The 1,153,433-nt window shown below is 36.1% G+C and overlaps 1 protein-coding gene and 1 pseudogene across 1 annotated transcript; both read right to left on the bottom strand.

Moving 5' to 3' along the window:
* Window positions 1-253,172: 253,172 nt before the first annotated feature.
* On the bottom strand, window positions 253,173-1,060,454 carry CNTN5 (contactin 5). Its single transcript, XM_063671374.1, has 23 exons — window positions 1,060,330-1,060,454; window positions 806,254-806,475; window positions 780,063-780,186; window positions 779,777-779,952; window positions 710,151-710,246; window positions 658,736-658,939; window positions 616,449-616,551; window positions 558,537-558,718; window positions 549,266-549,402; window positions 547,994-548,123; window positions 545,539-545,689; window positions 423,082-423,209; window positions 420,679-420,854; window positions 389,465-389,585; window positions 354,546-354,704; window positions 338,918-339,067; window positions 312,481-312,551; window positions 310,778-311,012; window positions 301,700-301,809; window positions 269,234-269,420; window positions 268,656-268,768; window positions 258,995-259,163; window positions 253,173-253,601 (listed from the first exon to the last, which is right to left on the bottom strand). The coding sequence occupies exons 1-23, from the start codon at window positions 1,060,382-1,060,384 to the stop codon at window positions 253,498-253,500; spliced, it is 3,303 nt and encodes a 1,100-aa protein (XP_063527444.1). The 5' UTR covers window positions 1,060,385-1,060,454; the 3' UTR covers window positions 253,173-253,497.
* LOC129007691 (replication protein A 32 kDa subunit-like) lies at window positions 272,284-273,121 on the bottom strand (annotated as a pseudogene).
* Window positions 1,060,455-1,153,433: the final 92,979 nt, after the last annotated feature.

The following is a 1,153,433-nucleotide window of genomic DNA, read 5'->3' as shown; positions in this document are numbered from 1 at the left end:
TTCCAGCTATTGCCCATTCAGTATAATACTGACCGTGTGTTTGCTATACATGGCTCTTTTTATTTTGAGATATGTTACTTCAATAGCTAGTTTATTGAGAGCTTTTAGCTTGAAGGGATGTTGAATTTTATCAAAGGCCTTTTCTGTATCTATTGAGATAATCATGTGGGTTTTGCCTTCAGTTCTGTTTATGTGATGAATCCCATTTATTGATTTGCAGATGATGAACCAACCTTGCATCCCAGGAATGAAGCCAGCTTGATTGTGGTGGATAAGCTTTTTGATGCGCTGCCGGATTCAGTTTGCCAGTATTTTGTTGAGAATTTTTACATCAATGGTCATCAAGGATATTGGCCTGAAGTTTTTATTTTTGGTTGTATCTCTGCCAGTTTTGGGTATCAGGATAATTCTGGCCTTATAGAATGAGTTAGAGAGGAGTCCCCTTTTTTAATTTTTTTGGAATAGTTTCAGTATTAATGGTAACAGCTCTTCTTTGTATGTCTGGCAGAATTCAGCCGTGAATCCATCTGGTCCTGGGCTTTTTTTGGTTGGCAGGCTATTATTGCCTCAATTTCAGAACTCATTATTGGTCTATTCAGGGATTCTATTTCTTCCTGGTTCCATCTTAGAAGAGTGTATGTGTCCAGTAATTTATCTATTTCTTTTAGATTTTCTAGTTTATGTGTATAGAGGTGTTGATAATATTCTCTGATGCTTGTTTGCACTTCTGTGTGGTCAATGGTAATATCCCCTTTAACATTTCTGCTTGTGGTTTGTTGTTGTTGTTGTTGCTGTTGCTGTTGTTTTTTGAGACAGAGTCTTGCTCTGTCACCCAGGCTGGAGTTCAGTGTCCCAATCTCTGCTCATTTCAACCTCTGCCTCCTGAGTTCAAACAATGCTTCCACCTCAGCCTCCCAAGTAGCTGGGATTATAGGCGCATATCACCACACCAAGCTAATTTTTGTAGTTTTGGTAGAGATGGGGTTTCACCATGTTGGCCAGGCTGGTCTGAAACTCCTGACCTCAGGTGACCCGCCCACCTCAGCCTCCTAAATTGCTGGGATTACAGGCGTGAGCCACCATGCCCAGCCTTAATTTCATTATTTACCCCAAAGTCACTCAGGAGCAGGTCATTGAATTTCCATGTAATTGCATGGTTTTCAGTGAATTTCTTAATCTTGAGTTCTAATTTGATTGCACTGTGGTCTGAGAAACTGTTATGATTTCAGTTCTTTTGCATTTGTTGAAGAGTGTTTACTTCTGATTATGCGATCAATTTTAGAGTAAGTGCCATGTGGTGATGAGACAAATGTATATTCTGTTGTTTTGGAGTGGGGACTTCTGTAGATATCTATCAGGTTCATTTGATCCAGAGCTGAGTTCAGGTCCTGAATATCTTTGTTAATTCTCTGTTGATGATCTGTCTAATATCGTCAAATTTAAAAAGTCTCCCACTATTATTGTTTGGGAGTCTAAGCCTCTTTGATGGTCTCTAAGAGCTTGCTGTATGAATCTGGGTGCTCTTGTATTGGCTGCATATATATTTAGGATAGTTAGCTGTTCTTGTTGAATTGAACCTTTACCATTATGTAATGCCCTTCTTTGTCTATTTTGATCTTTGTTGGTTTAAAGTCTTTTTTTTTTTTGTCAGAAACTAGGATCAAAACGCCTGCTATTTTCTGTTTTCCATTTTCTTGGTATATTTTCCTCCAACCCTTTATTTAGAGTATGGGTGTCTTTGCATGTGAGATGGGTCTCTTGAAGACAACATAGCAATGGGTTTTGGGTTTTTATCCAACTTGCCATTCTGTGTTTTTTTAATTGGGGCATTTAGCCCATTTATGTTTAGGGTTAGCACTGTTATGTGTGGATATGATACTGTCATCATGATGCTAGCTGGTTATTTTGCAGACTTGTTCATGTGGTTGCTTCATAGTTTCACTGGTCTGTGTACTTCATTGTGTTTTTGTAGTGGATGGTAATGGTTTTTCCTTTCTTTTTTTTTTTTTCGAGACTGAGTCTCACTCTGTTGCCGAGGCTGGAGTGCAGTGGCGTGATCTCGGCTCACTGCAAGCTCTGCCTCTTGGGATCAAGCCATTGTCCTGCCTCAACCTCTCGAGTAGCTGGGACTATAGGCGCCCGCCACCATGCCCGGCTAATTTTTTGTATTTTTAGTAGAGATGGGGTTTCACCTTGTTAGCCAGGATGGTTTCGATCTGCTGACCTTGTGATCTGCCCACCTCGGCCTCCCAAAGTGTTGGGATTACAGGCATGAGCCACTGCACCCAGCTGGTTTTTCCTTTCTGTATTTAGTGGTTCTTTCAGGAGCTCTTGTAAGGTAGGTCTGGTGGTAACAAATTCCCTCAGCATTTGCTTGTCTGAAATGGATCTTATTTCTCCTGCACTTATGAAGCTTAGTTTGGCTGGATACAAAATTCTGACTTGGAATTTTTTTTTCTTAAGAACGTTGAATATTGGCCCTCAATCTCTTCTGGCTTGTAGGGTTTCCACGAGAAGTCCACTGTTAGCCTGATGGTCTTCGCTTTGCAGGTGAACTGGCCTTTCTGTCTGACTGCCCTTATTTTTTCTTTCATTTTGACCTTGAAGAATCTGATGATTATGTGTCTTGGATATGAACTTCTTGTGGAGTATCTTACTGGGTTCTCTGAATTTCCTGAATTTGAATGTTGGCCTGTCTAGCTAGGTTGGGGAAGTTTTCCTGGATAATATCCTGAAATATATTTTCTAAATTAGTTCCATTCTCCCTGTCTCTTTCTGGTACCCCAATCAGTCGTAGCTTCGGTATCTTTACATAATCCCATATTTCTTGTAGGTTTTCTTTTTCATTTTTTTTCTGTATTCTTGTCTGCCTGTCTTATTTCACAAAGACAGTCTTTAAGCTCTGATATTCTTTCCTCTGCTTGGTCTATTCTGCTATTAATAGTAGTGATTGAATTGCGAAGATCTTGTAGTGTGTTTTTTAGCTCTATCAGGTTGGTTATGTTCCTCTCTATACTGGCTATTTTGGCTGTCAGCTCCTGTATTGTTTTATCATGATTCTTAGCTTCCTTGCCTGGGGTTACAATGTGCTCTTTTAGCTCAGCAAAGTTCATTGTTTTCCACGTTCTGAAAACTACTTCTGTCATTTCAGCCATCTCAGCTTCAGCCCAGTTCTATGTTCTTGCTGGAGAGGTGTTGCGGTCATTTGGAGGAAAGGGGGCATGCTGGCTTTTTTAGTTTTCAGTGTTTTTGTGCTGATTATTTCTCATATTTCTGGGCTAATCTACCTTCAGTCTTTGAGGTTGCTTACCTTTGGATGGGGTTCGTGGGTTTTTGTTGTTGTTTGTTTGTTTTTTCTTTTAATACTCTGGCCACTCTTTGGTATGGCTGCTGCAGTTTGCTGGCTGTCCACTCCAGACCCTAGCCACCTCAGTTTCTCTAATACCTATAGGAATCACCAGTGTAGCTTGCAAAACAGCAAAGATGGCAGCCTGCCTCTTCCTCTGAAAGTTCTGTCTCAGGGGGTGCTGACATGTTGTTGGCCCTAATGCACCTGTAGGAGGTGGCTGGAGACCCCACTTGGGAGATCTCACCTATGCAGAAAGAACTGGATCACAGACCTCTTTAAAGAAGCATTTTGGCTGCATGTTGGTAGAGCAGCTGTCTGGTTTTGGGGATCCCTTCAGTCCCTGATCGGTTTGGGCTCTCCAAGTCCTGCAGGCTAGACTGGCTGAGATGCCCAAACAGCGAAGGTGGCGGCACTCTGTCCCGGGGAGAAATTAGAACTCTGATGGCCCTAAAACACAGGCAGGGGTGGCCAGGTGCCCCAACTGGGAGGACCCACCCAGTGAGAAGAAATGGATCAGGGTTGCACTTAAAGAAGCAGACTTGCCACAACTTGACAAAAGAGCTGTGCCATATTGGGGAACCACCTCTGCCTGGGTTGCTTGGACTCCCCAAATCCTGTAGTCTGGAACAGCTAAGTGAGTCTTCTAAACAACAAAGGTGGCAGCCTGACCCTCCCACCAGGCACTTCATCCCAGGGAGAAATCAGAACTCTGTTCGTAGAATACAGTTAGGGGTGGCCAGAGGCCCCAGCCAGGAGGACCTGCTCTAGGAGGAGGACTGGATCAGGGTCCCATTTAAAGAGGCAGTCTGGCCACACCTCGATAAAAAAAAATCACACTGTGCTGGGAAACTGGCTCTGTCCCTGTTGGCTTGGACTGTCCAAAGCCTACAGGCTGCAACAGCTAAGTTGTCCAAACAACAAAGCTGGTGGCCCATCACTGGCCCCCAGCACTTTGTCCCAGGGCAAGATCAGAGCTCTGGTGCATGGGGGTGCCTGGATGCCCCGGCTGGGAGGTCCTGCCCAGTGAAGAGGAATGGATAGGGATCCTGCTTAAAGAAGCAGTCTGGCCACTTTCTGGCAAAGTAGCTGGGGAGACCCATCTTTGTCTGGACCATTTGGACTCTCCAAAGTCTGCAGACTGGAATGCCTGATTTGACCAAACAGCAAAGATGGTGGCCCGCCCTTTCCCCCAGGGGCTTTGTCTCTTCTCAGGCAGGCTCCACCCTGTTGCTGGTGACTGGTTGGAATTCCAAGCCAGTGGGTCTTGTCTTGTGAGCTGCTGTGGAGGTGGGACCTGCAGACAGATGCTGCTTGGCCCCCTGGATTCAACCGCCTTCCTAGGGGTATGTGCAGACCTCCTGCCTTGCCTGAGTTGCACTTACTTTTGTTAGGAATCCTGGGACTGGAGTATGTAAAGCTCTTGGGTCTCTATTGTGCCTCAGTAGCTGCTCTTTGGGAGAGCTGTGTGACTCCACCCAGCTCTGTGTGTTAGACCCAAGGCCCAGGTGGAGTGGGCTCATGAGGGGATCTCCTGACCCAAGGGTTGCAAAGATCCATGGGAGAAGTTCAGTTTTCCCAGGGTTGCACATTCACTCACTGCTTCCCTTGGCTGGGGGTGGGGTTTCTCTTGGTTCTGTGTGGCTCCTGGGGAGTCATTGCCCACCCTGCTTTTCTTGGTTCTCTGTGAGTCAGGTTGTTTCCCTGATCAGTTCCAATGCAAGTACCTGGATATTTCAGTGAAAGGTGCTGTGTTCACTCCTCCTTTTTATTCCTTTCTAAGAGTGTCACACACTGCAGCTGCTTCTAATTAACCATCTTGGCCCCATCTCTGGATCTTATTTTAAATCTTGTGTTACAGCAAGTTTTTCTGACACTCCTCTGGTAGGAGGGTGTTATCTTGTTATTGCCAGGTGGGGGTAGAAGTCTAGGTCTTTATTGACACAGGCGAGGAGGAACTTTTTGTTATTGCTGAATGGGTATGGTAGTTCAAGCTCCTCATTAGGTCATTGCTGATTTCACCCTGGCTTAGAGGAAGAGAGACATCTCATCACTACTCACTACAAATCATCCATTGCACACCAAGGGGTGTGAGGAGGGATGCAGTTTTGTTACCACGAATTGCTGATGAAAGTCCTAACTCTTCACTCTGCCTCCTCTGACACCACCCCAGTAAGGAGGGATGGGGGTGCCCTGTTTCCATTAGGTGGGTGTAGAAGTCCAGGCTTTCTGATAGCCTCCACCTTGACTGATGTGCCTTCTTCTCTCCCTTTCCAGAGTGGTTTTAAAATGTCCAGGGTTTTCACTTATACTTAATAGGAGGAATTGGGAAAAGCACATTTACTCTATTTTTGTAGAAGCTGGATTCTGAGAATTTTCAAATTCATTTTTGAATAGATAGTACATTTACATGATATAAAACCCAGCAAAATATACAAGCTATATAGCAACATGTCACTCATTTTTTCTTGTTCATCTTCTGCCCTGTTTCTACCATGTCCCTCACCCCTAGTTTCTTTCTTTTTTTTTGAGACAGAGTCTCACTCTGTCGCCCAGGCTGGAGTGCAGTGGTGTGATCTTGGCTCACTGCAACCTCTGCCTCCCAGGTTCACGCCATTCTCCTGCCTCAGCCTCCCGAGTAGCTGGGACTACAGGTGCCCACCACCATGCCTGGCTAATTTTGTTGTGTATTTTTAGTAGAGACAGGGTTTCACCATGTTAGCCAGGATGGTCTCCATCTCCTGACCTCGTGATCCGCCCGCCTCAGCCTCCCAACTGCTGGGATTACAGGCGTGAGCCACCACGCCCGGCCCCTCTTTTTTTTTTTTTAATCCCTTCTGAGTTATTTTATACATATATAAGAAAATGATGAACACAGATAATGTTTTACAAATGGTGTCATAATATACACACTGTACTGATCTCCCTTTCTCTCTCTGTTTGCTATATATTTGGAGACCTTACTATATCAAGGACATGAAGAGCTTTCTTAGTTTTTGTTTTTTCGGAATAGCTCTATAGGTTTTCACTGTATGAATAGAAGACAGCATTTTAATGGTATTTTATAAGTTGTGTTGCTGAATTGTAAATTTCCTCAGAAGTACTAGTATCTTTTTACAATATATAGTCTATCAGTGGTTACCCTCACTTAAATTGTAAGATGTTTGGGGAAACTTGGATCCAGCTTGCGTGTTTTTCCTTCTCAGATGGTTTACATGTAATATGTTTATTTTGAAGATAAAGAACATTTGTCATAGTCTTTTTGTGTATTGTTTTCCAGATGATCTCAGGAATTCCACGATTCTGACATTTTATGAGAAAAAGAAACATGCCAAGTCTAATTATAGGAGTTAGAGATGTGTTGTGTGTTTTTAATTGCAAGAAATAGCTATGCAATACACTTTTGGATGGTCTCTTTCCACTTGCAAAAGAATGCTTGTAAACATAGGCTTTTTCTAGACTCCTGCCTTAATGATTCTATTCTTTCTTCCCTGTTCCAAGGGCATGTCTCATGAAACCTGCAGTCAAATGCTGTGATTTGTCTAAGGTTTCTGGCAAAAAATATTTTATAAGATTTGCCAGCCTGCATAAATTAATCCAACCTAACCAACTGATGATAACAGATTGGAAACTTTTGGTTCAAACACAGAAAAAGTAGTTCACTTGCCACAGATGGAAAGCCTGCAAAGAAAGAAAGTCAAAGATGTTTCGAGTTTTTTTAGAAGACAAGAAAAAGCTGTTTGTATCTTCTTTGACATCATTATTGAATAGAGACTTTCTTGAGATTTCTGCATGTGAAACTAGCTACCTGGTACAAGAAAGAAAGGAATCAAGATTGAAATCTTTCCTTCTATTTCTATATGTGATCATAAGGAATTTGTGGTATAATTGGAAGTAGTTGAATTAGAGAATAAGGACTTGGTTTATTTTAATGCTATGATATTGTTAGGTAAAGTGGTTAGTAGAGAGTATGACACAAAGTAGGCTTTTAGTAAACAGTAGTAAATAACTAATATCAAGGAAATCAACCAAGCTGCTCTGAGAGTCTCAACTTCCTAAATCTTGATTGGCTCAATTGATCTGTCAAGACACTGGTAGCAGACACATATCCTTTTTTCACTTTTGCTGTTGTTGTTAATGAAATCAATAATTTGCTCAGAGAAGGTGATCATATCCCCAACTCAGGAATAAATCCTGATTAGCCTAAGCCAGTTTGCTACTCTCATTCCCCTTGCCAGTGTTTGTTTTAGGAATTGGTAGGTGATACAATTTTGTCCAGTGAGATAGATAAAAAAGGAGTATTGTTGGCTTTTTATTTTCAAAAGATGTTTTCACATAAAAAGAAACCCTGAGGAAGAAACAGGCTTTTCCTCTCCTGAAAATGTGGTAGCTAGCTTGACTGGGCTTGACTGAGGACAGGGCCAATTTTCTGACGATGGCAAAATGGAAAATGGGAAGAACTTAAGTTACTGACGATAATATCAAGCTCAGAAATTACTAACTCTAGAGCCTTGGTATGTATCGTTTATGTGACATAATAAGTTCTCTGTATTGTTTAAGTTGTTGTGATTTGGGTTTTCTTTCATTTGCGGACAAAAGTTTCTGATACAATACGTTAGCATGCTAGATTTGAAAAAAATTGAAAGCACCAATAATTTATTGACAAACATCCATATATTCAAACATACTTGGGATATGTATATTTGGAAAAAATGGCAGTTAGAGACTATATTTAATTTTCATTTGATAAGTCCCCCAGGCTGAGTAGAAATATAAATTTGTAACTAGTGTAGAATAATTCAATGAATATGTTTTAATTTTAGAAATCATTCACAGATTTTAGGCTGGGTGCGGTGGCTCATGTCTGTAATCCCAGCACTTTGGGAGGCTGAGGCGGGTGATCACTTGAGGTCAGGAGTTTGAGACCAGCCTGAGCAACATAGTGAAATCCTGTCTCTAACAAAAAATACAAAAATTAGCCAGGCATGATGGCGTGTGCCTGTAATAATCCCTGCTACTCGGGAGGCTGAGACATGAGAATCGCTTGAACCTGGGAGGCAGAGGTTGCAGTGAGCTGAGATCATGCCACTACACCCCAGCCTGGAAAGAAAGAGTGAGACTCTGTCTCAAAAAAAAAAAAAAAAAAAAAAAAGAAAGAAATTATTCACAGATTTTGAAGAATGCAAGGTATACCACTAGATTATTTTGCATCCTTAAGACATTTATGAATTACCACGCATCTTTACAAACAAGAAAAGCTTTCAAGGAGAGCTGGAATTGTTGAAGGAAAGAACTCTGTTCATTAAACAGAGGCAGCTTCCATAAAATTTTAGGGCCAAGTTTATGAATTCATGGACAAAACTGGAATTTATGACTGTGTGATAAAATTCTGAGATATGTTTGGGCTAATTTGCTCTGGAAAAGTATATAGGTACTCTTTGACATGATGGGGTTATAAACCCATCATAAGTTGAAAATATCATTAAATTGAAAATACATTTAATATGTCTAACCTATCAAACATCACAGCTTAGTTTGGTCTACTTTAAACATACTTAGAACACCTTCAATACAGCATTCAATAAATTACATGAGATAGTCAACACTTTGTTATAAAATGGGCTTCATGTTAGATGATTTAGTGCAGCCTAATGAAATCATATTGCATATCACTAGCCCAGGAAAAGATAAAAAATTCAAAATTTGAAGTTTGATTTCTACTGAATGATTATGGCTTTCGCACCATTGTAATGTTGAAAAATGGTAAGCCAAACTCATTGTAAGTTGAAGACCATCTTTATTCTTTGAATTTACAGAACTTAAAGCTGAGAGTTTATTTCTACTGATGTAGAATCTATAGTCAGAATTTAATTCTGACCCATGAACACTTGCATAGTTCTTCAGAAGAATTTAGTTCAGTCTGTTAAATATCACCATTCTTATTGATTAATCACAAGTGACCAGTAGTTAACACTAGGCCTATAAGTGTGGCAACAATTCTTTCCTGAATGGACAAGTTGTCCCGGTTGGAATTTTAACATATTACTTCTATATTAATATGCCTTTTCATCAGCCTTGAAAAATTTACTTCTATTGTAATTGAATTATGATTTTCTCCTAAAGGTGATTATTTTGAAAAGCTAAAATTGAGGAAGCATCAGCCGAATCCAAGATATAGAATTGGGCAGGCAATAGACATTTGCATGGAGGGCCAGAGACAGGAAATAATGCCTCTTAGTCGTGATATTATTTGTTGTAAAACGCAATGAACTTCCAAGCATGTTGTTGATATTGGAAAGAGAACTTTGTAAAATTTCTTGCTAACAATAAGATGATAAACATTAATTTTGCTATTTTTATTGTTAGTAATTATGTCTAAAACATCAATATTTTATTTAATATATTGTCTGTATTAATTTATTTGAATAAATAATGTCATATTTGCATGTTTATAAGTCACAAAATGAGTTTTGATTTCAGTTTCTTTAATTCTGTTTTTTCATCAGTTTTTGTCTTCTTCAAAATTGAGGTTTTCAGAAATCTGAGTTTTCTAATTTGGAAGTTTCTGCTCTATCTGAACATTTTTGGGGGTAAATTTTTGTAATAGTGCCAAAAATTTATGTTTTTGAGTAGTTTTAAACAAGAAAAATATCCATGGAGTATGTACATATACATACGTTCCACACTGAAAAACCTGGATTCCTCCTCTGTCTTTTTGCCTTCAGAGATCTCACCACATCCGAGACTTCGCATATTATCTCTTAGCAAATGCCATCTAAATACCTATCTCTGACATTTTTACCTGAATGGTTTTTTTTTCTATTGCCAAAGCCACCCCTGTATAGCCAAAACCACCCTTTCTAGAGCCGAAAACCACCCCTCTCTCACATTTCTCTTTGTGTCAATATCCTTCTCATGGTGATTCAGGTTTGAAACTTCAAAATCGTTTTTTAATTTATTTTCTCCTTTCCCTCCAGTGTATATAATCTGCTGCCAAAACACATTTTCTGCTTCAGGTGGTACTAGAAGACAATCAGATGCTAAGCATTTGTTAGCCCCCTCCATATGCTCATTACCATGCTAGCTACAGGGGGTGACACACAAGAAACTTTACATTTGATGCGAGAAAAGCACAGAAGATCACGCCTAGGTGGTCTCTCCAATTTCCTTGTCTGTCAAAATAAAAAGTACCAACACTAGCTTGTTCAGGAAGTAGTTAGCATATACATACATATGACATTATTTCTATTCAGTAGGGCCTATGAAGTAGATGCCTAATTTGTAGAAGAAAACTAGTGCCAGAATCTCAGCAGTTTGAAATGGGCATAAAGGATAATAACAAGACATCACAGATCCAGGTAACTCATACAGGATGATCCATTACTACTTGAAATATGTACTAATTTTATGGTAGAGTCTAAATCTTAGATCAGGTCTTCTTTGCTCTACTGAAAAGATAATCATAGATATGGGTATGAGTCCTTCCTTGCCCAAAAGAGCTTGGATTGGGTAGATGGAACAGCTAAATTTTTACACCTCGTACCAATTACAGGCCATGATTTCAAAATGATCACTCACCAAATCTCCTTTCTAAAATTTTTTTAGAAACAGGGTCTCACTCTATTACTTAGGCTAGAGTGCAGTGGTCTGATCATAGCTCACTACTGTCTCAAACTCCTGGCTTAAGTAATCCTCCTGCCTTAGCCTCTTGAGTAGTTAGGAATACTGGCAAAAGCCACCATGCCTAGCTAATAATTTAAATTTTTTTGTGTGTGAGAAGATGGAATCTCACTGTGTTGCCCAGGCTAGTTTTGAACTCCTAGCTTCAAATGATCTTCCTGCCAATGCTTTGCAAAGTGCTGGGATTGCAAAATCTCTTTTAAAATTAAGTTTTGGGGCCAGGCAAGGTGGCTCACATTTGTAATCCCAGCACTTTGGGAGGCTGAGATGAGGTCAGGAGTTCGAGTCCAGCTAGGTCAAAATGGTAAACCCCATCTCTACTAAAATTACAAAAGAAACATAAAAAAGCTGGGCATGGTGGTGCATGCCTGTAATCCCAGCTACTTGGGAGGTTGAGGCAGGAGAATTGCTTGAACCCAGAAGGTGGAAGTTGCAGTGAGCCCAGATCACACCACTGCATTCCAGCCTGGGCAACAGAGTGAGACTCCATCTCAAAAAAATATTAATTTTTCTCATTCTTAAAAATTACTGATGCCACTGACTGCCAGAACTTGGTGGGTGTAGGATGTGATGATTCCTAGAATTACAATATCCTGTGAGATCCATGAGAGTACACAGTACTGCCATCTCCCCTTAGAGGCTCTGGGATTATGGGGTGGTGGTTTGACAGAACAACTTGAACTGACTCTTACAGACAAGTATGAATCACCCAGTGGAAAGAAATTGTAGAGAGAAATTCAGGTAGAGAAAATAGAATGTGTAAAGTCTTGGAGATATGAGAGAGTATGGTCCTTTCAGATAACTATAAATTCAGACATGGAGCATAGTATATGAAGTGTGGGAAGGAGAATATAAATTAGACTGAACTGAACTAGGTGTCATGGACCAGAACACAAAGTTCCTGTTTTGCCATCCTTAAGAGTTCCTGAGGTCTATGGGAAATATAGAATTTCTAAAGGATTTAATGGAGGGATATGACATGATCCTATATATATTTTCCAAAGAATATTGCAGCAGTCTTTAAGATAATGGATTATCAGAGGTGAAGACAAGAAGCTGAAGTGCAATTAGGGGGCTGTTACAATAACGTAAGCCAAAAAATGAGTATTAAATAACTGTAGTGTTATCAAGAATGGAGGTTTTCAAAAAACAGAAAGCTCATTCATAGGATCAACAGATTTTGATGGTTCAAGGACTACAAGGAGTGAGAGATAGCAGGTTTCTGGCTTAGGCAACTGAGACAATAGTGTCACAGCTCAGACTACAAATAACTGATCATGAGCCCTGCTCAATTCGCCTGGTCAGATTTTCGGAGGGCCAACCAAGGAAAATGATGATGTAAAGCCCCTGGATTTGGTGGCCACTAGAGAATTTCGAGAGTGATCTCAGTGAGAAATGTAGGCCAAATTAGAAGGACTTTAAGAAGCAAGAGTGAGGAATTGAAAAAATTAGGTTTAGACAAGTTTTATTTTTAGACTTTTGACAGAGGAAGGTGGAACATGATGGCTAATGGAAAAAATAACAAGGTAAAGGGAATTTGTAAATGTACTTTATATAATAAAATTAATAAATATATTTTTATTTTAATAACATGAACACGATCATAAATTTTAAAAAATATAAATGAGACTTAGGATATTTGTAGACTAAGAGGAAGTAGAAAGGGAGAGATTGGGGACCAAAGAGGAATTAGTATAATTAAAGATACAGGTCCAGCAGAGCTAGGAAGGGATGAAGATAATCATTAAAGTGGTAGGTTTAGACTTGGGAAAAATGACTATGAATGAACCCATTGCTCTGACACAAGAGGGAAGGAAAAGATCGTGTGAGAAGAATGAGAAGGATTTTATATGGAAAGGAGCGTATGGCTACAGAAGGGTTCTGAGGTAGAGAGACAAGATGTCAAAGCAGTTCATGTGAGCAGTGTCCATCTCCCAGAAATAATGATTTTATGCTCATAGAAGTGGTTTGGATTAGCAGTTGAGGGTATATGATAAGGAATCAGTAATTGATGACTGACAGTATTGTTGCCCGCGATTGGGTGGATTGCTTGAGGTCAGGAGTTTGAGACCAGCCTGGCCAACATAGTGAAACCCTGTCTCTACTAAAAATACAAAAAATTAGCCAAGTGTGGTGGTGGGCAGCTGTAATCCTAGCTACTTGGGATGCTGAGGTGGGAGAATCGCCTGAACCTGGGAGGTGGAAGTTGCAATGAGCTGAGATCATGCTACTGCACTCCAGCCCAGGTGACAGAGCAAGACCCTGTCTTGTGGGGGAGTAGGGGAAGGAAAAAAAAGGTTCATTGGGGACCATTTATTATGAATTCTTGGATGATCTCTTAGCATAATTAAGAAAACTTTTTCAGATTTCACCTACCTGTTAGAAACTCTCAAGAAAGACAAAGGGAAGACCAAGAGAGTGGTGTGACTATAGTCTCCTTTACCTCCCATTTATTAGGGTTTGCATCTACCCTACATAATGTCTGTGTCTCAACTCATTTACGTTTTCCAAGTTTATCAGCAGCTATGTCTCAGTGCTTACCAGTTGAGTGCATTTGTGAAACACACACACACACACACACACACACACACGGCAGCAGCAGAGTGGTAGTAGGTGAGCCCAGATAGTGCCAGATAAGAAATCTTCTTCCACATTTCAGCCACACCAGTGCCTTGCTGCTTCCTGAATGGAAAACGTTTGCTTTTTCCTGCCTCTGCACTTTTGCCTATGGCTGTACAAGAATTTTCTTCTTTTCACTATCTGAACATACAAGACTCAGCGCAAATCCTACCTCTTGGGAGGCTTCTCTTGTCACTTCCCCAAGAATAGATCTCTCTCACTTCTGAATGTCTCTAGTACTATCTATGCACAGCTTTTTATGGGTTTCATCATATTTTAACTTATTTTATTGTTTGTTTGTATGTCTAACATCCTTGTTTAAATTGTGTAATCCTTGGTGATAGGAACCATGTTTTAAATTTCTTTGTATCTTAAACTAGAGACCATCACGTAGCAAATACTCAATAATACTTGACAAACAATATACAAAATAAACAATGGAGAACTTTATTTTGATAAAGAATGATAAATTTGGTTTGTTTTGATAAACCAAATGGTAAGTATCTTTACGAGGCAATGGTAGGGTGAAAAAACCCATGGGCTTTGAAGTTAGCAGCAACACTGAATTCAAATCCTAGCTTGTAATCAGATTACTAGATGTTTGATCTTCGACTAGCTACTTAACTTCTCTGAGCTCCCATTTCCTTAATTATATAATGGGAATAATTATAATTACTTTGCAGGCTGGTTAGGAAGATTAGAAATAATATGAATTATTTAGAAAAAAGCTTGGCATGTAATAAATACTCAATAAATAATAGCAATTATTATTATTTGCTTTATCTTCTTTTATACTTAAAATGTAGCAGAGTTACAAAAACCCAAATATGCGTCATATAGCTTAAATAGTAATGAGAAGAGGCCAAAACCAAACTACTGACATGCTTTAAACTGTACTGGAAGAAACCCAAGACATTCTGTTTATACTTTGGCCTTGGATCCAGTAAGCAACTGACCACAAGCTGCTGGATGAATGTACCGTGAGGATGTCAGGTGCTACTACACTGCTCAATGCAAATGCTCATCCAGGGGTCTATGCAGTACTAACCACTTAGAAATGGCTCCATGCACAGATGGTCTGGGTTTCACTTCATTCAGTTTGTATAGTTTAGCATGGCCAATCTGTCACAGGGAATAATCCTACCCTAACCAGATGGAGGGATCAGTTCACCAAGTATTGTCTCATTCCCATTTTTAATGACTATAATTACATGAAGCAATTTTTTTTTTTTATCAAGCAAACATCTTTTACACTAAAAATAAAGCTCATGGTTAATTTGAAGGAATTCTTTGCCCAGGAGTTCTGGAATTAGTGAATGTCTTGTTGAGTGAGCAGCAGGGAACTGAGGGCCTGCCACCCAAAGTGAAAACAGGCCACAGTGCAATAGCAACCACTTGGGTAATTGGATGTGTGTATTCAGGGAAACCACAAGGTTGCCAAGGAGAAGTGCACTGTGATGGGCTGTTTAGAATAGAGCAAGTATTTTAGGGAGAGTGAAAAATATCCAATTCTATGTTGTCAGACATCATTTGTAAATATCTTTCTATCCTGGGAAGAAAGATTATATGCAAGCAAGTATGCCAATAACTCTTTTCAAAAAACACTTGTCAAAACTTGGCTAAGAAACCTAACATTGTCAGGGAAGCTGCTGCAAATGATGTGCTTCACTTTGTTAATTTCCAACAGTTCTAGGGTTGCTAAACCGTGCTCTCCTCAGAGCCACTTTCTTGGAAGGCGTGTGAGTATTGATGTGGGTGCAACAAGTCCTGTGACTAGATTACCAGAGCTGGTTGTAATAACCTGGAAGACACAGGTGTAGCAGGTGCTGAAGGTGCTTTAGGCATGGGCAGCAGGTCATCCCCTAGGCTCCCTCCTTCCTATGTTCATCTCTTGACCCTTCCCTTTGCACACTCTCTGCTTCAGTTATTCTCTGCTGCTTGCAGTATCGACAATAGGTCATGTTCCCTGTTTTTCGTTTCTGGCTCCCTTCTGCATGTTCTTTCCTCTGCCTGAACACACCTGCTGAACTTTCCTCCTAGGTAATTCCTAGTTTCCCTTCAGGTCTCATTTTTCCTGAACACATCGTAAGATGCCTCCCCTCTGTTCTTCCATACCACCTGGTATTCCTGCAGATAATCACTTGTCATATTGTCTATTACCTGCTTATTTTTCTGTCTCCCTATTAGCCTGAAACTCCTTGGAGGCAGGTGCTGGATTTTTTTTTTTTTTCAGTTAGATCCTTAATGCAGCAAGTTACTTAGGACCTAATGAGTGATCAATAAGTGTTTGTTTAATAGATGAATGAATAGATAAATAAGGGTGTTCGCTTGCAGCCTAAGAATACAAAAAAATTGACATGTTGTGTCAGCATGGTACTAAAGAAATCAGACATGCTGGAAATCAGACAAAAAGACTGGGTGGAAAAGATTCACTCTAAGAAATCATTTGTTTTAAAAGAATCTTAATGTATAAAGTATTTCAAGAGTAATATAAAGAACGTTTAGTTCTTGAGCCATGTGGGACTAAGTTTCTGACAGGATGTTTCATCACCTCCAAATACTTTATTGTGTATTTCCAAAAAACAAGAGTCTTTTCCAGTATGACACAATCCAGAGAATCAGAAAGTTAATTGGATCACTATCTAATCCACAGGCCCAATTCCAGTTTTGCCAGTTTTACCAATAAAGGTCATTTATAGGAAATAGTCCAGCCCAGAATCAGGAATTGCATTTAGTTACCATCTTTCCTTAGTTGCCTTCAATCTGGAACAGCTCTGTAATCTTTGCTTGACTTCTATGACCTTGACACTTTTGACAGGCTCTTGTTTTTGTAGAATATTCCTTATTCTAGATTTGTCAGATTTTGTCATGATTAGGTTAAGATTAGACTAAATTGGAACATCACAGAAATGATGTTGAATTTTATCTTTGCATCACATTAGATGGCACATCATTTTGATTTGCTTTATTATTGTTTCCGGTAGCATTCGTTACTTGAGCAAGGTGAGATCTGCCAACCTTCTCTGCTGCAAAGTTATTCTTTTGTTCCTCTGTCTTAGAATGTTCTTGCTACTTAAAAAATACCTTGAACTTGGCAATTTATAAACAACAGAAATTCATTGCTTACAATTCAAGATTAAGGCGCCAGTATGTCACATGCAAAGATACGCATAGGCTCAAAGACAAGGGATGGAGGAAAATGTACCAAGAAAATGGAAAACAAGAAAAGCAGGGGTTGCAATCCTAGTTTTTGACAAAACAGACTTTAGACCAACAAAGATCCAAAAAGACAAAAAAGGGCATTGTATAATGGTAAAGGGTTCAATTCAACAAGAAGATCTAACTATCATAAATATATATATGCAGCCAATACAGGGACACCCAGATTCGTAAAGCAAGTTCTTAGAGACCTTCAAAGAGACTTAGACCCCCACAAAATAATGGTCGGAGACTTTAATACCCCACTGACAATATTAGACAGATCACTGAGACAAAATATTAACAAAGATATTCAGGACCTGAACTCAGCTCTGATCAGGCAGACCTAATAGATATTTACTGAGCTCTCCACCCCCAAGCAAGAGAGTATACATTCTTCTGACTGCCACATGGTACTTACTCTAAAATTGATCACACAATTGGAAGTTAGACACTCCTCAGCAAATGCAAGAGAACTGAAATTATAAGTCTCTCAGACCACAGTGCAATCAAATTATAATTCAAGATTAAAAAGTTCACTCAAAACCATACACCTACATGAAATTGAACAACATGCTCCTGAGTGTCTTTTGGGTAAATGATGAAATTAAGGCAGAAATCAAGAAGTTCTTTGAAACTAATGAGAACAAAGATACAATGTACCAGAATCTCTGGGATGCAGCTAAAGCAGTGTTAAGAGGGAGAATTTATAGCACTAAATGCCCACATTAAAGAGCTAGAAAGATCCCAAGTTAACAAGCTAACATCACAACTAAAAGAACTAGAGAACCAAGAGCACACCAATCCCAAAACTAGCAGAAGACAAGACATAACCAAGATCAGAGATGAGCTAAAGGAAATGGAGACATGAGAAACCCTTCAAAAGATCAACAAATTCAGGAGCTGTTTTTTTTTTTTTGAAAAAGCTAATAAAATAGATCGCTAGCTAATTAATAAAGAAGAAAAGAGAGAAGATTCAAATAAACACAATCAGAAATATTAAGGGGGATATTACAACTGATCCCACAGTAATGCAAAAAAGCATCAGAGAATACTATCAACACCTATATGCACATAAACTACAAAATCTAGAGGAAATGAATAAATTCCTTGACACATACACCCTTCCAAGACTGAATAAGAAAGATTGAATCCTTGAATAGACCAATAATGTGTTCTGAAATTGAGGCAGTAATAAATAGCCTACCAACCAAAAAAAGCCCAGGACCAGGTGGATTTACAGCAGAATTCTGCCAGATATACAAAGAAGAGCTGGTACCATTAATACTGAAACTATTCCAAAAAATTAAAAAGGAGGAAATCTTCGTGCTAAAAACTCTCAATCAGCTAGGTATTGATGGAGCATATCTCAAAATAATAAGAGCTATTTATGAGAAACCCACAGCCAATATCATACTGAATGGGCAAAAACTGAAAGCATTCCCTTTGAAAACAGGCACAAGACAGGGATGCCCTCTCTCACAACTCCTATTCAACATAGTGTTGGAAGTTCTGGCCAGGGCAATCAGGTAAGAGAAAGAAATAAAGGTGTTCAATTAGGAAAAGAGGAAGTCAAATTGTCCCTGTTTGCAGATGACATGATTGTGTATTTAGAAAACCCCATTGTCTCAGCCCCAAATCTCCTTAAGCTGATAAGCAACTTCAGCAAAATCTCAGGATACAAAATCAATGTGCAAAAATCACAAGCATTCTTATACAGCAATAACAGACAAACAGAAAGCCAAATCATGAGTGAACTCCCATTCACAATTGCCACTAAGAAAATAAAATACCTAGGAATCCAACTTACAAGGGATGTGAAGGACCTCTTGAAGGAGAACCACAAACCACTGCTTAACGAAATAAAAGAGGACACAAACAAATGGAAAAACATTCCATGCTCATGGATAGGAAGAATCAATGTCGTGAAAATGGCCATACTGCCCAAGGTAATTTATAGATTCAGTGCCAACCCCATCAAGCTATCAATGACTTTCTTCAACGAATTGGAAAAAACTACTTTAAATTTCATATGGAACCAAAAAAGAGCCCGCATTGCCAAGACAATCCTAAGCCAAAAGAACAAAGCTGGAGTCATCACGCTACCTGACTTCCTGACCTCAGGTGATTTGCCTGCCTTGGCCTCCCAAAGTGCTGGGATTACAGGCATGAGCCACCGTGCCCGACCAGGTCTAAGGAATTTATAAACATTTTATTTATATTTACATATATTGAACACCATGGCATCACAGTGATATCTCCAATTTCAATCTAACACCCTAGGGTTCAATGTCATCTTTTTCATTTCCATTTTTGTAACTTTCTATACAATACTGGCTCCCTTTATCCTGAATATGTTTAACAATTTTCTCATTTTTTTCCTGTTTATAACCAATCTCCCATTCCTGACACCACATCCTTCCTGTACAAACACCTTCCTTACTGTAAAAATGATTCTAGAAACTGGCTACAGAACTAGGCTAAGGCTCTGCCAGTAAATTCCAACACAAGTATTGCTGCATCCCTGCACTAAGGGGGAAATCTTGCATCAATTCATGGACCCCAAAAGAATCTGAAAACATGGGGTTTTTAATGTAACTCCTGCTTGGCTGAAAAAGATTTAGATCCTAATCTTAGTGCTTGATCTTTTTCTCTCTCTCTCTCTAGTCTATGTGGAATTTTCTAAAAGTACAAGTGAACAATCCCAACCGCCTGTCATTTAAACGAAAGGAGATTTATTACTTTTATCCAAAAAAGCAAAATGTTACCTAGCTTAGCAGAAGTTTTGTTCTGAAATTGCTGAAATTGCCTTGGTTTTTATTAGTCCTGAGGTGTGTTGCTTTTTTGTGTGTTACTCCCTACACACTTTAGTTATAAATATGTAGGGGGCTTATGACTGTGTTGTGATTATGATGGGACAGAATGTTTTGTGACTTAAGACTGTCACTGTCCAGACCTCTAGTAGAAAAAGGTTTCTTCCTTTCCCTTCTCTTCCTTTCTTTTCTTCCTTTTCTTTTCACTTCTTTTCTTTTTTCTTTTGTTTTCTTTCTCTCTCTTTCCTTTTTTAAATTCTTTCTTTCTTTAGTTCTTTCTCTCTCTCTCCCTTACTTTCCCCCCTCCTTCCTGTCTCTCCTTCCTGTCTCTCTCATCTTTTTTTCTGTTTCTCTCTTTCTCTCTATTTCTATTTTTTGAGAAAGTAAGTAAGTCCATATATATGTATATGGACAAAAAGAGGAAGATCTTGCAAAAAGGGAGTGGAATGAGATCTTTTCTTTTCAGAGAGTGCAAAGGAATCTTATTAGCCCCTAGAAATCGGAGGAATTGCAAAGATAGACAGTAGCTGAGGGTTCCATGAGGAACATCAGGTCCTTGTGGAATCTGAGTACAGAACACAGGGATCCTCAGAGGAGAAAAGCCATATGAGGGACTAAGAGGAAGAGGAATCTCATGAAAGGCCCATCAGGTAGTAATTATGGGGAGTGGTATTTTGACAAAGTCAATTTCTCTGAAGTTGGCTACATGGAGACCTCAGGCAATGCATCAGTGCTGTGTATGCTTCAGCAGTTCTAGTCTAATAGTCAGCAGTGGTTCTGAAAAGCCTGGCAGAGGGGAGACAGCCATAGCAGTACCTGGTGAGACTCCAGAGTTTTTACCAGTTTGGGACTAGACCTTTACTGGACTTTCTGTATGTGTTGCATTAAGTCCTTCTGAGGTTCTGTGTAGTCCAGGGTACTCAGGAGGCTGAGGCAGAATTGCTTGAACCTGGGAGGTGGAGGTTGTAGTGGGCCAAGGTCATGCAACTGCACTCCAGCCTGGGCAACAGAATGAGACGTCATCTCAAAAAAAAAAAAAAAAGTCAGTAAATTCTCCAACAGTATTCAAAAAGTGGAGACTATCTCCTCTCACCTTGGGTGTGGGCTGAACATAGTGACTTGCTTCTCATGAATAGAATATGGTGGAAATGGTGATGTGTGATTTCTGAGACTACAAAATAACAGGCATTGTGGCCTTCTCCTAGCCCTTGTGTTTAGATCACTAGTTCTTGAGTCATGAGGACACTCAAGCAGCCTTATGGAGAGGTCCACATGGCAAGGAACAGAGCCCACATGCCAACAGCCAGCAAGCATCTGAGGCCTCCTGTCAACGTGTGACTGAGCTGCCTTGGAAGCAGATCTTCCGGTTGCAGTCAAGCCTTCAGATAACTGCAGCTCTGACCAACATCTTGGCTGCAACCTCATGAGAGGTTCTGATACAGAACCCCACAGTTAAGTTGCTCTCAAATTCCTGACCCTGAAAAACTATGAAATAATGTTTTTTTTAAGTCACTAAATTTTGGGGTAATTTGTTCTACAGCAATAGATAACAAGTGTGCCTGCCAATCCAGAGATGGAATCTCAGTCTTGCTTTAAAAAACTTGGTGAAATAAAGGAATATGACTGTACTTACCTTCTGAATACTGTGTTGCATATCATGTGGATCTAGAATGGCAGGGACATTCTAGATGATCGGAGATAATAACACATATCCCAGCTGATGGGCTTCATAGGCTAGGACCTTCCCAAGCATTTCCTCTTCTTTCCTGCTCAATGGACATTGGTAGTCTGGTCGCTGAGGACTTAAATTCCAAGGAAATAAATTTTTCAACCACAAATGATCCCAAAACAATGTAAGACATTTCTGATTGATCAAAACATCACTGGAGTTTCTCATTTAAATTTCAACAAATGGTAAATATTTGAGATGTGATAATATTAATATGAATTGCCTCAAAACACTTCAGGTACCTAATCTGCAATTAAAAATAAAATTCAGGAAGACAAAAAAAAGAATTAACTGCTTTAGATCTAGAATAAAATTCTATATAGTTTCCCTGGGAATGGATAGCTCCGTATGCCTTTGAGATGTGCCTCATTGGTTCCTGACCTTTAGGTGGGAGAATGCAAATGCAAAGTGGCTTAGACAGACATTCACTGGTAATCTTCCAGATAAAAGCACCTCTTATGTGGAAATTGAACTTAACTGAAGTTACTGTTCAAAAATTGTTATTTGCAGGGTAAAAAATCTTGCCTGTACCACCCTCATTCCAATACATGCTGTGATTTCTGAAAGATTTTGTTTACTGATTCAATCTTGACCTTATTCAGGCCCCTGGGAATTCCCCATTGGCAGCTTTATTCACAAATTCAATTTTACTTCAGAGATGATTTGAATAAAAACTGATTGTTCAGGTAGTGAGCACTATGAAAACATAGAGGAGAAACACACACACACACACACACACACACACACACACACAGTGGTCAAGACTTTACTAGAAAAACATTGCTGCATTTTGGGTAAGTTTATTTAAAAGTATTTTTTCTGCTCAAAATGCCCAAGACTAAGAGTAATTTCACAGAATACCCACTGGACGATATTTTTTTTTAAATTCCAAGATGTAGATTTTATAGATCAGAGCAGAGATGGGAAGCAAAAGACCATTCATCAATTGATCTCTTTCTCAAAATGTTAAGGAATCTCTTTGGAAGTTCTGAATGAAGTGGTTTGATTTCCCCCAAGGACTCCCAGGGTCATTTGGAATGCTGAGTAGATTTATGAGTTTTGCACTTTTGGAGATCTGGGTGGGATAGAAGAACACAGAGGCATGTGGGGTTTGGCAAAACCTCTCAAATTATTTTTCCAAACACTTTAGGTTTGGCAAAGGCAGATTGAATTTTGCCAAATGCTGTTTTCCTTACTTTAGAACCCTAGCATACTTCAAGGAAAATTTGATACATATGCTTTTGATTTACTTATTCTTAAGTCATCAAATTATTGTCTTGAAACAATTGATTAATGCCAAAGGAAGTCTTTTGAACCATTTAATGAAATTGTTGTAAAGTCCTCCCTGCATCTCATTCTACTTCCTTTGCCCCTAATGTCAAAGTCATATGATGCCAATATTAAATCGAACCAAGATTTTGGAAATGTTGCATTTTGTTTCCTGTTTAGAACTTTGTGAGAAGGAGGTGGTTCAAAGATTAGCTAAAAATATAGCCTATTGTTATTGGATAGTATGATCGTAAGATCATAAAATTTTTTAGTTCTATCTTTTCTTCAGCATAGGATTCCTCTTTTCATCCTTCTGGGCTTTCACCTACTCTCACCTATAAGCAGATAGCAGGAAATGGTTCCCTTCATTACTAAATAACTCTAATAGGTTTTCCCCTAAGTTGTGATTAAGTTCACAGTAGGCAATGTGGTTATTATCCAGGGACATTATGCAATGGTGTCCTGGAAAAGGTCAGCCCTCTTTGGAGTCACCTCTCAAGGCTAATTGCTAGGCTTTTTGCTTGTTTTGGACATCCCAGGGTCATTGCAAATCCCAAATGCTGTAAACTGATTTCATCATTTCCATATCCAAACCTACTTTTTATTCCTGTCCTTTCTAACTCGGAGAATGGTACCAGACCCCCTCACCCTCTCATCTGAAACTTCTTCCTGAAAAACCTACCCTCCATATTGTATATCCGGGGATCTACTTATTCAACAAACATCTACTGAGTGCCTAATCTCATTAGCAAATAAAAAGTGCTGAAGCCCCACCCCCCATGCAAAAAAAAAGGCAGAAGTCAAATGGATATTGAATGGTTATACCAAGTTATGATTTTATTCTGGGCTTAAATGATAAAGTGAGATAGTATAGAGCTGTGTGGTAGGGTTGCTTCCTGGTGCTTGCCTTTGGCCAAGCAGAGGCAGAGAGAGGATGGCCACAGATAGAAACCCTTGGATAAGAACAGTGTCAGGATGGTGATGATTTCATGCCCTCCACTGACCCAGAGGCTCCCAGGGAGCAGAAACTTCTTGGAATGTACGAAAATGACTCCACCTTCAGGAAAGTGCCATTTGTAAATTGACTACACTTGTAGAGGCATAGCAAAGAGTTGTAGGGGGACTGACTTGGGATGGTGCCACTGGCCTAATTTGGGGACTGGCACAAGGTAGGGGTGAATGGGCAACCAGGGTGAAGAGAGCCAGGACGTGAGGCTGGTTCATCTGCTGGCTGTTCAGAAGAGACACGTCTAGTCATGAAATCAAGACTCTTGCATAAGCATACAACACACAGTTTAAAAATAAACCTGTCCTCATGCTTGCATTTAAGAGCTTTCTATTATTTTCTACAATACCCGGATGTCTAGGTCAACCACTATGTTATGGGACCTTGGTGGTAAGAACTATGTGACAGGCGTGTGTATCTTTATAATTTTCTCTAAACCATTAAAGAAAGCAGATGATATAAAAATCCTTGCAGTATAAGCATGGACAGAATAGAATAGATCCTCCCAGCAGAGGTGATGGAGATTAGAATAACTGGGCAAGTCTTCCCAGAGGAAGTGGCAGCTGATTTGAGTTTGAAAAGACAGCTGGCCGTCATCCCAGTGAGGAAATGGAGTGGGGTAGAAAGGAAGGGCATTTCCGGCAGAAGTATCACCTGGGTCATGGAGACAAGAAAGCAGGGCTCATTCAAAAAACTACTGAGTTCATTGTAGAATATGAGGAAGGAATGGTGAGTGATGATTTAAGCAGGTTTTGTATTTCATGTTAAGGAATTTGGGCTTTATCATGTAGATAATGGGGTATTATTAAAGAGTTCAAGCTGGGGAGTTACATGATTAGATTTACTCTTTAGAAAAATTATGAGGCTGGCTGTTTGGCTGTTTAGAGGGGCAGTCTGGAGATAATAAGATCAGCTTGGAGGCGGTTTTAGTGATTCAGTAAAGGCATTTTGTGAGGCTTAAGAGAAGGAGCTATGTGTCTGAGAGCAAAGTAGACACAACTTGATGACTAATGATATATAGTTGGTGAAGGACAGGGAAGGGCTGAGAGTGACTCTTAAGTTTCTGTAACTGAAACATGATGTAGCCATTTACTGAGAAGGGGAATTCAGTATAAGGGAAGAAAGTATGTTAAATTTTGGACATTCTAGGCCGTGGAACATCCAAATGGAAACATCCTGATACAGGTCTCCAGCTCAGAACACAGACATTTAGGTCTAGGAATTATCAACACACAAAAGGCTGTTGCAGTCATAAAAACAGATGTTGTCTTTCTAGAAGACTTTATATAATGGGAAGAGGGCTGAGGACATAGCTCAATGGCAGAGCTTTCTGCCTGGTATAACATGGTACCAATTTTCTGTGAGATAGTAATTCCTTCAAATTTAGGGAAGTTGGATAGGAGAAGCAGTGTCCAGGGTTCCTAGGCAGATTGCCTGCAGATGTGGCAGCCATTTCCAGGGGTCCTCAGTGGGATGTTGGAACATAGTGCTTCTAACAGCTTATGTGGTTGTCTTTGAAACTGGCTAGCATGATGAAGGTCTTCTAGCTTCTAGCTTTGCTGCAAAACTCAGAAATAATCTACCATTTCAATATCTGTTGCAGACATTTTCTTCAGCATGGAAATTGCCAACTGTAGTGTTGCTTGGGGATTGATGGTATAGGTACCCAAATACCCCGATATATGGCCAGTTGAGAGAGATGGAAGGTGAGAGGGTGGTAGGGAGGCCACACAGGGAGGTAGGTGTCACTCTTGGTGGCTACCCCAAATCTCTGACTTCACACACACTGGATAATTCTGTCAGTTTATGGCCAGTATGAAATCCAAATTGTCTGGAGTACTGCAAGTACTTCAGATGAGAATGTCACCATTTTGGAATTCTTGATAAGAAACAGATCAATCAGATTAGAAATTCACATTTGCATAAGAAATTTTAATGTTACATTTGTCAATGAAAGAAAAGGAAGAGCTATTCAATTCTTGAAATATAATAACTGTTGCAAAGATTTGAATGGTTGTCAAATGTTAAAAATATTTTTATCACCTACTGGGAAAATGAAGTTTCCTGTCGATGTTTACTATCCAGTGAAAAAATTATGATGATAAAGTCTTGACAAGAAATTGTGAATAGCCGTTTCAAGAATAAAAAGATTAAAAAATATTTGAGAATTTCAAACAAATTTAACATTTAAAAACTTTTCTAGTTCTTTCTATTTTATTTTTCCTGCCAGAAATAATACAATATAAAATGAAGGTAATTCCCTTTTTTTTTTTTTAACCTGGCACCCTTTAGATACCACCAAGGAGTATCCAGTTTATCCCTGAATGTTATACAAATAGTTTCATTATCTATGTACACTACGAAGTAAAAAAGATTGGGAGCCACTGACCTGGGGAACACCAACATTTAAGGGGTGAGTAGAAAGAGAGTAGTCCTTGAAGGAAATTAGGAAAGATCAGCCAGAGGGAAGGTATGAAGTAAGGATAGAGCAACATCAAGGAAGCCAAGAGAGGTAAAGTGAGGGAATGGTTAACAGAGTCATAAGGCATGGAGAGGCTAAGGAAGATGACTGAGAAAAGCCTTCTGTGCTTAGCACCTGGGAGATGATTGATGATCTCAGTGAGGGCAGTGTCAGTGGGGTTCTGGGGATAGGATATGGTTTGCTGTAGGCTAAGGAGTGAAAAGGAATTAGGATGTGGAAGCAATAAAGTATAAATCTACTCTTTGAAGAAGCTCTATTTCAAGGGATAAAATGGGTGACATCTAGAGGGAGAAGCATATACAATTAATAAGAATTGTGTGGTTCTTCCACAGAATTGGAGAATAGAATATATTCGTGGGTTGGCATAAAAGAGCCAGTTGAGAGAGAATGGTTATAGCTATAGGAGAAAGGGGAGAATATACATAATGAAGCAACCTCTTAGGAGATAGAAGGGAAGATCAGAGTACCGGGAAACAGGTTAGTCTAGAGCAAAAGGGACACCCTTTTGGAGGTGAATGTGTGGTTCTGATACCAACATACTGCAATGCAGCTACAAGTAATTGAGGGCATATAAATCTTATAGTCTGGATTTTTCTTAGTGTACTAGAAGGTCAAATCAACCTAAAAGGAAGCTTGAAAGAGGGAGAAGAAAAAAGGGGAAAAAGGGAGCTTGAGAAAATGGTCAAGTTTGACACTTGGAGAGACTTGATATTGTAATGGTGCTCGCCTGAACAGGTGGATGACTTTTCTGCAACCATATTCAGTAAATGTAAGAGTAGAGAAGACAAATAGGTGGGTTGATCCAAGACTGGGACTTTACAGAGTCACCACCATGGAGAAGCTAGGTGGCTGGAACGAGGAAAGTGCTGGAAGAATGGCTGATGAAACGCCATAGGGTTTGGGCAACATGGTGAGGGAAGTGAAGTTGCTTAATGTCTCCCAGGATATAGTGGGTCTAGGAGCAAATCAGATGTTGGGGGAGAAGACCACATTTTGTGCAGTGTTTGAGAGGGTGTTGGGAATTTTGTTTACAAAGAAAGATGGTTTTGCAGACCCACAGGGGGAAAACTTAGGAAAGATAAAAGGCAATGAAGAGAAAATTCAGGAGAGAGGGAGCACATAGCAGTAAGGAAAGAGAAGAGAGAATCACAAAGGCTGGCATTCTTATTAGAGTTTTAGGTATGTTAAGATTACAGGAATAGGAGGCATTAGTGGGGTCATGGAACTTGATGTCCTGGGGGGAATGCAGGCACAATGCCACATGGTAAAAGGACCCTCATGAGGTTGGTGGGGGCCTTCCTCAAGGTCATAAACAGGATGTGGTGAGAAAACATTCACTGTCCTCTGAAAGCTGGAACTGCTTCAAGCCTCAGTTCCAACTGTGACTTTTCCAGGATGCTCTGTCTCACATGTCCCGGCAGTAAGCAAACATTTGGTCCATAAGGAGGCTGCGCAAAGCAATGAGATGTGGTAATATGCTTGATTGGGAAGTAGTTCCACTTTTGTGTCTCAGTTTCACATTTAAGGAAGTGTTCTGGGCAGGAGTCCCCTGAACCAGTCAGCAGGTCCGGCTGGAGTTCCACACAATACCAGGAATGGTGCCCTGTGCAAACCCAGTGCCTCTGTAAGAGTTTAACCCTTTGTCTCTGGGTCAGTCCAACTAAAACAACAATTTTGGCTCAAAACAAAAAAGCATGCTACCACCTAACTTTGCTAGTTAAAATGAAACTAGAAAAACAGCCTCAAAACACAGGTAATTCTTTTTTTTTTCTTTTTATTATTATTATTATTTTTTATTATTATTATACTTTAAGTTTTAGGGTACATGTGCACAATGTGCAGGTTAGTTACATATGTATACATGTGCCATGCTGGTGTGCTGCACCCATTAACTCATCATTTAGCATTAGGTATATCTCCTAATGCTATCCCTCCCCCCTCCCCCTACCCCACAACAGTCCCCAGAATGTGATGTTCCCCTTCCTGTGTCCATGTGTTCTCATTGTTCAATTCCCATCTATGAGTGAGAACATGCGGTGTTTTGTTTTTTGTCCTTGTGATAGTTTACTGAGAATGATGATTTCCAATTTCATCCATATCCTTACAAAGGACATGAACTCATCATTTTTTATGGCTGCATAGTATTCCATGGTGTATATATGCCACATTTTCTTAATCCAGTCTATCATTGTTGGACATTTGGGTTGGTTCCAAGTCTTTGCTATTGTGAATAGTGCCGCAATAAACATACGTGTGCATGCGTCTTTATAGCAGCATGATTTATAGTCCTTTGGGTATATACCCAGTAATGGGATGGCTGGGTCAAATGGTATTTCTAGTTCTAGATCCCTGAGGAATCACCACACTGACTTCCACAATGGTTGAACTAGTTTACAGTCCCACCAACAGTGTAAAAGTGTTCCTATTTCTCCACATCCTCTCCAGCACCTGTCGTTTCCTGACTTTTTAATGATTGCCATTCTAACTGGTGTGAGATGGTATCTCATTGTGGTTTTGATTTGCATTTCTCTGATGGCCAGTGATGGTGAGCATTTTTTCATGTGTGTTTTGGCTGCATAAATGTCTTCTTTTGAGAAGTGTCTGTTCATATCCTTTGCCCACTTTTTGATGGGGTTGTTTGTTTTTTTCTTGTAAATTTGTTTGAGTTCATTGTAGATTCTGGATATTAGCCCTTTGTCAGATGAGTAGGTTGTGAAAACTTTCTCCCTTTTTGTAGGTTGCCTGTTCACTCTGATGGTAGTTTCTTTTGCTGTGCAGAAGCTCTTTAGTTTAACTAGATCCCATTTGTCAATTTTGGCTTTTGTTGCCATTGCTTTTGGTGTTTTAGACATGAAGTCGTTGCCCATACCTATGTCCTGAATGGTAATGCCTAGGTTTTCTTCTAGGGTTTTTTATGGTTTTAGGTCAAATGTTTAAGTCTTTAATCCATCTTGAATTAATTTTTGTATAAGGTGTAAGGAAGGGATCCAGTTTCAGCTTTCTCCATACGGCTAGCCAGTTTTCCCAGCACCATTTATTAAGTAGGGAATCCTTTCCCCATTGCTTGTTTTTCTCAGGTTTGTCAAAGATCAGATAGTTGTAGATATGCAACACAGGTAATTCTTGATTCATCTTTTTTTTTTTTTCCTGAGGGAATTAGGGTTTCAATAACTATATTATTTCTGTCGTCCTAAATGGGATATAATAAAGTTATATGATTTTTTTATTATTTAAGGTTCTGATGCTGTATGTATCCTTCATTTTGCCACAGTTATCTGAGGTGCTTTGATGAGGTACTATCTGTCGGGGAGTGCTATTTGAAGCATCTTTGTTCAGGAGTAGGTAAAACTGTAATGACATTATAAAACTTCTTTTTAAAAAGCCACCAGGCATAAGAAAAGGTTAATGCTTTTAATTATGTGCTCTTAAAAATATTTTGTATGTAAAAATAAAATTTTGTTTATGTTAGATGTTTTTCTTAAAATTTTTTTAACAGCTGACAACAGTAAAAAATAATGGAGAAGAAGGGGTATATTTAGTATTAATTGTGATACTAAGTATCTAAATGATAGCTCCACCATAAACCTCCTTCCATCTCTTTGACTCTGCCCCATCTGCTCATCACTATCTAAGGCTCTCTGCCTTATATTCCATAGGACAAGGAACGTATCTGGTGTTTTGTGGTATGCGTTTCCTATACACCACGAAAGACATTGCCCACCCCTAAAAATGTTCATCACATACACACACACACACACACACACACACATTCAGGAGATTCATGCCTTGTGTCACCATCCTGTCCGCTCAAATCCCATCCTTAGGCTTCCACATTAAGCGCCTCTATTCTATAAGCAGGCATTCACCGTAGAACACCAATCAATGCGAGGGACTGCTTTCATTATCTTTGCATCCCTGCAATGCTTAATGCCCAGCCTGGGATGGAGAAGGCATTCAGTCATATTTGATGAGCTACACTGCCTGAAAGATGTGTGGCTTTAATTAAGGGTGTGTAGGGAAGAAGGTAGGAGTCTTAGGCAGTGGATTGGTGGGAGAATGGTGGATGAGGTGAGAACTGTTTAAGTAAAGGCGGGATGATTATACATAGAAGTTTAGAAGTTGTCTTCTCTAAGATCTCAGTCAACTGGAAAGACTAAGAAAGAAGATTTTTCTTTTTTTTTTTTTTGTTTAAGAAGAAATTCTAAATTTCTGAAGCTCAACCCTGCTTGTGACGGCTAATTTTATGTGAAAATTTGACTGGGCTAAGGGATGTCCAGATAGCTGGTAAAATATTATTTCTCAGTGTGTCTGTGAGGGTGTTTCTGGAAGAGATTAGCATTTGAGTCAGTAGACTGAGTAAAGAAGATCCACTCTCACCAATGTGGTTGTGTACCTTCCAATCCCTTGAAGGTCAAAATTGAGCAAAAATGTGGAGGAAGCATGAATTTTCACTTTCTCCTCTGGAGCTGAGACATCAATCTCCCTGCTCTCAAACATCAGACTCCAGACTTAAGCCAGTGACCCCTTCCTTCCTGCTTCATAGGCCTTTGAACTTGGACTGAATTATGCCAGTAGCTTTCCTGATTCTGCAGCTTGAAGGTGGCATATCATAGGACTTCTTGGGTCTCAAATTGTGTAAGACAATTTTTATAATAAATTTCCTCGTCTCTCTCTCTATGTATATATATACTTATATATATATATCAAGTACATATATCAAGTATATATATATAAGTATATATATATACTTGATATCTATCTATCTATCTATCTATCTATCTGTCTATCTCCTATGGTTTTGTTTCTTTGGAGAGCCTTAACTAATACACTGCTGATCACAGGAAAATGTTGTATAAGCTCAGAAACCAAAGGCATGTCTAAAGAGTGATGTGAGTGAAAGAAATACTTCAAGGAGTGTTGAGACATAGAGTAAAGCACAGAAGTGTCAGGACAATGACTACTGCCTTAAACAGTTTGCATGTGAAGCTGGGTCCCCTCATTGTTTTATAGAGCAAGGCAAGGCTTTCAAGGTAGTGGGTCCAGAATGCAGGTAATGCAGGGATCATTTCTTTCTAGGCAATGGCACCAGGTGACTCACTCCATGGCCCTCTCCGGTATTCCCTGGAGGAACAAAAACATGCTGCATCTGTATAGAATTTCCATCCAGAGTATTTCAGTTGAACCACTGTCAAGGTTAGGGGGAGCACTGGCCTGCTTTCTCTGTAGCCCGTCTCAACAGGAGCTAGTGTGCTCAACTCAGGCCAAAAAATGAATTCGTGATGTAGATGACTAAAATAAAGCTGCTTGTGAAAAGCTAGTTTATACACTGAGACAGAAACATAGTCTTAGCTGCAATTGTATTTACAGGGAAAAAATAAACAACAGAATAAATAATCAAATAACACTTGCTCCTTCTTTCTTCTCTACCCAGCTTTCCTTCTCTTTCATGCTCAACCCATGAACTCTTTGTGTGTAGTTTATTTTACCAAAGAAGTTGTTTGATCAACTTGGAGTAGATCAGCTGAAAATAAATGGATTTGACCGGGAGATGAGTGTCAAGAACTCTTTAATTTGAAAAAAGGAGGTTGGGGTGGTATTCACCATGGGGAGGGAGGAAAGACATCATAATTTTGAGATATTCACTTGGCTTCCATTTAAAATAAAGTTAGTCCATCATTCTCACACCAGTTGAAGGGTAAAAATCACTCCAGATTTTTTGCTGCTTACCTAATTTAGCCTTGATGTGTCAGCCAAAGGCAAAATAGGGTCAGATCTTCTTATAGGTTCTTTCCCTCCAGGAGATTATGAAGGAGAAATCTATTTTGTAACTCTCTACGTAAGGCAAAGGACACATGATACCGATCTACTAAAGCAGGCAATTTTAAATCTGAAAGAAAAATAGCTATAAGTTCTCCACCCTAATTTGTGGGATTATTTCATCCTTTGTCATGATACAAATATCTATGATATTAGAGAGGGAAGCTTGGTCTGAGATGTTGTTCTCTTATCAAAATATGGCTCATCATCATTGAATCATAAGTTGATAAAATGCGATCTAAATAGTTGTTAGTAATCAGAATTTAGTTTTCCTTTGGCTTAGTTTTTCCCATCTGGTTTTGGTTTTATGATCACCTTTCCAGCTCTGAGCAAATGCTTAAAAAAAAAAAAAGATAAAGAAAATAAAAACACTATTGTGAAATATTGTTCAATCTTCTAAATATACAGATTGTTCAGGAAATTGAGACTGAAGTTTGATGTTATGCTAGAGACATAGGCATTAAATACCAAAGCAGCACACAGACATAAAATGAACACATTTCATTGCTGAATGCCTGTTAAAGAAAAAAAAAATGATGATTCCCTCCCACACTGATACTGTGCAACAGTAAGTATGAGAGAGAAAGAGAGAGAGAAACAGAGAGAAGCGAGAAAGAGAAACAGAGAGAGAGAGACAGAATGAGAAAGAATACACAAATTTACTGGTTAGAATGGCTAAGAGATTGGAGCCAAGTTCTTGTGGGTAACCATCAATCCCTTTATTTCCAAAGGATCTTCATATTCTCCTTCGTCAGATCTCATCTACCATGAAACAATAAAAGTAACTGATCTCTATGTCCACCTTGGTTGCCTCCAACTTGGGACCATGGAGTGTATTCCAGGTCTGCTGGTCATTACATGAAAGTGATAATAGTAATAATGACAGTGAACATCTATTAAGTGCCAGCTGTTGCATTAAGTGCATTGTAGGCATTATCTTTGGTCTGCACAGCAATCCTCTGTGGTAGTCTGTATTATCATTGCTGCTTCATTTAGAGGAAATCAAAGTTGGGGAGCTAAAAGATCTGCTTTAGGTCACAGAGTTAGTAAAAGGGTGGAACAGGATTTGAAACCATGTTTGTATGTCAGCATTTATTCTTTAGCCTCTATCTTTATAGTCTGAGGCAGCCCTACCTGGAAGGGCTGCAGCATTCCCTCTATGTTCTGATTCCCCACTCATGCTGTGCACACTCCATCACTGCACTGTTTATTATGGCCCATTTCCTCATCTGTCTGTCTACTTGTCTCTCCCTTCTCCTCGGCTGAGCTCCTTGATGGTGAATCCAGAACACTGATGTATCCTGACACACAGTACGTACTTAATACATCATTGTTGGGTGACATATGCTAAAAAAATGACAGACTGGGTATTTATAATAATTAAGATCATAGCCTTGCCCCGCTAATTCTGTATTCATTCTCAGATGTTCAATAGTTTGCAACTGCATACTTTTAAAATATAGACAGGTGCAGCTGAAAATACAGTTTGATGCATAATTGCCACTACTATACTTGGCACTTGTAAATTTAATTATAATTACAGAATTAGCTATTGCATTGTATTGAAAAGGAGTGTTTTAATTTAACATTTTAATAGGAAGCGTATGAATATTTACTAATTTCATTATAAAACTATCATCAGGTAATTTTTGAATATCTGTGCCACAAACACAATTAGCTCTTTTGATGGAAGATGTTGTAATGTTAATAGAGGCTTGTTTTACTCACAGTAACACATTGTACTTAGCCCAGTCCTCAGATGCCCTCTAGTGTTGGTGCATGGTAAGTAAGTAATAAAGTAAGTGAAAATAAAATAAATGTATCCGGCAGCAGCCCTTTTGTAATCGATGATCACATCTCTTCTGACTTAGCAGACACATAAAATATAAGGAAAATAGTTTGAATGTTTGCTTTGTCATCATGAGTTAATATAACCTTTTAGAATGTTTCATAGTATTAAAAATAACAGTAAAATAACACATATGTGAATGCATATAGAATCATTATATTATAGATAACAATGCAACAAACATCTATGTACTGAAGTTCTGGCTTAAGAAATACAAAAGAAAATAGAACAATAGAAGTAGAAAAGAAAAGCACTCAGTTTTTGTTTCACTTACAAGGTCATTAAAAAAATGATGTCATATTACCTACAAAGAAATAGAATAAGAAAACTCATCCCCACATGAATAAAATCAATCCTCAGCCTTGTTAACAAACAGGTTCTAGCCAGTTTATCAAACCAGTAAATCTTACTAAGAAAAAAGATTAAAGACTTTCATAATTCTTTGTACATAGTGAGCACTCAATAGATAGTTATTTATTTTGTACTCGCTAAACAATCTTATGCTAATAAGTCTTGATTGTTTGAGACTTTTAAAGGATATCCTGGGGGGAATAAGAGTTTCCATAATGTTGAAAAACTAACATCATCTGTCTGTTTTGAAATTAAATTATTCCAAGGTCATCTGTGGAGGAAATTATTTCATTCACATTCTAAAAACAGAAACAACTATTTTAAAAATTTACTGATTTAAGTCTTTCACTGTTGCTATCATGATTGTTTCTCATAACTTCATCAATTTAGACTACTTATATTTCAGAAACATTTTATTATTTTATTGAAAATTGATATTAAAAACCCATTACCTTGAATTTGTATGACTATATTTTAACGGCCAACATCTCAAATTCACAGTCAGATGACAGTTTCCTCTTTGTCAATAGAAAATGTAGTTCTGAAATACTCAAAAACACACAGAAACAACTCAACATGCTTTTCCCACAAGATGTCACTGTGGTACCTATGAAATACAGTCATAGATGTATTTATCTTTCTGTGATCTTATTTTTTAAGAAATGATCAATTAAAAAAGATTCACATACGGATAGATGATCCTGAAATTAAATACACACAAAATAAGTGAATTTATAGATGTTCAATATCTACATTTATGCATGACAGCAAACATATTTATTTGGATATATATTGAAATCTTAATTATATGCATCGAAAGGGAATATAAAACTGGCAATCTAAGAATATATGCAAGGTTGTAGTCAAGATTATTCATTCTTACACAAATACCATAAAATATGATATGTCACTCACAGTGAGACTCACCTCACCAAGTATGTGATACACTTATGGGTGGTTACAGATTGTCTAGATATTTAAGATGCATGATTTTTGATTGACTAACAACTGGCAAATTTGCCTGTGCTTGCTTTCTGTTTTAAGTGAGCCTGAAGTTAAGAGCCAAGAAGTCAGATAGACTAGAGTTCAAAATCCAGCTCAGCCACCTGTATAACCTCTGGCAAGTTAATTAAACTCCAAGTCTGCTTTCTAATTTGTAAAATGGGGATGGTAATATCTATCTCATTGCAGTTGCTGGGAGAGTAAATCGAGACAATGCATGTAAGGCACCCAGCACAGAAGAGATACTCAATAAATAATTGTTGTCATTATTAATTCCAAGAGGGAAGTGTTAATTAGAATCACATTTTAATGTTTGATCACAGGCCTTAGTATATGAAATGCCTGAGTTTGGTTTACAGATATGGAATTCCTGTGTAATATAATTCAAGCATGTACAAACATTTAAACACTTGCAATAACTGATATTATATAATTACCTCTAATCAAGGTTTTTTTCTTTCCTTTTTTCTTTTTTTTGAGACAGAGTCTTGCTCTGTCACCCAGGCTGGAGTGCAATGGCACGATCTCAGCTCACTGCAACCTCCATCTCCCAGGCTCAAGCCATTCTCCTGCGTCAGCCTCTCGAGTAGCTGGGATTACAGACGTGTGCCACCACACCCAGCTAATTTTTGTATTTTTAGTAGAGACGGGGGTTTCACCCTGGTGGCCAGGCTGGTCTCAAACTCCTGACCTCAGGTGATTTGCCTGTCTCGGCCTTCCAAAGTGTTGAGATTACAGGCATGAGCCACCATGCCCAGCTTTCTTTTCTTTTCTTTTTTGTAAAATCAATTATTTGTTTGAAGAGTAAACACAAGTCTGGCCTTGCTTTTTGGAATGATTCTCTTCTGCTGGTTACTGTAAGTGAAATTTGACTTAAGTTTGGCAGCTGCACATAGTTAAATATCGTTTGGCCAATTGTTGGGCAAACTGGGGGATTTCCTCTCATCCTCTTGTGTTAATCCCTTCATGTTGTATTGTATTGTTCTCCTATTTTTAAGCCTTCAGTAGCTCCCCAAGACTCTGAGGATAAAGTACAAATATGGCAGACATCTGCATCTTGCCCAGTCAGTGTAATCAGCCTCAGATGTTACAGTCGGAATGTTCTTGCTACCAGCTCATGAGCTACTCTTAAAAAATGAGGAGTCTGAGTGCCAGGAGCCTATAATAACTTGCCCAAAGTCGTGCTGCTCCTAAATGACAGTGCTAAGACTAGAATCCAAGTGTTCTCACTCACTGGCTCTAGTCCTAAATGAGGAGGACACCTTAATCCCAGAAGAAAGGGTTATTTTCTTCAACTCAACTGCTGTTAAAGACCTAAACCAGATCGGGCCAATGAGGAACTGCAGAGTAGTACTTGCTCATCCTAAGCAGTTGACTTATGCCAAGCAGTAAGATGTTTCACAAAAGTCATAAGAAATCCTTTTTGTTTGATATGTCCCATCTATTAAAATTAAAATTTTATTTTTTTCTCGCAAGTTTTGAATGGGACAACTAAGTAAAATAAAATACTATAACATTGCTAATCATTTCTACAGTGTGAGTTGGTTTGTGGGCCACTCTGAGGTCTAAAGTCCTTTCATGCTGATGGGGACTCTGTGCTACACTAGAAGCATCAGGGATGTGTCGCAGTAGACCTTTGCTTCTCAAAATTGTGATCTGCAGGCCAACAGCATTCATTTCACCTGACAGCTCATTTGAAATGCAGAATCCCAGGCTTCACCCAGACTTCTTTTTTTTTTTTTTTTTTGTTCTTTTTGAGATGGAGTCTCTCTCTGTCACCCAGGCTGGGGTGCAGTGGCGTGATCTCAGCTCACTGCAATCTCCGCCTCCCAGGTTCGAGTGATTCTCCTGCCCCAGCCTCCCGAGCAGCTGAGATTACAGCCATGTGTCACCACGCCCGGCTGATTTTTGTATTTTTAGTAGAGACAGGGTTTCACTATGTTAGCCAGGCTGGTCTCGAACTTCTGACCTCAGGTAATCAACCTGCATCGGATTCCCAAAGTGCTGGGATTAGAGGCGTGAGCCACCGTGCCTGGCCCTCACCAAGACTTCTTAAATTAGAAGCTGCATTTTAACAAGATTCCCAAGGGATTTGTGTGAACACTAAAGTTTAAGGAGCACCATCTTAAGCAGTACATGAAAGAGCCCCATGAAAACAGAATGCTGTTTGGATCCTGTCTTGATGCTCTGGCTGATTTTGCCCCAGGAAACATGCAAACTCCTTGGCACAGCTATTTACATTAATTTGGAACTCTAGAAATGATAGTTTTCTGTTCCTTTCTTGGAAAATTATTGATTATAGCTTGTTTAACAAGGAAATAGTTAAAAAATAGCTGGACAAAAATATTTCATTGCATTTTTAAAAATGATAAAAGAAACTTACATCCATTGAGGACAATTTAGCTGGTACATGTAGAAAGAAGAAAAACCATTTGTCAATACAGACTGACAGCCACTATTCTTACATCTTTGTGTATTACCTTTCTGTTACAAATGCACACACACATACATTTACTTAATATTTTCTTTTTCCTTTTTTTTTTTTTTTAAGACATGGTCTCACTCTGTCGCCCATGTTGGAGTGCAGTGGTGCGATCACGGCTCACTGTAGCAGCTTCGACCTCCTGGGCTCAGGGGATCCTCCCACCTTAGCTTCCCTAGTAGCTGGGACTACAGGTGTGCACCACCACACCCAGCTAATTATTTTGTATTTTTTGTAGAGACAAGGTTTCACCATGTTGCTCAGGCCGGTCTTGAACACCTGGGCTCAAGTTCTCGGCTTGCTTTAGCCTCTCAAAGTGCTAGGATTATAGGTGTCAGCCACTGTGCCCGGCCTTATTTAATATTAATATCAATAAGTAATACATTCACATGGTTCAAAAACGATAACAAGGTGTAAAGTTTTTTTGTCCATTTCTGTACCCCACTGCTCAGTTTTACTTTCAACTCCAATAGACAACTACTTATTATTTTTTGTGTATCATTCTGAAGATATTTTTATGCATAATGAAGTATGAATATTTATACTTTCCCCATTTTAACACAAGTGCTAGCTTTATTCTACACAGTTTCTCACCACACATATATCTTTTTACAACTATTAAAAGGTCTACAACTATATGTTATGTAAATTGCTTTTTCACTTTTTATTTTACCATAAGCATTTCTCATGTTTTTACAGAGTTTTTATAAATGTCATTTGAAATGACCAGATAGCATTATATTGTGCATATTTACAATAATGTACTTAAACAGTAGAAGTTGCTTTTGTACACTGTAACTCTTTCACTCATCTCCTTACACTGCTGGACTGGAGGTATGACCTTTTAATAGTTGTAAAAAGATACATGTGTGGTGAGAAACTGTGTAGAAACTGTAGTGTAAGGAGATGAGAAAGGATTAGGTTCAGTTAGATTTGCAGAACTACGTAGAGAAGAACATTATTCTGGAAGAGCTGGAGAATGCCCATTCTTGAGGAGCGGTGGCTGAGGATAGCAAGAGCCAATGATTTTCCTCTCACTGTCTTCCAATCCAGTCCAATACTAAATTCAGTGTTGGAAAGCCAGTTAAGAGGGGGTTAAAGGGAAATTGAAGCTCAGATTATAATGTGATAGATTCTAACTGGAAGAGAGCCTCAGAAAGGACCTCAGAAAGGGGATGGGAGGGGTATATATGTATATCTATCAAATATCGAGCTAAAATAAAAAAACTTGGAGGATGCAGTTACAAAGAAATATAATTGTACTCTCTCACTCTCTCGCATGGTCCATAGCAAATCTGCAACTCTGACCCATTGTAAGTGGGAGTTGACTTACTCTGAGAATATTTCCAGAGGCCCTACTGCTGTAGGTAATCCAATCAGTAGCTCACTCTTTAGATTTCTCTGTTATTAGTAAGATACCAACATGCAATGTCCACCAAACTCAAGAAGACAACGTAGTTAGCCAGAAGCCGTTCTTTACAGGGCTTCAGGGAAAAAAGGAGCATCTTATCCCTACCGTGGGTAGATGAAAGTTTTCTCAAAATCTTTTCTCACACCTTACTCCAACTCTTGGCCACTCCCAACTCCTTTATAGACTGGAGGTATATGGTTAGCTACGGGATATAAAACTAATTCTTGGCCACTTGTTTTACAATTCACAGTTTGATGGTCTTGCACCAATACTTTCATATGCAGACATGATCAAAATAAAGTTAAATTCAGTCACTTTTGATAATTGCCAGGTATATGCATGTATAACTAGTACACATTCAAATTTGTATCAGTTTTAATATAGTTGCTTTTTAGAACCTCAAATACTGAGAAACTTGTATGATATGTTATTCTAGGAACAGTACTAGCCTGGAAGGGTCTTGAATTTACTTGAACTTTATTTTTATGGCAAAGGATTTGCAGGTTCTTGGAGATTTAAAATTTCAGCTTGGAGGTGTATTTTTTTTTCCCCCAGAGAAAACCATCCATATTGTTTTCTAGAGAAATAAAGAAATGAAATGCCACCAGTGAGAAAACAATTTAGGTTGGAAATTTTGTATGTATGTGTACATTGTCGTCTATGAGATAATTCTATGTGAAAAATGTCATTTTGGAATTACCTTTTTACGTTATGAAAGAGTGAGAAGGAGAAATAATTGACCATTGCCATTTTCAGTTTCTACTGCTTTTTCTTGCAAGCAGATACAATGCATAAATACTAAATGTTTATACTAAAGCTGCTTCTTGGCAGATGTGGATTATATTCTAATGGGGCACATTCAAAGAACATCACCCAAATCACTCATTTATTCTGCATGTCCTAAGCATGTCTCAGTGCAGCTCCACTGCACTGTCATGTGCAGGTTTACACAGCTCTCTCTAATTGCTAGTTTGCTATTTTAGCCCGGGATGAACCACACATTGAGCAAATCTCCTATACAATTCAGCTTGAATGAATTTATAAATGAAGCTTGGAGTATTTGTTGTCTTATATAAAATAACCCTTTGCTTTACAAACAGTTATCATGAATGTCCTTTAATATTAAATCGTCCTTTATGTAGTTTTAAAAATTAAATACACACAAAATTGGTCCAAACACACATTTTCAGTAGTGGGTTTTCCTCAGAGCATGCCAGTGGTGGATACAGACTTAAGTTACCTCAAGTAACTTACAGGGAGTGGAGGAGTCCAGAAGTGGGGAACATTAGCAGTCCTATTCCTGAACAAATGTGAGTCTAGCCTTGTCTTTGAGGATTTGCAGAAGTAGCCAGGAGGAGCTTTTGGGGTCCCACAGGAGCAGACAGGAGACATGAATAGACAATGTTTGAATTAGTTCAGCCCTTGTGAAAAGCAGTTTGGAGATTTCTCAAAGAACTAAAAGTAGAACTAGCATTTGACCCAGTAATCCTATTACTGGGTATATATCCAGTGGAAAATAAATTGTTCTACCAAAAAGACACTTGAACTCACATGTTTATTGCAGTTGTAGTCACAATAGCAAAGACAGGGAATCAACCCAGGTGTCCATCAATCCCAGGTGGATTGGATAAAGAAAATATGATATGTATACACCACGGAATGCTACCTAGCCATAAAACAGGATGAAATCATGTCCTTTGCAGCAACATGCATGCAGCCGAAGGCCATTACCCTAAGTGAATTAATGCAGAAAGAGAAAACCAAACACTGCATATTCTTACTAATAAGTGGGAGTTGAACACTGGGTCACACAGATACAAAAATGGGAACAATAAACTCTGGGGATTCCAAAAAGGGGAGGGAGGCAAGGGGGCAGGGGTTGAAAAACTACCTTTTGGGTACTATGTTTAATATTTGGGTAACAGGGTTATCACATGCTTAAACTTCAGCATCAGATAATATACCCATGTAACAAACCTGCACGTGTACTTCCTGAATCTGAAATAAAATGAAAATAAAATCAAAAATAAAAAAAAATAAAATATCTGAACAAGTGAAAAAAAGAACAAAAATATTTGCTACTTAATGTTATTATTCTCTCACTTTTCCACATATGTGAGTGAGGAGGAGGAGGAACTGGGGATATTTAGGACACATGTCTTAAAGATTTTTTCCCTTTCATTCTTATTTCTCCACAAGAATAAGTTGCTTTTTAAAACATGTCCAGGTCTTGCAGCTTGGTTAGAAAAGAGTTATAGAGAAAAAATGCCATCACATAAAGCACACGGAGAAGAACAAGCCATGTCTTGATCTTGTACGAAAAGTGAGGGAAAGAGTTAATGCTCCTTTAGGCTTCTTAAAGGCAGTGACAATATCCTATCTGAATTTTTATCCTCACAGGTGGCCCTTCAGTAAATGTTGCTTAATAAAGAATGACTAGAATGAAAGGGCACACAGCAGACAGTCTGATACTATTCTAGGTCTCTGATGTATAGCATCGGTTTCTCAGACTATGATCTCCTGTAGGGCCGAGAGCACCTTCATTCCTTTCTAGCCCATATTTCTCCTCCCTGCCTCTGGTGCCTCCCTCCTAGGAAGGATTGTATGCCCACTCAGCGGTTGATAAATGATTGTCTAGGATGGTCGGTTTAGAGTTACTTATTTATAACTATTATAAATGTTGTTGGTACCATTTTACTTTTGAATTTCAAAAATTGCATAAGACATGTATGTTCAATTTAGCAGTGTAGAAAATAGATAAAAAGAAAATCATTCACTGTGGCACTAATTAGAGATAGCAAGCTAGATATCTCTACAAAAATGGGATCACACTATACATACATATTGTTTGTGTCCTGTTTTCTCTTTGTGACAAACTACAAACATCTTTCTTTGTGGTGTGATTTTAGTAGTGATCTATTAATGTAATGTCTTTCTCATACGCTCTACTCTAACCAAGATTAATCAGCTACACATTTAATTAAAAAAAATAAAATGGATGCTTCTAATGAATCACTACCATTTATTATGCCTCCAGGATTCATCAAACAGTGTCAGTTCTGCACGTGATATAGGAAAGGAATGGGTTCACCTCAAGAGGGAAATTAAGTTTTAAAATCCAGCTAAAAGTATGTGAAAAAGTAGCAAAACCTCAAGGGAAAGCTGAGCATTAGCAGTAAGAAAGTGACACATGGAGAAAGAGGAAAGGTACAGCTATTATTCTCCCCTGCCCCTGAGCACCTGGGGAAGGTGCAGAGAGGCCCTAGTTGTGCTCCCTTCCTGTGTAGAGAAGGATCAGGAGCAGGAAAGAAGCAGCTCCTCCCAAAACTCATTCAGGGAGATTATCTGGGTTTCAAGAAATTAGTGGCTATTTCCCTCGCAACACTCAAAATCAGAACCAGTCTGATACAAGTTTATTCACCCAGAGAAGGTGGTGCCCTGCAGAGAGCTGGATTTTCAGGGCATCGTAGAGCTGAAGCAGAGATGCTCCTCAGGGACAGCCTGCTGTGGACTTTGTTTTTTCCCTCTAACCCCCATGATGATGTGGCTTCACTGGTGGGATTTTGGTTTAATAAACAGAGAGCCTCTGTCGCCCAGGCTGGAGTGCAGTGGCGCGATCTCGGCTCACTGGCAAGCTCCACTTCCCGGGTTCACACCATTCTCCTGCCTCAGCCTCCCGGGTTCACACCATTCTCCTGCCTCAGCCTCCCGAGTAGCTGGGACTACAGGCACCCGCCACTACACCCGGCTAATTTTTTGTATTTTTAATAGAGATGGGGTTTAACCGCGTTAGCCAGGATGGTCTCGATCTCCTGACCTCGTGATCCACCCACCTTGGCCTCCCAAAGTGCTGGGATTACAGGCGAGAGGCATTTTTAAGTGTATATTTTGGTGTATTTGCAACCATCACCACGATCTAATTTCAGAACATTTTGATCAGCCCCAAAAGAAGCCCTGCACCTAGTAGCAGTCACTCCTTATTCTTCTCTCTCTGCAACGCTGGCAACAACTAATCTATAGATTTGTCTATTCTGGGTATTTCATGTAAGTGGCATCATATAACATGTGGCCTTCTGTGAGAGGCATCTTTCACTCGGCATAATGTTTTTAAGGGTCTTCCATGTTATAGCATGTAGCAGTACTTCATTCCTTTTTATGGCTGAACAATGTGTGGATATATCCCATTTTGTTTGTTCATCAGTTGATGGGCATTTGAATTGATTCTACCTGCTGGCTATTATGGATGATGCTACTTTGCACATTCGTGTACACATTTCCATGTGAATATACAGTTTCAATTCTCTTGGAGAATCTGATGTGTTTGAATATTTCTTTAAACAAAAATGCATGAATTTGGGAGCTTCATATTTTCTGCTCAGTTTTTCTGTGAACCTAAGACTACTCTAAAAGTCAAACCTGTTAATTAATTAAAGTGCACAGATTATTAGCTTTTAGCGAGATGGTGATTTAAGCATGCTTGTGAAAGGACAATGGCATACCAGGAATTTGGCTTTCTCAGTGCCAATCAGAGTGACCAGCAGCCCCATAGTGAAGGCAGGCATGAAAAAAAAAAAAAGCCAGGACAGGAAATAGTGCATTTCCTTCTGGTCTGTGTGGCACCTGGCCTCCATTAAGTTCTTATCCTTGGCTAAATAAAATGGAGCATTCAGTGAGCATAGGAAGGGATATGATCTCTTGCCCCATATGGTAACCTGGAATGCTGCAGGTAAAATTCTTTCCTTTAAAATAATATAAATGATAAAATAATACAGGTTGATTTGATGAAATTAGGAAACATAGATGAGCATAAAGGAGAAATTAAATTATTTTCACGTAAATTACAGATAACATTGTTAACTTTTATCAAAACATAAAATCAGACAGTATAGTTTGTGTTCTGTTTTTTCTCTCATCAATGAACTGTGAATATATTTCAGAGGCATCTATTTAGAAATATCTATTAATGAGATATTGTTCCTTTTTTATGTTCTGCTATAACCAAGTTTAATCATGTTAAGATTTTTTTTTTCTTGAAAAAGTATGAAGAGCAATTTGCTTTCTGGTCCAAAGTAGGCACTTCCATTTATTTTATCCTAGGCTCAAACAGTGCTAAGCTTATGTGAAGCAGAGAGAATTGGACTTAACCGAGAGGGACACGCTGACACTTAAAAATAACGGTAGGCCTGCCTGGAAATGGTAGGGAAAACTCATGAAGAAATGGAAAACCTGGAAGGGAGAGTTTGGTTTTGTTACAGAATGAAAAGAGATAGAAAAAGGGTGTCTAGGGTTTTACTGTGGTGAGAGGTTACTGGTAGCCTGGACATTTTGAAAGCTGAAAAAAGGAAAGTCCAGAGGAGGGGCTTATGGCAAGGGATTCCCAGGTCCCACTGCTGAGAACACCGGGCACCCAGGCTGTGCCAGTGACCAGAGGTTCATGAACACCTGCTGGCATCAGCAGAGAATTTATTTGTGATCACAGTTATTACCAGATTTGATGTGCTGTTTCAGAGGTAATATTTTACCACCAAAATTTGAAAATTATCCATAATATATGTTCATTTGAGAGTAATTAATAAAGATAGATAATCAAAATGATAATAAATACCATTTATTTTGTATCTTAAGGAAGTGTGAAGATATCTCTTTTTATAAAAATGAGATGATAAATTCTTACATTGGCGTACTGGCTTTTTCCTACAAATAATCTATAAACGTCTTTTTGGTAGCATGGATTTTGGGATGTGGACTATCAGTTTGGTAATATCTCTGTTTACTTTCAATTCCAACCATATGTAATCAAATCAGGATGTTGTCTGGATAGGCTAAGGAGACACACTTCCTCTTCATGCCTCTGGTAACTCACTACAACTCAATGTGCCCTCAGGATCCAGTAAAGCATTGGTTCTCTGTAGTCAGAGAAAGAATGGAACCACCTAAAGGAGCATGCAGAAACTAGGAAAAAACAGCTGTAAATGCAGGGAACTGTAGAAGAATATTCTAGAATTGGAATGCTGAAAGGGAGGTGGGAATTAGAACTTGCTGTGCTGGGAAGGAGAAATAACAAGGAAAGAGGGGCTTTCTGTTTAATAGTAACAGTTACCGAAGCCCAGGAATTTAAAAAAATAAGGCAAAGCACAATATTTCAGATGAGTACATGAGAAAAGATCATTGTATCATTTTTTTCTTCCTGTCCCTGCAGCACCCAGTGTAGGAAGCACTGCTCATTTCCTGAGGTAGGGGTACATTCCAAGCACCATGAAGATAGCCTTATATTTAATGAGTTTATTTATAAATAACGAGTGTCAGTTAATAGCAGAGTTTATATCAAGTTCACTTTCAAAGGTATGATTTTGTCTTAGGCTACTCTTACTTTCCTTTACCTTTCTTCCCCGAGCAGGTCACAATACCGGGGATGATCAGCCTCTTGCTGATACCTTGCTGGTCTCCCTTCTTGCTGTGGTTTGGATATGGTTTGTTTGTCCTCACTAAATCTCATGTTGAAATCTGATCTCCAGTGAAGTGGGGCCTAGTGGAGCATGTTTGGGTCATGAGAGTGGATATCTCATGAGTGACTTGGTGCCCTTCTTGGTAGTGAGTTCTCAATCCTGCAAGAGTGGATTGGTACTCAGGAACATGGGTTTGTTCCTGAGAGACTGGTTTGTTATAAAGCCTGGACACCTCTTGGGTTTGTGCTCTCTTCATGTGTGCTGCTTCCCCTTTGACCTTCTCTGTTGTTAGATACAGCACAAATGACCTCACCAGAAGCTGCACAGATGCTGGTGCCATGCTTCTTGTACAACCTGAAGAACTTTGAGCCAAATAAACCTCTTTTCTTTAGAAATTACCCAGCCTCATGTATTCCTGTACAGCAACATGAAACAGACTAAAATGCTTCCTTCCTCCTCCCCTGAAGACCCCCATGTGACAGGTGTCCTACCTTATACCCTGAAGGAAGGAATGCCTCAGGGATGCCAAGAGGAATCTGAATAAACAGGCCTTGCTAAATTTATTTTATCCCAGTTTATTGCCATTAGATTATATAATTTACCCCAGTTTATCGCCGTTAGATTATACCATAGTTTACTGCCATATAGATTATTTATTTTAGCCCAATTTATTGCCATTAGATATAAAACTTATCCCACTTTATTGCCATTAGATTATAACCCTTTTGTCCTTTAATCACACTCCTGCGTGACTGTCCATAAAAACACACAGATTTCCCCATTTCTTTGGGCCGTCATTTCTGACATCTCCTGTCACATAAAAATTAGATTAAACAAATTCGCATGCTTTTCTCTTGTTAATCTATCTTTTGTTGTAGGAGTCTTAGACATGAAGCTTGTAATGAATAAGAAAAAGACATTACTTTTTCTCCTCTACAATCATAAAAGCATAGGTATTTGTTTTTACATATAAGGTGAAGCTGTAAGCACACTGTTGGTGACATCACTCTGGAGGAGCATTGTTCCTGTGGTAGTGTTTCTTTAACCACTAGTAATTAGCTCAAGGCATTTTTCATGAATTGGACAGGAAGCCATACTTTTGCTTCTGAACTGCAGACAATCAGTACCATCCCACCTATCCTCAGGCGAAAGCAGAGCACTGTCAGCTCTGTATGTGGTGAGGAAAGGACTGTTCTGTCTTCAAGGGGCATGCTGAATTTTAAAACCCAGCTGGAGTATCCTAAAAAAGTGGAAGAACACTAAAGGTGATGGAACACTAGAAAGAAGAGTCAGGTCAGGAAATACGATAGATAAAGAAAATCCTGGGCTTCCACTGTGGATAGTGAAGGTTACCCACAGTCTAAAGCCCTCCAAAAGCTAAGGCAAGAGACAGTTTTATGGAGGGGCACATGCCACAGTCATTATGCCCCATCCTTGTCTAGTACAGTATTACTTGTCTAGTATAGTAGAGTAGTGCCTACTCTGAGATTAATGGAACACATAGATTGAGTAGGATAACGGTAAGTTTAAAAATATTATATGTATTTATAAATGACCACAATGAACTCTAGTGGGCGGCTGGATCTCAGTTTCAGTGCTACTATGGGAAAAGGATTTCTGAACCATATTCTACAAGCAACGTAATGATCAGAGTCAAACCAAGTATGGCAGTGGTGCAGCAAACATTTACCTTTTAAATTTTTTTTCCCAGCTCTGTCAGGATTCTCTCTGGCCAGTGAGTGTTGCAGACAGCTGCATACCCTGTAGGGGAGTCAGGGGTGAGGAAAAAGCCAGGCCGAGGTGGGCTGCATTTGCTCCAGCTCTGTGCAGCTACCTCACTTCCACTGTTTCTGAAATCTTGGCTGGCAAATTGGGAAGATACAGCAGGGTGTTCATGTGTATGTAGTCTCTTCCTGCCAATATGTAACCCACCTGCAGTTATCATTTTACCTTTTTAATGTTTAAAATAAGTCACACACGTTTATTTAAGGGGAAAAAACAACAACTAGGAAACACTGATTAGCAAAAAGAAAAATTTATTTGTGGTGATCCAAATTAAAGATAGTAATATAGGCATATTTTTACAAATGGAATCTTCTTATATATATGTTTATATTCTGCTTTTTCTGGTAGTATGGATTGAGAATCTCTTATGTCTCACATTATATTTGAATTACACTGAAAACATGGTGTTGTTTCTTCTTTATGCTGTTCTGTAATCAATATTACCCACTGCAAAATTTTATTTTCCTGTGGAGGCAGTCATAATTCCCTTTCCTGTCCCATGAAAGGTGATAACACCCACAGTCTTCAAGATCCAACAAAATGATGTTAGACAAAGAATGAGATCTTCTAGAACTGAGTTCCAGAGGGAACTGCATGAAAAGGGTAGCAGAAAAACAGAAGGAAATAGAGAGTTGGAAGAGCCAGCTCTTCCTGCAACAGTTTAGAGAGGCAGAGAGAAAAGATTGGACCTTCTCTGGGGTATTGAAGTTTATTCAAATCCCACACAATGCAAAAACTGCGGAGGGGCAACACATTGCAGAGGAATGTGTTGGGCCACCAGCCAGAAGTTAATAAACACTAATGGATGGTTCTGATAAATGATGTGTTCACAGAGGTCATTTATTTATAACTCCACAATAGAGATATGTTTTACTTTCAAACTTCGAAAATCACACGAGTAATACATGTTAATTTGAGAATAGACAAATACAATGAAGAAAATCATTATTCTAATATGTGATCCATTATGATAATACTATACCTTATTTCTTTTTCAAAACTGGGATTATATTGTATATTGTATCTATAGCCTGTTTCCTCTATCTTTGTATCTGTTTATTTTTCAGTTGCATTATAACTCATTTTTCTATTTGATCTGAAAAGATGATCATTGAAAGTCCATAAACTCCAGGTGCTTCAATATCCCCAGCTGCCTTCATTCCTTAACTTACAGAGTCTTGACTGCTTAAGCATTCCCTCAATTCTATGAGATACCCCAAACTTTTAAATATAATCTTCCTTCTATTTAAAGTCTGCGGAGTCACTTTGTGGCATTTGATACCAAATTTTAAGCAACATATACAAGAATTATGGGAAAGATAAAGAAAAACAAGAAGGCACTCAGGGCTAGTGAAAACTGTTGCTCTTCGTAGGGCAAGTTGAAGTTAAAAAGCAAACAAACCTTCATCTGAAACTGCATAAAAAGGAAAGATAAACTTACAGAAAAACAGAACACCATTAAAAGGAGAAGCAGATCTGCCTGCAGTTGGAAAAGAAATTAGAAAATGGGGAGTCTGCAATTTCATTAACTTAGTGAATTAACTTAGAGCTTAAAAACTTCAGAGCTTAAAAGGTTTTTTTTAAAAAGGCAAGATTTTGAGAGGAGTATAAAGTCTAGGACTCACTAAGGATATTAGTGTGGGAAGAACCAAACAACAGTAACCTTAGATCAGAAAATCTCTGAATATTTTCCAGCTGGAAAAACTTCCCTTGCAAGAGAACATTTACTGGATAAAATACCAGGGAAGGGGCAGAGCATTGCTCAATGTAGCAACAGAGATAAGTTGAGAATAAGAATCATTTCCCCAAGAAGATTTCAAAAAAAATATACTGTATTTTGCAGATATTCTAAATTAAGCATAAACAGAGCAGGAGGCTCTATTTCCTTTAAAATAAAGTATCAATTTTTATTAAAGTATAAAGCTCACTAAAAAATTAATTTAAAATTGCCACTTCAGAAGGAAGATCTTGTAAACTTATTAGCCCTTTTTACATGACTTGTCATATTTCTCATTTAATTTTATTAAAGGGACGGGGAGACCACTTTGAATTAAACTAATATCTATACACAGATAAAATTGGATGCAGTCTCTAGGGTGAGTTCATCTTCTCCTAAGAAAAAAAAAATTTCTAGGGGAAAAGACCATATTTGGATCTTTTACATTGTGTGTGCCAGGCTGGGAACCTAAATTTGTCCCTTGTCTCTTATACTGCCCTCAAATTAGGTTTTGTATGACTGCCTGTGGTTGGCCTGTGTCCCATTCTATCAAGTTTCATGCTTGCTACTGTATTTACTGCCAATCAATGTTCAGGGTGTACTAGGGCGCTAATGGATCTTGATCAGTGATCTCAATTTCTCAACCTTCTCAGCCATTATATGCTATACTTTTAGAAACAGGTATTTATATTTCCAAGCTGGCATACAGGAAGTCACATTCATTGATAATAAGGAATCAAGCAGAAGTTAAAATAGACTTCTGACTGTCTTTTGCTTTTCAGAAGCAATTACTGTCATTGGATTCAATTCTGCCAGTAGACAGAGTTAAGTTAGTTTTAGAATAGAAGTTGAGTAGGCAGTTAAATGCCTGGACTTTGCCTTTACTTTTTTTTCCCCCTCTAAGACACAGCAGGGACAAAAATGAGAGTAATTAATCTACTGGCTTCATTTGAACACATTAACTTTCAAATGGGAGGAAGAGAGGTGAACGGTCACTGGAGCCTCTTTGAAGCTTCATACTAGAGCAAAGATAGGAGGTGGAAAAAGAAGTGGGAAAAGGGGAAGGATAAGGTTGAATAAAAGGTGATTGGTTTTATTTTTTCCAGACATGGTTCCCCAGTTATATATGAGGAAAAGAAAAAAAAATACTTTAATTCCCTTGAGCAGAATCCCCCAATAATATGGAAGGATTCTTAATGAGCTTAAGTTATTTAAAGCCACACCAGAAATTGACTATGCTTTCTAAATATTCTTTGATATGATGTTGTGGATTTTCTTTTACTTTACAGTATATGTTTCACTGAAAAGTTCCAACCTTGTTTCAGCCAAGGTAAAAGGAAAAGATGATTTTCTATTCATTCAAGTGTCATGATTTTAAGCTGTTCGTGACAAACCTGGCAACAGATCCAAGGTGCTCAGTTAGGAATTCCAGGTTAGGTAAAAAACTTGGAGACAGTGAAATACAAGAACAGATTTTGAGGCAAGAAGCAAGACAGAAATTGAATGAAAAGACCATTTTTTCCTGAGAATAGGACTGGGATGTCCAGAACTCCTTTATATCAGGTGCTAGTGTCCAACTGTCTGTGTTCCATTGCACACGAAGTTACTTTTGGAGTAAATTTATAGCCTTGCCTGAGGTTACTTCTGTGGGTCATCTCTGAGATAAGGTGGCATGATATTCTGTTTATGCTCACATTTTTTCTTTGCTTCTTAGCTTTTATAAAAGAAGGCCAACTCCGCCCCCCAGCATGGTCAATTATTAGTATACTTTGCTCCATACCCAATTGGCACCAAAAACTAAGGACTTCAAGAACTGGTCAAGGAATATAACTTTAAATACATAGTTGCAAGATAGCTACTAGGCAACTACCCCAAGAGAATAGATTTCTCTAGAGAAATGAAACTTTGATATACTATTTACTATTGATTAGGGCTTGAATTCTGCATAGTAAGAAGACTGATAAATTATAAATTATTTTTATCAATAGAGATGTAAATGTATTCTCTCAGTAGAAAAACCTAAACCCCAAGATTGTGATTTTATTGCCTATAGGTCATTAACCAGTTTTTATAATAAAAGCCAAATTTATCAAACCTATTTCATCACTACCTTCTTTTTTTTTTTTGCACTCCAGGCTGGAGTGCAGTGGTGCAACCTCGGCTCACTGCAGCCTCTGCCTCTTGGGCTCAATCAATTCTCCTGCCTCAGCCTCCCAAGTAGCTGAGACTACAGGTATGCACCATGTCCAGCTAATTTTTTTTTTTTTTTTGGTATTTTTAGTAGAGGAGGGGTTTGCCATATTGGCCAGGCTGTTCTCAAACTCCTGACCTCAAGTGATCTGCCCGCCTCAGCCTACCAAAGTGCTGGTATTACAGGTGTGAGCCACGCACCCAGCCCGTCATCGCCTTCCTGAATGCCTGTATAAACCTCGGTTCTGCAAATGCTCTTTGAACCAACTTTACCATCCTGCTGGTCCCGTCTCTGATGCATTAAACAAATCTTTGACACATTCACCAAATATGTGAATGAGAGTTAACATTTTGAAAGCGGTACTTTGACAACGCCTTTCCCTACCTGCTCTGTGAAGGCTCATCTTACACTGTTTCAGGGTTTTCTTTGTCTCTCTTCTAAAGCTGTCTGTTCCTGGATCTCTATAAACCATATTCTTGCTTCTGAGGGATTTTATGAAAGGCAGGATGGTGTCATGGGAGATAATCAAATTTTAGAGTCAGACAGATTCGAACTGATGTCATGGTTTCCTGACACATTAGCTTTTCAATCCTGAACAGATCACTTCTCTGGACATATTTTTCTCTAAGATAGAATTAATCACATCTACTTGGCAAAGGAATTGCTCAGTTGACTCATTTGTGAAGTGAGGAAGTCAAATTGGTTAACCTCCAAGGTCCTCTTCAGTTCTAAGATTCTGATTCCAACATTTAAGAACTTCTTATTCCCAATTAACTTTTAAGAGTCAAAAATTGAAATGTGCAAAGTTCATTTATCTTGGTTCGATACTTGGTTATGGAGCAGCCACGGCAGATAGGGCAGGGAAAACTCAAATACCCTCCACAGATCAGGCTCGTAAATTCCCAGGATGCCTGGTCACCATAGGAGCTCCAGATCACTTTCAGTTCCACTCATAAAAGCACCAGTTGCTTTGTTATAGTTTAAATCTAAGTATCTAACAAGTCAGCAGTTTGTCACCCAACATTAGAATAAAGATAACTTATAAGTAAAATTAATTTTTACAACTTGTGACAAAGCCCACGTGGCAGAGGCGGTGGTTGGGAACAAACAAACCAACCAACCCAGATGAGGCTAGTTTATTCCTGGGGCCATGATGTCATATATACCTTGGCAGATGGTAATGTTTTAGAAAATCACACAAAAATGAGATTCTAATAAGAAATTTTCTCTATTCCTTTGGATTCATAAAAATAATTTTAAGATTCTCATATATAAAATCCTAAAAATAAGAAATATTTCATCATGTTTGTGGGCTTAAAGTCTGTCCCTATTTTATTTTTATATTAACACCAAAATATATTTTAATAATGCTATTTGATATTGGCATGGTGTTATTCCAATAATATTTCTCACTTTGGTTAACCTGTTTCCATTTCTTAAGTAATTTTAAACATATACAGTAAAGTAGAATAATAATTGTAATAACCTAAATATTTTCAAAGACTTAGTTATGTTTTTACAATAGCTGGCCGGATGCAATGGCTCATGGATGTAATCCCAGCACTTTGGGAGGCTGAGGTGGGCAGATCTCTTCAGGCCAGGAGATCTAGATCAGCCTGGCCAACATGTTGAAACCCCGTTCCTACTAAATATACAAAAATTAGCTAGGCATGTTGGTGTACGCTTGTAATCCCAGCTACTTGAGAGGCTGAGACATGAGAATCGCTTGAACCTGGGAGGTGACAGTTACAGTGAGCTAAGATTGTGCCACTGCACTCTAGCCTGGGTGACAGAGTGAGGCTCTGTCTCGAAAAAAACCCAATAGCTAATAATTTCCTGCATGTAAGTCATATGTGAACGATGCATCTATTTTCATGTTTTAATAGTTTGCTTGAACTAAACAGATGTGAGAATCATCTTACGTAATGAAATTATGAAATGATCTTCCATTATTTTTGCCGCATCCTATTGGTTAGAAAGAAGTCATAGGTCCCACTTACATTCAAGGGGAGGAAATTGTCCAGGCACATGAGGCAGGATCACTGGGGGCCATTTCAGAGTCTCTTCAACACAATTCATAAATAAAAAGTGTCACAGTGTCACAAAGCTGAGGCTGTGATTAAATTGCAGAGGTACAGATAACATGCATAATAGTTGTTCAGAAGCCAGAGAAAGCACTGTACCCAAACAGATGAAAAACTATTTGCATGACAGCCCAAATTGCTTTACCTCCCTGTATTTGTTTCTGTATATGTAGAAACAGATAACTGGACTAGAGGACATCTAAGTTCCTAAATGTCTGTGGTTGCAAAACTATTTAACTGCTGAGCCTCAGTCTTCATAGCTATAAAGTTTTATTTAGTATTGTTATCTTTCAGGGTGAATTCAAAGTCAGATAACCTGCAAATTCTGTTTTCCATCCAGGAGCTCATCAGCTTTAAGATAGTCTCATTCCCAGCAGGCATTAAAAATATTCACATTGTGACTAACAAATAATCTTTTGTTTGTGACATGTAAGATATTGACTTAAAGTTGTCTTTTATGAAGTGTCTCCTACTCTTTCTAAAATACAAACGCAGATCTCTGAGCAATGGAAAGCCACTTCAATGCAGGCTATTGACCTGAGTTTATGAATACCGAATTCCGTGCCAGAGAATGGAGGAAAAATAATAGGTAAATTATTTTTCTATCTGTTTCACCCAGAAAACAAAACAAAGAAAACCCCACTCCTTGAGTATAGGTACCTGGATATTTGCAAACTAAGGGTATAGAAAATGGTTCCCAGTGAGATTTAAGGGGCCATACATAGGCAGAATCATAATCAGGAGATTCATTAGCAACCAGTGTAAAGCAACAACATTTGAATTAGAAAGGCAGCAAAGACAAAAAGCATGCTTTGCCTTGGCACATCCTGAAGAGTGAGGAACATTGGATTCTATCAAAACAACAGAAGAAATTGCTCACACAATGCCTGAATAAGCAAGTGGAACAAAATCTGCCTAAAAAGGGAGCAAAAACAAGTTGAAATCATCCTAGTAGGGTATTTTAACACATACTTTTTGGATGAATTCTTAAACTTGGGGCTGTTGGGAAAGAATGCATAAAAATAATTCTAAGAAACAAATTCCACTTTCAGATCATTGCTCTTTTACAAATTGCCTGTTTTCCTGCATGTCATTTTCTGGGAAGTCATGTTGACCTTCCCATTATGTCAGTCAAAGTAATTATATTCTGAATTTTAGGTTTGCTTGCATTCTCCCTGTTAATGTTTCCTTATTTGAACTCTAGAGGGGGAAAGACTTTTCTTATGTCCTCATAGTTCAACAGCTGGGTCTATAAAATAAATGAACAACAGGCAGATTAATAGGGGATAAGGTATACAATTTTATTAATTTTTAATATTACATACATGGGGCATCATGAAAAAAAGCGAGTATCAAAAAATATGGGGAGACATGAGAGCTGCAGGAGAGAAAAAGTAATACCTTCTCTCACTTATTGCAAGGTTCATGGCAGAGACACCTATAACAAAAGAAAGATTAATAAGAGAAAAGCATACACATTTATTTAGTGTAAGTTTTACAGAACAAGTGAGCCTTCAGAAATGAAGATCCAAAGAAACAGGGAAACCTGTGTATTTTCATGCTAAATTTGATGAAGATGTGGATGGTTGTGGAGAAGTACTGTTGGACAAAGGGGACACAACCTAATGGTGATAAATGAGAGGGAGCTTAGTAAGACCTGTTTGTTCAGGATCTTCTGTATGTACCCCTGTCTTCAGAGATGAAGCTATTTCTTTCCTCTGGGTATACAGAGGGCATCTCTGGAATGAGGGTCTTATGATCTGCTTCAGGGGGAAGGGGTGAGGGGAAGGTGAGAGTGACCTTCCTTCTGCTGTTTTCTCAAATGCAAAGGTATCATAAGTTGTGACTAGTATGTTCTGAACCCCATTGGCTTATATTTTGTCTTAACAGAAGAAGGGGAAGGAGTGTAGGCCACTTGGGGGAGAGTAAATAATTTTTTTTTTTTTTTTTTGAGACTGAGTCCTGCTCTGTCACCCAGGCTGGAGTGCAGTGGCGTGATCTTGGCTCACTGCAAGCTCTGCCACCTGGGTTCACGTCATTCTTCTGCCTCAGCCTTCCAAGTAGCCTGGACTACAGGTGCTCGCCATCACGCCCAGCTAATTTTTTGTATTTTTAGTGGAGATGGGCTTTCACCGTGTTAGCTAGGATGGTCTCGATCCCCTGACCTTATGATCCGCCTGCCTCAGCCTCCCAAAGTGCTGGGATTACAGGCGTGAGCTACCGCGCCTGGCCAGTAAATGATTTTTAGGAAAGATGAATGAGCCCTGAGAAGAATACATGGGAGATACGATAGTTTATGACAAGGTTTGTCTGGCTGTGGTGCCAAATTTAGTCTCCTCTACTATGATAAGGGTCAATTTTTTTTTTTTTTTTTGAGATGGAGTCTTGCTCTGTTGCCCAGGCTGGAGTGCAGTGGTGCGGTCTCAGCTCACTACAAGCTCGACCTCCTAGGTTCACCCCATTCTCCTGCCGCAGCCTCTCGAGTAGCTGGGACCACAGGCACCCACCACCACGCCCGGCTAATTTTTTTGTATTTTTAGTAGAGATGGGGTTTCACCTTGTTAGCCAGGAAGGTCTCGATCTCCTGACCTCGTGATCCACCCGCCTCGGCCTCCCAAAGTGCTGGGATTACAGGTGTGAGCCACCGCGCCCTGCCATAAAGGTCAATTTTACCTGGTTGATGAAACTCCTGGGGAGGAGATTGAGTACAATTGTGTTCTTTTTGAAGCATCTGACCTTAGGCAGATAAGGGGAATTCAGAGAAAGCCTCTCTCTGCATTTGCTGTTTTGCAAATGCCTTCAGCTCAAAATAATATACCCGTTATTCAAGAGACCACCTGGATGGTGAAATAGTAGGAAGCTGAACTTTATTGGAAATTTCAATTCGCAAGCTGACAAGAGACAGTCTCAGGTGTGTGCTAAAGGTGCTCTGTCTCCAAAGAGGCGAAGAGCAGGTTGGATTTTATGCCTCACAGGGTCTGCATTACACAGCAGAGTCATACATATTCAGGAGGTTTTGGGGAAAAGCTATACGTATTTATAAGGGGAGCTGAGTGCATGCACGAGGATAAACATACATGTAACATACATCCCATGTTCATTTTTTTGCAGGGTTTTAGCATTAAAGTGGGGTGAAATTTGGCTCTTTATGTTAAAAGGTGAACTATGGGAAACAAAGACAGTTTGTGCACAGCCTCTACAAGCTGGCTGAAACTGGCTTAAGGTCTGCAGTAAGAGAATATTTGGGCAGGGCACAGTGGATCACGCCTGTAATCCAACACTTTGGGAGGCTGAGGCAGGTGGATCACGAGGTCAGGAGTTCAAGACCAGCCTGGCCAACATGGTGAAACCCCATCTCTACTAAAAATGCCAGAATTAGGTGTGGTGGCAGGCACCTGTAATCCCAGCTACTTGGGAGGCTGCGGCAGAGAATTGCTTGAACCTGGGAAGCAGAGGTTGCAGTGAGCTGAGATCGCACCATTGCACTCCAGCCTGGGCGACCTGGTGATACTCAGTCTCAAAAAAAAAGAGAAAGTTTAGAAGGCCAGTCCTCTGTCCAATCAGAGCTGTAGTGGTCTGGGTTGTATTAACAGCGTGATTTTTCTTGTAGCCCTAGGAATTTAAAAATTTGCCAGGCCACCTGGGCCCTATGCCTTTGATCTGTTAAGTAACTTTGTTTGTTTAACCTTAGGGACCATCTTAGTTGATAAAGGCGCATCTATTTTGGTCTCTCAGATCACCTATGTGCCAAAACAACATATCCTGGGGTGGTATGTCCTGAAGTCCTTCAATACCTCTGGGTAATAAATCTGCAATCTCTTTCTGTGTGTGAGGTTTTAAACTCCCCTTCTCTTTCCGTTGAGTTTTGCCATCTTATTTATTGAAAGGTATTTGACATGACATCTTGAAATTTTGTACTTTACAAATGATTCCGTGTGAACTTCTCCGTGTGTCAGGGGAAGCCCATTCTCCCCGGGGGCTGAACAGGTGGCAAGAGAGCAGAAGGGAACTTCCTGTACTGGGTGCCCAGAGCTCTGCCTGGACTGAGCCTGCAAAGGGGAATCGCTGTCTTCAAGTCAGAGACTGTGCAGACAACAACTTTGATGCCATCTTCATGTCTCCAAATTGAAGGCAGCACGATTGGATTGAGAAACTATTATGAAGCAGTATTTCCTTGAGAAGTTTCCTGAATCTGAACAGCCCCAGACAAGCCACTCCCACACAGCAGGTGGCTTTCAATCTAAGTCCACACAGGCTCATTAGAATCAGATTTCGTCATTTCTCGAATCACCTGTGGATCTTGTTACCACACAAAGTCTGATACAGTGGGTCGGGTTGAGGTCACATTTCTGCATTTCTAACAGGATCCAGGCTGACCACACTTGAAGCAGCAGGGTCCTAGCTTAACCCCTTACTTTACAGGTAGGTGGTAGCTGTACAATAACCTGGCTTAGCAAATTACCTGGAGTCAGGCAGACAGTTAGCAGCAGGGCCAGGACTAGAAGCCAGATTTCCTGATTTTCGGTGAAACACTCTTAGCCAAATATTTTATAACACTTCCTCTTCTCCCATAACATCCCCAATATTTAGCATTGTTGGGTCTTAATATATGCAGATTTTAATGATATCCAATTTACTACTTACTGTTGAGGGTATAAATTTTACTTTTTGGATAATTTTACTTCAATATTGTGTGTGTGTGTATATATATATTTTTTTTTTCTTAAAAGGTTGAATTGAGTTTTAATTTTTTTTCTTAACCAAAAGGTGCTTGATTGTCTTGGAATCAATTAATTAGTTGATTAATATGAAGCTTGGGAAAAAAGTTTGAGAAAAGATACATCACATTTCCATAACTGAGATCTTTAGCAAAACCATGAAGCTGGGAAAAACCCCATATTTTATTTACATCAAGGTCTCCTTCTTCTACACTAACCTTGATACATAAGCAAAAGAAACAATAGTGAAGTGAGACTAATCAGAAAGAGAGGACTGGAAAGAAACAGGTAAGGTTGTGAGCTAGAACTGTTCTATCTCAACAAATGAACACACAGAAGTGAAAGGCTTTGTAAAACATACATTCAAATGCCAGATACAAAGCATAAAATAAGATAAAAGAGTAGTCATATCTGGGTGTAGAATCACATATCAATTTTTAAAAACAACAGACTTGATCTGAATTATTTGGCTTAAGTGCACTGGCTATTGAAAAATTCAGCGATTTAACTATTTGCATATCAACATTGCCCAGAAGCAAGACTGAAAGTTCTTTTCAGAAAGGGATGGCTCGCTTTCTCCCACGTGGTGACCAGTACAATTCCTCTAAAGGAGCTCACATTGATAAAGTATTGGAAATAATTTTCTGGGTCAAGCTCTGCATTACAACAAATAGGGAATCAACCAGCAAAGTAAGCCTTGCTTACTCTTTTTTGAAACTGCAGTTCCTTTTGCTGCAGCCTAGATTGTTACACAAGCAAATAAATCCTTTTAATTGGCCCACCCCCGGGGGCAAACAGCTCACCCTAGTAAGTAATCATATGGAAGAGTGGAGGTTGGTAAAGTGGGGTGTATCCTGCTGAACAATTTTTGCTTTTATTTTACCAACCGATTTTAAAAGGCAGCATTGTAACTTGGCATTAAATATTTAAGAATGATATTAAGGTAAGATTGATTCATTTAACAGGCATAATGGAGTGGGGAAGCCGCATGGAGTGACTAAAGGGCTTCACAGTGGGAAATCTATGCTAGCAGGCATCAATCTGCACCTGGTAATGGCCATGAATAAACTCGCCTTCTTGCTGTTTAAATAAATTGATGTGCAATTCATCTGCTGTTTAGAGCCATTGGAAATGCACTGCACTAACTCTATTCCTTGGCAAGCATCCCAATTAAGTGCCTGGGCCATTTATCAGAGTGCCAAGTGTAGTTCAAGTTGTTACCAAGCTTCTACCATTTACCAAAATGGCAATTTGTTCTAAAAGGAGTTATAGGATATGGGAAAAGCGGCAGAGTGTGGTAGAAAAGATACTGGACTCAAGACAACTGCAGTTCAAGGTCTGACTTCCTACTAGAGCACGTGTCATTGAAACTTCCCAAAATTGTTTCTTTACCTCTATAATGGAAAGAATAATGTACCTGCTTTACTTACTTGTGAGGCAAAAACAGAGTAATAAAAGTGAAAGCACATTTCACTTTAAAAAGTACTATTCAAATTATGAGTTATCACTAACAGCATAATTTGTGCAGAGGCACCATAATGCCCACCATTTATTTCCGCTGGTGTTTTACACTGTTCCCTCTCTTCCCCTTTTTTGTCTTGATCAGAAAATCACAGGGCAGGGTGGAGAATAAAAGTGTCAAACTTTTAAAAGGCTCACACCTTATGAGATACATAGGTTTGTATTTCTTGGCGCTAAAATGTTCAGACTAGTCTTTTAGTTTTATTAGCCACTTCTTGGTGATATATAAATCAATAAGAGAGCACTTTAAAAGCACTTAAAATAGGTATGATCATAAAGAGCAGCTAGCTAATTTGAGAATTTTATTTATTTCATGATAAGAATTTTCATAGATTCCTGTTGATTCCAGTCATTCTAAAACATGCCATTTACCCTTCAGTCTTTCCTAGTTGGATGTGTTTGGCAGATTGGTTGTGGAATGTAGAAATATGATTTATGCCTTTTAATTTTAGAGAAATGTAACTCAGAACAAATTACATCCATGCTTTGCATTGAAATGGGAGTTCAGGAAAACAAAGTGCTTACCTTTCAATAATGAATTATCTCCCACTGAAAAGTTAGAAACAAGCAATAAGATGGGTTATAATAATCTGTGGTCCATGTGTCTCTACTGATTCAATTAAATGAAGCACACAGTAGCCCACTGCTATCTGCATTGATAGAGTGTGTGTATTAGGAATTGTGTTGACTTAAGTTGTTTACCATTCTGATCCCTTTGTTGTTTGCTTTTCTCATTATCTTCTACACATTATTAAATACAATCGTTAATAAGATGGCTGACTATAGTTCGCTGATCTTATTTAATCATTAATATCTAATATACTTCAATATCCTGTATGATTAAACCTGATGGCTGACTTAGTCAAATGAAGATATTTCCATTAAGGGCAAACAGTGCAACCATAATTCGACTACATCCCATAAGATCCTATGCAGGGTCTCTTTTTATATAGCAAGGTGATATTTTCCAACCCCTCTCACTATACTCTGGCAATTGCCATTATATAGGCTATAACTCATTCATCTACTCAGCTTTCTTCTATTGATTTTTATCTTTCCTGGCTAACTGTTATGAGAATAATGGTTCCAACAAGAATCTAGTTGGTATCAAGTTGTTTTTCATGGGAACCAGCATTTGCAAAGAAGAAGTTTACTATAACCAGTGTGTGCAAAAAAAAACCCCACTATATTGGTAAAGTTTAGAGAAAAAACTTCTGGCCACTCTCTTCCCAGATTTGCTTGAAATAGAATTTCCAGTAGTTTTTCTTTCTTTCTTTTTCTTTTTCTTTTTTTTGAGACAAGGTCTCACTCTGTCACCCAGATTGGAGTGCAGTGGCGTGATCTCAGTTCATTGCAACCCCGCTTCCTGGGCTCAAGTGATTCTCTCACCTCAGCATCCCATGTAGCTGGGATCACTGGAGGGCCACCACTACACCTGGCTAATTCTTGTATTTTTCTGTAGAGATGGGGTTTGCTATGTTGCCCAGTCTTGTCTTGAACTCCTAAGCTTGTTAAAATAGGTATTTTCAGCTCTTAATATGATGAATGTTGGTAAAAGTATAATATGAAAAAATTATAAATGAGTTCTATTATTTCCATTACCTGTTTTCTACAAATAATAGATAGAGTAGATGTGGCTAACTAGTTCTTTCTATATTTCTAATTGTGTGTACACAATACAAAACTTTTGGAGCCAGTGATACTTTCTATATAGTCCTACTTATTTGAGCTCTCTGTGTGCCTTAGTTTCCTCATTCCTAAATTAAAAAAAATCATTGACACTTTTCCCATTGGGCTGCTATGAGGATCAAATAAATGAATACACACAAAGTTTAGATCCTGGAACACAGTAAGCGCTCAATGAATAACTATGTTATTATCACTATTAATATTACTGGCTGCTCTACTGAAATCCATTTGTGCACCAGCCTCACCTAGATCATGCTTATTCCTCCCAATTTTCCTTCTTTCCCTCTGTCTATGCAAAAGTTAGCCTCATACTGCTATAAAGTAATACCTGAGACTGGGTAATTTATAAAGAAAAGAGGCTTAATTGGCTCATGGTTCTGCAGGCTATATAGGAAGCATGGCAGCATCTGCTTCTGGGGAGGCCTCAGGGAGTTTTACTCATGGTGGAAGGCAAGGCAGGAGCAGGCATTTTCACATGGCCAGAGACATCTTCACAGAAGGTGAGAGAGCAGAGAGGTGCTACACACTTTTAAACAACCAGATCTTATGATATCTTACTCTCACAGGAACAGCACCCAGGGGATGGTGCTAACCCATTCACAAGAACTCTGCCCACATGATCCAATCACCTCTCACCAGGCCCCACCTATAACACTGGGATTAGAATTCTACAGGAGACTTGGTGGGGACATAGATCCAAACCATGTTAGCCTCCTTTCAAGATTCTTTCCTCAGAGTTGTGAAACCTTTCCTGAGCCAAGGCTTTCCTTTTATGGTTCTGCAGGATGTATTTGGCAAAACGCCAGGGAGCATGCTTTACATTGTAGTCATCATATTTGAAGGGTTATTAGGATTGTATTCTGGTAGATATCCTCAAAGTGTCTCTATCAATGGTGTTAATACCAATTTGTACCAGGTCAACTTTGGGGCTAGGGAGGGGCAATTATTATTCACCATTGAGCTTTCATTAATTTCCAAGTATAGTATAGTAGACAGAAAGAGAGACTTGGTATATGTGCTCCTTGAGAAAAGGAAAAGTAGGTAGCCGAGAAATATTTGTTAAATAATTAAAATCAAGTGGACTTTAATCCAATAAACAAATTGTATCAAATTTTGGTATGAATTTTTGGGTGGAAGATCTTAAATCCCATTGGTTGTGCTTGCTCAAAGCTGTGCCTGAGATCTTGGTCTGTAGCCACAGGAATTAAATGGTCTCCACAAAACAATGAGACCTTATCATACCTCTTAGTTATCAGCTTTCTTATTTTAAAATTAGGCTAAGAGGACTCACCTAATTCTGAAAATTAAAAAATAAAAAAAAAATCATGTCTGGGAAAGTGATCCATAAATGTAAGATTAATATATTTTGTTCCACATAACTTGGCAGGCATTTCTTTTTCTTAAGATAATCAGTTTTTCATCTGCCTTTTTTCTACTTCCTTCTTGAAGGTTGATATGGGCCATGAGTTGAGCAGGTGGTGGTTCTTGGTTGCAGTTCAAGGTACCAAAGCAGCTGTAAACAGAAGCTGCATCTCAGGAAAGGGCTTGATCAGATTTCATTTCATTTGAGCCCACTGAAAGGGGATTTGGGCTCAATGAGACATGCATACAAATGAAACACAGAAGACTGATTAGTGGCGTTGCAGAATACTGGAAGTGGGTTTGCAGAGGACAGTGGGAAGTGGCCCCTAGAGTAATCTCTGAGCCAAGGAGTCACTCTTTAGAGGGAGTCACTTTTCTTGTTATGTGGTTATTCCTATGATTGTAGACTTGAATGGCTAAGAGCTCTTAGAGGCACACTGTAAGGGGTCACAGTCCGTGAGTTTTAAGATCATGTACACTAAAATTAAAACTGACACTTGAGGAATCTTTACATTTGGCTCTTAGATTAAAAGAAACAGCTTGCTCCTTTTCATGAACACATGGTATCTTAGATGAAAAACTGAGCAACCCTGAATTTAGTAAGCAAGACCTAAGTGGAACATAAGCTGAGGCTTTAATAGAATGAGAACGGATACTCCTGGTTCCCATAAACATTCATTTTTTCCAGCTCATGCGTACCTTTTCTCAGGGATGAAATCAATCTTTTTGAAATGAGGAAATGAACTGTGTCACTAGCCCTCAGAGTTATGAGTAAAAAATATGGTGGATGTTCAGCCTCACATAGGTGCAGCAAATAATTCAGCATATTGAAAATGTCATGTTGATTCCTCAGATGATTTTAGCCAACATTTCCTAAAAATCTTACTAAATTTGAATTCTTTAAATTTTCAACTTATCCCATCCATATTTAAAATTCTCTTTTTTTAAAATGTAGGAATAATTAACGGTATGCGTGCCTTTTTTTTAAAAAAAAAACAAAAACAGATCTTTATAGCCAGAAGGGACTTCAAACACCACGTAGTCAAATCCTTTCAATTTAAAGGTAAGATGCAGAGGCTTAAAGAGGAGAAATGCTTGCCCAAGAGTGGAAAGTTATAGAGATGGGGCTCAAATCAAGGTCTCCTCCTTCTCTTCCTTCTACGCTAAGCTATATTTCAAAAAAAGAATAAATAAGGCAGTTTCTATTCATCAGGGCAATATAAACCTTTGGTTACAAGCTTTCTGTGGCTCTCAGCTACATACAGCATAATAGTTAAGAGCATGGGCTTGATATCTGAGTTAGTCTCCTTTCCAGCTCTTTAATTCTGTGGCTTTGGGCAAATGACTTAAACTTTCTGTTTCATTTTCCTCATTCATAAAAAATTTGAAAATGTATATAAAATTTATTCTATATTTGGCTTGGTGCTATATACTTGACACGAATTATTTTATAAGTGAAATATTACATAAAATAATTCATGTCAAGTATATAGCACCAAGCCAAATATAGAATAAATGCTTAATAAATATTAGATACTATTTTGTACGTCTACATCTGAAAAACAATTTTTTTAAGGAAACTTTTTGTGGCTAGACCCTTCTGCAGTTAAAAAATGTTACAAACAATGGTCTTTGGGCTCTAAGTGATTCTGAAATCTTGATGAGCAAATTGAGGTGTTTAAAAGTCAAACACTATTGACATATCTTTCAATTTCCTTTAGAAAGGTCTGCCCTCTCAGGAGTTTCCACATCAATCAATTTCAGTTATTTTCCATTTGGATAGCGACTATAAGGGCTTTACCAACAAGGAGAAAATTGTCAAACCAGCTTCTTTGCCTTGCCTAGGGTGCCCCTCAGCTTGCAATGTCATTCTCTCTTTATGTAAGTCCAGATTCTACTCATCCTTTTGTCATGTTGGCTCAAATGCAGCAGGGATCCCGCATGAGCCCCCCATACATACCTTTCAAAAAGTATTTTTCTCTGTGTCATTAACAAGTGTCAACGTGGATGTTATTCTTTCAGGTAAAAGGATAATCATGATACTGTGAGATAATAATAATAGCTAACCAACATTTATGTGCTTAAATTAATTTGGCACCCCTTCCATTTCTAGATTAGTTCTCATGTCTGAGCACCAGAGACCCCATCACAGAACTTGGATTGGTGATATCATTTTGGCTAGAGCACAGGTCCTGGCACCAGATTTCCTGGGTTCAAATTTTAGCTTTTCATTTTCTTGGATATTTAATTTTGGATCGGGTACATACTCTTTCTGTAACTGTTTTCCGCTTTCTAAAATGGAGCTTTAAATAGTGCCTTTCTCAGCTGGTCATTATGAGAATTAAATGGGTTAATTTATTTAAACATACAAATGTTGGTTAGCTATTATGATTATCTCACAGTATCATGACTGTCCTTTTACCTGTCAATGGAGCCTTCCAGATTATAAACTCCATGAAGTCTCTACTTCTGATTGGTCATTATATTCTCTAAGGCCAAGCAAAATATTCACTGAGAGAATGCAAGGAAAGACTGTGAGATCTTGAAGGGCAAGAGCTATATTTTATACATCTCTGTATACAGTCAGTGCCTAATATAGGCCTGGCTCATTATTTATGCTCAAGAAATGTTTAATGAGTGAGCAAATGAATGCACATTCTTCCAAAAGACTTCTTTCTGCCAGCCTTGGAAATTTAATTGCTAATTCCTTTGTGCTCCTGGATTCCCACAGCACTTAGCTGGTTCTTTCCCTATAGCACTCATGCATGACTTCTTTGCATTATACTTGCTTGCACTTCTACTTCCCTGACCAGTTTTTGAACTTCCTGAAGATGAGGTCTGGTGTTCATTCTGTATCCCTTTAGCACCTAGCACAGTATAAGTGCCCAACTCATGTTTGCTGGAGTTGCCTTTAGTCAAGTGTGACATGGAGCATGTTGAAAATCTTATTGATCACTGAATCCCTGGTTCCATTATGAGTTTACTTCAAAACTTTAAAAAAAATGAGCTTCCTGAGCAGAAATAAACTTATTTTTAAAAAGTGTCAAGTAGCCAGTCTCATAAAAAATTCCAGAAGTTGTGTTTTATTTACTCCAAACTCCATATTCTATTATTTAAAACTAAATGTTTTATTTGTTTTTCTTTTTTTTCCCCTTCATGCTATGTTAAGCTTTAGATCTTGTTTAAAAGAAAAAAAGTACTTTATCTTAATTTAAGGCACTGAACTTTCACACTACACTCTGGAGGCACCAGACTAGCTTCTTATAATATGGACATTGAGATCAAGTTGAATCAGCAACATCTAGGAAATGCACGTTGTAGCTGAACACAGCATCCAGTGTTGTCTGTGTTTTTGTTTCCATAACACTAACGTCGGGGTAGAGCACACATTCTTTTCCTGGTTTGTTAATTCTGCCAAAATGTCATTCTTGTAAAAATGTCTTCAGAGGTTCCACAGTAGATGTTAAAATTGTAGCCTTGTGGAAAATTGCTGTTAATATGATTTAGCTTTTGCAGTCAAGATCCCTTCCTTATAAGCATTTTGGTTTTTGTCATACCTCAGCATGAATACTTCTATGTGTGTTTGCATTTCATACAGAAACTAATTTGTTGAAATATCATCACAAAACCGGTAATTAGGCATTAAAATTATCCCCAAATTCTGCCAGAGCACTAAGGGTCACATAGGTTTATATACGCCTAGCTAATGAGTCAGGCTCATTTAAAAAACTCATTTGTCATGCTTATTAGAATGAACCTGTATTCCTTTATTACCCAGTACAAATCCTTTGCACATCAAGCCTAGAGCATAAAATTAAAATTGCATGAAGCTTTGATCTCCTTCTTCATTAATCATGCTAGATAATTATACACAGGTGTCATCCTCTGTCTAATGGCAGATGCTTTCTGACCCCCAATGCTGAATATTTGCTGTGTACACTTAAAGGGGGACTGTGATGTGTACAATACAAGCCATATCCTTTTTATTATACCATGAGTTGAAAAATTCTACCTGTACTATACTTAGAGATTAATTAGGAGTATCTGACAGCTAATCCAATGATAATGAATTTAAGGGCCTAAATGAACAAAAGAATAAGAAAGTATAAAAATAGGTCAAATTAATTTTTACAAAATTAAACACTGTATTCATTTAGATAATTTCAAAATCTTAATTTGAATTTCTTTGTTTAAGCTTACTTAATATGCTACCTGAAATAAGTAGCCAAATATTGGTTATTCTGTAATTGCGTAAACACAGAGTATTGCGAGTAAAATACACAGTATACAATGGCCTGTTGAAAAGTGTTTTATAGTGACCACTAATAAAATACTGTGCAATCAACAATAGATTGATACAAGAGTAAGTCTGCAATCCATTGACATCCCTTTGGTGTAATTTAAATGTCTATTCCCATTTAACTTTCAATCAGCTTACCCAAGGGTGTAAGATTGTAGTAAGGTATAGTGTAACATATGAGTTATGCCAATATGTGCTTCATTTACTGTTTTGTTTTTCTATGAATGCCAAAATACAGAACCTTGTTACTGACATCAAAGATAAATCACAGCTTCCAGATATTTAGGCTGATATGAGAATAGTGTTCTCAGGGGAAGAAAAAATAAAAATGTTAACCTAGTCAGTGAGTTTAGAATTGATCATCAAAACTTATTATCTTGATTTCAATTTGCTTGACACAAATATCCCATGTGCTAGGTATGTAATATAGAAATTGACTTCATCTTAGATACCATAAATTATATGATTATGCATTAACTCAAGAATTGTTTGCTGAACATTAACGATTTGTAGATTACTGTACTAGGTCCTGAGGATGCAGAGATGAAAGAGAATTCCTGATTTCAAGGTGCTGACAGACTTTTGGGGAAGATAGATTAGCAAACCAATAATTTTAACAGTGAGGGTTGTGTAGAGTGCTATAGATACTCAGAAAAGAGATTCCCAATCACAGATGTGGGGAAGTAAAGAAGAATTTCCTGGAAGAGTGATCCCAGAGGAAAGTCTAAAAGAGCAAGTTAGTTCAATATAAGAAGATTGGAGGGAAAGGAGTTCCAGATAGAGGGAATGGCATGAATTAAGGCAGGAAGACTTGGAATACTGCATCATATTCTTGTCTGGTTATGGCTTTGGGGTAGAGTATATGCTGAGGAATAGTAAGAGATGAGGCTGGAGAAGGCAAGGTCCGAATCCCAGAGTCTCATGTGCCATGCTAGGGAGTTTGAATTAATTCCTGAAAGCAGCCAAGATGTTCCAAACCATTTCAGCCAGTCCAGTGACATGGTATCATTTGACTTTTTGTTGTTGTTAGGAAACCCACTCTGATGGTAGTGGGGAAGGAGGCTGGGCTCAGTGGTTTTTGTAGTAAGAAATGATAGTCCTGAACTAATACAGTGGCAGTGGAATGAAGAGGAGTGAAGAGAATGGAGACAATAAGAATCAACAGAACTCAGGTATATGTACCTATATTAAGTCAGATTGGGTCAATATGTGATATGTTTTTATCCCTGTATGGATTTTCCTTTCCCTTGTTTCCTGTCAAGCAGGTTTCTTTGTGTCTTAGTTGCCTCAGGGAGGCATGGGGTAAAGAGTGAGTAGAAGGACCCAATATATTTTTTGGTCATTTTTTTTTTTTCCAAAGGACTAAGATTTAGGAGAATTTGGGAAAGTCTGCAGAGCTGGTAAAAAGGAGTAAAATGCATGGTAAAAATGGCTGGATATTAAAAAAAATGAAGATTTTTTCCCCTGGATTAAAAAGAGATTCCCCTTTAACTGAAAGGAAGATCTAAGAGAGCACTTAGCTGAGTGTTCTGGCTCTAGGTCCTTCACGAAATTGTAGTCAAGATGTCATCCAGGGCTGCAGTCATATGTTAGCTTGACTGAGAAGGAGCATCCACTTTTGGGTTCTCTGCATGACCAGAGAGAGAAATGATTACAGAATGCCTTCTGGCAGATGGGACTAAGAGCAGTTTTGAGACAGGATGTCTACATCCAAGTGTGGTCCAGAAGCAACAGAGATCTACAGGATCTGAGGAGATCACATGGACAGGAATGCAAATATTCTAGGGGAAACTCAGATAGATTGATATCCCAATCACCAGAGAGTGTCCATCACTCCATTTTGACAATACGTAAGACTTTGGGAACCTTGAGATGACACTGAAAGGGAAACCCTGAAAATGAATAAGGTTAAGTTGACCACTAGCTCTGTGAAAGGGGAATGGGAGACAGAAATATGAGTTGGATCACTTTATAGAAAAGGAAAAAGTTATATTTCCTCCCCATCTGTATTTGTAAACTAGGCTTTTAATTTACTATGTGTGTTTTTGAGGTTTAAAAAAATTGTATTCCCCATATGCTTCCTTTTGGGTTTTGGGGAAAAGAGAGTTGCAAGAAGTGTAAGAATAAATGGAGAAAAGACAAAAGCCAAAATTAGGTAGAAATTAAGAAAAATGAGAAGAAAATAAGGACATTAGGAAGATTTTTCAGCAAAGACCAAGAGTATTACAAGAAAGTTATTCTCATCTGACAAATGTTTTTATGTTTCTCTAAATAATCCACCAGACCTATGTAAAATGTTTTGTATTTTAGCTTTTTCAGAGACTTTGGAATAATAGCACTTTTTTTTTGTTTTTGTATCAGTCTCTGACTCGAACCTTTTCTTTATAAGTGAATAATTCATGGTAAAAATATATTTGCGTTTTCTGTAGGTCTTTCTTCTGAGCGATGCTCTCCTCTGGTGTGGTCATGTTCCATCAGGAAGACACAGGGAAGCAGGCAGCATTTTCTCTATTCAGCAGTGATGAGGGCTTCCTAGGATTGCTGAAGTTGTAGGGTCACAGTTATATACACCACAAGAAGGGCTTTGGGGATCCTATTACACCTTCTTTAGTGTCATTGTTGCCCTCTCCTAGTGTGACTTTGCTGTAAATGATAATACCAATTTTGCACAAACTCTTCAAAATATGGGGGTAAATTCTCTTGTTTTGCTTCTGTCATCTCATTCTCTAGTTTTCCTTTAAATGTAAGTTCTTTATCAACAAAATAATTTCTGAAAGCTTTATTTTGTCTGTGATACTCCTAAAGACACTGGTGAAGGCATCTTCCTACTTCCAGAATGTCTATAAGCCTGTGGCTTTGGTGGAACTCATTATAGTGGAGGCCTAGAAGTCAGCCAGGCTGATTGGCTCCCACAGGTATTGAGCATCTTATCTGAAAGGACTGGAAGCATGTGGGCTGCTTCTTCAACCAACAGCAGGAAAGTTTGCATGCCAAAGTGCAGTTCTGCTGTCTATTCTTGTCGGGTGACCCTGGTTTCTCATTGGATTCTTCATTACCTTTGTGTGAAAACCCTCCCTATACCCATAAATGAGCATATGATAAACAACAATGAAACATTTTCCAATTAGTTTTAAGTGTAAATTTACTATTGATTTGTATCTTATAGCTGATGGAATACTCTTAACATTTTTACAGACTTTTAAAAAATTTAATTTATACCCCATTAGTGTTTTCAGCTCAGTTGGTGGTTTTTTATTTATTTTTATTTTTGTAGAGATGAGGCCTCGCTATGTTGTGCAGGTTGGTCTCAAACTCCTGGCCTCAAATGATCCTCTCACTTCGGCCGAAGTGCTGGGATTATAGGTGTGAGCCACTGCATCTGGCTAGTTTAAAAAATTTCTCTGCAGAATTCTGGAGTTTCATCTGAAGGCCTTGTGTACCAAGCTCAAGGAGGAGGTGATCATTGATTGATTAGTTCATTCATCCACAAATATTTATTGAGCACCTCCTAAATCCAGGTGCTTTTGTAGGAACCTAGGATACAGTGCTGAATGAGGTAGGCTAGGTCTTTTCCCTCTTGGAACTTACACTGCCATATGAGAGATAGACAATATACAATGGGACTAAACGATATGCCTGTAAAGCACTTATCACAGGGCCTGGCACATAAGTGGTCAATAAACATTATTATTATTATTTATCATGGATGCTGTTGTTATCAGATGGATGCAGTTAGCCTGTCCCTTTGGACATTCACTATGTTGCCTTGGGATCTGGGCTTCCTGTAATTGTACTTTTAGATGAGGTCCCTATGTTCATCACCTCAGAAATTGTCTGGGTATCTGGCAACAGGTGAACTTGTTTTGGAGAAGTCCTGTCCTGCTTGTGTGCCCTCAATCTGAAGTAAAGGAGGCATTGCCAATAATCACTTCCCACTGTCCTGCAGCCACATTGTCATCTTCTAGAATGAATGCATCATTAAAACTTTTTCTTCACTCTTTCTCTCCATCATTAGTGTGATATGTCAACACAGGATGCAGCGTATCAATCATTTCTTGAAGGATTTCAATAGCAGTTTTTGTGGGTAATGAAAGTGATTACCGGGTTGGTAGTGAATTTGCTATTGACAATCTGATATGACAGTTCTCTCACACACAATAGCAAGTGTTAAATGAACCTAAAAGAAAAACTGAGATGCCAGAATAAGTAGCAATGAAGGGCTAGAATTTACTCATAAATCTGGATGCCTGATAAAACATTTTTCACTCTAGGAAGTATCTAAGGAACGAGATAGGAAAATGGCAACCCACACTTTCTGGAATAGACTGGAACCCAGAGCCTTATCTCTTAGTCATGAATGTTAATTTCAAGGAAAAGAGACCCTGTAGAGTTTACTTGATTTCTCAACTTTTATGTCAGTTTTACTTTAATTTTATTAATTTATTTGTTTATTCAATGAATAAGACATATGTATGACCTTTATTATGTTCCATAATGAACAACTGTTTCTGGAATTTAGATTTCACAGAACTGTAAGTTAGAAAAAGTATGGGAATCATTGTAAGATTGTCATTTTTTATATAGTCAAGAAAGGAGAGTTAAAAAGTGTTTTTATCTATTATTATTATTATTTAATAGAAGAAAGGGCATGTTAAATACCAAAGGGCAGAAAGTCCATCATCTCAGAATAAAGGACAGCTCTACAAATAAAGTTAATTTTAGACAAAACTTTCTATTAATTTTTCTCATTTTCTAGGCACCCTGGGGCAAGCTGTCACAGGTTGGAACTAGTCAGCTATTATTCTTTAGTGATTTCATAACGAACGTATTATACCTTTCGAGCATGCTATGCAAGGGCCTTTACCATAGCAAATCCTTCTAAATCTCCCTGGCAGTCCCCACCTGCACTGAACTCAGAGGAAAGGCTTGATCAGCTCTTTTTACCACTAAGATAAAGTTGTAGAGGCATTCAGGGAACTATGGACACTGGAGTTAGAAGAATCGTCTGGTTCCCTATTTCTAAACTTCATTCATTCTACAGCAATTTTTGTCATATCTGCATACCATCTGTACTCTGATTTATTTAATATTTTCTCAAAATGTGCTCTAATTTTTTAATTTAAAAATTATGTTAAAAGGAAAACTTACTAAGATTGTGGTAGGTTATAGTCCACTCTAAGAATATTCTATTAATGTTAAGTGTGTCAACCTGGAGAGGATTATGTTTCTGTCATTAAGTTGTATGTCACTAGAGTTCTTCAAGCAGAGGCTGAGTGACTTGTTAGGGAGGGTTGTAAGGGGCGTTTTTCTTAATCTGAATTTTTCTAGAGAATAGTCCCCAAGGCAACGGTTAATTTGCTAATGCTTTTTGTGGGAGATGCCAAACCTAGGGCAGAAAGAGTAAGGAAACAGGCAAGTGAAGCAAGGAAGACTGTCAGACAATGTTAAATTATGTAATACTTCATAACAGACTACAAAGAGACACAGTAGGGCATTTAGCACATGAGTTCTTTTTGCATAAGAAACTTTGCAGAATGGGCTGTAAGGAGAAACTGTGCCAGGATTAGTTTGTGGGAGCAAAAAGTAGAGAAATTATAGATCAGCATTTGCTCTGTGGATTGTTCACTTCCTGCAATTCTGAGTTTTATCATCTAGCATCTTCAAAGGCTGCCCTATATAAGATCCTGTGCTCTGCATGTGGTGTTTTATCTAAGTCTGAAAGTGGTGGGAGGGACTAGGAAGTCCCTGTGTAAGATAAGTCAGCCATGTTTTTTTGAGGTGGCCAGAATGGAAAGGAGCTAGGAAATCCAGGGAAAGTGGCTTGTTGGCCCCAGGTGGCGGAACCCTGTGGGCACAAGGAGTGATGGCCGAGGTAGACAGAACAGCTGAGTGCCTACGGACAGGTGGCTCCAAGGGAATTCAGGGATGCAGATAAAATTTGTGTTCAAATAATATTCATTTATAGAGAGTTTAACTAGACCAATGTTTTCCAAAGTCTATTACAAGTACCACTTGTGGTATACAAGATAATTTTAGGTGACTATGAATGAATACATTTTAAATGTTTGGTGTTTGTTTTAAGGTGTCTTAGGACAAAATAACTAGCGTATAACAATGTTATATGTCATATTCGACACAATGTAAGTTTTCTCTTGATGTAATTTTTTAAATAAAAGAATTAGAGTCAATTTTAAGAAAATATTAAATAAATCAGAGTACAGATTTTATGCAGCTATGATAAAAATTGCTGTGGGATTATTGAAGTTTACAAATAGGGAACCAGATGATTCGTCTAACTCCAGTAGCCATGATTTGCTGAATCCCTCTACAACTTTATCCTAGTGGCGAAAAGAGCTACAAAGATGTAGAAACACAGGACCCCTGTTCTCTAGTGTGTGAATTTCTTTGTCTCAGATTTGATTTTAGAATCCTATACTTTTTCTCAATAAAGCTCTGCTAGCCTCCCAGTTTGATTTTATAGTGCCCTATTTTTTCTTTCATTAAATATTTATTTTCTCCAGTCCCTTAAAGTGAGAAAAAAAGGAAAACCTAACAGTCATTTGTAGGGGTACTTATTCTCTCTCTCCATGCTGAAGCATTTCCATTAACCAAGATGATCCATCTTCATCCTTCATTAGAGTGTGTTATTCACTGAAGTGGTTTATGGCCAAATAGAGTTGCTGGCTTTGCAGATTCTGTTTGGGGTGGTACTGAATCAAATGTGTTCTTCATGTCTAGATAAACCATTCCTTAGATTTTCTTGGTTGAATCTATGTTAATTTTCAAAACTAACTGTCAAAGAGATGACAACCTTACTAGCAAAGCCTGTTAGAGTGTGGCCACTTCAATTCCGATGGTCCTATTAAATACACTGTACCTTATACAAATACATTAAATTAATAATTAAAATATTTTATTATTTTCAACAAAACTAAAAACCAAAATATATAAAAAGATGAAGGCATAGTTTTGATAACAGTACTTTACAAACTCTTTACAGGAAAGTAAGATGATACAGAACAATACTACCAGGATGGGCAGTTAAGCAACCAACAAGAATTGGATCTGGAACATTTTTGCCAAGCTGTATTCCTCCAAACAGACTATAGCAGGTGCTTCTTTCTTTTTCCAGCTTTTTTGAGAAATAATTGACAAATACAATTTATATATATTTAAGGTATGCAGCATGATGTTTTGATATGCATATACATGTGAAATAATTAACACAATCAAACTAAGATTATATTCATCACCTCACGTAGCTACCGTACCCTCCCACCCTTTTTGGTGGTGAGAATGCTTAAGATCTACTCTCTTAGCAAGTTTTGAGTACGTTGATATGCTATATAACAAAGTTTCGGTCAATGGCGGGCTGTATACACAATGATGGTCCTATAATACTGTATTTTTATTGTATCTTTTCTGTGTTTAGATATGCAAATACCATTGTGCTGCAATTACCTACAGTATTCAGTACAGTAGTATGCTGTAATAGATTTGTAGCCTAGGAGAGATAGGATATATGTATATAGCCCAGGTGTGTGTATATTATGCCATCTAGGTTTATATAAGTATCCTCTATGATGTTTGCACAATGATGAAATTGTCTAATGACACATTTCTCAGAACATATTTCCATCATTAAGAGATGCATGACTGTATACATTATTAACTGTAGTCACCATGTTGTAGATTAGATATCTAGAACTTATCAAGCATAACTGAAACATTGTACCCTGTCTTAGTGCATGGGGCTGCTATGAAATTCTCCAATTTATATTTCCATCAACAGCGTAAAAGGATTCACTTTTTTCAACATCATTGCCAATTCTTGTTATCTTTTATCTTTTTTATGATAGCAGTTCTAACAGGTGTGAGGTAATACTTGATTGTGATTTTGATTTGCATTTTCCTGGTGGTTAGTGATGTTGAACTCCTTTTCATATACCTGCTGGCCATTTTTAGTCAGTGTGTATATAAACCGTAGTCATTTTCAAATGTTTTCTTTGAAAAAATGTTTATTTGGGTTCTTCATCTGTTTTAAATTAGGTTATTTTTAAATTTCTTTCTTTCTTTCTTTTTTTTAAGAGACAAGATCTTGCTCTGTCACATGGGCTGGAGTGCAGTGGTGTGATCCTAGCTCACTACAGCCTTGAACTTCTGGACTCAAGCGATCTTCCCGCCTCAGCCTCCTAAGTAGTTAGGACTACAGGCATGTACTACCATACCCGGATAATTTTTATTTTTTTGTAGAGATGGGGTCTTGTTATGTTGCCTAGGCTGGTCTTGAACGCCTGGCCTCAAGTAATCCTCCTGCCTTGGCCTCCCAAAGTGCTGGGATTACAGGTGTGAGCCACCATGCCTGGCCTTATTTTTAAATTTCTGTCTTTTTTTTTTTTTTTTTTTTTGCTATTGCATAGTTTGAGTTTCTTATATATTTTGGTTAACAATCACTTATTAGATAAATAGTTTGCAAATATTTTATTCAGTTCTTAGGCTGTCTCTGCACTTTGTTGATTGTTTCCCTTGCTGGGCAGAAGCTTTTAAGTTTAATGAAATCCTACTGTATATTTTTGCTTTTGTTGCCTGTGCTTTTGTTGTAATATCCGAGTAGTAATTGCTAAGACCAATGGCAAGAGGGTTTTCCCCTGTGTTTTCTTCTAGTAATATATTTTCAAGTCTTATGTTCAAGTCTTTCTTCCACTTTGAGTATATGATGTGAGACAGAGTCCAATGTCATTTTTTTTTAACATTTAAGTTCAGGGGTACATGTGCAGGTTGGTTATATAAGTAAACTTACGTCATGGGGGTTTGTTGTACAGATTATTTCCTCACCCAGATATTAGGCCTAGTACCCAATAGTCATTTTTTCCTGATGCTTTCCTTTCTCCCACCCTCCACCCTCCAATAGGCCCCAGTGTGTGTTGTTCCCCTCTATGTGTCTATGTGTTCTTATCATTTAGCCCCCACTTATCAGTGAGAAGATACAGTATTTGGTTTTCTGTTCCTGTGTTAATTTGCTAAAGATAACGGCCTTCGGCTCCAAACATGTTCCTGCAAAGAACATGATGTCATTCTTTTTTATGGCTGCATAGTATTTCTTGGTGTATATGTACCACATTTTCTTTATCCAGTCTACCATTGATGGGCATTTAGATTGATTATGTGAATTTGCTATTGTGAATAGTGTTGCAGTGAACATACATGTGCATGTGTGTTTATACTAGAATGACTTATATTTCTTAAGGTATATATCCAGAAATGAGATTGCTGGGTTGACTGGCATTTCTGTCTTTAGGTCTTGAATAATTGACATACTATCTTCCACAATGCTTGAACTAATTTACACTCTCATCAGCAGTGTATAATAATTTCTTTTTCTCCACAACCTCACCAGCATCTGTTATTTTTTGACTTTTTAATAACAGCAAATCTGACTAATGTGAGATGATATCTCATTGTGGTTTTGATTTTCATTTTTCTAATGATCAGTGATGCCTAGCTTTTTTCATATGATTGTTTGCTGCATGTATGACTTCTTTAGAGAAGTGTCTGTTCATGTCCTTTGGCCACTTTTTAATGTTTTCTTTTTTAAATAAACTTGTTTATGTTCCTTATAGATGTTGGATATTACACCTCTGTCAAATGCATAGTTAGCCAATATTTTCTCCCATCTGTAGGTTGTCTGTTCACTCTATAGATGGTTTCCTTTGCTGTGCAGAGGTTAAGTTTAATTAAATCCTATTTGTCAATTTTTGCTTTTGTTGCAATTGCTTATGGCATCTTTGTCATGAAATCTTTGCCCGTTCCTATGTCCAGGACGGTATTGCCTAGGTTGTCTTCCATGGTTTTTACAGTTTTGAGTTTTACATTTAAGTTTTTAATCCATCTTGAGTTAATTTTTGTATACAGTGCAAGGAAGGGGTCCAGTTTCAATCTTCTGCATATGGCTAGTCAGTTATCTCAGCACCATTTATTGAATAGGGAATTCTTGCTTCATTTCTTGTTTTTGTCAGGTTTGTTGAAGATCAGATAGTTGCAGGTGTGCAGGCTTATTTCTAGGCTCTCTATTCTATTCCACTGGTCCATGTGCCTGTTTTTGTACTTAGTACTATGCTAGTTTGGTTACTGTAGCCCAGTAGTATAGTTTGAAGTGGGGTAACCTGATTCCTCCAGCTTTGTTCTTTTTGCTTAGGATTACCTTGGCAACTGGGGCTCTGTTTTGGTTCCATATGAATTTTAAAATAGTTTTTCTTTTCTAATTCTGTGAAGGATGTCAATGGTAGTTTAATAGGAATACCACTGAATCTATAAATTTCTTTTGCACAGTATGGCCATCTTAATGATATGGATTCTTCCTATTCAGCATCATGGAATGTTTTTCCATTTGTGTCATCTCTGATTTCTTTGAGCAGTGTTTTGCAGTTCTTGTAGAGATCTTCACCTCTCTGGTTTGCTGTAATCCTAGATATTGTATTCTTTTTTTGTGGCAAGTGAATGGGATGGCATTCCTGATTTGGCTCTTGACCAAATTGTTGGTGTATAGGATTGTTAGTGATTTTTGCACTTTGATTTTGTATCCTGAGACTTTGCTGATTTTTAAAAATTGGCTTAAGGAGCTTTGGAGCTGAGACTATGGGGTTTTCTAGATATAGAATCATGTCATCTGCAAACAGGGATAGTTTGACTTCCTCTCTTCCTATTTGGATACTCTTTATTTCTTTATCTTGCCTGATTGTCCTGGCTAGGACTTCTAATACTATGTTGAATAGGAGCAGTGAGAGAGAGAGGGTATCCTTGTCTTATGCCTGGTTTCAAGGCGAATGCTTCTAGCTTTTGCCCATTCATTATAATGTTGGCTGTGGGTTTGTCATGCATGTTTCTTATTATTTTGAAGTATGTTCCTTCAATAGCTAGTTTATTGAGAGTTTTTACCATGAAGGGGTGTTGAATTTTATTGAAAGCTTTTTCTGCATCTATTGAGATGATCATGTGTTTTTTGTCTTTAGTTCTGTTTAAGTGATAAATCACATTTATTGATTTGCATATGTTGAACCATCCTTCCATTCGAGGGGTAAAGCCTACTTGATCATGGTGGATAAGCTTTTTGATGTGGTGCTGGATTTGGCTTGCTGTATTTTGTTTAGGATTTTTGCATTGATGTTCATTAAGGGTATTGGCCTGAAATTTTCTTTTGTGTGTGTGTCTCTGTCAGGTTTTGATATCAGGGTGATGCTGGCCTCATAGAATGACTTGGGGAGGAGTTACTCTGCCTTAATTTTACGTAATAGTTTCAGATCTTCTTTGCATAGCTGGTAGAATTCAGCTATGAATCTGTCTGGTCCTGAGCTTTTTTTTTGTTGTTAGTCTGTTACTGACTCAATTTCAGAGTTTGTTATTGGTCTGTTCAGGGACAGACCTGGTCTGTGTACTTCAGTGTTTTTCTGTACTCGCTGGTAATGGGCTTTCTTTTCCATATTTAGTGCTCCCTTCAAGAGCTCCTGTAAGGCAGGTCTGGTGATAACAAATTCCCTCAGCATTTGCCTGTCTGAAAAGGATCTTATTTCTCCTTTGCTTATGAAGCTTAGTATGGCCAGATATGAAATTTTGGGTTGGAATTTGTTTTCTTTAAGAATGTTGAATATTGCCTGCCAATTTCTTCTGGCTTATAGGGTTTCTACTGAGAGGTCCATTGGGCTGATGGGGTGTCCTTTGTAGGTGACCTGACCTTTGTCTCTAGCTGCCTTTAACATTTTTCTTTCATTTCAACCTTGGAAAATCTGATGATTATGTGTTGTGGGGATGATCTTCTTGTGAAGTATCTTGCTGGAGTTCTCTGCATTTCTGAAATTGAATGTTGGCCTCCCTAGCTAAGGTTGGTGAAGTTCTCATATTCTGAAATATGTTTTCCAGTTTGGGTTTATTCTCCCCATCTCTTTCAGGGACATCAAGGAATCATAGATTTGGTCTCTTTAAATAATCCCATGTTTCTCAGGGTTTTTAATTTATTTTAATTCATTTTTCTGTATTCTTGTCTTCCTGTCTTATGTCAGAAAGAGTCTTCAAGCTCTGAAATTCTTTCCTCTGCTTGTTCTATTCTACTATTAATAATTGTGATTGCATTGTGAAGTTCTTGTAGCATGTTTTTCAGTTCTATTAGTTTGGTTACAGTCTTCTTGATACTGGCTATTTTGTCTGTCAGCTCCTGCATTGTTTTATCATGATTTTTAGCTTCCTTGGATTGGGTTTCAACATATTCCTGTAGCTCAATAATCTTTATATCTATTCATATTCTGAATTCTATTTCTGTCATTTCAGCTATCAGCCCAGTTCAGAACCCTTGCTGGAGAGGCATTGTGGTCATTTGGAGGAAAGAAGGCACTCTGGCATTTTGAGTTTTCAGGGTTCTTGCACCAATCCTTTCTCATTTTTGTGCGCTTATCTCCCTTCAGTCTTTGAAGTTGCTGACCTTTGGATGGGTTTCTTTTTTCTTTTATCCTATTTTATGACCTTGAGGGTTTTTTTGAGGTATAAGGTGGATTCAGCCAACTAGCTTTGTTTCTGGGAGATTTTATGGGGCCAACGCTCAGCTTTTAACCCCTGGACCGTGTTCTCTAACTCTGGGGGACATTTATTGGGCCCCAACTTTGTCCTCTGGCTCCTTGATGTCAGGAACCTACTGTACTGGTGGAGCCGAGTTGTGTCAGCTGCCATAGTGGTGAAGGCACTGCAGCTGGGTGAGGTGGGGGGCCCCTGATGGCAACTCTGTGCAGTCAGGCTGGAGGTTGTTGGCTTGGGGGTGGGGTACTGGTGGGCACAGGCCTGGGTCCCTTCTCTGTGTCCTGCAAGCTGGAGTGTTTGCTCAGGGCAGGGGAGGATCCACTGTTCTCTGCACAGTTGTAGCGCAAGGGCAGGGCACTGGCAGGGGCAGGGCTGGCTGGCTCTGTGCCCACCAAGGCTCTGTCTGCAATGACAATTGCCAGTGGTGGGGAGTTGGGGGAGCGCACTGCACTCCCACATGTTGGCAGGGCAAGAAAAACAAAAACCTGCTCTGCAGACAGTGCCAGCAAATGAGGAGTTTCCGTGGGCCTGAAAAAAAGCTGCAATATGGGGAGGGAACAGGTGGGCTGGTGGCTGTAGGGACTGCCCCACTGGAGCTCTCTGCCAGTCAGAGGAGGCCAGCAGATCAAGGGGTGTTCGGGTCTGACCAAACCTGCCTGATGAGCAAGACACCCTGCAGATATCAGGTATGACAGTTCTCCTAGGCTAAAGTATCCTGTGGAAGCAAGTCGAGTCTAGGGGTATGGCCACTGCTGGCTTTGCTCTACTACGGACGCTCCCATACCCAACCCTCTGGGCTCCACATCAGCTGGCTTCGTGCCCCTACCACTTCTTTAAGCAGCTCTGTCTGCCAACTCGAATGTTCATGGTGGTCAAGGAGTCTCCTCCTGCCAGCGTTCCAGAGGCATGTGGCAAGAACAGGGTGCTCCTTGCCAGTTCAACTCACCTAATCCCTGAGAGCTGTTGTGGGCCAGGAACACTTCCTGGTGTGTGGTAGCCCTGTGCTGGTTCCCAGCTTTTTTCCATTTCAGCTTCTGTATCTTCTTTCCAGCTTCTATATCTTCCCTCCATCCACTCTGAGGACTTTCCCTTTGAAGATCTGTTAGGGACATGCCGGTCATCTTGGTCCCTCGGTGGGTGCTGTTCCACCTGGCTGCATCTAGTTGGCCATCTTGCCCTCCACTCCAATGTCACTCTTTTTACCATGTAAATGTTCAGTTTTCTCAGAATCATTTATTGAGGATTATCCTTTCCCTATTATGTATTCTTGGCAGCATTATTGATGATTAGTTGACGCTATATGTGTGTATATTTATGGCATATCTATTCTGTTTTACTGGTCTATGTGTCTTTTCTTATGCCAGTATCACACTGTTTTGATTACTGTAGCTTTGTACCTAAAGACTTTTGTTGTTCTTTACAAGGTCTTGTAGTTCCACATTGTAATGTTTGAGGGCTAAATTTTCTCATTATTGTCCTGTACCCTTCAAAGCTGGTCATTTATGCTCAGTATGTCTTCTATTTGAATCAAGGCACTATGGTAGACACTGTGGAGGATATATGTGGTACAGAGGTCCCTTCAAATATTTTATTCTTTTTGATACTATTATAAATTGGATTGTTTTCTTAATTTCTTTTTGAATTATTGTTGTTTGTGTAGAGAAATACAACTGATTGTTGTATGTTGATTTTGTATCCTGCAATTTTACTACACTTGTTTATTTGAACAGCTTTTATTTAGGTAAAATCTTCAGGGTTTTCTTTTTTTCTTTTCTTTTTTTTTTTTTGAGATGGAGTTTTGCTTTTGTTACCCAGTCTGGAGTGCAATGGCATGATCTTGGCCCACTGTAACCTCCACCTCTGTGTTCAAGCAGTTATCCTGAGTCGGCCTCCTGAGTAGCTGGGATTATAGGCATTCGCCACCACACCTGGTTAATTTTTGTATTTTTAGTAGAGATGGGGCTTCACCATGTTGGCCAGACTTGTCTCGAACTCCTGACCTCAGGTGATCTACCTGTCTCATCCTCTCAATATTCTGGGATTACAGGCGTGAACCACCATGCCCAGTAAATCTTCAGGGTTTTCTATACATAAGATAATGTCATCAGAAAACAGACAACTTTTTTCTTCCTTTTTGTTTATTTTTTATAAGTTATTGGGGTACAGGTGGTATTTGGTTACATGAGTAAGTTCTTTAGTGGTGATTGGTGAGATATTGGTGCACCCATCGCCTGAACAGTATACACTGCACCATATTTGTAGTCTTTTATCCCTTGCTTCCCTCCCACTCTTCCCCCCAAGTCCCCAAAGTCCACTGTATCATTCTTATGCCTTTGTGTCCTCACAGCTTAGCTCCCACATATCAGTGAGAACGTATGATGTTTGGTTTTCCATTCCTGAGTTATTTCACTTAGAATAATAGTCTCCAATCTCATACAGGCCACTGCAAATGCTGTTAAGTCATTCCTTTTTTTGGCTGAGTAGTATTGCATCATATATATATATATCTCACAGTTTCTTTGTCCACTCATCGATTGATGGGCATTTGGATTGATTCCATGATTTTGCAATTGTGAATTTTGCTGCTATATACATGCATGTGCAAGTATCTTTTTTGTATAATGACTTTCTTCCTCTGGGTAGATATCCAGTAGAGGGATTGCTGGATCAAATGGTAGTTCTACTTTTAGTTCTTTAAGGAATCTCCACACTATTTTCCATAGTGGCTGTACTAGTTTACATTTCCACCAGCAGTGTAGAAGTGTTCCCTGATCACCACATCCATGTCAACATCTACTGTTTTTGATTTTTTGATTATGGCCATTCTTGCAGAAGTAAGGTGGTATCACATTGTGGTTTCGATTTGCATTTCTCTGATCATTAGTGATGTTGAGCATTTTTTGATATGTTTTTTGGCCATTTGTATATTTTTTTTTTGAGAATTGTCTATTCATGTCTTTAGCCCAGTTTTTGATGGGATTGTTTGTTTTTTTGCTTACTGATTTGTTTGAGTTCCGTTCACTTCTTGTATCGTTTTTTGAATTTCCTTGCACTGGGCTTTGCCTTTCTCTGGTGCCTCCCTGATTAGCTTAATAACTAACCTCCTGAATTCTTTTTCAGGGATTTCTTCTTGATTTGGATCCATTGCTGGTGAACTAGTGTGATTTTTTGTGGATGTTAAAGAGCCTTATTTTATCATATTACCAGTGTTGGTTTTCTGGTTCCTTCTCATTTGGATAGGCTCTGTCAAAGGAAAGCTCCAGGGTTGAGGGCTGTTGTTCAGATTCTTTTGTCCCATGGGGTGTTCCCTTGATGTATTATTCTCTCTCTTTTCCTATGGATGTGGCTTCCTGCACAAGCTACACTGCACAAGCTGCAGTGATTGTTGTCTCTTTTCTGGGTCTAGCCACCCAGCAAGTGTACCTGGCTCTAGGCTGGTACTGGGAGTTGTCTGCACAGAGTCTTGTGATATGAACCATCTATGGGTCTCTCAGCCATGAATACCAGCACCTGTTTTGGTGGAGGTAGCAGGGATGTACAATGGACTCTGTGACGGTTCATAGCTTTTGTGGTTTAATGTTCTATTTTTGTGCTGGTTGGCCTCTTACCAGGAGGTGGTGCTTTTCAGAGAGCATCAACTGTGTAGTGTGGAGAGGAACCAGCGGTGGGTAGGGTCTTAGAACTCCCAAGATTATATGCCCTTTATCTTCAGCTACCAAGGGGGTAGGGAAGGACCACCAGGTGGGAGCAAGACTAGGAGTGTCTGAGCTCTGGTTTTCCTTGGGCAGATCTTGGTACAGCTGCTGTGGGGGGTAGGGGTGGGGTTTCCAGTTCAATGGAGTTGTGTACCTAGGAGGATTATTGCTGCCTCTTCGGAGTCATGCAGGTTGTCAGGGAAGTGGGGGAAAGCCGGCAGTCAAAGGCCTCACCCAGTTCCCACACAAACCGAAGGGCTGGTCCCTTTCCGACCATGCCCCACTATCAGCCTCGAGTCTTTTTCCAGATGGTGTGCAATCCCGGCTTGAGAACTTGCCCAAGGCTACCTGCCTCCCAGCTGTGAAAGAAAAGGGCTTGGTGCCTCTCCCGCCTGTGGAGTCTGCACACCGGATTAGCGCCCTCCTCTGAGTTCTGGCCAGGAGGCTTCTTGCCCCATTCAAATAGTTAAAAAGTTCAGATGGAAATTACCTTCTCCCTGTGGTGTTTTCCCCCTACTCCTCTGGCTGCCCTCCTGATGGATCCTTGTGGTGCCAGGCAGGAATGGCCTGCTTGGGGACACAGTGAGCTCCCAGGGCCTTTGTGATGCTTCCTCTACCCCTGTATTTCTCTTGGCTCTCTGAATTGACTCAGTTCCAGGTAAGGTTGGAAATTTCTCCCACAAACAGGCTTTCAGTTTCCCCAGTGGGATTGTGTGTTCAGGAGGGGAGGCTCTCCCTTTCCCACTTCACAGGTGGGGCACTTACAGTATTTGGAGTGTCTCCCAGGTCCTAAAGGAGCAGTCTGCTTGCTTCAGAGGGACTGTGGATCTTCTCTTCTCGAGATTGTCGGTTTGTTCTTGCAGTTGATTTGGAGCTACAATTCACAATGTGAGCCTCCGCACGCTGCTCTGTTCATCTGAGTCGAAGCTGCAATCTAATCCTGCCTCCTGTGAGCCATGATGATTCTTTCTTTTTAATTGGATGCCTTTTATTTGTTTTTTCTTGTCCTCATATTTTGTTACTGATGTTACAATTTTAATGTTTTTATATTGTATATCCACTAATATATGATTGCAGCTATGGTTATTTTAATGCTTTTGTCTTTGAACTTTTCTACTAGAGGTGAAAGTGCATCACCATAGAGTATTCAGAATTTGACTATATACTTACTTTTATCAGCAAGTTTTAATCAGCATCCTTTCATTTCAACTTGAACAATGTCCTTTAGCATGTCTTGCAAGGCAGGTCTAGTGATGATGAGCTTCCTCACCTATAGTTTGCCTGAGAAAATTTTCTTCATTTTTGTGGTATAGCTTTGCCAGATATAGTATTCTTGGTTGGCAGGTTTTTTAGTTTTTCTTTTGGCAGTTTAAGTGTATCATCCCTCTCTCTCCTGGCCAGTAAGGTTTCTGCTGAGAAATCAGCTGATACTCTCATAGAAACTACCTTGTATGTGATTAGTCAGTTTTCTCTTGCTGATTTCAAATTTCTCTTATTTTCTTTGACTTTTGATAATTTGCTTGTAATATTTCTCAATATGATCTTCTTTGGATTGATTCTATTTGGGGACTTTTGAACTTCATGAATTTGGATGTTCATGTCCTTCCCAAGATTTGGGATGTTTTCTGCCATTATTTCTTTTAATAATCATTTTGAGCCTTTGTCTCTCTCTTCTCCTTCTGGACTTCCATAACACATAATTTGGTTCACTTTATGGTGTATCATAATTCCTGTAGGCTTCTTTATTCTTTGTCATTCCTTTTTTTCTTGTCTGACTGGCTAATTTCAAATGATCTCTCTCAAATTCACAGTTTAAATTTTAAAATTTCATTCATTGTATTTTATAATTTCTGTTTCTCTGTTGAACTTCTCATTTTGTTCATTTCTGATTTTTTGGATTTTGTTTTATTGTCTATCTGTGTTCTCTTGTAACTCACTGAATTTACTTCCTTAGATTGATTATTTGGAATTCTTTGCAAGGCAATTCATAGATCTTTATTCATTTGAGCCCAGTTACTGGAAAACTATTTTGTTCCTGTAGTGGTGTCATGTTTTCTTGATTTTTCATGTTTCTTGAGGTTTGGGAATGCTGCTTTGCATTTGAAAAAGATCACCTCCTCCAGTCTGTATTGCATGGCTGAAGGAGAAAAATACATTCACCATTCAACCTGGCTAGTTACCCTGGGTATTCCATAGACCTTTTTATGGATGTTCCCATTCTATTCCTTTTGTTCCCTCTTGGGAGAGAAAAATCTTAGGATTGTATTACTTCTCTCAATCCTGTACAGCCAGGCTGAATGTTGAGAGCCTCCCATTTATTTGCCAAAGGGTACCCTAACATGTTAAAAGTTAAGAACCTTTTTTCTTTTTTTTTTTTTTTTTTTTTTTTCTTTCAGTATTCTTTTTTTTTTTTTCTTTTATTATTATTATTATTATACTTTAGGTTTTATGGTACATGTGCACAATGTGCAGGTAAGTTACATATGTATACATGTGCCATGCTGGTGCGCTGCACCCACCAACTCGTCATCTAGCATTAGGTATATCTCCCAGTGCTATCCCTCCCCCCTCCCCCCACCCCACAACAGTCCCCAGAGTGTGATGTTCCCCTTCCTGTGTCCATGTGTTCTCATTGTTTAATTCCCACCTATGAGTGAGAATATGCGGTGTTTGGTTTTTTGTTCTTGCGATAGTTTACTGAGAATGATGATTTCCAATTTCATCCATGTCCCTACAAAGGACGTGAACTCATCATTTTTTATGGCTGCATAGTATTCCATGGTGTATATGTGCCACATTTTCTTAATCCAGTCTATCATTGTTGGACATTTGGGTTGGTTCCAAGTCTTTGCTATTGTGAATAATGCCGCAATAAACATACGTGTGCATGTGTCTTTATAGCAGCATGATTTATAGTCCTTTGGGTATATACCCAGTAATGGGATGGCTGGGTCGAATGGAATTTCTAGTTCTAGATCCCTGAGGAATCGCCACACTGACTTCCACAAGGGTTGAACTAGTTTACAGTCCCACCAACAGTGTAAAAGTGAAGAACCTTTTTTCAATCTAACAGAGTTGAACCAGCTTTCTGAGATGTACTGCCTTGGGGGTAGGAGTGATGTGGGCCAAGTGAAACTGTTTTTCTTACTCTCTTAAATTCACTGATTCTCAGTTTGTTTGTTTTTTTCTCCAAGGGGGTGCTGGCACCTGACTGCTGGACTCCTGGGCTCCCACAAAGATACTCGTGTTCATGGATGTTTTTGGGGAGGGTTGGTATGAGGGCTAAAATATCTCTCTACCATCTTTCTGACATCACTCCAGCCAGAACTTCTTGATACGATCTTTAAAATGGTTTCAGAGCTCTCATCCAATTACTTTAAAGGTGATTAATATTTATTCCCTAAAGCAGTTTTGACAGAAAGTTCTCCTAATGACAATATTGTCAGCATAATAATAATAGCAGGAAAAAGTACTTAAGGAATAATTAATAAATTATTTCTTAAATACTTACTCACTTTCTGTTTTAAATAGTCAAGTGTGTCATAATGGAAATGGAAGATATGTCCTTGAAGAAGCTCTGTGCTGTGGTTTGAATGCCTGACTCTCCTCCAAAATTTACACTGGAATTTAATCCCCAATGTAGTAGTATAAAGAGGTGGAGCCTTTAGGAAGGAACTAAATTTTGAGGGCAGAGCCCTCATGAGTAAGAGTAGCAACTGATATGGTTTGGCTGTGTCCCCATCCAAATCTCATCTTGAATTGAAGCTCCCGTAATCTCTACATGTTGTGGGAGGGACCCAATGGGAGGTAATTGAATCATGGGGATGGGTTTCTCCCATGCCATTCTCATGATGGTTTTGTAAATGGCAGTTCCCCTGAACATACTCTCTTGCCTGCCATCATGTAAGACATGCCTTTGCTCCTCCTTCACCTTCTGCCATGATTGTGAGGCCTCCCCAGCCATGTGAAACTGTAAGTCCATTAAACCTCTTTTTCTTTATAAATTACCCATTCTCAGGTATTTTTTCATAGCAGTATGAGAACAGATTAATACAGCAACCTTATAAAAGGGATGGAGGAAACTATTTAGCTCTCTTTTTATGTCCTTCTGCCTTTTGCCACATGAGGATATGGCCTAGATTCCCCCTTTCTGCCATGTGTGGATAGAATAAGAAAGCCCTCACCAGCTACTGAATGTCAGCACCTTGATCTTGAACTTTCTAGCCTCCAAAATCTGTGAGGAAAAAAAAATTTTAATACCCTGACTTGAAATTCATGTGAAAAATAAATTACCCAGTCTAAAGTATTTGGTTATAGCAGCACTAGCAGATTAAGACATTTTGGATCCAGAAGTTAAAGATGGATCCAATTTTTCTTCACTGATTTTCTTATGACTTTATAAAAAACTTGATCTACTCAGCTTTTATGAGAGGTAGATATCATATCAATATTGAGAAAAAGGTAGAATCAGAAGAGTCCTAGGAAGGATGGGTGGAAAGAATAGATTTTTCTGGGAACAAATCCTAAGGAAAGATACTAATATTAATAGGTCCAAATTCAGATTAGTAGACCCAGATATTTAAATACCTTTGTTGTAATAGTGGGAAAGGTAAATGACGGTAATTACTGCAGTAATTCCTGCTCAGGCAGGAGTTGGAGAAACTTAACTGTTTTTGGAAAAGTGAATTGGAAAGATAAAAGATTAGAATGTATAATCATCATTCTGTTTATATGCCTTGGGCTTAGTTGATTTACCTGAAGCTCTAATCACACTAGCTTGAGTGTAAATATAGGGAATATCAATAACAAATAATGTGATAACTTTCACACTGTGAAATTCCTTCATTATAGAAGGTGGCTCTATTATTGGGGCAGCAGAAATAGGGTAACAGAAAGCATAGAAGGTATGAGATTAGTTTGATTCCCAGGTAGGCCAGGGTCTTTTCAGGGAAGTGATGGGGTTATTTTCAGCACCATAGTTAGGACTTCTTTTTTCGTTGTTGTTGAGACGAAGTCTCACTCTGTCACTCAGGCTGGAGTGAAATGGCATGATCTCGGCTCACTGCAACCTTCGCCTCCTGGGTTCAAGCGATTCTTCTGCCTCAGCCTCTTGAGTAGCTGGGATTACTGGCACCCACCACCATGCCCAGCTAATTTTTGTATTTTTAGTAAAGATGGAGTTTTACCATGTTGGCTGGGCTGGTCTTGAACTCCTGACCTCAGGTGATCCACCTCCTTAAGTCTCCCAAAGTTCTGGGATTACAGGCTTGAGCCACTGTGCCTGGGGATAGTTAGGACTTCTAATTGACCTTTAAATTTTATCCTGCAAGTTGAGTGTAAGGGTGTGGAGGAAGCCCTGTGGATTCTGGCAACAAGATGCCAGATACTTTTCCTTCATGATACCAAGTTATAGCTCATCCATAGATTCAGGCTTGTTGAATGCACTGTTTCTCAAAGTATGGTCCTTGGTCCAACTGCACCAGAATCTCCTACGAGTATTCATTACAATTACAGATTTCTTGATCTCACCTCCTGAGGCTCTTTACAGTTGTCTTGAACTGAGGCAAAAGGAACAGGTCTTTGTATTCTTGTATTGAGCAATTTTTGAATATGATTGAGGTGAGAGTGTGACCTTGGATTAGGCAGTTTCCTTTAGCTAAATACAATTGTAATCATCCACATCAGTAGTTAACATACCCCATAGCTAGAGGAATGAGTGCTTCTGTCCGAAGCAACCACTGTAGTCCATCCCTTGCACTAGTTGGGTATACTTGTTTCAATCAGCAAGTTCATCTCCTTGGTAAAATCTGCCCAGGATTCTGAGTGGTCTGTGTTCTGGAGAAACTTTTGAGAGGAAGGTAGTAAGATAAATTATAGTCCCAGTTACTGAAACTACTCTTGAGAATACAATGAGTACTCATTTTTTCCCTCCTCTATTATCTACTCTAGATTCCTCTTATTTTGGCTAGTATCTTTGCTGGTCTAGGAGGATTGCTTGTTTGAATAAACCAAACCCTCATCCCAAAGGGGTGCGAGTCTCTGGTAAGTATGTTTTTCTTGTTTTTCTTAGACTGTGGTTGTGGCACTTATTCATTTACCAACAAAATTGGGAAGGCAAATACCAACAGAGACCCTGATAGATCACCTGGGTGCCAGATGTATTCCTTCCTGTGGCCATTGTGTAATAGCATCCTTGCCTCTTCCTGAGGATCAGGGTTGATTGCAACTGCAGATATGGTCATTCTTTTCCTTGTAACCTGTTATCTGTGGTGAGGAAACTGAAATAACGACTTAGCATCAGCCATTCCTTGAAGTTCAATAGGACTTTTACTGTGTCCTCTATTGGAAGCTTTTCTATTCTGGGAAACCATGTCCTTTAGAATTACAGACCTTAAAGTTGTAGGTCAAGAAGTGATGCTACTTCGACTTCTATCCTTTGGTTCCTAGATCTGTGTATTCTACTTAGTGAGGATGCAGTACCATACAATAGGGATTAATTTAGGATATATTTTGCCCTATAAAGAATGGTGCCTCTCAGCATTGAATCTTCAAGCTGATATCTCAGTTTCATCTTAAAAAAGCTCCTTTACCACTCTCTCAGGCTGATAGCCATTGAGTAACATGGAAGTGCCAGTAGATCTCATCATTATGTGCCCACTGCTATATCTCCTCTGCTTCAAAGTGAGTTCACTAGTCTGAGGCAGTATTTTGCAGAAAACCATGTTGCTGGTTCTTAAACTCTGTAAGCCAACATATAATGGGGTTGGCTGAGGTTTTGCTGGCATGATAGGCAAATTCATACCTAAGTATGGTCATTTCCATTTAAGATTGCCGTAGTTTGAATGTTTATTCCCCCAAAAATCTTGTGTTGAAATTTGGTCCCCACTGTTGGAGGTGGTGCCCAGTGGGAGGTGTTTTGGTTATAGGAGTGGACCCTTCATGAATAGACTAAATGCCCTCTCTGTAAAGGGTGAGTTCTCACTCTATTAGTTCCCACAAGAGCTGGTTATTAAAAAGAACCTGGCATTTCCCCTTTCACTCTCTCTTGCTTCCTTTTTGCCATGTGATCTCTGTATACTTTGGCTCCCCTCGCTTTCTGCCATGACAGGAGGCAGCCTGGTGCTGGCATTATGCGTCTGGCATTATGCTTCTTGTATAGCCTAAATAGCCATTAACAAAAATCCCCCACCACTTTAAACAAAAAATAAATTACCCTGCCTCAGGTATTCCTTTATAGCAATACTGAATGGACTAAGACAGAAAAATTCGCACTGAGAAGTGGGGTGTTGCTATAAAGATACCTGAAAATATGAAAGATACGTGGGAACTGGGTAATGGGCAGATGTTTTGAGAATCTAGAGGACTCAGAAGAAGATGGGAATATGAAGGAAAGTTTGGAACTTCTTACAAACTGGTTATGACCAGTGTGGTCACTGGTTATAATCAAAATGTTGATAGAATATAGGCAGTAAACTCCATGCCGAGGAAGTCTCAGATGAAAATGAGAAAATAATTGAGAACTAGAGCAAAGGTCACTCATGTTACCCCTTAATAAAGACCTTGATTGCCTTGTGTCTGTGACCTAGGGCTTTGTGGAAAGCTGAAATTAAGACTGATGAAATTAAGACTGGTGGAAAAAATTTTTAAGACGTAAAGCATTCAAGAGGTGGCATGGCTGCTTTTAAGAGCTTAGAATCAGATACAGATGCTGCAGCAGAGGAATAATCTAAAGGTGGAATTTATAATTTAAAAGGAAGCAGAGTGTAAGTATTTGGAAAATTCACAACCTGGATGTGTTAGAGAAGGAAAGAGCATTTTCAGGAGAGAGGAATCTAAGAGTGTTATGGAGCAACCACTTGTGGAATAGATTAACATGACTAAAAGGAAGCAAGGTGCAAATAGTCAGAATAATGGGAAAAAAGGCCTTGAAAACATTTCAGAGATCTTTGAGGCAGCATCTCCCATCATAGGCCCAGAGGCACAGGAGAACAGAATCATTTCAGGGGAACAGCCCACAGTACCACTTCCCTGAGCCACCTTGGGATGCTGCTTCCTGCATCCCAGCTGCTCCACCACCAGCCAAGGCTCAAATGGCCAAAAGTACTGCTCAGGTCACTGCTCTGAAGGGCCTAAGCCATAAGCCTTTGCAGCATCTGCGTGATATTAAGACTGCAGGGGCCAAGGACGCAAAAGCTATGGAGGCTTGGCAGCTTCCACCTAGATTTCAGGAATATACTGAGTACCCAGGCAGAAGTCTGATGCAGGGGTGAAGACACTGCAGAGAGCCTCTATGATGCCAGTGCCTAGTGGAGTCATGGGAGTACAGGTGCCACCCTCCAGACCCTAGAATTATAGAGCCACTGGCTGTCTGCAGCCTCAGCCTGGAAAAGCTGCAGGCATTGGACTCCAACCCATTACAACAGTCACATGGGCTATACCCAGAAAAGCCATGGGGATGGGGCTGCCCAAGGTCTTGGGAGCCCACTCTGGCGCCAGTGTGCCTAGAATGTGGAACATGAAGTCAAGGGAGATTATTTTGAAGATTTAAGATTTAATGTCTATTCTGCTGTGTTTTGGGTTGTGTGAGGCAAGTCCCCCTTTCTTTTTTTTTTTTTTTTAGGTCTATTTCTTCCTTTTGGAATCAGAAAGTTTATCCAATGCCTGAACCACAATTGTGACTTGGAAGTAAATAAATTGACTTTGATTTTACAAACTCACAGCTTTAAGAAAGTTGCCTTGAGTCTCAGATGAGACTTTGGAATTTAAGTTTGTGCCAAAACAAATTAATACTCTTGGGACTATTGGGAGAGAACAATGGTATTTTGCAATGTGAGAAGGATATGAAATTTTGGGGGCTGGGGCAGAATGCTGTAAGTTTGAATGCTTGTATCCCCCATACCTTGTGTTAAAATTTGATCCCCAATGTTTGAAGTGGTGCCTAGTGGGAAGTGTTTGCATCATGGAGGCAAATCCCTCATAAATAGACTAATGTCCTCCCTGGTGGAGGGGAGGTGAGTGATTTCTCACTGTATTGGTTCCTGTGAAATCTGGTTGTTAAAAAGAGCCTGGAACCTTCCCTCTCACTCTCTATTGCTTCCTCTTTTGCTATGTGATCTCTGCATACCTCGGCTCCTCTTCACCTTCTGCCCAGAGTGGAAGCAGCCTGAGGCCCTCACCAGAAGCAGCTGCTTGTGTCATTTTTCTTGCAGACCCTGAAGAACTGTAAGCCAAATAACCCTTTTTTCTTTATAAATTACCCAGCCTCAGATATTCCTTTATAGCAACATTAAACAGACTAAGACAAACATAAATTGCTGCTTCTTAGAGTATAAAGAATCCAGTTTAATCGACTTGCAATCAAGAGGTTGGTCAGTCTCTGTAAGAGATGGTGCCATATCAAGGCCTCAATGTTGGGTTCTGTTTCTCACAGGAGAGACATTTAGCAATGCCTGTAGCTAGATCAAGCCTTGATGAAAGAGAAATAATGATACTGAGCTTGTGGTCTCCATTATCTCCATTCCTTTAACAAGGGCAGTAGGGTAGCTGATGATAGAGTCTGGCTGATGTCCAGCTGGTTGACTTATTTGGTCTACTTAATTGTTGTCTGTTTTCCATTGTTGTGTACTTGATTGGAGGCTCTCTGGTGGGCATTTCTATGAACTACAATGATTATCACACTTTTGTGCCCACTTTTATAGGTTCTTCTAGACTTCTCTCTGATACTTAAATATTTTTCTTTCCAAGTCCCTGATCAACCAGTCAAGCCATTCACCACCACTCATGAGTTCATTTATATTATTTCCTTGACCACATTTCTTTCAACAAAATGAGTGACTAAGCGCATTCCCAAAGTCTACTTATTGAGAGATGATCCATCACTGCTATCTTTAAGGCCATCCCTGAGTGGGGTTATAATGTGGCAGCTTAGCTGTACATTTGTGGTGTGCACACACATACTGAGAAGACCCATTTGTGAACCAAACTCAGTATTTTTCCTTCTCCATAAAGAAAAAGCTGATCATATAGGCTCCTTCTCCAACTTCACCCCAGCAACAGGTGTGAGCTGATGGAGAGGCACAAATAAAAGTGCGGATGACATGAAAGTCTGAATCACTTGCTTGCACAGCTTACTTGCACCCTCTAATCTCATTCATGCCAGTTCTAATGACATGTTCTCTCTAAAGATATATTGTTATTGCATTTACCTATAACTTGGTAAATCTAACTGTGTACATCTTACGACGGGCAGTTCTAGGACCATGATCTCTTGATTTCTTAAGGTCATATAGTACATATCCACTAGGTCCAGTAACATGCCAGATGTTGTTGAAAGGTGTATACTTCTTTGCTGCAGGTGTCATGGTCTTGTACCAGATCCCTAGAGGGTCTATATTGTGATTCTTCTGCTGGATCTTGCCATAAGCTTCATGTAGCATTTTTTTCTCATTATAGACACCTCTAGTGCCATAGGCTCTGAGATGAATTGTATTCCATGTAGCAGGACTGTTTTTACCAGAGCCTAGGCCTGATACTTAACTATTTCTTGCTCTGAGTCCAATTCAAAGTTGTTCGCTTCTGTGTCAGAAGCACAAATCAGTCAGATAGGTCAGAACGGTATTCCCAAGTGTCAAATATGCTGTCTTCAGAACATGCAGAGCCCTGACAGATGATTAAACATTTGTGTATCACTTGCCTGATGATGAAAATTCTGAGGTGTAATAATTTTTCCTTTATTCTTGAAGTATGTCTCAGATCACTGGACCCCTGGAAACTTTATGGGTGTGGTGGGCCCCTAAATCTTTGCAGTTTATCTTCTTCATTCTGGAGTGAATATTTCTTATCAAGGGATCAATCATACATGCCACTTCTTGCTCATCTGATCCAATTACTATGATCTCATGAATATAATGCACCAATTAGTTGTTCTGTGGAATGTTCATATGGTCCAGGTCTATTTGAATTACATTGCGATGGAAGATGGGAGAGTTAACATAGCCCTTGGGCAGTAACTTAATGTAAATTGTTATTCATCTCATGAGAATGCAGAGTGCCTCTGATACTCTTTTTTGACAGGAATGGAAAAGATTGCATTTGCCAAATCAAAGGTGGCTATGCTAATATTCTGTAGCAGAAATACCACATTTGGCAAAGCAACTGCAATTGGGACTACTACTTGTTGAGTTTGCATTAGGTTGCTGTCATTTGCTAGCATCCAGGGTTGTAACCTTGGTTCAGGCAACTCCCTTTGGTGGAAGGAATGCCTGGAGTTTTCAGCTGTGTGTTTTCAGCAGTGAATACTACCAGCAGCTGGAAGAAAGAACGCATTGGTCTAGTAGGCGGGATCTGGGCAATATACCACAGCATATGCTACAAATGGGTTCTTTTAATAATTCTTATGCATAATTAAGTTTGAGTACTCTCTTTAGGGAGGATACCCTATATTCCTCAGCTGGGAATTTAAATATTTTTACTTTGGATCCCAAGAAAATGTCTAGTTTTGGTTTACATTCCTCTTTCGGTTTATTTTAGCCATTACTTTGTGTCTCAGTGTTTTTGAAATGTATTAAATTGTCTTTTTAGAACTATTTTGTTTCAAACATCAGTCATAGTTTTATTCACTAGAATTGTGCAGGGGTTAAAAGTGAGTACAATTGAAATAGACAAATTGTTTTTTTCTATTTTCAGAAGACATATTGTGATTCTTACACTTCATATACACACACACACACCCTCCCATAAATAGAAATGCTTCATATACGTTCCCACTACATGTACATGTCATTGCTTTTCCAAACCACATCTAGTCTAGATAAAACAAAGTGAAAGGATTTAAAAGAGCTGCAAGACCTTTTCCAGGTTGTAGACAGCTATGATTACATGTAATAGTACAGATTTAGTTACTGTCAGCCAGCTCTTGTGAAAGGGGCCACTCAGCATAGCACAGCAGTTACAAGCATGTCCATCAAATCCAGATTTCCTGGAGTATGACCACCAACTACAACTCTACCTTTTTCTCTCTATTATAGCCAAAAGAGCTTTTCTGAAGGCAAGTAAGCAAACAAGAAGAAGAGATTATTTTGAATTAACTTTGAATCATCTTTAAGTATAACAATAATCAATTATTTAAAAATATTAACTATTTCAAATTTCTTAAAGTATTAGTAGTAATCCATTAATTGTGACACCTGGTCTGAACATACCAAAGTGAGGAAATACTTAATTTGAAAAAGCAAACTAACACAGGAACAGATAACTAAACACTATGTGTTCTCACTCATAAGTGGGAGTTGAGCAACGAGAACACATGGACACAGGGAGGGGATCAACACAGACCAGGGCCTTTCATGGGGTGGAGGGCAACGGGAGGGAGAGCATTAGGACAAATAACTAATGCACACAGGGCTGAATACCTAGATGATGGGTTGATGGGTGCAGCAAACCACCATGGCACAGGTATACCTATGGAACAAACCTGCATATTCTGCATATGTATCCCAGAACTTAAAATAAAAAAAAAAAAAAAAGAAAACGACTGCTTTAGTTCACTAAACTCTTCAAATTTGGCTTTGTATCAGACTCATCTGGTGTACCAAAATAATCCTGAATCTATGCCCCTTTCTTTTTCATGAAATCAAGATGTAGAATAGGTCCATCACCTCCAAAATTTCCTCATGTCCCTCTGTGGTCTACTGCTCTCCACATGTCTAGATCCTGGCAAACACTGACTTCTTGTCTGTCCCTCTTTTTTGCCTGTTTTGCCTCTCCCTAGAATGTCATATAAAAGATATCACGAATACCCAGACTTTCAAGCCTGGTTTCTCTCACTTAACAAAATATGTTTGAGATTCATCCATGTTATTGCACATACCAATAGTTCATTTTTTTTATTGCTGAGTAGAATTCCACTCCATGAATGGACCCCAGTTTATTCACCAGTTGAAAGATAATTGAGTTGTTTCTAGTTTTTGGTGATTAGGAATAAAGGTAATATAAATATTTGTGTATGGAATTTTCATGAAAATATGTTTTAATTTACTTGGATAAGTGCCTAGGGATGGAATTGCTGGGTTATATGGTAAAGGTTTACTTAATTTTATAAGAAACTGCCCAACTGCTTTCCAAAGTGGCTATACCATTTTGCGCACTGTCCCTGGCTCCAGCAATGAGTGAGAGTTCTAGTTGTCATGTACTTTGCCATCACTTGGTAGTGTATTTTAATTGTACCAATTCTAATAGTTGTGTAGTGGTATCTCAGTATGGCTTTCACTTGCATTCTTCTTACAGATAAGGATGTCTTACTGAACAATTTGGTTTGAGAACCTGACTCTAAATCCTTGTTCTGCCACTTTCTACTTGAATCACATTAAATAGGTTACTTAATGTCTCTGAGCTTTAGTTTTTTCAAATAGACAAAAATTCTGTCTAATGCTTCAATAGATATTTCCTGGGCCTTGGTGTCTGTACTGCCCCTGTACCTCCCCATTTCTGCCAGATTCAAAGGACTGATATGCAGTTAAATGCAAGAAGGTATGTATAAGGCTAAGTGTTCTGGCATAGAACATAAATGTGGGTACTCATGAGTCTTCTGAACCAATTTGTTTGTTCTCAAAATTCCATGTTTAAAAAAATACCTTCAGATACTGTAAAATACAAGCGGATCCATGTAGATCCAATCAGCCATTTGGTCATGTCCTGACAAGTTTTCCAGGCCACCAGTTACACAGGCATATATTGCCCAATAGACTTCCAGTTTCAAGTGTAAGAGAAAGCACTGGCAGACAATATAAGTCAGTTTATGTCATACCTGGAGCATTACACATTCTGTTTTTGTCTTGCTGGATAATGAAAGATACATTAATGGTACCAATTACCAAGTGTGAATTTGATTTGTAGCTCTTTGTTACTTTCTCTGGCAGTCACCATGCAATAGGAAAATCCACACACAGGAAACTAAAGACAATTTAGACCGAAATGATTCTTTGCAATTTAGGCATTTAATTAGGGGTTTTAAAGCTTAATTAAAAAGTTAAATCATTTGTCTTTATTTCTGAAACAATGCTATTGTAGATGGTTCAATTATGTAAAATAAAACATAATAAGATATATATTTCTTTTTCTGATGTTATACCATCATTCACACATAACAGCACAGCCTCATAAAATGTATTTGAGAGGACAGAACAAAATTGAAATGTAGAGCCATTAAATATGGTATTGAAGAACTTCTGGTCTGTGAAGTTGTTTTTCTCTCCTTTGTTTCATGATCCTTGCAACACATGGATTTTTCCTCCAAAAAATGTAAATGATGAGAAAAAGATTTTAAGTATAGTACCTGCAATTCTATCCAAACTGGGCATAGATGCACAAACAAAAACTGGAATGAAACTTCTCATCAATCTTGTTATATAGAACTAGGAAAGAAACTGCATTGCTTATTTCTGAATAATCAGAAACTTCCTTCAGGTGCACAAATGTACTTTCTAATTCTTAAGTAATGATATAAAAGATTTTCCATTTCTCTAAAAAGAGATTTATTATAAGGTATTGGCTCATGCAATGGTGGAGACTGAGAAGTTCCACAATTTGCCATCTGCAGGCTGGAGACCCAGGAAGTTCAGGGATGTAATTTCAAGACCTGAGAGCTGAAGCGAGTGTGGTGTAGATTCCGGTCTGAGTTCAAAGACTTGACAACCAGGAGTGACCAGGGCAGAAAAACATTGACAACTCAGCTGAGATAGTCAGACTGAGGGTGAATTCAATACTTCTCTGCCTTTTAGTTCCATTTAGGCGCTCAGAGGATTAGATAATGTTCATCCATATCAGGTGGTTTTATTCAGTTCATCAATTCAAATATAATCATTTCTGTAAACATCCATACACACATACTCAGAAATGGTGTTTAATCAGACTTTTGTGCATCCCGTGACCTAGTGAAGTTGACACATAAAATTAACCATCACAGCCTCTCGCTAGCATAGCCCCTGTACCCCCCTGTCAGATTCAAAGTTCATCTCCTTTTCCACATGTTCTAGGGAGTTTGAGCTGCCACCCTTTCTTCTCAAAGTTGCTTCGATTTTGTAAAGTGTCTTTTGCAAAAATAGACTGTCAAATATGTAAAAAAAAATCATAAGAATAAATAGCTAGGTTGTAAAAATCTTGCTATTTTATTAAACTGAGACATATTGGAAGGTCTGTGGTATCTGAATGTTCTTGAATTTGGTGGGTTATATGATAAGCAATGATCACATTACATTAGACGTGTACAAGACTGAAGTAGCAGATACCAGATGACAGCTTACACTGGAAAAAAGCTGGACCCATTCAGGCATGAGGGCTGTGTACTGAGATCATTTTGATTGTATCAGTGTGGCCACACCTGAGCTCCTAGGCTATCCACCCTCAACCCTGCTGATCTAGGTATATCATGGGCTAATGGAGCATTAATATAAAGAAAATGCTTTGTAAACATTTCTTATTGGATGATGTTGCTATTAGAATTTAGGAATAGTAAAGAAAACATCTGTGAATTGTGGAAGTTAGATTCGATGGGAATAATAAACAGGAATACCAGAACTTGATGAGACTAATGCCATCTTAATGCTGTAGAAGAGGCCAGTTCCTACAAAGGAACCTTTCATTATCCTCAGATAATGAAACGGATCACAGCCTAAGGTTGTGTTGATTTATCTTCAGTAGATATTGCCTGAGCCTTGGTATCTGTACTGCATGAAGTGCCTAGGGGAGAGCTGAAAGTAAAACATAGTTTCTTTACCTTCTCACTTCTAAGGAACCCTGCAAATGGGCCCTTTGTGTGATAGTGGATCCTGTGGTGAGTCACTTGGAGTTCTTTTTCAGAACTGAACCCCTAACTCTCCCAGCTTCTGGGATTATTGGTGGCAGGTATTTCTCATCTGGTTCCTCTCTGAGAATTGGCCTCAGTGTAATAGAGTATCTTCATCCAAGATCACAGCCTCTCTGTGGGAACTACCTGTGCGCAAAGACGGATCAAAGAAAAAGTGCAAAGTCCCATTGTCTTTTCTCCATTCAGGACAACTGTGAGGGATCATTCCAATGACAGAGTGCCCCATAGGATTGGTAGAGGTTATAAAATCTGAGGGTTAGTACATTTTGTTAAAGAATGGAGGTTTAAATAAGAATACCAACCCTACTAGATAGAATAAGGCCTTAAACTAGCGTCCATCTTTTGGACATAGAAAACTATTTCAGAATAACAATATGTAACTACTTTTCAGTACTTATAATTGCTTTATATGTATTAGCTCAATCTCATGAGATTCCTATAAGATGTGTACTTACAGTTGAGGATTAAGCGATTCCAGATTCATTGTGTTTATGTTCTTATCTTTGGTTGTATTTTTCCTTTGTTATCAAAAGCTTTTTAATTAGAAACTTAGAATGTGAGTTACTTTTTCTATTAATAAGATAAGTAAGTGTCAATTTACACTGATGGTTTTGCAATCATTCATAGATATAAAGCTAGAAAGTAATAGATTCACAATAAAATGATATCTGGGCTATTGAGGGAAAATTCCCATGACTTGGTTACTCTTTTGCTGGGATCTGAAATGGATGTGTCCCTGCTGTTTCTCCAGGGCTGGCCTAGCTAAGTGCTCTAGGTTTAATCTTACTCACTCCAGTGAATTATACCAGACACTTCTGTATGTATTCTTTGTTAAGAAAGACACTTGAAGTTTTTCTTGAGATATTCCTTCAAATGAAAATTTATTGAATACAGAATTTTTTGGTTGTGGGTGTTTGGTGAACAACCACCTTCTCTCATTTTTATTATTTTGTTTGTCTTCCTTCCTTTCCTCCCTTATCCTCATGTTCCGTGTCCACCTCCTTCTCTCCCTGTTTTTAGTGGTATTTTCCTCATCTTGGACTCCTGTTTATCTTTTCTGATTTTTTCTACCTTTTTTTAAAATCTGCTTTGATCCTCCATTCATTTATTCATTCACTTCATTAACAACATCACTGTCCTCTAAGTCAATCAGAAAAGAAGCTCCAGAATCATTGCTGACTCCTTTCTCTCCTTCATACTAATAGAAAAGACTCTGGGATCAGATCTGGATTCATATTCCAGTTCCAATCCTTCTACTGATCCTGATTGCAAGTGCTTTATTAGAGACAGAGTTGGAGAGGTAGATCCAATGTGGCCTCATATTGTCTTAAATATCCAAGCAAAGACTCTACATTTTAGTTTGTAAATAGAACTAATTTTATGGTTATAAAAGCACAAATTTTTATTTTAAAATTTATCTTATTTTTATCAGACTCTGTGCTCTTTGAGGATATAGTCTGTGTCTTGTTTATTTTGTGTGATTGTATCTCTAGTGCATAAGATAGACCTTTAATAAATATTTACTGAATGAAAGTAGTAGGCTGGGCGCAGTGGCTCACGCCTGTAATCTCAGCACTCTGGGAGGCCGAGATGAGTGGATCTCTTGAGTCCGGGAGTTTGAAACCAGCCTGGCCACCATGGCATAACCCCATCATTACTAAAAATATAAAAATCAACCAGGTGTGGTGGCGCATGCCTTTAATCCCAGCTACTCGGGAGGCTGAGGCATGTGAATCACTTGAACCTAGGAGGCGGAGGTTACAGTGAGCCGAGATTGTGCCACCGCATTCCAGCCTGGGTGACAGTGTGAGATTCTGTTAAAAAAAAAAAAAAGGCAGGGGGAGAGGAAGACAGTGGGCATAAATTATTTTATTAGAGAAGTTTGATTCTGAATGGAAGAATAAAATGTAATGCTGCTGTCATTGTGTTGATGGTGGTGGCAGAACTTTTATGAAACAGAGAGGTTTACATAGGTTTGAAACCTGTAGGGAAATTGCTTAAATACACATAAAAATGAGATTGATGATAGAAAAGAGAGTGAGAAAAAATTACCAAGTGAGTTCCTAGAAAAGGTGAGCTGGAATGGAGTCAGGGACACAGGTGGGGTTAGTCTTGAAAATGAATAGGTGTATGTCTTCTGTGAAAAGAAGAAAGTTTTTTTTTTGTTTTTTTTTTCCATGTTTTATCTATTTTGTTCTTTCTTTTTTATCTATTTATCTATTTTATTCTTTTTAAATTATACTTCAGGTTCTAGGCTACATGTGCACAACGTGCAGGTTTGTTACATATGTATACACGTGCCATGTTGGTGTGCTGCACCCATTAACTCCTCATTTACTTAGGTATATCTCCTAATGCTATCCCTCCACCCTCCCCCCACCCCACAACAGGCCCTGGGGTGTGATGTTCCCCTTCCTGTGTCCACGTGTTCTCATTGTTCAATTCCCATCTATGAATGAGAACATGCGGTGTTTGGTTTTTTGTCCTTGCGATAGTTTACTGAGAATGATGATTTCCAATTTCATCCATGTCCCTACAAAGGACATGAACTCATCATTTTTTATGGCTGCATAGTATTCCATGGTGTATATGTGCCACATTTTCTTAATCCAGTCTATCATTGTTGGACATTTGGGTTGGTTCCAAGTCTTTGCTATTGTGAATAGTGCCGCAATAAACATATGTGTGCATGTGTCTTTATAGCAGCATGATTTATAGTCCTTTGGATATATACCCAGTAATGGGATGGCTGGGTCAAATGGTATTTCTAGTTCTAGATCCCTGAGGAATCGCCACACTGACTTCCACAAGGGTTGAACTAGTTTACAGTCCCACCAACAGTGTAAGAGTGTTCCTATTTCTCCACATCCTCTCCAGCACCTGTTGTTTCCTGACTTTTTAATGATCGCCATTCTAACTGGTGTGAGATGGTATCTCATTGGGGTTTTGATTTGCATTTCTCTGATGGCCAGTGATGATGAGCATTTTTTCATATGTGTTTTGGCTGCATAAATGTCTTCTTTTGAGAAGTGTCTGTTCATATCCTTCGCCCACTTTTTGATGGGTTTGTTTTTTTTTTCTTGTGAATTTGTTTGAGTTCATTGTAGATTCTGGATATTAGCCCTTTGTCAGATGAGTAAGTTGTGAAAATTCTCTCCCATCTGTTCACTCTGATGGTAGTTTCTTTTGCTGTGCAGAAGCTCTTTAGTTTAATTAGATCCCATTTGTCAATTTTGTCTTTTGTTGCCGTTGCTTTTGGTGTTTTAGACATGAAGTCCTTGCCCATGCCTATGTCCTGAATGGTAATGCCTAGGTTTTCTTCTAGGGTTTTTATGGTTTTAGGTCTAACGTTTAAGTCTTTAATCCATCTTGAATTAATTTTTGTATAAGGTGTAAGGAAGGGATCCAGTTTCAGCTTTCTCCATATGGCTAGCCAGTTTTCCCAGCACCATTTATTAAATAGGGAATCCTTTCCCCATTGCTTGTTTTACTCAGGGTTGTCAAAGTTCAGATAGTTGTAGATATGTGGCATTATTTCTGAGGGCTCTGTTCTGTTCCATTTGTGTATGTCTCTGTTTTGGTACCAGTACCATGCTGTTTTGGTTACTGTAGCCTTGTAGTATAGTTTGAAGTCAGGTAGCGTGATGCCTCCAGCTTTGTTGTTTTGGCTTAGGATTGACTTGGCGATCCAGGCTCTTTTTTGGTTCCATATGAACTTTAAAGTAGTTTTTTCCAATTCTGTAAAGAAAGTCATTGGTGGCTTGATGGGGATGGCATTGAATCTATAAATTACCTTGGGCAGTATGGCCATTTTCATGATATTGATTCTTCCTACCCATGAGCATGGAATGTTCTTCCATTTGTTTATATCCTCTTTTATTTCATTGAGCAGTGGTTTATAGTTGTCCTTGAAGAGGTCCTTCACATCCCTTGTAAGTTGGATTCCTAAGTATTTTATTCTCTTTGAAGCAATTGTGAATGGGAGTTCACTCATGATTTGGCTCTCTGTTTGTCTGTTATTGGTGTATAAGAATGCTTGTGATTTTTGTACATTGATCTTGTATCTTGAGACTTTGCTGAAGTTGCTTATCAGCTTAAGGAGATTTTGGGCTGAGACAATGGGGTTTTCTAGATATACAATCATGTCGTCTGCAAACAGGGACAATTTGATTTCCTCTTTTCCTAATTGAATACCCTTTATTTCCTTCTCCTGCCTAATTGCCCTGGCCAGAACTTCCAACACTATGTTGAATAGGAGTGGTGAGAGAGGGCATCCCTGTCTTGTGCCAGTTTTCAAAGGGAATGCTTCCAGTTTTTGCCCATTCAGTATGATATTGGCTGTGACTTTGTCATAGATGGCTCTTATTATTTTGAGATACGTCCCATTAATACCTAATTTATTGAGAGTTTTTAGCATGAAGGTTGTTGAATTTTGTCAAAGGCCTTTTCTGCATCTATTGAGATAATCATGTGGTTTTTGTCATCGGTTCTGTTTATATGCTGGATTACATTTATTGATTTGTGTATATTGAACCAGCCTTGCATCCCAGGGATGAAGCCCACTTGATCACGGTGGATAAGCTTTTTGATGTGCTGCTGGATTCTGTTTGCCAGTATTTTATTGAGGATTTTTGCATCAATGTTCATCAAGGATATTGGTCTAAAATTCTCTTTTTTTGTTGTGTCTATGCCAGGCTTTGGTATCAGGATGATGCTGGCCTCATCAAATGAGTTAGGGAGGATTCCCTCTTTTTCTATTGATTGGAATAGTTTCAGAAGGAATGGTACCAGTTCCTCCTTGCACCTCTGGTAGAATTCGGCTGTGAATCCCTCTGGTCCTGGACTGTTTTTGGTTGGTAAGCTATTGATTATTGCCACAATTTCAGATCCTGTTATTGATCTATTCAGAGATTCAACTTCTTCCTGGTTTAGTCTTGGGAGGGTGTATGTGTTGAGGAATTTATCCATTTCTTCTAGATTTTCTAGTTTATTTGCATAGAGGTGTTTGTAGTATTCTCTGATGGTAGTTTGCATTTCTGTGGGAATGGTGGTGATATCTCCTTCATCATTTTTTATCGTGTCTATTTGATTCTTCTCTCTTTTTTTCTTTATTAGTCTTGCTAGCGTTCTATCAATTTTGTTGATCCTTTCAAAAAACCAGCTCCTGGATTCATTAATTTTTTGAAGGGTTTTTTTGTGTCTCTATTTCCTTCAGTTCTGCTCTGATTTTAGTTATTTCTTGCCTTCTGCTAGCTTTTGAATGTGTTTGCTCTTGCTTTTCTAGTTCTTTTAATTGTGATGTTAGGGTGTCAATTTTGGATCTTTCCTGCTTTCTCTTTTGGGCGTTTAGTGCTATAAATTTCCCTCTACACACTGCTTTGAATGTGTCCCAGAGATTCTGGTACGTTGTGTCTCTGTTCTCGTTGGTTTCAAAGAACATCTTTATTTCTGCCTTCATTTCATTATGTACCCAGTAGTCATTCAGGAGCAGGTTGTTCACTTCCATGTAGTTGAGCGGTTTTGAGTGAGTTTCTTAATCTTGAGTTCTAGTTTGATTGCACTGTGGTCTGAGAGACAGTTTGTTATAATTTCTGTTCTTTTACATTTGCTGAGGAGAGCTTTACTTCCAACTATGTGGTCAATTTTGGAATAGATGTGGTGTGGTGCTGAAAAAAATGTATATTCTGTTTCCTGACTTTTTAATGATTGCCATTCTAACTGTTGTGAGATGGTATCTCATTGTGGTTTTGATTTGCATTTCTCTGATGGCCAGTGATGATGAGCATTTTTTCACGTGTCTTTTGGCTGCATAAATGTCTTCTTTTGAGAAGTGTCTGTTCATATCCTTTGCCCACTTTTTGATGGGGTTGTTTGTTTTTTTCATGTAAATTTGTTTGAGTGAAAAGAAGAAAGTTTAAGTTAAAATAGAAAGAAATCATTAAAGTGTATGTGTGTGTATGTGGAGAAGGGGGTTAAAAGTTAGATAATTTGGTATCAAATGGCCTCGGCAAGTGGTTCTTACGATCACTTGGGGATATTAAAAAAAATACCGCTATATAGATTCCAGGTCAGGCCAAATTAAACCAGAGTCTCTAGGAGCACAGCCCACATCCCAGTATTTTTAAATGCTCCCATGGTGGGTCTACTGTGCTGCCACAGTTGAAAGTGACTGGCCCTTATCTTTTTAGTAACATGGCAGCAATGTTTCTTGCTTTGAGCAAAGGAAGTAGCGTGAGAATAAAACAAAGTTCAGAAGAGGGGTAAGTTAAGTGGCTGGGAAAACTCTATGGAAAGTCAATAAACTACACGAAAAATGTTCTGAGGAGTCCAGGGGGCCCAGATGATATTAAGTAGTTTGACACAAAGAGGATGTGGCAATCGGGTGTTCTCTAGCCATGCTTGGCAGTAAAGGAGTGGGGAAAATGAACATTAGGGTCATTCAAGGTAGAGAACTGGTATTGTTAATTGTTCCTAAATCAGGCTGGGCATCAGAATCACCTGAAAAGCTTATGAAAAGTACAAATTCCAGGACCCCACCTCTAGTGAGCCTCTTTAATAGATGTGGGTTGACAATCTGTATTTTTCACAAGCACCCCTGATTAGTGCGACAGCCAGTCCAAACTAGAGTTTGGGAACTGCCGACATAGAGGGCAGTCAGAATGTCCAGGAAGCAGGAGCAGATTCTGTGATTCTAGTAAAACCATGGCTGAAATAGCAGATGTTGAGATTTAACTAGATATGCAGACAAATAAAGTTAGAAGGATATAGAAGAATAAGAGGCTGAAGAAGAGGTGAAGGGGTAAGTTACTTTGGGTCACAGATAAAGACTCTTGGCAGAAGGGAGAGGAGGGGTTAGAGATAATGAAATGTTATGGCAAAACAGTTTGTCAAGGCTGTGATCAGAAAGGGAAAATGCAAAATGTCTGATCTTGGATTTTCTCTCTCTTCCATTTCCTTGTTTCAGAACTGCTCCTGGCCTTCCTCTCCCTCTCCTTCCTCCAACCCCCACCACAGCCTGAGATAGAATTAAAAAAAAAAAAAAAAACTCAAGAAAACACAGAAGAGCACTTTATTAGTTTGCTAGGGCTGCTATAATAAATACCACAGACATGGTAGTTTAAACAACAGAAATTTACTTCCTCACAGTTCTGAAAGCTGGAAGTCCAAGATCAAGATGTCAGCAGGGCTGGTTTCCTCTAAGACCTCTCTCCTTGTGTTGTCAATGGCTGTGTTCTCCTTGTGTCTTCCTATGGTCTTCTCTCTGTGTGTGTTGTCCTGTTCTAATCTCCTCTTCTTATAAGGATACCTGTCATATTAGATTTGGGCCCATCCATATGACCTCATTTTGCTTTAATTACTTCTTTAATGGCCCTCTCTCCAAATATAGTCACATTTTGAGGTACTGGAGGTTAGAACTTCAACATACTAATTTTGGGGGACACTGTCAGACTATAATAGGTACCAAAGCTAGGCATATGGCACTGAAATTCTGTAACAAAAGAAAAGAAAACCTTAAAAATGATTTTTCATCAGCTGTTTAGAAATCAAGACAAATTCCCCAAACTCCGTATAATTTAAACCTAGCTTAGAGAGGTGGGAGCAGGTGCCAAATAAGCTTCTTTAAGCAGTTCTGCTATAATTACTAGTTCTTTTTTTTTTTTTTTTTTTTTTTGAGACGGAGTCTCATTCTGCCGCCCAGGCTGGAGTGCAGTGGTGCAGTCTTGGCTCACTGCAACCTCTGCCTCCAGGTTCGTGCGATTCTCCTGCCTCAGTCTCCCAAGTAGCTGGGATTAGAGGCCAATGCCACCTAATTTGACAGGGTTTCACCATGTTGGCCAGGGTGGTTTTGACCTCCTGACCTCAGGTGATCTGACTGCCTCGGCCTCCCAAAATGCTGGGATTACAGGCTTGAGCTACCACACCTGGCCACTAGTTCTTGATATGAGGAACTAAGTGCTTCTCTAGCAGGCACTGCTCTCTGTGTGCCATGTCTGCTGACTTTATTAGGAATGAGGGGCCTGGCTTGATAACACAAAACAATTTCCTTTTTGAACCTGTGTGGGGAAATAAATTTGAGTCAGCAGACTTAGAAGGCTTAAAGCACGATATTTATTTATTCCATGTGATATTTATTCTATATTATATTTAGAATACAAATGAGAATTAGAGAAATTATAACATGCCATTTATTGATCAGATATACTTATCAAAACTGCCTAATTAATATAAGAAAGGAAAAGAGATTTTTAGGGATCCTAGCTGTTAAGTGCTATTTTAATGACTTAGATTTGATACTAGTTTTTCTCCTGCTTGTTTCCTGGATACTGAAGGGAGAAGAACATTTTCATTATCACCTTCCAGAGTTTATCTAAGAAGCCTCCTGGAACCACAGCTGCGTAGAGATTTGATGTAGGCTCAGAGGTGCCAAGGTTTTACCTTAAATATTCTTTTTTTCTAAACTCAACTCTATTGAAGTATAATTTGCAAGCCATAAAATTCACTCATTTTAGGTGTGCAATTCAATAATTTTTGTAAATTTACCAAGTTGTGTGCCATTATCCCAGTGCAGTTTAAGAATATTTCCACCACCCTGTAACAACCTTCATGCCCTTGCACAGTTAATCCCTGTTCCTATTCCCAGCCCTAGTCAACAAACAATGAACCTGCTTTCTGTCTCTACAGATTATCTAAAGGCATTTTTTACTTGTAAAAATTGTTTTCAGCTTTATTGAGGTATAATTGACAAATAACAATTGCATATATTTAAGGGGTACAATGTGATATTTTTATATACACATACATTGTGAAATGATTACTATAATCAAGTGAATTACTGTATCCATCACCTCACATAGATATCTTTTTTTGTGTGCTGAGGCTACTTAAGTCTACTTTCTTAGCAAATTTCAAGTGTCTAACATTTGGTAAAGATAGTCACAGTGCTCCACATTAGACCACCAGAACTCATTCAACTTACAACCAAAAGTTCATAGCCTTTGACCAACATTTCCCTACATTCCCTCCAACCCTACACCCAGCCCCTGGTAACCACGATTCTACTCTGAATTTCTGTGAATTAGATTTTTTAGATTCCAAGTATAAGTGATATCATGTTGTATCTATCTTTCTGTATCTGGCTTATTTCACTTAGCGTAATGTCATCTAGGTTCCTCTATGTTGTTGCAAATGGCAATATTTTCTTCTTTTTTAAGGTTTAATAATATTCCATTGTGTGTGTGTGCGCGTGTGTGTATGCGTATATGAAAAGTTTTCTTTATCCATTTATCCATTGATAGATACTTAGGTTGATTCTATATCTTGGCTATTGTGAATGATGCTGCAATGAACATGGGAGTGTTGATATCTCCTCTTCAACATATAGATTTCATTTCCTTTGGATATATACTCAGCAGTGGAATTGCTGGATTGTATGGTAGTTTTATTTTTAATTTTTTGAGGAATTTTTATGCTGTTTTCCATGACTGCTATACTAATTTACATTCCAATCAAAAGTGTACAAGGGTTTACTTTTCTCTACAACCTTGGAAAAACTTGTTATCTCTTGCTTCTTTGGTTATAGGCATCCTAACAGGTGTGAGGTGATATCTCATTATGGTTTTGATTTGAATTTCCCTGATGATTTGTGATGTTGAACATTTTTTCTTATACCTGTTGGCCATTTAAATGTCTTCTTTTGAGAAATGTCTTTACTTTTGCCTATTTCCTTTGCCCATTTTTAATCAGGTTATTTGTTTACTTGCCTTTGAGTTATTTGAGTTCCTAGTGTATTTTGAATATTAGCTCTTCAGATGTATGGTTTGCCAATATTTTCTCTGATTCTTTAGCTTGCCTTTTCAGTCTGTTGACTGTTTCCTTTGCTATGAGGGACCTTTTCTGTGTGAAGTAAATTCCACTTGTTTATTTTTGCTTTAGTTGCCTGTGCTTTTGGGGTAATATCCAAAAAATTATTATCAAGGTCTGTGTCATGGAATTTTCTCCTATGTTCTCTTCTAGGAGTTTTAGAGTTTCAGATCTTATGTTTAAGTCTTTATTCCATTTTGTGTTAATTTTTGTACATGGCGTAATATACGCATTCAACTTCATGAATATCCTATGAATATTCATTTCAACTAACACCATTTTTTGAAGAGAATATCCTTTCTCTGTTTTGTATTCTTGGTGCTTTTATCCGACTAGTTGACTGTATATGCATGGGTTTATTTCTGGCCTCTCTATTCCATTATATTGGTCTGTGTTTTTTTTTTAATGTAAGCACCATAGTATTTTGATCTATACCTTTGTGCCTAATGGCTTTTGTTTTTCTGAGATCTTGTAGACGCATTCTGTAATGACTGAGGGCTAAATTATTCTAGAATTGTTGAGGCACGGTAGAAAATACACATGGTGCAAAGATGTCTCCTATTCTAAATGTAAAATGTGCTTTCTACTAGGTTTCAGACGATTCTGGTGGGGCAGGACTGCTAGGCATCTTCTGGCAAGAAATGAAAACTTATTGTAGGAAAAAAAGTGATTCTGGCTCATGATTCTGTGACCATCACAATTTCTGCTTCTCACATTTTCCTACTGCCTCAGTTCCCCCCTGCACTCATGTAAAACTGAATTACCTCGATTATTTGATTAACATAAGAGGGGTATCAAAATATAAAATTATGAATAGTCTACATTCTACCCAACTTCCCTTGTCCCCTTCAAGTTATGTGCTGTGCAATTCAAAATTTTTATTTCCTGCACAAGTATGAGAAAAACAAAATGTGAATATGATGGCCTTTTCCTCAAATCTCCTGAGCTATGTTCCTAGGTTAATTGTAGTTGTAATGGGTTTTAATGTGAATTTGATCATCAGTTCAATTTAATAATATTTGAAAAAAATGTTTAATAGTCTACTTTATTCTGATCTATTCCTCCTACTGCTAAAGGTTAAGTCAGGAATTTACTTAACTGACTAGCTTGTCCATTGTTTTATAGATAATTATTACTTTGGCTACCCTTGATGTAGTCAAGGCTGTCAGATGACATAAAGAAAGTCTGGCAAAGTCTGCTTCTTAGAAGTGAATTATCATTTCTTATTTTTAAGAACTGACAACCTTTTATTATTGCTAACATTTATAAGGGGACAAATGAGTAATCTAAGAAAATTCATTGTATTACTTTGGAAATGGAAGCTCATTATTTTTATTTCAGTAAGTTTACCAAATGGTCATCACATTTAAATATTTTTTTTCTAAGAGGGTGCTTTCTGCCTATTCATTTGTATTCTCCACTGAAGGAAAAAGATGTAGCTTATTACAAGAATGATATGTGAAAAAGCTGAGGTAATGCTGTGGTTCGAAAGGACATGAGCTTTTCTTTACTGTATAATTGAAACATAAAATAGTAAACATGAATCATACATTTAATTGTATGCTGTCAAAATCAGACTGAAAATGTTATTTAGAATATACTTGTATCTATTCTTTAAGTACTTCTAAGGGATTGTGGCCACACGCAGTTTATAGTCTTTTTGTTTGTTTTTTGTTTTTTACTTTCCATACAGGTTAATTATATTCATGTAGTATTTCCATGTTGTTTATCAGAATGTTTCTGATTATATCATCCACATCAGCATTTATAGCTCACGAAGCCATGATAAGTACAATACTTATGGGTAAAAAATTATTGAAAACCTTAGCACTGTATATGCACACATGAATCACTGTAGATAGATTTTTCTTTGTATATGCTAAGTTAAGCAATGCAGGGTGCAAACTGCTTCTCTTTGGACAGCTGATTAAAATTCAGATTCATGACTGAAATTTCATAATAAATAAGATACCCTATGTTTATCAGTACCAGGACTTCATTAGGTTATTTGTATTATACTACAAATCAGTGTCAGACGTTATGTACATTCCATGAAATTCACTTGTTTAATTTCTTAATCTAGTTAAGCAGGGATCAGAAACTATCCAGTGATTTATGATCAATGATTTTACCAAATGGGGTTAAAAAAAGTCTGTACTCAGTTATAGATCAATTATGGCACTATAAGAAGAGTCAAGATTTGACTAGGTCTACCCTATCTTATGGCAGATAAGGATTTTTATTCCCTTTTTGTAGATAAAATAACTGAGGCCAGAAAAAGTTAGCAATTTGTTGACTTAATGCAACATCCTTGATTTAAACCAGTACTGGAAGTATCTTACTTACTATGTGTATACCCTATGGGTCTGAGCTAACTAAGATGAGAAGGTTGGTGATTCGGAAGGAGCTGGTGAAAGTAAGGAGGGAGAAGTGATTTTCGGAGAACTATGCAGAAAAATTCAAATTTCAGCAAGGCAAATTCAGCAGGATCTACACGTGGATAAGGTCAAGTCCCACTTGTCCAACAGAAACTATTTGCTCTATGCTCTCTGTTATGTTGTAGTCCTAGTGCTGGTGAGAAGACTAAAGAAAACTTGGCTCTGATTAAGGCACAGATAAGATATCTGGGCTTCAATTTCAACCTGGCTCAAATATAAAGAATTAAAGCATTTTTTTTCCATCTTTTTTCTTTTTCCTGCCCTTTAGTTCTGATCCCTGACTTTTGGGATGCAACTTCTATTAGTGCTGAATCAAGTTTAATTTAATCATGTGAAAGAAGTTTCCTAAATGCAGGGCAACAATTTAACTCTTAAGATAAAGTTAAGTTTAGGAAGTTAGTTTCTGTCTAGAAGATTGGTGAATAGTGCTTGTGAAGGTAGAATGTTTCCTTAATATTTTAGTAAACTCTATTAATAGCCCATGCCAGAAAATTGGGAGTCATTTGGCCACTGAATTCTGTTGATGCTTTTCCATCTCCACCATACTATCTGAAGTCCAGGCCATCTCTATATAGTTCCTACATTGTTTAGCTTCCTAACTAGTCTGCTTGCCTCCAAATCATTCTTCAAAATGAGAATGATCCTTCTAAAACGAAAATCCAGTTATGTTACTTTTCTATTTAAAGTCCTTCAGTGATGCCACAGTGTTCTCAGGGTAAAAATCCCTACTATTTGCTGTGTCATATCAGGTTTTTTTGTGATCTAACTCAGGAACCTTACAAATTGCATTTATCTCCACTGTCTCATACACAGCCTATTCTCCTGCCGCTCAGAGCTACTCTGTGATTTTGCTCGGCAATATGCTTTCGTGTATACAGTTGCTTCTCTGTAATTGCTTTTATTTACCTTATTTTTTCTCATAAGCATTCGCCTGTGTTTAAAATTCCACTAATTTCTTCTTAGGAAGGCAGGTTGTCCACTTCACTTGAGATATTTAACGATTTGTTTTTGCTTTATCACTTGTTTTACTCTTCTATTTATCTTCCTACAGATTGTGAACCCCTCAAGAGCAGGTAGCAGTGTTTGGTACACAATGAATGCTTACTAGATATTTGTTTATTGAATAAATGGAAATACCTATCTATAAGTAGTTATAAGTCTAGCTACCTTTTAAGGAGTACTAAGCACTGGGCTTTGATGTCAGCATTTGTATTTTAGCACTTTAAAAATGGTTTCTGCCTTGCATTGCTTCTGATAAGAAGTCAGCATTGCTTCTTATATGTGTTCCTCTTAATCTAAACCTTCTTTTCTCTCTGGCTGCTTTTAGAAATTTCTCTTTGTGATTAGCATTCATTGATTTTGTTATAATATTCTTATGTGTAGTTAATTTTATCTTGCTTGGGTTCATTCAGATTCTTTCATTTGTGGATTCAGAATTTTCATCAAATTTGCAAAATTTTCAGTCATTAGTTCTTTAAATGTTTTTTGTCTCCTCTTTCTCTTTGCTTTTCTCATGAGCTTCCAAACAAGTATATGTTAAACCACTGAATGCCTCACTGGTCATTTAGATTTTTTTTTTTGTTTTACTCTCTGTGCTTCAGCATATTTATTTATATATATTTCAATAGCTTTGGGGCTACAAGGGGTTTTTAGTTATATGGATGAATTGCGTAGTGGTGAAGTCTGGGCTTTTAGTGTATCCATCATACAAATAGTGTAAATTGTACCCAATAGGTAATTTTCCATCCATCACTCTTCTTTATACCTTCCCCCATCTGAGTTGATAATGTACATTATACCACTCTGCATGCATCTGTGTACCCACAGCTCACCTCTCACCTATAAGCAATAACATGCGGTATTTGGTTTTCCATTCCTTAGTTACTTCACTTGGGATAATGGCCTCAAGTTCCATCTCAGTTGCTGCAAAATACAATATATTGTTCCTTTTTATGTCTGAGTAGTATTCCATGAAATATATATGTATTATATACATATATATATACACACACACCATATGACATATATATCACATATATATGATATCTATGTAAGTATATAATATATATATGATCTATAAATAAATGTGATATATATATGATATCATATCACTTTTTTAGTTCAATCATTGGTTGATGGGTACTTAGGTTGATTCTACATCTTTGCAATTGTGAATTGTGCTGCAATAAACATATGGGTGCAAATGTCTTTTTGATATAGTGACTTCTTTACTTTGGATAGATACCTAATAGTGGGATTGCTGGATCAAATGATAGATCTACTTTCAGTTCTTTGAGAAATTTCCATACTGTTTTCCATAGAGGATGTGCTAATTTACATTTCTACCAACAGTGTATAAGTGTTCTCTTTTAACCATATTTGCATCAACATCTATTGATTTTAAAAAAAATACTTTTTATAGTGGCCATCCTGACTGGAGTAAGGTGATATCTCATTGTGGTTTTAATTTTCATTTCCCTGATGATTAGTGATGTGGAGCATTTTTTTTGGCATATATTTGTTGGTCATTTGTATATCTTCTTTTTTATTTATTTATTTTATTATACTTTAAGTTTTAGGGTACATGTGCACAACGTGCAGGTTAGTTACATATGTATACATGTGCCGTGTTGGTGTGCTGCACCCATTAATTCGTCATTTAACATTAGGTATATCTCCTAATGCTAGGTCATTTGTATATCTTCTTTTGAAAAATGTCTGTTCATATCATTTGCCTGTTTCTTATTTGAGATTATTTGTTTTTTTTCTTGCTGATTTAAGTTCATTGTAGATTCTGGATATTAGTCCTTTGTCAGGTGCATAGTTTGTGAAGATTTTTTTCCCACTCTGTGGGTCGTCTGTTTACTCTGCTGATTATTTATTTTGCTGTGCAGAAGCTTTTGAGCTTAACCAAGTCCTATTTATTTGTTTTTGTTTGCTTTTGGAGTCTTTGTAATAAATTCTTTGCCCAGGTCAATGTCCGGAAGAATTTTTCCTAGGTTTCCTTCTAGAATTTTTATGGTTTCACATTTTACATCCAAGTCTTTAATCCATCTTGAACTAATTTTTGTATATGGTGAGAGAGATAAGGATTCAGTTTCATTCTTCTGCATGTGGCTGTCCAGTTCTCTCAGGACCATTTATTGAATAGGGCTTTTTTTTTTTTTCCCCAGTGTATGTTTTTGTCTACTTTGTCAGAGATCAGTTGGTTGTAGGCATTTTGCTTTATTTCTGGATTCTCTATTCTGTTCCATTGGTCTATGTGTCTAGTTTTGTGCCAGTATCATGCTGTTTTGGTTACTATAGGCTTGTAGTATAATTTGAAGTCAGGTAATGTGGTGCCTCTAGCTGTGTTCTTTTTGCTTAGGATTGCCTTGGCCATTTGGGCTCTTTTTTGGTTCCATATGAATTTTAGAATTTTTTTCTAATTCTTTGATAAATGATGTTGATATTTTGTCAGGATTTGCACTGAATCTGAAGATTGCTTAGTCTGTTTACTATGTTAATTATTTCTTTGGCTGTGCAGAAGCTCTTTAGCTTAATTAAGTTCCATATATTTACCTTTATTTTTGTTGCATTTACTTTTGAGTTCTTGGAAATGAAGTCTTTGCCTAAGTCAATATCTAGAAGGGTTTTTCTGATGTTATCTTCTAGGATTTTTATGGTTTCAGGTCTTAGATGTAAGTCTTTGATTCATCATGAGTTGATTTTTGTGTAAGGTGAGAGATGAGGATCCAGTTTCATTCTTCTACATGTGACTTGACAATTATCCCAGCACCACTTGTTGAATAGGGTGTCCTTTTCCTATTCTGTGTTTTTGTTTGTTTTGTTAAAGGTCAGTTGACTGTAAGTATTTGGCTTTATTTGGGTTCTCTATGCTGTTCCATTAGTCCATATACCTATTTGTATACCAGTACCGTGTTGTTTTGACATGGCCTTAGAATATAGTTTTTGACTATGGCCTTATAATATAGTTTGAATTTAGATAATGCCTCCAGATTTGTTCTTTTTGTTTAGCCTTTCTTTGGTTATGTGGGCTATTTTTTGGTTCCATATGGATTTTAGGATTTTTTTTTCTAGTTCTGTGAAGAATGTTGGTGGTATTTTCATGGAAATTGCATTGATTTTGTAGATTGCTTTTGGCAGTATGGTCGTTTTCACAATATTGCTTCTATCCATCCATGAACATAGGATGTTTTTCCATTTGTTTGTGTCCTCTATGATTTCTTTCAGCAGCATTTTGTAGTTTTCCTTGGTTAGGTATATTCCTAAGTATTTTATTTTCTTTTTTGCAGCTATTGTAAAAGGGGTTGAGTTCTTGATTTGATTTTCAGATTGGTCACTGTTGGTGTATAGCAGAGCTACTGATTTGTGTACATTAATTTTATATCCTGAAACTTTGCTGAATTGATCAGTTCTATGAGCTTTCTGGAGGAGTCTTTAGGATTTTTTTAGGTAAACAGTTATATCATCAGCAAGCAGTGATGATTTGACTTCCTCTTTACCAATTTGGATGCCCTTTATTTCTTTCTCTTGTCTGATTTTTCCAGATAGGACTTCCATTTCTATGTTAAATAGAAGCAGTGAGAGCGAGGATCCTTGTCTTGTTACAGTTCTCAGACGGAATTCTTTCATCTTTTCCCCATTCAGTATTATGTTGGCTGCGGGTTTCTCATAGATGGCTTTTATCACCTCAAGGTATGTCCTTTCTATGCTAATTTTGTTGTGGGTTTAAATCATAAAGGGATGCTGGATTTTGTCAAATGATTTTTCTGCATCTATTGAGATGATCATGTGATTTTTAAAAAATTATGCATATGTGGTATATCACATTTATTGACTTGCATATGTTAAATCATCCCTGCATGCCTGGTATGAAACCCACCTGATCTTGGTGGATTATCTTTTTGATATGCTGTTGGATTCGTTTAGCTAGTATTTTGTTAAGGACTTTTGCCTCTATGTTCATCAGGGATATTGGTCTGTAGTTTTTTGTTGTTGTTGTTATGTCATTTTCTGGTTTTGGCATTAGGGCAATATTGGCTTCATAGAGTAATTTAGGGAGGATTCCCTCTTTCTCTATCTTGTGGAATAATGGCAGTAGGGTTGGTATCAATTTTTTTAATGTCTGGGAGAATTCATCTGTGAATCCACCTGGTCTTGGACTTTTTTTTGTTGTTAATTTTTTTTCTTTCTTTTTATTATTATTATTATTATTATTATTATTATTATTATACTTTAGGCTCTATGGTACATGTGCGCAACGTGCAGGTAAGTTACATATGTATACATGTGCCATGCTGGTGCGCTGCACCCACCAACTCATCATCTAGCATTAGGTATATCTCCCAATGCTATCCCTCCCCCCTTCCCCCACCCCACAACAGTCCCCAGAGTGTGATGTTCCCCTTCCTGTGTCCATGTGTTCTCATTGTTCAATTCCCACCTATGAGTGAGAATATGCGGTGTTTGGTTTTTTGTTCTTGCGATAGTTTACTGAGAATGATGATTTCCAATTTCATCCATGTCCCTACAAAGGACATGAACTCATCATTTTTTATGGCTGCATAGTATTCCATGGTGTATATGTGCCACATTTTCTTAATCCAGTCTATCATTGTTGGACATTTGGGTTGGTTCCAAGTCTTTGCTATTGTGAATAATGCGGCAATAAACATACGTGTGCATGTGTCTTTATAGCAGCATGATTTATAGTCCTTTGGGTATATACCCAGTAATGGGATGGCTGGGTTGAATGGAATTTCTAGTTCTAGATCCCTGAGGAATCGCCACACTGACTTCCACAAGGGTTGAACTAGTTTACAGTCCCACCAACAGTGTAAAAGTGTTCCTATTTCTCCACATCCTCTCCAGCACCTGTTGTTTCCTGACTTTTTTACCATTTCAATCTTACTGCTTGTTATTGGTTTGTTCAGGGTTTCTAATTATTCCTGATTTAAACTGGGAAGGTTGTATATTTCCAGGAATTTATCCATCTTTTTTAGGTTTACTAATTTATGCATTTAAAGGTGTTCATAGTAGCCTTGAATGATCTTTTGTATTTCCGTGGTGTCAGTTGTAGTATCTCCTGTTTCATTTCTAATTGAGCTTATTTGTATCTTCTCTCTTCTTTTCTTGATTAATCTTGCTAATAGTCTATTAATTTTATTTATCTTTTGTATTTTTTTGTTTTTGTTTCAGTTTCATTTAGTCCTGCTCTGATCTTGGTTATTTCTTTTCTTCTCTTGGGCTTGGGTTTGGTTTGTTCTTATTTCTCTAGTTCCTTAAGATGTGACCTTAGAATGTCAGTTTGTGCTCTTTCTGTCTTTTTGATGTAGGCATTTAAGGCTTTGAACTTTCCTCTTAGCACTGCCTTTGGTGTGTTCCAGGGGTTTTGATAGATTGTGTCACTGTTACTCAGTTTGAAGAATTTTTCAATTTCCTTCTTGATTTCATTGTTGACCCAGTGATAATTCAGAAGCAGGTTATTTAATTTCTATACAGTTGCATAATTTCAAAGGTTCTTTTTCGAGTTGATTTCCAATTTTATTCCACTGTGGTCTGAGAGAGAACTTGATATAATTTCAACATTATTAAATTTATTAAGACTTGTTTTGTGTCCTATTATATGGTCTATCTTAGAGAAAGTTCCATGTGCTGATGAATAGAATGTATATTCTGTGCTTGTTGGGTAGAATGTTTTGTAAATATCTGTTAAGTTCATTTGGTCTAGGGTATAGTTTAAATCCATTGTTTCTTTGTTGACTTTCTGTCTTGATGACCTGACTAGTGCTGTCAGTGGAGTATTGAAGTCCCCCATTTTTACTGTGTTGCTCTCTATCTCATTTCTTAGGTCTAGTAGTAATTGTGTTATAAATTTGGTAGCTCCCCTGTTAAGTGCATATATATTTAGGATTGTGATATTTTTCTGTTGAACTAGTACTTTTATTATTATTATTATTTTAATATACTTTAAGTTTTAGGGTACATGTACACAATGTACAGGTTTGTTACATGTGTATACATGTGCCATGTTGGTGTGCTGCACCCATTAACTCGTCATTTACATTATGTATATCTCCTAATGCTATCCCTCCCCCCTCCCCCCACCCCACAACAGGCCCCAGTATGTGATGTTCCCCTTCTTATGTCCATGTGTTCTCATTGTTCAATTACCACCTATGAGTGAGAACATGTGGTGTTTGGTTTTTTGTCCTTGAGATAGTTTGCTGAGAATGACGGTTTCCATCTTCAACCATGTCTCTACAAAGGACATGAACTCATCCTTTTTTATGGCTGCATAGTATTCCATGGTGTATATGTGCCACATTTTCTTAATCTAGTCTATCATTGTTGGACATTTGGATTGGTTCCAAGTCTTTGCTATTGTGAATAGTGCTGCAACAAACATACGTGTGCATGTGCCTTTATAGCAGCATGATTTATAATCCTTTGGGTATATACTCAGTAATGGGATGGCTGGGACAAATGGTATTTCTAGTTCTAGATCCCTGAGGAATCGCCACACTGACTTCCACAATAGTTGAACAAGTTTACATTCCCACCAACTGTGTAAAAGTGTTCCTGTTTCTCCACATCCTCTCCAGCACCTGTTGTTTCCTGACTTTTTAATGATTGCCATTCTAACTGGTGTGAGATGGTATTTCATTGTGGTTTTGATTTGCATTTCTCTGATGGCCAGTGATGATGAGCATTTTTTCATGTGTGTTTGGCTGCATAAATGTCTTCTTTTGAGAAGTGTCTGTTCATATCCTTCGCCCACTTATTGATGGGGTTGTTTGTTTTTTTCTTGTAAATTTGTTTGCATTCATTGTAGATTCTGGATATTAGCCCTTTGTCAGATGAGTAGGTTGCAAAAATTTTCTCCCATTGTGTAGGTTGCCTGTTCACTCTGATGGTAGTTTCTTTTGCTGTGCAGAAGCTCTTTAGTTTAATTAGATCCCATTTGTCAATTTTGGCTTTTGTTGCCATTGCTTTTGGTGTTTTAGACATGAAGTCCTTGCCCATGCCTATGTCCTGAATGGTATTGCCTAGGGTTTCTTCTGGGGTTTTTATGGTTTTAGGTCTAAGATTTAAGTCTTTAATCCATCTTGAATTAATTTTTGTATAAGGTGTAAGGAAGGGATCCAGTTTCAGCTTTCTCCATATGGCTAGCCAGTTTTCCCAGCACCATTTATTAAATAGGGAATCCTTTCCCCATTTCTTGTTTTTGTCAGATTTGTCAAACATCAGATAGTTGTAGATATGTGGCATTATTTCTGAGGGCTCTGTTCTGTTCCATTTGTGTATGTCTCTGTTTTGGTACCAGTACCATGCTGTTTTGATTACTGTAGCCTTGTAGTATAGTTTGAAATCAGGTAGCATGATGCCTCCAGGTTTGTTCTTTTGGCTTAGGATTGACTTGGCAATGCAAACTCTTTTTTGGTTCCATATGAACTTTAAAGTAGTTTTTTCCAATTCTGTGAAGAAAGTCATTGGTAGCTTGATGGGGATGGCATTGAATCTATAAATTACCTTGGGCAGTGTGGCCATTTTCACGATATTGATTCTTCCTACTCATGAGCATGGAATGTTCTTCCATTTGTTTGTATCCTCTTTTATTTCATTGAGCAGTGGTTTGTAGTCCTCCTTGAAGAGGTCCTTCACATCCCTTGTAAGTTGGATTCCTAGGTATTTTATTCTCTTTGAAGCAATTGCAAATGGGAATTCACTCATGATTTGGCTTTCTGTCTGTTATTGGTGTATAAGAATGCTTGTGATTTTTGTATATTGATTTTGTATCCTGAGACTTTGCTGAAGTTGCTTATCAGCTTAAGGAGATTTTGGGCTGAGACAATGGGGTTTTCTAGATATACAATCATGTCATCTGCAAACAGGGACATTTTGACTACCTCTTTTCCTAATTGAATACCCTTTATTTCCTTCTCCTGCCTGATTGCCCTGGCCAGAACTTCCAACACTATGTTGAATAGGAGTGGTGAGAGAGGGCATCCCTGTCTTGTGCCAGTTTTCAAAGGGAATGCTTCCAGTTTTTGTCCATTCAGTGTGATATTGGCTGTGGGTTTGTCATAGATAGCTCTTATTGTTTTGAGATATGTCCCATTAATACCTAATTTATTGAGAGTTTTTATCATGAAGTGTTGTTGAATTTTGTCAGAGGCCTTTTCTGCATCTATTGAGATAATCATGTGGTTTTTGTCATCGGTTCTGTTTATATGCTGGATTACGTTTATTGATTTGCGTATATTGAACCAGCCTTGCATCCCAGGGATGAAGCCCACTTGATCATGGTGGATAAGCTTTCTGATGTGCTGCTGGATTCGGTTTGCCAGTATTTTATTGAGGATTTTTGCATTGATGTTCATCAAGGATATTGGTCTAAAATTCTCTTTTTTTGTTGTGTCTCTGCCAGGCTTTGGTATCAGGATGATGCTGGTCTCGTAAAATGAGTTAGAGAGGATTCCCTCTTTTTCTATTGATTGGAATAGTTTCAGAAGGAATGGTACCAACTCCTCCTTGTACCTGTGGTAGAATTTGGCTGTGAATCCATCTGGTCCTGGACTTTTTTTGGTTGGTAAGCTATTAATTATTGCCTCAATTTCAGAGCCTGTTATTGGTCTATACAGAGATTCAACTTCTTCCTGGTTTAGTATTGGGAGGGTGTATGTGTCGAGGAATTTATCCATTTCTTCTAGATTTTCTAGTTTATTTGCGTAGAGGTGTTTATAGTATTCTCTGATGGTAGTTTGTATTTCTGTGGGATCTGTGGTGATATCCTGTTTATCATTCTTTATTGCGTCTATTTGATTCTTCTCTCTTTTCTTCTTTATTAGTCTTGCTAGCAGTCTATAAATTTTGTTGATCTTTTCAAAAAACCAGCTCCTGGATTCATTGATTTTTGAAGGGTTTTTTATGTCTCTATTTCCTTCAGTTCTGCTCTGATCTTAGTTATTTCTTGCCTTCTGCTAGCTTTTGAGTGTGTTTGCTCTTGCTTCTCTAGTTCTTTCAGTTGTGATGTTAGGGTGTCAATTTTAGATCTTTTCTGCTTTCTCTTGTGGGCATTTAGTGCTATAAATTTCCCTCTACACACTGCTTTGAATGTGTCCCAGAGATTCTGGTATGTTGTGTCTTGGTTCTTGTTGGTTTCAAAGAACATCTTTATTTCTGCCTTCATTTCGTTATGTACCCAGTAGTCATTCAGGAGCAGGTTGTTCAGTTTCCATGTAGTTGAGCGGTTTTGAGTGAGTTTCTTAATCCTGAGTTCTAGTTTGATTGCACTGTGGTCTGAGAGACAGTTTGTTATAATTTCTGTTCTTTTACATTTGCTGAGGAGTGCTTTACTTCCAACTATGTGGTCAATTTTGGAATAGGTGTGGTGTGGTGCTGAAAAGAATGTATATTCTGTTGATTTGGGGTGGAGAGTTCTGTAGAAGTCTGTTATGTCTGCTTGGTGCAGAGCTGAGTTCAATTCCTGGATATCCTTGTTAACTTTCTGTCTCATTGATCTGTCTAATGTTGACAGTGGGGTGTTAAAGTCTCCCAATATTATTGTGTGAGAGTCTAATTCTCTTTGTAGGTCTCTAAGGACTTGCTTTATGAATCTGGGTGCTCCTGTATTGGCTGCATATATATTTAGGATAGTTAGCTCTTCTTTTTTTTTTTTTTTTTTCTTTTTTTCTTTTATTATTATTATTATTATTATCATTATTATACTTTAGGTTTTATGGTACATGTGCGCAATGTGCAAGTAAGTTACATATGTATACATGTGCCATGCTGGTGCGCTGCACCCACCAACTTGCTCTTCTTATTGAATTGATCCCTTTACCATTATGTAATGGCCTTCTTTGTCTCTTTTGATCTTTGTTGGTTTAAAGTCTGTTTTATCAGAGACTAGGATTGCAACCCCTGCCTTTTTTTGTTTTCCATTTGCTTGGTAGATCTTCCTCCATCACTTTATTTTGAGCCTATGTGTGTCACTGCACGTGAGATGGGTTTCCTGAATATAGCACACTGATGGGTCTTGAGTCTTTATCCGATTTGCCAGTCTGTGTCTTTTAATTGGAGCATTTAGCCCATTTACATTTAAAGTTAATATTGTTATGTGTGAATTTGATCCTGTCATTATGATGTTAGCTGGTTATTTTGCTCGTTAGTTGATGCAGTTTCTTCCTAGCCTTGAAGGTCTTTACAATTTGGCATGTTTTTGCAGTGGCTAATACCGGTTGTTCCTTTCCATGTTCAGTGCTTCCTGAACTCTTTTAGGGCAGGCCTGGTGGTGACAAAATCTCTCAGCATTTACTTGTCTGTTAAGTATTTTATTTCTCCTTCACTTATGAAGCTTAGTTTGGCTGGATATGAAATTCTGGGTTGAAAATTCTTTTCTTTAAGAATGTTGAGTATTGGCCCCCACTCTCTTCTGGCTTGTAGAGTTTCTGCCGAGAGATCAGCTGTTAGTCTGATGGACTTCCCTTTGTGGGTAACCCGATCTTTCTCTCTGACTGCCCTTAACATTTTTTCCTTCATTTCAACTTTGGTGAATCTAACAATTATGTGTTTTGGAGTTGCTCTTCTCGAGGAGTATCTTTGTGGAGTTCTTTGTATTTCCTGAATCCGAATGTTGGCCTGCCCTGCTAGATTGGGGAAGTTCTCCTGGATAATATCCTGCAGAGTGTTTTCCAACTTGGTTCCATTCTCCCCATCACTTTCAGGTACACCAATGAGACGTAGATTTGGCCTTTTCACATAGTCCTATATTTCTTGGAGGCTTTGTTCATTTCTTTTTATTCTTTTTTCTCTAAACTTCCCTTCTCACTTCATTTCATCTTCCATCACTGATACCCTTTCTTCCAGTTGATCGAATCAGCTACTGAGGCTTGCGCATTTGTCTTGTAGTTCTCATGCCGTGGTTTTCAGCTCCATCAGGTCCTTTAAGGACTTCTCTGTATTGGTTATTCTAGTTAGCCATTCATCTAATCTTTTTTCAAGGTTTTTGACTTCTTTGCCATGGGTTTGAACTTCCTCCTTTAGCTCGGAGAAGTTTGATCGTCTGAAGCCTTCTTCTTTCAACTTGTCAAAGTCATTCTCCATCCAGCTTTGTTCCATTGCTGGTAAGGAGCTGTGTTCCTTTGGAGGAGGAGAGACACTCTACTCTGATTTTTAGAATTTTCAGTTTTTCTGCTCTGTTTTTTCCCTATCTTTGTGCTTTTATCTACCTTTGGTCTTTGATGATGGTGACGTACAGATGGGGTTGTGTTGTGGATGTCCTTTCTCTTTTTTGGTTTTCCTTCTAACAGTCAGGACCCTCAGCTGCAGATCTATTGGAGTTTGTCAGAGGTCCACTCCAGACCCTGTTTGCCTGGGTATCAGAAGCAGAGGCTGCAGAACAGCGGATATTGGTGAACAGCAAATGTTGCTGCCTGATCGTTATCTGGAAGTTTTGTCTCAGAGGAGTACCCTGCCGTTTGAGGTGTCAGTCTGCCCCTACTGGGGGGTGCCTCCCAGTTAGGCTACTCGGGGGTCAGGGACCCACTTGAGGAGGCAGTCTGTCCATTCTCAGATCTCCAGCTGCGTGCTGGGAGAACCACTACTCTCTTCAAAGCTGTCAGACAGGGACGTTTAAGTCTGCAGAGGTTTCTGCTACCTTTACTTTGGCTATGCGCTGCCCCCAGAGGTGAAGTCTAGAGAAGCAGGTAGGCCTCCTTGAGCTGTAGTGGGCTCCACCCAGTTCGAGCTTCCCTGCAGCTTTGTTTACCTACTCAAGCCTTGGCAGTAGCGGGCGCCCCTTCCCCAGCCTCGCTGCCGCCTTGCAGTGTGATCTCAGATTGCTGTGCTAGCAATGAGTGAGGCTCTGTGGGCATAGGACCCTCCAAGCCAGGCGCAGGATACAATCTCCTGGTGTGCCGTTTGCTAAGACCATTGCAAAAGCTCAGTATTAGGGTGGGTGTGACCCGATTTTCCAGGTGCCATCTGTCACCCCTTTCCTTGGCTAGGAAAGGGAATTCCTTGACCCCTTGGGCTTCCTGGGTGAGGTGATGCCTCACCCTCTTTTGGCTCATGCTTGGTGCACTCCACCCACTGTCCTGTACCCACTTTCTGACAATCCCCAGTCAGATGAACCCGGGACCTCAGTTGGAAATGCAGAAATCATTCATCTTCTGCGTCGTTCACACTGGGAGCTGTAGACTGGAGCTGTTCCTATTTGGCCATCCTGGCTCCACCCCCATCCTTTTATTATTACATAGTGTTCCTTTTTGTCTTTTTAAACTGCTGTTGCTTCAAAGTTTGTTTTGTCTTATATAAGAATAGCTTTTACTACTCGCTTTTGGTGTCCGTTTGCATGGAATGTCTTTTTGCACTCCTTTACCTTAAGTTATGTGAATCCTTATGTGCTAGGTGAGTCTCTTGAAGGCAGCAGATATTTGGTTGTTCAGTTCTTATCCATTCTGAAATTCTGTTTCTCTTAAGTGGCACGTTTAAGTTATTTACATTCAATGTTAGTATTGAGATGTGAAGTACTATTCCATTCATTGTGCTGTTTGTTGCCTGTATACCTTGTTTGTTTTTTTAATTGCATTTTTGTTTTATACGTCCTGTGAGATTTATGCATTAAAGAGGTTTTCTTTTGATGTGTTTCCGGGATTTGTTTCAAGATTTAGAGCTCCTTTTTAGCAGTTGTTGTAGCGCTGTTTTTGTAGCGACAAATTCTTTCAGCGTTTGTTAGTGTGAAAAGAAAACTGTAGGGGGGGAGGAGCCAAGATGGCCGAATAGGAACAGCTCCGGTCTACAGCTCCCAGCGCGAGCGACGCAGAAGACGGGTGATTTCTGCATTTCCATCTGAGGTACCGTGTTCATCTCACTAGGGAGTGCCAGACAGTGGGCGCAGGTCAGTGGGTGAGCGCACCGTGCGCCAGCCGAAGCAGGGGCGAGGCATTGCCTCACTCGGGAAGCGCAAGGGGTCAGGGAGTTCCCCTTCCAGGGGTGACAGACGGCACCTGGAAAATCGGGCCACTCCCACCCGAATACTGTGCTTTTCCGACGGGCTTAGGAAACGGTGCCCCAGGAGAGTATAGCCCGCACCTGGCTCAGAGGGTCCTACGCCCACGGAGTCTCGCTGATTGCTAGCACAGCAGTCTGAGATCAAACAGCAAGTCGGCAGCGAGGCTGGGGGAGGGGCGCCCGCCATTGCCCAGGCTCGCTTAGGTAAACAAAGCAGCCTGGAAGCTTGAACTGGGTGGAGCCCACCACAGCTCAAGGAGGCCTGCCTGCCTCTGTAGGCTCCACCTCTGGGGGCAGGACACAGACAAACAAAAAGACAGCAGTAACCTCTGCAGACTTAAATGTCCCTGTCTGACAGCTGTGAGGAGAGCAGTGGTTCTCCCAGCACGCAGCTGGAGATCTGAGAACGGGCTGACTGCCTCCTCAAGTGGGTCCCTGACCCCTGACCCCCGAGCAGCCTAACTGGGAGGCACCCCCCAGCAGGGGCAGACTGACACCTCACACGGCCGGCCAGGTACTCCAACAGACCTGCAGCTGAGGGTTCTGTCTGTTAGAAGGAAAACTAACAGAAAGGACATCCACACCAAAAACCCATCTGTACATCACCATCATCAAAGACCAAAAGTAGATAAAACCACAAAGATGGGGAAAAAACAGAGCAGAAAAACTGGAAACTCTAAAAACCAGAGTACCTCTCCTCCTCCAAAGGAACGCAGTTCCTCACCAGCAACGGAACAAAGCTGGACGGAGAATGACTTTGACGAGCTGAGAGAAGAAGGCTTCAGACGATCAAATTACTCCGAGCTACGGGAGGATATTCAAACCAAAGGCAAAGAAGTTGAAAACTTTGAAAAAAATTTAGAAGAATGTATAACTAGAATAACCAATACAGAGAAGTGCTTAAAGGAGCTGATGGAGCTGAAAACCAAGGCTCGAGAACTACGTGAAGAATGCAGAAGCCTCAGGAGCCGATGCGATCAAATGGAAGAAAGGGTATCAGCCCTGGAAGATGAAATGAATGAAATGAAGTGAGAAGGGAAGTTTAGAGAAAAAAGAATAAAAAGAAACGAGCAAAGCCTCCAAGAAATGTGGGACTATGTGAAAAGACCAAATCTACGTCTGATTGGTGTACCTGAAAGTGACGGGGAGAATGGAACCAAGTTGGAAAACACTCTGCAGGATATTATCCAGGAGAACTTCCCCAATCTAGCAAGGCAGGACAACATTCAGATTCAGGAAATACAGAGAACGCCACAAAGATACTCCTCGAGAAGAGCAACTCCAAGACACATAATTGTCAGATTCACCAAAGTTGAAATGAAGGAAAAAATGTTAAGGGCAGCCAGAGAGAAAGGTCGGGTTACCATCAAAGGGAAGCCCATCAGACTCACAGCGGATCTCTCGGCAGAAACCCTACAAGCCAGAAGAGAGTGGGGGCCAATATTCAACATTCTTAAAGAAAAGAATTTTCAACCCAGAATTTCATATCCTGCCAAACTAAGCTTCATAAGTGAAGGAGAAATAAAATACTTTACAGACAAGCAAATGCTGAGAGATTTTGTCACCACCAGGCCTGCCCTAAAAGAGCTCCTGAAGGAAGCGCTAAACATGGAAAGGCACAACCGGTACCAGCCACTGCAAAATCATACCGAAATGTAAAGAACATCGAGACTAGGAAGAGACTGCATCAACTAACGAGCAAAATATCCAGCTAACATCATAATGACAGGATCAAATTCACACATAACAATATTAACTTTAAATGTAAATGGACTAAATGCTCCAATTAAAAGACACAGACTGGCAAACTGGATTAAGACTCAAGACCCATCAGTGTGCTGTATTCAGGAAACCCATCTCACGTGCAGAGACACACATAGGCTCAAAATAAAAGGATGGAGGAAGATCTACCAAGCAAATGGAAAACACAAAAAGGCAGGGGTTGCAATCCTAGTCTCTGATAAAACAGACTTTAAACCAACAAAGATCAAAAGAGACAAAGAAGGCCATTACATAATGGTAAAGGGATTAATTCAACAAGAAGAGCTAACTATCCTAAATATATATGCACCCAATACAGGAGCACCCAGATTCATAAAGCAAGTCCTGAGTGACCTACAAAGAGACTTAGACTCCCACACATTAATAATGGGAGACTTTAACACCCCACTATCAACATTAGACAGATCAACGAGACAGAAAGTCAACAAGGATACCCAGGAATTGAACTTAGCTCTGCACCAAGCGGACCTAGTAGACATCTACAGAACTCTCCACCCCAAATCAACAGAATATACATTTTTTTCAGCACCACACCACACCTATTCCAAAATTGACCATATACTTGGAAGTAAAGCTCTCCTCAATAAATGTAAAAGAACAGAAATTGTAACAAACTGTCTCTCAGATCACAGTGCAATCAAGCTAGAACTCAGGATTAAGAATCTCACTCAAAACCGCTCAACTACGAGGAAACTGAACAACCTGCTCCTGAACGACTACTGGGTACATAACGAAATGAAGGCAGAAATAAAGATGTTCTTTGAAACCAATGAGAACCAAGACACAACATACCAGAATCTCTGGGATGCATTCAAAGCAGTGTGTAGAGGGAAATTTATAGCACTAAATGCCCACAAGAGAAAGCAGGAAAGATCCAAAATTGACACCCTAACATCACAATTAAAAGAACTAGAAAAGCAAGAGCAAACACATTCAAAAGCTAGCAGAAGGCAAGAAATAACTAAAATCAGAGCAGAACTGAAGGAAATAGAGACACAAAAAACCCTTCAAAAAATAAATGAATCCAGGAGCTGGTTTTTTGAAAGGATCAACAAAATTGATAGACCGCTAGCAAGATTAATAAAGAAAAAAAGAGAGAAGAATCAAATAGATGCAATAAAAAATGATAAAGGGGAAATCACCACCGATCCCACAGAAATACAAACTACCATCAGAGAATATTACAAACACCTCTATGCAAATAAACTAGAAAATCTAGAAGAAATGGATAAATTCCTCAACACATACACCCTCCCAAGACTAAACCAGGAAGAAGTTGAATCTCTGAATAGACCAATAACAGGAGCTGAAATTGTGGCAATAATCAATAGCTTACCAACCAAAATGTCCAGGTCCAGATGGATTCACAGCCGAATTCTACCAGAGGTACAAGGAGGAGCTGGTACCATTCCTTCTGAAACTATTCCAATCAATAGAAAAAGAGGGAATCCTCCCTAACTCATTTTATGAGGCCAGCATCATCCTGATACCAAAGCCTGGCAGAGACACAACAAAAAAAGAGAATTTTAGACCAATATCCTTGATGAACATTGATGCAAAAATCCTCAATAAAATACTGGCAAACAGAATCCAGCAACACATCAAAAAGCTTATCCACCATGATCAAGTGGGCTTCATCCCTGGGATGCAAGGCTGGTTCAATATACGCAAATCAATAAATGTAATCCAGCATATAAACAGAACGAAAGACAAAAACCACATGATTATCTCAATAGATGCAGAAAAGGCCTTTGACAAAATTCAACAACCCTTCATGCTAAAAACTCTCAATAAATTAGGAATTGATGGGACGTATCTCAAAATAATAAGAGCTATTTATGACAAACCCACAGCCAATATCATACTGAATGGGCAAAAACTGGAAGCATTCCCTTTGAAAACTGGCACAAGACAGGGATGCCCTCTCTCACCACTTCTATTCAACATAGTGTTGGAAGTTCTGGCCAGGGCAATTAGGCAGGAGAAGGAAATAAAGGGTATTCAATTAGGAAAAGAGGAAGTCAAATTGTCCCTGTTTGCAGATGACATGATAGTATATCTAGAAAACCCCATTGTCTCAGCCCAAAATCTCCTTAAGCTGATAAGCAACTTCAGCAAAGTCTCAGGATACAAAATCAATGTGCAAAAATCACAAGCATTCTTATACATCAATAACAGACAAACAGAGAGCCAAATCATGAGTGAACTCCCATTCACAATTGCTTCAAAGAGAATAAAATACCTAGGAATCCAACTTACAAGGGATGTGAAAGACCTCTTCAAGGAGAACTACAAACCACTGCTCAAGGAAATAAAAGAGGATACAAACAAATGGAAGAACATTCCATGCTCATGGGTAGGAAGAATCAACATCATGAAAATGGCCATCCTTCCCAAGGTAATTTACAGATTCAATGCCATCCCCATCAAGTTACCAATGACTTTCTTCACAGAATTGGAAAAAACTACTTTAAAGTTCATATGGAACCAAAAAAAAGCCCGCATCGCCAAGTCAATCCTCAGCCAAAAGAACAAAGCTGGAGGCATCACACTACCTGACTTCAAACTATACTACAAGGCTACAGTAACCAAAACAGCATGGTACTGGTACCAAAACAGAGATATAGATCAATGGAACAGAACAGAGCCGTCAGAAATAATGCCACATATCTACAAGTATCTGATCTTTGACAAACCTGACAAAAACAAGAAATGGGGAAAGGATTCCCTATTTAATAAATGGTGCTGGGAAAACTGGCTAGCCATATGTAGAAAGCTGAAACTGGATCCCTTCCTTACACCTTATACAAAAATCAATTCAAGATGGATTAAAGACTTAAATGTTAGACCTAAAACCATAAAAACCCTAGAAGAAACCCTAGGCATTACCATTCAGGACATAGGCATGGGCAAGGACTTCATGTCTAAAACACCAAAAGCAATGGCAACAAAAGCCAAAATTGACAAATGGGATCTAATTAAACTCAAGAGCTTCTGCACAGCAAAAGAAACTACCATCAGAGTGAACAGGCAACCTACAAAATGGGAGAAAATTTTCGCAACCTACTCATCTGACAAAGGGCTAATATCCAGAATCTACAATGAACTCCAACAAATTTACAAGAAAAAAACAAACAACCCCATCAAAAAGTGGGCGAAGGACATGAACAGACACTTCTCAAAAGAAGACATTTATGCAGCCAAAAAACACATGAAAAAATGCTCACCATCACTGGCCATCAGAGAAATGCAAATCAAAACCACAATGAGATACCATCTCACACCAGTTAGAATGGCAATCATTAAAAAGTCAGGAAACAACAGGTGCTGGAGAGGATGTGGAGAAATAGGAACACTTTTACACTGTTGGTGGGACTGTAAACTAGTTCAGCCCTTGTGGAAGTCAGTGTGGCGATTCCTCAGGGATCTAGAACTAGAAATTCCATTCGACCCAGCCATCCCATTACTGGGTATATACCCAAAGGACTATAAATCATGCTTCTATAAAGACACATGCACACGTATGTTTATTGCGGCATTATTCACAATAGCAAAGACTTGGAACCAACCCAAATGTCCAACAATGATAGACTGGATTAAGAAAATGTGGCACATATACACCATGGAATACTATGCAGCCATAAAAAATGATGAGTTCACGTCCTATGTAGGGACATGGATGAAATTGGAAATCATCATTCTCAGTAAACTATCGCAAGAACAAAAAACCAAACACCGCATATTCTCACTCATAGGTGGGAATTGAACAATGAGAACACATGGACACAGGAAGGGGAACATCACACTCTGGGGACTGTTGTGGGGTGGGGGGAGGGGGGAGGGATAGCATTGGAAGATATACCTAATGCTAGATGACGAGTTGGTGGGTGCAGCGCACCAGCATGGCACATGTATACATATGTAACTTACCTGCACATTGCGCACATGTACCATAAAACCTAAAGTATAATAATAATAATAATAATAATAATAATAAAAAAAAAAAAAAAAAAAGAAAACTGTATCCTTTCTTCATTTATAAAGCTTACTTTCACTGGATACAAAATTCTTGGCTGATAATTGTTTTGTTTAAGGAGGCTGAAGATAAGGCCTAAATCCCCTCTAACTCCTAGGATGTCTGGTAGGAAACCTGATGTTACTCTAATAGGTTTTCCTTTATAGGTTACCTCATCCTTTTGCCTCTCACCTCTTAAGATTCTTTCCTTTGTCTAGACTTTAGATAACCTGGTAACTATATGCCTATGTGATGATCTTTTTGCAAGGAATTTCCTAGGTGTTCCTTTAGCTTCTTGCATTTGGATGTCTAGGTCACTAGCAAGGTTGGGGAAGTTTTTCTTGATTATTCCCCCAAATATATTTTCCAAACTTTTAGATTTCTCTTCTTCCTCAGGAATGCCAATTATTCTTAGGTTTGGTAATTTAACATAATCCCAAACTTCTTGGAGGCTTTATTCATATTTTAAAGTTCTTTTCTTCTTTGTCTTTATTGGATTGGGTTAATTGTAAAACCATGTCTTTGAGCTCTGAAGTTTTTTCTTCTGCTTGTTTGATTCTATTGTTGAGACTTTCCAGCACATTTTGCATTTCTCTAGGTGTGTTCTTTATTTCCTGAAGTTGTGATTGTTTTGTGTTTATGCTATCTATTTTACTGAAGAGTTCTCTCCTCATGTGTTATATCTTTTTTTTTTCCTTAAGTTAGACTTCACCTCTTTCTGGTGCCTCCTTGATTAGCTTAATAATCAGTTTTCTGAATTCTTTTTCAGGCAATTCAGGGATTTCTTCTTGGTTTGAATCCATTGCTGGTGAGCTGAGCTACTGTGATTTTTTAGGGATGTTAAAGAACCTTGTTTTGTCATATTACCAGAATTGTTTTTTCTGATTCTTTCTCATTTGGGTAGGCCATGTCAGGTGGAAGATTTGGGGCTCAAGGCTGCTGTTCAGAATTCTTTTGTCTCACAGGGTGTTCCCTTGATGTAGTATTCTCTGCCTTTTTCTAGGGATGTGTCTTCTTGATAGCTGAACTGCAGTGATTGTTATTTCTCTTTTGGGTCTAGCCACCCACCAGGGCTACCAGGCTCCAGGCTAGTACTGAGGGGTGTCTGCCCAGAGTCTGTGATGTGCAGTCTTTGGGTCTTGCAGGTGTGGATGCCAGCACCTGCTCCAGTGAAGGTGGCAGGGGGGTGAAATGGACTCTGTAGGGATCCGTAGTTGTAGTTGTTTGATTCACTAGTTTTGTGCTGGTTGGCCTCCTGCTAGGAGGTGGCATTTTCAAGAGGGCATTGGTTGTGGTAGTATAGGTAGAATCAGGTGATGGATGGGAACCTGGAACTCCCAAAAGAATATGACCTTTCTATTCAGCTATCAGAGTGGGTAGGGAAGAACCATCAGGTTGGAGCAGGGTTAGGCATATCTGGTCTCAGACACTCCTTGGGTGGGGCTTGCTGTGGCTGCTGTGGGGGGTGGGGGTGTGGTTCCTAGGTCAATGGAGTTATGTTCCCAGGAGAATGATGGCTGCTTGTGCTGTGTCATACAGGTTTTCAGGGAAGTGGGGGAAAGCTGGCAGTTACATGCTTCACCCAGCTCCCATGCAACCTGAAATGCTGGTCTCACTTCCACCACACCCCCAACAGCACCGAGTTTGTTTCCAGGCAGTGGGTGAGCAGGACTGACAACTTGCCCCAGCTACCAGCCACCTGGCTGAGAAAGCGAGCTGGGCTTTTGTGCCTCCCTGTCTGTCAAGTCTGTACACCCTGCCCTGAGTTCTGGCCAGGGGATTTCATGTTCAGTTGGAATTGTTACAAAGTTCAGATGGAGGTTCCCTTCTCCCTGTGATCTTTTCCCACTTTCTCTGGCAGCCCTCCCCAAGGACCCCTGTGAGACAAGTCAGAAATGGCTTCCCTAGGGACCCAGAGAACTCACAGGGCTTTTTCCACTCCTTCCTCTTCCCCTGTATTTTGCTTGGCTCTCTAAATTGACTCAGCTCCAGGTAAGGTCAAATTCTTTTCCCACGATCTAGACCTTCAGGTTCCTCAGTGAAGGTGTGTGTTCAGGGGTAAATGATCCCCCTTTCTTATTTTGGGCAGCTTGGGCACTCACTGTATTTGAGCTGTCTTTTGGATACTGCAGGAGCAATCCATTTCCTTCAGAGGGTCTGTGGATTCTCTCAGCTTTTCTGGTACATTCCTGCAGTAGTTCTTGGAGCAAAAAGTTCATGATGCGAGTCTCCACATGCTGCTCTGTCTGAATAGGGGCTGCAATTTAGTCCTGCCTGCTATCTGCCATTTTCCCTACAAAATCCTTACCTGGCTAATTTTAAAGAAATATTTGTAGAGATGAACTGTCCCTGTTTAAAGTTCTTATGTGATAATTTCTTTCATTTCTTAATCTTTTCCTGTTGATTGGGTATTATTTTAGTTGTGACTCACAATTTTCTGCTTCTTTTTATGTCTGGTAATTTTTTATCAAATGTTGGACATTGTGAGTTATGAGCATATGAGTGTTTGAATTTGGGGACTTTGTTTAAATAGTTTCAAAGTTTGTTTTTATAGACAGTTAAATTTCTTATAACCAGCTTGACGATTTTGAGGTTTGTTTTGAAGTTTTGTAAGGGTACATATAGAGTGGCCTTTATTATAGGATTGCTTTTTTTATTACTATTAAAGTGTTATCCTTGTGTCTCTACTGAATAACCCAGGATACCAGTGAAGTCTCTCTACCCTGTCAGATTGGAACTTGTGAACCCTGGGAATTGAGTTTTCATCTCCTTGGTAATACAATGCCAGGCCTTGTGGAGTATCACTCTATGCATGCAACTCTTATTCAGAAAAAGAGTTAAGGAGAACCAATAACGATTTCTTTGCACTCCTTTTCTGTGTAGTACCCTTTTCTCTGATTCTCTGCTTTGCAAATTCTGACTATTTTAGCTCCCTCATATTTATGTCTCTCTTTTGTCAACATAAGAAAACTGTTGTTCTTTGGGCTTTCCTGCCTGCACTGTAGTTGAGAAATTGCCTCCAGGTAGAAAGGTGAAGTAACTATGGCTCAAATTTTTTATTTCCAGTCTCCTAGGAATCTCAGTCCTATGCATTGTCTGGAAACAGGTTCTCCCCACTACTCTGGTGCTTTTTTTTCATCTTTCTAGTTATTTATGGTAGGAGGACATATCTAGGATTTGTTACTTCATCATAATTGGAGGAAAAAATTCTCTAAGTGTTTTAAATGCATTAACTTAATTTTTTTGTTTAAATGTTTTAATTCTGTAAATAGGTGCAAATAAGTTTCTGATCACCAGTTTATTAATAAACTCATGAAAATATTACCCATACAAGTAGAATAGGCATAGTTGACTGAAGATAAACCCGATTTTAAAAAATAACTTGAAATAATATTAAACTTACAGAAAAGCTTTAAGAAGAGAAGAAAACCATTTACTTTTCCTGAGCTGTTGAAAATAAGTTGCTGACATAGTGCTTCAACATCCCTCAGTGCTTTAGTGCATATTTTCTACAAATAAGAATATTCTTCTATATAACTAAATTACAACCATCAAATTAATATTGGTGTGTTACTACCATCTTAACCTCAGACCCCATTTAAGTTTTACTAATTGTCCCAATAATGCTCTTTATGACTAAAGGATCCAGTTCATTGCAGTATGTCTCTTTATTCTTTGTGTGCCTGGCAAGTTTCTCAGTCTTTCCTTGGCTTTCTTGATGGATAATTTTGAAGATTACTATCCAGTCAGTTATTTTAGAAAATGTCCTGTAATTTCAGCTTATTTTCTATTTCTTCATGATTAGATTTGATTATGCATTTTGGCAGAAATACGACAAAAGTGATACTGTGCTTTTTTAATAATCTGTTGAGTTGTACATCATTTCAATTCATCTAATTACTGGTAATGTTAATTTTGATAATTTGATCAAGGTGGCATCTGATAGGTTTTTCTGCTATAAAGTTGTACTTTCTTGATTTGTAATTAAGTAATTTGTTGAGGAGTACTTTGAAACAATGTAAGTGTCCTGTTTCTCATGAAACTTTCGCCTGCATGCTAATTTAGCTAAATTAATTATTAATATGATGCCAAATGGTGATTTTCAAATTTCACAATTTCTTCCATACTTATTAGCACCTTTGTACCTTGGGAAAAGTCTTCCTCTTTTCCACAATTATTTATTCATTTAGGTTAGTATGGACTCATAGGATGCTTTTATTATTTGGTAAATAATATATGTTTTGACCACTGTTTATTTGATGCTCAGGTTGTCCCTAGTGAAAGCCCCTTTAGGTTGTTAATTTCTTTTAAGCAATTCCATTTGGAGGATGTAGAAACTGAGGTATAGAGAAATTAAGTAAATTTCTTAAGTTCATACAGCCATCATCTTAGTAGGATTTCATCAGAAGCAGATTCCAAGAAGAGGATTCAAGAGTAAATAATTTAATAGGAGATTTAAAAAACAATACTGTACCCTGCTGGTGGAAAAGTGAGATAAAGAAGGGAAGGCAACCAGTAGAGAGTGAATTATTAAGCTAGTTCCATGTAGGCAATTAGATTTTAATCTTGCTGAAGAAATTCAGGGAGCCCATGTGGAAACACACCTTAGTTTTCCCACTCAAGGAGCAGTGGAGCTGGGATATTTTTTATAGCGACTCATGCCAGTCATATATTGAAGAATAATATCTGGGGGAGAGTACTTCCAGTATGCTGGATGGGTGGGCAAAGTAGGGTTTGCCAGGAAGAGAAAGCCCTCAGACAAAGAGTAAAAAAAGGAAGGGGCAGGGCAGATAACAACTAGCTGGTGATTGTATAGATCTTTCTTACCCAAAGTCTGTGCTTAGAGCCATCCTGCTGCTGTGCACAAATGCTCACAGCCATGTAAATCCTGCCACTGTAAGATTTTTAAGCCATCACCACCAACACAGAGTCCACATAATGTTTGTATAAAAATAAAGTAGAGATTCCATTCTCACCTAACGCTGTGAGCATGCACTCTGTGTTTAGCCAAACAAATCAAAAGGTTTTCTATCTTCCCATATTTTAAGTTTGCTATGAGAAAAACTAAACCCAAGCACATCCCTTGAATTTCTCATAAGTAAACACCCATCTTTCAAAACATAGAACAACTTAGCTCAACCAAACTTTGTTATACAATAACCATTTTAAATATCTTAATCCTGAGAGAAGATCTTAAAAGCAGCTGTTTTGTTGGTTATGAAAGTCCTGAGTAGGAGGAGAATAAATTACGTCAATGGAAAGACTTGAGAGAGAGGGAAACCATAGCTAGTGTCACTTTGAAAATGAAGAGAAGGAAAGTGTAGTTGTTAAAGAAGTTCTGGAGGCAGTTGTCTGTGTGCCAGTTCCTGGATGCCCCACCAACCAAGGTGTTATGGGTGGAATTGGGTCCCTCCAGAAGATGTTAAAGTCCTAACCCTCAGTACCTGTGATATGATCTTAATGGAAATAGTGTCTTTGCAGATTATTAAGTTAAGATGATGCCATTAGGGTGGCCCTAATCCAATATGACTGGTGTCCTTATAAAAAGGGGAAATTTTTAACACAAAGACACACCGGCACAGGAGAATGCAATGTGAAGATGAAGGCAGAGACTGGGGCCATGCATTAATCAAAGGAATGCCAAATATTGCTAGAAAACCACCAGAAACTAGGAGAGATGCATGGAACAGAGTCTCTCCCACATCCCTAAGAAGTACCCCTTCTGACACCTTTATCTTGAAATTTTCACCTCCAAATAGTGAGATAATAAATCTTGGTTTAAACCACCCAGTTGCAGTACTTGTTTATGATAGCCCTAGCAAATTCATATGAAAGCTTTTAATTAACCTCTCTGTCACAGTTTCTTCATTCATAAAGTGACAGTGATAATATTTCCCTTGTAGGTTTTTGTGAAGATTAAATGAATTAGTATAATGTGTTTAGAATTGTGCCTGCCACATAGAGGCATAGGGCAGAGGTTGCTGGTTGGTTGACTCAACAACCATTCCCTAGTTCTTCTCTTTTGCTGAATACCAAATAGCACTATGTTTGTAAGTTGGGCTTTCTGCTTACTTGCTGATCATTAGTTCTCTATGGATACAAGGGAGAAGAAAACAAATATTTTGGCTTAATCTGGTGGAAGTCACAGGTTGTAAGAAAAAAGATAATGTAAAACAAAGTGACTAGTTTCAGAAGGCTAGAGTTTTTGTTTTTTTCCCAGGAGGTCAGTGCTGTAAAAGAGAGAATAATAATTCAAAGGGCCTAAGAGGCCATATACCAATATTTTTATAAAAAGAGCAGAGTTGTTAGTCATCTGTGTGGTGTAAGCCAAAGGATGAAATGCTTTATAGTTGCCACCCATCCTTCATCTCCTATGATCTTGGGGGCTTTGGGTTAAGATATTGGTTTTTATGAAGTCATTTTTAAATGAAAATGTTACATAACTGTGTGCTAGCGATTTCTAAATTAGAACGCCAGTTTATCTTATTAATAGAACATTGAACAGGCTGTGGAGAATGAAGTGCTACTTAGAGTCCTTTTGACAGGAAATAGATCAGTGGTCAAGGCTGCAGTTAGACTGAGTACCCATGAACACAAAGAAGGGAGCAGCAGACACTGGGGCCTGCTTGAGGGTGGAGCGTGGGAGGAGGGTGAGGATTAAAAAACTACCTTTTGGGAACCATGCTTATCACCTGGGTGAAGAAGTAATCTGTACACCAACCTCCCTGACATACAATTTACCTGTATAACACACCTGCATATGCACCCCTGAACCTAAAGTAAAAGTTAAAAAAAGATATCAGTTTGTCAGAGTCAGAGGAGAATTAGGCAATCTAGGGAAGACTGCTGGGTAGCTAAGGATTGAAGGTATAGTGGGGCATGAGGGTTGGAGGAAAAGGAAAAGAGAGGAAACATGTAATGCAGTCTATGCCACTTACAAGTTCTGTTATCTAGGATAAGTCATTTAATATTAATGTGAGCATTAGTGTATTAATTTGCTAGGGTTGCTGTAACAAATTAACACAAACTATATGGCTTAAAACAGCAGAAATATATTCTCTCCCAATCGTGGAGGCCAGAAGTCAAAAATCAAAGTATTAGCATGGCCATGCTCTCTCTGAGGCTGTAAGGGAGCTCTGTCCTTGCGTCTTCCTAGCTTCTGGCGCTTATTTAGTAGACGCATCATTCCAATCTCTGCCTCAGTTTTCAAATGGCATTCTCCCTCTTCCTGTATCTGTGTCCAAAATTTCCTCTTGTATGGACCCTAATTATGAGACTAGGGCTTTCACTAATTCAGTGTGACCTCAACTTGATTACACTGACAAAAGTCCTGTTTCTAAGTAAGGTCTCATTCACAGATTCTGGCTGGATGTGAGTTTTTGGGAGGCACTATCCAACCCAATACTCTCAGCTTTGTCACCATTAAAGTAGAGAATTATAACATAGACTTTTCCTTCACTTTCCTCATGTGTAAAACGGAGAAGTTAATGGTTTCAACCTGGAGGTTATTGTGAGAAGATGTTTGTCATTCTTTGACCTCCCATTTTATTTATCTTATAATATCCTGAATTCCTTTGGAGGAATCATTGCTTCCTCAGTGGATTGGTAATCAACCCTTCCTGAGATAATAGGAATATGTGTCACCCTGTGAATACCAACTGGGTAGGCCCTTTGGAGTCTGAACTTGACCAGAGAAATAAAATGACTAAAAGTGGATGAAATTATAGTATGGTGGTTAAGGGCACAGATTCTAGGGATACACCATACACTGCAACTGCATGACTTTGGGAATTATTTAGCCTTCCTGTGCATGCTTCGTCATGTGTAAAATGGGAGTGTTAAGGGTACCTATCTTATCCTGTATGCCGACTACATCCTTGGCATTAGATATGCATCAGTAAATACAGTACACATGATTTCTGTCCACATGGAGCTCTCAAACTTTAAGATAGATAGACACCAAACAGAGAAAAATGGATATCTACTATACATTGTGATATGTGCATATGTATTATGTGAAATGCTTGGAACATTATCTAGCACATAATTAGCAACATGTAAGTGTTAGCATTTACTTGTTGATTGTACCATAGTTCTGATCACACATTATCCCTATAATTTTGGATTCCTAGTTCTTTGGAGATGCCTCAGCTTCTGCTCATTTCTAAGCTTGGCTTTCTACCCTTCCCATTGGTAATGAGAACTCCAGTATTTTTCCAGTAAGTTTCCTTTTGCTTAATTTAGCTAAAGTTGATTTCCATTGCTTGCAATCTGAGAACTCTGATATGGCACTTTATAGGGTTCTTCTAAGGATTAAATAAGATTATGTATATTAAGCATGTACATGCTCCGTTAATATTAATTATGAAAGGGGTGACCTGGGCATACTGAGTGGACAGGATAGCATTAGGTGACTGTGAGCTGATAAACAGAAGTGAACAGAAAATTGTTAGCAAATGTATTTAGTGTAAGGGAGACTCAGAGGACTTGGCATAGTGATAAAGGAGGGCCAGCCTTCATTTACAGGGTTAAAAGTTTGAAAGTGGCTGACAGGTTAATTGGAAAAACTGACAGAATTGAGACCTTGAATGAAATAAAGGTATTGTTTACTGTTGACAGTAGTGCTCAGGGGATTTAATCCAGTGTATGCAGTCCTATTCAGAGGCAAGCTCTTCTTTTTTTGTATCACCTGAGAAAGCATTCTATAAAAACAACCTTCAAAGAATATGGTGTTTGTTCTTGGCATAAAGTACTATGAAAGGAAAACTAATAAAGAATGGTAGAACCATTTGTTTGACACCAATCCATGTAGACTCATTATTCTAAAGTGCAAAAGGTATACACTTTAAACCCAGGAGGAAAGGTAATATTGTGCTGATGGATGCAATATCATAAATATGCACATGCATATTCATATGTTGGCAATTATTCTTTTGAAGCTGTATAAATTACACATTTGAAAACTAAGAACTGAAAACGTGATACACATGGAAAACCCTTCAGCATTCTGAGATAAAAAGGACATAAAAGAGGATTACTGCAAAAGCTCTTTTCCTGTCAATTTCCTTCTATTTCATTTCCAATCACCAAATTCTACTCAGTCCTTTTAACTATCCCTATAACCCAATTATTCTTTAAGCATCAGGGAACAAGAAGTAATGCAACCCTTATCTGGTCTTAGTGCCAAGCTCAGACTTGATTTTTGAAGATAAATTCCTGTTCTGAATTAAAGGGCCAAAACTATAGTTGGCTCCAACACTGTTCACCATGTCATCAACATTCATTCAATCATTCTACCAGTATTGGTGAAGTCTGTACTACTTTTGTCAAATACTGTTCTTTATTTTTGTCATGATGGTGAATACATACAGTTACTTTCGTATGGAGCTCTGAAGCTAGTGAGGGAGACTGACAATAAAAAGGGAAACAAAGGAATACATACATATTTTCAAGTTGTGGTGTGTGTTATGAAGAAAATGAACTGGGGTTAAGTAGAGTGGTAGAACAGGGGGAGGTGTGGTGCTGGGGAGGGTGGGCTCATTTAGATGGGGACTACTCAGTGCTAAGGCCGTCTGTGTAAGGTGAGGGATGCAAATATGAGTGATAACTGGTTCCAGATATCAGGAGGATCATTCTTAGGAGGTGGAGAGGCAATTACGGTGCTTGTGGCTGTGGCGCTGAGGTCACAGTCACATTATGGGTGTGAATTTGAGCTGTTTTTGTGGTTGGTGGCTCCCGTGCATTTTGTTTTTAACAATTCTTCAGTCTTCCTGTTTTTATGAGGAGGTGTCTTGAAGTTTGTGAAGTCAGGATAAGGCTGGGATTTAGTGTCTGGTCTTGAATGACTGGGTTTCTTGTCGGGCGGTGGCGGTGGAGGGCATTGCCCTAACTGGAGACCCTCTGGCCAACCATCTGGATTCTCTGAGGGCCATGTTCTTTGTCTCCTGACTCCTCCTTGCTCTGTCCCGGGCTCCAGGCAGAATGAACTGTAAACCTTTCTGAGGGAAGATCTTTCTCCTTTCCTTGTCGCTCCTACGCATTCCAGGCATAACCTTACTGTCCCCTGAATAGTCCCATCCATGTCTCTTCCCTATGCCCATGCTCTGTTTGTCCTGTTCCTCTTCATTTAAACCAAAGTAAAAAATATTTAAAAAGTAAAAAGAAATTGGATAGACAATCCTATCAGTTATTAGTGAAAACTTACAGGCGGAGGACACAGAAAGCACCTACAGAAACTGTCAGGGCTGTAAAATAACAATTCCAGTATCTGGGGGTGAGCATCAGGGTGCCTTTTCTCAGATATACCCCTGTCCTCTATATTCTGTGCAGAGGGATCCCAGCTAATAGGCTTCTCCTGCCTGATCTTAGTTCTCTGACTCTGTATCTATAGAACCAGAATAGACCTTATCTAGGGTGAGGAATAAGCCCACCAGGGATGCTAGAGAAGTAGCAGGAAGATGGGGAAAGGATATTTGTTATGAGCTTTCTTAGGTTGGGCACCCTAGAAGCAGAGCTTGAGACAGAGATTGAGATGTGGGACTTATTGCTGGAGTGCTCTTCTGAAAGACCAGTTAGGGAGAAAGCAGAGGAGGAAAGGCAAGGACAATGAGCTGAGTAAGGATGTGCTCTCAGATCAAGTCTAGCCTCAGTTTGAACTAGGGATTGGGGCTGGGGACTGTGGTCCATAAACTTCACCAAGCCAGCAAGGAACTAGCTTTTCTACCCCAATGTAGGCCAGTCATTGGTTATGGGATAACCCCACACACCGTGGGGTAGGGATATGTGTAAATCCTCAGAGTGGCAGCTCCATCAGCTGGAGGCAGCCCTCCAATACTTACAGCAGCTAGGGATGGGAGTACAGGTCTAATAAAAGGAACCTGAGGGGCATGCATCACCCAACATTGACCTCAGGGAGGCTTAAAAGTTGGCACAATCTTTAAAAATAATTGTAATTTCTTAAATTGTGGTACATTGAAAAAGAGCCTTCAGTAACTCTCCTGTACCTCTCCTGCCCTTCATAGCTCTGAAACAAATGAAACTTTGGGTGGAGACAAATTAGATAGAGGCAAAAGGAACTTCAACACATCAAGTCTCTTTTTCCACCAGATTCAAGTTCAAGGTCTAATAGCAAAAGCTGCAGTGAAGAGGAAGGACCCACAAAAATATAGATGGACGGGCAGCAATGGAACATAAACAAAAGTGAAGTACTCTCTGAGGAAGGTTGTCCTACACCAAGAACTTGATTTGTCCCTTTTTATGGTGGATAAATCTGTAACGCAAGAAAGATCCATAAGCTTGGCCTCCACTCATAAATACTAGCCTCACTTCACCAACTCCCTTAACTCGGATTCTGTGCTCACTAAGCAATCGTGTGACTGTAATCTGGTTTCCCAAACAGATCTTCCTGTGGTGAGAGAATGTTTTGTCATACTGACAGATACATTTCAGATGAACATAAGAGTTATATTTCTCACGGTAAATGAACAAATTGGGTCCCTGTTTGTACTTCAGTCAGTTGTGAGTTTGGTTTACTGGAGTCATTTTCCCCACGCCCAATCAATCCTGTGACAAGGATATAATAAATCACTTTCAAAACTGAGAATTAGACCTGGAGCCATGGTAACCTCCCTCAGTTTCTGTGCCCTCCTTGTGGTACATATCTTTTTAGTTTCAACACATAGATGTTCAGAGGATGATGGAAAAGCCTTTGAAACTTTGGTTATTTGCAGAGAAGATAGAAATTTACTTTGGTCTTTCTGAGTGCCTGTGTCAGGGAAGCATGCTGACCTCATAGAGGATGGTAAGGACTAAATCTGCCACCATGCCATAGGCACTGAAAGCAGGTGATGAGACAATGGATGAAGGTAAGAACTTAAATTTCACAGCACAGGAAAGGAATGTAAATTATCTGTTCTTCTGCCTGTAAGTCCCACAGGGAGAGGCAATGAGCCCAGATAGAAGCAGTTCCTATGGTAGGTCGAGTTGTTCTTAAAGTTTGGCACACTCAACAATAATGTGCATGGATTCTCAGGGCCCCTGGAAGACGGCCTTTCCCAACAGTGCAGATTTCAGAGAGTTAGGATAGAGGAAGGTATTTCAAGAAGGAGAACAGCTGTGTAACTCATGTGAAGTAGAATTAGTTAGGCTGCAGAGGAAGTTCACTCAGAGGAGTCCGAAAGACACAGCCAGACAGGAAGCTTAGGACCAGATTTCAAGGGACCACAATCATCTAAAGAGTGCTGCTGTCCAAAGAGTACTAGAGATTCATATTACGGAGTCTTAAAAGCAGATTTTAGAGGTCTTTTACTCCAATTCCCTTATTTTACAGAAAGGTAATGGGCACAGGGAGATCTATGACATTGCTGTGATCACATAAGCAATTAATTAGTGGCAGGACTGGAAGCAATTATAATTCCTGAAACAAAATAATTGGTTAATTCATAGCGGCTATTACTATTTTTTTCTTTTTTTCCAACTTTCATTTTAAGTTTAGAGGTACATGTGTAGGTTTGATACATAGGTAAATGTGTGCCATGGTGGTTTGCTGCACAGATCATCTGATCACCTAGGTATTAGGCCCAGCATCCATTAGCTATTCTTCCCGAAGCAGCTATTATTTTCAATAACATGGCTTTTTCAAAATAAATGCCGTAAGTCCACATAGTTAAAGATTTAGAACTTGAGAATCTGTAGAGGTTCTAGGAAATGGACATTTTAATTTCCCTTCTCCTCAACTCTAAGTCCTGGGGCTGGTTACATGTCTCTCCTAAGGCAAGCCACACTCAGACTTGCAATGATTTTGTGTGGATAAAACTGTGGGCTATGTTGAGGTTTTTGCAAAAAGAATTGAATTGGCTTCCCCAACCTCAGTCTTCCACAAATGGGTGGACCCCATGACAGTGATGGAGCCTAGGGATGAGGACTGAGTAGGCAGAGGATGAGTATGCTAGGTCTGCTGACCCCAGGAGGTGGTCAAAGCCTGTTATTATACCATTGGATCATTAGACAAGATACTTTTCCAAGTCTTACTACCTTAAGATTCCAACACCAGATGTGACTTTTTTTTTTTTTTTTTTGAGGCGGAGTCTCGCTCTGTCGCCCAGGCTGGAGTGCAGTGGCGTGATCTCAGCTCACTGCAAGCTCCGCCTCCCGGGTTCACTCCATTCTCCTGCCTCAGCCTCCCGAGTAGCTGAGACTACATGTGCCTGCCACCACACCTGGCTAATTTTTTGTATTTTTAGAAGAGACAGGGTTTCACCGTGTTAGCCAGGATGGTCTCGATCTCCTGACCTTGTGATCCACTTGCCTCAGCCTCCCAAAGTGCTGGGATTATAGGCATGAACCACCACGCCCAGCTCAGACCTGACTTCTAATGAGAAAAAATGGCCTGCCTATCTGAGTGGCCCCCAACCAGAAAGCTCAGAATTAGAGTAAACAATAAGAACATGTGCCAGTGAAATAGGATTACTAGAGAATTAAAAGAACAGAGGATATATAAGGAGCAATAATAAGATGTAAACATCTTCTAGTATTCTCTTTATGTCTACTGAAATGTGAGCAATCTGATTATAAGAAATATCCCGTGAACAGTGGGACTAATTTCTTGCCTGTGTGTCCCAGTAGGGTGAAACCTCCATTAGGACAGGGATGTGTCTCTGTCATTCACCAACATATCCGCCAAACATCAAGCATATTGCCTGGCACGTAGTAGGCAGTAACTGGAAGGTGTTGAGTACATAAACAAATGAATGGACTATCACTTTCTCTTGGCTACTTTCTCTCTGCTACTTTCTCTTTCTCTCTGCTGCCTCATGTCTTCTTGTATTTATTTAGAACTTCCACATCCTATTAGATACCTTGCTCTCCATCTACAATGAGTTTTCCTAGAAAAACAATTCCAGCACTTTACATTTCACTGCTATATCTCGTGGCACCTTAAACAAGTTCTAAGAAACACTGACAAAATTTCTGGAAACTACATATGTCAAGCTGAATGCCCCAAGCTTATCTTTCTTATGGAGGGGATTAGCAAAGCTTGTGAAATCTGTGCAAAATCTCCATTACAAATGAACCTGGTCTGGCCAGAGGGACCTGAGAAGCACAGGAAAAACCTATGAGAATTTTTTAAAAGTTTAGCTGTCATGTCTGTCTTCTAAGCAGACAAGACATAGACATTGAGCCATTGCCTTAAGATGTCTTAGAGATTGCAGAAAATTGACTGGTTTGATTGGATCAATAATCCCATTTAAAATTATATAGAAAGTATACATTTGGCTTCAAGGCAAAACTTTAAGTAGAAACTAAAAGCTTTTGAGAAATAAATGAGAAACAGAGATACGGGCCTTGGCAATCAGAGCCTTGGACGTTAAAGTAACAGGATGTATCTGAGTCACCTTTTATACTCTTAAGATATTCCTCTTTTTTCAGCAGGAGTTTAGCCTTCTGGGGGATTCAGTTCTCCACTATTTTTCTTTTGATTTGGTCCCAGTCTCTATTAAAGGTCTTTTATGACATGTAATTTAGAATAGTAATTTCAGAATGATACTTTGATCCACCATGCCTGGCTAAGTTTTGCATTTTTTGTACAGATGTGGTCTTGCTGTGTTGCCCAGGCTGGTCTCAAACCCTCGGCCTCAAGTGATCCCCCTACCTTAGCCTCCTAAAGTGCTGGGATTACAGGCATGAGCCACTGCACCTGGCCTAGACTTAAATTCTTCTAACATTTATTGAAGCATCTTTTAGGTGGCAGGCATCTGCTTAGGATTAGGGATTAAAAGGTGAATAAGACAGACATGATTCTTGTCCCCAAGAATTTATAATTTAGTAAGAATATGACAAACTCACAATCATATACTGTGATATGGTCTGAGATAATGAAAGTGCAGGGTTCTGTGAAAGCACAATAGAGGGATACACATGACTGCCACTTATGAATTGAAAGTGAAGAAGATTTAGATGAAGGAGGAGGGCTAGGAGTGAGGCCGGGGGTGGGGGTACCATAAATAGGGAAATCACACACACAAATTCAGATGCAAAAGTGGCAAGTTTGGGTAATGGATCCAGGAGATTGGGTGCATAGGCATAGCCACTGCGCATCTTTATGGCAGCTGTGTTCTCTGGCATAAGGTTGAATCTGCTCAGAGAAAGAGGTATCTTTTCTCATTTGCATGGAAGTGTTATTTGGGCTAGCTGTGGCTCTGTGAAGAGGTGAATTGGCACCAAATTGTGAAGTACTTGTAAATTTTGAGTCCTGAGAGATTAGATTTCACTGGGGAGCCCACCAGTACTTTGAGCAGGAGAATTACAGATCATATCTGCATTTTAGACAGATCACTAATGAGACTGTGGAAGGTAAATTACATCAAGGGTAGGGAGATGGATGGGGAGAGTGTAATAGTAACCCAGAGAATAGATAAGTGAGGCCATATGGAGAAAAGTAATTGGTGAATCATTGGGATTATGGAGGTATGAGTACAGGTTGATAGAGAAAACATTCACAATTGCTACAAAGAAAATAAAAGACATAGGAATAAAACTTACGAGGGATGTGAAGGACTTCTTCAAGGAGAGCTACAAATTACTCCTCGAGGAAATAAGAGAGGACACAAACAGATGGAAAAATATTCTTTGCTCATGGATAAGAAGAATCAATATCACGAAAATGGCCATACTGCCCAAAGTAATTTATAGATTCAATGTTATTCCCATCAAGCTACCATTGGCTTTCTTCACAGAACTAGAAAAAACTACTTTAAATTTCATATGGAACCAAAAAAGAGCCTGTATAGCCAAGACAATCCTAAGCAAAAGGAACAAACTGGGGGCATCATGCTACCTGACTTCAAACTATACTACAAGATTCCAGTAACCAAAACAGCATGGTACTGGTATCAAAACAGATGTATAGTCCAATAGAACAGAATGGAGGCCTCAGAAATAACACCACACATCTACAACCATCAGATTTTTGACAAACCTGACAAAAACAAGCAATGGGGAAAGGATTCCCTACTTAATAAATGGTGTTGGGGAAACTGGCTAGCCATATGCAGAAAACAGAAACTGGACCCCTTCCTACACTTTATACAAAAATTAATTCAAGATGGATTAAAGACTTAAAACCTAAAACCTTAAAAACTCTAGAAGAAAACCTAGGTAATACTATTCAGAACATAAGCATGGGCAAAGACTTCATAACTAAAACACCAAAAGCAATTGCAACAAAAGCCAGCATTGACAAACGGGATAGAATTAAACTAAATTAAGCTTCTGCACAGCAAAAGAAACTATCATCAAAATGAACATGCAGCCTACAGAATGGGAGAAAATTTTTGCAATCTATCCATCTGACAAAGCTTCTGCACAGCAAAAGAAACTATGATCAGAGTGAACATGCAGCCTACAGAATGGGAGAAAATTTTTGCACTCTATCCATCTGACAAAGGGCTAATATCCAGAATCTACAAGGAACTTAAACAAATTTACAAGAAAACAAGCAACCCCATCAAAAAGTGGGCAAAGAATATGAACAGACACTTCTGAAAAGTGGCCAGTAAACTTGTGAAAAAAAGCTCATCATCACTGGTCCTTAGAGAAATGCAAATCAGAACCACAATGAGATACTATCTCATGCCAGTTAGGATGGCAATCATTAAAAAGTCAGGAAACAACAGATGCTACAGAAGATTTGGAGAAATAGGAACACTTTTACACTGTTGGTGGGAGTATAAATCAGTTCAACCATTGTGGAAGGCAGTGTTGCAATTCCTCAAGGATCTAGAACCAGAAATACCATTTGACCCAACACTGACTTCAGCTTTGGATGTGCTTGAATTTTTGTAGTGATGGTGAATCCAAGTAGAGAGAGCTACAGGTAGTTGGATATGTGAGTCCACAGCTCAGGAAAAGATTGGGCTGAAGACACATATTAGAGTGTTATCAAAATATAGATGAAAGTTCATAGGAATAGATGAGATTACCCAGAAGAAGTCTCAAAAGTTAAAAGATAAGTGGACACATAATGGAATCTTGAGAGATTCTAGGATTTAAAAGATGGATAGAGAAAGAATTGCCATCAAAGGATACTGAAAAATAGTAGCTAGAGATGCCAGTAGGCTCATTGGTCTAAAAGGGGAAATCCCACTTTTTTGCTAGTGAATGGTTCCGGAGTGAGGATGTGACCCTATTCAGGCTAATGACTTGCAGAGAGATTTCCTCTCCAAGACCCAGGGAGAAATAGAAAAATAAACATATCATAAAGAAAATAGGGATTAAAGCAAAACTTGTCAAAAATTGTAGATGTTTATGTATACAAAAGTCTCTTTAATGCTGTTTTTTTTTTTTTTTTTAAGAGATGGAGGTCTCACTTTGTTGCCCCCATCAGTGAGGAGATCATAGCTCACTGCAGTCTCAAACTCCCGGGATCAAGTGATCCTCCTGCCCTAGCCCCCTGAGTAGTTGGGGCTACAGGCATATGTATTTTTTTGGTGTGTGTATTTGTATTTAATTATATAAAATAATAAAAATAAATTTATTTTTCTGTATATTTTTATCTAACCTCTTTTAATATAGTAAGTCATTGGTATCATTTGTAAATTACAATACAATTGACATATAGAATATGAATCTATTACAAAAAAAATTTCAAACTTTGCCATCAGCTTGGAATTTATTCTTTACTTTTCTCCTTTGAAAGGAAACTTGTCAAAAGGTTATGTTAAGTCCTTGTTTTCTCATCTTGTCTGGACTGTGCTCCCAGCTTTTAGATAAAGCAGGGCCATTGCTTGGGCTCATAGTCAGAGATGACTACACTTCTGTCAGATGTAAAGTATCTTCTGGTCCAGGGTATAGTAACTGAGAACGCTCTGTTAATAAAAGTCTTTAGTTTAGCCTGTTATTGCTGAATGATTTTTTCATGGAGTACTTATTCTCCACATTCAAGAAATCAGTAACATTGTCATTTTAATAGCTTCTTTTTATGGCAGATGCCATAAGCATATTTCCTTTCCCTTCCAGCACACTGCCTATTATGCAGATACAACTTTAACCAAGCAAAGTTGTAAGAGGTATAAATAAATAATTTTGCATTTTCCTCGTAGGACAAATGACTAAATGCTAATTTGGAACCTGGCAAACTTGGCTTTCTTGTTAGAAAATTTTAGAATAATGTGCCCCCTTATTGCAATTCATGCCATATATCCTATTTTATATGGCGAATCCCCGTATGAATACAATGAATTGTGCTTCTCCTAATGCTATTTTCTGGAAGACAGGAAACTTATGTGTGGCAGAGACAGAAATTTAGTGTTGCTTCCACTGACTGAATCCTATTTTTCATTTATATATTCCTACCATCTTAGGTTGAAAGGATGTTATTTCTGTAAGTTTGTCTGTATGATGACCCGGGATATCACCTCTGATGTTTCATGACCCACTTTATTTCCTGAGGTTTAAAGTGTCTATATTTTTAGCAGGTGCAGAGAGACGTGGTTTTCTGTTGATGCTGAGAATTCTGTGCATACTAGGATGCCTACATTAAATTCAGTCTCTTTTTAAAGTTAGTAGAATTCTGTTTTTCTCTGATTCATTTAAAATTCTTGAAGAACTACTTAGTATTGAAAACCTAAGTAGCAAAAAGTGATAATGTTGCAGTTCGACCTCTAAAAACTTCTACTTTTGATCCAAAGGTACTTTTCAACAAATATTTACTGAGTACCGGTTATTTTTTGGGCACTGATGTAGGGTCTGAGATAACACCAGTGAAAAGACCAAAGTTAGTGCTTTCATGTAGCTTATATTCTAGTTAAAAGAGAAAGGCAATACACAAGTAAACTCATAAATGTATTATATATCATATGTGCTTTAGAGAAGGTAAAAATTAGAGAGTGGCAATTGTTGGGGGGTATTGTTAATATATATGGACTGGCCAGAAATGGCCTCTCTGATAAGGGGACATGTAAAATGAGGAACAAGAAGTAGATTTAGCAATTAAGAGGCCAGGTGACTGTAGATTTGGCAACTAAGAAGCCAGGTGACTGGAAAAACCATCTACATGAAAGACTGATAGTCAGCTAGTATATAGTCACTAACTACTGGTTGGTATCTGTCTCATACTAGTTATTAAATATTTTGAATATCTTCCCTATCCATGATGGCAACAAATTTTGACAAGAATATTTCCGTAGAAGGACACAGTAAAACAGGTGCTAAGTTCTTCGAGGAACAAGTGGGAATGAGCTGGAGGTGTGGATATGAATATGACAGGGAAGGACAGGTGATGGCATGGCTTAATGGCTTGAGCTTCCAAATTGCTGAAGGGTTTCAGGGAGGAGACAGAGATAACAGTCCTTGAGCACCAATGAGGAATAAGGTGGGCAGCCTCATCCCCTCCACACCCAGTGAAACAAGTGTTGTGGGAGAGAAAGACACCACTTGAGTTGGCTACATGCAAAGCAGCATCCTCAGAGGACAGCCAGATTTCAGTTAGACAGAAGTAGAAGAAATATTCAGAGAATAAATTAAGGATAAAGGGTGTTTTGTCAATGACAGGTGGCAATTCTCAGAGGGTATAGTAGAAGGTCAGAGAGGTCAAGTATCAGTGGAAGCTCAAGTCAGATTAGGGGATGTACAGACCTATAGGGGGATAAGAGCCTGGGGGGTGGGGGATCATCAAAGGAGCACTCAGGTAGGGCAGGGCGTGATATGTTCTGAAGGCTTGTCACAGTGAGTGTGAGGAAGATGGATGTGGTATCTTTCTGGTGTGGGCATAGCTCCCTGGGTAGTTCAGTCATAGTGATGGTGGAGTGGAGGCAGCTGAGGCACCGTGACATCTGTAGGGATGTGTGACTCCATGGGCCCTCTCTGTGAGTTCTGCCTAATGCCACATGGAGGACACCCCATATCCAATTAACCAGGTAAGTGCCACAGCACTGCTTCAACTATACACATGACATCAAAACATCTGAGTCCAAATGGAAAACTTCATGTGATTATCCAGATGGTTTTTAAATATTCAGATGGTTTCATTACATCGAAAAAAACCTCTGTATGACTATTGGAAAATTTAACTTTTGATCTCTTGCACTTCATATTTTAAATGTGCTTCTTTGTCTGTTTTGGCCAAAATTACCTACATCTGATATTCTGTAGATGTAAAGCCACTTCTTTACAAAGGAGGGGAGGCAGATCCTATATGAAGTTAATTCCTGAGTTTGATTAGAACTCACCAATGTATATAATTTCTTTTTCAAACAGAACAACACGGAACTTCTGAAAGAACTGATCTCTGGATTCACCTTTTTTGGACAGTGAAGTTTCTCATCCAGCACTTTTCTTTATATATCAGGTTCAAGAGCATTTTGCAAAAAGAAGAAAGCATTGTAAGAATTCTAGAGTCACTGGATTGGATTTTAACTCCTGCTGTGGCTTCTCAGGCTAACCAGTCCCTGCACAGATGAGGAAATAGACTTGGTCAAGGCCCCAAATTACATTAGTGGCACACGCAGGAGCAGATCCCAGAGACCTAGACTGTTGAATTTTGTTTTTCTTTGACATCTGGAGCAACAATCTCTCTGTAACTTTGTCAAATAACTCCCATTTCTCTTCAAGCTATTTCTGTTATCACACAAGGGTAAAACTGCAGAGGCTGAGAAGGCCGAGTCTCACAGTACTCAAATGAACCTTTCAACAGATTTGGGCCTCTCTCCTCTCAATGAACTCTGCTGTGAGTGCTGGAATGAGGGCCAGGAAATTGAGGAATAAGTTGGCATTTGCTTAGTAGATACTATATTTCTTTCATCAGTTTCCTCAAGCATAAAATGAACACATAGGAGCCGATAATCTCCAAGGGCTTTTTAAACCCAAACTGTAGATAACCCAATGAAAGTCTTAGCAATCTCAGTTTTGCAGATGTGTACCAATAAGGATTTCTGAAATATTTTACTGAAAATAAGTCTTTAGCTGCTGCAGCCTGTGAAGAAAATAATTGTTGAACTGTTACACACATTTGTTGAAATTTTATTAATACATAGGCATCAACACAACTAGTTTGTATGCACCTTAGGAATAAGAAACACATCCCTTATGGGTTTAACTTTTTTAGTTTTATTTCCACAAAGGAGACAAAGGCAGTTTACTTATTCTGCAATTGCCGTACGTGGAAAGCTATCAATAAAATCCCATGGTTTCCCCAGTGGTTATGCAATCCTAATAATTAAATCTACACATCTGCTAAATAACAGCAGAATCAAAGTCTAGCAATTTACATGGAAGAAAACAGATGTCATTCCAGTATAATCTCTTCACTTTCACCATGAGTGCTGTGAACACTGCATACCCCACAGTGATTAATCTATCAAAATACTCTACTTCATTTACTCCATTTTATTACATCCTGTGTCACAGGAGATGGAGCAGCTGTTTCTGGATAGAAAGCAAAGAACTGGTACAAAATAAAGCATTCGCTGAATAGGTGCAGTAAACCGATTTCCTGAATTATTAAAAAAGAGAGATCAAGTGTCTACAATAGGGTGATTTTCAGAAACGCTGGTGGAACTACTGTCTCAATCAACAGCAAAAATTGAGAATGATCTGAAGCATACAATGAATAGGTACATTTTCGCTTCACAGAGAAATACTCTGCAATGCAATTCCATCCTTCTGAGTTAAAAACCCAAGTCATATCCTCTGTTAAGCACAGCAATTCTATTTGAAGAGCAGGTTCTTTCTTAATTTAGTTGCCATTAAATAAAACCCCATCATAAGGGAAAAATAACAACATGTGAGATAATCCGAAATTCTGAAAACTTATGCTGAGAAGTTTAGAAAGAAAAAAGTAGGGTTTGTTATTCTAGGCAAATTTATTTGGTTATGAAAAGTGTTATCAAAAAGGACATTGAATATTTGCTGGGAAGTTACCAAATAAATTTTCTTTGATGCAAATGAGATTAAAAGAAAAGAAGGTGGAGAAATTTAAAAATACATATATTTAATGTATTCTTAGAAACATCATATTTTATTAGATGAACAACTAAAACTTTGGTTCACATATGAATTTCTTGGAGTGCTAAAACCCCCAGAGATTTTGATTCAATGAATCCTGGATGAGGTTCAGGAATCTGAATTTTTAAGATGCCAGCTAGTTAATTCTGATGCAAGTCTTCCTTGGATGATTCTGAGAAATGTGGTCTAAATCATAGTTCAGATAAACACGTATTGGTACTCTCAGGTAGTATGTGTACATTGTAGGGATCAACACATGTTTGCCAAAAGCATGGGACAATTAAGAACTTTATCTTTGGAGTCAGACTTCTGTGCCTAGGTCGTAGTTCTTCCTTTTGATGGCATTTTCATTTTGGGCTAAATCTTTATTCTTTCTCAACCTTAGTCTTATCATCTGTAAAAGGAGTGCACACAAACTTACCTTCTAGAGTTATTTTGAAAATTTGTAATTAATAATTAACTCCTTGCAGGATCAGTCTACAATCATCACCTTTCATTCCTTTCCTTCCATTCTCTTTTCAACTCTCTCATATCAGGCTTCTGCCCACACAGAAACAAAAACCATCAATACTGCTCTTGTGATCACAAATGACCTCCACCTTGTTGAATCCAATGGCCAGGGCTTAGTCTTCATCTTATTTGACCCGTTAGCAGGATTCATATAATTGTTTGTGCCTTTTTCTTCAATAGAATTTCTTTGCATATCTTCTGAGAATCAAATTTTCATGGCTTTCCTCGCACCTTGCTTGTTGTTCCTTCTTGGTCTCCTTTGCTGGCTCCTCCTCTTCTCACTGACCTATCAGTGTTGGAGTACTCCAGGGCTCTGTCCTTGGTCGTCTTCTCTATCTACATTCACTCTCTGATTTTAGATATCACATCTGACGGCTACTGAATTTATATCTCCAGTATAGACTTTTCCCCCTGAACATACCGGAATCATATATCAAACTGTCTCTTTACTATATCTACTTGGATGTCTACTAGACATTTTGAATTGAACACAGCCAAAACTGAACAGCTGATTTTTTCCTCCACTCCCCCAAACCTGCTGTAAGTATGACTTTCTCCATCTCAGCCAATGACAAATTCATCCTTCCAGTTGCTCAGGACAAAACCTTGGAGTCATGCTTGATGCCTCTCTTCATCTCATACCCCATATATCCAATCCCTCAGGAGATCCTTATGACTCTCCCATATTTTCCCACCTCCATGGCTATCATTCTGATGAGAGCCACCCTGATCTTTTTCCTGAAATAGTGCAAAACCCTAACTAATTGCCTAATGACTTTCCCTGATTTCACCTTTGCCTCTCTGCAGTCTATTCTTTACAAAGCAAAGAAACATCCTTTTAAAGTGTGAGTCAGATCATACTACTCTGCTACTAAAAACCATTCAATGACTTTCTATGTCACTCAGTAGAAAAAGCCAAGTTCTCATTATGACCTACCAGTTCCTATGATATAGTCCTCATTTTGTCTTTAACCTTATTTCCTCATCTCCATTATCCTCCATCCAAACTGACTTCTGCTATTCCTGAGCCTAGCATGACTGCACTGACATTTTAACCTACCTGGAATACTCTACTCCAGGCATTCTCGTGGCTTTCTCCCTCACCTTCTTCAAGTCTTTGCTCAAAAGTTACCTTCTTAGTGAGTCCTCCCCTGACCACCCTACTTAAAACTATACCCTCTACCCTTTCCTTGATTCTTCTTGTCTCCTTCCCCATTTATTTTTATACATAATATATATCATTTTCTATATTATATAATTTACTTATTTTTATTACTGGTTGACCGATTGTAAGCTCTATGATGACAGGATTTCTTTTCTTCTTTTATTCACTGTTGTGTCCCTAGCACCCAAAACATTGCCTGACACATGGTAGATGCTCAATGAATATTTATTGATTAAAGTAATGAATGCCCCTGATTTTTATTAATATAATCCATTAGTGCATTAAATACTTTTATAGATATTGAGATAGTCTTCCTGAAATAAAGCCAGTTTGAAAATGATTTCATTTGATATATAACTCATATGCTTCTTTTAAAAAATTGATCATAATAGATGACAGGTAGAAGGGCTTAGAGTGTGCAAAATGTTCTACATGCCTTACATACATCCCCTCATTTAACACTTATAAATGACCATGAAGATGACATTATAATTATTATCTCTATTTTGCAGATGAGGAAAGTGATGAATAGAGAGGTCAAGTGCTTTGTTCAAGGTTACACAGCTATTAAACTTCAGAGCTGGGATTCAAGAGTAGGGAGCCTTCTCCAGACTCTGCTTTGACAACATCCTGGGAAAATAGCCACATGGGGTCACAGAATAACTCAGTGACTAGTCGTGTTCAAAACACTGTCTGTTTGATGGTTTAAAATTACTTTTCAACAGTTGTGTGTCAGATGTAGTCGGCCTTTGATTCACCTTTTGGATAGTCCCTATTGCTTTGTTCCTAAGACTTAGATCTGTAAATTGCTAAGTATTTATCCCTATTTCTTGCATTTTTGACTGCTAGAGGCTAATCAAGTACATGCCCTATCTGAGAAAAAATTTTATAAGTGTGTGTTATAGGCCTATTGGGTACTCCTAGCTTGGTCCATTTTCTTTTCTTCAATAGAAATAACAGCTTGGCCTCAAACAAGCTTTCAGGGAGACCCAGATGGTGAATAATAATTTTAATAGATCCATTGTTCAGTTTTAAAAAGATATCAGTCTAGTCATTAATGAAAGTCAGGAAATTGCTTTACTGTAGTAAAGTACTGTCAAAAGACCATTTATAAATTGTAAGGATATTACTTTTTCAATTAAATTTAAATATGATAATGAATGAAGAGAGAGGTGTACCAGTTCATAATTAGAGGAACTTATATAAACAGAAAGGTGAGAAAAAACATGAAGATTATCAAAGTACGCATAATTTCTATGAGCAGAAGTCTCAAGAGCTCTATCTAAGGGGTCAGTGCTAAATGACTGCTATTATATTTTAACCTAGTTTGCTTGGGTTATTTTTAAGCTTTTGTCTTTTATTGTAGAGGTGTGTTATCTACTAGAGACCAAATCTTTTACTGAACTCAAATTCTGATTGAGGTCATCAGTGATTATAGGAGAACTCATAAATAATATTCCTTACCTTCTGGGTAGAGATTGGGATTTCAAGAGCCCATTAATAATGGTTATTCTTTACTATTCTCTGTAGCTGGATAGAAGCAAGGTTAGACTGCCCTGAGGAAACAGGAAAAAAAAGTTTATGCATGAACTTTCTGATAACCTGGAGAAAGTTAACTGAAAAACTATGGTCAAAGTGCTAAAAGTAGTAAAGAATTTACCATAAAACTTTAGACTTCTTTTGGTTTTCAGTTGAAAATGACAATGCTTTTGTCTTTAGAAGTTTATTTATAACTTGAAGTCATTTTTGCAAGAATATAGTTATATTCTGAGGCATGGTATATGAAATCTGATGGCTTTTCATTGATACATTAATATATGTAAACATTTTTAGGCAGTTATTGTTCTTTTGAAAGTTATTCAGTATCTTCCACAAACTAGGGGCCTTAATGAATCCCAGAACATGAATTCATACATAAAACTGGACCTTGATAAGAGTTAGATATACCACTGTGCAGTGGATAATGTTGTTACCCACCTGGTATTTATTCCCCTTTTCCTCTTTTCTGACAGAACCTAAGTTCAGATATCCACCTCAGCCTTATAGTCTTGGGAAAGCTGACTCCACTGCAGATGAAGTAGAACCTGATTAGTTTAAGCTATTTAACCAATTTAACATAAGACCTTCCTTTGAAGACTACTATTGGATCAGGCTTGATTCATGACTTATTTTGACAATTCAGATTGTAGAAAAGGACATATATTCCATGAGTGTGGGAGAGGTCTTTCTTTCTCTTCTCTGTTCAGTACAAACAAGAAAGCGTGGAGTTCTAATGTTCAAAGAAGGTTAACTTGAAGTAATTAGAGATCACTTTTAGGAGGAAATTGATACTGAGGATTGCTGAGTAGAGGGAAAGAAAGAACTTCAAGCCTTGATAACATAATTGAACTCTCTGATTGAACTGAACATAGAGTTCTCACACTTTTGGGCTTCCCTTAATGGTAGATATTCAATATCCTATTATTGTAACTACTTTGAAGCTATACTTCATAACAAAATACAGTAGGCTGGGTGGCTTCAACTACAGACATTTATTTCTCATAGGTCTAAAGGTTGGAAAGCCCAAGATCAAGGTTCCAGCAGATTTGGTTCTTGGGGAAAGGAATTCTTTATGGGCTGTAGATGGCCACTTTCTTGCTGTATCCTCACATGGCAGGAAGAGGAAGCTCTGATGTGTCTTTCTTTTACAAGGGCGTTAGTCCCATCATGTGGATTCCACCCTCATAATCTCATACAAACCGAATTATCTCCCAAATGCACCACCTCCTAATAACTCACATTGGGAGTTAAGGCTTCAGCATATGAGTTTGGGGGGAACACAAACATTTAGTCTATAACATTCTACCCGGACTCTCCAAAATTCATGCCTTTCTCCATGCAAAATACATTGATTGCATCCCAACAGTCCTAAATGTCTTAATTGTTTCAGCATCAACTCTAAAGTCTAAAGTCTCATCTAACATTATCTACATCAGACAAGAATGAGACTTGAGTTATCATTCATCCTGAGGGAAAATTCCTCTCTAATTGCAAACCTTCAAATTCAGATAAATTATGCGCTTGCAAAATGTGATGGTGGGACAAGTATAAAATAGACATTTCTATTCCAAAAGAGAGAAATTGGAAGGAAAAAAGGAACAAGTTCCAAGCAAGTCCCAAACCTATCTTGACAAATTCCACTAGATCTCAAGGCTCCAGGATAATCCTCTCTGGTTTGATGCTTTGCCTTTTGGACCCACCGGGGATGCAGTCCCACTTCTACAGTAATGCTTTGTGGAGGGTTGTGCCCTCAGGACTCTGCTAGATGGAGGTTGGGTAACCAAGGCTCAGGGAGCCTGCCTCCACAGTTCTAGGTGGCTGCCCTCTAGCCTGTTGAAATTGAGGCAATGGCCCTACCATATTGAAACTGAAACATCAGAGATGTCTGATGATTTCTGAATCATCTTCAGGGTTGTTTTTCCCTTGTCTCAAAGATCAGTGCTCATTCACATCCATATAGCCTTACGATACAGTTCTGTAGGTCCTAAGAAGTCCAATAGCTTTCTTACATTTTATGCCATCTGCATTCTCTTCAGTTATAACTGGCAGTGTTTACCCTCAGGTGGTTGATTATGTCTGTGCCTCACACTCATACTAATCTTCTTATCAAACAGTTGCTCTGCCCTACTCTTGGTATTCTCTATATGGATAGACTGAGAATTTTACAAATCTTTAAGTTCTGGTACTTTTTTTCTTAACAATTCCTTCTTCAATTTATATCTTTTCCTGTGTTTTATGATAAGCAGTCAGGAGTAACTAAGCTGCATGTTCAACACTTTGCTTAAAAATCTCTTTGGCTAAATATCCAGTTTCATTGCTCATAAGTTCTACCTTTCAGAAAACATTAGAACACAAACACAATTCAGCCAAGTTCTCTGCCACTTTATAACTAGGATCATCCTTTGTCCATTGTCCAATAATAGGTTCTTCATTTCCATCTGAGGCCTCACCAGAATGGCCTTTATCATCCATAGTTCTACCAACATTATGTTCATGATTATTTATGTGCTCTCTTAGAAGATGGACACTTTTTCTATAGCTCTCCTTTTCTTTCTGAGTCCTCACCAGAATCAACTGTAACACTCTCTTCACAGCCATCTTGGCCTTTTCTAGCAGACACCCAAAAACTCTTCCAACCTCTGCCCATTACTCAGTTCCAAAGCTGCTTCCACACTTTTAGCTGTTTGTTACAGTGCACCTCACTTCTTGGTATTAATTTCTATCTCAGTCAGCTTGGGCTGCTATAATAAAATACCAAAGATTGGGTGGCTTAAATAACACTTATTTTTTCACAGTTCTGGAGGCTGGAACTCCAAGATCAATGTGCTAGCATGGTTAGGTTCTAGTGAGGCCCTCTTGATGGCTTGCAGACAGCCACTTTCTCACTATATGTTCACATGGCCTTTCCTTGGTGTGTGCATGTGGGGGAGAGAGATAGAGAGAAAGACAGAGAGAGAGACACAGAGAGAGAGAGACAGAGAGAGAGAGAGAGAGCTCTTCCTCTTCTTATAAGGGCAGTAATCTCATCCCGGGGGGCTCTACTGTCAAGAGCTCATCTACGCCCAATTACTTCCCAAAGGCTCCATCTCCTAATACCATGGGGATTAGGGCTTCTCCTCTTTGGAGAAGAATAAACTTTTAGTCCATGGCAGAGGGCTTATAATTTTATTTGAGACTTGGAGTTTCAGAGCCACCTACCATTGTCTGCATGGTCTGAGATGTAATGGCCGTAATCAGTCATCCTGCTGGAATGCCCTTCACACTTGGGCAAAGTTCTCCTTGGGCAGCAGGAGGGAACTAGGAAACAAATCCTGAAGCAAGACCAACCCTTATTTGTTTTCCAGCTTTCCTGGGAGGTAGAAAAGAACCTGCATAGGGGAGGTTAGATGAAGAAAACCCTTAAGAAAGAGACAAAAAGCTGGGAGCAGAAAGTAGTTTGTGTCTTTATAGGCACACCTAGTAGTATTGTAGAGAATAAAAGGGTGGGATACTGCACACTGACCTATTTGCTAGCACTATATAGAGAGAGTGATTTCCACATAAGAGTCAGAGTCTAAGACTTTTGGATCAAGAGCAGGAGCAGATGCGCAGGGCTTCATGGCAGAGCTAAAAGAAATTTCTCTTCAGGAGAAGCTTGTGAGCAGACAACTTGGGAAATGTAAGAAAAGCTTCAATTTTCAAAGCATTTTAGAGGAAACTGACCTATGAAATGGGGATTGAGGTGGCACTGGATATTGATGATTATGTTACATTTATATGTAACACAACTGAAGTGGCAAGACTCTCTTCCATTTTTGTTCCTGAAAGAGAGAATCTTTGCTAGCCTTTCCTGTGACCAGCACTCAAAATCTACTTTGCAACCTTCAAAGAAAGGAGGGAGTACGTCAAACCATTGCAGTTGTAACACACATCCTTCCATTGGAAATTTCAGACTTTTTACTGGAGGTATTGCAAACTTGAGTGCCACCTGAGCACACCGGGAATCTCTCCATTAGACCAGGGTTTGGCAAATCTTTTTTGAAAAATGTCAAGGAGAAAAAAATTTAGGCTTGAGGGGCCATATGCTTTCTGTTGCATCTACTCAGCTCCACCATTGAGGCAGAAAGCAGCCACAGACAATACATAAATAAATGAGTATGCCTGTGCTCCAATAAAACCTTATTTATGGTCACTGAAATCTAAATTTCATATAATTTTCAAGTGTCACATTATATGTCACATATTTTTTAATTGTGTTTTTCTACTATATAAAAATGTAAAAACTATTTTTAGCTTGTGAGCCACATAAAAACAGGTGGTAGGTTTGACTTGGCCTGTGGGCCATAATTTGCTGCCTCCTGCACTAGACAGTAGCCAGCCATAGAGGGCAATGGACCTCTTTCCCATGAAGAAGGGTGAATGCCAGTCTGTTAATACCAGTTCAGCCTCTTCACCTTTGAGAGCAGTTTCCCTTCAATAAATCACCTGTAAAATACATCCTTCTCACAAAGACAAGCATTAATTTTCCTCTGAGAAAATGCAGGCTTGCCTGTAATGAGGAAAGGACATTTTTCCTATCAGCTTGGGTTTTGTGTTTTGTCCTTTGTGAACAACAGACTGCTCTATTGCTATGCTGAGAAGCATTTGGCTCTTTTTTGCCAGACCTGAAACTTGGCTGAATCACAAGAACAACCACGCTGGTTGTCAATGACTGTTCTTTTTGGTGCCAGAAGGCATGGTGCCAACTATGATTAAATTCTTTTGATTTCTGGCCTCCTGCTGATGGGGACAATAAGAGGAGGTACTTGTCAGTTCTCCCAACCCATATATACATTTTTAAAAGCAAAAATACCACTATATTGTACATGTTGTTTCTCTTTAAGAAAAGACAATACAGCCAACATTTTTCCATATTATCTATCATATTATTGTAAATGGCTATTCATTATTTCATCATACATTATAAAATGACTTGACTAAGTTCTCCGTTTTTGCTATTAAGTGTTGCTAATTTTAAAATCGTAAAAAATAGTGTGATGAAATTTCTTTAAGATATATCTTTGTGCTGATTCATGATTGTGTTTTCAGGCTGAGTTCCTAGAAATGAAATTGCTGGAGTAAGCATGTATTAAAGGCTTTTGATAAGTGTCACAAAAATCCACTCTAGATTTAGCTCAATCAATTTATATTCCTATCAGCAATACATGAAAGTTTCAATTTCTCTGTACTCTTGCCATTAAAAATTTAATTTGTTAGGAAGGCACAAAGAAAATGTACTTTTAAGTAAAATGTATTTCTATATATCTTTCTCGATATTGTGATTATTTAATGGGGCAAGGACACTGTCTTCTTGAATGTTAATTCTAGGTTCCTAGCACAATGCCTGGCATACAGTAGCTATTCAATAAATTTGGTTTGAATTAAACATGAAAGAAAAAGGAGATAATATTGCTTATATCTAGATATGCACTTTACATATTTTCCTCAATTTTTCAGACCAGTTAATTTGTTATAAATATGATCTGATTAAATTTATTGAGGTCTGCTTTTTATAAGCTATGCTTACTAATATACTTTTAAAAAATATGACTTAAAATGTATAATAGAGGCCGGGCACGATGGCTCACTCCTGTAATCCCAGCACTTTGAGAGGCTGAGGCGGGCACATCACGAGGTCAGGAGATCAAAACCATCCTGGCTAACACGGTGAAACCCCGTCTCTATTAAAAATACAAAAAAATGATCCAGGCATGGTGGCAGGCACCTGTAGTTTCAGCTACTCAGAAGGCTAAGGCAGGAGAATGGCCTGAACCTGGGAGGCGAAGCTTGCAGTGAGCGGAGATGGCGCCACTGCACTCCAGCCTAGGAGACGAAGCGAGACTCCGTCTCAAAAAAAAAAAAAAAAAAAAAAAAAAAAAATGTAGAATAGAAGACAAAATGATTGTAGTAGATAGTTATGTAAATCTCCGATTTTGATCTTTATAGGAAACCTACTGTTTCTATAACTTCATACTGTTGGTAAGCTTTGTATCTATCTGTCTCTGTTTCAAATTCAATTATGTAATTCACTGCATCGGGGTAAATATCTTTTATTTGGGATGTGTATATATCCAAAGACTTAGAAACTTTTTTGGATACTTACACAGATTTGATAAAGCAAAAATAAATAGCCTTGGACAAGACATAAATGGAAATCTTGTCACTTGAGTGCAACTAGAATTTTGCTATAACAGTAGTTGCAGCTGTACATTCAAATGAAGAAATGCCTGCAAGGGCAAGATTCTCTCTTCAGATTAATATCCTACTGTTACTTGATTGTCTCAGTTGACTTATAGACCCTGTAGTGTTGAGTAAAATAGTTGCCTATTTACAGAGACAAAGTAATTTCTAACTCCAAGGTCATTTGCCATTTATAGAAAAGAGAACTTTTGAAGTTTTATGGAAACAGCACTCAGGTGAGAAGCATGGGAAAAGTAACAGATTCTCTGAGCACAACACTTTCGGAGCTCTTCCCTCTTCATCATGAGTTTTGTAGACTTAAAATGTTAACTCATGAAGGGACACGTTGTTGTCTCTTGTTCACTAATATACTGCAAGAATCAAGATCAATGCCTAGTACATATTAAAAGCTCAATAAGTATTTGTTAATTGGATAAATCTTGTATATTCCTTTTTTTTTTTTTTTTTTTGAGACGGAGCCTCACTCTGTCGCCCAGGCTGGAGTGCAGTGGCACGATCTCGGCTCACTGCAAGCTCGCCTCCCGAGTTCATGCCATTCTCCTGCCTCAGCCTCCCGAGTAGCTGGGACTACAGGCTCTCGCCACCATGCCCGGCTAATTTTTTTGTATTTTTAGTAGAGACGGGGTTTCACCGTGTTAGCCAGGATGGTCTCCATCTCCTGTCCTTGTGATGCACCCTCTTCGGCCTCCCAAAGTGCTGGGATTACAGGTGTGAGCCACCGTGCTCGGCCGTATTTTCCTTTTTTAATTATTTTTTCCTTTTTTCTGAGCATTTACAAAATTCCTTTTCTCTGAGCATTTACAAAATGCTTGGTGCTTTGGAGTTACACAGTTTGTCTTCAGGGAGCTTATAGTCCAGTTGGAGGGACAAAACCCCAACACACATGGAAGTTTACTAGTTGAGATTGATGCAATATCTTAGCCACAAATAACCATCTTTATAACCAAGACACTGAAATTGGCTTCAACCCCCTCTGGAAGAAGCCACTTAAAACATAAAAAGTAAAAATTCTGTGAAAATGAGTGACTGGGCTTCCTTCCTGCAATTTTCTTCCTTCTCATATCCTGTTTCAGACTGCTATAGCTCATACTAGTATGTCTCTCTCTAGATAAAAATCTTTCAGTAGCTCCCATTTACTGCAAGGTAGGATTCAAATTCTATCTGTTGGTTGTGATAGATCAATGATGATCGCCAAGGCTCTGATATTTCTCTCATTGAGAGGTGGTGTCTATGTCTTCTTCCCTCGAATCTGGGCAGAATCCATGACTGCTTTTTTCAATAAATATGGTAGAAGTCATACTTGCCAGTTTAAAGGCCCAGGTTTTAAGAAACTGACAGCATCTACTTCCTGTCTTTTGGAGCACCCACTCTTGGAACCTGAGCTGCCAGATAAGAAGTTCAACTATCTTGCTGGAGAATCTGTGTGGAGAAACCCTGAAACAACCAGAAGAAGGAGAGTGGCCCAGCTAAGCCCTGCTTTGTAGCCTTCCCAACCAAGGTGCCAGATACATAAAAGAAGCAGCATTTGATCCTCTATTGCAGCCTAGCTACCAACTGAATATCACCACGTGACTTTGAGCCAGTTGAGTCTTGCCCATTTTATAACTCAGAGATTGTGAAATAACTTTGCTTCCAAGACATCAAGTTTGGAGTGGTTGGTTACATAGAAACAAGTGACCATAAAAATAGTTTATGAAGCTTCTTATATATCAACACCAATCTCTTTCTTCATCATTTTCCTCCACTTAAAAAGATTAATAGACTTTATTAATTTTTTGTGCAGTTTTTGTTTTATAGAAAAATTGAGTAAAAACTACAGAGAACACTTCATATACCCCTCTTCCGCCACCAATATTGCCTATTTTTTAATATCTTGCATTAGTGCGGTACGTATGTTACAATTGATGAGCCAGTATCGACGTATTATTAATTGAATTTCATCATTCACATTAGGGTTTATTCTTTCTGTTTGCATTCTATGGAATTCAACAAATATATAATGACATGTATCCACCATTATAGTGTTATACAGTATTATAGTTTCACTGCCCTTAAATATCATTATCCTCCCTCTCCACAAACCCCGACAACCCCCGATCTAACTATCTCCATAGTTTTGCCTTTTCCAGAAGGTCATATAGTTGGAATCATATGGTAGAAAGCTTTTCAGATTGTTTTTTTTTCACTTAGCAATATGTATTTAAGGTTCTTCCATGTCCTTTGGTGGCATGTTAGTGCATCTCTTCTTAATCATTGAATTAATAGTCCATTGTGTGAATATACAAATTTTTAAATTTATTTTCCTATTGAAGGACATCTTGGTTGCTTCCAAGTTTTGGCAATCATGAATAAAGTTGGTATAAAAATTCATGTGCAGATTTTGGAGTTTATGTACATTTTCAGCTCATGTGGATACATACCAAGGAGTATGATTGGATCATATGGTAAGATTATGCTTCATTTTGTAAGAAACTGCTATAGTATCTTCCAAAGTGGCTGTATTTCTCATATTTCCATGAGCAATGAGTAAAAGTTCCTTTTGCTCCACATCCTTGCCAGCATTTGGTGTTGTCAGTGTTTGGATTTCAGCCATTCTAATAGGTGTAGTGGTATCTTGTTGTTTTAATTTGCATTTTTAGTGACATATGATGTTGAGTATCTTTCCATATGCTTATGTGCCATCTGTGTGTCTTCTCTGATGAGGCATCTATTTAGATCCTTTGCTCATTTTTAAATTGAGTTGCTTGTTTTCTTTAGTTGAATTTTAACTATTCTTTATATACTTTAGATACCATTTCTTTATCTGATTTGTGTTTTGTAAAGATTTTATCCCACTTTCCTCCACTTTTAGCCTTCATTCTCCCTCAAACACACTCTCATTAGACTCAAATCACACAAAAAATGACTTGCTTTCTCTTCATGTCATGCTGTCTCTAATTTCCATACCTTTGCACAAGCTATTTCCCTCCCATCTGACTCAAGATAGAGGAAACTTATACTTCAAGTACAGGAAGATTAGTAATATGATTACATCCTATTCTCTATGAAACCTTGCTGCATTCCAGACAAATTTAGAACCTCCATTCTCTGAGCTCAGAGGTATATAATTGTATATACCTCAATTGAAACCTTTAGTACCCTGTATTTTAACTCTTAGTTTATAAGTCTGTCAACTCAAATGGATTGTGGACATCACAAGGACAGGGCCCATGCCTTTTACATTTTTATATAAGTGTCCAGTGTTCCACATAAGAAAAAGGAGGCACACTAGACACTAACTATACGAGGGAGTACACTCACTAAATCTATGTGGTGAGGTGTGGGAGGAAAGATCATAGTTATGCTGCCATATATTTCATGGTAGACACCACAGTCTTCAATATTAAGAAATAAAGAATAACATTTGCCTAGAAATGGATGTGGGAAAACATCTATTTTTGGCAAAATTTTTATTCTAGAGTTTTCTCTTCCTCTTGTTTCATTACGATAATCAATATGTAGCATGAAAGTATACTTTTATGTTGTAAAAATTTTAGAAAATATAAAAAAGACTTAGAAGAAAATAAACTTACGTGTAACATCACAATTTAGACAGAATTATAGTTAATGTTGTCAATTCATCCAGACTTTTTCTAGTTGTTTATTTACAGTGTTCTTTTTGTAGCAAAGTAAATTTACTCTAAAAAATTATATTAAATCATCAGTCTTAAGAAAAAGAGAGAAAGAAGGACTCATTATATGCTCAAAAACAATATTTACTTCTTACTGCTCTAGTTCAAATTTTACTTTCCCACAAGATCTATGCTCAGGAATTTAGCTGCATACTATTACAAACTTTAGTCATAAATCTGTTGCTTTCTATTACTGTGTTCCTTCCCAGGATGACTTCCTCAGTGGTATAGAATATAATATTGACTGGTTTCACATCAGAAAAAAAACAAGTGGGAGAAAGTTGCAAATTTTCTGGAGAATAGTCCCATCACGATATGATTGTCCTTATTCTACATGAAGAAATACAAAGAAGTTACTTTAACCATTAGGAAGTGGTATATACTAGGTATTTTTTTAAAACCAGAGTGAGGTCTCTTAAACAAAGACTGTGTCTAAATATTTACTGAGTTCCAGAATTCTCTGTGAACCTCTAAGATGACTTCCAAATGATCCCCAGCTCCTAATATTCCCACCCTTGTATAATCTCTGTGTGGCAGGATATACTGATGTACACTTAAAAAACAAAATGGCAAAGGTAATGAGATGTTGCCTCAAAGTGTTTAAGTTTCAAAAGGAAAAAAAAAAAAAACCCAATGGCTTCCATTTGAGGCCTGCTCTCTCTTACTCTTGGGTCACTAGCTCTGAGGGAAGCCAGCTGCTGTGTTGTGAGGCAACTGTGAAATGTTTCAAGTGGTGAGGGACCAAGGCCTTCCACTACCCATGTGATTGAACTTGGAAGTATACACCTCACCCCCTCAGCCAGCCTTCCTCAGATCTTCAGAAGAGGCTGCAACCCCAGCTGGCAGCTTGACAGTAAACTGGTGAGAGAACTCAAGAGGTACCCAGGTGAGCAACACGCACACACATATTCCTGACCCATAGAAATTGTAACATATTAAGTGTTTTTCATTTTTAGCTGCTAAATTTCAAAGTACATTGTTATATAGCAATAAATAACTAATACAGCTAATTTAGTTCACACCTCTGTGAAAGAGTTTTTGATGCATTCCACGATCAAATGATGCTACATATCAATGTGATCATGCTTTCCATGCTGTTTACTAACAGTTAGTTGTGCAGAGTGGGTTATTGGTGCCATGGTTATAATTAAATGTTCTGACTAAAGAGAAGGAAAGGGAGAAACTGACTAGAAGTTCTGGGTGGTACAGGTCACTTCCTGAGAGAGCGGACACAATCAACTCACCAGAGGCCACTCTTTCTAGTAATTAGCCCTATTCAGGAAGTCTTATATTCTAGTATGGGTCTCCTGGAGGTCATAACTTTCCACTAGATCACTTTCTTTGGTTTAGGCATAAGGAATACTGGAACGTGTTCACAATTCAAATACAAAAGCTTAAAGGATTTTCTTAAGTGCGTGGCAAGCCTGTTTTACATCAAAGCTATTCCATTCCGATATGAGGCTATTTATAGTCTTTAGTCACTCCCATACTCCAAATGTGAACATTCTGAATTCCCTAAGCTAGTAATAAGACTTTTAAAGCCCATGGTACACATGCTATTGGTATTGGCTCCTTCTAAAGCAAAGCTGTGTTTGACATCAGGTGGATACCTGGGGAGTGAGGTTAGGTTTAGGGTACCATCCAGAACAATTCTCAGTTGTTGGAACACAACACCACATCCCCGGAGTCTGAGACTATTTTTATGTAGGCTTTTCCTCCTCTTTCTTTCTAGAAGAAAGGAGTGTTTCATTGTCCCCAAGGTTAATTCAGGGAAAATTTATTGATTTCATTTACTCCCATGGCCCAGACAATAGAATTGTACTGTCTCTTCTGATTGGCTTAAATGTTAATCCAGCTTTCAAAACATTAAATTTGAGATTAACATCTCCAATTCAATGAATCAAAATCATACAGGCATAGGAAATATTAGCAGCATAACAGCTGGTATTTCAAGGAAATAATGACAACAGTTTTTACAAAGTTATATTAGTTTTCACACCTTAATTTTTCCATCTGTAAAATGGTGTGATCATTCTCCTTCAAGTTGTTAAAAGTTTAAATGAATTAATACATGTAAGGCGCTTGGAATAATGCCTGACATATATGAATGATGCTGGCTTTTTTTTCTTACATCTTCCAAACTTGTCAGATTTGTCCTCAGCCTAAATTTACTTCTACCTTGTCCTTATACTATGAGATGGCCTTTCATCATTGCTATAACTTAATATATTATTTTATTTTTATCATAAATAACTTCTTCCTGTTGTCCAATTGAACTTTTTCTTGGTCCAAGCTAATTTTTTTCTTGAATTATTTCACTTATTATTAGTTCATTCCTTCTTGTATTTCAATTAAATACATTTATCTTGTTTATTCCAGGGTGTTCTGGATTCAGCTTTATTATCAAAAATATTTTCACATTTTCATTTTATTTCTAATTACAGAATGAGAGGTTTCTCCTTCCTTCCTTCCCTTTCCCTTCACCTTCCCTTTCCTTCCCCCTTTCCTTTCTCTTTTAACGTCCTTTCTCTTTTCCTTTCTCCTTGCCTTCAAGTGAAGGACTTTATGTCATTAGTAAGCAGCAATTTTTTCATAGTATTTTGGGGATAAAAGTACTTTTTTGAGGTTCCTTAAGTCATATCTTATTGTGCCAGTGGGTAAAGTTTGCTCCAACTAGGGAACTAGGGAATTGCACTGTTTTTTTTTTTTTTTCACCATTTAACTCAGGTGACAGCTGTTGCTATTGCCTCTTATGTTTGTGTATTGATACTTGATTTACACAGTTTTATATATGTAATCCCATGTGATATTTACTGCACTGTAAGTGGAAGATCCAACTTTGAGTTGGGACAGATAGGTTGAGCAATTTGCCTAAATGAAACCACTCAGACATAGAATCTGGAGTGCCCCAGCCTTTTGACTCCCAAGTCCCAGGGTATGCATCTTATTCTCAATTCTCTCTTTGCAAAAAAGGATGAATGTTGATAGATGCCAATCACCTAAAGCATGAAGAGGTTGTGGTGTACTAATGTACCTTGAAAAAAAGTTCTGTACACCTTCCCAATAACCATCCTAAGTAAATTCCTATATTAGAAAATTATAGTTCTTCTATTAAAGCTATCATGGAAGGGAAGAGTGTTTTTTGTTATGCAAAAAATGAAATTACCAAAGACAGTGTAAAGCAGGTTGGTGAGCACTGATCTGATAGCTCCATTCATCAATTCCAGTCTTTTGGTAAACTTTTTTTCAATCTGAGGGGAAGAAGAGTTTTATTTTTCTTGCAGAACCATTTTTTTTGAAATTTATATTATTGATTTTTCTTTCAGTCACAAAACAAGTCTAAGAAACATCTCATAAAACAGAATTTATGTATGTAGGTAAACTATGGAGTTTCGCCACCTATGCCTGTGCTCAGAGGCAAAGGTATTTTAAAATTGTTAACAAGAATTTACAAACTACTTGCCCTTAGCAACTCCAGCAAATCAGGTCAGCCTAACAGTGCCTGGTGAAATAAGCTACCTGGCAATGGAGCGTTTTGCATTACACTCAGCTAGCCTTTACCCAAGGATGGTTCAAATAGACTGCTGTTTCTGTTACTGTGTTATAAAATCTTTACTGAAGGAAACTCGAAATTCCACTTAGGTATGTAGCTTTGAAAATGGAGAATGAAAGTATTACCAGTGTAGAAAGATTTAAAGTTGTGGCTATGACATCAAGATGAGTTAACTCAAATGTGTAAAACTCACATTATTTGGGGCCACTCTGGTGTAATTTTTGCTTATTAAGCTAATTCCACAACTCAATTATTAATTCTTTGAGGAAAGACATTGAGTTTTATTAATCTCTGTATTCACAGATCCTAGCACAGAGCCTGGAACAGACCAAATAACTCAGGAAACACGTGCCGAATAGATTAGTCCAAAAAACCTTCAGAATTCGATAAATCTTTTTATTTTATTATTTTTCTCCAGGGAAAAAAGATTATAATATGACTTTGTTGTTCAGCAAAGAATGCAAAGTAAGTGTCTGCAGAAGGCACGGCAAGACACTGAAATATTGATTAGAGGTACATGCAGGGCTCAGCTGGGTCACAGAGAAGTATTTAACCTAGCTTGGGTAGACAGGGGTGGATGAGATGAGTTTTGAATGATATAGAGACATTAGCCAGGTACAGAAAATAGGAAGGTATTTGTCATGGTAGAAACAGCAAAAACACAGAGGCATGAGACAGCACAATGAATGGGGAGGGGCCCTGTCTGTGCATGCTTCATTGTGGTTTCTGTATCTCTTCTTTCTAGTATTTTCTATCTATTCATCTAATTATAAAGCATTTTGTATGCATTTTATCACAAACATTTCTCCGATCTCTTTTATTTGAGTGTTGTTTTTACCGCAAATTCGTATTTTGTAATCCTTAATTCCATCTTTAACTTTTACTTTTCATCTTAAGGTTTTAGCTTTTAACAATAACCTTTTCTGTCTTTTTATGGCCCCTGACCCACTAATCCTGTTTACCTTTATCTTTAATTTCACCTGTTTTATATTATTTAGAAACTCTTTTATCTTTATTTGCATTTATGTGTTCATTCTTACTTTCCACTTGATGTTTTTCTCCTGTTCCACTCTCAATTTCAAAATTTTAATCTTTCTCTTTTAACTCACTCTCTATTTTTAGAAAGTATTGTTTCTCCTTCTCTCTTCCTCACTGTGAGGCCAAAGGTCAGGTTCCAGCCCATGCAGAGGTCCAAGGGGAGTGGGTGGATGGGTGTCGAATAGCTGAAAGAACACTCAGGTGGCTGTAGACAGGTAAAATACGGTTTTATTCAGTACCTTTCTCATCAACACCTCTCTTACACCGTTCGCCTTTATCTTGGCTGCCTGCTCCGGCTGCAGCCCTTCTCAGCTGCCTGCTCTGCGGCTCCTGCCGCTCCTATGCTTACAGCTGCACTCCCTGGCCTGTAAGGCAGCCGGCTTTCCTTTACAGGGTCAGTAGCTTCACTCTCTCCCTCTGGGCACAAGCCATATGCACAGCATCAGCAGGGCAGTTATACCTTTTATAGACAATAGTGGCGCCAAGCCAAGTATGAGCTTACAGAAACAGGTTATATAACAAGTGAAGTTGTGCACCAATGGGAAGCCAATGTTCGGTGGGAGAAGTGGAGTGTGTTCCAGGATGGTGTTCCTTATGTCTCAGAGCTTAAATGGAGAAGGATGCCCAGGGTGGAATTCAGCTGTGTCATCCTGAGAGTTATAGAATGAAGCAATTGACCCCACAGCTCAGGTGTCTCGCATCAGCTCATGGCCTGTGTGCTGCTCCACGATGTGTTGAGGGTGGTGCAGGGAGAGGACGCATGAATTCTACCATATGGGTCTAACTTCTTATGCCTAGATTTATCATTTTTGCTTTTATAAAAGGCATTTTCCTTATAAAGACAACTTTCTTAGAATTCCTTGTTTTGTGAGGTTCTGGATTGAAACTAAACAAAGTCTAAACTGTTACCTGTGCTGTGCGTCAGCTTTTCTGTAAGTATGTTCTAAAAAGGTCTGTGGCCTGGATAGGTGTAAAAATTCATATTAGATTATAATGTAGTTTATATTTATATACAGATTCACATGAATAAAAAACAAATCCAGTCAATAGTGGCTTATTTAAAATACTGTCTGGATTAGTTTCCTAGGGTTTTGGTAATGAATTACCACAAATGAAGTGGCTTAATTTATTCATGCTCTCACAGTTCAGGTGTCTACAAATCTGAAATCAAGGTCTTGGCTGGGTTGGTTCTCTCTGGAGGCACTGGGGGAGAATTCACTTCATTACTCTGTAAAAGTTGCGAATACCAGGATAAAATAACTTTTTTCAAACCCAAACAAATTGGAGCTGGGAAAGCAGGAAGGAGGAGAACTCATGCTTGCCTGTGTAAGGTAAGAACTGTCCCAAGGACTTTCTAAAATAACCCTGCAAGAAATTATTTTTTAAGGACTGCAGCAATTCAGCTAAGATGCTCTGGAAAGAACACTTGCCCCCTAATGGCATCTCCACCAATGAACTAATGCCAGGTATATCTTTGACCCTCTAGGACCAATGAACTCTGTTTCTAAGCACCTTTCATGAACGTCTCCTTTTTGCCAATGAAAGCTTCTTTTTACCCTCCCCTTTTCAGATGTGCCTATGGCTTGCCCCTGCAGTACCTCCCGTACCTCCTGAATTATAATCCTTTTTGCTTACTTCTGAATAAACTCATCATATTAGAAGAAATTGTTCTCTCTCTCTTTTTTTTTTTTTTTTTTTTTTTAGGTTGACAACTCTATTCTAGCTTCTGGTGGCCTCAGGCATTTCTTGGTTTGTGCAGCATTACTCCAGTCTCTGCCTCCCTCTTCATGTGGCCTTCTGTGTATTTCTTTGTGTCTCTAACCTCTCTCTCTCTTCTTATATAGACACCAGTCATTGGATTTAGGACCCATGCTAAATCCAGGATATTCTCATCTTAAGATCCTTAACTTAATTACAACTGCAAAGACCCCTTTTTCAAATAAGGTCACCTTTGCAGGTTTGATGTATTGGAACTGATCACATCTTTTTGGAGGCTAGTGCTCTACACACTGCACTGTTAGTGTCATAGCTTTCTTAATTTTTTTCTTTGCTGATGTTTCTAAGCAGATGTTATGCCAGACTCCTATTAACTTCAATAGGGATGGCACCAGGTTTAAGAGATCAAAGAAGAGACCCAGAGCCAGCAAATGAAACATGGGGTTTATTTGGGGGAACTTACTGGGCAGTCCCACGGAAGTGTGCTGGACAGGAGAACTGAACCACTTGTAAAAAGTATACAATTTACATAGCATTTTCACATAGCACCCTCCCCCTGGCAACCTCCACCTGGCAACCTTCATTTAATCCAAAACAATGACCTTGATTCCCTGTATGGCCTGCATTCCACAAGATGGGCCACAAGTTCAGATGTTCCTTATAAATAAGGAATGAATTTCTGGATTGGTCACTCCCGGATTCCTTATCTCAAAATCTGAACACATATTATTCTTAGATCACAGGCTCATTCTCAGGGGTATGCTTAAGTTATTGCTGTCAAGAGTGTCTCTGCCGTATAGCAGGGGTGAATAAAGCAGGGGTGCACTGGGTATTTTTGTGTTATTTGAGAATCCATGCCTACTCCAAAATGAGAGATTATTTATATTTTCTTCCAAAAGGTGTAAATTTGTAAAGTGACAGAACTTCAGAGAAAGCTCTTATGTGAAAACCAGCATCCTAATAAGGAAGAAGTGGGACCTGCTGACACTTAAGATGTCTGAATAGAGGCACTTGGAAACTGGGAATCTCTAAGTTTCCTGAATCCTTTGGACCTGCAGAAATAGCCCACACATCCCTGTGGAAAATACAGGCCGTCTCCTTGATTGAAGACTATGCAGATTCCTTAAATGAGGCCAATACTTTGTAAGACAATTCCTCTCCTCCCTTTTTCAGAAACTGACTTCACTTCCCCTCTGGCCACCAGACTATAGATCATATCAAGTCTTAGCATAAGCTAACTAGGGGAGTGCTGGGACTGCGAAGGGAGAGAGATTATACACCCCCAAAATCCTATAGTACCTGGTTAATATAAGCTGGCAAGAAGGAGGAGTTAACCCTGAGAATGTTGGATGGCAGCAGAATATAAAGTTGGCTAAGAGAGAATGATAATACAAGAGCTTTCTTCTGTGATAGGATTCAACACTCTGGTCTGGGTCCAGGTTTATTGCTTTAATATGTTGCTGAGATGGTTCTTGAGTATTTTGAAGAAGAGCCAATTCTCATAAATGAAATGGAGATGACAAAACTGTCATGAATAATTGTGGAGAAAGCAATCAAAAAAGGCTCAAGGCAATGGGCCTGCTCTCAGTCGGGCCCATTAGCTGACAGTGTTCACTGGGAGTCTCCAATGGTTACTCTATTTTCCAAGGTGATAAGGGGGTCAACAGATTGCTGAAAGGCTTGGGAGTGCTTCATATGGCAGGAGATGCTATTCTAGTAGTGGGCTCTTTAGGAACAAATGGAGGTGCTAGGACCCTGGAATAGCAGAGGGCAGGTGGCAGCATTTTATTTTCATAACCAAGGTGTGTAGAATTCCTATAATGGGCAGCAAGTTCTTCCTTGCCTTTTTCCCGATTGTTCTTCCTCCCTCATCCCATTTTTGCTTCTGTACCACTTTGGGAACTATAAACTCTATATTGTTTCAGCAGTTAGCTTAGAAATTTTAGTACGTACATGTTAAAATGTCTAAATATTTTTGCCTTTTTCTCGAAAGAATTTAGAACATTTCAACTCATCTCTCTCTTCCAAATTATATTTTCTTTTACCCCTAGGATTTTAATTATATATATTTCAAAGTCCAGTATAAATATCCATTTAGATTTTTCCATGTTTTTCACTTTCTTATCATTCCTTGTTCATCTTTGACCTCCTTTCTGTAACAATTATTTTCTTTCTTTTATTTATTTATTTTTATTTTATTTATTTTCATTTTTTTTATTATGCTTTAAGTTTTAGGGTACATGTGCACAACATGCAGGTTTGTTACATATGTATACATGTGCCATGTTGGTGTGCTGCACCCATTAACTCCTCATTTAACATTAGGTATATCTCCTAATGATATCCCTCCCTCCTCCCCCCACCCCATAACAGGCTCTGGTGTGTGATGTTCCCCTTCCTGTGTCCATGTGTTCTCATTGTTCAATTCCCACCTATGAGTGAGAACATGCAGTGTTTGGTTTTTTGTCCTTGCAATAGTTTGCTGAGAATGATGGTTTCCAGCTTCATCCATGTCCCTACAAAGGACATGAACTCATCCTTTTTTATGGCTGCATAGTATTCCGTGGTGTATATGTGCCACATTTTCTTAATCCAGTCTATCATTGTTGGACATTTGGCTTGGTTCCAAGTCTTTGCTATTGTGAATAGTGCCACAATAAACATACGTGTGCTATCTGATCTTTGACAAACCTGACAAAAACAAGAAACGGGGAAAGGATTCCCTATTTAATAAATGGTGCTGGGAAAACTGGCTAGCCATATGGAGAAAGCTGAAACTGGATCCCTTCCTTACACCTTATACAAAAATTAATTCAAGATGGGTTAAAGACTTACATGTTAGACCTAAAACCATAAAAACCCTAGAAGAAAACCTAGGCAATATCATTCAGGACATAGGCATGGGCAAGGACTTCATGTCTAAAACACCAAAAGCAATGGCAACAAAAGCCAAAATTGACAAATGGGATCTAATTAAACTAAAGAGCTTCTGCACAGCAAAAGAAACTACCATCAGAGTGAACAGGCAACCTACACAATGGGAGAAAATTTTCGCAACCTACTCATCTGACAAAGGGCTAATATCCAGAATCTACAAAGAACTTAAACAAATTTACAAGAAAAAAACAAACAACCCCATCAAAAAGTAGGCAAAGGATATAAACAGACACTTCTCAAAAGAAGACATTTATGCAGCCAACAGACAGATGAAAAAATGCTCATCATCACTGGCCATCAGAGAAATGCATATCAAAACCCCAATGAGATACCATCTCACACCAGTTAGAATGGCAATCATTAAAAAGTCAGGCAACAATAGGTGCTGGAGAGGATGTGGAGAAATAGGAACACTTTTACACTGTTGGTTACAGTTGACAACTAGTTACAGTTGACTGTAAACTAGTTCAACCATTGTGGAAGTCAGTGTGGCAAGTCCTCAGGGATCTAGAACTAGAAATACCATTTGACCCAGCCATCCCATTACTGGGTATATACCCAAAGGATTATAAAACATGCTGCTATTTTCTTTCTTTTAGAAGTACAATTTAAAAAGTTTCTTTAGGGAGCATTTGTTCATAGTAAACATTCAGTTTTGTCTACAAATGTTCTTGTTCTCGGACCATGTATTTGCTGGGTATCTAATTTTGTGTGTGTACGCAACGCAACTCACGCAGTTTTTTAATCCTTTATTTTTATTTAGAACAAAAATGTGATATGAACATTATAAGAGATCTCAAATAATCTCAAAAATGATTTAGTGGCTGGTTAGTGTTCTATTTATGGATAAATTATGATTTATTTAAATCATTTTCACATATTTATAACAGGTAGTTTCCAACTTTTTACTGTTATAATTAATACTGTAGCAAACATCCTTGTACATAAATCTTTGTCCTCATTTCTGAATCTTTTTCTTTAGGGAATATTACTAGAAGAGGAATTTCTGGGTCAGACTATCCAGCCTTGTAAATTTAATTTAAGTTTACTCTTCTCCCCACTGTACACCTCTGACCAAGGCTCTGGAATCACTGTTTAAATTACAATTTTTACTTACATCAAAGTAAAGACTCTACATGATTTTTTTTTTTATCAAACAGTATGGAAGGATTTAAAATGAGAAGGAACAGCCCCTTGTTTTATTTCTCCCCTTTCTATGTCCCACTCCCCACTGGAAGGGCTTTGAATTTTTCTTGATCAGATTCTTCTCATTACATCCATACTTCAAATAGTTTGCTTTTTCTAACTCAGTGCTGTTTCATTTCTTCCCACTTTATAAATGCAGCTTTTAGCATATTCAGTCTTTTTTCCCTTTCTCTCCTGTCCATCTTCCACTGTCTACCTGCTATAAATTGGCATTTATACTTTCAAGATTAATAAGCTATATATTGTCTTGTAACCATAGTCAAACATTCTAGAAGCTGATTTTGAATGCTGGAAAAAGTAAGCCTTCCAGGATCATGACTATGTAAGTGTTGCTCCCTGTAGAGCTAAGCAGGGTGCTGTGATTATACTGCTTCCTTCTGCTTTTCCACCCCTTCCACTGGCCCTTCCTTCTCCATGATTTTCACTGACTCTTCCTCCTTTATCTTGTGTGTAAATATTGGAGGTATCTCAGAATTTGTTTAATCAAATGGGATTAGGAAGACAAGAGAAAAAGTAAGTTTGGTGGAAAAAATAATTTTTGGCATATAGAGTTTGAGATGTCTGAGGGTGAGACATAATATTTGGAGATGTGCAAAAGAGAGATGGAAATTTGGTTCTAGGGGTCAAAAGAGTGTTCTCAGTTGGAGACACATTTGTGAAGGTTCAAGATATTTTAATGCTTTGCTGTTATTCAGAATTGGAATGTAATCATTCTACATGGGATAATTGTTTTAAAGTATAAATATTGTGAAAATTATTTTTGCAGCTTTTCTACTTCATTAACTTTTTATTTATGGAGATATAGAAATGAGATAGAGAGGGGGATAGAAGGGGGAGAGAGAGAGACACACACACAGAGATCTGTTGAGGTAAATCATAGATTTCTTTTGTTAGGCATTCATGGCCTTTGGCTAAGGAGGATTCTGAAATAATTAGAAAATACCTTCCAATTTCTACTCGGAAGTTATCCTTCTCCTCAGTTTTATTCCAATCATCATTGTGCAGGGAAAACCTTTTTGTCTAACTAAATGCTATGGCTAAAGATAAGTGCTAAATCACTATAAAAGTGATAAGAAAATGTAGCAGAGGACTTGAACTTCCTTTAGACCTGGACTCCCTAAAAACATCACAGACATTATAGCAATACAGAACACTAGAACATCCAGGTATTTTACAAACAAATCCTTCTGAAGACTTTCAAATACATTTAGAATCAAACTAATTTTTTTTTTTTTACCATTTTCTACATGTCCCTGCATAATCTGAATCCTACTGAATTTTTAAATCTTATCTCTAACCATGATTATTTTGGCTCATAACGGTACTTTAAAAACACACTTTTTTTTAGAGTAGTTATAAGTTTACAGCAAAATTGAGTGGAAGATGTAGAGATTTCCCATATACCTTCTGCCCCCATGCATGCATAATCTCCCCCGTTATCAACATCCCCAATCACAGGTACATTTATTACAATTGATGAATCCACATCAACCTATCATTATCACCCAATCACCGCAGTTTATACTAGGATTCACTCCTGGTGTGGTACATTCTATGGCTTTGGACACATGCATAATGACAAATATCTACGATGGTATTATCATACAAAGTAGTTTCACCATCCTAAAAATGTTTTGTGCTCTCTTTATCCTTCCCCTTCCCTAATTCCTGACAACCACTGATCTTTTACTGTCTCCATAGTTTTTCCTTTTTCAGAATGTCATATAGTTGAAATCATACAGTATATAGACTTTTCAGATGGCCTTATTTCATTTAGTAACCTTATTTCAATTAGTAACCATTTCAGATGGCCTTATTTCATTTTCCTTCTTGTCTTTTTATGGCTTGACAGCTCATTTCTTTTAGCACTGCATAATATTCTATTGTCTGGATGTACACAGTTTATTTGTCCATTTACCTGCTGAAGAACATCTTGTTTGATTCTAAAAGTTGGTAATTATGAATAAAGCTTCTGTAAACATTTATGTGCATATTAAGTGTGGACATAAGCTTTCAACTCCATTGAGTAAATAACAAAGTGTGCAACTGCTGAATTATACTCCCTGTAATAAACTATAATTATGCCCCAATGGAGTTGAAAACAGTATGTTTAGTTTTGTAAGAAACTGCCAAACTGTTTTCCAAAGCGGCTATACCGTTTCTCAGTCCCACCATCAATGAAGTAGAGTTTCTGTTGCTCCACATCCTCACTAGCATATGGTGGTGTCAGTGCTTCGGATTTTGGCCATTCTAATGGATATGTAGTGATATCTCATTATTTTAATTTGCATTTTCTTGATGACATATGATGTCGAGCATCTCTTCATATGCGTATCCATCTGTATACCTTCTTTGGTGAGGTGTCTGTTAAGGTCTTTGATTCATTTTAATGCTTTTTTGTTAGGGGTAGATACATGTTAAGGATTGTATGTCTTCTTGGAGAATTGACTCCTTTATCCTTATATAATAATCCTCTTTGTTCCTTGTAACTTGCATTGCTGTGCAATTTGCTCTTTCTGAAATTAGCACAGTTGACCCTTGAATGACATGGAGGTTAGGGGCACAAATGAAAATCTGTATATAACTTTTTATTTGTCTATAACTTAACTACTAATAGCCTACTTTTAAAAAAATAAGTTCCAGGATACAAGTGCAGAAAGTGCAGGTTTGTTACATAGGTATACGTGTGCTATGGTGATTTGCTGCACTTATCAACCCATCATCTAGGTTTTCAACCCCACGTGCATTAGCTATTTGTCCTATGCTCTGCCTCCCCTTGCTTCCCACCCCCTAGACTGGCCCCACTGTGTGTTGTTTTCCTCCCTGTGTCCATGTGTTCTCATCGTTCAACTCCCACTTATGAGTGAGAACATGTGATATTTGGTTTTCTGTTCCTGTGTTAGTTTGCTGAGGATGATGGCTTCCAGCTTCATCTATGTCCCTGCAAAGGACAAGATAAAAGCCTTTTTATGGCTGCATAGTATTCCATGGGGTATATGTACCACATTTTCTTTATCTGTTTATCATTGATGGGCATTTGAGTTGGTTCCATGTCTTTGCTATTGTAAACAGTGCTGCAATAAACATTTGTGTGCATGTGTCTTTACAGTAGAATGATTTATATTCCTTTGGGTATATATCCAGTAATGGAATTGCTGGGTCAAATGGTATTTCTGGTTCTAGATCCTTGAGGAATTGCCACATTGTCTTCCACAATGATTGAACTAATTTACATTCCCACCAAAAGTATAAAAGCATTTCTACTTTCTCCAGCATCTATCAATTCCTGACTTTTTAATAATCGCCATTGTGACTGGCATGAGATGGTATCTCATTGTGGTTTTGATTTGCATTTATCCAATGATCAGTGACATTGAGCTTCTTTTCATATGTTTCTTGGCCACATAAATATCTTCTTAGGAGAAGTGTCTGTTCATATCCTTTGCCCCTTTTTGATGGTTTTTTTTTTCTCATGAATTTGTTTAAGTTCCTTATAGCTTCTGGATATTAGACCTTTGTCAGATGGGTAGATTGCAAAATTGTTTCCCATTCTGTAGGTTGCCTGTTCACTCTGATGATAGTTTCTTTTGCTGTGCAGAAGTTCTCTAGTTTAATTAGATCCCATTTTTCAATTTTGGTTTTCGTTGCAATGACTTTTGGCGTTTTTATCATGAAGTCTTTGCCCATGCCTATGTCTTGAATGGTATTGCTTATGTTTTCTTCTAGGGTTTTTATGGTTTTGGGTTTTACATTTAAGTCTTTAATACATGTAGAGTTAATTTTGTTTCTGGTCTTACGTCTCTACAACTTTAATTCATTTTGGGTTGCTTTTTGTATGTGGTGAGAGTTAGGAGTCCAGTTTCATTCTTCTACATATAGATAACCAGTTTTCCCAAGACCATTTATTGAAGAGGGTGTCCTTTCCCCAATGTATGTTCTTCATGCTTTTGTCAAAAATTAGTTGGCTATAAAAGTATGGATTTATTTCTGAGTTCTCTCTTCTGGTCCACTGATATATGTATCTGTTTTTATATCAATACTTTGCTTTTTTAATTATAATAGCCTTGTAGTATATTTTGAAGTCAGGTAGTGTGATGCCTTGAGTGTTCTTCATTTTGTTCAGAATTATTTGGCTGTTCAGGCCTTTTTATGTGGTTGCATATGAAATTTTTGGATTGTTTTATTTCTATGAAGAATATTATTGATATTTTGATAGGAACTGCATTGAATCTATAGATTGCTTTGGGTAGTATGGTCATTTTAACAATATTAATTCTTCTGATTCATGAACATGTAATGTCTATGCATTTGTGTCCTCTTCAACATATTTCATCAGTGTTCTGTAGTTTTTCTTGTAGAGATATTTCACCTCCTTGGCTAAATTTATTCCCAGTTTTTTTTCTTCGTAATTATTATAAATTGGATTGCCTTCTTGAAATATTTTTTGGTTATTTCCTTATTGGTATATAGAAATGCTACTGATTTATATGTTGATTTTGTATCCTGGAACTTTATGGAATTTATTTATCAGTTCTAAGAGTCTTTTGGTGGAGTCATTAGGTTTCACTAGATATAAGATCATGTAATTGCAGAAGGAAAATTTGACTTCCTCTTTTCCAATTTGAATGCCATTAATTTCTTTCTCTTGCTGGATCTGGATAGTACTTCCAGTATTATGTTGAATAAGATTGGTGAAAGTGGACATCCTTGTCTTATTTCAGTTTTAGAGGAAGGGTTTTCAGCTTTTCTCCATTCAGTATGTAAGCTGTGGGTTTATCATATGAGGCCTTTATATTTGTTGAAGTGTGCTTCTTCTATGCCTAATTTATTGAGAGTTTTTATTATGAAGGGATGTTGAATTTTATCAAATTTTTTTTTGCATCTTTTTTTGAGGTTATCATATGGTTTTTGTCTTTCATTCTGTAGATATGATATATGACATTTATTGATTTCTATATGTTAAATCATCCTTGCATCCCTGGAATAAATCCCACTTGATTGAGATCTATTATCTTTTGATGTGTTGTTAGATGTGGTTTGCTAGTATTTTGTTAAGGATTTTTACATCTATGTTTATTAGGGATATTGGCCTGTAGTTTTCTTTTTTGTTGTTGTGTTTTTTATCTGGTTTTAGTATCAGGGTAATTCTGACTCTATATTCTAGATGGAATTAGAAAGAGTTCCCTCATCTTCAATGTTTTTGAATAGTTTGAGAAAAAAATGGTGTTAGTTCTTCTTTATGAGTTTGGTAGAACTCAGCAGTAAAGCCATTCTATCCTGGGCTTTTCTTTTTTGGGAGACTTCGTCTTTCTTTTTTTTTTTTCTAAAAACATTTTATTTATTTATTTATTTATTATTATTATTATTATTATACTTTAAGTTTTAGGGTACATGTGCACAATGTGCAGGTTAGTTACATATGTATACACGTGCCATGCTGGTGTGCTGCACCCATTAACTCGCCATTTAGCATTAGGTATATCTCCTAATGCTATCCCTCCCCCCTCCCCCCACCCCACAACAGTCCCCAGAGTGTGATGTTCCCCTTCCTGTGTCCATGTGTTCTCATTGTTCAATTCCCATCTATGAGTGAGAACATGTGGTGTTTGGTTTTTTGTCCTTGCCATAGTTTATTGAGAATGATGATTTCCAATTTCATCCATGTCCCTACAAAGGACATGAACTCATCATTTTTTATGGCTGCATAGTATTCCATGGTGTATATGTGCCTCATTTTCTTAATCCAGTCTATCATTGTTGGACATTTGGATTTTTTCCAAGTCTTTGCTATTGTGAATAGTGCCACAATAAACATACATGTGCATGTGTCTTTATAGCAGCATGATTTATAGTCCTTTGGGTATATACCTAGTAATGAGATGGCTGGGTCAAATGGTATTTCTAGTTCTAGATCCCTGAGGAATCGCCACACTGACTTCCACAATGGTTGAACTAGTTTACAGTCCCACCAACAGTGTAAAAAGTGTTCCTATTTCTCCACATCCTCTCCAGCACCTGTTGTTACCTGACTTTTTAATGATTGCCATTCTAACTAGTGTGAGATGGTATCTCATTGTGGTTTTGATTTGCATTTCTCTGATGGCCAGTGATGATGAGCATTTTTTCATGTGTTTTTTGGCTGCATAAATGTCTTATTTTGAGAAGTGTCTGTTCATATCCTTCGCCCACTTTTTGATGGGGTTGTTTGTTTTTTTCTTGTAAATTTGTTGGAGTTCATTGTAGATTCTGGATATTAGCCCTTTGTCAGATGAGTAGGTTGTGAAAATTTTCTCCCATTTTGTAGGTTGCCTGTTCACTCTGATGGTAGTTTCTTTTGCTGTGCAGAAGCTCTTTAGTTTAATTAGATCCCATTTGTCAATTTTGGCTTTTGTTGCCATTGCTTTTGGTGTTTTAGACATGAAGTCCTTGCCCATGCCTATGTCCTGAATGGTAATGCTTAGGTTTTCTTCTAGGGTTTTTATGGTTTTAGGTCTAATGTTTAAGTCTTTTAATCCATCTTGAATTAATTTTTGTATAAGGTGTAAGGAAGGCATCCAGTTTCAGCTTTCTCCATATGGCTAGCCAGTTTACCCAGCACCATTTATTAAATAAAAAAAGATAAAGGGGATATCACCACAGATCCTGCAGAAATACAAACTACCATCAGAGAATACTACAAACACCTCTAAGCAAATAAACTGGAAAATCTAGAAGAAATGGATAAATTCCTCGACACATACACTCTCCCAAGACTAAACCAGGAAGAAGTTGAATCTCTGAATAGACCAATAACAGGATCTGAAATTGTGGTAATAATTAATAGCTTACCAAACAAAAAGAGTCCAGGACCAGAGGGATTCACAGCCGAATTCTACCAGAGGTACGAGCAGGAACAGGTACCATTCCTTCTGAAACTATTCCAATCAATAGAAAAAGAGGGAATCCTCCCTAACTCATTTTATGAGGCCAGCATCATCCTGATACCAAAGCCAGGCAAAGACACAACCAAAAAAGAGAATTTTAGACTAATATCCTTGATGAACATTGATGCAAAAATCCTCAATAAAATACTGGCAAACAGAATCCAGCAGCACATCAAGAAGCTTATCCACCATGATCAAGTGGGCTTCATCCCTGGGATGCAATGCTGGGTCAATATATGCAAATCAATAAATGTAATTCAGCATATAAACAAAACTAAAGACAAAAACCACATGATTATCTCAATAGATGCAGAAAAGGCCTTTGACAAAATTCAACAACCCTTCATGCTAAAAACTCTCAATAAATTAGGTATTGATGGGACGTATCTCAAAATAATAACAGCTATCTATGACAAACCCACAGCCAATATCATACTGAATGGACAAAAACTGGAAGCATTCCCTTTGAAAACTGGCACAAGACAGGGATGCCCTCTCTCACCACTCCTATTCAGCATAGTGTTGGAAGTTCTGACCAGGGCAATTAGGCAGGAGAAGGAAATAAAGGGTATTCAATTAGGAAAAGAGGAAGTCAAATTGTCCCTGTTTGCAGATGACATGATTGTGTATCTAAAAAACCCCATTGTCTCAGCCCAAAATCTCCTTAAGCTGATAAGCAACTTCAGCAAAGTCTCAAGATACAAAATCAATGTACAAAAATCACAAGCATTCTTATACACCAATAACAGACAGAGAGCCAAATCATGAGCGAACTCCCATTCACAATTGCTTCAAAGAGAATAAAATACCTAGGAATCCAACGTACAAGGGACGAGAAGGACCTCTTCAAGGAGAACTATAAACCACTGCTCAATGAAATAAAAGAGGATACAAACAAATGGAAGAACATTCCATGCTCATGGGTAGGAGGAATCAATATCGTGAAAATGGCCACACTGCCCAAGGTAATTTATAGATTCAATGCCATCCCCATCAAGCTGCCAATGACTTTCTTCACAGAATTGGAAAAAACTACTTTAAAGTTCATATGGAACAAAAAAAGAGCCCACATCGCCAAGTCAATCCTAAGCCAAAAGAACAAAGCTGGAGGCATCATGCTAACTGACTTCAAACTATGCTACAAGGCTACAGTAACCAAAGCAGCATGGTACTGGTACCAAAACAGAGATACAGATCAATGGAACAGAACAGAGCCCTCAGAAATAATGCTGTGTATCTATAACTATCTGATCTTTGACAAACCTGAGAAAAACAAGCAATGGGGAAAGGATTCCCTATTTAATAAAGGGAGACTTTTTATTATTGATTTAATTTTGTTACTCCTAATTGGTATGCTCAGGTTTTCTGTTTCTCCCTGGTTCACTCTTGGTAGGTTGTATGCGTTCTGAGATTTATTCATTTCCTCATTTCCTCTTATTCTATTCATTTATTCATTATTTGTTTTCCAGTTTATTAATATATAGTTGTTCATAATTATCTCTGTTTTTTTGTGTTTCTGTGAAATCAGTTATAATGTCTCCTTTTTCATTGCTGATTTAATTTTTTCCCTTTTTTTCTTGGCTAGTCTACCTAGTAGTTTATGGATTTTATCTTTTTAAAAAACAAACTTTTTATTTCATTGATCCATTGTATTGTTTTTTAAGTCTCTTCATTTAGTTATGCTCTTATCTTTATTATTTCTTTCCTTCTAACACTTTTGGATTTGGTGTGTCCTTGCTTTTTCATTTCTTTGAGGTACATTTTTAGGTTGTTTATTTAAAATCTTTCTACTTTTCAAATATAGGCATTTATTACTATAAATTTCCCTTTTAGCTGCTGCTTTTGCTATCTCATAGGTTTTGGTATGTTGTATTTCAGTTTTCATTTGTTTCAAGAAAATGTATTTTTTTATTTCATCCTTAATTTCTTTATCCAATGATCATTGAGGAACATATTTAATTTATATGTATTTGTACAATTTCCAGAGTTCCTATTGCTATTAATTTCCAGTGGTAGTCCATTGTGGTCTTGGAAGATAATTGATAAAATTTTGATTTTTTAAAATTTGAAGTGATTTCCTTTGTGGCCTAACATAGAGCCTTTCCTGGAGAATGTTCCATGTGCTGATGAGAAAAAAGTATATTTTGCAGTTGTTGGCTGAAATGTTCTGCCAGTGTCTGTTAGGTCCATTTCTTCTGTAATGCAGATTAAGTCTGACATTTCTTTATTGATTTTCTTTTTAGGTAATCTGTCCAGTGCTGAAAGTAGGATGAAGTCCCCCCATATTATTGTATTGGGGTGTAGCTCTCTTTTTAACTTTAGTAAGATGTGCATTATATATTTGGGTGCTCGAGTGTTGCATGCATATGCTTAGAATTGTTCTGTGCTCTTCATGAATTGATCCCTTTGTCATTATATAATGACCTTCTTTCTCTCTTTGCATTTTTTTTTATCTTAAAGTCTGTTTTATATGATATAAGTTTAACTACTCCTACATGCTCTTGGTTTTTGTTTGTGTTGAATATTTTTTTCCATTCCTTCACATGCAATCTGTGTGTCTTTACAGGCGAAGTGAGTTTATTGTAGGCAGCATATAGTTGGGTCTTGTTTTTTAATTCATTTAGTTGGTAGATAGCTTTTAATTGGGTGAATTTAAACCGTTTACTTTTAAAGTTATTATTGATGGGTGAGGACTTACTCCTGTGATTTTGTTAATTGTTTTCTGATCCTTTCATTTCTCCTTTGTTCTTTTCTTTCTGTTACTGTTTACCTTTATGATTTGGTGTTTTTTTTTTTTGGAAGTGATAACATTTGACTCTTTTCTCATTCTCATTTGTGTGTCTTCTCTACTACTAAGTTTTATAATTTCATGTATTTTTTTATTATTATACTGTAAGTTTTAGGGTACATGTGCACAACGTGCAGGTTTGTTACATATGTATACATGTGCCATGTTGGTGTGCTGCACCCATTAACTCATCATTTAGCATTATGTATATCTCCTAATGCTATCCCTCCTCCCTCCCCCAACCCCACAACAGGCCGCAGTGTGTGATGTTCCCCTTCCTGTGTCCATGTGTTCTCATTGTTCAATTCCCACCTCTGAGTGAGAACATGTGGTGTTTGTTTTTTTGTCCTTGAGATAGTTTGCTGAGAATGATGGTTTCCAGCTTCATCCATGTCCCTACAAAGGACATGAACTCGTCCTTTTTTATGGCTGCATAGTATTCCATGGTGTATATGTGCCACATTTTCTTAATCCAGTCTATCATTGTTGGACATTTGGATTTGTTCCAAGTCTTTGCTATTGTGAATAGTGCCGCAATAAACATATGTGTGCATGTGTCTTTATAGCAGCATGATTTATAATCCTTTGGGTATATACCCAGTAATGGGATGGCTGGGTCAAATGGTATTTCTAGTTCTAGATCCCTGAGCAATTGCCACACCGACTTCCACAATGGTTGAACTAGTTTACAGTCCCACCAACAGTGTAAAAGTGTTCCTATTTCTCCACATCCTCTCCAGCACCTGTTGTTTCCTGACTTTTTAATGATCGCCATTCTAAATGGTGTGAGATGGTATCTCATTGTGGTTTTGATTTGCATTTCTCTGATGGCCAGTGATGATGAGCATTTTTTCATGTGTCTGTTGGCTGCATAAATGTCTTCTTTTGAGAAGTGTGTGTTCATATCCTTCGCCCACTTGTTGATGGAGTTGTTTGTTTTTTTCTTGTAAATTTGTTGGAGTTCATTATAGATTCTAGATATTAGCCCTTTGTCAGATGAGTAGATTGCAAAAATTTTCTCCCATTGTGTAGGTTGCCTGTTCACTCTGATGGTAGTTTCTTTTGCTGTGCAGAAGCTCTTTAGTTTAATTAGATCCCATTTGTCAATTTTGGCTTTTGTTGCCATTGCTTTTGGTGTTTTAGACATGAAGTCCTTGCCCATGCCTACGTCCTGAATGGTAATGCCTAGGTTTTATTCTAGGGTTTTTATGGTTTTAAGTCTAACATGTAAGTCTTTAATCCATCTTGAATTAGTTTTTGTATAAGGTGTAAGGAAGGCATCCAGTTTCAGCTTTCTCCATATGGCTAGTGAGTTTTCCCAGCACCTTTTATTAAATAGAGAATCCTTTCCCCATTTCTTGTTTTTCTCAGGTTTGTCAAAGATCAGCTAGTTGTAGATATGAGGCGTTATTTCTGAGGGCTCTGTTCTGTTCCATTGATCTATATCTCTGTTTTAGTACCAGTACCATGCTGTTTTGGTTACTCTAGCCTTGTAGTATAGTTTGAAGTTAGGTAGCATGATGCCTCCAGCTTTGTTCTTTTGGCTTAGGATTGACTTGGCGATGCGGGCTCTTTTTTTGTTCCATATGAACTTCAAAGTAGTTTTTTCCAATTCTGTGAAGAAAGTCATTGGTAGCTTGATGGGGATGGCATTGAATCTATAAATTACCTTGGGCAGTGTGGCCATTTTCATGATATTGATTCTTCCTACTCATGAGCATGGAATGTTCTTCCATTTGTTTGTATCCTCTTTTATTTCATTGAGCAGTGGTTTATAGTTCTCCTTGAAGAGGTCCTTCTTGTCCCTTGTAAGTTGGATTCCTAGGTATTTTATTCTCTTTGAAGCAATTGTGAATGGGAGTTCACTCATGATTTGGCTGTGTTTGTCTGTTATTGGTGTATAAGAATGCTTGTGATTTTTGTACATTGATTTTGTATCCTGAGACTTTGCTGAAGTTGCCTATCAGCTTAAGAAGATTTTGGGCTGAGATGATGGGTTTTTCTAGATATACAATCATTTCATGTACAAACAGGGACAATTTGACTTCCTCTTTTCCTAATGGAATGCCCTTTGTTCCCTTCTTCTGCCTGATTGCCCTGGCCAGAACTTCCAACACTATGTTGAATAGGAGTGGTGAGAGAGTGCATCCCTGTCTTGTGCCAGTTTTCAAAGGGAATGCTTCCAGTTTTTGTCCATTCAGTATGATATTGGCTGTGGGTTTGTCATAGATAGCTCTTATTATTTTGAGATATGTCCCATCAATACCTAATTTATAGAGAGTTTTTGGCATGAAGGTTTTTGAATTTTGTCAAAGGCCTTTTCTGCATCTATTGAGATAATCATGTGATTTTTGTCTTTGGTTCTCTTTATATGCTGGATCACGTTTATTGATTTTCGTATGTTGAACCAGCCTTGCATCCCAGGGATGAAGCCCACTTGATCATGGTGGATAAGCTTTTAGATGTGTTGAATTTCATGTATTTTTATGATAGTAGATATTGTCCTTTTGCTTCCAAATATAGGACATTATATAATGTCCCTCTTTGTCTTTTTTAACTGCTTTAAAGTTGCTTTAAAGTTTGTTTTGTCTGATATAAGAATAGCTACTTCTGCTCACTTTTGGTGTCCGTTTGCATGGAATATCTTTTTCACTCTTTTAACTTAAGTTGATGGGGGTCTTTATGTGTTAGGTGAGTTTCTTGAAGACAGCAGACACTTGGTTGGTGAATTCTCATCCATTCTGCCATTTTGTTTCTTATAAGTGGAGCATTTAGGTCATTTACATTCAATGTTAGTATTGAGATGTGAGGTACTATTCTATTTGTTGTGCTGTTTGTTGCCTAACTTGTGTGCATGTTCTTTTTTTTTACTGTGTTGTTTCGTAGGTCCTGTGAGATTTATGCTTTAAAGAGATTCTATTTTGATGTATTTTGAGATTTTGTTTTAAGATTTAGAGCTCCTTTTAGTAGCTCTTACAGTGCTGACTTGGTTGTGGCAAGGTCTCTTGACATTTGTTTTTCTGGAAAAGACTGTATCTTTATTTATGAAGCTTAGTTTTACTGAATACAAAAATACTGGCTGACAATTGTTTTGTTTAAGGAGGCTGAAAATAAGACCCAAATCCCTTCTAGTTTGTAGGGTTTCCACTGAGAGATCTGCTGTTAATCTGATAGATGTTCCTTTTTAGGTCACCTGATGCTTTTGACTCACAGCTTTTAAGATTTTTTCCTTTGTCTTGACTTTAGATAACCTGATAACTATGTGTGTAGGCAATAATATGTTTACAATGAATTTCCTAGGTGTTCTTTGAGCTTCTTGTATTTGGATGTCTAGATCTCTAGGAAGGCTGGGCAAGTTTTCCTTGATTATTTCCTCAAATATGTTTTCCAAACTTTAGATTTCTCTTTTTCCTCAGGAACGCCAGTTATTCTTGGATTTGGTTGTTTAACATAATCCCAAATTTTTTGGAGGCTGTGTTCATTAAAAAAAAATTGTTTTTCTTTGTCTTTGTCAGATTGGGTTAATTCAAAAGCCTTGTTTTTGAGCCCTGAAGTACTTTCTTCTACTTGTTTGATTCTATTGCTGAGACTTTCCAGTGTATTTTGCATTTCTCTAAATGTATCTTTCATCTACAGAAGTTGTGATTGTTTTTTATCTATGTTTTCTATTTCTCTGGAGATATTTTCCTTTCATATCCTGTATCATTTTTTTGATTCTTTAAATTGAACTTCACCTTTCTCTGGTGTCTCCTTTATTAGCTTAATAATTGACCTTCTGAATTCTTTTTCTGGCAGTTCAGAGAATTCATCTTGGTTTGGATCCATTACTGGTAAGTTAGTGTGATCTTTTGGGGGTGTTAAAGAACCTTGTTTTGTCATATGACCAGAAGACTTTTGTGTTTCCTTCTCATTTGGGTAGGCTTTTCCATTGGAAAGATCTGGAGCTCAAGCGCTGCTGTTTAGATTCTTTTGTCCCACGGGGTGATCCATTGATGTGGTGCTCTCCCCACTCCCTAGGGATGAGGCTTCCTGAGAGCTGAACTGCAGTGACTGTCATTTCTCTTCTAGGTCTAGCCACCCAGCAAAGCTACCAGGCTCTGGGCTGGTACTGGAGAGAATCTACAAAGAGGCACGTGGTGTGATCCATTTTCAGGTCTCTCAGCCATGGATACCAGCACCTGCTCTGGTGGAGATAGCAGGGGAATGAAGTGGATTCTGTGAGCATCCTTGGTTGTATTTTTGTTAAGTGTGCTTGTTTTGTATTTGTTGGCCTCCAGCCAGGAGGTGGCACTTTCAAGAGCGCATCAGCTGTGGTAGCACAGGGAGGATACAGTCTTTCCCTAGGGTTGCCATTGTATAAGTATTCAGGTTTCTCAGGCAGTGGGCAGGGCCATAGAGCTCCCAAGAGATTATCTCCTTTGTCTTTGGCAACCAGGGTGGGTAGAGAAAGACCATCAGGTGGGGGCAGGTTTAGGTGTGTCTGAGCTCAGACTCTCCTTGGGTGCAGCTTGCTGTAGGGGATGGGGTTGTGGTTCCTAGGCCAATGAATTTATGTTCCCAGGGTGATTATGGCTGCCTCTGTAGTATTACATAGGTTGCCAGGGAACTGGGGGAAAACCAACAGCCACAGTCTCACCCAGCTTTCACAGAGCCTATAGCCTGGAAGGTGGGCCTCACTCCCACTGTGACTCCACAACAGCACGGAGTTTATTTCAAGGCAGTTGGTGAGCAGGGGTGAGAACTTGCCCCACAGGCTGCAACCCTGCCAGCTTAGAAGGCAAGCAGACTCACTGTTCCTTGGGTGTCCCATGGAGCCTGCAGTGGCCATCCACCTCCTTCAGAGGGCCTGTGGATTTTCTCAGCTTTCTTGATATGTTCCTGTAGTAGTTCTTGGAGCAAGAGTTCACAATGTGAGTTTCCACACTTCTCTGTCTGAGTGGGAGCCACCAGTCAGTCCTACATGCTATCCCCACCTCATTTTTTAAAAATCATACTGTTATTATTTTGAATAAACTGTTGTCTGTTAGGTCAGTGAAGAATAAGAAAAAAGTTTATATTTTGCCTTTACTTATTCTTTCTTGGATGCTCTTCCCTCCTTTATGTGTATCCAAGTTTCTGACCTGTATCATTTTTCCTTCTCTCTACACAGTTTCTTTTAACATTTCTTGCAAAACAGGTTTACCGGCAACAAATTTTTTCAATTTTTATTTGTTCAAGAAAGTCTGTATTTCTCCTTTATTTTTTAAGGATATAATTTTTCAGAGTACAAAATTTTAGGGTTTTTTTTTGCCTCAACACTTTGAATATTTCACTCCACTTTATTTATTTGTACAGTTTCTGAGGAGAAGTCAAATGTAATTTTTATTTTTGCTTTTCTATAGATAAGGTGTTTTTTCCTCCGGCTGCATTCAAGATTTTCTTTTCAGTGTTCTTCAATTTGAAGATAATATGCTTAGTTGTATTTTTTTCTGGCATGTATCCTGCTTAGTGTTCTCTGAGCTTTCTGAATCTGTGGTATGGTGTCTGACATTAATTTGGAGAGATTTTCAGTGATTATTACCTCAAATATTTCTTCTGTCCTTTCTCTTTTTATTCCCCTAGTATCCTTGTTACATTTATTTACAACTTGTACAGTTGTCCCACAGTTCTTGGATAGGTTTTCTGTTTTCAATCTTTTTTCTCTTTGCTTTTTAGTGTCTGAGGTTTCTGTTGAAATAGTCTCAAGCTCAGAGATTCTTTTGTTAGCCATGTTGAGTCTACTAATGAGCCCATCAAAGACATTCTTCACTTGAGCTTTAGCATTTCTTTTTTTTTGGTTCTTTCTTTGATTTCCATCTCTCTGCTTACACTGCCCACCTGTTGGTGCACGCTGTCAACTTTATCCATCAGAACCCTTAGTTCTAGTACTTGCTCTCTTTTCAACCCATGCTTTTGCTTTTTGCTGTTTTTTTGTTGTTGTTGTTTGTTTTTTTTTTTAGTATGCTTTGTGAATTTTTCCTTGGTAGACTGGCACAATATACCGGGTAAAAAGAACTGCCATAAATGAGCCTTTTTATCATAGTGGTAAGGTGTGAGGTGAGCCAGGGGAGCATTCTATAGTTCTGGGATTAGGTCTCAGTCTTTTAGTTAGCTGGTGACCCTCTGAACTGTGAATTTTACAAATGGGACAGGATGGCTGGAGGTGGGGGACTGGAGTTGGGTATGTCTCTTCTCCCATGGAGAAGTCTAGAGGGAACTGGAGCCGGATATTTGCTTTTCCCCAGATCAGTTAGACCTTGATAAAATCCAGCAGGTGCGGCTCTGGTTAAATAGTTTCATCTGAGGGAAGACCTTGTTAAGGAGAACAGAATGATCTGGTTTATTTGAAAATTGGTCCTTCTCCCCTCTCCCAGGAAGTGCAAGGGGATTTTCTGTGATACTTCCAATGAGAATGTGGTAGAGCTCCAGGTGGGAGAATTTGCAAAAGCGAGACTTCCCTTCTCGTTTCTTGACTGTATTCCTCTGGAGTTTGTACTCACTCAGAGTCGTCCATACTGAGCCTCCAGCAATACATAAATTATAGTTTAGATTTTCCTACCCCAGCACTTGTTCTCATGGAGGTTTCTGCTCTGGTAAGTTGTGATTCTTTATATTCACCTCTCTGTCTTCCCAGTTTTGGAGGTAATGGGTTGCACCGTGACCTCATTTCTCTGACAGCTAAGAGTTGTTGAGTTTTTAGTCTGTTGAGCATTTTATTTGTTAGGATAGAGTGATGACTTCCAAGCTCCTTACATGCCCGGCCAGAAACTGGAAGACCTCAAAATGCTATTTTTTTCCTTTCAAATGTATCAACCTTGTTCCTGCCTCAGAGCCTTTGTGCTTGCTGTTCCTTTGTGGAATGCTTTCTTTTGATTTTTTAAAAATGGACTAGACTGCCCTGATCAGTCTCATTTCAAATGTCACCTCCGCATACCAGCTTTTCTTCATTTCTAAAGCGTATCTCCCTCATTTTGCTCTTACAGAGCACTCTATTCATTACCCTTGTCAGTATCCAAAAAATTATCTTCTTTAATTATATACTTGTTTACTTTTATGTTGTCTGTTTTATTTATTGATGTATTTCATGCACCAAGATCTCTTTCTGGTTAATGCTCAATAATTATTTATGGATTTGTTGAATGCATAAATGTATGAATGCATCCAGATGCTAGCTTACCTGATCTAGATAGATTGTTAGACTGTCTTGTGATCAGGAGCATGAGGTTAGCTAGACAGTGCTCAAAGGGACTTGTATAATGATTGAGAACCTAGAAATTCAACCTCCCTTTTCATTCATGCATAGTGGGATAATAGAATTGCTCAAGAAAATGAATGAAAACTAGAAAAAACATAAGAAAAACTTGTACAAGTTACAAGCACCTCTGTTGAGTGCTTACATAGCATCTGGCAGTGTGTTGAGTACTTCACCTGCGGCGTATCTAATTTCATGCTCTTAGCAACAGGTGAGGCAGGGACTGTTAACCTTGCTTTACTTATGAAATACCAGGCTTGAGGATGTTGAGTAATTTGCCAAATGGTAACTATTTCTAATAAAGGTAGAACTGGGAATTAAATTCTGGTTGGTTTTATTCCAGAGTTTCAGATCTTAACACTAGAATACTGCATATAATTTATGGAGAACATAAAACAGAAATTGTACTTTTGGGTTTGTAGAGAGCAAATGTCCCTGAATTCTGCCTTTTAATAAATCAGTTTTGCACCAGTTTATAGTAAGCATTTGGCTCCTGAGCTCTAAAATGTAAATTATATTTTTGAAGAACAATAAAAACTACTTTCCAGATAGTTGGCTAGTCAAGAATTATACCCATCCTTAGATTAGGGTGAAAGCAAACATATCCTGCTTACATCTCTTCTGATTATTCCCACACACTGGGTTTCAAGTCTTGTAGTGGAGAAGATCTGGGTTTTAATCTCTACACGGTAACTCCTTATCTGACTTCCTCCTCTGGGCACTGATTATACCTGGCCCATTGCTGCAAGCTTAGAAGACTTTTCAAATAGTGTTGTACTGGATTGCTCTAGCTTTCTTTCCTCCACTGCACTGTCAGCTCCATGACAGCAGGAACTTCAGGACTAAGTGACTCTCTGACACATCGTATATGGAAAAGACCACAAAAGGTGATAGACAAAGCTTTTAACCATGATGCTTGGCCTGAGTTTTCTCTATTGTAAAGTGGAAAAAATGGATTAGATATTTAGATTCAACCCCAAATCTTTTAAAGTTACATTTTTATATAATTCTGTTGGGTAAGAAAATACAGATTTAAAAAACTGTAGGACTTGAATTTTCATGTCTTTAACTGGATGTCAACAATTTCCCTCATTTTACATTTGACCTGTGAGTCCACTCTGACACCTGCCAAGTACAGGAACTGCCACTATATGTTGTAGGTTAAGGAAGAGCATCAATTTTGACAATCTGGGATTTGAAACCAGACTTTGCTATTTAATGACACTGTGTCTTTGGGAAAGATATTTAATTTCTTTGACTTAGCTTTCCTACATATAAAATGAGATCAATAACAATTTTTGTATGGCTAGGTATAAAACATTTAGCAAATAAATATATTCTTAATATACTTCCTGTTTTCTTTTCCTCATGAATTCTAAATTTACATTTTCCTCCTCCAATTGGTCTTTAGTTAGTACCAGGTCATGATAGAAGCTATTAATTTTCCTCTGATATCTGTTTTCCCATCTTCTTTTTACTAATAGAACTCCCCAAGGGTTTTTTTTTTTTTTTTCTGGCACATTTGATTCAGATAAAACTTACCTTTTCCAGTGTTGCTTATTCCTAGGTGTTACATGTGACTAAGTTTGGGTCAGTGATATGAGAGTAGAACTGGTACTGTAGACCAAAATGTATATAAAGTAGATAACACTCCTGAAGGTTGCAAATGCTATAAATACCAAGAATTTAGGTAAAGGTCAAAATTCTAAGAAGAAATTTAACAACTAATATAAAAAGAATCCTTCACATAAATTGATAGAAGTCTATGGAAATTAGCATAAAGTCTCCGTCCAGCATGGGAAACAGGTATATTATATTTGTGTAGACTATCACAGCATCCTGGGTCCCTGTCTTATGCCCATCTATATAAATATTATCAGTGTAAAATTATTTTAATTATGATTAAATATATTAAACATTGGATTATGGACATTAGGCCTAGGATTTTTATTAGACCATTGGAAAAGAAACCCTTCTCTTGATGTAGGAATTATAAATCAATAGTTTTACTACAAGTTGAATGGTTTTCAGAGGCCACTATGTAGAGATAACAGACAGGTTTGCCCCCTGTGGGATGTTTGGCAGTGTTGAAGGCATTTTGGGTTGTTACAGTTTGGGAGAGGGTGCCACTGGTATCTGGTGGGTAGAGGTCAGAGGTGCTGCTGGGCATCCTATACCAAACAGCTCATCACAATAAGAAATCAGCTATCCCAAAGTGTTGGCAGTGCTGAGATTGAAAAACTCTCAGTATACCCATCACAGAGAATTGCCGGGAAAAGAAATGGGAGAGAGGTGTAATGAGAGCTACTCAGCTGCTAGATCCAGCTATTCTCAAGTCTTGAATCTTTTACTTACCTAAGCCAATAAATATCATCACTGCCGCCACTTCCCCTCTCCATATAAGCCAATGTAAATTGGGTTTCTGTCATTTGATATCAAAGGAGTTCAGATTAATTTTCTTGAACTAATACTTTGCAGTTGTTTTCCTCATTTCCAATTTTGGTCACTCTAAGGGCTTTCTTCTTAAGGTAATTTTGCTGGGTGAATGATCAGTTTTGATCCTCTGGAGAATTGCTAATAAGTATATTTTTACTCTGAGTTGAGATGAGTTTCCCTTGATTATCTAAAGCATCTATTCACCAACTATTAATCATTACCAATATGTCTATCAAATAAGAATCCTATTAGTGACCACACTCTGGGGGTGCTGAGGCTCAAAAATGTGATAGAAACCTCTGACATGAGGGAAACTGAAATCTCTGGGAATTGCTAGTCTTAAAATGTAAGGAAAGTTTCTGGGTTGAATTGTGTTCCTTCTAAAAGATGTTGAAGTCCTAGCCCCAAGTACCTTGAATGTGACGTTATTTGAAAACAGAATATTTGCAGATAAGCAAGCTAGATGGGGTCATTAAAGTAGGCTCTAATCCAGTATGAGTGTGTCCTTATAGTAAGGGACAATTTGGACACAGAGATAGATAAACAGACAGAGAAAATGCCACGTGAAGATGGAAGCAGGGAGTGAGGTAATGCATGCACAAGCCAAGGCATATTAAAGTTTGCCGGCAAACCACCAGAAGTTAGGAAAAATGCATGGAGCAGATTTCTCCTCACAGCCCTTAGAAGGAAGTAATCCTAACTACATCTTGATCTCAGACTTCTAGAACCCATAGATGAGGCAATACATTTCTATTGTTTAAGACATTCAGTTTCTGGTGTTTTGTTATGAGATCCATAGCAAATGCAGAGATTTTAGGGAGAAATCCTATTATCTTATACTAAGAAGACACTAGCACTTAGCTCCTCTGAGAATGAAGAATTCAATCAGGCTGAAAACTAAGTGAACTTGAAGCAGTCCTGGAGAAAATTACATTTATAGTTCTAAGGAAGATTTGCTATGGTCATACATTAGAAGTAGACATTTGTACTTAGTTTTTTGAATATTTAAATAAATTCTTCAGCTTTTAATACACACAAAAGGCCATTACAGGCATAACTCTCTCATTTTATCGTGCCTTGTTTTATTTCACTTTGCAGATACTGCATTCTTTACAAATTGAAGGTTTGTGGCAACCCTATAGTGAACAAGTCAATTGGCACCATTTTTCCAGCTTGTGCTCACATTGTATCTTTCTGTCACATTTTAGTAATTCTCACAGTATTTCAAACTTTTTCATTATTATTATATCTGTTATGGTGATTGTGATCAGTGATCTTTGATGTTACTATTGTAATTGTTTTGGGTTGCCACAAACAAAGCCCATGTAAGACAACAAAACTAATGGATAAATGATGTTTGTATTCTGACTGTTCCACTGAGCAGGCTGTTTCCCTGCCTCTCTCTTTCTCCTTGGCCTTCTATCACCTGTAATGCAACAATTAAAATTAGACCAATATTAAATTTCAATTAGGCCAATATTAAAATTAATAACACTACAATGATCTCTAAATGTTCAAGTGAAAGAGTTACATGTTTCTCATTTTAAATAAAAAATTAGAAATTATTAAAATTAGCAAGGAAAGCATGAAGAAAGCATTAAAAGTATTACTCCATGAATGACAAGAAAGAAAAACAGCCCTACTTCCAAAACAGAGAAACTTTTTATGGTCTGCACTGAAGATCAATCCAGCCACAACCTTCCCTTAAACCAAAGCCTAATCCATAAGACCCTAATTCTCTTCAATTTTATGAAGGCTGAGATAGGTGAGAAAGCTGCAGAAAAAAAGTTTGAAGGTAGCAGAGTTTGGCTTGTGAGGTTTAAGGAAAGAAGCCATTACCGTAACATGGAAGTGCATGGTGAAGCAGCATGCACACGTATGTTTATTGCAGCATTATTCACAATGGCAAAGACTTGGAACCAACCCAAATGTCCAACAATGATAGACTGGATTAAGAAAATGTGGCACATATACACTATGGAATACTATGCAGCCATAAAAAATGATGAGTTCATGTCCTTTGTAGGGACATGGATGAAATTGGAAATCATCATTCTCAGTAAACTATCACAAGAACAAAAAACCAAACACCACATATTCTCACTCATAGGTGGGAATTGAACAATGAGAACACATGGACACAGGAAGGGGAACATCACACTTTGGGGACTGTTGTGGGGTGGGGGGAGGGGGGAGGGAAGCATTGGGAGATATACCTAATGCTAGGTGACGAGTTAGTGGGTGCAGCGCACCAGCATGGCACATGTATACATATGTAACTAACCTGCACATTGTGCACATGTACCATAAAACCTAAACTATAATAATAATAAAAAAAAGAAGCTGAAGCAAGTTATCCAGAACATTTAGCTGAGATTATTGATGAAAATGGCTGCACTAAAACACAGATTTTTCAATGCAGACAAAACAGCCTTATATTGGAAGAAGATGCCATCTGGGATATGTAGAGAGAGATGTCAATGACTGGCTATTGGCTTCAAAGACAACCTGACACTCTTGTTGAGGGCCAATGTAGCCGGTGACTTTAAGTTAAATCTAATGCTCGTTTGTCATTTTGAAAATCTTAGAGCTCTAAAAGATAATGTTAAATCTACTCTACCTTTGCTATAGAAATGGAGCAACAAAGCCTGGATGACAGTACATCTGTTTATTGAAAATTTGTCATGGCTTCCTGAATATTTTAAGCCCATTGTTGAGACCTACTGCTCATAAAAATGATTCCTTTCAAAATAATACTGCTCATTGAGAAAGTTTCTAGTTATCCAAGAGCTCTGATGGAGAAGTACAAGGATATTAATGTTTTCATGTCTATTAACACAATATTCATTCTGCAGCTCACTGATCTAGGAGTGATTTTAACTTTCAAGTCTCACAATTTAAGAAATACAGTTAGTAAGGCTGTAACTGTCATAGACAGTAATTCCTCTGATGGATCTGACCAAAGTAAATTGAAAACCTTGTGAAAAGGATTCACCATTGTAGTTGCCATGAAGAACATTTGTGATTCATGGGAATAGGTCAAAAGATCAACATTAATCAGAGTTTGGAAGAAGTTGATTCCAGACCTCATGGATGACTTGGAGGTTCAAGACTTCAGTGGAGGAAGTAACTGCAGATGTGGTGGATATAGTAAGATAACTAGAATTAGAAGTAGAGCCTTAAGATGTAACCGGGTTGCTGCAATTTCATGATAAAGCTTGCATAAATGAGGAATTGATTCTTATGAATGAGCAAATGAAGTGGTTTCTTCATGTGGAATTGACTCCTAGTGAAGATGCTGTGAATATTGTTGAAATGATAACAAAGGATTTAGATGATTGCATAAACTTAGTTGATAAAGCAGTGGCAGGGTTTGAGAGAAATGACCCCAAATTTGAAAAAAGTTCCACTGTGGATAGAATGCTATCAAACAGCATTGTATGCTACTGAAGAATCTTTCATGAAGGGAAGCGTCAACCTATGCAGCAAACTCTTCTGTTGTTTTATTTTAAGAAATTCCCACAGCCACCCCAGTCTTCAGCAACTACCATCCTGTTCAAGCAGCAGTCTACAATATCAAGGCAAGACCTTCTACCCCAAAAAGATTACATGTTGCTGAAGGCTCAGATGATTATTAGCATTTTTAGCAATAAAGTATTTTTACTTTAAGATATGTGCATTTTTTTCTAGACAAATGCTATTGCACAATTAATAGACTGCAGAATAGTGTAAATATAACATTCATATGCACTGGGAAACAAATTTGTGTGACTTGCTTTATTGCAATATTTACTTTATTGCAGTGGTCTGGAACCAAGTCTGCAATATCTCTGTGTTATACTTGTATATATTTTTCTTTTATTGATTTCATCTGTGTTATATACTATGCTTTGATGGAAAGTTTTGTTAAGTTAGAACCATTCAATAAGTTGCTAATTTAATTTAGATGATGTGTGTAACATTTGGGAAGGCCATAAGATGTACACAAACAAAACCATTTATCTTCAGTTTGTTAGATTGGTAAATTTGATTTTCTAGGTTAACAAATCTTAGCCGGATAAAATCTACGGTTATTGTTGAAATAATTTCTTTGCTTGAAGTGTTCAATCCTCATGCTTAGTAGGTATTTATGCTTTAGTTGGGCTGCCAGTTATCAATGTAATGCCTGTCAGCTCCACATTTTATTTTTTTATTATACTTTAAGTTTTAGGGTACATGTGCATAACGTGCAGGTTTGTTACATATGTATACATGTGCCATGTTGGTGTGCTGCACCCATTAACTCGTCATTTAGCATTAGGTATATCTCCTAATGCTATCCCTCCCCCCTCCCCCCACCCTCCAAGCTCCACACTTTTCAAAACTTTCTCTGCAATAATGAATGGAGTTCCTTTAAACATTTCTCCTTTACAGTGAGCACTCTGTGAAGTCTCCTCAGTAGAGGGGGCTACAGGGATATTGCCAGAAGATGGGGCATCTCTTACTGTTTCTTGAGGCCAAAAGCTTTGTCAGTCATGGGAACACAAAGACAGGCAGTGGTGCCCCAGGGAACAGAAGGGCCTTCTGACATTGTAGCGCTGGTCTGGCCTGGCAATCACTTTTCTGTGGCTCTCCCAACATGGATATCCTCTGTTCCAGGGCTTCTGTCATGGTGGCACATTGACTCCCTCTGCTCCTATGGATGCTAGCCCACTGGCAGGAGCTCCTCCGTGCCACAGAGGTTTGCTCCTTGCTTGCCCAGTTACTGTGGAGCAGCTCTGACTTGGAACACACAGATAACTTCTCCCATCCAGTGAATTGCAACACACCTCCAACAAAGTCTGAATCCTATCCTTGGGGAGGAGGATAACTTCTATTCTGGTTTATCCTTCCTTAGATACATTCTATCAGTCCTAGGGTAACCTATAGAGTTTTCTATGCTTCTGATAGTATCTCTTTTATCATTGCTTAATGAGTCTTTATAACAAACTTTCCTTTACATTATGTTGTGGCATTTGTCTCCTGTTCAGACCCAGATTGAAAGAGTAGAAAAGAAAACTATGAGGATGCTGTACAGAATTTTCAAGCATTAGATTATTTGGGAAAAGACGTGGTTCGAATGATTTCTTCCCAAACAAACGTATATGCTTTTCGGAGTCTTTTAAAATAATGAAGACCAAAGTTTGCTTTGAGAGAAACTCTACTGGCTGTTGGTAATAGTTTTATTTACTGTGGCCAGAGCAAACATTTGCACTAATGATAATTAATTTAGGAGAATTAGAGGATTGATTCCTTTTATGGACCTGTGGGTAATTGTGAATTTCTTTACTAACAATATCAGGGAAATAAGATGTGTTAACATTTAAAGTAATTTGTAATGGACATGTACATCCTTTAGAAGAATAAAATCTTATCATCAATTCCCTTGCATTTGAAATGAATGTTTTAGTTTATCACTCTCCTCTAATTACTAGAAGCATGTCTACACTTGTGATGAGTGCAAATTGGCATGAGATTTATTTGTTCACTTTGGCCTCCTTCAAAACATAGAATTATGGAAGCTGAGTTTAAATTAATGAAGTTGCAACTATGTGTCAGGTGACTGTGTATTTTATTTGATACTTGCATTGGTTATCCATTGGCATGATAATGCTCATAACATGCTCTCCCCCAAATCAGTGGTTTACAGCAAAAAGTATATATTTAGGTCACAGGGCCATTGTTGGCGCTTTTGCCTGAACTCAGCTAAGTGTGGTCTTGCCTGATCTTGGTCATTTATCTGGTGGTTGACTAGCTGTTGGATGACCTAGGATAGATTTAGCTGTGGTTACTTGGCTCTGTTCTATTTGTTTTTCATTCTTCTAAAGGGTAACTGGGCATGTTATCACAGTGATGGTGAGAACAAGCATGAGGGCAAGTGGAAAGATGTAAGTGCTTTTCCAGTTTCTGTTTGTGTTACATATACTAACATCACATTGTCAGAGCAAGTTACATAATGTATTGGTCTGCCAGGGCTACTATAACAAAATACCTCAGACTGCGTGGTTTAAACAACATAAATTTATTTACTCATAATTCTGGAGACTAGAAGTCCAAAGTAAGGGTTTTGCGATTTTAGTTTCATCTGAGGGCTCTCTGGTTGGCTTGTAGATGGCTGCCTTCTTGTGTCTGCACATGGTCTTTCTTCTCTATGCCTACATCCCTGGTATCTCTCTGTGTCCACATTTCTTCTTATAAGGACACCAGTCAGATTAGATTAGGGCCCACCCTAACAATCTCATTTTAACTTACTCATCCCATCAAAGGCCTTATTTCAAAACACAGACACCTATTAAGGTACTGGGGATTAGGACTTCAATATAGGAATTTGCAGGGAGGGGCAGACACAGTTCAGCTCATAACGTATGGCCATGCCAAGTGAGAAGTCATGGACATAGGGAGATGCAAAGAATTGGGGCCATTACTTCCATCTATTTTCTATGATTCTGGCAAAAACATCTCAGTGACGTTTTTATTTTCATAACTTTACAGATGAGGAAAAATAAGGCTCAGCTAGATTTTCTTCCTTGTGTATTTTTTTCTTATATGAAACAGTGATGAACTAAAATAAGAGGTCAAGAAAAATCTTACTTTTAGTTTTCACATATTTCAGTTAGAGGCAACCTCACATAGTGATTAAGACTGTGAGGTCTGGCAATAGCCTGCCTTAATCCAAATCTCAGCTTTAGCGTTAACTTGGCTGTGTTACCTTGGGTGAGTGATTTAACCCTTAAGTATCTTAACTTCCTGTCATGTGGGAATAAGGGAATTACCTACCTCATAGAGTTATTAAAGAAATAAATCTCAATATGTGCAAAGCTTAGGACACTATGTCTAGTAAACATTATAAACTGTCTGCTGTAACAACAACACAAAATATAGCCCTTTCTCATTTGATGAGTGATATCTATTAAGCACAATGTAATTGCTCTTTGATCAGGGTCACATTATCCAGTGATCAGAGTGATGAGCAAGCTAAACAGTTTTGTTGAAAGCCTAACACTTAACTGGTACTCTATAGGAGATTAAATACTCCATTAAGAAATTCTCCAGTATTGATTCATTTATATGTTTTGTAAATTGTAGTATTTCAAGTCTTGATTTTCTATACATACATGTTTGCGAGGGTGTGGGGCTATAGTGTCAATTTGATAGGGACAGGAGGCAGAGAAATTCTACGTAGAGAAGGGCAGGGTCCCCAGCAAAGGTCCCACTCTGAATCCTGGAACTGTGGCCCAAAGTGAGAACTTTACATCCCTGGTTTCCCACTTGAATGTTGCCTTTTCTAAAATGACCGATGGCTTGCCCTTCCCCCATCCATCCTGTAGCCATAAAAATCCCTGACCCAGCTGGCAGGGAAGAAGAAGCGTCCACATGTGAAAAGGAGAAGCAGCAGCTGAATGTTGGAGAGAAGCAGCTTGACTTCAGAGGGACAGCTTGAGGGTGGGACTTTGGAGAAGAGTCTGGCCAGAGACGGCCAGAATTCAGGGGACGAATACCTTCCTGCTCCATCTCTTTTCCAGCTCCCCTTCCCACTGAGAGCCACTTCCATTGGCAATAAAATCCTTGCATTTACTATCCTTCAATTCATTCATGCAACCCGATTTTTCCTGACGCCGGACAAAAGCTCGAGATACAGAAGGCTGTCACGTTGACCCTCTCTGCCCTCGCTGGCAGAAAGCAACTGCCTCACCCAAAACGGCAGAGGGCGCATTGAGCTGTTTAGCACTTAAGCTTTCCCGGGACAGCAAAAGCTAACAGAGCACTCACTTTAACACTTCTTCTGGGGCTTTGAGGGTCGTGGGTACTCCCTACTAGACGCTGCTCTGGGGCCTGCATGGAGTGTTGCTCCTCCCAGTGCCCAAAAACATTTGCCTGGCTCCAGCGCTTGCGCACCTGTGTGCTCTCTCCTGCGAGGGGTTGAGCACAACGGGTTTGAGTGAGTGGAGTTCACCCCTACAGCGCTGAAGCGCTAGCAAGTTCCAGCACCCGTGCACCCCAATTCCTGCCTACAAAGGGGCAGGGAAAATTTCCTGCTTCAAATTAAAACACGCAACTTCAAAGTAATTTTTCAGTTTCTACTTTCTCCCTTCTCCAAATCATTTAACATACTGAGGTCAGATTCTGATTCTGAACATTGGTTTCATCATGTTACTCTTCTATTCAAGCCTTCAGTGGCTCCCTAGGACCTAGGGGATAATGTTAAAACTTTTTATTTTAGCATGCAAGACAGTCCACAGAATGATGGCCTCGCCTTCTACAATTCCCTGTGTGAGCACTTGATGTTCAGTAACAGATGACACTAGTCACTTTCCCATCATAATTTTTGTGTCACCATCGGCACCTTGATTTTACTCACATTGTTTCCTAACTTTCTCTTGTCTTCCTATTTTCTCCATTTAAGGAATCTTTCCCTAATGTTAGCCTTGGGATTTTGCGTCTGTACTTGTCTTTTTTTTGGTTCATTAGTTTTCCACGCCACCTATTGATTTGCTGTGAGGAAAATACAAACTTGGTTTCTAATATAGTTTTATTATAATTATTGGTTAAATTAATAATTAGTTATTAAGTCTTTATGCTATGCTTATACAAATGCTACTCACAGCTGAGTAGGTTATGCTTCCTTTCCCTGAAGGTAATAATGATTTTCTTTTTCATTTGCATAGCTTACTTTGTACCTATTTCTAATTCTTCCCGTACCTTTCAAGAGCTTCTTAGTATAATTTTCCACAAGGCAAATCACTTATGAGCCTCGATCAGTTCCAATGTATTTTTTCCTTCAAAACAAGCCCTTGACTTTGTAGTCTGGGAGGATTTTTCCCTGGGCCTGCTACACTGCTTTCATCTTAGGACTTCTCTTTGTTGTCATTCTTGAAATTCCTTTTGCCTTTCTTTTAGGTAAGGTCCTGGTCATCAAGATCCTGAATAGTTTGTTTGTTTTTCTAGGCTTCTTTAGCATAAACATTGAGAGTGAACAAAATTTTCAGGAATGTTGAGAATCCTCAGTTGTTAAATTCTGGTAAAGGTTTTACTGCAGTAAAATTTAATGTATTTCATGAGAAATAAGCAAAAAGGGATAAGAAAATAGGGAGATAAGGAAAAATGTCTGATCTTCAGTGTGCAAGTCTGTTGGGACAATAATATTTTTTATTTTGCCAAGCATTTGTTGAGGTTCAAGTAAGTAGCAGGATAAAAATATTTTTCTTGCAAAGAATTGGCATTCAGATCTTATGAAAATTAAAATATTGAGGTCCCATTATAGACTTTCATTCACTGTGCATTTTTCCTTTATAGTGTTTAGTACAACTTATTAAACATTTACTTGTGTGTGTACCTTTGCTCAGCTCTAAGTTTCCTGAGGGAAAAGGTTGAATCTCTGGTCCCTTACTTAGTTTCTAAGATTCAGCACAGTGGCTGGCACGTAGTAGAGCACAGCGAAGAATCATTCATTGCATGAATGAATGATGCAAATAAAATGAAAACCTGAACCCACAGGGAAAATTAAGAGGATGTTTGATTATTTTAGTCACTGTAAAAAGAACAATCAAAGATTTTGTGGAAATAAATGAAGAGTATTCATATGAGAACCAAAAGAGGCTCTTTATTCAAAGCTTAGAAGGGCATCACAGAGTAAGAGGCATACAGGAGAAGGGGAAATCTTTATAGTAAAAGAAAAGGAAAGGCTGCAGTTATCCCCTGATTGGAGGTCCTAACATGAGGAAGCTGCAGGGGTCTGCATAGAAGCAGATTATCTTATCTAATTGGTTTGGGAGTATATTTGGCTTTCTCTGATTGGTCTTGAATTGGGAGAGGAGGCAAAAATAATGAAAGCTGAAGGACACTGATGAAGTCCTGATCGCTCTAGGCCAATCGCTGCAGAGGTTATGTTCTGGCTTCTCTCACTGGTTGCTTGCTGCCAGAGGTTGTGGGTGAGAGTGTTATATGATCATATATGGTCTTGCCATTGCCTATTTGTATATTCAATATCTCCATATAGTATTCTTCAAATGAGAGAATTTGAGGTCCCTCATTTGATTTTTCCCCCAAATTTTATCTTTAGTATCAGATACAGGGTGGGTGCTTAATAGATATTTGTGTGATAGTGAGGAATGAGAAGAGAAGAAGGCGAAGTCCTCCTTCCCTCTGTTGTAGAGAATATACCATCTAGTGAAATAGCCACCAGTTACCTGTAGCTGGTGGGCCCCTGTGTAGTCAGTCTGAACTGAGACATGGTGTAAGTGTAAAATACACACCAAATGGCTAAGACTTCAAATTAATGAAATAATGTAAAATATCTCATTAGCAATTAAAAATACACATTTAGTACATATTGAAATGATAATAGTTTAGAAATTGGAAGAAATATTGAAATTAAACACTAAAAATTAATATATTTCAAAAATTGTGAATATAACCTCCATTTAAAAAAGGACATTAGTTGAAACTGAGTTTTAAACATTTCACTAAATGCAGGAAATTGGGCCTCATACTTCTTCAGAATTTTTAAATGAAAAAAGGAACTTGTTTTCTATAAACTTTTGTCCTCATAGAACTTTCCTTATGGTAGAAGATAAGTTCTGTATTTACTTATGACTAGTTGCTCAAAGAAGCAACTATAATATCAAATAAACAAAGGCAAGATTATTTTATGAAAATTTCAACTCCAGATCATTTAAACAGATTAACAAAAGAATATTTACTATCTACAGTTGTATCACCTTAGCCATGGATGGGCTGACTTTAACTTTTTATGACAGTACAACATTCATTTTTTACCTTTAAGTCTCCTTCAGTGGTCCCCTTGTATAATGAAATAGCTGAGGGATAAAATGCATTTGGAATCTTTATTTGTACATATAAGTGTTGTATGAGAAAAGATGAAATAACTGAAGTACTTTTAAATGGTTTGGTGCCTGACCATTATTTCCCATATTTTATCAGTTTTCAACAGTAGACTTCTAAGGGTAATGTGTGTTTGAGGAGAAAGTATAGCAAACAAACGATTTTCCTTTCTAAATCAGAATCAGTGTTATTTCATCTTTTGTGTAGTGTCCTGAGATATTTTAATCCTATAAAGAGAACTTCAAAGCAAAACTTTGAAGAAGTAATTCTTATGTTGTCTATTTCCTGGTCTGCGATAAACCAGCACCATTTTATGTTTTTCCTCTTCCCCCTCCTCTCTCTCCCTCTCTCCCTCCTTTCCTCCGCCATTTTTTTTTTTTCACTTAACAAATTGTTGAAGATCTACTACCTGCCAGGTGATATTCCATATTAGGTATGTATTAATAATAGCAAAAGGAAGCCACTGACTCCACAATATTTATGTTCCATTAGAGGGAAGATGGAGGATTTAGGTGGTCAAGGTTGACAGAGACTGGCCAATTTCCTTTAAAACAAAAATACTAATGGTCATCATCTGGACACATTAAAATTTATATGAAACCACCAAATAGCCACAGAGACCCTAAAGAAATAAAGTTGTGTTATTCTACTTCCTAATCTCAAATTATATTACAAAGGAATAGTAATCAAAACAGGATGGCATAAAAACAGACACATAAAGCAATGGAACAGAATTGAGAAGCCAGAAATAAACCTAAACATATACAGCCAACTAATTTTGACAAGTACGGAAGGAGGACACAATGGGGAAAGGATAGTGTCTCCCATAAATGGTGTTGGGAAGATGAGATGTCCACATACAAAAGTAAAACACCATACCCTTATTCTATATCATACACAAAAATCAATTCATAATTAAGTAAAGACCTAAATATAAAACCTGAAACCATAAAACTTCTAGGAGAAAACAGTGGAAAAGCTCCTGGACACTGGTCTTGGCAATGAGTGTTTTGACTAGGACACTAAAAGCACAGGCAAAAAAAGCAAAAGTAAACAAATGGGACTTTATTGAACTAAACACGTCTATGGAACAAAGGAAACAGTCAACAAAGTGTAGAGGCTGCCTACAGACTTAGGGAAGGTATACATGAAACATGTATCTGATAAGGGGTTAATATCTAATATATATAAGGAACTCACATAACTCAATAGCAAAAAAAAATGAATGACCTGATTAAAAAATGGACGAATAGACATTTCTCCAAAGAAGACATACAAATGGCCAACAGATATATGAAACAGTGCACATCACTAGCCATCAGGGAAATGCAAATAGAAACCACAATGAGATGTGACCTCACATGTGTTAGGATGGCGATTATCAAAGTAACACGAAATAAGCATTGGCAAAGGTGTAAAGAAAAGGGAACGCATGTACACTGTTGGTGGGAATGTAAATTGGTACAGCCATTATAAAAAATAGTATGGAAATTCCTAAAAAAATTAAACTTAGACCTTATGACCTAGCAATTTTCTAGGTATACACCTCCCAAAAAATGAAAACAGCACCTCATAGAGATAACTGCCCTCCCATGATCATTGCAGCATTATTCACAATTGCCAAGATTTGGAAGCAAACTAATTGACCATTGGTGGATAAACGGGTAAAGAAAATGTGGTATGTACATATATATATTATGAAGAGTATCTTTAATAATACTATATTCTGGAAATTCTGTAAGATTTTAGATGTTCTTAATGCAAATAAAAAAGGGCTGTGAGATGATGGTTATGTTAAATTGCTTATCTCTAGTAATTATTTCACTGTATATATGTATATCAAAATATCTTTTTGAACACCAACTTAACTTTATACAGTAAAAAAGTATTTTCTGAAAGTAGTCATCTGATAATTGAGAGATTCTTTGAAGTTTCCTCTTCCTTCACATAGATGATATTAAAATACCCCATTCTCCCATGATCCAGTTGACTCCAACGGATAAGTCTGAGCCTTTTGATCTCCTGCTCTGTGTGCTTTCAGATGAATCATCACACACTTAACATAATTACACAGAGGCTTATCATTTTTCCCTTAAACTAGCATTTCTTCCAGCGTTCCCCATTTTTGCTGTTCCTCTCGATCACTGAGTCTTGAAATTCTTAGCAGTTTCGCTAGAATTATCCTTGATTCTCCATTTGCCTTTTACCATTCATTTCCATTCATTCACCAAATCCTGATTGTTTTTCTTCATTTGCATCTTCTTCATCTATCACATCACATTGACAGTCCCTCCATAATGGCCTTTAATTGGTATGTGTCTGCATCCAATTGGCCTCCTCCTACTACTGAGTGCGTACTGAGTGCGGACAAAAACGCCTCCTGCCTAAAGAACTTCTCCAAGTCTACTCATATTTAACCTCAAGATCTTATCACTGGGCTGTGTTCTTCCAGTTTTGATTTCAGTCGGTCCCAGGGATTTTCGTCTTTTAATATTTGTTAACTCAAATATTGACATTTATTAACCTATTCCCCCAGTAAGCAAATTCTGGCCACACATCTAAGATTAGCCTACCCTCTCAACTTTCTGAATCTCTGAGATGTCTATGAATTTCAACTTGCCATCCTCTTTATTGACTTAGCATTAACTATTAATTCTATTCTTGGTCAGTGAAAATAGAAGCTGCATGTCTTATGGGCAGTTACGGCTTTTGATCCCGTAGAGTACACACTCAAAGGGCTTGCCATGCTGGTAAGTTAGGGAGTAATTCTAAATGGCTCTGTCGTTTAGTAAATTGCAGATTTGCAGAAATAAGTATGAGTGTTACAGTTATAATATGTAAGAGTAGTTACAATTCAAACAATAGTATTCTCCTAGGTATAGTGTAGAAGACACTTATGACTGTAACCTGATCAATGTGCCTTTCCCACAGAGAAAAATCATTTACTCATGAATTTATTTACTTACCCGATATATACTATGTGCCAAGCACTGTGGAAGAGGCTTGAATTATAGATGAACAAGGCTTATTCTCTTATTGTAAGCATCCTAATATCAAGCAGAAGAAGAGAGAGACATGCATATTTAATTATATATATAATTTTAAAATATACTCAGAAGATTTTTTGAAGAATAAATATCTAAATGTATTTAAAGGGTTTAAAGTAGTGCCTGGCAAATAGAACATACCATATAAATGTTTGCTATTAATTTTACAATGAGCTTTAATTGTGTTCACATGCTAGGGCACTATAGAGTTTGCTTTGCATGTAAATGTTGTCTGTCCAATCATGGGCTCTCAGGAGGCCCCAAGTATGACTTTATACCACTGGCTCTTGTTCATTCATTCATTCAAAAAATACTTATTTAGCATCTTTTATATACTCTGACTTTGTGGGGTACAAAGGAACAGATAAAAATAAGACAAAGTTCTCAGCCTCAAGGTGCTCTCACATTTTATTTGCCCAGCATTTGAGTAATGGAATAATTCTAATAACTCAACTCCTTACACTCCCTGTTTTTGTGGTCGATGATAAATAAATATGGGCAATTTGGATTTTTTTTGAAATAAAGAAAAATGCAATCAAATTACTAGGGACTGTTCTGGGCCTGTACAGATTTAGATTAAGCATTCTGCACTGTCTATATCAACAGGACTGCAGCAGTATAAACCATGTTCCAAATTTAACACTCACCTCCAAAAGAGCCAGTTCATCAGAGAAGATATATTTGCAATTATCACAGAATTTTATTGTTAAATATATTTTTCTAAATCCTTGGAAAATTGGTGACCCATAAATGGCTAATTTTAATTAAGTAAAATATTCTAATTTAATTGGTAACATACAGGAGAAAGAGCACTAGATCTGAAATTAGAAGACAAAGGGTTGATCCTGGTTTTATTTTCTGGCCATATCACTTTGAGTAAATGATTTAAATTCTTCATTTGTGACATAATATGAATAAATACCATACAGGGTTGATAAAAAGATTGTAAGAGGTATTATATTCAAGAACTCTAACCAAAATATCTCGGACATAGTAAGTGCTAGCCATGTTTTAAATGGAGGCAGTCGTATATGTGCATATATATATGCATATATACATATATTATGCATATATACTGCATTATATATATGCATATATATGTATGTATATATGCATAATATATGTATATATATAGCCAGGCTGTGGGTATATATGAATATATGACCCTTGTTTATTTGTATTATTTCACCTGACTCCACAGAGGATTCGAATGTACTATTTCCTTTAATATGTCACAAACTTTTTATAAAATTTTTTATGTTACTTACTAGGAGGGGCTAAGTCCACTTTTTCTTTTACGATGTGAATTACAGAGAAAGCCATGTTCATGTGTACTCAGTGGATACTCATAAGCACACAATAAACTCATACAGGGCCTGAATTCATGATTACAGTGGCATGTCCAGCATATTGTAAAATTCCAGTGGTTTCTGAATAACTCATCTGGGCTAAATATTAATACACTTCAGCTTCTTGGAGGTCAGTCATCTATTACAATGGCCATGAAGTATTCCACAATCTCTATTTTATGCAAGCTTACTTAATACCCTTGCAACAGCAGATTGTCATGTGACATGCTCTAGGAGAGATTGGATATCAATTTGCAAAGCATGATTTATGAATAATGAAAGTCATTTCCCCAAGATATGGTGGTGAGGACGGCAAGCAATAGATGAGGTGTTTCGCTAGAGGTTCCTTCTAACTCCACTTATTCCTTGACTTACTAAACAAGGACATTTCCTCTATGAATTATATTGAAGGCTGGCTCTTCCCTTAGAGGCTGTAGGACTTTTGTCAAAATAATTTAATGATGAAAATGAAGCTGGTCTAATTGAATTCAGTATGAACTAAGAGTCATCACCTTAGGGTGAGTTTAGCCCTTAGCACTTAATATTCTGCTCAGCAGCTCTGCTTTATTGTCATTGCGGGCTTCAAGCTTAGGAAAATATCTTTCTCTTTAATATAGAAAATGGGAAGCTGAGAATGTGTCTGGAATTGTGATAAATGAAGGCACTCACCTTGACCACTTAGGAGCTTTTAAAACCTGATACCTCATCAGCAAGTAAAAATCAACTCAGCAGGTCTAAATAAAGCTGATTTAGAAAACTAAGTTTTTTTGCTTCCCTTCAAAGGTTCATGTGCTTTATTTAAAGAACTCAACCAAACTCTTACCCTATCCTCCTTAGGAAGCAGTTTTAATGAATATCAGTAGGATTCCCACGCCTCTGACATCAAATTTACTTGTAAATTGATTTTTAAAAATTGGGTTGGAAGCTCTGAGGACAGAATTCCCTAACTCACCCCACTGTGAAACACTATGCTTACCTCCCTATTGTCTGATCTTGCTTCATTTAACCAACGATGTTTTAAGGTCTAAGATTCAGCCTTCCATTTCATTTCACTGAGACTCTGAAAGACAATCTAATGTTAAAATTGGCCCATTATTTAGACCAGTTTAATTTGTGCCTTAAAATGACTTTGGAAATAAGTTTTGATTAAAAAGTTACACCAGTGATGCATTTTCAGTATCACAAAGCAAAACCTATTTGAAGAAGTTATTCCTGCATGCCAGATTGAACAGAAGCCTTAATTCCCCTCAGTAACTGTGTAGGCGAAAAGAAATTAGGAGGCCGGTGAATAAACAGGAAGCCATAAAAATCATAGACATCTTAGCTATCTGTTTTGTTTTTCCATTGAATGGATTGTGCAGTCAAAAATTACAACCAAAATTGAATGTAAAGTATTTTAAGAATGAATACACACATATTTTCTTTTTTGAAACAACTATTAACAACCAAGAAACATATGCTTCAGTGAATACTTTTAGTTGAATCATAAATTACATTTCCAACAACTGTCTTTTTGAAGCCAGTTGAGACAGCTACACAAGAGGATGTTAAAGCAAATCAAGCTCTCACAGAGCTCATCTGTGTCTTTCCTGTGAGTTTCCAGCTACTTCTTTTCTCCAAAGTTACTGTAAGCTATACAGTTCCTGCCTGGTTAAGAGATTCTCTCTTCTCTTCTTCTAAATGTGCAACTTAGCCCTCTAAAAATTAAGGAGAAAATTAAGACCTTTTTTTTGCTCTTGGGAAACTAAGTGAAAGGAGTGTAGTTCATCACGGAGAATTTGCCAAAGATACTGCATTTTGCAAAAACATAGTTATTCCTATTATTGGTTGTTTGCTATGTCAGGACTCCTAGGGAACTGAGGTACCTAGGGAGGTGAGGCATCAATAGCAATGATAGGGAAATAATAAAACTGAAACAAGATTGTGGTGTTGGTATTGAATGCTGGGTATAAATGAAAAGGACATAAGAGCCCGTGTAGCACTCCAAAGCTTCGTATTCAAAGTTAAAGCAGAATTCAGAGGCAGCTACAGCAAGGTATCAATTCACTGTAGCAGTGCCAAAGCCAAGGATTTGAGTCCTAAAACAATGCCAAAATTAAATCTCTCAAGCAGGTCGGAAAATGTTCATTTCATTCAAATTCATTCACTCATGCCGTTATGATAAGGCATCTTCTGAAAGCCCATGGGTGAGTAGACTTCCTACTGTATTGGAGGTCTAGGGTTCTTACAAAATTTTAAAGATTGAAGACCGCTTTCTTGAAGGTGCAGGAGAGGCAATTAATACAATTCAGCATGAGAGCTAGTAAGAAATAATAAGACTTTAATTTTAGTACGAATATCTATGATAACATATACAAGAATCTGGTATTTCTTATAGTTAAGAAAATTGTGTGAAATGGTTAAAAGTTGAGAACTCCCTACAAACTCACCCCTGACATTTGCATGGGTAAAGGTACAAATAGAAGCTGCTACCTGTAACCTGTGGTTCTCCCTTACCCTGTTTCTGCTTCTCTTTGCACCCAGCTCTGCTCCCACTCAGATATCCAGGCTTTATCTATAACCCCCACCTCTGGCCAACAGCAGCCCCTGGCCTTCTCCCCATCCTTAGAGGACACACACCAGCAGTGAGGCCTGTGCTTGGGAGAATGGAGTTGAGGAAGAAACTGTCTCAAACTCTGGAAGTGGATTTGAGGGCATCTGGGTAATTCTGGGGTTAGGAGTAATTACTTGGAGTATAGTTTAGAACAGTGGGCTGGAAGGGGTTTATGGGAGTTAGGAAGGCAAGAGGAAGGGGGAAAGGTTGAGGGGAAGGCTCCAGGTGGGCATGTTCAGTTGGCCCCACAGACTTCTTGTGCTGTGGTGAGAGGAACAACTGGACAAGAACCAGAGGGGACTTTCTGAAGCCTGGGGTTTGGAGCAGGGGGTGCATTTGCTTTGGTTTCTGGATAGGATTGCCTCATTAATTTCTCACTGTTAACTGATAACTTGGCAAAGGAAATCTTTCACCACCCAGACTTCTCTCCAGTGTCATCTTTCTAGTGTCCACCTCATCTCAATTTCTAATGACCTCAAAATTCTTGCCATTCCACCAAATCACGATGGTCTTTCATACTTTGTATCACTTCCTATGCTGCCTACCTGAGAAGATCCTGGCAACTCTTGAAAACTAAGCTCACATATTCAAATTCTGTGAAAACTCCCCTGGCTTACTCAGAAGTTCATAGCATTGTTTATTTGGTGTCATAGTCCTTTGTCTGCGTCCTTATTATTTTAATTCTTGATTTCCACTTTTTCTTGTTTTCTGTCTGCTTGAGTCCTCAGTATCCAGCAAAGTATCCAGCACATAACAAGTAGCCAATAATATTTATGGAGTTGGTTAGATCTTTGGACTGACCTGTCTCCTACCCTGATGGGAAATATACTTAGATTTCCTTACAGCATGTCTCACCCTAGTTTTCATCGCTCTCTTTCCACTTCATTGGCATCTTGTTTCCTAACTTTTATACCTCTTCCAGCCTCCCCTTGATATCCATCTTCTGCTATGTTCCTGCATTTGGTTTAGGGTTCCAACTAAGTCTTTGACTTGCTGATTTATATGACCCTGCTATTTGTCTTTTTATGAGAAATAAGAGATAGGATTGAATTTGTAACATCAGGTGTGCTGATGGAAGACATTTGAATGGTCTAGCTAATGGGTATATTATACTAGGGAGATAACATGGTGAAGTGGTATTTTGACTGGTTAGTCTTGACACTAGTTGAAGTAGCCAAAGGATCCACAGGTACCCTTCTGGTTCCTTCTGGTGGCTGAGAACAGCAGTCACCTCCCAGAACAAAAGAAATTCAGAGCTGATGGGGCTTTAAAATAATCTGTTCCTATGTTCTTATTTAATAGCTGAGAAAACTAAAGCACCAACATGACAATAGTAGGTAGTGATTGGGTCACAATTAAGACCCAGGCCAATTGTTCCCATTTAGTTATCTTTCCCCTCTTCAGTGATGTCTAGCTCCAACTGTATTTTCACTCTATCTGATTTAATACATTGATTTGAGTCTTCTTTGTCCAAGCCTGAATCTACATGCACAGTTCACTCATTTACTTATTATCTTTGTTAAATTAGTGGTGAGGCCAATGACAGGTGTTACACTAGGCTCTGAGGACACAAAGCCTAATAAGAACTTGTCCTTGTCCTGAAAGAACTCAGTATGTCGGGTGTGTGGGGGGGTAGTCCTACAATGGTAGGAATGACAGTACCTACGTCAGCCTGGAAGATTGTTAATGAGGTGGGTTTCTATGAGGATATGACAGCAGCCCTTGGGTTTTCTCTCTCTCTCTCTCTTTCTTTCTTTCTTTTTGAGACAGGGTCTCACTCTGTCATCGAGGCTGAAGTACATAGGTGTGATCATGGCTCACTGCAGCCTTGACCTCCTGAGCTCAAGCAATCCTCCCTAGTAGCTGGCACTACATACATGCCTCACCATGCCCAGCTAATTAAATAATTTTTTTTTTTGTAGAGATAGAGTCCCACTATGTTGTTTAGGTTTGTCTTGAACTCCTCGATTCAAGTGATCCTCCTGCCTTGGCTTCCCAAAGTGCTGGCATTATAGGTGTGAGCCACCACACCTGGCCCGATCTTGGTTTTGAAGGATGCCTACACTTTAAGTGCTGAAGAGAATGGATATTGATTAATGAAAATGAGAACTCTGTACTAAACAGTGTGATCTTTTCATGGCTAGCCCCTGTATTGAATACAAGTGACATATTAGTGGAGGATAGAGGAAAGGCACTGCCAGCTAGCTGACAGGCATGGGTTTAAATCCTTGCTCTGATCAATTGACTTAGGTTATCTGAGTCTTAGTTTCATCATCTGTTAAATGACAATAATAATTCTTACTGTACAGGGTTCTTATAGGGATTAAACGGGATAAAGCAAGTTAAATCCTCTGCTTACAGATTTCTGCTTTCCTTTCCAGAGAAAGTTATTCTCTGATCAGTAGAATTATGAGGTAAACTCTCAGGCAGGTGTTGGGGCTGGAGGCTGACTTCAGTCCCTCTGCTCTGTCCCACAGTTTCTGACCCATGTAAGAAACAGGAGGTACACACAGAAGTTAGGAACAAATTAAGATATCAGCTTTACTACTGGTAAAACTGGATTGGAAAGCTCTGTGGCAGAGCATTTGGAAAGCTGCAATTTATCTTAGGAGCCTAAAAACAGCATATTTAAATTTTAGTGGAGATAGTTAAAGATAATATTTTGAAATGGAAATAATAAGGCAGGACAGCAAAGGATGTATATGCATATTTTGGAATAAATTGGCCACTTGGTAATTATGGGAGCTTGTCGTACCATAAGATAAATATTTCATTTTCTTTCCTTGCAGTGCCCTGCCTTGAAGGAGTTTTATATATTTCTGTCTTATTAAACTCAGGAGTGAGCATATGTTAGATCACGAAGTGTAATGGAAGAGGCACAGATTTGTTGCAGGGAAAACTTTAAGAGCCAGGGTGTGTTTGTCATGCCTCTCTTCTCTCTGCCACCCTGATAAGCAATATTCCGGATAGAGGCTGCTCCATAAGCTTGAGTCCCGGGATGAATTTAACATAAAGCAGAGTAGTCGCTGGCCTATGACAGACATACAGCCTGACCAGAAACTTGTATGTTATAAGCCTCTAAGATCCCTGGGTTGTTTGTTACTGTAGCAAAACCTAGCCTGGCTTGACTGATAACTAGTTGTTAAATTATACCATGTAAACGATTATTATTTAACTCAAAAGATCAAGTCTGTCCGTTAAGTCTATATTTGTCTAGATTTTGTGGTTTGGGAAGAAGTTCCATATGAGGTTGTTCAATTCATTTTTAACTTGTGCCCAAGATTCTGGAATCATCAGGGAGTTTGCATGGCTACTGCCATCAATCAAAACAATAAGTCATAATGAGAAGGTACATCTAATATTTTTCTACCACATCTATTGTTTTGCAATATGCTTTTCATACTTTTTGTGTTTGAATCTTCTACCCTAATATGAAACATATGATTTTGTGTTATTTATGTTATAGATTAATCTTTACCTATGACCTATCACTGATCAAAGACAAGGATCACATCTATGTGCTGTATTCTTGTCTACATCAAAATAACTGCTAGGAAATGAAAGATGTAGCCAAATGACAAAATCCGCACCTATAGGGTGCTTCTGGAAAAAAGTTCTGATTTTAGAATTTTGAATGTAGTTGCCGTATTAATATTATAGTCAAGTTATTTAATGTAAATATATACAAGTAATAAGGATAATACAGATTAGCTCTTATAACCAGATTGTGTTAGAAAGAAGAACAGAGATAGGATCCTATCATCTTCAAACACTACAGAAGACATTTTTATACAACTTTTATGGTTTATAATATTTTCAGCCAACAGAGACTGTGTTTGGTAAATGAGTCCATCCTCCAACCAATAACAGTAATTGATACCAGGTTTTCTCTTTTTTAATTTTCAACTTTTAAGTTCAGGGGTATATGTGCAGGATGTGCAGGCTTGTTAAACAGGTAAACATGTGCCATGGTGATTGCTGCACAGATCATCCCATCACACAGGTATTAAGCCCAGAATCCACTAGCTCTTCTTCCTGATCCTCTCCCTCCTCCCACCCCCAACCCTCTGACAGCCCCAGTGTGTGTTGTTCCCCTCAATGTTTCCATGTGTTCTCATCATTTGGCTCCCACTCATAACTGAGAACATGCAGTATTTGGTTTTCTGTTCCTGCATTAGTTTGCTAAGGATAATGGCCTCCAGCTCCCTCTATGTCCCTGCAAAAAACATGATCTTGTTCCTTTTTATGGCTGCATAGTATTCCATGGGGTATATGTACATGTTTTCTTTATCCAGTCTATTATTGTTGGGCCTTTAGGGTGATTCCATGTCTTTGCTATTGTGAATAGTGCTTCAGTAAACATACACATGCACATGTCTTTATAATAGAACAATTTATATTCCTTTGGGTATATACCCAGTAATGGAATTGCTGGATCAAAGGGTATTTCTGCATCTAGGTCTTTGAGGCACACTGTCTTTGCCACATTAGGTCTTTGCCACACTGTCTTCTGCTTTGAACTATTTTATACTCCCACCAATAGTGTAAAAGTGTTCCCTTTTCTCCAAAACCTTGCTAGCATTTGTTTTTTTAGACTTTTTTTTTTCCTGAGACAGAGCCTTGCTCTGTTGCTCAGGCTAAAGTGCGGTGGCACAATCTTGGTTCACTGCAACCTCCGCTTCCTGGGTTCAAGCGATTTTCAAGACTCAGCCTCCCAAGTAGCTGGGATTACAGGTGTGCACCACTATGCCCAGCTACTTTTTGTATTCTTAGTAGAGACGGGATTTTGCCATGCTGGCTAGGCTGGTCTTGAACTCCTGATCTCAAGTGATCTGCCCACCTCGGGCTTCCAAAATGCTGGGATTACAGGTGTGAAGTTTTTTGACTTTTTAATAATAACCATTCGGACTGGTGTGAGATGGTATCTCATTGTGGTTTTGATTTGCATTTCTCTAATGATCAGTACTATTGAGCTTTTTTTCATATGATTGTTTGCTGACCACATGTATGTCTTTTTTTGAGAAGTATATGTTCGTGTCCTTAGCCCACTTTTTAATAGGGTTTTTTTTTCTTGTAAGTTCCTTATAGATGCTGGATATTAGACCTTTGTCAGATGCACAGATTACAAAAATTTTCTCCCATTCTGTAGATTGTCTATTTACTCTGTTAATAGGTTCTTTTGCTGTGCAGAAGCTTTTTAGTTTAATTAGACCCCATTTGTCAATTTTTGCTTTTGTTGCAATTGCTTTTGGCATCTTCATCATGAAATCTTTGTCTGTGCCTATGTCCTGAATAGTATTGCCTGGGTTTTCTTCTAGGGCTTTTATGGTTTTGGGCTTTCACTTAAGTCTTTAATCCATCTTGAGTTGATTTTTGTATGTAGTATAAGAAAAGGGTCCAGTTTCAATTTTCTGCATATGGCTAGCCAGTTCTCCCAGCACAATTTATTAAATAGGGAATCCTTTCCTCCTGCTTGTTTTTGTCAGATTTGTTGAAGATCAGATGGTTGTAGGTGTGTGGTCTTATTTCTAGGTTCTCTATTCTGTTCCATTGGTCTATATGCCTGTTTTTGTACCAGTATTATGACGTTTTGGTCACTGTAACCCAGTAGTATAGTTTGAAGTCAGGTAGTGTGATGCCTCTAGGTTTGTTGTTTTTGCTTAGGATTGCCTTGGTTATTTGGGCTTTTTAAAAAATATATAAATTTAAAAATAGCTTTTTTCTAATTCTGGAAGAATGTCAATGGTAGTTTAATGGAAACAGCATTGAATCTATACATTGCTTTGGGCAGTATGGCCATTTTCATGATATTGATTCTTTCTACCCATGAGCATGGAATGTTTTTCCATTTGTTTGTGTCATCTCTGATTTCTTTGAGTAGTGGTTTGTAGTTCTCCTTGAAGAGGTCCTTCACTTCCCTTGTTAGCTGTATTCCTAAGTATTTATTCTTTTTGTGGCAATTGTGAATGGAAGTTCATTCGTGATTTGGTTCTTGGCTTGGCTGTTACTGGTGTACAGAAATGCTAGCAAATTTGGAAATTGATTTTGTATCCTGAGGCTTTGCTCCAGTTGCTTATCAGCTTAAGAAACTTCTGGGCTGAGACTATAGAGTTTTCCAGATTTAGAATCATGTCATCTGCAAACAAAGATATTTTGCTTCCTCTCTTCCCATTTGAATATGCTTTATGTCATTCTCTCGCCTGATTGCCCTGGCCAGAAGTTCCAATGCTATGTTGTATAAGAGTGGAGAGAGAGCAACCTTGTTTTGTGCCAGTTTTGAAGGGAAATGCTTCCAGCTTTTGCCTATTCATTATGATATTGGCTGTTGGTTTGTCATAGATGACTCTTATTATTTTGAGGTATGTTCCTTCAATACCTAGCTTATTGAGAGTTTTTTTTAACATGAAAGGATTTTGACTTATATTGAAGGTCTTTTCTGCACCTATTGAGATAATCATGTGGTTTCTGTCTTTAGTTCTGTTTATGTGACAAATCACATTTATTGATTTGCATGTATTAAACCAACCTTGCATCCTGGGAATGAAGCCTACTTGATTGTGATAGATACACTTTTTGATGTGCTGCAGGATCCAGCTTGCTAGTGTTTTATTAACGATTTTTGCATTGATGTTAATCAAGGATATTGGCCTCAAGCTTTTTTGTTGTTGTTGTTATATCTCTGCCACGTTTTGGTATCAGGATGATGCCGGCCTCATAGAATAAGTTAGGGAGGAGTCTCTTCTTTTCAATTTTTTGGAATAGTTTCAATAGAAATGATACCAGCTCTTCTTTGTACCTCTGGTAGAATTCAGCTGTGAATCTGTCTGTTCCTGGGCTTTTTTTGGTTGGTAGGCTATTTATCACTGTTTCAATTTCGGAGCTCATTATTAGTCTATGCAGGAATTCAATTTCTTTTTTTTTTTTTTCAGTTCTTTGGAGGATTTATGTGTCCAGGAATTTATCCATTTCTTCTGGATTTTCTAGTTTATGTGCATAGATAATATTATCTTATGGTTATTTGCATTTCTGTGGGGTCATTGTTAATATCCCCCTTATCACTTCTGATTATATGTATTTGAATCTTCTCTCTTCTTTATTAGTCTAGCTAGTGGTCTGTTTTATTAATTTTTGTATAAAGCCAGCTCCTGGACTCATTGATTTTTTAAAAAGTTTTTTTGTATCTCTATCTCCTTCAGTTCATCTCTAATCTCAGTTATTTCTTCTTTCTTTATTTTTTTGAGACAGAATTTCAGTCTTGTCACCCAGGCTGGAGTGCAATGACACAATCTCATCTCACTGAAACATCTGCCTCCTGGGATCAAGTGATTCTCCTGCCTCAGCCTCCTGAGTAGCTGGGATTACAGGCACCCACCACCACCCCCAGCTAATTTTTGTATTTTTAATAGAGACAGGGTTTCATTGTATTGGCCAGGCTGGTCTTGAACTCCTGACCTCATGATCTGCTTGCCTTAGCCTCCCAAAGCACTGGGATTACAAGCATGAGTCACCCCACCCGGCTGGTTATTTCTTATCTTCTGCTAGCTTTGGGGTTTGTTTGCTCTTAGTTCTCTAGTTCTTTTAGTTGTGATCTAAGGTTAACTTAAGATTTTTCTAGCTTTTTTATGTGGGCACTTAGTGCTATAAATTTCCCTCTGAACACCGCTGATATGGTTTGGCTCTGTGTTCCCTCCTAAATCTCATCTCAAATTGTAATCCTCATAATCCCCACATGTTGAGGGAGGAACTCAGTGGGAGGTCATTGGATCATGGGGGCTATTTCACCCATGCTATTCTTGTCATAGTGAGTATGTTAGTCCATTTTCACACTGCTAATAAAGACATACCCAAGACTGGGTAATTTATAGGGAATAACAGGATTAATGGAGTCACAGTTCCATGTGGCAGGGGAGGCCTCACAATCATGGTGGACGGTGAAAGGCACATCTCGCATGGCGGCAGACAAAAGAAGAGAACTTGTGCAGGGAAACTCCCCTTTATAAAATCATCAGATGTGGTGAGACTTATTCACTATCACAAGAACAGCAATGGAAAGACCTGCCCCCCATGATTCAATTGTCTTCCACTGGGATCCTCTCACAACATGGGGAATTGTGGGAGTTACGATGCAACGTGATATTTGGGTGGGGTCACAGCCCAACCATATCAGTGAGTGAGTTCTCACAAAATCTGATGGTTTAACAAGTGTTTCATTGTTCTTTCTACACACTTCTCTTCTCTCCTGCCACCTGTGAAGAAGATGCCTGCTTCACCTTTCACCATAATTGTAAGTTTCCTGAGGACTCCCCATCCAGGTGGAACTGTGAGTCAATTAAACCTCCTTTGTTTGTAAACTACCCAGTCTCAGGTAGTATATTTATGGCAGTGTGAAAACAGCCCAATACAACTGCTTTAGATGCATCCAAGAGATTCTGGCACATTGCATCTTTGTTCTCATTAATTTCAAAGAATTTCTTGATTTCTGTTTGAATTTCATTATTTACCCAAAAGTCATTGAAGAGCAGGTCATTCAGTTTCCATTAATTTTGGTTTTTAATTTGATTGCACTATAGTCTGAGAATTTGTTATGATTTCAGTTCTTTTGCATTTGCTGAGGAGTGTTTTACTTCCAATTATGTGATCAATTTTAGAGTTAGTGCTGTGTTGTGGTGAGAAGAATGTATATTCTGTTGTTTTTGGGTGGAGAGTTCTGTAGATGTCTGTCAGGTCCACTTGATCCAGAGGTGAGTTTGGGTCCTGAATATCTTCATTAATTTTCTGTCTCAATGATCTAATATTGTCAGTGGAGTGTTAAAGGCTTCCACTATTGTGTGGGAGTCTAAGTGTCTCTGAAGGTATCTGAGAACTTGCTTTATGAATGTAAGTATTCTGTATTTGGTGTACATATATTTAGAATAGTTAGCTCTTCTTGTTGAATTGAACTCTTTACGTTTATGTAAGGCCCTTCTTTGTCTTTCTTGATCTTTGTTGGTTTAAAGTTTTTTCAGAAACTGGAATTACAACCCCTGCTGTTTTCTGTTTTCCATTTTCTTGGTAAATTTTACTTCATTCCTTTATTTTGAGCCTGTGTGTGTCTTTGCATGTGAGATGGGTCTCATGAAGACAGCATACCGATGAGTCTTGACTCTATCCAGCTTGCCATTCTGTGTCTTAATTGGGGCATTTACCCCATTTACATTTAAGTTTAGTATTGTTTATGAAGTTTAGCTTGGCTGGATATAAAATTCTGGGTTGGAATTTCTTTTCTAGAAGAATGTTGAATATTGGCCTCCAATCTCTGCTGGCTTGTAGGGTTTCAGCTGAAAGGTCCACTGTTGGTTGGATGGGCTTCCCTTTGTAGATGACCTGGATTTTCTTTCTGGCTGCCCTTAACATATTTTCTTACATTTTGACCTTGGAGAATCGGATTATTATGTGTCTTGGGGATGATATTCTCATGGAGTATCTTTCTGGGGGTTCTCTGCATTTTATGAATTTGAATTTTGGTTTCTCTGGCTAGGTTGAGGAAGTTCTCCTGGATGATATTCTGAAATATGTTTTCCAAATTGGTTCCATTCTCCCCTTCTCTTTCCGGTACCCCCAGTTAGTTGTAGATTTTGTAACTTTTCATAATCTCTTATTTCTCAGAGGTCTCATTCATTCATTTTCATTCTTTTTCCTCTTTTTTTGTCTGCCTGTATTATTTCACAAAGGCAGTCTTTGAACTCTGAGATTCTCTCCTCTGCTTGGTCTATTCTGCTATTGATACTTGTGATTGCATTGTGAATTTATTTTAGTTTTTTTTAGCTCTATCAGGTTGGTTATATTCCTCTCTATACTGGCTATTTTGGCTGTCAGCTCCTGTGTTGTTTTATCATGACTCTTAGCTTCCTTGCATTGGGTTGCAATGTGCTCCTTTAGCTCAGCAAAGTTTGTTTTTTATTCACATTCTGAAGACTACCTCTGTCATTTCAGCAATCTCAGCCTCAGCCAGTTGTGAGCCCTTGCTGGAGAAGTGTTGCAGTCATTTGGATGAAAGGGGGCATTCTGGGTTTTTGAGTTTTCATTATTTTTGAGCTGATTCTTTCTCATCTTTGTGGGCTTATCTACCTTTGATCTTTGAGGTTGCTGTCCTTCAGCTGGGGGGGTGTGTGTGTGTGTTTTGTTTGTTTGTTTTTCTTTCATAAGTCAGGCCACTCTTCCATAGGCCTGATGCAGTTTTCTGGCGGTCTGCTCCAGACCCTAGTCACCTCAGTTTTTCTAGTACCTGGAAGTATCACTAGTGAAGGCTGTGAAACAGCAAAGATAACAGCCTCCCCCTTTCTCTAGAAGTTCCATCCCAGGGGGGATACAGACTTATTGCTGACTTGAACACAGCTGTAGGAGGTGGCGGGGGACCCCAGTTGTGAAGTCTCACCCAGTCAGGAGGAATGGGATCAGAGATTTGCTTAAAGAAGCAGTCTGGCTACATTTCATTAGAGCAGCTGTGCTGTGTTGGGTGTCCCTTCGGCCCCTGGTCAGCTTTGGCTCTCCAAGGCCCATAGTCTGAACCAGCCGAAATGCCCAAACTGCAAAGGTGGCAGCCCACCCCGCCCCCCCAGGCACTTCATTCCAGGGAGAAGTAGAACTCTTCTGGGGTAGAACATGGGCAGGGGTGGCCAGAGGCCCTGGCTGGGAGGACCCACCTATTGAGGGGGAATGAATTGGGGTCCCACTTAAAGAAGCAGTCTGGCCACACCTTGACAAAACAGTCGTGCCTTGCTGGGGAACTGCCTCTGCCCTGGTCTGCTTGGACTCTCCAAAGCCTGCAGGCTGGAATGGCCAAGTCATCCAAATAGCAAAGGTGGAGGCCCATCTCTTTCCCTGGACACTCCCTCCCAGGGAGAGATCAGAGTGCTGTCTGTAGAATACAGGCAAGGCTTGGTGTAGGTCCTGGCTGGGATGTCCTGCCCAGTGAGGAGAAATGCATTGGGGTGCTGCTTAAAGAAGAAGTCTGGCCACATTTTGGTAAAACAGCTATGCTGCACTGGGCAGTCCCTTCCTCATCTGGATCATTTGGACTCTCTAAAGGCTGCAGGTTGGAATGACTGAGTCATCTAAACAGCAAAGATGGTGGCCCACTCCTCCCCCGGAGGGTTCCGTCCTGTCCCAGACAGGTTCTGCCCAGTTGCTGGTGGCTGGCTGGAATTCCAAGTCAGTGGGTCTTGTGAGCTGCCGTGTAAGTGGGGCCTGCAGACCAATACAGCTCAGATGCCTGTATTCAGCCTCTTTCCGAGGGTTATGTACAGACCTCTGGCCTTGCCTGAGTTAGTCACCTTTGTCAGGGAACACTGGGGTTGGAGTATGTAAAGCTCCTGGGTCTCTGTGTGTGTCAGCAGCTGCTCTACTGAGATTCCACACCGCTCTGTGTGCCAGTCCCAAAACCCTAGTGGAGTAGGCTCACAAAGGGATCTCCTGTTCCAAGGATTGCAAAGATTCCAGGGAGATGTGTAGTTTCCCAGGGCCACACATTAACTTACCACTTCCCTTGGCTGGGGGTGGGGCTTCCCTTGGCCATGTGTCACTCTTGGGTGAGCTGTCGCCCTGTCCTGCTTTTCTTCATTCTCCATGTGTCAAGTTGTTTCTCTGATCAGTCCTAATGTGAGTACCTGGACATTTCCGAGTATCAGATTTTCAATATAGTGCGAGTAAATTAAAAAGAAACATGAAAGGGAGATTTTGTTCTTCAAGCTATCAGAGATAACATCATTCATATGAAAGGAATGTGATCATCTGCAAATGGCATAAGTACCACAAACTGTATATAGGGAGTTGCTGGCAGGATTCAGAATTAATGGCAGAAAGTATTAAATGGTAAAAGGATTAATAGTATATTAGAAAAGTAATGAAAAATGATCTAAGCTGGCCTGTGCTTTGTCACTGTATTTAAATTATAGCTGAAGGACTGCCTTACTATAATTAGGAAAAATCCTAATGGAAATTAGCGGACCCAGTATTATGTAAATGCTTTTAACGACGATAGGGATCTTGTAAGTGATATTCTCATTAATGATGCTAACTATGTAGACTAACACTTCTTGTCATATTCAGCATGATCAGAGTTCTGCAAGGATTGCTTCATTTAAATATCAGCCTGTGAGGAATGAGAAGGCAATAAAATTAAGGACCACACATCCTGTTGTAGATAAATGCCTTTAGCTACTCTACTTATAAATCACTCTCAAAGAAGAACATTCTTTTACCTTGCAAAGTTTACATGCTTTATAGCAGTGCTGTCTTATTGAACTTTCTAGGATGAGGGAAATGTCTTCTACCTGCAAGGTTTTTTATGGTAGCCACCAAATGAGCAAGCGAAATACGACTAGTCCACTTGAATTTTTAATTTTATATCAGGTTAATTTATTTAAAATTAACTTTAAATTGCCACATCTGGTTAAAGTCTACCATATTGAACAGTGTAGGTCTAGGGAGGTCCCATGTTGTAAGAGATTGAGATAAGAGGGCTAGGCCGGGTGCAGTGGCTCACGCCTGTAATCCCAGCACTTGAGGAGGCCGAAGCGGGCAGATTACGAGGTCAGGAGTTTGAGACCAGCCTGACCAACATGGTGAAACCCCATCTCTACTAAAAATACAAAAATTAGCTGGGTATGTTGGCATGCGCCTGTAATCCCAGCAACTCAGGAGGCTGCGACAGGAGAATCGCTTGAACCCGGGAGGCAGAGGTTGCAGTGAGCCAAGATCTCACCACTGCACTCCAGCCTGGGCAACAGAGGGAGACTCCATCTCAAAAAAAAAAAAAAAAAAAAAAAAGAGGGCTAGCCTGTGTGTCCCCTTGTTTCTCCTTTGCCCTTGATAGGAAATCAGGTCTGCATTGAGCAGGGAGGTGTTATGTCCCTGGAGAAAGAACTAGCTATGAATTGTTCTCAGCCAACATTCACAGCAGATGGGATAGGGGTGGGGGTGGGGGGTGTACACCAAATTGTAAAAGTGCTGGAAGTCCACCACAGTCAGCATGGCAGAAGCTCATATACTTCTTCAGTGGGACCATCAGCAAGATAAGCTGCAGACTGAACTAGGGGCTGAGGACTAAATGTTACCTGTTTAGCATGATTCCTTCCAGCTCATCACATGGCCGGAGACCATTAGGGAGACTGATTCCAGAGACAATTAGGGAGACCCATTATGTTGTAGAACTAATCCATGTTCTGGTAATAATGATTAAGTTTACAGATTTGTGAGCAATAGATTTGTAAGCAGATGAATACAGGAAAATGAGAGTAGGTGCTATCAAAATAATATGAATCTGTGCAAGCTGAGAAGGGAGAGAGCAGGAGTGGGGAAACTAAATAAATGTTCACAGAGAAGTCAAAATTTGAACTAGGGATTGAGATAATTAGGGGTTTATCTGGTAAATTTCCCTAGTCATACAGCAGTCCAGTGCCTCGGTACTCATATATAAATAATTGGGTTTTTATTCTAGTAGGATTTAGGGGAATGCTTGTATTAAGATTCTACAAAGGCATTAGGTTATGATTTCATTTCTACCCCAGAGAACTGTGTTTGACCCTCTGATTATATAATGAATTCATAATTCAGTATGTTCCTTTATTGACTTAAACATATAGAAGATTATTCAGCTGCTATTTGTCCAACATTCATATTCAAAAAACACTTCAAGTGAATCAAAGGCACTTCACACAAGAAATGTGTGCTTATGACATATGCAGGTGTTTCCCACCTCAGTTTCCCAGCAAATGGAGGTACTTTGAATGATAGATACTTAATTTCTCATGAATGTAATTCCATGGATTAAGCTGAGAGGTAACAGGATTCCAGTGTGATGGATTTTCTCCTTAGAGTTTGAGCTGGAAGCTTGTCATTAAGACAAAAAAAAAAAAAATCTGTTCATCTATCTATTGAACAAATCTGGTTGTGAGGTTGAATATAAAAGAGCTTCTATAGTGGTAAGCTTTGCAGATTCTCTCTACAATCAGTTATTTATCATCTCAAAAATGTCTCTTTTCCATTTTCACTAACAGGGTGGCTTGATTGGATGTATTCATTAAATAGGCAAAGTCAAAGGGAAAGTACTTCTTTTGAAAGCACTGTTAGAGTTACGTGGGGAAGCACATCAAGGCTTGAATCTGGTAACTTATCCTTGAAAATAAACAACTTTGTTCATTAGATGTTGTTTTTGTAGAGCAAAGAGATGAATGAAGATAGTGAAGCAAAATTATATATTGTCTTCTTTCTGTTTCTAGATACCTGAAACCACCTCCTTTTAAAATTTTTATTTTTTAAAGAGATAGCATCTCTCTATGTTGCCCAAGGCTGAATGTAAACTCCTGGGCTCCAATGATCCTCCCACCTAAGCATCCGAGAAACTGGGATTACAAGTGTGTGTCACTATACGGGGCCCCAGGTGTCCATTCCTTCCATCTTAATTTGCTGGTTCCTCCTCATCTTTCTAACATCTAGATTTTGAAGGGTACGAAGGCCATCAAAACTTTTGCTCTGTTCTCTCCTCTAGCTATGCTACTACAATTCCATGGCAATGTCATCTAGTCTAGTAGTTTTTAATATCTCCTATGTTAATGATCTACAAATATATTTGGCAATGATGTATAGAACTCTCTTGAGCCTTAGTCTTTAATATCCAACTGCACCTTTGACATTCCTACTTGGATATTTAATAGTGATTTCAAATTTAACATGTCTAAAATTGAAGTCTTGATTCTTTCCCTTTCTAAACTCTTGACCTCCTCAGTCTTTATCTAGTGAAGGGCATACCTTTCACCTATTTAATAGAATAAAAATCTGGAAACTGTTCCTGGTTCATCTCTTTTCCTCACACTTTTAATATACTTTATGAGCATATTTTGTTCTATCTTGAGGCTATATCTAGCATGTAATATCTTTTTAAAATATTTATTTTAAAATATTTATTTTAATTAAAAAATAAAATTGTATATATTAATGGTGTACACCATAATGTTTATATATACGCATTGTGAAATGGCTCAACCAAGTCAATTAACATATATAACCCTTCATACTTATCATTTTCTGTGTTGAAAACAAATATACTTAGTAATTTTTAAGTATATAACATATTGTTATTAACTGTAGTCCAAATGGTATACAATACATCTCTTGAACTTATTCCTCCTAACTGGAATTTCGTATTATTTGACCAACATGTCCTCAATCCCTCTATCAATCCTGACTCCAGCATTTGATAACCACCATTCTATTTTCTGCTTCTATGAGTTCAGCATTTTGAAATTCTACATATAAGTGAAACTCTGCGGTATATGTTCTTATGTATCTGGTTTATTTAACAACATAATGTCCTTTAGGTTCATACATGTTGTCACAAACAAAAGGATTTTCTTCTTTTTAAAGACCGAGTAGTGTTCCATTGTGTTTATACACATTTTCTTTATCCATTCGTCGATGAACGCTTAGGTTGATTCAATTTCTTGGCTATTGTGAACAATGCTGCATGTGAAGAAACATGAAAGTGCAGATACCTCTTTGGCATATTAATTTTGTTTCCTTTGAATATATATCTAGAAGTGAGATTGCTGGATCATATAGTGATTCTATTTTTATATTTTGGAGGAACCTCTGTACTGTTTCTATAATAGTTGTACCAATCTACATTTTCACCAACAGTGTACAAGGATTCTCATTTCTCCTCATCTCACTGACATGTGTTATCTTTTGACTTTTTGATAATAGTCATTCCAGCAGGTGTGAGGTGGTATCTCGTAGTGTTTTTGATTTTTATTTCCCTGATGATTAGTGAGGTTGAGCATTTTTTCATATACCTATTGGGCATTTGTATCTCTGCTTTTAAGATATGTTCATTCAGGTCCTTTGCTCATTTTTTGATCAGGTAATATGTTTTCTCGCTATTGAGTTGTTGGGGTTCCTTATATATTTTGAATGTTAATCCCTTATCAGATGTATAGTTTGCAAATATTTTCTCCCATTTTGTAGGATGTCTGTTCATTCTTCTGATTGTTTCGTTTGCTGTGCAAAAGATTTTTAGTTTGATGTAATCCTACTTTTTTTCTTTCATTCCTTGTGTTTTTGGGATCATATCCATAAACTCATTGCCCAGACCAAGATCATGGAACTTTTCTCTTATGTTTTCTTCTAGTAGTTTTACAGTTTTAGGTCTTATGTTTACATCTTTAATCCAGTTTGGATTGATTTCTTTTATATGGTGGGAGATAAGGTATAATTTCATTCTTCTGCATGTGGATATTCAGTTTATCCAGCACCATTTATTGAAGAGACTATGTTTTCCCCTTGTGTGTTCTTGGCTCCTTTGTCAAAAATCAATTGATTGTAAATATATGGATTTACTTCTGGGCTCTTTATTCTGTTTCATTGATTTATGTGTCTGTTTTTAGATCAATAGCATGCTTTCTTGACTTGCAGTAAATTTTGAAGTCAGATAGTGTGATGCCTCCAGTTTATTCTTTTTGCTTGAGATTGCTTTGGCTATTTGGGGTCTTTTGTAGTTCCATATGAATTTTAGGATTGATTTTTCTATGCCTGTGAAAAATGTCACTGGAATTTTGATAGAGATTACACTGAATCTATAGGTCACTTTGGGTAGTATGAACATTTTAACAATACTAATTTAATCTATGAGCATGGTTTATCTTTCCATCTATCTGACATGTAATTTATTTTCACAGCTGTAGTCTACATTCCCATTATTTCTCATTTGGGCTACTCTAATAGCCTTTTTCATGCTTCCACATTTGCATCCATCCTCTACAATCTACTTTTCAGAGTCTCTGAAGTAATTCACTAAAAGCATAACTCTGACCATTTCACTCCTAACAGGGTGTTTAAAATATTCTTTGGCTGATACTTTTAGACAAAAACCATCATAAAGAAAAGGGAATTGGAAAACAGAGCACCTTTATGGAATTTCAAATGCAGATAACCAAAACTAGCTACATGATTCTAGAATACTTTACCTACATCAAGAATGTAAAAAGTTAATCAAGACAGAGGAATACTCACAAAGAGGATTTCTGAAGAGGAATTCTCAGGAGACAACCTGGCTATGAGTTCCCTACCCCCAATTATTTGGTAAAAGTCCGTCATTGAGATTATTAAGAGATCTTAACATGTGATGTCTGCAGAATGTGTGACAGGGTAGATTATTTTTACTTCTACCTGGGAAGTTTAAACGTCTGGAGTTGGGCATCCTAGTTGCTGATGCTGGAGTTAAGCTCACTGTGTTGGATTTGGACTATGCATGCAGAATTCAGTAGGTAAAGGATCTGTATATGTTTTACGTGGTCCAGATGTGGGCCATGTAGGACACAGAGCTGTCCTTGAGCTGTTTTAAATCCTGCCCAGTAGCATTGTCTTGAGTAATAGTGGGACTGAAGGGAAAATGACTAACCATAGAAAAATATATCTCATGATGTAGAAATTGGAATCAAATATAACCAGTGAGCTCTTGGAAGAAGCCATGAAAGTATTAACGAGACAAAGAACTAGCTTTAAATATCTGCTAAGCTCAGAGAGCAAAAAGTCATCTTACATTAGTGCTAGTTAAGTAACAAGTTTTCTTGTACTCCTCATTTTTTCTTCCTGATCTTACCTCTTTGAACCTGGTAGATTCACAAGCTTAGGTTATAAGAAATGGGAAAGGGACTTCTTGGATCACAGACTTTTCATTTACAGAAGGCCCTAAATGTAGATGAAGTATTTTTAACTTTAAATCAAGTTAGAAGTTTTATTACTCTATGTTTTGACCGTTTGAATTATTGAAATGAGACAATGGTTTTGTGACATAAAGGTGACCGTAAGACTTATTTTTGCCATGATTAATCAGAAAATTATGGGAATACTTTGTCTTCATCAAGTTGATGAAAAAGTAGATGAACAAGTTTCTCTACTGAATAATGCTAAAAACAGTAGAAGGTAAATATAAAGTGACTTAATGATTAAATCCAAAAGGTTGTATTTATTCAAGATACCAGTCTCTCTCTCTTCTCTCCTCTCCCCCTCTCCCTCTCTCCCTCTGTCTCCCTCTCTCCCCCTCTCCCCCCTCTCCCTTTCCCCCCTCCCCCTCTCCCTCTTCCTTCTCTCCCTCTCTCCCTTTCCCCCCTCCCCCTCTCCCCCTCTCTCCCTCTCGCCCTCTCTCCCTCTCTCCCTCTCTCCCTCTTCCCCCGCCCTCTCTGAGGCTTATTATCACAGTTAGAATCAAATCTAAAGTTCCTGGTGCACTGATCTTGCTGCTCTCTTGATGCTTGCCCACTCTCTCCACCTCAGCCACATAGGCATCCTTTCTGAACTGGCCCCTTCCTTTCTCAAGTATAGGATTCACACGGTAGTCTGAAAGCTCTTCCTACCTACTCCTGTTTCCTACCTTCATCCATCACAAGCATTCTCCCAATACATTTTTCATGCAATTAATACTATATTGATGTCTGGTTATTGGAGGACCCATACTGACACATGGTCATTGATGATCCTTTTCAAAGCAACTTCAATGGGAGTAAAAGCCCGGTTTAAGAGCTTGAAACATGAATGGAAGGTGATGAAGCATAGAGTGTGAATGTGGATTATTCTTTAGGAAGTTTTGCTATAGATAGATAGATGAGAAGATATGGTAATAGCTAGAAGTAGAAGAGATGAGTTTTGTTGTTGTATTTTGAAATAAATGTTAGGAAATTGAGGGAAAAGACAGGTAACTAATATATATCAGGGCTTTTACTTGTGTAAAAATATCTAGCCCTCATAGTAATTCTCTGAAGGTGGGGTATTATGCTTCCCACATCAAATGAGGAAACCAAGACTTATGACTGTAGTCAATTTGCTTGCTATGTTAAGAGGTAGAATCAAGTCAAGCCCAGAGATAAATGATTTCAAAGCCTTTCTTTTCCTCCATCTAACATGATGCCTTTGAAAGGAGCCAGTGAGAAGGAGATGTTTGAAATTATAGAAGAGAGAGGGGATAACTGATACATCTAGGTCCCAGAAAAGGCAGGGATGACGTAACATCATCAGACCAGCAGAGACATCTTCTTCTGAGATAAGCATGGCTGCAAATCAGCAGCTCATGCCATTTAACTTCTTAAAATATTCTAGTGATGAACTTCCTGTTTTACTGGCAGTAAAATTCAAACTTCTTACCATGGCTTTTGAGACCCATTTTGCTTAACCTCTGTTTAACTCTCTGGCTTCTTCTACCTCTCTCACAAATCCCTTATTCCATTCCAGATATACTCTCTCCTCCTTGAGTAAGTCAGGCTCTTTTTTGCCTAGACCTTTGCAATAGTTTCTTCTTCTGCCTAAAAAAACACTTCCCTGCAATCATTGCATATTTGTCTTCTCAGCATTCAGGCCTCAAAGCAAATGTCTTCTTAGAAATCTCTTAAAAATTGTTTCTAAGTAATCCTTTCCCTAAATTATTTTCTTCTACATTGCTATTTAATTGTCCTCATAGGGTGTACCACTGTCTAAGATCATTGTGCTTATTTTATTGTCTTTTGTTTCCTATCAAAAATAAATGCCATAAATGTAGGTACTTTATCTACCATGTTCTTGCGTTATCCCCAAGATCTAGAACAGTGCCTGACATGTAGTAGGCATTTTCATTTCGATTTGGAGATAAAAGGAAGGGAGTTAAGGGTATTCATACCAGGAGGCCTTGATTTTCGGCTTTCTTGAGTTTGCCAGCTGCCGAGAATACAGGGACAGGAGGATTTAGGAAAGCTTGAAATAGTGGCTATGAATGGTGGAAGGTGGTAAGTGATAAGTAACAATTATCTGCTGTGTGCTGCATGAGCTGACATTTATCCTCTAATAGTAAATAAAATTATAGATATCTGTGAATCTAAGAGGCATGCATCTTCCCTGTGTTCTTATTTGAGCCTTGCTTTTCTATAAGGTCAATAAATACACAAGTGGTTTAAAGAATTTTTCGATTGCATTGATGCATTTTGATTGTCTTCCTATTGTTTGAAAGACTTTGAAACTAAGACTCCTTTGACCTGTTTTTGCCTTTTTTCCCTTCTAGTTTAAGTAAAGATTAAATGAATATTTTTTTCCTTGGCATTTTTCTTTATATTAATCTGGCTTTTGTTTTTTTCTCCCATTCTTTCTCCTTGAACCAATTTATGTGCTTCATACTCAATCACTCTTCATTCTAAAGTAGATAGTTTTATTTCCCTCCTTGGTTAAGGAAAAAGAAAGTACAAAATCACTATGTGAGTTAACAGAATTCTCAATTTTCTGTTTTCACTATTGTTTGTTTCTGTGAAATTTCTGTCATTTGTTCTTGCCTCCTACAGTATTTCAGAAATTTTATAATCCAATAATCAAAGGGCAATGTGTTCTGATTTCTAAACTTGCTGTGAGTTTAGAAAATATATCACATAAAAATCAGTGCCTTCCAAACAACTTTACAAATGGCAATGAGGGTAGTTAAAATTGATTGAGAAATAGCTTTAAATTTATATGATGCATTAATCTATTTATTTATTTATTTGATAAATACTTATTGAGTGCCTTTTACATATTAGGTAGTGTATTAGGTGCTAGGATATAGAGATTGTGGTTATTGCCCTTTAAAAGTTTACTGTGAATGAGACAGATGTGTATAAATAACTTTAATAAAATTCAATAAAGGGAATAACATGGTTTATTAAGATAGCACATACAGCAGAACTCTTATCTTTATTTGGGGATGCAGCAGATGAAAGAGGATGAATAGGGTCACAGTACTTTAAAGAATTGAGTCTTGGAGCTAGCCAGCTCTGTAAAATGGCAGAAAGGCAGTCCAGGAACAAGGGAGAACATGGAAGTTTAGGATGGCTGAAATTGTGAACAGTGTGGTTGGAAAAATAGAGTGTCAGATCATGAAAGACTTTGTACAAAATACTAAGGCATGTGGACTTCATACTGAAAGTGAGAAGGAGTATCCAAATAATTTTAGTCAGGAAAGTGTGATGTCTAGGTCTGCCTTAGCAAAAATACAAATTTGATGGCAGGTTTCACTAAGAAGCTAGAGTGGGTTGAAGGTGGAGAAAAGTCCAGTCAAAAGATGGTTGAGAAATAACAAGAACTCAACTAGGGATGGTGACAAATTTAAAACTTGTTAAAGAGGAAAAATTAAAACAGTATGATGATGCTATTGTATGTGGACTATGATGACTCCCAAGTTACTATTTTAAATAGCCACTTATAAAATTCAGGAATTATAAAAGATGAGGAGGCTAGAGAAGATGATAAGTTCAATTTTGGGTATTTTTTCACCTGCTGGACCATTGAGACATCCAACCCTGGATGGCCTAGAAGCATTTAATATATACTGCCCTGGAGCTCAAGAGAGAGAGGTCAAGGTTGGAAATGTAGATTTGGGGATCAATTGCATTCAAGGTGATTGAAGCCTTGCCAGGAAATGACATCCCTCAAGGAAAGTAGTTAAGTGATACAGGAGGGTGTATAAAAAAGAAACTCTGGGGAACATTGCATCCAGGGATAGAGAAAGTAGAGCCCATAAACATGAATGGGAAGGACATGACCCATGAGAGCGGGTAGAGAACAATATGGAGAAAAGAGTTGTAGAAACTGAGAAAAGAGAGTGTATAAAGAGAAAGGCGTTTTTAGTAGTTTTGAAATTAAAATTTTCAAATAGCTATTGGGTAAATAAATTATCTGTGACAGATAGCAGAAGAGTATAATTATTTGTAAAAATTTTATTTAAATTAGAATTTTGATTTTAGAATTTCACATTAAATAATATTTAGTGAGGTGCAGAAAGAAAAATATCACATATTCTCACTCACAAGTGAGAGCTAAAAAAATGGATCTCATGGAGGTGGAGGATAGAATGGTGTTTACCAGAGGCTGAGAAGGAGACGCCGTGGGAGGATGAAGAAAAGTTGGTTAATGAGTACAAAATACAGTACAATAGAAGGAATGGATCTAGTGTTTGATAGTACAGCAGATAAATTATAGTTAAGAATAATTTATATATATATATTTCAAAATGGCTAAAAGAATAGGCTTGTAATGTTCCCGACACAAAGAAAAAATTGATGTTTAAGATGATGGATATCCCAATTAACCCAAATTATACAATGTATAATTTGATCATTGGGATACATGTATCAAAGTAGCACATGTACTCCAAAAATATGTACAACTATGATATATCAAAAAATAATATGAAACAAAACTCTGACCTTAAATTTTTTAAATTTTTAAGTTGGTATTTTACATATTTAAGCAAATTTGCAAAGACTGTTTCTGATAATAGATCACCAATAAAAATCATATGGAAGTCAGTATAAATGTTCACATACATTAGATTTTTATTTTAAATTCAAAACTTTGCCTCAAGTAACATTGATTTTCTTCTTTCAAAGTGTGTATGCAGGGACCATTTTGCTTCTTCCCTTTTCTTGTATTCTGAAAATTATTTTACAGGCTTTCATTGTGAACATTTTCAAACAAGTAAAATTGGAGAAAATAGTATGAGAAACCTCCATGGACCTACCTCCTGGATTGAACAATTATCAACATTTTGCCATGCTTGCTTTGTCTATCCCTTTAATAATTTTTCTCTTTTCTTTCCTTCCTTCCCCCTGCTCGCACTCCTTCCCTCCATCCCTCTTTTCTTTCCTTCCTTGCTTTTTCTCTGCAATGTTTTAAAGTAAATTCCTGTTACGTTATTTCATATCTTTCTCTAAAAATTATCTATCTAAAACAAGTACAGTATCTTATCACACCTAACAAAATGAGTATATCATTTTCTCTCTACTTTATATATCATTTTCCCTGGTCATTAAAAAGTATTGTTGATTATGAATGATTTATTTAAAGCAGAATTCAAACAGGCCTTTGCATTTTATATTTTTTATTTCCTTTGAATGGGCACCTCCACTAATCTTCTAGTCTATTTCCCCTCATATTATTGACATACAAAATAAATTATATCCTGAAGAACGTCTCCTATCATGTATTTGACCAGTTCATGATCTCATATAACACATTTTCAAATTTATGTTTTCTGCAACTGATAGACATAGAAGTTGATGAAATTCAGGATTCAGGGGTTTTGTTGGATCAGGAATTCTTTGTGGTGGTATTATATGCTTCATATTTTATTACATCAGGTGATTGACAATGTGTGATTGTCCCACTTTTAGTGATGCTAAAATTAATTAGGATCAGGTGATGAAAATCCAATGTCAGATTCCTCATCAACTATTCTTGTAATTGTTTTAGCATCCACTGATAAATACTGCCTCAATGAATATTTCATTAGGCATTGCAAAATGAGGGGTTTCCAATATTTTATGTATCTTTCATATTCCACTGGGAACATTTTCAAGATTGATCTTGTGTCATGACCCCATTTGTCTTTTCAACTTCCTTGCTTGCTGGCACTACGAGGGGATGTTGCCTTATGTCCTACTTCTCCAAGGAGGCTTACTGACCTTTAATGGTCAGTAAGGTCAGGGACTGTTTGAGGCCAGTTTCTCTAGCAAACCGATTTTGGTTCAATCGCTTGGCATCATGAGTAAGAGAAAAAGGAAGTGAGAGAGGAAAGAATAGGGGACAAGGTAAGATGATATGTACTCAGCTTTCATTGCTTTATGCTAAGCTTTGATGGAACCATATTCTCGCCAAATACATCTGCATCTGCATAGCCATGTGGGACATTTTCAGATTGGCTGTATGAAGAAACCATGCTTTGGCTAAAAGAGGGGAGCAAATTTATCTGTGTGGCTCCATTTGTCTCTTATTTCTTACTGGTTGAAGTTCACACCTGAGCAAGTGCATCCCCTTGTGCACAACTGTTCTGCATCATCTAATACTGTCAGGAGCTAGTCAGGCAGATAGATTCCATGCTCTGCATTTTAACTGGGTACAAACATTTTAACTGAGTACAGAAGTTGTGAGACAGCCCAGAACCCTACACATATGCCTGGTTGACTTAGCTTTGAGAATGTCAGCCAAAAAGAATCACCTAGTGAATTAGGTATTGGTTGGTCCCAGGCAGTGGAATTGAGTGTACCTGAAGGGTGTTAGTTTGGTGGCAGCTAGAGGTGGAACAAGCATCTCTGTGTCTGGGAGGCAGGAAGACCAAGTGAGTCTGGAGATATACATAAGATGTGTTTGATAACTCATGATAATTGAAAAATATAATATTAAATACCCAGAGTTATTTCTTCAAATTTTTTCCTTTTGTTTTTAGAATAATCTGAAAAAAAAAAAAACAACCTATCTTCCAGAAAGCAGATTTTACTCAATAGGTAAATCCTAGGTTATATTAGTTAGGATACTGCTAAAGTGTGCACATAACTTCCATCATATTTCATTAGCTAGAACTCAGTTATTTGTTCTCAGCTAAGTTTCAAGAAAGGCTGTGAAATATGGTTTAGCTGTATTCCCAGGGAGAGGAGGACACAGGTTAAGTGGGCTGGTTTCTGCCACAGATGTAATACTTAGTGTTTAAATGTTTCTAAAGCATTTTGGCGATGTTCTCTTAAAGAGTTACTAGTTACTAGGCTGGGTGAGGTGGCTTACGCCTGTAATCCCAGCACTTTGGGAGGCCAAGGCTGGTGGATCACCTGAGGTCAGGAGTTCAAGACCAGCCTGGCCAACATGGTGAAACCTCGTCTGTACTAAAAATACAAAATTAGGTGGGTGTGGTGGCTCTTGCCTGTACTCCCAGCTACTTGGGAGGCTGAGGTGGGAGAATTGCTTGAACCCAGGAGGCTGAGGGTGCAGTCAGCTGAGATCAAGCCATTGCACTACAGCCTGGGCAACAGAGTAAGACTCTATCTCAAAAAAAAAAAAAAAGTTATTGGTTCCTGTTGGAGGTTAATAGTAACATGCCACAGAGATCACTGATGACAGAATCCAGATGTTTGTCAAGATGCAGGAGTTTTCTGATAACTGACATGGGTTTAATTCAAATTTAGAAAATAGATTAAAAAGATAAGAAATTGGCCAGCTCAGAATATTTGCAAATGTTATGCTATAGCTAAGTCACATGTTAACAAAAGTTAAGTTGCTAACTTCTTTTACTGTACTCTGACATTCAGGTCAAGAGGCAATGGTAATGTAAACAATAATTTATTTATTTATTGAAATTGCAACTTGATTTTACATGGTGGGAGCAACCAGCTGTTTAGTAAATTTTATTTTGATTCATCTAATGTAGTGCCATGTAAAACATTTATTCTTGCATAGTTATGAATCATTAACAATATATATTTTATAAAGATACAACTCGGTATTACTGTTACAAAACATTGGAAAACAAAGTAGAAAATATCAAGGTGGCATATTATAATATTTTTCTGAGAACAAAAGTTTCTTTTATTAAAAGCATGGAAAATATAGTTTTCATTTGGTCTAAGTTTCTCCTTTTCATAAAAAGTAATCTTAAGAGACAATGTTCTAGTATTTCATTATAGATGCTAAAAACCAAGACATGGAGATATATCTGTGTTCCCTGTTAAAAGGTTTTTAGTGATATTTCGTAGATATCTTTTTCTGCCAAGGAATCGAAATCTCAGGTCTTTTAGAGTTTTTTTGTTGTTGTTGTTTGTTTGTTTTTTCCTCGGACACGGTCTCACTCGATTTCCCAGGCTGGAATGCAGTAGTGTGATCATAGCTCACTGCAGGCTCAACCTCCTAGGCTCAAAGCCATCCTCCTGTTTCAGTCTCCTGAGTAGCTGGGACTACAGGGATGGACCACGATACCTAGCTAATTAAAAAAAAAATTGTGTAGAGAACAGTCTCCCTATGTTGCTCAGGCTGGTCTTGCACCCTTGGGCTCAAGCAATCCTCCCACCTCTGCCTACCAAAGTGTTGGGATTATAGATGTGAGCCACCATGCCCAGCTTCAAGCTTTTATTATGGGAAATATTCTGCTTATACCAATGTAGATAATATAATAAATGTCCATTAACCCATCACTGAGCTTCAACATTTATGAACATTCTGCTTTTCTTGTTCCATATATTCTACTCCCTAAATTCTGTTTGTTTCTTTTGGATATTTTAAGACAAATTCCAGACATATCATTTGACCTGTACATACTTCAATAGGTACCTCTATTGATAAAGACTTTTAAAAACCTATTATTACTACTATAATTCCTTCTTCCTCATCTAATATTCAGTTCATATTTACATTTTCCTCATAGTCTTAGAGTCATCTTTTTATAGATGATTTGTTTGAATCAAGATCCTGAGATGGTTTACATGTTGTGTTTTGCTGTTATTGTTCTTTAGTCTATTTCAATGCTTTAACAGTTCCATTCCCCACTTTATATCTGTGTGTCCTTTATTTGTGGGAGAAACTGGGCCTTTTGCTCTACAGAATACCCTACATTCAGAATTTATTTGATTCCTTCCTTGTGGTATTATTTAAAAAGTTCTTTTTCCTCCAGCATTTTGTGGAAAATATCAGTCATAATTTTAATTAGGTTTATAATAAAAATTTTTAAAGCAATAATTAAAGAGGTAGTGCTGGGTTCATCCTGATTCTCCTGTATCAGGATGCACTTAATGTTTGTGTGTGTCTCTTTCAGTGATGTTAAAATCAGTAGGATCAGATGATGGCTGCCTGATATTTTTACTAAATATTCTTCATCAGCATTTTACCTAGTGGTTTTAACATCTACTAGTAATGATTGCCTGACTAAATTATTTACTATTTTTAAATTCGATCATTCCTTTTTCATTTATTAGCTGTGATTCTTTCATATAGTAGAGATATCCTTCATCAACTACAGTCAAGTGCCACAATGACAGACCACATTTGGGACATTGGTCTCATAAGGTTATACCGTAGTTTTACTGTATCTTTTCTATGTATAAATATGTTTAGATACACATATACTTACTATTGTGTTACAATTGCCTACAGTATTCAGTTCAGTAACATGTTTTACAGGTTTTTTTTTTTTTTTTTTTGCATAAGAGCAATAGGCTATATCATATAGCCTAAGTGTAGAGTAGGCTGTGCCATCCAGGTGTATGTAAGTATACTCTGTGATGCTTGCACATGATAAAATCACCTAACAATGCATTTCTTTGAATCTGTTGTTAAGTGACTCATGACAGTATCTGGTTATTTGGCATTTGTAACTGTAAGAAAACATAGTACTAACAGAGAAGCCAGGATAAAATCTGAAATCCCTTTTTATAACAATTCTCGGAAGGGTGATTTCTGCATCCAACAAAGATAATCAGTGATTTGTGTGTGTGTGTGTATTAGTATGAAAGCATGGAGTTTTAGATAGTCAATGTGCTTCAACTTATTGGATTCATTATTCTTTTCGAGCTCAAATTGTCAAGGGAGGCTTTTGAATTTTCCTTTAATCATGACCCAAGGTGCTCTGTAGGTACAATAAGAAGTCCTAGGCTGATCTGGTATATTTCCTACCTGAAGCCTTAAATCAGCCACTTCTCTAAGAAAGTCCTAATTTCTTTTAGGGATAAATGGAATTTGGAGAACATAATTTGTGTATTATTTGTGCATTTAGGGTATTCATTGTTCTTCCAGGCCTTTTTAGTGGGCACAGCTAGAAAACCGGTCATTTTTAAGAAAAAATTAATTATGAATTCATACTGACATTTCTAAATCAAAGCTTATGGGTTTTTATTTAACTTAAAAAATTTTACATACGTATCTCTTTTACTTTGAAAATTTACTCTTTTAATACTTTAAAGTTTTATATTTATATATTTTATTAGTCCAATAATAATAGTAATTGTCATGCTACTCACAAGAAGACCAAAGAATGTAATTTAGAATTGTGTATGTGTGTGCATGTGTGTGTGCTGTTCTTGGGGTATATGTCCCACAATGGATGTACCGCCAAAAATTGATGTTAAATACTTATCTATGTGCTTGTAATTCTTCTGTAAAGAAAAATTGTGAGGTTTTTTTTTTTTTTTTTGCCAACTTGGCAGATTAGCGGTTTTAGTAGGCCTCACCCTCTTGGAAATAGCAAGGTGGTCCATGAAGATAAACTCTGTGAGCTACAATTCAGGAAGGAAAATGGGAATCCCAGATCCCAGGGATGAGAATGCCCAGATCTTGGGGATGAGAATGCTGGCAAACAGCCCCCAAGAGGATGTTCAGCTGATAAAAGTGAGTGAAGCCCCAGTATGGGAGAGAGAGCACATCTCTCTGTGATTCCCTCTCCCCAAGTTAGCTCCAGGGCTTGGGAGAGAGGGACAGCACCTTGTTTCTCCCAAGCCCTGGAGCCAACTTGGAGAGAGGCTTGGAGATGCTGTGAGGGAAAAGCTCTTGGAAAAACTGCAGACATTTTTCCAGACCCAAGACCAAGAATGGGATGCCATTTTTAATCCAGGTGCATATTAAGCCATTCTTTGGCAGTCCAACAGCATTGCTGCAGAGGTATTTTTATCTCAGGCCTGAGATTGGGGCACCCACTCTGGAGCAGGGTAGGGGCCTTCACAGTCAGAACTGTGGAAAACACTTTATCAGTAGATGCTGGAATAGTGCCCTACCACATAAGAAGCCTGGAGTAGGAGAAGAGCTCCTTTAGCTGCAGTTTCTCCTTGGTGCAAGACTTGCAACCAGAGCCAGCTTGGTAAACTAGCACTGGACTGAGTTTGCCATTGCTGGGTGCCCAGCCTGCTCCACTGAGATTGTGGTGTAGTAAGGCCCTCTTTGCTCTAACCCTAGGCAGAAATCCAGGCATTTGGAGCACTCACTTTCCTGGACCAGTAGCCTGAGTTACCTTACCCTTCCTGGGCATAGATTGTGGTGCAGCGGGCCCCCCCGGCCTTGTGTGCAGGCAGATCTCCAGGCATTTGTGGCACCTATTCACCTGGTTCAGCAGCCTGAGCCACCCTAACCTTCCTGGGTATAGCTCATGGTACAGGGAAGGCCTCTCAGCTTCATACCTAGGAAGAAGTCCAGGCATCCAGAGCATCCACTCTCCTGGATTAGGAGTTTAGGCCACCACTACCATCCCTGTGCAGAGAACTTGGGGCTGAGAAGTTTTCCCAGATCCATGCCTAGGCTCTGGGTACTTGGTGGCCACCCACTGGATTCTCCCTCAGTGTAAGTGTTGTGTCTGACACTGGGAGACCTGTATGCATAAGTGCCATGCATACAGGTCATGTGCAGTGAGGACCCCACACCCCCAGGGCTGATCAGGGTGCTCAGCCGATTGCATTTCATGAATCAGCTAATTACCTGAGACAACAGAGCTTTTGCCAGTAAACAAAGATCAAATATATACAATCCATATTGACCACAGCTGGGTTTTACCTATAACCACCATCTATGGGTTTGTAGGTAAAACCGCACAGCTCAATATAAAACCTGCTGAAACAAGTGCATAGGGCTACAGAAGCAAAGCCAGAAGACCTTATCCAACATTCTCTACAGTTGTAACCCCCTAGGGAGGGGGAAAAAGGAAAGTGAAAACAAAAATCATAGGGAAAGAGATATAAAAAATTGCTAGCCATATGAAAATAATTTTAAAAATTAGAAGTGACAGTATCTTCAGATGGAAGAAACCAGTGCAAAAATTCTGGCACTATGAAAAATCTCAATGATCTGACACCACTAACTGATTGCACTAGCTCTCCAGTAATGGTTCCTAACCAAAATGGAAACTCAAAAATGACAGATAAATAGTTTAAAGCATAGATTGCAAGGAAGCTTAATGAGATCTAAAACAAGGTTGAAAAATCAACACAAATAAGCTTCTAAAGCAATCTAAGAAACAAAAGATAAACATCTAAACAATAAATTAGAGTTTCTGGAATTGAAAAACTCAGTTAAGGAATTTGAAAATACAGTTGAAAGCTTTATCAATAGACTGGACAAAGCAGAAAAAAGAATTTTAATTTGAAGACTGGACTTTTGAACTAACCCAGTCACACAAAAATTAAAAAAAAAAAGAATTAAAAAGTCTTTGATAAATAAGGGATTATGTAAAGTGACCAAACCTGTTAGTTATTGGCATTACTCAGAGAGAAGGAGAAAAAGCAAATAATTTGTTAAACACATTTGAGGGGATAACTCAAGAAAATTTTCTTAATCTTGCTAGAGAGACAGACATCCAGATACAAGAAATCAAGAGAACACCTGCAAGAAACTATAAAGCATGAACATCACCAAGGGATATAGTCCCTAGACTATCCAGGTTCAATGCTAAAGAAAAGGGCACCTGAAGAAAAAGTCTGAATCTTAAAGACAGCTGGAGAAAAAGGTCAGATCATTTACAAAGGGAACTGTATCAGGTTAACAGACTTTTCAGCAGAAAGGTTACAAGCCAGCAGAAATTAGAAACCTATTTTTAGCATTCTTAAAGAAGTTCCAATTAAGAATTTAATATGCAACCAAACTATGCTTCATAAGTAAAGAGAAATAAAATCTTTTCCAATTAAGCACTAAGATAATTTGTTATTATTAGACCAGCCTTACAAGAAATCCTTAAGAAGTTTAAACATAAGCACTACTCATAAGAAATGAAAGAATGATACCTGCTACCACAGAAACACACCTAAGTACATAACCCAAACACCCTATAAAGCAACCACACAATAGAAACTACAAAGGATCCAGTTATCAACTTCACAACAGAATCAAAACCTCACATATCAATATTAACCTCAAATGGAAACAGTCTAAGTACCCCACTTAAAAGCCACAGAGTGGCAAGATGGATAGTAAAATAAGACCTTTCTATCTACTGTTTTCAAGAGGCCCATCTAACATATAACAACACTTATAAACTCAAAGGGTTTGAGAAAGATCTAACATGAAAATGAAATATAAAAAAGAGGAAGAGTCACTATTCTTTATCTGATAAAAGAAAATTAAAACCAACAAGAGTAAAAAAACAAAGGTAGGCATTACATAAAGGGTTCAATTCAAGAAGACTTAACTATCCTAAGCATATATATACCCAAAATTGGAGCACCCAGATTCATAAAGCAAGTAATTTTAGACCTACAAAAAGACTTAGCCGCGCCCTAATAGTGGCGGACTTCAACATCCCATTGTCAGTATTAGATAGATCCCTGAGGCAGAAAACTAATAAGGAAATTCTGGACTTAAACTTTGACAGCTGACCAGTTGGACTGAATAGACATATACAGAATAGTCCACCCATCAACTGCAGAATATGCATTCTTCTTATCTGCACATGGAACATACTTCAGGATCAACCACGTGCTCAGCCATGAAGCAAGTATCAACACTTTTTTTTTTTTTTTTTTTTGAGACAAAGTCTCACTCTGTCGCCCAGGCTGGAGTGCAGTGGCGTGATCTTGGCTCATGGCAACCTCCGCCTCCCGGGTTCAAGCGATTCTCCTTCCTCAGCCTCCTGAGTAGCTGGGATTACAGGTGCGCACCACCATGCCTGGCTAATTTTTGTATTTTTAGTAGAGACGGGGTTTCACCATGTTAGTCAGGCTGGTCTCGAACTCCTGACCTCGTTATCCATCTGCCTTGGCCTCCCAAAGTGCTGGGATTACAGGCGTGAGCCACTGTGCCCAGCCATCAATGCATTTTTTAAAAACTGAAATAACACCAACTGTACTTTTTGACCACAGGGAATAAAAATATAAATCAATACCAGGAAGATCTCTCAAAACCACACAATTACATGGAAAAGAAAAAACTTTCACATGTGTGATTTTGGGTAAACAACAACATTAAGGTATAAATAAAAAAAAATCTTAGAAGTGAAAACAGGCAAACATACCAAAATCTCTGGAATACAGCAAAAGCAGTGTTAAGAGGAAACTATATAGCTCTAAATGCCTACCTCAAAAAGTGAGAAAGATCTTGAATGAATACCTAATATCACATCTGGAGAAAAAAAAGAAGAGAAAAGAAAAGAAAAACTAACCCCAAAGCTAGCAAAAGTAAAGAAATAACTAAAATCAGAGCAGAACTAAACAAATTTAAGACCCAAAAATCTACACAAAGAATCCACGAAACCAAAAGTTACCTTTTTGAAATAATAAAATGATTGACAGATAGTTATCTGGAGTCACAGAAAAAAGGGAGATCTCAATACGCTTAATCAACAATGACAAAGGTGACATTACAACCAATTCTGCCAATACAAAAGATCCTCAGAGATTATTATGAACAATTCTATATATACAAACTAAAAAATCTGGAAGAAATGGATAAATTCCTGGAAACACACAATCTTCTAAGACTGAATTGAGAAATAATTGAAATCCTGAACAGACGAATATTGAGTTCCCAAAGTGAATCAGTAATGGAAAAAAAAAAAAACAACCATACCAACACCACCAACAACAAAAGCCCTGGACCAGATGAATTCACAGCTGAATTCTATCAGACATACAAAGAAGAACTGTTACCAATTTTAATGAAACTATCCCACCCAAAAGAGGATGAGGCAGCTCTTTCCTAACTCATTCTATGAAGCCAGTGATACTAGGCATTTAGGTAGCCATTTAGGTTCTGATACCAAAACCTGGCAAAGACACAATGAAAAAAGAAAGCAATAGGCCAGTATCTCTGATAAACACAGATGCAAATATCCTCAACAAAGTGCTAGTATATCATATAAGCAGCACATCAAATAGTTAATTCACACAATCAAGTTGGCTTTATTCCTGGGATGCAAGATTGATTCAACATATGCAAATCAATACATGCAATTCACGACATAAACCAAACTGAAAACAAAAACCATATGATTATCTGAATAAATGTGGAAAAACCTTTTGATAGAATCCAACATCCCTTAATGATAAAAACCTTCAACCAGCTAGGCACTGAAGGAACATCTCAAAATAATAGCCATCTGTGACAAACCCACAGCTAACATCATACTAAATGGGCAAAAACTGAAAGCCCGTTTCCCTTAAGAACTGGAACAAGACAAGGATGTCCACTCTCACCACTCCTAGTCAACATATTAGGTTGGTGCAAAAGTAATTGCGGTGAAAAGTATTAATGGCAAAAACTGCAATTACTTTTGCACCAAGCTAATAGTACTGGAAGTACTGGCCAGAGCAATCGGGCAAGAGAAAGAAGTAAAAGGCATCCAAATAGGAAAATAAGAAGTCAAGCTATCTCTCTTGCAGATGATTCTATACCTAGAAAACCCTAAAGACTCTGACAAAAGGCTCCTAGAACTGATAAATGACTTCAGTAAAGTTTCAGTATACAAAATGATTGTACAAAAACTAGTACCACTTCTATACAACAATAACATTCAACAGGAGAGGCAAACCATGAATGTATTCCTATTTACAATAGACACACACACACACACACACACACACACACACATACACACACAACAAGGAATACATCTAACCAAGCTGATGAAAGATCTCTAAAGGAGAACTACAAAACATTGCTAAAAGAAATAATCGATGACACAAACAAATGGACAAACAGTACATTCTCATGGACTGGAAGAAACAATATCATTAAAATGGGCATACCACCCAAAGCAGTCTATGGATTCAATGCTATTCCTATTAACCAATGTCATTTTTCACAGAACTAGAAAAAACTATTCTAAAATTCACTGGGAACCAAAAATGAGCCAAGAAAGCCAAAGCAATCCTAAGCAAAAAGAACAAAGACAAAGACATAAGATTATCTGACTTCAAACAATACTATAAGGCTATGGTAACCAAAATGGCATGGTACAGGTACAGAAACAGACACATAGATCAATGGAATAGAATAGAGAACCCAGAAATAAAGCCAAACACCTACAGCCATCTGGCCTTTGACAAAGTTGGCAAAAATAAGCAATAGAGAATGGACTCCCTAATCTATAAATGTTGCTGGGATAGCTAGCTAGCTAGCCATATGCAGAGGAATGAAACTGGATCCCTGCTTTTTACCGTAAAAAGTTAAAATGGATTAAAGATTTAAATGTAAGACCTCAAACCATATGAATCCTAGTAGAAAATCTAGGAAACACCTTTCTGGATGTTGGCCTTGGGAAAGAATTCATGACTGAGTCTTCAAAAGCAACTGCAACAAAAACAAAAATTGACAAGAGGGACCTAATTAAACAAAAGAACTTCTGGACGGTAAAAGAAACTATCAACAGAGTAAACAACCTACTGAACAGGAGACAGTATTCACAAACTTTGCATCCAACAAAGGTTTAATATCCAGAATCTATATGGAATGTAAATAATTGAACAAGCAAAAAATAACCTCATCAAAAAAAGAGCAAAAGACATGAATAGACACTTCTCAAAAGAAGACATACAAGTGGTCAATAAACATGAAAAATTCTCCGTATCACTAATTATCAGAGCAATGCAAATCAAAACCACAATGAGATACCATGTCACACCAGTTAGAATGGCTATTACTAAAAAGTCAAAAAACAGATGCTGGTGAGGCTGTGGAGAAAAGGGAATACTTATGCACTGTTGAGGGGAATGTAAATTATTTTGGCAACTGTAGAAAGCTGTTTGGAGACTTCTCAAAGAACTTAGAACTACCATTTGACCCAGCAATCCCATTACTGGGTATATATCCAAAAGAAATCATTCTGCCAAAAAGACACAGACACTCGCATGTGCATCACAGCACTGCTCCCAATAGCACAGAAATGGAATCAATCAGTCTAGGTGCCCGTCAACAATGCATGGATAAAGAAAATGTGGTACATATAAGCCATGGAGTACTATACAGCCATAAAATGAACAAAATCATGTCCTTTACGGCAACGTGAATGTTGCTACAGGCCATGATCCTAAGTGAATTAATGCAGGATCGGAAACCAAATACCACATGTTCTTACTTATAAGTGGGAGCTAAACATTAAGTACTCATTGACACAATCATAGCAATAACAGAAATTTGGTACTGCTAGAGCTGGGAGAGAGGGAGGTTATAAAGGTTGAAAAGCTAACTATTGTGTACTGTGCTCAGTACCTGGGTGACAGGATCATTAACACCCCAAACCAGCATCATGCAGTATACCCAGGTATCAAACCTGTATGTGTACCCCCTGAATCTAAAATAAAAGTTTAAAAAAGAGAAAAATTACAATTTACCCACCGTTTGGTTGGTAGATATTTAGGTTCATTTACTTCTATTTATTCTCAATGTTAGGAGATTGCTTTGTTTTTTTTTTTTTTTCTTTTTGGTTTAAAGTTTAATTTAATCTAAAACATTTGTGTAGTTCCAAAGTCAAAACTATGAAAAAGTACTGTACATTGAAAAAGAGTTTGCTTGCATATTTGTTCCCGCGTCCCATTCTCTCCTTCCTCAATCGGTAACACTTTTTTAGTAGTCGTTAGTTTATGCTTGCATTATTTCTTCTTCAGAATATTAGTAAATGTGTTTGTATTTTACACAAAAGGGTCATACATTCACTCTTCTTTATCTTGTTTTATCCACTTAACGTTGCATATTTTTGTATCTATTTTAGGAATAGATAGATCCCTAGGTGTGGATATCCTAGGTAAAAGGGCAAATCCATATAAAATTTTACTAGATATTGCCAAATTTCCTTTAATAGAGTTGTATTATTTTGTGTTTGAGAAGATTTTAAAAACAAGGGTTTCCTAGTCTCGGACCTACTGAATCAGAACTTGCAGATTTGGGTTCCCAGCTATGTTGGATGATTACCCAGGCTTAGGGAGCTTGTTCCAGAGGAAATTTTAAGGCTGACAATTTATTGCTCATTTGATATGTGTTAGATACTGTGCTAGACACTGGTGAGAGAAATTCCAAGAAGAATGTATTTTTCCCTGGGCAATCCCAGTGACTAGATATTGGAGAGAAGTGTTTAAAACAAATCATTGTAATGTGATTATTGGTATAGTTGAGATGTATAATGGGGCTAAGGGACAAAAAAAGAGTCAATGCCTATGAGAATTGTACTTCGAATAGATTGGGATTAACTGTTTATAATAAAAGCAGAAGTATGCATTTAACAAATTCTTTATGAAACTGATTTAATGTAGTCTCTTCTCCTGAAAAGAAAATCATGAGTTTAACCCCGAACTTATCCCATCTGTATTTGCTTCATTTCTTGTTTTATTTTTTGATGTAGCTTCAAATTTTCAAGTTGGGACTACGATGGACATTTCTGGAGATTTTTGAACCTAAAATCACAACAGGATAACATGATGATATTTCAGTGTTAAAATCAGACCGGAATCGTTGGCATTCTGTGGTCTGCATAAAATAAATAATGTCATTCATATAGTTGACAGGAGAGAAGATAAAAGTCAATAAAAAGAGAATTATTTATTAAAAAGATCTAATGTTACAAGAACAGTACACAGAACTATTATTTGACTGTGCCTTCCACACGGTATATACCTTATATATAGTATATATACAGATCATACACAATATATTTAACAGTTTGACATGGGGTCCACAGTACCTTCATTTGGGTATGCAAAACTTTTGCTTTCATGAAATTTCTAATTATGACTTTGCTTTCTTCATATTCAATGGACATTATAAAAAAATACAGTCTCTTTAGTGATTTAAGACTGTGGTTACTATCCCATAGCAGAAAAAACTCAGTACTGTAGCTGAAAAATAATGTACCTTAATAAGAATGCTCTTCTGTTTTCTACAAAGTAACAGATATGTAGCACATAAGTACATAAACATTGAAAACCTGTGTTTTAAATAGGTTTGTGATGCAAAATACATATTCTGTGTATGTTAAGTAAAAACATTCCATATCTCTGATTCCTGTAAGAATACAACATCAGACATTCTATGTGTGTAAATACTCTGTCAGATATGTACCATCCATCAGCTAATTAAAAATATTGGTTAATTTAAATTTGCCATTTTATTTGTTTAATATTTTACTGGGCTTTGCTTTCTGAGAGTGTAAGTAAGAAGTTGATTCTTAAAGTCCTTCACTAAATCTGGTGTACACCACCATGGAAAATAAAGAAAATGGCTTGATTCATGAAATATGTAAAATTATTTTGCATTAAAAATATTCTTTCTGTCTTTTATTCAGATGCACAATTCGTAAAGTTACACTATACTTGGGAGAGCTCATGTTTTGCCAGCTAAACAATTAGCATCCCTGTTTTTGCAAAGTCCAGCCTCTCCCACTTTAAAGGAGGCATTCAAGAAAGGCCACTTGGTCATAATTACTTACTTACAGGCTTAAATATTTACCATCTGTAGTATTTACTATAATATCATTGACTGAGTCTTTTAACTAATTTCTTGTTTGTTTAGGGTGTCTTACATAATTTTCCCCAAAGAGAATATGTAACCTACATACAGACTTACTGTGACTCTGAAACTATTCTTTTAGGATGTTCAGAACAAAAACTTCAATCACTCCTCTGATTCTACAAGGATTAACCTTGAGAGCTAGCAATTTGAGCTCCATATTGTTTCATTTTCCTTGTTAGTAATGAAGCAAATACAGTTAACAAGTTTAAATCATATAAAATTATAAAACCGTTTTTTGTTCTCTTGTTAACCTCGCCTATAAAACCATAGTTTCTCCAGGTTCTTCTCTGGCATATGACTTTGCAATAACTATCCTTCTGAAATGCCTAACCTTGTTTTTACTTCAACTCGTTACATTGAATTTTGTCCTGCTTCTCTCTTTAAATCACCTAGCCTTGCTTCTCATGTAAATAAGACTCTCTCTAGCTAGGAAAGCCGGACAAACTCCAATTGACCCCTTAATTTACAAGATACTAGGGCTCCTCACCCAACCCCCTTTCGTAAGGAGTTGGCCTGGGTAAACAGATCCTCAGCATTTCAAAGGAGCCCAATTAACTGATAAGGTACCAACACCAACGATGTATGAAGTTCCCAGGAATTTCCTCCAAGAGATAACAACATAAAACCTTGAGTTCCTGTCCGGCATAGACCCTATATCTAATTATAATGAAAGATTTAGAACCTTGCACCTGGTACCGTTGCTCTTCTTGTAACCATTTGTCTTTTAAGTTGTTTATCACTCTGTAACCATTTTGATTCTTTTGATTCTTGCATGTTTTTACTTCTGTAGAATTATTACATTTGAGTCCCCCTCCCCATCCTAAACCTAGGTATAAAAGTTAATCTAGCCCCTTCCTCGTGGCCCAGAGAATTTTGAGCATTAGCTGTCTCTTTGGCCGCCGGCTTAATAAAGGACTCTTAATTTGTCTCAAAGTGTGGCGTTTACTTAACTCGCCTGGGTGCAACACTTTCATGAATCTTCATGGGTATGATGCCAACTCTGGCACATTCTTGTGCTTGTTAGAACTTCTTTAAGATATCATCAAGTAGAAAATTTTCATCTCATTTTTTCAACAACTCTCTAGGATCTCTCAGGCTCAAGTTGACTCTTTGAAATAGCAAATAAGGATTACTTCCCAAGCCACAGAATCAAACAGTGCATAGCTGGCTAGACTAGCTGAATCCCTGTACTGATGCCATGTTTCCACAGCTGAATTAAAAATTCAATTTATCCAAGAGAGACTGTCTTTATTTTACTAGTTGATTTTATCCGTGGTATGTGATGCATAGAACTGTTTTTAAAAATCAAAATTTATTTGTTATACTTGAACCATTTTAATCTACAGACTATGCATAATTATTTGCACAACAAATTTTCATTGCCCTTAAAATTTTTGCAAAATTTTGCAATTAGAAGAAAACCTTGGACCTAATTCAACATCTGTTTTGGCAGTAGGTAAAGAAATGGAAACGCTCTGTCCCATATTCATCTCATTTTTAAGTTAGCACCCATGCCAGCATGTCTGCAGTTTTTAATGATCATATTTTTTGGTGATGTTAAACCATCTTTTGTTATTAAAAATAAATATTTCTTATATTTGCTGCTAGATAACATAGTACTTTATGAAAAACAATAGCACTGAAATTCATTTGGACTCGCTTTCTATCTATCTTGCACTAATGTAAATGGCTTATTCCCTACCCTAATGACTTGCTCTAGGGGTGCATATAGAATAGCATATTGACAAATCTTGCTATTTCACTATGCAATCATACAATATTTTTCAAGAAAATTTTTGTGTACTTATCTTATAATGGACCACATCACTGAAGCATTTTTCATATCTCCTGCTGGTTTGGCAATTGAAATATTCAGCCGAAGGAAAAATGAAAAACACTGGACTCAGTCTTAAGCAAACTTTTCTTTCTCACTTTTGTATTTGTTTTTGAAACAGATCTGCTAAAGGCCAGTTACTTAACAAATGGATGGCACACACTCGGAGTCATCAGATATAAAATAAAATCCCAACATATTAAAAAAGTAAAGAATACATTTGACAGAAATTACTTTTGCTTACAAAAATTCATTACATACAATCTGCATATTTTTACTGGACTAAGAACTGTCCTCTCCATTTACAAAAACCAAAGAGAAACCTGATGGATAAGTAATATTTCCCCCCTAACCTCCTGTAAATTCACCATGTATAGTCCCAAGTTTTTAAAGCTCAAGCTCATCTCAGGATCCTGGTTCTCCACTCACACTACAGTCTATTCGCCGCTGTTACCAAGCTAAAGCAAACAAAAGCAAATTAAGTCAGCAGTTTTCACCAGGAGGTTGAAGGAATCATCAATGCCAAGAGCAACGTGACTGATGACGAAGATGTGGAGAGAGTGTGAAGGGTCGACTGAGCACTTGTGATTTTTCCACCTGCGAAAAAAGAAGCATCAAATGGAGCAAATTATTTTGGTTTTGCTTGAGCTAGGAGAGAATTGTTTTTAGTATGTAAGACTAATGAGTGCAAGATTGCTCCTGTTTCTGATGAGAGTGTTCTTTATATTTATAAAATCAGACATTATCTGAGGTTCCCAAAGTTATATAGAAGGGACAAGTATATATGAGATATTGTATTGAAAAGGTTAGACGTCATGTCTAACAAACACATCCAATCATGAGATGTAATTTTCCCCAATGATGAAAATATTCCAAATTCAGATATAAAAAATAAAATAATTTTGATAGTGCATAGTTCAGAAAATGGAGCAAAAATGACAAAATTTGTGGCAATGTGAATTCATAATTTACAGTCATGAGCTACATAATGACATTTCAGTCCACCGGGGACTGCATATTTGATGGTGGCCCCCTGAGATTATTACGGAACTGAAAAATTCCTATTGCCTAGTAATGTTGTAGCCATTACACTGTTGTAATGCAATACGTTACTCACATATTTGTGGTGATGCTGGTGTAAAACCTGTTCTGCTAGTTATATAAATGTATAATGTACAGTACTTAATTGATAATGGTAACAAATGACTGTTATTTGGCTTATGTATTTACTATTCTTTTAGTAATTATTTTAGTGTACTCCTACTTACAGAATAACAGTTAACTGTAAAACAACTTCAGGCATGTCCTTCAGAAGGGCTTCCAGAAGGCGGCATTATTATCACAAGAGATGATAGCTCCATGTGTATTATTGCCCCTGTAGACCCTCTAGTGAGACAGGATGTGGAGACGGAAGACTGATATTGATGATCCTGACCTAGGCCTAAGCCTACAGTAATGTGGATGTTTGTGTCTTAGTTTCTAACAAAACAGTTTAAAAAGCAAATAAAATAAAATACGGGAGGGATAGCATTAGGAGATATACCTAATGCTAAATGACGAGTTAATGGGTGCAGCACACCAGCATGGCACATGTATACATATGTAACTAACCTGCACATTGTGCACATGTACCCTAAAACTTTAATAATAATAAAATAAAAAAATAAAAAGTTTATAGAATACAGATATAAAGAAAATGTTTTTTTATCTGTATTATGTATGTGTTTTAAGTGTTATTACAAAAGAGATAAAATTTAAAGTTTATAAAGTAAAACAGTTAAAGAAAGCTAAGTTTAATTTATTAGAGAAAAATTATTTTTATAAATGTAATATAGCCTAAGTATACAGTTATAAAGTCTACGACAGTGTACAGTAAAGTCATAGGGCTTCACATTCACTTGGCAATCACTCAGTGACTCACCCAGAACTTCCAGCCCTGCAAGCTCTGTTCCTGTTAAGTGCCCTATAGAGGTATACCATTTTTTATCTTTTATACTGACTGTGTCTTTACTGTAATTTTTCTATGTTTAGATACACAAATAGCATTGTGTTACGATTACCTACAGTATTGAGTACAGTATCATGTTATATATGTCTATAGCCTAGGAGCAATAGGCTATACCATATGCCTTAGGTGTGTAGTAAGCTATACCATCTAAGTTTGTGTAAGTATGCCCTATGATGTTCACACAATGAAACTGCCGAAGGATGCATTTATCAGAAGTTATCCTCATCATTAAGAAATACATGACTATGATTACTCTAGTAAATTTTAAAATCTAATAACATTATTTTATTTACTGAATTTATTTATGTGTTCTTGATTATTTCAGTTGAGTGAGCTTAAATTCTAGGTTCTCGTGCCAAAGTTGGCAAAAAATGGTGATCTTTCATCACTCTTTCTTATATCCAGGAGAGGTTCTTTTATGAGACAAAAACATTGTATGCAGCTAATATATTAGAATCGCTGTTGGATTAAATTGACTGATCCAAGGTTGATCGGTCTGAAGTAGTTTTAATAGCCCTACATAACCACAAACTAAGTGACTTTTAGATACTAACTTCAGGAGTGGTTCTTCAAGCCAGAAGTCTTCTGAAGCATCATGATCATAATTGATTGTTTAATAAATGATTATTGTATGCCACATACTCTACAAAGCTTTTTATATATGTCATCTTATTTGATCCTCATAACATTCCTATATGGTAAATACAATTATTTATTCTCCCCTTGCAGGTGGAACTGGGGCTTAGAAAGGCTGTAAACTTGCTTAAAGTAATTGAGGTAGGAATTAGTGGATTTAGATATTTGTGTATTATCTCTCTTAAAACAATGATTGGCCTTAGTTAAAACCCTAATAATAATAATATAATCTACTACCCAATTGCTGGAATCTTCTGTCAAGGTAATCCTCTCTGGCTAGACTGAGTGTAATGGGATTTTGGGGGTAATTTTAGTTGCAAAGGGAGGCTGAATTTATTTTCCTGATGCTTACTTAAGAGCTAGAGAATAATTTGTTTGGTAAACACACACATGCGCGTGCACACACACACACACACAATGCAAAAAGCAGTAAATCTTTCCTTTGAAAATTTTTACAGCTAATACACTACTAGAACTTATCAATCATCATATTGGAGAATGTTGCATATATTTCAACTTGTACAAAATGGAGTTATTGTGAAGCACATAGCCACTTGTGAGTTATAAGAAAGGCAAGATGACAAAGACTCACTGGAGTCGTATGTGCATGCTTAATAAATAAAAAACATGAAAACATCCTTTCTAGCTATTGGGAGTGGCTGCATCTTTGTTAAATCAACTTACATGACACTTTTGTAAAAATATCTCACTTTCAGAATGCTAAGTAGGGTCTGTGTCTCAAATTCCAAATACAATCTACAAAGCTAAAACATATTACTTTCATATAGCAAACAACCCCACAAAACAACAGAAAGAGCAATATTAGACTAAGTTCTTGCCCCAGCTATAAAACTAACTAGCTGTTTCACTTGGGCAAGTCATTCGATATCTTAGGCATTTGGTTTTTGCAATATGATAAAACTGAAACCGATCATGACTCAGGTTCTGAGTCTAAGGTAGACAATAGTGTAAGAGTTTCCCATGTTGAAACTCAGGAAGTGGGTTGCACTGGCCAAAATGTTATTAACTGAAATATAAAAGTTGACATTTTTTTTCTTGGAATAGAAGTTACAATTTAAAATATAAATGGGAGAATTAAGGTTATCATAAGTACTTCCAAGGTTGAGGCTGATCTTATTCAGATAATACTATAGAATCTGATAGTGTTAGAGTTGAAAGTAACCTTAGGGAGTCAGAGAAGAATAAAATACCTACCCCAAAGGATTGCTAGAAAGATAAAATAATACATAGAAAACACCTAGTTTAATCCCAGGAACGTGATGAGGCCTCAGTAAATGCTCACTGTATTGCTGTCTAGGAATCTGACGTGCTGAAGCAAGAGGAAGGTTGTCGTATATTTTGCTTTTCAGGAAATAGTGTTTTAAGATGCTCTTGAAAATTCAGCACCCTCATTTGAACCGTTCAATTGTGAAATAATTAATGCAGAGACATTATAACTTTTCTTGTTGTTAAAACTATACTTTTATAAATGAATCATAAAGCATATTAAATTTTTGTGTGACCACAATAAAATTTAAATTCTTAGATCTTTTCACCAGAATTTCTGAAAAAGTCAGATTTCTCCCATCTTATGTTTTGTATTTTTAACTATACATTTAAAAATACTTTTAGGTGTACTGAAAAGTTGTGAGACTGAGGAATTCACCCAGATTCCTTAAATGTTAACAGTTTATCATTCTCGCTTTATTGTTATTTCTATACATATATACATTTTTCTGAAACATTTGAAATGAAATTGCAGATAGCAGATATGATGCACCTTTTCCTCTAAATTTTTTAATGTATAGTTCCTAAAAATAAGGCTTTTAAAAATATAACCACAGTACAGTTTTTAAAAAAATGAAATTAATGTTGATGTAATATCTAATTTACAGGTATGCAAATCTTATCAATTATCAGTAATGTTCCTTATCCTGTATTTTTACGGGAGAACTTATCAAGTATCGTAAGTGGCAGCTAAATTATGAGAACACATGGACATATAGAGGGGACCAGCATATGCTAGGGCCTATCAGAGGGTGGAGGTTGGCAGGAGGGAGACGATCAGGAAAAATAACTAATGGGTACTAGGCTTAGTACTTGGCTGATGAAATAATCTGAACAACAAAACCCCATGACATAAGTTTACCTGTGTAACAAACCTGCACAAGTACCCCTGAACTTAAAAAGTTAAAAAAAATTATCAAGTATTATGTCAGTAGCTTTTCCTTAAAGTTTCAGTCTGTCTCATTCTTTTCTACACTGTATTTATCTCCCATTTTACTTGGTGGCATTAAAAAAATCACGAGCAATGCCTCTGGTCTGATTTCAAGTTGATAAATATGTTAAATAACATAGGGCCACATACAGAGCATGACGGGACACTTCCCTGTAGGTTGATAATTCTGCTTGGGAATGATTGCTCAACAAATGATGTTCCTAATTACCCACTAATTATACATGAGAAAATGTTTCATAATGTTCTCATAAAATTGTCTAATACCTTTAAAATTAGAAATTTGCCTATCTAATTCTTTTGCTTTTTTTTTTTTTTCTTTTACTATCTCTACAAAATGGTTGCTTTCTTCTAAATTTCTAAAATCTTGCTTCCTTTAATCAGTTTTCCCTTGCTTATGTAATAATGATGGTGGTGGTGAAGATATGTGGTTTTGGAGACAATCATACCCAGGTTTTGATCCTGGTTCTGAAACTTAGTAATAGTGTGGTCTTAGGCAAGTTACTTAAATGTTTTCTGCAAAACAGTAAAAATGTCACCTATCTCATATGATTGTTACTAAACTTAGATGATGTATGTAAAGCACTTTTGACCATGCCAGACATATAATAAGGGTCAGTGAAAGCTAGCAATTATTAATATTGTTAATAATAATGTTCAATAAAATTTATAATTTGTTTAGAAATCAATAAATATGGTCACATTTCAATTTTAAAAGCTTCTCTTTAAACTCCTTATTTTCTAACAATAAAGGCAATCAAAACAACAGAAATGTAGGTATGTCAAAACCAGTGTAATATCAGTTTAAAAGCTATACTCCAAAAACCAAATGGCTAGCAAGGTACTACTTGAGACCAGGACAGGCAAGGACATTTCACAAATCAGTACATTCTAATGAAAATGTCAACTCCTTTCTAGATTTGCAGAAATTCTGCAATTGTGAGTAGATTACTATGGTTCATATTAATCAGAAGATAATATAAAAATCAGAGAGGAGAAATCCCTCAAAATCTCTGAACCATGAAATCTATCACATCAATTTTGATGACTTTCATACCACCTTGTAATTGTTGGTTGTCAGCAAATTAAATCTACTATGTCAAAACTTACCTGAATATGATGGTACCCTGATTTGAGAACTAGCTGTTCCATCTCCTCCTTCACTATATGCTCGAACTTCAATAATATAGACTCCAGCATCTGGGAGTGGTACTACTGCTTGAAGTTTCTGTGTCTCAATAACTTGGCTGTTGCTGTGACCCTCTTGCCTATAAAAAACCTGTGAGTAATGACAAGGTTTAGACATTTGATATGAAAGATTCCAAATGCACATTGACTACCTACTATGCGTCACATTCTGAGATAAGCACAAGGAGCTTACAGTTTAGACAGTTACATAAGCAAATGTAATACATGTGCAGTACACTGCAGTAGAAGTGTACAAAAGGGCCATGGAGGTACAGGAGAGAGTTTAATTTTGTCTAGGGGTTTAGTGAAGGCCTTCCAGAGGAAGTGATGTCTGAACTACATATTTAAATATGATAGAGTGGACCAGTGTGAGAAAGGGAGGAGAATTCCAGAAAGAGATAAGATAAAATTAATAACTACATCTAAGCAATAAGAAACAATGGCATGACAGCAGGGAATGGAGAGGGGATATATGGGAATAGTGAGGAATGAGGCTAGAGAAGTAGGTAGAGAGGAGGCAGATCATGGAGAGTCTGTTATGCTTGGTTATTGAAATATCCTAAGGAAGTTTGGAAAGCTTATCTTCAAATAGTTTGAAAGGAGTAAAGAAAATTTGTTAAACATACCAATAATAAATCCCTAACAATGTAGGAAACAGTTGAAAGTGAAAATTTTATTTTTTTAATTTTTATTTTGTAGTGGTTTGCTTTTTGGTAAAATCAGCATTTGGATACATGGTGTAGCAAAGCTAAAGCATTTTAGACGTCTGTTGTGGTATTATAATTAAACATGCACGCACGGAAAACAATTTTGGAACTGCAAATCAGGACACAGGATAATCCTGTGTTTACATATTAGAAAATGAAGGCCATAAAGGTTAGGTGACTTGTACAAGACCATGTGGCTAGTTAGGGTAGGAATCTCATCAGAAGATTTATATTTGATCATCACTTCAGAGCTATTTTACTATATCGTATTATTATTTGCCTCCAAAAATAGTCGAGTAAAATTTTTGGTACAATAGTCAAGTAGTGGCAGTTAAGATGTGTTTAAATGTGTTTTTATTCAGATTCATTGTTTTTTGTGCTTTTTCATAATTGGTATTATAAGTGTATAATGGAAAGAAAAATGGCTTTGTATTCATACAGATCTGGATATGAAACAATTTCCTACAAAACATAGCAAAAGAAAACAAAATCTCCTATACCTTCCTGGCTGGGAAAATTTGGGCAAATTACTAACTTTTGTAAACTTCAATTTATTCTACTGTATGGTAGAGATAATAATAACAATTTTAGTGTTTTAGGGGAATAAAATGAGAAAGCGCCTGTAGAACACCTAGCACAGGACCTGGTGTATGATAAGCTTAATAAGAGAAAGCTACTCCTTCTGTTGCCATCATTGTTTATTCACTGTTAAAGGGTTGGTATTTCAAGTGCATCATAAAATATGAACTGACTTGGGAAATTAGATAATTATTGACATATATTTTCCTACAGAAAATGTGTTTTGAGCTTGAATTAACTTACATACAAAAAAAATCCAAAAATACTTTAGAGAAGCAATATTTCCACATATTGAAGCCTGCGTGTACTTGAACCCTCTGAATTCTAGTAATAAATGCTCCCTCCATTTCACTTCCTTTTTTTCATTTAATTTTAAATCTACTTCATGTTCTTGGGAAGGAAGTGAATTCTCCATTTAATTATGACGTGCAACGATTGTATCTATTGAAATCCTTATTGTGAAGGATCCTATAGCCTCAGTGTAAATGGAAGGTGATAACAGCATTATCAAACATTTATTGGACATCTCATGCAGGCCAGGCATAGTGCTAGATACTGGAGATTCATCAGAGAATAAGACCTCATGGTTATGGTCTTCCTGGCATTTATAGTCTAATATTGAAGACAGACAAACAATGCAAGGAAGTATGGTATGTACTGCAGTGGGAAGTATATTTGATGCTATAGTAATGCACAAAGTGGGTACTTAGTCAAGACTGGGGAAATCAGGAACACTTCCTGGAGGATGCCATAAGCAGCTTCTTTTGTCTTAAAATGTGACAAATATATCTGTATGCTTTTGATTTCATCTGGAGCATCGTGATGAATTAGAATTCTGATCATCCATGTGAGGTAATTAGAAAGCAAATTTATGGGAATGGGAAAGTATGTAAATTGGTGAGGATTGGCAGGGGAGTGACTATTTTAGAGGACAGTGTTATTATGGTTCAATAAATTACAGTTCTTATGACAAAGGAAAATACATCCAGCAATGCATATCTAATGTTCTAGAGTTGAAGAAAAATTTGTGGATCAGTTGAGATTTAGGATTCAAAGGTAAAGACAGGGGAAAAAAATTAGTTAGTGGTGTCAAAAGGAGTTTGAGATTAAGTGTGGCCTTTTACCAATATATCCAGGGAGATGGAGTGCTATACATATATGTAGATCTACTAAGTAAAAAGATACATTAAATTAATAGTTAATCTTCAGTGCTTTAGAGAATCTTGGCTCATTTTAAAATCCTGATTTAGAAAAGATGAATAAGAATGAGAACTATGAGAAGGTTAAGAAGTTATCAAGACATATAAAAAATAGTTATTGACAGTAAGGAGTCCAGAGAGTTCTTAGAGAATATGGACATTTATAGATTGACAATTGCAATGACAGCTATGATTATGCATAAAGAAAATTGTCTAATGTATTGTCAAGACTATTCTCAAATTTTGGTATTAAAAAAAAAAAACTGAGAGCAGTGGGTTACCCAAAGAGATGATCCTAAATAGAAAGTTAATGTGGCATTGCTATTCTCAAAGGCATGATCTGGAAATGGCTATTCTATATGTTTGATGGTCGTAGAATATTGAGGTGAGTGTGCTAAAAATATAACAGAATAAATTTTTGCTGGTTGTACCCAAAGTACTCCTGGGAAGGACGGCTCATATTAAACGAAAGGCCTGTTCCTCTGATGAGCATCTTGGGAAGAGTTGATGGGTACAACTGCTCTTCATAATAAGGGTGAGGAATCTAAAGCCTCAGTGACAATGGGATGGGAAGGAAGGAGTCAGTAAGACAATGGAAGTTAGATGAATAGAAGTTGGGAGACTTAGTATCAGTGAGAAGTCACTGCCTGCAGGGTGGCTGAACACAATTTTAACAACAAGATTTCTTTTTGGGCACGTTGCAGATGTTTGCTTCATGTTTTTCCTTTCTAACTGTATCTCCCCAGCATTTCCAAAAAGTCTGCTTCATATATATACTGGATATGACATGAGCCATTTCCGTTTCAATTATTAAAAATTCTGAGAAATTTCAGGCATAAATGAATGTAAAGAGGATACTATAACGAACCCCATGTACCTATCTTCCAACTGAAGTCATTATATATGAGTCTTTTTAATTTGTGGAAACACAGAAAAGAAGGCTGAGTCTCATATTTAGAGTGAATATAAGATGAAAGAAGAGCTGCAAAATAAAAGAAATCAGAGACTAGGGTGGCTATAGACTATACAGTTCCCAAGAAACTGGAGAAATACAGGGATGAGCTTCAAAGTTCTAGCGGGTATGTAAAACAGTATCAACCCAAGTGTACATATATCTCAGGAATCTGGAAGCTCAACTGATATCTAAGTTGCATAAACAAATGAGAACCTCTGTATTTGATACGGTTTGGCTGTGTTCCCACCCATATCTCATCTTGAATTGTAGCTCCCACAGTGCCCATATGTTATGGGAGGGACCTGGTGGGAGGTAATTGAATCATGGGGACAAGTCTTTCCCGTGCTATTCTCATGATACTGAATAAGTCTCATGAGATCTGATGGTTTTATAAAGGAGAGTTTCCCTGCACAAGTTCTCTTCTCTTGTCTGCTGCCGTGTGAGACATTCCTTTCACCTTCCACCGTGATTGTGAGGCCTCTCCAGCCACGTGGAACTGTGAGTCCATTAAAACTCTTTCTTTTACAAATTGCTCAGTCTTAGGAATGACTTTATTAGCAATGTGAAAATGGACTACTACAGTATTGATGGATTGTATAATAACTAGTAAACTTTGGGCCTGATTTCCTTCTATTTGCCCTAGCTCTGTAAACAGGTAGAAAGTAGATGTGGGTGAGGGGAGATATTTGGTGAAGGGGTTGTATATCTAGGAAAGGCTATTTTCTAGATATAGACTTGAAAAACTAATAGTTTTCGCTTGGATTATAGCCTGAGGTCCTGAATTCTTTCTGACTGCTTGTGTCTTTTCTGAAGGGATAATAGTTTCTGTTTGTGGGGAAGGGGACATTTGCTGAAGTGAAAGCATAGCCCCTGAACATTGAGTTTTATTTTCCCTTTCACTCAAGCATAAGTCTGTGTGAAGAAAATAAGGTGGAGATAAAATGGTTGTTTTACTTTATAATCTGAGTAAGTTACTTTCATGGTGTAAAGAAAAATATTTTCCATTTTCAAGATCATTAAAAATTACGGCTGAATATACTTTAGTCCGTAAGTTTTTTTGGCATTTCTTTAGTAACACCAGTAATGGTGAGTCTTATGTGCTATAATTAGTAAGGATTCTAGATAGAGACCCCAAATTATAGGAGTTGTAAAGATAAAATTTTATTTGTTTAAAAACATTTATTTGAAAAAACAAGTCAAGGTATGAAAACTTTCATTTGAAGTTTTTGTTTCATTTTCCCAATCATTTATAAATAATGTATTAATAAAATAGGCAGTTGATTCTGAATTGGGGAATGTAAATATAACAAAATAAAGTGGCACATGTTTATTGACCTGAAGAAAAGTCATAAATATGCTAAATAAATTACCAAATTGGATTCAACTTCTCAAATGGAAAGTTATTTTGAGTGGAAAGTATTTGTATTATTATTTGGTATAACAGACAATCCTTTCCAACATCTTGCTGGTTCTCTATGCTTTTAGTCCTTACTTGTTAGTGAAAACTATGGTATCTTGAAATTATTACTATTAAATCTGGATTTCTTAAACAAAATTCCAAGAAGCCCAGCATCTCATAGACAATCTCAAAAATAAATCAGTGAAAAGTTTCACCACTAGGTACTGCTTAATGTTCACCTAAATGAATTCAATTTTAATGTGTTACCTATTGTGCAATTATATGTGGTTCAATTCCATCTATCTTTCATGATATTCTTGGTCACTTTTGAAGGCCCTGACAAGATTTTGTGATAGGGAGACCTCTTTTTTTTTTTCTCCTAATATCTGTTAGCAAAATTTCTGTTATCATCTTTCTCTGGTCATATCTGCTAGTTATATATGTTGCTGACACCTCAATGTCTGAAATCAAGTAAGAAAGTAAGATCTATGCCGCTATGGTTTTAATGTGTCCCCTGCAAAATTCAGGCGTTGCCAGTGTGATAGTATTAAGAGGTGGGGCCCTTAACAGGTGATTATATCACAAGGACTTCTCCTCTCATGAATATGATCAGTGCCCTTATAGAAGAGGCTTCTCATGGTTGTTGGCCCTTTTGCGCTTCTGCCTTCTGCCAAGTGAGGACACGGTGTTCCTCCCCTCTTGAGGAATACTGCTTTCAAGTCACCATTGTGGAAACCAAAAGTGGACCCTCATCAGATACGGACTTTGCTGGAGCCTTGATCTTGGACATCTCAGCCTTCAGAACTGAGAGAAGTAAATTTTTATTTTTTATAAATAACCCAGTCCCAGATATCTGTTATAACAGCACAAAAGGACTAAGACAATGCTTTCTTGGACAATGGGTAGCTCAAATGTCAAATTCTGCTGTTTTATCTTGTGCTATTTCTATAGTTTACTTTTCAAGATTACAATTACTTTATTAATATAAGCTTTAAAATTTTATAATGTACTGATATATTTTTATAGTGTTCTTATTATATTCCATGGGAAATGGCAAAATAAATTTTAAAATTCCTAGAGGTATTAATGTATATTTATCTGCCTGAAAGGAGTTCAACTACTAAACATTAAAGGGCACTGTATTATTCCATTATATCATTTACTTTTTAAATATTTATTGATACATAATAGATGTACATATTTTCAGGATAATATGATAATTTGATACATGTGTATGATGTGTAAAGATCAAATCAGGGTAATTGGGTTATCCATTACCTTAAATATTTATCATTGTTTATGCTAAGAACACTCAAATTATTCTCATCTAGCTATTTTGAAGTGTACAATAGATTATTAACTATAGTCACCCTTCTGATCTATCAAACACCAGATCTTATTTCTTCTATCTTATAGTATATTTGTACCCATTGATTAACCTCTCTTTGTTCCTCACTCTCCTTTCCCCTTCCTGGCCTCTGATAACCACCAGTCTCTATCTTTATGAGATCCAGTTTGTAGTGCACTTTTTCAGGATGTCTACCCTGTGTATAGCATCTTAACTGTACAAAAGAATCATTTATTACATTATTTATGCACTGAATATATGGGGAAAATATCTACTTTTTCCTCTGCATTTATTATGTTTCAATAACTTTCACAACCTAGAAGTCTCCCAGATAAATACTTTTCTGAATTCTTCAATCTTAAACTGGACTTAACGTAAAAGGTGGAGTATATATTCCCTGCATTTTAAGCCTCAGGCATTAATCCCAAGTTCTCAGCCTCAAACCTACACACAATACACATTTCCAGTGATCCTTTCTGCTTGTAAAAGTGAAGTAGTTTGCAAAGACAAAGAGTGAAAATTAAGTGACCTCCCTTTTTAATATTCCAATAAAGTATGGAAACTCTCCCTTTTCCCGATGAGCAAGAAGTCTTCTGCTTCAAATGTTCCAAGAATCCTAGGGGCAAGTTCAGTTTTAATGGGTCAAGCCTGTCTCAAACTACTGTGTGGGAAGAGAAATGATTAGTGTCCTGTGTCCCTATTTTATTAATTTTTGTAAGTGACACACATTGTGCTTAAGAGGTGGCCCACTATTATAGTGGTGCCACTCTTGGTTGGCAGCAATTTTTGAGATGTAGTAGGAATCAAAAGGATCCTCCTTCTGAGTATCATGCCCAGCCCTGGTCATTCTATATTAGTGTGCACCTTCAGATGGTACAGTTCTTTCACTGCTGTGTGGGGATCATTGCCAAGGGTGCAGTAGCTGTCTTCAACATCATACTCAGAAGAGGGGCTCCAAGCTTTTGTTCTCTGGGTTATAGCTCTTTATATTCTCAGCTATTATTTCTAAATATATATTCCTGTCCCATTGTGACTGTGTCAGGAGGAGCTTTCATCCTTGGCTGCCCTGTGAAAACCCGCCTTCTGAGGAGAATCCAAACTCTGGGTTAAGCCCAGTCCTGTCTGAAGTCCCCTTTCCTTCAGGGAGCCTTTCCTGTTAGCAGTTCTCTCAGTGGGGATCATCCCACTCATCAGGAAGTTTCCAATAAGGTTTAGTTGCAAAGGAGAAGGTTTTGAGGTCTCACTCCATTTGTTATCAGCAGACTCCTTTTATACGAATCAATTCTTCCTTCTCAGGGATATAAGGAAGTGCAACCATTTCAAGAAAATAAAAGGAAAAAATATCTTTTGCAATGTGTGCCTACTTGTCATTAATTTATACAACTAAAATGGACTATGCTAGTGATTCTTCCCTCAGCAACAAGGTATTACAACATGACTTGTGTTATCTTTATTAAGAGGGAACTGGCAGGCAACTTTTAACGATCAGTTTCTTTGTTAAAATTTTAAAAATTTTACCTAATGAGACATGCTCCAACAACAGTAAGAAATGGTATCTGTTTTTTAATGAGAACATTTTATATGCCAAGCATTTTACACAATTATTCTTTAGAAAATCCTGTATAATATGTATTATTATTGCTATTTCTGCCATTTGTGAAGTTAAGAAAATAAAACTGAGAAAGTTTAAACAACTTACTTAAATTACTCAACTAGGATTTGAACTAAAGTCTGTCTGAATCAGTGGCCAGTGATATTTTTTCCTCTAAGCAACAACAAACGGCAAGGTTATGCTAGAAAAAAATACATATTTGGTAATACACATATATAAATAACTGCATAAGACATTTCTATCTGGGCCAACATTATTCATCCATTCTAGAAACATTAGGAACAAGAAATAAGTAAGATAAAGTCCTTGCCTTTGAGGACTTCAGTCTGTTTGGGGAGACAGTCATATATAAAAAGTAAGAACAATGACTGGGAAAGAGGTGTCAAATGTGAACAAAGAGTAGTGGCACCTAGCCTGGGATCCCTACACCCAAGCTCAATAGAGTATTTTTCTAGTTATATAGTATTTCTCTATTCTCACTTGAAAGGTACCTAAACCATATGAGCCTTCCAGTTGACCATACATGTTTATCTGGTTTTCTCTTGCATTCTACTTTGCCTCTCCAGTTTGGGATATTGTTCATCATAGTTCTAATGATATTAGATGGGTTCTTGAATGGTCTATCATATTTCTCGCCTGCTATCCCTAAGCATTAAACAGTATATTTCCCTAAGAGGAGAAGTTGTGAGGATATGGTCTTTTGGGGAAGGGTATGGAAAGGAGAGGAGTAAGGGAAAGGTATAGAAAATGACCCATCTGCCCTCCCTGCAAAAGATGAAATTCAATATTCCCGAGCATTACTGATGGATGTGTGTGTGTGTGTGTGTGTGTGTATGTCTGTGATCTATCCTAATTACAGTAGCTAACAAATGCTAGTTTGTGTGATATAATATTAATGGAAATTAAAATATTCCATTGATAACTTCTTCAGTTTTTAGCTCCTTAAATTTTAGCATTTTGTATATTGAATACTGTGTTACCATCTCTGATAGTTGAAAGCCCACCTATAATGATACCTTTCAGTCTAAATATTATCACTGAAATATTTTAAAATATTATAGTTAATATATTTTATTATATTAGAAATATTGTGAATATTCAACTAATGATTCTGTGTGAAGTTTAATGCAACAAACAGAATCTGACATTATAGAACAAGAATTTGAAATTAAGCCAATTCAATACATACATCGCATATATTTAAAAATCAGATAACAAAGGTATTTTTCAAAAACAAACTGCACATGTTATCAAATTTCCAGATCTTACTGTCACAGAACAGAATGACTGTATGTGAATGTTGGGTCTGTTTTGGAGCTTGCTGTGTCTCTCCCTGGATTTTTTGTTTTCTATTTAGTGTTCTGGTCCTTGCATTTTTTTTCTTCTTCTGTTTCCTTGCTAATTGAAAGTCTTTCCACTGAAACAAAATGGTCCCATATTTGTCAGCTGCCAGCAAAGTTAATCTCCTGGAGGAATATGCCAGAATTCTCTGCCTAAATTCTGCTGGTCCTAATATCATGCTTCACAGAGTCATCTTCACACTACATTCAGATTGCCACTACTTTTCCTGCTCCTTCCCTTGCTGTGCCTTGTGCAGTTGAAACTAATTTTGACTGCCTTGGCTTCTCTATCTATAGGAAGGCTATCTTTCTAAGATACAGATAGAAAATGATTGAGAACAAATAGGTTGGTTAATGGGTCTTTTTATGCCTTATTAATTTTCCATCTTCATGATAGCAATTTCAGAGATGAGTATCTATGCAAAAGAGTGAAGAAATACTGACCTTGTAACCCACAACTTCAGATTCGTTGGCTAATGGTATGACGGGTTCCCAGCCCAGAGAAACCTGAGAGCCTTGCTGCTCCCACCTGAGGTTGCTAGGTGCTTGACTAGGCGCTGCAAAATAAAAGGTGAAAGTGAACTGACAAGGATTCTTAAATACGTTTCTTCATTTAATTCTTTGTGAGTATCTCAATCTTTTTGCCTGCTTAGTAGTTGGCTGGCAATCTAGGCTTCCTTCCAGCTGGAGTCATATAAGGAGGGTTTTGCTCCAGGAGTGTCATTTTAATAGCTACTCTACTGAGCTTTTGAACATGAATCCTTTTATCTCCCTTCTGTGTCAGAATCGCTTAGCCTTGTTTCACAGGAAGATAACCTTTGTCTACTCTGAATGCAAAATTTTCTGAGCTAGTTTGAGGATTCAGATCTAAGCACTGTGAATCAAGACTTGCACAGATGAAGCAAGACTGTGAATCAAAACTCCCCTTTGACTCTGCTTATTATGCACCTCACATGGCTTTGAGAAATGTTATAAGATGTTTCCCCTTTGTCTGAAACAAACAAAAAGCCCAGGTCACTTACGGGATTTCTTGGTGGTTGCACTCACTTCACTGCTAGGTGGCCCATATCCAGCTCCATTGTAAGCCCTCACTGTGAAGTGATATAACGTATTTCCTTCTAATCCTGTTAGGATGACGAAAGACTCATTCCCTCTAGTTTTGACTGTTTCTGCTGTATCTTCCTGTTCCATGTCTTTCCAGTAACCAACCTGTCAACAAATTATCACATGGCAGGTTAATTTTAAAGCTTCCTCTGTGCTTGTGGCTGCTTGAACTTTTTCTCTTTTTTGGATGTTGCTGGACTCCACCCATAGGAAGAAATCACTCCTATATCACCCAATTAACGGGTCTTACTAATAAGGCCAAAATACATTCCATATCACTGTCTGCTTTGCATCTGTGTAAATTGCAGCACTACAGCAGTACTCAGCAAAACAACAAAAGCTGCTACCTTGTAGCCTGGTGGCCTGAAGGAGTGAAAATGCATCCTGACATTAAAGAAGAATCATTCAAAGAAACTGGATTGCTTTTCTCTCATTAGGTCATCAGAACAATTTACCATTCAAAACCATGAAACTTCAAATGAATTATCTGAGTATGTGGCATCTGAGTATTTCCTCTTGAGCTTCACATAAAGATGAATCACACGAGCTGTATCAGTTTAATGGAGAAGAGGTGGTAGAACACTGGATACTCTGGAATGGTTTGAATGTAGAGAAACAGCATTGTCAGGATCTGGGGGTAGGAAGGGTGGAGGGAGGCAGAAAGGAACAGCTTTCTGTCAAAGCCCTTTTGATGCATTGAGATCATCTTTCCTGGTTAGGAGCTTATGGTAACTGGCTTCAGCAAACTCGATCCCTTTGTGAGACTCAATGACTGTCCCACAATTAAGCTAAAGCTTTACTCTGTTTAGGCACTAGAACTTAACTACATATCAGTGCAACAAAGAGTACCTTTCTCCCATCTACTTCCTTACTGTTGACAGAGGCAGGAGGCAGAGAAATTCTAGGCAGACAGAAATGGGTCCCCAGTGAAACTGTACCTTCAAGCTGAGAAGCCTGAAACCCGTGGCCTGAAGTGAGTACTTCTATTCCTTTTTGCCCATTCTCTCCTGATTTGTTCTTTCTGAATAATGCCTTTTTACCAATTGAATCTTGCCTTTTCCAAAACTACCTATGGCCCACCCCCACCATCCTGTGCATAAAAACATCCCACCATCAGTCAGAAGTGATGAGAGAGGGCTGCACTTCAGAGGAGAGACAGCTTGACTTCAGGGAAGAGACAATCTAACTTTAGGAAAGGCAACCTGCCCTTCCCATCCCCTTTCCAGCTCCCCTCTCCACTGAGAGCCATTTTCATTGCTCAGTAAAATTCTCCACCTTCCCTATCCTTCAGTTAGTCCGTATGACCTCATTCTTCTTGGACACCAGACAAGAGCTCAGGACCCACCGAGTGCAGGTACCCAGAAAGTCTGTCACACCAGCCCTTTGCCCTCGCCAGTGGAGGGTAGTTGCCCCATGTGATGAGGCAAGGGGTCAACTGAGCTGCTAACACACAGCTGTGCATGGATGGCAGAAGTAAGAGAGTGCTGCACCCCTCCCTCTGGGGTTCCGGGGTCACAGGCACCCTGACCTGGGCACTGCCACGGGCCCCGCACAGAGCTTGCTCCTGTCAGCTGAGCTACTAACACACAACTATCCATGGACGGTGAAGGTAAGAGAGCACTGTAACACTCCCTCTGGGGTTTCAGGGTTGCAGACACTCTCACCTGGGAACCAATGCAGGCCCCACACAGAGCTTGCTTCTGTCAGCTGAGCTGCTAACACACAGCTGTCCGGGGACAGCAGAGCTAAGAGAGCACTGTTAACACTCCCTCTGGGGCTTAGGGGTCACAGGCACCTAGCACCACCTGGGCACTGCCATGGGCCCCACATGGAGATTTTTCCTGCCAGCAGCTGAACTGGCTGGCAGGATCCTACATTTATCCACATGCGCCTGTTCTGGCTGTGGGCCTCACATGGAGCTTGTTCATGTGCTCCCTCCCACAAAGGCTTGAATGTGGCAGGCCGAGTAAATGGGGCCACTCCTGTCACAAGTCTGATGAAGGGGCCGAGAAAAATCCTGCATTACTGTGGCGAAGGTTATAAGAGAGTAATTCTTTTTTTTTTTTTTCCCCCAACTTGATTACTGTGGTGAAAATAATAGATTACTTCACCCATTTCATCCTCCTTCGTGTTTTGCGTACTGTGGAGTCTAGAAAGCCAAACATATTTTCCAGATTCTCTTTCAGCTAAGGGTGCTAAGGGTGCTGCTATACTCTGTGGCCAGTGAGAAGTTTAATTGGAATTTGGAGACATTCTGGAACATGTCTAGGATTGCCTCTTCCAGTGGTGACCATAGGAAGTCATTATAGGCTCTGATCTCAAGAATGAACATTTTAACTACCATGACATATTAAGAACCTTAACCAACCTCAGTGGTGGCTGAAAGCAAAAGGAACAAGAAATGGAAGGAGGAAGAAGGAAGTTAGAAATTACAACTACACCTTTATGAAGTGAGTACCACAGTAATTAGCCACATTTTCTTCCTCGTCTTTTGTATGTTTTTATAAATGTTATATTACTTTAGCCTGTTCATTTCTTCTGATATTTTATATGGAGCGTGTTATTGGTAGGTAACTTTCTGATGTAGTTCCCTAGAGAAGGGGCAAGCTTTCACCATGATTGGGACAAATTGACTTATGGGACTTTCTTTGGTTCTCCCTGTTGTGGAGAGCGTGAGCATATTTTCATTTATAAAAGAGTTATTTGCATTATGTTAGTATGAAACAAGTTTATTTGTAACTTCCTCAAGAAATTCCACCTGGGATTGTATCCCTGTCAATTGCCCATCTCCCTCTGAGCTTCAAACAAAACAGAAGAGCAGTAAGTTTCAAAAGGATGTTGGTGGAGACCTTTTATAGATGAAACTGACTTGTAGAAGCCACCTGGCCAAACTTATGCACAGCTGGAGAAAATAGATTGTGAAGCTAGGTCCAGCTGTAAAATATCTCAGGTACCCAATTAGTTCCAGTTATTCTGCATCTGTGGATTTAAAATGATCATCATCCACAGTAGAATAGATGTGCCCCTCATTGCTCAGAAAATCCGCAGCTTGCTTGATTGAGGATATAGACATGCATTTGAGCTGGTTCTTGAGATCCTGAAAGGTCAATCCTTCAGGTCTTGGGCAAGACTTAATCAAATTCAACACCTGGTTTTGGGCCACAGTGAGGCCATTTGCTGGCATGAAGCTCTTCTCACCAAAGTACCCTGCTTCACTCTTCCCTGGGTTGCTGATAGGTGCTCTCTCTGCTGAGGGCTGGCTGTTCACTTTGTGATAATGTGTGCATCGATCACTTCCAGAATATGTATGGTGAACTCATTCATATCCTCCAGAAGCATGATTTATAAAGGCTACCAGGCTCTTTTTGTTCTGAAAAGATCTCAGGTGGCCTGCCACTTTCACATATGTTTCTAGAGGAACTACAGTGTTTTCACTGCTGGTGTCATCTGTGACAACCCACTGGCGAACATCCACGGGTGCAGCTGTCATGTCATCTATTTTGTAAACAATGTTGGTTGAAGCCTTCTCTGCATGTCTGATGATCCCTGCAAGAGTGACTTGTGAAATCTCAGCATTGCCAATTTTGAACACGTCATCAACCAAAGTGGCAGAAAGCAGCTGAGATATAGTTGGGGTTCAATGTGCTGTGCTCTGGCTCTTGATTTCTTTTCTGCCTAAGAAGGTGCCCGCGATCCAAAGCCTCCTGGGGACTGCGTGTATTCACCAGCTCCCCTATGAGTTGTTGCTATAGCTTTCAAATCCACTGTTCCACATCTAGATTGTGATTCTCTGGGGAAGAGGCCGAGAAGGTTAGGGTATGGGGAAGTCGCAGAACACCTCAGAACCCGGAGGCTGCCATACCACTCTGCTACTTTTCTCTCCTTTAGTGATTCTTAAGCTGGAATTGAGGTTACACAATATTTACAAGTCACATGCACTTTCTAAGGTTGAAACTTCTCTTCATTTAGTTTCTTTCCTCAGACGTAGAATTCAACAACTCATGAATTTTGAACTCTCTATGTAAAATCACTTGAAACCAAATTTAAATCATTAAAAAGATATCAATAATTAAAATTAGAGCACAGACAGCTTATCGTTTTAATACCTTCATACAATTATTTTCTTTGTGTATCACTTCCTATTTTTTATATTTAAAATAATTATACTTTTTATGTCCTGCTTTCATTCTCTTATATAGAAATATTTTCTTATTTTAAAAATAACATTGTATCATATGCCTATGTACCACATATTATTTAACCATTGTCCTACTGTAAAACATTTGGATAGCTTCTAATTATTGCTCTTTTAATTAAAATGCTGCCATGGAAATATTCATATTGCTCCTTTAATTAAAATGCTGCCATGGAAATCTTCATATACCCTGTTTTCCACATATTAGATTAATTTCCCAGAATAGACCTCAGAAAGGAGATTATGGGTTCCAAAGTTGTAAAGCCAGAAGGTCTATATGTGAATTTTACTTTTGGTATTTGTAAGCCACATATAATGGGACAAGTTAGTTAACCAGTAAATCTCTGCATCTTTATATAACAGAGAAAATAGTACTTCTCCTAGGTTTGTGAATGATTTTTAGAGAGCTCCCCTGCTGTTTAACTGCTTGAGCCATTGTTTCTTGAAATTTTAATATTTCTGATTTTTATTATTTGTAAGTATATGTTTTTTAATCCTTCATATTTTGGTTTTCTGATTTTGTCTCTCAAATATTATTTTCATTTAAAATTATAATGTACATAATATTATTAGTGGCAGACAGGAAGTATGAATTCTGACTCATATAATACCTGTAGGAGAATATAGAGAAAAATCTAAACAAAGAGAATGGCTTTTTTTTTGAGTCGGAGTCTCACACTATTGCCCAGGCTGGAATATAATGGCACAATCTCAGCTCACTGCAACCTCCAGCTCCTGGGTTCAAGTGATTCTCCTGCTTCAGCCTCCCAAGTAGCTGGGATTACAGGTGCCTGCCACCACACCTGGCTAATTTTTGTATTTTTAGTAGGGACGAGGTTTCACCATGTTGGCCGGGCTGGTCTTGAGCTCCTGACCTCAAGTGATTCACCTGCCTTGGCTTCCCAAAGTGCTGGACAGGCGTGAGCCACTGTGCCTGACCAAGGATGGTTCTTCTTAGTAGACACTCTATTTTTTCCAAGGCTGATTCTCCAAGATAGTGATTATTTTAACTGTGCAGATAGTGTATTTGATTTTCTGGTGTGACGATTCTATGATATTCATGTCACACACAATGCAGTTTCCTTACATGAAGTTATAAAATCTAAAACTCATGAGTTCTGCCATATGCAGCTGTTGATTACTGGGTGAGTTGTGAACTTTCCCCTAATTTTACATTTTCATTCAGTCATATAAAACCATTGAGTAGTCTTCCTAATATTTTGTCTTTGCTTGTCCAATTTTTCACACTTCTTAAAATATTTTTTTGGAGCCATTTTAGAGTCACAGCAAAATTGAAAGGAAGGTACAGAGATCTCCCGAATCTCCCTGCCCACTACACATGCGCAGCCTCCCATGTTATCAAAATCCTTCACCAGAATAGTACATTTGCTATAATGGATGAATGTACAACAACACATCCTCTTATCAACCTTTTTTTTTACTTATCAAGTTTTAAAAAAATTTTTCTAATATTTAATTTTCCATTTTTTTTTCATTTCAGCAGGTTTTTGGGGAACCAGTGCTGTTTGATTATATGGATAGGTTCTTTAGTGGTGATTTCTGAGATTTTGGTGCACCTATCACCCAAGCAGTGTATACTGTACCCAATGCGAGAACTTTTATCCCTTGCCACCCATTACCATTCCCCCTGAATCCCCGAAGTCTAATGTATCATTCTTATAACTTTGCATACTCTTAGCTTAGTTCGTATATGGGTGAGAACATACAATGTTTGGTTTTCCATTCCTGAGTTACTTCACTTAAGAATAATAGTCTCCATTTCCACCCAGGTTGCTGTGAAGCCATTATTTCATTCTTTTTTTTAATATGGCTGAGCAGGATTCCATGGTGTATACACCATATTTTCTTTATCCACTCATTGATTGATGGGCATTTGGGCTGGTTCCGTATTTTTGCAATCTCAAATTGTGCTGCTATAAACTGTGTGCAAGTATCTTTTTCGTATAATGACTTCTTTTACTTTGGGTAGATACCTAGTAGTGGGATAGCTGGATCAAATGGTAGATCTACTTTTAGTCCTTTAAGAAATCTCCACATTGTTTTCCATAGTGGTTGTACTAGTTTACATTCCCACCAACAGTGTAAAAGTGTAACTTTTTCACCACGTTCATGCCAACATCTATTATGTTTTGATTTTTTCATTATGGTCATTGTTGCAGGAGTGGGGTGGTATCTCATTGTGGTTTTGATTTGTATTTCCCTGATCATTAGTGATGTTGTGCATTTTTCCATATGTTTGTTGGCAGTTTGCATATCTTCTTTTGAGAATTGTTATTCATGTTCTTTGCCCACTTTTTGATGGGATCATTTTTTTCTTGCTGACTTGAGTTCTTTGTAGATTCTGGTATTAGTCCTTTGTTGGATGTATAGACTGTGAAGATTCTCTCCCACTGTGTGGGTTGTCTGTTAACTCTGCTGATTATTTCTATTGCTGTGCAGAAGCTTTTTGGTTTAATTAAGTCCCATCTATTTATCTTTGTTTTTGTTGCATTTGCTTTTGCTTTCTTGGTCATGAAATATTTGCCTAAGCTAATGTCTAGAAGGGTTTTTCTGATGTGATAGTCTAGAATCTTTATGGTTTCAGGTCTTAGATTTAAGTCTTTGATCCATCTTGAGTTGATTTTTGTATAAGGTGAGAGATGAGGATCCAGTTTCATTTTCAACATGTGGCTAGCCAGTTATCCCAGCACCATTTGTTGAAATGGGTGTCCTTTCCCACTTTATGTTTTTGTTTGATTTGTCAAAGATCAGTTGGCTGTAAGTATCTGGCTTTATTTCTGGGTTCTCAATTCTGTTCCAATGGGCTATGTGCCTATTTTTATATCAGTACCATGCTGTTTTGGTGACGATGGCCTTATAGAATAGTTTGAAGTTAGGCAAATGTGATGCCTCCAGATTTGTTCTTGTTGCTTAGTCTTGCTTTGGCTACGTGGGCTCTTTTTCGGTTCCATGTGGATTTTAGGTGTTTTGTTTTGTTTTGTTTTCTAATTCAGTGAAGAATGATCATGGTATTTTGATGGAAATTGCATTGAATTGCTAGATTGCTTTTGGCAGTATGGTCATTTTGACAATATTGATTCTACCCATCCATGAGCATGACGTGTTTCAATTTGTGTTGTCTATGATTTCTTTCAGCAGTGTTTTGTAGTAGAGGTTTTCCACATCATTGGTTAGGTATATTCCTAAGTATTTTATTTTTATTTTTTCAGCCATTGTAAAAGGGTTTGAGTTCTTGATTTGATTCTCAGCTTGGCTGCTGTTGGCATATAGCAGAGCTACTGACTTTTGTATATTAATTTTGTATCCTGAAACTTTGATGAATTCATTTATCAGTTCTAGGAGCTTTTTGGATGAGTCTTTAGTGTCTTCATGTATACAATCATATCATCAGCGAACAGTGACAGTTTGACTTCCTCCTTACCAGTTTGGATGCCCTTTATTTCTTTCTGTTGTTTGATTGCTCTGGGTAGGACTTCCAGTACTATGCTGAATAGAAGTGGTGAGAGTGGGCATCCTTGCCTTGTTCCAGTTCTCAGGGGAAATGGTTTCGAGTTTTCCCCATTTATAATATTGGCTGTGGGTTTGTCATAGACGGGTTTTATTACCTTAAAGTATGTCCCTTGTATGCCAATTTTGTTGAGGATTTTAATCATAAAGAGATGCTGGATTTTGTCAAATGCTTTTTCTGTGTCTATTGAGATGATCATGTGATTTTTAATTCTGCCTATGTGGTATATCACAGTTACTGACTTACGTGTTAAACCATCCCTGCATCCCTGGTATGAAACCCACTTGATCATGGTGGATTATCTTTTTGACATAAGGATTTTTGCATCTATGATGATCAGGGATATTGATCTGTAGTTTTCTATTGTTGTTATGTCATTTCCTGGTTTTGGTATTAGGGTGATACTGGCTTCATTGAAGGATTTAGGGAGGATTCCCTCTTTCTCTATCTTTTTGAATAGTGTCAGTACAATTGGTACTAATTCTTCTTTGAATGTCTGATAGAATTCAGCTGTGAATCCATGTGATCCTGGACTTTTTTTTGTTGGCAATTTTTAAATAAACATTTTAATCTCGCTGCTCATTATTGGTCTGTTCAGAGGTTCTATATTTCTTGGTTTACTCTAGGAGGGTTGTATATTTCCAGGAATTTATCCCTCTCCTCTAGATTTTCTAGTTTATGCATGTAAAGGTGTTCATCATAGCCTTGAATGGTCTTTTGTATTTCTGTGGTATCAGTTGTAATTAATATCTCCTGTTTTGTTTCTAATTGAGCTTATTTGGATCTTCTCTCTTCTTTTCTTGTTTAATCATGCTAATGGTATACCAATTTTACTTATATTTTCAAAGAACCAGCATTTTGTTTCATTTATCTTTTGTATTTTTCTTTCTTTGTTTCAATTTTATTTAGTTCTCCTCTTTGTTATTTCTTTTCTTCTGCTGGATGTGGGTTTGGATTGTTTTTGTTTCTTCAGTTCTCTGAAGTGTGAGCTAAGATTGTCTATTTGTGCTCTTTCAGACTTTTTAATCCAGTCATTTAATACTATGAACTTTCTCCTTATCTCTTAGCTTTTTCTGTATCTCAGAGGTTTTGATAGGTTGTATCACTACTATCATTTAGTTCAAAGAATTTTTAAATTTCCATCTTGATTTCGTTGTTAAGCCAGCAATCATTCAGGAGCAGGTTTTTTGATTCCCATGTATTTGCATGGTTTTGAGGATTCCTTTTTGAACTGATCTCCAGTTTTATTCCACTGTGGTCTGAGAGACTACTTGATATAATTTTGATTTTCTTAAATTTACTGAGTCTTGTTTTGTGGCCTATCATATGGTCTATCTTGGAGGATGTTCTGTGTGCTGATGAACAGAATGTACATTCTGCAGTTGTTGGGTAGAATGCTCTGTAGATATCTGTTAGGTCCATTTGTTCTAGGTTGTAGTTTAAGTCCATTGTTTCTTTGTTGACTTTCTGTCTTGATGACCTATCTAGTGCTGTCAGTGGAGCATTAAAGTCTCCCACTATTATTGTGTTGTCATGTATCTCATTCCTTAGATCTAGTATTAATTGTTTTATAAACTTGGGAGCTCCAATGTTAGGTGCATATATATTTAGAATTGTGATATTTTCCTGTTGGACTAATCCTTTTAACATTATATAATATCCCTCTTTGTCTTTTTTAACTGCTGTTGCTTTAAAGTTTATTTTGTCTAATATGAGAATATCTACTCCTGCTCACTTTTGATATCCATTTCCATTGAATATCCTTTTTCACCTTTTTACCTTGAGTTTATGAATTCTCATGTGTTAGGCAAGTCTCCTGAAGACAGCAGAAACTTAGTTGGTGAATTTTTATCTATTCTGCCATTCTGTATATTTTAAGTGGAGCATTTAGGCCATTTACATTCAATGTTAGTATTGAGATATGAGTTACTGTTATATTCATCATGCTATTTGTTGCCTGAATACCTTGTTTTTGTTTCCATTGTGTTATTGTTTTACAGGTCCTGTAAGATTTATGCTTTGAGGAGGTTCTGTTTTGGTGTGTTTTGAAAATTTGTTTCAAGATTTAGAGCTCCTTTTAGCGGTTCTTGTAGTGCTGGCTTGGTAGTGGTGAATTCTCTCAGCATTTGTTTGTCTGGAAAAGACTGTATCCTTCCTTCGTTTATGAAGCTTAGTTTCACTGGCTATGAAATTCTTGGGGGATAATTGTTTTGTTTAAGGAGGCTAAAAAAAGGACTCCAATTCCTTCTAGCTTGTAAGGTCTCTGCTGATAAATTTGCTGTTGCTCTGATAGGTTTTCCTTCATAGGTTACCTGATGCTTTTGCCTCACAGCTCTTAAAATTCTTTCCTTCGTCTTGACTTTAGATAACATGATGACTATGTGCCTAGGTGATGATCTTTTTGTGATGAATTTCATAGGTGTTCTTTGAGTTTCTTATATTTGGATGTCTAGAGTTCTAGGAATGCTGGGAAAGTTATCTTTGATTATTCCCTCAAATACGTTTTCAAAACTTTTAGATTTCTCTTCTTCTTCAGGAACATCAAGTATTCTTAGGTTTAGCCATTTAACATAGCCCCAAACTTCTTGAAGGCTTCGTTCTTTTTGAAAATTCTTTTCTATTTGTCTTTGATGGATTGAGTTAATTCAAAAGCCTTGTCTTTGAGCTCCGAAGTTCTTTCCTCTGCTTTTTGATTCTATTGCTGAGACTTTCCAGTGCATTTTGCATTTTTCTAAGTGTGTCCTTGATTTCCAGAAGTTGTGATTTTTTTTTTATTTGTGCTGTGTATTTCACTGAAGAATTTCCCCTTCACATTCTGTATCATGTTTTTGAATACTTTAAGTTGGACTTCACCTTTCTCTTGTGCCTCCTTGATTGTCTTAGTAATTGACCTTCTGAATTCTTTTTCTGGCAATTCAGAGATTTCATTTTGGTTTAGATCCATTGCTGGTGAGCTGGTATGATCTTTTGGGGGTGTTGAAGAACCTTGTTTTGTCATATTACCAGAATTGTTTTTTCTGGGTCCTTCTCATTTGGGTGGACTCTGTTAGAGGGAAGAGCTAGGATTAAAGGGTTGCTATTCAGATTCTTTCATCCTATGGGGTGCTCCCTTGATGTGGTGTTCTCTCCCTTTTCCTAGCAATAGGGGTTCCTGAGAACTGAACTGTAGTTATTGTTTTTGCTCTTCTGGGTCCAGCCACCCAGCAGGGCTACTGGTATTCTGGCTGGTATTGGAGGCTGTCTGCAAAGAGTCCTGTGATATGATTCATCTTCAGGTCTTGCAGCCTGGATATCAGCATCTGCTCTGGTGGAGTTAGTTGGGGAGTTAAGTGGACTCTGTGAAGGTCCTTGGTTGTGTTTTTGTTCAGTGTGCAGTTTTTGGGTTAGTTGGCCTCCAGCCAAGTGGTGGCACTTTCAAGAGCACATCAGCTGCAATCCTAAAGGGAGGATGCAAACTTGCCCTAAGGGCAATTGTTTAAGTATTCAGGTTTCTCAGGCAGTGGCCAGGGCCTTAGAGTTTTCAAGAAATTAAGACCTCTGTCTTTGGCTACCTGGGTGGGTAGAAAAAGACCACAAGGTAGGGGCAGGGATAGCCATTTCTGAGCTCAGCCTCTCTTTGAGTGGGGCTTGCTGTGGCTGCTGTGGGGAATGTGGGTGTGGTTCCCAGTCCAGTGGAGTTCTATTCCCAAGGGGATTATAGCTGCCTCTGCTGAGTCACACAGGTCACCAGGGAAGTAGGGAAAAGCCAGCAGTAACAAGCCTCAACCTGCTCTTACACAGCCTGCAGTCCTAAAGGCTGGTCTCACTCCCACCATGCCCTCCTCCAACAGCACTGAGTTTATTTCCAGGCAGCCAGTGACCAAGACTGAGAACTTGTCCCAGACCACATGACTTCTCATTGAAAAACCAAGCCGATGCAGTTTTTTTAGCATCTCAGGTAGCTTTCAGTGGTGATCCAGTTCCTTCAGAGGGACTGTGGATTCTCTTGGCTTTCCTGGTATGTTCCTTTGGTAGTTCTTGGAGCAAAAGTTCACCATGTGAGTCTTCACATGCTGCTGTGTCCATCTGAGCAGGAGCTGCAAGCTAGTTCTGTCACCTATCTGCCATCTTCAGGTTTTTCTCTTTTCTTTTTCTTTTTTGCAAGGTCTGATATGGTTTGGATTTATATCCCCATCCAAATATCATGTCAAATTGTAATCCCCAATTTGGAGGTGAGGCATAGTGGGAGTTGATCAGATCATGGGGACAGATTTCCCCCTTGCTGTTCTTTTGATAGTGAATAAGTTCTCGGGAGATATGGTTGCTTACAAGTCTGTGGCACCTCCCACCTGTCTCTTCCTCCTTCTCTGGCTATGTAAGATGTGCCTGCTTCTCCTTTGCCTTCCTGCCATTATTGTAAGTTTGCTGAGGCCTCCTCAGCCAGGCTTCCTGTACAGCTTGTTGAACTATGAGTCAATTAAACCTTTTTTCTTTATAAATTACCCAGTCTCAGGTAGTTTGTCATAGGATTGCAAGAAGGGACTAATACAAGGTCTCATTTCATTTGTCCTGTATTAGTCCTAGGCTGGAGTGCAGTGGCATGATCTGAGCTTACTGCAGCCTGGATCTCCTAGGCTGAAGTGATCCTCCCACCTCAGCCTCCCTAGTAGGTAGGACTACAGGTGTGCGCCACCACACCCAGCTAATTTTTAATTTTTTTTGGTAGAGACATGATCTCGCTATGTTGCCTAGGCTGGTCTAGAACTCCTGACCTTAAACGGTCCTACTGCCTTGGCCTCCCAAAGTGTTGGGATTGCAGGTGTGAGCTATCATGCCTAGCCTGCTTGTTAGGTTTTAAAAATACAACTCTTAGCACTTGTATTCAGTTATTTCTATATCTTCAATTGTACTCAGTGATCACTGCTAACTCAATGTTGTACTCCCTGCATTTAATAGACACCACTCTATTTTCTGCTTTTATTAAATGTAGAAGAAAAATCTTTTTGATTTTTGCATCTTTGAGAGTAATTTTGTCTTTCTACTAATTGGTTTTATTAATAATCAAATTTTATCTTTCTATTAATCAGTTTAATTTTTAATCAAAATGCATATTGAAATTTGATATTTTATCAGGTCTTGAGTTCTAAAAACTTGTTAATTCAACTATCCATTGGAAGATATTTTTTGAATCTGTATTATTTATCAAACACTGTGCCTAGGGCCAACTGAGAATCAATGGTGAGTCAAAATAGATGAAGTCCCTGCCCTCTTGGAGTTACAGTCTACTTAGGGCACTATCTATTGAATAAATGATCACACACACAAATGTAAAACTTGGGTTTTGACCAGAGGTTTATGGGAAGCTATATATTGATACAGATCTAACTTGAGGGATAGGACTCAGTGGGCAGGGGCTGGTCAGGGAAGTCTTCACTAAGGCAGAGATAGTTACATTGAAGGCTGAGAGATGATTAGGAGTTCAGCAGGCAAAGGGAGAGGGAAGGCAGAGGCATCCTGTGTGCAGTCTGGAAAGAGGAGGAGGTGGGGCTGAAGAAAGTACAGTTAGGCAGATGTGGAGGGTGATCCGTGTGTGGCGCACCTGATGCTAGAGTCACAGATGGAGCCAGATCTTGTAGTTGGCCATGTTAAGGAGCTAGGATTAGTAAAAACCAAAAATGTCCTATGTGCAAGTGTAACACATGGAATGCTTTTAAGCAGGATGAGGCTGGGAGTGTGCATGTGGCACAATTAGGTTTGTGTTTTGAAAAGATACACACAGTAGTATCGAGTTAATTTTTGTTTTAAACTACATAAATTAGATCCTTCTTTTGTTAAAAACTTCCTTTTGTTAAAAAGCCTTCCTTTTGCACTTAGAATAAATACCAAACTTCTCACCATGGCTTGCAAGGCTCTACCTGATATAGTCTCTATACTTCTGCAACCTCACCTTATATTTCACCTCACTTTGTCCACTGCCTTCTAGCAAAATGGGCCTCAAACATTCAATCACATTCTCCATTTAGAGTTTTTGAGCCTTTGGTGCCCAGTGACTGAAAGCTCTTTTCACAGTTCTCCAAATGGCTATCTCCTTCTTTTCAGATAGGTTTCAGCTTAACCAAGAAGCCTCCTTGGCCACTTCTTTAAAGAAACCACCCCTCCCTTAGTCACTCTCTCTCACATCATCATTTTAATTTTTAATATAATTATTATTAAAACTATCACATGTGAAATTATCCTAATTTATTCATGATTGCTTTATAGTAGCACATGGAGGCACTCAATAATTTGTCTTACTGAATAAACAGTTGAAATATTAAGGGCAGATTGGAAACGGGTTAGTGTAGGTACATCAAGAGCTTTTAGGAGATGTTGCTGGAGTCTTGGTCAGAAATGAGCGTAGCTTAAACTAGGGGCATGGTGGTGGATATAGGGATGTGTATGGACCAAGAAATATTTAGAAGATAAAATCAACAGTCTTTGGTGATGGATTAGTTATGGGAGTGACAAAGATGGGGCTGTTAAGATTTTCATATTTCTTGGAACATTGGAATTTCTCCATCTTAAATGTCAGAATTTTTTCCTTGTTGCTTTGTTTTTGGAGTTTTGTTCACTTTTTTCTGTTATTCCTTTTATTCCATATATTCTATCTTCTTCGCAGACACCTATTATGTATCAACCAAATCTATTCTGTCTTTCATGTCTACCATTTTCTCTCACATCTTAAAAATAAAATTTTCTTAATGATTTACTTTGCATTCTACAATTATTTCTCAAGTTTGTACTCTGAAGCATTGGTTTAAATAGTTAATAGTATCAAGTTTACATCTTATTGCTTCCAATGAATATTTTAGTTACTTTGATTTTGATTTTATTGTATTCTCTTCCTATTCTGAATTGCTCTTTAAATATAAAAGAACTATTCTTGTTTATCTCATTGAGGTTAGAACTATATATTTAAAATTTTTCTTTTGATTTACAAGAAAATCTTTTCTAGGAAAAGGAATTCATACTAAAGCTAACCATTTGTTTCCTTCTCTCTAGGGTTTTTCTTCTATATGTTTTCCTCTTTCAGAGATTTTCCTTCAGTCTAATCACCTTTGTATCTTATCTGACTGATCTTCAACTCTTCTAAAAATGAGTTTAAGGATTATTTGAATGGTGAGACATCCATTTCTAGACTTTATCTCCCAGACCAGTAGTCTTTGCTGTGCAGGGAGATGCCAGATTATTGGTTGTTGGTATAAGCCTCTACTCATATTTTCAGACAACCTAAAGAAATCTATCCAGGTTTTGGCTGTAAACCAGAGCTTCACATGTATGAGTGAAGTTGTTTTGTTGAAGAAAAGATAAAGGGCCAGAGGCTGTTTCATTGCTTGCTTGAACCTAGAAAATGGGATTTTGAAGCTGGGTCACTGCACAAAGATGAAAGGAAAGAAAAACCTAGAAAACACTCTGATAACTTTGTTTTATACCACTCACTGTGATTGCAGTGAGGATTGTCTTTTCTGATGGTTTCATGGGTGCTTTAAGGGGGAATTAAGGAAAGTTGGTTTTACATGCTTTCGTTCAATTTACTGTCATTTCTAACACAAAAGTTGCAACTAATTTAAATTGAGGGTTAGAGGACAGATATTTCACTGATAGCGTAGTTTCACTACTAATTCCTTACCTTCAGATATATTTTGGAATATCATGACCTTTCTCCTGATAGTGGTTAAATTGCTTTTTACATTCTTCCTTTCTTATACAGCATCTAAGATCAGGCATGTCCTTCTACTAAGAGTTTCAAAATCCTATATATGGGGAGCACATTGTCCATGAAAGATGAATTTGTTTTGATTGGCAAAGTCCCTGCTTGCATCAATTTAGTTCATCTCCAGTTTCCCAATCTCTTGAATTTAGTACTAGGTATAGTTATTAAATTGGCTATTCACAAACAATACTTTGAGATATGCTGGCAGTCAGTATTATTAAATTGCATGCATATTGTTGCTTTGTGCCCAGAGGTAATTTTACCATAAAGGATGCAATTTAATAAATTACATAAAATAAATAAATGATCCTTAGTTAAACTTTTGAATATTTGTGAGGCAGTTCAACAGTGATTAGATGATGTGAGAAAGTTTAAAATGCAGAAGAAACATAATAATGGATATTACTTACTAAATAAATTTGTATTTATTTTTCCTAGAAGCTGTCATTGCTGCATAAAGAAAATATACTGAAGAAGATTAGCTATAAATATAATTAAATATTTTCCTAACACATGTAGTTCAGTGTATGTCTTTTACAAATATTAGTTGCCTTCTTCACATTCTTTATTCAAACACTTTGAAAGAGAGAATATTGAATAGAAAAAATTCTAAGAGCATTTAATTATAACTGATGTACTTGAATACGTTTTGTGAGATGACCTGTAAATTGAGAAAAGTTTTATTTGAGGAATGCAAGTCCTTTTGATTATTATAGCCAGAGAAACATGAAAATGAGACTGTAACCATGCCCCACTTCCCCTTTGAGCAATGTATTCATCTGTTGAAACTGCTTGCTATTGCTACAAGTAGCTACTAATTAACTAATAACGCCACATCAGACACTATAACCCTGTAGCTTCACAACGTATAGCCATTAGTGAATCTATGCTATTTCTGCAAATAAATGAGAATTCCTGAGAAAGGACTTTGTATCAGCCCACTCCCTTCCCACCACTGCCATTTTTTTTGCCTTCAAAAATCTGTTTGTTACCGCTACTAATCAAAGTGTATATTCAGGGTAACTTGAATCTATGCTCCCGGGTTGCAATCCTCAAACTTAGCCCAAATAAACACTTTATCTATATTCGTTTTCCTAAGCTTCTTCCTTTTAGGTTGACATATTACAATATTATTTAATATATCTTAATTTAATGAAAGAACAAAAGTTTTGATCTGAAATACTTTCAGGTAGAAGAATATTAATCTTTAAAATTTACTAACTAGTTAATCATATTATACGACATAGTCTGTATGAGATGCTGGGAAGAGAGAATTTTGGAGATGTATAGCCTTAATATATATACTGGAAAAAAATAAAAGCCAAAAGTCAGTGATATATCCATCTTAAGATGTTCAAAATAGAGCAATAAATTTTAAACCTAAATAAAGTAGAAAGAAGGATATAAAAATGACAGGAACAACAAAATGAATTGGAAAAAGAAACATTAAGAAAATGAATAAAGACAAAGTTAATGCTTCGAAAAGATCACATATTTTGTAAATCTCTTTAATCAAGAGTGATGAAAAGAAGAGGGAGAGAGGGGGAGGAGGACATACAAATTGCTGATAGAAAGAATATCCCACAGATCTTACAGATATTAAGAAAATGATGGAAATGTGAATGAGTGAAATGATTATACAAACCCTGACCCAAATGAGAATTTTAAAATCATGGCAAGCATCCAAAAGCAGGCAGAAGCTAGAGGAGAGTTTACTCTTGAAAATCTGAAACTGCGATAGTAAGAATTGTGAGTTTGTGGCTTATTTTATTTGTGGATGTTCTTCAATCCCTCTGGCAATGGTGACAAAAGATTGCAGCTTTATCAGTTGGAGTAGCAAAGGAAGTTAATCAGAAAGAGCAGTTGAAAACACAAAATAGAAATTCAAGAAGTGAGAGAACTGCAGAAAGGATAAGAGCCACAATCCTAGTATAAAGCCTGTTAAATCCTTGGCTGAATGATAAACTATGCTTGCTCAGAGATAAACATTGGAGAACCTAGTAATATAGGCAGAGACCAAGAGAAACAATGAAGACAGAGTTATATTAGGTGCGCTTTTTAAGTTCGCAGCTTTTCACACTGAGTACATTTTCTAACCTGCATGTTCTCAGGAAGCAGAGAGGTGACAATTTTTAAAAAGTGTATACTTTAGAGATTTTTAATGAGATATGTTCTGTGAAACAATATAATGGCTGACAGTTGCTTCAAAATAATATAGGAGATTGACTAAGTGGCATTATACACAAAACAGATTATTCATTCATTCATTCATTCATTCATAATAGATTAAGGTAAGTGTGAAGTTTATAGAAATTCACTATACTCTTCTGTATATTGTATTTCAAATATTTTTTAAAATTTTCATAACACAAAGTTAAATCTAAATTAAATACAGGATAAGTTAAAATGGCACCAAATAGTAAAACAGAGAAAAATCTAAGAAAAGACTATCAAGACCTATATACTGACAAAGCTCAAAGAAGGCTTAAAAAAAGTGGAATATACCATAATTATGAATTAGGAGACTCAATATGGTAAAATAGATAATTCTCCTGAAATTGCTTTATATAATGTTATTCATAACAGACCCAACTGGAAACAACCTTAACGTATGTCAATGGTAGAATGTTAAGTTACTTGTGGGGTACTCATACGATGTAGTTTAGAAGACAGCATTTACCGGGCTGAGCGCGGTGGCTCATGCCTGTAATCCCAGCACTTTGGGAGGCCGAGACAGGCGGATCATGAGGTCAGGAGATCGAGACCATCCTGGCTAACATGGTGGAACCCTGTCTCTACTAAAAATACAAAAAATTAGCTGGGCGTAGTGGTGGGCGCCTGTAGTCCTAGCTACTCGGGAGGCTGAGGCAGGAGAATGGCCTGAACCCAGGAGGCAGAGCTTGCAGTGAGCTGAGATCGCGCCACTGCACTCCAGTCTGGGCGACAGAGCGAGACTCCGTCTAAAAAAAAAGACAGCATTACCTACAGTTGCATATAACAATATGGGTGACTCTTACCAACATAGTGTTGAGTGAAAAATAACAAGACATAAAAAGCTCCAGATGATTTCAAAAACTGGTAAAAACCAACTAGTGTTGTTAGAAGTCAGGATAGTGAAAAAGAAGGAAATACTGTCGGACTCATTTTACAAGCACAGCATCACCCTGATACCAAAGCCAGGCAAGGACACTAAAAAAAAAAAAAAACAAAAAAAAAAAACTATATGCCAATATCCCTAATTAATATACATGCAAAAACCCTCAACAAAATACTAGTAAGGCAAATTCAACAGCACGTTTAAATAATCATTCATTATTATCAAGTGTGGGGATGTAAGGATGGTTTAATATTTGCAAATAAATAAATGTAATACATCATCTCACTGGAATGAAAGACAAAAACCATAGGATCATTTCAGTAAATGCAAAAAAGCATTTGACAAATTCAACATTTTTTCATGGTAAAAATTCTCAACAAATTAGGTATAGAAGAAAAGTACCTCAAAACAATAAAGGCCATGAATAACAAACACAACTAATATCATTCTAAACAGGGAAAAGCCGAAGGCTTTTTCTTTAAGGTCTGGAGAAAGACAAGGATGCATACTCTTGCCACTTCAACACAGTACTGGAAGTCCTAGCCAGAGCAAATACACAAGAGAAAGAAAAAGCTTTAGAATTGAAAAGGATGAAGTTAATTGTCCCTGTTTGCAGGTGACATAATCTAATATATAGAAAACCCTAATGACTTTGCCAAAAAACTCTTAGGAATGTTAAGCAAATTCATGAAAATTACAAGATAAAAAAATCAACATACAAAATTCAGTAGTGTTTTTATACACCAATAGTGAACTACCTGAAAAAGAAATCAGGAAACCAATCCTATTTAAAATAGCTACAAAAAAATATAAAATACTTAGAAATAAGTTAAGCAAGAAGGTGAAGGATTTCTAAATTAAAAACTATAAAACATTGATTAAAAAAATCAAAGGAGACATAAATAAATGGGAAAAAAAATCCCATGTTCATGGACTGGAAAAATTAATGTTAAAATGTCCATAGTATCTAAAAGGACCTATAGAGTCATTGTACTATCAAAATTACAGATAGTAATTTTGACAATGAGATTTTTTACAGAAATAGAGAACACAATCATAAAATTCATAGAGAACTACAAAAGTCCCCAAATAACCAAAGTAATCTTGAGCAAAAAGAATAAAATTGGAGGTATCAAAGTACCTGACTTCAAAATTTACTGCAAAGCTATAGTAACCAAAACAGCATGCTATTGGTATAAAAACAGATACACAGATAAATGAAACAGAATAAAGCGCTGGGAAATAAATCCACATATTTATGATCAATTGATTTTTGACAAAGGTGCCAAGAACACAAAATGGGGAAATGATAGTCTCTTTAATAAATGGTTCTGCAAAAACTGGATATCCACATGCAGAAGACTGAAATTAGACCTTCAGCTTCCACCATATAAAAAAATCAATGCAAACTGTATGAAAGATGTAAACATAAGATATAAAACTGTAAAACTACTAGAAGAAAATATAGAGAAAAGCTCTATGACCTTGGTCTGGGCAATGAGTTTTTGGATATGACCCAAAAAAACACAGGCAACAAAAGCAAAAACAAACAAACAAACAAACAAAAACCAAATGGGATTACATCAAACTAAAAAGTTTTTGCACAGCAAAAGCCACAATCAACAGAGTGAAAAAAAATCCTACAGAATGGGCAAAAATATCTGCAAACTCTACATTTGATAAGGGATTAACATTCAAAATATATATGCAACTCAACTCAATAGCAAGAAAACAAATTACCCGATTAAAAAATGGGCAAAGGACTTGAATGGACATTTCTCAAAAGTAGATACAAATGGCCAACAGGTATATGGAAAAATGCTCAATCTCACTAATCATCAGGGAAATGAAAAGAAAAACCACAATGAGATATCACCGCATACACATTAGAAAACTTTTATCAAAAAGTCAAAAGATAACAAATAGAGAAAAGGGAACCCTTGCACTCCATTGATAGGAATGTAAATTGGTATGGCCATTATTGAAAACAGTATGGAGGCTCCCCGAAAATTAAAAATGGAACTACTATATAATCTGGCAATCTCACTACTTGGTGTATATTTGAATAAAATGAAATCAGTATGTCAAAAAGACATCTGCACTCTCATGTTTATTGCAACACTATTCACAATAGCCAACATACGGAATCATATCTTGTCCATCAACAGATGAACAGATAAAGAAAATGTTATATAGACACAGTGAAATTATATTCACCATTCAACTATAAAAAAGAAAGAAATCCTTCCATTTGCAACAACATGAATGAATCTGGAGACCATTATGTTAAGTGAAATAAGTCAGGCACAGAAAGACAAATACCACATGGTCTTACCCGTATGTGGACTCTAAGAAAGCTGATCTTATAAAAGTGGACAGCAAAATGGTGTTTATCGGGGTTAGAATGATTGGGAGGGCTGGGACTAGGGAGCAGTTGGTCAAAGAATACAAAATTTCAGGTAAGATCAATAAGTTCAACATTGTGACTATAATTAATATATTGCGTTCTCTAAAAATGCTGAGAGTGGATTTTCTCACCTAAAAATGATAACTATGTGCAATAATGCATATGCTAATTAGCTAGATTTAGTCATTGTATGATGTATATATACTTCAAAGCATGTACATGATAAATCCGTATAATTTCATCTGTCACACAAAAAAAAGGGAAGTCAGCTGGGCACAGTGGCTCATGCCTGTAATCCCAGCACTTTCAGAGGCTGAGGCGGGTGGATCGCCTGAGGTCAGGAGTTCAAGACCAGCCTGGGCAACATGGTGAAACCCCATCCCTACTAAAAATACAAAAATTATCTGGGTGCAGTGGCGCTTGCCTGTAATCCCAGATACTTGGGAGGCTGAGGCAGGAGAATTGCTTGAGCCCAGGAGGCGGAGGTTGCAGTGAGCTGAGATTGCGCCATGGCACTCCAGCCTGGGCAATAGAGCGAGACTCCATCTCAGAAAAAGAAAAAAAAGAAAAAAAAAAAAGAAGTCAGGATAGTGTTTTTTTGGGGGTAAGTATTAGGATAATGACTATAGGAGACCCAAATTGGGTCTCTGGGGTTTAGTAATGTTCTGCTTCATGGACTGGATTATGGTTAGACAAGTGTATTTACTTCATAGTAATTCATTCAGCTATTACTATACGTTTATGATTTGTGCACTTGTCTGTATGCAGATTTAAAGAAAAAAGCCTTGCCCTTTGGAAAATAAAGTCTCAGCTATTTAGTAATTGGCATTTAGTCAATTAGCAATTAGAATTCTTATAATGCTAAATATAGATTTTGTAAACCTTTCTCTTTTTGTGTTTAAACACTTTATACAATTTCTTCATTTCCTAGTTTATTAAGCAAGCACATGTCTGTATCTATCTGTGCAACACTCATAGATTTAGTACTCCTCTATCACAAGTACATTGTCAGGTGCTTAAAGTATAAACCCAGCCCTCAAGCGGAAGAAGATTTTTTCACAATTTAGAAATTTTTAAATGGGCTGTTCTCAGAAAATTTCAACAAAAATGTTCAATTATTTGTAAAATAAAATAATTTGTGCACTTTTCTGTGTGTAGATTTGTTAAAAAGCTTTGCCCTTTGGAAAATAAAGTCTCAGCACTTTAGCAATTGGCATTTACTCAATTAGTAATTGACAATGTCAATTATAAATAAATTGCTCTCTGCATTTGTGATTTCATAGTTTTGCATGGATGCTCTGCTTGTACAAATGTGCATCATATAATAGAGTGAAACTGAGGATGGACATTTGATGAACTCATGGATGGCTGGGTTTAGGGATGAGAAACCCCTGTTTAGAGGTGGTGCAATAAATTCACATTCATGTTGAAGAGTGAAAAAAAGAGACTTTTTTTTTTTTTTTTTTTTTTTTTGAGATGGAGTCTCGCTCTATCGCCCAGGCTGGAGTGCTGTGGCGTGATCTTGGCTCACTGCAAGCTCCGCCTCCCGAGTTCACGCTATTCTCCTGCCTCAGCCTCCCAAGTAGCTGGGACTACAGGTGCCCACCACCGCACCCAGCTAATTTTTGTATTTTTAGTAGAGACGGGGTTTCACTGTGTTAGCCAGGATGGTCTCGATCTCCTGACCTCATGATCCGCCCATCTGGGCCTCCCAAAGTGTTGGGATTACAGGCGTCAGCCACTGCGCCCAGCCGAGAAATACTTCTAAATATGATAAAACATATCATCAATACTTTTTTGATTCCATTTGTGTTACAACAATATGTTCAGGAAAATATCCTAATAGTCTTGAAAATAAAATAGTTTATGTCGAAGTTTCAGTAGAAAAAAAAATTTTAAAGTTGTTTTAGTTAGAGAATTTCAACCACGAAGCCATGCATCTAGAATCAAATGAAACAAAAACACAGTAAAGTGAGTAACTATTTTTGATAAAAATTATAGACTTGTGTTTCAATAGGACAAGAAAAGAACAAGTTAAACAACTGAAACATTACTTCAATTTGCTTTTGATTTGATGATTTTCAGGAAACATAATTTTTAGTTGGCCTCAGAGTCTATGAAAATAAGCCAAGAAAGAAAGCTAATGATAGTGACATAAAAGCTCTTTGATTTAAATGAGAGTCCTCAGAATTTCAGAAAAGAAAGGATAAAATTGGCATTTTATTTTTTCTTATTGTTTAGTTTCTTATATTCTTACTTTTATGTAGTATTAATGAAAAGCCAAAGAGGCTCTGTAAAATGGCTGCTACCCACACAGCATATGGAAAATAAAACAACCTTTGTTAGCTTTCTGGTGACTAGCTTCATTTCAGCTTCTTTTTCCCCTTTTACTTGTATCTGAAAGTCCATCTTCACACATACATTTCCTCCCCCCACTATACAAAGTAAATACAATCTGCCTAGCGTGAGTTATTGTCAGAGAACAGGGAGGCCCATTTATTTTGTCTCCTTCTCTAATGATTAGAGTCAGATCATAAAGTAACAACAACCACCTTGTCCCTTCTCCCCTGAAGAAATCCCCTCCATGACATCTTTTATAGAGCAAAACATAATTGCTGTCTTTTCAGTGCAATCAATAAGTGGAAATGGCTTTAGTGACATGTCTAAAATGAACTTCTGAGTTGCATATCCTCTGGAAGGTTTCAAATGAACACATGTGAACCTTACATGTAGCGCAAGCAAAGAAGTTGCTAGAGGTGCCTTTTAGTGAGTATTGTAAAATGGGACAAGTTGTTTTGTCTTTTGTTTTTTCTTAATAATAAGCACTAAAATGTTCAGAATTGAAACCAGGACACAGCCCACTTAAACCCCTGCTACAAAATACATTGTTGCTTATTGTTAAAATGAGTCCAGCTATTAAAAAGATAAAAATACAGTCAATAATTATCTTACAAGAAGGGATGAATGAATACAAGCACCATAAACTTGGCAATCATGGAAGACTTTGTGCCACAGGCAGAATATGAAATATTAATGTTTTAAAAATTATGTCTAGTGAAAAAAAGTTTCATTTCTATTTTATTCAGTTAATATAACTATTTTATCGATTGACTTATTTAGAAAATAATGGACAATTTCAGGACAGAAGCATATTCTCATGAAAACAGAAGCTTACATCCATATAAGGCATTGGCACAGATTTATTCACACTATTTCTTCAGAGGATCAGGATGCTAAGAAATCCTGGGGTAATTACAGACATGAGAATTATATTGTTCCAATGTATTTCCTTTTTGTTTACTTCAACTTCCCATAAACCTTCCTCAATATTAGACTGTGAGCTTTTTGAGGGTAAGGACTACATCTTATTTATACGTACATTCCCAGTGCCCAGCATAGTGCCTGATACTGAATAAATACTTGATGAGTGAAGGAGTGAAAAAAATGAATCATCCAAAATTCCATTATCACAATTTACTTTGTCTGTTTTGCTGATCTGGGAAAATCACAGAAATGATTATGAAATTTGGCCTTATCCTTTACTCTCCCTTCTTGCCAGACTGGCTTCTGCTCTGAATTTGTATGCAAATAAAAATCCTTTTATGTTCTGAAAAGCTTGAGGGACTCTGCTCTAGGATTCAGAGATTACCATTCACAGGACACTTAATGCTGGTGGGTTCATAAATTCAAAACTGAACCTAATAATTTACTTGTATGGGCTAGTGATAGAGATGGCAATCCAGATGGGACAGTCATGGTTATTCATGAATCAAAGTTGTTCAATAAATACAGCCCACTTTCAATTTTAATCATTCTGCATATCATAAGCTAGACATTTCACATATCTCAGTGTCAGTGCTTTCTACATTTAGTCTCTGCTACCATAAAATTTCAAGCTAATTCCATGCAGGTAACCAAAATTTACAAATGGGTGGTTCTAAGCGGATGTTGACAAAATTTGTCAAATATTTGAAAGAGTGCTTTCTACATTTGGTCCCTGCTACCATAAAATTTCAAGCTAATTCCATGCAGGTAACCAAAATTTACAAATGGGTGGTTCTAAGCGGATGTTGACAAAATTTCTCAAATATTTGAAAGATACAAATAGATGGATTAATGTCTACATTTGGAATTTCATATTTTTTTTCTTATTTCTTCAGACGGTCATTTTTTGTGAGGTAGTGCTATTCTTTCAGGAGGCAGCTGGTTGAAAGGAAAAGACCACCATTTTTCTTTGTACAGTAGAGTTATCATGTAGCCTAATTGTGACCTTTTAAAATGTCTAAAGATGGATCCACTCAAACAGAAAGGGATAAACTTGCTAAATTGTCCTCAAGCCCCTTACCATTGATCACTTTGTCTGGGCTGTCATCATTCTGACCTTGTCTTTTGCAAAACTATTCTTACCATCTTAATTGCCATGACGATTCTATTAGATAAAGCAATTCATCAATTTAATAACAAAAATCAATCACTATTTGATTTGAATTGTTTCATGTACTTGAAAGTGTTGGGTTAGTTAAAAATGAAAAGTTTAAGTCAAAATGCTTGGTTTATTATTTCTTAAACAAATTACGAAATTCCTTGTGAAAGGCCAAAATGCCAAGTGTAAGTAGATTATTGACAAATGCTACCAGGGGAAGCCTCTGACTGAGATCCTTACTGCTGTTCTGCAGGACTGCATCAGGGAAAAGATGATCAAAACCAAGTTATCAGCAAAAGGAGCTACCAGAAGTTAGGATCAAGACCCTAGTTGAAGATTGAAGCAAAATACAAAAACTCAAGAAAGCAGAAATAGTCTCCCTTGCTAGACTGCAAACTTCGTAAGGTCAGGAACTCAGTTTTATTTATTGTTTCAGCCTGAATACTGCATCAAAACGTAGCAGGTATTTAATAAATACTAGTTAAATAAATAAATGAATAAATAATAAATGAGATTCGAATGAAACATACAGAAAGCCAGGTCAGGGAAATGTGAGATGAAATTTGACTGCCAACTTAGGGTCAGAATCAGAGTCAGGCTGCAACCAAATCAGGAGAACCTGCAGTCAGAAGTGGGAAGGGAGAGCCTAATGACAGCAACTTGCAGGAGGGACATCAGGTGAGGCTGTTAGAGATTTAAGGACTTTACTGCCCTTAATGATGCCATCTTCTCTCCAAATGACTCTTGCTCAAGTGTAGCTTCCCTCAATTAGTAGAGAAGAAAATACAAAGATTTCAGAGACAAGTGAATCACAAATAGGTTCCAGTTTGATTATTTATTAAGGAAAATGCATTGAGGTGTTATTAGTTAATACCACACTATGCATTCCAGGGATACTGTCATCAATTTCAAAGTGGAACATGGGTATGGACTTGACACAAAACATATTCGAGAAAGAAATAAATCTGTGTACATGACTTCAGAAATGATATCTTGTTTCTCATTTACCTTCTCTATAATGCCTGGTAAATCAAGGGAAACACCATGTTAAAGTCTCAACTTGACTTCTTTTCACTCTGTTTGAGGCTAAAAGAGTTTTCTGCAGTGGCTAATTATACTCACATTATAATATGTGGTGCAAAAATATATTCAGATGTTGAATTTTGCTCTTAACCATTTCTGATACCAACACCGGAGAGCTGTGATTCTCAACACAAGAATGAATACCAAAACCCCTTGGTGTCCTGAAAAAATACAGGAAATTCCACATCAAGTAAGGTGCTGATGGGCTGAGAGCTCTGAAATGACATTCCCTTGCCCTCAAACTATTTCCACCAACCATTCTTTAGAAGCAGTGGCATTATTACGGTTACTAAATGTCTACAACTTGAAGTTACTAACTGACAGCATAAGGGATATTGATTATTTATTTGATTGTGGAAGTTATCACCAATAACCTGTAAACCAAACAGGCACTTTTCCATCTTTATCTCACTTGATCTCTTGGCAGCATTAAGCATAGTTGACCAGTTCCCTCTTTTTGGTCAACTCCTTTAACTTTTTTGATTCATACGTGGTATTCCTGCTACAAAACTGATTTATTCTTGCCAGTCTGCTTGCTGATTTTTCCTCTTCAGCTCAACTTCTAAATGCTGAGTGTGCCAGGACACAGCAGGACCCTCCTCATTCCCCTCTGCTCCTGTTCTTTCCTCTCCTCTTGAAATTTTGTCCTCAGATGGTTTCCTATGGTAGCATGGATTTAAACACCACTTCTATAATGGCCATCTCTATGTTTTCAGCCCCGTTCTCTCAATTAGACTCCAAACTGGCATGTTCTACTGCCTATCTGACTTACCCTCTTAGATTTCTAATAGGCATCAAAAATTCAATGTGATTAAATAGAACTCTTGATTTCCTAGTTTCAAATCTGTTCTTTGTTCAGTTTCCTTCATTTTTTTTTTTTTTGTAAATGGCACAATTTACCTATGTGTCCAAGCCAGAGATGCAGGAATCATCATTTCTCTTTCCTCCACATCAGATCAATCAGCAAATCCTGCCAGCCCTGCCTCTAAAATACATCTGCTTCTCTCCCACTCCACTGCTTTGGCTGAAGTCTAGGTCACCATCATTTCTTGCTTGGATTATTGTGATAACTCTTAACTTCAATTCTCTGACCTTTCTTTCCTCTCCTTTTCATTCTTCATATAAGAGCAGCCAGTGTGATTAAAAAAAAGAAAAACATAAATCGGACATTGTGACTTCCCTCCTTAAATTGTCTCAATGGCTTTCTACTGCACTTCAAATAAAAGACAAACTTTTTTTCATAACCCATATATCTATACATATCTTGTCTCTACCCAACCCTCCAACTATTTTAATTTCCCAGTGCTTCACTTTCTTTCTGTTCTCACAGGAACCAGGTTTGCTATACTTTTGACCCTCTATGTGTATTGTTATCAGAGTTTATCTTATTACTTATTTGTTTGCTTGATTTTTTAAAAAAATGTTTTCCCCCATTAGGATGTAACATTCATAAGATCAGAACCTTATCTATCTTATTCATGTTCTGATTCAGGAAAAATAAGAGGGGCAAGCTGAAAACACTGTCTTCTCTATTTTCAAAGTGGTTCATAGTTAATGCTTTTGTAGTAGCTTGCTGTTTTAGACTTTGCAGGGAAAGTTAAAATTATGGCTAGAAAAGTGACTCATAGGACTGATATTATAAGTATATAAAATGTGAAACCGATCATTTTGGGTTTGGTGACAAATGTCCTTATTTCAATATTTGTTTTATTGTCACCATGCTCTGAATTCGACCACTAGTAAATATAGGTAGGATTGTGGTAGGGATAGAGTGAAAAAGAGGGATAAAAGTAAACAAAATTGTTAAGCTTTATGGGTTCATTATATTTTAGTAATAATTAGGGAAATCTTTTACTAAGTGACATTTTTGGTAGAGAAAAATAAGTGGGGAGAAGAGGAGAGCAGTAAGTTCCAGATGTGTTCAGTGAAGGACAGAGGCAGAACTCTCTTTCAAGGGAAAAAGAATACAGAAAAGAGAGGAAAAGAGAGATCCTGATAGCTTCACCTGTATCATATTTAGTGTTAAATCTACATGCAGCTATTCAGTTATGAAACAGTATAAATCAAAAATAGTCTTCACTGAATATACTTAAAATAACAGTTAATGTCGTGTTTAGCCAAAGTTTTCATTATGTTCTGTATATAAAAAGCAAAGAATTTCACAGTTAATGAGATGTTGATTTTTATTTTCTGGTGACAAGATGCCATATTTTGAAACTACAATTTATAATGCACTATGAAATAGAATAGTTACTATGTCCATGAATTCTGTCCCGGTTTGTTTGTATAAAGTCAATGTCAGAATTTTTGTTGATTTATTTTAATTCAAAAATGTCATTGTGATGATTGTTCCAGAATTTGATTCATTCTTGTTAACTTTCTGTTTTTAACTATATTCCATTTTTGCTTGCAATAAGTTATTTTGAATGAAGCTGATCTAGTGAAAACATTGTGCTCTGATGGTCTTGACTGCCACTCTTGAGTAATCTTGATCTTAACCTCCAGTCAAGCCTTCATTATCAGCATTCCATAAAATCTCTCTCCTCAAGGTTGCTTATGGTCTCCACATTGCTGTATCCATCTGGCAATCTCAGGTCTCGTCTTTCTGAATTCCCCAGCAGCATTTGACAGCATGGAACATTCTCTCCATTTTGAAATTCTTCTCTTGGCTTCTGAATTTCTTCAGTGTCTCCTCCTTAGTTTCTTCAGCCAGACCCTCTCCTCTCCTTTATTGAGTTCCAAATTGTGGGCCACCCCAGAGATCAATTCTCAGGAGCCTTCTTTATCAAATATTCAGTGATCTCAGCTGGTATATGCATACAAACTATTTATATCCTGATGATTTCCCATAGTTATAGTTCCATCCCCAATCTTCCTCTTAAGACCTGCTTGAGAACTCTTTTTAGAAATAAAAAAAATTTCTAAAATTTAAAACACCCGAAACAGAATCCTTGATTTTCACTCTAAAACACACTCTTCTTTGTGAGTTCCTCATCTCTGTGAATGACAATGTCATTTACCTAGTTTCTTGGGTCAAATATCTCTGCAATTATCTTCGTCTCATCTTTCTCATAGCCTACATGTAATTTATTGTCAAATTCTCTCTCACCTCAATTCAAAATATATTTTAAAAGGTCCACTTCTTATCAACTCCACTGCTACCGCTCTAGTTGAAAGCAACCTCATTGTCACTGAGGTTGGAACAGCTGCCCCTCTGCTCTTCTGTCTGAGGTCCTCCCCAGGGTCTATTCTCTACCTTCCAGATTGAGAGAGGTTTTAAATATGTCAGATCTTGACTTGTCCCTCCCAGTTAGAAATACTTTATGACTTCTTATACTTTGGATGAAATCTGAACTTCTTTCTATGGTTCCTAAGACCCCAGAAACCTGTTCCTTGTCCTGATAATCTCTTCATCATCATCCTGCTCCCACTCTCCCTGTGCTCCCTACTCTCACCAAAATCATTCACTTCCTGTTCTTTGAAGAAGTCCAGCGCGCTAGTACTTCAGAGCTCCTGGGCTTGCCGTTCTCTCTGCCATCTCTCATTACATCATGTCTCTACTCACACGTCGCAACCACAGAAAGGTTGATTTCTCAAACCTCTATAAAATATCAGACTCTCTCACTCTTGACCTTCGTGCCCTATTTTTTCTACATAGCCTGTATCATCAACTGAAATTATATCTCATATTTTTTAAAAAAATCATACGCTTATTTCTTAGCTTGTTGATTGTGTGCCTTCCCTACTGCAATACAAGCTTCACAAGAGCAGGGACTTTGTTTTGCTCATTGTTTTGTTCCTGGCATTTAGCTCAATGTCTGGTACGTAATAGGTCCACATAAATTTTACTGAATTAAAGAATGAATGATTTATATTTAGGAAGAGAAGAATTGTGCACATGTGATCTCTGCAGGACCTCACAGAGAGATGTCAACACAGTGAATCATAATGGTTACCTGAGTGTCATGCTATTAGGGCAGGTATAAAAAAAGCTTGAGGGTGACTGGCTATATAAGGGGAACATCCCTTTGAGATACAGGAGTCTGGGTTGTCACTCTTCCGTGCACCAGAATATACTTTGTGGCTTTCTGAAAGGTATGCACACCAGACGTCTGCCCCAGATGTTCTGATTCAGAGGTTTCGAGTAAATTCACACTAATGTAGTTCTTTTCAGTTGAAGTCCCCAAAAGCAAAGCTTGAGATAGGGATTTTGGTGCATATTATTTACTGTGAGGATGCTTACAGGTAAAACCTATTAAAAAGGGAGGAACTCAGAATGGGGAGCTAGAGGGAGCTGAGCAATAATGTAGTTCCAGGAAATCTGGCTTTGGCCTGATGCACGCGGCAAGGCTCTGTATCATAAACTACACCATAAAGTTGTTTCCTCCTTGAGGTAAGAGACAAGTATCAGTCAGTCATTGATCTTAGGCTGACTAAGTGTGGCGAGGTCACTTTCCAAGCAATGTAGCTCTCCTCAGTGGAGGGCAATTCTCTAGAGTGGGAGCTGAGAACCATTAGCAGTCAACACTCACAGCAGCTGGAGGAGGCACACTGTCCCTCCTCCATAGAGAAGGGAAACTGGACAAACCACCACAGTGTCTTCTACGGTTGGATAGAAAGGGGCTAATTGTGCCGTACAAACATTCATTCATTTGACGTATTTATTGTGGTCAGTTATGGGCCAAATATATATATTATCATTTGCTGAGATTTAATGATGAACAAACATGGTCCCTGAAGCATGGATTGGGAGAAACAGAAATATTCATCACATAAACATGCAATCATAATGAGATACTAAATAATCATTCCAAATAATTAATTGAAGCAAGATTATAGAAATAAGTTCATGATATTGTATAAGTAGGTAATGGTTTCCCATAAATTGTTCTTGCTGTAACTCTTAGAAAGATTGTATAAATTCTTTATCATAGAAATTATTATCTAATGCCAGCAATCATTGATAATCTGGCATTATCTAATGCCAGAAATCATTATCTAATTAATCAAATAATTATTGGGCATTATTTGAAAACTCAAATAGAGTTAAAAATATGTTTCAGCCTGGAAACCATGTTAGTGTACAAGTCCTATACTTGATCATTGTTCAAAACACAAGATGATTTTCTCTTAATGGGAAATGAAGCAGAGGAAAAGTAAGAATAATTTTTTTTAAATGCAACTAAAGTCTTGGGTCAGATGCTAATTCTTGTTGTCTTTTAGACATTGTCCCCCTAATTCCTCTCCATGACTCGCCAAGCAAGGCAAGAACAAGAACAAGAGCTGTGTGAGAAGCAGAACCTTGTTATCACAGAATATTCATGTTCACAGACTACTCACAATCTGCTAGTCTCTGTGGAGGCTAAAATTTCATTGATGTTATTCATTTGATATGAAATGTTCACCATTATAAGGCTGGAATAACTATGTTTAAAATTAGCAACATTTAAGGGACCAAAAAAAACTATCTGAATACATAGATACAATACAGATCATTAAATTCCAAGCAAAATTTGATAATTCAGCACTGAGGGTAAGAGATACCAATAAAGTACAAAATGAAAACTTGTATTTATACATTAAATTATTAGAAAGAAAGACATGAAAACTTTTAAAATGACCAACAAATTGGATACAATTAAATATCTACCTGTAGCTCCTGCTTTTGTCTAAAACTCTACTTCATCTTTTAAAAACATCTTTGCATAGTGCTATGGACGCTACTCTACTGAAAAATAAACCAGTTAATGAGCAACATAACACATGTCAGTAAAATAGTATTTCTTAGTTTCTTTAACATAGAGCAAAATTTCAAAGAAATTCTGTTGAAATTCTGAAGTTGTCACCAAGACCTCTCTTTAGGAGAATGTGATGCCAGAAGAAATAATAAGGCTTATTTTCAATCATTCTGTTCATACCTCAAATCCCTGTGGTCTTCCTAGACTCTCTTTAATGTGTTTCCATGCAACAAGAATCTCTGACACAGACACACTTGTCGCCTTGACATCTGTGGGAGCAGCACTGGGTTCTGTATGAAGGAAAATAAACCACAATTATAAAAAGTTTATGTCCATCAGAGTATTGCGCCAGAGTCTGTCAGGTGTTAAATTCCTCTTACCTTATTTTTGAAATGAAGTGCTGTGGTAGTTATAAAAAACAGAACAAAATATAAAGGTGATCCTTTTGGATTTCTATACTTGGGTCAAGTCTCATCAATACCTTACCAATGACAAATGACAAATCTAGCAAGACAGGCAAAGACATTAATCCTTGGATTGGCTAAGGCATATCTGGGGAACTTAAATTTTCTGCCAATCTAGCATAATGCCTATAAAAACGGACTATGGAGTCAGGGTTTGCTTTTTTTGTTGTTGCACTGCTGTTGCTTTTGGCCTTAAAACATTTATTTAGCTATTTATTTACCTTTGGGTAAGTTGTTTTATCTCTTTCTAAGCCCTAGTTCCCTCATCTATAACATGACTATAATGAGAGAATTTATCTCATAGATTTAAAGGTTGGCTTTAATTAGAATAGTACATATAAAATATTTAGTACTGTGCTTGGAGTTAAAAATGTTCATTCACAAAATACCATATTATTATTATTTTATTTTTTATTCTGTGCAGGTGTAAATAGTATCTAAATTTCATTAGATACTTTTTGTTGTTCCAACCACAAGTCTACATTTTCATGATTATATAAGGAATATATTATGAATCATGATATTTAAAAGGTATGCATTGACTTTTAAGACAGGTGCAGGTGGAAAAGAAAAGTCCCTGAAGGGCTCAGTGCTGTGGCTCAAAACCACCTTTTCATTTGTTTCTACATTCAGTGACCTTTCACACTATTTTTTTTTTTTTTTTAAATACACAATGTCTGACTGGCATCCATCAAAAGGTGCACTTTATTCGAGGCTGCACTTGATGGGAGGAACAAAATATTTCTAGTGTTGACATGGCTGAATCATAAATACTGTGTCACAAACACAAGTGAAATGAAATGGCAGAATAAAGGCCATACATTAGTTCAAACAGTTCTGTACAAAGTCTATTAAAATTCTAACCCCATAAAAATTGTACAGATTTTGGTACTAACCCCTCATCACTGATTAGAGCTGAGCTTCATCTGCGAATTTTTTTTTTTTCAATTTATGGAACCATATAGCAAAGATTGAGTTCTAAATAAAAATGTTAAAAGGCAAACATTGAAGACACAATCATTTTCTGAGGTCTTTCATTTTCTAAAAGAAGCTAGTCATACATGTGTCTGGAACGCTTTTATATATTATTAATTGAAATATACCAGTCAAAAATATCTACCCTGTTACTGCAAAAGGAGCCTGCAAAAGACTTGGTTGGTCCACGTTTGCACCAAGCAATGATTTTCTTTTGGCCAAACCTTTGTTAAAAACACTTGCTATAATTGTGTCATCTCAAAGTGCTTTGGCAAATTCACATTAATTTTCGCACAGAAGCTGACATTAATTCTTGCCATGGCATAAGTTGTAATTTCTCATTCTGTCACCTTTTGAATTTTTTTTTATTATTTTCCTTTGCTCCGTGGTTTCCCTCATCTCACTTTCCAACTCCCTATTATTTGTGCATCTACCCAATTTAAAACATGCATTCTGGAAAAATCTTCTATCTTATTGTAGAATTCTGATTACCAGACTTGCAGTGGACATTTTCCCCATTGCTATTTAGTAGGAGTTAAAATTCTTGATTTTGCAAGTAAATGAAAGAATGTTGATGTTTTTGAGGTGTGTACAACTTGATCTCTGGGATTTAGGATACAGTTTACTTGAAAGGAAACCACACTTTGAATATCGTTTGCTATTCAGTAGCAGTTTTACTTCTCTTCAGAATAAATGCATTGCAGAGATTTGTGTGCCAAATGCCTTCTTTCAGCTTTTGTATTGCTGAAGCAATTACATCTTTGTCAAAGAAGATTGCAGGGGGATAAATAATTTCAGAAGCACAAAACATGTGGTGGGGTAGCAACCTTTCCATATCTCTTTATCTCCAAAGAAAGGAATTATTTCTCTATCAGCTTTCAGTAGTACTGTACAAGTTTAAGTATTTCTCAAATAGAAAGTTTAAAAAATGTTAAAGTAAATAAAAATGTTCAGGAACCTGCCTCTCAAACAAGCACCTTAACTTTTATTTAAAAGCTCTAAGGATTTTAAATCAGGGTCATACCACACCTACATTTCACATTTGCATTTTGGGGAGCTGCATGTTATAATTTCATATAACTGAATGACAGTAAATCAATCAAACAAGAACTGAAGAGTCATTTTAAATTTTTTTTTCACCCTCTTAATCTAATCAAGTGTGTCCAGCCTTGGCCCAGGACAGCTTTGAATGTGGCCCACCAAAAATTTGTGAACTTCTTAAAGCATTATGAGATTTTGTTTGTAATTTTTTTTTTTTTTTAGCTAATCAGCTATCGTTAGTGTTAGTGTATTTTATGTGTGATCCAAGACAATTCTTCTTCTTCCAGTGTGGTCCAGGGAAGCCAAAGATTGAACATCCCTGAATGGTATCAGAAGTTGATCTATGTTGACCTGAATTAGAAATTTTAACATGTAAAAAGAGTGACCTCTGTCAGATTTTCCCAGAAATTTTAGTATGTACGATTTATACCCAACTGAACATTTTCAACTGGGTCAGAAATTGGTCTGCAGACAGAAGTAGCTAACTGGATCACAGAACATCTGGTTTGCATTGAAACTGGCCGTTCGCTTTGGGCATCCCATTGTAACTGAATGATGGAAGGCTGCAACTGGAAAGGACTCTAGAAGTCACTTGGCTCCAAAGTCACAAATGCAGGGGCAGTGGGTCTTTAGTCATATTTTGTTTGTTTACATCGTGTGTTAGATTAATTTAAGCCAACATTTGAAAATAAGAATTTCTGGCTTCTCTTGCGGGGTGTAAAAAGAAGACGGTATGAAGCCTGAATTCTTGAGTGTTGGCCGATGAGGGTTAGTGGTGGACTCCCTCAGTCTGGGCATGTGCTTCTACATATGCCAGAGTTCCTACCACTCCCTACTGTCTCATACGAGGAGTACTTTATTATTTTTATTTCTTACCTCACTCCTATGTGCTTTGGAGCAATGGACCTGTTTTAAATCCATGCTCTCATTTTTCAGATTAGAAAAGTAAAACATACAGATGTTGATTTATCCAAACTCTGCTTTTAGCTGTGAGAAAGCTAGAACTTGGGTCTCAAATGCTCTTTCCTCTGTTTTTAAATTGGCATAAAGAAAGAGCCTGGCTCATTCTTCATCTCCTAGAGTCCACTTTGAGTCACAGAATAAGTTTTACAGAAAACATAGATAGTTCCTTCTTTTGTTGCCCGATTGCTTCCAAATAACTGACAGAGGAATGGATAGAATAAGATTAGCAGTAAACAAAAAAGAGACAAAATAGATACAGGGATAACTCAAAATACTAATAATTGCCATTTATTGATTTATTGAGGCTCTGCTGTGTTCCAAACCCTGTTCTTAATTCTTTACATGTCTTAATCTTCCCAACAACCATATTACTACTACTAGCATTTTTCAGATGAAGAAATCAAGGGGCAGAGAGGTTAAGCTAATTACTCAAGATCCCACAGCTGCTTAAATGTGGAGGGAGGATTTGAATACAGGCAGTCAGGCCCTGAGCACCACACTGTTCTGCTTCTGTGCCTATGTCTATGTTGCAGTTTCCTGATGCTTTTTTCTTTTCTATTTCTCTCTTTCCCCTTTGCCCCTCCACATCTAACTTCTCTCAAGAATGTTTGTGTTGAGCTCCCCACTTGGGCTCTCTATTTCTAGATCTTGCCAGAAACCATCTAGACCCCCATTATCACCCACTTAACCCTGCCACAGGCTCACTATTAACTCCTTTGATTCCTGTTTCACAGACTCCTTGGTAATTTTGGACCATAGCTACACAGCTCCTCCTCAGTCATGTCACATTCAGGCATCTCTAAAACTCTCCTGATCTCTAAATCACAGGATGTTTTCTACCACTCTCACTCCCATCTATTACACTGGGGTAATTTAATAAAAGTTCAGAAACTTATTTCTGAGACGGTACTAGCATTATATCTAGCAGAATCAAAGACTTAGAAGGAAACCTCTTTTTTTTTTCTGTTACTTGTGATGATATTAATTAGGCCATGGCTAACTCCTTCACTGTAATCTTGGGATATGTAGTGGACAAGGCTGATTGATAGGTTTGTTTCTGATAGATTAAAAATGTTGAACAGCATTACCATGTTCATGAATTTCGATGATACATTTGTATTAAGTGACCTAGCAGCTGGAGTTCTTCATATAATATTGGGGTATGTGCTTGTAATATTGATTATACATCTGACTTCCCAAGAGATCCCTTCCCAAGAGACCCTTAGAGCAACAGCATTAATCAAAAGAGACTTTAATAAACTCCTTGAGAGAAAGGGTATGGTTTCATTATTTAAAAATTCAGTGAAGACAGCTGTAGTTGAACTTTTATAGGCACTAATCCAAATAGATCATCTGGAAAAGACAGGAAATTATTTCTTGTATTTTACAACTAATATGTCAATTTATTAGTTTTCAAGTTCACATAAATTCCACTGAGCTCAGTTTCAGCTAAGGATGGATCTGGAGAATAACACCTTACGAATGTTAGGTTTTAATTTGAGCTGTGGTAGCTCCACTTGCAATGAGATAATTGTTTATTATATTCTGCAAATGGGGACAGGCTTTTTAGGTTTAATAAATATAAGAGCAGGACATTTTTTACAGATAAGGCAAAAGCCAAGAAAACTAGAAAGGATAAAGGATAAAGCACATCACAAATAAATAAATCTTTCAACCTATAATTAACTACATCAATTTTTCTTCTGTTTTTCTATTAGGTTTAATTGAATGCTCCAGTTCTTTTCATTTCCGAAGTTATGGTGAGAAGAACTAAGTGGAAAATGGTATGTTTGAGTATTCATTATTTCTTGAAATGTGGAAGAAAAAGCCAATTTAATTTTTTATCTTGGAAAAAAATTAATTTTTATCACTTTTACCATGCATTTTGAGAACTTATTTTGAAACTTCACTATTCTTTTTTTTAAAAATTGAATTGTTTCCAAAATTAGGGTGTTGTATAGAATTATATCATACCCTAGAGGTCTGAAGTCAGGATTAGGAATGCACATAAACCTTGCTTGGTTTAAAGGGCAAAGATATTTGACACATGTACAGGGTACATTGATATCTTGGCAGGCAAATATCTCTTTTTCCAGGGCTTATGTCAGATGCTGCTTGGCACTGACAGAGTCATTAAGGGTTGCTTCTCTTGTGGCAACATTGAAAGGTTTCAAAGGCTTACAGGTGTTAGCAGAAAAACCATTTGAAACTTTTTCTGACAGTACTCTAGGGCAATAGTAAACCTCAGAGTTGTGAGAGTTGAGGTCATATCCCAAGTGATTTATTGATCAAGCATCAACATTTGTAAATGATGATTTCTTTGAAAAACATGTCAATTCAAGGTTTTCTCTAAAATGATGTAATTTTATTTGCATTCTGATGCGCTTTATTGAGAGGAAAAGAAAGGGATAGAATGGAGAATGCACATACACACTTATAAAAGCATGTTCAGGGTATGAATGTCATCTATTATCCATGTTCCATTGGGAAATAGGTTGAGAAGTAGTACTGTAAGGTGTGCCTTGTAAGTTTTTCTGTTCTCTGCTTCCCTCCCAATAACATAAATTCTGGTAGCTGCATTTGACATTTTTCTTCCCAGCTTGGTGTCGGCTGTGAAAAGGTGGCTTTTTCAAAGTGCTTAAGGCATGCATCTGGTAAACTTGAAAGGAAGAGGAAGAACTAAGCCCATAAACAGAAATAGAAAGGCAGTTTCACTCCTCTTGTTCTTTACTGTATCTAAGAATGTGGAGGGATTTCAAGGTGATAAACAAGTGGATTGGGTTAATGGAAGAATAAGGAAGCAGGATTTGTCTTTTGGAGAAATACAATTTTGCTCAGATTAGTTGGGCTTTGGGCAAGAGTATAATGATAAAAGACACACTGTGAAGCTGTATGAACATCCATAGACATTGAGGGGAGAAACCTGCGCTGGCAAGAGCATAATATATTATCTTACAAGTTTGTTTCAGGCCTTTACTCTTTTTTAAAATGGTTTAATTTTTGAAGTGCTCACTCCTTTTTACGTAAAGCAAATTGCGAAGTGACTAAAAAAGAATGTTGATTTTCCCTTTTTATTGTATAGCAAAAGTTGATCTATTATTACTGTCTACATTAGGACAATTGTTAAAAAGAATGTTTTATTTTATTTTAATCCACTTATTATTATTATTTGAGACAGGGTCTCACTCTTTCACTCAGGTTGCAATGTAGTGAAGCCATCATTGCCATAGCCCACTGCAGCCTCAAATTCCTGGGCTCAAGTGATCCTCCTGCCTCAACCTCCCAATGTGTTGGGATTATAGGCATAAGCCACTGCTCCCCGCTAAAATAATGTTTTAGAACATAGAATAAACTGGCAGAGTTTTAATTTTAGATTTGTATAGGATTCCTATACAAATGTTCTATTTTGAGAATTTCATTTTTAAAGTGGAGGAAGCTAAGCCTCAGAGAGGTGAATGAACTGCCCAAGATGGTCTAGTTAGTGTGATCAGATTTGAACTCAGATTAATGCTTTTCTTTTCCCTTGTCCTGCCTTTCTTGGTTGACACTCTCTAATGATGCTAACACTTTACTCATATTTACATATAAAGTTCCAAATTTGTAAACTTAATTAGTGAGCAAATGCCAAATATATGCTTGAATTTCAGTGTCAGAACAAAGGACTCTATCCAGATTTAATTTGCCTAATATATTTAATATTTCAGTTGACTAAAATAAATGAAGTGTTACATTACTATGAAATATGTTACAGGAATAACCTCAGTGTCTTTAAAAGAAAATATGCATATTTTCTATCTAGCTTGAAAGATAAATCTCCAAAGGCAAGCCATTTTAAGTTTAAGAAAACACAATGTAAAAAAACCCATGGCGGCTGCTATAAATTAATTTCAAAGCAAAGGTTGACAAAGAAATTACAAAGCTGAATTTCTTAAAGGCAGCACTGTTGTTACTACACAAAGTGTGTTCACAAACTTCTCCAATTAATCTCTCATGTGACCTTTGGTGCTATGTAATTGATAATTAGTTTCCAACATTTTAAAAGGAAAAAGAATATGCACTTCCTGAATAACACATGTACTTCAAAATAGATCTTTTGAGCAATAAATAATAGAAAATATCATTATTGTGTACATTCCTGATGAGGCAGTGTAGTGTAGTAGTTAAAAAAATGTGCTTTCCAGTCATATAGACCTGGTTGAAATCCTAGCTCTTGCTATCATTTCTTGTAACTGTCACTTACTGGTGTGAATTTGAGCATGTTACTTAACCTCTCTGAGACTCACTTTCCTGAAATATAGATTAAGGCTTGAGATTCCAATTTCATATTTGGTTTTAACCTTTACATTAGGTAACGTAAGTAACATGGTATATGGGCTTTATCTGAAAACACATCAGAAATCTGAGATGCTAAGTGCAATTGGTATCTCATCAGAATACCTATAGTTCCTTGCCATTACTTGATTCTTCACTTCCTTGTTTATTCTTATGCTAAGATAAACTTTCTGATTCTGCTTTAAAATTTGGCTCTATATTATAAAAATATGAGGCAGCTTACTATTGAAAAACTACATCTTCCATAAATCAAACATTATCTTTGTTTTTAAATATTCACATGACTATATTTATATCCCCCGTGAAGCTCATAGCTTCATGGGGGGATATAATAATTAATTATGAATAATACTCTTGAGCTGTTCAAGTCCTACATGTGGGCACAGAGGAAGTATAAGGGTTAGTTTATATTTACCACACTTATTGGGAGAGGAAAGTGAATGCTGCCTTTGGTGGAATATTTTCTCAGTCATTTGTAAATTTAGGAAACATAAGCCTGTTTTTTCCTTTTCTCATTTTTTTCCCCCACTTGTAAGGTTAATTGAAATCCTGAATTTGAATAAAAGAAGGACTAAGAGGAAAAGCTAACTTTAGGGGGCTAGATCTATTATTATACTTTCACCCAGAAAATTGCATTTTTATATTAAAACTTGAAACAACTCAGTATCTTTGATACAGGAAGCTGGGTTTCCACTGTAGCTCTACCACGTATTGAGTATAACCACTTTTCAGTTTACTCATCTGTAACATAGGTATGTTGTCTACTCGGTACTGCCTACCTACGAGTTCCATCTTGTGAATTAAACATGGTCATGCATATGAAGGCAGCATGTTATACAAAAACCAAGGAGTTAGTGGTTAGACAAACTTGGATTTAATTCTCAGTTACAAGCAGTGTAACCTTTAGCACGTTCTTTAACTTTTCTGAAAGTCAATTTCTCTTTCTACATAATGGAGGCAATAATGTCTATTTCATAAGATTGCCATAGGATTTCAAGATGTGTTTGAAAAGCTCCCAAGAAAAAGCCCTGTCTGAGACTTCTTTATTAGTACAGTGCTTTATGCATAGGGTTAGAAATAAATATTTATTTGTCACATAAATGAAGCATTTATTTAAATCTACTTTACATATATATTGAAAAATATAAAAGTATCTAAATTTCAAACCAAAGAGGATTGGCTTAGTGTCCACCCAGAGAAAGGAATACACTGCAGGGATTACTGATATTGTTGTTTTCATGGATATGTGTTTGCCATATATTGTTAGGGTGTGAAAAACATAAAGCAACATATGTGGAATAATCAACTTTTAATTTAAAAAATTAAAAAAAGTTTGGAAAATATATATCCGAAACGTTTAGTGAGATTATGAATGAGTTTATTTTGCCTTATTTGTATTTTCTAATATATGTACAACAATGTCTGACTATTTGTATAACAAAGTAAAATGTTAAATAAAAATAATAGGAATAAAAAAACTGACCTCCTTCAGCTGAACAGATGACCACAATTTGACTAAAAGGCCCATCTCCTTTATTGTTATAAACGCCAACTTTCACTTCAAAGGGAGTAAGAGGAGGGACACTTTCATCTCGATAAATGAATTTGGAAGCTTCAGAGGATGTCACCATTTTTTCCTTCCAGCCACGTGTTCCATTGGGTCTGAAAGCCACAATATAGCCGAAGCCTTCCCCATTCTGAAACTCTTCAGATACTGGCTAAAGAAGAAAAATGTAATTAACTATCAGCAAAATGAGTGATTAAAAATCCACTTTCTCCAAATTCTTAATTTAAAAAAAATTATAGATAGCTAGAGAAAGGGAGAATCTCCAATCTTTATACTACTTTGCAAGCCAAAATAGTACAATCACTTTGGCACTTCTTTGAAAGTTAAAAAGCTTTAAAGGTAAAAGAAGAAAAATTTTATCAGTTGAAATGTACAAAAACTCTCAACAGAATTGAAAACTTTTGAAGTGAAACAAATTTGCTCCAATTAGTCATGTATATGAAATGAAGATCTTTGGATTAACATGTTGGGGGAAACTGTCCTATGGTCTGGTGGTTGGGAATATCTTGTCACTGGTAATGCTCTGCAGAACGCTTTAGACCACAAAAGTAAGATATAGTAATGTTAAAACCTTTTTTGTAGTGTGCTTTGCAATTGCTTTTATGGTTACTGACATGAAAAAATTGGACTATGGTATTCAAGAAGCTTCTTGTGCTATATGGCTTAGATTTAAATTGGTTACATGGGCTTCAACTGCACACCATAGAAAGGAGTAATTGTGATTGACCAGTCGATGTGGAAAAGTTACCAGCCACTGTCTAGCACAGTGCTTCACACACAGTAGATACGCAATAAATATTTGCTAAGTAGTTTTTTTTCCTTGAATTTTGATATGAAGAAAAGCCATGTATTGAGTGGTGGAAAAGAGACAAAGCCCATTATATTAATGCTTACATGGAAAGGCAATTCCATTTAGAGAGATCTGGTCTCAGTGAAGGTCAGCTATTGGAAAGTTAATACCTCTGTAGACATCAAAAACAATATATGAAGTTTTATCGAAGAAAAGGGGGAATGGACAAAAAATAGGACAGATGATGTGCTCATGGAATAATTCTTACTGGAAAAAGACATCTCTGTACACTTCCTTATTCTTAGAGATTGTCAAGGAGTTGCTCTATTTACTCTAACAGACATTTCCATTTCTGTATATTCTAAGACAGATTTCTGTGAGCTAATTACATTTAATAATAAGGCTACTTACATCAGAAAAGGAAGGTGGCTTCATGGAAAATAAATGTACTCTTCACACCCCTTCCCCCTTCATCTCCACTCTTTTTCTTTCACAAATGATACTTTGGAGGCATATGGTGAGATAGATAAAATAACACAAATTTTGTAATCAAAGTCACAATTCTGTTTATTAGGGAAAATATGTAACAGTGCCTCAGTTTCATGATTTGTAAAATGAAGAAAATCATCTCAACTGATAAGATTGTTGTATGGGTTAAATGAGATAGCCTGGGTAAAGTGGCATTTATTCAGCAGTGGTTCATTCCTTCCTCCCACTGTTTTTAGCCTCTAAATGAATCAAGTGGACTGCTTAATCATAAAATAATTAAATATCACACTAAGCCAAACAAACAAGTGAAGTAATTTGTGAGAGGATGTGTTTTTCTTACCTCCCAGGCAATGACTAACTCGTGCCTTCTTCCACTTCTTCCACTTACATTGGTGGGTGCTGTCTTCGGAACTGTGGATAAAAATGGGTGGAGAGTGAGGAGGATAAGAACTCCCAACCTACGTTGGATAAAATCCTGAAATAAGTCAAAAGTTTGTTTGAAGTCAGAATGGTCATATTAAAGATTGAAACAAAATATTGGTGACAGAAACACCCTGCTTTCAAATCTATGTGGCAGATTTTGATATAATTTTTTTTTCATGACCACTTATTGTGCCACACCTCTTGAAAATGCTCTGTGGTAGCGATTTCTAAATAATAATTAACACTATAGCTAAGAACATCTAATAATGATTACTTAAATTTTGTCCTTAAAATTGCTCACTTTTCTCCTCTTTGCTAATGATGTGACTCTTTTTTGTTATCCCGGGGCTTGCAGAGCCACTGAAAAATCCACAGGTCAAGATTAGCATTACTGCCTTACCAGAACCCCCAGGAAGCTTCAGTATTTTTTTTTTTTTTAACCTTAGCAACAATTCCATGGAGTGAGAAACTACTTAAATGAATAAACATTTTAAAAAATGTCAAGAATGAATCTCTCTGCAAACTGCAAAATTTATAGGCAACCAGTGAAACTTTTTCAAATGAATAACTATTAAAAGAATAAATGTGTCAAAGGAATAAATTTCCCCTTCATTGCACCAAACCACGAAATCTGCAGTTGAAAGGGAACATTTTCAAATGAAGAACTTTCAAATGAAGAAAACTATTAAAAGAAATCATTTTCCAGGCTATGAGCCTGCATTAGCAATTTTGCACTTCAGCGTTGCCTTTCTATTCTGGCATATCATTTTTAAATGATATTGATATACTCATAAACAATAAATTCACTCCTATATATTACTTACTTGGAATGAAAGGCTATTAATTACTGGTAGGTATTCACACAGCTTTTTATACACCAGAAAAACTGAAGTGGAATTTATATACTCCTGGAAAGGAAGAAAAGAAATTCTCCTTGGGCCAGAAAAGAGGGTGAGCAAAACCTGTGAATATATAATTGGATCCATTGAAATAAATAACCTTTATTTGTCAGGGTCTACATTTCAGTATCCTTTGGCCCTTTTCTCCATGAACACAATTCTGTTGCTCAGGCACATGCAGCTGCTATCAATATAGGATTATGCAGCAGCAGTTACCAATCTTTGTTCTTTCACTGTTACATACATACTGAGGATTATTCATATGTGGAGTTCATCTCACGGATTCCCTCAGAATTGCATGGAATTGGATATCCTTTTTTTCTCTCATTCAAGAAATCACATGGAATTCAACTGAGAAAAATTATGCAATTAGAGCAATAACTGTAAATATGACCTAATTTATATGAACAGCAAACAAATCATTTATTGAGTTATGTATTAGTAGTCATAGTTGTTGCCACATGTAACAAACTGTGACATATCAGTATGCCTTATAACCATGTCTGAAAAACCACTGTTATGTAGTATTGGTCAAAATTTATTTTCTGGTCAATGTTATGGGTAAGACACACAAGAATGGAGCTAGTTTAACTGTATATGTAAAAGGACAGGGATCCAAATTTTCAAATATTCCCTTTTTGGTTAATCTCAGACTTCTGAATATTGTGACCATCAAAGCATAGTCAAATAAATAGTGAATACAAGATATTAATAATTTATTGATATGCCATTACTGCTTCTCTTAGTATTATTGGTTTTTTTAAATGTATACACACACGTACACACACACATACACTCTTCACATTTATCTCTGAAAACTCAAATTTAAATAACATTAAGGGTAATGTATACCAGACCCAGTACTTCGTCTATTAAATTGGACTAAATTTGTACTCTAACTATAGGGCTTTGAATCCTCTTCTTTGAGGACATCATTCCTACGATCACAGGTTTCTGTGGAAAGACTAGGAATTGAAGATCCTTTTCTACTTTGTTCAACCCTAAAACATCATCTAAAAAAAAAGCATGCTCAGAAACTCTAGTTTACAGTTTTAGAGTAGGCTCTAGGCTCTCTTATGAACATCTAGAAGCCTATTATTTAAAAGATATTAATAGAATAAAACAAAGTAACTATTTGAAGTCAAAACTGTTGAAGCTTTGGTAGTATTGTTTCATGTCCATTGATACTTTTATTTAAAAAAAAAATTTACCAATTTAGATTTTTCAAAGTTTTAACTTTGTGAGTAAAAAATTTAAAAAAAAAAAACAAGTGAACATTTTGGGGAAAGTTTCCGTTTTAAACTAAGAAAGCAAAAGAAGGCTTTCTATGATTTGATTCACTTCTATTTAATTCATGTTTTGAAAGTACTCTATGTGATTTCAAATTTCAACTAATGATCTAAGTTTTAAAAACATTTGTTTTACTACTTGAAATCAGGTCCTTGAGGTTTTCTTACTGTTGCTGATTTATTTTCAAGACAAGATAGCCCATCTTCAACTTAATGTAAAGAAATAAGATCATCCTTCTCTTACCTTACCTCCAATTTTAATGAACAGTAACTGACAAGAGAGGGATTATGGCTCATCTCGTTTTAATAGCATATGTGTATAAGTAACAGCTACTCAAATTTTAAGAAAAGTTTACTAGATATAATCGGATTCACTAATGGAAAACTTCAGGCTGTAATAGCTGCAACTCAGGCAGTGTTTTGTTGTCATGGGTACAGTGTTTGAACTGGGTACTCTAATTCCAATTGGCTTAAATTTCCTAATTGCATGCAGCTAATCAGTGAAACCCATGTACATTCATTTTCTTTTCAAGTTGGTGGCACACAGTTATTATCTCTGCACTGATGGAGTCCACTGGTTTTAATTATATCCCTTTATAAAATAACATATTCCTGATCTGAAGGGATTTGACTTAATCTTTCAGAGCCCTTATGGTGTAAAAGTTCTATCTCGCTAGAAGCACAAAATTAATATAATCAAATATCTAATAAATGTTTTCGCTAAGTCCAGAGAAACACATATTTACTTTAAAACCAAATATATTTTAAATATAATTAATACAATTTGAATCCAGGATTAAGCAGTTAGACTCTTCTTCCTCAACTACTGATAAATGTCTTGAGCACATTAGCTTAGAGAATCAAGTTTATACATATGGTTAGCAGGTTTAAGTCTAATTCTTCTGAATTTCTTTCTGAGCAAAGCTCATCCATTAGTGGATAATGTAATTGATACTTTATCCACAAGCTACAAATGCCTAGCTGTTTCAAGTCTTACCTGGCATGTTGAAATATAAATTCATGTCTCTTTTCCTCTTAATCATTGAAAACATTCTTGTAAACACAGAATGAACAAAATATAGTGTACTACCTTAGTTTAACCATGCCAGAATATCAAAGAACTTCTCAGTAGGTTGAACAGAGTCACACTAACAATACGCTTTAATTAGCATTTAACTAAAATAAAATGTAATGAAATCATTTACCAATCTTTTTTTCCCTGAAAAATTTCCAATTTATATTACAGTGACCGCTTACCCCACTCATTAAAAAAATACAGCTTTTTTCGAGACCTGGGACAGGCCATGTAATTTTGGAGCTTAATGGTTATCTGGCAATTGGTTTGGAAAGAAAAGTGCTGAAGAATGAAAAGAGGGAAGGGAGGGAGTTTATATAGCAAAGGTAGAAGTCAGGAGGAACATTTAAAAAATAATATTTTTTTTTCTACTCAAATTGAAGTATGTAACACAGGAATATTTCAATTAATTGATTCTAACTCAGGCTTAGTTTACAGAAAGAGTTAAATCGAAGGAGTTCCCCTTGCCCACCATACCCCACCCCGCCGAGAAAAACCAGTGTTATTTCCTAAAGAGTTTACATAATGCTTTTATTCTTATTAGGGTAGATAAAGTGGTATGTACAAATGGTAAAGGTTTTCTTGTGGGAGTGAGAAGTGGGAGTGAGAAAGATCTGGGCTTGAATCCTAGTTCTACCCCTCTAATTGCTTGGCTGAAAATATTTTTTAACCTGTATTTCCATTGTCTCGTGGAGATACTAATTATACCTGCTTAAGGTTATTTTCATGATTATTCATCACAGTACCCGGAATTATAATCAATAAATATTACTTAATATTATTTTCTGTTTAGATTCGAAAAAGAGAAAGTGGTGAAGTCTTCTATGAGAAGTGCTGAAAGTTCAGCATGAGTCTATACACACGCAATCTTGAAACAGAATATCCTTCTTGGATATTCCAATAATATTGTTTTGGTAGTACCAAAGGAATTACGCTTTCAGTTTTGCCATAGCTTTTTTCAATCTGGAAATCTAGGCAAAATACCTATTTGAATTTGTGAAAGAGATTGCTAGGATATTTCAGGAAATGTAAGAATTTTCTGATTTTTAAACCTCCTTATAAGTAGCAATAGTCAAGAAAATAGGAGATGAGTGTACAAAATGAATGGTATTTATCTCAACTCACATTCCCTTTGTTTATATGGATCCATAAGGAACTAAATGCAAAGAATAGGTAAAATAATCTTTGTATAAGACTTATTGCTAAAAAGGGGAGAAGGAAAAGGCAAGAAGAAATATGTACAAAGCCTATTCACATACCCCCAGATAAAACGAATCCAGCTCATCTTAAAATAATATTCCATTGTGTCTCTTCGATAATTTTTGAACTCAAGGGAATTTTCTAAGTCACCATCATGGACAAGAACTGTGAAAATACAAATGTCAACAGAGCAGGATCCTTTGTAGGTGTCAGAAGGTAATGTACAACTTAAGAAATTGTAGTGGGGGAGGAGCCAAGATGGCCAAATAGGAACAGCTCCGGTCTACAGCTCCCAGCGTGAGCGACACAGAAGACGGGTGATTTCTGCATTTCCATCTGAGGTACCAGGTTCATCTCACTAGGGAGTGCCAGACAGTGGGTGCAGGTCAGTGGGTGCCCACACCATGCATGAGAGGAAGAAGGGCGAGGCATTGCCTCACTCGGGAAGCACAAGGGGTCAGGGAGTTCCCTTTCCTAGTCAAAGAAAGGGGTGACAGACAGCACCTGGAAAATCGGGTCACTCCCACCCAAATACTGCACTTTTCCGATGGGCTTAAAAAACGGCACACCAGGAGATTATATCCCGCACCTGGCTCAGAGGGTCCTAGCCCATGGAGTCTCGCTGATTGCTAGCACAGCAGTCTGAGATCAAACTGCAAGGCGGCAGCGAGGCTGGGGGAGGGGTGCCCGCCATTGCCCAGGCTCGCTTAGGTAAACAAAGCAGCTGGGAAGCTCGAACTGGGTGGAGCCCACCACAGCTCAAGGAGGCCTGCCTGCCTCTGTAGGCTCCACCTCTGGGCGCAGGGCACAGACAAACAAAAAGACAGCAGTAACCTCTGCAGACTTAAATGTCCCTGTCTGACAGCTTTGAAGAGAGCAGTGGTTCTCCCAGCATGCAGCTGGAGATCTGAGAACAGGCAGACTGCCTTCTCAAGTGGGTCCCTGACCCCTGACCCCCGAGCAGCCTAACTGGGAGGCACCCCCCAGCAGGGGAAGACTGACACCTCACATGGCCGGCCAGGTACTCCAACAGACCTGCAGCTGAGGGTCCTGTCTGTTAGAAGGAAAACTAACAAACAGAAAGGACGTCCACACCAAAAACCCATCTGTACATCACCATCATCAAAGACCAAAAGTAGATAAAGCCACAAAGATGGGGAAAAAACAGAGCAGAAAAACTGAAAACTCTAAAAAGCAGAGCGCCTCTCCTCCTCCAAAGGAACACAGCTCCTCACCAGCAACAGAACAAAGCTGGACGAAGAATGACTGATGAGCTGAGAGAAGAAGGCTTCAGACAATCAAATTACTCCAAGCTACGGGAGGATATTCAAACCAAAGGCAAAGAAGTTGAAAACTTTGAAAAACATTTAGAAGAATGTATAACTAGAATAACCAATACAGAGAAGTGCTTAAAGGCACTGATGGAGCTGAAAACCAAGGCTCGAGAACTACTTGAAGAATGCAGAAGCCTCAGGAGCTGATGCAATCAACTGGAAGAAAGGGTATCAGCGATGGAAGATGAAATGAAAGAAATAAACCGAGAAGGGAAGTTTAGAGAAAAAAGAATAAAAACAAATGAGCAAAGCCTCCAAGAAATATGGGACTATGTGAAAAGACCAAATCTACGTCTGATTGGTGTACCTGAAAGTGATGGGGACAGTGGAACCAAGTTGGAAAACACTCTGCAGGATATTATCCAGGAGAACTTCCCCAATCTAGCAAGGCAGGCCAACATTCAGATTCAGGAAATACAGAGAATGCCACAAAGATACTCCTCGAGAAGAGCAACTCCAAGACACATAATTGTCAGATTCACCAAAGTTGAAATGAAGGAAAAAATGTTAAGGGCAGCCAGAGAGAAAGGTCGGGTTACACTCAAAGGGAAGCCCATCAGACTAACAGCTGATCTCTCAGCAGAAACTCTACAAGCCAGAAGAGAGTGGGGGCCAATATTCAACATTCTTAAAGAAAAGAATTTTCAACCCAGAATTTCATATCCAGCCAAACTAAGCTTCATAAGTGAAGGAGAAATAAAATACTTTACAGACAAGCAAATGCTGAGAGATTCTGCCACCATGAGGCCTGCCCTAAAAGAGCTCCTGAAGGAAGCGCTAAACATGGAAAGGAACAACTGGTACCAGCCACTGCAAAATCATGCCAAAATGTAAAGACCATCGAGACTAGGAAGAGACTGCATCAACTAATGAGCAAAATAACCAGCTAACATCATAATGACAGGATCAAATTCACACATAACAATATTAACTTTAAATGTAAATGGACTAAATGCTCCAATTAAAAGACACAGACTGGCAAATTGGATCAAGAGTCAAGACCCATCAGTGTGCTGTATTCAGGAAACCCCTCTCACGTGCAGAGACACACATAGGCTCAAAATAAAAGGATGGAGGAAGATCTACCAAGCAAATGGAAAGCAAAAAAAGGCAGGGGTTGCAATCCTAGTCTCTGATAAAACAGACTTTAAACCAACAAAGATCAAAAGAGACAAAGAAGGCCATTACATAATGGTAAAGGGATTAATTCAACAAGAAGAGCTAACTATCCTAAATATATATGCACCCAATACAGGAGCACCCAGATTCATAAAGCAAGTCCTGAGTGACCTACAAAGAGACTTAGACTCCCACACATTAATAACTGGATACTTTAACACCCCACTGTCAACATTAGACAGATCAACGAGACAGAAAGTCAACAAGGATACCCAGGAATTGAACTCAGCTCTGCACCAAGCGGACCTAATAGACATCTACAGAACTCTCCACCCCAAATCAACAGAATATACATTTTTTTCAGCACCACACCACACCTATTCCAAAATTGACCACATACTTGGAAATAAAGCTCTCCTCAGCAAATGTAAAAGAACAGAAATTATAACAAACTGTCTCTCAGATCACATTGCAATCAAGCTAGAACTCAGGATTAAGAATCTCACTCAAAACTGCTCAACTACATGGAAACTGAACAACCTGCTCCTGAATGACTACTGGGTACATAACGAAATGAAGGCAGAAATAAAGATGTTCTTTGAAACCAATCAGAACCAAGACACAACATACCAGAATTTCTGGGATGCATTCAAAGCAGTGTGTAGACGGAAATTTATAGCACTAAATGCCCACAAGAGAAAGCAGGAAAGATCCAAAATTGACACCCTAACATCACAATTAAAAGAACTAGAAAAGCAAGAGCAAACACATTCAAAAGCTAGCAGAAGGCAAGAAATAACTAAAATCAGAGCAGAACTGGAGGAAATAGAGACACAAAAAACCCTTCAAAAAATTAATGAATCCAGGAGCTGGTTTTTTGAAAGGATCAACAAAATTGATAGACCGTTAGCAAGACTAATAAAGAAAAAAAGAGAGAAGAATCAAATAGATGCAATAAAAAATGATAAAGGGGATATCACCACTGATCCCACAGAAATACAAACTACCATCAGAGAATGCTACAAACACCTCTACGCAAATAAACTAGAAAATCTAGAAGAAATATATAAATTCCTCGACACATACATTCTCCCAAGACTAAACCAGGAAGAAGTTGAATCTCTGAATAGACCAATAACAGGAGCTGAAATTGTGGCAATAATCAATAGCTTACCAACCAAAAAGAGTCCAGGACCAGATGGATTCACAGCCGAATTCTACCAGAGGTACAAGGAGGAACTGGTACCATTCCTTCTGAAACTATTCCAATCAATAGAAAAAGAGGGAATCCTCCCTAACTCATTTTATGAGGCCAGCATCATCCTGATACCAAAGCTGGGCAGAGACACAACCAAAAAAGAGAATTTTAGACCAATATCCTTGATGAACATTGATTCAAAAACCCTCAATAAAATACTGGCAAACCAAATCCAGCAGCACATCAAAAAGCTTATCCACCATGATCAAGTGGGCTTCATCCCTGGGATGCAAGGCTGGTTCAATATACGCAAATCAATAAATGTAATCCAGCATTTAAACAGAACCAAAGACAAAAACTACATGATTATCTCAATAGATGCAGAAAAGGCCTTTGACAAAATTCACCAACCCTTCCTGCTAAAAACTCTTAATAAATTAGGTATTGATGGGACGTATCTCAAAATAATAAGAGCTATCTATGACAAACCCACAGCCAATATCATACTGAATGGGCAAAAACTGGAAGCATTCCCTTTGAAAACTGGCACAAGACAGGGATGCCCTCTCTCACCACTCCTATTCAACATAGTGTTGGAAGTTCTGGCCAGGGCAATTAGGCAGGAGAAGGAAATAAAGGGTATTCAATTAGGAAAAGAGGAAGTCAAATTGTCCCTGTTTGCAGACGACATGACTGTATATCTAGAAAACCCCATTGTCTCAGCCCAAAATCTCCTTAAGCTGATAAGCAACTTCAGCAAAGTCTCAGGATACAAAATCAATGTACAAAAACCACAAGCATTCTTATACACCAACAACAGACAAACAGAGAGCCAAATCATGAGTGAACTCTCATTCACAATTGCTTCAAAGAGAATCAAATACCTAGGAACCCAACTTACAAGGGATGTGAAGGACCTCTTCAAGGAGAACTACAAACCACTGCTCAATGAAATAAAAGAGGATACAAACAAATGGAAGAACATTCCATGCTCATGGGTAGGAAGAATCAATATCGTGAAAATTGCCATACTGCCTAAGGTAATTTATAGATTCAATGCCATCCCCATCAAGCTACCAATGACTTTCTTCACAGAATTGGAAAAAACTACTTTCAAGTTAATATGGAACCAAAAAAGAGCCCGCATCGCCAAGTCAATCCTAAGCCAAAAGTACAAAGCTGGAGGCATCACACTTCCTGACTTCAAACTATACTACAAGGCTACAGTAACCAAAACAGCATGGTACTGGTACCAAAACAGATATCCAGATCAATGGAACAGAACAGAGCCCTCAGAAATAACGCTGCATATCTACAACTATCTGATCTTTGACAAACCTGAGAAAAACAAGCAATGGGGAAAGGATTCCCTATTTAATAAATGGTGCTGGGAAAACTGGCTAGCCATATGTAGAAAGCTGAAACTGGATCCCTTCCTTACACCTTATACAAAAATCAAGATGGACTAAAGACTTAAACATTAGACCTAAAGCCATAAAAACTCTAGAAGAAAACCTAGGCATTACCATTCAGGACATAGGCATGGGCAAGGACTTCATGTCTAAAACACCAAAAGCAATGGCAACAAAAGCCAAAATTGACAAATGGGATCTAATTAAACTAAAGAGCTTCTGCACAGCAAAAGAAACTACCATCAGAGTGAACAGGTAACCTACAAAATGGCAGAAAATTTTCGCAACCTACTCATCTGACAAAGGGCTAATATCCAGAATCTACAATGAACTCCAACAAATTTACAAGAAAAAAGCAAACAACCCCATCAAAAAGTGGGCGAAGGACATGAACAGACACTTCTCAAAAGAAGACATTTACGCAGCCACAAAACGCATGAAAAAATGCTCATCATCACTGGCCATCAGAGAAATGCAAATCAAAACCACAATGAGATACCATCTCACATCAGTTAGAATGGCAATCATTAAAAAGTCAGGAAACAACAGGTGCTGGAGAGGATGTGGAGAAATAGGAACACTTTTACACTGTTGGTGGGACTGTAAACTAGTTCAACCATTGTGGAAGTCAGTGTGGCGATTCCTCAGGGATCTAGAACTAGAAATACCATTTGACCCAGCCATCCCATTACTGGGTATATACCCAAAGGACTATAAATCATGCTGCTATAAAGATACATGCACACGTATGTTTATTGTGGCATTATTCACAATAGCAAAGACTTGGAACCAACCCAAATATCCATCAATGATAGACTGGATTAAGAAAATGTGGCACATATACACCATAGAATACTATGCAGCCATGAAAAATGATGAGTTCATGTCCTTTGTAGGGACATGGATGAAATTGGAAATCATCATTCTCAGTAAACTATCGCAAGAACAAAAAACCAAACATCGCATATTCTCACTCATAGGTGGGAACTGAACACACATGGACACAGGAAGGGGAACATCACACTCTGGGGACTGTTGTGGGGTGGGGGGAGGGGGGAGGGATAGCATTGGGAGATATACCTAATGCTAGATGACGAGTTAGTGGGTACAGCGCACCAGCATGGCACATGTATACATATGTAACTAACCTGCACATTGCACACATGTACCCTAAAACCTAAAGTATAATAATAATAAATTAAAAAAAAAAAGAAATTGTAAGAGGAAGTTAAACAACTGTTTTCTGAACTTGAAATGAGTTACGTGTAATCTCGGATGCTAAATTGAGAATGGCTGAAGAAAACCGGTCTTGCTACGAATTAGGGAAACCAATTTTATGACTCCTCTTTCTCATTGCCTGCCTCCAACTCATATATATACATGCACAAGTAATGCTGTCTTAAAACAAGGTTGTCAGTTTAGAAGATGGATTTGCTATGGCATCTCCCTCCAACCCCAGCTGTCAATAGAGAAGTGGGGATATTATTTCTTCATCAAGGTAAATAAGGACAGGAGCAAGACAACCACTATAGAGAAGTTCAGATGTTTACCTTTCATGCCTTGTATTGAGTTTCAGAGTTTTCTAGAATACCTCAATTTTATACTGAGCTACTTGAGGAAACTTCAAATGAAGAACAATAAATAATAGTTCCCGAGAATATCCTCTAATTCTAGATTTTGGCAGCCCAGGAATGTGAAATGGTTAATGTGAACCAAGTGGTCATTGAGATAGGTTTGAATAGGTTGTTAGGATCACACCCAATAAGGCTGCCTGCTAGGGGGCAAGATGTCTTCAAAGAACTCAGTGCACCCCATGAGAGAAAGCAGCAGCATGTGGATAAATGCCATCATGTTGAACATTTAACACCCATTCGAGAACCACAAATTGTACCATCTAAGTGGAAGATTTTCTCCTTCTTGTCTGACCTGGAAAGTGCCAGAGCACTGCTGAAAAGTAGGAAATAAAGTGGAAAGAAGAAAGAAAAGACAGATCATAGCTGTTGGGTCAGGTCTGTGCTGGGAAGGAATGGGAGAACATGGAATTGGATGTGAGATTAAATTTTTAAAATTAAATTAAACTGGAATTTTTAAATACTTGAAAATGTGACTGCTCTAGTACGTAAAAGTGCTTAGGATTTATTTGAGGCTGAGGTTTGGGATCACATTGAGCATAGTGGAGAGCAATGGTGGGAGAAGAAAAAAACTGTTTTCTTTATTGTTGTTTGTTTGTTTTAACCTCTATAGCTATTTATTGGCGTTTGAGTTTTCAAATGTAGAAAAAATATTTTTCCTTTTGTGGCCAGAAATATGTGTGTAATTTTCCATTTGAGTCAGAAGAGAATGAAGGGACAGAATACAGTGTAGGAAAAAAATAACTAGAAAGCAAAGCAATTGGAATGTGTGGAAAAATGTGTAAGCATAGTCTTTCATTCAACACTTCTTTTCCTCTACTCCTTTTGCCTAGTCTATGCTACAAGAACCAAAGAAAATGGCTACATATTGAGAAATATCAAATCCCCTTACAGACAGTACTAACTAGATAAGATGAAAAAGCATCATGGGAAGGCCAGCCACGGGTTTGCAAGGATGATTTAGAAGACATGCATGCTCTGTGGAGTGTGCCATATGCTAAAACGTTCTCTTGACTCTCCTGTTGTTCTAGTGGGCTGGATGATAGGGCGCGATGGAACGCTGTCTGTCTGCAGCAGAGACTTCTCACAGTGAGGGTATCTTGGGAAGTTGACTGCAGAGCTGCAAGTCAAGAGACTGTAGGGTTCTTACTGTATCAACAAACATGAGTTTAACTCTGAAAATGTTTTCTCAATATGAAAAAATATACTTTTTCATGATTACTAGTTTGTAAATTTCCATTTAATAAAAATAACTCGTTTAAATTAACGACGGAGGTGATACAATAAAATAGCTTCCAATAATATTGAGCATTTATCATGTGCCAGGCACTATGCTAAGCTCTTTATATGCATTTAAAAAATCTTATTTAATAGAATGGTCAAAAGGAGTAGGTTGTGGTATCCCCATTTTATGAGTGAGAAATTCAAGCCTTAAATGACATACTTCCTGCCTATGTCTACCCTGCTATTAAGTGGCACGGTAGAACATTAATCCAGATCGAAACTCCAACCTTTCATTATAGGTGCAATTTTTTTTCTTTAAAAGATACATACACACATAAGCATATATGTATATTTATTCATGTGTGTATATATAATTCATTACAATTTGAAATAAACTGCAAATATTGAGATTTATACCAATAGATTTGAAGATAATTGGAATTTTATACTATAGAGAAGATCAGACCTTTCTGAATGACAATTTACATAGTTAACTATATCTTTTCTCCCTTTCATTTATCTTTCAACAGTGTTAAGAACATGTAACATATAGAATATTAAAATTCAATTAAATGACAGAATTGACAATGCTGTATTTACTTTATGTATTTTTCATCCACAGTGTATATTTCAGATTCATTTCCCCAAATGTGATTTTTTTCTCTTCTGAGTGTCATCTTTTTAAATAATAGAGAAAGTATTTCCATTATGCTATCCCAAATTTATATATTGGTTTGATGATATTAACACATTTCAAAAATTAAACACGGGGCTATCTATCTTTATTTATCAATCTATCTAATCTCTAACTAAAGCTTGTAAGAAAATACAGCTTAAATATAGGAGATGGGGGCAGAGCAAGATGGCAGAATAGAAGGCTCCACTGATTGTCCCTTTGGCAAGGACACTGCTACACATAAAAAGCACTTTCGTAAGAACCAAAAATCAGGTGAGCACTCACAGTATTTGGTTTAAACTTCATATTGCTGAAAGATGCACTGAAGAGGTAGGAAAAACAGTCTTGAATCACTGAGACCACCACTCCTCCATTCCCCAGCAGTGGCCCCACAACACAGAAGAGAAAATCTGTTTGCTTGGGAGAGGGAGAGTGCAACAATTGTGAGACATTAAATTCAGTGTTGCTTGGTTATAGAAGAAAGCAAAACCAGACCAAACTCAGCTGATGTCCACCCACAGAGGGAATTTATTTATTTACTTATTTAAATTTTTTATTTTTTTGAGACAGAGTCTCAGTATGTCACCCAGGGTGGAGTTCAATGGCCCGATCTTGGCTCACTGCAATCTCTGCCTCCTGGGTTCAAGTGATTCTCGTGCCTCAGCCTCCCGAGTAGCTGGAATTACAGGCGCCCGCTACCATGCCCGGCTAATTTTTGTATTTTTAGTAGAGATGAGGTTTCACCATGTTGGTCAGGCTGGTCTCGAACTCCTGACCTCAGGTTATCCACCCACCTTGGCCTCCCAAAGTGCTGAGATTACAGGTGTGAGCCACAGTGCCCGGCCCGGAGGGAATATTCAAACCATCCCTAGCCAGAGGGAAATCTTCCATCCCAGTGGTCAGAACTTGAATTCCTGAAAGCCTCACCACCTCAGGCTCAAGTGCTCTGGGGCCCTAAATAAACTTGAAAGGTAGTCTAGGCCACAAGGACTGTAACTCCTAGGCAAGTCCTGTGTTGAACTGGGCTCAGAGCTAGTGGACTTGGAGAACATGTGACCTCTAAAATATCAGCTGGGGTGGAGTGCTAGGGGAGTGTTGATGCCACCCCTTTCCTAAGTCCAGGCTGCACAGCTTGCAGATCCATAAAAGATACCTTTCTCCCACTTTAGGAGAGGAAGAGGAAGAGTGGGGAGGACTTTTTCTTGCTTCTTGGATACCAGCTCAACCACAGGAGAATAGGGCACTGGTCATAGTTGTGAAGCCCTCTTTTCAGACCCTAGCTCCTGTATGACATTTCTAGACACATCCTGGACAAGAAAGGAACCCACTACCTTGAAGGGAAAGACCCAGTCTTGGCAGGATTAATCATCTGCTATGAAACGTAAAGGAGACTTTGTCTTGAACCTTAGGTACCAGCTCAGCCACAGAGGTGTAGAGAACTAAGAGGGCTCTTTGGGTCCCTGATCCCAGAAGTTGGCTCTATGACAGCATTTCTGGATCTGCCCAGGGACAGAAGGGAGCCCATTGCCCTGAAGGGTGAGTTCTAGGCCAGACAACATTTGCCAAAAGCTAACTTAAGAGACCTTGGGCCATAAGGGAACACTGGCAGTAGACTGGCAGTACTACCCCTGGGCTTGTGGTGGCAGTGGCCACATGGTGAGGCTCCTCTGCCTTTGGAAAGGAGAGGGAAGAATGGGAAGGACTGTGTCTTGTGGTTTGAGTATCAACTCAGCTGCAGTACAATAGAACACCAAGTAGACTTCTAAGGATTTTGACTCTAGTCCCTGGCTCCTGGATGGCACCTCTGGATCCACCTAGGCCCTAGGGGAACTCACCACCCTGAAAGGAAGGACACTGATCTGGCTTACTTTGCCACATGCTAATTGTAGAGCCCCAGGGCCTTGAGCAAACATAGGCAGTCCCCAGCGAGTGGTTGTAGCAGGCCATAAGTGAGGCCGAGTGCTGTGCTGGCTTCAGGTCTGACCCAGCACAGTTCCAGTGGCGGTGGCCACCAGGGCACTTATGTCACTTCATCCCCAGCTCCAGGCGGCTCAGAACAGAGAGACTCCATTTGTTTGGGAGAAAGTAAGGAAAGAGAACAAGAGTCTCTGCCTGGTAATCCAGAGAATTCTTTCAGATCTTGTTCAAGACTATCAAGGTGGTACCTCTACTAGTCTCCAAGAACTACATTACTGGGCTTGGGGTGTCCCCTAAAGCAGATACAGCTAGATAACAATACGCAAGTCCTTTCAAATACCTGGAAAAGCCTGCCCAAGAAAGGCAGGTTACAAACAAGCCCAGCCTGCAAAAACTACAATAAATGCCCAACTCTTCAATGGCCAGACACAGATAAATATCCACTAGTATCAAGACCATCCAGAAAAACGTAACTTCACCAAATGAACCAAATATGGCACTGGGGACCAATCCTGGAGAAACAGAGATATGTGACCTTTCAGACAGATAAATCAAAATAGCTGTTATGACGAAAGTTAAAAAAAAAAAAAAAAGGCCAAGAAAGAATTCAGAATTCTATCAGATAAATTTAACAAAGAGATTGAAATAATAAAGAGAATCCAACAGAAACTCTGGAGCTGAAAAATGCAACTGACACAGTGGAGAAAGCATGAGTCTTTTAATAGTAGAATTGATCTAGCAGAAGAAAGAATTAGTAAACTTTAAGATAGGCTATTTGAAAATACATGTCAGACTAGACAAAAGAAAAAAGAATAATGAAGCATACCTACAAGATTTAGAAAATAGCCTCAAAAGGGCAAATCTAAGAGTTTTGGCCTTAAAGATAAGGTAGAAAGAGATAGGGGTATAAAGTTTATTCAAATGGATAATATCAGAGAACATCCCAAACCTAGAGAAAAATGTTAACATTTAAGTACAAGAAGGTTATAGAACACCAAGCAGATTCAACCCAAAGAACAACGACTCAAGGCAGTTAATAATCAAACTCCCAAAGCTCAAGGATAAAGAAAGGATCCTAAAAACAGTAAGAGAAAGAAACAAACAAACAGTAAGAGAAAGAAACAAACAAAGGAGCTCCAATACGTCTGGCAGCAGACTTCTCAGTGGAAACTTTACAGGCCAGGAGAGAGTGGTGTGACATATTTAAAGTGCCAATGAAAAAAAACTTTGACCATAGAGTAATATATCTGGTGAAAATATCCTTCAAACATGAGGAGAAATAAAGGCTTCCCAGACAAAGAAAAGCTGAGGGATTTCATCAACACCAGACCTGTCCCACAAGAAATGCTAAAGAGAATAAATACTTCAATCAGAAAGAAAAGGACATTAATGAGCAATAAATAATCATCTGAATGTAAAAAACTCATTGGTAATAGTAAGTACACAGGAAAACACAGAATATTATAACACTGTAACTGTGGTGTATAAACTACTCTTATCCTAAATAGAAAGACTAAATGATGAACCAATAAAAAATAATAACTACAACAACATTCAAAGACATAGACAGTACAATAAGATATAAATAGAAACAGCAGAAAGTTAAAAAGGAGGCGATTAAAGTTAAGATGTAGATTTTTTACTAGTTTTCTTTTTACTTGTTTGTTTTGTTTGCAAACAGTGATAAGTTGTTACTGGCTTAAAATAATGGGTTATAAGCCAGTATTTGCAAACCTTGTGGTAACCTCAAAGCAAAAAACTTACAAGGGATACACAAAAAAAAGAAAAGAAAATTACACCATGTCACTAGAGAAAAACACCTTCACTAAAAGGAAGGCAGGAAGAAAGGAAAGAAGGAAGAATAGACCACAAAACAACCGGAAAACAAATAATAAAATGGCAGGAGTAAGTCCTTACTTATCAATAGTAACACTACATGTAAATGGACTAACCTCTCTAATCAAAAGACAGAGTGGCTGAATGGTTAAAAAAATAATACGCAATAACCTGTTTCCTACAAGCAACACACTTCACCTATAAAGACACTCATAGATTGAAAATACAGTGGTAGAAAAGCATATTTCATGCCAGTGGAAATCACAAAAGAGCAGTAGTAGTTATATTCTTATCAGAAAAAAATAAATTTCCAGACAAAAACTATAAGAAGATATAAAGAAGTTCACCATATAAAGATAAAGGGGTGAATTCAGCAAGAGGATATAACAATTTGAAATACATATGCACTCAATGCTTGAGTACCCAGATATATACAGGAAATATTATGAGAGGTAAGGAAAGAGAGATATGCCTCACTGCAATAATAGCTGGAGACTTTAATACCTCACTTTCAGCACTAGACAGACCTTCCAGACAGAAAATCAACAAAGAAACATTGGATTTAACGTACACTATGGACCAAATCCACCTAATATTTACAAAACATTTTATCCAACGGCTGAATACACATTCTTTTCATCAGCACATAGATTATTCTCAAGGATAGGCCATATGTTAGGTCACAAAAAAAATGCTCCTGAATGACCCATGGGTCAATGAAGAAATTAAGAAGGGAATTGAAAAATTTCTTGAAACAAATGATAATGGAATCACAGCATACCAAGACCTATGGGATACAGCAAACGCAATCCTGAGAGGAAAGTTCATAGCTATAAGTGCCTAAATCATTAAAAAAAAAAAAAAAAGAAAAACTTCAAATAAACAACCTAATGAGGCATCCTAAGGAACTAGAAAAGCAAGAGTAAACCAAACCCAAAATTAGTAGAAGAAAAATACAATAAAGATCAGAGCAGAAATAAATGAAATGAAAACAATACAAAAGATCAATAGAACAAAAAGTTTTTTTTTAAGTTAAAATGAACAAATCTTTAGCCAGACTAAGAAAAAGAGTACACAAATAAGCAAAATCAGACATAAAAAGGAGACATTGCATCTGACACTGCAGAAATTCAAAGGATCATTGGTGGCTACTATGAGCAACTATGTGCCAATAAATTGGAATATCTAGAAGAAATGGACAAATTTCTAGACACATATAACCTATCAAGATTGAACTATGAATAAATTCAAAACTTAAGCAGATCAATAATGTGTGATTGAAGCTGTAATAAATGGGCATCCAGAGGGGAAAAAAAGAAGCCTCAGACTCAATGGCTTCACTGCTGAATTCTACCAAACATTTAAAAAAGAACTAAAACCAATCCTACTCAAACTATTTCAAAAAATAGAGAAGGAGGGAACACTTCCAAATTCATTCTATGAGGCCAGTATTACCCTGGTACCAAAAATAGACAAAGACATATCAAAAAAGAAAAAAGAAAGACCTATAGGCTGTTATCACTGATAAGTATCAATGCAAAATTTCTCAACAAAATACCAGCAAACTGAATTCAATAACATATTAAAATTCATTCATCATGACCAAGTGGAATTTATCCCTGGGATGCAAGGCAAATTCAACATACACAAATAAGTCAGTGTGATACATTACACTAACGGAATGAAGGACAAAACACCTATGACCATTTCAATTGATGTTGAAAAAGCATTTGATAAAATTCAGCATCTCTTCATGATAAAAATTCTCAACAAACTGGGTATAGAAGGAATATAACTCAACATCATAAAAATCATATATGATGAACTCACAGCTAGTATTATATTAAATGGGGAAAGACTGAAAGCCTTTCTTCCTAGATCTGGAACATGACAAGGATGCCCACTTTCACCACTGTTTTTCAACATAGTACTGGAAGTCCTAGCTAGAGCAATCAGACAGGAGAAATATATAAAAGGCATCCAAACTGGAAAGGAAGACATCAACTCCTTCTTGTTTGCAGATGATATAATCTTATGTTTGGGAAAATCTAAAGACCCCATCAAAAAACAATTAGAACTGATGAACAAATTTAGTAAATTTTCAGGAAACAAAATCAACATACAAAAATCAGTAGCATTTTTATATGCAAACTGTGAACAATCTGAAAAAGAAATCAAGAAACTTATCTTATTTACAATAGCTACAAATAAAATACAATACTTAGGAATTAACCAAATAAATGAAATATCTCTATAATGAAAATTGTAAAACACTGATGCAATAAATTGAAAAGGACACAAAATAATAGAAAGATATTCCATGTTCATGAATTGTAAGAAACAATATTGTTAAAATGTCCATACTATCCAAAGCAATCTAGAGATTTAATGCAATCCCTATCAAAATAACAATGATATTCTATAACAATGATATTCTTCACAGAAATAGAAAAAAACAATTCTTAAGTTTATATCAGATCACAAAAGAGCTAGAATAGCCAAAACTATCCTAAGCAAAAATAACAAAACTGGTGGAATCACATTACCAGACTTCAAATTATACTTGAGAGCTACAGTGATCAAAACAGTATGGCCCTGGCATAAAAACAGATGCATGAACTAATGGAACAAAATGGAAGACCCCAACATAAATCCATACATCTACAATGAACTTACTTTCAATAAAAGTTCTCAGAACATACATCAAGGAAAGGACAGTCTCTTCACTAAATAGTTCTGGGAAAACTGGGTATCTATATGCAGAAAAATGAAACTAGACTCTTATCTCTTGCCACATAAAAATCAAATCAAAATGTATTAAAGATTTAAATCTAAGACCTCAAAATATGAAACTACTACAGGAAAACATTGGGGAAATTCTGCAAGACAACGGAGTGGGCAAAGACTTCTTAAGCAATATACCACAAGCACAGGAAACTAAAGCAAAAATAGACAAATGGGATAATTTAAAAAGCTGCACAGCAAAGGAAACAGTAAACAAGTGAAGAGACAACCCACAGAATGGGAGAAAATATTTGCAAACTACCTATCTGCCAAAGGATTAATAAACAGAATATATAAAGAAGTCAAACAATTATCTAGGAAAAAAAATCAAAAAATCCTATTCAAAAAATGGGCAAAAGATTTGAATAGACATTTCTCAAAAGAAGACGTATAAATGGCAAACAGGCATATGAAAAGGTGCTCAAGATCATTGATCATCAGGGGAATGCAAATCAAAACTTCAGTAAGATATAATTTCACCCCAGTTTACATGGCTTATATCAAAAAGACAGGCAATAACAAATGCTAGTGAGGATCTAGAGAAAAGGGAACCCTCATACACTGTTGGTGGGGACATAAATTAGTACAACACTATGGAGAACAGTTTGGAGGGTTCTCAGAAAACTAAAAATAGAGCTACCATATGATTTACCAATCCCACTCCTAGGTATATACCCAAAAGAAAGGAAATTAGTTTATTGAAGAGATATCTGCACTCCCATGTTTATTGCAGTAATATTCACCATAGCTAATATCTGGAAGCAACTTAAATGTCCATCAGCAGATGAATGGATAAAGAAAATGTGGTACTTGTACACAATGTAGTATTATTGAGCCATACAAAAGAATGAAATCCTGTCATTTGCAACAACATGGATGGATCTGGAGATCATCGTATTAAGTGAAATAAGCCAGGCACAGAAAGACAAACATCACATGTTCTCACTCATTGGTAAGAGCTAAAAATTAAAACAATCAAACTCATGTAAACAGAGAGTAGAAGGATGGTTACCAGAGGCTGGGAAGTGTAGTTGGTAGTGGGGGTTGGGGGGAAGGGAAGATGGTTAATGGATACAAAAAAATAGTTAGAAAGAATAAATAAGACCTAGTATTTGCTAGCATAACAGGGTGACTATAGTAAAAAAATAATTTAATTGTACATTTTAAACTGACTAAAAGTGTATTATTGGATTGTTTGAAACACAAAGGATAGATGCTTGAGGGGATGAATACCCTATTTATCCTGATATGATTACTAAGCATTGTATGCCTGTATCAAAATATCTCATGTAACCCCAAAACATATATACCTACTGTATAACCACATAAATTAAAAATGAAACATGTGCATAAAAATATATATTTGTATTATTATTTTGACATCCTAATATGAAGAAATTGGACTGAACCAATTTATCTTAGCTTTGCTGACTATCAAGAATGTTTCTTTCCTTTTTTTTTTTTTTCTTTTTTGAGAGAGTCTCACTCTCTCGCCCAGGCTGGAGTGCAGTGGTACAATGTCTGCTCAGTGCAACCTCTGCCTCCCGGGTTCTCACGCCTCAGTCATCTGAATAGCTAAAATTACAGGCATGTGCCACCATGCCTGGCTGATTTTTGTAGGTTTAGCAGAGATGGTTTTTGCCATGTTGGCCAGGCTGGTCTCGAATTCCTGGGCTTAGATGATCCCTATGCTTCAGCGTCCCGAAGTGCTGAGATTATAAGCATGAGCCACCGTGCCTGACCGAGTAGTTCTTGATGACCGGAAAATTCAAAATATACTCTTCAGAAAAATTGTAAAGAAAAATTCTGTTTTTTGGTATGCAGAAAAGGAGCGATTCTATGACAGAAACGGTTCACTGCACTGCTTTGGAATTTAGAATATTCTATTAAATAAGTGAACCTTAAAGAGGCATACCACTTTCAATTCAACATCCCTAATGTGAGACCTTTTTTCTCCCAAGAAGCTCTATTTTCAAAGTTTAGTTGGATCTTTAGAACAGCATTATCTTTTAAAATACTGGATATGTACTTAATAGAGGCAGAGTGCATCATTTGAGAGGATGTCTCCAGATATTGGTGTCTCTTTAAATCTGTGCTGCCTGACAAAACAGGCACATAACTCAACACTTGGTTCAACACCATTAGTAGCTCTAACCCTATGTAGTACCACAGTACAGGAAGCATAAAGTATGCAATACAAACCTTCCTCAACTCACTTTCAAAGGAGAGTACTTCGTGCATTTTTCATGCTACTTCTCTTCCATAAGATTTTAATGGACTAAAGTATGTCATGTATATAGAACTCATGATAAAATAGAGACAGGCAAATACATGATTGAGGTAGCTGCAGAAATAGATATTCTTTTAAAATGCATAATCTGAATACACTTTAGCTTGAAATGTAAAAGTGATCTTGCTAAAATGCTTTTTAATAGCACAAGGAGATTCATACCATAAAAAGTTGAGAAGGATTATTCATCCCAAATGGATTATTTATTTTTGAAATGAATATTTATAGAGAGCCTCTGAATTAGGCAGTAATCTTTGCCTTTGTTTAAACACAATTAACAATATGCAAAGTAAGGCAGCGCTTTTTAGAAAATATGTGAGCATAAGTACTACTATTGGCAGTCATTTCAGTATCTGCACAGTGAGTACATAAAATGAAGAACAACTAACCTGTTATGCTCTTAATTAATGAACACCTGTACACAATGAAAGCATGGCTGGTTTTCTGGATGCATGAAAATCTAACCAGGCAATTAATGTTTAATTTAAAATTCATGCTATTGAAAAGGTAGCAGAAAAAACAACTTATAATAGGCAAATCACAAAAGTGGAGAAGTTGGATTTTCTGTGGATGAATCTTTTCCAACATATTTAAGCCATTTTACCTTTTATTTTTTTGGTTGTTTAATTTTTATATAGAAAAAATTGAACATCTTTTGTATTGTTATTTACTTTTAATGTGATAATTTGATCATGTGGATTTTTTTGGCAATTAAACTTTTAAGTTCACGGGTACGTGTGCAGGTTTGTTACACAGGTAAACTTGTGACATGGGGGTTTGTTGTACAGATTATTTCATCACCCAGGTATTAAGCCTTTGAGCATATACCCAGTAATGGGAGTATCGGGTCAAAAGTTATTTCTGTTTTTAGGTCTTTGAGGAGTTGTCATACTTTCTTCCACAATGGTTGACCTAATTTATACTCCCACCAACAGTGTATAAGTGTTCCTTTTTCTCTGCAACCTTGCCAGCATCTGTTATTTTTTGACTTTTTAGTAATAGCCATTGTGACTGGCATGAGATGGTATCTCATTTGTGGTTTTAATATCATTGCATTTTGTATTTCTCTGATGATCAGTGATGTTGAGCTTTTTCTGATATGATTGTTGGCCACATGTATGTCTTCTTTTGAAAAGTGTCTACACATATCCTTTGTGCACTTTTTAATGGGGCTGTTTGTTTTTATCTTGTAAATTTGTTTAAGTTCCTTATAGATGCTGGATATTAGACCTTTATCAGATATAGAGTTTGCAAAAATTTTATCATATTCTGTGGGTTATCTGTTTACTCTGTTGACAGTTTCTTTCGCTGTGCAGAAGCTCTTAAGTTTAATTAGAACCCATTTGTCAATTTTTGTTTTTGCTGTAATTGCTTTTGTCATCTTCATCATGAAATCTTTGCCTGTTCCTATGACCAGAATGGTATCACCTAGGTTGTTTTCTAGGGTTTTGATAGTTTTGTATCTTACATTTAAGTCTTTAATCCATCTTGAGTTAATTTTTGTATACGGTGAAAGGAAGTGGTCCAGTTTCAATCTTCTGCATGTGGCTAGCCAGTTATCTCAGCACCATTTATTGAATAGGGAATCCTTTCCCCAGTGCTTGTTTTTGTCAGGTTTGTCAAAAATCAGATGGTTGTAGGAGTTAGTCCATATTTCTGCACGCTCTATTCTGTTCCACTCAACTATATGTCTGTTTTAGTACCAGTACCATGCTGTTTTGGTTACTGTAGTGCTGTAGTATAGTTTGAAGTTGGGTAACATATTGCCTCCGGCTTTCTTCTTTTTGCTTAGAATTGCCGTCGCTATTTGGACTCTTTTTTGGTTCATATGAATTTTAAAATAGTTTTGTTAGTTCAGTGAAGAATGTTAATGGTAGTTTAATAGAAATACCATAAACTCTATAAATTGCTTTGGGCAGTATGTTCATTTTAATGATATTGAATCTTTATCTTTGAGTGCTAGCGGGTTCCTGAGTGCCTGTCTCCCTGGGTACATTCACCACAGTGGCAGAGGCAATGCAGTGGAGGTTGGGCCTGGGGCGAGGGTGGTGGTGGGGGGTGCCTGATGACAACTGTGTGCCTGCTTGCACTGGAGGTGGTGTTGGCTGGGGGCGGGGCACTGACAGGCGCAGGTCTGGGTGCCTTCTCTGCTCTGCAAGCCGGTGGGGTCACTCAGGGTGGGGGAGGATCCGCTGTCATCTGTGCATTCTTAACGCAAGGGTGGGGTACTTGTTGGGGCAGAGCTTGCTGGCTCTGTACCCACCAAGACTCTGTCTGCAATGGTGGTTGGCAGGGGAAGGGGGAGCAGACTGTACTACCAGGCGCTGTCAGGGCAAGGAAAGCAAACCCAAATCCCCACTCCTACCCCTAAGCAGACACGCCCAGCACACTCATGTGGGAGTTGCCCCATGGAGGAATGTCGCGGACGCTGCGGCTGCAGTGTGGGGAAAGACTGTGCAGGCTGGTGAGTGGCCATAGGAGCCGCCCCGCTTAAGCTCTCTGCCTTTCAGTCAGGGTCTGCCAGAGCAGAAGCTATTGTGAGGCCTCTCAAGGCTCCCGAGGGCGCCCTGCAAGCAGGCGTGGCCATACTGAGGCCCTGGGAGAGGCCAGCAGACTAAGGTGTTACTCAGGTGGGACTGGCCCCATCTGATGGGCAAAACTGCCTTACAGAGTTCAGGACAGACAGAAAGTTCCCCTAGGGCTAAAAGTCTCCTATGGAGCAAATCGAACCTAGGGGGATGGCCGTCCCTGACCATGCTTCACTACAGATGTTCTTGCACCAGGCCCTCTGGGCTCCACATCAGCTGGCTTGCAGCTCCTACCACTTGTGTGTGCAACTCTCCCTGCCAAGTCCAGAGTCCGTGGTGGTCTAGGGGGTCTCCTTCTGCTGGGGTTCCAGAGGCCTGTGGCAAGAGTGGGTTGCTCCTTGCCAGTTCAACTCACCAATTCCCCCAGAGCTGTTGGGGGCCAGAAATAAGTCTGGGTGTGCTGTAGCCCCACGTAGGGGTCCCAACGTTCTCCCGCAATCAGCCCAACCTCTGTATTTTCCCTGTGTCCACTCTCAGTGCCTTCCCTGTGAAGATCTGTTAGGAGCACGCTAGTCTTCTGGCTCCCTCAGCAGGAGCTGTTCGATTTGTCTTGAGTCTAGTGGGCCATCTTGGGATTTGTTTAGTTTCTTTTCCCTCCCTCCCTTCCTCCATTCTCCTTCCTTCCTTCCTTCTGAGAGGGCCATAATATGTTTTAGAGAAAAAGTCAACTGTTTTGATAGTTTATTTTAATGATTATAAGCTTTGTTTAATTTGTTAGAGGTCAAAAGTCATATTTTTGGTTCAGTTCTATAACTATAATACACAATGGACACAGTTAATTCTTAGTCTTGCATGTACATGTGTATCTGACATATGTACTGGTGTGTGTAGGGGGATATAAAGGAAAAAATTGTTCCCTTTAAAAATATGACATGTTGAGTACCAGTACCGAACACTGTTCTAGGTTTCAATATAGGACAGTGAACGTATATGACAAACCTTCATTTTCAGTGCACTTTTATTTGAGACTCATCTATTATCATTGAGCATAAAAATATGAGCGTTTGTTATTTTTTCCTCCATGTACCTATCCCTGATCCTCCTCTTTCTATTGTTTTCATATTGTTCTTATCAACATTATTAATGTTTGTGTTCCCCTAAGTAAATGTGTAACCAGATACTTTCTTAATGTACAATATTGGAGGGACATAAAAGACCTCAATAAGACTTTGTCCAAAGTCATAAAAAATCTACTCAGAAAATTTCTGTATTCCTTATTTCTTTATTTTTCTGCTCCTTCCAGATGATAGGCAAGATATCTTAAAATTCAAATAGAGCTGTTAATTCCTCAGTCATTAGAAACATTTTATCAGATATGCTTTTTCTAAAAGCTGAGAATAATGTAATGTTTTCAAAGTCAAGGAGCAGATTGGTATTTATTTTACATAGAAACTTCAGGAAGGCAGTAGGTCAAGGAAGGACAATGTTTACTATTTGCAAAGTGTAATTTATATGGGTTTGGTGGTGAAAGGTAACATAAAAGAGTTCTAAGGAAGTACACTGTAATTTAAGTAAAGTATCACTGGAAAAAAAGAAGGTGAGCCGATTTATTCTGAATCTTAAGCGTACGCTATATTGAATGAGTATATTATTAGAAGAATAAATGAACTGCTTCAATTTCATGGTAACCTGAAGATGAGTACAAGGATTGGGAGAAAATTGAAGCATTTAGATGACTGTATTTGTGGAAACAAGGAGAAAAAGTTCTGAGAACAAATAAAATGAAATAATTATTTTAAAGAAAATAATTTTATGATGTTTAGGTAAATGAATCAGGACAAATTATGCTAAAGCAAGCAATGGAGCAATCATGGTTAATTCAACTCACTTTCAAGATGATTAGAAGCATACCAAATCCAATCTGACTCTTCCAAATTTTTACCTGCTTCATTCGTGCGGATCATTCGAGATGGGGTGCTTGGATCTCCTGTCCCAATAGGGTTGGTGGCCACCACTCGAAATTCATATTCCACCCAGGGATTTAGGTCCACAGCCATGGCTGACTCCATGTCCCCTGTTATGATTTCTGGGACTATAGAAAGGAAGGAAATTTCATGTCATTAGGAGGACTAGAAATATGCTACAAATGGCAATCAAGAATATTAATGCTACTGAGAGAATTAGAAGGCTAATGCATATTTCCTCACAACACGTGGTCATGGTGTCACTTCCAGCGTCATTAGTAAAATGAAAATCAATCTTCAGGGAGTGAGCACTTACATATGTCAAAGTTTGTTGGAGTTAATTAGAACTGTTTCATTTTATCTTTACACAAACCTTGCCATTAGGTACACTAATAATTATTTCATCAATCCCTCAGCCCCAGATAAGGGGCCAATTAGAACTATAATTTAAACAGTTTTCTTTCAATTTCCAGGAAATTTTTTGAGTAGTTTGCTCTCCCAGTTCTGGCAAACATGTTTAGTCACTTGGTAATTCCAAGCAGCAAATTAAGAATATATCTCTCTAATTTAAAAACACAGTTTGTGATATCTGAGTAGAAACACTGAATTCTTCTTAGAGTGATTTTTGTACTACATTTACATTTTTTGTACTACATTTAAATTTTCATCAGGGCATAACATTGTTTGTCAATACAATTACCATTAGTGAAGTATTTTTACATGGCATACATGCTTCGTTTGGGACTGCTTTTCTTGTTCACTCATCTCTGCTGTCTAGGAAATGTTTCTAAACATTTGTTACAGGAGTGAAAAGGCAGAATGTGGAGAATCTCCCTTACAGCATGCAAAGATCCTCTGGATTTATATCATTCTTGGATTTCTTTGTAGGCATGGCAGTAGAGCCGGGGTGGGAGTTGGGGATCTTGATTTGAGGACTCAATTCTGTTTTTACCACAGCAAGGTGGAATGAAATCACCTTGGATTTTCCATGAAAATCTCTTCTGAAAGGTACCAAAAGAATGTTACTAAATAAGTAGCTCTGTGAAAGCTGAATGCTCAGAGCATAGGCAGTGTGAGCTGCCCGACAAATCTCACAGCACTGCAGGGCTGATGTGTTTTTTTAAAGTAGTGACATGAAGACGTGGAAAAAAAAAAACAACAACTTTTCCCTCTTGCTGCACTGGCAACTGAGCAGTACGCTTGGAGTCTAAGAGGTGGGTGAGGGAAAGGCCAGTGTCAGACCACAGCTTGGTGAAATGCCAAGCTATGCTTGACAAACATACAAAAGAGAAGAAGGGATTGCCAGATAATGCTCAGCCTTCTCTAGCCCAGAACCTACACTGTATCACCAATACTTGCATTGGGAGCACCAGGACTTAACATCACTGCTTAATTTACTTATATTTATATAAGTCATCTCAAGTAACTCCAGACATCTGGACCATGCTCATCCCTTTTATTCTAACCTCCTGAGAATTCTGCCGATTTCCTCTTCTGCTCAGCTCATATCTCTCCCTCATTCTTGAAGTTCTTCCACTGTGACAGTTGGAATTTATGATCTGTCATTAGCAAAATCCCCTATATACTTAATCTCCTCTCTGGGCATTCCTACAACTTTTTACTCCATTAGAAACTAAAGAAATTTTACCTTTATTAAGGGGTGGACCTCTTTTTAAATTTTTTTATTTTTTATTTTATTATTATTATACTTTAAGTTTTAGGGTACATGTGTACAATGTGCAGGTTTGTTACATATGTATACATGTGCCATGTTGGTGTGCTGCACCCATTAACTCGTCATTTAACATTAGGTATATTTCCTAATGCTATCCCTCCCCCCTCCCCCGACCCCACAACAGTCCCCGGAGTGTGATGTTCCCCTTCCTGTGTCCATGTGTTCTCATTGTTCAATTCCCACCTATGAGTGAGAACATGTGGTGTTTGGTTTTTTGTTCTTGCGATAGTTTGCTGAGAATGATGGGGTGGACCTCTTAAGATATCATGGAGAAAAAGAACCAGCCCTTTTTTCCTCTCTCTCCCACATCTCTAGTGGATGTTTCCCATCGGCATACAAGCATGCGGGTGTTTTTCTCTGAAAAACAAAACTAAGGTCTCTTAACATTTCCTCTCCTTCCAGCCTTAACTCAGTTTCTGATTCTTTTGAGAGCTGTTTGTGCTATTACTTACTGTTTGCAATTATTTTTCTTCCATTCTCTTTTGAACCCATGCTAGTCGGACTCTTACCTCCAGTTTTCCATCATACTGGCTTCTGTCAAGATTACCAATGAATGGTCTCTGTTACTGAAACCTTAAGGCCAGATCTCTGTTACTCATCTTACTTGAACTATCATCATTCTTTGACACAGTTGATCATCCTTTGAAACACTTTTCAGAACTTAACTTCTGTTTCTCTCTTACCTGACTATGCCTTATCAGTCTCCATTGCTGATTTCTTTTTGTCTTCCTGATACAACTTGGCTCTCCTGTTTTCCATTTTCTTATTCCATGGTGATTTATCCAGCCTCATGGTTTTTAGATACTTTCTATGCTGATAACTAATATTTTTAATGAACCTCTTCCCTAGATTTCAGACTCGTATGTTCAATGGCATATTATTAATAGACATTACTATTTGAATAGATTTCTGCAGTATTCTTATCCGGGGAATGACAATTGCTTTCTTGCAGATGTTGTATCCCAAATCTTCGGGCCATCCTGGACTCCTTTCTTTCTCCCCGTCTCACTCCAATCCATTAGAAAATTATGGCATCTATGACTTCAAACTATGTTGATATCTCCACTTATCTTGGCAGAAAAAATTCTTGGAAGAGTTGTCTATATTAATTTTTCTCCTATTGTCTCTGGAACTCATGCTTGTTAGACTTTGATGCTGATGCCTACCATTACATAAAAACTGCTATTGTCAAGGTTATCAATGACCTCCATATAGCTAAAACTAATGATCAGTTCTCAGTCTTCATTTTACTTGACATCTCAGTAGCATTTGACACATCTCATTAGGCCCTTTTCTTTGATAGGCTTTATTCCTTTCTTTTCCATGGCATGACATTATTTTGGTTTTCCTTTTACCTCAATGATTGCTTTCATTCAGCCGCCTTTGGCTGGTTCTCTTCTCCATAACTTCTTACTGGTACAATGCTCCAGGGTGTTATTTTCATACATTTTATTCTTTATTTTATACTTACTTTCTTGGAGTTGACATACAGTCTCATATTTTAAATTATTTATATGCCAATAACTTTACGCTAAACCTCTCACTTAAACACCACACTTATATACGCAAATGCCTACCTGAAATCCCATTTGGATGTCTAACAGATACATCAACTTAATGTGTCTCAAATGGAACTCTTTATCTCATTCCTACCCAATCTGTTCCAGTTATGAAGGTTTCTCAGGCTTCTCTATGTCACTTAACAGTAACTCCATTCTTAAGTTGGTTAGGTCAAAAATCTTACAGTCATCCTTGAATTCTTTTTCTCTCATACTGTTTACATCCAGTTTTTCAGCCAATGCTGTTGGTTTTACCACCCAAATAGTTTCAAATTCTGACCATTTTTATGACCTCTGTCATAAAAGCATCAGTGACCTGTGTCACCAAGCTTCTGTCACATTGAAGCACCATCATCTCTCAACCATAATAACAGCTTCCTAAATAGTTTAGTCACTCTTCACTTACCCCTCTCATAAGTCTGTTTTTTCACATAGCTTGAATGACTCTGTTAAAACATGAGACTTAGAAGAGCAATCTTCTGATGTCTCATTTCTCTGAGGGTGAAAACCCAAGTACTGTATGATCTGGTCTTGCCAATATCTCTCAAAACTCATCTCCCTTTCTCCCTAAACCTCATTCTGCTCCTGCCTCACTGATCCTCTAATGCTCTTGCATATCATGCTCCTAATACTTTTGGTCTAGTTGCTCCTTATACCTGGGCTGCCTCCCCCTAGATATTGGGATAGCTAAGTTCATACCTCTTATAAAATTTATGCAAATATACCTTCTCAGTAAGGCATACCCTGGCCACTCTATTTCAAATTGCAACCTTCCTGCTATGGACTAATGTGTCCTCCTGAAATTCATCTATTAAAGTCCTAACCCCTAATGTGATTGTATTTGGTGATAGAGCTTCTAAGGAAGTAATTAAGGTTAAATGATGTCGTAAGAGTGGGGCTATGATCTTAGTGTCCTTATAGGATGAGACACCTGAGCTTGCTCGCTCTCTTTCTGTGTGTGTGTATGTGTGTGATCCATGTGAAAACACAGAAAGCAACTTGATGTTGGAACTCCCAACCTCTAGAACTGTAATAAAGTAAATTTCTGTTGTTTAATCCACTCAGTCCGTGGAATTTTGTTATAGCAGCCTGAGCTGACTAATACACTGACCCTACCATAGTACTTCTGATTCCTCTTACTCCACATAATTTATTTTCCCCCATAGTACTCATCACCTTCTAAGATACTATATAATTTACTTTCTTATTATGTTCTCTGCTTATTTTGTCTTCACCTGTAAGAATACAGTCTTCACAAGGGCAAGGATTTATTTATTTGATGTTGTTCATTGATACACTGCACGTGCCTAGAACACTTCCTAAAAGGTGCTCGGTAAATTTTTATTAAACGAATGAGAGTTCAAATTGCCTAGTTTGAATTGGCGATATTAATTAATTCTGCTTGAATCTTGATGTAATTATTATAAGCTTTATGTAAAATACATATAAAAATAGTCTTCATTCCAAAGTTATGCATATTTATATCCTCTTGGTCATAACTAGAGATTTTAAAGACTCCGTTTCCAAGTCCATATCCTTTCAACCACTCTTCATTCCTCTCTTTAAAGTGAAAAAAAAAGATTTGGAAATTCTAAATTCCCTGTTACTTATAAGAGATATAAAATAATTATGAGTATTAATTGAAGGTATTATTATTTTTAGTGAAATAAAATGCAATATGAAAGAAAGTAAAAACTTTCTTTTTTATACAATTAGGGTTTTGATTTGAAATGCAATATTGTGGAGATTAAGGATAATGGAGGATTTATACCAAAGTAAGTATTTTAAAAGTCTTGCAGCATTGTTTTATAAAGTTATTATTTCCGGAACTTTAGGGACAACTTGGTTTCAAAGAAAACATTATGCATCAGAGAGAATGTGACAGTAACTAAAGACAGTGGAAGACCTTATATTGACTCAGGGAAAGCATCTTGTTAAAATGCCTTTCCAAGCAAAAGAATCACATCCAAGACTATTTATTTTGAGAAAAGATCTCATTCTGTTGTCCAGGCTGGTCTCAATCTCCTGGCCCTAAGTGATCCTCCCACCTCAGGATGTCCCAAAGTGCTGAGATCACAAGTATGAGCCACCCAAACCCAGCCACCAATTTAATTAATAAAATACCAAAAAAATCTGTTCAGTTGAAAAATGTAACAAGTCAATCTGTGCAAAACATATCCACAGATAGAAGACATATCCACTGATAGAAGAATATTTAAGAAGCATATCTGAGTTAAGTAAACAAAGACCAATGAATTCTATGATTATAGGCAATTTGATATTCCTAAGTAGACATAATCAAAAACTATGTCAGCTAATGCTTCTCAGTAGTATAAAAAAGAAAATCAGGTTTCTAAGTCAAAAGCCATTTGCTTGAGTGGAAAAGAGGTCTGCAAGTGAAATGATCTATTTGTTATGGCTGTTTGCATACTTTTTTCAAAATAAACACGTTATTCTCATTTACATTTTAGTCTTGTTTGCAGGAGGTGGTATTCATACTTTAAATCCAAGATGTGCTCAGCTAGAGGGTTCACATGGAACCTCTCACTTCATTTGCCAAAAATGAGACTCATTATTTTTTATGCTCATTTTGGTATATTTTGAATGCTTTTCAAGTAGTAGATTATCAATTGCATTAATTGTATCAGCGAGTTTAAACTCCAGATTCATTTTTTTTCTAATGGATATTGTCAAATTAGAGTTTATTTTGACTGAAATTAATTTAGAATGAGGGAACAACTATGAAACCAAAAGGCCCATGACCCAGTGGGGCTGGTGTGGCTTCAGAGAGACTTATTTCCCCATCACAGGCATGAAAGAAACTGTGAGAATGAGCATGGTACTAAAACCAGGAAGCATCTAAAAGAGCTATTTTGGAGCATGCAAACCTTGTGGACAGCTCCTCATCAGGCTTGCCCTGAGGACAGCATGCCTCTGCCAATAGCGGCAATTAATGGTGCATTTTGGAGAAATGAGTTAGAAGAGGACACATCTAGTGAGAGCCCTAGCACCATGAAGGGTAAATACAATTGATCACTTGCAGAAATTGTTTTCTGAAGGAAAACTTTTGTATAAGTACAGCACAATTGTAGGGTTTTTAGAAGTGTTGTTCTTGCTGAATTGAATTAAAAAAGAACTCTGAAAAATATCACCATCAAAAAGTGGGCAAAGGATATGAACAGACAGTTCTCAAAAAACGACGTTTATGTGGCTACAAACATATTAAAAAAACCCACAACATCACTTATCATTAGAGAAATGCAAATCAAAACTACAATGAGATACCATCTCATGCCAGTCAGAATGGCGATTACTAAAAAGTCAAGAGAAAACAGATGTTGGTGAGGCTGTGGAGAAATAGGAACACTTTTACACTGTTGGTGGGAGTGTAAATTAGCTCGACTCTTGGGGAAGACAGTGTGGTGATTCCTCAAGGATCTAGAGCCAGAAATACCATTTGACCCAGCAATCCCATTACTGGGTATATACCCAAAGGAATACAAATCATTCTACTATAAAGATACATGCACACATATGTTTATTGCAGCACTATTTACATTAGCAGAGACATGGAACCAACCAAAATGCCCATAAATAATAGACTGGATAAAGGAAATGTGGCACATATACACCATGCGGTATTATGTAGTCATGAGAAAAGAATAAGTTCATGTCCTTTGCCAGGACATGGATGAAACTGGAAGCCATCATCCTCAACAAACTAACACAGGAACAGAAAACCAAACACCACATGTTCTCCCTCATAAGTGGGAACTGAAAAATGAGGACACATGGACACAGGGAGAGAAACAACACACACTGGGGCCTGTCAGGGGATGAGGGGAGGAGAGAACATCAGGACAACCACCTAATGCATGTGGGGCTTAAAACCTAGATGACAGGTTGATAGGCGCAGCAAACCACCATGGCACACATACACCTGTGTAACAAACCTGCACATTCTGCACATGTATCCCAGAACTTAAAGTAAAATAACAATTTAAAAATATTTCTAGCATTCAAATAATATTAGGAAGATAAAGATGCAACTTTACAGTAGGGACTTCTAAAACAAACACAAAAATAACAATTCAAATGCCTAAATCCTCCACACACATGACTATGTATGTTTATATATATATATATATAAACGTGTTTATATATAAACAAAAAGTAAAAACAGGTGAACTGAGAAAGAAAACCATAGGTGAGAATCAGAACATAAGTGTAACTAGCAAAGCATGGATGTAGCAGGTAGAAGATAGGTACTGGATTGCTATGGGCCTAGTATGAGTAGTAAAACACACATGTATTGCAATGTATCCACAAGGAAAACTTCTCCAAAAGTAAGTTGCATGGATAGTGTGGCAAGAGCAGATAGGAAGCATGGCTGTAGGCAAGAGGATGAGTTAGATGAGTGCACAACACCAGATCTGAAGGTGAGGTCATTTCCTGGCTGCAGAGCCAAAGATTTAAGCTTTCACACCAAGAATAAGATTGAAGCACAGGGTTGAAGGTTATAAGAATTTTTGAGTAAATCTGCTCATGTGGTTTAAATGTGTCCTTCCTGAATTAACTACCATACCTAGAAATTCTCCAATTTTGAGGTCTTTAAAGGTATCACAGGGTTATAATGGATCCAGGAATGAGGCTGATATGAGCAATTATCTATAATACAAAATAAATATGTATATATGCATAATAAATATGTTTATAGACACTATAATGATCAAACTGAGGTCTAACTTAATGCAGGAGCCTAAATATCAAAGAAATTCTGAATTAAATTCTGCATATAGATAAACAAATTTTCTCTTTCTGATATTACAATGTTTCATACAAAAACTCAAATTTCATTTACCTACACAATAAAATGAACCACTTTACCCTCATAATACTCTGGTTGAGTTTTAAGGTTACTGCATGCAAATATTTTGCTGATTTCTATATTTAATTTCAAAACAGGTCAGTAGAGGTCATTAGACTTTAAAACAAAAACACAGTTGTTACTCAGTATGGACAATTGCTTCTAAAGATTCTCTTCTGTAGACTTACTGTACACTTTTCAAATACCAATATGTTAAATAAGTGTCTAGTAACTATCCAGTAAGTGTGATTTTACATATCCCTGCTGGACAGCCACATTTGGAGAGATATGGGAAGTTGTAAAATGAAAAGAAAATGATTAGAGATGAAAAAAATTTTTAAATAATGCAACTGTAATGTGAACATCCTGGAAGCAGGCATTAAAATGCTGTGCAGTGTAATTTTATATTAGATTTTCTTTTTTTAAATTATACTTTAAGTTCTGGGGTACATGTGCAGAACGTGCAGGTTTGTTACATAGGTATACACATGCCATGGTGGTTTGTTGCACCCATCAACCCGTCATCTACATTAGGTATTTCTCCTAATGCTATTCCTCCCCTAGGACCCCACCCCCTGGCAGGCCCCAGTGTGTGAAGTTCCCCTCCCTGTGTCCATGTGTTCTCCTTGTTCAACTCCCACTTATGAGTGAGAACATGTGGTGTTTGGTTTTCTGTTCCTGTGTTAGTTTGCTGAGAATGATGGTTTCCAGCTTCATCCATGTCCCTGCAAAGGACATGAACTCATCCTTTTTTATGGCTGCATAGTATTCCATGGCATATATGTGCCACATTTTCTTCATCCAGGCTATCATTGATGGGTATTTGGGTTGGTTCCAAGTCTTTGCTATTGTGAATAGTGCTGCAGTAAACATACACGTTCATGTGTCTTTACAGCACAATGATCTATAATCCTCTGGATATATACCCAGTAATAGGATTGCTGGGTTAAATGATATTTCCGGTTCTATATCCTTAAGGAATCGCCACACTGTCCTCCACAAAGGTTGAACTAATTTACACTCCCACCAACAGTGTAAAAGCGTTCCTATTTCTCCACATCCTCTCCAGCATCTGTTGTTTCCTGACTTTTTAATGATTGCCATTCTAACTGGCAGGAGATGATTTTGTGGTTTTGATTTACATTTCCCTAATGACCAGTGACGAGCTTTTTTTCATACGTTTGTTGGCTGCATAAATGTCTTCTTTTGGAGAAGTGTCTGTTCATATCCTTTGCCCACTTTTTGATGGGGTTGTTTTTTTCTTGTAAATTTGTTTAAGTTCTTTGTAGATTCTGGATATTAGCCCTTTGTCAGATGGATAGATTGCAAAAATTTTCTCCCATTCTGTAGGTTGGCTATTCACTATGATGACAGTTTCTTTCACTATGAGGAAGATCTTTAGTTTAATTAGATCCCATTTGTCAATTTTGACTTTTGTTGCCATTGTTTTTGGTGTTTTAGTCATGAAGTTTTTGCCCATGCCTATGTCCTGAATGGTATTGCCTAGGTTTTCTTCCAGGGTTTTTATGGTTTTAGGTCTTACATTTACGTCTTTAATACATCTTGAGTTAATTTTTGTATAAGGTGTAAGGAAGGGGTCCAGTTGCTGTTTTCTGCATATAGCTAGTCAGTTTTCCCAATACCACTTATTAAATAGGGAATCCTTTCCCCATTTCTTGTTTTTGTCAGGTTTGTCAAAAATCAGATGGTTTTAGATGTGTGGTGTTATTTCGGAGGTCTCTGTTCTGCTCCATTGGTCGTTATCTCTGTTTTGGTATCGGTACCATGCTGTTTTGGTTACTGTAGACTTATAGTAGAGTTTGAGGTCAGGTAGCATGATTCCTCCAGGTTTGTTCTTTTTGCTTAGGATTGTCTTGGCTATGCGGGCTCTTTTTTGGTTCCATATGAAATTTAAAGTAGTTTTTTATAATTCTGAGAAGAAAGTCAATGATAGCTTGATGAGGAGAGCATTGAATCTATTAATTACTTTGGGCAGTATGGCCATTTTCATGATATTGATTCTTCCTATCCAAGAGCATGGAATGTTTTTCCATTTGTTTGTGTCCTCTCTTATTTCCTGGAGCAGTAGTTTGTAGTTCTCTTTGAAGAGGTCCTTCACATCCCTTGTAAGTTCTATTCCTAGGTATTTTATTCTATTTGTGGCAATTGTGAATGGGAGTTCACTCATGATTTGGCTCTCTGTTTGTCTATTATTGGTATATATGAATGCTTGTAATTTTTGCCCATTGATTTTTGTATCCTGAGAATTTGCTGAATTTGCTTATCAGCCTAAGGAGGTTTTGGGCTGAGACAATGGGGTTTTCTAAATATACAGTCATGTCATGTGCAAACAGAGACAATTTTACTTCCTCTCTTCCTATTTGAATACCCTTTATTTCTTTCTCTTGCCTGATTGCCCTGTCCAAAACTTCCAATACTATTTTTAATAGAAATGGTGATGGAGGGAATCCTTGTCTTGTGCCACTTTTCAAAGGGGATGCTTCCAGTTTTTGCCCATTTAGTAGGATATTAGCTGTGTGTTTATCCTAAATAACTCTTACTATTTTGAGATATGTTCCATCAGTACCTATTTTATTGAGAGTTTTTAGCATGAAGAGTTGTTGAATTTTATTAAAGTCGTTTTCTGCATCTATTGAGATAATCATGTGGTTTTTGTCATTGATTCTGTTTATGTGATGGATTATGTTTATTGATCTGCATATGTTGAACCAGCCTTGAATCCCAGGGATGAAGCTGACTTGATCATTTTGGATAAGCTTTTTGATGTGCTGCTGGATTTGATTTGCCAGTATTTTATTGAGGATTCTCCCACTGATATTCATCAGAGATATTAGCCTGAAATTTTTTTTGTTGTTGTTGTGCCTCTGCCAGGTTTTGGTATCAGGATGATGTTGGCCTCATAAAATTAGTTAGGGAGGAGTCCCTCTTTCTCTAATGTTTGGAATAGTTTCAGAAGGAATGGTACCAGCTCCTCTTTGTACCTCTGGTAGAAATAGGCTGTGAGTCTGTCTGGTCCTGGGCTTCTTTTGGTTGTTAGGCTATTAACTACTTCCTCAGTTTCAGAGCTTGTTATTGGTTTATTCAGGGATTCAAATTCTTCTTGGTTTATTCTTGGGAGGGTATAGGTGTCCTGGAGTTTATCCATTTCTTCTAGATTTTCTAGTTTATTTGCATAGAGGTGTTTACAGCATTCTCTGATGGTAGTTTGTATTTCTGTGGGATCAGTGGTGATATCCCCTTTATCATTTTTTATTCTGTCTATTTGATTCTTCTCTCTTTTCTTCTTTATTAGTCTGGCTAGTGGTCTATCTATTTTATTAATCTTTTCAAAACACCAGCTCCTGGATTCACTGATTTTTTGAAAGGTTTTTGTTTCTCTATCTCCTTCATTTCTATTGTGGTCTTAGTTATTTCTTGTTTTCTGCTAGCTTTTGAATTTGTTTGCTCTGGCTTCTCTAGTTCTTTTAATTGTGATTTTAGGGTGTTGATTTTAGATCTTTCCCACTTTCTCCAGTGGGCATTTAGTGCTATAAATTTCCTTCTAAACACTGCTTTAGCTGTGTCCCAGAGATTCTAGTATGTTGTCTCTTTGTTCTCATTGATTTCAAAGAACTTATTTATTTCTGCCTTAATTTCATTATTTACCCAGTAGTCATTCAGAAGCAGGTTTTTCAGTTTCCATGTAGTTGTGTGGTTTCAAGTGAGTTTCTCAATCCTGAGTTCTAGTTTGATTGCACTATGGTATGAGAGACTGTTTGTTATTACTTCCATTATTTTGCATTTGTTGAGGAGTGTTTTACTTCCAATTATGTGGTCAATTTTAGAATAAGTGTGATGTGATCCTGAGAAAAATGTATATTTGTTGATTTGGGGTGGAGAGTTCTGTAGATGTTTATTAGGTCTGCTTGGTCCAGAGCTGAGTTGAAGTCCTGAATATCCTTGTTAATTTTCTGTCTTGTTCCTCTGTCTAATATTGACAGTGGGGTGTTAAAGTCTCCCATTATTATTGTGTGGGAGTCTAAGTCTCTTTGTAGGTCTCTAAGGACTTGCTTTATGAATCTGGGTGCTCCTGTATTGGGTGCATATATATTTAGGATAGTTAGCTCTTCTTTTTGCATTGATACCTTTACCATTATGTAATACCCTTCTTTGTCTTTTTTGATCTTTGTTGGTTTAAAGCCAGTTTTATCAGAGACTAGGATTGCAACCCCTGCTTTTTTTTGCTTTTCATTTGCTTGGCAAATCTTTCTCCATCCCTTTATTTTGAGCCTATGTGTGTGTTTACATATGAGATGGGTCTCCTGAATACAGCACACTGATGGGTCTTGACTCTTTATCCAATTTGCCAGTCTGTGTCTTTTAATTGGAGCATTTAGCCCGTTTATATTTAAGGTTAATATTGTTATGTGTGAATTTGATCCTGTCATTATGATGCTAGCTGGTTATTTTGCCTGTTAGTTGATTCAGTTTCTTCATAGTGTCGATGGTGTTTACAATTTGGTATGTTTTTGCAGTGGCTGTATCGGTTTTTCCTTTCCATATCAAGTGCTTCCTTCAGGATCTCCTGTAAGGCAGGCCTGGTGGTGACAACATCTCTCAGCATTTGCTGATCTGTAAAGAATTTTATTTCTCCTTCTCTTATAAAGCTTAGTTCGGCTGGGTATGAAATACTGGGTTGAAAATTCTTTCTTTAATAATGTTGAATATTGGCCCCCACTCTCTTGTGGCTTGTAGGGTTTCTGCAGAGAGATCCACTGTTAGACTGATGAGATTCCCTTTGTGGGTAACCCGACCTTTCTCTCTGGCTGCCTATAACATTTTTTCCTTCATTTCAATCTTGGTGAATCTGATGATTATGTGTCTTGGGGTTTCCCTTCTTGAGGAGTATCTTTGTGGTGTTCTCTCTATTTCCTGAATTTGAATGTTGGCCTGTCTTGCTAGGTTGGGGAAGTTCTCCTGGATAATATCCTGAAGAGTGTTTTACAACTTGGTTCCCTTCTCCCTGTCACTTTCAGGTACACCAATCAAACGTATGTTTGGTCTTTTCACATAGTCCCATATTTGTTGGAGGCTTTGTTCGTTCCTTTTCATTCTTTTTTCTCTAATCTTGTCTTCACACTTTATTTCATTAAGTTGATCTTCAATTTCTGATATCCTTTCTTCCGCTTGATCGATTTGGCTATTGATACTCGTGTATGCTTCACAAAGTCCTCGTGCTGTGTTTTTCAGCTCCATCAGGTTATTTATGCTCTTCTCTACACTGGTTATTTTAGTTAGTAATTCATCTAACCTTTTTTCAAGGTTCTTAGCTTCCTTGCATTGGGTTAGAACATGCTCCTTTAGCTTGGAGGAGTTTGTTATTACCCACTTTCTGATGCCTACTTCTGTCAATTCGTCATATTCATTCTCCGTCCAGTTTTGTTCCCTTGCTGGCGAGGAGTTGTGATCCTTTGGAGGAGAAGAGGCATTCTGGTTTTTGGAATTTTCAGCCTTTTTGTGTGGTTTTTTTCTTCATCTTCATGGATTTATCTATCTTTGGTCTTTGATGTTGGTGATCTTTGGATGGGGTTTCTGTGGACGTCCTTTTTGTTAATGTTGATGCCATTCCTTGCTGTTTGTTGGTTTTCCTTCTAACAGTCAGATCCCTCTGCTACAGGTCTGCTGGAGTTTGCTGGAGGTCCACTCCAGACCCAGTTTGCCTGGGTATCACCAGCAGAGGGTGCAGGACAGCAAAGATTGCTGTCTGTTTCTTCCTCTGGAAGCTTAGTCCCAGAGGGGCACTTGCCAGATGCCAACTAGAGCTCTCCTTTATGAGGTGTCGGTCACAACTCCCTGCTGGGAGTTGTGTCCCAGTCAGGAGGCACGGGGGTCAGGGACCCACTTGAGGAGGTGATCTGTCCCTTAGCAGAGCTCGAGCACTGTGCTGAAAGATCTGCTGCTCTCTTCAGAGCTGGCAGGCAGGAACATTTAAGTCTGATGAAGCTGCGCCCACAGCTTCCCCTTCCCCCTGGTGCTCTGTCCCAGGAAGATGGGAGTTTTATCTATAAGCCCCTGACTGGGGCTGTTGCCTTTCTTTCAGAGATGCCCTGCCCAGAGAGGAGCAATCTAGAGAGGCAGTCTGCCTACAGCAGCTTTGCTGAGCTGCAGTGGGTTCTGCTCATTGCAAACTTCCAGGTGGCTTTGTTTACACTGTGAGGGTAAACCCCCTACTCAATCCTCAGTAATGGTGGACACCCCTCCCCCCGACCAAGCTCAGGCATCCCAGGTCAACTTCAGACTGTTGAGAATTTCAAGCCAGTGGATCTTATAGCTTGCTGGGCTCCATGGGGGTGGGATCTGCTGAGCTAGACCACTTGGCTCCCTGGCATCAACCCCCTTTCTAGGGGAGCAAATGGTTCTGTCTCACTGGCATTCCAGGCGCCACTGGGGTATGAAAAAACACTCTTGCAGCTAGCTCAGTGTCTGCCCAAATGGCTGCTCAGTTTTCTGCTTGAAACCCAGGGCTCTAGTACCATAGGCACCTGAGGGAATCTCCTGGTCTGTGGGTTGTGAAGACTCTGGGAAAAGTGTAGTATCTGGGCTGGTGTGCACTGTTCCTCATGGCACAGTCCCTCACAGCTTCCCTTGGCTAGGGGAGGGAGTTCTCTGACCTCTTATGCTTCCTGGGTGAGGCAACGCCCCACCCTGCTTCAGCTTGCCTCCATGGGCTGCAACCACTGTCTAACCGGTCCCAGTGAGATGAGCTTAGTACCTCAGTTGGAAATGCAGAAATCACCCACCTTCTGCATTGATCTCATTGGGAGCCGCAGACCAGAGCTGTTCCTGTTCAGCCATCTTGCCAGCCACTAGATTTTCTTTTTATAAATAAAACAGGTGTATGACTAAAAAGGAGTAGCACAAGGAACTGAGCTAATGAAACTGATCTATATCCTGATTGTCTCAGGGGTTACTTGAGTCTACATAATAAGATTTCATAGAATCTCATATAAGTATACACAAAACAATTGCATATCAAAACTAGTAAGATTCTAGTAAGATCTGAAGCTTAGTTAACATCAATTCACCAACATCATCTCCTGATTTGGTAATCGTACTATGGTTATGTAAGATTTTATCATGGCGGGAAGCTGGGGAATGGGTCCACAGGAACTCTACTATTTTTGCAACTTCTATGTGAGTTTAAGGTTATTTCAACAAACAAATAAGCCAACATGATATGGTCCCTCTTTGGGAACTGAAAAGAGGAAAGCAAGGTACCTTGCTCTTCTCAAGTTCATAAAAAGAAGCAAAGAGTTGTCAATATTGTAATAAATAACAAAGAGATTTCAGAATCCAAAAAAGATCCTAGTAAGACCTTAGCCAATATAGCTTATGAGATAGAAGGCAATTCTGGTTATATCTGATGTTGCTTTAGTGCCTCTTACCTGTCTTTACTGTTTGCCAGCCCAGGGAAAATGGGCTGCGAGCTTGAAGGTTGTAGGAGGAGATTGGGCTGTGGTTGTCAGCTGCTGGGCTCCAGGACAGTGTGGCTGTACTTTCGGTGATTTCCTCAACAATTACTATCCCAGGTGGGCCTGGGGGACCTATAGGTCAAAGGCAATGGATAAAGTTAAGCACAAATTATTGTCGGGAGCCATGAGAAATTATATTTCCAATATGTAGCACATCAAACTGTGTAATCATCTTAATGAAATATGAATTTAGTAATTAAAATTGACAAAAAAAGTCATGGATGCAAGTTGGAGTCTAGGATTTCTGAGGGAAACCTGATTGTACATTTGATTTCTTTCTGATACTGTCTGCCCAGAGGCATTTACCAATTAGCATTATATTTTATAGAAAAAGAAAAAAATAATGAGAAACAAACACAAAGATGTGAATGCCAGTATCAAATGCAGCTGCTGAAATCAATCAGTTTACAGAGGCAGCAAGAGAAAATGATAGGCAATGCTATCAGAGACAAAAAAAATCTCATCCTTACTAAAATACTACAAGTGGATAGAGCTAATGTTCATGTTCAGAGAACATACAGTGTACAAGCCCTGTGATGTGTACTATCAAGTACACATAGCTTAGACTTTAACAAGGGAGATACAAAAGGTTCTGAAATAATGATAGTATAGACAAGGTAAGGACATATGCCAGACATGATGCATACATAAAGTTCTATAGGGAGTTCAAAGGAGACTGTGGTCTATGATTAGCTTCCTTTTTTTCTTGGTAGGAGTGGGGAGGTAGTGAATAAAAGAGGATTAATTCCCTTTTGATTATGAAAGAATGGTATAGAATATTATTGACTAATCTGTCATACTTAAAGATGGACTTCATCTTTAAGAACCAATTATAGTCAGATTTAAGGAGAAATGTGCCATTGTGTTTTTATTTCTAGTGGTGATTTTGAATAGTATTTTAAAAATGCACAAGTATTTATATTTTAGTGGCTACAAAGCAATGCCAGTTCTTCCATTTCATAGTATGGGCAATTAAAGTCACAATAATGCTTTATTTTGAATTTCAAAAACTTAAGTATTTTAAATTTCAAAAACTTAAGTATTTTAAGTATTTTCTGAGTTGGTCTTTATGTAGCAAGTGCTCTCTGGATTTGTTGATTAAGAAACATGAGCTAAACGCTAAGAAATGGTTGCATGCTGAACAGATGGAGGAGTTGGTGAAGACCTTTGAAAAGAGAGTATCAACAACACAGGTTCAGTAAGATGGGGAAAAAGTTTAAAAGCCTAATTGGGGCAAATGACATTTTTAGAAAATAAGGAATGAACTTTTTTTTTTTTTTTAACGTGAGTAGAACCACCAGCAGATGCAAGAGACTAAAGATATAGAAGATAGAGACTATTCTATCAGGAAGGTGACCGAAAGTTGGAATTGTGGGCAAAGGTCTATAGGGCAACATTGAGAAGAAATGACTATTTTTTCCTTTAAGATAAATGAAGGAAGCAAAATAATTAAAGTTTTCGAGATGGTAAGGGGAAACATTGAGAGAACTCATTTTGGAAGGTACTCATTTTTCAAACTTAAGAATATAATACTGTCTACAGAAGTTAGGGTGATTGCGGGAAATTAGATGGGGCCAGAGGATCACAGGAAAGTTTTGGAATAGCACATGATAAAAGTGGAAGGATGCAATGAAGAGAAAATACAAAGATTCTAGAATAGTACTAGAGTTCAAGTTTGGTTAGACGGTATCATTTTGAAGTGAAACTGACCAATTCAGTAAAGATAGGAAAGTCAGGACTCAGACCAGGAAAGCAGTCAGTAGGGTCCATTCAGGCTTGGGAGTTTGTAATTCTGATATTGTTTATCATCAAATATGACAATGCTGTGGGTAACCGTGGAGTCAAGTCAGATGAAGCCAGAATAGGGCTGACAGACTAGAATAAAAGAAAGGAGTCAAGGAGACTGGATTGTTATGGGAGGAAAATATAAGAGTAGGAATTGTGTTGCAAGAGAAAATTGACAGATTTGTGATTTTAGAGGTAGGGTAGTTTTGAGTAAGAAGTTAGTTTTTGTTTATCTAAAGCAAAGTTGAGAATATTATTACAGGGTTTATAAGGTCTAGGATTTATGAAAAAATATGTCTATTGCATTGCCCAATATCAATGTTGAAGCCACTAAAATAGCAACTAAGGATAGAGTAAAGAAAATAAATGAGATCCAGGTGTCGAAGAAGATGTCTAACAAGTTTTTGGACTGTGGTGACAGGAATGTGGAGGAGCATCTACAATACATTATAATGATATAATAGTGAGAAGAATATTAACTATAATAATACTAATAGCTGTGATAATCTCACTGTATTGTACTGTATTAAGGTGCTTACTAAGTGTTTGCAAACATTAAATTGTTCATTTACTTCTTTGTCACTGTGAGGTGGGCATTGTTATCCCCATTTCATAGAGGAGGTAATGGAATCTCAAAGAGATTACTTAGTTAATAAATAATAATAAATTATTTAGTCAATAACCTTATTATATGTTAAGTTTTATGGTAGGCACTGGGTATCAGAGAGTTCATTCTAATGAGAAGTTATTTGCTCAAATCACTCTGCTAGGGAACAGCACAGCTGAGATTTAAATTTGGATGTGATTGTAAATCCTAATTTGTGGAAGGAAGCAAGGAGTACAGAGACCTTTACAGTTTTCACTGTTAATTTAGAAAGTATCTTCAACTGAAGAAAGAAAGAGAAAAACTATGTGTTAGGGAACACATACAGCCACACTTTATGTGGTAGAGATAGAGATGGCATTTGAAGAAAGCATTAATCACTTTGAGTCTGCCTGTGTATAAGGTGGCCACTATCGCTTCCTTTACTCCCTGAACATGCAAGCCATTCTGCCATTGAACGGTGGAGTCAATTTTTTCACCTCCTTAAATCTGAGCTGGCCTGTGACTGTTTGACCCAGTAGACAATGGTAGAAATGACTGTGTATGAATTTTGAATTGAGGTTAAGCTTTGCATCTTTACCACAGGTTTCCTGGAATGCTTTTTATAGGAAAAGACGGTTGTCAGTCCAATTACATGGAAATTGCCATTCTGTGAAGAAGTCCAAGTTAGCCATTTAGAGAGGTTTGTGGAGAGAGATCCAACTTGCGTCCAGCTATTCTAGCCATCCAAGCCCAGGCACCAGACATGTCAGTGAAGAGGCCTTCGGATCAGACCTCATTAGGGAAAGAACAGTCTCTTCAATAAATGGTTCTGGAAAAATTGGATGTTCACATGCAGATGAATGAAACTAGACTTCCCACCCCTCACCTCATACAAAAATCAATTCAAAATGTATCAAAGAGCTAACTGTAAGACCAGAAACAATAAAACTACCAGAAAAAAATATAGAGGAAGTGCTTCAGGACCTTGGTTTTGGAAAAGATTTTATGAATAAGATCTCAAAAGCACAGGCAACAAAAGCAAAAATAAACAAATAGGATTATACCAAACTAAAAAGCTCCTCACAGCAAATGAAATAATCAACAGAATGAAAGGACAACTTGCAGAATGGAAGAAAATATTTGCAGACTATTCACGTGAAAGGGGATTAATATCCAGAATACACAAGGAACTCAAACATCTCAACAGCAAATAGACAAACAATGCTATTAAAAACCAGTCATATCTGAAAAGACATTTATTAAAAGAAGACACACAAATGACCAACAAATATATGAAAGAAATGGTCACCATCACTGATAATCAGGGAAATGCACATCAAAACCACCGTGAAGTATCATCTCACCCCAGTTAGGATGGCTATCATCAAAAGAACAAAAAAATGATTGCTGGTGAGAATGTGGAGAGAAAAGAAGTCTGATACACTGTTGGTGGGAACTTAAACTAGTACAGCCACTATGGAGAACAATACAGAGGATCCTCAAAAAACTACAAAGAGAACTGCCATGTGATCCAGCAATCCCACTATTGTGCATTTATCCAAAGAAAAGGAAGTCAGTATATCAGAGACATCTTTACCCTTATGTTTATTGCAGTGTTATTCACAATAGCCAAGATATGGAATCAACCTAGGAGTCCAACAACAGATGAATGGATAAAGAAAATATGATATATATACACCACGGAATACTATTCAGCCATAAAAAGAATGTAATTCTGTCATTTGTGGCAACATGGATGGAACTGGAGGACATTATGTTAAGTGAAATAAGCCAGGAAGAGAAAGTTAAACACCATATGTTCTCAGTTATATGTGAAAGCTAAAAAAAAAGGATCTCATAGAAGTAGAAGGGACAGAGGACACTAGAAGCTGGGAAGGGAAAGGGGGAGAATAGCATAGAGAGAGATTTGTTAAAGGATGCAAAAGTACAGCCAGACAGAAGGAATAAGTTCTAGGACTATAGACCACTGTAGGATGACTATAGTTAACAATATCCATAGTTTTAAATAGTAATAATGAGGATATTGAATGTTCCCAACACAAAGAAATGATAAATGTTTTAGATGATGAATATGCTAATTACCTTGATCTGATCACTGTACAGTATATGTACCAAAGCATCACTATGTACTTCCTGAATACATACAATTATTTGTGAATTAAAAATAAACAAAAGAAGCTTTCAGATGACTCCAGCTTCAGCCAGCATCTACATGAGAAAATCAAGCAAGAATTGCCTGGCCTGTCAGCTGCTAAAATCATGATAGAAAATAACAGATTGATGTTTTAAGCTAATAAGTTTTGGGGCAGCAATGGCTAACTGGAACTTGCCTAAAGAGTGTTTTCATCAGTATGACACTCTGTCAGGAGGACCCTCAAATATTATGAAAAAGACTTGAAATTTAGCTAATGTGTCCATATAGGAATAATTGCCAACAAACTCATTTACTAAGCTCTTCTATGTTGTTACATTTATTCTGTTTCATTCCCTCCATTCTGTTTATTCATCTCTTCGAAGAGCATTTAACAACCGCCTATGCGCAAGGCTCAGTGGGAAACACTGTGGAACACAACTCTGTTAATTTAAATAAAATTATTTGCCTCTCTGAGTATTAAAGTTCTATGAAAATGTTTAAATTAGCCCTCTTAAAGAAGGGTATATTGCTTTCATAATAGGTAATAATTGAAATAATTTTTAAACTTTCAGCTGGAACAAAATATATAATTTACAACATAATAAATCCTCTTTATTCTTTTTGATATTTGTCTATTTGCCCACATATGGTTCTTAGAAAATAATTAGTGAGAGGGACAAAGATTTATATAACCAAGGTGCTGATTGTGGCTGTGTAATTATTTATAATTATAAACCATTGTAAACAACAAATTGCCCAATAATCATGTAATGTTTAAATTCTAAATTCTCATAATGAAATATTAGGCAGCCATTAAACTGCCTATTTATTCTTCTGTAACTTCCACTTGTCTGAACATCCAACATGGTGCTTGACATACATTTAGACCCTCAATAAATATTTGTAGAGGGAAAGATGAAGAAAGGGAAAAAAAGAAAGAAAAATAAATAAAGGAAGAAAGGATAGAGGAGTTGTATTTTGAGTGTGGAATGTTGTATAGCAATTAACAAGTAAAAGGATGTTTTAAAATATGATAATTATATTAGATGGAGATGCAATTTAAGTTTCATTTTTGTTAAATCAAAATATATTTGGGTTAACAGGGTTTTTTTCATCCAAGTTTAGAGCAGTAATAAAAATGACAGACTAGCTTCATGAATGAAGAAAATAATCCTTTCATATGATTTAATAATAAGGATCATCCTTATTAGAAACTGAGAGCATTATAGCCTATGGACAGCTAACTTTTCTAAATGATGGTAAATCTGAAATACTTTTATGAATATATTAACATACAGATATTCCGAATAATTGGCAGTGTGATTTACCTTCTAAGAGAGATAAAATAAAATTTTAAGCATAAAAAGGTGAAAACAAGATTTACTGTTATAATATTAGAATTGGCTTATCAATGCTTTATTTCTGAAAAAATATTTTTATACATCATATTCTGAATGCTGCCTGGCATAAGCTTCTTGTATATATTTAGGAGCCAATTACATCAACCTATTAATATAGTCAGTATCTTTGTTTTTTAAGGCCTGTTAATGATTCTCCTTTTGCTATTTTTTGACTTTTTAAAATAAATCAGGGAGGAAAGGTTCTCCTAAAAGGCTTTTTCAGCTAATTTACATAAGGCATTGTTGAAGATAGATTAATAAGCAAACGTCTCAGTGATGACAAATGTGTGACAGTCCAGATGATATACAAATGCCACTCATTTAGTAGAAATCTCATTAAATTTTATACTTGGTTATAATGATTCAGTGTCAAATGGCCAGTAATCTGACAAGTATTTTTTCCTCCTCAGGGACAATGCTATTATAAAGGAGCACTAAATTAAATACTGTATTTGGAAATAGTCAGTTTTGAAAAATGGGCAGAGTGTGTTCATTTCTTCGTGGTGAGGACTGCTGAGCAAATGACAAACCAAAAGCCCTGAGCAGAAGCCATGTTCTCATGGATTCAATCTAGCCTCAATCAAGGGTTCCCCAGCATTGCAGACTGATACCAGATCAACTCTTTCTGTTGATTTAATGTTCAGTCAGAAAATCTTCCTTCGAGAAGCAATTGTCTTTTAAAGCTGAAAAGTGAATAAAATGTATATGTGTACATATATATATATCTCCTTGGAATCTTTAAAGCTCTTACTATAATACTGGTAATATGAAATAAAGACCTACAATTTCATATACTAATTCAGCAGTGTTACAGAGTCATAGAGTTTTTAAATTAATTGGAGTCATCTAGTTCGACCATATTATTTTTCAGATGAGGAAGTAGTACTTGAAAGTGGAAAATTCCTCCCTCAGAAACAGAGGCAAAAAGTCTTCCTGCTTTGAAGGTAAAATTATTGAAGCAGGAACAGGCTTTAGTCTTGATAACTGGTCAAATTTGTCCAATTATGATAAAATCATGTGCTAATAAACAGAAAGTTGTGTATTGACTTCTTGTGAAATTATTGCTCATTCTCCTTGTAGACAGCAACTAGTGGTGCCAGGCTGTAGAGTCCTTATGGTGTGACTGTTCAGTCCTTCATGAGGAGTGCTTCTTAGAGCCTCTGCACAATGCTAAGATGAAATCTCTGTGCCAAGCAACTTTTCTGGCTTTTTCTCACATAGATAACATCACATTTTCTGTGAAATTCTGAGACTTGCTGATTCAACAAATACACCTATTATACATTACTGTTTGCTTTATACATCTATTGTTTGTTTTTATTTTTATTTGATTTTAAGGACTTTCCTGCTTTTTTATTTTTCTCTTTTTCTTTTTTTAGAGACATGGTCTCATTCTGTTGCCCAGGTTGGAGTGCAGTGGCATGATCGTAGCTCACTCTTGCCTTGACCTCCTGGACTCAAGCGATCCTCCTGCCTCAGCCACCTGAGTAGCTAGGGACACAGGTGCATGCTACCATGCCCAGCTAATTTTTTAATTTTTTTATAGAGATGGGGTCTCTCTAGGTTGACCAGTGTGGTCTCAAACTCCTGGCCTCAAGCAATCCAAACCTTGGCCTCTCAAAGTGCTGGGATTACAGGCACGAGCCACCCTACCTGACCCCTGTTGTTTCTCCTATATAGTAGTTTTTAGTGAAAAGTTAAACTTGCTGGTATTCAAAACATTAAACAAGTCTTTGTTTTAAATCATTTAAAATTAAAGTGAGAATTTTGATCCCAAATATGCTCGTTATCCAATTGTTTTATTTTTAACGCTATAAATACTGTTTGAGGACAGACACTTCCAAACACATGCAGGAATATGCTCTGGAAAAAAGGGAAGCAGGCATGGCAATCAATCATGGAAGCAATGTCCTAAACACATCCTAATACCAAGTGAAAAAGAGGTTTAGCTACTGTCTGGAAGATTAGATTAATGCAGAGAGATAAATTGAAAAACTCAGGCCATGGTGACTAATTCTTATTTTTATCATGCGGTTTACTCATCTACAATGAACCATCCAGTACAAAGGACCAGTTTGTGTTGACTCAATGGAAAAGGATATGTAGAAATAGTCATGAGAAAATATTTCAATAAAAAATAATATTTAATAATGTGAGTAGACTTTTCACAGTACATTAGCTATTAATACCTGCAAAGCTGATGTATTCACCTTTATAATAAAGTTATGAAGAATTATGGTATACCCTTATTTAGGAAGTATGGTATTATTGATAGAATATTTATTTTTATACAAGATGATGTCTCCTGATATACTCTTGACATCCCGGGCTGGCAGAGTTCAACTTCATGTGGGATTGGGTCATTCCTTCTTTACCTTCTCCTCAGATACTTTCTGACCATCATTATGTTACTCATGAAGCCTGGAGGGCTTTCTTACATTTGTTTGCTATTTACTAATCTAATCTAAGTGACCTTTTCCTACTGTTTTCAGTCTCATGAGAGTAACCAACCCTTTATACCAGGGGTAGTCAAGAATGGAAATGAGAAACAAACAGTTCTACTTTCCTTTTTTTCCAAAAGCAATTTTGCTTTCAATTAATTTGATCAAGCTCAACTTTTATTATCTGTCTATTCATCTGTTACCATCATCATTATCTATCCTTCTACCCATTCCTGTATCTAATCTATCACCCACATAACCTGATTCCTTGGCATGAAACTCCTGTCCCTCCTTACTTTGCCTATTTAACACCTATTTAGGCTTCACATTTTGAATCTTTGCTCAGGCTTCACTTGGAGCAGACGTCTCTGACTGTCTTGCCTAAGTAAAATTCCTGTATTGCATACATTCATAGTACCATGTACCTCTCATTCATACAGTAGTTGAAATCACAGTGAAAACTTTCTATTTATTTGTGTGACTATTTTACTAGTAGTGGCTTTCCTCTTCAGATTTTAGGTACAGGAAGGCTGGAATTGTGCTTGTATTTTTTTCTCACTATTGTATTCCCAGGGCCTAGGGGACAGTGCATGGCACATAGTATGTTATGAAATAGATTTGTAATAAGTCATTGAATTAATAATTTTTATTAGCTTAACAGATTAGTGTAGTCGTTGACTTAATTTTTATACATGTTTTTACTTTGGGCCAATCAAAATCTGAGAAAAAGTAATACATCTTTACAAAATTACAGCATTATTCTGAAAGAAGACTCTAAATTTATGTTAAAAATAGGATTATATTATGCTGCTTTCTCAAATTTGTTAAATGTTACTAATTAGATATCCACCTTTCTATGCTGTTTTCCTAAACAAAAATGAATAGACTCTTAGTAACTTTCAAAATGTGATGAACAACAGAATTTCTGATATGTTTTAAAAAAAGAATGTAAATTTTATGAGCTGTACCCAAGAGCTACTGAATTTCAACTTCTATGACTAGAGCCCCAGGATTTGTATTTTGTACAAGATGCCTAGAAAATGTTTATGTACTCTATATTTCAAGAAAAAATGATCTAAAGAAAAGAGATTTGGACAAAGAGTCAAAATAATTTTATTCAGTACTATTTCATGCAAAAGGTTTAACAAAATTTCTGAACCTCATTAAGTCCCAGTTTCCTTGCATTTTATAAAGAGAATGATAATGTCAACCTTATATCATTATTGTGAAAAATACGTAGGGTAATGTATGTACAAAGTACTTTCTAAATGACAAATACTATTTTAGCACTGATTGGGCCTCTCACTAGTCTGTAACTTTGACAATATCAATCTCAAACTGCTCCCTTTTTTTAAATCAATGAAAACAAGAACGCATGTATCACATTTGATTTTAGCAAAATAAATGAGAAAATATATGAAACATTCAAAAAGGAAGAAATTTACTATCATTGGAATATTCAATAATCTCTACCATCTGGGGAGCTGATAATGGAATAAGGGGAAAATACTGAAATAACAATGACTTAATGCTCATCTATCAAGTAGAAGGCATTGCGCCAAGTGTTACATATTTTCTGTCTAATTTTTATAGTTAATTTGGTACTGATACCCCTTTTCCAAAAATGAAAAGCAAAGCCTCAGAAAGTTCAGATAACTCACCTAAGGTAATGTCAAACAACATTCCTTAAGTGGCTCTGGGGTTTTATTCTGATTCTTATTTGCATATGAATATGAGCTTTAACTCCATGATATTCATTACTACATAAAACTACTTTACATAATTCAGCACAGACAGGACGTGTAGATATCAGAAGATTAAAAATTATGAGCAGGGGCAAATAATTTTTTTATTGATTGAAAATGAATTTTGAGGTAGCTTTTCTACCTCTGCATGCTACAGATAAAGTAGACTTTGTGGTTGACTCCCTAATATTCACTCTACTTGTCTCAGTGTGGTATAAGGAATTAACCCCTCTGTCTCATCCTCATTATATGAATGGCCTTGATTAGCCTATATCAGTCCTGCCAATTTCATGTGCCCCTGCTAAGGAATGGTTCAGGAAGCTAGGCCTAAGCCAATCAGATCACGGCAATCTTCTTGTGACAGAGACTTGTTCAGGAGTAAGCACATTCTCTAAAATGGTATAACCAGATGGTACGATGCATGTTTGTATGAAGTTTGGGAGAGATACACTAGCTCATTCTCCTGTTGTATGTGAACAAGAAAGATTTAGCCTCTGTTATTCCTGGAAGTCAATCTGTGATTACAGTGGAAACCAGCCTTAGTGTAGGGCCAAAATTGTAGATGATGGAGTGGAGAGACAAAACAAACCTGTGGGCCCTTGCTTAAAAAGTTGAGCCACTAGATTAATCAATCAAAACACCTGCTTAACTTCCTGTCATGAAAATCAGTGGATTTCTTTATTAAGTCAATTTGAGTTAGGCTTTATATTATCTACAAGTGGACACATTCTAAGATATAAAGGATAACTGAGAAATCCTTTAGTTTATAAAGGATTAAAAGTAGTAATTTCTTATATTTGCTAAGACTGGTTATATTAGCATAAGTAACCTGAAAAAAAGATCTCCAGTTATCTAATTATTCCAGATAAATCCATTAGAATTTAAAAGTGACAAATCAACTGGGAAAACTGACAGAAAAGCTGGCCGAAGCAAACAGCCAGATAGGTAAACACAATATGTAGTAAAATTTCTTAAATGATTGAAAATTTTCCTATAGGATAATGAAATTATCACTTTTAGATAGACATTTGGGACTTATTAAAGATGTCCTATTATAGCAATATATTCCTGTGACCACAAAGTTCAACAAAGTATTGGAAATCAGAAAAAGAATTTTAGAGCAAAAAATTTTAGAGCATCCCCATTTCACAAATCATGACTGAATATTTTGTGTGCTCCCCACTGCTACCTTCATTTTAAAAAAGGCCTAAAAGGATTGTAGGAACTATCATGTGAAGATAGAAATAAAAAGTTAAACTTGAAAGTTTTGAAAGATGAAGGCTGGACTTTTTTTGGTTGGTAAGCTATTGATTATTGCCACAATTTCAGCTCCTGTTATTGGTCTATTCAGAGATTCAACTTCTTCCTGGTTTAGTCTTGGGAGGGTGTATGTGTTGAGGAATTTATCTATTTCTTCTAGATTTTCTAGTTTATTCGCGTAGAGGTGTTTGTAATATTCTCTGATGGTAGTTTGTATTTCTGTGAGATCGGTGGTGATATCCCCTTTATCATTTTTTATTGCATCTATTTGATTCTTCTCTCTTTTTTTCTTTATTAATCTTGCTAGCGGTCTATCAATTTTGTTGATCCTTTCAAAAAACCAGCTCCTGGATTCATTGATTTTTTGAAGGGTTTTTTGTGTCTCTATTTCCTTCAGTTCTGCTCTGATTTTAGTTATTTCTTGCCTTCTGCTAGCTTTTGAATGTGTTTGCTCTTGCTTTTCTAGTTCTTTTAATTGTGATGTTAGGGTGTCAATTTTGGATCTTTCCTGCTTTCTCTTGTGGGCATTTAGTGCTATAAATTTCCCTCTACACACTGCTTTGAATGCATCCCAGAGATTCTGGTATGTTGTGTCTTGGTTCTCGTTGGTTTCAAAGAACATCTTTATTTCTGCCTTCATTTCGTTATGTACCCAGTAGTCATTCAGGAGCAGGTTGTTCAGTTTCCATGTAGTTGAGCGGTTTTGAGTGAGTTTCTTAATCCTGAGTTCTAGCTTGATTGCACTGTGATCTGAGAGATAGTTTGTTATAATTTCTGTTGTTTTACATTTATTGAGGAGAGCTTTACTTCCAAGTATATGGTCAGTTTTGGAATAGGTGTGGTGTGGTGCTGAAAAAAATGTATATTCTGTTTATTTGGGGTGGAGAGTTCTGTAGATGTCTATTAGGTCCGCTTGGTGCAGAGGTGAGTTCAATTCCTGGGTATCCTTGTTGACTTTTTGTCTCGTTGATCTGTCTAATGTTGACAGTGGGGTATTAAAGTCTCCCATTATTAATGTGTGGGAGTCTAAGTCTCTTTGTAGGTCACTCAGAACTTGCTTTATGAATCTGGGTGCTCCTGTATTGGGTGCATATATATTTAGGATAGTTAGCTCTTCTTGTTGAATTAATCCCTTTACCATTATGTAATGGCCTTCTTTGTCTCTTTTGATCTTTGTTGGTTTAAAGTCTGTTTTATCAGAGACTAGGATTGCAACCCCTGCCTTTTTTTGTTTTCCATTTGCTTGGTAGATCTTCCAGATGGGTTCACAGCCGAATTCTACCAGAGGTACAAGGAGGAGCTGGTACCATTCCTTCTGAAACTATTCCAATCAATAGAAAAAGAGGGAATCCTCCCTAACTCATTTTATGAGGCCAGCATCATCCTGATACCAAAGCTGGGCAGAGACACAACAAAAAAAGAGAATTTTAGACCAATATCCTTGATGAACATTGATGCAAAAATCCTCAATAAAATACTGGCAAACGGAATCCAGCAGCACATCAAAAAGCTTATCCACCATGATCAAGTGGGCTTCATCCCTGGGATGCAAGGCTGGTTCAATATATGCAAATCAATAAATGTAATCCAGCATATAAACAGAACCAAAGACAAAAACCACATGATTATCTCAATAGATGCAGAAAAGGCCTTTGACAAAATTCAACAACCCTTCCTGCTAAAAACTCTCAATAAATTAGGTATTGATGGGACGTATCTCAAAATAATAAGAGCTATTTATGACAAACCCACAGCCAATATCATACTGAATGGGCAAAAACTGGAAGCATTCCCTTTGAAAACTGGCACAAGACAGGGATGCCCTCTCTCACCACTTCTATTCAACATAGTGTTGGAAGTTCTGGCCAGGGCAATTAGGCAAGAGAAGGAAATAAAGGGTATTCAATTAGGAAAAGAGGAAGTCAAATTGTCCCTGTTTGCAGATGACATGATAGTATATCTAGAAAACCCCATTGTCTCAGCCCAAAATCTCCTTAAGCTGATAAGCAACTTCAGCAAAGTCTCAGGATACAAAATCAATGTACAAAAATCACAAGCATTCTTATACATCAATAACAGACAAACAGAGAGCCAAATCATGAGTGAACTCCCATTCACAATTGCTTCAAAGAGAATAAAATACCTAGGAATCCAACTTACAAGGGATGTGAAGGACCTCTTCAAGGAGAACTACAAACCACTGCTCAAGGAAATAAAAGAGGATACAAACAAATGGAAGAACATTCCATGCTCATGGGTAGGAAGAATCAATATCATGAAAATGGCCATCCTTCCCAAGGTAATTTACAGATTCAATGCCATCCCCATCAAGTTACCAATGACTTTCTTCACAGAATTGGAAAAAACTACTTTAAAGTTCATATGGAACCAAAAAAGAGCCCACATCGCCAAGTCAATCCTAAGCCAAAAGAACAAAGCTGGAGGCATCACACTACCTGACTTCAAACTATGCTACAAGGCTACAGTAACCAAAACAGCATGGTACTGGTACCAAAACAGAGATATAGATCAATGGAACAGAACAGAGCCGTCAGAAATAATGCCACATATCTACAACTATCTGATCTTTGACAAACCTGAGAAAAACAAGAAATGGGGAAAGGATTCCCTATTTAATAAATGGTGCTGGGAAAACTGGCTAGCCATATGTAGAAAGCTGAAACTGGATCCCTTCCTTACACCTTATACAAAAATCAATTCAAGATGGATTAAAGACTTAAATGTTAGACCTAAAACCATAAAAACCCTAGAAGAAAACCTAGGCATTACCATTCAGGACATAGGCATGGGCAAGGACTTCATGTCTAAAACACCAAAAGCAATGGCAACAAAAGCCAAAATTGACAAATGGGATCTAATTAAACTAAAGAGCTTCTGCACAGCAAAGGAAACTACCATCAGAGTGAATAGGCAACCTACACAATGGGAGAAAATTTTCGCAACCTACTCATCTGACAAAGGGCTAATATCCAGAATCTACAATGAACTCCAACAAATTTACAAGAAAAAAGCAAACAACCCCATCAAAAAGTGGGCGAAGGACATGAACAGACACTTCTCAAAAGAAGACATTTATGCAGCCAAAAAACACATGAAAAAATGCTCACCATCACTGGCCATCAGAGAAATGCAAATCAAAACCACAATGAGATACCATCTCACACCAGTTAGAATGGCAATCATTAAAAAGTCAGGAAATAACAGGTGCTGGAGAGGATGTGGAGAAATAGGAACACTTTTACACTGTTGGTGGGACTGTAAACTAGTTCAACCATTGTGGAAGTCAGTGTGGCGATTCCTCAGGGATCTAGAACTAGAAATTCCATTTGACCCAGCCATCCCATTTCTGGGTATATACCCAAAGGACTATAAATCATGCTGCTATAAAGACACATGCACACGTATGTTTATTGCAGCATTATTCACAATAGCAAAGACTTGGAACCAACCCAAATGTCCAACAATGATAGACTGGATTAAGAAAATGTGGCACATATACACCATGGAATACTATGCAGCCATAAAAAATGATGAGTTCATGTCCTTTGTAGGGACATGGATGAAATTGGAAATCATCATTCTCAGTAAACTATCGCAAGAACAAAAAACCAAACACCGCATATTCTCACTCATAGGTAGGAATTGAACAATGAGAACACATGGACACAGGAAGGGGAACATCACACTTCGGGGACTGTTGTGGGGTCGGGGGAGGGGGCAGGGTTAGCATTGGGAGATATACCTAATGCTAGAAGAGGAGTTAGTGGGTGCAGCGCACCAGCATGGCACATGTATACATATGTAACTTACCTTCACGTTGCACACATGTACCATAGAGCCTACAGAATAATAATAACAATAATAATAATAAAAAGAAAAAAAAAAAAGAAAGATGAAGGCTGAGTAGCTACCATGAAACATACGTTTTCATTCAGGCCTTGCCATTTTCCAGCTAAGTGACTTAGGAATTCACTCCATATCTCTTGGACTCAAAAAGTTTGTTAGATATTGAGGCTGGAGGGATGAGTTTTTCAGTGAGGTTTCCAGGAAAACAGTTGCTCTGGGCTAGTAGTTAAAGAGGAAAAAGATAACTATTTTGTTGGTAGAAAAAGGGAATAAGTAAACAAATATTCCAAAAGATTGAAAAATCTAAGGCATTTTGAAGAGAGGAGAAGCTGATGGCTTAAGTTTGATCAGAGAACCAAGAGTCCATAAAGGTGTAGGAAAATTGGTTAAGGGAAGACCTTAAATACCATGGCAATGAGCTTGTACTTAATTATGTAGATGGTGGAAACCAGTACATTTTTTTTTTTGAACTGGAGGTGGACTGAGACATTAGGCTTAATAAAGGAAAAGTAAATAATGAGAATGAAACATAATTCCAAAATTTCATACTTGGATAAATTGGAAGAATATTGGCAGAATAAAGGGAGAGTCTGGAGGAGGATCTCAGAAGTTTTCTTTTCAATTTAATAAAATTAATTTTTATCGAAATACATTCTGATCATACTGAAGTACAGGGGTGAGAAGATGCTAATTTCGAGACTGAAGAGGGTTCAAAAGGTCAGGAATCATTGTGATGACTACATGATGGGGAATCACTCATGAACTGAGATATTGATGAACAGAAATCAAAATCTGTATGAAGTGAAAAACACAATTTTATTGGTGCTGAGTCAGTGCTGTTTCATTTGATTCTTTATGCCTTATGGTTTGCTCATGTGCAGAAACAGAAGTAATTGAGTTTAAAAGTTGGCATGAGAGGTACCATGGAAGTCAGCAATTTCAGGTAGGAATTTAATTAGGTGTAGCTGGTGACCACACAAATTAAACGGAATCTGTGTGACACTCAGGGCAAGGCTCCATAAATGAGAAGCAGCACCCGATGAAGTAGATTAAAGAAGCTTTCAGAGGTTTCCTGTCCCAAGGTGGAGATGAAGGTATACATGGCAGGGCTTCTAGGCCACAACTTAGGGCCTCTGTAGCTGCAAATTGGGCAAGATTATAAGGTCCTCAGCTGGTTGATATATCAACTGATAGTATAGCAACTCCCCTCTTGCACATAAAATGTCAGTGAACACTGAAGCCTTTGGTTTAGATTTTCTAATTTCTTTGCTATACACTCCCTGTAGCCAGAATCCAGCATCTGAATCATTCTTTGCTATCTGCATTTAATTTTTAATATTTGGATCATGTTTCTTGTGAGTGTATATGTGTGTGTGTGTGTGCACACGCACGGGCACACTCTAAAGAACAGGGTGAGGTGGAAAGTAGGATGCAGCGTGAGAAAATTCTGAAGAACTTACAGAGGTGGAAGTGCCAAGCTTCAAAGGGAATTCCTAAAAACCCTCTCCTACCACACCATTCTCAGGTATCTTACCCTTTTATTTCACAGTATCTGCTGGTTTGTCTTATTGACAAGTTATCGGACATGGCAATATATTTAATATTAAATGCCTATGAGTATTGTTTATTCAATGACTGCTCCATATTCTTCTCATGTTTCCTCCTTTGTCTGATTTTTAAAAATGTAATTAGTCTCTTTGGGGAAAAGGGGTTACATATTCATTCATTTGTATAGTTAATCTGGTTTAGATCTGTGTCCTCACCCAAATCTCATGTCAAATTGTAATCCCTATTGTTGGAGGTAGGGTCTGGTGGGATGTGACTGGATCATGCAGGCAATTTCTCATGGTTTAACACCATCCACCTTGGTGCTGTCTTGATGATGAGTTCTCCTGAGATCTGGTTGTTTACAAGTGTAGCATCACTGCCATCACTCTCTTACTCCAGCTCTGGCCATGTAAGATGTGCCTGCTTCCCTTTTGCATTCCACCATGATTGAAAGTTTCCTGAGGCCTCCTCAGCCATACTCCCTGTCCAGCCTGTGGAACTGTGAGCCAATTAAACCACTTTTCTCAGGGTAATGTAGTAAACAAGATAGGGAAGGTGCCTGCTTATGACTTTTAAAGAGAAGAAAGTCAATAAACAAGTGAAAGATAATTTCAGATAGTAACAAATGCAATGAAGAAAAAAAAGGAGTGAAAATTGGATGGGGAAGAGGTGGGCAACATTTGATAGGGAGTTGAGAAATAAATAAGAAGGAGCCAGCCAGCCACATAAACAATATGGGCAAGAGTTTTCCAGGCAGAGAACAGCAATGGGAAAATTTTTAAGTGTTAATGAGTATGGCAATTGGAGCATACACTCAAGAAAGAGGAGAGTGGAGGTGATAATGTCAGGAAGATTAGCAGGTGCCAGTTTATAGACAGATTAGAAGGCAATGGCAAGGAATTTGGATTTTATTTTGAGTGTGAATCAGAAGCCACTCAACCTATGAGAGAAGTCCAAAGAAAGAAGCCATTGAAACGATAAGGCAAACATTTGATGGAAGCTCTCAAAGCCTGCAGGACTGTTTTGGGGAAAATCTAAATCATTAAAAACGTATGAGTATTTTTTCTTAGCAGTAAGGCTTTGTAACAAATGTAAATTGTGATGCTTCAGGAAGCTACTTTTTCAGTAGATTCTGTCAGCATGGTTTCAACGACAGTGATAGTTTCTGAGGATCCTTTGCATGCTGGTCTCTTGCAGTCTTATTTAGAGCATGATTATTTTTCTATTTGCATTGTAAGCAAAAGCAAAAATTAAACCATCCTTTCCCCACACAAGCCTTATACAAAGAAATTTAATGACATTGATCCTGATAAGTATAATTTGTGAATATGTGACTGTCATTTGAAGACTTGAACTCTGAGGACTTCATTTTGTATGTAGCTCTGTAATAGGTTCAGACTGGTGAGTTGTGAGCCAAAATGACTTCTGTCATTCTTGGCTGAAGCTTTTAATTGCCAACGTAAGACTCTCTAGAGCACTATGTTTAAAATGTTTATTTAATATATATTTTTTCTTTTTATAAAAACAAACACTTCCTGGTCAATTATCACAAACTTCAGGTGAAAGGTAAATTAACCAAGATTTCCAGGCAGTAAAGTAGACATAAATATTTAATGTAGTTTTACATGAGTTGAAGTTGTAGACACTTGTAGACACTTTATATAGTCCACTATAAAAGTAATGCTGTCCATCCATTGAAGGTGATCCTTCTGAAATGGAAAACAGATATTTTAGGATGTATTTTTACAAACTGGTAAGAATAACTACAAATAGGTAACTTGTTTATTTAAAACTTCAAGCAACCTAGATGCTATCCTGAAATTTATTTATTAAACTACTATTGCATAAACACTAAGAACAGATGAGCTAAAGAAATTCTGTAGGAAAATACCATATGAGGTGCTAAAATATGGGAAGTACCATGTTTGTACAAAGTTTTCTATAAATCCAATATTGGGTTTACTGTGTATGCGTCATTAGAATTCTGCAATGCAGACTAACATCAAGAAAATAAAGTGTGGCTATATGGACTTTTACATTTGTTCAGTCTCACTATTCACTTATTAATGATTAATAGATATCCTTGTAACTTATTTTCACAAACCTATCACAGAGTAAATTTGAAATTGTTATCCCCAATGATATACTAGGACAACACATTTATAAAGTCATTCTCTTTAAGACAGGTGCACCCTTGACAATATATGGGTAAACTCTAAGTAGGGCACTTTAAAAAATATTTTCTTCTGCAGTATAAATTTGTACTTGCTTTATTTATTTAGATTCTCTTGATTTTTCTGGAAACCAACATGTTCTACAAGACGTGTTTCATGATCATGGAAATAAGCCAAAGTTGACAAACATGTATCTGGGCTCATTAATTTTATATTTAACTAAATGAGCAAATCTGTATTCTCCTAAGGACTTGAAAAAGAATGAATATTACACACTAAGTGCTTAACTTAGGCAATGACTGATATATAGTGGAGAAAGAACTGTCAGTGGTTTTCTGATGGCTACTAGCTTATGCTCTGAGGATTTCTGCTATACAACTGTAGGAAGAACATTTACCATTATGCAATGTGCCATTGGAGTTCAGCACAGACTGAAAGATGACGGCTGTCATACGGTGACAGTGAACTTGGTACTATCCTGATGCCACCATCTAACTCATTTGGAGAAATGGAGACAGTGGGCTATTGCAGAAGCACTTAAATAGAGCAGTCCTAGGGGGTTGATAATTTGTAACAGCTGTTCCATATAATGGATGGATTACAGGGAGAGTGTCTGTAATGCAGACAATCTTGTTCAGTGAGGTATGATTGATGCTGCTTATTAGCTTGACTTAACATCTGTGAGCTGAAGTTTTGAGACAAATATGTGAGCTTTGATTTACTGATTCATACAGATCAGGTGATAAAACATATTTGCAACAGTGATTAAGTATTTCAAATGAAGTTTACTAATAACAGTTCTATTTCTTGAGTTAGTATGAAAGAAATAATTATCTGAATCAATAACCTTTTGAGCAAAACATAATTCAAGCAGACTTGTTTTATGCCATCCTTTTTTTGTGATTAATGAACATTTAAATTAACCAAATCAGAGTGCTGACAAATGAGAATGCTGACACTTCAGTATAATTACCCTATGTAACTTGCAAAATATTTCCTTTTCTTGAGATTTTGTATGTTTGTCCTGGAAAGTTTTACAGTTAAAGACAATTCTAGAATAACTTGAAAGTCATTCACACTATTTGGTTTTATTGTTTAAAAAATCTGAGTATTTTATTTGATTATTCTATTTTGCAATTATTTTCAAATCTTTTAGTGTAATTGGTGGTGTTTTGAAAGGCTTTCTACTCTTTATTATAATTTTTGCATTGCTTTACTGTCAACTGAAGGTATGGCAAAGTCCTATGTAGACATTCACAGAATGCATATTTACATTTTATAAATATTGAATACTGTGATTTAGCTCCATTTTATAATATTTATTTCTTATTTTATGTGATATAAAGCTGATGACTATTACATAGGCATGTAGTGATGATTATCACTGATATGAAAGCAGTACCCTTGAACTATGACCTCTAAATATGACCTGGTCTACACATCTTATCTAGAACGAAATATAATTTATATATTTAACTTTCTTTTTACTCAATTATATCTTCTTGGTGATTTTGTTTCACTACACTTGAAGCTCTTCAGTGTTTACTTCACACATGAAAAGTTCCTCTGTAAACTAAGATATCCATTACATTTTGCTCAAGGATGGATGTCAACACAATGGAATATTTAATACTATAAATAGATGTTAATATGTGCAACCAATTTCAGGAAACTATGCAAGATTTCATCAGCTCAGTTAACTGAATATACTGAGATGGCCCTAATGGTGATTCACAGCTTATCCTAATGACAGCAAACTGACAGCGAACTCAATTATGCCACGCCTATCAATGTGCCAATCTGAGACATGTTCAGTATTCAAATGCCTGAGGGGGGAGAGGTAGTCAAAATGCACTCTATTACCATTAGAATGTATTATGAAATTGTAATTAAAAAAGATGGACACAATAATCACAACATTATTGGATATTTCTGTCAATAGATAATGAGCTCAGATCACCTACTGGAGAAATATAGACTATTTCCCTCCTATGAATACCATAAAGAACAATGGTTCAGCTATTTAATCTTAAAGATAAGGGACATGGAAATTCTTCCTAGAGTTGAGAGTATCAACAATATCTACCAGTTACCAAAAAGCAATTTACTCTTTGAAATCTCATTTGATTCTTTTATGTAAACCAGAAAATTAAATATTATTTCCCCCTCTTCTTTCTTCTTCTTCCTCTCCTCTTTCTTCCTCCTCCTCTTCTTCCCCTTTCTCCTCCTCCTCCTCCTGCTGCTGCTTCTGCTTCTCCTCCTCCTCCTTTTTCCTCTTCTCTTTCGCATTCTCCTTCTTCTTTCTCCTTTTTTTTTTTTTGACAAGTGAGGAGATTAAGTCCAAGAGAGGTAGGATGACTTGCCTGATTATTTAGGTAGCCTCAGAGTGAGAATAAAATCCCATCCTGGGTTATTTTTCTAATGCTATACTGATTGATTGGGTAAACAGATTATCAGGCATTTTAAAAATTTTGAGTCATTTTTTAATTAGACTACTGAAATTCAACTAATATTTACTAAGTATCAGCAATAGACTAAACCCAGTGCTAAATGTTCTGGCAATCCAAAGACCTTGATTCTACATTTGCAGCAAAGATACAAGCACAACTTTTCTCCACTACTTTTTGCTCACCTTGAATTTATGCACCTTTACTTTTCCACTCCCATAAATAACCTGAGATTTACCCTTTATATCTCATCTTTACAATGCCTACCCATTTTGAATCTTGTAGAGGTTTCTTTCATAATGAACTGTTTTTTCTAAAGCTAGGAACTATTTTTTCCCTGTCTTCCTAATTTGTTAAGTACCCCAGCAGATTCATAAGTTTCTAAAGGTAAATTTACTGATATACTCAATACAGAGTAGAGACCTATGTACTCATGACAGCCAATCTTTACACGTAATGTTCTATGAAATCAGATTTTCCCCATACATACTAAGCAATAATATTTATACATTTCAGTTTTGCAAAATGAAAGAGGAGAAAAATTTATTTAAAAGATTTTTAACCAAGAACAAGCCTTTTTTTTTCTTGGCATTAACAAGAATAATCTGGTGTTCAGTTTTTCCCCTACACTTTCACCTCACTTGCTGTAACTCATTAGAGAGCTAATTATCTTTGTAATTCCAAATTAAGGAGTACTTAGTGAAACGGAGACATTACCTTTGCCCGGTGTTTAGGAGGACAAAATTCAATCTGCAGTAAAAGTCAGCAAAAGTTTCTTCCAATTAACGCTAGTCCTTCCTTTGTTCAATCTGCATGGATTTTGTATTGTTCAGTGAAGAAGCATTCTGGGACCAGACTACATCGTATGTAGTGTTATACCAAATCAAGAAAATAACGAAGAATTTAGTATTTTGGAACACAGACTGAAATAAAATACGATTGGGGAATAGAGACTAGAGTGAACTTACCAATTTTACTTTTGTCTTCTTAGGAGATGTGACCAGTCACTGGGTTGCCTTTCAGCATAACTTCTACTTGGAACTTGAATTCTTTCTTTTTTTTTTTTTTTTTTTTGAGACGGAGTCTTGCTCTGTCGCCCAGGCTGGAGTGCAGTGCTGCGATCTTGGCTCACTGCAAGCTCTGCCTCCTGGGTTCACGCCATTCTCCTGCCTCAGCCTCCCCAGTAGCTGGGACTACAGATGCCCACTACCACGTCTGACTAATTTTTTGTATTTTTAGTAGAGACAGGGTTTCACTGTGTTAGCCAGGATGGTCTCCATCTTCTGACCTCGTGATCCACCCGCCTTGGCCTCCCAAAGTGCTGGGATTACAGGTGTGAGCCACCGTGCCCAGCGGAATTCTTTCTTGGTGACCATATTTGGGTTGTCAAAAACAGGCCATATGAAGTGTATGTTCCCTAAAAGGCTGTACATTCCAGGCTTCACCATTGTAGGAAATCAGTGAGAGAGGTGAGAGAAACTATAGGGAAAGGATCAGGCCTTCTGAAAGGCGGGAAGGCTCTGCATATCTTCGGGGCAGAATAGCTGAAGGCAATGCAGGCAATCAGAGGAAAGGCAGCTACAGTCGGGGAACTTACAGGAGCATGTCAGCTAGTGGAGACTGAAACACACAAAGCCAGAATATTGGCTGTGGCATTAAAGCCTCCTAAAGTGAAATAGGAGAAAAACCCAAATTGTTTTCTATGCTGACAGCCAGGTCATGTGAAGCAGGAATGCCCCAATAGTAAAGACCAAAGTCACTCAGGAAAAGAACCCCCTTTTATATCCCCCAATGTAAAAAGGGGAAACACTGGGCAAATCAATGCAAGTCAAAATTTGATTAAAATGGCAACCCCATAAGCAGTCAGGTGGGAAACTTCATGAGGGGCCAGCCTCCATGTCCTGTTCCAAACTGGGGCAATGCCAGCAGCTTTCCTCGGTCAGATGGGAGGCCCACAGTCCTCTCTCTCAGAGAAGCCAGCTCTGGGAGTGCAGGACTGGACTTAACGCTGCCCCAGTGAGTGAGTGCTTAAAGAAGGAGTAGGTACAAGGGAGTGTGGGGGAATTTATTTTAAACAGGCTTGTTTATTTATGTTGACCAGGAACTGACCTTTGATCATCTGTGCATGTGATGTTCCCTGAACAGGGAACAATAAATGTTAATTACCTACAGGTTATATGGACTCCAGGTTTTTGGCATTGTGCCTACACTGAATAAAAGCAAGCAGCTCGAGCTTCTCAGGGCTCCTCTCTGGCCACTAGAGTCAGGCAATCACCTAGCTGCTCTTACACTGCATACCTGTGTCTGAGTACTCATTTCATTCGTAGGCCAGGGTCTGTGGGACAGACCCGGCAGGTGGTGCCCCATGTGAGGAATGCTGCAATGGATTGTGATGGAACCCTCAAAAACGAAAGTGAAGTGAGTGTGCAGTAAGTAATTGGTACCCACTGGGGATTTCCAAGTTCGAGGGCATTCATCATGGGACAACAGTGTATAAAAGTATTGAAACAGCTGCTTAAAGCTAGCAGAACCTTGGTCTCTGAAGCCCAATTAAGCGACCTAATGCAAACTGTTATTTTTCCATAACCCATGGTTCCCAGAAGAAGGCACACTAGACCTAGAGCTCTGGGAACAAGTGGGAAGAAATCTTAAAAGACATAATGTACAAGGGCAATGGGTCCCAGTAATATCTTTAACATTATGGGCCTTGGTTAGGGCTACTTTGGCCCTGCTCTACAAAGAAGAGCCTAAAAAGGGAGGGGAGGAAGAACCATCATCTACCTTACTGCCTCCTCCTCCTCCTCCCTCAGTATACTCCTTGCCCTCTGCCTCAGGGTCAGAGAACAGCTGCCTTCAGAGAACAGCTGCCTTCAGCTATTCTCCCTGAAGCTATGCAGAGCCTTCCAACCTTTCAGAAGGCCTGCTCCTTTCCCTATAGTTTCTCCATCACTCTGACTGATCTCCTACATCACATGACAGTAAATTACTACTCAGTATTCAAAAGGCATGCCAAAGCAGTCTAGGTGACAGTCACAGGAAACAGAATGCATTCAGAAAAAAAAGTCTGATTTTAGATGTGTCTGTACAAACATATGAATAAATGGGATGATTTTTCCAAACAATTCAAACAAATGAACAGATACAATGTACTTCCAATATTTTGCCTAATATTGATGAGTTTAAGACCACCTTTTTTAACATGAAAGGCCATTTTGTTTTGTTTTCATGACACTTGGTATAATTTACAGATAAGTAGGCAAAAACAAAAAATATCAAAGAGTTAAAGAATTTTAGCAATGGGAATGGTCAGGCACATTTTCAGGCATGTGGGAGTTTTGGTTTTGCCCCAGAGTTGGGGCAATTGCAAAAAATTTAAAAATGAGAGAATGAGAAGAGATTATGCAGCAAGAAGTCTATCAGTGCTCAATTTTCCTGGTGGCATTTTGTCCAGAAGTCCTTCTTCTTCTTTTTTTTTTTTTTTTTTAAGTTCTGGGATACATATGCAGAATGTGTAGGTTTGTTACATAGGTATACACATGCCATGGTGGTTTGCTGCACCATCAACCCGTCATCTACATTAGGTATTTTTCCTAATGCTATCCCTCCCCTAGCCCCCAACCACCCCCACCCTGCTGGCAGGCCCTGGTGTGTGAATGTTCCCCTCCCTGTGTCCATGTGTTCTCATTGTTCAATTCCCACTTATGAGTGAGAACATGTGGTGTTTGGTTTTCTGTTCCTGTATTAGTTAGCTGAGAATAAGGTTTCCGGCTTCATCCATGTCCCTGCAAAGACATGAACTCATCCTTTTTTATGGCTGTATAGTAGTCCATGGTGTATATATGCCACATTTTCTTTATCAAGTCTATCATTGATGGGCATTTGGGTTGGTTCCAAGTCTTTGCAATTGTGAATAGTGCTGCAGTAAACATACGTGTGCATGTGTCTTTATAGTAGAATGATTTATAATCCTTTGGGTATATACTCAGTGATGGGATTGCTGGGTCAAATGGTATTTCTGGTTCTAAATTCTTGCAGAATCACCACACTGTCTTCTACAATGGTTGAACTAATTTACATACCCACCAACAGTGTAAAAGTGTCCCTGTTTCTCCATATCCTCTCCAGCATCTTTTGTTTCCTGACTTTTTCATGATCACCATTCTAACTGGCATGAGATGGTATCTCATTGTGGTTTTGATTTGCATTTCTTTATTGACCAGTGATGATGAGCTTTTTTTCATGTTTGTTGGCTGCATAAATATCTTCTTTTGAGAAGTGTCCATATCCTTTGCCCACTTTTTGATGGGGTTGTTTTTTTCTTGTAAATTTGTTTAAGTTTCTTGTAGATTCTGGATATTAGCCCTTTGTCAGATGGACAGATTGCAAAAATTTTATCCCATTCTGTAGGTTGTCTGTTCACTCTGATGATAGTTTCTTTTGCTTTGCAGAAGCTCTTTAGTTTAATTAGATCCCCTTTGGGCATGGGCAAAGACTTTTTGACTAAAACACCAAAAGGAATGGCAATGAAGTTCTTCCTTTCTAGCAAAACCCACGGCACCTAGATGAGAAGTCCCACAAGATGTTCTGAGGAAGTAGTCAGTAGAATTTACTATTTTAGATGCATGGCAAGATATGGACCATCAGAGGAAGTTCAGACTTTTCAATAAGGTTTGTGGTCATTTAGGCCAAGGTGTAACATAGAAAATCATTACTAATACTATTGTCTCATGGTCATGTGGTCAAAGATTAGGTACTTTTAGAGGATTTGTGAATGTGAGACCTATCCTTAGAGATAGATGGTAACAAAAAAGTGCTGTATTTACAAGCTAATGTAGAATATCTTCATTCTTTCTTGGGCTAGCAAATGACGACAAATCCTTAAGTTTCAGTAAGTATACCATCTTGATAGAAATTCTCTGATTCCTAGGCAAAATTTGTCACTCCATTCTCTTGTTTCTTACAGTACTCCTTTCTTTCTTCCTCCCTTTTACCCTACTCTTTCCCTACCCCTCTCTTTTTCCTTTTTTTCTTTCCTTCCACAAACATGTATTAATATTTTTCAGGAACTGTAATGTATCGGAAACTAAATGGTTCTAGGGGATATCATGATCAACGAAACTGAAACAATCTGGCAATTGACAGTGGAAGGCAGTATAGTAATTTAAAATGCTGGTCTGCCTGGAGTCTACTCACTATTCTTCTACTTGTTAGTGACATTCAAACAAGTTCTTAAACCTCTCTATGACTTCCTTATCTTCAAAATGAAACTAAAAATAGTACATTTTTCATACTGTTTTTATGTGATATGCTAAATAAAGTGAAATAATTATTACAATATGGAGCCTTTAGTGCAGTGCCCGACATATAGGAAGAACCTGATAAATGTTAGCTATGTTTATTATTAGTAATGAAGCTGATGGTCAGAGAGCAAAATGTGCTGCTCATACATGGGTAACAGCACATCTCACATTATGCCGTAAAAAGATGTGTTTCTCCCTAAAATAAAGTTGTTCATGTTTAGCTAGATCAGCATGATGTCTGCCACATACTATGTGCTCTATAAATGTTTGATGAGTAAGTATTGAATGAATGAGGGGATAACAAGGTTAACGTTAAATGACTTACACAAAGTTTCACAACTAGTAAGAGCTTGTGGGGATGTGACCCAGTCTGCCTGACTTAAGAGCCAAGGATTTTCTTAAGATTCTGCACTACCTTTCATATGTAATTGCTTGCATCTCTCCACCTACCATAATTTGGTTATTACACCCATCATTCCTCTGAACTTGCCCTTGCCAAGGCCATCATTTACTTCCAAGTTTCTTAATTCACTGGTATGTGAATTGGTTCATATTTTACTTGGTTTCGACACTGTTGTCCATTTTCTCCTTCCTCTATTTCTCTTGTCTCTTTGTCCCTATATTTACTTGGGTTTTCGCATAGTAGCTCTTGGTCTCTGACAGCAACTTCATATCTCCTTTGTAAATTCCTCTTCAACGTTAATGTTTCTCAGCATTCCATTCCAGCATTTTCCCCTTCCTATTCTTCACAGACTCTTTGTTTTGTTTTTTGTTTTTTTGAGATAGTCTCACTCTGTTGCCCAGGCTGGAGTGCAGTGATGCAATCTTGGCTCACTGCAACCTCCCCCTCCCGGGTTCAAGCAATTCTACTGCCTCAGCCTACTGAGGAGCTGGGACTACAGGTGTGCACCACCATGCCCAGATAATTTTTATATTTTTAGTAAAGACAGGGTTTCCCCATGTTGGCCAGGCTGGTCTCAAACTCCTGACCTCAAGTGATCTGCCCACCTTGCCTTCCAAAATGCTGGGAATACAGGTGTGAGCCACTGTGCCTGGCCTTCACAGGCTCTTTAATTTAATTCCCACCTGACTTTAAAATGCGAACAGTGCTCAAATCTAGATGTCAAGGCCAATGTTTCTCTCCTGAGCTCCACAGCTACACAACTATTTGCTTACTGGATACGTCTTTCTGGAGAACCCTAAATGTTATTCCTTTACTACCAATCCACTTATCTCCACATCTTTCTGATTATATAAACCTGATCATGAATGACTATGATTGCATGATCATTCTCTATTAGGGGGACCACAAAATTTATCATCTAAACCGGACAATTTTGAGGATAAAGGGGCCTCATTAATAACTACTTTGAGATTCTAAGTATAACTTGGAGCTCTGTTAGTCTAACTAGAGTATACGGTGTCCCTCTGATGAGCCACTCAAGCATTGCAATTGGCAATCTTCTTTGCCTTCTCATTCTCATTTTACATAACCAGTGGGCCATCAAGTTCTATAGATCCTGTCTCTTTCCTATCTTTTGAATATATACACACCCCTTCCTATCTCTATTATTGCCTTTTATAAGACCCTTCTTATTTCTTGTCAAGATTACTCTTATTGTCCCATCTGCTTTATTAGCAAGCCACTAGTCACAGTGTCCTCTGAAACACTCTATATTTTCCTGAATGGTCTTTTTAAAGACACATCTTATCCTGTCCCTTTCCTGCTGTGATCCTTTGATGGATATGCATCACTTGTAGCATAAGCGTTAGACTCCTTCCCATAGCATCAGAAAGCATTTATTCCAATCCTGTCCCACCATGTCTCCCTCTCGCACTCTAGAACTGTCCTGGCATGTGGTAAGCACTCACTAAACAGTGAATGAAATTGGATCTTAAAATATAAGCCCACACACCAAAAATTTATCTCCACAAACTTACACAAATGTGAAGTGACTGTATTTTTATATTAGGATGGATGTGTAAGAAACATAAGTTAAGTCTGTGGGACAAAATATAGTGAAATACAATTTCATCTTACAATTTATAAATCCAAATGTGTATTATATAAAACTCAGTTGATTAGAACTTTTCTCCAATTTGAAGAGTGAAGTCAGAATATTTGTTTCAAAATGGCAAAATACTCCCATCAAGAAACCTGAGAATGTCTCAGTCAGTTGATGGAAATATCAGTGCCTAAAAGAGTCTGGCTTTTGGCAGACACTCAGTATTTGGGGGAATAAAATGCAAGAGATTTAGTTTGTATCGGTTGGTTGTCTGTGTACAATGACAATTCATCTGTTTGCTCATTTTATATTTGCAGATATATATGTACATGCATGCAAACTGCTTTAATGATTTTGGCCAGTCAGATCACTTCAGGTAACTATTATTTCAATGAGCCAAACTAAAGCTGGTGCAGAAAATCTGAACACCTGACTGACAAAAAATGTTACTTTTTTGTCAGTTGTTAAAGAGTTCTACAGGTTAGCAAGCAACCGTATGAAAAGCATAGGAGAAAAGAAACTAAACTGCTTTTCAGTGTCTAAAAGAAATTTTTTAAGTGTCAATCACACTAATTAAAAAAAGTCTAAGATAGAAAAGTGATTGGTATAAGCTACTTAAGTAATCCCATACAATAATAGCATTAATAGTGATCTAGTATTTCTACAATGGTGCAGAATATTCCAATAAGAGATAGCATGAATGAAATTAGCTTTTCTTTAAGAGGAAGGACATTTTATCGCTGTATTTTACAGTTTTCAAAAATATTGAAAATTATGTTAGCTGAATAAATTTTATTTTTCTCTAAAATATTATTTGCAAATGTATTTAGTAGTAATATTAACTAGGATGAAAAAATTATACTGAAAACATTTGTCATTGTCTTTTTGACTCCAAATACCAGCATATTAGCAAAACGAGCTTTGCTTTTCATAACTACTGGATTTTGTCTTTTTCACTGGAGACTCTTTTGAGTCCAAATCATTACTCAACCATGTGAAGGCTTATGCAATCTCCAAGCACAATAGGCTGTTACATATTAGATCAATGGTGGAAAAGGAAAACTACACAACCTCTATGCTCCAAAGATGTTTGTGTTGAGTATTTGTGCATTTTAAAGCTTGGAAACATTCAGAAGTGGCCATAAGCTAAAAATAGACATTTACATCAATTTAGAATCTACATGGATCACAAGGGTAGTGCAGTAAGAGATGTGAAGATACAGCATATTAATACTGCTTTAACTCTCAAATAAACTAACAATATATTAGAAACATGCTCAAGGTTTTCACTGAGCTTTATTTTCCCATTGCATTTGGGAAAGTGATAGTACTTGCATCTTTTCCAAGGGCATAGGCAGAAAACTCTCAAACTTTACTCTCTTGCTAGTGAGAATCACTAAAGATTAGCACTTTGACAGAATTTGAAGATATTTAATCAAAGGTTCCTAAATTAGTTTCTATCCAGGTAAAAACTGGTGTCTTCAGGTTACTTTCAACCGTTTGAAACAAACAAACCAATAATACTTTACAACTACCTAAAAGGTAAGTTAGCTTTGATGTTGACTGAAATTAAATTATATAGTTTGGTAACATTATTTATGATGATAGAAGGCTTTGGCTGGAATTAAAATAGAAACATAAATTAGTGATTACATCAACACAACGAACAAAATCTTTCAAAATATGAATCATAAGGTAAAATAAATATTGTGTGTGTGTGTGTGTGTGTAAAAAGCTAATAAATCACTGATGTAGGCTCTGATATTCTAATTTTATAGATGAAAAAACCTTACTTTGTTGTGATTTGCCCCCTCTGTTTGCTAACATGTTTTTATTTCTGTAGATGAATATATAATTAGTTAGGGATAGCTTCCTGGGTGTGTGAGCTGTGCAGTTCAAGATATGCAAACTTCCGAGTTCGGGGCCCTGTGCTTAGATTAATGCCTTTCTGTCACTGTCTTGAAATTATTAGTAATTTTGAACAAGGGGTCCTGTGTTTCCATTTGGCATTGTTCTTCACAGATTACATATCCAGCCCCACAGCTCTGCTTATGTTTTATCTTAGTCTCTCACTATTTCCTCTGTGAGACTGAGAATGTACCCAGGTGAACTTCCATGGTACATCTCACCCTAATTCCAAAGGCATCTCACACTGGAGGACTAGTGGTTGTAGAGCCGGCCGAGGGCTGAGACCTCAGCTTCCTCATCTCTCCACTCTGAGTGCCGACTTCAGTGCCCAACACAGAGCAGGTGCTGAATGAATACGTGAGTGAACAAATGAATAGCAAATTATAAGCAAATACCTGTAGACTTATTTTATTGACAAAACGGTCAAAATTTTAATGATTTTAGTTTTGCAGTGAAAAGTGGCTGAGTTGGGAGAGAGTAAAGTTAGATATTCAAGGAAATAAATAATTATTGGAAATAATAAATGGAACTGAATTGATTGGACAGATGAAGGAAGTTCAATTGAAAGACAGGTTGAAATCTGTTAGGAATAGGAAGTAATAGGGTAGGGTTCAAGGTGGATGGTTAAAAGCAGTTAGATGTATCCCAACAAGTGACATCCTGAGCTTAATTCATTCATTTCAAATTGAACTATTAATACACGTTGGATTCATCATGTAAGTTGTAATTCAGGAAGTGAAAATCGTTCAAGTTTGAGGAAAGGCTGTGTATTCAAAAGGACTCGAGAGGTTATTGATTATTCTTTGACTATTCCCAAAGTTCCTTGACCTACTGTTTTGTACTAAGAAGCAGAGTAATACAAATAGAGAAGTTGTATGAGAAAGTGAATTTTTATCACTTCTTCTGAATAGAAAGATCATGCTGTCACTCCTACTTACCCTAGCTTAGCTAAGCACATCTTATTCTTTAAACAGTTTCCTACCCTTATAATTACTTTGGAAAACATACTTCTAACATTAATTTCTATAAAATAAAATAACAAAAAACTAATATTCCTTTCTCCAGAGTTTTTACTTTGTGTTTGATCACTTCTGATATTGTCTGGGAATATCGGTTCTCAACAATTTATATATCCTCCTCAGTGAGATTATCTCTTACATATCTACCTCCCTTTCCTTAATAGCATGATCGAGTTCTACTCATCTTTAAAAAGGTTCCCTATAGCAGTATTTAGTCTTGCTTTCTCTATTGTTATAGCACACTTCAGTGACTAAAATGGTGCACAGATGTCCAGGTGTGGCTTTAATTTCCTTTTATATTTCAGCAAAATAATTTTTTCTAACATAGTCATTCTATTATGGTTCTCCAGATTATGCATGGTGCTGTGATAATGCTGGTTCACTGAATATTAAATTTGGGGAAGCAAGTGACTTTATGCTTCAGGTAATTATTTACAAAAAAAGCAGTCTTTGGAGAAAGGTGATCATGGTGGAATAGAGATGAAAAATGGCACTGACATTCACAAGCAAAATGAGGCAAAAGTGCAAACAAGCAGTTGAGGAAAAAATAGTCCTTAAAGTAGTGAATGGGGAGAGTATCAGGGAACATTACTACTCAGAAACACTCAGATTCTAAATAGGCAATGATGAGGCCATGTGGCTACACACCTGTGCTCCAATTTAGTGTTCATGAGGGGCAAGGTTGAAGAATTGCAGGATTTGGTAAAATGTATAAGATAATTTTATAGACTATCTCTCATGGGAAGGAAGACAATAAAGAAGTCGCTCCCACCCATCAAAGAGAACATAGATTTTTTCCCTTAAATTTCCACTGAAATAGAATCATAAGAACGTAATCCTTGCCATCCAAGCACGTTCCTTGTGATGAAGACATTGAGCAAAGTGAACTGCTCAGCCAATCTACTTTTAGTATTCTACTAAAAGATGAATGGGGAAATTGTTTTTACTATTCCCATCTCTCTGTGACACATATTTGAATAATTGTGCTTTAAGTATTCTGCTGCCAGAATTGTAGCCATCATCAGAAAAGCTCCATCTAGAATGGTCAACCTTGGTCCTGTGGCATATACTATTAGAATACCATGAGTTTACAGACCAACAAATGGAGGAGTGTGAGAAGGGAGACTGGCAGAGTAAAACTATTTCAAATTTTATTTCGCAAGCCAACATTAAAAACAGCAATATTCAAACATCAAAGCTTGTTGAATTACCAGCAGCTGTAAACTTAAAAAATTTTTTAAAAGAGAACCAGAACTCTTAGTTCAGTGTTTAAATCTGTCTAAGACTCACCAGGAAGAAATGACAAGATATTTTTACTAATTTTAGAAAAGTAATGCAAATATATAATAGAAAATGGTGACTTGATCAAACTCACTTCAAGTGAAAGCTTGGGCTGAATGTTACAGGAATATTCAGACAATAGCAACCTGTTTGAAATTGCTATTGGGTATAATCCCAAAATTTATGCACTTTATCATCTCCTAGGCATAAAGCCAAAGGCTAAAAGAGCAGAACATGAAAGTTGAACCTGAATTATATTCTAAACCCTGTTGAGTTTAATTTTACTTACAAAGCAGAATGTTAGTTTGACACTTAAATTTACCCCCCATAGTCCAGTAAAAATACCTGGTTTCTTATCAGTCTCTAAATTGTGATATTCATTTGGAAAGCTCCAATTTTAAAAGCTTCATTCTAAATTACTAAGCAAGTGCAGACAATAAATATACATCATCTAAAACAGATCATAGCAAGAGGAGAAAGCAATTTTCTATGAATTTGACTGAGTGTAGGGTTTGCAGTTCCATGAGTCTTGTAACTTCCGAAGGTACAAAGAGAAATTTTTAGCTAAATGGAATAGATTGTATTGAAAGGATGAATACTTTTAAAAGTTGGTGTTTTATAATAAGGTAACACAGGTATACATGCTAGATATAAATTTGAAGGAAAGATCAAGTACCCTTCTGAACAGAAACACACAAAAAATGAACAAACTACCAATCACCCAGATAACACACTTCTTTAAAAACAACATTTTACTTGAACCAATGATGGATGCACTACCAAAACCCATATACATTTGGTGATATATATAACTGAAACATAGAGATGATAAGGCTCACTCTATGCCTTATGTTTACTGCTCAAGATTTTTAATATTTAAATTGTAGGAGTCCAGATCAATAAAAGACCAGTTAATCTAAAATATAGTTTCTTGCTATAGATGATAATGTTTTTATCTGTACATACCATATGAGGGATCTAAGCATGCAATACTCATACTACTCAAAATATAATTGTATAAGATGAAAAATGAAGAGGTACTTGGTGGGATCTTGTAACGTTCTGGTTTTTACTTTGAATGGTAGTTATATGGTGTGTTTACTTTGTCATTGTTCATTAAGTTATACATCTGTAGGCTTATGATTGGTGAAAATGTAGAAATATTGTACTTCAAAGAAAGCTAAAAGGAAAGAAGGAAGGAGGAAAGGAAAGAAAGAGGGAGGGAAGAAAGAAGGAAGGAAAGAAGGAAGGAAATGCATGCTATGATCTCTGTTTCCCATACTGTGGAATACTGTGCTAAAGGAAATGGGTGCTCTAGTCATTTGCTTAAGATGTAGCTTCCTAGGATTGCAGAATTTGGTGTACTGTTTCATAATTGGAAACCATTTAACTGTCATTTCTTCACAGAGAGGTTGTATGTTGACATTTTCAGACTTTAAAAAAATCCTTGTCACTTAACAATTGCAAATGCCACCATCTTACACATGCAGTTTTTCTGTTTTTGGAAGCCCAACTTAGAAGTAGGGGAAGAAAAAAATGCCTGGGGGTTCCACTAGCTTTTCATTTGAAAAACATATATACACACAAACAAATTTCATCTCTGTAGTCCAAGTGACTTAGTAGCTCAACTGTTTAGATTATTTCCTTGGCATTAGGTTAAACACTTCGTGAGAACTTACTACTAAAGGTGTTTTGGACTCTGAAGTTAGTTCGGTGGTTTTCGTCTGTTACTAAGGAGCAGTTTTCCATGTAATTTTTTCAAAGGCAATAGGTTAAGCAAAAATAACATATATTGTCAAATTGAAAGTAAAATGCACAGTACTGATGTGCTCAAAGTCCATGCATTTACATTCCTTTGTATGATAATTTATGGTGATCATGTCTTCAGACTGCACTATTAGCATACTCACCCCTAACAAGAAGTTCTGCCTCATCTGACACACTGTCTGCTGTGGTCTGTACCCTGCAGCCATATCTCCCAGCATGCATCAGAAGGATGTTCCTGATCATTAAATCTGCAGAGGATGCTTGCTGAAAGAGGGATGAAGTGCCAGTTTAAAATGTTGCAAATCTGCCTAGTTCAAGGTGGTTTAAGGGGGAACTTTGCATATTCAGTAAAAGGGCCCATTTTTGGCCTTACAGTTTATCTAACAACAATTCAGAAATCAAACATGCCCTTTTTTAAGGAACACATAGAAGTTTTGTTTTTAACAATTGCTAATAAAGGGGTTGAACATTTAATATTGCATATAATGATTTAGCAGCTAAGATATTTAAAAATATTTAGGTATGCACAAACTCATAACTTTAAAAGTATAGGAGAAATAATCAGTGAGCAAAAATGTTGCTTTGCTATTCAGAGACAGGTGTATTTTGTGGCAAGAAAATCATATTGAAAGGAACAGCAACTTGTGGGAAATGAATTATGAAAAGATAGCAATCAAAATATTATCTCATGTGACTTTATTGAATGGCTGTTTTCCTAAGAACACTGTAGGCAACAGAATGAGACAGTGCTCTGTTGAAAGATTGCTGGTGCCAAAGCCATGTGTCTTTACTTAACAAAGATATATTCCTCCTATAACCACTACCATCATGGAGCCCGGTCAGCCTGAATCTTTGTTAATCAGTGCAGTTACAAAATGCAAAGGAAGCTCCAAATACCTGATTCTTGTTGGGGACAAGATGATTAGAACATAGTTGAAGAAAAACTGCAGTTAGGGAGATCAATGAGTACTGGGGAGGATATCTTTTAAATGTTTTAGTTCATGGGATGAGTGATGTTCCTACACTTTAAAATGACTGGTACAAACCTTCCATTACTTAATGTTGTCTTTAATTTACTGCATCAGGAAAGATAGATTTCCTTTATTGTGATCATGTAAAGATCTGGTTGATATTTACAATAACTCAGGAGGTTTTTATTTTTCAGGTAATGACATAGCAAAACTCCAATATTCCCTTCAGTTTCCATTTTGCAATCTAATGATGATTGGAATAAGATAAGATGCATGCTGCTTGAAATGACATCAAAGAACTCAAAAATTTTTACTAACAATAATTGAGCACATGAAATAATATGCAATGAAAGTCATAGAGAGGCATCCCAGATTACAGACCTTTAAAAAGTGGTGTGTTTGTTCTTAGTAGGCAGTATCCTGATACTTATTTAAGAATTTAGTTGTTTGCCTTTATTTTGAGATAGACCAACAGGTTTTATGAAAATCATAAAAACTAGACAAATTTCCAGATATCTTTTGAATTTTCTTTTTTTCTTAGCATTCATAGAAAGGGTGCAAAGTCATTGTGAACTTTTTATCACTCAAATCACAAATATTTATTTCAGTGAATTACTATACTATATACTATGTTTTAGATCATTTCTTTCTGGTATTTAATTTCTGTTTTGTTTTGCTTTTTGCCTTCCTGTTAGTCTTATAATCTGAAATTCTGAGGGTATTGAAGTTTTCTCTCATGAAATAATTGTTAAGACATGGTCTGGTTTAGTCATTTACAACGAAATGCTTCATAGCGAGAATGCATTAAAATGTCATAAGAATTCTTTCAAGGCATGTGATATTTGTCCAGTAAATGTCCTACACTGCTAATTTCTTTGGGATAAATTGCTACTTTTAAATCCTAACTGAATTCATCTTCTTTTCTTCACTAGACTAAGTGCTTACTTCTCTCAAATGAAAAAGCAACTTTAAAACCTTTGTTTTTTTTAAATGGGGAAATAAAAGCAAACTCTAAATGTTAATAAACCATAATTTAGTTTCAAATCAATATAATTTAATACTGTATGAATGAGCTTTTTTATATTTGCCACTGTGGGTAAGATGGGCCCACTTTAGCTTCTTTCTCTCTGGATTTCTTAGGTCTTTTAATGGGGTACTCAGTTAATCAGGAATCGCTGTGCACACCACGGGTGCAGAATAGGTCCTATGTCTAAAGGTAAATCTAAGGTAAGGCCTCAGAAAATCAGGGAGGATTGGATATTTTTTCCTAGAAATAGCACTGTCTGAAAGATAGTGCCTTTAGTTGTTAATGTTGTTTTGTTGCATTTTTTTTTATTTGCTTGCTTGTTTTTTAATATCACAAACCATACTGGTGGCAGTTTAACAGAAAAGTACTGATTATAAGTGATTTTTCAGGCTCACATTTTTGAAAAATGTCATAAAATCACATTCCTGTAATTAATAACTGATAGTCTCATTTTCCAGACTTTTGTCTTCCCAAATACTTTATTTATTTATATCCTGGACAAAATTTCTCAAACCTCTTTCTTTCCATGGAATTACAGTGAAAAATACGTTTAATCAGATAAAGAAGAGATGTAATTAAAATCACAAAAATGTCCAAGGAATTCAGGAGAGCGAGATATAGATTATCTTTTCTATGTTGTCCTTTACTTGGTTCTTGCAATTAATAGTGTGCATTGCTCTATAAACTGGCCAAAGCTACATCACCATCTATCAGAAGCAAAAAGTCTACAGCCTGTGGCATAGCTATCAATATCAAGACCATTTGAGGAGTTAAAATCATCTCATTTTGGGCCCAATTCTTCTCTTTTAGATTATATCTGCATCATATTTTTAACATCCTAAACAGGAAAGATTAAAAGTTAAAATGAATAGATTGTGAACACTAAACCTAAATTACCCTTTCAGTAGATTTACTGATCTTTCAAGAGAAGTAATGAGAGGAATTCATGTGGGAGCCCATTATACTAAATCTCAGCTCACAGTATGCAGTTCCTGAGAGAGAACCTCCACAATTTAGTGCACTTTTAATGAAATGGTTACTTAAAGCAGATGCTTGCTTTCTTAAACTTAAACCTCATTTTCACTTTTTATCTCTTAGGAATTACCCTCTCTTTTCTTACTTTCTTTGACACTTGCTTTATTTCCCGTCTTTTTTTTTTTTTTCTGCTTTCATTGACCTTATGAACAAATCCTGCTACTTGTTGCTTCAGATGAATTTTGCCACAACCAGTGCTTAACACAATGCGCCGAAACCTTGCATAGTACCTGCCACATAGTGGGAGCTTAATAAATATTTGTTGAATGAATAAATAAAGGAAGGCTTTTTAAGAAACAGGATGTATGTTCACTCTCTGTTAGAGCAGCAACAGGGGTATGTCATTTACATGTCTTGGTCAGATAGTTTCATTAGAGCAACTGCTAGATTACTGTGACATTTACTAATGACTGAAATAAAACAGCAAAATGCTGTCTTTCCACCCAAGTCAAATTCTTTCTTAGCTCTCATTTTGACTAAGTGTCCTGCTCATCCAACGTAAGACTGCCAATTATATTCCTAAATAATGAAAGCTCATTTAGTATTGCTGTTCAAAGTGTCTGCTGGCTCTTGTTGCCTTTGGAATACAGTCCAAACTTCTTATTTTGACATAGCTCTTTAGAGCATGATTCTACCTCCTGCAACTTAATCCTGTCATTCTACAACACCAACTTCACATTTACCTAGACATAGGCATACTTCCCATAGCCTGTTTGCATAGCTTTTTTGTTCTATTGCAGGTGCTCTTTCTTTTTTCTTTTCCTGGAAAGATTCTTTTAGACACAGCTCAGAGGTTTTTCTGGACTCTATCTCCCTAGGCTTCCTTAGCTTCGCCTCTGTTTATGCTCCAATGTCACTTTGCTCATGTCTCTGAACCAGCACTTGCCATTCATAGATGTCTCCCCCAAGGTCCACGATGGGCATTCCCAGAGCCGAGCTAGCACTAGTGCAGCAAAGGATCATTAAGCGAGCTGATGAATGCATGAAGGCTTGCTTCCTTTCCTGTGCGTAGCTGACAATACCTCTGGCCCTCCTGCCCCTTTTCCTCTCTAGTAAGTTAGGAAAGTAGAAAAAGACTATGGAAAAAGACAGTGGAAAAAACACCTCAGGAGTATATATGGGTTCCAGAATGACAGAATTGTGTGAATCCCTGCTCTACCACTTATTAGATATTCACCTTGGGAAAATTACTCTATTGCTCAGAGCTTCTCTCAGAGTTTCAATATGATAATGTGAGTAAAGCCCATAGCAATGTGTCTGGCATATAGTAAGTGTCTGATAAAATTTATCTGTTGAAGGGCACTATAATTGCACTCTTAGCCAAGAGGAAGGTTTTTAAATTGGTATTCACTCTCTTAGCAAACTGGGTATCAATATTTTCCATAGCTAGAGTAAGCTTTTTGATAAATACCTAGCTGTATTTTAGATATAAATATTCCTCACATCCTTTATCTCTTATTGTAGAAAAGCATTAAGCATTTTATGTATTAAGCATTTTTAGTTTTCTAAATCTTATCTAGCATAAAAAACTGGGTATCAGCCATGAGACAGAGATTTTTAGATAAGTTTAATGTTACTGACATAAAAACTTGGAGTTAAAATATTTTCCTAGTAACAGTATTTCTTTTTCCAAGAGGATAATTTTTTTTTTTTTAATTGAGATGGAGTCTCACTCTGTCACCCAGGCTGGAGTGCAGTGGTGCGATCTCGGCTCACTGCAAGCTACGCCTCCCGGGTTCACACCATTCTCCTGCCTTAGCCTCCTGAGTAGCTGGGACTACAGGTGCCCGCCACCACGCTCAGCTAATTTTTTGTATTTTTAGTAGAGACAGGGTTTCACTGTGTTAGCCAGGATGGTCTCGATCTCTCGACCTCATGATCCACCCATCTCAGCCTCCCAAAGTGCTGGGATTACAGGCATGAGCCACCACGCCCAGCCGGTAATTTGCTTAAAGTACCCTATTATGATAAGGAAATAATACATAGACTTTTTTTTTAGTTTTATAGTTTTTTCTTTACTACTCATAGAATAGGGTTTAAGGATGATATGGGTTTTAATATTGTTTTTAGAAAATAAATGATATTTAACCTACATGCTTCAATAATTGAACATGTTATCAGAAGTAAAACTATTAATCACTACTAGTGAAGAAAATAGTCAAAATAATATCTGACAAAACATTTATGTGTATTATGATGAAGTATTAAACATAGCCAACAACACATTGAAGACTCAAAATGAGTAAATAGGGCTGTAATATCCCAAGACTGGGATCTTGATGTTTAATTTTCAATCCATATTCTAATAATTTAAGTCCTAAGAAAAATGCAGAAACAGTTCTACTTGTTGACATAGATTAAAGAGGAGAAACAATTGTGTTTTCCCTAGCTGCAAGGTAAATGGGAAGTTCTTTATCTGACATTAACACAAGTGAGTAATGCAAAAGGGCTGGTAGCATTTCGGTATTATTCTAGTGCTTCTAAGGTAAAGAGAGGGCTGAAATAGATAAGGTCACATAATTGATCAATCTCATGTTTTCCTGGGCTGACTTGTAGCTCCATTCAATCTGTTGGCAAAGGTTTGTGTTACCTGATGATGAGACTGTTTAACTCATCTCCCTTTATTGTTTGTTCAGTATATTACTAATTACAAAAGGTATTCATTTCTGCTGTGCTAAGATTTGTGGATACAGGCATAGAACCTGCGCTCAAAGAGTTTCCTGTCTAATTCAGCTTCGACAGAAGAAACATTGTCAGGGAGTATGGGCCAGCTTTCCTCATACCTGCATCTGAGCTTTGAAGAGACATGGGGAAAGATGGATCTATTATTTGATAGCACAGTATTCAGGCTGAGTCCGGAGAAAAGTATTTTCTCTTTTTGTGTGCCTTATATAGTTTTATCAATCATTGTATGAACACTGATTCCTAAATTTATATTTTTAATAGTAGCTTTGAAACGAGGTCTTTATATCCTCTTTATGATCAACTCTCTGTCTCTCACGCTCATCCATCTGCTATGCCAATGCTAAGTTAATCCTTTAAAGCTGATTTTACTTACCACCTCAAAAATCATCACTGGTTCTCTTTTGCCTACAAGATGATCCACGTTCTTAATCTAGCATATGAGGCTAGACTCAACCTATCTTGTCTCTCACTATGGTGGAAAATGCAGTCTCTGAACCTTCAAGTAGTTCCCCAGTGATCCACCACAATCTATAAATTATATCTCACATGTTAAGACCTTGTTCATGTCTTATCTCTTTCAGAAAGGTTTCACAGACCACCAGGACTGGCTACGTAATTTGTGGGCCCCTGTGCATAAGAAAATGCAGGATTCTTTGTTTTAAAATGAAGACTTCAAAATGGTAACAGTCAAGCACTATATCAAGTATGAGACCCTTCTCAATATGGAGCCCAGTGGGTTACATGCCCATGAGGTTGGTCCTGCTCACCACTCCAGTCCACATTGATATTACCTGTGGTCTTCTGAAACCTTAGCCCATTCTATGAAACATTGCTCTTTGAGATAAATATCGAGGAGCTGGTATGCATCTCTTTGTAAATTATAAAACACTTATCCTTTCTCGCTTTAATGTTTATACTTTCTCTTTTATGCTTTATTGACTTGAAGTCTTTTTCTTAGTGTATGCTGACATGTAAATATAGAAATAGAATACATCTTCTTAAGGCTTGTGTTAGAAACTACAGTGATATATGTTACATTTTATACTAAATGTTTGGTGTAAGGCTATCCAGGCATTGGTATATTTATGTGTTATTTTCTCCAAACATTCTTTCTACTTTTTTCTTGGACCTCCAATGCAAACACAAAGCTCATTGATGCATATCATTAGATTCAACCTGTTCACTTTATACTGGTTTGTTAATGACAAAGGAAAGAGGACAGTATCTCAGTTGAAAGAAGGGAGGTGGGGACTCCTCTAAACTTTACACTCCTAGAGGTAGAAGGGACCATGTTGGGACTCTCAACCTCACTTTTAAATTGGCAGTTTTGTAAGTACAATGGCAAACCAGTTTAAGAGAATTCTAGGCAGGAGTAGTATTTAAACTCACATCATTAAAGTTATGAGAAATTCCTCTCTAGTGTTTGTATGATGGATCAACTTTCTCTTGAAATCTCCTCAGTAATAACATCTTTTAAGCTGAATAACACCTGGTCCATAGGTTGGCTCAATGAGGCAACGCTGGTAGGTAAGAAGATTTTAGCAATTGTGACAGACAATAAATATTTTTGCTTGCAGTGAATTATCCCACTGTTTAGTAATAGAATAATCTTACTTTCTTTCACTTAGTCTATGCTCCACAAAATACCTCTCATTGAAGTTACACAAAGGCGATAGAACTAGTCAGAAAAAAATTGTATATTTATGCATTATCTTGTGCTTTGTAAACAGCTAGTAATGACATGACCACCAGGAAAGGTCTAGAATTATAACATTCTACAGTAGCTATACATTTTATGGATGCTTATAGCACATGCACGATTACGTAATTATTTAACAAGAACTTGGTAGAATGTCATTTTGTCTAGACAGAAAATCACAAATATGTGACACCTTTGCAACTATGTTCTTCTTTATCATAGCAAGCATGGCTGTACTGTGACCCAACCAATAGACTCTTCTTAACACAGTGACTAGCATAAAAGTCACTGTGTTAAAAGGAGCTGGCATAAAATATACTATCTTTTTATCACACTTGATCTACACATGCTACAAGATAAAGAGAAAAGATAAATTATGGCTTTGAGAAACTCACGACACAATGTTAGAGGCAACAACCAGCTGTAATGTGATGTGTTTTGTTAAAATAGGTAATAGTACAAAAAGTCAATGCAGAAAAAAATGATTTTAGTGTGGAAAGATAAATAAATTATGTAGCCTAACCAATTCCCATAGCAGTTGAGAAAACGGGGCTGAAGAGTTTAGGTAACTTGTCCATGGGCAAGCTAAGTGTGGAGGCAGGAGTAAAGCTTTGCGCATCTGATTTTTGATCAGGTATTCCTTCTATTCTACTGTGCCATCTAGGAAACCGCTCCTTGTTTTGCTTGAACCTATAGGTAATTTCATTCACTTGCACTAGTTAATTCAAATTTGGCAAGTGTAGTAATACAAAATGGCTTTATTGAGTAGTAATGACCATAAAACTATTATTAGAAATTATTTCAATGAACCATAGGATTATTTGAAAAGCTCATGCTTTTATGACTGCTTTTCATCAACCGCATCTAGGCATAAAATGCTGCATAGCTCTATGAAATGTCAGTATCACCTTTCCGATAACACCCAAGACCCATTTAGTTCATTTGCTCATACCATCATTTACTTTTATTGTGACACTTATCTAGTATCAAGAAAATTTTCAATATGTGACCCACAACTGACATGTCCTCAGTTAGTCATGTGTAATTTATAATAACACAGCTTTAGTGGAAAAAGAATTGGCCAAATTTTACTTCCTAAGTGCATAATTTAGATGAATTGATATTTTACTGATCTATCTTTTTTAATTCTAATTTAGAGATTGTTTTGTCGTATTTCCAATTTATCTTTTAAGATTAATATTATTTTGTTACACTGGATTCCAGGATAAATTACATTTTATTCTGCTGCTATTTTTACATTGCAGAATAGTCAGTGTCTTCACACAAATCTGGTCTCTTCCTGGCTGTGTGGAAGAATACTCAGATACCTACCTGTAGGTTTTCTAACTCCTCCTTGAAATAAGCAGAGCCCAGCCATGGAGAATATGAGTAGCTCCATCTCACTCATCAGTTAAAATTAGTATTGACCTGGTATTGTGAAAAATCCAAAATCTTGGGATTGTAGTAGACCACTCTGTGCTTCATTGATTTTTGTATGGAACTCTAAGAATTAGCATGGAATGAGGCCAGTTTGTTTGTGTACCTCCTTTGTGGTTTGGTCTCACAGATAAAAGCAATTTCTTTTCCACCTTCGATCTCTGGTCTCATAGAGGAGGGAGGCTGATGCTAAGTCCCACAAAACTAGAAGAACTCTATCTATTCATTCTATTTCCATTTCTTTCCTCCTCTCATTGATTAATGACCATTTGCATATTATTTTGCCTTTTATTCCTTCCAGGGCATTGATTCTGCCCCTGCCCTGTAATCCACAACCTCTCTCTAGAGTACAATACCCACCAATACTTGGAATGGAATGTCAATGCTCCGTATGAATTACATTTAATATCCCCAGCTTCTCTTCATTTCTGCTGGCTGATACTTATTCTTTCCTATTACTTATTCTTTCCTGTTTCCAGTATAGTGACTAAGCATTGCACTATGGGGTATTTAAAATTTATCTCAAGAGCCAATGGTGAGATGCACTCTATTTTATTATGGCTGAACATGACACTATTGCATAATGAATCATTCACAATCTGTTTTACACTGCATTAGTTGCTGTGTTTTATGGTAACACTACTTGCATGCAGTGTTGTACAAAGAATCTGTTAGGCCTAGGATTTAACTACTTGTTCACTGTGGTAGATTAAGAATGTCCACATGTGTTTTGCCATTTGACTTACTGGGAGGTATACTCTAATTTCCTACTTCTTGAATCTGGACTGGCCTTGGCAACTTTTTATGCCAAAATCATGTGGAAAAAGTGAGGTACTGAAAATCCTGTGGCTGGATCATAAGAAGGCTTGTAACTTCTTTCTAAACCCATTGGGACATCTATTCTGGAGAATGTAAGAAAAATTGTACTACATTCAGACTGTTACGTGAAAAAGGCCAAGCTAGTGAGGTGGGAGATTACATAGATAAAGAGAAAAGGCCAGACATTTCCAGTTATTTTAACCATTCTAGCCCAGCTATACTTGTGAATAACAAAATCACACTGGGGATTCTAGACTTGGCAGAAGCAACATGGAGAAGATCTCTGGAATCTATCCAATATCCAGAACTGAGGCTTCTGGCATATAGCACCCCCTGAGCCATCCCAGCCATCTCCAGCCATTTGGCTACCCCAGCTGAAGGCTCAGCAACTGTGAAGCAGATTCAAGCCATCCTTGCTGTTATCTGCCTGATTGACTTGCCCACAAAATGGGAAGCAGAGTAAAATCTTTGTCATTTTATACTGCTAGGTTTTAGGGTACTTGTACAGCAGAGAATAACCATAAAATAATGTGGTACCTACAAGTGGGGTACTGCTGTTAACTAAAGCCAAAACACTTGACGTTGGCTTCGGGGTTAGGTGAGCAAAGGTTGGAAGGGTCATGATGACACTACTGGTGAAAGCTGGAAGGGCCTCAAGGAGACTGTTGAACAGGGACTGAAGGACAGTGAGGACATGGGTATTCATGGTTGAAGAAAAGGTCACCTTCCATGTAGTGTTGGAAAGTTTGGCAACATTGTCACCTGAGATCATGTGGGCAACACATTACTCATCACGGATAAACTTTGGGTTTGTGTAAGGAGATTTTCAGGAAGACGACTGATGGTGCCAACTGGTTTAACTGTGTATTTAGGGAGATGAGTTGTAAAGATAGAATTACTCATTTTTCAAGCAGAATTGTAGCAGTGGAAAGAAGGCCTAGCATGACTAGCTCCATTTTGCTCCTAATGCCCCTACCCTTCAGGGATATATTTTAGGCTGCTTTTTCTATGGAAATATACAGTTTTCTATGGAATAAGAATATTGGCAGACATTTTAAAAGAAAGAAATGAACAAAAATGGTATAAGAACTTTCATACCTAACTTTTTTTTTTTTTTTTTTTTACAAAACAATATTACTAATGAAATAATTAATTTTATATCAGCATTTCTAAAGACTATTTTCCATTAAATTAATATTTGGATCTTTCAAACTTTTTTGCAATTCAAGTTTATGAGATACATATTTGTCATCTCTTTTGGCAATACTAGTAAATATTTTAATAAGCATAGTCTTCAACAAGTGGCTGTATTATTTCAACTATGTGCTTTATGACCAAATACTGAGTATTCTTTTGCCAAGCTTGCTTTGAAAGTTTCTTATGCTTACAAACAAGTTTCTGAATGAAAAAATACCTCACTGCAAAAGAAGAAAATGGGTGATAGCATCCATTTTAACACTATCTTTCACAATCAGGAAGATTCTCATCAACTTCAAAAATACTTACAATTGAGGGAATTCAAACCCATCAATGTCAGAAAAAAGCTAACTATTCAAAGCAACGCTTATATTGTAGACTACAGCAACAGTCTTCCAATGAACATTCAAATAGAAGAATAGTTCAGTTTAAAAAAAAGGTCAATTTGAATAAATGTGTCAATCAAAACCAACTATGAAAAGTTCAAGGTCAAGGATGCTCAGTCAAATTCAACTGACATTTTGAAAGTGAGTCAAGACACAGCCACAGAAAACTCATTTTAAATAACAAGTCTTAGCCAGGCGTTGAATTTTATGAAAGAGGATTCGCCACTTATTGAATGTTCAAAAATCAAAGTCAACTCAGATTGATACTGAAAAATCATCGAGACCATATTCTACTACTTCTCATTGTTCTCTAACTGTATAATACAGCTTCCAGTATTACAAGGGACCCTGTAGATTATTGTCTTCAAGCTAGCAGAAATATGTAAATGCTGGCAACTGAAGTCATTGACAGGTGCATTTAGAATTATATTTAAAAGACTTTCAAAGTTGTACACATTTGAATTTATTGCAACACCAATTATCATATATGCTTATATATTTGATCCAAGATTTCAGATTGATAGGGCTGGATTATTTCATTGTATGTGAAATTTGGAGGGAACTAGTTATACAAAATAAAGGATGCTGATCTATTACACAGAGAGGATGGCATTTTTTCATTCTATAAGCTTATTGTTGCTTTTAGAGAAAATCTTTAACTTTACAGGAATCTCTTATTATTTAGTAAGATATTACAGATACAAATGTTGTTTTTGCCATGGGGAATAATTCTGACTTGAATTTTTTTCCAGTTTGAAGTTCCTCCTGCATTGAGAAATTCCCAATACTAAGGGTACCATGAGACTGAAACATCTTCCAAGATTAAGAAAGTTTGCAATATTTATGAGAGAAAAATATGATTTTAGAGCTAGCAGTAATCCCTCCTAAAACATGGTTGGTGTCCACTAAAAATTTTTTAGATCATTTCATGAATTCAAGTTATTGGACATTATATCTGGAGAGTTGCTTAGATTTTACTTTTTGAATATAAATGAAAAAAATCACCAAACTTTAGAACTAGATAAAGTCATTAGGAATCATCTACTCTAGCCTTTTAACTTTGAAGATGGAGACCTAGACCAGGGACATGACTTACCCAAGGCTGTACAGCTAACTAGAGACAAAGTTGGGCCTACACAAAGAACTCTTGCCCCCTGTCTAGTAACTTTTACCACATAATGCTGTAATGCAGTAATGTAATTGGATGCTGCATATTTTTATGCAATAACAAAAATTTGGCAGCACCTATTTAAATTAAAAATAGTTTTGTTCTTTGACCCTGTCATCTATTCCTGGTAATCTGTCCCACAGAAAGGAAATTGTTGATATACAAAGTTACAGATGTTTAAAGATGTTTTCTGTAGCATTGTTCAGAAATCTCTCAACAAAGGAAACAAAGTTGGTATTTAATAGGGAAATGGCTAAATACATTGAAGTATAGTCACATTATGGATTATTATTGATCTATTTAAAACAATGCATTAGAGCTATACCAGGTGACATGGAACAATTTTCAAGATTATTACTGAATGATAATTATGAGATTCAGAAAAAGAATGTAAAATATGATTTAATTTTTATGAAAAAATTATAAAAATATTCCCATTCATATGTAAATCTGCCCAGGGCTACAGTAGGACAGAGTAAAATATAGAAGGATATACATGAGGATATTAACAAACTAAACTGGGAGTGATAGATGCCATTATGGGGAGATAAAAGTAGAGGGAAACTCATCCTTTTAAAGCATTTTAAACATCCATGATATGATCTCACCTGTGTAAAGTGTGTGTCTATATGTGCTTGAAGGGACATATGAAAACATGGTTACAAACATTACTGGTGACTATATCCACATAATTTTCCAGGTAGTTTTTATTTTCTTCTTTCAAATTTTAATACATTCAAATGATCTACAATAAACTTTTAAAAATTTATCTTAGGAAAATTAAATGTACCTTCATTGTGGTTAAAAAAATAAACAAACTGACTTAGAGCTGAAAGCTAGGGTTACGAGGGAGAAGTACAAAGCTAAGTGTTTACCATCAACTAAAGATTATAAACTAATCAGCTTGTATGGCTAACATGATCCATACCTGATAAGCAGCTCTTCTTACGTTGTGTCCAAGTGAAGATTGCCTTCTATTTATAACTACAGATGGCCATTTAGAACTTAGTCTCTTTAAGATTCTGCCTCTATGATTTATGGTCTTTCCTAAGACATCAGTTAAAAAAACAGTCCTCACTTTTTGTTTTTTCTCAATATCAGACTGATCTAGCACTGTGGTTGTCTGCTACAATCTATAGCTCAATTCCGTTGGTCTTCATTTGACATCGTTCTTCATACATTATTTTAAAGTTGCTTAGCAAAAGTCTTATTTTAGTTGTTAATCTTGGGGAAGCTGCTACGATGTTGTCCTGCTATTAACTATTCATCATACCTTTTCAAGCTAGCAGAAATACGTAAATGATGGCAACTGAGTTCCAAAACCTCAAAAGCATGTTACCTTTACTACTGGTGGGCATCACCCACCAGAAGTTCTTAATGTTAAAAGTAATTGTAATAGCATAGTAAATGTAATGCTTATAATGATAGATGAAACCTCAATGGCTGATCAAGAACTTCTAGACACATGGAGGATGACATTTCACAACTGGTCTCTGGATCTTAAAGATTTGATTTGAGCTTTATGCAACTAGGATGGCTCAAGCTAACTACAGACAGTTTTTATTTTTGGCTTAATCTAGCACATTGTACAATGTGTCAACTACCTAGAAATAGTTATATTACTTCAAACTTATCTTGGCAGCACGTTGGGTTTCTGTGAAGACAAATACACAATCTATATTTGAATTATCTTTTGGAGTATCAAGCCATATAGTTAAGTTGATTTCCCAAGTCTTTCTGATTTTATGTATTGAGATTATCATCATGACTGCATATACATTCTTGAGAGGTTTCCTGAAGGACGTTGATGGGATTCACATTATTTTTTGGTGTTACTAGCTAAAAACCTACCTCATGGAAAACGAATTTTCTAGCATTGTGTTCACAGATGGAAACATTACTGTTGAATACAAGAAATTCAGCAAAACTGCCTCATGTAATCTATCATCATTATGAACTTTGTCAAGTCTCAGATGCATTAATCAATATACATTAGTCATCTTTGTTTTTATCTTCAAATGTCTTTTGAAAGCTCCTAAATCTTTTGAATTATCAAGTCTAATATTTATTTGAGTTACACATTCACGTCCTAAAATGTGTGTACCTATTTTGTACCTCAAAGCCACAGATATAATCTATATAAATAAGTTTCATAGGAAACAGAATTATTGGAGAAGTTGAAAACAATATAAATCTGGACTTTTTTTTTTTTTTTTTTTTTGAGATAGTCTTGCTCTGTCACCCAGGTTGGAGTGCAGGGGCAGGATCTCGGCTCACGGCAACCTCCGCCTCCTGGGCTCAAGCGATCCTCCCACCTGTCTCCCTTGTAGCTGGGACTACAGATGCATGCCATCATGCCTGGATAATTTTTTCTATTTTTTTTTTTTTTTTGTATAGAGGCAGGTTTTCACCATGTTGCCCAGGCTGATCTCGAACTCTTGGGCTCAGGTGATCCACTTGCCCTGGCCTCTCAGAATGCTGGGATTTCAGGCTTGAACCATGTGTGCAGGCTGGACTATTTTTTTAACCTCTACTATTTTCTTAGATTAACCTACTGTTATCACAGCTTTATATAATAAATGCTTAATGTAATTCTAGATTAGGAACAGATTCATAAATATTTTCATTCCTTCCACTAGTTAAGCTGCAGCAAAGTCAGTGATAACACAAATAACGATACCCTTATTCATTAGTGAGGAAACAACTGGAATATGCTGGTTTAAAAGAGCCTATGAATTCATTTTGTGTATGTAATATCCAGTATACTTTATTTTTGCTTCAGATATGCCCATAGTCTCTTTATAGTAGTTCATTAATAAATATACCTGCTTTTGTTTTTATCAAAATATGGCTGAGGCACTGAGATCACTAGAACTAACATTTGGTAGAAACATTTAACAAGGATTATTTTAGGACAGATGAGGTAGCAAATATTATGATTGTCTTCTAGATATGCTATTTTTGTGAAAAACCAATTAACCCATTTATGTTTTCATTAAAAATTAATGTTTCCCTGTTAATTTCTAACTGTTGCTGATTTTCTAATAACAAGTAAAGTGATTAGAATTTTCTAACATTTTGAAAAGAATATTAACCACATAAAATGGAAAAATGACTCTCTTTAACCAGATTAAGTGCTTTGTCTGGCTGAACTTAATTCAGTAAAAAAGGATCCATTCAAATAGTGGCTGGCTAATTTGGTTAGAGCAGTTTACCTAGTTCATGTTGATAGTGACAACATATGTTGACTTTTAGGGTTGTACAAATCATTATTTTTTGAAAGGCTAACTCCCACCACTCTCTCCTCCATGTCACACCACACATACAAGCTAAATTTTAGTTTAGTATGAAAATGATATCATAGCGAAAGTATCATTTAGAGGTTGTGTGGTAGATTGCTACACTAATGGTCCTGGATCCACATCCTTATATAATCTCCTCTCACACTCCCTCTGTGCTTCTCTAAGTGACTTGGGTAGGTCAATGAGACATGTGTGACCGTGGAGCAAACAGACAATTTCATTGCATGTGTGCATTGGAGACTCCTGTCTTGAAATTCTATGATAACCATGCAACATAGCTCGGACTAGCCTGCTGCAGAATGGAAGACCACTTAGAGTAGAGACAAGCCATCCTAGCTGCCCCCTTCACCAAACAGCTCCCAGCTGTCCTGATCGCTGACAGTCGATGCATTTATGAGCCCAACTGAGACCACCAGCAGTCACTCAACTGAGTCCAGATCAAGCCACTGACCCATAGATTTGAGTCATACATTTTGGGGAGTTTGTTTTGCAGCAAAAGCTAACTGGAAAGTAAATTTGGAGCCATGATTGAATGAGACGTCTGTGGATTCCAGTATGAAAGTTGCAAGTTGGAGAAATGTAAAAATTGTGGGCAGATGGTGGTAGGTTGCAAAAATGGCCACAAAATTTTGCAGTTCTTCCCGGCCAGAGGTGGAGCCTATTTCCTTACCCTTTAAATCTGATATGGCCTTATGGCTTGTTTTAACCACTAAAATGTGATGTAGGTTTCATTGAGCAAGTTCCGAGTCTAGGCCTAAGGAGTCTTAACACTACTGCTCTTGGTCTTAGAACCCTGAGATCTTTAATGTGAACAAGCCTGGGCTAGCCTGGTAGATGATGAGAAACATGTGGCTCACTTGCTCCAGTAGCCCCAGCCAATGGCCAGATGATGCCCAAAATGAATGCCTAGAGGTTGATAGGCAGCTGATTGCAGATGCGTGAGTCTTGGTGAGACCCATAGATGTACTCTGGATGAGCCCAACCCACGTTGCCAACCCACAGAATCAGGAACTAAATAAATGGTTACTTGAAGCCACTAGGTTTTTGCAAGGTTTACTTTGTAGTGAAAATTGATAGAGACCATATTTAATTCTTACCTCTATATGTTTAGGATAACAACTTCTTAGTTCCTTTCCTATAGTTATAGCAGATGAGTAAAAGGTATTCATTGATATTTAAATGTAGTTTTTTCCTCTAAAAATATTTAAATCTCAATGCCTAAAATACAAAAATGAGACAGACTAATGAGTTATTCCAGTCAGAATTCTGGTATGAGACTAAATGTGGTTGGAAACAGCAATGTGGGCAAAACCCAAAAAAAGTTGGCAATAAAAATGAACTTTAAATTCTCCTGCCTGATTATTTTACAAAGCAAATGGAAGCATTTGATATTGACATATGATATTGAAATGTTTGCAGTTTAACATGGTAGAGCTACAGTAATTTTAAACACCAGAGACTCCGTAGCAGACTGTTGGAATGATTAGTGATGTGACGAGCTCAGTGAGCAAAGCATGTCACAGGGTCCCTTATTTTGGGGAAAGCCATAGGTATTTAACTTTTCTTTACTATGCCAATAATAAATAATGGCAATTGAAATACAGGTTTCAAAAATACTTTTAGGAAATACTATCACTATATTTAATACATACTTTAAAACAAATTTTGTAAATATAATATATTTATTTATGGGGCTGTCAGTAGTTAGAAAGGATAAAATGCAGTATTTTTTAGTTTTAGTGAGGCTTCTTAAGATGTCTCTGAACTAACTTGTCTTTGAACAAGTTAGTAAATTTAGTAATGTTGTATCTTCACTGGTAAAGCAATCTAAATTATTTTATCTAATTTTGCTTGAAAATAGTAAATTCTTTTGGTTTTATAGAATGTGTAAGGTATATAAAGAAAAAGAGTTGATTTTAAGGTAATTCAAAAATTATCAGTCAGATTATTACCTTACCTTATGCTAGTTGGTTGAATAACCTTTAGTAATGAGCTTAGTTGAATTCAATTAAACATTAATTCTAAGAGCAAGCTTTTCTGCTAATGACATACCTATTTATTAACTCAAATTTCTCCTCGAGTTTATTTCTCTCATCAGTATAATGTCTGAATACTATAAAGCTTATCATGTTAAATAGTTGTTTAAAGGTCCATCTATCTGTTAATAGACAAAGAGCTCTGTTTAAAAGGGTGACACTGGCCTGGTCTTATTCAACCATACTCTGGTTAATGCTGTACACATTACAGGTAACCATTAAGTGTTTGCAAAGTGAACAAAGTTATCAAAATTTTCCTGACATTGATATATTTTCATTTTTTGGTTGGGTAGTTCAGCAGATAATAAGGATATAAAAAAGTGCTGATATATAAGGATATACAATTCTATTTATTTATATAATAATTAAACATTTTATTTAATATATATTTTGTTTAGCAAATATATCTGCCAGGCATGATGCCAGGTGCTGGCAGTGGTTGGCAAAATAGATATAATCCCTGTCCTAAAAAAATTTATTGTTTGGTATGAGAATAAATGTGAAAGGAAGGAGAAGTTCTGATCTTAGTCCCTGTTTTCCTTAGGTACATTTATTCTTAGAACTGCCTTTAGAATAACAAGCAGCCTCACGAAAAAAAATCATACAGTCCTCAGGGAATTATCTCAATGACCCTAAAAATTGAGTGTTAACAGTTGTAATAATTTCTATTTTATTTGTACCACAGAAAGCTTCAAGCAACATCTAAATTTATGTAAAACACAGATACTTATGTTAAGCAAGATATAGTTTATCGCTGGATTTAATTTGGATAAATCTGGCAACTTTACTTTTGCTATGTATACATACCTTGCTATAATTGAAACCAAGAATAATCATGGTCATTTACTTAACTCTCACAGGGAATTTGAGAAGCCCTCTTTAATATAGAATTTCTATAGTAATATATTAAATGAAGTTTAACTATAAGATCATTATTTATTAATTATTGGGATTTAGTAGACAAAACTTCAGTGTCTCCCATATTTCATCATGCTCACCCTCTACCTGTAAAGTCTTTTTCTTTTGTACTTCCTGTCTCTGCTTTGTCTGCAAAACTTACTCTGTTTTAAGAGTAGGCACAGGTAACATTTGGTTTAGGGAGTCTGCCCTGCTTCCACGGGTTGGATGATGTGTACCTTTGACTCAGCTTCCTGAACATACTTCTTTCATTACAATTGCCATATCTCTATATGTATGTTCCTCTATCAGACTGACCCTCAAAGACAGTGCTTTACTTCAGTTGTATTCATATACCTACCATATAATGTTTGTTATTGATTAATACAGAATACTCAGCTCCTGAACAGTGCCTAGTGTATGAATGCTCCACTTACTTCCACGGAACTGAGATAAAATAAGAATGTATCTATAGTTGCCTTCTGTATCCATGGAAGACTGGTTTCAGGACAGCATAGCACAATGCATGCTTGCTCAAGTCCATTATATAAAATAGTGTAGTATTTGCATATAACCTAATGCATACTCTCCAGTATACTTTAAATTATCTCTAGATTAGTTATAATATCTAATATAATATAAATGCTAGGTAAATAGTTGTTATATTGCACTGTTTTATAGTTGTATTTTTTGTTGTATGCTGTTATTGATTTTAAAATATTTTCTATCCACATTGGTTGAATCCGCGGATACAGAACCCGTGAGACAGAAGGCTGATTGTATTGTACACTGATAAATGCTCAATAGAGCCTTCAATTATTCATTAAAGATAATGGTGTCATGCTTCTCAAATTCTTTAAAGTGACCTTTTCCAGGTCCCTTATATAATGGATACCAGATGGAAAAAGGAAGTGAATAATAGTCCAATAGTCTTTTCTAAAATTTCCTCTTCCTCCTTTTCTGAGAGAGAAAACATATTTGAGATGCTACCTACTGAGTTATTAATTCTAGACTCCTAAAGCTGATTTTTATGCTGTAATATGATAAAAATAGTCCATGAAAGAAACTAGAGGATTCTGAAAAGCTGAAAGCTAAATATATCATAACACTTAGTCACCCTTTAGAATTTAATACAAAACAGATGCCGATAGAGAAATTGCAAAATGAAGGTAGAATTTTAAAGATGTCTTAGAAATAATGGCCTCTCAAAAACCCAACTCTTTGAAAATCGCTTTGAGAAATAACATAGGAGTCAATCTAAAAACACAATACTTACATATCAGTAGTATTTCAAAATGTAAAACTGAACTGTTTGCTTATAAAAATCCTAAACCTTATGTGGTATTAAATAATAGGAACAATCTTTTATCTAAGAAGGCTTTCAAAAAACTAAAAAGAAAAATCTTTTTCATATATTATTCCTACAAGGTAAAAATTCCAGTATTCAGGGTCTTATTATATTATGCATTTCATCATTCTCCAGGTTAAATTGTATCTCCTAGATATATAGATATATGTAAGGCATTCTCCTTAAAATAACGCAATGCTTATAAAACATATCAGTATTTCTTCAACATGATAACTAGAATCCATTGTATTTTTCTCTTTTATGAGCAAGCAACTCCTGTGATTATTATCTCCAGGGGAAATAATTACTTTTAGGACAACATTAAAAATACTTAAATTTTAATGTGAAGTAAAATGAATAAACATGTTGATCACTGATATATTCTATAATTACAACAGAAGTTAGAAACTTCCCTCTGTTAACTAAAACTCTTTAACCAGAGGCTGAGGTGGGAGGATGGCTTGAGTCTGGGAGGTGGTGGCTGTAGTGAGCTGAGATTGTACCACTATGCTTTAGCATGGGCGACAGAGGGAGAGCCTGTCTCTCTTTTCTCTCTCTTTTCGTACGTATCTATATTTATAGATCTATATCTATAGATATCTATATATCATCTCGCCATATAGATCAGTGAGAGATATATAGATATCTATATATACAGTGATATATCTATCTGTCTGTCTATAATGATACATATATATTAGTCAATGTTTGTTTCTTGGAGACCTACTCTAAATGGCTAGTTTTTAGTTCATATACTCTTATGTCTAATGATTCCTTTAAGAACTACAAATATTTATTTGGTCTTTAATGTGCACCAGGTACTGTGTTGAAAGTCCAGCAAATAAGTATGTATGTTCCTAACTTTCAGAAACATAAAGACTAGAAGAGAAAAAAAAAATGAGCAAATGTTTAAAGCAGCATAGATCCTGGTGGCGGGATCTATAAGGTATAATGGAAGCACTGGGAAAGGACTTCAAGTTGCCTGGAGGCAAACGCTGCAGTTTGCACAGCTTACAAGTCAGGGAAGAGTATTTCTTGGCAGTGGGTCAGCAGGTGAGAACATGATATTTTCAGAGAATTATTATGCTTTGCTGTAAAATAATAAGAGAAAAATGTTGGAAGATGATGTTTGATATGTAGGCTGGAGTTAGATCCAAGATAGGGGGAGTGTGTTGGTGTGTGTGTGTGTGTGAGTGTGTGTGTACGTGCACATTTATGTAATTGGATGGGATGGGGAGGGGTAGTATGATAAAATCGGCTTGTTAGAAACATGGTAATGATTGTGATTATAGTGTAAAAGGTGGTGAGATGACAGCACTAGAAATAAGTGCTGGGAATAGGACTTTGACTCCAGGAATGGAGAAAAGGAATCAACAGATTCAAAATGGAATTAGTAATATTTGAAAATTTGATGGATATATGGGGGTAAAGAAAAGAATCTGAGACACTTCCAGCTACCTGACTTGAAAACTGGATTTTGGTGGCCAAAACTGTACATAAAACAATGCTGTAAATACATACTTATTAAGAACAGATATGATTTTAATGTCCAAAATGTGGATACCAATTATTTTCTTCAGAAGAATGATTGAGACCCTTGTACTCTACATTCTTTGCATCCACTTCAGTTGTTAAAGCAATGTAACATACTGCGTCTCATATCCATTTTGAGAGAAGCTTCAAAGCCTAAAAAGGGATGTTGATAAAAATGGGTTCACATACCATAAAATGAAACAATTACAGCAGCCAGAAGAATGAGCTTTAATTAATGGGAAAACACACCCACAGAACATCTGAAGAGGCAAGTGTAGTAGGGTATTTTAAGATGTTTTTCAAATAATTCTCAGTAACTTTTATGGGAGAATTTTAAACAATTTGATGATTTTATCTTACTGAACATATAATTTTAATGTTTTAATAGTGATCAAGTAAGTATAGTAGTAACAGATGTAGTTACCCTGCTAAAGAGGTAAGACTTCAGAGAATAACACCATCTTTTTTATCATCTCAGTGTTAAAAGACACGATGAAGAGTTACAGCTAGTTTTAGTTCTCTCTGTGCTTTACAACAGCAAATCAGATTTGGAACATCGCTCATGGCAATGAAGTTTTAAGTTCAAGGAAGCCCAAGTGATGATGGGGATTGTTTCATAAATGGGCCTGTGTTGCTCAGGTCTTCGTTAGGGAGGACCTCTACTTGTCTTCCTTCCTGGGGCTCAGTGTCCTCATTTATATGTAACTTGGCTGACTAAGAAACAGTGTAGTTACAGGAATCCAATGAAATAATACCTATGAGGGAAGAAGGGTAAAAAGGGCTGTTAAAAATGTAAAATTCTATTTAAATGTTTTAGCTTAGGTCTTACTCAGACAATGAAACTGTTTCAAACTTATTATAAAACAATTAAGGTTTTAATAATCTGATTTATATGGCTGCTTTAAATATATAAATATAAATATGTATCTATATTTAATACAAATATGTTTTCTGGCAAAGAGGCAGGAGATTGCCCATGATGGTGAAATGTATAAATATTTGAAAATTGGATCTCATATAGTGTAAATGTAACCACATAATCATAGTATAAACTTCATAAGAATGAGTAATTTTAGAAGAATACATGAAAATGTTACCAGCAATGGAAATAATTGACTCACAAATTCTAAAATGGATGAAGGATAATTATATTTTTCACAAGATAATACTAAATTTACTAAGTAGGAAATTAAAAATGTAATCTTGCTGAGTAGTTCTAGATAGGCCCTAGATCTGATAAATGATAATGTATTGGAGTTCAGTCCTAGTTTGGATAACTCTTGTATACAACAATTGTTTAAGTTTGGGAAAGTTGTTTATCTTTCTAAATTTCATTTTCTTGTTTTGTCAAACAACAATGACAACAACAATAACACAATCTGTATACCATAGCGTATTTGAGGGAAGTAAATGAAATAATATTTGAAAAGTCTAGCACATTGCCAGGTATCTATTAGGCATTCAATAGCTTAGAGCTGAGGCAAGGGGTCTGTTCTTTATAATTACCTCTATACACTAACCATCTCTGTGCATTGAGCATGAGATTGGGGTGGAGCACAGCTTGAGCCAGATAACTCTCTTTGACTGAGGGCAATTCCCAGAGCGGAACACTGCTGAGAGCTGTCAGCCACCAATATTCTCCATAGCTTGGGGAAGGAGTGGCTCAGTCTTGAAGGGAGAACCTGGGCAACACACCACAGCATCTACTACACTGGCTTATGGTATCTTCAGTTAAAGTTGACACATTAACTATCCTTCCAATTTCAATTCATTGGAATAGGCTCACGAGTAATATGAATAGTGAAAGAGAAGTAAAGGAAAACAAGAGGGAGGTAGAGATATATTGAAAAATTATCAAGATGTGAACAGCAGTCCCTTAAGATATAAATAAAAGAAAGTATCGATTATGTGTAAAGTTGAATATTGAGAAAAGATGGTTATTAGGCACCAAAGATAATTTAGGTACTCATTTCAGTAACTTGAACATTTGATATAAGTGGAAAGTGATAATGTTATAAAGAATGGATTTGATATTATTCATTTATTTGGTTATTCACTCATTCTGAACTTTTAATAGCATATATACAATTAAGACTTTTTTTTGCCTTCTAAAGTTTCTGTCAGATTGGAAAGGGAAAATGGTTTTAAAGCCAGGAGCCATTGATTGCTCTTCAATGTACAACTACAGGATAGTCGATAGAAATTTGCATGAGAAGTTTGTTATGTATATCAGAAAGACTGTTACGTCTAAGTAAGTCATTGTCAAAAGTAACTTGGAGTTAGGTGAGAATTTGGTTTAATAAACATCACGGAAATATTGGATTGACTTTACTGTCAAAGTTAACAACAGTGAATGCAACAACCCACTGTGGCCTACCAGTGATCACATTTCCCAATAATAGGCACTTCATTCCAGATAAATTCATGTTTTTGTTGGATTAAAAACAATCAACTCAGTGAGAATATAGGATTATTAAAAACTAGTCTGAGTTTATATAGGTATGAAATGGAAAAACAACATTGGAAAAACACGAAACCTCAAAAAGAGAAAACATATACAGTCCTAGATACATGTAAGCATTTTTTAAGTTTCTGGAGTTACTGAGCTAGAAGCATATTTAACTTTTGAAATTTACAACATAGGAGAGCAAATTCTAAGGAGTAAGGAGTGTCTTCTATTTCTCATTCTTCAATTTTTTTTCTATCCAATAACCTAAAACATCCTAGCTGGCTCTGGGAATTATGGTACTCTGATCCCCTCAGAGATTACAGAATCCAAGGTATTGATCTAATATTTCCCAGCATGCCCCCAACAAAAATTGCCTTCTCTGTCAGAGAGCTTTATATTCTCTCTCTGACAATAATAACAAAGACCTGCAGTTCTACACCAAAATAAAAATTTGCAAGGATACTAGTAACTATTCATAGCACATATAATGTTATGAAACCTGTCATAAAGATAAAACAGCTATCATCAAAAATGGAACTTCCAAATTAAGAAAAATACTCTGTATACCTACCATAATATAGGAAGTTTGTTTTGGTAGATTATGTTTAGATGAACAACATGCAGCCTATGAATTGGATGGCTAAGCCTGTCTTTTTATATGTGACAACTTGAAGACATTACCTGATTTTACTAATTTTGACAATCTACAGAAAGTGAAGAGGCACACTTCACATTTTGCTATGTGTGAAAAATCTGCTAATTAGAGTAAAATGGAGATGGTTAATCAATACAGCACTACTTTCCAATCCTGACTGCCCTGTGACCCACAGGAAGTAAGGGTCTCCCAATAACAGACTGTCTTAGATGTCATTAAGGCAGTCATCTTTCATTCAATTCTAAACTGTGCTAACGTGATATTCCATTTTCTGTAAAAAGTAAAAAAGCAAGGAAACAAACTATTCTGTTATGGAAACAGATTTTAACAGAATTTTATGCAGTATTTAATTATATTAAAACCTCCGAAATAATGTAGCAGTTGGCTAAGCAGAGAAAACGCTTTATATCAGGTTTTGTTTTTATTGAACCAGCATTGGCTGGCTGAATGGCTATTTTATGGACGTTCTTAGTACAAAGTGATGAAAAATAAAATTACTTATTAGCCCTTGCTTTTAGGATCCCCGCAGTTTATCAATACATGAAATATTATAGACTCACATAATTAAATGGCATATATTGGTCATATTCATAAACTATATGAAACATATATACATACCGAAAAAAAGATGGACATTCTTATTTGCTTTCGGAGTGATTTCTACTTTGAGAAGACAGTGAGTGGAGGCACATTTTTTAGCACATACAAGTCAGGGAGAATGAATATGGTGCACTTTTCTGGGATAGTCTGAATATTCTAAAACCTTTGAAGGTAACCTTTCTTCGTGAGGCTCCCCAAGTTTTGGTTGATGGTTATTGTATGTTTCTGTCCTATTAAAATTACACATTTTTTTTAAGTTAGGTGAAAGATTGGGAGGGAACACTAATACAGCAAATATGTGGCGGCCAGGAGGTTGGAATAGAAAATGGGCCGATTACTAGGTTGCCAGCGTTCAGAGCAGGACAAAGAAACAAGAGGTAGGACCTGAACTGATGAGAAAGGATAGGCCCTTAGTGAGACAGGGAAAGGGTAGCGCTCAGAGTCCATGGGACAACATTACATGAAAATGTGAATGTTACTAGCAAACATAATGAGTCAAAGAGACTGTGAGCCTTTGTTAGATCTTCTGCCCTTTCATGCACTTCCTGTTTAGTGGTGAAATGGCTCCGGGACTTCGCATGCCAAGTTGATGAAGAGGATGAAGCATTTGTTTATGAAACCCTTACAGCTTTGTGCCTTAGTTAACTGGCAGTAAGCAGTTTACTAAGCATTCCATTGATTTTTACACAATTAATATTTATCAATCAATCAGGAAACAGAATGTTGCCAATTGAGCACTTACTACGTTCTATTCAGAGACTTTTACTCCTTAGGAAATAGCTAATAATTCTGAAGAAGATAAACTAGGAGTAGAAGTGTCTGTAATAAGAAAATTAATATAGGCTAGAGCTTTTCAGCTAATATAAAATTCTCAAGGCGCTAAGGGGTTTATATTCTGTCTTTCTATTCACCTAATACTCCACAAAAATTCTGCATATGAATCAGACATGTTTCCTTATGAGGCTCATGCTTGGCATACAGGTGATCATAATTACTCCTACTTTCCAACCTTCTGACATTCAGAAATGATTGGTAATGAAATGAACTTTAGAGGAGTGAGTCCTCATCACTGAAAGGGTTAGGACATACCCTAGTGATACTGAAAGAGACTTCCGGTACCAGCCTAGGCCAAACTCAATAATCTCTAAGATCCAGCACAACCCTGAGATACAATATCTTTTCTCACCTTAGATTGCCTTCCTTTTTCTTCTGTGACTATTCTAATGCTACTCGCTGAGGTCTAGGTCAGGTAGCATGTTTTCCCCAAATAACATTACTTCATATGGCTGTTAAGAGGAATCAGTGAGCTATTGTGTGTGTGTGTGTGTGTGTGTGTGTGTGTGTGTGTGTCTAAACAGACATACAGTATCCCTCTATCTTAGCTCAGTGCTTGGCACATAGGTGTTCAATTATTTATTTTGCTTTTCTCCACAATGACAAAATATCACATTAATATCTATCTTTCTAGTCTTCAACAAAATTTGGCTGTGATTTTAAAAGTTAGTAATTGTTTTTATGGTCACATTTTTCTTGAATTGCTTAATGTCTTGCATTATCTTTATGTTTACTCAAGACTAGAATCAAACCTTCCTTTTATTTTTATTTCCCACAGTTTATAGACAAAGGCTGAACACATAATAAGTGGTCAATGAATATGGAGAGGGTTTATAAAGGAGAGTGAACAAATGTGTAGTTTAAAACTCACATGATATTGAATCTTATTACCCCAATTTATGTGGCCTGGAAAAGTCTTATTCTTCAGTTTCCTCATTAAAAAATGGGCTCAAAATTCCCATTCTGCCTTCCTACATGTATTGCTATAACCAGAGAATTGGGTAAATGTGAAGGACCATACAGCTATATAGCACTTTGGCTCAGTTGCCTATTTGATTGCAATTTATCAAGTTCGCAATGAAAAGGGCAATTCTTCTCTAGTGGACCATTCTGACAACAAATGCATGAGATATTCTTCTGTGTTAAAAAAGCAGCAAATTGCAGGCCACCATGATATTCAGTGTAACACTTCTTTATGCATTATAAAGATAGAAACTTTCTTATATCCTATATGAATAATTAGAGGATTTCAAGTCACTGGAAAACAGTGGCTCACCACAGTCCTCCATTAAGACTGTGGCTCTGGGGCCACATGACAATGCTCAATAGCTCAGATGCTATTCAGATATCCTGAGAGGAATCAGAGGTTCTTGCAGACCTCTGATCAACATAAACTCTCATGTCAGCACACCATAGTAAATGCTTTTATTTGGTTACAGGATGGTTATTTAAGGTCAACACTTACTTACAATGATTATCTCCTTATTATAACCTCTACTTAACAGGTCTACACTGAATGTAAAACCCACAAACTAGTCAATCAATCCCTGCTCCACACAGCTGTCAGAATTATCTTCCTAAAAACAAATCTGAATCATGTGAATCCCTGCTGTACTCAAAATACAAATCAAATTTTATAGCTCAGAAATCAGTGCCTTTGAGGCCTCTGCTGCTTTCCTTTAAACTTATTCAACAAATACTGACTTATTGTCTGCTACACACCCTCACTGGTTCCTCACTGTCCCCAAAACACGCACTAAGCTCTTCTGCCCTTCTGTGTTTGCGTGACCTGCTCGCTCTGTCTGAAATGCCGTTTCTCCTAGGCACCTGGTGAAATCCTTCCCAGCCAGGTCCATTTCAAATACCAACCCCTTCTAACAGCTGTATGCACATAGTTCTCTGGTGTAGCTCTATTATAGCAGATCATAGCCCATACTGCAATTTCTACCCCTAAATGGTGCTCTCTTAGGTGTGAAGGGCTATGCCTTTTATTTTGGATCTCCATCCCCCAACAGCACTTAGCCTGTAGAACTAAAAAGATTTAAAATCTTAAGAATATCCTCACTAGCCTATCACATTCAGTTTATTCAAAAAATTTGCCAAAAAAAGGATTTGGATGAATTGGATCAAATGTTTATGTACTAATTGATTGCTTCTCCCCTTTCAGCAGTGACTTCCAATAATGGATTCACTCCAAATTAGTCAAATTGCTGAGTTTGTAAAACATGGCCTAAGAGGGCAACATAAATAGTAGAAGCATTTTCATTATGAATGTTTTAATTTAAACACAATTTTTAATTTAAAGCAATACTATTATTTTTTAGCCTGATGTGATCATATGTTTATGCACTCTGTTGAAATGCAGTTCAAAGCAATCATCTATTTTAAAACATAACAATGTGCATTGTATATAGATGTGTATGTATATAGATGTATACAATGTACATTGTATATAGATTGTATATGAAGGCTACATAAAATAATTGACTAGAGATTTATATGCAAACTAATGTCTGTGTATAAAAGATACCAGTACAGCTAGTTGAAAAATAGGGAACATTAGTAAGTCATATTTTGGCATCTACAAAATACTAAATATTGTTATCTCTTTTTCCCACCCGAGAGGTTTAGTTAGTTTAAGTTACCTCATGCAGTGGTAATGTGTTTTTCTTCTGATTCACTGTCATTCACTCACCCACTGGCAGGGTTCTGTCCCAGGACAGTTAGCCTAGACAGTGCTCCAATCATAGGCATACCCTATTCCTGCTTAAGTCCCAGAATCCCATTTTCATTTTTTTACTCTGCTGAGATAAGTTAGACACCTTAGGAGATCCTTTAAGATTCTTCAATGACTCTTCTTGGAAACTCAAAGCAGGCCTTAAGTCACCCCACTTGGCTCTCTTCTCAGCCCTATCCTGTCCCTCTGACTCCCAGAGATTATCCTTGGTCTCACAGAAAGAAGGTATCCACAAGCCCAGAAGGCCTCCCAAATCTCCCTTCTTCATAACATTTTTATATGTTTTCTCCTAAAGCATTATTTTCCAGACATACTTTACACGAGAAGGGCAGAAGGGAAATAGAATGTTGTTCTTTCCATTCTTTGCCTTTTTATTGTCATACAATGGTCTTTTCTCTGGTGTGTGTCCTTGAAGCCAGCCAAGACTCAGTGTTTGAAGTAACTGAGAGAAAGGTGATAGATAATTTCTTATACATGCCATAGTTTTGAAGCTTCCATATATTTTAAAGTACATATGCATACTAAAAGCATATTTTGGCTTTATACCTTAAAGCTAAATGTTTTTCTCCCTTCTCAGTACCATAATTTGCTTTCTTCTATCTCAGAGTTTATCATTACTGTCTCTAATCCAGAGCCTAATTTCAAAGTGGGCTGTAATTATATGGGTTTGCGTGGAATAAGGAGTCCATTTTGCACTCTCTGGGGCAAGGAAATTATATATGCAAAGAAGAATACAGCAGATGTTCTTAACTGCCAGCTTTATGGAAAAAAAAAGGTATTTATTGATTCAAATGAATGACATCAACCTAAATATATCTATGTCTAAGGGACAAAAACAATAATTCATGTAACTTCACCAGGTACATTAATTTTTATATTGGTATTATAAAATAAAGAGGAGGATTACTTATAAGAAGGGGGCTATTTATTTTTAGACGTATTTTTTCTTTTTAGATATATGATCACTCAAAAGGGATGTTTGCAGACAATCCTAAGAAGATATTTTTCTTATGGGATTTTTTTAATCAATATGTGATATTTTAAAATTAAATTTTCTTGGTCTGTTTTACATCATCAATGTTATAAAATGTGTAGGAAAAATACTGTAGGAAGGAATTATCAACCCAAGGTAAAGGAAGAGGAAAACCATAAAGCAGAGCAAAATGTGTTTAATTTAACACAATTTAAATACTTTACATATAACTTGGATATTAACAATTAAAATTAGCTCATTTAATGAGATGGTGAACAATGTAGTTGGCAATTGTTTCTTATTTATATACTCTCTCCTATTAATTGGAAAGTAAATCAGGAAGAAAGGAATAGTTTTGAAGAAAGTGGGCTAATTTTTGTTACATTGGAAAATGCAACAAAGAGAGCTCATCTTTACTCTTCTACTAATATACATTTACCAAATTCTAAGGTAAGAAGCTATCTTAGAAATTATCTGGTGTAACTTTTTCACTTTATTTCTCCAGAAATTAATGCCCAGGCAAATCATGTGACTGGCTTTATGTTACACAGCCGATTAGAGATTAAGCTGGGATTTGATCCAGAGAATTCCTGACTTTGGATTTAGGGCTTTTTTTTTTTTTTCGTTGTATCCCATAACCTTTAAAATAAAATCCAATTGACAATGAGTTTAAATACTTGGGCTCACTAAAGCTGTGGTTTTCCAATGCTTCTCAAAGTGTTTCGGGATGGATCAACTGATACTAATAAGTATGCAACAGCATTTTAAATCCAATTTGTAGGCAAAAATTGTATTTGGCTCCATCTCTTTAGCCAATATAGAAGGAAGATTCCAGCCAAAGTCGCTCTTTTTCTGCCACCCCAGTTCCATCTGTCTTTCTCCTCCCTCTCTCATTATGTTACTCTATTACATTTTAAACAAGTCCATGTGGGGAAGGGGCCTCTTTTCACTTCTCTAGAGTTAAAGCGCTGTGATGGTTCTGTAGGATTTGGTTCAAGAGATTTCCCACTCCATTTGGTTGATTGCCATGTAGGTACACAATATAAAAGAAGATATTAAGAAAAAAATGGCAGAAAAGAAATGAGTATATCTTTGAATACTGACTTAAGGCTAATGTGCATTTATGACTATGAGTTGCATGTTTAATCTCTATAGCTTGTAAGAAATTAAAGAAACTCCAAAAATTACTGTTCTTGAGGAGGACAGGCAGGCATTTTATTTATTTATTTTATCATAATTACTGTTAACGATGCTTTAAAGAATGCAATCGCCACTTTATGTAGCAACATAACTTTTGAGAAGTATTGTGTAAATATTAAACAAAAGTGGCAAAGAAACCAGATTTACATGATGAGGTATTCTCAATTTTTTACTGGGGGTTTTAAAATAATTACATATTACTTTCAGTTTGACATAACATAAAATAATGGAAGAAAGTAATTGTTTTTATCAAGTTGATGTTTGTCCTGTTTTTTTTTTCTTAGCATTTCATAGCTAAGCAAGGTCTTACATTTGATTCAAAATTTCTAAAGTTATCATTACTAAAGGAATAAAAGTGTATTCACTTACGGCCCTGATGCTTTCAAAATGTCCACCCTCTTCCTCGAAATCAATAGGCTGTCCTTTCAGAGTCCAGTAGAAAGTGACATCCAAACTAGCATCATGAATTGCTTTGCAGTTAAGGACAATGCTTTCTCCCACTGTCAATTCTGTTCTTTTAGGAGTAAGTTCTATCCTTGTAGGTTCTATAGAAACAAAAATACATTAATTAACATAATCAACCTGTTGTGTTACCATACATTATATTTTGCATGATATAATTGAGAAAAGAAGAAATCTATACAATACAATTGCTCCAGATACATATACCAGATTTTTTACACCTTTCTTTATTAGCTTTTGGATGCTAGGGCATATTACCATGCTTTTGTAGGGGACAAATGATTTAAGAGCCTCTGTTCCTATCAAGAATGTAACTTGGATTTTAAAAAGACAAGAGACTACCTAATTAGAAGCAGCATTTGATATTATGGAAGCAGGAACATTAGAAAAAAAGAAGAGGCTGTAGTCTCTCTGACCACTTTCAAGGCCCATTAAGTAAATAAATAAAAGAATTTTTACAATAAAAAGGTTATATGTTTCAGAAAGAATTCAGAGAGGGTTCACTTCCTTAAAGATGAGAGGAGGCTACAGGGCAATAGAAAGCACCTCCCTCCAAATAACTATCTTAACAGAGATAAAAATATAATACTACAACGACGCTACCTTGTATTTGCTTTACACTCGACAAAAAGCTTTTAGGAGTAGAAAAGTATTTATTTTATAATCAGAAGAACGTACCTGTTTTTGTATCTTTGCTGTATTGTAGATGGCTTAATTGACATATATGAAGAAAGGTAGAAACACTGAATGGAAATGTTTTTAGAAAACAATGTTTATGTTTAACTCCTTAATGATTCAGTTAAATTTTAAAAACACACTTTTTTACTGGGTTTAGAGCAACTTTGAACCAATAAAGGCGAATACAGGCTTTACATTTAGGAGTTAAGTTAGTGATTAGCTGATTACAAGATGATGTGTTTTAAATATAGTAGAGAGGTGATGAAGATTTTGGTTTTGTCTTCTTTCCTAATTAGATTCCTGGTCACAGATACCTCAAGACAATTAACACAGTGATTAACAGTTGGCTTAAGTTTCCTATTCTAGGTCTATTGTTTGCAACAGTGCAGTCTGATGAAACATCACTCCTAACCACTGATCAGATCCTTTAATGTTCCATGTCCTTCTAAGCAGTCACTGAGAAAAAAATGGAATCCTGGGACAGGAATGTCACTGTAAATATTAACATTCTGGAAGTCAAATGTTCCATATGGCATTCTAAGTTCTGGCCTCATCAGAGAAGACAGATAAATGCAGTACACTGTAGTTTAAATTTTGTGGGGATTGGAGTGTTCTGAGTAAATAATTGAACTCATGATCAAGAAAATAACATTTTTGTTGTTACTTTAAAAATGTCTTTGGATCTAGTGTTGCCTTATTACAAAATGGACCGACTAGCACACAGAAGGAATAAGAACTGAAAGGCTGCGTTTGAGTCCAGTAATGCATTATATAAATGAAAGTATATTTTACATTTTGTTCTTTTCTTTCTTGATGTTCTCTCTTCTAAAATATCAGAGTACTGGCTATTTTAATTACATTTTTATTTTAAAGACAGAAAATAATATTTTTATATTTTTATGGCCAGAGTATGGTTTGCCATATGATACATGCACAATGAAAACAATTAAAGATACACGTGAAAAACACCTGAAGGGACTGCCTAAGATAGATTTTCTGTCACTAAACAATGACATAGAGCCTCAACAGAATGTTCTAGGCTTGAAATCGAGCTCATTTTAGAACTATAAAATGAATGGAAACATATAAGCAGTAATATTAATATTGCTTATATAAAATAAAGGCATATAAAAATTTCATTGATACAGACATCAACAAACAGCTCTGGACCCAGTTTATCTAATGCGAAGTCCTATATCACACCTCCATCATATTCTCCTGCTGCTGCTCCTTTCTGTCCCAAATCCCTAGTTGAACTGATAACAGAGTAACTGATTGATAACTGATTGACGCTAAAATTATTCTTGGTAGAGGAAAAATATTTTTATACTGTTGGCATACTTTTAAATTTTGAGACACTGACTAAAACTTCAGAAAGCTTGCCTCATTCTCTCACAAATTTTATTCAAAGCAAAATAAAATTTCTGCCAATAAGAGGTTCCTTCCTTTTTGGTACCCCAAATGGTGGAAAGTAACAATTTGGCTGTTGTAGTTCTATGTTTGCAATGTATTTTATAAACAGAAGCATGCACACACTTAAGTCCGAACATATATGCATTTATATTATATTTATTCTCTTTCTGATAAGACCATGAGACTATGCTTGTAAAACATTTACCCGTGCTGTCTTACCTTTTACAGATAGCGAAGCTATAATTTCAGCAGAACCAAAGACGTTTTCCCCTCGGCAAACATATTTTCCCTCATCTGATTTGGAAGCATTTAGGATCCGTAGACTCCCGTCTGGAAGAATAGCTATTCTGAAAATTATTTAAAAAAAGTTTTTTTTTTTTTTCTGTTTTACTGCAATCAGCTAAATAGTAAGAACCAATGATGAAGTCTAAAACCATTTCTAGGGTGATAATAAGTAAGATAAAGGATCACTGTGAAAATATGCAGTGATAGTAGAAATATTTTATCCTTCAAGAAGTATAATAAACTTACTTAAATCTTCTTATATTCAAAAAGGTTAAGGAGTAACAAGATATTTTTCTTTTGACATTTTTTGACAGTTAATTTTAAAACTTGCAGAAGGGGTGACCCTGAGTTTGGTTATTAGAACTTGTTACTACAATATCACCCAGTGATATTTTAATATTAAGCTTGAGTATTTCACCTAAAACCAAGAGTGACCTCAAAAGTCAAATACAAAAAAAAAGCATAAAAACATAGAGGAGTATAAGTACAGAACACAAAATTAATTGTATACAGCCAAGAGATGATTTATGGCAGTTATTCTGTGTTGCCACCAGAGTAGCCAGAGTATGAAAATGCAACCTGATACCTGGGCTGCTTGCACTGCACTTTTTAAACATAAGAATATGATATCTAAGTTTGCATTTGGGCTCTTTCAAGACCTTTGTTAAAACTGGACCTTCACTTTCATATGAAGGTGAAAAATTAAAGCATTGTTAAAAATTTTTAGAAGTTCAGTGAAAATGAGGCTGACATTTGGAATTAACATATTCCCCTGTGTATTTATTCCAGGATTATACAGATTTCAGATTTAATTAGTACTTTTGTCCTTTTCTCCCTTCTATGCTCCAGAAATATAACCTATTATTTCACCAGTGCATCGACCTACTCCGGCAACCTGAAACATAATAGACACGGCTGTTGTGGTTTTAGTGAATATGCCACTAGCTTTCGGTAAGAACCAGTAGCCCCTGTGAACTTTAAAATCCTAAAATTGGATCCTCCTGATTCTAAGAAGGACAATTTATTCCATGGCAGTATGATAATATTAAACTATTTGAGATTTAGAAATAATGACTAAATGTTTAGTCAACATTCTTTATGTTATTTTAAAATGTGTATTCAATCTTGCCAATTAACCGGAGCGCATGGTTATTTAGACCATTGAACTTCATAACAGTTGATATTAGATTCTAGGCTGCTGAAAAAAAACTGCCTAGGAATTTATACTTACATATTTTCATCAATAAAGATATCGGTTTGAAAACATATGGTTTCCAATATGGATCAAACTTGATTTATGATGTGTAGGAAGGAAGACAAATTTAGAAAAAAGCCAAACTAGAAATGGTGAACTTTATTTTGTCATTTAAGTCTAAGAGAGACGCGAGCTTAAAACATTTGAAAAACACAATGCTCTTAAGAGTAATGTAATGCATTCAAGATCATCAATGAAAAGTTCTATTCATTATATAGTGTTCATTTGCTATGAAAATGAAATGTTATTTATTCCATTTCAACCCCAAAGATACCTATGCTTACAAAACAATGTATTAGAAAGCAAAAGTTATACTTTGTAAACAAACAAGCGTCCTCTTGTAGGAATTACAGATGGTTGACATTAATTTGTACTGATTGTTAATATCTTGAAAATATGTGGATTTTACCGACTGGAGTGAATTCTAATCTAGCAGGTAAGAAGTTTGGCTTAAAAGTTTACTTCCTTTAAAGAAATAAATGTGTCACAGACACTGGCAGTATTATAGTTTTTGATTTAAGAGGAGTGCTTTCTTACTGACAGGAGGCAACATTTAACATAAACTATTAAAGACAGTTTATGAATGCCCTGTACTTTAGGCCCCTGATCCACTTGGGGATGCAGAATTTTGAGTACCACAACTTTTTTTTTAAATTCAATTTATTTATTTATTTTATAATTTTAACTTTTATTTTAGATCTAGGGGATACATACGCAGGTTTGTTACCTGGGTGGACATATTGCATGATGCTGAGGTTTCGGATTGATTGATCCTGTCGCCCAGGGTACAGCACAGTACCCAATAGTTAGTTTTTCAACTCTTGCCCCACTTCCTCCCTCTCTCCTTTAGTAGTCTCCAGTTTTTATTGTTGCCATTTTAATGTCCATGAGTTCCCATTGTTTACCTCCCACTTAAGAGTGAGAACATGTGGCATTTGTTTTCTGTTGCCATGTTAATTCGCTTTGGATAATGGCCTCCAGTTGCATCCATGTTGTTGCAAAGGACATGATCTCGTTCATTTTTATGGCTGGCTAGTATTCCATAGTGTATATGTACCACATTTTCTTTATATAATCCACCATTGATGGGCACATAGGTTGACTCGATGTCTTCGTTATTGTGACTAATGCTACAATGAACATATGAGTGAATGTTTCATTTTGGTAGAACTATTTATTTTCTTTTGGATATATTACCAGTAATGGGATTGCTGAGTTGAATAGCAGTTTAAGTTCTTTGAGGAATCTCCAAACTGCTTTCCACAGTGGCTGCACTAGTTTACATTCCCACCAACAGTATGTAAACATTCCCTCTTCTCCACAGCCTCACCAGCATCTGTTGTTTTTGTCTTTTTAATGACAGCCATTTTGACTGGTGTGAGATGGTGTCTCATTATGGCTTTGATTTGCATTTCTCTGATGATTAGTAATGTGGATCACTTTTTCGTATGTTTGTTGGCCTCTTGTCTGTTTTGTTGTTGTTTTAAGACAGAGTCTCACTCTGTCACCCAGACTGGAGTACAGTGGTGCAATCACAGCTCGCTGCAGCCTCAACCTCTGGGGGATGCAAGGGATCCTCCTGCCTCAGGTCTCTCCTCGCCCCCTGTGGTCTGCTACACCCGGCTAATTTTTGCATGTTTTGTAGAGATATGGTTTTGCCATGTTGGCCCGTCTGGTCTTGAACTCCTGGCTTCAAGTGATTTGCCCACCTTGGCCTCCCAAAGTGCTGGGATTACAGGAGTGAGCCACTGCACCTGGCTGGCCTCTTGTATGTCTTCCTGTGAGAAGTGTCTGTTCATGTCTTTTGCTCTTTTAATGGGGTTGTTTTTCAGTTGTTTAATTGTTTATGTTCCTCATAGATTCTGGATATCAGACCTTTGTTGTGTGCACAGTTTGAGAATATTTTCTTCCATTCTGCAGGCTATTTACTATATTGATAGTTTCTTTTGCTCTGCGGAAGCTCTTTAGTTTAATTAGGTCACACTTGTCAATGTTTTTTGCTGTGGTTACAATTACTTTTGAGGACTTAGTCACAAACGTCCCAAGGCCAGTGTCCAGAATGATGTTTCCTAATTTTTCTTTTAGGATTCTTATACTTTGAGGTCTTACATTTACATTTTTAATCCATTTTTAGTTAATTATTGTATATGGTGAGAGGTAGGGGTCCAGTTTCATTCTTTTGCATATGACTTGTCAGCGATCCAAACACCATTTATTGACTAAGAAGTCCTTTCCTCATTACTTATTTTTGTCAACTTTGGTAAGATGACTGTAGATGTGGAGCTTTATTTCTGGTTTCTTTATTCAGTTCCATTGGTCTATGTGTCTGTTTTTGTACTAGTACCATGCTGTTTTAGTTACTGTAACCTTATACTACAGTTTGAAGTCCTGCAATATGATGCCTCCAGCTTTCTACTTTCTGCTTAGAAATACTTTGGTTATTTGGGCTGTTTTATGGTTTCACATGAATTTTAGAATAGGTTTTTCTAGTTCCATAAAAAAAAAAAAAACATTGGCAGCTTGATAGGAATAGTGTTGAATCTGTAGATTGTTTTGGGCAGTACGGCCGTCTTAATACTGATTTTTCCAGCTTTGCTGACAATCTGATTCTATACCTGGAAAACCCTAAAGACTCTGCCAAATGGCTCCTGGAACTGATAAACAACTCCATTAAAGTTACAGGATACAAAATTGATGTACAAAACTCAACAGCATTTCTATACACAACAAGCAAGAGTGAAATGAAGAACATAATCCAATTTACAATAGCTGCAAAAAAATTAAAATACCTAAGACTATATGTAACTAAGGAGGTGACAGATCTCTATAAGGAGAACTATAAAACACTGCTGAAAGAGGTAATAGAAGACACACACAAATGGAAAAAACATTCCACAATGTTTTTTGTCTGTTAAGTGGCTGTGTCATTTCTCCAAAATTCTGTCTACTGATTCAAATTGAAAATGCTTACCAGCTGAGCTTATTTTTTTTAACTTCACAAAAATACAGATTAGATCATGTGATTTACATTACAATGTGTGGTTATTGCACACATAATTACTTAGATAATTTAATATTGAATTAATACTTCCTTACAATAGAGCCCCTTTATCTTCACTCCTCTGCTATTACCATGTGGCTTTTACATTACAGAATTTTCATATATGGGGATTAATTCTGCTCAGACATCCTTTGACTTGAAGAAAGGGAGTGAAGGGAGAAGTGAGGTGAAGGTTTTTAGGGGCTGGGAGAGACTTTGGAAACTTAAATCAGCATTCTTGCATTCAGGATCAAGTCACACTTATGTCCTGGTCCCTAGACTTCTCCATAAGTTTCTGTCTAGCCCTGCAGATGTCTTGCTTCTCACTTCACACCTGGTTACTAAATCTCTGCTTTGTTAATCTGTCCAGTAGCCCAGTTCATGTAGGACATCATTGTGATTATCCCTCTCTTGTAGGAATTTATTATTGACTTATTTTGCCTATCTTCATTTTGGGGCCATTTTCTGGACCCCATATTTGTTATTTCATTATATTTTTATTTATTTTTGGGACAAGGTCTTGCTCTGTCACCCAGGCTGGAATGCAGTGGTACAATCATGGCTCGGTGCAGCCTCAACCTCCTGGGATCAAGAGATTCTCCCACCTCAGCCTCCTGAGTAGCTGGGACTACAGGCATGCACCACCATGCCCAGCTAATTTTTGTATTTAGTTATTTATTTGTAGAGATGGGCTTTGCCATGTTGCCCACGATGGTCTCAAACTCCTGGGCTCAAAGAATGTACCTGTCTTGGCCTCCCAAAGTGCTGGGATTATAGGCGTGAGCCACCATTCCCCGCCTGGACCCTCCATATCTATGTTTGGCTTACTTGTCAGATACTACACAACTTAGTTTAAACTTTTACAAATAGACTGCTTGCCTGGAAGTACCGTCTATTTACCCATTGCAATATTATCTAGTGGTCTTTGATTTCTAGATTACATTGTTTAACAACAGAAATTTATTTCCTCACAATTCTGAAGACGGGACAGTCCAAAATCAGGTGCAAGAATGGCTGGGTTTGGGTAAGGGCTGTCTTCCTGGCTTACAGATTGCTGCCTTCTCACTGTGTGCTCACATGGCCTTTCCTCAGTGCATATGTGTGGCAGAGAGAGAGAGGTTTCTCTTCCTCTTCTAAAACATCACCAGTTCTATTGGATTGGGAGCCTATCCTTATGAACACATTTAATTTTAATTATTTCTTAAAAGCCCTACCTCAAATACAGTTAAATTGAGGGTTAGGGCTTCAACATATGCATTTTGGGAGGACACAGTTCAGTCCATTGCACGTCCTTCCTCTGCTTCCACAAATTCACAAGTGAAGTTAGGAATCATTTTTCCCCTTAATGTGTTGTGTACTTGTAGGAAGCCAGGAAATAAATACCGAGACCTCACTCTTCTTTTTCACTTCCACTGCCTCATTCTCAGGGACAAGGGAGCCCACTGATGTAGTTCTTAGGGGTCAGTCTCTTGGGGCATACTGCAGAGTACTGAAGGGTGGAGAATGAATCTGGAGAGAAGAATGGAGGATACCTGATCAGGGTGTGTCACAATAGTTGCAAAAAGCTACAAATGAATTCTTAGGCTTAAGGAAGTTGAGAGAGTAGAACTTATCCAGTAAAACTTCATTTTACACATCAAAGAACAAAACCCCCCAAAAGTTAAAATGACTTGATTGAGCCCATGACTTATGTATGAGTCAATTTTCACACTGGTATAAAGATATACCTGAGACTGGGTAATTTATGAAGTAAAGAGGTTTAACTGACTCACAGTTCTTCATGAATGGGGAGGCCTCAAGAAACTTATAATCATGGAGAAAAGGGAAGCAAACATGTACTTCTTCACATGGCGGCAGGAGAGAGAGAGCCAAGGTGGGAAGAGCCCTATATAAAACCATCAGTCCTCATGAGAACTCACTACAAATCATCAGACCAGCATGGGGGAAACCACCCCCATGATAAAATCACCTCCCACCGGGTCCCTCCTTCAACATGTAGGAATTACAATGTAGATGAGATTTAGGTGGGGATACAGAGCCATACTGTATCAACTTACTAATAAGAAATATAATTTGTAAATGATTCCTATGTATCATATGTAAGCACTTTAGAAAATAGAAAAGTAATAGTTTTCCACTGCTGCATAACAAATAGCTATTAATGAACTAAACATTCATTTATTCTTTTGGTTAGAAGTCTGGGTGGGTGGACTTAATTGGATTTTCCGCTTACAGTCTCAAAAGGTGTTGGCCAGGCTGGGCTCCTCTCTGGACACTCAGGAGAGGAAGTTGCTTCCAAGTTCATGCCTGTTGGCAGAATTTGTCTTGTATGTGTCCCTGTTCCCTTGCTGTCTGTCAGATGGGTGCTGCTTTCAGCTTCTGGAAGCCACTTGCATTCCTTGGCATACATCCTCTTTCACCAGATTAGATTTCTTTTTGGTATCATATCAGGGTGGACATTATATCATAGAATCATTAATTAATCATTAATTAAGACCCTATGTTTTAAAGCAGGATAGGGCTGTTCAAATTACTGACACTGACTACTCTATGTGTGATCTTAAGGAAAGTTTCTTAATCTCCTTCCTAAATATGAAACTGTCATAATATCTAACTAGTTCTTTAAAAGTATTGACTAGATACTATATGTAAATGTACTGTAGTGGCATGTGATATACGTTAAATTTTACTCAAAATATAAGTGAAATGTGTGATAAATGTTGAAAAAGGAAATAGTAGAGAGTGCCAGGAAATAACACATAAACCTCAGCTATTTACGGAAGTAGTTAAGTCTTTTCTCAGGGAGTAATATTTGAGCTGAGAACTGAAGGGTGATTGATTTGAGCTTATCCTGCTTTCAGTGTGGGAAAGCAGGGGGAATTGTATTTGCAAAGATCCTGAGGTCAGAAGGACAAGAAAACCTTGAAGAAATGGCCAATCATGATGGCAACAGAGAGATGGTCAGGGAGGGGCAAAAGATGAGACTGGAGAGGTAGGCGAGGGGGAGACCCTGTAGAACATAGTATCCTGTGAAAATCATTTGTTCTCAATTTTAAGGGCAATGGGAAGCTATTAAAATTTTTTAACAACTTTATTGAGTTATTATAGGCATATAATCGCACATGTTTAAAGTGTATGCTTTGAAAAGTTTTCCTGTATGGATGTAGTCATGAAACCATTACCATAGTGAAGAAAATGAACGTATGCATCACCCTCAGAAGCATCCCTGTGTTCCCTTGCATTCCCCCAGCCCCTTCTAACCCCACCGTTGTCCTAAGCAACTACTGATGTTTCCCATCACTACAAGTTAGTTTGCATTTTTCTACTTTGCATTTTTCTAGAATTTTCTATAAACAGAATAATACGTTATATGCTTTTACTCTAGTTTATTTCACTTGGCATAATTAAATTGAGATTCAACCATGGGGCTCCAATTATCAATAATTCACTTCCTTTTATTGCTGAGTAGTATTCCATTGTGTGTATATACCATAATTTGTTTATCCATTTACCTGTTGATGGATGTTTGGGTTGCTCTCAGCTTAGGGCTATAAAAAATAAAGATACTATGAACATGTGTGCACAAGTCTTCTATGGATATATGCTTTCATTTCTTTTGGGTAAATATTTAAGATTGCAATGACTAGATCAACTTCTTTATGCTTACATTTACCTTTTTAAGAAGCTGACATAATCTTTCCAACTGGTTGTACCACTTTACATTCCTACCAGCAGTGTATGAGAGCTCTTGCAGCACTTCGTATGGTCAGTCTATTTTATTTTAGCTATCATAACAAGCAGGTAGTAGAATCCATTGTGGCTTTAAGTTGCATTTCCCTAATGATCTTGAGCAATTTTTCATATGTTCATTTTCCATCTGCATGTTGTCTTTGGTGAGCTAATTGTTCAAATATTTACCCTTTTTTATCAATTTATTCATTAGATTTAAAGATTTAGAGTTTTTTTTTTCTTTTATTATTATTATTATTATTATACTTTAGGTTTTATGGTACATGTGCGCAATGTGCAGGTAAGTTACATATGTATACATGTGCCATGCTGGTGCGCTGCACCCACCAACTCGTCATCTAGCATTAGGTATATCTCCCAGTGCTATCCCTCCCCCCTCCCCCCACCCCACAACAGTCCCCAGAGTGTGATGTTCCCCTTCCTGTGTCCATGTGTTCTCATTGTTCAATTCCCACCTATGAGTGAGAATATGCGGTGTTTGGTTTTTTGTTCTTGCGATAGTTTACTGAGAATGATGATTTCCAATTTCATCCATGTCCCTACAAAGGACGTGAACTCATCATTTTTTATGGCTGCATAGTATTCCATGGTGTATATGTGCCACATTTTCTTAATCCAGTCTATCATTGTTGGACATTTGGGTTGGTTCCAAGTCTTTGCTATTGTGAATAATGCCGCAATAAACATACGTGTGCATGTGTCTTTATAGCAGCATGATTTATAGTCCTTTGGGTATATACCCAGTAATGGGATGGCTGGGTCGAATGGAATTTCTAGTTCTAGATCCCTGAGGAATCGCCACACTGACTTCCACAAGGGTTGAACTAGTTTACAGTCCCACCAACAGTGTAAAAGTGTTCCTATTTCTCCACATCCTCTCCAGCACCTGTTGTTTCCTGACTTTTTAATGATTGCCATTCTAACTGCTGTGAGATGGTATCTCATTGGGGTTTTGATTTGCATTTCTCTGATGGCCAGTGATGGTGAGCATTTTTTCATGTGTTTTTTGGCTGCATAAATGTCTTCTTTTGAGAAGTGTCTGTTCATGTCCTTCGCCCACTTTTTGATGGGGTTGTTTGTTTTTTTCTTGTAAATTTGTTGGAGTTCATTGTAGATTCTGGATATTAGCCCTTTGTCAGATGAGTAGGTTGCGAAAATTTTCTCCCATTTTGTAGGTTGCCTGTTCACTCTGATGGTAGTCTCTTTTGCTGTGCAGAAGCTCTTGAGTTTAATTAGATCCCATTTGTCAATTTTGGCTTTTGTTGCCATTGCTTTTGGTGTTTTAGACATGAAGTCCTTGCCCATGCCTATGTCCTGAATGGTAATGCCTAGGTTTTCTTCTAGGGTTTTTATGGTTTTAGGTCTAACATTTAAGTCTTTAATCCATCTTGAATTAATTTTTGTATAAGGTGTAAGGAAGGGATCCAGTTTCAGCTTTCTACATATAGCTAGCCAGTTTTCCCAGCACCATTTATTAAATAGGGAATCCTTTCCCCATTTCTTGTTTTTGTCAGGTTTGTCAAAGATCAGATACTTGTAGATATGTGGCATTATTTCTGACGGCTCTGTTCTATTCCATTGATCTATATCTCTGTTTTGGTACCAGTACCATGCTGTTTTGGTTACTGTAGCCTTGTAGTATAGTTTGAAGTCAGGTAGTGTGATGCCTCCAGCTTTGTTCTTTTGGCTTAGGATTGACTTGGCAATGCGGGCTCTTTTTTGGTTCCATATGAACTTTAAAGTAGTTTTTTCCAATTCTGTGAAGAAAGTCATTGGTAGCTTGATGGGGATGGCATTGAATCTGTAAATTACCTTGGGAAGGATGGCCATTTTCATGATATTGATTCTTCCTACCCATGAGCATGGAATGTTCTTCCATTTGTTTGTATCCTCTTTTATTTCCTTGAGCAGTGGTTTGTAGTTCTCCTTGAAGAGGTCTTTCACATCCCTTGTAAGTTGGATTCCTAGGTATTTGATTCTCTTTGAAGCAATTGTGAATGGGAGTTCACTCATGATTTGGCTCTCTGTTTGTCTGTTATTGATGTATAAGAATGCTTGTGATTTTTGCACATTGATTTTGTATCCTGAGACTTTGCTGAAGTTGCTTATCAGCTTAAGGAGATTTTGGGCTGAGACAATGGGGTTTTCTAGATATACTATCATGTCATCTGCAAACAGGGACAATTTGACTTCCTCTTTCCCTAATTGAATACCCTTGATTTCCTTCTCCTGCCTAATTGCCCTGGCCAGAACTTCCAACACTATGTTGAATAGAAGTGGTGAGAGAGGGCATCCCTGTCTTGTGCCAGTTTTCAAAGGGAATGCTTCCAGTTTTTGCCCATTCAGTATGATATTGGCTGTGGGTTTGTCATAAATAGCTCTTATTATTTTGAGATACGTCCCATCAATTCCTAATTTATTGAGAGTTTTTAGCATGAAGGGTTGTTGAATTTTGTCAAAGGCCTTTTCTGCATCTATTGAGATAATCATGTGGTTTTTGTCTTTCGTTCTGTTTATATGCTGGATTACATTTATTGATTTGCGTATATTGAACCAGCCTTGCATCCCAGGGATGAAGCCCACTTGATCATGGTGGATAAGCTTTTTGATGTGCTGCTGGATTCTGTTTGCCAGTATTTTATTGAGGATTTTTGCATCAATGTTCATCAAGGATATTGGTCTAAAATTCTCTTTTTTGGTTGTGTCTCTGCCAGGCTTTGGTATCAGGATGATGCTGGCCTCATAAAATGAGTTAGGGAGGATTCCCTCTTTTTCTATTGATTGGAATAGTTTCAGAAGGAATGGTACCAGCTCCTCCTTGTACCTCTGGTAGAATTCGGCTGTGAATCCATCTGGACCTGGACTTTTTTTGGTTGATAAGCTATTGATTATTGCCACAATTTCAGCTCCTGTTATTGGTCTATTCAGAGATTCAACTTCTTCCTGGTTTAGTCTTGGGAGGGTGTATGTGTTGAGGAATTTATCCATTTCTTCTAGATTTTCTAGTTTATTTGCATAGAGGTGTTTGTAATATTCTCTGATGGTAGTTTGTATTTCTGTGGGATCGGTGGTGATATCCCCTTTATCATTTTTTATTGCATCTATTTGATTCTTCTCTCTTTTTTTCTTTATTAATCTTGCTAGCGGTCTATCAATTTTGTTGATCCTTTCAAAAAACCAGCTCCTGGATTCATTGATTTTTTGAAGGGTTTTTTGTGTCTCTATTTCCTTCAGTTCTGCTCTGATTTTAGTTATTTCTTGCCTTCTGCTAGCTTTTGAATGTGTTTGCTCTTGCTTTTCTAGTTCTTTTAATTGTGATGTTAGGGTGTCAATTTTGGATCTTTCCTGCTTTCTCTTGTGGGCATTTAGTGCTATAAATTTCCCTCTACACACTGCTTTGACTGCATCCCAGAGATTCTGGTATGTTGTGTCTTGGTTCTCGTTGGTTTCAAAGAACATCTTTATTTCTGCCTTCATTTCGTTATGTACCCAGTAGTCATTCAGGAGCAGGTTGTTCAGTTTCCACGTAGTTGAGCGGTTTTGAGTGAGATTCTTAATCCTGAGTTCTAGCTTGATTGCACTGTGATCTGAGAGACAGTTTGTTACAATTTCTGTTCTTTTACATTTATTGAGGAGAGCTTTACTTCCAAGTATATGGTCAATTTTGGAATAGGTGTGGTGTGGTGCTGAAAAAAATGTATGTTCTGTTGATTTGGGGTGGAGAGTTCTGTAGATGTCTATTAGGTCTGCTTCGTGCAGAGCTGAGTTCAATTCCTGGGTATCCTTGTTGACTTTCTGTCTCGTTGATCTGTCTAATGTTGATAGTGGGGTGTTAAAGTCTCCCATTATTAATGTGTGGGAGTCTAAGTCTCTTTGTAGGTCACTCAGGACTTGCTTTATGAATCTGGGTGCTCCTGTATTGGGTGCATATATATTTAGGATAGTTAGCTCTTCTTGTTGAATTAATCCCTTTACCATTATGTAATGGCCTTCTTTGTCTCTTTTGATCTTTGTTGGTTTAAAGTCTGTTTTATCAGAGACTAGGATTGCAACCCCTGCCTTTTTTTGTTTTCCATTTGCTTGGTAGATCTTCCTCCATCCTTTTATTTTGAGCCTATGTGTGTCTCTGCACGTGAGATGGGTTTCCTGAATACAGCACACTGATGGGTCTTGAGTCTTTATCCAGTTTGCCAGTCTGTGTCTTTTAATTGGAGCATTTAGTCCATTTACATTTAAAGTTAATATTGTTATGTGTGAATTTGATCCTGTCATTATGATGTTAGCTGGATATTTTGCTCGTTAGTTGATGCAGTCTCTTCCTAGTCTCGATGTTCTTTACATTTCGGTATGATTTTGCAGTGGCTGGTACCGGTTGTGCCTTTCCATGTTTAGCGCTTCCTTCAGGAGCTCTTTTAGGGCAGGCCTGGTGGTGACAAAATCTCTCAGCATTTGCTTGTCTGTAAAGTATTTTATTTCTCCTTCACTTATGAAGCTTAGTTTGGCAGGATATGAAATTCTGGGTTGAAAATTCTTTTCTTTAAGAATGTTGAATATTGGCCCCCACTCTCTTCTGGCTTGTAGGGTTTCTGCCGAGAGATCCGCTGTTAGTCTGATGGGCTTCCCTTGGATGGTAACCCGACCTTTCTCTCTGGCTGCCCTTAACATTTTTTCCTTCATTTCAACTTTGGTGAATCTGACAATGATGTGTCTTGGAGTTGCTCTTCTCGAGGAGTATCTTTGTGGCGTTCTCTGTATTTCCTGAATCTGAATGTTGGCCTGCCTTGCTAGATTGGGGAAGTTCTCCTGGATAATATCCTGCAGAGTGTTTTCCAACTTGTTTCCATTCTCCCCGTCACTTTCAGGTACACCAATCAGACGTAGATTTGGTCTTTTCACATAGTCCCACATTTCTTGGAGGCTTTGCTCGTTTCTTTTTATTCTTTTTTCTCTAAACTTCCCTTCTCGCTTCATTTCATTCATTTCATCTTCCAGGGCTGATACCCTTTCTTCCATTTGATCGCATCGGCTCCTGAGGCTTCTGCATTCTTCATGTAGTTCTTGAGCCTTGGTTTTCAGCTCCATCAGCTCCTTTAAGCACTTCTCTGTATTGGTTATTCTAGTTATACATTCTTCTAAATTTTTTTCAAAGTTTTCAACTTCTTTGCCTTTGGTTTGAATATCCTCCCGTAGCTCGGAGTAATTTGAGCGTCTGAAGCCTTCTTCTCTCAGCTCGTCAAAGTCATTCTCCGTCCAGCTTTGTTCCGTTGCTGGTGAGGAACTGCGTTCCTTTGGAGGAGGAGAGGTACTCTGGTTTTTAGAGTTTCCAGTTTTTCTGCTCTGTTTTTTCCCCATCTTTGTGGTTTTATCTACTTTTGGTCTTTGATGATGGTGATGTACAGATGGGTTTTTGGTGTGGATGTCCTTTCTGTTAGTTTTCCTTCTAACAGACAGAACCCTCAGCTGCAGGTCTGTTGGAGTACCTGGCCGGCCGTGTGAGGTGTCAGTCTGCCCCTGCTGGGGGGTGCCTCCCAGTTAGGCTGCTCGGGGGTCAGGGGTCAGGGACCCACTTGAGGAGGCAGTCAGCCCGTTCTCAGATCTCCAGCTGCGTGCTGGGAGAACCACTGCTCTCCTCACAGCTGTCAGACAGGGACATTTAAGTCTGCAGAGGTTACTGCTGTCTTTTTGTTTGTCTGTGTCCTGCCCCCAGAGGTGGAGCCTACAGAGGCAGGCAGGCCTCCTTGAGCTGTGGTGGGCTCCACCCAGTTCAAGCTTCCAGGCTGCTTTGTTTACCTAAGCGAGCCTGGGCAATGGCGGGCGCCCCTCCCCCAGCCTCGCTGCCGACTTGCTGTTTGATCTCAGACTGCTGTGCTGGCAATCAGCGAGACTCCGTGGGCGTAGGACCCTCTGAGCCAGGTGCGGGCTATACTCTCCTGGGGCACCGTTTCCTAAGCCCGTCGGAAAAGCACAGTATTCGGGTGGGAGTGGCCCGATTTTCCAGGTGCCGTCTGTCACCCCTGGAAGGGGAACTCCCTGACCCCTTGCGCTTCCCGAGTGAGGCAATGCCTCGCCCCTGCTTCGGCTGGCGCACGGTGTGCTCACCCACTGACCTGCGCCCACTGTCTGGCACTCCCTAGTGAGATGAACACGGTACCTCAGATGGAAATGCAGAAATCACCCGTCTTCTGCGTCGCTCGCGCTGGGAGCTGTAGACCGGAGCTGTTCCTATTCGGCCATCTTGGCTCCTCCCCCTAGATTTTTTTTTTACAGTGTATAAATAACTCATATTTTAGGTGTGGAACATGCAACTATTTTCTACCAGTCTGTGGCATTTCTCAATATTTTTCCAAAAACAGAAGTTCCTCATGTTGAAGTTTAATTTATTGATTTTATTTTATGCATTGTGCTTTTGTCTTATTCAGAAGTATTTACCTAACCTAAGGTCATAGAGATTTCTGTTTTTCTTTTCCCAGAAATGTTATAGTTTTAAATTTGATGTTTATGTCTGTGATACACTTTGAATCACTTTTTGTTTGTGGTATGAAGTAGAATCTTACTATTTATTTATTTTGCAAATGGTTATTCAGTTGCATCGTACTTTGATTTTGAAATGATGAACTTCTATGATCTGGATGTTTGTGTCTCCCTCAAATTCATATGATGAGCCTCTAATTGCCAATGTGATGATATTTAGAGATGGAGTCTTTGGATGGTAATAAGGTCATAAAGATTAGTGCCCTTATAAGAAGAGACATGAAAGAGATTGTTTTCTCTCTCTCTCTGCTCTCTGACAAGTGAGGACACAGAAGGAAAATAGCCATCTGCAAACCAAAAAGAGGGCCTTCACTAGAAACTAACCATCTTAGCATCCTGATCCTGGACTTCACAGCCTCCAGAACTGTGAGATATAAATATGTAAGCAATCAGGCTGCAGTAATTTGTTACAGCTGCCCAAACTAAAACACTGTATTTTCCCACAGACTTTACATCACTGTTAAAAATCAATTGGCATACATATGTAGGTCAAATTCTTGATTCTCTGTTCTGCTGCATTGATTTATCTGTCTTTATGACAAACCCCCACCATTCTGAATACTATAGCATAATGACCTCTCTTGAAGTTTTATAGATTAAGTCCTTTTACTTTACTCGTTCTTTTCAAATTGTTTTGGCTGTTCTGTGTCCTTTGCATTTCCAAATGAATTTAAGAATTAGCTTGTCAATTTCTAAAAAAGGCATGCTGAGATTTTGATTGGAACTTCAGTGAGTCATATAACTCATGAAGAAGATGTATCTCCATTTATTTAGGTCTTCAATTTCTCTAAGCAATGTTTTATAGTTATTGGTCTATAGGTCTTAGACATCTTGTTAAAGGTTTATATCTATATTTTTGGTGCTTTTGTAAAGTATTTATTTAATAAATGAACATTTTGGAGATAATTGTAAGGTCACATGCAGTTTTAAGAAATAAAACAGATTCCTTCTATGCTTTCCTCAGTATTCTCCAATAATATTTTACAAAATTATAGTATAATATCACAACCAGAATATTGATATTTTTATACTCGTTCTTCTTAATTTAGATTTTTCCAGTTTGACTTATTTGTGTGCATTTTAAGTTTTATACAATATTTGTCACCACTTTGGGTTTGTTTATCTACCATCACAAACAAAATATTGAACACTTCTAACTCAACGATTCTTTATTTTCCTTTTTATAACCACACTCATCTTCATCCCACATACTCACCACCATTCGCTTCCTAATTCCTGGCAACTGCTAATTTCCTCTCCATTTATAATATTATTTTTCCATTTCAAAAAAATCTTAGATTAGTGGAATCTAACAGTATGTAACTTTTGGGGAATGGTTTTTTCAGTCAGTTTAATTTCCTTCCTGGAGGCTCATCCAAATTGTTGCATGTATCAGTAGTTTATTTCCTTTTATTGCTAAGTAGTGATCCATGGTATGGATGTACCATAGTTTGCTTAACCATTCAGCTATTGAACAACATCTGGGCAGGTTGTACTTTTTTATAATTACAGACAAAATTGCTACAAGCATTGGTGTACAGATATTTATGTGAACATAAGTTTTAATTTCTCTGGGATAAATGCCCAAGAGTATAATATCTGGGTCATATGGAAATTGCATATGTAGTTTCATAAGAAACAGCCAAAATGTTTTTCAAGGTGGCTGTATCATTTAACATTCACACCAGCAATGTATGAGTGATCCACTTTGTACACATCATCACCAGTTAGCAGTGGGTGATGTTTTAGTTGTTTTGTTTTGTTTTCTGATTGTAATGATGTTGAAAATCTTTTTCTGTGCTTGCTGTCTCTTCATATCTTCTGCTCATTTTCTAATTGGATTGTTTATTTGTACTGTACTGATAAGTGTTGAGAGTACTTTATATATTCTAGATACCAGTTCTTTGTTGGATACGTGATTTGAAAGCGTTTTCTGCCAGTCCGTAGCCTGACCTTTCATCCTTTTTACTTGAGCTTTCACAGAGCAAGAGTTCTTAATTTTGATAAGTGCCAATCTATCAACTTTCCTTTTATAGACCATACTTTTGGAATCATATCTGCCAATTCTTTGTTTATCCTTAGTTCATTATACTTTCCTTGTGTGTGTATATTTTTAAAATTTTTACAATATTACATTGACATTTAAGTCTCTGATTCATTTTGAGGTAATTTTTGTGGAGATGTAAGACAGCTTGAGAGGTTTGTTGTTGTTGTTTGTCTTTGTTTTTGCCTCAGGATATTAAATCACTCTAGCACCATTTTCCAAAAGGCTATCCTTTTTCCATTGAATTACTTTTTTGCTTTTGTCAAAAATCAGTTCAGCATATTTATGTGGGTTTATTTTTGTTATCTGTTTTGTTCTGTTAACCTATGTGTCTATTCCTGTACCAGCATTACACAGTCTTAATTACTGTAGTCATATAATAATCCTTAATATCGGGAAGAATAATTCATTTCACTTTGTTCTTTGTCAAGATAGTTTTGCTAAGAATTTTGCATCTTGATTCTCATGAGATATTGCCTATAATTTTATTTTCTTTTAATGTTTTTGTCTAGTTTTGGTTTAAGCATAATGTTGTCCTTGTATAATGAGTTGGGAAGTATCTGCTCCACCTCAAATCTCTGGAAGAGTTTTTGTAGAGTTGGCATTAATTTTGCCTTAAATGTTTGGTAGAATTCTCCAGTAGAGACTTCTAGGCATAAAGTTTTCTTTGTGGGAAAGATTTAAGCTGCAAATTAAATATTTATAAGAGACATAGGACTATTCCGATTATCTACTTCTTAAATGAGTTCAAAAAGATTTTTAAGCTGAGGAACGTAATTACAAAATATAAATTTCCTTTGTTATTTATGTAAATGCAAATTTGATTCATTAGTTCTGGCTTAGCAATGGATAAATTATTTTTAGTTCAATATGGTTATAATCTAGTCACAAGTGAATTCTAGTATATCATCACCTCTCAGGTATAATCAGGTAAATGCAGGTTTCATTATTATCAGACACTATATGACTCAATAGCTAATTCAAGGGTGTCACGTTTCTTCTCACAGGTTTTTCATATTTTTCCTCCTGGTCATATTTCTATTTGGTTGAACTATAGAAAATTTTCATTATTTGGCTACTTTTATCTTATAAAATGTCAGTTTTACTTGGTTCAACCTAATGGTTTTATAATATTGTGTACCAGTACTCTTACAGTACTGTAGAATAGGAAGGTTATGCTTATGTCAGGAGTAGAGAAGTTTCACATTTATTCCATAGAAGTTTTCTCTGTTGTCTCTGATTGCTTATGTCCTAAACTGGCCCAATATCTGATGCTCATGATCCAAATGCTACAAGTTAAAAATTAAAGCAGTTGAACTCATGAAGCTAGAGAATAGAATGATAGTTACCTGAGGCTGTTGGCAGCATGGGTGTAGAGGATGATGGTGGAGATGAAAATGGTTAACGGGTACAAAAATATCATTAGATACAATGAATAATCTAGTATTTAAGAGCACAACAGGATAACTACAGTTGACAATAATTTGTTGTATATTTTAGAATAACTGACGGAGTACAATTGGAATGTTCATAACGCAAAGAAATGATGAGTGCTTGCCCTGATGTGATGATTACACATTGTATTCCTGTATCAAAACAGGTCATGTACCCCATACGTGTATATGCCTGTGATGTACCCATAAAAATGTAAAAACATGCTATGCACTAAGCAGGTGGCTCTCCCAGCACCTTCAGCAAGTGACATTGAATCTTTGGGATGCCACCCATTGGGGGTCAGCTGGAGAGTTCTTCAATATATCACCTTTGTTTAAGCATCCATGCTGACACCCCTCCAGAGACCAAGACAGAAAAAAATAGAATATCCCAAATCAAACAATGACTTTTAAATTTGCCACATAAAAGCGGCACACAACACTTCTATTCACACTTCACTGGCAAGGCAAATAGTCTCATGTGACCTCAGAACAGCAAGGAAACACAATCTTACTATGTGTGTGGAAGAAAAACCACAACTGTCTGGTGAATAGCATTAATGCTTAGTGTATATCTTGTGCTATGCCATACATGGCAGAAGAGATGAAGGAAGTTTTAAGGTACAATCTTTGTCCATAAAGTCCTAACAATTTAATTGTTCGCATGAGAATTGCAGAATGTTAAAATTATGTATCAAACTATAATTCTAGTGTAGCTCAGAAGGAAAGACCAATAAAAGCTGGAGGAGTCCAGTTACAAGTGGATAAGATTTGATACAGATTTGAAAGAACGAACAGGTAGGAGGAAGTAGATGAAGATTTTAAGAAAAAAGGGAACAAATGAGCAAAGGAGGAGAATTCAAAAGTGAGCATGGTATGTTTATGAGATAGAAAAGAAATGAAACAGACCAGAATAGTGTTTTGCTTTTAGGAAAATGAGTTAATAATGTTTGGAGAGGCATGATGGCAGCTGTACTGTCAGTAGCTACTAATGAACAGCACAAGAAAAGAGCTGCTATTTCCCTTATGGTAGAAGAGGGAGTGGAGCTGAGGGTTTTGCTACAGTGCATTGATAAAGGGTTCATGATCCAGAGAACAGATGGATCCTGAAAACCACCATAAATAATGGTACTCTGCTTTTGCCTCTACTTATTTTCTCTGTACAGGACATAGAGTTCGCTCCTTTGAAATGAGAACCCTGGCAGGTTTTTTTTTTATACCGAGTACAGGATGGGGATGTGGCTATAAACCAGGTCAGAAGAGAGAGAGAACTTGGACCAGAAAAACAGTGGCTACACAGAGGCTGAGAGTATATGATGTCATCTGGGTTGACTATGTAGGCCATCTCCTTCACACCACAGGACTTCCAACAATATCCCCAAAAGAGCACGAATATATTCAATTTAACACTGAACAGAACTTAAAACTCTACGTATACCTCTGCTCCCTGTTTTGGTAGATGAAATAGCCATCTTTTTAAATGGAAAGACAATTATACATGCAGTTTTAATTAAAGGAGATAAGTGCTAAATAGAGACACACCTTTCAGGTGAAAGTGGTATCTAAGCACAGATTTGAAAATGGGAACTAATGGGAATTAGTTCACTGAATGGCTGGAAGTGGAAAAAGAGTGAAGTATTTCAGTCGGATTCATCAACTGCTACTATAGAAACTACACATTGAGTAGTTTCTAAATTCCAGGTACTGTAGATGGCTTCTGGGATAAGATACTGAATATGACCCAGTTCCTACCCTCAGGTACCACAGTGTGAAAGGAAGAGTTAGACAAGTAAACAGGCAATTACTATGTAGTGTAATCAATTCTGGAAAGGGGGAAATACAGGGAGCTACTTGAAACACACAGCAGGGGTGCTGTGAGCACAGTTAGGGAAGGCATCTCAGAGGAGCTGACATCTCACTTGGAGGTTCAAAATTAGTTAGCCTTATCTTTATCCTGGCTTGGGAGGGGAATAGGTAAAATGACCCATGGATAAGCCTATTGAATTTTTTCTTAATTACTTTTCTGAACTCTAGTCTTTGCTCCTTTCCTTCAAATTGCACATTATCTCAGGATTTAATTTCTAAAAGTACAAATCTGATCACTCTTTGCCTAAACATTACATGGCTCCCCATGCCTACAAGATAACATACTCCTCAGTAGAACAGCTGAAGATCTTCACCAAATAGTCATAACCTCGATTATTTCCTGCTCTGTGCTGGGCAGATCTCGGAACTGTCTTGTAATGCATTCTCAACGTATGCTTTATTGAGAGATTACATATGCATTTTATACACACAAACACGCACTATATGAAATATACTCATATACCAAATATATAGTAAAACAAACAGTAATTACAAATTAGAATTAGAATTAAAAGCAAGTATGTTATACCATTTTCTCCCTTCCATCTTCCATTCCCCTCATGGATCTCTTGCTCACTCTCTAAATTGCTCAGACCTCTATTTGGAGACCATTATTCTAGTTATATAAGACCACATGCTTTTCAGTGGTCAGATTCTTAACTATTTATCACTGCTCAAATATATCTGCCTGAACTCATCCTTCATCCACTTTACATAGAATTTTTCCTGCCTTCATTTTTGCTTCCTCAGGGCTTCATCATAGCATTTGTTACATTTTTTCCTTAATAGACAAGAGACAGGTTATTTTATGCATTAAGCACTATAGTTTCAGCATTTTTAAGGGACAACATAAAAATTTGAGACCTAAAAAAATAACTATTGGCCTGAACAATAAAATAGTAACTGTAGTGTTGAAAATAATACAATGTAACATTATAACAATCAGCCAACTACAACCTAATTCTTCCATTGTCATATAAAAGTGTTACCATCATAAGAATATAATAAAAATGTTAGGCTGGCTCAGTGGCTCATACCTGTAATCCCAGCACTTTGGGAGGCAGAGGTGGGTGGATCATTTGAGGTCAGGAGTTTGTGACCAGCCTAGCCAACATGGTAAAATCCCGTCTCTACTAAAAGTACAAAAATTAGCTGGACATGGTGGCAGGTGCCTGTAATCCCAGCAACTCCGGAGGTTGAGGCAGGATAATCACTTGGAACCGGAAGGCAGAGGTTGCAGTGAGCCAAGATAGAGCCACTGCACTCCAGCCTGGGCAAGGGTGAGACTCCATCTCAAGAAAAAAAAAAGCTATGAATCCTTTCAACTATAAAGTTAATTATAAAAGTAATTTTTAAATTTTTCTAGCAAAAAGCATCTTTTTATAGGATATAAGTACATTTTATTATTTTTGATATAATGCAGGATGAGATCTTAAAAAAATAAGAGAGCCTAGGACCTATGAAAGTCTTAAAATGTTTCTGCTAATAATTAATAAACATTTACTGATCACTTTTGATGTGTCACACATCATACTACTTTTCTTCCCAACTTTGTTTCATGTAATGCTTCTAACCACTGTGTGAGTTGAGTATTATTGGTCTCATTTACTGATGATAAAAATGTGGCTCAGTATGACTTACTACCTTGTTCAAGGTTATTTAGCAAGTGGCAGAGCCCTAATTTCAACCAGGCTCTTTGATTTGTTACATATTTTCCCGTCAGTGTCTTCTTGACTAATTCGTAACCTCCTTCACTTTTTGTCTTCATAAAGGACACATTAACTGGTACGTAGTGTTTTCCAAGTACTGGATACTTAATAAATGAGGACTAAATCAAACTGAATATACTTGAATCACTGTATTTTATAGATGAAGACATCGAGATCCAGATCACTTTAAATTCCTTTTTTGTTAAAAAAGGCAATGGTAATAATTTACTTTGATAACATTTATTAAGCCCTTAATATTTGCTAGGCACTGTACAAGGCACTTTTGATACATTATCTTAATACTTACAAAGACCTAGGATATATTATTACACTCATTTAATACAGGAAGAGGAAGAAAATGAAGCACATCGGGCTGACAAATCTGAGGATTTTAAAAGTAGACCTGCTGGATTCCCAAATTTGTACTGAATTTTCAGCCACTGCACACTGACCCGAAGTAAATATCAAAAGAAAGCTTTGCATAAGATCACATGCTTAGTGGCAGCTCTGACCTACAATCCAGGCTGACAGAAGGGGAAACTCAAGGGTAACAAGATAAGACATGTGTTTCCCACAGATGATGGAAATGAAAGAAATTCATACTCTTTAATGGGATCAGTAAATTTTTTTAAAAGCTAAGGGCAATACACACTCAAGAAAGGCTGTGCTGTCACCATGGTCTTTCTTCCAGATGAAGTTTAGCTGGAAGGAATAAGTGAGGTGACCCAGAGAGACAAGGATGACAGCACTTAGAAAGTGAGGAAGAAAGCTTAAGTGCAGAATTTACTTTAATTAATGAGCCCCCACCCCTGGCGCTCAGCATCACTGCAAGAATCGTGAAGAAACTGCAGAGACTTGTGTGCTAAGCCACTGAATAATTTCAGAACCTCCAGGCTCTAATGGAAGAATAAGAAGGGGGCCGCCTTTTTGTCAGCTGGATATCAGACGGTGCTTGAGATTAAAACAAACAAACAAAAAACAAAATGGAGAAACAGACTTGTCTTATCTTCTTTCTGAAGGCTTTCTCTACAAGGTATTTGTCACAGGCGTATCAGGCTTAATACATATAGAACTACACTCAGTCTTTTTGCTCAAATTGGCTTCTCACTTCAATGTTTTCCATTTTATAGGATTTTGTGTGGAAAGTTCCATGTGTGCATGTACCTATTTTTGTGGAGACAGTATATAGTTTCCCTTAGATTCTCAAGGGACTCTATGATGAAAACAAGGTTAAGAACTATCATAAAATTGTTTATTTTATAGGTGTGGTAACTATGCCCAGAGAAGGAAAGCCTAGAGTATTTCTTTTTTCAAGCTCAGAACATAATTCAGGCTACTAACTCAAAAGTTATAATTTACTTTCCTTTTTCTCTTATAACAAATGGGTGAAGTTGGATCTATTCCACATTTTATGTATCTCTGATAGCCATATCCTTGTTTCTGACTTACTGGAGAGTCTAAATGCGGTGGGTAACAAACATGAAGTGGTTTTACTCCTTCTAACCGTTGCCTTTAACTATGCTGTCAAATCCATTTTTCTATCCCTTTTGGACATCCAGGAAGGTCCCATAGCTTTTTGATAACTTTCAGTTGTTACAAAGGTAAAGCTTAGCTCTGATTTATTGCTCTTCTCTTTCTCTTCTCTAGTTCAGCATTGACAATAGAGTGGGACCCAGGACCCTGCAGGTGTGAGGAGGAAAGTCTCTTTTCACATTTGTTCTCCTGCTTCCAGGTTCCTTTCCTTCTCTGTGTATCAAAGTAGGACAGAATGAGCAGGCAAGGGACCAGCATCTTACTTATGTAACTTCTGTTGTGGTTCCTTCTGGGATATAGCTGCCACTCTGGGTGAAACTGGTTGTCCACAGAACCATCTGTGACTGAGGCAGGCCTCCAAAGGCTGGCTCTTGTAAGCACACCTGTGATGTCTGTGGATCATTTGCCAGTTATAGGCAATGGTAGTACGTGTTTCAGTGCAGAATGAGATGGAGTCATGTAATTTGACAGTAAAGCGATGCGTCAAAAACCTCAGTCAACACAGTAAGTGTTTTCTTGTTTTCCTGCTGACCAATGTAATTCTGGTTTCATACAGGGCAGCCAGGTGCCCACCTAAAAGACTGCACTTCTCAACTTCCAGTTGTTTCTATGGATAATGGTTGGAAGCAGAAATTGGGTTTGGGCTTCCAGATAATCCCCCCTCACAGGGACTGCTTCAAGAGAAAGGGATGCCCTTTGGTTCTTTCTCCTTTCCACTGCCTGGAATGTGATGTCTGGCACTGTGGCAGCCACACTGGCAATAATGAGGCCAACTCTCTGCCATGCTAAGAGTGGCAGAGCTGGGAATTGAAAAGAGCCTGCTAGTCTTGGATTGCTTCCCCTTGATCAGCTCACTACTTGGAAGAGTTCCCCTTACAGCAGAGTTCCCTGACTTAGACTAGTCCTCTGGCACTGTCTTTTTGAAACTTCTTTCAACTACCACCTCTACCATTTTGCTCATGGAGGCTAGAAAGTTCATGCTGGCCTACCTTCTCCAAAGTCCATCCATCCAACCCATGGGAAACTTGCATACTCTTGCCTTTCTAAACGGTGGAGGTGTAGGTTTCTTTCCTGCCACTGTTCTGTCTTGTCATCTCTCTCTACTTCTTTTCTCTTCCTGTCCAAATAGGGCCAAGAGCTAATCGGCAAGTCTGTTGCCTAGGCAAACTCTCAAACAAGAAATAAAATACTGGTTTTATAATTTCTGGGGATGAGCACTAGGAGCCTTCCCTTTTCCTTGAATTTGGAGGTAGGAAGGTTAAGAAAAAGCCTAGCAGTCCCCACTACGCTAAAGTGTGCAAAAAATGTCTTCCCTTCTCTTTAATATTCTCATATGTAAGGGGTGAGAATGGAAGGTGGCATAATGGGGAAGGTGATGCTATGCTGATAAGGCATTTGGATAAGCAGAGCTGGTGCAGCTAGCAAGGCTCTGGAGGAGCTGTCTGGTTTCCAGAATTTTAGGTGTTTCTTCAGAACACTGGGTGCCTAATGTAGCTTTGTTCCCACCTCAGGCTTAATTATGTTATTACTGCTTTATCTTACCTCCCCTACCTTATTTGAGACTCTCATCAGGATTCATCTATGTTACTGCAATTCTGCTACCTTTGCCTTTGGTATCAGGCCACTCCCCATTTCAACACATTGGTCCTGATGCCTTCACAGTGTGACATAGGTTGATGTCACTAACTGACTTAATGCTCCCCACTGCATTCAGGATAAAACCCAAACTTCTTAGCATGACATAAGATATTCCTCATAATCATAACCTCTTTCTTCCTTTCTGATTTCATCTCAAAATCCCAGCTGCTTTTTTATATCTATATCCATCCTATTTTCCATTCATAATGCACTACTTATTCTCTGAAGAGTCTGTTTTGTCATGATCTTGAGTTTTTGCAAATAGTCTTCCTTCACTTCTGTAAGACTTTTCCTGCTTCCAAGTCTCATATCTAATACCTTACTTATCATTCTCTAATTTTTATTGTTTTGCTTATACTCAAATTACACCTAGGTAATGTTCCCAGATTCCTAGTTATTATCTTTTCACCCACACATCATTACTTTTCCTCTATCCTCTTTACTTCTAGTCTACTCCTCAGTATCCCAGCACTCAGCATATTCTGTTGTAAATGTTTTCCCTAGACTGAAATTTACTTGAGGAAGGAAATGAGTATCATAATAACACAATAAGTAGTCAACAAATGGTAGTTAATAAGCTCTCCAATTCCTCATCAGGGTATTTGATTTATCACTTTTTTTTAATGTAATTAATTTATCAGACCACATTTTTTTTTTTTCCCATGAAGGTTCATGATGAGATCTCTGGCTATCTAACTACAGTTGGGTGGCAGGGAGTGAAAGTTACAGATAGAGACAGTAACTACTATTAGTTTTAATAGTATTTGTTTTAATATTATTAGTTTTGATGCAAACTGCCTTTGCATTTTGAATTAACTTCATTTGACAGGATTGCAATTGCTGTCTTTATTTCCACTGCTAAAATATTTTTTATGATTTTCACTGTTTTAGGTACCTATGGTACTACAGTATGTGTATTAACATGAATAAGCTGGTTTTTCCTGACAATACAAAGCTACTGAAAACTTAACTTAATGGTTGTTTCTCCTTTGAACCATACTTTGAAAAAATACTATTTATAGCTAGATATAAACTAATGTATTTATTTTATATAATATAAAATGTATATATAATATAAAAAATATATATTTATATTATATATTATATATTTATATATAATATAAAATGTATTTTACATTATATAAACTAATGTATTTAGTTTATATAAATACTAATGTATTTATAACATTTTTTCTACTATATATTAGAGGTTTTTTTTCTTTTAGTTTTTCGAATAGTTTGGTAAAAACCTGTCTCAACTAAATACATTCCTTCATTTTCCCCTGGAAGTGTTCGGCTTTGCACTAATGAGAAATTGATCTCACAAAGAGAGAGAAATTAAAACCAAACACAATAAAGCTAGGTAAATGCTTTCAGAGTGACTTTGCACTGGGTTCTAAACGTTTCCACTGAGATGTTTCTACACTGAAATATGCTGTGGAATTGGATATAGTTCAAAACTGATAACTTTTTCAGTAAAAACACATAGTTGAGGTGGCATTGAATCATTTACCCTGTAGCTCTTCACAGTGCTTTGAACTGAATAATCTGTCATTTCACATTAACTTGGACATGAAGCCTGACAGTATTTCTTAACGCTGACTAAAAAGGAAAAGGACAAACATTCGTAAAGAATTGTAACCTTCATTATTTCTTGAATTTGTGTGAGATTTTTGCGTGTTCTTTTTCATCTGTTGTCTGTATAAATATCTAAATCTCATAGGAACTAGGGGTACATTAATTGCTCTTCTGAAACCACTAAGGTTGCAGAGATAGCATCCGGGGCAAGATTATAAATATTTGATATCCCCACCTGGGATGGTTCTTAGTCCATTTTAAATTATGCTGACCTAATTAGAAACCTTGACCATGGCTAATCTTTTGAAAATTAAAAGAATCCATTTTATTTATTTTTTCAATTCATTCCTAGAGAACACCTCTTCCACAGTTTAGCTCAAGTTATTTTTTTGAGTAGAGTCAAATCAACATCAGTTAATCAACTTTTATGTGTGGCATTGTAAAATACAGTGGTGGTCAGTACAGTAACATCACTTGTAATCTCATTTGTAATTGACCTCCCTTTAATTCCCTGCCTCGTTCCCCTCATGTATAAAAAGAAGAGTGTGGGCAAGATTTCTAGCACATTTCACCTACTTACCCATAAATAAAAAGTTTTCTTTTTTTTGTTTTTGTTTCAGGATACCTTCTATAATTTCTTTTCTATCTTAAAGTTAACGGTAAGCACCAGAGAATCAGTGTGTTTTTTTTTTTTTTTTCATTTGTCTGAAGTTGCCTTGAAGTTTAAGTTTCTTTCTCATCAAGATCAGTCTCAGAGTAAAGACAAGATGCCATTTCTGACTTCCAATTTGTACTCCACCATAGACAGCATGGAACTATCCTTGTCTATGGATGACACACAAGAATATAAAACATGCTCAGTGCCTTTGAGATAATCACTGATCCCTTTTTCACTTACGTGAAACAACCTGCTTACTGACAAGACTCAAGAGCTAATTTCTGTGGTAGGGGATAACTGTAAGTACAAAAAGAATTTTAAGTCATTGTTGACTAGAGTATATGAGGAAATCAAGAATAAGTTAAAATGTTGATTGAGTGCAGGGCTTAGGCAGTGCCATAAATAGAAAGGTTTTGGAGAAATACGATAGTATTGTTTGGATAACTCAATCTAAAACTATAATAGCCCAACTATCTTATTAAGTGTTAAGTCCAAAATAACTGCATCATTTGTGCATTTTATTTCTTTCAATGAAAATTGACATAGTGCAAACAAAATCATACACAGATTTTATATTTAGACAGACTCTCACAAGCTTTTGGGCATGCCATTTAATGTGTCTCAATAATCTATTTGTAAAATGAGAGATGATAATATTTGTATGGTGAGAATTAGAAATGTTAAAAGTGGCTATTACTGTGCAAGGACTAATAGAAGGCATTCAATTATTATTATTTAACATTAAACATATGAGCTACTATTTGTGGAGTGCCTTCCATGGGTCAGGCACTGTGGTGTGTTCTCTTACCTAGAAAAGTTGGAGGAAGTATTTTCATACGGTAACAGTAAGCTAAGACCTCAAGGATAAGAAACAGCTACTCAGAATCTGGGAGGAAAATATTCTTGTTGGAGGGAATAAATAACAGGTAAAAAGGTCATGAGACTAGAATACGTTTTAGCCTAGGGACAGAGAGACGGCCAGTGTGAATGAGCATAGTCAATGAAGACATGAGTGTAGACATTTGTATTAATGGAAAAACTTAGTCATACTAACTAGACAACTTAAATCTCATCTACTATGGAAGAAAAATTCTAGCATACCTGAGAGCTATTGTGGATTTAGTTGCAGACCACCTCAATAAAATGAGTATCTTAATAAAGCAAATCACACAAATGTCTTGTTTTCCAGTGCATACAAAAGTTATTGTTATACTATACTGTGGTTTATTAAGTGTACAATAAAACAATGCACATATCTTAATTTAAAATAATTTATTGCTATAAAACGCTAACCGTAATCTGAGCCTTCAGCCAGTTCTAATCTTTTCGCTGGTGAAGGGTCTTCACTGTAGATGGCTGCTGACTTAACAGGGTAATGGCTGTTGAAGGCTGTGTTGGCTTAACTAATTAGTGGCAAATACTCAGATTATTCAGAAATATTAAATGGCTTGCCCAAAGTCACAATTTAAGTAACTGGTGGCAATTACTTAAAATAAGACAATGATACAGTTTGCTGCATCAATGGACTCTTCCTTTCATGAAAGATTTCTCTGTAGCATGCAATGCTGTTGGTTCATACTTCACCCAGTAGAGCTTCTCTCAAAAATAGGAGTCAATTCTCTTCAAACCCTGCCACAGTTTTATCAACAAAGTTGATGTGATATCCTAAATCCTTTGTTTCTTTACCAGTGTTCATAGCATCTTCACCAGGAATAGATTCCATCTCAAGAAACCACTTTCTTTATTCATCCGTAAGACACAACTCCTCATCCCTTCAACTTTTATCATGAGATTACAGGAATTCAGTCACACCATCAGTCTCCAATTCTAATACTACTCTTGTTCTTTCCAACACATCTGCAGTAACTTCCTCTACTGAAGTCTTGAACTCCTCAGAGTCATCCCTAAGGGTTGGAATCAAATTCTTCCAACTCCTGTTAATGTTGATATTCTGACCTCCTGCCATGAACCATGAATGTTCTTAATGGCATCTAGAATGGTAAACATTTTCCAGAACGTTTTTAATTTACTTTGCCCAGATCCATCAGAGGAATTACTATCTATGTTAGCTTAAGCCTTACAAAATGTAATTCTTAAATAATAAGACTTGAAAATTAAATTACTCCTTAATCCATGGGCTGCAGAATTAATGTTGTGTTAGCAGACATGAAAAACACATTAATTTCTTTGTCCATTTCCAACAGGGCTCTGAGATGACCAGGTGCATTGTCAATGAGTGGTAACATTTTGAAAGGAATCTTATTTTGAGCAGTATTTCTCAACAGTGGGCTTAAAATATTCAGTAAAGCAAGCTGTAAATAGACGTTTTGTTATCCAGTCTTTGTTGTATCATTTATAGAGCATAGGCAGAGTAGATTTAGCATAATTCTCAAGAGCCCTACAATTTTTGGAGTATTAAATGAATATTGGCTTCAACTTAGAATCACCAGTTACATTAGCCCCTAACAAGAGAATCAGCTTTGAAGCCAGGCATTCACTTCTCTTCTCTAGCTGTGGAAGTCGTAGATGGCATCCTCTTCCAAAATAAGGCTGTTTTGTCTACATTGAAGATCTACTGTTTAGTGTAGCCACTTTCATCAATGCCCTTAGCTATATGTTCTGGGTAACTTGCTGCAGCTTCTACGTCAGCACTTGCTGGTTCACCTTGTGTTTGTATGTTATGGAGATGATTTATTTTCTTCAACCTCATGAACCAACCTCTTCAAGGTTCAAAATTTTTTTTTTTTCTACAGCTTCCTCACCTCTGTCAAACTTTATAGAATTGAAGAGAATTAAGGCTTTGCCTTAGAGTAGGATTTAGTTTAAGGGAATGCTGTGGTTGGCTTGATCTACCTAGACCACCAGAATTTTCTCCATAGCAGCAAAGACTGTTTTGCTCTCTTATCATTTGTGTATTCAATGGAGATGCACTTTTAAATTCTGTCCAAGAACTTTTCCTTTGCATTCACAGCTTGGCTAACCGTCTGCCACAAGAGGCCTAGCTTTTGGCCTGTCTTGGCATTTGACATGCCTTCTTCAACAAGTTTAATCATTTCTAGCTCCTTCACTCCACTACAGCCATCTGTCTTTCGGCTAGCTAACACCCATTCTTCAGTCAGTTCTCAGTTTAAGTGTCACCTCCTTCCAGAAGCTCTCCTCGACTACCTCAGTCCTAATCTAGGTCTGTTTCTTTTGTTATACATATGCATAGGATCACACCTCTTTCCTTCAGAAAAGCGGTTAATTTACTTAACCTAATTTATTACTCATTAATTAGTGTGATACTTATTTGAGATAAGCTTCTCCGTTATATTAAAAGCTCATTAGGGCAGTTCCAGGCCTATTTGTGTTTATCATTGTATCTCTCGTGTCTAACATGAGGATTGGCCCAGATAAAGTGCTAGGTATTTGTTGAGTGAATACATTAATACAGAAATGAATGTTTAAGAAAACATCTCAAATTTTGCCTGCTTTAAATGTATTTATCAGTCATCTCCAATTTTCTCTGTTGCTATTGAAATTAAGCTTAAATAGTTTTTAAATAGAAACTACAGTCTCTTACACACAGTATATGTCTTAATCACTCTCTGAAAGAATAAAAGATTAAATACATTGTTACTTTATTTTTTTTCTTGTTTGTTTTTGATGAATATTAAGCTCAGTGTACCGTTTTAATTGGAATTTGGAGGCGGGGTTTCGAAGTTGTGGCAGGAAATGCCACTTTAAAAGGGTTGGAAATGACATGATTTTATATTGTAGCACAATTAGGAACTCCTCCATGAATCACACATAGGATAAAAACTAGGAAATAAGACACTTGGGGTCTAAATCTTCTTCTGCTCCATTTTCTGTAATGTCATTAAGTAAGTCATTTCACTTAGAGGCAATTTCTTTCACCTATAAAATGAGAAAATTATTCTAGGTGATTTCTAATGTATCTTTTAGTCCTTGACACCGTATGACTCTACAACTAAGATAACTGATCCAAGAAATTCATAGAGAAAGGCCTTTTTAATTTAGATATCTGACCAAACAGAGAATCCATCAGGTAAGACAATTTTTCAAGATACTGTTAAGCGTACACAAATTAAAGTCATTAACACCAAGCTAGTAACTACTTTCCTTTGTGCCTATTCTGGTTTAGATATGAAGACAGACTTAATGGTAGGAGGACAAAATTGTTTTTCACTAATTCTAAAGAATTCTTATTATATTTCTTCTTAAATGAGCCCATGAGAGAGCATGGGGTTGATTTTAAAAAGTTTTCTTGGCATGATTACCAAGAGCTAAGGAGTAATAGCCTACATTAGAATTAACTCCTTATTTGGAGGCCATATACACTTAGGATGCCAACACTTACCTTGAATAATATGAAATGAATAGAAGAATTATTTTCATATTCTGAAACACAAAGGGCCTTTTAGAGGAATACATTTCTTTAATATTTAGGCTTGGTAATTAGATGTTTACGCGGAACATTTTCATATGCCTGGGGCAGTAATCATCTACTGAACTATTATTATTGTAAAATTTGTAATAATGTCTCATCAGATGAAGCCCAAATCTCTAATTGGTTCAAAATCTTGAGCACTGCTTCTGGAATATTAAATATCAATGACACCTTATCAAAAATGTATTTTTCACTCCAAAAAATCATATTATAGTTATTTGCTTCTTTCCATGCATCACATACCATTTGGTAGTTAAAGGGATTTGTGAAATCAGAAATGCTACTTCTGATTTGCTACTGACTGGTAACAGAGACTTGAATCACCAAGCAGCCAATACCAATCATTTAGAAGGTAAACTGGAACAGAGAAAACTACTCTTTTATGAGACAGAGTAACATAGTGATGCACACTTTAAACTGAAAGCTCAGGAGTTGGATAAATATGGCTTAAAATCCTTCCTTAGTTATGTCCTAGCTTATGATGCAGGCAAGCTCTTTAACTTGTCAGAGCCCCCATGTTTCTGTATGTAATAATAATATTTATCTCAAGGATTGCTTTAGGGATTAACAAAATGGAATGCAAGGTGATCAGCACTGTGCCTAACACCAAATAAGCATCAAATAAACGTTAGGTATCATTCATAATGGCACTGTAGAATCTTAAAATTGCATGAGACCTTATGGACTCACTCTCCCGCTCTCAGAAGTAATTATTTTGGTTATCTGATGGAAGATGATTCAACTTCTATGCTTAAACTTTCAGTGATAGGGAATTCACTATTTTGAAGGTAACCCATTTAATTTTTGAAGAGCTTTATTGGAACTTTCTTACTAATAAACCTAAAAATACTTTCTGTAAGTTAATAATAACGTTTTCATATATGTCGTTATTTACAATTAACAGAGCACTTTTGATACATTATCAGTCATTTTCAATACATTATCTTATTTGGCACGATAACCTTATGGCCTATTCATTAATTTATTCATTTCTTTGCTCAGTAAATACTTATTGAGCACCCGCTATGTGAGAAACACTGATAACAGAGGAGAGGACCAAGTTACACAGGATCTGATATTTCCCACTGGAATACAGTGAAAGCAGGAGGGGCACCAAGATCTCTGTACTCTTTATTATTTACAAGATTAATTATTCATTTGTGGTAGATGAGAATCTGAGTCTCCTATTCCTTCATAATGTTTCCAAAATTGGCTCTTTAATTTTTTTTCTTTTTTTTTTTTTTTTTTTTTTTTTGCTGACACCCCTCTAGTCCTGACCCTCATCTCCTCTTCCTTTACCCAACCTTCCATTCACTTTGATGCACTCTGGCTTTTAACAGACGACTCCTTAGCTGAAACCTATCATCAGCTAGAACCTGAGGTTGATTGTGGATTGCTTAAAAAATGTACATTTATACAATATTTTGTGGTTTTATGACTTACTTTTATATGTAGTATCTCCCTTGATTTTTAAAAAACGTGGTAGGTCAGAGATTATCATCGATCCCTTTTTACAAGTTAGTAAGAAAAGTTATGTAATTTGTGCAAGCAAGTAACTAAAATAGTCAAAAACCCAACCAGAATCTTCTGGCCAATTTCCATGCTCTTGCCAATATTACATGCTGGTTTTCTGATATGTCTACAAAAATCATATTAGTTGTCTGTTACTAAATTACCAAGTTATTTTATTTTTTAAGCAGTTTTATCATTTTTACTCCATGTCTTTTCTGTTATTGAAATAAAACTATAGTACTAGTGTTATAATTTAAGGCATCATAAACTATGGATAATAAGAGTAGAACAAAATTATATTTTTAGTGTGTATTTTCGGACTTCTCTTTAGTTCCCTTTTGCTATGTCCTCCATTTTTTTCTAATTCACCTAGTTATAGCTAAATTATGAATTTTTCTATTTGATTTGCTATTTATTCATGAGCCTAGTGTAATATGAGGATTGGTATATAGAATAAAAAAGATATAGCTAAGGACTAAGAAATACAGAACCACATTAAAAGTATACATTATTAATTACACACTTTGTCCTATCCTTCTGTTTATTCTTTTGTTATCAGAAGTAGATTTTTTTTGCCTTTGATTATCCGTATTGTCAATGCCAAATGATGGACATAGAGAACCATGAAAACTTATCCTCTCAAGCTTTTGCTTTAACATTTAATAAGGATCTATGAATTTTCACAGCAATGACATTAGCAATCAACAAGGGTAGGTTAACAGTAGTAGGCTAGTCCTAGTTTTAGAGAATCTTTTAAACTCACCTTTGTGGTTAGCAGTGTAGACTTAAGTCAGACAGGATTTTGACCTTGGGTGAGTTATGCAACTTCTCTAAGCCTCAATTCTTTCATTTGTAAAATAAGAATAATAATAACTCATGTGTTTATTTGGGGACTAAATGATATAAAACATACAAAGTCCTTTTTAAAGCATCTGGTACATAAGAATAAACAGCAATGATTTTGACTGTTTTCACTCAGAAATGTCCTTAGGGATAATGGAAGGTCCTAGTGAGGTAAACTATTCAAAACAGAGAAAACTAAATCAGAGGAAGTGAAATAATCAGTGGGCTGGAGAAGAGATTATTTGGTTAGAAGGTAAGCACATTAAGTTGGGCAAATAAACAAGGTCAGCAGAAACAAGAAGTGTGTGGTAGGCAGTAGGTCAGGCAACTGATTGATTGATTTCAGGACCTCTGGTATTCACAGTAAACTCCAAAGCAATAATGTAGGAAGTTGTATACTGTATTTATTGACTTCTGGAAAATAGTTTCTTGATAAGTATTAGTAGTATGACATCCAGGGGAATTATTCCTTCAAGAAATATTTTCATATTCATCTGTACATATCCAGATCATCTATATCATGTAAATATATTGCTCTGATATACAAAACATTCATTAGACCACTAACATTGCGGTGAGAATGCTCTGTACTGAGTGGCATAATGTAAAACAAAACAGAAAAAAAACCATAAACAAGTTTATATATGTACATAATATAAACAATTATAAGTGTAATAATTTTTATAATGAGACTCAGGTTGTAACCTGATTCCTTATTTTTATTAGCTATTATGTCTCAATCTTAATTTAAGATTCTCCAAATGAATATTAACAAGGGTCATGTCTAAATAAGCTAAATATCAAATTTTTTGTTTTTAATTTGTCAAAATGAAATTTAATACAGAGATTTTGAAAGATAATTTTTGCCAAGTGCTCTAAAAATAATGTTGTTTTAAAACTTAATACACTCTAACACATTTCTAAGGCTGTAGGAGGCACAAAGGCAATAACGAACTAGAGTAATATTTACACTCCCTTGGCTTCTTCTAGTGAGAACAAAAACCTCATTTGGCATTCCAGAAATGAATTGAGTTATCTGGTACTCTGACTTGCAAAGCAGGTTAAGTACCATCTATCTTTCTTTTCTGATGAAAAGTGAAATATTACTTAGCAACTGGGGAAAAAAGGCAGTTACCAAGAGATATACATTATATTCAAAGATCTCATTACTATTAATATGAAGAGAGAAAAAGCATTTGTACCATTAGCAAACAAGAGATGAAATATCAAGTTTCAACTCTTCAGTTCTCTCGTTTGTTTCTGCCACATTTTTGATGTTCCTGATTGTAATTATCCTTTTTATGGGGTAATAATAAGCCTGATCTAGTTGTGTGAATAAGTTATATCTAACAAGGTGAGAGAAGCAATAGCTTAAGCAGATGTCTAATACTAGACAATATCTTAGACTTGGAGGAATTGTATCAAAATCAATGGATGTTAATTTTCAAAAATTAAAAAATCAGTAAGCCTTCATTCATGAAGCCAGGTAGTTTCCGTTTGTAAACATCTCAAATTATGAATAATTTGTAATAAAATAATAGTTTGTTATTCTCAAATGCAATAACTAGTATTAGGTTAACGAAACATTGCTAGTTAGTTCTGTTTAGTGAATAGAATAATATAATTAGTAATATAATTAGTAATATTAGTAATATTAGTAATATATTAGTAATATAATTAGTAATATAATTAGCATAGAGGATAATGAAAGTGGCTGCATTATCGTTGATTGGGCATGGAAGAACTAGAATCATTAACATTTATGGTGTTAATAAGTGTCAGGCATTATTCTAAGCTCTTTATCACGGTTAGTTCATTTAATGCTCATAACAACCTTCTGCGGTTGGTACTTTCACTGTCTGGATGTTGCAGATGAGAACAAAGAGCAGGGAGTAGGTGGGGCAGCCAGAATGAGAGTCCAAGGAGTCTGGATCCTGAGCCCAGACTCTTCTCCCTATTCACCCACTTGGATGAATGAATGGCTGTCTCCTGCTGGCCTCACTCCTCCACAGTGAACCACTCTCAATTTTAAAGTTCCATTAGAGAAGAGGACTTATTTGACTAAATTAGGAGGTCAAGGAAATTTGAGCAGTTCCAAGACCAGTCAATGCTTAGGTGTTTTTTTTTTTTGAGGGGGGGGTATGTATGTGTGTGTGTGTGTGTGTGTGTGTGTAGGAAGCTCCAGGGCTATCCTTGAGAGAAGATATCAATTACTAGTCTAAAAAAGCACAGACCTCTGACCTCTGCTTTTACTAAAATTAATAACCACCTTCTGTCATGTGTATGTCTAGTATACAGATTTTATTTTATTTACATCATTGCTTTTTTGATATAAGTATTATTCATTTTGTAAATGAAACAATAAAGTACATAGCAAGGAGAGGACTCAAATCCACTTCATGGACTTCTTCCTACTGTCTATGTGAAGTCAGTTTAGTCTCTGATTAGACATTCTCTCTGTAAAGTTACTTACAATATGCATTTACTAGTAAGAATATTGAACATCATCCATGAAAATATCTTTCAGTATACTCTACAAATTGCAAAGATGAAAATATATTTGAATGAACTATGATATATAACCGTTTTACTGAACATTAATAGAATGTAATGTCAATCTGCAGGTATTAACTATAATGTTTACCAAGTCAGTCTGCTAAAAATGTCCTTCAATTGTCTGATTCTCTACAGCCTCATTTAGAACATTTTCATCTCTTCTGGGGCTTGGGTCTTCTTCAAGGGGAACCCACGATTCATCAGTTTAGATAATACCACTAGCTATACAGCTCTCTTGTGAAGAGTCACAGCCCAATCATGAAAAACTTCAGTAAAGAAAATTATATTGGTTTATTATCTAATCTTACTTGACAGTAAAAAAAAATTAATGGAATACCTAATGATAATTTTTAGAATTGGTGTTCTTTACACAATTGCATGAAATATTCAGCTCTACTCTTCTGTACTGTCTGTTTCTTAGGGTTGTGAGGTGTGACTGGAACATATACGTGGAAGATATTCTGAAAACTCTTAAGACTACAAGCTCTGGAGTCATACTGATCTGGATCTCTATAATGGTATATCCAGATCTAGTTATGTGACCTTGTGGTTATACAATTCAAGTTTCTTAACTACTTTGTATCTTAGTTACATATTAGGGAAATCAAACGTTGCTCGTTAGTAGTACTGCAGATAGTGTTCTCCACCACATAGGAGTGATGGAAAGATTGAATGAAGTAATGAATATTAAGTGCTCAGCATGATTCCTGGCATACAGTACATGTTAGTTGTCATTATTATCCCATAAGTGTTAATCATTTATGAGTGTATAGTTGACTTTTCCCCATAAGTAGAAGTAACTTGAGTGCGCAGAAAGTAACTCTTGTGATTTTGGAGAAGTGTATTTCCAGCGCAAAGTGGAGTTTCTGTTCAATGAATTTCCTAAATTTAGTATATCTCTCTCTTTCTTACTCTTTCATTCTCTTCTCTCTTGATGAAACTACATTTCTACTGGGAATCATAAACAATTATCTTTCTTCATCTGTTACAAATATACATGTTGTGATTTGACTAAGCAATCCCATTACTGAGTATATACCCAGTGGATTATAAATCATTCTGCTGTAAGGACACATGCATACGCATGTTTATTGCGGCACTATTCACAATAGCAAAGACTTGGAACCAACCCAAATGCCCATCAGTGAGAGACTGGATAAAGAACATGTGGCAAATCTGCTCCATGGAATACTATGCAGCCATAAAAAAGTTGAGTTCATGTTCTTTGCAGGGACATGGATGATGCTGGAAACCATCATTCTCAGCAAACAAACACAGGAACAGAAAACCAAACACCACATGTTCTCACTCATAAATGGGAGTTGAACAATGAGAACACATGAACACAGAGAGGGGAACATCACATACTAGGGCCTGTTGGTGGGTGAGGGGCTAGGGGAGGGATAGCATTAGGAGAAATACCTAATGTAGGTGATGGGTGCAGTAAACCACCATGGCATGTGTATACCTATGTAACAAACCTGCAAGTTCTGCTTATGTATCCCCAGAACTTACAGTATATATATATATAAAAAAGAAATATACATATTGTGATAAGGTGAGTGCACTTCACAGTACTTAAAAAAACACTGCCTGAAGATATAGTGGCCCATGGGAATTGCCTATCACTCTAGCTTATGTCTATTTTGGAGGTCTTTTGAACCTCAGAAGAAATTCTGCAAATATTCAGCAAGTTCACTGGCATAAGTAATATCTGGTATGTGCTCTATTGTCACCTTGTTATCTTTAGAAGGAGAACCTAACGACCTTTGTCACCCACGTTTCTTCTAAACTTCTGAAGTGTTGGTGTTCTTTAAACCAATGCACGAAATATTCACCTCTACTGTTCTATAATGTCTATTTCTTAGGGTTCTGAGGTGTGATTAGAACATACACATGAAAGAAAACGCTAAATACAAGCTCTGGAGTCAAATTGATTTACATCTCTTCAATGTAATTGCAATGATCATTTTTTTAAAGCTAAATAATAGCAGAAGTATAAACAGCCATCCATATACGTTCTGAGAAATCCACAACCTAGGTGACTTAGCAGTAATAGAGCAGTTTTGCTGTATGGTAGATATTTTAAAAATAAGTACAAATTTAACATTATATCCAAGAAGAGTGCAGAAATAATGAAGGGAACACCTATGTAATCATTATAAAGGTGAGGAGCTAGAACGTTGGCAACATTTTAAAACCTACACTTTTTTTTATGGCCCACCATGATCACAACCCTACACACCATTTTAACTTTTTTTTTCACAAGACAAATCTATGCAATACCAGTCTGACTTTGGTGATGATCATTCATTGACTTTTCCTATAGTTTTAGCATCCATATTAGTTTTGCCTGTTTTTGAGCTTCAGGTAAGTAGAATTGCACAGTATGTGCTCCTTTGTGTCTTACTCCTTTCATTCAACAGTATGTTTATGTGATTCACCTACATTGTTAGATATAGCTTTAGTTTATTAATTTTCATTGTTGCATAGCATTCCATTATCTGAATACACCATCATGAATTTATCATTTCATTGTTGATGGACAGGTGGCTGGTTTTCAGTTTTTGCTAACACTAACAAACAGTGCTGCTATGCACATTGTTGTATGCACATGTACAAGAGATTAGTGGTATATTTGCATAAAAGTTGAATAGCTAAATTCTTGGGTATGCATATCCTTGGAACATAATGCCAAACTGTCTCTGGAGTGGTCACGAAAATATATGACCCTTCCAGCAGGTATGATTGCCCCTCGTTCCATTATAACTTGGTATTTTCAGATTATTAAAATGTTTCCTAATTTGGAGCATTTGTATTAAGGCTATCACACTATGTATTTTTTAAAATTTGCATTTCTCTTATATTAATAAAGTTGAACACTTTTTTTCTATTGAAGTTTCTTGTTTGTGGAAAGCTTGGTCAGGATTTTTGCCAATTTTTCTACTTTACTTTATCGCATTTTTCCCAGCTTTATTGTGATATAGTTAACAAAAATGGTATATATTCAAAGTAAACAACATGAAGTTTTGATATATGTATACAAGATGAAATGTTATGTTATATATGCATCACCTTGAAGTTATTTTGTGTGTGTGGTGCAAATACTGTGTGTTAGTAAATGTCAAGTATGCAATACATTATTATTAGTTATAGTCACTATCCTGTGCAATAGATCTCCAGAACTTATGCATCTTACAACTGCAATTTGTATCCTTTGACCAACAACTCTCCATTTCCAGTAACCCTGATCCATTTTGTTCGTTTTGATTTTGGTTTGTTTCTGTGACTGTAAATCTAGATAGATCATTTTTAGCTTTGTAGTTCAAATATCTCATCTTTCTCTTCTGAGTTTGTCTTGGCACTTGAAGAACAAAATTTCCTAATTCTAATACAGATTTTCAAAAAGTTAGTCTTCCTCAATGGTTGCCATTTTTTTTCCTCCCTTTTCCTTCTCTCTTTTTAAATTTTTCTCCTCCAAGGTCATTAAGACATTCTCCAATATCATCTTTAAAAATTTTATGTTTACTTTTGTATTTAGAGCTTTAATTCACCTGACTGTATTTTTGAGTATAATGCAAAATAGGGGTAAATTTCTTCCTTTTTTCACATGCTTTTTGTATTTATCTATATAGATCTGGAATATCACCACTGTCTTAAGCATCTGTAACTATGCAGATCTTCGTTTGGTTGTTTCTATCCATTCTATTCCATTTGTTTGCAAGCCGATTTGTGTCAGTATTTTATTTAAATTCTGCATTCTTATAAGACTGTATCATAGTTGTCTTCATATTCTGTAAGGCACGTTTTCCACCTTCTTTCTTTACGTGAATCTTTACAATTTTTCAACTTTCGCACTTTCATATAATTCTCAGATTTTGCTTATCAAGCTTCACAAAAACCAAAGCAAATATACATGACCAATACTAAAACACTGTTGAGACTTGGAATTTTTTATTTACAAGATTGAGTTTTTCAATTCATTAACATGGTATATCTCACATTTATTTAATTTCTGTAATGCTACTGGAAAAAAATTCCTTAAATAGAATCCTGCCCATTTTAGCATATTTATTCCTGGGGTCTGGATTTTCAAAATTCTATATTAAATATCTGCTTAAAATATTTTTATTTTGCAACTATTTGCTCTTATCATGATATAAAACTACAACCATGTGAATCTTATTTGTAAAATGTAATCTATATGTTTTCCTCTTTCAGTATGTGCAATTGTATAATATATGATTTTGTCCCTCTTTCAATGTTTATTCTTCATTATGTAGTAGCAACATGCCATTATAAGGGTTTAATAAACAAAATACTGCTTCAACTAATTTGCACATTAAGAAAAGTGATAAAGAGAAAGCAGGAAAGATCTAAAATCAACACCCTAATATCCCAATTAAAAGAACAAGAGAAGCAAGAGCAAACAAATTCAAAAGCTAGCAGAAGACAAGAAATAACTAAGATCAGCACAGAACTGAAGGAGATAGACACACACACAAAAAAAGCTTCAAAAAAATCTGTGAATCCAGGAGCTGGTTTTTTGAAAAGATTAACAAACTAGATAGATAGACCACTAGCCAGAGTGATTGATAAAGAAAAAAAAAAGAGAGAAAAATCAAATAGACACAATAAAAAACGGTAAAGGGGATATCACCACGGATCCCACAGAAACACAAACTACCATCAGAGAATCGATAAATACCTCTAGGCAAATAAGCTAGAAAATCTAGAAGAAACGGATACATTTCTGGGTACACACACCCTCCCGAGACTAAACCAGGAAGAAGTCAAATCCCTGAATAGACCGATAACAAGTTCTGAAATTAATAGCCTACCAACCAAAAAAAGCCCAGGACCAGACAGATTCACAGCCGAATTCTACCAGAGGCACAAAGAGGAGCTGGTACCATTCCTTCTGAAACTATTCCAAACAACAGAAAAAGAGGGACCCCTCCCTAACTCATTTTATGAGGCCAGCATCATCCTGATACCAAAACCGGGCAGAGATACAACAAAAAAAGATAATTTCAGGCCAATATCCCTGATGAACATCGATGTGAAAAGCCTCAGTGAAATACTGGCAAACTGAATCCAGCAGCACATCAAAAAGCTTATCCACCATGATCAAGTCAGCTTCATCCCTGGGAGGCAAGGCTGGTTCAACATATGCAAATCAATAAACGTAATCCATCACATAAACAGAACCTATGATAAAAACCATATGATTATCTCAACAGATGCAGAAAAGGCCTTCAACAAAATTCAACACCGCTTCATGCTAACAACTCTCAATAAACTAGGCATTGATGGAATGTATCTCAAAATAATATGAGCTATTTATGACAAACCCATAGCAAGTATCATACTGAATGGGCACAAACTGGAAGCATTCCCTTTGAAAACCAGCATAAGACAAGGATGCCCTCTCTCACCACTCCTACTCAACATAGTATTGGAAGCTCTGGCCAGGGCAGTAAGGCAAGAGAAAGAAATAAAGGGTATTAAATAAAACAGGAAGACATGAGTCAAATTGTCTCTGTTTGCAGATGACACAATTATGTATTTAGAAAACCCCATCTTCTCAGCCCCAAATCTCCTTATGATGATAAGCAACTTCAGCAAAGTCTCAGGATACAAAATCAATGTGCAAAAATCACAAGCATTCCTATACACAAATGATAGCCAAATCATGAGTGAACTCCCATTCACAATTTCTACTAAGAAATAAAATACCTAGGAATACAACTTACAAGGGATGTGAAGGACTTCAAGGAGAACCACAAACCACTGCTCAAGGAAATCAGAGAGGACACAAACAAATGGAAAAACATTCCATGCTCATGGATAGGAAGAATTAATATTGTGAAAATGGCCATACTCCCCAAGGTAATTTATAGATTCATTGCTATCCCCATCAAGCTACCACTGACTTTCCTCCCAGAATTAGAAAAAACTACTTTAAATTTCATATGGAACCAAAAAAGAGCCCATATAGCCAAGACAATCCTAAGCAAAAAGACCAAAGCTGGAGGCATCATGCTCTCTGACTTCAAACTATACTACAAGGCTACTGTAACCAAAACATCATGGTACTGGTACCAAAACAGATACATAGACCAATGGAACAGAAGAGAGGCCCCAGAAATAACACCACACAGCTACAACCATCTGATCTTGGACAAACCTGACAAAAACAAGCAATGTGGAAAGGAATCACTATTTAATAAATGGTGTTGGGAAAACTGGATAGCCATATGCAGAAAACTAAAACTGGACCCCTTCCTTACACCTTATACAAAAATTAACTCAAGATGGATTAAAGACTTAAATGTTAGACCTAAAACCATAAAAACCCTAGAAGACAACCTAAGCAATACCATTCAGGACGTAAGCATGGGCAAAGACTTCATGACTAAGACACCAAAAGCAATGGCAACAAAAGCCAAAATTGACTAATGGGATCTAATTAAACTAAAGAGTTTCTGCACAGCCAAAGAAACTATCATCAGAGTGAAGAGGCAACCTACAGAATGAGAGAAAATTTTTGTGATCTACCCATCCGACAAAGGGCTAATATCCAGAATCTACAAAGAACTCAAACAAATTTACAAGAAAAAAAAAAACCCATCAAAAAGTAGGCAAAGGATATGAAAAGACATTTCTAAAAAGATGACATTTATGCAGCCAACAAACATATGAAATAAAGCTCATCATCACTGGTCATTAGGGAAATGCAAATCAAACCCACACTGAGATACCATCTCATGCCAATTAGAATGGCCATCATTAAAAAGTCAGGAAACAAGACACTAGAGAGGATGTGGAGAAACTGGAAGGCTTTTACACTGTTCGTGGGAGTGTAAATTCATTCAACCATTGTGGAAGACAGGGTGGTGATTCCTCAAGGATCTAGAACCAGAAATACCATTTGACCCAGCAATCCCACTACTGGTTATATACCCAAAGGATTATAATACATTCTACTATGAAGACACCTGCACATGTATGTTTATTGTGGCACTGTTCACAATAGCAAAGACTTGGAACCCACCCAAATGCCCATCAATGATAGAGTGGATAAAGAAAATGTGGCACAGATACACCATGGAATAATATGCAGCCATAAAAAAGGATGAGTTCATGTCCTTTGCGGGGACATGGATGACACTGAAAACCATCATTCTCAGCAAACAAACACTAGAACAGAAAGCCAAACACCGCGTGTTCTCATTAGTGGCAGTAAACAATGAGAACACATGGATACAAGGTGGGGAACATCACACACCGGGGCTTGTTTGGGGTTGGAGTGCTAGAGGAGGGACAGCATTAGGAGAAATACCTAATGTAACAAACCTGCATGTTCTGCACATGTACCCCAGAACTTACAGTGTAATAAAAAAAGAAAGGTGATAAAATTGCTATATTTAAAATATAATTAAATTACTAAGTATTGCTTAGTTCGGTAGCAGAGAAACATTTTAATTTTAAGTAGATTTGAAACCTAACAGATTTGAAACTTACATGCACTAGAAATAATACTTTACTGCCTGGTAATCTATTCCATGTATAAACAAAAAAGTTAGCATAAAATAATATAATTTATATACTGTCATCAAATTATTTGTTAGCTTCTTTAATATATTTAGGCATTTTGATGCCAGAAATTATAATCAGCATTAATACCAGATATAATGTTTTGGCATAGTTTTTTCTTGCCAAAGACTTTTTATACTCACCAAAACTGTGTGCCCATTTTATTTTTCAAGGAAGAAAGGCTAGTATTCACGCCATTTGATTAAATAATCAGTAAATTCATTTTGCTTTTATATTTTCTATAGAGTTTGGAAATATTTCTTTTTAACAAGAACATGAAGTACATCAAAACAAATCTGATTTATTATTTGCTGTACATTTTGACCAATTTGGGGGCAAGATCATAATAAGAATTTTTTTTAATATTTGATGAAAGGGAATTTTCAACATTTAAAATAGATACATTATTATCAGAGACATCACATAACCTTCTGATTAAGAACAAATAATTTTAAAAGTACTTGTAATCTAAGAATATAACTTTACTGAAATCGTAAAAAAATTCAACATTCTGCAATTCTCAGGAAATGAGTGATTTTTAACTGATTGCACAGATTTACTAATAATGTTAATGATGCAATCCTGTGACAACAAAAAGTAGCAACATTATAATAAGTATCATGTAAACGATTTTGCTGATTAGAGTTTGATTATTTGATACTAGCTGGATTCTAATTTTAGAATGTTTGCTCAGTTGCTCTAGCCCCTTACTGTTTCTCATAAATCAAATGGAATGGAAAATTGCATTTTTATTACTTCTTTCTCTTCTCATTTTTATGAGAATACTTTTTTTGTGGTTAAGCCACTAAAAATTAACACTTTATGGGTAAAAACAACCCATGATGTCTTCATTTTGGTGATCTCATGCTTTGAGAAGGGCATACCCTGAGGAGGCAGATCCTAGCTCTCACCCTTAAGCTCTGTCTGATTGTTGGCACATTATTTAACTTTCTGAACCTTAGTTTCCTCATTTGTAAAACAGGAATGCTATAACATACTTTGAAGCGTTTTGTATTATAGATGATGTCACCCATACAGAGTAGTCATTTTTAAAGAATCATTAATAATGAGTTAACATTAATTAAAAATAGTGAAAAATAATACAGGTTATACTTCTCAATCTTTTAAGTACTGAAAAAAATTCAAATACATTTAGAAGGAGGCACTAAACATGCAGTTTTCATTTGGGGAAAATCTCAAGGAATAAGAAGTCAATTATTTTCAATCAATGAATATATATTGTTCATCAGCTAGGGACCTTCGTCACAACTTCATCAGCCTAAATGGGCCACCTTTCTTCAGGCACATATTGACATTCAGTTCACTTCTTCTGTGTCCATGCATAAAAGCATTTTATTCAGAGGGGTTTTTTTTTGTTTGCATTTGCTTTGTTTTGGCAGTAAATGAATTAGAAAATACTTGGAACAGGGAGTCAGGGGACCAGAGTTCCAGGTTTAGTTCTGCCAGCAATTAACCTTTCAAACTTAAGCAGATCTCTAAACGCTTCTGGGTCTCTGTTTGTAATAAGGCTACCTTGTTAACACCACAGAATACAGCGAGACTTGCTGGATGATCATAGCCTAAACGAACAGCCACCAAGTGAAAGAAGCCTTTGGGGTTAAGGAGAAAAAGGAGACAAATGAGTTGCCGTAGAAGTCGCAACAATTCAGGCAGGCAGCCAAGCCACAGGGTAGTAGAAGTCTGGTTGACGATTTCACTTAGAGGCTCAAGGCTAAAGATTGCTTATTTCCTCCAGGAGTAAAATTGTGACTAAGGGAGACGTGGTTAAGGTCATATTGTGAAAGGTTAAGAGTTTCAGAAAAACTAGCAGATAGGATCAGGAGAGAATTCTGTCTGAAAGATATTATAAAACAGAACTGAGGCCAGAGGACCGGCTAACCCACCTGCCAAGAGGCTTTCATGTAGGAATAAAGACATACTATACACAGGAAGCTAAGAGACACCTAAACCTATTACAGTGTAGCTGAAGATATTTCAAAATACTTTAAGTATACAAAAAAAAAGTATAAGTAGCAGTCAGTCTTTTCTGGAAAAAAAATACTCATGTAGCTTTGAGCTGAGGAAAAGCATATCTATCTAAATTGCACAAGATAATTTAATAAAATCTGGGAAATAGGTAGAGCAGGAATAGATTTAAGGACCTGGTATGAGAGTAAAATTGAAGAAACTTAAGTTGGTAATATCTGTTCAAATTAATGTAGGGAAACCTATAAGTCGGTGTACCGGGTAGCTCGCACCGTTAGGAGTATACCTAGGTTCAGAAGCATTCTAAAAAGAATGCTCATATTATATGGCTTGCACTTTGAGCCCAAAAACCTTCACTGCCATAACCAACTGAAGTTTCTATAATCTCCTACTCTCGTTTTGGCAACTGTCTGTCTCCCCCTACCCCTTCATGCATACACTAGAACACAGACTCAATGAAGATGAAGATTTTTGTCTCTTGCTCACTGCTGTTTCCCAGCACCTAGGACAATGCCTGGAACATGGTATGTAATAAATATATATGGTATATTTTAAAGCATGTATACATATACATACCATGAACTCCACTTACATTGTGAATAAGTATAATGTGCATTTACTTACACAAGTTTAATTATATACAACCATTACAACAACTAAATTAATTATAAAATGGATGTCTTAGTCAGCTTGGGCTCATACAACAAAATACCACAGACAGAGAGACTTAAACGATTGACGTTATTTCTCATGGTTCTAAAGGGTGGGAAATCTAAGACCAAGGTGCCAGAAAATTTGGCTCCCGGTGACAACCTTCCTCCTGGCTTACAGACGGTTACTTTTTTACTGTGTCCTCACGCAGAGAGCTCTGATCTCTCTTTCTCTTCTTATGAGGTCACTAATTCCTTCATAGGGTCCCCATTCTCATGACCTCATTAAAACCTAATTGTCTCCCAAAGACCCTGCTTCCAAATACCATCACATTAGGGGGGCAAGTGTTCAACATATGAATTTTTCGGAGACACAAAGATTAAATCCATAACAATGCAATTTTGTTATTAATGTCTAGTTTTTCCTCACGAAGAACAGGCAAAAAGCCATAGCCGATTTCAGCTAGAAAACTAAGTTGTGTTTTTGTTGATTGTTCTTCTGCTTGTGTTGATGATGTTTTGCTGATTTTCCGAGTATTCCATGTGTATGAGGACTGACCATAAAAATTTGTAATCCAAATTAGAAAAGTTTTGAGAGGGCAAAAAAGGCACAAAAAATAACTAGAGTTTTTGAAGTATTTATAGATTAACTGACAAATCGGTTTTATAATATCGGTGGACCTATAAAATCATTCTCTTTAAAGGCCATTTTCAAAAGTAAAATTCTTTCAAAAACTGAACATATGGCCATACACGTTAAAGAAAAAATTTTAAAATCTTAGTATTGATCTTAAGCAAATTTTAAAATAACACAAGCACAATAATAATTCTGGATACAAAGCCATATATTTTACTCAGTTTCTTACATATATATGTGTCTAATGCCTCGTCACTTGTATCTTTCTGAAGAGTGCATTTTTAAAATTCTTGATATATTACGTGGACCTTTTTTGTAGATCATAATATATTTGAGAAAATCTTCTCTCTATAGGTGATAAATTACCTGATATGCAAAAGCGCATTCTGCTAAATGGAAGACATCCTCAATTCTGTTGGAGGGGCAGTTACTACTGAAATGCCTAAGTGTTTGAGACTAAATATTTTCATAATACTGTTTCTCTCCACACCAAGTACTTTTCTCCTGTTTATATTAGTAGAATATCACAGTTTGTTTGGATTAAAGTGTAACTTAAACGTGCACTACAGAAATTTTGAGAAGAGCTCTATCTACCCCATGAGATTTTTTTTTTTTTTTTTTCTTTTCGAGATGGAGTCTCGCCCTGTCGCCCAGGCTGGAGTGCAGTTGCGCGAGCTTGGCTCACTGCAAGCTCCGCCTTGTGGTTCATGCCATTCTCCTGCCTCAGCCTTGCGAGTAGCTGGGACTACAGGCACCCGCCACCACGCCTGGCTAATTTTTTTGTATTTTTATTAGAGACGGGGTTTCACTGTGTGTTAGCCAGGATGGTCTCGATCTCCTGACCTCGTGATCTACCCGCCTCGGCCTCCCAAAGTGCTGGGATTACAGGTGTGAGCTACCGCACCCGGCCCCCATGAGATTCTTAATATCATTTGTACCATGACATTGTGCTACACCCAAATGTATATTTTATCATTTCAAAATAATTCAATAAATATAATTTTAAAAGCAAACACTTTTCCTTTAATTTTTTTACATTTTAAACTGAATTTATCATAGCATTTATTACAGTGTCAGATATTTCATCTTCAACAGAATGGATCACAAAGAGCTATACTTTGATTCCATGATTTTGAAGAAAGATAGATACTGATTCAATTTGAATAAACTTAATTGATGTTTAATTTTACTGCATTGTTTTAAAACCAGTATCATTTAACTATTTTCAAGGTCTGATGCTGTTAATGAAGGCAACGCATTAACAGAAATTGCTTCACTTTTTGTACTTTCATATGAAAACTTGGACAAGAAAATGAATGAAATTAGAAGAACAGACATTTATCTAAATGAAAAGTGATGCTTCACAGAGTAATATGCAAATGCATAGTCAGCAGTTTCGCATGTCAAATTGTCATCTTTAGACATAATCTTCCTAAAATCTATTAACTTTTGAAAAAACGCTGATGTTTCATCAGCACATTCTGCCCCCTGGTTTTCGAGTGCTCAGCAGTCCTCTTGGTAAGTATCTACAAATATTTTGTTCGACTGATATGTTCATCAACTTCCTTAAGAATTATAAATTCAGTACTTAATTTTTTCATTAAACATTCATTTTGGTTTTTTTTTTTTTGGTTAGCTCATGCTGCCAAAATATTTATTACTAAAGAAGAACTGCACTACCAAACAATCAAATAAATAAGTATTTACACCGCAAGATAAGTGACAAGGATGCTAGAGCAAGAGCATAGACTATTCCCTATATGTTACAAGAGTGCCCAGCTTCCGTTATCCACACGTGTTAGATACATCTGACCTGTAATTTTTCAAACTTTCCAGTGGTCCTGTTATTTGCTGGCCCAGGGGCTTCATGCATCTCACAGAAGGCACATTAGTCCAGTACACCAAAGAGGCCAACGGGGCAGTGGTGGCAAAAACGACTCACACAAATACTTGAGATCAAAGGGAGTTAGCGGATCTCAGTTACACCGGTTTGGAGGGTGACAAAGTGTATTTTGAACAGTGTGTGCCCTGCATACTGTCCTTGAAAGAGATATATTGTTAAAGCTTGGAAGGGCAGGGAAAAGAGAAAGAGGATATGGCTATTTGTCTTTCATATTTAAACATGAGTTAAAATATACAAACTTTTCACAGCACAGCCATGGCACTTAGCCCTGACAGCAACTCTCGTTTTGAAGTTGTATTATCTTCTCCATGTATAGATACTGATTTGGGAGCTCAGATATTAAATGACAATATGTACAAGACCAAACAACTATGTGACAAGCTTGGATTATAAACTAGGCAGGTGTCTCAAAGCTGCAGAGAGAGTGCTCAGAGTTTTATTAAAAACAAAGGAATGAGTTACAGTTTTTAAAAATTATGAGTATATGGATAAGGTCTTATTAAAAAGAGAAATGCTAGAGCCTATGAACAAGTATAAAAGTTATTAATATTGGCTAAACCTTCCAGATGAGAGGAGAACAAATGAGATGAAGAGGTTTTTAAATGTAATTTAGAAATGTTTTATTTACAGAGAATTAATTTAAAATATTATTAAAAGCTTTAGGGTTCCAAACATATACCTTCATTTTTCCAGGTATTAAACAATTTAGAAAGACTCACTAGAGAGAAAATGAAGACCTAAATGTCATCAGTGAGTTTTATTTATAGAAAACTTGATTGTAATCTTGGCAAGGCTTCCTGTCTCCCACTATAAGGTAAAATTAGCACCCAGTCCCTGGAGAATGGCAGAACCTCAAAAGGTCAGGACAGGTTTTTGTGCCCCAAATCCTGTTACTCAGTCATTTTCTTCTCTGTGGGTCTCGTGAATAATATGAATAATACGAAGACATGTAATAGAAGGAAAGGGACAATAAAGGATACACACACACACACACACACAAATACACACATTTTTTTTGACAAAAAAACATAAGGCTCCTCTAGCAGAGTTGAATTGGAGAAAATGATGGAGATGTGTGTATAAATCGCAGCTTCTGAGCAGAACTGACCCAGCTGCAGGTGAGAGTTGCGGGTTCGAATGATTCAGGTTTAACTTATAGGGGCAAGACAAACTCTTTCCACCTAAGGATCCAGAACTGAGGCAAGATACCATGAGACATGAGAAGTCCATAAGAACAGTGACCTTTAACACAATAACTCAGTTCAGATCTAGCTCTCACTGGTCTTACAAGTCAGGTAAGCCACTCTTCTTCTGAAGAAGGGAGAGAAAAAGACCAGACGGAAGAGCTCATTCCTTTCCCCTATGAATGCGTGAAATTCAATGGAGAGAAAATAGTATAAGCCAGCTGCACAGAGATGGGACCCTACCTGGAGTCTCAGGGGACTTCAGCAGCCCAACCTTATTCCAGAGTAAATTTGAGGTGGGCTGGCAGAAGGTAACAGAAAGATGAAGCCAGGTTGCAGAGACCTTGTTTGCCATGCTAAAGAGTATGGACTTTAACCTGAAGAGAAAGAGGCATGAGGAGACTTTAAAAGACATGATCACATTTACATGTGAAACAGAGGATTATGCTAGCAAAGAGATCATTTAGGAGGTTGCTGAAATAGCCTATGAAAAATATGAGGAGGGCTTAGATTATAGGATGAAATAGGATGAAAATGGAGACTGTATCTTTTATTTTGCATTGCTTAGTGAAATATATTACAAAGAGCTGACACAATAAATTTCTACTAATATGTATACTTAAAGATGTTCATGCATTGTTCACAACATTTAAAACACCTTGCCTAATCATTTATATCCCTTTATATTGGCTTAAAGGTAAAAATTATTAGGAAAAAATGAATTTATCTTGTGTATAAAATGCCCAAACAGAAGATTCTAACTATATCATATTTTCAACAGTGAATATGAGCTACTTGCTGAGAATAGTAATTAAACATTCTGTGGAGTTCCTATTTTGAAATGAATAATTTGTTACAAACTGACATAATACTTATTTCATTTGTCACTAAAAAGCTGAGATCCAAGAGAAAACAAAACTTGAAATAATGAGAGAATGTTTCTTAAGAGAAGCTAACAGGCTGTTTCTATAATTATAGACTCAGCCCTCCTTATAATAAAAATCATAGATCTAATGTTATAAAAACACAAAGGGTATTTAAATTTTGTGTGTGTGTACTCCTGATTACAAAATATAAAAGTAATGGCAATTCATTATAATATATATGAAAATTGTAAAAATGTGCAAGGAAGAAAATAAAGATCTTACAGGATTCCAACATTCAGATATAATCACTGACTACATTTTGGGCTCTTTTCTTGTAATATTTAATGAACAGTATTTAGATGAGAAAAATTGTAATAGAGTCACCCTTAATCAAACCCTGAATTCAAAACCCTAAGTACTATTGATTGATTGTTATTTTCCTCACATAAAACACAAAATCCCCTTTGCAGGCTACAAAAAGCCCATGCTTATATTTATACAGCAATATTTACTACATTTACAGAGAAGCTAAAAGGAATGTCTTGCTTTTTACTTAAGAATTAAGTCTTGTAACACTCATCCTGAAATATATCACGTGTTAAGATAAAACTTCTCTATTCCGTGGTATCTGATTCTAATGCTGGTGAATAATTTAATGAGCAAATCATGACTGTTACAGAATGGCTATTAATGGAGTGATTTGAGGACGATCACAGAACTCTTTTACAGACCAAAAGCCCTTAAGCCCTCTCATGGTTTGTGAGCAGGCTACGTTTTGTCCTCTGTCTCCTGAGTGAGTCTATTGAGAAAGCCTAACCCTGTTTGCTTAGAACTGCAGGATTTTTGAGACCTAAATCCCAAGAGTCCCTGGAATTTCAGGCCATGTAGCCAAAAGCAAGTCAATAAGCCTTCCTGTATCTCCGTTTCATCAGTAAGATGATAGTAATGGCTCAGAGAATTGAAAGAAAAACAATGATGGCAAAGCACTTTGCAAATACAAGTTCTTAATTGACTGGACATTAAGGAAACCTGTTAGGTAGTGATGATTCCCCAGAGGCTCCTGTCAAGTCCCAGTTTCCATTTAAATACAAACCGTGTGTTCAGACACGTTGCAAATGTGTAACACAAACATCTACCTACATAAGAGTCACTCATCAGAAATTTAAACCGATCGTCATTTGCAGAGCCAAGAGATTAGTGATCAATGAGCAGCAAATGGGCTAGAGGTCTGAAAATACCAAACCAGTGCACACCAAAAACATGACTTCAATAAAGACATATATAATTGGTGGTTGGTGGAAGAAACTAGCTGTATGCTATCCAGAATGGTAACGACAGTAGCTAATACTCGTTTGGTGTTAAATGTCATTTTATGTGCTAAGTGATTTAGAGGCGTAATTTTGTCTACTCTTCACAAGAACTCTACAAAGTAGGTATGATTATCCTCAGTTTTACATATATCAAAAATGAGCCATCAAGAAGTAACTTTCTCATAATCACACAGGTAGTTAATAGAGTTTAAAGACCGATTGAATCTAGTTAAAAAAGACAGAATTTAAAGATGTGACCCCAATGGAAAGGTCTCTAATTTATTATGTGAAGTTGGTACCATAAACTCGACACCTAAACTTGAGAAAGACAGTATGAAAGAGGAAGATATGCATCAATCTCGGAGACAGGTGATAGAGAAATGAAAGAAAAAGAGGAAAAAAGGAAAGAAGGAAGGAAACTAGCACACTGAATTCTGAAGAATAACCAATTTTTTTTAACATTATAACCAAGTACAGGGCTTTATTATGAAATACAAGGATAATGTTCCCTTAAAATTCCTCACTCCAGATTCTGTCTCAAAAAAAAAAAAAAAAATTCCTCACTCCAATAGGCTGAAGAAAAGAAAGCATAATTTAATCACCTAGATTAGAATTTCCCAATTATATTTTATGGATGACATCTAGGTTGGCAACAGGTACTCCAGTAAAGGAGTTTCTGAGATTAAATAAGCATTAGAAGTGTATGCTGTATCTCCTTTCAGAGTCAGAGCAAATGCATATATTGAATGCACCAAGAAGGTCTAAGTCTGTTTAACTGTTTAATCCAGTGTTTTAAAACTTATTTAATCTAGAAAATCAAATACCACATGTTCTCGTAGGTGGGAGCAAATGAGTGGGTACACACAGACATAAAAATGGAAACAGTAGGCACTTGGGACTCCAAAAAGTGGAAGGAAAGCAGGAGAGAAAGGCTTGAAAAACTACCTATGGGGTACTATGTTTATTATTTCGGTGATGGGTTTCAATAGAAGCCGAAACCCCAGCACTATACAATAAATCTGCATAACAAATCTGCACATGTACCCACTGAATATAAAATAAAAAAAATAAAAAAACTTGTTTAACCATGAAACTCATTGGTTTCTTCAGAACACATTAACATTCTATTGAATTGGTTTATGAAACACGGATCTAAGCAGATACCAAACTACTAAATTTTAGTAAAATTTGATAGTCATGGTTGAGCTTGAATTGGTCATTTAGAAATAATGTTGTCTTTAAATGTTAATAGGAATTGTTATAGAGCATCATTACAGAGAATGATGTAAGAAAATGCCATTTTCCTTAATGTGAGAAAACCAGAAATATACAAGGTAAGCACTAAAATGAGAATCATCTGGATAATAAAAACCTTTGGACTATTTACAAGTTGAGATCATGCCTTGACGAGGAAAAAAGCTCAAATCACACCACCTGATCTCTCCCTACCAATGCCTTCTGCTAGCATCGCTCTGGCTTCATCGGGTCCCTTTCCCGTGAAAGCTCTGACTCATGCATAGATGAACCTGACTTTCCCTAAATTTTATTTGCCACACTGGCTCTACATTTTTTAAAGACAAAAGTGGAATACATAAAAAGAGTGGGTACCATATTCCTAACAATCTGGCATAGAGGAGTATAGCTTAAACTCTGTAGTTCATAAACATTGCCCTCCCCTTCCCTTGGAATCTCTTTCCTTTTTTCCCGGAACTGGTCCAGCTGCACATTGCCATTCTGTCCAGGAGTGACTGCAGACCTGCACAGGTGGAGTCTTTAAAATCTGATCCAAGAGAAAAACAGATCTGTTCTCTTTCCTAGTATAACTAGGTTTTGCCCAGCGAGTCTCATTTTTCTGAGTTTAGTTTGTGTTTGTCAATGGCTAGAGTTGACTAGTAGGAAGATCCTGCCTCCTACTCAGGGACTGGCATTTAGAGTTTTCAGGCTCCAACTGGCTTTAACAATTAGAATACTCACCAAATGTGTTTAATACTGAGATAATAAGGGAGAGGAAGGTAAATTTCCTTATAGATGTCATCAATGAAGCTTGGTTCAATGTTACAGATACATTTTCAAACATGACTAGAAAAAAACATAAAACTAGGATGAAATGATTCACACGTATTACATTGTATGTTCAAGTTGAGTAGCCCTTGGCTTATCCAAGATGCTTGAGACCAGTAGTGTTGCAGATTTTGAATGTTTTCAGATTTTGGAATATTTGTATATAAATACTGAAATATTTTGGGAGTGAGACCCAAGTCTAAACACAAAATTCATTTATGTTTCATACATGTACACATAGCCTGAAGATACTTTTATACAAGATTTTAAATAATTCGGTGCATGAAACAAGGTTTGTGTACAGTCAACCACCAGAAAGCAAAGGTGTCATTTTCTCAGCCACCCACGTGGACAATCTGTGGTTGTTTGGCATCACCATAATAATTTCTCAGTTTGAATTTATATTCTCCTAATATGTAATCACTTTCTTGAACTTATTCACATATAAGTACTTTACAGTAAAAAAAATGACATATCATTAATACAGTGAAAAAATAATGTGTTCAGGGTAACCAAGAAACACAGTAGCATCCCAGGAATATCTGTGTCAGCTGTTAACAACAGCAACAACAAACAATGCCAAGCTTTCTGTCTACACCTAGGATGCTGTGTTTTGATTAAAAGGTTACATGATACAGTAACCGCTTGGAGACACTGAATAAATTATGTTGTGTGCCTGCATTTTGATTGCAACCTGTCACATGAGGTCAAGTGCAAAATTTTCTATTTGTAGTTTCATACAGAAGCTCAAAAATTTTGGATTTTGGAACAGTTAGGATGTTTGGATTTTCAGATTAGGGATGCTCAATCTACATATGTATTAGTCAGACAGACAGACAGACGGATAACACAGATGTGTGAGAGGGAATTTATTAGGAGAATTGGCTTATGCCATTGTGGAGGCTGACAAGTCCCAAGATAGGCTATCTGCAAGCTGGTGACCCAGAGATGCTGGTAGTGAGGCTCAGTTCAAGTCTGAAAGTCCCAGAACCAGGGAAGGGAAGGTGATGATGTAATTCTCCGTCTGAGCGGAAAGCCTGAGAACTTGGGGGTCTACTAGAGTCCAAAGGCCAGAGAGCCTGGAGTTCTGATGTCCAAGGGCAAGAGATAAAGGGTGTCCCAGCTCCAGGAAAGAGAGAGTAAAGTTGCCTTTCCTCTCTGCTTTCTTGTTCTATCCAGGACCCCAGCCAATTGAATGGTACCCGTCCACATTGAGGGCAGCTCTTTCCTGTCAGTCCACCAACTCACACACAAATCTCTCCCAGAAACACCCTCACAGACACACCTAGAAATAATGCTTTACTGGCTTTCAAGGTATCCTTTAATCCAGTCGAATTGACACCTCAAATTACCCATCATAATATATAAGAATTTTCAGCTTACCATAAATTACACATATGCTACCTAACTTAATCACCAGTTAAATCACTGGAATAACCCTGTCAGGTTAGGATTTCTTATACTATTTTATTCATTTCTATAACAAATATTGACTTAGAGGATACTCTGTACCAAATACTTTGACAAGCACTGGGAAACAAAATTAATATAATATTCCTAGGTTTTCAAGATGTTTTCACTCTGAGAAGACTGCTACAAAATTATAACAAAATGCATTAGGGACTAAATAGAGGTAAGTTGTTATTCTATCTTCTGAGAATGTGCTAAATGCCTCTCCTTCTGCAAGCCACTATTAAGAGAGGTCAAAAGAACACCCCTGTGCTCAGAATTGTCCTTCTGCTAGCCATAAAGCAGAAGTTAGGAAGTCCCAATTGTCTGTGTGTTCCTCAAAGGGCACCCCACCTCTCACTGTTTCCAAAACAAGCAGTCTCGTCACCACTTTCTTCCTTGGAACCCTCAGGATTGATCTAAGTTCATTTTTCCCTGTTCCCTGCTCCTTGAAACCACAATAACTGCAAGACTCCCAAGTTGTCTTTTATTCCCTAGACTCTAATCCCCATATGGGTCTATGTATTACCTTTTTTGACTCCGAATTCTACCCGTGTCCAACTTATAACATGCCTCCCCCAACCACGTGCCCTATGGAAATGAAGCTTCAATCATCACCATACTGTCATATTTGCAAACTTTCAATTTTTCCTCGACCATTTTGTTCCAATGGAAACCTGGATTTTTCCTGCCGACATTACTTCCCTGGTAGCCCTTTGATGTGAACACTATTTCTGTACCACGCTCATGCCCATAAGGATGGCATTTGTAGGGTAGGGGACTTTCTTGCTTCTCACTGCCATTTCCAGAACATCTCATTTCCTGTTCACTAAAAATATTCAACTTTGACTCTTACATCACCAGGTCATAGCCCCAACTGACACTTTGTGTTGGAATTATATAGTAATCTTCTTTCTAATCACTTTCATTCCTTGAAAATTTTAGCTCCTAGCTTGCCATTTTTCATTCTAACACTACATCTGTCTTAATTCTTGGTGATTTTAATATCCCAGATAATTATTCTACTTCTCTGGCTTCTCAGTTTCTTACCCTCCTCTGTCCTCTAACTCATCTCGGCTCTTCACGCCTCTGGTCAGGCCCTTGACCTTTCCTTTACTAGTAATTAAAACCCCCTGAGAATCTCAATTGCAAATATCCTACTCTTGAACTTCAACTCCATCCTTCTAGTTCATCCTTCTCTGTACCCTAACTCCAACAAGTCTTTAATCTCATCAGGACCAACAATTCATTAATCTCACTGTCCTTTGGCATCTATTTATCTAGCTTAAATTCCATGATGAGTTATTATAACCACTTCTTTCCATGTTCTTGCCTCTTTTACTTCCCTCCTCTTTACGTTTATCATACTCACTTGGTAAAACCTGAAGTTCTATTTTAAGTTGAACTCTCCACCTCTATGCCTGCACCCATACAGTTAAACACAGCTGGAGAAAAATACAAAGCCATGTTGGCATATTTCTTTTAAAATTCATGAGCACTAACTCAAGTAAGCTCCTAATACTGCCTGGAGATCACTGGTTTATTTATTCTTCTGCTCTCTCAGGCAATTATTTCACACCAACTTATTTCTGCTCAAACTTTCTATCTCTTCCCCTCTTCACTGTTAAGTGATGGCCTTGTTTCTACTCTACTTCCTCTCTTTCTCTTGATAAATTATTATGACACCCTGCTGGGCTAACTTTTCTACTGTGCGCTAGGATTTGTCAGCCATTCCATACTTGAGAGCATTGCACCAGGGATTCTATTCTTGGCCATCAGTTTCTTCTCTTCCTTATGAGTCTACAACTTGCTTTCTCTAAATATTAACCTATTATTTTCTTTCTTCTTTTTCTCTTTTTTTGGACGTGGAGTCTCACTCTTGCCGCCCAGGCTGATCTCAGCTCACTGCAGCCTCCACCTCCCAGGTTCAAGTGATTCTCCTGCCTCAGCCTCCCGAGTAGCTGGGGTTACAGGCATGTGCCATCACACCCAGCTAATTTTTGTATTTTCAGTAGAGATAGGGTTTTGCCATGTTTGCCAGGCTGATCATGAACTCCTGACCTCAAGTGATCTGCCCACCTTGGCCTCCCAAAGTGATCAGATTACATGCGTGAGCCACCGCACCTGGCCATTATCCTATGATTTCTTGAAACTGCCCTAATGAGACTTTTGTCCCTGGCTTACTGTGCCTGCTCCTGTCAAGGTTACCGCTGAGTTCTATATTATTAAAATGTTATGGTCAAAACTGTGTACTCATCTTTACTTGACGTATCAGCACCATTTGGCACAAGGGATTCTTTTCTTCTCCTTGAAATACTTTCTGCTCTTGACTTCTGTTTTGTTTTCTTCTGTCTAAATGACTATGTAAATCAGTTTCTTTTTCTGATATTTTTATTTCCAAAGCCTTCAAATTTTGAAGTGTACTACTTCTACAATTTCTTTCACTAGCACAAATTCCATGGTGAGCTAAACTGGGGCTTTAATTATAATCTATATGGTGATTATGCCATATCCCTACCCTGTGACTGTATCTCCTGCTACCATTGTATATATTTAACTGTCTTCAAATATTCTTATTTATATTACGTTCTCACTTAAATTCTTCAGTCAACCAGATCTACTTTTTTCTGCAAATGGTTCCATCAATAAGGACTAATTTTATTCTTTTAGTTGTTTCAATTCCTCAGGTCAAAAATCCTAGAATCATCTTGCATTCCTTTCTTTCTCATACACTCAAACTCCAGTCAACTAGAAAATCCTGTCATTTCTACCTTCCAAATATGTCTAGAAAGATGTCACTTCTCATCGTCTCTACTACCAAGCATTGTGGTTCAAGCCGCCCTTATTTCTTGCCTAAAATTTGTACAATAGCGTTCTAACCTGTCCTTCTGCTTCTGCCATTACGCTCCTTCAGCTCATTCTCCACTCAGTAGTCATAGCAATCCAGTAGAGAACAAGTCATATCATGATCCACTCCTCAACACTTGAAAGGCTTCTATATCACTCAAAGTGAAAAATCAAAGTCCTTCAGTGACCATAAGACCTCACACATTCTGTCCTCCTACGAGCTCTGTAACCACATCACCTACCACTCTCTCCATCACTCAATCATCATCAGTCATAGTAATCTGTTTGCTGTTTCTTAAATGAATAGGCCTTTTCTGATTGTATTATATGAAGCCAAAATCCTAATTCCTATTTTTTGGCATTCTATTCCATTTACCCATTTATTTTTTTCTCCATTGCACTTAACACAATCTGACAAATCACATTCTTTACAAAAATGTCGTCTACTTTCCCTGATACAATATAAATTATTTAATGCAGAGACTTTGTTTTGTTCATTGCTGAGTTCCCGGTACCTAGAAAAGCACCTAGTACATAGTAGGTACTCCATTAGTATTTATTGAATCAGTGAATGTTAACTCAAAAATGTTTGGTATCTGTTCATTTTTTTTCCCTTAGTGCCAGGACTATATATCCACTTGCCTATAGAACATTTCAAGTTGGGTTTTTAAAAGTACCCTTAAATCAACTCTTCTTAACCTGCTCATTTTCTCATCTCCCTTATTTTATTCTCTTTCATGTTTCTATCTTAATGAATGGCACCCTAACCCAAGTTGAATCCAGATGACTCTCTGTCCTTCATTTCCCTTTCCATCATCTATTTTGTCAACTGAGTTCTGTTAATTCTATCTTTCCAATATCCCTCAAGTCAGTTTTTATTCTTCAAGTTCATTGCCAGTGCCAATATTTAGGGACTCACCTAGATATTTCCATCATTTTGGCTGGTATCCCTGGCTCTCTTCCCAGTTCTCTCAAAACCACCCTTTACATTGTGGGCAGAATGATTAAGAAATATGGGTAATGCTTTACTCTCTTTGCTCCCATATCATCTTTTGCATAATTTTGTTAAAGTACTTTTTACAATGTATTTCAATTAATCATATCCTAATTGCATTTTCCATACCAACCTGATAATGTGTGGCAATTTACCAGCAGAACTGAAGCTCATAGTGATAAAGTGACTTGTCCAAGTTCTCAGTAAGTGACTAGATTCCAGGTTTTGTGATTTTTACTCCAGGACACTTGATACACAAACACACACATACACACATAGTCACCAACTTCCCTGAGATTTTATTTTGATACTATTAAATGGATAATTTGAGATAGCTATTTAATCAGATAAAAATGAATGTCATCCTTTCATTTATCATCTAGGTATTTAAGATTAGAATTTATTTATTGTGTAATTTCTTGCTTTCTTCCCCATGAGAGTTCCTATATTTAGAATAGCACCTGGCCCATAGCTAGTGTTCACTAGATACATTTTAAATTGAATTAATAGTTGAATAAATAGTTTCTGGTATGTTTCCAATCTGAAATAAATTTATATTTGAAACTCTTTGAATTATTGGTTCACAGTAGGAATTTCACATTATAAGCCTCCTGTATGGGTAAAACAGCCTGAATATTAAAATTGATATTTACATTTTATTTTGTGCAACACTATTTGACACATGTGATGGAAGAATGATTTACATACAAAAGAGAAATGGATAATGGAAAACATCTTTCTTTAGGAAAATATAAAAACACATCCTTGTCTTTACCCTAAATCTTTTATATGCCATAGAATTCTATATTTATACCTGGAGTGTATGTTTTAGTTAAAATATCTATTATATTACGTATATGTTAACATACATATTTAAGTAAGTATATATTTTATTTTAAACTGCTAACGATAAAAATATCTGAATTCATTTTAATTTCTCTAATTTTCCTTGCAGGTAAGGGAGTTCACATTACCAAAGACTTTTCTTGATGTTCAATCTAAATAAGAAAGGTGAAATAACATGACATATTATTTTTCTTTTTTTCCCAAGTGTTTGTTTCTTCTGTGTTACTTTATTTTTTTTTAACGTATGGAAACCAGGCCCATATTTATTTTCATTCTCTTTATAACTGAATGGTGTAATAAATCCATACTGGGATTACATATAGTTTGTTTAAACAAGTGACGATCCTTTTACCTTTGTTTAGGAAGAGCTTTGAAAGTGCTGTGAACACACTTGTGATTGTCCTGGTAGTAAAAAGTTATTATTCATAAGCTATTTTTTTTGTATAATGATTTCATTTATCACTAGATTGATTAATGTCAATTATTACAAAAAACTAAAATAAATTAAAAGAACATAGCATAAAATAGGTCATTTTTTCCTCCAGAATTGAAAATATAATCTTCAAGGGAAATAGAGCAAAGTTCATTCTAATTCCTCAAACTAAATTAGAAGAAAAGCAAAAGAACTGGCATAAATCAGATTTCTGGCAGGCTCTAAGTCCAAATACAGATGAATATGTGATCTTTAGAAAAGATGTAAAAATGCCACTGCCATAAGGAGTGATATATGAAGAAATTTTATTTCCATTTATATTGAACAGAAGAATTGAAATAGCCAGCCTTGAATACCATATTCAAGGACAAAGTATTTCAAATTCCCAAGACCAGTGTTATGCTGATGGTTGTTCTTTTGTAGGCCTGCTTTGACAATCCTGGGTTTAATCTGATCTTCATTGAGCTATGGATGATTTAGTCACATCTGTTTTCCTAATTCAACAAAACATTATTCCAAAGTTAAGACAATACTGTATGATCTATAGATTGAGAGTATCATTTTTATATGCCCCTGAACATAGCACTGAAATTCCAGATGATGGTGACAAATAATATCGCGTACCAGTATTCAATAAATTACGAACAGGAGTGAAGCCAGAACTTAACTCAAAGAACAGCAGAGATATATCTAACAAAGCAGATGATGGACCATCATTTAAAATCAACCTATAAGTTATGATTGAAACCAAATAGAAACAAGAGATCATAAACCCGAATGAAAGATGAAAGAATTACAAAATAATACCAGCAACTACAAGTGTGACCATAGCCATATTTATAGTCAGAAAACAGCACAGTTAAAATTGTGACCAATATTAGAAAGCAGAAGAGAGAGTAATACTCATGGTGATTTTACTCTTTGTGTAAGAAAACTAGTCATATTAGTTTGTGCTGGGCAAGTAGTAAATATTTAATGAATATATTGCTTACTTAAGAATATTAGTGATGGAAGAAAATTAGGAAAGTGATCTAAACTAGTTCTCACAATTTTATGGTAAGAGGCATACTTGTTTTATCTGAGGGATTTAAATATAATTCTTTTAAAAAATCTTTTATGGCCAGGCACAGTGGCTCATGCCTGTAATCCCAGCACTGTGGGAGGCAGAGGCAGGAGGATCATGAGGTCAGGAGATTGAGACCACCCTGGTTAAAACAGTGAAACCCCGTCTCTACTAAAAATGTAAAAAATTAGCTGGGCATGGTGGCACATGCCTGTAGTCCCAGCTGCTTGGGAGGCTGAGGCAGGAGGATTGCTTGAACCCAGGAGGTGGAGGTTGCAGTGAGCTGAGATCATGCCACTGCACTCCAGCCTGGGTGACAGAATGAGACTCTGTCTCAAAAAAAAAAAAAAAAAAAAAAAAAACTTTTATATCCTACATACTACATAACAAGATAACACATATCTAAACAGAATGTAAATTTTTTTATCACAACTTAAATTATGTTGTCTCTTTATGTCTTTAGAATCCCAAGAGAAAATATAATAATTAACTTTCATAATAAACACCTAAATGAATCAATGAATGAATTAACAATTAATCAAACCAATATATACTGAGAGTTATCTACATACAAGCCATAGTATAAATTCTAAGTATAAAAAGATGAGTTAACTGGAGGGAAAACATGAACACATGAACAAATAATTGCAATGTCCTCATGTTTGGAGTAGTGTAGAAAACAATAAAATACAACTGAAATACAGAGACAGGGCAACTCACTGTGCTTGTATTTGGTAGGTGGACTGGAGTCCATGGAAAGCTTTTGGGAAAATGTTTATTTCTGCTGGATCTTGAAAGTCAAATTTAGGCAGATTAGTAGAAATTGATAGAGGCATTTAAGGCTGATGGATGATCAGAATGTGCAGTTTTGTTGCACAAATATTTTCTGAATAGGTACAATGTACTAGGCACTCTGTTACATGCTAAGAATACAAAAATAAATAACAGCCCCTGATTTACAGGGATTTGTAGTCCAATGAAGCCAATTGATTGATAAACAAATACCTGGAATAAAATAATAAAACTTCAGTTTATCATTAATTAGGCATTAGCCATATGCCTGGCACTGACATAAGCACTTTATATACATTATCTCATTTAAATTCCTACCACCCATGTCATAATTTGTGAAACTGAGGTTTAGAAAAGTGAATTTGCCCAAGGAAATACAGCCAATAAAATGTGGAGGCTGAATTTCATCGAGAATACCACCCTTTCAGGGGAACATAGAAGAAAATGAGATTCTGTAAGCACATCCTCAAGGGTTTATAGCCTGCCCTTCTAAGTTCATATTTCATTTATTTTTGTAAAAACTGAGTTTAAAGGAAAAAGTCATGCTCAATAAGTTTATTTTTGAATGTAATTGAATTATTAGAAGCAGCTATGAGCCCTTCTCTATCTCCTGTAGATGACGTATTTCCTTTATCTTTTTTTGTTGATATATTTAAGGAGTTTAAAGATATCATTTATTTGTATCTTTAGCAGATTTATCTCATTTTTCCATTTGGCTTTTCTGATTTCTATCCTGGCAATCCTTTGTTATTTTCTGACATTTCACCCACTGGACTAGCTTTTGCTTTTCCTGGTTCTTCCATCTATAAATCCATCTTTGGTATCATTAAAAAATAATCAAAATCAAATGACATCATAAATTGAATTTGAGGGAGAACCATCTTTGAAATTAGATACAAAATTGTAGTGTTCAATTTTTAACTCCGTTACCAGAAAGTATCTTGATTACTTACCCTTGGTAACCTCCCATTGGAACTAATATCAGTAACAAAAGGCCAAATAGTCTAGCCCCTTTCAGATTATGTGGTAAAGGGTGTCAAGCTCATTGTTGCTGAGAACAGGGAGCAGCTTAATAAATACATGTGGAGGGAATGAGTGAAGAAGAGGCATATGGCCACATTTATAACTTTACATGGTTGTTGGTGAATTGCATCAGGATTAAAATATCTATCTGGGGTCCAATAAGCCCTTATAAATACATTCCCAATGCAAAACTATATTTTCTTTGTAGCTGTGTTGCTAGAGATAAAAAGGGAGTCTGAATTTTTCAACTTTTTACTACGCCATTTTCATTGGTGTTATGCGTACAGAATCTCAGTGAGAAGCTATACTTTCAAGAGAACAAAAATTAAATATGCCAGGCTGAATCTGACAACAAACCAAAATGAATCCCATTAGCCAGCTGGACATCCTAAATGGAACAGTTAATCCTCTCATGTTGGCAATTCTTTTCATATCTGTTGGTGGCAGTACATTTTTGTGCAGAGTATCTAAAAGCAGACAGCCTGTGTGAAGGGTGACAGGGGTTGAACTCACCATTAACTGCATATGTAAGTTGCTATTCATCATTAATGTCACTGCCAATAACTGCATATAAACATCAGTGTATATAATTTCTTTTGATCTCTGTGGTCATTTTTGAGAAAATTCCCACAGAATTTCCAACTATCTCTTATTTATGCTGTCCATTTTGTAATATCATTAAAATTAATATTAAAATATACTGTTCTGCTATTTTTATAAAGGCCTGAATAATTTATAATACATAAAGTCTATAATAATCCTATAGAGAAATACTAAAAATGAAAAATATGAGTTGCCTTTTTATTTGCAAATCATAATTCAAAAACACTAGTTTTGCTATATATGAAAAGCAAAAACTGTGTAATCATAAATCTTTGCTTTCTCAAGGCAGATAGATGGTACTCAAGGAAAATACTTTTTTTGCAAAATGGTCGTCTTGATTATTAGAACCTTTGGTGCATTCATAATACATAGCGCACCATTTGGTTTCAGTTCTAAAAAATACATATGAAACACTTGGGGATTTTATTGCTTAGTTACTCAAAATTAACTATAATGTCACATGATATTCTCAAAAGATAAATATGATTCATCCTAACTGCTGTAGTGTCCTCACTAGCAAGCTTATTTCAAGAATATGCATAATGGACCAATCCATGATATCGCCATGTAAAAATAAACTAGAAATACCGACGAATATATCTCAGAAACCCTAAAATTTGAGAAAACATTATTTAAATAAGCAAAAGCGGCTGACTTTACTTCCTCAACTATTACTACAGTTGCGACTCCTACTGCCCCCACTAATATCTCTCCTACCACTACCAGCTCCTACCATATGTTGTGCTTTTAGTATGTGCCAGGCAGGCTCTATATGACATGCATTACATCCATTATCACCATTTATTTAATTTTCATAATCATTATATTGAGTGTCTACCTTTAAAAATGAGGAAACTGCCCCAGGAGATAGGTAAATAACTCATGGTCAAATAAGTATTAGAAACCCGAATAAGCGTTGACCTTGGCCCTCAAAGAGTTCTCAGTCTAATGAGAGAAGTTGTCTAATGAGGTCAACCAGAGTTCAACTAAGAATGTTGAAGGAAGCCAAATTGGCTATATATGATTTGGCTTTTCTTTTGCTCAAAGCCCTCAAATGTTCAGTATTCTTCTACTCCCAAGGCCTCCTCTTGGAAATGAATCTGTTACGACTTATTGTCATCTCTCTAAACTGCGCCTGTGTACATGCTAGTCCCTGTGTGTGGATGCCCCCGCCCTACCTTTCTCCTTGCCTCAGTGCCCTTCCAAGCTGAATTAAATACTTCTCTAAGGTCCCTAGAATACTCTGTACATGCTTCTATCATGGCCCTTATCATGGACTTGTTGAAATTATTTTTGTTCAAGTCTCCCTTCCCCCAACTTCAGCCTACCTGAACTGTAAGGCAGGGATGTAAATTCGAGATTTTTAGATCCTCATTGGTAAGCACATTATTATGATGAGCCAGTTTCTTGAAAAGTTCTTTTCCCCTTGGCTTTATTTTCAGAGATGCCTTTTATTCTCCCCTCCTATCCCTCTGGTCAGCCTTTTTGTGTTTCCATTTTTAGGCAGTGGGCTTTGTTCCCTTTTCATTTATACTCTCTGTTGGCAGTCTCTTTCACCTGCTTTGTTTCGACCATTACCACCTGCCAAAGAATCAAGTCCAGGCTTTTTGTGTCAGTTTCCCCCCAAACATAGCCATTTGGATAACTCACAAATACCTCAACCTTAACATGTTGAAAACTTAACTATTAAACCTCCTCTCTTTCCGTCCTGGAATCATTCTTCCTCCCATAACCCATCTCAGTAAAAAGCACATGTTTCTACCCAGTCGCTCAATTCCTCACACTCCATATCAAATCCATATCAAGATTTGTTGCGTTTACCTCCCCAAAATACCTGAAATCCTTCTTTCCTTCTCTCTTCATCACTAGCTCACTAGTCCATGCCACTATCCTCTGTCTCCTGAAGACTAAAATAGCCTTTTAATTAGTGATTCTGTACCCACTCTTGCTTCTCTGCAACTCATTTCATTCCACACAAAAGCCAGGGAAAACCTCTTAAACAGTAAATAAGATGAGATAACTCCCATGCTTAATTTTCTTACCATTGCCATGAGGTTGTAATAAAAGTTACTTAATATTTTAACTCTGAATTTCAGGGAGACCCCTAGGTAGCCCTGATCTCCGTTACCATCTTGATACCAATATTACATAACAACCGATGAACAGCATACAATTCTAACTGAAAAGCCATTGTTTATTGGTATTTCCTTGAAAATTTTTATGGGAGATGGAATATAGCTTACCTCCAAATCAGTCAACAATAAGTTATAAAAATCCTGCTTAAATTGCCCAATTTTCCCCCACCAAAACTGTACTTCCTGTGGATCATGCCATCTCTTTAACTCCCCTCCCTCCAAGCAATAACCTTTCCTCAGCCCTTCCAGGCTATTTATTATGCTCTCATCCTTACACTTACACTTCCAAATCTTATCTAGGAGAATAGCATGCCTCCTGATCAATGTAAAAACTAACAATAAGTAAGCCCAAACCCATAACATCCTGTGGGTACTCAAGCACAGTTCTAGAACTACTTTAGTTCACACAGCCATCCCTGTCCTGCAGAGCCCTGCTTGATAACCCTGTGATGTCTCTTCTTTTGCCACTGGATACTTTGGCCCTTGCTCACAATGCCCACCTCTTTCTCACTTCAGTACTTTTATACATATTGTTCCCTTTAACAAAATATTCTTTTCCATATTCTTTGTACTACCAATATATTAAATTCTGTTCTGTTATAGCTTTATTCTAAGGTACGTGAGAGCAGGGACTACGTCTGTTGTGTTTGCAAGTACCTCTCCAATGCCTAACATAGCATCTAGCACATGGGTGCCATTCAAAGAAATGTACTGAATGAATGAATGAATAAGACAGGGAATGAAGGAAACAAGTGAATGAAACTTAAAAGGTAAGCTTTCAAATGACTGTGTCTTTGAAGTGTTTGAATTTTAAGTTTTACCTTTGTCTTTCTTAAAGAATACGTGGATATCAATGAGAAAGTGTGGGTTTCATTTGAATATGGTGTGTGTATATGCATTACTTCTTTTTTTCTGAGAACAGAGGTTACTTGCTTATTTCACTTATGAAGTCAATAGAACATCATCAGTAAAAATTAGAATTGATTTTCCATGTATGATTTCCAGTCTATATTCCTATTTTGGAAAGTTGTACTAATCAGGTTAAAAAACCACTAGTGATGGTGATTTTTTACCACGACTAATGATTAGCACAACCATTAGTTGCACTAATCAGGTGTTTTTTTAACCTGATTAATACAACACACACACACAAATATATATGAGATTCTCTTTTTTACATACTAATTGTAGCTTTCACATGTGATTATGAGAGAAGAGTGTGAATATGAACAACTGTGGTATTTTCTTTGGCACTAAGACAATCCTCTGTGATATGCAACATCTTGGACTTTAGCTATTTATTTTTTGGGGGACATATTTCATACTGGTCAATTTAAATGTATGTAAAAGAGACCAAAAGAACTTCTGTAGCTCCCAAGAAAATTAAAAAATATTCATGCGCAGAGAGCCATATATTTATGCCACTCTTTAGAAATACTGATGAAAATGGGCTTTACTCACACTTCTAAGCAACTGCAGTTTTATCTGTGATTGCAGTCTCTTTCTTCGGTCTTCAAAGGAATTTTGATGTGATGAGTGTCTGTGTATAAGTGTAAAAATGGAAGCACAGAAAAATGGTCATAGAATGGCAAATAACTCTTATGGACTGGGGCATTTACTGGCCCATTGGTCAAGATTAAGACAAATCTACTTTGAAAACCCAGCTTGAAAGTTTCTGTCAAATTTCTAGCTGTGAATAGAAAAAAGTCTACTTGAAAGGGGTATAGCCACTTTAAAATATACCTTAAACTGGCATAACGCTATATAAATGTATTTTCTCATTTCATTCACCTAAACTTCATTGATCCATCCATCCGTTTATTTAATTATCTGCTCATTCAGTAGATATTTCCTGTGGACCTACTCTATTTCAAATAGTGTACAAGTTATTTGGATATCACAACAAATAAAGTGGATATATATTCTGGCCTCATATTCTCTAGTGCTTAAATCTATTGGAGAAAACAAACTCTGTAAACAAATTGTTACACAAATATTAATGAACTGAAACAGTAGCAAGTGATATAATGTATAACTGCAGAACACTAATGCATGATGGGAGGGGGGATACAATCTAGTATTATGCAAATTCAGATAGTTTTTCCCTGGGCAAGTAATATTTTATATCAACCCTGGTAGCCAGGTAGAAGTTGGCTTAGTGGGGTGGCATAGGAGTGGGTGGGAAGGGAAAGTATCCCAGATAGATATAGTAGCACATAAAAGGTCTCTCTGAGGCAAGAAGGAACATGGAGTCATTATAGCTTCCTTGCCCATTCAAGCCTCTAGAGGCTACACACATACCTTAGCTTTTATTTTCTGAGCCAACAATGTTGTATCTCTCTGTGCCTTTCTTCTATAGCCTCATCGTTCTCAAATTCTCCTATTCTGTCTCCCTGTTTTGCTTGTAAAGATGCTTGTGATTACATTAGGTTCATAGGAATAAAGAAAGAAATGTTTATCTAGTTTAATATCAGTTGATTAGCCACATAATATCCATCTGCAACACTTTGCCATGTAAAGTGACATACTTACAGGTTCTGGGGATTAGGATATGGACCTCTTTGGGAGCCATTATGCTGCTTAAAATAAACATGAACAACGTATGGGATAGAGAATCAACTGCAGTTACTGATTGATTAGATGTGGTAAAAGATAAAGAGGAAAGTATCAAGGATGACTCTTAAATCTCTGGCTTAAGCACATGAACACATAGTGCTTCTGTTTATTGAGACAGGAAAAAAGGAGGGAGAATAAGTTTAGGCATAAGGCTGAGATTATGAGTTCAGGTTTGGGCTTGTAAAAGGGAGAAAGCCAGCCAAGTGGAGATGTTCAGTAGGCAAATGGATATATGAGTTTGGAGCTAAGAGTAGATATTTGAGTCAAAGATATAAATTTTGAATAATTGATGCATAAAGGACAATTGATACAATAGAGATCACCTGCAGAAAGGATATTAGAAAAGAGAGTGTAGGACTCAGAGTAGCCATTATTCCTACCCTAAGAAAGTCTGTTTATGGGGGCTGGGTGTGGTGGCTCACGCCTGTAATCCCAGAACTTTGGGAGGCCCAGGCAGGCAGATCACTTGAGGTCAGGGGTTCGAGACCAGCCTGGCCAACATGGTGAAACCTTGTCTTTACTAAAAATATAAAAAAATTAGCTGGGTGCAGTGGCAGACAACTACAATCACAGCTACTCAGGAGGCTGAGGCAGGAGAATCGCTTGAACCTGGAAGGCGGAGGTTGCAGTGAGCCAAGATTGTGCCGTTGCACTCCAGCCTGGGTGACAAGAGAGAGACTCCACCTCAACAAAACAAAACAAAACAAAAAAAAAAAAAAAGGAAAGAAAGAAAGAAAGTCTGTTTATGAACCATTAACATTCATTTGGCTTTCTGCTTCCCTGACTCCAGGTAGGATTTCAGGTAAAACATAGAAAAATAATTATACATCTTGATCTTAACCACTTCCAGGGAATGAAAACTCCATCATAAGTGACACAAATTATTCCTGCTATACAATTATATTACTAACTGTCCTGTAAGGGGACAACTTCATTTTTTAAGAAAAATAACATTAAAAACTATGATGAAAACCAGGGGATCATGAAGCAGGAACTTATGACTGCTTTCAAAGGATTGTTATCATCATCTTTTCCAGGCAAGCAACTGCTAAAGGAATTTGTTATCACTAGCCTAGCCTATAAGAGATCTTCAAGGGATTCCTAAACACGGAAAGGAAAAAGCAATACCAGCTGGGTGCTGTGGCTCACGCCTATAATCCCAGCACTTTGGGAGGCCAATGTGAGTGGATAGATTGAGACCAGAGGTTTGAGACCAGCCCAGGCAACATGGCAAAACCCTATCTCTACAAAAAAAAAAAAAAAAAAAAAAAATTAGCTGGGCATGGTGGTGTGCACTTGTAATGCCAGATACTCGGGAGGCTAAGGTGGGAAGATCCATTGTGCCTGAAAGGTCAAGGCTGCAGTAACCTATGATCATGCTACTGCACTCCAGCCTGGGTGTCAGAACGAGACCCTATCTCAAAATAGAAAAAAAAGAGTGATACCTTGTACCACAAAACCACACTTAAATACATAGCCCACAGACCCTATAAAGCAACCATAGAATAGAAACTACAAAGCAACCAGCTAATGACTTCACAATAAGATTAAAAGCTTACATATCAATATTAACCTTGAAGGTAAATGATCTAAACAACCCACTTAAAAGACTCAGAATGGCAAACTGGATACAAAAACAAGACCCATTTTTCCTCTGTCTTCAAGAGACCCATCTCACATGTAAGGACACACATAGGCTGAAAGTAAAGGGTTCAAGAAAGATCTACCTTGCAAAAGGAAAACATAAAACAGCAGAAGTTACTATCCTTATATCAGATAAAACAAACTTGAAACCAATGACAATTTAAAAAAAACAGAGAAGGACAATACATAATGTTAAAGGATTCAATTCAACAAGGAGAGTTAGCTATCCTAAATATATACGCACCCGAGCACCCAGATTCATAAAACTAGCACTTCTAGACCTATAAAAAGCCTCACATGGCCACACAATAGTAGAGGGGGACCAACCTACAGTATTACAAAGATTATCAAGGTACAAAATTAACAAGTGAATTCTGGACTTAAACTCAACATTTGACAAATTGGACCTAGTAGACATCTACAGAATACTCCATCTACCAACCTCACAATATAAATTCTTTTCATCTGCACATGGAACATACTCCAAGATCTGCCCGGGAAGTAAGTCTTGATAAATTCAAAAAACTCAAAGTCATCCCAACCATACTCTTGGGTCACAGTGGAATACAAATATAAACCAATACCAAGAAGATCTTTTAAAACCACACAACTGCATGGAAAACAAACAACTTGCTCCTGAATGAATTTTGGGTAAACAACAAAATTAAGGCAGAAATCAAAAAATTATTTGAAATAAATGAAAATAGATACACACATACAAAAATTTCTGGGATGCAGCAAAATCAATGTTAAGAGGAAAGTTTATAGTGTTGCATACCTACCTCAAAAAATAGAAAGCTCTCAAATTAATGACCTAACATCACACCTAGAAAAACTAAAAAAAAAAAAGATAATTAAACCTAACTCTAGGAGAAGAAAAGAAATAACTAAAATCAGGGCAGAAAAGAAGGAAATATTGAGACCCAAAAATGCATACAAATAATCGGTAAAACAAAAAGTTGGTTATTTGAAAGGATAAGCAAAATTGATAGACCACTAGCCAAACTTCCATTTGACCCAGCATTGCTATTACTGGGTATATATCCAAAAGAAAACAAATTGTTTTACCAGAAAGACACATGCACTCACATGTTCATCACAGCACTATTTACAATAGCAAAGTCATGGAATCAACCTACGTGCCCATCAACGGTGAACTGGATAAGGAAAATGTGGTACATATACAACACGGACTACTACACAGCCATAAAAAAGAATGAAATCATGTGCTTTGTGGCAAGGTGGAGCTGGAGGTCATTATACTAAGTGAATTAACGCAGTACCAGGAAACCAAATACTGCATGTTTTCACTTACAAGTGGCAACTAAACAATGAGCACACATGGACATAAAGATGAAAATAGACACTGGGGACTACTAGAGGGAAGTAGGGAGAGGTCAAAGGTTGAAAAACTATTGGGTATTATATTCAGTACCTGGGTGACAGAATCAATCATACCACAAACCTCAGCTTCATGCAATATACCCAGTTAATAAACCTTTTCATGTACCCCTTGAATCTAAGATACAAGTTGAAAAAAACTGGAAAGAATGCCTGTATAAACTAGATGAATGGAGTACAATATCTCCCACTTTATTTTCTATAACATCTTATCTTCAATTCTTAGCAACATCATCCTTACCTATTTCAAGAGATGGTGTCCCAGACCAATAACATTGGCAATCACCTGTTAGAAATGCAAATTTCCAGGCCTCACCCCAGATCTACAGAATCAGAAACTAAGAGGATGAGACTCAGACATCTGTATTTCAACAAGCCATCCAGATTAATTTTATGCATACTAAAGTTTGAGAACCATTGGCTTAAAGCATAAGAACTATTTTATTTACACGTGAAGAACCTTGGTTTACATACCTATTCACATGAGCAATTTATTGGTACACAGTTTTATTTCTTAATCCTGATGCATCTCTTGTCTAAGTCCTTATAAACATGAGTTTCTCTACAAGACCCCACTCTCTTTTGTTCCCTTTCAGAAATTCGTTACTCTTTAAAGACTTGCAAAGAGTGAAGATAACAGTCTTTTGCTGTGGATAGTATGCTGAGCACTACTGTTGTGTTTATACTAAATCACAATACTATATATGGTATTGATGCTTCCAAATTAATTGCTTTTATTCCCAGGGCTCATTGCTAGAAATCTTTCTGAACTGGGTCTTCTCATGTATCTCTTTAAAAATTTTCCTGGTGGCTTCTCCCTGCCTCTCATCTTTATTTCTTTTATACCTTTTTCCTTGCATGCTGTTTACCTTTCTCTGTTCTCTGACTTCTCTGCCAGGATCTATAACAATTTTCTTGATACACATTTGCAAACCTTTGCCCTTATATGTAGTTTATGTAAGATGGTGCTTATGTACAGAAAATAATAGATATATTGCATAAATAATAGGAAAGGGGATATTAATCTTATATTTACCAAATTTCTAATATCCAGTTTTCAAGAGAATGGGATGTAGAGTCATAATGCCTGGCCTCATATTCTATCATCATTGCTTACTTCATGAGACTTTAAGCAAACTATTTTAACAATTCTGAGCCTCAGTTTCTGTATCTTTTACAATAACAGTACTGCCCTCAGAGGGTTTCTGGAAATACTAAAAAAGATATTGACCATAAAGTGCTTAGCACAGTACCTGGTGCATGGTAAACACAAAATAAATATTGGCTAGTTTTATAAAGAAGAACAAGAATTTTTTGTTTATAACCCATTTGATATGCCCTAAAGACATTCTTCTTTATTACCTAACAGCTTTTCACGGTAGACTCAAATTAAGTTGATGATAACATAGTAATTTCCATACTTTGTTTTATTCTCTAATATGATTTATAGCTAATAATTTTAAAAACTACCTTAACCCTACTGATTGCTCAATAAATACTGGTTAACTCAATTTTACTGTAGTAATATTTTTATAATCAATATATTTATAATCCACTGAACCCATTTAATTACATTATAGTCATTCACTGTTATTGACTATTAGTACTCAAAGCTAGATATCTTTCTCCACCCAATATCTTTTCTGTTCCTCAAAGCATTTTGGGCTGCAGAATTTGTTTTGATTCTTGGTTAGACTACAAAAACTGTCTTCATTTTCCTTAGGAATTTGACTGATTAATGGTTCAATAAAAAATTTAGGGAAGAATTTTTAAATTAGCAAAAATGACTAATTTCAATATTTAGATGAATGATTGGCATTGCAGTCAGTTAAATGACATCAAAAGGTTTAAACTAAAGTGCTTTACATTACATTTGTGATTAGCATACAACTCACCATATTTATATTTATTCCACCTAGGAGGTAAAGATGTATTATTTATGAATTTGATTCCTTTTTCTGCATGGAATATTAAGACTAGACATATATAGAGATATAAAAGAAAGTGCTGATTTTTATCTAACAATAATAGAAAAACCTTGTGGCAAAAATATTTCATATTTAAAGGGTAGAAATTGTGATGGACTGATTTATTTACACTATTTCACAAACTTTAAAGCTGAATTGTTAGTTTTGTCAGACTCCTAAAATATGAGACAAAGATGAGTACATTCTCCTGAAAAAAAATGCAGGGCAACAGGTGGGACTTTTACTTTCAGTCTTTAGCTAGAAGCTAAATTGAGGGATGGGTCTCATAAAAGTTATTCAGAAATGCCACAGCGAACCCTTTGTTACTAAGGTATGTATTAGAAGGTTTGTTGATTAAATGTGGTAACACATTTCGGCACATTACCTTCAAATAGTGACAAAGTAATAAAAAATGCACTTTTTAGAAAGTGTCTATTGATGGTATCTACATAAAATCTCATAGACACCACATTGTATGTATTGGAAGATGGACTGCCCCCTTCTTTCGATGATCATATTTTTAGCTCAATGAGATGGCATGCTGTCTCCATGCAACTATCCTTCAACACAGACCACTCAGCACTAGGAATGCCAGCAAGTGGGTGAAGAAGAGAAGAGAAACAAAGAACCATAAGCTGTACATCTCTGCCTAATTCATTTCAGGGTTAGGAGTGGTGGAGAAATACAGCTTACTTAAATAACAGTAGCTTGTTTTACACAAATACCGTATTTTCTCAGAGGGTGAAGTGTAGAATGAATAAGTAGGGATATTTCATTTCAGAAATGTTAAAATGCAAAAAAAAATGTGAGTATAGGAATAAAAATTGTAGGAATACACTTCTGGTAAACTATTTATATAATGTTTTGGTCCTTAAACTATTACCTTGGAAGCAAATTCACAGTTCTGATTAATGTACTTCACTTCTTTCCCACCCCACATCTACACCAACAGCAAATCAGTCAAATTATCTACAAAACATATTCAATAATTTTCCTTTGGATATTGCAAAAGCCTCTGAACTGATCCCTTGCTTACATCCTCATTTCCTAGAATCCATTCGTCACACAGCAGGGAGAGTTAACATGAGTATGATAATATCAAACCTCCAGACACATTCAGGAAAAAATCCAAAGTACTTTTGTAGCCTAACCTGTAAGTTTTCCTTCCATTCCATGTTTTACCACCACTACCTCTTGGCTCCGACCTCCCCTCCGACAATTCTCCTTTCACTGACTAGACCATCAGAATGGCCCATTTACTAGTCTTCAAACACCTAAACATACTCCAAATGGTTTTTCTCTGCTTAAGAGCATCCTCCCCAGACATTCACATTGCTCACATTTCATTTTACTCAGATCTATGCTCAAATCTGACCTCTCCAGATTGGACTTCTTTGATGGTTAATTTTAGGTTTCATCTTGAATGAAATAAAAAAATAGCTTGAGAACTGGCAAAATATCATTTTGGGGTATGTTTGTGAGGGTGTTTCCAGAGGAGATTAGCAAGTGAGTCTGAGTGGACTGAGCGGGGAAGATCCATCCTTAATGTGATCCAATCTGCTAGGCGCCTGACAGAACAAAAAGAGACGAAAGAGGAATTGGCCTCTCTCTCTCAATCTCTCTGCTGAAGTTGGAAGACATTCTTCTCCTCCTGTCCTTGGATATCAGATTCTTTGACCTTGGGACTCCAAGACCTGCACCACTCCACCTCCCCACCCTACCATCACCCCGTTCTCAGGTCTTCAACCTCAAACTGAGAATGACATCATTGGCTTTCTTGGTTCTGAAGTGTTTAGATTTGGACTGAGCCTTGCTACTGGCATCCCAGGGTCTCCAGCTTGCAGATAGCCTGTCCTGGGACTTCTCAGACTCCATAATTTCATGAACCAGTTCCCCTAATAAATCCTCTATCTGGAATCAATTACCCTAATAAATCCTCTCTCTCTCTCTCTCTCTCTCTACCGATATACATCTGTCTCTATGTCTGCCTATCCATTCCATTGGTTCTGTCTCTCTGGAGAACCCTAAAACCCCTTCCTTGTTCATCTTTTTTTAAAATTGTAATTCTCTATCATTTTTCACACTTTTAATCTGCTCTATTTTTCTTCATAATACTTTCTTCTATTTTGCTTACTATGTTTTTTACTTGATTTTTGACTGTTTTCTCCCACTACAATGGAATCTCCATGAAAATAAAACAAGAGACTCTCTATTTTATTCACTATTAGGTCCTGGACATCAATCAGTGCCTGGCACATGGTAAATACTGAAGGAGCACAGGAAATACTATTTCAAAATATGGCTCCCTGGTATAATGAATATTTTAAATTAAAGGCCTTTAGAGATCAACAGATGCTACAAGAGACTTTTCACTTATCCTCTACATGAAGACCAGGCAGACCCACCAAGGAGAGGAACAATTGCCCTCCCCACCCCCTGCCCCCACTGTTTTTCAATCTTCTACCTCTCCCAAAGCACAGGCTGAAGTTCCCTTATCTGTCTACAGTCTGGTCATACCAAAGAAGAAAAAAATCTCCTCTATTTCCTTCCTTGAGTTTTCATTATCGAAACCCACATCACAGGAAGGAAGACTAAAATCTGTCTAAAACCTAGGCAGACTTTTGTCACAAAACATTGTCTACTTTATGGATCCAGTAGTCTTGGTCCTAGACCATTTTATGTTCTTCAAGTCCATCAGTTCTCCCTAGAAATAATTTATTGCTCCTTTTCAAAATTCCTCTTCTCCCCTCTCCTATAAACTGTTTTGCCAGGATCCAAGCCCTCATTCCTTCTGTAACCTCAAGATGGTATGTAAGCTTCTGCACCCCATTGAATGAGTTGGGTCTTCATTCTGAAGGCTCCCATGTCACATAAACTATGATCCAATACATTTTTATGCCTTTTTTTTTCCAATTAATCTGCCTTTTGCGAATTGAATTTTCAGCAAACTTTCTGAAGGCGAAGGGGATGCTTTAATTTCACCCCTACAGTACTGGAAAAATAAAACGTTTGTTGAAAAAAAAATGCTGAATGATGATCTATAGAATTACTATGTGTTAAAAATACTAGCTGCTATTACAATAAAATAAGTTTAAAATAAATTTATTTTTATTACATTATGACTAATTCCTTTTTAAAATAGTAATAGGGCATATTTATACCTTTCCTTCTCCCTTACTATCCTGATTAATATAGAGTCAACCATATTTATCAAAAGTGGTATAAAAATAAGCTTGTCACTTTTGACCTGATTATTTTATGTAAAATCTACAAGTCTCCAATGTATATTTGAAAATAAACCTCGTCTTCACTTTGTTTCAAGTTTTCTAAAATTCTTACTTTTTCTTCCCCCAAATCTATGGTTTATAATCATAGGTATTCCAGTTGTGAAAAACCAGACTGGTTCCTGGATTAAATGGATTATGATTCTTCTGTTGAATCATAAATCCTTTTATTTTTCCCATTTTTCTTGACTATACTAATCCAGCTTGAACTTTTTTGGGTTGCTTAAAATCCTCTGAAACATGAAATTGAAAGAAAAAAAAAAGAGTCATGATTTAAGTAGACTATTGATACTTTGATCAGTTTAAATGAAATCAAATGAAGGAAATGACATTCTCTTTCTCATTTACTGGTGGTGTAAATTGGACAACTTCCCCGGAGAGCAATTTGTCAATATATATAAAAATCCTTAATCACATGCTTGTTACACAAATTCCAAGTAAGTAACTGGATGAGTAAAGCAAAGATGCATGCTTAAGTATTTCCATTTTAAAATGTCCTATAATAGTGAAAAGTGAAAAACAACACATCTGGGGACTAAATAAGTAGCAGTGCAGGCATAAAAGGAGATATTATACAATCATTAACATTTTGCTGTGGTTACATTAATTAATATGAAAATGACATTTCATATAATGTTAGGAGAAAAATATGCAAAACCGTGTATAGATTATGACCCAGTTGTAAATATATCTATTTTCATATCATTAAATAAAATTATTTTGGTTTTGTAAAGAAAGGCATTGAAGTGTTAACTGACACCAATATGCAGAACTCCTTTTTTTTTAATTTGCCTAATTCAGGCAGTTTAATAATATCTAGTCTCATGACCATTTTTAGGTATAAACACATTAAGGGCAAAGAGTGATATCATCTAACCTGACTCAGAGATAAAATTTGGAAATAAATCAAGTTTATCTTTGATCTCTTATCATCTGTCTTTAAGCATTTTCTCTAGCTTTCTGTTTTTCTTTTCTTTCTCATTCTGCCAAATCTGTCGTCATAGCAAGAAACCTACATTTCTATATTCTTCCATATTCTTCTAAAGTTGCTTATTAAATAGACACTGCCTTAGAATCATCGTGGGATTGTTCTCTTATATTTTATTCATTCTAATATTACTTTTCTAGGGAATGCAGAAATCTAAAGAATGATTCCTTTAGGAAATATTTTTAAGTAATTAATCTTGGACAGCTTAGTAAGAACTGTTTTGTTGTCTGGTTGCTGGTGAAGAGAAGTTGTACTTTGCCAAGTAGTAATTTACATGTAAATAGCAATCACCAAATAGCAACAAGAGCATAGCAATAATCATGCAGCTGTTTGCATATCATTTGCTTCTTAGGGACCCCCAAGGAGAAACATAAATGAATAACCATGGACAAGTTGATCTATTTTGTTTGGCTGCAGTAATATGTGTTTCTAGCTTAACCTGTTTCCAGCTGAGAATACAGCAATCGTGTGTTTATGCTACCGGACAACTCCAAACCAAGCCAAATAAAAGTTTAGGATAATATCTTCAGTGGCTGTTCTATGCCTCTTGTTTTTCACAAGAGGCATATGTAAGTGTTTCTTGGTGAGTGACATTCAAAGAATGTCTGGTATATTCTGGTTTTTTTTGTTTTGTTTTTGAACCAGTCTTTTAAAAAGGAGACTAAAAGTTCACACTCTCACATGGTTAATGTAGAAAATGTACATGGCTTATGACATAGAAATTTAAAATGCCAGATACAGGTTTTCAACTTTTTTCTAGGTAAACAATGTAATTTGAAAAATCCAAAGAACTTTATGTGAATAATGCTTTTTAGTTACTAAAAGCTATTTCCTTGCCCATTTTACAATTCTAAAAGAGAAATTTTTAACAATTACACATAAAAAATTTAAAAAGATGGGTATTCTTGAAAAGAGAAAACACTTTCTACACATTAAAATGGCTTATTGTACTCCCAAGCCTTTGATTATGGTCAATTTTGTCAACCTTTATTTAGTCAGGTAATTGTGTAAACCATAAAATATGGCACTAATATAAAATCAATTTCCAAAATGAAAAAGATGTATTAGTTAAAATCCAAAGTAATTACAAATCCTCATTAACTCAGTACAGCTGAAGACAATAGATAAGTCTAAAATTCTGCCTGGCTTCAAATCAATTACTTGTTATTGAATAGTTTGTGAGCAGTAATTTATTATTGATCCAAAGAGTCATTTGCATTTTATATCAATGTCATTTTCTGATTTCTATGACCAAATAATAATAGACAGGCATAGTTAAAAGAAACTATAGTGTAACGAGCAGTACTGCCTTTCACATCTTTTTCTGATATCGATCACAAGAAATTCAGAATCACAGTAGAGGTTAGCAAATTTCATTCTGCTGTCATAAGCAACAGCCTAGTCCAAAGGTAGTGAGGGAATCTCCTACACTACCCCAACAGTGTACATTCAGAAATATTATTAAAAAGTAAATTTAAAGTGGTTATTTTAAAAGCACATGACATACTCAAAAGTAATACAAATTTACTTAAAAATAAATACATATTTATCTCATACCATAGATTTGACATGTTAGATATTATCTTCAATTTTGACAAATCTGTAAATTATTTGTTATTATGCCCATTACACGGAAGGGAAAAAAAAAACAATTGCGAGGCTAAAAAAGTTAGAGAAATTTTCCCAGTTCATGTTGAATTCACAATAGGAATCTGCTACACAGGCCAAATCAGTATCACAGAGTGAGTCAGGTTCTCCTATGTAATCTAATGAGACAAATAGCCCAAGATACATTATACATTAATGCTGTAGTGGAGAAGCACGGTATTCAATTGACTTATTCATTCACTTATTCAAGTAAATGTTATCCACTTATTGAATAACTAATAGATGTTGCGTTAAGTAAAATACAGCGTGTTGAAATAGAATGCCATTCTTTACAAAAAAAAAAAATGCCCTGCAAAAGTTAGTGTACTGATTTTGCAATAACAATTTTAGACTTTCAGGTATTCTTAAGTCCTGTTATTCTTAAGTCCAGCTATTATGCCTGATACAAACAGATTTTCAGGTGGTAAGGGTGATTTTTACTAGAGTGAGATACTGGAAGTGACCCTGTGGCAAGTGGATTAACATTGTTGAGCATATGCTATGTGGTAGACATTTTATATGTAGTATTTCACGTAATCCTCCCAGAAACACTATTTCGCAACAGATACAATCAGGCCAGGCAACTTCATAGATTTTGTGTTCTGCTATTTTTCTTCTCATAGCAGAGTTCCATAACATAAATAAGACACTAGAGGCATAACAAGTGGCAGTTAGAAAGAGCATTATTTATTTCCAGTATTTTGCAAGACAGGGATTGAAAGTACAGGGATGTGGCTCACTCAGTGTCACAAAGCAAATCAGTGCTCAAGATGGAGTAAGAAATACTAGAACCCAGGTCTTGAAATTATTCAAAAAATGCTTTTGAGTGATGGTGCATAGAGTGATTTTAATAGACACACAATGTTTTTGTCTAAAATCTACTTCCTTTTCAGAAGACAGTGGGTCCTTTTGCCAGGAGAAAACAAACATATGCTTATTTCAGTATTTGCTTTTATTTTTTATTTTTTAACTGAATACAAGTTTAACCAAGCAAGCAAGTAGTGCTTACCACGTGACTTTGATAGACATATTTACTGGCTGGAAAGAAATCAGGGAAGCTGAGAATTTCTTCAACTCCTGCCTGTGATGTGCTTTCAAGGCAGGCAATTCAATTTGTACTATTATCCCAAAAGAGCTGCTTGGGAGCTATTATCCAGTATTTCATTCATTTTGCTATGTGCCAATGCTTTCTCTTTATAGTAAGTTCAAATCTTTTATTTTACTTTTTTTTAAAATCAACAATTCAAACTTGTAAGAAGAAATGTGAAAAATTTACATGTAAAATAATATAAGACTTGCCTTCCAAAGATGAGATTAGTCAAGAATAATAGATTAAGAGGAAGAAATAAAGATATTATATTATCATTATACAGGTAAAATAAAATTTTAATAGGCAATTATATTTCTATTTGTCTCTCAGAAGCTATTTTTTATAACCTAGAAAAAAACAGGTAAGGAAACAAACTGGGTTTATACTCTTCTTTCTCTTTTTAGGTAACCAAGTTCATTAAAAATTCTTTTTTTTTTCTAATTCCCTCTGGTAATCAAGCCAGTAATCAGTGATACCTGAATATACTATGTTAGTACTCTTCTAAGTCCAATTTATAATCATCAAATTTTTTTTTATTAGATAGGATATTTTCCATGCTCTACAGGTTGTTTTACAAGTGACAATTACATTACATCAATATGAAGGTGACGTCTTTTTGCTTAACTGGTTTATTAATACATTCAGTTTTGCCCTCAGCAAGGTATAATGTATTTTCTCTTTTACATAAAACTGCTGTTTGTTGAGTGAATTATGGATGAATTCTACTGACCCAGAAGTCAGAAGAACTCTTTCCTCTGCTTGCTGGTACTGATGGATCTCATATGTGACTTTTTGATATAAGAGCATTCCAGCCCTAGAAAGCCTAAACTTGGGCCAGATGCCAAGAGTTTATTGCTATTCTGGCTGAGGGACTGTCTTAGAGTACTAGAAGAATGGAAAGGCAGGAAAAGGTGGTTCTTTTTCAAAAGCAGTAATGGCTTCAGACAGATCCATTCAACAAATTCTCTTCTTCATCCCTCTTGTGGTCATTGGCCTGAATTTTTCATATGAACGGCTTGAGGTAATACATGAATGTAGAACCAGATTCTTTATTTCATGCACACCTCACTGGGCCATATATGAATAAATTTCTTAGTTTCTGAGTTTCAAAACCCAAAATACCTTGTAACATTTTTAAAACAATGTCTAATTTTCCATTTAAATAATCATTTCCAATCAGGCATATAGGAAAAAATAGAACAATCTCTCAAATTCCACTAACATTTTATGATTTAAAAATTATATTATAATTAAAAAATAGGTCTTTTACCAAAACATTCCTGCTATAAACTGAGCATATGGTCTCATCTTACAGGTTTGGGGCACTTCTGGGAAAAGAAGACAGAGGTGTCCTATTTCTCCTACCCCAGCCTCTCTGTTACATTTACATTCTGCTGGCATGTTCATGTGTTAAATCCTCCATAACACTCCAGGAAACAACATGCTTCAAATATATACTCAACTTCTTCCCCCAGGACAGTTCTCTCTCAAAGTTTTGAATTGCTTTTTGTTATTAAATCAAGTTTTGTTTTTTTGGTGTGTGTATTTGTAGATGCCCTTGCATAAGTCACTCAATAAACGTTTTCTGATATTGATCAAAATGAGCTAAATACAAATAATGTCTTACTCCTTAATTAGTCTTAATAGTTGATGGGAATAAGAAGACAACTTGTAGTCACCACATAGGAAAAGCATAGTAGGAACTAAAGCCGTTTTGCTAAAAAATTAACTTGAATCTCTAGACTGAAATTCTCAAGATGCAACCAGGTTTATGCTACATTAATCAGAGTCTCTTTCTTTCTTTTCTTTCTTTCTTTCTGTCTTTCTTTCTTTTTCTTTTTTTTTTTTTTACTCTAAACCTATAGCAGTCTAGAAAATTCATGTAGTCCTTCTCTGAGGTTTGGCCATGGGGACAGGAGGCAGTCCTAGAGAAATTGACTGGTGGTGAAGACTAATGGTGTCAGCGCAATCCAATAATGGGGACACCCATGGAGCTTCCACAGTCAGAATGGTGGGTGGAGTGGAGTGGGACAAAAGGTAGGCAGTTCTTACCTGTCTTTGTGAAATGATAACATTAATATCGACTTCACAAAAACATTTGAGAGTATTAAATGAATTAATTTATAAAGCACTAAGCATAGTGACTGGTACACAGCAAGTGCTCATTATCTATTTGTTGAATGAATGAATGAGATGACATGTAAACTGAGTCTTAAAGGATGAGCGAGATATGTTAAATGGGGAAAGGAAGAATAGCCCTCTAACTATTCAAAAGAGAGCATTTTTCAAGGACTGACAAGTTAAGTTCTGAGCAGAAGGAAAAAAAACTTCTGTAAGAAGGGGCTAAAAATTTGGTCCCAGAGTTGAAGAACTTTTAACACACTACACTAAGCATTTTAAACAATGGACAAAGGCGCGCCACTGAAGGTTTGTAATTAATGTGATAATCTATCAAATCAGAATTTTATTAAAAAACAAAAAAAATTTTAATGTGATTGAATTTTTTAAACTTCAAGTTATTTAATTGAGATTCAGGAAAATCTTTTAAAGCTCTCCCTGCCACAAACTGTTTTAACTATCACATAAAACTGACACTTTGGAATATGATCCAAATACTGATAAAAAAGAGACTATATATGTATATCAGTGCCAGATCAATTGTAGCTTCTAGGTACAGAATTAATCTTCCCTTGAGTTTACCCACAGAAACAACCTTAAGAAAAAAATGTTTGATGTGAATATTTTAAATCAAATTTTGATGTTGTCTCGCAAAGATAACACTGTCTATTTTTGATCTCATACAGTGAAAAACATCAGGTAGTTTTGTTTTAAATTGCTGAAAAATCAAATCTTGGATGCAAGCCCAAAGATCGAATACTTTGACCTGTGCTCCAACCACTCAGTGGTAGAATAAGATACTTACATGAATGGCAGTTCCAAACAAATCAAGAACATATACATTCAAGAGAGATGAAAGAATAAATCTGAGGCCTCAAATGGCTCTACTTGAAAATTCAAGTTTTATGTAAATGGTAAGTTTCAGAAATGTACTTATGTTATACTCTCTTGGCAACAACACCATGTGAGACATACGCTAAAAGGTTTAAAAAAAGTGAAATTACATACATGGAAACTTTTGAGCTTGTGTGGAAACAAAAATCTGAGAAACTGGTAGTTTACCAGGAAGGTAAAGTAATTTGAAGCATTTATAATAATGTCAGATTTCCAAGAAATTGTATTGACTATAGGAATTTGTTTGCTGACAGAAATGTGACCCATTTAGATTAAGAAGTTAGAAAGAAGTGGGGAAAATTATGCATTCAGTATTGTCATATGCTATGTAATTCTCTGGCGGCAAAACCTTTCATTGTGCTCCCTTCATCCACTTTAATAACTTTTGAACAATACTGAGGCTCTGAATGCTAAGATTTTGGTGTTGGTACTTTTCAAAGTTTTTTGTTGGTTTGTTTGCTTGTTTTTTCTTTTTCTTTCTTTTCCTTTTTTTTTTTTTCTTTTTTGGCATCCCTGGTTGGGCATTAAACCTTTCAAATGTTTATTTGTGACCTTGAAGATTCAACTTTAGTTTCAGGTTACATGGAGGTACCAGCTGTATGGTTAATATAGTAGCTACTAGCTACATTTGGCTCATTAAATGTAAATTAACTAATACTTTACATTTAAATGTAAAGTAATTTCAGTAAAACTGAAAATTTAGTTCCTCAGTGGCACTAGCTACATACCAAATGTTCAACAGTGGCTATGATGTTGGACAGCACAGATATTGAACAGTTGTCTGATCATAGCAATATCTATCAGATATCATTAAAGAGAGACTAAGATTTGACTTCCATAATGAAAGACTCAAACAGGTTAAATACAGAATACAATCATCTATGTTTTACTCTGATGACTAGCTTAGAAGTAATCAAGAATTCTGCACAAAGATATTTGATGTGTAGGATATATAAATAGACAATACTACTTTGATTTTGCTTTCTTCTTAATATAGATATATCACCTGAGCATAGCTATGCTCTTAATTTTCAGTCATAACATTATTAACTGGGAGCTAGTCAATTACTGTTGTTAAAAGGCACTCTTCCCTCTTCAATTATATCATTTTGCCCTCAGCTTTAAATTATGTCATGACCTTTAGTCTGAAACTTTCACTTCTTTATTTTTAAACTTAATTGTGCCATTTTATCAATCTCAAAATGAGCTGAACAATTTCAAGTAAAGAAAGATGTGCACTGCCTATTCTCTATCTTCTCATATTTTTATTACCCTAGTTATGAGGAGTGAAACACGGCTGCCTATGTTTCATAGTGCCATGCAAAGAAGTGAACTGTAACAAGCACCCTACCATATCTCTAAGTAGGTGTCAGAAAATTACAGTTCTAACACCAGACTACTTTATAAGGAACTAAGACAACACAGGGATATATGTTACATTTTTGGTGTCTGATAGTTAATATCATTAGTTCATGTTTTAAAATAGAATTTCTCTATTTTATCCATTTCTCTATTATCAGTGTTTATATCATCAGTGATATGCACTGTGCTTCAGTAAAAAAACAAACTCTGAATCTCAGTATCTAAAAATAACAGAGAACTTTTTGCCCCTTATTCCTCAACACGTTCATTGAAGGTCAGCTGGAGTTCTGTTCTTTACTGTCTTCATCCTTATCTCTTTGGATGTTGGAATGGCCTCAGTCCATGTTGGTGGCAGAGGACAAGAACATGGTAAAGCAGTCTCTGGCTGTTAAAGCTCCTACCCAGAAATTACATAGGCATCTTCCACTCACATTTCATTGGCTAAAGCAAGTCACATGGTCACACCTAGTTTCCAAGTCAACATGGAGGTGTAATCCCTCCATGTGCTGGAAAGGATACAGTCAGAATATTTATGAAGATTCATGACTAGTACTGGAAAAATTGCAGTATTTAAAAAATATTTTCCGATACAACATAGTGTAAACAAATAAGAAAAAGAGATATGTTAAGAAACTACTAAATTCACCAACCACAGGAAGACAAATACTTAATGATTCCACTTACATGAAATATCCAAAATAGTCAAATTCATAAAATCAAAGACTGGAATGATGCTTACCAAGGACAGGAGTAGGAGCAAATGGGGAGATATTAATCAACAGGCATAAAATTTCGGTTAAGATGAATGAGCTCTAGAGATCTTCTCTACAATATCATACCTATAGTCAACAATCATGGATTGTACACTTAAATTTTCTTAAGAGGATAGATTGCATATTAAGTGTTCTTATTACAGTAAGAATAAAAAATTAATTCATAAACAAAAGACACTGCAAGAAAGAAGATAAAATTGCAGTAGGTAAAATGAACAATATTATTGTCTCTTTTGGTAGAGAGATAAAGAACAGAATGAGATTGGGAATGTTAACTTCGCTTGAACTGTGAACCAAACTTTTCATTCTGAGAACTTCAGGGACACATTTGTATCTCTCTGCCATGCCTCTGGATCACAAAGATAACTTGGTTGGCTGACATATGTCTTTCATCATTTGTATCCTGCCTTTTTGAGATGTTGCCTCATCAGTCTGTTTCATTCAGACTCTCTGTCATTGCAATTTTGTCACTGTCTAAAGTGAATTGGTAACTGGAGAATTTAACTGAAACAAAAAATGGCACTGGTTTTAAAACAGTATCTATACAGTCCCACAAAAGTCAGTTAAGTGGAAAAAGGTTAGTCTAACCTTTCCCTCTCCACTCCCCAGTATTGATTTTGGGTGTCATTTACAAACAGTCTTGATATGAACAGGTTCTACCTTAAATCTAATGTATTTCTCCCTCTCTTTCCCTTGGTAAACCTATATAAACATGTTCTGGTACAGAAAAATTTGGGGTTACAAATTTTCTTTGTCTTTACATTTTTTTTGCATTAACACTTCAAGAAAAGCTATATTCTAGTGAAGGACAGGACTTGAAATCTCTTTAATTCAATACTCAATGGACTTGCACTATTAGGAGTATATGCATAAATGCCGAAAGATTAATAACATGGCATTATTGATGCTACCAGAGGCTTACCATTTTCAAATAAACCATCCCAGGCTGAAGTGACATCAATCCCACATTTCACTGTTGTGGCAAATGGTTCCCTTGACTCTGTGGCTTCTATCAATCTCTGATTCTAAAGATGCAATTGGTAGAATCAGATTTGTCATTGGACATTTAATTAAATACAGAGCCCTTCAAGGTACAATTGATAAGTAAATATAAGTTATTTTCCTCTAACTATAGACAATTACAGTTTCTATTATGGATTGCAAATTAGATAAAGAGTACCTTATTCTCATTATATGGTTTATAAGTAGATTGTTCTGTGTTTTTTCTCTTCTAGTGCGTTTTATAACACCTAGTGAGAAAACTCGTTATCTAAGGTCATTCATGAACTGAAATGTATCTTGTTTTTAAAAAATTCATAAAATTGCTTAACCATGTATCAGAAAAAAAATAGCAATCCTATATTATTGGAAAACATCAACTTGGATAGAATTTCTTATAATTGCCCTTAAAATATGACACTTCTACAGGTGCTGTTGTTTAAATAATGTTCCTTTATAAACTGATCACTCTAGTACAATTTACTTAAATGTTAAAAATTTGGCATTATTTATTAGATTTCTAGAACTTATAGAGAAAATTCTATTTTGCTTATTTATATCTTTTCTTTTTTTTTTTTTTTTTTTTTTTTAGATAGGGTCTCACTCTGTCACCCAAGGTGGAGTACAGTGGCACCATCTCTGCTCACTGCAACCTCCACCCACTGGGCTCAAGCCATCCTCCCACCTCAGCCTCCTGAGTAGCTGGGACTATGGGACTACAGGAACACAATGCCATGCCAGGCTAATTTTTTGTATTTCTGGTAGAGACAGGGTTTCACCATGTTGCCAGGCTGGTCTTAAAGTCCTGAACTCAAGCAATCCACTCATCTCGGCCTCTCAAAATGCTGGGATTACAGGCATGAGCCACCACACATGGCTATGTTTTGCCTTTCTAGTTAGACAGCTAGAATGTAGAAATGAGTGAGCTAACTCCAAAGCCAAGGACAAATAAGAAATGAATGCCTTATATTCCATCATGAAGGTGAATAAAGCCAATATTGATATTTTTTGTCATATCCTACATTGTTAGGTTGTGCCCTTAACAATTACCAGCATAATTGTTAACAATTAAGTGCATAATACTTTTGTGCCCTTAACAATACTTTCGCATTTTATTCTGAATGCTTATTCAAGTAGTAAATTCTATCTGAAGTATATGTTGAAATAAGAACAATTTTTTTCTCTCTTATTAACAAAGAATTATTGAGTCAAGTTTAGTTAGTATTTTTATTTTGTTAGAAGAAATTAAAAAATTAGCGGAAGAGATAGTTGCCAGGAGCGTATACCTCAGAAATGCCTGAAATACTATCATCTAATGATTGATTCCTTGTTTTGGGGATTTTGTTTTGTTTTATTTTGTTTTGTTTTAGATGGAGTCTTGCTCTGTAGCCCAGGCTAGAGGACAGCTGCGCAATCTTGGCTCACTGCAACCTCTGCCTCTCGGGTTCAAGCGATTCTCCTGCCTCAGCCTCCCGAGTAGCTGGGATTACAAGCACCTGTCAACATGCCTGGCTAATTTTTGTATTCTTAGTAGAGACAGGGTTTCACCATGTTGGCCAGGCTGGTCTCGAATGCCTGACCTCGTTCGACCTCCCAAAGTGCTGGGATTACAGGAGTGAGCACTGTGCCTGGACTATTTTGGGGATCTTTAAAAGGCAAATCATTCTAGCATTATCTGTGATTTAATTTTATGGTTTGCTTTTCTTTAGTGATGACAGGCAAACACGGTGGCATGACAGAGTTCAGATGAAGAAGATAAGAATTTGGTCAAGGATGTTGAAGTATCATTATAAAATGGGAAGAAGATTTTCTCCCCACTGATTTTGCATTTTTTCTAGAGCCAGCTCTCAAGATGATAATTTTATGCAAGAAACACAGAGCTAATATGCTGCCAATTACTTTGATCTTCCACATAGCAATGTAACATCAATTAAAAATTATTGAACTTTAATATATACTAGATACAGTGGTGAGAAAATATACATTGCACTCTTATGGAGTGTGTAGACTAGTTTCGATCTCTGTCAGTTTACATATATAATAATATAAAAGTTAATAAAATCATAATAAATGCTACAAAATAATAATACATGGTATTATAAAAATACGGACTGGCAGCATCAATGAGGGCATGTATGAGAACATATATAATGGGGACTCAAAGAGAAAGTGTTCCAAAGTTTAACTTCTGTACCCAGCCCGCTTGTTTCCCTCAGAGGATCTTGACAGAACTAAGAAAAATAGGATATGTAATGAGCTGAAATATTATATAGATTTATTAGTTCATTTAGCAAGTATTTATCGAAGCTTTGTGCTGAAAATATGTGTCTCTCCCATTTGACCCTTTCTTTTCCTTCCCTACGCCATCCACCTTTCCTACCACACATCTCACACATCTCAATGATTGCATCCGCTTCCTACCTCAATCTCTTTCCACTTCCATGTAGCCCATATATGTTGGTCCAATGATGTTTTTGTAAAGCCAATACTTATGTTGTATTTTATGCATTCTTTTGCTATACAGCACTAATCTCACTGAATTCTATCCAAGCTCAATAACATTTGTCACACAATGCTGGAAATCCTCTAATATTTTATCTCCCTACTCTCTATAAGATCAGGTGCAGTTCTCAGCTTGGCCTTCTGGGATTTGCTCAAGTATGACCTCAAACTCTTCTCTAATTTTCTCACTCCTTTATTTATACACAAGTCTTCCACCTTCATCAAGCCAATGCACTTAGAATGCCTTTACTAACTTTACTTAGGCCTTTTCTTTACAAAAAAAAAAAATTATCCCCACTATTCTCTGTTTAGGTAAATTTGACTCAGCTCTCTAGGTTTCATCTAAAATAAACTTTGCTTTCTATAAACTATATTACATTTTGTGAACAGTTTGATATTAAGCACACACACATGCATACATATATCTATATAGGCTTATATGTTAAAATGTATGTGTATACATTTGTATCACTAGAGTAATAGGTCTTTGAAAAGAATTTTACTTGTATAAACTATCGTTTGATACATAAATTTTTCATAACAATTTGATTGATAAATTTGTGGTGATATGGAGGAAGAGCAGGGTAATTATCAACTATCCAATGAGAGTGTCACACTCAACTACACTATATAATAATTTTTTTGTTTGCTTTTAGCCAGACTTTAATTAAATTCTCAAAATTGGTTTTTAGTATGGTTCCCAAACATTTATTTGATTCTGCTGTATTTTGGAACCACTGAGATGTTTAGACTTTAAAAAAAAAAAGAATACTATAGTTGCAGCATCTGGAAATAAGCCTGTGATTCTGTAATCTAAGGCATTCTGGGATTTGCCAGAATTGTCATAATTAGAATATTTTAATATTGTTTATACCATGAAATTTTTTCATTAAGTCTATTGACCTCATGCTAAGTTAGAAATTAATTTTAATAAATAAGAAACTCTTGTATTTTACACTAGGGGATTTTATTTCCCTCAAAATCTGCAGGATACCTGGCATGAAGAAAATAAAACTCTAATTTACTGACAAGTCTGTAAGCAAGGCAGGAGTGAGGAAAAAGTGGTCTTGGGGATAATTTTATTAGTCTAAATTTATTATTAGTCTACTTTGTTAATGTCTAAGCTGTGTTCAAAAATAGTAACTATCAATCCACATTCCAAATCTATTAAATCTGAGTTAATTATTTTTTGAACTTTTAGCTGTAGGCATAAATAAGTATGACTGTAGTTAATATGTCTTCCAACTGCCAAAATATTAAGTTGCTTTCAAAGTTGACAGCCGTATAGGGTTCAAGAACTCCCTTGAAAGTAAGATGTCATGCAGTGAATACCAGGTGCTTCCAAAAACAGTAGGATATTTTACTTTTGTCTGGTTGGAAACAACATTTTATATAAATATCATGTCACCTAATAACATTTTTCTCTTACAGAGAGGGAGGCTATTATTATTTCCTCTTGTCCCCAGAAACAATTTAAAGTGATATTATAGGCAAATATCTCTAGTCAAGTCTGGATAGTCTTCTCAACTTCCAAACAAATGTATTTCATTTTTTTGTTTGTTTTTAAGGCAGTAATGGTCCCTATTTTTTCATTTACATAATGGTTTTACAATCGTACAATGTATAATTTAAACTAAGTTCACTTTACAAACGGATTCTGGCATGTATGTTGTTGTTTCTTAAATTACAACAGTAGAGTTTTCTTCAACATGCATGCTTTATTCCCTCCTCCCTCATTCCCTCAAAACGCTCCCTTTCCTCCCATTACAAAATGTCCCAAATCTAAGGGAAAGGAATCTTTGGTAAGGCATTAGAAATTAGCAAAATTTTGCATCAGGCAGTCTAGCTATCTGTTTAGCTGACCTCTCTTCTTTTATTCCTGGATATCCAGCTAGATATTATATGCCAGTTAAGAATGCATTTTATAACTTGCTGTGCCATTTAGTGGCCCTTATTCTGTGATTACCTGGCAGTTAGCTGTGACTAGTCAACTGTGAGTGAAGGTGACAGCTGCCATTCCAGGTGTGGTCTATTTAAACTCCCATGTCACTTCCCTTTTAGTGGCTTGATGTAGAGATGACAGCAGCACCATCTGCAGTCCCTGAATCGCCCTTTGTGGGAAAACTGACTTCTGATCAGCAGCACTGGTTTGAACTTTACAGGAGCTGAAATCATGTTCATTTATGGTAAGCCTCATGATCTGAGGGCTAACTTTTAAAAGTAGTTAGTGTTCCATTAAATAATACACTTTGTTGGCATAATTAATCATCAGTGTTCCACTGTAAAATGGGGCCAATGTTATGAAAGAAAGGCTTGTTTGACTAAGAGTTGTTTCCCTTTGAAGAACTTGCATGTGTGAAAGACTTGCTTTTAAGTGCAAAGGACTTGCTGCTGCATGGAGCCTTGGGCACTGCCTGGAAACATGAAGACCTGGCTGGGAGGATTTTGTCTTGAATTGGAACCAGAACTCTAAATGGAGAATGGAAGGGTTGAGAGGTCTGAAAGGATGAGACCTTGGAGAGTACAAAGGAGAGGAGGAAAAGGACTAGGAGATCACAAGCTCCTGGGTACTCATCAAAGGCAGACCTAGAACAACAGGGGACTCAGTGGGAAAAGTGCTATGTTTGTGGTCATCTTACAGTATGGGTCCTTCCTTCTGGTAATGGTTTGTATCTGTAAACTTTTTAGACTTTGTAGGACTACTTGAGGAGATGCATAAGCCAGTGTGACACTTTGGACCTAGTTATTCCCATGTGGTTATACAGGTTGTTCCAGAAGACAGCCATGCAAAGGCACTCTTTAATGTACCGAAAGTCTCACAGAAGTTCTTGCTTGCAAATGAAGCAAGATCCCTCTAACCACACAGATGCAAAATCTCTCTCTGCTTGTGCATCTCTTAAAAACACCTGCTAAAATCTAGGTATTCTGCTGCATGGAGTCTTCCTCATGACAGAGATGTAATAGGAATAACAGAACTTTGAAGGCATATAAACCCTGTGTTCCAATGCTATCTCTCCCCCTCAGCAGCAGAATAACCCTGGGCAAGTTCATGAAAGTTTTGCTTCAAATAATCCCTTTGAATAAGTTAAGCCTTAAACATTAATTTCCTGAATTGCAAAATAAGCATTATAAAATCTACATTTCCAATTGTGATGCGGAGGATATATGGTGAAATCAGTGTAAAATATACTGTCCTGCCTTTATCGTAGAGTTATTGCAGTATAGATCTTTCTCTGCTTCTTATTGCCTAATGAAAAGCAGCATCTCTCATGCTAGTTGATGTGGAATACAACTGAAGATTCTAGGTGCAAAATTTGTGAAAAATACTTGCATAGTACAAAAAGGGGAAAGGAACATATGATATGCTTGTAGAAAGATTCTAGAGATTTCTTAGTTAAAAAGGGAATAGTACAGTAAGCATATTCAGGTATAAAACTAGTAGAGAGGTAAGATGTGCTAAGAATGGAGGGGTCAAATTACCCAGATACATATTATCTTCTGCCCATTTTCCTCAAAGGAAAACATTTGCTATTTTCCTCAAAGGAAAACAGTATGTTTACCTGTCTTTTTATCTATTAATCGATATAACCCATGTAAAGTTAACTGTTACCTTCACCGAAGGATTACTTTTGTTAATATTATATGTTTTTCAATTAGGTCAGGATTAAATTTGATGATATACGCAGAGTGTCTAGAAGTACACTTGGTTTCTACTAAGTACTCAACAAAAGATAGTTACTATATGTGATTTTTTTTTTTTCTAGAACTTGCTGCTCATAGTACCTAATGATACTATGATGCCTAAAAACTATTCTTTTTAAAAAGTGAACTTATCGGCCGAGTGTGGTGGCTCACACCTTTGGGAGGCCAAGGCAGGTGGATCACCTGAGGTCAGGAGTTTGAGACCAGTCTGGCCAACACGGCAAAACCCCGTCTCTACTAAAAATATAAAAATGAGCTGGGAGTGGTGGTGGGTACCTGTAATCCCAGCTTCTCAGGAGGCTGAGGCAGGAGAATTGCCTGAACCTGGGAGGCGGAGGTTGCAGTGAGCAGAGATCTCTCTACTGCACTCCAGCTTGGGTGACAGAGAAAGACTCTGCCTCAAAAAATAAATAAATAAATAAATAAAAAATAAAAGTGACATTTTCTACCTTGTATTTCAGAGCTTTCGTCTGTTTTGTTTTAAAATAATATGTGAGAAGCACATAATTTGACAAATTTCCATTCTACTTGACAAAATGAAAGATAAAGTATATTCTGTGACTTTGTAAAGGGTTTCACAAGTTCTACTTATTTTGTAATTTCAATCTTTACATTCATCTGCTATAAGTCAAAAATCTCTGTAAACTGTTGTGGGTATGTTGGAAAATACAATCATTAGCCTATGGAAGTTGCTGATAAGTCAAGAGCTGCTCATGTTACAGAAGCCTTTCTTGTAGAATTTCCCCCAAACTGAAGAGGGTGGTCTATCATAACTTCCAGTTCCCTTGTAGCATTGCAGGCACTGGTAAGTAAACTTTAAGTAATTAGAATAGATTCTTCTTTTCAACCCCGTACTGACTGGAGCAAAGTAGGATTTGCAGGATTAAGGCTACTCCTTGCAAAGGTGAATGGGTTCACAGCTGAAACATGCAGCACCAAGTGTGGAACAGTGTTATTAAAAATGAGATTTCAAAGTAAGAGGAAATAGCTACATCAAACTTCACCTCATCACAGCAAGGTTAGGGAGCTGTAAACACTTGGAATGCTCTTTCCCCCTGGTTTTAACAAGAAAAATGTAATAACTGTTCAAATTCCCATTACAAGGTTGTCAGAGCAAAATTAGTACATGATGCGCTCCAAGACATGGATTGTTCAGAAATTACCCACGCGTGAAATCAGAATTAGGAAAAATGCTAGAATCAGGAGGAAAGCTGGCAAAGACTCATTTGCAACTACTGAAATGTCAATAAAAATATTATCTTTTTTTTAACAGACTGTTCTCTTAAGTTTAAGCAAGTGCTGAAAGGCATTAAGAATGTGCTCATGCTAATTGCTCTTTGCTTACTAATTTTTAACATTTACTAACATTTAAAATATTTCGCTTTTAAAATGTGGATGAAAATATTGTACAGCCTACATACAGAATGAGTTGAAAGCAACTGACTCAGTGACTTTATGTTCTAATTCATTTAATCAGAAGTTAGAGCTAGAAGTCCAAGTGTGTTATTTTAGAGACAAGGTGACGGACATCCAGAAAGGTGAAATAAGTTCATTGTTAAGGAGGTTGTAGGAGGAATTCTCATATTGGGTGAGAGTAAGATGACCCTTAAAGATTCTCTTGTTCTATGTCTTCTCCAAAATCACACAGCCAGTTAGAGGAAGAATCCATGTCTCTTAATCACATGAAGCCTAGTGCTAATGTTCAGATTGCTGGTAATACAGAAGGGAGAAAAGTCATACACTATGACCAAGCGTTATTAACACTAATTAAAAATCTTACATTCCTGAAGTTTTTATAGCCTGGGATAAATAAAATATATAATAAAATACACATTTTAGTAATGTCTTTTGCTAAAACTGTTCTTTTAAACGTTTCATATCAATAATCAGATTCTTGACAAATTCTAAATTATTCTTTTATCAGTTTTTGACCACTTTATTACATTTGGCACCAGTTTACCTTTTTTATCCTTAAAACTTCTTTTTTTTGACCTCTGGAAAACTGTATTTTCAGGACATTCTCCCACATCTCTTATTCCAAAGGCTCTACATTCTTTCTGTCTTTTAAATATTTTATACTTCACTAAAATGTGGAGCTCAAACAAATCAGCAGGAAAAAACAAATAATCCTATCAAAAAGTGGGCAAAGAACATGAATAGACAATTCTCAAAAGATACACAAACAGTCAACAAATATTTTTTAAAATGTTCAACATCACAATTATCAGGGAAATGTAAATTAAAACCACAATGAGATACCATCCTACTCCTGCCAGAAAAGCCACAATTAAAAAAAAAAAATAGACGTTAGCGTGGGTGTGGCAAAAGGGAACACTTACATTGAGGGTGGGAATGTAAACTAGTACAACCACTATAGAAAACAGTATGGAGATTCCTTAAAGAACTAAAAGTAGAACTACCATTCAATTCAGCAATCCTACTACTGGGTACCTACCAAAGGAAAATAAGTCATTATATGTAAAAGACATGCACATTCATGTTTTCAGCAGCACAATTTGCAGTTGCAAAGCTGTGGAACCAATGTAAGTGCTCATAAACCAATCAGTGGACAAAGAAAACGTGGTAGATATACACCATTGATACTACTCAGCCTTAAAAAGAAAGGAAATAATATATTTCACAGCAACATGGATGGAGCTGGAGGCCATTATTCTAAGTGAAGTAACTCAAGAATAAAAAGCCAAGTATTGCATGTTCTCACATATACATGGAAGCTAAGCTATGAGGATGCAAAGGCATAAGAATTGTAGAATGGACTTTGGAGACTCAGAGGGAAAGTTTGGGAGTGGGGTGAGCAATAAAAGACTACATATTGGGTATAGTGTACACTGCTCAGGTGACAGGTGCACCAAAATCTCAGAAATCATCACTAAAGAAATTAGCCATATAACCAAAAACCACCTGTACCACCAAAACTATTGAAATTAAGAAATTAAAAAAAGAACACATTGGAATTTCTTAGGAGTTTAGAGTAAAGATAAAGCAGAAGCAGCTGCATGAGGAAAGATGATGGAATCTGAAGGGATGCAATAAATTCGATGCTCATGAGAAATTCTCTATCATTGGAGTGTAAAAGATATATGGCTGAGTGGCAAAAGAAAAGGCTAGAAAAGTGGATTGTTCCTCCCTTCAGAAATATAATTCACTTTAATCTTATCCTTCTTGAGCATTTACCTTCCTCCCCATTCTCACTGTCAGAATACCATGTCTGTTTAACACAAGTGTTTTCCTGTCACTGGTCTTTTCCACTGAACTTGCATAAATGCTACTTTTGCAAGCTTCTCTTCTACTCATATATACCAACATGCCAAGTTTACATCTCACAGCTTAGTTTCAATCATCAAGTTGATGCAAACCTCCATTTTTATCCTGTATTCTAATTGTGTGAAAGGCCTCACTATTACAGGAACATACTGTGTTGTTTCTATTTTATGCATTAGATGCTTTTATTTTCCTTATCTGAAATGTATTCTTTTCTTCTGCTAAACCAAGACCCATCTCTCATTATAAAGACTGGCTAAAGCCCCACATGTTTTTGACATCTTTTTGATAACTTGTAGATATCGTATCAGTTGATACAAGAAAATTGGGGAAATCCATCCTACTCATAGTTTAGACTTACCTATTTCAGAAAAATGTCTAAATTTAAGTTGCAAGTTTAGGTGGGGCAAATTGAGAAATTTAGCAAGCTGATTGCTGGGCATTTCGTCTTCTTACCTGCAAAGTCTTGTAAGTATATCTGCTAACCAAATTCTAAGAAAGATGCAAACTGTTCTGAATATGGAAAAGCTATGACACAGGTAATATGAGCCAAGAAGATGTCTGAAATACTTTTTCTAACATTTTCCTCTGAAACTGTATTTTTTGATTGATTCATCAATTTGACTAACCAATCACATAAACAAAGATTGTTTTGGTACCTACTGTGAGCCAGGTACAGCAAAAGCAAATAGCCTACAGATGCTAGCTTCAAACAGTTTACAGACAGTGGATGGAGAGACAAAGAATTGAATACTTTATGAAAATATAAAAGAATGGGTTCTATGGTAAATGTTTGTAGAACTCCAACTGGACAGGGAGGGGCTTGCTCAGGAAAGCTTTCCAAAAGTGAAGAGGCCTATGAAGGGCCCTGAAGGATAAATGGGTGTATAGAGACATATGAGCAAACGATAAAAAAATGAATCATGAAGTGCATTGAGCACCTATTATGTGTTTGGTATTTTTCTGGATATTCTGGAAACTTTAATCCAGAATGGGTATAAAAATGACATACACAAACACAAAAACACAGGGCCTCAAACAAAAGTACTTCAGATCCCCATGCAGAATTTACAGTGCATTGGGTCAGAAACAATCCTTTTGAAACTAATTATTTAGCTTTGGAAACTGCAGCCAATTAAAACCCAGCAAATTATATGAGAGCTGTGTTGCTTAGGGCAGGAATTATACCAATGGAAAAGATAAAAATGCAGAAAATGGATAATTGGAACTAAGAAGAAAAGCAGTCAAGGGTTTTTAGTGAAGAAAGTGAAACTTTCCCCATTTCACTAGGCTCTCACTAAACAGTCTGTTCACTCATTTATGCAACAGAAACAATGACTAAAGAAATGACAGAGTGCCTATTAGATATGGAAGATTATACTAAATAAAGGAGATGTAAAGTGAAAACACAATGTAATGAGATAACACATAACTTAGTAGAAACAATGTGCTAAGTACGGCGATCAAAATATGGGCCAAGTCTCCTAGGAGCTCAGAGGAGATAATGATGAATTCTTCAATTGGGGCCTACATCACAGAGAAGGTAATTGGGAACTATAAATTGAATGATATTAATAGAAAAAAAAGCAAAAAACCACTCTAGAAAGGGAAAGACTAATCACAAAGCAGAAAGAATTAGCATTCATAAACATTAAAATACGTGGAATGTTTGAAGAATGGCAAGGTAGCCTTGTGTGGTTATCCCCTTGTGATGTACAGTACCTTATAAAATGCCTTAAGCCATTTTGGAACAGAGTAGAGTCTAACCAATGGACAAGCTAATTAAATGTCAGCATGCATGATAGTAGAGGATGCAGGAATGAGAGTAGATTGATATTAAACACCAATAGCTAGTCACATAGATCAATTTTAGTGTTCAGAAAATAATATCGAACTAAGAATCGGGAAATCCTAGCCCTTTTCCTAGGGTGTCCAACCATCCCAGTTTGACTGAAATGTAGGATGTTCAGTGCTAAAACTGACATAATCCTGGGCAAACTAGGACAATTGGTTATTACAGTTCTGCCATTAACTTTCTGTGTGAACTTGGGCCAGTTGCTCGACATCTCTGGACCTCACTGTTTTTATGTTTAAGTATAATCAAGGTAATTAAAATGAATTTTCTATAGAAATTCTTCAGTAATTTGTAAATTGTTTACAAAATTGGCTGCAAATATCCCCCTCTGTATACCTAGGCTCTTTTCCAAAGTTACTCTGCAGTTTTTCCCACTTGTCTTTCCCACCCTTTAATCTGGACCTGCTCTGTGACATACTTTGACCAGTAGAATGCAGCAGAAATGATGCTGACCCTAGGCTTTAAGAAACCCTGAAGATTTCCACTCATTTTCCTGACACTCTGCTCACCACCAGGTGAACAAGTCCGGCTAATCTGCTAGAAAATGATGGAATTTGTGGACAACTGTTGTGCTGTAAAGATGTAACAGATGTGATGAGGGATATGAAAGGTACCAGCCAAGGTCAGCCAAACTGCTGACTCAACCTGCAGCTGACCACAGACAAATGATAAGTCCAGGAGAATAACCATTTTGCTGGCCCAAAATGCTACTGGGCAATAACATTAGAAACCACTCAGCTTTAGGGCGGTTTGTTACATAGCAACAAATAGATCTAAAAGATAATTTATACATTCAAGGTAAAGGGGGTACCAAGATACACTAATCTGTTCCGAAATGAATAGTATTCCTGCAAGGACAGCTGTAAGGACAATGGTTGGAACTAATATTTCCTAACAGAGTAAATCTAAAACACAGACAGACAGATTAAACACGACACAAAAACCTGTTGGGAATATGAAAATCCTAGTCAAAAGAGGGCTTTCTTATTATTGAAAATATCATATCCTGGGAATCTTAATATTATGTTATGTACTACAAGTCATGGGTAAATATAGATATTTAAACCTTTATAATGTAAGTAATCACTACTTTCTTATCTTTGAATACAACAAAAGATGAATAATATTGAATTTGCTTTACAGTCTGATGTATTTGCTTTAAAGTCACATACTTTTTTTTTTTTGCTTATACATAGCTATAATTCATGTTGAGATGTCCCTGGGTAATTGGACAGAAGCTTTAAAGTCCTGCAGTAGTCTCTCCGTACTTAAGCACTAATGAAAATGGACCGGAAAGAACGTATACATGCAAAGTGATTTGCATGTATAGATGATTACTTTTAGCTCATAAAGCTAACCTATTACCTAGCTCATCTTGGTAATTCTGACAATGAAACAAATGAAGGATTTTTTCTTAAAAAAAAAAAAACTCCCCGATTAAATTTCTTTTACCACGTTTAATTTTGTCCTTTCATATCCGCTCACAATTTCAATTGATCTGCTATTGAAAGGAAATATATGGGAATAACAGAGGATATAGTTTTGCCTCCAATATACAATATGCATTCTGTCTCATTCCATGAAAAATGAATAGCTGTTTTTAATAACATCTTGTGACAATGCATGAATCTCTCAGTCCCTAAAAATTAAAGAAACACAACATTTATTATTTCTACAGAACCTTTTATCTCAAGATTTTGAAATGATTCCCAAATGAATGTTAAATCCAGACATCATCTTTCATTCCCTGCACTCTATTCTTCCTTTTGATCTCAGTAGAGTCAAAATTTGATATATCTCATCACATTATTCATTTGCCTGTCATTCAAGTTTTTTATGATTTCTTTCCATTTCAGTCAATTGCCAGGAATAACTTCTTTTATTCTGTACAAGGTTTTTGTTTTTTTGACTTTCACTAACATTCCTTCACATAGACATAATGACACTCTGTATCCAGAAAACTTATTCTTTTTCTAACTCTAACCTCTTTTATTCTTGTGGAAAATAAACCTGATTCTTATTATACAGGGAACTGTGATATTCTGGAAAAGACACTTGGCTGAATATTAGGAGAGGCAGGTTCATGAATTTGAGCAAATCATTTTACCACTCTCATCCTCAGTTTTATTATCTGTAAAATGAGGAAGCTAGATTGAATGATATCTAATATTCCTTCCATCTTGAATAAAAGCTGCTCCCTCAATATTAGGCACTAAAGGAATTGTGATATATTAGGATTATAAAGGTATTTTCTGCCCCAGAATCACTTAGGAAAAAGTACATTTCTATAATATCTCAACGATTAATGGAAAATATTTCATCAAGTGACTTTTCAGTTAGAATTTTGTTGATCATCATTTCCTTAAAGAAGACAGTGTGGTTTTAAGAAATAAATGAAGAGAAGAGCAAAGTCTTGGGGAACACTGGGTTTCTCTGCTAAACAGGCAGCTTGAAAATTCTGTTATTCCCCAGCTACTGTGATTACATTAGTAGCTAAAAAAGCTTTTTCCATCTACTGTGTAGTTTCTGATTTGCCTTTAAATACACATGTGATGTAAATTCATGTTTTCCTTTCTTTCTCCATGTGGTCGGGAGAGTCATAGGGAATTATTGGTCCCCAGGCCAAAAAGTTTTAGAGCAGACTAATATGCTGGTAGAAAGTGACATGCCAGGTAGATTGATCTTCGTGGTAGAATGCAGCCTACATTTTAGTGTAGGTGTACTTGGGAATTGGATATAAGTCAATAGGATGAGATTGTTCGAGAATGATGAGGTAGTCATAATTTGTACGTTTTGGTGGCCAGTAAGGCCTAGGCAGTCAAGAGGGTTATCATTTCAAACCCGGATGGCTAGGAGAATGGTAGCAACAGTGATGGGGCTCCCAGGTGGGAGGGAGATCAGGTTTCAGGGGATGATGTGAAGTAGATGTTTACACACTAGCCAAGGGCAAAAGGTGCGAGTAGAAGGACTATCCCAGAATACGGGATATATCAGTGAATCTCAGAACAATAGGCCTTTAACATGAGCCACGTGCTCTACTTAACATATTGAAAGCATGATCTCTTTTAATTCTTGCAAAACCAATGAAATAGGTATCATTATCCTCCCCTTCTTATAAATGTGGAAAATGAAGCCTAGAAAGATTAAATAATGTGCCTGGGACTACACATCAAGCAAATAGTCTAGCAATAGTTCTGGCTACGCAATTTGTGGGGCCCAGTGAAAAATAAAAACATGGGTTTCTTGTTCAGAAATTACTAGGAATTTCAATTTGGTGCCAGTAAAACACTAAAGCAAGCAAAGAATCCTTCTAACTATAGTGCTTTATGTAACTGCACAGGTGGCCTGACCATGATATCAGCCCCGTCTACCAATAATTAATCCTAATTCTGCTTGTAGCTGGTATTCCTGACCTCCAGCACATATCTTGGTTTCTTTGCTGTTGAGTGGGAAGTAGAACAGTTTTGACAGATGTTTAAAACACTTAATATAACTGAAGACAAAATACTAAGAAAAAGCCCTTTGCTAAAAAAATAATGGAGACATATTATCTGTTGGAATGCTTAAATAAATCACATATGTAGATAAAAACTGACTGAGATAAGTATTTTCTGTAATTGTTTTCCCTCCCAGCTTGAGAAACCATCAGAAACAAGCCTTACGTGTAGATCTTGCCTAAGACCAAACTTGAGACTAAATTATTGATTGGGGAAATGTGTGCTAAAAGTACAATCACATTTTTCAAACTTTATTTCAAACAACATCTTGCTCTAGGATATTCAAATAGAGCCTTTTATCTAAGATCAATTTTTTACAGAGAGACAAATTGGTAACTATACAGAATGAACCCACGCACATTACCCATGTATTTGCATAGATGGCATGGACATGACCCATGATGTGTACTGTGTTGCCTGTGGTCATATACATCTAGACACCAGAATCTACATATAAATAAGCACTAGGTGGTTTCAAACACATCGTGAATTTTTAATAAATAAAGAACAATTATAAAAAGACTTCTAGTTAGTTTCTTCCACTCAAAAACATACTTTAATTTCTTCCACTCAAAAACAGTAATTTTTTATAAAAAAAGAACAATTATAACAAGACTTCTAAGTTCGTTTCTTCCACTCAGAAACATAGTCTAGGTTTTTCTTGGAAACTCAGTGTAAATGAAGATACTTTGTAATTGCAGAAAAAAAATTGATAGTATATATCCATCCTCTAAGTTGGAATCTAGTTTTATATTTCATACTCTCTTGGCTTATTAGATCTTTATGCAATATCATCGTCTAATAAGCAAAGTGGAGAAATCATACTACAATATGGATGCTATCCTAAAATACTCAGTTCACTGGAGTGAAAGTGCTTTATATTTGCTTAGCTTACATAATTTTTAAATATATTTGCCAAAAGGATTTTTAATAAATAATAGTTTCCATGTGAAGTCTTGACTTACACTAGTGTCTCTACTTATAAAGGTGAGCAACAAATTCTCATAAAAAGATGTGTTACCTTTCCTCAAACAAGCATAAATGGAATAATGATGAAGATATTTTTCTCCTTTAATTTCCTTCCTTCCTTCCTTCCTTCCTTCCTTCCTTCCTTCCTTCCTTCCTTCCTTCCTTCCTCCCTCCCTCCCTCCCTCCCTTCTTCCCTCCCTCCTTCTGTCCCTCCTTCTTCTTTCCCTGTTTCTCTCTTTCCTTTTTTCCTGCTGGTCTGCTTTCCTTCCTTCATTTCTTCTTTCTTTCCACCCTCCCCACAAACCCATCTCTCTTTAGAGAAGCTGGCAGTGAAGAATATCAATTAGAAAAGAGGTACTCAGAACCCAGAAAATTAAATCGCCCCTCCACAACACACATCAGGGCTTTACTCCAGTGATTAGGGAATATTATTTAAACATTTGATAACATTAAAGTCTTAAAAGGTTTAAAAGTCGATTGACTCTTTAAAAATCAAGGCTAGTAAGAAAACTGAGATTTTAAAATGTCACTTTAAGCTAAATGATTATGCAGCTGATGTGAGAGAGGCAGATGGAATGGATTAAAGTCATGTGCTCAGTATGATACCTAGTAGAATATGAGTTCTTACCCAGTTGGGGGCAGGGGGAGGAGCAAGATACACAATGAGATGAAGAGGTGGAGAAAGAAGAAGGTTTCAGTCAAGTGGGAGCACCTGAGAGTTAGATCCATAGACCATAAGTGATAAGATTTCCACATCTACCAGATCCAGGGCATCTGCTCAGTTCAGTCTCCTGAAGACCTGGCTCCCATTGTGCTTTTTAATTTTTTATTTTTTAACCCAAGAGATTCCTTCTTTTCTCATTGTCAGATGTAACAATGTAATTAACCGCCATTATTAAATGAAGCCTAAATATGTCTGGTTTCATGTAAACAAAAGGATCTGACACAGTTATGAACAACCTGCATAATTTGAGTTAATTGGTACAAATCTGGAGAGTGAAACTTTCTCCTGTTCACCCTGAAGGGAAACGTTAATCCTGACCAGCTGTGTTTGCTCCTCCTGCTGCTCATGAGAGTTACCTAGGCACTAATAGAACTTCTAGATCATGAGGATCCACCTAGATCTGCTGCATCAGAATTTCCAGGGGAAGGGGCCTCGGTGTCTGTATTCCTAACAAAATCCACGTATAATTCTTGTGACTGGGCCACTTTGGCAACAGCTGTTGAGCAGCCATGAGGTCATGATTGCGGCCCTGAACTCAAGTCAGGTTGTACACACTGTAGAAAAAATTAGAGGGCCCTGGCTTGCTTTATTATATATATTTTCAAAAAGGCATCAATTAAATAGGGGTGTGCACCTGAAAACTTGCAACTTCGGCCAGGCATGGTGGCTCACACCTGTAATCCCAGAACTTTAGGAGGTCAAAGTGGGAGAACCACTTGAGCCCAGGAGTTTGAGACCTATTTGAGAAACATAGCAAGATCTCATCTCTATGAAAAAAAAATAATACAAACTTAGCTGGGCATGATGGCACACACCTATAGTCCCCGCTACTCAGGAGGCTGAGGATGGAGGATTGCTTGAGCCTAGGAGTTCCAGATTACAGTGCGCTATGATCTTGCCACTGCACTCCAGCCTGGGTGACAGAACAAGACTCTGTCTCAAAAAAAGTGCATTTTTCAGAAGTGATCAACAAACACTAGCTGTGGTATAGGTTCACCCAAGAGAAAACAGGGCTGCCCACAGCTAGGTCATAACCATGAGGCCTGTACTAGCAGAAGGAAAGAGCCATTCTTGTTGTCTTTGAGTAAACCCTGCACTGTTGCAGAACGTGTATGGCTGATCAGGGACTCTACTCAAAGTTGGTCATTGAGAGAGGAGGCAGATACTGTATATTGCTGCTGAAGAGGCTCATGTACATATAAATGACCCATGAAATGAGGCAAGAGGATGGGACTTAGCTTTTTCTCCAAGAACCCAGGGTGAGTAGGGATCCAAGAAACAGAAATACTGCCATTTACAGCCTATATGTTAAAAAGCACATCTTGTTTCATGTCATTGTAAGCACCAGGGCCTCAACCAACTCAAAGAGAAAAGAAGTTGGAAATCACCGCTTTAAAACCAGGTGCACAGGTGCAAGCATACTGCACCCCACCTCCGCCTCCCAGCACACACATATACGCAAAGAGGACAATCACATAAAATTTTAAGCATTGATCTCAGTATGGGGGAAGAGCACAGTCCTATTCCACACACGATTTATACAGATATAAAAGCTTTAATGTGGTGCGCCACCTCTAAATTTTTAAAACAATCTTATAATAGTGTTTAAAACCAGATAGGGACAGTTTGGAGAGCAAAGCTATATCAAAGGGTTTAGTTAAGATGATTTACTTGTGGGTTTTAAACAGCATTAAGTGGTTTGTGAAAAGTGTTCTGATTTGTGCTTAATATGGATGGTGCTTAAAAGTCTGGGCAGTGGAAAGGTACAGCCCTGGAGACACATTCACTAGGAAAATGCAGGCCTTAAATGCAGCTGGGTGTTTGCTTCCAAGACTGCTTTTCTGAATATTAGCATTTAAACCACCCACAGAGGCTTTGCAGATGCTTCACTGGGTAAATGAAGTAAAGATGAGAAAACTTACACCCCACTGCTGTTTCTTTTTAATTTAGTGATAGTTCTAAAAATTCAGTTGACCAGATAATCAGAATTTAAACTAGTAGAAAATAAGCTTTCTTGAAAATCCAACTCAGCTTAGTTAATATTCTTAAATAAACAAAGAGAACTGACCCTACTTCTGCTTACAACCTTCTGATTCAATTTCCATGCTATTTTAACCATAAAAAAGTAATTACTCTTTATCTGAGTAATATGAAAGTAGTCATAATAATATCATTTTTGTTACTATATTTTTTCAAAGAAATTCAGAGTGGTATATAATACTGTCTCCTTCATTCCTCATAATATCCTTAATAAATTAGCTTGAGCTATTACCATCTACACATAACTTTGGGAGGTTGAGTCATGGACACATATAAGGTAAGAACTGCAGAAGACCTGGGTGCATGTGTTACTCCAAAAATTCATTTAAAACATATTTTTTAGCTTCCACAATGTACAAAGGATAATTCTAGGCTCTGGGATCACTGAATGAAAAGCAAACAAGCCCCCTGATTCGATTCTAGTTAGTGAGACAAATAAAAAATGAATAAATAGGCCGGGCACGGTGGCTTACACCTGTAATCCCAGCACTTTTGGGAGGCCGAGTTGGGTGGATCACAAGGTCAGGAGTTCAAGACCAGCCTGGCCAACATGGTGAAACCCAGTCTCTACTGAAAATACAAAAAATAGCTGGGCATGGTGGTGGGCACCTGTAATTTCAGCTACTCAGGAGGTTGAGGCAGGAGAATCATTTGAACCCAGGAGGCGGAGTTTGCAGTGAGCCGAGATTATGCCAGTACACTCCAGCCTGGGCGAAAGGTCGAGACTCCATCTCAAAAAAAAAAAAAAAAAAAAAGAATAAGTAAAAAATAAACCAACAAGAACATTGCAGAGTGTGATGAGTGATTTGAAGAACACCAGATGAGATGTGTGAGAGAAGCAACAAGGATAGGGGTAACAATTTCAGATAGAGGGTCAGGAAGGCCTCCGAGAAGGTAACATTTGACCTGAAACCTAGATATTCAGGAGACCATAAGGCAACATTCTGGGGCAAGAGTACTTCAAGCTGAGGAGATAAGCTGTGCCTTACCCTGCAGTAGGAATAATTCTACTGCACGCACCAAACAGGGAGTGGAATGATGGGGCTGGACTTTCATGAGCATGAAGAAATGGGGGAATGGGACAAAGAGAAAGACAAAGACAGAAGTTAGCTCATACAGAGTCTCATGTGTCATAGAAGGGAGTTGTAATTTTATTCCAAATAATGGGGAAGCCATTGGAAAGTTTCAAAAAGTAAACTTACATGATTCAAATTATTTTCTAAAAGTAAAACTCTGATTGCTGGATAGAGAATGCCGTACAGAGCAGGGCTGGATAAAGAGAGGCCAGTTCTTAGGCTATTGGGATAAAGTGGTGTGTATTATGTGTGTAGCTAGAGAGAGAAAACAACTTTAAGCAGTTCAAAAGATTTTACTTCTGTGGTATGAAGTGATTAAGGATTAGCAGTGCACAAAATATAAATCAATAATAGATATTAAAGACAAAAATAAATGAACTTTCCACCATGTAAGGACACAGTGAAATGGCACTGTCTGTGAACCAGAGAGTGAGCTCTCACCAGGTACTGAATCTCCTGGTACCTTGTACTGGGACTTCCTAGCTCCCAGACAGTGAGAATTAAATTTCTGATGTGAAGGAAGGAAGGAAGGAAGGAAGGAAGGAAGGAAGGAAGGAAGGAAAGAAGGAAGGAAGGAAAGAAGGAAGGAAGGAAGGGAGGAAGGGAGGAAGGGAGGGAGGGAGGGAGGGAAGGAGGAAAGGAGGGAGGGAAAGAGAGAAAGAGAAAGAGAAAGAGAGAGAAGAAGGAAGGAAGGAAGGAAGGCAGAAAAGAAAAGAAAAAGAAAGAGGGAGGGAGGGAAAAAGAAAAACTGATCAGGTTTCACTTCTGTTTTTAAAGATAACCATTCTAACTGGTTGAATAGGAGTGCTGATATTGGGCATCCTTGTCTTTCTCTAGTTCTCAAGGTGAATGCTTCCATTGTTTTCCCATTCAGTATGATGTTGGTTGTGGGTTTGTCATAGATGGCTCTTATTATTTTGAGGTATGTTCTTTCAATGCCTAGTTTCTTGAGGGATTTTATCATAAAATATTGGATTTTATTGAAAGTTTTTCTCTATCTATTGAGAAGATCATGTGGTTTTTGTTTTTAATTCCGTTTTTGTGGTGAATCACATATTTTAAAAGTGTAATTTAAAGTTCTGGGATACATGTTCAGGATGTGCAGGCTTGTTACATAGGTAAACATCTGCCATGGTGGTTTGCTGCACCTGTCAACCCATCACCTAGGTATTAAACCCAGCATGCATTAGCTATTTTTCCCAATTCTCTCCCTCCCCTCTACTCCCCAACCCACTCCAGTGTATGGTGTTCCCCTCCCTGTGTTCATGTGTTTTCATGTTCAGCTCCCACTTACAAGTGATAACATGTGGTGTTTGGTTTTCTGTTCCTGCATTAGTTTGCTGAGGATAATGGCTTCCAGCTCCATCAACATCCCTGCAAAGGACATGATCTTCTCCCTTTCTATGGCTTCATAGTATTCCATGACGTATATGTACCACGTTTTCTTTATCCAGTCTATCAATGAAGGGCATTTGGTTTGATTCCATGTATTTGCTATTGTGAATAGTGCTGCAATGAACATATCTTTATAATAGAATAATTTGTATTCCTTTGGGTATTCACCCAGTAATGGGATTGCTAGGTCAAATGGTATTTTTGGTTGTAGGTCTTTGAGGAATGGCTGCACTGTCTTACGCAATGGTTAAACTAATTTACATTCTCACCAAGAGTGTAAAAGTGTTTCTATTTCTCCACAGCCTAACAAGCATCTGTTGTTTTATAACTTTTTAACAATAACCATTCTAACTGGCACGAGATGATATCTCATTGTGGTTTTAATTTGCCTCTCTATAATGATCGGTGATGTTGAGCTTTTTTGCATATGTTTGTTGGCTGCATGTACAGAATGGGAGGAAATTTTTGCAATCTGTCTATCTGATAAAAGTCTAACATCCAGAATCTACAAGGAGCTTAAACAAATTTACAAGAAAAAAAAACAACAAAATTTGCCAAAGACAATATGGCTTGTGTTTTTACTTCTCATATTGTCTTTGGCAAATTTTGTTGCTAGGATTATTTTCCCTCTTTTCTATATTGTGAAATAACTGTGTACAATTGGGATCATTTGTTCTTATTTTTTTTGGTAGAAATTTCTGCTGAAAGCATTTACACCTTGAGTTTTTTGGTGTATGTTTGAAGATTTTTAACTACTAATAGTTATGAAACTATTTAAATTTTTCAATTCTTCTTGAGTCAATTTGAAATATCATTTTTTATTCATTTAATCAAATGATCCAATTTTTTATCCTTTAATTATTTATCATGTTCTTTTATTTTCTATCTGTGTATAGCATCTGTGCTTATTTTTCATTTTTGCTCTCAATATTTTGTATATCTTTTCTTGATTTTTGGATTACTACAGATATGTTCATTTTCTTGGTCCTCTGAAAGTATCAATATTTGACTTTACCAATCTTCTAATTGTGTTTATATTTGTTTGTAATTTAATTATTTTTGAATTTATTATTTTCTTGCATTTACTTTTAGTTTCATGTTCATTCCTAATTTCTTAAGATAGAAGCTCAGCTTACTAATTTTCAACTCCCCTCTTTTGTAACATCAATATGTAGAGAGATAAATTTTCCCTTATATTCTGAAATACAAGGAATATATTTGAGATTCCCCACTCTGATAGTGGGGAAATTTTATACTATTTTTATGCTGCTTCTTGTATAGTCTGTTTTTCTTGTATTGATATAGTTAAACAAGTTTTGGGGGGTTAGTATTATATGATTCATTTTTCCCATTATTAACTTTCAACTTTGCTATTTATTTTTGCTTAAAACAAAGCTCTTACATATAATTGCTGAATTTTTCTTTCTTGTTCAGTATTTATAGTAATTTCTGATATATTTGGTTTTTCTGAATTATTTTATGCTATCATATATATATATACACCACACATATATATATACACACATACATACATATATATGGATATATATATCCCTCTGTTTTTTTATTGTTATATGTACATATATCCCTCTGTTTTTTGATTGGTTAACTTTTCATTATATATTTTTTTTAACTGGTTTGGAAATAGCATACCTTATTTCAATGCTTTTACTGGTTGCACTAAAAATTTTTCTTTTTTTTTCTTATTGTTTTGATACCAGAAGTTTCCTTCTAGCTTCTTGCTAGCTCGTTGTTGAAACAAAGACATTTAAATAATATTTATTTATATATTTTATATTTAAGTCATAACTTTAATTCTTTTCTCTTTGGTGGACAGAGTAGTGTGCATTCTTCTATAAAATAAATATAATTTTAAAAATTAAATAAAAGATATTAATTCAAAAAGATGTGAATTGAGTCTTTCAAAGACTACCTCTTGGCTACTAAATTAAGCATGAATTCAATCTGTGCATTCAAGTTCTTCTTGATTTGCCTTCAGCTATTCAATTGTTCCAGCATATTTTTCATTTCGATACATAGTCTACACCCTGGACAAATATTAGTATTTACTTTCCCAAAAGTGTCCTGAATTCATAACTATCTTTGCAAATTCTGAAGTCTCTTCCTAAAATATACTCTGTCCCTCTGTGTTAAAATCCTATTCCAAGACCACTTCAATGGCAGTTCCCCCAGGAAGCGTATCTTTTATCTAGATTTTATTTTCTTCTTTCTTAACTCTCAAAGTTTTTTGAATGGTACAGTAGACTGAGAACAGGTTTTAAATTCAAACAGAATTAGGACACTCTCATTTTGGCTCTGTTACTTGCTACGTGTGTGTGCTCAGGCAATCTCTGTATGATTTAATTATTTATAACCAGGATTATATTATTTAAAATCATATCTTATTTTGAGTACTTCAATAAAGTAATGCATATATAAAAATATCCAATGCTCAGTCAGTCCTATTTTTATTATTACCTTAGTTTATCCTATTTTATAGGCATCTATATTAGTTTTATTTTCCACTAGAGAGGTGCCTCCTTGGGAGATGGGATTTTCTCTTACTTATCTTGGTATGAACTGGCATAGTGTCTTATATCCAGTATATGTTGAAGAAAGTTTAGTTTTTATGGAAATAAATTGAATTGAATATGACTGTTCATAGACCATGTGTCTGTGGCATGAGGGTGAAGGAGTTTTAGGAATGTTATCCAAAAATATGAAGTTTTGTTGTGTTGATTACTTTAAATTGAAGGCACCTGGGGACCAGCAGCAGCGGACAGAGGTTTTCTCTGAATTTTTCTTATTGTTTTGATACCAGATACTCCAGAAAAAATTCAATTCATCCTAGAGCTCCTCCCCAGGAAACTCATCATTGTGGGAGATTGACACATATCCCAGAAAAAAAGACTGGAAGTTAGCACCACACCCAGACAGAATTTCTCACAGGTTATCACCTGCTCTTTGGGCCCATTCATTCTCCCCCCAAAATAATTTACTCCCCCTTAAGTGGCCTATATCCTACCACCCCTCTCTCCTATGGAAAGGATATATAAGCTTCTAAATTTCACTGGGTTACTGGGTACTCGCTTTTCTTTCTGTGATGCCCCTGTGCACACAATCAATTTGTATGCCTTCTGTCTTATTAATCTGTCTACTGTCAGTTTATTTCATAGACTCAGTTACTGAACTTTCAGAGGGTAGAGAAAGAAAGGTTTTCTCTCTCCATCAAGCAAAAGTAGAAGTAGACCTACCATTCGCAACTGGAAAGAGAGAGCAACGAAATTATATTGGTATCTTGAAAACTCCAGCTATTAACTAATAACATAGTTATCATCTTAAAATGTATAGGTAGTTTATTAACCATCAATCTATCTCCCTACTTACCTACCTACCTCTTTTTTTTCAGAAACCACACTGTCATTAGAACACAGAGATGTAAGCATGCAAATGATAAAATTTGTGTATGTTATATTTCATGGAAATGATGTGCAGTTTCTTTCCATTTGTAGTCAAGGTTATCATTGTACTATGCTTTAATTTGCAACCAACCCTCTAATTCTCATTATAAATTAACCAAAGTTAAATTACATCGTGATTTATGCAAAATCTGAAAAGAAGTGACTATGTAATTCTCAGAGGATGCTAAAAATCTCGGCCGTACAATGCTTTTTTTCTAAGCATCCTCAGAATCTTCTCTCTTCACCACTTTATATTCACTGAAGAGTCACTTGGGGAGGTAGTAGGATCAGTCAGGAGCATGTACTTAGATGCTTGAATTCCCAAGTATTTTAGATGCTGTTTGTATTAAGGACAAATTAAACTGAAAGTTGTAGTCTGGAGGGCTTTTGGAAAAGAAAAGCCTGTGAGCAATTAATGGCTTGTTTAAGTTGTGCTTATGTGGAGAGCACAACCAGGCAACTTGTGAAGCAATTTATAGTAACTGGGGTAAATGAACCATGGTTAGAAGTAGAATTTATAAACTGTTTCCTAAACTGGTAATTAGCCAGAGACGTAACATGTAAAGTCAAAAACTGGAGGTGCTCATAGTACAATAAACCAGACTTGTTCTGTTGTCATTTACAGCTCAAATTAACTGAGTTTCTCAGTGTTACCTCCCGTTGGGAGTTTAGACTTATTTTATTATATTCAACAATTAAGAAAAAAGTGAGATCTAGAAACAAACTGGTGGAGTGGTCAAGAAAAAGAAAATATTTGAAGGACTTTAAAGAGGAGTGTTTAGGTTTTCCATCACCCTAAATTTGGAAAATATTAGGAACCGATATTTTGAGGGTTCCTGAAGTGTTTATCTTCTGATCTTCTGTGTTTAAGTGGATGCCATTAATTTAGATATTTGTGATCATTGTTATACTATGTAAACATACTGTCGAAAATTGAATTATTTGAAAATGTGAGAATTTTTTCCCCATTCTCATTCAACTATTTGGCAGAGTGTGAGTACACTGTTATTCAATAAATTTGCATTATTTTGGGTTATTAATTCTCTGAAAGAGACCAAGCTTAGAAATATGGATAGTATGGTTTACATGTTGGTCCCCTCCAAACCCTATGTTGAAATCGGATTCCCAGTGTTGGAGATGGGGCCTCCTAGGAAGTGATTAGATCACAGATGCAGATCCCTTGTGAATGGTATAGCATCATCCCCTGGATGATAAGTGAGTTCTTGCTCAGTTCACTAAATATGTGGTTGTTTAAAATACTCTGGGACCTCTTCCCATCTCTCTTTTTTTGAGACAGAGTTTTTCTCTCGTTGCCCAAGCTGGAGTACAATGGTACGATATCAGCTTACTGCAACCTCTGCCTCCTGGGTTCAAGCGATTCTCCTGCCTCATCCTCCCGAGTAGCTGGGATTACAGGAATGTGCCACCAAGCCCAGCTAATTTTTTTGTATTTTTAGTAGAAACAGTGTTTCACCATGTTATCCAGGCTGGACTCGAACTCCTGACCTCAGGTGATCCGCCTGCCTCGGCCTCCCAAAATGCTGGGATTACCGGCCTGAGCCACTGCACCCAGTCTTCTTATCTATTTTGCTCCCACTCCGGCCATGTGAGGTGCCTGCTTCTGCTTCACCTTCCACTTTGCTTGTAAGTTTCCTGAGGTCCTCACTTGAAGGAGATGCTGGCATCCCACTTCCTGTATGGCCTGTGTAACTGTGAGCCAATTAAACCTCTTTTTCTTTATAAATTGCCATGCCTCAGGTATTTCCTTACAGTGATGCAAAAGAGAAATGCATAAAGTGGCGTTTACAATTATCTATAATCCTCTTCTCAGAGATAACCTGTGAACAATTAGCTGCATTTATTTCCAGTAATTTTAATGTATTTGTGTCCATGCAGGCATTTTCTCTTCAAATGAAATTTGTACCGTGTTCAATGATTTCTTCCACTGATAATATACCATCGTTTTCTTATTGTCCTTAAGTACTCATCAAAAATGTAATTAAAAAAGCCCACAGTGGGCTGGGCACAGTGGCTCACATGTATAATCTTAGCAATTTGGGAGGTCAAGCTGGGAGAAGTGCTTAAGCCCATGAATTCAAGACAAGCTTGGGCAACATGGTGAGACCCCATCTCTACCAAAATGAATTAAAAAAATTTGCCAGGCATGGTGGTGACTGTGTGCTCTTGTGGTCCCAGCTACTCGGGAGGCTGAGGTGGGACAAATGCTTGACCCTGGAAGGTTGAGGTTGCAGTGAGCTGTGTATGCGCCACTGCACTCCAGCTTGGGTGACAGTGTGAGACCCTATCTCAATAAAAACAAACAAACCTACAATGCTTCTACAGTATATCTGTTTTTTGTTACTTTAATCTTTAATTTTTCCTATATGGACTATGACTATGTTTACTTGCATTGTCACCATGATTTAGAATGCTTTTAGCTTTTTGCTTTGCGACTCCTGATATTTATTATTTGTACACACACCCCCCCCACACACACACATAATTTTTTTGCATTGTACTTAAGCATGATGATGATTCTTTTTATATTTGCTTGACATCTTGTTACCAAATTTATGACTATCATTTAAATGTCATGCTTAATGTGTGTGTGTGCTTTAAACTCTCTTGTGCTCCTATGTCTACAGGCCTATTTTTGCCAATTGGCAATATTTTCAGTTTTATTTGTCTCTTTTTTCTCTCAGTGCTCCAGAATCTCTTCCCCAAATATTAATCTCGAGGTCAGTTAGGTACACAGCTGTAGTCAAATGCTCAAGGTGTACTAAGGCTATAATGAAGCTCAACTGGACTGAGGTGAGATGTTTGTCAATTTCCATTCTCTAGTCCTTAGTCGTATCTAGAGGTAAATTTACTCCTGAAAAATTAGAAACAGTATATAGTCCTTCTTTTGCTAGAAGTAGTAGACGGAATTACATAATTTCCAGAATCCATGAATTTCAATATTTTTCCTCTGTATCACTACTTGTTGACATTATGCTTTATTTACTAATCACTTGAAATCCAAGATTTATGTCCTCTCTCACCCCATTGCTGGATTCATAATGTCCAAAAAAGTGTTGGATTAGTTCAGATGGGGTGGAATATGGACATAGCATCTTACCACCTTGCAGGTGGGAGGGAGGTTCAAGCCAGCTTCTGTAGTAAGACGCAATTTCTGAATTTAGTAGATATGGACATAAAGTAGAAGTGAGTAAAATTTTTCCTCTGCTGGTTTCTTAATTGACTTCATTAAAGTTTCAGAGGTTTAGGTTTCAATGACTCATTGATAAATTCTTAATTTAGCTCATTTCTATATGAAGTGGTGATTCCTCCTAGAAGTCAACAATTCTTAATTTCCAATGCTATATATTCTTAATTTCCAATGCTGCTATGACTGTGTTTTCTTTCCTTTTATATTTTTCTAATAAAACATAATAAAATGCTAATGCTTTATATTTTAAAATGTTTTCTAATAAAAAATTAGCATTCTAAGGAAAAGATGAAGAAGGTGACTCAGGCACAGTCTTGTGCAGTTAGCTTTCACTGAAATCAGGAAGTCAGTATCTTAATCTCATCATAATGAATGTAAGGCCATTTTCTTCTCATCGCCTTAAGTTCATGGACAGGAAACAGCAAGTAACCATCCCTGAGTACTAAGGCATCTTTTATTGTAAGCAGTTTATAGTTACTAAATCTTATAAATTCAGATATAAACCTTTCTTCCTTTAGGTAAATAATGCCATTTAATCATTTTATTTCTTTTGAAAACATAGATATTAATTCACAAATAAATTCAAATTATACATTCTTGATTTATGAATGCTAATTTTCCTTCATTATACAATTTCTTACACACTAAGGAAAACCCAGATACTTAAAGTTTATATTGTTTTATGTTCTTAATATGTAAAAGACACTGTCACAGAGGAAACAACAAAACAGCTTGTTCATTAGCAAACCCAGCATGTAGATGGAAACAAAGGGACAAAAACAAGACCCTAATTATACCCATGAATTCCTCTTCCATAGATAAAGTAAGAAGACCTTGCTTTCTTCTCAGCAACAGTGTCCTTTAGGGCTTTTGTTAAGAACAGATTTTCCCATATGTCTCTGAATCAGTATGTGAGCTTCATCACTGTTGCCTAATAAACACAACATGAATTCCCACTGTAAGTCAAATAATGGGTATTTCTAGTGCAATTTTCTATGCGTGTTAAATGAGTAAGTTGAAAATTTTGCCTTTCTGAAGCTCCTTTAGTGAGCAGGGGGCCATTATGTTAGATTTTGGACAAGTCTTTGCTTAGATTACAGTCCCATAAAAGAAAAATTATTCTATAATACTGCACCTCCATAGGATAATTTTATTTTTTTTGTATGCAGGATTTCTTAAGCACCAGTTTGAATTATAGTCCATTATCTCTGGTAATGTAAGGTAATTGTTACCTTACTCTGCCTGGACATAAAAACTAGTGCTTAAAATACATTGAAATTTCAATAATTGTGAATAATTTTAAACATATATGACATTCTATGAGGTTCAACAACAGTTTATGTATGCACTTACAGAAAGGAAACAAAATAAACTATACCTTTATCAAAAACCATGTATTCTTCATTTTAGCTAAGATTGTCTTTGTCCACAAAAAGTACAGGAAATTGAACATGTAATAATGAAGACTTAATATTTGTGCACTGCTGGAGTGCTTCTGGATGATTATATTTTAACAAAAGTTAATGGCCAAGTAATGGAAATAATGAGCTGGAGTGAAAATCCAATATGAGTTTGATGAGCAAAACATTCTGAATGAAAGTCTACTAGAGGAGAAAATCCCTGTGGAATATTTTACTTCCTAGTACTTCTGGAGTTTATTAGTTTTAGTATGAAAAGGGACATGATTGATACAGGAACCTGAGTGACTATGTGCCGGTGATCTTCAAAAGTGAAAGTGATGGGGGAAAACCTGGAGAGCCCTTAAAGAAAAACAGTGGGAAAAAAAAAGTCTTTAAAATACTTCATTTCTATTTCCATTAACTCCCCATGTCTATTTGTCTATTTGTACGTGGCCTATAAAATTGTAATGGAACAAGTAAATATTTGGTCTGCTGGGACAGGAACCTATTCCAAAGACATTGAGCTAGAAATAGGTAAGGGAGATGAGATTTTCAATGCCAGGAATAAATGACGACAGGTTTGGGGCTCTGATGAACAAAGAATGGTGATTTGGGGACATAGATTGATGAATAACAAATTTATGACACAAAAGATGTAAAAGACTCCTTTAGTCCTTGGAAACAAATCTTAGGTATTCTTTTCCCTTAATGACTGGAGAAAGAAAGGAGAATGGTAAGCATTTCCAGACTACTGATAACAGAAATGGATGCCAGTATTCTAAGATTCAAAGGTACAAATTATATTAATATGGTTAGGCTTTGTGTCCCCACCCAAATCTCATCTTGAATTATAATCCCCATAATCCCTATATGTCAAGGGAGGGATCAGGTAGAGGTAATTGAATCACGGGAGTGGTATTCCGCATGCTGTTCTCCTGATAGGGAGTGAGTTCTCACAGATCTGATGGTTTTATAAGGCACTCTTCCCCCTTTGCTTGGCACTTCTCCTTCCTGCCTCCTTGTGAAGAAGGTGCCTTGTGCCCGCTTTGCCTTACACCATGATTGTACGTTTCCTGAGGCCTCCCCAGCTATGCTGAACTGTGAGTCAATCAAACCTCTTTCCTTTATAAATTACCCAGTCTTGGGCAGTACTTTATAGGAGTATGAAAATGGCTTGATACAGATACCATCATCATCACTATCACCATTACCACCGCCACCACCATCATCATCATTGTCATCAGTATCATTATCATTATACGTAACATTCACTGAGTACTGAGTAGATGTCATACACTAGGCAATGTATTTGACACGTAAAATTTCATTTAATTCTCCCAACCCCATCAGCTTACTCTTTTAATTTAGTAAGATAATAAATTAGGTAACTTATCGAAACCTCATAATCTGCAGGATAAGCAGAGCAAGTAAGTCCTCTTTTTATACACTGGTTTATACTTTTACCAACAACGTTAAAGTGCTTTGCAAATTATAAATGCTACGAACTCATAAGCAGTCATCATCATTATTAGTAATAATGTGATTTACTATCTGAAGAGAGTTCATATTGATCATTCTGTGACATTCAGTAACAAACAAATGTAAACAAATCTTAGCTCTGATGTAATCCATTTTCTTGTATATTTTAGTTGTATCATTTAGGGCCAAATGAATGAAATGTTTGGTAATATATAAGCAGGCAACTAATTTGTTAATCATATTTTTTTCTAAAAGTCATATTATGTTCTAGTTATTATCAAATTTTCAACTTTAGAATAATGATTTCTAAATTTCCTTAGCAAAATATATACACAAAAAACATACTGTGTTTTGAAGACACTCACCCTCAAGAAAACAAGAAAAACTAAACCTGGCAGATTTACTCAAAACACGGTAGAAAAAAATGAGCCAAACAGTTATTTGGCACTCTGTTGATAAATGACGAACTATAACCTTCAGTTGTTCTATCACTTTCAATCATTTTATTTACAATTTAAATTTCAGTAATGCTAAATTAAATTTACCTTTGAGATTTTCTGACATATTTTCAGATGATTAGATTATATTTTCCTGCAATTAAAACTATATATTACATTTTTATGCCATTGCTCTGGACATAATTTTATGCTATGAAAGCAATTGATGTATTCTGTTTTTTTTTTAATATTTCTTTTTGATCTTATTTTATTATTATTTTTGAGACAGGGTTTTGCTCTGTCATCCAGGCTGGAGCTCAGTGGTATGATCATGGCTTAGCTAAACCATCCAGGCTCAACCCATCCTCCCACCTCAGCCTCTTGAGTAGCTGGGACTATAGGCATACACCACCATGCCTGACTATTCATTTAAGTTGTTTTTTCTTCTTTTTTTTGTAGAGACAGGAGTCTTGCTATGTTGCCCAAGCTGGTCCCAAACTCCTGGGCTCAAGTGATCCTCCCATCTTGGCCTCCCAAAGTGCTGGGATTATAGGCATGAGAACCATACCTGGCCTGAATGTCTCTTTTATAATATACTATTACGTTAATTCCTTTTCCCCAATATAATATTATTATTTATTTCTTATCTAGAAACTGCCATTTGCTGTTTCAATAGTTCTTTGGAATGAATCCAAAACAACAAAATTTTTAATGAAGGACAACGCTAATTCATTCAACATTTTTGTCCCAATTGTTGTAGGTTGGATAAGTGGGGCACATATTTGATGTAGATCATATGAATGATATTTATATTTATATTCCAATAAAATAAGCCATGATTTGAATCTGCACACCCAATGTAAATTATAAATTAAAAAATGACACAAACTTTTTGAAGTCTTAACAGTTTTCTAACACCTCTGTTTCCATTTAAATTTATATTTAGAGCTGTAATCAAATGGTTGATGTGCATTATAACAGAGAAGCAATCTAAAATTTCCTCAAGAAAATAAGTTGTCATTGTAACTGACTTCTTTTAAAGAATGTAAAATATAGACATTTGAAATTGTTAGGTTTCTAGTCATAATTTTAGAATGTACAATTTTTCAACTATGTGTCTTCTTGTATTATGGAATTCTGTCTATTGCTGTTGAAATCTTAGCTTCTTATTTAATATTAAGTGTTATTATTTTTTGTAGTGAACTACATTTTTCTTCTTAAAACCTAGGGCTGCCAGATATGGTAACAAGTCGTTCAATAATAAAAATGGTATTTTGTAAGTGTGCCTATCAATTTTAAGAATAAAAATGCACTATATGTCTGGGCTTTGTTATTAAGTAAAGCCAGTTTATTGACCTCAAACATGTAGATCAAGGTAGGCAGAATGCTAAGGAAATGTGGCTGAGTCTTTCTTTTACTTGAATAAATTAAAAAAAAATTACATTTTATCCTTCTTCCTAAACAACACTTTGACCAGAAGTATTGACATCTAGAAAAAATTGAATGATCTGAGTTTCGGGTCAATGTATCTTTCTTACTAACCCCAAGGGTTAGCAGTAAAGAAAGAAAGAGAAACAAGAAAACTGAAAAATTCACAAACTGTATTTTTCAACATCTGAAAAATAAAAAATTTAGTAAGCTTATGTTGTTGTAATAGAATACTCATAATCCTGTTACCTCTGTCAATACTTTTGCTTTGGTAAAAGAGGTTCCACCCTAATTTTTTAAACTCACCATGTGACATTTGTGAACAGTAGATGAAGAACATTCTTATTGTGAACTGAAATAAATAGGACAAAACTCACATGACACCCAGAAACATAAAACAAAGTCATGCATTTCAGATAGAATGTTTTGCATAGATAAGGCATATGTATTTTCATGACATTGTAAGCTTTTTAATACATTCAGAAAAAATAACCTAGCAGTGTAAATTATTTGTTCTTACTTTGCAACGAAACAATTTTCTTCTACTTTAATTACGTTTGTGCAGTTTTTAAAAAATCATAGTGTTGTGAGCAAAAATCCACTAATATTCAATCACTGATCAATTCAGTCATAGGCAACAATGATCTCACAATTTGTCATTTGCTACCCACCCCCCAACTTAAGAATGAGAAATTCTTTTTAAAACAATTCGTATGTTGTTGGGGCTCAGAACATGATACCCCAGAATATGGCACAGAGTACTTTGACCTGAAGAAGACTGAGAGGACCTTGGAAGCAGGATATTTTTGAACTTCTCCCATCTGTCTGTTTCACACTCATCTTTCTCTACTGAAGAGAATGATAGAAACCAGAATTCTCTCCCCCAAGGCAGATCAGAGAAACTATAACTTCCCTTCGTCAAAGCAAGCCATAGAACCTGGAAAGATTGACCTTCTTCCTTCTCCCTTGAATTATGTCATGTGACAGGTGACTTGTCCTACACCTGGAGGAAAGGAATACCACACAAAAAGGCCAAGAAGAATCTGAACACATAGGCCTTGCCGGATTTCTCCTCTCAGTCTATAACCATTAGATCACATCCTTTTTGTCCAATCATATTTCTACACGGCTCTCTATTCTTCATTGAACCTAAGCATAAAAAGAGTTTTCTCTAAGTCTTTGAGTCTTCATTTCTGAAGGCCCCTGTGTCACATAAAACTTCGATTAAATAAATGTGTTATGTTTTTCTCTTGTTAGCCTGTCTTTTGTTTTGAGTGACAGCCTTGACCCTTATGATAGGTCTTTTGGTGTAAGAGTGCCAGTGATGGCCCATCCCAATCCCAGGTGATCACCCTTTCCAAGAAGCATAGATCTTTGGGTCTAAACTGAAGCCAGTAATTCCAAAAATTATTTAATCTGAAATAGACTATTTAAATCAGTGTTCCTCAGATTTGATGGAAAACAAAAATACTCTTTTAAAATTTTTCAAAATGTTTCACTGTTACTTAAGAAATTATTCAAGTGAACCGCTAATGCAGACTTAAATTATTTTAATTATACTTTATGTAGATTGGGACAAACATAAAACAAGTCATAAACTCCTTATATTTCTAGATCAATTAAACAAAATCTAATACAGTACAATATTATTTTGACATAATAGAGGATACTATTTTGTCAAAGCTGAATCACCGTTTGTAATACCAATATATCAATAATAGTAGGACATGGAACATTTAAATTTGGCACAAATAGATTGCCATGTGATGATTTGATTCCCTCATGATTTTTTCTCCATTTGTACTCCTGTGATATCCTTTGGCTTTAATTGCCAAAGACAAATGTTTACATATTAAATATTCCTCTGCTCATTTCTCATTTGCCTATGGCACTAAAAATAATCCTATACTATTTTGCCTAAATGTGACCTGGATAAAAAGACAAGCATTGGCATAAATATCACATGAAAGAATTCTGTCATGATTATCTAGAAGATTCACACGTTTTTATCATTTGTATTAAAATCAAATTAAAACATAATGCTTAAAAATTATCACAGATGATTTGTAGACCTCCTAAATGCAGAAGCAAGAAGAAAAACAAACAAAATAATTAGTTTAATTAACGTGTACTTTCTTCAAAACCTAGTGAAATTTCCAACTTGTGCTAAAACCCCATGGAGGCAAAGAAGACTGACCATTTTGAAGTCAAACTTTGGGTTCTTTTAAAATCGCTATATAGGCAAAACCATGTTTCAATCAGTTCATAAAATACGTTTCATGGTACTGCAAGACTCTTTCTTGCATAGTTTGTGTGTGTCACCTGTAACCTCAAAAAAGTCTAATGTTGAACTTGAATTATAAAATAGATTCTAACCTTTTGTTTTCTCTAACTGCTCTGTCTCCTTTCTTCCAAGAGATGGTTGGTTTTGGAGAGCCTTGGGGTTTGCACTCTATGACAACTTCTCGGTCTTTGGTAACAATTATTGTTTTCTTCAGTTGATTCAGTGCAAAAGTGGGAGCTGAAGCTATTAAAAAAGCAAATGTTAGTTTCTACCAGAAGCAATGACAATAATCTCTAATGGGTGATTCACGAAGATTTTGTAACTTTTTCTTCTGGGAGGCATTTCTCATAAAATCATAGTATATCTACACATGAAAAAGGCAGTAGCTCAAAATTTTACTTATTATTAATTAATATGTACCTTAGTACATTAGCAGGTGATGATTTCATACAATGTGGGATCTACAGGTAAAGGCTATTTCAAAAAGTGACATGTTTTAATTGTGATTACCAACTTCAATTATGTAAGACTCGTGAATGACCTTGGCAAAAGAGCAAGAGGCTAACTGAGAGAGTGCATTTGAGCCTCCTTTGGTAAGATGGAGGTGATGTGCGAAAAAGACAATCCTGTGTCTTCCATTTCCCATCTATGAATCTTAACTTATTCTGTATATTACTTTAATATAAAACATTAAATGTTTTATATAATACATTGTTTAAAAATTAATTTTTAAAAATTGAATTATTTGAATTTCAATTAGCAATTTTACTTGTAATTTTTCACTTAAGTTTGATCATTCACTCATAAATATTAATATTGAGTATACTATGATTTAGATCAAAACACTTTTGAATCTAAAAGAGAACCTGAAAGATGTCTACAAGTCTACAGTATCTGTGACATTTATTTTTACCAATCTGATATTATATGTATTTCATATTATATATATAAAATATATCATATAGCAACATAATGCATGTCACAACATTGAAAAAGATATGTATAGAATTGAGATAGGTTAAGAGATTTTTTAAAACCAAAGAAATTAGCCAGGCATGGTGGCTTATATCTGTAATCCTAGCACTTTGGGAGGCTGAGGTGGGCAGATCACTTGAGGTTAGGAGTTCAAGACCAGCCTGGCCAACACGGTGAAACCCCATCTCTACTGAAAATACAAAAATCAGCTGGGTGTGGCTGTGGGCACCTGTACTCTCAGCTACTTGGGACGCTGAGGCAAGAGAATCTCTTGAACCCTGGAGGTGGAGGTTGCAGTGAGCAGAGATGGCATCACTGCACTCCAGCCTGAGCGACAGTGAGATTTTGTCTCAAAGAAAAAAAGTTAAAAAGCTAAAGAAATTTATGAGGAGATAGTTGCAGGTAACTTTTTTTTTTTTTTGCCTCCTGGGAATAGAATTTACAAAAAGTAATTTTGAAAATATTTCTTGTGAATGATAAGGGTTTGAGAAATGTTTCAGGGCTACTAACTAGGTGAAGGGTGAATCAGCCTTTTAATTCAGTGCTATTATACTGTGAGTTGACAAGAAAGTTCATTAACATTTGATTGGTTAGAATGAAGGAGACTGAAAGGAAGAATCCTAGATCTATTTTGGATGGATTTGTTGTAATGTGGAGAAATTTCAACTGCAAATATTCATAATTCAACAAATTGCTTTAGGATGTATTACATTTAGCTGATACGTAAATGGAAGGCTCCAAGATTCCTGAGATCTTTGGTGTTTCTCTTAAGTTACGCTTTGAGAATTTAAATGGGGAATAGAAAACACACTTGAACTTCTGCCCGCTTTGGAAAGACAATGAGTGAGTATCTTTCTTTACATTACAAACATCCCAGAACCAGTTTAGGAAAAAATCAAAGTAAGAAAAGTAAAATTCATTCCAATGGCTCATATAGGCTTATTCTGGGTAGTCTGTTTCACTAGATTGATTCTTTCCTGCAGTATTTAAATAGTGAAGAAATGCAGTGTCTGGGTTACATTCTTATCAAGGGTGTAACCCTATGAGATTGTAGTGCCTGGCGTCAGGAAGCCTTTCCCTGTTACGTAAGGATAGTATTAGTTGATGCCCCATGAGGAGAGAGTGATTTAGCCTGGAGTCTTGTCTTGCAGGAGCCACACAGCTACTGATAGGAACTGCCTGGGAAATTATTAAGCATTGCTATGGGAGCATGGACAGGCTGCTGGAATTCTATATTCTGATCTCCTACCCTCAAGGCATTCTTCCTTGGAAGTTAACATATATTTCTTTACATGATTTTTTTAAGTGCTATAGCAAAGACGTGTTGTGTAGACCTTTTAAGATTAAAACTAAAGTTAGAAAAACTATACGAACAAAAAGTTATGGGACAAACTATACACAACATAAACCTGTCTACTAAAGTTAAAAAAAATCAGCAAGACATAGTATTTCTTTTCAACCATAAAATAGATTTTTACAACCACATCATAAACCTTCAGTATAGTAAAAATTAGAGCATGAAAAGAAGCAAGGTTTTTTTTTTTTCCATTTATTTACTTAGAAACTGCATACCTAGAATCTTCAGCTCAGCACTAGCGTAAATGGCTCCATACTTATTTTCAGCCAAACACTGATACATTCCAGCATCTGATTGATTCACATTGTGGATCATCAATACTCCATTAACCATCTCAACCCTACTCTGTAATGGAATTAAAAAAATTAGATCTAGAAAGTAAACAAATAACATGAATTTTATGGGTATTCTCTCCTAGACTAAGAAAAAACAAGTTTGCAATTAATGCAGTTAAACATTATTTGGCAACTTAGCAATGTAAATGTACTGTTCATTATTTTATTATAACATGCCTCTTGTAAATTATAGTTATTTATTGGTTGAAAAAGAAATTACAATTTTTTTGTAGTTATTCTGACAAGTTTTACTTTCAGTTTGGTTTTTAAAGTGAGGTGCCTTTTTTTTGGTACACTAGTTGAGCTTGTGAAATATAATCAGCAGGTGATGCTTTTATTTGCATTCCATTTACAAAGGGAAAGAAGGATTCATATAATAGAAAGGATTGAGGTTGTAGACACATGAGATCAAGGTTAAAAATAGCCCAGGTCATAAGAACAATCCCTTTACTATATTGATCCAATCAGGAGTTTGCCATTTTCACTCACTTCCTAAAAATCTGACACAAATAGAAAACTGCCTTGTGACTAGATTCTAGATAAAATTATTGGTCAGACAACATACTTCAGTATCAGAAGATAGTATAAAAAAATTGAGCATGTGAAAATTAAGGTAACCTTAAGTCAAGAGCATATTTCAAAAACAAATTTTAAATTTAAAACGTTGTTAAACAACCAGATGTCTTGTCTACTTAATGCCAAGAAAATCATTAAAAAAAAAATCTTAGTTGGCAGTGCTTTGTGTAACAACGAAGATACCGAGTAATTTTAGGTGATATCTAAAGGTTAACTACAAATGGAAATAAGTCTATGATAAATCATTGATAGTTTCATAAAAATTTATAGGATTGAAAACAGTTTAAAGAAACACTGTATTACCAAAAAATGTAATGAGGTAATTAAAATTTAAAAATGCTTATATATTTGTTATGTTTCTCACTCAAAATATATTAAAATATATGACTACTATATCCCAGACATTGAGCTAAATTCTCAGTTAATCCCCGTAACATTCATCCTTAACACAAACATGTCCTATTATATGAATCAGAAATAGGAAAAGGTTTTCAATAAGACTAAAGAAGCCTAGTTTGTCCTGTGTGAAATCTCGCTAAAATTGCAACAGAACAGGTTAATAACTCCCAACAGTACCTGAGGTGAGAGGGGTACTCCATTCTTCAGCCAACGATACGTGGGTCTGGGTTTTCCAGTAGCTTTACATTCCCAACGGAGAGGGCTCCCACTGTCTAACTGAGTATCATTCAGTTTTTCTACCCAGTGTGGGTAGGCTGTAAGTATGTAAGCAGTAAACAAGGATGATTTCATTTCTCAAACGCTTTACCAAGTTTAAAATTTACATGAAAAAATTCAACGTATTTTTTTAAAAGCAATTCATTCAACCATAGGTATTTTGAAGAAGAACGGCATTGCGTTACACACAAAATTCTATTTCCTGTACCCCCAAAAAATAGGAGTGAAGATATTTTGATGATATAAAATGCTATTGTAACTATGCAAAATCTTCTTCTTTTTTTTTGGACTTTAAGTGGTTTAGTTATCCCCAAGGCACCTGAACCAGTTTAATAGGAAGTCAGGTACTAAAGTCAATTGCTCTTTCAATGTAGTGGGGCAGCATTAGCGCACGTAGAAATATACAGTGTATCTACTCAGATTGTTTCTATCTCTCTCTCTCTATATATAAAACACCTGAATGACTTTGGAAAAATGATTTGTGAATCCAGATATTAGTGTAAAATTTTTCTTAATTTACATTCTTGCAATATAATTTTTTTATTTTTGCAAAATTGTTACAGAGGAAAATTTATTTTATTAAGAATGAGATACTGTTGTAATTATATGAAATCTTAAGATACAAGTTAAAGTTCATTTCCACTATTGGCCAATTTTTAAGGAAAAATGTTGAATAAAGCTGACTCTTTCTTTACAAATATTCTGTTTAAAACAGTCAAAGAAATAGGTATAAAAATATTGCACTGAACTTATTATTTCTAACAACATTTTTGGCAAAAACTAAAAAATATTTGTATGTGCTACTGAGGGCTTCGATCATTCATTCATTTATATGTTCTTTCATATATGCTACACAGTCCTTGTTCGATCTTAGAGGCTATTAAGAATACAGAAACAGAGAGGCTCTACACTTAAAGAGTTTTTGCTGCGGTAGAGGTGGTCTAATGTCATTGCTAAGGAAAAGGAGAGCATATGAAAAAAGATGTGTTAAACAACTGCACATTGGACCTGGGACGGTGGCTCATGCTTGTAATATCAGGAATTTGAGAGGCCAAGGCAGAGGGGTTACTTTAGCCTGGGAGTTCCCAGCTCGGGCAACATGGTGAGACCTTGTCTCTACTAAAAATAAAAAACAACAACAACATTATCCAGTTGTGGTGGCACATGCCTATCGGTCCAGCTACTTGGAAGGTTGAGGCAGGAGGACTGTTTGATCATGGGAGGTTGAAGCTGCACTGAGTCATGATCGTGCTACTGCATTCCCGTTTGGATGACAGAGTGAGAACCTGTCTCAAAAAGGAAAAATAAAAAATAAAGAAAACTACACATGCATGTCAGAATAGTAGGTATAAAGGAGAAGCAGATGACCCAAACCAAAGCCAGTTTAGCAGGGAGGAGAAAGAGCAAGAAAGAACTCACATTTATTAAATGCTAGTGCATTACCATGTCCTAGACACCGAGCCAAATTCTCAATTAATCCACGTAACAGTCATCCTTCAAACAAACATGTCCTATTTTATGAATCAGATTTTGACTCAAAGAGGTTAAAGAAATTTACCCAAGGTCACAAAGTTAGTTACTTGTTTCTAAGAGGGAATTTTGCTTTTATTAGCTTACTGGTATTCTGGCCAATATAGTCTAGACTTTAGAAGCCCCACTTTGGCACAGCATAGTCAGGATTTGTAGACCTTGGAATACATTCTGTGATTCAGCTTCTAAGCCTGCAAGCTATCATTCAAAAATCTTACCATAGTGAGTTTCAAATATTCATCATGATTTTTGTACCTGCCTTCGGAAATCATCTCTTTGTAGTTATGTGTCATATATGCTAAAATGCTGATAGGAGTGGTGAGATACACAAACAATATTAAACTCTACTTTTACATCTGGCTTTTCTGTAAACTGTACTAATCTGCCAGAATACTTTACACTATGCATGATTCTTGTAAGCCAAATAAACTGGTGTGTTATCTCCCAAGCACACATTGTATTTTATTTAAACAGTTCACTCTACACAGAGTGTTCTACTTCTATTCTCTGTCTCTTCTAATTCTACTCATGATTCAGTATTTATTCTAAATTAAGTAAGATTATTAATCACAGCCTCAAAGAAGAGTCATGTGCACCTCCTCTGGACACGTGTAGTTCTTATTCGTTTGGAAAATATTCATGTCGTAGCTTGTTACCTCTCTTCTGTTGCTGACTTAAATTGTTATTAAATATTTTGGTTGGTTAGAGTTTGACACTCAGCTAGACAGTGAGATCATTCAGAGCAGAGATGATTCTAAACATAATGTTAGGCGAAACAGTGTTCTACCTGAAATAACTGATTGTATTTGTTAGACTTATTGATCTATCTCTAAATGTACCATGACTGTAGCCTTTAAAATAAATTCAAAAGAGATTTTTAAAAGTTATAGAAATGAAGAGCTAGGAAAAAAAGAACAGTTAAAATATTCAAATAAAAACAGATTTGACATCTGAGAAAACAATCCATTAGAAATTGGAAGAAAAAATGTTTCTTCAAACATATTTTGGAATACTCTGTAAAGTGGCCTAATTTAGAGTCCTGATTCCAAAACAAATTTTTCATAGGAATCAAACATATGATTAATGACATTAATATAAATACGAATTAATTTTTTCTTTCCTTTCTTTAGATTTTTTTTTTTTGGATACCATTATAGATAAAATGCTTACTCTGAAGATACGAACATAAATGTGCCATCATATCTGTTTGCTATCAGCTCAAACTCTAGTGGATGAAAGGCCATTAAAATGTTATTCAAATTCATTCTACCAAGAATTCTACAAATAAAAGTGGCCTGTTACACTGCCCTCAAAATTGAAAAAATGCTATCAGTATGTCAATTATTGGCAGATAAAAGACAGATGTCATTTCATATTTTGTTGCTTTGAATGCTGTACTTCGTGTGTGAATCTTTTATACCAAACTATGTTGTTATGTGTAAGATCTATACATCTGTATCTTTGTCTCTATCTATGTTGCATAATAGCAAAAAAAAAAATCTTGAAATGGTATAACTTGGTGATGTCACTTGGCTGCTTAAGATGCTTTATGCAGTTAGTATATATAGCCTGCTTGTTAATTGACATGATATAAAAGCTTTCAAGCAAGTCCAAACAGATACACACACAAGCACACAAACGCATAAACATACACACACAAACATGCACACAGACACACACACAAGTGGAATTTGGGTTGTAGATTGTGTTACAATGAAGTTAAGCTCTATATTAGAAAAATAAATTTAATGTCATCATTGAATAAACATTAATTAACATTAAGGCTATGGGAATTTATGAATGGCTATCCTTCACAAAATACCTGGAAAATGTAGGTTATGTTCAATACTAGATCAGCTTGACTTCTACAACAGATTTCTTTTTTACATTGCAAGATATTTTATAAAATACTAGATCTATACTATACAGACCGAGGCAAAAAACATTATGTGAAAGGGCAGTGGTAAAATTTTTAAAATAAAACATGAAAAACTGAATTAAGTCCTGAAATAATTTGTTTTAGGCTGTAATCTGAAAAAGACAGTACAGTACTTGCAAGATTCTTACAAAAACAACAAAATTACTGGTAACATAAAATCGGAAACATAAAAGGTTACATTTAAACTTTTTTTTTTTTTTTTTTTTTGGCAGAGGATTGCAAGTAACTAAGGGGCATCGGCTTTGGCTTCTGAATAATAACACGGGGTGAGCAGACACCAAGACGTGGTCTGCATTATGGAAAGTCTTTTACCTATCTGGGAAAGAAAAATCGCAGGTTGGACCACATTTAAAACAAACCTAATAACTTTTTAAAATCTAGCTTTTGTCAAGCCACCTATTTTAGGATGTGGAAAACTGAAGAGACATATGGCACTTTAAACCCAGGAGCTGTTAAAGCCTCACCAGATGCACGATGCTTATGTAATACATTTCGGTTTCAGATCAGTCTCTGGGTTACATTTTATAAAACGCTAAGCAGATGTGCGTAAAGAAAATTCTTGCTTATTATCTCTTGTCATTAGAAATTCTGTAACTCTCTTCTGATAAATGCTAAGTGTTATTGGCCTCCTTTGTTGCTTCCGTACTCTTATGTACTGAGGAGTCAACATATTTTATCCGCATAGATCACTTTCAGTATTATGACTCTCAGCTGTGGGCCAATGAGAGGTAATGTGTTATATTGGAGAGATTATACAATTGGGGGTGAATATGGGTTCAAATTCTAGTGCTACCATGCCCTTGCTCTATTATGTGGCTGAAAATGAGTTATTTAACTATAATGAGTCTCAGCTGTAAGCTGTAGATAGTAATACCTATTTCAATGAGCTACTATGATGATAGAAGATAATATATATTGGTTACTTTCTCCCCAATCCATTGCCCATGTGTAATGTTCAACTTCGTTTTCTAGCAACTGTGAATATACATATGGCATCACTTTCATAATAACAGTAGAAATCAAGGCAAGAATTTTTTCTGCATAGAACAGGATTGAAACCTGTCTTTAAGTATGAAATTTTTAACCGGGAATCTACAATTTTATATGATTTTCTAGAGTAAGTATTTAATACATTTTAATAGCTAAAACATCTTTAAAGATCAGACCTAACATACATAAACAGTATTTTGAAGAAAAGAAAAAAGAATAAAAACTAATGGCGAGGATTTTAATATATCATACAGTTTTCTGTAACATTAATAAAATGTTAACTGTAGTATATAGGAAGTAGAAATTATCTGCTCTCGATGCCATTCTCATCTCATGCCTTAGTTCAGGTTCTCAGTGTCTCACTGAGAAGTAGCATGCTATCCTTGGGGGTGGAGGTAGGATTTGAATTTTGGTGTCACTGCCAGTTTCAGTTGGATTCTGGTTCTACTATTTGTTATTAATGGGTCCTGGGGTAATAAGTTCCTTAATATTTTGAGGTCTAGTTTCTTATCTGTCAAATGGGAATCCTAATACCTAAGGGTTATCGTGAGTTAATGTATGTAAAGCACCTCATAGTAGTGTCTAGAAGCTCAGCTCTTGGTAATTATTAGTTCCCTTCATTAGTACCTTAGTCTTTCCTGACTCTCATCTATTTTTCATAGTGGACATTATAAAATGATGTGCATACCTAAGCATTAATCTTTATAACAGTATAGAATCATAATAAAAATTATCCACTGTGTGCTGAACAGAATTCATAGGGCTAGATGAAAAAAAAAGTAGACTGTTTTGAAAGAGCATACAATCAAATTGCAGATGATAGAAGCCATTAACATTTGTGAGGATACTGTCCAGAGATTTTACGAAGATAAGGAAATCTATAATACCACTCTACACTGAAAATGAAACTGTATTCCTTTACTGGATACTTAGTACAGTACAACTTACTTTTCTTTTAAGCATTCTGGAAAAAGGAATATTTTAATACTGATACAATTCTACTTGAAATAGTAAATATAAACTGTCTAGAGGTCATAGTGCCTGTCTATAGAGTGACAAATTACTAGTTGGTGAGGCACATGATACGTATTTAAACTCACAGATCACATATCTCTATATAATGAGATTTTTGTGTACATAAAATATTTCCCATTTTGAGAACTCCTTATAACACTGCTTAAATGATGTTTGTCCTTCCTGCCTCCACCTTTCCCCCTTCAATTACCCCTTTTCTCCTTACTTTGTTCTTCATTTCTTTTGTCATTTCTTTCTTTTCCTTTTAATTGAGAACTTTACCAAGCAAGAGTTCAACTTGCATTAGAACTATAGAAACAAAATTTTATATGATGAGTTAAAACCAGGTCTTTTTGATCAGTCATCAGAAACTAGAGGGGACAGAAATAGCCAAAGAAATGACTTAACCCATGAAAATCCTATTACCAAGAAAGGCATACCAAGTAGAATATTTATGCAGTTTATGCTAAGGTTCAAATTATTTCCAAAACTTAGTATTTTAATTTTTCCAAGTTTTATTTCTTTTTTATGAGTATTACTTTTAAGACCTATTTATGTTATATTAGACATGTAAGTGTACCTTAATTTTAATTTATTTAACTACCATGGACTTCTTGATGTTGTATCATTTGTCGTTCTATGTTTACAATGTAGATACTGAATTAAAAACAGTAAAATCTGCAGCTTAAACTTATGCGTACCGTCTATATAGCACTTTTATAATGCTTTGACCAAGAAAAGGGACTAGAAATGCTGCCTTAGATCCCTGGTTCATTTTTTGAAACTAATAGCTAAGCATAAATATTCCTGCAATTGTACTTTCAAAAACAATGTGCTACCATTGTTTTCAGTACTACATGAATATTGACTGTTTGGATAAAAAGGGTAGTCTGTACTTCTAACAGATAGAGTCCCAATTACAGAGCTTCCTAAAGTAATTCATTCTATTGAGAGAATATTCTAAATATAAACCATGGAGACAGTGAAACATCCATTCATCACGCTATCCATATCTACTGCCAGTCAGGTGGAAATGACTGAATCCTATCTACACTGTACAGAGTTTGATGGGGAGGAGAGCCCTCATGTCTAACACGACAGTTTTAAAAGTACAAAAGTTGGATGAATACATGATAACCGACATACTTTTATTTTTTATTTGTAATATTTTTTAAGACAGGGTCTAACCCAGGCTGGAATACAGAGGCACCATAATGGCTCACTGCAGCATTGACTTTCTGGGTTCAGGTGATTCTCCCACCTCAGCCTTCTGAGTATTTGGGACCACAGGAGTGCAACGCCATGCTCAGATAATTTTTTGTATTTTTATTTATTTATTTTTTTTAGACACAGGTTCAGCTGCCACGGCCTCCCAAAGTGCTGGAATTTCAGGTCTGAGCCACTGCACCTAGTTACCAAGATACTTTTAGAAGTGAAATAGGACACTCTTCATAATTGTCACAGGGCAGCAGATGTAAAGTGGGATTTTCTAGGGCAAAGCAAGGTGTATGGCCTCCTGATGGAGCCTGGTAGAAAGCCACCCTAAACGTGGGCTAAAGAAAGAGTTCACATGCTTTCAAGATACATTCCCCACCTGTCACAAATATATGCCAAGTAGCTATCCAGCCCAGTTTCTCTTTCTAAGGAACAATCTAGATTTTTTTTTTTTTCTATTCAAAGTGATGAATGCTTTGGGTAGGTTTGTCTTTACCCAGCTGGCCTACAGTGCATGACAAGAACACCCCAGATTGTTTAAGTAGCACTTTCTCACTAGAATGTACACCAGAATAAGGAGTAAAAGCAATTTTTTTTTACATTTCTGGAAATAGTCATCATTACCCATGAATTAAGTAGCTGGTGTTAAGGGAGGAGTAAGTAGAGTCATGCTATGTAGGAGCCTCAGTCCCTAGAACATAGGATCTAATTCTATTTAGGTGTGGGCCATTCTTCAGAACACAGAGAATTGGCACTTTCCTCTGATAGCCTTCAGAGTAACAGGCATGCTTTACATTATTTGTGATTTTCACAAATCACAACTTTCACAACAAATCACAAATCAAAACTTTCAGTGGTAAAGTTCCGGTTCAACACTTGTCTTTCAGTATCAGATTTTTATCTGTACAGAGGGATGGTAATCCTTCAAACTGTTGCTGTGAGAATAAAATGACCGTGTATTTTAACATGAATCTTTGCTCCACTGGTGTACAGAAAAAAACTTTTTTTTCCCTATGGCTAGAGAGAGTTGCCTTAATGATTTGTTTTATGAATTATGAACAGTTATAAACTTCGTGGATTTCATCCAAATATTCATGGCCTAAAAACAATCAAACCACTACTAATATTTCAATCTTAGGAATATTTAAATGTCTATGTCCTTTTCTTCCAGCTGCTCTCCCCTGTTTAGCCCTTAAGGTACCAATCCTCTCTAAAGCTTTTCCTGACTCCTCTGAGTAGAATGCAGTAGACTCTGCATTCCCACAGTCCTCTTCACATGCCGTTGTCACTGCACATAGAATGCTCCACTCTAATGTGGAGTTTGCTTTTCCTCTAGTCCAATGGATCGTGAGTTACTTCAGGGCTCTATTGCTGGCATGTAGAGCAGTACGAGGCACTTAACAAACATTAACCGTATCAATGAATGAATGGATAAAATGTGCAATGCATAATCAATTTGGTTACAGTGCTAAATTCCTAAAGGAGTTGTTAAAGATGAAGAAAGACTGGTTGAATTCAGATATTAATATTTCAAAATACTCTTTAGGAATTCCTCTAAAGGACATTAAGCTTTTAGAACTGATCTTGAGATACAGAGACAGTCATGGTTTCATGGAGGAAACAGCCAAGATGAAATTTGGATAACTATATATTCAAAGCATCTATATTTGCTTATTTCAATGCTCTAGCCTATTGCTTCTCTTTTTAGTGTCTTCATCTGGAAAATGAGAATACCCTAACTTATCCATTATATATACACTGTAAATCAAATATGAAAAGTGCAAACAACTTTGAACTTTAGAAGTAAAGATGAGATTGTAAAAACTTTTGAATGAGATTTTCCTAATTCTTAGACACAACCTGGTTGGCATTTTTGGACAATATAAACACTTGCAGGCTGTAGGGGCTATTTATCATACAGATGTATTAATTTAGGCCACAGGTCAGCAAACTTATTCTGAAAAATGCTCAAAAGCAAATATTTCAGTCTTTGCAAGTCAGCTGGTCTCTGTCTCTTTTTAATTCTGCCATTGCCAGGCAAAAATTGACATAGGTGATACGTAAACAAGTGGGTGTGACTTTGTTCCAACGTCATTTACAAAAAATGGCACCTGGGCAGGATCTGGTTGATGGACACTAGATTGGAACCTCTGATTCTGGCCAAGTTCTAGAATAAGTTAATAAGTTTTCCAAGAGTTTTAACTTGTCAGAGGATAGTGCTGGTGCCAGGGAAATAGCTAATTTTTAAGGACATAAGTTCTGTATGCTGTAAAAAGACACCGATAATTCCCCATTCATTTATCATTTAAATCATTTCTATGTGTAGGGTAATTTGACGTGATGCCTTACCATACGAAAGAAGTATGATTATAAATTATTACTTGGTTTTTATGTACCTAACAAACAATATTTAGTTAAAGGTAATTTCCACTTTCAGTTTGACTTTTGGGACTAGAGCAATCATGCTTTGCTGAAAACACTTACTGTATACTTGTAATTGTCCACGAAAGGAATTTTTTCCACGTGAGTTTTCAGCTCTGCACTCATAAATGCCTGCATCATCCAGCTGTACATTCGGTATTTCCAGCACTGCCTGAGATTTCCGCAGACGTGCCTTACTAGGAATATAACCATTAACCTTCATCCATGTGATTGTTGGAACGGGGCTACGATAGGGAACAAAAATACTGTTAATACACTCTCCACTATTAGGAACATAGATTCTGTTATCTGGTAATTTAAGCACTTAATAGGCTGAGTGCAATAAAATGTAATCACAATTAAGGACCATGTGCTGGTTGATATATTTCAATTTCCATGTGGGTTGTCTAGGAAGTAGATTATAAAAAGAATTTCCTTTTCTTTCATATTTCAGGAAAGCAATTAAAAGACAATATAAATTATAACCAATTATGATTTATTTTTAAAAACATTGTTAGCCAGGTGCAGTGGCTCACACCTGTAATCCCAGCACTTTGGGAGGCCAAGGCGGGCAGATCACCTTAAGTCAGGAGTTCGAGACCAGCCTGGGCAACATGGTGAAACCCCATCTCTACTAAAAAATACAAAAATTAGCCAGGCATGGTGGTGGGCGCCTATAATCCCAGCTACTCGGGAGGCTGAGGCAGGAGAATCGCTTGAAACCAGAAAGCGGAGGTTGCAGTGAGCCAAGATCGCGCCACTGCACTCCAGCCTGGGCAACAAAAGCCAAACTCCATCTCAAAAAAAAAAAAAAAATTGTTATGTTTTTGTAAATGACAACAGTAACTTGGCAAAATTACTAACATGCGCTTATTGCAATGAGTCAAACAAAAGGGTTATGAATTAAGTAAATTAAAACTTGTCCTGCCTCCAACCCTGCAAATCTTATTTTCTGGCCAAATAGCAAATACAGTTTACACATAATCTCCCACTTCATCTCCGTGAAGCATATGTTCACACATGTAATGAGTTATTTCTGTTTTGTTATTTTTAAAATATAAATTTTGTATATTTGCTATTTTATTATTTAATGATCATATTCAATAAATATTAGCCTGACTTATTCTGCTTAATAGTTGCAAATTATTTCATTGTATAGATGCACCAGCTTAATCAACTGCCCCCTTTTAGGTAAACATTGAAGGCAGCGGAGGTTTTTCTTTTTTTTTTTTTTTTTTAATATTTTTTGAGACAGAGTCTTGCTCTGTCGCCAAGGCTGGAGTGCAGTGGCACGATCTCAGCTCACTGCAACCTGCACCTCTCAGAAGCATTTCTCCTGCCTCAGCTTCCCAAGTAGCTGGGATTACAGGTGCGCTGCCACCATGCCCGGCTAATTTTTGCATTTTTAGTAGAGATGGTGTTTCACCATGTTGGCAAGGCTGTTTTCGAACTCCTGACTTCAAGTGATCTGCCCACCTAGGCCTCCCAAGTTGCTGGGATTACAGGCATGAGTCGCCATGCCCGGCATTTTTCTTTTTTTAATCATTAAAAATCAATGCTGCTATAAATAACCTTGCACATATTTCACGTACTATTCTATTTTCTGTAGCAGTCGTTCACAAAAACCAGACTGATGGATCAAAGGACATGCACATTTTCCATTTTAATAAGTAGTGCCAAATTGTTTTTCAATAATATACAAGCAGTTTCCCTACCTACTGGTAATATGTGATACTGTTTCCCTATAGCTTTGCCAGCATTGCATTTGATCAATCTGCTTGAAGCTTTGTTAGTATTTATAGGGCAAAAAAATGGTGTTTTATTGCTTAATATTTTCCTGAACCCTAAGGAGGTTGAACATCTTTTCATGATTTTATTGGCCATTTGCATTTGCATTTCTGTGAATTGTTTGCTTATGGTTTTTTTAATTATTTTGCTTGCTTTTTTATTTGCTTATTTGTGTTAATTTCTTAGAGTTCTTTGTGTTTTAGGGCCATAGAACTATTCTTCCCCAGTGTATTGTTAGCTTATGATGGTTCCTGTAATACAATTTTATAATCATTTTTGGGGAGAAGAAAACATGTCTATAGTTTCCTTCCTGACTTCTGATTTTTTTCGTGTTTAGAAAATTATCTATAAACCTAAGTTTGTCCATATTTTCTGAAGTATTTGGTAGCATTTTGTATTACTTTAAAATGTTTGGATCTTCCATCTAACTGGACTATATTTGTTTATTGATGTGAGATAGGGAATGTAAGTGATTATTTCAGCATCATTAAATAAGTAAAACTCCTTTTCCCACAATATTTAAAATGTTGCTTTTGTCATATAATTTGTTCCCACATATTTGAATCTGCTTCAGGCTTCTAAATTCTGTTCCACTGATTTATTTAGTACTATTTATATTTAATACACTTCATGCTTTGGACCCAGTCGGCTTTCTCAGTTTGATTTCTCACTACTTCTTTCCGGATCTCCTGATCCAGAAACACATCCCTCTGTGTTTCCAATCATATCTGTTAAAATGCTACTCATCCTCTGAGACCTGTCCTAAACGCCTCCTCTTCAGCAAAGTCCTAATTTGTGTAGCCAGCTAGAATTTTTTCTTTTAAATAACAAAATGCTTTGTGTATCTTACTTATGTCTCTTGTAACAGTCTACCATAGATTGTAACTGTTAAGTGTAAGATGTTTTCCTATTATTTTTTCCTAAGGAGTGATAGCAATGTTCTCCATTATAAATGACATTATGATAAACATCCTTATGTATCTTCGAATACCTCTCTGCTTTATTCCTTAGGAATAAAACATAAAATTGAAGTTGCTGGATTAAGGAGTTGGCAATTTTTGCTTGTTGGTGTAGGTGCATGTATTCAATGTCCAGAAAGGATGAATCTTGCATTTTGGAATATCCTTTATATCAGTATGACATATTATTCTTTTAATAGATGCTAGGATTTTTGCATATATTCAGAGGTGAGATTGTCTGTAGCTTATTAAGGTTGTTTGTGAGCTTATTCGTTGGTGAGTTCATGGTCTGTTTATGGATAACTTTGACAGATGCAGTAGCATAATGATGAGTGACTGCTTGGTAAACAAGCCAGAATATTCCTATTTTCTGTATTCTGTATCAACTTACATTGTAGGGAAATTATATTTGCCTTCATATACTGATAGGTTCTCACAGAGTTACCTGGGTCTGCCACCGTCAGTGGAGTTAGTTTTTTGACTGTGTTTTCCTTGATTGTATTGTTCAAATTTCTGCTTATGCCAACTTTGGCAATTCACATTTCACTAGAAAACCAACTATTTTATCTATAATTTCAATGTTTTAGCAGCAAGTTATGTAAATTGTAATTGTTTAGTTTTAAACAGTCTTAATCACAGGTGTTACATATTCTAGTAGTTAAGTGTGGGTTCCACAGCCAGACTGACTGGGTATAGAGGTAGCTCTGCAACTACAAGTTACTTAACATTTCATTTCTTTAGGTTCCTCAATTGTAATGTATGGTGGAAATATTACGACTTATGTCAGAGGGTAGTTGTGAATCTTGAAAGATTTAAACAGCCTGGCACAAAGTAGCAGGCAAAAAACCCTAGTTTACAATAATATAATGATGGTTCTTGCATATTCTTTACAATTTATATGGTATGAATGTATGTTTTCTGTATTTTCCCCCACAGAAATAGCATTACATATTGGTTAGGAGCATGGACCTTCAGAGAAACCTGGGTTCTAATATGATTTGGGCACAAAGATGCTATGCGACCTTGGGAAATTTGCCTAAGTTCTCTAAATTTTGTTTCTCATCTGTAAAATGAAGATATTTGTTTATTCCTCTAAAATGCATATATCTTTAGGGCAGTGGAATTTTGTTAAGCAGTATGCCCCCAGTGCTTCATATGTTTGGTATACTGTTAATAAATGCTTATGAAATAAATGAATGAACGATTGTCAAAATACCATTTTGAAGATTAAGTGAGATAAATTCTTATAAATTACTTAGTAAAATACATGCCATATTGTAAGCACCCAATAAATGTTAGATATAATAAGTTTTAAATGATTGACTATGTCAGAAGTTTGTCTATTTTATTCGTCTCTAAAATAAGCATTTTAAGTTTTTATTACTTTTTTGTTTTAATTCATGAGTTTCTGTTTTTAAATTTACTAATTCCTCTTATACTTTATATATATTTATATATTTATACTTTATATATAATTTATATATTTATACTTTATATATAATTCCTGTTACACTTTAACTTTTGAGCTGAATGATCAGTATAGTTATTATTCATGATTAATAATAAAATCATATGACTATCTTTTCTGCTGACATCAAACGTATGGCTACATATGATACGTATTGATACATAGAATGATATACAGTTTCTACTTTCTGGAACCTGCTGAGAATCTTTGCATACAGAATTAATTTTTGGTACAAGTTCCATGTTATTGGGAAAAAAGTATATTTTATTTATGATAAAAGTTTAAAAATTAGTTTTTATGTAGCTTTTGTTATCATTCAGATATTGTTTTCATGTTTTTTATAATTTCAGAACAGTTTACCTCCTATGGAATCCTTGTACGCTAAAATAACCCATATCAATAGATGCAAAGTATTCTGCTTGAAGCAGGAACAAGGGTCCTGGAGTTTGCTCACTCCTCCCCTCACTTCACAGAAAACTACTACTCTATGTCCTCTTTATTTTCATCTTCACTGATCTGTCACACTGAGATAGGTGTGTTAATTTCCCACTACTGTCATTACTACCAGTATCTTCTTACATAAGTTTTATTTTGTGTTTTGATTAATTTTCTCTCTGAAAATATATGTTCATAAAAGTTATTATTATTTTTAGAGTTTTAATTATCCTTTACCAAATACAATGACCCTCTAATTTTTGCTTTAAGTTATCCTTTTAAAAAACACTCCATTAACCTCACACTCCTTGTCTATCCTATTATTTTTAGCTTTTTTTTTCATGGTATGTCACTTTGTTTTAATCTAATTTCCTCTAAATGGCAAATGGTTAGATTTAATTTTTGACTTAAAAACTATATTTGGTAATCTGTGTATTTTAATAGTGGAATTTTACTTTTTGATTTTGTTGCTCCAATTTATTAAATTGTTCTTATTCAGTTATCCCAGAATCACAAAATACAGAACAGCACATAACTTCATATTGAATGTTCACAGCAATAAAACTTGGAGTAAAAATAGTCATGGATTAAAAATGATCAAGGGAGATATGACAATAAAAGTAAATATGCAGATTAAAAATAAAATAGACATTTAAAAACAACAATATAATCATATAAATGTAAAACTCAATGGCTGGGTTATACATCAAATTAGACATAGTTGAAGAGAATATTTCCAAAAGTGATAGATAGATTAGAGCTTCATATACAGAATGAGGCACTGAGAGGAAGGAAGACAGAAAATACATAAATATGGGCATCAGTTTGTAGACATGTAGTATAAAGCTAGAGGGTATAAGTCCAATCTAAGATAATAGATAGATATAGAGATAGAGAGAGAGTTAAGAGAGAGGGAGAGTGAGAGAGAGAGAGAGAGAGAGAGAAGACTATGTAATATCTGAAAAGTATTCAGCATACAATTTTCCTCAAATGAAAGACATGAATCCACAAACACAGGAAATACAATATATACAAAGCATGACTAAAGCCACAGAACACCAATGACATATATTAAAAGTAGCCAGAGAGGGAGACAGATAATTTACCAAATAACAATGGTTAGCATGTCTACTGGCTTTTCAACAGCAGCAATGGAAGCAGGAAAAGACATTGGAACAAGTATGTTCAATATAGCGGAAAAGAGAGTAAAAGCACCTATAAACTAATAATTTTGTATCCTGTAAATTTTTCTTTAGGAGTGCAAAAGGAGATAAGGATATCAAATCTACAAATATTGAACAAGTTTTTCACCAACAAACAATTACTAAAGGATATACACTTCAAGAAGGAGAATAATGACTCCAGAAAGAAAGTTTAAGATGCAAGAAGTGGTAAGAAAAAACACAAATAGTAATAGCAACAGCAATAAAAATAATGTGTGTGTATAAAAAGGGACAGCACTAAAATACTGACCAAAAAGAGCACGTAATTAAAAAAAATAAGTCATAAGCTAATGTGTCCTGAAGTTCTTTCATTTTGGGGAGGAAGATGGTTAAGATATCGATTAGCTTTTGACTTTAGAAATAAATACTGAAATTAATGACAAAATCATAAAATAGTAGAAAAGATGAGTATAATTTTACAAACAAATGAGGTATATATATAGCAAAGCCTGGAAACCTCATCTGTTTCCAAAATCCTTTTTTTTTTTTTTTTTGGTCTCCTGTCCTGGACATACATTTGCCTTTTTTTTTTTTTTTTTTTTTTTTTTTTTTTTTTTTTTTTTTTTTTGGCTACAGCTATGATGATTTCTGGCTATCAAGTATAGAAGAATTGTTTTTAAAAATCTATGACTCTCTACTCTTCTTTTATTGGATAGTTTGATATCAACACCCAGAATACATTTGTAAGTAACAAGTTGAAAATAGGACTGAGTTTCTAAACGACTGTGTAGAGAAAAGTACAAAATTGTTACCTCACCGATGCTAACTAATAACATTCTGTCAGATGTTACATGAATGAGGTATAAATGTATACCTTGCTAAGCTCCAGACTTTCTAGGGTTTATTTTTTATATCTTCTAGCATTATCTTACTAATATAGAACTTAATACATAAAAATGAAAATGGGTAACTGACATAACAAGACAGTAAATATTTGGAATTCCCATAACAGTGAGGATGAAGATGGAAAGGAATGCATACTGGAGAATGACGAGATGAAGTTTCATGCTATGCAGTGGAAAACATTTGGTAAAACTGTCATCCTTAAGAGCTTAGAAAGGTAATCTGAAATGCTTCTAAACCTAGGAAAGGAGTTACAAGATAGAACGTTAAAAACGTGTGATTATTACTAGCTACGTTCATCGAATTATTAGAAGAAAGAGATGAGCTCAGGAAAATACTGGTTAGGTTGTTGGGAGAATAAATGAAAATAGAAAGAATGCAAAATGTGGGACCTTGGTCAGTATAGCAGATTAATTGAAAAACTGGTTTTAATTCTCCATCACTGCCTATATTCACATCCTTCGCTGGGTAACTTTGCACATCTTACCATTAGAAGATGGAGTCTTGTAACCCATGCTTTGAGTATGGCTTGCCTTATGATTTGCTTTGGCCACTATATTGTAGCTTTAATTCTTTTGTGCTGCTCTCTCTCTTGGACCCTTGCCTTTACCATGAGAACAATCAGGAAAATTAGGATATAGAACATTTTTTATAAAACCCGAGTTCTTCCTCATATCTCTTCTCAATTATTTCACCGATGTCCCAGGCAATCAATGATCTGATGTCCATAATTTAGGAACACTTTCACCAGTTTTATACTTTTATGTAAATTGAATAATACAGCATGTAGTATTTTGAGTATGTCTTCTGTCTCTCTGTGTAAGATTTATAAGATTCATTTAAGTTGTTGTGCACATCAGTAGTTAATTCCTTTTAATTGCTGAAGAGTATATCAATATATGGATATGCCACAATTTGTTTATCCAGACATCTGCTGACGGTTGGACATTTGGTTTTCAGTTTTAGGCTATTATGAATAAAACTTTATATAAGTATTTTTGAACATACATTTTTAATTCTTTGGGGTAAAAAGCATAGAAATTCTAGAATGTATGGTAAGTAAATGTTCAACTGTATAAGTATTTACCAGACTATTTTTCCATTGTACCTGTATAATTTAACATGTCTACCAACAATGTATGAAATTTCCAGTTGTTCTACATCTTTGAAAATACTTGGTATTGTCATTTAATTTTAGCCATTTTTGTAGTACTGTAGTGATACTAAAGTGTGGTTTCAATTTATATTGCCTGATGACTAACAACTTGGAGCTACTTTTGATGTTTTTATTAGCCATTGGCATACTCAAATCTTTGGTTCATTTTTTACGTTGCATTTTTTCCTTCCCAGCATTAAATGTAAGAATTATTAGTTCATATTGGATACAAGTTCTTTATCAAATATATATTGCACATATTTTCTTCCAATCTGAGCTTGCCTTTTTATTTTCTTACCATTGTCTTTTGACACAAGCAGGTTTTAATTTTGATGAAGTTCTTGTAATCTTATTGTTTTCTTAGTGGTTTTTCCTTTTCTGTCTTAAGAAGTATTTTCTGACTCCAGAAAGTAAAAAGTGAAGATATTTTTCCATGTATTTGTAGAATACATAGAAAATACATAGATTTGCATCTAGGTATGTAGAAATCTATATAGAATACATAGATTTACATTTAGGGCTATGATCCAATTTAAGTTTATTTTCTATTTATGGTACAGGATACGGTTAAAGGATCAGTTTATTTAACATAGATATCCATTTGTTTCAGCACTACTTATTCAAAATATTACCCTTTCCCTATTGAATTAATTGGCATTTTTTTGACGGACTTTAGAAGGTGGGTAAATTTCTGAGCTTTCTTCTGTTGCATTAATCTATAAGCCTATCTTTATGCCAATGTCTCATTTTCTTGATTATTATTACTTTTAGAATAAATATTGAGTAAATCTTTAAATTAAGTAGTGTAAGTCTTCTAAGTTTGTTTCTTTTTCTACCTTTGGCTATTTCATATGCTTTGAATTTCATGTAAGTTTCAGAAGTAGCTTGCTAAATTTTACAAAACTAGAAGCAGGCTAGGATTTTGACTGGATAATATTTAATACATATATCAATTGTGAGAGAATTGACTTCTGAACACTATTGAGTCTTGTATTCCATGAACACGGTATTTCTTCTTATTTTGGTATTCTTTCATTTCTCTCATAAATGTTATGCAAATTCTCAGTGTACAGGTCTTCTGCATATTTTGTTTAGTTTATCCCTAAATATTCATTTTAGGGTTTTTGTTGTAGATTCCTGAAAATACACATACACATTTATGCCACCTCCAATCACAGGCAGGTTTATTCCTTCCTTTTCCATCTCAAAGCCATAATTATTATTTTTAATGCCTGACTATACTGTCCAGGTCTCCCATTAAGTGTGGAACAGAGGTGGTGATAAAAGGAAAGGGGAAATATTTTAGTCTCTTACCATTATGATGCTGAATATTGACTTTTTGTAGGTGTCTTTTTCCTAGATGAGAAAGTTTCCCTCTAATCCTACATATTTGACAGTTTCATCATCTATATTGGATTTTATTATATGCATTTTCCGTATTTACTAAGATGATGTAAGATTATTTTCTTTTATTCCATTCATGTGACTAATTATATAAATTGATTTTTAATAGTTAAAACAACCTTACATTCCTGAGATAAATCCAAGTTGGTTGGGCATGTTATATAATTTCTTCTTTACATGTTTGATAGAATTCATCAATGAAACTAACTGGGACTCAATTTTTTATAGTATAAGGGTTTTTAATTACAAATTTAATTTCAATGATAGATAGGCAAAAATTCATATTTTCTGTTTCTACTTGTGCCAGTTATAAGAATTATTTATTTTAAGGAGCTTGTTTATTTGACCTAGTTGTAAAATTAAACTTTGTCAATTAACATTGCCTTCCTGTACTTTCAATGTTTGAGGACAGAGATGTAGTGATGTTTCTTTCCTCTTTCATGATTGATATTGGTTAAATTTTCTCTCTTGTTTTTGATGTTTATCAGTTTTATTAATATTTTCTAAAAATGAGATTTGAGTTTTACTTTTTCCTTATTATCTGTCCATTTTTAATTTTACTGATATCTACTACTTAATCTTTCTTTTCTTCTACTATCATTCATCTTGAATTGATTTCATTTTCCATTTGTTTAAGGTAGAAGTTTAGATCATTAAATTTTGAATTTTCCCTTTTAAATGATGAAAATTTACCTGTAAGCATTGCTTTAACTATGTCACATACATGTTGTGTTTTCATCATTATTCAGTTAAAAATATTTTCTACTTTCTTTTGTGATTTCCTCTTGATCATTTTGTTATTTAGATGTGTGTTTTGAATTTCTAAATATTTGGTGAGTTTTTAAGTATTCTTTTGTTATTGGTACATAATTTAATTTTGTTGCAATTAGGGAGCATATGCTCTTCGTTTTTAGTCTTTTTTAGGGGTAAGACTTGTTTTATGGCCCAACACATAATTTATCTTGGTGAATATTCTATGTGTAGATCAGTGTATTCTGTTGTTGTTTGGTAGAGTTCTTTAAATATCAATTAGGTCAAGTTGGTTAATAGCTGTGTTCATGTCTTCTGTACTTTACTGATTTTCTGTCTTCTTGTTCTTCTTATAATTGATAAATTACTGGAAAAGAAGGTTATTTACTGATTTTCTGTCCTGCTGTTCTTGTAATTGATAAATTACAAGAGAAGAGTGTTAAAATCTCCAACTATTATAGTAAAATGTCAATTTCCTGTTAAGTACTGTCAGCTTTTGCTTCATACATTTTAAAGTTCTGTTACTAGGTGCATATACATTTTGGATTTGAATGTCTTCTTGAAAAGTTAATCTTTTTATTATTATAAAACGTTCATCCTTATCTCAGGCAACACTCTGTGCTACATTATACTTTGATATTAAGATACTCTCTTCAACTTTCCTATGATGAGTATTTGCATGGTACACTTTTTTAATCTTTCTGCTTTTAACATATATATCTTCACATATTAAAAAAAATCATTTTTAAATTTGCTTTCTTGCAGATAGTATATTATAAGGTCTTGTTTTCAATCTAGTCTGACAATGTTTTTCTTTGGTTTAGTTTGTGAATTTACATTTAATATAATTACCTGTGGTTGGGTTTAAGTCTAGCATTATAATATACATTTTCTGTCTATCCCATCAGTTTTAATATCTTTTTTCCTCTTGTCTTATTTTTATTAGTTTTTAGTATTTCATTTTACTCTTATTCTAGTTTATTTAATGCAGCCTTTTGTTTTTTGTGCTATGTGTTTGATTATTTTGAAGTTTGCAATATGAATCTGACAATATTATGCTTACAGGTTCTCCTTCCTATCCTTTGTGCCATTCTTTTCATACACATTATTTCTACATACTTTATAAACCCTCTAACACATTATTATATTTTTTCTTTACAAAACAAGTGGAAATAGAAAATTTTAGAAATTAAAAATAGCAAATATACTTTATATGTACACATATATTTTAAAAAACATTTCTTGCTCTTTTTTTGTGGAGTTTTAAAACAGTATTACATTTCCTGCAACCTAAATAATTTTCCTTAACATTTCTTGTGCTGTTTTCTCCTGCAGCAAATTATTTTAGCTAAAAATGTCTTTATTTTTAAAAGAATAAATGTATTTAATTTTTTGAAGAATATTTTCACTGGATACATAACTCCAAGTGAACTATTTAAGATTCTCTTTTTATTTTTGTTTTTCATCAATTAGTTTATGTTGTATCTTCCCACGTTTTTCTTTGTTTTTACCCTGTTTATATTTCATTGAGCTTTGGAGATCTGTAGGGTTAAGTTTTACAACAATATAGATAATTTATTTTTATATTCTTCAAAATATTTTTGGTCTATCCCTCTCTTCTGAGACTAAACCTTGATATATGTTATGTAACTAATTGTTCCATAAAGCAATAGCTATAATTCCATTTTATTTCTCTTTATCTAGTATATTTTACAGTTGGTAATGCTCTATGTTCAAATTCATTGATCTTTTCTTCTGCAGTGTCTAATCCACTGTAAATCCAATCTAGTACATTTTTTCACTTTTTTTTCTAAAACTTTCATAAAGATAACTTGTATTTCTCTCTTGATTATATTGATGTTTTCCTTTAAATGACTGTATTAGAGTTCTCCAGGGAAACAGAATCAACAAGAGATAGATTTAGACATATATGTATTTATTATGGGTATTGGCTCACACAATTATAGAGGTCAAGAAGTCCCACAACATGCTGTCTTCAAACTGAAGAACCAGGAAAGCTTTTGATGTAATCCAGTCTGAGTCCAAAGAAGAACCTGGGGATCTGATGATGTAACTATTTGAAGTTGAAAGTTTGAGAAATTGGGGGCCACTGATGTAAGCCCCCAAGTCTAAAGGCCCTAATGTTCTAATGTCTGATGGTAGGAGAATACGGATGTCCCAGCTCCAGAAAAGAGTGCAAATTCAACCTTCTTTTTATTTTTTATTTTTTTTGAGAGATAGAGTCTCGCTCTGTCACCCAGGCCGGAGTACAGTGGCATGATCTCGGCTCACTGCAAGCTCCGCCCTTGGGATTCATGCCATTCTCCTGCCTCAGCCTCCCCAGTAGCTGGGACTACAGGCGCCCGCCACCACACTGGGCTAATTTTTTGTATTTTTAGTAGAGACAGGGTTTCACCATGTTAGCCAGGATGGTCTCCATCTCCTGTACTGGTGATCTACCCGCCTCGGCCTCCCAAATTGCTGGGATTACAGGCATGTGCCACTGCATCCGGCCTCTTTTTTCTTTGTAAAAATTCTATCTGTGTCCTCAATGGATTAGATAATGTCCTCTCACGCTGATGAGGATAAATCTTCCTTACTCAATCTACTGATTCAAGTGACAATCTCTTCTAGAAACACTGTCATAGAGAAACCCAAAAATTATGCTTTATAAGCTATCTGGGTATCCCTTATTTCAATCAAGTTGACATCTAAAATTAACCATCACAGTGACTAAACATATTAAGAGCTGCCATAAAATACTTTGTTTATTCCAACATTTCTGATATTTCTGGGAATGTTTTATTGACTGATTTATCTCCTGTTTATAGTCCATATATTCTTTTTGTTGTAGTTTCTTCATATTTCTACCAATTTTTATTAGAGGCTTCACATTATCAGGTCTCTGAATTTTGTTTTTGTCCTTTAATCATTGGCAAATTTTTTTCTGGCATGCAGCTAATTTACTTGTGGTTTAGTTTAATCCTTGTAAAACTTTTTTTTAATCTTTTTTAGGGTGAGTTCAGAATAGTCTTTATTTTAGAGCTAGATTAACCCTACCCCTATGACCTGGTCTTTTTTTCACTCTGTACTGAATAAACCATGGTTCAAAGAGGTTTTATTTGGTTAACTGGAGTTTGAAGATTTCCCAACCCAGTTCAATATCTGGCTCTTTGTTTGTTGGTTTTCAGGTTTTCTGTTTTTTTTTTTTTTTTTCCTTCTCTACTAGTTTTTCTTAGTTTTTCCACCCTGTGCATTCATAGCTTAGTATTTGTTCATATACTCAATGAGATCCCAACGCAGATGTCTGGAAGTTGTTCTTTGTGTAACTCCTCTATTCCTGTTACTTGCCCTGTAAATTTCAGTCACATCAGCTTCATTGATCTCCCTCTCTGTCCTTTCAGCTCTATGAAACTTGTGATCATCTTAGATTTCTCCTTTCCAGGTCAGTTTGTGATAAAAAAAATTCCTGGAAGAACACTAGGATAATGGTCAACTTCACTCTTTTTTATTCTCTGAGGGATCACATTCCTGCAATGCCTGTTATCCAATATATGACAACAACTGTTCCATATATTTTATTCAGTTTTTTCGTAGTCTAAAATTGAGGCCTAATGTGGTACAAATTACCCTGCCATGCTTATTAGTGGCAGTCCAAAATTGTTTTAATAGGGGAAAAATTAATCTGGTAACAATCCAAAGTCTGATAATAGAATAATGAATACATATGTTTTATATGTATACACATTAGATGATTATTTATTAGATAAAATAAATAAATTACAATTACGTTGAACACTATGGAGAAATCTTAAAAACAAAGATTGAGGAAAAAAGCAAATCACAAATAACTACATATGTCATGATGCAATCTTAGCAATGTTAAAAAATGAAGCAAAAATAAAGAATATATGTTAAAATATATATCTATGCATCATAATTGTCTTAAATCACAAAGATCATGAACACATATTTCAGGCTGTTGGTTCCCTCTTGAGAGAAGACAGGCAGATGGGATTGGAGAATATCATGCAGTGAGCTTCAAAATTATTGTTACTCTTGGTACTGTTTTAGTTCTCCAGTTGGTTGCTGGATTCATAATTTTTTTTATTAATCAGATATTACATCAAAATAGTATAGACCAAAAGTGTTTGATGTCTTTATTCATTGCTCAGGTGTTCTCAGAGATAACTGTCATCCTTTTTCAAGTATCAATTTTGGTGGGTGAATAAATCTTATTTTAACATTTAAATTTCTTTTAAAATTCATTTTGTCATCATCGGACTTTATAATTACCATTTGGTTGTGTGATGGCATCTCTAGTAGATTTCTAACAGAACTCTTTTTTTTTTTAATAATAAATATACATCTAAAAGAATTTAGGTAGTCACTATGAGTTCTCCCACTGACCACTGGTTTCCAGTCTCATTTTGGAGGGAAAATGACTTCTTTTTGTCAGTCCTATATTTTTGCCAGTTGTTTATGCAAAAATAGTTAAAGCAGTAGACAAGTCCCACTATAAAGAAAACTTAATTCTTTCATATGAGGATAACTACTTCTTGATATTACTTTCTTAAATCTAGATTTTTATATTTTCTCCATGGTAAAAGCCAAAATTACTGACTTGGCCCTTTTTTTCTTCTATCTCTAATCTTTGGATCATTTCTACCTTAGTTTGTGTTTTGGAGCCCACAATGCATAATTATAGTTGGCCCTTAATTATTTACCTAGGAACACACAACCTTAAACCATTGTGACTAAAGTTAAAATTACTATTGTCCATTCACCTAAATTCTTAATGTCTTAATTTTCTGTGGTATATCCATTGACTTCCTGGCTTCTGCCTAACCATTTTAAGCTACTTTATTTAGTTGGCTGGAATAAAGTCTTAATTTCTTTGCATCTTCTCATACAATCACCTAGAGAAAGGAATCCAGTATGAATAGAAAAAAAAAAAAGTAATATGGAAGACAAGGCTTTGGGTTAGGGGTAAGTAGATACACGATGTGAGATTACAGTTGGCATGTTAAAAGACTTCTGGCAGTAGGAGAGAAAACTGCATTTTGATGGCCTAAGAAAAAAGGAGACCTAATAGTAAGAAAACAAAAACAAAAACAAAAAACCCTGAGGATTTCAGTAATGAGAGAGATTATGTAGTCAATTGTCAGGGTAAGCAGTCTCACTATGTTTATTAACTCCTCAATATAACTTCTCTGAGTTCTCAGTATAGTATAATACAGGTCTCTGGACCTGTATTAAAAATGAAGATCAATGAAATGAAATAATCAACAGCGTGAACAGACAACCTGAAAAATGGGATAAAATATTTGCAAACTATGCATCTGACAGAGGGCTGATATCCAGAATATACAATGAACTTAAATAAGTCAATAACAACAAAAAATTCCAGAATAACAAAAAGTGAGTGAAGAATATGCATAGACATTTTTCAAAAAAAAGACACAAAAATAGCCAAAAGCATATGAAAGAATAGTCAGCATCACTAGCCATCAGATCAATGCAAATTAAAACCACAATGATATATTATCTTACTATAGTCAAAATGGCTATTAAAAAGCCAAAAAAAAAAAAAAAAAGATGTTACCAAAGTTTCAGAGAAAAGGGAATGCTTATACACAGCTGGTAGAAATGTAAATTAGCACATTCTCTATCGAAAACAGTATGGAGTTTTCTCAAATAACTAAAAATAGAACTACCATTCAATTCAGCAATTTCATTGCTGGGTATATACCTAAAGGAAAATAAATTACTATATTAAAAATATACCTGCATTCATATGTTTATCACAGGACTGTTGACAATAACACAGATATGGAATCAACCTGAGTACCCATTAATGACTGATTGGAAATTAAAGAATATGTTTTATATATATATATTATATAATGTATATATATAATGTATATATATAATGTGTATATATATACATGATATGTAATATATATGTGTGTACATACACATGTACATGAATGTGTATATGTGTGTGTGTGTGTGTGTGTGTATATATATATATATGCACTGTGGAATAATAGACACCAGAGACTGGGAAAAGTGGGAGGGTGGGGGGGTGAGAAATGTGAGGGATAAGAAATTACTTAATGGGCACAATGTACATTATTCAGGTGATGGTTACACTAAACACACTTCACCACTACACAATATATACATGTAACAAAACTGCACTTGTACCCCTTGAATTTATACAAAAATAAAAAAACAAAGTGAATGCTATAATAACTCAAGGAATTTATGACCTAATTAGAAATACAACAAACTGAATCAAATGATCCAAATACAGAAGGAGAGAGTATTAAGAGAACATAGTCAAGAAGACTATTTGTGTTAGACAGGAAGGTGAGGGAATGTAGCCCAGAAAAGATGACATGTGAGGTGAGCCTTGAAGGATGAAGGCAATTTTTGCAGGAGGCAAAAAATATTCCTGGCAGGAAAATCCATGTACATGAACACACAGAACAGTATGAGATAGCAAGGCAAATGAGTGGAAATTTACATAGTTTGGTATGCTAAAGAATGCACGATGGGCATAAGAAAGCAACTGCAAGTTTATGGAAAGTGCATGTTTTCCCTTCAAAAACAAAAATATCTTCAAATTATGAAAGTTTAATGCTGTTTATTTAAATTTTCCTTTCCTATGTCCTTAAGTCTCCTAAATTTTTTGCCTCCAAGTTATTTAGAGCTTTGGAATATAAAATTATTTGTAAAAATTGATAGAGTGGCTATAAACTTGTTTGGAAAGACTTCCAAACATAAGCTATTGTTAAATGAAATAGTGTTCTTGAGCCTGCTGGCAGTGCCAAGGTTTTACTGGCATTCAGAATACCCCATATTCATTTATATAATACATAACAACTTGGGGAAATGAAATAATTTTGCTGTTTTCAGATGGCTGATTTGAAATCAAGAATGATTCATTCATTTTCTTTTTGTAAGTATTTAAGATTTAAAAAATATTTGAGAGCATAGTAAGATTTTAATTTGCTTAAAATTATGGTATTATCCAAAACAAATTTCTCTATAATAATAACCTGAAAGTAGAGTTATTGCTCACAAGCACAAACAAAGGACTGATTTTAGCTATACTGGAAGAATGAATGGAGATGTCAGTTTTGATGGAAAGGAAGAGCACAGTTCTGTTTTTCTCCTATTTTAGTTCTGTTGAAATTATATCTATTCAACTACACATTTGATTTTCATCTACAATAAGCAATGCAACTTGAAGATATAGGAGGTTTTTTAAAAGCTAATATCATACCGAGGATGACACTATTCATTTGGCTCAAAAATATCTCTTAATAACAGGAGAAGACTATGTGAAGCCACATTGAAATTCTGACACAAGCTTTTTGTTATGCACCATCAAAGTGACAGGATAAAAAGTGCCTCCAAATGTAGTTCTTGAAAGTGTGGAAAGTGTTGGATGAACTTTGGCCATTGTTGAAGTCATTAAAGGTATTTTTTAAAGATCATTTTTATACATATGATGAGGTAATGTGTAGAATCTGTCAAGGCAGAAGGAATACTTGGCTGTAAAGATTTAATGATTTCAAAAGAAAGTACTCCCCAACTGCAAATCACTATTCACAGACAAATTGTAGGTCTGTCTAATGGAGCTTCCTATTTTCCTTGCATAAGTCACAAGTGAGATATGAATTTTACATCTGATGTGAAAATATATACAGTTATGGCTCCTTTGTGACTTGCACAAAAAAAAGGAAACATTGTATATCTTTGATAGAAGCTGAAAGAACCAAGTTTTATAACTTTTCTCTAAGAAAGCACATAAAAAGCTATCATAAAAAAAGCTATTGAGCCAAAGGCTTTTTTTTTTTTCCTTTTATTATTCTGTATCTCAAAAAAAAGAAAAAAAAGAACAAAACTAAACCACTAATGTGGGTGATTGCTACTATCTACATAATATGCAAAAACTTTTGAAGGCAAAATTTTTCTTTGAAAAAGTTTGGAAACCTTCAGGGGCAGCGAGTGCAAAGCTTGGGCCCTTCTTGAGAGGAGAGTATATGAATCTCTCCCTTGAGGCAGGGGACCACATTGTCACAGTCTCCAAATGATTAGAATTGGCCTTCAAGGAGAATAAATTAACTGCATCTAACTTGACTATAAGCTTTAGATCTCTCTCCTTTCTGATTCTTGACTCAGAATGTGTGATGATGTATTAACTCAGAGCCTTCCCCTGGTATTAGTTCTGCTTAGGACTTCATGTGGTTCAGAATACGTAGCATCACTTTTAATTATCTTAGGCAAAGATTCTAATTTAGGTAAAGAAGCTTGATAGTCTCTGTGACATTATGATCTGATATGGCCTTTATGTTTTTACCATTGTTTTTTAAAACTATTATAATCTTTCATTAAAAATAAGTTATTTAGCACTGAAAGCAATAAATGCTGAGGTCAGCCTATGTCCCAACTATAGGCAATTGGCTGCCTTCCTTTCTCACATGTCGTTTTTGCCTAGGTGCTTCTTATCTTCCAAACCAGAGAAAATCCTTGTATCCAGCAAAATGGGGAGGACCCAGGAGAATCACATGCCAAACCAGCTTTGCCAAAGAACAAGAGTAAGTTTGAAAGTAGCTAAGAGAAATTTCTGAAATAATGCCATATTCATTCATTTGTTCACTCAGCAATTATATATAAGGTACTTACTATGTTCTAGACTTTGTCATAGACCTAGAGTTGACAATGGGGAGAATGATAGAGGTGGAATTCATAGAATGACTTAAGTAATGACTTAAAAAATATTGGACATGATTTAGAGGAAGTATGGACATAGGCAGAGCCAATCTAGTGTGGCAAGAGTCAGGAAATGTTTTTGTTCAGAATTGCTTAATGGGTAGGAGTTATCTAGACAAGGAAGAGAGATAAAAAATATTCTAGGAAGAGTCAGTAGCCTATGCTAATTCCTGGAGCTGTGAGATAAAAAGAATATATTTAAGATACTGAAAGGGGAGGAGCCAAGATGGCCGAATAGGAACAGCTCCAGTCTACAGTTCCCAGCATGAGCGATGCAGAAGACGGGTGACTTCCGCATTTCCAACTGAGGTACCGGGTTCATCTCACTGGGGAGTGCCAGACAGTAGATGCAGGACAGTGGGTACAGTGCACTGTGCGCGAGCCGAAGCAGGGCAAGGCATCGCCTCACCTGGGATGCTCAAGGGGTCAGGGAATTCCCTTTTCTAGTCAAAGAAAGGGGGGACAGATGGCACCTGGAAAATGGGGTCACTCCCACCCTAATACTGCGCTTTTCCAAGGGGCTTAAAAAACGGCACACCAGGAGATTATATCCCGCACCTGGCTGGGAGTTCCTACACCCATGGAGTCTGCTCATTTAGCACAGCAGTCTGAGATCAAACTGCAAGGCGGCAGTGAGGCTGGGGGAGGGGCGCCCACCACTGCCAAGTTAGTTGTTTGATTAGGTAAACAAAGTGGCCAGGAAGCTCGAACTGGGTGGAGCCCACCACAGCTCAAGGAGGCCTGCCTGCCTCTGTAGGCTCCACCTCTGGGGGCAGGGCAGACAAACAAAAAGACAGCAGTAACCTCTGCAGACTTAAATGTCCCTCTCTGACAGCTCTGAAGAGAGTAGTGGTTCTCCCAGCATGCAGCTTGAGATCTGAGAACGGGCAGACTACCTCCTCAAGTGGGTCCATGACCCCCGAGTAGCCTAACTGGGAGGCACCCCCAAGTAGGGGCGGACTGACACCTCACAGGGCCGGGTACTCCTCTGAGACAAAACTTTCAGAGGAACGATCAGGCAGCAGCATTCGCGGTTCACCAGTATCCCCTGTTCTGCAGCCACCGCTGCTGATACCCAGGCAAACAGGGTCTGGAGTGGACCTCTAGCAAACTCCAACAGACCTGCAGCTGAGGGTCCTGTCTGTTAGAAGGAAAACTAACAAACAGAAAGGACATCCACATCAAAAACCCATCTGTACGTTACCATCATCAAAGACCAAAGGTAGATAAAACCACAAAGATGGGAAAAAAACAGAGCAGAAAAACTGGAAACTCTAAAAATCAGAGCGCCTCTCCTCCTCCAAAGGAATGCAGCTCCTCATCAGCAATGGAACAAAGCTGGACAGAGAATGACTTTGACGAACTGAGAGAAGAAGGCTTACAACGATCAAACTACTCCGAGCTACAGGAGGAAATTCGAACAAATGGCAAAGTTAAAAGCTTTGAAAAAAAATTAGACAAACGGATAACTAGAATAACCAATGCAGAGAAGTCCTTAAAGGACCTGATGGAGCTGAAAACCAAGGAAACCGAGGCATGAGAGCTACGTGACGAATGCAGAAGCCTCAGGAGCCGATGCGATCAACTGGAAGAAAGGGTATCGGTGATGGAAGATGAAATGAATGAAATGAAGCGAGAAGAGAAGTTTAGAGAAAAAAGAATAAAAAGAAACAAACAAAGCCTCCAAGAAATATGGGACTATGTGAAAAGACCAAATCTACGTCTGATTGGTGTACCTGAAAGTGACGGGGAGAATGGAACCAAGTTGGAAAACACTCTGCAGGATATTATCCAGGAGAACTTCCCCAATCTAGCAAGGCAGGTCAACATTCAAATTCAGGAAATACAGAGAACGCCACAAAGATACTCCTCGAGAAGAGCAACTCCAAGACACATAATTGTCAGATTCACCAAAGTTGAAATGAAGGAAAAAATTTTAAGGGCAGCCAGAGAAAAAGGGCAGGTTACCCACAAAGGGAAGCACATCAGACTAACAGCTGATCTCTCGGCAGAAACTCTACAAGCCAGAAGAGAGTGGGGACCAATATTCAACATTCTTAAAGAAAAGAATTTTTAACCCAGAATTTCATATCCAGCCAAACTAAGCTTCATAAGTGAAGGAGAAATAAAATACTTTACAGACAAGCAAATGCTAAGAGATTTTGTCACCACCTGGCCTGCCCTAAAAGAGCTCCTGAAGGAAGCACTAAACATGGAAAGGAACAACCAATACCAGCCACTGCAAAAACATGACAAATTGTAAAGACCATCAAGGCTAGGAAGAAACTGCATCAATTAATGAGCAAAATAACCAGCTAACATCATAATGACAGGATCAAATTCACACTTAACAATATTAACCTTAAATATAAATGGGCTAAATGCTCCAATTAAAAGACACAGACTGGTAAATTGGATAAAGACTCAAGATCCATCAGTGTGCTATATTCAGGAAATTCATCTCATGTGCAGAGAAACACATAGGCTCAAAATAAAAGGATGGAGGAAGATCGACCAAGCAAATGGAAAACAAAAAAAGGCAGGCATTGCAATCATAGTCTCTGATAAAACAGAATTTAAACTAACAAAGATCAAATGAGACAAAGGCCATTACATAATGGTAAAGGGATCAATTCAACAAGAAGAGCTAACTATCCTAAATATATTTGCACCCAATACAGGAGCACCCAGATTCATAAAGCAAGTCCTTAGTGACCTACAAAGAGACTTAGACTCCCACACAATAATAATGGGAGACTTTAACACCCCACTGTCAACATTAGACAGATCAACGAGACAGAAAGTTAACAAGGATACCCAGGAACTGAACTCAGCTCTGCACCAAGCAGACCTAATAGACATCTACAGAACTCTCCACCCCAAATCAACAGAATATACATTCTTTTCAGCACCACACCACACCTACTCCAAAATTGACCACATAGCTGGAAGTAAAGCACTCCTCAGCAAATGTAAAAGAACACAAATTATAACAAACTGTCTCTCAGACCACAGTGTAATCAAACTAGAACTCAAGATTAAGAAACTCACTCAAAACTGCCCAACTACATGGAAACTGAACAACCTGCTCCTGAATGACTACTGGGTAAATAATGAAATGAAGGCAGAAATAAAGATGTTCTTTGAAACCAACGAGAACAAACACACAACATACCAGAATCTCTGGGACACATTCAAAGCAGTGTGTAGAGGGAAATTTATAGCACTAAATGCCCACAAGAGAAAGCAGGAAAGATCTAAAATTAACACCCTAACATCACAATTAAAAGAACTAGAAAAGCAAGGGCAAACACATTCAAAAGCTAGCAGAAGGCAAGACATAACTAAGATCAGAGCAGAATTGAAGGAAATAGAGACACAAAAAACCCTTCAAAAAATTAATGAATCCAGGAGCTGGTTTTTTGAAAAGATCAACAAAATTGATAGACCACTAGCAAGACTAATAAAAAATAGAAGAGAGAAGAATCAAAAGATGCAATAAAAAATGATAAAGGGGATATCACCACCGATCCCACAGAAATACAAACTACCATCAGAGAATACTATAAACACCTCTACGCAAATAAACTAGAAAATCTAGAAGAAATGGATAAATTCCTCGACACATACATCCTCCCAAGACTAAACCAGGAAGAATTTGAATCTCTGAATAGACTAGTAACAGGCTCTGAAATTGAGGCAATAATCAATAGCTTACCAACCAAAAAAAGCCCAGGACCAGATGGATTCACAGCCGAATTCTACCAGAGGTACAAAGAGGAGCTGGTACCATTCCTTCTGAAACTATTCCAATCAACAGAAAAAGACGGAATCCTCCCTAACTCATTTTATGAGGCCAGCATCATCCTGATTCCAAAGCCTGGCAGAGACATAAACAAAAAAGAGAATTTTAGACCCATATCCTTGATGAACATCGATGCAAAAATCCTCAATAAAATACTGGCAAACCAAATCCAGCAGCTCATCAAAAAGCTTATCCACCATGATCAAGTGGGTTTCATCCCTGGGATGCAAGGCTGATTCAACATACACAAATGAATAAATGCAATCCAGCATATAAACAGAACCAAAGACAAAAACCACATGATTATCTCAATAGATGCAGAAAAGACCTTTGACAAAATTCAACAACCCTTCATGCTAAAAACTCTCAATAAATTAGGTATTGATGGGACATATCTCAAAATAATAAGAGCTATCTATGACAAACCCACAGCCAATATCATTCTGAATGGGCAAAAACTGGAAGCATTCCCTTTGAAAACGAGCATACCCTCTGTCACCACTTGTATTCAACACAGTGTTGGAAGTTCTGGCCAGGGCAATCAGGCAGGAGAAGGAAATAAAGGGTATTCAATCAGGAAAAGAGGAAGTCAAATTGTCCCTGTTTGCAGATGACATGATTGTATATTTAGAAAACCCCATCGTCTCAGCCCCAAACCTCCTCAAGCTGAAAAGCAACTTCAGCAAAGTCTCAGGACACAAAATCAATGTGCAAAAATCACAAGCATTCTTATACACCAATAACAGACAAACAGAGAGCCAAATCGTGAGTGAACTCCCATTCACAATTGCTTCAAAGAGAATAAAATACCTAGGAATCTAACTTACAAGGGATGTGAAGGACCTCTTTAAGGAGAACTACAAACCACTGCTCAATGAAATAAAAGAGGATACAAACAAATGGAAGAACATTCCATGCTCATGGGTAGGAAGAATCAATATCGTGAAAATGGCCATACTGCCCAAAGTAACTTATAGATTCAATGCCATCCCCATCAAGCTACCAATGACTTTCTTCACAGAATTGGAAAAAAACTACTTTAAAGTTCATATGGAACCAAAAAAGAGCCCATATCGCCAAGTCAATCCTAAGCCAAGAGAACAAAGCCGGAGGCATCATGGTACCTGACTTCAAACTATACCACAAGGCTACAGTAACCAAAACAGCATGGTACTGGTACCAAAACAGAGATATAAACCAATGGAACAGAACAGAGCCCTCAGAAATAATGCCACACATCTATAACTATCTGATCTTTGACAAACCTGAGAAAAACAAGCAATGGGGAAAGGATTCCCTATTTAATAAATGGTGCTGGGAAAACTGGCTAGCCACATGTAGAAAGCTGAAACTGGATCCCTTCCTTACACCTTATACAAAAATTAAGTCAAGATGGATTAAAGACTTAAATGTTAGGCCTAAAACCATAAAAACCCTAGAAGAAAACCTAGGCAATACCATTCAGGACATAGGCATGGGCAAGGACTTCATGTCTAAAACACCAAAAGCAATGGCAACAAAAGCCAAAATTGACAAATGGGATCTAATTAAACTAAAGAGCTTCTGCACAGCAAAAGAAACTACCATCAGAGTGAACAGGCAACCTACAGAATGGGAGAAAATTTTTGCAACCTACTCATCTGACAAAGGGCTAATATCCAGAATCTACAATGAACTCAAACAAATTTACAAGAAAAAAACAAACAACCCCACCAAAAAGTGGGCGAAGGATATGAATAGACACTTCTCAAAAGAAGACATTTATGCAGCCAAAAGACACATGAAAAAATGCTCACCATCCCTGGCCATCAGAGAAATGCAAATCAAAACCCCAATGAGATACCATCTCACACCAGTTAGAATGGCGATCATTAAAAAGTCAGGCAACAACAGGTGCTGGAGAGGATGTGGAGAAATAGGAACACTTTTACACTGTTGGTGGGACTGTAAACTAGTTCAACCATTGTGAAAGTCAGTGTGGCGATTCCTCAGAGATCCAGAACTAGACATACCATTTGACCCAGCCATCCCATTACTGGGTATATACCCAAAGGATTATAACTCATGCTGCTATAAAGACACATGCCGACGTATGTTTATAGCGGCACTATTCACAATAGCAAAGACTTGGAACCAACCTAAATGTCCAACAACGATAGACTGGATTAAGAAAATGTGGCACATATATACCATGGCATACTATGCAGCCATAAAAAATGATGAGTTCATTTCCTTTGTAGGGACATGGATGAAACTGGAAACCATCATTCTTAGCAAACTATCTCAAGGTCAAAAAACCAAACACTGCATGTTCTCACTCATAGGTGGGAATTGAACAATGAGAACACATGGACACAGGAAGGGGAACATCACACACTGGGGACTGTTGTGGGGTGGGGGGAGGGGAGAGGGATAGCATTAGGAGATATACCTAATGCTAAATGATGAGTTAATGGGTGCAGCACACCAAAATGGCACATGTATACATATGTAACAAACCTGCACATTGTGCACATGTACCCTAAAACTTAAAGTATAATAAAAAAATTAAAAAAAAAAGATACTGAAAGAAGTTTAGTACGGTTGTTGCTTCACTAGCAGTAGTTAGTGATGAGGCTGAAGAGGAAGACGAGGGTGAGTATGAAGTACTACAAAAATCATTTTAAAGAACCTGGACTTTTCCTGATAGTTACTGATAACGGTGAAGTGTTTTAAGCAGGTGAATGATGTCCATATTTGAGTTTAGGACAGGGCTCATTAAACTTTTTCTTAAAGAAAGACACGCTAAACATATAAGCTTGTGGACCAGATAGTCTCCATTGCAAGTACATAAGGCTGCCATTGTAGAGTGAAAGCAACCACCAATCATACACAAGTAAATGGACATGGCTGTGCTCCAGTTAAACCTGTTTCATGAAAACAGGCCAGCAGTCCATGGTGCACAGTTTGTAAGACTTTGGTTTAGGACACTCTATATGCAGCAAGAATAATGCACTGAAAATAAGCAAGGTTAGAGGTAGGAATACAAAGTAAAAGGCTGAGGAAGAAATCATATAAATGATTACTCTGGTCTAGTTAAAGGTAATGAGGTTGTACTAAGTAGATGTTTAAGATATTTAAGATATAGAACTAACAAGACTTGATACTGGATGGAATATCAGTGATGAAAAAGAAGGAGACAGCAATGTTAGTTTCTCGGTTTGTGGCTTATACAGCCAGATAATAACAATGGAGAATATTAATTGGACTTCTACCATGGGCCAGACCCCCTTTTAAAGTGCTTGGTATTTATAATCCATGGAATTAATTTTTATAACAACTCTATGAAGCAAGAATTACCATTTCATCCAGCTTACGCATGAGGTATACAGAAGTTAAAAACTTGAGAGCGAGCTCTGCTGAGATTTGAGAAACGTGATGTACAGATGCAAATGAGAAAGAGCCAGCAGAGAGGAGTGGCTGGAATTACTGGAATGGTTAACAATGAGAGAGTACAATCTCTAAAAAGTAGGAGGTAAGATACAGAATGAAGGTGGATTTGCATTAGAGATAGAAATGTCTTTTTTTTTCTTCTAAAAATGAGTTGAGGAAAGAAGGATGTGTATGGAGGGTGGGAAGTTTATAGATCTGAAGTTAGCAAGTGAAACAATCTTTTGTCCGATACTTTCAATTATCTCTGGAAAGTAGCATCTGACCTTGCCTGTGGGAGCAGGAGGCGAAAGTGACTGTTGCAATTAGCCACTATGAAAACAGAGAAGACTGGTGCACAGCACTGAGGGCCTAAGTAAGGCTAGCGAAAATACAGTTATAGTGAGACCATTATATAGCATTGTGTGCTTTCTTCAGTAGTGCTAAGCACCTTGAGTAGAGGCATATAGACAATGAAATATTTAGTGAGGATTTAAAGAGTGAATGTAATAAAATAGCATTGTGGCAAGAGAGTTAAAGATGTTGGAGAGAATAACTAAGCAATGGACCATGTACTGTAGTTCATGAAGGGTAAGAGGTGAAGACAGGGGTCCTAGTGAAAAGGGAGAAATTAGACATCATGGTTTGAGAATACATAGACATGGATGCAGACTGAATGGGGTCACAAATAACAGTGAGATACTTGTAAAGATGATAAGTCAAGGCCAGAAACCTTTATAATTGAGTTTATTAGTTCAGATGCAATGTAATTCTACATATGGATGTACCTCTGAACAACGAAATGTTTTTAAACAATCTCCCTTATTTTACTCTGTTTTATTTCCTGCCTCGCTCTCACCTCTTATTGTAGTTTTCCAAGTTCTGCCAGAAAAGCTGATTAGTTTCCCATGCTTCTCCCTAATTTGACGTTTATAGTTTGGAACATTGTAGTCTGCACGTCTGGGCTCATTACATTACTTTAAAAACTGTCTATATTCTGTCAAAAGTGGAGATGTTAAATTAAAACTTACATAGAAAAAGAGTCTTTCTTACAGAAATACCACAAAGCTTGTGACCATATTAACTCCCTATTTAATTTTCAACTTGTTTTCATCAGCTCAGAGTTTTATAAAAGTACATAGTCTTTTATAATGTTGCAAAGCAATAGACATTTTATTAAAACAGAAAATTAGGTAAAATTTTAAGAACTGTATTGTTCTATTAAAATAATGGAACTGAAGCTGGAAATCCACCAAAATCTTCATTCATTAAAAATTCATATTTGTAGATTAGACTGGAAAAATGACATTCTTTTATACTGATTATACCTATTTTTATACTCAAAGACTATGTAGGAATAACATTACAAAATTCCTTTTTGGCAAAGTTACTTGTGAATTTCTTTCCCCCAAATGTGGGAAGCAATAAGAAAACAGATTGAGTGTTTAAAAACGACATTATAAGGCAAATAAATATCATCATATGATTGCACAACAAAGTCATACAAGAATTATGTTTTGGTGCACTGGTATAAAATTCTGGCCAGAAAACATTGACAGTTAGTACTTTCTTAATACTCCTCAAACTTTTATTTTTTTTATATATATCATTATTTTTTGCTAATTACATTCACAAATATATGTAAGAAGATACCACCTTTTGTCTCTAGAACATTTCAAGGCTTTTTAAATTTATAACTGTCTTTTTTTTGAATCACCTCCTGTTTTGGCTAGGACTGAGGAGACAGGATTGAAATTGATAATAATAATATTTAAAATATTCCATAGTGAAATAAACTGTAATTCTTTAATGTAATGGAACAAAATCCACATTAATATAACTAAATACTACAGCAAAAAAAGCACTAGAATACTCAGATAACTTAATTTGCTGTATCTAATGATACTGTCATAGTGATATTCTCAGAATGACTGCCTTCTCAGAATCTTCATGAGCCAAATATATAAAAGTAAAGTTGTGTCTCTCACCTGCAGCCCCTGGGTTCCTGAAACATTGTTTCAAGTTGAATAGAGTATATGGTTAGGTGCATTAGAACTTTTATTGCGGGGTCTGGCCAGCAGCCCACAATGCAACAGGGCTCTCTCCTTGTTTCTATGTGGATCGTCAGGTCGAGAAATAATAGACACACACAAGACGGTGAAAGCTGGGTCCAGGGCGGTCACCACCTTCTGGTCCCATGGTGCTGCAAATGCACTGGATATACCAGCATTTGCTATTAAGTTTAGTGAGGGCAGGGGTAGGTTAGTGAGGGATTTAGGGTCATTTGATTATGAGGTGAAATGGTCATATGGGGATGAAGTAATTCTTTCACATAACACCTGTATGCAGAAGTACAGTATACAGAGATAAGAATTTACAATATAGCGTGTGCATCAGTAATTTCTAACAGAGCCTTAAAACAGAAACACAGTCTTTCCATAACCTATGATTAGCAAGATATTAATCAGCAGTAACAGTTGCAGCAAAAACTGGTTACAAAAAAACCATAGAAACAGGACGTGAAGCTAGACAACTGGTTAGACCAGAAATTCTCAGAAGGGAGTATGCCTTAACCCTAAAGAGGCCTAGAAGAGCTGTGGCAAGATGAGGGCATTTATAGCTCTATCTTATGCATATGGACAGGCACCCCTCATGCATCCGTTTATAGGCTCTCCACAAAGGTCACATTCCATTCTCAGATGTATGAACATCTGCTTTTCTGGGACAGGAATCCTGGTGATGTGAAACCTCCCTGACTGCACATCCACTCGTAGGCTCTCTGCAGGGGGAAGCACATCACACACTGTTGGCTCATTCTGGCAGTCCAACCTGGCATTGTCTTTACACAATCCCGCATGCAACTTTGTATTTACAATAATTGGGAGCATTTCATCTTTTATTCCATAGCAATAGTTTCATGTGATTTAGAAGTTCATGTGCTCATGGTTGACCCTATGAATTCTATCAAGTACCAGGAGAAAGTAAAATCTCCATTCTTCTGTTAAGAAGTTAGACACACATAATATTTGATGCTAGCAGCTGCCAGAGTTTTAAGCAAAGCTAGCACCTATAGACGGTAGAGTGGACAGTGTAGGGCAGCAATGGTACTGAGGTGGACATTCTAGACCCAGCCCTATGACATTATGGGAGACTTATGGCAGTTATTTAATATCTATTTAGACCTTAATTCATGAAAAAATTGTATTTGGGAAATGTGTTCTTCCAGGCTTTTGGTCCATCCCTGATTCTTAGACTCTAACACTATATAGGTATGATTAATTGAGCTTTAACATGGTTACAGGATTTTATCTGATATATCATTTAATTTTCACAGAAGCCTAAGAAGTAACCTTTATCTTTTGTGTTTTATAAGTAAACTGAAAAAAGACATTAAGTAAACTTCTAGCTAGAAAGAGAGAAAATATTTCTCTATGAAGTCATTATTCTTGTACATATTCAATGTACACATTCATGTACATCAGTCCTTCTGTTCTACAGGGTATACACCAAAGTCAAATAGAGACAAGTGGACAATGAGGCATACACAATAATGGCACACTTGTGACATTTGTTCACAATGGATTGTACATACCTATGGCACAGCTTAACGGGGTCAGGTGGTAAAAATACCATATTAATGATATACTATACTAATTAGGGGACTAGTATTCTCACCTATTTTTAAAACAGAGACTTCTGCTGTCTACTACAGTCACTGCATTTATTTATGTACTATAGACAAGGTCTTGCTCTGCTGCCCAGGCTGCAGTGACTGAATAATAGCTCACTGCAGCCTCAAACTGCCGGGCTCAGGCAATCCTCCATGCCTCAGCCTCCTGGGTAGCTGGAACTACAGATGCACTCCACTACAGCTAGTCTTTAATTTTTTTTTCTTTTTAGAGATGGGGTCTTGCTATATTGCCCAGGATGGTCTTGAACGCCAGGCCTCAAGTGATTCTCCTACTGCAGTCACCCAAAGTGCTGGGATTACAGGTGTAAGCCATGCCTGACCTACAGCCATGTTCTTTACTATTTGGTAAGTGGTTAAAAAGAAACCACACTACAGTTCAAAGTACAGCACAGAACAGTTTGTGAATGCTGACATTTATTCAGTTTATATTTGTGGAGCACAGTGTTTTTAATGAATTTCCATTCAAGTAAAGCACAGAACTAGCCTTAATACTCTACATTTTTAAATAGAGAACAGAAGCATAGGTTAAAAAATTTAACAGACAGTATTGGTCATTATTTTGGTGTAAAGATAGAATGAGAGGGCTGTAAAGATTCATTCACAGTCTTTAACTACTTAAAATTAACCTTAATTATTAAAAGATTTTTTAACTTAAAAAATCGTTACAAAAGCTAGGGGTATGAATAGTCCATTAATCATTTCACGTAAGGTGTAGAATACTCCACAGTCAGTCTCAATTATGGAGGAACAGGAGACTCAAATTTACCTTTCAGTATAATTTATCTTGAATTATATTAATATCTGCTTTCTATTAGCATGTTTTTTGTTTTTTGTTTTTTGTTTTTTTTTGAGACGGAGTCTCGCTGTCGCCCAGGGTGGAGTGCAGTGGTGCGATCTCAGCTCACTGCAAGCTCCACCTCCCGGGTTCACGCCATTCTCCTGCCTCAGCCTCCCAAGTAGCTGGGACTACAGGTGCCCGCCACCTTGCCCAGCTAATTTTTTGTATTTTTAGAAAAGATGGGGTTTCACCATGTTAGCCAGGATGGTCTCGATCTCCTGACATTGTGATCCGCCCGCCTCGGCCTCCCAAAGTGCTGGGATTACAGGAGTGAGCCACCATGCTCGGCCTATTAGTATGTTTTTAAATTGTCTTATTTAGTGATTTAAAGTCACTATGGCCTGTTTTAGGCAGAGAATATTTCAGTTGATATTATAACTAAAACCTGACTTTCTTAGACATGATTCAAGCTGTTTTGTTTTGTCATTTTTTTTTTTATATCTGAATCACATGTATGTTTTTGCAACAGCCGTTAAGGCAGAAAAACTAATGGTAGAGCAATATTTATTCTCTCTCTATCTATCTATCTTCTTATGTATTTGGCTCTTGGTCTTTAAGTTTTTAAATTTTGTGGCCTCTTGGCATTTTCTTAGTTAGGAATGCCAAATCTGATGCTAAAGAAATCGTATAAAATATTTTAAGTATTAACAGCAGCCAGAGTAAAATGTCACCCTAGACCTAGTAAGTAAAATCAGCTGTAGAAAATAATCTTTAAACTCACAGGAAAAATAAAAGGTTTGACCTGAAACAATGTTTGGGAAAGATAGAACTAACAAATTATTCCCAATATTTCATATCTATAGAAACATTTTTATGGGTTCAGAGTTTCTTTGGATTACTAGGGCACATGACAGTATATACTGTAAGCAGAAAGCCAAAGAGTGAATTTTCTACCATCTATTTTCAGTTGACACCATGAAAAGCTGAAGGGCAGCAGAGAGAGGTTTATAGAATGCAAGCATACTTGGATTAGGGAAAGCTTGAGAAATGGACTGTGTCTTGGATGGTGTTTCAGAAAGAAGGAGAATGTTAGAGCATAGGCAAATGTTTCATAAAGTAAACAACGCTCCCCAAATACTCTAGAAAACTAGGGTGAAATAATAAATTAACATATGACTGACAGGTCTTCATATATTGAGTCTCCTGGAGAAATCTAATAGTAACTCTATGATGTAGGAATTGTTATTCCTACTTTCCTAATTTTGAAAATGCAATTCAGAGAGGATAATTTATTTGGTGTCATAGAGGTGGCAGATAATTGAACTGATATTTGAAATTAGGTACTTTAAACCTTTATTGTTCTCCTGTCACTTGGCACTGAAAAATGTAACCTATTCAACTACAGAAGAGTTATAGTCCTTGTGAATTTTATCCAGCAGATTTTTTTTTTTTTAAGGAATGGTATGTTAAATTAGTACTTTACTGTAGCTTTTTACTCTTTCTGTTTTAAACTCTTTCTGAGAAAGGATTCTGTCAAAGAACCACTCTATTACCTTTCAGTTGCTGGGTTTTTTCCATAATTTATTCAAATAAAGACAGGTAAAATATGCAATATTCCAAATGCAGATAACTTTATTTCTATTCTCTTGGTTAGATAAAGACATTTAGAGCAGGTTTGGGTCAACTTTTACTTTTATCTTTCATTCACTTTTTACTGAGTAAATAAAAATGAGAAAAATTAGCTAAATACTAGAAAAAATACATGAAAGAATAGTCTCAAAATATTAGGCATCAGGATATAAAGGACAGTGATCCTTGAAGTATGTTAAATTAACATGCCAAATCATACAACTGCCCAAGCTTGCTTCCTGGACAAAGTTTTCACTCTACAGCATAGCAAGGGAGACTTAGGCAAAGCTCAGCTATCTTTCTGAGTTGAGACAGATCTGGGAGTCTGGAGAAACTAAAGCAACTAGTATTCACAGTAAATGAGAGAGGACAGCTGTGCGGAGAAAGAATGTTAGAGATCTACAGGACATCCGCCATGAGTATTCAATTCAGTAATGACTAGTGCATCCATATGGGAAAATTATCTTAAAATAGGAAAGGACACACTGAAAGGATTAGAAGGACCAGTGCTCAGAATTTATGCAGGCCAGGAATAGTTCCTAACCTAACATCCATGTGGAAAATATCATAATTAGGGAGCCATTTGTTCGAGTACTAAGGAAGGCCTTAACCTTAACAGTGGGGAAAAATAAAGCCAATACTAAATGCTGCTCAGTTGCTATCTGAAAAAGCATAAATATAGGAACTGAAATAAAATGTTCCTGAGTAATTTAACCATTTCTCAGAACACAGATCAAGAATACAAAAATGCTCAATTTCCAACAAGGTAAAATTCAAATTTCTGACATCTAATACAAATTTTCAGGTGTGCAAAGAATCAGGAAAATATAACTCATAATGAGGAGGAAAAGAAACAATCGACCAAAACACAAAAATGACACATATGATGGAGTTAGTAAACAAGAACATTAAAACTGTTATTATAACTACATTTCATGTGTTCAAAACCTAGAGAAAATACTTAACATGTTAAATACAACTATGGAAGAGATTTTTTAAAAATCCAAATCAGAATTTTAGAGATAAAAACTTCAATGTCTGGGAACAAAAATCAAGATGATCTTGGTTTTGATAATGACCTTTTAGATACAATATCAAAGGCATAATCCATGAAAGAACAAATTGATATGTTGGACTTCATTAAAATTAAAATTTTATGCTCTGTAAAAGACACTGTCAAGAGAATAAAAAGACAAGCCACAGACTAGGTGAAAATATTTACAAAGACATCTGATAAAAGACTGCTATCCAAAATATAAAAGGGACTTTTAAAACTAAACAATAAGAAAACAATCTGACTAAAAAAATGGGCCAAAAACCTTAGAGAGACCTCAATAAAGAATATACACAAATGGCAGATAGGCATATGAAAACATGCCCCAAATGACGGATGAGTGACATGCAAATTAAAATAACAATGAAACACTACTGCACAGTCATTATGTCAAAATTCAGAACATGGACAACACCACATGCTGGCAAGGAATAGAACAAGAAGAACTCTCATTCATTGCTGGTGAAAATGCAAAATAGTACAGCCATTTTCGAAATCAGTTTGCCAGTTTCTTACTAAAGTAAACATACTAAAACCATACAATCTAGTAATTGCTCTCTGTATTAGTCCATTCTCACAGTGCTATAAAGAACTTCCTGAGACTAGGCAATTTATAAAGGAAAGTGGCTTAATTGACTCAAAGCTGGGGAGGTCTCAGGAAACTTACTATCTTGGTGGAAAGTGAAGAAGAAGCAAGGCATCTTCTTCACCTGGCGGCAGGAAGAAGAAGTGCAGAGCAAAGTGGGAAGAGCCCCTTATAAAACCATCAGATCTCATAAGAATTCACTCACTATCATGAGAACAGCATGAAGGAAATGGTCCTCAATGATTAAATTACCTTCACCTGGTCGCTCCCTTGACACAAGGGGATTAAGGGGATTACAATTAAAGATGAGATTTGGGTGGGGACAGAAACCCTAAACATATCATTCTTCCCCTAGCCCCAAACAAATCTCATATCCCTTTCACATTTCAAAAGCAGCCATGCCTTCACAACAGTCCCCCAAATTCTTAATTAATTCTACCATTAACCCAAAAGTCCAAGTCCAAAGTCTCATCTGAGACAAGACAAGTCCCTTCTACCAATGAGCCTGTAAAATCAAAAGCAAGTTAGTTACTTCCTAAATACAATGGGGATTCAGGCATTAGGTAAACAAATCCATTTCAAATGGGAGAAATTGACCAAAACAATGGGGCTACAGGCCCCATACAAGTCCAAAATCCAGTGAGGCAGTCAAATCTTAAAGCTCTCAAATGATCTCCTTTGACTCCGTATCTCGCTTCCAGGTCATGCTGATGCAAAAGGTGGGTTCCCATGGTGTTGGGTAGCTTCATCCCTGTGGCTTGGCAGGGTACAGTCCCCCTCCCAGTTGTTTTCATGGGCTGGCATTGAGTGTCTGCAGCTTTTCCAGGCTCATGGTGGAAGCTGTCAGTGGATCTATCATTCTGGGGTCTGGAGGACAGTGAACTGCTTCTCACAGCTATAGTAGGCAGTGCCCCAGTGGGGACTCTGCAGGGGGTGGCTCCAACCCAACATTTCCCTTCTGCACTGCACCAGCATAGGTTCTCCATGAAAGCTCAAGCCCTGCAGCACACCTCTGCCTGGACATCCAGGCATTTTCATAAATCCTCTGAAATCTAGGCAGAGATTCCCAAACCTCAATTCTTCACTTCTGTGTACCTGCAGGCCCAAAACCATGTGTAAGCCACCAAGGCTTGGGGTTTGCACCCTCTGAAACAATGGTCTGAGCTGTACTTTGGCCTCTTTTAGCCACAGCTGGGATGCAGGGCACCAAGTCCTAAGACAGCACAAAGCAGCAAGGCTCTGGGCCCAGCCCACAAAACCATTTTCCTCCTCCAAGGCCTCCAGGCCTTTGATGGGAAGGTTTGCAGTGAAGACCTCTGATATGCCCTGGAGACATTTTCCCCATTGTCTTGGTGATTAACATTTGGCTTCTCATTAGTTATAAAAATTTTTGCAGCCTGCTTGAATTTCCCTCAGAAAATGGGTTTTTCTTTTCTATTGCATTGTCAGGCTGCAAATTTTCCAAACTTTTAGGTTCTGTTTCCCTTTTAAACATAAGTTCCAATTTCAAACCATCTATTTTTGAAGGCATAAAACTGAATGCTTTTCAGAGCACCCAAGTCACCTCTTGAACATTTTGCTGCTTAGAAATTTCTTCTGCCGACACTCTAAAACATCTCTCTCAGGTTCAAAGTTCCACAGATCTCTAGGGCAGGGATAAAATGCCACCGGTCTCTTTGCTAAAGCATTTGCAAGAGTCACCTTTATTCCAGTTCCCAACAAGTTCCTCATCTCCCTCTGAGACCACCTCAGCCTGGACTTCATTGTCCATATCACTATCAGCATTTTCATCAAAGCCATTCAATAAGTCTCTGGGAAGTTCAAAACTTTCCCACATCTTCCTGTCTTCTCCTGAGCCCTCCAAACTGTTCCAACCTCTGCCTGTTACCCAGTTCCAAAGTTGCTTCCACATTTTTGGGTATCATTATAGCAGTGCCCCACTCCCAGTACCAATTTGTTGTATTAGTTCTCATACAGCTATGAAGAACTGCCTTAGACTGGGTAATTTATAAAGGAAAGATGTTTAATTGACTCACAGTTCCACATGGCTGGGGAGGCCTCAGGAAACTTACAATCATGGGGGACGGTGAAAGCGAAGCAAGGCACCTTTTTCACAAGAGAAGTGACTAGCAAAGGGGAAAGCGACCCTTACAAAACCATCAGATCTCATGAGAACTCACTCACCATCATGAGAACAGCATGAAGGAAACTGCCTTCATGATTCAGTTACCTCCACCTGGTTTCTCCCTTGACATGTGGAGTTTATGGGAATTACAGGGATTACAATTCAAGATGAGATTTGGGTGGGGATACAAAGCCTAGCTGCATCAACCTCCTTGGTATATAACAAAAGGAGTTGAAAACCTATATTGACACAAAACCATGCACATGGATATTTACAGCAGCTTTATTCATAAGTACCAAAATTTGGAAGCAACTAAGGTGTCCTTCAGTAGCTGAATAGATGAATGAAATGTGGTATATCCTGACAGTGGAATAACATGAAGTGTTAAAAAGAAATTAGCTATCAGCCATGAAAAGACATGGAGAAAACTTAAGTGTGCATTACTAAATTTAAAAAGGCCAACCTGAAAAGGCAACATATTTTATGGTTTCAATCATATGATATTCTGGAAGAGGTAAAACTGGAGACAGTGTAAAGATCAGTGTTTGCCAGATCACTGGCAGACAGAGAGATGGATAGATGGAACCCAGAAGATTTTTAGGGATTCTGAAACTACTCTGTATGATACCGTAATGGTAGATATATGTTGTTATACATTTATTCAAATCCATAGAATTTAGAATACTAAAAGAAAACTCTAATGCAAATTATGGTCTGTGTGCAATAATAATGTGTCACTGTAGGTGTCTCAGTTGTAAAAAATGTACCATTCTGGTATATGCTGATAATAGAGGAGATTGACAATGTGTAGGGGCGGACAGGATATAGGAAATCTCTGCACTTTTGCTCACTTTTGCGGTCAGCCTAAAACTGCTCTAAACAATAAAGTTCTTTTTAAAAAAATCCTGAAAAAATCAAAAGTTCACTGTCTGATAAAATACACTGGAGGTGATTAACAGAAGATCAAATATTACCAAAGAAAATTAGTGAATTTGAGGATATAGCAATAGAATCTATCAAAAAGTGAAACACACAAAGACAAAACAATAGCGATTAAAAATGATCACAGCATCACTGAACAGTGGGTAAATTCAAACAGACTATTATATGAGTAATTGTAGCTTCGAAATTAAAAGGAGCAGGAGAATAGAAAAACTTCCTTGAAAAAACAATGTTCAAAAATTTTGGCTCCCAGAAGCTCAGTGTACCACAAGTACAAGAAACATGAAGAAAACTAAATTAGGTACACTATAATAAAATTCCATAAAACATATTATAAAGAGATAATCTTGAAAGCAGTCAGAGGAAAAAAACCACATTATATACTCAGGAACAGATATAAGAGTAACAGCTGAATTCTTGTCAAAAATTATACAAGTTAGAAAATAGTAGAGAAACATATTTGAAGTACTGAAGGAAGAAGATATTGGTCTGTAATTCTTTAATCAGTGATAATATGTTTTAAAAACAAAAGTGAAATAAAGACATTCCTTAGGCATACAAAAGTTGAAATAATTCATAATTATTAGGCCTACATAAAATTATGTTGGAGGAACAGGCTGAAAGAAAATGATGCCAGATTAAAACATTGATCTAAACAAAGAATTTGAAAGCACTGAAAATGGTAACTACATAGGCAAATATAAATTAATTTTCTCATTATTTATATCTCTTTGAAAGATTAATCAGCTGTTTAAAGTCAAACAAATAATATCTTTGTACTGTGGGCTTTATAATATGTGGAGAAGTAATACTATCTAACTAAAGAGATAAAATAGAATAAAATACACAACACAAAAGAAGGTAGAATAAAGAATAGAATGTACAAAGAACATAGGGGACAGATAAAAAACAAATAGCAGGATGCTAGATTTAAACACACCATGTCAATAACTACTTTAAGAGGAAGATATTGTTATATTGGTTTAAAAAGTAAGACCCAAATACATACTGCCTAAAAGAAATCTATTTTAAATATGAAAACTCAAAACAGTTTAAAAGTAATAACAGGTAAAATAATACACCTTGCAAATAATGCTGTGATGGTCAATACTAAGTGTCAACCTGATTAAATGGAAGAATGCAAAGTATTGTTTCTGGGTGTATCTGGGTGTTGCCAGAAGAGATTAACATTTGAGTCAGTGGACTGGGAGAGGAAGACCCACCCTCAGGAAAACCCACCCACAATGTGGTGGGCACCATCCAATCGGCTGCCAGTGAGGCTGGAAAAAGCAGGGAGAAGAAGGGAGAAGAAGAAGCTGTCTTGCTGAGTCTTCCAACCTTCGTCTTTTTCCTGTGCTGGTTGCTTCCTGCCCTCAAACACCAGATTCCAAGTTCTTTGGCTTTTTAACTCTTGTTCCTACACGAGTGGTTTGCCAGGGGCTCTTGGGCCTTTGGCCACACACTAAAGGCTGCATGTCAGCTTCCCTACATTTGCTGCTTTGGGACTTGGACTGGTTTCCCTGTTCCTCAACTTGCAGATGGCCTATCGTGGGACTTCACCTTGTGATCATGTGAGTAAGTTCTGCTTAATAAACTCTCTTTCATATATACATACATCCTATTAGTTCTGTCCCTCAAAGAGAAAGCTGAAGTATCTGTATTAATATCAGACAAAGTTGATTTTAGAGCAAAAAATATTATCATGTATAAACAGGAATATTTTATAGTGGTAAAGGAGTCAATTTATCAAGAAGCATAAACATCCTAAAGTTTGTACACTATATAATAGAGATTCAAAATATATGGGGCAAAAGTGATAGAAATGCAAGGAGAATCAGACAGATCTACAAATACATTAGAAAATTTCAAGACTCTTTTCTGTATAACTTACAGAAGAACTAGACAGAAAATCAATAAAGATATAGAAGATTTGAGCAACACATTCAACCAGCTTAAGCTATTTGACATTTGTAGACTAGTCCACTCACTAACAGCAGTATGTAAATTCCCATGTGCACATAAATCATTTACCAAAATACAACAAATTTTTTGTCATAAGACAAGTCTCAATACCTTTAAAGAGTTTAAATCACAAAAAGTGTGTTATTTGGCCATAATGTAATTAAAATGGAAATTAATAACTGAAAGACGGAGAAATGCTAAAATATTTCGAAGCTAAATAACATACTCATAAATAACTAAATTTGCAAAAAAATCATAAAATAAATTAGAAATCATAGAACTGGAATTTTGATAGGGACTGCATTGAATTCGTAAATTGCTTTGGGTAGTATGGACATTTTAACAATATTAATTCTTTCAATCCATGAACAGAGAGTATCTTTCTATTTATTTATGCCTTCTTCAATTTCTCTCACCAATATTTTATAGTTTTCAGCATACAAACCTTTAACCTCCATGGTTATATTTATTGCTAAGTATTTTATCTTTTCGATGCTATTGTAAATGGATTCATTTTTAATTTCTTCAGATACTTTGTTGTTAGTGTACAGAAACACCATTCATTTTTGTCTGTTGATTTTGTATTCTGCGATTTACTGAATTTGTTTATTGGTTCTAATAGCTTTTTGGTGGACTCTTTAATGTTTTCTGCATGTAAGATTATGTCATCTGCGAACAGAGATAATTCATGTGAAACCATAAAAGATCTTCAATAGCCAATGCAAGCTTGAGCAAAAAGTACAAACTGGGTGCATTATACTTCCTGATCTCAGAATCTACCACAAAGTTATAACAACCAAAACAGCATGGTACTGGCACAGAAACAGACATATAGGCGTATGGAAGAGAATTGAGAACCAAAAAAATGAGTGGACACATCTACAGTTAACTGTTCTTTGACAAAGGTGCTAATAACACACCATGAGGAAAGGACAGTCTTCAATAAATGGTATAGGAAATACTAGATATTCACTTGCAGGTGAATAAAACTGGGCCTTTGTCTCACCCCATATACAAATATCACCTTTCAATGGATTAAAGACTTAAATGTAAAACCTAAAACTGTAAAACTGCTGAAAGAAAACAGAGGAAAAAGCTTCTTGATTGTTCTTTGTAAAGATTTTTTGAATATGACTCTAAAATCACAGGGAACAAAGCAAATATAAACAAATGAGATCAAATCAAACCAAAAACCTTCTGCCTGACAAAACAATCAACAGAGTGAAAAGGACAACCTATGAGATGGGAGAAAATATCTGCAAATCATATATATGATAAAGATTTAATATCCAAAATATATAAGAAACTTAGTAGCAATAAAACAAATAACTTCATGAGAAAATGAGCCAAGGATTGAATAGACAGTTCTCAAAAAAAGACGTACAAATGGCCAACAGGTATATGAAACCACAATGTGATATCAGCTCATATGTCTTAGAATGACTTTTACAAAAAGACAAAAGATAACAAGTATTGGCGAGGATGTGGAGAAAAGGGAATACTTATAAGTGGTGGTGGGCATGTAAATTCGTATAGCCTTCATGGAAAAGACTATAAAGATTTCTCAAAAACTAAAAATAAAACCACTATATGATCCAGCAGTTCTACTTCTGGGTGTATATCCAAAATAATTGAAATCAGCATTTTAAAGATATCTGCATTCCTGTTTTGGCAGCATATATTTGCAATAGCCAAGATATGCAATCAGCTTAAGAGTCCATCAACAGATAAATGGATAAAAGTAGGTGATATATATACACAATGGAATATTATTCACCCTTGAAAAAGAAGGAAATCCTGTCATTTGTAACAATATGGATGAACCTGGAGGACATTCTGCTAAGAGAAATAAGCCAGACATAGAAACGCGAATATTGCATGATCTCATTTATATGTGGAATTTAAAAATGTCAAACTCATATAAGTAGAGAGTAGAATGGTGATGACCAGGTTTGATATTCATTGAAAATAACGAACTTTGATCCATACCTGTATCATACAAAAATTAACTCAAAATATAGCATAGACTTAAATGGAAAACATAAAACTACAAAACTTTTAGGAGAAAATGTAGGAGAAAACCTTTTGCCCTTGGTTTAGGCAAATATATCTTAGCTATGGCACTAAAATCTCATTCCCCCCCCAAAAAATTGAAAATTTGGACTTCATCAAAATTTAAAACTTGTACCTTTTGAGACACAATAGTAAGGCAATAAAAAGATAGTCCCAGAGTGGGAGAAAGTATTAGCGAATCACGTATATGATAAAGGACTTGTTTCCAGAATTTCAAACAACTCTCACGCAAAATTTAATAATAAAAATATCAACATCTCAGGTAAAAATATTGGCAAGCTATTAACTAAAGAAATATGCAGTTATCAAATAAGCACATAACACAGTCAATATCATTAGTCACTGGGGAATCCAACATAATATAAAATGTGACACCACTGCATGCATATTAAGTGGCATAATTACAGATTAACCAAGTTTTGGCAAAGATGTGGAGGTACTTGAACTCTCCAACACTGCTGCTAATAATAATGCAAAATAGTACAACTACTTTGAAAAATTGTTTAGCAATATTTTCAATAGCTACACATACTCCTACTGTATCATTTAGCCATTCCACTCATAAGTATTTATCTAAGAAAAACTTTCAGTGCTTATGTGCATATAAAGACTTCTAAACAAATGTTCATGGAAGATTTATGGTAATAGCTGAAACATGGACTCCAAATGTCTATCAACAGGTGCACAGCTGCACGCATGGTGGTAGAGCCATAAAATGGAACACTACTGTGCAATATAAAGGAATGATCTATTGACACATTCAACAACTTGTATGAATCTTAAGATAATAATTCTAAATGAAAAAAGGCAAACTCTCCCACTCTTGGTCAAAAGAGTAGACATTGTATGATTTCAGTTATGCATGACTTAGAAAAGGTAACGTAGTCTACAGTGACAAAACATATAGGATCAGTGGTTGCCTGGGGTTGAGGATGCGTGGATGGGAAGGAGGAAGAGATTATAAGTGTACATGTAGAAATGTTAATAGGTAGGTACTGGATATGCTCATTATGTGGATTGTGCGATGGTTTCATGGTAAAAATACGTACGTTAAAATGTATTAAATTCTACAGTTTAAACATTTGATTGTGTTCCAATTATATGGCAATAAAGCTTTTAAAAAGATGCCTGAAGAAATACTTTAGCAGTACAGTTAATTTACTTAATTGTACTTGTGACTTAATGGATTTTGTTTTCTCTACACATTTAAGTCACGGAAAATGTATTAGAATATTTGTTATTTCTACTATACCCATTTTACCCCCCGAAACATATGTCAATAATAACCAAATGGTCTAACCACCTGATGCACAATCTCTTTCAGTCTTTGTCTATTCTATTTTCTTTTATTTGTAACACATAGTCAATGAAACCCACAGACTGAAGATGATGGAGGCAGTGCAGGCAGAGGGATTCTCCTGGACTAGCTTCCTTTATATTTCAACCCTTCTTTCCAAAAAGTGTTTGTGTGTGAAATCCCATAGATGGCATGGTTGGAGTAACAAACACTGTTGATGTTACAATAACTCTTGATGATTTTATAAAATGAAAATATATAGTCAACAGTCATTTATTCTAAAATCTTTCCAGTACTATGAGAGATCTTTTGTTTATTAACTCAGATTTTAAATATTAAACTGCACATAGATGGAGGAAGTACATGTCATCACTCAGGTTCTAATTTAATTGATCCCTAAGTTAGTGTTTATATATGCCAATTTTAGTCTATCTTACTCTAGTTTATCACATTCAAGATACACTCTTCGACTGTAAGACACACCACTACTTTAAGGATCTCTAAGAAAGAAAACACTGCCAATTAAACTACAACACAACATTGAGTGCAATATGCATCTGGATTTCAGAGATATTAAAAAGCAAAAAAGTATCCATTGGGTCTACTAAATCTAAGCTTTCTCTCAATAGAATGTGGCTAAATGTAATGGAATGACATGAAGTGGAGGCCTGAAGATATTCTTCCTCTATGTGTCTGCACAGGAAATACTGATGTGTGTTCTTCTTTTGGAAATGTTGTGAAGGCTGCATTTCTCTGTAAGGATATATAAAACAAGTGACCTGATTTCATAATGTACCTTTCTTTGAGAAAAAGGCCATAAATAAAACATTCTCAAAGTTGTAGTGTAGATTGATTCAACCTCCCAAAGAAAAGAAAAGTGGGAATAAAAATGACCAGAAGTACTTATCATTTACCTTTGGTACCATAAAGCAGCAGCAGACATATGTTCTCATCGACTATCTTTTTAAAATCTATTGGCTATTAATGAGAATTATTTTTTTCAAACCAAAAATCATCCTTATAAAGCTTTGACATGGAACCTGTTCTGTACCATTTAACTACCAACAAAACCAGTGACCTGTCACACAAGGTAGGTGCTGCTATATTACATTGTAAATTAAAAAACAAAGAAAAAACAGGATGGCAGATGTTGAGTTTATGTCTCAGCATATTCTTTCTCAATAGTCTTTCTGTGGATTTAACCACTCACACACACACACATGTGCATACATAAACACGCTTACATGTTTCACTTATGCAAGAAATATATTAAATCTAATTGTAGCAAATGCCACCATGTACATATGGCTCTACCATCAAAAATCAAGCAAACAGCCTGGGACAATGGATGTAAAAAGCACCAAATCAAAAAATAATGAAAACCTGTATTTCACTGTCACATAAAGTAGAAAATGCCTAGATATAATGAAGAGTCATGAGTAATCTAAGGCAACAAAGAATGAGCTATAAGACAATTCAGAACCACACTGATTATACATTGTGCATGTATAATCATTTATTTAATTGTATATTTAAATAGTATATTTACAAAATAAAAGTAAAGAATATGAAGTTGCAATATTTTAACTTTACAGTAAATTGCTTTACAATAAAATTATTACAGAGATAAATAAAAGGTTATGTTACTTGTATGATATAGGCATAGAAGATGTTTTTGAGGCACAGGAGATGTTTTTGAAAAACGCAATTCAGATAACAGCCTTTCCCCGTAATTTCACCCTCCCTTCTCCCGTATCTATGGCATTTGTTTTCAAGTTGTATGATGCGCTGAGAGGGATATTCCAAAGACAAACATGGACTTTTGTCTCTGATTACTTATTTGGTGAGAACATAAATAAATTGTATATATAGTCTTCTGTGTTCTGCCTGTTAAAAGCATCAGAGACATAAGAGAAAGTTTTCTCATATTACAACTCTCTGGCAAGGGATACTAAAAACAAATAAATATGATGTATCATCTACATGTCAGAATAAATTCTGAATTGGGAAGAACAAGAATGAACTAGAATAATGGAATTAAGTATTTGTAGAAATATTTCTGACATCATATAATTATAATTCTAGATTAGAAACTATAAGTATGTGCCTAACAAGGATAGGATTCCTATTGAATAATCTAAAGGAAATCATCAACACCTTATGTAATTAATTTTAAAAAAAGCCTATGCTTTTGGAAATTTTAATATGGGGTCATGGAACTGTAATACTAAAAAATTTTATCATGTAAAATATTTGTATTGCTTTTTAAAATTAAGTGTCTTGAAAAAGTATAGAATAATAACAATCATAATAATAAAATTAGTTTTTCTGTACCGCCACCCAGAGAAGGGATGCCTGTAATTTTGTTGATGTGTGCTAAATATACAAGAATATTTTGAGAAAAGAACTGCAATCCATGAATTTGCAGTACCTTGTTAGTTACAGACCATAGGGAAGTCTGTGCACTTTGCTCTTACTCTGTGTTTATAGGCCACCAGATATTTAATTAGTCATGTTTCCACTGAGGGCATTTCTTACATGAATGGGCCACCAGTGATGGTTATTAGCAAGTTATCACAGTTTTTTTTTTTTTCATTAGAATGACTTTGGTAAGGCAACTCAACATGCTAGAACCCAAATAGAAAAACTGTTTCTGAAATTTGGGCATATCAGCACAGATATTACTGCATAACACTCTACTAGGATGATGCCATAATTTGAGATAGAGACTAAGAGGGACTCAGCTTTTATTTTTACAATCTAAATGCCTAGACATATTTTGTCTCAGGCTTATACTTTTTTAATGTATTGGTTTGTTCCTGCTTCCCCTTGAGTACATATATATACCTATTACATTGATAAATGACTTAATTCAGTTAACAAATGTTCATTATGCACCAAGTTAGTGGTCATCAATTTAAGAGACATTTATGGTAATCAAACAGATGATGATAAAAAGGAAGAAAGAGTCAAAGATATTTAAAATTTTATACATTTGGAAAATGCCTAAATGGTCACCTGTAGTGATAATAAAAACTCCTTATGTAGGCTGATGATGGGTGAGTGTGGAGAGTTGTGCTGGGTTTGGAGTTCTAGAAACCCAACCTGATCCCACATGCTGTGGACCAAGGTATTGAAGAACATCAAATAGGCTAAATTAAGAGGTGCAGTTGGAGTCAACAATCAAATAAAAAGTCCAAAATAACATCAGAGTATATGAGATAGGAGTGATTTGGAAACCAGGAATAAGGTCCGGGGAACAATAGACAACCAAACAGATAAAGTGAATGGAGCAGGGCCTATGAAAGCAGCACTTAGAGAAATTCCCAAAGCTAATGAAACATCAGTAAAAATCTATGTATTTTTAATTTTTAATTTTTTTTTTTTTTTTTGAGACGGAGTCTCACTCTCTGGACAGGCTGGAGTGCAGTGGCGCAATCTCGGCTTACTGCAACCTCTGCCTCCCGGGTTCAAGCGATTCTCCTGCCTCAGCCTCCTGAGTAGCTGGGACAACAACATCTCTAGTCTTATTTGCAGCAGAGGTAAGAGAGCCAAATTTGTCCAATAATAATAGATTTGAACTATGTTTGTGAAAAATAGAGTAAAATGGAGAGGGGGGACTTGAGAGGTTTTAAATGTCTGGCAGATTGGGATGAAAGATTTGGCAGAGGTTGATAATGATGCCAATGATTTGAGGTGAGTTAGAGATATAGCTGTTATGCAGAGGGCTGCATCGAGGTTGGTATATATTAGTAATTCACACTAGATCATCACATATTCAAATTTTCAAAGTTATTGAAATAATAAATACAAAATTTTTGAATGCATGAAATTCTAATGTCATGCACATTACTAACACTTGGTACCCAGTTTCCAACTTACCATGAAATCATTCTAAGAACTGCATATGAAAACCTTCTTAAAGTTCTAAATTGATCTTTCTCTAGTAGAGAAGTTTGTTGCTTTCTTAGCTTAATACAAATATGACAATATTAGACACATGACAAGCATGCTTAGTTCAAAGCACAATGATTCAGTGAGACACATACTACTTTTAAGAATACGTGTACTATGATAGATTTAAAAATTAAGTGTTGTCATAAAACATATGAGATAGAATGAGATCTCAAACAAAGATATTCAAGCAAGTTTACTGTTAGATAAATCAGCTTTAAAAGTAGCAATATGGTTGTTAAATCACCATTAGAAGAGAGAACTGTTAGGGAAACATTTCAATTTCTAGTAGAATACTCAGTGGGAATTTGTGGATAATGATGATATAACACTTTTAGAAATCCAAGACTGTGAGAGTTCAAAATAAGGAAACAGGTCAAATGGGATACAGAATTTTCCTAAATTCATTCCTGTTTGTAATCCAGTGAGATAACATGTCAGAGATGTTGTTGGAATCTAAGTGTGATATGGAAACCATCCAGGACAAGGTAGAAGTTTAGTTTTACATATACTCAGATTGTTGACAACATTTTGGTTAAAATTGCCCTTTTTTGCTCCACTGATGTCCTATTCAAGTGTCAAGATTATGTACCTGGTGATTCTTGTAGGGGTATGGGATACAATAAAGTTAGAAACTTCTGATGGATATACTAAGTCTTTTTTATTATTTGTATAAATTTACGGGGTACAAGTGCAGTTTGGTTACATGAATATATTGTGTAGTGGTGAAGTCTAGGCTTTTTAGCATAACCATCATCTGACTAATGTACCTTATACCCATTAAGTAATTTCTCATCTGTCACCCCTTTCCCACCCTGCCGCACTTCTGAGTCTCCATTGACTATTACTCCACACCATATGCCCATGTGTACACATTATTAGGCTTCCATTTATAAACGAAAACATGTGGTATTTCTCTTTGTTTCTGAGTTGTTTCACTCAAGATAATGGCTTTCGGTTATGTATATGTTGCTTCAAAAGGCATGACTTCATTATTTTAATACACTAATTCTTTACATCCTGTTTTTGAATCTCAGCATCCAAATAGTTGCTGATCTTACTATCATCCCAGAGGAAGAAACTTTTCCATGGAAATTCCTCAGAGATTAAACTTAAAAGACAGCTGTTGGGTAAGTCTAAACTAATCCAAGTAAAAGTCTTACAATTTGGGGATTATCTTTTTCTTCATGTTCTTGTTAACTTGCCTTGCCTATTAAGATTCCTAATTCTCACTCATTGAGATGCTTCAGTGCATTCAGAATATAATGTTTGCTGTGACAAAGTGAAAATTACTCTTAGCAACTGGAAAATTGTAAACTGAGAATACTATTAATTAGCATTAGGGGATCTAGTTCTGCCTCTACAGGCCACACGCGTTAGCTGTTTGGCCTTGCACTTGTATACAGTTTCTCTCCTGAGGCAGGTTAACTAGTTCCAGGGCAGCCGTGGAAAAGCTGGAAATATGATGCCAGTTAACTTTGACTCTAAATGTGAATAATAAATTGGTCCTGTTTCCCTGAAAACAGATAACACCTCTCAGTATAAAAGCATATAAGTAAATTAAATATTTCCTTCAAAGTTTGCCCTATGAAAGAATGTTGAACATGTCAAGAACATCACAGGAAGTTGCATCAAAACATTAGCCTGAGTGGTACATCCACATGTCTAGCCATTTCTTGAGGAGTCTCAGTTTTCCATTTACAAATTCATGTTTGTTGGGTTATGCAATCCTTAGGGTTCTTTTAGGATCCATCACCTCTGGGTACCATCTGAAATGAGGATGTGTTCTTCATCTCAACCGTACTAAAGCAAGCAATAGTTCATGATGGCAATTTTCTTGATTCTGTAATGTACCACTTTCCTGTGAGGCCTAAATGTTTATTGATTCCAACACCCAGAGATTGACTCCTATCCCCAGATCTTCTGTCAACCTAATGATTAAGTAATTTGATTTTAGTTTGATAGAAAAATACAACATAACTCCCATTCATTTTTAATTCCTACAGCCCTTAGTGACTGGCAGCTCCAAATAAACAGTATTAATAAATCATCATTCTGTAACTAAAGAGCAGGTTCTTTCAGCCACGTTTGCCAGCTGCACACTGTGGGAAGTCTCAGAGGAATATTTGTCATTCTCACAGTTACAATGGGACACAAGAGCAGCCATTTGAGACAACTTAGCTAAGGGCTGAGGAAAGGAAAACATAAACTACAGCAAAAATAATTTTATGAATTGATAACTAGTGGCTTTTTATTTACAATAAACATATAAAAAGAGAAAAAAATACTTAATATCCTGGTTCCCTAATAGGCATTTGATGGAGTGTAACAAAAGACTATTTGTAAATGGTATCTGAAAGAGAGATAAGCAGGAACTAAAAAGGGCAGGAAATTGAATGTGTTCTTCCCTCCCACCTCACCATAAGATTTCAGATGAGTTTGCAAAGGTCATTCACATAATTATTACAGTAACAGGTTCAAGGCCTTTTGAGCACAGCTGATCTGATTGTGTGTTAATGGCTGCAAAAGCAAGATAAGAAACATGTAAAATTTTTTTAAAAGAGAGAAAAAAAGAGAAAATCTGCCTGTAACACTATTAGCTGGCAGGCCTGTCATTATGGATAAACTGATGTTGCTTTATAGCGTATGGCTTTTTTATTACAGAGTAACCCTGTTTGCCCTTGTGTATTGGGTCATTTAAGCATCAGTGACCAGATTTTACTTCTTTTTTTGTTGGAGGCTACTTGACATATGTAGTGATCTTTCTAGGGTCTGTAAAAGGTCACACGGTGAAATGAAACTTGCCAGAAAACTATAGCTAATGTAAATGTGGTAAGAATTTTCAAGCCCAAAACATATGAAAGCATCTGGAGACATCTGTCTGGCCAAACCAAAGGCAGTAGCACACCTCCTGTTATGAAAGATCAATCACATTTCTCATACCTGAATTCATTCAGTGTACATATTCAGCACCTGCTGCGTCTAATAATGCTCTAGGGATCCAAAAATTCAGCACACTAAAGAAGACAGATATCTATAGCTGTTCCAGTGGGGCAGGCTAAATAGTGAAATGTAGGTGGTCACAGTGAAAGGTAAGAGACTGGAGCTCAAGAAAAGCAGGGAGGATTAATGGAGGAGGGGCATTTGACCTAAGCCTTACTGAATAGGATTGTGGGGCAGGATATTTTAGACCGAGGAAACTGTGTCACAGAGCCACAGATGTGGAAAAGCCAGGATGGCTGAGGTATAGTAAGGGGTGCAGTTGATTAAGAGATGGGTTTGAAAATGTCAAGTGGAATTGGTGTTACTGTTTAAATGACCGCCTCTCAGCTCCATCCTCTACTAGGCTTTGTGCTACTGGGGCAAGGGTTCTGAAAACCACATTTCTGCACTGCCAGGAGGGGGCACTGTGGGGAGATTGCAAGGCTGAAGAAGCCAGAAGGAACACCATCGTTGTTTATTTCCTGTGGGTTTCCCAGGGGCTTCCTGTCAGCTCCATAGCCCCTGAATGGCACCTCAGCAGGGCATCCTTCCCTTAGCAGCAATAAAATACAGTTCAAGTTTTTTCCCAACACTTTCAGGAGAGGCTTCATTGTGTCCCACTTTGACCATTCCTCAGAATTCTTGGTTCTAGGGGAACGCTCTGAGGTTCTAATTTTTATTAATTCTAATTCTTTTTTTCCCCCCTTACCTCTAGAGATGGTAGCTGCTTTCTGTAGTTGCTGACTTTCCATAAAGTTCTCATTTTTACCCTGTGTTACTTAGTTAACAACTTGTATGGGCTGGACTTAAACACTGAGCACACCCAGTTGAAAACATCACCAATGTTTAATTATATACTGCATTTAGAAAGAACCAGTGAAATGAAATATTTATTAGGGTCCTAAAGGATTCCTTGCTTGCATTGTCCCTTGACCCCTTTATCTCTCAATCCCTTTCAAGAGTATTGTACCTAGTGTTTAAAAGCTGACCTTGGAAATATCCACAATAACCCCATTTTCATTAAGGTCCCTAGGTTGAATGCTGAGCCAGAAAAGTCAACACTCATCATTTCTACTTCCTGGATATGCCACCAACCAGTTTGAAATGTTATGTAATAATGTCACTGCCAAAAGGCAGTTAATTAAGTCTGCCTGATTCTATCCTTCTACTCTTAATATTCAGCCTGAGAATGTGTGGATGGGCAGCCAGCAAAAGAAAATATTTAAATTTTCGTTTCCAGTCCTGACCCAGATCATTTCTCTCCTTTCAGGGAACATTACATCTAAATCATTAGAAGACAAATGGGCATTATTATATTCTTACAGCAGTTCAGGCAAAGAGCTTCCACTGCCTCTCCTGATAACCCAGTTTCCCTGTAACAACTCATTTTGTCATGAACTTCTACATTACACCCAATCTAATTCTTCTAGTTTAATCCCATACTGTTGGAATTTCACTCCCTCCCTTGTTGAAACTGGAGAACAGCTTGTGAGCAATCTCGGGATGATAACCTTCCATATGTCTAAACCAGTCTTTTCTTTCCAACTAATTAATCCCCCTCCATTTTTTTTACACTTTGTTGTGTTACCCAAGCCTTTATATACCTTTGTTTCCCTATGGGTTCTCTTGAAACACTTCCCATTTTTCTGGGGAAATACCTTTACAGACAGTATAGCATGATATAGCATGTCACAGTCACTTTATAAGTTCTGTACTCAACCTTGTGCAATTCTATTTTAAGAGCTATTTCTAGGAGTAAACTAGTACACTCTTGTTGTGTTCTGCTCCAGCAGCCTGTAGAGAAAACAACTGAATTTTTGCTAAATTCAGATTTAAGTAGAGGTTTCTTTAGGAGAAAGCTTGCAGCTTATGGCTTTTTAGTAGACTTTTTACTTAACTTCAAATGAGGTAGGTTGGTAAATTTGGGTGGTATTAAAATATAGTAAAATTTGATAACCTACAATTATTTGTTTTCTTTTTTCTTAAAGAATACAGGAAAGATATAAGCTTATATATTGAAAAATTATCTGTGCATTATAGCCACACTAATATGCATGCTCTAAGTAATAAAAACTGAACACCATTAAGGACAGATCATAAAAAGGGGAATGAACTTTCCAAGAGAAATCAAAATGAACCAGTACTCTAACACGGTTTGAATGTATGATTCTTTAAAAATCAAAGAAATTTCCTAATTTGGCTTATCGAAGGTTCATTAGATCATGTCAAGGGCCAAAGAGAGTTCAAAAGAAGAAAATCCGCTGTTAGGTTGTTGAGTCTTAGTTTAAACTTGGAACCAAAAAGGTGAATAGTGAATTTCTGTGGAGATAAAGGTTGGCTATTAGAGGACAGCTTGGTCAAGGTCCATAGCGTATGTTTACATAATGATTAAGAATGGACTCAAGGTGTAATATTATATTCAGCAAAATATTTGAAGATATAATGCAATTTCTTTGAGAACAGAGACTATGGAAATCCTGGAAGATGTGACAGTCCCTAGAACATAGTTGGCTTTCAGAGCTTGCAGACCTGTATTTGGTTCTAGGTTCTTTGAGGTACTTTAGTCTACTACATTTATGAAAAGAGCTACACAAAGCCCAACCCTTATACTTTGACACCTCTGAATTAATAAGTGAATTATTTTTTCTTAAGACAGAAGGTACTGGCATACATTATTTTATTGCACTTCACTTTATTGTGTATTGCAGACACTGTGTTTTTCACAAATTGAAGGTCTGTGGCAATGCTATGTCAAGCAAATCTACTGGCACAATTTTTCTAATAGCCTGCATTCACTTATTATCACTGTGTCCCATTTTGGAAATTCTTGGAGTATCTCAATTTTTTATCATGTCTGTTATAATGATCTGTGATTAGTCATCTTTCAATGTTTTTATTGTAACTGTTTTGAAGCTCCATGAACTATGCCCATAGAAGACAGCAAACTAAAATAATAAATGTATGTGTTCTGACTGTTCCATCAGCTGGCCACTCCCTCATCTCTCTCCCTCTCTTTGGGATTTCCTATTCCCTGAGGCACAATAATATTAAAATTAAGGCAATTAATAACCCTACAATGGCTTCTAAGTGTTCAAGTGAAAGGAAGAGCAGCACATCTGTCAGTTTAAATCAAAGGCTAGAAATTAAGCTTAGTGAGGAAGGCAAGTCAAAAACCAAGACAGACTGAAAGCTAGGCCTGTGCTCAGTTAGCCGACTTGTGAATGAAAAAAAAAAGTTTTTGAAGGAAATTAAAATTGCTACTCCAGTGAAAACACTAATGATAAGAAAGCAAAACAGGCTTATTGCTGATAGAAAGAAAGTTTTAATGGTCTGGGTAGAAGATCAAACCAGCCACAACATTCCCTTAAGCCCAAACCTAACTCACAGAAAGGCCCTAAATGTCTTCAATTCTATGAAGGCTGACAGAGGTGAGGAAGCTGCAGGAGAAAAGTTTGAACCTAGCAGAGGCTGGTTTATAAGGTTTGAGGAAAGAAGCTATCTTTATAACACTAAAGTGGAAGGTGAAGTAGCAAGTGCTGATGTGCAAACTTCAGCTAGTTATTCAGAAAATCTAGCTAAGATAATTGATGGAAATGGCTACACTAAACAACAGATTTTCCATGTAGACAAAACAGCCTTATTTTGAAAGAAGATGCAACCTAGGACTTTTATAGCTAAAAACAAGTCAATCTCTGGTTTCAAAACTTCAAAGGACAGGCTAACTTTCTTGTTAGGGGCTAATGCAGCTGGTGATGTTGAAGCTGAAGCCAATGCTCATTTACCAATTTGAAAATCATAGGGCCCTTAAGAATTATGTTAAATCTACTCTGTGTTCTTGAAATGGAACAACTAAGCCTGGTGACACTGCATGTTTACAGTATGGTTTACTAAATATTTTAAGACCACTGTTGAGACCTACTGCTCAGAAAAAAAGATTCCTTTCAAAATAATACTGTCCATTGACAATGCATCTCATTAGCGAAGAGAAATACTACTGTCCATTGACAATGCATCTCATTACCCAAGAGCTCTGATGTAGATGAGCAATATTAATGTTATTTTCGTGCCTGCTAACATAAAATCAATTTTGTAGCCCATGGATCAAGGAGTAATTTTCAAATTTCAAATCCAATGACTTAAGAATGACTTACAAAATACATTTTATAAGGGTAGAGATTCCACAGATAATTATTCCACTGATAGATCTGAGCAAAGTAAATTGAAAACCTTCTAGAGAGGATTCGCCATTCTATATGCCATTAAGAAGAGCTGTGATTCATGGAAGGTCAAAATAATAATAGGAATTTGGAAGAAGTGGTTCTAACCCTCATGGATAACTTGGAGGGGTTCAAAACTTTAGTGGGGGAAGTAAATGCAGATGTGATGAAAACAGCAAGATAACAAGAACTAGAAGTGGAACAGGAAGATGTGACTGAATTGCTGCAATCTCATGATAAAAGTTAAATGAATGAAGAGTTGCTTCTTATGGGTGAGCAAGGAAAGGGGTTTCTTGAGATAATGTAGTCCTGGAAAAGATGCTGTGGACATTGTTGTAATGACAACAAAGCATCTGGACCATTACATCTACTTGGTTGACAAAGTGGTGGCAGAGTTAGAGAGGATTGACTCCAATTTTGAAAGAAGTTCTACTGTGGGTAAAATGCTATCTAACAGCATCATAAGCTACAGAGTCAATCAATGTGACAAACCTTATAGTTGTCTTCTTTTAATAAATTGCCACAGCCACCCCAACCTTTAGCAGCCACCACCCTTATCAGTCAATAGCATCAGTCATCAGCAAAAAGATGATAATTTGCTGAAGACTTATATCAGCATGAGCAATTTTTAGCAATAAAATATTTTTAAATCAACGTGTGTAAATTGTTGTATGTATGTAAGGCAGGCATGTAAATGCTACTGCCTACTTAATAACATACAATATAGTGTAAACATAACTTCTGTGTTCTCTGGGAAACCAAAAAATTCATGTGACTTTCTTCATTGTGGCATCTGGAACTGAACCTCAAATATCTCCAAGGAATGACTATATACCTAGGAACATATTTGGTTCAATGAATAACATGATTAAAAAAATAGTGATTTTTGGTACGAAATGTGAATTACTCCACTAAGGCTGGGAACAGGTAAAGTTAAAAATAGCAAGATTTTGTACTTATGATCTTCTTTGTTTGTCCCTCAAACCATTATTATATAAAATATTACACTTTGTGATATATAAATATTTTTCACTCCATCCTTTGCCCTAGCTTCTATAGATATGATAAATCTCTCTTATCCTTATCCTCAAAAAAGCCAACAAACAAACCCTTCTTCAGAGGCAGTAGATCAAGAAAGTTTTTTGGGATTGTCATGTTAAACAGTAAGTACAACTTGGACATGAAAATATGCTTTGAGAATAAAATAAAAAGCAAGTTTCAGTTATACAAATTAAATAAGTTCTAGAGATTTGCTGTTGCCAACCTTGTATCTAGAGTCAGCAGTATTGTATTGTGCACTTAAAAGTTTATTAAGAAGGTAGATGTCATGACAAGTGTTCTTACCACAAAAATAAAAAAGAGAGTTGGAGAATGGTAGGTCTAAGATAACAGAGATAAATGATAGAGTGAGGCAAGAATAGGTAGGAAAAGGTAGAGGCAAGTATAGCACTTAATTTTGGATATAAATAAGAGAATACAAGAGAGCAGGAGATACAGGTGCAGAGTATACATGATGTATTTGTGGGGGGGACAGGATAAGGCATAAGTAACTTATTTATTTTTGATTAATTGTTAATAATAAAGAGTTGATTGGATTAAGTAGATGGAATATTTTTAAGTTCACTCATTCCTTTTTCCTGAATGCTATGTGCCAGGTGCTGTGGTAGGCACTAGGAATATGTAAATGAAGAATACAGTAATGACTCCTGCCTTCTTGGGGATTAAAGCCTAAGAGTGGGGAAAGTGCTGACTATTTTATTTTCCTCCCTTGCCTGTCACCTTCTTGTTCCCTGCAGACCCTCTGCCTTGCCTTGTGAACTGACAATTGCATCCCCAGGCTTGTAGAGTGGCTTCTGTTTGACTTCAGCCATGAGAGCCACCAGAGGAGATGAGAAGGCAAGAGGAAAAAGAAGTCAGGATATAAATTTCCTAATCCTTTCTTCGGCTGTGTTGTTATATAAAGGCTGTGTCTCCTCACAGCAACAGTCATTACAGCTCCCATTGGTTGATCCCTGGCCCACTTCATATCTCCAGTTTTCCCTGGTTCTGGAAACACTATCTCTTCCCCCTTGCTCCTTCAGGATTACACACGACAATGAGTTATTGCTATCAGGAGTTTACACATGTCTTGGTTTTTCTTCTTGTTCTTCTTAGCCTGCTCACAGATCTTCAGCTCATCACTTTACTAAATTCTATTCAAATGTCTGAGTTGGATCCTGATTACATCTGGGATCCTGACACAGATAAATGTTTTAAGTGGAGAAACACGTATGTGGGAAATTTAAAATTGTGTTAAGGACTGTAAAAAAGGGATAAAAAGGTATACAGATAGAGAATAATGGGTGTGAGTTAGATAAGGTGGTCATTCATAGATAGCCTATTTCAGGAGTGATATTGAAATTGAGGCCAGAGGAGGAATGAGAGCCCCCATGGAAAGAACAGGGGGAGAGAGATCCCAGCGTAAGAAACAGCAAGTGCAAAGGCCAAAAGACAAAAAAAAAGTTTGACATGCTCCATTCCAGAATTTGGTTATAACACTCTACAAGGAATGTTTGGTTAGGACACAGTGAGGGGAAAAACAGCCTGAATGGTAAGATCCTGACGATATCCAGTGACAGATACTGAAGTTTTTGCAACAGACAAAGGCCCGCAAGAGCACCATGTGCTTGTTGAAGTAAGAAGCAGCTCAAGTGAGCTGCCGGAGCCACACGGATGCTTGGGAATTAATTTGCAATTGCTGTGATTATGTTGGGATGAAATGGTGATCCACACCACAAGACAATATGCTGTAAAAGGATGAACACATGTCAAGATGTTATTTCTTTGATCTTGTTTATTTTCATGAGGGTGGCAGACTGGTCTTTAGGTAGAGGGTAGATCTCTTCATAAGATGTTGCTTTTTTCCATAATTGTGACATTTCTTAGAAAGGATACCAAGTGATAAACAGAGACCTTCTTGACTGAAGCAGTCTTCTTTACACTCCCTTTTATTTATTTACTTTTGAGAGTTGGGTAGCAAAGAAGGAGAAGAAAGATTGAAGAAAATAAAATATTAAAAGAACATAAGTGATTTAGTGATTTGACTGTTGGGTCTTACCTAGAATGAAAGAGACTGTAAGCCTCAATTTACTAAACGTATTTCAAGGCTTCCAAAGGCAACCACATCTAACTTATTAAATAAGCTTGCCTGGGGAAATATTTGTATTGGTTTTTTCCTATAAGTCTAGTTTTCTAATTTGTTTTACAATATGACCTCCCTTTGTCTGTGGCCTTACTATAAATTCTGGCACTGAAGAATTATTTAACTACAGGATACACTGAAACCCTTGTCTTCAAGCCAGAATATGTTATTTTTTGCATTTGTCAGAGTTGAGCTTCTTACTTGGGACATTTTCAGACCTACTTGACACACAACAACAAATGGTGACAAACCAGACTTTTAACTATTATTCAATGTTATGCACTTAACTAATATCTTTAGGTTTAGAAGGCTTCCTCAGATATCCGCCCAAATACCTCCTAGATACATTTTACATTTTGAAATTTATTTCTACTTATGGCTATCTTTTACTTAAAAGATGGGTCACATAACAGTTCATTTTGCTTATAGTCTATTATGACGTTGTTTCTACTTAAAGTAGAATTGCACATATGTTTTATTTTAATCATTCTTGATATTAAAACACACGGTGTTTACTATGTTTGTTCCCTACATCTCCCTTAGCTAGCTGATTTTTTTTTCATATTTACTAATATTTTCTTTACCCAAAGGTTAAACCTACTTTAATAATCACACTTGTGTAGCTGGCTTTATCTCCGACTACTTTATAGTTATATTGTGGGAGTTTGCTCTCTGCAACTGAAGTTAAATAATTAGTAACTCTCAGAGAGATACATTTATGCAAATTATAGTGTCTAGAAAGAACCCTGATGTCTTATCATCCTAAAAAAAACAACACTCTGTTTAAAATAAATCATAATACGATAATCAAATATAATCAAAATTCCACTTCTGCCTCTGTTCTCAATACCTATGCTGTAAACATCATTGACAAGTGACTATATATCCTGGGCTGTAAACCCTCAGAAACAGAATCATTAAGTATGGCAGGCATTAGGGTGTGATATAAATTCTTTCTCTCATTTGGGAAATGATTACTTGTTGTACATATTGAGAGCTGGTGCTATTAAGTTGTGATTTCAGGAGATACTAAGGTAATACACAGGATCACTATGTAACTATTATCCTTATGATTTTTATCTGCTGTCTTATTATGTCTTATAAGACTCTACATCCTATACATGATGAGCGGATAGTACTTTGCCTTTCTATCCTCTTTATTTACATAATGACTGAATGAAATTTGAAGATGACACTTAAATTTTAAGATATATAGGTAAAGATGTAAAGCTTTTTATTCATTAAAGTCTTCTTTATGTTAAAACAGCAAAATTATAGAAATCGTTGTCCATAGAAATGACTAGAAGATAATTGTAACTGATTACTTCGTCAATTCCCATTTGACCTTCTTTTAGAAAATAAACAGCCACCATGGAACATCTGGGGAAATGACACCTAGCAAAATAAGTGATCCAAAAATAAGATATGTCACATTTTAATAAACAATTGTGTTTAATTGTGGAGGAACATGTACTTACTTGCCAAGTGCAAAGCATTCCATCTTAACAGTTGTTCCTTTAGCAGCTGTAACCGTGAAAGGAAAATGGACCTCAATTTTCGGCTCATATTCTCCCATCACACCTTAGAAAGAAAAAATTGTCTTTAAGCATCAAATGAATGTTACAATTTGTTTCTGAATCCTGGAGATGTTACATTGAAAATCACTGTGGTTTGGTTGTTAATATCTGTTTGATGACTGTTAAATTTTTTGATGTATTGAAATAAGCAGTACACTTAGGCTCTATCATTTTGATGAAATCCTAGTCTTCCCCTGAGGACTAGATTACACGCATGTTCATTATCATTTAAAGTAATAATTATTGAAAGTGTTAATCAACACTAGTAGTACAGTTACTAATTGTTCTAAAAAAACTATGACTATTTCCCATTTTAAATAAGAAAAGTTATCAAAATTTCCTTATTGCCAAATAAATATTCATTTATAAAGTCAAATATTTATCGAATATCTATAATATGCATGGCATTTTGCCAAAAATTATGGGAGTAACAAAAGACTAATCAGTTGTGCTCTCAAGCACTCAGCAACTATATTCTTAAAGAGAGAAACAACATACTGTATACTCAAGTATGGGAGAAAAGCTATCTATCAAATTACTGTAATGAAAGACAAGAAGTGATCATTGCCATGAATGAGGTATTAAGTATTATGCACTGATATGGTTTGGCTCTGTGTCCCCACTAAAATCACATCTCAAATTTTAATCTGCATATGTCAAGAGAAGGACCTGGTGGGAGGTGACTGGATCATGGAGGTAGATTCCCCCATGCTGTTCTCATGATAGTAAGAGAGTTCTCACAAAATTTCATGGTTTTAAAACTGGCAGTTTCCCTGTTCTCTCTCTCTTCTCTTCTGCCACCATGTAAGACATGCCTTGCTGCTCCTTCTCCTTCCACCATAATAGTAAGTTTCCTGAGGCCTTTTCATGTGCTAGAAAAGAAAAACCCCATTTTCTGTTGAGAAATTAAACCTGGCTGCAGAAATTTGCATAAGTAACGAGGAGCTGAGTGTTAATAGCGAGGACAGTGGGAAAAATGTCTCCACAGCATTTCAGAGACCTTCATAGCAGCCCCTCTCATCACAGGCCTGGAGGCCTAGGAGGGAAAAATGGTTTCATGGCCAGCCTGGGGCCCCACTGCTCTGTGCAGCCTCGAGACATGGTGTCTTGTGTCCTAGCTGCTCCAACTCCAGCCATGGCTAAAAGGGGTCAACATACAGCTCAGGCCATTGCTTCAGAGGTGCAAGCCCCAAGCCTTGGCAAATTCCATGTGGTGTTGGGCCTACATATATGCAGAAGGCAAGAGTTCAGGTTTGGCAACCTCTTCCTAGATTTCAAGGATGTATGGAAACACCTAGATGTCCAGGCAGAAGTTTGCTGCAGGGAACGATCCCTAATGGAAAACCTCTACTAGGGCAATGCAGAGGTGAATGGTGGGGTTGGAGCCTCCACACAGTGTCCCCACTGTAGTACTGTCTACTGGAGCTGTGAAAATATGGCCACCATCCTCCAGACCCCAGAATGGTGGATCCACAGCTTGCACTGAGCACCCAGAAAAGCCATAGGCACTCAACGCCAGCCCATGAAAGAGCCAGAGGGGCTGTGCCCTGCAGAGCCACAGGGGGAGAGGTGCCCAAGTCCTTGGGAGCCTATGCCTTCTATCATCATGCCCTAAATGTGAGACATGGAGTCAAGGAGACTATTTTGGAGCTTTAAGATTTAATAACTGCCTTGCTGGGTTTTGTACTTGCATGTGGCCTGTGGCCTCTTTGTTTTGGCCAATTTCTACCATTTGGAATGGGAACATTTACTCAATGCCTGTACCTTGGAAGTAACTAACTTGTTTTTTATTTTACAGGCTCATAGGCGGAAAGGACTATTCTTGTCTCAGATGAGACTTTGGACTTGGACTTTTGGATTAATGCTAGAATGAGTCAAGATTTTGGGTACTCTTGAGAAAGTATGATTGGTTTAGAAATGTGCAAAGAATGTGAGATTTGGGAGGGGTCGGGCTAGAATGATATGGTTTGGCTCTGTGTACCCACCAAAATCTCATCTGAAATGGTAATCCCCACATGTCAAAGGAGGGACGTGGTGGAATGTGACTGAATCATGGGGGCAGTTTCCCCCAGGCTGTCCTCATGATAGTGAGAGAGTTCTCATGAAATCTGATGACTTTTAAAGTGGCAGTTTTCCATGCTCCCTCTCTCTCTCCTGCTGCCATGTAAGATGTACCTTGCCTCCCTTTCACCTTCTGCCATGATTGTAAGTTTCCTGAGGCCTTCCCAGCCATGTGAAACTGTGAGTCAATTAAGTCTGTTTTCTTTATAAATTACCCAGTCTCAAGTATTCTTTATAACAGTGTGAAAATAGACCAATACATGCACATTTGAGGAGATCATAAGAATAATGAGGGTTTGGATAAGTGGAAAAAAGATAGGAGAAAGTAAACGGAGCTACAAAAAAAATGATAAAGAGATGGGAAGTGACCAGAAATAGGAATATCAGTTTTTCTGACATCTGGATATGTGAAGGGAAGTGATATTAGATAAATCTGGAAATATATGGATGGAACGAAAAAACAGATGGAATCTGAAAAATAGAGAGGCTTGATTATCAGAGTAAAACATTTAGACTTTAATTTGTTTTGGAGCTACAGTGGTTTTGAGTAGGGAAGCTGCATTATGCTGAGATATATATAGTGAAACTGGAGCAGAGACAAATAAATCAATGACATTACTTCAGTAATACAAGATAAAGGCCTGAGCTTTATTAATAGTAATAAAAACAAACAAAAGGCACTAGATGGGAAAAACCAATTAATAACTGAATTGGTAAAACTCAGCAGACAATGAGGTACAGGAATAAGGGCATGGGCAGTGTCAATAATACTACTATAATTTGCAGCTTGGGGAATTGGGCAATGTCAACAAAAGAAAAAAGAACACAGTTAAAGTAGAAAAGCTGATGAGCTTCAATTTGGAGGTATTGAGTTTGAAGTACCTACAAGACATTCAGAAGAAAGTATCTGACCACATAGTGAAAATGAGAGAATGAAGCTCAAGATGAGTTCTAGACAGGGGAAAACACTTACATTCATTTAGAGGTGGTAGTTGAAGCAATGAGACTGGTTAGGGCTTTTACCTATTAGAAAACAATGCAAAAGCCTAGGCCTGGTGGATTCTGGTGCTAGTGCCATCAGATAGCCTTGGAGCAAATTTTCTCCTAAAATTAATTTTTTAGAAGCTCCCTATGTGTAAAATACCACATAGAAAACAGCCATGATTTGGCACAGATGCTTCTCTGAGGAGACTGTGCATGTGTTTGGGGGTGTCTATGTTTGTGGCCATATGAGCATGGATGCATCTTTGTGCATATGTAGTTCTCTGTACAATTATTTTGCATATGTATGTGGAACGAGAGGAAAGAAGAAGAAACCCAAATAGAGTAAGATAAATTATTTAAGATATGAAGGTCATATACACTGGACATGCAAAGGGAAAAAAAGGGCTACCTTTGGCGAGAAAAGCATTTTATGTGTTTAATATTTATCTATTTATTTGTTATGTAGCTTTTGAAATAAGTTCTGAAGAAAGCATATGGATAAGTTTAGATGGAAAATGTTTAATCTCACATAAGACAGAAAGGTTATCTTTGCTCTTTGTGGTATTTATTGTTTTTTTTTTAATTTTTTGGCAAAGGAGAAAAAAATGTCACTAAAGTTTTTATCACAGAGATTTGGCTTCTAGACTTGGTTCACTAAATGTCTAGTCTGTACCATCTCTGACAGATCAGAAAACTCTGGGTTTCATTTTTCTAATCTGTTTACTGAGGACATAGAAGGGAATTAACATCAATATAATGTCCTACTCTAAGAGGCTAACTGCCTCAATTAATTTCCAGTCTAAAATTTGCTGCACATCAAGAGCCTGATAAATAGCAAGTGAACTGAGTGGTTAGCACTATTATGTCACCAAAAACAAATGTTTAACGACTTCTTCTCTCTTTATCAATAATGTTTGTTTCTTCTTCTTTTTAAATATTTCCCCATGCCCCTCCATACTATACCTGCCAGGTTCCTTTCTTTTACTTCCTCTTCATGTCAACTTTTTTTCCCCATGGTGTCTCTACTAGCTACTTGAATAGCAGGATGTGGTCTGCTGATGATACCTATAAACTCAGCCGAATGTTTTTAATGATGTGAAGTTTATCTTTAATGCTCTCTTACTTGTAAGCCCCATAGGAAGACTCCAGGCATCCTGTTTAGAAGCTACCTATGACTGCTCTTGTGAAGCAGTCCTCAAACTTAATTTCTGATTTCCCTGCCTATTCTTAAAATTGATTTGGTATTGTTGTTACTTTTCTACCTGTTAATCTGATGACACAATAACACCTGATTTATCATGATGCTTATTAAACCTAAGCCTCTTATATGCATGGGTCCCTGTGAGTGATGTCATTTACTCAGTGTCATAGGGTGTTGGAGTGGAAGGCCAAATTTGGAAAATATTTCTATATAATTATTTCTAGTAAATTGTCCAAAGAGATCTTAGCAGAAAGGGACTTCAATCTCCAAAGCTCCAGTAATTCATTTTGATTTTTTTCTCTTTCTAAATAAAATACTTTTTGTAGAACCCACTTTTTTATTAATACTTTAGTATTCTTTTTATTAAGGAAGGTACCAAGGTTGTACAACATTTTAGGCTCTTCAAAATCTACATCTGCTTCTGAATAATACCAAATAGTTACTGATACTATTGACTGATATGATTCAGATCAGATCCATATAGTCTCTCTTCTCTTCCAGATTACATTTATAAATTGCAAAGAAGACATTCTTTTATTGCCATAATCGTTAAAAATGACCCAAAGGATGGGTACTTCTGATAGTATTTGGGAGGTAATTTTGCCCAGATACAGCCTTCTGGTGTTCCTAAATAATTTCCATTATGGCCAAAGGCATTCTTAAGCCTCACTTCTGGCCCCAAGAGGTTGCTAATATCTGAACTATATATTAAAAATAAAACAAAAAGAGTTGAATAAGAGGCTTCAAATTATTTTACCTAATTTGGGCTATACTGCAAGAAATTATAACTGGTTTTTAAAATTTTATCAACACACTAAGAGTGATGATATAAGGACATATTAGAAAGCTCTTTAGATATCTTGCTGTTTAACATATGATAATATTCAGCGGTTACATTTCGCTTTACATTTCATGGGATTATTGTGTTAGAGATAAAGTTGAGCCTAGCTCAGGGTTCCCCACCCCTCCAGGCCACAGACCTGTAGTGGTCTGTGGCCTGTTAGGAACCGGGCTGCACAGCAGGAAGCAAGAGGCCGGCAAGTGAGCATTACTGCCTGACTTCCACCTCTTGTCAGATCAGTGGCAGCATTAGGTTCTCACAGGAGTGGGCACCCTGTTGTGAACTGTGCATGCTAGGTTGCATACTCCTTATGAGAATCTGAAGCCTGATGGTCTGAGGTGGAAAAGTTTCACCCTGAAACCATCCCTCTGTGTCTGTGAAAAAATTGTCCTCCATGAAATTGATCCCTGGTGCCAAAATGGTTGGGAACCACCCACTGCCTTAGCTGCTATAATTTACCCTTCTTCTTTGAGAAATGACGTAACTGACAGTCAAAGAGGTCAGGTAACTAGCCCAAGGTCCTATTGAAAGTTGCTGATAAAAATGTTGCAAAATTAGGGATTTTCTGACCTTACGTGCAGAGCTATTTTCTTGAGATCACTGTGTTGAGAAACTTCAACCACAGAGTATAACAGTCCAGGCATACTATATGTACTACATTAATCATTAACTGTCTGACTTGGCTACATGGTTTATTTCAGTTGCAAGTTTTAGTATCTCGAATCTTGTGCAGTTTAGCTTGAAATTTCTTTTGTTACGCAGAGTTTGATGCTGAAAGGGAAGGGAGACAGTCCCATAAGACACATAGTTGAAGATCAAAATATCAGGCTTCTCTCTTCAGTCAAGGTAGCTCTTTGATCTTTTGATTGCCCCTAGTATGGAGCTGAATATAGCTCAAGAAACACTCAATGTGTGTCTTTGTTTCTTTCCCCAGACCTGTCTCTCCTGGCTTATGTGGCTGCCCTACTTTAGAATTACGTGACATTAGAAGATGACCTTAAGTTACCTTAATTTCTCATAAACAGAAGCCTTCCAGCTGAAAGCACATTACTCTCCTTCTTTGTCTTTATGGTTGTTGATTTTATTTATTCCAATTACTTTTGAAGAGCTAGGGTACTTTTCCCTAAGTGGCATGCAATTTAGAGCAGTGTTTCTCCAAGCACCTTACAGAACAGAGAACCAAAACACCAGAAAAACCTGGACAACTTATTAAAATTTCAGGCAACAGAATTCAACTCTAAGCCTGATGATGAATATTTTTTGAAGGTAGGGCTATGAACTTCATATTTTGATAGTTTCTCTAGGAGATTTTATGAACATTAAAAAAATTCAAGAATGTACCTTTCTTTACTCTGATTTTTCTCATGTGACTTGTCCTTCTGAGGATTAGAGTATAATTGACTAAAATGTCTGAAAAACGGCATGCAGAGAGTCATGCTGTCAAACATACAGTATTCAGTGGCAACTTGCCCTAACATTAAGGAGAATTATATTGAACCTGTATGTGCTGGTACTCCCAGCAGAGCTGAGTGTTTTTCCTGATTGGCTGAGGGTCTTGTTCTGATTGGCCAATGTCTATGAAATACCTGTTGTTGCATATTTCAAATGGCCATTCTGTCTGACACTTTTAGTAATAATCATTGCTGGAGTTAAGAACTCCTGTCCAGTAAACCTTGAGAATTTGGCTGGACTAATGAGTTGGAAAGGCTTAGCTGATCATTTTCATATGTCTAAATAATGGGTATTTACATTTTTGCCTTCAACATCTTTGCCAACCATACTTCATATCTGTTTCTTGTCTTCTAAAAATAGCAACTATTTTTTCATTGCTTCATTTGAGACATGTTTCTTCCATATTCTATGATGATGTGAGTTGAATAGCAGCCACTATATTCCTGAATAGGTTTTATCTTCCTGGCTGTGGTTATTAACTTGTTATGGGCACGTGACCCAAGCTTGGCCAGTTTGATTACCCCTTTGTCCTGTTCACAGTGATTCATGAATGGGCAGCTGAGGTTGAGGCTTTTCAGTTAGAGACCAGGAAGTCTGAGTCTCAATACTTGCTTGAGTATTTGAGTGGAAAAAAAACAAACAAACAAACCTGCATGCCTGACAGTCACTGGAGCTTCCACTACATGGAGGGAAGTAATTTGCTATTGAAAGGCAGCCAATTAAGAAAGAATTAAGTCAATACAGATAGAGGAGAGATGAAAAAACAGTGTTGGTTGCATGTCAGTTCTACCTGGGATTTAGCATCTTGCCCTTCTCTCATGAAATTAAATGAATTCCCTATTTTGGTTATTTCAAGTTGGGTTTCTCAGTTGCAACCAGAAGAGTTTTTTTTTTTTTTTTTTTTTTTTTTTGAGACAGAGTCTCGCTCTGTCACCCAGGCTGGAGTGCAGTGGCGCAATCTCGGCTCACTGCAAGCTCCGCCTCCCGGGTTCAGGCCATTCTCCTGCCTCAGCCTCCCGAGTAGCTGGACTACAGGGACCCGCCATTGCGCCTGGCTAATTTTTTGTACTTTTAGTAGAGATGGGGTTTCACCATGTTAGTCAGGATGGTCTCGATCTCCTGGCCTCGTGATCCACCTACCTCGGCCTCCCAAAGTGCTGGGATTACAGGCGTGAGCCACCGTGCCTGGCCTGTAACCAGAAGAGTTTTGACTGTTATGTCATTGTGCCAAGCATAACCAATGGTGACACAATATCAGGTTCTAGCTCATAACCTATCTGGATTCTATCACATTCATAACACTAGACAGGGCAAAAGATATTGTGCTATGTGTGAGATATGTCATTGTTCTTATCCTTTCAGGGCATATTAAATATCTACCTGTGATGCATAGTTAAGTGACACAATTCCCTTTTCCAGCCCTAGCTCTGTTGCAACACTGAAGCAATCAGAATTTCTCTGGATTCCAGTTGTCTCATACATAATGAGAGAGCTGATGTTCTTGAGGGTTTAGAAATCTAGTAGTATGTTAGATTTTATATTATATATCAACATATATCTCTGTACGTAACTGTATTCAAATAAATATGTTATAGTATTTGGAAATTCTAATCATTTAGAAACATGTCCAGATGCCTTATTTTCAATTCCTTAAAGAACCACTGAGAAGTACAAAGTTCACGAGCCTGGATAGATAGAAAATTTTTTTCTCACCTCAAAAAGTGTATATCATCCTGAATCATAGTTTCTTAAGGTGAGTGATTGCTATGTAAATAAAGGACTGAAGAATGTTCTGACATAAATGGCTTATGTTACCAACAAATAAATGCACCATTATGAGTATTATCTATGTAGGAGGATTGAAATAACCTAGAGAGTTTTATCATTAGGAGAAAATGTTTTTCATCACTAGTATGTATGTGTGCATGTATATATATATATATATTCTAAAAATAAGGGAAGCCAATAAATTTATTCTAAAAATAAATTTTTTTAGAAAATAGCCAATAAATATATTCTAAAAATAAGGGAAGCCAATAAATTTATTTTCCCTTTCCAAGCATCAAGAATAAATTGATCAAGGGGCTGGCTTACACTATAATTGCTTTCTTCCGATTACTAAATTTTAAGACTTATTTTCTTATCCTGTTTTGCCACTATGATTTAGAGAAATATATTCATGTCTTTCCACCATCATTTGAGGGCTTCTTCCATGTGCATCAATAACTTAGAAAAAGATCTTATAAATGTAAGGCCTGAAGAAAGCAACTATATATATTTTCCAAACATGAAAGTTTTCTCTGGCATTAAGAAATTTGTTAGAGACCAGGTGCAGTGGCTCATGCCTGTAACCCCAGCACTTTGGGAGGCTGAGGCAGGCATATCACGAGGTCAGGACACTGAGACCATCTTGGCTAACATGGTGAAACCCCATCTCTACTAAAAATACAAAAAAGTAGCTGTGCATGGTGGCATGCACCTGTAGTCCCAGCTACTTGGAAGGTTGAGGCAGGAGAACTGCTTGAACCCAGGAGGCGGAGGTTGCAGTGAGCCCAGATCGTGCCACTGTACTCTAGCCTTGGCAGTGGAGTGAGACTCAGTTCTCACACACACACAAAAAAGACAGAGCAAACTTTTAAAATTTGATAACAAAGGGTTAAATATTCACTTTAAGTGAGATTTTTTTTAAGAAAAGTAGATGTTTATTATTTTCATAAATTTCCATGCATAAAATGATAGAAAATTCTCTGTAATTACATGCTTATAATCAGAAACAAATATTTTACAATAAGTTCATAATTTAAAATGCTTATGGTGGTTTTTTAAAATTTAAGGTTAATTTGACTTTGTGAAGTGTGTGTGTATGTGTCTACTTGTGTAAGAATTGGAGCCTTTTGAATAATTAGAAAAAGAAAAAAAAAGTTGGTACTTTGATTTTTATGACCTGCCACCAAGACCTATGTGAATATGGTTTAGAATGACAAATCAAATATTCAACAAATTAGGATTCTCCTTCCAACAGCCAATAACGCTTCTTTGAAAGCAAAGTGGGCCCAATAATAATGGAAGAATGGCTCTACTGACTAAAAAGGAAATTAAATCAAAATAAAAATATAGCAGTTCCAAATGACACACTGATGCTCAATTCAACAATTAAATTTTCAGCAATTAAATTATTTGAAGATCTCTGAATACTTCTATGGGACTCTTGCACCCCAATCAGACTTGGTTCTTTTCAATTATGATTTAACTAGAAATTGTGATTTCTATACAGTTCACTCTAACATTTAAGTCTAGCAGATTAAGTTTTCCATTTTTAAACAAAGAAATATGTCTCACAAATATGGTGGACTTTACTCAATGTATTAGACAAATTAATCATAAATCACCTTATCCACAGTCCTTTCTGCAAAACAAACAAACAAAAAAAAATGAAAGGAGGCAGTGACGCACAAACAATATTAAGGTGACTCAAGGCAAACCTAAGTTATAAGGAAGTTGTTTACACACATACACACACACACACACACACACACACACCCCATCTGGAAGGTAGGAAGAATATATTCAAAATGGAGGATAAGGCTAAGACAATTGAAGAGTAGAAAAGCTACATGTAATAGCTCAGCCACACTGGTGGGGAACTCATAAAGAGAATAGTCATGAACTCCTGCTGCTAACATTCTTAGAACTATCTGGACTCAGTCCCTTCCTGTCTTAGTCCCCACAAAATCAAGCCATATTACAGACCTTAATCTTGGATTTCTCTATACCATTTCTCTTATCATGTCATGTATCTCCTGAAAATAAAAAGTTCCTAACTTAGGTTCACTTGAGTGAGCTCCTCTTCCTTGCAACTATCAAGAACACTCACTCACATTACTTTTTTATTTGTAAAGTTTTATCATTCTTCAGGACTGTTCCCTCCAAAAAGTTTCTTACTCATAGCTGTCTACCAATCTATACAGTAATTACCAAGAAGTAAAGGGACCTAAAATATCCTGGAGGAATTAGTTCTGCCAGCACAGTTGATCAGCTGCCTGGTTGCATAACTCTGGGAAAAAAATGTGACAAATGAGTTGTTTTAAACCATTGTTAAAAGTTTATTTTTACACTTTAATCTGCACAGATTGTTTTCTCACTGTAGTCTTGTTGTGGAGAATGCCAGCATTCCTGCTGTTACCACTCATATTTGAGATACAAGATGTAGCAGCTCCTGATTTGCTCTGTAGACAATTCACAACATATTTCATTTTACAGACTCTTGCGGATTTCAAAGCCTCCGTGTATGACATGGTTCAAAGGAGAAATGTTTCCAGAGGGGGAATGCTGATTATCATAGCTTCATCACAGGGCTTTTTGTGCATTAAAGACTCTAGATGTAAAGCGGATGGGAATAAACATTAACTGAACATCTGCTATAAGCCTGGTGCTTTGTGAACTGTATATAAGTAAACTGTCATTTAAAACTTACAAAACACAGTAAGGTAGATACGATAGTCCCTATTTTAAATAACAGAAAACTATTTTAAAAATTATGTAACTCCCTCCACATCAGTGAGCTATTAAATAAAAGGCAAGGAGTTCAAATGCTAGGACTGTATTAAGTCTGAAGCCACTTTTCCTCAATATTTTATTCTGCTCCCCAGGAAACATTCATATCATTTGCAAAGAAGAATTTATTTACCCATTCCCAATTTTGTAGTCAATTAAGTTCTACTTTAAACATTACTTTTTCAGTAAAGTCTTTCCTCTCTACCCACCCCACTTCCCTCACCAAGTTAATCTCTTTCCTCTCTCTCTGTGCATATATCTATGTGTGTGTGCATGTGTATATATATTCATATATACATAATGCAAGTATATATAATGTAAATATATACACATATGGAGAAATATATATAAAATATATATGCATATATTATGTATATATGAATACTGTGTATATATATATATATATAAAGAGAAATAGCATTATTCATTATTTTTCTTTTTTTTTTGGTAAAACAAATCAGAATCAATCTATTATTCAATCTAATGGCATTTCTACCCATTTGTTCCATATCTGTTTTCACTTTTAGCTGTAAACTAAACCAGGACAAGAACCACATCATTTTGTTCCCTTTGTATCCTCACACAGTCCCTGGTACAAAGTTAATGGTCAAGAATATTTGATGACAATTAGTGAATCTACTTGTTATCAACTATATATGTGTGTGATAGGTGATATAGGAGCTAGGGAATATTTCATTTTTTGTATTTCAGTGTTTGTGTTCTTTTTGTTTTATGGGATACTTAAAATAATTTTCTAATCTGGAATTATAAAAAAATCTATATTTTGTTTTAAATTATTGTGATGTTTTAAATTATCGTGATATTTTAAAAAATAAACACATTTTGTGAATGAATAAGCTGATGGTCTCTCCACTTCTCTGCAATCAGTCAATTATCAAGTTCTGTCAATTTGATTCCTATTACATGTCTCTTTTTCATTTCCTTATTTTTATTCTTATTGCCATTACTTTATTTTGGATTCCCTTTCATCTATCCCATTAGCTTTGGCAATGTGAAGATCCTTGGTGGCATTTGCAATAATGGTGGTTATTAAAGCTTCATAGGATTAGGTATAAGAAAACATAAAATAGAAATTTGAGATGGGTTTAAACAACTCTTGGATGAAGTCTTGCTATCAAGGAGAGCAGAGAAAAAAAGGATGGAAGTTTGAGGGAGCTATGAAATCACAAAATGGTTAATTTCAGTATCATAAATATTCTAGCATGTTTACTGATAAGAATGATTCAGGATGGAGGGAAATGTGATGTTTGCAAGAGAGGGTAAATAACTGCAGATGACAACTTCTTGATGTAGGTAAGAAGAGATGGAATCTAGGGCACAAACAAAACTGTCAAGAACAGTTTATTATTTGTAATTAGTGGTGTAGTAGTCATACAGATAAAGATATAGGGAAGACCTTATATTTGTCACTGAAAGGTAAGTAAGAATATAAAGTTAAGGCAAAATCTGTGTTCAAAATTATGTATTTTTTTCTATCTATACTCCTATATGGATATAATCACGAAATGAATGGGGCATAAGCTGAGGTTGAGGTAAGAGGTTTGCCAAGTGAGTATTATATGATCAAGAGATTGATGGGATAGAGAGTTGAGAGCTTACAGAGGAGAATGTTTGCAATAAGTGACTATGTAATCTCACCTAGAAAGGGAAGGCACTTGAGGATGTGAGGGTGTGATGGACAGTGAAGTGGTGAACTGATAAAAGGAATGAGAGGTCTGAAGGGGCCAAATAATTGTTTAAGTGGAAGTAGTAAACATAATTATTTGAATGGAAAAGAGGATGTCAGCAGAAAGTGGCTTACTTGAAATTGAGATTGTGATGAAGGTAGAATAATTGATAATTGCAAAATTTAGGCTATTACCACAGGAAAGGGTGGCTAAGATGGGATGGAGTACAAGTTCATGGGAAGCATGGAGGTAAAGAAACTGAGAAGTCATAATATTGGATGGATTATTGATGTATATATGGGTATCACCAAGACATTGACTGAATAATATCTTTAATAAATGAGGAAGACTGTGCCAGGAAGATGAGGGGTTATTAAAAGACGGATGATTACAATGGCTAAAAAAGGATGTCATGAATGCTTTACTCACTAATGTCTAAATTTATTAGTCTTCCACTTGAAGGCTTTGGTAGAGGCAGGAGGCAGACAGGGATACGTCCCTGGTGAAACACCACCTTCAAGCTGAGAAGCCTGAAACCCATGGCCCAAAGTGAAAACTTCTATTCCTGTCTGCCCGCTCTTTCCCGATGCGTTCTTTCTGAAAAATGCCTTCTTACCAATTGAATGTTGCCTATTCCAAAACTACCTATAGCCCACCCTATCCATCATTCTGTGCCTATAAAGACCCCAGACTCAGTCAGTAGAGGATAGAGAGGTGGCTTGACTGGAGAGAGGTGACTTGACTTCAGAGAGACAGCTGGACTTCAGAGCAGAGACAACTTGACTTCAGGGAAGAGCCAGCTGGACTTTGCGTGGAGACTACCTGCCTGTCCTGTCCCCTCTCCTGCTCCCCTGTCTGCTGAGAGCCATTTCCATTGCTATACAAAATTATCCACTTTTGGCATCCTTCAAGTGTCTGCATGACCTTATTCTTCTTGGATACCAGACAAGAGCTCAGGAACTACTGAGTGCAGGTACCCAAAAATGGCCATCACAGTGGCCCTTTGCCCTTGCCAGTGGAGGACAGCCATCCCATGTGATGAGGCAAGGGGCCAAGTAAGCTGATAATACACTGCACTCCATGGGTAGTGGAGCTAAGAAGTCATGGTAACACCCCTTCTTGAGCTTCACGGTCGCAGGCACCCTCACCTAGGCACTGCCGCAGGATAAGTAAATGGAGCTTGCTCCTGCCAGCACCTGGAGCATTGGCTGGAAGGATTCCACACTCACTTACTCACATGCTCCCTTCGGCAAGGGGTTGAGCACAGTGGGCCGAGTAAACGGGGCACCCCTGTGGCAAGTCTGACAAAGCGGTCATGAAATATTCTGCATCAGCTCCAATGTTCTAGTCCTAAGTTATCTTTCTATATTTTACCTCAAATTCTTCCCATTTATGCATGCAACATTCCATGTAATAGGAGTGCTTGCTATTTTCTAAATATACTTTATTCTAAACGTATTATGAGCCTGTATACATGCTATTGGTCCTTGTCTAAAAATATCTCAATAAGATCGTATGCACACTAAAATTCAGTTTATGTTTGACTTCGAATTGTATCTTATAAAAACATTTAAAAGGAACACAAAAATAGGTCCTTCATTAAAAACAAGAAGCCAACCCCCACCCCCAAAAACCCCACCAAAATGAAAACAAAACAAAAACAAAAAAATCATCCCCATCACCACAACAGAAAACAACCTTCTGTAATTCCTCCAGCAAGAAATCTTGTGCCTTACTGCAGATTCCCCATCATGGTTTCTCTTTCTTTTCTTCCTTTCCTTTCCTTTTCTTTTTCTCCTTTCCTTTTGTCCCTTCCTTTTTTCCCTTCCCTTTCTTTCTTTCCCATTCTTTTCTTTCTCTCTTTCTTTTTTTGTGATAGAGTCTAGCTGACACCCAGGTGGAAGTGCTGTGGCACAATCTTGGCTCACTGCAGCCTCCGCCTCCTTGGTTCAAGCGATTCTCCCGACTCAGACTTCCAAGTAGCTGGGACTACAGGCATGTACCACCATGCCCAGCTAAAAAATTTTTTGTGTATATTTTTAGTAGAAATGGGGTTTCACCATGTTGGCCAGGCTGGTCTCAAACTCCTGACCTCAAGTGATCTGCCTGCCTCAGCCTCCCAAATTGCTGGGGTAACAGGTGTCAGCCACCATGCCCGGCTGCCCATAATTGTTTATTTCTTATGATACCAATCATGTTCTGCCTTATGATACAGTTATTTAAATTATCTTACTGGTCAAAACGATCATCATCAAATCTGAATGCTCCTACATAGCCCACTCTACTGCAAATTTCCCTTTAGTTTTTCTTTGTTTCTGATGCCTTCCTAACTTATCCTTTGAACCCCCAGGCCAATATATGCAAACACATCTTATTGTACAACTGTATTCTTCTTAACCCTACCCCCATCATAATAAAACTGCTTTTCTGATATCATATCTATTTGGCCTTCATTACTCAACAGAATGAAATGGTAGCATATTGTCAATCAATTTCTTTCTCCAAAAGTCCTTTCAGGGCTCCAGATCAACCCTTTAATCTGTTCATCTCTTCTCCTACTACTACTACTAGAGTTATTGTGCTGAAACAAGTAAGCAAGCAAAAAGGGACAGCAAACAACAAAAATAACAAACCTTTTCAATACTAATTAAAGGACTCTGTTAACTCAATAATGTTTTAAGACAAAATTTGAATCCCCTAGTATTGCATTCAAGCCCATCAGAATTTGGATTTTACTTCTCTTGTCAGTCCTATACTTACTGATGCCTCTCCTCACAAATCTCACACCGTAGCTACACAACACTTTCCTCCACTCCATAAACTAACCATGCCACTTTATAGCCACGTATTTTTGCCTTTCCCTGTAATTTTTAAACCTTATCTCTATTTAATAAACTATAAGTCAGCTTTAAAACCATACTCAAATTTGTCTCTCCATCTTTAGAATAATTATATTCACTCTATTCTTTGTTTTCACAGTACAAATTTCAAATCATTATCTTAGTACATATCTCATTGCATTTTAATGTTGTTTACTTGTCTATCTCTTTCATTGCACTGTAGTTTCCAGCAGTGAAGAAATGAAGTTTATTCTTTGCACCTGCTGTGACTGATCGTAGATTTATTAACTTCTATCTGGCTATCTGTTACTCTTAGGGCCCTCCATGGTCCACAGGTTTCTCTCATTGACTACGTGACTTCATTTCTCTATTAAAATTTTCATGCCTGTAATCCCAGCACTTTGGGAGGCCAAGGCAGGCGGATTATGAGGTCAGGAGATCGAGACCATCCTGGCTAACACGGGGAAACCCCGTATCTACTAAAAATACAAAAAAATTAACTGGGCATGGTGGCAGGCACATGTAGTCCCAGCTACTTGGGACGAGGAGGCAGGAGAATGGTGTGAACCTGGGAGGCTGAGCTTACAGTGAGCCGAGATAGCGCCACTGTACTCCAGCCTGGGTGACAGAGCCAGACTCCATCTCAAAAAAATATATAAATACATAAAATACAAAAATATATAAATACATAAAAAATAAATAAATTTGACCTGTCTTGGATCTTTTCTGATCAGAACAGATTTTCCTTAGTTTTAAGTTTGAGTCTGTTTCAAGAGCAAACTGTGATTTCATAACACCAGTATTCTTTTCAGTATTTCTTGTGTGTGTTGCTTTTTTCTTTCCATAGACATAATTCTAATTAAAACCTTCACTACCTTTGCCTTGATCACGGTATATTCAGCCTCCAGTCGGCTGTCTTTTTACCCCAATCCATTCTATACTTTGACTTCATATTTATCTTTCTAAAATAGCATTTTTTATCATGTATTTTTCTTTCTTATAACATCAGTGGTTCCCTGTTGCCTTGTTGATGAAATTCAAGCTCTTTATTTTTGTATGCAAATCTCTGAAAACCTGCCTCAATGCTAATCCTTCAACCTTAGTTTCCACTTGACTACCATAGCCCTGGCTCTGTTCAGACTATCTTCTAAATAGCTTTAGTCATTTGTTTGAAGTTCATTAGTCATTCACTGAAGTTATCAGCTTATATATGCACTCAAGTATTCTCCATTAACAAGGCTAGATCACATTCCTTTTCCTCAAGAATATGTTCTATAACCACAGTAATTATGTTTAGTTGTATATAATTACATCGATGGATCCATCCTACAAACTCCTAGGCATTTACTATTTACCCTTTACCTATCTACTTAGTAAAGTTGAATGACTGCAATTTCATTTCTCTAATGAGATAATTTATTGTTAACTAGAGCCACATCTTACACTTAGTTTTGGCTGATATGGGCTCTGGTCATGGTAAGTTCTTTGCATATAGATAATTCTACTCTGCTACAAGCAGAGTGATAAGAGCTAGTTTTTGAGCATTGATTATACTTATGGCATAGAATGATGACCAATCCTCAAATACATTAAAGAATTTATAATTACTCAGGACCAGGAAGACATCACAAAACTTCTAGGATTTTCACCAATTCCTCATAAGAGCTTTCAGATTTCAGTATCATTTGGAGAATGTGATGGTTAATTTTAGTTGTGTCAACTTGACTGGATACATTAAGCAATACCAAGAAATGTGGTAAAGCATTATTTTGGGGTGTGTTTGTGAGGGTGTTTCCAGATGAAACTAGCATGTGAATCTGAGTGGACTAGGTGGGAAAGATCCACCCTCAGTGTAGGCAGGCACCATTCAATTGGCTTGGGACTCAGACAGAACAAAAACAGAGGAAAGGCATGTGTCTATTTCCTGGAACTGAGATACACTTCTCCTCTACTGCCTTCGGACACCAGAGCTCCAGGCCTCCTGGCCTTTGGACTCCATGGCTTATACCACTGGTCCCCCTGGGTTATCAGGCCTGTGGTCTCAGACCAGGAGTTACACCATCAGCTTCCTGGGTTCTGAGGCCTTTGGACTTGGATCGAGCCACACTATGAGCATCCCAGAGTCTTTAGCTTGCAGATGGTTTGTCACGGGACTTCTCAGTTTCCATCATCACATGAATCAATTTCCCTAATCAATTCCCTCTCATATATCTATATACATAACCCATTGGTTCTTTCTCTCTATAAAACCCTAACTAATACAGGTAGATTGAATTATCAATTTTTGATTCTATATAGTTGTATTCATGTGTATATGACAAAAAAGTTATTTTTAAAATACATTAACCCTTTAATATATTGCTTTTCTGTTTATACTTCAATCATTAAAGGTATTTTAGCTCTTTGACATTGATAAAATGAAATTCTATCTTAAGCCTGTTAATGATGATGAATAAATCACAATGTATTTGTTTTCACTTTCATAAAAGAATCAATTTTGTCTTGGCAATATATAATAAGAGGACTAAATTAATCAGTTTCCTTATTATCCTTTTAGGCTGAACATATTATCAAGTATTAAGCTGAGATAAAAAACAAAACGAATCTTGCCATCAAATAAATTATTGACTATATTCATATTAAAATGCAACAGCAACTAGGAACTGCTATTTAATGGACTGCAAAATATGTACTTTTTCTTCTTCAAAAAAGAAGTAACCAGAATATTTATAATGGAAGGGACCCTCCTTTGCAAATTCTCCTAGTTCTGTTTGTGTGCGAGTAAATGCTTTCAGAAGCATCTCAGAAGCAGGGCTGTACCCACAGTAAGTATTCATTGCTAATACACTGGTTACGCAAATATTGAATCTAACCCTGAAAAGTCTTTGGAAATCTATTTGCTTGAGGTACAAATTGTCCTATCTCAGCTCAACAAATTTGCTGGTTTCACAGGCTTAAATAAGTTTAGTAACATCAAGGTTTGAGGAAGCAAGCAATTTCATTATACATTCACATATAATCTATGAAATCTTGTTGCTTCTAGTTGTATTATGATTTTTAAAATATAGCTGGTAATTGGATTTTTAAATAGCTGGTAATTTGATTTTTGTTGGCTGGAATCCACTTCTCCCTTACATTAAAGTCACCTTTTCAAAAAATTTCTTAAGTTCCAGAGAGAAATTAATACCTAAAATGACAGTTAGAGGTCTAGCATTACGTTTCAGGTTATGCACCAATCATTGTTACAAGACTAATGATGAATAATACCCAATACTTACATGGGGTTTACTATGTGTCAGGTACCATTGTAACTCCTTTAGCTATAACAACTCTAATCCTCATAACCCTTTGAATTGGTTTGACTCATGGAATTTGAAAAGTTACCTAAAGTCTCATGGCTTTTATATGCCAGAGCCAGGACTTGAATTCAGGAAGTCCGGCTTCAGAGTCCATGCTCTTCTCCACAATGATGAATAATGAATGAATTGTATTCCATGTATTCTGCAGTACATCAGTGCTTTGGATCCAGACATTTTTCTACAGAATATTGTAAATAGTGGTTTGGTTGCTATTTAACACACAAAATACAACTTAGTTCATAACAACTAAGTTATGAACTATGAGCTTGTTCTATGAAGAACTCAGTTCATACCACAACATAGTTATTTTGGGTATTAGGACATAGGAGCAAGGGTCTTATGGTAAAGAAGAGAAGAAAAAATAAACTACCTCTCCTCCACATACATGTACCTTTCATAGAAGCCTATCTCACACAAAACATAAAAGATGAAGATGGGTTTGTTTTTTGGTTTGGGGATGTTCTACTTCTTTTTTATTTACTTTTCTTCCCCAGTACCTTTGTATGTTTTTCCCTCTGTCTGCAATGCCAGACCAGAACTGGGGCAATTCACAAACTCTTTTTCTTTTGTCAACACTGTACTCAAATGTCAACTCCTCTGTGCAAATGCTTCTAAGAGCCCTGTGGAGTTCAGTTCCTGTCCTATTTGCACCTCTGAAATATGATACCTCTTTACTCTTCACACATTGTGGCATGACTTCTTTTGACAGGATCATTAACTTGTCTATCTCCCCTACTAGATCATGAGTTCCTTGAGAGTCAAAGGGCATGCCATTCTTGAATCCCCAGCACCAAAAGAAAAAAGAAAACAAAATGAAACAAAAATCTGTGCATGCCAGATTCTTTACACTTATAATTATTCTAATTTTTACATCAATTTCAAAGGCAGACAGAAACAGTGTTACGTGAATCAATAATCTAAAGTTTAGAGAGAGTGGGTCATGCAGTTAAAACGGGGCAGAACTGGGATAGCAACCTAATTAAGCCTGCCTCAAAAGCTCTCTGCCTGACCTCATTGAAAAACACAAATAGATTTCTTTAAATGACGCCAAAGCCCTCTGATGATGATCATCAAATTCTATCCTACCTCTCTTCCCATATAAACCAACTTCCTTTCCTCTTTGGGAAGCTGTCTCAGTACAATGTTAAATGTCATAAAATAAGCAGTCATGCATCACTTAGTGATGAGGATTAATGCGACATTAGGCAATTTCGTCGTTGTTAAAACATCAGAGGGCACTTACAAAAACCTAGATGATATAGCTTCCTACACACCTCGGCTATATGGTATACCCTATTGTTCCTAGGCTACAAACCTGCACAGCACGTACTCTACTGAATACTGTAGACAAATGTAATACAATGGTAAATATCTGTGTGCCTAAACATAGAAAAGGTATGATAAAATATGATATAGATAACAATGGTACACCTGTACAGGGCAGTTACTACAAATAGCACTTGCAGGACTGGACGTTGCTCTGGGTGAGCCAGTGAGTGAGTGGTGAGTGGATGTGAAGCCTAGGACACTACTGTACATTACTATAGACTTTATAAACACTGAACACTTAAGCTATATTAAGTTAATCACAAATGTATTTTGTTCTTTAATTATAAATGACCCTTAGTTTACCGTAACATTTTTACTTTATAAACTTATTTTTAACTTTTTGACTCTTTCATAATGACACAGCTTAAAAGACAAGCATATTGTACAGCTGTAAAAATATTTTCTTTCTTTAGATCTTTATTCTATACGCTTTTTTCTATCTTTAAAATTTTTATTATCTTTTGCAACTCTTTTGTTAAAAATAAAGACACAAGCACACAAATTAGCCTAGCCTACACAGGTTACACTGAAAAGTCACTAGGCAATTAGAATTCTCAGATTCATTATGATGTCATGAGACCACTGTCATATATGTGGTCCATCACTGCTGAAACACTGCTATGCAGCACATGACTGTAATTCAACCAAAATACAGTAAAGTAAAATTATTGCACTGAAATTCTCATTGTTGAATCTTATTTTTAATAACATAATTCTTATTCACCTAAACAACAATTTAGTGGAATTTTAGCCTCACTAGTGAATTTGTTATGTCATGGGGAGCAAGAGATCTTTGACAACGTGTGATATGGTTTTGCTCTGTGCCCCCACTCAAATCTTATGTAAAATTATAATCCCCACATATTGAAGGCGGGGCCTCGTGAGAGGTAACTGGATCATTGTGGTGGTTTCTCATGGTTTAGCACCATCCCCCTAGTGCTGTCTCATGAGAGTTCTAACAAGATTTGATGGTTTAAAGGTGTGGCATTTCCACCTTCACTCTCTCTCTCCCCTGCCACCATGTAAGACATGGCTTGCTTCTCGTCTGCATTCTGCCATGATTGTAAGTTTCCTGAGACCTTCCCAGCCATGCAGAACTATCAGTCAATTAAACCTCTTTTATTTATAATTACCAAGTCTCAGGTAGCTCTTCATAGCAGTGTGAAAATGAACTAATACAAAAATTGGTACCAGGAGTAAGATATTGATATAAAGATACCTGAAAATGTGGAAGTGAGTTTGGAACTGAGTAATGGGCGGATGTTGGAACAGTTTGGAGGGCTCAAAAGAAGACTGGAAGATGTGAGAAAGTTTAAAACTTCCTGGAGACTTGATGAATGGTTTTGGCCAGAATGCTGATAGTGATATGGACAATAAAGTCAAAGCTGAGGTTTCTCAGATAGAGTTGAGAAACTTATTGAGAATTGGTGCAAAGGTCACTCATGCTATATTTTAGCAAGGAGACTGGTGGTATTTTGCCTCTGCCCTAGATATCTGTGGAACTATGAACTTCAGAGAAATTATTTAGAATACCTGGTGGAAGAAATTTCAATGCAGCAAAGCTTTCAAGATGTGACCTGGCTGTTTTAAAAAGTGGACAGTCATATGAGTTTACAAAGAAATGGTCTGAAATTCAAGCTTATGTTTAAAAGGGAAGCAGAAAATAAACGCTTGGAAAATTTGTAGCTTGACCATGAGGTAAAAAAGAAAAACCCATTTTCTGGGAAGAAATTCAAGCCAGCTGCAAAAATTTGCTTAAGTAGGAGCTATATGATAATAGCCAAGACAATGTGGAAAGTGTTTCCAGGGCATGTTAGAGGTCTTTGCAACAGCCTGTCCCATAACAGGGCTAAGAAGGAAAAATAGTTTCACAGGCCATGCCCGGTGGCCAGCTGCACTGTGCAGCCTCGGGACATGGCACTCTGCGTTCCAGCTCCAGCTATGGCTAAAACGAGTCATTTGCTTTAGAGAGTGAAAGCCATTGCTTCACTCACAGTGAAAGCCCCAAGCCTTGGTGGTTTCCACATGGCATTGGGCCTGTAGGTCTGCAGAATACAAAAGTTGAGGTTTGTGAACCTCTGCCTAGATTTCAGAGGAGGCTTAGAAATGCCTGGAAGTCCAAGCAGATGTCTGATGCAGGGGTGGAGACCTCATAGAACATCTCTACTGGGCAATGCAAAGGGGAAATGTGGGGTTGGAGCCCCCACTCAAGAGTCCCCACTGGGATGCTGCCAAGTGGAGCTGTGAGATGAGGGCCATCATCCTCCAGACCCCAGAATGCTAGATCCACCAACAGTTTGCACCATGTGCTTGGAAAAGCTGCATGTACTTAATGCCAGCCTGTGAAAGCAGCCAAGAGGGCTGTATCCTGAAGAGACAAAGGGACAGAGTTGCCAAAGGCCTTGGGTCTCTACCCCTTGCATCAGCATGCCCTGGATGTGAGACATGGAGTCAATGGAGATTATTTTGGAGCTTTAAGATTTAATGACTCTCTGTCTGGTTTTTGGACTTGCATGGGGCCTGTAGCCCCTTGGTTATGACCAATTTCTGCCTTTTGGAATGGGAGCATTTACCCAATGCCTATACCCACATTGTAACTTGTAAGTAACTAACTTGTTTTTTATTTTACGGGCTCCTAGGTGGAAAGGACGTGCCTTGTCTCAGATGAGACTTTGGATTGGACTTTTGAGTTAATGCTGGAATAAGTTAAGACTTTGGGAAAAGCATGATAGGCTAGGAAAGCAGGATTGGTTTTGAAATGTGGAAGGACATGAGATTTGGGAGGGGCCGCAGTAGAATGATATGGTTTGGTTCTGTGTCCCCACCCAAATCTCATCTCAAATTGTAATCCCCGTATGTTGAAGGTGGGGCCTAGTGGGAGGTGATTGGATCAGGGGGGTGGTAGAGTTATCATGAGATCTGATATTTTAAAGGTGTGGCTTTTCCCAACTTGCGATCTCTCTCTCCTGCTACCATGTAACATATGCCTTACTTTTCCTTCACCTTCTGCCACAATTGTAAGTTTCCCGAGGCCTCCCCAGCCATGTGGAACTGTGAGTCAATTAAACCTCTTTTCTTTATAAATTACCCAGTCTCAGGTACTTCTTTACAGCAGCATGAGAATGGGCTAATACAATGGGTCTGCCGCCTTTTGCCAAAACTACCTTAAAATCCATTTCTAAGCTTGGAGCTCACAATGTGGGTACAGGCACTGCATAAATGCGCCCTTTCCAAAAGGGAGAAATTGGTCAAAACCAAGGGGCTACAGGCCCCATGCAAGTCCGAAAACCAGCCAGGCAGTCATTAAAATGTAAAGCTCCAAAATAATCTCCAATGACTCCATGTCTCACATCCAGGGCATGCTGCTGCAAGGGGTGGACTCCCATTAAACCTTAAAGCGCCAAAATTGTTCTTATGTTTTTTTTTAAAAAAAACTTTTCCTCCTTTGCCTCTAAATTTCCAGTTCTCTAAAAGCTTCCTGAGGCTATGTCTTTTATTTAAACAAAGGCAAAATCAGAAGGGCCTGCGGCAATGGCCAGCTTGTGGAAGGGCAGCTATTTATACATATGAATCATTTGCAAGTCGCCCATCTGTAAAATTTGTACTACATGTATTTGATCATTATGATGTTAGGATGACAGTAAAATATTTCTTTATGTTGGCTTTCATTTATTTATTAAGCAAGTAGATGATGTAAATATTCTTTAAAATTCTGGATTCAGCATATTTTTTTTCCTTCATAACCAATATTTTTAACACTCTGACACTGTAAAGGAAAACCTACATTTAAAGAAAAAAGCATGCTATAATACTAAGTAGACTCTACTAATTATTAAGAAAATTAGTCTCTGTATTCTCTTGATAGATAATGTGACAGATAATTAACACACTATGTAGCAGGCAACCTTACATTCCCTATAGATGAATTCTGTCATTCCGAAAGATCACCATAACCCCAATTTTACTTATGTGGGTTGCTCCATATACTCTTCCTAGTTTCATAAATTTGATGGATTCTTTCCTTCTTGCAGAAATGAGAAGAATATCCTTCATGACATTTATTCCAATGAAACTGGGCAGGAACTAATATTGATTACTTCTGTAAGGATCATCTCTAACCACACCTTTTTAATTTGATTTCTGGTAATATTGATGAAATTAATCCAATATCCCAATGTAGCATTGATATCCTAAGGGAGGCAGGATGATACAGTAGATAAAACAATCACTGTGAGTTAGGTCTGTAGCTCGAGACCTCCCACCAACTATGACCTTGTGCCTGTCCGTTAACTGGTGTTATCTGAGCAATAAAGTATAAAGATTAGGAGTGTACTCTTTGCAGTCAGACAAGCATGAGAAAGAGGACTTGCTGCCTGTCTAAATCACAGGTTCTTTACCTAGAAAAAAAAAGATAAGCTCAAAATGCTGTTTTGCTGTGATGACTAAATGAAAGAACGTATGAAATGATTTTAGCATAGTGGCTGGTGCAAAGGAAGAATGTTAATCATTATCAAGCCTTCCACTTAGGCAGCTTGCTATCTCTCCTCTACAGCTCCAAAGATGAGCGTTATAAAATAGTAAGATGAATCACTGAGTTTTAAAATATTTTGAATAATGGCAAGATTATATTGGTATAACTGAATTACCTCTCAGTATGTCTACTTTGAAGACACAACACTCATTTGAATATATGAGGCTCAGTACATTTGTTAAGAAATAAATGTCTTGTTATTTTATGGTAAATGTGCAAAACATCTCATTGGAGTGAACTCTGGAAGAAACACTTCTAAATATTACAAATTACTTTCCAGAAGTAGTTTTAGAATCCTCAATATCCTGTAGTGATTTTTAATACTGGATAATAAAAATAATCACAAAATAATAAATCCAGAATCCTTGCAGGATAATGGAAATAAAATATCCACCATACATTACTCAACTTTAGACAAATTAACTGAGACAAAATGTGAGAATTAGTGCAGAGAGAAAGAAATGGAAGGAAATCATTTCAAATGATTCATAGGAAGCCTTAAGGTTATTTTTAAATACCTTACTGGATATTCAGAGAAAAATCAGGTAGGGCATATTAAGAATGGCAATGCAAGGCAAGATAAGGAAAACTGAAAACCATAGGAAAATAGGCTATCTTATTAACAAAAGAAAGACTGTCGAAGCAAAGTGGAAAGAACAACTATCACCTATGGCAGCTCAATTATGAGAATACCCCTCCCAAAAAAATATTTTAATCTAAATTTCAATAATTACCTTGAAGGCACTCCAAAACTAGGAATTAAATACATGACAAGTGACCAACTGCAGAAATACTGCGACCACCTGAAAATCCCCAGAAAGCCACAGTTACTAATTGAGATAAAATGTCAGACGTTTCATAATCTGACTGAATATAAAAATTCCTAGTGATGCTTGTCAGAATTACCTCTGTTTTCCACTTCAGACTGACTGAATCAGAATATCTAAGGGAGAACCAGGAATCTGTATTTCTAGTGAGATTCTTTCCAACATGATTTTGTTATCGCCTTTCATCCATCTTTTTTTGGGCAACCCTATCTAGTATAAAAGTGAGATTTCAAAATATAAAGAAATATGTATCTTTTTAAAAAAACATGTCGCAAGTAATGATTAGTTCTCAACATGGAGATGTACGGAAACACACCAGCACATTTTACTGTACACACAATTAAAACATACTGAATACATGTGAAATATCTGGGAGTACTGTGGAAAATGCAGATTCCTAAGATATATGGAGTGAGGATAATTTGTATACAGGTCATAACTGGTCTTGTTCTTCCAATCCTCTGAGGAAATACCACAAACAAGATGGCCCTCTCTAGGTATGTCCAGATGGTGCATTTGAAAACCCTGGTTCTCCTCAGGCCTCCCAGGGAAAGAGTAGGTTCAAGATTTCATTCTCTTTGGAAATGTTCTGAAGGACTCTGCTTTTCAAGGTCACTGAACACTCTAAAAGACACTGCATAGTCTGCAAGCTGCGTGTGGTTCTGGGAGGGCCTGACAACTCAGTGGAAATGGAAGTGCTTCTCAACCTTGGAAAGAGAGAGCATGTGGATTTAACTATTCCTAGTACTTTCAGTTGGGAGAGGGCTACTTTTGTCTCCTGGTAAGGGAGAGGAAAAGGGACACGCCTTGTATTTCCAAAGAAAGTGCTTCTTGCTGATTTATTCACCTTATACAATTCTGGAGTGAAAAAAGGCTGCTTTCTAGGACTGTCCCCAGAAACTCTGGGCAGATCTGAAGTATGACCCAATATTTTTATATTTTTTTATTTTTATTTATTTACTTATTTTTTGAGACGGAGTCTCACCCTGTCGCCCAGGCTGGAGTGCAGTGGCACAATCTCGGCTCACTGCAAGCTCCACCTCCCGGGTTCATGCCATTCTCCTGCCTCAGCCTCCGGAGTAGCTGGGACTACAGGCACCCGCCACCATGCCCGGCTAATTTTTTTTTTTTTTTTTTTTTTTTAATAACGCCAGGTTTTCACCATGTTAGCCAGGATGGTCTCGATCTCCTGACCTCATGATCCGCCTGCCTCGGCCTCCCAAAGTGCTGGGATTACAGGTGTGAGCCACTGCTCCCACCTGTTTTTTTTTTTTTTTTTTTTTTAAGCATTGTCGATTTTCCTGATACAAGTGTTTGGGGATCACATTATTGAGTGCTGGCCTGCTAGATACAATTCATGCAGACTTTTAAAATCTTTTGAGAAACTTTTTTAAATTAAATATTATCATTTAAAAATGTTTATTGCTAAATGATGCTAATGATTATCTTAGTCTTCAGTGAGTTACAATCTTTAGCCATAACAAAACATTATTCTTCGAACATAATTTCAATTTATATAATTTCAATCTGTGGGAGAATAATGTTTTGTCATGGGTAGCGAAATACCTTAGATACGGGAAGCTATGTGTTGGCAAAACGACATAGTCTTTAGGGATCAAGTTAGGGCTGGCATTTGTTGATTATTTTGTAGAGTTTTTTTTTTTTTTTTTTTTTAATGTGTGTGACGGAGTCTCACTCTGTCGCCAGGCTGGAATGCAGTGGCACGATCTCAGCTCACTACAACCTCCACCTCTCGGGTTCAAGCAATTTTCCTGCCTCAGCCTCCCGAGCAGCTGTGACTACAGGTGCGTGCCACCACGCCCAGCTAATTTTTGTATTTTTAGTAGAGATGGGGTTTCACCATGTTGGCCAGGATGGTCGCGATCTCCTGACCTTGTGATCCGCCCGTCTTGGCCTCCCAAAGTGCTGGGATTACAGGCGTGAACCACCGTGCCCAGTCTTCTAAGTATCTTAACATGAGAAGGGTTGAAAAAAATTCCCAACATCTCAGGCGATACTGAGCTCTACTGCAGTGAGTGAAACGTCAAGCTGGTAAATACGATTTGCGTGGAGATATCATAAGCCTGTGTGGGTGGTATTATGAAAGTGGCAGATGAATTTCAATATGGGCAAGCATAAGGAAATGCTTTTAGAATAAAATCCAAACTATGCTTATTATATGGTAGGCTTTATTCCAGTTTATTGCAAGTAACTAACTTCATGATCTTTGGCAAATCATTTGCATTCTTGCAGACAGAGCTAGGAGTTAAGAGGGTACTTCATGAAGACAGAACAGAAAGAAAAATTATGGAGTCAGAAAATTGTGGAGAAGGCTTGGAGTGAAAAATTATTGAAGGCAAGTGATGGACTGTAAAGCTCCTCCCAATGTTACTGCCCATCCATCCCCTTTATCTCTATTAAAATCTCAATTCTTGACAGGGGAGTTTACATTTATACAATAAACAACAACAGCAAAAACAAAAACTACAATAATACCAATTATCTAGAAAAGTAGTTTCTGACTGCAATACCCCCGCACCCCCCACCCTCACCCACACACGTACAAGTAAAATGCTGTGGGAATTATAGGATAACTACTGTGTTAATAGCTAACCTTTACTAAAGTTTACTAAATAACAGCCACTTTTCTAAGTGCTTTGCATGTATTCATGTATTTAATCCTCACAGGAATCCTATCAGATAAGTACCAGTATTATCCCCATGTTCATTATTGAGACATAAATACGTTAAGTCGCTTGTCTAAGATTAAGTAGGTAATAAATTAAACTCAAGTTTGTGACCAATGTATTTTAAACCAAATTAGGCAAATAGATTCTAGTTTAAATTTGTGTAATGATGCCACTCTTGTGAATTTGCATTCCATAAGTGGCGTTACAATTAGTTTTATGATATTATACTTATGGCCTCACTTCTTTGCTACAATCTAGAATATGGCAATGTTTTTGACAGTGTATTTTGGATAGGAATATTGTTCACCTTAAGTGAGCTACAAAAAGAAGGAGTTCAAAGCTGCTGATATGGGTGACAGGTAAAGGAGTGTTGGAATTAGAAGTGGGAAGAAAGGAATGGATAAGAATGACACTGCAGATGTAGAATCCACAGTGCTTGCAGAACCTATGGCATATGTGATCATGAAATTAGGAGGAGTCTAACTGACCCAGAAATGTTTATGTTTGATGTCTAGGAGAAAGGTAATGTAATTAACAGCACAAATGTCAGCTGCAGAAGTTAGTTTATGGGATATTCTAAATTCAAAACAGAAATAGAAGTATTCACTAAAGAAAAAATATTTTAAAATATAATGGGGGTGAGGAGTGGAGTTTTGAAAGAACACCTACATTTAAGAAGCTAAGCATCCTTAAATTCTTCATGGAACAAAGGCCAAGTGCAAATAAGACACACTGGGTGGACAGACATATAGATGGATAAGTAAATGGAATGACTGATTTAGGGGGTAGATTGAGAAGAGACAGTGAAAGGTACAAATGAAATGGTTTGGGAGAACAAACTGCCAGGAAAGATGAAAAGAAAATATTTGCAGCTTTGTATATGGACTGCAAAGTGGTCAGAATAATGAAGCCTGAGAGAATGCTGATACCTTTGATTAAAAGTAACCTGACTAGTATAGAGAAAATTCTATGAGTTGTATGGTGAGGCCCCATGCGCAATTAGAGATTATTAAATGGAAGAGGAGGCGTAGCAGCAGAAGAATTGAGTGTCGAGTAGTTTCTCAAGAAATCTGAATATTAAAAAAAGTTAGATAAACGTAACTGAATATACCTTTGCCACCACTGCAAAAGTCAACTCAAAGTTCACATTCCTTTCTTTCATGAAGAAAGATGTATTCATAGTTACAATGCCAGTTATCAAAAGTTTATGTCTTTCAGAAATTTATTTCTGAATTACAAAGACAGGCAATCATATAGGAAATCAAGAAAAAGACTAAGTTAGATATATATTTAGCAAATTCATCTTGTTATTTGTTACCACGTATTAAGTAATTCTCCCAAGGTTTCAAGACAAATTAAGAGAGTTAACAAAATGCTGCACGGTGTTTTATCTGATAAAAAATTCTCTTTATAGACAGAAATTCAAGTTGTTTTTTAAGTATGCTTAGGAAGAAATTGGATTGTATGGAATGACTGATTTCCAAGGACATGTGAGCAAATGAAGTATTCATCTTATTCAAAAATCATCCAAAAATTATTTGACGTTTTAATTTAAATTTTTATATCAAGATTATGAGCCTTCCAGAGAGACACATAGAAAAATAAATAAAAGATTAACAAAAGCCAAAATTTCTATATTCCTGCAGCGTTTGATAAAACTTTTTATATTATTCAGCTTCCTTAGCACAGATAAATGTATCCAAATAGGAGTGTTCTTGTCAAAACTCTCCCAGTCCCCTTAGAACTATCCATAATTGCAAATTCTGAACCAAGATTAGAGGAAAAAAAAGTCTCCTGGATTTAGGGTAGAACATTCAATACCCAAGGAGCAGCGCACTTAGAAGGGAAACACACACACACACACACACACACACACACACACACACACACACACAGAGTATCCAAAGCTGTTCCAATTACCATATTCCTTTATGATAAACAGACTAATCAGGAAATAATAGTGGCTTTGCTACATTCCATTGTTGAGTACTAAACCAAATCTCAGGGATCAGAGAGGACAACATGAGATCCATTCTCTCTGTGCTTTGTCTCATACAAAGGAGAGAGCATTCACTGAGCCTGTGTTACGGTGGTCACCCTTGAGGGCACATCCACTCTCCCTGTGGAGACTCTAGTGGAGAATCCATTCCCTTGCCTTTTCTAGCTTCTAAAGCTGCATTTTGTTGCTCACAGCCTATTTCTCAGCCTTCAAAGCACATAACTCCAATCTCTGCTTCCGTCACCAGTCATCACATCACCTTCTCATTGGTCATCAATTCTCCTTCTGCTTCCCTCTTAAGGACACTTGTGACTACATTTAGGGCTGACCCAGATAATCTAATGTCCCTAATTCAAGATCTTTAACTTAATTACATCCATTAGGCTCCTGGACCATATAAGCCAATATTCATTCTCCAGGAATTAGGATTTGGACATCTTGAGGGCCATTATTCAGCCTATTACCGTCTTCACAGGCATACCACTTTTATATTTTTCCATTGCTCTTAGGACATGCAGTATTCAGTAGTAAATTAATGGGGTTGATTCACGAATTACGTAATTAAGTAATTATGGTCACAATTTCCATGTTGACACAATTCTTTCCTTAAAATAAACATGTTATCTACATATACATTCTCAGCTGATTATTTTGCCTATAGTTCATTAATTAAAAATGAAAATCATAGACTCCCCACCACCAAATAGTAGATTATCTACATCTGTAGCCTTTCTACTTTTTTTCCCCCACTGTGACAACTGATGAATTTCCTAATAAACAGTAATCTTTCTATATGCATTCTCAATCTATTTCCACTTACTTTCTCAAGTTACTAATTGAAATCTCTCTACTGCACTATCTAACTCCAGAGATGGCTGGGAAAATGTTGCCTTAGGAAGTAGTGAGATCTTGTAGGGAAAGATCCCACATGGACTGAAAGAAAGGTGAGAAGCCTGGTTGTGTACATAATGAATTTTGCGAAGATGCGTACAGCTTTGCTAGATCTTTGCTTAATAGAGGATATTAATATAGCAACCTCAACTTCTTTTTAGTTAATATGTGTTGGCATTTATTTTCCATCCTTTTTACTTTAATACTTGTACCATTTTTAAAGCAGTGCTTCCCATGCAGAAAACTTAAGTGTAGATTAAACAAAAGTAAGTTTTTAGAAAGTAATTACAACTGTGCTGGGAACTCAAATGAGAGGAAAAATGAAGGTACAAAATTACCACATAAGACAGAGGTAGTAAGACCCTGAAGGGAGACTGGAAGCAACACTGTTACAGGGAGAGGCACAGGTGTTTGAGGAAGAAGTGGTAGCTGTTGAGGAATTACAGCTCGGAAAAATTAGATGTGGTTAATGGGGAGTGTTCAATAAATTCTGCTGTTTTGTGGAATGCAAGCGCCTCATACCTTACCCTCCAAGCCATTAATAAACATCTGTATTACTCATAAATCCTTTTGGGGTTGATCTTGTTTGTTTTTAGTGCAATAATAGTGAGCTTGGCCTCATCAGGATGCGGAACAAGGACAGGCAAATCCTAGAGTGCATGGTTACAGACAGAATCTGTGTCAGTTTTTATGGGAATATCCTGCCTCATATTGGATTGGAAGCTACACAAGGATAGTTATGTTTGCTTCACCCTCCGTTGTATCCCCTGTACCTAACAAAATATCTGACACATAATAGGCACGCAATACACATTTGTGAATGCATGAGAATAATTTTTCACCATGTCAGTAAAGGAAAATGATTGTGTTGCTATGCACTTCAAATCTTCCAAACCTTCACCATTGCTTTGGTAATATGGTCAACAAAGCATCTCATGGTATGACATTCTGTTCCTTCATATAGCCTTGCATTATTGTGGACTGAAGTGCAATTTTATTATAGTCAAATATCCTCTTTTGATAGATAGTCAAATATCCTCTCTTTATTTAGTCACCTAATGCCAAATTACTTCAAAACTAAACTCAGATATCACCTCTTCCAGGAAGCATTCTCTTATGTATCATCTGGGTTGGGTGTTTCTATTAGGAGTTACCAAAGTAACATATATCTATCAATCTATCACAGCATATTTTACAATAATAATCTTTCTCACCAGTCCACAAGCCCCTCTAAAACCCCTCCCCACCACAGATACATATTCATATATATGTCACCAAATGCAAAATGGAAGCAACGTATTTACTGAATAAATAACAGAAAGTCAACTTTTTTTGTTCAACACTAGGATATCTGAATTTATGTAAGTATTAGATGGAGTCCCTTTCTGTAAGAAATTTGTGCTAGGGCTGTGAAAATTATCTACACTCAGTACCATCTATGTTTCAGATACTTCTTTTGTGGTAGTTCAACATTTCTTGACCAGGTGTTTTACTCCCACAAGTGCTACTGCAACCAGGTTCATGTAGGTGCAACCAGTTTCACAAAGTTGCAACTTGAGGGCAATCTCAAAGAACAAGAGAGTTAAGTGCTAAGAGAATTACACTCTGGGAATGGGAGATGAAAGTCCATCAATACACCCTCCAAGGTGACCATTCTGAGTGCATTTTGTAAGGCTCTGCTCCTGTGGGCTCAAGCTCAAGTTGCCTGTAGAAGTGGTCATCTCTGTAATGCATCTCTCCTCTGGCTTCACCTATCAATGCCATCCCATCTCTTAATCCTGCTTTCTGGGGATAAATTTGAAATAAACTACCTACAAGAAATTTTTGTTCCCAGCTTTGCTTTAGGGGAACCAAAGCTAAGATAATACATTATATAAGAGAGAGTTATTAAGTAAAATTCAATTTGTATTTGAAAGGAAAAATACTGCCTATGCATATGTCCTTTCTTATTTTTAGAAAGGTCTACATTTTTTCAGAGAAGTGTAAAAACACGATGTTATTGAAATGATTTTTTTTAGCCAGGTCTATGGTCACAGCAGATTAAACATAATTTTTATATTCAAACCCCTACAGAGGCGTTTGCCACGTTTGCAGAAACATTCATTGTAATGCCTATCTCTGCATTGAGAGGTTTCTAAAACCCAGAAGGAATTTCAGCTGACCGTGGTGCAATATATATTCTATTTCTATTTTCAGAACAAGTGTTTAATATGTGCCATCTACTTAGGAAAACATTCAGGAAAGTGTCCTTCTTATGAACGTATTTTCAATTATATTTTTTGAAGAGAGATCAAATAGTGATATGAAAGTTTTTGAATAGCAAGTCCTTAGAGACCTAGAAAGAGACTTAGACTCCCACACAACAATAAAAGGAGACTTTAACACCCCACTGTCAACATTAGACAGATCAATGAGACAGAAAGTTAACAAGCATACCCAGGAATTGAACTCAGCTCTGCAGCAAGCAGACCTAATAGACATCTACAGAACTCTCCACCCCAAATCAACAGAATATACATTTTTCTCAGCACCACACCACACCTATTCCAAAATTGACCACATAGTTGGAAGTAAAGCACTCCTCAGCAAATGTAAAAGAACAGAAATTATAACAAACTGTCTCTCAGACCACAGTGCAATCAAACTAGAACTCAGGATTAAGAAACTCACTCAAAACCGCTCAACTACATGGAAACTGAACAACCTGCTCCTGAATGACTACTGGGTACATAACAAAAAGAAAGCAGAAATAAAGATGTTCCTTAAAACCAGCGAGAACAAAGACACAACATACCAGAATCTCTGGGACGCATTCAAAGCAGTGTGTAGAGGGAAATTTATAGCACTAAATGCCCACAAGAGAAAGCAGGAAAGATCTAAAATTGACACCCTAACATCGCAATTAAAAGAAGTAGAGAAGCAAGAGCAAACACATTCAAAAGCTAACAGAAGGCAAGAAATAACTAAGATCAGAGCAGAACTGAAGGAAATAGAGACACAAAAAACCCTTCAAAAAATTAATGAATCCAGGAGCTGGTTTTTTGAAAAGATCAACAAAATTGATAGACTGCTAGCAAGACTAATAAAGAAGAAAAGAGAGAAGAATCAAATAGACACAATAAAAAATGAAAAAGGGGATATCACCACCGATCCCACAGAAATACAAACTACCATCAGAGAATACTATAAACACCTCTATGCAAATAAACTAGAAAATCTAGAAGAAATGGATAAATTCCTCAACACATATACCCTCCCAAGACTAAACCAGGAAGAAGTTGAATCTCTGAATAGATCAATACAGCCTCTGAAATTGAGGCAATAATTAATAGCTTACCAATCAAAAAAATTCCAGGACCAGATGGATCCACAGCCGAATTCTACCAGAAGTACAGGGAGGAGCTGGTACCATTCCTTCTGAAACTATTCCAATCAATAGAAAAAGACGGAATCCTCCCTAACTCATTTTATGAGGCCAGCATCATCCTGATACCAAAGCCTGGCAGAGACACAACCAAAAAAGAGAATTTTAGACCAATATCCTTGATGAACATTGATGCAAAAATCCTCAATAAAATACTGGCAAACTGAATCCAGCAGCACATCAAAAAGCTTATCCACCATGATCAAGTGGGCTTCGTCCCTGGGATGCAAGGCTGGTTCAACACACGCAAATCAATAAATGTAATCCAGCATATAAACAGAACCAAAGACAGAACCCACATGATGATCTCAATAGATGCAGAAAAGGCCTTTGACAAAATTCAACAACCTTCACGCTAAAAACTCTCAATAAATTAGGTATTGATGGGCCGTATCTCAAAATAATAAGAGCTATCTTTGACAAACCCACAGCCAATATCATACTGAATGGGCAAAAACTGGAAACATTCCCTTTGAAAACTGGCACAAGACAGGGATGCCCTCTCTCACCACTCCTGTTCAACATAGTGTTGGAAGTTCTGGCCAGGGTAATCAGGCAGGAGAAGTAAATAAAGGGTATTCAATTAGGAAAAGAGGAAGTCAAATTGTCCCTGTTTGCAGATGACATGATTGTATATCTAGAAAACCCCATTGTCTCAGCCCAAAATCTCCTTAAGCTGATAAGCAAATTCAGCAAAGTCTCAGGACAAAAAATCAATGTACAAAAATCATAAGCATTCTTATACACCAATAACAGACAAACAGAGAGCCAAATCATGAGTGAACTCCCATTCACAATTGCTTCAAAGAGAATAAAATACCTAGGAATCCAACTTACAAGGGACGTGAAGGACCTCTTCCAGGAGAACCACAAACCACTGCTCAAAACCAAAAAAGAGCCCATCGCCAAGTCAATCCTAAGCCAAAAGAACAAAGCTGGAGGCATCACACTACCTGACTTCAAACTATACTACAAGGCTACAGTAACAAAAACAGCATGGTACTGGTACCAAGACAGAGATATAGATCAATGGAACAGAACAGAGCCCTCAGAAACAACGCCGCATATCTACAACTATCTGATCTTTGACAAACCTGACAAAAACAAGCAATGGGGAAAGGATTCCCTATTTAATAAATGGTGCTGGGAAAACTGGCTAGCCATATGGAGAAAGCTGAAACTGGATCCTTTCCTTACACCTTATACAAAAATCAATTCAAGATGGATTAAAGACTTAAATGTTAGACCTAAAACCATAAAAACCCTAGAAGAAAACCTAGGCATTACCATTCAGGACATAGGCATGGGCAAGGACTTCATGTCTAAAACACCAAAAGCAATGGCAACAAAAGCCAAAATTGACAATTGGGATCTAATTAAATTAAAGAGCTTCTGCACAGCAAAAGAAACTACCATCAGAGTGAACAGGCAACCTACAAAATGGGAGAAAATTCTCACAACCTACTCATCTGACAAAGGGCTAATATCCAGAATCTACAATGAACTCAAACAAATTTACAAGAAGAAAACAAACAACCCCATCAAAAAGTGGGCGAAGGACATGAACAGACACTTCTCAAAAGAAGACATGTATGCAGCCAAAAAACACATGAAAAGATGCTCACCGTCACTGGCCATCAGAGAAATGCAAATCAAAACCACAATGAGATACCATGTCACACCAGTTAGAACGGCGATCATTAAAAAGTCAGGAAACAACAGGTGCTGGAGAGGATGTGGAGAAATAGGAACACTTGTACACTGTTGGTGGGACTGTAAACTAGTTCAACCATTGTGGAAGCCAGTGTGGCGATTCCTCAGGGATCTAGAACTAGAAATACCATTTGACCCAGCCATCCCATTACTGGGTATATACCCAAAGGACTATAAATCATGCTGCTATAAAGACACATGCACACATATGTTTATTGCGGCACTATTCACAATAGCAAAGACTTGGAACCAACCCAAATTTTCAACAATGATAGACTGGATTAAGAAAATGTGGCACATATACACCATGGAATACTATGCAGCCATAAAAAATGATGAGTTCATGTCCTTTGTAGGGACATGGATGAAATTGGAAACCACCAGTCTCAGCAAAGTATCGCAAGGACAAAAAACCGAACACTGCATGTTCTCACTCATAGGTGGGAACTGAACAATGAGAACACATGGACACAGGAAGGGAAACATCACACACCCAGGCTGATTGTATGGTGGGGGGAGTGGGGAGGGATAGCATTAGGAGATATACCTAATGTTAAATGATGCATTAATGCGTGCAGCGCACCAACATGGCACATGTATACATATGTAACAAACCTGCATGTTGTGCACATGTACCCTAAAACTTAAAGTATAATAAAAGAAGAGTTTTTGAATAAAAATAATTCCTTTCTAATCTGCGCCTTCCTTAGAGTAATTTTATGTTTCAATTTTTTCCATATTATCTTAGTATGAGTTTTGTAATCACTCTATAAGTACAAGAATTTTCAACAGTAACTATTAACTTAGAATTGCATATATGTGTGTGTGTATATGTATATATAACTATATCTATCTGTATGTCTCTCTATGTATATATCAAAAATTTTGCAAGTTGGTATGAGTTCCCCTGATGGTGTGTCTGAAGAACTGGTTCTCTACTGAGGTGTTTGGGGGTCATGGCTGAATGGGGTGTGTGGATGACCAGGCTCTGCTTTGGTGTGAGGACAGCGAGCTGGCTCTCAGGCTGCTGGCATACGAATGCTAGAATAAGAGTTTTGCACTAGAGTGCCACCGTTGACATTAAAAACTTTAGCTTTCCATGGAAAGCTCATTCATATTATTAAGAGATGAGTCTTTGGACTTTTTGCATATAGCAATAGAGAAGGAAAAGCTGTCCAACATTTTATTGAAATAGTTGTTCAATGTCTATGTCTTCAATCCCCTTTATTGAGTCCCATTTCTTACATCCATTCTTAGTGCTAACTTTGATTTCAGAATGTCCTCAAGCTTCCATTGGGCATATAGTCCTCAACCTTTTCTTTTGACCCCTTATACTTTATTCTATGTTTTAGTTTTCTCCACTTCTTTAACACTTTAACTCAATCCTTCCTTATTCTTTCAGAAATATATGGAAATGTCTCACTTGGTGATGCTCTTCCTCTCCTTCAGCATTCTCACTAATAATATAGATTTATTTTTGTAGGGTCTAAGAAGGGTGACAGGTAGCAAATGCATGCATCCAGTCCACCATGTTTAACTACATGCCCACTTCTTATGGAAACCCTTATTTCCCTTGGCTTCCTTGACACTATATTCTACTTTTGTTTGTTTGTTTGTTTTTGAGACGGAGTCTCGCTCTATGGCCCAGGCTGGAGTGCAGTGGCGTGATCTTGGCTCACTGCAGCCTCCGCCTCCCACGTTGCAGTGATTATCCTGTCTCAGCCTCCCAGGTAGCTGGGACTACAGGCATGCACCACCACGCCTGGCTAATTTTTGTAGTTTTTCAGTAGAGACAGGGTTTTTCCATGTTGGCCAGGCTGGTCTCGAGCTCCTGATCTCAGGTGATCCGCTCGCCACAGCCTCCCAAAATGCTAGGATTACAGGCATGAGCCACGGTGCCTGGCCTGTTCTACTGTTTTTCCTATTATCTTATTATCTCTCTACCTTCTCCTCATTATCTTTTGTGGGATTTTCATTATTTACCATCCTAATGTAATGTGGATTAGTTAAGGCTTGACCTTAAACTCACTTCTCGTCTCATTTCATACTCTCTCCCTGTGATTTCTTAACCACACCAATGCCTTCATTACGATTTTCACTGTAGTGACTCATGTTCATATCTGAACACTGTTATCCAAACTACTAATTGTTTCTGTACAGCCAAACTTTAAGAAACAGTAAACCCAAACTATACTGCATTCTTATTAATGTTATTAGCCTCATTTTTCTTTAGGTTATATTTAATTCGAAGTTTCAGTTAGTATGAAAAACACATCCAGTATAGTATACATGTCTAGAAAGTGGCTTAAAAACCTGGAAAAATATCATATTAAGTGATAATTATATATGAATAATCTGTAGATATTTATTGATTTTATAGAGTTAGTCTAAGAAGAAGTATAGAAGATAAGATTGTATTTGCTGCACAGAATTGCCAAAATACAAGTAGAAGAAAAAAGAACAGAAAAGTAGCTTAGGAAAGATGAAGGAAAAAGTAGGAATAAAATCATCCTCATTTCATGAGATAAAAAGCTATGAATTAGATTCAAGAGTTAAAAGAGCAGTAGAAGTTTAAGTATATTATTAAAGTTTAAAGGATAAGCAACAGTAAACTTAAAATGCATATTAAAATAGAGGAAGGAAGAAACTTATGCATACTTATCAAATGAAGGAATAAACAGTTATTGTTTAAGCTTGAGTAACCAAGATGCATAGATATTTTCTAGCATTTTATGAGAACCTTATGGAACAACAACAACAAAAAAGGGAAGTTAGAAGTTTGGCTCTCCAGAGTGAGATTTAATGGCAGGTGAGTAGGATTTTCTGGGTTTTTGTTTTGTTTTTCTATGTCACTACATTCATTCAATATGGATGTGTTACTTTGATCTAAAAAAAATGGACAAATAAAAGCCAAGAAAGCAATAGCCTTAGGTAAGTTACAGAAAAAAAAATGTAAATTTTGTAGCTTCTCTGGTAAAAAATAAGACTGTTACTGAATGATGTAATAGAAACTTAGCAGATGCTTCCCACCTGCTAAATTTATTTTTTGTTAAATGTCAACCTTAAAATAACAGTTTTGTTTTATTGATTTATACTTGCTTTATTGAGCCTTTTATATAGTACTTCTCAAATAATGACTTTTTGAAAATATAGACATTTGTAAAAGAAAAAAGTGTCAACAATGTCAACTGCTGCAATCAGTTCAATTAATATAATGACCAAAACAGTATTAGTTTAGTGACCTAGAATTCTGTTATATAAGAAGCAATGACTTATAGTGCAATTTTCTGAAAGGCCGGAGGGAATGATTCTCAATAGTACAGGATGGAGGAATTGGTTGTAATAGGAGGATGGACAGTATACTATCTCTACTGAAATCAGATGGGAGATAACAATGCAGATGGAGATGCAGTTAAGATTTAAATTTTATTAGTAGGAAGATGATTTGATAAGGTACACACTTTTTGTGAAGTGGTGGTCGTGAGGCAATCCAGTCTAAGGAAAGCAGAGAAGTTTCCAAAAATTTAGGGGAGAGTAGCAAATTAAGCCATCCACAGAAACTTGGGATTGAATGGCAATATTGAGAGCCCACTTGAAATTGATGATCATGAACCCCTGGTGGGTGTGAACAGTTCAGGTAGCTTTCAGAATCTCAAGGCAGTCACAGGGTAAGAGTATAATTGAGTTCATTGGAGTTGGGGTTTTGCCAAACAAGGGCAACAGAAGACACAGAGGCAAAGGGATTTAAATATCAGCGAATGATTATTCCTGAAATGTTTGCCCATGGAAGGTAGAACGTAAAGTTAAGTGATATATCTGGGCCATGAGCCAAAAGTGCAAAACACTCTTGCACATGGACATTCACTTACACATGTGCTACTCTCCCTTGTGATGGACAATGTGTAGAAAGAGGTCTCTGGTGTGAAAAGAAGGTGGAAGAGCCTCCTCAACCTCAGGCACTATTCAAATATAAAGTATTATTATACAGCTGAATAGTGAAAATGGAATTAATTGTTAGCCAAAAAAATTAAAATTTTCAGATAAGAATGCATTAACTTCTTGAGAAATCAGGGAGAAAAGGGCTCAGAAGTTTTGGAGAAATAGCTTATAGAGAATTAATTCAAAGCTTTTAATTAGATAAACTGTAAAACTGCATTTCTTTATTTTTAATCTATAGACACTCTTACATAATCTTGAAGTTGGCATAATATATACACATTATTCTATGGTGATGTAATACACAATGATGACTTTTAAATTTCTTTCAGTAGTCCAGCTCTCTCTTATGGGTATTAGGAATACATATCTGATTACCTATTCCCAAATTTCACATGGATTTCCCATGTACCCTGTATCTCATATTCAGAACTGAATTCCTCATTTTTATCTACTTCGCTCCTTCTTCAGCTGTGTTCTTCTCTGGTGAAGAGAATCATCGCGCATTCAATGAACTATGCTAAAGCCTTGAAATTGTTGTATATGCTAGCCTCCACCTACTCCAAAGCCTGTAATTCATTAATTATCAAATGCTGGTAATCCTACCTTCTTAATATCCCAGTTATGTCTCCTGTCCTCCAGTGCTACCATCACTGCTTTTGTTCAGTCATTTATCGCCTCTTGGCTGATTAGTTTTAGTAGCCCCTGAATTGGTTTCCAAGTCACCATTCTTTTTTCTACTGGTTTCTCCATGCCATTACCTAACTGTGAGGCCTTTAGCAATTTTCATCATTTCTTTAATACTGGCTTTCTTCTCTTTAAAATGAATATTACATTTTTTACCCTTTACGTGATAGTGTTGTTACTATTACACATATTTTATATAATACTGTGTATCTCTATCTATATATGTATATATAATACATACTTCACAGTTTATGAAGTTTCATAGACTGTTCACATAAATACACATATTTAAATGTTTACATATATACATATAAACACATATATATACACACACACACACATAAACAACAAAGTCTATATAAACTAAGTAGTAAGTAAAAATCTTGTGATATAGCTCTGGTCATACGTTCCAGCAGCATATATTCTAAAACCTAACATATGAAAAAACAGCACTTAAATAGATTATTTTTTAAGTTTTACAATCAATCAGGATTCTCATGCTTCTTAATAATGCCTTCATTGATTTTTTTACTGCATGACAGAGCAAACTGCACACCATATATCAATGGTAATATAGCACTTGACTTCTTTAATGCAATGCTGAACTGTAAATGTCTATAAATACAAATGAGGTGTTTAAATTTGAAGATACTTTGGATAGATGGCAATACCTATAATTATAGAATCATCACGTCTGCCTGATTTGCACTTAAAAGTTACAGTTCCAGCTGCTCCTATTATTGGAAAAGTAATAATAACAATTATAACTATACCATGAAGTATTAAAACCTGAACATTCAATTTGAAGGCAGCTAAAATGAAAATGTAATGAAAAGTCAATCCATAAAATGCTTGCAATTCATACACATACGCTATATAGAGGCACTAAAGAGCAAAAGACATAACTGTGGAGTATTTATTATGGTTCTTTTTTCATATTCTTTCTCCCTTTCTGGCATTAGAGTAGCATTATTGTGAATATTTCTCAACCATGGATCATCAATTTCTTATGTCAAAACTTCTATTCTAAGGCATGCATAATCATGACCTAAAAATGTAGTCTCAAAATATAGCAAATTCCTTTTTGTTTGTAAGTTCCAAGTCTTAAAAAAAAAACACTAGTACATCTTTATTTTCCAAATTAGAGTTGGCTGACCATTTTAATGGGCCAAGCAACTTACCATCATTACGCAGAGTGAGTGGCGTTGGAGGACTAAGGACTCTAGCATTCGTCACTGTGTTTTTCACCAGACAAATATAGCTGCCAACATCTGATGTTTGGACTTTAGAAATATAAAGGTTGCCTGTCTCCTGGGAAATGAACCGCCGGCTGTCTTCCGCCACAAAGGAAGGGAACTCATTAAATACCCAGCTATAGATGATCTCTGAAAATACACAAAATTTGGTCAATGAAAGACTGATTTTTTCATTAACAGACAAAGCTCAAACAACAAAGCCTTTAGAAAGCATTAGATATATTGCAAGGTCATACATATTTGATCCATGTATCTATATAATTTAGTATTTTATATTCAAAGGATTATTGTTAATGACTAAGGTGAGATCTGAAATATTTCTTAGGATGTCTGACCTTGACTCATTTATTTATTATTTCAATTCCAATGTGTATTGAACATGTTTTAGGTACTCAGAACTATGATAACACTGAAAATAGAAAGGTAAAAGACAATTTTCCATTCTCAAAGATCAATTTAATGAAGAGAATTTACCCAAACCTATGAAACAATGTAGAATAAGAAAATAGAGATTCAGATCTTATTGTAAGGAAGGTGTGAGACAGGGACACTTAAGCAATTAAACTTATCAAAGAAAGGCAAACTACATGTCTTCTGTCCAAATGTTCTCTACACACATCCCATTTTGTAACTTAGTTTAACTTCTAAATTAAGTTTAAGTTCATTGGGACTTTCAGAGACAGTATCATTAAATTCCAACTCCACTACTTAGTGATGGTTTAAACTGAGCCAGTATTTAACAAACTTTTTGAGGTTCATTTTTTAAATTCATATAATTAGAATAATATTACGTACTTCATAAGCTTCCAACAAGACAATGTACGTAAGAACTTAATGAATAATATTCATTCATAAAATATGAAAAGTAACATTTCTGTTATCATCCCAGCCTAACTAAAAATTATTACGTTAGGAGCTCCTTCTACGTGCACCATTGAAATATAAGAAAAATAGTAAAGAGGATATAAAACAAGTCTGAAAGAATAATGGATACTTAAATATTTTCAGGTCTGTTTTCCACAGAAAAATTTCAGTGATGAGTTGAACATTGATTCTAAGCAAGATTTCACTAATATTTATTATTAAAAGAAATTATATAGGCTGCACGCAGTGGCTCACGCCCGTACTCCTGGCACTATGGGAGGCCGAGGCGGGCGGATCACAAGGTCAGGAGATTGAGACTATCCTGGCTAACGCGGTGAAACCCCATCTCTACTAAAAATTAAAAAAAAAAAAAAAATTAGCCAGGCGTGGTGGTGGGCACCTGGTAGTCCTAGCTACTCGGGAGGCTGAGGCAGGAGAATGGTTTGAACTGAGGCGGGGGAGCTTGCAGTGAGCCGAGGTCAGGCCGCTGCACTCCAGCCTGGGCAACAGAGCAAGACTCTGTCTCAAAAAAAAAAAAAAAAAAAAAAAGGAAATTATATACTTAGCAGAAGCCTGAGAATTTTGAAATGTTATATTGCATTAATGCATAATTACAATATACAGATACAAAATCCAAAACTTTCAAATATTTTAACAATTGTTTTATAAAGAAAACTATTTTTTACAGTTACCGTCACCCATTTGGCAGCCTTCAGTACATTTAATATTTTATTAATAATTTATTTAAAATATCCACATGACTTTACTCCAAGGAATGAAGGAACTCCATAAAGTATAATTGAAATACTTCACCTTGTTCTTATACAGCTCAAGTAGACTCTAAATTCAAGGTTTTCTCACATTTAACAATGTGAATCCCTTTAATTGCTATAATGGAAGTGTTACTTGTCATTCACACATAAGTCATATATTTTTTAATATATATTTATTTTAGATATTTTACTAAAATCAAATTTTTTTATTATTTTACTAAAATCTAATATAAAATAAGGGTTTTCTTAGTTTTTGGTTTAGATTAAAGTTTCAGAGAAAAGAAAGCAACTAACAATTACAGGACACCATTCATTAAATTTAAAAATACTGTTTCTGTTATACTGATGATACTTCTTGAGTTAATGTTTCGTATTTTTAGAATAGGAGAAAAACATTCACACAAAATTGGTGTTTTCTCATATATTACAGGCAGGTAAGTATTTGGGGACTCAAAAATGCTTATTTAGTTCTTCAAATAAGTTTTCAGTTTCATGTAGCGAAGCATTTCATAATTCCAAGAAGTATAAAAAGTAGAAATAGTACACAATAGAAGAGTTGACAACCTGAGTTTGCAGTGGATTTTCTGCCAGTGCCAAAAATGAAAATATTGGACTGAGCTAAACATCTTTTAATATTCCTGTTTACTTTCTCCTATAAGGTTTTCCATTATCTATTCACATTTATTTAATATTGCCTTCAAAGTAATCATTAAAAAAATCTATAAATCTATAATTATTTTTAGTATTACATTGTAACCTGAGAACTATAAAATATTTCAGGGAAATAGTATAGTTAGCTCTGGTGCCACAGCCTTTAGCTTCATATACCACTTTCTTCCATACAAACTGCACCTGGCCCTTAAAAATAATTGAATGCATGCCAATCTATTAAGTGGTAAAAATTTAGTAGTAGTAGCATTCATTTCAGAAGATATTGAGATTAGTTGGTCAACTATGATTTTCCCATTTTTAAAGGTTTTTTTTTTTTTTAATAGTGTGGTTATCTAAAGCAACTAAAATGTTTTAGAAGTTCTTGGTCTGATTCTTCAGTGAGTAGTCCCTGTTTCAGCAGACAATGACCACTTTGAGATATCCTGTGCATCTACATTATGAAAGTCTTTCTCAAGAACGCTTTTGCATGAACCCTACTTAGGATCAATTTTTTCCCCCATTTTTCTATGTAGTTTACTTTCTTTTTTTATCATTATCCTTTAAGTTCTGGGATACATGTGCAGAACATGCAGGTTTGTTACACAGGTATACAAAATGGTGTTGGGAAAACTGGCTAGCCAAATGCAGAAAGCTGAATCTGGACCCCTTGCTTACATCTTATACAAAAATTAACTCAAGATGGATTAAAGACTTAAATGTAAGACCCAAAGCCATAAAAACCCTAGAAGAAAATCTAGGCAATATCATCCAGGACATAGGCATGGGAAAAGACTTCGTGACTAAAACACCAAAAGCAATTGCAACGAAAGGATCAATGTTTATGTTAAATTTCAATCGCATATTTTTGATACTATGTGGTAATATACATTTGGGCCACAAATACATGTGCTGCATAGGCTTTTGGTTTCTCATTGGAAAATTTTTGTCTTCTACTCTGAACCAGCAAGTCATTCCATCTGGAGTCTGACTTGGGCAGACACTGCTATTCAACTTCCATTCTCAGGCAGACCCAAGGACTTGTCCTTGGCCCTGGCATGATCATTCATCCTTTAGCTTTTAGACTTTAGGGTCTACTTCTGTAACATATAAAAAATGTACCTAGCTTCCAAGATCTCCTCAGGGTTAACACCAGAGACTATGCTTTGGATCTTAGTTCTTATTTGTTTCTGATACTTTAGGATTTCATTTTCTTTCTTGTGAGATCAGCTACATATTGGAATTTTCTTTGCTTTATTTCAGTCATCATTTCTAAATTTTGGTAGTGAGAACATTTCCAGGTTAGCTGTCTCCTGCCCTAATTGAATGTCCAGATTTTAGGAATTCAAGTATTGCAGACTTTCTATGCAATTGCTGCAACTGATTCAGTGTCAATAAACAGAGGATCTTCTCTTTGCTCCACTAATAAGATGATTATTTAAGTGATGTATTTCCACATCTACAGAATATATAAAAACAGGAGTACACATGTGGACAATGATGCTCATTTCTCTTAACTGCGGTGCCATTAACAAAAGAAAAGTGTGAGAATGGGGAATGAAACTGCATACTGGACTCTCTGAAGTCTTTGAAAACAATTTCAATGAGTAATCACAGTGATTCAACATTCTTTAATATAACTACATATTGGGAAATAACCATTCTTCTTTCTAATAATGTGTGTACACATCAGAAGATTTGGGTCAAAGAATTTGGAAAGAACACAATGGATATAGCATCTGAGTTATTCAATGACTTAATTAATAATGCAACTCTCCCAGGGAGCCTATTTTCTTTATCCCTTTAAGTACAGAAAGAAAAACTTAAAAATCAGAAGCTTCTCTATTTTTATAAAATGCTCAACCTTATGGTAAGATTATCAGTTAACAGGCCTTATTTACCAAAATCTCTATTTTTTTTGTTATTTCTGTAATATGAGAGTTAACATTTTATTTGCCAAAAAATCATATTTATAATTTGTTATTATGAAAACATAACTTTTGTCCAGGCACAGCAGCCCAAGCCTGTAATCTCCGCACTTTGAGAGGCTGAGGTGAGAGGATAGCTTGAGGCAAGGAGTTCAAAGTTACCATAAGCTGTGACTGTGCCACCGTGCTCCAGCCTGGATGATAGAGTTAGACCCCAAATCAAAAAAATAAAAAATAAATAACTTTTGGTTTATTTTTTAAATAGTTCAAGTTTTGTATTTATTTATTTTCTGTATGCTTGTATTAATTTTTACTGATGCTGCTTAGTAGAGTATATGTCAGGAGCATTTTAATATTTACAAATTGTCTTTTAATCCTATTTATTTTCATAATTCCATCATCCATTATGACTCATCTCCTCTCTTTCATGATGACTTAACTGACCTGAAGATACTTAAATAGGATAACTTAGTAAGTTCCTGGAGAAAAATAGGGTTTTAAAAATTGTCACTACAATTACTTTCTTTTTTGAAAATTTGTACCCAATTCTACCACTTCGGATTTCTGAATTAGTTACATTATGATAGAAATTGTAGAGAATTATCCACTTAATTATTCATTACTACTGAGCATGAAGGACAACCTGAAATTGGTGGGAAATACCTTTTACAATGCTGATGTGTACCTTGATTGAAACAGAAAATGTCACTATTAGCCATGTCAATTACTCTCGGAAGAGCAGAGATTGAATTTACCTTCTTCACCATTGTATCTTTAAAACTCAGCAGGATACTTGGTGTGTAGTTGATCTATAAATATTTGGTGAATAAATGCATAGTTGAGATAGAAGTGTATCTATAATCTATTTATATAAACCTCTCTAAATTTTAAGAACAGGAGTGGATTTATTTTCACATATTAAACTTCATTATAAATTTTCTAAGATCTAAATTGGCTTGTTCTGGCTTTGAGAATATGAGTCAAAGAGGATGCTTGACGTTGGGCTAAATAGAGATACTGAGTCTCTATTTATTATAGTAATACAGACAGTTTTAACAATCTGGAATGTAACGTGAATGAGCAAAAGAGAAAAGGATCATTTTTACAAAGGCACTATGAAGTATTTTCATGATTTATTCTACTAGGTAAGTTAGATGAAATCTTAGAGGTAAGGGATATTAAATTTTAGGTAGTCCAATCCCTATCAGAGGTTAATAACCTCATGGGTGACAAATTATTTGCCTCTGCTTGATCATGCTTATTAATATTTTGTTGAGGAAGCTGATTGGCAGCTCAAATTATTTAATGGATCATATAGAAAAATCATTTTGGCTCCTAGATTTGGGGTGGGAGCTGAGATCAAGGCAACTGGGATATCAATAAGCAGTAATGAAATATGCAAAGCACAGTTTAGGATATTATGAAAATATCAGATACAGCTGGGAAAAAATTAGTGTAAGAGTTTACCGTGAGTCACACACTTTTCATGTTTTTTTACCTAGTTCTTCCCTTGGTCTGTGCCCCCCACTTTCCCTATCACACACAGACACATTAGAAGTTAGCACTGAGAGTTAGTAAAACCATGCACTTCAAAATCACAGAGACCAGGCATTCAAAGATGGCTGCATGACCTACCAACTACACGACCTTTAGGAAAGCTATTTAATTTTGCTCAAGCATTAATCTTCTCATCTGTAAACTAAAATTGATGGAAGAAAGGGAAGGTTAAATAAAATATTTCATGTAAAATTAGTACTACAGAAATATAGTTATTATTATTTTAATCATCTTCAACATCAAAGGTCTGAGGATCAAATAGGTGAAGGAACCAGTGGAAAATTATAGCTGATTAGAGTGAGAGGGAAAATTTAAACTTCTCTTCTCACTCTAAGCCTATATTTTATCTTCTTTAATTATTGTAATTTTCCTAAACTTTAGTTTCAGTATCCAAAAAAATGGGACAATAATGTCTACATGGTAGTAATGCTGAGAATTACACAGGCCACTTAAATGAGTGTTCAACATGAAGAAACTGCTCAATAAGGGGTGCTACTGGCTCAGGATAAACTATCTAGCATAAAGCACAAATTGTAGAATACAAATTCATCTTGTACCTCGTGCAATTTGATTTAATTTCCAAGTGTCAAAAGTTTCATCTATAAAAACACAACCAGAGACAAAGATCCTGAGAGTTACAATAGAATAAAGCTGTCTGACTCTTGGTTAGTACCAAGAGAAAGAATCAAGATTTTTTATTTTTATTTTTTTACTTGAGACGGAGTCTCACTCTGTCACCCAGGCTGGAGTGCAGTGGCGCAATCTTGGCTCACTGCAAGCTCTGCCTACCAGGTTCACGCCATTCTCCTGCCTCAGCCTCCTGAGTAGCTGGGACTACAGGAGCCCACCACCACACCCGGCTAATTTTTTTTTGTATTTTTAGTAGAGATGGGGTTTCACTGTGTTAGCCAGGATGGTCTCGATCTCCTGACCTCATGATCCACCCGCCTTGGCCTTCCAAAATGCTGGGTTTACAGGCGTTAGCCACTGTGCCCAGCCTCAGAATCAAGATATTTTTAAAGATGTTGTGAAGAATGCAAAAGAGAATACTTGTCATATGTTTGAAAAATGAAATTACTTTAAAACAAAGTAGGCTGTATTATTACATTAAATTTTAGTTATCTTGGTTGAACAAAACAAAGTAATAATTTTCTCTTTTTTATGCTTTGGAGAAAAGTATTTTCGTTATGTTTGTTACCTAAAGTCGAAAGAAGCAGAGTTCTTCATAATTATGTCACCAAGACAGGAAAATATTTTATGCACATGTAATTCAAAACACCTTTAGAAAAACATAAGATAAACAAAATAATACGTATAATAAGAACAGAACTAAACTGGCATCATCTCATGATCCACAACTTAAGCAGGTCTGAGCTAGTGAATTCCAAGTTCTAGAGGTCAAGTGATTACATGAACTGGGTGACAGCAGCTATTTTTATTTTCTCTGTGGAATACTTCACAGTGTGGAAGACATTTTTATCCCGGGAGCCCTGTGTCTAGATATAAAGGTCATTGCTAACCCTTTTCAAAAGGCAGCCTAAATTTCTTGCTTTGCTAAGGGGTTTTTAAATTATGTTGTATTGAACTGTAAGCTCTTAGCAGGTCTAGGGCCAGCATTTACTCAACAGTGTGCAAGAGTCAGTGGCACGAACTCAACCTAGGTTCTAAACTTAGCATTAAAAAGCATTCACTCCAGGTTTCCCATAATTCACTGATAAAGCCCACAAATCCCTTCCCTAATCAACAACAGTCTATTTGTGCCCCAGAATCTTGCCAGGGACTATGACCTTAATGTGCTTATCAAATTTGTGAAAATGTTAGCTTAAAAAATATATATATATGGAGAACTACTGAATGGCTGTGGAGTCCTTCCATGGACTTGGTTCAACTTTGGACATGACAAAAGTAATCTCAGCATTTATCCTTCATTAAATCAGGACACCAGAGGGCATAACAACAATAACAGAAGTAAATACTTACTGTCTTACATTGGGTTTACAGAAATAGAGTCAGTGAAGGGGACTCTCAAATATGATTTGACCACATTTTTCCAGGAGGAAAAACTAAGAGAAGCAAGGTAAGATGAGGGAGAAAAAAATAAAGCTAACCAAGGATGTGTTCCCTGTTGGAGATTAGCTTAAGGCTAATCCCACTTGGGGTTCTCAAACACAACTTTCACTGCAGCATTGGTAAGTGACGCAAAAGAAGGCAAAGAGTATCAGCAAAGACTATTTGCACCCTCTCCCCTGTATCAGTAAGTTATAAGCTGCTAGCTGGGGCAGGTGGAATGCAGTGAGGGCAGGACGCGCGATTTTCCAGGTGTGGCAAATTTTCTGGAGAAGAGGAAGCAGCCAATCTTCATAGCAGCTGCTGGATGTGTGCACGCATCGGGTGAAGAACGTCTGGATGGAGCACCAATACAATCTAGTAAATGTGTACCACACTTAGAATGTGCCAGGCAGTGTGCTCTATGTATATTAATTCATTTAATTCTCATAAGAATAGGTGACCTTATTTTACAAATGAGAAAACTGAGATATAGAGTTGCCAATAACTTAAGAATTATTACAAAGCATTGATCTTTATTTGAAAAGAGAAAAGGAAACATGGTGAATAGTGGTTTCAAATGTTTACTAGATTGAGTTTTGTATGCACGGGATGTAATTTTGCAAATAAAAGTTAGATGTTTGAAATAGTGACTAATTAGAGCAGTGTGTAGATTTCACTCACCAGACCAGAACAAAAGCAGGCTGGTGATTATTTCTATTAACCATTAAGTCACATTGTAATTAAACCATGGTCACAATGCCATGCAAGTCTCAACCATATAAAACAGTAAGGATGTGGCCTGCTGGGTAGAGACTTACTATAAAATACCAGCACGGTGTACCTGAAATACAGATGTTCATAAATGTAAAAGCTTCATTATTGCACAGTTACAAACAAGGACACTATTCCTCATCTCCACTTACATTAAGATTTACAGAGTTGTCCAAATATTTTACCATGAAAAGTCGCACAGATAATAATTTTTAAATTAGCCTGTATTTTTCGGAATCAATGGCAGTCCACAAGATGGCAGTGCTTGATGCGTAGAAAGGTTTAATCTTGGACAATATTCCAAATGAAGGAAAATTAAGACCTTGGTTAGCAAAATAAAGTTTTCTTATATGCCTGTGTTTTACTTAGTAAAATATTACCTTTTATCCAAAGGATAACTGTCATTTATACATAACAAGAATAATTAAATTTTAACTTAGCTCTATGAATTAAAAGAAAAAGAAAATTCATAAGGCAGGTATTTAAAAGACGCAAAATTTTTTCACTATGAATTTTTAAAAATGCTTAACTTCTTTTAATTTCATGTTATGCAAATTTTATGGTGAAAATGTGAAGATTTATTGCAGTCTAAATATTAACAGAAACAAATAAGAGTTTTATAAATTATCCCCCTTATAGGTAGGTGAGTCTCAGAGGACAAAACCCTCTAGAGTTGTGAACTGCCTAAATTTTCTGTGTTAAATATGGAACTTGAGTTGCTTTTGGGTCTCATTTATCACGTAGGTGCAGCAGAGAATCTTCAGGTAAGATAAATTACTATAACGAGATTGTCTGCCCCTCAACTTATTCTTATATTCAATGTAATTTTTCAAAAATGTTTTTTGTGCTTTTATGGCTTAACTAATGCTCATTAATCCTTCATGCAAATCTTTAATGAAGGTAGTTTATTTGTCACATTGCCATGCACCATGTAGAAATAGTGGAAACTGTCTATTTATCAACAGGCACCGAAATGGTTTATTTTCTGCATCAAGGGTTTGTCCCTATTGCTCACCTGTTTCAAAGAAAAAAAAAAAAAACCCTAACCATAAAACACATATTTATCTCTGTTGATATGTAATCACTGTAATAAATCTTAAATTACTATTAATTCATATGCACATAACATGAAAGTTTTGGCTGGGGTTTTTTTAGTTGAGTTGTTTTTCAAAAGTAGAAAAGTTGGTACAAATTATGCTAGTAATATAAATAGTACAAAAACTATTAAGAATGCATTTTCTTTCTTATTCTACAAGGGGTTTCTCTGTAAAATCACATAGTTTTTAATTTTTATAATCATGTTTATATTTTTTATAATTTTGTTTGTATCTTATAATCACATTTACAATGTTTATATCATATTTATGATTAAAAACATACTCATTTTCATAATCACGTTAAATCATGCTTATATATTAATTTTTATAATTACATTTATATCTACATTAATTTCATAATCTTGAAATTGATGTAGTTTCATCAAATTATCATCAAAATATATTTGCAAAGTAGACATCATCATATCTTACTAGACAATTTTTTTTTGCAAATGTATTTTGATATTTGCATAGCTTTAAAATAATAAGGTCTAGTACTAAATAATAGGGGGTTTAAACAATTAAAGAACACATAAAAAAGAAAGTATATCTTGGAAAAAATTGTCATATTTAAAGTAATTGAGTGGCCATTGTTTTGAACCTAACATTCATGTTCTATCAGAGATATATGTAATATACATACTATGGATACATGGATGAAAGGTTTTAATGGAATAATAAATTGTTGATTCTCCCTAAGTTATTTTTCCCCTTTCTCTTACTTTTTTGCCCAGTAGTTTTCTAGGCTTTGGTGTTCTAAACTGGCTTTCCCTTGGTCAGTTCCCATACTGTCAGTCTTTATCAGTTTTTCTAATTCCAAGATACAGCAGAGATTGACTTTTTAAAATCTAAACGTGTTCACACTTCTTTGTTGAGTATTGATCACTCAGATTTGTTTTGTGTATTCTCCCCAAGTATGGGCTCTGTAATATATTTTTCCCACTAAGCCTCTGTCTCCAGTTTGTGGGTTAATTAATAATTCTGGTGATTGACTCGGTGATATTTTCCCAAATCTCAAGACTAGAAACTATTATAGCTTAAATAAAAATACTATAATTTTCTTGGAACCCAGGAGAATTACACAATATTGTAGTTGTGGAAACAGGAAAACTATATATCTGTAGGGATTACCAAAAATTTCAATAATACAAACTAGTTGTTAGGTGAATAAATTTATTCACAAAACACTGATTTAGGAGATGACTGTTAAAGATGAGATTGAGAGATTCTGATTGGTGGGGATCATCCAAAGAAATTGTGACTGCACACAAACTGTTAAACTGGAAATCAAGAAAAATCTGGATACTTTATGTCAAACAATGATCAGGGTAAGAAAATAGATTATTTTTCATGCTTCTACTTATGCCTTCTTTGTAGTGAAAAAATAAAAAGCTTAAACACTGGTGTTAGTAACACAATTTGTATCATAGTAGAGTGACATGAAATGTGTATTAAGTGCCTAGATTTGCATTCCAGCTGAGACCTCTGGGGAAGAACTGAGACACACGAGGCTCAACTCAATGAGCGTGTAAGGTAATGTGGCACCATGGAAAATGATGCCTTTATACCAATGCAAAAACATGCTTGAATATTTGCACCATCACCTAGCAGCTGTACAGTCTTGAGCTTGTTTATATGGCTTCTTCGGTTCTGTTTCTTCGTCTATGAAATGGTAACAACAACTAGCTCATAGGATTTTGTGGGAAATTTCAGAAAAAAAAGTGTTAACATCATTATTTCAGGTATATAGTAAGTGCTCAAATGTCATTATTATTGAAAATTCTAGCCTATACACACACACACACACACACACACACACACACAGAGGTTTTATTTTTTGCTATGTTTACCTTCTATGCAGAATCATCCTAGCAGTCATTCTAAAAAAACTTCATAAAACATAGCCTCTTACCTAAAACTACATATATACATAAAAGAGGCATTTGACTTTGCAGGACAGTCATACACCCATATTCTATTCTTGTTCCAATTTACCATGCAAAAATTATCCATTATGCAGAACTAAAATATCTGTAAATTTTACAGTATATGTTGCTCTGCAGTATTCCAATCTCATATCAAATTGCAGTTTAGGAGTAGTTTTACTCTTTACATATGTCACATGCCTACTAATAGACCTTAAACGGCCCTCTGATGTGGAACTCTTTGTCATGGAATTTAAAATCTAACGTAGTCTGGTTTGCTGTCATACCTGTACCTATCTCTTTCTTAACCATCTGATACTATTACCCACTCTTCACTATCATCAATGCTTCATTTTACATGGGGTGATTCTCAAATTCATGTCTTGCATCGTGTTATTTCCCTAGACTAGAATGCACTCCCATTTCCTCTGCCCAGATGCATGCTTGGACACAATCCAAGTACAAGTACTACTGCCTCAAAGAAGGTTTTAAGAATCACATTATTTCCATTTATTTGTGTCCTCTCTTATTCCCTTGAGCAGTAGTTTGTAGCTCTTGAAGAGGTCCCTTCATGTCCCTTGTAAGTTGTATTCCTAGGTATGTATTCTCTTTGTAGCAATTATGAATGGGAGTTCACTCATAATTTGGCTCTCTGCTTGTCTATTATTGGTGTATAAGAATTCTTGTGACTTTTGCACATTGATTTTGTATCCTGAGACTTAGCTGAAGTTGCTTATCAGCTTAAGGAGTTTTTGGGCTGAGACAATGAGGTTTTCTAAATATACAATCATGTCATCTACAAATAGAGACAATTTGACTTTCTCTCTCCTATTTGAATACTCTTTATTTCTTTCTCTTGCCTGATTGCCCTGGCCAGAACTCCCAATACTACGTTGAATAGGAGTGGTGAAAGAGAGCATCCTTGTCCTGTGCTGGTTTTCAAAGAGAATGCTTCCAGCTTTTGCCCATTCAGTATGATATTGGCTATAGGTTTGTCATAAATAGCTCTTATTATTTTGAGATACATTCTGTCGATACCTAGTTTATTAAGAGTTTTTAGCATGAAAGGTTGTTGAATTTTGTCAAAGTCTTTTTTTGAATCTATTGAGATAATCATGTGGTTTTTGTCATTGGTTCTGTTTATGTGATGGATTACGTTTATTGATTTGTGTATGTTGAACCAGGCTTGCATCCCAGGAATGAAGCCGACTTGATCATGGTGGATAAGATTTTTGATGTGCTACTGGATTCAGTTTGCCAGTATTTTATTGAGGACTTTCACATCAATGTTCATCAGGGATACTGGCCAGAAATTTTCTTTTTTTGTTGCGTCTCTGCCAGGTTTTGGAATCAGAGTGAGGCTGGCCTCATAAAACGAGTTAGGGAGGAGTCCCCTTTTTCTGTTGTTTGGAATAGTTTTGGAAGGAATGGTACCAAGTCTTCTTTGTACCTCTGGTAGAATTTGGCTGTGAATCCGCCTGGTCCTGGGCTCTTGTTCGTTGGTAGGCTATTAATTACTGCCTCAATTTCAGAACTTGTTATTGGTCTATTCAGGAATTCGATTTCTTCCTGGTTTGGTCTCGAGAGTGTGTTTGTGTCCAGGAATTTATCAATTTCTTCTAGATTTTCTAATGTATTTGCATAGAAGTGTTTATAGTATTCTCTGATAGTAGTTTGTATTTTTGTGGGATCAGTGGTGATATCGCCTTAATTGTTTTTCATTGTGTCTATTTGATCCTTCTCTCTTTTCTTCTTTATTAGTCTGGCTAGCAGTCTATCTATTTTGTTAATATTTTCACAAAATCAGCTCCTGGATTCATTGATTTTTTGAAAAGTTTTTTGTGTCTCCATCTCCTTCAGTTCTGCTCTGATCTTAGTTATTTCTTGCCTCCTGCTAGCTTTTGAATTTGTTTGCTCTTGCTTCTCTAGTTCTTTTAATTGTGATGTTAGGGTGTCAATTTTAGATATTTCCTGCTTTCTCATATGGGCATTTAGTGCTATAAATTTCCCTCTTAACACTGCTTTAGCTGCATCCCAGAGACGAATATTGTAAAAATGACCATACTGCCTAAAGTAATTCATAGACTGAATACTTTTCCCATCAAGCTATCACTGACTTTCTTCACAGAGCTAGAAAAAAAAAACTACTTTAAATTTTATATGGAACCAAACAAGAGACCCTATAGCCAAGACAATCCTAAGCAAAAACAACAAAGCTGGAGGCATAATGCTACCTGACTTCAAACTATGCTACAAGGCTACAGTAACCAAAACAGTATGGTACTGGTACCAAAACAGATATATAGACCAATGGAACAGAACAGAGGCCTCAGAAAGAACACCACACATCTACAACCAGCTGATTTTTGACAACCTAACAAAAACAAGCAATGGGGAAAGGATTCCCTATTTAATAGATGATGGTGGGAAAACTGGCTAGCGATATGCAGAAAACAGAAACTGGACCCGTTCCTTACACCTTACACATAAATTAACTCAAGATGGATTAAAGACTTAGACATAAAACCTTAAGCCATAAAAACTCTAGAAGAAAACCTATGCAATACCATTCAGGACATAGGCATGGACAAAGACTTCATGTCTAAAACACCAAAAGCAATGGCAACAAAAGCCAACGCTGACAAATGGGATCTAATTAAACTAAAGAGCTGCTGCACAGCAAAAGAAAGTATCATCACAGTGAACAGGCAACATACAGAACAGGAGAAAATTTTTGCAATCTATCCATCTTGCAAAGGTCTAATATCCAGAATCTACAAGGGACTTAAACAAATTTACAAGAAAAAAAACAGCCCCATCAAAAAGTGGGCAAGGGATATGAACAAACACTTCTCAGAGGAAGACATTTATGTGGCCAACAAACATAGGAAAAAAAGCCTATCATCACTGGTTATTAGAAAATTGCAAATCAAAACCACAATAAGACACCATCTCATGCCAGTTAGAATGGTGGTCATTAAAAAGTCAGGAAACCACAGATGCTGACAAAGATGTGGAGAAATAGAAACACTTTTAACCTGTTGGAGGGAATGTAAATTAGTTCAACCACTGTGGAAGACAGTGTGATGATTCCTCAAGCCTCTAGAACCAGATATTCAATTTGACACAGCAATCCCATTACTGGATTTATAAATCATTCTACTAAAAAGACACATGCACATGTATGTTTATTGGAGCACTGTTTACAACAGCAAAGACTTGGAACCAACCCAAATACTCATTAATGATAGACTGGATAAAGAAAATGTGGTACATATACACCACATATTCCATATGTGGTACATATGGAATACTATGCAGCCATAAAAAAGAATGAGTTCATGTCCTTTGTAGGAACATGGATGAAGCTGGAATTCATCATTCTCAGCATTCTAACACAGGAACAGAAAACCAAAAACCACATGTTCTCACTCCTAAGTGGGACTTGAACAATGAGAACACATGGACATAGGGAGGGGGACATCATAGACCGGGGCCTGTCGGGGTTGTGGAGGAGAAGGGAAGGGAGAGCATTAGGACAAATATCTAATGCATGCGGGGCTTAAAACCTAGATTACGGGTTATAGGTGCAGCAAACCACCATGGCACATTACCTATGTAACAAACCTGCACATTCTGCACATGTATCCCAGAACTTAAAGATAAAAAAAGTCACATTAATTTACAATTCACCCTTCTTTTCTGAAATTTTGTAGATATATCATTAACTCGTGTACTGATTTGCTTACAAAAGTGCCAATTTACACCAGTTTTCCCAGAAAGAGTATTAATATTCCCCCTTTTCACTCTCAAAAAATGATCCAGTTTGGATATTATTTATATATATTATATGGTCTCCCTATGCCCTTTCCAACATCCACACAACACATTCCTCTTGTAGTGGTCCTATGTTCTCCCATAGTTCTCTGGATGCATCATCTTCCCTACCGGATCACATATTCATCTAGAGCAGGAGCTCTGTCATACGCCTACTGTGCAAATGTGGCATACAGGTGAAAAATAAACTTATTTAAATTAATTTAATTTTAGAAATTTTGAAAAAAGTGTTATGTTACCAGTAAAGATAGTTGGAGCTATCTTGAGTTGCCCCAAATTGTTAATGGGTATTATTACTCTAACTGTCAAAAATAGTTTCCAACTCACTAGAGTATCCAGTAAGTAGTTTATGAATCCCTTTCTGATGATGAATGCAGTATTTCATTATTTTAAGTTTAGTGAAATCGGGTGTTTTCTTTTCATCCTATTTCAACCCTTGGTAATAGACTAAATTTATAAGTTCTATTTATAAACTCTATTAGGACTGACATGATTTTGCCTGACTCTTTTTAACTACAACACTGTCTTTTATTTCTTCAATCCACCCTAGCCACACTGGCCCTGCTGTTAGTTTCCAACTTAGGACATGTGCAATAATTTTTACCTTAACCTCAAACACGCATTCCCTAGATAGCTGCATGGCTCATTGCTTAACTTCTTTTAGGTCTCTGCTCAAATGACTCCCTCTGGGAGGTCTTTACGGATTTGCTGACCTTAACGAAAACTATCAATAATCAATCTCTCTCTCTCTCTCTCTCTCTGTGTGTGTGTGTCTCATGTATTTACCTCTTATTACTTATCTCCTGCATGGCAGTAAGTGTTTTCTTAGGGAAGAAATCTTGACTATGTTTTATCTGCTTTGTCCATTACCATACCTCCTCAGTAGTGTAAAAACTGGCTGGTACACAATAAATAATTTTTGAATGAAGAAAAAAGAAAATAAATGCAGACAGTAAAATGTTTCCCTACCATATGCCATAAAACAATTATTTTAAAAACTATTATATTGGGTAAAGTTTACCTCTTTGTAAGATGAAAAATAAAATACTTAAAATGATTTATCTGAGGGCTGGAGCCAAGATGGCCGAATAGGAACAGCTCCAGTCTACAGCTCCCAGCGTCAGCAATGCAGAAGACAGGTGATTTCTGCATTTCCATCTGAGGTACCGGGTTCATCTCACTAGGGAGTCCAGACAGTGGGCGCAGCGCACTGTGCACGAGCCGAAGCAGGGCGAGGCATTGCCTCACTAGGGAAGCGCAAGGGGTCAGGGAGTTCCCTTTCCTAGTCAAAGAAAGGGGTGACAGACGGCACCTGGAAAATCAGGTCACTCCCACCCTAATACTGCGCTTTTCCGACGGGCTTAAAAAATGGCGCACCAGGAGATTATGTCCTACACCTGGCTTGGAGGGTCCTACACCCATGGAGTCTCGCTCATTGCTAGCACAGCAGTCTGAGATCAAACTGCAAGGTGGCAGCCAGGCTGGGGAATGGGCACCCACCACTGCCCAGGGTAGCTTAGGTAAACAAAGCAGCTGGGAAGCTCGAACTGGGTGGAGCCCACCACAGCTCAAGGAGGCCTGCCTGCCTCTGTAGGCTCCACCTCTGGAGGCAGGGCACAGACAAACAAAAAGACAGCAGTAACCTCTGCAGACTTAAATGTCCCTGTCCGACAGCTTTGAAGAGAGCAGTGGTTCTCCCAGCACGCAGCTGGAGATCTGAGAATGGGCAGACTGCCTCCTCAAGTGGGTCCCTGACCCCTGACCCCCGAGCAGCCTAACTGGGAGGCACCCCCCAGTAGGGGCAGACTGACACCTCACACGGCCGGGTACTCCTCTGAGACAAAACTTCCAGAAGAACGATCAGACAGTAGCATTCGCGGTTCACGAAAATCTGCTGTTCTGCAGCCACCGCTGCTGGTACCCAGGCAAACAGGGTCTGGAGTGGACCTCTAGCAAACTCCAACACACCTGCAGCTTAGGGTCCTGTCTGTTAGAAGGAGGACTAACAAACAGAAAGGATATCCACACCAAAAACCCATCTGTACATCACCATCATCAAAGACCAAAAGTGGATAAAACCACAAAGATGGGGAAAAAACAGAGCAGAAAAACTGGAAACTCTAAAAAGCAGAGCGCCTCTCCTCTTCCAAAGGAATGCAGCTCCTCACCAGCAACGGAACAAAACTGGACGGAGAATGACTTTGACGAGTTGAGAGAAGAAGGCTTCAGACGATCAAACTATTCTGAGCTACAGGAGGAAATTCAAACCAAAGGCAAAGAAGTTGAAAACTTTGAAAAAAATTTAGACAAATGTTTAACTAGAATAACCAATACAGAGAAGTGCTTAAAGGAGCTGATGGAGCTGAAAGCCAAGGCTTGAGAACTACGTGAAGAATGCAGAAGCCTCAGGAGCCGATGCGATCAACTGGAAGAAAGGGTATCAGTGACAGAAGATGAAATGAATGAAATGAAGCAAGAAGGGAAGTTTAGAGAAAAAAGAATAAAAAAAATGAACGAAGCCTCCAAGAAATATGGGACTATGTGAAAAGACCAAATCTACGTCTGATTGGTGTACCTGAAAGTGATGGGGAGAATGGAACCAAGTTGGAAAACACTCTGCAGGATATTATCCAGGAGAACTTCCCCAATTTAGCAAGGCAGGCCAACATTCAGATTCAGGAAATACAGAGAACGCCACAAAGATACTCCTTGAGAAGAGCAACTCCAAGACACATAATTGTCAGATTCACCAAAGTTGAAATGAAGGAAAAAACGTTAAGGGCAGCCAGAGAGAAAGGTCGGGTTACCCACAAAGGGAAGCCCATCAGACGAACAGCGAATCTCTCGGCAGAAACTCTACAAGCCAGAAGAGAGTGGGGGCCAATATTCAACATTCTTAAAGAAAAGAATTTTCAACCCAGAATTTCATATCCAGCCAAACTAAGCTTCATAAGTGAAGGAGAAATAAAATACTTCACAGACAAGCAAATGCTGAGAGATTTTGTCACCACCAGGCCTGCCCTAAAAGAGCTCCTGAAGGAAGCACTAAACATGGAAAGGAACAACCAGTACCAGCCACTGCAAAATCATGCCAAATTATAAAGACCATCAAGGCTAGGAAGAAACTGCATCAACTAACGAGCAAAATAAACAGCTAACATCATAATGACAGGATCAAATTCACACATAACAATATTAACTTTAAATGTAAATAGACTAAATGCTCCAATTAAAAGACACAGACTGGTAAATTGGATGAAGAGTCAAGACCCATCAGTGTGCTGTATTCAGGAAACCCATCTCAAGTGCAGAGACACACATAGGCTCAAAATAAAGGGATGGAGGAAGGTCTACCAAGCAAACGGAAAACAAAAAAAGGCAGGGGTTGCAATCCTAGTCTCTGATAAAACAGACTTTAAACCAACAAAGATCAAAAGAGACAAGGCCATTACATAATGGTAAAGGGATCAATTCAACAAGAAGAGCTAACTATCCTAAATATATATGCACCCAATACAGGAGCACCCAGATTCATAAAGCAAGTCCTGAGTGACCTACAAAGAGGCTTAGACTCCCACATAATAATAATGGGAGACTTTAACACCCCACTGTCCACATTAGACAGATCAATGAGACAGAAAGTCAACAAGGATACCCAGGAATTGAACTCAGCTCTGCACCAAGATGACCTAATAGACATCTACAGAACTCTCCACCCCAAATCAACAGATTATACATTTTTTTCATCACCACACCACACCTATTCCAAAATTGACCACATGGTTGGAAGTAAAGCTCTCCTCAGCAAATGTAAAAGATCAGAAATTACAACAAACTGTCTCTCAGACCACAGTGCAATCAAACTAGAACTCAGGATTAAGAAACTCACTCAAAACCGCTCAACTACATGGAAACTGGACAACTTGCTCCTGAATGACTACTGGGTACATAACGAAATGAAGGCAGAAATAAAGATGTTCTTTGAAACCAACGAGAACAAACACACAACATACCAGAATCTCTGGGACATATTCAAAGCAGTGTGTAGAGGGAAATTTATAGCACTAAATGCCCACAAGAGAAAGCAGGAAAGATCCAAAATTGACACCCTAACATCACAATTAAAAGAACTAGAAAAGCAAGAGCAAACACATTCAAAAGCTAGCAGAAGGCAAGAAATAACTAAAATCAGAGCAGAACTGAAGGAAATAGTGACACAAAAAACCCTTCAAAAAATTAACGAATCCAGGAGCTGGTTTTTTGAAAGGATCAACAAAATTGATAGACTGCTAGCAAGGCTAATAAAGAAGAAAAGAGAGAAGAATCAAATAGATGCAACAAAAAATGATAAACGGGATATCACCACTGATCCCACAGAAATACAACTACCATCAGAGAATATTACAAACACCTCTACACAAATAAACTAGAAAATCTAGAAGAAATGGATAAATTCCTCGACACCTACACCCTCCCAAGACTAAACCAGGAATAAGTTGACTCTCTGAATAGACTAATAACAGGCTCTGAAATTGAGGCAATAATCAATAGCTTACCAACCAAAAGAGTCCAGGACCAGAGGGATTCACAGCCAAATTCTACCAGAGGTACAAGGAGGAACTGGTACCATTCCTTCTGAAATGATTCCAATCAACAGAAAAAGAGGGAATCCTCCCTAACTCATTTTATGAGGCCAGCATCATCCTGATACCAAAGCCGGGCAGAGACACAACCAAAAAAGAGAATTTTAGACCAATATCCTTGATGAACATTGATGCAAAAATCCTCAATAAAATACTGGCAAACCGAATCCAGCAGCACATCAAAAAGCTTATCCACCATGATCAAGTAGGCTTCATCCCTGGGATGCAAGGCTGGTTCAATATACGCAAATCAATAAATGTAATCCAGCACATAAACAGAACCAAAGACAGAACCCACATGATTATCTCAACAGATGCAGAAAAGACCTTTGACAAAATTCAACAACTCTTCATGCTAAAAACTCTCAATAAATTAGGTATTGATGGGACGTATCTCAAAATAATAAGAGCTATCTTTGACAAACCCACAGCCAATATCATACCGAATGGGCAAAAACTTGAAGCATTCCCTTTGAAAACTGGCACAAGACAGGGATGCCCTCTCTCACCACTCCTATTCAACATAGTGTTGGAAGTTCTGGCCAGGGCAATCAGACAGGAGAAGGAAATAAAGGGTATTCAATTAGGAAAAGAGGAAATCAAATTATCCCTGTTTGCAGATGACATGATACTATATCTAGAAAACCCCATTGTCTCAGCCCAAAATCTCCTTAAGCTGATAAGCAACTTCAGCAAAGTCTCAGGATACAAAACCAATATACAAAAATCACGAGCACTCTTATACACCAATAACAGACAAACAGAGAGCCAAATCATGAGCGAACTCCCATTTACAATTGCTTCAAAGAGAATAAAATACCTAGGAATCCAACTTACAAGGGATGTGTAGGACCTCTTCAAGGAGAACCACAAACCACTGCTCAAGGAAATAAAAGAGGATACAAACAAATGGAAGAACATTCCATGCTCATGGGTAGGAAGAATCAATATTGTGAAAATGGCCATACTGCCCAAGGTAATTTATAGATTCAATGCCATTCCCATCAAGCTACGAATGACTTTCTTCACAGAATTGGGAAAAACTACTTTAAAGTTCATATGGAACCAAAAAAGAGCCCGCATTGCCAAGTCAATCCTAAGCCAAAAGAACAAAGCTGGAGGCATCACGCTACCTGACTTCAAACTATACTACAAGGCTACAGTAACCAAAACAGCATGGTACTGGTACCAAAACAGCGATACAGATCAATGGAACAGAACAGAGCCCTCAGAAATAACGCCGCATATCTACAACTATCTGATCTTTGACAAACCTGACAAAAACAAGAAATGGGGAAAGGATTCCCTATTTAATAAATGGTGCTGGGAAAACTGGCTAGCCATATGGAGAAAGCTGAAACTGGATCCTTTCCTTACACCTTATATAAAAATCAATTCAAGATGGATTAAAGACTTAAACGTTAGACCTAAAACCATAAAAATCCTAGAAGAAAACCTAGGCATTACCATTCAGGACATAGGCATGGGCAAGGACTTCATGTCTAAAACACCAAAAGCAATGGCAACAAAAGCTAAAATTGACAAATGGGATCTAATTAAACTAAAGAGCTTCTGCACAGCAAAAGAAACTACCATCAGAGTGAACGGGCAACCGTCAAAATGGGAGAAAATTTTTGCAACCTACTCATCTGACAAAGGGCTAATATCCAGAATCTACAATGAACTCAAACAAATTTACAAGAAAAAAACAAACAACCCCATCAAAAAGTAGGCGAAGGACATGAACAGACACTTGTCAAAAGAAGACATTTATGCAGCCAAAAAACACATGAAAAGATGCTCACCATCACTGGCCATCAGAGAAGTGCAAATCAAAACCACAATGAGATACCATCTCACACCAGTTAGAATGGCGATCATTAAAAAGTCAGGAAACGACAGGTGCTGGAGAGGATGTGGAGAAATAGGAACACTTGTACACTGTTGGTGGGACTCTAAACTAGTTCAACCCTTGTGGAAGTCAGTGTGGCGATTCCTCAGGGATCTAGAACTAGAAATTCCATTCGACCCAGCCATCCCATTACTGGGTATATACCCAAAGGACTATAAATCATGCTGCTATAAAGACACATGCACATGTATGTTTATTGTGGCACTATTCACAATAGCAAAGACTTGGAACCAATCCAAATGTCCAACAATGATAGACTGGATTAAGAAAATGTGGCACATATACACCATGGAATACTATGCAGCCATAAAAAATGATGAGTTCGTGTCCTTTGTAGGGACATGGATGAAATTGGAAATCATCATTCTCAGTAAACTATCCCAAGAACAAAAAACCAAACACCGCATATTCTCACTCATAGGTGGGAATTGAACAATGAGAACACATGGACACAGGAAGGGAAACATCACACTCTGGGGACTGTTGTGGGGTGGGGGGAGGGGGGAGAGATAGATTTAGGAGATATACCTAATGCTAAATGACGAGTTAATGGGTGCAGCACACCAGCATGGCACATGTATACATATGTAACTAACCTGCACATTGTGCACATGTACCCTAAAACTTAAAGTATAATAATAATAAAATTTAAAAAAAATGATTTATCTGGAAGTTTTCCTAGAAACCCTGGGAATGCATGTATCCTAATATATAGGTAGATATGTTGAGATTAGGACATGAGACTTGATCCAGTTCCAATACTCTAGCTAAATTGTACAGGTCCAATTAGTTTGACATAAAGTAGATAAAATTTATAGAGGCAACAATATGATTATTAATTGCTTTCACAAATGTTGGAAGTGGGAGAGAAAATTAATGAAACATAAAATTTTTAAATGAACTGAAGGCCTGTAAGCACATTTCTAAGTCCTAATGTTTTTCCCTTCCGTTTTCAAGCTGTTTCAGTTTAGGGTGAATATTTGTTAATACAAAACATGTCATCCTTGTTTTTTCATTAATTATTTTGCTATCAAGACTACCATTTTGAGATTTTGCTTCCTTGTACAGTTTTGCGTTACTTTTAACTTAGCCTGAGTCTTTCCTCTAATTACAAGGAAATTCCATCAAAATGTATGCTTTAATCTATCTGGGGAAAAATATCATATTTTCCAGTGGTAGATCTTCGTGGTAGAATGGTAAACACACAGCATTGATTTTATGAACTCTCTAATGAAGTTCTCAGCTAAGACTGCCACAATTTTAAAACACAACATAACTGTATTTTAAAGTGGACAAGAACTGTCTCATACACCAATATTTTCATCAATAATTTTATCAAGGAAAAGATGAAAATGCATATGTAGAAGGTAACTAAGGGGATACTAATAATGTTGATGTTGTTGTAATACTATACCTAAATAAACACTTTATGATTAAATGATGTAGGAGTATCTTTATGAGAACACTAGGTACTAGCCTTTATGTGGCCATTTAAATGTTAATAATAACTTTGAAATACTATACTCCTCTTGGAAAGGCTCATGGTCTATGCCTCTTTTCCAGTTTTACTTTAGTTCATTAGTTTATTGTCTCTTTATTTCAAAGAGTCAGCAATCTCTACTAATACTAACATTTGGAGGATCTAAAAGCTAAGGAGCACAAATTACATAAATTTAATGTTGATGTAAAATAACATCTTAATGCATAACCTCCATATGATCTAGATCAAGTTTTCTCAATCTCAGCGCTCTTGACATTGGGGGCTGATAATTCTTTGTCATGAGAGACTGTCCTCTGCATTGTAGATGTGTATTAGCATCACTGACCTTCACCCACTAGAGGCTGATAGCATACTGCCCCTCCTCCCCCTGCTCCAATTTAAAGCAATTAAAAATGTCTCTAGACATTTCCAAATGTATCCTGGTGGTAAAATCATCCCTTGTTGAGAACTAATCCAGAAGTGAAATATTCTGGTTACCAACCATTTGGGTTATTTGGTGATACTTCATTTTAAAAATAGATCAACAGATAAAAGCTAACTGCTTTGAGTTTTCATTTTATTTTTAAGGGCAGGACACAATACCTCCTTCATGATTTTACTTCCATAACACAAACATATAGAGGAGGTTCTCAGTACAGTTTCCTAAACTGAATTCAAATTAGGACTTAATCATATTCACAGCACAGAATGATAAGGGACATTATTTACCTGTGATCTAATGGGTCAACATATAGCTTAATATTTTGGTAATGATTCAGATCATATTTTGGTAGTGATTTGGGCCCTATTTTTTTTCTAGTAAATATCAAAATAATTAAAAATATTTGGTTGAATATTGATACAGTGGCACATGGACACTATTAGATTGTCATTTTTCCTTCTTTTTCTAAAATCTTACACATTGTAGAAAAAAGTTTGCATTACAAGAATTTTTCAGTTGTTTGATTCTGCATAAATAATTTACCTTGTAGAGATACAGACTTGCAAATAATGTGAAGAATTCTGAATCAATGCATTAAACTGATTTCTTTTTACTCAATCATTTTGAGGTTTTTTCATGTTTTTAAAATAACAAAATATGTATTTCTAGAACTTATTTGGTTGCGCTAAAAATGAAGCTGATATAAATGACTTCAAGATAACGGGAAAAATGCAGATTTATAGTAAACATAATAAAGGAGGAAGAAGCAATTTGCATGAGTATTTAAGGTTCTTGTGATCTGAGCTAAATAGAAAAGAAAGAAATCAATTTCTTAAATTGTTAGAGAAATGTTCAGATTATTAAATCACCATTTTAAGTTATTTTGTTGACTTATGAGTTCATCTTTTTAAATTTTTTTTAGAATACGGAAATTAGGAACACCGGTGGGTTGATAAATCAGCTCAATAAAAGGCAGTCAGTCTACTGAGGGCAAACCTATACAAGTTTCAGCGTTTAAAAGAGTAATAAATTTTAAGACCTCATAATTTAGGAGGAGTCAAATCATGCAAATACTAATTCAGATATAAGGCAATTAGATTCTCTAAAATAAATTTCCAGTTTAAAATTTTTCAAATCCTTCCTTTACCATCTATTATTTCTATCACCTAGACTTTTTACTAAATGTTCCTCAGTCTTTGTTGCCCTATTTGAGAAGCAGAGATCTATTTTTCTTATTATTTTGTAACTATTACATAGAAATGATTTAAGTAAAGTATGTAGATTGCGGCTTGGTGTCTAGCAAGCAAGCATTCACTAAATTGATTACGTTATTAGTTTAGAATATCTTTTAGATAAAGAAGATTTTTGAGACAGAACAATTCTATGTATCAGGACAAAAATTTCAAGGTTATTCTAATTCAACTGGTATTGGATTAATACTCTATTTTCTCCCATTTACCTTGGCTTAAAATAATTCAGAACTATTACTGGCTTCTTGTACTTCCCATTATGTGCCATGATTCCCTGGGTAGATAGATCTAAGAGCTGATTGTTCCAAGGATAAAACTGTCTCTCAAATATTACATAGTAACTGTTTTAGTACCTATGTATATATTAAGAACTTACTATGTGTCAGACATTTTGCTAAGCAGTCTCCATTATTTGCAATAATATTATTGTTTATCTTCATTTTATTCTATTGAAGCTAAGGATCAATAAAATTATGTATTTTGTTTCCTGTACAAGACATGGGTATGGTTTATAACTAGAATCCTAGAATGTAATTAAAATAGTGAAGACTTTCCAAGCATAGGGATTCACTTGTCCTATGAACCTACAGATTTGGGAGCTGTATCACAGATCACACCCTTTCCTCCATCAAATCTTTTAAAAATAAAATTCCTTTTGATTTATTTTGTTAGATCCATTCTCAGAATAGAGAATATTTATTTAAAAAGCTTTAGAGCCTATTTACATGACACAAACACTACCTCCAAAACAGAAAGCAGGATATGTATTTAATAAGAGGTTTTTGGAATGTTTTGTTTTCTTTTGTTAAACACAGTAAAAGGTATAAAATGCAAAGTTGTATCTTCTATGCACAACAGGCTAAACTTCTACAGTTTACTGGTGCCTGTTTCAGTTTCAAGATTAAGGCATTCTATCAGTTAAACCTCAGGCTGAAGCACTGTAACATTTAGGACTCTCGGTTTTCCACTGGCGAAGCAACGCTGCTACTAGAGTACTTTCCCGTCTTCCTGGCCTGTTTGTCAAGCTTCAAGCTGTAGCGGCTTACAGGCTCAGAGAGCGTTCATGTCCTAAGTGAAAAGCAAAGTTCTCAAGCACATTTAAAGAAGCCCATAGTTTTCCCTTATCTTTTCTCTTTCCATTTTTCTCTTATGTACAATATGGAGCCACTAAAATGGCACCCAGAGTGATCCTTGTTGACATAACCTGAACCGCAGCCTGAGCACACACATCTCCGAAGCACAGCCCTGTCACCGCTGGCCATTCTGCCTGCATTCAGACTGTGCTAATTGAGCGAGGTCAGCCAGTTTTCTCTCTCCAGACTTTCATTCTCCCTGAGGGAAAGAACGGTTCCAGTGAATGATCCACCATGTCTAGCGGCACTCATTTTCGATGCTTGTTAGCTTCATGCCTTTTTGCAATGTGTAAGAACAGCATAAGAGAACGCATTTATATGGCTATCCTCCAGACCAGTTTGCAGAGAGATCTCAGAACTGCAGCTCTTAGGTGCTGACTTTCGTCTCCCCATCATACATGGGCACATTCTAATTACAGTTACACTGCTTGTTATATTTTATGCTCTAAAGAACTCTGCTTAACAACATGTTTTGTAAAAGGAATCCGTTTGAAAAAGCTATCTTAACTAAATTAATTTAGAAAGATCATAGATCTAGCTCAAGAATCCTGTTTTATTTTTTTCTTTTTCCTGTAGTGTTTTTATCAGGAAAATAAAATATGGAGACCTACTTTATATGTACTGTATTACATACATTTAGCTCTGCGCCTCTCATGTAGTAAAAATTATCCCTGTCCTCTCATGTGGTAAGAACTCCATCGATATCATGGCTGTTTCCTTGCTAATGAAATGTACATTTCTATAACATATCCCTGCCTTGCCTGTCGTTAATATTTAAGGAGAATCCTACATTTAACACAACAGACTTCCATCTCAACCAGGAATGTCTTGTTTATAAATATGATGAGACAACGATGACAGTAGTGCTTCAGATATTACTTTCATCGTTTTCTTAGTCACATCTGGCTGCCTGATCTGCAGGACTATTATTCCCCATATGCCCTGATCCTTTCTGGGATGCCAACCTTGCAGCAAGCTAGAGAGAAATAAGCCTATACTATTTGATATTGTTTGGACTTTTTAATAAGGTTTACATACAACTCTTCCACTGTTACAGGATAGTCTGGATTTCTTCTCATCTTGTTCAAAAAAAAGGCTACTTGTTGCTAAGCACTTAGCAGGCAGTGTCCTTTTGAAAAAAAGGATAAGAAAAAAGATAAGGCCTTTTGTGTAACAGAATTAATTGGATAATATTCACCCAGTTCCTATTATAGTCTGAAGGAAAGAAAGAGAAAATTGTATAGTTTTAGAATTTTACTAAATGGAAACAACAGAAAGAAAACTTACTGGACATTTGCTTAGGCAACATGCTAGTTATATTTTAAGTGAATGAGCCAGTGGACAGGTGGATGCTTATGTCTGCAACCCCTGCTATTTAGTATCTTTAGGTAAAGAATTTTTTTTAATAATCCCTGCAAATGTTTTCAGCAGGAGGTAAAAATAATGACTGTGCCTTATAAACATTGAAGAGAGACCAGAGCTGTGCACTTGGAGCCCTTCTGCTTTGCAAAGTATCTTTCTTGAAATAGGTTTGATGGAAGGGATAGGATTCATTATTCCTGGTGGAAATACAACGTAAAAGTAGAGAAGAATCAAAACATATGTGAGAGAATGGCAATGAATGCCCTCCATAAAACTAAAAGTGAACTGGATTCCAGCATGGTACGATAAAAGAGAGGCTAGGAAATATACTTGTTCTCTTTGCTCTACACACAACCTCCTCTACAGAAGATTAACTAGTAGTCTGGCAATTTAAAGTTCATTGGTTTGAGCAAAGGGTAATAGTAAAGAGTACAAGCAGGCTGAGACGAGAGATTCAAAACTAGTACACAAATGACTAGGTGAGGCTAACTTAAATTGTTACACTCTTTTTGAAAGACAGTTTGACAATACTTATCAACAAACAATATTGATTCTCTCACAAGGAAATTCCACCACTAGAAATTTAGTATCAAAAATAATTACATATATGTATATAATACATACACAACACTCACACACATATATACATACATACACACACACAGTTCTCTACTAATGTTCATTGAAAGCAATTTACAATAAGAAATATTTTTGAAAATGCCCTCAAATTTCTAGTATCAGAGTAGAGATTAAATAATCTTTCTGGAATACATGCAGTCATTAAAAATTGGGGATTAAATAATTTTTAACATGGAATGATGTTTATAATACAATGCTCAGTGAAAAAAAATCTAATCTCTAAGGTCCTAAGCATGTATTATATGTAATAAATTAACTTATCTTCTATTTATTTAGAATGATTTTAGTTACGTACCATTCTTGGGGGAACTAAGAAAACAGTCAATCATATCATTTTCCATCGGGCTCAATTTTCTTGTAGAACACTGGTTGACAATGCCTAGCTTCAATACACTATTCTAGGTCATATATTTATAGAATCTGAACAATAGCAGGTGTTTTCTAATTTATTAATATTTTTATATCTTATAAAATTTAATTATATTGATATAGATATACATCTATGTGAAGATAAATATACGTTGGAGATGTATTTCCATTTTCTAGATATTAGTGCTTTTTCACTATAAACATTTGTAATTTGTATTGTTTTAGGACTAATCACCATATATATACACACACACACACACACACATACACACACACATATATGTGTGTGTGTGTGTGTGTATGAAATCATACTTTGTTTTTCTTTCTTTCTTTTTTTTTTTTTCTGAGACTGAGTCTCACTCGTTTCCCAGGCTGGAGTGCAGTGGTGCGATCTCAGCTCACTGCAATCTCTGCCTCCCAGGTCCAAGAGATTCTCCTGCCTCAGCCTCCTGATTACAGGTGCATACCACCACACCCAGCTAATTTTTGTATTTTTAGTAGACACAGAGTTTCACCATGCTGGCCAGGCTGGCCTTGAACTCCTGATTTCAGGGGATCCACCCACCGTGGCCTTGTGCTGGGATTACAAGCATGAGAAACCATGCCCAGCCCATACTTTGATTTTCAATTTTATCATAGAATCATTGTACATATTAAATTATTTTTTCTACTTCTTTGAAAGAAATGGAGGTGGTGGGGGATAAGAATGATTTAGAAAATGTTTATATGAGACAAATGTAGCAATTATATCTTGATTGCTTTTATCACGTGCATGTGGACCTCCATTATATATTGAGATTTTTAAAACAATTTTCAATTGTTATTTAAACTCAAAAATATGTGTATTAATGTATGTGGCTGGTTACAATTTCTAATGCTTCTGTCTAGAAACTGCAAAGATATAGCTGAACTCTGGGTTAAGAAAAAGATTCTTCAACTAAGAGAAAGAAAAAGCAAGTAAATATAACCACAGCTGTTTGTACTTTCATTTTAATGGCATCTGTATGACTAATATTTGATTTCTTCAGACAGAAATGGTAAGAATGTTAACTATGAAACGAGGAAAATACATGTGCTATAAAGTCCCCACATTTACACAGAAAAAAACATATATTTCATTCCAAAATGCTGCAAATAATATATACTATCATCAAAATTATGTATAAATTTTCAAACACAGAATGATAGCAACATAAAGGGTAATAACAAGATTTTCCTATAGTTCCACAGATATAAATGCTGAAAGCAAGTTACTTTCATGGAGAAAATGAAGTAAGTACCTATAATATGAAAACATAAAATCACACGAAGACATATACTTCATCACTTGAAGATTTATATTCTAATCCCATAGCAGCTTTATTCCTAATAGTCAAAAATTGAAAACAGTTGAAATGTACATCAACCGATAAATGGATAAACACCTGAAGCATTAGGTTTGGTGCAAACGTAACTGTGGTTCCGTCATTAGTTTTAATGGCAAAAACGACAACTATGGAATATATTGCAACAATGAAATATTCAGCAATTATTTAAGAAAAATCCAACTAACTGCCTCAGCAACATGGATAAATCTCAAAATCATTATGCCAAGTGAGAGGAGCATACTGTAGAATTTCTTTGAAAATGATTTCTGGACAAAACAAAATATAGGGACAGAAATTATATCAATGAATATCAGGGATGAGAACCGGGGGAAAAACTGATTGGAAAGGGAAGAGCATTGGGGAACTTCTTGCGGTGTTGGAAATGTTCTATGCCATGATTTTGGCAGTGGTTACGTGACTTCTTTTATCTTGATTCATTGAATTACACACTTAAAAGTTGCTGAAGTTCATTATATGTTAATATACCTCAATAAAGCTAATTAAAAATGATCCATATTTAATAAGTGAAATAAAAGAGAAAAGGATTGACTCAAATATTAATTTTCCAACCGAGAACATTAATTAAAATTCCTAAATGAAGATAACATTTTCTATTTGTTTCTATTTCTCCAGAGCAAGATTTATATTATATGTGATCAAATAACTATGTCACTATATTTCTTTATTGAAAAAATATAAAGAAAGGTAACATTATCTTTTGAAATATACAAAATTAATTATTTAAAGTGGGGTACTCAGGCCTCATTATTTGGTTCAGGACAGTTAATAAACAGTAGTTATCAAGTACCTGATAACATCCAGGGCTGTGTTAAGCAAATCTATAAAAGACGCAAAGATACCTGGACTGCCTCAGTAGCCTACATCAAGTAGGAAAAATAAGATGTCATAAATGACTGTTCTGCAGTGAAGGTTGTGACAAGATTTAGACAAGAGAAGAAAACTTGTTCATAGGCACTTAGGAATGCTGATGAGGAAGCAGGGGTCCAGGAGAGAAGAATAAATCCTTTGTTACTTAGTTAATCATAAACGGATAAAATGAAGAGGGCATCATCATCATCATTACTAAGTTATAGAGTATTTACCAAGAAGCAGGCACTGCGTAAAATACTTTACATATATCATCTCATTAAATCTTTCAACATATACATATACAATTTTGAAAATGAGGAATTATGGTAAGAACATGTTATATTTCTTCCCCAAGGTCACATTGCTGATACGTGACAAAATGGAATCCTTCTGACCCTAGAGCCAAAGAAATATGTATACATGTACTATAGTTATTTTAAGGTATGTACTTTAAAAAATGACACAAGTTGGCTGGGTGGGGTGGCTCATGCCTGTAATCCCAGAACTTTGGGAGGCTGAGGTGGGTGGATCACCTGAGGTCAGGAGTTCGAGACCACCTTGGCCAACATGGTGAAACCCTGTCTTTACTAAAAATACAAAAATTAGCCAGGCGTGGTGGTAGGTGCCTGTAATCTCAGCTACTCAGAAGACTGAGACATGAGAATTGCTGGAACCCGGGAGGTGAAGGTTGCAGTGAGCCGAGATCATCCCACTGAACTCCAGCCCGGGCCGACAACAGTGAGACTCCGTCTCAAAAAAATAAAATAAAATACACGTTTCAACAAAAGTGTATAAGGGAGATGGGTAAGCATTTCTGGCACTGGAAATGACATGATCAAAGGCAAGGAAGCTGAAAAAAATGAATACAGTGAGTAAGATAAACAAAAGCTTAGGTGCTCTATAGTCAAATGGCAAACTACAAAGGAGACTCAAAAAAGGATCGAGTGCCAGGTTAAGGAACTTAAAGTTAATTTACAGGTGATGGGGATATATTGAAGGTTTCTATGGTGATAAATTCATATAAAAAATATTTCCTCATATGACAGATAGGGAGGACTAGCTTAGATACTCTCTGGAATTAGAAGGATATTGTAACTTTCCAGATATTCTGACACATCCACATTTTTCATGCTCAACCCATACATCAGTTACCCCATTTCTTTCTTCCTGCTTTGAGTTTTAAAGCAAGCACTACTAGCAAAAATTGCACACTAACTTGTCTGCATTTAACATACTAATTTGACTGGTTGACCACTTTGGCCAAACCAAATGAACGTAACATGGAAACACTAGTTATTCCCGCTAATGGGAACCAGTTATCAAAGGAGTGAGTTGCTTGCTTTCTTGATCCATTATTTTTTACATTTCTCTGTGTAGACTATAAGGATGAAACAAAAATAGGCTATTTTAAAGGACTTCGGTCAAATCCTTTTAATATGTGGTCAAATCCAATTAAATAATCAAAAATAATTAGGTAAACTAGAGCTGCTTGATGTCAAAATCCCTAACCAATCTAAGTAAAAAAAACAAAGGTTATTGCAGTGTTCTAAGCCTTTTTCCTCATGCTGTGTCTAAATATTCTAAAACGAACTCCATGTTGAAGTGTTTGCTTTGTGATAGTTTAGTTTTCCATGTGTAAGTTTTGTCAGACACAGTTTAAAAAACTAAAGACTCTAAAACACATTGAGTTTTCCTTTCTAGTGATATCTGGAAAATATACTACAATTAAGTACAGGAAAAGCAATGAAAAGAACAAAACATTTTTCTATTGAAATATTTTAAAGTAAAATATTTTTTAAATGATCTCTGCAGATTTTAAAATAATGTCAAAATGTATCTGTTGATAAGCACTAAATTTAGATATTATTAAGTAACTAGTTAAAGTACTTGTTACAAATGTTTCAATGGACAGCACGGTTTAGGTTGAAGCAGTCTTTTTCTGATTAATTTGAGAGTATATAATTTATACATTTTTTACTCACAAAGGAAAACAGACATGATATAATAAAAAATAAATAATTCCTTTATTTCTCAAGCATTTCCTTCAATATCCTTGTATTGTCTATCTTGTCTGGCTTCTAAATAACTGCTAAAATAGACACTTAAGCACTGCATTATTTTACTTAGTAAAAATACTAAAATGTGTGTGTGTGTTTGTGTGTGTGTATGTGTTTATTTTTATCTATTGTTTATTTTGATTTGGGAAGCATTAAATGTTTAATTCAGACAACAATCTGGTCAAGTCAATCAAAATAATTGATGAAATCTCTTGTTTATTTGAATTGGCATAACAAACATGTTAACGAGTGGCCTATGTATACAAAAAATAAACATTTTTAGTAAAATTTCAGACCATATTGTTAGAGTAGGTAGATAGGCAGATATGAACAGGGCAGAATAGGGCCGCAAAGAATATCAGGCAACTGTCAGGTAACCGTCAGGCAATTGTCAGGTGGTCTCCTCAGAAATGAGTGGTCAAGACTGGCATGAGGGGAAGGAACATTTCCTAACACAAAGGAAGCATCTTGAGCTTTTGGGCAACAAACTTCCGATAAGATACTAGGAATTGAACAAACACATCCAGGAATACACAGTAAGGGTCAAAAAGGTGGAATTTGATCTTCCTCTTGGGACATGTTCAGGGATGCACAGTAAGGGACAAGATGCCAGATTGTGACCTTTTTCTGAGAATATATTCAGGCATATGCAGTAAGGGGCAAAATGGCAGTTTGACCGGTATATGACCTTCCTCTGGGGGAGCTAGATTGGTAAGGGAATACTGCCCTAACACAGCATGCAGATAACTTCAACCACCAAAGGATGCACGTGGCCCCTCCCAGACACTGGCAAGTCACTCTACTTACTGTGATTAGCCAACATCCTGCCCAACAGGAAGGACGAGGGGAAAAGACCAGGATAAGAAGCAGGAAATATTAAGTCTATAAGAGCACTGACCTAAGGATCAGGCGAGGCACTCAATCTTTTGAGTTTCTAACTTGGGTCCTTCCAAATGGACTTTTCTTTGTTTCAATAAACTCTCCTTTCTGCCTTAAATCTACTACCTTTTCTTGGCCAAATTCTTTCTTCCAACAAGACAAGAATCGAGGAGCAAGGATCCTGCTCAGACTTGCCACCAGTAACAATATGTGATACGGTTTGACTGTGTCCCCACCCAAATATCATCTTAAATGGTAGCTCCCATAATCCCCACATGTCTTAGGAGGGAACCAGTGGGGGATAATTTAATCATGGGGGCAGTCACCCTCATGCTGTTCTTATAAAGTCAGTAAGTTCTCACGAGATCTGATGGTTTTATAAGGGGCTTTCCCTCCTTCTGCTCAGCACTTTTCCTTGCTGCTGTAATGTGAAGAAGGACATGTTTCCTTCCCCTTCCACCATGACTAAGTTTCCTGAGGCCTCCCCAGCCCTGCAGAACTGTCAACCAATTAAACGTTTTTCCTTTATCAATTACCCAGTCTCAAGTATTTTGTCACAGCAGCATGAGAACAGACTAATACAGTAAACTGGCACCACAGAGAGTGCAGCACTGCTGAAAAGATACCCAAAAATGTGAAAGCGAATTTGCAACTGGGTAACAGGCAGAGGTTGGAACAGTTCCAAGGGCTGAAAAGAAGAGAGAAAAATGTAGGAATGTTTGGAATGTCCTAGAGACTTACAGGGCTCAGAAGACGGAAAGATGGGGGAAAGTTTGGAACCTCCTAGATACTTGTTGAATGGCTTTGACCAAAATGCTGACAGTGATATAGACAATGAAGTCCAGGCTGAGGTGGTCTCAGATGGAGATGAGGAACTTATTGGGAACTGGAATAAAGGTGACTCTTGCTATGTCTTAGCAAAGAGACTGGCAGCATTTTGCCCCCACCCTAGGGATCTGTGGAACTTTGAACTTGAGAGAGATGATTTAGGGCACCTGGCAGAAGAAATTTCTAAGCAGCAAAGCATTCAAGATATGACTTGGGTGCTCTTAAAAGCATTCTGTTTTATGCATTCATAAAGATAAGGTTTGGAATTGGAACTTACATTTAAAAGGGAAACAGTGCATAGAAGTTCAGAAAATTTGCAGCCTGATAATGTGAAACAAAAACCCATTTTCTGAGGAGGAATTCAAGCCAGCTGCAGAAATATGCATAGGTAATGAGGAGCCAAATGTTAATCACCAAGACAATCAGGAAAATGTCTCCAGAGCATCTGAGAGGTCTTCACAGCAGACCCATCCATCACAGGCCCACAGGCCTAGGATGAGAAAATGGTTTTGTGGGCCAGGCCCAGGGCCCTGCTGCTTTGTGCAGACTCAAGACTTGGTGCCCTGCCTCCCAGCTGTGGCTAAAAGGGGCCAAAGTACAGTTCAGGCCATAGCTTTGGAGGGTGCAAGCCCCACACTTTGGCATCTTCCATGTGGTGTTGAGCCTGGAGGTACACAGAGGTCAACAATTGAGGTTTAGGAAACTCTGCCTAAATTTCAGAATATGGGAGTGCCTGAATGTCCAGGCAGAAGTTTGCTGCAGGGACAGAGCCCTCATGGAGAACCTCTGCTAAGGCAGTGTGGAAGGGGAATGTGGAATTGGAGCCCCCACACAGAGTCCCCACTTGGGCATTGCCTAGTGTAGCTGTGAGAAGAAGGCCATTGTCCTCCAGACCCCAGAATAGTAGGTCCACTGACAGCTGGCAACGTAAGCCTTGAAAAGCCACAAACAATGCCAGCCCATGGAAGATGGCCGAATAGGAACAGCTCCGGTCCATAATGGGAGACTTTAACACCCCACTGTCAACATTAGACAGATCAACGAGACAGAAAATCAACAAGGATACCCAGGAATTGAACTCAGCTCTGCACCAAGCAGACCTAATAGACATCTACAGAACTCTCCACCCAAAATCAACAGAATATACATTTTTTTCATCACCACACCACACCTATTCCAAAATTGACCATATACTTGGAAGTAAAGCTCTTCTCAATAAATGTAAAAAACAGAAATTATAACAAACTATCTCTCAGATCAGAGTGCAATCAAGCTAGAACTCAGGATTAAGAATCTCACTCAAAACCGCTCAACTACGTGGAAACTGAACAACCTGCTCCTGAATGACTACTGGGTACATAACGAAATGAAGGCAGAAATAAAGATGTTCTTTGAAACCAACGAGAACAAAGACACAACATACCAGAATCTCTGGGATGCATTCAAAGCAGTGTGTAGAGGGAAATTTATAGCACTAAATGCCCACAAGAGAAAGCAGGAAAGATCCAAAATTGACACCCTAACATCACAATTAAAAGAACTAGAAAAGCAAGAGCAAACACATTCAAAAGCTAGCAGAAGGCAAAAAATAACTAAAATCAGAGCAGAACTGAAGGAGATAGAGACACAAAAAACCCTTCAAAAAATAAATGAATCCAGGAGCTGGTTTTTTGAAAGGATCAACAAAATTGATAGACCGCTAGCAAGATTAATAAAGAAAAAAAGAGAGAAGAATCAAATAGATGCAATAAAAAATGATAAAGGGGATATCACCACCGATCCCACAGAAATACAAACTACCATCAGAGAATATTACAAACACCTCTACGCAAATAAACTAGAAAATCTAGAAGAAATGGATAAATTCCACAACACATACACCCTCCCAAGACTAAACCAGGAAGAAGTTGAATCTCTGAATAGACCAATAACAGGAGCTGAAATTGTGGCAATAATCAATAGCTTACCAACCAAAAAAAGTCCAGGACCAGATGGGTTCACAGCCGAATTCTACCAGAGGTACAAGGAGGAGCTGGTACCATTCCTTCTGAAACGATTCCAATCAATAGAAAAAGAGGGAATCCTCCCTAACTCATTTTATGAGGCCAGCATCATCCTGATACCAAAGCCTGGCAGAGACACAACAAAAAAAGAGAATTTTAGACCAATATCCTTGATGAACATTGATGCAAAAATCCTCAATAAAATACTGGGAAACAGAATCCAGCAGCACATCAAAAAGCTTATCCACCATGATCAAGTGGGCTTCATCCCTGGGATGCAAGGCTGGTTCAATATATGCAAATCAATAAATGTAATCCAGCATATAAACAGAACCAAAGTCAAAAACCACATGATTATCTCAATAGATGCAGAAAAGGCCTTTGACAAAATTCAACAACCCTTCATGCTAAAAACTCTCAATAAATTAGGTATTTATGGGTCGTATCTCAAAATAATAAGAGCTATTTATGACAAACCCACAGCCAATATCATACTGAATGGGCAAAAACTGGAAGCATTCCCTTTGAAAACTGGCACAAGACAGGGATGCCCTCTCTCACCACTTCTATTCAACATAGTGTTGGAAGTTCTCGCCAGGGCAATTAGGCAAGAGAAGGAAATCAAGGGTATTCAATTAGGAAAAGAGGAAGTCAAATTGTCCCTGTTTGTAGATGACATGATAGTATATCTAGAAAACCGCATTGTCTCAGCCCAAAATCTCCTTAAGCTGATAAGCAACTTCAGCAAATCTCAGGATACAAAATCAATGTACAGAAATCACAAGCATTCTTATACATCAATAACAGACAAACAGAGAGCCAAATCATCAGTGAACTCCCATTCACAATTGCTTCAAAGAGAATAAAATACCTAGGAATCCAACTTACAAGGGATGTGAAGGACCTCTTCAAGGAGAACTACAAACCACTGCTCAAGGAAATAAAAGAGGATACAAACAAATGGAAGAACGTTCCATGCTCGTGGGTAGGAAGAATCAATATCATGAAAATGGCCATCCTTCCCAAGGTAATTTACAGATTCAATGCCATCCCCATCAAGTTACCAATGACTTTCTTCGCAGAATTGGAAAAAACTACTTTAAAGTTCATATGGAACCAAAAAAGAGCCCGCATCATCAAGTCAATCCTAAGCCAAAAGAACAAAGCTGGAGGCATCACGCTACCTGACTTCAAACTATACTACAAGGCTACAGTAACCAAAACAGCATGGTACTGGTACCAAAACAGAGATATAGATCAATGGAACAGAACAGAGCCCTCAGAAATAATGCCACATATCTACAACTATCTGATCTTTGACAAACCTGACAAAAACAAGAAATGGGGAAAGGATTCCCTATTTAATAAATGGTGCTGGGAAAACTGGCTAGCCATATGTAGAAAGCTGAAACTGGATCCCTTCCTTACACCTTATACAAAAATCAACTCAAGATGGATTAAAGACTTAAATGTTAGACCTAAAACCATAAAAATCCTAGAAGAAAACCTAGGCAATACCATTTAGGACATAGGCATGGGCAAGGACTTCATGTCTAAAACACCAAAAGCAATGGCAACAAAAGCCAAAATTGACAAATGGGATCTAATTAAACTAAAGAGCTTCTGCACAGCAAAGGAAACTACCATCAGAGTGAACGGGCAACCTACAAAATGGGAGAAAATTTTCACAACCTACTCATCTGACAAAGGGCTAATATCCAGAATCTACAATGAACTCCAACAAATTTACAAGAAAAAAACAAACAACCCCATCAAAAAGTGGGCGAAGGACATGAACAGACACTTCTCAAAAGAAGACATTTATGCAGCCAAAAAACACATGAAAAAATGCTCACCATCACTGGCCATCAGAGAAATGCAAACCAAAACCACAATGAGATACCATCTCACACCAGTTAGAATGGCAATCATTAAAAACTCAGGAAACAACAGGTGCTGGAGAGGATGTGGAGAAATAGGAATGCTTTTACACTGTTGGTGGGACTGTAAACTAGTTCAACCCTTGTGGAAGTCAGTGTGGCGATTCCTCAGGGATCTAGAACTAGAAATTCCATTTGACCCAGCCATCCCATTACTGGGTATATACCCAAAGGAGTATAAATCATGCTGCTATAAAGACACATGCACACGTATGTTTATTGTGGCACTATTCACAATAGCAAAGACTTGGAACCAACCCAAATGTCCAACAATGATAGATTGGGTTAAGAAAATGTGGCACATATACACCATGGAATACTATGCAGCCATAAAAAATGATGAGTTCACGTCCTTTGTAGGGACATGGATGAAATTGGAAATCATCATTCTCAGTAAACTATCGCAAGAACAAAAAACCAAACACCGCATATTCTCATTCATAGGTGGGAATTGAACAATGAGAACACATGGACACAGGAAGGGGAACATCACACTTCAGGGACTGTTGTGGGGTGGGGGGAGGGGGAGGGATAGCATTGGGAGATATACCTAATGCTAGATGATGAGTTGGTGGGTGCAGTGCACCAGTATGGCACATGTATACATATGTAACTTACCTGCACGTTGCCCACATGTACCATAGAGCCTAAAGTGTAATAATAATAATAATAATAATAATAATAATAATAAAACAATGCCAGCCCATGAAGGCAGCTGAGCGGGGGCTGTACCCTGCAAAGCTACAGGGGTGGAGCTGCCGAAGGCCATGGGAGCCCACCTCTTCCATCAGTGTGAACTGGATGCTGGACATGTAGTCAAAGGAAATCATTTTGAACCTTTAAGATTTGACTGTCCCACTGGATTTAGGACTTGCATGGGGCCTCTAACTCCTTCATTTTGGCCAATTTCTCCCATTTGGAATGGGTGTAATTATCCAATGCCTGTACCCCCATAGTATGTAGGAAGTAACTAACTTGCTTTTGATGCTAGAGGCTCATACCAGGAAGGAACTTGCCTTGTCTCAGATAAGACTTGACTTGGACTTTTGAGTTAATGCCAGAATTAGTTAAGCTATTTGGGGACTGTTAGAAGCACATGACTGTGTTTTGAAATGTGAGGACATGAGGTTTAAGAGGGGCCAGGGGTGGAATAATATGATTTGGCTGTGTCTCCATACAAATCTCATTTTGAATTGAAGCTCCCATAATCCTCACATGTTGTGGGAGGGACCTGGTGAGAGGTAATTTAATCATGACAGCGGTTATCTTCATGCTGTTCTCATGACAGTGAACGAGTTCTCAAGAGATTTGAAGGTTTTGTAAGGGGCTTTTCCCCCTTTTGCTTGGCAATTCTTCTTGCTGCCACCATGTGAAAAAGGATGTATTTGCTTCCCCTTTTGCCATGATTTTAAGTTTCCTGAGGTCCCCAGCCCTGCAGAACTGTGAGTCAATTAAACGTCTTTCCTTTCTAAATTACCCAGTCTCAGGTATTTCTCCATAGCAGTGTGATAATGCACTAATACAATACAATATACTCAGTGTGTAAGGACCATATGGTAGAGTCAAAAGGATATAGGGTTTGAAATCACAGACCTGGGTCTCTGTGTTTTTATTTATTAGCCATGGGATTTTAGGCAACTTGCTCTCTGAGCTTCAATATTACCATTTGCAACATGGTGGTAACAATAACTTACTTATAAAACAGGGATAAAGATAGAATAGGATACATATAAAATGTAAAATACTGATTTTGTTTGCTTCTATTTATCCAAAGAGATGGCTAATTCTAGGCAAAACTTAAAAATAGAGCTCTCTGTGTCCAAATAATATAACTCAAGTAACCCTAATTACAAGAACCTTTTAGGAAAAAAAGTCATAATCACATAATGACTAATTGATTATTTTTAAAATTACTCTCACTCAATTACACTTCCGAGAATCTATTTATTTCCATCCTGCCAATATCTTTTGCATAAGTTATTTCTAAAACGTAAGAATACAACATTAACGTATTTCAAAGTAAAACTGTAAATCTTGTAAAAGTTGTGGGTTTCATTAATTTAATAAAGACATGTTTGGAAAACAGCTTCAATCAATAAAGAGAAATTATTAAAAAATGAAAGTCTGTGTGATAACAAACTGTCACAGAATAAAGATCTTATGTAATTTAATATATAGTGATCTGAAATAAAACAACTAAGAAATCTTTAGAAATTTGTGGAAATCCTTAAATATTTTTGGAACAATTACTTTTTGTGTTTGTGGTATAAAAGTTAATTTTGAAGCAAGGAGTATCATGGTATCTTACTATTTTATATCATTAAAGATGCCAAAAAAGTTTTGTCCATTTTTCTTGTACTTGTTGTAATTACATCATTTTAAGTTATGAGATTTACATTGTATAATGTAAAATCTCATTTTAAATAAAACTATCATCAAAAATATTTTGTTTTTACCTCTGTGAAATTTTGGTTGCCATTTTATATAGCTTTAAGGGAACAATTTCTGGTATTTATTATTTTAGGATAAAGAGGTCTCCTGAAGATAGCAATGATACTTGATGCCCTTTCACTTAACTGTCAGGATTCATTTTTCCTTTTCTTGATCCCTTCCCCTTCTTAAACTCTGAGATTCCCATTTCCAAGTGCCATTCATCTTCTAGTTGCCTTGTCAGCTTGATGTCAACTAATCTCTGCCAACTGTTAATTAATGTTAGCAGATAATGATTTAAGGCAACCCCTTTCTCAAAAGCATTTGCATTTTAAAGAGGGTTTTTGAAGACAGATTATCAAGACAAAGTTAATTTAATGCTCACTGTCCTCCAACCATTGAGCTAATTATCTTACATAAACTACCTCTTAATTCTGACAACAATGCTGTGAGGTAGCTTTTATTATTCCTTCTCTACAGGCAAGGTAAAGCTTAATTTAACAGACAGACCAATGGTAAGTGTCAGAGCCAGGATGAGAATCCCTGGATGTCTGAGTCCAAATCCCAGGTGAAATATGATGGTATAGTATAGCTACTTAGAAGCAGAGAATATCTGGTATTCCTTCATCATAGTGTTCTTGGGACTACCTCTTGTATTCTCTGGATTTGTTTACTTATACCTTATCTACCTTTACAATGGTTTTCAGAATGACGAACCTGTCTGCCTGTCTTAAACTAGGTTGAAGAAAAAGTATTTAGAATCCAAAAGAAAAAAAAAAACCCACAAAACAAAAATTATCTCTTTTGTTTCTTTCTTTCTTTAATAGGAAATGCCCCAGCTGAAGTGTTACAGCTTATACACAAAAACTGAAGACCTCTTTGCTCTACTCTAACCAATACTTCTAAGGAGTCTCAAGGCCAAGGGGAATGAGGGGTTGCTTAGATTTGGCATCTAGAAAGGGGCCAGCATCTTTAGTCCTTCAGTGTCCATTGCAATTTGACTATTCTTTCCAAACTGGATATACTATATGTTAGAGTGTTTACAATGAAGGAGTGTTAAAAGGACAACCAAATGCATTATGCAGTATGTTTGCTGCATGCTCAGGCATAAGCTTCACTATATAGCTCATTACATTATAAATTCAACTATTTTCTATGATGCCTTAAAGCTTGTATGCAGAAATAAAATAAGTTTAGTCCGCAAATACTCACTTTGTGCACTTAATCCAGTTGCCTTGGCGCTTCCTACTTAACTGATTATTATGATTTTATTTTCCTTCCCTCTGAGATCCAATGTACATGCAACACTAGTACTCCCCCTGATGGATATGCATACCACCACAATTCCACCTATAACTGGAGGAGTGACGGTAGAGAAATTGATTGTTTGGAGAGCATATTTAAGTGAGATATACCTGTCTACAGTTTTGCACTTTATGGGAGTCAGGTATATCAAGAACTAGAGATTTATATCCAGTTTTCTGAGCTATCTATAGACATATAAGACTTCATGTATTCACAACTCAACTAATCTTTTCCTATGCTAAACCAAATTCTCCATTTCTTAGGTACTGTATTTCATAGAGCCAGAAATTTACACACCCTTTCTTCTTCAAATTCTGTTTGAATGAACAGATTCATTAATCATCAAAAACAACTGCATTGAAACTGTTCAAAAATAATGTTAAATAGCTATATTAAGACTTTACATATAATTTTGAAAACAGCATATAAAATATTAAATTTTGAAATGAATAGAAGGAAAATTACAATTTAAAAACATATTAATAAAAATAAGTGAAACTAAAAAGAGGGCAAATAAACCACAGAAAAAGCATGATAACCACTTCAAACTATACTACAAGGCTACAGTAACCAAAACAGTATAGTACTGGTACACATGGACCAATGGAACAGAATAGAGGCCCCTGAATTAAAGCTGCATACCCACAACCAATTGATCTTCAAAAAAAATGACAAAAATAAACAACAGGGAAAGGATACCCTATTCACTAAATGGTTCTGGGAAAACTGGCTAACCATATGCAGAATTAAGTTGGATCCCTACCTCTGATCATATACAAAAATTAACTCAAGATGGATTACACACTTAAACATAAGACCTCAAACTATAAAAATCCTAGAAGAAAACCTAAGAAACACTCTCTAGACATTGGCCTAAGCAAAAAAAATTATGATTAAGTTCTGAAAAGCAAATGCAACAAAACCAAAAAGTAGGCAAAGGATATGAACAGACACTTCTCAAAAGAAAACATACAAGCAGCCAGCAACCATGTAAAAATGTTAAGCATCACTAATTATCAGAGAGATGCAAATGAAAACCGCAATGAGATACCATCTTATACCAGCCAGAATGGCTATTAATAAAAAGTAAAATAAAAATAATAGATGCCGGGTGTGGCGGCTCACGTCTGTAATCCCAGCATTTTGGGACGCAGAAGACAGCGGACCATGAGGTCAGGAGATTGAGACCATCGTGGCCAACATGGTGAAACCCTGTCTCTACTAAAACACAAAAAATTAGCTGGGTGTGGTGGTGTGCACCTGTAGTACCTACCAGCTACTTGGAAGGCTGAGGCAGGGGAATCGCTTGAAGCCAGGAGGTGGAGGTTGCAGTGAGCTGAGATCATGCCACTGCTCTCCAGCCTGGCAATAGAGCAAGACTCCGTCAGATAGATAGATAGATAGATAGATAGATAGATAGATAGATAGATAATAGATTAGATAGATAGATATTGGTGAGGTTACATTGAAAAGGGAATACTTCGACATTTTTCATGGGAATGCAAATTAGCTCAGTCTCTGTGGAAAGCAGTTTGGACATTTCTCAAAGAACTAAAACTAGATTACCATCCAGCCTAGCAATCCCGTTACTGGGTATATACCCCAAAGTAAATAAACCACTTCAACGTAAGCTTTTGAATATTTCTGTACATAATAAGTAAAATAGTAATAAATGACTTATTTATGTAGAAAGTATCTATAAATGATAGCTTCTAAATAGTAAAATAACTTTATATAGGTTTATAGGTTTTATGAGGCTATTTCTACATTTTCACAAAGCCTTTCTTTACAATATAACCCTCAATTTCAAAATTACTAAACTGAAAAACATGTTTTTTGGCAATCAAAACTCATTTGGGCTAGGTGTGCTTAACATTTCAAATATATATATTTATTGTCTTATAGATGAATAACCACCTCAGTTTCCAAACAAGATATTTACATGTACATATGTTGCTGACAGAGATTAATATTGATCTCTTGGGAAGAAAACTGAGAAATTTAGCTATCAAGTCAATCCAAGCTTTTGCTTTTATTTGAAGAAAAATGGGCATTGCAAATCTATTTGAGGTAATAAGAAAATGGATCTGTGGGCTGTTTCTGAATAATTTTTAATCTTCTCTGATGTATAAACTGTTTTATCATTTCATACAGCTTCCACTGAATCATGGTAGCTGCTACACTTTGAAATAGCAATACATGAATGTGATATTAAGTGACCCAAATATCTGTCATGAATATAGGATACAATGAGCTAATACCAGAAGGCTGACAGGAACTGTCTAAAACCTTGCAAAACTCAACTGTTAGAATCAGCATTTCACTCAGTTATATCACATGCGTTTAATGAACACCTAGTAAGGATCAGACACTGTGCTACATATTGGGAATATGAAGTGGAAGGTGGCAAGCTTCATATACTGAAAGAACATATAACCTACTTGGAAAGATAAAAATAATAAAATTTGACTCCTGACACTTTACATTGTATTGTTCCAATAGATAAAATAACAAACTAATTATGATTTGAAAAAAGGAAGTAAAACAAGATTGGGAAACAAAATGCAATCAAGCATCAGTTGAACAAGTATGCTATGATAATCTACATGACTATTTGGATGAAACAGAAACTTGGGTCTCAGATTTCTAGCACATATCAGGTTATTTACTAATTTCATAATATCAATCTCATTCCACCCAAACAAAGGCAGTTGTTGAAGTCATTGCTAATAAATGTCAGATCGGAAACTTCACCCTGGATTATTCTTTTCTCACTTCCTCTGTAATTTGGTTTGGTGTGTCTCCACTCAAATCTCATCTTGAATTGTAGCTTTCATAATCCCCACGTGTTGTAGGATGGATCCAGTGAGAGGTAACTGAATCATGGCGGTGAATTTTTCCCATCGTGTTCTCATGATGGTGAATAAGTCTCACAAGATCTGGTGGCTTTAGAAAGGGCAGTTCCCTTGCACATGCTCTCTTGACTGCTGCCACGTAAGATGCACCTTTGCTCCTCCTTCACTTTCTGCCATAATTGTGAAGCCCTCCAGCCAGGTGAAACTGTGAGTCCGTTAAACCTCTTTTGCTTTATAAATTACCCGGTATCAGGTATTTCTTCATAGCAATATGAAAATGGACTAATATATTCTGTTTCTTCAGCAAGCTTTTTTGACTATATTTTCCCAAGATAGTTTCAAAGTTCTTATTTTAAGCAAATAAGCAAGGCACTAAAACTAATGCACCATTTCACAACATAATTATGAGAAAAAGGTAAATTTTAAGAAAGGTTTTCGTGATACATAGCTGATCTGGTTTTTTCCTATTCTTATTTATGACTTTTCCATCAAAGTTTCTGATATTTATTAAAGCCTGGGCTCATTTCATATATTTCTGAATATTATACATCGATTCATTCAATAAATATTTTTGAGCTCATACTCTGTCCTAGGCAATGGGGTAATAACAGTGAACAAAACCTACAAAATTTATGTCTTAGTAGAATTTGCATTGTAACCGAAGGAGACAAACTATGAACAACTAAGTAAATGTGTGCAGTATATGGAAGGCTATGAGCATTATGGAGAAAAATAAAGGCAGTATATGGAATGCTGTGAGTATTATGGAGAAAAATAAAGCACAGATGGAGAAACGAATTGTGGAGTGGAAATCAAAAGAGGAAGATCGTAAAAGGTTTTACTAAGGTACTATTTAAAGAAAGACATGGATGTGAGGGAGTGAGCCATTCATATACCTGGGATATACATGATCCAGGCCTAGGGAATAGTGACTGCAAAGGCCTTAAGGCAGGAGCTTGTCTGATTGTTTGAGACATCAAGGAAATGATGATAACTACAAGAAAGAGAGTAGGAGGGAAAGCAGTAGCTGAGTTCAGAGAGATCAAGTGGAGGCAAATGGCGAGGGTTCTCCAAACTATGGTAAGGATTTTGGATTTGATATTAAGCTGAATGAGATGGTGCGTTAGTCTGCTCAAGTTGCCATAACAACATACCACAGACTGGGTGACTTAAACAACAGAAATTTATTTTCCCACAGTTATGGAGGCTGGAAGTCTGGGATTAGGTGACAGCATGGTTGGTTTCTGATGAGGGCTTTCTTTCTGGTTTGCAGATACACACCTTCTTTGTTTTCTCACATTCAGTAGAGAAAGAGAACTCTCTGGTGTCTCTTCTAATAAAGTCATTAATCTTATCACAAAGGCCCAACCCTCAAGGCCTCATATAAAACTAAAAAAAAAGCCCCATCTCCAAATACCACCTTCTACGGTCTGAATGTTTATATCCCCTCAAAAGTAGTATGTTGAAATCCTAACTGCCAGTGTGCTGGTATTAGTTGGCGAGAGTTTTGGTAAGCGATCAAGTCATGAGAGTGAAGCCCTCATGAATGAGATTAGTGCACTTATAAGTGAGGCCCAATAGAGCTCTCTGGCCCCTTCCACCATGTGACTACACAGCAAGAAGTTGTCTATGGACCAGAAAGTGGGCTGACATCAGTAAAATTACCAATGGTTTGTACGTGGGGTGTAGAGAAAGTGGGAAGTGAAGAATGGCTCTGAGGCCTGATGTACAGAATGAAATTTCTATTAATAGAGGTGGAAAAGACTGTAGCTAGAGAAGGTTTGGGGAAGAAATAACCAGGAGTTCAGATTTAGACATGGTTACGATTGAAGTGCCTATTAGCCAACTAAATGAAAATACTGATAGGCAGTTGGATATACATATAAGCCAGAGTCTGGTTTAGAGATGTATGTTAGGGAGATTTTAGATATTTAGATATTTAAAGCTTTATTACCAGGTGAAAACTAACAAAGTGTGAGTTTATTAAGAAAATAAGAAGTTATAGTACTGACCCTTGGGGGACTATAAAATTAAGAGTTTGAGGAGATGAGACAAATCAGCAAAGGAGATTAAGAAGAAAGAGTGGAGGAATATCAAGAGTGAGGAATCTTTTAAGCTAAGTGAAAATAGTGTTTTACGGAGAAAGAAGTGACCGACATGAGAACTGAAAATAATCCAAATGGATAAACAAAATGGAATGTGTCCTTAAAATGAAATACTATTCAGCAATATAAAGCAGCAAACTATTGATACATGCCATGAGACAGATGAATCTCAGATTCTGCCAAGTAAAAGAAACCAAACACCCACAGATGTGCACATACACAGATTGCAGATTGTATGACTGCATTAAAAAGAAATTTCTGGCTGGACCCAGTGGCTCATGCCTATAATCCCAGCACTTTGGGATTACAGGTGAGCGGATCGCTTAAGCCTAGGAGTTCAAGACAAGCCTGAGTAACATGGCAAAAATATGTCTTAAATAAAATAAAATAAATTTTCTAGAAAAGCCAAAACTATAAAGACAGAAAGCATAGCAAAAATTACCTAGGGACATGAGTAGGAGAGGGATTGAATGACTTTTTGAAATGATGAAAGTATCTTTTGAGTTGTGGTGATGAAGGCACAGTTATATAAATGTACCAAAACTTATTGAACTGTACACTTAAAATGCGTGAATTTTATGGGATAAAAATTGCATGTCAATAAATCTGTTAAAAAAAGAGAGTAGAGACAAAAAGAGGGGGAAGAAAGAGAAACACACAGACTGATTGAGAGGAATAGAACTGCACAGAGTATATAAAGACAAAGTTTTTGAAGTTTTACTGTAAAGGGAAACCACAAATCATGTAGTAGCTGAATGAAGAGGGCATTGGCCAATGGAGTTTTACTTTGTTTTATTTTTATATGGAGGAAAGAATAGCAGGTTTCCGTGTTGATGGACTGCTCCAGAAGAGAAATCAACCTCTGATAAAAATGCAGAGGAAGGGGTACTGCTGAAACAATTTCTTAAAGTAGGCAAAAAAAGATGAACTACAGCACACACCAGTTGAGAGATTAGTCTTAGAACTGCAACAAATGCATATGCTATAGTATACTGTTGGAAGTAAAGCTTGGAGTTGCAAGAAAAAGAGCATGTAAAGAAAGGATTTCTCAGCAAGGCAAAATTTGCTTCTGCAGAAGAATGCTGCTCCCAAGTCTGGTCATGAGAGCACACCAAACAAAGGAGGGAAGGGGTTTTTATCCTTAATGCAGCTTATCCCTGCTACTGTGTCCTGCCTCCACTGGCTGGAGCTGGACTGCACAATCTAAGCTGAACCTGACTGGCTAACTTGAAAGGTGCAGGAATGTGGTTACACTGGCAGGAAGGGCGGTTTCAGCGGGAACAGCTGTTGCAATGGGAGGGGTAATTTACAGAGTGGGTAGCAAATGTGAGCTCTGTAAATAAGGACCCTTGGGAAAGTTGTTTACTGAAATTAAAATAGGGAGGAACAAAGGATAAGGAAGTTAGTGGGCCTTGGAAGTAGGGAATGAAGAACAAGGACTCTGAATAGGCCAAACCTTTGAAAAGGAAATTCTTTTGTATCTGACTTATACTATACTATACTACACTATGCTACAGTGTACTATATACTGTACTGTATACGATAATATATACTAAAAAATGGGAAGTCAGAGTGTATGGCTACAAATGCTAATTGGTGTGTGATTTGGTGATGAGGGCTTGTGGAGGTTATTTTCTAACTGCTTTCTCTTTCACAACGTGATAGGATGCATGTTTATCACCTGAGAGTGAGACTGGGGAAGACACATAAAACCTTTGACTAAAGTACAGTAAAAATAATAGGTTTTTAAAAAAATTCTAGTTAACATTAAGATGCATGTGAAGTTCATCTTTATTTTAAATTGACAGCAGTCTGCATAACTGGTTTTTTGTTCATTTGTTTTGTGTGTATGCTTTGCTTTTTGGGATTGTTTAACAGTAATATTAACCTGAATAGATTCATACGTGAAGTAGGCTAAGAGTGGGATCTGTATCGTGAGTAGGGTTTTGCAAACTGGAATGTCACTGTGAGAAAGCAAAAGACAGATGACAAAATTGAAGCTGTATAAAAGAATATAATAATAACTGAAGGAGAAAAGTAAGAATCCAGGGAGGTGGAGTAGAATGAAAATAGGGTAGGATCAATGATTTGTAGATTTCCATGATATTAAAGGACTCCTGGAATCAGGGTACTAAAGGGGTGGGTAGAAGATAGTGGATGCTGTTCAGAAAATAGGAAGCTTGTAAATGTGGCAGTTGAGAGACTGCAGCTGTTGGTAATAACATATCAAGTTGGCCTTGGTCAAGCAGATGAGTTCAGATGTAAAACACGATTATTGAACAGTCATTTAATTTACACATATTGATCTCAATCAGAGATCACATTATTATTTATTTAATCAGTTATTAGTGCCTATTCTTATCTTATGCTTATCTTACCATATATGCAATTCATTGTATTATATTCTCCCACCAGTAATCTGTATACAGTTTTCTCTGTTAATTGGATAATTTATGTGTAATCCTGCTGTTTTGACTTCTATACTATCATTTTCCATTTCACTTTGTTTAAAAATACACGTTCCAACAGCCTTAAAATAAAGATCATATCTCAGAAAATCTTGCTTATTTTCCCACAGGGGTCACTTTATATTGTTAACTCCTGTCAGTTTAGTGATGGATTCATTCATCCTCTATAAAGCCTGTTATATTCTCTTTCTCCTTCCCTTCTTTTCCCCTTTTCTGCAATCTCTAACAATTATTCAACTAATAACCCCTTCGGATGAAATCTGTTTAATAACCAATATGAGACAGGACCTATATTAATGCTATACAATTTCCCTAAATGTAATATAAATTTTTGTCTTATCCATTAAAAAAATTAAAACAGATGTTGTCTTGAAAGAACCTAAATCTGGATTTAGATGCAGGCGAGACTAGATATGTTTACTGTAAACTTCCCAAACCTTTCACAGAAAGATTAGAGTAACTGGATTGATGCACAGGAATTGGAGGGGTACAACTCAACAGTTATTCCTAATTGTAATTATTATCTGAGTTTCAAATAAAAGTGTTTTCAAAAATATGTCCCTGTTGATATGCAGCATACTCTTGATTAAAAATATAGAAGGGGGATCAGATAAAGAAGCCTTAAGAAAATCAATGTAGGCTATTTTGTTATTAAAAAAAATATGTACAGTAGAGCCAAACTGGGCTCCATTACTACACTGATAATATAACCTAGAAACAAATATGGCCATCACTCTAATTAAAAAAGAAAAAATTACTGACATACCAAGACCTTGAATTCTGTTACCAGTTGTTAATTAAGGCCTTCATTCCTTGGTTCTTCCTTGTGCTCTTTCTCTTTCTCTTTTTCTCTTTAACTGATGCTGGTCACTCTTAACTTATAGTAAAGCTATACTAAGTTCCAAAGGAGTACTCATCTCAAATTATAAAACTCAAACAAAATAGATATAATTAGCTGCGAGCTTGCAAAAGGACATATAATTAATCTGAGTAGAGTTTAGTTTTCTGCTTCCTCAAGCCACATAAAGTACTCACCATGACTTTTACAAACACGACCTCAAAGAGCCAAAAAGTACTAACTAAATTGCAGTTTTGTTTGAAACTCAAAAAAAGCATTTCTTAGAAGTTCTAATTCCAGTGTGGCAAAGAGCAACATAAACAACTAAGTATCCAGTTTATCTTTTGAAACAAAATGCATATATTGGTATTCAGTTAACTAAACTCTGATACTCCAAACTGTTTTGAAAAGTTTTCATTCTCTCAGTTTATCGCTTCCCTTGTGCTCTAGGCAATATATTCTTCACTGACGGAAGCAGAGGCATAACAGTGACAGTTAACAGTTAGAATGGCAATAAAACAATCTTATTGGAGTTCAGTATCCTGTCTAATGATATTTAGAGTACGTGATCTTGAATTACTCATCTGGCACTCTGATACATGTCAAGAAAACCACGCACATTTCACCTGAAATGTTCTCCCATCAATATACTGTCTAAAAGAATGAACACATAGCAAAAGAGAGCAGCAGCAGCAAAGAATGAGATCCTACTGTACCTGGTGAATGTGGTGGAGGAGAGCACATCAGAACGACACCCTGGCCTTCCCTCACAGAGACTGCACTTCTTGTCCGGCCACTAAAATTTCCCAGATCTGTCAACATAATAAAACATTTAGATCCAAGGCAAAAAAGAATGTAAAGAATTGCTATGATTGTAACTTGTACTTACTTTCTATCATTATCTTCACAAGGTGTCTTTTGTTTGTTAATCAGTGACAAGAAGGCTTTAACATATATCTACATCATCTAATTTTAAATACCACAATGGAAATAAATCTATACCATCCATAGAAAAACCACATTCTTTATTTTTATTTATAGTCCATTCAAGTTGCCAGTATAGAAACTAGGTAGTATAGCATTTTTAACACAAATAGTTATTTTTTATAATATTTCCTACATATTGATATTTCTACTACCAATAACGCCCATTCTCTCATACTGAGAAGAGAAACAGAACTGGTTAGAGGACTTGGTGTCCCACCTGCTGCTTCATTATATGTCCTGCTAAGAATGATGTGTAAAACCAAGCATGAGCATGCCAAATTAGAGAGGCTTGTATGCTCTAACAAAATACAATAAAAAAAAGTATTCTTTTTTATAAATGTGAATAAAAAAGTTATGTGACTTTCATTTTATGAAAGCTTAGAATGGGCTCTGTGAATTAACTACTCTCATCCATTTTGATTAGTCTGGGAATATTAGTTAACGAAATATTCACTTCTATGTATAAGGGATTATAGTATTGGAGATCAATGGCCTTCCCTTAAACTATGTTGCATTTACACAGTTTGAAAAGACTTTCCTAAAAAGAAAATGGTCCAAAAGGGAATGATGTGTAATTTTATTTGTAATTCTATTACTGCTTATTAAACTATTTATATCTCAGTACTTACGCCCCTTTCCTTTTTCTTGGGCTAGGTTGATCAATAAGACAACTTTTAGACTACTTTATTGCAAATGGTAGGAGTTCAATATTTTTAGAAATAAACTGTCCCAGAATTCTGGGTCTGTAAATCATGTTTCCATGGTAAGAAATGCTTCTTAGAAATGTTCTGCCATTTCTTCCATTAGGCACAAATTGTAAAAGAGATTTTTAAAATACATTTTAATTATTTCATGCTAAAATAATATGCTTTGTAGCAATACAAGGTAGAGCTTCAAATTTAATATTAATTTGACAAATAAACTGAACACTCGAGAAAATATACTAGTGGATATGAAGGAGATAAATTACTAGTCTATAACAACCTAAGAAAAATTCTATACATTATATTTTTGAGATGGATAAGAATTTACTTATTGTTTTGCTGAATGTATAACCAAATCTTCTTAAACACATCCAAAATCATGGGGGTCTAATAAGCAGTGAAGACATGACACCAAATAAATAAACAGAGAAGTATTCATTATTGCAGAATGTGTTTGGGATTTTACACAAAATTTGATGTTTCTTTATAAACAGTTAAGCTTTTCATAAAGTAGCAGGACAAAAGTAAAAGAGCAATTCTAGTTCCACTTTTCTGGGGGATTGTTATTTTAAAAATATACACACTAACTTCTATAGCAGTAAAAATCAAGGCAGTCATTTTCAAATATATGTACCTACAAGGTTACTGCTCTGATTTCTACTACCAAATATTATGCTTGTCTCTTTTTGAACTTCATATGAGATAATACAACATACACGATTGTCTGTAACAAACAAACAAATACATGCAAATCGTGGCTTTAAACTCAAAAGGACTGATTCTTAGAGGATTTTTTTCCAAAAAATGATCTTAATATGAAATCAAAGCATGGCAAGATTTCTAATTTGACTTCCTTTTACTTTACTCCTAAGAAATACAACACAAGATAGTTAGGCAGTGGTTGTGCCAGGGCTTTAATATATATTTTGATAGCCTCCTCCCTCTGTCGCCCAGGCTGGAGTGCATGATGTGATCATAACTCACTGCAGTCTGTAACTCCTGGGGTCAAGAAATCATCCAGTCTCAGCCTCCCAAGTAGCTGGGACTAAAGATACATGCCAATATACTCAGCTAAATTTTCAAACTCTTCATAGAGACAGAGTCTCGCTATGTTGCCAAGACTGGTCTCAAGCAATCCTCTGGCCTCTGCTTCCCGAAGTACTGGGATTATAGGGGAAAGCCATGATGCTTGACTTTAGTATCTCTAGGGATTAGGTGGTTTCACTTTCCTCTTTTCATCTTCATTGAATCTACAAATTCTGGAAGGCCATTTGGATATCAATTTATTTTAACTGAATTTTTAAAATGGTTTCTAAAACATAAATATCTATTTCTATCCATTTACTACAAGTTTATATTATGCTCATTTTTATGACATTTCAAATCAACCTATTGTGTTTACAAGATTGTTTTAATAGAAAACAGTCCTAAATTAATACCTATTTTTAAGGAATTGAAGAACAGGCATGCCCTAGAAATTAAACACACAAAGAAAAAAAAATTATAGCATAATTGTGACCTAAATTGTGTTTTGAGATCCCAGTGATCCAAAAGATAATACTTCACTATAATTGCTTTATTTTATACCAGCTTTTAATACAAGCACAATTCAACATTTCCTCATAGAATTGTCTCTCTGTCATTATTTCCTGGGAACTATAGCACCAGAAGCCCAAAGATAAATAGATTTTTTAAAATTGTGAGTAGATTTTTTTTTTATTTCTTAAAGACATATAGGGAAATACTAAAAAGAAGTCTGTACTTTCATGGGGTATGTACATTTCTCACTTAACTCTTTCCTACCATAAAGAAAAGTGAAACATTATTATCTATAATGTAAAAGTGGTCCCTGTGCCAAGCAAGATTATGGTCGATCTAAGGCAGAATGGTTTATGTGAAAAAATTCTTGGTTGACGGGAATGGTGGTTAGACTGAATAGTCTGAGTGAAAATTTAACTGTTTGTTCATCTCTAAGAAGAGAAAGGAGTTAATTTCTTTGGAGGTATTTAATCAGAGAACTTTGAAATATTTTGGTGGATGTATGTGCAGCTTCAGTGTTTATCATGTTATTTTAATAGATGATACATGTACCAAGAAGATAAATGGAAAAAAGACCAAGCGCTTTTATAGATATGGGCTTGAATTGTTTTATTGTGATTACACAAGGTCAAAAATACATGTCCGTATGTTCTATTTTTTACCTTTACAGGAAAAAAAGGGAGTAAAAATAAAAATCGCAATATGAAGACTCTAAAATTCAGGTTCAAATTACAAACTGAAGTAAATATCTTTCTGGACTTACTATAAAGCACATTTACAAATACTCAAGAAACAAGATGAGAAATTTTATGATCAAAAGTCACAGGGCCCTAGACTGTCTTTGCTCTGACCTTTCTTTTTCTGAGTTAAGAAGCTCATGCAGGTTTTAAAAGAAGAGCTGTAACTAGAACTGTAGCTTGCAGAATTACTGCACCTATTCATCCTAGAAGAACTATGCACAAAAAAAAAAAAAAAAAAAACGAAAAACATACAATAATAGATGTTATTAAGAGCTTTAGATGATGGAGTGTAGACTTGGGATATGAGATTTGAGCCATATTGATCAGATGTAAGATGAACCATTTTATGAATTTATTTAACAAATATTTATTCAATGCATAGTATACATTAAACACTGTGTTAGGTACTGGTTATGCAGAAAAACTGTAAAGGATATAGATATATAAATGAATTAATCATACCTACTTGGGCCAACTGTTCATAGCTCACAGGAGTCTGGGTCACCAAATAGGTATATAAGCCCAAGTCCTCAAAGCTCAGCTTGTCACAGCCACACTCATGAGTGACCAAATACGTACCATGAACATTTACCATGTAGCACTTCACACTGTTTCTCTAAATGGGAGCTATTAATACATGAACACACATACACACAGACTTTAGATTTTTCCTTTGTTTCCTTCCTTTTTTCTTCCCTTTCCCTCCCTTCCTTCCTCCTTCTCTTCCTTTTTGCCTTGTCTTCCTTCCTTCTTGACATTCTTCATTTACTCTTTTCATCCCTGTATTGTTCCACAAAGTATTTGAGGCAGCTTAAAATATGTATCTGCCTCAATAATAATAAGTAAACAAAACAATAGTTGAAGAATTACAGGTGAAGAAAAAATAAGCATGGTAAGAAGCCTGCAGGGCAAAACAAGTATTTAGGAATATACACTACATATTTTTGTAAATTATTGGAAGTTGGCTACAAATTTGACTCTAAACTTAAGAGGAGCCAAAACAAGGTAGAGATATCCCCAGTCCTAAGGGGATTTCTCCTGAAAGACTTCATAGACTTCATAAAGATAACACTTGGTAATAGAGTTGGCAGAGAAACTTGGCAAACTGTTCAGAAAGTTCTTTTTTTTTTAACCTCCTGAGACACCTTGAGTAGGTAGAATGTGAACTATATGTACCCACACACAAACACCTGAAAAATATTTCAAAAAGTATTCCCTAAAAAGCATTATTTTAAAGTGTTGGAGGGAAATAGAGTACCTGAAACTATCAAAAGAGTTAGTACATAGGAGATTCTGGACACTGATCTTGTATCTTATGTATGTTAAAAATAATAGGTTGGTTTAGTTATTGGGGAAGAGTGAGGAAAAGGCTCAAGACAGGAGAATAAAAGCTATACAATTAGAAGTAAAACGCTGTGGTTGATTTGTCTCCTGGACTTGTTTCCCAGTCTTAAGTCTGTTCTGAATAAGTGGCAAAGTCAAGCTTATAGGAGTTGTGTTTGGAAAAAGGAAGAGGAATGGAGTGCCAATATTGAGGTATTCGTGGCTATACATTTACCCTGTAGGTGGCCCTAATGAGTTTTAGACTATCAGTGCTCCAAGGATTCTCAATTAATTCTCTAAAAGTGCTGTGAACACCGATACGATTTATCACAAATTTTAAAATTTTTTATAAAATTGAGATTTTGATTTTTCACAAAAAGACCATTGAAAAGGCAAATTATATTAGACTAAGTGTCAGAGACAAATTTTATTAAGTTTCATTAATTACATTTGAGTGTCATATATATTATATGAAAGATTAAGGAACTGAGCTGACTTTTCAATATGAGAGGCCTTCAGCTTTAATTTCTATGATTTCTGTAAAAACAACGGACAAGTTTTGTAATACTGACTTGGTATTTGCTGCCTCACTTGCAAAGTGATTGCATATTGAAGTCTTCCATTGGCTGTATTCATTGTTCCTGTTATTATTATCAGGATTATTCAGGTCATTGTAAATTTTTTTGCATTCCATGCAAATACCCTGTAATAAAAATTAGTCAAACTTCATTCACAAACTATTTTTGACCTTCTAAATGTTTAGAAAAGAGAAAACAGAGAAAAGGAAATGAATGAAAATAGTTACACTAGCTACTAACATACCTACTCTCTGCCAGGCTTCCTGGAAGTAGATACTAATTCCTGTTTCTTAAAGATTACTAAATCCATGTGAAAAGCAAGTAAAAAATTCACTGCAGTCATATATTTAATAGAGTTGGCAAATCAAAATCAATGTGATTGATTCTAAAGTTTTAAAAACTATACCAGGACAAAAGCAATTCAATGTTTGGAAGTTAAACCACACTAATTTTATGAATTTTAAAATAATCTTCAATAAGGACAACTTATTAAAAATCAGTTTCCGAGGAAGAATAGAAAAAGCAGTTCTTACATATGTTTTGAGAAAAAAATTAAATTAGCATTTTCTAATATATAGCCATTTGTCTGCACATGATGGCTACCATAACACACTCTAGAGCAAATAAGATTCTTAATAATAGTTCCTAAAATAAAAATGTGAGTGTTGAATGGTACCTTGACAGAAAAGCCATAGAAAAATGAAGGTTTTTGGTGTTTTATTGGCAACTGTAAACTTGTGGGTCTGTGATCAATTTGTAGACAGATATGGGAGGGCTTATTATCTCCATTTATGATTAGGACACTGACATTCACTAAAATTAGGTAACAAGAATAAGAACTCATGGCAGAAAAGATTTGAGTTTTCAAAGTGACTAATTCAGCTTTGAAATTAGCATTAAAAAATCTAGAGCTATTATGATACTCTTGGTTTAGAATGTTTTTAATCAATAAAATTATTTGATTAAATACTTTCCTATTATACCACATGTATATATGTGGTGTATATACATGCTACAATTCTTTTTTTATTATTATTATACTTTAAGTTTTAGGGTACATGTGCACAATGTGCAGGTTTGTTACATATGTATACATGTGCCATGTTGGTGTGCTTCACACAGTAACTCATTTAACATTAGGTATATCTCCTAATGCTATCCCTGCCCCCTCCCCAAACCCCACAACAGGCCCTGGTGTGTGATGTTCCCCTTCCTGTGTCCATGTGTTCTCATTGTTCAATTCCCACCTATGAGTGAGAACATGTGGTGTTTGGTTTTTTTGTCCTTGTGATAGTTTGCTGAGAATGATGGCTTCCAGCTTCATCCATGTCCCTACAAAGGACATGAACTCATCATTTTTTATGGCTGCATAGTATTGCATGGTGTATATGTGCCACATTTTCTTAATCCAGTCTATCATTGTTGGACATTTGGGTTGGTTCCAAGTCTTTGCTATTGTGAATAGTGCCTCAATAAACATACGTGTGCATGTGTCTTTATAGCAGCATGATTTATAGTCCTTTGGGTATATACCCAGTAATGGGATGGCTGGGTTAAAAGGTATTTCTGGTTCTAGATCCCTGAGGAATCGTCACACTGACTTCCACAATGGCTGAAGTAGTTTACAGTCCCACCAACAATGTAAAAGTGTTCCTATTTCTCCACATCCTCTCTAGCACCTGTTGTTTCCTGATTTTTTAATGATCACCATTCTAACTGGTGTGAGATGGTATCTCATTGCGGTTTTGATTTGATAATGCTGCAATTCTTTTAAATATTTGTTATCAGTCACCTATGAATGGGACATCATATCACCTTTAGGAAATGTTAACTTTTAATAAAAATTGTCTCTCCAAAATATCAATTGAGCTAATTATAGGTATCTCAAAAAATATACTAACATCCATTATATGAAGATAAGAAGTGAATTAAGATTCAGCTGGAGAAAGAGGAAGGAAAATCTATAAAGATAATGACAAATTGTAATGAAACTTTCATTAGCCTAGTTTTTTCTCTGGTTATATATAACAGGTCAGATGAGTAATCTCTTGCTATGACTTGCCATTTTCACTTTACATATTATCAGATATTAATCAGTCCTCCAAAGGGATTATAAAAAAGAAACCAAAGCAAACCAGCATATGCTTCCCTTGAACAAGACACTTTTAATTACATCATAAGTGAAACAATAAATTGCAATTGCTTTTGTGAAATGATAAACTGTCCACAGAGTGTGATAAAAATGTTTTTGATCTTAGGTCTTTTCTTTTGTATTTCATGTGTTACAAAAAGCTACTTCAACATTGAATAATATAAATGATAAATAATCTACAATGAAAAAGTTGTATATCAGTGTGTTTAATGTGAATATAGTCTATGAACTCTGGCAGAGGTTTTAACATTTGATAAAATTTCTACCATCTACATAAACAATTAGATAAATAATCCTAATTTGTTTACTTCTAAGTTCATTTTTTTTCCAAATTCAGATCACTCTTAATTGATTAAAAGTCTTAGAAAATTTTAAAACTAAGCATTAAAAAGAAAAATGTGAAAGGATAAATACATTATATACAGATAGTTTGAGTACTACAAATCCATTGTGATGAGAAAAGGATGTCATAGTAAAACCAGCAAATCGTTTAGTATAGCGATTCTTATAACTTGCAGGTGTATTAAATTGTCTCTCAAGCTTTCACGCTTAACTACCCTCTTCAGTTGTTTCATAATATTTCCTTATATAATTACATTCTTGCCTACGACTATGACTCCTTACCCCTTTCTGCCTTCATTTGATTCCCCTGGCACAACTTCAGCCTTTGTTAAATTGGACTATCTGCCTATTCTGCTCTTATACTGCAAGTGTAAAAAAACAAAAACACTTGTATAGCCAGATTTAGCCTGAAGCAAGATAGTTTTTCACACTGGGACTACATCTCTAGATGATAAAAACTTCATGATTTTAACTCACAGCCTATGACTGTAAGTTCAGAACCTATTTTCAATGTGTAATTATATATTACCTATAATTTCAAACCTAGTTCAATGTGTATGTTCACATTTATGAAATAATTTTCCTAATACCTATTATTACAATGAATAGCAAGTAAAATACGTTATATTTTGATAATTGATTTGATACTCTAAGAGCAAAACAATGTTATCAGCATACAAATTCATCCCACTTATTTACAACGTTACAACTTTCTGTAATTTTAGAATGATTTATCTCAGAAACCTAACAGAAAAAAGTTGCTGAAATGAATATTCTTCTATTACAGTTGAGAAAATGTGTCATATATATCTATTAAATTATACATTAGAAGACTTTATATTCACATCATAATTAATTACATTTTAAAGCCTTTTATACAGTGTTTGACATATAATAAAAGATACATTTTTAAATAAAGTAAAAAATTTTTAATAATATATGTATACAGCTTCAATCTTTGTATTACAAGACAAAACAATAAAGGGGATTATTCTAAGATTCCAGGATACACTTTTTGGAAAATAATAGGCAACTGGACAACATAATTTTGTTCCTTATTTGAAGAATATAGAAAAGATCATAATGTAAAAATACCCATCCCAACTTCCTGACGGAGCTCTGCAGTTTGAAGAGCTGTAGCATAAGTAGCACTATACCTAAATGCCTACTCTTCTACGTTGTATGAATTCAAGGTTACTCTGCCTAATGTTAAAAATCAAGTGCCCACAGGAGAAAGCTGGAAAGATCTAAAGTTGACACCCTAACATCACAATTAAAAGAACTAGAGAAGCAAGAGCAAACAAATTCAAAAGCTAGCAGAAGACAAGAAATAACTAACATCAGAACAAAACTGAAGGAGATACAGACACGAAAAACCCTTCAAAAACATCAATGATTCCAGGAGCTCTTTTTTTGATAAGATTAGCAAAATAGACCACTATCCAGGTTAATAAAGAAGAAAAGAGAGAAGAATCAAATAGACACAATAAAAAATGGCAAAGTGGATATCACCACTGATCCCACAGAAATACAAACTACCATCAGAGAATACTATAAACACCTCTATGCAAATAAACTAGAAAATCTGGACATATATACCCTTCCAAGACTAAAGAAGAAAGAAGTCAAACCTCTGAATAGACCAGTAACAAATTCTGAAATTGAGGCGGTAATTAATAGCCTATCAACCACAAAAAAGCCCAGGATCAGATGGATTCACAGCTGAATTCTACCAGTGGTACAAAGAGGAGCTGGTACCATTCTTTCTGAAACTATTCCAAAAAATAGAAAAGAGGGACTCCTCTCTAACTCATTTTATGAGGGCAGCATCATCCTGATACCAAAACCTGGCAGAGACACAACAAAAAAAGAAATTTCAGCCCAATATTCCTGATGAACGTCAATGCAGAAATCCTCAATAAAATACTGGCAAACCAAATTCAGCGGCATATCAAAAAGCTTAACCACCACCAGCTTATCAGATCGGCTTCATCCCTGGGATTCAAGGCTGGTTCAACATATGCAAATCAATAAACATAATCCATCACATAAACAGAACTAGTGACAAAAACCACATGATTACCTCAATAGACGCAAAAAAGACCTTCAACAAAATTCAACGCCCCACCCCTTCATGCTAAAAACTCTCAATAAGCTAGGTATTGATGGAACTTATCTGAAAATACTAAGAGCTATTTATGAAAAACCCACAGCCAGTATCATACTGAATGGGCAAAAGGTGGAAGCATTCCCTTTGAAAACCAGCACAAGACAAGGATGCCCTCTCTCACCACTCCTATTCAACATGATATTGGAAGTTCTAGAGAGGGCAATCTGGCATGAGAAAGAAATAAAGAGCATTCGATAGGCAGAGAGGAAGTCAAATTGTCTCTGTTTGCAGGAGACATGACTGTATATATAGCAAACCCCATCGTCTCAGCCCAAAATCTCCTTAATAAGCAACTTCAGCAAACTCTCAGGATACAAAATCAATGTGCAAAAATCACAAGCATTCCCATACACCAATAACAGACAAACAGAGAGCCAAATGATGAGTGAACTTCCATTCACGATTGCTACATAGAGAATAAAATACCTAGGAACATATCTCACAAGGGATGTGAAGGACCTTTTCAAGGAAAACTACAAACTACTGCTCAAGGAAATAACAGAGGACACAAACAAACGGAAAAAGCGTCCATGCTCATGGATAGGAAGAATCAATATCCTGAAAATGGCCATAGTGCCCAAAGTAATGTATAGATTCAATGATATCCCCATCAAGATACCATTAACTTTCTTCACAGATTTAGAAAAAACTACTTTAAATCTCATATGGAACCAAAAAAGAGCCCATACAGCAAAGACAATCCTAAGAAAAAAGAACAAAGCTGGAGGCATCATGCTACCTTACTTTACACTATACTACAAGGCTACAGTAACCAAAACAGCATGGTACTGTTACCACAACAGATATATAGACCAGTGGAACAAAACAGAGGCCTCACATATAATGCCACACATCTACAACCATCTGGTCTTTGACAAATCTGACAAAAACAAGCAATGGGGAAAGAATCTCTTATTTAATAAATGCTGTTGGCAAAACTGGCTAGCCATATGCAGAAAACTGAAACTGGACCCCTTCTTTACAACTTATACAAAAATTAACTCAAGTTGGATTAAAGACTTAAACATAAGACCTAAAACCACAAAAACTCTTGAAGAAAACCTAGGCAATACCATTTAGGAGATAGGCATGGGCAAAGACTTCATGACTAAAACGCCAAAAGCTATGGCAACAAAAGCCAAAATTGAAAAATGAGATCTAATTAAACTAAAGAGTGTCTGCACAGCAAAAGAAACTATCATCAGACTGAACAGACAACTACAGAAAGGGAGATTTTTGCAATCTACCTGTCTGACAAAGGGCTAACATCAAGAATCTACAAAGAACTTAAACTAATTTACGAGAAAAAAACAGACAAACCCATCAAAAAGTGGGTGAAGGATATGCACAGACACTTCACAAAAGAAGACATTTATGCAGCCAACAAACACATGAAGAAAATCTCATCATTGCTGGTCGTTAGAGAAATGCAAATCAAAACCACAAAGAGATACCATCTCATGCCATTTAGAATGGCAATCACTAAAAAGTAAGGAAACAACAGGTGCTAGAGAGGATGTGGAGAAATTGGAATGCTTTTACACTGTTGGTGGGAGTGTAAATTAGTTCAATCATTGTGGAAGACAGTGTGGCCATTCCTGAGGGATCTAGAACCAGAAATACCATTTGACCCAGCAATCCCATTACTGGGTATATACCAAACGGATTATAAATCATTCTACTATAAAGACACATGTACATGTATGTTTATTGCAGCACTATTCACAATAGCAAACACTTGGAACTAGCCCAAATGCCCATCAATGATAGACTAGATATAGAAAATGTGGCACATATACCCCATGAAATACTATGCAGCCATAATAAAGGACGAGTTCATGCCCTTTGCAGGGACATGGATGAAGCTGGAAACCATCACTCTCAGCAAACTAACACAGGAACAGAAAACCAAACACCACAGGTTCTCACTCATAAGTGGAAGTTGAACAATGAGAACACATGGACACAGGGAGGGGAACATCACACACTGGCCTGTCGGGGCAGGGGGAGGGGGGTTGGGTGCTAGGGGAGCGATAGCATTAGGAGAAATACCTAATGTAGATGACAGGTTGATGGGTGCAGCAAACCACCATAGCAAGTGTATACCTATGTTACAAACCTGCACATTCTGTACATGTATTCAATAACTTAATGTATAATAAAAAACATATGTAAGATACAAAATTATCTATATATGATGATAGAACTATACACAGTATTTGCATACAATAAAAGAAAACAAAAATATCATTAAAAAGAGTTCCCCTTTCTCTACATCCTCACCAGCATCTGTTATATTTGCTTTTTTTATAATAGCCATTCTAACTGGGATGACGTGATGTCTCATTGTGGTGTGATTTGAATTTCCCTGATGATTATGATGTTGAATACTTTTATCTGGTGCCTGTTTGTATGTCTTCTTTTGATAGGTATCTATTCAGCTCATTTGCCCATTTGTAAATCAGATTATTTGTTTTTCTGCTATTGAGTTATTTCAGTTCCTTGGATATTCTGGATATTAATCCTTTGTCAGATGAATAGTTTGAAAATATTCTCTCCAAAAAAATAATATTTAGAGTTTCTTGGAAACTATCATAGTTTTAAAGCTAGCGGTGTTCCTTTGACCAAGGGTGATAGCAGTTATTATCTACTAGAAATTTCCCTCTGCTATGTATGTTTCTTTCAACTTCTCAGGCAATTTTTGCCTCCACTAGCCTCTACTTGGAACAGCCCCTCTAGACGACAGTTATTTCTTTTCCACATATCTAATGAGAAAAACATAATTAACTGGTGAATAGATTTTTAAGACAGTTTGACTCTGAGTATAACATTATGCTTTTCAACCTGAGAACTGCATTTTAATAAAGAAATAGGTTTTTTTCCCTTTGCAAATCCAATCCAGTCCCAAACTGCATAAGAATTCCTGTAAAGGACTGTTTCGAATTTTCACTTTGGTTATGGTATAACCATGATTATACTATGGTTATGGTTTTGGTTATGGTTATACCATAACCAAAGTAAAAATCAAAACCGCCCTTTACAGGAATTCTTATGCTGTTCGCATATGTGTGCTTGAGTGTTTTGCTCTGCCAAATTTGTTTTCCTTTGTTTGTGTATTGCAGAGACTCACAATAGTCCTGGCCTCCTGATCAAGTACCTGAAGATGTAAATTGCTTGCTTTCTTGATTCCCTTAGCTCATTTGCTGTTGTATAGTTTAATCAAGTAACATAGATTTGCAGTTTTTCTTTTATAAGCTATAACCTCAACAGTTCTATCTGAATAATTTATACCACATTTAATTAAAAAAAATTGTTGGAAGCTGTTTTATTTCATAACTCAGCTGACTAGTGATCAATTTTCAACTTTTCTTACATCTTGGCTAAAAGCTTCATGCCTTACCTTAAAGCAAATCTGCTTCCTGTCCTTGGCCCAATTCTTTCTTTCCTACCTTTTAATTATTTCAGAAAGTTTTAATTTGTGATCTTCATTTAGGCTCAACTAATATGTAAAATAATCTTTGGATAACATTCAAGTTTAAGGAAGGATTCAGTTTATTGTCTGCACATTTAAAAGGGTATTTAAAATCATTTATTTTTAACAGGTTACTTTTGTGTGAAATTTTTCATTAATTATATAAATAAATTCTTGAGAGAATGAATCTCATTTTTACATTAAGCATCAGCCCAATGTACTAGTAGTCTTTTGATTTTTGCTTCTGTTTTGTCGTTGCTCTAGCTCTTTTGCACTGAAGTGTAAGAAAATCGTTCCAGAAATTGTGTAGGGCTAATATGCCTATTTGCTAGTGATACATTTTTTTCTGTAAATCAACTATGGCATATGCATTACTCACATTAATGAAGGGCATCCCAAATAGGCTAGTTCAAGGTTAGGCAGACATTTTCTATAAAGGGTCAGATAGTAAATACTTGAAGCTTTGCAGGGCAAAAGGCAAAATTGAGGGTATAATGTAGGTACTGTTATATGATTTTAACATGTGATGAAGTATTATTCTTTCGGATTTTTCAAACATTTAAAAATGTTAAAAAAAAACAAAACAAAACTCCTTAGCTTGTGGGCTGTACAAAAATAGAGGAGTAGATTCATGCTCTGGTTCACTAAAATTAGCAGGAGTAGAAAAGCTTACTAATCTTCTACTATTAGAAAGTCAATGACTTTTCTGTATTGCCAGTTTGTGTCATTGTGATGGGAGGTCAAGTTATTTACACATCTGCAATGTATAAAAGCTTGACCTCTAGAATCAGAAAGACATGGATTTGAATTACGTCTCTTCCACTTATTATCCATGTGACCTTGGATAAACCTCAGTTTCCTTACTTGTGTAACAGGAGTAACAATACCTACCTCAAATTGATTGTCAGGGGATAACGCTTGCATTTTATCCAAAAACAGACCATGACTTACACTGAACTCTTAATAAATGACAGCCATTATTAATTTACATTAAAAGGTAGCATACATATCCTTGTATCTGGCATCTAGCACCATGTATACCAAATAACAGTTCAGTTTTCTTTTTTAATTCACAGCTTTTTCCTTTATTAAACTAATATTAATTGCATGCATATGTGCCAAGCACCATATTAGGTACTTAACAGATATTCCTGAATAAATAAGCCTCAGTGGTGAGCTGAATTTAGATTTAGAAAAAAATAAACCATTCTATGCTCATGAATAGAAAATGTATGACCAGGTCAGGCATGGTGGCTCGTGCCTGTAATCACAGCACTTTGGGAGGCCAAAGCGGGAAGGTCATTTGAGGTCAGGAGTTTGAGACTAGCCTGGTCACCATGGTGAAACCCATCTCTATTAAAAATACAAAAAAAATTAGCAGGGCATGGTGGTGCACGCCTATAATCCCAGCTACTTGAGAGGCTGAGGTGGGAGAACCATTTGAACCCAGTAGGCAGAGGTGGCAGTGAGCTGAGATCGTGCTGCTGCACTCCAGCCTGACCAACAAAGTGAGACTCCATCTCAAGAAAAAAAAAAGAAAATGTATGACCAAAAGAAGTTCTCAGAAAATCTTACCAGTTTATAGTTCAAATGTCATCTCACCCCAAACGTTTAAAAAGTATTGACGATGGAGACAAGATGATGATGGTGATAGTTACCATTTACTGAATACTCACTACCTGCCACACACTATACAATGAATATTTATATATGTCTGTTTTAATTCATTTCTTATTAAAATATCCTTTTAGTTAGACACTTCCGTGAGAAACTGAAGCTCAGAGAAGCTATGTAGCTTGCCCAATGTTACACAATTAGTAAATAATAGAGGCAAAATTCCAAGTAGGATGTCTGATTCCAGAGCCCACATTCTGAATCACTGTAGAGATCTTTTGACCATAAAGCTATAGTAACACATAAAGCTTTGGAGACATGTATGAGGCTAGCAGGGAAGCAGAGTGATGAAAAAAAGAGAGTATTAAGATGTAAATAAATTATTTGAAACTCCAAAACAGCTAGCTAACAACACTATGTCAGGAAAAAAAATCACATATCACTATTAATCTTGAATGTAAATAACCTAAGTACCCCATTTAAAACATATAGTGGCAAATTGGATAAATAAATAAGATATAATCATTTGAAGTCTTCAAGATACCCACATCCCATGTAATGACATCCATAGGCTCAAAGTAAAGGGTTGTAGAAATATCTATTACACAAATTGAAAACAAAAAAGAGCATGTTGAACAACGAAATCAAGTCAGAAATAAAAAAAATTAATGAATGAAAGTAGAAATGTGACATACAAAAACCTCTGGGATACAACAAAGTCAATGGTAAGAGGAATGTTTATAGCATTAAAGTTCACAGCATTAAATCTTCAACAAAATACTATCAAACCGAATCCAGCAATACATCAAAAAGATAATCCACCATAATCAAATGTGTTTTTTTCCAGAGATGCAAGGATGGCTCAATATACATAAATCAGTAAACATAAAAAACATAAGATTTTGAATTAGAAACCTAATGGTGCATCTCAAAGAACTAGAAAAACAAGAACAAATGAAAGGTAGCAGAAAAAAATAACAAATATTAGAGCAGAACTAAACGAGTTTGAGGCCAGAAAAAAAGATAAAAAGAATTAATGAAGTAAAAGGTTGGTTCTTTGAAAGGATAAAGAAAATTCATAGAATGCTAGTTGGGCTAAGAAAAAAAAAAGAGAGAAGACTCAAATAAGTACAATCAGAAATGATTAAGATGACATCACAACTGATGCAGAGACTAGTATGATGACCTTTATGAACACAAACTAGAAAACCTAGAGGAAATGGATAAAGTCCTGTAAACATACAACCTTCCAGGATTGAACTAGGAAGAAATAGAAACCCTGAATAGACCAACAATGAGTAACGAAATTTAATTGGTAATAAAAAAAAATCTCCTAACAAAAAGAAAGCCTAGCACCACGTGAATTCAAAGCCAAATTTTACCAGATGTACAAAGAAAAGCCGGTACCAACCTTATTAAAACTATTCCAAAAAATCAAGGAGAAGGGATCTCTTCCTAACATACTCTACAAATCCTGTATCACTATGATACCAAAATCAGGGAAGGACAAAACGACAATAAAAAAGGAACTACAGGTCAATATTCCTGATTAACATCAATGCAAAATTCCTCAACAAAATACTAGCAAAATGAATCTAACAATACATCATAAAGAAAATTTGCCATGATCAAATGTGCTTTGCTCAAGGGATGCAAGGATGGCTCAGTATACATAAATCAATATACACGATCCACCACATAAACAGATATAAGAATGAAAACTATATGATCATCTCAATTGATGTAAAAAACAGTATTTGATAAAATCCAACATCTCTTCATAATAAATACCCTCAACAAACTAGGCATAGATGGAACATACTTCAAAATAATAAGAGCCATGCATGACAAACTACAGGCAACGTCAGAATGAACAGGGAAAAGTTGAAACCATTTTCACTAAGAACTGGGAAAAGACAAGGATGGCTACTTTAACTAATTCTATTCAATATAATACTGGAAGTCCCAAATAGAGCTATCACGTAAGAGAAAGAAATAAAAGGCATCCAAATTGGGAAAGGGGATGTCAAATTATCTCTGTTCATTGAAGATATGATTGTTTACCTAGAAAACCTTAAAGACTCTTCTAGAAGATTCCTAGACCTGATTAGTGACTTCAGTAAAGTCTCAGGATACAAAAATCAACATACAAAAGTCAGTATCATTTCTATATGCTAATAATGTTCAAGCTGAGAACCAAATTAAGACCTCAACAGCTTAGTTTCATTAATACTCTCTAACTTGAAACAAATATTACACTTAACAGAGAAACATTAGAGGCATTTCCGCTAAAGAAGCAACTTTACATTGATCTTGAAATTCTAACCAATTCTGTAGAATAAGTGAAATGAGAAAAATACAGGATATAAAACTGTTTAAAAGAGATATAAATTTAACATTACTTGGGAATGTTATGTTTCTATATCTGCTAAACTCAAAGAATCATTAGAATAAAGGTAAAAAGTAGTAAGTTTTCATAAAGCAGAAATTGTAAAATAAAAAAAACATGGTAGTCATCACACAATGAAAATATATAATTTCTAGGAATATCCTTTAAATAACAAAATGAATGAAAACAATTAATGTTCTTCATTAATTCATTATTTTTCACTGCTGCACCATCAGTACCTGTGTCTAGAATATAATAAGCATTTAATTTATATTTGTTGAAAGAAGCAGTGATTGAGTGAAAGAATAAATGAACTTCTTGAAGCAGGAACTATGCTATTTGTCTTACGTCTTCAGGTTTTCTAGTTTGTGTACATCAAGGTGATCATACTAGTCTCTGATAATCTTTTTTCGTTTTTCTGGTATCAGTTGTGATGTCATTTTAATCATTTTCAATCGTACTTATTTGAATCTTCTTTTTTTTTCTTAGGCTAGCTAGCATTCTATCAATTTCCTTTATCCTTTCAAAGAACCAACCTTTTATTTCATTGATCCTTTGTATCATTTTTTGGCCTCAAACTCATTTAGTTCTGCTCTAGTATTTTTTCTTCTGCTACACTTAGGTTTGATTTGTTCTTGTTTTTCTTGTTCTTTGAGATGCAGCATTACAATTCTAATTGAAGATTTTTCTATTTTTTATGTAGGCATTTAATGCTATAAAGTTTCCTCTTAGCAGTGCCTTCACTGTATTCCAGAGGTTTTGTATGTTATGTTTCTATTTTCATTAAACTTTTTCTTTTGATTTCTGACTTGATGTTGTTGTTCAACCCACTTTTTCTTGTTTTCAATTTGTGTGACAGATATTTCTCCAACCATTTACTTTGAGCCTATGGATGTCATTACATGTGAGATAGGTCTCTTGAAGACAGCAGATCATTAGATCTTATTTATTTATCCAATTTGCTGCTACATGTTTTAAATGGGGTATGTAGGTCATTTAGACTCAAGATTAATATTGATGTGTAAGTTTTTATTCCTGACATAGTGGTGTTAGCTAGTTGTTTTGTAGTTTCAATTACGCAGTTGCTTTATAGGGTCTGTGAGTTCTGTATAAATCTGTTATATTCTGATGCCAAGTATCATCCTTTCGTTTCCATATTTAGAATTCCTTTGAGCATTTCTTGTAGGACTGGTCTAGCAGTGACAAATTGTCTTAGTGATTGTTCGTCTAGGAAAGAGTATTTCTCCTTCATTTATGAAGTTTAGTTTGTAGTAATATAAAATTCTTAGTTGACATTTTTTTTTTTAAAGGAGGCTAAAAATACAACACCAACCTCTTTTGGCTTGTAAGGCCTCTGCTGAGAAGTCCACTGTTAGTCTGATTGATTTTCCTTTGTAGATGATTTGAACCTTTTCTCTAGCCGCCTTTAAAATTTTTTGTTTAGCATCGACCTTGGATAGTCTAGTAACCAAATGCCTAGGTAATGTTCATCTTGTATATTATCTCACAGGTGTTCTCTGGTTTCCTCATATCTGAATATCTACTTTTAGCAATATTTTTTAATTATTTATTCTCTCAAATATGTTTTCCAGGTTGTTTACTTTTTCTTTTTCTCTCTTAGGAATTCCAATGATTTGTAGGTTTAGTTACATTACATAATCTCTTATTTCTCAAAGGTTTTGTTTTTTAAATTTTTTTCTTTATTTGCGAATGACTGGGCTAGTTCAAAAAAACAGTTTTTATGCACTGAAGTTCTTTCTTCTGCTTGGTATAGTCTAGTTCAGATGCTCGCTATGATGGGGAGGAATGGGCTGGTACCCAGGTCACTGGCAGAACTTTCAGGTCGGGGCAGGCAGAATGCTTAGGTGGTGGGATCCCAAGGGAATATCAGAGGCCTGTGGGGTTTATGTTTTTAACAGGGCTTGAGTCAAAGCTTAAACATTCAGGCTGGGGCAGGGCAGCTGTGATGTGGGCCTTTCACTGGGAGAGCAGGAACCTTCAGCTGGGGCAGTGGCAGCTGACAGCTATGGGGCATGTTGTATGCTTGAACTTCTCTCCCACACAAGCAGTTCTAAATTTCATTGTTGGAGGCATGCAAAGGTGAGAAGCCTTCTTGCTCCTGAACTGGCCTGGGGGTGGTAGGTGCAGAATCAATGGAAGCAAAAGCAACAATTATGAACATTTGTTGCTGGCCTCAGGAAACTGGGCTCTCAGAGGAATAAGCCATGACTGCAGGGATCAGGCAGGGGTGGAAAGGCTATTGGAGATTGGAAGTCAGTGAGTTCTGTTTGGCAGAGAAGAGCAGAGGTAGGAAGTTGTGGGGTACATCACGTGCCTGCTACTCCTCTGTATCTCAGCTGTGGAGTCCCATGCTGGAGGTACATGAAAGTGACCCATCTCTTTAGTCTCTCTCAATCTGGGAGCAGCATATGCAGAGACAGCAGCAGCTGTGATCACAAAGGGCCTATCAGCTACTTCTGGAAGGTATGTACTCAGAAGAACACAGAGCCATGACCACAGTGATCAGCCAGGGGATGGGTAAGTATGCTATGGGCTGAAAGGCAGCAAGCCCTGTTTGGCAAAGAGCAGTGAAGGCAGGGACTTGTGGGGCACACAGCCTACCACTATTCCTCCATATGTCAGCTATGACATCCACACTGGAGGTCCACAAATGTGCCCCACCTCCTTGTTCCCTCCCTGGCTTGGGGACAGGAGGAGTGAAGGCAGCAGTGATAGCGAAGGGCCTGTTAGCTACCTCTGGGAGTTATGCACTCAGAGAAACAGAGCCATGACTGCAGTGTTCAGGAAATGTAGGGAGGCTGTGGTGGGGACCCAAGTCAGTGAGTCCTACCTATTAAGGAGCTGCAGAGGCGAGGACTTATGCAGTATACAGTCTAGCTGCTCCTTAGTACTATGGATGCAGCATCTATTCTAGGGACATGGAAAAATGCTGTGTCTCCCTTCTCAGTGGGGCAGTGGCTGCTGGAACTGGGCTGCTCAAAAATCAAAAGCTTGTGGGGTTGGTTCCGTGTGGGCCTGAGCAGTGCCTCTGCACAGACTCCACATAGCTCTCTGCTGTTCTGGAGGCCCGAGGGAGTCAAGAGCTGAACTACAAAAGTCCATGGCAGAAGCGTGATCCCCAGGGGAGACTCTTACTCATTCACTCTTTCCCCACTCACTTTCCCACCTTAGGGAGCTTTCCTCAGCCCCATACCAGTTCTGGGTGGGTTACTGTCCAGCTTCACGGCTTCATTCCTCTCTGCTCTATGTGGGTCCTGTCACTTCCCTGGTGAATCACAAAGTGATCTCTTAGATGATCCACTTGAAGTGTTAGTATTCACTTGTTATTTTGTTTCCTTTCCATGAGAGAGGCATGGCACTATCTGGGTCTAGCCAGCCATCTTGAACTGAAACTTCTTAATTCTCTCTTGAAGAGATATCTCCACACTTGACATTTGCCACCAGATAGAGTATGCTAATTTTTCATTTCACTTACTGTACAGATAAAGTCTTCTTCTGAGGTAACTAACTGTAGGGAATGCCAGTACTGACTAGTCCTTTTCAAATTCCTAGGTCTAGCAGACATTTATCTAGGACAGCTCTGCTGGACTAAGGTGAGACATTCTCTCCTCTTGGATGCCTAGTACCAACACTGAACTGATGGGGAGCAGCAAAAATCACAATTCTATTATCTGATGCTATCAAGGTTCTTAATATCCTTATGCCCTACCTTTAGCACTTTATCCACTGGGGTTATATAATTCAAATAAGATGTGCATTTTCTAGGCCTACCTGTTTTCTGCCTTATATATTTATAGGAAGTGCTAACTACAAATTACTGTAAATGCTTGGGGCATGTCAAGAAAAATACCCTGGTGATTTTGGGCAGTAGCACTGATGGTGATGGTATGCCATGAGGAAGGACAATATGTCTTCCTATGTTTTTTCAGTAAGCAGAGCTAATCTGCTTCATAAGGTAAAATTTAGATGTTTCTAAATCCAAAACCATGTAACTTATATTTCATATAAATCCTCTCCAATTTGACTTTGGATTTCAAAATTATCATAGCTAGCATTTGTTTTTCTGCATAATCATTGATGTTTTATTAGTAAGGCAAAAAGACTTTCCAAGGAACAGCTAACCAAAAGTCATTTTCCTATTTTTGTCTGTTTACAAATATTTAGTTTTCAAAATTTTTTGACCTAACTGCTGTGAATTCATGTTTTTTGTTTTGCTTGTTTTTTTTTTGCTGCTGGTAACTGTCATGATATACTGGGAATTTATTTTTTCAGTTGTAGTTAGATTTTTGCAGGTGGTAAACAAAAGTAGCTTGTGAAAAAAAAAAACCTATAATATTTGAAACTCTCCAGTTGTTTCTTTAGGTTTTGATTATCCAGAACTATTCATATCACATTTAGTACTCTGGTGTCTCTATAAGCCTCTACATTTAACAGAGATTAACAGTATGGAACTTAAACCTTGCTTCTTAGAAAGTGAGGATGAAAAAGATCATTTGCATCATAAACAAGGAACAGTCTGTGGACAAATGAAGCACCAGGTTGAAATGTGAACTATGCCACCATGAGGAATATATTTGGCTCCAGAAAAACCTATATACACCTACTAGGTGGGAACTGGAAATGGTAGGTACAGCAGTCACTATAGCAACAGCAGGAAGAGATAATTTTATTTTCATCTTGCTTAATAAAAGAATGCCACCAGCTGGCATTAAGGATACCAGTAGCTCCCTTTTGGAAAAAAAAAAACCCTGGCAAGGCAGTGGAAACAGCTGCATAAACATCAGAAAACAAAGAGAAATGCTACCTCTCACTCTCTCTCTTGATCCTTAGCCCCAAATGATTAAACTATGCAAAGCCAGATAATTTTTTAAAAACTATATATTATTTGCTCTAGCCAAATATATGACAAAATATATAAATATGCATATGTTTATATATACACACATATAGATAGATAAAGACAATGTGATGTTGGTTAGCTTAATGTGAAGGAATGGATAGAATAGTGTTAATTTTATTATCAGAACATACATTACCATATTATCATTGAATTGGAGACAATCAAATTCAACCTAAATAGAAATCAAAAAGGATCTGATTTTTTTCTTTGCCCACAACTCACTACATCCTTCCTGTAGTACCCTTGCCATGAACACAGAGGCATCAGCTTGTGAGAGACTCCAGTGCTTTATGTATTATCGTGCTTTCTGTGTCTGAAATCCTGCCTGCCATTTAGTGGGCACTCAACAAACATTTGTCTAATAAATGAATACATTATTGAATTACTATCTGAAAGCAAACATATTTTTTTCTAAAGTTTCTTAAGGTTTAGCAAGAGAATAGATAACAAATTTAAAAATCTTTCATGATGTGGTAGTCCAAGTTGTCCAGCTATTATTTGCTCAAAGTAATAATCAGATTTATTTAAATGATAGTAATGACAAATAAGAACATGTGCTTTTGAAGGGTGTTATAAGAGTGTCTTGATACATAATTGGGGCAGAAAATGACACTGATATTCTTTGTTCATATTGGAGATGTCACCGTAAAATTTAAAAGCGGACCTTTTTGATGTAAAGGCATTTTGATGTTCTAGAATTTTCCTACTAATTGAACAATTCCTGTGGAGTGGTTAATTTTTATATTCCAGTGTTGAGCTCAGTCCTCAATCTTTCCTGGAAACCTCTGCTGAGACTCCCAGCTGAAAAGATTCTATTCTTCCTCCGAATAGAGGACTTAATGCTCATGCGATATATTTAGGACTTATATTGCTTCATTCCATGCTCATGGATAGGAAGAATCAATATCGTGAAAATGGCCATACTGCTCAAACTTATTTATAGATTCAATGCTGTCCCCATCAAGCTACCATTGACTTTCTTCACAGAATTAGAAAAAACTACTTTAAATTTCATATGGAACCAAAAAAGAGCCCACATAGCCAAGGCAATCCTAAGCAAAAAGAACAAAGCTGGAGGCATCAGGCTACCTGACTTTAAACTATACTACAAGGCTACAGTAACAAAAACAGCATGGTACTGGTACCAACACAGATATATAGACCAATGGAACAGAACAGAGGCCTCAGAAACAACACTACACATCTACAACCATTTGATCTTTGACAAACCTGACAAAAACAAGCAATGGGGAAAGGATTCCCTATTTAAAAAAATGTGTTGGGAAAACTGGCTAGCCATATGCAGAAAACTGAAACTGGACCCCTTCCTTACACCTTATACAAAAATTAACTCAAGATTGATTAAAGACTTAAATGTAAGACCTAAAACCGTAAAAACCCTTCAAGAAAACCTAGGTGATACCATTCAGGACATAGGTATGGGCAAAGACTTCATGACTAAAACGCCAAAAGCAATGACAACAAAAGCCAAAATTGACAAACAGGATCTAATTAAAGAGCTTCTGCACAGCAAAAGAAACTGTCATTAGAGTGAACAGGCAACCTACAGAATGGAAGAAAATTTTTGCAATCTATCCTTCTGACAAAGGGCTAATATCCAGAATTTACAAAGAACTTAACAAATTTACGAGAAAAAAAGCAAACAACCCCATCAAAGAGTGGGCGAAGGATATGAACAGACACTTATCAAGAGAAGATATTTATGTGGCCAACAAACATACGAGGAAAAGCTCATCATTACATTAGAGAAATGCAAATCAAAACCACTATTAGATACCATCTCACGCCCGTTAGAATGGCGATCATTAAAAAGTCAGGAAACGACAGATGCTGGAGAGGATGTGGAGAGATAGAAATGCTTTTACACTATTGTTGGGAGTGTAAATTAGTTCAACCATTGTGGAAGACAGTGTGGTGATTCCTCAAGGATGTAGAACGAGAAATACCACTTGACCCAGCAATCCCATTACTGGGTATATATCCAAAGGATTATAAATCATTGTACTAAAAAGACATATGTACATATATGTTTATTGCAGCACTATTCACAATAGCAAAGACTTGGAACCAACCCAAATGCCCATCAATGATAGACTGGATTAAGAAAATGTGGCACATAAACACCATGGAATACCATGCAGCCATAAAAAAGGATGAGTTCATGTCCTTTGCAGGGACATGAATGAAGCTGGAAACCATCATTCTCAGCAAACTAACACAAGAACAGAAAACCAAACACTGCATGTTCTCACTCATAAGTGGGAGTTGAGCAATGAGAACACATGGACACAGGGAAGAGAACATTACATACCTGGGCCTGTTGGAGGGTGGGGGCCTAGGGGAGGGATAGCATTAGGAGAAATACCTAATGTAGATGACGGGTTGATGGGTGCAGCAAACCACCATGGCACGTGTATACCTATGTAACAAACCCGCACGTTCTGAACTAATGCCCCAGAACTTAAAGTATAATAATAATAATAAAAAAAAGATATTGGGACATCAAAAAATAATAAAAAATAAACTTTTCATTTTAGAATGGTTTGAGACTGTAAGAGAAATTGAGAAGCTAGTAAAGAAAGTCCCCATATACCCACATCCAGATTCCCTTATCTTACATAAATATGGCAGACTTGTCACATTAACCAATTTTATATATTGTTATTAACTAAAGTATACAATTTATTCAGATTTCCTAAGTTTTGACCTAATGTATTTTTTTCTGGTCTGTTCAAATCCCATCCAGAAGACCATATTACATTGTTGTCATGTCTTTTTCAGCTTCTCTTGGTTTTGACAGTTTCTCATACTTCCCTTTTATTTTCAGTTTTGGCCAGTTATTTTGCAAAATGTCCCTCAATTGGCAATGGTCTGATTTTTTCTCACCATTATCTTACTAAGGTTATTGGTTTTAGAGAGAAAGATCACAGAGGTAAAGTGCTATTTCAAACGCAGCTTATCCAGGAGTCATATTATCACCATGACATGTTGATGTTGATTTTTATCCCTTAGTCGAGATTGTGTTTGTCAGGCTTCCCCTCTAAAAAATTAATCCTTTTCCTTTTTTCCGTGCTGATTCTTTGGAAGGAAGTCTATAAGTACATGCCACACTTAAGCAGTGGGTAGTTTGGTTTTTGTCTCTGTGAGGGCGGAGTATGTTCAAAAATTATGTGGAACTCTGAATGAGAAATTTGTCTATTCTCGCCTTTTAGTAATTCTTTCAATCATATATGTATATATACACACACACATATGTATATTTCAATCATATATGTATATTATATATGTATGTTTCAGTCATATGTGTATATAGACATACATTATTGAATGCATACGTACATATTCAGTATTGAATATATCTTATATACAATCCAATATTACACAAAATATAAGAGAAGTATCTATGAATTGATACTGATATATATATATCTAAGGAAGAGAGAGAATATATTCCTTTATATACTGAGATATATATATTTCAGTACGATTCATAGATATTTTATATTTTGTGTTCTAATTCAATATTACTTTCTTTTGTTTCTCATTGTTCTACCTTCTGCCATTGGGAGCTCTTTCAATCGGCTCCTGTTGACATATCCCACCACTGTGGAATGTTGCTGTTGTTTCTGAGAACTTGCATACATTCTTCCACTTTATTGCCTTTTTATTCAAATTTTCATGTCAAATATATTGCATATTGAGGGGAAACCCAACATATGTTTCTGATTTCCTGCCCATGAGTAATAATTTATGATGGTCCATGACAAATAAGCACTATGAGAAAGCATATGTGATTAACTGTGATCTCTAACTGTAGTCCTTTTTGTGACAATGAAAAAGGTGATCTTATCGAGGTGAAGATAAAATGAATCAGTATATAGAATATAATTTTTTAAAATAATTTTTAGATAAGTTATTTTCTGTAGCAAAAACACCTCAATAGTATTTTGGAAGTATAAGAATGTCTAGACCAGGCATGATGACTTGCCTCTAATCTCAACACTCTGGGAGACCAAGGCAGGCAGATCACCTGAGGTCAGGAGATCAAGACCAGCCTGCCCACCTGGCCAAGATGGTGAAATCCAGTATCTATTAAAAATACTTTAAAAATTAGCTGGGCGTGGCGGTGGGCACCTGTAATCCCAGCTACTGGGGAGGCTGAGGCAGGAGAATCGCTCGAACCCAGGAGGCAGAGGATGTAGTAAGCCAAGATCGCACCACTGCACTCCATCCAGCCTGGGCAACAAGAGCGAAACTCAATCTCAAAAAAAAAAAAAAAAAAAAAGAATGTCTAGTGGAATTTTTCAACATAACAAATAATGTTTTGAGCTTGTTGGATTTTTTTTAATGGTACAAAGGACCATAGAATATATTTTATGTGTCAATATTTATAGCATACTGTATTTTACTTTCTCATAATTATCAAATTTCATATATATGATGGAGATATATGTACACACACACACACACACACACACACACACATCTGCTTTGGAGAAAAGAACCAGAATGTGACATAAGCCCATGCTGACAACATCCAGACTTTCTTATTTTAGGAAATGTAATATACACAGGTTATAACAATGCCCATATATGTATGTTCATATGACATTTTAGACAATATCTATTTATTCTCTCAATTTGTTAAATAATAAGGATCGTTGCTGGATAACAAACTTCATTTTGCCTGCTCTTTATACTTGTAAAATTCTACAGATGTCAGTTAATCATGACTATGATAATGATGATAATGATGATGATGGTAAAAGTGATGGCAATAATGACAAATACATTGAATCCTCCCTTTTGCTAATGACAATGTTAAGCATTTTATATGAATTCTTCCTCTTGACAACTCAAAACTGTAAGCATTTTCCTCATTTAGTAAATGACATAATGTAAACTTAGAGAAATTAAATTTGCCCTGTGTCACGCAGTAATGTGTCAAACTCAGGTCCAGCTTACTCTAGCGTATGTAAGCTCAACTGTTCCGTAATTCTTCACCTCTGAGGATTTTGATTTTTTGAGAGCACTGAGGATAATGTCCTGTTAATATTTCCTTTCTTTATCTCTCTGTTATTGCCACAGAGGTTTTCTTTCCTGGGATGTTGCCCATTGCTGACAGCTCACTACCAAGAATGAATCGATGCCTAACAAATGTGATTCAGCTTCAGGCTTTCTGATCTTAGAAATAAAAATAAGCCTGTTTCAGCTCTCTTGATGCCCCAGATGTTTCCTCGATGGTACCCTGCCCTCCTGTCACTAGTACCATAGGCTTATTAGACACTTGCTGTTGTCAGGTGACTGTCAATCACAACTTAACATCTGAGTCTCTGTGCTCTTTTCAGTCATCTAAGTTAACATATTGTTACAGTAATATCAACATTTCAACTTTGTCAAGTAGTATTAATTGCAAAGAAAAATGAAAACATTTCAGGTCACATATGCTTATCATAAAATATATATTCTTTATATTTGAATTTTGTAAAAGTGAGGTGGGTTGCAACTTGCTTGCACTGTGGCTGTACATCCCTTCTCCTTAGCAACTCAGGAAAATAGAAGAGTAAGCATCTACCTCTTATATGACAGATAAGTGCATGGAATGATGATAATGATACATAACACATAATGAGCATAAATATGTCCCAGGGACTGTGTTCAGTGCTATATATGTATTATCTCTTTTAGTTCTAAAAGTAGCCTTATGACGTAGAAGCTATTGTGAACAGGAGATAACTGAGAATTAAGAAATAAATAACACTCCCTAGGTGTGATGGTTAATACTGAGCGTCAACTTGATTGGATTGAAGGATGCAAAGTATTGTTCCTGGGTGTGTCTGTGAGGTTGTTGCCAAATGAGATTAACATTTGAGTCAGTGGACTGGGAGAGGCAGACCCACCCTCAATCTAGGTGGACATCATCTAATCAGCTGCCAGCATGGTTAGGCTAGAATGAAGTAGGCAGAAGAAGTTGGAAGAACTACACTTGCTAAGTCTTCCAGTTTCATCTTTCTCCCGTGCTGGATGCTTCCCGACCTCAAACATCAGACTCCAAGTTCTTCAGCTTTTCGACTCCTGTACTTACACCAGTGATTTGCCAGGGGCTCTCAAGCCTTCAGCCACAGACCAGACTGAAGGCTGCACTGTCAGCTTTCCTACTTTTGAGGTTTTGAGACTTGGACTGGCTTCCTTGCTCAGTTTGCAGATGGCCTATTGTGGGACTTCACCTTGTGATTGTGTGAGTCAATATTCCTTAATAAACTCCCCTTCATATATACATCTATCCTATTATTTCTGTCCCTCTAGAGAACCCTGACTAATACACTAGGACATTCAGCTAGTAAATTACGGAACTAGAAATCCTATAAAATTTATTTGACCATGTTCTTAATGATTATGTAACACTTCCTTACTGCTGAAATAATAGTTTTAAAGGATTTATAAAACTCAGTTCACATTTAAAAAACATTACCATCTCTGCCAATCTTCATGAATTATTCTCCCTCAGGTCTCATTAACAGAGACCACATCATTGGTCAAAACCACGGTGGAAATCTTGGCAGTTATGTTATTGACTGCCTTAGGGAAAAACAGGATGAGAGAAAGTGCAGACGCATGTCCAACTCACATGAACATAAAGAAATAAAATATTTAATATTTTAACCACACAATAATTATATAATATTAGTTATTATCAAAATCATATATGTAACATAATCCTGAGTTATGGAAAACTTAATGAATACCAATGAACCAGCCACAATATTTAAGAAACAGAACCTGACTAGTATAATTGGTCTTTTGTATTCTTGTTTCTTCCTATCTTTTACATTCCTCTTGCTCCTCTCCTAATATTTTGAGATAAGTGCTTATAGATCCTTTTTAAAAAAACAAAAGTTTCCTCACATATGCTTATCACAAAATATATTGTTTACATTTGAATTTTAGGAAAATGAAGTGGGTTGCAACTTGCTTGCAATGCTACGTTTAAGGATTCTTTACGGTATTGCATGCATTTGGATTCATTAGTTTTCACTGCTGTAACATATTAACATATTTCATTTTCTGAATGTGCTGTATTTTATTTATCCATGTTTCTGTTGATACCTATTAGTGTCATTACTACTATTTTTCTTAAGACAACTGATCCTGCTAAGAACAGTCTTTTATATGTCTCATGGTATATGGTTTTCCCAAATGTTTTTACCAGCAACTGTTTATGAATTCTTAACCCACACCTAATACTTGATATTATGAAATTTCAACATTTTTGACTACTTATTAGACACCAAATGGTATAAAATATGGACTTACTTTGAATCTTTCTATTTATTAGGTTTGAGAATATTGATTTTTTACCATGTGTTTTCCCTTAGGTAAATACCTATTAATATGCATTGACTATTTCATAAAATATATGTATACATACTTACATATATATTAATTTGTAGAAGTCCTTTATATATTTTGATTACTAATCACTTGTCAGTTATATATGTCCAGATCTTTTTCCTCAGATTTTAGTATATACATTTTTATGCTGAATTTTAAATAACAAGTTATTAATATGAATGCAATTGAGTATGTGAATATATTACACTGAAACATCTTAGTTTTCCCTAGTTCAAGATCATAAGGATATTTCTACATGTTTTATCTAAATGTTTTATAGTTTTGACTTTTACATTTAATTCTCAGTTATCAGAGATCATTTTTGTAGATAAATAAGTTGATTTTTTAATGTAGATACACATTTTCCTAGTGATCTTTTCCTTGCAAGTTTGATGGAATTGATTTACAATCAAAATGGATTAGTATTTTCTCTGTAGAAATGTTTTAAGTTAATGATTAATTTTTTAATGTTCAAAGTTCTAGTTAAGCTTTAATTTCCTCTTGAATCAGTTTTGGAAAATTTTACTTTTGGAGGACTTTTAGCAACATTTTCAATTTCATTACCAAATGTATTCATGGTATCTTCTTTCAATTCTCTGTTACACTTGCAGTTGTGCTGTGTTTCTCATTTTTAATTTTTTTTGTCTTATCTCTTTTTTACTCATCAAACTTTCTAGAGATATCTTCCTTATTAACTACAAAAATGTTATTATTATTACGTGCAGTGATGTGTATTTGGCTGGACAGTCAATTTACCAATATCTTGCTAAGCATTTCTTACTGCATCTTAAACGTTCCTGTTAGGATTATTTTTGCCTGAGATAAAAATTTTAATCTTTCCTTAAGGGTATAATTCTTGGTTGTAAACTCCCAGTTTTGCTTACTTGCAATTTTGTAAATACCATTTTTGACAGATTATTTTTCTGAAGACACAATTCTAAGTTGACAGCTATTTTTTTGGTCAGCACTTTGAGGACTTTATCACCAAGTTGTGTGGTTTCTTTTGCTGCTGCTGAATCGTCTACTTGTCATTATTGTGTAGGCAGCTTTGTCTTTTCTCACTGCTTTTGTTTTCTCTCTTTTCTTTCTTCTTCTTTTTTTGAGACAGGATCTTGTCCTGTCACCCAGGCTGGAGTGCAGTGGCATGATCACAGCTTGCTGGAAATTTGACCTCCCTGGCTCAAACAGTTCTCCCACCTAAGCCCCCCCCAGTAGCCAGGACTATAGGCACATGCCACCATGCCCTGCTATCTTTGTATTTTTTGTAGAGACAGGATTGTGCCATGTTGCACAGGCTGGTCTCAAACTCCTGGGCTAAGGTGATACACTCTCCTCACCCTCCCAAAGTGCTGTCATTACAGGTGTGAGCCACCATGCCTGGATCTTTCTCCCTATTTTGTTTGTTTTGAGATGGAGTGTCGCTCTGTCGCCGAGGCTCGAGTACAGTGGTACTATCTCGGCTGACTGCAACCTCTGCCTCCCTGGTTCAAGCAATTCTTCTGCCTCAGCCAACCGAGTAGCTGGGACTACAGGCACATGCCACCACATCCAGCTAATTTCTGTAGTTTTAGTAGAGACAGGGTTTCACCATTTTGGTCAAGCTGGTCTTGAATGTCTGACCTCAGGTGATCCACCTGCCTCGACCTCCCAAAGTGCTGGGATTACAGATGTGAGCCACTGTGCCCAGCCTTCTCACCGTTTTTAACATCTCTGTAATATATGTTCTACAGTTCCACTATAATGTGTCTAACTGTGGATTTCATTATTATTCATGTTGCTCAGTATACATGTACCTACAATATCTGTGGAATCATAATTCTCATGAGTTTTGGAGAATTCTCAGCCACTGCATCTTTAAATATTTGTTCTTTCACTATTATTTCCATTCTTTTCTGCTTCAACAATGTCTATTCTACTCTGTAAATATTTCAGTTAACATATTTCATTTTAAAAGTTATATTCGATTATTTTTCAAATCTCTTTGGTCAATTTGGATAATGTCTTAGTTCTTGTTTATTTTTATTAAATAACTATTTTCTTCAAACATTTCATACATAGTTATATTCCGTATCTACAAATTATATTATTTTAATTTTCAGGGTACAAATCTAATATTTTTTCTCTTTGATCTTTTACTGTTTGTTGTAACATTTTCCTTTGTGAATGATGATGTTTGATTGTTACTTCATATATGGTTCATGTTAACTTCCAGAATTTCTGAGGTCTATATTCAGGATCTTTCCTCCAGGGAGCATTTCCATTTGCTTCTCAGGATTCAGGGGTGCTTCTGTTTGGGGGCCATTTCAGCTACCTTCCAACTTGTTTTAACGCTAAAGGTGAAAACAGAATCACTTTGTACATATTCCCCAATATGAATTTTTACCAGTGATTTAAAAGATAGAAGCAACATCATGCAGAAAATGAACACTCCTTTCTGGAAAAGTGTGAGTTGCAGAAGACGTGGCTTCTATATTATCTTATCTTCTGCAACAGGACTTGTTTTGTTTCTGATTAACACACAGTGAGTCTGAAAAGCGTGTGGAAATGCTGTTCTTAAAGAAAGCTGTTTTAGTTTTGGGGCTTTCCAGTTTTCTATTTAATTCCAAAGATAGAAGATAGTGACTTTTCTCACTCTCCAGACAGCCATACTTTATAAATACATAAACCCCAGGTTCATACATAATAGGTTATCTAGACAGGCCAGGAGTATCCTGAGTGATTAGGGGATTTTTGTTTTCACTGTTTGTTTTGTTTTGTTTAATAGGGACTCTTCGTAATCCTTCTGCCAGTAAACACCATGAGCGTGTTGACAAGGAAGCCAGGCCCATGCCAATCATTCCATTTAGAAACTGACTTTCTAACAGGCACATGAATAGGTGCTCAACATCATTGCTCATCAGAGAAATCCGAGTCAAAACTACAGTGAGATATCATCTCACCACTGTTAAAATGACTTATATCCAAAAGACAGGAGATAACAAATGCCGGCAAGGCTAGGGAGAAAAGGGGACCCTCATACACTGTTGGTGGAAATGTAAATTAGTACAGCCACTATGGAGAACAGTTTGGAGGTTCCTCAAAAAAAACTAAAAACTGAGCTACCAAAAGATCCAACAATCCCACTGCTTGGTATACACCCAAAAGAAATCAGTATATCAAAGTGACATCTGCACTCCCATGTTTGTTGCAGCACTGTTTGCAATAGCCAAGATTTGAAAGCAACCTAAGTGTCCATCAATAGATGAATGAATAAAGAAAATGTGGTACTTATACACAATGGGGTACTATTCAGCCACAAAAGAAAAAAGAATGAGATTATTTCATGTGCAACAACATGGATGGAACTAGAGGTTGTTATGTTAAGTGAAATAAGCCAGGCACAGAAAGACAAACATCATGTGCTCTCACTTATTTGTAGGATCTAAAACTCAAAACAATTGAAATCATGAAGACAGAGAGTACAAAGATGGTTACCAGATGCTGGGAATGGAGGTGGGATGAATAAAGAGGACAGGGGAACGGTTAATGGGCACAAAAAAAGTAGTCAGAAAGAATGAATAAGACTTACTATTTGATAGCACAACAGGCTAACTATAGTGAATAATAATTGAATTGTACATTTTAAAAATAACTAAAAATATATAATTGGATTGTTTTTAACACAAAAGATAAATGCTTGAGGGGACGGATACCTCATTTTATATATGATTATTAGGCATTTTATGTCTGTATCAGTATATCTCATGTACCCCATAAACACATACACCTACTATGTACACACAAAAATTAAATTAAAATAAAAAAAGTGATTTACAGATCTCTTGTTCTCAAAATTGTGTTCAGATTTACTCAGAACGTCTTACTGCTGGTTCATACTTGAGGCTACTGAATGTATAACTGACTTCAGCATCTACTTTTAAACCAAATCTCTTTTATTGGGTGTTTATTGCTCAAAGTTCATTCTTAGCAAAATTTTTCTTCCTTCTTTGGAGGGGTGGGTGCATAGGCTGGCAGTGAGTGTGCTCTTATAAATTCATCCCACTTCATGCAAGGCCAGCAATAGTTATGTTTTATGAAGAGCATAACAGTCTTGTAACAGGAGAGTTTCACAAGAGTATCTAGATCACTTATTGATGAAAACTCATACATAAAATATAAACCATGACCATTAAGTGTGTTATCTATGTATTGTTTTACAATTAAACTTATTTTCAGCAAAATACTTTATTAGCATTTTGCCTTTTAGCTTCACAGTCCCTCAGTCATCTTTGCTAAAATAGACTGAGATGGCTTTGTGTCAGGTTGTATGCCTCTCCACCATTTCAGTGCTAAACTACACTATCTGAGCTTATCTGTCAGGCTTCTGTTGTCCCCGTTCAGGCTCAGCAGAGTAGTGGTAAATTCAGTGCTATATTTGATCAACAATAATAGCTAAGACTGTGATCTACTGTGATAAACAAGATGAGATAGGAGTAACTTACTTGGAAGCTATAGAATGTTATCAGACAATACTGTGCAACTCTCAGATAGTAGTCAGCTGAATAAACTGCAAGCTCTGCAATACATGGCTGGAGGGAGAGCTAGCTTTGCTACAAATCATAGTAATGACCGAAAACCGAGCACCAGCAGCTTCTGTACCAGTAAAAAATCATTGCCTCAGGGCAGATTTAGTTTATACACAGCACTTACTAAGCCAGCTCCCCTCCTTTATTTTCTTTTAAAAATAACAACATTGATATCACTATACACTACCCGAGGACTCAACCTTTTTTAAATTTTTAAATAGCCCTTAAATCCCTTTTGACATATTGTATGCTACTGATATGAGAACAATGATGCTGTAATTCATAATAGTGGACTTCAATGAATTTTTAAAAAGCATAACTAATGTAGAATCAAAGTGACTTTTCTCAGGAAATGCACCATACATTCCCCATGTAAAATCATAAATATCACTTACATAAATCATTTCATAAGGAACTAAAAACATTCTCCGTTCTGGCTATAATTTACAAAAGTTGGGAGTAGGCATTTCATTTTGTGTAATCATTATAATTCAACTGTCAAAACTTAAAAACTCTTTCCTGTGCTGTGAAACCATATACTGTGGTTTGTATTTCACAGAGTGTATAGTATGTAGATCAAATGTGTCTTCCAGCAGCTGTTGTTCCTAGACTGCCTGCAGCACAGAAAAAAATCTCACTCATCATACCTGTACCAATCCAGAAACATACCTCTATTAATGCTACTGCACGATCTGTCTGAATTTCCAATAAATCACAGATGTGTGCTAAATAATTGCTGCCAGTTTTAATTGAAACTAGTTTGCAACTCTTAAAGTCAATTACTCTCTCCATAGTTAGCCTTAATTTTCTCAGTGGATAGCTTCTAATGAACCATGACAATTTTTAGGTACACTTTATAAGTTTTATTTCAAAGAGAGACAATTTTTTTAAATATTAAAAAAGTCATAACATTTCCCTGTGCTTCTTCACAAATAGATGGTTGAAGTGGTAGAGGTGAGTTTTTACTATCTCCAAAATAATATTTCCTACACCTAAATAGAGATGACAATTCTATTACCATACTGTTGTATAATAATATCCTTGAAATTCTCCACTGAGAAGGTGATTTAAACAAATTATTTTTTGTCAAGGCCAGAGAATAACATTTTGCAAAGGACAAAAGCAATTCATAGTATTAAGGAAAATGTTGGTGTCTACAGATTTTTTATACACCTTCCATTTCAATCGTATTTGTAAAATTGAGCAAGCACATCAAACATTAGTCTCTTGGGAGCTGCTTGTGGCATGAAATAAGGATTTCGTCAACTCTGAAAAACTTTTGACGCTTATTTTAATCGCCAGTTGGTCATTTACAGTGCCAGTCTGTTTTGTTCTATTTCATTAACCATGAGTGAAAAAAATATGGAGTAGAAAGCGTTATTCTCTTTCATATTTGTATTTACTTTTCTTATTCTATGAGTACTATTTTCTTATTCTATGAGTATTATTTCTTATTCTATGAGTATTATTGCATAAGTGACTGTTAGCCACGTACAACTCTGTGAATTATAAAACATTTATTGTGAGAGGAAAAGAGGGACACAGAGCAATGGCAACATTAATGCTATTTATTGTCCATTTATATTTTCATGATTTTCCATGATATAAAATGTTTTTAATTGCCTCATTGATCATATGTGAAATATTAATGAACACATGCTATGCATGTGTGGGAAAATGTAATATGTAACTATAAACAGTTTACTTCTTCAATCTGGTATTAGTTCAAGAATAGTGAATGGGGAGAAAAACCTGGTTGGCCAGTAGGGAAACCCATTTCACTTTGAAAGATGTTCTCACAGACTGCAATGAATTTTGTTTTTGTTGATATTTTTGTCCTTAAGGAGGAAAAGTATTTTAATAAATAAATAGTGCTTCTCCTGAAAATGAGTGTGTAGGAGGACTATGGAGTTGTTAAGGTCATAGACTTTTTGCTAGACCTACTAAAGTCAAATCCCAGTTTCCACACCCTCTCAATCTTAGGCCAGTTTCTTAATCTCTTTCTTTTATATAATTTGCAAACCTATACAATTTCAAGAAGCTTGTGTAAAAGTTGTCATAAGCATTACATGGAATAAAGTGTTAACAGTATTTGACATAGGACTGCCGATAAACAAACTCAATAAATGTTAGCTAGCAGTGTTTTAAAATTTAGGAGCCACAGTTAAAAACAAAACGAAACAAATCAGAAAAAAAACCCAAACCCAAACACAGTTCCCACTACGTATGATGCAGACAGAAGTAACATCGATAGAAGTTTCTTAAACCTGTAGCATTTCATTCTCTGCATAGTTCTGGGAGCTTCTATGTTTACCTGTTCTGTTCACTTTCAAAATGCCGAGTTTTTCCAAAAACTACCAATGTGTGCTATCTGGTCCGGTGATATATATCATCAGTAACTAAGAAAAATTTAATTTTATAATGACAGGGAAGAGAAGCTTTCATGCAGTTTTGTTTATTTATTTTTCCCTTTCTGCTTTTTAAGGCTTCCCTTACTCTTTGATTTTGTGAGGTCTTTCCTTTTCCCACTAACTTACCAGAAATTATCTTCACTGGCCAGGCACGGTAGATCACGCCCGTAATCCTGGCACTTTGGGAGGCCGAGGTGGGTGGATCACCTTATGTCAAGAGTTCGAGACCAGCCCGGCCAACATGGTGAAACCCCATCTCTACTAGAAATACAAAAATTAACCGGGTGTAGTGGTACGCGCTTGTAATCCCAGCTAATCAGGAGGCTGAGGCAGGAGAATCGCTTGGACCCGGGAGGTGGAGGTGGCAGTGAGCAGAGATCAGATCGCACCACTGTACTCCAGCGTGAGCGACAGAGCCAGACTCCGTCTCAAGAGAAAAACAAAAACAAAAAACAAAACATGTATCTTCACCAGAACCTTTTGGGAGTATCATCTTTTTAAAAAAAAAAATTATTTATTAATTATTTTTTTGAGACGGAGTCTTTCGCTCTGTCGCCAGGCTGGAGTGCATTGGCCCAATCTCGGCCTCCGGGGTTCAAGTGATTCCCCTGCCTCAGCCTCCCTAGTAGCGGGACTACAGGCACGCGCCACCACGCCCGGCTAATTTTTGTGTTTCTAGTAGAGATGGGGATTCACCATGTTGGCCAGGGTGGTCTCAATCTCTTGACCTCGTGATCCGCCTGCCTGGGACTCTGAAAGTGCTGGGATTACAGGAGTCAGCCACCGCGCCTGGCCAGAGGTATCATCTTAAATAATCAAAACCAAAGTACTGATTAATGACAGAAAGGCTTTGTTTCTTAGAGTGTGTTTTTTAATCGTATTTTACCTGTAGTTTTTTTTTACAATGTGCATGACACCTATTGCACATGCTATCACTACCTTGCACTGTTGTTCAGAATTTGAAAAAATTGTAAGTTGTACAATAACTATTTATCCCCACTTCGGTCCTTCTCTCACATGCCATTAGTAGCTTTCCCTTCATCAAAGTAAAATCAACTTATATATCTCTTATGACAAAACACACAGAAGTAGTGTAAAAGAAAAAGCCAAAAGAAGGTAAGAATGGGAGCCAAGACATTTGACTCTGATTCCAGGGCTCTCAACAGTCAATTCCGTCATGTTAGAAAAGACTTAATTTCTTAGATCTAACTTCATTTGCCTCTAAAATAAGAAGGTTAAAAGAAATAATCTCAAACTCTCTTTCTGCTCTACAATTCCAAATGCCATCATTTTTTGGTACAGTTATAATGTATGCTACATATTTAACAGAAAATAGCTGGTGTGAAACTTGTGGAGTGTCTTAATAAGTAATAATTAAGGCAGACTGTATTGAAGTAGACTGCTGAATATGAAGTTCATTACCATGCACTCTCCCAGAATCCTACCCTTCAAGGCAATAAACTGGAAGATGAGAATTTGGTGAATATTTTAAAAACTTTTGATAGTGAATGGTGAAATAAATTCGTATTATACTGACATGGAAAAGTTATGCATTATTTACAAAGTCAATAGGCAATATGAACAGATTTAATTGTTATGAGGAAAGCTTAACATATGATTGAAAACCTATAATGCAAATGCAGACATAATACTGTATAAAGCTGCACAGTATCGTATATAACTACAGCATGTAATTTTAAGCAATTAAGACTGTTATGTTAAAATTACCCTTTCTACATGTTAAAACAGTACTGTCCTTATTTTTTTTTAAATTAAAGATTATGAAGAAATAAACTTAAAAATCCACTAACTCTGAATAGTTGATTAGAAATGCAGATATAAATTTACCTTGTGTTTAGATTTTTTAATGCTGTGGGATCCATAGAAAGATACTTATCTGTCACTTAGGAGCCAAGAATGTGGTTTTGGTAAATTTCAAAGGCAGAGTAAATGAGCAGAACCAGTTCCCACTTGCATATGTCACTGTTGATATACTGGACCTGAATTCAGAAACAAAATTTCCAATGTCTTTGAACGACTAGATTTTTACTCCCAATGGGATCTGGCTGAGTAGTTCAATTAAAGATAGATCTGTCTGCTGGTGTATTTAAGCCACTATTTATCCTACTGGGTTTCATAAAACTAGAGCATGTTCTATTATAAAGAATTTTATAGTCAATGGAAATAAAGTTTCTTTTTGCCAAAGATGGAAAACACTTTTAAAGTTAATTTCCAAAGGGTATTAAAAATCCATATTAATGAAAATATGGAAAGAATTTTATTCCATGAACCTTTCAACTTCATTTAAAACCATCTATATCATGGCATCTAATTATCACTCCTACAGCTCTTTTTTTCTCCCTAGAAGTTAAAAGCAATTTACATAGATAACTCACTTCTACAGAGAAAACCATTTAAAAGAATAAAAGAAACTGAGGCACACAAAAGTTAAGAAGTTTGGTCACTATTATACAATTGGTGATGCAAGAATGAAATTTATCACTTAGTATAGCAATAAGGTGACGGAGTTCAATCATATTCTCTCACTTAAATGCAGTGTGAACTTAGAAAATCAATTAATATATCTGAGTCTCATTAAGTGTAAAACTGAATAATCTGCCTTGTTCAGGATTGCTACAAGGTTTAGGGGCATTGACATAATACATGTAAGAAAGTTTGCTAAGTTCTAAAATGATGCTAATTTATATACTATGTTATTCATGCTTCTGTTGCAGTCTCCAAAAGATCATTTATTCATTTGATAACTCGACCAAGAAACCTGAATGCTTCATGTGTTACCGTACAATAAATGTACATGTATTCAGACCATACCCCCCAATGTACTCCTTAATGCAACATCAACTCCAAGTACATATAGTGTGGCTGGATCATGAGAATGAAGCTGAATAGGGCTCATGCATTGCCTGGAACAAAGGGAGAATGCAATATAGGAAGGGGACACAGATAACCAATGAGGGGAGCCTGGGATCAAGACTAGAACATCAATTTCCAGATAACAGGGGCATATATCAGTACAAAGGTATAGTTAGTGGACAGCGCAAAAAGCCAGAAACAGAGGTTAGCAGTAACAGGTTAGGAAAAAGGGCCTAACAGTTGAAGCCATGGGGTTCCAGATGCAGGTCCTGAACAACCATCCATAAGGAAATATGAGGAGTTTCCTTATGGATGTTGGTTGCATGGCACAGAGATAGCTCAGCTCAGAGAAAGTTACCGGGTATTCTAGACAGTAGCAACCATGCATCACAAAACTGGAAAAAGATGAGAAAGCTTCTTTGATGCCTTTCAGCAGGAGATGATATGTAGTATTTCACTCATTATTCCTAATTTTGTGATAGTATTAAATTATCAATGTGCAGCCTGGAGAGTTCTTCTAACTCTCCAGGGTTAGAGTGTCAATTAAAGCATAATAAACATATGTTGCACTTTTGTGATTTCCTTTTATGGTCTGAAAAATCGCTACAAAAATGACCTTATATAACACCTTATATAACAGTGCTTATACAATTAAGTCAATATTTTCAACATTTATGTAAAATATGGGAAGGCTGATTTATTCATTGAGTCATGTATTTTGCAAATGTGTATTGTCTATTATGTATTTTATATATATATATGTATATATCTTTTAAAAAAGATATACCAGAGTGTACACACTTTAAGCAAGACAATTTGGAAAGAGTTATCACAAATGTGTCGAGTGTTTGGGTATGGAATGCTTTAGCACAGTACAAAATAATATGAGCGATTAGGGAGGTATATCTGAGGAAGCTGATGTTTTCTAGGAGCTATATAAAAGAATACAGTGCACATAGAACTGGGAATATACACATATCAGCCACATTTTATAATTTTTAATACCTTAGTGCTATGGGAAAATATATGAGCTTTCTATATTATTCAGTGGTAATAACAGGAGCATATAGAAAAAAGCAAATGAAAGAAAATTGATGTTATTTTGCTCCACTTTAAGTATGAAGAGTCTTTTAATAATCAACTTCCCATTTATGATAAACAGATTCAAACAAATCTATGAACCAAATAAAAATCAAACCAACGTATGAAAAGAAAAATTCTCAGTAATTACTTTTCACTGATCGAAGTATTTTTCTGAGATTCTTGTGTGTATGTGAGATGAAGTTAGAAAATAATTAGGAAAGATCTATTCTGTCATTCCTGGTAACTGTTAGAACAAGGATTTTCAGTGTGGAGGTAAAGGGATACAGATGTTCAGGAAAGATTAAGAAAACTATAATCCTCAATTTGCGTTATATGTATCAGTGTAATCTACTATATTTGATATATTTGATTCTTACTAAGGCTATAGCAATGAGCACCTCCAGTAATCTGACTGTGTTCTTCAAACACCATTTCCCAATCAAAGAAACTACACCTTCTAGGAGAAATGATGAATTTTAACTTTGTGGCTTGTCACAGCACACTGCGAGGAAGCTGGCACAGACTATTAGGGTCATTGTGAAAGGCTCCAGGAGCCTACTTGAAGGGACACCCATGGCCAAAAGGAAAAAAATTGAGCTTCCAAAAGAATAATGATTGCAAGTTATTGAACTGCAAATCTATCCATGTATTTAAATCCATGAATTACTTTTTTATCAAGTAAATTGTTCATCTTCAAATAATTCAAAAGAACCCGTTTGTTGACTTGGAACTGACAAAGGGGATGAATCAAGCATTTATCTTTTTATGACATCTACCATTAGGTAGTTTAATAGCAGATTACGAAGATGTATTTCCTTTTAAAAGTATCCCAACTAACAAACAAAAAGATAAATGATAGATTAGAATATCACCAACTTGCAAACCTAATGTGTTAATGGATGTAGGTATTATCCATCAATAGCTACTAACAATGCAAAAAGAAACACAACTAGGCATTCCCTCCTGAGGAAAGAATTCATCACCATCATCAAAGGGATCCAACCTGAGTCTGCTCAAGCCTCTGGAACCAGCTACCAATGTATGGGAAATACACAAGTTCTGGCAACATGTTGAACTCTAAACTATGTGTGTATAATCAGAAAAATCCTAATCCAGACTGTGGGGATTTCTTCCGTCCAATAACTTTTCAACAGAGGAGTTTAAGAAAAGGAAAGGATTGGAGGAAGACCCTGTAGATTAATAGGGATTAAACAGACATAATTTTTTTATTGTAATTTTAGATTTGGGGGCTGCGTGTGCTTGTTTGTCACATGGACATATTGTGAAATGGTAGAGATTGGGCTTCTAGTGTATCCGTTACCCAAACAGTGAACATTGTACCTGGTAGGTAATTTTTCAAATCCCCATTCCTTCCTCCCTCTTTCGGAGTTCCCAGAGCCTATTATTTCTATCTTCACGTACATGTTTACCCATTGTTTACCTCCCACTTATAAGCAAGAATGTGCAATATTTGATTTGCTACTTCAGAGTTAGTTCATTTAGGATAATGGCCTCCAACTCCATTCATGTTGCTGCAAAGGATATGATATCATTCTTTTTCATGGCTGCATTTTGTTCCATGCTGATATATATGTATCACATTTGCTTTGTCCATTCAACCTTTGATAGACATTTAGGTTAGCTACAAGATTTTGCTATTGTAAACAGTGCTATGATAAACATGAGTGCAGATATATTTTTAATATAATAATTTCTTTTAAGTAGATACCCAGTAGTGGGACTGCTAGATTGAATGGTAGTTCTATTTTTAGTTCTTTGAGGTATCTCCATACTGTTTTCCACAAAGATTGAATTAATTTACATTTCTACCAACAGTGTATGAGTGTTCCATTTTTTCTGCATCCATGCCAATATCTGTTGTTTGTTGACCTCTTAATAAAAGCCATTCTGACTGTTAAGATGATATCACAGTGTGGTTTTAATATGCGTTCCTTTGACGATTAGTGATATTGAGAATTTTATTATGTGTTGGCTGCTTTATTCTTTTTTGTGTGTGTGAAATGTGTATTCATGTCTTTTGCCCAGTTTCTAATGGGGTTGTTAGTTTTTTTCTTGTTGAGTTCTTATAGATTCTGAATACGAATCATTTATCCCGAGGCATCATGTGCAAATATTTTCTCCCATTTAAAAAGGCATATCTTTTTTTTTAATGTGCAAAATCAAACTTTAGGAATTAACTCATGGGTAATACAAACTAAGTTAACTCAAGGAAGTAACAATTTAAATTCAGGAACATGGTTATGTATGGTTAGTGAGAGAGGTCTGAGATTGGGATGTGGCACAGCTACTGAAATTATTGCCGAAATTCTAGCTCTTGCCCTGGGTGGCGGTTACAAAAGTGTTTGTAATAACGATTCATTTAACAATAAAAATTTTGTGGTCTGTTTTGCTTGTATTACATTTATAAGGGTAAAAATGAAATGAACATCAAGTGGACACAGCCTGTTACCAAAATATGTTATTAGTCTCAGCCACATTGTTCATTAGTATACGGTTGGTTATCTATATATAGTTACTCTTATTTTTTAGATGATTTATGAAAATGTAATCTCAAATACGTAACAATTTAAAATTCAGAAGTGTTAAGATTGCTATTAAGGACAGTATGTCAGACATAAAAGTAGAGATATCTTTAAATGAAATGTTTTGAGAAACTAGTACATGTTACTTATACAATGCCATCCTGTGCTTATGCTTTTTCAGTACTCAACCTGCTTATTATTGGAAGACTAGATGAAACCAAAAATCACGATTTCCACCAGAAAGTCCGGCTTCTAGGAATCACCTCTGCTCTCTTGCAAACAAAGTCTCCTGCTAGCAGATAGAGATTTTTGTCTTCAGAGTACCCCGCGGCAGGACTTTTCTTTTCTTTTCTCTTCTGCAAGGTATCTTCAATTGCAATTCTTTCACTTATACTTGTTTAGCCAACTGCTGTCCTTAGGGAACGAGGCAAGAAACTTCCTTCCACATAGGTGTTTAATATTTTAATATGAAAGGCTTTTCATACCAAGGCTTTGTTTGTTCTATGCATTTTCATTAAATGTTGTGCTTTTGGAATCAGAACCGAAATTTATAAATAAAATACATATGGTAATCATCTTTTTGGAAGTGAAAAATAACTCAGATGAATTCATCACAAAATATATTTCTAGTACAGCAAAGAAACAAAAGCCAATTTCAAATTTTTTTCATTTCATAGTGTATTCATGTGTTAATTTTGTGATGAATCCTAGAATCACTTGTTATAAAAACAGGTGGAGACTTTGGATATAACAAAATGTTTTGTTTGATATATTTCAAAAGTATTGCTATTATTGTGACCAGCAGATGACAGGCAATGGTCAATAAAAGAATACAGTGCTCATAAGTATGTCCTTTAAAAAAGTTGTTTTGTTTTACTGTGTATAACCATTGTTTCCATTTATTTTTCTCTAAGGGCTATGCTTTTCTTTAATAAATTTAACAATATTAATGTGGCATTTGTTACAATATTATATTTATATATAAATATATAAAGAATGCATATAGCCAATATGCATCACGGCTAGATCAGAACTGTATCTATTATGTTACTTTGTAAACCAACCAAACTAATAATTTCAATCACTAGATTTAATCAGAAGCAACCATTCTACCATCAGGCATTTAAACATAGACTTCTTGATGACAAAATCAACTTTACATTTCAGCAGGATTTTTTCCAGCTTTTTAAAAAGTTGTGGACAAATCAAAAGCTGTGCTAGAAAAAAGAAGACAATGGATCTACAAAACTCTTCATATTTTTCCTCCCTTCAACTTTGTCTTTTTGTTGTTTTCTAAGCCATAAATGTATATAAATCATGTTTCCCAGTGCCTGACATTAAACACATGCTGGATAGTTGTAGCTTTAAGAGAACTGCCTTTATGTTTGTTATCATCATGATCCAAATTACAGCTCTTAACACCGGCCTGATGATTAATCTTGAAAGAAGAAAATCATTTTTTCCAAGTCAATAGCAATTAAGGCAGCAATTATTTGCAATTTAAACAATCCAGATTAGGCTCACTAATGTTAAGATCATCTGAATAATGATTATATTAACCAGGGTCTGTACTTTAATCAATCTTCATTGCTCATTAAAAATTGTAGAGCTCTGATTATTTAAATGTCTACTAGTTTATAATTTTAGCTTAATATTTCTCTATACACTGAAAATTCTCTTTTGTGGTCATATTGTCTGCAAGAACTGATTTTATTACCTAGGGCTTAGTGATTATATTCCCCTTAGTTCTACTCTCAGGGGATCAATAATAGTAATAACATATAAGTGTGAAATTTTGTAGTTTCTTAAATTCAATAACTAAGATTGGTTTGATTCTATTATTAGTAAATTGCTACTTACAAATAAATTAGGCATTTTACCCAGTGTTCCCATGTTTTTAAGGCAACATATGCTAGTTCTAACTATAGTTAGGTCACGCCTCCCGAGAAATACAATTGGCCATTTGGAACCTAAATAACGGCTATAAATATATTCACTTCCAATGTACGTTATTGCTATGAAACTGAAAAGTCTGAGAAATCAGACAAAACCTCTCAAATGTAACAAAGTCATTGAACTTCTTCCAAAGGTACATGAGGTTAACATATAACTCACTTCTGTTTTCATACTTTAAGGAGAGGGGAAATATGATGAAGGTTTTGGTGAGATCACTGCCTTTTTAATTCCTAAGGCAGCTTTCAAATTGTCTGCAATTACAAAGAAAAGCTAGGGAAAGCATTGCTATTTTAAATGTAAATTTAATTTTCTGACCCAGAGGTCTATGTCTAAACAAACAGTTGATGGTAGAATGTTTACTTCTGACTAAACGTATAATTGAAATTGTTAGTTTGGTAGGCTTACACAGTAACAAAAGATATATTTGTGACCTTGTCGTTATGTATAAATACTTTATCAGTTTAATCAATCATGTCTAGTTATGACATAAAAATGACATTTATATCGATACATGGCCTACTCTAACAGAAAAGCTTCCTCGCTATTATTTAGATTATATTATTGTCAAATATATTGATGGTAAAGTGGGGTTGGAACGTGTAAGGAGTGGAAGAGTGAAGTGACAGTGCCTGTTTGGAAACCATTGTTTTTTCCTTGGACAAAATTACCTTCACACTCTCACAGGAGAATTATGAACCTGGAGGTAAAATGAGTATACCTTTTGCTTTCAGTTCAAAAAAAATCACGTCGTTCCTCTTCTTCATGCTACATTTGTGCAATCAAATTTGTTTAAAGAGCAATTAAACATTTTCCTCTTTCCAAATACAGGCACAGCATATATCCTCAATCACAACACATTTATTATGCTATTCCCAGTTCCACTGGCAAAATCATGTATTAGTGTGCCTACCACTGAGAGTGGTGCCTTTCAATTAGGTGGCATGGCAGGGGGGAAGGGTAAATCAGCATTTCCATTTCCAGATAGCATCCTTAAGCTTGCAGTGCTACTCAATATATTGCATCAGCCAGGAGGCTAAAACTGCTCAAAACTTTCTGGAAAATTTTAATTGTGACATTTTAAAATAGATCCCTAAGGGAGGAGTTACCTTTTTCTAATCATCTTTGCCACATAGATCTGAATTTAATATCTTAAATGCAGAAGCAAATTGAACAGAGATAACGTCTATGAAAAGCAACATGTCATACAGTAAGCTGCACTCTGTAACATGTACCAGATCAATTGATCATATATTAACAATTCTTCATATTTTGGCCGGTCAGAAAGTTGCAGCTGGTGACTGTGTTTTTTGGTGTGTAATCTGAAGAAATGAGTATGTTTCTGCTATATATTTACAATATACAGCGGAAGTAGAAGTGACTATCATTGCCGTCTGGGTGATAGAAAGGAGATTTAGGCAGTGGATAGTTGAAGAGGTCATTTGCATGTTTGCTAAAATTCTTAAATAATCTGAGTTTAAAATTATACCAGTTTCACAAAAATAAACAAAACTTAGGGTCTCTTTAATGTAAGATATATTCAAAATGTTAAATTTTATTTATATTTATCTACTACTCAACAATCTATAACACAAAGGTCCATATCTTTGAAATGAGTTCTGGATTGAAATTGTTACTCTTGATTTTGACAATTCACAATTTCTTGGAGTTTTAATTTCCTCTGTGTATCCCATGTGAGCCTATGTGCCTCACCAAATTCACAGGCCCAGGTATGAAAATGTATGTGAGAACACTTTATAAACATTTAAAGACCTAAACCTAACAAAAAACTATGGAGGAAATGATCCTTTTAAAGTTACCTGAAACATAATGTTTTATTAGGCAAAATGAGTTTTATTTTGTAAAAAGATTACGTTTTGAGATGTTGATAAATATAATAAGTGGGGCTCAATCCGAAGACACTGTAGGGGGAATTACCAGTCACAGGAGCTTAGGTCTGAACGTTCCAACTTAATTGGTGTTTGAAATCACTGCTATTGCCTGTCAGCATTTTAAAACTTGTTCTATTTCTTTTCTTTCCCAGTCATTCTTCCCACTGCTGTCAGACTAATGAACCTAAAACGTGGTTTCATCATTTAAAAACCTATACGTGTCCTCTTATGTGTTGATGAATGTGCAGACTCAAGAGATTAGAGACCAGCCAAAACTCCCTCATTTTTCCTAACAGTATTTATCTCCCTGACTTCCCAGCACAAACTCCAACACTCTCCAACAGTCGATCTTCCTTACTACACACCTTGCTGTTTACCACTTCCATTCACTCCCTTTTCGCCTCTTTCAGCATATTCCTGTTGACAACATGCTGGACGCACTCTTCAAAGTTGTGAACCGACTTGAAATCATTTTGTTCTAAACTCTGTTTTACTATATGAATAGCTTGCGAAATGGAGCACAGCCTTTGAAATCAGAAACCTAAGTTTAAATCTCATTTTCCTACTTATTACCCAGGAAACCTTGGCCAAGCCTTAGCCTATTAATCTTCATCAACACAAAATGAGGATGGCTTATCTTTGCAAGTTGTTTTGAAAATTAAAACAAACATTGTATACAAAGCAATAAGCACAGTAACTGGCATACAACAAATTTTCAACAAATGTTGGCTTAAGCTCTGTTTATAATTACTGTTATTGCTGTTGCATATTTTCTTATACAATGCTTTGTTCTCTGATTGTTTTATGTAGAATACAATTTTTTGTTTTTTTTTTTTTTTTCAGATGGAGTTTTGTTCTTGTTGCCCAGGCTGGAGTGCAGCGGCACGTTCTCGACTCATCACAACCTCCGCCTCCAGGGTTCAAGTGATTCTCCTGCCTCAGCTTCCTGAATAGCTGGGATTACAGGCATGTGCCACCACGCGTGGCTAATTTTTTGTATTTTTAGTAGAGAAGGGGTTTCTCCATGTTGGTCAGGCTGGTCTTGAACTCCTGACCTCAGGTAATCCACCTGCCTCGGCCTCCCAAAGAGCTGGGATTATAGGCGTGAGCCACCGCGCCTGGCCAGTTTTATGTAGAATACTTCTTTCCTTTTGTCTCTTGTATATCATGTCTGGCACATCCTGGGTAATTTCCTGTTTTTCCAGGTAGTAGGCAAAACAATTCAATGCTGTCCACATTTGAATCCAGAAATCTTTGACTATGTTAGGCTACATGAAAAAAGGAATTAAAATTGAATATGTAACTAAGGCTGTTAATCACCTGACCTTATAATAAAGAGATTCTACTGGATTATCCAAGTAAACCCAATGTAATTATAAGGGCCCTCAAAAGTAGAAGAGGGAGGCAGAAGAGTCAGAAGGAGAAATGTGATGATGGGAGCAAGGTCAGAGAGATGCCATGGTGCTAGCTTTTAAGATGGAAGAAAAAGATCAGAAGCTAAGAAATGTGGGCAGCTGCCAGAAACTGGAAAATCTAAGAACATTGATTTTCTCCTGGAGCCTCCATAATGGAACGCAGTCCCACCAACACCTCGCTTTTGCTCTGCGAGACCTGTAGTGGAATGACAAACAAAATTTTAAGATAATACATTTGCTCTTGTCTAAGCCTCTACGTTTGTGATAATTTGTCACAACAGCCAAAGAAACCTCATGCACTCCAGTTCTTATGATAGAATCCAGCATGGTACTGGTGCATAGTCGGTGCTCAATAAATACGTTTACTTAAAAACAAATCCTTATGCTGCTTCTTTCCCATGCTAAAAGAAGAAAAGAATATGAATGGTGGGAAAGATAGGTCTTAAATCTGGACAACAGTGATCTTCGACTGCAAGATGCAACATGTTTATTGCTCTTTCTTTAAAAGAGAATTAGTTGAAAGGACACAAGCTTTGAAGTCACCAGATCAAGGCTGGAATTCCAGGTTTACTTCTAAATAACTGGACAATGCTTTGGGATTAAAGCCTTCTTCAATATAGTCCATGTGAACAGCTGCATTACCTTATACAGTTTCCACACACCTAGAATTGTAAAAACCTCCAACTATCTATACAATTCCAAATAACCTACGCATGTCTGTCTCTCAGGTGACCATCTATCTATACAAAGATGTTGTGGGAAGGGGTGAAGAGGGGTTGGTAAGTACTGAGTATAATGTGCCTCTCTCGGTGAAGAGAAATGTCCACAAGGGAGGAGTGCCCAAGCTGCTGAAATGTAGTCTGACCTTAGTGCCCATGGGCTAAGCCAGCAGGTGCCAGCACCCTGCAACACTTCCTCACAATGGTCACAATAGCAAATAAGTAATCCTGATCAGATTCATACAACAGTAGAATTTTACTTGACTCATTTTAGCACTAGTTCCTAAACTTCAGCTCTAAAGATGTTATTAAGTGGCTTGGAGTCATAAGATGCATATTTTAGTATCAAGTTTAGTCCCAAAAGCTTAAATATACAAGGCACAGTAGACACCCTGAGTTTTGGGAAGACTTTAGACACACCATGGAAAAGAACCCGGACTTCTTTGAGCCTCAGTTTTCTCAGCAGCAAATTACGATAAAAATGGCTTTCTTGCAGATTGTATTGCAAATTAAAATATATAAGTATCTAATAATGTTCCAAGCACAACGTAAGTAATAAAAGAAAAGCTTTTATTTTAAATGGAAAAAATACTAAATACCCAGAAGAAGATACCACTCTTCTGTACCTTAGAAAATGTTCAAAATAACTACTGAGTCGTGTCATTCTCCAAATTCTCTGAGTGCTGGGGGAAGAAAGTATGGGTTATTGGTTTTCTGTACTCAGAAGGGCAATAGAGAGCAAAACCATTCGTGACAAGTCACTTGGAAAACACCCGAATAGTCTGTGAGATCACATTTCCTCTTATTAAAAAATTACATCCTCAGAACATTTCAGAAGCTAGAAAACTCATCCTCACATGCCCCTGGATGTTGTTAATGTGTGAAATTACTGAATTATGCAGTATAACATAAAAATCAGTCGCAAATTCTCAAGAAAAACAAGTGAATTCTTTAAAAAATATAAATAAAAACAGTAATAGTTCTACTATAGCATGGTGTAGGAAAATAAAAACTAAAAAACTTGAATCCATATGGCTAGGGTCTTAAATCATCAAAAAATAATTAAAACAGTGAAACCAAACCAGGTTACAGCTACTTATAAGCCTAAATTTAATGAGTTGTGGAAAATGCAATAAACTTAACAAATCACACATTACTATTAATTAATGGGCTGTAAAAGAGTTCCAGGTGGCTTAGGCAATAACAATTTTTAGTTTATACTTTAGAAGAAACATTTTCAGTAACTATGAGATAAATATAATTTATCTCAGCCACTTTTATCTAAAAATTCTGATATTTTCCCTTCATTGTAAGTAATTGTTTAGATTACTTAAAATATATTTCTCAAGTAGTTATATCATTAATTTGTATATCATTTGTCAGTTATTTTATATCATAACGTAGTCATTTAAATACATATATTTTGTTAATAATTTTATAAGCCATAAATTTTTTCCTGGTAAAATAAAAAAAATTGATTAAAATCTATGGTATTATAATTTTCATAGTATTTTAAAAATAGATAATATTACACATATATTTGAATTCCTCTTCTGATTCCTGGCAATTTTTTTTTAATCTGATACACATTTATTGTGTCCCAGTGACTGTTCTTTATTCTTGAGAATTCAAAGATCTTGTCCCAAACTTTCAGACATTTATATTCTTATGAAGACACATGAAAATTTTCTGCATAAAAATTGCTACAATATAGCAAGGTATGATAATGCTATTGAAGCACAGAAGGAAGGAGGTTATAGAGAGGATGCAAAAGAAAAGTTGACATTTGATGCAAACCTTGAATGAATACAAGGTATCACGACAAAGAGATGGAAGATGCTTACCCCAGTACCTGGCACAAAATAGGTGTTTTGTTAATATTTGTTACATAGATTAAAGCAGAGACAACTGATTCCTCTTCATGTAACTGATATTCACTTATTAATGTAATGCATGTTTATTATGTGCCAATGATTGTTTTTATTAACAGTTCACAAATATTATCTCAGTATTTGAAGCTTTTATACCTTTTAGTGGAAACAAACAGTAATCGTGGTATATGAGAACTGCTTCAAGAGAAGAATGTACACTTTCATGTATTTATATGTGAGTGATTATAATCACAGAAAATATTTTATTGCCTTTTCCATCGGTTTGCTAATGCATTAATGCAATATCAAATCCCCAAAAACTCCGAGGCAAATAATTTCACTATGACACCTATCAAAAGAAAAGAAGTAGATTTTTAAAATGAATTACTTAGGGAGTTCAGGGAAGGGCTCTTTGAGGAAAATGGTATCAGAGCTGAGATCCTGACTTGAAAGAGGGAAACATAGGAAGATCCAAGGAATCAGCATGCCAGGCAGCTGGGAGAACAAGACCCTAATGGGCAAGTGGGTTTGTGGGATCGAGGGAAGACTACAGTGCTATAGCAAGTCGAAGGTGGCAGCCAAGGGTAAAAACATCACCTAAAAAGAGTGCACAAATAAGGTATGGAGAGGGTTAAGGTTAGAATATTATATGTGCCAAAAACCTGCAGGACGACAGCAGAGAGTGAGTGGCAGGAAGAGAAAGCACAAAAAGGGAGTAGTAATCTGTTAGTATTACTGTTAGTATTACCACAGGATAGTATCTCTTTCATTCTAAGTGTTCAGTTAATATCTGGTAGAAGGATAAATGGATTTCTTTCACTAGTAGAAGACAAAAAACTAGTATATAAATAACTATAATATACTTAAGATTAATAATATTAACTTCAATAATATTAACATTTTCATACTATATCATACATTAACAACGTGCACCAGACACCATATAAAGCACACCATATAAAGGTACATCCGTGAGCGAAGTCCAGATCCCAGACTCAGGGATAAAGCATTAGACTCACATGTCTTTCCCCATATATTTCTTATGACATAAATATTACTTTCATTCCTCAATTACAGATAAGAAAACAACCTGCCCAAGATTCACTCTGTGTACCTTCATACCCCTTTGACTTATTACTGTAAATTCCACTATCCACCTGTTGCCTAACTTCCAAAGAAGCAAATTTTTGAAAGCTCAGATCATAAAATTTGAATTGCAATTAAAGCTTGCTTTGTAAACATTAACTGTGAAAGTAGGAAAATGCTTCTTAATATTACTAGGTATTCAACTTATTTTAGTTTAGGCTAACAACAGCAACAGTAGCTATAAATTTTAGGTGCTAGAAAATAGTTTGAACTAAAGTAGAATATTTGAATATCCCTAATTTCTAAAGGTAGGCCTTCTTTTAAGATGAGTACAACAATTAATTACAATAGGCTGAATTGTGCTTATTTTGGAAGCCAAAACCCAGGTAAATGATATTACTGAGACTTCCACAGTCTTGATGTTCCCAGTTTCTTACTATGTATTCACTTCTTCACATCCTAGATACTTCTACCTCATTCCTCTAATGGAAGTGCTACTTTCATATACAACCGTGCTCTTATTAATTGACAAATGTTTTTCTTTCATCCATTTTCCCTGAAAATTAGCTGAACTTGACGTGACTGGCATATCCTCCTACTCGAAAATCTCTACTCCATTGTTTCCTATGACTATACTAACTAGTTTGTCTACTTCCCATTCTATATTATCTCTCACTGACTTTGTCCTTCTACTGAGAGCAAAGCGTCTGCTTTTTTCCATCTCTTTCATTATATTGGGCTCCACTTTGATGGAACAAAGAGCAACTCACGTATATTCTATTTTACTCTTCACTAGGAGAGAGGCCATAAATAGGATAGATATTATTTTCTCTAACACAACAAAAGGCCAACAGCAAACTAATCCTCAGTTTTTGCTTGAGCTAATGTTAATTCCTAATGTTTATTATGATTAATATTTTATAATAAAGCAATACAAGTTGATGACCTAGATTGCTATTTATACTTTTTAGTGTAATCAAAGCCACCTCTTAACCAAACACACACATATACATACACCTCCCCAGATCAACTTTTCACAATTTATCATCATTAATGTAAATTAATGAAGGTTACATGCCTTTATTAAGCCATTGAGAAAAATCATCTCATTTATTAAATAAGGTTTTAGGAGGTGAAATTTTCTCTAATGAGCTATTATAGTTATGCAAGAATTAAATATCCAATGAGCTGCTTTTCTCTTACTAAGATCCTTTGAAAAGTAAATGTTGAATCACTGGCGTGCCTTGTGTTTTTCCTGTCATTGTTTACCAGTGATTTACCATTTGAAAAATTAGATATAATTAATAATTAATCAGTAATTACTTTATAAACTAAAGAAATATATTTTAATTGAATTTTATAAGAAATAGACAACAAAGTCAGATTTTAGTACAGGATTGTGTTACAGCATACATGGCTGTTTGTTGCTTTTTCTACCCCTTTGTACAACACTGTGCATTTTGGAAATGAGACAGGCCTACAAAGTCTGCATAATCCATGAATGAGAAAAGCAATTCTGTTTTATAGTTATACAGGAAGATGGTAATTTGTCTCCATGTCAGAATCCGGGGGAAAAAACAATATCTGTTATAAGCAAAGATGAAGGATATCACTTTGTGGCAGAAGAGTTTCAATGAACCCTGGGCAAGGACAAAATTTCAAGTCCAAAAGATCATGTAACAGTGTATGTATTATTAAATTTTATTTGTCCTTAGCTAGTTGTCATGCTGAAACGTATTTAGCAACATGAAAGAAAATATCATATTAAATATGATGCAGAGATGCCAGGGTTGTAAACATGGTTGACAGTTAATTTGTATGTTTTGTATTTAAATATTCATTTAGTCTTATCCATATTTACTATAGCATACAGATTATACTAGAAAACATATTGTATGTAATTAGATTAATACTATAAATTTTATATTTCTAGTATTCCTAAATTTTGAAAGCTCAGATAATAAAGTTTGAATTGCAGTTAAAGCTTGGCTTCTGAACATTAACTTTGAAAGTAGAAAAATACTTAATATTACTAGGTATTCAACTTATTTTAGTTTATGCTCACAACAACAGTAGGTATAAATTTTTGATGCTAGAAAATAGTTTGAAGTAAAGTAGAATATTTGAATATCCCTAATTTCTGAAGGTAGGCCTTCTTTTAAGGTGAGTACAACAATCACAATAGGCTGGACTGTGCTTATTTTAGAAGCTAAAACCAAGGTAAATGACATTACTGAGACTTCCACCATCTTGATGTTCCCCTCAATCATGTATGACCTGATAATATTTATAGTCAAATTACATTAATTCTATTTATTTTACCTCCCCTGTAATTAGGACTATTTTGAGTTTTACCTACACATAATAAAAACCAATATGAAGTCCTCAACATAATATGAAACTATACATTGCTTGAATTATTGAAAAAAAAATTCAAATAAAAGCCATGCATGAAAGTTGGCATGCATCTTCTCTTTTTATCATTGTATTGGCATAATCAGTGTGCTTAAGTATACCACCAGCCTTGTGTGAATACACTGTTGTATAGATTTTAAAAAAGGATGACCTATAAAAAATACTTTGGAATACATCTAACCAAGAAGGTGAAAGATCTCTCCAAGGAGAACTATACAACACTGCTGATAGAAATCTCTAGATGACATAAACAAATGAAGAAACATTCCATGTTAATGGAATAGAAGAATCAATATCATTAAAATGCCCATACTGCCCAAAGTAATCTACAGATTCAACACTATTCCTATCAAACTATTGGTATCATTTTTCACATACCAAAAAAAAAATCCTAAAATTCTTATGTAACAACAAGAAAAACATCCAAATAGCCGAAGCAATCCTGAGCAAAAATAACAAAGCTGGAAGTATCACAATACCTAACTTCAAACTACACTATAAGACTACGGTAACCAAAACAGCATGGTTCTGCTGCAAAATCAGACCAATGGAATGGAATAGAGAATGCAGAAATAAAGCTGCACATCCACAGCCATCAGATCTTCAACAAAGTTGACAAAATTAAGCAATGAGAAAAGGATTTTCTAATCAATAAATGATGCTGGGATAACTGTCTAGCTACAGGCAGAAGAATGAAACTGGACCTCTACATTTCACCGTATACAAAAACAACCCAAGAAAGATTAAAGACTTAAATGTAAGACCTCGAGCTGTAAGAATCCTAAAAGAAAACCTATGAAACACCATTCTGGACACTGGCCTCGGGAAAGAATTTATGATTAAGTCCTCAAAAGCAAATGCAACATAAACTAAAATTTACAATTTACACCTAACTAAACTAAAAAGCTTCTGCAAAGAAAAAGAAACTGTCAAAAGAGTAGACAACCTACAGAATCAGAGAAATTATTTGTATACCACACTTCTGAAAAAGGTCTAATATTCAGAATCTATAGGGAACTTAAATAATTTAACAAAACCAAATAACCCCATTAAAAATGAGTGAAATACATGAACCGACATTTCTCAAAAGAATACAAACAAGTAGCCAATAAACATATCAAAGAAGTACTCCACATCACTAATCATCAGAGAAATGCAAATCAAAATCACAATGAAATACCATCTCACACCAGTCAGAATGGCTATTACTAAAACGTCAAAAACAACAGATGTTGGTGAGACTGTTGAGAAAAGAAAACAACTTGTACACTGTTGATGGGAGTGTAAATTCATTCAGCCACTGAGGAAAGTAGTTTAGAGATTTCTTAAAGAACTTAAGAGAATTACCATTCCACCCAGCAATCTCATTACTGGGTATACACCCAAAATAAAACAAACAGTTCTACCAAAAAACCCATGCACTCACATGTTCATTGAAGCACTATTCACAATAGCAAAGACATGGAATCAACCTAGGTGCCCATCAACAGTGGAGTGGATAAAGAAATATGGTGCATATATACCGTGGAATACTACATAACTATAAAAAAGAATGAAAGATGTCTTTGAAGCAACATGGATGCAGCTGGAGGCCATTATCCTAAGCAAATTAATGCAGGAACAGAAAATCAAATACCACATGTTCTCACTTATAAGTGTGAGATAAATAATGGGTACATGTGGATATAAAGATGGCAAAAACAGAAACTAGAAACTTTTCAGTGGGGTTGGCGGGAAGGGTGAAAAACTAACTATTGGGTTCCATGCTAAGTAACTGGGTGATGGGACCACTCGTAACCCAAACCTCAGCATAATGCAATGTACCCAGGTAACAAACCTGCACATAAACCACCGAATCTAAAATAAGAGTTGGAAGAAAATAAAAATGAATTAAAAATAAAAAAAGGATAGCCTAAATGTGCACATGTACATCAGATATATTACATAGGTTGAGTTCAGTAATCTGAGGCGTGTGACCATAAAGAGGATATATGATCCTTTTCAATTGTCTGATCTCAAAATTAGAGATTGTGAGAATACTAAGCATAACCTCATGATGGTCCAGATGATTTAGAGAGATATTACATGCATAACATCTACAAACATTATGAGATTTTATCTTTTAGTTTCTTAAGAGATCTAGATACAGAGTCAGATAAAGAAAGATAAATATTCATTTCATCTCCACTTAACTATGCTACCTTGAGCAAGTTGGTTACCTCTTTCAGGCATAGTTTCCTAATGTTCAAAATGTTTAGAAATGTAAATAATGCCTAATTTGTAGGATTTTTTGAAGTTCAAAATGAAGGTAAATGCAAAACATTCTCCTGAGTGTCTAGAACATAATAATCACTTAATAAATCTTAGCAATTATTATTAGCATTGTCATTAATGTTTAAATATAAATAAAATCTAAATGTCTAACATTTTTAAAAATTGTTCAAGTTGGTAAGAATATTTTATTGTAGTGTCTATTTTATGAGCAAAGCCTTGTTTTTTTTCATTTCTAAAATGAGGTAAATCAATTAAAATAAAAATATTTTTATAACATCTTAAGAAACAACTTCAAAAAAACTCTAGAAAACAAAATATCACTAAATTAGATGAAGAAAACTTCTGCCACAGAATACTTTCTAAAGGCAAGCACATATATTCTATTTTTCATGAGGGTTTTAAATAAATGGAGGATAGGGAAACATTGATAGCTTTTTCAACTGTTAGTATTCTTATAATGGAATTTAGAAAATAGAGGTCAAGTTTCTAGGCCTGCTTGCATATTGGTGCACAGAGACATGGAGATTTTGTTTAATAAACATCCTAGTTCCATCCCAGACATTATACTATTTGTTATTTTGTTAATTTAATGACTGTTCATAAAATTCCATGAATTATAATTTAAATAAGTCTGTAATGGTTGTGATTTCTTAGGTGGATGATTTACTATGTTTATGAAAACAGAATTGATATAAATGACCTCATTTGATGCTCTTTGCTGACAGTTTATAGACACATTTTTGGTTATTCTGTTGTGACAGATGTGATCCTTTGAAAATGCTATTTAATTTCCTGTGAGCTAGGAAAGACAATTCTCTAAATTCATCCACCTATTAAGAGGTGTGACGTAAACACTTTCATTTTTTTCTTATAATTACCTGGAAAACAAGATCTTTAAAACACTGACTGAAAGAGTTAACTATTTTTTTCTGGATATTTTGACATGAATTATGGCAGTGGCACTGGGTAGACACTTTAAGCACTGGCAATTCAAATAGAATAACATTTGCACGTACATTTTCAAAAAACTTAACAAGTTTTGTTGCTTGGTTTGATAAATTCTGTCACTATATCCTAACACTAAGTTTACAAACCAATGACACTATGAAATGGATAGGAAACTTTTATTGCCACGGAGATCAATAGAGAGATGTTGCTAGAATTCTAGAACTATATTTAAAAAGGAAAGTCAGAGAGTTTTCTTCTTTCTGCACTTAGGATCACATCTAAAATCACTTTTTTTAAAAAGGTAACTTTCCTATATTTTTTGGGGGTATCTTAGTTTGCTTCAGACATCGAATATGATATGTAAGATATTACCAATAGTATACAAAGTTACGTGTACAAATATTACTGCATTAAAATGGTTATTAACATTTGTATTGATATTAACATTAATTCTATTCAACATAGTTATTAATATTCATTTTCAATGGAGCAATTATTTGACTATTATCTATTTGGGGGCCTTATAATTGATAAAGTATTTCTGCATAAATTGTATGATTTGATTCTCTATAGCAATTGTTAAAGATGGCTCTGTATGTTCCTCCTAAGAAATCATTCTTCTCATAGGTGTCATAAGGGAATTCTTTTTGAGGGTAGTGGCTACTGTGGTACTGGAGGATATTTTATTAATTCACTCAGTGTGCCAGCATTCACTAAGTGTTGACTATGAACTTACATGTTAGAGGTAGGTTATTAAACTAAAATAAAGGAATAAAAAAGACATGAAATCTGCCCTCAATGAGTTTACAGTCTAATAAAGTCAGTGGTATGCTTGGAATGGCTTCAGCCATTGTTATAAATAGTTGAAGTGAAATGTTACCAGAAATGAAGGAATCATATGAGACAAAGGGAGAGACAGACAGAAAGACAGAGACAGAGAGAGAGGAAGAGAGGGAGGGAGGAAGAGAGGGAGGGAGGGAGAGAGGGAGGGAGATAGAGGGAGAGGGAGAGGGGGAGAGGGGGAGAGGGAGAGAGAGAGAGAGAGAGAGAGAAAGGGAGGGAGGGAGGGAGGGACAGGGAGAGGGAGACAGTCGGAGAGACCTGGGTTATTGAATAGTAGCCCAGCAGGCAGAGAAAACATGATACAAAGACATGATATCATAAATGAGCATGAAATGCTTTGAGGACTATATATAGTTTATGACAGCCTAATAATTATAGAGAAAGCTGGAAAAATGACAGAGTCCAAATAATAAAAGTCCTTGAGGCCATTTGTAGGAGTGTGAACTTTATTGGGGTATGGTAACCATTTCATAAGTTATTAACCCTGTCCCTATGGATATGAATAGATTTAGACAGAGCTAATATTTTTCATTGTTTTAGCTTTCCCTACCCAAAGAACACTATGTGATCAGCCTGTTCTCAAACTATTTAGTCTTCCAACAGATTCACGAATAAAGTGCACAGTGCTACTCCATTCTTGCCCCTTAAGTCCCATGGAACGAACAGAACATCTCTCTGGCATACAGAAGTTACTCTGATCACATCTGAGGCTACACTTAGACTATAAGCACCACAAACATAACTTCCAGTGATACCATTTTAAACAACTTCTTGTAGAATAGATTGAAAGTCCACTGTCTGAGGGTATTCTAAGAAAGTTGGAAAGATAAGGCGTATCTAATCTGAGCCTCTCTACACAGACTCATACACTATCATTTATAATTTGAACCAAGGCTGACACTGCAGTTAGCTGAAGAGGACTGGAACTTTAAAAAAGCTCTGTCAGATGCAGAAGATGACTTGTTAGAATTTACCCTGAGAAATTCCAGCTGTATCCCTAGAAATTGCCCAAAATACTGAATTAGACTCAAAACAAAAACAAAACAAAACACAGCAGAAAGCTCACCTAGGAACTGAGGCCATGAAGTCACAGGTGCTAAAGCCCTTCTGCCCAACACGTAGGTAATTAGTGAGCCTTCTTAGAAAGAACTGCTATCCTCTTACTTCTCTCTGCATTTTTTAAAATGAGAAAATTATCAGTTTAGCCTAACCATCATGAGACTTTTTCACTGGATGTTAGAGAATTATGGAAAGAGTATATTGGTTTCTAGTTCTATTATGATAATAGTTCTATTTTATTGAAAAAAATTCTAAGGATGTGAAATGAAAATTAGTTCTAAAGAATGAAGAAAATATTTCTAGAAATTATACACCTTCCTGGCTGATATAAAAATGGTTTACTTAGTTTAAGCTTATAGGTCAAGATGTGACAGTCCAAACTCTAAATTTTTCTAGTTTGACATAATATTTATAACGCTGACTATATTCCATATGGCAGAATATTTCCCTGGAAGAGGAAAATCTAGAGGATCTAGATACCTTACTTGGAAAGGAGAAATTCATTTCACTAACTAGACTCTGTTTTCTAATTTCAGCCTCATCCTCTAGATGGACTCTCTTCTTTCTACTTCTAAATACCACCACGGTTTCACTCTCATGTCATGTCCATGAAGCTATGTTGTTCACATCTTCATTCCTGTTATGGCCAAAATCAATATTCATTATGATATCTACTACTTTAATTTGAGGACTATATATAGTTTAGGATAGCCTAATAATTATACAGAAAGCTGGAAAATGATTTGCCTTGGATTATGATTTCTGTTTCTATCATACTGAGTCTCAAAACCCAAAGTTTTTTGTGGTTGTTGTTGTTTGTTTGCTTTTGTTTTTCTGAGAGAGAGTTCACTCTATTGCCCAGGCTACAGTGCAGTAGAGTGATCATAGCTCACCTAGTACTCCTGGGCTCAACAGATCATCCCACTTTATCCTCCCGAGTAACTGGGACCATAATCACAAACCACCATGTCTGGCTGATTTTTGTATTTTTTGTAGAGATGAGGGCTTACCATATTGCCCAGGCTGGTCTTGAACTCCTAGCCTCAAGTGAAGGCTAGGAGATCAAGTGATCTTCCTGCCTCAGCCTCTCAAAGTGCTGCAACTACAGGTGTCAGCCATAGCACCTGGCCCAAAGGTCTTTTTTGAGAGTTACTTTAGCATCTGACATCAATCCCCACCTTAAACTTTGAACATCATTTGTATTATACGCTATTTTATTGGATCATACTTTCTTCTCTCTTTCACTAGCTTCTTTCTTTCTACCTTTCATTGTGTCTCTGTGAGAGAAACACATATATTCCTAAAGTTTACGTCTGTTGTCTTTTTTCCTAGCACAAATTCTTGTTGGTGAAACATTTCCATGGTTTTACTGAGTCTCTCAATATGTTTTGTGTCCAGTTCCCATCTGCCTTTCCTGAGCACCAACAAATACTTTTAAATGTTGGGTATTTCCTCCTGAAAGTCAGAATAAATCTATCTCAAACTGAACTTACTTATTCTCCCAGAAATCTACATTCCTTATCTGTGTGACTTGATTATGTAATGGCATTATAAATTGTTCAATTGAATTCATCAAGCTCAGAATCTTGATGTCATTCTAACTCCTCCATATGTTTTTATACTCCCACCACCACCTATTCATTCATTTGCAAATTTTCACTTATTTTCAAACCTCCCTCAGAGGGAGAATTCAAGCCCTTTTTACCTGGAATATTAAAATGACCTCCTACTGTGACTTTCCCTACAGAGTTCTCTGGATACATATTCCTAAGGCAACATTCTTATTCTTTTGTGTCCTCTGTACACCTGTAGAGCAAATTACAAACTTCTATGCAATTAATGTAAGCCATCAAAGATTTATGTAGGGGTAACCTGGTCAGAATTGTGTTTTGCATAGGTAATTCCAATAAGCAACACAGAGGGAGTATAGTGGGGTGGGAGTAAAGAAGAAAAATGTTAGGAAATAGACAAAGTGGTCAGGTATTCCAGGTAGGCAAGGAAATTTATACGAAATAGGATTTGTATTGATTTGGCTAGCCTCAAGCACTATTAGTATGTCCGTTGCTCACTATAGGCTAACATCCAGAACAATGTCCTACAGAGATCAGAGAATGAGTAAATTCTGCATGCATACATTAATTACAGACATGCAAAACAAAAAATGTAATGCAAAGTATGTTTTGAGTTGAACAAGGCAGTATTATAAGGATTTTAAGTACGAAGTTTGATGTTAGATTTGATTTGGAGCTACTGTTTTATTACTTACTAGCTGTGTGGCTGGAGGAATACCTTGACTTCTCTCAGCTTCATTTTTTTTTCCCCCACTTATATATTAGGTCAATAATAGAACTTCCTTCATCAAATTGATGTGAGGATTAAAGGGGGTGGTGATGCATCAAATATGTTTAGTAGTTAGCCTAAAATTTAAATGTTCAATAAATTTTACTATTATCATGTTATTTTAAAATACATATAAGTCCGGGTGCAGTGGCTCAGGCCTGTAATCCCAGCACTTTTGGAGGCTGAGGCAGGAGGATCACCTAAAGTTGGGAGTTCAAGACCAGGCTGACCAACATGGAGAAACCCCACCTCTACTAACAATACAACAAATTAGCCAGGCATGGTGGCGCATGCCTGTAATCTCAGCTACTCGGGAGGCTGAGATTAATCCTCTACTAAGGATTAAGGACAATTAATTAAGTAAATGCGCTTGAGCATTAAAGGTCTGAAGATGTATACAGTCCCTGATCCTGGTTACTTTACAACTTGAATGAAGAATGGACTTTCTGAATTTCTAAAAGCAAAACAAAAGAGCACTATGATAAAATATACCCCGTGCCAAGCCAGGAAAATGGAACCATTTTGTTGCAGGTCATCTGTCACATAAAGACAGAGTTATTCACGATTTTCATACATAATGAAAGTACCTGTTTGGTTGTACTTTAATAAAAAAAAAACTTGCAAATTTATAATTTATTTAAAAGAAAGAAGAGTGTGAGGGTAGTCTACAACAGATTTCAACTTTCATTCACTCTTCGTAAGTTGCTTTTAAAGTATAAAATTAGGCTGGGTATCTTGGCTGATGCCTCTAATTCCAGCATTTTGGAAGATTGAGGCAAGAGGATCACTTGAAACCATGAGTTCAAGACCAGCCTGGGCAACACAGCTAGACACCATCTATATAAAATTTTAAAGTAAATCATAAAATTATGTATTTTTGATTTTTAAATTGTTTCCTGTGAACTTAATCCAATAATCCATACTGTATTTTGCCAAGGGATTACACACTCACAGTTACTGTATATATTATGACCAAAGTAATTATACTTTTAAAGAAATACTTAAACATTATTTTATTGTGAGTTGTGATTTCCTTAAAAAAAGAGTCATTTGTGTATGGAAGATAACATTAATTTATTTTGTAATAACATCTAATAATTTTACAACTAATAAATTCATCCATGTCAATCTGACTATTTCATTCAGATTAATATTCAAATGATTTAATCAAGTTACTACAGGCTAAGCCTCAGAGACTAACGAAATAAAGCTTTGCATATACTGTGGAGTTTGTGATTATTCAAATCATTTTATTAGGTACTAAACACTACTAGTAAAATGTGGCTTTAAACTCTAAGGTCAATTTTACATTAGGAGAAAAAGTTATGAAAAAAGCCAGAGAAGTAATTTTTGAGTTTTATATGAAAATGAAAGGTTAAATTAAAGGGCTTAAATACAAAGCCTACAAAAGTCATATAATCTCTCAAAGAGGTAAGTAGGTTATTTTAATCAACTGCTTCAAGGAAAACTAATGGAATATTCTGGATCTAAATCACTAAATGCGCTGAAAAGCAATATGTTCAAATTTAGATAGGAACTATCAATTTACCAAGAATTGCATATAAAGGTATTTTTGAAGTAAGAGACAGCATAAGGAGATTTTATTCCTGATTTATTATATGTTTGACTTGCTGGCATGAAATATTTCTAAAAATCCCAACTGTGGAGAAACTGCTACAAGCTTTGGATTTCTGAAGGATGTTTGCGAAGTGTGAGAGTGACAAAGTTTTATATGGTGTACCCTTGCTTGTCACTGAAGAGAAATCACTACAGTAGCTGAGGAAATTATCCTCATGACAAACATAAGCTTCAGGAATAAAATATCTTTTGTCAAAAATAATCTCATTAATAATCAGTAATAATCATCCCCAGAAAATCACTCCAGCTTTGTGCTTACGTTTTTAATTTTAACCTTAAAAACCAGTTCACTAACACGACTTCTCCACCTCATTAATTTTTACTACACCCTTGTGAGGGTTAGGTTTATTAATGCTAAACTAAGTGTTAACACTAACTAAGCTGAACCATGTTTATATATAAATATTTATTTAGGGAGAATTTAAAAGGAAGTTCCTCATGGGTAGACATTTAAGCCCATGAGGCAGGTTAGGGGTGGATGAACCACTGCAGAGCAGCTGCTCAAATCTGTTCATTGTCCAAATCAAAATTAGAAAAAAAAAATTAATCAGTGAATAAAGTGAATGGCTTCATGATTAAATTCTAGTTCCGGTTAAGGAAATTTTTGGCTTTATGTCAAGCTAATTAAACTTGCTATTGAATTGGTGTAGGGATGTTGTAGGGGTTGCAATAAAAAGCCTCAAATGAAAAATTTCTGTGAAAATTTGTCAAGAGGAGATTTGCTTCTTTGAGGAAGTGTTGGGTGTGCAGGGGAAATAGATTCTGTTAGATTCCTTTACATGTTTTTCTTTCTTTCTTTTGCTTTGACCACCAGGGAAATACTTGTTTCACTTTATGGTCCGAACTACCTTGATCTGTTATAAGGTATATTTTTTCCTAGGACTATATTTACTTAATTACACATGTATCTTGAGCATATATCTTATAGAGCAAGTAAAAAAAAAATCACCTTTGGAAGGAGGTAAACATTAAATATGTTAATAAAGTAACATTATTATACAAGCATACATTTGCTATTTCATATTTGTAAATATATTCGGGGACAAATGAATAGAAATGAAACTTTAAAAACAATTTAATTTGCTTTATACTTGCTTAATTTTTCCAAATGCTAGATATAATTTTATTTTTGCCACATCACCAGGTATCAATAAAAGGTGTCAACACTCACTTCCTTGTCATCATTTTCTGCAAAAGCTAGGACCTATGATGATATCAGCTTTTGACAATAGCTGCAGTTATCTTTGTCCTGTCTCAAATTCATTTAGAAAATTTAGCTTTCTAGGTCCTCACTGCAGGTTATTCAATAAATAAAGAAATTATGAGGAAAAGGTTTTACTAAAAGAAAAAATATGTTAGTAAGAAAGAGGGATTACACATCAAAATTACCATAAACCCAAAATTCCAGTTCTGGAAAGAAACTCAATGTCTCCTAAACTCTTAAACTTCTGTAAGGAAAATTAAATAAGTGGTTTTAAACTAAATTTGAACAACGAGAAGAAATGCAGAACACTATGACTGCATGCTTATTTTCATTACTAATATTAATTTTTGTTACATAGGTGTTAATAAATTCTAAAACGATGATTAAGGAAGCAAGCATGCAAGATTTTTAAAAAGATTCCAATTTAATTAAAGTTTAGAAGAAGAACTTCTAAAATCAAATTGGCTAGGTCAGAAAAGAAATCCAATACACATTTATACTGGAATAGGAAAAGATTGAGTACTATTAGACTTAAATTAGAGTTATCATCTGAGAAATGAATTTACATTTTACAACATGAACAAATCATATGTTGGTTATGAGGATAAAATGAGTTAATGTATTTAAAACAGAGCATCATCTGCAACAAAAGCATTCAGTAAATATAAGCTGTCAATGTGAGCTTGAAACATTCAAAATCTATTTTTTAAAAGCATTTTTTTGCTATCTGGTTTAGCAATAATGTTATCCTACCTATCACCAGAACTTATTTGGTGCTATCTAATACGCACCTGCAGCATCTAGATTTTTAGTCTCTATGACATTATAGTCATTGAAAAGCAGGTGAATCTATGCCTGACAAGGGGTTGGGAGCAGGAAGACAAGCTGTTATTAGTGGAAAGGCAGAATATTTTAAAATATATTTCTGGTTAATAAGAGTACTCCTAGCATTAAAGGAGTGTCAGTATACTAATTATGCATATGTATGTATGTGTATATATATATATATATATATATATATATATGTTGAATCTGCAAAAAGCCATGTGACTTTAATGATACTAAAAATCAGTTTTCTTTGAAAATATGTAATTTTCACACAAGAGAAAGAAAACTTTAATGATATATATTTACATTTTATATTTAATATGTATCTTATCACAATATTATGTATAATAATTGTTAGTATATGGATAATTTGATATTATGTTAGTATATGGATAACTTAGTTCTTCAATTAAGTATACACCTATTATAAAATACAAATTAGTACCTTTTTTATGAATATAATTAGGAGAGCCCCATCCTACGTTTATTAAACACTGTTCAACAAGTTTTAGAATCACATAATTTCAAGCAAAGTTGTCATATTTTAAAAGGCAAAAAGTAAAAGGTGAAGACTTAGAAAGTATCATTGATATAACAATAATAATGGTTAATCACCAAAGTGAACTAGTCTGTTAAACAGATCTCGAATTTGAAAGAGGCAATCAAAACTCATTTGGTTGGTAACTCAAAAATAGACTTTGAATTGGGTGATACAGTCCTCCTTTATGTTTGACTTTAGAAGATCCTGATAGCACTAGCCCAGCATAAAAATAATCTAAAAAGGTATTTTACAACATATGATAAAATTAATGTGTAAATGGTAAAAATAAGTATTCAATAAAACCATTATAAACTGAGTAACATATGCAAATATGCCTCAAGAGTAGGTACAAGGTGGAATTATAACTATAAGTACTGTATTAGTGAAAAGTTTTGCAATCATTTTGATGATTTATAAATTTAGTCTGATTTTAAAACATTTAATAAATTTAAGTCTCATATTCACTATTTAAAAAATGATTAACAAAATTGGATTAAATATGCTTTAATAATTGTCTCAGTCGATTAAATATATTCAATTTTGAAATATTAGTTGTATAATGAATATTTATATATTCAGATAAATGAAGCCTGCTGGATATAAAATATTTCAGCTTTAAAATGTGACAAAAGTAATAAGCATTCCTCCACAAAAATCCCTTCAGACATTAAACACTCCAACAACAGTGAGTATATTCCATTAAATATATTGACTTACAAGCCTGGTCTTCAGAAAATCACAATATAAAGGAAAGTTGCCAACCAAATTTTTCGTTTGCTTTGTTTTGTTTTGTTTTGAGAAGGAGTCTCGCTTTGTCGCCCAGGCTGGAATGCAGTAGTGTGATCTGGGCTCACTGCAAGCTCCGCCTCCCGGGTTCAAGCGATTCTCCTGTCTCAGTCTCCCTAGTAGCTGGGACTACAGGCACGTGCCACCAGGCCCGGCTAATTTTTTGTATTTTTAGTAGAGATGGGTTTCACCGTGTTAGCCAGAATGGTCTCGATCTGCTGAACTCGTGATCCGCCCGCCTCGGCCGCCCACAATGCTGGGATTACAGGCATGAGCCACCGCGCCCGGCTTGCGGACCAAGTTTTTAAGTTTCACATTGCCTTTGTGTTCTTTCACTTCATTTCAGAAACCCCTTTTCTTTTCTCTCCCCAACTTCCTACCTCATTTTCTCTCCCTAACCTCTGAACGATTCTGAGTCCGCGAATCCTATAGCACCCGAACTCCCATCCAGGTATGCTAGTAGAGGTTCATCAAATCATCTTTTCTCCCTACTGCCCATATTTGCATGTATTTTCAAAGATAAACTGGAAAAATAGATGGAGCTACATCTATGGGACTTAATTGTTTCAATATCATAGGAATAAGCATAATGGCATCTAGGTGGAGAAAGAATTTTGAGGCAGAATTGGTCTTCCCTGTGTAACCGTCTGCTTTAACCAGGTACCTTGTGGGTTTTTATGCGTATGTAGCCAATGGCCTGAGTTTGATGGAAAGTGGAGAGGGGTACAGTCATAAGGTGCTACCTCTGAATACATATGTAAGCCCATAATGTTTAAGTTAAAAATAAGCAGATATTGCTCTAAATCAAGTTGAAGACAGCTTCATGCTAAATAGGTAAGATACTTAAGATAAATAGTATTTCCCATGCCTGGTCATTGAACTGTAAATGCTGCTGCCAAAGTCCTCACTTCAGGTGAGTGTATTTGACAACTGTGTTTGATCTTTCCAGAAAACCTAAGACAGTCATATGGATATGTAAAATAAATAGCTTTTTGCTCTAAACACGTGCAGGAAAAAGTTGTCATCATTTGCTTCCACAAAGGGAAAAACAATTTACATATAGGCTACAGCTAACTGGTACACCTTGTGTCAAATACTGTAGACCAAAGTGTAAGGTATAAGCCACTAATATTTGTATAGCATATTTTCTGGATATGCTGCATCTATCTGGAAAAGACTATTGAATAAAGGAGCTATTACGAGGGTTATTTACTTAGTTTATTAGGTTACTTGGTTAATCGTGCATAATGTAAAGTATTAGGTTCTGTGATACACCACGTAATATTTTCCAAAATAAAAAAGAATCTATTTAGGCTGCTATCTTGGTGTCTCTGGCCTATGTAAATGTACCTATCTGAATTCCTTAGGCAAATCTACTTTAAAATATGATATTTACATTTTTCTAGGACCTATCTCGGTACTCTTCAAACTGTATTTATTATCAATTCTTTATTCTTCCCTTTTCTATTTCACACTTCTTTAATAGGGTGTCTGAATTCTGGGTTAATTAGAAATGATACCTGGGAAAGATTATATAGAGAAAGATCAATTATTACATTCTTCCAGGTGTAATTTTAATTTAAAAATCATTTCATGATCTCTTATGTAGCCACTACAATTACACTTTAATTATTAATATAAAGATTCCTGGTCTTTCTCAGTGTTTTTTAGAGATTCTATCCTCAAGAATTTAATTTCAAGTAGGATTACTTATGAAGGAATAATAATAAAATGTTTTACCTATTAGCCTATTTTTAATTTATTGTAAGCTCTCATTGTAAGTAAAATAATTTCAAGAGTTTTTAAGAATAAATATATTTAGTTAATTATATACACACACCTTTTTTTTTTTTTTTTTTTTTTTTGAGACGGAGTCTCTCTCTGTCCCCCAGGCTGGAATGTGGTGGCGCAATCTCGGCTCACTACAAGCTCCACCTCCCAGGTTCAAGCAATTCTCCTGTCTCAGCCTCCCAAGTAGTTGGGAATACAGGCACATGCTGCCACACCCGGCTAATTTTCATTTAATCAGGTATATTACCTACTTTAGAAATGTTTATATTTGTGTGTGTGTGTGTGTGTGTGTGTGCGTTTGTGTGTCTATGTCTGTGTAGCCACATACGGTATCTTTTTTGCAATACAAAAACTGGGACATCTAGGAGATATAGTCAAAATCTAATATATTAGCATTTCAGAGGTATTTTTTGTTACCTGGCTAGAAGCAGAAGTTTTAGAATATGCTATCTTATATTCTTAGAAATCCGTAGCAAATGGTGACTATAGTAGATGGTAGAATTATAGATATTTTTAAAAGGAGATGGAGAGAATCAGATTTCAAAAGATATTTGGATTATAATTTTTTTCTCATAGAAAGCTTAATTTGAACTCAAAGACTTGAAAATAATACATAGTAAGTGGTGTGTTTTAAAACAGATTGTTATGAATTCTAAAACTTTATCTACTTTCATGAAAAGGACTTTAACCTGTCAGGCTAGTGTATCAAGTTTACTTTGAAGACAGCAAATCTTTTAGAAAATTTCAAAATATCCCAAGAAGAAATGAATTGTTTGCATAATTCTAATTCTTATCATGGTTTTACCACATTTAAAAATTTGAGATCTTAGGCTTTTCTTTCCTGGACTAAAGTTTAAAAACTCATATTGTATATACACACAATATACATACATATAGAAAAATCATGTATTTTACTCACAGGCAAACTGAAGTGTAGCTTCTCTACTAAGAATACTCCCCAAAGTGTTGGTTGCTAGACACTGATAATGACCAGAATCCTTTGCTTCACTTGGATTGCTTATAATGAAAGTGCCATCTATCAAACTGTAGCGATAATCACTTTCCAGATCTATTTCTGTTCCATTTCGAAGCCATCTTAAGAAAAATCAGAAGACAAACATGTATAATCCTCCCTGAGAGTGTCAGAATATCATTGATGGAAAGTTTTTAAGGCTTAAGAAAAATGATTAACAGTGAATTTCTACCTGTAACTGGGATCTGGATTGCCACGAACTTCACACTTCAATGCTACCTTCTTTTCATCAGAATCAGTTGGAAAAATAATATCATCTGGTTCTTGCACAAAAACTGGCCCATAGTCCACACTTTCTGTAAAGACAAAACAGACACATTTTAAACACATTTAAACAGACACAGGATATTTTGTGGTTTTTTTTTTCATCTTACTTATACTCAAAATTCTTGCTCTTTTCTTGTAATCAGCAGGTAAATTCCCAAAAGAAGGAATAGCTAGAAAATTGCGTTGTTTTATTAAATTGTAAAGAACCAAATGTGATTTTTAATCAACTAAAAATGATGTTAAAGGTGTAATACATAAAAAACAAACATCTCAGACATTTATATTTTAAATATATATGTTTTCATTTTTCAAAATCAGACTAAAGGATAATAATATTAAGCATAAACATTGTCTTAAAAAACCTGAAAGTTTCTAAAATTCTTAGAATGTTAAAAATAATACACATGCAAAAGTAATATATTAATATTGCATCACTATTTAGGAGCTACAGGTATGAAAATGTTAGTCTTTTTGCATTTTTTTATATTCTTCATTAATTCACTGAAGCACTACATTTAGTCCTAACAATTCTGGGGTGTAAAAAAGTTACATGAATAAAGGTATTTTCATGGAATAAATAAGACATGCTTTCAAAAAAAAGACAACTTAATTAAAATGGCAAAACTTTATACAACTAAATACTCAATAAGATCAGAAGACAAAAGGCATAAAAGGAAGTGGAGGCCAGTGGGAAGAGCACATAAATTTATTGCCTGGTATATACCAGATACTCGATTCCATTTTAGTTAGCTAATACTCAGAGAAGTTCTGTGTGTGATAAAAGTAATTTGAAGCTAATGAAAATTTCATGAAGAAAGTGAAACTAAAAATGGACTTCAAATGTCGACTTGGACTTGAGTTTTAGACTAAGTCAGCTGGAGAAATGATGAGCAAATGTACAGAGGATAATACAAGTTATGTTAGCCCACAGTTATGTAAGCATTCAGAGTGTCGTGTGGGTATCTAAGATCCATAGCATCGTGAATTGTGAATTTGTGAAAAAGTAAAGCTTTTTTTGCTTTTCATTGATCATGAATTTGATCACATAATAGCCCTAGATCAGGTTTCTCAGTCTCTGTACCATTGATGTTTTGGGACAGATCTTTCTGTTGAGGCGGGGCTGTCCTGTGCATTGTAGAATGGTTAGCAGCATCCCTGGCCTCTACCCACTAGATTCCAGTAGCATCTCTCTCCAATGTGTAATAATAAAAAAGGCATCCAGACATTGTTATATGTGCTCTAGTTTCAAAATGACCCTTGTTAAAAACTACTGCTACAGATAAAGAGAAATTATTTCAGTAAAGGCATATTTCCAATATATGTATTAAACAGAAGTTTATAACTTCTGCAGATAATCACAAGAAAATAGTAAGAAAAAAGTATAAAAATAAATGTTCCAGGAAATTTGAGCTAAAAAAAAATTTCTGGGAAAAGATGTACACCTCATATTTAGAAGAACAAATTCGGAGTAAAATGATTTGCTTTCTTTAAATATATTTCTTTAAATATTTTGTCTTGGCGAAGTAAAACAAAAGTTTTCACAGTATTCTAAACCAAATAAAAATTGAGCACTCACTATGAGCATGTACTGACAAGTATTTTCTTTGACTCCTAGATAACCTAGATGCAGGTTTTTTGTTTGTTTTTGAGACAGTCTCACTCCTACTCTGTCTAGAGTGCAGTGGCACCATCTTGACTCACTGCAACCTCTGCCTCCTGGGTTCAAGCAATCATCCTGCCACAGCCACCTGAGTAGCTGCAATTACAGCCACCATGCCTAGCTAATTTTTGTATTTTTAGTAGAGATGGGTTTTTGCCATGTTGGCCGGGCTGGTCTCGCACTCCTAACCTCAAGTAATCTGCCCGCCTAGGCCTCCTAAAATGCTGGGATTGCAGGAGTGAACCACCTCCAATGGCCTAGCTGCAGTTTTTTTAAGCTACAGCAAAATATTACACCAAAATAACCAGAATATGTTTCACTGTACCAAATTATATTGCTGTCAATTAAAACTTTTATTCAATAAGGAAAAGCAAAATAAATGATTTAATAAATAACTAGAGAAAATTGTCAAAATTTTGTATTTGTTGTTGCATTATGAGTTTATAAAAAATTGGAAAACTTCTATAAATTTTTATAAATCACAACTTTTATTAATCAAATTTTAAGAATTAACATGCACAATTATGTTGCAGAAAAAAACCCTTTCTGATCTTTACACATTAAAACTGTGACTTAAACATTAAAAACACCTATGTTGCATAAAATCCACATATAGTAAGTGTTATATTTTTATAACAGACAATTCTTGAGCTTTAGGGTTGGACACATGTAGGTTCAAATTCTAGTAGTAGTATTTTTTAGCCATGAACCAAACATCTTTGATTATCTGCTACTCATGTATTATTTGTGGATAATAATGCCTACTTTACAGTATTAGTATGAATATCAGTTGTCATTAACATTTGCAAATACCTTGTATATTGCAAGCACTGAATAAATTGTGATTAATAATATTTACTTGTATAATTACTATATGCCAGACATTATGCTGAGTACTTTTCATGCATAATATCACGAAACACTCACAATCACCATTGGCAATAATTAGTCCTTTTATCTTAGAGATGACAAAACTGAGACAGAAAACAATTAGCTAAATCCACAAAGGAAACACGCGGGCGTGGTGGCTTACACCTGTACTTTCACCACTTTGGGAGGCTGAGGTGGGTGCATCATCTGAGGTCAGTAGTTTGAGACCAGCCTGGCCAACATGGTGAAACCCTATCTCTACTAAACGTACAAAATTAGCTGGGCGTGGTGGTGCGTGGTGGTGCATGACTGTAATTCCAGCTACTTCAGAGGCTGAGGCAGGAGAATCACTTGAACAATGGAGGTGGAAGTTGCAGCGAGCTGAGATCGCTCCACTGCACTCCCGTCTGGGCAACAAGAGTGAAACTCCATAAAAAAAAAAAAAAAATATATATATATATATATATATATATATGTATATGTATGTGTATATATGTGCGTACATATGTGTGCGTGTTTATGCATATATATACACACACATATATATACATACACATATATATATATATAAATGTCAAACCTGGAATATAAATCTAAGGCTGTTGAATTCTTGAAACTGCTTACTACTACCATGACTATTATTTCTTCTTATTTTTCATTCTTCTCATTCTCTTCCTCCTTCTCCATTCTCCTCCTCCTCTTCTGCCGATGCTGCTTCTGCTGCTTCTTTTCCTCCTCCTCCCCCTTTTCTCACTATTATTATACTTATGTGCTAACATTTATAAAGCATGATTTTATATATATATGTATATTATTATCTAATTATCTGAGCTCAGTATCATAGTTATTTCTAATTGCAAGGTGAAAACTCTAAGGTTCTTAGAGGAGACTCCTGCAAAGTTAGCCGTATAAGAAGACAGTTGACCTTAAGCTTCTCTGGTTCCAAATTTCATGTTGTGAAAATTGTGAAAACAGGACAAGAGAAATAAAACTAGAGAAGTAAGATTTGGTAAATTATAGGCTAAATAATAAGGGACTAATCTGAACATGTATTTTATTATTACTGCCCATACTTTGTAAGACATCTCTTTGCTGTTCATTGTTAGTTCCCAAAGCACCTCAGCCCTATTCAGTGACTCCATCATTTATTTTGTCGCTGTTAAGCCAGTGCGTCAACACAAATGACAGTAAACAGAAATGTGAAAAAAAAGTAAAGAATTTCAAATGCCAAGTTAAACAGTGGCTCCCTTCCCTTCCTTTTCTCATCTTAGAAGTAAAATTCCTGTTAAAGGGGGGAAAAATAAACATGTCTATGTACAGCTTCCCAGTCCCCAGCAAAGATAATCAGTGATGTTTCTATTGTAAAGAGATTATAGATATACTGAGATAGATTTTTTATTCATTCTGCGGTAGTAGTGAATTTTATCTTCTGGTCATAATGATCCATTGTTTAAATCTGTATACTTACATTCTGCACTCTTTTGCTTGATGGACTCTATAACTTGTTAGAGATAACACTTCAAATGCTGTATAATAGCAAATGATCACAAAGATCTTGATAGCCAATTAATTAAACTCTTTAACCAAGTAGAAGCTTTCGACACATTTGTGTAATGGGCAGATGTCATCACACACAATGTTAATGTCTCATAAGAGCAACAGTTTTGTGTGTTTTTCTCTGTCAGATCTCTTATTAACAAACTGCTAGATATCTATAGTTGGCTGAACCTACTATGTCAGCGGTTATTGTCTGTGAAATGCCAGGGTCATACTCAAGAGGGTTTTTTCTTAGAAAAGAATTGTTTCAATTTGGAAATAATCTGTTTATTCTCTGCTACAAAGAATGATGAACTTCTCAAGTATACTTCTTAAATTTTCTCAATTTTGTTTGATAAGCATATTTTACAAAGTTTCTTATTCATAGTTCTTATTATGAGACTAGATACTTATGTATCTTCCCATGGTTTTTCCATTTCTAAGTTCCTTATTTTTTACCAAAAAGAAGCTCCTGTATGTTGTATTCCTTTTTGCATAGTTAAGAATGTATTTTGTCTTTATCATTAAGAGACAGCTTGGCAGGTATCAAATTACATGTTCAGTACTAATTTCACTAATGATTTTGTGTGTATTTTTCCACCCTCTGGTAACATTGGACATTACCATGGTGAAGTAGTCTGACTCCGGCCTAACTGTCATCATTTTTAAGTGACCGGATTTTATGCATGGACACCCAGAGGACTCCTTACTCACCCGTGAATATCAATAATTTGGGGGGATACGTCTTGGTGTAGTCATCTTGTACGATTTTTTTTTCTGTGACTCAGTTGGCCTTTTTAACTTTCAGTCTTAGGACTTTCTTTTTCAGGAAAATTTATTTCTCATTTGCTCTATTCCCCTCATACCAGTTAGGCGTACCTTGTTTTTCTTTAAAAAGAAAAAAAAGTTCTCTCCATTAACTGCGTAATGGTTTCATATCTTCTTTTTTATTTGACTTTGTTGAGTTTGGTTGCTATAGTACTGTCTAATTAGGTGCAAATATATTACTACTACTAAGAGTTTCAACTCTTTAATCATTTTTTCTCTCTTCCATTTGTTTCCCGAGCTCCAAAACTTACATATCATATTCTATTATCTTATATCTACTTTGGTTTCTTGTATTGCTTCTTTTAGCTGTTCTTAGTAATGTGATTATCTGTAATATCTAAATGCATAGATGTTATATGTCTGTATTAACCCTATTTCCTTTTTAGGACATCTGCGTGGTTCACAGGGAAAATCCTTAGGTTAGGAGTTTGACTATAATCTGACGGTTTCTGAATCTCTTGCCTCCTTCCCTCTGCCTCAACTTCAATGGTCCTCCCACACAAAAACTTAGATTGAAAAAAATATATATATATAAAACGCTTGTCGTAGTAGTTCTTATTCCAATGCCTCTTTCGAAATGTTCTGAAGTATCCTGAGTCATTTGTCCACTTTCACACAGACTTCTTCACCCAATTATTTTACATTTATTAATGAACAATTGAGTACACATTTCTTTTAAGGGCTGGATGACTTACCATTAGGTAAACCGATATTTGTCTTGAAGTCTGAGGAAAAGACAATTGTTGGATATTTCTTTCCTCATTATTTTCAAGTCTTTTTTCCTTGTTTCAATGAAGGTAACATTTTCATGCCTCCTTTTCAATCTTGTTTAATTGTATTTCAAAATAATGATATAAAGTAAACGTGCCTTTTATATCATCTTTAGACTGATTAACTTGTGAAGAATTTTCCCAAAGCTACTTGGGGTAGTTTAAAAGATATGTCCACAATTTCTTTGATAACCCTCCCTTCAAGGAGTTGAGCTTAATTTCTTTCCCTGTGAGTGTCAGCTTGATTTAATGACTTATTTCTAAATAAAAGCAAAAGGCATACTATATTACTTCTAATACTAAGTAATGCAGCTTCCTTCTGGGGTGCACTTTCCTCGTGGGTCACTCCCTCAAAGAAGAAGACCGTTGCATATCGAAAGGAAATTTTTTCAGGCTGTGGAGAGGCCGACATGGTAAGGAACTGAAATACCTGGCTTGGCCAAAAGGCAGCAAGAAACTGAGGCCTACCAACAATCACACAGGTGAATTTTTAAGTGGATCCTCCCTTTGTAGAGTTTTCAAATGAGAATGGAGCTATAAATGACAGCTTGACTGCAACCTCATGAAAGACCTTGAGCCAGAACCTCCCAGCTAAGGTGCTCAGATTTCAGACTTGAAGAGAAAATGCTTGATTGTTGTTTTAAGTTGCTAAGTTTTGAGGATTTTTAAATATAGGAATAGGTAACTAACAAACCATTTTTCCTTTCCCTATATTAATTGTAAGAAAATTATTTTAAAAACAAAAGATGAAAAAACAATAAGAGATAAAAGTATCATTTACAAGCAGTGATACTGGAGAACATAAAAATACTTGATAGATGTTTGATTTTTAGGCTATCACAGAGCCATAAGCTTTCAGAACTGGAAGAAGAATCATTCATTTCAGGCATCATTTCTAAAAATATCTGTGGGATCTATATCCCAGTCTTAGCTTGGTTACATCCAGTAATACATGAGGTCATAACAGATTATTGTCTGAAAATAAAGTTCATCTTAAAATTAAAACCGTAAATTTGTGTCCTAGATGAGGACAGTTTTTTTACCCAATTCTACTCCATAATAGACATACTTTACTCAAGATTTTCTGGTAATTACATTTACTTGCATGTTAATATAACTATTTAACTTATAGAAATTGCCATATTTTCTATATTTTATAAACTTCATATTTTAAGATTAAAATTTGAAGTTTCTAGTAAGAATACCTTAAGTCCTTCTAATAAAATATTATGAAAAATGAGAAATTAACAAAAATGAAGTTTACTTTTAGCTTTTACTAAAACAAAGCTGTTTCTATATGACCCACAGAACTGACCTTAAATAATTTTAATCATAATCACTCAATAAAGAAGTATTTCCTAAGAGCCCACTTTATTCTTGATGTTAAAATTATCATAGTGTACTTTTAGTGTCATCATTATCACATGTTATATTTGACAGGTTTTTTTTTACTCATGTGTGGCAAGTACTGGCTAGATGCTCCCTAATCCCATTTCCTTTTCCTAGGAACACTGGGACACTTTCTTGGCTTTTTTTTTGGGCTTGACATGGGGCCATGTGACTTAGTTCTAGACTGAAATGTATGTAAAATACAGGACTAGATACAAAAAAAAATCATGCACAATCTTTTATCCTCTCTTATTTGTCAGTTTTCTAAAGGTAAAGGAGCAGAAGATGCCAATAAGGCTTTAATAGATATCAAAGGTATTAGATCAACTGAAAGTGGTTCCAAAACTTTCTATATGGAGAGCACGTCATTGAACAACTAAGCAGAATGTGATGTAAATACAAAAGAAACATGTTATTGTGTTAAGAAGTAATTTGTTATAGTGTCCAGAGTCTCTGATGTTGGCTAATATTGTATTAAAATAAAATCATTTTAAACTATTAAAGAAGATGTAATTTCATTAGGAAACAAAGTTCATTGAACCGTATATCATCATTATGTCAGAAGCATTTGAAACAGAGCAACTCCATCATGAATAGGGGCTGGGAAAAATGAGGCTGAGACCTACTGAGCTGCATTCCCAGATGGTTAAGGCATTCTCAGTCACAAATAAGACAGGAGGTAAGCACAAGATACAAGTCATAAAGACCTTGCTGATAAAACAGGCTAAAGTAAAGCAGCCAACCAAAATCTACCAAAACAAAAACAGCCACGAGAGTGACCTCTGGTCATCCTCACTGCTACACTCCCACCAGCACCATGACAGTTTACAAATGCCATGGCAAAGTCAGGAATTTACCCTATATGGTCTAAAAAGGAGACTCATGAACCACAATGCAATACCATCTCACACCAGTTAGAATGGCGATCATTAAAAAGTTAGGAAACAACAGGTGCTGGAGAGGATGTGGAGAAATAGGAATGCTTTTACACTGTTGGTGAGATTGTAAACTAGTTCAACCATTGTGCAAGTCAGTGTGGCGATTCCTCAAGGATCTAGAACTAGAAATACCACTTGACCCAGCCATCCCATTACTGGGTATATACCCAAAGGACTATAAATCATGCTGCTATAAAGACTCATGCACACGTATGTTTATTGCGGCACTATTCACAATAGCAAAGACTTGGAACCAACCCAAATGTCCATCAATGATAGACTGGATTAAGAAAATGTGGCACATATACACCATGGAATACCATGCAGCCATAAAAAAGGATGAGTTTATGTCCTTTGTAGGGACATGGATGAAGCTGGAAACCATCATTCTCAGCAAACTATTGCAAGGACAGACAACCAAACACCGAATGTTCTCATTCATAGGTAGGAATTGAAGAATGAGAACACTTCGACCCAGGGTGGGGAACATCACACACCAGGGCCTGTCGGGGGTTGGGGGAGGGGGAAGGGATAGCATTAGGAGATATACCTAATGTAAGTGATGAGTTAATGGGTGCAGCACACCAACATGACACACGTATACATATGTAACAAACCTGCACGTTGTGCACATATACCCTAGAACTTAAAGTATAATTAAAAAAAGAAAAATTAAAAAAAAAAAACAAGGGGAGGCATAAACAAACCATCCTTTGTTTAGCATATAATCAAGGAATAACCATAAAAATGGGTAACCAGCAGCCCTTGGGGCTATCTGTCTATGGAGTAGCCATTCTTTTATTTCTTTAGTTTCTCAATAAACTTGCTTTCACTTTACAGACTTGCCCTAAATTCTTTCTTGCATAAGATCCAAGAATGCTCTCTTGGGGTCTGTATTCCGGACCTCTTTCCTGTAACAATTAGATTGCATAGTCTTGCTGATAAGCCATCTTCTCTAGTTCAGACCACTTGATTGCTTACTACTTAGCTAGCATATATTTCCAGGCCTAGGGCCTATGACAGGAGGTATTTAACCAGCCAACCATATATTTAGCTTGGCCAGTTATAGTGCTCCAGTTTCTTTTTTTTCTTTTTTTTATTATTATTATACTTTAAGTTTTAGGGTACATGTGCACAATGTGCACACTAGTTACATACGTATACATGTGCCATGCTGGTGTGCTGCACCCATTAACTCCCCATTTAGCATTAGGTATATCTCCTAATGCTATCCCTCCCCTGCCCCCACCCCACAACAGTCCCCAGAGTGTGATGTTCCCCTTCCTGTGTCCATGTATTCTCATTGTTCAATTCCCATCTATGAGTGAGAACATGCGGTGTTTGGTTTTTTGTCCTTGCGATAGTTTACTGAGAATGATGATTTCCAATTTCATCCATGTCCCTATAAAGGACATGAACTCATCATTTTTTATGTCTGCATAGTATTCCATGGTGTATATGTGCCACATTTTCTTAATCCAGTCTATCATTTTTGGACATTTGGGTTGGTTCCAAGTCTTTGCTGTTGTGAATAGTGCTGCAATAAACATACGTGTGCATGTCTTTATAGCAGCATGATTTATAGTCCTTTGGGTATATACCCAGTAATGGGATGGCTGGGTCAAATGTTATTTCTAGTTCTAGATCCCTGAGGAATCGCCACACTGACTTCCACAATGGTTGAACTAGTTTACCGTCCCACCAACAGTGTAAAAGTGTTCCTATTTCTCCACATCCTCTCTAGCACCTGTTGTTTCCTGACTTTTTAATGATTGCCATTCTAACTGGTGTGAGAGTGCTCCAGTTTTTTAAATTAGCTTTCTACTTAATTCTTGACCTCCAAGCCTTCTTCACATGGCCATATTCTGAAAATGGGTTTTCATCCTTATGTTTCCATTCCTAGATCCTATGTTAACCCTTCTAGAAGGCCCAGTGCTATTATGTACACATTTATGTTGTATGGGCGTTGCTGTGGTTCTTGTTTTGGATTTTAAAGTGACTGACATTCACTATAGACTCATGTAATTAAGAGTCTGACATTATGTCAGCTCTTTGACTGCTGACAGCTTTCAAGCCACATTATTTGCCTTTTCCCTATTGCCTCACCTCTGGGCAAGGTCAGAAGTTGGGCACCTCCTGCCTTGACTCGAGTGGAGAAGTTTACATCACACAAACCCTGGCCCACATAGGAACCCTCATCCCAACCCTACCTCACAACCACAATTAAAAACCCAAGTCATTCATTCCTTTTTTCACTCAGGCTGTTTTCATACCAATGTGTCTTCTCAGAAAGCCTCTTGTTATGAAGAATAAATCGCTTCATACCATTTTTGAACATATGAGTCATCATCAGTTTCTGCATCTGAGCCAATTTTAGGTAGTGATGGTACTGATCTTACCCGCCACAGGGCAACCACATACAGCAAAGTAGGACTCAATAATCTGGGTAAAGGACAGAGTCTCCTTGGAGGGGAACATAAACTTTTTGAAAGGAGTTTGCATCATGGAAGCAATAGGTCTTCAACCAGTTAACTGAAACATGGAAGGTAGACATATAAGAAGGGAAACTCCTGAATTACTCTGGATAGCTCTCTCTCAGCTTTACATCAGGAAAACAAGGTATCAAATAAATGGCTAGGGCAAGATGGTCTTGACTATGGAGGCAAGCCAAGAACTAGCTGTGGAGGCAATCATCTAGAGTAGCATAAATCAGAGATGTTTAAACTAAACTTGTAAATTATAAAATCATATATATGTATTCCTGTTTTTCCCTTACTCTTTTGTTATCCCCGAGTAGTATCCCCTTAGTAGTAACCCCATCTATCTTAGTCTCAGCAAGTTGAGAAAAACAATATGGAATGGAGAAAAAGTACCTTACATGCATCTAGCAGTTCTCAAAGTTTTTAAATCATAACTATTTTATGATCTGCCTTTGTGATTGTCAAATAAAATTAATGAATATTCTAACTACCTATGGGTAATTCTTTTAAAAATGATTTAAAAAGGACAAATAAAGGTTCAATCGTTTGCTGTAAAATTGTGGTTTCGTTTTTTCTTTTCTTGAAACAAGGTCTTCCTCGGTCATCCAGGGTGGCACAATCATGGCTCACGGCAGCCTCTATCTCCTGGGCTAAACCAATCTTCCTACCTTAGCCTCCTAAAGTGCTGCAATTACAGGCATGAGCCACTGTGCCCAGCCTAAAATAATATTTAATTCAGTAAGTTTTCAATATGTAAGTTTTCAGAATTATAATAGACAACATAAAGAAGTAATCAAGGGTTTTTGTTCACAAAATCCCCGTGAATGCAGCATCTACAAACGCAAACTAATCCAGGTGTCTAGAATTGGTGACTCAAGTGTCATGAGAGGCACTGGTGTTAGGTAGTAGGTTTTCTAAATGGACAACAACCTCTGGTTAAGCTCTGAATAAAACTAAGTGTAATCTTGCAATCCATACAGTGTTTGCATTTAAATATCCACTATATTTAAAAATACCACATAGGTAATGAAATATCCAGTCAGATTATTTTACCAGATAACTATAAAGAGAATTTGCACTCACAAAAATGCCTGTCAGGATACTTAAGAGTCCTGTGCTTTGCAATTATAGGACATTTAGAATTCCTGGTCTCTACTCTCTAAGTCAAAGTTACATCCTTGAATAACTGAGACTACCCCCACAAATGTCTGAAACACATTGAAGAAGGAGGCGACACAGCAACTGGGAATCACTGAGCTAGAGCAGGAAACAGGAGACAACGGCTGCCTAAAGTTAGCCTGGTGTTGGCAGTAGTCTTCTACGAGAGGGTCTTGAACAGGATGATCAAGTTCTACTATAAATTATGACTCTGGAAGCCCCATCTACCTATCTCCAAGTGGAGTTTCTAGGAGCAGTAGTACAGATGCGCTTCAGGTTACAATGAGATTGCACCTCAATAAACGTATCCTAAATTGAAAATATTATAATTCAAAAATGCATTTAATTCAACTTATATACTGAACATCAGAGTTTATCCTAGCCTACCTTCAAGTTGTTCAGAACACTCACATTAGTCTCCAGTTAAGCAAAGTCATCTAACACAAAGATTATTTTATAATATAGTTGTATCATCTCATGTAATTTATTGAACACTCTACTGAAATTAAGAAACAGATTGGTTGTATGGGTTCTCAGAGTTTGGTTTCTACTGAATGCATATCACTTTCACACCATCACAAAGTGAAAAAGTTCTAAATCAAACTACCTTAAATTAGGGATTGTCTGTATATTATCTTGTTATGGAGACAATAGTTTCCTTTATAGAGTCCTGTCCTAGGATCAAGTTAGTGTCTGGTCCTCTCTAACTCCTTCTGAAACTTCTGCCACTTACTGATAGGCTACCCAGATACTAACTTTATAATTTCCTTCCTTCCTTCCTTCAAAGACATTTTAAATATCATCCGAGACTCCTGCAGCCAGGTTCTCAGAAAGGATTGCTTTTTGGTTTTGGATCACTGTTTCGATTGTTTTATTGGATCATGACCTAACATTATCATGTCTCCCTCAATTCTAAATCTGCCTTTCAGGCTTAAATCCTCTTTTTAAACATCGACTTCTGTGCTGATTTTTCTCAGGGATTACATCTAATGCGAGGCTGCAACTGTTCTGCCTGCTGGTTAGCTTTAATTTATGTCTGTGACTAGCTTATTCATGTAATGTAACCTAAGTGTCTCAGTAATATAATATGAAGGAAATAGCAGCCTATCACACCCAATAAAATTTTAAGAAATGCCCTTTTAATGATCATTAGTATATTTTATGTGATGATTTGAAGAAATTTTGAAGTGTTAACTAGAAATTATATTTTATGACATAAATAGTTACAAGGTAAGAAAAACTTTTTGCACCATGTATCTTAGATGAATTCTTAAAAAAATTGTCCAAATCTTCTTTTAAGTTGCCTTTCAACATTGAAATGAAGTTTATGAAACTTAAACAAGTATAAACTATAAAACCTTCAAGGATTTCTAAGAATTGAAGAGCATTATTTATTAACAAGCATATTGATGAATGTCTCATGGGTAGTGTAGCATTTCATTGTACACACAATATAAATTAGGTTAAAGTCTAATAGGTTGTCACTTTTGTACAGATATAAAAGAGAGGTCAGAGGATGCAGTAATATTATCACTTATGATAACAATCAAAGCGCACCAACTCCATGTGTTAGGCTGATGCCAATGTAATTACAGTTTTTGCCTCACTGGGATTTGCCATTGGATATTGGAGTGCATTGTTAAATGTGGTTATGTTATATATCATTTTAATGGGCATTTCTTGCTTTTTTGCTAATGACTTATTACTTGATTTTTTTTTAGACTGTGGAAATGATGTTAGACAAAAAGTAAATTCAAGCAGTTTTCTTATTTGAGTTCAAAATGGGTCATAAAGCAGCGGAGACAACTCATAACATCAGCAACATATTTTGTGCAGTAACTGCTAATGAATGTACAGCACAGCGGTGGTTCAAGAAATTCTGCAAAGGAGACAAGAAACTTGAAGATAAGGAACTTAGTGGCTGGCCATTGGAAATTGACAACGACCAAATGAGAGCAATCATGAAAGCTGATCCTCTTCTGACTACACGAGAAGTTGCTGAAGAATTCAATGTCAACCATTTTAGTCATTTAGCATTTGAAGCAAATTGGAAAGGTGAAAAACCCTAGTAGGTAGGTACCTCATGAGCTGACTCAAAATAAAAAAAAATATATTTTGAAGTGTCATATTCTCTTATTCTACGCAACAACAATCAACCATTTCTTGATCAGATTGTGACATGCAATGAGAAGTGGATTTTATATGACAACTGATGATGGCCAGCTCAGTGGTTGAACAGAGAAGCCGCAAAGCACTTCCTTAAGCCAAATTTGCACCAAAAAAAAGTCATGGTCACTGGCGGTCTGCTGCCAGTTGGATCCGCTATAGCTTTCTGAACCTTGGTAACACCATTACGTCTGAAAAGTATACTCAGCAAATGGATGAGCTGCACTGAAAACTGCAACACCAACAGCCAGCACTAGTCAACAGAAAGGGCCAAATTCTTCTCCACCACAATGCCCGGACTGCATGTCACACAACCAATACTTCAAAAGTTGAACGAATTGAGCTATGAAATTTTGCCTCATTCTCTATATTCACCTGACCCTTCACCAACCAACTACCGCTTCGTTAAGCATCTCAACAACTTTTTGCAGGAAAAACACTTCCACAACCAGGAGGATGCAGAAAATGCTTTCCAAGAGTTTGTTGAATCCTGAAGCACGGATTATTATGCTAGAGGAATAAACAAATTTATTTTTCATTGGCAAAAATGTGTTGGTTGTAATGGTTCCTATTTTGATTAATAAAGATGTATTGGAGCCTAGTTATAATGATTTAAAATTCATGGTCCGAAACCTCAATTACATTTGTACCAACATAAGATTCACAGGATGCCAAACCAATAGGTCATCTTGTTGAAGGTGGACATTATTCTTTTCTCGTTTGCATTTATAATCCAAAATACACTATTGTGTTCAAAAATATTTAGTAAATATTCTATCATGGTATAGAAATTCAGCCTAAATGCAGATTTCAAGAAGAATGAAGCAGTCCTCAAATAGACTCCTGCTTATTTAATATTTGTTAAGCTCCCAGTAACCTTGCACTGCTGTAAGTGCTGAAAGAGAATAAAGAGGAGACTATGAAATGGTATTTGCTCACATCACATATACTTAAATTGGTGAAAAAGCATGTAAGTATAAAATAATAAATGGCTCTAAAATTAAGATTACAATAACAGAATAAAGTCATAAAGTTTTGATGAATGGTCATAAGATTGTAAAGTTATTATTAGAATATGGTCCCAATTTTTAAATTGGGGAAACTGACATGATGTATTTTATTTAGAAGTGTGTCATCCAAATAAAATATACTTTCCCCCTCCGAGATAGAATTCTTATTTTCATTAAAGATCACATTTTGTGTTTGCGTCTCTAAAACAATTTATCAGCAAAGAGTATTTTGAGGAAACAACAGACAATTGTCACCAAAGGGGCTGCTTTGAGTCAGGATGCCATTGCCCATGTGTCAAGTCAAATCTGTTAATAAATCATGTTCATGATAAAATTTAGCCAAACGTACTGACAACATAAGGCCACAAATTTGTAGATGCAGGAATCCTCCAATTGTCAGAAGACAGTGCTAAAAATTTTAAAAGCTTGTGTAGACACAGAGGGTTTATAAACTGCAGATTGTGTTTACCATTGAGAGAATTAAAGAGAGCAAAATTATGTGCTTAGCCTTAGTAGAAAAATAATTTGCTTCCTCTAAGGACCACCGTTTCCCCAACAAAAACAGCATTGTAGTCTCTGAATCAGGACAAACAGAAGAACATGCTCCCCACCCCTGAAAAAAGTCTGAGCTATCTAATTTGAATCACTCCTAATCCAGACTGCCTCTCTGCAAAGATAAAATATCTTAACCTAACCATCTCATCACAAATAGAAGAATGAAATGCATCCAACACTTAATTAAGTTTACTCCTACTAAAATCATAACAACAATAAAAACAGATGAAATCAAGGACCAGTTTATATTTATAGAGGGAGGAACAGGTATATTGTCAGTTCTGGTTAATAATCCTTGTCTATGTCCCCCGAAAGCATATATCCTGCATGTGTCTGAGGTGTTAACTCATAAGAGCTTTCAATTAACCTATGTTACCTTGAAAATTTTTACTTTAAACCTTGGTCAATTTTTTAAATCACTTAAATGTCACTCTTTGTACTCAAATAACTACTTTAGAATAATTATTAACAACTCAATTAAGAGGTGGGACCTTTAAGAGGTGATTAGGCCATTATTGCTGCAATTGCATTATCCATTCTTGCTCTCACTCTCTCTGCCCTTCCATCTTGCTCTCACTCTCTCTGCCCTTCCATCTACACCATATGATGACGCAGCACGAATGTCCCCACCAGATTCTAGCACTTTGTATCAGACTTCTCTGCCTCCAGAACTGTGAGCCAACACATTTCTGTTCATTTTAAATTACCCAGCCTGTGGCATACTGTAACAGAATGCTATCATTAGTTTACAAAGCAGCAGCAGCTATTATATAAAGGCTCATAAAGTTTTTTTTTTCACAAATTACTCTTATAATGAGCTATTCACATTACTGATTCAGTACTTGACCAAAATCATTGTACATATCTCTGAAGATCTATATAATTATTATTTTATTCTATTTCAAATAGAAAGTATAATACATGTGAACGTGCTATACGATCATGATACTTATCAAATGCTTTCAAAACTTTAGAGATTAAAATAATAACTCTCTTGTGATGAGTTAATGTACAGCTTGCATACAGTAGATGGCCAATATCTCCTACAGAAAAAATTTAAAAAGTACATCTCTGTTTAATAAACTTGTACAGATAATGTTTTATGTTTACTGTAGTAATCCTATTCTAAATATGTTATTGACCGATCAAAGATAAATAGTCGAGAGAGCTGCGTAAAAATTTGCGTCACAAACATTCAGAAAGCATTTTGATTATTGTTATCATTACAATATAGAGAGGTAAAGTAATTGTATAAAAGAGCCATTCAAGCTACTTTTTAGAGCCAATCTGTTTATAAGCCTCTAAAAATATTTGTTAAAATATTGGAAACAAAGCTATGTGTAAGTTATTACAGATATACACTTTGTCTCTATGAAAATATTTCTGAGCCAAAACAGACCTAACAAAAATATGTGTTATCACTATATGCTGCTCATATTTCTTCTGGAATTTACTCTAACAATTTAGTCTAGTCTTGTTTTAAATTTTACCTTTTAATTTAGTCCCACATGGTTGGAATTCTATAATGGATTCAGGCTATTGCTGTTATAATGCTGAAAACATTTCAGGACAAACAGAAGACAATTAGACATAATAAAACTTAAAAAGAACCAATGAATGAGCTGGGCACAGTGGCTCATGCCTGTAATCCCAGCATTTTGGGAGGTCAAGGTGGGTGGATCGCCTGAGCCCAGGAGTTCGAGACCAGCCTGGACAACAGGGTGAAACCCTATCTCTACCAAAAAACACAAAAGTTAGCTGAGTGTGGTAGTGTGTGCCTGTAGTTCCAGCTACCAGGGAGGCTGAGGTTAGAGAATCGCTTGAACCCTGGAGGCAGAGGTTGCAGTGAGCCAAGATCAGGCCATTGCACTCTAGCCTGGGCCACAGAGTGAAGCCCTGTCTCACATTAAAACAAACAAAAAAAACAAAACAAAAAGCAAAAAATCAATGAACACAGCTGCTCTGACCAAATACATCTATGTGGAGAGACTCTAGCAGAATACACGGTGATAAACTATTATTTTCTCTTTATCTCTGCTACTACTGCTTGCCTTGAAATAATTATCAGTTTTTTCCTTTATAAATGTGAAAGCATCTTTCTGACCCCCCCTTACTTCCTTCCTCCCATGAGAGAGAGTTTATTATTATTTTAAATCTGCATGCTCAGAGGTCTCTCAGGCAACTGCTGCTAAAAAGATTCCACTGATTAATGGAGGCTTGCCGTTAACACAGACAAAATTTTTAGACTCCTTAACAAGAAGCCTAAGTCTATTTATAATTTCATTGCAGCCATTCATACTTTGCTACAAGTATAACATATAACGTACAGTTCCTTAAACATAAGGGTGTTCTCTCTTACCCCTTTGCCGTTGAACACTTGATTTCTTTTATCTATAATGTACTTCTACACATGCAATATATTTTAGATCCAGTATCACTTCCTCAATTTTGCTTCACCCGATCACACAACACAGGTTAAATCTGATGCCTCTATTCTATGTTACCAAATAATACTGTACCTCTGTCATGATACCTATAATAACAGGTTGGATGCCTTTTGTGTGTACATATGTGTGTCTGTTTCTGTGAGCATGTGAGGCTACAGTACATTGAAAGGTGTGGACTTGCAAAGATGAAAGCAGGCAGATATAGCTTCTTGACGGTGAACTTAGTTAAGCTATTCCCAGGCAAAGTGACTGAATCTCAATATCCCCAACAGAACTAGAACGCCTCAAAGTGTCATTATGAGAACTGGTTCTTATCTACAGTTTGGAAGGACAAGATGGCAGTGACCATAAATTGGTTAAAAATAAGAGGAAAGCACAGAGTTCAGAGGGGGAAAATAATAAAAATACTTCCTTTCCACATGTACTTGCAAAGAAAACCAAAAATTATAACACAGATAAAAAATTCTATGTTGCAAAAAAAAAAGCCAAAGTCAATAATAGGGATAAGAACTTATCTCAGATAAAATACACTTATAATTCTATCAGGACTTTAAAATAAATATGCTTACGATACTCCAAAATACAAATGCAGGAATGGACTTCCTTAAACTAAGTAAGCATGTGTAACACACAAAAAGTGTAAAAATGAAGCAGAGACGAAACAGATAAAGAGCTGGATTTTGCACATTTGAAAAGAAAGATGTTGTATTTTCTTTGAAATTATAACATTTCTATATTTTCTTTTGAATTGTCTCTTAAGTGCTGGGTGAATAAGCAAAAATAAATTTACTTTTAGAAAGTACATAGTAAAGGTACAAAATGTCAAGCATTAGAAAAAAATAACTTCCACAGGGCAGTCTATTAATAAAGAAAATAACAACTAGATTGATAAACCTGCCAGCTACAAAAGAGGCCAGCAGATATATGAAGTATAAAGGGAACATAACTATCAACCTAGAAATTTTACACTTTCCAAAACCATCTATCACTCAAGAGTAATGGCAAAATAAAGATATTTTCAGACAGATGAAGACTAAGATAGTTTGTCACAGTGATATCCCTTTTACTACAAAATATGCTTCATCCAAAAAGTGAACACAGAGAAAAATTATAAGAAATTATAACTATAGATAGTGATGTTACAGAAAATATAATTAAGCATTGATTTTTAAACATATTTTTGTGAATAAGGTAAAATTAGCAAAAGAGAAAACACTAAAGCACACGTATGTTTGAAACAACAAAATTATCAAATAACGTTATACTTGAGAAATTTCTTAATTTCATTACTGATAATCACTATAGACTAAGTTAATGGTAATCACAAAAGAAATAGGCATATGATGCAAAAAAAGATACGAGAGAGGAATTACATATAGAAAACAATCTATCTAATGGAAAGCAAGGGAAAAGCGAAAACATCCTAAAGAAATTAAACAGTCTGGCAGATACTGGCTACTTTTTTTTTTTTTCTTTTTCATTTTTTTATTCTTTTATTATTATTATTATTATTATTATACTTTAGGCTCTATGGTACATGTGCGCAACGTGCAGGTAAGTTACATATGTATACATGTGCCATGCTGGTGCGCTGCACCCACCAACTCGTCATCTAGCATTAGGTATATCTCCCAATGCTATCCCTGCCCCCTCCCCCCACCCCACAACAGTCCCCGAAGTGTGATGTTCCCCTTCCTGTGACCATGTGTTCTCATTGTTCAATTCCCACCTATGAGTGAGAATATGCGGTGTTTGGTTTTTTGAAATTGGAAATCATCATTCTCAGTAAACTATCGCAAGGATACTGGCTACTTTTAACCAAACCTTTTCTGTTTTCCTCCTAAGCACACAAGCAATTTTTACAAACTATTTTTACAAGCAATTTTTTCCAAATATAGTATCTAACACATACTGTTAGACAAGGCCATATGAGCAAGAACTAACAGAAATAACAGACAACAGTAACAGATTGATAGGGCTCTATATACCAACTTAACAAACACTATGCTATTCTTACTATATTATTATTTTTGAGGAGACAAAAACTGTATGAGATCTAGGAATAAACTTAAAGATGTGAAAAATATTTTCCAAAACATTAAACCATGTTACTGAAGGATTTAAAGTATATTTGAACATATATGAGGGAGTGGTTTCACAAATCAGTGGAGATCATTGACATTGGTTAATACATAGTACTCCAAAAATGGAAAACAAATAAAATTGGGTAATTCGTATTATATGCAAAAATAATGTCGTGTAGTTTAAACACCTAAATACGAAAATCAAAATTTAAATTTGGAAGGAAATAAAAATTTAAGGTAAAAGGGTTTTTTTTAGGACATGAAAAGCACAGACTACAAAGGAAAATATTGCTATATTTCATTACACAAAATAAAAAAATTCTGTTTAACTAAAGATACTACCAACAAAGTAAAAAGATAAGTTACATTCTGAGAAAATATATCTGTAATGCATTTAACCAATTAGTGACCAATTGATTTGTAAATTTCCTACAGTTAAATGTAAGTAAAATATTCTAACAGAAATAACAGTCAACATATATGAATAAGAAATATGCATTAGAAAAAACCAGAATGTCCAATATTTACATGAAATTTCAACCTCACTAGTCAAGAAAATGCAAACTAAACCACAATAAAATGGTATACTATACTCAAGAGATTGCCAAAAAATTTTATGTTGGTGACAATGTGGAGAAATATGAACACTCATACAATAAAGTTGGGAGAAGTGTCAATCACTTTGGAAAGCAATTTGACAGTATCTGGAAGTGTTACAATGCTTTTATATAAAAATTGCACTCCCAAAATACATATAATACAATTACCAATGAGGCTTGAAAAAATGCATTTGACATGTAACAGTGTAAAATTAAAACAACCTAAATATTTACAAAAAGGGAATGAATAAAGAAACTGTAATTGAGTCCTAGTGTGGTATGCTTTACAGAAAATGAAATGAACTTAGAACTGAAGATACCAAGATACATGAATCTCTAGGATATAATGTTGATCCAGAAAAGGTGGATCATGACTGACATACACAGTATCACTGACATAAAAATTTTAAAGAACAGTGCATATACTTTATAGGCTTCATAAATATAGAAATATAAATATATGCATGTAAAGGACAAAATAAGTATAGTGGTTCCTCTAAGAGTGGAGAAAGTGTGAGACACAATCCAAGCAAAATACTCAAGAACACTCAACTCAAATTTTATGTCAAAAAATACTGAAACAAATTTGGAAAAATATTAAAGTTTAATAAAGTTAATATATAGTCACAAGACACTTTCATGAAATTATTATTTCCTTTATGTTTTCAATATTTGACAATTTCTAATGTAATGAATAAAGAATACATTTAATATAAACTATGAGCAACTAAAATAGTAGGACGATTGGAATTATATCTCTTCTAATTGCAGCATTTGCCTTTTTTTTTTTTTTTTTCAAATTTTCTCTGCAGCATCTGTTTATGTAACAAATAGGACTAGAAAGTACGCCTTGTAGAAAACATAAAGGACAACAAAGAAGAATGAATAATCAAGACCTGAATAAACAAATCTGGGCTGAATATAGGAACTGGCTTCCTAGAAAAGAATACCAACCTGCTGAGATGATCACAAGATGACACAGCAACTTAAAATAGATGAAACGTGTAAAGGAAACTTTAAAGCTATGAAACTATGAGAATGATTTTCTGCAGAAATATAGAATTATAGTAAAAATAGTAGAAAGGAAACCCAGAAAATGAACAAATATTGTTGAGGGAAGTCAGGGACCCCAAACAGACAGTCAGGCTGAAACCATGGCAGAAGAACATGGATTGTGAAGATTTTATGGACATTTATTAGTTCCCCAAATTAATACTTCTGTAATTTCTTATGCCTGTCTTTACTGCAATCTCTAAACATAAATTGTAAAGATTTCATGGTCACTTATCACTTCCCCAGTCAATACCATTGTGATTTCCTATGCCTGTCTTCACTTTACTCTCTAAATCCTGTCAGTTGAGGAGGATGTATATCATTCCAGGACCCTGTAATAATTGCGTTAACTACAAAAATTGTACAGCCGTGTGTTTGAGCAATATGAAATATGGGCACCCTGAAAAAAGAACAGGATAACAGAAATTGTTCAGGGAATAAGAGAAATAACCTTAAACTCTGACCGCTGGTGAGCCGGGCAGAACAGAGCCATATTTCTCTTCTTTCAAAAGCAAATGGGAGAAATATTGCTGAATTCTTTTTCTCAGCATGGAACATCCCTGAGAAAGAGAACGCGCACCTAGGGGTAGGTCTCTGAACTGGCCCCCCTGGGGCATACCTGTCTCTTATGGTTGAGACTGCAGGGATGAAATAAACTCCAGTCTCCCATAGTGCTCCTAGGCTTATTAGGAAGAGGAAATTCCCACCTAATAAATTTTGGTCAGACTGGTTGATCTCAAAACCCAAGATGTTATCAATGACAGTGGTGCCCAAAACTTCATTAGCAATTTTAATTTCGCCTCGGTCCTGTGGTCCTGTGATCTCGCCCTGCCTCCACTTGCCTTGTGATATTCTTTTACCCTGTTAAGTACTTGATGTCTGTCACCCACACCTATTCGTATACTCCCTCCCCTTTTGAAACTCCCTAATAAAAACTTGCTGGTTTTTGTGGCTTGTGGGGCATCACGGATCCTACCAATGTGTGATGTCTCCCCCGGACACCCAGCTTTAAAATTTCTCTCTTTTTTACTCTGTCCTTTTATTTCTCAAGCCAGCCGACGCTTAGGAAAATAGAAAAGAACCTACGTGATTATCGGTGCAGGTCCCCTGATAAAAGATTATGTGTTTATTACCTCACAGCCTTCGTGGGTCAGGGAAGCAGGTGGGGCTCAACCCTTGCTCTGTGTCTTTCAAAAGGTGGGAGGCTGTCTCATCCCAATGTTCCAATAGGTACGGATACACGTGTAAACTCACTCACATGACTACTCATAGGATTCAAATTCCTTAGGGGTGTTGGACTGAGTCCCTCACTTACTCTTGGGCTGTTGGCCAGAGGCCACTCCCAGTGGGCCTGTCAATAGGACAGCTCTCAGCATGAGCTGACTTCCATTAATATGAGCAAGCCAGAAAGCAAAAAAGACAAACAAGATGGAAGCCAGTGGCTTTTGTAACCCATTGTTGGGAGTCATATCCCATTACTTTATTTATAATCTATTCTCCAGAAGCAAGTTAATAGCCATAGCCAACAGATAAAGTGAGAGATTACATTGTAAATGCCAAGAAGTGAGAATTACTGAGAGACATTTTAGTGTCTAGTCACTACAGGAGTTATATTTATTTCAGATTTTTTCTTTCAAGAAATAAAGTATCACTAAGGTGAGATAATGTATATTTCCTCTCCTGGTACTTATTTCCTGCTCTCATTCTCCCTTTGTCCTCAGTGGTAAGCACTGCAGTCAAATTGCTATCTCAACTTCATGTTTTAAAATTATACCACTTATGTGTATCCATAAATAGGATCTATTTTTCCATTGTTTTTCATAAGTCATATCATATTATATATAATACTCCATAACTTACCTTGTTCACTCTCTATTTTGAGGTCTATCCATTTTCTTTCTATTCACTTTAACAGTTTTAGTTCTCCATTAAATAAAAATAATACAACGTAACCATTCCCCCTCTGATGGACATCTGCTTCCAACCTTTACTCTTAAACATATTGCGGCGAAGATGCGTTTTATTTCCTTGTACTTGTATGGGAAGGTTTCTCCAAGTTGTATATCCGGAAGTAGAATTGCTTCCCCAAATTGCTCTGCAAGGTGAGTCTTTATATTTTTCATAAAAATCTTTGCTCTGTCTGGGGTACTTCTTGGCTTAACTCTGAACAGGAGTGGGATGACTTTCTATTCAGGCTCTGTTAGTTTTCTCATTTTTCATAAGAGCATGTCAACCTCAGCTTTACTCTCTATTAAGGCTAAAGGGAATTACCTGACAAAAGCCATATGTCAGACTCTTGTCAGAGAAAAAGAACTCAAAGTCACATCCAGCTAAGATTTATAAAATGCTCAGAAGAGAAAACAGTAGTTATGGAAGACTATTTGGAAAATACTCAGATTATCCATTCTTCCATATACTCTAAAATATGGATTAAACTAGATTAGCAGAGGACCAAATTATATTAAATTGGTTTCCAGCTTAGAGCCTTGTCACTCAGTATCATCCACAGACCAGCACCATCACCATTACCATCACCTGGGAGCTTTTTGTAAGTGATATTATCTTGCCCTACCTCGATCTTTAAAGGGGGCTCTTACTTTAACAAGGGTTTTATCTGTAAAGATTGAGGAGCACAGTTTTAGAGAATTACTCCTTCTCATTTTGTTGTTTCTGTTTGGGTTTCATCTGCCTTTACTGAAACAGATGAAACTCATTATTATGGGTACAGTAAAAGTAATGTTCAGGTCACTTGCCATTATATCAAATAATAAACTCCTAATGAGGATCTTCCAGAAAAAAAAAATTGTCTAATCAGAGTGTCAGAGAGTTATGCTTTTACTGAATAACGATTCCATTTTAATGTCTGAAATACTGTGAAATATGTAACTGACCAGATTTTCTTTCTGTCTGCTAATTACCCAAAATGGGACCAGTTCACAGTAGGTGTACAGGCGTTAATAGTAGACACCTTGAACTGGTCTCACAGCTGGCTCCATCTTATGTCCCAATATTTATTATTTTCATCATTTTCATGGATTTGAATTCATACTTATATTTACCATTGTGTCTACCTTAACTTCCATTTGACACAAGAGAACAAACAGGCAGAACACTAGTTGGCTGAAAATTATACCGACTATAAAAGTAGACCACAGTTCTGATCACTTGATTTTCTACCTTAATGCCACTCCATAAGATAATAATGCCTACAGAAAATATGTTTCATATTAGGCTTAAGGTAATAGAAAGTTAAAAACTTATATTAAGTGTAAGTATTTTGGAAAATAAAACATTTTTCGAGTTCTAACACCATGCTTACATACAATTTAGATGCCAACACTACGAGACAATGCTCCACATGGCACCAATTGGTGTAATCACAAAGGATAAGTTTGCCTGCACCTGGCACCACAACCTAATAATTGACATTCCCAGAATCTTTCCAATATCTTAGTTCCTTCAAGATGTATCTTTGAATGTTTATTCTTTCATCAGTCATAAATGAAATGCAGCCTAAGTGTACTAGTCTTAAAATCATTGCTGATGTGAATGAAAATTGGCTATGATACCTATTAGCAGTGTGACCTTGTGAAAAATACTTATCTGTCATGGAGTTTTCATTTCTATAGAAGGTGGTAACAATATCTACTTCACATGTGTGTTGAGAAAACTGAATGGCATATCTATATAAAATAGACTGGACAGAGACTAGTAATAACAGGTGCCAGTTTGTCTTGCTATTAATGAACCAGGCATTATTTTGTCGATAGATCCAAAAACGACAAAGGTAGAGAATATCTAGAAAATGTTGTTCAAACTATAAAGCCAATAGCTGTAGAGCAGTCCTTAATTTAACTGATATCTTAGTGTTGGATATATAGATTTTTTCTTATTTTCCATTCGTAAGTAATGCTAAGTATATACTTATCTTTGTGTGCTCTATTATTTTCTTACACAGAATACACTTCCAGAAATAAAACCACTGGATTGAAGGATAGGCCTGTTTTACGTTTCTGATATTCATTGTCAAATTGGCCTTCCAAAAATGTCTACTTTTACTTTCATTCTATGAGAGTATTTATTCTTAATCCTAAATTATAATTGGTATAGAGTGCAATTAAATAATAATGCATACAAATCCTTTAAAGATGTTTAGAACAGAAGACTAACTTACAACCAACACAGGCTCTTGTCATTTTTATAACCCAGTAACGTCTGTCTCAAGGCCTGGGAGCTCTCCATTTGAAATGAAACCATCAAGAAACAGGGTCTCTATCTCCCAGTCTCTATGAGAAGGTAGTAGCCTAACTTCAATAAGCACCAGTCAATAAACACAGATGGCCTAGTCACATTAACCAGTATCTCCCCTAACATCCTCCAGTTTTCTACTAGCTCACCCCAGCTTTAAAAACTCTCCTGCTTTCGTTTTTAGCAGAGTTGAGTTCAATCACTCTCTCCTACTGGAATAGTCTTTGAGCTCTACTGCAGCAGTATTAAATAAGTCTTCTTTGCCTCCTTTATTCTGTCTGGAGCCATTTTCCTTTGACACTTACCATCTTGTTTGAAGGCATCTGAGGAATGATAAAGATTGATGGGGGAATAATAATTCTGAGCTGCCCCTCGCCAGCTGGGTGAAGAAGCACTCAGTGTTCCTAATGAAGAGCTGCTGTATCGTGGTATGGTTTTGGAACCAAAGAGAGATGAAGATGAACTCTTCTTAATTCTTAACAAAGCAGCATATGAAGTGGAGAGACCAGGAAGAGCTTTTGAATATTCTGTAAGAGAAAAAGTACAATAAAATCTGAATTTTGAGGAAACTAGTTTATTTTTTCTTATGAAAATTGTTTCTTTTGAAGACATTACTGAAAACCTTTGGAGCTGCAAGCAAATTCAGATTACAGTGAGAGTGTGAAAAAATGTTATTTATATTTTTTAATATTTTCTGAAAATTCTACTAGCTATAATATTGAGGAAAGGAGAAGAGGGGAGGGGAGAAAAGGGGAGGGGAGAAAAGGGGAGGGGAGGAGAGGAGAGGGGAGGAGAGGAGAGGGGAGGAGAGGGGAGGGGAGGAGAGGAGAGGGGAGGGGAGGAGAGGGGAGGGGAGGGGAGGGGAGGGGAGGAGAGGGGAGGGGAGGGGAGGGGAGGGGAGGAAAGGGGAGGGGAGGAGAGCGGAGGAGAGGAGAGGGGAGGGGAGGAGAGGGGAGGAGAGGGGAGGAGAGGAGAGGGGAGGAGAGGAGGGGGAGGGGAGGAGAGGAGGGGGAGGGGAGGAGAGGAGGGGGAGGGGAGGAGAGGAGGGGGAGGGGAGGAGAGGAGGGGGAGGGGAGGGGAGGGGAGGGGAGGGGAGGGGAGGGGAGGAGAGCGGAGGGGAGGGGAGGGGAGGGGAGGAGAGGGGAGGGGAGGAGAGGGGAGGGGAGGGGAGGGGAGGGGAGGGGAGGGGAGGGGAGGGGAGGAGAGGGGAGGGGAGGAGAGGGGAGGGGAGGAGGGGGAGGGGAGGAGGGGGAGGGGGAGGGGAGGGGAGGGGAGGGGAGGGGAGGGGAGGGGAGGGGAGGGGAGGGGAGGGGAGGGGAGGGGAGGGGAGGAGAGGGGAGGGGAGGGGAGGGGAGGGGAGGGGAGCGGAGGAGAGGACAGGGGAGGGGAGGAGAGGGGAGGAGAGGAGAGGACAGGGGAGGGGAGGAGAGGGGAGGGGAGGAGAGGGGAGGAGAGGAGAGGGAGGGGAGGAGAGGAGGGGAGGAGAGGGGAGGGGAGGAGAGGGGAGGGGAGGAGAGGGGAGGGGAGGAGAGGGGAGGGGAGGAGAGGGGAGGGGAGGAGAGGAGAGGGGAGGGGAGGGGAGGGGAGGGGAGGGGAGGAAAGGGGAGGGGAGGGGAGGGGAGGAGAGCGGAGGGGAGGACAGGGGAGGGGAGGAGAGGGGAGGAGAGGAGAGGGGAGGAGAGGAGAGGGGAGGAGAGGAGAGGGGAGGAGAGGAGGGGGAGGGGAGGAGAGGAGGGGGAGGGGAGGAGAGGAGGGGGAGGGGAGGAGAGGGAAGGGGAGGGGAGGGGAGGGGAGGGGAGGGGAGGGGAGGGAAAGGGGAGAGGAGGGGAGGGGAGGAGAGAGGAGGGGAGGGGAGGAGAGGGGAGGGGAGGGGAGGAGAGGGGAGGGGAGGAGAGGGGAAGGGAGGGGAGGAGAGGGGAAGGGAGGGGAGGGGAGGGGAGGAGAGGGGAGGAGAGGGGAGGAGAGGGGAGGGGAGGGGAGGGGAGGAGAGGGGAGGAGAGGGGAGGAGAGGGGAGGAGAGGGGAGGAGAGAGGAGGGGAGGGGAGGGAGGGGAGGGGAGGGGAGGGAGGGGAGGGGAGGGGAGGGAGGGGAGGGGAGGAGAGAGGAGGGGAGGGGAGGGAGGGGAGGGGAGGGAAAAGGAAAAATGATGGCGGAAGGGAAGGAAGAAAGCAAGTAGAGAGAGAGAGCTAAGTAGGAAAGAAGGGAAGACAGTCAAGAGAGAGGTAAGCAGGAAAGAAGGCAGGACAGTCAAAAGCCCAAGCTTTATACTCTGTCAGGAAAATTTGTAAATTAACTTTTAAAAGTTTACCTTAATATTACCATACCCATTCACATAGATCAGTTATTTCCTTAGTATTAAGATGCAGTGAGGAAACCAACATTTCACTTATATTCTACAAATATAGATAGGAACTTCATTTACTAAAATTTATTATGTAGTAGGAGGTGTGTTCAATGTAGCACATGTGTTTTGAATAGGCTCTAAGTAATACCTCATGTTCTTGAAAAGTAGTCAAATTCACTATGGAACATAAAAAAATTGAATGAAATTTATTTTCTAGGTTTTATTAATTAATGTATACAGATTAATACTATTAAGTGGGGAAACAATGATGAAATTTTCATTTTTATTGATAATTGATAAATTTCATATTTTAATTCCTAAGGTGTTTAGTTAGAAAGATTGAGCATCCGGCCTGAAATGGATTGAACTAACTTTCCTTTATGTCCATAAGAAACCATAAGTTTAGTATATGGATCAAATTTTAAAAAAATACAAACTAATTATGATGAACTCTAAAGAGAAATAAGAAATTGGAAATTTTTTTATATGTCCAGTATCAATTAAGCTGGACAATTTGCTGATCTTGGAAATACTTCTAAGACTCTGGCAGTTTGTGGCCAGGCACGGCGGCTCATGCCTTTAATCCCAGCACTCAGGGAAGCCGAGGTGGGAGAATGACTTCAGCTAGGAGTTTAAAACCAGCAAAAGCAATAAAGTGAGACCCCATCTACACAAAGAGCACAAAAAGTTAGCCACATGTGGTGGCACATGCCTGTAGCTCCAGCTACTGGGGAAGCTGAGCTGGGAGGATTGCTTGGGCCTGGGAAGTTTAGGCTGTAGTAAGCTGCGATCATGCCACTGTACTCCAGACCAGCAACAGGGCAAAGACCCTGAATCAAAAAAATAAAATAAAGAATCAGGTAGTTTTGTTCAGAGTATCTGGCCTTTAAACTTAATCACTGCAAACTAAATTTTTGATTAAAAAAATGTATCATTGTAAGTAAGCTTTCTCATAATTAATTAAAATTATTTAGAATAATTATGCTGTCTTATACAGGTATTTTAGAATGCAAAAAGCATTTTTCTGTGATTTGAAAATAACACTTTAGGTGTTAAGCATCAAATTAAGTTTAACATTTTCTTTTCTGTGAAGTTGTAAATATGATTTCTATGAAACTCTAAAAAGTATATTTTTAGATGTTTTCCACACTTAAAATAAGCATGATATGTGTAGCCCAAGACCATCAGGAGGTGTTAAGAGATTCATGTCCTTGACTCTTTGCTGGTCAACCACAAGTCTGATGAAGGTGGATCAATTTTAACTGAAAAGACCTAACCTCCCTTGGGCAAACTATATGTGAACAGATTATGGGTAGACATAAAATCTCCTTTAAAACATGGAATTAAATGCAAGTTTTGGCACCTAGAGGTATAAGGTAATGACAAGTGAATGAGTTTTCCTTTACAGTAGTTTGTAGTTGTAGTTTCTGAACCTATTCATTTCTCAGTGCAATCTATTGCTTTGTGTTTTAACTCTCTGCCCTGCTCATTTATAACGGAAAAAAAAAAAAACAGCTATCCCAGACTGGTGTTAACAATTACAGTGAAGTATGATAATGTGGTTTATAGTTCTTAAAGCCAGATAAGAATAATCAATGAAAAACTTGGAAAGTAGAAAGGCCATAATGAGGTTTAAAAAGCCAGGAACATCATTGTGGCTATGAATCTTATACATGTTTTAACCAAATACTAAGTGGTACAGAAATGGGCTTGTGCCACTCCATACAGAGATGAGCCAAGTGCTAATTTGGCTAAGCGCACTACGCCAGGTCTTCCTTTGTTATGTAATCAGTTTTATGTGTTGCAGTAAAGATTCCCTTTTCATCAATTAATGTGAACCCAAAGCTGTTACTAGAAATGTGGCAACTGATTCATTCATTCATTCAAGCATTCATTCAACAAACATGTGATAACAACTTAGTAGGTGCCGAACGCTAGGGAAACAAAAGTGAATAATCCTGCCCTAGCCCTCAAGGAGCTATGATCTAGTGGGAAAAAAAGGCAGTATTCATACAATGTTAGTATCGTGTGATATAAAAGTAAATTCAAGGACCTATGGGCTCCCCGCATGGGTAGAGAAAACTCTCATTAAGCTTTAAGTCATCAGAAAATGCTTTCCAGTGGATATTCTATCTAAACTGAGTCCTGAAAGTTCATTAGTGATTAGCTCAGTCAAGTCTTCAGTAGGGAAAGAAAGATACTCTAGACAGGGAAGAAAATATATAAAAACCCAGAAAGTAAAGGCACCATGGCCTGCTTGGTGGATTAAAATAGGAGTGCAGAGTATGAAGGAGAGAGGTGGGAGGACATGTAAGGCTGAATAAGTAAACAAGCTGCCGATGATGAAACGTCTATCATGTCATGTTGAACTGGTACAGCTTTGAAAGGAGAGCAACGTAAGTTTTAGAGAGATCACTCTGGCTGTAGTGCCATATTTGAACAAGACCGAATAAAGATGACTCAAGAGTCTAAAGCTGTAATATAGGCAAAGATTGGTCAGAAATAGGGAGATAATACGTATGGGAATAGTAAATAAGATTATTGGTTTATTTGATTGGAGGCACTAAAGAAAAGTGAAAAATCAGGCAAGGTTGCCTCCACTAGAAGATAGATAAAAATGCAGGAAAAGGCAAGAGCTTGAGGTAAAGGCTCATGAATTCAGTTTTAGACACGTGGAGAGTCTATGGTGCCTCCAGAACATTCATGTTGATGTTAAGACTCTGCAAACGTAAGGGAGATGCAGGTTCGTCAGAGAGATTATGAAATGGTAACCAAATAGATGGTTATTGAAACTGAGAATAGGTAAGCTTGCCAAGGAAGTATGTGAAATAAGAAATAGGGTGTTGAAAATGGAATTTTGACCAACATTAGCATTTTTTTTGAAAAAAAGCAGAGCTACTCGATCTGGAAAGGGAAAGAAAAAAGTAGGAAAGTGGAATGTCACAAAGTGAAAGGAAGTGAAAGTCTTTCAATACAGACAAGGGAGCAGTCAATAGTTTTGAAGATCAGTGTTCTCTAGCTATAGTCTATTAATAGTTGAATTTAAATTGGGGGTTAGAGAGGTTAGTCTGTGAAAATAATTGATGGTGAAGGGCAGTGTAGTTGAAGGCTCATTGAAGGAAGTGAACAATGTTATGGAGCACCGACTCTAACCTGGAGAGGGAGGGAATTGAGGAAATAGGAGGAAGGTGCAGAAACTGAAAGGATATTAAGATCAGTCGATTTTAAGTCTTAAAGGAGTTGGGATCCTAGACAAAAAGAGATGGAATAATAAGATGAAATACACAGAAATGCCAATACTTGAATTTCAACAGAGGAAGGGGATTCAGTTATGTTTTGCCCTCAACAGAGACCCACTTTTGTTAAATCAATTCAAGTGTATTAGGTGTGGAGAAGCTGGTCCTGCAGAGGGTGTGCACACAGCAGTATCACAGCTTCCTGCCTGCTCTACACAGGGCACTGCACACAGAGTTCAGTAAAAGTGAGTTCAGAGATAAGGGATGAAGAGGACTTTTCAAGATCTGGACATGGTCTGAAACCCCTGCATTATCATTTCCATTCTATTTGACATATAAGCCCAGTCCTTAGAAAGTGGCTTTCATCAGTCTTATGGTCTTAGTGCAACTGATTTACGGTATTGTGGGGTCTCTTCCTCTCTCAGGGATATTTTTAACTCTCCAACTTGGTGCCCTCTTAGCTGCCCAGCCCTTTTCCATGACATCTCCTCAGAGTCTCCCCACTCCTCAGTCATCTCTGAAAATATATTAGCATAAATAAGTGGGAAATGTTGTTTCATTGATAGGACTTTGTTTAACACTCAACTTTGTGAGACTAAATTAATTTAACAAATGCAGAAATCTGTTGAGGGTGGAATATAGCTGCATCCCCTTCCTACATTTAAGTGTGTTTTTCTGTACATCTTATATTATTTAATATGGTTAGACTTTGTGTTCCCACCCAAATCCCATCTTGAATTATAATCTCCATAATCCTCACAATCCCCAGGTGTGAAGGCAGAAACCAAAGGGAGGTAAATGAATCATGGGGGCAGTTTCCCCCTTGTTCTTGTGATAGTGAGTTCTCATGAGAGCTGATGGTTTTATAAGTGTTTGTCAAGATCCACCTTCAGTCATTCTCTCTACTGCCACCTTGTGAAGAAGGTGCCTGCCTCCCCTTTGCCTTCCATCATAAGTGTAAGTTTCCTGAGGCCACGCCAGCCACATGGAGCTGTGAGTCAATTAAATCTCTCCTTTATAATCACTCAGTTTGGGGAAGTTCTTTATAGCAGAGTGGGAACAGACTAATACATAATTTCATCTCTCTCTGTTTGGCATCTCAACTACTTCAAGACCTACAATCTACTGATCTTAACACTCTTTCACTCTTTTGCACCCTGCTCTCATTTCCTCAACTCCCTCCATTTCTAGGTTAAAGTTCATAATTCGTAACCTTACTCAATTCCTTCAATGCACCTTCAGGCACACTGCTCCTCACCCTGGACTGTTTTTTTCCCCAGGCTAACGCTTTCCCCTGCTAATTTAAGTCCAACTATCAACATACTCTGTAGCCAGAGAAGAATACAGTATCATGCTGAAAGAACTCAATGTGTGGTAACTGACTTCCAGTGGACCTTGTGAGATTCCAAGAAACACTACTTCATTTTCCTGGTCCACTTACTCTCCCATAATACAGGATGGATAATTAGCATCTTACCCTCTCTCCTCAAACCCATACCTTTCTGACCTTCTTGATGATGGTGCTTCCTATTTTATTAAGAAAATAGAGGCAATCAGAAAAGATAGTCCCTCACATGCTCCCCCCATCTGCCTGTACACACATGCACTCAGCCTTGTTTCATTAATATGAGCTGAGTCACATGAATGATGTCTGTACATCTCTTAAAGGCCAATCCCTGTATTTGTGTATATTGAATTCCATTCCATCTTGACTGTTCAAGGACATCTCTCCAGATGAGTCCTTCTGTCTCTCTTTCAGCATCAATTTTGTGTATGTTTGTTAGAATGTTCTCATAACTATAAAAAAGTTCTCTTTTAAATAAAATTATCATGACCTTATCATTCCTCTCACCTAATTTTTATTACAACAAGACTCCTTAAAAGTGCTATATATGGTAAAAGTATTCAATTATTATCCCCCCTTTTTTCCTTGAACTTTTATAAGATCTCTTGCTTATATCATTCCACAATGTCTCTCTTTAAAGATAAAAAGTACCAGGATATTGCTAAGTTTAAGGACCATTTTTCACTACATTAAACCTATTAGGAGTGTATGACACAGTTATTTCTTTTTCCTTTGAATATTGTCTTTATGTAATTCCAAGATACCACAACCTCATGTCTTTATACCTACTTCACTGGAAACTTTTTATCTCCTTTTCTAGTTCTTCTTTGTCTCTTCAATGTTGGCATACCCTAGGAAACATTTTTCTCCATCTAAAGTACCCTTTAAATGATCTTACTCATAGACTTCAGCTCCCTCCCAGAGGAATTTCATCTTTAGTCTCAGTTACTTGAACTCACTTCTGTCTTTGATATTCCAATATTTTCCTATGCTCTTTCAAACTCCTACTTTTAGTAAAACAAAACAAAACAAAAACCTCTCTACTCTCTTTTTGTGGTTTTGCTTCAGATCCTAACAATTTCCACACTTCTGTCATGGAAAGGTGTCTTCTAAGATAGACCATTTGGTAAATCACACTCAGGATTCAGAAACTGTTTTTATTCATCACCCCAAGATCTGTCACTTAAAGAAATAGCAGAGTAGGTTTGATCCAAATTCTAGGCTCAGAATTCAGAGGCTCAGTGAAATAGAAAGGCTGAGTGATGCTCTGATGGGGTCTGGACCAGACTCCTTGTACACATAATCCCTCGCATTCTTTCAGCAACCTTTAACATTCTTTTTTCCAAATTTTCTCATTCAACCTTCATTGATATTTTTTCAATAACTCTTTAATGAATGCCTACGATGGGTTAGGAACAAGTGATATGGTCATGAATAAACCACAAATGATACCTGACTTGTGGAATTTACAATCTGGGAGTATTGGTAGAGGATTTTACCAACTGGTAAAATATTAGTAGAGGAACGTTAAACAAACAAAATTATTCTAAAAATTTATAAAACCAAGAACTATAATACATGTAATAAACATAAAGGAGAGAAAAAAAAAGCAGAGTGCCTTTGAATGAAAACTTGCCAACATGTTGTATTCTTACAGTACCGCCATCATGGCTCAGTTCCTGGGAATAGAAGCTCCACTCTTGGCTACGATGCATATATCCTCCTCCTCCATCTTGGCCACTCATTTTAGTGAATGAAATTTTTGTGTGAGATTAGCTCTGTCAGTAAATCTGTTTGCAATAGAGGTTCCAAAGTCGGATGGCATGAATTCAAATCTAGATTCCACATCGTAATATCTCTGTGCCTTTGAGCAAGATAGGAATAGCTCTGTGATTTAGCTTCCTTGACTTTAGATTGAGGATAGCAATAGGAATTCCCTCACAGATTGTTGCAAAGATCAAATAAAGTAATATATAGAAAACAGTTAAAACTATGCCTGTCTTATAGTAAGAACTCAATACATTTTCTGTATTACTTTGTGTTATTATTATCTAGAGTTTAGTTATTATCCTGTACCACTCTTGTGGGTATAACTGAATATTGAGTTTACCCTTTCCAGCTTTGATTGGGTCACAAAATGAGAACATGAATACCGAATTGTCATATTCATTTTACCCTGAGGAAGTGAAAAAGTGAAGAGCAGAAAGGAAATGATTACATTTTTTATTTTCCTAACAGGTGTATTCCCAAAAACAAATTCTAAAAGAAAAGATTTGGATATGAATAGACTCTATGTATCTATAGAAAACTCCACAAGTATATACTCTTGTGATTCTATTGGCTAAAGCAACATGTACCCATCTTTTCTCCATATTCCTCTTCAGGGTTTGGAAGGAAGAACTCAATGTGTGATAATTGACTTCCAGTAGGCCTTTTGAGTTTCCAGGAAACACTACTTCACTTTCCTGGTCCATTTAGTCTCCCATCATACAGGATGGATAATTAGCATCTTACCCACTCTCCTCAAACCCATACCCTTTTCTTTTCAGAGTAAAATTTTCATCAGTTGCTCAGTCTTATTTTTTTTAATTAATTAATTAATTTATTTATTATTATTATACTTTAGAGGTTTTAGGGTACATGTGTGCAATGTGCACGTTAGTTACATACGTATACATGTGCCATGCTGGTGCGCTGCACCCACTAACTCGTCATCTAGCATTAGGTATATCTCCCAATGCTATCCCTCCCCCCTCCCCCCACCCCACAACAGTCCCCAGAGTGTGATGTTCCCTTTCCTGTGTCCATGTGTTCTCATTGTTCAATTCCCATCTATGAGTGAGAATATGCGGTTTTGGGTTTTTTGTTCTTGCAATAGTTTACTGAGAATGATGACTTCCAATTTCATCCATGTCCCTACAAAGGACATGAACTCATCATTTTTTATGGCTGCATAGTATTCCATGGTGTATATGTGCCACATTTTCTTAATCCAGTCTATCATTGTTGGACATTTGGGTTGGTTCCAAGTCTTTGCTATTGTGAACAGTGCTGCAATAAACATACGTGTGCATGTGTCTTTACAGCAGCATGATTTATAGTCCTTTGGGTATATACCCAGCAATGGGATGGCTGGGTCAAATGGTATTTCTAGTTCTGGATCCCGGAGGAATCGCCACACTGACTTCCACAATGGTTGAACTAGTTTACAGTCCCAACAACAGTGTAAAAGTGTTCTTATATCTCCACATCCTCTCCAGCACCTGTTGTTGCCTGACTTTTTAATGATTGCCTTTCTAACTGGTGTGAGATGGTATCTCATTGTGGTTTTGATTTGCATTTCTCTGATGGCCAGTGATGGTGAGCATTTTTTCCTGTGTTTTTTGGCTGCATAAATGTCTTCTTTTGAGAAGTGTCCGTTCATATCCTTGCCCACTTTTTGATGGGGTTGTTTGTTTTCTTGTAAATTTGTTGGAGTTCATTGTAGATTCTGGATATTAGTCCTTTGTCAGATGAGTAGGTTGCAAAAATTTTCTCCCATTTTGTAGGTTGCCTGTTCACTCTGATGGTAGTTTCTTTTGCTGTGCAGAAGCTCTTTAGTTTAATTAGATCCCATTTGTCAATTTTGGCTTTTGTTGCCATTGCTTTTGGTGTTTTAGACATGAAGTCCTTGCCCATGCCTATGTCCTGAATGGTAATGCCTAGGTTTTCTTCTAGGGTTTTTATGGTTTTAGGTCTAACATTTAAGTCTTTGATCAATCTTTAATTAATTTTTGTATAAGGTGTAAGGAAGGGATCCAGTTTCAGCTTTCTCCATATGGCTAGCCAGTTTTCCCAGCACCATTTATTAAATAGGGAATCCTTTCCCCATTGCTTGTTTTTGTCAGGTTTGTCAAAGATCAGATAGTTATAGATATGTGGCCTTATTTCTGAGGGCTCTGTTCTGTTCCATTGATCTAGATCTCTGTTTTGGTACCAGTACCATGCTGTTTTGGTTACTGTAGCCTTGCAGTATAGTTTGAAGTCACGTAGTGTGATGCCTCCAGCTTTGTTCTTTTGGCTTAGGATTGACTTGGCGATGCAGGCTCTTTTTTGGTTCCATATGAACTTTAAAGTAGTTTTTTCCAATTCTGTGAGGAGAGACATTGGTAGCTTGATGGGGATGGCATTGAATCTGTAAATTACCTTGGGCAGTATGGCCATTTTCACGATATTGATTCTTCCTACCCATGAGCATGGAATGTTCTTCCATTTGCTTATATCCTCTTTTATTTCCTTGAGCAGTGGTTTGTAGTTCTCCTTGAAGAGGTCCTTCACGTCCCTTGTAAGTTGGATTCCTAGGTATTTTATTCCCTTTGAAGCAATTGTGAATGGGAGTTCACTCATGATTTGGCTCTCTGTTATTGATGTATAAGAATGCTTGTGATTTTTGTACATTGATTTTGTATCCTGAGACTTTGCTGAAGTTGCTTATCAGCTTAAGGAGATTTTGGGCTGAGACAATGGGGTTTTCTAGATATACAATCATGTCATCTGCAAACAGGGACAATTTGGCTTCCTCTTGTCCTAATTGAATACCCTTTATTTCCTTCTCCTGCCTAATTGCCCTGGCCAGAACTTCCAACACTATGTTGAATAGGAGTGGTGAGAGAGGGCATCCCTGTCTTGTGCCAGTTTTCAAAGGGAATGCTTCCAGTTTTTGCCCATTCAGTATGATATTGGCTGTGGGTTTGTCATAGATAGCTCTTATTATTTTGAGATATGTCCCATCAATACCTAATTTATTGAGGGTTTTTAGCATGAAGGGTTGTTGAATTTTGTCAAAGGCCTTTTCTGCATCTATTGAGATAATCATGTGGTTTTTGTCTTTGGTTCTGTTTATATGCTGGATTACATTTATTGATTTGCGTATATTGAACCAGCCTTGCATCCCAGGGATGAAGCCCACTTGATCATGGTGGATAAGCTTTTTGATGTGTTGCTGGATTCGGTTTGCCAGTATTTTACTGAGGATTTTTGCATCAATGTTCATCAAGGATATTGGTCTAAAATTCTCTTTTTTGGTTGTGTCTCTGCCCGGCTTTGGTATCAGGATGATGCTGGCCTCATAAAATGAGTTAGGGAGGATTCCCTCTTTTTCTATTGATTGGAATAGTTTCAGAAGGAATGGTATCAGTTCCTCCTTGTACCTCTGGTAGAATTCGGCTGTGAATCCATCTGGTCCTGGACTCTTTTTGGTTGGTAAGCTATTGATTATTGCCACAATTTCAGTCTTTTAATAAATAACTATGCTGAAGATGTCAGCTGAATCTAGTTACATGTTAATCATTTCTTTTTCTATTTTCTCACTTTTTGTAGGTTAGACCTTAGGGAGCATGCATTAAAGTTATTTCTAAAGTGGCCCAGAGATTTTGTGATAAAACTCAATTAATCTGGTGCTCTCACACCATGAAATTCCAGCTGGAGGTTGGGTAGGAGTAAATATTAATACCTTCATTAAATATTTCCTAATATAATGACCCTGGGACAACTGAACTTGTATTACTTAATAAAATTGTATTCCCTTAAGTCAGAATGACATTGACACCACTTGCAGTCCGTGGAACTAATGGCATTCTTTTCCATTACCTAAAAGGTCATTTTAGAGATCATAACATTGCCCTTCAATGTAAATAATATTAACAAAATATTAATATTATAAATATAATAGTTATATTAAAATATTATTATAAATATAATAGTTATATTAAAATATTATAAATATTATAAATAAAATATTAATAAAATAGTGGATTAGAATATGTAGAACTAAAATTCTTTATGGCAATATTTATGAAGAAGATAAAATAAAATGTCAATATAATAAAATATATTTTAAAGTATTTAATCACTTGCTACATTGAAATATTCCTGAATTTTGACACCAATAAAACTTCAGAATTCTATTTCTGTCCCTAAATATGAGAGGTATGTTTACAAGAAACTTTACTGCTCCTAAAATATTGATTGATCAAACTGTGTTATCACTATTGGACTCTGTATCTGAAACTTTTCTATCGACTCCCGACACAATGCTGTTAAGTTTTACTGGTACAGAAGGGTAAGCAACACCCACAAGTCTTGAAATGACAGATATTCATATAAATCATGTATTCCCTACTTTTGAAGTTTGATTTTAAATGTCTATTTAAGCTCTTGTATAAAAATATAAATAAATTACAGTACCAAACGATGTGTGATGCTCTTGAGAGCATAATATTCTTGAGAATATTAATATTCCATCATCGACTTATATGTCAGACAGCAAAGAGTGGCACTATGTATTCATGACAGAGTATACAGAGAAAAACAGAAGACATACAATATCCAAGCCTAGAGTGTGACTCCATTTGGCATCAAAATCAGCGTAAAGAAATTTGATACCTGACCTTTTTCAAAGTAATCGCTAAGGCTGTCCTCTCTTTGATGAGAATTCATGTTAACTGTGCAATTTTGGCCTGCTACTGTTTTATGAAGCTTGCAAGGATGGATGAAACACCTCAGCAAAGCCAGTCGTGTGGAGCATATTTAGAAATGGTTAATAATTTATAAATAATGTGCATCATTTCAATTTGGTTGTCTGCATCTATGGCATATGAGAGTTTGAAATAGCCCGAATCAGATGTACTCTATGTCTCAACTCAGCACTTTCTCCACGAAATGTATTACGTGTAAAGTTTACAGTGTTGTAGCTTCAAGAGCAAAAAGCATATGCAGAGGATGAAATTCACAATTTTTAAAGCACTAGAGTCAGGCATTTAAACTTTGATAGTTCTAAGATACAAGAAAAAAATTTAACAGCACTGCATTCCTGGTGTTCCTTGCATAAGACTGAAAAAACAGACATATTTACAAGAGAAAAGAAGCATGATTTGAAATTATTTCTACAACTGTTTCTCAGGTATGCTGTAAATATTTGTAGCCATAATTATGTAAGACTTGGGTAACTTTATCTTCTTCTCTAAATAGTAAATGCTTAGTTGTATTCACAGATAGAGCATGAACATTGTTACACATTAAACTGGGTATTATAGATTTTATTGCCAAAAAGGAGATTCTAACAGTTTTCTTGTTTTGTACTTTTTTCATGGTTGTTAAAAGTTTTTAAAAACCTATAGTGTTATGATGCTATCTCTTTAAATCACCAAGAGTATAATATATGATTGCTTTAAATTAATATTTCCCTCACAATACGAATATGAATATGAATCACTGAGGAAATTAGCATGGGCAGGAGCTAGTTGAGAAATATAACCATATTAATTTAGTGATTAAATAATTCCCTCTTGTTTTGGATAATTAAAGATTTCAGTAAAGTTTTAACTGTAATGATTATATTAGCTTTTACTTTCCTATTCTCTGTGTGTTTAAGATAGATCAGAGAGTATTTGATAATAAATCAAAAAAAGCTAACATTGCTTAGCAATTAGAAAATAATTACACAAAATGTATTTCCTCCCAATTTTAGAAACAATTCTGTGGGCAAATTGTGCTTTTATATATGCAGTTATATTAAAAATAAACGTGTGTTCCATTATGTTCAGTATCGTGTTCAGTGTTTCCTATGGTGGAGTGTAGAACATAGAGTCTATAAAAGGGGGCTGTACTCATTCAATTCTTGATTTACGAATGGAATTCAAGATGGCTAATTATATAATGGAATCCTAGATGGCCAAAAATAATTATGACATTTTTGGACATAGACACAAATAATGCAATATAGGATTTAAAATTTATTTAACATGTGAAATGATTATTATGTATCCCACATTAAAAGGTAACTATGGAAATTTTTAAAAAGTGTAATAAAACATACAATCTTTGCCTTCAAAGAGTTCTTATAAACTAAGAGAAAAAAAAATAAACCTCAAGGAGATCACTTTATAATCATGGAATTTCAACAAAACTTAGCAACAGAGCAACTCAGATAAAACTACAGTCTCAATTGGTTTTAGCGAAAAGGCTTAGTTGTTTTCAAATTGGGGCTATAAGTGAATTTATTTTTACACTTAATAGAAGCATATAGCATTAAGAAGGTCTGACATCATTCTCCCCCAAAGAGGAAATAAAAATTTTTCTCAGGCCTGGGGGAGTCCTCACTCCACACGGGTACTATCTTGGGCAGATGTGTGTCTCTGTAAGCAAGATGGTAGGGACAAAGGAAGTTGCTTCTTCCTACTTGTGTGGGTACACTGGCTCCTGCTTGTGTAGCTGCTCTGAGCAAATAAACTTCTTTATTTTTTACCATTAACGAAAATCCTACGCTTATCATGTTTAGCTGTCTGTCACTGTCTTTCCAGTGATCACAGGCTCATTGTGATGCTCAAGTCACAAGGCACAATCTTAAAAGGGAGGGAGGAATAGGTGCATAATAGGATTACTGTTAAAGCTAAATCATGTTGGAGCATCTAGTAAGCAGCAGCTGATACCAAGAAAAAGTGCTTGGCAGTAGAGGTGAAATTTGAATTGAGCTTTGGTCATTTCTCACAAATGGGAATACGGATATTGGAAATATGTTTAAGGTTTTTATTTTGCTATCTAGCACATGAAAAAGTTGCATAGGAATCCCTGAAGGTGAGTTAGTTATTGAAGTCCCCAAATGATTTTTTTCGAAGGCAATTTTTCTTCAAAAGCAGACCTACAGTTTTGACCCTAGGAATTACAGGTTACTGAGGCACATACAGGAGTAAATGGGAAACTGTGCAACTAACAGCAATTTCTTCAAAGAAGAGATATCAAAAGAAAATTTCCCAATGACATTTTTAACTAAGTTAGGTGAGTTTTCACTTAACAGATTAAATACCTGTAAAAGTCCATTTAAATTCACTCGTCTGCTGTGGTTGTGATTTTTCTAGCCTCAACTGACAGCACATTTAGTCCAGTTACTTAAATTTAAAGAAAGACATCAAGTGGGCTAAAATATTGCAGCCTGATTTAACACGTCACTGTCACCATCAGTGTCCACACATTTGCCTCATCCATAATATTTGCACAATATTCAACAAAACCTTAATGTCAGAAAGCAACTTCCAGCTGTGGAACTGCTGTTTCTCGGCTAAGTTATGTATGCATCAAAAACTCTACTATTTCTCAAGTCAAAAGTTTTACAAATGAATTCAATTCAAAGCAATATAATACCCTTCCAAATCGGTATGAGAATCAGCTACCATTTATTTCTTTTGGTGTTGCCTTCAGGGTCACAGAAGGTCCCTACTCCTAATTCTTTCCCTTAGGGAATAAGTTACAGGGTTCAGATCTAAAACGGCAGTACCTGAAGAGTCCTCTGAATTCTAGTTTTAAATATTCTCATTACAAGCAAATATATGCTCACTACAGAACAAAATCATCTCTGATCTTGATATCCAGAAATAGAATACTCTGCAAAAACAAACTTGGATTTATCTTCATTTGATTTATGGAGAGATATGCCAACAGAGACACAGGCAAACTTTTTGTTTTGTTTAAAGAAAACTGGAATCAGTTTATACGCGTAATTTTCTTATGTTTATTTAATATTATATTGTGTCTCGGCATGGTAGTGCATGCCTGTAATATCAGCTATTTAGGAGGCTGAGACAGGAGAATCACTTCAACTGGGAGGTGGTGGTGGCAGTGAACCAAGATCAGGTCACTGCACTCCTGCCTGGGCAACAGAGTGAGGCTCCATCTTAAACACACACACACACACACACACACACACACACACACACACACACACACACACACATATAATTATTTAATTCTGTTACAAATGTCCTTCAGAAGCATTTAATTAATTATATATTTCAATTATGTGTTTTGTTAAAACTTCTTCAACCATATCCCTATAGATGAATTTATCTGTCAATATATAACCAAACAGGAATATCCCTGTACATAAATCTTTGTGACTATTACTGTAATTTCCTAGGAATATCACAGAAACATAATTTCTGAAGTGAAAATAGCTATTGCTAAAACTGTTTTCTAGAATTTTTGACTTAATATTTAGACTTCTGTTAGCATCATAAAAGAGCAATATTTTCTTTAACGTTTATGTTATTTTGCATACCATTTTATTAGATGATGGCTAACATCTATTATCTTTTTTTTACTTTCTACAAATATTATAGTGGAAATCATATTTCATCATTAGATTTGCACTTTATTAGACACATATTTTTCCATGTATACACATTTCATCATTAAATATCAAATATTTTCTTTTATCCTATTGAGTTCTGATTTGTTTTCCTTGATTCTTAAAAGCATTTTATACACTGATGATTAAGGATTTCATTTACTGTAGTGTTTTGCTTTCAATTTGATAACAGGATACTCTGAAGAAAAGGTTTACATTGTTATCTCGCAGAACTAATTGATCATTTTCCTTATGATTGATTCATTTATGTATTTATGTATCTAATCTATCTTTTTTTTTTTTTTTTTTTTTGCGGACTTGGGGGAAGAGGCTTGCTCTGTCGCCCAGGCTGGAATGCAGTAGCGCAATCTTGGCTCACTGCCGCCTCTGCCTCCCAGGTTCAAGGGATTCTCCTGCCTCAGCCTCCCAAGTAGCTGGGATTACAGGTGCGTGCCACCACACCTGACTAATTTTTGTATTTTTAGCCGAGACAGGGTTTCACCATGTTGGCCAAGCTGGTCTTGAACTCCTGACCTCATGATCCACCCACCTCAGCCTCCCAGGGTGCTGGGATTACAGCCGTGAGCCACTGTGCCGGACCTATTTTGTCTTTTGAATTTTCTTATTAGAAGTTAAAAAAATTGGATTCAGAAATATCAGTCAGATTAACTCTAAAGACAATACACACACACACTCACTCACATACACAGTATGTATATATTTACTTTCCTCCATGGCACTTTTATAAGTAAATTTAGTGGGGGATTCATATTAGCTGACACATTTCATTTATTTTTTTACGAGATAAGGACAAATAATTTTCAAGTAAATCCTATTTAAAATTCCAAAATTAAAGAATATCTAAGAGATGAGATACCAATTTGTTTTATTCTTAGGTCAGGTACAATACTGTATGAGGTTAAGAAGATTAGTTTGTCATTGGAGGGAGAAAGTCAGTGAATATTTAATCCAAATTAATGAGGAATGAATTTAAGTCAAATCTTCAGGCAAAGAAAAAAAAAGTTCACTTGTACTCTCTGAGAAGAGACGTTCAAGGCTAATGTGGCTCTATGTGGTTTTACAATAAAGACACAATGCTTAAAAAAACAATGCTTGAAAATTTGTATTACTAGTGACACCTCACATGCTATCCAAATATTTCTTTACTAAATTTTGAGATTGTCCCTAAGCACATTTAACAGCTTAGTGCTGAACACACTTTATTGTGGTTACAACTTTTAATTTCATGACAATGCAAAAAATTCTGGCTTTTTAGGTGACATTTTTCTTCTCCTTTTAAAAAATGACAGTTGGTCAGTGGCTAAGGCTCAATGACATTTATCAGCTACCTAATTAAAATGTAGACACTTTTATAATAATTGCAAATGTGACCTTCATTTGTGTATTTTTGCTTGCTAGCATGTTTAGCCAAATGTCACAAAGAACCCTAATTCATTCTTTCCTGTAATGTTTAATTATATCATATTGAAAGTCTTCATTCTTTGGTTACCATGGTTTATGAAAGCACTCTACTTCCCCTGGAGGCTGGAGAGCTATAGTTCCAATACCCTAATGAGTAGTGATTGCAAGGCTGTGTCTACAGCTGCCAGAACAACTAGCTGAAAATAGTTCAATTAACAAGTTAGTTTGCCTTCATGATGACAAACAGTATTTCTAATTTTTTTTTCTCTATATAAACAAAGGTTTACAGACATGGGTTGATTGTTTTGGTTTTCTGTAAAAATAGCTCAGATCTCTTCTCTGACCTTCAGGCTTTTTTATGTAATTGCCTAGGTGAAACATCCGGCTGTTCCACAGGTATTGGTAAATTTAACCCAACCTCCAGAAGTTCCAAGTTCTACCTTCTCTATACCCATAAGCACTGCTCTAGTTAACTCTGTTTTCCTAATTTTTGCCCAGATCCTTCCAGTCTATACTCCACAATTCCATGAAAGTAATGTTTCTGATCACGTTACAGGCCTGACCAAAATACTGCACTTATTCTTTCAAACCTTTAAAGCAAAACACAATTTTCTTCTGAGAGACAAGACTCTCTTTATTTGTCGAAATTTCTATACTCCATTTCCTGTTTTCTTTCTCTCAGACTTTAATTCCTCAATATAGAGTTACCTATGGTTTCTCAAATAGATGAGGCCATGTTTTGTTTTCAGCCTTTGAACTTGCTATTTTTCTAATTCTGTTATATGTTCCATTATGAAGCACTGAATATTTTATAAAAATGTAATGTTGGTGGTTTTTCTCATATATATGTATAATATATATATGTGTATATATTTTATATGTGTATATGTATAAAATAGTTATTTAAAAATAAAATTTATAAATCATTTTACCATATTCTGTAAGATGTACTTCTATTTATAAACATAGACTCAAACACATTTAGTATATACATTTATTTTTATTATATTTTTAAAATATTCTATTCCTTCCCTATTAAGAGTTTCTGCCATATTAGCTAATGATTAAGGGGCTGATGTAAAGAATTTTACTTTGCAAAGATGTAAGAATCATATTTGAAGGTAGTTATAAGATTATAAAAATAAAATTAAATGTTATAATATCATACTTTACTGAGTTTTTTTTTTTCTATCTCAAAAATCATACCTTATTGTAGACTCATGGCTTTAGGTGAACTAATAGAATTGAAAGAATTTACATGTTCAGTATAATGTTAGAGCTCAGAAAGTAATTTTGAAGAGCAAAATGGTTTAAAAATCTAATTTTTTAAAAGACAAGTTGCACTATTCCTAAATATCACATTATGTTTTTGTTAACTGACTGAGTTGACATTAAGATTTTCTCTGTAAGTAGTAATTTGGGAAACAAATTTTGTGAGCTAGGGTACACATTTGGAAAATGACTTTCCTTTAATCAACTTATCAAGTAACTTTTTCCAAATAAATGTATCTACCATATTGTAAAACACATTATTATTCATATTCAATTTTGTAAACTATTTTTATTCAATACAGTGTAACTACACTGACTGAAAACCACCAGCCTTTTGGTATAAAAAGTAGAAGATTTGGGCATTTTGTACTTGGGTATTTTCTGACATGTGCTACTATTACAATTTTATAAAAGAAAAAAAAAAGACTTTAAAGACCCCACTAAGAGTTTACTCAAAGTTTTTCATCTCATTTTTAAAAACCCAAGATGGTAGATTAGAGGATTTTAAGGTGTCTCCGCCAGTTGGAAAGAGCAAGAGTTCATAAAGATCAATTCTGTGAGCTTTAATTCAAGAAGGAAAACGGAAATCCACCAGAAAAGTGAAGGACAACTCTGATCTCGGGGAAAAGAGCACTGTAACGGGACGTAGCTCATAAAAGTAAGTGAAACCCAGCACATGAGAGAAACATACAGCCTCCCTCTGTGATTCACCTTTCCAAGGGAATCCAAGAAACCCAGGAAAAGGGAGGGCACTTTGTTTCTCCTATGCCCTGGGACTAAATTAGAGAGCTAATTTATGGAGAGGATCTAGGAGTAACATAGTGTTCTCCCTTGTCGAAAACAGTAGACAATGTCCAGAAAAGACACCAGCAAAAACTGTGGGCATTTTCCCAAACTCAGGACCAAGAGCAGGACACCATTTTTAATCTGGGCACATGCAAAGTGAGTAATTCTTTAGTGACCGAGCAGTGTGGCTGCACAGGCATTTTAGTCCTGGGCCAGAGCTTGGGTCACCTGCTCTAAAGTAGGGTAAGGACCTCCAGTCAGAATTATGAAAAGGCACTGGAATTATGCTGTCCCTCATCACAGGCCTAGGGTGGGAGAAGAGCTACTATAGCTGTGGTTTTTCTGGGGTAACAAGACCTGCAGCCAGGGCCAGCTCGGTGAACTGGAACTCATCTGGGTGTCATTGCTGGGTGTTTCAACTGACTCCCTTGAGATCGTGGTGCAGCAGGGCCCTCTCTCCTCCATGCTCAGGAAGATCTCCATGCATTTTCAGCAGCTGCTCACCCAGGTCAACAGCCTGAACCACCCCCGTCCTTTCTGGACACAGATCATGGTGCAGGGGGGCACTATTTGCTCTATGCCCAGGCACATCTCCAGACATTTGGAATATCCATTCACCTGAATCACCAGCTTGAGCCTCCACACCCTTCCTGAACACAGACTGTGGGTGCAGCAGGACCCTCTCCACTCCATGCCTAGGCAGGTCTCCAGGTGTTCAAAACACCTGCTCACCAGGATTGGCAGCCTGAGCCATGCCACCTTTCCTGTGCATAGATGGTGTTGCATCAGAACCCTCTCCACTCCACATTCAGGCATATTTCCAAGCATTTGGAGTACCTACTCACCTGGAACAGCTTCCTGAGTCACCCCATCTCTTTTGTGAAGAGATCCTGGTGCAGGGAACCCCTCTGCACGGCATGCCCAGTTAGGTCTCCAGGCATTCGCAGAACCTATTTGCCTGGATGAGCAGCCTGAGTCACCCTGTCCTCCCTGTGCAGAGACTGTGGAACAGCAAGACCTCTACAGTGAATGTACAGGCAGACCTCCAGGCTTCTGGAACAGGCACTTTCCTAGATTAGGAGTTTAGGCTTCCTTCCCACCCCCGACCCCAACCTTGTACACAGAACATGGAACCGAGAAGGTTTCACAGCTCCATGCTGAGGCACACCTCTGGGCACTTGGTGGCCACCCAGTGGTTTCTCCCTTGCAAGTGGCACTAGTCCCTGCCATTAGGGGACATGTAGGTGAGCCTTCCTGGTTTGGACAAGCACATCTTGCCCCCTACCCTCCAGAGTTAATCAGGGAGTTCAGAAAACTGTGTACTCCACAAATCAGCTCATTTCCTGAGGCAGCAGAGAGAATCTCCTAGTAAACCAGGATCAAGTAGCTACCCAGTATGTTGTCTGTAACTGGCTCTTACCCGTAAGCACAAACTACAGGCCTGTAGGTCAAACTGAACAGCCCAATTTAAAACCTGCTGACAGAAGAACATAGGTCTATAGAAGAAAAGACAAAAGATTCTACCCAACATTCTCTACAGTCATACACCCTGGGTGGGGAACAAGAAAAGGAAAATTAAAAACAAAACAATAATATTGTAGGAAAACAAAGAGAAAACCCTACTGTACAAAAATAATTACAAATATTAGAAGTCCCAGTATCTCCAGATGAGAAGGAATCAGCTCCAGAATTCTGGCACCATAAAAAATATGAATGCTTTGGGGGCATTCACATGCCAAGGACAGATAAGAATTTCAAAGCAAGGATTGCAAGAAAGTCCAAACATATCCAAAGAGAAGTTTGAAAATCAACACAAAGAAACTACTAAAGCAATAGAGGAATAGAAGGAAGAGATAAACATCTTCAAAAAAAAAAAATCACAGCTTCTTGAATTGAAACTTACTTAAGGAATTTCAAAATAGAATTGAAATAGTTATCAATAGACTGCACCAAGCACAAGAAAGAATTTCACAGCTTAAACCGGTCTTTTTAAATAAGCCAGTGAGACAAAAATATAAATAAAAAAAAAAGAGTTAAAAAAAAGTTGTCAAGAAATATGGAATCACATAAAACAACCAAACTTAGGAATTATATGCATTCCTGAGAGAAAAGAAGAAAATGTAAATTATCTGGAAAACATATTTAAGAGAATAATTCAAGAAAATATTGCTAATAGTCTTGGAAAGGTAGACATCCACATACAAGAAATCCAGAGAACAAATGCAAGATACTACAGAAAATGAACATCTCCAAGCTATACAGTAATCACACTGTCCAAAGTCAATGCTAAAGAAAAAAATTAAAGGCAGCTAGAGAAAAACGTTAGATTACATACAAAGAGGACCTCATCAGATTAACTGCAGACTTCTCAGCAGAAACATTACAAGCCAGGAGAGATTGGAGGCCTATTTTCAGCGTTCTTAAAGAATAAAAATTGTAACTAAGAATTTCATATCTCACCAAACTAAGCTTCATACATGAAAGATAATAAAATCTTTCGCAGATGAGCAAGCACTAAGAGAATTCATTAGCACTAGGCCAGCCTTGTAAAAGGCACTTATGATAGTAATAACATGGAAATGAAAAAAACAAAACAAAACATACTTGCTACTGCAGAAGCACACTTAAGTACATAACCCACAGAAACTATAAAGCAACCACACAATAAAACCTTCAAAACTATCAGCTAACAACTTCATGATAGTATCAAAACTTCACATATCAATATTAATCTTGAATATAAAAGGTCTAAATGCTGTACTTAAAAGGAACAGAGTGGCAATTTGAGTAAAATAAAAAAAGACAACCCATCTGCCAGCTGTCTTCAAAAGAACCATCCCACATGAAACACCACCCACAGGTTCAGTGTAAAAGACTGAAGAAAGATCTGTTAAACAATTAGAAAATAAAAAAGAAACATTATTTTTAGATAAAAACATACTTTAAACCAACAGCAGTATAAAAAGGGACAAAGAAATGCGTTACATAATGATAAAAAGTTCAGTTTAACAAGAAGACTCAACTATTCTAAATACATATTCATCAAACATTAGAGCACTTTTAGTCATAAAAGAAGTACTTCTAGACCTTTGATAGACTTAGGCAGCTACATGATAATAGTGGGGGAATTTAACACTCCACTGACAGTGTTAGACAGATCATCAAGGCCCAAAACTAACAAAGAAATTCTGGACCTAACAGTTGAACAAATGGACCTAACTGACATCTACAGAATATTCCACATATGAATCGCAGAGTAGAAATTCTTCACATCTACACATGAAACATACTTCAACATCAACTACATGCTGGGTCATAAGTCTCAATAAGTTAACCAAATGAAATTTTACCAACCATATTCTCGGAGCACAGATTAAAAATAGAAATCAATACCAAGAAGTCCTCTTAAAACCAAGTATTAGACAATTTTCTCCTGAATGACTTTTAGGTAAACAATGAAATTAAAGCAGAAATATAAAACTTCTATGAAATAAATGAAAACACAGACACAACATACCAGAATCTCTGGGATGCAAAAACAGCAGTGTTAAAAACAAAGTTTATTACACTAAATACCTATCTCAAAAAGTTAGAAAAAACAGAAACAATGTAACATACCAGATAGAGGAACTAGAGTAACAAGAACTAGAAAACCTAGAGGGAATGCATAAACTCCGGGAAAACACATAATGTCTCAAAATTGAATCAGAGAGAAATGGAAACCCTCAACAGCCTAATATCAATTTCTGACATGGAATTAGTAATAACAAACCCACCAACCAAAATAAGCCCACAGCAGATGGATTCACAGCCAAATTCCACAAGATGTACAAGGAAGAGCTGGTACCAATTCTACCCAAATTTTTCCAAAAAATTGAAGAGGAGGGGCTTCTCCCTAACTCATTCTACAAAGGCAGCATCACCCCAAGTTACCAAAGCCTGACAAAAACACAACAAAAAAAGAAAATTACATGCCAATATCCCTGATAAACATATATGCAAAAATCCTCAACAAAACACTAGCAAACCAAATCCTACAGCTTATCAAAAAGTTAATTCTTCATGATCAAGTAGACTTCATTCCTAGGATGCAAGGTGGGTTCAGCATACACAAATCAATAAATATTCACCACATGAACAGAATTAAAAACAAAAACAACATGATCATCTCAATAGACAAGGAAGAGCATTTGATAAAATCCAGCCTTGCTTCATGATAAAAACACTCAGAAAACAAGGCATTGAATGAACATACATCAAGATAATAAAAGCCATTTATGACAAATCTACAGCTAACACCATACTGAACAGCTAAAAACTAGAAGCATTCCCCTTGAGAACTGAGATAAAATAAGGATGCGCCATTCTCACCGCTGCTATTTAACATAATACTGGAAGTGCTAGCCAGAGTAATCAAGCAGAAGGAAGAAATAAAAGGCACTGAAATAGAAAAAGGTGAAGTGACATTACCTCTCTCTGCCAATAATATGATTCTATACGTAGAAACCGTAAAGACTTCAGGAACTGATAAATGACCCTAGTGAAGATTCAGGTACAAAATTAATGTACAAAAATCAGTAACATTTCCACATACTAATAACAGTCAAGCTAAGACCATAACAAGAACATAATCTCATCTATAGTAGCTACATGAAAAATAAAATAGCTAGGAATATCTCTAACCAAGAGGATAAAAGATCTCTACAAAGAGAACTACCAAATACTGCTAAGAGAAATCATAGATGACACAAACAAATGGAAAAACATTCCATGCTCATTAATTGGAAAAATCAGTATCATTAAAATGGCCATACTGACCAGAGCAAGCTACAGATTCAATGCTATTCCTACGAACGTACCAACATCATTCTTCGCAGAGCTAGAACAAATTATTTTAAAATTCATATGGAACCAAAGAAGAGCTCAAATAGCCAAAGCAATCATAAGCAAAAAGAACAAAGCTGGAGGCAGCACAATACCTGACTTCAAACTATAAAGGTACAGTACTCAAAACAGCTCCATGGTACTGATGTAAAAACAGACACACAAATCAATGGAACAGAATAGAGAGCCCAGAAATAACACCAAATACCCATAGCCGTCTAATCTTCAACAAAGTCAACAAAAACAAGCAGTGGCAAAAGGACCTCCTGTTCAAAAAATGATACTGAGATAGTTGTCTAACTGTACGTAGAAGAATGGACCTGGACCCTTGATCTTTCACCATGTATAAAAATTAATTCAAGATAGATAAAAATTTAAATGCAAAACAACAAATTACGAGAATCCTAGAAGAAAACATTGTTCTGGACAGTAGTCTTGAGGAACAATTTATCACTATGTCCTTAAATGCAATTCTACCATAGAAAAGAATGAGATCATTTCCTTTGCAGGAACATGGATTGGGCAGGAAGTCATTATCCTAAGCAAACCAATGCAAGAACAGAAAACCAAATGCTGCATCTTTTAACTTGTAAGTGGGAGTCAAATGATGAGAACACATGGACACATTGAGGGAAAAACATATACTAGGGCCTATCAGAGGGAGTAGGGTAGGAAGAGGGAAAGGATCAGGAAAAATAACTAATGTGTACTAAGCTTAATACATGAGTGACAAAATCATTTGTACAACAAACCTCCATGACAGAAGTTTTCCTATGTAACAAACATGCACAGGTATCCTTGAACTTAAAATAAAAATTAAGTAAATATATTTTAAAAAAAGATAAACAGGCAGAGGCTATATTTTTAAATGTTTTTGTTTTATTGTGGTACAATTTATAATTTCACAAATTAATGACAAAATAATAAATTATAATAAAAGTCATTCCTTTTAACTTTAAAAAATCCTATTCCAACACACACAAAAATTGATAAGTGGGACCTAATTAAACTAAAGAGATTCTTCACAGCAAAATAAACCAACAGAGTAAACAACCTGCAGAATGGGAGAAAATACTCACAAAAAAAAATGCACCAGATGAAGATCTAATATCTAAAATCTTTAAGTAACTAAAACAGATTAGCAACCAAAAAACAAATAAGCCCATTACAAAGTGGGCAAAGGACATGAACAGACATTTCTCAAAAGAAGACATACAAGTGGCCAAGAAACCTGAAAAAATGCTCCACATCATTCATCATCATGGAAATGCTAATCAAAACCACAGTGAAACAGCATCTCACCCAAGTCAGAATGGCAGTATTACAGATTCAAAAAAGTGATTTCTTAACGTTTCTTGACTTCTTAAAGTTTGCTGGCAAGGCTGCAGTGTAAAGGGAACACTTAATACACTATTGGTGGGAATGTAAATTTGCTCAGCCAATGTGAAAAACAGTTTGGAGATTTCTCAAATAACTTAAACCAGAACTACCATTCCACCTATCAGTCCCATTACTGGATATATATCCAAAGGAAAATAGACCATTTTACAAAAAATACGCCTGCACTCCCATGTTCACCACAGTAGTACATGGAATAGCAAAGGCGTGGAATCAACTTAACTGCACATCAATGGTGGATTGCATTCAAAAATGTGGTACAGTGTCAAGATGGCTGACTAGATGTAGCCAGGAGGAATATTTGCCACCAAGGGCCCAGGACATTGGGAAGACTGGTGTACTCTGAGCAGACCTTCAGAGAGAAGGCAATGTGAGTGGATGGAGGGAGGACACAGACGCCAGGCAGAAGAGGGAGGACGTGGGGAATCCTGCATGTAGCTAGGGTGCCCTGGGACTCATTCCTTGTACCCAAAGACTCCTAGGGAAGGAGTGAATTAAGCAGGTGAGGAGCAGCCTGCCCTCACCACTGACCCCTGGAATCCTGGCAGCAAAAGACCACATGACCTCCAGAGACACTTGAGTTGTCAGGGAGAGCTGCTTAGAGATGTAGTAGGGGAAAAAAATCCAGTCAGTGTAGAGCCCAGAGGGTTTGGCACAGGAGTGTCTGCAGTGAAGCTCAGCCGGGGATGTCCATCCTCCAAGCCTTGCTGGGTTTCCCTAGGAGACTTGAGCCCTAGGAGAGCTATTGGACCTGAAAAGAGGAGACTGATCTTGCCCCTGAAATGGGACCAGTTCTACCAGAGCAGTCCCCTGTCTGCTGACCTCTCCTGGGGTTTCAGTCTGGCTGTGCCTGCTTACAGTGCAGCCTCAGATGCCCAGCCAGAGTGCCTTCTGGGGGCCCGTATCATAGCTCATATGCTGGCAGACTGCACCTGACCATCGTAGAGCTCCAGCAGAGCAGCCATTTGTGAAGTGCACCCGGTCACTTGCACTTACCCCCCACCATATCCTTCCCTATGCAACTTTGCCAGCACACACTTGCCTATGGCTACCCCTGTATCACTTTGCCAGTGCACGTGCACACAGGTGGACATCAACCTCCCCTCCCCAGTGGATGTGCATGTGTGTATGCACTCCACCATGCTATGAGTGCCGGCTGGAGCACACCCTGCCACTCCCTGACTGTGCCACCATTGCTGGTGCAAATGTGCCCACAGATTCCAGCAGACCCGTCTCCAACCCTGCACTGCCATTGCCACTGAAGTGAACATGCACACAAATACTGCCAGCTCTGTACCTGCAAGTACCATGTCCCCATGCCAACACTGCTACCAGTGTGACTGAGTGCACAGATGCCAGTGGCCCTGTCCCCCAACCACACTGCATTGCCACCATCACTGCTACAAACACCTGTATAAAAGCCAACACCCCACACCTGCCAGTGCCCCACCCCAGCTAATGAACATGCACTCCACCCTCTAGCATTGCTGCTGGCATGTGTCAATGAGGACAGATCCCACTGAAACTGCCTGATGAAGCACTTTGGCTGGCACATTCAACAGAGTGTTGTGATCAGTGGTCCAGAAATACCTTAGATCCTCTAGAACTGAAAGTTCCTAACCTCAATGGATCGGATAACTAAGTCAGTGACCTTATAACTGCTCTCAGAGCTACAACATGCAGCCCAGGAGTCCTGAGCCGAGTCTGAGACCCCAGAAAATCTACCAGAAATGAAGCCAGTTGAGTGAATCCATCTAATACCACACTCAAAGCCCTAAAGACATCAAAGATAATTTAAAAAAAAAAAAAAGATCCAAAGGATAACAACATGTATGATTTAAAGAACACAAAGAAGATAAATACAAAAAAAAAAAAGATCTAAAGGATAACAGCTTCAGTGATTGAAAGAACATTAGCTCATATAGATAAGAAACAACCAACACAATGTATCTGGCAACTCACTAAGGCAGAGTTCTCCTTATATCCAAATGATCACACTAGTTCCCCAGAAAATGGTTCTTAACCAGGCTGAAATGGCTGAAATGACAGAAAAACAATTCAGAATATGGATAGGAATAAAGATCATTGAGATTCAGGAGAAAGTCAAAACCCAATCCAAAAATTCTAAGGAATACAATAAAATGATACAGAAGACAAAAGACAAAAATGCCATTTTAAGAAAGAATCAAACTGATCTGCTAGAGCTGAAAAACTCACTTCAAGTATATCATAATACAATCACAAGTGTTAACAGCAGAACTGATCAAACTGAGGGCAGAATCTCTCAGCTCAAAAACCAACTCTAAAAGAACGTAGTCAGACAAAAATAAAGAAAAAAGAATGAAGAAGAATGAACAACACCTCCATGAAATATGGGATTATGTATAGAAACCAAATCTGTGATTCACTGGCATCCCTTAAAAAAAGAGAGAGAAAGCAAGTAACTTGGAAAACATATTGGAGGATATCCTCCATTAAAATTTCCTTAACCTTGCCATAGAGGCTAACATTCAAATTCAGGAAATGCAGAGAACCCCTGCAAGATATTGTACAGGACAGCCATCTCAAAGACACATAGTCCTCAGATTCTCCAAAGTTCAATGAAAGAAAAAAAGGTAAGTGGAGCTAGCAAAAAAGGATAGGTCATCTACAAAGGGAATCCCATCAGGCTAACAGTGGACCTTTCCACAGAAACCATACAAGCCAGAAAACATAGGGAGCCTATATTCAGCATGGTTAAAGAAAATAATTTCCAACCAAGAAGTTCATATCCAGCCAAACTAAGCATCATAAACAAAGGAAAAATAAGATTGTTTTCAGATAAGTAAATGCTAAGGAAATTTGTTACCAAAAGATCTGCCTTACAAAACATCCTGAAGGAGTACTAAATATGGAAAGGAAAGACCATTACAGCCACAACAAAAGCACACTTAAGTACATAGACCATTGACACTATAAAGGAACCACATAAACAAGTTTGCAAAATAACCCAACTAACAAACACGATGACAGGATCAAATCCACACATATCAATACTAATCATGAATGTAAACAGGCAAAATGCCCCAATAAAAGGCACAGAATGGAAAGTTGGATAAACAAGGAAAACCACATAGTATGCTGTCTCAAAAGACCCATCTCACATGCAGAGACATCCATACGTTCACAGTAAAGGGATGGAGGAAAATCTACCAAGAAAATGGAAAACAGAAAAAAAGCAATGATTGCTATTCTAATTTCAGACAAAAAAGACTGTAAGCCTACGAAGACAAAGAAAAAAAAAAGGCAAAGAAGTACATTACCTAACAGTAAATGTTTCAATTCAAGAAGAAGACCTATCTATCCTAGATATATATGTACCCAGCACAGGAGCACCCAGATTCAAAAGCAAGCTCTTAGAGACCTATGAAGAGATGCAGATAATCATACAATAATAGTGGAAGACTTCAACACACCACTGACTGTATTAGACAGACCATCGAGGCAGCAAACTAACAAAGATATTCAGGAGCTGAGCTCAACACTTGAGTTAATGGAACTAATAGGCATCTATAGAACTCTCCAACCAAAAACAATAGATTATGTATTCTTCTCATGTGCACATGGCACATACTCCAAAATGGACCACAAATAATTCATAAACAATCCTACATTAATTTTTTATAAATTGAAATCAACCACACTCTTATACCACAGCTAAATAAAAATAGAAATCAATACTAAGAAAATCATGCAAACCATAAAATTACATGAAAATTAAACAAGCTGCTCCTGAGTGACTTCTGGGTAAATGATGAAATTAAGACAGAAATCAAGGAATTTTTTGAAAGTAATGAAAAACAAAATATAGCATACAAGAATCTCTCGGACACATATAAAGCAGTGTTAAGAGGGAAGCTTATAAAAATGAAACACATCCCTGAAAAATTTAGCAAGATCTCAAATTATCAACTAGAGGAACTAGAAATACAACAGCAAATCACCCCCAAATCTAGCGGAAGACAAGAAATAAAATCAGAGCTGAAATGAAGGACATTGAGATGTGAAAAACCATACAAAAGATTAATAAACCCAGAAGCTGATTATTTTAAAAAATTAAGAAGATAGGGCCGGGTGCAGTGGCTCATGCCTGTAATCCCAGCACTTTGGGAGGCCGAGGCAGGTGGATCACCAGGTCAGGAGATGGAGACCATCCTGGCTAACATGGTGAAACCTCTTCTCTACTAAAAATACAAAAAATTAGGTGGGCGTGGTGGCGGGTGCCTGTAGTCCCAGCTACTCAGGAGGCTGAGGCAGGAGAATAGCGTGAACCCAGGAGGAGGAGGTTGCAGTGAGCCGAGATTGCGCCACTGCACTCCAGCCTGGGCGACAGAGCAAGACTCTGTCTCAAAAAAAAAAAAAATTAATGAGATAGATAGACTGCTAATAGACTAATACGGGGAAAAAAAAAAAAGAGGGAAGATCCAAATAAACACTATCAGATATCCCAAAGGGGATGTTATCACTGACTTCACAGAAATACAAAAAACTCTCAGAGACTACTATGAACACCTGTATGCACATAAGCTATAAAACCTGAAAGAAATAGATAAGTTCCTGGAAAAATACAATCACCCAAGACTGAATCAGGAAGACAGTGAAGCCCTGAACAGACCAATAAAGAGTTCTGCATTTGAAACAGTAAGAAAAGCCTACCAACCAGAGAATGCCCAGGACCAGGCAGATTCACAGCTTAATTCTACCAGATGTATAAAGAGGAGCTGCTGAGCTGCTGCCATTACAATGAAACTACTGCAAAAGGTTGAGTAGTAGGGACTCCCTCCTACCTCATGCCATGAGGCCAACATCATCTTAACACCAAAACCTTGCAGACAGACAGACAGACAGACAGACACACACACACACACACACACACACACAACCCTTCAGGCCAATATCCTCGATAATCACAGATTCAAAAATTCTCAACAAAATACTAACAAACCATATACATATCCAGCAGCACATCAAAAACCTAGCCCACCACAGTCAAGTAAGGTGGGTTCAACATATGCAAATCAATAAATTATTCATCTCAAAAAAGGAACTAAAAACAAAAACCATTTGATCTCAATAGATACAGAAAAGGCTTCTGATAAATTTCAACATCCCTTCCCATTAAAAACTCTCAAGAAATTAGGCATTGAAGAAACATACTTCAAAATAAGTCATCTCTGACAAACCCACAGTCAACATCATACTGAATAGGCAAACACTGAAAGCATTCCCCTTGAGAACTGGAACAAGGAAAGAGTGACCATTTTCACCATTCCTATTAAACATAGTATTGGAGATCCTGGCCAAAGCAAACAGGCAAGAGAAAAAAAAAAAAAAAAAAAAAAAAAAAAACACGCATCCAGATAGGAAAAGTTGTCAAAACTAGCTATCTTCACTGATAACATGATTCTATACCTATAAAGCCCTAAAGACCCCACCAAAAGCCTTTGACAAACAATTTTAGCGAAGTTTCAGGATACAAATTAAATGTTCAAAAACCAGTAACATTCCTATACATCAACAAGATCCAATCTGAGAGCCAAAACAAGAGCAAAAATCCATTCACTATGACCACAAAAGGAATAAAATACCTAGGAATACAGCTAACCAGGGAGGTGAAAGAGCTCTAAAATGCAACTACAAAACACTGCTCTAAGAAATCAGAGAAGACAAACAGAAAAATATTCCACTCTTATAGGAAGAATCAAGATTGTTAAAAAGGCCAAACCGCCCAAAGCAATCTACAGATTCACTGCTGTCTGTATCAAACTTTCAATTACATTCTTCTCAGAATTCAAAAACACTATTTAAAAATTCTTATAAAACCAAAAAAGAGCTTGAATAGCCAAGGCAATCCTAAGCAAAGAGAACAAACCTGGAGGCATCTCATGACCCAACTTCAAAACAACATGCTACTGTTATAAATACACACACATAGATGAATGGAAGAAAATAGAGAGACCAAAAATAATGCCATGCACCTGCAACCATCTGCTCTTTGACACAGTCAACAAAAATAAGTGATGGGGAAAGTCCCCCTATTCAATAAATGATGTTGGAATAACCTGCTAGCCATATGCAGAAGGTCAAAACTGGACCCCTTTCTTATAGAATATACAAGAAGCAACGCAAGATGGGTCAAAGATTTAAATGCAAAACCTAAAATTATTAAAACCCTGGAAGATAACCTAGGAAATACCATTCTGAACAGAAGAATGGACAAAGAGTTCATGACGAAGACCCCAAAATCAATTGCAACAAAAGCAACAATTTATAAATGGGATCTACTTAAACTTAAGCTTCTACACAGGAAAAAAAAAAAAACTATCAACAGAGTAAACAACACAGAGAATGGGAGAAAATATTTGCAAACTATGCATCTGACTGAGGTCTAATAATCTATAATAAACTTAGAAAGTAATAAGCAGTAACAACCCCATTAAAAGGTGGGCAAAGATCATAAACAGACACTTTTCAAAAGAAGACACATATGTGGCCAAAAAGCATATCAAAATGTTCAATATTACTAATCATTAGAGAAATGCAAATCAAAACCAGAATAATACACCAGTCAAAATGGCTATTAATAAAATGTCAAAAAAATAACATGCTGGCGAGGTTGCGGAGAAAAGGGATGGCTTATATGTTGCTAGTGGGAATACAACTTAGTTCAGCATTGTGAAAACTTGTTTGACAATTTCTCAGAGAACTCAAAGCAGAATTACCATGTGACCTAGAAATCTCATTATTGGGTATATACTCCAGGGAATCTAAATCATTCTACCATAAAAACACATGCATGTGTATATTCATCATAGCAATATTCACAATATTAAAGACATGGAGTCAGCCTGATTTCCCATGAATGGTAGACTGAGTAAAGAAAATATGATATACACACTATAGAACACTGAGCTGCAATAAAAAAGGATGTTACTATGTCTTTTGCAGCAATGTGGATGGAGCTGGAGGCCATTATCCTAAGCGAACTAATGCTGGAACAGAAAACCAAATACAGCATGGTCTTACAAGTATTGAGTAAGATCTGGACACAAACATTGAGTACATCTGGACACAAAGAAGGGAACAAAAGACATTAAGGTCTACTTGAGGTGGAAGGAGAGAGAAGGGTGAGGATCAAAAATTACCTATTACTATGCTTGTTACTTGGGTGGCGGAATAATCTGTACACCAAACTCCTATGAAACACAATTTACTTCTATAACAAACCTGCACATGTACCCCTGAACCTAAAATAAAATTTTTAAAAAAGAAAATGTGGCACATGTACACCATAGAATACTATGCAGCCATAGAAAATAATGAAATCATGTCTTTCAAATTATTCAGTTTTGCAGAAACACAGATCCAGCTGGAGGCCATTATCCTGAGTGAATTAACACAGGAACAGAAAACCAAATACTGCATTTTCTTACTTATAAGTGGGAGCTAAACACTGGGTACTCAAGGACATAAAGATGGCAACAATAGACACTTCAGATTACTAAAGGAGAGAAGCAGGGAGACAGAACAAGAGTTGAAAAACTAGCTATTGGATACTATGCCCACTACCTGGATGATGGGATCAATTGTACCATAAACTTCAGCATCACGCAGTATAACCATGTAACAAGCCTGCACATATATCCCATGAATCTAAACAAAAATGAAATAAAAAATTTTCTTATCTCAATCAAGGAATCATGTTCTATTTTGGTTAAGGAGATAACTTGATGGGTGGAAGACAAGATTTAAGAGAGAAAAATTTAAAATTTAAAATTATGTAGTATTTCAAACAGTAAAAGAATATATTCTAAAATACAGTAACAGGAAGCAAAGTTTTAAGAATTATATCAAACCTGGAAGGAATCCTATACAGCTGATGGAAGCAAAGGAAGCTAAGTGATAATTATTCAATTGCCCATTACATCTACAGTAAGGTATGCAATATTTTGTCAGTTTATTCCATGACAGTTTATTGCAATTTATTCCATTTATAATTTCCATTGTAACATGAAAAATTATCTCCAAAGACTTAATTTCTGACTTCTTAAACTTATTTTCCTCAAGTTTAGACCCCAGTTCTGTTGTTCATTATCTGTCTTACATTAGAGAAGTTACTTAATCTCTCTAATCTTCTGTAAAATCAGGATAATAGTAACTACTTCACTGTGGCTGTTCTGAATATTGAGATAATATGTATGAATTTTCGAGTACACTGGTACAAAATGAGAAGTCTACAAATTGTTTCATAATCATAATTTGTATTGTTTTTATATCTAATATTGCTACAACGGCTTTAAAATAAAATCAGTTTGATATGCATCTACTGATTCTTCAAAGTAACATAGAACTATTTCTTATAAGTATTTTTTTGTTTGTTTCTTAGAACAGTAGAGATTCCCAGAGTTAACGAGCACTGTTTTGGGGAGATGTTAGATTTTTAAAATATAATTTTAATAAAAGGTTTAGAAATAAAATATTAAGCTACTAGATTTTGAGAGGCTTTTATTGGAAATGTTTTTTCAGAAAGTCAGCTAACACAGACTATTGAAAGAGCTGTGCTGACGAAATCTGAAATTGAGCCCCCATAATAAAAAGTATTTCCCGTATATAAAATAGCTTTTTTCAGAATTAAACAATGAAAATATACACATGATACAACTAAGATTTTACTATCTCTAGTGAGGAGAAATTTAATCTGGCCAAGAGGTGACTGAGTAAAAATTTTAATAGGTACATTTCCTAGTGATGGTTATCATATGTGTTTCCTTACAGGTGTCTTTAGCATACTCTGCATATATAATAAAGTTGTTATCTGCTGCAATAATGTAAAAAGTTGCATCAACTTCTAGAAGGCCTATCACTGTGACTTGTATGGGGTCAGTACTGAATAAGTATTGCTGAACAAAACGGAAATCTAAAACCTACTTTTCATCATTTCTCATTACAAAAGGGAATGATATGAAAATAATGTGTTTATGAGCTACACAATAAATTAATGAGGTGTTTCTATAGGTATACAAAAATTTATATACCGAAATAAGTCCTGTCTTTGAACGTATTCACCTCTAAGAGCTACTGGCTTTTATTGCCCAAGACAGTTTTTAACTTCAATTTTTTGAAATGCCCTCCACGGCCTATATGTTATTAATAAGGAAACTTATTCATGATAATAAGAGGCAATTAAACTTGAGGAGTAGACAGTATTCATTAATGGAGGAATTCAGAGAGGAAGATGTTGAGGTTAAGAAACTAAAAATAGGTAACATCAGGGAAAACTGTAAAAACTTTCTATATCAGGAAGATATAGAAAAAGTGTACAAACTGGAAGAGATCACCTGAAAATAGAACAAGGCAAAGCCATGGGAGATTTTGGATTCTTTTGATCATGAATGTGAGAGGTACCAAGAACACAGAGAAAGTTTAATCAAGTCATGTTAGGATTTTAGTAAATGGTGTATGATTTACACACCATTCTTAATTGACCTGAAATTATAATGGCATTATAATTAAAGAAACCACATTAAAATGAGATAAACAGTGATTGGAATCAGATCCATATATGGTCTGGTTAGCTACATGTTTTGGCAATGGTATAGGGAGAAATTTTTCAGGAATTTAAGCCGTATAGAATGAGGTCATGAGAGAGATTTTAAGTTGTGTATTAATGGCTTAATTATATGTATAGCACATATCTGATATATTTTTTCTGGTTCTGGTCAAAGTTAATAGAAACAAATCATGTGCTTTATGTCATCTTGACTCACATCTGGTAACATATTTTTCTTCTTTGAAATAAGTGGAAATATCCAATTGTAAACCATTCCTGTTTTTTTCTTCTTCAGCTTACTGGCAATGACAACTTATTGATTAGAAGAGTTGGCTTCGTGCCACTATAGGATGTTGAATCATTCCTTGGCCATTTTTTTTTTTTCTGGTAAAAACTACTTTTCTCTTTGGAACTAAACTTGAAGACAAAACCTCAAATACATTCTCACTGCTAAAAATATGTTTAATGTTATATCTTATAAGTAGTGTTTTTAAAAATACTTTAAATAAAAAAATTTAATATGGAAAATATATAACATTTATGTTATGAGTTGAACAGGTCCTAATTTCATGATCACTGTCTCTTAAATGAAACTTTAAAAATATTGTTTATTAAATATAACATTCTCTCCTCTTTCTAAAGTGCATTTACATAAATTCTTTACTCTACAGCTCATTTTTCTTCTGTACTTCTTCCCTGGTTAAGATGATCATCCTCTTAAAACCAAAACGTGTAGTGTTGTTTTAGAAGCAAATGAAAAACTATCATTCCATAACATTTAAAATTCATACCTGAACATACTTGCCAATAATCACCAAATCAGAAAACTCATTTTGTTACATCTAATTGTTTTCTGAGAAGTTATCTAAATAAGAATTTGTCTAGCAAATAGTGTATTGATTCTCTTAACTTTTTTGGCATTCTGAGGTAAACTGAATGAAAGTTCTTATGTTTAAATCTTTAATCCATCTTGAGTTAATTCTTGTATAAGTTGTAAGGAAGGGGTCCAGTTTCAGTTTTCTGCATATGGCTAGCCAGTTTTCCCAACATCATTTATTAAATAGGGAATCCTTTCTCCATTGCTTGTTTTTGTCAGGTTTGTCAAAGATCAGATGATTGTAGATGTGTGGTGTTATTTCTGAGGTCTCTGTTCTGTTCCATTGGTCTATATATCTGTTTTGGTACCAGTACCATGCTGTTTTGGTTACTGTAGCCTTGTAGTATAGTTTGAAGTCAGGTAGCATAATGCCTCCAGCTTTGTTCTTTTGCTTAGGATTGTCTTGGCTATATCGGCTCTTTTTTGGTTCCATATGAAATTTAAAGTAGTTTTTTCTAATTCTGTGAAGAAAGTACATGGTAGCTCGATGGGGATAGCATTGAATCTATAAATTACTTTGGGCGGTGTGGCCATTTTCGCTATATTGATTCTTCCTATCCATGAGCATGGAATGTTTTTCCATTTGTTTGTGTCCTGTTTGATTTCCTTGAGCAGTGGTTTGTAGTTCTCCTTCAAAAGGTCCTTCACATCCCTTGTAAGTTGTATTCCTAGGTATTTTATTCTCTTTGTAGCAGTTGTGAATGGGAGGTCACTCATGATTAGGCTCCCTCTTTGTCTGTTATTGGTGTATAGGAATTCTTTTGATTTTTGCACACTGATTTTGTATCCTGAGACTTTGCTGAAGTTGCTTATCAGCTTAAGGAGATTTGGGGCTGAGACGACGGGGTTTTCTAAATATACAATCATGTGATCTGCAAACAGAGACAATTTGACTTCCTCTCTTCCTATCTGAATGCCCTTTATTTCTTTCTCTTGCCTGATTGCCCTTGCCAAAACTTCTAATACAGTGCTGAATAGGAGTGGTGAGAGATGGCATCCTTGTCTTGTGCCGGCTTTCAAGTGGAATGCTTCCAGCTTTGCCCATTCTGTATAATATTGGCTGTGGGTTTGTCATAAATAGCTCTTATTATTTTGAGATACATCCCATCAATACCTAATTTAGAGTTTTTAGCATTAAGCGTGAATTTTATCAAAGGCCTTTTCTACATCTATTTAGAAAATCAGGCGGTTTTTTGTCATTGGTTCTGTTTATGTGATAGATTATGTTTATTGATTTGTGTTTGTTGAACCAGTCTTGTAACCCAGGGATGAAGTAGACTTGATAAGGTGGTGGTGGAGAAGCTTTTCAATGTGCTACTAGATTTGGTTTGCTAGTATTTTTATTGAGGATATTTGCATCAATGTTCATCAGGAATATTGGCCTGAAATTTTCTTTGTTGTGTCTCTGCCAGGTTTTGGTACAAGGATGAAAACCTAGGCAATACCATTCAGGACACATGCATGGGCAAAGACTTCATACCTAAAACACCAACAGCAATGGCAACAAAAGCCAAAACTGACAAATGGGATCTAATTAAACTAAAGAGCCTCTGCACAGCAAAATAAACTCTCATCAGAGTGAACAGACAACCTACAGAAGGGGAGAAAATTTTTGCAATCTATCCATCTGACAAAGGGCTAATATCCAGAATCTACAAAGAAGTTAAATTTACAAGAAAAAAAAACAACCCCATCAAAATGTGGTGAAGGATATGAACAGACATTCCTGAAAAGAAGACATTTATGTGGCCAACAAACATATGAAAGAAAGCTCATCATCACCGGTCATTAGAGAAATGCAAATCAAAACCACAATGAGGTCTAGGCGCGGTGGCTCACGCCTGTAATCCTAGCACTTTGGGAGGCCGAGGCAGGCAGATCATGAGGTCAGGAGATCGAGACCATGCTGGCTAACATGGTGAAACCCTGTCTCTACTAAAAATGCAAAAAATTAGCTGGGTGCGGTGGCAGGCACCTGTAGTCCCAGCTACTTGGGAGGCTGAGGCAGGATAATGGCTTGAACCCAGGAGGCAGAGGTTGCAGTGAGGCGAGATCGCATCACTGCACTCCAACCTGGGCGACAGAGCAAGACCCCATCTCAAAATAAAACAGAATGAGATACCATCTCATGCCAGTTAAAACGGCGATCATTAAAAAATCAGGAAACAACAGATGCTAGAGAGGATGTGGAGAAATTGGAATGCTTTTACACTGTTGGTGGGACTGTAAATCAGTTCAACCATTGTGGAAGACAGTGTGGCGATTCTTCAAGGATCTAGAATCAGAAACACCATTTGATCCAGTAATCCCATGACTGGGTATATACCCAAAGGATTATAAATCATTCTACTATAAAGACACATGCACATGTATGTTTATTGCAGCACTATTCACAGTAGCAAAGACTTGGAAACAACCCAAATGCCCATCGATGATAGACCAGATAGAGAAAATTTGGTCCATATGCATCAGGGAATACTATGCAGCCATATAAAAGGATGGGTCCAAGTCCTTTGCAGGGACACGGATGAAGATGGAAACCATCATTGTCAGCAAATTAACACAGGAACATAAACCAAACACCACATGTTCTCACTCATAAGTGGGAGATGAAAAAGGAGAACACATGGACACAGAGAGGGGACCATCACATATATGGGTCTATGTAGGGGTGGGGAGCTAAGGGAGGGATAGCATTAGGAGAAATACCTAATGTAGATGACAGGTTGATGGGTGGAGCAAACCACCATGGCACACATATACCTAAGTAACAAACCTGCACATTCTGCACATGTATCCCAGAACTTAAAGTATAATAATAATAAAAAAAAGTTCTTAACCTGGGTTGACTGATGAAGTTCAGGGATTTTGTGAATCTTCTAAAATCATCTGCAAAATACTATGTGTACATGCATTCGAGTAGTGACTACAGTATTGAGGCACATAGCTTTTAAAGTAGTCAGGGCCACACAAAAACAGCTAGGTATTGCATATTTTCGAACACTTGCTTACAGACATGGAGCGTTCTTGAATGCTTAAAGTATGTTGATCGAATTGAAACCCATAATTGTTCATTGAGTACCTGCTGGGTGTAGGAGCTATGGTCAGTATTCCAACTCAGTAAGATTACAAGAACTTGCAAATAGGGTCAGGAGATGGTAAGCACGTGCATATATTCACTAAAATACAAGGCAATGCAAAAATAAATGATATAGTAGCTACAAGATAAGGGGTTAAGAAGACATTCATGAAGATGCTAACTTCAATATATCACTTAGTATGAGAGGAGCTTGGCCACTTCTCATTCATAAGAAGTTATTATTAAGGTACAAATATTACAATTGCACCTTAAATAATGCATTGAGTCACATATGTCAAGAAACATGAAAATAAGTCATTTCACAAAATATAAGTGCCATCTATTACTGTAGTGTCTATGTACATCTCTTAGATCAAATATGTATTAAAAATATATACCTGTTGAGTTGAGCAATACCTGTTGAGTTGAGCAATACATATATCTAAAACCTTGTGTGGGGACTGCAACAATGAAAGGACATAGCTCATGTTTCAGACAGTTAACAATTTATTTTACTCTTGAATATTTCACGTTTTCTGAATGTGTGTGTGCTATTTGATTCTTAAATGTGGTATAAACTAAAATATCCTATCAAGCAGACACAATTCTGCCAGAACTAAGACTAAATTTGGAATTTGCAGGAGTAAATACAAAGACAACATGATCAATTAGCATCTACTAATATTTTTATGGGCATATGAAACATTGTGTGTTCAAATTTCCTAAGATGCCACGTGTGTTTCCAACGGCTTCCCTTTCCCTTCCTGATCTACAAGGTTATCTATAAATTAAGCCCACCTGATTTACCAAGGATTATCACTCATTTATTCTCAACCCGACCTTTATTCATTCATTTCTCATTTAAAGTGTCTTTATAATGTCTTTTCTTTCCTCCCACCTGAATTCAAAATTATTTTCTAAGCAAATTTCTAATCTTCTATACTGATAATTAAGTAGTAATAATCTTGTATTAGCCATCTTCTCCTCTTACCCTGATCTTCTTCAGCATTGATAATCTATATTATTCACACATTTGCTTGTAAATATACTAATATATGAAATAATAATACTCTTTTTTTCCAGAGAAAAGAGGACTGCATGCAAAAGGCATAATTAATCTGAAGGGGGAAAAAAAACTAAGAAGGAGGACTTGACAACAGAAACTACCAGTAGTTTATCTGCTAGGCAAGAGAGGAGGCAACGTTGCCAAACCATTTTTAAGGATCATGACAGTCTCTATAATATCCATGTCCAGACTCCTCCTATGCTGAACAACAACATGCTCCCTCTTCACATATACATATCAAGAAACTATGGACAATTTGAGTGTGGAAAGGATCGCTGCACCATGGAACATTCCACTCTAAGATGTAGCAGGAGTCCTGACTACAAGGGTGGCATCGGAATTCCCTGGTGCAATTGAAGGGAGGAGATAATGGGGTCTAGGTGGATTGCACAGCCACTGAGAAGTTATAGTTCTGCATATTACAATTTCTTAGTTATATGCAAGGGATTTGTTGTTGGCCACAAACTGATGTAGTAAGAATTTCCTTTGAGCAGTAAATAGAGTTTAAACATTGCTACCAGATATTTTATAAGTTACTTATTCTTTCAATGCCTCAGTTTCCTCATCAATATAGTAGGAATCACAACCCAATTCCTCATGGTGTTACTGTTAGAATTTGAAGAAATTCTTCATGTAAAGCACTTGTACCAGTACTAATACTTGGCACACAGAAAACAAGTAAGAAACCTCAGCTATCATTACAATTATTCTAAGGGAAGCTGGAAATTTACCAGTCTACTGGAAAGTTAACAAGATTTTGTATCACATATTCTAAGTAAATGTGATCAAAGAATGATTGTCAGTCTATTTGGCTCTACAAGTAGAAGACTTCGAAAGTCTTAGTGTTGTATTCACAAGACAGTGGAATTTTATAACTACTTTGCTTGAAATACATTAAAAATTCTATTTCCATATCTGAATTCAGCCTGAATTATTAGAGAAAATGAATAAATGCCTTGATGAGAGTTATACATCTAATTATTTCTTCTAAATTTTGTCTTGCCTAAAATTCTACAAACTTGTAGAGAAAAATTTCTACAAATTTAGAAATACAGAAATCATTTATGAAAACCGTTTTTCCTCCTAAATATGCAAATGTTTATAAAGTATTCATAATACGATATTAAAATGTCTATAGATTAAGGAAATGCTTTAAGAAATTGTATTAATTAGAAAATAATGGGTGTCTTTTTAAAAATTTTCTGATGAGGTATAAAATGGTAGTATTGTTGTGTTTAAAATGAAACACTCACATATATAATCTCTCTAGTTCACCTGGACATTGAGAGAAAGAACACACCTACTTATATAGAATTATTTGAGAATGATGTAATAAAATGCTATGAAATTAATTTACCATATTCTTTTATAAATTTAACACAAATAGAGAAAAATTATTGACATTAATTTCAATTAAATTCAGAAATGGTGAATATTTTATTGATATAGTTTTTGAATTCACCTTTTATTTCTTACCAAAATAATCAGAGTGATGACAATACTAATACATTGATTTTTTTTAGTTTATTTCCTGTCCTTGGAGAAGCTCTCAGGATGCATGATAAAGTATTCGGTTGCTTTCTCAATTAGGGCTTTAACCTATGATTAACTTTCATTTGGCCATCTCTTCCTGACACATAATCACAATGACTATGAGATTAATTTACTTAGACAGGATTCAGCAGGGCAGGTACTTGTTTCCACAATTTGATGGGGAATAAGAACCAATTCCCTGCAGAATAGAGGAATAAGAGCTTTTATCCATCTATTCTAATATACCTTAATTTTTAAAAAGCATATAATAGTTGAGAAAATCCTGTTAGATACTCAGAAATAAGGATTTTTAAAGCATACAGTCTAAACACAAAACAGTTTAACTGTGGTTTTAGAATAAGGTGATGTCATAGACCTACACCTAATCATTGCTTAATATTGATCAAGATGAGAACATTTCTCAGTCTTTAATAGAGTCAGCTGAACAAGTCTGAAAACCTGTGTTGTGTATCCAGTCAGGACATATCTAAAGAATGTTTTTGGGAATCCATCACAAAGTTTTTGCCTTTGACTTCAGTATCTTTATGAAAGAGATTGTTTTAACAGAGAACAAGGCTTAAACACTACAGAGGATGTGAACAGTGCATCTGGTAAGATAAGCTGAAAAAAATTTCAACTTAATCTGAACTAAAAAATGGAGTCATATACGGTTATATAACTTAAAATATTCAGAGATAAAGCTGGTGTAAGGGTACGCCTATTATGGCTGTTAAACAATATCACAGAATACCCAATTACCATTTCTTCTCCCTGTGTTTAATGGGGTTGTCAGTTAAACTGCTTTCACATGTAGCATTATATATCATCTGTATAACAACTGCGGATGGAGTGATTAGGTATACTCGTACATATGTATGTGAAAGTAATCCATAAACTATAAAATATCATGTGAATGTGGAATTGTATAATTAGCACTATTATTGTTACTCAGTTTGAAATGTTTTGGCATTAAAAATCAACTCTGTTACACCTGAGGTTTGTGCAGCACTCAAAAAATAGGAATTTGAAGCTTTCAATTTAGAAATATACCCTCGTCAACCACACATTTACTAGTCTAATAGAACAAAACTGTCAAGAACAATTTTTTTATCTTGAGAATTAACACTTTTTGATTGACTTTATATAAAATTGCTTTCAAATAATTAAAAATTAGTTTTTATAGTGGAAAAGTTCAGTGGAAGACTAAATTCCAAACATGTTATTTTTGAAATTGAGACATTGTGTTAGCATCGTTTACTCTCTTAATTTTGCATTTATACATTCATGATTTATTTTGCCAGACCAATTTGCCTAGAATTAACTTTTATAACTAAATGCAAAAAACAACCTGAACAGAGGAACAGTGCTTTTATTTCTGTGATGAGATGCAGAACATTTGTAATCATGGTCAAAAATTTAAATATCCATGGGCAGCATGTCATTGTGCTATTTTAAAAGATACACGTGAACTTCAAAATGTATTTTTGTCTTACTGTAAACACTACTTTTTTTGAATAGTAAATTGTCAAAATCATGAATATATTTCAGTGAATGTAATATTCACCATAATAAACATCTGTTCAACTTAATTTCTTTAAAGTTATAATAATAATCAAATACGGCTACTTGGGAAGTAGAATATTTGCTGTTCCACTGAAGAAGAACATTCTAAAAGTAAATCAAACGAAAAAACTCAATATAACATTTTGGTTAGAAATGAAAAAATGACAGTTTTAAAACAACATAATTCCTTAGAGAAAGCAGAAAGTTTGCTTGCATCTCATGTTCACATTGGAGCTGGGGCTGGTCCTGAACTTTACTAGTTGCTAGAAAGAGGTTTAAGTAGTCTTGTAATTATTTCAAGTTAAAATGTGGTATTATTCTTTGCAGTCACTTTTGAGTGGTTTTTTTTTTTAATGGTCATTGAGTTTCCTATAAGATATCCATCCTTCACACCCAGTAATAAAGCGTGTTCCACATGAGTTGATTAGCTTCTGTCCCGTAGAGAGCACTGCTGTATATTTATGCAAGCACCACTAGGCCACTGAAGGTTGAAAATGAAAGTTAACAAGATCAATGTTTTTGAGTCTCATCAAAACAAAGATGGGGCCACAGAGACGGGGAAAGTTATGGAAAGAACATTGAGAATAACATTCTACTTTTAAATAAAGATTTCAATATATATATATTTTAAGCTCAGTATGAGTTATGTAAGTCATTAATAGCCACTTTCTTTTCCCAAAAATGGCCTAAGAAAATTTAAAAAAAATTGATAATGATAGGAAAGCAATGCTTTTAGAGAAATGTTTTCTATAAATGGTGTGTTGAAATTGGGTATTAATTTTGAAATTGATTTCTTTAAAACGTAAATGAAACATCCCCATCTACTGAAAAGCCCTCTTGACATTTCTACCTCTCCTTAAGAGTTAGTTTCTTCCTTCTCTGTACTCCTATAGGATGCTGTATATGTGGCTTCTGCAGCATAATATAGTTAGTCACATGCTCTGGGGCTCTACTGAATTGTGACCCCATGAAGTCACAGTCCTCTTCTCATTCATTATGCTAGCAATGCCTAGCACAGAGTGTTTACTCAATAAATATGTATTGAATAAATTACCAAGTGACTAACTAATGAAAATGAAAATCATTTCAAGGGCAGAAATAAATTTTACCTAGAATACCAAATTAGCAATACAAATATAAATTCTATGAAAAGATATGACTATGAAGAACTATTGAATTTTCTCCAAATTACTCTGAGCATAGAGGAATGTAAATGATTTACTACCAACACATATTCTAATGTCTTTATTTATTAACCTATATTTAACATTATTAAAGAGTTTTTCTTTTCCTTCTTTCTTATTTTTTTTAATGGGAATGCTAACGTAAAAATACTTGATAATCAATCAGGATCGTACGTAAAGTGAAAACTTCATTTAAAATACATTAATGCTTAGCATTATTATTATAATTTGAGTACAAAATTCTACTTATAGCACACAAACATACATATATAGAGAGAGAGAGCATGTGATACAGAGATTATCTAATACATCCAATAGTTTTGCATATGCCCAAAGAAAACTTAAAATATGAGTGCCTTAAATAATTTAAAGAATAGTTTTAGATTATTTTTCCAGTAATTATCTACCTGTTTCTTTCTTTCTCTCATTTATTTGTTTTTTAAAGTTATGAGGTTTTTGTTTGACCAAAGCTCTTTGGTAGATGAGACATTAATCACAACATATTTTTATATTTCTTTAACTAGATTAGATATTAACCTTCATTTCCAAAATGACATGAAGACTCATTCTGAATAGGGTCATGAACAGATATTTAATCAGTCCAACCATTTATCCCCAGGAAATCTGCATCTCAGAGGTTTTATATCATTTTACATTATTTTTCATTGTTAAGGAACAATAAAAAAGCATAAATGAAAATGATCATATTAAAAAAGCAAGATGTTTTACTCCCCAATGTCATTGGAAATGGGAAACTACGCTAGCAGAAAATACAAAAATATTATCAATCAAAGGTAAATCTTTTTATGGCTAAGCGTCACGCCGATGGCAGAGTAAAAACCACTCAATGTGGCCACAATGATGATCAGTTTGGATTGACTTAGCTACAGAGCATCTGCAGAGATTTAAGGGATTGGCCACAATTCTCTTCTGATGGCTCTGCCAAAGCATGGTCAATTTATTCAGGTCCACAGACCTGAACCAAAGTGATGCTTTCAAGTGATTATAAAATAGATCCAAATAAAATACCCTATAAATGCAGCCAAATCACTAAGAAATAGAAACTTGGGTTACTGCTTTTTTGAAAGAAATTTTTTTTTTTATATTTTGTTATAATGGCTTTAATGTAGTAGAAAAGAACAAAACCGGAGAGCGGATTTATTATGGGTAGCCAGAAAAGAGTCATGTTTCTAACGGAACGGAAACATTGCCCATTCATACACTCTAAGAGAAGAAGCTGTTTCAAAACATTTGAAGTAATAGGACAGAACAAAGCAAAGAAATAACTGGAGGAAACAACGGGATAGAAACGATGAGCCCGAGAACTGCCGTCAAGTCTTTAGACCCCATGAAGGACCTCAGGCCCTTGGAGGACAGTTGGAGAGACAATGAAGGCCTCCTAGCTCTCATTAAGGGATATAAGGTGGTCTGTTTTTAACTTGTTTCTGTAACAGAGCACTTTTTTTTTTTTTTTTTTACTTCTCCTGTGAATTTCTTAAGAAATTTGGCCTCGATTACTTAAAGTTGTTTCTGTCTTTAAGATCTCATGAAACACACAAACTTTATAAACAAAAGGGGAGGCATTAGATTAACTCCTTTTACAGGGCAAAGTAAATTTAACAGCCCCCCCCCCCACCAAAAAAAAAAAACTGAAGTTTTCTAAAGCTAATCACTTAAAAATCACTAAATTACTTGTTTGTTTTTTTTTTTTATCACTCTGGTAAGTGTTGGGAAGATTTACCCACAAACAAGTATTTCATGAGCATCTGCAATGTACTAGACAGAGTTAATTAAGAAATAGTTCCTGCTCCCTCCTTAGAAGCTCATAATGTTATAGGGGTGGTTCAAACACTTAAACCATTCTAGAACTTGGAAAAAATGTCAAGGAAGTAAGAAGCAACAAACTTAAAAAGGAGATTAAAACTGGTGGTCACAGTCCATAAAGACTAAGAGAAGGAAGAATCAGAGCGGGGTTTTGAGAGATGAATGGAACTTTATATTATACAAAGGGTGAAAATTGTATTCAGCAGGATAAGCACTTACATAGGCAGGAAAAGCTGTAATAGTTGCTAGGAAACCACCAGTAGTTTGTTGTTTTTTGTAATATAAACAAGAGCAGTGGTGTAAGGTCCAAATGAAGACAGGGATCATGTCACAAAGGGCCTTGTGCGTCACGCTCATGAACTTGAATTCCATCCAATGGTGGACTCAGGGTCATCAGTTGAGGAGTTTTACAAGGAAAATCATACTCAGCAACTTTAAACGTTGGCATTTAATTGGCATTAATATTGATGAGAAATATTGTATTACTATTATCACTTTAAAAAGTTATTGCTAATTTTTACATTGTATGAAGACAATAAAATTATACATCAAAATGACCATTTTTTTCCTATGTGTAAGGCTAAGTGGTCATGGGTATTATTTCAATAAAAATTCTTCAAAAATTAATTTGTAGTCTCACATACCCTAGGTTAGTATTTAAATACATATACAGTACAAACGACCTTAAAAACCAAAGACTTTGATAATGTCCAGGAAGGGATTTCTAATAATTTTTATAAATCAGTAAAAAACACAAAAATATGAACAGGATCTTTAAGCTTATACATTTAAGTAATGCAACTAAACTCTAATTGAAAATGTTGTCACCAATAATTTTTAGACCTATATAAAAAGAGATAATTTCTTTGGGGATTTACACTGGTGTTTAGATATGGATACCTAGAATTTTCCTCAGGCCAACACCTTTTAACCTTGTTATCTTTGATAAATATTGCAATCTATGCCCTACTTGAATGCAAATTAAAATTCAGGTTGACTTATGTAGAGGTTTCCCTGAGGGAGTGGGGCAGTGGCTTGCAGAAGCACAAGAGGGTCTTTTTGAATACTGATAATGTTCCATTTCCTAATCTGGTTGTTGGTTCCACAGTTATGTTCACTTATGGCAATTTACCACCTGTGCACAATAAGTAAGTTATACATTATGTGTATATTATACCTCTATGTGGCTGCTTATTTACAAATACCGAAAAATCTAAAATTCTGACTTAGACAATACGAAACCAATGGGACAAAGACTGAATTATTTTCAAACTACATAATCTACAACCCCATCCAGCTTTCTGCCTCCGTGGGTGTGTGTATGTGTGCCACAGATAAAGACTGGAAGTACTGCCCTTTTCTTCCCCACTCTCTCTTATAAAACTATTATTAAACTTTTATAGGTTGCATATCAGGGAATATAACTCCCTGTTCAACTTCAGAGGTAATGTATTATTTAAAATGTATTATGACATGTTGAAATGAAAAAGAAAAATATTTATTTAGCAAAGCAAGTTCACCTTCAAAAGTATCTTGAGATTTGGTTAGAATCAAAGTTGTCCTTTATTAGACAAGGCTGTTTTCTATGACCAAGTGAGCTGCAGTAGCAGTGAAACAGGAAGGGTACACATTACATAACAGCCACATCAACTGAATCAACCCTAAAAATCAATGGGGATTTTTACAGGAATATGTCAGGAGCAAATCCAAGACACCTTGTTGTAACATGAGTAACAAATGTTCAGAGAAGTAATTCATGGCAGTTAAGCGTCATTTCCTCTAGAAAATAAAACAAGAAAAATGTAAAACAAATTACGCCACCTTACATATATTCCGGACTTAACCTGTATCACACTACACTGCAATAGCTGGTGTGGTTGTCTGACTACACTGTATTAATCTTGAGCTGATTACAGTCAACAATTTTAAATCACCTATCTTTGTATCCTCAATGACTAAAACAGTGTCTTAGCACATGGCAAAAAAAAATTGAAGTAATTGATTTAGTAGAAAAATTTTTCTCACAATGTCCAATGTGATTCTTCAGAAAGCACTCCATTGTTGAATTAAAAAAAAAAATACCTTAGAAGTTTCTAAGGTTCAGTTGTCACAAAGCATTTGTACTTTCTTTTATAGACTCCCTCAGTTCCCATATTTTTTATTAGAGACTTTTTTTTCAGGTTTTTTTTTCTCCCAGACACTCATGGGTAAAGCACACTTGTATAAAATTTGTGGATATAATATACAGTAAAGTTCACACCATTTCGCTTTCTTTAGGAATTTTCCCAACACATAAAGGAAGCTACTCAATGTACATCTATCACCTCACGCAGTTGCCATCATTTTATGGTGACAACACTTAAGATCTACCATCTTAGCAAATTTTAAGTTTACAATACGGCATTATTAACCTTACTTGACATGCTGTATATTAAATCCCCAGAATGTGGTCATCTTCTAATTGATTATATGTACATTTTGACCAACGTCTCCTCATTTCCCCCACCCCCAGCTAATGGTAACCACCATTCTATTCTCTGCTTTTCCAAGTTCACTTTTTTAGATTCTACATATAGTGAGATTATGCAGCATTTGTCTTTCCTTGTCTTGCTAATTTCACCTAACATAATATCCTCCAGTTTCATCAATCTCATCACAAATGTCAGAATTTCCTTCTTGTTATGGCCAAATAATATTTCAATGTGTGTAAATACATATACATATATGTAAATGTGTCTGATATATACATATATGTGTATATATGTATGTATGTACATATATGTATTTATTTCACATTTACTTTATTCACTCATCAGTTGATGGGCATTTAGGTTATTTTGGTGTCTTTGCTATGGTGAATGATGCTGCAGTGAACATGGTAGCATACCTATGTCTTCAGCATACTGACTTTTTCTCTTTTGGGTATATACATAGAAGATTGCGGGATTCTTCTGTATGTGAAAGTCCAGTTTGTTTCAGCTACTTGAGATGTGACCCCAAGAATTTAACAAGAAAATGGTTATATTAATTCAGATATGAAACGATATGACTTTCTGTATGTGAAAGTCCAGGTTCCTCTACACCATTTACTAAAGAGTTTATCCTTTCTCCATTCTATATTCTTCACGCCCTTCTCAAAGATTAGTTGACCATAAATGTGTAAGTTTACCTCTGGGATCTCTGTTGTCTGTTCAGTTTTTATGCCAGTACCATACTCTTTTGATTATTATAGCTTTGTAATACACCTTCAAATCATAAAGCTGTGATGCCTCCAGTTTTGCTCTTTTTTTCTCAAAATTGCTTTGGCTATTTAGAATATTTTATGTTTCCATACAAATTTTATGATTTTTTCTAATAACTGTAAAAAAAATCCATTGAAATTTTTATAGGGTTTGCATTAAACTTGTTGATCACTTTGGATAGTAAGAAAACAAAACCCATTTACAATAGCATCAAAAAATAAAATATTTAGAGAAAAATTTGACTAAGGTTATGAAAGATCTGTGCATTACAAACTAAGACATTGATGAAAGAAATTGAAAAAGACACAAATAAAGACATAATGCATAGGAAACTTGAAAAAACTATGAGCTATTGACACAATTGAGTGTTAAGAAACTGATAAAAACAGAAAAACCTGTTCACTATATACAGATACTAAGTTATTCCAGAACATATTAAAGCAAAATGAAGTATATTAATAACATACTAACTTTATTAAATGCACACGTGTACACACTTTTCTTTTTTTAAAGGATCACAGAATCATAAATTATATGCTAATGAAAATGGTCTCTTATGAGGATGTGTGAACAAGTTGGAAGGAACAGATATGAGAATGAGACTTCTTTGAATGTACCTTTCTATAGTTTTGACTTGTGAACCATGTAAATGTTTTTATATTTTTTAAAAACTAAATTTAAAAGATAAAGCAAACCTTAATATTATATGCTAATATAAGCAAATTAAACTAACTCAATGTGACTTTTTTTTAGCATTATCACACAGAAAATAAAGAACAAATTCAAGTAAATTTTAAAAAGATTTAGCTGACAGCAAACACTCCTGTTCCGGGAACAGAAAGAGAAAACAAAAAATCCTTGAACTTTACTAAATAGATTTTAGGTAGTGATATTGATATTGTGATTTCCTTTAGAAAATAAAACAAAAAAATGTAAAACAAATAACACCAACTTACATACATTCCAGACTTAACCTATATCACACTGCATTGCAACAGTTGACAAGAGTTAATAAGGCTGCTTGACCATACCGTATTAAACTTGAGCTGATTACAGTCAACAATCTTAAATCAGATTGATTTTTTTCTTGAGACGGGGTCTCACTCTATTGCCCAGTCTGGAGTGCAGTGGCGAGATCTTGAGGCTCAGCGCAACTTCTGCCTCCTGGGTTCAAGCAATTCTCCCACCTCAGCCTCCGAAGTAGCTGGGATTACAGGCAAGCACCACCACACCTGGCTGGGGGTTTTGCTATGTTTCCCAGGCTGCTCTCCAACTCTTGAGCTCAAGCTATTCACCCTCTTCAGCCTCCCAAAGTGAATATCATGATTCTTAATTTAGTTCATCTATAGGTAAGGTAAATCAAATAAGTAAATATACCAAATTTTGGGGAGTCATGATTCACATTACAGGAAATGGGAGATCAAGTTATAGAGTGAGAGAGGTGAGGAAAAACCATATGTCACTGGATTTGAATTAGAGGTAAGAATTTATGATTAAGAAAAAGGTAACTAAGATTATGTGCTCTCTAGTTTTTGTTTTAAATCACCACTAGCAATGAGCACATCTTATACTCAGATCTTGGTATCTTTCTTACTAAACTAGGAATCCTTAAAGAATAGTACATACAAGGTTTAGGGCAGAGGAATCAGAAAGTGGGCCCTGAGTATTTTGTTGCTTCAGAATTTAAGGCAGTCATGAAGGAACAGAGAAGACAACAGGTCAAAGTTGCCAGTTTGAAGTGGTTTTCAACAGCCAGTTTATATAATTTAAGTATCAAAAAGAATATTGCAAGTAATGTATAATTTCACATTGAATACATACAAATCCATGAGTCCATAATATTAAAATAATTTTTTAAGAAATGAAAAGATAGAAAAGAGAAAAGAACTTTTAAACAGAGGAATGCCAGGTCATAAACATAGAAGGAATGATGTAATTAGAAAGTTTTTATTTTGTGTTCTACAGTATAATAATTGACTCAGGCAAGGATCATCAATAGATGTTAAATCCATTATATAAAACTGTGGAGTGCCATCATATTTACATAGTTTCAAGATATCACTCGACATTATTACTTATCGATAACATGGAATTTAAATATATCACTAGAATAAATAAGTCTGGCAGATCCTATCTTATGCAAGTGACTCAAACTTAGTGTCACCAATTATAGGACAAACTGGCATTGTGAGTCCTTCTGTATGATAAAATGGGAAGTGTGTATCATTGTCTGCATAACATTTTTTATCAAAATAGTTAATAAATTCAAGAGGAAATCATCATGCAAATCCAAATTATACGACTCAAGACCATTGTCTTGGACTTTGTGAAAGTGGAAATGTCATGAAAGTTAAATCAAGGGAGAATTTTAGATTAAAGAAGGGTCAAGAGATACAGTATCAATGGCAATGTATACTCCTTGATTGGATGCTGAGTCAGGCAACTGAAGACATCTGAATATGGACTGTCTATGAGACAATACTACTGGACCATTGTTAAATACTTCAGGTATTATAATGTTGTGATCATGTAGGAGATATAGGACGATGTTCTTAGGAGATACATGCTGAAGTATTATAACATCAGCCACTTATTTTTAAATAGTTCAGAAAAAAGCATATTTGTATATATATACATCCATAAAATCTATGTATGTGTATAACTATTAATATAATCTACCTATCTATAATTACAAAGATAGACAAAACAGATGTAGCAAAATTTTAATAACTGGTGAATCTAAATCAAGGTTTGACAAACTTTTTCTACAAGGACAGATGGTGGATATTTTAGGTTTTGGTCCATATGGTCTCTGTCACAACTACTCAACTCAGTCTTGCAGTGCAAAAGCAGCCATAGACAATACATAAATAAATGGGCATAGATTTGTTCCAATAAAACTACTGATAAAAGCAGATGACAAGCTGAAATTGTCCATGAAACTCTAGTTTGAAGATCCCTGAGCTACAGGAGTATTTATATGGGTGTTCGTTTTACTTTTTTGTTTTGAAAATATTTAAAATAAAAAACATAGGAGAAATGACAATTCTCTACTGAAACAGAAATTATTCATTTGATTTTATTATAGAAGTGAAAATAACAGTATTTAATAAGAATTCATGTAGCCTTTATTTGCTGTAATGTCACTGCCCTTCTCAGCAAGATAAAGAGAAGTTTAGAGACTAAAGAGAAGTTTCTAAAGATCCAGGTCTTTAGAAACAAACAAAAAGCATGATCAGCCAGAGAATATTAAACTACACATTCCTTCATCTGATGGGTTTTTTTTTTTGGTTTATAGACTTAAAATTAATAGTAATCAATGGGAAAATAAGTTTTTCCAAAAAAATCTTATTTGCATATCAAATGTTGACATGTACTATTTTGTCTACTGTCTCTTATAAAACACATATGCTATAGGAAACTAAATACGATTACTTAGACTGTTTGTGAATTTACTAATCTTGTGATATTTAACACATTAAAATACATGCTGTGTTGACACCAGCTTTCTTTTTGAGTAGTTGTTTGAAATTAAGTTACCTTAACAGATAAGACTCAAACATAAAGAAAATGCTCGCTCTATCACAGTTCTACATAGTCTCTGTCTCTCTCTCTCTCTCTGACTTAATAATTATCACTTGGCATTAGTTTTACAGGTGATTTCTTTTTTGATTATCAATATTTTTTAACAATTTTGTTAAGTGAATGTATGTTACAGCAGCACATATCTGTTATACATGCAGAATAAATATATAAACAGAAACATGATAGATATAGAGATAGAAGTAGAGAAAGAGAGAAAGAGATGGAGACATATTTTGTCCCATGGCACAGAAAAAACCTTTGTTAAATCTCTTAGAAAACAGCTGCATTTGACAGAATAGTCAAGAGAAGGCGGGGAATGATTCAGAGGATAGCAAGCCACAGAAAGGATGTCAGGCCATATGACATGGAGTGATAAGCAAATATCTGACGATTAAGAAGGATGCCAAAACACAACCTGTCTTTCTTAAAGCTGAAATCGTTGTAATCTGAGATAATCTAGAAGAGCTCATAGTCAGTTCTTTTTTTTCCCAGTCAATTGAAACACTCTTGACTATGTCATTCATATTTGAGAATAATTAACTAATGCAAGTTTTTAAAATGCCTGTTACAATAGGCATAACTTGAGCATAAAAAATCTGTTTTAAAGCATATTAAATCCAGTTCCACAGATAAATTGGACAGGGAAATGATGAAAAAAGAAGTTAACAGCAGCGATGCGGGTATTAATAAAAGTGTTAAGAAAATATGGAATGATGTTTGGCAAACAGTGTGGTCTCACACTCTTGAAGTAACTCAACCTACATTCTCTTCTGATAAGGGGTAGTCTTTTAGAAGTTTATATTAGTTTTCAGTATAAAATAATAGTATTTCATTCTAAGAAAGAGGAACATAAAATAGAGTTATCCATAATCTTCCCAGACCTATAGCACTGTTGTTACCATCTAGTGGAATTCATTCCTCCATTTATTTTACTTAGGAAATCACACAGCACATAAAACTTTCTATCTTGCTCTTTTTAGGTATTATATTGTAAGCATTTTATTTGAAAGGGCTACTAATGGAAATGAAATTGTTCATTCAAAATATATTTCTGAATGTCTTCTCTGTGCTTGGGACAGTGAAGGCCTGTTATATTTTACAGGCCATAAATATGTTTGCATTATACTCTACATACATTACATACATTATGTATATTACGTACATTATGTATATTACATACATATGTATATTACATACATACATTATGTATATTATTATAATATACATAATGTATATTATAATATACATTTATGTATATTCTACATACATAAATATGTTTGCATTATAAATATAAATATGTTTGTTATATTCTACAGGCCATAAATATGTTTGCATTCCAATAAAGGCAACTTCCAGAAATACCTTTTGAAATTGCTTCTATTTTAAATAAATGTTTATCATACGATGTATAGCTATGAAGTTAAAATTTCCAAAAACATGTTTATCTAATAGCTAAATCATAATAAAATAATATTGTGTCAGTAGGAAGTACGATATTATTCGCAATAACATTTGATTACCAGAGAAAATATTCGTGTTCTCTAATCACAGATGATATTCAAGATGCTAGTAAAATTATTTAGAGTAATAAAAACTTAGAAGCCTAGAGGTTGCTCTTTGACAGATATAAATGTGCTTTAACAATTTTATCTTTATATTATGCGATTGTATTATTTGACTCTAGGCTACTCTTATTTAATGTCACCAGAAAGAATACAGATCCATGTTCTTCATATCTAATTAACTATAAATAAGTGGAGATCAGTCATTTTCATAACTTCCTTTTGTGTACCCTTCTAGAGGGCTTCTCTAGGACTCATATGTCACCATTAACAACAACAAAAAAGGTGTAGACTCTTCTATAGCTGTCTTTGACATTAAAAATTCCAGCATTCCTTAGCTTCTTTCTTTGTAACCGCATTCTATATCATCTGAATATAAATATAAGTATAAATATAAAAATATTTACTATTTTTCTTTAATCCCAATTATTTTTAGAAAAAATTGAATATGCTTTACATCCCACTGAAACAACTCTTTCTAATAGAGAAACTGGACTCAGGCTCAGTTTCTTGGGTAAAAAAAATCTGATATGTAATAATATTTTATGTTTTATTTATTCATACCATTATCTTCCATATCTAACAAGTAAAAAACTGCTACACTTTCCAAATTAATATAAATAAACTTAAGTAAAGAGGATGAAAAATTCAGAGAAAATGTTGATACAACAGATATAATATGTGACTATGACAGAAAGAAAATTTATTTATGATGTGATACAGAGATATGGAAAATTATAGCAGCAGTACATGAATGAATAAAATTTAGGAAACACTGGCCCAGACTTGAGCTATCAAATAAGGATGCTACAGCCATATGTGTTTCCTGGGCATGTGAAATCTGGATAGTCCCAGTTGAGATGATCTATAGGTGTAAAATACACACCAGATTCCAAATTCTATTTTTTATATTGATTATACGTTAAATAAGACGTTGAATGTATTGCATTAAATAAATGTTTTTTAAAAATTGATTTCATCACTTTGGGAGGCCGAGGCAGGCAGATCACCTGAGATCGGGAGTTCGAGACTAGCCTGACCAACATGAAGAAACCCCAACTCTACTAAAAATACAAAATTAGCTTGGCATGGTGGCGCATGCCTGTAATCCCAGCTACTTGGGAAGGCGGAGGCAGGAGAATCCCTTGAACCTGGGAGGTGGAGGTTGCGGTGAGCCAAGATGGTGCCATTGTACTCCAGCCCGGACAACAGGAGCGAAACTCCGTCTCAAAACCAAAAACCAAAAACAAACAAAAAATTGATTTCCTGTGTTTCTTCTTTATTTTTTTTAATGTGGCTGACTAGGAGAAAATGTGAAATTACATGAGTCACTCAACTTGTTTTCCTATTTGGTAGCATTAGCCTTCTAGGAGCACCTCAGTCTTTTCAAATTTGTGTTCCAAGCCTTGTCCTACTCATCAAATAATTGAACTACTAGATATATCAAAGTTTTTAAGGTTTTGTACATCTAGGCCTTTATTCTAGAACAGTGGTCTTCAAAATTTTCTGCTCATATAGTCTATAATTTTTAAAATCATATATACTATCACATATTTGTAGATTGGTATCTAAATTTTTACAACAGAAATGTAAATAATTGCTAATGATATCATTTCCAGTATACTACTTATCATTCTTTTGGAAAAAAAATAATATAAATATCATGGTTATTTGAAATCCACAATAACTCATTTTAAAAATATGTGAACAAGCTCTTTTTAGGAGTCAGAAATTTCATATTGTCCCTTTATCTTACTGAACTAACATTCTCATTCTATTTTGCCCATAGAATTTTTTTCAATTTACTATATGGTTATGCTTGAGATTTTTTATGGTTGTTTTATTTCTCTACACACACAATTCATATAAACCAATTTTTAAAATGCAGATCACAAGACTAAAAATCTTCTTTTTCTTTAGGATTAAGTTATCAATATAATCTTTTTTTGTAAGCAGCTGCTTAAATGAATATATAACAAATATGCTTAAATCAAATGTAAAATTGTATTAGAACTCTGTCTCTTGATGAAGTGGGAGTACCTATTTTCCAGTTTTTGACTATATGCATTTAAAAACTTGTTCATATACTGAGTAGATGGGAATAGAAAAGGCTTTGTTGTAACAATGTTACTTAATACTTTAAACTTCCTCTGAGTTATATTCCAGAACTACATTATCCACAATAAAATTATTAATTTATCAGCAAAAAATGATTCTCTTTTAATATTAAAAAGACAAATTGCTAAAATCAAGTGAGTTACAGCTTACATGAGTTAGAATTTTTACTTTCCACCATCCACATTAATATTTATGATTATCCTTTTGTTTGGTGTTTTGACTGTTTTCCCCTCTTGGGTGTTGCATCTCTGTATGGTTAAGGACGGACTACAGTGTGTTTTCTTTGATAAAGGGAAATGTATTTATGTATATCATTATATTCTATATCTGACCAGTGAAAAACTGATACACATTTCAAATAATTACAAATACATTTAAGTAAATATGAAAAATTCAGAGAAAACATTGTTGATACTGTAAAGTATATGAATATGACAGAAATCAGAAAATGTGTTATGTTTTGATACAGAGAGATGGAAAATTGTAGCAGAGATACATGAATCAATACAATTTAGGAAACACTGGCATAGATTTGGGCGATCAAATAAGGATGCCAAAGCCACATGTGTTTATTGGGAGACAGTGATAGGGAGACTCAATGTGGAAGGCATGAAGCTTTTACATCAGAAGTGTTCCCATGAATTCTTGAAAAAAGAATTCATAAGAATCTTAAGGACCTGGAAAATTAATCTTTAAAACTTTCTGTCTGCCTACCTCTTTGAAAGTATTTGTGTACTATAGGGATACAGGCATTAAATTTGAAGAACATATTCCTAGAATTGTTTCCTTCCTGTCTCATTGAATAAACAAATGAGAACACATTTGTTGTTATTTCCATTTAACTTATACAGAATCTTTACCTAAAGATTTACTTTGATCCATATACCTAAAGGCAACCTCCTTCAACTCTGAACAGCCTTAAAATAATAATTACTACTGTTCTTATCACTTTTTACCCAAATTATAATTACCTTCCACACATATATCATCCTTGTCATACAAGAAAGTTCACTGAGAATATGAACCATTTGTAACTTATCTTTCATCAGAGCCCCCAGTACAGTTCCCTATTAATGAATTCAAGAACTATGAGACAATGATTAAACAATTTACAATAAAATAAATAACCCACATCATTAGAAAACATTTTTTTCTTTTGAAAATTTGAAACAGAAAAAATTATACACAATGATGTTCTCAGGTGTCTGTTGCCAAGTTGTAGTCAACATGATACAAAACAAATGTTTTTGTGTGTGTGTAATAAATAGTAATATTTTAGTATTTATTCTTAACTTATAATTTGGATTTTTATATGAACCAGACATACTAAGGAATATGACAAGAAAAACAGTATAATATAAAGTAACCAAAGCTGTTATTAATTGTATTACTTTAAGAGAGTCAGTATTCATGTGTATATAATACTATATTTTGCATATAAGTTGGAATTTTATTAGGCAGCAGTTTTAAAAATCAAGTCATTTACAATGGCATTCACTCAGAACTAATCCATAGCCATTTTTTAGCAAGAAATAAAAACATTGCATTATTTTATTTTATTCTTTAGCAGCTTCATGAATGTATAACGTAAGATAAAATTCACCAAAAGTGTATAATTCCATTATTTTTAGTAAATGTACAGAGTTGTGCAATCATCAGCACAGTCCAGTTTTAGAACATATATCCTATTTTGAAATCATTCTCTGAAGTCACCACATAGAGAGGTAAAGTAACCTAGCTTGTAGCCCATGGCCCCCAAATCCTCTGAGACGCTCCCCCAAAAAGGACTACAGAATTAGCATAATTGTGACAGTTCTGTGACACAGGTCACAGAACAAAGATCTATGTTTTTCAAATACACTTTCTATTTTAACTAACCCTTAAGAAAAATAAATCAGACTCCTCTGACACTTGAAACCACCTGCTTATTTAGGACAGATTCTGTCTGTTAGGATTTCCAACTATTGAAAAAGGATTAGAGAAAAAAGGAGACACAATCTCACATGCATGCTTCTTCTCACTACTACATATTCTGGTTTGTGTGCAATATCTAGAGACTAATGGATGTGCTGTATAGATATTTCACTGTCATCTCAAACTCTGTGTGTCTGAAACTGAAGTATCATCTCACTCCACCCCCATAGGCCTCACTAAATTAGACTCCTCCAGCACAGTTTCTCTGTCAGTTACATGACTATTGCCTTGCTTACCCTAAATATTTCACGTGTTCTTCATGTTACAATAGCCAACCAATTTTGAACGTAAATACTTTTTTACATGAAGTTTTCTTTCTTTTAACTGCTTTCTTTCTTTTAAATGCTTTCTCTTGCTCTCTCTCTCTGCCTCCCCCCCACCCTCCCTCTCCTTCTCTCTTTCCCTCCCTCCCTCCCTTTTTCTTATGCTATCTTTCTTAGTCTGACTACCAGCAAACACCATCCCTAGCATTCGTCATCTGACCCTAGATCTGGGGTTATCACTTCATACCTGAATTAATATAACCATTTCCTTGCTAAATTCTTGGGGTCATATCTCAAGTAGCTGAAACAAACCTAAAATTGATGTTAATTTCACTAGCTTCCTAACAATTTTCACCCTCTTTGAAACTGTCCTGTAGGCTTCAGTTTACATGCCTTCATAATTTCATTGCTCTCTATATAATATAGATTTGTTTCAGCAGATAAATGGCAATGTCTGAATTTGTTTTAAATGATGACCTCATGAGGGGAAGGTAGGTGTCATGGCTGAAAATAAGTACTATGAGAAAAGGCTAATCTGTAAATCACCTGAATTTCACTGTACAAATTTCTAAGTGTTTCCTCACAGGACTTATGCTCGGCCATAACACACACCTTCCCCTCATGATGTTATCATTTTGAACAAATCCAGACATGGCCATTTATCTGTTGTGTAACCTAGGGCAAATTTCTTAACACCTTTGACCTACTTCTTTCTTCCGCATAATGGAGAGAACACCCACCTTACAGAGTTGCCATGTGGATTGCATGGGACAATGCATATAAAAGCAACTTGTACCTACTTAAAATTTCTTCAGTTCTTCAGCCTTCATCAAATTCTTTTGGAATACTATTGCAATTCTCTTTGTCCACACAGGTAATAGGGAACAAAATACCATATATTGAAACCATTTTAAGATCTGCTCCTGCTTTTTACTCCAGATTTATTACATGTTCTTTCTCAATAGTGCCTTTCAATCTTATACTATGAATTATGAATAACTTCAAAATGCTTGCATAATTTTTGCTCCTGTGCATTTTCTCACAAATACTATTTCCTCTTCCTCAAAATTCCTTATCCTGTCTTCTATTCTTTCCCCAATATACTTTCTACTGCTGGTCATTTAGTAATCAATTCATGTTATCTTCTCCTAGAAGCCCTGAAGCCCTTCTCTTTTAATCTAAGTATTCTTTTCTGTGTTACACAACACTCTCATAAGATTAAAATTAAATTTATCACATTCTATGAAAATTATCTTTTCATTCCTCTCTCATTCATCTGAGAACATCTTGAAGAACAAATCATTTCAATCATCTTTGCATATTCTGTGTACTGCCTGGCCCATTTTAAAGACTGGAATAATATTTGCTAAAAAGGCAGATTTCTTATTAAATTTCAATTCATTTTCCTAATAATGCTTTATATGTTATATGTTAGGCTGGTCTGACAAATAAAATATAAGTTCTTTGTAAGCAGGATCATATAATACTTCTATTTTTCATAATTCCTAATATAATACTTTCCATATAGGTTATAAATAGCTGTTGATTGGTTGAACAATTAAATAAAAAAATGATACTTACAAGGAGCAAAAAAAGGGAGGGTTTGAAGTGGTACGAACCACAATGTTGTCATTAAGGTCAACCTTGAGGACACTGTTTTTCTATGTAATGCTCAGAAAGATGGCTGGACTTGGAGAAATATACTGTTGGCAAAGCTAAAGCAAAGTTATTATACCTTAATATCAAAGCAACAGTATGACAACACTTTCACTAAATTGTCCAAACGTTTGGTAAAGATTAGTATTTTGTTTCTAAAATACTGCTTCTACAATTAAGCAAAATGTTTATAAAAGAAAGATGCTGCTGTAATTCTGTATAATAATCATAAAGTAATAACAGTTACTATTTTTAGAACCTTCTGTGTGGCAGATACTTTCTGGTTAATTCACAAATATCATTTCTAAACTTTAAAACAAAGTGGGATTTATCATACTTTTATATATAAAGGGACTAATATATAACCAGAAACATTAACTAACTTGTCTTAGATTACATAGCTACTAAGTAGCAGAGTCAGAATTCAATCTCAGATTGTTCTGTATCCAAAGTTTACATATGATATTGTGTATTGGGTTAAGAGTAATACCCTCCCCAAAATTCATGTTCTTCCTGGAACCTTAGAGTACGACCTTATTTGGAAATAGGGTCTCTGTAGACATAATCAAGTTAAAACGAGGTCATACGTAATTACGGTGGGGCACTTATAGTATGGGTCCTTATAAGGAGAGAAAATATAGAAACAGAGCTACACAGAAAGAGCTCCACGTGAAGATGAAGAGGTCTTTATAGATAGAATCAAGTTAAAATGAACTTATAATTAATTAGGGTAGGGCACTTATAGTATAGGTCCTTATAAGGAGAGAAAATGTAGAAACAGACAGAGCCACACAGAAAGAGCCCCATATGAAGATGAAGGAAGAGATTGGAGTGATGCATCTTCAAGTGAAAGCACACCACGGATTGTTGAAAATACCAGAAGCTAAGAGAAAGGAATGGATCACATTTTGCCCTAGTGCCTTCAGAGACAACACAACCCTGCTGACTCCTTGATCTGAGACTTTTTAAGTCATCTGGTTTGTGCTAATTTGTTATGGCAATCCTTGGAAACTACACATATTGTGATATATGTGACACATGTATAAAAAACGTGATTGCCAGAAAGTTTGGTATTAGCATATGTTGTTTTAGTCATATATTTCTCAGAAAAAAAAAACCCTCTATTGTTTTCTGTATTACTTCTGGCTATATTAAGTTTTAGAATTTTTAAAAAGTTATTATTTCTTTTTATATAATATATGGCTTAAATAATTCCAAATCTCTTATTTAAAATAACTCATTCTTTTATAATAGGTATCTTAAGCATCATTTCTTTCTTATATAACAAGAATATGCACGAAAGAGTTAGTGAAAGTACATCTATAAGATCTGCAAAACTGTAAAGTTTAAATACCTTGAGAATGCGTGACAAGGCTAAAATTTACCTAAGCCTCTTTGTAAATGTTCAAAGGTCTTACCACAGCAAGTCTGGCAATCATTCCATTCTTTGAGTGTGTATTTAATGAGACAACTCTGATTTCTAGTGATCGTAGCAGGGAAAAGTCACATCAGCTTACTCATTGTGTTTCGATTTGTGACAAGATGCAATCTACCTTTCCTGAAACTTCTTCTTACTTTAACAGTCTTTGGTATTTATATTGGCATGAAAATAACAGAAAATTGTCTGTGAAAAGGCAATGCTAATCTATGCAAATAATACACAATTGATGTGACTATACCTCTGGACTGCAATCATATACTTAGAAGGGACCTATAAAAAAACATAGGTAGAGATCTTACTAAAGAAACCCGTAATTGATTGTAACTTTTCTTCCAATCTTTATTTCCCAGGCTACCTTTACAAGTTCTATTCTGCTGTTCTTAGATATAAGCAATATTTCCTAACCATAAAGGAAACATTTAAGAAACTAAACAGGAGAATCTGACTTTATTAATAGTATTCATGTTTCTTATACTTTAATAGACAACCTGAAAAAATAATGAGCTGACAAATCATAGGCTTTCTTTAGTCCAGACTCCAGTTAGTCAACTTTTCTACCTTCCAGTTAAATGTATGCAAGGATATAGTAATAATTAACATATGGGGGAAGGATATTTCCTTTCATTTTGTTTTACTAACATAAGTTAAAACAAAATCTTTTTAAAAACAAAGGCTACTGAATATTTCTAAATGAGTTTGCCAGCTTTTATTCATAATCATACCTTGTTATAGACTGTAATATCAAAATGCCACTTGAAAAATATACAGCCAATATCATACTGAATGGGCAAAAACTGGAAACATTCCCTTTGAAAACTGCCACAAGACAGGGATGCCCTCTCTCACCTCTCCTATTCAACATAGTGTTGGAAGTTCTGGCCAGGGCAACCAGGCAGGAGAAGGAAATAAAGGGTATTCAATTAGGAAAAGAGGAAGTCAAATTGTCCCTGTTTGCAGACAACATGATTGTATATCTAGAAAACCCCATTGTCTCAGCCCAAAATCTCCTTGAGCTGATAAGCAACTTCAGCAAAGTCTCAGGATACAAAATCAATGTACAAAAATCACAAGCATTCTTATACACCAATAACAGACAAACAGAGAGCCAAATCATGAGTGAACTCCAATTCACAATTGCTTCAAAGAGAATAAAATACCTAGGAATCCAACTTACAAGGGACGTGAAGGACCTCTTCAAGGAGAACTACAAACCACTGCTCAATGAAATAAAAGAGGATACACACAAATGGAAGAACATTCCATGCTCATGGGTAGGAAGAATCAATATCGTGAAAATGGCCATACTACCCAAGGTAATTTATAGATTCAATGCCATCCCCATCAAGCTACCAATGACTTTCTTCACAGAATTGGAAAAAACTACTTTCAAGTTCATATGGAACCAAAAAAGAGCCCGCATCGCCAAGTCAATCCTAAGCCAAAAGAACAAAGCTGGAGGCATCACACTACCTGACTTCAAACTATACTACAAGGCTACAGTAACCAAAACAGTATGGTACTGGTACCAAAACAGAGATCTAGATCAATGGAACAGAATAGAGCCCTCAGAAATAATGCTGCATATCTACAACTATCTGATCTTTGACAAACCTGACAAAAACAAGCAATGGGGAAAGGATTCCCTATTTAATAAATGGTGCTGGGAAAACGGGCTAGCCATATGGAGAAAGCTGAAACTGGATCCCTTCCTTACACCTTATACAAAAATTAAGTCAAGATGGATTAAAGACTTAAACGTTAGACCTAAAACCATAAAAACCCTAGAGGAAAACCTAGGCATTACCATTCAGGACATAGGCATGGGCAAGGACTTCATGTCTAAAACACCAAAAGCAATGGCTACAAAAGCCAAAATTGACAAATGGGATCTAATTAAACTCAAGAGCTTCTGCACAGCAAAAGCAACTAACCATCAGAGTGAGCAGGCAACCTACAAAATGGGAGAAAATTTTTGCAACCTACTCATCTGACAAAGGGCTAATATCCAGAATCTACAATGAACTCCAACAAATTTACAAGAAAAAAACAACCCCATCAAAAAGTGGGCGAAGGATATGAACAGACACATCTCAAAAGAAGACATTTATGCAGCCAAAAAACACATGAAAAAGTGCTCACCATCACTGGCCATCAGAGAAATGCAAATCAAAACCACAATGAGATACCATCTCACACCAGTTAGAAGGGCAATCATTAAAAAGTCAGGCAACAACAGGTGCTGGAGAGGATGTGGAGAAATAGGAACACTTGTACACTGTTGGTGGGACTCTAAACTAGTTCAACCATTGTGGAAGTCAGTGTGGCGATTCCTCAGGGATCTAGAACTAGAAATACCATTTGACCCAGCCATCCCATTACTGGGTATATACCTAAAGGACTATAAATCATGCTGCTATAAAGACATATGCACACGTATGTTTATTGCAGCACTATTCACAATAGCAAAGACTTGGAACCAACCCAAATGTCCAACAATGATAGACGGGATTAAGAAAATGTGGCACATATACACCATGGAATACTATGCAGCCATAAAAAATGATGGGTTCATGTCCTTTGTAGGGACATGGATGAAATTGGAAATCACCATTCTCAGTAAACTATCGCAAGGACAGAATACCAAACACCGCATGTTCTCACTCATAGGTGGGAATTGAACAATGAGAACACATGGACACAGGAAGGGGAACATCACACTCTGGGGACTGTTGTGGGGTGGGGGGAGGGGGGAGGGATAGCATTAGGAGATATACCTAATGCTAAATGACGAGTTAATGGGTGCAGCACAGCAGCATGGCACATTGTATACATATGTAACTAATCTGCACATTGTGCACATGTACCCTAAAACTTAAAGTATAATAATAAAATAAAATTAAAAAAGAAAAATATACTTCTAAAAGAGTTAAGAGTAGGAAGGCAGCTTAGAAGTAATCTATAAGACTTCTTTCAGGGTCTCTAACTCCCATTACAGATACTATAATACAACCATAACAGAACGAAAAAGCTATGAAAGACACTTGCAGGAAAGTGAGAATATAAACCACAGACAGGAAGAAAATATTTGCAAAAACTTATCTTACGAAGGAACTGTCATCCAAAATGTACAAAGAACATTTCATGTTAATAAAAAATCTCAATTAAAAAATAGAAAAAAATCTGAAAACAATTCACTAAAAAAGATATACAGATGGCATGTAAAAATGTTCAAAATAATACTTCATTAGGGAATTACAAAGTAAAACAACAATAGGACACCACTACACACCTTTTACAATGCCCAAAATCCAGAACACTGACAACGCTAAATGCTGTTGAGAATGTGAAGCAACAGGAATTATTTCATTCATTGCTGACAGGAGTGAAAATGGTACAGTCACTTTGGAAGACAGTCTGTCAATTGTTACAAAACTAAACATACTCTTACCATACAATTCAACAATTGCACTCCTTGGTATTTACCTAAATGAGCTAAAGACTTATCCACGCGAAAATCTGTACACAGCTGTTTATAATAGCTTCATTCATAATTAACACCCTTTGGAAGCCAACAAGATGTCATTCCACAAGTGAATTGGTAAATAAACTGAGGCATATCCAGATAATGGAGTATTTTTCACTGATAACAAGAAATGAGCTATCAAGCCTTAAATGAATGTTACTAAGTCAAAGGAGTTAACCAGAAAATACTACATACTATATGATTCCAACTATAATACATTCTAGAAAAGGCAAAACTGTGGAAACAATAAGATGACCAATGATTGCCAGGGCTTGGGGGCAGAGGGGAATGAACAGTTCCAGTATAGAATATTTTTAAGGCATTAAAACTACTCTGCACGATACTATAATGGTGGATAGATGTCATTCTACATTTGTCAAAACCCATAGAATGTACATCACCAAGAGTGAACCCTAATGTAAACTACTGATCTGGGGTAATAAGTACGTGTCACATGTGACTCACAGATTGTAACAAATGTACCACTCTGGTTCAGGGATGTCAGTGATAGTTATGGAGGCTGTGTGTGTGGCAGAGAAGGCAGGAAGTAAATGAGTGTTCCTCTACCTTCCACTTAATTTTGCTGTGAACACTGAACTGCTCTAAGAAACAGTCTATTTAAATAAAAAAAAATGAACAAAATATGATCCTTATAACTTATACCACAACTTCTCTTAGGAGGTAATTGTCTCTGTTTAAGAAAATAAATGTGTAAACTTTTAGGAGTACAAGAGGAACCCCTAAGGCATGAGTTGAGAAGAATCAGCAAATAAGAGAGATGACTAAAACTTTTCAACATTATAAGTGTTCAGAATGTAAGGGTGAAGGAGAGAAGAATAAAAAATAGTTTGAGAGGGAAAAGACTGCAGTGGGTGAGCTAAATGGTGGAGGAGTAGCTAAGGAGCTTTTAAGACAGAAATGTGTATATTCCTTTTAGAAGGTGTTTGTATTCGTGAACTGTTAAGGATCTCCATCTTTACTCTCATCTTACCACAACCAGCATTAATATTTAAAATATTTAACAAGTCGTATAGCATGGACAATCATCAATGAAGATATACGCACTGAGCAATCAAATGGACAACAGCCATAAAAACAGTTTGGCCTTACCACTGCCTATGACCTAAACGATAGCCCTCAATTTACCCTCAGACTGTCACACATAAATGCTTTATATCAGAAGGTGTTTTTTTTTGTTTTTGTTTTTGTTTTTTTTGGCAGGGTGCCGTGGCTCAGGCCTGTAATCCCAGCACTTTGGGGGGCTGAGGCGGGCAGATCACTTGAGGTTAGGAGTTCAAGACCGGCCTAGCCAACAAAGCAAAACCCCATTTCTACCAAAAATACAAAAATTAGCTGGGCGTGGTGGCACACACCCATAATCACAGCTACTTGGGAGGCTGAGGCATGAGAGTTGCATGAACCCAGAGGTGGAGGTTGCAGTGAACCGAGATCGTGGCACTGCACCCAAGCCTGGGTGATGGAGTGAGACTCTGTCTTAAAAAAAAAAAAAAAAAAAGAAAAAAAAAAAAAAGTAGTGATTTCTTTTTACCTGCTTTTTTTTTTTTTTTTCAGTAAAAATTTGGACAGAGACTCACATCTGCTTAAAACCGTGAGCTGCTGGGATAGTTTAGTGGGGCCACAAGCTGATAAACTAAACTAGTGCAAGAAGCCAAAGGAGATCCTGATAATGTGAGACAGGGAGAAATATGGGACATTTAGATCTTATTTTATGCCCATATGCAGGATATTTTAGCCCTTCCTTTCTCAGTGTTTAGAGTGAAAACTATAATGACAAAAAGCAGGCCGGGCTCGGTGGCTCATGTCTGTGATCCCAGCACTTTGGGAGGCTGAGGCGGGTGAATCATGAGGTCAGGAGATGGAGACCATCCTGGCTAACACGGTGAAACCCCATCTCTACTAAAAATACAAAAAATTAGCCTGGCATGGTGGCGGGCACCTGTAGTCCCAGCTACTCGGGAGGCTGAGGCAGGAGAATGGCATGAACACAGGAGGCAGAGCTTGCAGTGAGCCGAGATCACGCCACCGTACTCCAGCCTGGGCAACAGAGCGAGACTCCGTCTCAAAAAAAAAAAAAAAAAAAAAGCATATATGGCTTTAAATGTTATGAACCTTAAAGGATCTCAGACCCACACATTCTTCAATTGTTACATATTGTTGAGTCCCTATGATAAACAAGACTTATTTTTTAAAGTTTGTGCCTTCCTATAGGTTATAGTCAAAAAGAAAATGAATGTAAAGGTGACTTTCCCCAGGACAGACAACTACAGACTCTCTTCATTTCTCAGATAATCACTTGTATATTCTATTCTTCCTGTGACCTCATGCTGCACTCTTACTGAAACCGTGTGGCTATGGTATGGCTAAGATTTGATTTTAAGAGCCTTAATTTAACTCAAATAAGGCAGTTACTTTTTTCTATTGGATGATGCTTTTCCAAAACTCTAAGTGGCAATTGTTTTATAATACCATGGGGCCTATATTTGTAGGGGTTAATTATGAAATAAGAATTTTAATGAAGCCCTTTATTTATGTAGAGGAATATAAATAATAAACTCAAACCTTAAATCATCATCTGTTTTTAGTAATAATATGAATGGGAACAGTGAATATAGTTAGCGAGTTGAGTCAAGAACCTATATACAAAACACAAATTATAACATTTACTTCATTTATGGTTTCTTATTTTATCACTTATTTTCATCTTTAAATAATTACCTAACATTCCAAGAATGTTTGATGGTATTTTTTAAATCACATTTGATTATCTGTTAATCTACTGACCAATTTATCTGTTCATTTATTCAGTTATTCATCCCAATCATCAGAGTAGCTTGCTAATGACATTTCAGCCAGCAATTTAAATCTCCTCTAGAAGATAGCAAGAGAAAAGTTCAACAATGTCCTAGGTACATCTTAAGTAACTGCATAGAGAAATGGGTAAGATATTTTAAATGAATTCGCCTCTTGCAACTTTCTGAAAAACAAAGCACTTCCTCAGTGAAGGCTGTCATTGGATCACCTTTAAATACACAAAACAGAAAATTTTGATGTATTCCTGTAGGTAGAGAGGGAGCAATTATATGTGGTTTCTAATTCTGCGCTGCTATAATGAAATAACTTAGTCTGAGTAATTTACAAAGATCGGATTTTTTTTTTCTTACATTTCTGAAGGCTGGAAGTCCAAAATCAAGGTACCAGTGGATTTGGTGTCTGGTGAGGGATAGGTCTCTCTGCTTCCAAGACGGCACTTTGAAGACTACACCCTAAGGAGAGGATGAATGTTGTGTCCTCACATGGCAGCAGGGACAGCAGGGCAAAAAGCCAAACGCTATGTGAAGCCTCTTTTAAAAAGGCTTTAATCCCATTCATAAGGGAGGAGTCTTCCTGACCTAATCAGCTTGTAAAGACCCCACATTTGAATACAGTTTCCTTGGGGATTATGTTTCAACATGAAGTTTGAAGGCAACATGAACATTCAAACTATAGCCTATGACAACTGGACCTGGCTTATAGAAAAAATTCAAAACTATTTATACCAGTAATTGAAAGGCAGCCTATATTATTACAGAGAGCATAACGTGTTCAGATGATAATAATCTGATATATTACTGTGAAAAATTAGGAGTGCGGGCAATTTAAACTGTAGAACTTTCTGAACTCCAGAATTACATGAGCTAATTCTCATTATAAATCCCCTTTTTAACACACTGTCTCTCTCACTCTCTCTCTATGGAATATTTCTCTGGAGACAGACTAATACAAAGATTGAATCAGTAGTCATAAACTTCCCAACAAAGATAAGCCCAGGATTTGATGGCTTCGAGTTGAATCCAACCCAACATTTAAATTAATGAATAATTAATCCCAGTATTTCTCAAACTCTTCCAAAAATTAAAGAGGAGGGAATGCTTACAAACTCATTGTACAAGATTAACATTACCCTCATGCCAAAGCCAGATAAGAATACAAGAGAAGTATAGGGCAATATATCCCTGAAAAATTCAGATGCAAAAATCCTCAACAAAAAAAACTAGCAAACTCAATTCAGCAGCACATTAAAAGGATAATTCACTATGATTGGATGGGATTTAGACCTGGGATGCAAGGATGACTCAACAAACACAAATCAGTAAATTGATACACCACATTAATAGAATGAAGAATAAAAATCATGTGATAGTATCAACAGATATAAAGCATTTGACAAAATTCAACATTCTTTTATGACTAAAAACTCTCAATTAGATACAGAAGAAATGCATCTTAACATAATAAAGCCATATATGACCAGCCAAATCTAATATCACACTCAATGATGAAAAACTATTTTCATCTATGACCAACCCAAATCTAATATCACACTCAATGACGAAAAACTATTTTCATCTATGATCAGGAACAAGACGAGAATGCTGGCCGGGCGCCGTGGCTTACGCCTGTAATCCTAGCACTTTGGGAGGCCCAGGCGGGCGGATCACAAGGTCAGGAGATCGAGACCACCCTGGCTAAGACGGTGAAACCCCGTCTCTAGTAAAAAATACAAAAAAAAGTTAGCCAGGTGTGGTGGCGGGCGCCTGTAATCCCAGCTACTTGGGAGGCTGAGTCAGGAGAATGGTGTAAACCCGGGAGGCGGAGCTTGCAGTGAGTGGAGATCGCGCCACTGCACTCCAGCCTGGGCTACAGAGCGAGAGTCCGTCTCAAAAAAAAAAAAAAAAAAAAAAGAATGCTGACTTCTATTCAATGTAGTATGGGAAATCTCAGCCAGGCTAGGCAAGGAAAAGAAATAAATACATTCAAATTGGAAAAGAAGTAAAATTGTATCTGTTTACAGATTACTTTATCTTACTTTTAGAAAACTGCAAAGACTCCACCAAAAACTGCTATAACTGATTAAAAACTAGTAAAGTTGCAGGATACAAAATCAACATACAAAAATCAGTAGTACTTCTGTACACTAACAAGTTATAGAAAATGAAATAAAGAAGGCAATATTTTTTATAATCACATCATCAAAAGAATCACAGGAATAAATTTAACTAAGGAGGCAAAATATCTGTATACTGAAACTACAATACATTGATGAAAGAAATTGAAACAGGCACAAATAAATGAAAGGATATCTCATATTTATGGATTGAAGAATGAATATTGTTGCAACGTCTGTACTATCCAAAACTATCTACAGATTCAATGCAATCCCTATCAAAATTCCAATGCTATTTTCCACAGCAACAGAAAAATAATCTTAAAATTTATATAGAACCACAAAAGAACCTGAATAGCCAAAGTAATCTTGAGTAAAAGAACAAAGCTAAGCCATCACACTACTTGATTTCAAGATTACTACGACACTATAGTTAACAAAACATCATGGTACCGACACAGAAACAGTCATGTAGACCAGCAGTCCCCAGCCCCACAGGCCAGTTTCGTTGAAGACAATTTTTCCACAAGCAAGAAGAGGGAGTAGGGCGGTGGAGATGGTTTCAGGGTGAAACTATTCCACCCTAGACCATCAGGCATTAGATTCTCATAAGGAGTGCACAACCTAGATCCCTCACATGCTCAGTTCACAATAGGGCTCTGCTCCTGTGAGAATCTAATGCATGCAGCCACACATCTGGCAGGAGGTGGAGCTCAGGCAGTAATGCTTGCTTGTCTGCTGCTCGCCTCCTGCCGTGCTGCCCAGTTCCTAACAGTCCATGGAGCAGTAGTGGTCTGTGACTGGGGGTGGAGGACCCTTAATGTAGACTAGTGGATCACAATAGAGAGTCCGGAAATAAATCTAAGCATTTATTTTCAGTTGAAATTTGATAAATTGCCAAGAACACACATTGAGAAACAGAGTCTCTTAGATTTTTGTTGGGAAAACTAGATATCCACAAGCAGAAAAATGAAATCAGAACTGTCTCTCACACCATATACAAAAATCAAATCAAAATTTGCTAAAGAAAAATGTATATCCTGAAACTGTAAAAGCACTAGAAGAAAATGTAGGGAAAAAAATATTCTTGCCATTGGTTTGGGCAAGGATTTTTTTTAGTATGACCTCAAATGCACAGTTGTTCTTTTAAACAGAAACTTAAATACTTACAGGCAACCTTGATGTGGTAGTGGTCACATCTGATCTTAAAAGAGCCAAGACTTCTTAACCTTTCAAAATCCTTTTAGCGTTACCTTTTTGGTAATACTTCCCTGAACATATTTGTCACCTCCACCAATGGAAGTCCGATTTCATCACTGCTCTTCTTGGCTAGTTCTACAACCTGAGTATAGCCCTATTCTTTCAATCATCACACTATATTATAATTGTTTATTTGACTGTCTTCCTTACTATTTATAAGTGCCTTAGAATCAGTGCCCATCTTTTTAAACGTTTGTGTCCTGTGTGCCTAACACAGCAATAAGAATTTTCAATGAATAATTCTTGAATTGAAAAAAAAAATGTCTTCAGGTCGTATACAAGGCTTAACTAAGGTTGGCAGGAATAAGAAAAGCAAGTATTTGAAATTTATGTTGCTGGCCCCTTTTGGGATCCACATTAGTAAAAATAAAGTATCAATCATCATTTTTTGGATCTAAGCCCAAAGAATCCTTTTAACAGAGAAAGGTGCTATCAAAAGAAGCTTACATAATATGAAAGCTGTTTCTCACAAGGCTGCCGTATAAGTTGGCAGAGCAAAAAACTCATTAGCTGAGCATGGTAGTACTACTATTTTCCATCCTTGGCCTCAGTTTTAACTTATAAAACCAATATACCCTAGTAAGAGTATCTGTAGATAAATGAACACCGAGACTTTAGAAAAGAAGACAAAATAAATTTGGGATAAAAATGTTTACTCATATTTCTGGGAGGGTTACAGAAGTGTAGAGTCAGTTTACACTGACCTTAGTGAAGCTTTATTTTTTTCTTCTAGCATTTAAACAGTTGTACCTTCTTTTCTTCAATTCTGTTTTACCATTGTTCTAATTAAGAAATTTATAAGGGTGAGCAGGGAGGGAAAAGCAGCAATCCATGCCCATCAGGGAATCATTTCCAAACCAAGAACATACATTTTAGGTCTGCCAATAAAAACACTTAATGGAGGAAATTTGCTGAAATGCCCAGCAAGACTTATGTGTGCTTTTTTTCCCCACCTTCTGTGTACGAGATCAATGATGACAATCAATCAACTACTTGGAAGGATTGATCTTTGTAATTGTGATATCGAGTAGTAAGGGAAATGAAGGAATAGAATGCTAAAAATAAGGCCTTCCTTAAAGTTTTGGAATTTAGGTCTTAATATGCAGCTTTGGCATTGGCAGATAAGCCAACTATTCTTCTCTTTCCCTACATGGTATGTGCTTTACTTCTTCTGAGCTTAAAGAGTCGCAGTCTTTCTGAGTACAGGGTTAGCATCTCCACATCACAATTATAGCTGTTATAAGTACCTCCAACTTTTTTTTTTTTTTTTGAGACAGGGTCTTACCCTGTTGCCCAGGCTGTAGTGCAGTGGCACAATCACTGCTCACTGCAGCCTGGACCTCCTGGGCTCAACCAGTCCTCCCATCACAGCCTCCTGAGTAGCTGGAACTACAGGCAGCTACCACTACACCCAGCATTTTTTTTTTTTTTAACTTTTTGTAGAGATGGGGTTTTGCTATGTTGCCCAATCGGTCTCTAACTCCTGGGCTCAAGTGATCCAGTTGCCTCACCCTCAAAAGTGCTGAGATTACAGGCATGAGCCACAGCGCCGAGTCCCAACATTGTTTAGTGGGAACACTATCTTCTAGGTGTCTTACGTCCTTAAGAGACTTGTTGCTCTGTTTTGTTTGTTTTGTTTTTTTTGGAGGGTGGCCAGAGGTTTATAATCTCTGTAAATCAGAGTAACTTTGTTTTGAAGAGCAGTTAATACTTGTCTCTCCTCTGTGAAAAAGAGGACAGTTAGATATTTGCAGTAGAAATGAAAACTGGTCGCTTTGGTTCCAAAGAGAAATTAAATGAGCTGGAATGCTCCGGTCTGTAAGCACTATTCTGGTGATATTGCCTTAATCAACTCAGAGGTCCTTCTTTGGAAGTATATGTCTTCCCCTCCCCCATTTCCAATATGGCAACATGTAAATTTTTCTTTTTAAGGGGTGACATTTTTCACATTGCATACTAGCTTTGACGGGGATACAAAAGTCAGGGTAAAAAGCATTTCTCATTTTTGTTCTTGAGTTTAAGTTCCATTCAGGATCTACTGCTTCTGAATAACTATATGTGCTTAAGTAATAACATGAGAAGAATTAAATTATAAGAAAAATCTGTGGAAGTGGACGACCTTAATACTTACCTATATTTAGTCAAGAATCTCTTAAGATTTCACTGAGCTATTGAAATTGAGCTAAAAAAATTTGCTAAATAAAAATTTCACTGAGCTAAAAAAATTGCCCTTATCATTAGGGAATTATTTATATTTAATTTATGAGTTTACAACGGACTTGTAAATGGGTTTGACTTTTTACACGTACTAAGAGGCCACCTGTATTAGAAGTCCCCCTGTAAATTATGACTGGATGACATCCCTCCTCCACAATTACAGAGAGTCTATTCATGGACACTGCTATGTATGATGGTGTAAGAAACACTCATTACTTAGCTAATACATATCAGGCCCTTAAAGACTTTGTATGTCCTTCATGTAATTGCACTTTATAGGTAAAGAAACTGAGATTCAGGAGGGTTAATAACTTGTTCAGGCTACACACAGTTTTTATGGGACAGTGAATTCAGCATAAGTAAGTTGATTCTACTATTACACGCTTCCTTCCAGGAATTCACAATTTATTTAATGCGGAAGACAAATAGCAAAATTATGCTTCCTAATATCTGAACATTAGATTCATCATTTGTAATAGTAGGATAAATCTTTCCCATGGGTTTGTATTAAAGATTAAACAAAAAAATGTGTATGAAGAGGATGATTTATATTTGTTATATGTGTATGCATAATCAGGCATAGGATTTTAAAATGCCACATCTAATGTACAAATTCCTGATATAATTGAGATTCTTCATTGTTCTTTCAAACATGATATATCTCTCTCCTCCTCCTTCCTTACCATACTGTTAAATGAGCAAAGCAATGAATTTTTCTTATCCTTTCATTTGAAGTGCTTCATGGCTAATGTTGAGAGTAGCTGTCCAATTTTAACTATTCAAAGCATGTTGCATGTTGCTGAGTTTAGCCACACAAGCTAAGATAAACATGTCAGTATGTAAAGTCCTCTGTGCGACTGTGAGCTTTCTGAAGGCAGAAGCTTTGCCTTGTGTTTCTAATTATTCTGATGCATTAGCACAGGCTCTAAAACATTGACTGGAAGTATGCCCAACATATCAATATTTTCTAGAATGATCTACATGAAGAGATTCAATTAGATTATAGTAACTAGAAGTATTACTATCAACGCAGAGAGTTTCAGTAGAACGAACGCTAGGCAGGATGACAGATTTTAGGATCCAGCGTAAATTTCTTATCTCAACACAGCTGCTGACTTGTCATGGAATCTTGCACAACTCTCTAATACTTTCTTGAATATAGTATATGAATCTATAAAATAAATATGAAACCATCTGACTTGCTTTTAAAAACAAAGCTGTAAATGACAGAATTAAAATGGTTTAGAGCTAGAAAAAGCCCAAGAGATTGTTTTTTCCTCCTTCCTACCACAACCCTATTTAAAGCTCCCGACCCCACTTAAAGCTGTCATTCAAAAATATTAATTGATTTGACAAAGAAGCACAAATGATTGGTTACTGAACCAACGTTTCCTTCCTTCCATTCCAGTCTTATTAGAAAATCTTACGTGTTAAGTAAGTACAATCTGATGTAACTCATATTTAGAATATACTCCAGAATCTACAAAACAATTGTTTAAATGGCAATCATTCTACATGATAAGCATTGCCATTCTGACATTTTGCAGGAGAGAACAGAGAATCAATGAATTTCGAATTTAAAATGATTTATCCACATTCACAAGAGACTGAGCTGGGACTTGGACTGTCCATCTGTCTTTACATTTACTCCTACTTTAGTAAAGTACTTGCTGAATTCCATTGGTTGCGTTGTAATTACATGGACTAATCTTTATGTTGTTGCTTGCACATAACATTTAGTAGTTACATTTCTCCTATTTCTCTTTTATAGATTCTAATTTTCAGTGTTGAAAAATCTGATTTTCCTCACTTGTGAATCATGAAATTAAGATACTTTTCTTCTTGTTAGTAAAATGTTGCACCCTTAATGGAGGAAATCATGGGGAAATTAGTACTTACAACCTTACTGGACATATTTATGCAAAACTGTTCACATGACTATATAATAATGTATAACACCAAACATAGCAGCAAGACATGATATGTAAATGTAATGGAAAAAAGTACTTACCTGCCTTAAGGTAGATAAAGAAGAATTCTCATTTAAATGAACTTTCTAAATTGAGTAAAACAATTAGTAGAAAGATTTTGAAGGGCTTATTTTTAAGCTGTAAATTAACTCTAGAAGGTGAAATCTCCTGTCGGGGTTAAGTTTAGGGCAAACTTGTCTCCTAGTGGCTAATTTCATTGAACAATTAAGTAAGTGACTATTCAGATACTTGACACAAGTTTAAGAACGTTTGCTTACTGATGTCAGTGAGGTGACAGTCTGCACAGTTTGAAAACTACATTTGAAGTTGTTTTTTCTCAAATAAATTCTGGTACCACAGAGATATCCCTTTCCTGTAAATTCAAAGCATCCTTAAGCAGCCTATCTTACCTTAAGGCACACTAAATAGATTATGAGACAGGAGGTTTTAGTAACATACTGAATCTCAGAATTTGGAAATACAAAAAGAATAAAAAGGTGCAATTGAATTGGACAAATATAGTTCCATAGCTACTTAGAAAAAGAAACATTACCATTCAATGTTAAATTCCAAAATATTGAAATTAATGGTTTATGTAAGTTTTGATTGGTGCAAACTGTTAGTTGTTGTTCTAATCAGAATCTCAATAATTTAAACAATGTTATATGATATTATTATTCTTTTATCTCACTGAATACCTGCCTTGCTGATTCAGCCTTAACCTATCCCCCAAAATCACATGAGAGAATTCCTTAAAATCATTATCTCCCTCTCTCTTTGTATGCATGTGTATGTGCATACATACAGAGAGAGATATATAAATATATGGAGACACCGTATATATTCTATTTCTCTGGAGAACTCTGATATACTCTAATGTGTTCATTTTCTCAAACTTATTAATTTTAACCTAATAATCAACTGCTTTAAATTATTATGGAAGAAGATCAACAATAAACGAGTAAGTAAAACAAATAGTAAGAAAACATAAATATTCCAGACAACATATTACTTTGGAATCAGAACTCCAAAGACAAAGATAATATTCTCAGCTAGAATGTTTCTAGAAAATGTGGGATTCAAGATGCAAACAATAAAATAGGTAAAGTTTGAATTGGCAAAAATAAATAGTAGTAATATAAAATAAACAGCATTTAAGCTGAGCAGAAAACATAAGCAGATAGTTGGATTTAACAGCATACTTACCATGTTCAGTAAAGCAGTGAGACGCTACTTCCTACAGGTTCGTGAATTTTTTAGAAGGGTTTCAAGCGAGATTCTCTATAATGAATGCTAAATTTTCTTCAGTTAAAAATGTTCAAATTCACTAGAGTGTTTCATGCATATCCAGCAAATATGTATCACTGAATGAGTTGCTGCAACTTCTGATGGTGCAGGTTGATAATTATACCTGATGCCTGCTGAGGGTGTTTCTAGAGTCTGAAATCCAGCCTGTGTCTACTTACCAAGTCAGGACTACAAACATCAAGAGGAAAGGAAGCTTCCTTCTAATTCATTCAAATCTCCCTAGGAGCCAGATGCAGACCTAACACACACATTCTCTCCACATTTCTTCTCTTTCACTTCAACAACGGATAATTCCATTCCTGTTTTCTTACTTGAATTGCTCAAAACATAAATCTTATTTATAGAATGCATTACCATAATGATAATGCCTCATTCTTAACAGACAAGTTCTCCTTTTATTTACCATGCACCCATGACAATTATTAAGATGAGTAAATTTATTCCATGCAACCACTCTGGGGTTTGAATTTAAACCCTAGATTGTACAAATTTTTCTTACCTTTTCAGTACTCATTGCTTTCCATTCCTACACCCCTTTAGAGAAGGAAAAGCTACAGTTCTTATTGACATTAATATGCCTAGTTAATAACAAAAAATAAAGCAAAACTATTTTCTTTTGGTTATTTGAAAAACGCTTTTGCTTTAAAATTGAAATCATTCTTCCTCAAGTTTAAATCTGAAATAATTATACTGTCAAAATTTTGAAATAATATTATAGTATTTGATAATGTTTTGAGATTGAAGATATATTTATCACCAAGTGTGGGTAAATTACTAGGGGAAATAGCACTTGCCAAAAGCTTAACATATAAAGATCAATGTATTTTACCCTACAGACAACTCAAGGTTATGGTCATATTTAACACATCCAGTACCTTGTGCCAGCTGAAGTTTTTAAAAGGTCATTGCCTAGACTTAATGCTTCAGTTCAATTTACTCATATATTTTCAGTGCGTACTGTATGTCAGATTCTATAGTAAAACTGATGCATCGCTACAAATATCTATTTAAATGGAAGCAATAACGAAGACTAAGTCATGTAATTGACTTGGTAAGAAATCCCATCTGAATTTCAGAGCCCATTCTCCCCATCAGGGGGCACTGTTGTATAATCATTCACAGGACTTTAGTTTTTTCTCCCATCTCCAAGCCCCTCCACCCTTCCATCTTCTCTAGTAATAAGATACATGTTCAGGTCAAATGGAATCCCAGAATTTTTCAGAGAGATGTGTTTTATTTACTTATTCATTCAAAACGGATGAATATTTTAATATTTATGTTTTTTAAGCCTGATCTTTGTTTCAGATAATGTAAAGGCAAATCGGAGGTGTAAAAAAATTCCAAAATAATACGATCTGTCTTGAAGTTAAATTTCACAATTTCCCTACTATGCACTTCTCTAAAGTAAAAGCTAGATTTTATATATTTAATAATTGAGTTTCATCCCAATCATTTTCACCACTTCCTCATATGAACCATCTTGACAAAGGAACTACCCATATTTTAAGAGGGGTAACTTTTGAGCTTTAGGTTATTTTAGTTTCCAAATTTATATTATTATAAATGAACTTTTAAAGTCCATAAGGGAGTAACAATTATGCTCTATGTGGTAAGCGTAGTAAGAGGAATGTTTGGAGAACAGCTATAAAGACAGCAAAGTCTAAATCAAAGTGAGCAACACAGAACAAGGTGGTCACAATAAAAGACAGAAGGGTACTAGGCCCCAGAAGACTCAGATGTCGGAACTCTTAATCTATCGTCTATTTTTATTACATCTGAGCCTTGTAAGGTATCCGGTTCCTTATCCACAAATACATACACGTACACATACAATTTATTCTCGTATGTATATCAAGTGTAAGCTAGAGGTGATTCTAATATTTTCCTTCATGACAACAGAAAAAAAACTTTTGACATACACTTTAAACAAAGCCACCTTATTATTTACATTCCTTCTGCATGCCTAAAACCCTCTCTACTGCCTATGGGATAGAGTCCGAGTTCCTTTGCCTGAATTTCAAGCCCTAGGTCCTGTGGCATTTGAATATCTCTTCAGCTTCATTTCTCACTCACCATTTCTTCCTTTAGTAAGCACACTTTCTACACTCCAGGTTCTATACACACACACACACACACACACACGTTACTGTCTTACGAATGTATCATTTTTATAGCCTGCCTTTTCTGGGTTATTTTTTCTGCTTTCAGTACTTTCCTTCTATTATTTCTTCAGCTGGTAAATTCCAACTTATCCTGAAATGAACTGGACATCAATTTGTCTAAAAGCTCTCTTGGACCACCTATTTCAATTTCCTAGAGCTGCTATAGCCAAATACCACAGACTGGGTGGCTTAAACAATAAAAGTTTATTTTCTCATAGTTCTGGAGAGTAGAAGTTTAAGATCAAGATGTTTACAGGTTTGGTTTCTTCTGAGACCTCTCTGCTTAGCTTGTGGGTGGCCACCTCCTCACTGTCTCTGGGTATCCAAACTTCCCTCTCTTATAAGATACCAGTCAGATTGGATTAGGGCCCATCCTAATGGCCTCATCTTAATCATCACTTTAAAGGCTCTATCTCCAAACTCAGTCACATTCTGAGGTAGTTGGGGTTAAGATGTCAACGTATGATTTGAAGAAGTCGGGAGGCATAATTCAGCCCTTAAGACCACCTAAACTAATTTGTGTGTTTCCTTTTCTGTGATCTCATAGTATTTCTCTAACAATACTGCATAGACGTTTTCTGTTTAGTTCTATGAACTTTGTTTCCTCAACTAAACTTGAAGTAAAGGAGTGTAAATATATTTTACTAAAGATGCATCACAATTTCAAAGATTTTATGCTGTGAAAATATAGTTCATGGTAATCACTAGACATCACTGATGGTATGATATTTTATTTTAGTGATGTTAAAAAGTGAAAAAGATGCATCTTCTGACTGGTAAAACACTATACTTGTTCTATCCTGAAGGCTTAGTTGAGTAACAAGTCTACATTAGGGACTCAGGAAATAGTTTTTGAATTCAAGGATTAATTTATCTTCATAACTCTTGTGTAAAATGGGAAATTTGGAATTACACCAATTTTAAATAGAATAAATTATGCCTCATAGAAAATATATATTCAAATTGCAGTTATTTGGAAAGAATCCAAAGATTAGAACCCATATGCTTGGATTATTTTTTCAGTGCTTTCCCTATGTTTCAGAACTAATAAATTGCAAAACGGAGACCAGAAATAAAGAAACTGAAAAAACAGACCAAGAAATAAATTCTGATTCTGAGTCTAGGTATCTATCCACTTTTTCAAGCTACCTGGAATGTAGTTCTATCTTCTTAATTCACTGGTCAGAAAGAATATGTTGTATGGCTTCATGGTTAGATATTTTTTATCAACAGTAATGTAACACTTGTATTCCACCTTGGACTATAAGAATGTTTAAACTGGAAGATAATTACAGGAGCTTCAGGAGAACAATAAATATGAATAATATGATAAGTTATTTAGAGTAAGTTCATTGAGAAGGTGGTAAAGAAATTCATGGTAAGAGCACAACTTGAGTTGGATTTTGAAAGGTTTATTGAAAGACTGTGTGTGCGTGTGTGTGTGTGTGTGTGTGTGCATGTGTGTTACAGGGTGGTTAAAGAGTTTTTTCCCTTTGACAAAAGTAAAAAAGAGGGCAAAACATGGAGACTATTCTGAAACTTGAGGACAGAAGGCATTATTAGTCAAAATATGAGACTTCCTAAGTTCACTGTGCTTGGGAACATTGCTGTTTAATTCCTTAATTTCCCAGGCTTTTATGATTTTCTTATGTATTTTGGTGTGAGTGATCACAAACTTTGTAATTCCCCACTGCTGATCCATTTGCTTATTGTGAAAGGTGATAGGAAGAACTGTATACAATACAAGGCTATATCTTATATATAAATAAGACTATCTTATTTAATACATAATTACTTTGAGTAAGTATTGTCTCTATTTTATAGATATAGATACATATAGATAGGCCTACTGCAGTGTATTTAAGAAAACCAAAATATTTGATATAAATATCACCGTCAATGTATCCTTCTACTATTAATTTCACACTTTGGTAATTACAATCTCATATACATGGTTAACTGATATTGTTTCCTGAGCTTGAAACACGTAATACATTTACCCCTGCTAGATCTTGGATGTAAGAAAACTGAATGTTACAGAGATAGATTAAACACATTAGATACAATCGTCTAACACAGTTGTTTAAAAATGCTGTTTTGACCCCATTTAGAGGCCTTGACCGGAGGCCAATCTGTTCCCCTTCTTGGGCAACTGATGAAGTTCACACTCCAACCCCTTCTTTATCAGACCCTTACATTCTGGGCTCCTCTACACCAGCCCTCATTGCCCCAGGCCTAGGTTCCACACTAAAAGAAACAGCTCCTAGGCTCCAGATCCTGTCAAAATTATTCTAATTAGCCAATTCAGAGTAAGTCTGAGAAACCTAGCTAACCCCACCCTACTTACCACAGATAAGCTTGTTGTTACACTGTTCATAGGTGCAACCCCTGTCTAGCCCTGCAACTTTGTTGAAAGCTGCAAGTAAGAGTTCTGCTTTCCATCTATTCAAGTGTCTGTGTTTTGTCCCAAGCTCAAAAGAAATCTTAAATCTACCAATCTGGTAATTTCAGCACTTAAATATGAAAAAGAAAAAGAGAGAGGGAGAGAGAAAGAGAAAGAGAAAGAGAAAGAAAAAGAAAAAGAAAAAAAAAGAGAAAGAGAGAGGAAAAGAAAAAGAAATAAAGAAGAGCTATTCAGTTCCTAGAAGCAGAGCAGAATGGTGTTTGCCAGGGGCTGGGGGAGGATGAATGAGGAGAGGTTGGTCAAGGCGTACAAAGTTTCAGTTTTGCAAGATGTGGAAATCTAAAGTACAGCAACGTGACTGTAGTTAACAATACTGTATTGTATACCTGAAATCCACTCAGCAGGTGGATTTTATGTTCTCCACACACACAAACAATGGTAACTGTATGAGGTGATGAATATGTTTGTTTGTGGTGATACACAAGGTATATATCAATACATCAAGTTGTACAACTTAAACATATATAACGTCTGTTTTCTATTATACTTCAATAAAGATGAGAGGAAGGAAGAAGCTATTTCAGTAGGCTTCCCGTTTATCCAGAAATTTGGCTTATTCTACTAAAATAGTATTTAATTGTTTTTATTGAGTATCAATTCTAACACATAGTAGGTATCAAACAATTTTTGTGAGTTAATAAATTCAATCTTCATTGTTCAATCTTAAGGTCCACAGCATTCATAGGAAATTTTAACCAAAATTGGTGAAATAGTATAGTCTATGTGTTGCTGTACAAAATAAACATATACCTTCTACTTTTTAAAATTTTGTATCTCAAGTTTTACTATTGAGAAAATATGTAAGAAAATATCAAAGTAGAGGAGTTAAACTCAAGACAGCCGGAGGAACTGGGACATAATTTACTTTATGTTTTACAGGAAGGTGAATTCTGATAAAAATCCTTCATTGGGATTGTTTTTCAGGAGATAATTTGTTTAACTAATACATCTTAGAATGTAACCTCTTCTAAAAGGTAACCTCCATAAGGACAGGATCTTAGAACAATGCCTAATACACAGTAGGTACAGGTAAAATATGTAGAGAAAATAAATGAACCTAAGATGTTGACATCTTAATTCACTTTCTATTATAACACAATGGGTTACACAACTTTTAAAGAGACTATTGTATAGCTAGCTTTTCCCCGGCCCCAGCAACTGGATGTAGGAATTAGGGATTATTCCCTTCCAGTAGGAAGCAGGCAAAAAAAAAATCAGTGTAATAATCAAAAATGTAAATAGGGACACACCCTCTTTGGCTGGGGATCATCAAAAACGACTATGTATGGAAAACAAAATCAATGCCTTTTAGAATTCTGTTTTTGAGGCAAATTAAGAATCTAGTAATGTGAGTTGTGAAATCAGTACGATATATAATAATGTTTTGTAATCCTGAATGTCTCAAAATGGAGTCACTTATGACAAATGACTCAGCTTCAGTGAAATTGCTGACCCCTCCGAGTGATAAAAACACTTATAGTGGATGGAGATGATACGATGACACCTAACATGGCCAGGTACCTCTGAGGCCTGACGAGAAAGTGAAGTGAAGTGATAGGATTGCTAATGGTTACAAAATATAGTTAGATAGAATGAATAAGATCTAGTATTTGACAGCACAACAGGGTGACTACAGTCAACAATAATTTATTGTACATTTTACAATAAGAATATAATTGGACTGTTTATAACACAAAGGAAGGATAAATGTTTAAGGTGATGGATACTCCATTGACTCTGATATGATTATTATGCACTGTATGCCCATATAAAAATTTCTCAAGTACCCCATAAATGTATACATCTACTATGTACTCATAAAATTCTTTCCTAAAAGGCAGCTGAAGATAGTGGCCATGAATACTCCTTTGGAAGACTCCAAACACCACAAAGAAACTGACCACAGTAAGAAGCCTATAGCATTCCTGCTGGTGAGAACTCTGGGGCCTCGTTCCTTCAGCTGCAGGTGCCAGAGCTCTGCTGGGAAAAAAAGCAGTGAGGCCCTTCTCCTGGGTGAACTGGCTGTCTTAGGAAAACTGGACCTGCCAGTTCGTAAGTCAGCAGGCTTGTCTCTGGAGCTACTTGCTCCTTTGTGTCACTGCTTGTATGTTAAACATACTTGCATGATTGTTGGTGTGTGAAAGCCTCGTAATAAACTAGCATTTGTAAGCACTTAATTGGCCACTGTGTTACTGTGAAACCTCTGTCCCCTCACTGCCCTCCATCAGAGTTAGCACCAGCAGGCCGGTTTGATTCTCACAGGTTCAATACAGCTGCAGCACCTTGCCTCTTTAAAAACAAGTATTTTGGAGACAATGCCCACCATTAATTATTTTGGGGACAATACCCATATTAGAAAACCAATTGTGGAGACAAACAACACTTGGTTGAAGTGGGCAAATTTACTGCCGTAGCTACCACGTTTATTCAGTTTCCATAGTCCCTCCAAGTTATCTTTTCATTTTTGCTCAACTAGCTTCCAAACCGTGTTCTAAACAGCCTTCAAGAACTTTGTGGAGAAAATATCATGAGCTATAAGGCATAGTGAAACCAGCAGGAGGCGCCCCAGAAAATGGCCACATTAAGGCCTTTTTTTTTTTTTTTTTTTTTTTTGAGACAGAGTCTCTCTCTGTCGCCCAGGCTGGAGTGCAGTGGCATGATCTCGGCTCACTGCAACCTCCGCATCCCAGGTTCAAGCAGTTCTCTGCCTCAGCCTCCCAAGTAGCTGGGATTACAGGCACCCCTCACCATGCCCGGCTTTTTTTGTATTCTTAGTAGAGATGAGGTTTCACCATCTTGACCAGGCTTGTCTCAAACTCCTGACCTTGTGATCCATGCACCTCAGCCTCCCAAAATGCAGGGATGACAGGCGTGAGCCACCGCACCCGGCCAAGGCCTTTCACTGTTCCAGGGTCACCAGCAGATCACATGCTTTTCATCATAGGCTTAAAAAATTCCTAAGAGCCCTCTGCTTTTTTAATGCCTGACACACCAATTAAAGATGTCAATAAAACGGTAAATCTTTTATTTCTATACATCTAATACATGCATGTTTTTAAAAATGCTTCATCACAATGGGTTATTCCACTAGCATCTTAACTGGTCGCTTTCAGTTCCACTAGATTAATCTTTCATACTATTCCTCATGTCATTTAATCTTCCTCTATTATTTTAATAACATCGCTTTCTTACTAAAATGTTTTCAGTGATTCCCACTTTACAAAAATCAAACCCTAAACTCCTTATTGGACAGTGTGGAAGCCCAACACGGGCTTAAACACTAAGCTGAAGCACTCTATGCAAATGGTACTGCCAAGTCCGCCAGGCCTTCTCCAGTATCGTTCTTTAGCTGATTCCTACCTGTCTCCAATATTCCACTCAATTCTCACCTCTCTCATGGAATCTTTCCATTCCATTTCAGTTTACAATGATCATTGTCTTTGTTCTAAATTTAAGGCTTATTTTTAGAACTGTGTAATGTACTCGGTTATTATACTGCCTTGTTTTTAAAATGTATTTCTGCTTCCATGTTCTCCCTTCTAAACTTATTACCAGCAATAACTACACAGTTCTATAATCTGACCTCTCATCACCCCTGATATCATTCCAGCTCACTAACTCTATTACTTCCATTCCATTAATTCTTTAAAACAACCTCAAATGCAGTTTTTCATTATTCACTATCTCCTTTCTTTTCTCGGCTCTGCGTCTGCTGTAACAACTTCTTTGCCTAAACCTTTTAAATCCTTTGCCTATCAGGACTTGTTTACCTTGCCTGATGAAACTCAAATGCTGGTTGAATTCAACTATTTGTCTTCTTTGTATCTACATCCTAGTAAATACAAAAAGTGGGAAAATTACAAAGACTATGCTGACATTAAAAGTATGATTCTAATCTCAAATGGGCATTTATATACATTATATCTAAATACAGACACCAATAATTCCTCCTATTGTTCTAGCATGTATATGTCCCTTCCCCTTGAGAGAAGGAGATTTTCTCCTTTGAATCTGGGCTGGCCTGGTGCTATACTTAACAACAGAATGTGGGAGAAGTGATGTGGTGCCAATTTGCAGTCTAGTCCTTAAGATATATTTAAGTAACTAAGGGAGTATAGAAGGTTCTAAGGCATCTACTCTAGTCTGGGGGATTAGAAAACATATTTCTTAGAAAGGAGAACTTCACCTAAGGTCAGAATTAAATTGTCATTAAATTGGAGGTGAGATACTGAGGATGGTGATGTGGATAGGATTAGAAATGCCCATTTTTAATAAAAACAACTTCAGTCAACTCTATATGTTAAAAAAATATATTTCTGATATAGCACTGCTATCCTCCTCTCCAGGGAATTTTGAGTCTCTAAATAAGGGCTTAATTTAAGGGTAAAGTATTTGCATTTTGATAACATGCCAAGACTGCAATCATCTTTAAAACAAGGAATAGGCACTTGACTTCTAACTGCATGACAAACTAATGAGCTTCTTTTCAGTATAAAAGAAGTTGTAAGAAAAGATAAACTCGTACTTCAGTATAAAAATGCTGATTTCCAGGTTATATAGCTGCTTGTCCCCTTCTAGTTTTGTAATCTTTGTAAGTTTTGAGGATGTGTTTCTACTCATATATGGGAGCTATATAAGCTGTCTCATGGAGGTAGAGTACAATGATAGTTACCAGAGGCTGGGAAATGGTGGGGAAAAGGACGATGAAGTGTGGCTGGTTAATGGGTACATGCATACACTTAGGTAGAAGGAATAGGATCTAGTGTTCTCTAGCACAGCAGAGTGACTACAGTTAAAAACAATATATTGTATATCTCAAAATAGAAAACTTAAAATGTTCCCAACACAAATAAATGATAAATGTTTGAGGTGATGGATATCCTAAATACCCTGATTTGACCATTACACATAGTATGCACGCATCATCACGTTTCCGTAAATATGTAGAAATGTTATGTATTAGTAAAATAATTTTTAAAAATACTCATTTGTTATTGAAGGACAGATTATAATTAAATGATAATATAACCATTTATCAATTCAAAAGAAGTAACATTAAAAATCTCAATGCCCCAAACGTAACCATAAACTTGCTTTTACAAGTATTATAAATACTCATTGAATGATTTTGTAAATGTCTAATGTAGATAACTGGCAGCCCTAAGATGGCATAAAATATTGATGTATTTTTATCTTTGATGGCTTTCATCCAATATAGTCTTGAACAGATCTTTATTTAGGAAGTTAATATAGTATTCTCTCCGTCTTCTCTTTGTAAAGTGAAACCTATCAGGTAAAAGTGATGTTTGCATTTTAGGTTTACTGTTACTGCTTAAATGCTTCTGCATTATCACACCCTTTCTTCTAGAGAATCTAGCCCTGCTCTGCTGGAATCAGAAGCCAGTTCCAGCAGAATTCTGCCTCCTTCTAGGGAATAGAACACAGCAGCTAGGTCATATTTAATTCTGTTTAATTAATAGTTATTGACAATATAAGTAAGTATTGGATGGCAGATATGTGCTAGGTGTGGGGAGTACATGGAAACAGGGAGGGATCTTAGTCCTCTCATTTAATTAAATTTAACTTTTACTTCTGGGGTACATGTGCAGGGTATACAGCTTTGTTACATAGGTGCAGCAAACCACTATGGCACACATTTACCTCTCAACCCATCACCTAGGTATTAAGTCCAGCATGAATTACCTATTTTTCCTAATGCTCTCCCCATCTCTGTACCACCACCACCCCCACAGGCCCCAATACGTGTTGTTCCCCTCCCCGTGTCCATGTGTTCTCAATGTTCAGCTCCCACTTATAAGTGAGAACATGCAGTGTTTGTTTTTTGTTTCTGTGTTAGTTTGCTGAGGATAATGGCTTCCAGCTCCATCCACGTCCCTGCACAGGACATGATCTCACTCCTTTTTATGGCTGCATAGTATTCCATGGTATGTATGTACCATATTTTCTTTATCCAGTCTATCATTGATAGACATTGGGTTGGTTCCATGTCTCTGTCATTTTGAATTAGTTCTACCATTGTGGAAGACGATGTGATGATTCCTTAAAGATCTAGAACCAGCCCCCTAGTTTCTAATAGCTTGAGTGATGAAGCATACAGATAGCTATACTAATTCAAAATAATGTGTTACAAAGAAGGGAACAACAGACACTGGGGTCTACTTGAGGGTGCAGGATGGGAGGAGAGGAGCAGAAAAAATAACTTTTGGGTACTAGGCTTAATACATGGGTGATGAAATAATCCGTACAACGAACCCCTGTGACATGAGTTTACCTATATAACAAACCTTATCATGTACCCACAAACCTAAAGGTAAAAAAAATGTAATGTCAGCTTAATAGTAAGCATTGAATTTTCCTTCCTGCCCAATATCTAGGCCTTCTCTGAAGCCACCCCCATCACCCACTTTTCCCCCAAGTGGAATTTATCTCATCCTTCTAAATACCCACGTGAATGTTATACCTTATTTATAACTCTTTCTTCTTCATTTTATGTAAAGACATAAAGATGCCTATCTTCCTACTGCAACAGAAATTCTTTGAGGAGCAGGAACAGGTCTTGTTCACCACTGAACCTCCCTTACTTAGCACCCCAGAGGACGTGCTCCTATTAATGTTGAAATCACTCTACCGAAGATCCAGATGGTATGTTCTCAAGAACCCATGCTCATTAAGATGAAAAGTTATGTTGTACCTTGAGGTGTGATACGTGGATGCTCCTTAACCTGTGTTCCCAAGTTACGAGGTAAGCTCTGGCTCTATTGTATGCTCAAAATGCTTCTTTCCTTTCTCACCTGCTGGAAATGACCACTGACTGCTGACTGCTTTCTAACTCCTCAGACCTCAGACTTTTTTGTTCCCCTTCAGCAAAGCTTACATCCAAGGCAAACTCCAATTTTGGTGACTCATGGTCACCACTCACCATCTTTTAGGGTGAACTGTCTCATCTACCCTTCCTGGGGTTACAATCTGAGGAGAACAAGCAACCTAAGCAGCTTTCTATCCAGACAAATTTGTTCTACATCACTATGAGGCTGCTAATAAAGGAAAACAATACCTTTGACAGCAGATCATTATCTATTTATTTCTAAAAAACAGCTTCATTCAGTTAGATAGACCCTGAAAAATTTAGAAACATTGAGTATATTTAAATATTATCATCAGTAACTGCTAAAACAACAACAACAAAGAGCTACTCTTGTCTTTGTTATTGTTTAATGAGTCTCTCAGAATATAGTATATTTGGTTAATTTAAGCTGGAATTTACCAGAGTTGCAGTATTTGCACGGTTTGGGTTCTAATATTAAAGCCTTAAGATTTATCCTTTAAAATATCCCAAGTCACTCACAAATATTGCACACATTATTTTTCTTCCCGCTCAATATCTATGCTTTCTCTGTCTTTCCCTCTCTCTCTCTCATGTATGATCAGACTCCTCTATATTTTTCTAAACATATATTGAAATCTACATTTTTTTCAATGTACTTTTAACATATTTCTTTTTAAAAATCCATCATTCTTCCCTACTGATTCTAATATACAGGTGAGTCCTTAAATGTTTTCACTTCTGATTCCATTGATCTTGAATGAATAAAATGATTGATTTAGTTGATTGTCAGAAACGAATTACCATAGTGGTTAAGTAATCAATCTGAATGCATTTGAAACCTCAGACAAATGATTTAAACTCTCTGTGACTCATTTTTTTGTATGTAAAATAGAGACAGTGATGGATAATTGTGAAGATTAAATAAGTTAATAAATATGAAGCCCTTAGAACATAGTACTAGATAAGCATGAGCTAATATTTAAAATGGGCAAAAACACAATAAATATGACAGTTTTAAAATGACTGTATGGTGTTCTATTTTATATTAACTTATGTATGTGGATGGCACTAAGATTGAGTATTTTCAGTCAATATCAGTGAACCCATATATCTCTTCGTTTTTTTCCACAACTGTTTTTGTTTTTCTGGTGGGAGGTTTGAAAAATGTGTAATTTCCTTCCCTTAATTGATTTTTTCATTAAAGGACAATAGTAATTTAAGTTCTACTTGGAAATAGGAAATTTAGAGTTCCAGGAAAATTTGGTGCTCACAATTATGAAACAATTAAAGATGGAATAATGTAATAACTATGAAAATTATATTTAGTGATAAGGTTTGGGTTTGTGACATGCTCTATCTTGTCATATGAGAAGCAAAAGAGATTTCAGGAAAAGGATCAGGCTTATCATTGTTTATTTCATGACAATATTCTAATAACACACAATAGCAGCAAAATGCCCTAGAATTTTATAGAGATTTATAAAAACAAATGTTGATTGTAGAACAAAAACTAGACTAAGATAGTTTCTATTATCTTTTGTGTAAAATTTTTTCAAGTCAGTGTCTAATACATATTTTTATGGTTCTTTTAAGGATAGAATTTACAGGATATCATCACAAATTTTTTGATGAGCTGGAAAAGCAGTATACTTAAAGTTGGAGCGGAGAGTGGTATTGTACAGTGGTTATATGACCTGCCCAAAGAATTTGACATTCTCCTAAATGTCTAAAATAATAGCCTGTGTCCAAATCTTAACTTCACTACTTGCTGCTCATATCATCTTGAAAAATTAACTTAATCTGCTGTATTGTAGAATTGTGATATGTAAAATGGAGACAATAGTTTCCTATTTTTTCAGATTTGTTGTCAGATTAAATTAGATAATATATAAAAATACTTAGAATATTGCCTGAAGTAAAGTAAGAAATAAGAGTCACTGGTTATTATTACATAGAGTTTAGCTTACAGCAAATAATCCAGAGTAATTCTCAAGCAAATTGTTCTATTTTGTTTTGCTAGTAGAAAAAGTGTAGTGATTTCGGTGAGCTATCACTAACTCTCCTTGCTTCAGACACTAAATGCACACTCTAAACAGAAAAAGATAAAGCAACAATGAGGTAAACATAACATAGACATAGATTACAGAAAAAGCTTTTATAAAATACTTTGCTGTTAATTACTTTTTACTCTGGCACACATACAAAAAGCATAGACTACACATCAGATCTCCCAGACAAGTAACTTCCTGTTCTGTTTCCACTGCTTGCTACTGTCTTAGGACTCTTTGAGGGAGGATGTAGGTTTCCTCTTCAGTTCTCCTCAGGTAGTCATAAGTGATGGTGGATGTGACCCCAGAGATAGTGGAAGAAGAAATGCCACTGACATCATATCCAAGAGGGAATTATACTTAAGGAGAACTTCTCATTTCCTTGAGGCTCATAGAGTGTGCCTTAGAGTTGGCTACTTCAGAATAGCCAAATAAGTAAGACTTGCATGACAATAGTCTAATAATAATATTCTTATTTGGCTATTCTGAAGTAGCTTGTATCTTTAAAAAGACTAATGGAGAGGATTTGGAGAGTGCCTCTGAATCCTCAGATTTAAAAGGCCACTTAACAGAAAGCCTGGTCATCAAAATCTGCAACATATTGCTTGTGTTTAATAAAGCTTGTACAAATTTACCATCGGACCATTCAAAATGGCAGAAGAGCAGGGCACAACTAATGCCCTGAAAGGAAAATGTTCAACAGCAGAGCCTGAAGGACATGCAGATACACTACTGGGATCTGTTCTAAGAATATATATGTTTATGAAATATAAAAATAATATCTTTTTTAAAGTAATGAATTTAGATTTACTAAACATATTTAGTTTTTAATACATGTATTCCTTTCTTCATTCTTCCAAGCAATTAAGAGAAGAAAACGTTATAAAGGCAAAGATTAAAATGCTGAATATTCACTTAACTCATGATGATTTCTATAAAACACTTTTGTATTGGATCAAACTCCTTGCCTACAATGCATATATATAAAAATTATTAAAATAAAAGTTTAATATAATTAACGGAAGAAAATTTCTCTTTGTGAAAAGTTAAAAATAGTATCTTCATAGAGATACTTTGAAAATCACTCTCTATCATAGTTTTCAAATGATATCTACCTTCTCCTTTCAAAAACAAAAAATCCATACCTACGCATAATTTCACTTTATCTCATTGTTGCTTTTTATTCTTGAAGTTTAAAGTGTCTTATAAAAATCCCAGTGCATCTCATGTAAGTCTGAAGCGAGGATGATAACTGTTTCCTGAGGCCATCCAGATGATGAGGGAAGACTGTGAAAGAGAAGTTTCACATCTACTTACACAGATAATTACGCAACTAGAAAATTCAGATGTATTTTCCCTTTTGCTGGGCCATTTTGAGACTTCACAATACGCTTACAGATTATTTCTAAACAATCAAGTCTTCTACTTAATCTCAAAAGCAAAATTCAGAAAATTTAGCATTGGCGCAAAAAATCTTTTATCTTGTGATGTGAAATGTAAATTCTGTTTTGATGTCATACAATTAGCCTTACTGAGTCCTTTACATTTTTTTCTTAAAAGGCAACATATATAACAGCTTGTAGTATAGTAACCTACTTTTGTCATCAAACAGCCAGATAACACAAGGGGACATTCACTCCTTTAGTCTTCCTGCTGTGTTTTTGTAATTTTTTTTTAAGATACCGTTATTCAGCTTCCTGAATTCAACCAATATTTATGGTGCATTTACCGATAACTAAAAGGTAGTGTCTCTTAGCCAAGTCCTCTGGAGCCAGGCTGTCTGGGCTCAAGTCTCAGTTCAAACAATCACTAACTGTGTGACTTTGACAAGTTTTCTGTTCTTCGCTTTCTCATTCTAAATTTGGGGATAATAATAGTACCTGTCCTCACAGGATTTTGAGGATTGAATTAATTAACATATGTAATGGCTTAGAACAATGTTTGGCAGTGAGCACTCCAAGACTGTTATAATTGTCAAGTAAAAATCGTGTAGTGGTGTTGCTATAAGGAATATATAAAAATGAACACACACTCAAAGGAGCTGGTGATCTGCCAGGGAGTCTGGAAGAACTTGAGACATGGATACAACGTCTCTCTCCACTTTGTAATTTAAATAAGTGCTCTAAGATAGATGTGTGACATTGGTAAGAGTTAAAAGCAGAGAACAGAAAATTCCACTTGAAACGTCTTAGAAAAAAACAAAAAGAGTATATAGATCCTGAAGAATAAGCAGGATTTCAATAGGCATAAGACGGAACGTGCTCCAGGCACTGAAGAGGAGCCTGTTCACATGAATGACTGTGCAGGTCCAGCTCGGGACATGCTGAACAACGGGAAGTTTCTAGTTTGATTCAAGAGTAAGTGTGTGTAATAAGGTAGAGCAAGATAAGCCAGGGAAGATATTCTGAGACACAAACCCAAGAATTCAGGCTAGTAGAATGAATAGTTTAAACTTAATTTGGTACATACTTAAGCTTTAGATTAGACTAACTTGAGCTGGAATTCTGACTCCACTATTTGATTGCTAACTGGCCCTGAGCACGTGACTAAAATTGTCTGAGCCTCAGTTTCATCATTTGTAAAAGGAAGATTATAAGATCTATCCCATAACATTATTTAAACAACACACACACACACACACACACACACACACACACAAAATTTAACGCATCCTTTACTTGCCAGGCATTACTGTAGATACTACAAAGACAAAAATAACAAAATAAGAAAATAACATTATTATTTTCAAACTTACAATGGCAGAGGAGGGGGAAGAATGCACAATAAACCGAATTCTTAAGGAAAATACGTAGCATATTAGATAGCAGTAAATGCTTTGGAGAAAAAGCAGAGTATAAATGCAAGATAGGTGCGGTGGTAGAAGTTTATAAAAATTGTCTACGTTGGCTTCTATTTTATCAGGGAAATAGGAAGCAGAGTCATCTGGAGGTTGGAGTAGAGATGCAAAGGCATTAAATGATCATATAGGAGAATGGGAGATGAAAAGTACTAGGGGAATGTAGTGTGCTTGCCTAGAAACACTAAAGGGCCGCTTGCAGTAGGGATCTTACATTTAATGAGACCAGGCAGCATGGTCTAATTTTTGCTCCAGCCATGTACGTTTGTCCGAGAGGAACCATGGAGGAAATACAAGTTTGGCTAATGTGGATTTTTTCCCCCCAAAGTGGAATCAATAATAAAGGGAGGAAGGGAGTTGAGGAATATGCATAGAATCAATTATATACCAGGTCATAGAATTCCTAAGGGATTAAGTATGAGCATAGAAATAACAATAGGTAAAGAGAAAACATGTTAGGAACAGGAGATTGCAGATCCCAATGGAGTCTAAATATAGCTGGTGTTGAAACACTATAGCGCATAAGCTGAAAAAAAATAGAGTGTTGTTAGAAAGCAGTTTAACTTATTGGTAATGACAACATCTATGAAGTGACAATGGAAATGAGTGTCTGAGGAAATGAGAGTGCAAGGATAATGGATGACATGACTGGGATCCCTGGAGACTCCAGGTATATAGTATGTATATGGGGTTGGGAATCGAGGTCTGAGAGCTGTGGGCTCAATAAAAGATAGGGTCTTACCAGGAACACCCAGAATACTCTAGCAAAATTCGGACAAATCAGCAATTTCACTCTACTTTTATTTTTTAAAAGACTAGGGTTGACTAGAACTTCCTTAAATTCTTTTGGTTTAACTTTTATTTTAGGTTTGGGTGGTACATGTGAAGGTTATATAGGTAAACTTGTGTCACACGGATTTGTTGTATGTATTATTTAATTACCCAAGTATTTAGGCACAGTACCCAATAGTTATGTTTTCTGCTCCTCTCCCTCCTTCCACCCTCCCCATGAAGTGGACCCCAGTGTCTGTTTTCTTCTTTGTGTTCCTAAATTCTCATCATTTAGCTCCCACTTACAAGTGAGAACATGTGGTATTTGGTTTTCTGTTCCTGCATTCATTTGCTAAGAATAGCCTCCAGCTCCATTCACATTCCTGCAAAGACATGATCTCGTTCTTTGTTATGGCTGCATAGCGTTCCATGGTGTATATGTAACGTTTTCTTCATGTAATCTGTCACTGATGGAAATTTAGGTTGTTTCCACATCTTTGCTACTTTCAATAATACTGCAATGAACATTCACATAGATTCACTATCTTTATGGATTAATGATTTATACTTGTCATTGTATATACCAGTAATGGAATTGCTGAACTGAATGACAGTTCCACTTCTAGCTCTTTGAGGAATTGCTATACTGCTTTCCACAATGGTTGAACTAATTTACATTCTCACCAACAGTGTACAAGTGCTCCCTTTTCGCTGCAACCCCACCAGCATCTATTATCGACTTTTTAAGAATAACCATTCTGACAGGTGTGAGATGGCATCTCATTGTGGTTTTGACTTGCATTTCTCTAACGATCAGTGACACGGAGCTTGTACCCATATGCTTGTTGGCTGCGTGTATGTCTTCCTTTGAGAAATGTTTGTTCGTGTCCTTTGCCCAATTTTAAATGGGGTTGTATGTTTTTCTCTTGTAAATGTGTTCAAGTTCCTTATCAATCCTGGATATTAGACCTGTGTCAGATGTACAGTTTGCAAATATTTTCTCCCATTCTGTAGGTTGTCTATTTACTCTGTTGATAGTTTCCTTTGTTGTGCAGAAGCTCTTAAGTTTAACTAGATCCCGCTTGTCAATTTTTACTTTTGTTATAATTGCTTTTGGTGCCTTTGTCATTAAATCTTTGTTGGTTCCTATGTCCAGGATAGTACTACCTAGGTTGTCTTGCAGGGTTTTTATAGCTTAGGGTTTTACATTTAAGTCGTTAATCCATCTCGAGTTCACTTTTGTATATGGCATAAGGAATGGGGTCCAGCTTCCATCTTCTGCATATGGCTAGCCAGTCATCCCAGCACCATTCATTCAATAGGGAGTCTTTTCCCCATTGCTTGTTTTTCTCAGTTTTGTAAAAGATCAGATGGACTTATATGTGTGCTTACTTCTGGTCTATTTATTCTATTGATCTATGCACCTGTTTTTGCACCAGTACCATGTTGTTTAGGTTACTGTAGCCTTGTAGTCTACTTTGAAGTTGAGTAGCATGATGCCTACAGCTTTGTCCTTTTTGCTTAGGATTGCCTTGGCTACTTGGGCTCTTTTTTGGTTCCATATGAATTTTAAAATACTTTTTTCTAGTTTTGTGAAGAATGCTGTTGGTAGTTTGATAGGAGTAGCATTGAATCTGTAAATTGCTTTGGGTAGTATGGCCATTGTAATGATACTGATTATTCCTTTCCATGAAAAATAGGATGTTTTTCCATTTGTTTTTGTCTTCTTTGAGGAGTCTATTTTAATTCTCATTGTAAAGATCTTTCACCCTGGTTAGATGTATTCTTAAGTATTTTATTCTTTTTGTGGCAATTGTGAATGGGATTGCTTTTCTGATACGCCTTTCGGTTTGGCTATTGTTGGTATGTAGGAATGTTTATGACTTCAGCACATTCATTTTTTATCTTGCAACTTTGCTGAAGTTTATCCACTGAACGAGCTTTTGTCCAAGACTATTGGCTTTTCCTGCTGCAGAATCACGTCACCTGCAAAATGAAATAGTTTGACTTCCTCTCTTCCCATTTCAATTCCTTTATTTGTCTTGCCTGATTGCTTTGTCTAGGGTGTCCAATACTATGTTGAATAGGCATGGTAAGAGAGGGCATCCTTGTTTTGTACAGATTTTCAAGGGGAATGCTTCCAACTTTTGCCCATTCAGTATAATGTTGGCCAGGGGTTTGTCATAGAAGGCTTTCTGAGTTAAGTTCTTTCAATACCTAGTTTATTGAGAGTTTTTAATATGAAGTGATGATGAATTTTATCAAAAGTATTTTCTACATCTATTGAAATAATCATGTGTTTTTTGTCTTTAGTTCTGTTTATGTAATGAATCATATTTACTGATTTAAATATGTTGACCCAACTTTGCATCCTAGGGGGAAGCCTACTTGATTATGGTGCTGCTGGATTTGGTTTGCAAGTACTTTGTTGAGGATTTTTGCATTGAAGTTTACCAAGGATATTGGCCTGAAGTCTTTCTTTGTTGTTGTTGTTATGTCTCTGCCAGGTTTTGGTAGCAAGATGATGCTGGCCTCATAGATAGAGTTGAGGAGTCCCTCCTCCTCAATTTTTTGAAATAGTTTCTATAGTACTAGATCTTCTTTGTACATCTGGTAGAATTCAGCTATGAATCCATCAGGTCCCACGGTTTTTTTTGTTGTTGTTGGTAGGCTATTTATTAACGATTTAACTTCGTAACTTGTTATTGGGTCTGTTCAGGGAATCAATTTCTTCCTAGCTCAGTCTTAGGAGAGTGTATGTGTCCAGGAATTTATCAATATCTTTTAGGTTTTCTAGTTTGTGTGTGTAGGGGTGTTCATAGTAGTTTCTGACGGGTGCTTTTATTTCTGTAGGGTAAGTAATAACATTTCCTTTGTCATTTCTAAATGTGTTTATTTGGATCGTCTCTCTTTTCTTTTTCATTAGTTTAGCTAGTGGCCTCTTAGTTTTTTCAAAAAACAACTCACGAATTTATTGATCTCTTGAACTTCTGTGTCTCAATTTCCTTCAGTTCAGCTCTGATTTTTGTTATTTCTTGTCTTCTGGTAGCTTTGAGGTTGATTTGTTCTTGTGTCTATAATTCTTTCAGTTGTGAAGTTAGGCCGTTAATTTGAGATCTTTTATTATTATACTTTAAGTTTTAGGGTACATGTGCGCAATGTGCAGGTTAGTTACATACGTATGCATGTGCCATGCTTGTGTTCTTCACCCATTAACTCATCATTTAGCATCAGGTATATCTCCTGATACTATCCCTCCCCCTCCCCCTACCCCACAACGGTCCCCAGCGTGTGATGTTCCCCTTCCTGTGTCCATGTGTTCTCATTGTTCAATTCCCATCTGTGAGTGAGAGCATGCAGTGTTTGGTTTTTTGTCCTTGAGATAGTTTACTGAGAATGATGATTTCCAATTTCATCCATGTCCCTACAAAGGACATGAACTCATCATTTTTTATGGCTGCATAGTATTCCATGGTGTATATGTGCCACATTTTCTTAATCCAGTCTATCATTGTTGGACATTTGGGTTGGTTCCAAGTCTTTGCTATTGTGAATAGTGCCACAATAAACATACATGTGCATGTGTCTTTATAACAGCATGATTTATAGTCCTTTGGGTATATACCCAGTAATGGGATGGCTGGGTCAAATGGTATTTCTAGTTCTAGATCCTTGAGGAATCGCCACACTGACTTTCACAATGGTTGAACTAGTTTACAGTCCCACCAACAGTGTAGAAGTGTTCCTATTTCTCCACATCCTCTCCAGCACCTGTAGTTTCCTGACTTTTTAATGATTGCCATTCTAACTGGTGTGAGATGGTATCTCATCGTGGTTTTGGTTTGCATTTCTCTGATGGCCAGTGATGGTGAGTATTTTTTCATGTGTTTTTTGGAGTGATGGTGAGGATTTTTTCATGTGTTTTGTGGCTGCATAAATGTCTTCTTTTGAGAAGTGTCTGTTCATATCCTTTGCCCACTTTTTGATGGGGTTGTTTGTTTTCTTCTTGTAAATTTGTTGGAGTTCATTGTAGATTCTGGATATTAGCCCTTTGTCAGATGAGTAGGTTGCAAAAATTTTCTCCCATTTTGTAGGTTGCCTGCTCACTCTGATGGTTAGTTTCTTTCGCTGTGCAGAAGCTCTTTAGTTTAATTAGATCTCATTTGTCAATTTTGGCTTTTGTAGCCATTGCTTTTGGTGTTTTAGACATGAAGTCCTTGCCCATGCCTATGTCCTGAATGGTAATGCCTAGGTTTTCTACTAGGGTTTTTATGGTTTTAGGTCTAACGTTTAAGTCTTTAATCCACCTTGAATGAATTTTTGTATAAGGTGTAAGGAAGGGATCCAGTTTCAGCTTTCTCCATATGGCTAGCCAGTTTTCCCAGCACCATTTATTAAATAGGGAATCCTTTCCCCATTGCTTGTTTTCCTCAGGTTTGTCAAAGATCAGATAGTTGTGGATATGTGGCATTATTTCTGAGGGCTCTGTTCTGTTTCATTGATCTTTGTCTCTGTTTTGGTACCAGAACCATGCTGTTTTGGTTACTGTAGCCTTGTAGTATAGTTTGAAGTCACGTAGCATGATGCCTCCAGCTTTGTTCTTTTGGCTTAGGATTGACTTGGCGATGTGGGCTCTTTTTTGGTTCCATATGAACTTGAAAGTAGTTTTTTCCAATTCTGTGAAGAAAGTCATTGGTAGCTTGATGGGGATGGCATTGAATCTATAAATTACCTTGGGTAGTATGGCCATTTTCATGATACTGGTTCTTCCTACCCATGAGCATAGAATGTTCTTCCATTTGTTTGTATCCTCTTTTATTTCATTGAGCAGTGGTTTGTAGTTCTCCTTGAAGAGGTCCTTCACGTCCCTTGTAAGTTGGATTCCTAGGTATTTGATTCTCTTTGAAGCAATTGTGAATGGGAGTGCACTCATGATTTGGCTGTTTGTCTGTTATTGGTGTATAAGAATGCTTGTGATTTTTGTACCTTGATTTTGTATCCTGAGACTTTGCTGAAGTTGCTTATCAGCTTAAGGAGATTTTGGGCTGAGACAATGGGGTTTTCTAGATATACAATGATGTTGTCTGCAAACAGGGACAATTTGACTTCCTCTTTTCCTAATTGAATACCCTTTATTTCCTTCTCCTGCCTGATTTCCCTGGCCAGAACTTCCAACACTATGTTGAATAGGAGTGGTGAGAGAGGGCATCCCTGTCTTGTGGCAGTTTTCAAAGGGAATGCTTCCAGTTTTTGCCCATTCAGTATGATATTGGCTGTGAGTTTGTCATTCAAAGCAGTGTGTAGAGGGAAATTTATAGCACTAAATGCCCACAAGAGAAAGCAGGAAAGATCCAAAATTGACACCCTAACATCACAATTAAAAGAACTAGAAAAGCAAGAGCAAACACATTCAAAACCTAGCAGAAGGCAAGAAATAACTAAAATCAGAGCAGAATTGAAGGAAATAGAGACAAAAAAAAAAAACCCCTTCAAAAAATTAATGAATCCAGGAGCTGGTTTTTTGAAAGGATCAACAAAATTGATAGACTGCTAGCAAGACTAATAAAGAAAAAAAGAGAAGAATCAAATAGATGCAATAAAAAATGATAAAGGGGATATCACCACCGACCCCACAGAAATACAAACTACCATCAGAGAATACTACAAACACCTCTACGCAAATAAACTGGAAAAGCTAGAAGAAATGGATAAATTCCTCGACACATACACCCTCCCAAGACTAAACCTGGAAGAAGTTGAATCTCTGAATAGACCAATAACAGGCTCTGAAATTGTGGCAATAATCAATAGCTTACCAACCAAAAAGAGTCCAGGACCAGAGGGATTCACAGCCGAATTCTACCAGAGGTACAAGGAGGAACTGGTACCATTCCTTCTGAAACTAATCCAATCAATAGAAAAAGAGGGAATGCTCCCTAACTCATTTTATGAGGCCAGCATCATCCTGATACCAAAGCCGGGCAGAGACACAACCAAAAAAGAGAATTTTAGACCAATATCCTTGATGAACATTGATGCAAAAATCCTCAATAAAATACTGGCAAACCAAATCCGGCAGCACATCAAAAAGCTTATCCACTATGATCAAGTGGGCTTCATCCCTGGGATGCAAGGCTGGTTCAATATATGCAAATCAATAAATGTAATCCAGCATATAAACAGAACCAAAGACAAAAACCACATGATTATCTCAATAGATGCAGAAAAGGCCTTTGACAAAATTCAACAACTCTTCATGCTAAAAACTCTCAATAAATTAGGTATTGATGGGATGTATCTCAAAATAATAATTTGAGATCTTTGTAACTTTTTGATGTGAGCATTTAGTGCTATAAATTTCCCCCTTAATACTACCTTAGTTGAATTTCTAATTCATTGCCTCAAAATCTTGCTTCATCTTCATCCTTTGTTTCCTCTTCAGTGTATTATTTTATAGAAAGCATATTTTAAATTTGCATGCATTTTACTCCTATGAAAACATTTTTACACATATATCCTCACCTAAGTTCCCGAGGAAAGAGTGGCCTTCTTAAATAAGATCCTCTATTATGTTACTATGTTCCATTTTCTTTTTCCCGACAAAGTCTCATTCTCTCGCCCAAGCAGGAGTACAGTGGCGTGATCTCAGCTCACTGCAACCTTTGCCTCTGGGGTTCAAGTGATTTTCATGTCTCAGCCTCCTGAGTAGCTGGGACTAGAAGTGTGTGCCACCACACCCAGCTAATTTTTGTATTCTTACTAGAGATGGGATTTCATTAATGCTGGCCAGGCGGTCTCGAACTCCTGGCCTCAAGGGATCCACCTGCTTCGGCCTCCCAAAGTGCTGGAATTACAGGTGTAAGACACCACAACTGCTCTCTATTATGGTCTTAATATTATTCCTTACTTTTTCTTGGAACATCACTCTATCATTTTTTTTATCTTGAATATAAAAGACATTTCTATTATGGGTGATAATCCTTGAGGAGAATGCTCAAATAATAAATACATTGAAAGTATAGTAGATAGAGTTGAAACCTGGCCTTACTACTACAGGACCTTAAAGTCCTAAAAGTTACTTAAAGTCTGTGAACTTTATTTTCCTATTTAGCTGTGGTATCTTAGAGTTAAATATGGTGTTTGTGACACTTAGCAAAGTGTTTGGTACATAGTAAGATGTCAGTAAATAGAGACTAAAATTATTTTTTCTCATCTTGCTAACTATAGCATTTGATGCTATAGATTATCATCCTCGTATTTTGTTCTTCTCAAGTTTCTGACCAATTTAGATGTGTGCTCCTAACATAGTTTATTTTTTCTTCATACTCTTTCAGTTTCTCCTTCCCTTTCCTATAGCCACAAGAAGCATCTCAAGCTGATGTTTCCCAAGTGTCTTTTTCAAGTTTCAAACATGTTTTACTTGTCTATATTTGGTTCCCAAATTGGCCATATATCAGAATCACTAAGGAACTTTTCCTAGACCCTCTTCCAGATGGACTGAATTAAAATCTCTGAAAACAGGATCTGTTATGCTGCTGCTAAGACAAATTTGTAGGATAACAATATATATTAGGAACAAGTTAGTCAGAAAGTGCATTTTTAATGCTTTTTTTTGCCACTGTGCAAAGAACAGTGTCTGACACAGTGAGTGATTAACAAATATTTTTGGTTTAACCAATGTATTAGTGAATACATAATAGAAGGCAATGCAAAAGGCTTAGAATAACAATCATAAAGAGTGAGGTTATTAAAAGAAATAAATAATTCCTGAAGATGTGTAAGGTTCCAATTAGAGCGTATTGGCATGACCAAGTAGAATTCTATTAAGGAGAGTTATATGATATTCTTTAGCAAAGTTTGGCATTTCAGAATGAGGCAATTTATAAATAAAATGTAGGAAGAAAGCCTGAGTTGAAATTTGCAATGAAATGGCTGCAGGACAAAGTGGTAAGGTTCTAGGGGGGTGCTAAGTATTGTCATGGCTGAGTTGGATCTATGCAACTTAAATCACTTTCTCTAACTATAATCATCTATGAATAGTAAGGGTTTTAATTGTGTATCATTCTGAATATTTTTTGATAAGCATTCTGTTCAGAATAATATTTGAAGTATTTATGTGCCATATAAATTATGGTACTTTTTCCCTCTATATGCATTTGAAGAACACCTGGATTTTGGTATTACATTTTTCTATCATCTTGCTATAATTCATTTTTGGAAACAGATTATGGAGACATCCATATGTTACCTCTGATTTACCTCCATTTAATTACACAAATGTGGCTTAAAAAAGTGTTGATTAAAAAATGTTTGATTCAGAACACCTGTTTAATTAAAAAATTTAAACAATCAAAACAAAACACACACACACGCAAACACATCTCTTCCCCATCCAAAAGACACAATGGAAATACTATACTCTTATTTTTTAATCATTTTTTTGTATTATTGATAGAATTTTATTGGCAGTGCACACTCGTAACTCCTAGCAATAACTTCCCTACACTTTTCTTTCTATAAGCAGGTACAACTCTTTTGCAAATTTATTATGACATTTTAAACAGAAAGGATGTGTCTGTGATTATTATTAATCTATACTGTATATAAGACTTTCCTTAATTTTCTTTGTTTAAAAGAATAGTAACAATCTTAGATTAACATTTTCTCTTGAAAGTTCAAATCAACAGATATAGCAAGGTTAAAAAATAACACTACAAATACTACAGGTTTGCAAGCATTATTACGAAAGGACAGAAAAATAATTGGCAAAACATCTGAAAATAGCAAATAAAATATACTGTATATGCAATATACAATTTGTGGGTTCCGATTCTATAGAGTAAAAAGCAAAAGGAAAAACAATTGGAATACTGAATGCCCAATTGTAATTTCACCAATGCTACTAAATTAAAAAGGAAGAAAGAAAATGAAACCATAGTTGATTCACTTAGTTGCTCCCCTGGTATACTCCTTGAGTACGAAACTATATCTTAAACATTTTCTTTTTCTCCAGCACACACTGCACTTAGCATAATGCTTGAACATAAAATATTTTCGTTTTAAAACATTGTTGAATGAATGACTATCCAAAACACAATTTTAGGCATTCTACTAACATATTCTTGGAATATATTATGTCCTTAGAGTTAGAAAACTTGAACTATTTAAAACAAATTACTTAAAAATATTGAGAGCTCTATCCTTACCCCCATACAAAAGTTGGTTGCAATATTAATTCTGTGGATGCTGAGGGTAAGAGATTTATTACAATTTCTAAGAGTTGCATGTAGTTTGAGATAGAGAATATACTGATGAAGAATGAGGCAGAGGTTGAAGCTGATGAGACTAGGCAGGATGTGTTAAGGTTAGTTGTCTTATGGGACTGCATGGGAGCAGCATGAAAAGAAGGTGATTAATGTCAACATCCAGACAAGGGTCTGACCGGAGGTGGAGAGAGGAAGATGAGCTCATTCAGGATACTGAGGAGCAGAGGAGGAGTAGGAGACAAAGAAGCAGCTAGAATATTACTGAAGCCAAGAGAGGTTGCTTCAATAAAGGAGGAGAGAATTGTTAGAAGTAGTCATCAATTTAAAATGCTGAAGTCTAGCAAGAAGAGAAAAGAAAATTGGAAAGTATCTCTATCAATTTTTAATATTTAAAGAGGTTTCCTTGGGCACAGTACTCCAACAGGAATTGTTAAGGGGTTCAAAGGGATACACAATATTATTCTGACCTAAGAGTTCACAACTAAAGAAAGAACAAAAGAAAATATGAGACATAATAGTGATTACAACAGACTATCAAATTATAAGATATCAAGTATGAAAGCAAACACATCCTGGAAGCATTTCTCTTAAGAAAATCTTCCATTTTTTTTTCTAAATTAGATGACTCAAGTTGAAAGCTGAAAATTAATAATGTTATAATTATTTTGAGAAATAAATTTCTTGTTCTAAGGATATACTTTCCTCTTTATTTCTAACAACATAAAAATAATATATGGAAATCAATGGTTCTGTCATTTAGATAAACCTTTGCTTAATACAATTTCCTTTCCCAACATATTAGACATTTTTTTGGTGGGGAAAGGAATAATTCATAAATATGAAGAATAAAGAGATCATGAGTCAAGTATATCTATTTATGTAAATTTGTGTATAAACGTAACATAAATATTAAAATCTATCAAATGCTTTTAGATCTTCCCAGGATAAAGAGATGATATTATACCATGTTATAACTGATAATCAAAAATTCCTGATCTTTCTTTTTATTACTCCTTGCAACATCATCTTAGACATTTTGGGGAGTACGTGAGGCTCTTGAAACTACATAGCCAAAAAAACAGACTTTTGGGTTCACTCTGTTTCCTGTTCTTCCTGTCATTCCCCTGGGAAACATTCATGGCCTGCTCGAATAATAAAGGAGCCTCACCAATGCCACCACTAAAGAAAGATGCCAACTCAACTATTCAGCTTTCTTGGTGGTCTCAAGTTGCCTATCTTCAGAGTCTTGGAAGACTCTAGATTCCATGTAGAGGTAGGAAAGATGGCCTCACCATTGCCTCTGTGAGCTAGATTTAGAGGAGTTCTGCTGCTGTTACTCAGATTTTATGTAAAATGTCTTTTAAAAATAAGTTCTCCCACTATGGACTTTCACTATATAATTGCTAAACTCCAAGAGTTATTCTATTTCACTCTCTTTTATTCAGCTTCTTCTCTAATGCTCTTTCCTTTCCTCTGCTATTACAAATAAAATTTCCTACACAAATCAGCTAGCAAATATTTATTGAACATTTATTATATGTCACAAAAAGTGTTTTACATCATCTTGTTCATTCCTAACACACTCCTAAGTTAGGTACTATTATTAGCTCTGGTTTACCAATGAGAAAACTAAGGCATAAAAAGAGTAATTAACAGGAGAGCGCATATTCAAATGCAAGCTTTCCAATACCACAACCCTTACACTTAAACACTCTCAATAGCGCTTTCCATCACCAAAAATATTCTCTAGAAGTTAGACAGCTTGAAGGTTTTTTTTTCCACATGAGCTGAAGTTCAAACAGGCTAAGTGGTTTGATATATTAATAGTATGTATAATTATATTTCCATCAAACAAATGATAATCCCTTTTCAACTAGGCAGAATATGGTGAACATAACATGGGATTTGTAAATTAAAAGGTACTTGGCTTTTGGCTTGAACCTCGTTTTTCCTTGGTGTGACCTTAGGCTATTTGCTGTAACTCTGAGCCTTCATTTCTTTGTCTTTAAAAAGGTGTAATAAAATCTATATTTAAATGAGAAATATTCTTGTTTAAGATCATGCATGTTAAACCACCAGCATGGCACAGAATACCTGGAAGGCAGCAACTAAGTATTATTTTCTTTCTTCTTTCTCTTATCCAAAACGTAAGTTAAACCATCCAGACCCTATGCTTCATTAGGTAGATTCCTTTTGTAACACACAGCATAAGATGATGAGGATGGTCCTACTCAAAATTCTAAATGCTATACAAGTTATTTTCTTCTGTAAGCAGCCAGTGAAAATTAAAGCTTAATTCAATGTTATGTAGCTTGCTATACTCATTTTTTCTGGGATGTATATGCACAGGTGATTTATAGAAGAACACAAGAAATATACAATGAAATATAAGGCTTCCACTTGGTAAAATACTACAGAGCTACTGATACCAAGGGTTCTATAAATGTTAATGAAATCATTTCTGTGTAGCCATATTAAAATATATTTCCTTGATAATATTAAAGTCATGATTGTATTTGAAGTTCAGAAATGCAAGTAGCATCTTTAAATGGATAATATAATGCACCATTCTTAACCTCTACAAATAAAAAGAAACAAGTCCCCAAAGAGCTATAGGTCAGCTGTAATACAAGTTATTTTGTGTCTGTGGAAAATTTCAATGCCATGCATGGTCCCCATTCTGCTCATGAAATCTAAGAATTCTATTAAGAATATCTGACTCTTATCAAACACAGAAAAACTATTTTTTGCTCAGCTATGCAGATAATTTAATTCTCCAGCTTTTGTTCCTTTATAATATACACAAACAGCAAGGATTCTTTCTTCACTAATGCATTCTTTAAATGAAGGGAAAAAATCAATTATTTACTTTCTACAATAAAATGCCCCGGGTTTGACCACATTCAAACTTAAAGTGCAAGTATTTCTATTGTTTTCCCAGTTCTGAAAACGTATATGCCTTGTAAAAAAGAGATGAAGTCTTAATAGTTAACGGTACACTTAGTTCCATATTTCTATTTGTAAACATACATACACATTTATGATACTGAAAGCAATTTTCACTCCAACAACTTTTTCTGCAGTTTACCCCAGCATCTTTCATAGAGGATGGGCTTAAGGAAATTCTGGTCAGGGCAATCAGATAAGACAAAGAAATAAAGGGTATTCAATTAGGAAAAGAGGAAGTCAAATTGTCTCTGTTTGCAGATGACATGATTGTGTATTTAGAAAACCCCATCATCTTAACCCAAAATCTCCTTAAGCTGATAAGCAACTTCAGCAAAGTCTCAGGATACAAAGTCAATGTGCAAAAATCACAAGCCTTCCTATACACCAATAACAACAACAAAAAAAACCAGAGAGCCAAATCATGAATGAACTCCCATTCACAATTGCTACAAAGATAATAAAATGCCTAGGAATCCGACTTGCAAGGGATGTGAAGGACCTCTTCAAGGAGAACTACAAACCACTGCTCAAGGAAATAAGAGAGGACACAAACAAATGGAAAGCCATTACATGCTCATGGATAGGAAAAAAATAATACCATGAAAATGGTGATATTGCCCAAAGTAATTTATAGATTCAATGCTATCCCCAAACTACCGCTGACTTTCTTCACAGAATTGGAAAAAAACTACTTTAACTTCATTTGGAAACAAAAAAAGAGCCCACACAGCCAAGACAATTCTAAGCAAAAAGAAAAAGCTGGAGACATCAGGCTACCTGACTTCAAACTATACTACAAGGCTACAGTAACCAAAACAGCATGGTACTGGTACCAAAACAGATATATAGAACAATGGAGCAGAACAGAGGCCCCAGAAATAATGCCACACATCAAGAACCATCTGATCTTTAACAAACCTAACAAAAACAAACAATGGGGAAAGGATTCCCTATTTAATAAATGGTATGGGGAAAACTGGCTAGCCATATGCAGAAAGCTGAAACTAGATCCCTTCCTTACACCTTATAGAAAAATTAACTCAAAATGGATTAAAGACTTAAACCTGAAACCATAAAAACCCTAGAAGAAAACCTAGGCAATACCATTCAGGATGTAGGCATGGGCAAAGACTTCATGACTAAAACACCAAAAGCATGACAACAAAAGCCAAAATAGACAAGTGGGATCTAATTAAACTAAAGAGCTACTGCACAGCAAAAGAAACTATCATCAAAGTGAACAGGCAACCTACAGAATGGGAGAAAATTTTTGCAGACTATCCATCTGACAAAGGGCTAATATCCAGAATCTACAAAGAACATAATCAAATTTACAAGAAAACAAAAACACCACCATCAAAAAGTGGGTGAAGAACGTGAACAGACACTTCTCAAAAGAATACACTTTGTGGCCAAAAACCATATGAAAGAATGCTCATCATCACTGGTCATTAGAGAAATGCAAATCAAAACCGCAATGAGATACCATCTCACACCAGTTAGAATGGCGATCATTAAAGTCAAGAGACAACAGATGCTGGAGAGGACGTGGAGAAATAGGAACACTTTACACTGTTGGTGGGAGTGTAAATTAGTTCAACCATTGTGGAAGACAGTGTGGCGATACCTCAAGAATGTGGAACTGGAAGTACCATTTGACCTAGCCATTCTATTACTGGGTATATACCCGAAGGATTATAAATCATTTTAGCATAAAGACACATGCACACGTATGTTTACTGCAGCACTATTCACAATAGCAAAGACTTGGAACCAACCCAAATGCCCATCAATGAAAGACTGGATACAGAAAATGTGGCACAGATACAACATGGGATACTATGCAGCCTTAAAAAAGGATGAGTTCATGTCCTTTGCAGGGACATGGATAAAGCTGGAAACCATGATTCTCAGCAAACTAACACAAGAACAGTAAACCAAACACCGCATGGTCTCACTCTTAAGTGGGAGTTTAACAATGAGAATACATGGACACAGGGAGGGGGACATCACACACTGGCACCTGTGGGGGGGTGGGGGGCTAGGGGAGGGAGAGCATTAGGAGAAATACCTAACGTGAATGACGGGCTGATGAGTGCAGCAAATCACCATGACACGTGTATACCTATTTAACAAACCTGCACAGTACGCATATGTACCCCAGAACTTAAAGTATAATAAAAAACTGTATCTTCAAACGATGTATAAGACAGTAAAAAATATTCAGTCTGGGAGAAAAATACTTTATAAAACTAACATTATTTTATTATACTTTTGCTAAATTCTAAGTAAAAGTAAGTTAGGTAATATAGCTGTGATTAAACCATTAATAACAATACAGTCACCAAAAACATAACCACTTGACGGTTATGTGTTACTTTTCTCTAAAAGAATATACTACAGAAATTCTAAAAGGTCAGACAGGAAATTTATAAATATCATCTATCTCTATAGAGTTGCTTTGACCAACATTACCTTTCTACACGAAAGTTTTTTAAAGGGTGACTTTTTAAAAATCAGGGTTTATTTGTAAGGTAAAAAAGCAATCAAAAATGTTTTGAAATGATTCTGTCAGGAAATTTAGAAGTTATTACACAGGTTATGTACAATTAGAATTTCCAGATCTGATGAATAAAGTACTCCTTTGAGTAAGTATGAAGTATGCAATATGTGGGACACATTAATACTAAAAAAATTTCGTTTGCATATTTGAAAATCAAATTTAATTTGGCATTCTGCATTTTGCATAGCAACTCCAAATTCCTGCTTATCTTTTAGTTATGTTCTAAATATGTTTTAGTAAGTCAGTTGACATATAAAATTTACTTCTAAAGGATTTTATAATTATTCAAAATTATTAATCTCTGCCTTTTCTCTCCTGTCCTTTGATGAACATCCCTATTCCCCTTTAAATGTGCAGAATATCTCGCCAATTTGGAGGCATTAATAGTCCTTTAATAGTGAACTGTGTAGTCATTTTTTTTTTACTCCCCAACATGTGAGATTGCATATCTAAAAAAAAAAAGTGTCAGATTTGGGATGTGGACCTTTATTACTCAAACATACACACACACACACACACACACACACACACATGCACACACACACAATCTAGAGCAGGAACTCTGCAGTAGGGGCCATGCCCCTTGCATGAACTATTCAGTCTTACCATCCTCCCTTTGTTTCCAACAGATTCAGATGCAACAACAGGAATGACAACAACAACAGACACACACCCTTAACTCACTTAATGCTACAACAGTACAGCTGTACTAGTTTTACAAGATTATCTAGAACAAAAGGGTTTGTAGAAAGTCTGAGTTCACTTGTATCCTGGAGTGTTATGACAAGATGAATGAATGGGGCAAGGTTCTATGGAGGAACGTGCATAGGATTCTCGACGCAGGGTAAAGATGCTGGGCAGTGATGATAAATACAGCAACAGTGGTGACCCTAGTATGGGACTACAGAAGGTGCCTGATAAATGGAAGCATATCGACTGGGAAGTGCTTGCGGCATCTATGAGTGAGTTCAGGGATAAAATCAGCAACTCTGCCTAGCAGGTGCGTTCTTTGCTTTTAGAACAAAAAATACTAATAGCACAATAAAAGCATAATATAGTAGGAAACATTTCTGGAAGAGGAAGGCAGGCAGAATGAATTGTGTAAAGACACAGCTCACGCAGAAATCACAAATGTACTTTGGTCACTGATATAAACTCAAACACCAACAAAAAAATCAACTTTCAGCAACGAACTTTCATTAGATCTTTTTTTAATATGAAACTCTAAACGTAAGGGCTCTCCTCTAATTCCTTTTCTCAGGGAAAACCCTGAGTGGCTTGAATTACCTCAATATCTTTGCCTTAATAAAACACCAATGAATGCAAACTCAAATAACTTATTATATACCTTAATAAATCCTTTTCAAACTTCTATTGATTTACCCAAATCATAAACTAGATGGCATTATTTGCTTATTAAAAACCTGTTAATTTGCAATTGTTCTAGTTTGATGGAAACATTACCCAATTTAGAAATGTGAAATTTACAAACTATTTTCCAGAAATATATCTATTGTTCTGGTGAGGTTTATATACACAATTATGCACATATGTATGTACGCATATGTGTCTTTATTTCTAGAAATGTAATTACATGCATGTGCACACATGGGGTGTTTACGCAATTCTTAAACAATTTCACTATCTAGAGTTCAGACACATGACTTAAACAGACTGAGACTTTCAATGTAAAGTTCCACAGAACAATTCAGTGCAAAATCTTGACATTATTTAACCTAATTTTAGTAATATTGTTCAATTCTTTTAACTTAGTGGCAATCATACAGTAGATGTTGAGTAATATTTTAGAAAAAAAATGTGTGTGATCTGAATCTTACGTTCATTTAAACAAAGACATTTTGTTAAGAACAAAGTTGTCATCATAGTTGCATGAAAGGAATTCACAGGGAACATTTTAAACAAATAAAGTAGCTCAGAATGTTGTAGTAATCTTGTGCCAGAAAGATGATGTGCTAATGAGATTAGCTACATAAGAAATTTGCATGTCATTTAGAGAATTTTAGACAACAGTAAAAATGTGAAAAGGAAGAGATGGCAAAAACAGCTTTGAGTTTGGAAAACAAAACCAATGGATTAGCAAGGAAGATGAATGTGAATGGATACATAGGTATTAGTGAGGAGATTCTTATCAAATCTGAGAGTAAATTCTAAACTGTGTAGAGGGGACAGGACTAGTATAAGGGAAAGAGAGGATGCACAAACTTAGGATATAATCCAAGTTGGACAGGATTCGTAACTCTGAATAAAGAAAATGAGAAGGAAGATCAAAAATGACTCTAGGATTTTCAGCCCCATTGAGTGTAAGAATGTTGGTGACTCTGGCAGAAGGGAGGCTGGGACTCTTCGTCCTTTAGCTGCAAGTAGTAGATGCATTCACCCCACAATGAGAAAAGAAAGTATGCATCAGTAGGCATCAAAGAAAAATGGAGGAGGATAGAACGTTTAGTTAGATTTGACTGCTTGGCAATGCTTAGGCACTAGTAGATCAGAATGGTGCTTTTTTCATTTATCTAATTTGAGTCTTGAAAGTATCTTATTATAAACAATATGTACAGAAGGGAAATTTAATGCATCTGTAAACTTTTATATTTTTATTTACTTTTGTCTTTTAATCTTCCAGTTTAATGTTGACTGATTGACTGTGACATTATAAAGTGGTATGAATGTATTTGTCTTTGTCATGCAAACGTAAAATGCATATATTTAAAGCGTTTAAATTATTAAACAGGTAAACTTATTTAAGGCATTTCTAATATATGAATGTGAAACTATAGCAACTCAACAGAAAACATTAACATCTATTTTCTTAAAAGGCCTGAAAATTTAAATTCTGCAGCAGGATTCATTTTTCACAGCTGTAATATTTTCCCTGTATTTCCCATAGGAGGAAAAATGTGAATTTTATACCAAGCCAGGGGAAGATCATCGTCAAGAATAGTGGTCTAGGTCACAATTTGTTCTCTGGCTTTTAAAGTTTGACCTCTGAAGGTTGCTTATGTCCGTATTTTGACTTTTTAAAACAAAGATACAGAGCAATTCAGTGATAAAGTAAGTATATTAATAATATCTGCAGACCTATCCAGGACACATTTCAAAAATTCTCTTAAAAGAGCTCATGGAAGTGCTTTATACCTTTTAAAGTATTTATGTGTGTTATTACTCTATTAATAATGATAAAATAGGTTTCCCATTTTGGATAAAAAGGGGGACATTTAAAAATATTCTTTTATATTAAATATTGTAATAGAGCATATTTCAGGTATGATTACTGAGAGATTATATAGGAATGCTAAACATTTTAACAAGGAGAATAAATGATTTCTGGCATCTCTCATATAAGCATATTTCATACTCAGGTTAATAAAGATTGAGTTTCATTCTTCATTTTTTTCTAGAGAATTAGCTTTCAAATTGAAGACAACAAAGCCAAATGTAAATTTGACTCAAGTCCTGTGAAAAACAATGAGACTGTGGTTATTTCTAAATTATTCAGTTAACAACAGAGCCTGGGCTAAGACCTAGATATTTTGATTTTTAGTTCGTTATTATCTTCACTCCAGTGTAATTCATTTTTTATTACGAATTAATGCACAAGTAAATGTGTAGGCTATTCAGGAGCTTTTAATTTGCAATAATGTTGGAAGGAAAATTAATTTAGATAATCAAATGGGGAATAGTTCTTTGAAGGTGTATTTGTTAATTATTAATTTTTTAGGTTTAGGACAATATGTTAAAATGAAAAGACTTATTATGATTTATAATGAAACTTGAACACTTTGGCCTTTATGACATTTCACAGAGGAATCTTAAATAGTGTTTATCTTCTCCAGTGCATTTAAAATCAGTGAGCGATGAAGATATATTTTACTTGACCAATAGAAAAAAAGACCGTAAACTGATTCTGAATGCACATCATGTTCTTTTCATCTTCTGACAGAACAGTATTTCAGAAGATAACACAGAGAAGGAATTTATGGCAGGTGCATTACTACTTAGAAACTAATCTCACCCACATGGCTGTTAATGTGAAATATGGATTTTAATAATCCTGGGTCTGTGAGCTGTGTGATCCTGCCTGGTAGGAATGTGATTAGCCATAGTCTGCAAGATTAACTGAGATATATAGCACACGATTACATTTAGTGAACTTCAAACTACTCTGATTATACTAGAGTCTGCATACTTAATGCCGTATCCTTATAGCTAAGAAAAAAAAAAAAGACCAGACACAAATAAATCAATATTTGATTATGATAAGAAAAACATCTCTGTCTTTTGGTCATTAAAAAGGTCAGTTAAGTAGAGTGTAAAAGTTTTCCACAGGCAGTAAAAAAATTAAAAGATAGATAGAATTCACTCGTAAGAATGTTGATACATCATTAGTAGGTATATTGTTTAAAACTGACTTTTACTCAAGAGAGAAAACTAGTTTCTGATGACACCACATACAAATTTAGAAAATGGGAGTTTTAAATCAAGAGATTCAATTAATGAGAGGGAATTGGTCTTATTTTGTAAAAGAGATAGTGAGAGTGATTTAGTTAATGTCTTAAATGGGCAGTTTCCTATGGTGTTTCCAAATGCTGATATATCTGCCAAGTAAAATAAGAAAGCTATTCAGCTACCATCTATTAGTTTTTAATTCTTATTAGATAATAATTAAATATTTATTTTAAATGACTTAAACCCACCTATGAAGACTGTTACACATGTAATGGAGTAGGGAACATATTTTAATAAAATCAATTGCTTGCATGTGAGATTAAGTTCTCACAGCATGCCTTTTATAAAGTTCTACGTAATATAGGCAGCCTCATTATCAACATCTCCCAATATGTAGGATGCATTTCCACCTAAGCACACTTGTGAAACCCAACCAATTGCTCTCATCAGATTTGTTCCCCCCTCTGTATCTAGTCCCTCTTTTATTGATAGCAGCACTAGCCACACAGTAATAAAATAAACTTTGCTATTATCATTACTCTTCATGTTAATCCCTATAGCCAACAGAGCTCAGTTATTAAATACTTAACAAATGATTAATATGTATTTTTAAGAGTCTTCCCTTTGGAAAAGTTTGATGACATCTCTCTCCACCCTCGTGATGGTGGAGCTTGTCTGAGCTATCACAACACTTTGCTCCAGTTGGGTAGTTTTCTGTTATTCTAGTGTATAACATTGGTCTGTATTCCCTATTAGATTGTGAGGATCCTGAGGCTTGAGGATCAGGACTATGTAATCTCATCATCTAGCACAGTACCAGCTCCACAGTCTCTGTTCAAAAATAATTAAAATCTGTTTTTCAAACCCATCGCCCCTGCTCCTCTTTCTGCATTCTGTTTTCTAGCTAAAGTACACTTCCTTCCTAGGTCCTAAACAGTTCTTCCCCTTTCTAACCTCTAAATATGCTGTCTCATGGCTTTATAAACATTGCATTTATTTTTGGCAAGCTGTTTATTAAGAAAAATGAGTTGCTCTAGAACAAGCAAACCTGACGAAAGTCAAAAAATTAGGCCTAATACTTGCTTAAGTGAACTAGGATTCTAATAACCAACGAAGTACAGAATAAATATATTCAATACTGTAAGAATTTGAGTGTACACACAATCACCTCTGTAGTTGTATCAGTGAATTTATCAGGGGCATATAGGCATGGAGTTTCTGTAGGAAGAGGGAATGAAAAATTCAGGAGTCTTCAGCTGGTAATGGAGAAAGGTAACACTGACTATGAGTAAAATTCAAGAAATTTCAGTAACTCTTCTTAGAGCATCTCTGGGTTCAGCGACCGCATTCTAGGAACACTAGGCCTTGAAGAAATCTCTGTAAATCAGGAGGACTTATAAAGGGAGTACTGTTTTATATAAATAATACAATAATAAAGCACAATCTTCTAGAAAGGAGGACAGAATAAGAATATGTATGTGTTCAAGAGAGATTCATATACACTTCTGGGTGACAGCTGTAAAGTAGGCAGTTAATGAAGCGAGAAGATGTTGGAAGATACAGCTACCTTTTTGTGGTTGACTCATTAGCTTTTTCCAAAATAGAGCACAGGTAATGCCAAAAGCAGATTCACAGGCTAAATCTAACGGAGTCCAAATGACTGTGTTATTTGGAAATAATTATTGGAATACCAGAAGCTCTATAATGAAGAATTTCTGGGCAACATAAAAACATTTTAAAGAAAATAAACATGCTATCTTCTGGGAAAGACTCAGTCACTGATGTCAAAGAGGAAATTCTTCACTCGTGGATAACTTTCAAATTTTTTTTTACTCCTCCTTTTTCCTCTTTGAAAATAGATGTATTTCATTTTCAAAAGTAGAATGAATTCTAGAGAGTAGTGTATACCTACAGGGACATATAGAATGCATATATAGATAAAAGATAGTGATAGTATTTAATATTTTAAATGTAGTAGGTATGTGGTAAACATTTCATGATTAATATGTATTTGAGATAAAATCGGGTTCTCTTTTTTGTATTATAATAAACTTACTGCACACATTTAGAATCTTTATTAACATTTGACAGTAAAAGAGGACAAAACATTTCTAGTATTTCATACATATTTTTATCTTGCAGACCAAAACATACCTCAATTTGTTTGATTTTTGTAACCTTCATCGAGGAACCACACTAATCTGAGTTGTAGAGTGCATAACTTAAGTCTATTAATAAAACTCACTTTTTAAATTAAAAGAAAAAAATTAAAAGTCAACGTGGCTTTTAATTTTTACCTCCAATTCATATCAATTTTGTAATCATTTAACATGGCATTTGATAAATTCCTATGTGATTTAACATGGCACTTAGTAAGTTCCTATGTGAATACGTAGTAGATTCTCAGTCTGGGATTGAATATTGACTCTTCTGGAAATGTTGCACAAAACAGTATAGAACTCAGAGTTATGAGTGGGGTCAGTCACTGGGGGCCAGAAAATCATACGAGTTTATTAATATACATGCATATGGGTGTATGTATACACACACACACACACACATATATACATATATATATAATATGCATATAATTATTTATTGCCTTCATTTATGATGGTGCTTAAGCAATTCACTACAATGTCCTATAAATCCATCACAACTTGTTTAGGATTATTTATTCCCATTCTTACTCTACTTACAATCCTATGCATTAATCATTTCTTATATGTCATACATTTTATATAGCTCACGCACTATGATTCCTAGCAATGAAATTTCAACGTTGCTTGGATCTAATGATAGTTAAATGAGATCCAGTAGAGTTAGTCAAATGCTATATATCTGTGCTAAATGATTAAATTAACCAATGTCCAATAACTTCATGTTGAAATCTTACCAATATAAGCATCATACAGAACTAATAGAACATGTCATTAGATATGTCTGTGGTTTTTGTAATCAAATAGAACTAAATTTTAATTGTGATTTGACCACTTGGTAGCAGTATACATTTAGGTGCATTTCTTAAACTTTTGGATTTTCAAATTTCCTCATCTTCAAAACAGAAACAATAACACTTACCTCATAAGATTATTATGAAGATTACATATACATAATTTTGTTCAGTGCTTAGGAGATACTAAGCACTGAAGAAATGACAAGTATTTTTATTATATATTACTACTATTCATAGAAACATTTATGCAATGAAAACATTATCAAGATATAAAGATCATTTGACAGGAAGATATACATCACTTCAGGCCATGTAAGAAGTGAAAGAAACTTAACAAAACTCAACCTCTAGATAATTTAATCTACATCAGTATGGTTTGTTTTAATCTTGATCAGAAAGCAAGCACACTGTCAGAAAACACAAGCAAAAAAAAAGAAACCCAAATACGTTTGATATGTATTTGGTTTTATAAGAAACACTCAAGAAATTAAAATTTAAAAATCAAAACTCAATTAAAGATTATAAATATGCAATCATTAACATTTTTAAAGGATTTTAAAATAAGAGTTATAGAGCTAGTGCTTGAAGTTGACACTTTCATTTATTATATAGAAGAAAAATTCTTCCTGTGTCCTCTTAAAGCATCCTATACATCTTCATGTGATGTTTATATATTGCCTCAGTGTATTGAAGTATCTTTATTTTAAAAGGGAAAGAAAGTTTCAACACACTTCATCCTCATATACTTCATTAATTAGATCTCCTTTCTAGAGGTTATCTCACAAACAAAAATAAATGAGAGTATTTCTTCTTTCCTGGAGAGATGATTCCTACTTTTATCCTTAGTAAACAGCTTTTCAAACCAATATTTCAACACTGAATAGGAAACAGATGGATCTTCTGGAGGATTCCTGAATTAACTCAAATGCTACCATCAAACATCTTGGATATAAAGACACAAGAATGGGCTTTCAAATATGTAAGTATCCTGAAAAACATTGATAAGTAGTGCTTAAATGCTGCTGGATTGAATATGATCCAATTTTGAAATATTTATTGTTGAAGATAGCAAATGTCAGGAGAATGAGTTAGTATGCATCCAGTTTTCAACTAGAAAAAGAATCTAAATATTATAACAAAACGATTTTGATAATAATCACATTTTAATCCTATGTCTAGTGATACTAATAAGCCTGTAATTATTAAATATATGAAATATCTTCCACTGAAGTAATTTACAACATTTTATTCATTTTTTAACACCTGATATTTTATTGCCAATAGGTTGAAAATGGGAAAGTGAGGTACAAACAAGGCTGTGTGTTTTGTTGGTGACAAGGCTAGTAATAGAAAAGAATACTTCATATGTCAAAATTTTTCATTATTATTAGCCCCTTGCTACCCATATGAAATATGTACCTTAAAAATATGGTTAGGTAGGTGCTGCAACATTTACAATAAACTGGGGCTGCAAATAACTTGTGCATAAAAATTGAAAATTAGATTTATTCCACTTGCATTTGCATAATACCTTCTTCTTGAAAAGGTAGTTTTTGTGAACTTTTGTCTAATAAGGAGAGTTATCTCTTTTAATAACTATATAACTTAAATATACTCACTGAGTAACAAAAACTCACAAAAATGCAGTAAATAAATGAGGACAGTGACTGGGTTCCTTGGCCTCTTATTAATGTCACAAATTAATTGGTATTAAGCAATTTGGTATACTTTTTAATAGTAGAATCAGACATAACTGTATGAAGAAATTAGGAGTAAAATAGCTCAATGTGAATAAAGCAGTATTAAAGGCCAAGTCAAAGAGAAATAAGAGCCAAAGGCAACAGAATCTATGAATCATCTTCATAGTTACTCTAACACACTTTGTGACATTCAGAGAACAATTCTAAATGTAGAGTTTTAAAAAATTATTTTCTTAGTTGAAAGCAGTACAGGTTTATTATAGGAAAGATCAAAATAAAAATGAAAATTAAACATTTTCTATTTATTTCTATTGGAGATAATATTTTAAAAATATATAGGAACTATGAATTCATTTTTTAAACAGAATAGGATAACACATATACAATTTGATCATCTGAATTCAAATTTAGAATGCTTCATTTTCATACATAAAATTATTTTTATTTTGTTTCATTAAATATATCTAATATTTATATCACTTTGAAAAACATCTGGATATTTGAGAATAAGTCAGAATCCCAAAACTAATGAACTCTTCTCTTCATATTCTACAAGACCAGCTTATATTCTATTACCTATTGAAAAAATAGATGGTTATATCAATAATCTCTTACTCGTAGTATTCAAAAATAACTATTTTTTTCCTTAGGACTTTTCTCCAAACTCAGCTTTCTGAGATGATTTCTCAGGTTCCATCTCTTCCACTTTACACTTTATTCTAGTCCCTATTTCCTTATGAAGCTCATTTGCATTCTTTATCTGTTGTTCAGCTGATTTCTATTTGTATCTACTGAAGAAGAAGAAGACTTTCCTTATGATTTCCATATGCCCTTCAGTGAATCAGCATGTAGGTATTGTGTTTAAAAATGCTTGTACAATAAATGAATGTATAAATTAATGGGCATATTTTAAGAAAATAAGATGATCCTTACATAGATATTTCACCTCATTCTCAGTAATGAAAATTTTTATTTTCCTGTCATCATTGCTGCTAGTAGTTACAAAAACCACCTGCCCTGTGTCTTCTTCCCTTTCTGCCACGATGGAAGGTAAAACATTTTGATACTCATTTTGGGGGAGGTAATCAAAGGGGAGAATTGTAGCAAATCTTATTGAAGGCTTATCCTCCATGCACCCCCACTCTGCCTTTTGACAAAGTTGGCTTCCATGCATCGTATGAACAATAGCATGAAATTGCTATTCCTTGTGTAGATAGGACCAGGACAGTAGCCATTTAATACAGAATAAATCCCACCTGCTCATTTCTTCTTTCTCATTGTATTTCTTTTAATGTTACTCGGCCACCATTGTTGCATTTCATGCCAAAGTTGAGGATTTTATTATTTTAGAAATGTGAAGCATAAGAACAAAAATTAAACAAGGTCACTAAGTATTTGATTTTTCAGTCAGCCTGCTAATATCTGCCTATCTACCTTTTAGAACTAGGTGAGATAAAAATGGAGACATTGAACAAAATAATGTAATGTACATCTGCATAACCTTGCGTTGTCTAAATGTAATTTCCTAAATATTCTGCATTGATTAGTTTTCAGTAAATAAAATGCTGATATATTTAATTGCTCTAAATGCATTTTATATTTCATAAATGTAGCATTTCATACTCAGGATTGGCAAAGTTATTTTCACTATCAAGTTGTGTGATCATAGAATCAAGGATGGAAAGGACCGGGTATTCTACTTTAAGGGATTACTAATTTTGCTTCCCAAAACATAATATTTAATATTCAGTCCCAAAGAAAACTTGCTCTGTTAGAGCATTATGATGTTATAACGTTTTAAAGAGAAGAAATTAAAAAGTGTTTTTCTCTGGGTAAATTCGGCAACTCTTTTGGATTAACTTTATTCTTTTTGGCAAGATATAGTGGTGCTATGCATTTTCATGATGATACCTTTGGAACCATGGAGGCCAATATCAAATTGGTAGTAAATGGAATAATCATGTATTCATGTATTTGTTGTTGTATTCATGTATTCATATATTCATTCATTTACCCAATATGTGCCAGGCCGCTATGTTAGGGTTTGCAATGTGTTCTCAGTGGAATGAAGCACAACTTTTAAATGTAATCAAGTAATTGTGAAATGCTGTGAGGTCTTAGCAACAGGGACCAGGAATAAAGTAGCTAGATTTATAAATAAGGGCCACAGGAATAAGGGAAAAGGAAGACAATAATGAGCTCTTTATGGGGTTAGAGTGTACACTAAAGGTGGTGGTGAGGTGTTTAAAGCTCTTCAAATGCATCCCATGATCTAACAATGGTTAGTTTTCTTGAACTTAAGGTGGAAACACTTATAAAGTGAGTAATTTTAACAACAGACGATTTATATACATTTAATACTTTGCTAGGCACATCAATGGCTTATCTCTAGCCTTTATAATGATTCCATTTTGTAGATAAAAAATCAGAGTATTGTTTATTCATTACTTTTTCAAGTACAAGTAGATCCCATTTTCACCCATAATAAAATCTGGATGTCTTACATGATAGCTCAATGTATAATATTTGAAGAGAAATTTGAGATATGTGTGTTATAAAGAAAGTTATTTTACTGTAGATATTAAAGAGTGATAAAAACTCAACTTAGGACATATACTTTTAGATTTTTTAAAAAGTTTTTTAGATGTTAATTTTTAAAACATTAGAAACCCAAAATAAACATTAAATATAAGTAATAAATGTTATATCTTGAATTTTACCTCAAATTTAATTCTCTTAGTTAATGTTAAAGTGTCATTGCTTAGGAAATACTAAAAGGACTTGCTTTTGTAAGAAATTGTTCAGGAAAATCATCACGACATGAACAAGAAATGGCTTTACTACATATTTTCAAATCTTGGTGAGAAGAAAATTGAACGCTTTCTTTCTTCTCTTCGTGAAAGATATACCGTGATCTACCTTTATTAACCATGTTATGTCCCTATGAACTTCTCTTTGCATTTTATTCAGAAAAAGAAGTTTCAATTTTTATGCTCACAAGAGTAGCTCCTTCTTTGGAAACTCTCTTCAGAATCATTTCAAGTTTTTTTTTTAAATTTTTTTGTGTTTTTATGCTTCCCACACTGTCTATACTACTTAAATTTAATCAGTACCTAATAGAAATCAGGATTCACAGCTTTGCTCTTTAGAATAGTTTCATCATTGTGATTATAGTATTACAAGAATTAGTAATTTCATTTTTCTATTTTCCCCCTAATTTTATGATGTGGGAAAATGTAATAAGTATTTAGTTAATTGTAAAGACACTTCTGTATAAATGAAAACAAAATGGGAGTATTGGTCTGTCAGGCAATACTACTGTGCAATTACTGAAACAACGTGCTCAAAAGCTGGAAGAGTTGGTATAGGAAATATATTTTAGAAGTGTTAACATGTAATGTGCGACTGTGCAGGTAGTGTTAAAGTACTGCCTCTGTCACCATAAGCATGCAACTACAGTCAGTAAATGCATTTGAACCAAAAAGGAGATAAATAAGCTAATAACATTGTGAATATTCATGAAAACACAGTTAGGGACTCAAAATAAATATAATTTATTACAAAGTGATTCCAGGGTTTTAAATCTCTGGGAATATTTTTAGAATACGGCTTTTAGTGAGTATTTCCCCTTTATAGCTTTCTTCTCTTCTCTAGACATTTTAAATAATCAAATTAGAAGTAATATTCTTAAGTTATCTTTATTTTTCTGTTAAACAGAAAATACTTGAATAATGTAATATTGAATCATGTAATGTAATACTTGAATAATGTATTTTCTGTTAAACAAAAATACACTGAATAATGTAAAATACTTTGGAAAACTCCGAGATTTTGGTGGCTACTGCAACAATGAATTAAGGGCATAGGAAATATGTAGTAAAAAAAAAATTATTTCAGAAGTTAAAAAAAACACTAACATATAAACTAAACTGTGCAAATAATGAAAAACGTCCAGTAAAACAGTAGTTGAAATGGTTAATGTTGAATTTTCCTTTTTGCTATCTAGGAAAAACAAATTAGTTGCATAGCTGAAGAGATTAACATGAATACTAAGCTAGTAAGGAAGGAAAATGTTAAATTGTAATCAGCGTCCCCATGATTGCTTTTAAATCATATGACTAGCTGCTTAGTTTGTTTTGTAAGCTTTTTAATAATAGGTTTAGATTTCAGAAAAATTTAAAAGATAGTACATACAATTCCCACACTTGGTTTCTAGTATTATCGATACCTTATATTAAGGTACATTTGTAAAACTTAGTGAATCTATATTGATAGATTAATATTTATTAAAGTTCATACTTTATTCAGATTTCCCTAATTTTCTCTAATGTTACTTTTTTTTCAAGATCCCATTTTACATTATTCATCGCATCTCCTTAGGATCCTCTTGTCTGTGACAGTTTCTCAGCCACTCATTGTTTTTGATGATTTTGACAGTTTCTTGGAGCACTAATCACCTTTCCTGTAGAGTATCTTGAAATTTTCTGATTTTTTTAATGATTAATTTTATGAATTTTGGGTTTTTGGGAGTTAAGGTGCCATGCTCAAAGCATCATATCAGGTGTACATAGTATCAACATGATTTATCACTATTGATGATGACCTTGATCACAGAACATAGGCTGTAAAGTTTCTCTCTCTCTCCTCCCCCCTCCTTTTTCACTCTCCCCAACCCCATCCTTTTCCATACTCTATTCTTGGTAAGAAAGTCACTATGTACAACACACAGAAGAGTTATGTTGTATTTCTTCAAGCGTCGAACAGCTACATAATTTATTTGAAATTCTGCACAGGAGATTTTCCCTTCTCCCTCATTTACTTATTCAATTATTTATTTGTATCAGTGGGGACTCAAGGACATTTATTTTAAACTTTGCATATTAATTCATACTATTTTTTTGGATTGCTCAAATTGTCCCAGCTTTGGCCTTTAAGAGTTTTCAGTTGACTCGTGTCCTTTTTGACATTCCAATCAAGAGAGGGTTTGTTTGGTTCTTTAAAGCACTTTTGTTGTTGTTGTTTGTTTTTAATCCATAGTCTTTAAACTTAAGTTCTTTGTAAACTATTATGTGCATACAAACCTTGGTATTACTTGGAACCAGCCTGGGTCTTATACAGTGGGGGTTTACTTAACTAAAAGTAGCACCAACACTTTAAAGGCAATCACAATTTTTCGGATACTGCCAAACCAAGATACAAATAACATCATCTGAAATCTCTGCAGAGACTATTTATAAAAACATGGAACTGTTTTTTTTCTGTCATAAAAAATGTAATCATGATAGAGTGGAAATATCTAACTGTATTAGTTTAGTAAAAAGTTGGAAAAAAAAAAAAAGAATGACTACTGATGGTACTTGTACTACTAGTCTTCATCCCATAACTGACATAGGCAATTCCCCCACAAATATTGCAACATCTCAACTTATCTGTAGTCTAAAATCAAACACCCAGATAGTGACTGTTCCTTAGTTGAGCCTGGGGATTGGATCAATTCCACTCTGTTTAATCTGAACCATTATTGCTTTTGGCTAATTCGTCTTGCTGAGGACTTTCCAAATAAAAATACTCTATCTCATCATACTCTGTCAAGCAAAAATGACAATGAAAGATAAAAATGGGTATAGGCAAAATAATGAAAAACTTAATTTAAATGTTCATGATTTGAGTTTAAACCCTGTGAGAGTATGCTTGGTTATAATATCCCTCATAGACATGTAAGGAAGCTCTATTGTGGCAAACACGTCTTTAAAGCCCTTCATTCATTTTAACCTCACACAATGCTCCAGGCTTATGGCTGATATACAGGTATAAAGAAAATACTGGATTTAGGTCAACCGTCTTTTATAGCCCCTTATACATCCCTTTCCAGTTTAGAATAAACATCAGTATATGAGGTAGTGAGAAAATTATGTCAAAGAATCCTAATTGAATATATGAAATGTTAAAAATATTTTTTAATAAATAAATACAGGTAAATGTCTACATGGTGCTTACCATATACAAGTATTTTTTTAAAACTTTTATATATATGAACTCATTTAATCCTCGTAACAGCCCTACAAGATAAGTGTTTTTAGTATTAGTAATAGATATTTTATAGAACAGGTTTCCAAAGCACAAGTAAATCTAGTAATTTGCATAAGGTTATAGAAAATTAGTAGAAGAAAGACAAACTCAGGTCACCAGCTTTTACAGAGTTTTATTTTTTCTCTATTTATTTATTTAATTATTTATTTATTTTTGTAGAGATGGAGTCTCACTATGTTCCTATGTTGCCCACGTTGGTCTCGAACCTCCTCTCACCTAGGCCTCCCAAAGCACTGGGATTACAGGTGTCAGCCACTGTGCCTGGCCCTTAGTGTTCTTAAGCACCACAATCCAGTGCCTCTTTCTAAATCTAATGGATTTCTATAAGATATATAAAATCTTTTATACTCATTCCTAAAATAGTATGAAAGTCAGCTTCTGCTACTTAACTCTATGCTAAAGCTGAATAATCTCCAACTTGTACCCCATGTCTCTGAGTTTTAGCCTTTTGCAGGCAGAACCCTGGTGTCTATCCTCACATGGATCTAATTCAGACATTTGAAAATATACACCCTGTACAAAACATCACTCATCAATCCTACCGTGCTTGTGGGCCTGCTTGCTGTCCTGGATTCCCTGTATCTAGAAATGAATATATCTTTCTTCTAACCACCCAAACCAGAAAGTGGGAAGTTGCTTCCCTGACTTAGTCACCCAATCTGTCAAGAATAAGTAAGTCATTCTAGATGATCTACTTATCTTCCATACTAAACTCTTGAATTTATCTCTATCATCCTTCTACCTAATTTAGATACAGATCATGGATTGGTGGGATTTCTGCAACAAATTCCTCACAATTAGACTTCATTTGATTCTAGTATTCTATTCATTTTTTTAATATGCTACCAGACTGTAAAAAAGTAATGTATTTTGTGTTCGACAGAACTGAGTTTAAATTTGATTCAAAAATGTCAAAATTATGGGGCCTTGGAAAGGCACATAACCTTCCTTAATCTCTATATTTATCAGTAAAATGGGGAATTTTGATATCTACCAGGAAGAATGGTTTTGAGATGCAGTTCATGTGAGTAAATCATCTAGTCTGGTGTTTAACATATATTAGATACTTACAAAGTGGTGCCTCAGGAACAGAAAACCAAACACCACATGTTCTCACTCTTATATAAGTGGAAGTTGAACAATGAGAACATATGGGAGCAGGGAGGGGAACATCACACATCGGGACTGCCGGGGGGTGGGGGGCTCAGGGAGGGATAGCATTAGGAGAAATACCTAATGTAGATGACAGGTTGGTGGGTGCAGCAAACCACCATGGCACGTGTATACCTATGTAACAAACCTGCACATTCTGCACATGTATCCCAGAACTTAAAGTGAAATAATAAAAAAGTGGTGACTATATATTTTAGTTTGAAAAAGTCTAAAACTGTTACTCACTTACTTCAAGATTGTGCTTGGCATATTATATATAGCAGGGTCAGCAATTTTTTTCTGTAAAGGCTACATAATACTTATTTTTGCCTTTGTGTACTACACACTCTCTGTTGTAACTACTCAACTCTGACAATGAAATGTGGAAACAGCCATAGACAACATTAAATAAATAATTTTGGCTGAGTTCCAATGCCTACTTACCAAATAATGGCAATAAGCCAGATTTGGCTCGCTGTCTAAAGTTTGCACAGCCCTGAAGTATAGCATGAACTCCAAGTCTTTTAGAATGGCTTCAGAGCCGTATTGTGATATATTTTATGTGGTTTTTTTTTTTTCTAGCTTTCTCTGCCTTTTCTTCCTTTCTCACATTTTACATTCCAGCAACACTCAAGTACTTATGGTTCTCGGCAACATTATTTGCTTATGCCTCACATGTCTGTTTATGCAATTCCTTCTATCTGGATCACCCGTCTGATCTCAGATTCAAGATATGAACGTTTATACATTATGTATCAGCTCAGACTTCCTCTCACTAAAAAGGCCTTTTAGGCATCTTAGATACATGCACATATTTATGTTTCTATCTCCTTCATCAATAGGGAATGCGTCATATTCATTTACCTACCTTGGGAACCTGATTCAATGAACACTTGTTGAGCTAAGCTGAACTTTCATGTTGTCAATTTTTAACCATTCTAAAAATCATACATGTCACATTATTATAAATCAAAGCAACAATCCAGTCTGTCAAAATCCCACTGACATATTGGTATTTCTATTTCAGAAATAAAATTTGTTTTTCTTGTCAACTACTCAGTTTGGGTATTATGTTTGCAGAGACTCCATATCTCTCACTACCCTCTATTGTCCCAGCTCTACTGTCCGTTACTCTATCCACCCTTGAAGACCCCATGTTTCACAGTTCACTGGGCCTGTGTGCCCTCTGCTTATCATGCCTCATTTCATAACCTTTACCTCATCAGCTTCTCATCCTTCAACCCCTCAACTCAAACACCTCCTCCTTTAAAACGCTTACAGTCATCACAGGTTGTAACTTCTTTTGTACCATGTATCACAATTTCACATTTATTTCTATAATTGTTTGTTTTAAAAAGAAACTAAATTCTAAGCGCCATACAGAAAGGAATTTAATTGGAATAATTTAGTTATAATTCCATTGTAGTAATATTATTTAAAGACTATTATTTCCTCTCTGATGCCAAAAATGAGCTTTAAATATATTTGCATTTTCTGTGCTGTGCACACAGGTACTGAAAACACATATGTACTCAGTTCTTAATGTTTTTGTTTGAAGACTACATTACTTTCAAAAATAGCTAGAAGTACGTATTTACGTCTTATTGCAGAAATGTTTCAGCTGCTTACTTATGTGATTTTTACAGCTTGAAATTTTTTTCTTCAAATTTTTATATGCAGTTCCTGTTTTAGATTAACCCATTGAAGCATTGTTTTCATTCTTCCATGCCCAATCACCAACTCTGTGATGCTGTCTTGATTCCACAATCAGGATTTATTGGCTGTAACCATTTCTCCCAGCTATTATAATTACAAAAATAAGTGTCCCACAAATGTGTACTATTCTAATGATGTCAATAATTTTTTTGGAATAAAAATGAGTTTACGGTATACTACAGTCAATCAAAATTGTTGTCATATAAGATTAAAGGATTCTCCTTTACTAAAAGAACATTTAAAATATGAATTTGTTTTGTGAATTATAAAAAAAATGATTTGCAAAATTATTTGACTATAAAAACATTTCATTGATGGAATAAAAGAAGAAATATTGAGGGAAGCCAGAGAGAGAGAGGTCAGGTCATGAAAAAAGGGAAGCCCAACAGACTAACAGTGGACCTCTCAGTGGAAACCTTACAAACCAGAAGAGATTGGGGGAAAATATTCAATATTCTTAAAGAAAAGAAATTTCAACCCTGAATATCATATCTTGCAAAACCAAGCTTTATAAGTGAAGGAGAAATAAAGTCCTTTTTCACAAATGCTGTGGGAAACTGTCACCACCAGACCTGTGTTACAAGTGCTCCTAAGGAAGCACTAAACATGGAAAGGAAAAACCATTACCAGCCACGACAAAAACACACTGAAATACATAGACCAGTGACACTATGAAGCAACTACATAAACAAGACTGTAAAATAACCAGCTAGCATCATGATGACAGAATCAAGTCCACACATAACAATAACCTTAATGTAAATGGGCTAAATGCGCCAATTAAAAGACACAGAGTGGCACGTTGGATAAAGAACCATGACCCATTCATATGCTGTCTTTAAGAGACCTATCTCACATGCAAAGACACACATAGGCTGAAAGTAAAGAGATGGAGGAAAATTTACCAAGCAAATGGAAAACCTAAAAAAGCAGGGGTTGCAATTCTTGTTTCTGACAATACAGACACTAAACCAAGAAAGATCAAAAAAGACAAAGAAGGGCATTACAAATGGTAAGGGGCTCAATTCAACAAGAACTAACTATTCTAAATATATATGCACCCAATACAGGAGCACCCAGATTCATAAAGCAAATTATTAGAGACCTTCAAAGAGACTTAGACTCCCACACAATAATAGTGAGAGACTAACACACCACTGCCAATGTCAGACAGATTATTGAGACAGAAAATTTGCAAAACTATTCAGGACCTGAACTCAGCTCTGGATCAAGTGGATCCAACAGATATCTACAAACTCTCCACCCAAGAACAGAATATACATTCTTCTCATCACCACATGGCACTAACTAAAACAAATTGTTCACATATTCAGAAGTAAAAGACTCCTCAGCAAATGCAAAAGAAATGAAATCATAACAAACAGTTGCTTAGACCACAGTGCAATCAAATTAGAACTCAAGATTAAAAAATTCACCCAAAACTATACAACTACATGAAAATCAAACAACCTGCTCCTGAATGACTTTTGGGTAAATAACAATATTAAGGCACAAATCAGGAAGTTATTTGAAAATGATAAAAAACAAAGATACAATGCATCAGAAACTCTGGGACACAGCTACCACAGTGTTAAGAGGGAAATTTATTGCACTAAAAGCCCACATTAAAAAGCTAGAAAGATCTCAAGTTAACAACCTAACATCACAACTAAACAAACTAGAGAACCAAGAACAAACAAACCCTGAAGCTAGCAGAAGACAAGAAATAAAGATCAGAGCTGAGTTAAAGAAGACAGAGACATAAACACTCTCCAAAAAACCCAACAAATCCAGGCGCTGGTGTTTTTTTTTTTTTTTTTTTTTTTTGAAAAAATTAAGATAGACTGCAAGATAGACTAATAAAGAAGAAGAAGAGAAGATTCATATAAACACAAACAACAATGGCCATATTACTACTGACCTCACGGAAATACCAAAAGCCATCAGAGACTATTATAAACACTTTTATGCAAATAACAAGAAAATCTAGAAGAAAAGAATAAATTGCTAGATACATACACCCTCCCAAGACTGGACAAGAAAGAAACTAAATCCCTGAGTAGACCAAAATGAGTTCTGAAATTAATGTGGTAATAAATTGCCTACCAAGCAAAAAAATCCCAAGACCAGACAGGCTGACAGCTGAATTGTACCAGATGTACAAAGAAGAGTTGGTATCAGTTCTACTGAAACTATTCCAAAAAAATTGAAAAGGAAGGAATCATCCCTAACTCATTCTATGAGGCCATCATCATCCTAATATCCAAACCTGACAGAGACATAAAAGAATAAAATACCTATGAATACAGCTAACAAGGGATGTGAAGGACCTCCTCAAGGAGAACTACAAATGACTGCTTGCTGAGAGAAATTAGAGATGACACAAACAAGTAGAAAATCATTCCATGATCACAGATAGGAAGAATCAGTTTTTTTAAATGGCCGTACTGACTAAAGCAATTTAGAGATTAAATGCTATTCTCATTAAACTACCATGGACATTCTTCACAGAATTAGAAAAAGAGAAAACTATCTTAAAAATTATATGGAACCAAGAAAGAACCTGAATAGCCAGATAGCCATGGCAATCCTAAGCAAACAAACAAAACAAGAACAACAACAACAACAAAACAAAGATGGAGGCATCATGTTACCCAACTTCAAACTATACTATAAGACTATAGTAACCAAAATAGAATGGTACTGGTGAAAGAAAAGGCACATAGACCAATGGAATAGAATAGAGAACCCAAAAATAAAGCCACATACCAATAACAATCTGATCTTTGATGAACCAGGCAAAAACAAGCAATGGGGAAAGGATTCCCTACTTAATAAGTAGTGCTGGGAGAACTGGCTAGCCATATGCAGAAAATTGAAATTGGACCCCTTCCTTACACCATATACAAAAATTAACTCAAGATGAATTAAAGACTTAGATGTAAAACCCAAAACTATAAAAACCCTAGATGAAAACTAGGCATTATCATTCAGGACACAGGCATGGGCAAAGATTTCATGACAAAGATGCCAAAAGCAATCTCAACAAAAGCAAAAATTGACAAATGGGATCTAATTAAACTAAAGATCTTCTGGACAGCAAAATAAACTATCAAACATAGTGATCAAACAACCTACAGAATGGGAGAAAAATTTTGCAATCTGTTCATCTGACAAAGGAGTAATATCCAGACTTTACAAGGAACTTAAACAAATCTACAAGAAAAAGCAAAGAACCCCATTGAAAAGTGGCCAAAGGACATGAACAGACATCTCCCAAAACAAGACATACATGTGTCCAAGAAATATATGAAAAAAAGCCCAACAACACTGATAATTACAGAAATGCAAATCAAAACCACAAAGATATACCATCTCACACCAGTTAGAATGGTGATTATTAAAATGTCAAAAATATAACAGATGCTGCTGAGGTTGTGGAGAGAAAGGAATGCTTTTACATTGTTGGCAGGAGTGTGAATTAGTTCAACCCATTGTGAAAGACAGTGTGGCGATTTCTCAGAAACCTAGAAGCAGAAATACCATTTGATCCAGCAATCCCACTACTGGGTATATTCCCAAAGTAATACAAATAGCAGTATTATAAAGACACATGCATGTGTGTATTCATTACAGCACTATACATAATAGAAAAGACATGAAATAACCTGAATGCCCATCAATGATAGACAGGATAAAGAAAATGTGGTACATATATACCATAGAATACTCTACAGGAATGAGATCATGTTGTTTGCAGGGACATGGATTGAAATGTAGGCAATTATCCTTAGCAAACTAACCCAGGAACAATAAACCAAATACTGCATGTTCTCATCTATAAGTGGATGCTAAATGATGAGAATACATTAACGTGTAGAGAGGGAAAACACACACTGGGGCCTGTCAGAGGGTGGCAGGGAGAAGGGAGAGTATCAAGAAGAATAGCTAATGAATACTGGGATTAATACCTCGGTGATGGGACGACTGTGCAGCACCATGACACATGTTTACCTATGTAACAAAACCGCACATCCTGGAAATGTACCTCTGGACTTCAAAGATGAAGACAAAATAATAATAAAAAGTTAAAAAGTACTGTGGAAAAAAAAAATTTACATCTACCTGTCACATAGAGTAGTTTACATGATTGACTCCTTACTTAACATTAAACTCCTTGAAAGGAGGATTACACCAATTTACTCATCCCGACCTCACCTGTTATAAGACTTTGTAAATAATTCATGTTCAAAATAACTTTGTGCTCTTTAGCTGACTTGAAGTAGTCCCTGAAGTATGTTTTTTTGTTTGTTTGTCTTCTAAATAAATTTCTTGGCTGGGCATGATGGCTTCGCACCTGTAATCCCAGCACTTTGGGAGACCGAGATGGGAAGATCACTTAAGCCTAAGAGTTCAAGACCAGCCTGGGCAACATAGCAAGATGCTGTCTGCATTTATTAAAACTAAATATATGTATTTCAGATTTTTTGTTTTACTGATTTACTATATGACTACTCTGTTTCCTTTAACTCATCTGTGTTATTCGTAGATTCTTCAAGTAAGAAATAACCAGGGTGAATATATCACAAAGGGAATCCACTGCTGATTTATAAAACAAATAGTTTACTAACCAATCAACATATTACTTAAATCCATATTACAGCTCCTGGAAATCTGGAAAATAACTAATCAGAGGATTATTCAAAGCTGCAGTTCAGAATGCTGCTGACAAAGCATATGCTTCTAAATATTAAAAATAGGCATGAGAATTGTTGCAAATACTGGGAATATAATTTGATTCCTATCATGTCACAGGACAGAACCAGCACCTGAATCTACCTTCACTTTTGTTGAAATACAGTATGCTACATCAAGACATATTATCAAGACTTTTGCAAGTAACTGAATATATTTTAGGAGAAATGTACAGGTACATAGAAGAAGCAGAATCTTATGTTCCCTATAATCTGTGTCTCTAGTGGTATCAATTATCACTGAGCCACCTAAATGTAGTATTCATTTTCATAAAGACTAAGGAAGAATACCATGAAGTAACTACTATGTAACTTGAGCAATTAGAATGAGCTACAGCCCATAAAGTATGGCTAAGTGAGCGTTTTGAAAATTCAATGTGTGCCTTCTGGCCTTGACCTTTGAGAGGCACTATAAGATAAGAACTGGGACAGTTAAAGTTGGGTAAGTAGCAAATTAACTATCTAGAAAATTACTTCAAAACATTTTTAAGAAGATTTTACATACAATGAGGCAAACTCAGTGGCTACTAAACTACTTTATGTTTACACAGAATATTGTATTGTCAGACATCTAATTACTTAGTAAATTACAATTCTAGTACACTGAGGGGTATTATATTGACCTTGCTAATATAATATTAAGCGTCTCTGTGGGTTGAGGGGTTCTTGGGTGCAATTTGCCATCTGGACAGGTCAGTACATTGTTTTCTTTAGTTTCTGTTATAATACTCCGCTAAATAACAGTATGCAAAAACAAACATTGAAGAATTTGAATTGTAAATACATAAGTACATTAACCTTCAAGTTCTTCTGATATAAATAACTATGGAGGATTCTAGAGCCTGAATAGAGCTCTTCACATAGACTGACAGTGTCAGTATATTTACATCTTCTGAGTTAAGTGGTTTCTGAGAACTTGGTTTCTGTGAGAGTCTGAGCAGAAATAATTGGTAAGAAAGTTGCTCACTTTTGGGCAGAGAAAAAGCAGGCCAGCATTTGAGCTGTGGAGTGAGGATCTGGGGAAGAATTTGGCTGGCAAAATAAAGGTTCACATCTCAGGATACCAAGAAGGTTCTGAACCAATGAGCTGTGTCCTCTAGTTTTTGGAACTGGGAACCTGTATGATTCTAGGAGACCAGCAGTCCACATGCTCTCCATTACTGGCCACAGTGGGAAGACGGCCCACACTTTCTCTTTGCTTCTAGGTCTGTTGACACCTAAAGTCCCCAAAAATATACACCCGAAACCCAAAAAGCCAAGAAAATAATAATAATCTCTGTAAGCTTCTATGTATTACAGTGAAAGCGTATATGAGAGATAAAAGTTCCAAAAAAAAAAACACTTTAAATAACAGCGTTGCAAAAGGATTTGTGGGTTAGAAAAATATAATTAAATTTTCTAATTAAAAAGTTAAATGGTTGTTTTAAAAATGTTTGTTTGCTACTGACTTAAAAGAGCAAATTCAAGAACTGTATTCAAAGAACTAATACAGAAAATAAAAGGAAGTAAAAGAAACCGAAATTCTCTACCTAACCACAGAAACAAACTCAAAATAAAAATAAACTATTTTAGACAAAAAAAGAAGATTCATCATCAGCAGTTCCATTAAAAATCCTAAAGAAATTTCTGTCGACAGAATAAAAATAACTTTAAATAGGCATTAGAGATGCAGGAAGGAATAGAGAGCAGTGGATAAATTGGTGGGTCAATCTATTCAAATAATGACTGTATAAAACCATGTTAACAATGCCATTTGCAGATTAAAAGATATATACATAATAAAATACATGGAAACAATGGCACATATATATACACAGGTGGAATGAATGGAAAAGTGTTCCAACATTTGTTTGAAATATGGTCACTGTACAAATTCTTTTTGTTCTTTCAAAGAGTCAAGGATGTATATTTTAAGCTCTTTACAGGGTTATCTGTAAAAGAATAGTAAAAGCATATATAACTAATAAACTATGAAGTGGGAATAGAGGTAATTATTGTTTAAAAAAACTTCAAAATAATTTACATGAAGAAGGAAAAAAGGAGTATAGAAGATACAAATAGTAAAACATAAAATGTAGATGATTTGAACCCAAGTATTTCAGTAGGAAATTAAACAGAAAATATATTAAAATGCAAAGACTGTCGGCCTTGAAAATGAAAACAGAACACAAGAGAGACATCAAAATATAATAACACAGCTTGAAACTCAAAGATGAAATGATTCACCATATGAACACTGACCAAAGAAAGCTTGCTTATCTATGCTATCAGACAAGACTTCAAGTAAGAAACATTACCAGAAATAAAGAGAGACCTTTTATTAGACAACGGTTAAACAAGAAGATATAATAATTTTAAATTAGTGTTTATCAAATTATGTAATCTCAGAATATATAAAGCTGAAATTGACAAAAATAATAGATAAATTAAAAACAACAGTGGAATATTTTTTACTTTCTCTCTTAGTGGAAGAAGCAAATAGAAACAAAATCAGAAGAGAAGATTTAAACAGCATATATAAACAATATGACCTAAGTGACATATATGAAAGACTGTACTCAGCAACTATGGTACACATTATTTTCAAATACATATTTACTAAAATTTTCCATATTCTCGATAACAATAGATTAAAATAATGTATCTCTCTAAACAGAGTAAATCAAAGCCTTAAAGCAACAGAAAAAACATATAGAAAATAATCACTTGAAATTTGACAATGTATTTCTAAGTACCCACATGTTAAAGAAAAAATTATAATGAAAACTGAAAAAAAAATTGGACTAAATTATGACAAAAATGTGAGAAAAACTTGTTAGATGCAGCTAAACCATACTTCAAAGAAAATTTATTTATTTCTTTAACATAAGGTATGTTTCTTAACCTTAACATACCTTAACATAAGGTTAACATATGGTAACATAAGGTTAACATAAGGTAAACATAACCTTAACATAAGGTATGTTTAAGGTTCTTTCTTAAACATAAGTATGTTTAAATACATACATTAGAGAAAAAGATTAAAAATCAACTATCAAAAACATGTTTAAATTACAAAAATAATAAACTAAAAAATAAAAAAGAGCAGACATTAATAATATTGAAATCAATTACACAGAAAAGAGATCAACAAAGCAAAAATTTGTTTTTTCCAACAATTACTAAAATTTTTGAAGAATCACCAATGGAAAAAAAGAGAAAGAGAAGATATAAAAATATTCATATCAAAACCAAAATAAAATCATCAATATAGATCCCTCAGATATGAAATAACAGGAAAGGATATTAATAGTTTTATGACAAGACATATGAAAATTATTTGAAATGGACAAATTTCCAGAATAAAACACAAAGCTAACAAAAACAATAGATATTTAGCACCTATCCATGATGCAAAACTTAGGAATCTGGAAATGTAAAAGTTTTATCAATCTTATAAAAGGTCTGTGAAAAGAAACCAAGAACTAACATTAACAAAGATCAGAAAGAGTACAAGCATATCTGCTATCAGCATTTTTATGCAATATTATAATGGTGGTTCTAGACAGAGCAATAAGGCATGAATGAATTAATTAATTAATGAATGCACACAAAATAAGATTGGAAGAGAAGGATTTTAACTTTGTACAATTACATAATTACAGTTGTTAAGTGGACTTAGTATAATCATAATACATGTATTCAATAACCCATATTATATCTACATTCCAGAAATAAAACAAAAATGAGTTTTAAAAATTATATATGGTATAGTGAAAAACACTGAATACCTAGAAAAAGGTTTCACAGAAGATGTGCTAGACTTTTCCATAGAAAACTGTAAAGCATTATTGACTCACAGGCATAGTAAGTGAAATACCACACGATCTCATTTATATGCAGAATCTAAAGAAGTCAAACTCATGGAAACAGGGAGTGAAAGTGTGGTTACCAGAAGGGAGTTGGGGCATGGGAATATGTTGAGTAGAGGAAACAAAATTTCACTTATGAGAAATTAAGGTCAAGATACGTATTATACCTCATGATGACTACAGTTAATATATTGTATATTTGAAATTTGCTAGAAGAGTACAATTTAAGTATTGTTTCCATCACCAAAAAAACAGTATGTGAGATACTACATACGTTACTTAGGTTGGTGTAGCCATTCCACAATGTGTGTATAACCATGTATCAAAACATCATGTACACAATATATAATTTTTAAAATTTCCAATTAGAAATAGATTTTTAAGAAAGCATTACTGACTACAGTAAGACAAATAATGTAAAAGAGAAATACACTATATACTAGGAGACTTATTATTTTAAAACAGTTATCTTCCAAATTCATATATAGACTCAATGCACTCCCAAACAAACCTCATTCTTTTTGTGTGTGAAAACGGGCAAACTTAAAATTTTTATGAAAATGCAAATTACCCAGATCAGGCAAAATGATTTTGAAGAACATTTTGGAAAGTGGCCAACCAAGTAAAAAGATTCACTATAAAGGCACAATAACTAAGGCAGTATGATATTGGCACAACGATATACAAATAAACCAATGGAACAAAAATCTATAAATTTATTTTTGCATGTGTGTGCACTTAAAATGTGACAAAGAAGGCAATGAAACTTGGTGGGGAAAAGACAATCTTTTCAAGAAATAGTACTGGATTAGTTGCATATCCATATGGAAAAAAATAAAACTTAATTCCTACCTCAAATGATACATGATATGAGGTGGAGACTAGATCAAAAAGTGCAAGGTGGAACAGGAAAGTTTCTATAAAATAACACAGGGTAATATCTTTATGAGCTGTGGTGAAGGGAGATTTCTGAAACATGATAGAGAAGCACTAACAATAAAAAAAATTGGATTTCAATAAAATATTGGAATTCAATAAAATTCAATTAAAATTTTATTATCAAAATATACTACTGTAAGAGTAAAAACACTAGTCATGTAGTCATACAGATAATATTTACAATACATGAAATCAACCATGGAATTATATGTTAATAAATCACAAATACTTCCAGATCAATAATTCAACAGAATAAAACGCAACACTATTGTTAGTGTTTTTTTCTCTTTATATTTCCATGCACCAACTGAAGTTTCTGTTCTGTATGTGTGTGGTTGTATTTTTTTAGTGCATACATACCAGTAATATTTTATGTAACTTATGAACTGTGGCTATGAGCAACATGAAACAACATTGTTTGTCTCATCTAATGCTTTTGGCCTAAATTCTACTTTCTCTGGTATTAGGTTTGTTGTCTTATTGTTTCCATTTGCCTGATGTGTTTTTTCCATTCATTTAACTTTTTGGAATGACTGTATTTTAGATGTGTCTGGCATACAGCATAGATTTGGGTTTTATGTGCCAATTTTAAAATCTTTTTATTGTAATAGGTGAGTTCAGCCTATTCACGTTTATTGACAGAACGGATGTGTTTGGGTTTGGTGCTTTCATTTTTTGGTATACTTTCTGTTTGAATTATATTTTGTTTACTGTGTTTCTCAATGTGTTGTCTCCTTTTAAAAAATTATTTTGGTATTTAGAAAAGTTTACAAGTTTGTTCTATGGATTATTTTTGTATTTATAATTTGTATAGTCCCCAGTTCCCTAAAGCTGCTTCCTCCCACCCCTGCCTCATATTTTTAGCATTGTACTAATTGGCTTTCATTTTTAGGTAGTATTCTTTGACTTACCTATGATGTATCCCACAATTAATATCTTTCTATTTTCACTTCTCTCTCTTCTCTTTTCATTTTACACTTGAATACTTTATTCTGCCAGAATGTATAAAACTTACATATTGTTCACCCACTCATATCCTCACCCCTTTTAAGTTATATTTCAAGAAATAAATACATTAATGCTAATCATCAATTCCCTTACTGAAGCTTCACCAGGACATTTTATTTAGATGAAACTCATTATATGATAGATTATTCATAAACAACTTGTGTATACAATGTTCCCTTGGTTCTTGCCTATTCTTTTTCTGTACACTTGATTCTTGAAGAAAATTTTTTGCCTAGACATAAAATGCTTGGCTTACCCTTTTTGTGTTTCCTGAAATTCCACTCCATTAACTCCTTGCTTTGTGCGTTATTCCTGAGAAGTCTACAGCCAGTCTAATTTTCTTACTGTTATAATTTAATCTTTTATCCTAGAGGATTCTAAGGATATTTTTAAATTATCTTCAAAATTTAATAGTTTTACTAAGATATGTTTTGGAGTTAATCGTTTCAGGTAAAGCACAGAAGCATAGTCTTTCAATATATAGATCTAAGGGATCATTTGTAGAAAGCTTTATTAAATTATAAATGAACATAATTATAGGTATACCTGCGAATTATTGTGGGTTTAGTTCTAGACAACTGCAATAAAGTGTATATTTCAATACAGTCACAAAAATTTTTTGGCATCCAGTGCTTATAAAAATTATGTTTACACTATACTTTAGTCCACTAAGTATACAGTAGCATTCATCTAAAAAATGTAAATACCTGAATTAAAAAATACTTTATTTTTAAAAAATGCTATCATCTAAGCCTTCCACAAGTGGTCATCTTTTGCTGCTGGAGGGCCTTGCCTCGATGCGGACAGCTACAGACTGATCAGGTTCATGGTTGCTGAACGTTGGAGTGGCTGTGGCAATTTCTCAGAATAAGACAACAGTCAAGTTTGCTACATGTTTGGCTCTCCCTTTCACAAAAAATTTCTCAGTAGTGTAGAATGCTATGCTGTTTGATAGCATTTTACTCACTGTAAAGCATCTTTCAGAATTGGAATCAATCTTTCAAACACTACCACTGCTTTATTAACTAAATTTATACAATATTATAAAGACTTTGTAGTGATTTCATCCATGTTCACAGCATCTTCACCAGGAGTAGATTCCATTTCAAGGAACTGCATTCTTTCTCACCAATAATAAGCAACTCTTCATCCGTTCAAGTTTTATCATGAGACTGTAGCAATTCAGTCACATCTTCAGACTCCACTTCTAATTCTAGTTCTCTTGATATTTTTACTACATCTTCAGTTACTTCTTCCACTGAAGTCACTCATAGTGATTGAAATCAACTTCTAAACTCTTGTTAATGTTGCTATTTTGACCTCCTTCCATGAATCTTGAATGTTCTTAATGGCATCTAGAGTGGTGAATCCTTATCAGAAGGTTTTTAATTTACTTTGCATAAGAACATCAGCAGAATCACAGGCTATCGATCAAGGAGTAATTTTGATTTTGAAGTTTTATTAAGGAATATGTTTCATAAGACTATAGCTGCCATACAGCTATAGCCTGTGATTCTTCTGATATTCCTGGGCAAAGTAAATTAAGAACCTTCTGATAAGGATTCACCACTCTAGATGCCATTAAGAACATTCAAGATTCATGGAATGGATGTTATGTAATAGGCATGAAAATAGAAATCATCATCTTGTGCATCTCCATCAGAGACTTTGGGTAACCAGGGCTGCTGTCAATGAGCTGTCATGTTTTGAAAGGAATCTTTTTTTCTGAGCATTAAATCTCAACAGCAGGCTTAAAATATTCAGTAAACCATGCTATAAACAGATGTGCTGTCATCCGGACTTTGTAATTTCCTTTATAGAGCAGAGAAAGAATAGATTTAGCCTAACTTTTAAGAGGTCCAGGATTTTGGAATGGTATATGAGCACTGGCTTCAATTTACAATCATCAGGTGCATTAGAACCTAACAGTACAGGTCGAAAGTCAACCTGGGCCTTGAAGCTTTGAAGCCAGGCATCGATTTCTCCTCTCTAGCTATTAAAGTCCCAGATGGCATCTTCTTCTAGTAAAACGCTGTTTCGTCTATATTGAAAATTTGTTTTTACGGATAGTTTTGTCCATGATCTTAGATAGATGTCCCAGATAACTTCCTACAGTTTCTACATCAGCACTTTCTGCTTCATCTTTCATTTTTATGTTTTGAAGATGGCTTTTTTTCTTTAAACCTTATGAATCAACTTTTGCTAGGTACTAAGCTTCATCTTCCTCATCTCTCTCAGGATTCAAAGAATTGAAGAGAATTAGGATTAAGCTTTAGCTTAAGGGAATGTTGTAGCTGGTTTCATCTTCTCTCCAGACCACTAAAACTGTCTCCACATCAGGAATGCAGCTGTTTCACTTTCTTATTATTTGTGTGTTCACTGGAGTAGCACTTTTAATTTTCCTCAAAAGCATTTCCTTTGCACTCACAGCCTGGCTAATGTTTGATGCAAGAGGCCTAGCTTTCAGGTTATCTTGGCTTTCGACATGCCCGCCTCAGTAAGTGTAATCATTTCTAGCTTTTGATTTAATGTAAGAGAAGTATAATTGTTTCTTTCAATTTGAACACTTAGAGGCCATGGTAGGGTTCTTAACTGACCTAATTTCAATAGTGTTGTCTCTTAGGGAATAAGGAAGGCCATGGACAGGGAGAGAGACAGGAAAAAGTGGCCTACAGTGGAGCAGTCAGAACACACGCAGTGTTGAGCAATTAAGTTTACAGTCTTATATGGGTGCAGTCTGTGACACCTCAAAAAAATTACAATAGTAACATCAAAGATCCCTGATCAAAGACCTCCTTAAGAGACATAATATTAATAATAAAGTTTGGAATATTGTGAGAATTACCAAAATGTGATATAAAGGCAGAGTGAACATATGCTGTTTGAAAATGGTACTGGTAAGCTTGTTTGTGGCAGGGTTATCACAAACTTCAATTTGTAAAGCACATGTTATCTCCACAGTATAATAAAGCAGAGTGCAATAAAATGAGGCTTGTCTCTAGTTTTAATTTCACCCTTTTTAAGGAACGTATATTCTTACTATGTATATATAATCTCTTTATATATATATATTCCCTATATATAAAATATTTATATATATTCGCTATATATAGGTTATATGTACTTCTATATATTTCCTATAAGTATATACATATATATATTTCCTATATATGTGTGTATATATATTTCCTATATATGGGAGATATATATAAGTATATATAAAATACATATATTTTATATATATTTAAAAGAAATATATAAATAAATATGTATATTTATGGAATTTTATATATATATAGAGAGAGAGAGTGAATAGCAGATACAATAAATAATGTGGTCAAAGAGACAGTGGTTGAAATGGAATACAAAAAAAAGATTATATATCTTAATTTATCTTGGTTGTTTACATGCCTTTCTTTAATTACTTTATTTGTATTCTTCTCATGTGGACACCTAGTAATTTATTTCTTTACTGTAGTTGGTGTTGTGCCACCATGCCACAGAGCTCTGTGCATTAATTTACCTCTGTCTAAAAGGACTTTAACCTTTTACAGATAACTTTCTCTATACTCTAAACCTTTCACTGTTCTCTCCCATTTTTCATGGATTCTCTTTCCCTTCCCTCCCACACTCACAGGTTTTGCAGTGGCCATTGGAGCTCTGGTCAAAGCACTGATGTGATTTTGTGTATAATTTTCTGTTTATAAGTAATTTGAAATTCATGGCATTTTCTTTCTCGTATAAGTGTTGACTTTCTTGATTACATATGTTTCCCATTCGCATTCCTTCCTGAATGTCTGGGGAAAATAATTAGTGGAGAGATTTAGATTCATGTGTCCATCATTCAGGAATAAGTATTTTTTAAACATATGTTCAATGATTGTTTTGTGTAGCCATATATTTGAATCATATATATATAATATATATAGACTATATAATCTTTCTTTGTAACATTTTTTGCCTAGTGGTTTTAGCTTATGTTTTAACTTCTCTTCTCTTTTATAAAAAACTTACTTGCTACTTAACCAGGTAGTTAAATTCTTTCGTAGAAAAGGAATAGTCAGAAATCCGCTGTTATATTGAGATAACCAGTTTAAAATACTTTTATAATGTGTGTGTAGTGATATAATTTATTCAACAATTATTTACATAATTTGTACTTATTTTGTGAGAGTTGAATATACCCGAATAATAGAAATAAAAATATGTAAGTATCAAAAATCATAAAGACAAAGGGCTGTGAGTGTATGAAGCAGAAATAAAGTGCTTCAGTGGAAGCATAATAGTTGGAAATCTGATTTTTTCGAGAGTACCAAGGAGAATCCATGTATTACTAATAAAAAGGGCAAAAGCAGTAATGAAAAGGTGTTTGGTATGTTTAGAAAACAGTAAGCTTTTGGTAATTGCGAGGTCATGAGGTTGATGATAAATGGATTTTTGAAAAAAGTCAACAGACACATAAAAATCAGTATGAAAATGTTTACACATAGGTACATAGAAACATTTATACTGTAATCACCAACCCATCCCATTTCTGGAAAAGAAGGATGTAGAATAAAATAAACAGTTTTGAACAATAAGGAAAACCTATTTTTAAGAAATGTAATCTAGATTTTTAATGTGGAATTTGAAGTCTTTTTGTTTAGTGGAATTAGTGAATAATAGCTTCAGAGTGAGAAGACAAAAACACAATTAAGTTATCCTTATTGCGAAAGTAACTAGATCAGCATGAGACTACATGTTGCCATGTGTGCCCCAAAATATCAAGGTCATGTATTAACTAAAAGATAAATGCTGTAAACTTGACCGGCTGGTTCAGAAATCAATATCCTCAAACTGCTCATGTGGTAGAAAATGTTCCATTGTTAGTCATATTCTTGTCCTTTGGATCAGAAGGACAAGGACAAACATTATCTCAGATGGCTATTATAAAAACAGCTCCCATAAACATGTAAAGGCATTCACCATTGGTAGCTTTTAGGTCTCTGAGATAAGTTAAACAGAGAAGATAATTAGACAAAACAAGATACATTATTTTCTCCTGTCTGAGCAATGGCCAATAAAACATAATTCATTTTGGAATTCAATAAGCAAATTTTTGCCTAATACTTCTGGTGGATTAGTATCAATTATTCTTGTGTAACATCAGAAAACATACTTTTATCTCACAAAAATCTTATTTTGCTGAGATTTAAAACATGTTTTTATTTTAAAAATAATTATTGAGTAGGAGATAGAAATTTAACCACATTTTTAGCTTGATAATGAGTTTGAGTTTCTAAAAGTATAGTCAAACATGTCATATACATATTTTAATAACCTAGCAACACCTTTGCATGTTAGTGGAGAGCTTTAAGCAGTGTGATTAGCATACAAGAAGATCTGAGGGCCTTAAGATTTTATATACCGCAGAATTCCTTAATTTATAACACTTTTATTTCAGTAATAAATTTTCCTTTGTAATGATTTTTGTTTAATACTTTGTTGTATAGATTTATTTTTTCACAGTGGCAAGTTCAAGAACTTACTAATTTTTTTTTAATTGTGCTTTAAGTTCTAGGGTATATGGGCACAACGTGCAGGTTTGTTACATATGTTTTTCTTAAGTTCTTTTTTCTTAACGACTACCAAGTTATGAAACGAAAATCCATTGTTTCTGCAAAGTAATACAGATTCAAAGTCTGCAGTATATAAAATTTTATAGGCAGAAGCCCTTGAAATTTTATTGCAGCAGGCTTTTCACATGTGCTAGAACACGATGCAGTGACTGCAGAGGCCTGGTGAGGGGCCTATGAGAAAGAAATGTATTTCTTGGAAAAATCCCATAATGTGACAAAAAGTATGTAGTTTATTTATTTCTGTATTAGTTTTAGCTTTTCATCACCAGGTGCCTTCTGAATTTTTACCTTCTCTATTGTTCCACTGTGATACTTAATGTTTTTGTTTTTATGTTGTAATCTATTGTATTGCTGTAATTAACAATAACTAGCCAATTAATTCAACAATCATATATTAAATCTTTAAGATATTTTGAGCACCAGTGGTGCAGGGCTGAGTAAAACAAAGTAATAAGAACTCATAGTCTAGCATAAAAATTATGTAATAAAATCAATAATTAAAAATCACAATATTAATACCAAGTAATAATTTACTATTTATTACATGTTGGACACTGTTAACAGTTTTACGTATTATCCCATTCAAAAATTACAACATCGCTGGAAGGCAGAAATGAGACAAGAGTGGCATCTACAAACACTGTCAGAGTTCTGAGATGATGGTAGTGAAAATCATAATATCTATAGAGAATTTTGTATTTTTCAAAGTATTTTCTCACATATTATCTAATATTACACAGCTCTAGACAGTAACAAGTCAGATACAATTATTTCCTTTTTGCAAGGAAATGAAATGATATACTAAGGTAACACAACTACTTGTTGACAGAGTCACAATTTTGTACCCATATAACAACTGCAGGGGCTATGTGCCTTCTCTCGTTTTCCTCCCATTAGTATACAATACTTGAATTTTAAAGAATTTCCATTTAGATTAATCTGTTTCTATTTTAATTTTTATTGGTGATTGCTTTTTTTTTTTTAACTTTTTTATTTATTTTATTTATTTTTTTTTTTGAGACAGAGTTTTGCTCTGTCGCCAGGCTGGAGTGCAGTGGGGCACAATCTCAGCTCACTGCAACCTCCACCTCCCAGGTTAAAGCAACTCTCCTACCTCAGCCTCCCGAGTGGCTGGGATTACAGGTGCCTACCACCACGGCCGGCTAATTTCTTTCATATTTTAGCAGAAATAGGGTTTCACCTTGTTGCCCAGGCTGGTCTCGAACTTCTGAGCTCAGGCAATCTGCCCTCCTCGGCCTCCCAAAGTGCTAGGATTACAGGTGTGAGCCACCGTGCCCAGCCTGCATTTTTTTACTCTTTTACCAAAATCTATCTATAACCTTATAATCTATCTATAATCTATCTTATAATCTATCTATATATCTATCTTATAATCTATCTTATAATATATCTATAACACTGGGCCCCTCCCACAGATGACTTCTTTAGTGCTGGAATTTAAAAATTCTCAGAAATCTACAAAAATCCATTCCCTCACCCAGTACTGATGGACGAGATTTCAACTTGGAGTTACGGGTTTACTCTCTATTAAAGTGAGTATCCTACTAGGTTGTACTCATTTAGCACTAGTTAGTCAACAATTATTCAGAGAAATTTAGGACATGAAGCAATGTTTACTCCAACAATTAGTAGGATGAACAATAGAGTGATTTGCTCAGAGCCAAGGACACAGAAGAGACATCCCTAGTGTCAGCCTGAAAAAAAAAAAAACAAAAAAAACAGAAAATGCCTCCTAATATAATGAATTTATTTGGGAATAATCAAGAAGGATCATAATCCAGTACGCACATCTATGGCAAGCCACAGATCTACCCAAAGATGGAAGTGTAAGAGAAAGCTCAGAGCAAGGGCAAAAAGGGGAAGTTCATATAAGCTTCTTAGAAACAGAATTCATTGGTTTCAGAGGTTCAAAGCTAAGGTTGCTGTCAGTTCACTGGAGAAGATGGTGTTATTAGGCAAGTGTTCTTTAGAAAGCATCTTATCTGAATTGCTGCAGTCCTAAAGAAGGGATTTTTCGTGGGGTTATTTTAGAAAAGCCTCGAGACAATCCTTGTCTCAGACATGTAATTGTGAGTTCCCCTACTTTGTGCTTTTTCAGCTGCAATTCGTTTGGGTCTGACAAGAGTGATTGCATCCTGGTATTTGCAGCTTTCACAAAGGCAACCAGATGTTCTGTTTGAAGAGTTAGTAGATCTTGGGAGCAGGGCAAACATGGGGAGTGACAAGTAACCAACAGAATAAAAAACAAACAGAAGAAATGCCCACATGGATCTAACTAACTAAAGAGCTTCTTCAAAGCAAAAGAAACTATCAACAGAGTGAACAGGCAACCTACATAATGGGAGAAAAATTTTGCAAACTTCCCATCTGACAAAGGTCTAAAATCCAGCATCTACAAGGAACTTAAACATGTTTACAAGAAAAAAAAAAAACATTAAAAAGTGGGCCAAGGGCTTAAACAATTGCTTCTCAAAAGAAGGCATATATGCAGCCAGCAATTATAGGAAAAAAATGCTCAATATCACTGATGATTAGAGAAATGCAAATCAAAACCACAATGAGATGCCACCTCACACCAGTTAGAATGGCTATTCTTAAAAAGTCAAAAAATAACAGATGCTGACAAAGTTATGGAGAAAAAGGAATGCTTGTACACTGTTGGTGGGAGTGTAAATTACTTCAACCATTGTGGAAAACAGTGTGGGGATTCCTCAAAGACCTAAAGACAGAAATACCATTTGACCCAGCAATCCCATTATTGGATATATACCCAAAGGAAGATAAATTGTTCTATTATAATATAAAAACACACGCTTGCGTATGTTCATTGTAGCACTATTCACAATAGCAAAGACAGGGAATCAACCTAAATGCTCATCAATGATAGACTGAATTTTTCAAAATGTGATACATATACAACATGGAATGCTATGCAGCTATGAAAAAGGATGAGATCATGTTTTTTTGCAGGGACAAGGGTGGAGCTGGAAGCCATTATCCTTAGCCAACTACCACAGGAAGAGATAACCAAATATGGCATGTTCTCACTTATAAGTGGGAGATAAATGATGAGAACACATGGACACATAGAGGGGAACAACACACACTGGGGCTTAGAGGAGAGTGGAGGGCGGGAGGAGGGAGAGGATGAGGAAAAATAACTAATGGATACAAGGCTTAATACCTGGGTGATGAAATAATCTGTACAACAAACCCCCATGTCACACTTTACCTATGTAACAAACCTGCATATCCTGCACACGTACCCCTGGACATAAAAAAGGAGAAATGCCCATGTATCAGACACTGTTCTTGGTGCTTTACAGAAGTCACTGAATCCATACCATGACTCTCTATAATCATTCTTATTATCTTTATTTTACAAAGGAGTATAAGATTGGTAGTACATCTAGCCATCTGGCTATAAGTCTGTGCTTCTATCACTACGCTATGATGCCCATAAAATCAGACTTTAATGTTTTTCAATTTTGACACAGTTGTCTGTTGAAAGCTTGTCAAATGTCCATCCTCTCTCTGAGATCTGTAACTGGAGTTGCAGCTACAAGCATAGCATGGTATTGAGTTGGGTCTTTTCTAATATTCTAAAACTGCAGCTAAACTTATAAGTTGAGGATCAAGAATTTCAAGTGTGTCACATTCTATATTCAGGGAACCACTCCCAGCTGGGGTCAACGGCCATTCTGTAAGGCTCCCTGAGTAGCCTAACCTAAGAGAATGTCTCCCACCATGAAACACCAACTCCCTGAGCCCTCTCCTACTACCATTTGTGAGGTATCTATGAAAGACTACAAGAGGAACTCTTAAATTTCCCTTCCACTTTTTTTCTTTTCCATCTTCTTTCCTTTCCACTTGCCCTTTCTGTTTTTGGAATTGTTTCTCCTCCCCATAGCTAAGAAAACGGGTCTAAAGAAAGAATGGTAAATACTGGACAAGTCTAAAAGCAGCAGCTAGAATGTAATTTTTAAAATGAAGGTTATTAAGTCAAAGGGCTTGATAACACTTCCCAGTGATACTACTGGAAAGAGAGAGAGAAAATTGGAGAGAGTTGACACAGAGGCAGGTGATCTAGTTGCCAGGGTCCAGGAATATTCTTCTGGAATTCTCAGTTCCTAATAGGAACGTGATTCTGGACACATCCTCTTGCTTGTGCAGAGTATGACATTGTAAGTAAGAATTTGCTTGGACAGCTTCTGTTTGGGGTGCATATCAGAGGAGTAAGGCTTGCAGCCACCCTCTGGGGGCCAAATCTCTAAGGGGATTGCTAAAGCTCATAGGAGAAGCCTACCAGAACTCCATCATCACACTATAGCCAGCACCCATCTACAGTGAGCCCACATGCAAGACAATCATCTAGATCAGCAAGTCAAGCCTAATAAGAAAAAAACTATGGTACGTGGTGGCAACACTGGTACTTTCCTTCTGCTTCCTTTCTTACCTAATACCAGTGGAGGTAGCACTCATTGAGAGCAAAAGGAAAAAAGTTAGAGCAAAGTGCAGACCACAGACAGGTGTCATGGGCAGTTTCGATGGGGCAGAGTAGGGTTTTCAAAGAGAGTGAAATTACAATTTTAAAATAAACTGAACTGAATCATAAGAATAAGAAAGAGGCTGTTAGAATAAGAAAAAAGTGACAAGAAATTACACAATCTGGTCATGTCATTTTGGATACTGCTGATTAGCAGGAAAGGAGATGATGACACAGCACATTTGGAGAACGATTACAAGGAAAGTAACATTTTTCACATGCACACCTGCAACGACTGAAAGTCCTCAGCAAACCAGGTGTGTGTGTTGAGTGTGTGAATTATTATGCGTGCATGCACACACAGGTATAGTATTTCTTTAACTTGGAGACGGTGTATTATACCTCTAAACTTAAAATTTATTTTCTACTCAAATATATTACTATTACCAATAGGCATCTGAATTACTCGGAAGTAATTTTTAGTTTTATTCAAAAAATGTAATAGATTAATTCTGAAGAATTTTGTGGGACGCTTCAGAGATAGAACAAAAGCTAAATAATACATATTTTCAGCAAGACACTTTCCTGACAGCATTTTTTATGTTTCCAAAAAATTCGATAATGTGCCTCAGCCCTTCACAGTTATTTTTCTTACTTGTTTAGACATTACTTTAAAAATCTTTACTAACTCCTGTCTTCATGTGTCAAGTGAACTTGGAAATTTTTGATAACATTTGCTATCTGCATGTGTTCCACTCTCATACACACACACACGCACACATGCACACAAATTCACCAGCAGTTTACCCAACGATATATTTGTACACTTAGAGTGTTTATGTATGTTCACATTGTTTTTCAATAAGTTAAACATCTGCTATTAATAAAATCACTAATTATTCATTTTGTCATAAATATTATAATCTCATACATTTTAGGCACTGTGCTTGGCAGTGGCCATATCATAACGACCAAGATAAACGCAATCTCCGTGTTCACAAGTTTAGAATTTGTTAGGAAAGGCAGCTAAGTAAAAATGTGCCTTGCCATACAGTATGAGAAGTAGAGGTAACACATAAAAAAAAAAAAGAAACTCAATCTACATGGGAAGCCGAGAGAGTGAGTAAGAGCGAGCGAGAGAGAGAGAGAACGCGCAAGAAAGGGAGAGAGAGCACGTGCAAGCATGAATGAATGATATTTAAAATGAGAGCTAAAGGAAGCATTTAAAAAGTTAGAACTAGCCTGGGGAGTGTGAAACAGTGGTCCAGAATAAGGGAAACAACAGCTATCAATAATTACATAGTGCCTACTATATGCCAGGCAGGATTCTATCCACTTTACATGCATGAACTATCAAGTACGTACTGCTTAATTACCACTTCAGAGATGGGGAAACAGTAACACAGAGAGTTCAAAATTTGTCCAAGCAGCACAGTTAGCTGGCAGCATGGATAAGATGCAAACCTGTGGTGAATATCCAGGGACCGTGCTTTTTACCACTTTGCAGGGCCATTTGGTCTCCCCACACTCCAGACCTTCAGAATAAAGTATGTGATACATTTGTGGGATCTTCTCTACTCGGTCTGGCTGTAGTAGAGAAAATGGTGAACATCACTGGGACTGTAGAGTTAGGTAAAGCCTAAATCAGGAAGGATGTTAGATACTAGTGAGGTGGTTTTTCCCATGCAGCCACTCAATCATTTTATGCAGAGTAAGTATATGTGTCTTCAATCTAATCCCCTGGCTGCAGTGTGAATGTCAGATTAGGTGAGTGATAAGCTGGTGTTGAGACACCAGTTAAGAGGACTTTGCAATAATCAAGGTGAGAAATGTTGACAGCCTGAACCAGGGATGCAGATAAATGGATGACTCCTAGTTTTTCAAGGAGACAAAAGGGTCATAATTTTTCGATGGGGATTTCTTTAAATAGCCTAATATAAATTAAAAACCTGCAGTCATCACTCTTTTGTAGCAACCTCAGTTATGTTATCTACCTTATGCTGTTGGGTTACACTTGAATTTGCAATAGGGTGACTTCATAACCTAAGAATAATTCCTATTAATACATAAATAGTGGGGAGTGGGATGGGAGAACATGTTTAACGGTATTTCCCTTAGAAGATTTTTTAAACTGACAAGTAGAATAATAAGAACTAAAGACATTGATAAAATACTATTTAAAGGGTCTAACTTTCACCAACATTGCACATAAAACAATGCATCTATCCTCACAGGGGTGAATTTAAGAGAGTAAATGTCTCCTTAAATCTTTAAACCAGTTTATAGACTTTAGTTGTGAAATTCCAAAAACCCTCATTGGATTTTGGCACCTGAATATTTCATTATTGCTTATGATAGATGCATTAAATACACAGACAGGGTGTTGAATGAGAAAATGTCATTCCCTATGGCACTAATTTCTAGGAGTAGCTTAAATATTGGCTTAGGGACAAACCTTCGTTAAAGAAGTAGATCAGAATCACAGAATTCTAGAACTGGGTAAGATAAGAGAGACCAGATATTCCAGTAGAGCTAAATAATAAAAGTGTGGTAGGATTCATTGTAGGTCTTTACTAACAATAATTTATTGTTGTCACAATTGCTTGCTCTAGAAAAATATATCAAATAGGGAAATAGTGTAATCCTAACACTTTTACTCACTTTCCTACCCCATGGAAGTCTTGCCCCATGGAAGTCTCTCATGCTCATGAATATTATCTAGCATAAAAATATATGTGTGTATATATGTATACACACACACACATATATATATACACACATACACACACACACACACACACACACACCATATTTAATAGCTGGAAAAGATAGTCAAGAACTTCTCATCTAGGCTTTCCTGTTTAGTTTGAAATGAGAAATACCCAGGTTACTCAATGTTGCATAAGTAGACTACAATAATTTAGATGGCAATGAAGGTTTAAAATTAATCTTCTGATCTCCATTCCAGGACTCAATCTTTTATACCTTTTCTCATCTTAAGATTCATTCAAGTCTTATTTTCCTTGATTATAGCATAAGTAAAAACCTCCATATGTCTCCCTTCACTGACTAAGACGACATTTTCAAGCCATGGCACACTATTACAATAAAATTATAAATGTAGAGGTTGGCAGAACTGAAGATGCTCTGCAAAACTAGACAAAGTAAGAGTATAAATCATGTTTAAAAGAAAGCACAAATATCCATGCATGTATCAATTTTCACTAGAAAATATATATTTCAAAATTGTAGTCTGTGTAGTGATAGAAAATTAGCTTTTCTCCCCAGTTGGAGCATTTTAAAGTTGATATTGAGCCATGCAACACAAAATGAGGTGAGAAAACTTTCTTCAATCTGTGTTTTCGTCCTTAACAATGCCAACTTATAAGGTAATAAATAGTTATTCCTCAACTTCCCGAGTAGCTAGGACCACAGGCACATGCCCCCATGCCTGGCTAATTTTATTTTTGCAGGTTTTGTAGAGTTCAAGTTTCACTATGTGGCCCAGGCCAGTTTTGAATTTCTCAACTCAAGCGATCTGCCCACCTCGGCCTCCCAAAGTGCTGGGATTACAGGCATGAGCCACTGCTCCCAGACAGATAACAGTTATATGAAAACCGTCTGAGAGTATAATAAATGTGGTAGCAATAGCTAGTAGTATAATGTTTTCAAATCCCACCTGCAGCATGGCAGGAAACAAAGCTTCTTCCACATTTCTTGGTTTTAGTACCACCCTTGAGTTTCTTAAGCTCTGATCCTTTCACAGCTGTTCACAAAGATTACTGTTCCCATGGGGGCTGGTCAGCACTTCTTCCTTTACGATAGACAAGAAGGATACGGGCATCACCACTCCAGGACAGACATCCACTGAGAGTCCCTCTTTGCTGCTGTCTGAGTCAGACCACACAGCAAGAGGTAAGTGATCAATTAGCCCTCTGTTCAGCATGAGACATCATAGAATAGAGTGTATTCTTCCTGCATAGCTACCATGCTACTCTAAGGTGTGGTCACTGCCTAGATATGCCCTACTAGCAGTCCCTTTACCTCCCCCTTTTCTTTATGCCAAGCTTGGCAACTTTATCTGAAATGGCAGTAACATTCAACTAGAAATGACAAGTATACTATGTGAATCCTGCGTGTGGCAGTATTCAGTTTCAGTGGGAAAGATGTTGGTTATACAGTAGGATCTGTCAATTGCTATCATACTGGATATTTATCATTATTACCATAAGCAATATCAGAGAAATAATAATTACAATTTCCAAAGCCAGGATTTTTTTTCTTTTAAGTTCCAGGGTACATGTGCAGAATGTGCAGGTTTGTTACATAGGTATACGGGTGCCATGGTGGTTTGTTACACAGATATACGTGTGCCATGGTGGTTTGCTATACCTATTGACCCATCTTCTAAGTTCCTTCCCCTCACTCGCCACCCGCTAACAAGCCCTGGTGTGTGTTGTTCCCTCCCTGTGCCCATGTGTTCTCATTGTTCAACTCCCACTTATGAGTGAGAACATGTGGTGTTTGGTTTTCTGTTCCTGTGTTAGTTTGCCGAGGATGACGGCTTCCAGCTTCATCCATGACATAGCAAAAGACATGATCTCATTCCTTTTTGTGAGTGCATAGTATTCCACATATTTTAATAGCTTTGAAATTTATCCATTTCAATTTACATTTATTGAGTACTCACTATGGGTCAAACACCATGCTTCTTTACCAGGGGTACAATAAACAGAGCCAAAATTTTATTTAACTTATATATACAACTTTACTATCAACGTTAGCCATTGATGTGTAAAAATAAATAAGCAATTTGTATTAAAAGTCAATTTCCACATAATCATGTCTTATAAATGCCATTTACTTTTATTATACATAACTCAGGAAGGTGAACGTTTTACTAAACAGCTGCAAAGCTATTTACTAAAATTTATTAATTGCTTTAGAATGAAAACCAAACAAAATGCTTGTAAGCAATTACAGAGAAAAGAGAGGTACACATGATAAAATATTTAAAATAAAGTTCACACAATTAAAAATATCATACCACTGACCTTTGATTTAAAAAAACAACTATGATTCAAGGATAAAATATGTTAAATCCATAAAATAATACAACTTATAATTTCTAGAGAATATGGCTTTTTCTACTTCTCCAAATGTTTCACATCCTAATAGCATCACAAAATTTAATTATGATACTAATAATTATTCTAATTATTATTAAAGCATTATAATACTATTATTAGAATTACTTGGCATTCATTCAAAGAGATATAAATATATCAATTAAAAACCATGTATTTTCAAAAAATAAAACTGAACTAATTATAAAAAATAAAGATTCCTGTAAAGGAGTTTAATCTTAATACCCTAGAGAAGCTTAATGTTAATCACATTCAGAATTTGTTCTTTCTGCTCTCCCTTCTGACTGGAGCTGATGCTAAGATAGGAAAAAAAAGTCCACATCCCAGTCACGCCCTGGTTTCTGCTGCTTTTGTCTTCACACTGTATCTTTAGTTTTATGCAGCAGTCCAAGGCTTATTTATAATTCCTCTGATGACACATCCATGCCATTGCGGCTCTCTCCAAACTCCACCAAAGAGCATGGAGACTCTATAAGACTGTTTTGGAGGTTGTCAACATCCTTCTCTCTGTGCTATTGTGGCAGCATGAATTTTGTGAAGCATGACGACTTTTCATCTACTCTTGGTTTCGCCAACATAAAAAGGACCTAGTATGCTTCCCTTTGCAGAAGAAATAGGAAAGCAAAGGAAGCAATGTACAGCTCAGGATCCAAACCAACCTCGGAGAAAGTCTCTTTGCTCATTTCCAACACTCTCCAGACTACTCTCCAGCTAAAAAGTCAAGAAGAGACCAAACCCATTGGTTCTTCCCCATTGCATCTCCAATTCACTTTCTGTTGTAGACTGGGAAAATAACTTTTTAAGTTAAAAGTTAAGAATTTGGCTGGTCACAGGGGCTCATGCCTATAATCCCAGCACTTTGGAAGGCAGAGGCAGGTGGATCACCTGAGGTCAGGAGTTCGAGGCTAGCCCGGCCAACATGGGGAAGACCTGTCACCACTAAAAATACAAAAATTAGCTGGGCATGGTGACACACACCTGTAATTCTAGCTAATGGGGAGGCTGAGGCAGCAGGAGAATTGCTTGAACCTGGGAGGTGGAGATTGCAGTGAGCCAAGATCACGCCACTGCCCTCCAGGCTGGGCAACAAAGCAAGACACTCCATCTCAAAAAAAAAAAAAAAAAAAAAAAAGGTTAAGAATTTGATAATTTTGCTCTTCTTCTACGGTAAGGTTTTCACTCCCAACCACCATATAGGGGAATGATTAGAAAACCAAATATTATTTAAAGAACAATAAAAACAATCCACTAGCATTTTATTTTATATTGTGTTTTGTTACAAGATACACTGTACTCTAGGCCAGGTGCTGTGGCTCACGCCTGTAATCTCAGCACTTTGGGAGGCCAAGGCAGGCTGATCACTTGAGGTCACAAATTCGACATCAGCCTGGCCGACATAGTGCAACCCTGGCTCTACTAAAAATACAAAAATTAGCCAGGCACCATAGTGGGCACCAGTAAACCCAGCTACTTGGGAGGCTGAGGCAGGGAGAATTGCTTGAACCCAGGAGGTGGAGGTTGCAGTGAGCCAAGATCACGCCATTGCACTCCAGCCTGAGCAACAGAGCAAGACTCTGTCTCAAAAAAAAAAAAAAAAAAAAAAAATACATTGTAGTTTCAATGCTCCCATAATAAAATCAGAATTTGTGTTTGAAGATTCAATTATTCCTGTAGTACCATTAATGTGTATTTTTTTCACATGTCTTGTCTTGCTCTCTGGTTACGTTTCTCCTCCTCCACGATTACTACTCTTCAAAAATGCCCAGACATTTTCCTTAAATACGTAGATGCTCTCTAACTTTCTTGACTCCAGGTCACATCAAAATTGTTCAGTTTTGAATTTCACATATTTCTTTTGCTAGAATACAGTAAGGCAAGTTATGCAAATTAGCATCTGCTGCTGTGTTAACTTCCCAATTAATACATAGTTTCTTGATTTGAAAATAAAGGTTTTCTTCCTATTATTCACATTTTTACATCTGAAAATGAAATTCTTCTCATAGAGAACTATATATTCAATGAAGTATGACTTCAATGTTTATTTTCTAAACATAAACATAATTAAATATTCTTATTAAATTATTGTGTATCTTGGAACTGACGACAGAATATGAGTCTGTCCTATAGAGCGGCTTTAGTGCTATCAGGAAAAAGATTCTGTGGTAGACACAACATTTGGCATTCCACATTATACAATATAAGCTAAATTAGAATGTGCACTTTTTTTCTATTAAAGAATAAATTAAAAATTAATAAGGTACCCTGGAAGATCCATGTGGTCATAAATTTCAGTAGTGATAAATATTTCTTCAAATTATATAAATGGAAAAAATGTGGCATCTCTGAGTTATTTTAAGTTATAACACATTTGGGCATCGACTACATATAAATTCAACTTGTAATCAGCATAATAGTTACAGTCATCCAACAAAGTATTTGTTCCTTAGGCATCCATATTTATTCTTCAAATTAACCTAATATTAGAGAAAATTATAATTCTAATGTAATAAAATGTTATAGTAAAACGATGGCTATAGCCAAAAATGCCATTGATATCCTGTATTTCTAGAACAAGAATTACTGAAAATGTTGTTACTGAGAACTGAAAACTCTGGTCCAGGTTTTCCTTGCACCTTTGCCCCTAACACACAGCCTTTTCTGGATCCTGGAAATCTCTCTACTCTACTAGTGGGGAAAGAAAATCATCAAAACCTACAACTTGTATAAATTCAAGCTGGATACGCGGCACGGGGGGATGCAGTTTTGGTGAGGGTGGTTGTTACTGGACCACTGAGTGGGAACTCGGGCAGCACAAACATATGTAAACAATACTGCAATTATTAAATGTAGCTGGAATATCATCATGTCTTCATAAAGATTTTGAAAACTCCTGGAGCCATCTGTACAAAGCATGTCTTCCCACATCCAAAGAATATAATGAACACAGTGATCAAAGTACAAACTGAAAGACATAAGGCTCAGTCTTACTAGACTTTATAACTTACAAATTAAGCCATGGTCTCTACCTGTGCTGTTCCAATACTGTAGACACTAGCCATGTATTGAGCATTTGAAATGTGGCTAGTCTGACCTTAAGATATACACAACAGAGTTTGAACAATAAGTACAATAAATGTAAAATTCCCCATTAATAATTGTTGATTGCTATTAAAAGGACAATACTTTGATTATATTGGCCTGAATATATCATTGTATTAGTCCCTTCTCACACTGCTATAAAGAAACTACCTGAGACTGGTTAAGTATAAAGAAAAGAGGTTTAATTGACTCACACATTTGCATGCCCAGGAAGGCCTCAGGAAACTTAGAATCATGGCAGAAGGGGAAGCAGGCACGTCTTACACGGTGGCAATTGAGAGAAAGAGCAAAGAGCAAAGGGTAAGAGCTCGTTATAGAACCATCAGATCTTGTGAAAACTATCAGGAGAACAGCATGGCGGAAATCACCCTAATCCAATCACCTCCCTCTCTCCCTTGACATGTGTGGATTACAATTCAAGATGAGGTTTGGATGGGGACACAAAGTCAAACCATATCAAACATATACCATTATATTCATTTAACGTGTCTTTGTTTCTTTTTTGTTTCGTTTCATTGTTTTTTGAGACGGAGTCTCACTCTGTTACCCAGGATGGAGTGCAGTGGCACCATCTCGGCCCATTGCAACATCTGTCTCCCAGGTTCAAGGGATTCTTCTACTTCAGCCTCCCAAGTAGCTGGGATTATAGGCGCCCACCACCACGCCCAGCTATTTTTTGTATTTTTAGTACAGACAAGGTTTCACCATGTTGGCCAGGCTGGTCTCGAACTCCTGACCTCAGGTGATCTGCCAGCCTCGGCCTCCCAAAGTGCTGGGATTACAGGCATGAGCCACTGCACTCTGCCTATTTATTTTCTTAATGCAAGTCTTAAAATATTTAAATTTGTCTATATAGTTAACATTGCATCTTTCTATCGGACAACTATTGTCTGTAAGACCATCTTACTTACCGTCTTTTGCACTGCTAGAAGATGACTCAAAGTACTACTCATGTGAACTAATGAGTTTCTTACATAATACAACTTAGCTGGTGTTTTGTTTTATAAAATATTTTGTTAAATGTTCTATTGTATATCCAGTGTTCATTTAATCAAAAATCAGGAAACAACATTTCTACTTAAGAGAGTTTTTGTCCTCTAGAGCAGAGCTTCTCAAATTATAATGTACATGCATCTGAGGAGCTTTTTAAAAATGCAGTTACTACATCAGTTGCTCTGGACGGAGTCTGAGATTCTTTATTTCTAACAAGTACTGCCCAGGTGATGCTGCTGCTGCTGCTGCTGCTCTGGGACTACACTGCAAGTTGTAAATTTCCAGATCACAGCAGTGTTCAAATGTACTTGAGCTCCTAAAATTAGAATATAATGATGCTAAATACACATATTGAAGTATTTTAGCTTATATGTTAAAAGTTTAGTACTGTCATTATTACATCACTTCAGATATTTAATCTATTCCTTTAAAAAATTTGAAGATAAATACGTGTTTATTATAACACTGTAAAGAGAAAATGTGAAGAAAATGAGCATAATCTATCATCACTTCGGAAATTGATAACCATTGTTACATTTTAAATGTATTTGTGTGTACTACTTTTATCTAGCTTGTTTTAATGAAATTTTGATAACATTATCAATGCTGTTTTACATTTTTTAAATCTTATGTTGGATACAATCATTTCTCAATATGGTTGTCTACACAGTGCTTAATGGATGTTGATTATTGTAGCATATGGGATATACAAATTTTCCTAATCAATCCCCCCTTATTAGTCACTTGCACTGCTAATTTTATGTCATTATTAACAATGTTGTGAAAAACAACTTTGTTTCCTATTTCTTTGAAATACTGTCAGTACTTAGTAAAATTTTAAACATTTTTAAGTATATAGTTGAGAAGAGCAAACCACGTTAGTAGAAAATTATTAAAAAATGTTTATGTAAATTCAGATTTTTCACCTAAAATTTGAACTAGATATTGAAAAACTTGGATAATTCCTACAGACTTGTAGGTATTACTTGTCATCCTGAATATAGAAAAAAAACCATGTAAACACATAATCAATTTGCTCTATTGTTCTCTTGATAGTCTGTCTATATGTATGATATTTTATTACTGAGTTTTCTCTTGCTTCTACATAAATTAAAAATACATATGCTTTTCAAGTAAGTCTTCTAACTTTTAAGTATTGGATCGTGGAGTACCTGTAACTAGTTTTTGAAGTAATTTCTAAATACCTCTGAAACCTATGTGTTCCAATCCCAACCAATCACTTAATAACCGGGGTTATTTTAATAATCTTTGATACATTTATTATATATTAGATTTTTTTAAGTTACTATATGTGTATATGTATATATGTGTGTATGATGTGAACGCAAACAAATGCATATGCATTAGTCCATTTTCACACTGCTGGATACCCGGCATAGTGGGGACACAGTTTTGGTGATAGTGGTTGTTATGCAAACAAATGCATGCATGTCATACACACATATATGCATATACATATATAGTAACTTTAAAAGAAAATCTAATATATAAAAATGGATCTAAGATTATTAAAATAACCCATTATTAAGTGATTGTTTATTCTTGACAAATATGAATTGTAAAAACTCTCTACACAGGCACTTTATACTAACTATTGATAACTTCAAGGAAGCTTGAAATTAACAAGGTCCCTCTGTAAGACACTTCGCTAAGTTCTTATTTTAATTTGATTACTGCTTTGCAGCAAAGATATGTATCAGAAAATACAGTTTAAACTTTTCTATTATTCAGTCTAGGAGAATTTTCTGTGCTGTAGGTGAGCGCGTATAAATGTTGTTATTAGACCTAATTTAAGTATCATCCCAACCATTTGTGTGCTTGACCTTTCTGATCTTGATCCTTTATCAACTGAGGTTAATACTACCCGTATTATAGGATTATGAGAATACAATCTAAGACACTTAAATGGTTTAGAACTGAGTCTGACATATAATGAACATCAATCTATCCTGACTAAAATATCAATATTTTCATATAATTATTTTCATTTTTTGCCAAGGAAGAATACAAGAATAATCAACATATTTTCCCAGATGTTAGTAAAGTGATTTTCAACCCTCCTGTTTGGCAGTTAAATTAATTATCTAAATAAAATCTTATATAGCATATTAATATAGAAAACTTTACCAAAGAACTAAGGTCTACCCATTGAAATGTAGAGAGGAAAAGAACAACTATTAACTAAGAGTTTCTATTCACTAAGCTTCTCTTACCACTGTAACTACTACTGAGGCGGCTGCATGGAATTTGGAATTCTAAAGAATAAATATGTTACATTGTAACAATTATTTACACAGCTCCTCTAGCCTAAGAACCATCTGTATCCCATTATTTTCTTTATTTCAAACAAGTCATGCTGGCTGTACCAAAAATATATAAATCCTTAATCCATTTCTTTCTTTCCATGATCCCCTGTTACTACCCTAATTCAGGCAGTCATCACCTACTATTTAGGCTATGAAAATAATTTCTGTCAGTTTTATGACAGGTTTATTGAGGTGTAAATGGCATATAATAAAACTGCACATATTTAAGTTGCTTAATTTTCTGAGTTTTGACATATAGATACACCTGTGAACTCATCACCACAATATAGAGGATGAACATATTCACCAACCCTAAAACTTTCCTCAGGCCAATTTGTAATTTTCTTTGGCCCCACCTCACAACATCATTAGGCAACCAACATTTTGCTTTCTGTCACTATAAATTAGCTTGTACTTTCTAAGGTTTACATACATATAAGCAAAAGAATGAATTAAATAATTTTTTTCACTTATGAAGATTATTTTGAGATGCAAGAATTCTTTGAGTAACACAAGGTCACATAGATTTTCTTGTATTTTTTCATCCAGAAATTTATAGATTTAGGTTTCATATATAGCTGTATAATATATTGTGGGTAAAATTTTGTATATAAAATGACGGATGGATCAATGTTCATATTTCTGCATATGGGTAACCAATTTGTTCCAGTAAAATTTGTTGAAAAGATTATCTTTCCTCTGCTCAGTTGCCTTTGCACCTTTCTAAAAGGTCAGCTGCCCACATGTGTGGCTCATAATTTTCTTGTTTCAATCAATAACAGCGAAGTTAAATAATTACTAGATTTGGTTAAGATAATTTTACACACCAACTTGGCTAATCCATGGTACCCACATATTTGGTCAAACGTGTCATTATATTTCTCTGAAGGTATCTTTTAGAAGAGATTAACATTAGGATCCATAGACTTTGACTAAAGCAGATTTTCTCCATAATGATTGGATGGGTCTCTTCCAAATCTACGAGGGCCTTAAGATAAAAAAGACTGAGGTTTCCAGAGGAAGGGAGAATTCTACTTCCAGACTGCCTTTGGGCTTGAGCTGCAACATCAACTTTTCCCTAGGTCTCTAGCCTGCCAGCCTACTCCACAGATTTTGGACTTACCAGCTCCCAGAATCCTGTGAGCTAATTCCTTATAATAAATCTGTCTACATACATATATACCCACCCAATTCGTTCTGCTTTTCTGAAGAATTAAGACTAGTACATTGATACACAGTGTATTTATATTAATTAAAACATGGTTTACAGTGACCAAAACCTAAAAAAAACTAGCTTAAACATAAAATTTGTTATGTTTACTTATATATCTTATGGCATCCAAAGATAGAAAACCTGCTCTCAGAAACAACTAGAGCCTGGAATACAAATGCCATTGGATCTCTCCACATCTTATGATTCTCTTCCTTTCATAATTTTTTTTCCCTTTTTCTTTTATTACTCATTCAGAAAGTCTGACTTTCTCTGCTTCTCAGAGGTACTCACCTAACAGGATATGGCTGCTGCCAGCCTGGTATTTACAACTTTTATTTTAAAGAGTAAATGATCATGTATCTTTCATTCCCAATCCTCAAAAGCCCATGAGTAAGTGTCTTTGACCAGCTTGGGTGAGGTGCCCATCTCTAAGTAAATCAACTGTGGCAGGGGTTGGAGGCACAATATAAAATGATGTTTGTGCTGGAGCCCTGTAAATGATGCGTAGGAGATTGATCCTAAAGGAAGAGGGTTCTGGACAGGCAAATGGCACTCATTACGTTTTTCTTTTTCTTTTTTTTTTTTTTAAGACAGAGTTTCACTCCCATTGCCCAGTCTGGAGTGCAATGGCGCCATCTTGGCTCACTGCATCCTTCACCTCCTGGGTTCAAGCAATTCTCCTGCCTCAGTCTCCCTAGTAGCTGGGATTACAGGCACGTGCCACCACGCCTGGCTAATTTTATATATATATATATATATATATATATATATATATATATATTTTTTTTTTTTTAGTAGAGATGGGATTTCACTATGTTTGTCAGGCTGTTCTCAAACCCCTGACCTCAGGTGATCCACCTGTCTCAGCCTCCCAAAATGCTAGGATTACAGGCATGAGCCTCCGCACTAGGCTCACTCATTACATTTATTTTCAGAAGCAGTAAATAAGCTAACTGTCTAAATTCCTAATTGTTAAATGTGATGCAAGAGTAAATATTTACTATATACTCTGTAGATTGGAGAGCTTGCTGAAATTATCAGACATTGCCTGAGATATTAAGAAAAAATTGGAATATAAAATTTTAGTTCTAATTTTATATTCTTCAGACAGCCTATACGAAACATTTCTCCTTTCAAATCAGACTTTTAGCTCTGACTCTATTCACTTGCTCTGAATTAGAGGGTATTTGATTTCATTTTGTATTATCAATTATTTAAAAGTTTTGCAGTAGATAATGAAGAGAATCATATACTCTAAACACCCTGCATAAATGGGCACACTAGCTGTTATCCCCTTACCTTGCTCTGCTTTTCAGATTACTTGTTGCAACCTGAGTAATTTTATTTTTGTTTTGCTTTTGTGTTTGCACACTCCTGTTTTAGAAAGTAAACTCCACAAGAGCTGTTTTGTTCACAGCTACATCCTAGCACCTAAAAAGTTGTTGATACAACTTAAAGATTCATAAATATTTAAATTAATAAAATATAAATTTTAAGAACTTATATTTAAGCTTTGTTTTAAAAGCATATAATTGCATTTACAAACATAGTATCCATTAGAATGGGCCTCAGTGGTGAAAGAAGGCCAATTTGAGGGGTTAGTGCTTTTATAATAAATTCTGAACGGGTCTAGTAATCTTAACACATCTCATCCTTCAAAATCAATGATCTAGCGCTCACATTTACAAATTTTCCTTGAATTTTTTATGTTCTCCTGCTCAATGTGTCAAATGTGACAGAACAGATGTAGTCACTGAATGATCAAACAGATGTTTCATTTGTGTTACCATTCATTATAATACGTCATAATTGACAGCACGACTATGCAACTTGTCAAGTACCTAAAAACTACTCAGGTCTCTTTAAGAGACTCAGGTTTTTAAAAAAACAAAAGCAAAACCTTCCTATGAAACACACAAAAATGTTTAAAATATATATATTTTTAAATAAATTGTCATTACTGGGTAGTAATAATCAGTTGAGTGAATCCCTTTTTCAGGTTACAATGATTTACAAGGAATTTTTGTCACTGTGTACAGCAATCATGGATACCACGGAGACTGTTTCAAGAGTATTATGCAGCCCTGCCCAATGTGTACTTCCAGTCCTTAGACCATATGGAATTGGATATGGAAACCCCCAAACCTCCAAATTCCCAAAATAGATGCAGGTATATTTATTTTATACATTTGTTGTACTATTCTATATATCCATTATGCGCTTTTTGTGATGTTGATATTTTTCAAACACTTCTGGAAAGATTCTCCCTTTAACATGTCGAGCTCTAGTAAGGTGCTAAGTAGATGGTTAGGAATGTGTTTTGTAGTTTACAACAGTTCAGTGAGGCTTTCTGTATAGATTTTGTTGGAGGTTTGCGTTTTTTTCATTAAGCTATCTGTACTTAGATTTCTTTTTTCTTTTTTTTTTTTCTTATTTTTTGTTGGGCATTGAGACAGAGGGAACTCTTCTCTTTTGAATTTTGACATTTTTTCCAGGCAACACACTTTTTGGTCCACAAACTTAACTATGCAAGAAACACATTTTTTTTTCCAAAATGTCTAGGTTAAATTAGATACTGAACTCCTGTACTTCTATAGGAGTTTTCTACAGCCAATTTTCTAAAGAAATATATTTTGGTGGGTACTTTGGAGGTCCTGAACAGAGTCAGAGAGGCTTATAAGCTGCCTGATAATGAAATGAAGGGCCTTTGCTATCCAGTCCACTGTGGTCATTGCTGATCTCCTGTTTTCCTGGTGTTTTGCAGCCGTGTTGCTCTTGGCTTCCAGTCTTCCATGTCTCTAGTAGAGTGCAGGCATCTTTGCTGAGACTGGCATCTCTGGACAAATGGGCTAGCTTCCTGGGTACCTTGCACAACTGTCACCTCTAAGATTTTATCAGCCCACTCTTAAGGTCCATTAACTAGTGCATGGGTCCAGGACAGTCTAGAAACTTACTAAACTATCTTTCTTCCATTTTCCAGAAATTTTGCCCTTCTCAAGCGTTGCCTTAAAGGGCAGGCATTTAGCTATCCTCTTACCCCTGGCGCTTCGCATCATCATTTCCATGAACTTAAGTTTTTGGACAGGAGAAGCCTTTGTTTTCCAACAGTTTCTACTTTGTGATCTGGAAAATTTCCTGAGGGAAAAAAATATGAAAGGTCTAGCTATCTGTTTGAAATTAAGAAGGTGGAGAAAGAGGGAAATAGTAGCAATAAAATGCAAATTAATATGCCAAAAGCTTATTAGGACACACTTGCTTTAATCTATCTCTTTTTCATACCTTACAATTCATTTTTAAATGAAGAGGTTAAAGAGGTAGGATGTAAAGACAGGAATTAATTTATCTATGACTGCAAATAAATTTGTGGGCTTTTAATACTCCATTTAGCTCTTCAGAGGTTCCACAATAACACACACACACTTACACATATGTACACACACTTATACCTATATACACACATACACACACACAATGTATTCAGAGGTGCTACAATACACACACATATATATACGCACATGCATATATGTACATATGTGTGTGTATATACACGTGTGTGTATATATTTGTATTTTATGTATTATTGTGGAGCCTCTGAATAGCTAAATGGAATATTAAAAGTTCACAAATTTATTTGGAGTCATGGATAAATTTATTCCTGTCTTTACATCCTACCTCTTTATTCTACTATTACCTCATTACCTATGTGTGTATGTGTGTGATATGTGTGTGCGTATATACATCTATGTGGGTATATATGTGTATATATGTATATAAAATGGATAAAGCAGCAATGGATTTTATTATATATAAACTGGATAAATAAAGACTGATGATTCTATTTTCAGTATTCTACGTTCAAGGCCAAATTAAACCCACAGTCCCCAAGATCAGTTCAAGGGAGTAATTTACTGACACTGCAACTGTTTGCTTCCAAAGAGATTCCAACCTTTAGGGAAAGACTATGGACCAAGGACCCTGAGAGGACAGACAACTAGCCTGAAGGAAGCATGCAAGAGATTTTTCTGAAGGAGTCTCCCAGTCTGACTATCTAATTTTTAAGCTATAGAACTGAAATTGTCCTCGTGCAGTTGACAAGAATCATTTGCCAGGTTCTGGACAGAAATATAATCATAATTAAGTATTAATCGGGCTGCACTTTGGGCCATTTCTTCTTGCTGAAAGTCATGTAGCACTAGATACTGTTCACATCCACATTGTTCCTATAGATAGGATTTCTTACATTAGGCTTGTAAGACTGTTTAATAATTGATTTGATACCCATTGTCTTCAGACAGGACCTCTGACATTAGAATCATAAGGATTTTACTTAAGGACAACTTAAGATTTTTTTAAGACCCCAAATTCTACCTACCAGTTTGAAGACCCCCACAGAGGAATGGGATCTGCATGAGAATACAGCTTCTTCATCTCCCTGGCCCATGACTTCACGCAGCACTCTTTGACCAATCAGAGATCTTCACACTGCAGCCCATTCCAAAACCCTTATAAACTTTAAACCCATAGAAGTCCAGATAGAGTTGACGTGTCCTCCCATTTCCTCATTCAGGGAAACTAAGATTAAACCTTTTTTTCTGCTGCAACCCAGTGTCTCAACATACTGACTTGCTGTGTACATCAGGCAACAAACCTATTATGTTTACAAAACTTTTATTGAAGGTCAACTAAAAAAGGCTTGGGATTTTTATGCAATACGTCTTCTAAGATTTGTTTAATTGATTTAATTTTGGTCTAAACAAGCATTATAGAAAATGCAATTAATGTTCAGACCTTTTAAGCACTTAAGGGACATCATTTTAGGCAGGCAATTGCTTACATAATAAGCAATTTAATTTAACAACAACTCAGGTCTTCATTCTTTCTCACCCAACTCAGTAACTTCACCAGTAGATGTAGATCAGAAAATCTGATTCAATTGAAAGCCACATCATTTTTAATGTGATTTCTGAAGTACCATTTCATATCCATTGGTCCCATACTACCCCCTGTTCCCCTGCCATCCTCTTGTCTCTTTTGCATTATCAGAACCTCCAAATGGAACTCCACCTTTGCCTAATCCCATCCACGCTAAACCTCTAAGAATGCCGATGGCCTGTTTAAGAAGCTGATACACCCCTTAGCAAGCTCCTTCCATAGGAAGAGGAGGCTACCAATCTCAAAATTCTAACACTGTTTAGATTTGGCCTACCATGTATTTTAGCTCCATAAATTAAACAATTCTAATACACACAGCTACTGTGGACATCTGCTATTTTAATTTGAAAAATTAAAAAGCTATGTTCAGGCAGTGCTGTTTGAAAACATACCCAGTAATCACTCAAAATTCAAGCAAAGACTCAGTTCTGATAAATTTCCTTTTGTGTTTTCACTGCTTGTTTGCATTCTAATAAAATATTTATCATCACTGAAGGGTAAAAATATTCATTAACAGCTTTTTTTGGTTTACTTTGTTTTGTACTTAAACAACTTGATGGATTTTTTTTTAATAGAAGTAACAGTAGTTCAACTGCCTTGACTGACTGCTTTGGCAGTATTTAGACAAAGAGGGATATATCATTTTAACTAGCAGTTTAGAAGCTGCCTAACAATCCATTGTAGAAATCATTTAAAAAAATTCTATAAAATTACTCTGTTCATTATGAAGAATCGAATATCCTCAATTAAATTCTCAAACCTGACTATAGCAAAGATCTAATGAGAAATCCATGCTCTCCTAGGAGTTCATTTAATTAACTCAAGTATTGCTTTCAAAGCTCAAGTTATAGTTCTGCTTGTAAATTCACATATATTACATGTAAATTATAAGACATTTCGAAGGAGAGGGACTTTGGTGACAGACCAATTTACATTTCTTTCTTGCCTATAAGCATTTCCCCCCCCTCACATTTTACATTTAGCATTGATAGACACGGATTGAGGACTTCTGTTTTCCTAGCTATTGTCACCAAGATACACACTTTCTTTAAATATGGTAATTCTTCAATAAATAGAACTACTTACTGATTTAAGGTTGAAATCTGAGAGGGGGGAGCTATGAACATGTAAAATTTTTATTAGTTGACCCAAATCTGGATGGATGAATTGGCTGTTAAGTGAAACAGGTTTTGCCCCAAGAGCCAGATACTGTGCTTAAGGGGAAAAAGATGAGACAAACAAGCTTATAAAAAAATGTCTTGCCCTAAACGTACCATGCATTTTGGGAAAATGAAAGAGACAATTCTTTGTTCTACAGTTTAGTAGTACAAATCCAATCTGTCTATGAGTTCATTCATTTAGTAACTTGAACAAATTAGTAAAATAAGTATTTTCACTTACCTTGTATTGAATATGGATCTCCCTGTCATTATTGCCCTGTTTTTCAAAGTTGTCACCAATAAAATTGAAACCAGTGAATTAAGATTTGATGTGTAAACAATTGTTTTTTCTTTGTCTTTCCTCATCCTTATCCTTTTGAAGGTCATTTAAATCAGCAAATGTTGAGCTTACCCCAAGGTTTACACATTCTTGAAATAAACCCTTTCTCAATGAACTCATTTTTAAAGAACTTTAATAAATTTGGCCCAAAATTTCTTATCTGAAACCCTGGGGGCAGATGTGTTTCAGGGCTGGAGATTGTTTAGACTTTAGAAAGGTAATACTTTGCTGCACATATTCAGTATATTACTGAACACCTTCAGTGAGTTGTTTAATAACACACAAAATAATAATTATATAATAGTGTATACATAATGTACTTCATACTGAAGCATGTTAATATTTTGCCTGCAAACTTAAATATTTGTACCAAATGGACTAAGTTCTATAAATTATGTGTGAGTTCTACTCAAAATTTTTCACCAAATAAGTTAGACAAGGTTTTGATTTTTAGAGCTTTCAAAATTTATAATTGGGATAGTGACTACAGCCTTGTAAGCTTCAAATAAATCACTCTGATTGACAGGATTGTGAGATGTACTTCACGATCCTGCTTTCTTGTGGACACAGCTCTTATAAAGCATTACTTTTAAACGTTGGGAGGACCTCTGAATCATATAGAATAGTCACTCTCTTGATCAGGTTACGTTATATGACAAAGATGATGGTATAGATAGTATAGATGATGGTGTCATTATTTTATGTTATATAAGATGCTATTATAACCAACTGAAGACAGATTGCCCCGCTGGCACTGAAGAAGTAAGCAGTCATGTTGTGAGAGGGGGCTATATGACTAAGGCCTGAGGGCAGCTTCTAGGAGGTGAAAGTCACTCTGGCTGACAGGTAGCAAGACAATGAAGACTTCAGTCTTAACCTTAGTAAACTGAATTCTTCCAACAACCTAAATCACCTTGGAAGAGCTTCAGATGAGAGATAAGACTGCAGCCCCAGACAACATCTTGATTTTAGTCTTGTGAGATGCTCAACAGAGGAGATCCTTAATCCACGCTGGAGATTCTGAACCACAGAAACTTTGAGATAATGCATTTGTGGTGTTTGTGCTGCCAAGTTTGTGGCAATGTGTTATGCAGCAGTAGAAAACTAATGTAGTCAGTAAATTTCATTTCTTTCTAACTCAGAACTTTTTTTCAAATCTTTATATGAAATCTTATCCATTTTCTATAATTCTTATTAAGTCATTGTCTCAGTCATATGGATAAGTAAAAAAACAAAAGGATATCTTGAGATGAGTATTTTTAACTTAATTTTATAGTTGATTTTCATGTTAAAGAAAGTTTACATATAATCCTGAGGCAGCTGATAGGGTTAAAAAATAAGTGCTGATAAAAGCATATTAGGGAAGTGACTTGATTTTAATTTATATAACACTTCATTTTATTTTAACTAGGTGGGTTTTTTAAACCAGTCTGTTCTCCTAGATGAAACACAGATTTGATAAAAATAAAACAAAATATTTTACAATTTGGAGTATGATTCATGAAAGTCTAATAGCTAAAACACTTTATATCTGTCACTTCGATTCTTACTAGGGGCATGAAGAGGGCTTGTTCTATGATATCACATTTAAATGTGCTTTGGATCAAATTGCCTACCCACAGCTTAGAATTTCTATCATTTTCTAGGATGAATTGCTTTTAGGGAAAACACTGTTTCTTTAGAATTTTTTTTAACCTTTTCTCATCTTTTTTATATTTTAACTTCTTTCCCCTTTCTGCACTCTCCAATTGCCACATGCAATAAAAATTTAATAGAATGATCTAAGATACTATGCTATCAATTTTACTAAATTTTTTTTTTATATATCCATGCTACTTTTAATTTTTGTGTAAATTTTTGATGATTGTTTATGGGATTTCTGTTTTAACGTAACTGTTTCCCTTTTTCAAATTTCAGGCTACATGAGCTGTGATATATGTCCTCAGATTATTCACCTATATCTTGGATTTTATACTAAGCAACTTTCCTTTTCTAAAAAGGACAGAGTCCCATCTTGATTGTGCATGTTAAATAACAAATAACATTCTAAGTTGGAGCATATATTGAGAATAAATTAGAAACGATGAGACAATTTCTCTTATTCTTCTCATTTAACATCTTTTCCGAAGGCAGAAACTTGGTTTCTTTAAAACCTTAAGTGGAAAGACATAGATAAGAACATCATTGAACTGTGTTTTTGGCCTAATTGCTGCCCAAATTGCTAAATATTTGAGATTGCAGATACGCTAAATACCCTAATTATTATATATTGTATGTATCAAAGCATCACCATGTACCCCATAAATGTCTACAATTTCAGATATCAATTTAAAAATAATCACAATGAAAAAGTCAGAATTGGAATGTTGAACTACTATTGAGTATTATTTGATTTGTAGTAGAAGGATCACACAAGAGATTGCCAGTGTAGTTTCCAAAATTCAGGTAAAGAGAGATGAGTATTAGAGAAGAGCAACTGAATGTTGTTCCTTTTAACTAAGAAAACTTTTATCACAGAAAGTTGCCTTGCTTTTTGTCTAAGGAAAGAACAAAAATGAAAGTAGTTTACATAACATCTATGTTTTTTAAAAAATCAATAATGTTCTTATGGTGCTAACTGGCTGAGAGTAGCCTATCCCACAAAAGCCTGGGTCTTACTCATGTAGCATAGATGGTTAGGATAATAGAGACTGATGCGTTATGTTCTCATAGCTTTATAATCATCTATTCAGGTGAATGAACTAACTCCACTTGCTTAGAGTTCATGCCTACCAAAAAACTTTCTGAATAATATTTGACTCCCCATTAGATTTGCTGACGAGGAAAGAAAGCATTGACTCTGAACATGAGTAGCCTACTTGATAGTTATATTCCTCACTATAAATTAATTCATTGAGATCACAGTTTTTACAATTCTCTTGTGGCTGTGTAATATTAAGATTCAACTTGAGTAATAATGTTCCATACCAAAAAATTTATTACAGAAGTAGCTTTCATTTTTCAGATTGGCATATAGCTCAACAGTTCAGAAAAAAATACTCTTTTTATGTCTTTTGCATGCTCCAAATGCATGGAAAACCAACACATTTCAGGTAGATTACAACTCTTATTGATATGAAAGAGGATACTGACATACACATAGGTATTCCAAGAATCATTCCTGTGGGAATGAGAAATGGTATACGTTTGCTGTAAAGAGTCATTTATAAAAAGGTTGAAAATACAAACAATTTTGTAATCAAGTAACCAACATAAAGTATTGGCAATACTTCAGATAACCGTGAGTAAACAGAGCCAAATGAATCAAGTCTCCAGACTGTTTTCTTCAAAAAACTATTTGCTCTATAGGCTAAAAAAACTTAATGTTTCACTAAAAATTTCCTTCTTGAGTGAGCCCCCTTCTTAAATGAAATTTCTCTCCAGATAGTTTTGCTTTCTTCATTTTTTTATCTTTTAAGCAATAAATATCTTATTATATTGTAGGTCTTCATATTCAACCCAAAGTAACTTTACAACACATACTGTGGTTTTGGAAGTTCTGCAGTTCACCAAAAAATATTTTCTTTCAGTATCTGCTCATTATTCAAAGACTTCTGTGCCCATTTGTATCAGTAAAATACCTGAGGTTTATTCCAGGGAAAATAAAGTTGCAACATTGATATTTTCATCTTTATGATAGCCGATATATTCTGAATTTTCTCCTAATGACAATTCTACCTTATTGATGTTTTTCTTGTTTCAGAATTTCAGTGGGATTCTGACTCATTTTGATCAGGATAAAACTAAATGATTGAATAAATAAATCCAGACTATTTTACTAAGTTTAAATTAATAGAAGTAATTTGGGAGATATTTCTATATAAACGTGAAATAATCTGTAATTAGCAAGACTATTTTTCAATATTATTTATTTTTAAATTCACAACTAATAATTGTTTCCATTTATGGGGCATACAGTGATATTTTGATACATATAATGTATAGTAATTAGCACAACTAGCATATCAAGATTCTCAAACATTTATCTTTTTTTGTGTTTTGGGAACTTTCAATATCTTCTCTTATTGAAAATATTTGGTATTTTCTTAACTATAGTTATGCCATAGTGTTACAGAATACTATAACTTATTCCTCCAATCTAGCTGTAGTTGTGTATCCTTTAACAAATTTCTCCCTATCCCCCTCCCTGCTTCTTCCTACCATTCTCAACTTCTAGAATTCTTGGTTTTACTCTTTACTTTCATGAATTCAACTTCTTCTGCATGAGTGGGACATGCAGTATTTAATTTCCTCTTCCTGACTTATTTTACTTAACATAATACCCTCTAGCTCATTCATGTTACCACAAATGATGGGGTTTTATTCTTTTTAATAGCTACGTAGTATTCCATTGTAAATATATACCACATTCTCTTTATTGATTTGCTCTTGGACATTTGGGTTGATTCCATATTTTGGCTATTGTGAATAGTGCTACAATAAACATAGGGTGAGAATATCTCTTTGATATACTTACTTCTTTTGGATAAATATCCAGTAGTAGGATTAATGAATCATATGGTAGTGCTATTTTTAGTTTTTTAAGGAACCTCCATACTGTTCTCCATAGTGGCTGCACTAGTTTACATTCCCACCAGCAGCATACAAGAGTTCCCTTTTCTCCACATCTTTGCCAGCATTTGTTATTTATTGCCTCTTTGATAACAGTCATTGTAACTTGGGTGAGATGATGGCTTATTGTGGTTTTCATTTGCATTTACCTGATCATTAGTAATGCTGAACTTTTTTTACAAATTTATCGGCCAAAACCATGATCAAGTGGGATTTATTTATCCCAAGAATGCAAGGCTAGTTCATCATATGCAAATCAATAAACATGATACATCACCATCAACAGAATAAAAGCCAAAAACCATGTAATAATTTCAATAGATGCAGAAATAGCATTTACTAAAATTCAATATTCTTTCATGATAAAATCACTCAACAAGTTAGGCAAAGAAGGAAAGTACCTCAACACAATAAAGGCTGTCTGTGGTAAACCCACAGGTAACATCGTACCGAATGAGGAAACCAGAAAGCAAGAAGGAACATCCAAACAGGGAAAGAGGAAGTTAAATTATCTGTGTAGACCACATGATCTTATATATAGAAAAACCTAAAAACCCTATGAAAAACCTTTTGGAACTGATAAATACATTTGATCAAGTTGCAAATACAAAATCAACATAGAGGAATCAACAGTGTTTCTATACACAAGTAACAAAGTAGCTGAATAAGTAATCCCACTAGTATAGCTACAAAGAAAATAAAATGCCTAGGAATAAATTTAATGATGGAGGTAAAAGGTCCCTCCAAAAAAAAAAAAGTATAAAAAACTGATGAAAGAAATCAAAGAAGACACACAAAAAAATGAAATCTCATATTCATGAACTGGAAGAATTAATACTGCTAAAATGTTCATACTATGCAAAGCAATCTACAAATTCGATGCAATTTCTATCAAAATACAAATGATATTCTATACAAAAATAGAAAAAAAAATTAAAGTTTGTATGGAACCACAAAAGATCATTAATAGTGAAAAATAATACTGAGCAAAAAGAACAAGACTGAAAGTATCAGACTACTGGACTTCAAAATACACTACAAAATTATAGTAAACAAAACAGCATACTACTGGCATAAAAACAAACACACAGACCAATGGAACAGAATAGAGAAGCCAGAAATAAATCAACGTATTTATAGCCAACTGATTTTTGACAAAGGTGCCAAGAACTTTCATGGGGGAAAGTACAGTCTCTTTAAAAAACAGTTCTGGGAAAACTGGATATCCAAATGTAGAAGAGTAAAACTACACCCTTTACAAAATGGATTGAAGCACAAAATGGATTGAAGCTCAAAATGGATTGAAGACCTCAATGTAAGACTTGAAACTATAAAACTACAAGAAGAAAACATAGGGGAAATGCTTCAGGAAACTGATCTGTGAAAAAGATGTGATGACTAAGACATCAAAAGCACAGACAATAAAAGCAGAAACAAACAAATGGGGTTAATGTAAACTAATAAGCTTGTACATGGCAAAGGAAACAAGAGTAAAAAGACAACTACAGAATGGGAAAAAATATGGGCAAACTATTCATCTGACGGGGAGTTAATACCCAGAATATGTAAGGAACTCAAACATCTCAATAGCAAAAAAGCCAATCATCTACTTGAAATATGGGCAAATGATCTGAATAGCAAGTTTAGGGTTTTTTTTTTCCTTTTATTTATTTATTTTTTTTAAGAATTGACATTGATGAAGTGCTTCAAGTTCTTTTTAAATTTTTGTTCAGTCTTTTATCACATATTGTCATTTATCACATATTGTCAATTTCAGTGAAATATACTAATGGGCAATATACTTAATAGGAATTACATTAGTAAATAAAATGCACTCTTCTTCCTTAAAGAGCTATCAAAATATTAGGGAAGACACACCTTCTAAAGACATAAGCGCATGCCAACTTTATGTCCTAAATAAAGTCATGTTGACCAGTCAGCCAAACATGTGTGTGAGTGGATTGATTGTATATTCTGACAGAGATGTGGAAAATACTGCCTTGAGTTTTTGCATCTTACCTTTTGGTATTTATACTGAATATTCTGATAGATTGTAGAAAAAAACATGGCCTTAAAAACATTTGCTTCTCTAGCTGAAGACACAAGCAAAGCATCAATGCAGATAGAATAAATTTCTCATATTTGACTAATAGCAAAAAAGAGAAAATAAGTATATTGCATATGCATATTAGGGTAGATGTAATCCTTCCAGATAGAAAGAAGGTACTTATGTAGTTTGCTATCCAGCTTCTTCACTTTTGACAGGATTTTCCATTTTTTCTTCCAGGCAGTGATTGTACATAGACATGAGCTGCCCGACAAAATAAACAAAACAGAGCCAATGTTTTCAACTGCAAGTAACGCCAGCTCCTGGCAAAGTATGCCCAGATCAAAAATCAATACTGAGAAATGGACTCCACAAAAACAATTTAACTGCACTAGTGACTTGGACTTATTCAGTAAACTTTTGCTTTGCTATTGCTTAACCCTTATTGTGACAGGAATCCAATCAAGGAATACATTATACATTAGGCAATTATTTTTTAAGTTATACTTTAAGTTCTGGGATACATGTGCAAAACGTGCAGGTTTGTTACATAGGTATACACGTATCATGGTGGTTTGCTGCACCTATCAACCCATCACTTACATTAGGTATTTCTCCTAATGCTCTCCCTCCCCTAGCCTCCTACCACGACAGGCCCAGGTGTGTGATGTCCCCCTCTCTGTGGCCATGTGTTCTCATTGTTCAACTCCCACTCATGAGTGAGATCATGTGGTGTTTGGTTTTCTGTTCCTGTATTAGTTTCCTGAGAATGATGGTTTCCAGCTTCATCCATGTCACTGCAAAGGACATGAACTCATCCTTTTTTATGGCTGCATAGTATTCCATGGTGTATACTGCCACATTTTCTTAATCCAGTCTATCATTAATGGACATTTGGGTTGGTTCCAAGTGTTTGTTATTGTGAATAGTGCTCCAATAAACATACGTGTGCATATGTCTTTATAGTAGAATGATTAGTTCAACCATTGTGGAAGACAGTGTGGCAATTCCTCAAGGATCTAGAACCAGGAATACTATCTGACCCAGCAATCCCATTACTGCGTATATACATTAGGCAATTATTTTACTGAAAAACGTATACATCCTCAGAGTAGTTTAAGTCTCAGAAATTCATAGGCTTTTTCTCAATCTTTTTTTTTTGTTTTTTTGTTTTTGTTTTTGAGATGGAGCCTCGCTCTGTTGCCCAGGCTGGAATGCAGTGGTGCGATCTTGGCTCAGTGTAACCTCTGCCTCCCTGGTTCAAGTGATTCCCCAGCCTCAGCCTCCCGAGCAGCTGAGACTACAGGCACCCAGCATCACGCCTGGCTTTTTTTTTTTTAAGTAGAGATGGAGTTTCACCATATTGGCCAGGCTGGTCTCAAACTCCTGACCTTGCGATTCACCCGCCTCAGCCTCCCAAAGTGCTGGGATTGCAGGCATAAGCCACCACACCTGGCCTCAAAAATTTTTTTTGTATCTTTTTGTTTCTTTCTTAAAGTTTGGAAACAGTTTCTGGAATGTATTTAAAGTACGAAGTGCAATATTACATACAAGAATCTAAAGCTGTATTTATTGTTAAAAGAAAATGTCTTTTAAAAGGAATCCTGTTGTATAGTTCCTTTAGTGTTTATTCTTTGAGTATCAGAATAAAAACAACATATTAGAACAAAAATCTACTAGGCTAAGTGTTCAAATATATCAATAACTTGCAGTGCTTTGCCCAGTTGCTTTATTAGTGAATATTTAATATAATTTGCCAAAATAAATTTAGTTGAATTGACCAACAAGCAAAATATGTTTTAAATGGCCAATTTTGACTGATTTCTTGTGCTTATATTTACAACATATTTTTAAGGATTTTTTTACAATATTGATGGGAATCTGTGATTGAAAAAAATTTAAATGTCAGAATTCTAATAGTGAGAACATCGTTTTGCCCATTTGAAATTCTATAGATAGGAAGAATTAATTATTTGACTTGAGATTCATTTCTAAATTATTAGTTACAAAGTGACATAGAGCTAAATATGGTTCTACTGTTTTCTTCCTCAATTCTTCCACATTTCAAGGACAGTACAATTCAAAGGCAACAATAAAAAAAGAAACTAAGACCTTGCCAATTGTGAGGTAGCAGTTTTCCTTCTTCACATATGTGTTCAAAGTGCTAAATTGGAATTCAAAGCAAAATGAGCAAAGGAAAAAGACGTAATACTCAGGAGGAGTTTCTGATTTGACTCCTCTCCAAGACATGGGTCAAATTTCCTCTTTCTATGCTAGAGACAGTCTTTTTTGGAAATGTTATTTACAAGTTCAGCAGGCATATGGGCATATGTTTAGAGGCTAACACATGAAGGTGTAAGTAGCTTTATATGTGAAGCTCTATGTTTTTGTATATAGAAATTCTTACATATTTAATTCAAAATATTTTAAGGGTAAAATTATCACGTATGCATATAGAATATGGGCTTTGCATGGGACATGGATTTCTGACATACTGAAAAAATTGTTTACATTTTTAAATTACTGAAATTTGTTAAAGCCACATATATTGTTTCAAAAAGTTAATATGGTTCTTTTAAATTTTTATTTTAATTAAAATTATTTTGAAATATAAGAATTTAAATATAGGAAACATTATTTCATTTTTTTCTAAATGTATGTTACTGGAGAAACTCAACTTCATTCCATTAGAAGGACCATAGGGGTCCCATCTATGTGGGGTTTGTGTGGCTCACAGTCAGAAAGTATACCAGCTGCGCTTAGAATATATGGGGAATAACAGTAAGAACTCAGCCAGTGGTAGCTATTATTATAATTACTGTTAATATTATTAACATTAATATGTCTTGGCAATCTCTATTCCTTGTTTTATGCATTGCAATTTATTGTTCTAAATAATATATGTACATTCATTCATACAGTACTCAACAAACCTATGAGATAAGTATAGTTATCATCCTTACTTATAGATTTAACAATTGAAACACCAATTAGTACAAGAGTTTCCAGAATAATACATTGCTGGAATTACAAATGCGCGAAACAGAATGTATAATGTCTGAGGTAATACAGCTACATATCCATTCTCTTAATCACCACAAGGTATTGCCTCATTATGTATCTATATTCAGATTACCTCTGTGCCTATGTATTATATAAAGAATCAAATATTCGTATACACCTACATTTTTACAGAGACATACCAACACCTACACACACATATTCAAGACTTTTCTAGTTCCCCATTATTGAGATTTTGCACATCCTTGTTTTGGTTGCATAAAATGCTCCCATAGGAGTATTTGTAAGTTTGGCATGAGATAATGCATTTTTAAAACCTTATACATCCAAAGGAAATAAAATCAGTGTTCCACAGAGATATCTGTATTCCTGTGTTATTGCAGTACTATTGACAACGGCCAATAGGTTGATACAGAATAGACCTAAATATATATTAATCAGGTAAACAGGTGAAAAAACATGGTATATATACACAATGGAATACTATTTAGCCATGATAAAGAATAAAACCTGTCATTTGCAACAACATGGATAAACCTAGAGGACACTATGGTAAGTGAAATAAGCCAAGCACAGGGCTAATACCTCATACTGTCATTCATAAGTGGAATCTAGAAAAGTTGATCTCATAGAAGCAGAGTAGAGCAGTGGTTACCAGAGGCTGAGAGGGTAGAGGGGAGAAGAGGACGGAGAAAGGTTGGTCAATGTGTACAAAGTTATAGTTAGATAGGAGGAATAAGTTTTGGTGTTCTGTACAGTAGCGTGACTATAGTTAAAAAAAAGTTTTAAAAAAGTATATTTAAAAATAGCTAGAAGAATTTGAAAGTTCTTACCAAAAGAAATGCCAAGTATTTGAGGTGACAGATATGCTAATTACCTGAATTGTTCATTACACGACGTATAAATGTATCAAAACATCACACTGTACCCTGTAAATATGTACAATTACTGTGTTAATAACAAAATACAAAGTAAACAATGAAAAAGATCAATAAAAAAGCTTAATTCAGCATTTCGCACATATGGAGTGTTTATAAGAAAATTTCTATTACAAATGACAGAGATCCAACTTGAAAGATATTAAGAATTAAAAATTTCAAAAACAGGTAGGTTTTTTTTTTTTAGTTCATGAAACCAAATGACAGAATACCACTGTAAAATCAGTGACAATCAAACAAGAAACCTGGATATTCTCAGGACTCTCAATTTCTCTCTGAATCTTGTTTTTCTGTCTTAATGCCATTTTCTCCTATTACATAACACATCAAATGGAATTTTTCAGCACAGCAGGGAACATGACCAGAGGCTACTCAAGACTGGCACTCTTTCATTCTCTTAAGTAAAATGAAATCTTCCCTATCAGCTACACTTAGAAAAATCCCAGAAAAGGATGCTTGAAGATCTAATGTGGGTTTCATCCCAATCTTTGGCCCAATTATCATATCCAAAGCGAGGAGGTCACATGCTTCCCTGCTTTTAGGGGAGCTAGGGTACAGTACTGGCAACCCTCAACTGAACTGAAGAGGTGGGATGAGGAAGAAGTAATGCTCTCAAATAATGGAAGTTATGGCAAACAAATAATGTTAGCTATTGTTGCTATTAGGCATTTATTAATAGCAGGATTGAGCAGAGTTGGAGAAGTTGGGAGATAGGGAAAGTGAGGGAAGCTAAGCTGACCACGAGATCAAATCTGCCCAGGTTTAAGTTGAGGTTTGGTTCCACCTCTCCTGCTTAAATATTAATGGAATACTATGGATCCTGTGATGGCTGGGACTTTGACAACAATGGCACTGACTCCCGAAATGCCCGTTAGCTGACATCTCTTTCATAGGCCAGATTCTAGATAATGATGTAGGAATTTCCAGTTCACTGTACATTTCTACTTCCTAAGATGGGGTGGCTTGCCATTTCTCCATCCATGAACTCCCAGGACATGCCCTCCTATGTCTCCTCCTTTAAATCCCTCTGTCTTCAGTCCCATACAGAGGTGAGAACTTCTGCCTGTTCCCTTTGAGAACCAGGCCAGGAGGAGGATTGGAACCAATTCACAGTTTAGTAACTAGAATTCAGGTATTATAAACTTTTCCAGGTTGCTTTTCCTGTTGTTTGATTATTATTATCAAAGTTGATCTTCACTGTTCAGGTAGCTGTTGGCCCTTTTGTTCTACTCAGTATTTCATCTGATCACTCAGTGTGCAGACTTTGTCTGCATCTCTTTTTAAGAAATCCCAATAACTGGATTATTTCAAGTGTAATGGCTACACCTGATAGTTTAAAATCTCAATTTGTTGGAAAAAGATTATCTGATCAAGCTCTTCACAGCCAGCTGTTTCTCCTAACTTTGCCCCCTCCCAATTTTTAACCTCTTGGAGTGTACTTACTTCAAATCTTAACTCATTACATTTCATGTCTCCTCCAATAATTAAGTTACAAAAGTATGTTTAAACATCAATTGATGGTCATCAGTGAGATGTTAGTCTGACTAGACAAACAATTACAGGAACATCAATGTAGGTATGAAAAGAGACCAAATCTTTGAGAACAAGAGTTGTGTTTTTACAGAAATAGCTGACGCTGCACCTCAAAAATACATTCATGCATTGCTTAACAAGGGGGATACAGTCTGAGAAATGTGCTGTCAGGCAATTTTATTGTGCAAATATCAGAGTATACTTACACAAACCTAGATAGCACAGCTTACTACATACTTAGACTATAGGTATGGTATAGCCTATTGCTTCTAGGCTAAAGACCTGGACAGCATGTACATTACTATGTAGAATACTGTAGGCAATTATAACACAATGGTAATCAAAACATAGAAAAGTACACGAAAAATATAGTATTATAACTGACATGATTTGGCTGTGTCCCCATTCAAATCTCAACTGGAATTTTATCTCCCAGAATTCCCACATGTTGAGGAAGGGACCCAGCAGGAGATAATTGAATCATGGGGCTGGTCTTTCCCTTGCTATTCTCATGATAGTGAATAAGTCACACGAGATCTGATGGGTTTATCAGGGGTTTCCGCTTTTGCTTCTTCCTCATTTTCTCTTTTGCCTCCCACCATAATTCAGAGGCCTCCCCAGGCATATGGAACTATAAGTCCAATTAAATTTTGTTTCCCAGTTTTGTATATGACTTTTTCAGCAGCGTGAAAACAAACTAATGCAGTATATTGGTACCAGTAAAGAGGAGCCTTGCTGAAAAGATACCCAAAAACGTGGAAGCAATTTTGGAAATGGGTGACAGGTAGAATTGGGAACAGTTTGGAGGGCTCAGAAGACAGGAAAATGTGGGAGAGTTTGGAACTTCCTAGAGACTTGTTGAGTGGCTTTGTCCAAAATGCTGATAGTGATACGAACAATAAAATCGAGGCTGAGGTGGTCTCAGATGGAGATGAGAAACTTCTTGGGAACCGAAGCAAAGGTGAATCTTGGTAACATTTTAGCAAAGAGACTGGCAGCATTTTGCCCCTGCCCTAGAGATTTGTGGAACTTTGAACTTGAGAGAGATGATTTAGGGTATCTGGCAGAAGAAATTTCTAAGCAACAAAGCATTCAAAAGCTGACTTGGGACTGACGTGGTGGCTCACACCTGTAATCCCAGCACTTTGGAAGGCTGAGGTGGGTGGATCACCTGAGGTCTGGTGTTTCAGACCAGCCTGACCAACATGGTGAAACCTCATCTCCACTAAATAGAAAAAATTAGCTGGGTGTAGTGGCTCATGCCTGTAATCCCAGCTACTTGGGAGGCTGAGGCAGCGGAATCACTTGAACCCAGAGGCTTCAGTGAGCCGAGATTGCACCATTGCACTCCAGCCTGAGCAACAAGATAAAACTCCATCTCAAAAAAAAAAAAAAACAAAAAACAAAGGTGACTTGGGTGCTGTTAAAAACGTTCAGTTTTATGAAGGAAGCAGAGCATAGAAGTTTGCAAAATTTGTAGCCTGACTATGCAATAGAAAATAAAAACCCATTTTCCCGGAAGAAATTTAAGCTGGCTGCAAAAATTTGCGTAAGTAGCAAGCAGCCTAATGTTAATCCTCAAGACTATGGGGAAAATATCTCCAGGCCATGTCAGAGACCTTCACGGCTGTTCCTCCCACCACAGGCTCAGAGGCCCAGGAGGAAAAAGTGGTTTTGTGGGCCAGGCCCAGGGTCTCTGTGCTGTGTGCAGCCTAGGGCCTTGGTGCTGTGTGTCCCAGCCACTCCAGGTGTGGCTGAAAAGGCCAATGTACAGCTCAGGCTGTGGCTTCAGAGGATGGAAGCCCCAAGCCTTGGCAGCGTCCATGTGGTGTTGAGCCTGAAGGTACACATAAGTCAAGAATTGAGGTTTGGGAACCTTTGCCTAGATTTCAGAAGATATATGGAAACTCTTGGATGCACAGGCAAAAGTTTGCTGCAGGAACAGGGCCCTCACGAGAATCTCTTCTAGGGCAGTACAGATGGAAATGTGGGGTTGGAGCCCCTTCACAAAGTCCTTACTGGGGCACTGGCTAGTAGAGTTGTGAGAAGAGGGCCACCATCTTCCAGACCCCAGAACAGTAGATCCACTGATGGCTTGCACCATGCACCTGGAAAAGCCAGACACTCAACTGCAGCCCGTGAAAGCAGCTGGGAGGGAGGCTGTACCCTGGAAAGCTGCAGGGCCAAGATCATGGTAACCCATCTCCTACATCAGTGTAACCTGGATATGAGACACGGAGTCAAAGGACATTATTCTGGAGCTTTAAAATTTGACTGCCTTGCTGGATTTTGGACTTGCATGGACCCTGAAAACCCCTTTGTTTTAGCCAATTTCTCCCATTGGGAATGGCTATATTTACCCAATTGCCTGTACCACCATTGTATCTAGGAAGCAACTAGCTTGCTTTTGATTTTACAGGCTCATAGGCAGAAGAGTTAAGATGAGACTTGACTCAGATGAGACTTTGGACTGTGGACTTTTGGGTTAATGCTGAAATGAGTTGAGAGTTTGGGGGACTGTTGAGAAGGCATGACTGGTTTTGAAATGCAAGGACATGAGGTTTGGAGGGGCCGGGGCAGAATGATATGGTTTGGCTGCGTCCCCATTCAAATCTCAACTTGAATTTTATCTCCCAGAATTCCCACGCATTGTGGAAGGGACCCACGTGGAGGTAAATGAATCATGGGGGCTGGTCTTTCCCATGCTAGTCTCATGATAGTGAGTAAGTCTCATGAGATCCAATGGGTTTATTAGGGGTTTCTGCTTTTGCTTCCTCATTTTCTCTTGCCACTGCCATGTACAAAGAATGTTTCACCTCCCGCCAAGATTCTGAGGCCTCACAAGGTATGTGGAAGTGTAAGTCCAATTAAACCTTTGTTTCTCAGTTTCAGGTATGTCTTTATCAGCAGCATAAAAACAAATACAATAATCTTAAGGGACCACTGTTACGTATGTGGTCTACCATAGACTAAAACATCATTATGAGAGGCATGACTATAAACCAAAAATAAAAACAACCTACAAGAGCCCTCTTAACACTTAACATGAAGGCTAGGCTAAAGAGAGGAAATGCTGAAAGGCTGGCTCAGAGACACAGGAGGATTAAAACCAGAGCTATGAATATCAAATGGAGTCCTTTGAATATATATAAAATAATATGTAGATAATATTATATGTAAATAAGTAGAGACAAATAGGAAATGTAAAGGCAAGACTGATATAATAGTTAATTTTAAAGTAAAAGAAATCGTTATCTATTTTTGAGCACCTTTTCTATTTTTGACATTATGTGAATATACTCAAAAAATGTGAGTTTAAAAACTAAAAAGAATATGAGAAATGCCCATTTCCTACTACTTAAAAAAAATACTGATTTTTAAAATTATTTTTCAGTAACCCCTATATGTAACTTTCTTTTTTAATAATTGGCACAGTCTTCTTCATCAACCACCTGAAGTTCTCCAAGATGAGCTGGATGTGAGTTCTCCCAATTCACCCTTTATGTATACATGTACATGATTGCCATGTGATGTGTTTGCTTATGTTTATTCAATGTATACAAGTATTATGCTATATACAACACTAATTTTTTTCCTTTGATATTATGACATTGTGATTCATCCATGTTGATCTGTGTACATCTACTTTATTCATTTATATGCTATAAGGGATTCTATATGGCTATATATTATTTATGAGGCTTAGCATACTTTACTCATAGCTAATGGTTTAAATTGTTTCTAAAATTTTGCTATTATAAACTGTCTCAGAATTTGGACAGGGTAAGGTAGAAAACAATTACATTTTAATGATTATTATCATTAAATAATAGGGCACTTTGCCAAAGAGATACTAGAATATACGAAACCATCAAAGTGACAGTGCCTATTTTGCGATACAGTCATTTACTTTTTTTTTTTTTTTTTTTTTTTTTTGAGACAAAGTTAACTCTGTCACCAGCCTGGAGTGCAGTGGCATGATCTCGGCTCACTGCAATCTCTGCCTCCTGGGTTCAAGTGATTCTCCTGCCTCAGCCTCCCCAATAGCTGGGATTACAGGCACGTGCTGCCATGCCCAGCTAATTTTTGTATTTTTAGTAGAGACGGGTTTCACCATGTTGGCCAGGATGGTCTTGATCTCCTGATCTCATGATCCACCCACCTCGGCCTCCCAAAGTGCTGAGATTACAGGTATGAGCCACCGCGCCCGGCCGAGTCATTTACTTTTTAACCTAACAGGTTACTATGCTGGAAAATACAGCTACATGAAGAGTTGCCTGATCAAGTTTTGGCCTTTAGTAGAACACAGGCAACTAACAGTGACTTGGACTGGAGGACACCAGAGAACTAATACTCGAATCCTTCATTTCTTTTGCCCTTCAATCTTCTACTCCTGTCACTGATAGCATCAACCCAAATAAAACCTGGAGGAAAAGGAAAAGAAAGGTCATTGGTACGGGACAAAGACCCAGCCTCCTAGAACGCTGATAGGCCAGAATAGAAAAGGGTGGAAAGTGGACCTAAGTAGCAAATTGCAAACAAACAACAACAACAACAAAAAAAGAACTCCTTCGATTAACAACTTTCCTGTATGCTCATGTCAAACTATGTCTAAATATCTTGGCATATATTAAGGAAGATGCTTTTTCAATTTCATTGGGTAATTATTTGGCTAGGCCACCCAATCTCCCCCATATAACTACAGTACTGAAAATGTAAAAATGGTTAAAGATAAAAATAGAATTCCCATTCTTTTTTGTTCTTAGATGATTTATGAAGTGTCCATTGGTATATGCATATGGGTATCTGTTTTCCTAGGTCAGGAATTTACAGAACATTAAAAAATGCTTTCCTAGTTATATAGCTTTCTACTTCAGTTCTTTTTTAAGAATGAAGCATATTCAAGAGACTAAAAATAAATTTTAATTAAATTTTATCCATGTAAAAAGGCTTCTAATTCTTTTTTCAAATTCATTTTCCATTGCAAATAGTCAAAGAGAGCAGACAAAAGCTTTTTCTTGCTTCAGAGTACTGGTTTAGTGCACCACTTGGGAAATTTTTTCCTGGATTTTATACTTTTATAAATAAAGTGACTGTAATAAAATGAAAGCTGTGAACCCCCAAGTGCCAGCTTGAAAATAGTAACAAAACTGACATGAACATACAAATACATAAACATAATTTATTTACCAACCATGAGCTTGTCATTTTCCCTAGGGATGCTGTCATTTAAAGGACATTTCTCCCTCTCCTCTTTGTTTTCACAGCTATACACATAGCTGATAAATATATTTGTAAAAATAAAAATGCCACCACATCCCTGGGATTCAAATTCCCTGCAGAGGTTACTACTCAGAACACAAAAACTTTCCTTGACTCAGGAATTGGCAAGCAGAAAGGTAGGGAGTAGAGCAGTAATATGTAGTAGGCTAAATTTTTTTTTATTACTTCTGCTAGGATTTCCAATTTTATCATCTACCATTTGCTAAGCTCCTGCTCTATGCTGTCCAGGCTGTTTAAAAATATGTAATCTCTAATTTTAAAGGAACTGTGAAATTTTGTTAACATTTTCCTCATCTTAAAGAAACTGGGCCTCGAAGAATTTAACTGACTTGCATAAGCCAAAAATAGCTAAATTGAGATTTCCATGAGGGTGTGCTGATCTCCCAAGTTTACAATTGCTGATTTTCATGCTTTTGATTCAGAACACTCTGTAATTTTCACATTATATATCAACATAAGTACCTACATGTTAAAGATTTTGTTTGAAAAATACTGAAAATTAAAAAGGAGAAAAGCAATTATAGCAAGCGAAAAGTAAAAGACTTCTCTTTCTAGTCAAACCCACACCATTTCCACTTCTGTCCAGGAATAATCATTAATGGTGTGAGGAGCATTCCTTCTTTATTCCCCACAAATGTATACAGATACTAGTATGTATTTTGTCTTCTATTCATCTATTTCCTATTTTCATTGCGATGAGCAAACCTTACATTAATTACACCGGTGAGAGTTCCATATCTGTCTCTTGCTAGACAATAGGGTGGAACAAGCAAGTGCTATGGGTGGAGGGACATTGATGACAGGGGTCACCTTTCACCAGGAGAGCTGTCATCTTGCCTACTTCTGTTCCAATCCATCTCTGTTCTTGCCCAATACTGATTGCGGAAAGTACAAAGTGGAGTGACAGAGAAGAGACTGGGCAGAGTTCCTAATCCTTAGGAATACATTCACAAATGTAAGGTGTTTGACAGAGGGAGGGTGCTTTCAGATGCTTATCTGAGGAGTAGTATATAGATTAGACTAAGAGAGACTAACAGGAACATTAGGATAGTCTAATTCAACCATATTTCAATTTAAATAGACAGAATCAAGTACTAAATATCAGGGCCAAGATTAAAATACAAGTAAACATTTTAGTGTATCTTATTCATAGAATCAACCTTCAAACACCATTCGTGCCCACTGCAGTCAGTCTTCCTTCTCTACCTTTCCCCTGAAATTTTGCCAGCAATAATCAAACACCTTCAGAATTTCTAAATCCAATAATGCCTATCCACTTTTATCTAATTTGACTTGTTAGTGGTATGTGCACTGGTGAACACTGTATCTCCTTAAATCTCCCTCATCCCTTCACTTTCATCACTGTTCCCTCTTCTTCTCTGGTTATTTTATCCCACTTAAAGTTGTACACATTTATCTTCAAATACCCATTAAGTGTAGACATTAATCAGGTTTTGAGCTTAGCCCTTACAACTTTTTCTTGAACCACTGCAAACTACTTTCTAACACTATTTTCTTGCTTTTCATCTCCCAAGTCCACTTCCAATATATCCTGAATATTACTGCCTAACTTTTCTAAATACAAACCCGAGGATCTCTTCCTTACTTAACACTCTTTATTGCTTTGGAATGAGACAAAGTATATGCTAACCTCTCAAGCAGTATTAAACTTTTGCTGTAACTGGACCTCACCTTCCTCTTCGACCTGATCTGCAGCCCGCTGGCACACATGTCCTGTACTGTCTCCTGAAATCCTTGTCTCCCCCTTGTGGGTCGTGCTCCTTCCAGTCCTATGTGCATTTTAGATATTTCTTGCCTAGCTCACTTTGCCCATGTTTTCTCACAGTATTTCAAAAGCTCTACACATCTTAAGTGAAACCTTAAACAAACAAACAAAAAAACCCCTAATATTGCTGCACTTTTCCCGATCAGGGGAAAGCAATGGGCTTTTCTTTTGTGGCTTTACAGCGCTAAGGGTATATCTCTATTAAATGGTTTACTTTTCTGAGTGTTTTACTGTTGTTGTTTTGTCTTATGCCACCTTTCAGTATGAAGTACCTGGTAGATGATCTTGCTTATAGAAGCTGCTTGATAAATATGTATTTTGTCTTATGTCACCTTTCAGTATGAAGTATCTGGTAGATGATCTTGCTAGTAGAAGCTGCTTGATAAATATGTATCGCAATATCCAATGATACTGGGCAAATTTTTCTGACTAATATTCAGTAGAGCCTTGCTCTTTATTAAACATGTGGGAAATGTCTCCTTTTTAGATCTGAAAATTAGCAGAAATATTTCTATTGTACAGTATTTCTAAATATGCCATTACAGTACAATGCAGACATAGCAGGAGCAAGGCCTGTATGTGTCAGTTTAAAAATAGAACGCTTTATGCTCATCAGATATGACAAATTGACAATTCTAGGAATAGAAGTCTATTCTTATCAGGTTTATTATGCAATAAAAAATGGCCACTGAGAAACTGAAATTTCTTTCCTCTTTTTAAGAATTCTGTAGCCATTTACTTGGAGGAGAGTTATTTCTGGAGGTTTCAAACGGGAGCTGATTCCCCATTTCACCATGACCTGACTCATACTTTTACAGTCCTTCATGCCTAAAAATTGTGAACTAACTTAGGGATAGGGCTTATCTTTTTAGCATGCAAACAGTTACATTTCCATTCAAATTATGAATAAATCCATTATTTTGCAGTATTTTGTCTCAGAACTAAAAGATGACTATTTTTGTAACCCCCCAAGAAGATACCTTAAGTAATTAAGGACATTTGGATGGTTTCAACAAAACTCTTCTGAATATATGGAAACTGAATTATTTACCCCAATAACTTTTCAAATCTGAAAATCTAATGCCGAGCAATGCAAAACAACATCTCAGACTTTTCTCTATACATAATGGGAACATTAAAAATTACTGGATCTATACCATTTAGATCTAGACTCTACTGATTCAGTGGTTAATAACACTGTTAAATATATGTAGGAAACTAATTTTTAAATATTCTGTACTTTCAATTTTGTGAAGTTGAAAGCCATGAGTTCAAGCCACAAGCCTGCAGTATTAGAGTAAAAATCAGTTTGGAGTACAAGTAAAGAAAGAAAGGGATTTCAAGAGTAGAGGACTCCCTAGTAAGACACAACCCATAGATTTCTGTCTGTGTAATCCTGGGCCTTTGGAGTCATTCAAAATCATCCTCACCTTGGCTGACTCTTCCAACCCCTGTACTTTAGCTGTGAAATGGGAAAAATTACATGTTTACCCTAAGAGTAATCACAGAACTCTAGTTGCAGTTCAGTTGAGAAAAGCCATAAAGATACTTGCATTATTACAAATTTAATGATAATTACTATGAATATTTACAGTATATAATTTTATTTCAATTAACATATTTAGCTACATTAGATTACATGTACATATTTGTATGTTATTACATTTTAGCACTAAATTATAAGATGATTTTAAGATGGTTTGTATAATCAGACAAATCTTCGTTTGTATTTCAGATACAGTATCCCCACTTATTCGCAGGGTACACCTTCCAAGTCCCCCAGGGGACACCTGAAACCATGGATGCACCAAACCTTCCATATTACTGTGTTTCTTCCTATACATATGTTCTTTGTAATAAAGTTTAATTTATAAGTTAGGTACAGTAAGAAGTCGACAATAACTGACAATAAAACTAGAACAATTATAACAAGATACTGTAATAAAAGTTACGTGAATGTGGTCTGTCTCTCAAAATATCTTCTTGTATTGTATTCGCCTCTTTTCAGACCACAAGTAACCACAGGTAACTACAACCACAGAAAGCAAAACTGCTGATAAGGGAAGACTACTAGATTCCAGTTACTTGCTGTTATCTTATACAAATCATTTAATTTCTCTGAACCTCAGTTTGTATGTGTGTGTGTCTTTGTGTGTTTTCCCAATGAGTGTGACAATACCAATTAGTCAGCTTTATTCTAACAAAGTAAAAAAAAAAAAAGTATTTGAAATGACTGACATTACTAAAAACTTACTACTGCTTAGCAATGTAACATTATTTATCACAGAAAAGTAAATACAACTGAATTAAAAGGAAATAAATAAAACCTAATAAACTGTAGTCTATAAACAGTTTTGTTTAACTACAATTTTCAGCATTATAATTTTCAATGTTTTTATAATTAAAAATTTACATTATTATTGATTTCATTCTTTACTAACTCAAGCAGTTTGTTAAGTACCCTGAAAGTGTACTCTGTATTTTACTAATGCTTTTACTATACAGGCTGATATTACACTGTACATAAATGGCTCATTATATGGGTCTGAAACACATCAAAGTTATTTAAGAGGAATATTTGTATCCATTATCTTTTATTAGAAATCAAATGTTTTAATAATTCCATGTTTCTAGAAATTTAGTACAGTATTAAATCTCAAAATCTTATACTCCACATACATAAAGAATAAACTAACACTGTATTTCAATAAACTGAAAAGCACTCAGTGTGATTCTTTCCTTGTTGGTTTGTCATGATTAATTTCATGGAAATAAAACCCAGCAACTCTGCAGGATAAATTGGCAAAAATATTTTGTGTTTTTAATCAGGACAAACAACCTAACTCTACCTTTTTATGATGTGAAAAATAAATGCTTTTAGATTTAATAGATGCATTGATGCTGAGGATGAGGGATGAGTTAGAGAAAATAACAGTCCACAGTGCTTTTCAATGTGCATGAACAGGAAGTAATAAAGCTAATTTATCTCCAAAATAGCAAATTGCTTTTTAGCAAATGGTCCACAAGGGTGCAATAAAAGCAACAACATTAAAGAATCTTTGACATGGTAAATAATTAAGAGATTGGTCAAGGACTTGATATAAAGTTTCTACTGTCTAATCCACAAATTACTAAGGCCCAAGGGTATACCCCGGATAGAGAATGTGTACTCTGTATTATATGGTTGAAATAAATTGCCAACTCCAGCACATAGAATTAATAGTTAAATATTAAAAGCAGACCTGAATTGTGACTAAGAAATAGGAAGATTTTGTCTTGAGAAATTTGTGTTCTTTATCACATGTGGCCATGTGCCTGAATTGTGTGAAACGGGGGGTGAGGTATGGTGGTTGTTATGGGGGTGTGAGGTGGTGAAAGAGAGCTAATGTAATCATTCGAGTCACCTATGAATCCATGGTCAGAAAATTAATGTAAACCATGTTCACATGATTAGAAGAACTCAACATAGGAGAGATTAGGCTAAAGGAAAGTCTCCTCATAAACCCTGCCACCCTGATGTCCTGAAAATTGTTCCCCAGAGGCAATTACTGATCTTTCCAACAATATTATGTGTGTGTATATATATATATATATACATAAGCAAAGTACATTTTGAAATTTGTCTTAAAACAAAATATTTTTGAAATTATTTTTAATCAGCACAAATCCATCTTTATTTTTAATGAATTATTTTGTTATAATTTATTTAATTATATACCTACTGATAGGCATTTAAATCACTTGATTTTTTTCAGTCTAGGATGGGAGTTATCAATTGTTATGTTTTTATATCTCCCATCATGTAAACCCATGCATATCATCAATTCACCTCAATTAAATTAAAACGAATTTGGATATGTCTATTGAAATGTTTTTATTTAATAATGATCTGAGCATAAATATTTTATATCAAGTATTATTTTTTATCAAGTATTTTATATCAAGTATTTTTATATTTTATATCAAATATTACCATATTAAAATATAATACAAATCAGTCTCCACTCTAACATTTATTTGACTGTAATTATATATACAAAATGCTAAGAAATGAATTGAGTATCTCATTTTATATTTTTATGGAACCTAGCAATAGGCTCTGTATAATTGTGTCATCAGAATATTTACATAAACATCAGGCTGTAAGAATTAAGCTTTTTTAAAATTATATATGCATCAATTGTTAATTTTTTGATGATTTGAGAAAAATCTAATAATTTTGATTTTTAATATACTTTCCCCATAAATCCTGTACCCCTGATCATTCCTTTATCTTATCCCCTTAATATGCTAATACTTATTTAACTGTATAGGCTAGGAACAAGGATGTTAAGATATTCATAGATTACTGCAGGGTAATAAGACCATTTGGGCCATTTCTTAATAGATCCTGAGAAAATGTCTGTTCCAGAAGAGTAAAGACCTCAAACAATGGTTTTTAGAATTTAGAGGAAATTACTTTTTAAACTTTGGGACTCTAGTCCAAATAGAGACAAGAATAAAATCTCACCACCTAGTGAAATATCATTGTTTTAAATTAGTTATTTCTATCTCAAGTTTCTAAAGCAAAGGAACAATCCAAAATGCCTTAATTCAATCTTTTATATAATAATTTTGTGGCTACAAAATAAATTATCATCACCATTTTTGCCTCTTACTATGCTAACAGTAATAAACTTTACATTCTTTTCATTAGTAGGCCTGTAATTTCTGGCATTGACCCAACATATTTATTGTTTTTTCTGTATTTAGTAAGGCAAATTTCAGGAGCAGTTAATAGTTTTAAAAGTTGACTTTTTGTTTGTTTTAGTATTTAATTTGTACTTGTGAATATGTGCTGAGTCTACCAGATTTTTTCCAATAATGCTCTCATAAGCAAGTGCCACTATCTCAATTATCTTAACAGCAAATTGTCTGCAAATGAACTGGTTATAGCTTTTACATGTTTGAGGTTTGTAAACAACTTTGCTTCTAAAATATAAGGGAAGGCCATTATTTAGGTGCAATTCCATTTCCCTGACAAAGTAGGAAAAAAAATGAAACAGAAGTAATTGATGCCAATTTATTTCCCTATGCCCTTTGTTAGCTCTCTAAATATTTTCTTACCTGTAAGAATTATTTATGAGCTGTTATATTCAATGTTGATAAATATTATTTATCTCTTTCTGTGTGTGTGTGTGTGTGTGTGTGTGTGTGTGTGTGTGTGTGAATATTTAGCTTTCTATTTCTTGGCCAATGGAAATGTGTGTAGACAGACATAATTCAGATTTTTATACACATCTTTTTGTTGAATTAATATCTGTATATAATACATGGTACATTGCGGCCAACTGGGAGACGAGTTTTACAAAGCATTGGAAGTTGATTAAATCATGCAACATGATCTCAGGAATAACAGATGCTTTACTTTAACACTGGCATAATTTCCCAAGTACCAGAAATAAGTGAGGTTATGTTTTCATTAAAGATGTGGTATTTCAATCTAGAGTTGTCTTTCCTTTTAGGCAGTGTTGTCTCTTAAAAATAGTTAAAGACAATACAGTGCATAGGTAATGAAATTTCTAGATGGGTCAAATGTTTACCCTAAAAATACTACTACTAAGTTTCCTAGTTACATTGTGAGTGATAATGATGATAAATTATAGAATAAATTAGACCTCAATTTGCCTGCAATTTGAACCAAGTTGATGCTGAAATGAATACTCTAATTGCTCCTTTTAAGGCTGCAAGAGACCTTGTGTAACCAATGAACACATTAAGACTTTTGCTTGATTAAATCCAGGGGTTCATTCTACCAAACATGTTCGGTTTAAATCAAAGTAATCCAACAGAAATAAGAATGAAATACCTACAATTTGTAGCTGAATGTGCTTCCCTGATCTAGTAGCCAAGCTACCCATCTGATATACAATTTTATTTTGGTGAATGGTCAACAAACCTAGGAACAGGGGAATAATCTGCATGATATGGGGAATCCTGAGATAAATAAAACATTTAACCTGTCTGCACAAGACTTGTCAGTGCTCCATTTATATCCTTTCAGATCTTGTCCTTTCAATGCCTGGCTGGCCCAGATATTAAAGACCAACAAGTGCATGAGAGCTTTTTCTGGCCTCCAACTACATTTTTAGGGCAGTGCTTGGTAATTAATGCCACCTGAGCTTACTTTAATACTTGAAAGGAGTGGGTGTGTAACCAGCTCATTCTCCTTACTCGTATAATAAATTAATTCTGAGACACATATTTCTTCTAAATTCCCCACTGGTGTTATAGCCTACATGATAACCTTGAAGTGTTATTTTTAAATTATTTTCACTTGTAGCAGGAACTGAGGTTTACTATTTCAATGCAGTGTAATTTTTTCTCACCTTAAAAAACATATTTTTCCATTTTGTAACCTTAATCATGTTTGGTATTACTCATTAGATAAACCTTTAACTATGGTAAGAATAGTTTTTGTAACAGAAGTTGTATCAGTCAAATTTTCATTAAGAAAAATAAAAGCTACAAGCCACTTTAGGTAGTTCAGTTTGGAAATGTTCAATATAGAGAAACAGAGGCTTTAAAAACTGTTGGAAGGGCTAAGAAAGTAAGGCGACGGATATAGCTGCTAGAATCTAGTCATTCACGTGGTCAGTGACAAATCTTGGCAATCTCACAGAGCGTGGGCACCAACAATTTTCGCTGCCTGCAACACGAAGAGCGAGCCTCTCAGGGGACAGGCTTCTATCCACCAATCTTTCTGCAACTAACCTCTCCACTTCTGCCAAGTCTTGAATGATTCTTGGCAGATTCTCATCTGAAACTACATGGAGAAAAGGAAACTATGGAAAATTGAACAATGAGGCTGAGCTGACTAAGGATAATATAGCAGAGAAATGGTACTTTAATTTACCATTTTCTTCACCCTCTTGAGTATTGTGGAGTTATACAGGAATACTTTCTAAAAGAACATACATTTCTGTATGCATAGAATATATAATGACCAAGTCAGTATTTGGGGCATCTGTCACCTTAAGTATTGTTTCACTGTGTTGTGAATATTTCAAGTTTTCTCTTCTAACTGCTTTGAAATACACAGTATGTTCTTACAGCGTAGTACTTTCTAGGTCTCTCTTAAAATCTCAGTGATTCATGTTTTAGATTACATAGATCTTTATCCTAATATACAGTATTTTATACCAAAAAAAATAACATGACATACTAAAAATGTTTGCAATTACATGCAGAATGCCAGCACTGCAATCTCTAGCAGTGATTCCTTCAGTCTGGCAGGGCAATAGAAGACTTCTTGAAGAAGGGCAACATTTGCACTGGACTTGAAGGATAGGCAGGATTTGGAGAAACAGAAATGTAAATAGGAGGCATTTCAGCTGCGTCGAACTAAATGAACAAGGCAAAAAAAAAATCTATAAATACTCTGAATACTTCCGCTAAAACAGTCTTTGAAGTGTCATTCTATTATTCTGTGATGTTAAAAAACATAGTTTCTCATGTTCCAGTTTCTTAAAACCTCTTCACCAAGTCTGAGGCACTGAACAATTTGGATCCAAGCAACCTCTCCACTGTCAATTCTCATTAGTCCCCTACAGAAAATCTATGTTTCCATCAGGCTGAATTAATCCTCATCCATAGAGCCGGGCTCAGTGTCACCCTCTGTGTACGTCTTCGCTTGCATGACTCCTTCTTCCTGCAACTTCTACAGCGCTTCTCTCCATTCTCCCCTTCACCCCTTAACACATCCCTGTGCGTCCTTCACGGCCTCCCTCATAATTTCATGAAGTTGGCCTCTTTCTGCTCCCATCTTATATATTTCCCTGCTTTGATCTCCTTTTATGTGTTTTGAGAATACATATTAATCCTAAATTTCATTAGATTTATATGTGTGTGTGTGTGTATGTATATATATATAATCTTGCCCTTACCATGAGCTCATATGAGACTTGATGTAAAGATCATATTTTACTCATCTTTCTACTTCTTACCTCATCATGAAATATCTAAAAAGTACCTTTCATGAAACAATCTTTCAATCACTATCTTTTTAATTGAATATGATAAACGAGTCAATAGTTTCATTACCTCACCTGAAGAAAAGGGATGGGATGTATGTACAGAAAAAAGGTCTTTATAAGATTTAATGATGTACTTCCATAGTCATTTATTATTAATAGCTGTTAAATTTCTGGGGAAATGAAAATGACTTCTAATGATTAGATAAAATATGTATATATCTTAATGTATTTTGGCCATTAATTAAGAAACCCTTTGGTACAATAGTTACAATAATGAAAATCAACATTTCCTTTCTCTATATTGAATCTCACAGAACATACATTTAAACATAATTCAGATATACTAGGAAATAACCAGTATTAGTAGAACCTCCACTGAGGGGGAAAGAATTATGTTACTGGTGATGTTACTCTTCTATTTAGACTCATGACTTTCCAAATAATGTGTTTTTTATCCCCCTGAAACACAATTGCTTTGAGGCTTAGTGACTTAGAGGGAACAAAAGTTGTTTGCTCACTCACAGCACCCACCTGCATTCTTCCACTAAGTTAATTCTCATCATTCAGTAGAAAAGCCAAACAATAGATTTGGGACAAACAATAGATCACTGTGAAATTCAATGGCAGATGAGTATAAAAGAAAAAGGCACTTAAGAATCTATTTCCTGTCCTGCAGGGTGACTTTAACCAATAGATAATCTTTCATTAATTCTGGAACAATTATTTACTCTCTTGCCATGTGTCCAACACTGGACTAGATACTAGGCAGAATGAAACAGCAATCACTACACGGTAAACAAAACAGCATCTCAGGTAACTGGTAATGCTCTCTGATCATGTCAAGTGAAACTAACACCATGGTGTCAGCACTAGCAGGCATGGGTTTGAGCTGTTTTTCTACATTCTCCCTTTAGGGTGATGGGTTTCTAAACCATCTCCATATTCTCTCCTCCTGACTGATGGCCTGTATTTGCAGAAGCAATGAGCTATATTTGAAGAAAGATGAAGTTTGTCTACATGCAACAGTGTATCACCATCAGACATGTATCAGCCACATTTGCCAAGAGCTTAATAATAACCCTGCTGCCTGTGGCAGGGTGCTTCTCGGAATGGATTTCACCATGTTATGCTTTCTCATATAGATAAGAACGTTACAGCTATCTTTTGAAAATGAGAAAAGAAAGCTAAAACAAAATGTAGTCAACTAAATTGACAAAAGCAAAAACTTGTTCTGGCAATATATGGTCAATAATTGTTATTTTTCTCAAATTTTATGTTCACTCTCAAAACCCACCATCTCATCTGATGATTAACGCTTACCTAGAAACTCAAAGATTATTTGAAGTGACCTCAAAAAACAAATGCAACTTGTAAATTATCAGTAGACAAGAAATGACTAGCCAATTAGAAAGACAGCTTCTAAACTGCTCAAATGTCAACAGTGAGACTACTTAAGGCAGAAGTAAACAAAACAATCCTTTAATACGGGCAGTACTTTTATTTGAAAATGTTTTACTTTTATAAGGATCAACAATTAAAACAACTATTATATAGATAAGGTACTGATCTAGGCAATGAATACACAGAAGGGCACTGAGAAATAGGTTCTTCTTTCAATGACCACTCAGTATTGGTAAGGACACAGTACAAAATACATTCATTATACTATTGTAATGAGAATAAGCCTATGAGGAGACATGTTGATAAACCAAATGAGGGTTCAGAAGATTACCATAAAATTTCCCTGTTAACTTTTCTTTAGTTCTTAGTATATTGAGATACAATTTTATCTTTTGATCACCAAAGTTAACAACTGAAGACAGAATATCAACTTCTCACCCTTAATTTACAAGTTTCTGTAACATCTTCATTAAACAGTATTTTTAAAATGAGAACTACAGTTATTTAAATGATGTATGTCAGAAAGAAAGCTTTTGATAGCTATCCAGGTTACTATGCACCCCAACATCAATTTATAAATCAAATAGTATATATCAGTACAAATAAATACAGATATCTTAGTGCACAGCTTTTATCCTTTTTTTTTTAAATCTTTCTCTGCTAAACATTCTTTTTCTCCACTATTGTTTTTTGGTAAAACTAGTCGAGATTTCCTTTATGGAACTATGCCTCCCTTTTCTCAACTCGTATGACATTCTTGGAGTAGACCTGAGACCCTGGGTTTGTGAGTGAGAATATGGCTTTCTTCATTTTGTCACAGTAATTTATGTGTGGAGAGGTTATGTAACTCAAAATATGCTAATGTAATCAGCAATTTTCTTAGATACATTGTTGAAGTATTTGGGAAAATGGATGCTACCTCCTAAGAATATAAGCTTGGCAAGACTGTTGACTATCAGTGCCATCCTACTGGGAATGAAGTGGCTGAGAGCCAAGTTCATGCAAAGAAAAGCAAAACTTAGTGAAAGATAGTATCTTGACCATATAATTTGAGCCCTGGGATCCAGTTGAGCTTAAATTATTGCTACTCCTAGAACTTCTCACTAACTTGGGTCAATAACTCCCCACATTATTTATGGGGTAAATTATTTTTAGTGAGGCTTTTATCACCTACAGCTGAAAGGACCCTAACTAATATAATTTTAAGTGGCAAATAGGTACCAAGAACACTTGTAACTCAGAAGACATCACTAGGATGAGGGAGATTATCAGGAAAATCTTCATGAAACAGAGGTTACATTGAAATGGATCTTAAAAAAATGAACAATGTACTGCTATCTGTAACAAAGAAGGCAATGCTACTTTCAAGAGTAAGAGAAGCCTGAGGATTTTTACAGAATGTACTCATTCTAATTGAGCGAGACACTAATTTAAAGTTAAAGGGAGAGGACTGTGTAGGGTCCCAGTAATGTTGGGGGGTTATGTTTGGAGAGCCATTAAAATTTTTTGAAAAAGAGCATGCAGGTTTACTTGGCATTTTTTTTTTCCGTTTTCTAATAAAAAGGTGAAACAGAATACCATGGGGAAAAATCAATTAACAAGTTAGCAAAAGTAATGTGTATAACCTTCCCAGGGAACTGGCCTTTTCATTGAATAATCAATGCTATAACACCTGTTCCCAAATTTAAGAATACAATGAAATTTAGATTACCATCTCTGTTAATTAGCATTCTACTAAAAGCTCAGAGAAGTTGGTTCAGCATCTATGCTTAAATCTTCCTTTCATTGAAAAAGTGATTGATACTATTCCACACCTTAACACACAAGAGCAATATAAAGTACCTGAAAAACCACATCACTTTAAAAGGCAGTCTCTATAATCTTCCCTAGATAATTAGAATTTTCTACTTTGTTGACTAATACAGAATAAATCTTTTCCTAGTGTTTTGGCACAACCATGTTTTTCATGATCTTTTTAGACCAGAACAGTTGTTTCCATTACGAATTCAGGAAAGAACTAAAAGCTTTCTTCTCTTTAGTCATACTATAGGGCTTTAATTTCATTAAACCAAATTGATTGCAAGCTTGTTTACATTTAAGTCAGCCACGTGTTGTAAATTTTATTTTAAATAGTTGGAATATATGATACAACAAAATTAGGGGAATAGTCACCTGCTATTGCAAATATACAGTTATTATATTAACTTGCTGAATCCTACATGTGAATGAAAAAGTTATGGAAATGAAAAAGGATTTTCACTTAGCCGAGTACTAGGCAACAGATAGAAGATGTGTTCAATGGCTGCCTTGGTAGGGGAAGTGTAACGGCTTATACTCAATTAGATATTAACCACCCAAATGTGTGTAGCTCTAAAGTGTCCAGATAAAACAAGCCAGATTTTATCCATCACGTTAGAGAATTCAGTCAGCTATTTAGGAAATGGTCAGTGGATAGCAGTGCCAACAAAAAAAATTGTGGTTAACATTTCTGCTTAAAGGCATGCTATAGAACCATGCCATATAATTCTATACTCACTGGTAAATGTTCTAATTTTTCAATTAGACTTATGTGGGCAAAGATAAGAGTATTGGGAAGACAATTTTGCATGTGTACTTATCAACTTTTCTAATTTTCAGGATAACTTGCCTACTAAAAAAGGTTAATAAAGAAATGTTGCAGTTGCAATCTTAAATATTATGAACAAATTCATAATTTGTTCTATTACCAATGAAAAATATTACCAATGCAAAAATTAGAAAGGAGTAATGTTCACCTGCTCCAACAAAGCCCTGCTGATAGATTATAGAGCAGTACAAAAATTATCCCAAATATCACAAGCAAATATTTTAATATTTACTATTTTTGTATTATAAAGATATATTAATTATTCTTGAAATGAAAACAGTGTTCTCATTACTTGTAGCTGTTTTAATAATCTTGGCATCTTTCTATAGAGTAATTCACTTTAAATGTGAAAAAATATCCTTTTTTGATATATTTTTGTATGTAACTTAAAATTTACAATCTGGTTATATTCATCAGTCAAGTACACTGGTTTTGCTTATTTGTTTTTTGACTCCAATTTAGCCATCTCCTGACTCCAGGCTTTTTCCACATCATTACCTCTGATTGCTTTGCTCGTTTCTGCTCTGTCTGGTTAACTCGAATTTAACACCTCAACTTAAATGCAATGCTTTTGGGTAGTCTTTCATGACTGGCCATGACTGAACAATGGTTCCAATCCTACATGCTCCATAGTATCCTGTGCCTACTCCTATCAGGGCCCTTACAGTAAGTATCTTTGTATTATAGTTGACTGTTCTACTACAGACTCCGTGCTCCATGCAGGTAGACTTTATATGTGTTATTTGTATTCCTTTTGCCTAACATAGTGCCTCGCATTTTTTGAATGCAAAAAAATAGGCATACAAATATCCATTGAATTATTTTATTAGAAAATGTAAAGAAAAAACTTAGAGAAAATTCTAAGTATAGTCAGATGCTTAAATTTCTCTAAAGTTTTTATTTTTCTGTCTCTATTGGTGTATATTTAGTTGCAACTCTTCGATGATTTCACAGTTTCATATCTTGATAACTCATAGTCTCAGGAACTGCTTCTGATTTTTGAGAGTTCCCTGTTTTTTCCAAAATGAAAACCACTATGAAATTGTGTGCTGCTGCTGGGCGGGAGGCCGGGACTAGCTTTCCATCGTTTGATTTTCTATGCCCACAATTTGATATGCAACATGTTACCTTTCCTGGGATTTCTGCTGTTATTAACTGCTGGGCCATCAGCCTTTAAAATCAGGCATGCAGTTAACTATTTTAGGCATAGCTTATTTATTCATTTTACTTTTCATGTGGTGAAAGCGCAAAAAAAAAAAAAAAAAAAGGAGTTTTAAGATCCTGCTATATCATTAACTCTTTACTCAGCAAAATATTACTGAAATGTCAAATGAAAGACATAAGAATTTGCAACATTTATAATTAAATATTATATGCTGGCAATGAATGTTTACTTTTTATTTAATTGTATACTATTAAGGTATTTTTGAATGTACATTTAGAGATAAAGACGAGGTTAAAAATATTAAAGAGAGGTTCTGGAACTCATTATGGATAAAATAACAATGAACACAACTGGGAATAATTATACTCAGCTTTGAGTACAAGCTTAACGCTGGAAAGTGGCAAGGTTCTGCAGCCAAATAATTCTCCTCTGCTCTTAACCAATATGTATCCTGCAGATTTACTTTAAGCACTTATAAAAATATTAAAATTTAAGTTTAATGAAAAGTAATTATAGATTAACATTGCTTAGAGCCCTCGACTGATCTAAGGTTTGTTTTTGTTTTTGAGACGGCGTCTTGCTCTGTCGCCAAGGCTGGAGTGCAGTGGCAGGATCTCGGCTCAGATCACTGCAAGCTCCGCCTCCCGGGTTCACGCCATTCTCCTGCCTCAGCCTCACGAGCAGCTGGGACTACAGGTGCCCGCCACCATGCCCGGCTAACTTTTTTATTTTTAGTAGAGACGGGGTTTCACCGTGTTAGCCAGGATGGTTTCGATCTCCTAACCTTGTGATCCGCCCGCCTCCGCCTCCCAAAGTGCTGGGATTACAGGCTTGAGCCACTGCGCCCGGCAGCTTTGTTTTTTAGTATTTCACATTTTATGTAAGACCTGAAAGAACTTTTTAATCTGTAAGACTCACTCTAAAGAAAAACCAACTTATTTACTAGGCCTAGATCACAGAGTTCCAAAATTATAGTTTATTTTTTGAGTAATGTATTTAAATCTCGTTTTGATGCAAAAAAGTATAAAAATACTTTTTCTACTCTTAAAAATCACAATCAAGCAGAACTTCAGTAAAGTGACAAATTTCTGGAGATAGATGGTGATGATAGCTCCATGGAAATATGAAATAGAAGCAATTTTATACTTAAAAATTATAAAATGGTCAATTTTAGGTTACGTATACTTAACCACAATAGAAACACAATGAAAATACCAGACAGAAATATATATTATGTTTAATTAGTTGCTCATTCAGCTATTATAATACATTTTACAAACTCAGAATTAAATTTGTATGATTTTGTGAAAAATTTAGAATATAGGCTCTATTGATCTCCAATTAGAAATATTTTAGGATCTATAAACAACATTGTTAAAATCTAATATAGTTTTGTGATTTTTTGTTTTGATCAGGAAAAAATCTCTGATTTTAAGAATTTTGATGGAGTCAGTTTTGATCTTGAATGGGACAAATGGGATAATACAACTAAAAGCATTCAATTGACAATTCTGCACTTTTTTTCCCACTTGGTGACATTAAATGATTTTATAAGCTTTCATTGAAATGTCTATTATTTTCTTCACTACATGATCCAGATGTTCATTTGGCATGTGAAGTCAGACTCATTGATTAATAAAACTTCTGACAAAGTTGTGCATTATGGCTAGGTTAGCCAAATAGTTTAATATCCAAACCTAGATATTCTTTTTAAATTTTTTATTTTTAATTTTTGCAGAAGTAGGTGTATGTATTTATTTATGGGGTAAATGAGCTATTTTGGTACAGGCATGCAATGCATAACAATCACATCATGGAAAATTAGAAAACCCAGATATTCTGAGAGTTAAAGTATTAGCCTGGTATAACAGACACAATCAGCAACAGTCCCAGGTTAACTAGATTATATGTTTATCTTCTTTATTGTCCATGTATTAGAAGAACTGATGACAGGCTTAATCATTGTAGTTTTCCTCAGTAAATCACTATGATTGAAAAAGAATAATGGCAACATCTGTTGAGTGAAACTTTGTGCTGAAGATAGAAATTCTTAAGATAGTAATTTCCTCTTCTGGTAGGTGACAAAGAACAGTTAAATTTGGTTATCTGCTTTCACGTAGATTACACAGAAGATGAAGCTTAGATACATGAAAATGTGAGTGATTAATCAAGTGATGAATCAATATACTTACCATGTATTTGTAAAATGACTGGCACATCAAATTATTGCCCAGTTGAAAGCAATAAAAGTACTTCCACCCACCATGTTCCTGCCTTCGGTTAGTTTATAAGAATTTCATGAAGACTATTCAATTTCCAACATTTTTTATATTAATGTGTTTGTTTTAAATGAATCAATACATGTTTTATAATCTGAAATTTGACGTCTAATATAGTGTTGATAGAAGCCCTGTAAACATAATTTTTAGGAGTGTAAAGGTATACTGAGACCAAAAATTTGAGAACCACTTTCCAGACCTCTGCCAAGTTTTAGGCATTTCTTTTAAAATTCTCATCCTTGAATATAGTTAAAAATCTTTACTTCCATATACTTTGACACAATTCAATCACTACTCTACTCCTTCATTAAAGTTCTATGAGTACTTTTTTGTGTGAGATACTGTATTAGGGGCTGTAATTACAGAAAAAATATAAGCTTTGTTGTTGAGTAATATGTTCTCTAGTACAGGACATGGGAATGTTAGCCAATAATGAACAAAGTAGATAATAAATTCTGTGATAAAACTATGTGTAGGGCACTATAGATTAACTGTTAGGTGGGACTTGTCTTTCAGCATTCATTTTACCAGACTCATTTGTCTCAGTGGTTTCATTTTATACATTTATTCATTCATACTTCCTTTTGGTTTGTCTTCATGTGTTAAGTTCTTCTGTCTCCCCAATGGATGATGCACAGAATTTGGTAATATATTGATCTCAATATTTCTTTGCACATCGAAAAAATCTCCTCTAGAACTATAGGGATCTCAAGTTCTAAAATGTTTCCTAAGTTGTCATTGAGGAAAATAAGAGGTTAGAGTATCTTTTCAAAGAAAAATTGTCATTAGTCTCTACTAAAGTTTATGTGTCACTTTTCTATAGACTGATATAGCCAAGCTTTATGGAAACTTTGTCAGAGTCTTCAGGAAGATAATGGATAAATCACCTCCATTTTGTCTATCAAAAATCATGTAACAAACATCTGCACTAACATTCCTTGAAAATGTACTATTATCCTTCTTAGAACTGTATTTCATTTGTAAAGAAACACACCTGTCGCCAACCCCTCCAATAGTAACTTGCACTGCAGCCAGGATGGTTTTTCAGAAATGCGGATCTGAACTGATCATGCTACGTTGTTCTCAGGTTGTAAATTAGACTACTTAGCATATCTTAAAAGGTCCTTCTCTCTCAATCTTTGAGTTGTAGCCATATCAAACAATTGACAGGTTTTTTTTGTTTTTGTTTTTTGTTTTGTTTGAGACAGAGTCTCACTCTGTTGCCCAGGCTGTCATACAATGGCGCAATCTCGGCTCACTGCAACCTCCACCTCCTGGGTTCAAGCAATTCTCCCGCCTCAGCTTCCCGAGTAGCTGGGATTACAGGCACATGCCACCACGCCCAGCTAATTTTTATATTTTTAGTAGAGACGGGGTTTTGCCATGTTGGCCAGGCTGGTCTCGAACTCCTGACCTCAGGTCATCCACCCGCCTCGGCCTCCCAAAGTGCTGGGATTACAGGCGTGAGCCACTGCACCAGGCCACAACTGACAATTTTTTAAAGGACCTATGCTTTCCTTAATTCCAGCCTCTACCCTCTTTGAAAAATATTTCACCTTCTTTACCTTCCATGTAGTCATCATCTATATCATCATCTGTATCCGTTTTTATCACTTCCTCACATTCTTTCCCCAAATTCTAAGTTAAATTTCTTCATAGGTTTTGCCACAGCAACCTCCACTAACTCTTATACTGCTATATAATAGCCTATTATCCACATTCTCTACTAGATTAAAAGAAAAGAATATCCATATTCTATTTGTATCTATATCTTATAATCTAGCCAAGAATATGGGTAATTCTCTAGTCAGGGACAAACATCATAGCAATTTCTATCATAGTGAATTATTAGAATTATTTTATCATAACACCATGAAGTACATGGTACAATATACTCATATTATAGTTAAGAAAACTGATGTTTAAGGAGATTAAGTTCAAAGTTACATGGCAGGAAGTGTAAAGCCAGGGTGCAGAATCAAGTAGTCTGACTTTAGAGCTTAGACTATTGATTATTATCCTTAATAATATATCTTATGTGTTATTTTTATCTCTAGTGACTGTCACATCAGAATGGCAAATGTTAGGGGAAGTAGAGGGAACAGAGTGGAATTATAAAAAGAGTAGCAAGAGTGATTCTTGAGGTGATAGAATAATTCTATATTTTGACTTATACAAATCTGTAAATGTCATCAAGTTGCACAGAACTAAAAACATACAATGCTTACATGGAGAAGTGTACAGAGAACAGGGGTAGAACATATAAAATCTAGGCCAGTCGTGGTGGCTTACACATGTAATCCCAACACATTGAGAGGCCGAGGAGTACAAATTACTTGACCCCAGGAGTTGAAGACCAGCCTGAGCAAAATGGCAAAACCCTGTCTCGGCAAAAAGTACAAAAATTAATCCCAGCTACTCAGGAGTCTGAGGTGGGAGGATCGCTTGAGTGCAAGATGTGGAGGTTGCAGTGAGCTGAGATCATGCCACTACTCTCCAGCCTGGACAATAGAGTGAGACTCTGCTCCAAAAAAAATTAAAAAAAAAAAAATGTGTAAAATCCAAATAAAGTGTGTGGATTTTATCAATGTCAATTTCCTGAATGTGATATTGTACTATAATTACACAACATACTATTAATACCAGTAGGGGTAACTAGTTGAAGGGTACGTAGGACTTCTCTGTACTATTCTTGGCAACTTCTTGTGAATTCCTAATTATTTCAAAACAAAAAGCCCCAAAATAAAAGTAAATCAAAAGAACAAGTCAGTTTCAGTAGTAGAGCTGTCATTATCAGAAGAAGGGTTATCACTATTCATCCAAATAAAGGTAGGAAAATTGTGGATTAGGTTTCATAAAATCAGTAATAATTGAGTAAATTTTCACTAAAAATTCTTCTTCTTAAAAAGTTGGGTTATACTAACTTAAAGTTAAATTCTAATCTTGTGATTTTATAAAGAAAATCTATTAACAAAACTCAATGTAATTTTGGTGGTACAGATAGTTTAGAGAAGTCCAAAAGCCAAAAGTACAATTAGAGCCCAATAACAAATGAATCAGATCCTCTCATTTGCATGAAACAAGGACAAATATAAGTAGTAGATTCAAGTATTTATGATTTCTTAATTATCAGATAATTAGTCTTGCTAAATTTTTTCTTATTCACTCTTCCTCGGCAAGATACATTTTCTTCTATACACATTTTATATCTATCTATATAATATGTATTTTTATATATTTATGATATATACCATTATATTGTTATATATAATAGGTATATATAATAAAATAGATACAGTATTACATCTGTATTTATCTCCCTCCCTACCTACCTACACACACATACACACACACACACACATAAACAACACTACGGCCATTCTTAGGAAAAACTTAAATTCTACCTTGTTCTTGAGAAATTTCATCGTAAGGATTACAAGCTTACAGAAAAAGGGGATACTTCTTTATAGGGTGTGCTTTGTGTTGCTATTGGCTGCCAAGTTATTTATCAAGTGGAGTACAATAAAAAAAAATGAGTCAATGGACTAGGAAAATAGGGTTACTTCCCATCAGTTCCCGCAGTTCCAGCCACACAACACAAATTTTTATTATTAGCATTTAAGCACCTGGATCGAGGGGCAAAGATCTGTAACAGATTGTCACAGAAACATCCAGCAAAGCCCAGAGAACTGGGAGATGCACAGTGGATACTGGATTCCTTTTCCACCTCCCAGCTCTAACTCCTCCCATCCCCTAAGGCTAAGAATCACTAATCCAATTCAGTGCCTTTTTCTTCCCTTAAGCAGCCAAAGGGTGTATGTGATCTTCTCTCAAGCCACTGAGACAAGCCTTGCTAAAAGCTGGAGTCCCTAAGTCAGCTATCTGTGGCTCCCACCATCCCTCCACTCATGGTACAATGAGAAAAGCAAAATATAAGTATGAAAGCTTGAACTTGAGAAAACCATGTTTATTTTTCCCTTTACTCTGGATTGTTTCACTGTTATTATGAGTTGATTCGGAAACCTCAGAAATGATTGTATGTACATGACAAAAATAAACAATGAATGAAAATACTTCATATAGATATTTGGAATTGATATAGTAAAAACAAGCACATAAGAGTGTAATACCTATATGAAATAACGGAATTACAGCTTGTTGCTACATTTGGATAAAAAATGATTAAAGCTGCCTAGCCTAAATTCTTCAAGTTTTATTTTGACTGACAGAAAATGAAGTAATATTTCAAAGACATATAAAACTTTGCTATTCTTTTGAAAACATAATTCACATGCTATATAGCTATAATAGAGTTTTATAATTATTCTATAGTTATAACAATGCAGAAAACATAATTCAGGAAACATTTTGACTCTTATTCCAATATTTTTAGCAAAATCTAGATTTTAAAGATCTAAAATTAGCCAAACATAAAGTACAAGTTAACAGTTTACATCAAAAATATTTATTCTAAAATATATTTGTGCAAATAACCCTTCATTTTATTTCATTTCATCTGACAAATTAAACTTTATTTAGTGGATGCTTTTTTATTCCATCAAATCACAAATGCAAGTATCTATTATCCTCAGAATAAAAATGGTGAATCATTATTTTGTCAAATATATCATCCTGATATTACTTTTCTATAAGGATTTTAGTTTTTTTATATTTAATGCCAAAATAAAGATTAAAATTTCAATCTTTTTTGCTGCATATTATGGGTACTTTTTCTCTCTCTTCTTATCCCTGCTATCTTTATTGCCTGCTACTTGCCTGATTTTATTCTTGCTTTACTTTTTGCTATTTCATTTATATAAGTCTATTTTCATGCTGCCGTAGAGAACTGCCCAAGACTGGGTAATTTATAAAGGAAAGAGGTTTACTTGACTCACAGTTCAGCATGGCTGGGGAGGCCTCAGAAAAACTCACAAACATGGCAGAAGGCAAAAAAGAAGCAAGGAACCTTCTTCCCAAGGCTGCAGGAAGGAGACAGGCCCAGCGAAGTCGGGAAGAGCCCCTTATAAAACCATTAGATCTCATGAGAGCTAACTCACCATCGCAGAGAACAGCACGGGGAAAACCGCCCCCATGATTTAACTACCTCCACCTGGTCTCTTTCTTGACATGTGGGGATTATGGTGCTTACAATTCAAGATGAGATTCAGGTGGGGACACAAAGCCTAACCATATCATCCTTCTTTGGCTTTTTTTTCTTTAATGATGGATGGTGCCTGTGAGCATCATGGTTGTGGACTAAAGACCTTGAGCCAGAAATCTGGCTCTACTTTGACATTTGGCTTCCAAACTTCCTGGAGTGTAACTGGCTCTGAAACCTTCCAATTCCCTGGGATCCACACTTGCATTGGCTTTCTAACCTCAGTTCTTGTCTCTGGGTCCAGTGCTCTCAGTTCCTTGCCCGCTCTTCTTTATATCACTCATCTGTCTACTTGTGTGTCAACTTCACCTCACAACAGTGTTGACATCTCCAAGGCCAGAATTTTGTCTTAATGCATTCTGAATCTGGCAGACTGCCTTTCAAATAAAGAATAATAAATAGTTGAAAGAGGGAATCATATGAAATGTTATATGAAAAAGGGAATGCGTCATTGAATGCATAAAGTGAAGTTAAAAAGATTAATAAATGATAATGCCTGTGTTTTGAGAAACTAAAGAGTACCTTTCAATTTTGTAAAGGCAGCTTTGGAGAGCTCAGGCTCCTACATTGTTGTTTCATGAAAGACTTAGAATCCTCCAGATCAAAAGTTTTTAAAAAGACTAAAGAAGACAATATGGGTTTAATTACTATACTATAATAGATGTTCAATATACTAAGAAGGGAATTCAATAGGGTTTTTACATAGTACAGGTGGTGTAATTTTTAAGCTTTTATAAAAAATTAACTTTTTACCTACTCAATTTAAATTATGTAAGAGGAAGATGGGGTCAGAGGGATTAAGGGAATAATCCTTAGATCCACAGGTGATAAGTGAGAGAGCCTTTCAAACAGGTTCATCTGACCCCAAACTCCAAAAACCCATTCACTTTCTGCTGCATCTTGCTCAAGTAGAAATTACATCAGTCTTGAGATCAGAAAACCTGGTCAGACTTTGCAATATAGTAGCTTTCTGATTTTGAACATTCTGTTGAACAATTACGAGTCTCAGTTTCCTCGTAGGGATGGTCTAAATAATACGATGTACCTCACAGAGTTAGTATAAAGACTCAGAAATTCTTATTGCAAGTGCCTCCTACATATTAGTTGCTTAGTAATGTTATTGATCTATTTTGAAGGTTGTGGCTTTAGTGAGCCCTTGAAAAATACAAAATGCAATCATGAGTATGGATGACAACCCCTGTTAACTCTGCTTTTTACTCTCCCATATGGAATAAATTCCACAAAATACCTCTTTCATCGTAGGATTATGGAATTCTATTATCCATATTAGGTGTTCAGGTACTATTCTCAAAGACCTTTCTTAAAGTTATCCAAAAGTATAAAACTGCCAGTCTATGCAATTGGCTGTTAAGACAACTTTTCCATACGTAATTTTGTTTCCTGGTCAAATGAAGCTATTAGAATGACGGAAAAAGGAAGCATATTATACCTTTGTAGTGAAGGTTGTGTATTCCTCCATCCACCTTTTTCAACTACTTGGGTTGATTATAATATACATGAATCATGAAAGAGTTGAAATTGGTAAATTCATAGCTATTGAATAGGACTTCTGATTTAAATATAGTTTACTTTAAATTGAACACAAATCCATTTTCCTCTGTGTATTTACTCAACCACAGACTCTATTAAAGCACACTTAGAGAATTTGAACTGATTCTTATTTTGCATTTAACTTTTCTAAGCTGCCAGATAAATACTAGAAGGACTGTGATTAATTGTATGTCTTTAGTAAGATTTATCTCCCTTGAGTCAACCTGATAAATTACAGCTGTATATATTTTACAGATAGATGAATTATATCTGTTTTGGGGAATCTCTAAATACTGGTGGGTTTGAAAAGCTTTTAGAATGTATCTGTTACTGACTACACTATTGAAATGCACTATGCTGTAGCTCAGTATTCTTTTGATGTAGCTATTATGGGTTAGGAAACTCCTGTGATAAGAATGTGGACAGTATGTAATTATTCAAATAAACTTTTTGATGTATGAAGGTACAGCAGCATCTATAGGAAAATGACAACCTAAGCTGTCTTTGTTGGCACCTTGAAAATAAAGTTTGAAATCATTTGCATCACACTAAAAAAGGGAATGAAGACCTCTACCTTGTGATCATTCACCAGCACCTTGAGTGCAAAATACCATGAAGGCTCAACTACATTAGTAAGCAGTTTCAATGATTTGCTTTGGTGTGCACGCGTACTTGAGTACTTAGGATTGTGTGTCTATTCCCTGCTTTTTTCTAAGCACACAGCCCTGCTTATTTATTGCTCTCTTTAACAAATATTTCTCTTTTGCTTCTGAAACCATTGCTTCTTCCATCCCTGCTATACCCTTACCTCGGGGAAATCTCTCAAACTTGCTCCCATTACCTAGAATATTTAATGAAAACAACCTAAACTAAGCTTGCGACCTTTCACTATAGCTATCTATCTAACTTTTATCATTTCCTAACATGCGGCCACTGGAATCCCTGCTCGGTTTAATATCACATGTTCTTCACATGTTCCCTTGTAGTAATTTTCCTGTCTGCACTGAGACTAAGTTTTGCTTTCACCTGATAATTATATAAATGTCACCATCCTCTCTCACAGAGACCCATGTCATGAGGTAATAGTTCGACTTCTTACAAACTAATTTTACCTCTTTGAATCTGATTAGAGCACTGTCTGGAAAACAAAATATGTTCTAAGATCCATATCCACCTTCCTCCATAAATTCATCATTTGGATCCCATTATTTCTCATCATGTTATGTCTAGTCCTGGTCTTAAATGTTGGTGTGGGACTGAGAATCTATACCTGACTGAGAAATAACACCAGATAGAATATGAGGCATCAGGGCCAGTCTCAAATAGGCCATTACATCAGCGATATTTTCCTATTAACAGATTAGAGAACTCGTTAATAGAACCCCTACAGTCTGAATATTTAAGAGTTAGTTGGGAAAAAGGGACTTAATATTCGCTTAATCCTTCTGTATGTCATACATTATGCTAAGTGTTTTGCACACATTAGAAAGCAGGGTTAAGTGTTTCAACTTTTGAACTAGACTGACAAAGCTCTACCATATATCGTCTTTGTGGCATTGAACAAGTACCTGAATCTCGATTTCTTCATTTGTATTAAAAGGATTAACAGTGCAATTTATCTTATAAACATGTTATAAGGATTGAATAAGGTAACACATGTGAATCACTATACATAGTGCCTGGCACATAGAACGTGAGGAATTTCCATTAACTGCTATTACCTCTGTCTTTATAACAACCCTAAGAAAAAGAAAATGGCACTGAGTAAACTAAGGACCGTGCAAAAAGAACTACACCCAGTAAAGAGTTGAGCCAGAGCATTAATATTGTTTCTTTTTCTGTTTTCAAAGTCTATATTCTTTCCACTATAATCTTCTACCCAATATAAACATCACCTCAACAGTGGCTCTGAGAGATGATAGTACCTATCTTATCTCAATAATCTAAAGTTCCTAAGTGAATGAGCCTGAGAATCTGTTCCTATGTTCCTGATGAACCTGCTTCATCAGCCAGAACCAGGATAGGCATATCAACCAATTCCTGTTTCTTTCCTCTTTTCCCCAATAATCAATTCCTAATTTTCTACTTGGGTCTTCCTGGACTTCTGTGTGTTCCACAGTTCCCTGAATACATTAATGATTACATTAGGCATCAGCCATAACCTTATGAGAAGAAAAAGAACCTAGACAGGTGGGGTCTTTCTGATCTGCACAGGTATCACCTATAACCACTAGTATTATGAGGAACCCTTCCTTAGTCAGATGCTCAGAATAATTACTTACCACTTATCTTTTTGGGTCTATATATCCTTGTTTATCTACTGTTTTATTGTTCATCAAATACAAAGAGACATCTGTATTGTAACACAAGTTTAAACAACCATAAGTATAAATAAGCACAAGGCAAGAGAACAAAAATTTGAATTCTAACTGGAGTTTTATACATTGATCCAAAACATCCATTCTGAGCTACATGCATCATCTGTCATAACCATGTCATTTCCAGGAAGAAAGGGAGACATTTGGGAATAGTCATGTGAAACTGGCATACAAAGGTAAAGGACAAGTTTAAGAAAACGGGGTGCATATTTATCAGTGAGAAAGGAGAATAAGTGTTGAAATTAATTTTAATAGAGCAGATTGCAATGTCTATGTCCATTGCTAGATTTTAATACTCCTACAGTTCTATGATCGCCACTTAGTGAACATTAATAACTATTGAGACTTAGAACTCACATAGACACACATTGTCCTTGTCATAATAATCTACATACATATGTGAACTAGAAGAATGGAAAGCTAGATGATTAAGTTTACTGCCTGTAATAGCTGACTAGGGCTAGTTTAACAAAGGACCACAAATAGGGTGGCTTAAGCAACACAAGTTTAGCATCTCACAGTTCTGGAGGCTCTGAGGATAAAATCTGAGCTGGGGCCTCTCTACCTGGCTTGTAGATGACTATGTTAATCTCCCTGTGTCTCTTCATATCATCTTCACTCTATGCATGTTTGTTTCTGTGTACAATTTTTCTCTTTTTATAAGGAAACCAGGCTTACTGGATTAGGTCCCAATCTCATCAACTCATTTTACATTGATTACCTCTGTAAAGGCCCAATCTCCAAATAAAGTCATATTGTGACCAGGGAGGTTAGAAGGTCAACATCGTTTTCCTTGTAAGACAAAATTCAACCCATGCATTGCCCTTACTACCTAGTCTAATCTTACTGTTTTGTAGACCTGATCATTCTTGCTGACATCAGTTTCCTGGGCAAGCAAACAAGGTAGTGGGCTGTAACATTTGCCAGTAACCAAAAGGACTTCCAATTCCTTGTATGCAGCATAGATGGGACAACACATATTTATTAAACATTTTATTGAAAATTATGACTTTTCAGCAGATGATACAGTAGTTTTAGAAGAGATTGGAAGTATAGAAGTTTTGAGTTCACAAACACTGTGATTTTTGATACATTTTTTTTTTTTTACATTGCACAAACTCTTCCCCAGACCTTCCTATAAAGTAGTGGGAGCCAGACCATGTGTTGTTTTCCTTAAATGGCCACAGTTCATTTGTATCTGTTTTTTATTATAATTATATTAATAGATGGGTAGTGCTCTCAATTGAAGTAGCCAGAAATGTGCCTGATCAATACAATTGCCAACAAAACTTTTGCTCCTTTTATTGGCTCTTCTGCTGTGTTCTTGGCTCACCTAACACTTGAGTTCATATGAATGTAAACACTGCTCTTTCCTCTTTAATATCTCCTCTGAATTCACTAAGTTAGCAAGTACTATTTCTACTAACTAAATCTATTTCTATTCTCCATCAAAAATATTTTTATCTTGTTATTAATATTACTCAGTAAATAATCAAAATAGAAACTAGAACATACAAAATTAGATCCCCCACATATATTATGTATACATAATATATATTCATATAAAAGTGTGTCTCTATCTCACGGTAACTATTTTGTCTGCACCTCTTCAGTAATCTACACGATTTGTTTTATTAGATTCTTAAGAACTTGTACTTCATCTGATGAATTTGGAATTTCTATAACACAGTTATTATATATGTATGCATATCTCTATATATGTAATATTTAAAACATTTATTAGTATATAGGTAAAATGGTTATGCATTTTGTAGATATAAGCTAGTCTGTAAAGTGATATGATTAAAAAGGTATATGGCATACTCTCTACTATTGAGCAAAGTAACTTTATGTGCAGAAGTGTGACATGTACCTCTAAATGTAAAAAAGCATACACAGTCTTTCATGGCTAGTTGCCTGGTGGCTGGCTCAGAAAGCAAGCAGCACAGAATTTAAAGAGGAAGCCAGCATTCTACTGGGTGATGGAGAACAGAGAGGAGGCGGGATTGATTAGTCTTAGAGCAGGATGAGACTTAAGGAAAGAAAACTTTTAGGATGTGGTGTCATCAGAGAAGGAGAAATACAAATTGGTTGTTTAGTAAAGTTTGCTTTGTCAAAAAGTTTATATATAATAAATTTGAGAAGGTTGTGGTGGAAATCCCTATGGAGTACTTTGAATATCAACTTAATTTAGATTATTTTCTTACTCTCAAGGGATATTTCTAAGCAAAGTTTAGAAGATGTGATTTAAGGATCTTTTCTATTATTAATGTTTAGAAGAGACTTGAGGGATGGCAAATATTGACAGGAAGTGGTAACTGCTAGGACTAGTAGGCAGAAATAAAAAGAGGTCTGCCAAGACAGCCCGAAGGAAAGAAAACATAAAGTTTGATGACTTACTAAGTGGACTTAGAAGGGAAGACATTACCCTCAGAAAGGACTATATTTTTTGAGGTTATAAAGTAGAAAAGGTAAGAAGCAATGAGTTCCACTTTCAACATCTTGAGTAAAGATTAAATAAAGTCACGTTTGTTGTAATTTGGAAATAATTTATAGAAAGATGGCAGATGGAATCAGAAATTTATTTAACAAATACTTATTAAAAACCTTCCAAGTGCCAAAGTTTGGAGATAAAAAGGGAAGTAAAGTATATGCGATCCTTGTTGTTTAGTAGGGGAGACAAACAAACACAAAAAGTAAATAAATATTTGAGACACTACAAGGAGAGAAGGGTCCTAAGCCAATTACCTTTGCAGTAGATATAAATGCTGCTTGATACAGTAGAAGTTCAGTGTCAACGAAATTCAGTGAAGAGATGCTTAGAAATTAACAATGATCAACTGGACCCGAAATATCTTTGAGTTTCTTGAAAATGTCATCCTATGTGTTTATGTATTTTTCATTTCCATGGTAAACAGAATATTTTATCCTTTAATATGTAAAGGTGAAAAAAGAAAGGAGAAACTAAAATTCCTCATTTAGGTGCTCCAACACTGGTGGATAACCTTGTATAAAAATTGTTTGAAAAAACTGGCTTCTACCCATCTTCCTATTGAGCTGGTGTTACAGTTGCAGAGGGCTGGCTGAGAACTACAGAGAACAGTACCCCGATCCTCCTGAGTCCAACACTCATCCTGGGGATAAGGAGAGGCAGTTTGCCCTGGGAAGCTGGGATGAATTGAGGGTGACCGTATTCTTAGCCTAGATGTACTCAGGCAACAGTTGAAGTGGGCAAAGTTAGTCCTTGGCCTTTCCCTTACCCATTACAATTTATACCTAATTAACATGAGGCAAAATAATCATTATGCAAATAATTAAATGTGTCACATTAATTTTTATGTAAGTTGCATTAGCTCACAACATCCTATTTCAGCAGGGAACATGAACCTTCACGCTGGTCTTATTTTGCTCACATAGCAAGTAATTGGTTACTAGGTTTAAAATTAGAGAAAATATGTTTTCATATCAGTTTTTTCTTCATTTGTGCAAATTTATGTAGTACATGAGGAGTTTTGTTACAGGCATATAATGCATAGTGATTAAAAAATCAGGGTACTCAGGGTGTCCATCACCCAAGTACAGCACATTTTTGTTAGGTGTAGCCATTCTACTCTACTATCAAAGACTGAATTTATTCCTCCTCCTTTGTTTGTACCCTTTAACTCATTTCTCTTCATCCTCCTATCAGTCCTTAAAAGTCAACTTCATAGCAGCATGATTTATAGTCCTTTGGGTATATACCCAGTAATTGGAACCAACCCAAATGTCCAACAATGATAGACTGGATTAAGAAAATGTGGCATATATACACCATGGAATACTATGCAGCCATAAAAAATGATGAGTTCATGTCCTTTGTAGGAAAAGGATGAAATTGGAAATCATCATTCTCAGTAAACTATCGCAAGGACAAAAAACCAAACACCGCATGTTCTCACTCATAGACGGGAATTGAACAATGAGAACACATGGACACAGGAAGGGAGACATCACACTCTGGGGACTGTTGTGGGGTGGGGGGAGGGGGGAGGGATAGCATTAGGAGATATACCTAATGCTAGATGACGAGTTAATGGGTGCAGCACAGCAGCATGGCACATGTATGCATGTGTAACTAACCTGCACATTGTGCACATGTACCCTAAAACTTAAAGTATAATAATAATAATAATAATAATAAAAAGAAAAAAAAAGTCAACTCCAGTCCTGCCATCATCATGAAAGGTTTTTTTCTCTTTACTTTTAAAGTAGATGACCCCATTTGGTTTCCTTTCTCCACATTCCTATAGCTTTTATGTATAATATATTAAATATTAATGATCTAGTTTTATTGACTTTTAAATGTCTTTTTGTAAATCTGTCATTTTCCCATATGGATTTTAAACTTCTGACAAAGTGTCTGTGCCTAATAAATCAAATAATACACCATTCAATATGTTGTAAACATTCAATAAATTCTTATTATGTGATTGATGCATTGATGATGGCCACCCAAAGATTTTGAGGAACATTTGCACAAAGAATTTGGTCTGGATGTGAACATATTAACCTTGGTATATCGGGAGGAAGGGAGATTAATATGTGATAAAATGTTTTACATATAATTAGTGTAACTCATATTACTTTAAAGTACATAATGTAATAACATCTGTGCCCTTTAACATAAAACACTATTTGGAAATAACACCGAAATAATATCAAAATGACAAGTAACTTAGCAGGCAACTGGCATCTTAAAGGATGTTTGATTTCTTATAAAATCTTACAGATATAATATGTAAAATAATACACAAATCAATAACAAGTTAAAATCCATTTCTAAATGGCTAAATCAATGTTAAAAAACCTCTCAGAAAATTGTTCTCTTCTCAAGCTATGTGTCAATAAGCAACCTATGAAAGGTGGAGACATTTTCAAAAAAACAACTCCAAAAGTTTGTTGTAGTTATTTTATAAAATCCAATTTCCTCAATGCCTCAGAATGTAGATATCTTATTTTATGTTAAAAAAAAAAAACCTCCAAGTAACAAATTGAGATTTACAGGTAATTTTTAGACACAGTACATATTATGAGGATACAATATTTCACTGCTTTAAAATCAATTAACCATGTATCTACAGTATTTCAAAATCAACTTTAAAAAGTGAAACTATGACTCATAATTTTAATTTTCTTAAATGTTAGCTCTCATATCAAATTTTCCTAATCTTATCTCATTAATAAAGGACATTACTAAAGACATATATATCATAGGCATAATTTTGAGCTTTACAGTATTTTTTAAATTGACTTTAACTAACATTTATCATAGATTAAAATGAAATATGTCACTGCTTGTCAGTAAAAATGGTGTTTTTCCTGCATATTAAAATATAAATTATTCCCTACTGTAAAAGTCCTAAAGTTCCACAGTAATATTAGCAAAAGTTTATGGTCAAATATAATGTGATGATGTGAAATATCACCTACATATGCCCTTTCCTGCTTCCCTCAGCTATCACTGGCACCTTCCCATCTGAGTGCTAAACTGGAAGTGCTGGACTGTTAGTTCACATATGAGAAAAAAAAAAAAGCTATCTTTTTAATCCTAAATTAAAAATAAGTACCTTTCCAAAGGGCAAACTTCAAAAATCTCCCTTAAGATATTAAGGAGGCAAAAGGCTTCTGCCATGAAAAAAAGGGACAAAGAGACAAAGAAAGAAAGGAAGGAAGGAAGGAGGGAAGGAAAGAAGGAAGGGAAAAAGAAAGGAAGGAAGGAAGGAAGGAAGGAAAGAAGGAAGGGAGGAAGGAGGGAGGGAGGGAAGGAGGGAAGGAAGGAAGGAGAGAGAGAGAGACAGAAAGAAAGAAAAAGAAAGAAAGAAAGAAAGAAAGAAAGAAAGAAAGAAAGAAAGAAAGAAAGGGAAAGAAAGAAAGGGAAAGAAAGAAAGAGAAAGAAAGGAAACAAAGAAGAAAAAGAAAAGAAAAAGAAAGAAAGAAAGAAAAAGAAAGAAAGAAGGTTTGGGCCTGAGGAATGGGGGTAGCATGAATAGAGTTTTAGGGAGCAATAATTGGGGTATCTAACATTGTTATTCTTGACATACCTCCCCACAATATGTAGGAATATTTGCAAGTGAAGGAAACTGGTATCATATTCTCTACATGGAATTTTCCAACCAACAGAATCTCTAGACACATCCTAACGGCTCAGAATTGTGGTAAATGCCAAAAAGAGATGACAGAGTGGTATTACAAGAAGGAAGGTGTCAATGAAGGCTTACTGTTTCTGCAAAGCTGATGCAACCTGGGAAGGAATCCCTGGGCTTCCCACACACCCAAGGAACCAAGGAGATGCTATGGCATTCGTAAGCTTGCCACCTACATGGCCCCACGCCAAGAAGGCATCCAGAAGTGAACAATACCAGAGAAAGCAGTGGGGCGACTACTCACTGAAGATGTGAGGGAGAAGTAATCATTTCTCTGTAGAATTCTTGGTACCATGAGGTTATGGAGTGTGTGGTCAGCTGGGCACTGGAGGAACACTTAATGTGCCACAAGTTAGTCTTATAATAACACAAAAGAGTTAGTATAAGATATCTGAGAAAGCAGAGGGCCTAAAATTAAACAGCAAGATATAACCAGTACCAGAAAACAGGCTGGGTAAAAACCCTGACAGTCAGAGCCAGTAGATCACTGAGCACAAACTAAACAAACAACCTGTATTTTTTTTCAGAGTCTTAAACATAAACAGAGTTTCCTCTCCTTCCAAGCGCCCCTCACTACTCTTCTTTGAATGGGCTTGAAATATTTTGGGAGTTTAGAATGTGTAATAGGAAGGAGAAGAATTCAAAATAGCTTAATTTTCCTACTCTCTATTCTACTAGAGACTACTCAAACCTGAAGGAATTGAAAGCATACCAAGGTGGACTGAATTTAACTAATTGGGATAGAATCACTTGTAGAAAACTTGCTACAGGGGTGAGGCATGCTGAGGCTTCAGAACCAAGAACACTTCGTGAAGCTCCAGCTTTATATTTGCTTATATCTGATGCTAAATATTCAATTATATTTGTTACTCAAATGAATCATATGATTGGTATTGTTTAATATATCCTCTTACAACAGTAGGAGAGTCTTCTGGATCAGAAACCATTTCTTAACTCTAACGCATTAAGAAGTTGAGATCTGAAAATGAATATTATGCATAGTTTCTAAAAAATTAGATGTATAAAGAAAACTTATCTCAAAAACTAAGTGCTGATTATTTTTCTTGCTAATCATTGATTGAAGAAAACTTCCCATGTATAACAGGATTAATAATAATAAGAATAATAATAATACCAGAACAGGTCAGCATTTTTCAAGCATATTAGTTTTATACGTATGCCTATTTCAACACAATATAATTTATTGCGATTATTATTGTCTATTTATAAAGTTTTGAATCCTTTGACCTGATGGACATCTTTAGTTTTACAGCCTGGCAAACAGAAGTTGCTTTATATTTCATTCAACTTCAAGTATTCCAGTAGTGAAATTCTGAAAAGAGAATTGGCTATCTACCAACACAAAGAATTCAATTGGAACAAATATGTTTTTTCCTCCCACATGTTTATGTAATGGTACCAAGTATATTGATATATAGTCTATGTTAATTTTACTTCTGAAGCAAAGACATATAAGAAAGCATTTCTTTAAGATAATTGCTTCAGACTTCTTTATGAGGCTTATGAGCTTTTTCCCTAAATCTGTGATTAGTGGGTGTTTATGAGATGTTTACAAAATGCCGGTTGAATGAATGTGTGTTAAATAAGAGATTCACATAAGAGATAGTAGCCCTTGGTAGTTTGCTGTGATCTTTTGTTCACATTGCATTTCTATGAATAAAAATCTATGTTGTCTTCTGAGTTTCCAGAACTCCTTGCTCTTACTATGCTATTAGTAGGATAGTCAATGACTGAATTCATCTCTTCAGCAGGATTCCAGGTTACTTAAACTCATATCCTAATCCTATCTTTTGGTATAGGACGACATTTCTCAGCCACAAAGTAAATGATCTCTGTAATTTTTAGCAAAGTCCTGAAGTGGCTCCAAAATTTGGTAATGGTCTTCTTGACTTACCCTGCAAAAGCTTTAATTTAGATTGTGATGCCTGAGCCTTGGAAAGTATCTTCACCAAGGCAAGACCCAAAAGATTATCTGGGTCTAGTAGATTAGTGATCCTCAGACTTTAAATGTGTCTTGAATCCGCGGGATCTTGCTGAAATGCAAATTTTGGAGTCTGTAGATTGGGTTAAGATTCTGCATGTCTAACAAGTTCCCAAGTGATGCTGATGTGGCTGGTTAGGGACTTAGACTTGAAGCACAAAGGCTTTAAAAGGCCTTAAACCCTTATGAGGGATATGATGCACCATACTAAAGTTCAATATTTATTGATTTTAATTATAAAGATCACACGTTTCTTGCAACTAATAGTATATTCAGTCATATACATATGGCAGAAGGAGGAATTTAGTGAAGTATCAGCATTATAAAAATTGAGATTCATACATCGAGGACAAAGCCTCCGTATTGTTAGTTTTTCTTTATTTAGAATAAGGTATTAGAGAAAAATACCGGTAATTCATACATAAACTGTGTGCTTTATGGCTTATCATATGTTCCTGATTCCTGTGGCATATTTACCTTTGCTTTTCCACAAACTGCTTTTTAATATTGCACTTTACCTATTATTTTTACTAATATTTCATGTTGATACTTGTTTAAAAGAGACATGTTTGAGAGGTTTAGAATATTTTCATATTAAGTCCACTTATCTTAAAACAAAGACTGAGTCATGGGTAAGGAAATCATTGGTACTAAGGAAATACATACAAATATTTCCCTTATTTTATTTTTAATATATAATTGACACATAATAATTGTACATATTTATGGGGTACACTGTGATGCTTCAGTGCATATATACAAAGTATAATGACCAAATTGGTGTAATTACCATATCAATCACTTTAAATGTTTACCTTTTTTTGTAGTGGCAACATTTAAAATAGTCTAGCTGTCTTGAAATACACAGTATATTACTGTTTACTATAGTCACCCTAGTGTGTAACAGAACACTGAAACTCATTCTTCCCATCTAACTAACTTTGTACCCATTGACCACCCTCTTCTGGTCCCCCCATCTCCCCACTACCTTACCAGCCTCTGGTAACCACTATCCTACTCTCCACTTTCAGGAAATCAACTAATTGATTCTACATTTGAGTGAGATCATGCAGTGTTTGTCATTCTGTACCTGGCTTATTTCACTTAATATTGTCTTTAATGATCTGTGACTTGATGAGAATAACGATGGAAACAATCCATATTATCACCCATGTGTCCTATCAAAAATCAACTAGAAAGTGAGGATTACCACACCAGGGTCTTTCTGAATGAGATAAAAACACCACCTTTTACATTGTGCTGGGTTTAAATGCTACCACTTACAGGACTGTACTGAACTAAAGCGGCACCATTAACAGCGGTGTGGCAAACCATCGTTAACCACCTGCAGCTTTGTGCTGGGCAAAACTGATGCTAGCTATTGCGTTGTGACTAAAGTACTTCTTTTCACAGCTGCACTCCAAGTTAAGAGCTCATATTGATAGAACTGGCCAAAGTGAACCTCAAATCCCACTGTATCCTATTACGTGCTGGGTGGATTCTAATAGTTAACCTTTACCTGCTCCTAAAGTACAGGACCCTTCTTAACAGTGCACAGGTGAAGAACAACTGCATGCTATGAATTGAGCTTACAAAATGGTCTAAACACAAAGAAACAGACCAAGGCTACCTTCTGAGCGCAAGCTTTGTTCAGATATCAGCAACATCCCCCAGACAGGTAGAGTGTTAAATCCTCACTTGTCTGCATTAGCTGCAGCTTTTCACAGTACTGCACTTAATGGAAAAAGCTACCAACCAAAGCACTCCACTCAGCAAAAGTGTTTGTACCAAATAAACACTACTTTCCACAGTGCTAGAAGAGTAGACAAGGCTAGGTCATGTAAGGTTGAGGCTAAAATGCTTCTTCACAATAAAGCAACACTATCTGCTGAATCCATTAAAAAGTATGACAATACTGGATAGATCATGCATGAAAAATAGAGACTATTCTAGGCAGAACAACAATCAGGCCTATATAGTAATTGTAATCATCAGATATGTCCATAGAACATCCCAGTTAAAGTGCGCCAATTCTAAAGAGGGAAAAATCCCTAACAACACCACAATTTCTGTATATAAAAGAGAGGACACACTTCATGCTGTTGACCTCTGACAAAGGCATATATTAAGATAATTGGCACATTCCAGTGATTGATCTCATCTTGGCATTACACTGGGAATAAGAAAGAGATTCTGGAAAACACTCAGAAGTAGAGATGGATATAATCCACATCATGGGGATCTGGCAGAAGTTACACATTCTGGCCTAGATCCTCTGTAAACACAGAAGAAGGAGAGGTTGAAAACAATAATACAGGAATAGCTTTTAAATGGTGGGATTTTGTTGATGAGAAGAACAAAACAACCTAAAATTTGTTAAACTACTAACTTTGTTTTTCAATACTCAAAAAGTATTTTCTATTAATATATCTGCTTGATATAGATTTAATTAGTTCCTGCAACCATAGAAACACAACACTTTTCTATGATGAAGATAGTGAAGATAAGAGAAAGAAAAAAATACTATTCTGTCATAGCATGCTTTTGTGGCCACATGATGATACATACTTTTAATAAAAGTAGTTAAAGAGTGAAACTGCACTGACGGGGGTCCCCAGTGTGTGACAGAATCACTTAAAGAATCAAACAACTGACAATTCCTTTCAAACCAGTGACAAGAGTTCACGTTAAATTTTTATGTCTTATGTGCCTTGTTGGCCTGGAACATAGAGTTGTTGTTATTTATTTATTTTTATTATATATCCTTCAGGCATTCTAGCAATCAAGGGTATATTACAAGAGATCAAAAATCTTTATGCTCTTAATCCATAAGCAGCTAAAGTATGCATTTGGATTTTAGGGTTATAATGAAGGAGAGAAAACACTCTCCATCAGAATAGGGAAATCCAGGGCCAAAAGTTAGAGAGGTATCTAAGCTAGTTATAAAAGCCAGTCTTGGTAGGGAAAAATCATTTATTTACACATTCTTTCTAAAAATCTATTTGTTGAAAGCCTATGTTGTCATATTCTATGAGTTGTCATGTCTATTACCATTGCCTCCCTTTTTCTCTCACATTTCATTTGCAAAACATTAAAAAGTGTTGTTGCTTCTAATTTTAACATACATCCAGAAGCTGACAATTAAGCTTCACATCCTCTGTTACTATGCTTGTCCAACCCACCATCATTTCTTACTCAGACTACTACATTCACCTCCTCACATTCTTCCCACTCACCTCCTACAGTTCGTCAAAACAATCCTTCTGCTTTTGAAATATGATCATGTCCTACTTCAAATTTACAAAGAAAAAACAAACAAAAATATTTACATGATATTAATTTTACATTCCCCTAAGTTACTCTTTATCTTTGTACCTTTTTTTCCCTTTTCTTTTCTTTCTTTTTTGTCTAATTTTTTGAACCCTTCAACAGAGAATTTTTAAGGGGAATTTTCTCTACTCACGATGTCCAGTTCTTGACCTCTGTTTCACTTCCCCAACTCCAGCTTGGCATCTTCCCATGTTATCATACTCAAATGGCTGTGTCTCCATCTCCATCATATTTGTCATCATTGCAGAATTTGATATGCTGACGTTTTCCTCATGTTTAGGTCATTTCTTTAACTTGGTTTCTCTGACTTATACTCTGCTGGCTTGCTTTCTACTTTGCTGGCAATTTGTTCTTGAGTTTTTATCTCTATTCTTTCCCCGGACATTGTTTAACCGTATCTGCAGATTTTATAGGAACTTCTACTGTTACTCATCTAATAACCCCTCTCTAGGAAATCTCATCCGGTTCCATGGCTTTTAAAGCCAGAGATATCTTGAAAACAGTCAACTTTGTGTAGATTTCTATCACTGACTTCTGGGGACTCCAGACTTATATATCCAACCACCTAAGCAACCTCTGTATAGAGGAATCACAAATTTAAGATATTCAAAGTGGAGCTCTTAGTTTTTCTTTCAAATTTCATATGCTCCCAATCTTCACCCTTTAGTAAACAGTCCACCTGTTTAAAACCATACTTAGCTGCTCAAGGCAAAAACTTAGGAATTGCCCTTGTTTTCTTTCCATATTCTTTAAAAAATTGTTACTTTTCTCCATGTCTATTGGAATTTCAATATTGATTTTTATTATTCCATTATACTAAGCAATTTTAAGTGTCAAAACACTGGTATTTCAGTTTGCATAAAATCTTTATTTTGGGCATTTTTCTGCAAATGTTTGGCACTGTGTATTTTTCTTACTCTCCCCTTTCCTGCCTTCTCTTAACCTTATTCAGGACACCTGTATCTCAAGTCCCCCCAGCCTCTCTTTACTCCACAACTCTTACAATACCCATGTCAGTATCTTGATATCTCTCTTCCCGCACCAGCTGCCAAATAAAAAGGTTTTGTTGAGGGGCTGGGCATGGTGGCTCACACCTGTAATTCCAGCATTTTGGGAGGCCAAGGTGGGTGGATCATGATGTCAGGAGATGGAGAAATCCTGGCTAACACGGTGAAACCCCATCTCTACTAAAAATACAAAAAAAATTAGCAGGGCATGGTGGCATGCCCCTGTAGTCCCAGCTACTTGGGAGGCAGAGGTTGCAGTTGAACCCAGGAGGCAGAGGTTGCAGTGAGCCAAGATCATGCCACTGCACTCCAGCCTGGGCGACAGAGCAAGATTCCGTCTCAAAAAAAAAAAAAAAGGTTTTGTTGAGTCATGTAACAAGAATATTCTAAAATAAGCAGATGTCTGGTGGAAAGGAGAAGAGGTAAATCATGAGCTGGGCTCTGCTGGTGTTAGCAGGGGTTTAAATTTGCTGGCCAAGAAAAAGCTATCCCAACCTCCCTCCAGAGAACCATCAAAAAGATACAGGGGCCTAAGATAAAAGATCAACTTAATGTCTCTTAAAGCCTCTAAACAGGGCAGGAAAGCCTGGGCCAATATGGAGATGTTACATCAAAGGCAGCAGCAGCTCAGTGATCCTCACACATAGTGGGCTGAAGTTAAAAAAAAGCAGAGTCATCAGTGGTTCACAATTTACATTATAATTGTAATTTACTATTTGCATTTATAGTTATATTAGTCTATGCTTTGATATTTTATGTTTATCATATCTTTATTTGAAATATAGTAAATATTTATTTCTATACATATTTGGAAAAAATATATTCTGAACAACTTTTTCTTAATGCTAGCATCCCTGGTGTTGTGGCACGTTTCAGAATAAATGCTAGCATGGTCAAGATGATTGGCATTAGCCTTCTTCTTTAATCATCTCAAAACATTGTTCCCTTTGCTTACTATAGTCTTTCTGTGTTTGCCTCCTTTTCATTTCTTACTCTAAACTCTTTCCTGCCATAGCCTTTGCATTTGCTATTTCCTTTGTCTGGAATGTTCTTGCCATGACTCTGCATAGTGGCTTTACTGACACATATCTACAACACATAATTTGTACAGAGGTCTAAATATTTTTTCCAGATTTACATTCAATGACCTTTATATAACAGATATTTCTATTATATCAAGTACTGTGTTATCTACTCAGAAATATTGTCCTATCTTAACCTTGCCACTTGTCAAATAATTAATATCATTGCCATTTGAGGAGTGGAGGAATTTCAGAGTGGCTTAGTGATTTGCACAAAGTCATACAGCTAATAAACACCAATGCCAGGGTTTGAACCCAGGGTTTCTGAGTTCGGATCTCTTTTTCATTAATCTCTGACATCACTCATGCTTTTGTCTTTCTGTATCCAGCAGTCTTTTCTTATTTATTTTTATTATTATCAATGGTAGTTTTTGAAATTGTACTCTGTGTAACTGATGCTTTCATGCTTTATTTGACTTGTATAATCATTGCTGTCATCTTTTTTTTCCACTTTCCCCTCCCACTGCATTCACTGAATTTCTCTTCCGCTTACATAGAGGCCTGTTTATCTCTGCTCATGACGTTTATCTTCCTCTGGATGATCCTTCCTCCTCTACAACTGAAGTTCATCTTTCAAGGACTGGCTATACCCTCACTAGCCCAGTGAATCTCTCCCTAAATCATTCTTCTGTAAAACTCTCTTCCTTCATTGTTTAGATAGTGTGTGGATGCACTACATACAGTGTGACTCATCTTGTATTACTCACCTTAATTTTTCTGCTCATTAACTTTCCCCATACCCAAGAATATTATAAAAATATTATGAGGATAGGAAGCTCATTTAATACTTCTGTAAACATGTGCCATTCCTTCTATTCCAATGTTAGAGTCATAGTATTTGTTTTATATTCGTATACACTTGACTGATAATAGCCATTAACTTTTCAGTTGATATTAACATGTAAATGTGTATGTTTGAATTTTCTTTCTATTCAAATATCTTTTCTTCAAATATATTTAAAGCGTAATGATTTATGAACATCAATATACTTTCTAAATATTTATAGGAAGGAATTTGTGACTTGAACTAACATGTGTATTCACTATAGAAAACATATTCCCAAGATCACCTTTGATTCATTTTCTATTAGTATATTTCTTCAAAGCGAAATTACTCTTTTCATATTCTAAATATACATGTGCTTTACTTCAGATCCTTCTTCAGAAGCAGTATTTTTCTGCTTTTAGTGGTTTAGAATGTTGAATACATGAATACTGAATAATCAGGGTAGAACTTATTGAATTATATGTTGAAATTAATTAAAGAACTTAAATATGCACATTTAAAACATTTCCAAATTATTGCATTTTGCATGTTATTGATGGTGATTTCCTCTGAAATTGTAAAATCGTGACTACATTTGTCTAGCTTATTCCCATCTTGTTATTCAGGCAGACAGTATTTATAAAGCATTTACCACTACTAAAGAAGATATTGATTTTAAAGCTGCCCCTTCAAAGTCATCCCCTTGTATTATGACAGTGTTTGTGTTATCATTTTGCTGCACTGCTTTAGTTTCACAACATGTTCATGTTTCACGTTCCATCAACGCCATTTTCTATCTAAAATCCAGCACACTACCTATCAAGATACATATATTATTGCTTTTGTTATGTTCATTTCTATACACAAAAATACCAAGCCTAGGTATACTTGAGGGAAAACTAATTACTTCATATAATTAATTACTTTTCCACAACAGCAACTGTGACAATTACTCATTCTAAGAAACTCTAATCACATTACAGAAACTTGTTCCAGTTACTTAGCTCCCAACGCAGGCAGGAATATTGCAATCAGGTTGGTCTGTGGTGAGACCTGCTTCACTGTGTCATATTGACATGGTTGCCACCATCCTGGATTTCCCTGATTTCTGAAGGTAAATACAGGTCAGATGTTAGCCCAGATGTCAACTGCTAGGTATCCATAAGTCCTCTGGTTTCAGGAATTTTCCTTTTACTTTAACGTATTAAATAAAATGGATTGAAGACCCACCCCACAGAGGGTGGAATGTTGAAATTCTCCTACCTCCACCACGTGCCCCCTAAGAGCTCACTAGGGGTTTAATGTTTCATTATTATACCTTGTCCCAAAGTCCCAGTTTCCCAGAATTCCTAATTTTACCCATGAACATTTTCTTTTCCTCTTCTTAATCTGAAAATGACACAAACATGGAACATTGTACCTTTGCCCTGACTTCTACAAAATTCCATTTACATAAAGTGATTGTATATGGTGGTCTTTTTTTTTTTTTTTTTTTTTTTTTTTTTTTTGAGATGGAGTCTCGCACTGTCGCCCAGGCTGGAGTGCAGTGGCGCGATCTTGGCTCACCTCAAGCTCCGCCTCCCGGGTTCACGCCATTCTCCTGCCTCAGCCTCCAGAGTAGCTGGGACTACAGGTGCCCGCCACTACGTCCAGCTAATTTTTTGTGTTTTTTAGTAGAGACGGGGTTTCACCGTGTTAGCCAGGATGGTCTCGATCTCCTGACCTCGTGATCCGCCCGCCTCGGCCTCCCAAAGTGCTGGGATTACAGGCGTGAGCCACCGCGCCCGGCCGGTGGTCTTAAACTATAGATTTTGGGCTCACAGTGGAGAAAGTATAGTAGTCTTGGGACTTTCTCACTGGCCACATATTTTCCTAAGGTTCTTGTTCTCTTGTTATGCTGTTCCTCTTTGCTTCTTCCTTCTCTAGATCAGCTCCAAGAAAATAAAAATGTTTCCACTTTATTAAGCAGAACCATTCTGCTCCTATTGTCACTCAGCATGAACCCATTTTTGACCAAACTATTTAAGCACTCTTTTGAAAACCAAGATAATCCTTCAAAGTGTTTTGCTAGCAAATGGCATTTATTTTGTTTAAGAGAGAACTCTGCTACTAGTTTTTAAGCTGATCATTATTTAAAAAAAAATTCTCAGCAATTTTCCTTTAGCAAATCTTTATACTACTTGCAAATGACCCCCAACTTCATAACATATCCTCACTCCCACACACATCTTTCAAATTCTGAGTGTTTTTTTGAAAGAAGAAACGTACCATCTAAAGTAGCCACACATATGATTCCCTGGGCAGATTACCAGAAGAAAATGGATCCTCGTTAGTAGCAAACAGCATCAAACTGTAGGTTTTTCTCCCAGGTATCCTGTAATTGAATCTGGTTGCTCTTCTTTTCAGGGAACTAGCTCCCATAGCAGATACCTGCTATTGAATTTCTCGCTCCTTTATGGGAGACACTGTGTCTTTAAGCCAGTTTACCTCGTGCATTGTTTTGTTTAGATCCTCCATGTGTATACTTTCTTCCAAAGAAAGCTCATTCTCTATATAATGGTAGCAAATGGAGCTTTGTTTCCATGTTCTAGTCTATGAGGAGATCCTGTGCAGTATAGAGTAGGCAGCTTCTATAGCTGCTTCTCTCTCTGGCATCAGAGACACGATATCCAGCGGATTACCCATACTGCAAAACCTCTTCATTTCTGAGTTACTGTTTCTTAGTAGCCAACATGACTTCATTGCAATATGACCTGGTTTTCAACATATGGCATAAACTTCATAAATGGTTAACCGATCCTCACTCCCACACACATTACGAATTGTTAACTGAATTCTGATTTAACTTTACTTGCCTGGAAAAAGTTGATTAATGATACTCTTGCCAATTACTAGACTATTGTTGATGATTCTCTGCCTAGGTGCATAACGTTCCTGGATAAGCTTACAGGCCTAGCACTTTATGGTGCCCTGAGTTAGAGTTTTTTACTTTATTTTGGTGACTATGTTAAAATATTACATCTTGTTGGACAGATTTATTAGATGAGTGGCCCTTCCTTAAAACTTTAAATAAAGTCAGTCAAAATATGGATAATCATTACTATAAGCCACATATATTTTGTGAACATATATTACATAGAGAGGCATCTACTATACAATGGAGAATCAACTATGATATAGGGTATAGTATCTTCCCTCCAGAAGTTTACAGTATAGTAGTAATATTAATAAGAAAAATAACTGGCTTTAATTTACTGCTTGTGTTCCAGATATTGTACTAATTTATTGAAAAGTATTATCTCATTTTATCTGTATAAGATGATAAGGCAAAGACTGCGGGCATTTCAGGCTAGAGAACATGATATGAAGAAAGGTACCATGGTTAAAACAGATTTGGCACATTAAAAAGAAAATGAATAAACTACTTTAATTAGAGCAGTTTTTATTTAGAGAAAGGGTAAAACATGCTCAGAGAGGGTCCTTTAGCCATTATGCTGAGTTATGTCAGTTATTATGCTAAGAAGTTTGAGATTTATCATCTCACTAATGGTTAGCACTAATGTTTTCATTATATTTGATTGAGCTTATGGGGTGATGGTAATGGAGCTAAGACTGGATTGAAGTGGGTTAATCAGTCAGCAGATTTCAGGATGGGTTGAAAGAGAAAAAAATAAAGACTGATTGCACAGAAACCAGAAAGAAATTAGCAGACTAGACATGAGGCCATTTGGAATGGGATTTAATTAAATGAATGAAATACATGATATGAGATATATATCAAGAAAGGAATAAATGATATGAGATATTATAATAGAAGAAATAAACTAACACGGTAGCTGACTGAATTCAGAGGAAGAAAAATAGGGAGGAAGGAAAGAAAGAACAATTTATTTTACAAGAAAATCCTGACTTTGTCATTGCCATTCACCTGCTTCACCATGGAAATTTTAAATTCAGTAATTTCCTTGCATATATCAGTGGTTTGTAATCGTCCAAATTCTTTATGAATTACAAAATGTTTCAGATATTATCTCCATGCTCTCAAACATAACCAACTCTCCAGCCTTTACTCCTCACATCTTCATTCAAGTGTCTACAATCCATTTAACTTTGTGCTAAAGTAGTTGTTCTCAAACCTTTTGATATTAGGGCCCATTTACAGTTTGAAAATGATTGAAGTCTTGAAAGAACTCTGTTTAGGTGAGGTATATCTATCTGTATTTTTACTATATTAGAAATCAATACTGAAAAAACAAAATTATGTATTAAATGATCTTAAAACAACTATGACAATCCCACTATAAGTTAACCTAAATATATATACATTTTTTAAATAACCATATTTTTCAAGAGAAAATGTAAAGCCTGTAAGAAGAGTGGGATTGTTACACGTTTTTGTAAAACTGAATTTAGCTTAATAGAAAACAGCTAGATCCTCCTACCTTTTTTCATTCAACCAGTTGTAGTTTTGTTCTTTTTGAAGCAGCTAAAGAAAACCCCGCTTTCACAGATATGTAGTCAAAAAAGAGAGAAGAATTGTAATAACCTTTTCAGATAATTATGAATATTCTTCTTTGATACTATACCAAAACTCAAGTTTCTTAAAGGCTAGTTGTAATGAGTAATCTGAAATCACCTAAGTGAACTTTTCATACTGTAAAATTAAAATCCTTTCATCTGTCTTATAGATTAGATCTTTTACCCACGTGTGATTTTGTAACAATGTGCGTTTGGTCATTTGGAAAATATGTGTCCATTGAATTGCACAAATCCTTAACAATCAGGTAAGTCTCTAAGTATTGGGAAATGGTCTAGCTCATGAAGTTGGATACAAGTCTTCCAAAATTTTAGTTTTTACACAAAAGCTTGAATGTTGCCATTGGCAACAGATCTTGTTGGTTGTTTCCCTTACAGCAACAGGCCTACTTGGTTCACTTTTAAGAAAATATCCACCAAGTATACAAGCCTGAATAACAGTTTGTCTGTTGGTCTTTCTTTCAAGTACAAACAGTGTTTCATGAAAAAGCAGCTGCTGCTAGTTTGTTTCACAGTTCAAACAACCACACAATCTCAAATGAAAGCAGAATGCTTCTCCCTGAGGCAGCCACTGTACTTCTGCATGTGTGAAGCAGAAGTGCTTTGTGTATACCTCCTGTTTGTCACACAAATTACTAACATATGTGTATTTAAGGGTTTTATTTAATAATATTAATATTTTTGTTGTTTCATGGGAGATATTATTGAGTGAGACAAGATTTAATATTTTATTTAATACAGTTGCTAGTGCCATGTGCAAGCCATGGTTCCCGAATTTTCTCACCATTGCTTTTGCTCCATTAGTAACAATGTCAAGAGAATAAAGCAGGCCAATAAAATCGTTGTATTATAAGGAAAATGGTTTTAACACCATGGACATTCTGAAGCATCTCCAAGGTCCTTCTGTCTGTGGCCAACAGCATGAGAAGCCCTGCACTAAGGATATAACAGTAATCAGGGCCAGTGTGAATGAGTATGGTGAGCTAGGAGAAAAGCCATGCAATTATTTTTCAAGTAGCAGAATACAGAGTTAATTTTAATACTCTGAGTGTTATGACCCGATAACATACTATATACTTTGTCCCCAAAAAGGGAGCAAGGTTGAACAATTTAAATATTCAATTTTAAAGTTAATACTTTCAAATTGAAAAATTAGTTTGAGGAACCCTGCATAAAGAACATTTGGTACAGAAATCACATCTTCCTTAATCCCTTTGATCCCAATAAATAATTATCTGATCTATTTCATGAGATTAATTTTATAATGATGGCTGTTACTTACAGTCAATAATAAATAAACACAATGAAAATCTTTGAGAATTCCTCACTATAAAAATCTGCACAAATGCAGAATCATCTTTAAACATTTTAGAAGCAATAACTGAAGAACTGTCCAAACTTTGTTTTCAATATATATGTCTATGGTAATTACCATGTGATAGTCCCACACACTCTTTTAAATATTGTATTTTTTATTTTATTTATTACTCTAGAAATAAATTTTTAATGATCATGCTCAATGGAAAAATAATCATCTGTCGCACATTATTTTTAATTAAATGAAAATCATAACATTCTATAGCAAACTACCATATTAGCATACGTTATAGCAAATTGCTTCATAGAAACATAAATGTCATAACTCTGAACATTAATCTAGTAAAAACATCTATTTGTTCTGGATTCCATGCTTTCTCTAAACACTAAGATTAATCATTGGTAGAATCACTAGTCATATACTCTCAATTTGTTTTCCTAAATGTGAAGAGCCCAATTAGAGCATATGGTTGTAGAATATGAGTGCTTGAGGCAAAGGGAGAGGGATGGGCAAGAATCTCTGTAATATGTCAAAGGACACAAGCAGGCAGAGCTACGACTCTATGTGAAAAGTGCTGGACATTTCTCCCTGCTTTAATGCACTAATGCAATCTTTTTTTCTCTCTGCCTATTCAAATACCCTCAATCCTTCAACCTCCCTCTTAAGCCCTGTCTTCTCCTGAAGTCTTTTGGTGTGAATTATTTAACAATTGTGCCACATTTTAAAGGCCAATAAAGACCTCTAATGAAACTTTGATTAATAAAAGAAATTCACAATACCATAGAAATCCCTCAACATTTTTTCCCTTTATTATGGTTCAAATTTGATTACTCAGTCCAAAGGTTTGTGCTGTGGTCTGAATGTCTGTGTCCCTCCAAAATGCATATACGTTGAAATCTTCATCCCCCAAGGTGATGGTATGAAGAGGTGAGAACTTTGGGGAGGTGATTAGGTCATGAGAGTGAAACCCTTAAGAATAAGATTAGTGCCCTTATAAAAGAGGCCCCAGAGAGCTGCCCTGCCCCTTCCAACAAGTGATGAGGGTGCACTGAGAAGGCACCGTTTATGACAAAACACACCCTCCCCAAATACCAAATCTGCAGGCAACTGGATTTTGGACTTCCCACCTTCCAGAAATACAAGAAATAAACTTCCATTGTTTATAAGCCACCCAGTTTATGGTATTTTGTTATAACAGCCCAAATGGATTAAGACAGTCTGTTACCTCTATGAATTAAGATTGTGAAGGGTTGCCTTTTTCTCTGGTTTATCTACAGTGTCTGTCCTGGACATTGCCTTACTCAGAGTAGTATTCATTACATTTTTACTGAAAGAAAAAATATCAGTGAAAGGCTACCAAAAGGGTTATATGTCAATAAAGAGAAAATATCCAAGTATATGTAATGCATTTATAATAGGGACTAAAACACTTTCTATTTCTCCAATTACTGCTTTCAACACCTCCTGCCAGATTTCCCTTTCTCTGCCGTAGATGATGTTCTTGATGGGTCTTCAGCATTCCATATACTTTAAGGCATTAAAACAAAGCATGTTTTGGCATTTTGAGAATACTAATATATCCAGCTCTGCCTAGACAAAAAAATTCAATCTCTTATTCCTCTGCTGTCTTCTCCTCACAGATCAGGCTTGCCGTGGTGCTTCGGAACCTGTGGTAGGGAAAAAGCGGTTATTTTGTTCTATTTTTGTTTTGATCTTTATTTGTCTCCCTTCTCTTCTCCTGAAAAATCCTTCCAATGTTGCTGGAAGTATACAGGCCACAAGTTTTAGCTGAATGGTGCAGCTCTGATGTGGCCACCGGGGCCCTCTGTGTGGTAGTTGTCCAAGTACTGATTCTCTAGTGGGTTGCACCTATTGGTTCTTTGGAGGTTCCTTCTAATATGCCATGCTGCTTAGTTCTAAGACACAGAAATCTACTGTCTAACTGATGTCTTATGCTGATGTTCTCCTCCCAGCTCCACCCCTGGGGAGACTACCTTCCTCTTTCTTCTGAAGTCACCTCCTCCTGTCTGGTGGCACTGGCTAGAATCCATCAATAAGGGTCATGCCTGGCTACTTATGAAGCATCAACTTCTGTCCCACAGAAGGTTCATGAACCTTTGTTCTTCCAAATGCTGGGATTCAGTATGTACTCTACCACCTTTTAATTTCATTTTGCTCCAAGAGTAGCTTTTATCAACTTACTTTGGAAAACAGAATCTAGTTTCTATGCTCTTATGCTGCCATGTTACTGACCCTCAAAATCTGCAGGAAGCATGTCAGCCTTTCTCAAGATTGTTTTAGCATGTTCTTATCAAATCTGAGTTTCTATCACTTAGTAAGCATTTAGCTGTAGAGTGAAAGGCATGTCTTTCCTTTCTGCAGACACTCCAATGACCACAAGCAGTTCCTCTGGTACCTACCCTGGAGTAAAGAAAATCATCACTTTTTCTTTTCTCTGAGTGAGGGGAAAAGAAATCTCAGACCACTGCCAACAGCATCATTTAGCTTGGTGACTTCTCTTTTACTTCTCTTAACTTTCTTTAAGTATCAAATTTTCTGAATATTTAAGTGGGACTATATTTTACATATTTTAGTAAATATTATATAGACATGTCTAACACCATTTCTTCAAAAATTGAGATACTTAATGTCTGTTGTTCCCAAGTTTGAGACTTTATAATAAAAGATGTGAGATTATTGGAAAACAACATTAGAATATGTAAGAAGATTCAAATAATGTAGCCTAACCCATTTTGTTACGGAGAAGGAAATAACGACTTCTAAAGTCCCACAATTCATGGCAAAGTTGAAACTAGTATATAGACCTCCTATTTCAAGTCTATTTCCCAAAAATGTACTATTTTTCATTTTAAAAGAAGTCACTTCTGACTAAGGAGCTTCTGCATAGCAAAAGAAACTAACATCAGAATGAACAGACAACCTAAGGAGTAGGAGAAAACCTTTGCAATCTATCCATCTGGCAAAGTTCTAATATCCAGAATCTACCAGAAACTTAAACACGTTTACAGGAAAAAAAAAACCCCATCAAAAAGTGAGCAAAGAACATAAACAGACACTTCTCAAAAGAAAGGCATTTATGTGGCCAACAAAGATACGAAAAAAAGCTCAACATCACCAGTCATTAGAGGAATGCAAATCAAATCCAAAATGTGATACTATCTAATGCCAGTCAGAATGGTGATTACGAAAAAGTCAAGAAACACCAGATGCTAGAGAGGCTGTGGAGAAATAAGGAAAACTTTTTACACTATTGATAGGAATGTAAATTAGTTCAATCATTGTGGAAGACAGTGTGGCGATTCCTCAAGGATCTAGAACCAGAAATACCATTTGACCCAGCAATCCATTACTGGGTAAATACCCAAAGGAATATAAATCATTCTGTTATAAAGATGCATGCATGCATATGTTTATTGCAGCACTATTCACAATAGCAAAGACATGGAATCAACCCAAATGCCCATCAATGATAGACTGGATAAAGAAAATGTGGCACAAATATACACCATGGAATACTATGCAGCTATAAAAAAGGATGAGTTCGTGTCCTTTGCAGGGACATGGATGAAGCAGGAAACCATCATTCTCAGCAAACTAACACAGGAACAGAAAACCAAACACTGCACGTTCTCACTCATAAGTGAGAGTTGAACAATGAGAACATGTGGACACAGGGAGGGAAACATCACACACCTGGGCCTGTCGGGGAGTGGGGGGTGTAGGGAGGGATAGCATTAGGAGAAATACCTAATGTAGATGACGGGTTGATGGGTGCAGCAAACCACCATGGCATGTGTATACTTACGTAACAAACCTGCACGTTCTGCCCATGTATCCCAGAACTTAAAGTATAATAATAATAATTTTAGCTTTGATTTCTTTTAAGAATTGAAATGTTTGACGGTGGTAGAAGAATATGTCTTGGAAACTTAGAGAAGTTTGAAAGAATTACTTATCTTCTAGAAAGGTTTCTCCAACATGCATGCATGGCCAATGAAAAGAAGACAAAAAAGGAAATGGTCAGGGGCAGGAGAATCGCTTGCACCCAGGAGGCGGAGGTTGCAGTGAGCCCAGATCACGCCACTGCACTCAGGCCTGGCAATAGAGCGAGACTCCATCTCAAAAGAAAAAAATTCATTCCTGGAAGCTTATTAGGAACTATTTTTATTTTTTATTTTTATTATTTTTTTTTTTTTGAGACGGAGTCTCGCTCTGTCTGTCGCCCAGGCTGGAGTGCAGTGGCGTGATCTCGGCTCACTGCAAGCTCCGCCTCCCAGGTTCACGCCATTCTCCTGCCTCAGCCTCCCGAGTAGCTGGGACTACAGGCGCCCGCCACCATGCCCGGCTAATTTTTTGTATTTTTAGTAGAGACGGGGTTTCACTGTGTTAGCCAGGATGGTCTCGATTTGCTGACCTCGTGATCCGCCAGCCTCGAACGCCGAAAGTGCTGGGATTACAGGCGTGAGCCACCGCGCCCGGCCAGGAACTATTTAAAACAACGTTCTTACCGTAGAGAATAGCCTGGCAGAGTGGAATTCTCTGAGTTCATAAAAAGACTATTGTGTAATCAGGTCCATTTTATTATTTAAAAAAAAAAAAAACACTCCTTGGATGGAATCCAAAACGGAGTAGATTCTTGGCGACATACTTCATTTTAAAACTGATTCTAGTGTATTAATTTTTCTACTAAATTAATTACATTCTATTTGACAATAACAACTGTTTATTTCTTAAATATTCCATCATATTTTGCTATTTTAAATTTAACAATAATCCCTCTTTTTAGTCTTCCTTTATTTCTATTGCTGGCTCCACTATTCTCCCAAAAACATCAAACACAAATATATTTTAACCCCGCCTCTGTTTTTCCTCTAATCCAAAATGTGTTGAGTCCATTAGATGTTTCTAACCGCCAATATATTCTTCCATTCTCAATTCTTCTACCCATAATCATTCACTGTTTTCTCATTTGATAATCTTCTATTTTTTAAAAAAAATCCTCAATTATTAAAAATTAACAAAATAAAATAAAACTTTTAACTATTTCTGAAAGTCTGACTTACAGTATAATAGATCTAAGGACAAGGCGTGGGGAGCATTATATCATCAGTTTGAGCAAGCCCTTTGATGCTAAAATTATCTTTACATAATGATCATTTAGTAAATAATGATCATTTCTCTGTTGAGGAAGTTCATGTTTGACATCAACTTTCTTGAAAAACTCTTTTGATAGTGCCAATTCTGTCACTGACCAACTCTGGATACTTAGAAGGACCTTTTTAGGCAAACTAATTCTACCGTTTGCTATTCTGTAGCTTCTATGGGTTTGTTCCTTCAGAACAAGCTTGTCCAACCCACCGCCCGCAGGCTGCATGTAGCTCAGGATGGTTTTAAATGCAGCCCAACATAAATTTGTAAACTTTCTTAAAACATGATACGATTTTTTTTTTAGCTTTTGTTTTGTTTTTGTTTTTGTTTTTGTTTTGCTAATCAGCTATCGTTAGTGATAGTCTATTTTATGTGTGACCCAAGACAATTCTTCTTTTTCCAGTGTGGCCCGTGGAAGCCAAAGGATTGAACATTCCTACTTTAGATCTCTGAAAATAAGTCTAAATGGCTGATATATAACAAACTTTTAGCTATTTAGTGATAGTGGTTGTATGTAGTATTAACTTTTGTAAATTCTGTCTTTTTGAGATGAGATTTCTTGCTATGGGCCATGCAATGATTATTGCTGTGTGAACTGAGGCTTTTGTATCTCATTAAGATTAGAGCAGGGTACTGAAATGATATTTATGTATATTATATGAAGAAAAAATATTACTTTCTTCAAAGTCTTTATAGCTTGTTTTATGTCATTTACAGTGATAGCTGCTTGTTATCAGAGAATATACAAATGCTAACTCTTGATGTCCTGAGTAAAGAAGAAAATCTATAACTGAAACTCACTATGATTAATTTGAATATGAAAGACGAGACAGGCCAAATCACTCTATGGAAGTATGACCCGGATATGTACCCATACTTCATTATGATAAACCTTTTTTGCCTTCCCTCTTGTCATTTGTATCTTAAGCTTCTGCATCTTTTACTCATTGACTTACAAAAAGCAACAATTAATTCAGTGAAGATCTTGCAAGAAGAAAGATGTGCTCCCTGAGTTTTGGTCAAAAATTCTCCTAAATAATAGCTGAGTCTTTAATTTAGTTCTCATTCTAGTCATTCCATTTCAATTCTCATTTCTATTACAACAGAGTTTAAAGTGTCAAGGTTTCCTAACTTTGGTTTCCCTCCCCTGAATACATTTGTGATTATGTTTGCATTATAAGATTGAGTCTGGAACTGAACATAAAATCAGTCATTGTTAGCATGACAGCAAAACAGATCTAACCTCTCCCTTATTCTAGGCATTATTAATACAGCTGAAGATTATGTGAGCTCCTTATTTGGTAGATTCATACCAGTACTGACTCATAATGAAGCCAACAAATAGCCATTGAAAACCTAAAGGTCTAAATACTTCATGTTACCTTTTCTCTCGCAACTACTACAATAGCATCCTACCCATTGTCCAGGCCTTCTTTCTTACTCAAGCTGGACAGTCGGTTTTCCATAAAGCAGAAAGCATGCTGCCTTTACATGTTATTAACTTATACCTCTCCTCTGCTCTGGCCATTGTCTATCTCATTATTTCATCACCTATCACTCTTCTTGTCACATACTCTTTGTCTGTGTTGATTCTTCTCTCATCTGAATTAGTTATTCTTCATATACATTATCTGGTTCCTTTTGAGGGTTTTGACATTTGTCTTTCCCTGCCTGCCTGAAATACTGCTTCAGATATTCATGTGGCTTGTATTTCCATGTTCATTGTATTTTTCCTTAGAGACCTCTTCAGAGTGAACTTCCTTTATCGTCCTATGTTTAACAACACCTTGCCACCCCATCAACCCCAATATTACTCACTATTATTTTATCCTATTTAATTTCTTTATGGGAATTATTCCTATTAGATATTATGTTATTTCTTGCTAAAGTGTCTGTCTTCTGTACAAGAATGTGAGCTCCAGAAAGACAGGGATTTTGCCTGTCTTGTTCACTCCTATAGCCTTAGCACCTAGCAAAATATCTAGTAGGCACATAATAAATACTTGGTAAATTAACAGACAAATGAATTATACTAAAAGATCCTTGAAATTTATTATGTAACTGGTACTTGAAATAATATTTTTAAATGCCTTTGATCTCTGTAATCTTTATCCCAAATACACAATATCTTTGACAAATGATATAGGCTATGACTACTTGAAACTTTGTATCTATAGCTATAATGTTTCTTAGAAGAACGACTGAACCATAAATGAAACAAATGCTGCATGTTGGGTTTTATAGAATCCTATTTTAAAAACAGTCAATTCCTTCAGGGCTATTCTGGAACAAATAAGGATCCTGGGGCCAGGTTGAAATAGTTCTTTCTGAATTTAGGCGTTAAATAAAAATAGCTTTGGGCCAGCAACGGCACTGTGAGCCAGTACATCTCTGAATTACCATAGAGAAACAAGTAAAGAGGCATATGACCCAAGCTTTTTTCTTTTCTTCTTTTTTTTTTTTTTTAAAGTAACCTTTAGAACCTCTTGAAGCAAATTCTTGCAGGCCTCAGTGCTGTGTGAAAATGGATGACATGAGGCTGAGCAGCCTGATGAAGACATTGACTATTCAAAGATCTTACCTTCTTCGTTTTTTTCTTTAGTTTCTTTCTTTTGCTTTTAGTAATTTTTTATTGGTTGTTTTTACAATCCCCTGAACTAATCTAAGATAATTTCTATGGCTTTAATTCAGTAGGACTTCTGAATGCCCAAAGAAATCTCAGCTTATTTCTTATATTAAAAATATTAGAATGATCAGATTTGGAGAATGTAAAATTATTCATCCTATTCGGATGTTTCTTCACCAGAAATTACTATAACAGGGAGCATAGTTTGTGCCCCTCTAAACCCAAGAAAAAAATTAAAGTAAATATTTCTTTTCATTCATTTAAAAAATAGTTATCCCATTATGCCTCCATACTAGTGGTTAGCAGTGAAGATTTTGAGATAAGAAAGCCACACAACAGAAGGATTCTGGAGCCTGGAAGTTCTTAAAAATGGTGGCTCAAGCCTGTAATCCCAGCAGTTTGGGAGGCCAAGGAAGGTGGACCATAAAGTCAGGAGTTTGAGACCAGCCTGGCCAACATGGTGAAACCCTGTCTCTACTAAAAATACAAAAATGAGCCAGGCATGGTGGTGCACACCTGTAATCCCAGCTACTCGGGAGGCTGAGGCAGGAGAATCGCTTGAACCCGGGAGGCGGAGCTTGCAGTGAGCCCACATTGCGCCACTGCACTCCAGCCTGGGCGACAGAGCGAGACTCTGTCTCAAAAAATAAATAAATAAATAAATAAATAATAAAAATAAAAAATAGTTATCCCATAGCAAGCATTCATAGCAAGGATTATGCTAGGTCCTGCATATGAAACAGCAAATAGAACAGATAGATATTTTATCTATTCTTATAGAACAGATGATCTTATACTTTTGTATAAACATGTAAAGATCATAATTGCAAAATATTCAAATGCTGAAAAATAAAAAATTTTCACTTAAAACCATCTTGATCCATGATCTAGACCATTCAGATGGTCCAGCATACCCTAGAACCACCAAGAGGTTAAAGCCATACTATAAGCCTGGTCACCAACCTGAAGACTTCATTGATAATTAACTAAGTGCTCTGACAAATTTCAGTGTGAAAGCTATAATGAAAATCAGAATGGAAAACGTTCTTTTCCAGAAAATAGAAAATAAAAATCTTCTGGCTGATATCTACGTTAAATATTATCAGATATGAAAGTTGACAGAGTTTCAAAAAGTCGGTCATTAACTTTATTAATGGCTAGCAAAATAGGATTTTTCTGAAAGAGCTAAAATAAACGGACACAGGAAGGGGAACATCACACTCTGGGGACTGTTGTGGGGTGGGGGGACGGGGGAGGGAGAGCATTAGGAGATATACCTAATGCTAAATGACGAGTTAATGGGTGCAGCACACCAGCATGGCACATGTATACATATGTAACTAACCTGCACATTGTGCACATGTACCCTAAAACTTAAAGTATAATAATAATAAAAAAATTAAAAATTAAAAAAATTAAAATAAAAAAATAAAATAAAATAAACGGAAAATATATGGCATTTAACTATTTCATTCTTGTAATTAGTTATACATGGTTCATTTTACATATTATATATAATCCGTATTTGGGTCCTGATAAAACTATAAAATTTGTTGAATATCAAGGAGATCAAGAATCTTTCTTGGCATTCTGCATCCCACTTACGTCTGCTTGCTTGAGTGCTCAATGAATGTAATTGTCTTTCCACTTTATATTCCAAAGAGACCTGAATTTGAACTGGGGAGGTACAGAAAATAAGCTGTTTTCTTGCTCACAAATTATTCAAGTGACTGCATAGAGGCAGTTCCCCAGATGCTCACGCTAAGCAATAAAACAATCCTTACCATAAACAAGCATATTTTACAGTAGTATTATTGTGGTACAAATTTATTTCTGCTTAACAAATGATAATATAAACATTCATTCACATGTTCTCATGGACACTTGATACAATATGAATTATTGGAGCATTACTTTATAATAATAAAGAAAATCAATGTATTATTAATCTTCTATCAGGAAGGATGTATTGTTGTTGAAAATTATCTTGCCAGAAAGGGTTAGTCCAGTTTAAAGAAGAGATAATATCCATGTCATCTTCTAGATTCCAAAACACTTTTGATGTACATTGCTTACTCCTTAGCCAATACTCAAGGGGAAAAATATTTTTCAATGAATATTTTCTAATGTAAAAAGTAATATTTAGCTGACCTAGTAAGTTAGTTAATTTTTTCTTTAATCTCCAATACACTGAGACACAAATTTGCTCTTATTTCTCTAGGATGCTGAACCTGGCTTTTTAGTTGATAGTTTAATTTTATATCACCCCAGGAATTTGTGACAATTATAGAAACCTTTTAACATTTTCTTTTCTTTTAAAATAAAAATAACAAAGCTCACTAAGTTCAGGTAATCCAGTTCCCACCGCCCACTGACAAGGAGAAATTAAATTGTCTTCTGATTAATTACACGTCTAACACCGCCAGGGCACAGCTGGTAAGAGTCAACTTGGGTTTCCACACAGAGGTAGTCTCCATTATCATCATAACTTCCCCAGGGACAGATACAATGTGCAAATACATAATTTTAATTTGATCATGGAGGAGCCATAATCCATTTCTCTTTCTCAACTGCAGCAGGCAAGTCAGAATTTATATTAGCAGGCACCTGTTTTCTGTAACACTTCTGTTTTCATTTTCCTTTGTGAGTTCTTAGGCAGCACTAACTGGCAGTGACAAAGGTCTGCGCAATTTACCACACGACCACCAAGAAGGACTGTATTTGTATAAGCTTATCAATGACAGACACTCTCTGTTCAACAGTATATCATCGTCTTGGCAGAAGGAACAAACTGTCACCTTTCCAATAAAATAGATTTAACTCAATGGAGGAGAATGGAGTCAAAGTAGAGAAAAAAAATGCCTTTTGTTGTTGTTTTTAAAGCAATACAGCTGACATTAGAAGCATCTGAAAGTGATTCAGAGGAAAGAAACTATATGTATTAATGTAGGTCTAGGAAGGAGGTCACTGTGGCTCCAGGAATTAGATTTCCTCTCTTGTCTCACCTTCATCTTGTCTGGTATGTTGAAAAGCACTGCTACAGGAGACAGTCCTCCCATTATTCTCCTACTAGGTACCATCTATAGACAGACAGAATCTTTCTGAGCCTCATCCCTATTGAGAAGAAAAAAATACTTTATTTACCCAAGTGCAAAGATACAGACTACATAAACCTCAAATTATTTTTGATTCTAAGATTTATAAATTTAGTCAAGGAAAATATATAAATATACCTAGTTTTAATAAACCTAATTAAATATTATTTTTATTTAGTCTACAACTTTTGCTAGAAATATATACGTATTTAGGATGTTGACAAAAACATATGCTGGTACGGAGGAGTACAAAATGAATGCTTTTTCAAAAACCTCCAACCAAATGATAGAATGCTAATGAATTAATAATCATGGCTTTCCAGCCTATTCTAATAATAAATACTAATAATATTTGTATATGACATATCTCCCATGCATGATTTCCCCTGATCTCAGTGTCCTATTAGGCTGTTCTATTAAAATCTCTATTACACCAGTCAGGAAATAGTCAGATTCATATTAATGACTTCATATACATAACCCTTTTCTGCAAATCCTGTTTAATGAGCTGGCCACTGCTATTCTCTGTGTCTTTCCATCTCATTTCTTACCTATATTTTTTAGTTTAACTAAACACATAACCAAAAAAATGATGACAGTAATAAAAAAGAATGTGACATTAAGTAAAATTTACAGGAAGACAAAACATGCCGGGAAAAGAGATGAAAGTGATCCTGCTAACCCTTGTGCATGTGTGTTAGTTCGTTCTTACGTGTCTATAAAGAAATACCTGAAGCTAGATAATTCATAAAGAAGAGAGGCTTAATTGGCTCACAGTTCGGCTGGCTGTAGAAAAAGCAGGCACCAACACTCTTGGCTTCTGGTGAGGGCTTTAGGAGGCTTGTAACAATGGCAGAAAGCAAAAGAGGAGCTGATGTATCACACAGTGAGAGCAGGAGCAAGCAATAGTGAGGGGGAAGGTGCCACAACTTTTAAACAACCAGATGTCACATTATTCAGAGTGAGAACTCACCCATTACCAAGAGGAGGGCACCAAGCTATTCAGGAAGGATCTGCCCCCACGATCCAAAGACCTCCCACTACACCTCACCTCCAAAATGGGGGATTACATTTCAACACGAGATTTGCAGAAGACAAACATCCAAACTCTTTCAGCATGCTAGCAAGCCAAAACAATTTCAGATAATTATTTGCCTTCATAAAGCTACTCTTATTGAAAGCAATGATATCACTACTATTATTAATTGTTTATACCACTCTGTATGACCTAAACAGATGTCGTACATGGTTTTCTGTTCCACCTATAGGTAAGAAGGGAAAACTTCCCTTCTGCCCTCTGAACTTTGACTGAACTGTACTGACAATGGAAAGATTAACAGAAGAAAAGGCATACAAATTTACTAACACGCATGGCAAGGGAGAATGATTACCTAACAACCCAATCAGGTTCCCATTCCTATTTACGCTTCTTCATTGGAAAGAGAGAGATAGGAGAATGTAGGCAATTTTGAGGAGTAGTAAATCATTTTTTAGGAGAACTGAATGGGCCCAAAGAGCAGACAATGGTTTGTAAATGATTCTTCTTGAATACCAAGTGGTAACAGGGAGCAGAAAATAGCAAGGGACACGGTTCCTCTGAGCTCTGGGGCAGATGGCAACAAATTGTGGGAAGGTGAGGGGTGAAACTTCACTGCAAACAAAGGTTGTCTTATTATGTATATAAAGTCTCTCAAGTAATCTCTCGAATGTACCCTCAGAAGAATACATGAAAAGTCTATCTGGGCATGGTGACAATTTTTAGTCTTTTTCTCTTCTCTGCTAGTTAATATTGCCTGATCATTTGATGAGATTTCCAAGGAGGAGGCTTTAAGACAATTGCATTTCTTTTGGAAGAAATTTCCTCAGTCAGATAAGGGCACTTCCACAGAAAGCCCCTCCCTGCCCTTGGGAGGAGAGAAACAAGGGAAAGGTGGAAAGTCCTTGGTTATGAGGCGGCTTCTAGGGGCTTCCAACTTCCTTTAAGACAAGTTGAAAGTGCTCAGCATGACAAAGCATTATATTTTGGGTTATTGTTCTTTAAGCCCAAACACATGAATAAAGAACAATTTATATTTCACAAAAAGGAAGCTATTTGTACTAAATACTATTGTGATATACTTGTTGAAATGTTAAATACTTATAAAGAAATTAGAATAATTACTGGTCATAGTCTAAAAAGAATATGATAGTTAAAAAAACCCATTGGCTGGAGAAATTCTGCATAACAGAGTAAAGGAACATAAAATTTTAGTTTTGTTGTTGAGTTTGTTTAAACATGGAGACTGAATTTACAAAGAGCCGAAAACCATCACGAAAGCTGCTTATAAATTCAAAGTAGATAAATCCTGGACCGTATTGTCTTCTTCCAATTGCTATCTCTGCACACGTTTGGGGGATGTATGTGTTCTAAAAGAAGAATTCTCAAAGAGAACAATAACAGATTTTGACACAATAGAGATTAAAATGTTGATGCTTTTTTCACATATATATTAAAAATAGGCTACAGTAATTATGATTACCTCAAATGATTTCACATATTCTTTGATAATAGCTTAGATTTTCTTGAAGTTAATTAATTTCATATTAAGAAAACTAAATTAATTTACAGAGTTTTAAAATTCTTTTTTGCTTTTGTTTTTGTTTTTTTACGTTCAGCTAATGAGTTTAGGACATAATTCTTTCACTGCTACTGTATTTGAAAATGAGGATACAGAGAAATATTTAGTCTACTTTACTTTTGCTATAAACAGAATTGTTGGCCAGGTGTGGTGGCTCATGCCTGTAATCCCAGCACTTTAGGAGGCCTAGGCAGGAGGATCACTTGAGGCCAGGAATTCAAAACCAGCCAACAGTGAGACCCTATCTCTACAAAATAAAAAATGAAAATAAAGAAATTACCCAGATGTGGTGACACATGCCTGTAGTCCTAGCTACTTGGGAGGGTGAAGTGAGAAGATCACTTGATCTCAGGGATTCAAGGTTTCAGTAAGCCATGATGATGCCACTGCACTCTAGCTTGGGTGACAGAGCAAGACCCTGTCTAAATAAATAAGTAAATATAAAAAAAAACAGAATTACTTCTATTTGCATGTAAAACAGTCACAGACATATATAAATATGTGTTAGGGTAAAAAATGAGCACATGTTTTTCTTATTGCTGTACATGCTCTCTGTATAATGTGCTTTTGCAGCTACTCTCTTGAAGAGATTGAATCTACTTTTCCACCTCTTGAATCTGATCTTGGCTAGTGGGATTTGCTTTGTCCAATGAAATATTAGCAAATATAACAGAGGCGTGAAAAGTGCTTGTAAACTGGGAATTTTCCTGTTTCTTCCTGTACCTAAAAAGCCTACAACTACATGAAAGAACCTAAGCTAGCCTTCTGGATGATCAGAGACATGACCAAGTCATTCCCATTGCCTTTGCTAACAAGGCATCAATCACAAGCAATGTGAGTAAGGCCAAATAACACCATCAAGTGCATCATGGGTACTGCAGAGATAAACTGAGGCTGCCCAGACCAGAAGAACCACCGAGCTAACCCTCAGTATTGTAAGAAAGAATACATGCTATTTTATTTTAAGTGAATAAATTGTGGGGTGATTTGTTACCCTGCAAAAGCTAACTAAGGCATTATGCATTCTTCATGTACATTGGGCATAAAGTGAATTGAATTTCCATAAACAGTTTCTCCAGCCTTAAAACACATATCCACAAATGGAAAGACACACACTCCTTCTCAAATTTTTGTCTTTTCCAAGCTGTCTACCATTCTTTCTCCTTTTCCTAGGTTTACATTGTCAGAAAACAGATTTGACAATAATTGTCTAATTTTCCTCTTCTGCTAACCAATTCACAACTCACTGCCATAACACTGGGGTTTCTACTACTTCATTAAATGTAACTATTACTATCATTAAAAGAAAAGAGTTTAGTACCAATAGCATTTAAATTTCCTAATGCATTGCCACTGCTGACCACTCTCTTTCTGGAGAGGTTTTGCTTTCCCTCTTTCCCACCGTTTCCCAAAATTTATAATTTGCCTTTCATTCTTTTCAGCCTGTACTTCCTCTTTCCCCCTAAAAAGGTACATGCTACTCAGACATGCTTCCTTGTCTTATAACTCATTATTACATCCATAGTTCTTGAGTGATTATTTCCTTTCCCATATCTTAAAATGTCATCCATGCATGAACGAATCACAGATTTACTTTTAGCTCGGTCATCTTCCCTAAATTTTAGATATTTTTCACCTAAGGGTATTATAGACATCTAAAGCTCAACATGTACATTGTTGAGCTCAGTATTTCCCAGCTTTAAATCTGCACTTCCCATTTTATTAAGAATCCAAGTAAATGGCAAGATCATCTACACCTATAAGCAAGGTAAGAAACCGTTTCCTCTACCAATAAATATTTAATCAATTACGAAGTCCTATATATTTTAATGCCAATATGTTTTTAAATATTTCACTCCTGTTGACAATCTTTACTGTAGTCTTATTTCAGGCCTTCATCCTATTTTGTTCAAGTATTCAGAATGCTATGCTTAGTCTAATTCTCATGTATTCATAACCAGTTTTTCCTCTTAACACCTTATGGTAGTATGAAACATGTACCACAATTAATAAACTAATATTTATATTTTATTTTTAACGAATGTAGAGGAGAAAAGATAATTTATTTTTTTCTGTGCACTTAATAGTTCTTAACTAAGACTTCCTGTAATGAAAGACAGATCAACAGGAGTAAAAAAGTTTATTAACATGTATATTCCCTGTATATGACTGATAACTCAGAGAAATATGTAAATGTCTAGAGTAGATCTCAAAGAAAATAAAATTAAACTTTAGGTTTCAACATCATTGCTTTTTAATAGAAAGGAAAAAAAAACTGCAAGGAAGGCTCAGTTAAGATAAGATGGCCAGAAAAGCACCTTAAACAAAGGTAAGATTTGATATGCAGATTTCAGTCAATGCCTGCTTTATTGATTATGAGTCTCTAGTAATTTAGTTGTCCTTCTCTTCGTGGTGCAGAGAGAGAGAGTCTTACAAACAGGTATATCTTATGCAAACACGCATTTTTCTTACAAAAGGGCAACTTCTCAGAGCCAGTCCCGTATCTGCAGTTTTTCAAAATAACCAACTCAAAATAACTAGTATGCCAAGGAGGCATACTTTGGAGTGGCATATTCTGATCTCCAACAGTTATATTTTAGGGATGAAATGTCCTGAGCATTATCACTAACACACATACTTGACTGAGATTTCCTTAGTATTTATGTAATGCTCTTTTTTCTCTTATGAGATCCTATCCCGTATACCTCATTACACTTAGTTATCATGTCTCCTTAGTCTCCTTGTTCTGTGCAAAAGTTTCCCTAATTTTCCTAAGTTTGATGACTTCGAAAGATTTGAGGAGTACTAGTCAAGGCTTCTTTTCTTTTAATAAATACCCCTTAGAAAATATCTCTTCATATTTCTCTAATGATTAGACCAGGGTTATAGGTTTTGGGGAGGAAAACCACAAAGGTGAGCTGTCATTCTCATCATACCAAGGGTAATATCATCAACATGACTTATCTCTGCTAATATTGATCGTGATTATTACCTGGCTGAGGAAATGTTTACCAGTTTTCTCCACCATAAAATCACTCCTCTTTTGGCCCCCATTTCCCATTCTGTACTCTTTGGAAACAAGTCAGTATGCACAGTGAATACTTAAGAAGAGAGATATTTATTTCACACCTCCTTGAGGATGAAGTATCTACATAAATTATTTGAAATTAATCTACACAAAGATTGATCAATTTTCCTGATTCATTATTTAATCTTTTATCTATAGCAAAATGGACTTATGAATATTCATTTATTTGGACTATAACCCAATATTTATTTATTTATTTATTTACTTATTTGCTGAAATTGTCCCAGTTTTGGTTACTGGGAACTATCCCGGCTGGCTCCTACATCTCTTTGACACACCAGACTCTCATATTCATTATGGTTTTGTTTCGGTTTTGGTTTGTTTTAGCACTCGCTTACTTTCTGGCACTACAGGATACTCTAGAATGATTTATATATTTCTTGGTCCAGTCCTAGAATTAGGCTTCTCTCTAAACAGCCCTGGTTGCTTTGAGTAGAAAATGGTCTAAATGGTATTAGAAACCGAAATCTTGATACTTTGTGGGTTGGTTGCTACTCAGACACATAGCTTCTAATCCTTCTCAACTGTAAGAGAAGTGAAATAGGTATTAGTGTATCTACAGAAGTACACACACACCCACCCAAACACATACACACACGTGTGTGTCTCGAATTCTAATCTATTATCACATGGATCATTCTAAACTTTTTCTCTTGCTTATCTGTAATCTCCCACACCAACAGTGAGAAACCTGGCCTCCACCATCTGTCTTCCATGGACTTAGTTGTTCCAGTATACATGTTTATGGATTTTAGGAGTGCTGACATGGGAAAAAATATTATTAACTAGAGTGCAGTGCTTAAGTACAGTATTTTTTGCCTTTAGTTTTGCAGACTCATTTCTGAAGTTATTTAAGTCTGTTTATCCCCTAACTTCCCTAAGTGAAGTTGCTTCCTATTAATACAGGCCCGGCACATTGTGCACATGTACCCTAAAACTTAAAGTATAATAATAATAATAATAATAAAATGCAAAAAAAAAATACAGGCCGGGCGCGGTGGCTCACGCCTGTAATCCCAGCAGTTTGGGAGGCTGAGGCAGGCGGATCACCTGAGGTTGGGAGTTTGAAACCAGCCTGGCCAACATGGTGAAACCCCACCTCTACTAAAAATAGAAAAATTAGCTGGGCATGGTGGCACACATCTGTAATCCCAGCTACTCGGGAGGCTGAGGCAGGAGAATTTCTTGAACCCGGGGGGCAGAGATGGCAGTGAGCTGAGATTGCTTCACTGCACTCCAGCCTGGGAGACAGGGTGAAACTCCATCTCAAAATAATAATAATAATAATAATAATAATACAGTTAGATTCTTTGTCATATTCCGCTTCTTGTACTCAGATCCTCTGACCTACTACTATATATTTTTTAAATATTCATACGTTATGGTTTACTCCATGCTGGAAAGTTCTAGTTGATTTTGATAAATGTGTAATGTCTTGCATCCACGATTATAGTATCATACAAAGTAGTTTCAATGCCCTAAAAAATGTCCTTTCCTTCATTTACACATTCAACCCTATCCCTGACCCTGGTAATCAATGATCCGTTTACAGTCTCCACAATTTTTCTCTTTCCAGTTGTTATATAAAGAAAATCATATAGCGTGTAGTCTGTTCAAACTATCTTTTTTAAATTAGCCATTTGTATATAGAATCCATTAATATGTTTGTGTAGTTTGCTATTGGTAATTCATTCTTTTTTTATCACTGAATAGTATTCCATTGTATAGAATTGCATAGTTTATTCACTTATTGAAGGACATTTGTTGTGTCCAGTTTGGGGTTATTATTACTAAATCTCCGGTAAATGCTTATATGGTAGTTTTTGTGTGGATATAAGTTTTCAAATCAGTTACGTAAATGCCTAGAAGACTTACTGTTTGATCATATGACAAAATTGTGTTTAGCTTTGTAAGAAACTGCAAAACTGCCTTCCAAAATGGCTATAACATGTTGAATTCTCACTGTCAATGAGAGTTCCCATCAATCTGTATCTTCACCAGAATTTGGTATTGTTTTTATTAATTTTTATTTATTTGGATTTTAGCCATTTTGATATCTGTAGCAATATATCATTGTTGTTTTAATTGTGGATTCATTTTTAATATAAGGTTGCCTGTCCTTGTGAAAGTTGCCAAGTTTGTAGACTACCCGTAGTGAGTTTTCAAACATAGAGTTATGTAAGAGTTCTTTTCCGTTTCTTAGACACATCCAAGATAATCCATAGATTTTCAAAAACTGAATAAATAAAGCAAATATGGAATACAATCAGGGTATTCTTCAGTTAGTCTTTTTGGTTCAAACAGCACCAACAACGTAAAATGTGCTCGTGACCCGCAGCTCAATGGCCCTCATTTTCTGTAATGGTAATTAACTCAGTGTGCCAAATAGGCCCTATAATGTGACATTCATATACAACTAAAAGCAATAACCAGTGAAAATGAAATAATAAAATACTAAATATTTAAAATAGTGAGGGCAATATAGAGTGTAAGCATTAACCAAGGAACAAAAGCAGAATAGTGGCTCCACCTCCAAAATAGTATGATAAAATGAGGATGAAGGCAAATGAAAGATTTTGAACATAATCATTCTTGATAAATGATCCTTTCAAGTATCCTAATCAATTTTATTTTAAACAGATATCTACAGCAAAAAAGAAATTCATCTGTTTAAAAAAGCAACTGACTATTTCCTCCACATCAACTGCAGATATGATGATTAAAGATCAAATCCCACGTAACAATTATACATGACCTTTGTTTTCAACTTTTCTTTCTGCTTTGCCTATAACATTTGAAATACCACTTATATCCAAACTCTGCCTAATTATTTCTGTCTTCCAATGTTTCCTTTATTTCAGGAAATGAATAGTAACTTGATTCCAGTATTAGCTGGAAATCTAGCGATCATGGACCCCATATCAGGCTGAGTATTTTTGTGTTTGTTTCCACAACCACCATATAATAGCTCTTTTGCAGTGACTGTTTATTTGAGGAAACAGTATTGGACCAATACAAGAGAATGAAACTTTACAGTATTATTACAGACCACCACCTTCTTTCTTTCTAGCATTGTCAGATTAATAAATAAAAGCACTGGACACCTGTTAAATTTAATTTCTAGATAAAATGAAATAAAATATTGCACAGAACATACCAGAGTTAAAAACAAAACAGCAAAAAACACACACAAAAAACTTTCTTTTGAAATCCAAATCTAACTGGGTGTCCTTTATTTCATCTTGAAACCCTACCTCCATCTCCATCAGTTGGCTTATAAGTTCAAGAGGAAAATGACATTGAGAAGATAAAAGAGAAACAACTGAGATCAGCAGCGAGGACAGTAATGCTGCACAAAAAAAAGAAACCCAACGCTGAATAAAATATCTGAAGACTCTTGATTTCTTTTTTAAGTAACCATAACATTGATGAATCACAGTTTTCACTTAACTCTTATTGCCTTTGAGATATCTTACCTTTTCATGTCATAGATGTCTCTACCAACATTTTATAGAGGTGTTCTTTTTCCTTGCATGTCTCTTATTAAACCTGTTTTTTCTGTAAGCAATGTGTTGAACATACAGTAGTACTAATATATAAATAATTACTTGGTTTTTTGTTTTTGCAGTTATTTAATTACTAGTATTGCAATAAAAAGGCCTTTATATATCTTGTAAAAGCATTTAGATAAGTGCAGGTATGCTGCAGATATTACATTCAACATGTAACAACTCATATAACTGACACACTAAATTTATTTCTGTATATGAAGAAATTCTTTCAGATTTCAAATAATGTTTTGGAGCATAATCTGATTATAAGTTGAGGATTGCCTTTTCAATTATAAAGAAGACTCATATATCATACATAATTGAAGTTACACTTTTGGTACATTATGAATAGTAATAATAGTATAAAGGCTAAAGAATAACTATTGTAAAATTATAATTTAAAAAATATAGCTTAAATGATTCTATAAAGAGTTTATATTTACTTCTATTTGGGTTTGTTCTTCTATTGGTCCTTTTTTCTTTAGACAATCTGCAGTTTTCTTCATGTTACACAATATAGGAAAGACTTAATTGAAAGGAGAATGTGTTTAGTTCTTTGAAATAAAGAAATTTAGTATAACCAGTTAGATATTTTTGTTGCATAGTAATATAACCATATAGAAGTTGAGGCAATATTAGTGATCATATGTAAATAATATGCATGTTCTATATCTTTATGTAGCTTTGTATTCTATATTATATATGATCATAAATATATAACTTGAACATGTATTATCCTCATATATATGTATATATGGTACATGTATATATTTATATCAATATTTGCATAGAGTACTGAATGACCATATATATCAAAATGAATATTTTACTGTTTTAAAAATATATTTAGTATAATTAACATGTGTTTAAAATGAAAGAAATCTTTTAATCTAAAATTATCAGCTGTTACATTTTATTTCAAACTCTCTTACCATACCTAAATTTAGCCCACAATATAGGTACTGATTTAAATATAATCAAGCTGTAAATGTTACATGCATAGCACTTAAATTATGACCACAATTTAATTTCTAATCATTCTTCAATTAAAGCAAATAAGCTCTGACATATTAACTTTTAGCATTATGATATTATTACTACAAATACTATAAACTTTTCTTCAGAATAAAGTATCTCATTTTAGAGTCAAGATATAGAAAAATAAATTTAATTACAACAAAGTCAGGGAAGGTGAGACAATCTGAAAAAATACATTGTGTTAGAGATGCCTTTAGATAATGTGTTATATATAATAAAGCTAACCTGATTCTGTCTTATATGGTGAAATTTAGCATTGTGATGTGACACTTTTATAATTAGTTGCTATAAAATACATATTTATTCATATACATATACATTATATGCATAAATACATGCACATATGTATGTATATATGTGTAGGAGATATATATATCTCTCCAAGTCTTCTGAAAGCTAGACGGTTTAGATTGTAAATGAATGTCAATGAGGTAAATATTCATTTTATTAACATTTATAGTGTACCTTATTATATTAAATTGTATACGGCATTTTGCAATGTTAACAGAGGCTTAAGGGTTGCTGCCTTCCTCTTGTTGGAAAGTATACATACTGATATAAATTTAAATTAATACCTGAGGATATTTTGTAATGGAGACCTTGATATATTTTGGTTATTTTGATACTTAGAAAATCAAATAATTAATTAATCAGGACTTTTACCTGAAAGACACATGGTAACTGACAGAAACAGCATTAGTTTCCAAGAGGAAGCCATCCTCGGTCACTAGAATCTTCTGTGTCTCAATGTGTTTAACAGCTCTGTTGTTTCTTCATTAAAGAGTGCCCTGTTTGAGATAGATAACAATTTTCTTAAATAGAGAGAATAAACAAACAAAAAAGCAAACACATACAAACAAACACAAAAATCTCCTAATAACATGATAAATAACTATTAGTGCAAAGGTCAGATTAATATGCACTAGACAGCAATAATACAGTTTCTGTTAGAATTCATGTAACACACAACACAAGTACTTAGGAAATGTGATCGACTCTCCTTTTCACATTTATCTACATTGAATACTCCCATACAGATAGTAAAAACATCAGGTTCTAATGGGGATAATTTTTCCTCACAGGGAATGTGTAAAGCTATATTTATTACCTTAGACAAATTATTGGACTAGAAAAATAGGGTAGAGAAACCAGTTACATTAATATATACTCCTTTGGTCTAGAGCATAACTAATGATCACTTGGCCAAGTGATTTTACACATTGTGCCTGTAGCTCATCAAAACCACCACAGGGAATTTTTCTCATTTAATTATTAATGTCAACTTCCTTTGTTTATAACTCCTATGATTATCTGTACTGTGTTATAGTTCCCTCCTTTGGTGAATCATTTCTTTCAGTATCTTTTGCTAGCTGGAACCTAATGGAAAAAGGATTTTCATGAATATTTAATGTTTTTGTCTAATGCCATTTTTATAACAATAACCAGTATAGCACATTAATATATTTGGTTCCTTTTTTTCCCTGAATGATACAATAAACATGAAAACAATAGAAAATTATGACACTAAACTTTCTGCAAGAACTTGACAAATATGTATTGGAAATTTCTGTAATTCACAAGTACCTCCAGAATTTTCACGTGTCAGCTATGTTCTTCTTGGCCCAAAGCCATTCAGTTGAGAAATAATTGTAAAGTATGTCAGTGATTTTTGAATAATGATTGCCTTCTTGGTACCTGGTCCCTCCTTATGAAATTAGAAGTCTAGGTTATCTCTATATTTTAGGAAACATCTGAAAAATATAGACATGTATTTTTTCCCCTAGCTAGATCATAATGTAATATAGTTATGTCAAAGAAAGGAAATTATTGTTCGTACCTCTACCTGAATGAAGTTACTTACATTTTATTTATAATTTTAAATATAAGTCTTGGTAGTCTATTTTAACTTTATATTTGGGGAGCATTAATGGAGAAGAAAGTTAAGACAATAATGATTAATTTATTTATAACAAGAATAAACAAAAGAATTTTTTCATCATTTTCTGTATTTTATGAGTAAATATCAGATATACATATAATTCAAAGTACAAAATAACAACCTCATAGCTAATTGTGACAATTTAAAGCATCTTGGTTATTTATACACTGCTTTTTACCAGTAAGGAAAAGAATAAAATCCACATATCACACATAATAACTGGAGAGATTAAAGTTGCCAGAAGTACGATTATGACTTATGAGAACTGCACAGGTAAGTTAGCAAATTTTCAATTCATGATTAAATTGATCTTTTTTGAAATTGTGAATTCTGAGAAGGTAATATAGCTTTGGCTTAACTCATTTTGATGAGCTTGTGCTCAGTCCCATACTCCCCAAACTGGTACTTCTCGCTGTATTTACAATGTCCTAAGGTCCTCTGTTGTTCTAAATATTCTTCATAAACAAATACAAATGTTATTACAACGCTTAAGGGCTGTTTCTGGCACCGTCAAAGGGAAAACCCACAGACATTCATGTGCACACACATACACAGGTTGAGAACCATCAAAAGGAGAACTGACTCACGAAGATAGCAGGAGAAACTGGACACAGTAGCGAACGATCTTCAGCAAAATTTCAAGGAGTTATTGTTCTTAGATAAAGTACTTATTTTTGAGTGGAACAGTGTGGAAAGACTGACAAGGAACACATGGATAAATAAGTCAGTGTCAAACAGTGATACATACTCTGAAGAAATTAACAGAGTAAAGGGACAACCTGTGACCAGAGGATAGAAGGTGAGATTTTAGTAGGAATGCATACAAAGCACTTTTCATAAGATGGCATGTAGGATGTTATGAAATAATCTTTAAGTATAAACTCCAGGCACATTTTTCCTACTCTCAAATATAAATGGTACACGGAATTTGATTTCTAAAATAACTTATTTTATGTTAAAATCTCTTGTAAAAGAAGTGTGTGTGTATGTATGTGTGTGTGTGTGTGTGTGTATTCATTTTCAAGCACCAGTGCTTGGTCCTTAGGGCATAAACAAAATAATAGTTCTTAAATACACACAACATAATATTTCTTAAAAAGTCATTCTTTTTGAGATACATAATTACATTATTTTTTATTTTTGCTCTCCTCCCTTATTCTCTCTCTCTTTTTCTCCCTTTCTGTCTCTTTCTGGTATTGGGATTATCAGTTTGTGCTTTTCTATTGACAAATTGTAGCTGTATACATTTATGTAGTACAACGTAATGCTTTGATACATATATAAAATATAGTATAATTAAATCAAGCTAATTAAGATATCCATCACCTCACTTACATATCATTTTTTTATGATGAAACATCTGAAATTTACGCTCTTGGTTATTTTAAAATACATAATACTGAAGGACGTTAAGCTAAATGAAATAACTCTTCTGAGTAAAATAAAAAGTAAATGAAATAATATTTAAGATTCTGAAATATGTAAACTTTTTACATGTTTCTTTTGAAAACATAGTTATCCAATGACCTGAATAAAATTCCTGCATCAAAGTAATGACAATATAATTAATTACACATATATTAGACTCCCAGTAGATGCAAGGTTAAGTTATAATCAATGAGTAAAGGTTACCAAAGCAAAGAGAAGGATGTGTATTTGGAAATGCCTTTTTGGCTACCAGTTTAATGTACCAGTTGTACATTAAACTGCTGTGCATTGTGAGATTAAAAAGTCACAAACACGAATTTGGAAACTACTAATTGGAATTTGTTTAATCTCACATTTTTAAAATAACTTATTTCAATTCTCAGAATATGTACTTTTTGTCAACTATTACATTCAAAGAATAATGTACGAAATGACATCCCATTTCTTGGCATTTTCCTCTGAACTATTGCAAATATTTGCAAGTAAAGTGCAATAAGTAGATCATAGTGTTTGGATTCAGTCATAGATTACAAAGAATAAATGCATTGTGAGGTTGACTGCATGTACAAATACTTTAAAGCATTATACCTTAATAGGACTGAATATATGTCTACGAAATAAGTCAAGTAATAATAGTATATTTCCACTTGGTTACAAGTTAGTCTTTTAAAAATGCAAGTTGTTAATAGTGCATGCATCTGCAAATTAAGAGAGAGAGAGAGGGAGAGAACCAGCGAGAGAGAGAAACATCTGTTACAGACTGCTGGTTTCACCAAGTCTATACAGTTTTGCCCACGGCCGTATGCAATCCGGTCCCTGTCTAACTTTTTAATTTCATCTTCTAACTTTTTAGACTCACTCCATTCCCACAACACTGGCTTTCTTGTTTCTTGCTGGTCCTCGAGCATGCCAAGCACATACTGTGTCCTCTGCCTAGACCTCTCCAACATCAGTTCTTTCCATACCTTAGAGTTTTAAATCATTGCAGACTGTTCTTCCTAGAAGCCCTTCTTGGTTACTCTCCTTAAAATAGCAAGCCCCCTCCTGTCAGCTCTGTCACTGATTTTTCTTACATTTGCCCTGCCTTATTTTTATTCTTAGCAATTATCAGTGCCTGAGGTTAAACTAGTCTATTTACATCTTAATTATCTTTTTCTCCTACTAGAATGTCATATCCACGGAAGCAAGGATTTTTGTCTTGTTTATCTTTACAGAACCAGCGTCTAGAACAGTTACCACCATAGAAAGTATTCAATTATTATTTTTTAGATAATAATTATTGAATAAACTGAAGTCTCTAGGAAATAAATTATTTGGCAAAATATAATACAAAAAAAAAAAAAAAAAAACCTGGCCAGGTGAGTAGCTCATGTCTGTAATCCCAGCACTTTGGGAGGCAAGGCAGGCAGATCACTTGAGGTCAGGAGTTTGAGACCAGCCTGGCCAATATGGTGAAACCTTGTCTCTACTAAAAATACAAAAATTAGCTGGACCTAGTGGCACTTGCCTATGATACCAGTTACTTGAGAGGCTGAGACATGAGAATCACTTGAACCAGGGAGGCAGAGGTTGCAGTGAGCCGAGATTGTGCCACTGCACTCCAGCCTGGGTGATGGAGTGAGACTCTGTCTCAAAAACAAAAAAAAAAGAAAAAACTCAGTGTTTCTTAGATTTTCATACTACAGTCATGTGCTATATAATGACATTTCAGTCAGTGTTGAACTGCATATATCATGATGTTCCCATAAGATAATTATATTTTACTGTACTTTTCATATGTTTAGATACACAAATACTTATTGTGTTATAATTGCCTACATTATTCAGTACAGTAACATCCTGTACAGGCCTGTAGCCTAGAAGCAATAGACTATATTACAGGCTGGATCTGTAGCAAGCTGTACCATCTAGGTTTGTGTAAATAAACTCTGCAGTGTTCACACAATGATTATATAACCTAAGAAGATATTTCTCGGAATATGGCTCAGTCATTAAGGGATACTTGACTATGCTAATAAAACCACCATTTATTAGATAAATTACAAACATTGTGTTAAACACTTTACCTACACAATCTCTAGGACATCTCTTATTGATGGAGCTAATTTGCCCCAGTTAATAAGTAATGTTAACCCTTAAGCTCCATCATGTCTTACAAGATTCCAAAGCAATCCCTGTGAGAGACCAGACAACCTTTACTCTGACACAATTGGGACTAGTACTGAGTTAATAAAAAACCCTTTAAAAACACTTAATTCACATATGCCTTAAATGTTTGTCATCCAATATTTAATTCTGTATTCTTAGTTCATAGACTATATATGCCAATTATTATATAGCAGTGACATCTTTTTAGGATTATAAAGATTCTGGTGGAAAAATGATTTCTTTTAACTCGGCATCACAGGAAACTGCAGTGTATAAATAGTGCCTGTGTTGCATCATATACAACTTTAAATTTACTTAAAGTGGCCTAAAAACATATGAAGCGATCTGATGGCAGGATTCTTGGAGGCTTTCAATATTTTTATGCAGTTATTTCATACATACATTATAGCATTTTTAAGTGACTATCTTATAAAGTTTAGGGCTTTAGCCTTAAACAAACTTTTTGCCAAATGCTCTTACTCTTGGTACTCTCACGTATCTGTGATTTCCAAAATGCTCATTTAACTTATATAATTACAATAACATGGACAACTTATATAACAAGACTTGGAACAAACACAACTGAATCTTGGTAAACATGTGACTGACAAAGCGGCAGTGAATAAACTAGAGATTAGCCTACTTACCTGTTAATATCATCTATATTCTGAGCTATTTTCATTTATTAAGGTAATGATGGATGTTGGTTATTCTGGGAAATTAGAACAGTAGAGGTTGAGTAAAAGTGTTTCTACTCCCACTTTCATGTGATAAGGCCTCAATGTGAGGGCTTTGTATGTAAATTTTGGTGAAAGGAATAAAATGAAGAAATATCTCTTTTTCCGTGGACCTTATTCTCCATCTCAACCATGACTCTTTGCTAAGACTGAAGCTTGTGACATTTTGCTTCGAAGTACCCTTGAAAGGCTAAATAAGGTTGGAATAGGGCTCATGGAAAAGGAACATAAAATAAGTTTTTGAGGTGAATTGCTTTCAAGATATCCTTGAAGTTATCTAGCTCAATGCACCTGGGGGAAAAAAAATAGATAATAAAATGTGGCCAAAGTTATAGCAGGAATAAAGAAGAATGTGTCTTCTTATTGCTTGCTGTCATATATCCTTTGAGGACCAAGCAGCAAAAAAATATTTTGGCTTTCAGATTTAACCAGATTGAGTTATGATATTGTTTATCTTAGAAAAGCAAATGACAGTTTTGTGTCCTGGACAAAGTGCTATGAGATGTAGTGAGCAGACTGAGCTCACAGTGTTCACATGTTTTGGAGGCATTCTTTAACATGATTTTCTATAGTGTGTAAAACACCGTGAGGCATAGTCAAGATCAGTTTTTCTTACTCTTTTAAATATAAACATTTTTTAAGCCTTAACAAAACCTGCGTGGAATAGGGTTCAGCAAAAATTTTAAAAGGAGCCACACTAGTTTTCTGAGACTTCAAGTCAACTTTATAATTTTATTTAAAACATAAGAGTAGAAAAAGTATGGTTCAAGATTATTTACTACTCAAAAGTATAATTAATGGAGACTGGAATCAGAAAGAAAAAAAGATAACCACTCTAGAATCTGATGGCAGAAATAGTTTGTGATTCCTACCACCTAGTGACTGATATTAGAATAGGGTGAAGACACAACTATGGCTCACAACTCCACATAAATTCTGACAGGCCTTGTGTTGTGTTGGGATGCTGAATACCATTTCATAGCTGAGTGGCAGTAGATTTCCTTTCTGGCAATTTGGGAACTGGACATCATGACTAAGAAGGAGTATGTCCTTCTTAAAGTAATACAGAAAATATTATAAAATATTCTTGAATGCCTCAATGAACTATTTAGGAAGAGAAAAACTTACTAGATGTGAAAGCTAAATAAGAGTGGTAAGCTGGGAACCAAAGAAAACTTTGCTATTAAGTGGCTTTGCAATTCTCAATGTACTTCAGATTTATGTATATGGCTGCTTTGGAAGTGGGGGACCAAAACCAAAGCCTAGGGCCCACACAGCTGGGTAATCAAATAGGAGAATCCATATGTCTAAGATCCCAAAGGGATATCTCTCTAGAGAGATACTCCATTCATAAAAGAGTAAAATAGAATTTTCACGTCTAACTATGGGAATAAATAGAAGTAGAAGGAATAAAGAAAATCTCAATAGTCAAAAATTCAGTCAAGAGTCATGTAACATACAGGAAAGCAAATCACTATAAGTTAGAGTCAATAGAAACGATAAATGTCAGAATCATACCAGCAAAGACTTCAGATGTTTGACTTTTCAGGCAGATTACTTGTGTTATAAAAAAAAATTAAGGCATTGACACCGTGAGAAAGAGGAAACAGGAATAAAAAGATTATCTAAAAAGTAGCCCAGAAAGGCAATAGCTGGAATCTATGGAAGAAAGAAACACAACGATAGTGAAAAGATCTTAATATGTCTAATCAGATTTTTTGAATGAGAAAGAGAATGGGATGAGGCAGTATGTGAAAAGATAGATAATTGCTAAGATTTTCCAGAATTGATAAAATTTACTAATTTTAAGATTCTTAAAGACCAGAGAAACTCAAAAAGAAGAAATACCTGTGCACATCATATTGAAAATGCAAAATACCAAAACCAAAAAGCAGCCAGAGAGAAAAAGAAAGTAACTATAAAAGTAGGAAAATCAGACTCACATTTGACTTTCTGATAGCAAGAATGAGATTCAAAAAATTAAAATAATGTACTGTGAGATACAAACAAATGCGAATAATGTACTTTATTGCTAAAGCAAACAAGGAATCCATTAGGCTGAGGATGTCTCCCTAATTCAAGCACTTAGATAAGCAAACTGAAACTTAACTTGGAAACCTTCCCTGTAACTGACTTAAGAAAAATAAGTCTCAGCCAATCACAAACAGTCAACTAGTGATTGGCTATACAATTACAGACCTCCCATCAGCTCATATCCAAATAAGGCAAACACCTAGCTGTAGCCAATCAGATAATTTTTCAACTTTGCTTTTGTGTTCAGCTTACAAATTCTCACTGCTCAGACTGATAGAGAAGAGCTCTGTGAACCTCTTTCAAGTGCTTCCTGATTTATGAATCATTATTTGCCTAAATAAACTGTGAAATTTAACTTGTCTAAAGTTTTTAGCAATGTACTATTCTAGACCCAGTGAAAATGTATGTAAAGGACAGGAGAGAAATACCTCTTTCTATTAAATCAAAAAACGATTTTTCCAAAAATAAATTCTTACAGAGAAAAATAATAATATTTATCAGAAAAAAGGAAAAACAGTAATTGCAGAAGTAAGCTATAAAATTCATAAAGGGAAAAATAACAATAGATAACACATATAATTGTTGTTACATGCCGGGTACTGTTCTAAGTGCTTTTCTAGAGGAATTCATTTTACAAAAAGAACCATATGGGTAAATATATTATTTCCATTTTACAGATAAGGAAGCTGGGGCACAGAAAGGTTAAGCAAATTTTCTAAAGTTGCACAACTACTAAGTAAACTGCGTGTTAATATCTAGACAGTCTAACTCCAGAAGCCATGTCTTTAACCAACACATTTTTGAGTGAGAAAGAAAATGGGATGAGGCAATATGTGAAAAGACAGACAATTGCTAAGATTTTCCCGAATTGATAAAATTTACTAATTTTAAGATTCTTAAAGACCAGAGAAACTCAAAAAGAAGAAATATCTGTGCACATCATATTGAAAATGGAAAATACCAAAACCAAAAACAGCCAGAGAGAAAAAGAAAGTAACTATAAAGGTAGGAAAATCAGACTCGCATTTGACTTTCTGATAGCAAGAATGAGATTCAAAAAATTAAAATAATGTACTGTGAGATTAAACTATCTGAAAGAATAATGAGCCAAAAATGTGGCGACTGTCTTTATAAATCAATAATAATCATATCCTTTAGGGTAAAAAGTAAGACAAATATAAAGTTAAGATAATGGAAGACAGTAGCATATAAATTAAGAGAAAGTGGTTGAAGTTAAATATTCAACTTGTATTACTCAGAAGGAGGATAATGCAATTAACTTTAGATTTTTGTAAAATATCTATGTTAAATTTTCTAGGGTAACTGCTGGAAAATAAATTATTCTGAAAATGAATTCATATCCATCTCAAATCTTTACAACCTCCTGCTGTTTGTTAATAAAACAGATACACACCTGAAATTATTTATTAAAAACTCTTTTACATAGAGTTTAGCATATAAGGCAACTGTCTACATTTCCTATAAAACAGAAACCTAAAATTTTAGTCTGCCATTGCAGGCTCCCTATAGTCTGTCCCGAATGATTTGTCTGCATACATACCTTCCACTGCTCTATTTCAAACATTTCTAGCTCAGCTAATGAAAATAATTTTCATTCACAAACCTAATTTGTGTTGTATATATTTCATGAAAGACTCACACTCACACTCTTCCTTATAACATTTCTTACCTCAAAATATCTAGCTTTGTCAGAAATGAAACAAGTTGCTTAATTAAGAGTCAGTGCAAAGATCTTCACGTAAGAATGGGCTTTGCATGTCCAAGCTGCAGAGAAAAGGCCATCATGAGTGCAAAGTAATGCCCAGGAGTAAGTGGTAGGAGATCAAGCCTGAGGATCATACAAGGCCAGACTGCAAAGTATCCATAGGTCAGTGGAAGGAGTGTGAATTTTATTAAAAACACCATCATAAATAAATAATCACATAACCAAATTTCAAAAGTTCTCTGATAACTTCCAATATTACCTATTATTATTTTTTTTTGCAATATAATGTACTGTCAAGTAAAGAGTCATGAGATCTACAAACGTGAGGAGGAGACTTTATTTATTATAAAGGGTTATAGCCTGCAGGGTGTCCATCTTGACAGGCTGCAACTCTTTATAACAACTAAAGTTTCCTCTCTCAATTTATAGATCTTGTGATTCTTCAGTTGATATATCTGACAGATGAGCTTGGGGTTCTGAATGGGATTCATAGTTCCTCCTGTATCCTTTTGAAGATGTACTTTTAAGCAACCTGTTTGTATAAATTCCTGTTCCACCCTCCCCTCCCTCAAAGTGCCTGCTAATGGTCTTTGTGGAAGGCTACCCTTTCTAGCCCATCAGAATGGCCACCTTGCAAGACATAACCCTTTATGAAAAATGAAATCTTTTCAAATTTATAGATCTTATCATGCTTCCGTTGACAGTACACAGCATCAAATGACATTCCATCATTACAGAGAAGACAAACAGATGTGACAAAGTAATAGGATTTGCCTAATGCCCCCAGTAATTCAAACTTGGCATCAGAATTAGAGCTGCACCTCTCATTCCTGGTCAACAGGTCTAAATAATGTATTCATGCTGACTTTTTCATTTCCTACTGATAGGAAAATCTATTCAAAGTCCAAGTTGTTGAAGAATTTAAGAGAACAAATTTGTATCCATTTTAGAAGTTCTTCTAATAATGAGTGGGACGACTTAGGAGATGAAGCCCTGGCTACGTGCAGGGAGAGAAGGTCTCACACATTCCAAAATGTGCAACTTATGGAAAAGGGGACTTGGGTTACTGCTTCCTGGAAAACAAACCAGTGAGAACATGAGAACACCTGTTCAGGGTTCTGCATGAACAAGTAAGTCTACTAAATTCTGACTTAAAGAGTTTTCAATATATAATTTGCAGAATATATACTCTGCACAACAGTGAGAGGTAATAAAGATTTCACATGGATAAATTTATTTTCTGAAAAAGTTAGTGGAGCAATGAGGAAACCCGAAAGATTTTGAGTTTTAAAGATTTCCTTTGTATAATGTGATATGAACAAGATTTTAGGGCCATGGTCTCTAGCAAGAGAAATAAACCCATATTTACTCTGTTATTTAAATTCTCTTTTAATTTAATTAAATATGAAAATAAGCATCTTTGGAAGGCAGTTAAGTAAGAGTAATTATGCTTGGTTATTGTTGGCTAAATTGGGCTTTTAATGATTTATGTAAAATTTAACCCACATCCCCTTGAAAAAATTGGCATTTTGAATCATTATCTTCATCTGGCAGTTGAAACCACAGGGCTAAATTGCATTTAAACAATGTCTTGTAATAGGCACATAGTTAAACCGGGAATTGTAAATAATTCCAAGGCAATGTTTGAAACAGCAAATAGAAATACCCTTAGGAGTCATATACATTTTTGTTCTTCATTTCCACATTAAACCTTTTTACCTGAAATATTAATATTCTCTAAAGACAAGGCAAATGTCTGATAAAAAATGAACCAAACAAACAACAAACTTTGGAACATATTCTGTAAAAATATATGCTATTGTTATAAAATATTAGGCAGATCCCCTTGTGGAATTTTACTCACAATGTGACAAGAATCTGTAAGTGAGGTCTTCTATGTTGTTGGCAAAAGAATTACAAAGAAATCTCAATGAATGAAAAAGAGATACTACAGGGATATGCAGTGGATGTTTTTATATCTCAAACTTTAATCCAAATGGCTATTATTGATTTTTCCCCCACACAGTAATGACTGAGAAGCATTGTGATCAACTAGATAGGAGCTGGTAAGGAAATTAAAGAAATCTGAATTCTGGGCAAAGCCTAGTCCCTAATAAACTGCCTCTCTCTATTTTAGCTTCTTTATTCTGTGTCCAGGTAGCACCAGCCTTTGCAGACTCCTAGGAACCAGTTACCTGATTTCATTAAGTCCTTTGAAACCTCACAGATAAAAAAACATCTCAGTAGAGTCACTATAATTTCTCCACATTGTTTCTGTTAGTTAAATGGCTTTAAAAATTCTTAATACTGTTTATTTCAGAAACAAGCACTTAAAATATTTACTCGAAAAGAAAGCTATTGGATTTTTCAATCCCTAACTCAGTTCTTCAAGCAGATAATAATTTCATTATGTTCTTAGCACAGTACCTAAATAATCTGAAGCAGTAATTCTACATAGTATAAATAGCACATTTAATTTACATGAGTTTAAATATGTCTTTTAATAGCTGCTGATCTCAGAATATGCCTAATATAGTTTGATGTTGTATCCTCTAAATCTCATGTTGAGTTGTAATTCCCAGTGTTGGAAGTCGGGCCTAGTGGGAGGTGATTGGATCTTGGGGGTAGATATTTCATGAACGGTTCAGCCCCATCTTCTCAGTGCTATCCTTGCAATAGTGAGTGAGCTTTCACAAGATCTTCTTGGTCCTGCTTCACCTTCCACCGTAGTAAAGGCTTCCTGAGGCCTCCCTAGAAACCAAGCAGATGCCAGTGCCACGCTTATACAGCCTGCATAACTGTGAGCCAATTAAACCCCTTTCTTTATGAATTATGCAACTTCAGGTATTCTTAACAACAACACAAGAATAGCCTAACACAATGTCCCTATATTTGGAAAAGTTTTCAAGATAATATTACCCCTGCTTTATTTCTTTTCTTTTTCTTTTTTTTTTTTTTTTGGAGACAGACTCTCTCTGTTACCCCAAGCTGGAGTGCAATGATGCAATCTCAGCTCACTGCAACTTCCGATTCCTGAGTTCAAGCGATTCTCCTGCCTCAGCAGCCTCCTGAGTAGCTGGAATTACAGGCGTGTGCCACGATGCACAGCTAATTTTTGTAGTTTCAGTAGAGATGGGGTTTCACCATGTTGGCCAGGCTGGTCTTGAACTCCCGACCTCAGGTGATCCACCCACCTCAGCCTCCCAAAGTGCTGGGATTACAGGCATGAGCCACCACACCCGGCCTAATTTCTATTATATCTAATAAAGCAACAATAACTATGTATTGTTTATCTAGGTTCATTGTGCCTTGATATTTTTAGACCACTGTGATTGGCTCACACAATCTTTGAGATGCTCTGAGAAATGTCAGACCAGATTAAGAAAGTAAGTCTAGCAGAGTTACAGCCTAACTGAATTTGATATCAGAAGTGCAAGTAAATGTGATGGTCAGCAAAGCCACCCACCAGAAAGATCCACTTGACAGATATCTTGAATATTTTCCAGAAATGTATAATAAAAGTAGAAAGTACAAGAAATAGGTGACCACAGTCAATTGGGCAGTGACCCAAATATAAGATACTGTATAAAATGAATGTGGACTATATTTAGCTATTCTTGTGCTATTGTTCATTTGCAGAAATCACTTCATTTCTGAAGTCTAAGAGCTTTATATTTCAAGGTTTGAATGCAGAGAAATATGATTCTGTAGAGTCAAACTGAGAGTTTTATCACCCAGGAAAGGGAATAGCTAAAGTTGCAGATGTTTCAGACAGAAAGAATTCTATTCCAGGAATATATATAACAGAGCACAGATTATATATCCAGGATAAATTTAATAGAGGTGGCCAAATAAGGCATACCAGACAAGGCACAACACGAGGCCTTCAACTGAAAAGGAGGGCCTATGGCCTTTATGAGGCAGCCTTGAAGATACCTTGCTCTAATTTCCTTCCAAGGAAAAACTTTCAGTTCAGCTGCAAAGGCAGCAGTGAGCTGCCAGCTTCCAGTTGTTGGCAACTCCAGGATCCACCTCTGTGTCTTAGCTTGGGCCATGTGATTTCCCAGCAGCCCCAACCACTGACTGAGCAGGGTGGTGGTACAAGGACCTGTCCATTTCTGCCTAATGAGAGATGCCTCTAATAAGCAATCTTGGCTCTGGATGTACACATAGGGGTGGCCCAGGCTACTGATTTCCACCAGAGGTGATTTTGCCCTCCAGGGAACATTTAGCAATATTTGGAGATTTTTTTGTTGTTGTCACTGGTATGCTACTGGCATCTAGTAGTAGGGGCCAAAGATACTAATAAACATTGTGTTAAGTTGGTGCAAAAGTAAATGCGGTTTTGACATTGAAAGCAATGACAAAACCCACAATTATTTTGGAACAACCTAATAATATTCAGCCTTCCTCAATGGGGACATTATCTTAAGTGAAATAAGCCAGACATAGAAAGACAAATACCATATGTTCTATTCATATGTGGAATTTTTAAAAGTTGAAATCATAGAAGTAGTGAATAGAACAGTGGTTACCAGAGACTTGGGAGGGTGTAGGGGAGGAGGCATGGGAAGAGGTTGGTTAGTGGGTACAAAGTTACAAATTTAAATGAAGAAAAAGTTACAGTGTCCTATCACACAGTAGGGTGACTACAGTCAACAATAAATTGCTAGAAGAGAGGAATTGGAATGTTCTTACTACAAAGAAATTATAAATGTTTGAGGTGATAGATATGTTAATTACCCTGCTTTAATCATTACACAATGTATTAATGTATTGAAACAATACATTATATCCCATAAATACGTACAATTATTATATGGCAATTAAAAACAAAGAGATAGATAAATTTGGAAAGTAAATTATTGAAAATATTTATCCCCAAATTTCTTTCTTTTCTTTTTATACTTTTTTTTTTTTTTTTTGAGACAAGATCTCCCTCTGTCACCAAGACCAGAGTGCAATGGCATGATCACACCTCACTGTAGCCCTGCAGCCCCGATCTCCTAGGTTCAAGCTCTCCACAACCTCAGTCTCCAGAGTAGCTAGGACTACAGGCACATGCCATCCTATGTAGCCAATTTTTTGATTTTCCATAGAAACGAGATTTCACTTTGTTGCCCAGCCTAGCCTCAAACTCCTGGGCTCAAACCATTCTTTTGCCTTGGCTTCCTATAATGTTGGGATTACAGGTGTGATTCACTGCACCTGGCTGAGCCCAAAATTTCAATAGTGCTGAGGCTGAGAAACCTTGACCCAGAATTCATCACATCAAAACACAATTTGAGGATTTCCCTGAGCAATCTTGTATCTTCCTCCTTTTCTTTTCACAGGTGTCAGAGCTGCAGGTCGGTCCAATACCTTGCCTATTCAACTGTGCTCCATCTCCTCTTTGGCCCTCCAGTTGTTAACTCTCTCTTGGCATTTCTTATTCAGTCTAAGAGTCCTGATTTCTGGAACATCCAACTGACACTCTTTAATAAACATTTATTAATCATAAAAAGTACCAACCACCATACTAGCTGCTAAGAGAAAAGTATAAACAAGAGATTAACTGTATTTCAAGGAGACTATGTGTTAGAACATAGAAAACCTTCATAACACAAAATACAGTGAATACTAATATATCAAAATTCAATGGAAGCTCTACACTACAAGAAGTTTCAGGCATGCCCACTGTTCATGTCAGAGGATTCAGTCAGTTAGTATACTGCTCATTTTTAACCTGGTGTCCTTAAATCTTCCAGAGTAGGGAAGAGTTATTTCTCAAGTGTGGAGTTGTTACAGTTCTTCAGATAGGGTTGGGCAGCATCTGTCAGAAGATGAAGGGTAAAGGTTTAAGAGGGCAGGGAGATCCTGACCGAATGCTACACATTAATGGGTAGTGTTTTTGCATAAAAGCAAAACTGATGATTTCTTTTTAACATAGAATTACTGGCAGTCATTGGGCAACAGAATACATTTCAGACTCCTTTGGATGTTTATCAAGATACTTCTAAATTAGTTATAATTTGCCTTCATAGACTTACCTAATATTTTTCCCATACATACCCTAGATTTTCATTCATTCCTCAGTGAGCACCTGTACATCTATCATATACCAAATTTCTGTGATAGGCAGATATAATAGTGAGAAAGACAGACACAGCCCCTTAGCTCAGACTGCTTTAGCAGTTGAGTATCATTTGCCCCTTTCCAAACTTAAGATGCTTCTTCTTTGTTCATGCTCCTTCCCACGACTAAACTCTCTTCAGCTCTTCATAGTCTATTTCTGCTCTATATTTTAAGTCTCATGCCTTTGAAAAAAAAATTTTTCTTGACCTCCGCATTAATCTAACACTTTGTTGTGCTTTTTGTAGCAATTAGTTTGTATCCCAGGCCACATCTACGTTACAATAATATAGCAATTATGAGTGTGTCTCCTGATCTAAACCTGTGAACACATTGAAAGTGTATGCCATATCTTGTCTAGACTTGTCTTGCAGGCACCCAGCAAAATGCCATGCATTGTTCCAGGTACTCAATAAATGATCACATTTAATTTATTTATCTTTAAATTGTCAACAAAGAAAATAATAACAAAATCCTAATATCAAATATACATAGTATGCGCTTTTTTGTTCTTTCTTTGTCTCAGATCTTGAACACAGCACATATTTAGTTATCATTAGTTCTTAGGCCTTTATCTGTGCTGTGCTTACTACTATAGATTTTCCCAATATAGAAGCTTCTTATTCTACAGGTATCTTGTCTACATTATTGTTTTTCATAACATCCTTCAAAAAACGCCACATCATGCAAGGGCAAAGCACAACAAAGAAAGTCCTTGTGGGACTTGTTCACATTATCTCAGATGACACAGGAGAAAGAAGAATCTGTAACAGGCAAATTCACTGTCTTTGCATATATTGGATGTAATTAATTCAACATTTTCACAAACGAAGAAAGCACCTAAGATTTAAAAGACATGACAAAAATGAGTATACTGGATCAAATCAAGAAGCTTAATTATTATTAAAACTGTGGGGCTAGAGATGAGGAAAATGATTTACATATATGGTACAAGGATTTTTATGTTGAACTCATTTCCTACAACACTTTAAAACTTTTTAATACTTTTGCAAAAGTGACTATAGTATGGGAAGTATGTGCAATATTACAGAAAGAACATGAGATTTGGAAGAGAAGACATGAATTTTAAATCTCATCTGAACATGTTCCTGGCTGTGTGATAGTGTTTGATACTTTTAACCGTTCTGACACCCCGCTTCCTCATCTGAAAATGAAAAATAATTGGTAATAATAGTTATTTCATAAATTTTTATGATACTTACATGAAATAAATGAAAAATGCTAGAAATATAATAGGGATTCAATAAATATTTTTATCTTAGTCTAGTTTTCTCTTTCAACTTAAGATTTAAGTATAAAAGAACAATTATTAATGTTTAGAGAGGATTTAGGGAATAGATCAAAAACAATGAAACAATAATTTGGGTCATGTGGAGAAAATAATAAGACCTAATCTTTATTTAAAGTCTACTGTTTCAGTTTAATAGTTTAAAGATTTATAAGACTAAGCTTTTAATATTACCAAATGATGTTTAATAGTAAAAATTATGTCACAAACAATCTCAAAATAACATTTACATCTTGACTAGGAATATAAAATTGTATTTCACTTTGCAATGAACTATAACATTGTGATAAAACTTAATTTTAAACTTATCATTTCATAATTTATGATCATTTAGACTAAATCTGGTATGAAGTTCAAGTTATCTATGAATAAAGCTTGCGTATCTCCTAAGGTTCTCTTATTGTAGGTATTGTGTGGCTGGAAAAGTCATGGAGACATTTTTTAACGTATAAAATGGCATTGTGATACCCTACTCCACCTGGATTTACATATTACATGGAGGAGAAGAGTTGCCAAACAGTATATTTCTTCAAGTAAAATAAATCATTCTCTTGGTATCAGGAAAATTTAAACACATTAATATTTCCTCTAAAAATTATGTTTGCAAAATAAATTTTTGAAGTCAATTTTATTCTGAAGCTGTGTGCTTTTGGTACAAGATTAATTGTTCTTAGAAACAAGAGATACATGAAATGGGCAAACAGTTAACTTTAAATTGTGGTTGAAAAATAAAACAGTGATTGCAGCAGATACCTAGAGCAGTACTCACTGTTCTAAAACAGTTACGGTGGTTTAAATGCTAGTAATTTTGTTCTTTGCCATTTTCCCCTTGACTTACTCCAATACATTCTTAAATCTGCCAGGCTGAATGATATTAATAGTGCAACAAACTGACGAGGATTATAGGAATGTATCTATTATTTTTATGGGCATATTTAATTGTACATGTTTCTTTAGGTTTCTAATTAAAACCGGCAGTAAAAATGATGCCTTTGTGTTTAAGCCTACAGTTTTAGACTTAAACACATCTCATAATTAGCCCTAATATACAGATAGTTCAGAAAGATATAATGCTAACACATTAAAGTGGATTGGAAATCTTATTATTAGCCCTATTATTAAAACAGACTCTTGTCAGCAGGGACGGGGGCAACTAAATAAACCACTGTAAATAGAATGTGTGCTGCTTCAGTTTCTTTCACAGACTTCCTGATATTATAGACTAAATGTCAGGGAGATCAGGACGTAAATGATGGCATGATCCCAAAGGGAAGAGTTGATCAGTTCCACTGTATTTAAAACTACCTTGAACACCGCATATTTTAAAATACTGTCTCAAGATTTTACTACAGACTTGAAGTGTGAGATCTAAAAATCCACACGTTTCTGCAGACTGGTGTGAGAATTTACCAAATAATAATCTCTAACTATTTCTACTTAGTACTAGGCAGCCACCAATTAGAGGACTGAATTCTCAGAGTCTCTAAGGGCAGTTCCACACTTCACATTTTCAATGGTAAATTGTATTTGACATTTAATTTAAAACCCAAGACACCATAACACCAAACCTTCTAGGCCATTAATGATAAAGCATTAGGGTAGCCTCCCACCTCCTTGTTGCCTGAGGCTACCTCTGCTATTCCCCAGAAGGCTGTATCATTGCTGCAGCATCACGTCCATGGGGTAGTGTGTTCCTAACATGCCACTATAATCTAAATACCAGGCATGGTTCTTAGATGCTTATTACATACTTCTTACAGTTGTTTGACAATAAAATGCCACGGACAACATGAGCTCTGTAGGCCATAACCCATTAATTGAAGTTTTTGTGGTTGTGATGGTGGGGGTGGTAGTACTTACTGTTGTATTTTTAAAGAGAATGAGAAAGCATAGACAATTTTTAAAAATAAGAGAAGCGAAGAAGTGTGCTTAGTTATAAGAATCCCCTGCTTTGTAATTACCATCTATTATTTCCATTGGGTTGGTGGGGGGGTCTTACTTACCTTTGAATTCCTTTTCAGTGAATCTGGTTATTTATTTGTGGTGTAGTTAAAATATGGGCTTTGAAACTAGACAGATGTGGGTTCAACATCTGATTGTATTAGGTACTAATTGTGAATCTTTTAGGATTTTACCTAACCTCATTAAGACGATTTATTTGCTTGTGAAATAAGGATATGTATTCTGTAATTTTCAAAAAATTCTGTATGAATAAGATGATCTCAAGTTAGATTTCTTAATCTGAGATCAAATCTTCCTAAGCAGAACAGGATTGTATTTAAGAGCTCATGCTCTGTGGTTAGAACATCCAGGTTTGAATTTCAGCTCTTCCTTTTTCCAGTAGCTAAAACTTGGACAACTTATTTAAAATCTCTAAGTCTGAGCTGCGGTAGCTTCTAACCACATATGGCTATTGAGTATTTAAAATGTACTTAGTCCATATTGAGATATTCTGGAAGTGTCAAATATATATGAAGCTTTAGTACAGAAAAAGGAATGTAAAATATCCCAGTTTAATAAATGTTGAAATGATTCTATTTTTGGATTACATATATTGGATTTTATAACACAATTTATTATGTTTTAATTGTTTCCTTTCTCTTTTTTTTTAATGTGACTACTAGAAAATTTAAAATTGCATATCTGGCTTCTTTTTGAGACTCTTTTTGTATTTCTATTGGGCAGTACTTCCTAAGCATTTTTCTCATCTGTAAAACAGAGTTAGTAATAATATTTTCTCCAAACAATTGTCATGGGTATTAACGATGTCGTGTATAAAACACACTTATTCCAATGCCTAGAACACAGTAGCTATTAGTGTTATCATCACTTGGTTCTTTTCTTCCTCCCCCAGGCATGAGGGAGGGCAAGTTTCTCCAAATTGTGAAGTCTTTTTGCTGTATTTTTCTGGTTCATATCCTTAAAATAAGAAGCACAAAATTGTACTATTTATAGGCAGGTTTTCAATATTACGTGCTACTCTATAAGTTCAATATTTTATTTCATTTATTCACCAGTCAGTTTTTAAGATTCCTTAGAGCACAGAATACGTCTTAGACATTTTTACGTCTCCAGAACAAGGTCCCATATTTTTACCTGTTTTATTGTTACAGGCTTTATAATTCCAAAATATTATATATGTTAAAGGAAACCTTAGTATTTAAAATTAACTATAACTAGTTACCAATTTCAATAAAAAAAGATTTTCTTATGATTTGAAGGCCGATAGTCTATTATAGCTAATCAAATAATGCATTAAGATACAAGGACATCAGTAAGTGCCACCAGTATGAGAATAAATGTTACTTTTAAATACTTAGCTTCTGAGGTTGAAAGAAAGACATTGCAGTTTCATCAGTTAATATTTACCTATTAAATGATTCATTTCTATACCCTATCTCTCATGCACAGACACCCTTCTAACCACATATCATCTGACCTATTAAATAGTTTAGAATGTGGTTGATACTATTATTTCTGAAAGGCTAGCAACCCACCAATGATCAATATTCAAAACCAAACTAATCAGAATTAACACGATTTTTTCACTTTTATACCCTAAAAAAAGGAATCAAATAAGAAGTAATATTTTAGTGAGTTAATAATGCATATTAGCGGATTCAATTAAGTCTCCTGCATCTGGAAGATTTTTTTACCAAACAAAAACTGAATATAACCTAGACAAAGTCAGAGACAGAGAGAAAGCATCATTTTTACAAAGATTTTGCTGTATTTTTGTTCACTTGTAAAATATTTATACTTTGCTGTCTATTCATTTCTCTTAAACCTCATAGTTCAGACCAACCTCACTTCTCTCTAAATCAGTAGTTTTCAGCCTCACTGTACATTAGAAACCCCTGAGGAGCTTTTAAGACATTCTCATGCCCAGGCCTTACTCCAGACCAATTGAATCAGAGTCCCTGAATAGAGCTCCCCATGTGATTCTAATGGGATCCAAGTAGATTTTGGCAACAATATTTTGAGGGTTCCATTTGTTTTCTATAGCAGCAAAGAAGGGAATGGAATTTCCATGTGGCGTAATATAAGAAGCTCAAACTCAGCAAAGCTAACAGTAAATTTGGATATTTCTACTCTGTCTACTGTTTATCTACCTTTCTCTCATCCTCCACATCTAACACAAATCTTACTAAATTTTCCTTGTATTAGTCCATCATTCCATTGCTACAGTAACAGCCTAGTATTAGCTATCATCATATTTTTGCCTGAACCACTGAAAGTTCCTAATATCTTGTCTTTCAATAATGCCACTTGTCTCCCTCCAGTTTGTTTTTTACACTTACAGAGTGATATTTTCTAAATTAAAATGTAATCACTTCACCCAGCTCATCAAACTCCTTTAATGGCTTCAGCATTAGTGCAGACTACATTCTTCATCTGACCTATGGTATACATACTACATGGGCTGGCCTCCAACTATGACTCAACCCTCAACACATAGTGCTCTTTCTATTATTCATTCCACTCCAGTCCACTAGCCTTCTTTCAGTGCTCTGAACACAACCAGCTCCTTTCCAACATACTACCTTTCACACATCTTGGGTAAATCTAGAATGCTTTTATTTCTAATCGTCCTTATATTGTGGTTGACTTATCACTACCAGAGAAAAGGTCCCCCGACCATCCCAATATATGAAATATTACTTCACTACACGCTCATAGAATGGGACCCTTCCCCTGTAGAATGGTAATCCCATCCCAACCTGGCATTACACATTCATTAGTGTGATTGCAGGGTGATATTCAAATTATGTCACAACTTATACAGCAATATAAAATAATATATAATTAACATATAAAGCAAAAATTCAAGTATATTCCCCATTTTCTAAATACACTAATACACAGTATTTGTGTATGAGTGTGTGTAAACTACCATTTATTAAATGATGATTTATAGCATAAATTGTTCAACAAATTATTCTAACTATGCCCAAATTTTTTGTTGATTTTTAGAAGGCATTTTTTGTGATCTTTTATTTATATCAGATGTTATGAGCTACGTAAAGTCTTTTCTATCCTATGCTTTAACATAAGAAACCAGATAAAACTATTTAAATGAAAATCTCATTAAAATCATGCTCATTAGATGACACTATCAATAAGCAGATCATTTATCTTTACACCAACAATAATATGCTTGGTGCTAAATATTCATAGCTCCTGTCAAATTAATGGTAATTACACTATCATGCTTTTGGTCTTGAAAATACTGTATTTTTAATATACTCAGTATCTATATTATTGACCAAGTTGCAAAAATTATTTATTGCAACATCTCATTTAATGGGTCTCAACTTAATCCTTCTGGTTAAAGGTGTGAAGTAGAGCCGTGTGGCAGTCAGCCACATTTATATTTACACATTATATTTACAAATGTATTTTGTTACATTTGATCAAGAAGGCAGACATTTGATGGGTTTTAACAGAATTGTTGCATTAAAAGGTAAAAATTAATAGAGATGGTAAAAAGGAGGACTTTTCATCAGCATCCCCAGGTCTAATCTCCTCTAAATCAAACCCAGGGAATTTTCTCTATGAGTATGGACCCTGCAATGTTTCCCACATCCCCAGCTGCCCCAGTCACACCAGAACCCCAGCTATCTCAGTCTCTCTCCAGTTCTCTAAAAGCTAATATTCCAAAGAGGCCATAGTTTCCCTCCAACAAAGGGAGTAGTGAAAATGCTGGCTGGCAATGTCTACCACAGATATTTCGGACTAAATGAGCTCCAACCTTCAGGCATTGGGTTCCCTGTACCCCCACCAGTGAACAGCGGTATCTTTATGGCTGAGTGCCTCCTGATCTGCCCTGAGTGTAAGTGTATGGGTGGAAGAGGGCTAGCTGGACAGCTAACAGGCACCAGCCTTCTCCTTACTGAAGCCCCCATTGCCTGGGCAAGGCAGGAGACCAGAGAGTGAGATGTCAGTATCCCTTTGTCTCCTTTGGATTCAATGACAGAACCAAGTGAGGAGGCAAGATTTACAAGAGACTGAGTGGTATTTACGTTGACCAATCAAAATAGAAATGGATTAAACTGGATCTGGGAACCAGAGACCTGCTTCTGTGCCTACCTGATGTTACTGTTTTAGCTGCTGGATATCAGGAAGGGTGGGGAAGGGGAAGATTGCACTCTTGAGGATGGTAGCCATTTATCCACTTTACCAACTGGGTTTTGTTCTTGTTGTTGTCATTTGTTTGTTGGTTTGGTTTTGAGACAAAGTCTCACTCATTCTGTCCCCAAGGCTGGAGTACAGTGGCACAATCTTGGCTCACTGCAACCTCCTTCTCCCAGGTTCAAGTGATTCTCTGGCCTCAGACTCCAGAATAGCTGGGATTACAGGCACATTCCACCACACCTGGCTAATTTTTGTATTTTTGATAGAGATGTGGTTTTGCCATATTGGCTAGGCTGGTCTCGAACTCCTGGCCTCAAGTGATCCACCTGCCACAGCCTCCCAAAGTGCTGGGATTACAGGCGTGAGCCACCATGCCCAGCCCCAACTGGTATTTAAGCATTCTAATAATCTATCAACTGGATTGTCTTTATTGGTGTGTATACTGGTTAAATACCTGTACTAGTCCATTTTCACACTGCTGATAAAGACATACTGGAGACTGGAAGCAAAAAGAGTTTTAATATGACTTACAGTTCCATGGATTGGGAGGTCTTATAATCACGGCAGAGGGCAAAAGGCGCTTCTTACATGGCAGCAGCAAGAGAGAATGAGGAAGAAACAAAGGCAGAAACCACAGATAAACCAATCAGATCTCCTGAGGCTTATTCACTAGCATGAGAATAGCATGGGAAAGACTGGCCATCATGATTCCATTATCTCCTCCTGGGTCCCTCCCACAACATGTGGGTATTCTGGGGAGATACAATTCAAGTTGAGATTTGAGTGGAGACACGGCCAACCCATATCATTCTGCCCTGGCCCCTCCAAATCTCATGTCCTCACATTTCAAAACCAATCATAGCTTCCCAACAGTCCCCCAAAGTCTTAACTCATTTCAGCATTAACCCAAAAGTCTGCAGTCCAAAGTCTCATCTGAGACAAGGCAAGTCCCTTCTGCCTATGAGGCTGTAAAATCAAAAGCAAGTTAGTTACTTCCTAGAAACAATGGGGTACAGGTATTGGGTAAATACAGCCATTCCAAATGGGAGAAATTGGCCAAAGCAAAGGGGTTACAGGGCCCATGCAAGTCCGAAATCCAGCAGGGCAGTCAAATTGATCTCCTTTGACTCCAGGTCTCACAACCAGGTCACACTCATGCAAGAGGTGGATTCCCATGGCCTTGGGCAGCTCTGCCCCTGTGGCTTTGCAGGGTACAGCCTCCCTTATGGCTGCTTTCAGGGGCTGATGTTGAGTGTCTGCGGCTTTTCCAGGCACACAGGGCAAGCTGTCGGTGGATCTGCCATTCTAGGGTCTAGAGGACAGTGGCCCTCTTTCTCAGAGCTCCACTAAGCAGTGCCCCAGAAGGGACTCTGTGTGGGTTCTCCGACCCCATATTTCCCTTTTGCACTGCCCTAGCAGAGATTTTCCATGAGAATGGAGAATGTAGGGCCCCGCCCCTACAGGAAACTTTTGCCTGGGCAGCCAGGTGTTTCTGTACATCTTCTGAAATCTAAGCGAACTTTCCCAAACCTGAATTCTTGACCTCTGCACTTGAATACTCAATGCCACATGGAAACTGCCAAGGCTTAAGGCTTACATCCCTTGAAGCCACAGCCTGAGCTGTACATTGGCCCCTTTCAACCATGGCTGGAATGGTTGGGACACAGTGCACCAAGTCCATAGGCTGCACACAGCACGGGGACCCTCGGCCTGGCCCATGAAACCACTTTTTCCTCCTGGGCCTCCAGGCTTGTGATGGGAGGGGCTTCCGTGAAGTCTCTGGCACGGCCTGGAGACATTTTCCCCATGGCCTTGGGGATTAACATTAGGCTTCTTGCTACTTATGCAAATTTCTGCAGCTGACTTGAATTTCTCCCCAGAAAATGGGTTTTTATTTTCTATTGAATAGTCAGGCTGCAAATTTTCTGAACTTTTATGCTGTCTCCCTTTTAAAATGGAATGCCTTTAATAGTTCCCAAGCCACCTCTTGAAAGCTTTACTGCTTAAAAATTTCTTCCGCCAGATACCCTAAATCATCTCTCTCAAGTTCAAAGTTCCACAAATCTCTATGGCAGGGGCAAATGCTGCCAGTCTCTTTGCTAAACAAAACAAGAGTCATCTTTGCTCCAGTTCCCCACAAGTTCCTTATCTCCATCTGAGACCACCTCAGCCTGGACCTTATTGTCCATATCCCTATCAGCATTTTGGGAAAAGCCATTCAACAAGTCTCTAGGAAGTTCCAAACTCTTCCACATTTTCCTGTCTTCTTCTGAGCCTTCCAAACTGTTCCAGCCTCTGCCTGTTACCCAGTTCCAAAGTTGCTTCCACATTTTCGGGTATCTTTTCAGCAATGCCCGACTCTACTGGTACCAATTTTCTGTATTAGTCTGTTTTCGTGCTGCTGATAAAGACACCCAAGAGTGGGAAGAAAAAGAGGTTTAATTTGACTTACAGTTCCACATGGCTGAGGAAGACTCATAATCATGGCAGATGGCTAAAGGCACTTCTTACACTGTGGCAGTAAGAGAGAATGAGGAAGAAACAAAAGCGGAAATGCCTGATAAACCTATCAGATCTCATGAGACTTATTCACTATCACAAGAATAGCATGGGAAAGACTGGCCCCCATGATGCAATTACCTCCTCTTGGGTCCCTCCCACAACATGTGAGAATCCTGGGAGATACAATGCAAGTTGGAATTTGGGTGGGGACACAGCCAACCCATATCAGTATGGAAGCTGTGTAATTATCTGTGTAATTATTCCTTTGATGCTCACCTCCCATCAGAGTGTAAGCTCCATGAGGTTCGGGGCTGTGGAAAGTTTGGCTCATCTTTTCTTGTACATTGCCTAGCTTAAAGGTGTATCACATAGCTTAAAGGTGTAACACTTCAATAAGTGTTTGTTATTGTATGAATCAATGAGGGAAATCATAATCATTCTCCTAATATCTGCTATTTCCTTTGTGGTTTCATACTACAGCAACAAAATCATGTTTACCTTATGAAATTAGACTCTCACTTACCTACAGTTTTTTAATACAGACTGATTGCAAAAGGATGATTAAGAATGCATTTAATGTTTATAGTATCTTAAGGAGAGAAATACAGTAATATAGGAGCAGGCCAAGGAGTTAGGGTATCTGAAGATCATACTGAGTGTCTTCTTTAGAAAAATAATATACAATTTTAAGTACAGAACTGGGTACAAATTGAATGCTTGCTTGGTTAGGGAAAAACATCACAACACATTGCAAAGTCGTAAAGACTATCAAGTACCAAAAATACAAAATACGGAAAAATAAAATAATGCTCTCCTTAAATGTTTTATGTCCCTCTAATCATTTTTAAATCTTTTTAAGTATTTTGTTTTTCTTATTAAAGGAAACTTCAATTATGCAAATATTGAATATTTTTGCTTACTATTTATTTGTTTAACATTTTCTAATCCTATTTCACTGATTTTTCATTCTCATATTTTTTCTATTTCATACTCCATGTTAATTACAGTGTTTTCCACATTGTCCATTTTACCTTGTTCTTGGTTCTTTTTTTAACTTGTTTTATTTTTATATTGTGTTCTAAAAATTAATTTTAACCCACTACTGTTGCTTCACCTGAGTTCTTGCATTTCATTTTTTTCTGTATTATTTTCATTGAAACAATTATTTTGTTACCTTTTTAAAGTCATGGTAAAATGTTTGGTCTGAACTTTGGGTTTGGATCATAATCCCCAAAGACTCAATCCCAAATGCCTTAACCTTAATGTTGAAATCCTGAAATATAAAAATTCCTTATGTCTAAATATCTACAGTTCAAAATCCCTAACGTTTAAAAGAAAAATTCTAAAAATCCCAATCACAAGATCGTTGTTTCATGTTAAGTGTAACTATTACCTTGTTATTGTCTTTATTTGGAAATGAAGTATAGTTTAAGAGGATGCTTACAGGCGCCAAGTTGACAAGGGGTAGATTTGTGGACTTAGTTTTAGGTGTCAACTTGACTGGAGTAAGTAATACATAGAAACCTCGTAAAGCGTTATTTTGAATGTGTCTGTGTGGGTGTTTCCAGAGGAGACTAGTGTGCGAACCTGAGTGGATCAGGTGGAGAAGATCTGCCCTCAATGATGGTGGGCACCATCTAATCAGCTGGGCCCTGGAGAGAACAAATACAGAGGTGAATTGGTCTCTTTCTGAGAGCTGGGACAGACCTTTCTTTTTTGTGGTTTTGTTTGTTTGTTTGTTTGTTTGTTTTTTGAGACTCAGTTTCACTCTTGTTGCCCAGGCTGGAGGGCAAATTGCACAATCTTGGCTCACTGCAACCTCTGCCTCCCAGATTCAAGCAATTCTTCTGCCTCAGCCTCCCTAATAGCTGGTATTACAGGCATGCACCACCATGCCCAGCTTTTTTTTTTTTTTTTTTAGAAGAAACAGGGTTTCTCCATGTTGGTCAGGCTGGTCTCGAACTCCTAACCTCAGGTGATCCGCCCACCTTGGCCTCCCAAAGTGCTGGGATTACAGGCATGAGCCACCACACCTGGCCTGAGCCATAGGCACCTGGCTGACCTTTCTTATGTCACCTTTGACATTAGAACTTAAAGCTCACTGGCCTTTGGACTTTCTAAGTCCTGAAGCTTTCAGCCTACAAATGAGAATTACACCATCAGTTTCTCTGGTTCTCAAAGTGAAAACACTGAAGCTTCCTTAATAAATGGAGAAATGTCCTATTTGTACGTGTGCATTTGTAAAAGATAAAGTTTCTCAAGGTCTCAGCTCTTTTGGTGACTGCATATGCAGTTGTAACTTACTGTAATTTTCCATAGATCTTGTCAAAAATCTCAGGTTTGTCTGCCATGGTATTTCAGATGACTCCAGTTATAAAGCTTGGTGCTCACACTAACTGACCATAGTGATATGCATTTATAGATTTTGCTTTTAGATGTATTTCTGTATGAATACAATTCATGAGCTCGTAACTATTACATGTATGTGACTGTCAGTATACCTTACTGTTTATGCTTGCAAAAATATGTTACCGTTGTGTATTTTATTGTGTAAATTGGCCTATGAAGCATTGTTGTACTTTTGTATGTTTCTCAAATAATTCCTCTTTAAATATGTGAAGAATTTTTTTAGAATAATTTTAAAATTATTTTTTCCAGAATTATATTTTCAGGATTTTGATCTTTCAAGGTTAGGATAGTTCTCCTGAATTTAGTGTTTTATGACAGCATCATTCTAGCAAAGGTTTCCAATAGTATTTTTATATTGATTGTTTCCAACTTTTATATGGTTCACCAAGGAATGAATTAGATTTCCTGGCCCAGTTATTTGTAAAAATTTCCTTTGAAGATTACATGATTTGTATCTCTTGCAAATTTTCTAAAATTTGCATCTCTGGATTGTTTGACTGTTCTCTGCGGGGCTTTGTTGCAACTTTTCTGTCTATGCAGTGTCTGCTTCATCTCTGTCTACTCTGTCTAGATCCTGCAAATCTTGTTTGATGCAAATAATAAATTTTTTCCAACTCTGCCTTTGCATTATGCCTTCATGAGGTGCATTTTTACTGGCATTGCCCTGGAAGTTGTACTGTCATTGTGTTAGTGAACACTTTCCCATTCGAGGCTTCTGTTGAACCTCACTTCACATGGCTTCTATGAGAGTCATACAGTCTGTGATTGACACATGCCTTCACATTTCAATGAAAATAGAGAGGTTATTTTTTTTTCTGTTTACCTTGTCGCTTTTGTAGGAAATGCTGAAAAAGGGAGAAGTTACTCTATTTTTCTTCCATATTCATACTGGAAGTCTTGGTATGTAGCTTTTCTCTGCATTCTTTTGCATAGTTAATTTTGTTATAGCTAACCAACACATTTTTCTAATTTTAAAGAAATTATAATTTATTAAAGGCTTGGTGTCTCTGACTATAAGAGAACAGTTGCATAAAAGGAATGAAATAATGTTTAACCTAGGGATCATATTAATATCCCTCATGCCTATACTCTGGTAGTTTCTTGAAGGGAACATAAGGTCAATCAGAAAGGAAACCCTGAAGACTAAAGGCATTGGCTGTGCTGAATAAATGTTAGATAGATTATAATCCTTGAGAGAAGTCTCAGGGCAAAGTAGTCATAAGCTAAAGCACAATCAATAGCTAAACTAGCTAGCAGGAGAGGCATTTAGCCCAAAAGCAAACATTCTGCTATTTCAGACATCTCAGCTATCCTAGGGGAGACAAGTGGCTTTACTCTTAGTTAAAAGGGCAGTGGATCTCAGGAGATATGTGAGATGTTAACAGGCTTACAATGAGCACAAGGGTGATTGGGTACTTTGTGTTTTTCATCCACATGCTTCATTACAAATGCACAACCTGTTTGTTTAATCAAACCCGACTGTGGAAATGGTGTAAAGGTTTCTCTCTGAGTAAAACATCAGAGCAGTTTCACGATCTTGGAAAGCAATTCTAGCAGCAGCGTATTTTTCTGTATGTTGGCTGAGTTTTACGGGCTGTGGACTCAAATAACATCAAGTTCACTCTCAAATGAAAACAAATGCACACATAATGAATATGTAGGTATCTGTTGTAAAGAAGCATCAGTAAACACAGACTTACACTTGAACACATTCGATGCCACACCTTGTATATAACATTAATAGGTACTAAGTATCCACTGACTTGCCTTAATAAAAATATCATTACACCTCAAAGAATTGATCGTGACTTGACACAATTTGCTAAAGATTCCCACTTGTTGATCAGCTCCAACCTAGGAAGATTTGCCCCCAAACTATCAATGTATCACTGTCAACGAAGCCACAAGGAATACAAAAAAAATCCCTGCATTTTGTTTGAGCTATTCTTACATAAAACTATTTCATCTCTTTGTAAAGCCAGTTCCGGACTTCTCTGCTTTCAGATTTCAGTAAAAAGCATGATTTCTGAAATGAAGTCATCTAATGAATTGAATGAGTTATTCTGGGCTGTTCTAAGTATCAAAGGAGACCACACAGTGGCTGGTAGGTCTTGTTCCCCACACGCAGATGTATAAGTCAGTGGGAAGAGCTCTACTTTGAAGCATTTAAAGAAAAACCACACTACTTCTTTTCTTCTTCTACCACGTCATTTTCCTAAATATTTTCTCTTCTTTATTATTAGATCAAGTTATTGGCAAGTCAGAACCAGAGACTATGCTATCAATAGACCAGCCAGTTTTAATATAGCCTTACAGTTTTTTGCTTAAAGGACCTGAAAGTGTCTGTTTTACTCACAAATCCAATGAGCTAAACTGCATCTTCACTTCAAAGGAAAATTGTTACATATATAAAAAGTGATACATTAAAACATTAATGTATAATGCCTTTTAAATGTAGAACTGCTTTGATGTAACTAAAATAAACCTATATTTTTTAATTTATCTCATGTCAGTTTGTTTTGTGCCTTTCAAGGCAATAGGATTGATAATCATCCTCTCTCTATTCTAGTTAAGGAAAATGTCTTAGAAAAAAAAATAAAACTATCTGAACAATAACAAAAAATACCAGGTCAGTCATTTTGTTTCTGAGTAGAAATTCACACCCAAGACTCTATTGATTATTGGCTGTCTGCCTGGCTATTAAAACCACATTCTTCCTTTTGCTTTCTTAAAGTGGACCTACTAATATTCCACTCTAGCAAGTCTATGCATTTCTTCAAACTTTTGTAGCTTGCAGCTATTACCTAAATTCTCTTCATACAAATTCAGAAATACCTCTGTCACCTCATTTGCCAAACAAGTCCATCTATCATTTAAATTACCACAGATCATCCTAACTCGAAGTGAATCCTGCTTCCTCAAAACTCCTATACTACTTATCTGGACCATGTTTTTGACGTATCATTTGAGCCTTGTATATTTCATAATCTATTCATCTGTGCACTAGAAGTACTTTAGGAATAGTGACTATTGTACTTAGTAGGTACTTATAAGATAATCAAAATTTCTAAAGATATAGCAGCACCTGGAAGTCTCTTTAAACAAGCTGTGTGCTGTTTTTGTCCTTATTTTTTTTAAATTATAAGTTGATCCACAAAGTCCCATTTGATCTTCATTTCCAGATTCATTAACTAGTGTCCTGACTTTTGTTTTGATCTTGCTTTAAAGTTTATAATATTTTGCTAGAAGATAGGTCTTCCTAATGTAAAAAAAAAAAAAAAAGCCTCCGTTTTAAATTGACTTTTTATGGTAAATGATGACAATAACGTAGGAAAATATGACAATATGTACTGTATCTAGTACACATAATTGCTATGAGGACTGAGGCATAACTAATAGTTCTTTCATGTTTGCCCTATACTTTAAATGATTTAATTAAGATCATTTATTTGGAAATTTTCGCTTGTTGTTAAGAAGGCCTCAGTATGTTTTGAAAGCCATTTTATCATAAGAACTTAATGACTAAAATTAGGGTAAAAAGATGGAAGGATTTTAGCATTTATACAATTTAGTATGTTTTTATTGAAAATATATATACGTATAAATACACTTTTTTTTTTTTTTTTTGAGATGGAATCTTGCTCTGTCACCCAGGCTGGAGTGCAGTGGCATGATCTCAACTCCCTGCAACTTCTGCCTCCCAGGTTCACGCAATTCTTGTTCCTAAGCCTCTCGAGTAGCTGAGATTACAGGTACCCATCATCAATTTTTTGCATTTTTAGTAGAGATGGGTTTTCACCGTGTCGGACAGGCTGGTCTAGAACTCCTGACCTCAAGTGATCTGCCTGCCTCAGCCTCCCAAAGCGCTAGGATTACAGGCATGAGCCACTGCGCCAGGCCTGTAAGTATAAATATATTTAATTGATACAGGTATTATTTCATGATTTCTCTGTACAAATACCATTAAAGGCTTTGGTGATCTGTCACAAATAGTTGGTTTTTGAGATTTAATTTTAATTTAACAAACTAGATGAAAACAATAAGGAAAATATTCTACATAAAGATATAAAACATTGAATAAGAAATAAGAATATTATTATACCTTTAAACTTAAAATGATCATCTTATGAAAATACAAAACAAACTTGTATAATCAGAAATTTTAACAGCCTAGTCAGGGAATCTCCTCCAAATGGTGACCTGACAATGCCAGATTAAAAGCACCATCAAACGTGACCCAGACCAGAAACTGTGAGTGTCCATTTTCTGCCTGTTGCTATGGCATGTTGAGCCATAAATTGTCTATTTCTGAAGAGATATTCTGAAAAGTTATTTTCATTCATTTTTGTACTTTTATAGGTATTTATTTATTTCTATTTTTCAAATTTCTTGTCATTTCTCCCAATTTCAGCCAAAAAAAAAAAAAAAAAGAAAGAAAGTCCTTCATCTTTGGCACAGCTCTGGAGAAAAGAGATTATGGAAGAAGTAGTCTGGGCTATTCAGAGAATATCAATCTTTTGCAAATTAATGCCTGCTTGTACTCGTCTAACATCCAGCCTAAACTCTGGCAAACATCAGCATGCACTCAGCAAAGAAACCACTTGGCATTTGTTGAGTCTATCTTACTCCAGATCTGTTCTATGTTTGCTCAATCATGCTTTCTAGATATGTTCTAGGGAGTGTGGGAACTGGGGATACAAAAACAAACAAGTATTCTATTCTATTCTATTCTATTCTATTCTATTCTATTCTATTCTATTTTTTTCTATTCTATTCTATTCTTTCTTTGAGATGGGGTCTCCCTCTGTCACCCAGGCTGGAGTGCAGTGACCTTTGCTCACAGCTACCTCCATCGCCTGGGCTCAAGTAATCCTCCAGCCTCAGCCTCCTGAGTAGCTGGAATGACAGGCACACATGATCACACCTGGCTACTTTTTGTGTTTTTTGTAGAGATGGGGTTTCGCTATGTCACCTAGGCTGGTCTGGAACTCCTAAACTCAAGTGATCCACCCCTCTCAGCCTCCCAAAATGCTGAGCCACTGCACCCAGCCAGCCACAAGCATTCTATTTTAAACAGCCCATAATCCAGACTGTAATTTACTGTACCAGTATGTTCAAATACAGTGTGATGAGAGCAATAATAAGAGTATACTCAATGTATTAAATAGTTGACAGAAAGGAAGAGTGTCAACAGACGAATGTAGTAGACTTTGAAAGATGAGAAAGGCTGTAAGGGGTAAAAGAGGGAAAGTAATTTAAAGTACTGAAAGGAGGAAAAATATGAAAGCTTGATAGAATGTAGATAATTGCCTATGGCTTGGTATTGCTGGAACATAATGTGAAATAATAATAAATAGAAGTTTCGGTTAGTGCCAGAACATAAGTAAATATCTTGGACTTTTTTGGAATTTAGTGTGTGTAGAGGAAGAGGTTATTGAATGGTCTTAAGTGGGAGTGTGACCTAATCAAATTTGTTTGGAGAAATGATTCTTGTAACATATGAAGGAAGGGCGAGAAGGCACAGCATTAGTTACAAGGAGAGGAGTTAAGAGGCTATTATATTAATATTGAAGTAATCTAAAGAATATCAATAAAGAAAGATAGATGCCAGTCTTTAAATATGAGCTTTCCTAAAAGTAGCTGGAATGTGCAACTTAAAAATTATTCTTTTCATTCCTACTACATTAATCATATGATCCTTTGACTACATTAAAGGCAGAAAATCCAAACAATTTTCAAAAGATGAGTGATCTGATAAAATTACAAAGTATTAAATAATTCATTTATATTCTTCAAATAACTCAGCTTTTTAGTGAATGTCTATAGAGAATTACAAGAAGTATCTTTTTATTCCTTCTTTAAATTTTCTGTAGTAAATGTGGATAAAACTTTCCTAGAATACCATTACTTGTTCCAGTAGTATACTAGAATAGCCCTTTGCATATTTGAAAACAATGTTTAACATTTTATTTTCTAGGCTTGTTATTAAAATAACCACTTAGTTCCTGATACTTCAAATTAGATGTATTGGCCTCAATTAATGATGAAAATTCAGGAATTTGGTAAAAATAATCCAATTTAAATATCTGCTAATTCCATAATGACAATAGTTGTAATCTAGAAAATGGTATTTTAATTATAAACTTGCTCCATTTAAAAAGTTCCTTAAAGTTCTTTCTCTTAAAAGAACTTCATATGTTCTTTTATATGTGTTCATATTCTTTCTTTCTGCTGTCTCCAAATCTTACCATAAGAGAGACAGAAAAAAATGAATAAACCTCTTCCACTTCATGTCAGTTTTCCCAAGCGTGATTTCTCATGATAACCTGGGCCTCTGTGGCCCCATGGTTGACATTCTCATAGAAGATGATTTTTTATTCATTTTTTCATTATCCAAGCTTTAAATCTCTGCTACTCACAAGACTACTTGCAGAAGGAAACTTACTACAAAAGGTAAAGAGATTGCAAATGTTCTTACATTTTGAGCCTGTTCCTTATTCTTCTTCCTGATAACAGATAAACTCATCCCCAGCTAATTAATAGAGAAACATGTTTGAAGGAATTTTGTTCTAAAACAACTGTTACCTACCAGGAACAAAAGCAAAATGCAAGGAAAAGACTGATTACTGGTGCTTTAGCTTTTCTTGTCCAAGTTAGAAAAGACTGTAGCCACTCAGTCAACTACAGCAACAAGAGCAACAGATACAGTTTGGACTCATTGGTTAATGAGCAAGGAGGAGGACTAAAGTGATGGTGGGAAATAGCAAGCTAATGCAGTTAAAGCGAACTTTATTTATTAAGTGTACTTTTTTTATTCCTCTCCTCTAAAAGAAAGGATGACTCACATTTTTATTCATCATTTGAAATGCAATTATTATAATGTTATTCTTTGAAAATGATAAATACAATTAAAATAAGTCACTAAAATTATTTTTGTAGAGATTACAAAGTATTTCCTTCTAAATTATTTGGTATCAAACTTAAAAAGAAACTTGTGATTTAGGCATGAGTCGTAATGCCTCTATTTTACACCTAGATACTTGATCTCAGAAAAGTCAGACATATATCCAGCAAGTTAAGTGGCAAGCCCAACTTCTGGAAGATCAGGAAGCAGGCTTGAAGGATTGATGTTATCAACCTTCAGCCACATCTTTTCCCCAGCTCCAACAATGCTAGCACATCTAAATTTAAATAATACAGTTGACAGAAGGAGGAGGAGGAGGAGTAGGAGGAGATAAGGAAGGAAAAGAAAGGATTCAGCATCCCATAGTGGAAAGCTTACTGGAGTTAAAATGGAAGGCTTGGGTTTTGGTTCTGGCTCTTCTAAATTTTAATCACATAATCTTCGGTTGTGATGAGATTTAAAGGATATAATTAATCTGAAGGAGCTGTATAAACCGAATATTACTATGCAATTGAAAGCTATTATTCTGATCATATGATAAGCCATTTACCTCTACCATGGATCCTGCCTTAATTAACATTTATTTGATGCCTTAAAGCAGTACAAAGGTGCCCAGTTGGCATTTTTTGAGCTACCCAAGCCATTGTTACATTTTTATGGTGTTGTACATACATTTTTTATTTTGGCCAAAAATTTTTGGACCATAAATATTTGTGATCTTCTCTTGGATCCCAAAATATGTATGAGAAGGAAAGAAAAAGCAGGAGGTTGTATATATTAACACTCCTACCTTCACTCATGTCCTTTCCGCCATGACAATTCTTTATCAGTGAGGTCCCTCACTCTTTTCTTTCTTTATCAGGCAACCAGTTGTTGCTGCACAAACATTGTGTCTCAGGACCAGATACTCTGAAAGGCTTGGGAAGAGCTGGTGACCTTCAAATGCTGCTTAATTATTTTCCAGAGAATTAAGTTGGCTTTAATAAGAAGTTTAAGAAACTGCTCCCCACATTGTTTTTTTTTTTAATCATCCTATCTTTCTTGTGTAAGCATTCTGATCATGCATAAAGCATGTGAGTTTACCTTAGTATCACTGTTGAGGACTGGGGGAGTACAAAGAGAATAAAAATGAGAAATAATAGTTCATTAAAAGTAGTTATCTAGGAGAGACTACACAAATTTGGTGTTACTAATTTCTTACAGCCAGGTTAGATGTTTTCTAAGCTACTTCAAAGTTTAGGAAACTCTCACTTTATATTTAGAGTATTTCAATAGCTATATATAAATCAAAAATATAAATATTCTGCCAGAGAATCTAACATAAATACTTTAATTTTTAAGTCACCAAATACTTTCCGGTTGTATTGAATTCTCATGTGCTATAAAAGCCGGGGTGAGCATAAAATAAACGCTATATAAAAACATTTAAATATTCTGGTTCAGTGAACTAGCACAAAAGGTTGCCACAAAAATGGCAGACAAGTGATCAAAAACAGCTAAGGGAACATGAATGTGGGAAGAAAAATAGAGTAAATTATTTATTGACTATCCACTTAAAGTCTGGAATTCTCCTGATTCCTTGGGGGTAAAAACATTAAATGCATGGTCTCTGACAGAGAAACCTGCAGTCTAGTTAGGGTGAGAATTAGGGCATATCAATTCTTTTGACAGTACAAAATGCTCTTCTTTTTTTCCATGTAAACTCTAGAATTGTTCCCAGACTGGTTGAATAAACATGGAATGTGAAATTTATATTTTTATGCAGTTAAACTAGCAATTTATCTACTCATAAATGAAGATTAAAACTGAGCATTATCTATTAATAACTGTTTTAAAACATGATAAAAGTAGAACTAATACTGTGAACATGTATTACAAACGAGAGCATAATTAGAAAGAAGAAAATTGACATATTCAAATTATTATCTAACATTTTGGCGAATGATACACAAATGTATTTGACAAATATTTGATTGCCTAATTTGTTGCCATGTGATAGACACCTTAGAAACAGAAACACACATATCCCCACCTTCACAAAAATTATACTTTAGTGTAGAGACATGAATTAAATAATCACACTCAAACGAGTAAAATTGGTGCTGTGAACAAACTGTGAGGATAGCAGCATGATGTTAAGAATAAGAGTATTGCATAAGAAAGACAGTAGAGGAATTTGACCCAGCAGGGAGATCAAAGAGGGCTTCTATAAAGAAGTTAGCTTGAGCTGAGAACATAAGGGTGAGTAGAAATTAACTAAGTAAAAAAGCAATAAAAGGGAATTCCACAGAGAACATCATGTACACTTACCGGAGCAGTCTAAGTACAAAGGTTAAGAAAAAAAGACGAGTTTGATTAGGCAGAGCCTAGTGAAGTTGGAGATGGGGTACTGGTAGACCAAGTTATGAGCTTCTGTCTTTATTCCAGGAGAAATGGAAACCCACCAAAAAGTTTCAGGCAGGATAGAAACATGCTTAGGTTTGAGTTTTCAAAAGTTAACTCTGGATGAGGTAAGAAGAAGAAATTAGAAGGGTGGAGCTTAGCAGAATGGATGCATTTAATACAATTAGTTATAAATTAGGAGGTTAATTCACAGTATAGGTGAAATAAAATTGTAATTTGAAGTAAAGTGTTGCACTGGAGGTAGACAACGCAAAAGTGTTAAGAGACATTATATGGGCATAATTATTATATTTGCTTGGGAAATTAAATACGAAATGAAGGTAAAAGAAGAAGATATTAGGAATGATTTCAAATTTTCTGGACTACAAAGAAAATGGAAGATCTTGCCATTTATCTTAATAAGAATCAATGGAAGACCATAAGCTTATAGTATATTTGACTAAATACTTAATATAGCCATTGCTGCCATATTGCCCTGGAGAACGATCACTTTTCCAATGTAAAACATTAACCTTATTGTTGCTACTTCCTTTTGGAAGTAAAATTTTTCTCAAATTGTTGTCACTGCAGTGATATGCATAATTTAGGACACCAGAGTTTCACAAGAGCTTGAAGACCCACTTCATGATTTGTCGCTAGACGTTTTGACTCGTAGTGATTTTATATTTGTGGGTCTACTGTATTTTTATTGATAAATGTTTTGTATATGTACTTTCTCTGTTTTATCGGTTAAACACTACCTAGCCAGCTAAAGTCCTTTGAATACCTCCAATGGGTATCTCATAAAGTGGCGACCTGAGTCTTAACAATGCTGCTTTCCTATGAATGGCACCTACTGGTCACATCTCACATGAGTCTAAGTTATTTTTCTTAATGCAGTTGTACACTTCCGACTCAACTTGAGCAAATCAGATTTAATATACTGGAAATTTGAAACCTGGAAAAGACACACACACACAGATATGAAATAATTAGAATTGAGTAATATTAATTATAAAACTCTAAAAGAAAGTCCATGACTGATAACTGTTTGGATACCCTGAATTGATTCTTTTCTAGGTTATGGGTGAATATCTAATCTTTCGCTTGGTCTAATACCCTTCATATTCTCCAATATCATTCCTTTGCAAACAAAATAATAAATACAATGCCTATGATGTCACAAGAAACATGCTAGTTACCAGGTTTGCATACAAAATATAACACTGTCCCTGTCCTAACCCTAAACTTAATCCCAGACTAACGATCAAAGAAAAACATGTAAGTTACTACTGAGACTAAAGTTAGGTGGGCTATGGTAGAAATGTGTGTTAGAGCTGTCAATGCACTTGTAAGAGGGGACAGAGAACAAGGGTAGCAGGTGAGCAAATGGTTTGTGAAGGAACTGACGTTATCACTAACTTACAGAAGACAATCTGGTAGAAATTTTGAGGTGGAGCGTGGTGAGCTCAAGTCAAACAAAGACAGGTGAGAAAATACTCACACATAAAGCAGCAGAAAATAGATTCAGAACTGCAATTATCTTGGGATGGCTGAGAAGTCTAGGAGAGAAATAGAATAAGAATGTGTGAAAATAAACCTTAAGTGATGAGCAGGGACCAGATTGTGGAGAGTCTTGCAGAGCTTGCCAAGAATTTCAGAGTACATCCTATGAAAAATGGAGACATGTTGAAGGGTATTAAGGAAAGGAGTCATGTGATTAGTTTTGCATTGTAGAAAAAGGCTGTGGAGAAGATCTACTGCAAGATCTACTCTTGCAAGAGTCCAGGAAAGAGGTGATGAAGGGTTAAGGGAATAATAAAGAAAATACAAAAAGGGGTTTAATATAAAAGACATTAAGGAAATTTGATAGAGTTTGGTGACCGATTAAATTTGTGGATAAAGGAAAGAGAAGACTTCTCATATTTCTGACTTGATACTTAACCTCCCTGTATACGATTGGTCTTTAAAAGAGAGATAAAACCTGTCTATAAGGTGTTGTAAGGAACAAACTTAGATCATTTGTGGAGAATTCAACAGTGTGTGTAATATATAGCAGGAATTCAAACAGATTGTTTCCTTCTCCCTTTTATTCTACTTACCAAATAATTTAAAATAATCAGAGAAATACTCTTTCATGTCCATCACAATTAGTGCTCATTCATTTTTCATTGTTTGAACTGCTAATTATTTCACTTGTTGGGATTAAAACAAATCCCTTACAAAATGACACCTAACATAATATCTCACAGACTAATTTTTATGTGCATTCCAAATGAAATGAAAAAACAAGTTCTTACATTTTTAATATTAAAATTTTTATACATGATAGTGAGTTTCATTAAAAAGAAATCTTAAGAAAATTCAGGATTAGGATTGAGGTAAAACTGCAATGTTTTCCGTAATGTATTTTGAAAACAAACGTACTTAAATCTTTTTTTTCCTAACAACTATATCAACAGCTGTGAAAGAAATTCACATTTGCCAGTCACTGTCCCATTGGTGACCCTCACTGGATGCTCTCAGTTTGGATTGTGTGCCTGTGCGTGAGCACGTATGTGTGTGGATGTGTGCATTATGAATGTGCCATTCTTATTTTTCACTTTGTTGACCAACTCACTTTTCAAAAAGAGAAGAACCTGAAAAGAGCAGAACCTACTAGTTTCCACAGAGACTAATTCTAGTCTATATGGAGTTGGTTTTCTCTTACCAGAAATTTGAGCTAAATATGAATTTTAATTACCCAAGGCTATTAGGAAAATTTTTGCCAATATAAAATAGACTCTTAGTTTGAGAAAATTCTACATATTAGAAATTGATTAGAACATATACCACTGGAATGGTAAAAATGATTTTTATTGCTATATCTTCCAGTTTATATACCTCATTTTAACTTAAGGATAAAAGACAGGTTGGACTTATAAGTATTGTAAATGAGCCATTTTTTTTTAACAATTAGCACCTTCTCTTTATTCTATTACTTATGGTATTGTATATAGCCTAGCAATTGATAAATTCATAACATAATCATATGTGAACCACTTTTTTAGTGTAGGGTAAGCGGTCAGAAAAACCTAGCTGACCATAAAATTTTCCATTTGGTAAGGTGTATAGGTATGATTTTGGTTTTTTTTTTTCATAAAATTTTATGAATAAACATTTGTTTTAAGTGTATGACTCTCTACAATGTAGTTTAAAATATATCTTCTAAAGCATAGCTAGCAATTATTCATTTTGTATGAGATAATAGCAATTGATAAAATGAATATTTACTATATATCAGCTAAATTAAAGATTCCTATTTTGTCTATAAACCTTTTGATAAAACAGTGTATAGAAATAAAACAGCATAAATGCATCTAGAAAACACATGCGTTTATGGTTTAATGCTGATCTTAATGTACGAATCACATTTCTAATAAACTGATTACTAATTAACTAATAAATTGAGGGGACAATTAAGGCAAAGCTTTTACATTTTTAAAATATGTTCCTACTTTGAACTTTATAAAATGCATCAGTTTTTTCTAAGTGAATTCTATGACCTAATAATGATCTCTTATTATAAATAAAATGAGAATCTCAACGCAGGTATGAAATACAATGGTGAAAAAGACAGATGATATCTTTGTCAGTTTATTCTATTAAGCGTTTACCTAATACTACAACAATGCATTTTTATTCTGAATCCCATAGCTAGTATTTCAAATATTCAGAACAAAGTCATTTTTCTGTAGCAGGAATTTCAGCTAAATCTATTCAGGCTGTGGCTATCAATTCTAATTTTGTATATATTTTATCAAAAATTATCTACACTACAAGAATTGTGACTGTTGTTAAATTTTTTGGTTTGTCTGACACCACATTCAGCAGTGTTAATCTCCCTTCGCTGCTTCTTTTGTGAAAAATAGATAATTTCTTCTACAAATATGTGTAAATATACATACTGAACCAACAGAGCTTTTAAAATAAGTAGGGCTTTTTAAATGTCCTTTTTGTTCAGTGACCTGTTTTCAATTTTGCTTAGCCCATATGATTATACTTTTTATGCCTGAAACTATATATTTCATTTAGACATTTTTACTATAACAATTGCACATCATTTTTTAAGAAGCTATGAGATGAAAGTCTAATATCTTCCTTTCTTTAACTATGATAGGTCCCACACTTCATAGTCTCACTGACTTAAAGGAAATATCAAAAGTTTTCAGTTTTCAGTTTATCTTTCCATATATAGGCATACTTGGGTTATAGTGCAAGTTCAATTCTTGACTACTGCAATAAAGCAAATATCACAGTAAAACAAGTCACACTAGCTTTTTGGTTTCCTAGTGCAATAAAAGTTATTTTTATACTACACTGAAGTCTATTAAGTGTGCAATAGCATTAGGTAAAAAACAATGTATATACCTCAATTTAAAATACTTTATTGCCAAAACAACATGCTAACCATCATCTGAGCCTTTGGCAAATGGTCATCTTTTTGCTAGTGAAGGATCCTGCCTTAATGTTAATGGGTTCTGGATGATAAGATTAGTAGTTCTGAAGGTTGAGATGGCTGTGGCAATTTTTTAACTTACAATAAGCAAAGAAGTTTTCCATTTCAGCGGACTCTTCTTTTCATGAAAGATTTCTCGGTAGCATGCAACACTGTTTTATAACATTTTGCCAATGGTAGAATGTCTTTCAGAATGCCAAACCCTGCTGCTGCTTAATCAACTGCATTTATGTAATCTAATATTTTGTTGTCATTTCCACAATGTTCACAGCATCTTTATCGGAGTAGATTCCATCTCAAGAAACTACTTTCGTTACTCATCCATAAGAAGCAACTTCTCATCAATTCAAGTTTGATCATGAGATTGCAGTAATTCAGTTACATCTTTATGTTTCAGTTATGATTCTAATTTTCTTACTATTTCCATCACATCTGCAGTTACTTCCTCCACTGAAGTCTTGGACCCCTCAAAGTCATCCATGAGGGTTAAAATTGACATCTTTTAACCCCTTGTTAATGTTCATATTTTAACTTTCTCCCGTGAATAACAAATATTCTTGATAGGATATAGAATGGTAAATCCTTTCAAGAAGGTTTTTAATTGATTTTGCCAAAATCCATCAAAGAAATCACTATGGTCACAATAGCTTTACAAAATGTATTTCTTAAATAAAAAGACTTAAAAGTCAAAATTACTCCTTGAGCCATGGGCTACAGAATGGATATTGTGCTAACAGGCATAAAAATAACATTACTCTCCTTGTACATCTCCATCAGAGCTCTTGCATGACCAGGTGCTTTGTCAGTGAACAGTAATATTTTGAAAGGAATCTTTTTTTTATCTCTGAGCATTAAATCTCAATAGTGGGTTTAAAATATTTGGTAAAACATATTGTAAACATGTGAACTGTCATTCAAGCTTTTTTGTTCCATTTACATAGAACAGGCAGAGTAGATTTAGCATAATTCTTCAGCTCTAGGAATTTTAGAATAGTACATGAGCATTGGCTTCAATTTAGTCACCAGGTGCATTAGCCCTTAACAAGAGAGGCTGCCTGTATTTTGAAGCTTTAAAGCCAGGCATTAACTTCTCCTCTCTAGCTATGTAAGTCCTAGATGGCATCTTCTTCCAACAGAAGGCTCTTTGTCTATGTCAAAAATGTGTAGTTTAGTAGCCATCTTAATCAATGATCTTAACTAGATCTTCTGGATGACTTGCTTCAGCTTCTATGTCAGCCCTTGTTGTTTCACTGTGCACTTTCTTACAGAAAAAGCTTCTTTCCTTAAATCCTATGAACCAACGTCTGCTATCTTCAACCTTGTTTTTGCAGCTTGCTCATCTCTCTCAGCCTTCAAAGAATCAAAGAGTAAGGGCTTTTCTCTGTATTAGGCTTTGGCTAAAAGGGAATGTTGTGGCTGGTTTGATCCTCTATCCAGACCACCAAAACTTTCTCTCTATTGGCAATAAGGCTTTTTCTCTTTAACATTCATGTATTCACTGGAGTAGCACTTTTAATTCCTTCAGGAAATTTCCCTTTGCATTTGGAACTTGGCTAACTCTTTGGCATAAGAGGCCTCACTCTTGGCCTACCTCAGCTTTTGACATGTCTTCCTCACAAAACTTAATCACTTCTAGCTTTTGATTTAAAATGAGAAACACGCTATTTTTTCCTTTTACTTGAACACTTAGAAGCCATTGTACAGTTATTCATTGGCCTATTTCAATACTGTTGTGTCTCAGGGAATAAGGATGGAGGAGGAGGAGAGAAATGATGGAATGGTTGGTTGATGGAGAAGGCAGAACACATCAGTTAAGTTCACCCTCTTATGTGGGATCTGTTTGTGGCACCCCAAAACAATTACAATAGTGACATCAAAGATCACTGATCACCATAACAGGCATAATAATAGTGAAAAAGCTTGAAACTATTCTAGAATTACTGACATGACACAAAGACAGGAAGTGAGCACATGATGTTGAAAAAATGGCACTAACAGACTTGCTGGACACAGGGTTTCCAAGAGCCTTCAAATTACAATAAGACAGTATCTGCAAACTGCAATAAACCAAAGAGCAATAAAGCAAGGTATGCCTGTACAGTCACTCTTCACTTAATGGCAGGGATATATTTTGAGAAATGCCCCATTAGGCAATTTCTTGTGAAAACATCATAAATATACTTTAACAAACCTGGGTGGTATAGATTACTACTGTCCTAGGCTTTGTGGGACATAGCCTGCTGCTCCTAGGCTACAGACCTGCACAGCATGTTACTGTGCCGCACACTGTAGGCAATTGGAAGACAATGGTTAGTAATGTTATGCATGTATCTAAATGTATCAAAGGTACAGTGAAAATGTGGTATGAAAGAAAAAAATGCTATACCTGTCTAGGGCTCTTACTTTGAATGGAGGCAGCAGGGTTGGTATTTTGCTCTAGGTGAATTCAGGAGTGAATGGGAGAGAATGTGAAGGCCTAGGACATTACTGTACACGACTATAGACTTTATAAACACTGTGCATTTAGGCTACACTAAATTTATTTAAAATCTGTTTGTATCTTCAATAATAAATTAGCCTTAGCTTACTGTAATTGATTTACTTTATAAACTTAATTTTGTAAACTTTTTGACTCTTATAACATTTAGCTTAAAACACAAATGCATTGTACAGCTATACAAAAATATTTTTCTTTATGTTCTTTTCTGGAAGGATTTTCTATTTAAATTTTTTTTAATGTTTACACTTTTTAAATTAAAAACTAAAACATAAACAAACAACATCAGCCTAGGCCTGCAAAGGGTCACGATCATCAATATCACCGTCTTGCCCCTTCACATCTTGTTCCACTGAAAGGTCTTTAGTGGTAATAAGATGCACGAAGCTGTCATCTCCTGTGATTATAATAATGTCTTCCTCTGGAATACTTCCTGAAGAACTTGCCTAAGGCTGTTTTACAGTCAACTTTATAAAAAATATCTGAAAGGAGAACATTCTAACGTAATGATGAAAAGTATAGTATAGTACATATGTAAACCAGCAACACTGTTGTATATTATCATTATATAACTGGCAGTCCAATAGGTTTGTTTACAGCAGCATCACCACAAACGTTAAATAATGCATTGCAGTACCACATTACAAAGGATACGATGTCAGTAAATGATAGGAATTTTTCAGCTCCATTATTGAACCACCCTCGTATATGCAGTCCATTATTGACCAAAACATTGTTATGGGGTACATGACTGTATCACACTCATATTTTATATGAATGTGTATATGCACTTTTCTTAAGCACATACAACTCATACTAGAACTGCTATGTTGCATCCATTAGTTTTCTATTAACAAGATTGTAGACATGTTTAAATATCAGTAATCTTAGAAGTCAGATTTCCAGGTCAAAAGATGTGTGCAGTTTCAGTTTCATAGTTTCTAAATTGCCCTCAAAAAGGTTATACCAGTTTATACTCTCACCAACAGTGTTTGAGAGTCTCTTTTTTTCCCACACCTATAATAACAGATAAATCTTTCAATCCAATATGTTAACAAAGGTCATTGTTTAATTTATTTGGTTGTAAGAATGGTTGACTCTGATTTATATACTTGTTGCCCAATTATTTTCTTTCTGTAAGCACTCTCTGCTTGTGTCTTTTGACTATATTATTATACAATAATTATAAAGGCTAAAATATATTGGATAGTTATTCTGTGCCAAGCACCGTTTTAAGTAATCTGCCAGTATTAAGCAATTTAAGCCCCATAATAGAAACAAGAACTATTTTAATTTTCATTTACATTTTTTTAAAATTGAGGCAAAGAGAGATTAAGCAACATTTGTATATAGACTTACAGAAATATTAATAGATGGAGTCAGAACTTGAATTCAAGCCCAGTAGTTTGTGTGTTTACCTCCTGTGTGGCATTACCTTTATTATCACATTGTTTGAATTTTTCATAATATGTAGGGAATACTTTTTCTAAGTTGAGAAAATTAATTCATAACATTAATATGTAAAATAAATGTATTAAGGAAATTAACCCTATATTAAATGATCAATAATTTCTTTTTTCTCAGTAAAATATTTTTTGTTTATTTTTATTCATTCACTTTTGTGTATATTTTGTTTTCATTAAAAGGTTCTATTCAGATGTAAATCAAAACCTCTGGGACATCATACTATTTTATTAAGTTATGAGACTTCAAAAATTCAATCAATTATTTTGTTGTATCAGAGTCTAAAAGTTATTTTGCTCGGTTATATTTTAAAAGACTGCTTTAAAATTTCAACAGCACCTTCCCTTTTTGCTCTTTCTTTTTGCTAGTTTAACCAATATCCTTATCTCTTCTCAGTGAACATGAAGAATTCACCATTTCTATTTTGAATGTGCACAGAGATTTGAATTAAATTAATCTTAATTTCTTCTATCAAATTAAATCAAATTAAATCTTTAATGTTTGTTTACAAATTTTTTGAGAATTTTTCATGTACGATGGTGAACTGACTTTAGTTTTTTAGTACACCCTGAAAACAAACAAAAAACAAGAATGACAACTCTGCTTTTTAAATGAAGATCCTAAAGAACAAAGGGGTGAGCTCAAAGACATTTTCTATTCTTGTTGGCCAAATCTTCTGAAATATGTATGAGAATTCCCTTTCATAGGTATAGTACGACATGATGATTTATATTCAACTTACTACTTTTGGTTCTAAGATATTTTTCCCCCATATCATATCTGTGTAAGTGTTCTATCTTTTTAAAATTAGATGGTGTTTTTTTTTCCCACTTCATATTTACACTTTATGCATTTATTTATAAAATTTATTTTGGCGGCCGGGCACGGTGGCTCACGTCTGTAATCCCAGCACTTCGGGAGGCTGAGGCGGGCTGATCACTTGAGGTCAGGAGTTTGAAAGCAGCCTGGCCAACCTGGTGAAACCCTGTCTCTACTAAAAATAAAAAATTAGCCAGGCATTGTGGTGCATGTCTGTAATCCCAGCTACTTGGGAGGCTGAGGCAGGAGAATCGCTTGAACCCAGGAGGAGAAAGTTGCAGTGAGCCGAGATCGCGCCACTGCACTCCAGCCTGGGCAACAAGAACAAAACTCCGTCTCAAAAAAAAAAAAGGAAGAAAGAAAAGAAAAGAAAAACTATATTATGCATTGCTGAACCTGAGTCACTTCAGTTGATATAAAAGCCTATGTTTTTAAAGATTATAGTTTTATACATAGTTAATTGCAGTTTGCTCTCAGTATCCATTGGGGAAGGGCTCTGCAAACCCTGTGGATACAAAAAGCTGTGGATGCTCAAGTCGCTTGTATAAAATGGTAGTACAGTCAACACTCAGTATGTGTGGGCTCCGCATCTGTGTACTCAGTCAACAACCCTGGATCCAAAAGCCGGCCCTCTGTATCCATGGGTTCCACATCACGTATGGAGGGCTGACTGTAAATGACAACAATTTTCTTTAAAATTATAAAATATTTTAACATATTATCCAGTAGCTGGGGAAAAGGAAATGTAGGCGCTTAACATACGTGCTGGTCATGAACCTAGGTATTTTATACAAATTAACTATTCAGAAAGTTTATGAGGCAAATATTATTATTTTCATTTTACAACAGAGTGGCTCAGTAAGATCACTACAAACTGTTTTGGCTCCCACGCCTATGTTCTTTCTGCAGCAGTATGACATTTTATACAGCATTATCACCAAACATAACTCTGTTCCAACACTGAACACATCTTTTGGACACGAGTATATTTTGACTATGAAAATGTCATTCGACTATATTAACTTCCATTTTAGTAGAACTGATGTTGCTCTGTAATAAAGTGAATAAAATAATAATAAAAACTAACATTTACTTCATAAAAACACATTTGAGTCAAGTTTTATAAAGCCATTCAAGCACTTAACTCACTCACTCATGTAATAGTTATTTACCTTGAATTTACTATGTCCAGAAAAATACTCTGTGTTTTAAAACCTGGGCTCTACCGTACCAAAAACGGAAAAGAAGCTGGAAGAAAGCACTTTGAAAAGTAAAACATATTTACACTTGATGAAAAAATATGGCACGTGAAAAGTTGAGTCACACTTGTGATGTTAAAATGTTTACTGCCAATATTTTTAAAAATTTGGAGAAGAATGAGGGAAAAATGTAAATATTCCATATCTAAATGTTATGTATAAAATATTAATATTATACTGCATTTCTTTCTAGAATAGTTTCAAAGTACGTTGTTTATGTATTTTAGGTCAATGTTTTGTTAGCTACACATCACAACCCACTTGCTGGTCAATAAATCACTTTAACAGGTCACAATTCAAATTCTTTTAAAATTAAATTAAAACAGAGAGAAAAAAGAAAATGTCAATATATGTTATATTTAACAGGATGACGATTGTTTTGAAAAGCTTTTTTTGAGACAGAATCTCCTTCTGTTGCCAGGCTGGAGTGCAGTGGCACCATCTTGGCTCACTGCAACTTCTGCCTCCCGGGTTCAAGTGATTCTCCTGCCTCAGCCTCCCGAATAGCTGGGACTACAGGCACGTGCCACCACGCCTAGCTAATTTTTGTATTTTTAATGTAGAAGAGAGTTTCACCATGTTGGCCAGGATGGTCTCAAGCTCATGACCTCATGATCTGCCTGCCTCGGCCTCCCAAAGTACTGGGATTACAGGCATGAGAAAAACTTTTGTTTTATTTGTGTATTATGTATGCGTACATGAGGGTCATAGGTACAATATACTTTTTATTTTTAAAAATGGAAACTAAAACATTTGAAAAACACTGATTTAGATCATTTCATATGTTAGATGTCAAATTCTGCTTTTTCACAAAAATAGCATTTTTCAACTTTTTAGATTTTTTAAAATAAATACAATTGTCTCCACCCATATAATATATCCTCAGGTTGCGCTCATTAAATTTTATCAATTACTTCATTTTGGGCATTTTGGTTGTTGCTATTTTTTACTATAACAAATAATGTAGTGACTTTGTTAGACTTTACATTTACTTTCTTGAAATATATTCCTACAATTACTACTATGAAGTAAACAGACAATAACAAAACAGTATTTGGAACTATTGCTTATTTAATTTTACTTATTTACATCACTACATTGAAATTCCTACTTATTTACAAGTAAAATGTGACATTACAGGAAATTTAGAAGAGAAAACAACACACACTTTTACTATACAAACACTATACTTTTTTTTAAGTATTTACTCATGGTTTGCAATGACTATTTTTCAAGGCGCAAATCGTCTACCTAAAACAAATCGCAATACTGAAAACTAAGAATAAATGAGAGGCAGTGGTACCTGGAAAGGTGGACACAAGAGAGAGGCGTGAACCTGCCTTCGTTTAAAAAACAGAAAAGATATTTGTGTAAGAATCTGCATAACATACGCATTGTAAACAGAGAGCAAGATGCTCACATGATGGAAGAATAACTCTTATGCCATTAAAAAGAGAGAACTTTTTTTTCTTTTTGAACAAAGACACTCAAAATTATTGAAATACTTATTTTGCATGGGGATTTTCATTTTTAATACGATCCTGAGCAAGGGCCCCAGACTAATTTGCTGACCAAGAAATGATGAGCATGAGAACAAGCCATACCATTCAGATTCATGGATCAAAAAGTCCAAGATCAACTACCACTAACAAATGTTAAAGCTGTCAAAAATACTCAGAGCAACAAGCTGGAATGCATTATGCAGCAGCCTAAGGTGAGGGATTACCTCCCGTTTATTCAGGCAGCTCAAACGTGGAAGCAAAAGCCACTGTACCTGATCCGTTATGACTCTGAAAAGTGAAAAGAACACACACTAGTAAACACACGCAGAGTTTGGCATTGGCGATTAGCTAGCCCTTGGCCTGAAGAGTGTCACTCATTTATGGACCAATGACCAGGAGCCTGGCAAAATGCTCCTTGCTGATTAGGTTCAGAAAATTCTAAGTGTGGAAAAGAGGAAGATCCTTTAGCAACAGAGTGAGGCCTGTATTTTTACTGACCTGGAGAAATGCAAATGTTTCATATTATTTAAAACACAAAAATGAAATTCAGCGTGGAAAGTCTGTTACATAGGGATTGGGGGAGGAGATTTAATTGTGTTATCTTCCAGCATCCAAGCCTTATGTGTATAAAGAAACAAGAAGGTAATTAGGAATACCACAAAATTTCCCAAAGGCTGGATGTATCTTGTGTAACAAACTCTCTGGCAGCTTTCTAACATTGCTATTTGGGCCTCCTGTCTAAATGACCAGAGTGAATCATTCAAAAGTTATGTTGAAAAAAATTTATTAAGCTCTCAAAAAACTCTATTCTTCCCACCTCATACTTGTTTCTATAAATTATCCTGCATACTAACTCTTTCTCTCTTCTGCAAATACTATTCAGCAAAGCATGACAGTGAGAGGTACTGATAATCAATGCTCTTATATCCCAAATTTGTACAGATAATTTCTGCCATTAGAGATTTATTACTTTGTGTCAGCATGTCTTTTTTTAAAATGTTAACATCAAATTGGGATACCATATAAAAGCAATAAATGGTCACCCATTCTTTAATATAAATTAAACAAATCCAATGCTTTCTTTCAAACAACTAGTTTACTGTATAAATTGGGGGAAATGGGAGGTATGCTGAGAGAGAAGAAAGAAAACATACTGGAACACAATTGAGTCTTGAGAAGAGGCCATCCCGGTAGACATAAAGTCAACCAGAAGTCAGAAGTGGGACAAAAAGGATCTGACATAAGAATTTATTAAGTGGCTGCAAAATATTCAAAGACTATTTTATTTCTGCTTGCCTCTTTCCCCTGCTTTTTACATTCTCTTCTCCTTTCCTTTTTCACTTAGAATTAGGAGAGCAATAAACTATGGTTTCTGCACTCAAGAAGTTGTGGTCTGTTAAGGAAAGTAGCACCAAAGACAACTATCTGTAATGCAATTTCAATGTCAAGGGAACTCTAATCACAAGTGGTTAAGTCTACGGAGTCAGCAAAAGAAGGTTTCAAAGAGTAAAGAATCTTTCATTTGGAGCTTGAAGAATGACTTTCTAACAATTTACTTGATGTTACAGTAACTTCCTGCTTAAAATCCAAAGTTCTATTAAAAATATATACATTCATCTATAACAACAAGAGTAGAAATATTAAATCAGACAACTGAATTGGTAGTGGGTCTCAAATGTATAATTATATTTTAATTTCTTTTCTTTTTTTTTTTTTTTTTTTGAGACGGAGTCTCGCTCTGTTGCCCAGGCTGGAGTGCAGTGGCTCACTGCAACCTCCACCTCCCGGGTTCAAGCGATTCTCCTACCTCAGCCTCCCAAGTAGCTGAGACTAAAGGCGTGTGCCACTATGCCCGGCTAATTTTTTGTACTTTAGTAGAGACAGGATTTCGCCGTGTTAGCCATGATGGTCTCGATCTCCTGACCTCATGATGTGCCCACCTCAGCCTCCCAAAGTGCTGGGATTACAGGGATGAGCCACCGCACCCAGCCACTTTAACTTCTTTTGGACCACATAAGAGTAAAAACACTTGTCTAAACCCATGGGTGCTAGGATTATTATCAAAATGTTAGTTTACAGCAAAACTCTACCTTTTCTAAAAAAAGTCAGTTTGTTGATCATATTAAAATTACCTTAAATCTGTGCAGCCATTGTTCACCACAGATTTATAATTCAAATACGTTCACCTAAATACGGGAGAGAAAAATCTTGTAAGCCGAGCATCTCATTGAACAATTAACACACAAATATAAAGCAAAAATTGAATATTAAAAAGTAACATATAAATCACTGTATTAAACTAAGATTTTTTTTACAAATACATTGTAATTTAAATCATGTATCTTGCTAGTTTAACTCAATTTGGTTCATATTTATTGAATAATTATTAACTAAAATGGATTTTGCCATTAAGGTAGTTTTTTTTAACAGAAAAGAGAGATGAGGTACAATTGCTTGCCATCATAGAATATAATAATATATATTAAAAAGAAAAAAATCTGTTATATGTAATAGATATAGATCTATTTATCTGTCTGTCTATCCATCTATGTATCAATTATCTGTCATATGCCTGGAAGAGTATTATTAGAAGCTGCAGATGACAAAATAAAATAAAATAAAAGATCCAGGTTTTTGTCCTTCAGTAGTTTGCAGTCCAACAAAGGTGAAAGATATATTACCAATCAAGTGCTATATTACAGATTTTACCCTAAATTACATTGAGAGGGACACTCATTTCACACTCACAGCATTGCAGAAAGCTCCCTGGAAGTGATTATGTCTGAACTGAGCTTTGGAGAATGCATAGCTCTTAGGTGGTTGAGAAAAAAATGAGTATGAGGCTGAGAATCTAGCATATCTTTTACAGAAAATATGATACTCTTTTACCCAGACAGGTTGCTGTCTTTTCTTGGGAACAAATTTTATTCATAGTTGCGTAGCAGTAAATAAAGATGGATCACCCAGTTTTGACAACCCAAAGGAATGACAGGGTTAAAGACGGGTTGTCTCACATTCTAGTAATTAGTGTATGCAAACACGGTGGGCATAGAATGACCAAATACATTAAGGAAGTGAAGGGAAGAAAGATGTAGAGTTACATAGGGAAAAGATTCTAGAGGAATATGCATAGTATAATCCTAATCCTAGTAAGAACCATATTTGTCAAACTGCAAGTAAAAATTAAAAAGGACTTAAAAGTGCTATGAATAAAGATGGAAAGGATAGATATATAACATATATTTAAAACATAAAACTGGTAGTGTTAGATACTCTTTTTAATATAAAAATTTGGGAAATTGTAACCCAAGATAATTCCTAATTTTCTAGCAGTGCAGAATGACTGAAATATGATGTCATTTACTAAAATGTGGACTGAAGGTGAAGAAAAATATTTTGGGAAGGAGAAGACATGTTAAAGAAAGGACAGATGAGTTTGAAGTGCCTTTGGCAAACACAGGTAAAGATGAAAAGTGAGACATCATATAGGTCTTTAGTTTACCTCCAGGAGGGTGTATGGTTTAGAAGAGTAGAGACCTAGAGCATAACTGTGCTTTTGTTGAAAATAAGTTACTGTTGGGGTGTATTTTTCATACTGCTATAAAAACTGCCTGAGACTGGGTAATTTATAAAGAAAAGAGGTTTAATTGACTCACAGTTCAGCATGCTTGGGGAGGTCTCAAGAAAGTTATAATCATCGAAAAAGGCAAAGGAGAAGCAAAGCACCTTCCTCTCAAGGCAGCAGAAAGAAGTGCCAAGCAAAGTTGGGGGGGGAGAGCTCCTTATAAAACCATCAGATCTCATTAGAACTCACTCACTATTATGAGAACAGCGTGGAGGAAACCACCACCCCATCCCCGTGATTGAATTATCTCCATCTGGTCCCTCCCTTGACACTTGGGGATTATGGGGATTATAATCCATGCTGAGATTTGGGTGGGGACACAAAGCCTAACCATATTAAAGACATAAGAAAAAAATTGCAATATTTGAAATATTTGAAAAAGCATCGTTCTAAATAAATACAAGTGAGGTAAAATGAACACTGCTACATGTGCTGTTTTTCTCACCCTCTACAATATAGACTGTTTGTAAAAACCATCCAACTTAGATGTTAGCAATGGATAACATAATACAATTGAATTGTCTGTTGCATAAATATAAAATAATTGAGGTGTTGAGGTAACACAGTGTTATGAGGCTGAAGATTAGATACATGTACAATTTGTGGATTAACCTATGCAGGGGCAATTTCAGAAGAGCCATCAGCATTGTACCTATGAACAATTCTAAGCCAGAAATCCCTGGCTGATGACCTGATTATGATAACAATCATTTACACTAATAAAAGATGGAAAATAAGATAACAGAATCACTAAATGCCTGTGAGTCAGGCCTTCCACATTTTTAAAATCAAATACTGAAAATACTTACAGGTAAGTGTACCATCTTGGAGAATGTGAATGACATATGCAATGTCAAACAGTCAGAGAGAAAATTAGTTTCCAAACCAGGTGTGCCTTATTTCTAAGACAGAATTATTGCATTATTTTATAAATAAAGCACTAATAATATTTGCTGAGTGGGTAATTGAATGAATGGTTGAGTCACTGATTCCACTAATAACAAAAATATCTTTTACCTGTGGATAAAATTCAAAACTTTTTTTGTCCTAAGAATGGGCTCACTTGCTACTGAAGAAGCGAATCAGTTATTTTGCAACTGCAGCATCCTGCCTGATACCAGGAGAAAGTACTGCTGTGTCAGTGGTTTCTTGAAGGCTGCATGTACATTTCAGTTTTACTTAGTTGGGAAAGGACTCACGGAGGAAGTAGTTATTTCAAGTATTCTTTAAACTAAATGTTAGTTAAACAAATCTAGGGTTATTTAAACCTATTCTGAATGATTTGCATTAACTTCAATGTTTTCTCCCTTCATAATTGGCTTGACCTGGATCTCACTCATTTCATGAAGGAGCAGAACAATCATTACTATAAAGCAAATTGCTGAGCAGAAGCTTGTCACTGAGCGTCCCAATTATAATTCCAGCAGAATAGTAAATTCAACTCAATTCTGTGAACAGCACAAAACAGCATAGGTAATTCAACCATTCATTCAATTACCCACTCAGCAAATATTTATAGCGTTTTGTTTCTAACATAATGCAATCATTCTCTCTTACAAATAGAACACATACACACACAGATGCACACAAACACACAAAACAGAGAATATATACAAATACACGTATGTATGCATGGTGCATATATCAAGGACCTTCACTGTGCACAGAAATTTCTGAAGTCTTTTTTTACAAAAGGCATACAGATTACATGTAAGAAAAAATAACTTTCATATAGCTTTGCTAGGAGTATAAATTTCTGAAACATTTTGGAAGAAATTTGTTAATGTCTAAAAATATTTAAATAAACACACTTATTGACAATCAATTTCAGCTCAGTAATCTACACGAAAAAGACTAGAATAAGTAGATAAGACATCTGCAAATAGGAATACACCCATTGCTATTATGTTTGTATGAAAACAAGGCAAAATAATTCAAATATGCTTAAATAATACATACATAAATTAAGATATATACAATTCATGGAATACTATGTAGCCATGAAAAAATCATGCTATGCATATATACAGCATAATGTCCCAAATAGTTTTAGGTGACATTAAATAGAAAGCAAGTTTCACACAGAATGTATAGAGAGAAGGAAAGAAAAAAGAAAAGAAAGAAAGGAAAGAAAAAGAAAATTGATACACTTTTGGGTAGGTATAAACATTTTTCTGGAAATATACAAGGACCCTGAAAAATAGAAATGAGAGTTTAGAAAAAAATATTTATTTTTTCCATTTTAAGCTCTTCAGATCTCATTTGTTTATCTTCCATTAAAACAAACGTGTTGACTTTACAACTTTTTTAAAGGTACCATTGGAATTAATTTGAGTGCCTTAAAAGAGAGGTTAATCCATTTGTTCAAATGCTTTGAGTTACTATCACTGCATATAAACAAACTCTCAGGATTTTGATATAAGATCAAGATCAGCAATAATTTGTAATACTTTCAATGGCAAAAATCACAATTACTTTTGCATCAACCTAATATTTGAGTGTGTTTTGCCTCTGTTTTTTTCATTATCAAACAAATCTACTCCTATAGTCATTACACTATTTTCACTCTTCTCCAACTTTCAGATCCCCGTTTCATTGGAAGCTACAACCCAGAACTCAACATCGTGAAATATTTGAAACCAGCCATTTTTTGCCATTCTTTTTCAAAGTCAAAAATAAGCACATGATACAGAATAGTAGTCACAAATACTCTTGGCAAAGCCTATATTTTTTATATAAGTCTAACTTTTTTGTATGGCACCCAATACATAAAGAAAGAGGTAAGATTTTATTTATGTTGTGATATGAATTTCATAGGAAACACATCAAAAACAGAAAACAATATGGCCTGAAAAATATAACTTTTCAATTGATTAAACATTATAAATATCTCATTGTTAGGAAAAGGAAATATGACATGTGTCAAACAAATATCAAAATTGAGTTGACTAACATTTTCAATATTGTTAGAATAAATAAATCTTTGTCAACAACTCATGTAGAATTTTTATGAGACAACATAGATACTAACTAGGTGTCTTAGTCCATTTGTGCTGCTATAACAGGATACAGATACCTGAGACTTGGTAATTTATAAAGAACAGAAATTGATTTCTCATGGTTCTGGAGGCTGGGACGCACAAGACCAAGGCACCAGCAGGTTCAGTTTTCCGGCGAGGGCTGCATCCTACGGAAGGGAGGGAGGCTGCATCCTCACATGACAGTAGGCAGAAGGGCAAGAGACTGAATGCTGCATGCAAATGCTTTCATAAGGGCCTTAATCTTATTCATGAGGGAGAAGTCCTCATGGCCTTATAACCTCCTAAATCCCCACATCTAAATACTATCACACTGGGAACACTTGAATTTTGGAGGGGACACTTTCAAACCATAGGACTAGGTGTAACATTTTTGTTAAATATTCATGAAGAACAGAAATTACTAGGAAACGGTTCACATTCCAATTTGGGAATAGTGGGGTGTTAACTATCTCAGTAGGAACAGAATTCAAAGTAGCAGTGACAAAATTTAGATATGATATCACTGACCAAAAATATCTTTATCTGATAAAATGCTTTTGATTGAGAAAGAAAGCAGTAACTCAATAGTGCTTTAAGCCAACAAGGGGATGTATTGGCTCGTGTGATTGCAAAGATCAGAGGTAGAGCTGCCTTTATCATGACATCGTTGGAATTTTGCTATACCAAACAAACCTCCATCTCCTAGCTCTCCTTACTCAGTTGTGTCAGTTTCATCCTAAAATTAGTTTCCCTAATTACAAAAATGGCTGCAATGGTTTTGGATCTCACACACTCTCACTGCAATGTGCACAAGAAGAAAAATTATTTCGTTTACCTCCTTCAAGGGAAGAAGAAACATTTTTCCCAGAAGCCCTAACTACAAACTGAGGCATCATTTTTCCCTAACAGCTTATGTATTCATTCTTAAGCCCCTCACTGGTGACAGAGGTATGAGGTATAATGGTTGGCTTCCACAGATCAGAGCCTATTTGTATATCATTGGCAGGAAATCAAACTTATTCAAACTCCGTATCTGAATACTGTGGAGGTGGGTGGGAGTGGGGAGGAAATTTTCAAAGGAAAGTTTGGGAAAAAGGGAACATTGATGCTAGTTAGGGAGTGGAAATGGAGGAATTAACACAATGAAAATTGCTTAAGAAAAATTACCTAGATTTTTGCAGAATGAATTAGAATAAAAAAAATTAGTTGGAAACAATTACAATAACTCACATTCAAGCTAATAAAAGCTTTGACTGACAAGTTAACTGTGGTAATGAAGAGATAAACCAGAGATGGGAGGACGAAAACTATAGCAACAAATGACACACTGACTTTACACTGAACTGCGATAATATTATTTAGAGCTATAAAAATGCAGTATATTTATTATACATTATACCTTACTATAAAAATCAATACTTTTAGAGACCACAATTTTAAAAGAAACTAGAGAAAAGCAAAAAAAGTGACAAAAAGACATGGAAAATGTAACCTATTGTCTCTCAGCCTCTAAACTCACTGTAGCTCTATGGGGACCCATTAGGTAACCACGAAGATGTTACTTGGCAGCATGTATAAAATTGCCAAGACTATACACCTGAACACACAGTAGCTAACATGTAGAAAATGATATCTCTGGTCAAAATCAACTCGAGAAAAAATTGTCGATGATTAGAAGTTTGATGGCCTTTGGAACACTTTGGAATTTACCCTAAACAAGTCTCACCTGGAGACTTGATTTCCTAGGTAAATTTCTGAACCTATCACTAGTGTATTTAACAAGCAGTTTTCTGATGTAAAAACGATGATTCCTAATATATCCCCATTTTCCTTATTCAGTAATATATTCTCTTCACCTTTTCACTGTACCTGTAATCTGTCAGGTACATCCCATCTTTTACAGTGGTAGAAAGAAGTCTCCAATTTCAAACAATGAATATCTAGCAGAGTTTATTTTCAAGCTCATATCTTAGGATTATATATTGAGTTGAGCTACATGTATGTCCTTCAACTCTTTTTGAATATTCTGTTTTTATTTGTTTGTTTCCTTCCTTTTTGTTTGCTAGTTTTGTTTGGTTGTCCTGGCCCATGTTATTACTGTCTTTTCTTGGAGAGCTAGAAATAAGTTTTCTTTCTGAGTTTTGCCACTACTAAGTTCCTACAGAAAAGGGGTAATTTTCTATCTCGGTTACTAGCTTTTTTGTGGCTTCAGCTGTGAGCATTTTTTTCTTCTTAACAGCCAGAACTTACATCAAAGGCAGTGTTCCCTTGTCTGTTCTCACAAATGGCTTCTAACTAGTTTTATCAAGACATCTCACTCATCAAAGCATTCTATTTCTCCCTACTTTATTAGGTTTTTAGAAACATACGGGTTTACTAAATAATCTGTTTCCATAAAATTTCATAGACCAGCATTAAGTTAATATTTTTCCCATCTGGGATTGTTATATTTTTCTCTTTTGGGTCTCTAATTATTGGTATAACTTACTTCTTTCTTAGAATGCTTACATGTGCTATGCCCTGTTTAACACACTTTACAAATATTTTCTCTTTCATTCCTCAAGGCTGTGATATAGGAAGTGCTAACATCTACATTTCACAGAAGAGTAAATTAAGCTCTATGAGAATAAAATCAAACAACTAGGAAGCGCTGGAAGTGTATACTTGAATTCTAGCCGATGATATTAAAAGCCTAATTTATTTAACCAGTATGTTTTGCTTCTCTCTATTTTTCTTTCCTTTGAATTATGACTAGCAGAGGTCTACATTTAGGATTGACTTTACACAGGCTGAAAACGTATGAAAATCCATAGTTATTTATGAATGGAGAGTGTTTTCGCAACATCCAACCCCAGCTACTTACCACCTCTTGAGAAGGCATCCTAACAACTTCACAGAGATTGCTATGCATCTTTCACTCAAATACATCATCTGGAGTATCTTGTATGATTTTAAGTAGAAGAGATGCAGAATTTGTTTAATGCCTGCACTTTGTTTCCTCAGCCTCTTGCTAGACAGCCACCGATCTATCTGGGAATTATGTGTATGCCTTTACAAATGTTCCCATTTGCTGTTCCCATATACTTTATAGGAAACTTACATTAGGTAAGACCTGACAGTTGAACTGTATTTCTTTCAAGACATGGTGAAATTTTTAATGTGTCAAGTACTATATTAAAAATGAGATGGTGAAAAATGTTCTTCTCCTTAGATTTATGAGGTCAAAGCATTTTACATTTCATCCTACCTTTCTGACCACTTAAAAAAATCATTTTCATTGCAGTGAGCCGAGATCTAGCACTGCACTCCAGCCTGGCGACAGAACGAGACTCTGTCTCAAATAAATAAATAACATAAATCATTTTTCATGGGTTCCTAGTCTTTGGCACATCACTTAAACGTTAAACTTCACAGAGTGTGACCTCAGTCCTTGTCATACTTCTCTATCAAAAATAGATGCATGATTACTTCTATTATTGTGATGTAATAAGCATGTATAAAGAATCACTGACTCCTAAATCTCTATCTCAGCCTATTGTACTCTAAGATACTCAACAGTTCACAACACATTTACACTTGGATATACCATAGACATTTTAAATTAATGTGCTTAAACAAAAATGTGTACCCTTTCCCACATTGCTCTTCTTTCCTTCAATACATAATTCCCATGTCAGTAAGTGGTGCATTCGTCCACTCAGTTACCCAAGCCAATAAACTAAACATTTTCTTCTTTCTCAGTCTCCCAACCCCGTCACCATATTATATTGGTTTTATCATCTATCTTTCAAGTCTCACTCTGCACTTCTTACTACCTTAGATTAACCCTTCTCTAATTATTTTCTAGATTCGTACACCATCCTCTAAATTGCTCTTCTGGATTAAAACACTCCCCCTTCTCTAATTTATTCTCTACCCTGCTATCAAAGTGGCTTTTTTAAAGGATAAACTCTCTACTTCCAGAAAGCCTTCATTACATTCAGGGAAGAATGCAATCTTCATCGCATGATACACCATGGCCTTTATGTATGTGCTAGTGTGACTTTGGTATCTATTTTCTCTTACTAAATTGGAGCTGATGTTCTGAAAGGCCTACTCAGAAGCCATGAAACCTGCTATTTCTCTTTCTGACTTTCTATGTGAGTGGGCCATACCAAAGACTTGCTGATTCCAGAAAGCACCATATCTCATAAGATATGTACATGGCAAATGGCTTAGTTTTAGCAATATATGAAGGGATGATTTATTTATTTTTAATTTTTTGAGACAAAGTCTCGCTCTGTTGCCCAGGCTGGAGTGCAGTGGTGAGATCTCAGCTCACTACAGCCTCCACCTCCAGGGTTCAAGCTATTCTCTTGCCTCAGCCTCCTGAGTAGCTGGGATTACAGGTGTGCACCACCATACCTGGCTAATTTTTTGTATTTTTAGTAGAGACGGGATTTCATCATGTTGGTCAGGCTAGTTTTGAACTCCTGATTTCGTGATCTGTCACCTTAGCCTCCCAAAGTACTGGGATTACAGGTGTGAGCCACCACGCCCAGCAGGGTTGATTTAAATAAAGGTATTGGAGAGATACATGTGTGGTAATTTAAAAATATTAAGACCCTATATCAACACTTTTTAGTGTTTTTGATTTTATCTATAAAAGTTTATATTGGAAAATGACTACCTTTGCACCAATTATAATTAATTATAACAAAATATGAGCAAGAATCTGATGTCTTTTAAAATGTATGGAAAAAATGAACAGATACTGTTCTATCACTTTTAAAAGCAGGCTTTCATTTAAAACTCCAGTTCCCTAAGGTCAAGATTAATATCCTGGGAAGAAACAATAATTATACAGCACTGGAAAATCAAATGACACCTTTACTTGGAGCTAGAAATGAGGGCATGCCCGCCAGCTTGGTTAGCCTGCACTGGTTCAGCTATATAAGAAAGCATGTGACTCTTCACCATAGTCATCTGTGTGGTAAGCTAATTATCACAGACTGTCCAGGGCTAATAGCCCGGGAAAATCTATGTAAAACTTTTATTTCCAGAGTAGACTTTTTTTTTTCAAGAATCCCTACAGTGTTTTTCTTCAGGCATTAAAGTTACATCAGCTTCCTGGACCCCATTACAAGAAAGTAACAAGATTTTCTTCACCTTTTAAATTCAAGATCTAAAAACTGTTAGTACATTGTGAAGCAATTATTTATCCCAATTAGGATAAAAGGTATACAGTTCAAAGGATTTAGCCTTGCTATTAAATATGTTAGACAAATGGATATATTTTAGGATTAAATCTGTTTTAGGTCTCCTAGCTTAATATAACCTGGTGAGAAAGTAAAAGAGTATTGCGACTCCATTATTTTGGAGTTACACCTTAAATGCTGAGTAGACACATTAATCTAAAGATTAAGAGGCATTCCATTTGGGCTTTGGTTTGCCACATGGAGTTGATTACTTCTAAATTTGGTAGATTACTATGGAGTGAGTTTCATCAGATCCAGGGGAGAATTGGAAAGCTCTGACATGAATGTCTCAGAGTGGTACTACACCAAAATTAAATAAATGTGGAGGCATCTCTATAGATTTTAATTCTCAGGAAAACAACTTTCTGCAATATTTCTTTTTCCTATAATAAATGATCAGCAGAAAATTAATAAAATCTGTAGCTACCAATATCAGAATGAGTATAAAATTTAATATTGTTATTAAATTTAATTTTAATTCCAATTCTACATGACTATATACATTGTTTTGAAGTTTACTACATTTAGTAAATCTTGGTAAAATCTTATAGAAATTTAAATATTGTATTATAATCCATGATTATAATAATGAGAGTTACAGAGCACATGTAAGGTAAGTAAATCCTTTAACTTTCTATTTATTAAAAAATACATGGACCAATCATTTGCTCAAATGACATTTGCTCAGGTGGAACTTCCTTGAACACCTCAATCCTCCTCTGCTAATGTCTATCCCTTTACCCTGCCTTATTTTTCTTCTTAACATTTAATTTTACTCATATCATATTATATATGTTTTTGTTTTTTTGAATCTCCACTAGAACCAGAATTTGTCTGAGTTACTGCTGTATCTCTGTCACTTAAGTTTCTCCATTAATATTTGCTAACTGAATTTATAAACTTAATGTATTTTCAAGATTTGGAATTAGACAGCATTGGCTTGAGCTACTGCTCATTATAGCAAAAGGTATAGAATTATTGATACTAGAGAACTGACCTATAAAATGAAAATACTCATGGCATTTATTAGAGTTGTTGGTTGGGTGAATGAAATGAGCCCAAATAAAAGTACTTTATACACTGCTTTAGCATTTACTAAGATTAATTGTTATCATTATGCTGACTTCATCTTTTGAACCTGTGACTTAAACCAGCTTTGAATTCCAGTACATTCTTTAGGCGATTTTGTCTTCAAAAAGAAAGAAACAAACTTAATTATTTCAGATAATTTTTGTAAAACTTAAATATCATCAACTGTGTAAGTTAAAAATACAAACAAAGTGATGGGGTTCAGGACATGCTATCTCAAAATATGGTGCCTGGGCATTTGAGGAAGTAGTAGAAGCAGGAAGGTCTTTCAAAGAGTCTCCTGCATTTCTCCCCTGAAACAAACCATTAAAGAATTATCTGACCTTCCTTTAAAGGAGTCCATAAGTTACTCATTCCAGAGGGACTCTTCCTGTTCCCAGAGAAAAACATGTCCCCATCTCTGAACTGAAGATATAAAGATGCCAAGAAGAATCTGAACAAACAGTCCTCGTTGTGTCCCCTCTTCATTTTATTACCATTAGATCACATCCATTTTGTTCATTCACAGTTCTGTATGCCTGGCTCCCCTTCCTCAAATCCAAGCATAAAAATATACAGCTTTTCCTGTTTCTTTGAGTCTTCATTTTTGAATAACCTGTGTCATGTAAATATGACATTAAATGAATTTGTTATGCTTTTCTCTTGTTAATGTGTCTTTTGGTATAGGGGTCTCAGCCATGACCCTTGCAATGGGTAAGGAAAAGATCTTACTTTTTCTCCCCTATACAGAACCAAACCAAGTTTTAAAATTAATAGTAATAATAAACTAGATTCTTGACTATCACATCACTATAGCACTAATCACCTTCCTTTGAGGTATATCTTTTCAGAAGATTTTAGCATATGAATATGTTATATTAGTCATCACAAAAAGCTACAGAGAAAAAAGAATGCTGAGGTAAATATGAACTTGGATTCCTGAGAAAGAAAAAAAAATTCTTCCAGTTTAAAGGCCTGAAGGAAGCAAGATTGGAAGATTGGGAGTAAGAAGGTCTATTAAAGAGGTAATTGATACGGCTATTGTCACAAAATAGGTAGATCTTTGTTTTTGATAATGATCACCAGAGAGCATCAACTTACAGAGGAGACTTTTAACAAAGAATGAACATGACCCATCACATAAATGTCAGCCAACATATCTTCACCCACCCACCCTGCAATGTTTGAACAATGAGCCCATGAACAGAGTATCTTTGTTGGCAGGAATAGCGTGAACCCAACAGATGGCTCCCCTCAACAAAGATAATGTATCTACTGCACTGCTTGGTGTTCTGAATTTCCAACAACAGATACTAAAAATGATCCTTCAACAGAGCACAATTCCTTGCAGGAATCAGGCTTCAGGTTGGTTATATGACTTCTTCTACCCAAGTTGGGATAGCTCTTTAACAGCTTAAAACCTCTTCAGGATGATTTATCTTTCCTTCCTGTGATTCCTACTTGCACCACCATCCAAGGACTTAACAAAATATTTGATCTTTTAATATGCAATACCACATGGCACTGCATTAGAACAAGGGAACCATTTTCTGGCAAAGAAGCTATGATCATAGGCACATGAACGCAAAATGTACTGGTGATTTCGTGTTCCTCATTGAGACAGTCAGCCTAATAGTTAGATAACTGGCCTGGTAAAGCCTCAGTTAAGATTCCTTCTCAAGGAAATATGCAACAGAATTGAAATGGTATGCTTCTAGATGTATATTCAATGAATCATTAATTAATATAATCCCAGCAGCATATTGTCTCAGAAACAATGGGTAGAAACAGGATTGGTCCCTCCTACCTTAACTGTCAGTATCCACCTTGTGGAATTTGTGTGTCTCCTACTCTGGAAATCTCGGGCTCTTCTATGCTAGAGGTCGCTTACTAGGGAATAAATACTTCCACCGGGAGTCAGCATAAGGATTCCTGTGATCATTAGCCTCCGAATATAATCAATTCGCCTTTAGTCCCTTTTGACAGTATGTTAGCAATCTTATTACTATGAAAACTAGCCTTGTTGCTCTGAAGACAAGAAAACAGGAATAAGGAGAAAGACTGGAACCCAGGGAATTCTCTGGCACAACTCTTGGCACTACCTTGCCTGGCCTGCTGAACCACAATATGGGAATTCCAGCCAACATGGCCTAACAAATACATGGGAATGATTGATTGAATTTGTATCCCCAATATCCCCTTCTTTGCTTTGTTCTCACAACTATGGAGGCCCCAGATAACAGTATGGAAGCCAGCTGTGGAGGGCAGTAGTGTATCCGTGCTGTGCTATCTGGAATATAGTATTCTTCCCACATGTGCAACCTGAGCTCTCCCAGGCCTTACCAGTATTCTGTTTTAGCTGTCCCTATAGTGGTTAGATCTCTGTGAGCTCTGAGTAACCCCACACAAGGGCAACTTCAACAACTGTGCCTCATGCCTGCAGCTCCTGCCCAGAGGATTCCCTAAGGATGACTCCATGGGACTCAGAAGTATTTGGGAGTTAACACCCAGTGGAGCAAAACTTTTATCAATGAGAGACAGGAAACCATGGATAAATTGTGCCACTTCACTCACCACGTGGTGGCCATCCCATATAAACTGAGAAGCGGTAAATTTCTGGTTTCTTTGGGGACATCCTAAGGCATCATGCAATCAGCAGGCAGCTTGCTAATACAGCCTCATGTTGGCTCTCCCTCCTAACCCCCTTCACCTTCTGAGCCTCACTTCTACTCACTGGGATCACACTCCCTAATAAGTAACAGTAACTAAGCACTTTGTCTCAGGCTACAATTTCTGGGGGACGCACACTGAAAAATAATCTATTATTTGACTGCATATTTACAAAGTAAGAAGAGTACACTAAAAGTGAACTGTGAGACACTGGTATTCTCCACTAAATAATTACATATGGACTTAATGGTCAAATAAAAATTATGTTTGTAAGCAGATTACTTTGTTTTCCCTCAATAATGAATTTATGTAATAATCTACAGAATCATGGTGTGGAGGAAAAAAAATTATGTAATAACTTAATGTCCAAATGATGAACACCTAAATTATGCTTCTTGAGTTGGTCAAAATTGGTGAATAATTGTCTGAATAATTGTCAACTTTAGCACTTCTTTCTTATAATATTAAGACTAATATCACAGAATGAATTATTATTATTTGTAAGGTGTAAGCATATTAAATATAATTCCCCAATACATTTTTGAAATAAAACTTAGTAATTCTGTTTCTTACCAAATAAGAAATCTAAGAAGTGAAATAATGTGTCTGAATTCTAGGGGTGAATATGTCCAGATATAATAAAAGAGTTAAATGGATGTTAAACATTAAAATTTAAGATCAAGGCACTTGTTTCAATCCCCCACAATATGTAAAAGTATTTATCTTCCTTTTTTAAATGTTTTCCTATTTTACATTCAGTCCCTCTCTTTGTCTCTCTCTGTCTCTCTTTCCCTCTCACTTTCACTCTCACTTTCACTCTTTCATCACTTGCTCGCCCACATTCTCCCTGGCAAGAGGTCTGCAGTAGGAATATGATAACATCTGTACTTTCCTGAATTCCTTCTACGGTGTACCAACTCCTGGCAGACTCCATGCTACAGAATGGATGTCTTGCTTCACAACTCATAAATATTACCTTAGTCGAATCCCTGTTATGTTAAAATAATACATAGACTCTATAATTTAATAGGGACTCCAAGTGAGAACAAATTATCTCAGATATTAAGCTTTCATTAATCACAGGTGTCAGTATTAGTAAATAAAGCAATGCTGAGTTTCCTTAAAGCCAGGAATCACTAGAGAGAATGAGAAGTTAAAATATACATATGACAAAATCAGATACTGTTAAGAGTAAGCCTGGTGCTGTAAAATACTAAATGGTGCTCTAAATCTTTAGGGGAATCATAAGTCATTGTTTTAACAGCTTCACTTTGTCATGTTTACATGCTTATATACCAGAATAAATAACACTCTATTGCGTTTGAAGGCTGATTTTTATCCAGTTACATGACTCTCTAGAGTAAGGCAAACTCACCTGAAAGCCACTTAAACTACTTTTTGGCTGAGTTACCTGTAATTTAGCAAGTTGACTACAAAGACAGCATTTGGCACTTGTATGGCCTGAAAGAAATGTCTCTAAATCTAGAAAACTCCAAACGGAAAGAAAGTAGTCAATTGTACAAATGCAATAAAGGATAAAGAGAAAAGAAAAGCAAGGGGATTTATTTTTTAGAAAAAAATAGTATTTTTTTTTTATCCTTGGCAAACCATAGAGTAGGCTCTCTTGAGACCTTCTGCTCTTGTTTGATAGAGGCGATAGCATATAGCATTCTATTTAGATTCAACAATAGTAGTCTAATACTTTCTGTTTGCTTTTCATACTAAAACAAGCCTTCTGGTATTCAGAACAATGCTCACTTTCCCCTCTTTTTCAGTATCATTCAATGAACTCCCACACACATTTTTGTTAATTCCATGACTAATCCTCCAAGGAGAAGCAATCTATCCTGACCTGGCATGTGGCAAAGTCAGAATGTGTGGAGTTTTGGTAAAATGATTGCATAGATTCTCATCAGTTTTGTTTTCTCTTGCAGTGTATACAGGAAGATTACATTTTCCACAATTCTATGTAATTAAATTGGTACACTATAACTAGTTCTGGATGCAGACAGAATGTAGAAAGTGGTGATACACCCAACTTATCTCTTGGCCCTTAGAATTTCTTGCAAGATTCTTGGTTGAGGACCTAGCCTCCATACTAGTTGTTAGCAGCAAAGATTTTGAGATAAGAAAGCCACACAGTGAAGGATTCTGGAGCCTGGAAGTTTTTAAAAATGGTGGCTCATGCCTGTAATCCCAGCACTTTGGGAGGCCAAGGCAGGCAGATCACAAGGTCAGGAGTTCGAGACCAGCCTGAAAAACATGGTGAAACCCCGTCTCTACTAAAAATACAAAAATTAGCCAGACGTGGTGGTACGTGCCTATAGTTGCAGCTACTCAGGAGGCTGAGGCAGGAAAATCTCATGAACCCGGGAGGTGGTGGTGCCAGTGAGCCGAGATCGCGCCACTGCACTCTAGCCTGGACGACAGAGCGAGTTTCCATGTCAAAAAAGGGAAAAAAAAAAAAAAAAAAAGAAACTTCTTGGAGATTCTTAGAAGAGACTCCTCACTAGCATCAGATAGTTAAGTCAGAAAAAAATAAATAAATAAGAAATAATCTTTCATTTGATTAATCCCTCTGGCATTTGGAAATTGTTCATGATAGCAGCTAATGCAAAATATCTTTATTATTGTAGGATTAAATACAATGATCCTAGAGATCAAATATAATTAACTTATAATTAGTTATATTTACTGTGGGGTAAATCTTCTCCCACTCTTTCAGAACATTTGAGTAAGCCCTCTTGGCTATGCGAGTATATGGCACATACAAACTCATTTAGGTGACTGGGAGAGAACTTATTCTTAACTCATTAAAAGTTGCCTTAATTTGTATATTTTGTTATAAGGAGCTGGTTTTTGGAGAAGCAATGGGCAAATTTTCATAGGAATAAAGGAGTCCCCTTGTTGAAAAGAAATTAAGACATTCTCGATATTTCATGTTTTTAGGTTTTGTTTTTGTGAAGAATGGAGATGATCCAAGTGATGTCTGCTAGAAGGAGAATGTATTAGGGACACTGAAATGAAACACAACAAAAGGAAAAAAGAAGAACTCTTCATGAGGATGTTTTCATCAAAGACTATTAAGTTTGATTTTGTAAATTCTTCTACAGGGATGTCTGGCTTTCCAGGTTATATGTGAATATTTGCATTTGCCTCATCCCTACTCTCATCCAACATTTATACACTGATACGATCTTGGCATCAGACAAGAAGCATCTTATCTGTGATAATTTCACTGCAGTTACCTGCTTTATTACATAAGTAATCACAGTGCAGAAGTCAGAAAAAAAGCATGGTTCCTAGGAATTCATCAGTTTCCTTTGTTGAATACATTGTCATACTGGATCCTTCTTCTGATGGTCTTCAGGTTCACACTTACATCCTACCCTTTAGTTAATGTGTCAGCCTTGCTGTATAGTCACTTCACCTTAAAACATGGTGGACACGTGATGGTAACACTCAGTTCTCCACTTTAACATGCAGAACCAAACTAAATGTCTTCTGTGATCTGTCAGAACCTATGTAGAACTTAGGTACTTTCTTGACCTTCTCTCTGCCAACATCTATTTACTTGGCACTTTTACTCTAATATGGCCAACCATGTTGTTGCAGTATGTTCTTTCAGGCTGACTCTTCCAAAAATACTAGAGGAAAAGACAGATGCAGTTCTTATGTCCCCTTAAATTCCCTTATTTGGGGATTGTATAATATAGCTCATTGTCTACAAGCCTTCTTTCCCATCATTTTATAGCCAATAAAAAAATTTTTCTAATCTCTTTTTTGTGTAGTAAGAAAATAGATCCATGTCATCATTCCTTTCCCACTTCATAACTTATGGTTAACCTCTGCACTCTGTTTCAAAAGCCGATATTGATCAAAGTAATGCTTTTGAAGTTAAGACGACAACAACAACAACACAAAAATCAACAGTCCAGTTTTTGCATTTGAAAGAAATAATTTTTAAAACTCTTGAAAATCTAGACTACATTTTTAGGTTTTATTTTCACTGAGTTCTTTTGTGTTTTATATTTCAATTTTACAGTTAACTGAAAAATAATCATCACTTTAATTCACATTAAACCATCATTTACTCACACTAATTTACATTAAATAAATTGTTCTAAAATGGAATAATATACTGACTATTATCTAAGCAAATTTAACTGTTCTAAAATGGAAAAATATACTGACTATTATCTAAACAAATTTCTGGGAACCCATTATTGGTTATGCACTATGCTTGGATACAAAGATTTAGGGAATAAACAATATACAGTATGAGCTTTCCAAAGCTTACTTTTCCAGGTAGAGACATACGCTTAGACAAAAGTATAACACATAATGGAAATATTATTGTATAATGATGGCGGCAAGTCAGAGTATCTAAATTAGTTTATTAAAAGTTGATATGCTCAATGAAAGACATCAACTTGGTCTAGACATATCCGAAAAAGATTAAAGCAGGCATTTTAAACAAATACTGTTAACTGAATTGTATTCATAAAAGCAGAAAAGGCCAAATAAATTATAAGAATGAACTAAAACACTTCCTCAACGTATTATACAGTAACAATAAACTCTCTGGGAAAGGAAAAATAGGCAAAAGTTGTAGAATTCAACAGTGGGATAACTGAGCCCAGAAGATTCATATTAATTGCAAGGGTAATGTATAGAAACAGAGACAAAACAATTTGTGTAATTATTAGTCCATGATTACAAAGAAAGGTTTTTATAGCTTTTCCAAACCAAGTAAATGAAAACCGATTGCTTGATTGCCTACTATGAATGAATACATTGAGTATTATACTCATTATCTCTCCATAATTTTAGAGTGGAAATAAAGAATACCGTGAGAAATTTCATGGTTGTAAAGATGTCCAAACTATAAATTGGACATAATAATATTAAGACAGAAATTCAGGGGTTTTTTTTGTCTGTTTGCCTTTTCAAGTTTAAATCATTCTGATTAAACACAGAAAATCTCATTTATTCCTAGTATATATTTTTATTCAGCTGAATGCTTTTATTAATCAATAAACTTTAGAGCATTTTTAGGTTCACAGTAAAATTAATTACAGAGTTTAGAGAGTTCCTTTATGTCCTCTGTCCTCACACACGTACAACCTTCTGCATTGTCAACATCCCAAAACACAATGGTACATATGTTACAATTGATGAGCCTATACTGACAGATCATTATCTCCAAAGATCATAATTTACATTACGGTTCACTTTTAGTATTGTACATTATGTGGCTTTTGAAAAATATATAATGACACATAGTTACCACTTTAGTAACATATAGAATAGTTCCATTCCCCTAAAATCCTTTGTGCTCTGCCTGTTTATCTCTCTCTCCCCACTAATCCATGGAAATCACTTGCCTTTTTTTTTTTAAACAATTTTGGGGGGTTTTTGCTTTTTTACTTTTCAAAAATGTTTCATTGACTCATAATGTACATATTTATGGGGTTAATGGTGATGTTGAAATAAGTGTAATGTCTAGTGATCAGATCAGAATAATTAGCATATCCATCAAATATTTACCATTTCTTTATGTTGTGAACATTCAATATCCTCCTTCTAGCTATTTCAAACTATGTATTATTGTTAACTACAGTCATCCTACAGAGCTACAGGACACTAACTTATTTCTCCTATCTAGCTGTAACAAATATCTTGTTTGTGTATCCTTTAACAAATCTCTTCCAATGCTCCCCTCTCCCCGGCCCTTCCCAATCTCTAGTATCCTCTGTTCTACTTTTTACTTCTATGAGATCAAGTGTTTTTTTGTTGTTGTTTGTATGTTTTTTTGCTTCCACATTTGAATGTGAATGAGAACAGGTGGTGTTTAACTTTCTGTTCCTGGCTTATTTCTTCATAATGTCTTCAGTTCCATTCGTGTAACAGAGAATGATTATTTCACCTTTTTTTTGTAGCTGAATAGTATTCTATTGTGTAATACACAACATTTTCCTTATTCATTCATCCATTGTTGGACACCTAGGTTGTTCAACAATGAACATAAATTGGTGGTTGTGAATGATACCATAATAAACATAGAGCTGTAGATGTCTTTTTGATGTACTGATTACTTTCCTTTGAATAAATACCCAGTAGTGGCATTGCTAGATCAAATGGTAACACTGTTTACAGTTTTTCTGAGGAACTTTCATGCTGTTCTCCACAGTGGCTGTAGTAGTTGACATTCCCATCAACAGTGCATCAGAGTTTCCTTCTCTCCACATCCTCACCAGCGTTTGTGATTTTTTGTCTTTTTGATAAATGCTATTCTAATAGGGGTGAGATGATACCTCATTGTGGTTTTGATTTGCATTTCCCTGATGATTGGTGTTGTTGAGCTTTTTTTCATATATTTGTTGGCCATTTGTATCTCTTAAGAAATATATATTCAGATAACTCATACTTTTTTAATTGTATTGTGTTTTTTTGTTTTTATTTTTCGCTTTTGAGCTTTTTGAGTTCTTTGTATATTCTGGATATTAATCCTCATCAGATAATTGTTATTTCATTCTATTGATTGTTTCCTTTGTTGTGTAGACGTTTTTTAGTTAGATATAATCCCATTTGTTTATTTTTGCTTTTGTTGCCTGTGCTTTGAGGTCTTATGCATCAAATCTTTTTTCAGACTAATGTCCTAAAGCATTTCACGTGTGTTTTCTTCTACTAGTTTTACAGTTTTGGGTCTTACATTTAGGCCTTTTATCTATTTTGAGTTAATTTTTGTATAGGGTGAGAAAGCAGGGATCTAGTTTAATTCTTCTGCATATGGATATCTACTTTTAGCACCATTTACTGAAGAGACTGTGCTTAGCCCAGTTTATGTTCTTGGTACTCTTGCTTTGACTATTTGTCACCTTTTGTGCTTCTATACTAATTTTAGCTTTTTTTTTTCTATTTCTGTGGAAAATGTCATTAGAGCACACCCCCGCAACCCCACAACCCTGGCCAACCATAAGTGTCAGGACACCATCAGGTGATGGTCAGGTGGTTGCTACGCTGTCTCACTAAAATAATAATTGGTCACAGCTGGCACCAGGGAGTCTCCTAATAGATACAAACACCTGAAACTGGTGAGCAGCAGCTTCCCAATAAAATCTCCGGAGTTGGGTGAGTGGGCTCAAGAATGTGCACTAAGAGACAAAATCGTGGAGTTTAACTGGTATAGGACCTTCTTCTAGGAGCACTCAACTGGTAAGGGAAAAATGCCTCAAGTGAGCATGCGCACAACTCCAGTAACCACACTGACACTGTGCATGAGACCCCTCTCAAGTACTAGCAGGCCACTGTGCACGAAGACTGGCAATGTATAAAACCCCAAGTCAAAGGTCAAACTGTGTGCTTGAATTTCTCAAGTTGCCAGCTTGGCCCTCTTCCAAGTGCACTTTACTTCCTTTTGTTCCTGTTCTAAAACTTTTTTTTTTTTTTTTTTTTTTTGAGACGGAGTCTCACTCTGTCACCAGGCTGGAGTGCAGTGGCGCGATCTCGGCTCACTGCAAGCTCCGCCTCCCGGGTTCACGCCATTCACCTGCCTCAGCCTCCCCAGTAGCTGGGACTACAGGCACGGGCCACCCCACACCCAGCTAATTTTTGTATTTTTAGTAGAGACGGGGTTTCACCATATTGGCCAAGATGGCGTTGGTCTCTTGATCTCGTGATCCGCCCGCCTCGGTATTTGAGTTTTAAGAGTTATTTTTATATTTTGGATAGGAGTCCTTTATCATATGTGTCTTTTGCAAATATTTAATCCCAGTCTGTGGCTTGACTTCTCATTTTTTGACATTATCTTTCACAGAGTAAAAGTTTTTAATTTTAGTGAAGTTCCGGTTATCAATTATTTCTTTCATGGAACATGCCTTTGGTGTTCTGTCTAAATAAGTTGGTGCCATACCCAAGTTCTTCTAGGTTTTCTCCTACGTTATCTTCTAGGATTTTTATAGTTTGGGATTTTGCATTTAGGTCTATGACCTATTTTGAAAAGGGATTTCAGTTTTTATTTCAAGAAAACAATTGATTTTATTAAATATTTAAAAAGTAAATGCAATATTTCCGTTTACTGAAAAGTGACATTTCACATCTGAAAACATTAAGAACAAAAAGCAACTGACTAAATTCACAAGTTACATACAAAAGTAACTCTTCTGGGTTTTTGAAATTTAAGTTTAAATATAACTTAATATTCAACTGTTACAGATCCAACATAGATACAAATGCTAAAATGACACTAGTTGAGAGGCTAACACTAAAGTTTGCACTGTAATTTCTTTATCATTTAAAGCAATGTAGAATTACCTTTCTGTTCTTTGCAGCTTTCAAAAATGTGTATCTTGTCTATGGGAAAATAATAATTTTTATTAAAAGTAGCATTTTGCCTAATTTGTTTGGTTACGTACTTAATAGGAATCATCTTTTATTGCATCCCTTTTCCTCAGTATCTGAAAGGGAAAGGTATAGCATAATAATTCATATGTTCAGTTCATAGGGAGATTAATAATGCATTTTTATTGAATTTTTATTCCCCTTAAAACCCTCAAAATTTACCTTTTCCTTTATATGTAATCACTGGGAATTTCAGACTCAAAATATTATGTTAGGGATGTTGAACTTTAGCAAGGTATCAATTTATTCATTAATTCTTAAGTCATTCTTATAACATTTATTGTGCACTGATTATGTTCTCATTACACAAAATTTAAGAAAATATCATCTCTTCCCTAAACAACCACCTCCAAGGAGATATAGAAATATAACAGTATAATTGCAGTACAGAGAATCTTGACTATGGTAGGCTTAGCTACAGAATATACTTCTGGCACAGGGGAGAAAATAATTAGCTCTTGGAGGAATTAAAAAGATAAGTATTTAGACTGAGTCTTGAAAACCAAATGTATTCATTCAGGTGGAGAAGTAAGGTGGGTTGTCAACACTTAGAGAAGGAAATCACGGGGGAACTTGAAGCAATAAGCAGAGCCAACTCCTGAAGAGTCTTTTATTCCATGATAATGAATTTGTAGGTAATACTGAGTGATTAAGTTGTTTTAATATTTTGCTCAGTGGAATAACAGCATCAGCTTTGTATTTTAAAAGATTTCTCACATAATCACCAAATATATTCATTAAAATTCCATGTATTTTACTGATCACCAGTGCAGGATGCTAGGGATACAACAATGAATAAGGGAAAAGGACTATGATTGGAGAAAAACAGAACAAAAACAAAATTATTAGAGGCTCAGAAAATAGAACACTCTAATATATTTTGTGTAAGATTTAGTTGCTTAAGAAAATATTAAAAAGACAAATATTTTGATATTAATGGTGTCGGGCTTTAATTAGCATGATATGATGTAGATAATTGTGAGAAAATATCCTGAGATAAAGAAAAGTAATATTCCAAAGATGAAAATATTCGAAAAGGCACTAGAATTACTGCTTATTGAAGACCCAGTGGCAAGAACCTTTGAATGCAGATATCCAGTAGGAACTAAAACAATCCTTGCAATATTCTTTTTTTTTAATGCCAATCCTGTGTGGAACTGATATATAGGACATGGTATAGGCATAATTTTCAACCCAGTCTCATCACTATAGACTGCAGTAAGCTGAGTGAGAGTAGGTGCACAATCTTCTCAAAGGTTTCAAGGACCCATGCAAGTGAATTTCATGGTTATCTTAGATGCACTATATCCCCAGTGAATTCTCATTGAATCCAAAATCATCCTGTTCTTTCCATAGAACATTCTTTTAGAACTTAGTAGGGTAAAAGATGCCCTGATGTTGAATGAGGAGTGTTGATCATTAGTTAGGTAAGCCACAGAAATACCTCATGGCCTGTAACATATCAGGTCCTAACGTGAGTTGGATAGACACTAGGAGCCAGTTCACAGGCAGAAAAAACAAAAAAACCAAAAATGACTATACATATTAGAAGTTATGAATTTCAATAGTAACAGAAGTTAGATAGATACACTCTAGATGTTAGGAAACAGGTTGTAAAGCAAAGATCGTAGAATAAACATACAGTGAATCTCAAGAATATGCAAACATTCAAGAATCAGGTAAAATTACACTTGATCTTAGCCAAAAGGCCGAGAAGCAATGAATCAGGTAAAATTAATAGCAAATGTTTATATGATGTTCATAATTATTCCAGCCATTGTTCCATATGTTCTACAGATATTTAGTCATTTAAGCCTTACAACAATCTTATGAATTTGATAATTCTGATGTCCCTGTTTTACAGATAAGGAAAAAGGTCCCCAGAGATCAAATATCCTGCCAAAGATGACATTGAAAGCCAGTGAAACAGCTGTCTGACACCAGAGCCTATACTCTTTACCTGACCAAATATTGGCTACTTCTTGGCAGTTCCACAAGAGAGAAAGTTGATAATTTCAAGAAGCAAAACCGGCATAGGAAAGGCATGGAGAAGATAATAAAAGGAGAGAACAAGTATTTAATTTGTTGTAGAGCATATTTTATATTAATAGGTATACTTCTACAGACAACTCACACTCCATCATATAGTTAATATGTACCAGAAAAAATCATGCTTGCTAACAACCAGCATCAAAGATATCTCAAATCTGATTAAAGTTGAATAGCAACAACCTTAAATGCCATCTGTTATCTATAGTTTGTATCTCTACTTTTAGCCAATGAAACTGTTTTGTCTTGTAATAAAGGGTTTAGCTTTTTTTCTTTCTTTTTATGCCGTTGGGAATAAATTTGGTCTAATAGGTCTTTATCCAGTTCTAATAAGAAAAATAAACTAAACTGGACAAAAAAAATAAACAGCTGTGAAATTTAAATGTGTCAGCCAACTAAAATTTTCATCAGACCATTTATAAAATGCTTTTTTTTTTAATCTCAAAACATATACATCTGCTGCTGGAGGTGAAAATTAATAAAATTTTGTTTTTCAAATTTAATTAAGTAGACTAGTATTATACATATTTGGAGAACCGGAGCCTGTTCCATCACTTAAAAACTTTAAGAGAAGATTTCAAAACATTTAACACATTAAAAGTGGTATTTTAGCTTTATGCCAAATGGCTTGGTATGATGTATTTCTAGATATAAAATGTAAAGGTAAGAAAAGTATGATCATTGCTTATTTATAATTAGATTATTTAAATTTCATCTACCTTCAAAATTTGTTCCCAAGAAAAATTATCTAGTTTTCCTGCATTTACGGTGTTTACAAGGGTTTTAAAGCCCTGCTCTATATTACCTAGAATGACATGAATTAAGTAAAACCAATCAAAGGGTTTCTTTTTTTCAGAACTGTATTACATGACTTTTATGCTGCATATAGAACTAGTAAATGGACAGCAGTAAAATTTAAATTAAATTATTATCTTTCATAATAAATAACATTTTCTTATAAAATAGTAAAAAAAAAGTGTGAAGGGCATTCTGAACCTGATAGATTAAAAGTTATTGGTTTCCAGTGTTATCAATATTCACAGTCTTAAACAAACAAATGGTTCTTAAAAATAAGAATTAATGAAACTAGAAGAGGATGACCAGCTGATTTCTTTATGCTCTATTTTCACCAGGAACCAGAAAAGCCATATGAATTTTAATCCATTGTCTTACATTTTAATATATGCTATTTGCATTAGTGTTCATTTTGATGAATGGGGTCTATTTTATTTCTATATTCATTCAAACAATTTAGTGTTTAGGGGCTAAAAGAAATCCCAAACACAATTTAAAACAAACCAAAAAGAATCTAAAACATTAGCTACAAAATATTTTCAGGTTAAATATACATTAATGTATAGATTAAATCATTTGCTCTGTGTAATAGAAATATATCTATTAAATAGAGTCAATAAAATTCATATGTATATTTTTAAAAGTAGGAAACGTCACTCATGTAGTGTTCTTAAAATGGTTTATTTTCAAACAAGTTAATAATGATTTTGAATTTTCAAAATATTTTGGCTACCTTCACCATGCATTTTACATGTTATCTTAGTTTAACAACCATCTAAAAAAAAAATCCATATATCCACATTGTTGAAAGAGCCTATTTGGAGAGGGGGAAAGAGAAAAGAAAAGGAATTGTAGTAGCTAATTCCAAGATGGCCCTCAAAGATCCCCTCCTCCTGACAGTCACACCCTTTTGTAATCTCTATCCTTTGAGTATGGGTAGGACTAGAAACTTATTTCTAGGCAAAATAATACAACAGACATAACAGGATACTACTTCTGTGAATTGGTTAAAAGAGATTTTAACCCATTTTGTTAGTACACACTTTATTTTGCTGTTACCGTGGTAGAGAGATCCACATGGCAAGAAACTGAGGGTGGGCCCCCAGACAAAGACCCTCAGTCCAACAACCCAAAAGAAACTGAATCCTCCCAACAGCCATTGAAGTAAGCTTGAAAATGAGTCCTTTCCCACCGAGTCTTCAGATAAAACCCGAGTTTTGGCTGACACCTTCATTGCAGTCTTGTGAGAGACTGGAGGAAGGCACAGCCCAGCCATGCCCGGACTCTACCCACATAAACTGTGAGATAATAAATATGCATTGTTTTAAGCCACTAAGTTTGTGAAAATGTGTTACAGCACAATAGATTATAAATAAAGAAAAGATATTTGCAATACTTATTAGTTAAAAAAGACTTAACTTCACAATTTTTCTTGAGGCAAAAAAAAAATCATCTCCAAATAAACCTCTGGAATGCGTCTATAATATTCACGTTCTGATTCTACAACAGCAGGATTTTTTCAGTTTTTCACTTACTAATTATATTGTACCTCCAATATTTAGCAATTTTAAAGTATTTCCAACTTTATGTAAGATAAAATATTCAGCTTCTTTTTTATTTTTTTAAAGGAAATAATTACCTTTTTTTTTTTTTTTTTTAGAGATGGGGTCTCACTATATTGTCCAGGTTGGTCTTGAATTCCTGGCCTCAGGCAATCTCCTTCCTTGGCTTCCCAAAGAGCTAGGATTACAGGTGTGAGCCACTGCACCTGGCCCCTGATCTTCCTTGAAGGGTTATTATTTTTATTTTTGTTAAATTTTGCTTTGGTATACTTCTAACTATAGTTTTCTAAGTTTCTCTCTTTCCCTTTATATGTATGTTTGTCTATAAGCACATATACCATTTCTGTCTCTACATATGTGAAATTTTATCAACTTTATTACTATTTAGGGTTAGAATAATTAAAAATATGGTGAAAGCCAGAAGAAAAATATTGAAATAAAAGTGTTCATGTAATAAAATAATGAAATAAATGGAAAGAGAGTCAGAGTTTAGTTATACAATGAAGAAAATACTAGACTCAGCACAGAATACAAGATCCCTACAAAAACAAAATTTTCTTTGTGAAAATTAGAAAATAACTATACAGAAAATGCAGAGAACCGCATCTTATGTAGGGGTACTAAATTATTTTTTAAGAGTCTCAATTGTGTAATATTAATAATCTTTTCCTAAACAAAACAACTATAAAATATTAAAACTGTATGCTTCTTCAATTTATATCTTAATTATACATTCATTTAAGGATATTAACTAAATATTTTTTCAAAATTAAATAAATTCAATATGTAGGGCATGCAAAGTAATTAGATCTATAAAAATGATGCTAAGAGAGAAATAAAAATGGATAAATGTTTTTTTAAAGAAAGTCTGACTGGACAGATGGTATGAAAAAAGCAAAACCACAAAAATAAGTAAAGGTAAACACAAGCATAGGGTGGCATCTATATATGTATCTCACTTAGGAAACAGGAAAAGATAACAAAACAATAGAAACTCAATAAAAGTTGAGGACTGTAATTAGCCATTCACTTGTTGGTTGAGGATATCTACAACCCTTTGAAAGGATCAGTTGATTAAACATGAGCTATCATACTTCAGCTGCTAAAATCCTTAATATGTCAGAGATTTTAATCAGAATGAATTCAGAATCTACTAAGAAGGAAATAATTTGAGCTATAGCAGCAGCGAACAAACAAAATAAACTGGGAAACTTGGGCCCCAATCTGACCACTCATTGAAGAAATCAGTTCATAATTATGAATGCTTATTGCTACATATGCCAAATAGCTTTAAAGACTAAGTTCTATAAGAAGTTGACCAGAATGTTTAGGTAATGCAAAGTACATATCATATTTTGTGCACTATAATTTCCTATCACAAATCTACGTGACATGCATCATAACTCATGAAGTAATTTTTTAAAAGATCATTGCTTAACATATTCCATATGGTGAATTATATTTTATTACATTAGGAATAGAAATGTATTTCCATTAAAGAAGATTCTAAGTAATGAAAGTGTGAAATGTTGAAATTTAGTAAGATGTTAAAATGAGAAATAGAGCCAAAGAATGCTCTAAATTGTAATAAAATGAGAAAGTAGATAAATATTAATAGATTGACAAACACGTATATGATTTTTAGCCTCAAGTGATAATTATCTTGATTATCTTGTGATAATTTTAATGTCATAGCCATATTTAAAAATAAAGCAAAATAAATATAAAATAAATTTCGGGAATTGTGCCAGGACATGAGTGACAACAAATTCACTCAATTCCACCCTTCCTTTGGGGGGAAAAAAGAGAAAGAAAGCAAGAGAATAAAATATTATGAAGAAATATTAGAGGCTGTTTGTCAACGATATATGTTAGGCCAGATGCTGACAGGAATTTGCATTAAGCAAAGATCAGATGAAGCCTGGTGGCAGAATAAAGTTCCATGTGAAAGAAAAGAGGAAAAGACGGGGAGAGACATTGCAAGACTAAGAATTTGTTTCACCCATCAAATATGATATAAACATGGAACTTAATTTCAAGCATCATTTTGTCATGTTAAAGAGGGAAATAGAAACCATTCAAAAATGAAAAAAAAAGCATTAGACAAAACTCTTCCATTTATTATTTTAAAAATTATTAGAATTAGAAACTTAAATGCACCAAAATCATTTATTTACAAATAAAAACCAATATAATATTTAATGATGGCATACTGGAGGTGTTTCCATTATAGGCTTAAAAAAGACAAGCTTTATAGCATAATCAATATTATTAATATTTCCAGGAAGTTTAAATCAGAGAACAAGAGAAGGAAATAATTTTAGAAAGAGGACAAAAGTATAATACAGTGTAAGCTACATAACAGAGATAACAAGTACTCTGCAGTTATTTATTGAATAAATAAATGACTGTTTTCAGATCATATGACGGCCTATGTTGGTAGTTTTCCTAGTTCATTTTCTGCTACTATAACAGAATACCTGGCACTGAGTAATTTTTAAAGAATAAAGATTTATTTCGTACAGTTCTAGAGGCTGGGATGTTCAAGAGCATAATTCTGGCATCTGATGTGGGCCTTTGTGCTGTGTTATCTCAGGGCAGATGGCAGGCAAGCCATGAGACATGGAGATAAAATTGTGCCAAACTCATCCATTTTATAAGGAACCCACTATAGTGATAATTAACTCACTCCCACAATAAAGAGGGAGGGTGGATCTTACATGGTCTAATCCCACATTCATGAGGGTGGATCTTACATGGTCTAATCACTTCTTATAAGACCCACCTCTTAAAACTGCTACAATGACAATTACATTTCAACATGAGTTTTGGAGGAACATACAAATGATAGTAGACATCTAAGAGAAAAAACTACTAGAAATAATAAGAACTAATGAGTTATCAAGCAAATATTGTTTTATTCCAGAAACATTATTAGCTAGCCATGGCAGGAGGTGCTAGAAAGAGTGTATTAATGGTGAAAACCAAATATGGAAACCTAAAAATAGATTTAATTAGAAACGTTTAAGATTTATTTGAAAATACTCAAAAAATATAGTGACATTAAAAATTGAATAAAAAATATGTCCCTGAAAGATTAAATACTGCAAAGATGGGCGTTCTCTATATATTAAATTATAGAGACACCTTTTGGGTAAAAACAAAAATTGATTTTTCCTTCAATCTTGATTATTCTGTTTCATCTGCAAAAATAAATGAAATAAATTGTCAAATTTTAAAAAGACAATGAAATGGGCTTATTTTATTAGAATTTAAATACGCTATATAATTTCAATGATAATGGTAATAATAATTAATGGTATAATATGTGAACAAGGGCATACAGAATTATGACAGATGATAGAAAGCTCAGTAAACAAATTCTATATGAAAGAGACTTTAAAATGTAAAGTTAGGATTTCAAATCAGTGGGGAAGAAGACGCAGAGGATGGGTATTTTTTTGATGGTTTTAGGAAAATTTTGAGCTCCAGCAGATCATAATCTAAAATAAATATCAAAATGAACAAATAAATATCCAAAACATTATGTAATTATTAAAAAATCCCAGAACTTCCTATTACAATACAGTATTTTTTATATGTAAATTAGAATCTTACACTTGAATTACTTGGAATCAGGCATATTATAGACTGGAGGTATTTTTCAGTTCACAATGTAAGCAAGTACTCCCATTTAAGAAAATTGTTTTGGTGCAATAAAGAGTATATTACTACCCACCATGTAACAAGTATTCTTAGTAGTTTTTTAAAGCCATTTTAAGTAAAAAGTAGTAGTCCTGGCCAAACTCAGCAGTGGACTTAAAAACCAGTAGCACTGTGGCTACTTTGACACTCTAGCCAGTGTGGCAAGTTGATTATTTCAAATATATTTATTGTCTATGGTTTATAGAGAGTTCTAGAATGTGAATGTTTACTTTAGCAGTTTCATATATATTACATTTTAAATACAATAGTTTTAAATGTTGCTGTGATTATTTGATATAATAAAGACTAAGAAACTATCTGTGAATTAGAGTTTAAATTGAAATGTGCTTTTACTTTAATTATAGAGTCTCCAAGTCAAAGACAAGTGGGTTTCACTGAGAAATGTGTAAAAATAAAAAAATTAATCTAAAGTATTGGACACATAAATCTCAATCTTTAAGTTGGGAACAGGAATCTTGTAAGTGTTCACAGGAAAAAAAAAATCATTTCAGTAAAGATTTCAACATCTAACTCCCATAGAAGAGAATTTAAACATATACTATATTTCATATGCAAATTATTCTTGTTATATGAGAAAGCCAAAATTTGCAAACTCTGATCTCAAAGGGTTATAAATTACTTCTGTAGTATTTGCGAAAGGAATATAATGCTTTAAGCTGTATTTTGATTCTAGCTTTATTATTATATGTTTTATGTGTGTTTAGAAGCTTTGACAAATAGATGTATGTTTAAAAGTGAAAATCAAAATTAGTCTACAGATACCAAGGAAAGAATATCCATCCTAATAGCCTTCATTTCAAGTATCAAAAGATTTTCCAAGGTTATTGCTAAAAAGCAAAGCAAGTACAAATAAGAAACAGTAAAAGTAATTTGTCTACATGAGAAAAATAATTCATTCTAGTATAAGAACTAGCCCTTTCTTCTTACAGTGGAATGTTTTTAGAGTAGACAAAATAAATATCTATACTCTAGGCAAAGAGACCTGTCAGAATCACCTCTTCTGGCAGCATTAATTAATTCAAATATTTATAGTAGGTATCAGACCTATGTGTTGGTCACTGTCAGAGAGGGAACAAAATGATTAACTCATAAGATTTATGCTATCAAGAAGCTCAATTTGATGAAACAATCACAGAAGGATAAGGTGCCATAGCAAATGATTTTCTAGAGATGCACTTGAACCAAAATATGTGTTATTGTTCATAATTGTTTTGTAATGTGTGGGCATGTGGTGTGCACCTGGGGAGGGTGAGGAATGAGAATCGCTTGAACTCAAGAGGTAGAGGTTGCAGTGGGCTGAGATCATACCATTGCACTTCAGCCTGGGCAACAGAGTGAGACTCCATCTCAAGAAAAGAAAAAAAAAGAAAGGAAAGAAATATGCTAATGCATGTATGTTTCCATTTCCAATACATCAGTGTCACTTGGCTGCAAATTTTCAATGTAAACTTGATCACTGACAAAGAAAACTTCACAGGAATTATTATACAAGCACAACAGTAAGCGTTGAACAAACAGACAGAAAAACTAATTACAAAAGAATGAACTAAGCACAGTGCAAAACGTGGCATAATCATAGAAACATAGCATCAGGTGATTTGAGGCAAGTTTACAATGATGTGAAACAGACTACATAAAATTTGCAGTAAATGCCAAGACAAGAAGGTACAAAGATGAGATAAAGGAGGTGTCATTATGATAAACTGCTCATGTACAAAATCAGAATCTAGGGGTGATTATTTCAGCATTTTCAAAGCAATCTTCATTCCTGGAAAATGATGAGCCAGCCACAATTTTAGCAAATTCACAACCTCATACTACAGACTTAATTTCTAAATTTTACTTTTCTTTTGACTACTTTGAGTTTGTGTCTTGATGGATACTTGAAGGGGAAATCATCGGGAAGTAGTGGAGAAACTTTGATGTGTAGGTTGATTAACTTGGGATTTGTCTGATGACCATGAAAACTCAGGTTCAATTTCCTTACCTATATAATACTATTTTATTCCTTGGTTATGATTAAATTTTAAGCAGATAATATACATAAATTATGTATCTTTGTCCCTGTGACGTATAGAAACTTAATTCATTCAATAAATACAGATTAAGTGTTTACTATGTCTTAGGCATCATGATAGGTATTGAGGTACTGTGACAAATAGAGATATAATTCCTGAGTGAATGGACCTTATAATCTTTCTGGGAAAAGGGACAACTAAGAAGCATAACTACAGAGTGGTTACTATCATGATAGGGAATGTACAAAATGCTATTGAAGAACACAAAACTTATTACCAATGCATGGCACATCTTGGGTACTTACTATATGTCAGCCACTGTTTCCACATGCTTTTCATGACTTAAATAGTACAATCCTCAGGGAAAAAAAAAAACACATGAAGTAAGTATCTCATCTCCATTTACAGATGAAGGAGTGAGGTACAGAGATGTTTCACAACTTTCTCAAGATGGCACAGCTTGTAAATTGCAGAATAGGGGTTAAGATTAAGAGTCTGTGCTCCTAATCGCTAGCTAACTTGCCTCTTCACTGATGGAATGACAAATTTAGACCAGGAAAGGAGCTTCCTGGAGAAACCTTAAGGACAGGTAGTATCAGGCCAAGCAAAAATGGGAGGTGAAAATATGATCCAGAAAGTACATGACAGTAAAAACTGATTTCATTTCTAATATTAAAACATACCTGTGATTCCAAGATATAAAGATTACTTGTATTGTTTGATTGGGTTTGGAAGATATTTTATATTCTGGAAGCAGATGGCTACTTTATGGGGGTATAAAATATTGTCAGTTATTATTGTGTTACCTTTTAGTGCTGTTTAAGGAAAACATTTATTGGAAAATTTGTTTTTATTTTTTTTAACAACATTACTTTAAATATAAAATGTACTTGTGATTCCAAAAATATATCTGGAAAGTTTGTGAAATGGGACTAGGTGCTCTCTGCAATTTCAGCATGACTACCTCAGGTTCAGAATCAGTGCAGATATTATTTTGAACGCAGACCTGAAAGTGTCAATGACAGTTATTTTGGGGATGACAGCAGTCCTTGACTAATGAAGACTTACAGGAACAAATAAGATCTACCTAACTTTTTACTTATTTCACATTCTGCCATGAATCTATACTTGTGAAAGTATTTCAAAGCATCCAACTGCAAACTTAATCAGAATATAGCTATAATGATAAAACAAATTTAAATTTGTGATTTTCCTTCTATATTTTAATTTTAAATTAAAAATTTAGGCACATTTCCAAGACTGAGCTTATATATTGGGTATCCTCTTCAGAATAATGTTCATAATTGGAACATTTCCTTTCTTGTAAATCAATTTGGATGCCTCTTTGGGGCAAAAAAGTGAGGTGTGTATTATTTGTGGATGAGGAAATAAGGTACATATCCTCAAATACGTATCAGGTAATAAAAATTATTTTCAGATTTTCTACTTGCAAAATGAACCAGTATAGAACCAGTATAGAGAAAGGGTAAGAAAATGAACTTAATTGAAGACTTATTTCATTTTTATTCTCTCACTTCATTACAATGTAAAAATATAAATGAACTTGGATGAATTATTAGAATTATTAGAATACAAAATAATCACTTTGAAAAGAAAATGAACATTATTTTTATTTGTGTAGGAACAAGAAAGAGTACAAGTATGAAAATACAGTTAAATATGTTTAAATGTTGAGACCTGAGGCTTCTATCATTCTGATTTTATGAGAGTAGGACTCAGACTTGGGCAGGTATGATTGGGGGAATAAAAGAATTTGGCAAAGATTCAGTGGAGGATATAAACTAAATTGAAATATCAATGAAATAACTGATTCATAACTAAAGCAAGAATGAAATGAGAGAATATGGCCTCACAAACTCTAATGAACTGATAGAGAACACTTGAAGCAGCTATCACGTGGCCTGCCCAGGTTACAATTCTGAATTCACCACCTCATGGATGTGCTGTCTTGGACAGGCTGCTCTAACTCTTTGAACCTCAGTTTCTTCTTCTACTAAATGAATAGGTCTGTTTTAAGTACTAATGCCTAGTATATGACTGACACTCATTAAATTGTAGTTCTTATGATTATTATTATTATTATTCATAAAGAAAAGTAGGAGATAACTTAGAGACTAGTTATTAGCTTATTTAACCTTATCACTTCCAGTAAGAGTAATTAAATTTCATAAATATTTTGAGATTTGCTTAAAGGTACATAGATATTTAGGGGCAACTCCAAATCAAAAACCAAAAAATAAATTTAAAAATTTATCAGTATTATAAACAAAACCATAGACAGACAAAACTAGCACTACAAAGAAAAGTATCAGGAATTTAATTTCTTTCCATTTATTTATCCTCATTGAAATAAATTATTATTGAGTTTAAACTCAATAGTATGCATGCAACGTGCATACTCTGTTTAAACTACTTTGTGGGGCATGGGAAAATCAGAGCTATAAAATATTATCCCAACATAGATCAATATTATACAGTAAGTTAAGTGGGAATTTAGAAATAATGAACAATTAAAAATAAAACAAGAAAGAGAACCATGAATAATTCAACTTTTAAAATAATAGATACTGATATATTTGTAGTAGTTTTATATACAATCTCTACAGACTGTAAGAAATACATAATTTTGAAACAGGACAGAAATAAAACTGTAGAATAGTTTATACCATGAATGGATAAAAGCTAAGCCTCTAATCATGCAATTATTAATTGCTCAATTAATTGGGAATATGTCAAATTTCATATTCATTGACTCCATAGAAATTGGCTATATTGAACATAATGAATTGTTTATTGATAATACTAAGATTTTAAATATGATCATTTCTATCTTACAATGGGAATATGGGAATTTAAAACAAATACTACATTTAACTTACAGCTCTTTTCTTTTACCAGTACTACAGTATCTTACTCGTAAAATAAAAGCTAATTTTAAACTTTCTAAATCTTACGTAAATAGCATGGAATTAATGCTGTGAAGGCCAACAAGTAAATATCAAAAATAGCACAGGTAATTTTGAATTTCACATATTTCTTTTGCCATTAATCCTAGTTTCACAAATAGATGCTATTAACATGTATAAATTTGTTCTTAAAAATAGTAGAAAGCATTTATATGAAAAAGTTTCCTGAGACAGGAGAATCGCTTGAACCCGGGAGATGGAGGTTGCAGTGAGCCAAGATCACAACATTGCACTCCAGCCTGGGCAACAAGAGTGAAACTCCTTCTCAGATTTAAAAAAAAAAAAAAAAAAAAAAAAAAAAAAAAAAAAGTTTCTAACAATAAACATCAATGCAGCCTCTTTGAAATCTCCACTAAAAATATCCATGAAAATTCCAAAAAAAAGGTGAAAACTCACACTTTCACTTAAAGTTAAGATTAACATATAACTTGGAAGATGGAAAGAATTTGAGTGGAAAGAAGCTAAGCAAACACTGCAATGACTATACAGGCTACATTGCCTAACTACCCATCATATAGACCAGTATATGTAAGGCTGTTGGAGGCAGCTAGAGTTCACATTGTTGAATTACAACAGGGATTGTTGGGGATGAGAGAAAATGTAGGAATAATTCATTACATTCTCTGATTTAAGTCCTCATAAGCCATGTTCTTGGTTCTGATAGACACAGGATAGGTGGTAGTACATAGTTTGCGTTGATACTATGCTATACACTCCATTGGTTCAGAGTACCAGATATTAGGATATGGGACAGAAGATGATCCTACGTGAGTCTAAGTACTCACAGAATGGAGACACAGATACTTATCAGACACTAGAAAGGGAATTAATAGCTGTGCATATTCGTTTTTGTCAGCAGTATATCTGAGGGAGTTCACCCAACATGCATAATAAACAAAGCTGAAGACAGTTCACTCTCTTCCTTTATGTATCTACAACTGGATTCAGATAGAGCTCACCTAATAATAAATGCTAAAAGATAAAATTAATAATAAAATAATTATTTAAGATATCTCAACACTAAGAGGATGCATGGCACATTATTTTGAAGACAAGTGGTAAATATGATCTCTGAAATATATATAACAGGAATGAAGAGGAAATTTTAGAATCTTATGTTTCCCAACCTCAATACCACGTAAAAATATCAGCAAAAAGCTAGAAGGAAACAGCTTGAGAAGAAATGAAAATACGGTAAGATATAAGCACATTAATATAGTTAAATAAAAAGAAAGGTAATCAGATAATTTGAGCAAGAAAGAAACAGCAACATTTAAATATAAACTGGTGACTATTGAGAAAATAATTAACTCTAATAAGTATTATAAATGAAAGGATCAAGAGCCTGCCCAATCCTGCAGAAAAGGCACAAAGTTAAGATAGTGCTGTGGGGCTCTCTCTTTTAGTAAAAGGATATGTAACAAAGCTAGAGTAATTAAAATTTTGAAAAAGAGTAATATTGGGGCAAGAACAAAGAGATCAGTAAAATTGACGGATGAGTTAACCGAGCAGATGAGAAGACAATTTGTACAAGGATCAGACATTCATGATAAAGCGGTATGACAAATTAGCGATTAAACAAAAAAAAGAAAGTTGTTTAGAAGACGTTACTCATATAACTAGCACCATAGGAGAAAAGTTAAATTGGATTCTAATCTTACACCATGTATAAGGGTAAATTCCAAATGAATGAAAGTCCTAAATATAAGAGGAAAATCACAAAGTAAATAGTAAAAACTGCAGGATAGATTTTCATCACATTTTAACAGGTAAAAGTTTCTAAGAAAGACCCAGAAAAGCACAAATATAGAACGAAAATAATTTGGATATAACTGTATTAAAGTTTTGTTTTATATCAGTTTGTTTTTATGTTTTAAACATAAAAAAACACTATGTCTCTTCAGAAAAAATGAAATTATCTTCAAAATTCTGTGGAAAAATGATTTCTGAACTAAAGTTCTATAGTCAAACTATTACTCAAGTGAGGAAAGAATAAAGACATTGTCAGATATCCATGATGTGGCAGAGATAACACTATGGGTTCAGTAAATACATTCATTTTTCTCTAGGCACATAGGAAATCTGTATCTCCCATTTCTCCTTGCAGTTGAGTAAGGCTAGGTGATTGATTTCCGGCCAATAGAATGTGCTGGCAATTATGTACATGTCACTTCTCTGTCTAAATATAAAATCCGTATTTAAAAATAAAACAAAATAAAAATGTCCTTATGTGATCAGCCAAACCCTCTCTTCCCCCTCAGTTGTGGCTTTGGAGGTGATGTGTTGAAGGTTTCAGTATCATAGATAGGGGGAGCTTAAGTCTCTTAATGACTGGAACAGAGCCCTAAAGTCCCCTAACCCCCCTCTTGAGTTAGACTACAGCAGTCTAATATTTCATTAATTAAAACAATTAAATTTCATTGTAATGTTTAAGACTTAGAGATTTGTTATTACACAGTAGCCTTGCCTACTCTAATAAAAAAGTTATAAAAAGTTTTGCCTCTCTTTGCAGTCTTTATCAGGAAACTATATAAGGAACCATATAAAAATCAAAGAAAGATTGACCACATCAAAGTAGAACACAACATGGGGTTCTGCAAAAAGAACGTCAAAGATACCGAGAAGGTAAAGCGAATTTTTTAGAATAATAAAAATCCCAGAAGGTTTTAGGAATGGTACACGATATGGTTTGGATTTGTGTCCCCTCCCAAATCTCACGTCGAATTGTAATACACAATGTTGGAAGAGGGGACTGGTAGGAGGTGATTGGGTCATGAGGACAGATTTCCCCCTTGCTGTTCTCGTAGTAGTGAGTGAGTTCTCATGTGATATGGTTGTTTAAAAGTGTGTGGCACCAGCCGGGCACGGTGGCTCACGCCTGTAATCCCAGCACTTTGGGAGGCCGAAGTGGGCGGATCACGAGGTCAGGAGATTGAGGCCAGTCCTGGCTAACGCGGTGAAACCCCGTCTCTACTAAACATACAAAAAAACTAGCCAGGCGTGATGGCGGACGCCTGTAGTCCCAGCTAGTTGGGAGGCTGAGGCAGGAGGATGGCGTGAATCCGGGAGGCGGAGCTTGCAGTGAGCCGAGATCGCAACACTGCACTCCAGCCTGGGCGACAGAGCGAGACTCCGTCTCAAAGAAAAAAAAAAAAAAAAGTGTGTGGCACCTGCCCCTTCTCTCTCTTCCTCCTGTTCCGGCCACGTAAGACATGCCTGCTTCCCCCTTTGCCTTCCACCACAATTTTAAGTCTCCAGAGGCCTCCTCAGCCATGCTTCCTGTGCAGCCTGCGGCACCATGAGCCAACTAAACCTCTTTTCTTCATAAATTGCCCCATCTCAGGTATTTCTTTTTAGCTATCTAAGAACAGACTAATACAGTTTATCTAAAAAAAATTCATTTATTCATTAATTTAATAAATATATATACTGATTTCCTACTATATACCAAGTAATATTCTAGAAGCTGGTATATAGCACTGAACATAAGAGAATGAAGCCTATGGAAAATACATATTGTCTAAATTCTAGAAATAATGTTATAATACATCATAGAAACTATAATGAAACTAGATTAAATATATTTTTACTTAATATGTAAACATTAAATATATGTATAATGCATAGAAAGTGCAAGGGCTAGATGTGTTTGATATCACTGTATTATTTCACAGGGTTTAGAAAAATATTTGTTGCTTTAAATAAAAACAATTTAAGCCCAGTAAAAGACAATGAAAGTTGACCACAGTGTTGGAGCAACAAAAGGAAGCTGTGGGGAACTAAATCAACTGAAGAACACAGATGAGTCATGAGAAGGGAAACAAACAGGTGAAGTATTTATTAGCCAGTTTCCAACCTGACCCACACATTTACTACTTTTAGAAGGTACTACTCTACTTTACTCAAAATCATTATTTGTCTTCCTAACATACACTATTAACTTTCTCTTGCATACATTTTTCTGCATGATTTCCATTCTCAAGCGGAATCATTAACTTTTAAAAATAACTCCTAGCAGAATATTTGGTTATCTTGCATATGGCCCTGTGTTGATTCCAAAAAATTCCAAATAAAAAATAAAGCAAAATGCTCTGTAAATGCTAATTTATGATAATAAAATAGTAAACTAACTACAGTTGTTACCCACAAGTTGTGAATTTTGAGGTGAAATGAGTTGGTTACCAATCTCCAATGGTAACAATTGATTAAACTATTTTTGTGTAAATATATACATATTATAACATATTTCCTATAGGTTATTATTTGTTTTGTTTGGGGGAAAAACACTCCATATTCTAATCCAACATCCTCGAATTAATCCAAATTTATACAGTTTCAACTTCAGCCAATTGAATCTGTAGGTTCCCAATAGTAAAACTGCATAAATAACTTTGGTCAAGGTTCCAAAACACTCTGAGTATGTAATTTGATTTCAAAGCTTATAAGATAAAGAAACAGACACCTTTTCCTGTTATATTTCAAGGGACCAAGAAGTCATAGCCATAATACTTAGAAACTTAGACATCTTCTTTTTTTATACTCATCACCTATAAATATATTTAAAACTATTTGCCAGCTTTGACAAATATGTTCATACTGAATACCTTCAAACTAGATCATCAATGAAATTGTTTGATTGCTGGATTCATGATTTAAAATGAAAGTTTGCATCTCTTTAGGAAAATGATATCTAGGGCTATATCATTCACATCCAATGATAACATGTGCTCATTTATCCCCAATTCCCCTGGATGGAACAGCTGTTTAATTTTATAAATTGAGCACACTTCAAAAAATTGTGATTACGTTCAAAGGCAGCATAAGATACTCCCCAAAGTTGCATGCTGAATATGGAAATCACTAATAGAGTCCAAGGAACACTTAGCACACTTATTCTGGATAAGCCACAATGTGTCCTCCAAGTCTTCTTTCAACAGCTGCATCTGTCTGCTATAATATGGAGGAAAATTACAAACCCAGTCAAAGAAATTAGTAAAGAGAGTTTCAAAAATTCACTATGATCATCATAATATTATAATTTTGCAGTATAGGGTATAGTTTTACTTTTTATTTGATCACATTTTAGTGAGAAGGATCATTTTTATATTCAGAAAAATCAATAATCTTCTTTTAGTTTGAAAACTGCTGTTTAAAATATTTTACTATATAAGACAAGCTTCTGAATAGAGGAAGCATAAAATTATTTCCTTGATTATTCTGTCTACACATACATACTTATTTACAGAATGTAAATTAATTTGTAGTATCAGAAATAAGTTTGCATTTTTCATTTCAGATGCCATAGGTACTTTTAGTCAAACAAATATTACAAATCATGCAAAGGAATCTATAATATATTAAATGGTTCTATTTTTCCTTCTTTATAGCTATAAATGACTGATTCTGTCTCAGATTCTCTATGCTCATTACATAGCTATAATTCTTCATTATATAGTACTAGCTTGGAATAGCAGACATTTTTTAAGTATGATGAGTTCAATTCTTCACTGAAAGTTTGATTTTTCATTCATTCTTCTATTGCTTTTTTTTTTTTTTTTTTACTTTTTTTTGAGACGGAGTCTCCTCTTTTGCCCAGGTCGGAGTGCAGTTGCGCGATCTCGGCTCACTGCAAGCTCCGCCTCCTGGGTTCACGCCATTCTCCTGCCTCAGCCTCCCGAGTAGCTGGGACTACAGGCGCCCGCCACCAAGCCCAGCTAATTTTTTGTATTTTTAGTAGAGACGGGGTTTCACCGTGTTAGCCAGGATGGTCTCGATCTCCTGACCTCGTGATCCACCCACCTCGGCCTCCTAAAGTGCTTGGATTACAGGCGTGAGCCACCGCGCCTGGCCTTTTTTACTTTTGTTTGTTTGTTTGTTTATTTTGAGATGGAGTCTTCTTCTCTAGCCCAGGCTGGAGTGCAGTGGCATGATATCTGCTTACTGCAACCTCCGCCTCCTGTGTTCAAACAATTCTCCTGCCTCAGCCTTCCAAGTAGCTGGGACTACAGGCATGTGCCACCACGCCCCGCTAATTTTTTTTTTTTTTTTTTTTTTTTTTGTATTTTTAGTAGAGACGGGGTTTCACCATGTTTATCAGGCTGGTCTCGAACTCCTAACCTCAAATGATCCTCCTGCCTCAGCATCACAAAGTGCAGGGATTACAGGCATGAGCCATCGTGCCCAGGCTATTGCATTTTCTAGTTGAAATTTCCTCCCCTACTCCTGCAGTCCTCATCTACAAATCAGTAATTCACCAATGAGGTAGCAGCCAGCAAGTGACAATTACAGTATAGGTTTCAGGTGTTAGCAAGGGAGCGGGCGTATTCAATACTACTGGACTCTTGGAGGATGTTAACTCCAGTCTTTGCTGAGTGACAAAGGCATTATTACGGTCTTGTTTTTCAAAAAGATGAATTAACTTCAAATATTTACACATTATTAATCACCATACTGGTTGGGACTAGTTAAGAATCAACTTACAGTAGTGAAAACCTGTTGAGCTAATATTTCTTCCAGGGCACATCAATATAATGCTCATTCATGACAGTTAAACAATTGAAGAAGTCTCTCTAGAAATTTTTGCCAACTTGTGGAGTATTTTGAAAAACGTCAAAAAAAAAAAAAAAAAAGAAAGAAAAAGGACAATCTACACATTTTTTCCTGCCATTGTTTCTTGTTTCTTTCTCGTTCTCACTGAACAAAATAAAAAATACAAACTTTTATCAATTCCCCTAATTTAAATGTGTCTAGGGTATTTTAAAAATACAGTCAGTGGTTTAGTAGAATTAATACAGAGAGTGATCA

The sequence above is a fragment of the Pongo pygmaeus genome, chromosome 9 (assembly GCF_028885625.2).
Source record: "Pongo pygmaeus isolate AG05252 chromosome 9, NHGRI_mPonPyg2-v2.0_pri, whole genome shotgun sequence".
Taxonomy (NCBI): domain Eukaryota; kingdom Metazoa; phylum Chordata; class Mammalia; order Primates; family Hominidae; genus Pongo; species Pongo pygmaeus.
Note: the sequence above shows the minus strand (reverse complement) of the source record. Positions and strands in the feature narration are given on the sequence as shown.

Bases quoted from the DNA above. Each gene is read 5' to 3' on its own strand.
- CNTN5 (XM_063671374.1), bottom strand. From the start codon at position 1,060,384: ATGGCTTCCTCTTGGAAACTAATGCTGTTTCTGTCAGTTACCATGTGT. The intron at 423,210-545,538 runs GTTAGAATCTAT...AATAATTTTCAG, and splicing joins GCAGTTAGAGAAAACAAAAG to AATAGCTATTCTTCCAGACG. The intron at 268,769-269,233 runs GTAAGTGACCTG...TTTATTTTGCAG, and splicing joins TGCAACCACCAAGAAATCCC to CGCCTAGTCAAGCACCTAGC.